Below are 1153433 nucleotides of genomic sequence, written 5' to 3'. Positions count from 1 at the left end.
TCTCTCCTCTACATTTGTCCAAACCAATGCAATCTCACCTCTCTGACTTTGTCTCCCTACCATCCAAGTTGAGCTGAACCTCTAACGTCCTCATTTATAATCCTGTCCATCCTCGTTACACCTAATGTAAATCTTAGCATCTTTAACTCTGCTACCTCCAGCTGTCTCCTGCTTTCTGGTCAGTGCCACCGTCTCCATCCCATATAACAAAGTTGGTCTCACTACCGTCCTTTAGACTTTCCCTTTCACTCTTGCTGATACCCGTCTGTCACAAATTACTCCTGACACTCTTCTCCACCCATTCCACCTTGCCTGCACTCTCTTTTTCACCTCTCTTTCACAATCCCCATTACTCTGTACTGTTGATTCCAAGTATTTAAACTCACAAAATTCAGCTGTCAGCTAGGCTGTCCCAGTATCTCACCCAGATTCTTCTTAAATGTTGTCAAGCTTTTTCCTTCAACTACAGGACTCGGTAGTCTGTTCCAGAGTCCCACAACTCTTTGCATAAAGAAATGCTTTCTGCCTTCAGTTCTAAGAGCACTTCCACTGGTGTCCATGAGTATGTGATTCACCCTTAAGCTGAAAGAAGCTCTAGCTTAGTTGTTTCTTTTCAGCTCCTTAAATACTCGGCTAGTGCTCAGATGCTAACTAGCCCCAGCCTCTGTTGACATTAGCTCTTCAGAACAGCTTTTTGAGCATTGAAATTTAGGTCTCAGACACATATCCTCAGCTCAAACATTGCTTTCTTCTTCAAAAGAACAGGAGAGATCTGGGATATTGGAATTTCTGCTGGTGCTTCTCAATTAATAGACACCAAGTTCTTATTCAATTCAGTCTATTTGTAAATGGTGTTCTTCACTGAGGGCTCTAACAATTTCACATATAAAATGCAGATGCAGACTTTACAAATTACTAATTACATAATGAGGACACATAAAGATACAGATGTGTTTAAACAGAAAGAAAAATAAAGCAGTTTGAAACTGATTAATATACACAGAGCCCAGCAATATCCATTTATTTATTAGTTGTCTTGTCTTTAATGGATTGAACCTTTTACGTGAACAAGATGTACAATGCTGTCCACTGTCTTTATTACTCTACCAAGGAAAAGAAACATTCTTTCCTTTTAGCCTAGTAGATTTTGTTACACAAAAAACACATATTTCAGTCTTTTTGTCCATAGCACTTCTTCTTTCTGTATCTTCGTGCATACAACTTTTTCTCAAAAGATTTGTCTGCACCAAAAACAAGAGTTCATCTCATCTGGTCCTTTACCAGCTGTAGCACGAGAATTAATGTGATATGCAGACATATTGTCGTAGTCCTTGAGGATTCACTTTTTGTCTTTTCAGTCTTGAAAGTCAGTACAAATCTTTGTGCTGCTCGATCACTCTGAGAAAAATAGGTCGCTAAAATGGAGTTTCTTACAGTAAGCAGCATTTATTTTCAAGCAATCCAAACATGTACACTGTGCTTGAATTAAAATGCATCTGGCAGATCATTAACTACCAAATGCCACTATAGATTATTAATTAGTTTTGTTCTGGTAATATTGTGCATGCTAATTTTTTCTGCCCTTTTTGAGTGTGCTTTCACATGTTTAAAGAAACATTGTTTGTGTTTTTCATAAAAGTCTGTGAGTAGTCATTTCCAAGTGTTAGCGCAACTCTACCAATGCACCTTAAACACCCTACAGTACACCACAAGTTGTTAAATGTGTCTTTCTTTGCCAAGCCCCAGTTAAAGACTGCAGTTCTTTTTTACCATTTGTAATTCTTAATGCAGAGTGATCATCTTTGCAAGGGGTTACAAACTCCTCTAACAGAACGTTTAAGATGCTCTTAGGTTACTTAGTCTGTCAATTCATATAATGTATTTGCCAGCAAGGTGGTACAACAGTTAGTGATGCTGCATCACAGCTCCAGGACTCTGTGCAAGAGTTGGCATATCCCCCTAAGTTTGCTTGAGCTTTTCACCTACGTACTGTGACGGGTGATCATTAACTGGCTGGGATGCCAACGGTATGAAAGAACTGGGGGAGAGAGCATCAACAAGGCAATATCTCCCCTGGGATGCTAGAGGGCAGCACTCCTGGGTGGCTGTGGCACCATGGATTCCCACAGGAAATGATGATGGGAGCTGGAGTGTGGTGCAGCTGTGTTGGGTTCCATGGGGGCCACCAGGGGAAGCTGCAGAGCCCTATAATGGACTTCCGGCACACCTGGGAGTGATTCCAGGTAACACTGATGAGCCACCTGGAACACTCCCAGAACCTGAATAAAAGGATCCTCCTGATTCCATTTGGGAGGCCAGAGTCGGGAAGAGGTGGATGAAGCTTGTCTAAGAGGGAGTGGAGGTGGAAGGATGAACCAAGAGACGGAGTGAAGGAAGAGTCTAAACGACTGTACTTTACTGTGTTGTGGTATTTTTTGGACTGTGCCCTGGAGAAAAAGTTTCCCCAATTGTAAATAAATTGTGTGTTGTGCGACAAACTTGAGTCTGCTTGTCTGTGTCGGGTTAGGGCAGCTGTAAGCGCCCCAGTGATCCACAACTCCATGTTAAATTGTCCCTATATGAGTGAATGTTAATGAACATACCACGAGACCTGCTGTTTCCGAGATGCTCTAACCCAGTTGTCTATTCATCACAATTTGGCCCTTGTCAGAATTGCTCAGATTCTTACAGTTGCTCATTTTTCCTGCTACCAACACATCACCTTCAAGACCTGACTGTTCACTTGCTGCCTAATATATTGAAAGGTACCATTGTAATGAGATAATCAATGTTATTCACTTCACCTGTCAGTGGTATTATTGTTGTGGCTGATTGGCGTACAATGGTGTCAAGATAAAAATAAATACTGTATGATCATGTAGCATATATACTGTATATATACAATAATAATGTACTTAATGCTGGAAAACATAGTAATTAATTGGAATAGATTAGATTTTTAAACTTCATTTCCTGTGGAGAGCCAAAATTTAACTAAGAATTGATCAAACTGAAAACTGATGCTCACTCAGCAAGTTGGACTACACCTCACATCCAAAAATCAATGCTTCTCCTACCCAAATAAAGTTTTATCTTGAATGTTGTTCTGCACTTCTCATCTTTTTTCTAATGATTTATAAATGCATGACATGATTTGAAATAAAATGTTCTACATGACAGTTTGGGGAGAAGGGAGGGAGAAATTTGGTATGCAGAAAACAAAACAGCCATCTCTTTAGTTTTTCCAGCCTCTCTCTGACACTTTATTTTGCACTTCATGCTCTACTACCCCGTCTACCACAATCCATCCATCCATTCATTTTCTAAACTCGCGTATCTAGACCTGAGTTGTGGGGAAATTGGAGCCTACCCCAGTTAGCCTCAGATGAAATACAGTAACAATCCTTGGATGGGGTGCCAGCCTGCTGCATCTCATGCCAACCAATGACCGCTACTGTTGTCTAGTATTAGCAATTATTCTGCAATCGCTTGAAGCTTCTTACCAGAGACTACTCTCTGTAGCTTGCCATTTCATCACGAGCCATTTGCAATTTCTAGTGCTTCTGTGTTTCTCTTTTTGTTTTCAAACCTTTAACCTCCAGCTTGTACACTATTCTGGCCTAGCTTTTTGCTTTTTGGTTTTGATTGACTGATACATCAAATTTTATTGCTTCGACCTAACTTTGCTAGCTCCTTTTACTCCAGCTATCTGCTAAAATATATTGCACTGACCTTAGTTGGTTTTCTTATGTCTGTAACCATGAATTTATCTTTAAAGAATGGCATTAGCCATTCCTCATGTTTGAAAAAAAATCCTCCATCTTACTTAAATTAGATCCCCAAACAAAGAGACAAAGCAAGGAACACATAGTGTTGGCACAGAGCAGTGATGTCAGCTCACAGTGTGTTTCTCATATCTTTTATAATAAATGTCACTGTTTACCTCAGTGACAGTCTCTTTGTCTCTCTCGGTGCCAAGCTAAATGAAAAGCAATCAATGTTCATAACTCAGGAGAAGAGCAGTTGGCCATAAAATAAAAAAAAATTAAGACATATTAAAATAATTCTATAGCTTTGATCATTAGGTTGACATATTTCTCAAAAAATATTGAACTTTACATCTAGAAGATAAATAAACCCTCTTTGATTTTAACTTCAGAAGGTAACTGCAACTATCCATTATTTGGCATTACCACCAGCTCCACCACAAAGGGTATTAAGTGATGATGGTGCTCTGAAAGATATGGAATCAAACTGCATTCTTATCACCACTTTCCTAGTACTTTCATAAATGTAGGATTGTCATTTTATATTTCTCTGCACTTATTATTATGTAACACAGTGATGGGCTACTTGACCTGTGGTATCACTCAATAAAATGGGAACCATATTTAAATATACTACAAGGTCCTTCACAGACATATTTTTGTAAGTACTGTTACTTTGTATTTTTTTCTTCACTTTGATTGCCACTTTCTCTTTCTGCTGAAATGGTGCTGTTACTTGCCTGATGGTTAAGTATATGGGAAGCACTTCATCATTTTAAAGTGTCTGTAAATATGTCCACATGCCACAGAGAAATGTTTTTTTTTTTTAATTTTATGAGTTGTTTGAAATTTTTCACAGTATGTTAGCATGGATGGGGCATGTCTCCCTGTTCTTCTTCATTTTTTTCTCTTAGGAGTTGTATAGGATGTTAGTATATTCTAGTTTGGTTTTGTTTCAGCCTTGTTTGGGGACAGAGGTGGTCTGGGACTGAAGGAGAAATTTACCTTATGAGTTCCTTATGAGTTCATTAAATATTTTATATGAATTCAGATTAAATACACCTATCTCTGATGTCATTGTTCAGTCTGCCTCCTTGTGGGAAACAAGAAACCTTTTTAAAAATGGACTGAGCTCTCTGGCTGCTGCAAAACATTAATTTTCACTAAAAAATCCTGAAAATCAAATAATGCGATAAAGAACATATCAGTGAAATTTGCTGTTGAATAAGTATTCAACCCCTAATAGCTTGGAGACTGTATGATTGTTAACAATGCATTAAGGGTAATGAAAACAGGTGTAAACAATCAAGCAATTAATCATCTAGCTTGTTGACTGGTCTAGAAGTGATTATTTAGGTCAGTTCTTAGGAAAATACAACAGAGAAATCAGTACAAGTAGCTTATTTGGTGAAACCTCAAAAATGGACAAAAATGAAGACAAGGGAACTTTCTTGTGACTTGAGAACCACTGTGATTAAGAAGTTTAAAGATGACAATGGTGACAAGAAGATTGCCAAGCTCCTTAGCCTCAGTGTGTCCACTGTGAAGGCCATCATAGCGAAGTGGAAGACAACTAGAAGCATAGTGAACTGGCCTAGATCAGACTGCCCTGTTAAAATAACAAAGAAAATGTCAAGAAAACTAGTCAGAGAAGTAAGAGCAAATCCCAAGGTGACTCTCAGTGACATGCAAAGCTCAGTATCTGCAGCTGGAGTGGATGTGCACAAGACTACAATATCGAAGGTTTTGCACATAGAGGGGCTGTATGGCAGAGTTGCTAGAAAAAAGCCACTACTAAAAAAATGTCATCTGAAAGCTTGAATAGAATTCTCTAACAGACATCTTGACAAGAGTCCTGCGTTCTGGAGTCATGTACTTTAGTCTGATGAGACCAAACTTGAACTTTTTGGCCTTAACACAAAAGAGTTTTTCTGGCAGATGGAAGGGTCTGCCAATGATCCAGCAAACACCATACCTACCATCAAGCATGATTGGGGCGCATCATGCTTTGGGGCTGCTTCTCTAGGGCAGGTACTGGGTCCCTTATTCATACTGGAGGAAGAATGAATATCCATCCATCCATCCATTATCCAACCTGCTATTTTCTAACTACAGGATCACGGGGGTCTGCTGGAGCCAATATCAGCCAACACAGGGCGCAGGGCAGGAAACAAACCCAGTGCAGGGTGCCAGCCCACCACAGGGAAGAATGAATAGTAAGTAGTATATCCAGATTTTGGAAGAAAACCTTCAAACATCAGCCATGAAATTGGGACTCGGACGACGCTACCATTTTCAGCAGGACAATGACCCGAAACACTGTGTAAAAATAACCAAAGCATGGTATGACAAAAAGAATATTTGCATTGGTTTTGCATTGGCCTAGCCATAGTCTGGATCTGATTCCGATTTAAAATTTGTGGCATGATCTCAAAATTGCAGTTAACAAACGAAAGCCTTCAGCCCAGTTGGAGCAAATCTGCAAGGAAGAATGAGAAAAATTGCTTCCATCCAGATTTGCTAAGCTTGTAGATGGCTATCCAAAGCGATTGCAAGCTGTTAATGCCGCAAAGGGTACTGCTACCAAGTAATACTCTATGTCATGTGAAGGGGTCAATTACTTTTTCAACAGCATTTTTCACAACATGACTGTCAATTTGCATTTGTTTAGTTCACTAAGCTCTAAATGTTTCAAAATAGGTACCCAGAGAAATAAAAGTTCACTGTGCTATTCTGCATTTGTGATTTTTATAGGTTGTAATGATGTAATATGGAAATACGGTTGCTTTCCAGAGGGGGTGGAATACTTTTATCAACCCACTGTATTTGAAAAAAGGATATGTATCAAGCAGGACACACCCCTGAAGAATAAGCAGATCTTCTTGGAAACCAGAGCAACCTGGGAAAGTTGAAGAAGAGGCAGGAGGACTATCCTTTGTGGTCTTGTGTCCCAGAAGAGTAAAAGAGATGCTAGAGAATAGAAAGTGTTGTTCACCTGTCCTCACTAACCATAGCAGAACTTGTCCTGGGAATGTCTTGACCAATATATTTTAGATCATTGTAATAACCGGGTATAGACATTAAATATTTAAGCACTGAGCATTTGCTTTTATGGATGTTGTTAACTAGAGATAAGTGGATTCATGCTGTTTATTTGTGAAAGTAAGAAATAAAAGCATCCATGCATATCTGATTTTAAAAATATGGTATATACTGTAATTTTGCTTCCTGGTTTGTGAAGTGCTCCTGTAGTGCAGTGAAAGCAAGCAATGCTGCCTAGTCGTGTTGCTTTGCATACAGGATAAAGTGACATAATAAACAGAAGCAAAAACTCCTAAAAAAAGACTTCATGTTCCAAGAAGTAACCTGACGACACACTTGTTTACTTGATGAACTTAATAAAGATGGAGTCAATCACACCATCTCTGGAATATAAACAAATAATAAGCTACACCATCTCTGGGATACATATGGTGTCATTTGAAGGAAACGATGAAGGAAAGATAATCATCTCTGGCTATTAATGTAAACAATATCTAACCAATGTAAACAATATTTTAATTAATGTATATAAGTATGCTATAGCGATTTTGAGCCTGTTTACGTGGTGCATGCACAGGCATCTTTTGCAATGGAAATTGAATGAACATTGTGCAGAGAGAGATAAGAACGTGATCATCGGTCCACCAGAGACTTCTGTCAATCTGACTGTCCAGCCAAGACTTTATGAAGAGGAAAAAAAGGTTAATGGGCTATGCCACTTGGAGCTCCTGGGTGGCTCAGTCTTCCTTGGGTGCTGCTTCTGGGAAGTATACTTAGACATTTGAATTATTTGCAAAATGACTTTAAGCTATCAAAACAGTTTATGGCTATTCTATTTGGAGATACATTTTCAGCGTTCTTGAGACACTAGCAACAGCAATAATGTCATTCAAGTGTATGCATTATGTTGAGTAGTTAAGTAACAGTGATCCCTGTCTGTCATTGCTTCCTGGACACAGCATATGGGCTAAGAGTGGTGCATGTGCAAGTGGGTACAGGCAGTGCCAGGATCTGAAGAGGGGCTGTTTGCACAGAGGCTGTTTGCCTAGAGGATACGGACGCTCCTCTAAAAAATGCCGCTTTATCGCGGTGCTTCCGCATACTTAAAAGTCCAAAAGCACGTATTGATTTTTTGATTGTTTGCTTTTCTCTCGCGCTCTCTCTTTCTCTCTCTCTGACATTCTCTGCTCCTGACACGCATTCTTTGAAAAGGAAGATATGTTTGCATTCTTTTAATTGTGAGAAAGAACTGTCATCTCTGTCTTGTCATGGAGCACAGTTTAAACTTTTGACTAAAGGGTGTTATTTCATGTCTAGGGGGCTCTAATAATGTTAACAGTGTGGGAGAGTTTATAAGGGCTTAAATATATAAAAATAACCATACAAACATATGGTTTCTACTTTGCGGATTTATTATCTATCGCGGGGGGTTCTGGAACGCAACCCCCGCAATCGAGGAGGGATTACTGTATATGTTGAGTGATTGTTTAATACAAGCCTAGTATAAAATTAATGTGTGTGCCATTTGCTCTGTGCGCTTTAAAGCATTGAGTCAGATCCATCTGAGTATATTCCTAGTTCTTCTGTAGAAACATATTATTTGGCATAAGGGAAACACCTATGAGGAACACAGAGAGAGACAGAAAGATAGAATAAACTGTGGAGGTAATGAGTAGCACGATTGAGCAGGGGACAAGTATTAACAGTTCACGGAAATTCTCATTCAGTTGCTACATTACTCACCTTGTGATGATGAAGAATGGCAGTGAAATGCTGCACAAAGCTAACAAGCTTGCACCTACTACCTTCTTTTGAGCTGCTACTCCTGAGTGACTCCAGTTATCTTATTATTTGCTAGGCAGTAAAAGGAGAGCACACCCCATACTTTATGCTCAAGCATTCTGATATGCTTCCTTCACAGAAGTTTTTTAAAGTCTAGTGCTTTTAATTTGATCTAGTATTTTACTTTTGTGAAGCATGGTCTCTGTTTTGGATTTTTGTCTAAAACTAAAGACTTTGGAGAGCATTGCCTTGGTTTCCTTACCTGATTGCGTTTGGTCTTTTGTTTATTCTTGGTCAGATTCAGTACTTGCAGCTATGTTTAAATGCATTTGGGAGAAGCTTTAGATTGGAACTAAATAAGAGCTAAAAACGTTAAATTCTGCACAGTAAAGATTTATGTAATTTGGACTTATTTAGGTTTTTTCATTTACTTTTTACTTTTAGTGATGCCTACACATATTGTGTTGGCTATTTTATATAATGTTCACTTTATACCTGCTCTTTGATTTTTCGAATTTAAGGCTAATTTCAAATTTGCTCTCTCAAATGTTGATTTAATGAACCCTTACCTGTTTATTAACTCAGCTCTTGAATTATGCTTTAGAATTGTTTAGGTTTGATTACTTTTAGAAATTTTCTATATTACATGCAACTTGTTGAGCATTAATTTTCTTGATGTTATTAATTTTTATCATTATCTTTTTGAAATCATTGACACACTATTGTGTGTTTTGCTTATTTGTGGCCATCACCATTTTTTGACTTCATTTTCATGGTTGAAGCGAAATTGATGCTGACAATGACACCCGTTTTTCAGGCACACCACAGATGATTTCCTTTACTTAAAATACACACCTTGTCTAAGCTTTGAATAAAATTTTTAAAACAAATATTTTTTATTTAAGTTAGTGAAAAGATGTTTAGTTATTCTTTTCTGATTTTGACTTTTGCCTTTTGTTTAGGTTAAGCAGCTGTTTAAAATAAAAAAAATTAAAAATGAATAATTTTTCAACTACAGAGATATGTCAATACCTTATTGCTATTCTAGAGGATATGTATTAGGATAGGTGTATTGCTTTAGAATTTTTGTATAATGTTTAAAATTTTCCTTTAACCTGTGTTATTTTTTTCTGCACTGAATTATGGAGAATGCATTTTTAATCTATTTTTTCTGTGTACATTTTGAATTTGGACAAGTTGTTTTATTTTAACATCATGGTTAGGAATTCCTGCCATGCAATTTTATGTTCTAATGGACACCACTATGCTGCTGGGCCATCATGATGACTTGGTGACCCATTGTTGCAGATAGTGGTCACTGAAGTCACGTGTGATGACATCATCAGTGCTTCCATATAAAGGCTAGTATTCTGGATAACATTTTGCCCATGATTGCGGATAAATTCTGCATGCAAATTTGTTGTTTGACTTCTGAAGCAGCTTTTTTGATTCCAACTTTTGATCTGTATTTTGGTTTTCGTGAATGATTGTTTGTCCTTTTGGTTTTGGCTCTTGAATGTTATTTGGATTTTAACATATATCTCCTAGTCCTTTTTATCTGCCCTTGTGGCTTTCCATTCTGTACCTTTTGGCTGAACAGTAGGCATACAATGTTAACTGATGAAAGCTTATTATACTGGCTGAGCACAGCATAAGCCTATACTTGTATTGTTTAGGTGGGCTTTTACATTTATCTTTCCCTACTGTATTGAAAGCATTTAAGTTTGCTAAATGTGTATCTTGTTTGTGGACACATGACCCCATTCACTTCATTTTTAAATTACTGTAATTACATATGAAACTAAAGTAAGTGGATGCAGTTTGTTTTGGTTCCATATCGTGAGATGCTGAGTATAATAGAAATCTTACTTACTGACAAGTATATCCATATGTCTAGCATAAAGGACTACCATGTAATTAAAGGGTAATACTTTGTAGGATTAACTAATAGTTTTTGCTCGAAATCGGTTTATTCTTTATATTAAATTAGCCTTAATGTTCTATTATACAATTAGACGAACAAAAACCTTGGTGGGTATCATCCTGAGAATACAGCATTATTTCAATAAACAATTTAATAAACTAAATAAGCCTAGAGAATGCATAGCCATATCCTCCAGCGAGTGCTGTTTTGGACTGGCTTACCATTCAGTGCTGATTCTGGCCTTGAGTACATGGTTTTCTGGTTTGACTGTGGCTCTTTAATAGATTACACTGGTTTAGGATGTTGTTATCACAGTCTATTCAGTTTCAGTGTTTGTCACAGATCATGAACCACAGTGCTAATGCCAAAAGGAATCTTACTCTGTTGGGCCCTTGAGCAAGATCCTTAACCTGAAAAACTGCTCCTGGGCTGCTGTATAATGGGTGACCCTGTGCTCTGACCCCTAAATATCATGTGAAAATCCTCAGGGATTAACAATATATATCAAAAAAATGAAAGTGCCAAAAAATTTCTGAAAAATGTATGGTAGCTTTCTACCAAAGGTATACAATTCTGCATTTCTGTGTTGTTGCAATGAACAAACATTCAAATCTTCCATCTCAACAGAATCTGCGAAAGTGCTTTAAGTTTAGTATATTTTAAAAATACTTGTGTGTGTGTGTGTGTGTGTGTGTGTGTGTGTGTGTGTGTGTGTGTGTGTGTGTGTGTGTGTGCGTGTGTGTGTGTGTGTTTGGAGAGGTGCACTAGCCTACAACATTAAATCTCCTTACTCTTCTTCTGAGGCCTACTATATATTTTTTCACTATAAGATGTCAAACAATAAGAAATTCTTACATGGCTTGTGCACTGCAATGTTTGTAAGTTCAATTTTCAATGGATAAAAATAGATATAGTTCAACTACTACAAGCAATCCCCCATGGGTTACATTCAAATATTACTCTGCTTATTACAAGAGGCCCAACATGTGCCACAAAAATACCCCTACGGCCATTACACCACCACTCTGCATTGTTGACAGTAAAAAGGGTCTATCAAATAGAGGAATGAGAGTTTTTGTCATATGCTCTAGTGTAAGTTGCCTGTTTTTCCAGTTTTCCAGTATTTATGTTGTTAAGCCTGCTGAAATGTAGTTTTCTGTAGGAGTGGAACTCAGTAGTTAGTGGCTGCTATAGTTCATTCGTTATAAGATGCAAAAAGAAAAAAGAAAGAAATGTGTTTTTTGGCACCACAGTGCTCCACCAGTACTGTCTATAGTTTGTTCATTGCTATTATGGTAAATGGAAGGATGACTGGAATCCCAAAGAAAAGTTTAATGCAATCATCCAAAAAACTGAACAGAAACAGTGCAACAAAAAAAAGGCTTCTAATGTGCCTTCTTAGCCATAGAAAACAGGGCCTTGTCTTAGTTCCAACATGTGAAGGTTTCTCCCTGAAGTGAGATGTCTTCCTCTAACAATATCTCGGTTTTATCTCAATCCACTGGGACGGGGCCTCTAAGACTATTCCATGGACCGATTTCAGTTGCCCTCAGCGCTGCAGAGATAAACAGAGACAATATGGTTAGTGACCATATCCCCTGTCATGCCAGGGTGGTGTTACACACCTTAGCAAGAGTCCGGAAGGTGATCCTCAGATGCCCATGCGTGCCACCGTGTAGAAGTTTTTTTAACCTTGTGCTGACCCTACATTAATGGTCTGCTTCAAACCACAGAAGCCTTGTTAGGTTAGATGATATCTGGTGGTGGGCCTTTCCCAATTCACATGCAAAACTGTCATGTTTGAAAACCCCTGAGGTGTAGCTGGGTCTCATAGTCTAATGCACATGTACTCCAACTGCTGCCTCGCTACCTCACCAAAGGCATACAAACCTTTACTCTTTCTCATTCTCCTTTTGAGCTTCACTCACTTGTAATGTTTCAATACCAATTGTACATGCTTTAATCATTGATATTTATGACACTGCCACTGTTGGAGCTCTCAGTTTCCCTCAGTGTAGATCTCTACACTGATGCATATGGGTTAGCATAAAGGCATTCAGTTTTATTTTGTTCATTTCAGCAACTTGATAAAAAGCTCATGAGCCAATGACCTGGAATAAGAGTCAGTTTACCTGTCTTATGCTATCTGCATTACAAATAAGTAGAAGCCTTTTTTGCTGTAACAGTTTGTTTAAGCATCTTGCAGTCATCAAAGTGAGCAGGTAGCAGCATTACTTTGTAGTTCTGCAATGTGCACGCTGTTCTGTGTTCTTTTTCAGTTGTTAGCTGGCTGTTGTTCAAGCATGTACCTGACGTGAAAGCCGAGGGATTTTTGTACTGCAGCATCACATACTTTATTTTACTATTTACTACACACAAACACATACACAACACACACACACACATAATTCCTATTTCAGATAATACTACTATTTCAAAAAATAATCCCGGCACACTTCACATATCTGAGATGAAGTTTAGGACAACACACATAAAACACTGTCTGTATTTAATTTCTGTTAAATGATACTGTATAATAATCTCTGTTAATAAATAATACTATATATAAATATGTGTGGCACGGTGGCGCAGTGGGTAGCGCTGCACCCTTGCAGTAAGGAGACCTAGTGTGTGCTTGGTGTGTGAGTGTGTGTCTGTGTGTACCCTGCGGTGGGCTGGCACCCTGCCCGGGGTTTATTTCCTGCCTTGCGGCTTGTGTTGGCTGGGATTGGCTCCAGTAGACCCCCGTGACCCTGTAGTAAGGATATAGCGGGTTGGATAATGGATGGATGGATGGATATATATAAACATTGATTAATTCAGCACAAAAGCACCAGATGCCATATTGTTTTTAAAACTTCCCTTCACAGATACCTGTCTTATTTTTCCTTCAAGCATTGAAGTTTACTTAACACATTGAACTGCTAGTTCCATCTTAGCCTGCATCTGAATTCCTGAGGAAGTTTACCTGCCATCGTAGTGGACTTATTGTGCATCATGGAAGGGCGCTCACTACGGGGACACTATATAAAATAAACTAGGAGTGTTTCTGCTTATATTCTTAGAATCTAAACAAAGAAGTGAAATCAAACAAGTGTTCAAAGTATGTGAGGCTGTAACACCACGTTCAATACTTATTTACTTACATACTTAGATGATCCATTGTTTTGATATAGGGCATGGATCTCAATATTGCCCTTCAGAGTGCCAGGTCTTTAGCAGAGGTCATCCAAAATGTTGCAATGTCAGTGGTGTGCATTAGATGGAGGGTTTTCAAGCTCTCCCAAAAGATGTATGAGTCTAATGTAAGAACATTGGACCATACGTGTGCATACCACACTGCATCTCTTAATGCTGTGTGGTGGCCATTCTATGACTGACCAGGTTCAGCTGTTGTAGCTGGCCCATTTGTGCTTGGACTTCTTACCTTCTTAGCATAAGTGATATAGTCTTCCAGTGGAGACTTCTTCCTGAAATTTCTTTCTGACTTCAGAATTAGTATTGGAAGCTGAACAATTTATGCTTTATCATCTACAGTATGTTAGTTTGCATTGTAGCATGTGATAAACCTCTGGTACTGTCACTTGGCTCCTGCTGAGGTCTAGCTCATATAGCAGATCTGAGGGTGTTGCAGGTGTTCATTTGGTGATGCTCAAGCTGCCTATGCATGCTGACCACTCTGTTGGGATCATTAAGCATCAAGAAGTACCATCCGAGGTAGGTGTTTGAAATGTTGGTTATCATCCAGTATCATTGAATTGGTATTGGCAAATTGGTTATCATTGTTTGCATATTGTAGCGGTTGACATGGAGTGCTTAAAGGGAACTTGCTTGGCTGAGTTGGGAGAGCATTGTTGAAGTGGCTGAACTGGGTCAAGAATCCTTTCTTGATGGGGATTGTGATGGGTCAGTTGAACAGCTAAATGATGGTACTGGTGTCACTCTTCCAGGACATGTATGTAAGCAGTCTCAGCTCCTTGCCTTTGGAGTGCCTGGATGATTGCTCTGTGCTCAACTATTTAGAAAACCTTCTCAAAGTCAATAAATACAAGTAACAGTTTATACTCATGTCTTGTCTCAGTCAGGCTTGTAATGGTCTAGATGTGGTCAGCACAACAGAAAAACCTTGCTTGTTGAGCAGGTTACTCTTCTTCCAGAAGAGTTTCAATGTGATTGAAGATGACCCACTTAAAGATCTTATTGGAAAGAGACAAATGACATGTTAGTTCTTGAGGTCATTCTTCTTGCTCTTCTTAGCATGGTGGTCAAGTTCCTCAACTGATCTGGAATCTCCCGGCTGGTAATGAACAGTTGTGCCAGGTTTGTAGGATGAAGTTGCCTGTATTCAGGATTTTAAAGGCCCTTTTCAACCCAGAATTGAACTTTAGGTATGCCAGTAACTTGCAACCCAAGAAAGTACAATTTAATTCCTTTATTGAACAGAATAATATGTTTAATTTATGCTAACGAAATTACAAAGGTTTCTCTAATAATTAATTAGCTTTTACAGATGAATGATTAAGAATGTGCAAAGAGTGTTTACCTTTAGCATAGTTGAGTAATAGCTTCTGATAACTGGGCTTTGCAGTGAAAAATTAATAATTAATCATATGTGAATAATTAATTTTAAAAAATCAGTCATTTTAAGAGGTACAGTAATCCCTCGCTATATCGCGCTTCGACTTTTGCGGCTTCACTCTATCGCGGATTTTATATGAAAGCATAACTAAATATATAACGCGGATTTTTCACTGCTTCGCGGGTTCTGTGGACAATGGGTCTTTTTACTTCCTGTACATGCTTCCTCAGTTGGTTTGCCCAGTTGATTTCATACAAGGGACGCTATTGGCGGATGACTGAGAAGCTAACCAATCAAAGCACGCAGTTAAGTTCTCCTGACTGAGAAGCTAGCCAATCAGAGCACTCAGTTAAGTTCCTGCGTGCTGAATGCAGTGTTAACCAGGAAGTCTCGTCTCACTCATTCAGCATCAACGTGTTTCGCTGCGTAAAGAGTTGTTTTCTTTTGTGTTTATCTTTGTGCATAGTCAAGCCCTTCATTATGGTTCCAAAACGATCTGCTGCTGCTTCAGGGGCCGTTCCCAAGCGCAAATGGAAGATGTTAACGATTGCCGAAAAGGTAAACGTTTTGGATTTGTTGAAGGCTGCGATTCTTTTTATTTAAAAAGTAGGAAAGGAATATAAGATCTACGGCCGTAGTGTCCTTTTAACCAGGGTGCAAAACGAGTTGTAAGTGGATGTAATAAGGCAGTAGTCTGGATGGAATCTGCTTTAGGGATTTGGATTGAAGACTGCCAGAAGAAGAACAACGGCAGTGCTACACAATCGCCTGAAGTGGCTCCTTTAAGGGCTGTAACGCTCTCCTTTGTTGTGCAGTAAAATTAAACTCATTGTTATCGGACAAGTCATCGTGTCATTGTTAGTGAGTAACCATAATTAATTTTCTACTTACAGTACTTAGTACATGTACGTACTGTGGACGCGGCCCGGACACAAACAGGCGGACATGTTGTAACTCAACCACTACACGTTTATTTACGCAACTATTTACAACAATATGGTCACTAAGACCCAGTCCAAAATAGTGCACAAAACCCCAAAAAAAGTACTGGCCACAAATGCCTTTCTTCGGGCCGCCTCCACACCTCCTCTGTGCTTTGTCCTTCCTCCTCCCGACTCCAGCCTCGAAGGAATGGAGACGGCCCCTTTTAAACAGTCCCCGGATGAGCCCCAGGTATTCCCGGCATTCCTCCTCTGGCCACGCCCCAGCGTGGCGGAAGTGCCGGCTATCCTCCCGGCAGCTCTCCGGATTTCATCCTAAATCTTTCCCCCAGCACTTCCGCCACACCAGGAACAGGTCCCCAAGGCATTGGGGCGCCTCCTGGCGGTGACCACGGGCCCCTACAGGGTGGAGCTTCCATGCCCTGTACCCGTGGCCCCCAGAGCAACCAGGAAGGCGGCCCCCATGTGATCCAGGGTGGGCTCTGACCCTCTTCCGGTCCCTCACGGCGTCCCGGCCGGGTCGTTGCCCCTGGCATCCCTGACAGTACGTTAAGTGTCACTGTACACACATTTACTGTATACTATTTTTCTTGCATTGTACGTATTTATTGCTGGTGGCCTGTCTATCGTAATGGCTGTAACATATGCGATATCGGATAGACTCAATATCTTTAAAATAATATTTAGGTTTTACTGTATATAAGCAGTGTGTTTATATACATAATTTCAATGAATCTTACCTAATATCTAAGAGAATACAAAGGGATTATGCTGTATAACTCTGCGGGGAATATTTATAAACAGTGTGGGAGAGTTTATAAGGGCTTAAAATATATAAAAATAACCATACAAACATATGGTTTCTACTTCTCGGATTTTCACCTATCACGGGGGGTTCTGGAACGCAACCCCCGCGATCGAGGAGGGATTACTGTAATAGCTATTTGCAACATTAGCAATGTCTTGACTATGTTTTGAAATCAGTTTAATGGTACCTTTATCGAAACAATATCAATTTCTATCAAAAACATGAACATTTCAGTGTGATTCCTAACTTTTGAATACTGATGTGTATACTCATATAAACCGGTACTGCAAGTAGATAGATAGATAGATAGATAGATAGATAGATAGATAGATAGATAGATAGATACTGTAGATTGGGGGAATCTTTATACATAGATACTGTAGATAAATAAACATATACAGTATACAGTAATCCCTCCTCGATTGTGGGGGTTGCGTTCCAGACCCCCCCGCGATAGGTGAAAATCCGCGAAGTAGAAACCATATGTTTGTATGGTTATTTTTATATATTTTAAGCCCTTATAAACTCTCCCACACTGTTAACATTATTAGAGCCCTCTAGACATGAAATAACACCCTTTAGTCAAACGTTTAAACTATGCTTTATTACAAGACAGAGATGGCAGTTCTTTCTCGCAATTAAAAGAATGCAAACAGATCTTCTCTTCAAAGGAGCACCGTCAGGAGCAGAGAATGTCAGAGAGAGTGCTCGCTAAGAAAAGCAAACAATCAAAAGATCAATACGTGCTTTTAAGTATACAGAAGCACCACGATAAAGCGGCATTTTGTAGAGGAGCGTCCTATCTTCTAGGCAAACAGCCACTGTGTAAACAGCCCCCTCTGCTCACACCCCCTCCGTCAGGCAGAGAGTGAGAGAGACAGAGAGAAGCAAACAAAACAAGCGCCACGCAGGAAGCATATCTTATAGCATTGAGGAGTTTTAGTTAATATGTAATACATGCTCTGATTGGGTAGCTTCTAAGCCATCCGCCAATAGCGTCCCTTGTATGAAATCAACTGGGCAATCAAACTGAGGAAGCATGTAACCTAAATTAAAAGACCCATTGTCCGCAGAAAGCGGCGAACCAGTGAAAAATCCGTGATATATATTTAGATGTGCTTACATTTAAAAACCCTGGCCTGATGTGATACGCAGCTCGTCGGGTCTTTCTGAGGCTCCCTATGCATGGGTGAAACGACCCCCCATCAGCCCAGACCCATCGGGTCAGGCGGACCAAACCGAGAGGTCATGAACCCGGGAGAGAGCATCAGCATTAGCTTGCAAGTGATAAGTGATGGTAAACTTGTACGGCTGTAGGTCCAAGAACCACCTCGGGGATTTGACTCCTTGTGTACAGCCATCCATTGAAGGGCGGCATGGTCAGTCACCAGAGTGAACTCCCGACACAATAAGTAGTACCTCAGTTGTGTCACCGCCCACTTGATGGCCAATGCTTCTCGTTCCACCGCAGCATATCTGGTCTCCCGATCCAGCAGTTTCCTATTCCGGTAACACACGGGGTGCTTGACACCGTCCATGTTCTGGCTCAGCATGGCGCCTAGACCTGTGTCCGAAGCATCGGTCTGGAGGATAAATGGGAGAGAAAAATCAGCGGTTCTCAGTATTGGTGCTATGGTCAGGGCCGTCTTTAGGTCACTGAATGCCTGTTCCATTAGGTGATCCCATACCACATATACAGGGGCATATACAGGGGCCCGTTTCTTCGTCAAATTTGTCAAGAGTGCGTCTCTCTCTGAGAAACGGGGTACAAACCGGCAGTAGTAACCAGCTAACCCCAAGAAGGCTTGCACCTGTTTCTTGGTTATCAGACGGGGCCATTCCAAGATGTCTTTAATTTTTGAGCATTGTGGTTTCACCAGTCCTCCACACACAAGGTAGCCTAAATACTTGGCCTCGTGAAACCCAAAATAATATTTATTTTATAATATAATAATACGGAGGCCGGCCTTTGCTAGTGTTAAGAGGACGGCGTACACGTGCAAGATATGTTCCTCCCAGGTGCCAGAATAGATGACTACATCATCCACGTAGGCAGTACAATAGGACTAGTGGGCCTTTAGCACTCTATCTACCAGACGCTGGAAGGTCGCTGGGGCTCCATGCAGTCCAAATGGGAGGACCTTATATTGCCAATGCCTGCTAGGGGTGCTGAAGGCAGTCTTTTCTTTAGCGGATGCTGTTAAGGGAACATGCCAGTACCCTTTAGTCATATCAAGAGTAGTCAAGTAATGAGCTGTACCCAACCGTTTAATGAGCTCGTCCATTTGGGGCATAGGGTAGGCATCAAATTTGGAGACCTGATTAAGACGTCTAAAGTCACTACAAAATCTCCGAGCCGTCGAGCTTAGAAACGAGGACGATGGGACTGGACCGGGGCTGTGGCTCTCCTCGATAATATCCATATCGAACATCCTTTACACTTCCAGCTCCACCTCGGCCCGTTTTGCCTCCGAGAGGCGATAGAGGCATTCCCTTACCACCACCCTTGGGTCTGTCACAATGTTGTGCTCAGTCCACGAGGTGCGCCCAGGTGTCTCACTGACTACCTCTGGGATGGACAGGATCGCAGACTCCAGCTCTGGCCTTTGGAGGGGTGTCAAATTGGGTCCGAGATTAAGGACTGTTTTCCATGAGAAAAGGGAGAGGGTATTTGTCGCGTTAGGGCGGTCCTCCCGGTTGACGTGATACACCTTCTCGCTCGGTCGACGATTAAGTTGTCTCACCAAATAGTCGACGAGCCCCTTTCTTTCTTTTATCTCATACGGGCCCTATCAATGGGCTAGCCATTTGGAGTGGGAGGTAGACACGAGCACCATCACATGATCCCCCCGGCTGAAACTCCCGGAGGGTGGTGTTACGATTGTAATTACTCGCCTGCACAGCTTGGGCTCTTGACATGTGTTATTTTAGAAGAGGCCGAATTTTTTCTAACCTTTCGCGCAGTTGCGCGATGTATTCCAAAATATTGGTGGAGGGAAGCGCCTCCCCTTCCCATCCTTCTTTGATAATATCCAAAGTGCCCCGGGGTTGGCTTCTGTATAAAACTTAGAAAGGAGAAAACCCAGTGGAGGCTTGAGGCACCTCCCGATAAGCAAAAAGAACAAGGGGTAAAAGTTGGTCCCAGTTCCTACCATCCTCGTCGACTACCTTGCGGAGCATCTGTTTAAGGGTTTAGTTGAAACGCTCCACTAACCCATCCGTCTGGGGGTGATAAACAGATGTTTTCAGATGCTTAATACGGAGCAACTTGGCAACCTCCCTGAACGTATCTGAAGTAAAGGGGGTACCCTGGTCCGTGAGGACTTCTTTGGGTATTCCTACTCGGGAGAAAAGGGCTACCAATTCCCATGCGCCATTTTTCATAGCAGCAGAGCGCAACGGAACAGCCTTTGGGAATCGAGTCGCGTAATCCACCATGACCAAAATATATTTATGGCCACATGTCGAAGGCACCAGGGGTCCTACAAGATCGACTCTGATCCTTTCAAAAGAGATATCAATTAGGGGAATCGGAACGAGAGGAGCATGGTCCCTCCTGGGTATCTGACGTAACTGACAGTCCGGACACGACTAGCAGAAACATCCTCGTTAATCCCGGGGCCAATAAAATCGGAGCTTTATCCTCTCCAATGTTTTCTCGGCCCGCGGTGGGCGCCAAGGAGGTGGGTTTGAGCCAGTTCACAGACCTCCTGTTGGTAGGTCTGTGGGACTAGCAACAACTTCCGCGCCTCGCCTTCGTGATCTGCGTCTCGATACAGCAGATCATTGTCCAGGACAAAGTAGGGCCCGGGTGGCATGGGAGCGACTGTCATTGTTCCATTGCTCTCTTTTAAATGACGCTGGTGTGGACTTGAATTGAAAGTCGACACGGCTTAAAGGATCCACTGGAGCCGGAGGGTTGTCAACAACCGGCCCAGGTTGTACTTCCGGGTCAAGGTCCTTCGACAAAAATACGTCCCCCCAGATCCCAGCATCATCATTAGTCGCTAAGCTGCACGGCGTGGAAGCTGCAGGGATGGTACCTTGCCTGCCCATAATTAAACCCAACTCGGCGGCAGGAGTGGTGATTCTTCTACCACATTTGTTATCAGACCAGTCTTGTCCTAGGATAACTGGAAAGGGTGGATCGGGTAGCACAGCCACCGAGAGGCGTCTCGGTACACCCTTCCAGGTTATGTAGCAGTTAGCGGACCTATAGGACTGGGTCTTCCCATGTACACAAGTCACCGTCACGTGCTGGGGTAGCCACTGTCGCGGTAGAATAAATTGGCAAGCAACAATGGTAATGTTACTCCTGGAGTCGAAAAGTGCCACCACCGAGTGCCCATTAACCAAAACCACTCCCGTGTTCAGGACAGCCAGGGGATTAGACAAAGTACAGTACCTCTTTCCTCTGACCCAGGTGCAGTCCATCATCTCCACGTTCTGTGGACAGGCGGGCAGGGTTTGCCTGACTTTGCCGCACTTGAAACAGCAGGGCAAAACCGGGACTCTCTCCTTTGGCTTACCTGGAGCCTCTTGTGTGCGGCAGAAGGGCTCTGGGGTAGTGGTACGCTCCTGTCGGACACCGCGAGCAGACTTCTCCAGCCCCCCAACTTGGTTCACTGCCAGTTGATGCTCCAGTACATCCAATAGGTTCTTCATGTCCCTGAATGGATGCTGTCGGACCTGCTGGGCAAGAAAATTTGGCATAGCGTTAATAAAGCCTTCACAGGCCACTTGTTCTACAATCTGTCGACCCTGGTTGATGTCTGGCCTCAGCCAGCATCCCATTTTATCCCCAGAATTCAAAACCCTGGGTCCGGGCTGGGAGATTGGGATAATACCTCCAATGCCTCCACTCACTTGCCTGCTGGTCCGATGTGACGCCGTAGCGGCTCAGGATCTCAGCCTATAGGAGGTCATACTGAGTGGCTTCCTCGACGGGGAGGTCGTGAAAGGCCTTCTGCGCGATGCCCTTCAGGTACGGCGCTACTATAGACACCCATTCCGCGCGCGGCCACTGGTTTCGCGTGGCCATCCTCTCAAAGGTGGATAAGTATGCCTCGATGTCATCGGTATCACTGAGAGGTACAAGCGGAGGAGGATGAGGCCATGTGGGCTTCGGTCTGGCTGCTTCAGCTGCCACGAGCCGGTTCTTGGTCTCCGCCAACTCCTGCTTTGTGACGGTCAACTCCACCTACAGAGTTTGAAGCTGAGTCACAAAGTTGTTCAAGACTGTGTTTAGGTCCTGTCCTTCTGTCATTCTTCGGACAAATGTATCCTGCCGACTACGCCACTGTAATAAGGAGACAGAAACAGATAAAGGTTTGGGGTTTTCGGGAACAAAAGAAGGAAAGGTTAGTGCCACGCCTTGAACCCCTGGCCCAATGTGATACCTGGCTCGTCGGCTCTTTCCGCGGCTCCCTATGCACACGTGCGTGACAACACACACACAATATGGTCTGAAGACACACCAGAATTACTAAAAAGAAAGCAAACTTCTGATTTGGCACAGTCACAGTGAGGCATTTTGGATTCATATTGCTGTTGATATAAAGGAGCCCTATTAACGTTTCCTGACACACCTCTGCTGAATAATTTGTTGCTTGAAAGTCCTCAGTGTTAGCGTGTCATAGAGAGTATGTCACCTATTAACCAATTTTAAATGTTGAAAGAAACAAGAATACTCCTATGGATACAAAACAAACAGAGCATGCAAACTCCACATAGACAGAGAACATACTTGGAATTAAAACTGGCCCCATGCAGCTGTGATACCAGTAAGATAATCTCTTTGCTGCAATGCCTCCCTTGAGGAAAAAATGTAAATGAATATTGTCATTACTATTTCACAACAATTACTGTATTTCATTAATAATAATCAGCAAGCATTACAGTCAGACCTGGCCTTAGGTAAAGTTGCATAGCTGTGCAGTGATGTTTTCCAGACATTTTAGCCCCCTCTTCAGATTTATCTAAACAGGAAAAGAAATTGGGGTAAACAATCCAGATCACGGGAAATGATTTGAAAAACTCTTTGGATGTAGAAAATTCTCTTTTTTTTTTACAGAATAAAAATGTTTGTGAGTGCACTGACTTTTTTTTTTCTTGGGGAAATTTGAGACAACTCTGAGGAAACTTTGGAAATGAAAACCATATGAGCTGAATCAAGTTTATTAGCATGGCCCAGTTTTTCTTTCTATACTTGTATAAGCTATATTGTTATTATTTTTTATTTAAATAACCTTGTATGCCTCTCTATTACCAAAGACACAAAAAGCGGTCCTTGTGGCGCCCTGCCAAGCTTTCCAGTTTAGCTGTCTTTGCCAGTAATAAAACACTTGGCTGTAAGCACTGCCTCTGCAGGATGGACAGGCCCGCCGAATGAGCTGGAATGCATTTTCGATTAGTCATTGCTGAAGAGGAGAGCCATTAGTTAGAGGGGAGAGGGTGGGGGCAAAAGATTGTTTCTAAAAAGTGTATTTTTGACAGATTTCTTTTTAGGTTGATGAGAGATAGCTTTACTAAGGTGACTGTTTAAGTAGGCTTTTCTTGAACAGAGACATCCTGGAGAGTTGCCCATAAGGAGAGTGTTTTTGTTTTATTCATTTTCTGAGCTTACATCAGTTTTTAAAAACCACGCAGCACCCTGCTTCACAACCTTCTGCCTCCTTTCTGTGTTTACAGCCCCTGTGTGACCTGGGTAGGCTTGTCACTACCTGAGCAAGAATTTAGCTAACATTTACACGCTCTGATGTTGTATGTTTTTTGGCCAAGCTAGAGACTATGACTGCTTGCAGGCTTAACATTTTTTAACATGGAAGGTTTTTCCTATTGAAAAGGCAGAACAGACATGTCAGCTAAAACTCTTTAACAAGGGAATTGTGAAGCTCTAGTGGCCTCTGCCCTCAGTACATGTTGTAACAGAGCAAAACATGAGTCTGAGGACAGGTGTGTTGGAGGATTTTGACAGGTACGGCATCATTTCCATTTGTTAGCAGGCCTCCTGGCTATGTCGGCATAGGCACAAGCTCTTCAGGTATGTAAAGCTGCACAGTGTGTGCTTGCAACAGAGACTATACTGTAAGAGCTTAGAAACCAACCATTCTCATTTAGTTACACTACAGACCTGCCAGTAAACAGCAAGAAATTGCAAGAAAAAAATTTAAACAGGTGCATGGGAAAGGAGCTGACAATAGCTCACTTGTCTTTTTTTCCCAAAAAGCCTGCCATGAGATCAGTTTACATCTAAGGTTACACTTGAAAAATGCAGCATCCTACTGGGGACGGTTTACAAGTATTCTATTCAGGTGTTAGGATGTTAACCACTATCTGTCTCTTCTGCATATAAAGAAATTCAAAGATGCAGACAGCAATAAAGATCTGTGAAGTTTCCAAGGAAGGTCTATTTCATTATTGTTAGGTCCACTCAGGAAACATGAAGGTGTGAAGCACAAGATTAATAGCTTTTTTCTTTAACTGTATTTTTTTATGTTGCAAAAAAGTGAAATAGCCAAAGCTAAGACTCAATTTAAATGTCAATAAAACCTAGGGATTAAGAGGAAAATAGATCATAAATGTCACTACAGGGGTAGGGAGTTTATTTCTGCTAATGAAGACTTGTCCCCGTATTTATCAAGCACCTCAGAATTACTCCTAGGAATTTCAGTAAAGATTGGTCCAAGATAAAAAATGATCCTACCCCAGAGTATTACATGAGAAGAAGTTACGAAGCATCCTACACCAACTTTCAGTGAGGAGTAGGCATTCACATTTGAGAACAAATTACTTCATTCCCGCAACATGGCACTCATGTAATTTCCTTGTAAATTGTGATGACGTTTTGTAGTTTTTTGATACTAACACTTGTGAAAGAATTTAACAAACACAGGAAAAGGTTTGGGGGCAGCCGTCCATATACTTAAATTAGGCTTCCAGTGATGGTTTGGTTCAGGTAATATAGGTCTATCTAAACAAACCTTAGTCCAACAAACAAACTAACAGACAGCTTTAAAGTCAAGGACAGGAAGTAATGTCATTGGGGCAGGAAACTAGAAGTGACGAAAAGATGAAAAGAGAAAGGATCAGTGCACCCTGCCATCCCCTGGTCTAACGTGAAATTACCTTCAATTGAGCCCTTTAGCTGCCTCCCATGCGGAAGTGGGTGACACACTAAAGCTTCACCCCAAATATAGCAATAATAATCTTTAAAGGGACGTTATTATGATCAAATATAACATTTATGCTACTCTAATAAAGTACTCTAGAGTCATGCATTGAACTGGGGAACTTCACAATGATGGGCACATTTATTTATCAATAGATGAATCATTGCCATACTTCCAGAGAAATCATCTTCTTGCTGTTCAGGTCTTCGGGAAACGCGCCTTGTAAAATAACAGCTACTGAATCAAGTCATTATGCTTGAGCTGTTTCGGAAGTCATCCCACTCTTCCAGTGTTCCTGATTGTCTTCCAGTGTGTCTCTCTGTAATTTTCCCCTTATGTTTTGAGAGGCCATATTTATGTAATACCCTAGTAGTCTCTGCCTACCTTCTTAAATCGTTCCGGGATTGTAAAATGTAATGCGATATTCCACATTTTCTTGTCCTTATTTGAAATGTTTGTGCCACTCAAAAACTTGTGTGCGAGACAAGCTGTTATCACCGTACACTGTTTTTATCATTTCATAAGTTTCTGTGGCCGCTTTGTTCAATTTTGCAAGAAATTTGATGTTGATTCGCTGTTCAATTTTTTTCATCGAACATTATAGCGGCAACTCGTGTAGCGATTGTTGTGCAAATACTGAGTGAACTATTCACAGGATATTCCTAGCCGGTTGGCAGTTTGAGAGGATGTGTAGGAGCGGATATAGTTCTGATTCACATTCGGCCGACCTCCAGACAGGTTTCCAGGAAAGCCCCAAGCCCGGTCCGGTTATTTTTGTGTCTCATCTTGTACAGTTTGCATCCTTGAACACCTGTGTGTTCACACTGTGATATTACCCATGATTCACATATGAATGCTAATCCACACTTTGGGTAATGCTCTTTATGTGTGACATCAATAACACCAACTCCAGGATTGCAGCTTGCTTTAACATTATCTAACATGGAGTGGTAGGGAAATGTATAAATCTACATATTATTCTACGTGGTGGTGTGCTGGGGAGGCAGCATAAAGACGAAGGATGTCTCACGCCTGGACAAACTGGTGTGGAAGACAGGCTCTATTGTAGGCACAGAGCTGGACAGTTTGACATCTGTGGCAGAGCGACTGGCGCTGAGCAGGCTCCTGTCAATCATGAAGAATCCAATGCATCCACTAAACAGTATCATCTCCAGACAGAGGAGCAGCTTCAGCAACAGACTGCTGTCACTGACCTGCTCCACAGACAGACTGAGGAGATCGTTCCTCCCCCACACTATGCGACTCTTCAATTCCCCCCGGGGGGGTAAACATTAACATTTGTGAACGCTGGCCCGGACACAGACAGACGGACATCGCTTTTGCACCCAACACACTTTTATTTACAATATTTACAAGGTTTTACTTTAGTGCACTTCCCAGTGCCTCCTGCACCATCCCCCCAGGCCTCACAGTCCTTGTGCCTTTCTCCTGGCCCCTTAAATAGGAGCCCGGATGGGCTCCAGCTGCTTCCCGGCACTCCTCAGAAGACACGCCCCAGTGTGGCGGAAATGCCGGCTGCGCACCTGGAAGCCCTCCGGGTGTCCCCTGTCTTCTTCCCCCCAGCACTTCCTGGTGTGGCAGAAGTGCTGGGCTCCAAACTTCTACAGGCACCGGGGCGCCGCCTGGCGGTGGCCACGGGTCCCTACAGGGCTGGGGTTCCAAGCCCTTTACCAGAGGCCCCCAACATAACCAGGGCGGACGCCCCCTTGCGGTCTGGAGGAGGCACAAGCCCTCCTCCGGTCCTCCTGGGCGATGCCACACATTATACAAGGTTATAGACTGTTATACATGCCTTGCACTCTCCGCCTTGCATTTTTTAACTTGCACTGCGCTTTTATTGCTCTTTAATTAATATTGCTTTTATCAGTATGCTGCTGCTGGAATATGTGAATTTCCCCTTGGGGATTAATAAAGTATCTATCTATCTATCTATAGTGTGTCCTATTGGAAGCACTTCTGTGTCACATGGGAAACAGGGAGGTCCTCCCCCGACAGAGCCCTCTAACAGCACCTAGAGAGCCCAACAGGGCTGCTTTTCCGGACTCTAACTCCCATGCACCCCTACTGGTGTCCAAACTGTGGCGCTTCCACCTTTCATATGGAGAATGGAAATGCTCCTGGCCTCCGGCTTTTGCTGATTCATTCTTGACAGTATATTCCTCCAGCCAGGCAAGAGATTGTTTTCTCGTACAGCCAGAATGCCTGTCTGTCCTCTAAGGTACTTACAGCTATTACTCTTATTTGCAAGAACCAAATTTGCATCACTTTGAACCAGTTAGGACTGTTTTTCTACTATGACATGCTTGGTAAATATGGACAGCAATTCTTAAGGAACCATCTCTACTAAGATAGTAAAATCTCATGCTGTGGAATATTCCTTATCTTGTTCTCATATCTGTGTACTCCAACTTAGTGTCACAAGGATTGCTTAATGCATTCTATTATAAGATAGTAACAATATAATAGACAGATAGAGCTGTTCCATGTTTAGAACAGCCAGATATTGCAATATCCATGGATCAACCTTACAGAGACCCTGTTAAGGTGTCTGAGATCTTTTATATGGGCTGGACCCATCAGGAGAAGCCTGCCATTAAGTGAGCCAGTGCAGAGAATGGAAGAAGAGGGGAAAATCGATTATGTATTGGACAGAAATACTTAGACGATTCTCCTCTGCAAAAATTAATTGTCCTTGCTGCATAGTGCTTGGGAAGACTCAGAAAGGGTCTTGGTATATATCAGCTCCAATTTATCACCCACTAGCTGTCTGGATGGAGTCTTGCGTTCTAATAAGTTTTATTTCAGTTTTATTGCATGTCAGGTAATTTGGCAATTCTGTATTTTCCCAGGGTGGCTATGCTTGTGTATGCTTGGTGTCCTACCAAGGGATACTTGCTGTCATAATGGAAATAGTGAGTATGGGATGAATGGATGTTAAATATATGACATCTGGAACAGCAAATTATTTTGTTTGCAGTGTTAATAGAAACTCCTTACAAACATGGAAATAAGAATATGTGCAAGTAAGCAGTTGCCAAATGGGTTGAGGCATGTATTGGGGCTTGAGTCATATTTGTTACATTCAAATAAATATAAAACTGGAAAGACTTATATTGTTTTCACTTGTCGCTTTATCTATTATAAATCAAGCAGCTTTGTCTGAAGCAAGCCCACATTACACTTTTAACCACATAACATTTTATTTATTTATACCTGGAGGGAATATTTTATTGCACTGGGTGAAGTGCTTATATTATCCAAGGCAGTGACTGATGGTGTAAACTAGAGGCGTTTGGGGCCTCTTTAAATTTTTAAGGGGAGATAGCTAATATTTTTGGTATGTTGTGTCACCCCTAGGCTGGCAATCTGAGTTTTAGTATTCAGAATTAAATAATAAAAGCCAGGCCCAATTTTAAGAGCTCGTTTTAGAAAATTTCACTCCAACCTCTTTGTCTTTGCTGTCTCATCAGCCTTGACGATGTCGACATGCAGTGAGAGGTTTCTTAGTGTGGCTTTCCAATTGAAATCTATGAGCGGATTCAATGTACAGTAGTTGCTACAAAGCAAATGTTATTTAAATGTGGGAAATTTTGTAAAAGAAATACTTCCAGAGTCAAGACACTGTAGTCTCAATTTACAATAACAATTAATGAGTATATAATATTGCTCTTACAACACTAACTTCAAACTCCAGGTCAGAAATTAATGACGTATTTAATGTAGGCTTGCCATCAGGTTAGTCTACACTAGCCATTTAAGTAGCACAAGTCCACAGTTTGCTCAGCGGTGGTATCACACCAATCAAACCTGAAGTGTTTCAGGATGCCAACTGCACAATGTTACAAATTATGACCTTACAAAAGAAAATCCTAAAATCTAACTCAAGACATTTTAAGGGATCTCTTCAGACATGACTGTTTGTTACTGAGGCTGACTGCTGCTTAACTGATGTTTAAATGGTTAGTTGTCTTTAAGACAAAGCATATTTTCTACTAGTCTCAAAAAGTGTAAATATCTGTTATGATTGGTGTTGTTTTTCAATTTTTCTCAGGCTTCCTTGAAGCTGGAAACCTAATTTTGGTGTTGTTTTAGGGGTCTTGCCAGCCAAGGATTATAATTCTATAATCATTCATTTTGCAGTTCATAATTTTCGACTAGATTACTGTAATGCACTCCTCTCAAAAAAGCATCAATCGGTTGCAACTGGTGGAGAATTCAGCTGCCAGAATCTTAACTAAGAAAAGAAAATCCGAGTACATCTATCCAGTTTTGATGTCACTGCATTGGTTACCCTTGTCATTTAGAATTGACTTTAAAATAATGCTTATGGTTTACAAAATAATCTCACTCCATCCTATATCTCAGAATGTCTTACACCTTACACTCCAAATAGTAACCTTAGATCTTCAGATGAGTGTCTGCTTATAATTCCAAGAGCTAAACTTAAAAGAAGTGGTGAGGCAGCCTTCTGCTGTTATGCACCTAAAATCTGGATTAACTTACCAGGCTAATACGGTGGAGCACTTTAAAAAACTGCCAAAAACCATTATTTTAGCATGGCTTTCTCATTTTAGTGTAACCCTGATGTTTTCTATGTGCAGTCTCTGCAATCCATACTAACCCCTATTTTCTCGGCTGTTCTTTTTCCGGTTTTCTATAGTGGTGATCTGCGCCACCACCACCTGTTCAAAGCACCACGGAATCCCTATATTGAAGGATTGAAGGCCAGATGTCTACATGACAATCATTGTCTAATTCTTCCACGTGAAGCCTGAAAACCTAAGGACTGATTGAGATCATTTATGTTGGGTTGAATGCCCATTGGGGGGTGGGCAGTCTCATGGCCTTGGAACCTCCAGCTCTTTGTAGGTTTTTTTTTTGCTTGTTTTTTCTGTCCTCCCAGCCATCTGACCTTACTTTATTCTTTGTTACTTAGTATTACCTAATTTTATTTTTATATTTTTATAAACTTTTCTTTTTTGTCTTGTAAAGCACTTTGAGCTACATCATTCATCCATCCATTTTCCAACCCGCTGAATCGGAACACAGGGTCACGGGGGTCTGCTGGAGCCAATCCCAGCCAACACAGGGCACAAGGCAGGAACCAATCCCGGACAGGGTGCCAACCCACTGCAGGACACACACAAACACACCCACACACCAAGCACACACTACGGCCAATTTAGAATTGCCAATCCACCTAACCTGCATGCCTTTGGACCGTGGGAGGAAACTGACGCAGACACGGGGAGAACATGCAAACTCCACGCAGGGAGGACCCAGGAAGCAAACCCAGGTCTCCTAACTGCGATGCAGCAGCACTACCACTGCGCCTGAGCTACATCATTTGTATGAAAATGTGCTAAAAAAATAAATGTTGTTGTTGTTGGTTGCAGATGGAGGTCATATTTTGGTGCCTTCTCAGCACAGTACTTTTTCCTCCGATATTTAGCAACAATCCCTCTCATCATACAATTTGTTATGCAAAATGCTCTCCACTAACATTATGAACCATCCAGTCCAACAATTAAGGTTATCCAAGCAGATTCTGCAGAAGCCAGCACACCAATGATGGACACCTTTTTGAAAAACATAAAGTCATTTGTGTTTGAACAGCTTGCAGCAAAGGTGGAGCAAGCAAAGTTTTCACATAATGTTGGTAAACTGATGCAGAATCTGGGCCAACAAGAGAAACAGATGCAGTCCCTGGAGGGACTGTGTGGTATCTTTAAATGCCAAAGTAAATGAACTTAAAAAACAGGAACTGCAATGTGTGTATTATTATGATCAAGAAAAACTTGGAAGGCAGTAATGTGATCAGATATTTAATTAAACTGTGGCCAGATATTTTCTTTAGTTTAGAAGGTTTTTGTCTGATTGTCAAATGATGTCATAGGATTTATTCCTCACACCAAGGTTTATCTTACCCAAGTCTACTGATATAAAAATTTTTGAATTGTATCGACTACCAGGTAGTCGTGCAGGAAGTGAGAAATACTCCCATCTGTCATATGAAGGCCATCGTATCCATTGTTTGGCAATTGTTCTACTGCAACTACAACCAAAAGGAAGGCTATGTAACCGACTGTTAGAAAAGTACTTATGCTGCAGGGTTACATCCTTCCTTTCTGCACCCTGCACAGGTTAAGCTGTCCTAAGCTTTGGGGAGCTTTATCTTTGATGACCTGAAACAGGTGATGGAGGTGATAGATAACTTTCAACTGAGTGGAACTGTCTCTTTGTAAACTGTGTCACTACACCAGGGGCCTCATGTATAAACGGTGCGTATGCACAAAAATGTTGTGTACGACCATTTCCACACTGACATCACGATGTATAAAAACTAAACTCAAGCCACACACATTTTCACACCAGCTCATTCCCTGACGTACGCAAGTTCTCTGCTTGGTTTTGCAAACTGGCAGTGTCAAAGCAGTGCTATTATTCCAGTGTTGTTTTCCATTCTTTTTTAGATCCACATCCCTGATGCAGGTTTATCAAATACCCTGAAATTAACTGCATATCATTTATTAGTTTAAGGCACCTGATTGTAATTAACCTGTAACAATATAATGGTCCACGCAATGGCCAAACTATTCCAAATACCATGGCTGCTTTAGCGTTGTTACTCTCACTGCACCACTCAGAGTATTTATCCCACTGTATATGAGTGTAGAATCACAGCTCTACAGCACCTGATTGGAAAGAGGATTATCAGTATACAGCATCAAGCACACGCTGCCTCAGCCATGCGCACAGTCTATTTGAACTTTTCCCCATACAGCAAACGCTTCAGAGTCTTTTCTATAGGGACCTCACGGTTCAGAAACAGTTTCATCCCAAGAACTATAAACACACTCAATCAGACCATGAAGTGTTCCTGGTAGAATTGTTTGTACTTATAAGTACAATAACCTCCCTGTAATCTTGTGATACAGTTATAATATTGCATAGCCTGAGCCACTTTATAAAGTGCCTATTTACATATGATGACGACTGTCTTCTAAGTCGATTTAGATTTCCAAGCGTTATCTTCTTGGAGTTCTTGATATCATTTTAAAGATGATACGCAACAAAGTATGTTTATTACATTATACAGATAAAATTTTAACATCATTTAAATAATCTATATTGTTAATAATTAAACATGTGAGGACACAGTGTCGCAGTGCTAGCGACAAGTTGGCGCCCAATTCAGGGATTGTTCCTGCCTCGCACTGTATTCTTGCTGGAACTGGCGTGACCCTGGATGTATAGATGGATACAATAATTAAACATGTACTACGAAGATATTTCAATGTTCCATAAAAGTTTTGAAGAATCGGTGTTCTCAGCTTACAGATGGCTTTATATCTATTACAGAGCTGATTGTGTGGTGATTAGTTACTTGGAGAAAGAAAAGTAAGGACAAGAATTGGGGGTCAGAACGTTTGAAAGAAACAGTACTGCTGCAATAAATTATTTCATCGAAGGTCGAGCATGCACAGTAAGCATCTTGTGGGAAGCTGGAACAATCTCTGGATGGGGTGCCAGCTGGTCACTATCACTGCACCACCGTGTTCCCATGTTAAATACATGCCTTAATTCCTATCATCATGAAAATAATATCAAGTGTACATCTCAGTATTTAAATTATTCAGAAAGCTGTAATATCATGAATGTAATGTATTCTGTGTCCTGCTGGAGGAAGAAAAAGCCCATTTAAGAAGCATGTAGTGATTTACACCCATAGAGCACATAGAAGAACAAAAAAAACAAAGCATTTAACGTGCTACTTTAGTTACGATGGGATTTGAGAAACTAGTAAATTAAACAATTTTAAGATGAAGTTTATATCATTTTACTTTAATGACAAAATAAACTACATGAGTAAAGGGGAAATTTCGATATTAAAGTTGACATTTCAAGCTTTTTTTCCCACTGTGTCCCTATTTTTTATTTTTTTCTCTGTACCCTAATAAGCTTCCATATGACACTCAGATGGTGGGCTACGACTCCCCTTTTCACGGCGACTTTGATATCCTACAACTTCTTTTTTATTTCGGGCACAGTGCGACTTTGTGAACTTGAGCTTTCAAGTTTCTCAGACACTCTATATCACTTGATCTACTTCCTTTTGTTATTTATACCACTGTTTAAACCAACAAATAGTATGTTTTTCCTTGCCTCCACTTGATATTCTCTGAAATTCTTCTTTTTCCCCTGTGCTTTTGCCTTTTTTCTTTTCAAAGAATACTGAACATAAGGGCTATTAATATTGATTTGCATATTCAAAAAGGCATAATTCTGGGAGGTGTCTGGGAGGTGCAGCAGGCATGTGTGCATATGTTACTTTTCACGCTGACCGGGATTTAAGGAGCGGAAGAATGTGGAAGTTGGCCTACACACAGATTTATGCATCTGGATTTTTTTGGTGCATACGCACATTTCCGCTTTTGTCCCTATGCCATGTTTTAGTGTTAATTCTATGCATGGCATTATACTTGAGGCCCCAGGAGGTTTATCATAGTAGACAACTCTTAGCCTTACTTTCTGGACTTGGTACTTATAGTTGTTGTGCTATTCTGGTTAGTTTTTCACCATAATACATTTGGTAGTCCATTATGAAGAACTGGATGGTTTAAGCACGCTACTGCCTGCTTACATGTATGCAGACCAGACGGGATTGGTGGAGGCTATTGTGTCTTTGTTCGTCTCATTTTGGTACTGATGCAGGCACCTATGTTGAACAGGCACATGGGGTCAGGCTGGGGAGGGTGATAGATTTATTGGGTGGTTTACTGCTTTGCTGGATTGGGTGTGGGTGGGATAGCCCTTTGTTATATTCCAATCAGCTCAGCTGGTCGTGAAGTGGGGTCGAGAACCAAGACTGGTGGCCCCAGTGCATTTTTAGTTAAGTTTCTTCCTGTCTCTAATACATTCTCTACTTTATCTATACTTTTGAATCATTCAATGATAATTTATTGGACTGCATGGGGTAGGGTTAGATACTAAATAGGGTAAAGAGGCTAATATATAGCCTTCCTCCAAGAAACCAAGCTTTTAAGTAAAGATGTCTGACAAATCTGAAACAAATGATATTATGTCACTGCACTGGTGTCTGCTGATCATAAAAACACAGGATAGTAATTATATTTTGCTTCAAAATGCAGGTAAAAATACTAGTTGACCAGCCATGGAAGATTCTGCTACATACCATACTTGTAGAATTCTATGTTCGGCATGCTGTCCTATGCCATTTCAACTGTGATACTATGTATACATCACTAATCTAGTCCTCTATATGGAATTTCTTATTCCAAATCTTAAATCACCAGCTCCATCTCAACACTGTCTCCCCCAGTTGACCAGTGCTCTATATCAGTGTTTCTCAACATTTATAGTGTCACACCCCAGTTTTACCTTATCAGGTTCATCGACAACCCACAAGTTTTGACTGTCCTCCACTAGGATAAACAAGCGTTTTCGTAAAAATGTCAGGTCCCTCTCTGTGAAATAAGTGAGATCAGAAGAGCAGATTCTCCCTTGGTGAAACAGGTTGAGGTCATGCAGAGCTTTGAATCATTTGGTTGACCCTTCACAACTCACTCTCAACATACTCACTTGCACACTCGATGACATCAGCACATGGCCCAAAAGTGGGTTGTGACCCGGTGGTGGAGAAACACTGCTCTATGCAATTTGCTACTGACTTGTCACTGTCAGACACCTTCTGCCATCATCTAAATAATTTTTTTCTTCTTTTCATGATCTCTTTTTATTGAATAACTGACAACATTTTTTTATTTTCAAGTCTTTATCCAGGTCATTGTCGAATTCCAATCTTGATCTGGCTACTTCATTAGACCATGTTGCTGTCTTTGCTGAATTCCATATATTATTTTCTTCATTAGCATCCCGGTGACAGTTTAACACAGTTGTTTTGAAAAAATGCAGATTTCTGTAAAAAACTGTCATCCATGTTAGTGGATTTCTTAGTAATTAATATCAGCTTAGGTGAAGACTCTACTTACAGTATGTCTGATTGGTATTTAAAAGTGCAATTTGTAATTTCTCAATTGTGCAATCCACAAATATGGCATGGTCACAAAGATAACAGATACATGATCTAGAGGTGCTGATTTTGTCCTTGGAGGAGCAATGACTCATATAGTGGATTCTGATTATGAGCTTCAGATTATGTCTGTCAAGTCTGAATTAAATATCCTCCTTCAGAAAGCAAAATTTGACTTGCATGGAACACATGCTAAGTATTATTCTTCAGGTGCTAAACCTAAATTACTACCCCTCAGGCTACACAGATGGGATGCATTTGCAAATATCCCAGTTGTTAAAAATAAATCTAGAACCACTGTTAACAACCCTCTACAAATAAACAATCACTTTGGTGAATTTTTTTCCAACTCATTTCATCCCAACCCCAAATGTTCACCACTGATTAGTGACCCTCTCTTTAAAAATCTACAGCAGCGTTTCTTAAACTTTTTTTCTTGTAACCCAATCTTGCCCTTCTTAATGTCTTAAAGACCCAGTCCATGATGATGATGATCAGTGAGGGGTCCCCCTTGGAGAATTGTTGCCAACTGTCATAGGGAAGTAATGTTGATTGTCATAAGACAGAGTTTAAGAAACTACAGCCACAGTTATACACAGTTTCCCTTATTATCTGTTATGTTTGATGCTGAGGGAGGCATTGAAATCTTGAAATCCATGAACTCAGAACTCTCTCTGGGCCAGACAAGCTGGCACCAGAAGTACTTTTTAAATCCTGGAATCAACTGTTTCTTCCCTTTTAGCAAATGTTAAATTATTAAATCTCTACCAGTAAATTAAACTCCACAATTAAATCAACTTTAATCATCGCTTTATTATTAAAGCAGGGTAAAGACCCAATCGACTGCTCGAACTATTGTCCCACTACTTTGATAAAATCAGATGCCAAGCTACTGGTAAAACTACTTGTAAGACGTTTGCAGCGAGTAATTCACTTTGTGATTGTCACACACGTGCAATTAGGAGGCAGTCAAAGGGCTTAACTGTGAGAGAAAGACAGAGGAAGAGGTTGAAGAATTGTACTAATTGCTTTTTTCCCTTTTCCACAGACCACCAGAATGAAAAAACAGTTAAGACACTGCCAACTTCCACTTCTTTATCACGCCCTCCTGTGGACATCATTTCCACCTGAGATCCCTCATCTTCCTGTCATCCACCTATTGTGATGCATGAGTCACTATCTTACACCCCAAAACACAAGGCTGAGTCTCAGTATTTCAGCAAAAACAGCTTTATTCAGCTTGAAACATGAACAGCATGGTTATTTATTGCAGTGGGTTCTGCCAATCTCCTATACACAGACACAGCAATCAGTCAGAGTCATGGCCGGGTTAGTGGCCAAGTAATACTGTTCTCTGTATTTATAATGTTCCTTGCATCACCCATCAACAACAGGTGCTTATAGCGTGACCGCAATTGGCTCGGATTTGCTTCTGCGGCAAGCCGCTACAGTACTGTTAGCCTGCAGTTGCCCTGGCAATAGATAAGCTGTCTTCCACAGATGTGGTGATTGCGCTTCAGGACGCACTTCGGTATGTCGTCCTGATTTGGGGGTCTCAAAAGAGTTTAGAAACCTCATACCATAAAAACCCAAGCACTCATTCTGTTGATCTGTCTATATTCTGACTCAGTCTTATATGATTACTTGTGGTTTTGTTGCTTATTGCCACAGTATATGGGGTGGACTCCCCAAACCTTTATCTTTGTTTTGCATTATATTTTTTCCAATTATAACATGGTACATAAAACACAAAACTGTGCACTTTTTGTGAGGTCCAAAACACCCACATTACTTATTCCTTGTTGCTGTATTATATGCATTGTACTTTTGGTAAGCATTCATTGGCTTTCAGCCCACTTAATTGAAGTTACTGCCTCTGACTCACACTAAGATTGGGTAAATGAAGGCTATATCTGAAAATTGCTTGAAAGGTCGACTAATGTGACATTGCATTTGTGTGACTTCAAGTCATGGGGTATGTCAGACTTGCAGAGTGCAGCTCCTTATCTCATCACCAGACCATGTCAATTTATGCAACAGAAATCACTGGGCATGTCAAATTTAGTGACTTAGGGACGAATTTACGGCACAGTCTTGCTCACCTTTTTTCTGACAGCCAATATCATGCTGTCTGATGAAGTACAAAGTTGTACAAAGCTGTACAAAGGGTTAAAAGGTATAGCAAGTTTAGCCAAAATCTTTTTTTTTGTTTGTTTTTTCCATTCCATCATGTGGTGTAAAACACAAGATGCCTGGTACTTAGACATCCCACTCTAATTAGACATTGACTAAAATGAGGGATAGCAGACATGGAACTATGTTACTGGGCTTCTGTATTAATAACCTGTTTGTTTCAAAGTGGCTGTTGCCTACTGATAATTCACTTTCATGGCTTTTTATTGAGAAGAGCATTATTGCTCCCAGACCTCTTTCTAATCTACTGTAAATGCCACTTTACTAAAACAGAAACCTCAAATATTACATTTTGGGTGAATAATTTCTTACACAATGAGTATTTGGCATAAGGTGGAAAGGCAGCTGGATTAGAGCCCATGCTGGCATCTTTAAACCAAGACATTTTTGATGACTCTGTTCTTCGCATATTTCAGTCCTAGCCATTTCTATATGACATTCTTTTTCATTCTTTTATTATTCCAGCTGAGACTGGTCCTTAAGATATGTTAAATATCTTGTTTTTTCCACTTCCCCCACCACTTCAAATCAAATTATACACCTCAATATTGCAGTCCATAAAGCCAGTAACAAGACTGTATGCAATTTTGCGAGATGCTTTACACATACTTTGCCTATTCAATCCGTTTGTCAGCATGCTTTAACCATGGCCCCTCATTTCCAGTAGTCTGTTATTGAGAAGCATGTCTTCATGGTGCGAACCTATTGGGTCACCAATTTAAGTAATATCAGAATCAGTTGCATGATCGTGAGTTAATGGAAGGTTGTTTCCAGCAAGATGGGGCAGATTATCACACATTGGCAAGGAGCATGGCAGAAACTGAGTTCTTCTTCAGCAGCAGGGCAATTTCAAATGGGCTTTGGTCACCACAGTTGCTGGATCTGACACCACCAGACTTCTTTCTTTGGGGTATGCTCAAAGGAAAAGTCTATTGGAACAAGCTTCGCACTGTGGAAGATTTGAAGGAAAACATCCAATGTGAAATTGCTGCTATTCCCCCCCCAAGATGTTTTCCGATATGTTCAGGAACTTGGAGTGCTGCGTCAAAATGTAGTAGTAGTAGTTTATTTATATAGCGCCCTTCACAGACAAAAGGTCACAGAGCGCTGAACAGCAAATACAGAACAAATACAAACAGTTAAAACAAAAACATAAACAAAACCAATAAAAACAATAAATAAACAAACGGGAACTATTCAGCACTGATTAAAAGCTTGCTTAAAAAGAAATGTTTTTAGTTGTTTTTTTAAAAGAATCAACGGACTCAACTCCACGCAGATCACAAGGCAGGCTATTCTATAGTCTTGGTGCCACAGACTGTAAGGCATGATCCCCATGGGTTTTTAGACGAGTGTGTGGGACAACGAGAAAACCCTGTTGCCCAGATCTTAGAGTCTGGCAAGCTGTATGGCATTGGAAAGGGCTGGTTAGGTACTCAGGAGCTTGTTCATGTAAAGCTCTGAAAGTAAGTACCAAAACTTTAAAATGAATTCTATAAAACACTGGGAGCTAGCACAATGTGTCTGGCAGAAAACGGAAACTACTTCCAGGATCGCATGTAAAGCAATCGATTTCACATACGTCAAGGTATATACCGTAATTTTTTTTGGTTCAGATTGCCTCATCCTAATGGGAGTTACAGCAGGATATTGAGGGCCTCTTTCAAGTGAATCTCCCTGTATTAGAATAAAAAAGCAAAACCACAAAATTCAGTAAATTTATGACTAGCTAATTTTCAGAGAAGATCAGATTTCTAAAGAGATACATTTCTTCCCTATAAAGCAGGACCAAAAGTAACAAAGTCTTCTGATAATCCTGTCCTTAATTTGTGAATTTCCTAAACTCAAACTGAGCTCTATGATCCATGATCAAACGGCTTTTGGAAATGTCCTTTTTAAAATGATCAAAGTAGACATTTATTTCAGGACACAAATTTGAAGTTAATTTTAAGAACTTTATACACTGAAACTGATTTTATTTAATTTTAAGAAATCTGTGACCTGAATTTTAAGAACTTTGTACAGTGAAGTTGAACAAACCAGAGAAGCCATTAAAAAAAGTATTTTACGTCTGTGACCAAGTCTTTATAAATGAATTGAAAAGAGACCATTAATGAAAGATGGGCATAAATCAAAGATTTAAAAGGAGAAGCTTAATTTTACAGAACAGCACCGAAAAGCAGGCAGGGAGAGAATTTAGAAGAAGAACAGATGAAGTGAGTATTTATATACTGAATAATACCAAACAATGACACTTACTGTACATAGGTGATCCAAACAATAGTCAGAGAGGTTGGATCAATAAACATTAAATTCATAAAAGCAGCAAGAATCAAAAGAGGTAAGGGGAGTCCTTAAGCAAGCAAGTGATCAAAACCAAAATAAAATCTGAAAACAAATCAAGTTTCTTAAGAAGCTAACCTTCTTGAGACACCTCTTCATTGTAAAAACAAATGGAAAATATTGTGACCACATCAAGTCCTGTGATCCCATGGTGTCACCCGCATTCCTTTACAACAGGCATGTCAAACACACGGCCCATGGGCCACATGCGGACCTCAACAGAAATCTGTGCGACCCACATGACAGATCCTAGTTAGCACTAAACTTGTACAAAATGATTACTGTTGTTTGTGATTGAATCATTCTGCATCTTCGGCGTTACTTTTTGCTTTTAATTTTTTCGACGTCACAAAATGATCGTGCAACAATAAATTGTAAGGTTTATTTTTATCAGTGAAAACTATCAGTGCCATATTATTAAAACGTTAAAGCACAAATGCCTCATTGGTTACTGTGAACTATCATTGAACAATCTCATATATTTCCTTACATACAGAAGGTCCTGTAGCAATAACGTGTATGTGTCAGTGCGACATAGACAAGTGCTGAGGTACTTTCAGGTAATTGTGCACAACCCAAAACCCAACTAGGTCAGTGCTGTGGCTGAGCACCTCTCTTTATCCTAAATTACAAGTGTAAATGTGTTACAAAATAAAATAAATGGCATATTTTATAATTAATATAGTACTAAGTAAATCAATACATTTGTAAAGCTAAAGTGAATATGTACAAAGACAAAAAGTAGGGCAGACATCAACAAGAAAATGACAGAACTAGTCAACATTCATGACAGAAAACAATGATTTTGGGAAAAAAAGAAAGCAGAGGTTAGTAATTCATCTTGGGCTCAAATACATAATAGAATCCATGTTTGATAAATTTGTAAATGTGAGAGCAACAATTAGATGAAAAAAATTGTGCAGTTGAAAACTTTATCAAATATAATAACGTTGGACAACACTAGGATTCTGAAACTCATGAGTGTGAAAGGACAAAAAAATGAAAGCTTATGTAGATTTATGGCACCAAAGTGATCTTATGTATCATTGCATGGTCTTAAATCAAAATTCAAAACACCAAATAAACATGAATAGTCTTCAGACATGAGTCGAGAAGTAACTGCCCCAAGATGGTGGAGGAGCCAGTTTTAAGCTCTGGGAATCAGAAGAGGAGAGTTCAGGGGGTAAAGTAAGCAAGTGATCAAAACCAAAATAAAATCTGAAAACAAATCAAGTTGCTTAAGAAGCTAACCTTCTTGAGACACCTCTTCTTTGTAAAAACAAATGGAAAACATTGTGACCCATGGCGTCACCTGCATGCAGGAGCACAGGACACATTCCTTTACAACAGACATGTCAAAGACACAGCCCGTGGCCCGCATGTGGCCCTCAACAGAAATCTGTGCAGCCCGCGTGACAGATCCTAGTTAGCACTAAACTTGTACAAAATGATTACTATTGTTTGTGATTGAATCATTCTGCATCTTTGGCGTTACTTATTGACTTTTCTTACTTCTGCCTTCTGACAAAAGCGCATTTTCCCATGGCATTATGGTACCGGAAACGTCATCTGCTAGTATAGTTGCAGCTGCAGCGTCAGCTCCTTGATATCCTAGGCATGACACTGCTCTCCCTTGATCAAAGTTAATTTAGCAGCGACGTCACAACTGAAGTGCTAGGCTGCAGCAGCCTGACAGGCTACACTACTGACTTGGCTGCTGAGTCTGGCCACTGGGCAGAACTGACCATCACGAGTAATAATAGCTTGCATATTTTCACATAATGGAGCGGGAGATCGTCAGGCGGATCGGTGCGGCGTACGCAGTGATGCAGGCTCTGCATCAGTCTTTCGTGGTGAAAACAGAGCTCGGTCGATCTATGTTCCTACCCTCACCTATGTTCATGAGCTGTGGGAAGTGACCGAAAGAACAAGATCGCAAATACAAGCGGCTGAAATGAGTTTCGTCCGCAGGGTGTCTGGGCTTTCCCTTAAAGATAGGGTGAGAAGCTCAGTCATCTGGGAGGAATTGCTCCTTCGCATCAAGAGGATTCAGAAGAGGTGGCTCAGGCATCTGATCAGGATGCCTCATGGACGCCTCCCTGGTGAGGGGAAGACCGAGGACACGCTGGAGGGACTATGTCTCTTGGCTGGCCTGGGAATGCCTCGGGATTCCCCCAGAAGAGCTAGTAGAAGTGGCCGGGGAGAGGGAAGTCTGGGCATCTGTGCTCAAGCTGTTGCCCCCACAACCCGATCTCGGATAAGCAGAAGAGGATGGATGGATGGATATTTTCATGTTTTTTTGCTCTAGTTTTATGTAATTTTGTGCTAGTATTGTAACAAACAGCTAGTGCAGACTACAGCTGAAGATCTGAAGTGGATGGTGAGTTGCTTATTAACAAATTTTTGTGATTTTGAGTTTGTAAAATTAGTGTAGGTTAGGGGGCTTTTTGCATATTGGCTTATTTTACAATATAAACTTTGAAGTAAACTTAGTAAAGTAAAATTAGATTTTTGGAGGATTTGCTTTCTAACTTGAATTACTGAGTAATGAATTCAGTGAGCGTTTTTGTGATTTCAGTTCACACGAACAGGACTTTGCGCTGTTTACGTCACCATACTCTTACAATGTTGAGAATGCGCCTGAGAATATCCAAGTGGAATTGATTGAACTGCAGTCAGATTCTATTCTGAAGGCAAAATACAATAAAGTTGGTGTGCCAGGCTTGTATGCTTACCTGCCACCCTGTGCAGATCCATAAGTTGGCATTGAGAGTACTGTCTATGTTCGGAAGCACTTACCTATATGAGCAATTGTTTTTGTTAATGAAAGCTACCAAAACCTCACATCGCTCAAGAATTACTGTCAAGCACCTTTCATCCCTCATAAAAGTTGCAGCTGCACAAGATATCAAGCCTGATATTGACAAACTGGTTACTAACAAGAGATGCCAAGTGTCGGGACAAAAGAAATAAGTCTCAGACTTTAAGACTCCTATATAAGGATCTAGCTAAGAGGCTAAAACTCTAATTGTACACTGTTGTACGGAGATTGTATGGAAATAAACTGCTTTTCTTTAAACTTTAAGCGTTACATTTTTTAAAGTTTTCAGTATTGGGAAGAAAGCTACAGCAACTTTGTATAATAGCATTTGTTACAGTGCGGCTAGCTGATGCACATATGGAAGTTGAAGCGGCCCACCAATGGTAGTGAGTTTGACATGCCTGCTTTACAACACACAATGCCATAACAGCAGAAACACAAAACGGCATTGGCTGTGATATCACTGCAGGAATCTGTAAAAACTGAAAAAAAACAATAGCAAAGCATTAAAATGACTTAATTTGTATTAATATGGTAATATGCCACATGTTTAAGATAATTAGACTGAAAAAGAATAAATGTCATGCATGGTTATTGGCAGTATTTTCTAAGAAGTCATGAAATCATAAAGTAATGGAAGCACTGAGGCATAAGGCATGTTGATATTGTTTTGTTTTAGTAATCATGAGATACAAAATGATTGTGCAACAATAAATTGTAAGGTTTATTTTTATCAGTGTAAACTATCAGTGCCATATCATTAACACGTTAAAGCACAAATGCTTCATTGGTTACTGTGAACTACTGTATCATTGAACAATCTCATATATTTCCTTACATACAGAAGGTCCTGTAGCAATAAGTCAGTATGTGTCAGTGCAACATAGACAAGTGCTGAGGTACTTTCAGGTAATTGTGCACAACCCAAAACCCAACTAGGTCAGTGCTGTGGCTGAGCACCTCTCTTTATCCTAAATTACAAGTGTAAATGTGTTACAAAATAAAATAAATGGTATATATTATAGTTAATATAGTACTAAGTAAATCAATACATTTGTAAAGCTAAAGTGAATATGTACAAAGACAAAAAGTAGGGCAGACATCAACAAGAAAATGACAGAACTAGTCAACATTCATGACAGAAAACTGATTTTGGGAAAAAAAGAAAGCAGAGGTTAGTAATTCATCTTGGGCTCAAATACATAATAGAATCCATGTTTGATAAATTTGTAAATGTGAGAGCAACAATTAGATGAAAAAAATTGTGCAGTTAACAACTTTATCAAATATAATAACGTTGAACAACACTAGGATTCTGAAACTCATGAGTGTGAAAGGACAAAAAATTAAAGCTTATGTAGCACCGAAGTGACCTTATGTATCATTGCATGATCTTAAATCAAAATTCAAAACACCAAATAAACATTAGTAGTCTTTAGACATGAGTCGAGAAGTAAATGCCCCAAGATGGTGGAGGAGCCAGTTTTAAGCTCTGGGAATCAGAAGAGGAGAGTTCAGGGGGCTAGAAATCAGAAGTGATGTCAGCAGTGAAAGGTCTGTTAATCATCCATTCTGTAGAGGGAGAAGGAGAATAGGTGCTATGTGGCAGTGCCAATCCCTGGTTTGGAGTGAAATTACAGTCAGTTAAACCCTGAAGTTGTCCCCTAATTGCCAGTGCATGACACGTGACACACATGGCTTGTTGTGCTGTCAGTTTCCAATAACTTTCAGGCAAAGTAAGAACATCAGAATATGTTTGTTCAATCAGTTGTGATATTTTACTTTACTTTTATCTTTGTTGGCTGTTTACACCTAAAATGAAACAGTACTAAAAAGAAACAGTACTAAGTTTTTAGAAAACTGATGCCAAGTCTGTTTCAAAAGTGTGTGAGAATATTTGAAGACTCAATCCATATGCCATTGGTTTACACGTTATACTGTACAGGTCAACAATTATTTGATGCATTGATTTTACAAGGTGATTAACATTACTATGTATAACAAACCCATATTTTTAGAGAAAACATTGAATAAAATATTCATTGAAGGCATCAGACAATGCAGAGATCACAAGCTGATATATTTTCCGCCACTGGAGAGATATATAAAAAAGTGTCTTCAGGTCTACCCAGCCACACATACAGAAACAAATTATATTATGTTTTGTCTTTATTGTAAAAATAAGAATGAAATTCAATATAAAGAAGAAAGTAAGGAGGAAGGAACAAGCAGAAAAAAAGTTCTGAAAAACAAAAGAGCAGGAGCTATCCAAAAAAGTTTAACAGGAGAAAAGAGTATGCCAAGAAAAAGCATTAGTTACTAAGAAACGGCAACAACTGAAGAAGATTCAATTTAAAACAAGGTTGTTGGACAGAGATTATCAGCTGCTTGCTTATGCCAAAACCAGCCTAGAGGTGTGTATTTCCACCTCAGTAGACCTGTGAATGTTATAAACCCAATGGACCAGAACCAGATCTGAAATCGGGTGAGGCACCTTTGACCAAATCAACAAGATAAAAGTAATGATAATCTTAATGAATAAATAATACATCGCCATGACTGCTGAAGGCCTGTGCGTTGGAACTGGGGAGTCCTCTACAGCACATCTCCAGGCTCAGGTTGAAAACATCTTGGAAAACATCTTGTATCACCCCAGTCCCAAAGGTATCACGTCCTAGTGAGCTAAATGACTTCTGGCCTGTTGCTCTGACGTCACATGTGATAAAGACCATGGAGCGGCTGTTGCTTCACCACCTGAAGCCACAAGTCTGCCACGCCCTCGACCCTCTGCAGTTCGCATACCAGGAGAAGGTGGGAGCGAAGGATGCCATCATCTATATGCTACACTGATCCCTCTCCCACTTGGACAGAGGCAGTAGTGCTGTAAGAATTATGTTTTTGGACTTCTCTAGCGCCTTCAACACCATCCAACCTCTGCTCTTCAGGGACAAGCTGACTGAGATGGGAGTAGACTCACACCTGGTGGCATGGATTGTGGACTATCTTACAGACAGACCTTAATATGTGCATCTTGGGAACTGCAGGTCTGACATTGTGGTCAGCAACACAGGAGCGCTGCAGGGGACTGTACTTTCCCCGGTCCTGTTCAGCCTATATACATCGGACTTCCAAAACAACTTGGAGTCCTGCCACGTGCAAATGTTCGCTGATGACACTGCTATTGTGGGCTGCATCAGGAGTGGGCAGGAGGAGGAGTACAGGAAGCTAATCAAAGACTTTGTTAAATTGTGTGATGCAAACCACCTACACCTGAACACCAGCAAGACCAAGGAACTGGTGTTGGATTTTAGGAGGCCCAGGCCCCTCATGGACCCCGTGATCATCAGAGGAGACTGTGTGCAGAGGGTACAGACCTATAAATACCTGGGAGTGCTGCTGGATGACAAATTGGACTGGACTGCCAATACTGATGCTCTGTGTAAGAAAGGACAGAGCCGACTATACTTTCTTAGAAGGTTGGTGTTCTTCAACATCTGCAATAAGATGCTGCAGATGTTCTACCAGACGGTTGTGGCGAGTGCCCTCTTCTACACGGTGGTGTGCTGGGGAGGCAGCATAAAGAAGAAGTATGTCTCACGCCTGGACAAACTAGTTAAGAAGGCAGGCTCTATTGTAGGAATGAAGTTGGACAGTTTAACATCTGTAGCAGAGCGACGGGTGGTAATCAAACTTCTGTTAATCATGAAGAATCCACAGCATTCACTGAACAGTGTCATCTCCAGGCAGAGGAGTAGCTTCAGTGACAGACTTTTGTCACTATCTTGCTCCACTGACAGACTGAAGAGATCGTTCCTCCCCCACACTATGCGACTCTTCAATTCCACCCGGGGGAGTAAATGCTAACATTAAAGTTATTTTTACATGCATTTTTATTACTCTTTAATTTAATATTTTTTTGTATCAGTATACTGCTGCTGGATTATGTGAATTTCCCCTTGGGATTAATAAAGTATCTATCTATCTATCTATCTGATAAGGACTCCTGTTTTCCTCTCACATTCTAATGGTGTATATGTTAGGATAACTGATAATTCCATATTGGCCCAGTATGAGTGGCTATTGGTGATAATGTTTTTAGTAGAGACAGGAGGCTCAAAAGCAATTTAGACAGTGCTATCTGTAAGAATAAGATATGAAGAAGACCAGTCACAACCAGTAAGTATTCACACTGTAGTAAGACAGGGATGTACGGTGTTTCCACCCATGTTTAAAAAGTCATGAAAAAGAAGTCATGGAAAATATAGTAGATGGCTTCCAAACCAGAGATAACAATGATGGCAGCATTTATATTTGCCAATGATCATACAGTGACTCTCTGAATATCATAGACAATGTAAATGAAAATATGTCTCAAGAAAACTTAGAAAAAGTTGATAAAGTTGCAGGTATGAACCATAAGATAATGTTGCTTGGCAATAGAGCTGATATGAAAAATTCTCAAGAAGAAATCTAAAAAAATATAGTATGATTAGGATTCTGGTGAGGCGATATATGAATCAAGGAATCAAGGCAAAGTCAACATAAGATGTCCAGAGCCCTTCAACTCTTTATTATACAGATCAGAAAAAAATGTCATCTAGATCAAATATGCAACAAATGAAGAATTAGTAAGCTAGAATGGAGAAGAAAGAACATCTAAATATTTTCAAGACAGAAATCGAAGCAAACGTGAGGAGGACAAGCTAAGTCCAGACAGACAGCAAACAGGGTAGGATTCAAACCCAGGAATGAGTGTTATGAGACAGCTGGATTAAATACATTTACTTTGAAAAGATTTAAAATAATTTCTTCAGTCTATCAGTTTTTCTTTTGCATTTCTCCTCTCTTAGCGATCATCATCACAAGGGACTTTAGAAGATAAGCAAGAACACCATACGAAGCAAAATAAATTGATTCAATTAAAAAAAAAATCAGAATACAAAATAATTCATTCTAAATACATGATATAAAAAAAAACCAACAACATAACTTTTAAAGTGTAAAGATATGACCAACATGTCCTCAACAGTAAATCTATGAAAAGAGATTCAGTTGATTTGGAATGCTGATGGTGTGCAGTATGCACTGTGTTTCACCATTTTTTTAAACATCTTATTGAAATCCAAAAATGACATTGCGTAAAATGCTCAATGTACAGTGTCATAAAGTATTCCTTTAATCCTTCAATTACAGGAGATTCCCTGAAAACAAATTTTAAAAACACGTTCATTGTGAGAAAATGTGCACAGAAAAGAGACTTTGTTGAGGTATTTCTTTTTATTGTAGCCTGCTTTACCCTCCAAATGACATACGTCTGCCTTCCCTGCTCTTTACTAACTAAAGTGGCTGTGCTAGTCTGTGGTAAGGGGCGCTTTACAAGATTTGTGAAGGGCAAGCAATCACCTTAACAGCCATGTTAGCTACTGATGTTTTGTTTAGTTTCTGTTCTGCTCCGAAATTAAAGAAAGAGTTTGGCATGTAAATAAATATTTTGTGTTGGAGTTATTTCTTCTAAGGTATCCAAACTCCAAAACCATATCTCTAATTAAATAAATCTAATTCAGTACATAGTAATAACTGAAAACTTTACTGTGAAGGTCCTTTCGGGCAAGTGACTTTCACATTAAAATTGGACATTGTAGGAAGTCTAAAAGGTGTTAAAATAGATTAGAAAGTTTTCAATATAATAAGAAATTACAGCCATTTATAAAAAGTATGTGAAATATATGATTTAAGATGACAGTCTTTCATATGAAGAACAAACACAAAGATGACTTGGGACTATATTCCATATCTAGCAATCGAGCACTTTGCAATTTGAACAGATATAGTGTTTGAAGGGAAAATGTAATGCATCAGAGCAGCTCTACAATTCATACATTACATTAGAACATTAGAACAATTGTGACAAGAACAGGCCATACAGCCCAAAAACCTTGTCTATCCTACTCACGTAGGGTGTCCAAAATACCATCAAGTTGAAAAGTGAAGGTCTGTAAAGTTCTACCCTCTATCACGCTACTGTGGTTCTCTGAGTGAAGAAAAAGAAATTCTAACATTTGCTTGAAATCCTTCCTTACTTATTAAAATCCAAACTGTGTTCATGTGTTATTGTTATTTTAAATGTTTAATATTAACCACTTTCTGGAATTGTGGTGAAAAGTCGTAGCAGATTGAAGATCACAGCGCATTGTGTGCCGGTGAGTACCAAGAGGAAGCCATGAGAAATCACAAGACAAATTTAAGAACAACAAAAAAATTAAATCCACTGAATCTACAACACGATTATATATTGAGTTCTGTTAAGAATTTAGAAGACATTTGTCAGTGGTAAAGCCACAGTTTTTTTGGAGGTGCAATGCAGTAATTTTACCCAAAGCAATGAAGTGTACTTTGGTGTAAAAAACATTCAATATCTATGATTTTGCTTATGGAAATTCAAATTAAATGGTAATTTTTTAAAGTGTCGTGGAGGACATTATTGATTTTATTGTAAAGTATAGGATTAAAATGAAAAAAGTCTCACTTTGTATCTCATGTATTGTATTGCTTGATTTCTGGTTTAAGAGGAAAGAAAAATTAAGGATTCTGAATCTTAAAAAACAAGTCAATTAAAATGACGTCTGTTCCATACCAGCAGTAACTGGCTGGATTGATACCTACAGTGTGGTCCTCCAGGATCTGAATTTAACACCCACAGTCTAAATCTAGTTTTACGACACTAGGTTAATGTTAAAGAATATGTAAGCCACGGCAACATTTATTTATTAAAGAGAACATATTTTGACTCTATCAGTTATTGGCTGTAGGGCGTTTTATTGAAAACTAAAATAAGTCAAAGTGAAAACAAAAAACTTCTACAAATTGAGAAAAACATGCAGTCAAAAAAGAGAATGAAAACAGAGAGGAGATTAAACTTTATGCTTCAAAAACAGATCCAAGTAGAAGATATAGAAAGCAAAGCACAACAGATTATCTCGATGTGAAGGTTAAGGAGAGACATCGGGATTGAATTCTTGTGGAAACCCTAAATGTCAACACTGAGTGTTCAAAAGGAATAAACTCAGCATACAGAAAGGGAATGGTTATTACAAGTGTTAGGCTGTAAATAGAATTTTCAATGCTGCAAAATAGTTTTCTTATCCTGTGAAGATGACAGAATCAAGAGCAACAACATGAAATTATACCTTGATTAATTAAACGACTTGATGTTTTTTCGGAAGAAATAAATGGATAGAACTGGCGAGCTTTGTTAGGCTGAATGGCCTGTTCTTGTGTAGAGTGTTCTAATGTTCTAATAAGACTTTACCCATTAGATTATCCAAATTGCCATGAAATGTTCAGTGCAGTGTTCCACAAAGGTCAGTGCTTGAGCACAAACGTAAAAAAGGACACTAATTATTAAACAAATAAGAGATAATATAAGAATAAAATAATTATAATATCAAGTCACTGAGCTGTAGAAGTTTCTCTTGTTCGAGACATATAAAGCTGGATATATTTATATATGTCATGCTGTATTTATTTATTATTAAACTAGTCAAAACTTTATTAAAAGGAAGAACTTTTATTCTGCAGTTTTAATGTGGGATGAAATATATAATGATTTCTCATCTGAAATTCTTATACAAAGTAAAATATGCTACTGTATATAAATAAATCTCATTCGTTCATTTTTATGTCCGACTATTTCAGACAAGGACATACTGTAATTAGGCAGAAATCGAGATTGGCAGTAAAATTGGATTGTTCTTGAAAGTAACAGTCATAAAGCAAGACGTCACTAACAGTACTGAGGGATATTGCATATCATACGTATTAATATTAATTAAATTTGCATAACAAATCTTATTGAAAGACAAATTTGGAACTTCTAGGAAGGAAAATAGGTTCCTCATTCTTCCAAGGTATATCCAGTGGCGTAGCTCAAGTTTGTGCCACTCGGGGCGGGGCGGGGCTTCAATTTGCAAAAAATTTTGCTCAATATGTTAAACTATTTAAATAGAGAATTAAAATGACGTATAGAGAAAAATTAAGATACATTTTGTATAGATTTGTTCATATATAAAGAAACAGCAATAATTTTTTATATACATTTATAAGCATCAACTAGACAAGAAAATAGTATAGACGCACTAATAAGCCGTGTTCTGATTATTAGTTTAATATAATTACGCTACGAAAACCAGAACCAAAGTAATAGGTGGGGATGTTTTCTGAGCAGAGCAAGAACGCATTCGGATTAATAACAAAACGAAATTATAAATTGTAAATTAGTTGTTTATCTTCTTAGAAATTATTATCGGTGTAACGTTTATGTTTATTTTTGTCATTGCCTCATACATTTCAACTGCTGTGTCTGATGCAGAAGGACAGTCTGAACATTATTTTTCAAGCATTTGTGGTTAAAAATCAGAGAATTTGACTTTTTTCATACATGAGTGATATTTTTCCGAACCCTGCTGCTTACACACGAACTGTATTGAGCCTTGTGGCCAATAATGCCACCCCCAAAAATGTGCCGCCCAGGGCAGACCATCCCCTACAAACCATAACCCCCAACTACGCCACTGGGTATATCATTTCTATGTAAAATGTGAGATTTAGGGAAGTGACTTGCTACATGAAGATATTTGCAAATACACACTCCATAAAGACATGCTCAGAAATATTCCATTCCATAATAGAGGAATTGTAGAAAATATAACAGAAATGACATGCAAATTATGAGCAAAGAGTTGCCTACAGTGAATTTTTTTTTTCTGTCATAGGAACAAAATTCTTGAAATGTAATGTAATGTAATCCCATCACTCTTTTAAGTTGCTAAGACCATCAATAAAAGTTCTCCAATTGCATAGCTTTGTTAGAACACACCTCATTCTGAGCCCTCACCAGTCTCCAATTTAAACATATCACGGCCACTGCACATATTCCTTTTAAATAAACTTAACAGCTTTTAGTTCTATACAATATTAACTAGTTGTAAAATTATACAAAATAAAAATATGAAAGCATTTCCATTCCTATAAATTTTCTTTGTGTATTTGTTATTCAGTCTGCTTCCCTCTCCAGTCTATGTGTGTAAATCAAAAGTATATTTTAATTAAATAAATACAAGAGCTTATAATAATAAGATGTTTTATAAATGTTTTTATTTGAAACATGCTGTTCTGACCTTATATACTCCGCCAGGAAAGCCTTTTAGACAAAGATGCCAGCAGACACAGAAAAAACTTTCACTACAGGAGTAGCGATCAATACGTTTACATACTGTGTCTATTAAAATGAAGAACATAAAAAACACAAAAGAGAGAAAACTGTTCAGCTTGTCAAGATCTTCCTGGGCTCAGACCTCAATGCACATCCCTTAATTTCTATCTGTGTTTCAAGTACATAATTTACCAATTACTGAAAAAAATCTTCTGGATCAAATTAATTGATGACCTTGAAAATTCCAAAAACCTAAATTTGGTCCTGTTGCCACCTTGTCTGTTGAAGACTAAAGAGGTTAATTGTCATTCAAATGACAATTTGACATCTCATGTGATGAAGGCCATGGAGCGGCTGTTGCTTCACCACCTGAAGCCACGGGTTCGCCACGCCCTCGACCCTCTACAGTTCACATACCAGGAGAAGGTGGGAGCGGAGGATGCCATCATCTATATGCTACACCGATCCCTCTCCCACTTGGACAGAGGCAGTGGTGCTGTAAAATTTATGTTTTTGGACTTCTCTAGCACCTTCAGCACCATCCAACCTCTGCTCCTTAGAGACAAGCTGACAGAGATGGGAGTAGATTCACACCTGGTGGCATGGATCGTGGAATATCTTACAGACAGACCATTGTGGTCAGCAACACAGGAGCGCTGCAGGGGATTGTACTTTCTCTAATCCTGTTCAGCCTATTTACATCAGATTTCCAATACGATTCGGAATCCTGCCATGTGCAAAAGTTCGCTGACAACACTGCTATTGTGGGCTGCATCAGGAGTGTGCAGGAGGAGGAGTATAAGAAGCTAATCAAAGGCATTGTTAAATGGTGCGACTCAAACCACTTACACCTGAACACCAACAAGACCAAGGAACTGGTGGTGGATTTTAGGAGGCCCAGGCCCCTCATGGACCCTGTGATCATCAGAGGTGACTGCGTGCAGAGGGTACAGACCTATAAATACCTGGGAGTGCAGCTGGATGATAAATTGGACTGGACTGCCAATACTTATGCTCTGTGTAAGAAAGGTCAGAGCTGACTATACTTTCTTAGAAGGTTGGTGTTCTTCAACATCTGCAATAAGATGCTGCAGATGTTCTACCAGACAGTTGTGGTGAGTGCCCTCTTCTACGCGGTGGTGTGCAGGGGAGGCAGCATAAAGAAGAAGTACGTCTCAAATCTGGACAAACTTGTTAGGAAGGCAGGCTCTATTGTAGGAATGAAGCTGGACAGTTTAACATCTGTAGCAGAGCGACGGGCATTAAGCAAACTTCTGTCAATCATGAAGAATCCACTGCATTCACTGAACCGTGTCATCTCCAGGCAGAGGAGTAGCTTCAGTGACAGATGTTCTGTCGTTTTAAAAAGAACTTTTGCATAGGTTTACAATCAAGTGACATCAGTCTTGATAAGACATATAAAATGTAACAAACTAACAGGTTAAATGTATAGATGAGTTTAAATTTAAATTAGATAAAGTAGCAGATACTGTAGAGTACAGAAAATATCTAAAACTAAGGCTAGGTAAAAGGATCATTTTGGCTAACTTATGGCAAATTAAGTTTAACATAAAAAATTTAAAATTTTACGTGTAAGAAAAAAATATATGTTAATAGTCTAGTTGGACTAATTACAGTTTATAACCAGATGGTGTACAAAAGCATAAAGTTCACAGTATGCTGCATTATATAGCAAACTGCAGTAGAAGTCGAGCAATAGTGTTTGGATTATGGTTGGCAGTTTTAGACTTTGTGTTACATGAAGAACACAATATCTCCAGAAAACTATACAAAACTGAATTATTATTGTTATTATCCTGATTCCCAGGACTGCAAGGTTTGAGCTATGGGAAGGGACTGAAAACACTGAATATTTACAGTTAAAGATAAATGGAGTTTGACAGAAGAGTTTAATTTAAAAAATGGGAGAAAATCATGTAGATGCCAGCTATTAATTTAAAGTCGGCTCTTCAATAAAGAGTGTTCAAAAATGTTCAAAGCATTCTTCACTCAGAGAACTATACATACTGTACATGGGACAGTTAATCGAGTATCATATTGTAAAGTAATACTTCAGAGACCGGTAAGTCATCATTTTCTTATATTATATGTTGGAAATGTATCAGCTGTTTTGGCCTGAATGGTATTTTCTCAAAATATACTAACCATGCATTATCTAATTAAGTAGTTCAATATGGTCAAATGTTATTATTAGGTGATTTTTGAAATGCTTTCATTAAATAGCTACTAATAAACAATCTGGCTAAGATTTGATAGTCAGTATCACAAAAAAGCTAAAGTGATAGTCAGCAAGATAAAACAATCTTAACCGCAACAAATAAACCTTCAAAATAACACAGGTTTCTGAAAATAGACATATTTTACAATGTAACAGGTATTTCAGAATGGAAGAAAGAGTTCAGCTTGACCTTGAATACATCAGGCCATTGCAATGGTAGATTTTCCATAGCAGTTTAACTTTAATACCATTTTTTAGGCTAGATATTCCCCCATTAGCATATTGGACAGAAGAACAGCATGGATTCCTTTGCATGTAGTCTGAACTACAGTATATGCAGGGTGTCATTGCACTGGACATCACATAGAGCAGCTGCAAAAATGGACACACGCAAGGAGCCTCTCTAACTGAAGCGAATATTTACTTGGAGTCCTCTCTTAGATACCGAAGTTATTGTATTCTGCTATTTTAACCTTCAATATCTCATAATGGATAGTTAGTTTAATTTTCCTCCATTTATGCTCAGCTCTATGGCATGTTCTTTTTAAATCAGACACTCTTTGGGTCTTCCATGGAATAACAATGCTAGAAGATTTTTTAACTGTCTTTTCAGGTGCAACTATGTCAACAGCAGCTCTTACTTTAGAATTAAAATTTTCCACCTTACTATTTACATTATTCTCGCTATTATAGTTGGCACTATAAACTGACTAACACTCCTTCTCTCTCATTCTTTCCTAGGTCAAGAAGCGGAAGTAGAAGCAGACAATGGCCGACAGTAAGAGGAATTGCATTGCCATCATTGTCGAGGAACTTAAGGCACTCGACAAACAGATTCAAAAACTCCTGTCCAGACGAAGGTACCTTAGAGACTTGAAAGATCGGCTGCTGGATAAACCATCCTCGACATCTGAAGTCGACGTAACATCAACCCCACCTCGTGCCGCTCAGTTCCAAGGACAAGTAAGCTTCACCCCCGCGCCTCGTAGGAGCGATGCCGACGCCGATGAAGACCTCGGCGTGTTTCAGCTATGCAGGCGGGAGTTCAAGGCTAGAACACCTCCATCGGCACAGGCGAGCATCTCAATCCAGAACCGGTTCGACCCTCTCCGTGTCCCCAGTTTGCCTCCAACCCCGGGTGATGTAATCTTGGTAGGTGATTCGATTGTACGAAACCTCAATATCACATGCCCTAATCAAAAATCTTTTGTTTTTTGTTTTCCCAGTGCTCGAGTCCGAGATGTGATGAGACGTGCACCGACCAGCTACGAGAAGCACAAGAGGGCAGTTGGATCCATTATTTTACACGCCAGCGTAAACGACATAAGGCAGACAGTCGGAGATTCTCAAGGCTGACTTCACAGGACTAGTTAAAAACACGAAGAAGAGGACCCCATCTTAAATACTGAAGTGAAAATAAAGACAGTCCCAGTCAGCCATTAGAGGTCTTTAGGGTTAAATACGTGGAGTATAATACTGTCAGTGAGACAGGTAACAAGCTCCAGCAGTATAGCTTGGGCTGACATTCCTATCCTCAATTACAAAAAGGACCTAAGAGGTTAGTTGGTACCTTTTCCTTTAGGCGCATATCATAGGTTATCTAACAAAACAATAAAACAACCAGCAACAGTATTTTATTGAAAAAAACAATGCTGTATCATTTACATGAACTAATTACTGCTATTCATTGCATGTTCAACTAAAATCTAAAATTTACAGAGTGCAGTCAATTTAATGGTCAAGACAATACCAAGCCCTCCTGACCATAAATGTCCATTATTTTCTTTAATGTTTGATTTCTGCATAAATAAAGTCATCCTCAGTGACATCAGAGCCCTGAATATCGCCATGTCTGTGAAGCAAAAACCCAGTTCCTACTACCTCTGAAAAATCTTGATTAAAAATAATTACAAATCATTGTACTATTGTATTTGTCGTAGTGTGATAAAGATTTAATGCTATATACTTTATATTTATTGTTAAAATGTAATAAAGATACTTATATCTGTAAGGTAAAATAATAAAAAAACAGGAATTGCTTGGCTGCAGCCTTTTCTTCCTTTTACTTATTTCACTGAAATGAAGTCAGTTTATTATAATGCTTGAATTCGTAGGAAAAAAGATAAATAACAGCCCTAAATGAGCTCAGTGCAGGGTTGTTTCAGCAGTGGCTGCAGCACTAGGTGACACAACATCTGCTAAATTAACTATATAGCTAAAGATGCCTAGAAGGAGCAGAGTGGCAATATTGTGGCAGTGACAGAAAAGAAATGTGAAACATGCATCATCTGTCAATTTGGAAATACTCTATTGTTTTCCTTTCTTTTTTATTAGGATTCTATATTACTTATTTATTAATTACAAAGAATCCTTTTTCAGTTGTAAAATATCTGCTCAACTACATGTGAATGTATATAAATATTGATAGATATAAAGATATATACATATTAACTATACTCTCGTATTCACTCTTCTTTGATGGGTTTTAGGGTAAATGGCACAATTGAGAACCTTTTTTTTTATTAAACTGAAGCATATGTGACATTTATGATTGGCACTACAGTATACTCTTAAAAGGGTAGGAAGTCTATTTAGTCAAACATAAGATATAAAATGGCGACAGGGCAAATCTACTCCAATCCCTTAACAATGTGTTTAGCATACAAAATGTAGGTAAGAGAAGGGAAGCATTGCATGTTGGCTACAGGCCTGTTCAAAATAACCCTGAGCCCAAGAGGTACTTTTGCAAAAGATATAAATGATCACTTTTCCTCCAGTTTTCTTAACAAATTACTGCTTGCTAGCAAGAAGGAAGAACAATCCACATGCAGAAGGAAAAGCAAAGAAAAAGAGAATACAATGAAAAAAGTATTAAGTTCCCCAGATTAGATACTTCAATCAGATGATTTAATAGTGCCTTTCTATAGTAAACACCTCCTCAAGGTACTTTGCAAGTATAGACACAGGCTGTAATACATAGAAACTGAAATGCCAAACTTGTATTTGAGTCCAGGCTCAGGTGGGGGTCGAATTTTGGTTTGTTAAGTTTGACATGATGGTATAGAATGTTGTTCTCCTCAAATAATATCAATAAAATTAAATTAAAAAAATGTATTGGAGCCCAAGTGTTTCATTTATACTGAGTGTATCTGAGCATGGAAATAAGTATACCAAAAATCTGGAATATGTGTACACCAAAAAAAAAAAATCTAATTTATAAACACATTTCTGTGCAATTTATTTTCATAAATCTCAATCATCTTATAAATGTGCGTATGTGAATGCTCCTCAAACCTCTCACTTATATCTCCCAACAACAACATATATGGACTCTACTAATCACAGTGCTTCAGAAATTCATTTTCTGGTAGGGCAACCTCCTACAGTACATGATGCATGGAGACACCCCCCACTTAGATCTATGGTGAGCTCAGCAAAATATTGAAATGCCGTGTCAGGGAATGGCGTACGACAGCAACGTTTTAGTTTATAGCCATTATCACCTAGTACATGTCATGATTGCTAATACAATGAGTTGCACAGGCCATATGAAACACCTTACCAACAAGCCAGCTATTACATATGGTACATTCATGTCTGCCAAAGCTATTGTGCCTCAAAATAAATGAATCATGGGTATCTAGGCCGCCAAACCATAATGTTTTTCAGTCTCATCTTGGCATCTAAAATTACTTGTGCATTGATGGAATGTTACTACTAACAATTAACAAAAGCAACTTCATTCTCACTAGATGTCCTTATTGCAATGCGAGTGCAGCAAAATGCTCCAATTAAGTTTGGAAAATCAAACACTAGTGAAATTTCCTTTTTATATTGACAAAAACATGTTATGTTGTATGTATGTGTGTACACCCATACCAAATGAAAACTGAATGTAGTGTCTCTCCAGCCAGTTAATGGCTTCCAGCACAGTGGGGATGATGGAGTAAAGCTTGGTCCTCTTAAAAGGGAGCTAAAATAGAGTCTGTACATTATATTTATCACTTTTAAGTTTAAATATGTCTGTCACTACAATACACATTATAATAACATCTAAGCTCTGAGGCTAAGGATCTGCACTGGTAATCGAAGGTTGATGGTTCAAATTCCATAAATGGCAGAAGTGATTCTACTTCATCGGGCCCTTCAGCAAGGTCCTTAACCTTTTCTTGCTCTGGCCTGGTTATGACGTTAACCTGCATCCAACCCGGCAAGCAGGTCTTCCAACTTGCAAGGGAAAACTTGGGGATTGATGGCAGGATTGGTACTCCAGCCACTGTAGAAAAACCTTACACTGTTAAATTCTATCCAAACTAGCGGGGTGCTGAGGTGTCACCTGTTGCACGGCTACGCTTGGGACCTAATTTGGGATCCTGAGATGGTTTGATGTGTGGTGTGTGCAGCACTGTATCAGTGCATGCTCCGAACCTCTCTCTCTCCCTCAGTGATATGAAATATTATGCATGAGGGTCATCATTTAGTTGGTTTGGTTTCATTTCCCTATTTGATCACAGATGTAGGCATTTTCCAGTTTCTCTGAACTGCTGCGTAAGGAAGTGTCAGAGTTTCTGCAAATATGCATTGGTTTTCCCTTCAAATTTTCTTTTTTAAATCGGGACTTTTGTGGGTAAAGTTGTTTTCGCACGTTGAAGGCCTCTTTTTGTGCATAGTCAGGTTTTATAAATGTGACGCCATTTCTGTGGACAATTTGCATTGTATACAAAGGTCATCATTAGTTTGTGATTTTACATTGTGTTGGTATGTTCTTTCACTTTATGACTTTGCTTAAAATAAATAAACTTCTGTATGGATACAGATAATATAAAACTAAGGAACTGGAAACATAAGAAACATAATAAATTTGACAAACAAGAGAAGACGATTCAATCCATCAAGCCTCTTTGTTTAGGTAATAGCTAAGCTGTACCAATATCTCATTCAGATTCTTCTTGAAGGTTGTCAAAGTTTCTGCTTCAACTACATGTCTTGGTACTTTGCTTCCTGGCTTAAGCCTTAAATTTCCACACTTAAGCTGAAATAATGTTGCTGGATCTACTTTATCAATGCCTTTGAGAATACTGAATACCTGGATTAGGTCCCCACACAGTCTTCTCTGCTCAAGACTAAATAGAGTCTATCACAGTAGAACATGTCCTTAACTCCTGGGATGCACTTGGGTGTTCTCATCTGTACAGCTTCAAGTGTGTTCAAGACCTCCAGATGAGGTCTTACTAGTGCATTAGATAGTTTGAGCATATGATTCCTTGACTTAAATTCAAACGTTTTTATGATATAACCTAACCTTTTGTTTTCTATTTTGCTTCTGTACATTTCTTAGTCGATGAAAATGTTATGTCAACTGTGGCGGTCGGCTGGGGGCTTATGCCCAGCTGGGACACCTGGAAAGACCAGGAGAGGGGTTATACCTCCCCAGGGGCATGAGAAGGCAGCCACCCATGTAAGCGCAACCCTAAAGGGGCCCGTGGCCACCACCAGGGGGCAGCCAGAAGATTGAGGTGCCCTGGATGTCAGCACTTCCGCCACACCTGGAAGGAATACCAGGAACACCCGTAGTGCTTTCAGGTGCTCATGCAGCACTTCTGCCACACCAGGAAGTGCCGCAGGAAGATCGTCAGAGGGCACCTGGAGTGCATCCAGGTGGATATAAAAGAGGTCGCCTTCCTCCAGTCATTAGCCGGAGTCAGGAGGTAGAAGACAAAGCTTGGAGGAGAAGAGTAGAGGTGGTGGAAGAAGGACCAGAAAGAGGCCCGGACTTTGAAAGGGTGTTTGGTGCAGGGGTACTGTGTTGTGTGCGGGACTTTTATTTATAATTAAAACTGTGTGTTTGGGACTTCCTGTGTCTGTCTGTGTTGGTGTCTGGAATGGTTTCCACACAGCATATACCTCTAAATCCTTTTCAGAACTTACTTCCTGTAAGACTGTGTCTCCAATCTTGTATTTATAACTGATGTTCCTTTTTCCCATGTGTAGCACTTTGCTCTATTCTAAAATTATTCAAAAATTATATCTATTAAACTGCATTTTCCAAGTATTCACCCAGTTCTGAAGGTTGTCCAGGTATTTTTGAATTGTTTTCACTGCCTCCTCAGTGTCTACCATCCCTCCAATTTTATTGTCATCTGCGAATGTGACAAGTTTACTAAATATACAAGACGCAATGTCATTAATATAAATCAGAAAAAGTAATGGTCCAAGGACAGACCCCCGAGGAATTCCCTTGCTGGAGTTCAAATATGGTTTCACACTCTTGTCTTCCTTGAAAAAGAAGTAGGAATAATTCCCTTTGATATCTTTTGTTTCCTGCAAGCTCTTTTCCAAATTTTAAAATAAAGTGTTTTTTTCTACATTTATGCCACTCTGTGTGACTTCACTCATTGTATTAAACTGTAAATCATTCAAATTGTTACACGTAGTGTGCATTATCCCAAAAAATTTAAGTATGCAGCTTTCTGAAAATTTTATATTACACAAGGTAATATTTAATATATATTTGAATAATATTTAATTATAAATGAGGCTTTCACAAAGGGTACTGTTTTGCACATGAAGTAGCCTACTAATCTGCTAGATTGAGTTTTCTCATTTTCAAAAAGGAGGGCCCTGGCTTTTCCTACTCATTCTCTTTTTATTGTATTTATATTTAACCACATACATATATGATAAGAGTGTTTGATACACATGCTAGTAACGATGCAGTAACATTACCACCCTGTCAGTTAACATCAACGCAAAGCTGAAAAAAAGCGTACAGGGGCTGGTGTTTGAGTCAGAATAGGAATGATCCCTGATAGGTGCTTGGCCTTTAACTAGATCTGTTATAATGGTGTAAGAAGTGGAATCCTCTTCTCTGCGGATCACCATTGTAAAGGGGCAAAAGAGTGACAATACGTGAGCATTTTGTGGGGTTGTAGTGTAACCCCCTGGGCTACTGTAATACATCTTAAGCTGTTTAAGTACATACCCAATTCCAGAAAAGGTAGGAGGCTGTGAAAATGTAGATAAAACAGAATAGCCACTGTAATAGACACTGCGAGAGAATCTGGGGAGTTATGTCTTCCCCATAGCTCAGAAGTACGAAGTCACAGGGATAGAAGCCCCGAAGTACTTCCGGGCTGATTAAAGAACTTAAGTTCTCCTTTCTGACCCAAAAGTGCTAACAAGTCACGTAAGAGGAAGAACAGAAGCACTTCTGGGTCAAGGACTATTTAAAGGACTGCTGAAGACCCAGCAGGCGAGCCAGAGTAGGGTGGAGGTGATCGAAGCTCGCTGGGAGGTGTTTATTGTGGCTGTGGTGCTTGGAGGCACTGAAAAGGAAGAAAAAAGAATTAAAATACTTCTGAGTGCTTTTACCCTGTGTCCTGGGAGTCTGTCTGTTGGGTTTAAAGGGGCAACAGTGCCACCTAGCATCCACACCGCTCAACAGTCCTGGATCTTCTTTGTCATATTTTTTTAATTCATGATGCGCCAAATGTTTTTAAATGGTGAAAAGGTCTGGACTGGACTATGAAGCCATGCTGTTGTAATAGATGCAGTATGTGGTTTGGCATTGTCTTGCTGAAATATGCAAAGCCTTCCCTGAAAAAACATCTGATTTGGAGAGAATGTTGCTCTAAAACCTGCATATACCTTTCAGCATTGATATTTAAAATTAATCATGTTCTGTCTCTCATGATGCTATTTTGTTTTGTATGGGTGCTGCCATTTTGGGGAGTTATTATTGATGGTTGATAAGATGTTGCTATTCAGAGATGACCAGAAGTGAGCAGTGGATGATGTCACAATGGTATAAAGGTCAGCATTGTGCACATCCACGTTGTTCAGGATCATGGATCTTGATTGCATTTTTTCTTGTTTTTGTGAAAATTTAGACTAGTGATCCTTACTTTGTCACAGATATTGATTTATGCTTTGAATCTTCACTCTGGTTTCAGATCTCTGCCTATTTTTTGACTGACTCATATCTGATTCCTTATTTTAATTTTGTACAATGGTACACACAGTACAACAAATAGAAATCATATGGAAAAGCCAAAGTTAACAGAAAAAAAATGTAGGATTATTCAAACATTTGTAAAACAAGACTTCATTGAGTGCACCAGTTCTTATGTAAAAGACATTGCCAGCAGATTTTAGTTAGCTGACCTTCCAGTCTCTGTCTGCAAATATAAAGACGAGAAGAAAGACGTACCTATTATCAAGCAGACGCTTAAACATTCTACCAAATGCCCAAGTTTCAAAGGAGCCAAAAGTCATAGCCAAAATAACCAAATCGATTGAACAAAATATAAAATTTCCCTTTCTCCAACTAAATAAAGTTCTTTGTGCAATTGTGCTTTTTATCACATATTCCCAAAGCTAGGTTACAGACATCTGTGTGACACCATCTTAAAAACTTGTTGTGTGATATCATCACAAACCAAATCATCCTGGTCTTGACAATAACAATAGAATAGATATATGAAGATGAAGCACGCAATACATTAAAACACTTTCAGAAGCCAGTCAGTAGGGACTCACCAGCCCCGATGTGTAAATTATTTGCCCTTGTACAGAACTCAGATGGGACTCTGGATTCAAAGAAGGCGGTAAGGATACTGGCACAGAGCCATGCCTCATTTCTGTAGTCTCTTCAGCACAGCAGGTGGAACCAGAGGGAATGAAATGAATTCTTGTTATCATGAAGTTTAAAGCTAAGGACAGGCTGTGAAATTGCTTTCCTGAGCACATGTCCATGTAAATATAATAAATAGTCAATGCTTGTCCCAGAATGTATTACCCTGACTTGAATTATATGTTTACTCATATGATCTGATAAAATGACTATATGATGTCAAAAGACTGAGCAGAAGTTAAGGCAAAGATGTAGAGATGAGGTAAAGTTTTATATAAGCATTTTAGGTAGGTAGGTACAGTAAGTGAATGTGGATAATCTGTACTTTTGGAAAGAACAAAAGTCTGTAACAAAAAGGCCTTTTCAGATTGCTTTATTTCTTACTTGTTCTTTTATTTGTGCCATTTGTCTTGTTTCGTTAATCTTTTCTAGAAATTATGTGGCTCACGCATACTTACAGGAAAAAAAATAGTTTTTATTCTCCTATCTACAAAATATGAAAAGTGGTAATTCTCATATTGTGTCCCAAATAACCTTCAATGATATCAGGAGAAAGTATGGCAAGACCATACTGTAATTTTTTGCAGCTCTTGATTGCGACAAAAAGAAAAAAGACGTTGCCTGTGAATTCAGAATTTCGCCATCAACACTGTCAACTTTCTTGAAAGACAGAGCAAAAAAAGAAGAAAACTCTCGGGTTGCAAACGTATGTGAACTGCTGCATTTGAAGATGTCGAAAAAGCAGTTTTGATGTGGTTCAGTGATGCTCGTTCAAGAAACATTCCTATTAATGCAGCACTCATTCAAGAAAATGTGAGGTTTGTAAACTCTCTTGGGACCTCCCACAACTAGACGACACAATGAAGAGCATCCAGAAGTGCGATCTTCGCATCTGTATGGCACAATAGCAGGCTTACAGATATGCTGCATCTCTCCGCCAAAGTAAACAGAAAAGATCTTGATGGGTGATGCAAGGTTAGGAGCACGTAAATTGTAAATGCAGATAACAGGATTACTTGATCACTGACCTGGCCACTACCCTGCCTGACTGCTGTGTCTGTGTATAGCAGAGTGGCAGATCACGCTACAATAAATAAGTGTGCCATTCCTATTTCAAGCTGAATAAAGTTGGTTTTGCTAAAGTACTGAGACTAAGCCTCGCGTTTTGGGGTGCAAGACAGGGACTTATAGTGCGACCCCGATCTTTTATGATTTGCTTCTGTGTTGCTTCACTGCACTGCTGAGCATAGTGTAGCGAAAAGGCATCTTTAATAGCTTGAGTAATAAAAAAAATACAGACTGAAATTAAAAAAAAACAGTTGCTAATAATTGTGCTGATTCAATTGGTAAAAAAAGATACTGATGAAATTAATATGAACAGGGCTAAATTGTGAGAAATAACAATGACAATAAAACTAAAATAATACTTCACCCAGTAACGTGTCAGGCCTTTCACTCTCTTCTGTATAATGAGTACTTGTAGACAGTTTTACGCCCTCTAGGGCTCTTGAGTATTTTTATATGACATTCCTTTCTAGTTCCAAACATTGTATTATGTAATTATGTTTAATGTTTGCATTTCATTGTATATACCACTTTGCATTACATGTTATTAATCACATAATTTTTCAGACTGGAATTCTTAACGCCATTCATGTCCACATTCAAGGATTTCGCTGATTGTATGGTATCAACTTTTATGCCCTCCTTTCACTAGCCCCCAAAACATTCCTCCAAAGAGATGACCTCAGAAAGAAGCAAGAGAAAAGTTTTTGAAGTTAAAATCTAATGTGTTTGTCAATGATATATGAAGACCTTTGAAAAAATAAAATATTTCATGAAGGAATTTATTTCTGTGTAACCATCAATCAACTTCAAATAAACAAATATCCTTGGGCATGTTGTTATGGCAAGAGTTCTGAAGACTAAATGCCTCAGTACGGCATGGTAAGCTTTTTGTTTGCTTTTTAAAAAACAAATAGCTACAGATTAAACTGTACAGCTAAGTTGTGATATTTCAAACTTTTAAGTGTTTTAAGGCTGTTTAAGGTCTACCAGTTAGGGAGCTTTATTATAATTCACTTTCTAGTTATTACTTCATTTCCATCATCATTCTTCCTTTTCTGTGTGTATGAAATATTTATAGATGGACTGGGGCTGGTTGGCTTTTTTCTCCATGATACTGTTAGGATAGAATCATTCTCTCCAGAACCCTATAATGGAATAATCAGGCTCAGAAAATGAAAGGTTGAATGGATGGGTGGATGAAACAATGGATCCTAAGTGATATTTAGATCTGACAGGGTTCTCTCAAAACGTTTCTCTCTCATATTCAGTACAAATGCAAAGGTAATAGGTTTAAGGACAACAGTTACAGATATGTTGTCATATATTGTAATGTTCTAACATTTCTACTGTTATGTTCTGGAATAATTCAAATATCTTAAAGCCAATGATTGTATAATCCCATTTTTACAATGACAGCTGTCTGAATCCACCAAAATTACATTAAAAAGTAGTTCTATAGTATTTGTGACCACCAGATTACAACCACGTGTTAATGCACAAGCACAAGAGAAACTGTTGTAAAAACAGCAGCATGTGGATGGAGCCATCATTGCCCGCATTGTGTAAGATGCTTGTTGCAAATTAGTTATTGGTGGAGTGCAACTCCAAGCAAATAACTCCCTCCAAGAAACAAACAGTTGATTGAATTCTTATCTGCTGAGTGGGGAAGCCTCTGCATTTATCTGAATTCACTTTCATTGTTCAGGAACCGAGGATGGCATTGTGGAGCAGTGCGAGTGCTGCTGCTTCATAATAAGTAGATCAGAGTTCACGTCCTGGGTATTCCCTGCAAAGAGTTTGCATGTTCTCCCTGTGCCCAAGTGGGTTTTCACCAGGTAGTTTCCTTCCACAGTTCAAAGACATGCAGTTTAAGTCCATTTCACATTTTGTGACTTTTCCATTCAGAGTCTTCATTCACATAATCTTAGCTAGTCGGTGTCAGTCGGCAGCATGCTTCATGAAGTCTGTCACCTAATGTGACATGCCCAATAACTCGCTCCAATAAAATCAAACAGGTGTGATTTTGTCTTCAGTCAGAGGAGTGAGCTATGTGTGCATGAGAGCTGACAACCAATGAATACTCAACCAGAAGTACACTGCATATAATACAGTGATGAGGAATAAGGAAAATGTGTTTTGACTCTTGCAAATAGAAAAGATGCACTTTTTTAATGCTTTGTGTTTTATGTGCTAAAATAGAATGAAAAAAGTAAAGACTGCAGCTTAACTCACCATACCTGTTAACTCTTCCTACAGTACTGCTTCCATCAGTCAGGACGTTATGAGCTGTCACAAAAAAGGGCACACATGCATTGCTAGAAGGTTGACATACATTTGGTATGGGCAGCAATTTTCAGTTGTTTAAATTGACATAGTCTGGTGAAGAGACCAATGACTACAGTACAGTTAACAAATCTGACATACCCCATAGGTAGAAGCGGAGTAATGTAACATCGGCTTTAGGTGATATTGTCATTGATAAATTGGCCTGGGTGTGCTCACCCCGTGATATACTGGTCCAGGGTTTTTTCTGCCTTGTGCCCAATGATTGCTGGGATAGGCTCCAGATTCCACTTGGATAAACATGTCAGGAAGATGGAGGAATAAATGGATGTTCTGGGACATTGCTAGCCTTGTTGCATTGAAAAGGGCCATTACAGATCAGTACACTGTTGCCACAATGGCTTAAAACTGATTGGCATTAATACCAAAATATCCTGAGTAACTCAAGGTTTCTCTACACAAATCATGAAGAAAATATGTACAATGAAAACAAAATGCACATTGGGATGCCCCAGCTTTTATATGTAACACTTAGCAGGATTGGCTAACCCATACATTTTACTCAACATGCACCGATTTCAAAATGTAAGTGTTGTAATTAAGGGCAGATAAACCTAAAAATGTGGCCAACTGATAAAAGCGTTACTTCTTTTGGAATAAAATAGGTCTAATTGGTGAATTTGTTTTTTTTTAGAGTGCGCACAATAATTAATTAATATCCTGTCTGAGGATGTTTCCTAGCTTACCGCTATTGGTGCTAGCAAAAACACAAGTTCCCCATAAATTGATTGATGAGAGGTTCGTTACAGACAGCATCTTAATGCACAGATTAATACGTCGGCCTCACAGCTTCTGTAATTTTGTCTTTGTCAAGTCGGTACATTGGGTTTCATTTGAAAGCATGTATGTTAGAAGAATTGAGGACTCTAATTCCTCAGGTTAAATTAACCTGTTATAAGTGGGAATGAGTGGACCCTATCAAGTACTAGCTTCCCATCCAAGGGCTTACTTGTGCCTTGATCCAAATTCTGGAGAAAACTTTGGCCCCCAGCAAAAAAAGCATGTCAGAATTTCAAGGAGGTGTCTGGCTGGGAAAAAGTTGTCAAGGGCAAAAATATCACTAGGATGGCAGAAGATTGGTCTAATTTTCCTCATCCACATCTCAGAAAGAGAGAAAGAGAGATAGACTGGTAACAGAGAAGGTCCTGCATATGCCAGTACAAGGGATCTAGGATCCTCTAAGGCCTCTATACTGCAATAAGTGAGGGTGTGTCAGTAAGAAAGAGAGAGTGAGAGAGGGCCTGAGTGCAAGCATACAGTGCACTTCCAGAATGCTAGCGGTAGGTGACTCGGCATTAGTCCTCTAATTAAAACGAGAGCAAAGTCAGAAAAGATGTGCCATAAGGTGTAATTTTTCTACCCTTTGCACCTGCAGAGAATTTCTGAGTATAAATGGCTGCCATATTATACTAAGCTGATTTCAAGTCTCCTAATAACCTAAAATAAACAAAAAAAGCAGGTGAATATGAAGAGAACAGAAAAACTTCACATGGACAGTGGCAGACCTGTGAAACAAATGTACAATATTTAACAACTCCATGTGTGAAGGTTTAAACATTTTGTAGTACAAATCCAATGGTAAACAGAATAATGGAAAATATCTTACTCTGCATAGGGACAAAGTAAGAAACAATTTCAATGAGACATCACATTTTTTATCCTGTTGTTTATCAAATCTGACAATCAGGCTCCTAGGTGTGAAGGCATTCAATCCACATATGCGATAAGCAGTTGAGAACTCAGTTTCAGATTTAAAGTGCTCTTATATAATTTTAGAAAATAATTCTTCTATGAATTTCACTGGGTTGGGGCTTTCACGGTATTCAGGTAGTCCTTCGATTCTGATGTTGCTCCTTCTGTATCTATCGTCAAACAAGTATATCACAAAGATTTTTGCTTTTGGATTGTACCACAGTTATTTTTTTAATCAGCGGCAGTTTTCAATTGTTCTACTTCTTCAATGCAAGTCATAATATTTGCTTAATTTCTTCCAGGTGAGCCCCAAGTATTTTAATTTTATTCTCATTTTTGCTAGATACTCTTTTAACCTTACATCAAAGTTCATGCTAAAACCTACTGATGGTTCATTTTCTGGTTCAGTTGATCTATTCTGCTGGGTTTTTTTTTATTTCCATGTGTCTTCCCTTTATATCTACTTTTACATCCCTTATGTACACCTTGAGTGTGGTAATCAATACCTTCAACTCAGGCCATATATTGTCTTCACCGTGCATAGAAGGTGGTTTTGCATATCCAGAAAGACTTGATGCTGTTGACCTTCATGGGTTTTGTTATTGGTTGACATCATCCGGGGATGATGCCCTGCCTGGTTTGGATATGCTGCTTGAAAATGGTAAATATTCTTTGCCTGCCTCAGTCCCATTGTGTCTCCCAATATCACTCTTGGCCAGAACGAATCCTTGATCATAAGGCCTGGCTGATCCTTTCCTTTATCTGTCTCCTCAAGATCTCTCTGTGGTAGGCCATCGTGTAAACTTAAATTTGTCACTAGCTTAGATTTGGCCATATCTTTAGCTGCATTTTCCTTTCTCACACTTTGATTTCTTTGTCATGTGTTTAACATATTTGTAAATCCACAGGATCGAACAATGCCTACACAGAACAGAAATCGCATATAGCCTTTTATTTGAAGCAAAGCTGAAATTAACAGTTGATGGTCAATCTTATTTTTGTATCTCTCCTGAAGAAGCAGTAAAAGAGCTCAAAGGACTGATTCTGACATCCCTTAAAATATGAAAAGAAGTTGTATCATGTCTATGAAATGCAAAGAAGAATCTGCTTGCAACTTGGTCCATCTTAAATACTGTATAACATGTTTGCCGCAATTGTACTCCCTTTATTTGGAGCACATTTCAGTTACTATACTGTAGTATATTTTTTTAAATATATGTATATATACTGTATATGTAACCATTAATTGATTGAAAGTGACAGTGGATTTTTGCAGTATATACAGTATATATGAGTGTTTGTATGTTTATATGCATATAAATGTATTCACATGCGTTTAATCTCCATATATATAAAAGTCTGTCTATCTGTCTGTCTGCTTTTTACAGGATAACTACTTAACGGATTTAGATCGGGTTTTTTTTCTATAATTTGCGTGAACATTCAGGTTGATTTTGCGACTTCTCTCATTGTGTTATGTATCATAGTTCACTTGCGGTCCCGATTTATTTGTGTGAATCTGAGAGAAATGCAGAAGGGGAGAGGCAAGTTACTGTCAGGAGTGGGGAACCTGGCAGGTCCCTCCTCACTGTCCTATTTCACTACTACGTAGGTGGAGCCAAGGGGGATGGCTAATCTTTTATATATAAGTGTATGAAACTACTTATTTCCAGATGCTTCTGGTAACACTAAAGAAGGGGAACAATTAGAGCACAAAGTATACATTATAACAATAATCATTAAGCATATTAATTTTGGAATATCGTTTTGCTCTTTTTTCTTTCAGGAGACTATTTAACCTCTTACCCTAGGTTTATTGTATCTGGACTATACTGACATCACATATTCTCTACTTAATCCTTACTACACCTTGTCTGGTAGATCTCTTCATGTTTTGGGCTCGCCATAACTCTTGGCATGTCAGAAGACAGGGACATTGTGAAGTGTCATCTAATCTCACTTGGGGAGGCAAGATGGAGCAAGCTACTATTTATCTATTGTTTTTATCTCCATAATTTCAAGTGACAACTTAATGGCAAACTCCTTAGCAGTAAAACCTGGCAATAATGATATGAGCTCAGTTTTAAAGCTATATAAAGAAAGTGAAAGGTGTGGAAAGTTTAATATATAAGGCAATCCCATTTTGGTACACTGTATTAATCCCCAAGCAGACATTGTCTTATATGGTGCATTAGACATAGTATCTGACCCTGAAGGGTGCTATGTTGTGGTGGTTGGTATTTTCAATTCTGAAGTAATATGAATGATAAAGATTTTATCCAAAATATATTTGTGCCAGTTCCCAGAATTAGCACTCACAAAATCATAATGGCTGGAGATTTTAATTGTATTTGAATCCAGACCTGAATAGATCTTCAGCTAAAGTGCTGATAATATCTAATACTGCAAAGATAAACACACAGTTTGTAACAGATCATAATTTGCCAGACCCATGGAGAGTCTTAAATGCAAATTCAGGAGTGCATTCATTCTTCTCACCAGTACATCATAACTACTCAAGAACTGATTATTTTTTCATTAGTAATAATTTATTGCACACTATTAAATATTGTAAGTATGATGCTATTGTTTTATCCAAGGATTCTCCTCTTGTCTTGGAGCTTGAATCATTATCCATACATGCTTATCTTGTAATCGCAGGTGTCTTTAGCTCATGCCATTAGCAATTATGAACTTTACAGAATTCTTTTCCAAACAAATCAGTTATTTTTTAGAAATCAACGTATCCTCTGTGGTTTCCACAGGAACACTTTGGGAAACTTTGAAGCCATTTTTAAGAGGACAAGACACAATCTGAGGAGTTTTTGATACAATAAAAATACCACAGCTCAATACTCTTATCTTGCTCAATTCTAAGAATCCACAACCACCCTTTATATCTCAGTGATTAACTAATGTTTTATCTTATTTGCAATTGAAAAAAAAATCAAATCCTTGCTTAGATGATCAGTCCAAAATCTTTTAAAAACATGGCAAGACTTAATTTAAAAAGAAAAGATTAAGAATTTATATGGGGGGGGGGTATTTTTTTCTGGTTTTGGCCCTCCTCACTTTCTTTTGTTTTTAGTTATTTTATTCTCTGTTGTTCTTTCTAGATTGGTTTTAAAATAACTCCTTGTATAAGTTCTATATACTGTATCTGCTTGAAAATATACTATGTTAATTTCTTGAAATAAAACTAATTTAAAAAAGAAACAATTGCAGCCAATAAACACATGGTATGCTGAAATGTTATTTTGTGCTATGCTTTTTAGTTAACTTAAATAATTACAACTATAAATTTCAAAAATTGAAAAATCATCATAAACATATATCCATCTATGGCCTATCCTGGAACCAGGGGAGCCCTGAGACCTTGCAAATTTAATATATTTTAAGGAAAACAGCAAGATCTCCTTTTTGTTTTTCTTTAAAAATCTCTCTGTCGGAGGAGTGAATAATGCTTAGAATGGAGAATAATATTCATCAGTGTTAGCCAAACATTTGCATTTGATTACAGAGTGCAAGTAATTTGGACTGTGGCTTTATCTGCAGAATGAACCTTTAATGGCATCTAGCACATATATATTTATAATGTGTCTTAATAAAGTACAAAGCCTAAAATTTCTTAAGGGGGTGTCTGAACAAAAAGATTGTGGATATAGATAAATAAAATAACAATAAACCATGCATTTTTTTTCTCTTTACTGTATTTCATGGAGACTTGTCTGGGCTGCAACGAATGAGTAAAAGTACAAATTACACTAGGCTGGCATAGGAGAGAGTGTGGGCCAGTCAACTAATGCAAGTTTGAAAAGATGATTTATCATTGGTTGAGCAGGATCATTACTTTGAGATTAAAAAGAAACATGACTTAAAAAACATGGAGACCTATGGGAAAAGTCTGGAAAGCAGGAGCTATTTTCCACTTTTAGATGGCTATAGAGATGAGCAAGAGTTGAGTATTATTCTTCCAAACGGTTATGGTATATAGCAGCATATTGACCTTTACTGGGTTAATAAGAGTGATGTTGTCCATTTCAGACAGGCAGCCCAAAAGCAGAATGAGAGGCCTGGACCTTTAAGAGCTATATAAAGGCTAAGGAGTACAACAACACTCGGAGGGAGTTCTAAAGTAGTTTTGTTTTAGTCAAAGAATGACTGTCCCTGATTTTGGTAGTCTATCTTGGTCTTGGAAAGACATTAACTTTAAGATAACTTTAAGAAGGAGCACTGGTGTGTGGAGTTGGGTCGGGGATGAAGATTTGTTAATGGCAGGAAGAAAGCCCAGTGTTACGGGAAAGAGGTGGAAGATGAGAAGGTACATAGGTGGTACTTTAGAGAAGAGTTCTGCATTTGGAGGGAAAATGATAGTCCATCTGTTTGAATTACTATTATTTTATTCACAGGGTTAGATGCAGTGTAAAATTGTAATAGTGCAGGTTGATCTGGGACCAGAAAGAGTATTACTTTTTTCTTTATTGCATTTCCTAATCTCTCTTCTTTCAGATACTATAATATAAAATGTTACCCTATTATGGAAACTGTGTTTGACACCTAACAACTGTTGTGGGGTGAGGAGTAATAAGGACAGTATGAGTAGTGGTTAAGACTTTGAACCTAAGAGTTCAAGCCCTGACGTTGTGTGTTCAAATCCTGCTACTATTGCTGTGTGACCATGAGCAAGCCACTTCACCTACCTGTGCTCTGATTGGAAAAAACAAACAGAAGAATGTGTAATGTAGCCTTGGATAAATGTGCCAGTTAAAAAAATAAAATAAATACTTTCCAGTATAGTTAGATACTTGAACACTTGCCTTCTTGACACATCATTGTTGTAACAAAATGGCTGAAAATGTGTGGGCAAAATTAACTGGAGAATATGAACTAATTGGCAGTCCTCCAGAAGTTTTTATATTGCTTAGATTATAGCTGTATATACCCATTTAAAATAAAATAAAAATAAAGAAAGAGGCTATTTCATCAAAAGCAATGCAGTATCTGTCAGTCAGTCATTATCCAACCTGCTATATCCTAACACAGGGTCATGGGGGCTACTGGAACCAATCCCAGCCAACACAGGGCACAAGGCAGGAACAAAGCCCTGGCCACCTTGAAAACCATTCCAATAATATCTTGCAATTCTTTAACCTGCGTATAATAGAAAAAATAAAATAACTATATAAATGCCAGAAAAAAGTCCTATGATTAAATAACATTAGGAAATTTTATGCCAGAGAAGAGAAGAGGAAGTATGAGGGTAAAATGAAAATGCACAAGATCCATATTTTAAAAATATATGAAGAGCCATTGTGTTTTTTGGAGGTGGTTGTTTCTAATCAATGGAGCCACCACTTAAGTCCTAACTGAGCAGTAGGAGGTAAATGTGAAAATGTTAATAGTATACACAAACCTATTTTAAGGAGCTAGATTAGTCTGGGCACGTAGATATATCATTATACTATAGTTTAACTGAAGGATTTCAGGTATATGGTTCACTTTATATTGTGCTTGTAAAATAATAGATGTGTACTACCAGAAAATGGATGATATGACAGACCATAAGGGCCATGATTACAGATGGTGAAAAAGGCAAGCCATAAGAAGGTAGAACCAGGAGAACAAAAAATATCGAGTACCGAAACCTAAATTCTGGACAAAATTCATAGTCAACAAACATGTCATATTATTTTCTAACCCAGTTAATCCAGATCATGGTCACTTAGGGGGTTGGAGCCTACCCCAGATAGTAGAGAGCACAAGGCAGGAACAAACCCATTGCAGGGTGAATACACACACACGGGCCAGTTTAGCTTCTCCAATTCACCTAACATTCATGTCTGTAGACAGTGGGAGGAAACCAGAGTACTCATAGGAAACCCACACAGAGATAGGGAGAACATACAACCTCCACACTGGAGGACACAAGGGGTCTCCTTACTGTGGGGTAGAAGTGCCACTACTGTCGCACCACACTGCCTGTCATCCAAGATTTACATTAAATTAAGTAACTATAAGTTCAAACATGAAAAGCACACATAACAGAGAGGTATACATTTATCCACAATTTTGGGCAACTTGTAAGTATACAATGCGGACCTTTATACTTTATTGATGATGACAACATCACACTTCTGTTCATCCGAGCATAGCAACATCATAGCAGTCAAACACAAAAGTCTCCAAAACAGCAGAATCAAGAAAAGAAAATGACGCTGATGTTAAAAAAACAAACTTTTTCAAAGCAAACTCAAATGTGAAAAATAAAGGTAGAATTCTTCAAAGCGGAAAAATCCTAAATGGAACAAAATGTATAGAAATGCACAAGAGGAAATGTTTAAAAAATACAAAAGAGAATACAGTCATAACACGATGTTACTAAACACATGAAAGCACCATCCTTTTACATTCTAGTACTGAAGATGGAGAAATGCTAATAGATTTTTATAAAACTGAACCTCTTACACTGAATTGGTGACATACCTGTAGCACAAAGAAGGTGAGTGCCCAAAATAAACAAAGTAACAAATTAAAGAAAATAAATAATTGAAAATCTTCTCAGTAAAAGATTTTTGCTTTATTGAAAACCAAACCACACCAAAAAATGCTTTTTAAAAGAAATAAGACTTACACAAAACAAAAAGTACAATTTTTAAAAACCAGGTTGAAGAAGGTAAGAGTTTAGATGTCTTTTGATCTTAAAAATCAGTTGCCAGGATGTGTGTGCCATCAGTTATCTGATGATGTCACATGCATTTTAGTGTGGCAACATGGAGGGACGTAAATCTCATAACAGAATGCAAACATGTCATAAAGTAATAGCAGCATAAACAAAATAACGTAAAAAAATAACCCCAATGATAATATCACAGCAGTGAGATGTAGAATGATAACAGCTTGAACAGCATCACCTCTCTGCTGCTGTCCCTCTTTAAACACATTGCTGAACATAATGTTATATTATTATTTTTAATGAAGTACAGATTGGCAAATGGCAATTCTGAACCTCTATTGCTTGTACTCATCTCTGATAATGAATGTGTGCAGACTCGGCTTTGGCTCTTGGTTGTTAAATCAATAGGTCAGTTCAAGCTGTTGAATTAGTCAACATTTACTTGCAGGTTGCTATTCAGGTGCAGTTTTTATTGTTGTGGATGTCAAACTAATGCAGTCCTTGAAGACTAGACAACATTCCATCTATTATTTGAATTGAAGTGTGTATTATTCTGTCCGCAGATCCCCATGACCCTGTAGTTGGGATATACCGGGTTGGATAATGGATGGATGGATGGATGGATGGATGGATGGATGGATGGATGGATTATTCTGTCCCTGTAGCAACAACCACAGTTCAGGAATTTAATAATGATGGTAATAATAATAATAATATATTTTATTTATATAGCACCTTTCCTATGAAGAAAGCATTTCACAGATATGTTAAAGAGTACAGCAGGAACGGAGGCCAATAAATAGAAAAAGGCATCAAAGCATTTAGCACGCAATAAAAGATAAATACATTAAACACAAAGTTATTGGGTGGCACAACAACATAATAAATAAATGAAGGTGTTTTATGTTGTCTTTTAAAATTAGCAATCGAGCCATCTGATCATATTAGTTTAGAATGTGAAGCAACAGAGGGCTCTGTACCCCCAGAGCACACATTTGTTTGGGTAACAAGATTTCCAGCATCAATGGACTTGAATGGGCAGACGGGACTGTAGAGCTGCAGGAGTTTACTGATATAGTCCAGTGCAATCCATTTAAAGCTGTATAGAATATCAACAGGATTTTCAATTCAATTGTATAAAAAAAGAAGCAAGTGATGAGTTAAGAGAATAGACATTATGTGCACACTGCTGCCCTCTCAGCAGAGTTTTGAACTAGCTGGAGCTGATGTATAAGATTAGAAGGGGCACCATGCCAACTGGGCTACAGAAGTCAGGGTGGGATGTGACAAAAGCACGGTTACGTTTCTTGGCATCAGAAGAAGATAGGATGAAGCAAATACGGGAACTCTTAATAAACTGTGTAAAAGACACCAGATAGAGTCTCCTTGTGAGAAATTAATATTTAATAAAAAATGTAAACAACTCATTAATCATTGACTTAAGAGACACTGTCAAACCTGTGCAAAGCTCTATGCTCCGTAAAATATGGATGTACCCTAGCAATATACTGTAAATTATTTTAGAGGTTTTGTTTTTAGGTCACCCACAAGTTTTCTGTTTTTTAAGTCAATGGCCTACAAAAACGTAGTGTGAATATTGCCATCGAGTTCCTTCTCTTTTCTGTGTAGGAGAGGCAGCAGGTAGTGCTGGCAAAAGTCCAGTTCAGTTAAGACAGAGGAGCCAAAAAATTGTGTTAATAACACAAAGGTTAACCCAAGGACCAAGTAATTAAATCAAAGGCATTGACAAAGTGAATCCAACAAGTGCCTTCCAACTTGGCAATGAAGCTCTCGCTCAAGGACACTGGACTCAGTGGAAAAGCATTGGTGCTGAATTTGAGAGGGAAAAGAAAGGAAGATGCTTTTTATGCCCACGATGGTGCAAGTCTACAAGAAATGGCACAGTCATGTTATTGAAATGAGAGTCATGCAAATATGTGGTTAAAACAAGGGAGAGCAATTGGTTTACTTGAATAACTGGGGCTGATATTTCCAGTAGGAGACCATTACCAAGAACAATGATGAGATAATGCAAGAAATCAGACACATTTAGGAGGATATAATCCTGTGCTTTGCAAACTTTTGGACCAATGCTTGACACCCAAACATTAGAGGCAAGTGTATTTAAATAGGTAGCTGGATTCTAGAAGGCGAGTAGATAAGAAAGTCATGTTTACACTTACAAGCCAAATTTTTAATCAAAGATCTACAGCTAATGGATTGTTATTTATGGGTTTTGCAATTTTTTTTTCCATGTTAGATTGAATGTGAGACTCACATTTCTTCATTTATTTTTTAAACTTCCATATTTCAATATGTCTATATTCATCATCATTCCTTTTCTCATGAGAAAGTTATATATAATTGTTGTTCTGTCTCTTAGAATCAACAAAGATCCTTGACTGATCGGACAGCAGCACACAACTAATACTTTGCAGTTTATAATAAAACTAGCTGTATGTGGTCTTCAGGACAAAAAACAACCCGAAGACGCCTTAGCAGTTTTCCATATTCTTGAAGTTGTGGAGGCTACAGCTAACTCTTTAAGAATTACCTTGGGCAGAGGATGTGCTTGCTGCCCCACTGGCGATCGCTGGCATATCAGTCCTATTAATCTTTGTCTTCAGAAACTACCTCCAGATAGACAATGCTTTTAGTGAAAATTTCAAGCCTTGCCCTCCATTGCTGAGGTGTTTCGTTTGCACATTGTTGAGCCCCAGTGTTTGTTTCATTTTGTCGTTGTGTCTCATCATCTGTCTCACTAGCACAACATCATTGCTGCGAGGTGACATTTGCTGTACACAGGTCTTTCATAGTGAGAAGTGAAGTGCATAGAAGCTCTGAAAAAATTTTAAAGTGTGTTAATCCGCCATGTAGTGGCTGTGGTAGAGCGTGAGCAGAGTGGACTGTTCCATATGCACACAGGTCTTCTGTTTCTATATATTTAATATTAATATTATTGTGAATGGTTAGTTGGCATTATCATAGTTAAACTGACTCTACAACCCTTTACAATGCATTGTGGGGAAGATGTAGAGCATCACATTTGTGACACACCTCATAAGCTGCAACTTGACACCCCAAGGTGGTGCAACACTGAGTATGGATATAGACAAAGGGGTCATCTTAAAAAGGAATAAACATTTTCAGATTTTTTTATAATTTACAAAACAGTAAATCAAATATTAATTGTGTGATTAAAGGCAATCTTCTGTGGAAAGCTCAATACATCCCTGTTCTTCACTTTGGTAGAGTTCTAATGAGTGGTGATGCAGCCATACAACTTCTGTTACAGCTACAACAACAACAACAACATTTATTTATATAGCACATTTTCATACAAACAGTAGTTCAAAGTGCTTTACATAATAAAGAATAGAAAAATAAAAGACACAATAAGAAAACAAAATAAATCAACATTAATTAACATCAAAAAAGAGTAAGGTTCAATGGCCAGGGGGGACAGAAAAAACAAAAAAACTCCAGACGGCTGGAGAAAAAATAAAATCTGTAGGGATTCCAGACCATGAGACCGCCCAGTCCACTCTGGGCATTCTACCTAACATAAATAAAACAGTCCTCTTTGGATTTAGGATTCTCACGGAAGGGCTTGATGATGATGATGGTCACGTAGACTTCTGCCTTTTAATCCGTCCATCATTGTTGGAGCATCATGAAGCTTTGAGTAGGTGGAGGTGGCGCAGGCTCTTCATCTTAATCTAATGAAGTACTTCTTAATGTTTTTTTTTTCTTTCTTGAGTTACTTTCTTGAATTGCTGTTTGTGTTAAGTTTGTTTCACTCAGGGCACCCCACATTTCTTCCAACATATTAATGATGTGTGCGTTTGACTGATAAGTGGACTCGTATGAGTGAATGAACCCTGAAATGAGCTAGCATGCTCGCCGAGGTTACCCTGTGCCTTTGCACACAATTTTGTTGGGTTTGGCCTCCAGAACAGCTCTGATTTAAATTAAATGGGTTTAAAATGACTGGATGGATGAGTGTATCAGTAATTTGGATTGACTTTCAGTTTTGCACATGCTGCCTCCCTTTGACCCATCCAAGAAATTGTGTTGCTAATCTACACAAATAATGCAGCTAAAAGTTTTGGGAAAATAAGAGAGGTGCAAACTCTGGTGATCCTTGAACTTTCAAGGATTGTACTTCATGACTTTGATTTTGTTTTGGGTTTTTAAAGTTGGCTGGCTTTTACATGTTATCTTTGCCTGTTCCACTAGCCTTATTATGTGTATGACCTTCTGCCTCTTTTGACCATTATTTTTCCTTACAGACAGAAAATGTAGTTTATTTACCTGATCTAGAGCACTGTTCTCAACATGGCTTCTCTCACAGTGTTTTACTGCAAGCCTTCTTACTTTGCAAGGCACCACTTCTCTCTGCATCCACAGAGCTGGTTAGCTGCCCTGATGGTGGGTAGCCTCACAGAGAGGTCAGCACACCTTAGAGGTGTGGTTGGACAGTGCGAGTGTGAAACCCTAGCTATTTTTTTTGAGTATTTTAATAGTCCATTGTGTTTTTGAAAATTCAGTTTGTTTCTTTTCTGCCTCAATTGTATGTGATCTTTTCCCACCAGTCTCCTCCTCTGATATCACCATTTACTGTACAGCCCTACACAAGCCAAGTAATGGCACTCAAGGCAGTATAATTTAAAGACTTAGCATGTAAATGAAGCCTAACATAAAGGTGATCATTACATTTTGATATGGTACTGCACAATTTTTTTATTTTTAATTACTTGTTTTTGTATTAGATTGAAAATTTGACAATTAATGTCATCATTGTGGTTGCAAATCCTGCAGTGTCTACCCAAAACACTTTCTTAAAAACAGTTACGGGGTGTTATCTTGTATTGGAAAAAAAAACAGTTTTACGAAACAAGAGGATACCACTGTGACATATATGCTTAATTTACTTAGTACAAAACACAAAGGGCTTTCACTTTCCTTCTTTTGAGTGTGAATGATGTAGAGTCTAAGCTCTCCAAGGTCTAGGCTCTCAGACTAAGAACATGAATATTATTTTACACGTGGCTGATGTCTTGATGCAATGTGACTGACAAGATCAAGAAACAACACAATTGTTTATACAGATATTTTACAATGTGAGCAAAAGCAGATTATGTGACTTGCTCAGATAACTCACACTATTTCACACTACCTTCTTTCTAAGTGTGGTTATACAGAAAAAGGCTATACCTACTGAAATGGAAATACTAAGTTTTATACCGTTGTAAGCATGTGACTAGAAACAATGCATAGCAAACAACATTTAAGCTTTATTATTATTATTCACTTTTTGATCAGGTGCCAAGTTGTCTTGAATAGATGATATTTTTTTCCTCTTTCTTGCTGATTTTCAAGGATTGGGTTCTTTTCCCTATAGTTGTTATACTGATCATTTTTTACCTAAAAGTCTGCTCAAAATTTTACACTCTGGAAATTATACCTACAGTGTAATTTCAAGAATATTACGCCCATATGTAGCATTTAATATTTACTCTGTGTCTGCTTTCAAAAGCTGTGCTCACTACACATCAAGACTCTGTGTTGCTCTGACTTCAGCTTCTGTGTTTGCGCTATAAGTGCTTTCAGCACACCACACTCTGCTTATTAATGGCAGCAATCAACAGCGCGCTGTGCATGATGTCACCATCAGTATTCATTGTTGATTGATTCAGATCCCGGGGTTATAATCACTGTAAAAGTTGCAATCAAACAATTTGATTTTCTCTTTCTGGGTATGGTTCCATTAAAAAAAAAAATAATCGATGGGATCAAAAATAAGTAGACATTAAGGGTAGTGGGAAAGTTTCCTTATGGCTCTGCTGCATTATTTAGAGTAATCATTCCAAGGAGGGAGTTACATAAAAATATTATGTTGCAAGAAAAATATTAAAAAAACTTCTAGTATGTATCTGTTATGGGGTTACTGAACACATAGGCCAAAAACACTGACTCATAGCATGGTTTATCATCATTATTTATTTTATACAAATGGATACAGAAAATGATATATTTCCCACATTATCTATACAAAACAAAATTTTCAAAAAAACTGATATAAAACGTTATTTTTTCTGTTTTGCAGCTTAGTCTGATCCAAACCCAAATAATATCAAGTAGGACAAAGAAGTAGTGATTATAAAAAGCACACATTTCAGGCATAAGACAAGACATAAAATAAAGTAAAAATAAACAAGGAAAATAAATAACCCACTTATGATGTGAGATCTGCGGTGGACTGGTGCCCTGCCTGGGGTTTGTTTCCTGCCTTGCGCCCTGTGTTGGCTGGGATTGGCTCCAGCAGTCCCCCGCGACCCTGTAGTTAGGATATAGCGGGTTGGATAATGGATGGATGGATGGATGGATGGATGGATGGATGATGTGAGATGCAGTTTCTTACATTAAGGCAACACCACAGTCACTCTTTTGTCACGTGCCATTCCTCTCTTTATCTTAAATTGGTCATGTTCCCCTACTGCAAATTGAACCCTTGGCTCTGTCTTCAGTATCAATTCTAAGCTCATCTGACTGGTGATCACAACAGGTAGCTTTATATCTTCAAGTTAAGGCCTGTTAAGAAAACAGAAAACCTTGACCACCAGCGAAAGATCAACCTAAGAACCGAATCAGAAAATGGAAATGGACTGAAGAGATAATGAATGACTGAAATTGACAGGTCAGAAAGTGGCCTCTATGATGAAAAATGTGAAAAATTAGGAATGAGCTGAACACGAGTATAAGGGCATCCATTAAAAACCACAGAGAACAGCTTCTGTCAAGTCCTACTTTAAAAACTGAACTTTTAAACCCAATGTAGTTTTCAAATTCTCTGTCAAAAGCAGCACAGAACACTGAACTTGAGTTGTAATGTTCTGAAATAACTGAATGATTATTTAGTCATACTAATATGTTTAAATAAAATTAAATATGGAGTTTAGGAGAAGCAGAAATACAATTAAAGATAAGGAAATATTACTTGTGCCAAGAAAAGCATATGTGTCATAAGTTGTCAGACATGAAAAGAAACTGTTAATTTCAAAAGTATTACATCATCTCAGAATGAAAAATCCAGGGTGAGACAAAAGTTGATTAAAACTAGGAGGATCTAGACAATTTGGAGAAGAAATTACTGATATAAATCATAGACAAACTGTTGTAAGAACGATATTTTTGTATTACATATATGTTTTACATGCAGTATTTTATCTTTGCATTGTATTTTTGTGCTTTAATAAATAAGATGAACTCTTTCAATATTAATTTGGTCTAGATTTTTTATTTTTTCTGGTCTCAAACGGTGAGGTGTCTTGGAGCTAGTAAAAACCTCGAAACGGATGTTCCAGCAGCACCATTCTCAGCATTACCAATAGTTCTTTGCTGAATGGTGCCTGAAGCACTAAATGTCAGTTATCAGTCTGTTACTTTAAAAGCCAAGGCTAGACCCACTTACTCTTAATAACTATAGACCCTTTTCGAATCTACCCTGTGTTGCTAAAATGCTTGAAAAAACAGTTGCCACTCAGCTTTAGTCTCACCTTGCACATCACAATTTATTTGAGAAATTTAACTCTGGCTTCCAGGTTGGTCATAGTGCGGAAATGGCACTAATGCGTATTGTAAACAACATTCTGATATCCTCTGATGAAGATAATTACAGTACATATGTTGTTAAATTTAAGCGGAGCATTTGCAGCCATTGACCATTCTATTTTATTACTGAAGCTGGAAAGTTACATTGGACTCACAATCACTAACTAAGTCTGGTTTAGTTCTTATTTATCAAATCAATTCGCTCATCAGTTTGGATAGCCAGAACAGACCACTATAAAATGCCTAGGAGAGAGTAAGCAGCTAGTTGGCCGAGGTCTCCAGGACTGTGACTGTGTCAGACTTTGTCTTTGATTTTCTTTTTTTCAACTTTCATCTCTTCCATTGTAAAGTGACCATAGTTAAACAGTTAATTAATAGACAGATACTGTATTGTTGTTTTCCGCTATTGTTAATCAGTTAATCAGTTTCTACTTTATTTTATTTTTTATTGTTTCATATGTACTAATTCTGCATTTAGTAATTAGTATAATCTGTACTTGCATTTTACCTGAGCAATTTGTTCACAGCACTCAATTGTTTTTGTATTGAATGGTGTCAATTTAGGGGTTTCATTGAAGGGTTAATCTGGGTTAGAGAGGTTAAATACAGATCAATGAGAAATTAGCCAAAATTGTTAGAAGCTCAACACCAGGTGCTAGGACCAGAGATTTTGAATTGCAGGGTGAACCGTAAAGGCCCCAATGTTGCCACCGCCTCTACATCTTTACATAAATTAAAAGAAAGAGAATGAGTAGATTTCCAGAGCGAGGTCCCTAATTAACTGGGCAAAAGTGATACCCAAGGGAAAACCCTGCACTGAACACATGTTAGACAAAGGATATAGAGTAGTCCAGACGAAGAGTTTTATGAGGAAAAATGTTTGTCAGTTGCTATGATCAAGGACATAAAATCCAAGACACAAGATCTAAATGAGCGACATGAATTTATAAGTTGGACTTACTTGAGTCTGGGTTTTTTATTTGGATTTCTTATTTATCATATCATTATTGCATCACTGCCATTTTGTGTTCTATTTGTTGCAAAGTCGTCACAAATTTGGAACACTCTTTTCATGGCCATATTGTTTATCAATGCCACACTTCTTGAGGGACCAAAGCTCCTGAAATACAAGTATTGGATTCTTTTTTAAAACAAACTTTATGGCAATGTTAGTTAAGGAAAGAAACCCAAAATCGTGTTAGGACTTCTGGATTGAAACTTTCTTTGTTTTTGACTTTGTTCTCATTATCTACACTTTAGTTCTAGTGTATCAATTTTCTTTTATCTTTTCTGGTTTCGAACTTCTTGTATGATGTATTCTAGGGGTCTCCAACTCCAGTCCTCAAGAGCTACTGTGGATGCAGGTTTTCATTCTAACCCTTTTCTTAATTAGTGACTTTTAGATTTTGCTGCTAATTAACTCTACTTTGATTTTAATTGATTCACAACTTAAGACTCAGGCCTCTTAATTATTTCTTGTTTCCTTAATTAGCAACCAAACAATATTAAGACACAAAATGATCCGACACATAAACAACAACCTGCGTCCATCACACAATAACTGCAAATAAAGAAGGGTGAAGGCCTAAGTAATGTTGATCTGCTCAGGTCCACAAAACATTTGACAGTGTTCCTAAAAAAGAAAATCAACAGTTTTGGAAATTTCTGCCATGGCAGCAAGAGCACCATGGAATTAAATAACGGGTTTAATCAGCAATGAGAATTGGCATCAGGTTAAGTAACTGAATGAAGGTTGGAGTTTGAGGCCCCAACTTAGTTTGTCATCTGTTGGCTCACTTCACATCAAATTTATGTTTAGGTGTTGTTTAAGGAAAAAATAATTCAGCAGTCAGTCTCAGGAAAAGTCAATTAAAATAAAGAGAAATAGTTCATTAGCAGTACAAACTGGTCACTAATTAAGAAAAAAGTTAGAATGAAAACTTGCAGCCACAATAGCTCTCCAGGACTGGAGTTGGAGACCCCTGTGTATTCCATTTCACCATTGTCTCTGCAGTCAAGAAAAACAGCTGAATACCGGTATCTTGTTCACAACAAGGAAGTGATGGAGGGATTCTTTCAAACCTGTAGAAGTAAGCACCAGGAGTATTTAAAGTCCAGAGAAGGAAGAGGGAGTCAAGTGACAACCCAATTTCACAATGGTTGTAAAGTATAAAACAAGAGGTGAGACAAATGTTTAAATTATATATACTGATGATTAGTCATTTTGAAAAACAATACAGGTATTTTAAAAACATATTCTAAGGAAGAGCAGGAGAGAATGTTCATGTTCAAATAAAGTGCATTAGGAAGGCCTGTATACTGCTTTACATAATGTGCTAAATAAAGTTGTCACTGGCTTTACGTAAGGAGACAAAAAACAGGAAAAAAATAAAAAGAGAGATGCCTTAAGAAGTGACCATATTTGAAGATAAAACAGGGGAAATCAAACATACAGCACTAGACTTTAATGACTGAAATGTTTAGAGCCCAGAGTCATCATTACTATCACCAAGTAAATTCTTCCGTCCTAAAGGCCAAAAAAAAGAAACATTGCCCATTCCCTAATTTGAAGAGACACATTTGGGACAAAATGAATTATGAGAGCACCAACCCTGACAAGAGACTAAGTGGCTCTAAACCCTGGACCACATTCAGAGGGCAAAAGTGTTTCATACGGATGTAAAGGGAAGAACAAGGAGGAATCAAAGATAAATAATGGGTAATGGGTAACCGGTACCAGGATCCATCATACTCCAATTCAGGAGGAAGGGTGAGCACTCAATATCATAATCTTAAGACTTGTAAGGGTATCCAGCTTCTCACAAATTAAGGATGAACTTCTTAATATAAGGTGTTACTGAATTCCAGACCAAGCGGAAAAGGAGAGATCAATATCTGATGGGATATTAAAGGGGGAACATAGCAGTAACAAATTATATTGAGCAGAATATTCTTTTTTTCATAGTCAAACGAGGACAGAAAGACAGGTGTCGTGAATGTCATTTTTTCTTTGTTTATTATAATTTTAGACCATTTTTGTGCAGGGGAGTAATAAATTTCAACGAGCCTCTACCTCAACAACACATTCAACCTAAAGATTAATTATTATGAAATAATGATGTTTTCCACAAAAAAAGAAAATGTCGCACTAGCACTGACTGGTCACAGAGCTGTTTCTACAAGTCAAGATGGTCAATTTGCAGTTGTTTAATTTCCTGAATTTCTTTTTCCATCACGGGGCTGCTTATTTTAATGATCCTAGCTTTCTTGGAAACCTATGAGCTAATTCATAGATGCTTTTTTTGTAGCCATCCATAAAAGAGGCAAATAAAAAATGCATTCAGGCCTGGGAGATTTGTAATAGGGCAAAGTCACCATCTGGAAGTCCTATTGGTCTCTCACAGCCAATACCCTTCCCTGGTGAAATACTACAGTTTTAGTCATCATAGATAGATTTTTGAACACAGCTCATTTTTTCATTTGAGAAAACTGCCTACAGCTAGGGGACTAGTGAAAGATTTTTTTCAGGAATATTACTGACTGCATTGTTTTCCCCAGGACCATAATTTCTGACTGTGCTCCAAAATTTATTTCCAAGTTTTGAAGGTATTTCTTTTCTTGTTCATAAGAAAGTGGGTACTCAGATAAATCTTCCTTCTGGGTACCATTCCCAAAGTAATGTCCAAACAGAAGGAATAAACCAAGAACTAAAAGAGATTTTAAGGTTGCCACAGAATGTGTTCTTAAATACAACCTCGCGAATGTCACCTTTTGAGTGTCAGTATGGATTTAAACCCACCCAGTCCTCATTATCCAATTTCACAGAACATCCCTGAAAAGAGCAGTCATAATTTGATCCATCAGCATCTTTATCTGAGATCACCTCAATACAGAAAACTCTTTTAAGCAGACTGTATCATCCATTATGAGATTTTCTTGATGTAAATATCAATGCTGATGCATGTAAAATCAAATATATCTATAATGCAGTTTTAGAAGGATAAGCATGAAAAAAGGGAAGGTTGTGAAGGCTCAGTGTGCCACCTCAGCAATCATTTATTCACAACTTCCAGTGGCTGTTTAACAGACTGGGAGACCACCAACTACTTGGCATCGTGCCCCCATTGCACTTTCATTACACTTGTTCCAGGACTCTAGACTAACTTTTTGCATTGGTTGCACTGGTGCGCCTAACTTTTTTTCTTAGGTGCACCAGCACAAAAGTTAGGTGCATTAAAATTTTCAACCGCATCACATTTTTATTTATTTATTTATTTTTTTATAGGCAATATTGACTTGTAAATGATTAACTAACAATCTGGTCAATATAAAGTTCTTTATTTGAAGGCAAGCACAATTCTATAAGAAAGGTAACTTACTGAAAAAGTGTTGGTGCTTAAAGTGCTTTACTGATCTGAAATTTAAACTTAAAAAATCTCAAGATAAATTAACTAAAAAGAAAATCTAAATTAAGCATTTTAAGGGCTTCAAACTGAACATCTCATGGCTCAATGTCTTATGGACTATCCTCCATTGCAGTCACATGCCCCTCGGATGGCCAACTCCTGTAGTTTGGCCTTCTTGATCTTTGGCTTTGACTCAACCAGCTGGCCACACTCTCTCTAGCATCAAAATCTTCCAGACTTGGGCATGAGCATGCTCGACCTCAATGTGTCCAATAAGTATATTCACCGGTCTTCCTCTCCGCAAGATACGACCGTACACAATGATTCATTCCTTTGTGGCGATATCTGTTTCTCCGTCGATCAGGAATGCCATGTACGCACTGTTCGCAATTTGCACAGACGTCTTTTTTTTCAATGTATCTGCGATGACTCCTATAAATTGGGCGCACGCGACATCATTGCTGTACGTCGGGTTTACGTTCAAGCCATTTTTCTTCATAAGAATTATTTCGGACTTGAATTTAGTGAAGGGAAGTTCTTCTTTTGCAATATTGTAGGCAATGTTAAACTTAATTATCATCTCGGCCTCGTCTGATGATCTGTTTGCTGCTGCCTGCCGCTGAATTTATCGCGGCATGTAATGTGTTTTATAGATGCATTGTGCTTTTTCAGCGTTTCAATTCTAAATGTATTAGAACCAGTCACAAATGCACTACTGCCGGTCATGGTCTTCCCACACTCTTTACAGTAAATACAGTGCATTATATTATCAGCTTTACTGTATCTTAGCCAGGGAAACTGGTCAAGCCACTCTTTTCGAAATGTATACACTTTACCCCTTTTAATTTCAGTGGGCTCGGACTCGATCGTATGTGGCTCATTATCTAATGCCGTCTCCGGACCAGGGCTTGCTATAACTTGGGAGGTTGATGGCTCCGTGTCAGAGCATTGGTTATGATTTTCGGATGGATCAGGCCCTAACTTAACATTCTTAACGAAAAAGCTGTCAATCGTTCTTTTCATCTTCTCTCATAATCCGCGGCTACATCCACTGTTTACCTGATGGGCTACTCACCTCTCTCTGTCTGACTGCATCACATGCATTTTCAAACGTACACACACGTACAGGAATATCTGGACCACGGCCAATCAGAGGGGGGGCGGGATCCGCCCTTCACTATCTCTGATTGGTTTAGACCACGATATGGGCCTAATGTGTGTCTGTTGTTGAACAACAGGGAGACTTTAAGAGTCACGGAGTTTCGTTTTTCCCCCCTCGAACGGCTGGTCGCACCGGTGCAACCTTTGATTTTTTTTAGTCGCACCATTGAGAAATTAGGTCGCACGTGCGACCAAATTGGTCGTACTCTAGAGCCCTGTGTTACCATAGGATAATTATTCCCTAGTTGTTCACACAGTTAGCATCACCTATTGGCATTCTGCTACTGACATGGGCATGACCTTGTTAGTTTCCATTGCCCAAGCTTGTTTTCTTGATATAATTAACAACTTGTAAAGCCTTAACAACATGAATATAGTGTCATTGCCATTTATCCATCCTTTGTCAAACCTGTTTAAGCCGGTTTAGATTTGCAGGAAATTGGAGCCTATTGTAGCTTCATGAAGCACAAGGCAGGAAAGTAGCCCTGGATGGAGCATTAATCCATCTCAGGGCACACTCGTTCACATTGGACCAATTTAGAACCACCAGCTAGCATAATACACCAGTATTTAGGATGTGGGAGAAAAATCAATGCACAAATGAGGAGAATGTACAGACTCTACATAGTTTGGGACTATTCTGTGATTTGAACCCAGAACTCCCACAAGTTCCATCATTCTTTTAAATAAGAGCCGGGAATTTGTGAGAGGGTTGTGTTTAGTGTTTTCATATGCTGAAGCATACAAATATAAAGCATGGATAACATCTTTAAAAGCAGACAGAGTAAGACTGGAAGTGCTTATGTTCTTAAAGTGCTCACAAAAGCATATTGGCTCAACTAAAATGTACACAGATGAAAGAGTGAAAATGTGTTGGTTTATGAGCAAGATAAGCGTAATGAAATACACAGAAAAAAGGGAGGCAGGCTATCAGATGGAGTTGAATAGAAAAAGCGGCTGTAGGCATTGATGTTTTATAAAATATTTCATAAAGACAAAATATAAAGCACACACTAGAACATTCAAAACACTAAATTAATAAAAGTTTATCATAGTCAAAGGCAGGTAAATGTTAAACTTTATGTAAGTCTAAAATAAAAAGTGGGTGTATTAACATGCACATTTTACTCTTACCAATAGCTGGAGAAAGGACAGCACAACTGTATGCATTGCATTTTTTTTAGGAAGTCATGAGCGCTCAAATGCCACAGTCATTAATTGTTGTCACTAGGTGGGCACTGACTTGGTCACCATGTCTTGGCCTCTAGAAGGCCATCATCTGGAAGTTGGACAGCACAGCTGATGAGCTGTGTAATGATGCTCAGGTTGGCACATGAATGCAATTAATTCTGAATTAAGAAGGAGCACAATTATGATTATCAAAGGCAGGTTATATTTGCCGCCTCTGGTGACACAAATTAATGACAATGGCATTTGTACCTTGTGGTTCTTAAACCAGCACAGATTTTTTTTTCTGCTGTTGAAGAGGAGCAGTAAATTAAAACAGAAACCATATACTTAAAAGTGGAAAATGAATGGATGGACAGATGGAATATCTTAATTTCCACAATAAATATCACATTTTGTAAACTTCTATGTAATTCTGTGAGTTATACAGGTTGCAGTACTATCCTAACAGTGGAGCAATTTCATTTGCATGGCTGTTCTTTTTCCTCTGTGTATCACTTGATAAAGATATAGAACTCATAAAGAGATAATTATTCTAGGAAGAATAACAGAGTACAGATGGGCTGTTAATGATTACAATAAGGAGAAAATACAGCTAGAAATTTTCTTGCCATTTTGGCGCGAGCTCCTTGATGAGCATTACCACAATTAACAAAGTACAAATGAATTTTACATGAAGTCCCTTTCTCTTAATTAGCCAAAAAACACAGTTGTGTTCAAATAATCAATTTGTTGAAGCTCAGCCTTTAGAACGGGTAGGTGCCTAACAAAAAAAAAAACTTGAAACAATCATGAAATCATTTTGTTTTCTGAATAACATGACATAAAATAACTCTGAGGGACTAGCGTCATTCTCGTTATCCTTGGTTTTAAATTGTTGTCATATTATAATGCAGCAGGTTTGTATCCACACGGGTCTTTTGAGTAAATGCTGTTTACATGCCAGAACATTCCACAGAACTAATAACACTTTTAGCAGTGCTCGGGGATATTTATTATTAGATATTAAGTCATACAAAATAAAAAAAAACAACTGACAATTTTGGCATGGAAATTATATAACATAGAAGATGTTCAGGCACTGACTACAGAGAATAAAATCCAAATGCGACACTGTTGACACCTTTTCAAATTCAGGTTTAATACAGACTAGTTAATTAATCAATCTAAGTGAGGGTGCTGTGGTTTTGCATAATACAGGCAATTAGAAATAGCAGAAAATCCAAAGTTAATAAGCAATAGAAGATACAACAGAACACAAGAAGAGGAATATTGCAGTTGGTCTCAAAGCCTGATAAAAAGCTGGAGTTCAAACAACATCAAAGCAGCATGAAGTATGATTAGGTCAACAAAAGATATTCTTAAAGTATGGACAGGCGGAAAGAAAAAGAAGTGCCAAGATACTTTCCAAAGATGCCTGAACATCAGTATATTAGAAGCAGTTATGCCAAGCCAATTCATAGATTTACAAAGAGGGTCGAGAAGCATCCTCCATTTTTGGGAAAAAGGATGGGGGAATAAGCAAACAGGCTAAACCCGAATCTTTGTAGGAATGCATGACATATCAATGGTGGTACTGAGAAGACGTACATGCAGATGACCTGCAAGTCAAGGCAAGAGTTTTCAATTGCATCCATGATACAACTGCAGGACAACATGAAAAATTGAGGAGTAGTTTACTAAGGAATAGAGACACCAGTTAGGAGAGATCTGATGGTAGATGCTGCAATATTCCAGCTGAGAGAGAGAAAGAGAGAACAAAAGCTTGAACAAAGAGTTGAGTGGTATAGGTGGTTAATCTCTACCTGACTTTAGATAAAAGCATCTACCAAATGCATAAATGTAAATATAGGTGAGGGTATTGAAGGAGAAGTATAGAGAAGGCCAGAAGGAGTTGCATTGTGTCTTTGTGGACCTGGAGAAAGCTTATGACAGGGTGTCTCGAGAAGAGCTGTGGTATTGTCTGAGGAAGTCTGGAGTGGCAGAGAAGTACATAAGAGTTGTACAGGATATGTATGAGGGAAGTGTGACAGTGGTGAGGTCTGCAGTAGGAGTGACGGATGCATTCAAGTTGGAGGTGTGATTACATCAGGAATCGGCTCTGAGCCCTTTCTTATTTGCAATGGTGATGGACAGGTTGATGTTTGCTGATGACATTGTGATCTGTAGTTAGAGTAGGGAGCAGGTTGAGGAGACCCTGGAGAGGTGGAGATATGCTCTATAGAGAAGAGGAATGAAGGTCAGTAGGAACAAGACAGAATACATTTGTGTGTGAATGACAGGGAGGTCAGTGGAATGGTGAGGATGCAGGGAGTAGAGTTGGCGAAGGTGGATGAGTTTAAATACTTGGGATCAACAGTACAGATTAACGGGGATTGTGGAGGAGAGGTGAAAAAGAGATTGCAGGCAGGGTGGAATGGGTGGAGAACAGCATCAGGAGTAATTTGTGACAAACGGGTATCAGCAAGAGTGAAAGGGAAGATCTACATGACGTAGTCTATCGTGTAAACCAAATGGCATAAACGTGCAATCTAATGGGCTGTTCAGCAGAACTCCTGAATCACAACTTTTTTGCCAAGTACAGAAGAAATATTGAATTAGATTAGATAAACTTTATTAATCCCTGTTGGCTGGGACTGGCTCCAGCAGACCCCTGTGACCCTTTAGTTAGGATATAGCGGGTTGGATAATGGATGGATGGATGGATGCAATTAAAATGCATAGAGCAGCAGAAACATAAACGACAAGAATACAAACTCACAGGACAGATAATAGATCCAATAAATCAGTTGATAAGTAAATAAATAAACTTTGGGTGGAAAAATGCCTGATAGCAGTGGGCAGAAAAGAGCTCCAGAGGCTCTACTTAACATACCATTATGGAATGAGACTGTGGCTAAAAGTGCTCCACGAAAGTGCCTCCTGGAAGGGATTATTCATGATGGCATCTAATTTTGCTATCATCCGCTTTTCCACAACAGCATCCAGTGTGTCCAGTGTTTGCCCGGTGATGGAGCAGTCTTTCTTGATATGTTTGTTGAGGCATTGTTCTTCTTTTTAGGTCAGGTTGCTTCCCCAGGAGACTGCAGTGTAGAACACACACTGGCTACTACATTTGCTTTATCCAAGGTGACTTACCACAGTTATGATACAACTGATTACTGATTGATTTTTTGGGGGTTTCAAATTGGAGTACAGGTAGATCAAGTGAATTGCATATGGTCAGACAGCATCAGTAGTGGGATTTCAACCCATAACCTCAGGGTTTTAAGTCCAAAGCTTTACTCACTACACTATGGACTGAGAGATCATTTCCAGCAGCTTGCTGCACACATCAGAAGACCTGAGGCTCCTTAGCATGTAGATTCTGCTCTGGCCCTCCTTGTACAGCAACTGTGTTGTCTGGCCAGTCCAGTTTATTGTTTATGTGAACCCCCAGGTACTTGTAGCTCTGCACCACTTCCACGTCCTCACCCTGAATGGCAACTGGTCTAAGAGTCTTCTTGGCACATCAGAAATCCACCCCAGTTCTTTTGTCCTGCTTAGTGTGAGCTGCAGGTTAATGTCCCTGCACCACAAGACAAAGTCCTCCACGACTTTACTGAACTCTGACTCATCTCCATTATTAATGCAGCCAATGATGAAAATTTTTGTAGGTGGCAAGGGTCGATATTGTGCTGGAAGTCTGTTTTGTAGAGGGTGAACAGTTAGGGAGACAGGACAGTTCCCTGAGGTGCTCCAGTATCATTACCATTTCTGACACACAGCCCCTCAGCCTCACAAACTGCTGCCAGTTGATCATATTGTCCATGATCTAGGGGCGTCTGGGAGCATCATGTTTCAAAGCCTTGAGATTTTCCCCAGTCGATGAGGAAGAAAGGCATTAAAAGTACTGGAAAAGAATATTATTCTGACTGTGGTACCAGACTTGTCCAAGTGGGAGTACGCACTGTGGAGCATGTAGATGAGAGCATCCTCCATACCTACTGTATATGTGCCTGAATATCCTACAGAGGATTCAGACGTTCTGAAACCAGGGGTCATAGCTGTTTTAGGACCAGCCACTCAAAGGTCTTCATGATGTATAAAGTAAGAGAAACTGCTCTGAAGTCCATGGGATCACTGGAATGCATGTGTTGCTGTTTTTTTATGAAAAATTACTTTACTGTAATGAATTTTGCAGATAAAACAGACTTTGCTGTAATTACCTTTTTTTTTAAATATTAGTTCAATTTGATAGTGGCCAGTACCAAAAAAGAAAACTAGTCAAAATGTGGATTTTGCTAAAGCAGAGTTCTAATGGAATTTGACCTACTGTATATATATATATGACTGGCAAATTATACATTTTCCGAAGGAAACAAATCTCTTTGGGCAGCACAGCCACACAGTGCTTAGGTTCACTGACGCTCAGCTCAAGGAGTTTGAATCTCAGCTGGGTTTGCACACCCCCTTCCCATTTTTTTAGGAATTTTTCTCAGGGTACATCAGTTTTAGTAGCTCAACATAAGTTAAAGAAACAGTGCCATGAACCCTATCAGTTTCACTACTATTGTATGTAATATAATTGTATACTGGGGGTACCCCCTGCTCTCTTCATTCGCCAGCCCCCCTGTCCCCAGCCTGCACTACGTGCCAGCCACTTCATGTCTCTGCTGCGCACGTTGTGAAGAGTGGAGCTGAACACACCCCAAGGAGATGCGGTCGCTCCTCCGAAATCCCCTCTTAAACGGTGATACAATGCAAAACAAATACAGTTTTTTTTTTTACCTCCTTTTCGATCAATCAGCTGCTGGCTTGATCTGCGTGATCTGCATGATCTGCATCTCGAGCAGCACTTTGAACATTTAAAACCCTGTACAGCAGCTGTCCTAGTCTTTGTCTTTTATTTCCGGCCATGGGCGTGGTTAAATCTCTTGGCACAAAGTCTTGTCTCGCGGTACATGAGTTCTTGATATTGTTTAGCTTATATTTTAAAAATGGAATAAGAATCTGAAAATCTAACAACATTGTATTAAAGATTGATAAATTCTGAAAAGAATGATACCAAACATTTATATGTAGGTTTAAAAATAAGCCTGATTTAAATTGTGACAAAAAAAGTGACATAAAAACATCACATAAAATCCTAAGTATTTTTAGGCTTAGGATTTTATATTTAGAGAACAGATAAACTGTGTTGCCTTGAAATAAAGTACAATTCCAGTAAGATGAAGTCTAATCCTATCAATGGTTGACTATTGTCTTGCACTCAGTGCTGCAGGAATGGGCTCAGAGTCTGGATCCCCATGAACCTGAGTTGAATTAAATAGTTTTTAGGAAATTAATGTATGGGTGGAACTATATTAAAAATAATTTATAGCGACATTCAATACATGGGAAGATGCAACCTAATGAAACTTATTCTCATGCGTAAAGCACTATGGAAATTGTTAAGCCAGAAACTGTAAGCACAATCAGATGACTTACTATTATATTTTGTGAGGGACAACTAATGTCTTTTCTGGATGGAAGAACTGGGAGATTCCCGCAGGGCATCATGGGACATGCAGTTCTTCGGTGCAGTAACTGGGAGGACCTACTTCATGGGGCTTCAACCTCACCCGGAAGTGCTTTTGGATCACATGTACAGAAGACCGGGAGTACTCCCAGGTGGGAGATAAAATGAGCTGTCTGCCTCACAAGGAAAAATCAGACTCAGGAGGAAGGTGGACAATGCTTGAGAGGAGGAGTGTTGGAGGCAGTGACAGAGAGAATATATACTTGTATATAATTGTGGCTGTGGTGGGGGAAAATGCTTGATAAAGAAGAGTTTCCCACGAATAAAGACTCTTTGCCTTTTATACTTGTGTGTGTGCCTGTTTGTGTTGGGTGTTTGGGGAGCTGGAGTGTGCCCTGGTGTCCACAATTTTTTATGTAATTGGGCACCTTTATACAAGGCTACTAACAAAATGTGATATTAAAACATAAAATACATGTGAATGATTACAAAGCTAACAATTTAATTTTCTGAAATCTAGAATCTCCTAACCAGCAGGCTTCAGGACACACACAAATGACAAATGCTTTAGTAAGAATTTCCTGTTTTTAATGCAGGTTTGCCACTGACAAAAAGTGATGATCAGAGGTGTGAAGAATCACAAAGGGAACAAAATTAACTTGATTAGCAATGTAGGTGTAATAGCCCCAGTAGAGAGACAAGGGTATACAAAGCTACTGGCTGAAGAGCTTTCTTAACAACATAGACTTCATTCTGTGGAGGGTACATCTTTCTCATTAAGAGTATTTAGTCTTTTCATCTCTGTTCAGGCATTGGCTGGCTTGAACTAGGAGGTATCATTTCTAAGATTTGAAAGGAACCCTGACATTATCACTTCACTCCAGAAGATTTTCTTTTAAACAGAGGCATATCCATCATATATGGCTTCAAACCAAATGAAGGAGGATTAAGCTTAATTTTGTTTGGATATTTGCCAAGTGAAACAAGAGCCTTACAAAAATATAGAAAGAGTAACTGTTTAAAAAAAAAAAACAAGCAAAGTAAGCAGGGCATGCCTCGCAGACTGTCAGTGTTTACAAACCTAAAAACCAGAACAGCTATCTAAAAAAAATAATGTTTTTTATTTGTGCTTTGATATGTTAGACCTCAGTTATGAATACATAGACTATTATGAGCCTGCATGCATTAGAGAAGTATGACGGTTTAATTTAAACAAATGAAGTCAGAGGTCACCTTAGGAGGCTATAGCAACTGAAAGATTTTTTTTTTTTATTTCCACACCCCCTTTGTACAGCAAAGGCTCAAAGCTTGTAACTGTTTAACATCAGTTTGCTTAACTTCTCACTATATCTAAGTTAGAAAGCCCTTAACATCAGATATGCCAGCCAATGTCCACTTTATGTTTTGACATTGGTGCTTAAGCAGTTGTAGTTGCTTTCCTCCACATTACAACACGAGACAGTGTGGGTTAATCATCCCAGGAATTGAATGGAATTTGCTCATCCATACATATTAGTTATACTTGGCAGTTTTCTGGGTCAATAGTATTCACACATGCAATTCCACGAGTGTGGATTCAAAAGGGGGGCAAAAGATCAATGACCATTGTTTATAAATAAAATGTGTTCATGTGCAGAAACCATCAAGTAACTGATAGTGTAGTACTTATTTATAATTATTAATTTTTTTTTGGTTGATTGCCCAAAACATGGAAGACAAATTTGCGACAAAACTAATATATGCTTCTGCTTTAAGCTCTTTTTACATTTGTAATAATTATCTTAGATCCTCCTTTGCTTATTATTCTGAGAGCCAAGCATAAAATAAATGATGTGGCAACAATTAGTATTTATTATATGTGCCCAATACCTGGAATGCTTTAATCCTAGAGATATGCCAGGCAAATACTGTAGAACATTTCAAAAACTTGGGCTCTTTTTTAATTTTACCTTCTCATAATTCTTTTTTTGGTGCCAAATGTAATAGATTAAAAATGTACTGCAATATCACATGCTAAAAAGTTCTGCAGTGGCCACTAGAGACTATTTGTCTCTGTTTTCTTTATCCAGTTTTCAGCAGTAGAGCCCTGTGCCACTGCCACCCTGTCAAAGTATACCGCAGCAATCTTTGATGTTGGGAGAAACGCAGATAACTCCAAGTATTGATGGAACTTCTACATTAAATATTCCGGAATGGTGCATCATAACATTCATTAATAACTTTATCATATTTATGTATTGTAGAATGCCCAGTGAAGGCTGGGTGGTCTTTTGGCTTTAAAAAGTACCCTAAAGGTTTATTTTCTTTAGCACCCCTTGTATCACATTTTGGTTTTTTATACTGTAAGGTTTCTATACTCTTTTGGGGCTTCTCCCATGCTGAAGAGCGTCCCAAAGTGTGATCGCCACATCTATGGAAGACAGCCTATCGGTTGCCAGGGAACCCGCGGGCTCTCAGAGCTGGAGCAATTTGCCTCAAAAACAAATCCGAAAATATTATGGTCGCGCTATGAGCACCTGCCATCGATGGGTGATGCAAGGAACATTATAAATGCAGGGAACAGTATTACTTAGCCACTAACATGACCGAGGCCCTGCCTGATTGCTGTGTCTTGTGTATAGGAGAGTGGCAGATCACGTTAAAATAAATAACCGTGCTGTTCCTGTTTCAGGCTGAATCAACTTGGTTTTTCTAAAGTATTGAGACTCAACCTTGTGTTTTGGGGTGCAAGACAGGGACTCACACGTCACAACACATATTTATATGACTGTGCTCTTTCACTTTTTGTCATTGCTGTTACAAAGATGTCATCATTCTCAGCCATTTTGTGCAGTTATTTTATCCCGTAAACACTGCCATTTTGTTGTAACAAAAATAAAAAAGTCAGAGAACAAAGCAAGAATTCTGTTAAACCAGACAATCAAACAGAAAGATATGCATCAACAACAAAAGGTTTGTTATCCAATTTCTGATACCAGATCACGCATGGAGCTGCCATTTATACACACGATCCCTGATGACATGTGCAGCATGACCCATGACGTCATGTGCTGCAACAATAAAGCACAAAATGGAGAAACAAAATGGTGTCATGGGAAAGTGAAAAATATTTTGACCTCGAATAGCAAACCCCATATAGAAAAAAGAAATATCAAAAAAGGTAAAAAAAAAAAGAACCAAAAAATTAAGCTCAATGGCAGATTATGGCATAAAAACTACATAACAGGTAAAGTTATTTAAGCTATACATGGTTTGAAACAACCAGTTTTATCCTGGGCCCATGCCTCTTTTCCTTTTTTTTGTTGGCTTTTAAATATAATTGTGTAAATTCCAAGTTTGAATAGTCTTCTTCCAGTGTATATATTCCCCATGAGTGCTGGTTTGTTTGTTAATTACTGTATTATATTGTTCATATATCTGTTAGTTCTCATTTCTATGTTCCTTATCTTGTTTAGGTTGAGCCTAAGGAGGTAGGAGTACCCTGGCATTCCTTTTTCTTTCGTTGTGCTCTGATTTTTGAAGTTGCCTTTTGTTAATGAAGCTGTTTAACACTAGAATTACAGAGCCTCTAAATTCCGTCCCACCTTAAACTGCTTCTTAAATCCCTTCACACCTCTCCACTTTGTCTTCTAAATGTACTGATAAAGAGAAGCCGGCTATTCAGTGGCAGTGCACAAGAATAACACAATTGCACTTTTATTCAAATATATAACTGCAGAAAGAAAAGCTGCCTTAACATGCGACATTGACACCAGTTTACTATAACTGCCCGTGGTTCAATAGATACAGCCCCGCTTGATTCCTTTTTCACTCTCTTACAAATTCACAACCACTGTGTATGTGTCAAACTTTGGCATTGTATACCTTTGTGATTAATGCCTGTATTTCTGTTGGATTTCATGGATGACCTCCATATGCCCTGTTTTTTATTTTTTATGAATATTAGATTCTGGACTGCCTTTTTTAGGCATTCCTTTTTTTCTTTCGTTGTGCTCTGATTTTTGAAGTTGCCTTTTGTTAATGAAGCTGTTTAAATATGAAGGAATGTTGTTTTTGTTATTTCAGGCCAGAAGTTTTTACAGTTTCCGTTCTCTATTTAATGTTTTTTTTAAAATTTTTGACAATTTGAGATGCCTACCCCTTATTTACTAGTCCCGAATAGGTCTGAGGCCTACTTATATTGTTTGAGGGCGAGACTCATTTGGATTTTTAGGCCTCATTTTAAATTTTGCTGGCAGAATCATAGCAATCCGTACTTCTGTTAAGGACTTTTTGATTTTTATTTATTTACATATTTCTTTTTTTAGGTTTTAATTCTTTCACATTCTGTAAAGCATTTGCAGCTGCACTCTTCACATCTGAATGTGCTACATAAGTAAATGCTGTTGTTACTGAATAAGAAACTGGACAGAGTCAAATTAAGAAACAAGGATCCAAAGACATACACTACTACAATTTTGTGAAATGAACAGCCCTGGTAGTAAATGGGTTCAACAATTTTGCCCTTGACATGAATTGACTGTCTTTTTCTTTCTCAGATTCCCTTCATTTTCCTGATGTTTTCAAGAAACAATAAAACTTCAACAAAATAACCAAGCTATTTATGTATTTTTACTTTTCATGGTCTGTTGGGTCTGTGTTATGATTGGCTTGCTCAAAACCATATCATTGTGTTTTAAGTATGGCCCTTGTGACTTTTTACATGTTTAATCAGAGAATTACACTACATCTTGACCTAGTAAAGTGCCAAGTCAAGCTTTCTAGTATTTTTGACGTGGTTTTGTTCACACATGTACTTGACATGGGAATTTAGTGGTAAAATTTTGAGACAAGCTACATGTGAAAAGGGCTTATGATGGTAACCAGATGTTCCCTTTATTTAGTAAGCAGCCTCGTGAAATCTGTTACAGATTTGTTAGCCCTCTTTCATGAAAATTCACTTCAAGTCTGGCCACAGCATTTTTATTGGGCTAAGACTGGGACCTTCATGTGACGAATGTCTTGCTCTTAATCAATTGGCTAGTAGATTTTCTGTAATGTTTTGGAAAACTCATGAAGCAGGACTCACTTAAGGTCTCAAGCAGAGAAGCTGATGTTCTTTAAAATAGTTACTTCTTCTGTCCATTTGTTTTTGAAACCCCTTCATCTGATTCAGGATCATGAAGAGCTGGAGCCTATGCAGGCAAGTTAGAAACCAGCGCTGACAAAACCACATCATCAAAAGACATAGTCACCTACACCAGGTGAACTTACAACCTCCAGTCCATCTAACATGTCAAACTTTGAGATTTTCATGGGAAGGTAGAGCATCCAAATGAAAATACACGGAAGCTCCTCAAGTGTCTAACAGATCCTCCTACGACTGTGAGACAACAGTTCTAAGTGCTTTGCCACTAAGCTATTGTTTTCTCTTGGATTCAAAATTGCCTCAGTGATGATTAGTCTTTAAGAACACGCTGACCACAATACCACTAAAATGAGTATGACAGTTAAGATACAATTATTGAGTGGTAAGCAATGTCTTGTACAGGATTTTACTCTTATCTGCTAGGGAAAGCCTTCATCCAAAAATATACAAGGTTATCCAGGAGGTTATTTGTAAGGCTAATATAATCACAGATGGTCTTTTTTTAAGATAAAAGATCATTTCCTGACTATCTGCACATGAATTCTTGTCTTCCACTTGTAAAGTATTGTTAAGGTAAGAAAATGGGCTGTGGGAAAAGAAGTCCATCCATGTGGTCACAGGTTTCTTTTACATCACTGTATTTTTTTTTTCTTTACTGTAGTGAAGACAATTTGTTATACAGCAGACTGATTTATTCCAAAAAGATTTTTTGTGGTTTTATTACCTTCTTCAGTTACAATATTCTTTCTGAGGACAACAGAGGTCTCTTTAACTAGTGGCATTATGCTAACCAGCAGAGGTTAGATGAAATTGACAAGATTATGTTCATTTAGATAGTAGAGGGCCTCTTGACTGGGTCATGGTAATGGAATTTTTACTTTGGTACTCATTTATTTATATATATATATTAGTACACCAGTGTTGTGTCAGACATGTCTTTTTGGACTGTTTGTTAATAGCGAGAGGCAGAGATCAAGGGAGATTTAAGGGCTATTCGGAAAGGTAGTTGAAGATCAATATGGCAATGCCAAAGTCATACTCTTATCTTTGTTATGTTGTTTGTTTGTTTACAAGTGCACTAGTCTCTTTTGAAGTCATGCTTTCAGTTACTCAAAGTTCAGACATTGTTTAATGCAAACAGCTATAGTGTATATCATGACTGTCACAGAGTCATGGGTCACGTGGCACTTGTTTCACATGTCTCATGTGCCTAACAACTGCAGGGAGCATCTGTTGTAATTCTTTCTTCAGTGATCCTCAAGTTGTAAAACATAAATAATTCTAAGAACTTCTTAATCAAGTATACAGCAGCACTGGGAGTTGCAACAGAAAGCAGCCATTGTCTGGGCACCAGTCTGCTGCATGGCCAATTCATGCATGCCAATTTAGAATCGACAATTATCCAAAAATACAAAACTTTGGGGATTTTGGAGAATAAAAGGGAGTACCTAAAAGAAAACTCACACAGACTCACTTGGAATGTGGAAAGTCAATGCAGACAAGGCTCGGGCATAGGATTTGAACCCAAAATGCAGCATACTTAAGGCAGAAGTGCTAACCCCATAAAAAGTGGAAGGAGGTCATTTATTCAGACAGCCTAAAAGTAACTGTAGTGAAAAAGGCATTGTTTTCAACAAATGTAAATAGTTATTAGAAATAAACATGAAAGCAGATTCATGAAAGCAATTCCAAATCAGTCCAAATAAAAATGGGTTGTATTTGATCAGGATATATTGAATTCAAATTCATACAGACTACATTAATTGAAAGTTTATTACTGGTTTCTCAAGATATCAGTAAAGTCAACATCTAAAATTAAATCCTAAAACAATAGCTAATTGTATTTTCGGCTTAAACAAAAAGCCCCCATGCTTCGATGGATTATCTAGTGTTAGTGTTAGTGGAGAATCATTAACAAGAACAATGTTGATGACTTGAAAAAGGCAAAGTATATTGTCAGCAGCAAATAAAGAAAAAAAATAAATCTGTTTGAAAGGGATATATCAGTTTATAAATAACAGCGCTGAGGCAAAGGGCTAGAACATTAGTGTCTGAATTCACAAGAGAGAGTGATATATGGGCAAAGCATAACATGAGACCATTGTATCTCTTCATTAATAAGAAAATAAATATGCCCCTTTAACATCATGGTGTACATTAGAAGAGTGTGTTATTGGAGATAGAAGCTTAGAAAGTACTAAATATAACTGGAAGACAGCTAACAATTATAGCAGTAGGCAACAGTTATGTCAAGCATACAGCAACAGGCCCCTACTCTTTCTCGTAAATGGTTAAGTACAACCCGCTTGACAACGTAATAAATCATGTCAGTGTAGATCAGATGACATGGCTATCTTTAAGTTCAAGTTCAAAGTTTTATTTGCCTGATGCAGTAATTAAATTTGATCTTTATTTTCCTGTTATCAGCGGTGAATAATTAAAAAATGCAAATGAAAACAGGGCTATAAGGCAGCAGTAATAAAATGGCATGCAAACCTGATAACCTGCAATGCAATGTAAAGTCTAGTTAAGAAAATATGGTATACAATAATTTACAACAATGTGTAACATACATTACAATAATACAACATTGGAAAATAACTGTGATAATGAACAGCACCAAGGCCATAAGTGTGCTTTTAATTTTTCATGGCATGCATCTCTGGGAGTAAAAAGAATTTCTAAACTTGGTTTTAACACTTATGCTGTTGTATCCCCTTCCAGGCAGTAAATGCAAAACAATTTCTTCTGAAGGTGCTTAGAATTCTTGAATTATGACAAATGCTTTATTTATTATTGCAGCAGCTGATGAAAATATTTTCAGTTCATGGTACGTCATATTTTATGAGGCTGTGTAGATGAAATGACCTTCTAAATTGTATTTATATTTACTCACCACATGCTTTTATTCAAAGCTGCTATGGAAATGTTCACATTACCAGGCTAAAGTGACTCAAATCTGACTTTTTGCCTTAATGTGTCACAAATCTGATATTTTTAGGGCTGTATGGACACAGAAATCCAATCTTTTCAAATCAGATTTGACCCACTTTCTTATGAGGTCCTTGATTGGATCTGTATTCAATTTGTGGCGATGAAAGAGAACAGTTTGATTGGAATTCATCTGGGTTTTTATTTTGCCTATATGCATGGGCTGTGTGCTACCGTCATCAAACGGCACTGTCAGCTTGACAAAGCCACAATGGAGAGAAGCTACACCGTGAGCACAGTCCTGGTCCCACCATTGCTGGCTCCTTTCTTGTACCCACACACCTCTAGGTTGCAACAGTGCCAGAAAAATCTAGCCTAAAAATCAACCTAATCATGTACATCTGACAAACTGTTTTGTTGCTGGTGATGCAAACGACTCGTTCCCAAACGTAACAATGTGATCATGCGTGTGGTTTCGGAGGACGCATATGAACCATCAAGACAGGCAAATCTGATCTGAGCAAAAAAAAAAATGGAATTGAGCAGTGAGGCTTGTAATGTGAACACAGACTTAGAAAAGAGGTCAACATAATTGAGTAAGCAGTATGGGAACTGTTTTGGAACAAGTGCAATAGGGCAAGTTTACAGCACAAGTGAAGAGCTCTAAATCAAACAGAATAAAACAAGACTAGATTCTTTTCTTAGCTAATAAGAACCATGTATTTATCAATTAGAGAAATATTGGCAGAAGAAGATAGCCTTCAAATGGTTCTTAAATACAGCGGTTTGGATGGAGGTGGGCTGCTCATTCCACCAGCTTGGAGCTATACGTGAAGAGGTTTGATTCCATACAGAGCTGTTACCAATAGACACAATTCATCAGCAGACCGGAGTCAGCGAGTAAGAGTATATGACCTCGTGAGTACCTGCATATACATAGGTGCTGATCCACTGACTACTCTGAAGACAAGAATCAAGAATTTGAACTTAGTATGTGCTGCTCATAAAAACCAGTAGAGTGACCTGAAAGGAGGGATGATGTGCACCCATGTTTTCTGGTTCTGCAGTCGCCTGGTAGCACATGCAGGTATTCCTGTTAGTAAACAGTTGAAACAGTCAAGATATGATAAGACCAAAGTCAGGGTCAGAAGATGGGCTGCATACTCCATCAGATACACTCTGATCTTGCGGTTATTAAGCAAGTGATTCTACATGAATGAGAGGCAGCTGCAATTTGACCAGCGAAATATAGCTAGTCATTAATCACCAACCCAAGGTTCTGTACAGACGTGGTAGGTGCTAGTGATGATGAACTTTATGGAGATAGGGTGTTGAATTAATGAATTGATGGGGATAATAAGGACTGGTACCCTTTGTACCCTACTTCAAATGCCTAGAACAGGCTAGGTATTTTGAAAAATGTATAAAAATGCTTCACTTTAGGTCACAATTTTCTGTGGCAAATTAATGTTAACCATGAATGTGAAAAAACAACTTTGATTTGAAAAATACCAAACCTATCCTTTAACCATCTTTCTGGGTCACTTCCAAGTTCTAGCCCAAAATATCTCAGTTATCCTGTACTGAATATCTCCTGAGGACTTTCTTCCATGGTTCCTCCTGTTGGCCCTGTGTGTTTCTGTACCTCAATGCCAACATAGATTTACAAGGACAGGCAAACCCGTAGTGCTCTGATAATAGACTGCAAGACATGCCAACCTGCTGTGGAATAACATCCCCAGAACTGTTACTTCTGGAACAACATCTATTATTTATTACATTGGCATCATAGCCAGTGTATGTTAGCACTGATATACCTTCCAGGATGGATTCTTATATATTATAGTAGGATTTACAGAGTAATCCTCTGCTGACTTATTAATTTGATATGCAAGCAATTGGTGATATAGAATGTCCTCAAAAGTAAAATAATTGTGGGTCATTAGTAGCCTTTTTACGTGCTTCATAGTTAAAGAAGCTTTTATGTGTGTATAAATTTGGTTTTGGCCTAAGGATTATCTTCTGATTTTGAAAACCTTTGAAGTTTGTGAGTAAACTCACAAGGGCAAAGAGGATGGTAATCCACCAATATAAAAAGTTGATTTAAATGTGACAGCAAAAGGAGTCATTCAGCTAAAAAGATGCATGAACTCAATAATAATTTTAAAGGAAAGCACTTTGCTTTTGTTCAGTTTTTTGTGACCAAGGCATTATACAGTATTTCTGTGGGTAGTTGAACGCGTCATTATTACAATGACTTCACTGATGTGTGATTTTATGGGCACTTCTTTGAATAATGCAGAGAAGTCCAAGGAGAGAGAGGCACTATTTGTCACAAATTTAGGCTAAACAATTAAAGGAAAAGGAACTGAAATCTGGAACGGAAATCAGGAAAACCTTGCAGAGCAAGAGGGAGAGAACAAAGCAAAGCCTACCTGGTGAGGGTAATGTGAAGAATAAATCTAGTGCCAAGCAAAAATAACATTTTAGAGCTCAATAAAAAGAAAGAAACAAAAGAAAACCATAGGAGTTGGTTTGGACATTCTGAGCATGGCATACTTTTCTTTATTTCAGTTTGGGTACTGCTTGATTCTTACACTTTGGTTTAAAAAAATTTTAATGACCTGAAATTTTGCAGATTGGTTGTTCAGCATCTGACACTCACATTTTTAGCGAATCATGGATCAAAAAATTTTCCTTTTCATTTGTTATGAATTATTGTGGTTAAGCTTAAGTTTGGAAATTGGTTAAAGTTTGTAAATATTTTTTTTACTATTATTTTATTTGTAATATGCACCTTCACTTTGTTTACTGCAGGCAATGCCCTTTTGTTCTTGTTTGTTCTTAGCAACTTATCCCCATTGCTATAAAGCCACTACCAGAAGTCAGGTCGGGTGGTTTCATCATTTGAGATGGCAGAATGTCATCTACTGTATTTTGTTCAGTTTTAAGGATAACAAAAAGGCAGTTTTCATGGAGCTTAATGTATCTTTTGAGGATTTTTAGCTAAAGACCCCGGGTAGAATTTTGAGTATGATTTTTGGTTAACATTTTAGGTTGTGGTATTTAAATTTCATAATTCTTAAATGTTATTGACATCAAACTGTGTCAGACTTCAAATCCATTTTTCCATCTTTTTTTTTTTCTTAAATTCTTCCGCCTTCTATGATGGTAGTAGATTGTGCATTATAAACCAACCAGGAAACCAAAGCTCAGAATACACATATAATATTAAACACTCCACCTCTGTATTCAGTGCCAAGAATTTTAGATCAGTTTTTTTCCTGTGTGGATTCCACCCCAGATCCTTTATTTGCATGCTGCCCCATATATGTATGTACTATTTGTGCAGAGTGACAGCACTTTTCACAGAAAATAAAACAGAAACTAGAGCAAGCTGGTCTAAATTCAAGCAGGGATGAAAACTGCAAGACTGCAAATAAATGAACAAAGCCCAGGACGTGTAGGCAGAATTGTGATCAAAGAACAGGGCATTCATTTATGAGTGAAAAAAATGTAACAAATACTGAAAATCACAAAGCGTGATTCCAAAGGTCAGAAAAAGATCTCATAACCAGAACATTCAAAGCTAATATTTTGATATCACTCCAAGTTTTTTCATTAGTGTTTCCAATCTTGGCCCTCTAATGATATCATAAATCGCATGTGCCTGGTTGGCTAGCCTAACAACACTATAGCAACAGTCAACAAAACTATCCTAAAATGACAGCGCCCATAAACAAAGCCAGACAATGCATAGGAGAATGTGAATAATTTTTAACCATTTTTAAAAACATATATGAACAAAAAATGCATATGACTAATGGATTCTTTGATTTCAAACCCCCGCCCAAAACCAATGCACACATTATTTTTATGTTTTATTTTAACTTTAGGCCAAGAAAAAGATTACATTTAAATGAAAGCCCTCGTTATTATAATGAGCTTTGTCAATGTTAATGTAATGAAGGGGTAGCACACAAAATAGCAAAACAGTATGGGGGCCTTTAAACACTCAAAGTAGGCCAAGACCCTCACAAAACCACAATAAATTGGCATAACAGAAGGCACTTTGATCCCAGACTTTCCTGACCAGCTTTGCCCTATCTAGACTAAAAAGAGGTTTTGGTTGTAAATTTTCAAAATGAAAAGAAATGTGTTTATGAAAGATGCTAATACCTTCCATCCATCCATTTTCTAGCCCACTGAATCTGAACACAGGGTCACGTGGGTCTGCTGGAGCCAATCTCAGCCAACACAAGGCACAAGGCAGGAACCAATCCTGGGCAGGGCGCCAACCCACCGCAGGTCACACACACACACACACACCAAGCACGCACACACACACCAAGCACGCACTAGGGCCAATTTAGAATCGCCAATCCACCTAACCTGCATGTCTTTGAACTGTGGGAGGAAACATGCTAATACCTGACATGTATTATTATTATTATTATTATTATTATTATTATTATTATTATTATTATTGCTAACACATCAACTGTTACTATGTCACTGCATAATAATAACCTTTCAAAACAGATACGACTCAATTTAATAGATAGATAGATAGATAGATAGATAGATAGATAGATAGATAGATAGATAGATACTTTATTAATCCCAAGGGGAAATTCACATAATCCAGCAGCAGTATACTGATACAAAGAAACAATATTAAATTAAATAGTAATTAAAAATGAAAAAAATAAAAATAAAATTAATGTTAGCATTTACTCCCCCGGGTGGCACGGTGGTGCAGTGGGTAGCGCTGCTGCCTCACAGTTAGGAGACCTGGGTTCGCTTCCCTGGTCCTCCCTGCGTGGAGTTTGCATGTTCTCCCCGTGTCTGCGTGGGTTTCCTCCGGGCGCTCCGGTTTCCTCCCACAGTCCAAAAACATGCAGGTTAGGTGGATTGGCGATTCTAAATTGGCCTGTGGGTGTGTTTGTGTGTGTCCTGCGGTGGGTTGGCACCCTGCCCGGGATTGGTTCCTGCCTTGTGCCCTGTGTTGGCTGGGATTGGCTCCAGCAGACCCCCGTGACCCTGTGTTCGGATTCAGCGGGTTGGAAAATGGATGGATTTACTCCCCCGGGTGGAATTGAAAAGTTAATTAATACCTTTCTGTCCCAAATAAAAGAGTGATTATGTTGATAAGTCAAAGATAATTGAAAAGTACTTTTGGGCCTGGGAGTGTCAATTACCAAAAATCAAATGGACTGAGAATGAAAGACATTACATTTTAACTGGTAGATATTTTCACAAATGATCCCTGAACTAACAGGACTCCTATGAATAATGTTTAATTCTATCTTCATTTTTAAGCATGTCTTTTACAGTTCTGTTTATCAAGGCAGAACTTGCAACGTTCTCCGCCACAACATTGTTTCAAAGGAGAAAGTGGTTTCTAAAGTGATATATGAATATGACTATTTTTGTTGATAAGGCCTCAAACTGGAGTTCACCAGTTTGATGTCACAGATTGGACAGCCCTGCAATTTAGAGCCAGACAATTTTAAATCACCATAATGAAAACATAACCCCATTTTAATATGCCTCATTTTTTCATTAAAGTGTACTGTGAGACCTCTGCCATTTCTCGTTATCATTTGGTCCTTTCCCTCAAAAATGTTAAATTCAATAGCAGTTCAATGAAATGTTTTCTTTTTTCCTTTTGGTTAAATGAGAACCTAATTATAGTATCGATCTCATAACATCATAAAGTGAAGACAGCTTCTGAAAGTATTATTTGCCAATGCATCTTTTACCTTCTATAAAGACAGTTGCAAAACACAAATGTGAGCATTGCACCATTGAACACAGATCCAACAGGATTTTTAAATTGATGACATAATCACTTTCCCTGTCCCAAGTTTAATAATCGATTGTGTGCCTGTTAAGCAGTCCTTACAACTACTTGTCTTGTTTTACAGCTGGTCCGACACCCAACAACTGCCTTGGCGTGTCCATGTTCCTTGTTTATGCAGCTGGCTAAGTTCCTAGCAGGCAGCCACTGACCCATTCCTATTTGTCTGTGAAATTTGCCTGTGGACCTTCCAACTGTATTATGGGTTGGCAACAGTATTGGTCTGGCACATTCATTTTAGAGCTGCTGGTGAAGGTCTTGATACTGTTTTTTAAATAAAGCCTGCTTTTTGGCTAAGCCGTTCAGTATTTTTCTCTTCCCTGTGAACTATGGTAGCACTTGCTGTCTCTGCCAGTTTGATCAAGGTATTCTTTCTGATCTGGTTTTGAAGTGGCTGGGTCAATGTCAAGACACTTAACACATTCTGTTCTAATCGTCATTGTTTGAACTGCTGGCATTTCAAAGTACTCATGGAGATGCTGGATGTCTAGCTAATATATGGCAGTAGGAATACAGGATTAGAAAAATAGTTTCTGTTTTCTGTCTGTTCTCATCTGGCTGCTTTAACAAATTTATTAGTACATAGGAAATTCAAGCTTTCTGTATATATTTCTGTGTACACGCTGTATGAGTTTATTTGTATATGCCAAATGTCCGTCTGGCCTCATATTTGTTTAAGTGTTTTTGTTGGTTTTATTATGTTTTCTGACTTGCTTGTGGCTTAATTTCAATTTGTTTTTGCATTTTTTATTTATTTTCAATCTTTTAGTCCTTTGTTGTGTTCCTTGTTTTTGGGGTGGGGTATCAAAGTCAATTAACATTGCTATGATCATATAAAGCAGCAGTTACCCAAGAACTATTTCAAGACACCTGTCACCACAGCAGTTTGGCTATAGCATTAGTTGTTTGCAGTTCTTGCTCCCTTTGGTGTTGCTTTTAGCTCATCTTGTGGTTTTGAGTTTTTTGGGTTTTTTTTTTTTTTACTTTTGCTTTGTTTTTATGGATTTAGAATTTTGGATTTGTGTATTTTTGTCATTTGTTGTAGTTGTGCATTTACTTCAGTTAATTAATTTGTTTGTTTTTGAATTTAGATTTAGAATTTTATATTTTGGAGTTTCAGGGTTACCAAATAATAAATGAATACTGAACGTATTGTAAAGACAGAAAGTTTTTTCAGTTTTTTTTTTTTTTTTTAAGTCCTTGATTTTTATCTGTTTTTTTGCCTATTATCACAGAGTTTAGCTTTGTCTTTTTTGTTTGGTTAAATGCAACTATAGGACTTATTTTAAACATTCTTATTTGTAACATTGTATGGCTACTGTAATAGAATGAAGTCAACTGCAAATAGAGTTGGGGAATTGCCCCATATAATATCCATTGGAAAAAGTAATATCGGTCAATATTTGATGAAAAAAAAAAACTTTTGACAGAATACAGAGGTGAAATGATTGTTTATATACAAAATGGCTGCAGGAAATGATTTTTGAGGAATTGATGATGAAGCCGGAAGTGACATCATCACTGATGGACAAGAAGTGGCGTCATCACAGATGGACCGTAATTAACATTATTCACTAGAGTTGACTGAAGGAAGCCATTTTCAGAGACCGGAAGTGTTGTCTGTGAGTGTGTGTATTTACAGTTTGTCTTCTTTTATTCTGTAGAGACAGAGAGAGAGGCATCAGTACTCCAAATCAAACCCGTATTTTGTGTTATATCACTCACCTCAGGGCTTGTTGACTGCCTCCTAAGCGCAGTGACACTGACTGACACTACCTAGGCTTATAAGTGGAAGTGCACTGTATAAAAATACACTGATCTGATGTGTGAGCCATGTGATAAATTATAAATCTATGTATCAACATATTGGAAATGCTTGGTTTCAATGAAGAGTTTGTAAAACCCAGGACACAGCAATCTCTCAAGTCCTGTTGAGAATTGATCCACAAATGCTTAGTAGTTTGTCACACATGATATTTAGCAATTACACATTTGCCAGCAGGATACTGAGCAGCAAAGGTCAGTAAGCATGTCATCTAAGTTGTGCACATAGACAGCCTTTCTCCTCCTGTCTTACCAGATTTACAACATGCATGTATTTGACTAGAAAAAGATTTATCATAAGTCAAGGTTTTATGTGATTACTCCAGTGTGAATGCTACACATGAAATATCTCTATGAGTTGCCTCTGCCTTTGAAAGAAGTAATGTTTTGAAGTTAGTTTTTTCACAAAAAAAGCATACATGCACACAAAGCAATTCTGCTGGAATAACATATTAAATGAAGAATAACAGTTATATCAGGAAAAAATATTGCTCTTTGGGATACTCATTGAATTAGAAATAATTGTGCAATGTTTAGGAAGGAAGCCTAGAAGCCTGAATTTGAAAATGTCACTTTCAAAAAAATCCATACTTGATGATGCATGTCATGTTTTTAAGAACAAGTGTGAAAATTGTTATTTTTGCAAACAAGACTTTAGAGGTTATATATGCCTTATGTGAACTCAAGAGGTGACTTTACAAAATACAGAAGTCTTCAAAGCAAACCACGATGACAAATATATCACAAATGCACAGAAACTGTTAAAACTAGCAGTATTAATAAAATGCCTTCAAAACCAGCGGTCAGTCTTCAGCTACAGTTACAAAATAAATGATGCAGCCGTAAATGCTAGCTGTATCGGTGCTAAGGACATTGCAAAGTCATCAAAGCCAAACTCAGAGGGACTAGTTTATAAAAAAATGATATGCTAAAGGCAACATAAATATTTTGTCCAGACAAGTGACGGGCTTTCACAAATATTAGTCTTTTGAGAAATGCAGTGAAAGAAAGAATTGGTGAACTATAAAGTGACTGCAACAGTCAAGTGAAAAAGAAAGTTAAATCTGTTATTGCTTTTTCATTTGTAATTGATGAGCACACTGACAAGACTGATGGGACCCAGCTGCCATATTTGTAGGGTTGATGATAAAGCTTTGATTGTGATGGAGACACTCTTACTATTGATAGGAATGAAGTGCACAAATAAAGCATGTGACTTTTTCAACAGCCTTGGAAAAACATAAAGAAGACATGCTCTGCCAGCTTCCCAACAGAGCGCAGATTAATCAGTGGTTACCAAGAAAGCTGAATTAGTGATGAAATGCAAAGGAAAGTTAAAGGCAGGATGATTTTTGGTTGCTTTATCTTCTGTATGTCACAAGGGCAGTAGAACTGTTATTCACACTTGCACTTAGTAAAATAAGTATAAATATTGTACATATACAGTGGCCTTTATTGCATAAAAACTACCCTAAACATTAACTCTCCTAACTAATATTTCACCATTTTGCTAAGTCTATGCACCATTCACATTAAAAAAAATCAATCAAACAATGGGATGCTGTTGCCTGGTCTGTCTAGATTGACATCAGATCATTGTTATACCCTCAGCCATCATCTCAGATCTTGTTTGTAAGTCTAAGCCATCCACCTGTCAACTGTACCCCTTCCCTACAGTTCTAGGGCCTCATGCAGCATAATGCTGTGCGTAGAATTCGCACTATAACATGACATTAGCACAAAAGCGGAAATATGCTTACGCACAAAAAAATTTATTTGTTATTGATAATTCCTCTGTCTCCCCTTCCCCACAGGTTAAGAGTATGGGTGTCATCCTTGACAGTACTTTATCCTTTCAGTCCCACATCAATAACATCTCCCGGTCTGCATATTTCCACTTGCGTAACATTAATTGTATTCACCCCTCCCTCACTCCCCACACCACTGCTATGCTTGTTCATAGCCTTGTCACTTCTCGTCTGGATTATTGCAATTCCCTTTTCTTTGGTCTTTCTTGCAAATCTCTTTATAAGCTTCAACTGGTCCAGAATTCAGCTGCCCACATTATTACTAGAACCCCCTCTATTCACCATATCACTCCCGTTTTGCAGCAGCTTTTTTGGCTTCTAGTTCAGTTGCAAATTCAATTCAAAATTCTCCTACTAACTTTTAAGGCTATCCACAACCTTGCCCCTCCATATCTGTCTGACCTCCTCTATGTTGCCATTCCCTCCTGTACCCTTAGATCCTCTTCCTCCATCCAATTGACTGTCCCCTTCATCTGTCTTACCAGCTTTGGAACTCACTACCACCTGAGCTTAGAAATATTGAATCATTTTCACTTTTCACATCTAAATTTAAAACTCATTTGTTTAAGACTGCTTTTTTGCTTTGATTGCAATTGCTCTGTCTGACTTTAATTTTTGTATTTTACTTTTGTTTATAATCTTTGTTTTATCTATTGTTTGGTGTCCTTGAGTGTTTAGAAAGGTGCCTGAGAGCCTCCTGAGCGCTCAATGCCCAGGAAAATATATTGGTTTGAATTGCCTAAAGAATTACATATACATTTGTTCTCTAATTTATATGCTAGCAACATTACCTGGCAGGTAATAGAATACTTTTAAAAATATTAGATATCTCTTGCCCTATTTGCACCTTCAGTGCCTTTTTCTTTGTGTCTGTGTGTGTTTCAAGTGTTTGAACCACTCCTGATTGATGCTTCGTCTTTTGAGTGCATTCCTGTAAAGCTTGTTCCACAGACCCTGTCATTTTAAGGTGCTTTGCTTGCCTCCTGTCCACTTTTATACTTCCTGCCTTTGAAGGTGACTATCAGTATGGTTACATCACTTCATGTGTCACACTCGCACTTATTTTCCTCTGACCAATCAGATTGCTCTGAGGGATTGAAAACATGCACAAACCTTAATGTTTGATTTTATAGTAAGTTAAATTCAAAAACTGTGGGAAATATTTTCATTTTAAAAGTTTCAAATTTTGCATAGTGCAGTCTGCAAGCTCTGTCAATCATAATGGTGCATGTACAATTTAAAGCTACACGTTAGTTCATGATTTTAGCATTTATTTTCAAATATAGTATTGTGTATATGTTCATTGCGTCATTTTGTTTAATTTATGGAATTTTATGAAGGCATCAGTCACACGTACAATGTCTGTGAAATGCCTCTTCACTTTGCAGTGTGCATGTTTGATTAAAAATGGAAGGTGCCATTTAGCTTCCAGGGCAGAGTTTGAAAAAGCCAAGTTATTTAAAGAAGAGTACAGGATGAGCGAAAACAGGTAAGTGCCATTTCACGTTCAATTTCATAATTGAGAAAGTCAGAAAAAAATTGGTGACAGGGGATCAAATGGAAGCATTGAAGAATTTATAGATTTTTATTGCTTTTATAAATAATATAGTAAGTATTTATTATTTTGCCCATTGTTCCAAGGATGTACTGTACCATGGGAGTATTGTATTGTGGAATCTGTATCACATATGTATTTAATATGGGTTAGCTTTTGTCTCATACTAGTCTCATACCTTGCCTCAAGCAGCATTATTTAAAGCATCAGCCTTGACTTGATCACAAGACTCTCGAGCTGTCTGATTGCAGAGGTGGGCAGTGCAAAGCTGGCAAACATTCGAAAAAATTATTTTGTACATACCTGTTCTGTCTGCAGTAGGACTCTGTGCTTCTTTGAAATGGGGCTTTAAATTGCTGATTTCTATTTCCATGAAGTGGAGGAATCACATGTAAGGCTGGTTAGGATGCTAGTTTAGTTTCATACCTCTTCTCTAGCTTGCACTGTATAGTCTTTACTAGCAAACATCTGCAGCCTTCGAATCCCTTTCCTAAACCGGAATGTTTCTAGTGTAAGGCTAGAACACTGAAAGGCCAGTACAATAAGCCCATTAGCTAACAACAGGCTTACAGCAGTCATCACAAAGAGAAATTCACATACTACAAAAGCATTATTTTGTAATAAATTGCTAAAGAAGGCAAGGTTAAGGGTTGCTATAAATCTCTGAGGGAAGCATATGACTTACTTTACACACCCTCTGTGGCAAGTGCACTGCACCTGTCCTTAATGCAGACACTCCACTGTACATATAATATCTTCTGATACTTATACAGTTATTGCTTATAGTACTGTACATAATGTAGTTTGTATATGTACATTTCTTGATAACAGTACATCATAAACATCTCAATATGGTAATGAATAAAATGTATGTTATTCGGAAGGTTTTAAGTATTGACTTGCATGTTATTGCCAGGTAACATCATGTAGTTGGGCTCTGGCTCACGTGGGACACTTTCAGTTCTCAGAGCAAGCATAAACCGGGAACTCTGAAAATCAGACTGCCATCTATGCAAATGCAGATCACTGCATACATTTTCAAGGATCTGGAAGAAATTATAAACCAGTTTTTAAGCTAATTGCCAATGTAATGCAGCTGGTAAGACAAACAGAGACAACTAAAGCCAGACATGTGGTGCAGCTTAGGTTATTAACAGCATATGTCAATGTAGTTTTTCTAATCAGTTCTCCTCCCTCAGGTCAAGGAAAGCAATGACATAAGTTTAGAAGTTACAGCTGATTTTATTTGTTCTAGCTTGATGCTGCCATTAATGCTGCGGCACAATTCATGAGAATTCAGAAAACATCAAAATATCTTAGAGATGGACTTTGAGTCATGTCTGTCTGTATTTTTATCACAGAAGTCCAGATGTCATAGAAGTCACATCTATTAAAAGTAAAGTTACACAAGGACGGTCCATTATAGTCAAAGCCATAACATGGTTACACAAAAAATGATATTCAAGTTTAAAGGAATTTGCTAAATCATACCCAAGAAACAAAACAATGGTCATAACCAGAATTTTCAAACTAGATCAGTGCATAAAACATGTCACTATGTCTTTCCTTTATTTTCATCAAAGTTCAGACACTACTTCTACTGTGCAGCCATCTTACATAACGTGGTTGCCATAGTATCAAGGGTCACATGCATGTGTGTCATGTGCCCGGCAACCATGCAGCATCATAACAACCAGATAAAAATATGGCTGAATGTGAAAAAGTAACAGAGAAAAGAGCGGTTCCTATAGAAAAACAAGCAAAATTACAACAAACATGAAATATTATTAATGTGATCCTGACACATAACTATTGCTGTTGCACATCTATTTTAATTATTAAGGACTAGGTGTACAAAAATGAACAAAACCAAAATTGAATTACGTTACTATCATAAACATGCACCTACTTAAATTCCGTGCAAGCATTCACAATGAATTATGCAAAAAAAAAAAAATGGAAATCTGAACGTATTTTGTGATGGGAATGGACCAATCACACTACAATAGCTAATCATTTTTTATTTATCTGATATCTCCTTATTATGACAAAGTTACAATTTGAAGGTTCTGAAGGTGATTCTCCTAGCCGCGTTAATGACTTATACATTCCATGCATCAGCATCTCTTTGTATTAAGAAACAATTTGTCGAAAATTCACTTTTAACCAACATCTAACTGTACCTCCCTTCTTTTCTTGTTGAGTGGCTATTTAATACATTGTCTGCATATCCTCTCTCTCAAAAAAAAACCAAAAAACGATCACCTTGTCTTAATTGCTCTTTTCCTGAAAAGATGTGAGTCCTTTCTTTTTCTTCTTTATTCTTTTTCTCTTGACTTTCTCTGTCATTATGTCTTTCCTGTAATATGGGGACTAAGGCTACTGTATGCAGAGGCTTCACAAGTCAGTGAGTATAATTTCTTTTTACTTGCCCTGTACAAAGTGTGCTACATAAACTAGCATCATATTGTCTTTTAGGAATAAAACTCTTAAGTCTTTTTTCATAAGGTGTACATCTTGCTCCAGACTCCTCTTTGTATAATTGATCCTTTGTAGTTCCATAATGGAGACTTTATACTTATTTATATGAAATTTTATCTTCCATGTATTCATCCAAAAGTGAACTATGTCCAATTCCTTTTGCAGTCATTTTGCTGAGAACAGGGTATTTGCTAATTCACTTAACTTAGTCTCATTTACCACTTTCAACTTCAGCTAGTTCTGAAAGTCTTTCATAACATAACACCATTTATTCTGTGATTCATATTTACAACTCATACTGTGCTTCTGTTTCTTTTATCAACAACAACAACAACAACATTTATTTATATAGCACATTTTCATACAAACAGTAGCTCAAAGTGCTTTACATATTAAAGAATAGAAAAATGAAAGACACAATTATAAAACAAAATAAATCAACATTAATTAACATCGAATAAGAGTAAGGTTCAATGGCCAGGGGGGACAGAAAAACAAAAACTCCAGACGGCTGGAGAAAAAATAAAATCTGTAGGGATTCCAGACCATGAGACCGCCCAGTCCCCTCTGGGCATTCTACCTAACATAAATGAAACAGTCCTCTTTGGATTTAGGGTTCTCACGGAAGGGCTTGATGATGATGATGGTCACGTAGACTTCTGCCTTTTAATCCATCCATCATTGTTGGAGCATCATGAAGCTTTGAGTAGGTGAGGTGGCCTGCGCCGCCACCACCACAAAGAAACTGGAAAAAGAAACAGAAAAGAGAGTAGGGGTCAGTACCGATTTTAGAGCCACCATGAATAGTTATTTTAATGAACTGAACATACAGAGTATCAGGATTAAGTTAAATTACGATTAAAATGAAGTTATAAAAAGGCCATGTTAAAGTAATATGTTTTCAGCAGTGTTTTAAAGTGCTCTACTGTATCAGCCTGGCGAATTCCTATTGGCAGGCTATTCCAGATTTTAGGTGCATAGCAGCAGAAGGCCGCCTCACCACTTCTTTTAAGTTTTGTTCTTGGAATTCTAAGGAGACACTCATTTGAGGATCTGAGGTTACGATTTGGAATATAAGATGTCAGACATTCTGATATATAAGATGGGGCGAGATTATTTAAGGCTTTATAAACCATAAGCAGAATTTTAAAGTCAATTCTGAATGACACAGGTAACCAGTGTAGTGACATTAAAACTGGTGTGATGTGTTCGGATTTTCTTTTCCTAGTTAGGATTCTAGCAGCTGCATTCTGCACTCGTTGCAAACAATTTATATCTTTTTTGGGTAGTCCTGAGAGGAGTGCATTACAGTAATCTAGTCGACTGAAAACAAACGCGTGAACTAATTTCTCAGCATCTTTCAGTGATATAAGAGGTCTAACTTTACTTATGTTTCTTAAGTGAAAAAATGCTGTCCTAATGATCTGATTAATATGTGATTTAAAATTCAGATTACAGTCAACAATCACCCCTAAGCTTTTTACTTCCGTCTTGACTTTTAATCCTAATGTATCCAGTTTATTTCTAATAGCCTGATTGTATCCATTATTGCTGATCACTAAGATTTCAGTTTTCTCTTTATTTAACTTGAGAAAGTTACTATTCATCCATTCTGAGATACTAGTCAGACATTCTGTTAGTGAATCAATAGAATCGGGGTCATCAAGTGCTATTGATAAGTACAGCTGTGTGTCATCAGCATAGCTGTGGTAGCTCACGTTGTGCCCTGAGATAATCTGACCTAACGGAAGCATGTAGATTGAGAATAACAGCGGACCCAGGATAGAGCCTTGTGGAACACCATATCGGATATCATGTGTTTATCTTTTCTGACGATCCTGTAACAAGTCACCCTATCAAAAGCTTTTGGAAGGTCAGCTCCTAAAATTTTGCATTCTCCCTATAGTTTATCTCTTAATACTTAGAGCTATGGAGTGGGTGTTCTTACTTAATATTTATTTTATTTGTTCTTTAATTTGCAATAATCTGTATCGGTATATTTCTTTAATAACAAAATTGATTTAAAAAATTTGCATTCTACACTGTAATAAGATACTTTTGTTTCTTTCTTTATAAAGTCTCATTATATAGTGAAACAAACTTTCACATATAGTGAAACACAACTCTTGAACAATATTATTAGATAAATGAGACCTGAGTTTACAAATAACATTTTGAATTTAAGTTATTTAAACAGAAATATTATCCAAACTTTTTACTTTGTGAAAAAGTAATTCCTTCCTTACCCAATAACTGGTCTTTCTCATTGTTGTGGAGACATTTTATCCTACTCTTCCGTGCACTTATGATGTTCTTCATTGGCCTTTGCTACAATTCAGTGTAGCCCAACTTTGCCCAATATCTATCTGATTGTGTAGCACTTGTAATGTTTCAGACAGGGTTCCTCCACTGGCTGTGGTTCAAATGTCGTTTTTAAGTCTATTTTGTTAATTGTTTATGTTTACATTACTGATTATTTAGTTTCTTTTTGTTTATGCATCTTTTTTCATGTTCCTTGTGTTTTGTGGGTGGTCCCCCCAAGTGGCAGAGTCACCTGTCCATCACTGCAAGGGACTGCTGTCAGCCCTGTAAGTGCTTCAACAACCCACAATTCATACTCTTGAGAGTTGGTAGGTATTCTATTGCGATTTTCTGTGCTTTTGATTATTTTGTGAATTTCTGGATTGTTTGACCTGTGCTCTGTTTTTTGACTTTGTTTGCTGTTTTTGTGTTTGTAACTTATTTACTTTGGATTGCTTTGCCTTTGCAGGCATTTCCTGAAGTGTCTCTTGTGGTCTTCGGAGCTTCACCATGTAACAGAACCTTTTTGAAAATGAATCTTTTATTTATAAAGATTCTAAATTGCCATCTGTAATACAAGCTTGAGTTTTGAATAGGATTTCCCCCTCTAGCTGGCATTTTTGGAACTGTTTGTAACTTATGTGCCTGGGAACCCTTGAACTTCATATCACAAATGAAAGGTTTTCACTGTACCATTTGATTTATTATGGCAATTCAGCAAGTTCTGGGGAGATATTTCACTGGTGTTTACCATGTGGAGACTATGGTGTTTGCTGTGGTTCAATAGAGTTCCAGGGAATTAAAAAAGACCTTGTAGTCATTTCTCGATAATTTAGATCAACTTTTTTTGCGACCTCATTGGAAACCACCTTTAATTTGACATTCTGTGCTAGTTGAATCTTTGGGTAAGCTACGCCCCTGTGATAGTTAGGATCAAAATAAATGGTGTTTATATCGAGCAGGGCTAGTCGTGTTCAGTAAGTGGACTCTAATTATCCCATCAGTTGACATAATAGGGTTTGGGGGGGGTACTTTCTTCATGTTCACTCAGGTGATCTTTAATCAAAATCTAATTTTAGATTAAGAGCTGGAAAAACTCCAAGTCAAAAATTTGCAATAATAGATTAAATAATTAACAGGCAAATTACTTTTTTCATGGCACTGTATGTTTTTTACAATTTGAGGTGAGCAGGTTAAATGACCTTCTCAGAATTGATTAGTGGGTTGATGGCTGAATCTTGTGGTTGACAGCCTGATTCCTACAAGGCCAACTTAATTTTATCTTGCGCCTTTCTATAGTGAACACCATGCCAATATACTTTTGAAATATAATGTAGAGTTATAGCACAATAATATATTAGCAATAAAAAAGATATTAATAGTGTGACCTGTGTAAACTGCCATTTCCTTTAATGTAGTCTGCTATCACAAATAATTCTGATAAGCCTGGCACTTTTACTAGTTTTTCTCGTTTAAAGTGAATGCTGATTTTTCCAAAGCATTGGGGGTTATCCCAAGGTGCAGCCATTAGATCTGGAGATAGCACAATATTTGATTAAAAACAATTGACTTCAGAAGGCAAAGTGCTCGAGTCACCCTGAAGTCATGCTAAATAAATCACAACTATGCTAGAGGAGAAATGTCCATTTGAAGATTTAAAGCAAGAATTTATCCCAACTGAAGAAATTCATCGAAGCAAATGCATCTCATGTAAAATCAACTAAAGCATTTCCAGAATTTAAATGTGAAATAAGAATGGTTAATGAAGTCATTCAAATTTTAAAGTCATTTACTTCTGAATCTTTCATTCACATGTATTTAATAAATATGCAGGTTTGTAATATGTAGATTATTTACCAATAATTCATACAGGTTTTCTATGTTGGCATAGGTTCTGTACTTTCTCAGTGTATTTTACAAAAATCTAGACATCTGTTAAGCCTCCTGATATTCAACTAACCCAGATAATACACTTTTAATTAATGTACATTAAACATAACCAACAAGAGAAATCAATAGTGGGAATTTTCAATAATTGTAAAAAGGGTATATTAGAAAGTAAGCAAATTTTCTAACAAACTGGTCATTCACAAAGAAGTGTTGAAAGGAGGTAAGATTGTAAACTTAAATAAAAAGATAAGGATCAACAATCAAAACAGCAGATGACAGAGTAATAGATCTATATTTTAATATATTAATACCTCTAGTTGCAGTTGTCCTCTGGTAGATAATTTGTAAACCAACAGCAACATTTCTTGACCATTAATTCAATTTTGTGAGAAAAGTTTTGTTTACATCTCCATTCAAATGTATTTTTCTTTTACATTTCAGTATCTTACAAAGAAGGAGTGGAACTGAACAAAAATAATTCCTTGTACTTTTCTTTTAGCCAAAAACAAAGTGGTGTATACGGCGTGAAGTTATATGACTTAATCCCATGCTGCCATGTCCTAACTTCTGGGTGTGCTCTGTTCATGCAGGCTGTAATGACAGATGACTTCTAGTAGCTGAGCTTGGCATTTTCTTTGAGATAGTTCCAATAAAATCACATTGAATGTCACCTATAAAAACCATACTTTTTTTTGCAGCTTTGATTTTTGCTTGCTCCTTAAAAAAATCTTGCCTTTTTGTGTATCAGCTGTAACTTTAAAGAACAGGATTCTGTTTTCACAAGGACAATCAGACTCCTAATCCACTCTTAAACAGTGTTGATCTAAAACTGCATTAAAATAAACCAAGTGGGTATTCTTGACTCCTATATTTCACACTGCTGGATGGATTATTCCTATTAGCAGAAGACCATGCATTGAGGGGTTTTCAGTTGAGCCAGCTCTAAAAACAATACTGTGTTAGAGGGACTACTGCTATTGTCAGGGTCATAGGGTTAGAGAAGAGAAAGTAGGAACTGCAAATAAAAATGGAAAAGGTTTTGCCAGGTTTCAAGAGCTGAGACTTTATTGATTATCTAATTATACGGTAGGTCATCCTTTCTCTTGAACTTTCTTTATGAAGAATTCGTTGATGCTGTATATTAGCTATTATTTTTCTGTATATTTTGCTGTTACAGTTGTACTTTAATTTGGTTGACATACTAGACCAACACAGACCTGTGGAGGACACAAAACATAGATGCAGATACCCTCACTAATATATATATATATATACTGTATATATATATATATATATATATATATATATATATATATATATATATAAAATACCAACCAGCGGAGAATAGTGTGTTAAAGAAGTAATGAAAAGAAAAGGAAACATTTTGAAAATAATGTAACATGATTGTCAATGTAATTGTTTTGTCACTGTTGTGAGTGATGAGTGTTGCTGTCATATATATATATATATATATATATATATATACACACATACACATATAAACATATATATATATATACATATCCATTGTAAAAGGCGTTATATAGCGCCCGACCCGGCACAGACTATGCAGAGGCACATGTACAACAAACAGGTTTTTTATTTCTTTTCTTCAGCCGTGGGGCACGCCTTCCCCGTGTCCCACGGGCCCAACACAGTCCCAGTAGAACAAAACAGACTTTACACAACCCTTCCTGGCACCACCACTCCTCCCAGGCAACCTCGTCCTCTTCCTCCCGATTCTGGCCAAGAATGAAGGGAGGTTGGCCCACTTTATAGCCCACCCGGAAGTGCTCCAGGTGCCTGACCAGCTGGTCTTAATTGCACCTCCGGGTGGGGCTGGTAAGTCGTTCCTTGTGGTGGCTGGCTATCCGCAGCCCCCCTAGCGGCCACCCCATCTCCCAACCGGGCTGTGGTGGACTCCATGTCCCATGGAGCCACGGGGAAGACTGAGGAAGGACCCATGGCCAGGGAGACTGTCCCCAGGTGCCCCGGGGAAGGTATTGCACTGTCCATGGTGGCTCCCCTGGGACGTATGCAGCAGAGGCATTGCGGCCGGGCATGGGACCCTGCTGTCCGTCACACCATACATATATACATATACACATATATATATATACACACATATATATACATACATATATTGAAATGTTGTCACTGTTGAAAGTCAGTGTCAGTATAGATAAAGTCAAAACTTTTTTCTGAATGTATAAAGTCAGCGTCAGAATATATAAAGCGCTGACTTTATATATTCCGACGCTGACTTTATATATTTAAGTTTTGACTTTACAGTATATATTCCAGCGCTTACTTTATATATTCAGAAATATTCCAACGCCGTCTTTATATACTCAGGTTTTGACTTTATATATTTGGTTATGACTTTATATATTCAAGTTTTGACTTTACTTTATATATTCAGAAACAAGTTTTGACTTTATATACTGTATACCGACGCTGACTTTATATATTCAAGTTTTGACTTTATTTATTCCGACAGTGACTTTATATAATCAAGGTTTGACTTTATATATTCGGGAATGACTTTATATATAAAACTTTTGACTTCATATAGTTAAATTTAGTCATCATTGCATAACTTTTTCTTTACCATAGAAATTTAAAGACTAAATTCAACTTCCATTCCTAACAAAGATATTTCTGGCGACTAAATAGAACCGACTTATATCCAAATTCGAGCTATTGAGCCGTCGCCTGCCTGCCTGAATAAGTCACCCTCGATTCGCTCTTACTTTTTTACCGTTCATTTAATCATGGCTAATGGCGGAAAAATTATAAAATGGAAGGAGGATTACACTGAGTATGGCTTTACCAAAACAATTATTGATGGCAAATCGATTATTCATAAAGCTTCAATTGGTGATCTGTTTTTCTGTGTTAACCTCATATTTTTTCATACTTCTTCTCAAACTAAGGGGTGCGAGGGTAAAATGAATCGGGAAGCACTGATGAATGTAATCGGTGTACCAGGAAATCATGCATTGACAGAAGTTCCCCTTTGCTTGTATTGCAAAGTGTGATTAAATGCATGATTTTTTAACGCGTTATTGGGCACATGCATCAAAGCTTCTCAGCTGTGCTTGTGCTAAGAAAAGGAAAGATTTTAAAAATAACGTAACACAATTGTCAATGTAACCTTTTGTAAGTAGTACCTGGAGGATTCAGTGTGGAGAAACTGTAGAGACAGCATGTGTATTAACTTGTGGATTTTTCTGTGAGTATTTGGTGGCAGCGTCACAGGTCGCTTCCGTAACACTGCGTGCGTTAGCTGCGGAGCTCAGCTCAGAGCGAAATGAGGTGAATGGGAGGGGAGATGATGACGTGACTCCCCCACCCGCCTTAACTGTCAATCCCCCACAAACACAGTCTCTCGGAATTTGCATAAGCACAGCCCTTCACGTGCAATTTTAACTTAGTTACAAAGTGATCAAAACTCTCGCTTATATCCCGCGCCTCTCATTAAACTTGTATCCTGCATTACCCGTGGGCATGACAAATGCCAGCGGCAGCCTGTCTATGAACTTAATTTAAACTTTAGGTTTCCACCTTGCTTTGTTTCCGAAGTAGCAGCACTCATGAATATGGTTGTATGTGTCACTCACTCACTTCTTATTGTTTCGCTGCCTTCTCAATTATATAATGCATGTTTTCTTCAGCGCTTTTTGGAGCTCTTCCTGGTTTTCTACACACTGCGTTGACAGTCAGTTCACGTGATTACGTGGGAGGCGTGATGATGTCACACGAAACTCCGCCGCCCACGGCCATCCAGCTCAACTCCATTACAGTATATGGAGAAAAATAGCTTCCAGTTATGACCATTATGCGTAGAATTTCGAAATGAAACCTTTCCAACTTTTGTAAGTGAAGCTGTAAGGAATAAGCCTGCCAAATTTCAGCCTTCTACCTACACGGGAACTTGGAGAATTAGTGATGAGTCAGTCAGTCAGTCAGTCAGTCAGTGAGTCAGTGAGGGCTTTGCTGTTTATTAGTATAGATATAGTATATAATATGTATATATTATATATACAGTATAAATATATATAATATATATATATAGTCACAAACTCCATCAAAGAGCCATAGCAAGGTTTAAGGCAGCCACCTGTATATTTGGTTTCCTGGCTGCAAATTGCAAATAAATGATAGCACTGCTGTGTACAAAACTGAGTCCACAACAAAACTGAGGGAACAGAGAAAAGGTGGAGGCTTTTAAAGGGGAAGACAGGATGTGAGGTCAAAGGGGTCGGGCTCATAAGGGTATTCAACCATAGGCCCGAGCCCAGACGTGACATCATAGGGGCCGGAGCCAGCAAGGTCTTCTTCCATAGGCTCGGACCCAGAATGTAATGTCAAGAGGGCCAGGTGGAATCTCCCATGAATTGTCTGAAGGAATTGGAGAAAAAGAGTCAGTGCACTCTGCCACATCCCGGTCTGATTCGGAATTGTCCTTACTCAAGCCCTTTAGCTGCCTCCCATGCGCATGTGTGTGACAATATATATATATTTATAAGTATTATATTGTGTATATAATCTACCCTACATCTGCCTATGTACATTTACTCTATCTGTCAAGGTTTGCATGCCTCATCAGTAGTACATTTCATTATTATGGCAGGCTGCACCTAGTTAATGCATAAAAGATTGGTGTTTGATGCCTAATTCTGCACTAGTAGTATAAAGGTTGGCTGTTAGTACATATAAGGGAAGCTGGATAACAAACATAAGGATAACTTCGCTTCCCTCGGCACTTTGGGCTGCCTGTCAGAGAAAATTATCAGGTTAAAATATATGGCCTTCATTCTGCATCTATGCTGAGTACCTGAGAGGCAATTTATGGGCTCACAGAGAGAAAGGAGTTTATAGTTATTGCCTTTAGGAACTTAACATGTTGGGTGGATACACAAGGATTCCTTCTTATATACTAGATGGTTTTATGGCTTCACTATGTTGGGACTGAAAGAGCAGGTTTGGGAGATTGTACATAGTTATTAGTAATAGTGTATATTGTGTAAGTAATGTATTTATACTTTTTAAAAATGTCTCTAACATCGCATGTTCTAAAGATGCATTATTGACCAATTTAGTCACTAGTGGAAGGTGATGGGTGCCAATGTTTTGATGATCTCGGCTGTAGTGATTCAGTGTTCTGTGTGGTAGGCTGTTATTTCAGACCAGTTCACTTGAATTGGGCCTGTTATAAACCCAAACAACATTTTACATTTTCTTAAAAATTTTCAATTGTTTAGAATGTCTTAATAAACAGTTGACTATATATATTTTGTTCAAATCTATTGTATTTTTAAATGATAACAACTCACAGTCAACATTATGTAAACTTAGAAAAAATACTATCATTAGGATAACTTTGAAAATAATTCAATCATTGTTGCAGAAATCGTTAAGATATCATGTCCTAAAGAGTACAACTAATAATCAAAAAGAACAGTAAACTGTCAGTGTCTGTGGTTCTCTATATAAAGAAAAACTTCCTAATGTTTGTGCAAAATGTACCCTTTCCAACTATGTCCCCATGTTCTTGATGAACTCATTTTAAAATTACAGTCTTTATCCACTGTACTAACTCCCTTCATAATTTTAAACATTTCAATTTTGTCACCTTTTCTTTTGTTTAAACTGAAAAGGCTCAGCTCTTTTAATCTTTTGTCATAATTTATCCCCTGTAGTCCTGGAATCAGCCTATTCACTCTTCTCAGGACCTTTTCTGGTGCTGTTATGTTCTTTTTTGAAGCTTGGAGACCAAAACTGCACACAGTTATGTAAAGTGTTTACTTCATATAATAACTTTTTGAGTACTATGGTGTTTTGGTTTATCAAATAAGCATCAACCTACCATAAACATATACAGTACATCACAACACGTATGTTGTGTAAATAAATACAGAATAAGTATTTCATCATTTATTAGGTTTACCAACAATACCCACTCATTTGGAGTATCAGCACTGAATGATGTTCCACTAAATTCATCTCCAAAGAAGTCATCTTAGCAGTATGTGAAATATTATGTCATACTTGCTTTGCAGCTGTCACTTTGCGACTGTCAAAGATGGATAACAGCATTGTAATACAAAATTGCTATTTTTCAGTAGTGAATCTAAAAGAGGAACAATAGAGTAAAGGCCTGTGACTTTAAAGAAGCTGTCTAGTAAGTATGTTAGTTGTCATTTGCCAACTGACTGATGAAGATGTTTGATGTGTTGACATTGTGTTGCTGACACTTAATGAAGTGTTGGAGTTTGTTCAGCAGAGTGGTGTTTAGTGGCCAAGTAGAAAGTTTCAAGCATTCAGTAAAATTTGCAGTAGTGGTTGATTTCTATCAGTCAACAGACAAGTATATTCTTCTTGACATTTGTTTTCATGTTTGGTATTCACAAGTCAGCTACTTCGACTGTATCCACTGCTACTGACTGATCCATCTTGTAAAGGCACTCATTTAATGTCTTTAGTGTGTTTCCTTAGAGAAAAATAACTCTTGGCAGGTGTCAAAAGGCTCTGAAATGTCAGTAGGAGGACTAGCTCATTGTCATCATTACTGGATAACTAATGTAGCCCTTGAGACACTGCCTATGTTAAATTACAAGAAGCACAATGAAGCCACCTCTGTTCTCAAAACTCACCTTTGTTCTTGATTCTTCAATGAGTTTCACCTATGCTGTTTTTCATACAATCAACTTTATCCATTTTATCTAGAGATCAGATTTCCAAGCTATGAGTAAATGTGGACCAGTGAGTATCCATGTGCTGACAGGTTAAGGTGATGTATGATCTGTTTGCTTGGCCGTATTTCTGCAGGTCTGCAGTTACACTAAATCTTTGTATACCTGCCATTGCAAGCTTGGTGTTTTCTACTGAGATAGTAGTACCCAAGTATGCAGTGTTCCTGATTCCTTCTTTATTATCTACATCCTTATTGCAGATGGCAAATCATAAGTGTGTTCAGCAACAGAGTTTTCCCATGAGAAAAAGACTAAATGGCTAATAACATATTTGTTTGGTGGCAGAAATCTGAAGACATCACATTGAAATCTGGGACATGCAACAGTTAAGTGATCATTCGAAAGGTGATGGTTTAAGTTGCAACCTGAAATTCTTAAAATGTGCCTTACTTTGATTTTTTTCTTTTTAATGATTCTTTCATTCTTTAAGCATTCTGATACAGGATTATTCATTCAAGTAGAATTCAAGATAACTCTGCAACTATTAGCACGCTGACACATTTTTTTGCTCATTATATGAAATGATTTTGTTGCATACTAGTGGTTCATTTATACTCAATTTACTAAAATTGAAACACTTATCTTTTGAAATGCTAAAATGGATTTTCTTTTTTTTTGATTTGCATACCTGGATAAGGCACCTTTTGTTAAAATAACTAAAAACAGAAAAAGAAATAATTTATGTATTTTGTCCCTACATTGGAATCTTTGCCAGCAAAATAATTCTGTCTTAGACTGGATCCCAGTCACATGAAAGTAACAGGATGTTTTACTTGTATAAAGAAACTATCTCATCTAACACTTGCTTAGGAGAATATGCAACACAGGTTCTACATGTTGAAGAAATAAGCACTCATTTCGAAACACTTTTCTTTAAATCAAGTAACATGTAGTATGCTTGCATGTTAGCCCTTTAACCAAAAGTGTTATAATGTGTAAAGGGGATCAAGTAATTGACCCTGATACAAAATTTGTAAATTTACAAATAATACCACCCCTCGATGTCAAAAAGTCCTCATTGTTACAATATGGTACCAACGTTTGATTTCTTCAGCTGCTTGTGTTAGGCACAGCTCTCAGTATTAACAGAATTTGCATCTAAGAGGAGACCATCCTTATAGTAGTGAAGCGCCAGCCCTGGGAGAGACCATGTCTACCTAAATAATGCAACAACCCACTATTCAAAAAAATTGTCACTGGCTTGTTGCTGGGTAGTGTTGTGAAATAAGAGACTTTCCACCACAAACAAAGACTTGGGGAATGACCCCGTATTTTGTTCAGTGGACAAAGCAAAGAAAATAGATGAAAAAAAAACAATCAAAATACTTCAAAAAAGCAATTGATAAATGGAAACAGGGAAAAGGCATTTTTAAACAGAAAAAAGATGACTGGAGGAAATGATGTGGTGGGAGATGACATCGTAATGGGTAGATGGAAGGGACGTCATCATTGCGAGCCCAGAAGTGATGTTGTTATTGGTGCAACGGAAGTGACATCATCAGCGGGAGTCAGGAGTGAAGTCATCAGCGGGAGATCGGAAGTGACATTTTCATCTGGGATTGAGGAAATGACGTTGGGTAGCCATCTTGGGAATCCAGAAGTTGGTGTGGTGAGTATATTGGATTATTTGTCTTATTTTGGTCTGATGAAAAAGAGAGAGAGGCGTTAGTACCATAAATCAACCCTTCATCTGACAATGTTTCACTCACCAGGGCTTGTTGACTGCCTCCAAAGCACACGTGTGTGACAGTAGCCATTCACAGCAGACAGTAAAATGTAGCAGCCTAAAGCTCAAATAAATACACCTGTTAAATAAAAGACTGACATTGTCCACTGGCAGGCAATATTTTCAATAGCTGCTGAAAAAAATGACGTTTTCCTTCAGTTTGGTTGATTATGAAGACATTACTTTCACCCCTTTGTCAGGATAACACAAAGTTAGTTAGTGCCCGTTTTCATCTTTTGGTATATTAGTATGCGCAAGGCTGTAACACAACAGCAAATCAAAAAAAAGTTACCGCAGGTCACAGGAGTAAAGTATTACAAAACAAATGAAGAGATAAATTAAAACTACAATTCTTGATCGGCACAATAAAGCAGTGAACTGGAACAAATTACATAATAAGACAAATAACAAATAAAACTCTATGCCCTTTGAGTGTCATAAAAGGCAACAAAAGGAGGTTGGTGTCAGAAAGGGCATCCAAGTGTAAAAATTCTTACTGCAATACTTACTTTGATGGGGGCAACCGGCCCACCTAAGTGAAAATTCTTGTTAAATCAGCAGAGAGAGAGAAAGAGAGTGTAATATAGTTAAAATTTAAAAAATTCACTTTCATGTATAATCTACACTTCTAAAACATGGCTATAGCTTTTTTCTTTAAAATTAAAGCTTCTGTGATTAACCTTAAATTATTATGCTAGATCTGTGGCACACCAGATTACATCGGTAAATGGCAGCTCAGATTTACTGACAATGGATTCTGGTCAGTTCCCAGAAGACCCAAACTGTCTCTGGGAAGCCACGGTGTATTATAGGGTTTGTGTCAGAAAAAAATATTTGAAACTGAACTTCAGTTAAAAGGGTAGTGGTTGACTTCTTTAGAACAATGATACAGTAAGTGGCAGGCCAGAAGAGCAAAAGAAAATAAAGGACTAGAGAGTGAAATCTTTGCCCAAAGGTCTAGAATGGGACAAAACCATTAAGCAAATTATCTAGCAAAAAAACCCTGATGTGCAAATTGTTATTGTTAACAGAAGGAACAAAAGAGAAGCACTGGTGCCAGTTTAAATATCATCTTACCAATGTTGTTATGTGGTGTAAACTCTGTCCCCTGAAAAACAAGATGGCGTTGTAGTATTTTTAAAACATGCCAATAAAATAAAATAAATTCCAAAACTCGAAGTAGAAAATGAAAGTGAAACTGGGTCCCATAAGTTTCAAAACTCCAGGAGAAAAATGACAAGCCCCATCAAAAAATTAAAAAATTTGCAAGCATAATCACAAAGGCATTTTTCTGGATACTAGAAAGCAAGAAAAGGTGAATTGTCTTTATTTCAGGGGGTCTGAATGTGCCTCACCCTGTTTTGTCGTGGAATCACACCACGATCCCTCCCATAACGAACATTTTGAACTCAGTTAGTTGGCAGTAATCACCCACAAACACACGTCACATAATTTATAATGACCTTCAGAAGCAGTTTCCTACAGAATGAGCTAAAGGAGGAATACCTCCCACTGGAGTGCTTCTTGGTGACATCAGCTGAGCTCTGGCTCTCAGTAAGCCCCAACCTAACTGCACAGCACGCCCTGTTCCTACTACTTTTTGAAATGTATGCCATTTTTTTAATTTGCTTATTTGTTTGGACAAGAAATTTGTTTTCCACTTGAACAAAAAAAAATAAATTTAGAAAATAAAAGTGACTATTGTTTTGAAAAAAAGCATGGTGGCTTAAGGGTGGATTTGTTATCGGCTGGGGAGCTTAGATAAGCACTATCTAGGGCAGATTTGTCTCCTTTTTTGTTGTTTCTGCTCAGACAGCTAGGCCACACAGAAAGCAGCTGCTTGTTTCTGTCCTGCCAACTGATGCACGTCAAGTCTATACTACCAATTACTCTTCAAAGTGATTGTTACTTTGATTATGATGAATATTGGTTATGAGTCCTGGTTTCCTAAAATTAAATATTTAAACTTAATTTGCTTTTTACTTTTATATATGTAAATATCACATTTCATTTAAGAAAAATATCACAATTACATTTTTCACAAATTACTTTTATGTTAGTTATTATTTTTAATTGCCCACATATTAGGATATTATTTGAATTAACTGATGTGTTTGTTTTGAGTAGTTATCAAAAATAAGTTTGGATTTCTATATTGACTCTACTGAAAGTGCTCTTCTTCAAATTTGAAATGCCCGCCCTTTTTCCTGTTAAGACCTGAGTCAAGTTACCACCTCCACTGTTCACGCTTCCTGTAATGATCCCTGTCTGCCTTCATTTATGACATACTCAACATTTTTACACTAACACGCTCCCACATGAACTCTGTCCTTAACTTAATTAGCTCCAATTGCCCTGCTGCCCTCTGCATAGACCACACATTGAGGCAGTGTGTTGGATTTCAAGTACAAGTTGGGTGATTTCAGCTCCAACTCTTAATGTTGTAGGACAGGAACAAAGAAAGGAAGAGAAAATTATCTCATTAAAGTCATATTTTATACAGTTTGCTTTGGTATTAATTAGAAAATGAATCTAAGTTACTCAGATAGAGCATTTTGGTTGGATTTACATATGTCAGACTGTCAGAAATGCACACTTGTTTGAAATATCAGAAACAAAATACAATTCAATAAAAACAATAACAATAAAATTCTTGTTTTTGGGTGCTAAACAATATGATTCTAAAATCCCATAGATTCCTGGCAGTCTTCTCATCAGGCTCTGTATTCCTTAACAAAGATAACTGATTGAGATTAGCACTATATTTACTCCCATCAATCTCATTTTTACAGGGCAAAATACATCATATTTCATAACACTTCTGATTCATCCACAAGTAAGTATATTTCTGCTTGAGTAACTCTTCAGTGTTCTCTTTGCTAACCACGTACAGCCAAATCAAATTCTGTTTCAAGCACTGCTTTTCTTTCCAGCTAAGAAAGTCTTTCAGTAGCACAGATCTACTTACTGAGTGGTAGCACTAGACCAGTATAAGGCAAATGGCAGAATCAAACACATTGCACCAAATGTAGTACAGCATGTTGGCTCAGTGGTTAGGCTACTGAGTTGCATACAGATGGATGGAAGACATTGCTCTTGCCCATACCTAGGTCCAAAATGCTTTCCCACACTCTGTCTCGAAGTTGGACAAGCGCCGATTGCAGGAAACCCCGACTGCATCTGCTTTGACCAAGTATTGCTCTCCTTCAACTGTTATTTTATTGTGAATGTTAAAGCAATATTAAATAGAAGATAAAGTATAATCTTCCTTTACTGTCACTGATTCTTTATTCTGTTTAGAATCGCCACCATACCACTAGGGAAAGATATAAGATATATATCTTTCTGTATATTGTTGGGTTAGTAATGGCTGCAATCTCTAATGAACCTCCTTCCATGCTCCCTCTGCTGGATATACCACAGGGCCTTGACTATCTAAAAAAATAATCCCAAAAAAACACCCTTGTAGGAAAAAAAAAGAAGAAATCTTAGGAAGGACAATTCAGAGAGAGGCCCCCTTCCAGGAAAGTTCGGTGTGCAATGGATGTCAAAAAATGGGGTAAATACAAAACACAAGACAGAACACAAGTAATCTTCTTCACATAACTAAATGACCAACTTATCACGCCACCTCAGAAAAACAATACAATAGTACAACCTGTAAGGCAAAATGCAAGAACAGATTATACCACTCACTAAATACAGAAATATCACAAATGAGGATACAGATTTGTTCAAATAAATAAAAAACAAACTAGAAACTAATTCATATAAATGAAAAACAATGTCTGTCCATCAGTTAATTGAACAGAACTATGACCAGATTGCAGAAAAGGGGTCAGACAAGCCAGACACAGTCAGAGTCCTGGAGACCTCGGCCAACAAGCTGCCTCCTCCCCATTGGCCATTCTACAGATAATTCAGTGCTGGGAGGCCAGTCTGATGAAAGGACCCTTCTACGCGATGATTCCAGTACTTCTTTATCTGAGATTACTTTTTCATGGCAGGCAAACCACTTGGCAGTAGAGCAGTAGCACCAATTGCCACATGAGGATACCAAGAAAATAACAAGAATAGGCAAGGGTTAGTAACAGTTTATAAATATCATATTACTTATGTTTCAATGCTCATGACTAATAACAGAGATGTAGTATGCACAGCTAATCAGCAGCTCTACTCAGGGTAATCTAAACTGAAGTAGTGAGTCTACAGCCAGGATTTAAAAGCTGAGACTGAAGGCACATCTCTTATATGTCACCATTCTCAGCTTCAGGGACCTGTAAGCAAAAGCATTTCCTCCCACTGTTATTTTAATTTATTTTATTAATCCTCCAGTTCCCTATGACCTTGTAACAGGCAAAGCATATTTAGAAAATATGTGACTCTCTGGGTAGAGTTTCATATTCTGTAAATATATTTTGAAACAAAACTGGTAAAAGCCTAAAGTACATTATTTTAAGCCCTGAGGCATTCAGACAAGTGCTAGTTACTTATCAATGAATGTTCTTTTGGTTGCACAGTTCCAGAGGTGTACAAGGATTTGGATCAATGGATGTTTGAATAACAAGTTATAGACAGTTGGATAGTTTCTCTTTGCTAATATCTCTTGAACCTTTCAACCAGCTGTTTAGTGTCGATCCTGAAAATAAGTGAACTTCATATTGGTATAAAAGACTAAAAACTGATTGACGATCAACATAGGGGATTATTCAACCAAGGGAGTAAGTAAAGCTATAAATTAATGTGGAAAACAAATGAAACCCTTGTGTGCCAGTGATGCTGGATATAATTCTTTATCTATCATTTGGGCAGCTCTGCCACTTCACCAGTCTCCAAACATACCATTTGCATCTGCTGTCTCTCACTTCTGTTTACTACATACTTCCATAATAAGAGTTCTCATCAACTCACTTAGACCCAATAGACACTAACAGGCTACAGCTATTTAAATCTTATTTAAGGTCTACTCCTGGGGTCAAAAGAGTGCCCTCTCAGTGCTTAACACTTTTGCACTACTAGGCCCTTTCCTATATTTAAAGGAGAAGGCACCCTTAACAGTTTTCTTGTTACCATGTTATGTGCATCTGGGTTCCAACAGTCCAATAAACTAACCACAGGTAATGATTAATATAACAGATTAAAAAGTAATTTGAATAATTTAAAATAAGTTGCTCTTACATGGTTTCTTCCTGCTAAATCGATGCCCACTCATTCACACCAAATTAATGCCCACGTTTCTCTCAGTAAACCTATAAGCATACTTTACTGAGCAGGAGTTATTTGTTGTTTGTGGAATGAACCACATTAAACATTGATACATGGGTAGTTTTTCGACTGCTGGGAAGAGTAGCACATTTGCACAGTGGTTAGTGCTACTGCCTCACAGTCTTGTGTATGAACAACTGCTTGGGGACTGCAAGTGTGGAATTTGTGTGGTCTCTCCATCACGGTTTGGATTTTTCCCCATTTACTTCAGCTTTCCCACATATCCTAAAGACATGTGTGTTAGAATGCCCTTGGGATATTTGTCAAAGTCAGTTTGCTTTTTATTTGATAGTGTAATCTAAGATGGGCTGAAATCTAACTCATCAATGTAGACCTCAGTGTTAATGTTTGCAATGCACCATACAATGCATATGTCTCTGTTTAATGCCATTTGGTATGGGATTAGTAAAAGCAATATTAATGTTTGTGATGTGCCATCTGTTGGAATGACAGACGTAGCAACTAGACAGACACACAGACACTTATCATATTTATTAAGGTGGAAATGCTTAAAAATGCCTCAGCGTAGGATGTAAGCTAAATTGGCCTAGTAGGAGTGAATTTGTCCTGCCATGAAATGACACATTTGCTGGGTTGATTCCTGTCTTACATTTGATGCTGATTTGAATTAGGTGGGTTTGACAATGGTACATGTTTAATAACACATACACGCATGAATAGACTTAATTGCAAATATGAAGAGAAACGAAAAAAAAAGAAGATAGTAAGGGGTTAGGCACATTTCTTTAAAATTACTTTCATTAGTTTAATGTCAGTCATTCCACATTAAATAGTAGTAAGCAAATGAGCTTTAATGAGATTTACTTTTTAAAAAATCTCAGTTAATATTTAAAATCATAAGAAAATATAAAGAATTAGTCACTTTTTCTTAGGTATAATGACTCACACGTTTTCCTCCTTAGTAAAATGATGTGAACTTATATTTTATGCCGTCTTTACAGGTGCACTATGAAATACAGTAACCAGTTGTCTGGTCCCAATGACATTCTTTGGCAGCAGCTTAAACCTCTAATGGTATTAAATAGTCAATTTGACAAGTGAATTAGATGTCAAGTTTTATCCACTCACTATTACTCCTCAGTTAGCTTAGTTTTGTACATCCTTGACTGTAATGTTGAATACCATTAAAATCTTACGAGAGCCAATGTGAATGTTTCCAAGCTCCAGGAAAAAAGCTGTCTAATTTAATAACACACAAACTGACCAAAAGAGAGAGGGGGGACAGAAAGGGAAGGTTAACTCAAACATGCATAACTACTGTATATATGCATGTGATAAGGGAAAAAAATGATTTAATATTCTGTTTTAACAATACATATAGAACATAGTAATGTTATGAAGCCCAAATGTACAATTTGCTTACAATTTGAAGAATGCATAGTTGCTTCAATCTCTCAAGGTCTAACTTTGCTACTTTGTTATTAATTTTTTAAAAGGCAATCACTCTGTAAAAAGTATGGTCCTACAAAAGAGTGAGTAAATGGAAATCAGAAAAAACCTTGAAAGGCATTTTTCTCTCTCTCCTTTTAAAGGTTTTTGTAGACACGGATATAACCTCATTGACAGATTAATTTCACCTCATCCTGTATACTCCATCATTCGTTTTCTTATGAAGCTGCCCTTTGGAAAATTGTCAAAGTCATTCAGATTTTTAATTGATGGTGGAATATTAGGATTTAAAAAGAAATATTCTTGATCATTTATTAATGTATGCTGCATCAATTTTTCATTGAAAATGTAACAGAACTTGCAGTATACTGACATGAGAAACAAACATTTAGCAAAACCAAAAGAGGTTAAGGTATTCATTTTAAAATAAATTAAATAAAGGATGCTTTTTAACATGAAAAATATTAGGCAAAACTAAACTACAAATCATCCACCATCCAAATTGTTTTAGTGCAAGAAAAAAATAATTTCAGTAATTTAACAAGTACTTTACATGGTATTTGGAAGAAACAGGCAGAAAAAACAGTTGTCGCTCCTTTCTAAATATTACAGATTATAGATTATCCATGTCATAATACTCTGTTGGGATTATTTTTAGATTTTTATACAGATTTGTTCACAGTCTATTAAGTGTGTTTTGAATATTGTCTTCGTTTTGCCTTTGCAAATGTCTATGTCACATTCTTCATTGTCATGACATCAGAAATTAAAGTCCACAAAGACCAAAATTATTTATCATGTGGCTGAAACTTAAGGTACGTTATAGAAGGGAAGTCAGGTGGACCTGGAAATCTAAATCAAATTAGAATCCTCTTCTATTGAATTAAATTGAATTCCTTTATTGTTATTGTATGGTACAATGAGATATGCAAATATGCAAATCCTCCATAAACTTATTTTCCTATAAACCGGTAAAATAACAAAAACAACAGCAACAATAATAATAATAGGATAAAAACAGTGAAATATATAGAATATGAAAGCATAAGTGGCTCAGGTTCTGCAATATTACAACTGTAATGCAAGTTTACAGTGAGATAATTGTACTTGTAAGTACAAACAGTTCTACCAGGAACACTTGATGGACTGATTGAGTGCGTTGAGAGCTCTTGAGATGAAACAGTTTCTGAACCGCTAGGTCCCTACAGGAAAGGCTCTGAAGCATTTGCCGAATTGGAGAAGATCAAATAGACTGTGCACATGGCTGAGGCAGCGTGTGCTAGATGCTGTACCTGGATAATTCTTCCCGCTCTTAACACAATTTGCCATGGAGATTTCCGATCAGCTGCTGTACAGCTGTGATTCCTCACTCAGATACAGTGGGTTAAATACTCTGAGTGGTGAACTGAGAGTAACAACGCTAAAGTGGCTATGGTATTTGGAATAGATTGGCCATTTGGTGCACCATTATATGGTTACAGGTTGATTACAATCAGATGCCTTAAACTAAAAAACCATATGCGGTTAATTTCAGTGTATTTGATAAAGCTGCGTCAGGGATGTAAATCAAAAAAAAAAATGGAAACCACACAGGAACAGTAGCACTGCTTTGATGCTGGGTGCCGCCAGTTTGCAAAACTGTGCCCAAAAATGTGCGTACGCAAGGGTTTGAGCTAGTGTGAAAATGTACGTGGCTTTACGGCAAGCTTAGTTTTTATACATCATGATGTGAGCGTGGAAACGGATGTATGCAACATTTTCATGCGTATGCACTGTTTATACATGAGGCCACTGGTTATTGAATTTCTTCTCACCAAAAAGCCTTTATGTCCAGTCACTATTGAAGGAGTGGATGTACAGCTGGTCCTATGGCTTGCAACCATCCTCATTTTCCCGGACATGTCCTTATTTTTAACGTGCCATGGACTGTCCTGGAGGAATTTATAAAATTTTGAAAATGTCCAGAATTTTGACTCTTCAATTTTAAAATCTCCATATCCTTACTATTGGTAAAAGTTGAAATCCGTATACCAAACACCATTTGCAGAAGTAGTGCGCACACTTTTTTCCCAGAATCCTCACTTCCATGCCGGTAGTAAACAATACAGATCTTGATGAGAATAGTCAATATCTGTCCAACTTGGCTTTTTCACTTCATCTTTTGAATTCAGCTTTATCTTCTTGGTGAGTAGACATTATAAAGGTTGTTCCTTTCCTTAATTATTTGTAATTCTAATTTACCGTAACTAAGTCAATTTATTCAAAATCAAAATTACATTTTCACGTTTTCTATGTGAGACCTTAATTTCGATTCTTCCTTCAGCAGCTTAGTAAAACAAGACATTTCATACATCCAGGTACAGTTCGTCATATTTATGTGCAAGTAAGTACTGCTTTGTAATATTTTAATGGAAAATATTATTACCACCCGTTGTTCCAAAATGAATGTATAATTGTAAATGAATGAGTCAACTATTAAAGTTTCAGTTTATTAAAAATCACACATTTATTCTGTCATATAAATGCAATATCTTTTTAGTTATCAGCTGATCAAGTAATGTGTCATTTCTTCAATTAATTTAATAATATCTTCATAATTCTTTCATTTAAATAAATTCAGTAATATCCATTATGCCGAAAAGAAAGTGCAAGTTCACAGACTACATGAACAGCAGATGTCCTTGTTTTTGAAAGGGCAGAACAGATTCAATTAAGGGGCTAATGCTCACAAGATTCAATTTCTGTAGTTTGCTATGTAAAGATTTATATTCATATTTACCCAAGAACTCAGAATTTACTAAGCAAAATAGCTTTAGTGGAAAAATATAAAAGAATGTAGATAAATGGAAATAAACTAAATTGAAAAGAGAAGTGAACTTACCATATGTATAATTTTTTTACAGGTTTACGATCAAATAAGAATGGAAGGAATTAAGTCTGTTAATTTAAGAGGCATGACATATTCAAAATATTTAATGGGTTATTAGTTTGCCAGTGACTGTGATAGATAGATAGATAGATAGATAGATAGATAGATAGATAGATAGATAGATAGATAGATAGATAGATAGATAGATAGATAGATAGATAGATAGATAGATACTTTATTAGTCCCAAGGGGAAATTCACATAATCCATCAGCAGTATACTGATACAAAAAACAATATTAAATTAAGTAGTAATAAACATGCATGTAAAAGCAGACAATAACTTTGAGTAATGTTAGCATTTAATTGAAGAGTCGCATAGTGTGGGGGAGGAATGATCTCCTCAGTCTGTCAGTGGAGCAAGACAGTGACAAAAGTCTTAAAGATTGTGGCCATCATATCATAATTATAGTGATAAACTGCTGCCAAAGGTTTATATAATTTTAAAAAACCATAAGACAGTATAAAGGCGTATTATGACATTATAGGGAAAGGCATCCTCAAAAGACCTCATTTCCAGAGAAAGACGTTTGGCGGCCCTAGGTGGTCCTTGGGGTCTACATTAATGACAGGTTGGACTGGTCTTGGAACACAGAGGAATTATATAAGAAAGGACAGAGCAGAGCAGGTTCTTTTTCCTTAGGGGACTGTTTTCCTTTAATGTGGGAAATGACATCCTTCACATCTTCTATAACTCTGTGATGGCCAGTGTGATTTTCTATGCTGTGGTATGTTGGGCTGGTAAATTCAATGCAGCAGAGGCCCACCAAATCATGCTGTGCTTTTGAATAGCCACGAATATCAACTCTGTCTTTGATGTCTCCATCTTTCGAAACTATTATCACTGACAATTCATCACATGTTGGTTTATTATATATACAATACAATACAATTTATTTTTGTATACCCCAAAATCACACAAGGAGTGCCGCAATAGGCTTTAACAGGCCCTGCCTCTTGACAGCCCCCCAGCCTTGACTCTCTAAGAAGACAAGGAAAAACTCCCAAAAAAACTCCAGTAGGGAAAAAATGGAAAAATCCTCAGGAAAGGCAGTTCAAAGAGAGACCCCTTTCCAGGTAGGCTGGATAATATGTTCAATCGTTTAACTATTTCGATTCTATGTTGCATCTCTTCTCCATGATCATAAATATAAACCTGACCAAACTGTGGTTTCTTTGAAATTAAACTTGTAGTAGCTTTAATTGTTGTGGGACCACAGATTCTCATAGTGTGTGGTCCTAAATCATGTAAATCTATGTTTTTAGCATTGAATGATGCGTAGCTGAACAGATTATTGTAGATTCGGATATTTTGCCAGTAGTGTTTGTGGATTTCACATATACCAAATTCTTTTCTTTCTTTTATTTCTCACAGATACGCCTCTTCATTGGGAGGCAACACTACTTTTCCCTGATGGCAACATGAATTAGACGATCTACAAGTCTCCAACTTAAACTTTAAAGCTGAACAGTATATACATACTTCTGTCATATCACTTATGTCCATATATTCAATCTCTTTTCGCTGTTCCGTTATTTCACTGAGTAATAATTTTGTTTGTTTGCACTAATGCAATCTTTACGATTAGTTTTTTGAGACTTTTGAATTTTAGCATTTTCATAATCTCTAACCTGCTCTGCACGTGTATCGTGCCAACGTTTTTGAACTTCTTTACGAATATCTACTTTGTCTTCTACTCTTTGTCTTTTATTTCTGCTCTTGCGCGTGGTTAAATCTCTTGGCACAAAGTCTCGTCTCACAGGACTTTTAGTTATCTCTCTAAAAAAGTCTTGTCTCGTCCCAGGATAAAAAGTCTCGTCGCAGGATTTTTTTTATATAATAGGGAGATTTATTTAAATATTTTCTCTAAAAAGCCAACAGGTATCCATCTATCTATCTATCTAAGCTTTACTAAAACAGCTTAACAGGATTAATTTAATTTTATATTGGAAATTCAAATTCACTACTGCCCATCCACAGAAATGCTGATGTAAGATTTAGTGTGGAATGGGTTTGGTACTATCATAACTGCGTCTAATTTTTCTGTCATCCTTTCTTTGGCGGGCGGCATGGTGGCACAGTGGGTAGTGCTGCTGCCTCGCAGTTAGGAGACCCAGGTTCGCTTCCCATGTCCTCCCAGCGTGTAGTTTGCTTGTTCTCCCTGTGTCTGCGTGGGTTTCCTCCTGGTGCTCCTCCCACAGTCCAAAGACATGCAGGTTAGGTGCATTGGTGATTCTAAATTGTCTCTAGTGTGTGTGTGTGTGCGCCCTGCAGTGGGCTTGTGCCCTACCCGGGGTTTGTTTCGCGCCCTGTGTTGGGCTCCAGGAGACCCTAGTTTCCCTGTAGTTTGGATATAGCTGGATGGATGGATTCTTTCTTTGGCCACTGCCTCTAGTGAGTCTTACAAAGCAGCTGAAGATCAGTTTATTAATTACATATCTCGTAATGTAAATGATGTTGTAAGAGGACAGGAGTCACATTTGTAACAGTCTAAATTTTTGAATAAAGAGTAAATACATTTTAATTCCATTAAAAAAATGAAATGTTTTCAACTTTATTTTCTGACTTTGAGAACTGGTTTCATGCTATTGCAGTCTGAACACCGACTCGATGACCATTGAGTCTCAGTTCAGTCTTGTGTTTAATTTACATTCCTTAAAAGACAGACGTTCAGTGTTCACAACATTGTGTCACAAGAAAATCAGTGTTGCCTCCTGATGTCCAGTCACATCATGCATTATATCTAAAACTCCAATACTTGACATTAAATCCATAAATGTTTTGATAACAAGTTACCAGACCAAGTTACAGTAATTGAAAATTATGTGTAATGATTCAGAAAGAAAAGAAATAGATTTTAAAATACATTATTGTTGGCTTTAGTGAGTTTTATTTTAAAGGACTTTGGTTAGAATTTAGGCAGCTATTTTGATCTGTAGTGTATTTATTTGTTTATTTATGGATTACCAAAGTCTTTAATAGCTTTTTTTTTCTATCAAAGTAGCTGGTCATTTATCTTTTACACTTCTTAATTAGTGAGAGCCCACTGTAGAGGCATTTAAAAATCATACATGACTTCTTCTTATGATTTCTCATTTCAACCTAATTACAAGCTGCTTTCCTGAAGGTGAAGATGAAAACGGACTTGGATGTTTTTGCCTCTGGATCTTTTTGGTAGGAGGAATAAAAAAGAGGACCTGCTTCTGTACATGTATTAGTTGTGGACCCACTAAACACACTTGAAGGGCTTACCTGCTTTACACGGGAAGCAGCAAATGCAGCACATCATTCACCAACTGAAGATATTAAGATAACCACAGCATAGCAATTTCTTATTTGATTCTTTCTTAAGTAACAGCATCAAAATACTACTATAAGGGGATTATTGTGTAGTTTTATTGTTTTGTTCCTTTAACAGCTTGATATATTGCCGCCTGAGAAGTTTTTCCAAAGTTGGTGCCTTTGCCATTTTTTTCTTACTTCAACGGGCTGAAAAATAATGTTTGCAGCTAAGGATTTCAAAATTCAGCTGTAGCTATGATAGAAGGGTACCAGGGCTCATTAAAATTACATTACTCCCCACCTTTCAAAGGTGATAGCATTGATTCATTCCTAAACTGGGCCAGATGCTTAAAGTTTCAATGAAGGATTTGTGAGGAAGACGTAACACTGGGACCTATAAAACTGCACCTGCTACAATTCCATGCAGATACTTGCACTTGGAGAGAGCTGTTTTTTTGTCTTCCCAGGTTTAGTGCAGTCATATTAAGAAGCAATAATTGGGACAATCAAATTATTTTTATTTTCAAACATGTTTTGCAACGTATTATTGCAAGAGAAAGAAACATTTAAAGAATTAGATTACAAGAAGTCCTGGAGGGGTTTTTTTTTTTTGAGAACGACTTTCATGTTCAACATATGGATGCGGTACTACAAACGAAATGTCATGAGTCTGGTAAGACAGAGCAAAGTTCCGTTAAAAGCAAGCTGCTGGGAGCAAGCTCAACTTCAAATAAGATAAAATTTCTTTGAATGATCCCTCTAGCTATAACAGACACTCAGCTGTAACCAATGAAAGGATCTTTCCGAGAAAAAACTGATTTTTCCAGATACAGAGATAACGTCTGGGAAAACATAACCCTGGGATCAGCAAGGTTGAGCAAACTTTCATTAGCAAGTGTGCTAGGCCATTAACTTGAAATTCTTTTAAAAATATTAAAAGTACTTCCTTTTTTGCAGACACTCTTACTGCCATCATTAGGTCTAAATAAGCTGGAGACGCAATCATCTGATGAGACATGCGCAGCAACACCATCAAATAGGAAAGCCTCCATGGACACAAAACGCGGTAGCACAGAATGACAGCATCAGCATGGCAATCAAAAGGGATGGAAACAATAAATAAAATAAACTGTCAAAGAAATGAAATGTGGAAACTTACCCTGAGAAAACTATAGCACTTTAACTTGCCAAAGATCCTGACGACAGCCTTTCAATATAAAAAATGGCTGAATCAACAGATAAACTCTCTCAATTCTGACTATAGCAAAAGAGCAGGAAAACTGCACAGTGAAGTTGTTGGCTCAAAACTATAAATTAGATACTCTGAGAGGTGCCATGTTACCAAAAATGTTTACAAAAGAGTCAAGATGGTTTTAACCACATCCACAGCAACACAGACTTTAACCCGCTGTCTGGTTAAATATAATAATTATAAAGATGTTGTTCTCATCAACCCACAAAATAGCTTATTATTATTAATAAAAGGAATTCCAAGTTTAAAAATGTACAGTGCAGAATATATTTTTCACAAATATCTAAAGGCAATATTAAACTGTAGTCGTAAGTACTTTTTATTTAAAACCAGGGATTTTTCTGAAAGCCTGTAGGGAATGATTTTTGAATCTTGTGAAAAATGTTTAGCAATAATAAATTACAAATTTTTTGATACAAAAGTTTCCTGAACAGCCAGGTGTACTTTTATAATGCAGTGAAAAAAAAGAAAAAGAGGTTTCACAAAAGAGACCTGTCTTATGTTTCTGCTCAATCCCAAGTGCAGTCCTGGATGGCCACAGTGGCTGCAGGTATTTTGTCCTAAGCCAGTTGCTTAATTAAAAGTTGATTGTTGCTTTTAAAGAACTTACTATCCAATCGAATGTCTTATTAGTGCTTTCATTCTGCCATGTCAGGTTATTATAATATTTTAGATTTTTTTTATCCCTTGTTCAGGATGTCATCTAACTGATTTGTGGTCTGGAGTAGTCTTTAATTCCCAGTCCTTTACTTTTTCTCTTCTTTTCATTTAAGGTGTTGCTATCACATCATGGCTAACACTTTTGTATAAATAGCACCAAGTGACATGGAGAGCTGTTCGCCCCTTTATTATTGCATCTTACTGTTAAGAAGCCATTAAAGGCAGTGAATGCATTCTGTTTAAGACTTAAAGAAGCAATTACATGTTTAGAAACCTTAACAAGTGAGTTAACTGAAGTGAAGCATAAAAATGTTGCTTGATCTCTACCTGCTTCAGAAACAATGAATGGCCTCTCATCGAAAAAACTAGGGTGGAAAAAAAATCCAGAACTAAACTTTGGAAGGGGTGGTGCAGTGATAGCGTTACGGCCTTGCAGTAAGGAGACCTGGGTTCACTTCCTGTGTCCTCCCTGCGTGGAGTTTGCATGTTCTCCCCTTGTCTGTGTGGGTTGTCTCTGGTTTCCTCCCACAGTCCAAAGTCATGCAGGTTAGGTGCATTGCTGATTCTAAATTTATAATTTAATAGCTACAACTGTATGTGCATATAAAGAATGTACATTAATAACATATGCGTTGTCTTTAACTGAAAAATATCATCAAGATCCCCAGTTTAAAATGATATTCATATTTCTCAAAACTCTAAAATAATAGAAGTGTTTCATATTTGATTTATAAAATCGGTTACTAGCTTTTCTGTGCTGTAGAGGACACTGGTATGTGGTATGTGGTGTGTATGTAAAGACGAACTCAGTGGAGGACATGTAAGGCTTTTGTTTCTCAAACTACAGACTCTGATGTTCTTCTCTTCTTATTCAGTTGCCCAACAGGACATTCCCTTTCTTTTTCTGTCTTGTTTAGATACAGTTTTCCTCTTCTTTCCAATACTTGACGTTAAATCCATAAATGTTTTGATAACAAGTTACCAGACTATAAGGTTTGCACAGTAATTGAAACTTATGTGTACTGATACAGAAAGAAAAGAAGCAGATTTTGAAATGCGTTATTGTTGGCTTTAGTGGTTTAGTAGTATAATAATAGACACCTTTGTATGAAATCTTCAGTTTCTTGGCATTCTGTCACATGGAATAACCTTCATTCTGCAGATAACCAATAGAATCACATGCTTCTTGACCATTTTTGAACCCAGAACTGAACGAGGTTAGAGTGACCAAACCAAAAAGGTTATAACTGAAAGTCTTCTTGCCAGTGATTACTTAAGAACTCTCTATGGCATTAACTGTGTCCAAGATAAAACTTAATAAAAAATATACATTTTTGCATTAGTTATTTATAGAAAGACTTTTCAAGCAGTCAGGATCTTTTTGTTGTGTTTTGTTTAGCATTTTGAACTTATGGTGATTGGTTTTCTGCCCTTCCAGTTAAGATCTTTGCTCACATTTTTGAGTACTCTGGTCTTTGGCCAGTATTCCTTTCATTTCTTGATCCTAAAAAAAACTTGGAAGCTCATTCTATTGCTCCTAATATGTGACAGCATATAATTAAGACAACAAATATGATAGAATTGAATAAAAAAAGACAGTTGGAACAGATAGTTTGAATGATACATGGTAAAAAACAAAAATATATTTTCTGGGGCTCAACTCAACAATGTGAAACACAACATCTCACTTTGAACAGGTGGAACAAATGTTGACCAGCACTGAGGAAATGGTCACTGCCTTAGAAAACAGGTAATTAATGTAAAATGAATGTAATGATTAATGAATGCTTAAGATGCAGCAAGAAAAAAAAAGAATTCTTGGAAAGCATGAAGGGCTTGTCTGTGAATGTCCTAAGACATTCATGTTGGATTTCTTCACAAAAATCCTGGGAGACTTCATTAAGAAAAAATGTGGAACTTGAAAGACTAAATCACACACATGGTAAGTGTTCTCTGAGGATTTTCATTGTCAAATCTTACAAACTTCAACAAAAACAAAAAAAGTGTTAATCATTGACATAGAGAAGGGGGGAATTATTTTTGAGAATCGTCAAATTTATATCTTTCTGGGTTTTTCTGTAAGAGCTACTGAAAAGATGACAGTGTTTTATGCTAACAAACAGCCTCTTGGTTTAAGGTTACTCACACATACACACATACATCTCTAAACAGGCAGAGTTAAACCTAAAAATACCTCTTTGTGATATTTCTTAAAATCTAAACAGGGTTTAATCAAGCACTAGAATTGAAAATATGAATGAACATGCTGAAGTAGACACTGGCCACTAATTTGTCATAAGGAAAATATACGAAATTGCAACTTTTAATGACTGTTTCAGTAACATAAGCAACATATAATGCATATTCCACATTAGTTCACTTAATTTAATGATTTTAATTAACCACATATCTGGTATTTATTTTAATTGTACTCCTGTCTGTGACTTTTATTAGCATTTTAGGCTATTGAGTTTCTTTTTTTGGTTTTTGAATCATGGTGTCAACCTTTCTTTGTTTTTTTCTTAACCTATTCTATTTTATCATTATGTATCTTTTATATTGTCCTGTTTAAATTCTCTTTTTCTTTCCATTTATTCTTTCGTTATTTCTCTGTGTGCTTTCATCTCCTTTTAAAAACAGGAAAAATTATATTTTAATATATATGACTAATTTTTTTATCTTTTTAATTATATTTCTTTATTTTTGTACTTTTATCTTTTGACATTTCTGCTCATAGTACAGGATTTATTGTAATCTCAGCAAGTTATTACAAGTTATACAAATCTGTGTGCTTTGGACATCCTATGTTTCATGGCATGAAAATATTTCTTTTGTTTTCGAAGATATAATGTGAATGGAAATGGAAAGGTAAAAAAGCAAGTAATATTTGTCTTATTCTTAAGAGTAAGACTATTAATTTTACAGCTACCTACCAGTGGTAAACGTTTTAATTATTTAATACCTTCAAATGTATTACAAATACAATTACATTAGACTCTAATACTCATAGAAACTAATGAGATGTGTGGGCTTGCTTTTGTCGGCAGAGAAGGTCTGTCCTTGGTGAGATTTTTGATAGACACACTCGAATATCATCTTCCACCTGGAGACGTGATCTAAACTTAGATTTTATCACAGCTAATGCTGAGAACAATGCTTTAAACTGGCAGGTAGTTGCAAATGGGACCAGCACAGTCAATGCTCTCTCAGCAAAAAGCGTATATTCGTTCCTAACGTTGCACCAAAACGCGGTCAATGTTTGTTATTGAAATTTAAGTCTGAGACTTCTGTCACTAGACAATTCAGCTAACTGTTCTTCTTCCTTCCTGGTCAAGTCGGTAAGCTGACAACTGAATGGATTTCTGGTCCAATCATAATCTGCAATGTTATCTGTTGGAAAGTACCTGTCAAAGTATTCTTCCATCGCCGACAAATGGTCAAAGATATCTGTTGCCAAGTTATCAATGGCCATATTGTTTTCATTCAGAAATTCAGTTAACAGTTCAAACATATCACAGCTTTTATTTTATACTCGTGTCTTCCATATTCTCAACTTTTTCTTGAAGGCAGTTATCTTGTCTGTTGTTTTCCTTTTTTTTTTTTTATTTATTAATTTTATTACAATCAATACATAGCAATCAAGTTTTTACAAAAAAAGAATTATGCTAAGAACAGATCGATCCCCACCCCTGAGAGAGAGAGCAAGCCAAACGGTGTAAAATTTAAGGCTTGTAAAATACCTAAATTAATAAATTCTCTGTGCTTTATAAACTTATTTTAAAATATTACTGATTAGATCCTGCCATGTTTTGAAAAAAGTCTGTACAGATCCTCTAACTGAGTATTTGATTTTTCCAATTTTAAATAATATAACACATCGGTTTCCCACTGACTTAAAAGAGGAGAGTTTGGGTTCTTCCAGTTTATCAGAATAAGTCTGCGTGCCAAAAGTGTAGTAAATGCAATCACAATTTGTTTGTCCTTCTCCACTTTAAGACCCTCTGGAAGAACCCCAAACACAGCTGTTAATGGGTTAGGAGGGATTGTGAGTCCAAGACTGTCTGAGAGGTAATTAAAAGTTTTGTCCAGAATAATGTTAATTTGGTGCAGGCCCAGAACATGTGACCCAGTGAGGCTGGGACTTGGTTGCAACGTTCGCAGGTTGGATCATGCCCTGGAAACATTTTGGAGAGTTTTAGTCGAGACAGATGTGCTCGATATATAATTTTGAGTTGTATAATTGTATGCTTTGCGCATATGGAGCTCGAGTGAATTCTCTGCATTGCTACTTTCCACTCCTTTTCTGATATATTAATTGAGAGATCTTTTTCCCAGTGTCCTCTTGGATCTTTGAAAGGAAGGGATTGTAAAATGATTTTATATATTGTAGAGATGGAGTGTAATTCCTCAAAATTGAGCAATATTTTTTCCAGCGTGGATGAGGGTGCAAAATGAGGAAAATCTGGAAGGTTCTGTTTAACAAAGTTCCTGATTTGAAGATAGTGAAAGAAATTTGTAGCTGGAATGTTAAATTTGGAATGTAATTGTTCATAGGATGCAAAGACTTTGTCTATATAAAGATCTCTAAGCAAGTTAATTCCAATTTTTTTCCAGATATTAAAAACTGTATATGTTTGTGAAGGTTGAAAGAGGTGGTTCTTTTGCAGGGGTGCCACAGAAAGAAGCTTCTCCGTCTTAAAATGCTTTCTACATTGGTTCCAGATTCTAAGTGAGTGGAGCACAATTGGGTTATTAGTGTATTGCCGATAACGTGTGTTTATTGGAGCACAGAGCAAGGAATACAAAGAAGTACTGCAGGATTTTACTTCTATTGCGGTCCATGCCTGTGTATGTTCTTCTATTTGTGTCCAGGTTCTTATCGACTGTTGTTTTCAACACGCTTGAATCTCTGCCTTGCAGTGATGTGTTAAGTGCATTAAGTTGACAAAAGATATCAGCCAGGTAAGCCAATTTTGCAAGCCACACATTATCTGAAGCAAACTTTACCAGCTCTGAGTTTTTATCCATCAAAAATGATGCCAGTTCACTGTGAAGCTCGAAGACGTGTTGAAGTACCTTTCCGCATGACAACCTCTGTGTGTAGCAGCAGATGTCGATGATCTGAGCCGCTTTCTTCGCACAGTGCAGCAAACAGTCGTCCATTCAACGGTCTGCACTTTATCCAATTAACTAGTTTAATGCATGTATTTTGCATTTCACCGAAGGATTCGTTTAAATTCTTACTAGCAAGAGCTTCACGATGAATCATGCAATGTGTGGAAATAATATTCAGAGAAACAGTTCGTACACGTGCAACAACCCCACTTGTATGACCTGTCATTGCTGCAGCTCTGTTCATACAAATTCCAATACAGCTGGACCACTCAAGCTTGTTAGCAATGAAGAAATCATTTAGCATTGCAAATATATCTTTACCTGTCGTTCTTGGCACAGGTTTGCAGAACAGTAAGTCCTCGACCACATCATTGTCAAAGCAATATCTAACGTAGACCAGTAACTGCACTTGGCTTGCAATATCGGTACTTTCGTCCAACTGTATGGCAAATGTACTGCTTTGTAGGCGCTCAACCAATTGTAATTGGATGTCATTGGACATGTCGCAAATTCGCCCTTCTGATTGTATCGTTTGATACTGGCAATCGTGTGTGCGTTTTTGCTCTTAGCTATTCGTATTGCCATAATATACAAAGCCTTAAGAGCTTTTTCATTCACTGGTGTCACAATGCTAATAATTTTCTGCTGATTTGCATACACTTCTGCTCGACGTTTGAAGAAATCAATGGGTTTGTCTTTTAGTTCATTATGCTTTGTTACAAGATGACGCTTCAGTTTAGCAGGTTTCAAACTTTCGTTCGATAACACGCTTAAACAAATAACAAATTGTGGCTGATCACTGTTGTCTTTGTACGGTATAAATCAGAACTGTAAATATTCAGGATCATATTTACGTAATTTTGCCTTACGCGGTGTGGACTCTCTATCGGCATCATGTCTCAGTTCATCGCCACTATTTCCATTACCCCTGTGCTCTCCTTCAGATATCCACTTACGCTTCAAATATTTATCCATACGTTAGTTGGGCGTGCGAAAAACAATTTAACAAGCAAGAATTACACTGTATAACTTAATAATTAATCATAAACTGTGCACGATTAAAAGCTGCGTCTATAATGACGTCATCATAGAATAGTTTGTAATAGATATACACAGGTACTATATATAGAATATACTGTAGAATATAAACAGTAGTGAGGGGCGAGTTGATTATTATTCGCATTATCCGATTGGATAGAATGGCGTTTAGTGAAGAAGGTATTAATTGTAAGCAATTTTCACCCTTTCTGCGGACCCCCTACAGTCTGAGAACTACTGTCTTAATGTATTACAATATAATGCACAAGCTCAATAAAATAAAATTTTGATAACAACAAACAAAAAAAAACAGTTGATTGGATTTGCCCAGCTTTAATTTCTCATATAAACTCTTTTCTATGTTTTATTACCCATTATTATTGGAATTATCCAATCCTACGACATGTATGCACTAAAAGGTGTATTACCCACTAATAATTAAAATGCGGGAAAGAAAGAAGATATTGTTTCTGTTGTTAAATTTTTGGAGATGCATATTGATTTCCACATACTATTGGACCGACACATGAATTAGTAAAAGCTCTTTCTTGATCAAACTATAGTATCGAGTACTGAACAATGCTTTTTATGTTTAATTAGCATTTACACAACAAGTTTTGGAAGTGAGATCACTCTTCTTACTGTACTATAGAATAAAAATAAATAGCTCAAAAATAAATATTAGTCAACTAATTATCTTCATAGTCAAGCGTTACAATTATTCCAAACAACGAACAAAGATCTAAGCAAAAGCATAATTATGATAGACTTGATAGAAAGTAATTGATAATCAACATTAATACTAAAGCTTCTAGAAAAAAACAAATGCACAACACTTAACATCAAAAGAATGTCATAGACCATGCAAACAAAAATGTGGAAAAAATAAATAATCTAAAGTCATACTGTAGTTAGTATGAAGCATAACTGTTCTACACAAGACTGATGAAAAATAGCTGTTACAACGAGGGGCACTCTTGTAATAGGGTGAACTGTGTAATTTAAAGTTACTAAACTAAAAGATTATTCCACATACATCTGAACTTGACTGCTTGGCTCCACTTATTTCATATTTATCACTTGTCAGTTTGTTCTGCTGCCAACAAATTTCATGCTATTTTCTGCAAGCTTGTGTTTTTTATCACATTTAGTTTTCATTTTGTGTGGTTGTGCTGGCTATCTTATATTGTTCCAGGAATCCAGGGTGACCACAACCTTATGGCTTTGCAGTGGATGATGGACATATTGTCCTGTTGAAGGGGTGTGGTCATGTCACATGGTCTCGACAGCCATTTTATCCTCCACTTTAAAGGAAGACCTGGAAGAATGTTAGACTGCATCAGCTTGACATTTCTTTTTTGAGTAGCTTTTACTGTTTTACCTGTGGGTTAGCTCATTATTCCTTTCTATTTTTACCAACTATCTTTTTGTGTTCTCGTTGTTTTCTTTTTTTAACTGCCTTGGCATGCTGTTTTTTACAACACTGGGGTGTTTACACCCATTACGAGTTACTTAAAACAGGCAGCCACCCACCCTGAACTGTGACCAATCAAAATATGAAGCAAGCTCTTCTGAGATCACCGTAGAGCAACTATTTTTAGTTATTTTTTTTTCTTAGGTTAGTATTTATGACCTCTTAATGAGTTTTTCAATACAACATGTTGTTCCTTCACCCTGGTATAAACAAGGTCTTGGAGACTCACTTGAAATGCTTTTCAAACAAATTTATTTGGTTAACTTTTTATGTGTGTGTCAGCTTATCCCTATTGTTGCTAATTATTATTTGCCGAAATGAAGTGAATTTCTTTTCATTAACCTTCATAGAATTGCTTATTATATTGAAAAATATTTACAGCCTTTTTAAACTAACAATAATTTTTGGAGCTTTACTGTAAAGTAAAGTAAGTACATTTTTGGCATTATATATTAATTGCAAGTCCATTTTAAATATAACTTTAGCTATATATATAAACTGCTAATATTTTTAAAAATGATTTTAAAAGTGCCACTTATCATATAATACTTACACAGACTACATTTATTCTATATATATTGTGACAGAAACACAGGCAGTAACCAAAGGTGGAACTACCCGATGGTTATGGGGCAGTTAGAGACCCTGAATTGATTAATGAAAATGTGTCCTCCAAGCTGGAAATGGCAATACAGGGTGGGCTTCTCATGGACAGCTTGTATAAATGGTGGGTTGGATATGGTAGTACAGGAGCAACGGGGGCTACTAAACAAACCTCTGAACATGTGGCCACTAGCCTTCTTAAATCATTAGTCTTCCTAGAAGCTGTTCCCAGTGGATACCGAGAAGTAGGAATGGTTTTTGAGCTCGTATTTGAGTAAAGATAAAACCCAGCCTCCATTTTGGAGCCAATCACAAGCCCATGTAAATGAAGAAGGTTGGAGTCAGGAAAGGCATCGATCCATAAAAATCACACTGAAACCTCTACTGGACAAGTCAAGTCAAAAAAAAATAGCAACCCCATAAAAAAATGAGAATAGCTACGGAAGAAAAAGAAGAAGAAAAATTAGGTAAATATGGGCAAGTTGGTGGGGGGAATTAAAGAACATAGTATAATATTTTGGAAAGTGAGCAGAAAGTACAATAAGGTACAGTAACTAAAGCTCAGGGGCTCCTAATACTAGGTAATACAGGTAGGCAATGAAGGCTTAGATCTTTGTTTATCCTTTAGTGTTGCTCCTTGTTTTATATAATCCTTGGCTCTTAATAACCCGTTTTTGTTTTGTTCTGGTAGTACTGTTGGGAGAGGGGGGTTTTGGAGGTTTAAGCATCTGATCTAATGTGCGTAGCCTGTGATCAGTTTTATACCAGTATACAAACATGTACAAATGTCAGAACACACGTGACACAACAAGGGAGACCCTCCCCACTCTTTGACTGAAAATACTGCATATGTAAGAATGCAAGCAACATCCAAAGTGGGGACCACTCCACCCGCCCTGTTCTTTATATACATGTAAGAATTCATGTGACACCCAAAGGAGGACCCCCCAAACTGTTTGATTCCATATACATGTGAGAATGTGCACAACTCCTGAAGGTGGGGGTATGACCCTGATACCAGCAAATCCTAAAAATGCACCTGATTTTTGGATGCCTCATAATCATACCCCCAACCAATATATACAGTATATTAATGTTTCATGACATTCTAAACTATATCTGTGAGTATTCAGATTTTCTTAGTTTTACTACACATTATATAACGTTAATCTTTGGAAGAAAATTTCACTATTCACCTTTATACCTGATAGATTAATTAAAATGATGCTTAATGTTGTCCTTACTCCCTTTTGTTCCCAGTGAAATTTGCCATATTAGTCCATGGAATGTAGAGCTTGTCCTCATTCATATCCCAGATGATTCATGGAAATAATGCCTGGTATAACTTACGCTCTGTCTCTATACTTCTTACCTTTAAACAGAAGAACATCAATGATTGAGAAAAAAGAAGCACATATTTAATTTTTATTAGCTTATGATATACAGGTATACTGTACTTTGTTTGCTGACTTTCTTCCAGATATACAGTATGTACTGTTTAAAGTGTGCCGCACATACAGTAGCTTTAAGATACCTGGAAAATACACTATATGATCATTTTCCATGAGTATGATAAATTGAATTGGTTTTAAATCCATTCATAAAGGTTAGTTGCTGTAGTATTGCATTACTACTTACATCAACATGGTTTGCTTTGTGGTCATTTTTAGTGACTTTATGTGGACTTTCAAAATTGACTACACATATAATTTTTGGTTAATTAAAATATGTTCATTTATAAAAAAAAACCTTTGGCAAAAGCACTTCTAGGGTTAACAAACCTCTGGGACATCCATGATCAGTTATACTGCAAAGTCACAGTACTATTACTGACCGCCCACCCTCTCCTACATATTCCACAATTTTATACTGTAAGTACGTACTGTGCAGTTTCATAAGAAAATGAAATCCTCTTAACTTTGTATTCCAAGACTCCCAGTATCTCACATGTGTCTTTCCATGCCCAGAGGTAGTAGTTTGAAAATACAGCAGTGGAACCAAGTACCACAACAGGATACTGTGAAGAGGAACAGAACAGAAAAGGTTTGTAACAATTCATAATGATCGTCACAGGTTTATTTTGTAAAAATGCCTAACAAACAAAAATGAAATATAAAGAACTAATCGACAGCTCCAATCAGAGAATGCTAGTCTAAAGTAACAAGTATTCAACCTGCCTTTAAAAGCTGAGACCAAAAGGGCATTTCTTATATAAGCAGACGGATCACTTGGCAGCTTTGGGAGCCTGTGGCTAAAAACTCAACCTCCCACTGTTGTTGTTTTAATCCTTGAACTTTTTAGGAGGCCAGCGTCTTGAGATCACTTCAGTTACATTAGTAATGCCTAGACCATTTAAAGCTTCGTATGTAAGAAGATTGCTTTTTTTTTTTTTTTTAAATCACACCTAAACTCAACTGTAAACCTGTGCAACATCTTAGGAAAAGGAATGCATTTTTTCTCACACTTTTATATTTATAATGTGTTATTTATTAAATTAAGGATTGTTTGTACTGTAATTTCTATCATTATTGCACTGCATAAAAGCATACAAAGTTTAAACCATTAAAGCAAAGACCTCAGGAGAGACTGGTGTTTGAGCAAACTAAGAAATAATATGTGTAAAGATTCTGGTTTTGCCATTTGTTTTATTTCAACTTCGACTTTGGTGGTGAATAACCAAATGATGTTGGTGAATTATTAAAAAACAGTTATGCCTTTATTTGCAAACCAGATTGCTAATCCACAGTGAAGGGAACACAATCTTCTATAGACTATGTCTATTTTTGTATAACCTTGGTAATGGATCAGACCCAATTAATTTCTGGTATTTTTTAGCTTTTGGACACATAAGCATAAGTGTCCTATTTTATTTTTTTTTCTTTATTTATTAATTTTATTGCAATCCAAACAAATCAATCAAGTTTTTACAAAAAGAAAAATTGAGTTAAGAACAGATCAATCCCCACCCCTGACAGAGAGAGCAAGCCAAACAGCGTAAAATTTAAGGCTTGTAAACATACCTAAATTAATAAATTCTCTGTGCTTTATGAACTTATTTTAAAATATTACTGATTAGATCCTGCCATGTTTTGAAAAAAGTCTGTATGGATCCTCTAACTGAGTATTTGATTTTTTCTAATTTCAAATAGTATAACACAACAGTTTCCCACTGACTTAAAAGAGGAGAGTTTGGGTTCTTCCAGTTTATCAGAATGAGTCTGCGTGCCAAGAGTGTAGTGAATGCAATCACAATTTGTTTGTCCTTCTCCACTTTAAGACCCTCTGGAAGACCCCCAAACACAGCTGTTAATGGGTTAGGAGGGATTGTGAGTCCAAGGCTATCTGAAAGTTAATTATAAATTTTTGTCCAGAATAATGTTAATTTGGTGCAGGCCCAGAACATGTGACCCAGTGAGGCTGGGACTTGGTTGCAACGTTCGCAGGTTGGATCATGCCCTGGAAACATTTTGGAGAGTTTTAGTCGAGACAGATGTGCTCGATATATAATTTTGAGTTGTATAATTGTATGCTTTGCGCATATGGAGCTCGAGTGAATTCTCTGCATTGCTGCTTTCCACTCCTTTTCTGATATATTAATTGAGAGATCTTTTTCCCAGTGTCCTTTTGGATCTTTGAAAGGGAGGGATTGTAAAAATGATTTTATATATTGTAGTAATGGTGTCTAAGTCCTTGAGATTGAGCAATATTTTTTCGAGCATGGATGAGGGTGCAAGATGAGGAAAATCTGGAAGGTTCTGTTTAACAAAGTTCCTGATTTGAAGATAGTGAAAGAAATGTGTAGATGGAATGTTAAATTTGGAATGTAATTGTCCATAGGATGCAACATAAGTGTCCTATTTTAATACTTCAGATTACAGAAACCTGTAAAAGAAATGCAGCAAAAACATATCATTTCATTGTTGGCCAGGAACGTCAGTTTAGTGCTTTCTGCTGGAAACCTTGGCACCTGGGAGTCTTTGTACTTTAACTGCTGAATTGATAGAGTTTGGAATTTTAAGTCTTCACTATGGAATTGCCATTTACAGAACTTCCGTTAGTTGTGCTGCTGAGCACTAAGTACTGATTCTGTGTCCACCTTGGTAACCTGACACTTTACACCCCTATCTTTCACATTGTGACAGAACTGGTGCTGCTAAATTTAGTTGTGTTTCTTGAAGAGTCTAAAGCTGAGTCAGAAATCTCTGAAATTATATAAAATGAGTTCATCCAGTTCCCGCTTTGCATACTGGCTATCAGGCTCGTAGATTCCTAAGTTCTTAATGAAATTCTGTTCCCACATCTATTTCCAACAACTAGAACTTTTGTGATGTAATATATACAGTCTGCTGCTGAGTGTCATCAGATACTTCTCACTGTAACGCTCTGCTGCTCTATTTTTCTGTTACTTTTGACTTCCCCATCAGAGACTGTGTATCACAGATTGAATGAAACTGCCTAGTCTTCATATATTTAGAATATTTGTTTATCCATCTACTGTACTATGAAACTAGCTTAACCCAATGTTAAGGGCACATGGAGATGAAACTGGGTACTTGTAGAGCAGGGCACAAGACAGAAAGTAGTAGTAAATGGGAAGCCAGCCACCAATTAGGGTGCAGTTATACACACACACACACACACACACACACACATATATATATCTAGAGTTTGGGAGGAATACTGGAGTGCCTGAAAAAATATAAAGATGAGGCGAGAATATGCAATCAATACTGTGACACCCCGGGTAAGGACCCTGTTGTACAATTGCCGACTTAGAGTGTCAGTAGACGAGACCAAGCAACCAGGGGATGGAGTAAGAGAGACTCAGACTGAAAAACAGGAATCTGTTTAATTACAGTAGTGGCCATACTATTTTACAAACAGATGTCTTGCAAAAAAATATTTACAAACTCTAATGCAAAGACACTTCCAAAAAGAAAAATCAATGCTGGTATTACTTACAATATATACTGTACAGTGGTTTCCAAATCAAAAGTGAAGAAAAGAATAAAACAAACCAAAACAAATCTTCCACCTCCTTTGTCCAGCTACAAAACAGATCACGAATGACAGGCTGAAAATACAAAATGAAAAACTAAGCATCCACTACAGTATATACATAAAAGACAATGCGTATCTCTACTACTGAGCTAAATAAATCAGTAGCACATACCTACATTAAAGACGGAAGACCTGGGGCCTCATGTATAAACAGTGTACGCACAGAAATGTTGCGTAAGAACATTTCCACGTTCAAATCACGATGTATAAAACCTAAACTTGGCGTAAAGCCACGCACATTTCCATGGTACCTCATACCCTGTCATAAGCAAGTTCTCCGCTTGGTTTTGCAGACTGGCGGCACCCACCGTCAAAGCAGTGCTACTGTTCCTGTGTGGTTTATCTTTCTTTTTCAGGTCCACGTCTCTGACGCGGCTTTATAAATACACTGAAACTGCATATTGTTTATTAGTTTAATGCATCTGATTGTAATTAACCTGTAACAATATAATGGTCCACAGAATGGTCAAACTATTCCAAATACCACAACTGCTTTAACATTGTTACTCTTACTGCACCTTCTTCTTCTTCTACTTTCAGCTGCTCCTGTTAGGGGTTGCCACAGCGGATCATCTTTTTCCATATTACTCTCACTGCACCACTCGGAGCAGCTGATCAGAAGGAGAATTATCGGTATACAGCATCAAGCACATGCTGCCTCAGCCATGCTGTCTATTGAACTGCTTCTGACACGGCAAACGCTTGAAAACCTTTACTCTACGGACCTCGCTGTTCATAAACAGTTTCATCCCAAGAGCTCTAAACGCAATCAATCACTCTTTCAACTGCTCCTTGTAGAACTGTTTGTACTTATTTGTACAATCACCTCACTGTAAACTTGCAATACAGTTATAGTATTGCACAACCTGAGACACTTTATAAAGCACATATTTACATATGATGACGATATCATTTTAAGATGAAATGGAGCAAAATATGTTTATTATATTATACAGATAAAACTTTAACTTTATTTAAATAATCTATATTGCTAATAATTAAAGGACACGGTGTCGCTACGCTAGCAAGAATCTGGCACTCCGTTCACGGATTGTTCCTGCTTCACGCTGTATGCTTCACTGGGACTGGTGTGAAGGATAGAATAATTAAACATGTACTACGAAGATATTTCAATGTTCCTTAAAAGTTTTGAAGAATCTGTGTTATAAGCTTACAGATGGCTTAACATCTATTACAGAGCTGATTGTGTGGCAATTGGATATTTGGAGAAAGAAAATGAAGGACAGGAATTGGAGGTTAGTACATTTGAAAGAGACAGTACTGCTGCAATAAATTATTTTATCGAAGGTCGCGCACAATCACTGCGCCACCGTGTTCCCATGTTCAATAGCATTCTTTAACTCCTATCATTATGAAAATGATATCACGTATACATCTCAGTATTTTAATTATTCATAGAGCTGTAATATCACAAATGTAATGGATTCTGTGTCCTGTCGGAGGTAGAGAAAGCCGGTTTAAGAAGCACGTAGTGATTCACACACATAGAGCACATGGAAGATAAAATACAAAACAAAGCATTTAACGTACTACTTTAGTTACAATGGGATTTGAGAAACTAGCAAATTAAACGATTTTAAGATTAAGTTTATGACATTCTACTTCAATGGCAAAATAAACTACATGATTAAAGTGGAAATTTCGAGATTAAAGTTGACATTTTGTGCTTTTTCCCCACTGTGTGCCTTTTTTTCTCTGTACCCTAATAAGCTTTCATTTGACACTCAGACGGTGGGCTACGACTCACCTTTTCACAGCTACTTTGATATGCAACTTCTTTTTTATTTCAGGCACTGTGTGACTTTGTGATCGTGAGCTTTCTAGTTTCTCCGACATGCTATGTCACTTGTTAAGTTTCCTTTTCTTGTTTATACCACTGTTTAAACCAACAAATAGTATGTTTTTCCTTGCCTCCACTTGGTATTCACTGAAATTGTTCTACTTTTCCTCGTGGTTTTGCCATGGTCTTTTCACAGAACGCTGAGCTTAAGGGCTATTTATATTGATTTACATATTCAAAGAGGCGTAATTGTGGGAGGAGTTGGGGCGGGACAGCAGGCGCGTGCATGTGCGGTACTTTTCACGCTGATCGGGATTTATGTAGGTGAAGAACATGGAAATTTCCATATGCACAGATTCCTGCATCTGGGTTTTTCTGTGCGTACTCACATTCCCGCTTTTGTACTTACGCCATGTTATAGTGTGAGTTCTACGCACAGTTTTATAAATGAGGCCCCTGGTCAGGTGCAGTCCACCCTATTTAAATATTCCTACTGTCCCGCGCGCATACCCATCTGTCTGGGTGACTTACAGGCTCCCCATTCACCCTCTGTTTAACCCTCTCCCTTTTTACAACTCCATGCTTTGCCACACATGTCTATTTCCTTTACCGGCTTCTTTAAAATTGAGCTCTCTATTCTTCTGACCTGTGTCTCTGACTTTAAATATTGCACTTTCGCCCTTTTTCCTCCAGCGGTTACGGGAGCGCACCCCACTCGCACTTGGCTGTCAGAAACTGTGAGCGTGAACAAAAACAGCCTCAGACGCATGCCTCGTCCTAGTCCTCGGCAAGTTTATGCCCCACGGTTTGGTCTCAGAGCACATGTAGGCCTCCAGGCAGCCCTTCAAGCATCCCGGCGCTCAAAGCGCCTGTAAAACTTTGTACAGTTATCCCTTGCTATATCGCGCTTCGACTTTCGCGGCTTCACTCCATCACAGATTTTTCGCTGGTTCACAAATTTCTGCAGACAATGTCTCTTTTAATTTATGGTACATGCTTCCTCGGTTTGTTTGCCTAGTTGATTTCATATAAGGGACGCTATTGGCGGATGGCTTAGAAGCTACCCAATCAGAGCATGTATTAGATAGTAAATAAAACTGCTCAATGATATACAATGTGCTTCCCGCGCGGTACTTGATTGTTTGCTTCTCTCTACCTCTCTCTCTCTCACTCTCTCTGCCTGATGGAGGTTGGTGTGAGCAGAGGGGCTGTTTGCACAGAGGCTGTTTGCCAAGAGGATACAGACGCACCTCTACAAAATGCTGCTTTATTGCGGTGCTTCGGCATACTTAAAAGCCCAAAAGCACGTATTGATTTTTTGATTGTTTGCTTTTCTCTCGCTCTCTCTCTCTGACATTCTCTGCTCCTGACACGCATTCTTTGAAGAGGAAAATATGTTTGCCTTCTTTTAATTGTGAGAAAGAACTGTCATCTCTGTCTTGTCATGGAGCACAGTTTAAACTTTTGACTAAAGGGTGTTATTTCATGTTTAGAGGGCTCTAATAATGTTAACAGTGTGGGAGAGTTTATAAGGGCTTAAATTATATAAAAATAACCATACAAACATATGGTTTCTACTTCACGGATTTTCATCTATCGCAGGGGGTTCTGGAACGCAACCCCCGCAATCGAGGAGGGATTACTGTACTGCTGTCATGTTAACTGTGTAGGGGTGCTGAAACAGGTAAATGAAAACTTTATTTCTTTAACAGTTTTTTTTCTTCAAATGTCAGTGATAATCCAAGCGGCAGCCTCTATATTTTCATTATTTATAGCCAATGAACTGGCTTATCACAAATACACAAACAGTGATCAAGGCCAGGATTTGAATCTAAGACTATGGAGCTTGTATGGCCTGTGCTTCTGATACTGGTGCTCTAAAATCTTTACTTATTTCATCTTGATAAGACCTTAGCATTCTGTTAATTACTCATTAATAGTGCATCATATTCCAAGTTTTTAGAAGAAGTAATTCATTAAAAACAGAAATCAGCTTTCCTGAAGCATTCCTCACCCCTGTGTTCATACCTCTTGTTCTCCCAGTTTCCAGTGGAAAAAAGTCTGAGACAAACTCCTGTATAGTTGGTAATTCTATCATAGTGCTCATTCAACATGTATTCGGAGGGGTAAGAATTAATTCTTATTGCTGTATTATGAGGCCTTATTGTCTCAGAGCCTAAAAGGGAAAAATAAAGGACTTGAAGGTTCAATCGAAAATTGAATATATTACCATAACAAGTTTTCCAAAAGTAGGAAAGCACTGACCCCAAGAATAAATAATTCCAGAAAAGGCAAAATGTTCAGTCTCATTCTTCAAAGAATCAAATTCTCAAAACAGGAAACTATCTTTATTACCCCAATATCCTAAAGATCTTCTGTTGTTCATCCTATCAAATTTTCAGAATACTGATGCTTTGTGTATTCTCTTCATAACAATAGAGAAAATAAAATGCCATTGTCTAAAGGAACACACAAGAGCCTCACACACAACTTTTTATTTTCCAGAATAACATAAAGGGTTTCTCTTGTTTTTAAAGTCAATTAGTAGCTCAAGGGCAACTACTTGGAAACCACATATTTGTAAGCACACGGTTTTCTAAAAGCTGTCTGACTTTTAATTAATGTTCTCTCCTCTGGGCACATACTAGCACTAAATGACTCTCCATGAAGACATAATTCTATGGCGACAGACAAAACTCAACGAAATGCTCAAAATGATAGAGTGCAGCTATAAATACACCGATTTACATATAACACTTACTTCAGTTGATTCTTGTGTTCAGCTTAAATTTGAAAGATGTCAACTTTATATTTTGCAGATGTCCATGGACTGACTTGCACCCAGCAAAACATATTATTTGATATAAAATCTGCTGCTGCAGCTCCATACATTTTACTACAGCTTTGGAAAGGGTACAATGATGGCTGCTGTTCAGCTGTGGCTGTGGCTGTGGCTGTGGGTGTGTTAGAAGTCCATATTTCCATTGTTGTACTGATCTACAGGATAACTGGGAGTGAGGCTCTCTGGTGCATTTCAGAACTGTTTTCATTAAGTTTTTGGTGTGCAATAGAAACTTCCATATCTTCCACTGAGTGTGAACCATGCTGTCTGTTTTTATCTGTTATATAAAACAAATGTGTTGTATTATGTGCATATCAGAGTATTACTGCTACTGCTGCTTATGTCATCAGGGTTCTACAGTTTAACGTTTTTCTAGGGAAATTCTTTTTCTTCAAGTAATCCGCTTTACATTTAGCCTCTGACACCAGAAACCAGGATGTGTATGAAAAAGAACGTTAAATCTCTTTTTTGAAAAAAAAAATAACAATGTCCTTTCTTAGTCACAAAAACACATGCAAAATCCTCTGAACATGGTTGATAAAACCTCTCATCATTGACATTCTTAAGAAAACCAGATTTTTAAATCTATTGCTAAAACTGTGTGCATTTGAGCACTACGTCCCTGCTTAATGGTGTCAGATGCTAACTTTAAAGCTGATCAGGTAAAAGTTGATAGCAGTCTTGGAACAATAGGAAACCAATGTTATTTATTTAAGTCTTCTAACTTTTATTGAGTAAAGGGATTGAAAAATAAAACTTAATATCGAATGGATGGGGACCATTCTTTGACATCTGAGGTTTGGAAAAGGCCTGAATGTTATTTCCTATTAGTTATTTTTCTTTCTTTCTGCTATGATAATGCTGATTCTGGTTGTATACCAATTCTTTTTAATCAATGTCTGATGCTAGCCACCTTGTATCTTTCTATACCACTCCCTATGAACACTCATTGAGATAATTTGTTTTATCGAATGTATGCTTTAAAATACCCATGATGCTCTTTCAATCTTCATGTTCAAATATTTTTAAGGTTTTGCAGACAGTGCTAAGAAAAAAGAAGGATGTGTAGACTGTTCGAATGGTTCTGTATAGGATTACCTTTCTATAATTTTTGTAAAGTCCTAAAGCTATTGCCATTATTACATTCTTTGAGCAACTGAACAACACACTGGTGTTGGCTGTGGACTGATCAGCCCGCTAATATAAGAGATTTCCCTTAAGTCTCTGTCTGAAGACTCACTACTTTAGTGTAGCATACCCTGACTAGAGCTGCTGATTAGCTGTGAAAACTGTATTTTTTTTTGTTAGACATTTTTACAGAAATATTTATATCACAATATGTTTAAACCACTACTAACCCTCTTCTGTTATGTTTCTCTGGATGTGGCACTGCTAGACTGCTCTTCTTCCTATGGAAAAGTCACCTTGGATAAAGCAGTGTTGGAATCATCAGATGGAAGGCCAACACAGACTCCATATAGAAAACCCAGAAGGGGGTCTCCAGGACTTTTTAACTTTAACTATTTTTAACTTTCACTTTTACAGTCTTAATCTCCACCATTGTTGCCTGGTTATAGTTCATTAACTAATTAATGGACAAGTATTGTTGGTTTCCAATTATGTTTAATCAGTTTCTACCTTGTTCTTTGTGTGGATTAACAAATCTGGATTTATATGTGTATCAGTTCTGTATTTAGTAATTAGTATAATCTATAGTTGTAATTTAACTGAGAATTGTTCACAGTGCTCCATGCCTGCACTCAGTGAAGAGAGCTATATAAGAAAAAAATAACAATGCAATACAATTTAAGGGACACAAGTAAAAGAAAGACACACTTAAAAATGTTTCAGTAAGCACAGAACAGAATTCAAGCCGTTGCCAATGTCCTTATCCAGCCCACATAATTAGTGACAGCAGTAAGAGTAGATAACAAAATTCTGCAGTGCTAGGTGGGATGTAGGATTTGGCTCGATATCATATTACAGTCAGCAGATTTTATAAATATATAAGGTTCATTCTAAAGTACATTTTTGTCTGTTGTACAGTCACTAAAAGTAAGCCTTTCTTGGATTTATAGCTATTTGGGGGATCTATGAAGATTATATTGGTAATACCAGGGATATATCTTATCTAAACTATTCCTACTTGCTCAACTGTATTTTCCGACAACTAAAAATGGCACCACTAAATTGCTCAGACAATTGGAATAAATAAAGAAAATGATTGCATTTCAATTCTAATTAGATGCACAACATTATTGTATGAGACAAAAGCAATCACCAGTTCAGAGGTAATTTAAGACAAGTGCATCAAAAACATTACAAAAGACAGAAAAAAGATAGCTTCATTAGTGAAAAATGTAAATCACTGTTGAGACAGTTGTTTGTAATTAAAAATTAAGTAGTAAATAGAGCTTTTAACGTTTCATGCTTACTTTCTGACTAACATACTACTGTAGCTATACCTTGCAGTTTTGGTTCCTTTCTTAATGTAAGATAAGCACTAAAATTGACTGTTACAGTTGCTGGCCACAATCCAGACTCAGAGGCTCAGAAAATGGATAGATGGACAAAATTTACAATACTTTATTTAATAACACCCTTGTATATTTAAACTGGAATTTGGATTATGCAAAACAACAAATACTTGTCATGGGATTGTAAACTCTATACATTTTAAGTGCTCAGTAAATTCTCGAATTTCTAGTAGGTTAAGCACCACATGAGTAATTGTCATTTGGCATGCATTCAACTTGGCTTTAACAGAGTACAGACTGAGAGAAAAAGGAAACATGGACACAGGAGAAACAAAAAAGGTTATTTAGCACCATTGTATAGTGAACAAGTTCCCAAAATGCTGTCTAAGTGCAGAACTCTGGTACAACTGCGCACGTTATGTACAGTAGACGTTATGACAAAAAATAGCTGACCCGCAAGCAGTGCCCTAACCTGTGTGAAACATGTATCAAATACTGTATGTAAAAAATGATACCAAATTATTTTTTCCAAAAATGGGCTGAACATGAAATTATTGCTTCAGTCAATATATGAGGTCCAAGGTTGGGCATACAAACAGTGATTTACAAGAGACATTTGAGAAAATAGACCATAGAATTCAGTCCATCAAACCAATAGCCAACTCGCCCCAACACTGTACCTCATAGAGATATTTATTAGCATTTGTCAAAGTTTCTGCATCAACTGCATAATTCACTTCAGCTTCCCAATACCTATTGGTCTTCAGTGCACTTCTCCCTAATTTCTAATGCTGTCCTTGAGTATTTGACTCCCAATTTAATAAATAAAAATATCTAATTGGTCAATTTTAATTTCGTTAAGCATTTTGAAGACTTGGATTAGGCCTCATTCAGCCTTCTTTGCCACTAAAGAATTTTAATTCCTTTTGCCTGTCAGAGAAGGACATTTAGATCAAGAAAGCCCTTGGTTGCTCTCAACTGTACAGTTTTTTTTTAGGGAGGCTATGTTTATTTTTTTTGTAATGTGTTGACCAGAATTGCACAAAGGACTCCTGATGCAGCCTCACAAGTGCATTACACAGTCAGAGAATAATATTCCTTGATTTATATCCAAAAGTATTTAAAATATAACCTAACTTTTGGTTGCCTTTGTTATCTTTGTCTATACACTGCCTAGACAAAGAGAATATTCATTCAATGTAATCTTCTAAAATGGTTTCGAGTGGTTGCTTTAAGGCTCAACCATTTTGTATTCATAACATTGTGTAGTGATACAGAGACATATACTGTAGATTTTAGATTTGCAACCAGGAGTTCAGCAACTACTCCTTCAGGAAACAGCTTTCTGTGGACAGTGTTGAGAGGATGGTAGCTGGTACAGTGAGATCAGTTGTGTGTGGTTTAGACAAATAAGAATTGTAGAATTATTTCGGAGAGGTAATGGGTTCGTGGATGTTGTTAACAGGAATGTAACTGATAATTCAAAGTCTTACACAGTTGGCCAGGGAATTGTGTGAATAGGTGTGTGTGACATGAAGAAGACCTCTAATGACAGCTTATGTGATCCTATGGCTAATGAACTACAGCCAGTTGTCACAGGCCATGCTGCACCTCACAGTAATGGGTGCCCTATTCAAGATTGTTGTCGGCACATTATTCACATTAACTCCATGTGCAGTTATGGTTATAATCAACTTCAGAAGAAAAGAAGGACATGTTCCCAAACATACTATTCAAGTCTGACACCAGTTCAGATGTGGTCAGCAATTTGAGTAGCCAGCAGAGATGAAAATGGAGTCAGAAGTCAGTAACTTACTGACCAGTTGTGTAAGACACTGGAGAATTCCTTATCTGTACAGATTATAAAAAATGTTGATGTAGGTGTTGTGACCTCTTCACGGGGTATTGATCCTCTGAATTTCTAGGTACAGGTGTAAACATTATTTACACCACCATCTTACACTTACGTCTATACAGCCGATTGTTACCGTACTTTTTTGCCTGATCATGTGGCTGCACAGATACAATCATTCGGGTGTTTTTAGAAATTCTTTTGTTTGTACAGTATGTATAATAAACATATAGACAAGACATACTATAAAACCTCTTGAAATGTCCTAAAATGACCTTTATTATTTAAAACTAAACTAATAGAAAAAGATATCCTTACCACAAAACATTCTTTTTAAATTATAATTAGTGTATCAAGCTAAATTGGGAAAAGCTGAATGGTTAAGTACTTATCATATATGTGTTTTTTTATTGTGGCAATTACATTTTTCAAATTGAATTATAAATCAAGAAATAGATGTGGTCCTATTATTAGAATGCTAACTTGATTCTTTAATTAGCTGATTCATTTATTCACTCACCACGCCTTTGTTCCTGATTATTCCAATGCAGAGTCTTAGAGTTCAGGAGCCTATCCTGACTTCATCAGATTCAAGGCTGGGTCCAGCTCGAGGTGGAGTGCAGGTCCACGGCTGGGCACACCATTGGGGACACACAAATTAAACTGCATAAAGCCAATTTGAAGTTGCCAGGTAGCTTAATACACATGACGTTGAGATGAGGGATGAAACTAGAGTACACAGACATGGAGAAAAGGTATTAACTGCAAACAGACTGTTATGCTTGAAGGTGTTTGTACACAACAACAGCAAATGTATGAATAGTATGAGAACAAAGCTGCTATAAAATGAACCAGTTCTTTTGTGTTCTAGAACACTATCATTAACATACCAAGTTAAATATTTGGATGAAGATGTTAGGCTATTTTTCGCATTATTCTACACACATGTTATGTACAAAATCAACAATACCATATGCACCAGAAAACATTTAGTATTTTTTGACATGCTGTCTCAGATTTAAAATTTTATAAAAAAATAAACAAGTAATTTTTCTCATTTAGCTAACAAATCATAATATGCCATATCAAATCAAATCAAATGTAAAATAGGAACATACTGTAGTTCAATAATTTTCACATAAAAAAATATTCAGGTTTAAAATTTTTTGAATTAAGATACCCTAATTCAGGATGTTCTTAGGAAATGCCATAATTCACTTCTTGAGGTAGAGGTGGACAATAAGCAAAAATAATTGTGTTAGATATTCAAAATATTAAAATGTATCAATTGTAATAGAATTTGCTATTGTTCACCCCCTGATAGAGATCCATAGTTGGCTAGATCCGAAGTAAAAGATCCAAACTCAAAAACATATTCATGATCACTGACCTTGTAATGCAGTAATCCGTCCTTGTGTTCCAGAACCCCCCGCGAAGGGTGAAATTCCACAAAGTAAAAACCATATGTTCATATGGCTATTTTTATATATTTTAAGCCCTTATAAACTCTCCCACACTCTTATAAACAGATAGGATTTGTTGAAATTATGTATGTAAACACACTGTTTATATACAGTACAGTAAAACCTAAATATTATTTTAAAGATATCACGTGTCTCCGATATCACATATGTTACAGCCATTACAATAGACAGACCACCAGCAATAAATAAGTACAATGCAAGAAAAATTGTATGCAGTAAAATGTGTGTACAGTGACACTAAACATACGTACATGTTGTACTAAGTACTGTACGTAGAAAATTATGGTTACTCACCAACAATGACACGATGACTTGTCCGATAACAATGAATTTAGTTTTACTGCATAACAAAGGAGAGCGTTACAGCTCTTCTAAAGGAGCCACTTCAGGCAACTGTGTAGCACCGCCGTTGTTCTTCTTCCGGCAGTCTTCAACCTAAATCCCTAAAGCAGATTCCATCCGGACTACCACCTTATGTCCACTTACAACTCGTTTTGCGCCCTGGCTAAAGGACACTGCGGCCGTAGGTCTTGTATTCTTTTCCTCCTTTTTAAATAAAAAGAATCGTGGTCTCATTGATGCCATAATGGCATTCTGCAGCAGTGTAGCTGTTCCCTTTCTTCAACATATTCAAAAATTTTACGTTTTCAGCAATCATTAGCATCTTCTGTTGGCGCTTGGGCACGGCCCGTGAAGCAATATCAGGAGCAGATCATTTTGGAGACATAATGAAGGGCTTGACTATGCACAAAGATAAACACAAAAGAGCACAAAAGTTAACTCTTTACGTAGTGAAATACGTTGATGCTGAATGAGCAAGACGAGACTTCCTGGTTAACGCAGCGGAATCGAATTTGGCGCTCCGTCGATGAGCCAATCAGCACACAGGAACTTAACTGCGTGCTCTGATTGGGTAGCTTCTCAGCCATCCACCAATAGTGTCCCTTGTATGAAATCAACTGGGCAAACCAACTGAGGAAGCATGTACCAGAAACCCGCGAAGCAGTGAAAAACCTGCGTTATATATTTAGATATGCTTACGTATAAAATCCATGACAGAGTGAAACCACAAAGTCTGTAGTCTAAAATGATACCCTGCATGCTTATGTATGAAATTTGTCATTTTGAAACTTCTAGAAGTGTCTCTTAGAGGGCTAGGACTACTGATATAGAATCAAATATCAAACATATTATTTTCATGATTAGAAACCTTGAAATAGCATAAAATGACACTCCACGTGCCTGCATTACTGGTCCTCATTTTTTTTTTTAATTTTGTAAAAGGAGTAAATTTGACCCCTCCTATCCCATTAGAGGGTCAGCCCCAGTGGTTGGTTGATGTGGCCTGCACAACTTCAGGTGCTTTTGATCATTTTTGCTGAAATTGATTTACAGTTTAACATAAGGATGTAATTTCCTGCAAAATATAGGGTCTAAAAATATCCTAAAGATGAGGAATTTTTGGCTTTTGAGGCCCAAAAAATAGGGGAATGACCTCAAAAAGTTTGACATCTTGTATAACTAAACATCAAGATGAGTTAAATGTTGTATGTGTCAGTTTTTCATACTGGTGCATCATTAGGTTTTCATTTATTTCATTTATCCATTCAGTTGAGTACGAAAATTTGGCCAAACTGTGCATAAGTGCTCTCCATGTCTTCCGATCTCTAATGGTTTCCTTCAGTTCTGCTATGTTCAGTCCAGTACATTTCTAGAAGGTGTCCAGCCAGTGAGTTCTGGGATGGTCTATTTCTCTTTTGCTGCTAATCATCCCAAGCATGACATTCTTTCTAAAGTGACCTGCTTCACTTGATGTAACCAAACTAGGAGAGCTTTTGCTTTTTTTTTCTTGCCCTCCAGTGAGAATTTTGGTTTGATCTCTTCCAGAACTGCTTTGTGAGTCATTAGGTACCGAAAAAAAATAAAACTGAAGTGATTTCAAATAATTCTTATAAACACAAAAAGTGTTCCTCCTCATTATAAGTAATAAGTAAATTATAGTAAACATGATGAAATACAGTAGGTTACCTTAACAAGTTACACAATTTGTTGCACTGTTATAAATTTGTGGATCACCTTTTTTAAATTAATTTGTGATAAAATAACTAAAATCCTCCTTTAATTTTGCATGTAACAATGGTCAAGTATTGCCTGACCACAATATTCATTTAAAACTTCTCCAAGAAGATTATTGACTGTTGCAAGTGTTTGGGGTAGACCATCAAGATACTGATCTTGCGAAATGAATCCTTAAAAAGTGATAATTACATTTTTTTTGTTAATAATATTTTAAGGTTTTTCAGTTTTCTTTCATTTCTGTGAGCTCTGTGAAGAAAATCGTGGGACTCTTATTTTGTACATGAACTTCCCTTACTATTAAAATAGTGTTGACGTGAGGGACTTTTTCAAGACAATGTGTTATTATCAGAAGTCTTCCCTCTTTAAAATTGCTATTGTCCAAACTTGGATTGGCCATTGGTTCATCAAAGCAACATGTTTTATATTATATAAAATCATTAATGACCCTTAACTTTGGGCATCCGGTGCAGTATTTTGCCCAATCAATATGCGGACAGATGATCCGTTGTGGCAACCCCTAACAGGAGCAGCCAAAAGTAGAAGAAGAAGGAACCTTATCTGTCATGTTATGGAGATGTGGGAGCATCAGGAGAAAATCCAGGGCAATTCAAGGACCACATGCAAACTTCATACAGGCAGTAACATGTCCAGGACTTAAAATACTGGTCTCTGGAACTGTGGGGAAGCAGCACTAAACACGTCACCACAATGCTGCCCCAACAAAAATGACAGTAGTCTTTTTATTTAAGAAATTTAAATGTCCTGTAGATTTTAATCATGGATCTACTTTAAGCCTTTATATTTACCTTCTTCAGAAACTGCAAATGTTGCAGACTGTCATTCATTTATATTTATTACACCACTGAGCAAACATTAACATCCTGGCAGGGGATCAAAGTAATACCCAAACATCATAATATTTATTTTTATGCTTCATAAAATTATGGCTCTGTATCAAATCATGAAATAGTACCATTATGTGCTGTACAGTACTGGCGTTTATCAGGCACTGTTTAGAACATTCAAATTGATATTGTTATCTCAATTTGCGGGTGCCAGATGAGAAAATGATAAAAGCAACTTATACTGATTTCAATTTCTCCATGCTTCCATTGTTTTCATTACTTTAGGGAACAATGTAAAATAGAGTGGTGATTCCCTTACATCTCATAACGTGTGGTTGGCTTGACACTCGTCTGCTCATCTAATAATTACAAGATGATTACAGGAAAGTACGGTGTAATTGTATAAGCATTAATATCTTAAATGGCAGAGTGGTTTGCAAATAAAATCATTTAAGCCTCGCGAATTTATGAAAGATGAGAGTTCTGATCTAGGAATAGTTTAAACGAAAGCCCAAGATAATTCACTGGGGAAAGTTGGAAAGCAGATGTTACATTTTAAAGATGAAATGTTAGATTTTTTTCCTGAAACAGCCAAGTGTGGGATGGGATAACCTGCTTTTTCAACCAACCCTTAGCCCCCCAACTAAGGGGGAGGGGGGTCCCAAAAGAATGCATGAAGAAGAAAGAAAAAATGATAGCACTGTATATTGATTTGGCCAAGATGTGCAACTACAACCCACACCTTGGCTCTTACCCAGCATTTTCAACTGCAGCTCCTGTCATCTTTTCTGGTTTATCTTTTAAACTGAATGCAACAAACACACAGTCCTGTTCAGTTCAAAACATTGTGTACTGTATATAGTTTTTAGAAAGGCTAGAGTCAAAATTGATGCACTAATTACCCATTTGCTATCTATGTCAAATATATTTGAGTATAAAATCAATTAACTTGTGGAATCAGTACTCTAATAGTTGGGTAGTATATTATTATTGTTACAATTATTTAACCCAACAGATCAAAAAAAAAACACAGATGATTCTTAAAATAAATGTGATATATATAATCTGTATAATAAGGAAATAAGAGTTCCAGTTCTATCTTTTTCGATTCAAAAGAACATGCTGTTTCGATGGGCTAATACTATTATGAATACTTACACCTTACAAAAAAGGTTAAAGAAATAATCACAAAACTTTATAAACAGTTATACTCCCATGAACAGTAAGCTCTAGGAAATGCTAAGAAGAAGAAACTCGCTTCTTCAAGTTCTGCTTTCTCTTCCACCAACTAAGCAATTACCATTTGTTTTATGAAGAACTAGCCACAGTACCTTTAATAGAATAAGTTAAAAATATTTGCTACCTCTTGCCTTAGAGGTACCTTCAGTGCCTTTTCTCTGAGTTCCCATCTGTATGAACCTCTCTTCACCGGAACTCCCCCTGTTGATTGCGCTCCTGTAAAGCCTGCTTCTCAGACTTTGGCATTATTTTTGTGGCACCTTTTTCACATCCTGTCTGGTTTTACACATCCCATATGTGAAGATGACTCTCTCAGCGTGTCTGCTACGCCTTTACTCTCCCTCATGCATTTACATTGGCACTTCCTCTTTTATCACATCACCAAAGCCAAACTGACCAATCAGAATGCTCTGAGAAACTGCACACACAGTCCTTAGTGTTTTATGATACAGTAGTTAGCTTCTCAAATACAAAGCAATTATTTTGGATATTACGATAGCAGCACAAAATGACAAAGATGCCCATGTCACAAAGATATTGGCCATTGTCGCTCACCATTACTGCAGTTTATTGCATCACTTACCTTTTTTTATAACTTCCAGTTTAAATACTACGCATGTGAAATTCAGCTTGATTTGTTTGAACTGTTCATTTGTTTAATCAAGCGATTCTACCCTTTTTCTTGTATGACTGTTCACATTCTTTTCTCCAAGTCACTGCAGATTACGCAGTATACAGAGAAGCCGCCTTGTTTTTAGATTTGGGGTTTCGCCATTTTAATTCTAGTGACTCTAGGACAGTTTTTATTTATCATTATAATGGAAGTCAATCTGTTTCAGCCTGTTATGTGAACTGCTATACTGCTGATGATATTGAAATTACTGGCTCAAAGAAGCCCAGCAGATAAAGACTGTAAGAACTAATGAGCTAAATTAGAGTTGTGAAGTATGAAAAACAGTAAAATAGATGGAAAGAGTGAGAAATAGCAACAGATTTTTGGTTCTTATCTTATCTAAATGAAAAGTACTGTATAGTATCAGAAATGGTTGACCTGAATGTGATACTTTTAGATAGTTTTACTTGCTCCATAGAATTTAACAAATACAACAGAGGGCTTACTCATGCAACCCCTCTTATTTAGATGATTAAAAATAAAAAGGTGATAAAATCCAAAAACACATCATATAACATTACTGTACATAACATTCTTGAGCCTGCCTAATGAAATTCAGTGTCATTGGGGCCAGAGCTGGGTCATTTGCTGGGTAAAACTAGGATAACTAAAATACTGGTGTCCTAAAAATGTTTATTATTGTGTCTACAACAAATCTGCTGTACACTATCACATCATAAAATATTGTAAGATATGGAATAATGCACTATGAAGAAGTATGTGAGTGTTACAAGCAATAAAATGTGACCACCATTCTTCATCTGAACTCCCTTTTTCCATTTCAAGAGTGCTGGGTGACAAAACCTATCTTGGCAGAATCAGGTACTAAACATGAACTGTCCCTGCAGATTTTATCCATTCAATTTCATGACCTTCATCTGTTATTACATGGTTGGCAAAAGGTGGGAGACTGCATAGAATGTAAGCAGGAACTGGTCCAGTATATCATGAGGCATACTGATGCCATCTGTCCATTTTGTGAACTCTCTTTAGCTATTACAGAGACTTGGGAAACCTGGACCAGTTTTGGAATCATCCATGGCAGCAAACCCGAATATGATAGCAGTTGATCAAAAGGCATGCTCATTCCATCTCTCCCTTCATCCCAGCATCAATTTATGTTTTGAATCAGTTTTCCCGCGACAGGCTTCCAAGGAAGCAGAGCCAGATGCATGAAGCCTAAGCAAGGAAGAAAATCTGGAGATGATGCACATCCCAATAACAACAGAAACAAGGCAGGAACAATTGTGGACAGGGTGTCGTTCAAAAAAATATTTTTTGATAGAATGTTTATTTATTTAGGTGACACTTTTTTAAATAGTTAGCCTTCTTACAAAGCATATTTGCATAGTACTGCTGCTTAAGGGCCACACTTTTTCACTTACTGTTTAGAGCCTTAGCCACTTAGCCTGAGCCACACTGCGTACTCCTTGCTACTAAGTTCCCCATATTGAGTTTTCAAATGATAACCTCTTTTATAATGCAGCTTATCATGAGTGTGGATAACTTCAGTTGTTCAGTTCTTTAGGCTTGGGATCCAAAGTATCAATAAAAACTGGGAAAACGTCATCTGTCATTGATATGCACAGTACTGAAAGTCAGTTAAATAAATAACATGGGCAATATTTGAAAATACTTGTATAAATAAGAAATGGATATGGATTTGATAACAGTTCTCGAGTGGAAGAACTTTTAAATTGAAACTTAATGAAAAGACTAATAATAGTGCACATTAATTACAATTTGATCTTTCAAAATAATCATCCATTCATTATGATATTAGAAAATTTTTGATGAGAACAGGCCATTTAGTCCAACAAGTTCGTGCATCCTATTTACCTACTTTGTCCTGAAGGTCCTTAAAGTCCTACTGTATACCACACTACTACTTGGAAATGTATTCTGTCTGTGGTTCTTTATGTGAAGAAAAAAACCTTTCTAATATTTGTGTAAAATCTAGCCTTAACTAGTTACCAACTCTGTCTGTGTGTTCTTCTTGAAGAATTCAGTTTAAAGTAATAATGATAATAATAACACATTTTATATAGCACCTTTCCCTTGCATGCCTCATGCATTTTTCTATCATACAGTTCTTTGTGGGCAATCAAAACATCCTGCAAACCTGCTCTAAACCAACCTACACATACTTTCAAAATAAAGACATATTTTTTTGGAATCATTGCAGCATTGTCAATTATAATGAAAATCTCATGGAGGTGCTTCATGTTCAGTTTGTTGATGACTTCACTTTTGGGTTGCTTGCAGTTTCATTAGCTCTTCATCTGTCAATTCTTGCTCATGGGATGCCAAACCCTTTTCAACATAATCTTCATCAGCTTCTACAAAATAAATTTATAATAATAAAGAAACTGTGAAGCAAAATAATAAACTTAGAAGAATCCTGGAGGGTGCATGGGAGTTTGCCCAACCATTCTGAATGTGTTTTGTGGACTTGGAAAAGGCATTCAACCATGTCCCTTGGGGAATCCTGTGGGGGGTGCTCCGGGAGTATGGGATACCAGACCCCATGATAAGAGCTGTTCGGTCCTTGTACAACCGGTGTCAGAGCTTGGTCCACATTGCCCGGCAGTAAGTCGAACCTGTTTCCAGTGAGAGTTGGACTCCACCAGGGCTGCCCTTTGTCATTGATTCTGTTCATAACTTTTATGGACAGAATTTCTAGGCGCAGCCAGGGTGTTGAGGGGTCCGGTTTGGTGGACTCAGGATTGGGTCACTGCTTTTTGCAGATGATGTTGTCCTGTTTGCTTCATCAGGCCGTGATCTTCAGCTCTCTCTGGATCGGTTCGCAGCTGAGTGTGAAGCGGCTGGGATGAGAATCAGCACCTCCAAATCCGAGAGCATGGTCCTCAGCCGGAAAAGGGTGGAGTGCCCTCTCAGGGTTGGGGGAGAGATCCTGCCCCAAGTGGAGGAGTTCAAGTATCTCGGGGTCTTGTTCACGAGTGAGGGAAGAATGGAGCGTGAGATCGACAGGCGGATCGGTGAGGCGTTTGCGGTAATGCGGGCTCTGCATTGGTCTGTCGTGGTGAAAAAGGAGCTGAGCTGTAAGGCAAGGCTCTCAATTTACCAGTCGATCTACGTTCCTACCCTCACCTATGGTCATGTGCTGTGGGTATTGACCAAAAGAACGAGATTGCGAATACAAGCGGCTGAAATGAGTTTCCTCCGCAGGGTGTCTGGGCTTTCCCTTAAAGATAGGGTGAGAAGCTCAGTCATCCGGGAGGGGCTCAGAGTAGAGCCGCTACTCCTCCGCATCGAGAGGAGTCAGATGAGGTGGCTCGGGCATCTGATCAGGATGCCTCCTGGATGCCTCCCTGGTGAGGTGTTCCGGGCACGTCCAACCGGGAGGAGGCCCCGGGGAAGACCCAGGACACGCTGGAGGGACTATGTCTCCCGGCTAGCCTGGGAACGCCTTGGGATTCTCCTGGAAGAGCTAAAAGAAGTGGCCGGGGAGAGGGAAGTCTGGGCCTCTCTGCTCAAGCTGCTGCCCCCGTGACCCGACCTCGGATAAGCGGAAGAGGATGAATGGATGGATGGATGGATGGATAGAACTGTAAAGCACATATGCTGACAAACACAGTTCAAACCTGTAGCAGGTGGATCCTGAGATGCTGAGAGTACTTGCAGTGAAGGAGCTTAGTGTCAAATTATATCAGAGATGATGTAGATGATTTGGGAAGTGTGCATCAGAGGGCAATGTTTAAAAACCTGGAGATCACCTCAGCTGATGACAGACACCCATTACATGCAAAACTTATCTTCAGTAAATCAGGGTGAACATTCACTTTAAAGATCCACAGAAACTGCTCTAAAATTCAATGCTTCCAAGGCCCTTACGTCTTTTTAATGAAGAATATTAGAAATTATAAACATTTTGGGAACGTAGAGATTTTCCATATCTATTATGTAACTGTTTCAGGAAAAAAAAACTGTCAAAATCAAAACGTGGTAAGCAGAATATTTCTTTTTAATGAATATTTCAGACTATTTTGTGTCATTTTTAACTTATTTGTCTTTGTGTGCTTTTATTTTTATATCTTAATGGATGCAAGTTCCATTTTTTCTCATGTAAAAATGACGAAATGAAAAACCTTGAACCTTGAAAAACTGCACCCAGCTCCTCCAATCATGTGCTGCCTGCCTTTGACTGAGCCCATCAAGTTATGTTGCTAGGCAGCCCAAAGTGCATGATGGTCAGGTGAAGGAAGCATTAGCATAATAAAAGAACACTACATTTTGCCATGGCTTTTGTCATTGCAACAGCTATTTAGTTTGCCTCTGGTGTCTTTTCATATTTTATCGTGGATTTGATTTTGTGTAGTATTTTGGATGGCTTTCTCTGTTTTGTATTTATAGATCACCTCTACTTGTTCCCAACCATTTTTTGCTTACAGGTAATGTATTATAAACCCTATTTCTCTGCTTATCTCACATAGCCATCAACGATTTGATAAGTGTTCAAAAACGAATCAGTGTCTCCTAGAGGTTTAGTTGATAAGCGAAAGGTAAAAAGCAACTAGAATATGTTATTAGTTTTTCTGTTAAATTAATAGCAAACCACATGATCTTCCTATTTATGTGTTTAAAGAGCTTCTGTAAAAATCCAAATATCTCCCTGAGGACAAAGTTCTATCTATCTATCTATCTATCTATCTATCTATCTATCTATCTATCTATCTATCTATCTATCTATCTATCTATCTATCCAGTTCTCAGAGGACCAGGACTCAAATTATGATTGGAAATGTGTCAGCAATACATCCTTCTTATGATATCAGTTCATTTCTAAACAATATTTAGAAATGCTGCACATTTTATAAAGTTAGAGAACTCTTATTTGTATAGGCAGTTCAATGTAAGTTGAAATAGCATGTGCAAAATATGAAGACGCAGTCAAAAGACCAGAGTCACTTCAGAGAAACAGGTTGAGTGGCCATGGGCCAGAGCCAGGTTTGTATCCCTGAGGAGAGAGTGAGTTGCAGGGTGAAAATAAGTCATTACATCAAATGACAAATGTTAAATAGAGGCAAAAAAAAAAAAGAAAAATGTTACACAAGGGAAAGTGATGTATACTTATTGCAAGATGAGCAATCTCAGCCAAGGTCCAGATTAGACTGAACAAAGGGATTTCTTGGTTAAAAGAGTCACTTTCTGATCTTCGCTGAAGCAACTTGAAGTAAAACAAACTTTATGAGGCAAACTAAGGAAAAATCATCGCCATAATCTGGACCAAACCTGGCCATTAATTTTAGATCTTCCTGTGAGGTACTTAAAAAAAAGTATAAAAGGAAAGATTAGGTTAAAGGCATACACCATAGATGTTTATTACAATTGTGTTTACTGCTTTCCTAGATCAGTTTATTTTAATTTGAAAATTATGTACTTATTGGTTAATATAAAAGAATCCAAGGTAAAAAAAGTACTTTCATACAAAACTGTGCACAAAGTATTATTCGTTTTGTGCTACAAAATACAAGTATGCTAAGTATCTAGAACTTTTGCTCAAAAGTGTATGTAAAAGGAATTTAATTTACATCCACACAATGTGTTTTTATTAACTAGCTGTGAACACTTAAGGAATTAAAGAAAATTGTAAACTTTTAGCTGTATTTTTTATATTTGTATACTGATTGATTACAAACTTGATACACTTTCAGTTAGCAATGTCCCTCTGCAGTGTTTAAATTCTCGCAATGTGAACATTTCTTTCGTTCTTTCTTTAGTATTGGCCCAGTGAGTAAGAATTTCAGCTGGTGCATTGACGAGAAGGGGCTGCAGCGCATTTCATTGAGTCCTGGATGGCTCACATGCCACACTGCAGCAGATAATAAGCAAGTAGCCCAGTGTTAAAAACTTACAGCTGATAATTATTATTTTTTAATGGAATGCATTTTTATTTTATTAAACGTTGCAATAGCCGTGTTAGATTTTTTTTTTTATCTTTGTTCCTGTTTTGGATGAGGTTACCCTAGCATACTTCAACCAGCCATTTAAAACTTGGTGATAATTCTATGGGATCACAAATCTTGGCTCCTGTGTGGGAGATCCAAAGCCAACATAACACTCAGGAGAGGATGTCTTCCTGCACAATTATTCAGATCTCTAATAGCAGCTTTTCTGGCCAAGAATGTGTCTGTAGCCATGAAATTTCTCTAAATAATGGATACAGCGTTAAAAAGACAAAGGATGCCACCACACCATTTGTTTTCTTTAGTTAAAATGTAATAGATAACTGTAGACATCATTTGGGCATTCCATTATTCCAACAGCTACTCTAAATAAGCAAAGAAATTAATTTATATTAATTTATCACCCATTCCTGAATTGCATATTTGGTTGTTCTATAAGTTGTCTTTTGATGGTGAATGTTATTGGCGCTTCTCTGTAGTTCCCAGCTGGCAAAAGGTCACCAGTGGCAAGAGCACTTCCAGGAAGGTACAGAATATCTTTTAGTCCAATACAAGATGCCCAAGGAGAAATGCAGACATATATGTTGCCCCCAGGAAGTCAACTGGAAAGTGCATAGTTTATCCTGTTCTGTATATGTTTTTAATAGCTGTATGAAAAATGTTGGCTTGTCATGAGAAATTTTATGATGACAGATTTTTTCTCCACCAGATTAATCTTTTTCATCTTCTCAAGAGTTTTGCATCATTTTCTTTGAATGACAAAGGAATGGTTATCATTCCATCAATTTCTTGATTTTGCATGCCTTTTCATACACTGCTTTCTTTATGAATTCAGACACTAATTTGGCTGAAGGTGAATGGCTGTTCTGGAATGACAACCTTAAAGTTGTTCAAGATCAGATCTACTAGGCCAAATGCCACTAGCAGTAAGCACATTTTCCCAGGACTTTAGAAGACAGGTGATCCAGGAAGTGCAAGGGATGCCAGAACATCTTCTGACAGAAAGATGAAGACAGCAAATTCTTGACAAAAAATAAGAATATCCATTAGCCAGTTCCAGTCAAGGTATGATCTTAGATAATAAGATATGGGACCATAAGACTCTTGTTAAGGTGGGAACTGTTATAAGACAAGTTAGGGAGTTCTAGTTCAATAGATGTCACAATCATGTATTTATAGGAACTGACAAATCTTGCCTTTTAGAGGCTCATAGCATGCCTTAAAGAGTCAACTCTTCAAAGGTAAATGAAGGTGTAAGGAGGCACAGATTTAAAAAAAAACATTAGAGACAATTGTATTATGTTGTCCCTATAATAAAAGCAGGTTAGCTTCTGATCCAGGAATCAATTAGAACATTAGAGCAACTGTGACAAAAACATTCAGCCCAACAAGCTTGTCCATCCTATTCAGCTTAATTCTCTAACAACAATAACATTTATTTATATAGCACGTTTTCATACAAATGATTTAACTCAAAGTGCTTTACAAGATGAAGAAAGAAAAGTTTGTAAAAAATAAAAATATAAAAGTAAGATTAGGCAATACTAAGTAACAAAGAATAAAATAAGGTCCGATAGCCAGGAGGACAGAAAAAAACACAAAAAAAAACCCTCTAGTGGACTAGAGAAAAAAAAAAACAAAAACAAAATCTGCAGGAAGACCGCCCAGCCCCGACTAGGCATTCTACGTAACATAAATGATCTAAATCGGTCCTCATAGTTACCCTAAAATGAAGCTATGAGAAAACCATGTTAAAAAATTTGTTTTTTAGCAGTTTTTTAAAGTTCTCCACCGCATTAGACTGGTGAATTTCTGTCAGTAAGCTATTCCAGATTTTAGGTGTATAACATTAGAAGGCTACCTCACCCCTTCTTTTAAGTTAAGCTTTTGGATGATCTAAATTGGTCCTCATAGTTTTCAGATTTCAACTGGAAGAATTAGATAATGGTGGTCATGTGGACCTCTGGCCTTCAATACACAGACACTCATTTGAAGATCTAAGGTTACGATTTGGAGGGTAAGGTGAAAGGCATTCCAAAATGTAGCATGGAGCGAACATATTTAAGGCTAAGATAACATCAAGTTGAGATCTAAAGGTCCTACTCTCTTCCAAACTATTTGGTAATTTATTCCATTTGTTTAAGAACAAAACACTTTCTAACATTTGTGTGAATTTAACCCTTACACAGGGACACTGTGTCCCTGTGTTCTTGTTCAATTTATTTTAAAGTAAGGGCAGGGATCTATACATGTTCCCTTCAAAATTTTGAAAATTTCACTCATGTCACCTCTTAATCCCCATTTGCTTCTGTCACTCCTCATGGCTAATACCTCTTAGTCCTGGAATTAGTCTAACTGCTCTTCTCTGGACTTTCTCTAGCACTGCTACATCTTTTTGTAATATAAAGACCAAAACTAGTGTACTGCAGATGAGGTCTCATTGATGCATCATATAGCTTAAATATAACCTCCCTTGACTTGTACTCCACCCATAATGATGTACTGTATAACCTAACATCCTAAGAGCTATACTCAATTACTTCTATACACTGTCTGATTGTAGATGATGAGTCCATTATGACTCTTAGATCATTCTCGTAAGGGTTACTATGAAGTTTTCCATTGTGTACCACCACCTAGTTTAATATCATCTGTATACTTAACAAGTTTACTGAGTTGATTTTATATTCTTGGGTTTGGCTAAATGTGACTCAAAAAGGTTAAAGCTATCGAAGTGCAGAAATATAATTGGGTTTGGAGAATTCCATAGGAAGACTTAACTGACCAGAATCAAGTAGTCAGAAATTCAAGACGGGAGTTTGCTGATGTACCATAGAAGTGGGCAAGTCAGCAAGCTATCCTACTGGGTAGACAGGAGACAAAAGATCTGTGTAAGTTCTAGGTAGATAGAAGTTTTGTTTCTGTTTTTCTTTCTTTTTACTTAAGAGTTCTCCATGTGCTCAGACCTTAATTGTATTTATTTATAATTAATTTTTGTTTCCATTTGTGCTCTTTGAAGTTGTTATCCTCCATGCACAAGGCTTCCACAAGACCAATCAGTTGATTCATTTATCAGTTTTTCCATCTACATTCTGTTTTTTAAGTGTAGCCAAGAATATGATCCTTTTAGGACAACAGGAGGTGCGAGATGGGACCCACTCCTGATCATTACACCAGTCCATCACAGGTTATTCTTGAGAACACTGAAACTCAACTGTCTTCTGCTAGGAAGTTTGATAAAACTCAAAAAAACAAGGAGTGGACATGCTTACTCCACACAGGTAATGATCAGAGAAGGTGCAGAAAGCAGCTCCTGGTGCTGTGAGTCAGAAGGACTAACCACTACACCACAATGTCACCCTTCTATATGCTGTAAAGATACTCTTATTCTTAAAGAAATTAGTGCCAAAACTACTTTATTACACATTTCTTCAGAGAAAATACAGTACTGTTATATTCAATTATGAATTTCCCAATAGTGCAGAGTTCTGCTTGACATATTTCTGGAAGTTATTTTAGTTATAGCTGTTGTTTTTGTAGGGAAAAGCTATGGAAAGGACAATTTATTTACCTTTACTGCTGTTAGATCATTTTCCAATGAAGAATGCCATGTGTTTCTAATTAGAAATGTTTGACTGAAGCTTCTTTCACAATTTTTCTATTTACATTGGCAGGACAATGGGTTTTTAAAAATGAAAGATAAAACTGAAGATCTCTTGAGAAGAATGTGCAGTTAATAATGCATCTGGCCTAATGAATTTTCTTGAGCCAAATAAAAAAAAACAGTTGCTACAGTATAAACTGCTTAGAGTATATGATAAAATATAACATAATCTTCTGTAATCCAGTTAACCAAATTCAGGGTCATGAGGTCCTGGAACCCATCCTGGTAGCAGGAACCAGACTCTGTACAGGATTAGTCAAGCAGTGAGTTAATTGTGACAGCTTTGGAAACAACATGAACAATCCTCCTCCGCTCTTCTCGATCTTGTGCTCTCTTGTACACCTCCCTCAGAGGTAGTACTGTCCAGCAGGTGATATCTTCAGACAATGACCTCCAGGGCCTGCCCTTCATCTGAGAATGTGACCTCCTACCAATCATCATATCTTTTTGAAGACTTGTGTGTGTCATTATATTGCACAGTACATCATTTTTCACTGATGAATCATTTCAGCAAATGTTTTTTAATGGCGGATCATTTGTAATGCCCATATGTCTGAAATCTTGGCTATGACAGATATCTTAAATGCTGTTACTTTCAGATTCATAGAGTTAGTCAGTGTCCATCTTCCACATCAATATGATGCTACAAACCAAACTAGAGCCTTTAACAAACATATTATTATTGACAAGCTATTGTGATACTTTTTCCAGATGCTTATCAAGTGAGCCGTTGTTGATTTCCTTTTTTATATCTTGTATATCAGTCAGTAGGAACCCCCAATATATGAAATCTTCCACTAATTCTAATTCATCTCTTCTTCTCATTTTATTTGCAGGATTTCCTTGTCACAAAAAGTCCATAATCTTTGTTTTCCCAATATTTATATTCAATCCATATTTGGTGCATGCATTTTTCAGCTCTTAAAATTTCTATTGTCTTGATATCAAGCGCACAGTAACATTACAATAATGCTAATCATTTGTCATCTTTCATCCAAGTCTGAAATCTTAGTGCTTCAGCAAATGGTGAAAATATATGGCCATGTAAATGCCTTGTTTAATGCCAACCCAATCTACAGTACTAATTCACCTTCAGTTCTACAGTAACTGCACAGATGACCTGAAATTCCCATTTCTAGCAGAGCAACATTGTAACATCTACTCATGCACACATCTATCTATCTATCTATCTATCTATCTATCTATCTATCTATCTATCTATCTATCTATCTATCTATCTATCTATCTATTTGTTTGAGTATATGGGGGAAAACTGGAGTACTCAATGGAGACCCAAGGAGAATTTAAAAATTCTATTTTAATAGTTTCTAAAGGTTAAGATTTGAGCTGAGGACTGCAGATACACAAGATATCAATACTAACCAATGCCATGCTATAAGACCACCCATAAGGAAATAATATGATGGAAAATTACATTTTTGCTTATTGCTCACTTACTGTATCTTGAATTTAAATATGGACAACCTCAATTAATGTCAAGACGGTTTAATAAAATAAATACGAAAGTGAGCAAAAAATAATAATTTGGCTCAGAACAATAACTTAGTCCTTTATCTGTCCATCCTTGGTGTTTCGCAGGTGGTGAAAGAAGAGGAATGGAGATAAAGCAGACTAATGAGCATAGGGCGGCCAAGTTTATATAATAAGGGAGTCATTATTCCTCTTGAACATCCTGTTTAAAAAAATTCTCAACAGACTGTCTCCCATGAGCTCTGCAGGAGCACCAACAAGGCTCAAAGCAGGTAGGCATCACACATTTGGGAAAAGGGAATATACAGCAGTTCTCCCTTTGTACCCAGAGAGAAGAGGGCAGTTTCTGAGAGGATGCATGACATCACTTCTGGTGCTGCTCTGGTAGCCCTGACACTTTTGACGAGGCAACTGTATAAGAAAGCCAAACCCTTGGAGTAGGAGTTCACTATTACACCATCGATCGATGGTGACGGATTGTGACACTGAGAAATGACTAAATCGATTACAGTCTTTAATTTTGTTTCAATTGTTTTTTGCTTATTTTCTAAGCATAACGTATCTGGGCTTCAAAACAAAACATATAGTGCTGCTGTCCTTCTTTTACAAGACAAATCTCTTTGGATCTACTGCTGCCATTCTGAATTCCCTATTTGCCATAACCCGTTAAGGCTAATTATGGTAGACAAGCAAAATACCTGCGCTTCGCAGCGGCGAAGTGCTGCCTTAAAATTCTTATTAAGAAGAAAATTAAACCTTTTTAAACTGAGGGAAAATATACCAATAATTATTTGTTAAGGATCTCTTTGTATACCACATTGTAAGTTCGGCCCTCCGGTTGTAATATGACCAAGCTGTGTGCTGAACTTACTCTTGAGCATGCAACGTACAGTTGGCCATGTGAACAGTAATCTTGTTTCAAATCTTACAGCTTGGATTGCTGCTGTCATAATCGGTTTGAGTTTCATGGTTTGTTTCAATTATGACAGTATTTGTAGGACTTGTGTTGAAGAGACATTCGGCATCTGTCAAGCGTTGTAAGTATACAACCGGTCTCATCGATAACTTCACATCCAGCTTTTGAGAGTTTAAACATTCATAAACATCAAAGTGTCCAATACTGAAATCGTCACCTGTGAGTCTAAGATGTTTAAGAGGCATTGGTGGTTGTCAAAAGGTGTAAAATATTTGGCCATTTCGATACACTTGAAAGCGACAACCAAACAATTCAGCGGCAGCCATCAACTCACATGCAGATGCATAGGTGAGGGGCTTAAGCATTTCACTCTTATAGTGCTCCCGTGTAGTATAATTATCTCATGTACCGTCATCAGTCCACACCTTGAACCTGTCCCAGTCATTCAATACATAAGACACAATGTTCCTCCGGATATCAAGAGTGAGCCTGATATGGTCGTGCAATATGTAACAAAGACAATGGAAAAGGCAGGTGCCATCTCTGGGCATGGAAACCACTCGGTAAGTGACAGTTCTTTGATCAATGGTGATCACCTCGATAGACATGTTAATGGGGGTACGGTTGGAATGATAAAGGAAATGGGTACCTGAACAATGTAAAGTAAGTCTAAAATACCTAAACAATAACTATAATCGTAATAAATGAACAATAAAACAGCGGAGAAGCCGTGGATTAAATAAAAAGGCTGTAGTTATCAGCAGGGAGACGTGAATCCCGTGGCGAAGCAATGAAGGGAATGTAGAGACTGAAGCGACGGGCGGCCTTATATAGGCAGGCAGCCAACAACGTGGCTTTGTACATAAGTAGGATTCAGTTAGCGTTGGGAACCCGCGTACCAAATTTCTTGAAGATGGGCCCATAAGTAACAAAGACCGTTGAAAAGTTCAATATGGCGGCCGACAGTGGCATCATACCACCGAAATAAGTACCAAATTTCAGCCTTCTAGCCCCATGGGAAGTTGGATAATTAGTAACGTTGGAAAGTTCAATGTGGCGGCTGACAGTGGCATCATACCACCAAAATAAGTACGTACATCAGTTTTGGTTAGCGCAGGGAAGCCACTTACCAAATTTCGTGAAGGTGGGGCCATAAATAAGAAAGTTCAACATGGCGAACGTTGTCAACCGTTTTGATCGTTACGCGTAGAATTTCGAAATGAAACCTGCTTAACTTTTGTAAGTAAGCTGTAAGGAATGAGCCTGCCAAATTTCAGCCTTCTACCTACACGGAAAGTTGGAGAATTAGTGACGTTGGAAAGTTCAATATGGCGGCCGACAGTGGCGTCATACCACCAAAATAAGTACATACATTGGTTTTGGTTAGCGCAGGGAAGCCACCTACCAAATTTCGTGAAGATGGGGTCAGCCTTCTACCTACACGGGAAGTTGGAAAATTAGTGACATTGAAAAGTTCAATATGGCAGCCGACAGTGGCATCATACCAACGAAATAAGTATGTACATCGGTTTCGGTTAGCGCAGGGAAGCCGCCTACCAAATTTCGTGAAAATGGGGCCATAAATAAGAAAGTTCAACATGGAGGATGCTGTCGATCGTTAATCAACTGTTATCACCGTTACGTGTAGAATTAGTAAAGTGTAGAATGCTTAACTTTTGTAAGTAAGCTGTAAGGAATAAGCCTGCCAAATTTCAGCCTTCTACCTACACGGGAAGTTGGAGAATTAGTGATGAGTGAGTGAGTCAGTGAGTGAGTGAGTCAGTGAGGGCTTTGCCTTTTATTAGTATAGATTTATGAATTGTGGTGTTTAGAATGTACACCGATTATGAGCCTTACATCATTAATCCTTGTGGAGTCTATATTTGTGTTCCTGGCTTTATTTGTAATCCTTGGATCACTTAATTTTTTACCTTTATTTCTTATTTTTATTCATAAAGTTAATTTATTGTATTTGTTTTTAATTTGGCTTCATTTGTATATTTCCCAATGTTCATCTAATTTCTCTGTTTTCTTCTCACATCCTTAAGATTAATGATTCAGATTAGTTGGAAGGTCTAAATTGTCATGTCATCAATGCCTTTTGCTGGTGTCCCATCCAGGATTAATTATTGCTTTGTATTCAATACAGCTAGATTATATTTTGTATATTTTGATTATCTAAGGCCCTGTAATGGAATCAGTGGTTCTTGTAGATGGAAGGATGGATCCAGCTCAATCACATCCCTGTGTCTGTTAGGATGTCCATAGATGAAAAGATGCCATTGTGGTGTTGGTCTCACCTCATAATATTACATGTTTGTCTCATTTCCACTCTGTTCTTTTATCTCTTTGATTTGGGCTGGTTCAGTGATGGAGACAGAGGCGGGACGTGTAGGTTTGGCATTCAGACGCCGCTGCCTGACATAATCAGATTTTTAAATCCTGTTAAGCAAAGATTTTTCTCCCTTTTTTATTTAACAATCAACATTGCAATCCCTCCTAGCACATATCCACGCTTAACTCTAAACAGTGTAAATTGCGTGTTACTATTGGGAATATGTATTTTGGGAAATGTACTTGGAAAAACAGATCTAGATACAAAGCAATTGTAAACCGTATTTAAAATCTTTTACCTAAGGAGGGCCTTCTCTGAGGGCTCTTGGATTGCTGGTTGAGAAAGTTCTGAACTGTTATTACCATTGTAAGGTGCTTTCTGAACAAGTCATTCAATTCATCAAAAGAGTTCTGCGGCACGAACTGTTCATGCAGTACAAAAGCAGCCAGTAAGTCAGGGCGCCACAATGCACATTTGGCCTTGATAGGCATCATATTGGAAGGCGGCAGAACACGTGTAATATGTCCTCAAGAGATTCCTTTAAAAACAAAGCAGCTAACACCATATCTCTGAATCCCTGATACAGCCTTTGCTGCACTAATGAAAGGAAAATTCACGGGTTCAGCTTTACAATTTTATTCAGACCATATGCCAGTAAGAAAAAGAGTTGTAAGATAGAGACTATTGAAAATGTCCTTGCTGTACAATAAATATGCATAAGACTGCAGTGACCACTTCAGAAATATTGGGCCTGTCTCCTGATGACAAGCAGTGAAAAAAGCTAAGCACTGAGTTTTTACATTAGCATTTGAATAGAATAAAAAGGCATCTCTGACAAAAGAAATTGTATTCCTAAAATATGCATTTCTTTACACATAAATATACCAGATTAAAAAAAAATCCTATTCTGTAAGAAAGCAAAATGGTTTACTATGAAAAAATGCATTTAAAGAATAGCTAAATATTTACTAAATGCTATAACATGCTAAGAATCCCATTTTCAATTTTTAGATAGCACAAATCAATGTTCCATTTCTACAGTCTTCTAGAAAAACTCTCATTAGGATTTCATGGCCTAAATGACATAATGTGGATTAAGAGAGTGAAGAATACGTAATCGCTTCATACTGCATGGGGGTGGCAATGATGGCTTACAGCTCTGGGAACATAGATTGGAATCCCAGCCCAGTCATTGTCTGTGTAGAGTTTGTATGGCCTCCTGGGTCCTTATTGGTTTACTCTAATTAATTCAGTTTCCACCCACAACCTTTAGATCTGCAGGTTAAGTTAACTGGTAGTTCAGTGTAATTAGGGGTGTGTAGCCAGTACTGCTCGGGTTCTCCATTATCAGGTAATGGAATATCCATCCATCCATTGTCCAACCAGCTGAATCTGAACACAGGGTCACGGGGGTCTGAATTAAAACACATACATCAATGGGTGCATCATTACTAATGTATCTATGGGGCTTATATCATCCCCGCAGTACTTTACAACTTGTATACCATATATGATATGCCTGGTGTGGGCTGCTGCTCCATCCATGTTTGGTTCAATGCTGCTGGTTCTAGTAATGTTAAAACTGGATTAAACACATGAATTGATATTTTCTATTATCTGTATCAACAAGCACAATACAAGCAAAAAGTGAGAATTAAATTTGAAATACTGTATATTCCCATATTCTGCGGTAGGCTGGCACCCTGCCCGGGGTTTGTTTCCTGCCTTGCACCCTGTGTTGACTGGGATTGGCTCCAGCAGACCCCTGTGACCTTGTAGTTAGGATATAGCGGATTGGATAATGGATGGATGGATGGATATATTCCCATATACACACATCCAGCTGTTGATATAACAATGGCAGTTTTGCTTTCTGTGGCCTGAGGATTAGCCACTGGTCTTTGAACCACAGGGTTGCCTGGTACTCTGGTTTAACCTCCCACATCCCAGAGATGTTCATGTTTGGTTAACTGGAAGCTCAACATGAGTGTGGTCATGTGTGTGAATGTGCTCCATAATGGACTGGTGCTCTCTCCAGGACTGGTTCATGTGCTGAACCCTATGGACAGGGTTAGACTGTGGCTATAGTAGACAAATAGCATTTCAACATGGATGGATGGACGGATTACTAAATGTTTAGTAAAGAAGAGTGTGCTCTCATTCATACCTTTCTTTTGATCTTCTCTTCACATCTGGAAAATGCATCTTGATGTGTTATTTATTGATGCCACTTTGACCATCAAGTCAATTGATAGCCTTATCTGCTATTAGGGAAATATCTTACAACAAATCATTACAGTAATTAAAATAGGAAGAATAAAGAAGTAGTGTAAATTAATTTACCTTGTGTTTGGATTCAACGAGTTGGAAAATGGATGGATGGATGGATGGATGTAAATGGATTTGAAAGTGGGAAAGAAGAAAACAAGTTACATTTAAATTGAGTCTCTGAAACTATTCTAATTCTGAAAGTCTATAATTCCACGCATAACTTGCTTAACAGATAAAGACCTATATTTTTATTAAATGTCAATATTAAATTATTATTATTATTATTATTATTATTATTATTATAAATCAATTACAATTTTAAAGACACCAGCCTATTACATTGGTTCTAAAATGGACTCTTTTCCCACACACACACCCTCACATATACACAACATGCTTCAGATTTAAAAAGAGTGCTGTACAGTACTCCAGGGTTTTATTATTATTAAAAATATTCAATATTTTTTTAAAGCAGTGCCTAGTAGAACTGATAAGAGCCAAATGGTCTTTAAGGACTGGAGAAAGAATAATGTAAAATCCCCAATGAGTGAAAAGATAATGTTTTACCATCCCCCGTTTTGAAAGCACGGCCTGTATTTACTCTTTGCTGTGTATTAGGTGGATTAGTAGATACCCTACAGGCAGCTAAATCAATACAGATGGACCTAGACAGGATTCACAATTGGGCAGATATTCAGCAAATCAAGTGTAATGTAAATAAACATAAAATATTGCGTGTAGGGAGGCAAAATTACAAAGGTAATTTCAAACTGCTATAAAATATGACAAAGAGTTCTATTGAAGTGATCACAATTCACAACCAGACAGTATACAGAAATGACTAAAAAAGCAAATATTAGGCTGTGTTTAAAATGTCTGAGTGTACAGTAGGTCTAAGCTGTTTACTGTGCCTCTCCAGTTGTATTCTGAGCTCCAGAGGAGCAGTCCCTGACTTTTTCCAGGACTTAAGAGTCCTGGAAGAGAGACTGAAGGAACAGGACCATTTGTAACTGTGAAGAAAAGAATAAAAAGTCAGATAGTAGTTGGTCATGATATAAATTTATTGTGGAGTGTGCTGTCTGTTTTATGTTCTTACTGATAAATTTATAGCCGTTAACACCAACACAAATTTCTAGCAGCTATGTTGCATGGCAATAAAATGTTATTCATTCCTTCATTCATTTAAATATATTTCAGCCAGGGCATCTTTAAATCTCAACCTGACATTCTTTCAGAAATTATAGGTAAACAGAAACTATAAAGAAATGTCAGAAAGCATGGAGATTCATTGGCTAGTGCTGGGTCCTCATGGGTCAAGAGGCATTCTCATGGTCTTTGTGGAGTTTGCATAGTCTCCATGTATTCATATGGATTTTCTTTCTATTACTGCACTTTTCTCACACAATTCAAAGATGTAGAAGGACCAGTAGTTGAAGTAGTACTAGTAGTATTGTCATGTGTTTAGAATACAGTGTGTTACTTTTATGTCCAACCAACACACAATAGATCACAAATCTCCAGAGGCTTAAACTTAATTTTATGGAATAGAAATCACACATTATGTATATAGTGGGCAAAACAAATCCATACAGTTCAAAATCTGCAAAGTTTCCACATTTGCACAGAAAAGACCACAGCTTTCTCCCCCTTATGGGTTTATTTTCTGACCATGCCTGTACTGTATTCCACACCAGTCAGTACCAGGTACCAGCACTTTTTTTTTTTAACAAAATAATTGGTTATGGAAAATAGGAAGGTGCATGATGTCGGCGAGGGAACACACTGTCTACTGTCACACATAAGTGATTAGGAGGCAGTCAAAGAGCCTAAAGGTGAGTGAAACATCACTAGATAAGGGGTTGTCACTTGGTGCTTACCTGAACTCTCTTTTATCAACAGAAACCAAGAAGAAAAATAATCCTGCAACTTCCAGGTTCCAAAATGGTCGTGATGACGTCACTTCCGGCCATCTTTGATGACATCACTTCCGGCACCCACAAATCACCTCACTTCCTGCGGCAGCGTCACAACATGCCAACCATTTCCTGTTACATGTTCTTTTCTGTTATATAACCGCCATTTTGTCACAGTAAAAAGTTTCATTGTAATTCCAAACTTTGAATCGCTTCTTTTTCTTATTGTCTGGATGACAATATACGGGGACGGTCCCCAAAACTTTGCTTTTGTCTTTGTGAAGGATTTATTCTACCACAATTGGCGTAGCCGGCAGGATTATTTGTTCAAAATGTCTGAAGAACAGGACCTGAACACCATTCTTTCCACCATTATGGGAGATCTCCAAACTTTGAAGATCCAAAAGGGAGAGACGAGGATCCAATTAGCCGAAGCAGAGGCTCATGCTGCAGCCAGAGTATGGACGGAGGTCACTCGGTCACCACCCATTGCACTGACCACCTTGACTGAATCAGATGACATTGAGACCTATTTTTTGATTTTCGAGCGTACCGCTAAGAGGAACGCATGGCCGAGGTCGGAGTGGGCGTACCAACTGGCTCCCTACCTGAAGGGAACGGCGCAGAGAGCCTATATGATTTAACTGAGGAGCAGGCTGCTGATTATGACGCTCTTAAACTAGAAGTGTTCAAACGCTACGGCGTATCCCCAGAGCAGCAGGCAAGAGAATGGAGGGAGTGGCAGTTCGACCCAGAGAGGCCATTGAGAACTCAGGGCTTTGAAGCCTGAGGAAAGGTATGTCGCAGGCTACGGCCCAACATTAATAATTCTCATAAAATGGCCGAGCTACTTGCATGTGAAACCTTTGTGCATGCCCTCCCTGAGTATATTGCCCAGCAAGTCCGGAAACATAACTTTGACAACATGAACACTCCAATCCAATCCAAATCGTGGAGCATCATTGGGCGGCTTGCAAATCGGGGCAATCAGAACGGTTCTCTCACCGAACCCAACAGGCACTTGCGGCAGCTCCTGAGCCCCCCCGACAACCTCCCAACCTGCCGTCCGTAGACGGGATAGACCAGCTAACCTTCCCCCCGTTACAAGTGTGGGGAGGTTGGACATCTGTCCCCTAACTGCTCCTACGAGCCCATGGATTGTTCGTTGGTAAAGGGAGAAAGGTATTGTGCCACAGTGAATAACCCTTTGTCTCTTCCTTATACAGGTGCAGTTATTATAAATGGCAGAAAGGTAAGGGCAATGTTTGATTCCGGGAGTAACATTTCTATTGTTGCTGCCCGTTTCGTTTTACCGCAACAGTGGACTAAGTTGAAAACTAGTCTCAAATGTATTCACGGGGATATCCGATATTATAAGACAGCCAGATGTGTGGTGACAGTAAATCGTAACCTGACGAGCATGAATATGGCTGTGTTACCAGATCCCCCATTTCCTGTCATACTTGGAAGAGACTGGAATAAAATTACCAGCGGTAAAAACGTAACTGTACCAAAGAAATATTTAGGCTTAGTCATGGAAAATACTGATCTGACTGCCTCCACGCCATATCCCACAGTAGCACGGGCTGATAGAAGTACCCAATGCAAAGAAACCGATGTCCCATCGTCCTCTGCGGCAGCTAATACAGTTAACATGGAGGACGTGGAGGCAGAAGCCACTCCCCTTGAGGTAGCGCAAGACCCAATTCAGACTTTACCTTCACAATTCCTATTAACCCCTTCATCCTTTAAAAGAGAACAGTGGAACCATGATTCCCTAAAATTTGCTAGGAATGCTATAGTATGCACCGAGGGTTATACAACTCTGGATCCCATGCCACTGATGCCGTTCTTTGTACTTAAAAATGATTTGTTATATAGAGTGGCAGAGCACGGGGTTAAGTGCGAGCATCGTTGTTAATTCCACGCACTTTTTAGCGAAAAGTGTGTGAATTGGCACATGCTCACATTCTTGGAGGCCATTTAGGCTCCGATAAAACTTTAGAGAGAATAAAACTCCGATTTTACTGGCCGGGAATAAATGAGGAGGTCCGGCGATTTTGCACTTCCTGTCCGGAGTGTTAAGTTCGCAAGATTTCAAGACAGACGAAAGCTCCTCTTGTTCCCCTTCCCCTTATTGATATCCCATTTGAACAAGTCGGTATCGACCTTGTAGGACCTTTAGAACCCTCGTTAAAAGGATTTAAATAAGTTTTGGTGTTAGTTGATTATGCCATTCGCTTTCCAGAAGCTGTCCCATTGCGCTCAGCTAATACAAAAACCATCGCACAGGAATTAGTAGGGATATTCGCTCGTGTTGGGATCCCCAAATAGGTTTTGACAGACCAAGGGACTCCTTTCACTTCGGAGACGTTCAGGGAGATAGCCAAATTACTCCGTATAAAACATCTGAAAACGTCGGTTTATCAGCCCCAAAGTGACGGGTTGGTAGAACTTTTTAATCAAACGTTGAAACAGATGTTGCGTAAGGTAGTTAACGAGGATGGAAGAAACTGGGATCAGTTGCTTCCTCTTGTTTTATTTGCTTACCGGGAAGTCCTGCAGACCTCTACAGGTTTCTCTCCTTTTGAATTATTATATGGGAGACAACCCTGAGGGCTTTTGGATATGTTAAAAGAAGGATGGGAAGAGGAAGTCCCCCCCTACTTCAAATATTCTCGAATATATCACGCAATTACACAGACTTGTGAAAATTGGACCTATTTTAAAAGACAATTTAGAAAAAGCACAAGCAGCGCAGTCTCGTTATTATAATAGATATACCATCATTCGGGAGTTCGTCCCGGGTTATCGTGTAATGGTGCTCGTTTCAACCTCCCATTCAAAATTGTTAGCACATTGGCAAGGCCCCTATGAAATAAAGGAAAGAAAAGGACTCGTGTACTATTTGGTTAAACAACCTAATCGTCGACCGAGTGAACAAGTATATCACATTAATCTGTTGAAACCATGGAAGGACAGGGATATTGATCCCTCCTCCGGACAACCTCGTTCTCTTTTCACGTCATGTGCCCATCTTAATTTTGGTCCTGATTTAACATTTGAACAACGACAAGATCTCGAACATGCTATCTTGTCTGTCCCTAAAGTTGTGGATGAGACACCTGGACGTACTGCGTTGATTGTTCATGACATTATTACAGACCCTAGACTGATTGTCAGAGAGAGACCTTACAGGCTCCTGGAGGCAAAGAAAGCGGAAGTAGAGTTGGAAATTAGACGAATGCTAGAATTAGGGGTTATTGAAGAAAGCTATAGCCCTTGGTCTAGTCCAATTGTCTTAGTTTCTAAACCTGATGGCTTGTGGAGGTTTTGCAATGACTTCCAAAGACTTAATCAGGTCTCTAAATCCCATATCCCATATCCCATGCCGCAAGTAGATGATTTACTTGATCGGTTAGGGAACGCTCGATTCCTAACTACTCTTGACATGACTAAAGGGTATTGGCAAGTTCCCTTAATGGACTCCGCTAAAGAAAAAAACGCATTTAGTACACCCAGTGGACATTGGCAATACAGGGTCCTTCCTTTTGGGTTGCACGGGGCACCAGCTACTTTTCTACATCTGGTAGAAACACTGCTACGGCCCCACAATTCCTATAGTGCTGCCTACTTGGATGATGTAGTCATTTATTGGACCGTGTATGGCAGGTTAAAACGGTGCTCTCCACACTAGCGTCAGCAGGGCTTCGTAATAATCCTAAGAAATGTTTCTTCGGATTGAAGGAAGCCAAATATTTAGGCTACGTAGTGGGTGGGGGTGTTGTTAAACCACAATGTAATAAAATTGATGCCATCATGAATTGGTCCCATCCAATGAATAAGCGGCAGGTTCAAGCATTTTTAGGGTTGGCGGGTTACTATCGCCATTTTGTACCACATTTCTCTGAAATTGCTTCGCCCTTATCTAATTTAACAAAGAAACGTGCACCTTTAAAAGTGGTGTGGGATGATACGGTTGATAAAGCATTCTCTGACCTAAAGTTGGCCCTTACGTCAGCACCTGTGCTGAAATCCCCTGATTTTTCTATTCCTTTTATTCTCCAGACCGATGCATCAGCCACAGGATTGGGTGTCGTGCTGAGCCAGTGTGTCGACGGTGCTGAACACCCTGCTATGTACCTTAGCCGGAAATTGCTGGAACGATAGACCAAGTATGCTGCGGTGGAGTGAGAAGCCTTGGCGATCAAGTGGGCTATCATATCTTTGAGGTACTACCTATTGGGACGCGAGTTTACTCTGGTGACGGATCACGCCGCTTTACAGTGGATGTCCCTTCATCGTGAATCGAACCCACGCATCACTAGGTGGTTCTTAGAGTTACAACCTTATCGTTTTAGTGTCAATTATCGTAAAGATTCCATGCAGGCCAACGTAGATGCTCTCTCTCATGTCCACGACCTCGCAGTGCAGGTCGCCCCGACCTGAGGGGTCTGGGGGGCATGTCACACATGTGCAATTAGGAGGCAGTCATAGAGCCTAAAGGTGAGTGAAACATTGTGAGATAAGGGGTTGTCACGTGGTGCTTACCTGAACTCTCTTTTATCAACAGAAACCAAGAAGAATAAGAATCCTGCAACTTCCGGGTTCCAAAATGGCCGTGATGACGTCACTTCCGGCCATCCTTGATGACATCACTTCCGGCACCCACAAATCACCTCACTTCCTGCTGCAACGTCACAACATGCCAACCATTTCCTGTCACATGTTTTTTTCTGTTATATAACCGCCATTTTGTCACAGTAAAAAGATTCATTGTAATTCCAAACTTTGAATCGCTTCTTTTTTTTATTGTCTGGACAACAATATACGGGGACGGTCCCCAAAACTTTGTTTTTGTCTTTGTGAAGGATTTATTCTACCACACTACAAAAGAAATGTTGGGGCACCAACAGGGTCACCCCTTTTAATATTTAGTCCAAAAATAAACAGGCACTTGAAGGCACATAGAATGATAACAAAACACAAAAGCAATGCAAAATAAGACTCTTCCCAAAGTGTTTCCCACCACAGCCACAAGTATGTACAACCACAACAGCACACAATTATCCTTCTTTCTCTCTTTGTCACTGCGTCCTCCGCTTCTCCCAGCAAGCTTCGTCCACTTTCCACCGGACTGCGGCTCGTCCCAGTGAGGTAAGCATATCCTCTTATATTGGCCAACCCAGAAGTGCTATTGCTCTTCCACACACGTGGTCCATAAGCACTTCTGGGTAAGGCGCAAACCTCACGCCATACGGCTCCTCAGTCTTTGCTGCACCCCTTGGTGGCACCCACAGTACCCAACAGGGCTGAGGTAAAGAACTCCAAGTCCCATGATGCCCTATGGGAATCCGGGATACTGCTGCAACCCAGGGTCGATGCCATCTAGCATTCCGTGGTTTATTACCCTAAAAAAGCTTCCTTCCCCCACTGTGTATATATATATATATATATATATATATATATATATATATATATATATATAGTCACAAGAACGAGACATGGACAGATAAAAGTTGGGGCAGCCACCCGTATAATGTGGTATCCTGGCTGCAAAAGTCGTTTTCAAACAATCAGCACTGAAGTGCATTCAACTGAGTCCAAACAAGACTGAGGAAACAAAGGAAAAGGGGCAGGTTTTAAAGGGGAGACAGGAAGTGAGGTCATATGGATCTGGCACGTGGTCTTCCACCATTGGTTCATAGCGGAGGTGACATCAGAGGGACTGGAGCTGGTGTGGCCGACTTCCATTGGCTCAGTCCCGAAGTGATGTCAGGAGATCCAGGTGAAATCCCCGGGATGGTCTACAGGCAAGGGAGAAAAGAGTCAGTGCACTCTGCCACACCCGGCATGCCTCCAACTGCCTTCACTCAAGCCCTTTAGCTGCCTCCCATGCGCGTGTGACAAGGCCCCCTTAGCCCAGACCCGGCGGGTCGGGCGACCTAACCGAGAGGTCGTGAACCCGAGAAGAGCATCAGCGTTGGCGTGGAGAGCGCCCGGCGATGAACGAGCGAAAACTTATGCGGCTGCAGGTCAAGAAACCACCGGGTGACCCGCGGATTCACTCCTTGTGGAGGGCCATCCACTGTAGAGGTGCATGGTCCGTGACAAGGGTGAATTCCCGGCCCAACAGGTAGTACCTCAGCTGAGTAATCGCCCATTTAATCGCCAGAGCCTCCCTCTCCACCGCAGCATACCTGGTCTCCGTCCAACAGTTTCCGGCTCAGGAACATGATGGGGTGCTCCACACCATCGACGCTTTGGCTCAGCACGGCCCCAGGCCTGTGTCCGGCGTCCGCCTGGAGGATGAAAGGCAAAGAAAAGTTAGGTGCCATCAAAACAGGTGGACGTAAGGGCCTGCTTTAAGTCACCAAATGCAGCGCCTGTTTTTTCAGTCCATGCCACAATGTTCGGGGCCCTCTTCTTTGTTAAATCAGTCAAGGCGCCGCCATCTCCGAAAACCGGGTAACAAACCGGCGGTAGTACCCGCTAACCCGAAAGGCTTGGACCTGCCGCTTGGTTCATGGACGGGCCATTTCAGAATGGCATCAATTTTGGAGCACTGTGGCCTTACGGTACCCGACCCACCAGGTAGCCTAAATATTTGGCCTCGCTTAATCCAAGAAGCATTTCTTGGGATTAATCCGAGCCCGCCTCACCAAGTGTCCGTAATACCGCTTGGACATGCTGTAGGTGTTCCTTCCATGTGCTGGAATAGATGACCACGCCATCCAGGTAGGCAGCACTGTATGAGTTATGAGGCCGAAGCACTTTGTCCACCAGACGCTGAAAGGTTGCTGGAGCCCCGTGTAACCCAAATGGAAGGACACGATACTGCCAGTGTCCGCTAGGGTACTAAACGTTTTTCCTTCGGAGTCCGTTAAAGGAACCTGCCAGTACCCTTTCGTCATGTCAAGTGTGGTCAGGTATTGAGCCTGTCCAAGCCTCTCGAGGAGGTCGCCCACGCTGGCATTGGATAAGCATCAAATTGGGAGACTTGATTAAGCCGACGGAAGTCATTGCAGAACCTCCAACTCCGCCAGGCTTACCGACGAGCACAATGGGGCTGGACCAGGGACTATAACTTTCCTCAATCACACCTAGCTCCAGCATGCGCTTGATCTCAAGCTCCACTTCAGCCTTTTTTGCCTCGGGAAGACGATACTGGCGTTCTCGGACAACAACCCCGGGCTCTGTCACGATGTTTTGGTCAATCAGAGAGGTCCTTCCGGGTTCTCACTGACTACCTCCCGACGGTCCGGATAACTGTTTCCAGCTCCTGCCGCTGTCTGGGACTTAAGTCCGTGCCGGTTAAGGTCGTGTGTGTGAGCGAAGAGTGAGCGGGCTGGCGGAGGAGGGATCGGGGTCCCTGTCCTTCCACGGTTTCAGCAGGTTCACATGATAAACCCGCTCCTTTGGCCGGCGATTGGGTTGACTCACCAAATAGTCGACCAGTCCCTTCCTCTCCTTAACTTCGTAGGGGCCCTGCCAGTGGGCAAGCAATTTAGAGTGGGAGGTAGGCACTAGGACCATGACCCGATCTCCGGGCGGAACTCCCAAGAGACGTGCCGTGGTTGTAGTACCGGGCCTGTGCTGCTTGAGCCTCCTCCATGTGACTTTTACGGACTGGCCGAATCTTTCCAAATCTATCGCAGAATCGCGCGATATACTCCAGTATGTTTGTGGAGGGAAGAGCCTCTTCTTCCCAGCCTTCTTTCAAAATATCTAATATGCCCCAAGGTTGTCGCCCATACAGTAGTTCAAAAGGGGAGAACCCCGTGGAGGCTTGTGGGACTTCCCGATAGGCAAAAAGGACGAGGGGGAGGAGCTGATCCCAGTTCCTTCCATCCTCGCTGACCACCTTACGCAGCATTTGCTTGAGAGTTTGATTAAACCTCTCTACTAATCCGTCGGTTTGAGGATGATACACCAAGGTCTTTAAATGCTTTATTTTCAGTAATCTGGCAGTCTCCTTGAACGTTTCCGAGGTGAAGGGGTCCCCTGGTCTGTCAAGACTTCTTTGGGGATCCCCACGCCAATACCCCTAGTAATTCCCGTGCGATGGCTTTAGAGGTAGCTGAGCGCAACGGAACAGCTTCGGGGTATCGTGTAGCATAATCCACAGGACTAAAATGTACTTGTGTCCTCGGGCTGAGGGCTCTAGGGGTCCCACCAGGTCGACCCCGATTCTGTGGAAGGGAACGTCAATCAGTGGAATAGGAACAAGGTCCCTCCTAGGAATTTGTCGCAGTTGACACTCCAGGCAGGAAGCGCAAAAGCGACGAACCTCCTCATTAATTCCTGGCCAGTAGAAACGGAGCTTGATCCGCTCCGTTTTTTCGGTGCCCAGGTGGCCACCTAGGAGGTGGGCGTGTGCTAGCTCGCAGACCTGCCGCCGGAAGGTACGCGGCACTAGCAGCAGCCTGTCTCCTGCCCGTCATGCATTGCTACACGGTAAAGGAGGTCATTATCTAGCACAAAGTAGGGGCCCTGTGGCATCGACTGATTAGTGCGCTGGCCATTGACAAGGACCACTGCATTTTTTACAAACTTCAGGGAGTCGTCATTCCATTGCTCCCTTCTAAAAGAAGCCGGCGTTTCTTTAAATTGGAACCGTAACACGGAGAGAGGGTCAGCGTCGACCTCAATGGGCGTGGTTTCCTCCCGCTCCGCCGGCGTTGGTGGATGACGTGTTAGCCCGGACGCCGGGAGTTGCCACGCCAGTCAGGGCGACCGCTTCTCTCTCTGCCGGCTGATTACACGGCGTGGAGGCAGCTTGAGACGGTTATCTCCGTCCATAACGAGGCCCAAATTAACCCCGGAGTGGTATGTGTCTCACCGCTTTTAATTTTAGACCAGTCCCGCCCTAGTATCACCGGGTGTGGAGGATCAGGTAAGACCGCTACGGTGAGTTTACGAACTGACCCTCCGTAATTGATGACACAAGCGGCGGACCTGTACCAGCGGATGTCTCCGTGGACACAGGTTATACTGGTCTTAAATTTTAGTCACTGTTGCGGTTGCACAAAGCGGCGGGCAACAATGGAAATGTTGCTGCCGGAGTCGAACAAACCTGTGGTCTTGTGTCCGCTGGCGATCACCACGCCAGTATGTGGGACCGCCAACGGATTAGCCAGAGCACACCAACCCTCCTCGCCTCCACCTGCATTCCTCCTTGCCTCCAAGCGGTTTTGCGCCAGCGGCCCGCGACGCCAATACGAGCTCCGGATTGTACAGGGCGGGGCTAGGTCTTGGGACGTACCCGGCTGAGTTTGACATGAGGACGGTTCTGCTTCCCCAGAGTGTGAGGCCGCTCTCTGCGTCTCCATAAGCTCTATGAGCTCAGACATGTTCTTAAACTGCTTGCCCCAAACCGGCTGGGTGAAGCCACGGGGAAGCGCTTCCAGGAGCAGATAGCAAGCTACCTGCTCTATTATTTGGTAGGGCGTGTTTTCAAATGGCCGTAGCCAATGCCCTACCATTGCCCATAAGGACCAGGCTTGTTTGTTGGTGGCGCTCAGGGTCCAACCTCCATTTTTATTTTATTCACCTGCCAGTCTGGGGCACCCCTAGGTGGTAAATGGGGCTTTGGTTTCACAGGGAGGCAGGCACTCTCCCCCAAGAGAGCATACTGAGTCCCTTTTGCCTCCCCCCTCCAGGGCAGCCCAATTCTGTGAGCCCCACCCGCACACTCCCTGGCCTCTCCCTGAAACTGGGCACACTTGTTCCTCATTGGTCGACTAAAAATACTGCAGGGTGAAATCAGCCCTTTCCCACCCCCTTCTGGGTAGAGTGGGGGGGGGGGTGATCTTGAGGTCTTGTATGTATGTTATCATCCAGTTGGCACTCAAAATGACCACCAGAGGGCGAACTGGAGGTGACTGCCAGCATTCTTTATGTTTGAGCACCACCGTACCCCTTTCGCTTTTGAAATGAAATAGAGTTTACCGGGTTGGCATCTCAACTATTTTTGGGGCTCATACTGTCTTTGTGACTTGAACAGCCATATACAGTATATATCTTATATAATGAACGTCTATGCGTGGAAGTGTGTGTTTCTGTCTGGCCCGGAAGTGAGACGTAGAGTCAGTTTGAGAGCTACAGCTCCGAGGATACGCATGTGAGGCCAGGACACCGGCAAAGGGAAACCTCCGAAGAAATACAGTCGCTTTGTTGCTAAAGCACAAACGATGCGAGCACGTTGGCAATACGAATCCTCATAGCAGAGAGATGCACAGAGTAGTTCTGACGATTTTAATACTTTCTTGGATCCCGTGCTTTTAACAGCACAGGTTTACACAGTTAGTATATACCAGGCTACTGCCACCATTCTTTATGTTTAAGCAGCACTGCGCCCCTGTTGCTTTTCAAATTAAATATGATAACATATATAAAAGACTGCAAAACAAGCACATTAGTGAATCTTTATCGTTTTTAATCTATTTTTATTTTTAAAGTTCTTTATGTTTGAGCATCATCGCACCCCTGTTGCTTTTTAAATGAAATAGATTTGGCCAGTTCTGAGCATCAACTGGATGATAGCATACATACAAGACCGCACGACAAGGGAATTAGTGAGTCTTTATTGTTTGTTAATTTATTTTTAAAGTTGTGTTTTTTTTAATTATGTTTTTCTCAAACAATTAAAAAAACACTTTGTTTTCCTCCCTGGCAACATTGGGTATTTCAGCTAGTTTTGTGTAAGAAAAGTCATTCAGTTTTGTCAAATCTGAACCTCCTTTTGCAATATATCATCAAGCTTATTTTTACAGTCTTACTATACTACCTAGTAACGTTTTACATGTACAAGCATTTGTGGTTTCCTGTGTGAAGAAATACTTTAACATCTGTGCAGTTTATCCTTAATTAGCTTCCATCGTTGCCCAAATGGTTTAGTTAAGCAGCTCAATTTAAATTAACAGCTAGAATCTACATTACTGACAAACTTTATAGATTGATACTTTATGGTCTTGTCTTCTCTTAGTCTTTATTGCTTAAAAGAGTAATCTTCTTTAATGTCTCCCTATAACATATATCCCATAGTCCAGGAATCAGTCTAGTAGCTCATCTTTGGGCTTTTTCCAAAGCTTTTGTTTATGCTTCATAAAATGGAAGCCAACATTCCAGATGAGGCCTCACAAGTGTTTTATACAGCTTAAGAGCTGCCGCTTTTGTACTCCAGATAACATGCTATGTATCCCATCATTATATCAACTTTCTTAATTGCGCCTGTACTGTAAAGGCCCAGTTGGCACAGGAAAAAAATACATACATGCATCTGAAAGTTTGTTTGTGATTACTGTGGCAGGTAGGGGGAGAATAGCAAAAGTCTAATTAAACAGGAAACTATATCGACGACACACTCGTGTTATAATCTGCTTCTAAATGGATGACCAAAATGGCAAAAAATCCTTCCCAATTTTAATAATTCATTCAATTTTATTTAATAAATCATAAAATATTTTAATAACTCAATAATGGCAAAGGCAACACTACAAAACACAAAATAATAAACAAATAATTCAATAACAAACAAAACAAGAACCAGCAAACCCAGAAAAAAAACAACATACTAAATCCTTCAATAATACAAAACATTCCTGAATAATAATTTGAAACATAAATAGAAAATTACTAATTAATGAAGAAGGAATTTAAACTATACACAAAGCAATAACCAAAACCAATGGGAAATTGCCCAATCCAAAATTTGAACACAAAAACTCAGTATTCTAAAGCTAAGATTTAAAACCAAGAACACAGAGAGATTAAAGATACAGAAGTGCAAAGGGAAACAAAGAACATTGCATTAAATTTTAGTCAATGTCACAGAAAATGGCTAGTGACCAGGAGTTGACTTACTGTAAATAGACCGCTTCGGTAATTGAAGACCTAATGACTGCAGCTCTTGAGAGTAGCAGTTCAATCAGAAGCCCCTTAATGCAATCACAGGAAACCATCTAATATATAAAATCAAATGTACAATACAATACAATACAATTTATTTTTGTACCAGTAATGGCGCACTGCATGATAACATGTGGTGAATACACTTGACTTGAGCATTCATGGTTTTCATCCTCTTTCTCTGTACATTTAGCATTCGTTTGCTCAGAGGTTGATGTACTTGCTACTTCCTGAGCAGCTCTTTTTTTCTCCCCCCTAGCAGCCCACTTCTTCTCTTCTTTCATCAGCATCTTATCACGTTAAAACTGATTAAGTCAGTTTTTGTGTTGCAATTGCTTAGTTTGTTTTCATTAAGTTTTCTCTTAAGTTGGCACTTAAGTCTTTAATCTGCCTCAAGAATGATTTAAAATTTGAAGAGGTAGGGAAGTGACAGCGAAGGTGGTAGGGATGAGAACAGTGCCCCTATGTATGCACCACACAGCCACCCTGCTGGCCGCTGCCTAGAGTTGATTCTACAATAAAATAAAATAAAATGAGAAATAACCTTGGAGGTCAATCATCACCCCAAAAGCAGATAGTAGACGTCACGTAGTATATGTGTACCAAATTTCAGATCAATAGGTCAAATGGTTTACAAGCTACAGGTGCTTTAAAATCCTGGACAGACAAATGGACAGCCACGGTAGCATATTATATTTAAAGATAGCCCAAAATCACACAAGAAGTGCCACAATAGACTTTAACAGGCCCTGCCTCTTGACAGCTTCCCAGCTTTGACTCTCTAAGAAGACAAGGAAAAACTCCCAAAAAAACCCTTGTAGGGAAAAAAAATGGAAGAAACCTCTGGAAAGGCAGTTCAAAGAGAGACCCCTTTCCAGGTAGGTTGGGCGTGCAGTGGGTGTCAAAGAGAAGGGGGTCAATACAATACACAGAACAGAACACAAGTAATCCTCAATACAGTATAAAAATAATATTACAAGTACAGAGCAGTACAGTAGATGATATCACATAATATGATTTGGATTTGTTTAGAGTCCTGGAGACCTCAGCCATCAAGCTGCCACCCCCATTTGGCCATTCCACGGCTGAAACAGCGCTGGGCCAGCCAATCCAATGAAAGGACCCCTCTTTCCCACGATTCCTGCAAACCTCCATCAGGGATGACTTTACTTTAGGCAGGCAAAACAACTTGGCAGGTGGGCCATAGCACCAAGTGTCACATTTGAATACCAAGAAGAGAAACAGAATAGGTGAGGATTAGTATCAAATGCTAACTATCATGTTACTTATGTTTTAGTGCTAATGACTAACAACAGAGATGCAGTCTGTACAGTTAATCAGCAGCTCTAGTCAGGATATCCTAAACCGAAGTAGTGAGTCTTCAGCCAGGGTTTGAAAGCTGAGATCGCAGGGGCATCTCTTATAGTAGCAGGAAGACCATTCCACAGTTTAATGGCCCTGTATCTAACAGCTCGACCTCCCACTGTTATTTTATTTATTCTTAGAATCATAAGCAGACCAGTATCTTGAGATCTTAATGTGCATTCTGGTTTGTAAGTCATAATAAATTCAGACAAGTAAGCCAGACCTTGGCCATTTAAGGCTTTATATGTTAAATGGAGGATTTTGAAATCTTCCCTAAACTTAACTGGGAGCCAGTGTAAGGATTTAAGAACTGGAGTTATGTGTTCGTATTCTCTTGTTCTTGTAATAATTCTTGCAGCAGCATTTTGGATTAACTGGAGGCTGTATAAAGAACAATTTGAACATCCAGTGAACACCGCATTGCAGTAGTCAATCCTACTAGAAATAAATGCATGAATTAATTTCTCAGAATCCTGTTTATTTAGAAAGAACCTTCATTTCCTAACATTTTTAAGATGGAAGAAACATGATTTGGACAACTTTGCAATATGTGCTTTAAATAACATGCTAGAATCAAAGATTTCTCCTAGATTGCGGGCTGATTCAGTAAAATTAATGATGATTCCAACTGAGTTAAATGATGACAAAATATTGTTGCAATCAACATTATTCCTTCCAATAATTAACATCTTTGTTTTATCGAAAGTTTAAAGATAGGTAGTTCTCTTTCACCCACTCCTTTAATTCACTAACACAACTAATTAAAGACAACATTGGAGAAACTTCATTTGATCTAAAGGAAAGGTATAACTGGGTGTCATCTGTATATGAGTGAAAATTAACATTATGTTTCCTAATGATAGATCCCAGTGGAAGCATGTAAGATTTTGCACAGATTCCCATTTGTTCAAGGGAAGAATATAAGCTGTTGTAAAAGAATAAACAGAGATTATAAAGGTTTGGGGCACCAAAGTGATCCCTGTATATTGTGATGGAAAAATAATTTGAAAAAAAAAGAACAAGTCTTCTTCAGATGGTTTAACTTGTACTGTTCCAAGATTGCGGTTTAAGTAAGATACTCATGGGAAAAGGCAAGTTCAGTAGACCAGATACCGGAATTGATGTCACCGAAGGCCAGTCCGTCAATCATTCTTTCTGCAGAGGGCAGTAGAAGAGAGGCATTAAATGACAGCGCCAACCACTGGTTCAGAGGGTAATTACTATCACATGAGCTCTGAGGTTGTCTCCCAATTGCATGTGTGTGACACTGAGTTTTGTCCAAAATGTTTCCCCTTGGAGAACTTAATTAAATGAACACACCTGTGCTTTATTAGCTAAGTGCTCCTAGGAGGCATTCTTGGGACTTGGCAAAACCATGCAAAGTTGCTCCCCATGCTTGGTTTGGTGCCAGTATACTTGAATTTATTTAGAGACCGCACATGCACTTCATTAGATTTCAAGGAGTGCTGCACACAACTACTACTACTAAACAATAAGAGACAGAAGAAAAAAAAATATAATACATAGACTAGCAAAGGTAATTGTGTAAGGGTAAATTGCAAATCAGCAAGAAAAAATGTAAAAATGAGTGAAACATTGCTGTAAATCTAACAATATGTAGAAGAGTTCTAATGCAGACACCTTAGAAAGCAATTTGCACCTTAAATGTCCTAATAATAAATATCCATATAGAATCAATGGGGAAAATGATAAAGTGATTATGCATAACTTGAAGGAAATGTCCAAAGATGATCTCAATCTATGCAAATTCTTAGAAGCCTATCTGGACACTTTCCTCCATTCTCAGTAAATTGTCATTGTAACATCACAAGCTGGTGCATACGTTTTAAGGCCCTGCAGAATATACTCTTATGTACAAGGTCTGCAGCAAGTGTGAGCGAGTCACCCACTACTGTAGTATCACAGCATAGTAGCCATATTCAAAACAAGAGAGAGGAAAGAATTAAAACAGTGAACATGAGATTTCCATTGTGTAATTTTTTTCTAATATTCTTACTCTGTAAATCTTTAATTTTATTTATACTAAACTGCCCAAATCTTCAATCTGTATAGGGCCATCTGTAATATTTTTGCTAACAGTATTCTACCCATCAACCCCTTAGTTTAGTGTCATCTACAGATTAGTCAGCCACATTGTTACATTTTTTTTATCTAGACCATTTAAATAAGTTTAAAGGAACAGTAAGGCTCTTCTTTAAATCTCACTAAATTTAGAAAGAAATCCATTCATCATTACCCTTTTAATTTGCATTTTGAAGTACATTTTCCATTTATGTGCACATTTCACCTTTAATGCCAATTATTTGTACTTTGTTCACTAGCCTCTCAGGAGGTAAAATTTAAGAGCTTTTTGGAAATCAGGATAAATAATACCAAGCATACTCTGAAGCATTATTTGTTCCATCAAAACATATGCTCATTATTGCTAAAACATCTGTACTTAATGTCTTCGGTTTAGTCACGTCAATAATACTTATTTTCATTCATTTTCTTGCTATATAGATTAATATAACTGCTGTATAGTTAGTAAACGCAGCCTGATCACATTATAGATCAATGTTCATAAGCTTCCAGTCGCTAATGAGAAATGCCATCCAAAAAATTGATATGAATATCTTTAAGTACCTTTTACCTTCTTTGAGGAAATTATATCCTTTTCACCTTTTTAATTCCAAACTTTGCCCAAAGCAGTTCTTGAATTGGGCCAGTACTCACCATTACGCAGTACCGACGCCTCCTCCAATTTCTTCCTAGACTAACTTTCTTAGTATGCCAGTGAGTGCAAGTACGCTATAACCACAATGCTTGAAGCTTCATGTGATGGGGCACCACCCCCGAAAAGCTCTATTTGGTCATTATTTAATCAATGACTTGATTTTTATTTTGAATTTTCTCTGGGGACAGTTATCCCAGCCTTAACCCCCCATTCAGTGGTATGCTGGTGTAGTGTCACAATAAACAGAGTACCATCAGCGATTTGGTTTATCTTCAAGAACCATGCCAATTCACTATAGGGGACACTCCTGCTTCATTCATACTGACTCATATAATGACTAAAACAACAAGAGCTGGCAGTCAAGATCCTAGTTAGAGTAGGTCTTCACCAGGGATCTTCTTTAAGTCCTGACCTCTTTGATCTTGTTATGAATGCATTGAGTCAAGGGCTTAAAGATCAGTTCAATTGTGCATGCTCTTTGCTAATGATATTGTGTTGTGCAGCACCAGAAAAGAGGAAGTGCAGATGAATTTGAAAGAATGGAGAAAGGCTTTAGAAGATAGAAAACTGAAGATAAATAGGAAGAAGGCAGAATATATAAGATTTAAGTATGATCAGGATACAGAAGCCTGGAGGGAGAGCAACTGAAAAGAGTGGATACATTTAAATGTCATGGATGAATGGTAGCCTGAGATGGAAAAGGAGATGCAGAGTGCAGTGTGGATGGAACAATTGGAAGAAGTTATCAGGAGTGTTGTGTTAACAAAGAATTAAGGGGAAGGTTGAAATTAAAGTTCTTAAAACAGTGGTAAGGCCAACAATGATGTATGGAGATGAGCAGTAAAGGGAGTGCAGGAGAAGAGGTTAGATATAGCAGAAATGAGAACATTGAGATGAATATGTGGAGTTACATAAAAAGGACAGAATAAGAAATGAGACAATCATTGAGATCGAGATATCTAAGAAAGTACAGGAAAGTAGGTTGAAGTGGTCTGGACATGTGAGGAGTAGAGAGAATGAATATGTGGGCAAAAGAGTGATGGGAGTGGAAACACGAGGGAAGAGAAAGCGAGGGAGGCCACAGTGGATATGGATGAATAAAGTAAAAGAACATCTGAATGAAAGGGGCTTGACTGTCAAGGAGGTGCAGGACCGAGCTGTTTAAAGAAGGTAGATCAAGCATGTCAGCATCACTTAAAACTGGAAGAAGAAGAAGACAACTGGAGCTGACAATTGACTTTTGGAATGAAGGATTAAAAATCGAGGACCAAGATAAAAACTTTCTGGACATTTGAGAAAGGACACACAGACAGTCACTCAGGTGTTCAGACTTTGTTTCCTTATCATTATTACTCATTATTATTAACCTCTTAACCTTTTTTTGTAAAGCAGATGGATTGATACAGAGATTGTTGCTGATTAATATTCCAAACCCAGTGTTCTGCTGTTACTAAATTATTAATGTCACAAGATTTAGTTTAAACGCCCAAATATTTACAAATTGAATGCTTCTAACACAATCATCTAATTCAGCAATAAATTGTAGCACAACTTTCACTGCATTCATTATAGTATGAAAGAACATACATACACACAGTATAGGAAATGTTTATTTTTTATGCACAAAGATAGCCCAGAATCACTATAAAACATTTAAAGTCCAAATTTTCTGTTCAATGCTGAGTAACAGATATTAAGAAACGGACTTGGGAGTTTATAATTTGACATGCAACTTATTTCATAACAGATTCAAGATTAAAACATGAAAACTTAGTACTGTATTCTATTTATTTTTGCACACTTATCTTTTGCCTTCTGCAAAATGAAAGGTTAAGTACATTTTGGATAACATTCCAGCAAGCCACCTATAAATCTAAAGATCCTGTGGGCCTTTGGCTAGAAGCATGTTAACAGTAGGAGGAGAAATGATAACACATACGTCACTTGAGTGGGTATTCCTGCTTTAAACTGACATTATTACAAATCTAGCAACAGAAGTTTCTTTGTGGGTGTTCTGTACAACACAAAGACAAAATTCCAGAATAAAAAATAAAGGTAATATCACAAGTTGTGAACTCCTCACTAGTGGTACCTAAATATCTTAATTTCTGGGCTGCAGTTTTCAGTAAACTAACCTTTCTAATCAATAAATACAGTATATAAAATTCAGCAAAACTACAGTACACAATCCTTTACAGCACATTCCAGCAATGTAAAATAAATAAATAAATAAAAACTCAGATGATTTGACCCTTTTTATAGCAACAGTGGTATACCCCTTATCAATCATTTAACCAAATGTATGAAATTTGGCATATGCCACCGCTACTAGATTGAACAAGAAATATTTTTTTGCACAGTGCACCTTAAAGAATCTTAAAGAAGTCAATTGTTCAAACGAAACAACTCTCCACTGACAAAGTAGTACTTGGAGTCAATTGCATTGCATGTGATGTACTGTATATACCGATCAGCAACAACATTACAACCATCTGGCTAATTTTGTGTAAGTCCCCCCATACTGCCAAAACAGTGGTTTCTGGCACTAAGACATTAGCAGCAGATCCTTTAAGTCCTGCAAGTTACGAGTAGGGGCCTCCATGGATTGAACTTGTTTTTCCAGTACATTCCACAGATGCTCAATCAGATTGAGATTTGGGGAATTTTGAGGCCAAGTAAACACTTTGTCATGTTCCTCCATTTCTGTGCATTTTTTTCCAGTATGGCAGGGAATACTGTTGCCATGAAGAGGAGAGGGTAGTCTGCAATGACCTTTAAGTAGGTGGTATATGTCAAAGTAACATCAGCATGAATTCCAGGATGGAAGGTTTCCCAGCAGAGCATTGCCCAGGGCATTACACTGTCACTGCCGGTTTGCTTTCTTCCCGTAGTGGATTCCGCTGCCACCTCTTCTCCAGGTAAACAACATGCACACACACCCAGCTGTCAACATAATCTAAAAGAAAATGTGATTCATCAGACAAGGCCACCTTCTTCCATTTCTCCATGGTCCATTTCCGATGCTCACATTATAGGTACTTTTGGTGTTGGACAAGGTCAGCATGGGCAAGTTGTGATGTACTGTGTGTTCTGACACCTTTCTCTCATCACCAGCATTACGTTTTTCAGCAATTTGTTCTACAGTTGCTCTTTTTTGGGATTGGAACACATGGGCTAGTCTTTGCTTTTTACATACATCAATGAGGCCTTAAGTGCCCATGACCCTGTCACCATCTCACCAGTTGTCCATCCACCCACTTTTGGTAGGTGCTAAGCACAGCATGCTGGGAACACCAATACCAGGAGCTGGCATTGTGGAGATGCTCTGACCCAGTCATCTAGCTATCACAATTTGGCCCTTGACAAAGTCGCTCAGATTCCTACAGTTGTTCATTTTTCCTGCCTTCAGCACATCACCTTCAAGAACTGATTGTTCACTTGCTGCCTAATATATGCCACCCCTTGACAGGTGCCTCTGTAATGAGATAATCAATGTTAGTCACTTCTCCTGTCAGTGGTTTTCATGTTGTGGGCAATTGGTGTATGTCTCTCGGTCTTTTTAGAGTTTGTCAGGTCTGACAAGCTTCATGACCATGAATTACTGTGGTGAACAGCCTATTCTTGTCACAATTGTTCTGATGCTTTCTCTCGCTCAATCTCTAAATATTTATATCAATATACTTATATTAGTGGTAATTAAGGTTTACATTGCCAAGCCGTTTTGTTTGTCTTTTGTAATGGATAATACAGTAGTCATGATAATACATATAGGAACAGAGAGATTTAAAAACTACTAATGGCATAGATATGGTGTGATAATTTTAAACTTGCAATTAAGTAAATGCACAGGATCAAGTCAGAAATACAAACTATTCTGATTTCTTAAGAGACCTTGACAATGTTATCTGTTTAAATCACAGAATATAGCAGATGCCACTGGAAAATTCAAATGAAAGCAAAAAGATTACTATGCTTACAGACAAAAACAATAAATATAAAATAAATACATATCTAACTAATAAGGAAGGAGGAACCATTGCAGACATAGTAAGAAATGTTTATATTCATTACTGTTTATTTTTACAAAAAAAGTCATTAAAAAGGGTGGCGCAGTGGTAGCACTGCTGCCTCGCAGTAAGGACACCTGGGTTCACTTCCCGGGTCCTCCATGTCTGAAGTTTGCATGTTCTCCCCGTGTCTGTGTGGGTTTCCTCCCACAGTTCAAAGACATGCAGGTTAGGTGCATTGGCGATCCAAAATTGTGCTTGGTGTGTATGTGGGCTGGCACATTGCCCAGGGCTTGTTTCCTGCCTTGCACCCTGTGTTTGCTGGGATTGGCTCCAGCAGACCCCTGTGACCCTGTAGTTAGGATATAGCAGGTTGGATAATGGATGGGTGGAGGTCATTAAAAATGTATAATATTCTAATCAGTGCTATTTCAATGCTATTTTAAACAAAAAAGATATTAATAAGGGACAGTTTTTAAAGAAAAACTTTAATAGAGTATTGTTGAAAATATATATAATTCCTCAAACATACTCATTTTTTGTAAACAATGCTAGGAACATAAGGTGAAGAAATAAACAGTTAATTTTTGATTATTGTATTACTGATATTTATCAATTATTAACAATTCTTCTGTATATATAATCACCATCAGTAATTTGTAGATATTAGGCTCCAAGGCCTCCAAAGAAATAAAATCTACAAATACAGCACATCACCGCCTCACTCCATAACATCAAACTAACAAATGACAAACAATGTGTAGTGTGGAACAGTGGTTAGCATTGATCTTCATCCCATAAGTTACTTAATAAAAGTTCTTACTTACCAAATCATTAGTTACATACTTATTAAAAGGATTTCTTTCTCAAAAGTAACAACCATACGTAATGAAAGTCACCACAAAATCAAATGCAGACCTTACTTGTAATCTACACTGTTGTGTTGTGGTTAGCTTTGCTGTTTAAAGCTACAGAGTTAACTGTTCAAATCCCAGGCTGGTCACTGTCTACAATTTGCACATTGTCATTGTGTTTGAGTCATTTTTATTTCTGTGGGCATTTCAGTTTCTTACACATCTAAAGGAAGTGTACTTTCAATCAGTTGGCAATTTTAATTTAGCTCTGTACCCGTGCACATACCCATAGACAGACTGGTGTCCCATTCAGAGTTGCTTCCTGATTTATGGCCAATGCCAGTAGGAGAAGCTCTGGTTTCCTTTAACAGTGTTTGGAAATGGGGTGAAGGATACAAGGCACTGTATGACTGATCATTTTTCCTGCTAGGTATTTTATCCAGTTTTTGAGGGCTCTTTCCATTTTTATTAAAGCTTTATCACAAGAAGAAAAAATGTTGCAAATGTCTATTTCTTTCTTATTCATGGAGTGAATCAAGAACTTGTTATCTAAGACATCATAGAATATCCTGCTTTTATCATATCCAGTACTAACAGTTTCTCCACCAAATCTACTACCTGGTTGGTCTTTGGAGCTGCAGACTCATTCACACTAGAACTTAAAAAAGTGTATGCCTCATAATAATAAAAATCACAGGTACTGAATCACAAAAAGGGTAGAACTCTATCAAATGCAAGACTATAGTCAGGTAGATTGCAAAAAAATAGATTCTGCGAAGATGTAAACAGAAGAATTTGTTTAGGAAGGAGGAAGGAAGCCTGTATTGCCATTGTACCAGTAATACAAAACTGAAAAAAGCTAAAACTGTAAATATTACAAGTGCATCAAAAAACAACAAGCAAAAAAATATAAAAGCACACATCCTATGACAAATAAATACCATACATAAATAAATAAGAGACAGGTAGTTATTATTCACTAAAGTAATCTTTATACATACAGGGAACAAAAATTGTAACAGTTGTATGAGTTCTTAAAATTTAAAATTCTGATGGCCCAAGGGTAAAAACTATCTACAAATCTATTTGTTCTACTTTTAATGCTCAGTAGTGTGAATGGTGAATGGCCAGGATGAGAAGAGTCTTTAATGATTTTCCTGTCTCTGCGGAGGCATTGGGCACTAGAGATATCTTCCAGGGAGGGCAGAGAGCAGCCAATGATTTTCCTTGCCATGGATAGTACCCTCTGCAGACCTTTCCTGTCTGCTGATGTATAGCCAGCATACCATGTTGAAATGCAGCTGGCTAAAACACTCTCGATGGTTGAGCGGTAGAAAGTCAACAGCAGCTTCCCCTTCATTACCACTTTCCGAAGAAGTCTCAAGAAATGCAGTCGTTGCTGGGACTTTTTGACCACCGCAAGAATATTTCTTATCCAGAAATGTAAGTTCTCAGGAACTTAAAGGAGGTGACCCTCTTCACCAGGTCCCCGTTGATGTATAGAAGGGCTGGCTCTGCTCTGTGCCTTCTGAAGTCAACGACCATCTCTTTAGTTTTGCAGGCGTTGAGTGAGAGATTGTTTCTGGAGCACCACACTGACATGTTCCGCATCTCGTCCCTGTATGCTGACTCATCATCACTGATTATGAGACCTGCCACTTTGGAGTCATCAGTGAACTTGATGATAGTGTTGCTGGAGTAATTATTATCAAAGGGTGATTGCTATTAAGCAACACCATGAAGAACAAGGAATAGTTTTATTTTTGGATGTGAAACAAGTAAAAGATCAAAAAAGGGTGCCATCTGAGATATTCTCCATCTACCATGGATTGGAATTAAGATGTTTGTTTCCAACTGGCTGTTACATGATGCTGGAGCATTACGCGATTGACCTTGTAGGTATTGCAGGCTGCAGTTAGACCCACCTCTGCTGACTGGGAACTCCTGCGGGTCAGCAGCAGATTTGGTCACTTAGGTATAATGTCAATTCTTTCCACTGGTTACAATAGATATCAGTACTCAGCCATGTCCAGAAAGTAGCCAGTCCGGATGAAGTACCAAAGAAAATAAAAATAAATTGTATATGGTTATTAACCAGACGTACTGTAGATAGTTCTATTGCATTGCTATGGTTGAAAGACAAATGCTGGAACAAATTAAAAATGATATTTCAGAGAGTCTGGACCACTTCCAGTTTGCTAATCATAACCATTGCACAGAGGATACCATATGGATTTCACTTCTAACCTTTCTCTCAAACCTAGATAATAAATATTTCAATGTCAGAGTACTGTTATAGACCAAAGTTCAAGATTTAGTGGTGTGATTCCCTCAGGACTGGACTTTTGGTACATAGTAACACTCTGTGTTTCTGGAGACTAAACTTCCTAACTGGGAGCATCCCTTCCTCTACACTAAACTTTAATAAAAAACATCCACAGGGTAGTGTAACTTGTGCCCTGGCACATTGTTGGAAGATATGCAGATGAAATTAAATATATTAATTAAAAAAGAAACTTCTCTTCTTCTAGGACAAGTTTGATAAAACCTGTTTGAGACAGGCAGGAGGAACATTGTATCTTTAATTATCTCTTCAGCAAATGGTGAACAGGGAATATTGATCACAGCATTCTGTTACAGAATTATATATTTTTTTCACTATGTCCCTATTTTTTTATTCTCTTACATATGACACTCAGACACTTGCCTTTTCACTTCGACTTTGACGTCTGACCACTTCTTTTTTGAATTTTTTTTTTACTCATGTTTTAACTGAATGGAAGGGGTTATTTATATTGATTTGCATATTCAAATATGTGAAATTCTAGAAGGAGGCAGGGTGAGGCTGTGGGCTCGTTCACGTGCATGTGAAAATTCACGTTGGTTGGGATTTATTAAGGGGAAGTGTGTGGAACTTTGCTTCTGGACAGTTTTATGCATCAGAATTTTTTTGTGCATATGCACATTTTTGTTTTTGTCCGCCATGTTTAAGTGTGAATTCTACACATGGCATAATACATGAGGCCCCTAGTATGTATATTACATCAACCATTATCCTGGTATATTCTTGTCATTTATTTACAGTAGTTCCCCTCATGACATTTCCAAAACAAATGCTTATATATTTTAATATGCACTGCAAACCAAAATACTTAACTGTTGTTACCTCCAAATTATTCTGTCACATGTAAGAACATAAGAAATTTGACAAATGATAGGGGACTATTAAGCACATCAAGCCCTTTAAAATGCCCCAATCTCTCATACAGATAATTCTTAAAGGTTGTCAAGGTTTCTGCATCAAATACATTTCTCAATGGTTTGTTCCAGATTCCCACAACTCTTTGTGTAAAGAAGTTCTTTCTGTCTTCAGTCCTAAGTGCATTTCTCCTTAATTTCCACTGGTGTCCTTGAGTGCATGATTCACCTTCAAATTAAAGGAATTATGCTTTATTATTATTAACTTTATTAAATGCCTTTGTGGATTTTGAAGACCTGGATTAGGTTCTCATGCTGTCTCCTCTACTCAGGACTAAACAGGTTTAATTTTCTGAGTAGGACATGTTCTTAAAATCCAGGGATGCACTTGGTTGTTCTCCTTTCACAGCTTCAAGTGCTGCTATGTCTTTTTTGTAGCGTGGTATCCAGAATTGCATACATTACTCCAGAAGCAGTCTGAATAGTGCATTTAGTCTAAGTGTAAAGTCCCTTGACTTGCATTTAAAAGTTTTTACCATGTAACCTAACATTTTATTTCCCTGTTTAATTGTTTCTGCACATTGTTTAGATGATGTAAATGTGTCAATGTAAACTGCTAAATATTCTTCAAAGCTCACTTCCTGTAGGACAGTGTTTCCCATCTTGTATTTATAATTGTATTGCATTTATAATTGACGTTACTTTTGTCTATATGTAGTACTTTGCATTGTACTACATTAAACTACACGGTTTTAAGTGTTTGTCCAAGTCTGAAATCTGTCCAAGTCTTTCTGGTTTTTTTTGCTGCATACTCAGTGACTTCCATTTCTCCAAGTATACTATATTAACTATATAAAAATCTATGTCATTAACATAAATCACCGAGCAATAATGATCCCAGGGTAGATCCCTGAGAGACTCTACTGGTGACCTCTCCCTATGTGAAACATTCTCCTCTTATCTATATGCTTTGTCTCCTACTGGTTAACCAACTTGAAATGCAGTTTTGCAGTTTACCCCTGATGCCTACAGCTTCAAATTATTAAAAATAATCTTTGGTATGGGACTGTATCAAAGACATTTTGAAACTCTAAGTAAATTATCTTGCATTGTCGTCAGGACTGTGATACGTTGTTCTGCTTAGAACTGGAAAGCACTAAAGACAGTGGTTAAGGCAGCCCAGAATATAACTAGTATACAGCTCTTTTTTGTTCAGGAAGTATACAACACATGCTGCCTCAGAAAGATGTAAAGTATTATTAAAAACCTCAGCTGTCCTGCTCACTGTCACTTTTCTTCTGCACTCCTTCTATTGTTTGAAGATGGATTCAATATATATGTCAGTGAGAGTGTGATACAGTGGAGAAAAGGAGAAAAGGTCAATGTTAATTTGTCAAAAAATGCTATACACGAATCAGGGATAGATGGAATTGAAATGCAAATATATATATATATATATATATATATATATATTAGGAAAAGACAACAATAAAGGAGCACACCAGAAACAATGTTAAGAAGAAAAGTGAAAGTAATTAACATATGGATTAGCAAACAAATGGTCACAACCTTATGCAAACAGCTTGCTTAAATCATTTAGCAGATGTGCTCCAAACCATCTCTAGTGACAGATGAGTCACCGGGCCACAGGAAGTTGTGCCGATGGTCATGGTCAACACTAACACACTACAACTACCCACCTTTAACAATAAACATAGACAAATAGAAAATACAGAAAATACAGAAATGCAATTATGTTTTAAATTGTCATTGAAAATAAAAATATTTAATACAGTATATGAAAAGCAAATGAATGAAAAGTAATAATAAAATAACTAGAATAAGAAATGTAGTAAAGGAAACTGTTTAATATAGAGAAGAAATTGCATAATTTCTGGGATAAATGATTTAGTGTCTATAAACACATTAAATGAGCTATGTATCTGATTTCACTACTTTGAAGCTTGAATATGTTTTACAAAGTTTAATTTCAGAGTGCCATGTTTCAGCCTGCATTTTCCCCTGGCCAGGGTTCACAGTTGTGTTTTAATGTCTGCAATGTTTAATATTGTATTATTGTTTCTTTTCTTAATAATGTACCTTTTCCTCTGTGTGTGTGTGTGTGTTTGTTAGGAAAAGGGCGTGGCCTAGATAATGTCACTTGTGTTTTATGAGTGGCTCCCCAAGCAGCAGGGCCAGCTGCCAATCACTGCCAGGAACGGCCCCTCCACCCTATTTAAGGGAGAGCCTCCCATGGTTCCTGGCGGTTCATTGAACGTGCTAGGGAGTGGAGAATTGTGGGAGTTTCAGTGGTATTGCTATTGTTTCCTGGATTTTCAATTCTGTGCTTTGCTTTTCAGCTTTGTCTTTGGATTTTGTTTTAGTAATGTGATTAGTGTTTCTTTTTTATCCTCTGCTCTGTTTTTGATGTCGCTTCTGGATTCTGTATTGGGACTTTGTTTGCTGTGTATTACCTTGCTTTTCAGGCAATTCCTTTGTGCTCTTTGGAGCTTTGGGGCTTACAGAGCCTTTTTTCTAAATAAACCAGTTATTTTTATAAAGATTTGTTTAAGACCTTTGGGTATCTAATCTGGCTATCTGACAGTGTTTTCCTTCTCTAGTGGGCTACTTTGCAGAGTTTTTTTGGATCACAATAAAGAGGACGTGATTAGCTATATGGTGTGATCTTGTTCAAACTTACGTTCCTATATTCCAAATACAAACAAGATGAAAAAATCCAGGCAAAATCGTGTAAATGGATTAAAGAAGAAATTATTAAAAATAAAAGCTTTTAAATCCAGACTGGAAACTCACTTCTTCAGTTTACCCTGAGTAGAGCTGCTCAGTAGCAGTGCATGATGCATCTACATTGTTAGACACTAGTACTAAAATATACATAATATAATAATAATAAACTTTTACTAACCCTCCCCTATTTTGTTTCTGTACTTCGTACCACTGCTTTACTGCCAAGTTGTTTGCCTGCCATGGAAAAGTCATCTTAGATAAAGGAGTACTGGAATCTCAGGGTAGAAGGGACCTTTCATCTGACTGGCTGATCCAGCAGTGACTCTGTAAAATGTCCAGTACATTCTGTCTGTGATTCTGCAATTAGATGATGGATAGATATTGTTGCTTTTCATGTATGTTAATTAGTTTCTACTTTGTTTTTGATGTTTCCTCATATGTGAAAGTTCTGAGAGTTCTTGTGGCTATCTGTACCCACACTTGCTGTGGAGTGCTTTGCAAGAACAAAGTCGTTTGTAGTATTGTGTTGAATTTCTGAGGAGGCAGCAATGTATTGGCCATTTGGCTCTATAAAGAGGATGACTTGTGTTTTGTTTTGTGTATTGTGTTTACCCCATTTTTGATACCCATTGCATGCCAAACCTACTTGGAAGGGGGTGCCTTTCTAAATTGCCTTTCCCGACATTTCTTCCATTGTTTTTTTTTCTCTACAAATTTATTTTGGGTAGTTTTTCCTTGTCTTCCTCCGGAGACAAAGCTGGAGAGGGCTGTCAAAATGCAAGGCCTGTTAAAGCTCATTGAGGCATTTCTTCTGTGATTTTGGGCAATACAAGAAAAAAATTGTTGTTGTTGTTGTAAAAGCATAAGAACAAAAAGATAACTATAAAGAAGTTAGAAATAAGCAAAAAAGTACAAACCAAGAGGAATACTGGAAACAGAAGTAGGCATCGAAATATCATCCAAAGGGTTAAGACACTGAAACTGAGCCATCCCACATATTTTATTATTGCCTAAAGAAATAAACTGGTTAGGAATGGGTGTTGAAATTGATATCAAACATGAATTCATGGCATATCATACTGACTGTATCTTTGATTGATCTGTTTTCTCATTCACTGTAATGTAAAGTAAAATAAAAAAATAATATAATAAATATCCCCCCAAACATTATTGAAAGTGAGCAGGGAAAACAAATCAATTAAATGAATATTTCACCAAAGGTTTTACCAATCCTTAAGATGCCACAGGCAGAAGTAAAAGTTCAGCATTAAAACATTTTAAAAGAAAGCAGTTACATGTATTTAGTCACTATTAGCATTTAGGACTAGGAAAAGTATTTTGCCTAATATAATTTTAGCATTAACAGTGGAGAAAATAATAAAATAGATTATTTATAAACCATTAGAAAGCACATTACAGCAGTTTTGTAGCGTACTTGATGATGGGAAGTTGGAAATGTGATTTCAGTGCACAAGATAAGGAAATAAAATGGATCAGTGTTATTTAAAACCCTAAAATGTATCCCTGTCTCTGTCTCAAACAATGGAGACTTCTGTGAGAAATAATCTAGAAGACTTCTTGGATTAACACAATATTCTAAATTGTAATAGTAATGGGTTTAAAAGCAAAAGGGTCTATTAAATTTTGGAGTAGTGGATAAAAACAAATCATATGTTATAGTTTACTTATTCTTTTAAAAATCTTTTTCTATGGTTCCACACTGAAGATACATTTAAAAGCCATCAATGTCAGGGGTATCTTAGAAAAGTGGGTTTAAAGCTTAAAGTTTAAAGCAGGAGGCAAAGAGTACAGAAAAAAGGAGACCAGTTGGTTTACATGAGTGAAAAAGATTCATATCTAGTGAGTATGTTAATGAAATTTACGGTTGACACCAATGATGTGGGAACAGCAAATACTGAGGTGGCAGAACAAACACGTTCTGAAAGAACTGGACAAACTTGGGAAATGAACAAGCCAGTTGCTAATGTTGTTTAGAAATGATTAATTTAATTATTTAGTAATTGTTTTATTAAATTGACTATAAAGAATTCGACTTTCTTACCTTTCCTTGTGGTTTTTGAAGTGCCAGATGAAATTTGATGTTGTGGTTGTCGTGTCTGATACTCTCGCGTTGCATTCTCTGCTTCTGGCAAATCTTTTTTTGTTAGTACGGTCTAGTTCAAAGTCCTTATAGCCAAACGTGACTATATGAGGAGCTCGACTATTGTCTGCCATGTTTGGCGTGGTTTGAGTTGTGCAGCGTTCTTCTTCTTCTTCTTCTTGGTAACGTTAAGAGTTGTGCAGCGTTAAGGGTGCAGGCGCCAATTATGGTGCTGCTGAGTCATAATTATTTTATTAAATAATTTTATTTTATTAAACGAATTATATTTAAAAGTTCAAGTCATTGTCAAGTCTTCCACTTTAAGTTTCAAGTCACTTACTCTCAAGTCAAAGTCAAGTCAAGTCATTTTCTTACTTCAATCAAGCAAGTCTCAAGTTCTGAAAATTGTGACTCGAGTCAAGTCATGTGACTCAAGTCCCCCATCTCTGGTGTACAGAACTACATGCAGACAAAATGAACATTAAAGATAAATACAAGATTTTGATGTTGACCCACAAGTAACAGATATGAAAGCATATAATATAAATAAACTTTATAAGGCATCAATGAGACCTCATCTAACGGACTGTGTCACTCCTGGGTCACAGAATTGCACAGAAAACACAGGAGATTGTAGAGACAGGAACTTTATTCAAGCACTTCAAACAAACATGTCTCTTTCAGAAGTAAAACGAGCTCAGTATGCAGTTAGTTCTCGATTAAAGAATAGACATCATAGAGGAGTACAATGGGAGCGGGACCCCCAAGGAACAGAGGATGACTGGGGAAGGAATGAGAGAAAACAAAGCCATCAGCCAAAACCAAGACCGACAGGTGCTGTTCAGGCTTATAAGTATGCAGAGTATCGTGTGGAAAGCATATCATGGAACAAAGCATCCATAAGTAAGCCCAGCAAGTAAAGGACCAATGTGAAGGAAGTGTGTCAGTGTTTTTAGGTGGGGTTTTTCGAGGAACGTACATATACTCTAGAGGTGTGATCAGTCCCCCAGCTCACAACAGTTTGTCAGTAGCTGGCCTTATTTCTACTCCCTGCCTATCTTTGGCCTGCTATTTAACTTTGGTACATCTTATTCATTGCTTTTGCTATGCACCTTTAATTTTAATTAGAAATCACATGATGGAAGGAGTCGATGAAGTAAAATGGAAGACCTTAAATTAAGGGGTTTCTCTAGAATTCTGCACCACTGTGCCACCTTTTGAGCCTGTCTAGTGCTTTTCAATCATCTAAATTGTATTTTTAAAATTGCCCATCGAGTATGCCCTTTGACCGTTTCTGTGCTCTTTTTTTGGAATATTTTTGCTTATTTGTTTTGCCTGAAATATCTTCTACCTGTTTGTGACCACTCATAGGTTACAAACTTTAATAATAGCCAATCATTATTTTTAATTAATGGACTGGCAAAGATAAAAAAGGAAGAAACGGGGTCAGCAAATGAGAGAGCAAACTTGTGGTCATAACCAGTGTAGGGCAAAGCCAAAAATAACAAATAGTTAAGGGCCAAAACATTAACAAAAACATTCAAAGGTCATGAAGTCTTAACTCCCTATTCTTACAGAATACAATAACACAGGCCAGGTTTTCTTAATCTGTTAGTGTCCTGCTAGGTAGCCCACCATACATGAAAGATTTCTGCCTTTTTGTATCAGTACATGCTCCCAGCCTCAATCTCTAAATATTAGGAAGCTTGTCAAAGCAGAAAGCATCAACTTCATATGCAGATAACCTTTCCCACAATGAAATGGCATTTTGTCAAGCAATGGTTCTACAGAGAAACACACAACCCAGTAAAGAACCATAAAATGACATTAAAGAATGAGAATCTTTAAGAGTGTAGCAATATGAAGCTTTTGTTAAAAAATTCAAAACTCCGGAATAAAGACACCTTCTATGAGCTAGTCTTTAATACAGGGTGCCCATAAAGTCCGTGTACAATTTAACATACTTGTAACTTTGTAAATATATGTGATAGAAAGAATCTGTAAAAAGGATTACAAAGAAAAAACACTTACATTTGTTTTTGTTCTTGTTAATTTTCAACATGTCCACCATCATTACTAATACAAATGGTAATACAATTCTGTAGTTCTCGGAAAACATTTTCAAACTGATTTTCAGTAATACAAGCAATCACATCAGTTATGACCAGCTTGCAGGTCTTCTAAAGATTGAGGTTTGTTTGAATAAACATTAGTTTCCACATGTTCCCATAAAAAGAAATCCAATGGAGTCAAATCTGACGAACATGGAGGCCAAGAAAATGGTCAACCTCTTCCAATCCATTTGTTTGGGAATTTCTAATCTAGAAACTGTCTAACATGCAAAGCAAAGTGACAAGGAGCATCATCTTGTTGAAACACTGTGTTCTCTATCAGTCCTAATTGCTCAAGTTGAGGAATAAAAAAATTTTCAGCATTTCTAAATAGCTGTCACTATTAACAATACGCTCTTCAAAAAAGAATGGCCCTATGACTTGATTTTTTACCAAAGCACACCACACATTAACTTTGGGAGAATCTCTTTCATGTTCAACAGACTCATGTGGATTTTCAGTTCCCCAAATAAAAAAAACTTCTAAAGACAAAAAAAAACTACATACATCAAGCTTTCCAATCCTTTTTGCAAATTCTTTTTTCACATACAGTATACTTACAAAGTTACAACTATTTTAAATTGCACACTTTATGGACACCCTGTATTGGCACATGCTGTCTGCCGTAGTTGACGGAGCACCACCTTAATTATTGTCCTCACAAGAATGAAAAAGCCAATTTTATGTCCTAAAATGAGGGTCACCACTGAAGGCATAGACAGTGATCAGGTCACAACACTACAAAAATGATAGCAGCTCTACAAGCTGTGCAGATAAAGTGTGTCCTTGGATTGACTAAAGAGACAAATGTATTTTATCATGAACAAACAAGTTTACATGGTGACTTAATTTGTATAATCCTCCAGTTCTTTGATAAAGATGATCCACAAGAATTCTTTCTGTTAAAGTCTGGCATTTGTCCACTTAATGTTATTTCTCCATATTCATGGTTTATGCTAATTTGCCACATAAAATTGTGTTCTGAAGTAAAGCATTTTTTTATAATTGTATTCTTACATTTTGAATTGCAGATAATGGGGCTCCTGTCGCAAAAAAATCTTAATTCCTACCAAATACATCCATTTTTCAAGCCAAAAGTGTTTTGTGTATTGACACACATCTTCTGATTGCACAAATACTGCAAAACAGCATATCCACTTTGTTTTAGGAAGGAAAAAAGTAAAAAGCAAAAACATGTTTGTGAGATTGACCTATTTTAAAAGGAGTCTGCTTCTTGCCTTCTTCCACAGCATCCTTTCAGCCCAGGGGCATGGACAAGTCATCTCCAAGCACTGTTACAATTGATGTTATAGAATGATGATATCCACAAGTGACTTGCTGTCTTTGTTCTGAAGGCAACTAGACAGTAATCACTGAAAAAAATGTCACATTAACAATCACTCAGCATTGCTATAGAATTCGATAATTGGCTTCTGGCTCTTTTTCAGTGTGGTTAGGCTCTATCACATAATCTGCTTTCTTCATTTTTTATTTTTGTTATCATGTGTCCATTGTGTCGATTGGCATTGTGAACTTACCCTTGACGTGCAGGATGCTTGGCTCTTTCAAAAATATGCAGCATTTTATAAAAAAAAATGCAATGCATTGTAATCAGTTCACTTCAGATGCATTGTTATGTGTAACAAAGTCCAGTGAAGCTCTTATGTGTACCCTTCACCAAAACGTACAATGCTACCCCTCTCGCTCTGTAAGTTATGTAAAATAACAGCACAGAAGGTAATAGGCAAACAATGTAGATTGCTGTTTAGAAAAAAAAATCATCATATGATTTGAATGTGTATCTGTCGTTATCTGATTCAGTACATGTGCCAGCATTACCTCTAAAAAAATGTGATTTGATTTGAATACGTAATTTGATTTGAGAGTGCATGTCTGACCAGAGCTTGCAGATGTTGTGAATTACAGCAGATGTGTATTCAAATCAGATGATTTCAGGGCATGTTGATTACTCTGCTACTATCTTAGACACTCTGCTGACTTTTGTGCAATGGATAACTTGTTCCAAGCAATGGCAGAATAATAACCTTCAAAGAAATGGAACTGCAGAGAAAAAAAGTACAATAACAAGCAACCTTAGAGCCTGGAAAAAATTTGAAAACTCCACCCATGTTGGCCATTGTGGGGAGACAAACGAACAGGAAACATATTCTTACCTCAAGAACATAGTACCTAGAATCTGTGATAAAATGTCTTACTTCCAGTTTTATTTTGTGGTCACAAGTACACCTCCAAAAAACAGAATACACCTTTTCTGAAATTAAAAACCATTGCTTCTTCAAAGTGGACGTATTCCATAGGTTTTAAGGCTTTTGTTTTCACATTTTTGACCCTGGTCCCATTCACTTAATTTTAAAGCACAAGAACACGCTATTTATTTTTTTAATTTATAAAGAATGCATCACTTCAGAACACCATTTTAGGTGGTATAGTGCGCAGCCAGGGATGCCTCCATGCTGGAAGGACAAGGGGAGCAAACATGGCCAGAGTGTTACCTTCCCCGGGACTAGATGGCTGCCCCCCTGGGCTGGTAGCTGGAGTTTGGTGCAGCCCTGTTGGGATCCAAGGGCACCACCAGGGGTTGCTGCAACAGGATCTGCTGAGTCCTTTGAGGCAGTGCTAGCACCACACCCGGAAACTAGCTCATCAAGCACCTGGAACACTTCAGGGTTCAGTATAAAAGGAGCCAGCAAGCACTACTCGGGGAGCCAGAGTCAGGAGGAGGAAGATGAAGCTTGACTGGAGGAATGGAGGAGAACGAAATGAAACAGAGAAGGAAAATAATTGTTTAGTGTTGTGATGGGGTTGTGCTATATTTGTGGGAAATGGGAGAAGGCGTTTCCCACAAGGTAAAAAATAAAAATTGTGTGTGCCTTGAACTTGTGTCCCATGCCTGTCTGTGGTTGAGATGGTGGTGCTAGCCTGGTGGTCCACAGTGGTAACTTAATATATACTATGATTGTAAAGAAATTTGAAAAATACTAAATTTATCTTGTAAAAAGAGAAACATGTACTCATGGGCACCAGTGGGAAATGCATTCAGGAAAGAAATCAGCAGGCAGGTCTTTAAGTGACAGAGGGTAGCGAAAATCTGAAACTAATAAGTTCTATAAATTAGTTGAAGGGCCAGAGATATCGGGGTAATTCAGCTAACCAAACAAGTTTAATGGACTAAAGGTTTTGTATCTTTAGTAAATTGCTTCATTTTCTTACAAAATAACATGCCAAGAAATTTAGCATTATTTATTTTGAGTTGCTTCTTTTACCCAAGTGCTATATCCCATGAAATAGACAGAACTTTCCATACTGTAGATACACTCCATCTCTGGGATATGAAGTTAGTTCCTGGCAGTTGAACTACATGCACTCTCTGTAGAGGAAAAAAAAAGACATCTTAGCCTACTAAGCTAAAAGATGCCTTTGTTACTCTAATGGAGTATTTAAGGTTAGATGGCAAGGAGTGGAACATTTCTTTCACTTTTGTAAGAAGCCAACATGAGATGGGTTACATTATCTTAGGTTGTGCCAAAAGTGGAAAGAAGAAAGTGTCAGTCTAGATCAATTCACTTATATAATAAACTCAAAGTTCAAGAACTGAAATCTGGTCCATACTATAATGTCACACTCATTATGCAGCAGAAAAAAAATGCTAAAAAATACAGAACTGAAAGAGATCCTCGTTAGACTGTGACAGACTACAACTACTGTACAATTAATGATGTAACTTTTTTTTAGTCAATCCATTTGGCAGCACATCTATGTGTACATGTATGCAAGCGAAAGCAGAGAAACTTATTGTTATTGTTGTCTCTTATCAGATTTGCACTTCCTGAGATTTTAAGTGAAAATGCCTTTAACAGAATTGCAGTCTGAGTTGGCTGAACTGAGCAAGCCCTGAGACAGCACTCAGCTGTGAATTCAGGACGGGTATGGCTTCTCCCTCCTCCTCCTCCTCCAGCACCAACGCATCTCTATGCTGCTTCAACGTTCAGAACATTAGTGTGCAGCGAGGTGTCCCTCTCTATAATAGGAGGAGACCATAACAAATATTTCTTTCATGCTTACACTTGATTACAATTGCCTCTGCACATTTTCATTAATCTGGGGAGTGAGCTGTGCCTGAATTTCCCTTATCTGAATTTTTCAGTGATCATGAACATCTGCACTCGTCTTGGCCTTTTTCCAAATTTTATGTAAACAGCTAGCATGTTACATCACCAGAGATGAATGTAAACCCACCCAGGATCTGCTTTAGTTTAGAGAATGTACTACAAAATAGTAAGGGTCATCTTACTGGTGATATTTTATTAAAGTAAAATTAACCAACCCACGAGGGCTTCAGGCTATCAATATACAGATGTTCAAGAGCATAGCTTTACTGTTTTATACAATGAGTTTATTTGTCACATCCCCTCATTTTTAAGAATTCCATCCTAGCTTACCTCTCGTCAGACCCCCACTCTTAGGTGTCTCCCATTTATATTTGTGTGGGTTTCATCACCTACCCCATTAGTGAATAATGTGGCTCAGATATTAATAGAAAAGAAAGTAATACATTTAAGATTTTGGAACTCGAAAAACTAACAAAAGATTGGAAATTACTTATTAAAACAAGATGTGTACTCTTTCTTCCATTTGCTGTTGAAATTCTATATTGTGTGAAGCGTATTTGAGATTTTGTAGGAATAAAAGTGTAAACATATTGTGAGGGAACCGAAAAACCAGGAAAAGATTTCTTGCGTTTGCATGGAATTATGAAACTAAGTTTAACAAAATTCAATTATTATACAATTAGTTAAATCACATCTTTCTTATTATGGAAATGGAGAAAAATCTCTTAAGGTATTAGTTAGAAAGTATGGAATGATATTGGAGAAATCATTAATGCTGTCAGGAACTTAGAGAGATACAGTATCATGTTTCAGGACTATTACAATAGCAGACCAAATGTAATTATTCAATTAAAATAAATATATATGAATATACCCACAACTCCATGTGTAAATGAGCTGGATGAACCTTTAATAATCTAAAATCATAGATGCAATCAAATCTCTGCAATGCAGAAAAGCCACAGGCCCAGGCAGCTATCTAGCTTTTCTGCAGCAAGGGTTCACCATCTGAGGATCTTACTCAGAGAAAACACAGCTTTATAGTATGCACAGTAAGCTAGACAGTTATTCAAGCATTAGCTGTGCTACCCAACTAATCAACATAGACCTCAGCTTTAAGGTTTGCAGTGCACCATCTGTTAGAATGTATTTTGTAATGCATGTAGTAATAAATTGCATTAATTCAAATGTTTGTGATGCACCATCTGTTGGAATGACAAATGCAATGCATTGTATTACTTAAAATGTTTGTGATGCAGGCAGAGTGGTGGTCTGCCATTATATCGGAGGTTGCTGGTATAAATAAATTCTGTTGCTGTCAGAAGGGATCCTACTCTGCCCTTAACGTGAAAATTGCTCCTGAGGTGCCGTATAATCACTGACCCTACCCTCTCACCCTCAAATGTCTCGCAAAAAGACAATTTTTCTATGAATGTGGGTGTTCAACTTTAGAGCTTTGCAGTAACCTAACAGAATTTTGACATTGCCCGCGAAATGGGTATGAGCAGGCTGAGGTGTAAAATTGCCACCTAATTTCAGCCAGACAAAGTGTCTAGCATTAAAAATGCTGTAAATTACTGGATTTGAGCGTACAAAATTCAATAAAAAGAGCCTTGTAACTCAAATCACAAGTGACAACGTGTTTAAAAACTACTTCTGCCTCTTAGTAGAACTGCAGTCCTTTACAAGTGATGGAATGAACAATTTGCTTAGATGGCAAATTTAGAGCTTAGGGGTGATACTAAAAATCAACTTTTCTACGTGGACAGCTTTTTGGCAGGGTTTACATTCAACAAAAAAAAGGCACAAGCTAAGAGTCCTACAAAATCAGTTCTGGCTTGCTAGAGTTCAGGTGGCGAAAGGAAAGCTAGCAGACATCCAAGCACTGATGAGCTTAACGCAGCCACTCAATATGTTCAAAGCTGACAAGTATCCAGGAATGATTTCCATGTAGGGCTGGGTGTGATCCATATATGCATGACACATGAGGTCTTGTTGGCAGATCACAGTGGCAGAAAGCATTTTGTACATGCCCAAAATAAAATGGGCAAGGGACCTTGAAAAGTCAGGCTGTTACAAATGTGCTAGGGAAGGTAGGAAAACATAATTTATCAAAATTCTTCAGTCATTTGAGAGGAGTGTTACGGCCTTTGGCATTAAAAGCAGTAGTCAGATAAATGAGAGCAAACTCAGAGGACAGTCTGCATCAACATTCAAGAGAAGATCATTAAGATGAATAAAAGCAATTTTAACACTGGGGTGAGATCATAAACTAGCCCTCCAATTTTCTGAGCCCACTAAATTTTAAGGTCATAGGGGACTAAAGCTTTTCTCAGCAGTGACTCTTGAAATAATCAGCCCTGAATGAAATTTCAATCCATGTACCCAAATGTAGTCACCAATTAAACCTAATGTGCATGTCTTTGGAGCACAAGCAAACTCAACAACAGAGAGTGATAACACTTGGATTTAGACCACTAAAGACATAATGCAGGTTGCAAAGACTTATGAGGAACGATGTCGCACTTCGTTAGAGTATATGTGGTGAAGAAAGGCAAAATCAGCACATGTTATGAATGAAATTAAAAGTATACACTCAGGCACATTTGGGGACTTAGTTAACTGATTTGAAACTTGGAGTGTTTTAATTTTTTTACTTACTTCATTAAAGATTCACTCTTGTTTTTTGGTGTGTTCTCATATAATGCACACAGCACCTATTGAAATAGCCAAGTTTACAAAAAACGGTTACAAAAGACGGTTTGGAAACCCTGCTTTATGTATACCATGGCTCCTGGCACACGAAAAAAGATCTCCGTAGCTGACACCATAAATTACTTGGATGGTTATGTTGCCTTGTTTGCATTAATTAGCGAAGACACTGCAAACTGGAATAATGGGGAGAGATAATCATTACACTTCTATTTCACAGAATTTTGTCATATTAGGGCAGTCAATACTGTAAGCTACCTAGCAGTCCAGCAAGTTAAATACACAGGTACTAGAGACTTTTTTTGGTTTTAGTGCTACTCAAAGATAACTTATTTTAGCATTTATGTGATATAACATATAACATTGATTTGATCTTCTTCCGGACACATGAAATGAAAAAAAAAAGAGCGTTTTTCTCTAGAATTGTACCAGAACTGCCATAACCACCCCACCACCACATATTTCAGTATGTATAAATGAAGAAAACGAACACAGGTGCTACGTATTGACATATGGTCAATCATTGTGAACCACGTAATATGAAATTTTAAACCTTAAAATAACAATTTTATTTTATAAAATTTTTTAAAATAGTATATAAATATTGTACTGGATGTATATGTAATTCTTTAGGTACACACTTAACATATTTGTGTTACTATTTTGTAATACTAAAAGAAAAAACTGCCTGAAGTGATTACTTTATTGACAGCCCTGGATGCAACAATATTTTTTTCGTTAAACAGGCTACATTAATCAAAAAAATGAATTTGTTAACTTTCCCAGACGTTATATGTATGTAACTGATTTAATAGGAATATAAATAACAAGCTGATTATGTTTGCAGATGATACCAACCTAGGAGGATTGGCAGATATTTAGGAATCCGTTACATCAGTACAGAAGAACTTGAATAGCATACAGGCTTGGGTAGAGTTGTGGCAAATGAAGTTTAATGTCAGTAAATGTAAAATATTACACATAGGAAATACAAATTGTAGGTTTGAATACACAATGGGAGGTCTGCAAATTGAGAGTACACCTTATGAGAAGGATTTAGGAGTCATAGTGGACTCTAAGCTATCGACTTCCCGACAGTGTTTAGAAGCCATTAAGAAGGCTAACAGAATGTTAGGTTATATAGCACGATGTGTGGAGTACAAGTCCAAGGAGGTTATGCTCAAGCTTTACAACACACTGGTTAGGCTTCATCTGGAGTACAGTGTGCAGTTTTGGTCTCCATATTACAATTAAAAGACAACAGTGCAAGAAAAAGTCCAGAGAAGAGCGACTACGCTGATTCCATTTTAGACCAGTGGATCCCAGCTGTTACCTTAAAATGACTTCAACAAGAACAAAAGAGCACAGTTGGAAACTTGCTAATGGTAAACTTCACACAAACATCAAGAATTTCAGACACATGGAATAGGTTACCAAGTAGTGTGATAGACAGTAGAATTTTAGGGACCTTCAAGACTAGACTTGATGTTATTTTGGAGGAATTAAGTGGATAGGATTGGCAAGCTTTGTTGGCCTGATTTCATGAGGGTTTTTCTAATGTCTACATGGGGTTTTCTCCATATGCTTCAGTAAGTGTAGTTGTTAGTGTAATTGTTGACTCAACATGGGCTTTGAATAAGTAAATATGTTTCTGTGAATGAAATTGCCTTGCAATGGAATGGGTGGTGCACACTGGTTTTTGCCTTCCACAAGATGTTGTCGATGAAAATATGGATGTAGATAATCGGTGGAATAAGATCTCAGGTTTTAATATCAATTTGAACCAGAGCATTCTTTTCCCAATAAATGCTCCATTTTGTTGATTATGTTAGAGCAGCTTACAGTAGGTGTTTCGGAGTGCCTGCCACAATGAAACTTGAAGATCTTTTTAAACTTGATTTTTTCAATTGGATGGAAAGCATAGGTTAAATGAAAGAACTGACATTTTCAAAATGAATATCCTTCCAGGGATACTGTGCTTTTTTCATGAGGTCGCTGGAAAGGGGTGAGTGGCACTCCCAATGTCTATGCAAAAAGACGAAGGTCCAGGTCTTTAGAGTCCTGGTGTTTCCTGCTTTGCTACAAGGTTGTGAGACATGGAGGCTAACATGTTACCTGATATGAAGACTGGACTCCTTTGGCACTGTGTCTCTTCGGAAAATCCTTGGGTACCGCTGATTTGACTTTGTGTCGAATGAGTGGTTGCTCATGGCGTCCAAAATGAGGCACATTATTTGCATTGTGAGGGAGTGTCAGTTATGGCACTACTGGCATGTGGCATAATTCCATGAGGATGATCCGGCTTGCAGGCTCTTCACTGTTGAGGATCTGCATGGCTGGACAATGCCAAGGGGGCACCCACGTAACACCTAGGTGTGGCAGATAGGTGTTTTTTTCCTGAGGGTGGGACTAGACCGTGTGTCTGCCTGAGGGATTGCCAACCAGGATCCTGAGCTGTTTCGTCGTAAGGTGGGTGCAGCAACGTATTGTACTAGTGCATGCTCCCCAACCTAACCTGACTTATACATTATATATTATACATTGTAAATATTGCTCTGAGGGATTAGAATCTGCTCTGGCTTGGTTTATTTTGAATTCAAATTGACTGCATATTAAAAAGATTAACTTCAGGAGACTTAAACAAGAAGTAAGACATGGCCTTACCTAACTTTCCATTCTATTTATGACCTGTAAACACGTGCACACTCACAAGCCATGGAAATGAAATCATGCTCAAAATCCTTCCTGTATGCCCTGCTATAGGCACAATTTAGTTCTAATTATTGTCACTCCACAACCAATCCTGCTGTCCACCAGTCACTTAAAATACAGTATCACATTAGAACATATTTGAATATTTGTATTCAGAGCTTTTTAACCTACTCAGTATTCATCATATGGAAATCACTAGGTGTCCAGTTTTTATGAAACCTTTAAATACAGTAGACAACATGTGTGCTTACTTTGAAGGGCTATCTTATGGCTATAATATCTCAGCAACACCTTACTTTTCTATTTTCAAGTTATACATTTTGTGAAATAATATGCCTAATTTTCCTCAGCATCTGCCAAGCTCTAGTCCTGAAGCAATACTTGGTAATAATGTAATTTTCTAACCCATTAATCCAGACCAGGGTCATAGTTGGGTTTCTATCCCAGCTAGTGTAGGGCACAAGGCAGGAAAAAAACCCTGAACAGGACTTTAGTCCATTACATGGCAAACAAACACACTCATACAGATATTAGGGTCAATTTAGTGTTGCCCATTGACCTATTCTGAATGTCTCTGGACAGTTGGAGTAAACCAAAGTGCCCAGAATAAAACCACACAGACATGGGGAGAACATGACACCGCCACACAGAGGCGACCCAGTATATGAACCCAGTGTTACCACTGTGCCACCCTGTGATACTTGTGCATTTATGAAAATATGAGTAGAATTTCCTAGCTTTATCAACAAAATTTAATTCAACTCACAGGAAACGATGGGAAAAGGAATTCTCTCAGAAATCCACATATAGAATGGAACTCGGCTCTTCAGCAAATATATTCATTTTCAGTTAGTGCAAAGAATATTATAATCCAGCTAAAAATTGTACATCAAGCATATAAATCTCATTTAAAACTGTCTAAACCGTATCTAGGACAAGATCTGAATTGTGAATGCAGGTTTCTATTAACAAGTTCTCACCTCACTAGGTCGTTTATTTTGGGAGTGCTCTACACTCTGATCTAAAATCACTCCCAACACAGCAATAGTTGGAGTAACACCAAATAAGATAATGTTGCCCAAGGGAAAATGTGGTATCCTATACTACATTACTTGTTTGAAGACTCATCTTCCTTAATAACTCAGTGGTAAAATGATGCTCTATATTAAATTGTAGAAAAATCTAATTCTCTCTCCAAGGAATGTTCTAAAATTCTTTCTGAATCTGGCAAGAACTTATAAATGTTGTCATGAAGTAGTTTGCCAAGTCTTCCTTAATATATACAAGAAATTGCCTTTAGTGTTTTTTGCCATATATAGAAACTTTCTGATATGGATATGGGGAAAAAGGTTGCATGTTTTCTTTTTAGTCTGATGGATTTTTTCCTTATACATTTTTTGGAAAACAATGATTGTATCGCTGTATTGCACACATGAGTGTATCTTTGACAGAATTCTGTGTCACTATATGAGACATACTATAGCGTTTTGTAAGCCTGCTTAATCTGAAGAAGGATTTCCAGGAGTTGGAGGCTGTCCCAGGAAGCATTTAGCACAAGACAGGAACATTCCCCTGGTCAGGGTGACAGTCCATCACAGGGGACCACACTCACACACATGGACACACTACACATCCACAAGGGTCAATTAAGAATTGCCAATCCGTCTAACCTAAATGTCTTTGTAGAAAAGTGTGGAAGAAAACTGGAGCACTTGTTACCATATGTGTGTAAAATTATAAAAAAGCATAGAAGGGATGATAATGATCTCCAGTGAAAGATGCAAAATTGAGCACCCTCCATCCACAGGTTATAGTGTGCTGGAGCCTCTGGAGCCAGAGATCTTCATGGGATGTCAGTCACATATGTATACCAGGTCAATTTAGAGGAATGTTCTGAAAGGAAACCAGGATACTCGGGGGAAAAGCAAATACGGGGAAAATGTGCCAATTGTACCCAGTGGGTGATTCGGGTCATTAAGGATTTATTTTATGACAAAACCACAAAAAAAGAAACTTTTTTTACTTGATGAGTCAAACTTATTAGACACTAAGGAGTTGTCGGGTGGAGGAATGGATGACAACTGAACTGATAAGATAAGTTTACAAGTAAAAGAAAGTGTCTGATCTATCTATCTATCTATCTATCTATCTATCTATCTATCTATCTATCTATCTATCTATCTATCTATCTATCTATCTATCTATCTATCAGTCTTGTACTATTTTGATTCAATTAACAGTCATAATAATTGAAAGTAAAATGCTGCATTTATTTAATACTGTATTATACTGTTTATGTTATTTTTACAGAGTTGATCTTTCCATGTTTACCATTATGTGGTGACAGCATCTAAAAGCAAATTCATGATTGTCTCCATTCATTTTTCTTTTTGTTATGCTCCATTAGTATGATGATGATTTGAGCTAAATGTTCGAAACTAGTTCAGCATTTCTACAGTAGGCCCATGGGGCTGTTGTGTGTACATTTAGCCATGGCAAGTACTTTCTCAGTTACTCAATAAGTTTAGGCCTGAAGCATTGTTTCTCTGTACTGCAGCTGAGCTTTATAGCTTAAATCCTGACTGATATTTTCAGGGCAGTATTCTACTTGTCTTGGCTGTCAACGTTTCAAGTCCACTGCTGTATATTGATTTTGTTGATTAAAAATGGGTGCAAAATATTAATCAGGCTGATTATTAGTGATTCAGTGATTATTTTTACTGTTTGCTTTATATGTCTGTTCCCATTATGAGAAAGATTGGGTTGATCTGCTTTAGTCCTTGTAGATGTGCATTTTTTCACAAAGCTCTGCTTTACATGTCTACATTCAACAACAAAAATGTGAATTCTAACATAAATCTTTGATGCTTGCAAAATATCTGCAGTGTTGTCAAAATTAATCTCTCTGTGTGGTATTTTAATTTATTTATATCAGACCTTGTTTTTCTCTCCACTTGTCTATTGTATCATAAATGCTTTATAATGCTAATCAGTATGAAGTATACAAAATGCAGATTTCCTAAAGTCTTATTAAATGATAAACCCCCAGCTTTTGTCATTGTTTGAAATCGTGGTCTGAGAAAAGGAAGAAACTTCTAGAATTATGGATGGTTTGTGTTTTTTTTTTCCCTTTAATTGCTGTTCTACTTTGTACACTAGATTGGTGCCTACCTCTGTAATTTGCATGTCTAGTGACACTTTCAAAATTTCTGCTAATGCTGCCTTTTTTCAAAAATCACCATACAGCTGTTTTCTTCTGCTTGTTACTTAAGCCTTTTATTATGGAGTGTATTTTCTTATTTGAACCTATTATTGGGTAGTGACTCTAGTGGCTTGTACACTCTGAAGCAGAGAATCTGATTAACTGGTAGAACATGACAATTTAATGCACAGAAAAATATATTTTCTGAAGTGCCAAGACAGACAAATTTAAAGCATAGCGAGTAATCTGACCCTCTCAGGACAAGCAACACTTATGAAATACAATAAGCATCTTTTTTTGGAATTAGTCTTTCGGCCCCCAGCTAGAATATTGATGTGTATACTTACAGAATATAAAAGGCAAAATGTTACAGTTAAAAAAGTGCAGAAAAAAAATTAATAAAACCTTTGGGCTCTTTGTTATGTATGCACCAAATATAGTGTGTCTCCTGCATCTCAAAGCAGTAATAAAAATACACATCCAGAACTTATATGACAATTGAAGAAAATACAGCCAATGGGGAGATAGGGATAGTTGTTTAATAAAGTTATACATAAAGGTCGAAAAAGCAATTTAAGAAATAAAACCACCATGTCATCCTGGTTGGGACTATGCCATGTGTTCACTTTGGCCGAGTCAAGATGTCACTCACTGTGATCTTCAGTAGGGCAGTCAGACTATGAAATTGATGATTTTTTATTTGGACAGATTAACTCATATAAATTGAAATATGGTGAAAACAATAATAAAAAAGCATGCAAGTAAGAATTTCATTGCACTTTGTACGCATGATAGTAAACTTATTTACATACTGTATTTCAATAACGCAATTAAAAAGAAAGACCTAGACTCTAAAATTAGATAACAAATTTAGAGAATTTGAGAAGTAATTTTTTATACAAAAATCCTATTGATTGCATTTTTTATATATTTAACACAACCATTTACCTATATAGGAATATATATATTGTCACACATGCATGCCAGAGGGTCGAGTTCCAGGTTTGCATAAAGTAAGTATTACCACCTCGGGACTAGAAGGGGCGCTGCAGCTAACAGTCTTGTCTCCTTCCTCCCTCCCTTGCAGCCTCGAGAAAATGTCCCTTGAGGGCACTGAGATAAAAGGAGCCCCGCCCCTTCTGGTCCACCCTATATAAGTGGAGGATGGTGGCTCATGTTTAGAACTTGACCAGGTTTCTGTGCTGCCTTGGGCCAGAGCTACATCCTTCCAGCCATCCGATTGAAAGGACTATTTGTTAATAAGATAACGCACATTGAAGTGCCTCAGTTTTGTTGTTTCTCATGCCTTTTTTTTTTTCTTAAAATTAAACTGGGAATTTACCCAGTTGGTACCCCAAGCAGCCTGCTTAGTCCTGCAGCATCATTTTGCTCCACTATTTTAGAAATCAAAAAAAAAAAATCAAGAAGCAATCAATAGGAAAAAGAAACACAAAAGGACATAAAAAACATTACCTACTGAATTGTATGTCATTTTGTGGTTAGGTTACTTTTCAGTATAAATACAATTAACCCACAAGCTTCAGAAATTTTAGACGTTAATCTCAAAATGAATTGTCCTGTTTCTCAATGAGATTTTTCATTCCTCTATTTTAAAAATCAGTTAGGTGTTTGTGTCATGATACCAAAGGAAAATCAAATTCACATGGTTTTATTTTTTCTTTTAAATAATGATAATAGTAATAATTTGAGGTCATCAGTACATTTGAAATTACATTTAAATTATCCAGAAATACCTTAAGTCAGTGGAATAAGATTATAATGCAAAAGTCAATCCAAGGAGGTTCTTTCAGTGTTCTAACAGTAAGATGACAGTCAAAGAGGACATGAAGTGTGTTAAGAACAGAAAGGAAGGACTAAATTATAGCGATAAAGAAACAGGAAATATACTCCCTGTAACTCCTAATTCAAAATGTTTAATCAGGGATGAGTAAGTAGCAAGCCTGAGTTTACAGGAAATATGTATTTGTTCATTTTTTCAGCCTGCTAACAAACAGCAAACAGCATTGGGTGCAAGGCAGAAAGCTTCTTGTGACTGGACAACAGTCCATTTCAGGGGAAGGAAACAGTCAATTTCTATTGAATGATATAAAGATTAAAGTAAGTGATTCACAAAAAGATTAAACAAAGGCTAAAAAATCACATTGACTGGACAGTTATCGTTATGTCCTTGAAGAAGCTGGCGACTTAATAGGCAAGAAATGGTAAAACCAAAAAGTCAATGTACAAATTTAAAAGACTAACAACAAAAAGATTGACATGACTGAACATTGAAATGCATAAGCACTAGGAGTTACCTAACACTGTGCTGTTATGTACAACAGAAAGAACAGTCTTAACCTCTCATTTACAAGACAGGTACTTTAACCAGCTTCACAGGTCAATCAATGTAATCAAGTGTAAACGACAAGAAAAAACATTCAGATGTGAGCATCAGTAGGCTTTGCGCCCTAGGAACCAAGTTACCCGAACTATTGTATAACATTTCAGTAATTATGTGCCACTCTGGTGCTGATCTTTTTATAATAGAATAGGTCATTACGATAGCAATTGACTAGAAGAATTCATAATTAATTGCAGAATTAGGCTTTTGAGGGTTTCTCTAGAGTCCCTGTTTCTCTTGCACGATTTGGCTCAAAAACTAATCAGCACATCGTCATCTCATAACAGACTTAAGTTTCAAGTTTGGCATTTTTCTGTCCAGCCGTTTTAGCTCTAGACTGACCTCAAGAAATGGTGACACACACACACAGACAGACACACACCCATCATCGAGATATCAATATTTTCAATGTCAGGGGACCCTAAAATGTTGAGATCCATCAAAAACCAATGATCGAACATTTTGACAAATCTAAAGCTTTCACTCCTCCCCATAGATGATAGGTTATGGTGGGGGAGGGCACAAAGCAAAAAACATGTCAAGTATGCGTGTGGATGTGTTAACAACAAATCCACATGTCTCCAGACAGCAGACACTGACAGGCAACTCCATAACAGCCAGGTGTAAATGACTGAGGTTTTCCCACCTTATGTCCAGTGCTGGAGGTTCCTCAACCTCCTCCAACTCTTGTTAGAATAGGACAGGATTTCTTAAACTTTTTTTTTTACTTGTGACCCAATCTTGCCCCTCTTTAGTGTCTTTGAGACCAATGATGCTCAACAGAATGGGGGGATGTGGAGAATTTCCACAGATTGTCAGAGCTGTACAAGGTAATGGTCACTTTAAGAATAGTAGACAAATATCAGAGTAGAGCAATGTCAATTGAAATGGTGACACACTTTGTAAACCATACGCAATCCATTCCCATTGCATGCAACGATGACTCGTGACCTTGCATGCCTTAATTTGGATCACAACCCATTGTTTGAGAAACTGAATAGGAATTTTTCAAAAAGGAATGAAGATCCTTAGGAAGAAACAGCAAAAGTACAGTATATGTTATCTTTAAATGTATAATATAATGTTTTTGACTTTCCGAAAGCTTTGGTAAGATAACCTAATAAAAATTAATCACCAAATCTCAAGTAGGAGAGATTTAAAATATAGTGCAGAGAATTATCTTCAATTAAATGAAACCTAGAAATCAAAATGGTTTACTGTTGCAGACATATTCCCCCATTACACCAGAATTGTTTGTTTACGGGGTTGTCATAGAAATAAAGACATAATAACATTAACCACTACAACAATTTAAAAAAAATTATGACAATAAGCTAACATTGTTATGATTACATTAAATAACTGTATAAACTACAAACTACAACTGTATGGTAGCGTATTTGTTTGCTTAAAATATGCACTGCTTGACAGCAGAAGGTGTTGTCTTAATCTGATTTGTTTGCATTTTAATGCTGAAGTATCATCTGTCAGAGTGGAGGTGGATAGACAATTGATAACTGTGATGACTGAGACTTTGGTTCTATAAGATGGATGACTACCAGCCAGAAGATGTCCAGTATCTCTTCTGTTCTGCTTCTGGCTCTGTTACCTTTGGGTAAGAAGGATAAAATCCCGTGTCACCTGTAAGAATGTCATTATTTGACATGGCCTCTGAGTTTTTTTGTTTGGTCTTTTTTGATTTTTTCTGTCCTCCTAGCCATCGGACCTTACTTTATTCTTTGTTACTTAGCATTGCCTAATCTTATTATTATATATTTCTTGTAAAGCACTTTGAGCTACATCATTTGTATGAAAATGTGCTATATAAATAAATGTTGTTGCTGTTGTTGTTGACTGTGACTGATCACATGATGACATCTTCAACAGATGTATTTGCTATGCACAATATGTTTGTGGCCATCAGAAACCAACATAAAATGAAGGCATCCATGGCAAACAAACATCCAAGATGACATTGCACTGACATCACTATCCAAATAATAAAAAATATTTACATCCACTTAGGTGGGCTGGCGCCCTGCCTAGGGTTTGTTTCCTGCCTTGCAGCCTATGTTGGCAGGGATTGGCTCCAGCAAACCCCTGTGACCCTGTAGTTAGGATATAGTGGGTTGGATAATGGATGGATAGATTTACATCCAAAAACATAGTCCAGAAATGCTTTGCATAAAATCTTAAGAGACCAAAACCCAGATTCATAAAAATAGACTAGTAGAGTCAATTATGGGTCCTAAAGTATATTATCCAAGTAGATTAAAACATTTTGTAACCCCCGAAGAATGTCTCCAAAATTCTCTAAAATATCCTCGGGGTTGAAGACACCCCAAATGGTAAATGGCTTCAACAGTATACGCCTTTGTGTATTAATTGCTGAGTATTTCTTAGGTGTATAATCCAACAGTAGTTGCTGATTAGTCTGACTCATATCTAACTTTGTTAAGGACAGGCCTCCAGGTATGGTGGCAAATACAAGTCTTCAGTGTTCGGAACTGAATATACATTCAGCTTGGAGACTTAAATCCCTCTGAGTTTACAGTCAGCACAAATTCATACTATTGCTATCAACGTTCACCTTGGGATTCAATAACACTGGCCAACAAGGGGATCCAACTTGGACAGTAATTCCTTATTTTTCCATAAAGTCCAATTCTTCTGCAACCTTTTCGCTAACAGTTTTCATTTTTATCCACAAAAAATCTAATCTTAAGTGCATTTTCTTAACCTTTACTGTAAAACTGTAGGATACTTATTAGTAATCCCTTTGCATAACACTTGCCTTAATGGGATGAATGCATTGCCGGTCCAGTTTTATTTGATGCAGCTAGTCTTCTAAATAGACTGGCACCTTTTCCTTCCACCACTAGTAATTTCAGTTCAGTCACTTGTGTCATGTACTTCGCAGCCATGTCTGCATAACCCGGAACCTTTTTTTTTTTTGTCCCATATACATATGTGTGCAGCTGTACTTGAGATTTGGACAAAGATGGTTTGCATTCTAGTTTCCAAATAGTGTAATAAGTGGCCTGACTAATAAGAGACGATGCAGCACGTATACAATATGTGTGTCCTGTTTTGGAGACTTCACATTATATCTCTATATATATAAAATCCAATGTCTATCTGTATGTCTGTCTGTCTGTCTGCTTTTCACGACAGAACTACTTAACCGATTCAGATCGTTTTTCTTCTATACATTCCAGTTGGTTTTGTGACTTCTCTCATTGCGCTATGTATCATAGTTTGCTTGCGGTACCGATTTATCTGCACAAATCTGAGAGACACGCACTATGCTAAGAGGATTAGCCCTCCTCACTCACACACTAGCCTTGGGGCATATCTTACATCGGCATAGCTAGTGAATGAGAGAACTACTTAACGGATTTAGATCTTTTTTTCTGGAATTTGCTTGAACATTCCGGTTGATTTTGCAACTTCTCTCATCTCGTTAAGAATCATAGTTCGCTTGCAGGAACAATATATTCGCAATATCCGAGACAGAGGCTGCGGGCCGAGGGAAGGGGAAACGTGACGTCTGGAGTGGGGAGCCGATCAGGGTCCTCCTCACTTTCCTTTATCACTACTATGTGGGTGGAGCAGCAGGGGATGGCTAGTTCTATATAAATTGAGGCATCTTCTCTGTGCATATTGTCCTCTCCTGACAGGCAGTGTTTTGTTTCAATGATTTGGGTTTATTTTCTGTTTTATGGTTGAGTTTCTTAATTTTGAACTATTATTTTTCATGTTTTTACTGTTGTGCTGTCATTCCATGTGTGCTGTGGATGGAGAGAAGAATCCACCCTAATGCCATTGCTGCTGGGCCCATCTTCTGGCTTTATACTGTAAGTCGGTGAGAAAGAGAACCCAGCAGTGGGTTGTTTGGAGTTCATTATAGTAAGAAATGTTTTCTTCTGACATGTCTCCTTTTTGGTGATTTTACTGCTTCAGCTCTTGGATTACTGCTTTGAGATTGTGGATTGGACTTGGTCACCTTTGATTGCCTTTTTAGGCAAATCCTTTATTTGCTCCTTGGAGAGTTTTACCTTGTTTTTCTAAATTTTATTTATAAACATTCTTCATTTACTGTACATTGTTTGACTTTCCTCTATAAGTCAAAGTTTTAACAGTGTTCTCCTTTGTAGGATTTATTTGTATATTTTGTGACTTTTATGTCTTTATGCCCTTTCAAACCTTGTTCTTAATTTTGAAGCCTGTTTTGGCTGAAGCCAGAAGGTAGCACTTAGGGGACTCGCTGATTTGGAATGTGCTTCTTTTGGGACAGCCAGTGAGGCTTCACACCATTTCACAACAACATCAGTGTGAGTGAGTGACAAGTCACATAGCAAATGAACCCACTAAGACTTAATTTGGCTGCAGCGCATCTGGAGCTCCTCAAATCCAATGTATGCAACAGGCTTGTGGTACTGGATGGTGACAGAGCTGTAATGCATCTTGCATATATGCTGCACAGCCACTTCCAGCACTTGGGATAACTGCACTCGTTTTGAAATCCAAAAGACGTTCTGAGCAAAGTCTTTAAACATGCTGTTCTCCTGCTTTTAAATACTTAAGATAACGACATGGCTTCTCAAAGGCGGAGTGTCCAAAAAATATCTTTAAAATATACAAATAAGCAAAGTACCCTTAACTAGTACATAAATAAAATAGCAGAAAGATATAACAGGCAAGCAGCCAAATATGTAGGTTTTTTTAATGCAATTTTGTGCTTCTTGGCTCTGCACCTCATCTGATTGCATTTCTTTTCACTTTCACTAAATGTACTGTAACAATTATGGCCAAATCAAAAGTTCTACTTTAAGTTTTCAGCACATTTACACAATAGAGATAGAGAGATAGTGAAAACTAAACATTCCTGAGCACATTTTGACCACTGTCAGGCTGATGTCAGCCTCTATGTGTGTTTGTGTCAGGATGTGAGTCAGTGGATACCTTAACTGAAAAAGAAACACTCAACATGAATGAAACTTGGCACACTAATTAGTACTGTTGATTTTAAGCAAAATCGCTCCAGTAGATTTTGCACTACTAAGATAACGATTTTTCATTGTAGCAGCAGAATTCAAAAGGGGAAATATAACTATGTTTAAAAGGATATGATTTTTCCAATTCATTTCACATAATAAAATATTACCTTGCAATGTTTTACTGTTAAACTCACAGCTTTATGTAACAAAGTCATGCACTGGACACATTCTGTGGCATCTGGCATGCAAATTCTGGTGGGACCATTCCAGAATTTTCCTAAATGTGTGCAAATTTCTCAGATGTTAACATTGCCTGTGTTGCAAAGAATAAGTTCACACACCATTCACGTCACGAAAAAAAAAAAATTAGCCCGACAATGGGATGCCAGTGCTTGGTCTGTGTTGATCATTGTGATATCCATAGGCATCATCTGACAAACTCAAGCTATACATGTTAAATAGACTGAGAGACTCACAACCAGAGGTGGGTAGAGTAGCCAAAAATTGTACTCAAGTAAGAGTAGTGTTACTTCAAATTAATATTACTCAAGTAGAAGTAAAAAGTAGTCATCCAAAAAAGTACTCAAGTAAGAGTAAAAAAGTGTTTGGTGAAAAGACTAATCAAGTACTGAGTAACTGTTTGAACATAATAAATGATTTATTTTTTAGAAATGTTGTAATAAGACAGACAGACATATAAAATAATGTGCAAATTCTGCTATTTCCAAATAATAAAATAAAAAAATGAGTAAAAATAAATAACATCTTTACAAAATAAAGATGCACAAAAATCACAACAAAGCTTTTGAAGCCAATACCTACAGTAGGTAACATGTATGTTTGAACAGTGCAAACTACTTCCAGTGACAAGATATACTGTACACTGACAGTATAATACTGTATATTCACTTTGTGGTGTAGTGTGTCTGTGGCTTCAAAAAAAAAAAAAAGGGCAGTTTCAAATCCATAAAGCCGTGTCACACTCAGTGGGCGCAATTGTACGACCGCGGAGAGTTAATGAGGTAGTTGGAGTGAGTCGCACCTGCATGCGCGGGTCCAATCGTTCTCAATTGATTTATTGGCTTCCTGCGGCGTGTGATTAAGGCCCACAGAGACGGGAGTATATATATGGGTCAGCACAAAAAAGAAGGGGGAATCAAAGAAAAGGAGAAAAGACATGAAAGGCAGGCTTGGGAATGACGATCTGGTTCTTGCAGTGAAGCTGTGACCATTTAGCAGTGAACAGGAGCCCTGCATGACTAGAAAGTCTCTCACAGGCTACAAGATGCGGGAAGTTTGTGTGTGGTCATGTGACTTCATGACTACGTCTGATTGGTGAAACAGCCATGCAATAGATCCACTGGCAACTTCTCTCTTGCAAAAATCTAGTTTAATGTATGAATGGAAAAAAGTCATGAGTCGAGTGTTACCCAAAGTAGTGGAGTAAGAGTAGCGTTTCTTCTTCACAAATGTACTCAAGTAAAAGTAAAAAGTATGGTGCAGTAAAACTACTCTTAGAAGTACAATTTTTTTTAAAAGGTTACTCAATTAATGTAACAGAGTAAATGTAACTCGTTACTACCCACCTCTGCTCATAACTGCCTACTGCCCAGGAAAATCTATTGGCTGTGAACTCTCTAAAGTGATATAGCAACACCCCAATTTCAGAATAAAAAGGCTTTGAAGTGAAAAAGGACTGCCTCACAGTAAGGAGACTAGGGCTCACATCTCAGGCCCTCCTTGTGTTGAGTTTGCATGTTCTCCAGATGCTCTGGTTTCCTCCCACTGTCCAAAGACAAGTAGGTTAGGTGGATTGGTGACACTAAATTGGCCTTACTGTTAGTATGGTGTCTGTGTGTGTGTTCTCCATGTGATGGACTGGTGCCCTGTCCAGGTTTTGTTCCTGCCTTGTGCCCTATGCTAACTGGGATAGGCTCTGACACCTGGATTAAGTGAGTAAGGTTAGTAAATGACATGACATAACAATGACACAGAAAGACAATGAAACAGACTACACACACTGTGCAACTCAAACACGAGACTCTCTGACTGCCTGACAGCAGTGCCAACCATTGTGAGGTCAGGTGAAGGCGTACAGTGACAAAGCAATCTGAAACAACTGAAAAATGAGTTTCTATGCACTGGACATGCATAACTTGTTCTTTCTGGACCAGATTGCTGTGGTGTATTGAAACGGGAGCACCATAATAATGACTTCTTTTCCAAGCTTAGTACCACCAGGAGGTCCTCCTCTGTGGTGGGTGAAGAGCAGGATGCTGCTCTGTCCCACTGTTTAATGCTTGATCCTTTACAGATATTGATTTGCTTTTTGGTTTTGTTTTTTTTTTCTTTTTCTTCTAGATTGCCATGCAAACACCTTCTTCTTCTTTTTTCGGCTGCTCCCATTAGTGGTTGCCACAGTAGATCATCTTCTTCCATGTCTTTCTGTCCTCTGCATCTTGTTCTGTTACACCCATCACCTGCATGTCCTCTCGCCACATCCATAAACCTTTTCTTAGGCCTTCCTCTTTTCCACTTCCCTGGCAGCTCTATCCTTAGCATCCTTCTCCCAACATACACAGCATCTCTCCTCTGCACATGTCCAAACCAACGCAATCTCACCTCTCTGACTTTGTCTACCACCCGTCCAACCTAAGCTGACCCTCTAATGTACTCATTTCTAATCCTATCCATCCTGGTCACACCTAATGAAAATCTTAGCATCTTTATCTCTGCTACCTCCAGCTCTGTCTCCTGCTTTCTGGTCAGTGCCACCGTCTCCAACCCATATGACATAGCTGGTCTCACTACCGTCCTGTAGACCTTCCTTTTCACTTTTGCTGATTCCGTCTGTCACAAATTACTACTATCACTCTTCTCCACCCATTCAACCCTGCCTGCACTCTCTTTTTCACCTCTAATTCAAAGAAAGATAGTCATCATTTTAATACTAAGAATAAGGGGCTCTAGCCTTCAAGCCCCACCACTAAACTAAAAGTTCAAATTGTATAATTTGAAGTCAATAATTATCCACAATTTTGTAATAATTTTGTTTCAGTTGTTGTACAGCTTTCCCTTTGCACATGTGGAAATGTGGTGTGTCTGTCACCACAGTAGTAAAGTTTCAACCTTGCTCAGTCAGTTTCTTTTGCTGTTTTCAAGGAGTAAATATGGATGCTTCACTAAATGTTTGCACCAAAGAAATGTGATCCTCTTTTTTTGGCTGACGGGGCTTCAGGGGCTGAAATCTATCTTTCTGCACAATATGGGGATAGTGTTTTACCATGACAGAGTGTTTACGAATGGATTAAGAAGTTCAAAAATGGTCTGACCAATGTTAAGCACGAAGAAGGAGTCCACTGCTGATGAGAACATTGAGCAAGTCCGTGCTATGATTTAAAGAACCTGTGAAGATTATAGGCTCTGGTACACCTTCAGCCCACTGCTTGCTGCTGTTCTCTGGTGCTTGCCCCTACAAAACAACAACAGAAACGGACAGGTCAAGATCGAAACTTTAACACTGTGACCAGAGACGCATGATGTTTCCAGATGTGCGTGGGTGAAAGCTTTACACCCAACTCAAAACAAAATTATCACAAAAGTGCTATAATTATTGACGCATCCTTATTCACCACATGTGCATCTGAATCTAAACCTAAAACACTGCAGGGCCAATTGTGCTATCCAGGCTGACACCAACAAACAACTCCCCGTCTTTTCTGGATAAATAAATACTGTACTTTAAATATACAATGGAAAACTGGAAAAAAAACAGCTTGAAAAGACAAAATTCAGGGTTGTTATAAGCATTTTAATAAAAAGTTAATTTACTGAGGGAAGCTTATGACTTATATTGAACTGTACATCTGGTGAGGCTGTGTCCCACTGGCCCCTAGTGCAAAAGCACTACTGTCATGAACAAGACTCGAGATAACTAGCACCAAATCCCAAAAACTGTAGGAAAAACCCTCACAAGAGGATGTCTGCATCAACCTTCAGCTTGTAAAACATAAAGGTTGGATGAAGAATCTTCTATAACATAAACTTTTTTTTTTTTTTCAAAAATGCTCTGCAGCACAAGAAGCTCCTAAGAGCACAAAAGGCGTAGAAGGTGTTCCCTTAAACAACAAAGGCAATCCACGGCAAGTAAGTCCAAGAAACATAAATCCAGAAAGTGAAGTCAAAAACAGAGCATAAAGGTCAGAAAATCCAATATTTCCACAAATGCACAGTAATATTCACAAGGGGAAATGCATCAGTGCATTCAATGAGCCACCAGGGACTTCTTATATATCAGCCTTTAGGGTCTATTGAAGAAGATGGACATTTGGCCCTGCCTCTTGGGGAACCACCCACAAAATAAAAAGAACTTAACAGAACAGATTAATGCAAATATATATTGCAATATAATGTAGAAAAGTGCGAGGTGCTACAAGTAGGTGAAAGGAACATCAATTATAAACACAAAATGGGAGATTTTGTCATAGATAGATAGATAGATAGATAGATAGATAGATAGATAGATAGATAGATAGATAGATAGATAGATAGATAGATAGATAGATAGAGTTCGCTTCCACGGTGCTCCCTGCATGGAGGGCGCTTTGAATAGTAAGAAAAGCGCTATATAAATGTATAGAATTATTATTATTATTATTATTATTAGATGGATAGAAATTTAAATGTCCCTAGGGGGAAATTGGCTTTTTACAGAAGCTCTCTAAATAAATCACTAAATACATAAATAGATAGGTACAGTAAGTAAATAAATAAATATACACACAGTTTGGTCTGAGCACAATGGAATGACTATAAAGCAAGAAAATGAAAGAAAGAAAGAAAGAGAAGGTCTGACTAGGCTGTCAGAGACATATTGACCCACAGTAGCATTTCCTGGCACATTTCTGCTGAATAATTTGTTGACTGAAAGGCCTCAGAGTAAGTATATCAGAGAGAAGATGTGTAGCATTGTTCATTATGTCACTCAGTTTAGTTTTAATTCTCTACTTTGCTAGTACCTCCAGGGGGTCCAGGGTGTGTCCCATAACTGGCTTGCCCTTTTAATTAGCTTGTTGATTCGGTGGGCCTTTCTTGAAATGTTGTTACTAGCCCAACATATCACAGACTAGAAAATCTCACCGGCCAACACAGAGATGTAGAAATTCTGACGGCAGTATAAACATTAAAGGAACGCAGTCTCCTAAGGAAAAAGAGCCTGCTCTGCCCTTTCTTGTATAGTTCCTCTGTATTCCAAGACCAGACATGTCATTAATATGGACCCCCAAGTGCTTGTAAGCATAGACCATCTCTACATCCACTCCTTGAACAGCAACTGAACTTAGAGGTTACTTTTTCTAGCGAAAGACAATGTCCAGTTCCTTGGTTTTGCCAATGTTAAGATACTGACAATTCTCTTGCACCAAGAAACAAACTTTTCCACCTGACTCTTATATTCTGTTTCATCCCCCTTACCGATACACCTCTTAAGTGCCGAATCATCTGAGAATTTCTAAAAGTGCCATAACCTGCTGTTGCATTTATATTCTGAGGTGTACAGAGTGAAGATAAAATCAGACAGGATTGTTCCTTGTGGTGCTCCAGTGTTGCTCACATTCATATCAGAAACACAGTCCTTGAGAATCACAAAGTGCGATCTGTCCGACAAATAGTCCAGTATACAGGACACCATAGACTCATCCACTTGCATATCCCTGAGTTTATCCCTTGACGGGGATGGCTGGATGGTATTGAAGGCTATGGAGAAATCATAAAACATAATCCTCACAGTGCTGCCAGCTTTGTCCAGGTGAGAATAAACCTTGTGGAGCAGATAGATAATTCACTTCAATCTTTGTCTGTTTGGCAAACTGCAGTGGGTCCCAGTGGACTAACATAAGAGGACTCACTGTCCAAAACCAGTCTGTCAAATGTCTTCATGTGAGACTTAAGTACCACTGGTCTGTAGTCATTAGGTGAAGAGGTGCCTGCTTTCTTTGGAACAAGAGCAATGTAGAATGTTTTTCACTGTTTGAAGCCATAGAGACAGACTGAACAGATGACAGGTTACACCACAAAGATGGTCAGCATAGGCCTTAAGAACTCGAGTACTGACTCCATCTCGTATAGCAGCTCTTCCTATGTGTAGTTTCCTCAGTTGTCTCTTTTCTTGGTCTTCAGTTATGGACAATCTGCACTGGTGGATTTTTCATCGGCCATTCCAGTTGATATGGTAGGAGTAGTAGATGTAGTAGGGATGGTGTAAGGAGTCTAGTCATTGGAAGAAGGTGCCAGTGGGAGGGAAAATCTATGAAAAAAATACAGGAAGCATTTTCAGAAAAGGATTTATGGGTTTATGTTGACACAACATTGTCATTGTCTGAACAATTAAAGAGGCAATTAAAAAGGCAAATAAAATGTTAGGCTATAGTGTACAAAATGCTGAATTTAAATTGGGGCATGTTATGATTAGACTATATAATAGTTAGACTGCATCTGGAGTATTATGTGCAGTTCTAGTCACTGTGCTACAGCACAGCAGCACTTGAGGCTGTGCAGAGGAGAGCAACAAGGTGCATCCCAGAACTTAAGGACATGTGCTACTCTGACAGACTCGGCCTGTCGCTCTGACGTCACGTGTGATGAAGACCATTGAGCAGCTGCTGCTTCACCACCTGAGGCCACAGGTCCGCCACGCCCTGGACCCTCTGCAGTTCGCATACCAGAAGAAGGTGAGAGCGGAGGATGCCATCATCTATATGCTATGTGAATTTCCCCATGGGATTAATAAAGTATCTATCTATCTATCTATCTATCTATCTATCTATCTATCTATCTATCTATCTATCTATCTATCTAATTAAACCTGTTTAGTCTTGAGCAGAGAAGACTGTGTGGTGAACTAATCGAGGTATTTAACATCCTCAAATGCATTGATAATGATAGATAGATAGATAGATAGATAGATAGATAGATAGATAGATAGATAGATAGATAGATAGATACCAGATAGAAATTCTTTATTATCCCACACATACTCAACAGCAGCATACTGAAAAAAACAATATTAAATTAAAGAGTGATAAAAATGCAGGTAAAACAGACAATAACTTTGAATTCTTTCAAAATAATGGTTCGTACTCAAAGATACCAGTGGAAATTAAAGAGAAGTTAATTTAAGGCTGAAGCCAGTGAGAATTTAAGCAAAAAGACACCTTTTTATTGGCTAACTGAAAAGATTACAATATGCAAGTTTTCAAGGCAACTCAGGCCCCTTCTGAAGCCAGAAAGTTGTGGGAATTTGGAACAAACTACCAAGACATACAGCTGAAGCAGAAACCTCGTCTTAAGATTACCATTATGTAACGGGAAATGTGAATTACAAAATTAATAAATGGTTGGATAATGTTTTAGGTGATGCCTGCGCCCAAATTGGCCACTGCTTGGCACATTGGCTGGAAGCATCTGAGCAATTAATACGAGTGTTAAGAGTGATCCATTCAAGGCAAAGCCGACTGTGTTTGCAGTAACTGGCAGCAGTGAATATAAGAGGTGCTGAGAGAATAGTTATATAATTTCATGGCATGACCATAACGTCCTAGCGCCCACACATGCTGCGTTCACCCAGTTTGAGTCTGTGAGCGTCTCCTCCCCCCGGCGCTGTCAGCCGCGATCTGCCAATGCTACATGGCAGAGGAAAAATAAATGAAACATCTAATGCATGCCAGTTACATTTATTCATATAGTAACCAGCTCACGGAGAGAATTTAAAATAAAAGAGTAATATGCTGTAAGAGGTAAGTGGGTTCCCTTAAAAGACACAATGCAACTTTGAAAGGCACTCTTCAGAATATAAATCGGAGGCAAACTATACGTGAAAAACGCCGGCGTCTAAAATGATTCATGACGGCATCTCAAACACAGCGTGCGCCCTCCTCAAATGTGTTTCTTAAGTTTGTTGGAGCTTCTCAGTCTGGATCTGTCTTAATTATGGTATGCGCCAGCTCCTCGAGCTACCTGTTACCCGAGGACAAATCGTTTCGGCTCCGTTCATTTCTGATTTACGATTGGCCCTTACAAAGTTAACCAAACATCCAGAACAAGAAGATTGTGTGAGTGTATGTGAGGTTCAAGCCCAAAGTGATCCATTTTCTGAAAAGTTAAAGTGAGCTCCTTGGGAAGGCCCGGCCAGCACAGGAGCAGGAGGCGCCACGGTGGTTTATACTTCACCATGACAACCCATTGACAAGTCGAAGAGCGCGAGGCGAAGAAAGGGAGAAGGAAAGCGGAGACGCATCTCTGAAAGTGATGAGGATATCAGATGAAAACATGCGCTCTCGAGATTAGAGAAAACTCAGAAAAGAGAGTGCCCAGTGCGTAAATGCGGGTGCAGATAAGTCTCAAAGAAAATAAGAAATAAAAAAAAAAACGTGCCCTCAAACTCCAACCGCCGCTGCTCAAGTCTTGAGGCCTCACGGTCGCCCCCTCTACCCCCCCTAAAAAAAAGCCAAACAGGACAGTGTTAATAAAGAGAGATTTTGCAGAGAGTGCTTCTGGGGATAAAGTGGCATACAAAAGGTCACATCTGATCAGTTGGAGCAGATTACTAGGGCTTTAAAAGGTAGGGGCAGAGAAATGAAGGCAAGACTAGAAAGCAATATAGTGCGGGATTGATTCTGTGGGCGGAGGTAAGCTATGACAAGTGCTTATCAGCCAGAGAAGTAGGACGAGTTACACTGGGCTGTTGTCATTTGCAGAGAGAGTACAGCACTCGCTGCTTTTGTTCAGGCTTTCCCCCCTGCGCTGCTACTTAACAATGGTTTCTATAATTTCTGATCTGGATCCTCTGAAAGGCTGGAAAGTATTAAGGTAGGCTTTGTTAGTTTTCTGCTTGCTAAAACATTCCTTTCTTCGAGGGGGGAAGGGAGGAAGTGCGAATAGGGCTGGAAGTTGTAATTAAAATGTGGAGTGTTTAATAGCAGGCTTTGCTTGAGGTCTCTCTTGAAAGGGGCTCTGTTTGCGACTTTAAAAGCGGGGAGCCTTGACAGATAGTGCGCTAATGCAGGAGATGCGCGGCTGCTTTAAGGTATCATTACGAAGACTGTTATTTCTATTAACCCAAATGTATATTTAACAAGAGAAAGGACGCTGCAAGACAGAAAGCATTGTGCACTTTCAAGTTTCGTTGTCATGTGCTTGACTCATGCAAGCGGCTGCAAAGCCCTCCAGTTCTGGTTAACCCTTCCGAGCCCTCCCCGCCCCAGTTTGGACACAACTTTTTTTTGGAAGGATGTGATGGGGATGAACATCAGCGAGCTCGTGCATGGGCTGAACCTTCTTTTCTTTTCTTTTCTTTTTTCTATTGTGTTTAGGGTGGTAACATTAGGGTGTTAAAAATGAACGGGCCTGTCTGTCATCGGCTCCTTATTGCTGGCCCTTAAATAATTAAATCATCAAACTGTATTAATTTATTACTGTTATTATTAATATCATCTGATAACAAAAAATGTTTCCAACTCCTTCAATTCTGTGTACTCACAACAGTTTTAACAGCCATCCAACCACATAGTTGTATTTTTGGTGCATTAAATAGGAAATGTGTCAACAGTTCCCCACATTCATAGTGAAAGAAAACATCTTTTGTGGTAGGTTTGTACTTCCTGTTACTTGTCATCTTACTTTTTAACTGTCTTTCGACTATTTCTTTCCACATAAGACTAATTTCAGTTTGAACAATTATCTGTGTTTTTTAGCACAGGGAGAGTTTTTGAAATGTGGGAGTTTTAAAAGAACTGACAGACTTTTGAAAATTCTAATTCATTTTGGGAGACAATACTTTTGTTTTGTTTTTTTTTTCATATTAAATGGTGTCATCATTAACTGAACTGCCTCCAAGCTGGACATGTGTTATTTATTGAGCCTGTTTTATTTTATCATCTCATTTAAAACCTCCCAAAATGAATATTAAAAGCGAAAGACGAAGGAAAAAAAGGCAGGCACTTAAGTCATTTGGGTGTATGGTGGTTGACATAAATAACATTCTCTAGGGTTTACTAAACCAGACCGAAACAATTAACTTTTTGTAATGGACTGCAAGTTTTAAAGATGTTAATAAAACGCAAGGGTCAGATAAGAAGTGAATTGTGTTTTATTTAAAAGAAATATCTTCTGCTTCTTCTTTCTGTATGGAAATAAATTGCATTAAAGAATAAAAGAGGAGACACCTTGTTTTATTACATTTACACTGGTGAATAATCTACTGGTGATAAATATGTTGGGTTTTTTTTCTAGTATGTTTTGTCACAGCATGGGCTCATTTTCCATGAGGACGCATTGATAGTGACTACAAAAGAAAGTCAGAGTGTCACTTGATCTAGCACGGGTGTCGGGAAAATAGTGTGTCATTTATGTTTGGACCACTATAAGACACGGTGAAGAAAGGCAAGGGGTGTTTTAAGCAGTGCTCTTCTCTCTCCTTTATTAAATCTCGATAAGCTGTCACTGCTACAGCCAGCAGCTGCCCAGCCATAAAGGGAGCACTTGGAGCAGAGAAGCAGCTTTAGTTTATAGGATGATCATCATGATGGTTGTTATTATTTTTATTGCTTACTATTCTTGTTGTTGTTATATGTCTGCCAAACTGAGCCTAGTGTGTGATAATAATAACAATCAGAAGTATCATTTGCAAGTAATAAAGCGGATTAAAAGGTGATAGACCATGCTGAAGACCAAATTGATTTATGCTATTTAATATCCTAGATTTAATTGTTCCAGCGTAGTCATCTAGTGCCGAGACTGATTTCAGGCCTAAGCTGCAGAAGCTTTCATTATCTTGTTAGTTTCTTTTCTAATAAACATTGGCTTTAACAACTAATCTGCCAGCTGAAATTGATATGAATTTGTTGGTCAAAAATGCTCTGTATTATTTCAATCATTCCCAATTTTGTTATGAATTTGTAAACTCCATTATTTTTAACAGAGATGCATAATTCTTTTTCAAAAAAGGGTACTTTTGCAGGTAATTTAGAAAGAATTAAGTTTGTTTTGTTTTCTGTTGGTTACCAAAATGTTATACTTTAAATTAACTAAGGTTAATTAAAAAGTTCACAAAAATCAATAAAAAGTAATTAATTATTTCAAATTTTTGCATTCTGTTGAAAATCCTGGGAATGATGTAATAGGATCACGTATGATAACAGCTGAACCAAAGCATTCTGACCAATATGTGTAATTTGCTTTACAGATTGTTAATAAGCTGGGCTTATTTTCAGTTTGATGCCAGTTGAAATAACAATAATAATAATAATAAAAAAAAAAACTAAAACATAAAAAAAACAACATCCATTTGTTATCAAATGCACTTAAGGCTGCTGTTCTCCGCTTTTACACTTATTGGGCAAACCACATGCACATATGCACACACATCCATCTATGTATATGTGTATGTGTGTGTGTGTGTGTGTGTGTGTGTGTGTATGTATGTATGTATATATATATATATATATATATATATATATATATATATATATATATATATAGGGAGAAATTAGATGGATAGAGATATAGACAGATGCACATATCTTTTTTTATTAACTATGTACAATAGCTGTTATGATATTATCTACATGGGTGCTCACATTACAGTACAAAAAGGGCCTATACAGCATGTTTGTCAATCAGACTATTTACTAAGCCTAGCCATCCATTATTGAACCTACTTGATCCAGTGAAGGGTTGTGCGAGCCACAGCTTGCTTCAGCAGCATCAGGTACAAGGCAGAGATCCGCCGTGGGCAGAGGTCCAGCACATTGTAGAGCAATTTGCCGTGTTTAGTTAATTAATTAATGTTCTACTTGACAGCAATGTATTGATATCCCATCAAAGGTTATTTCATGTTTTTTTTTTTTTTTGTGCAGATGCCACTGGGATAGGCTTGTGCTTCCTTTAACCTTTTAATGGAAAAAGATGGTTCCAAAAATGAATTGATGGATTTGAAATGCCATATGTCATATCGCAATAAGCAATTCCAGTTTTAAAAGAAAAGTCATGTTAAATTCATCTAGTATAAGTAGTTTTTCATTTGTTTGCCTGTGGAGAATACATAATTTAATACTAGCATAACAAAAGTATGAATAATATTTTGCCAAAAACAGAAGCTTGTTCACTGGCAAGACTGAATTAAAAACATTACTGCTTCTTTGCTACCCAACAGGTTGTGCAGGTATTTTTTTCCAGCCTCACTTAGTATGCATTTTACTCCCAGAGGCAATCATTTGCATTCCAATTGATACTTTAATATATTAAAACTAAACCCCACAAATACAGGACATTGTACGAACGTCTTAGCGCTAGTGGATAAATAGAAGGCGTTATTGTAGTGAAGTCTCTCCACACCACAGTGAGGATGCTTTTGATCAACAGATGTTGAACCGGTTTATGGCCTCCAACTATATAAAATAAAACCAAGTAAATGAAAACCAAATGTAATACAATGTTGCCAGACTTTTAACCCTTGTTAATAAGAAAACATGCATCGGCTTATATTACAGTACCTCAGTTCATGCCAACACACTTGTTAAATATTTAATTAAATGCAAAATAAAAATCTGCAAAAATATTCATTTCTTTTCATTTAGTACCGTTGGCACAAAAGAGATTACCACATCAACAGCATTAGGTTCTGAAACTGATGACGACAATCAGCATTTTTGAGGAACAATAAATATACAGCATTTCATCTCCTCTCCCTTTACTGTCATCTGCAAACTGGCGCAGGAGATAATTTTTATGAATCTGACATTTCAAAGATATCAAATTACCAAAGATAGATTTCATGCATTACCTTTGGTGTTAGTTAATTTTGATATGAAATGGACCCATAGTGTTTAATTTTTAAAATGATCATTAAAGATAATGTCAAGCAGGTTTTCAATGTGAGTGAAATTTAAGATGTATTCCTGACTTGTTGTGTGCATTAGCTTACCAGTGTGAACAATAACGCTGAGCGCATCCCCTAAGCTATTAGTGGTGCACAGTGACAGTAAGTGTGGTATTTAGCACTTCAGAAAGAGACAAAAGCATCATGTTTGTATCACACAGGAGGAGCGCAGCCCATTGCTACAGAACCTCCTGCTTCTGACGTGAGACCCAGGGGTGACTCAGCATAAATTATGGGGGTCAAAAATAGTTCCAGATAATAGCGATGATAAAGGTCAACAACAGCTATTAGGCATCTGTGATAAGCAAAAGCCAGCAAATAAACAAGCCGGGGAATAAATTGGAAGATGGATTTTAAGGCAAAAGTGGTATAAATAAATTGGTGTGTAGTACATTCACCCCGGCACCCTGAAAGATGAGCCAGGAACAGGAAGCGGCACAGAAAAGGCAGATTATTAAACATTATTAAAATAAGGTTAAAAAAAGAAGTGAAAAGCCAAGGAAATTATAGGCTAGAGCTATCCATGACCAATGTACAAAATCTGTTGAAATCCTTTCCTTCAACTATGTAACCCCAATTATTGTTGCTGTCACCCTAAAATAGAAGAGAATGCGTTGTGTTCTGGCTAACTGCTTAAGAACAATACAGTTGAATCTTTAAGCAGTGCAATGATTTTAAATTAGCCTCTTTCAAAAGTACTGTTACTGTACCACCAATCATCACAGAGTAGCCCTTCAAAACTTTCCTTATGCATAGTCAAGGTGCGGACTCAAACCTGGTTTGGAGTTAGAGACCTCCTTTCTTCCCTTCTGAGAACAGTAAATAATGTGCTAACAAGGGAATCAAATATGCAATCTTGGTGGCCCACAGTTAATTTGCAGTTCCCCTCAATGTACCAGATGGGAGTTTATAGCCAAATGTTAATATTTTCGTGGGCCGTTACAGTTAGTTTAGAGTTAAAGATGACTGAGGGACAACTATGGCAACATCCACACATACAGAAGTAAATCATCCTGAACAGGATACCAGTCTTTTATATCCGGACTGAGCAATGGTGGTCCTAGAGGGGCGCAGTGGCTACAGGTTTTTATTTCAACCCTGTTGCTTAATTAGAAAACAATCCTTGCCAATAAAAGATAGTACAGTATTCAATTTCATGGCTTGTTAGTGGTTTAACTCCGACGTACCAGGTCATTCTTATATGTAGATTTTTTTTCCTTTCTAAGGATATTATCTAAATGATTTGTAGCCTAAAACTGATCAGTGATTTTCAGTCCTTCACTTTTCTCTCTTCATTCTCCTTCTAGGTATTTTATTAAATCAAATTGTGCACGATGAATACACACAGGTGTAAAAGGGAACAAGCTAGATGGAGAAATGCCAAGAACAAAAGGAGAACTCTACCTAAAATATCCACACTCCTGTCTAAACCCCAGACCCTTTGAGCATTTACATAAGAAGTGAGAAAAACTATGTATGACATTTAATGAACAGACACTTTGCAGACAATTCTACAATTTACTGTTGCTTCTCCAATGTGTTGCTGTAGAATCCATCCATCCATTTTGTAACTCACTAAATCAGTTTGAGGTCTTGAGGTCAGCAGAGTTGGGCACAAGATGAAATCTAGTCCTGGACCGGGTGCTCATGTACACATCCACACAAGGACAACTTAGTGTCGCCATTTACCTTAACTTGGAATGTGGGAGGAAAAGTAGAGTACTTTACAATTGTGATATTTTACTAGCAGGATACATTCTTTAATTGAATTAAAACTTCCAGTGACCAAACAGTGGCAATAGTAGGGGCAGCAAATTCATATTTATGTATTTAAACATACATTCATACCTCCAATATTGTGGTAGAGTTAGAAGTAGAAAAAAAAAACAATTATTTCTAAAGATTATGCAAATGAAAATTTGATTATGATTTTAATAGAATTAAAACTTTCTCCGAATCTTCACATTTATAACTCGTAGGCATCTTTTTCTTTTTTCTGCCATAAACAGTTTGTGTTTTATTAACTCGTCACAATGAAGAAGGATGTCAAAACTGATTCGGCCAATATGTTTCTTATGCTCGAGTGAGACTTAGATATGATTCATAAATATATTCATGGCTCAGTGTGTCCCTGCGTGTATTTGGTAGCTATTTTTTGCTTTGCAGACAAAAATAAATATTAGCAAGTCGCAAATACATGTGGAGTCAACAGACCCTATGCTGGTGTTTATATTTCCAAATTGCCTGTGTCTGAATGCACTTTGAGAAAATCGAACAGTAATATACCCACAGATATGATGCACTGATATCACAGATTATACAAATAGTGGTTCATTATCGTTCTGCTTAATATTTTTATATCTTTCACATGGGCCAGATGAACACATATGTCGTGCTTACAGTAACTCAAGCATGCTTAAAGCTCAGAAGGAGAGCAATTGGGGAAAAATGACTTGCCAACTGCAATTGTATAATAATAGGGCCAGATAAAATAATTCAAGACACTTAAACAATTGTATAAAATAGTAAAAAAGGTAAAATGATTTCATTAACAAAAGATTAAACAAGCATTGGTTTGCCTCCTAGCTGTAAGACTGGAGGGGAGTACTTTGCTCATCAAATTCAATTAAACTCTTCAAAATGCTGGTTACAGAGATGTGAGCAAAGATGTACACCGCCTATCTCTGCTAGAACAGGAAATAACAGCGTTCATGCAAAGTCGAAGCCACACTTAAAAACATTTATTGAGTATTATGCTTTGAAAAAAAACAAAAAAAAGTCTCTCTTTAAAAGAACCACAGAATGTGAAGCCACCTGCTCGAGCACAGAGCAAGTTTATTTTCTCCAAGTCTGCTGTTCAATTTCACATCACTTCAGCTAATTCTGTAATACATTTTTGTACCTGTCGTTATCTAGTGAAGCAAAGGCACTCCGATATTAATTTTACTATATACTGTACGGTGGAGTGTAGCTTCATTGCAACAGTAAAGGCTTATCTATGAGATTATTTTTATGTAGTGTGTTGAGCAGATCTGAATCTTCCAACTGAGGAAAGTCAAATCACGTCGGTGACTGTAGCAGAGCCCACCCTCTGGTTTGCGACTATGGGGAATCGATCCTTTACTGTCCCCTTGTAACCTGATGTAACAGTCCGCAGGAAAATATCTGGAAATTAAATGGGATGGGAGTGAGGGGCATTATCACATTCATCTCTGTGGCCTCCTACCTTGCAACATTTTATTTGCAAACTAGCCAAGGAAGCACTTCTCTACATCTTTAGGTTGTTATTATTATTAATATTAAAAAGTTGACATCTTAGTCAAGGAGAGACTTAACAGTATGTTTTGTGCATTCTTTAAAAAGTTTCAGTCATAATATATTTCTCTTTTAACCAGAATTACTAAACTGCAGCTTTTTTTCCTTTTAATGCTGTACTCGGAACCATTGAAGATATAAATATTTAGATATCTGTCTGGCTCCATTCAGAGTGTGCAACAGTTCAGTCCCCCGGTAAACTGTGATAAGTCACATATGGATTTATATTCAGAAATGAGCAGAAATGCATCTGAGTGAAGTAGAACTCCTTCATTTTTCATAATGCACTTTACATTGTTTTGGGGCAGCTGTGCCTAGTGCCGTCGTGGTTTTAAGGTACAGTTTAGTAATGGAGGGATTATATATACTCCATATGCAGTAGGGTTGTACAGGGAAGAAATGCAACGCTTCAGTCCAAGAATAATGCCTAGGTGGCTCGACCTAAACCCAAAGATGAATGTATTGAATGAACACACATGGGATATATACACAAAAGGAGAACACAAAGGATAAAGCAAAACAAGAACTGAAAAAAAAATCCTTCTGTCACTCTGAGCATACAGGTTTTTTACCCCTTTTCTTTTGATATGGTGGTCTGCCAATCTGCTAAGCTTTCAAATAGCACTAAAGCTAGCCCTTCCTCACCTCATTTCCCTCAGTCCAGGCCTGTTCTTCCTTAAACCCCCCAGTTTTTTTGGTACTGCACCTATACTTAATGCCTCGTATTTGACCTTGGCAGCTATGAAGTGCCACTCTTACGGAGGTCTACTGCAAGTACAATCCTGGTGGCAAACTCTTTCTAGCTAGGCATGACTTTACATTCACAGGTCAAAAAAGCAGCTTCCTCATTATCTGTTATGAGGACAAGTGGGCTACCTGAGAGTACCACTGCTTTTGGTCTCTGGCCAGCTGTCTTCTGATCTGATAGGTAAAGATGTTTCATGCATGTGGGACCATACACAAGTTGGCTTATAGGGGTTCTTTAAAGTAGAGGAAGGGATTGAATGATTGGCTCTGCATTTAGAGGAACAGCATGGTGTACTTTTGACTATGTCCCACCAGCTGGTACAGATGCTTGGCCTTTTTAATGCCACTTGTTCTCTTTAGATGTAGCCTTGACCACTGTCTCTCTACATAGATTAGCTCTTTAGTTGGATCGTTGAATGTATGGATGGATACACCTAGGTGTAGGAAAGAAAGAGAGGAAAGCAAAAGATCTGAGGGGTGAATAGAAAGACTGAGATATCTTGGGAAACGAACTGAAGTCAGGCCAGCTGCCCACACAGACTCTAAGCAATCCCAGCCATTGTTAGCCCATAGAGAATAGGCAGTGCAAAGCATTTGTTTTGTATATTGCGTTTGCTGTCTCCCTCATATTAACTTTCCCTCATGAGTAATGAAATAAATAACTTTTTTGAGAGCAGTCATCTGGTATAGATTATTGTATGTTCTTGAATTGGGCTGGAGGTCATTTCAATATATACTCTACACTATGATGCCATAGTGTAATTAGCTGTAAATAATACAGGAAACAGAAAGAAACTGTTAAAAAAAAGGACAAAGCTGCCACTCAATCAATTTCATTACCAGTAAGAACTCTGGAGGATGATGGCCTCCAGTCCACCCCACGAGCAGAGCACCATATAATTACCTACCTGAAAATAATACAGAATGCAAGAAATCATTAGGACCACGTAGAGAAAAGTAGCTGATGTGAAGGCCACATTTTATAAAACCAGCTATAAGATTATTGCAGTGAATACCAGCGAGACCAAGTGCTGATGGAGTTGACCCCATTATGATGCTCATCCAGTATTTTTATATTTGTATCTTTCTGTGTAACTGTGGGTATGTGTGGATGACTATACCTAGTGACAGACTGGCAACCTAAAACAAGTCCACCCACCTGTCGATTCAGGGTCATGGTTGCTGGAACCCATCACAGCAACAGCAAGTGCAAAGTAGGTACAGCCATGAATGGAGCAAAAGTCCAATGCTGAGCACACTTACAAACATGACTAGTTTATAGTCACACATTAATCAAAGTTACAAGTGTTTGAATATAGGCAGAAAGCCCACCTAGACAAGAAGAGAATATGCAGGCTTTACAGGGGATGCCAGGGGATGTGTGGCAGAAGCACTAAGCATATCAAATATCTATTATTTGCATGCTTTAAAAAAGGCAAAGTTGAAATAAATCCTAAATACAGTAACAAATGATGTGCTTTGGTATTGCGTGCTAAATCCATGGTGAGTGCTGCTGTCACAGTGATAGAGACCTGGGTTTAGTTTCCAAGTTCTTGGTCCTGAGTCCACATGGTCCTTTTCAAAATTCTTGGGTTTCTGTCTACATTCTAAGATTGGCGCATGCTGCTAAAATGAATGGACATCTCATCAACAGTTGGTTCCTGTCTTGCATTCATATCTACTAGGAAGGGCCTTGACTGCTTGTGAAGGAAAGCATGAGTCAGGCAGTTGATCTTTACTTTATGTAGAGACTGTAATAATTAATCTGGCATGTAATTTCATGCATACTTTTGAGTCTCTCATGTGCCACAGCAGGCCAAATGGTCACAGTTACAGTATAGTTGAATGGTCATAAGTATCTCACAACTGTTGTGGGGTTTCATAGTACTAGGGTGTTGCACCGTGTTAGCCATTATGAATGTAGTGAGAAGTCAAGCAAAATGACACCTTTTATTGGCTAACTAAAAAGATTACAATATGCAAGCTTTCGAAGGAACTTAGGCTTATATCTTTCCTAAAGAAGGGGCCTGAGTTGCCTCGAAGGCTTGCATATCGTAATTTTTAAAGGGGGTTCATAAGGAAAAGCTGGAGGCCATTGTAAGAGAAATGAAAATGTGGGTTAACCTGCTTGCCTTGTGGCCACCAGACTCCTCACCTGGAGTAGCAGTATACAGAAAGTTAATAGATTGGAAGAGCAGTCATAAACTATTGGCTCTCACATCTCTGGCAACCCACTGGAGTGAGAAATACCGCATACATATTTATAAAATAGTCTGCTTTGTGTTGCCTGACCTGTGTTGGTTAAGTATACGATAAAATATACATCAGAACATTCTACATTCACCTCTTACAATATCAGTGCTTTCAAGGCAAATGAAAAATAGTATGATGTTTAAAAACAGCAGAGCGCCAACATTTCTTTCTGTACCTAAAGAAATAGTTTTAGTTATTTAAAAAGCTTGCAGCACGATGCATAAAATGACCTGACCGGGACTACTTAAAGCTCTGTAAATGAAGTGTTTTGCTTTGTTCCTTTTAAAGAAAAGTGAAGCGAGTCAGGGTAATCAAGAGATGGCAGCAGGGCAGCATCTTGTGCTTTCTTAAATTGTGCCGCAGTGTTCCTTCTGGACTGGCGGAATTTGAATAAACCAAGCCATTTTGCATATTTTCAGCAGCCTTTTTTTTGTTCTGCCATTAATGGGCTCTACTCTTCCCCTTCCTTTTGCAAAGCCTAAATATATTTGTTAAAGCTATGCATTTATGTCACTGAACAGACACTCCTGTTTTTACCTTCATTTACTGAAACGAGTGCTAATTGAGCACATTGACAGAAATAGCCGCAGTTGACATGGCGTGATTTGCACAAAGCCGCGTGGGACACGCATCTGTGAGCTCATGAATGGTTCACATTGGTTTTATAAATCAAACTGGATAAATATGTTCTAGTCCTCATCGGTGTGGTTTTGTTTTCTTGAACTTTGGCTTCTCGTGGCTTCACTATTGCAGATAATAAAACAATATTTCTCAAAACAAAGAGAAACGTTATCAAAGTGCCTTGTGGCAGGATGAATGTTCCTAGAATATTCAGCGTTTTCTTTTTTTATTGTGGGGCTGAGCACAAACGAGGTCTTTGTAATCCTCTCAGTTATTAGTTACTGAAGGTTGCAGCACTGAAATAAGTTGTTTAAATTATTCTCATGTATGAAACAAATAGAGAATTTGCAGTCAACTAGTGAGAAGAACAGAGTGCGACCTCCATGTGTACAGTAGTCCTGACTGCTTATCTAAATATGTTCGACCACAAAGGGGAGCCCAGTCAGGTTAAACAAAATGTGCTCTGATAAATGGTTCAGCATTTTTTGGGTGTTTAGCTCAGTTGTCTGTGGCAGTACAGGGCAGATTCAGAGCTCTACCATTTGAGACAGTAAAACAATATAAAAACAAATAAATAGAAATGAGACGTAATAAAAAAAAATCTTATTATTTTTTTTCATATGAACATGGAAAAATGTTGATATTGCCTGCATGTTCAATCAGTTACTTCCCAGCCTATGACAGTGATTTGACTAGGCTGATAAAATGAAGTGCAAAATTTTCTAAAACATAACATAGCTCTTGATGGGACACTAATTCATCACAGCACCAGGTATTCACAATTTGGGGAGAGGAAAGCTCATGCAGGTGCATCGAAAATGTACATACTCTGCAAAGACAGAGAGTTGCTCTCAGGATATTCGATCCATAAGGATTTTACATCATCTTTATAGAAAGTAGAAAGACAAAAGTAACATACTTCTGGGGTCTTTGTGATTTCTCACAATTTGGTTAATCTGAATGGTGATTTCAAAAAGTGGCTCATCATGAGTTAGAGTACCAGGGCAGACATTTTGGACAATGTGATCCTGACCAGAAAAAAAAGGAAGAATAGTATATACCATATATTTTGTATTTTTAGACTTGAGGACGATTTTTTTTTGCAAGCTACATTTCTCATTTAGCACCCTGTAATGGACAGGAACCCCATCCATGTTGGTTTTTGCTTTGCCCTCAAAGACGCCTGGATAGGCTTTGCACCATCTCCAATCCAGTTATGCCCTTGATAACTTTATTCAGCATAGTACTACTGCTTCATACCCCCATGGCCTATGTTCATATCCCAATGTAGTTGCACTCTGTTTAGTTTGCATATTGTCCCAGTGTGCCTGCCGGTGTTTAGGAATGAATTGGCCAAGCGTAGACCTGCTGATTATGATGACCAGTAACTCTAAACTGGCTCTTGGCTGAGATAAGGTATACGGTATGGCAGTGTATATACTGCACCTTCTAATGGAATGGTGCCCTTCACAGATCTGATACTGCTCGATACTGACTTGTGTGGATGCCCAGTTTTAGTAAAATGAAAGCGTTCAGAAAATGACCAAATGAATTTTTTCACTGTAATAATAATATGATCCACAAGCAATTGTATTCTAATTGTAATGCTCTAAAACAATAGCAAATCACATTTTAGGCCAAGTAAGCTAACCTTCCAGCACAAACAGTGTCTAAAAGGTCACAAGACCACCATCTAAGCCTTGCACCCTTGATATCCAAGCCCACAGAAATGCACAGCACAGTTTAGACAATGAGCACCCAAGGCTAGATTTTTTTTTTTCCCCACTTCATTCCCGACCGGCCACCTCAGGCACAGTGGCAGTAACAGAAATTGTATGCTTTGTTGCGTTCACATTTCCACATCCTTAAAGCAGCTTCATTAAAGCAAATTTTAAAAATCACTACAGCTCTTTATAAATAGACCTTGAAAATAGAATGTCCATCTTCACAGTGTGTGTGGCTGATATGAGCAATTATCACTATTTAATGTTCTCTCTCCCTCATGCTATTTACCACTGATTGATTAGAACAGATTTATTAGAAGTAAAAGTGTAATGTCTACATTTAAACAGAGGTTAATGGTTTCTTGCATCCAGTGTGCATATTTCATCTTAATGTACAGCAGCATCTACCGAGAGCTGTTGAGTTTCTGTATGGGTGAAATATCAGCAGTCAAAATCGCACAAGTGCCAGTGTGCATATTTTTATAGATCTGTATATACTTCTTGCAGTGGGCTGGCGCCCTGCCCGGGGTTTGTTCCCTGCCTTGCGCCCTGTGTTGGCTGGGATTGGCTCCAGCAGACCCCTGTGGCCCTGTGTTAGGATATAGCAGGTTGGATAATGGATAGATGGATGTAAATACTTCTGTGTCTGCTCCACCTTCATTTTGACCTCAAGAGGAAGGGCGTGTAAGGTGTGCACTTTCACCTGTTGTTTCTCTGATAGAACTACAAATTGCTCCGATGACAGAAACAATGCATTCCTGTTGTCACTCATAATATAACTGACATGTGTAATGCAAGAGTCCTGTTAGGACCTGTACATGTAGAGCATGCCCGCATTATCAGTATTGGCAGTCCCAATGTTAAGAAGGCAATCAAGGGAACCCACGCTCACCAAACGTTACACAATAGACTTCTTTGGAAATAGTGGATATCAAAACTAAGGCATTGGTAGCATTTTTTAAAATATTTGCCATTAAATGGTATGTGTTTGTTTTTTTTTATTTAAGTACAGTTAGTTATAAGACCTTATTAAAGGTGGAAAAGGTCAGACAAAATGGGTTCTTTACATTAACAAAAAGCAGAAATTTCAAAACGGATGGTTTGTATATTCTGTGTGTATTTTCCTGCATTTTTTATTACATTTATTTTATCATTACCATGAGCAGATTAGAACCTTTAAGAACACATGCATTGTTGTTATAGCAACAAAAACCTATAATGTTGGGTATTAAGTACATTTTACCTTGGTAAAACATAGAGAAACATTTATCCATTTCAGAAGAAATGTGAATAGTAATTATTTTGAAATATTTACAGTAAGCATATCTATCTACAGTATATGTGTGTGTGTGCATGTGTATATGCACATACATACTGCACATATACTAGGTACATTATATGTTGAAGACAGATAATAGAATAAATGTAATAATATGTGATTATCTCTTTCTTTTATGTCTTCCCTCACTGTTCATCTTACGCATTTCTTCAGCATCCTTGTGTCTCTCAACCTCTTATGCCCAGCACTTTGTCTCTAAATTGCATTCCTTTAAATCCTGCTTTTTGACAATCACCAAAGGTGGACAGGCCCCCATTACCCAATGTGAAAACATTTTTTGTATTCTTGGGAATACTTTCCGTGTCTGAAGGCGACTCTCAGCATTCCTCTAATGCCTTCCCTTTATACCCTTGTATGTATGTGTGAGTACAATACAATAGAATACAGTTTATTTTTGTATAGCCCAAAATCACACAGGAAGTGCCGCAATGGGCTTTAACAGGCCCTGCCTTTTGACAGCCCCCCAGCCTTGACTCTCTGAGAAGACAAGGAAAAACTCCCAATAAAAACCTTGTAGGGAAAAATGGAAGAAACCTCGGGAAAGGCAGTTCAAAGAGAGACCCCTTTCCAGGTAGGTTGGGCGTGCAGTGGGTGTCAAAATTAGGGGGTCAATACAATACAATACACAGAACAGAAACAATTCCTTAATAGAGCATAATAATAAAAATTTTAGAAGTAGAATTTAACAGTAGATAATATCACATAATAAGATTTGGATATTTTTAGAGTTCTGGAGACCTCATCCATCAAGCTGCCTCCCCATTTGGCCATTCCACGGCTGAAACGTTGCTCCGATGAAAGGACCCCTCTTTCCCATGATTCCTTAGGCAGGCAAACAACTTGGCAGGTGGGCCGTGGCACCAATTGCCACATTTGGGTTCCGAGAACAGAAACAGAATAGGTGAAGGTTAGTATTCAATTCTAACTATCATGTTACTTAAGAACATTGAGTGTTAACTTACTTTATCCCCCACTTTCTGTCTTGATCACATTTAACTGAGCAACCTCAGCAAAACTGACCAGTCGGACCAAAACCAAACTGACCAATCAGATGGCTTAGAGGGACCACACACACACACACATTACTGCTTTAGGTAGCTGATTCCACAATGAACAGTTACTTCATGTCAGCGAGTACATTAAACAGTGGTAGGGTCGAAGATGCGGAGCTAAAGTTGTCCCCTAAAAAGTGATGTCACAGTCCTTCCTGTGGGTTCCCTTTCACTGTATGGTTAGAAATACAATAGTGATTAGTACTGGTGTCACCTTGTCCTCCTTCCCTTTTTTGTTCCTCACACCCTAGCAAAAGCTGTGAGACGCTTCCAATGCTCACCTGTATGACAATATATATGTATATAAATATATATCTAATGAAGAGAGAGAGAGAGAGAGAGCTATTCATTGATTTTCTAAACTTTTCTGGGTTAAGAATATTGAAAAATGGAAAGTCAAGTCTCAACTCTACAATTACAGAATTGCATGACCCATATAAATCCACACACAGTCGCACTAAACCAATGTTTAGTCTTCATTGAAGGTTAAGCTGAACTTTATTATCCATGAACCAAAAATTAAGTAAGTCATTATATAACATACTTTCTGCTAAATTCAGTTCAGAGTCATGGGAGGTCAAAGTCTGCAGCATTGGTAGTCCACTATAGGGCTCACTTACACAGAACTAATTGAGGTACTTCAGTTGATTTAACCTCTTTGTTTTTGGGATGTGGAGTGAAAACCAGAGTAGACACGAGGAGGCCACTTTTCACAAATAGTTTAATTGGTCTTCAACCAGATTGGTGCACATCTCCTGTTCTACATTCTCTAATGAGATCTTATCAACATAGAAATATGTAAATATGATATAAGGGTAGTAAAATGGCAATAAACAGTAGAGGAAAAAGAAGAAGAACCATATGTTTCTTGACACCCAAGAACTCTGTTTAAAGACCACTGTAGTAGTCCTCCACTTTCTATACTATGGTCTTTGTTCGCCAACATTCACTCTTTTAGATTAAAAACTCAGTATGTTGGGACGTCGGGCAGAATTTTGAAAGTCCTTGGAAAGAACTGCTTTAGGCTGTAGTAATGTTTACAAAAGATTGCACCAGCTACATTTTACTGACTTCTCAATGTCAAAATCTTTTAAGCAAGTACACTACCTCCAGAACTATTGTGTTCATGAATGTAAAATTTTTAAACTACTGTTAATGTCTACAGGTTATGCCATTAATGCTCATCTTTTGCCATTGTATTGACTTTTGAATGTGTGACAAATGTACTTCATTTGTCACTTTCTCATATGTAATTGTGCTTACTGTATTTATTTAGGAACTTTTGCCAATGATTGAGATGCTCGATTTTAAAAACCCTTATAAACTTATGGACAAAAACTTTTTTACGAGTATTCACTGCTGACCCTTTTGGAGTGGGTAGTCTGTGTTTCTGACAATAAACTAAACTAAACCTGAGTCCAAATTTATAAGATATAAGGAGTCTTTTATGATAAAGGACATCTGGACCCTGCATGTTTAGCTTCTTCTTCCTTGTGAAATCGCTCAAGCTTGCTCAAGTGAATGGTGGCTGTTGACAAACACGAAATTTTAATTCCCAACACTGAATGCATATGTGAGAGGCACATCTCACAAGTCCAGCTCTGAATTTCCTTATTGTTTGCTATGACCGTTTTGGATAATGTCTTCCCAAGTCTTTCAGACCCTGAAGTAGCATGAGGGCACCACCACCTTGCTTGGCAATAAAGATGGTCCTCAATGCCAGTGTTGCTCTCTCTTCAAACATTAGAGTTAGAGTGGAGCCTATAAAGGGTAACTTTGATTGTGAAATTCTGAGTAGAGGCTATAAAGAGCTATTTTGATCACTTTGTCTTATAGTGAAACTGTCTTGTGTTTGAGTTTTTTCAGCAATGAATTTTGCTCTCCATTACTCCCATGAAGCCACATTTCTGACTAGCCCAGCTTTACACTTATCTCCTTTTTTTTTCCAGATTTCACTATGTAATTTTCAAACTAGTCTTGGCAGATGGCAATTCTTACACTTTCTCAGTTTTACAGGCATTTATTTCTAGTATAAAAAGTATCAAAACATATGGTGCAGGAAACAGGTAGTAGATAATTCAGAGATGAGGAGTGAAAATTCAGTGACATTTGACTTTTTTTTTTTTTTAAGTCACCGAGATACTCGACAAAATATGGATTTTTAGGATAATAGGTATATGATGCATGATATTCAAACTGACCTTTATCTGGATGAAATACATACAGATAGATATTATGGGACTAACGGCATAAAGAACAGTAGAGTTCTCTAATCTGCAAAACCCTTCTTCAGAAAATAGATATGCTTTCTACAATAATTGATTTTGCCCAGGTGCTTACAACAGTGAAGTTATGAACCAGTCATTTTTTTTTTCAGCCACATAAAAAGATATAAATCTATTGGCACTATGTCTTGTGTACTTGAGCATAGTACATTTTTCATTACAGCGATTAATCAAAAATAGTTTTATTCTGAGAGCTGCCACACCACTACATGCTGAAACCATTTGTTCTCATTTAATAGCCTCGCATTCAAGCCTGCCAAGAGTTGCCAGGCTGTTTTGCCAATGGGCCAAATGAAACAAAGCAAAACAACAACAAAAAAAGACAAAATCAAAAATGTAAAAAAATAGGAAGATTGCCATAAGGTTAAATCAAAAAGCATTTCATGTGTTTAGAAACACAAAGCAAGTGTTGGTGTTTTTGTAATGTTACTTTAATGTTTTCTAACTGCATTGCACCCAGTCATCTGGTTTTAATAAGAGGAAGGGACAAAAACTTCCTTAATATATTTTTTTTTTCATCAGCAGCAAACAAACCCAGTGCTTTTCAGTGCAAGTGCGTCTTTCTTATGCAAATATAAAAATCCACTTGTACATGTATACAATTCCCACATGTAAATATTTTGTAACGACACAATCTGAAGGCAGTTGGGCATTTTGCTTGCAGATGGCCATACATATTCAGTTTGAGGCAGTATCTGGGTGAGGAAATGTTTTTAAGCACACTTAGATATATGAATAGAAGATATGATTTTGGAATTTTATTTTATTAGTAGAAAAATTCTGGGTGCAAAATTAAGGAAAACTTTGAAGCTTCCTCATATTTATGAGGAACTCTTTTTGTATACAGGCAACTGCTACTTCCAAAATGCAATTCATTTGGCGGTGTTTGAAAGGCACTCGCACTGTTTGGTTTTCTTGTTTTGTAAAGATATACAACGGATCTAGTTAGAAATTAATGGATGTTTTACTTTTATTGTATAATAGTAGAAATAGCATCTAATATCGTGCATCTCTCTCTCTAGATAAAATCTGAAAGGCAACACATAACAGATAGAAAGAGGCAGTATAAGGTAAATAGATGTCAAAGGCACTATATAATGGGCATGTAAATGTGACTGGCTGATAGATGTCTCTTTCCAACCCTTTAGTAATGTTTGAAAGACACTTGATATGCAAAGACGTATTACTGTGCACATTTTTAACCACCCCAAGGAAATCAAGCTTTATATTTAAAGCAGTTATTTTTACAATTGTGAAGGCATTAAAACTGAGTAATTGCAAAGCCTCACAGTGTGGACATTTCCTATTTTTTAAAACGGTGTGTATGTATCTGTTTTGTGACCGAGATGGAGACTTACAGCATCTAAAAAGAAATAAATTTAAATTAGTTCATTAAAGAAATAGTGCTTCGTGCACAACAAAAAAGGCCCTTCTGCTATTGTTCTTCCCAGTCAGAAAATAAGGCTTTGTTGGGAACTCCCTCCTCGGTGATGCTTGGCTGAGTTCTGACGCCATTCTTTGGGGAGTGCTAGGCACCCTCCTTGGACTTTGGATCTGGACTGAGGCAAAAGGAAAGACACTGTTAGAGACAACATCTCCTCTTGTGGTAAGATGGGAGTCTGAGGATCTCCTTCCAGCTTCAGACAAGGTATGCAGTACCCCACCGGGGTAAGGGGGGCACCAATGCTAACAATGCCATTTCTTTTCTCCTCCATAACTCTGAGATGTCACCCTGCACCTCTTCTGGTTGGGGCAACATAAATTCGAGGGCTGCTGGAAGTCTGAGGAATGCCGTCCTGCCTGATGGAGCTCCCTTGCCCAGACCTTCTCGAAGAAGTCGAAAGCTTAAAATAGCCAGAAAGGCTAAGAAGGCAGCTGTTGTGCCTTATTTCTGTTGCACTACTGTGTGCTCACTTTTATTCAGTTTTTTTGGACTTTGACAGTAAACAGGGTGGTCAGATTGGCACCCCAACTTTTCTTTGGTTCTGCACCCCTCATTTGCTCCTCCAAATATATATATTTACAGTATTAGTAGCTTTTTTACAAAACACACATGGCACACTAAAAAAGGCTATTTGATGCAGAATGTAGCCGGGCCTCTTTTAACTGAAACTTTAGAAATAGTGTGCCAGTGGAGCTCATTAAAAGGATAAATCCCAATAGGTCAAACAATATGGTTTTTGCTATTCAAATTAACTCTTAAATGATGTGAAGAAAACCTCTAAAAAGCATACACTCAAAGCCATCTGTTAATGTACAATCCTCTGTGCATGCACCTGATGTCATGTGGTCTAGTTTGTCTTTATTCAAATAAAATATCAAAATCACATGTGCCAAAGCTCAAGTGGAACAATTTCAGGAAGAGAGGAGTTTCAGTGTTCAGTATATACACTATATATTGTAGACAATAGGGGGTATCTCTGACCACAAATCGAGACCATACCTAGTACAACTCAAGTCAAGGGCTCAAAAAGACTTTTATTCTACCTAAATATCACCAAACAGACTTCTTCTGAAACAACAACACAACACTCTTCTTTATCTTCTCCACTCTTCCACAGGAGAACTTTGCCTCTGCTTGACTGAGCCAGAACGTGGACCTGTTGTGTTTCAGCCAGGGCTCCCGCTGGGGTTCAAATGCTGTGTTTATATACATTTTGCTAACTTTTATGTTAACTTTATTGATTAGTGAGTTTCTCTTTCTCCAAGTATGTTCTGCTAAGTTCCTTGCGTTTTGTGGGTGGGCCTCCAAGAGGCAGAGCCACCTGTCCATCACCGCATAGGACTGCCCTCAGTTCTGTAAAGGCCAAGGAAAACCCACAGTTCCTTGTAGTTCATTAAATGTACTAACTGAGTGCTATATTCTCTTGTGTTTTTTTGCCTTTTTTCATTATTTATGTGATTTCTGGATTTTTTTAACCCTTTGCTCCATTTTTGTCCGTTTTTGTCTTGTGTACTGGAACTTTGTTTGCTTTTGGGATTGGTTATTTTTGAAGGCCTTGCCCTCTGTATTTTGTGCTTCTCGGAGTTTATTTTTTATTAAACAGAGCCTTTGGAAAATACATCTTTTTACTTTATGAAAGATTCAGTGTTTGCCCTTGTTTTGACTAGGATTTTGGGGATTTTTTCAACACTTTGCACTTAGGATCACTCTAGTTCATAACTAGACCTGTATGAACAATGCAGTCAGAATAAAATTGACCACAAAACATGATCCTAAAAATCAGTAAGGTTCACCAACTTAATTTAAAGGTAAATGCATGAAGAATTATTCATCTGTTCATTAATGAACTGAAAACGTGAAGTAGATAGTTTTTTACTCAATTAAACAGTGCTTGGAAATTTACTTGATCCAACATGGCTAAATAAATCTCTATGACAGCCTAATTTTGCCAGTCCTCTTGGATGTCTACAAATGTGGTCTGTTTTTAATTGTAAACATAAAAATAACATCAAAGCTCAATGAAACAATCTGATTAAAGCTCAGACTCCCCTACATCAGGTGGACATTGAGTCCCATTTCGACACGCTAGCCTTTTTGTCTGCTTACTTCATATTATAAATTATTTTTTATTTATTGCTTCATAGTGTTAATCTTGGTAGCATGAGTGTATTGTCCTTTAAATAAAGCTGGTTGAAAATATACAGTATGTATAGAATGTATTGTGAAAAGTTACAAGGAAAACAGGAAAAAATTTTGGGCTCCAGGGGACACCGTATTTAATGTCCATTAGACTGAAGGGGAAGAAAAGGAAAGCAAATGGCTGATGTCTTTATATCAGAGATTTCTTGAACTGTGGAAAGCCTTCTGTTAGGGTGGAGGTCTATCTCCTTCAGCACCTAATTCCAAATGAATGAAGACTTCTATGGAGGCGGTGCTTTAAACAGTCAAGGGACTGGAAGAGGCGGGGCTACCGAGGTCCGGTCAGGTGTCTTCCTTGTGTTCTAAAGGAATCAGAAACTGGGTTAGTGGTTGTGTCGCACCCTCAATATTTCCCTCCATGTTTCCATGCACCAGTACCTATGAGACACTCCTAAAGCCATCTCTTTAGAACATATTTTTTTAAATATAAAATACCCTTTGTTTATTTAAACAAAAATCTTTATTACATTACATAACAGCAAAACCAAAAAAGATATACTGAAACAAAAGTCTGAAACATGCAATCAGAAAGTAATGTTCTTCTTCCACATTACTCACAGAAAATGGCACTGTCTACGTAACGCCTTCAGCCACACAGTTTCAATCAGTTTCTGATTAAAATGGATAAATAGATTTCTGTAGCAGCCTCTAACCAACCTTTAAGAAATGAAGGATACAAGGCACCATAGAACAGATAAATAAATAAAAGGCACTATATGATAGATGGATTTCAGTAATAGTCTCTGACAAGAGCATGAAAAAGATAAATATTCTCTCTGGACTATTAGAAGACTACCACACCATACCATCTCTACTAATAAAAATTTGAAAATTTGTGTTTGTATGTTTTGCTTTTTTTTAATGTAACACGTTAACATTGCATCTCATTTTCAGTGCCCCAGGGTATAATTGTCTGTGAAACATCTCAGTGTGACAATTTCTTAGTTATAAACACATTGCAAATCTATGAATGCTGCTGCATACCTTCAAAGCCAGTATAGCCTGTTTTAAAAGGGTTGTCAGCTGCACAGTGAGGGAGAAAATAAAATAAAAAAAGCCCCTCAAATCAAGCTGACTTTCCAGAACCGTCTTATAATTGTCCTCAACTCGGTATGGGCTTATGATGTTTCTTTACAGTGTCCTCTGCTGTCCAGGGCTGCTTCCATCTTGTTCAGGTCACTCAATCCTTCCTAGTGATTTTTTTTCTTCACACTGGTTTTTGGAGCAGGTTTTACAAGGCAAGTTAAAACTTGTAGCTAAATTGGATTTGGATCACTTCAACCTGGGGTCTTTCTCAGAACCGTCTTGGGCTTAGACAAGTATGTTCTTGTATTTCTAATGCCTTCAGGATCAAATGAAAAATTAAGAAATGCAAGCCCATGCAGCCTTTCTTGTCAGCCAGATTTTTCTTATTATTAGTATTCCTGAGAATAGATTTTGGATAACTTCTTTTTTTCTCTCAGAAAATCTTGCTAAATTGTGAATTTAAACTGTGAAATTCATCAATGAGACCCCTTACACAAAAGTCTCGCCCACCTTTGAAATGTATTACATATCGGTAGATTGCAAAGGAGCATGAATCAGATTTTATTGTGTTGCATGTAAAGGAATGATTACACCCATTTAATGCTTCAAATGTTATAAAGACTGTGATACAAAGAGATAAGCTCTGGCCTCTGAAAATATGGGCGAAGAAAAAGGACAGTCTTTAATAATAGATTGCATCTTTCCTGTGTTGGCTCTGAACGTGTTCACTCGCATTATGGTAATTTCCGAAATGACAATAGAAGATATAAATGGTAATTGTATTGCTTTCTTTTGTGTATGATATCGAGACAAATCAACCCCTGAAACGTGGTCAGTTACCAAATATGTCTCATTTTGTGTGAGTGCCTCTGTTACAGGTGTTAGGAAAAATACAGTGTTGAAGTATTTCTGGATTATGAAATACAAATAATGTGTTCTGCCAATTAGACTAATGAGAAAAAAATTACTTTTGCCATTTCCTCTGCTCAATCACTTTTTCTGACTAAATCCCTTGAAATCTGATGCTCATAAAGATATTCTCTCTACCCAACTGTACGTGTCAAACTGTCTTTATATCAAAATCTTGTTCTGCAAGATGTGCTACCCCCTCCCCATCTGTTATCCTTCTGAATTGTATATGCATCCATCCGCTGTCTGTACTTGCTTTTTTGAAAGGAGCCACAGATGAAGCTAGCAGCAACGATCAGGTGCAAGTCGGGAAAGAGTCATGGGTCAGTAGACACACTCTCATGCACCCTCTTGAAAAAACAACAGTTGGCTCAGGCAGAAAATTGTGAGGAAACTGGAGTATCGGGAGAAAATCGAAACAGGCACAGCAGAGAGAAATATGCAAAATCAGCGCAGCGCAGAAATCGTACCACCATGTAGCCGCTCCCGAAGTGGACCATAGAAAATTCTTTTGTATAAGATGTTCTGAGGTGATACCAACCTCATTACAAAGAGAGTTACTACATACAGTGACAACAGTGTGATACTACCTGTAAATCTTAGAGCAACCATAGATGAAGTACTGGTCTGTCTTGCTCTAGCTGCTAATTTAAACTCGCAGATCAAGATGTACAGTACATATTTAGGATATGGGAGAAAACCAAATAACTGGTGTGATTAAAATTGTCTGCCCCTCTGAGCCAACCTTCTTACACTGGTCTGGAACTGGTGTTTGTCTGGATGGGTGGCTCACCTACTCCAGTCACTTCATTTGTCACTCCCCGTCTCTCGCCTTTTTTACACTTTCTAACCACTGGCCTCTCTTCTATCTACCAGTGGGCTATTTCCTTTCATGTCATGGTGCCATAGAGTGGCCCCTTGCTGTATATTGGTGGAATTTGTAAGGGAGAATTTCACTGTGCTCTGTATACTTGTCATTCCTACTACTACAAAAATGTTTGGGAACCATTGACCGAGGACTCCTGTCGCCACCTGTGCTCAATTAGAGATAATAAACAACTGTTTCTAACTAAGATGAGGTGGAGATGGAGTGGGTCCAGAAGTCCTGAGGCCCCAAAAAGGGAAACACCAGACTTCTCATATGTATGTGTTTATGCTACACCTAAAGCCCTAAGGAAAGTGAGAAGAGAGATTGTAAAAGCCAGAAGAAGTAGGAGGTCAGCAGAGAGAGAACAAACAAGTCATGGCCCAGGTAGGCTGAAGGGGCTCCTTTTTGGATAAACTTCAGTTGGAATAGTCAAGTCTACAAAAGCTACAGCATTGCAAATCTTGGCACATCCCTCATTTTCTTTCTGCTTTTCCTTTTGATAGTTACTGTAGCAACACTTTGAGTCAGGCTGACCAAACCTCCCTGTTCTCAGCAACACACTTTCTGGAAAATAACCACACAGTCCTAGGACACTGAAGATATAATCCCTTCAATGCATCCTGGGTCTGCCCCTTAGTCTTCTCCCAATGCTACTATATTCTCAAACTTCTTCAACTGGCCCCTTTCAGTCTGGAAAAACAATGATTTTACCCTTAGGTCTTACAACCTGCCTGAAGAAGGGGCCTGGGCTGCCTTGAAAGCTTGCTTATTTTAATCTGTTCAATTAGCCAATACAAGGTGTAATTTTGCTTGACTTCTCATCAGATCCATAATGGCTAACAGGGTACAATGCATTACTCCTACCCATAAGTCTTTTTTGCAACAAAGGAACCAAATACAAGATGAATGAAAGTGCACTTTAAGTGTTCCAGAAAACTGCACTAAGCTCAGTTACCACAAGACTGTAACCAGGCGGCCCACTCATCATGGTTTGCTGCAGCTTTGCAGCCATTGAAGCATAGCACTCCTCTTGCTGAAAATAATTGTCCTGTGAAAGGTGAAGGAGTCGACACTTGCCTTTGGCTGGCTTGACTTAGAAGGAGGTGATCTCCCATACTTCAAAAGGCTTTTTTAAACAGTTCCTCAATGAAAAGTCCATGGAAATGATCAAATGAGTCTGTTATGACAGGTTCACTTGCATGTACGTCAGCATAATTAAGGGAAGGCGCCATGGCGCTCTGTGTGCTTTATTCAGTAGTTTTCTGGTTTTGCTCACTCATACGCCAACCCAGAAAATTGCTGTGAATCATACAACTGTAGGTCTCAATCTGGGAAAAAATGTTCTGGAATTCTTTACTGGTAAATTCCTGGGAAATCCTTCAAGTGTCAAAGAGGTACTGTAAGCAGTTTGATTTGACAAATAAATAGTCTAAGAACAGCACTTAAAAATCAACAATGAGTCAACACGTTCTCTTATCCTCTGAAATCACACAAGCGCCACTCACCAACTTACCACTACAACTAATGTCAAAAACAGATGACTTGGAAGTCTCAGAGCATCTGCCATCAATGATCTCCGGAGCAGAGCAGCCATTTTGAAATTCCTGCAAAACCTACAAATGTAGTTTGCCTAAAGTCAGAAGTACGGATGCACAAAGCTTGACCTTTTTTTCAAAATGTGTTACTGGAATTAGTCCATTGGTTCCAAAGACATGGCGTGCACAGACAGATGAACAGAGGGGAGTGATGGAAGCTAGTTTTGTGAAGAAAATGTACTAAGAATAGTTTTTAGTTAACAGACATTTTGTGGACAAGACCTGGTTTTCCACCCATCTTGTTTTTCCTTTAGGTATAAGGTGGCTTATTGGTGCAGTTTTAAACAGTGTTATCTCAATTCTTCTGACACCTAGGAGGCCACCAAGCAGGCCACCATCTGTGTTTAATTTTATTCACATATTCTGGTTTCTTCCAATATTTCAGAGACTTAGAAGTCAGCTGGATTGTTTACTCTATATTACCTTCGAGTAAGTGCATGTTTATGTGTGCATGATTAAAAACATTACAATATGGAATAAACAGGGTTTTGTGAGGAACAGACTATGGATGGCCTTCTAGGCAGACAGGAACCACCATGATATTGTAGTGTGTGAACATCAATGGAGAATAAGAACGGCATTTAAACTGAGGCCATGGGTCCGTGAGTTGCCAACACTAACCTTTAATATCTCCATCTCATCAACAGTATAAGCAAAATCTATTCATTCATTTTCTACACCCAGTTTTTTGGCTTCGGGGTTGTAGGGAGCTGGAATGCTTCCAACCAGAATTAGATACAAAGCATGAAATAACAACCATCAGTCTATTGCAAGCCAACCTGCACACAGATTGGGTCATTTTAGAGTCCCCAGTCAGCCTAACCTGAGAGGGAAGAGGAGGCACTGGGAGGACACTCAGCCCCCTCGCAGACCATGACTATACCAGAATCTTAACCACAGCACCCCCAGTGCTTCCTTTACTTTTTTCCTGTGGATGAACATGATCTCTCCTTTGGCTTTAGGTGGAAATAGCACGGATACACTGAATATAAACAGAAAATATTGCATTTTGTTTTGAGTAACATCTGCTTGGCCTATGTGAAAGGTGCTTGCTACCGTAATCCTAGCATTTTGCAGGCACTGGTTGAAAGTGTGCTCCCTACGCATTACCAGCATTTCACATTTCACTGCTCAAAGCAGTCTGATTATCTTTCCAAGGAAGGAAACCAAATTCCTATTTAATTGAGATGAACATCAGATGGCCACATTAAACCATCCTTTATTGGACTGCAACGTGATTTGCTAAGATATTGTTTTTGTTCCCTAGGCGGGACAGTGCTTCAGTACGAAGCGTTGCCATTTAGGGGTGGCGATTAATGTAACCTCGTCTTAATGAACTCCAAAAGCAGCAAAACAAAGACGGGAGGAAATGGCAAAGGAAGGAGCTAAAATATTCAGCAACTCTTGCAATTTCATAATGAAGTGCTTCTTGTGCCCCTTAGTGCTGGTATCTCATCATGAGGAGCAGCCTGAATTCTTTATCATGGTCACAGGAGAGGAAAACCTATAGTGGTTAAGTGTCCCCTGGGGAAGGATGCTGTAGCAGTTAAAATGTAGAGCTTGCGCTGTGGGGAATAGGAGAGGCGGTGGTAGTCCAATCCACCAGACCCCAAAACAATATGCAAACCGGTCTGGAAAATCACAATGTGACGGCCCCACAGGGGCCTCACATTAGGTTGCTTAGTGTGCAAAACAATAGATAATGTCCACCCATCTGTGCATTTTCTTATTTCATTTCTCTGTTATAGACTGGTGGAGAGATTGAGCTGCTTAAGTGGCAGTCCTCAGTTAGCTAAATTTAATTGTCTTTGGGGTGTAGGTGGAACCCTGTGATGCTTGCTTTTATCATCCCCATTAGTGAAATGGTAAGTACAACCTGGTTTCCTGGCATTTGGGTGTGTGGTGTCTTTGACACTGTTGTGGGAGAGACCCCTCAACACATGGGGGCATGCGAGTGGCACAAGCTGTGTTTTTGGAAAGGTATGTGCTCTTCATCTGGTGGTGATAGGTGGCACATTGCTCACATGAAGAAGGACATGCGGCTGGGTGAAGCTGACGGGAGGGCATGAACACACAAACGTAACATTCATAGAGGGCCTGATTAATACGGCAAGGTGACCTCATTTCCACTGTCGCATGAAAAGACAGCAGTTTAAAAGGAGCTCAGAGGAGACGGGCTCTGGGAGAGTCGGTACGGTTTACAAGCCTAAACTTTGTCATGATGTTTGTAGGAGCGGCACATACATGTTTTGTTTTTCTTAGCTTATTTGAAGGGGAAGGACATAATGTAGTGAATTCACCAAAACTGTTGTTGAAGTAGATAATATTGGATGGCTACATAGAGGAGCATTTCATCTTTACTTCACACTGGAGAACAGTGGAGAAATAATGAACTTTACGCTTCACATTTTTACACACTTCTCATTTTCACACATGATTGAATGTGCATTTTAAAGTAACTGTTTTTAAAGGCTTCCACACTAAAGCATTATGTTCAGCTGGGTTTCTCACTGTTTCACTTGTCCTCACTCTAGATACCCGATGTCGGACTCATATTAAAGTAACATTACAAACCCTCAGAAATCACACTTGGGCTTGGAGAGAACGTGCAGATTCCGGACAGACTGCAAATTGGCTGTTAGTTAAATGCAACTCCCTAGAGATGTAGTCACTGCACCAACATGCAATTTTAATTTATTAAATGTTTTATTACAGAAAAAAAACCTCCACAAATTTCACTTGATAGAGTTAAACATTTTGGATTGATTTTTTTTTTTAGCACGGCCCAGTTTGATATTGCACTCCATAGAATATCAAGCGTACCAGCTCTCAGCGCATTACTTCACTATTCCCTTTACATTACAATTTCTAGGGCAATGAGACAAGCTGTTGAACTTTTCCAAGCAAGCACCTGCAAGAGTGTAATCCCCAAATGATGCAATCTCCAAAGTATGCACCACTGGCCCGATTTATTTTTCCCATCATTCCCTGTTCTTAATTCAGCATTAACACACATGGAGTTTAAAGCAGATCAACAACAAGTCAACAACAAGAAGCCCACATGCAGGCTGGTAGGAGTGTGTTACATCTGGGTGTGTGGGAATGTGTGCGTGTGTGTATTTACACAAATGCGTATTGCACACAGGGGAAAATGCTTTAGCCTTGAAAGGAAGGCAGTTGTTAATATTTCATGTAGTCAAATGGAAGCACTCACTTTAAGTCTATCAGAAAAGACACACGATTCAGACAGCCGAAATTAGGAAAAAAGAAAAAGAATGAATGAAAGAGACAGAAAGAAAGAAAAACAAGGAAAGAAAGAAAAGGAAATGTAATCTTCCTTAGAAACCCCTGCCATTGTGCTAAAGCCCACACACAGCAGCCGTACTTCAACTCGACATACCTTAACAGTTTTGTGCAGCTGCTTCCAGCTTTTTCAGCGCTGAGTTTTTCTTTCTTCCTTTTTTTTTTTGCAATGCCATTTTTGACATAATCTCTTTGTTACCTTGGATACCAAGAGTGCTGCCTTATTAATGTCATCATGAGGTGACTGCGTCTATAAAATGCAGTTGCATACATCAGCTTTCTTGATCAAATTACAATTTCGCTTTGTTTCATTTTGACTTCTTTGCCCAATTCCTTTCCTCCACTTGAGTTTCTTAAAGATGCCCCAGGGCCATACACCTCTATTTGTCATCCACATTCTTTACAATTTAATCGTCTTATTAGTTATCATTGACTTAACCCCATGAGAACCAAGCAAATCTGCTGCAGATCAGAATGTGCTGCATGTCTAAGCATACACCCAGCCTCAAACAATAGTAGATAAATGGTTTTGTGCAACGAAAAAGTCTTTATTAAGTATCAGTGTAATGTCATCTCACTAAATAAGAAATGCGCAATGCCTCAAGGTAACACTTTAGAAATTACATCTTAATAGATTTGAGATTTTGGAAGATTAATGAATAATTTGACATTTCTGTACCACATGTAACTAACTATACGGTGCTCACGATGACTGTTTGATGTATTTTATTCGGTTAACCATAACAATCAAAATGTTCCCAGACCCACCTAATCCAATTCAGGGGCACAGAGCCTATCCTGGCTGCACTGGGCACAAGGCTGGAAAGGGCAGCAGTCCATTGCAGGGCCCACTCTCGCACAGGTCAAATCTGGAATCTCCAGTGAACACACAAACGTGTGTCTCTGAGATGTAGGAGGAAACTGGAGTAACCAGTAGAAAACCCACTCTGACACAAGAAGAACATGAAAGCTCCACACAGTCCACAACTGGATGAGTGAGGCAGCCATACTTGTCACTGCTAGCACCACCATGCCACTACTGAGTATATATATTATATACAATTATTGATTAGGAAGATATACTGTATTTAATGAATATATTTAATTCAGCGATAGCTTTGTGCCTGGCACTGCTTACTGCTGGGTTAGGCTCTGCTAACCAACCAACCTTGAATTGAATACAGCAGTTACAGATATGTACTTTGAATATAGTGACCACAACATATTTAATACGGCCATCTCTGTATGGATTTAATTGTTTGAATCCTTTTAAATTTAATACAATCTAAATTCATTCTGATTGAAATAAATATACATTTTTTTTCCATTTTTTAGTATTCTCCATTTTCTTTTTAAATTCAGTTGTCTCTTAATCTAATTCTGGCTTGTGGTGACCACATCTAAGAGATACACTGGGCATCCTGTAAGCCTAATCACAGAGAGCCAGTTTAGCATTGTCTTTGGAATTGAGGAGGAAACCTCCAAAAACATTGGGTGAACCACGCAGACTCCATGAAGACTGTGACCAGGCGTGGCATTTTGACACAGGATGTCAAAATAAAGGTTGTTCACATAGAGTAAGCTGAACCCTTCCATTTTGGCAAGACAATTTTCATTTACACTAATGAAGAAATGCAATTTCACTCTGATTACCTTGGTGATGTCACCTTCCACAGTAATGTTAGTTTGTTGGCATGTATTTCTCATTTCTTCTCGTTCTTGCATTCTGTATCCTGTATTAAGCACCTTATGTGATGCACTTGACGCTTAGCATATGTCTTTGCTATCTCTTCATTTTCCTTCTTCCTGTTACAGAGTTTTTTGTCACGGTCCGTGATGAAAAAGCCTTAAAACTTACACTAAATTCACGAGATATATGTACCATGTTTTGGGGGTTTATTAATAGATAGCCTTAGAAGGATTAAGCTTTTATTACAATAAACATTTCCACCCACTAGTAAGATGCTCAACAGATGGTGCCACTTTTCTTTCTGTCATGTCACTTTGTTGATCACTTTACTTTTCCGAGGTTCTCACAACATCAATTTTTTTTTAATTTTCATAATGTTTTAGGTCATAAGCATTCAACTAAGACCAAGATCAAGGTTTTAGCCCCAGCAGTTCACAGCTACCAGCAGGCTGCTGTGCAGCATGTGTTTGATACTAAGCACATGCTAAACCTGTTTTTCTTCCTCTTCTTCCTCCTTATCACTCAATTGGCTTCTACAATTCACCTGATGCTCAGTAGATACCACTGCTCTATTTTCTTCTGCTATGTCACCTTCTCAATTTACCGTAAGAAACACATGAACTCGGATCACTTTGTCAAGGTAGGTGCTCTCTCAAATGTGTTGGTTAACCAGCATGCATCAGGTCATTGAGTTTTGATTGAGATGAAGATCAAGGTTCTAGCCATAGTAGTTTGTGATAGTCGCTTGACAAGCGGTGTGATCTTAGCTTTGTATATATATAGAGAGAATAAAGTAACAGCTTCATGTATTTATTAATTTAATACAGTGATGGCTTTATATCTACAGTATGTGGATTTTACACAATATGAAAAGATTTTGACAACAAGGAGTACAACATTGATTGCACCAATTTCTCAAGTCTCATGAGACTTACTGCCATCGTGAGACATAAGATATAAACCAGGGTAGAACGGCACTGTGCATTGTAGAGCTGAGGTCAGCACAGAGTAGCCAAATAACTTAACATGGATGTCTTTGTAATGTGATAGAAAACAATGACCGGCCTAGGAAGAGCTCAAATGATTATAGCTATTTCTAAATGCAGTTGACTTGTCTTTTAAGGGATTGAAAATCTCCCTGCTTCGAAGTGGTGTTATTGCAGTGTTGACTCATAATGTGTTACATCTTTCGTGTGGCTGACATGAGGGGATATCAAAACACTTATTATCCTTTCATATGTGTAGTCCTTGATCATGTCCCCCCATTTGTACTTGCCCTGTTGCTGCAGTTATTAGCCAGACAGGCCATTGTAAACTCATGTATTGAAACCAACATGTCATTTTGAGTTAGTATTTTAATCTTTTGACATTCATGGATGCGCTTATTTTTTTTTCCACTTTTGTTTTTACACCTCTATTCCTGAAATGTTTGTTTTCTACACCTCATTACAAGTTCTGCCCATGGTTTACACATCCTAAGAATGCCAGAGTCTTGACTCCAGATCCTGCCATAAACATTTTCATCACTAACACTTGTCCTTTTCTCCAGCTCTGTGTTCATCCATGATCACAAACAGCTCTGCTGTCATTAAGGGGTACCTGCAATCAGCTAAAAGAATGTAGTCATGGGTGAGGCTGACTCGCCATCAGCATGACACAGTTTGGGAAGTTCTCCTTTCTTTAATGGCTTGCAATGTAAATAAATGGGTGGTGCTGGCAATTACATGAAGTTGTTCTTGGCACCACAATGAACTTGTCCTCTATCTGAACAAATGGGGGCGAGATGAATAGTACTAAGTCAGCTAATGGTATTTCATGAATTTGGTGGATACAGACTTTTTTTTTTTTTTAATTCCAATACAAAACATTTGCAAAAGCCCCACTGTTGTCCTTCTCTGCAGGCCATCTGTTACTGTACTTAAACCTTGTCTGCTTCTTTCATTAATGGACCACAGGACCATCACTGACTAGATATGTGGGCCATTTCGTTTACACTTGTATCACTGCAGTGTGCATTTGCTGTCCCTAATAAGCACATGCTGGCATGTCTATATCTTTCATTTTGCACATTCTCACTCTGAATTGCACATCCACAAACTCACACACAATATCTACCTTCCTGCCAACTTTTAAGGGCTTTCTTTTCCCATATGATATGGTCACAGGCTGGGGAGTGAGTTTCATGGCAGGGCAGATGGATCTAATAAATTGCCCATCTATTATATGTAAATTAAGCACACATATTGGAAGGTTTTCCAAGGAGTTCACCAGGCCTTTGTGAGATGTTTTACAGCAGTATCAATCAACCCACCCACTTTAGATCCACAGAGGGGCTGGCAAGGATATATGGCTTTGAACTGCTCCGGGAATTAAAAGGGACAGATTTTGTTCCATTTTTCTTTTTTAGTTTCTTTACATGTTTGAAACACTCATTCATTTCTTGATTTAGTACCTTCACTACAAACACAGGCATCTTTTGGCTGGTATTCATACTTAAACCTTTTTCCCTTTTTTCTCTCCTCCTTAATTTTATATTACATGTGAATGCCTAGCAAACTGATCTTTGCAGGTAATCACCCAGAAACATTCTTTAATGTTTTATTAGTTTTATTTATTTACAGCTTTTATACATTTGCCAGATCTTGGTGGCCGAGTTTTTTTCAGTTTCTGTCACCACTGCTAAGACAAGGAAACCTTCTATACCGTATAGAACTTAACGGATTGCCTAGTACAGAAGAGAGATGGTGGCTGGGTCTGATGTCCTTCTGACAGAGGCTCTGTCAAGGGTGCAGTCCTACTTTGAAACTTGATTTAAATAAAATTAAATGTAGTGAGAAGATAAGCAAAATGACACCTTTTATTAGCTAACTAAAAAGATTACAATATGCAAGCTTTTGAGGCAACTCGGGCCACTGTGGCCCGAGTTGCCTTGAAAGCTTGCATATTGTAATCTTTCTAGTTAACCAACAAAAGGTGTCATTTTGCTTGAATACTCATTACATCGATAATAACTAATATGGTACAACACTGTAGTACTAATAAAATTAAATTAAATCCATTCTTCCTGAGGTAGTTCAATGTGTGGTGGGGCTGCATGCACCCAACCTCTCTCTCTCTTTTTATTGACAATCTGTGTGGAGTTTAGTAGATCTTTCTCTAGAGATGCCAAGTAATGCCCCCACATGTCCATATTGCATGTTATGTCCATTTTTGATTCTGACCTGCCATGTGTGAGTGCCTCCTGATGATCTGGCTCCCTATCCAGGCTTGATTCTTGCCGTATGCTCCATGTTTCTGAGGTGGATTTCAACCCCACGTGACTATGAAATAGGTTCTGCACATTTCCGAATGTTGCATTAAGCTGTTACATAAAATCTTCACTATATTAAATTAATAAAATTCTTAATTAACAAAATGAAGTTTTGAATATATAGTGATCACTCAATAATAAATGTATCAGATGGTTACTGTATTAAATGCACAAAGAGGTCCTGGTCACCATTTTATAGCAACGCTGAAACTTTCAATTCACTTTCAGATACCACAGCAAAGCAGTTTATGCTGCTGAGTTGGATTGAGCAGGTTGCAATATGGAAAGATGGATGGATGAGTGAATCATTCGCAAACCAGATCATCATGAGATTTTTAAAAGTGAAATGAGCAAAAAAAGGTCAACTGGAAAAAAAGGGCACCTTGAAAATAAATGGCTAGGTCTGGACTGGAGGAGGTCCTTGTAGCGGGACCTTGTGTGAAATGTTTCGTAATCTTCATACAGTATATTATACAGTTTATTGATATCAGAAAGCTGAGTAACACCTTTAGATGATTTGATCTATTAGCAGGACTGAGCCAAGTGGTTGACAAATTTACTCCAGCATTAAAACGTAGACAAATTTTAGAATACGGTGAAAATGTTCATGTAACTCAAAAGGCTTTCAGCAGATGTTTATTATGAAATGAGATATTTGAAAACTAATTTGTTTAGTACATACAATTTCTTGTAAAATGGACGGCTATATCGAGTGTAGCCCGTACCTTGGTGTCCATCACATTCTGATGCCATTCATCCACTCTTTTTTCCATTTTCATATCCACTTCTGTTTCATCACAGGGTTTGCTCATCATTCAGTCAATTAATATTTTACATTATAGTGCCTTTCACTGTGAACAACACTTCAAAGCCCTTGACCTCGTAATAAAACATACTCATGGACTGCAGCCCAGATAATTGAAATGGCTTGTGCAGAGTCACATATTCATACAGAAGTGTGCTTTATATCTGGTCCATATTTTTGACCACTAGGCGACACTCTGTAGCAAAAACTTAGGTAATAAAATAAGCTGGACTAATGGCTTGTGAAAATGCGATTTTTCCCGTTTTCCTGGATGTTTCTCATATGGGCCGCAGCAAGCTAAGGTGTCTGCATTCCTCATGAGGTTCTAATATATTCTGTTTCTCTTTTTATTCTTTCATCTGGCAGACCAAAGGCAGCAACCCTTGCTTCAGATTCTGTCTTCCTTGACGCCATTCTGTTTATCATTCAGACCTTTGACTTTCTCGACATCTGACATATTTCAGCAATTTTTTTGCTGCAGCTGGGCCTTTTTATAATGAGGCCCCGTTCAAAGCCACTTGTTCCACTTTGACTCCATGATGTGGACAGCTCAGCAGGGTCAATATGTATATTGCTGTAGGCCAATCACATAATGCTCATGCCACCTGGAGACAAACACAGGGAAGAAAATTTGCTACAATTGCTGACAGCTACAGTTGGAGCACAACTAATAGGCTAAAAAGGGTTGTACATTCTAAGAACATTTTACCCATATTTTACATTTTGATCAGATGAGCTGAGTGAAATAACAGAAGCCCGCTGAAATGTGCAGATTTGATCGAAACAGCCACTTCTGATGGGCCATGTGGTCTGCCAAAATCACTTTAGTATTTCTGTTGGAGAAGTGAAAAGCTTTGGCTTTATTATTTAGCATTTTCATGTGCAAAGACGGCTTTCCCTAGGATGTCCGCAATGCTTCTAATGATTATTTTTTTCATAGAGGCTGCTTTCTTATCAAAGCATAAGAAATGGCAATTAATAAAAGCAGCATAAAGTAAGCACATTATTTGCGCTAGCCTGCCCTTTTTACATACGGCGGTGTGCAAGGCAACACTACTCGCAAACGGCAAATCCTTTCTCCAGCATTTTCTCATTCAGTTCCACGATCCCATTAAGCCAATAATACAATAAGAGAGCTGGCGTATTTAATCACCTACAAGCAAAACTAATGCACACACTGACAAGTTATTCAATGTCTTTTTCCAAGGCTGATCGCAAAAACATCGGTTGCTGCATTATCAATTGAAGAGCACAATTAAGACAACACAAATCTTTGCAGACTTGATGTAATTAAGGAATGCTAATTTCAGTAAAATGATTACTCGGAGTCCGCGCCTGTGTGCTGGTGGAGGGATGAAAGCAGATTTTTGTTTAGACTCAAAAAAATAGAAAAAGACACTCAGGCAGCAAAGTCTATATTTATCTTTGTAACTGATTGTTGTCCTCTGGCCCATACTTACTGTAGGCCTATATAGCACCTTTTTATATTGCAAATGAAGAACATTACTCAGCATTTGGGTATACAGTATGTGATGTGGTAATGGCTGTCTCATTGAAATATATTTATATGGTATGAAACCGGACTAAAAACCTAAAACCTTCTAAAACCGACTGAACAAAAATTACATTAACATTTTTAGGCCCCCTGAACGTTTGATTTTCAGTGAATAGTCAGCTATACAGGTAACAATGTATTTCTGTTGATTCCAAAATCTTCTTCAAGGCTCAACCTGTAGTGTTTCCTCCCATATCCCAAAGTGCTCCACTTGTGGGTGGTTGGAGCTTGTGATGAGCTAGGTTCATTTTTTCCTTTGGTGCTCCCAGAAACATTTTTTTAGATTTTCACCAGGGAACAGAAAATACTTTTAGGGAAAGTCAGGTACTTGTTTAGAGAGCAGACAAAAGGTTCATATACCTGACAAGACTGAAGAAAACTGAAACAGCAAAACTAGAGTCAAAGGTCTAAAGCAAAGATGACTGAAGATGAAAAACGTACACTAACTTGGAATTCTTACCAAACTATGCTGCTGTAAAGTTTATTTGTTTATATAAAATCAAACGTCTCTAATACAGACGCATGTGCCACCATCTTTTATAGGTGAGACAAGATGACTCACTCCATGACATGGCCTCAGCATTGAATGACTAGCAATGAGCATAGCAACTGTAAACAGTTTGGCTGTGGCAACTGGTGAACATTCAAAATCAATGATTGAGCAGAGTTTTAATATTATTTCATATTTAATTCTGCAGTTAACAACATTTTTGTATAATTAGTGATTTGGTGCCATGCAGAATTTTATTCTGTTATTCTTTTTGATTCCATTCTGACTTTGCTAGAAATAATTTGCATTATTTCTATATGTTATTCTAAGCATGCTAGCAAGAAGTATTTAGTGAAAAGGTGTTACCAGAAGCCAGAATAAAAGCCTAAACCGGGAGGTCAATCAACAATGTAACTGAAGCCAAAATGAGTGACAGAATCACAGTAAAAAAAACTAAGCAAAGTCAAAGCCACAAACCAATGATGAGAAAGAGTTTTGAAATTAACATATATAAGTTTAGAAAAGGGTTTTGTTAGTCACAATTTCAGATGAGGAAGTGCTTTGAAAGACAACCTTTTAGCCTGTTGCATCGTTACAGAAGGTCATGACAGGATACACAAATCAGTGGTACCTATAAATTACCAAAATGGCAAGAGGAATCAGCCTAAAAGATTTTACAACTACTAAAGTATGCATAAATTCAAAAAAATAAGATTTCATAATTAGATACTTGGTCGATTAAATCTGGTGTTTTCACACTTGTTATGGGGGTTTGTGCTATAATACACATGAATTACTGAAAAACAGATTTCTAACACCATTGTTACACGTTACCTTTTTGTTCTAACGTGGACTCCACCATTTTGTGAACCTGGTTTATGGTTGCTATTATTTGACAATAGGAAGTGTGCACTATGTGAAGTCATCAAGATCAGTCTTGTTTGGTGCTTAGGTATGGCAGTTCATATTTTTCTGAAAGAGGAGTTTATGAATGTCTCTTTACCATGTGTTTTGTTTAGTGTTTACGATTTTGATGCACATTCTTCTTGATTTATCAACAGCATATTCGTCTCCCAGTCTAGTAACCTCTTAGAATAATCCGTATTGAAGCTTTGTGTCAGTAAAAAATATAGTCAAGGTGATGTCACCACCAAAACATTTAAAACAAACAAATTATAAAGAATAATTGAATTATAATTCCACACATACCACTAAACCACTTTTGGAAAGTCATAACTGAAATTCATGAAAGTTTGAGAATGTTATGTTATGGTGATGCAACTCCAGAAGACTCAGCTTGAATTCCACTTTAGTCATTGCATGTGTGTTTGAATGTTCTCCTTGTGTCCATATGTTTGTTTCAGGTACCAAAATCACAATGTTAGGTCAATCAGCTATGCTAGCCCCACATGAGTTTGTGTCTGAAGGCCTACCAATGGAGAAGGTAGCCTGTCTCAGGTTGGTTCCTGCATTGTACTCAGTGATTTTCTCTGTGGGTCTAAAATTGGATCACATAGAGTCAGTGAAAGGATGGATGGCTTGTCCTCTGAGACTACCGTTGTATTAAACTGGAATACAATAATTTCACTACTTCCCGGTAGTTGTACAGACAGCGCTGCTACTTCACAGCTTCTGAGACCTGGGTTCAATTTCTTGGCCCATTGATGTCTGACTGGAATTTGAACATTCTCTCAGTCTCCAGAGAGTTTTTCAGTCTCTTCCAACATCATCAAAATGAGCACTTAAGGTTAAATGGCATCTCTAACGTGGCCTGATGGAAACGTTTACTGTGTCAAACTGGTCTTCCATCGAACAGTAAGCAGTTGCTTTAAGGATAGGCTTCTTGATTTAGATCATTCAAAGATAACAAAAGAAGATGGACATTTATCTCTTAAATTTAACATTCATCCTGCAGTCATTTAACCATACTGCTTCAATGAGCAAGCAAAAAAGGAAGAAAAGTCACAAAAGGCATCCCAAGGAAATGTTTAGCAGTGACTCCTCATGCATAAGATCAGCATATTCGTTGCTGTGATCTGTGAAAAAACAGCAGTGCAAACATCGCAGGAAACGCACCATAGTCAGCACTGTCACATCAGCCAGACAATGTTACTGCATGAGGCATTTATGCAAAACCAGGGGGCAGAAGAAAGGTGCCGACATGTTCTCCATGGGCAAAGAGTTTCAAGCAGAGGTTGGCCTCAATTTCTAGATAAATATGAGATAAAAGAAGAACATTAATGGGTGAGCTGAAGGGTGAGGTGCGATTGTAGAAAGGTGAAAGTGTAAAAAAAAAAAATAGATGGTGCTTTAATGTCAAGTTCTCAAAGTCATTGGTGCAACAGCTTGTAAAGAATGTGTGCGTTACATGAGAAAGTCTAAAGAGGACAGACATTTTAACTCCCGATTTGACTTAAATGTATCTGCTGTGGGGCCATGTGCTAAGCAGGACCTGAGAAGGGGCTGTTGAGCCTGTGTGACAAATCAAAAAGTGATTTGAGCTGTTAAATCTTCATGCTGCGTGTACTTGTATATTAGAGCCTCGTCTTACTGACCCGCCAACATCACTTGCAAGCAAGCATGAAACTGATGCTCAATGAGTACCCCTCTGACATGCAAGATGGATTACTCTTCTGCCAAAGAGGAGGATATAATTGTAACAGGCCCCTTTATGCCATGCAGCTCCTGATTTAGGACATGCATGTTTTTGTTTGAGGACGTATCAGCTCAAGTCGCAGATAAGGTGGCTTGATCCTGGACAGCTTCTGATTAATCACCTCCCAGGAAAAACAACAGACGCTTCTAACAAAACTGACATGCTCAGCCTGGGGCCGAGGATGATCAAGTATGGCAGGCAGGCCTTTCAGAATGCAATCCAAGGACATCGGCCAAGCTAAAGTTTAAAGAGCAGGCACAAGCAGTTTCATGGAAGAGGCTTCATGCCAGAGCTTTTCTCAGCTTAGCTGCCATTGTTAAAGATAGTAAATATTTAATGTTTTGTTACTGAAAGCTTTTATCCAACCTGAATTTCACATTCCAGCAGAGCAACGGTGGTGTGTTGGTTAGCTGATTTGAATCCAAGTCCAGTTTCTTGTTAATTGAGTTTGCATGTTCCTTATGTGCACTTTGTCAAGATGCTCACACAAAGCCATGCAGGCCTGGTATGTGTAACTGTGTGTGTGTGTGTGTAAGTCATTTGTGTCCAGCAGGGAGCGCTAGTTCCTGGGAATGTGTTCTTTTTTGATTGCTGCTTGTTATATAACCAGAATCTATATAGATATAAAATAAAAGGCGCTATCCCTCCCTAGTGATATGGCGGTAAGAAATCACACAAGAGAAATAACTTAACTTTGTTTAATGTCGGCTTACGCTGCAAAACCGATGAAAGAAGCCAATGACAAAACCCAGTTTGAGAGTGGGGGCCCGAGCTATTGAGTCGATGTTCGTCAGTGCAGTGGAAGGGATTTTCATGATCTCCCATCTGTCTGTCGGCTTCAAAGGTGTGACGGGCAATGTTCCAAGGCTTTATACTCTTTCTTCACGTGCAGGGCTTCCCTTAGGTGAACATGCACTTCCAAACAAGGCAACAGTGCTTAAACAAGAATACTGTTCCATGCTGACTTAAACAGATAGAAAGAGTACACAGCATCTGCACGCTTTCCATTTGTTCCAATCTGTCTACTGTGATACTGCTTGCCTAGCAGTTCTGTATGGTGAACCCCTGTGCTTAATCTGGCTCTGTGTCAGATGTGTATGTGAGTAGAAAAAAGCAGATGTATAAGATATATTTGCACAGAGCACAGTGACATATTAAACTTATGCTTATTACAATAAACACATCCTGATATGGACTTCCATTGCTTTCCAGGGTTGCTTCTCTCTTTGTTCCTAACATTGCTACAATACACTGAAGGTCATTTGATCCTTTGGTTTAAACTGCTTTGACAAATTATAAATGGATGATGGATGGGCATATATCTCTTATATATATGACTACAGTGCAGATTAAGTGTTCAGATTCAAACGATGATTTAAGGACATGTCACATTATATGACTTTCCCAATGCTTTTTTAGTTTTGGTGTTATTTCTATAATTTTAATGAGTCAGAGGCAGTTGGTGGCATGCTCCCGTGAAGTCTGTTGCCTACCCACCAACTCACTCCAACTAGTCTGGGACTTCCGCCGATAAAATCAAGTAGGTTTAGTTTTATCTTCAATTGTGGTGGGCACTGTGTGCATAAGAGTGGACAATGAATGCTCATCCGGAAGTACAATGAATATAACACTGTACAACGATGTGGAATAAGGAACGCACATATTTTAAACCTGGCAAACAGAAGAACGGCTTGTCTTTCTGATGTGTCATGTTTTATGAACAAAAACAGAATGGCATAACAGGTAACTAACTTTTGGTTGTCAGAAAAAGGGGTGAGGATGTCTGTGCTAGATGGTCAGCACTCAGTCACCAATTTCCAAACGTTTAACTTGACATGGTCCAGGGAGGAGATCATCAGCTCAGTCAGCAAATCTGACATACTCCTTGGCTAAAAGGAGTGTATTGTAACATTGGCTATAGTAGCAATCTTTTTATCCATGTGTGTTCATTGGACAAGCAAATGTTTTCTGGGACACTTGGATCAATTAGCCTCCTAATAATTTAGGATATTTAATCTGTGTTATGTCATTTACTGTCCTAACTTCACTATGAATGTTAATTCCGCTTAGAAAAAGGCTGCAAATGTTCCCATTAGTATAGTAGTAGTAGTAAGTATTAAAAATATTGACTGTATGATTGATATTTATTCTATACAAACCGTCTCCCGTGGCTCCGCCTGCGTATTAGTGAAACAGGACAGTGAGGAGGGCCCTGCCCAGCTCCCCACTCCTGATGTCACGCTTCACCCTCCCCTTGGTCCACAGCCTCTGTCTCAGATTATCGTGAATATATCACTCCTGCAAGCGAACTATGATTCTTAGCACGATGAGAGAACTCTCAAAATTAACCAGAATGTTCAAGCAAATTATTGAAAAAAACCTGATCTAAATTCATTAAGTAGTTCTCTCGTTCGCTAGTTAAGCGTGGGTAAGGTACGCCCTCCCCCCGGCCCGCTGTGTTTTTCTTGGATTTGCGCAAATAAATTGGTACTGCAAGCGAACTATGATACATAGCTCAATGAGAGAAGTTGCAAAATCAACCGGAATGTTCAAGCAAATTATTGAAAAAAAACGATCTAAATCTGTTAAGTAGTTCTCTGGTGAAAAGTGGACAGACATATGGACAGATGTTGGATTTTATATATATATATATATATATATATATATATATATTTATATATATATTAGATATATATATATAGTCGCAGTAGGGGGCAGTAGTGCTCCCTTGAACCCTCAGGTACCACGCCAAACACCTGGTAAAAGTGCTACAATTCTTTGTTTTATTATAAGAATTACGTGCACCAAGCACCCTCCACTCCACACTATTCATAAATCAATACACAATAACAAATCAATAATCACAATCCTCCACTCCCAGACGCGTTGCCCTCCTACCTGCCAGCTCAGCTCGCTGTCTGGGCCTTCCCACAATCCTTTTATACACCCTGACCCGGAGGTGTTCCTGTCCAATCAGTCCACAATTCCTTATTCCTTCCGGGTCAGGGCAAACAGTCCTTTTCTTCACCCCGGGAGCACGTCGTTTCTTCCCGTCACATGACTATGACGTACTCCCGGGTTGTAGGGCACATGTGAGCCTATGAGCCCCCCTACAGCGACGCCTGGTGGCCCCCAAGGTATCCAGCAGGGCTGTTTAAAAACACTACAAAGTCCATGATGCCCTGCTTGGAACTCTGGGCATGATCATGCTGTCGGGAGGGCTCCTCCTGGCGTCCTGGGGGTGAGGGCCAGAGTAACATGCCGGCAATCCACCACTATATAGATAGATAGAGAGAGAGAGATTAGAAAAAGCCTAATCACAATGGTCAGTGCTAATACATCATAAATCTAGTGTTTGGGGTACAAAATGGCATCTGGTGGTTGTCTGCAGATGCTTTAGTTTCCTGTTGCACTTTCAACCACAATTTTTTATGACTCTATATACTGCATATAAAATAAAATGTCTGTCTGTCTCTATGTTGCCTTCACAATCCTACATGATTTGACAGATCTAGACCAGATTTTGCTTTGTTGCTCTCTAGGTCCACAAGTACAAGACAGATTACTGTGAAACCCCCAATTTTGACGCCGGGGGTCCCAGCTTTGCATTAGTTACCCAGGCAACATTGCATGCTACTTCGATATACTGTAATATGAAAAGGAGTATTGTGTGCCTTTACAGGGGGCTGTTGCATGAGGCTTGATCGAGACTGGAAGTGCAACGCAACATAAAGGAGAATCAAAGGGTCGTTTTTTAACTCTGCTTTGTCGTCTTTTCTTCATAATTTAAGCACTACATATTGTCCACCTTGAACTAAGAGGACACGTCAGACATGACGTTACACCCCAGGAAGGAGTTACCACAATTCTGGAATCAAATAGGACCCAAAAAGAATAAATTTGTGACTCTCATTAATAGTGAGGCAGTGTGGATGACGGATGGGACAGCTAGCAATTTTCAATAGGGTCACCATTTAAAAAACCTTTGCTTTCTTTCCTTCACCCATTCTTCAGATATACCCAGGCAATGCCAGGTACTTTGGCTAGTATGCTAAGTCAACTGTTGTTGATGTTGTTCCTCCCACATCCCCAGAGATGTGATGGTTACATGAATTGTCAACTTCAAATTGGCCTTTGCTTATGAGTGTGGGAGTGTAAAAGTGGGCCCAGTGCTGCCCAGTCATATGGTACGCATGTTTTTTTCTGTATGGACCTTTGTTTTCTCAGTTAGTCCAAAGAAATTCATTTCATCTAAGCAGCATCAACTTTGGCAAATGTGTAGTTGGGTTTGAGTCTGCCTTGACATGTGTCTGATTTTTTTTGGTTTTTTTTTTGCACTTTTTACCAGTACAGAATATTTTGGCTAAGGTGTTAAAAATGTATGTATGCATAACATGGCACTGAATGAAAAGCTGAAACAAATACCACTGATGGGCAAGTTTCTTACCGTTAATGACCAATAATTGGAGCTTAGTTTGTGTCCAGTTAGCTAAAATTAAGATGTATTATCTACATATTTTTCTCACTATTTCAGGAATATTATATGTAAATAATTTAGATTTTGAAAAAAATGTTTATATTGAGAATTCTGTCCACCCATAAGCATTCAAAGTATTTTTTAAACAACCTCACTCTGCAGCTTGTGTGTTTTCACACTGTGTGCAATTCATGGCACCTACCCGGTTTCATTATTGTAAACTGTTCTGTCACATCACCTCTTAATCTCCTTTTGCTTAAGCTGAAACAAAAAAAAACACAACCCCTTCAGTGTTCCTCCATGACTCATAACCCCCAGCCCCAGAATGAATCTTGTTGCAGTTTAAGAAAAGGGAGCTCAAGAGAGCACGAACCAAATGACTTCAAACTACATTCAAATGAACACCCAAGCATTTTGATTTAATTTGAATTTCAAGGACCCCTGCATGTCATCACACAATTGCAGCGAAACTCAAGTGGTCTTTTCATAGTACCCTATGGCTAGGCAGTGCTGCACTTTCGCACTGGTTCAAGCACCAAGATTGGTACAAATTATTGACTATCACATTAGAAAGGAAGAATTACACCTTTCTGGTTATGAGACAAAGTAACATAGCATGACTTGTTCTCCCTTCCTCTCTCTCTCTCTCTATCTCAATGCTGTCTGTCTGTCTGTTAAACAGCCATTTTACAGGTTCACCTGGCTTGGCCGGTTGTCCCCCTCAAGGCAGGGTAGGTTAAGAGCTAGATGTCCTTGCTGACGCCAACCTCCCTTAGCTGCCGTTGAGAACATGAAAAAAAAATTGTTCAGAATGGGCTATTCAGCTCAACAAAGTTTCCAATCCTATCTACATCGTGTCAGGTATGCCAGGGGCAACGACCCGGCCGGGACGCCGTGAGGGACCGGAAGAGGGTCAGAGCCCACCCTGGATCACGTGGGGGCCGCCTTCCTGGTTGCTCTGGGGGCCACGGGTACAGGGCATGGAAGCTCCACCCTGTAGGGGCCCGTGGTCACCGCCAGGAGGCGCCCCAATGCCTTGGGGACCTGTTACCCCAGCACTTCCGCCACACCAGGAAGTGCTAGGGGGGAAGATTTAGGACGGCACCCGGAGAGCTGCCGGGAGGACAGCTGGCACTTCCGCCACGCTGGGGCGTAGCCAGAGGAGCAATGCCGGGAACACCTGGGGCTCATTCGGGGACTGTTTAAAAGGGGCCGTCTCCATTCATTCAGCGCTGAAGTCGGGTGGAAGCAGGACAAGGCAAGAGAGAGTGTGGAGGCGGCCCGAAGAGAAGGCATTGAGTGGCCAGGACTGTGAATTGGGGTTTGTGCACTAATGTGACTGTGTCTGAGTGACATAATTATTGTAAATATTGTAAATAATAAACGTGTGGTGGTGATTAAGAACATGTCCGCCTGTCTGTGTCCGGGTTGGCTCACAATCGTTACTCCAAAATAACATCAGGTTGAGATATGAAGGTCTCTAAAGTCCTACTGTCCATCATACTAATTGGTAATGCATTCCATGTGTCCATAGTGTGAACACACAAAAGGGATGCTGACCATATTCTGGTCCCAGCAGGCAGAGGTATAACATAACTTGCTTAAACCCTCTTAATCCAATTCGGGGATGCAGGGGGCCTAGCTTGGCAGCTGTAGGCATAAGACAGGAAACAAGGCACCACTGTATCACAGGGCCCAATCAGAACACCCTGCCCTCCAACTGAGCCAATTTGGAATCAACGGCTAACCTAACCTGCACTGGGACAATGACTGGGTGGGATAATTAAATCCTACTGCCAACCACCGGGCCACCCTGAGATAAAATCCAGTCAAACAAAAAAAGTTTATTTTGGTTTGAGTAATGTATCATAATTATTTTGTTTGATTAAATTTCAATACAATTAAATTGGCAAGAGTATTTATGTTTTCAGATTTCAGGCAACCTGAAGAATGTGAACAATGGAGAATACTACTTTTATTTAAGAAATGAAATGTTTTGTTATTTTCATGTATTTTGTGTCTTGGAGCTTAGTTTTTCAGAATAAATAGTAGTCATTCTATTTATTATTTTATACTTTTTATTTTGCTGGCAATACTTGAAAATATTTTTGTCCGGCACTTTACATGGACACCGTGTTCGCACTATAAAGAATGCTGCTATTAAGTAAGGAGAACAGTCAGAAATAATATGCCAGCCCTTCAGCTTTTTCTGCATATTCAGCTCTGAAAGAGTGCCTGACAGAGGACATGGTAGAATGCTTTAAAAGCTCTTTGGAATGTCACCCCAGATCAGTAAGTGAAGCGGATACTATACTCTGCTAATCTGTAAGGCCCAGGCACTAAGCTAGCATTTGAAAGAAATCAAATGTAAAAACTTGGAGTAATTCATAGTATTGTTCGGCATTAATTCCATTAGCTGATTTTAGAAGCTAGGTACAGACATCTTAAAGGAACTGATTTAATGTTTTACTTCTTGCCCGTTAATGTAGTTTTAATACCCACATCTTATTTTGAGTGGTATAATCTTAGCATGGCCCCATAGGGGCTGTGAGAAGAAGCCAGCATGACTTGTTGCAGCCCAGTCTGTGGCTGAGAGTGTAAGAGGGTCACCTGTTAAACGCTGCTTTAAATTTACCATCTTTCTAATGATTAAGTTCAGGCAAGAATGGTGCTGTAGAGAGTAGGTTGACATTCCCAAAATCCTCGATGTAATCGACATTTGACTGCTCTATGCTCATTCTTTAGATTCACCCACACTTTTCTTTTATATACCTTCTGTTACCAAACATGGAGTGGACAAGAGATAGGATGAATGTGAGTCCACCAAGGGGTGAGCCTATGAGAAGTATTCAGGTCCTCAAAACATTCTTCTACAATGCTCCCTGAAACAATCCAAAACATCTTAGGGACATTAGTTAGGGACTTTCAAAACTCGACTTAATGTTTTTTTGGAAGAAATAAGTGGATAGGACTGGCGATCTTTGTTGGGCTGAATGGCCTGTTCTCTTCTAGAATGTTCTAATGTTCTAATCGTTGCATTTGATGCAGTACAGACCAGTTTGTGAAGATTCCAATATTCTTTGTAAGATGAGGAGTAAATTTAAACTCTATCCTCAGGACAAATTCCAGCCATCCATCATCAGATCTTCTTAATTCATCTCAGGGTTGGAGCCTTTTTGGCAGCAGTAAACCGGAATCAGGCCTAGATAGGACTCCAGCGATATATCACACACACACACACACTCATTTTATACGAATTCAGAGTCAGCAGTGATTCTAACACGTACATTTTTGAGATGTAGAAGAAGGCCAGAGTACACTGAGAAAACCCCACAGAGACGTGAAAAGAATGTGCAACCTCCTCCCAGCCAGCGATCAGGCCATGAGTCACACTGAAGACTCTGTGAGGCAGCAGTGCCGCCCACTGCACTACCTCACCAACCAAAGAGTAAATTCATCACACTTCATATGTTGTATTTTCTGATTGAAGACAAAGCCATTGAGAAAAATTGCACCTGTCTCTAATAAGGAAAGGGCTAAAACACCAGAAGATGAAAAATAGGACAATGCAGGTTAATGAAGCCCACATGTGGATTTCTTGCTGAGGAGCAAATGAATAAATAAATCCATGACAGCCTTTACCAAGCTGCTGTCACTGCACAATTTCAAAACTTTCTTGAGTTTATATTCATTTAAATTCCCAAATTGCAAAGGATTAACAAACTATCTTGACAAGCAACTACATCTAAATACAGAGAAATAAGTTTGGTGGGGATCTCTGATAACCATCAGGGCTAAAAAAATGTGTAACTAATAAGTAAATCTTAAAATCTGAGAGGTCAGAATGGCTGCTCTCTGGTGCAATGCCTCCTAAAACCCTTAGGCCAAGCTAGCAAAACAGGATCTGAGTCTCTAAGACGGCTAGATAAAGTAGGTTAAAAATTGAAGGGTGAATTTGTTTTAAAAATGCAGCACATAAGTAAACTAATGATAAAAAAATTAAGCTTGCAACTGTGCTGATTTTAATTGCATTTAACTTAACAACCTTGACACTTTCCTATATAGAGAACTATGATAACAAACTTCCTGTGTTACAGCCTCGCAAGCAAACTGTAGAGGCGTATTTTTTTTGTGTGATTATTTCTTGATATGTTTATGTGGTGGAGCATTAGACAGTAAACAGTTTTTGCATATCTAACACAGTTGCTGATACCTACGCATGGGTGTTTTGAGGATGAGAATAGCTGTTGTCTGTTCTGTTTCTATACTGTAGATTTTCATGTTTGGGAGATGAGTGAATGAGAAACCAAATTATTGTTAGGAAAAAAACACAAACTTAGTTTTTTGTTTTCTTTTGCCTCAGTATTAAAGAGCCTGTCACTTTCCCACAATATGCTTGCAGATGGATTTAGTAGATGTCTACCTGTCCATTTTGAAATTTCTTTTCCCTTGAGGAAAGGCAGTTGACAATGTTGCAAACAATATTGAATATTGAACAGATTATCACGGAAGGTTCAAACTGACCTGATTATCACAAAACGTTTACAAAATGCAAAAAATACAAGCGGCTGAAATGAGTTTCCTCCGCAGGGTGTCTGGGCTTTCCCTTAAAGATAGGGTGAGAAGCTCAGTCATCCGGGAGGGGCTCAGAGTAGAGCCGCTGCTCCTCCGCATCGAGAGGAGTCAGATGAGGTGGCTCGGGCATCTGATCAGGATGCCTCCTGGACGCCTCCCTGGTGAGGTGTTCGGCACGTCCAAACGGGAGGAGGCCCCGGGGAAGACCCAGGACACGCTGGAGGGACTATGTCTCCCGGCTGGCCTGGGAACGCCTTGGGATTCTCCCGGAAGAGCTGGAAGAAGTGGCCGGGAGAGGGAAGTCTGGGCCTCTTTGCTTAAGCTGCTGCCCCCGCGACCCGACCTCGGATAAGCGGAAGAGGATGGATGGATGGGTTTACAAAATGCAAAATGACCCAGAAGACCCAGAAGTGTATCCACAATTAAAATGACGACTGTTGTATATTCTACATCTGGGTATGTTTCTTCCCACATCTCAGTAATATGCATGCTAAGGTTTGCCTGTAATATTGACAGCTTATTTTGAGTAACTGCTAAATGAGGAAAATCTAAGGGAAACATTTGAAGATGGAATACCCAATGAAGGTGTAACAACAGGGGTAAGTAGGGAAGAACTCAAACAGGCAATGGAAAAAATGAAAAATGGAAAGGCAACAGTAATGGATGCGATACTGTCGGAAAAATGGAAGACTCTGGGGGAGGAAAAAATAGATTTGTTATGCAAGCTAATGTCAAAGATTGTTTTATTGTGTAGAGAAAATGTCTGATGAATGGAGAAACACCGTGATTGTTCCCGTATGTAAGAAGAAGGGACATGTCCAGGATTGTATAAATTAAGGGGTGTGATGGAAAACCGGTGAGCCTCAAACCCCAACAAGAACACATAATCACAGTCTCGGGTTTAAATAAAGGTTGGTTTATTCACCTTAACTTTTGTAACCAGTAACAAAAGCACAAAAACAGGTTTTCTTTCTCCACAATTTCTCTCACCATTGCACTGCCCTCCTCCAGTCAAGTGTTGCCTCTCTACCTCCCAGCTCTGACTTGCCTGGATAAGGGAGTGCGGCCCCTTTTATTACAGACCTGGTAGTAATTCCGGTGCCAGGGTGATTGCCCGATGGAAGACCATTATAACAGGGAGCTTGTCTCCCTGCAGCGCCCTCTCGCGGCACCCGGTGACCCCAGGAGGGCTGCCGTGCCGTACTACCACTGGGTACGGATATCCGGGGCTGCTGCCATCTAGTGTGCTGGGAGAGAAAAAAGCCCCCAGCAGCATCTTTCCTTTTCAGTGAGCTGTCCATCCATCTCTTCCAGTCCTTCCTTCTGGGTCTGATCCCTTTCTCCTCCCCGTCTGGGATGCCTGTCTGCCAGTTAGGAGCCTTCCTTCCAGGTAAGGAACCATCCCCTCTTCTGGCCGGAATACCCTTCCAGCACCTGTGGCATCTACAGTGGGTAAAAAGTTGATGTCACATACAATGATAAGATGGGAAAGGACTATTGATAAAATGCTAAGAAACAACAATTGGGGAAGAACATTTTGGATTTATGCCAGGAAAAGGCACAACAGATGTGATTTTCGCCATGAGACTGAATATAGAAAAATATAGAGAGAAACAGAAAGGATTGCATTTGGCATTTATAGGCTTAGAGAAGGTATATGATAGAGTCCCCAGGCAAGAAATGTGCAGATTTGTAAGAGACAAGGGAGTACCGGGGAGGTATGTAAGGGTAATTGAGGGTTTGCATGAAGGTGCCTACACACAAGTGAGAAGGAGTGTAAGAATAAAAGGTTTGCAGTTAAGGTTGAGCTATATCAAATATCATCATTAAACTTTTTTGACTCTAGTTATGGATATTATTGATAGGGGAATAACAGATCAGACTACATGGTTGATACTATTTACAGATGACATTGTGCAATGTGGTACCTCAAAGAATATTGTGGAAAATAAAGTGAAGGAGTGAAGAAGAGCTATGAAGGATAGAGGCCTTAAGATTATTACTAAGAAAACAGAATACCTCAGATTTCAAGGACAAGGACCAGATGGAGAAGTTCCTAGAAGGGTGGAAAAGTTCAGATATCTCTGATCAGCCATAACAGAGGATGGAGATCTAGATGTAGAAATAAGCAACAGAATGCAATCCGGTTGGAACTACTGGAACAGAAAAGGAGTGTTATGTGACCAAATAATTAGTGCAAGACTAAAGGGTAAAGTGTACAAAACAATGGCCAGACCAATATTGTTACTGTATATGGATCAGAAGCCTGAACAGCTAAAAAGATACGTGAAAGGAAAATGGATGCTGCAGTAATAGTGTCGTGATGAATGTGAGGTGAAACAAAGCTTGCTACAATGGGGAATAAGAGAATGAGTGGTACGGTTAAATTTGGGGAAATCTCTATGTAAATATAGGAAAAAGAGTTAAAGTGTTATGTGCATGTCATGAGAGGAAAGGTAAGCAATGTGGGGAGAACAGTCATGGATGTGAAGGTGTCAGAATGAAGGAGAAGAGGGTGACCAAAGAGAAAGCAGATGGACTGTGTGAAGAGAAATCTAAAACCCTGTCCACACTTTCCCCGGTATTTTTTAAAACGTAGCTTTTTGTATGTGTTATGGCCTTTCGTCCACACATATACTGTGTTTTAGGTTCTTGAAGTACTCCTTCTGGGGTGAAAATGTTTAGAAACTCGGTCTTCCTTGTTTACATGTAGACAGGGAAAACTGAGTTTTTGGCTTGTAATGTCAGAGTGTGTGCTGGTATTTTCTTTGCTTGACGTAAGTGTGTGCGTCAGGTATTGGTGGCATTACCCTTGTTAACGGGACTTTTTACATGTTTACATTTAAACATGCAATTACTTTATCACTATATTGAGCAACAGAGGCATCAGCATGTGCTACGGAGGTCACTGCTACGTTAAGCACTCCGACAACACAAACCCAAGTGCCAATATTGCCAGTTTTGGGTGAGACCTGGTCCGACCACTAGTTAGTGGGACAACTTTGAGAGCAAAGTGATTGTTGCTGAAGAATGGCAAGAGAATTTTCATTTGTCAAAGACATCGCTGTTGTCTTTGAATGAGCTGCTTCGCCTGCACATTGAAGGAAACACAACTGTAACGAGATCGCCTGTCAGTGTTGTCAAAAAAATGGCCTGCACACTCTACTATTTAGTAGATGAGGGAAGATTATGCAAGACAGCAAATGCCGTTGGGTTGACCAGACAGGTGGTTTCTAAAATAGAAAGACGAGTGTGTGAAGCAATTACAGTCCACTTGGGCCCTTTTTATATACAGGTATCTGTCAGTGAGTCAGAAAGGGTGGAACTTGTAGCAGGGTTCAACTGAGTCTGTGGTATCTCTTAGTCCATCATAGATGCATTTTTTACATTTTTATGTGGATGGAGATTTTGTAAAAAAAAACAGTGCGCGTGTGGACAGGATTTTTTTAATAACAAAGGAGAAAAACTCGCGTTTTTAAAAATACCCAGGTACATGTTGTGATAAATAATTGAGCTTTGACACAAAAAGAGGTTTGGGACACCCTCCTGTATACTTGGAAATTGGCTGCTAAAGCGAAAACGTTGAAAAATAAAATGGTCTTCACACACAAAAGTCCAAAACAGAACTGAGGTTTGCTACAGACATGGTGGGTTGTAAAGGTTGAAGGAAGAAGTGACATCTTCAAGGGTGGAGCTGGAAGTGCCGTTCAAGGGCCCAGGCAGAATTTCCCACATTTGGTCTGCGTGGAAAAAAGAGAAAGGGTCGGTGCACTCTGCCACCCCCTGGTCTGACCGGGAATTACCTTCTTTCGAGCCTTTCAGCTGCCTTCCATGCGCATGTGTGTGACAGTGTAGACTAGGCCTGGGGGAGACAGAGGTGTCAGGCGAGGAAGTATACAACAAACGAGAATAGAGAAGGTTGGTCCAATATAGCAACCCCAAATGGTAAAGCTTTAGATCAAGAAGGGTGTGAATGTGACCTCTATTGGGTTGATGGCACATCCTAGAATGGCCTGTCCCATGCACCTACTGCAACCTCCTATTGCCCTGTAAAGGAATGATTAGGTTAAAAAATGAACCATGAATGAGTAGCATAGCATGTGAAAGTTGGGTGGTGCAATGTTCACTTCTGTTTCCTCAACGTTTCATTGAATTGGGTTAGGTTCTCAACCTGTTTATTGTGTATTTGGAGATTGTGTATTCTCCCTCTGTGGGCACGAGATTCCATTTTCTTCCATAGCTCAAAATTATCAGCTTAGTTTAGTGAAAGACACTGAACTAGTATAGTTAGAATGAATGTATTTTACTAACTTAAGCTTTAACTCCTTGCTACCTTGTAGTTGAATAAGCAGGTTCAGAAAATGCATGGAACAATGCTATTGTAGCAGACAGCATTGCTGCCTAGTGGTTCTTCATACCCAGGTTTTCTTCAGTGAGCAAATTACGCACTGTATGCTCCCCTTTCCACTTTGGGGCAGGTTGATTTGCTATTGTAAATAGCACAATGAGTGTGTGCATGTGCCAGTATTTGTGTGCAGTAAGGATTGGGGTCCTACCCTTCACAGTTTCTTGCCTTGTGCCTTTTGCTGTTGGGTTCAGGATTGGCGATTCACAGCTCAAGCCTGGATATATAAATGGATGAATGCAAAACTGCTGCTACTAAAGCCCAGACCTTCAAGCAGCTTCATTACATGGCATGCTCAGTGCCTGCCAAGTGTTACAAAGAATATTTGTCAGTTGTAAATTAGGAAAGCAGTAGACTTGAATGATAACAAGACAAGAGCACAGAGTAACTGAAACTCTCAAAAAGAAGGCAAAAGCAGTCATTGACGGTGTACTATGGGTGGAAATTAGCTACAATAGGTACTTTATGATTACACCCTGAATAAATGATGAATACTCCCAGGAAGAATTAAAAATCTTGTTTAATTTTTTTTTATCATTGACTTTCATGATGAAAGATTTAATCGTGTCCTGGGGCCTGTACACCAAAAAAAAATCACATTTATAAAACCAGCCGTTTACACATTTTTATGCAATTTACCATTTATAAATCACAATCACCTTGTAAATATGTGTATGTGAATGTGCCTTGAAAGGCACCCTGAAAACTCCATATGTGGAGCATGCTAATCAACCTCATATTGCAGATCTTCATTGGCTGGTAGAGTTAGTAGGCTCCCACCTGACACATTGAGACAGCAGCAACTGAGAGTGCAAGATCATACGTTATAGCGCCTCTCCTCTGTGTTCTGGGATTCAAGGAAGGGTGTAAGGAGCCAGCATCTGGGTGGGTAGCCACTATCACCAGTTACTGTGAATAGCACAGATCATATAAAAAACTGAGGGTTCAGCCTGTTACGTTACCAACAGGGTAGCCACTACGTACTGAACCATCACATAGTCAAAGCTACTTTGCCTCCAAATGAATGAATTACGGTTTGACATGTTGGCACCACAGATGACTTGTGTGTAACTGTTAACAAAAGCAGCTTCATTCTCGCTAGGTGTCCTCATTGCAATATCTATCCATCCATCCATTATCCAACCCGCTATATCCTAACTATAGGGACACGGGGATCTGCCGGAGCCAATCCCAGCCAACACAGGGCGCAAGGTAGGAACAAATCCCGGGCAGGGCGCCAGCCCACCACAGTCATTGCAATATGAGTGCTGCAATTAGCTCCAATTTACATTAGGAGAACCGGACACTGCTGCATATTGCCTTCTTATGTTGGCAGAGACATGTTATGTTTTATGTATCACGCAGCAGCGCCCGTACTCCAGCGCAGGGGAGACAAGATGGCCGCGGGCGGTGGTCCCGCCCGCTGACAGGCACGGATTGGCGGTGTGTCTTGCGTGCCCGCCGATGATTGGATAGAGGGGCCCAAGGAATGCACCACAGTCATTGCAATATGAGTGCTGCAATTAGCTCCAATTTACATTAGGAGAACCCAGGAAGTGCCGGGGAAGACTTTGTGTGGCACCGGACACTGCTGCATATTGCCTTCTTATGTTGGCAGAGACATGTTATGTTTTATGTATACGCACACACCCTATATAAAAACTGGATGTAGCGCCTCATGGGTTGGTTAATGGCTTCCAGTAGGCATGACAGATTGAAGCTTGGCTGAAATATCTCCATCCTATTGGCCAGTTCCCTTAGGAGTTACAACAAATATTCAATATAAACTGATGAATAACCAAAATAGCTCTTCAGTGCAAACACACAGCATTGACTCTCTTGATAGGTAACTAAAATAAAATTTATACATCATATTCGTCACTTTTGCAGTTTCATATGTTTGTCATGTTAACACACATTATAATAATGGTTTGTGATATTAATTATTATAGTTATGAGTTGTCATTTAGCTGGTTTAGCTGCATTTCCCTGCTTGAGCAAAGGTGTCTTCATTTCCTAGGTCCTCCGAAATGTTGCGTGCACATGGGTCAGTGTTTCCATAAATATATGAAGTTTTCCTCATCTAAGTCCCAATGTTCGAGTGGAAACTTGTGTATGCACATTTTGAGTCTTTTTTTGTGCATACACAAGCTTTATAAATGTGGCCCCTGGTCTGTTCATGACTCTTCTCATCACTAGGTGCTCAGCTCTCTCAAAACACTCTTGTCAATCAAGATATCTTGTCAGACTGTCAAATTCCTCAGTCGGTCTGAGAGTGTAAGCTTAACAAATTTGTGATTTAACCTGATTTCAACTATTTGTGCCCAAAATGAAATTCTTTCATCCACTATGCAGGGCTGGTGCCTATTGGTGAAGGTATGAACATAGAGGGACTGGTGTAAAGGAAAGCATGAATGGATTGGCATCCCAGCTAGGAGGCCTTTTTATAATGGATGTACAGCGAGAGAAAGCCATGGAGGGCAATGTGTTCCTCCAGTATGTTGAGTGGCAGCATCCCTTTTAATCGAGTTTGTTGGAGCCTCGGGACTGCATTTCGCTTCCTGATTGTAATATCGGAGTGGAAGTACTCCAGGTGCTGTATGAAAAGAAGCTAGCTTAGTCAGAATTGGGAGTGGAGTTGGATAGAGTGCATCTGGGGAAGAAAAGAGAAGGGCATCTAAGATAAATAAGAGCGTCTAAAGTGGAGTTCACTTGCTTTTTGGTGCAGTTGTATCAGGAGCTTGGGGTGCAGGATGCCCCCTGCAATTCACACTGATAGTTCAAAGCTTTGTCAACAGTCCTAGCTCCCATTTCACCATGAGTGGCACCTTGACAATAAAACCTGGAAACTTTATTTAATGAGTGAACAAAAAAATTGAGAAATTGTTCAAAATTAATTTTACAAGGAAATATTTTTTAACAAAAACAAGAGTGGAGTATGTGGACAGCCTTTTCTCAGAAATTCAGAGCGTAATGATGTTAACCTGAAGAGTCTGGGTAGTCGACGATATCAGCCGGTTATTGGCACTAAGCGACACACAATGGGAATTTTGCAGGGTTTCTTGCATCTCAAAGCACCGTGTAATTATTTAAATTATACATTCATTAATTGCGCTGTATACCTCATTGTACAGGATTAGTTAATATTTTTCTTAGGATTTCTTTTCCCTGAAATGTTTATTGAAAGTAGCTTACTGGCTTACAGAGCACCAGTGTTTGTTAAACGAAATGTACTTTTGCAACATGTATGTATGTTCTTAATTTGATATCTTTTAAGTCCTGGATATTTTTGGGATTTTTATGATGTGTTCTGGTGTCTTGTAACAAATTCTTCCATAGCATTTCTGTTTTATTTATATAGAAGTCATACTTTAAGGTAGCACCTAACCTATAAGCGTATCTTGAAACCAGCTTGTATTCTTATCATTTTTGTTATCTTTTTATTGTTAAATTTCCAATCTTTGTTTCTCGATGCTTATATACTTTTTATTGTCATGCTTGTTTTCCTTATAGTAAGAACTGACCCAACAGTCTATTGACTTTTTCCTGTAGCCAACCAGACCTTTGACTTCCTTGACTGAGTGGATGGACGTCTCTCTCTCTATAAATACACACTGAGCTTCACGTTGCAGTGTTTTCCTATATCCACCTAAGCATTCGATTCAGAAGAGACGTGTCACAGATATGCCAAAGAACAGAATGTCTGCCTTACTTGTTGTTTAAAAAGTTATATAAACGTATCTTCTATAACAAAAAAACATTCTGGTTGTTCATTTTGGGTTGCCTAAACTTTTCTCGGTTGGAGAGTCTCATTTTTTGTAAGGCCACATGGATAACAATGTTGCATTATTCCTTATGATTTATACACTTTCAATATGTAACACATCACCTTGGCTACAAAGTATCAGGACAGCAAAATGCTTTTCCCCACAGAAACTTTCCAATTTATGCTGCATTTATAAATAACTTAACATTAATATCCTTTTGGCGACATTGTTCCAGGTTTTCAAAACCTGACTGTTTATTTATCCTCATAAAGACAACAAGTGACAAAGACTTGTGTCTGAAAGAATCTGAAATGACTTTAGTGTACTGAAACATTCAACAGGAACCAAATCAACCGCATGCATTTACACTTCTGCATTAGCAGCTGAAGTTTAAAATTGTGCCATGAATGTTGCTGTTGGCTCTTACCAAAACCATTTTAGAGTTCTTCTAAAATGCTACTTATTCTTTATTAATCTTCTTTATTGCAATATTCTACACAGATTACTGCCTTTTGATGATGCATTCTGTGTAGCATTTCTAAATTATTAATTTCTTTAGAATTAGGAAGGCACCTATCAAATGAATATACTGTACGGACTCCAAGAGATTATTGATATTTAACATCATTATGAAATATCTGACATTTTCCTACTAATATTATTTTGTTTGAGGCTTGGCATCAAACATTGTGCTGTAATCTATTTGCCAAAGTGACACAACACCAATCCCTGAATGGCACAATTATAAGTCAATGCGGTTACAAAGACCGGCAGCAGAAAAATAAAATGACGACAACAGGCAGCCAACACTCCTTCCATACTGGCTCCAAACTAACACAGCACAAATCTCACACACACAGGAAATAGCAGAAAAAGCAGAAGACCAGTATCAGAATATGGAATGGGAAAAACATCTATGATATAGAGTCTCAGAAATAGATGGATAGATAGATACTTTATCAATCCACCCTGCATTGCAGCGCCACCCTCTTTACACCAATGCATACATAAAACACTCGTACCAAAAAGGGCTCATAAGCACAATGTGATTGTCTTCTCTTTGATAAATGATAAAAACATTCAGACTATGAATCATTTAATGGAAACTAATTGAGGAATTTTAACAAACAAAACGGTACTCCTCCAAATAAAAAAGAATGGAAACTCTTCAATCTATCAGTAGCGATTGATCAAGCTGAAAGATCGTTCTGCATTGGCTTCCAAAAGAAATAAACCATATAGTCAGATTTTGTGAATTATTGCTTCATCCAGACTCCAGTTACTTCCCTGCTTCACAAACTGAATTTAAAAATGTCCTTTTCCCCTTTTTTTGGCAAACTACTACTTCTGCTTGGCCTATGAAAATTAAATGTGTGACTCATCTGGGATTCATCTCCGCAGCCCTGGAGCTCCAAGTGCCATTATGCAGTATTTCCCATTTATATGTTAGTCTTTACAATTCCTATATGTGGAAAAACTCGATAGATATGCTCTTCTCAGGGTCCAGGTGGAACAGTTCCTGATCAGGTCACCTTTGAAGAAGCCCTTATTGAAAGCTTGTGCCACAGCAAGGCAAAAACCATACTTGGTCCATTTTCTGTCCATTCCATAATGCCTTGAATCTCACTTTGAAAAAAGGGAGAGCTGACATGTAGCAGCATTTCCAGACACTATGGATTAAATCACTGCACTGGTGCTGCTGACCCTGGAACAAGGGGACCTGTCAGACACCCTCAGCTCACACCACCTAGACCAGGGATGTACAACTCCAGTCCTGGTGGGTCGCAGTGGCTGCAGGTTTTTAACTTTTTATTCTGATCAGTGAACAGTTTTCACTGCTAATAAACTTCTTTTACCCTTTATTTTAATAGACCCCCTTTTTAAGGATTCAGTCCTCTGAATCGATTTGTTTCTTCATTAAATGGCAGCCAAACAGAAATGTGATGTGAAACAAGCCAACAGATGACCAACTAAACCGGAACGTCAGACTCCAGCCAGTTTCACTCCAACCACTTTCTTAATGAGAAACCAATTCTTGCTGTTAATTAAAGCCATTATTGCATATCATGACTTGTTGCTGCTTTCATTCTGATACAGCAGACTGTTGATTTTATGTTTTACTAAGACCGTCGTCAAGATGTTTTGGTGACCTGAGCAGACCTGACCCAACATGACTGAGACCTTCAACTTTCTTTATTTTCAGGTTAACTGGTCATGTGGCAGCTTGTTTTGTGTCTCATTATTATTTGGCTGCTCATTAAGGAAAAAGAAACAACTAAGGGGTCTGAGTCATGTAAATTAAAACTAAGGCAAAACAAGTTAATCAGCAGCAAAAATGGCTCACTAATTAAGAAGATGGTTAGAATGAAAACCTGCAGCCACTGCAGCCCACTGCAGGACCAGAGTTGGACACCACTGATCTAGACATACGATCTTATAACTGGACAATCTGAGGCCACACACGTGCACAAAATCCAGGCACATAACCCGCTGCCTGCCATTGGCTAGAAGTCTCATCAGACTCTCCTGCAACTCACAATGGCAGGTTCAGAGGTGTCGAGCAGTGGTGACTGCATGAGATGGTAGCAAAAATTACGCCTGTTGTTAGTGTTTATAGTAGTTAATGGTTTCCTGTGGCTGCTATTTCTGTACTGTTTGCTTTTTCTGTTGTTCTTATTGTTATTTCACTGATGATGTTTGAAATTTCAGCAGAACGAGTACTACATTTTGCTTTTTCCATCAGTGTATATGTGTGTGTATGTATGTATATATATATATATATATATATATATATATATATATATAAAAATTTAATAAAAGTATCATAACAGGGTATACATTTTGCCTTCCGATTTTCAATAATTTTAGATGTTTTATGCATCCCTGGACACGGTTTGAACACTTCTGGAGTAATGGGTGTGTAGGTGTATCTAAAAACTCGATCTAAAAGAAACTTGGGGCAATTATTGGTAAAATGCTACAATTCTATTCATTTTGAGCAAAATTGTTCAGGTAGATTCTGTTCTACACAGATATACTGCACAACAGGTGAACACACTTCAAAAAAATGAAATCTAAGAAAGTGAAAAGTTTTTATATCAAGCTACCAAATTGTGCTTTCCCCATTGTATGATTTATTGACTTAACAAGAAATTTGTATTTAAGCTTTCTTTCATTTTATTTAGCTTATTTTACAAAATCTTGTCAAGAAAATTTGCTTACCCCACTGACAGAATAAAAGCAAAACAGATTCTGTTTCAAGCTTTTTTTTTTTCTTTTTCTAGTTTTTAAATATGATTTTCTTGCAGTGTACAGTACATGGAAAGCATTGTGATGGCATCAAATTATTTTAAACAATGAATGCTCCCTTTATACTCGAAAGAGCAAAAGAGCATGCTAGTATAGTGTTCAGTTTTTTTGTTTATTTACTTAGGAAATGCTTACAGCTTTCTGCCCTAAAGTACAGCCTTCATTCTTATGTGAGTGTGCATGAAAAAGTGGGGAAAAAACATGGATCAGAATAATGAAGTGGTGTGCTAGAAGGAAGCATCGGATGCTCATTGCATCTAAGTTGGTATTCAGTGATGCATACAAAATGGAGAAAAGGAAGGAAAGTTCTACACTATAGTTACACTTCGAAGATCATGCCTGGTTATAATATCAGAATATAATTGCCTGCTATTAACTGTGCAGCTACATTTCCAAGTCTAGAAGCATGATTTCAGTCCTTTGTGCCGTACCTCAGATAGCAGCGATTTCCCCATTGTGTGAGCCAAACGCACACCTACAGTCGAATCATCTAACCCAACAGTAATAAAACCGCTTTAATTGGATATTATAGTTTCCTAGGAGAGTTTGCCACAGTGCTACTAGGTATTCAGCGAACTTCCTTTTATAGAGGCAACAAGTGCAACTAAATTAAATATGCAGATGTATGTAAATTAATTTTTCAATGGATTCATCCTCTCAGCACTGAGAGTCCCTGAATGAGGATTAGAAATTTTCTCCTCCGTGCAAGGCAACAGGGGCTCATGAGAGCGTCTCTCAGACTTCCTTCTTTCAGAAGCTATATCTCTTTTTTTACTTAAAAAAATGAGTCTTGTTTCATTTTCAACCATTTTCAAGTGATAAAATGTGAGCACTTTTTTTTTTTATTCAATTCGTAATCCCTTTCTTTGTTAATGTGTTATGTGCATTTGTTCCATTATATTGCCTATCTGAAGCATTAAACTTGCAGACTTATTTGTTAATTCACTACAGATACATATCGTTTAAGTAGCAGCAGCTGCAGGACAGCGTCATTACTTATTTATTTAAAAGCTGCCCAATTTTAAAACCCTAGTGTAGAAGTGCTTGCATAAAATAAGGGACAGCCATAAAATAAAATAGCCGTCTGAAGAGAACATCTTATTAATCCATAATCACTAGGTCAGGCACAGCACAGTTAAGACAATGAGGGAATAAAAAAACTGCCTGCACTTTATGATAGTTACAGATGGACCTTAGAAAAGTGTGGCCAAATGACATTTTCAGGCTATAATGATTAAAACATACTTCACTTTAAAATGCCTTTGCATTAAAACTGTAACTCTAGTGTCATATTGGTTGACGATTAATGTGTCATTTTGTTGATAACCTTTGCAGAAGAAACGTAATTGCCTCTTTAAGCTTCAGACAGTGAATATGTAATTATGAGAAGTAAGCAATATGATCTGAAGTGACAGATAAACTCCATGTTTCTGTCTTATATTTAGCACGTTCATTCAAAACAAGTCCAAGCCAGCGAAATGGATGAAAGAGTGAGTGGGTACATGAAGGCTAGCCCTTGTTTACAGCTCAGCAGGTACTATAAAAGAGCCTTACACTAGCCATGCATCCACCTAGTTAGGAACAAATTACATACTCAATGGGTTCATCTTTATATAGTTATTTCTTTCAGTGTTCCCAGTAGGTTCACCCATCTACCAGGTGGCACATGAGAAAGTAGCCGGCAAATAAGAACATCAGGAATTCGACAAACAAGAGGAGACCATTTAGACCATCAGGTCCGTTTGTTTAGCTAATAAGTAAGCTGTTCCAATATCTCATCCAGATTGTCAAGGGTTCTGCTTCAACTCCATGTCTCAGTAGTCTATTCCAGAGTCCCTCAACTCTTTGCGTAAAGAAATGCTTCCTGGCTTCAGTCTTAAATGCACTTCCCCCTGTTTTTCACTGTTGTCCTCAAGTATGAGATTCACCGTTAGGTTGAAAGAATTGTACTGAATCTACTTTATCAATGCCTTTGAGGAGTTTGAAAACCTGGATTAGGTCCCCACACCAGATTATCTTAAAATTTAAAACAGTGGCATTTGTTGTCTCTAGATTCAGGGGATTTTGCAGTTGTGTTTATAAAGAGGAAGGGTCTCTTCAAGAAGTCCTTGCTTTGTTTGCTCTGGTTTTCTGAAAATGAAAGACTGTCCTAGAATGACAATGGCGGTTTTAGGAACAACAGTAATGTGATCCAACAAGAAGTTATAGTTGATACTGGGCAGCATGTCAGTGTTCTGCTTTTAGCACTTTTATAGATCCGTGCCGTGATGAATTTAGGCTGTTCTGAGGGCAAATGGAGTTGTTACATGATAAATTAAGTGTGGAAAATGGCCACCCAATGTACATTGCCTTACTTGTGGTTTCAAGACGTCTGTAGCAATAATTAAATCTCTTTATAAGCCAGAGAAGCAGCAATTTTATATATATAATAATAATAATTCTTTTATATAGCGCTTTTCTTACTACTCAAAGCGCTCAGCAATTGCAGGTTAAGGGCCTTGCTCAAGGGCCCAACAGAGCAGAGTCCCTATTAGCATTTACAGGATTCGAACTGGCAACCTTCCGATTGCCAGTGCAGATCCCTAACCTCAAAGCCACCACTCCGCCTATATCTTAAATGAAAGTACTGTAAATGCAATTTTCTCATGTACAACATTATAAGTGAAAATATAGGTAACTCTCTGTCAAATAGAGAGTTCTCTTCATATTTCATTAATATTAGGATTTTACTCTCATTTTAAATTTTGTTAATGGATCCTGGTGCTCTAAATCCATCCATCCATCCATCCTCTTCCACTTATCCTGGGTCGGGTCGCGGGGCAGCAGCTTAAGCAGAGAGGCCCAGACTTCCCTCTCCCTGGCCAGTTCTTCTAGCTCTTCCTGGAGAATCCCAAGGCGTTCCCAGGCCAGCCGGGAGATATAGTCCCTCCAGCGTGTCCTGGGTCTTCCCCGGGGCCTCCTCCCGGTTGGACGTGCCCGGAACACCTCACCAGGGAGGCGTCCAGGAAGCATCCTGATCAGATGCTCGAGCCACCTCATCTGACTCCTCTTGATGCGGAGGAGCAGCGGCTCTACTCTGAGTCCCTCCTGGATGTCTGGTGCTCTATAAATATATTTTATATATTTTTTCAATCCATTTTTATATGTTAGTTATTTTTTGCGTTACACCATTTTGCTTTTTCAATGAGCACCGCCATTTTGGGACTTTAGTGATGATAGTTGCTCTGTGGTAGTTAGCGGTGACCTCAGAGTAACAGATGGCATGATATCACAGGTCAAGTGGTATAAAGGGCAGGCCCTTGATCTTTCTGGTTGTTCAAGAATGTATTAACTAAAAAGCTTACCTTCTGTTTCTTCAATTGAAAAGCTCTTTGGTTTTGTAATCTCTTCTGTCCCTCACTATGATTTTTATCCTTCATTTTGGCCCAGTTGCATGCATTATGCTGGTTTTCAATCTTATTGCCCTCATCTTTCACTTCAATTTTTTTTTCTTACAGTCTGGGCCTAGTTTACATTCTTGCTCACCTGGTTACGATTTTTCCTGGTTTTCCGGAATTCACTTTATCTCCTGGTTACATTATTAAAAACAACTGCTCCAATGCAAAGTCAGTACAGCAACATTTAAAATGTTGGGTTAAAGGAGAAAGAATCTAATTATTTCAAACTGGTAAATTCCTTACCACAACCACTCACATAACCTCCCCCTGTCATATCAGTCCAGTGTGCCACTGAATGTGGGAGCATGCATTAGTGCTCCAAGCCTGGGATGGGTTCCTGTCTGATGCCACAGACGATGGGCCCTGGAATTGTGCAGTGACAAAAAATAGGGTGTGGTACCCAGAAAAGCAGATCTATGCAAGTTAAGGAGCCCGTCCCTTGTTTTATTAGCAACAAACATAGTCAGGTGAAGCAAGCAGGAAGTCCTCCTGCATGTTTTGTTTCATTTTGCTAGTTCTGTTGTCTGTGTGCTGGTTGGGGGGATGATATGCTCTGTTCATTGGAGCTCTGTATTTTGATTGTGGAGCTTTATCTTCATGCTCCTATAGGTTGACATGTGAGGGGCTTGTGGAACATTTCCCTGATGAAAACACACAGCGCGAGGGAGTGTTATGGTGTGTGTTTGTGTGTACATTCCTTGCTTTATACCACAGAGGCCGACTGTGAAGCTGACTCACTGAAGGTCAATGAGTGCCATAGGACAACAACTTTAATGTTGTCCCAGGAACAACCAAAAACCCAACAATACCATATAAACTATTGTTTCAAATTGGCTGGTGGTGGCTGTGGAGCTTGTTTCATCTACAGATGCTCATTTCAAATGAGACCTTGTGTCTGGGCAGACTTGCACAATAAGCTGAATTTTAGATCATATATCTGGAACCATTCCAGGGCTTTTCTACCCTTATGGCGTAAATCATTATCCTCATGAGAAAGCCTGTTTGTGGTTGAGTACGCTACTGCCAAGAAGATGCAGCTGATCTCCAATGATATTCAGATTTTCAATGTCATTCAAACATTGCACTGCACATATCAGGAAACCCAATGTGTTCCACGATAATATACTCCATACCATTAGAGCAACATACAATACCTGCACTGTTTACACCCAGCAGGGTGGATTCATTCACTCGAAGAGTTATCTGGCATGCCGTGTGAATCAGTAGGAGCTAAGAGGCATCATACCAGACAATGGTTTTCCCACCTTCCAGTGTGTAATGTTTGGGCTAGTTAACCAACTGCAAGTGGCTCTTTATTTTTCACAGACAGGAACTGCCCATTTTGGCACTGTTATTGTACTGTATTGACTGCCTGAAACCCTGAATATGTACCTCCAATCAATGAAGAAATCTGACAGGAGATGGTCTAAAATCAGCAGAATAACAAAGTGGAAATTCACATTTATTAGTTAAACACTTATGATTCTAATGTCCTTTACAAATCTTGGTTCACCTAATCTCAAGGAGTTGAAATCTTTATAGAACTTGTATTTCCTGTGAATCTGTCATAGCTTGCACACTGACTTGTACAAACATCAGTCCTACTCTTTGCCCCTTAGCCACTGTGTTGAACTTCATGAATGTTTCTAGTGGTGAAGGCACTCAGCTTTAAATCTCAAGGTTGTTGGTTCAATTCCTTCCTCCAGCTTACTATATGACCTCAAGAGAGTAACTTGCCCCTCTGCCAAATATCCAAGTCACCTTGGATGAAGGTGTTAGCCAAATATTTAATTTAATTTGTCATGTCTGCATAGCAAATTGAAATACTTGTTTACATGTAGCATAGCCAGGAATTTGATGGTGGGTGGGCGGGCATACATGAAACTAGGTGGGCAAATATAATTTCACCCAGATAAGACTGTTTATGGAACTTGACCATCACAAGGGGGATCCTTTAATAAAACCCTGCTCGGTAATGTATACAGCTTCACACTCACACACACATCTTCAAAGACCCAGGCATTAAAAGTAAAAGTCTATCCTTCTTGGCTATTATATAGCCTTATGATGATATAAAAAACAAAACAACACAAATAGTCAAACAAAACAAAACATTTAACTGGCATGATTGCACCCAAACTATAGACACCAATAATAGCCTACAGTGAATAACATTGTCAGTTATAATTTCATCGATGGACGCTTACTTGTCAACTTCTAATGTGTCATCTTATAAAGTACTTCAAGGTCTTTTAAAGAAACTGAACAGAGAGTTCTGTTTAGCCATTTTAACGTATATTATTCTAGTCTACTTTTACCTTATGCTAATTCGCTTAACAAGCTGTGAGCAAATGATCATCTACACACATGCAGCACATGAGGGAATGGTTGGATGGGGGTGTGGTCATAAAATACCAAATTGTATATTGATATATTCATATGTTATATGGGATGATGAATAATACTAACATAAATATCAAAAAATGTGTTCCATAATGTGTGTGTGTGTGTGTGTGTGTGTATATATATATATATATATATATATATATATATATATATATATATATATATATATATATATATATATATATATATATATATATATATATTATATATATATATATATATATATAATACATATTTCAATTTGAAAATTGATTGGGTGGACAGGGTCGCCGGGTGAGTGGGTGATTTGGCTACAATACTGATATATATATAAATAAAAATAATATACAATGTGTGGATCCTAGCTAGGATCCTTACCTGGCTAGGACAACCATAGAATGGAAAGAATTGAAGGACCGAGGGAGATAGTGTGCCCAGGGCAGTGTCTCCCCTGGATCGATAGATGGCAGTCCCTCTTGGTTGAAGTGGTGCCCCAGATTCCCACGGGGTATCATGGGAAATGGAGTGCTCTGGCTCAGCCCTGTTAGGTTTCATGGGTGCCACCAGGGGGTGCTGTGGTGATCGGTAAGCCCTATTTTGTCAGGCTCCCACCTCACCTGGAAGTGCCTACAGACCATGATTATGGGCATCTTACGGATTACAGCCACAACTCTGAGAGCCAGAGTCGGGAGGAAGCAGACACTACTTGCTGGGAGGAGCAAAGGAGGCTGAGAGAGAAGAAGACAAAGAAGGAGTTTCTTTGTGGTTATCATTGTGCTTTATGACTGTAGATGGGTTGGTGCTGTGGGAAATGCCTTCCAAAAAAATCCTCATATTTACTGCACTTGTGTCCTGTGCCAGTTTGTGTCGGGTATTTAGGGAGCTGGAGCACCCCCTGGGGGGCGCAATACATATATACAGTATATATGTATACATACACACTAAGCAGAACCCTCATTATCTGAGGTATTGTGGACAGGTGCTTATTTGGATACCTGAAAAGCCTTACAATTTGGATGGCCATTGAAGTGGTGACACTTCACAGAGAAGTTGGGGGCTGACACGTACAGAGATCAGCATACTTCACCAGAGAAGCACGCCACTCACAGTGGACAGAGACAGGCTCTGCTAGGCTGACAGCTGACAGATGGAACTCTGCATATACTGTAACTCATGCCATAAAGTGTTTGCACTGAGCCAGAACATAGATTTACAGCTCACCACAGTGCAAATCTTCGAACTGAGATGCTTCATGATGTGAGCCCACAGCATTTCACTTGACGATGTGGGTGGGATTTGCACTTTGGCCTGGTGGTGTGTAGTAGCAATGCTATACAGAGAAGGTGGGGGTTGACACAGAGATAGATCAACTGATGTCATAATGGGAAGTGCACAACTCACAATGATCGGAGATGAGCTCTGCGCGAATATTGAGCTGCTGCAAAGCGCTTGCCTCTGAGTCAGGGAATTTGGGTTCGCAGTTCCCACCAGCAGCTCACCACAGTTTAAACAGAAAAATCCTGCGTGATCGAAACAGTAGAGCATGTGTACAAAGTCAACACTCGAAACACTGCCATTACCTGAGGGGTGCAGCTGGGGAAGGGTGAGTGATTTATGTTCATATTCCCACAGTCACCAGCTCCTTGACTGCTCACACGGTGCAGTTAAAAGTATAGTAATTATGCACTCGATACAGTATTCACAATGAAGCTTTTACAAATTTATGAAAAGTAGTGTATTATACTTACAGATTCACCTCGGATGAAACAACACCTCTGTAAATTGGGCCAGGGATAATCGGGGTTCTGCTGTACTGTATTATGAAATTACTAGCCGAAGCCCGCCGTAGCATACGGCGGTGTAAGAATAGGAACGGAAAATGGTGAGAAAGGAATTCAGTATAACAAAGGCTTAGGAAACCACCGTCGCAGTATAACGAAAATAGCAAGGAGCGAAACCAATGCCAATGGTCGAGAGTACCTTCCTGTAGCAGGCTACAGAAAACATAGACATATATAGATAGATGCCGCATTCACTGTGTTGCCCAGTCGACACAATAAGTCAGTGCGACCGCCCTATTGCGAGTGGTAAAAGTGCCTTTTAAACTCATACAGGTAGATTTGGAAACCAGGTTTTCTAATGAAAAAACAATAATAACGTTTTAAACAGTATCGCTTACATACAAACAGATTTCGTTTACATGCAATTATTTATATCCATTTATACACTAATAATGGTAATTATTAAATAGTTCCTCCCGTATAAGTAACATTTCTCGGACTGCTTTCTTCCATCTCCAAAACATTTCTAGACTTCATCCTATTCTTACGCAACACAGTACTAAAGTATTGGTTAATACCCGAGTCACCTCACGTATAGATTACTGTAATGGTATTCTATCTGTCAAACCCACAAAAACGTATCCATCGCTTACAATTTATTCAAAATTCTGCTGCCAGGATAATAACCTGCTGTTCTAATTCCACTGAATTTACTACTCCTATTCTCTCTCAACTTCACTGGCTCCCTGTTAACTACAGAATACAATACTAAATACCGCTCTTAACATGTAAAGCTCTCCACAACCTCACTGATCTCCTACAGACTGACACTCCTCTCACTCACTCAGATTGTCATCTGCAGCTCTACTTTCTGTACCACACATCAAACTCTGTGCAATGGGAGCTCGAGCGTCTCTCATAGTGCTCCTCAACTCGGGAATTCTCTTCTCTCTCATATACATCAGCGTGATTCAATAACACATTTTAAAACTACCCTCAAAACTTATCTTTTCAAACTGGCATACCAATTGTGAATTTTGCACTGTTACTGCCAGTTATCTTTGTTTGTTTGCTAATTATTGCTGTTTGATCGAGAGCGACAGTGGACGCAGATGTAGGATTAGAGATGGCGGGTGGGGCTCAGTCGTGCGTATCCCATGGTCTTAGAGTTGGTGGGCGGGACTCTGTGAGTTGGCAGGCGTGGCTCTCTGTCTTGCGTGTGCTCTTTGTCTTGCTTGCCCTTAATTAGAGTTGGCGGGTGGGCTTTGGCGGGCGTGGCTCTCTGTCTTGCGTGCGCTCACTGTCATGCTTGCGCTCACTGTCTTGCGTGCCCTTAGTGAATTATATATATATATAGATAATTTGCAGCTCATTTATTGTCAGTGCAAAGTTTAAAGATTCTCTTCATATTCATGTCACATATCAAAGATGTATGTGCTTGGTTAATTATTGTATCTAAGTTAGGCCTAGTTTGAATAAGTATGGGTGTATCCATGAGTGGACTCTGCAGTGGTCCAAAGTCACATCCAGGATTAAATCCTAGCCAGTACCACATGTTGCTGGTCTAGACTTATGCTCCTTAAAACACACTACTAGGCTTAGTATTTAAGGAAAATGGATGGATGAATGATTTGTTCCCATTACTATATAACAAAGAGTGTTTTGTTTGTAATGCATACAGTTAATTTTTTATTATCTTGCTGCATGTCCAGCTGTGTCCAATGAGAATCCTCAGCTTCACTTCACTAGATGACTACCTTTGAGAGTAGCATGGACACTGTGGAATCTGCTGTATTTTAAAGGACAGCAACATTATTAAAGGATAGTATATTAAGGGTATAGTATAAATGTATGAATGTAATGTTCAGAGAGTATAATGAACTAATAAGACCTGATCTGAAGTAGCAGCACATGAAGCTATGGAGAGTATTGAGGGAATTAAATCAATTTAATTTTGAACAGAGAAAGATCTGTTAGAACCTCATTCAGATCTTCAAGGGTCTCAAATGCATCAACACATTTGGTTCATAAGAACTCTTTTCAGTTAGCCAAAGAGTCGTATAATTGAGAACACAAATGGAAATTTAGACCTTTTTCAGAAAAAAGCATCATGGAAAAAGATGACAACCCTTGAAAAATATTAGGATTAGATTTTGGGACAACATACAGTATGTGGTAGCTAACCAAACGGCTTGATGGACTCAATGGTCTCATATACTAAATATCTAATATCATTATGTCCTAATGAGAATGACAATCATTTTACAAGAATACATTGCAAAAAAAGGATAATGTCAGTAGTCACGAGGTTGAAATGAAAATAAATAGAAGAAAAATGAATAAAGAAAACAAAGCACAATTGAACATATTAGACACATGCAAAATCAAATATAGCAGGGTTTGAACAATAAAACGAAGGGAATACAGTAAAGAGTTTTGAAACAGTACAGAAATGAACAACATTAGCAAATCAGTGTTCCAAAAGTGAATGACAATAATAAATAAATAAAATAATAGGCAAAATGGCAGTAGGTGACTGACAAAATATTGCATTTTCCAAATAGGGGAATGGCCATAGGCAAACTCTGTGCAGTGGCCATGGCCAGTGACAAATTAAGGCAAAAGGCATTCCTCAGATGTGAGGTGTGGTCAGGGACACCTGAATGATTCTGCCATTGCCACAGGTCAACTACACATGGGAGGCAGCGTCAGAGATGATGTGCATATGACACAGGCAGCCATTGGCATGGCAGTGGCATGTCTGGGGTGTACAGTTAGACGCAGGACCATGACATTTGAAGATATTGACTCTCTTTAGTTTTTGGTAGAACTGTCCATTTTGGGCTAAAACTAATGTCAAATTTCAAAAAACCTCATGTAGAGTTAAACTACCTTGAAGACAAACGTGCAGATGAGGCAGGAGGAAGCTCCCAGCATGAATATTAAGGACTGTAAACAGATTATTTATATACTAAAATAAGATAGTGATGGAAAATCTACAAGTACACCTTGTCTTATTTGTTGCGCCACAACCGTGTTTGCCCTTAGGACTGGTTGCAAGAACGGAGAGTTTATTGGATTACATTTGATAAAGGTAACAGGATAGGGAACAAGGGAGAAGTCAACAAGCTGAATACATTAGTTTTTTCCTAGTCAGTAAAGATATTTTTTGATCTGTTAGGGTAATAAGTGATAATAGTAATGATTATCCAAATTATTTTTAAGAATGCTATGAATGTGTCAGGTTCTAAGTACTGTGGGCTGTGTCTGGGTTCACATTCCAAACCTGTTTCTCAGTATTACCTGACAAGTATTCACATTCATTCAACGTCTTACCCCAGGCGTTGTGGGGGATGTCATGGATGAGAGATGTTTTGTTTTTTTATTGATTTAAAGAGGTAGGACTTGTTATTTATACTTTCTTCATTATTTTTTCTCAATGAAAACACTCTATTGCTTTACCATGCAATGCTCTGTAGCATTGAATGTTCTTTAAAATGGAGTTAGCCAACAAAGATCGAAATATGACAACATTCTCCCTCCACCCATGTTCCCTTGTAGCACCTAAAGATTCCATGTCATACTTTTTGATGAGTTTCAGATAATAGATTGCCAAAAGGTACGTGCATAGAAATGGAGACGCGTGCTGATTTACAGTCTGTGTGGCTCCTTGGAACAAGTTCTGCACCATGCAAAATGGAAATGAAAATTAGAAAATGCATAAATTAATTAAATAAAAGTACAGTAAATCATTACCATCCATGGATTCTATTCTCACGGATTGGCTTATCTGCTCTGATGAAAGTGTAATCCATTTCACAGCACCTGCAAAATATTCGTGTCTATTTAGAGATAAGCATCTGGCTGCAGGCAGTGGGGTAGGTGGAAATGGACATCAGGGGTAGAATTTGCAGCCATGCGCAGTAGAATAAAAAATTCTGGAAGGCCTATCGTGCATGAATGATACGTGAAATTGTAAATAATAGGTTTGGGGCACCCATGGATGTGCAGAGCTGCATGTGCGCTACACTGAATGGATAATTGTGTGTGTACCCGGTGCCAAGAGGCATAGGTGAGCCGCTGAACCCCATTCTTGATTGTGACTGGGGCTGACAATTGTTCCCTATGAACAATGAATTCCCAGTAAGTGGGGGTCATAAGCTCACACTGTTCAAGTCCCTGCCTGTTGTACACACCACCTGTCGCTGCTACCGACTAGAGGGTTTAATGAGGTTCTCGGATCATCCAAGCTACAGTCACTTGTGGCCTCTGGCAGAGTGCCTTGAAGACGATTGATCTTGACTATACAGGAAGTAAAAGTCGTAGCAGCCCTTCCACAGGTGAATCTGCAGAACGATCTTGAGGAGCAAGAGTGGGGGGCCGGCATGCCTGCTTGCCACCATCTCTCCCTGCCTGTCCTCCTCCCATGAAATTGCTCCACCACAACCTAACCCTGTTTTTCCCTTAGAAGCAATGCTTCAGTGTCCCTGTTTTCTGTATCCGTTAGGTTTTTCAGGAACATAACCTATGCGGATAGCAAGAATTGATTGTATTGCTAAATGCAGTCCAGCCAATTCTTACTTACATATTTCAATCAGTCATTTTGTGAAACTAAATATTTGGGTCATGGAGAACCAGAGCCTGTCTACCAGTACTGCAGAAACCAAACCTTAATGGGCCATCAGTCAATGTAAAGTATTCAAGCAGAGACTGGACCAGTAAAGATTGAGCCATCAACCAAATATACACCATGCAGACTCTTTGTAGTAGTGAACGTGGGCAGGATTTGAATGCTGGAACCTGAGTAAGTTTACACGAATATGTTATGATCAACTCATGTATTTAACACAGATGAACTGAAAATGACCAGTAAAGCCAGTAAGAAAGGCCAGAGCCACTTTACTTAATGATAGAAAGTGAAGAGTGAAAGATTTAGAGGTTTTATAAACCTCAGAGAAGAGACTAGAGTAGTGTTGGGTTTGGTACCTCCATTGTGTGTAAACCGATCAAAGTGAATAAAAAAAATAAAACTCTCAAGAGTCCACAATTATTTTATATTATGCAGACTTAAACAATGAGAATAAGAAATGTCATTAAAAGATATCATCAAAAGATCCTTCCGCAAATTCATGCTTCCTGTTTTTCTCAGGCGATTCTCTTTTTGGGTATTTCTATTTCTTTATTTATTTTTTGCATTTGAATGTCAGCCTAATCCCTCCACTATGGGGTGTTCATTAGATAGCTGATTAGAAGCAGGACTGAGATTAAAAAAAGAATGGCAGCTGTTGAAACAGCTTGACACAAGATGTGGACACTAACAGACAGGGCTGAATGTGTAGCAATGTGAAAACCTCTTTTAATGACAAAAATCTTGGTAGGCCCAATATATGTTATTAACAAATAGCATTCATTAGCTGGAGCTTGCTAAATATGAATAGAAAGCCTTGACTTTTTAAAATAATATAGCTTTTGATTTTTGTTCTTTACTGTTTAATTTAACTGAGATTTGCCAATACTTTGAAGAAAGCGATATTGATATTCTATAATCTGGATTTGTTATGACAGGAATAGATAGCCAGATAAATGACTCTGAGTCCCCTTGGTGTAAAACAAAAACAGATAAAATCATTTTAAAATTGGTACTTTGTTTTAGACATATTTAACAGTAAAAACATGTAAGGTTACGACACCAGTTTCTTATAAAAATGTTTGCATTATGGTAAATGGAACGATTGACAAGTGTGAGCAAGATCAGCGAACCTAATAAAGCAAGAGTTCTTGGTCCTGTTTGAAAGAAAAAAAAAAAAACGGTGTCTTTTAAGATTAAAATGTCGATACATATTTACAGTGTCTGATATTTGCTTTGATTACGAGGTGTAATGATGATAAAGCACATAATGGGCATGTTATCTCCTGCTGTTCCTTTGATTGTCTAACAAGATCATTTATAGAAGAATCATTTCAGACCTTACATTCATACTGAGGGCTTCAAAGCGTAATGTAGCAGTCCCTTCCTGCTTCTTTCCATTCAATCTGCAGTGATTTCTCCTAGCAAAAGCTTTGTAAAGGAATCCAAATTACTTGTTCTCACCTTTCCCAGGGTTAGTAGACAAGATGTATCTACGCTGCTTCATTAATAGAAGATTCTAGCACCCTACCGCCATCTCACAGGAAAGTAACAATGAATGCATCCGCTGTTAAACCTGTTTAGAGCAGTTCAGGGTCATAGAGTGTATGGCCTATCCTAGGAATATCAGATGCAAGGAATTAACTAATCCTAGTCCACTGCTACACTCGCATTCATATGGGACAATTTAGAGTTACTGATTAACATAACATGGACAACTTCGGGTGTGGAAGAGTACTCAGAGAAACCCCCCACAAAATCAAGGAGTGCACGCAAACTTTGCACAGACAGTGGCCAGGTTGTGATTCTAGCTCAGAACTCTAGCACTATGAGGCACAAGCGCCGACCACTGTGTCACTCTCCTTACAGCATATCAGCTATACTTGGTCTTGTTTTTGGCCACTTGCAGTCACAATCATGATGCCTAAATGATTTCTGGAAATACAGACCAACTGACACACAGAGTACAATGCATTGACATAGATCCACTACTTAAATTACTATACACCATAGTGTTAAAAAGATCTAGAGCGTTAGTACGCTTTTGTCATTAAGAAGCAGAACAGATGGAGCTAACTTCACTATTGTCCTGTGAAAATTTTTGTCACAGTTAATTGGGCATACACAAAAACAAGAAGCCAGAAGGTACTACTAATCACTGGATTTAGTGTCCTGATGTAACTTGGATAAAAGAAAGGAATACTTTGAAAAAGCTGAAATGTGTATATAAGATTAATTTAAAAACCCATGAACAAATAACTTTATGTAGTATATATATTAAATTATATAATCGCCTGCAGAAAAGTAAATGGATACAGAATGGGAATGGCTAAATTGTTAGACTGTAAGACAAGTTTATTTGATTAATTCCCACCACTGATGTACTGTTCTACCCTAACAGGACGCCATTTGGTGGAATCTGTGAATGATCAACATTGTACTGTATACTCAGATATATTTTCTCTGAAAAGTTATTATAAATCTATTTGTCTTTTTTCTGAATCTACTTAACTGGATTTCATGGTACTGTATTAGGAAGTAGGAGCCTCTTCCAATAGCATTTGGAACAAACCAGTGGATGGACTTCTTTTGTTTCTTTTAAAGAGCTTCTGTAAAAAGCCAAATTTCCTAGTGGGGATAAATAAAATTCTATCTATCTATCTATCTATCTATCTATCTATCTATCTATCTGTCTGTCTGTCTGTCTGTCTGTCTGTCTGTCTGTCTGTCTGTCTGTCTGTCTGTCTGTCTGTCTGTCTGTCTGTCTGTCTGTCTGTCTGTCTAGATAAGCAGAAAATACATGCTGTCATCTGAAATTGACTGACACAATCACATCACATGTTGTAATGATGTCTGGTCACATAGTAGTTAAAGGCAAAGTTGTTGCTTAAAATGTTGGGCCATGGCCATCAAAAAGCACTACAAAGATTTAGCAGCCACGGTGAACAACATCTAAGTTGTCACCACCGTGATGTCACCAACTGAATGATAAAAATAATAAAGATCCACAAAAATGCTTTTTCAAAAAATGAAAGCCAATAGGTTCCAGAAGTATAAGAATGAAAAAGGAAATAAATGCTATAATATAAAAACAGGCTTACCTCTTTGGTCTTTAACCTCAAAGAGCAAACGGATATTGTTTCAGAATTTAGGACTCTTAACATTGAAAAGATCTGATAGTGTGACGAAGAGCGGAGTTCTTGTGCCTTCTGTGTACACAAAATGAAGGCCAAGGATGCAAAAGTTATAAAAAATAAAGAGATATCTTTAGTGAAAGTAAAGATCATAAGTGAAGTAATCAATAGAAGAAAACTCCAAAGTACAAAATAAGCAGAAAACTCCCGAAGCACTTAGTGGCCATGTCGATTGGTTGGGCTGGCTATTCCCCTTCCCACATCCTTACCAAACCAGAACACTGTCAGTCTCACTCTCACTGCCACTCACTCTTATTTCCTCACAAATACCTTGTAGTCCTTTTCCCTCAGACACCCAGCCTCGGTTCTTGTTTTGTGTCACATCCAAACTCTAAGCTTAACAGCTCAGTCCATAAGGGGTATTTAAGCCCCAACCAGTGGTAACTTCCAGGTAGAACTCTACAGAAGGCTTTCTCTTTCTTTCATACATTTAAATCAGCTTGACTGATAGTTCATTCTTATTCTGTTCTTCTATAATAATGAAACTAATTCTGATTCGCCATGTTGTCATCTCAGGCTGTTCACTTACGTCACCGTACTATTCTGTTGTTCTTTACTTTTTAACACCTTAGCCTTTAACTGTGACATTGTATTTTAATGTTTCTTTTGAAGTATCTGCTTCTTTTGCTGTGTTATGTGTCCAGTGATGATGCATTCCAATAATAAATAAAGAGTGACAGATTGATTGATTAAACTCCAGGGCCTGCCCCCATAGAGATCCCTCTACAGGCACCAGGTTCCAGTAGCCCTGAACCCCAGCTAATGTTTATAGCACTTGAATCTCACCAAATAGTATTTTATCCAGTAGGGATAAAGTAGTGAATGAAAAATATATCTGTGCTCTCTGCTTTCCTCTTTAAGGACTACTTACTGTACTTGAATGGCATGGTCCTTTTAATATAGGGTGGCATTCTACCCACCATTTATTCTCTCTGCCAGTGTTTATACTCATAATTCTGGCAGGGCTCTTCTCGTATTTGTCCTGTCCTCATCAGGGTACAAATCATATCAGGTTTTACCCACATAAACCTTCATGTATTTGTACAAAATAAGTGTTACGAATGAGTTCATTATTAATTCTTTATGTGTATTTCTCCTTTGATTTATAGATTAGATAGACAGAACTTTATTTGTCCTCAATGGGAAATTGGGCTTTTTACAGAAGCTCTTTAAATAAATAAATAAATAAATAAATACATAAATTGGTAGATACTTAAGTAAGTTCAAGTTTAATAAATAAATAAATATACACACACACTATGGTCTGAACACACACCAGAATGACTATAAAGTAAGAAAATGACAAAGAAAGAAAAGGTCTGACTTGGCTGACACAGTCACAGTGAGTCTTCATGATGCTGAGAACACATTTTGGAGGTTTATTATTTAGATTCTGAATCGTCCATTAGTTTTATAATTTAAGATTTACTTTTGTTGTAATGAATTACTTTATACACTTTCCTTTGATACATATATTAATAACTAGTAGTCCCCGGTGGCTCCACCAGTGTAGTAGTGAAACAGGACAGTGAGGAGGGCCCCGTCCGGCTCCCCACTCCTGACATCACGCATCCCCGCTCCCCTCATCCCGCAGCCTCCGTCTTGGATTAGCACAAATATATCGCTCCTACAAGTGAACAATGATTCTTTGTGCAATGAGAGAACTCACAAAATTAACCGGAATGATCAAGCAAATTCTAGAAAAAAGCCCGATCTAAATCCGTTAAGTAGTTCTCTCGTTCACTAGCTAAGCAGAGGTATGCTACACCCCAAGGCTGGTGCGTGAGTGAGAAAGGCCCTGCCCCGCTGCGTGTCTCTCAGATTTGTGCAAATAAATCGGTACCTCAAACAAACTATGATATTAACGCGATGAGAGAAGTCACAAAATCAACTGGAATGTTCAAGCAAATTATAGAAAAAACGTGATTTAAATCTGTTACGTAGATCTCTTGTGAAAAGCAGACACCTATACAGACAGGCAAACGTTGGATTTTATATATAGAGAGATATATCCAAGGCAGCGTCCACTGCTGTATGATACTGCAACTGAGATGCTCATACATGCGTTTGTCACCTCGCAACTTGACTACTGCAATGCAGAGTTGTTCGGTATTCCTGCTCAGAGCCTAAACAAGATACAATATATATAAACTTCAACAGCAAAGGTGGTTACACTCTTAAAACCTTGGGAGCATATTACTCCTACACTCCTAAAGTTACACATATACTCCATCACGTTCACTTCATTCTGCTGACTCTTTGCTGTTAACCACTCCACTGTGCAGACTATGCACTATGGGTGGTAGATCTTTATGTGTATCAAGGCCACGGTTATAGAATGCCCTGCCTTTGGAACTCCTTACATGGATTTCATTTTTTGCTTTTAAATCTAAACTTAAAACTTATCTTTTTAATATTGTCTTTTGTTCATCTTGTTAATTATGTTTGTATATTGGACTGTTTGATGTTTTGTATATTTGAAGTTCATTGTCCTTGGATACCTTAAAAGGCACTTTTAAATAAAGATTATTATTATTATTATACTATTTTCGCCATCATCTTGGTTATTTCTGATCGTCTCTATTTTTTTTTTCCATTTTTAGGCCAGTTCATGTGTTGTTAGGGGCATGCTTTCAGAGGTCGTAACTCGCTTTAGTGCCATGACAGGTTTAAAACGCCATCCGTAAGACCGTTTCCCTATCTGAGTTTCACAGATTCCAAAACGCCTTTTTGATGCTCCATTTTGCGATAGTTATTCTCTCTGCTTAGTTTCCTTTTGATTTCAATTCTTGTCTGAGATTTTTTGACTTTGACTTGGCATTGATGCTGTGTGGTAGATTTTAACATTTTGACCCCTTTCTGACTCTGACTATACCTCTTCTCCCAGTTCTCCTTCACAGAAAACCCCATACTACCACCTCACTACCTCTACAATAAGTGTATTTTCTGACACCAGGCCAGCATGGGAGATAACTTTGCATCTAGCTTCAAGAGTCCAAATAAAAAAGTCGTCAATATGGAACTCCTCTCTTAACCTTTCCAGAAAGTGCACCTCAGAGGTCCATAAGGCCATTGTGCATTTCTGCCCTAATAAAGAAATTGACTCCAAAAATCCATTTTAAGATCTGTTGTAGTATCTAACAATAAGAAAAGAAATACACTTGCTAGCTCCAAGTTACCTTCAGAGTGTTCCAGCCACACAAGTGTGCACTTCCCCTGTTGTCAGAATCTATCTCCCTGAAGTTATTATCACATGTATCCAGATGACTCTGATCCCCCGGTCCAGCAGTCTATGAAGATCTGCTCTTACAGCCAAGTGGGTGTCAGAAGTAATTCCAAAGAAACACACGTGACGAGGAAGGCGGTTTGCAAGTGGAACGCATTTAATGCCGTGCATGCCCACACACACTCATTCCCACACTTTTAACATTTTATGCTTTGCTGGGGATTGATTACAGAAAATATTCTGTCCTTGTCTCTTAGCGGTGGGCACATCAGTTTCCTTGGAAACAAACTAATTCACTTGGGCAGCATTGAGTACTTAAATATTCCCCTGGCCTTTCACCGGTATCTGCTTAATCTGAGATGTTGCACAAGGTACGGGCATGTGCTATAAGGCTGAAATGAAATAATGCGTCTTTATTAGTATATATGCCTTCCAACATGCTTTTTTTATGATTTACGCATGTGTCACAAAAGCCAATGAAATGCAAAGCAAACAAATATCAGATTCTTTAGGAAGCAATCCATCAAGATGTCACTGTCAAAACTTTGAAAATACTGCAGTCATTGTAAACTTTGCATGCTGGCGAGGAAAGGCGAAGCACCTTGTTTTCTGAATGGGTAGCCTATAAATATAAGAGAAAGTGACCCCCCCACCCAATTTAATTTTTTTTTTGTGGTTATTTATTTTTTTTTTTAGTTGTTAGTTTTAAATTTCCACTAGTCTGCCTCTTATTCTTCAAACCTGGATACTGCTGTAGATCTAATTTCATTTTGTATGGGCCGAAACCACCTAGGACTGCCTGGAATTCCCATTTGTCATAATACAATTATTTTACAGCTTTGTGTTAGTCGGCACTTTTAAGTGTATTTATTGGAATCTGTCAGCCTCAATGCTAATATCTCACTGGATGCTGTCTTTTCTGGATATATGATGAATTAAATTTTCCTGAAATCTGATATTCCTTATAAAATCTGGATCTCCTGGCACATACATAATTAGATTATAACTGGGAGATTAAAAATATATTGAAATTGTTTTCCATGGCTATATACAATATTGCTTCACAACAAGCAATTTCAAAAATAATAATAATAATAATAATAATAAAAAATAAATAAATTCAAAACCTAGCCAGCCAAGACCTGCATGGCTGTTTGCTTTTCTGTAAACTGACAGAGACTTTCCATATTTCCCGTAGGGCAGGTTTTGCATATCTGGTTTTGCTTGCACCAGATGTGAGTAGTAAGGCATATTTTGATTGATTGGCAAATTATTCTGATAAAAAAAGTATTATGATAAATTTAGCTGCCACCTTTCTCCAATGCAGTGTACAAGTCCAGGATTTATTACAACTGTTGGAACGCAAGCAGGTTAAGTGATCTGCCCAGGGTCACAAAGTGAGGAAGAGGAAGGAGTTGAACCTGCAGCCCTGTGCTTTAGGATCCAGTGCCTTAGCTTCTATGCCACACTGCCCGGAGCTGTCACCTGTATTGTAATCTTGTTAGCCCTTATGCTTTTAAGGGTGTTATGTGAAAAGAAAAAGACGATTTGACCTGAACACTAACAGTTTTCTATTTCTAATGACTGTCTTACTTACAGATTATATTGGTCTCTTTGAATGAAGAGCCTAGAATCTTAATAAGCAGTGTGCAATGAGATGCTCATTTGTTTGTAAAAATAAGCAGTCACTGTCCACAAGAGGTCAAACTACAGACACCCCCTTCCCCAGTTTTCTAAAAATGCTCCACTTCTGGCTGACTTTGTGGCCTTTCCCAAAGGGAGTCATTATGTTTGAGCCTAAAGACTGCCTGACATGAACTGCTGCTTTTATATTGGAAGAAATACATTGGGGGCAATTAAAAAAAATCAGGTATGTTGAGACAGTGTTATTAAAGCGAGTGAAGCCCCAGGGAGTGTGATAATGCCACACACTGATATTTCCTTCGCCATACTTTCAAGGAATCGCATTAAAAAAGCGAGAACATTTCCTGTGCACCAATGCCCTGATGCGCTATTTATAGTAAAATGCATATAGCAGAATGCACAGTTACTAGGTGGAAGAAAAAAAAAAAAAGCAAAAAAAAGTTTGACGGCCTAATGGTAGAGAAAGCATTTTCTTGAAGAATTTGGTTGTTATGTCTGCTCAATGACCCCCCTCTAATTTTAGTGCAGCAAAGCCTAAGGATGGGAACGCTGATATTTCCTTGCATTCTGCCTGCCCTCCCCTCCTTTACTGCCAGCTTATATGCTGCGGAGGGGAGTAGTTCAGTGCTTTTGTAAATCAAGCGGTGAATCGATTGGACCCACAGGTGGTTATTCACCAGACAATCACATGGAAAAATCAAATTCAGCATGTGTTGCAATGCACATTTCACTGAATGAAAAATAAGCCGCGGCCTCATTGAAAGGCTCTACTGGACATGTTATGAAAGTGCAGCAGGCCTGTTGCTTGCTAGTTTTTAAAGTGCTTTTTTAATGCGCTGCCCTGACTTGTTTTCTTTGAGCTCATTTGAGCATACAATAAATAACGAATCCCTTGGGTGCAGCTTTCTAAAACTACTGCACTGGTAGAATAAAGGAAAGTCAGTGGCTTTTCTGATTTACATAATACACACCTGGGGCTGCAAAAACACAACGTCTGGCGCGTACAAAGTCTGCGATTTGCAGTTCGCTTTTAGGCTTTGTAACTAACAAATGAATCTCGTTGCACTGAAAGCTCGCTGCAACAGCCGGGGCAAAGCTGACTGTACTCCCTCTTATTTAAAAGACTCCGTTCTCTTCCTCGCTCTTTTGAGGCTGTAGGATTTCAAGCCGAGATTCACTTTCACCACACCCAAAGTCAGAAGAGCGCTTTTTATTAAGCTCTGACAGCCTGCCAGTCTTCATTGCAACTTGTCAGGCTGACATCTGTTATTCTGGTTTATTTAATTGATTAAGCAGAGTTAATACAAAGTCAGCTCTGTGTCAATATCACATTCGCCTAATTGGCCATATTGTATTTGTTGGACTATTCTGTGATAGTTGCCTTGTGCCCAGTGCTGCTGGGATAGACTCCAGCTCTCTTTGACCCTATACCGGACAAACTTTTAGAAAATATACCGAAAGCTGGAAATACTAGCATACACCTTGTTTTGTGCATTCTTCTTGACTGTGTTATATGGCTTGTGGTGACTTCTAGGTGGAGTTTGCATGTTCTCTCAGTGTTTAGGCTGCTTTCCTCTCACCATTTAAAAATTGTTGTGTTTACTGGGGGCTTTGTGTATGAGTGTATCCTGTGTTAAGCTGGGGTCCCATCTATGAATGCCTTCTGCCATATGCCCTGTTTTTAGTGTTAAGAATCTGTAAGAAACTATCAAGTCGTGTAGATGAAACTTTGACAAATCTTGGATCTGGATGTGAGATAATGACAACTTAGTTAATAGCTCACCCAAAGATTCTGAAGGTCTGAATAGTTTTTTCTTGTTTGTCAGACATCTTCTGTTTTTATGCTGGATAGCCTCTTGGCCCCTGTAATCCTGCACTGGAAAAGCAGGTTCAAAAACTGGACCCTTTGGTTAGCAAAACAAGTTCAGGCAATAGATGAATAGTGTGAATGCACTGCTTGTGTCCTGTTTCAAGTCTCTCTGTCCACTACTGCCAGACAGATTCTGGCACACTGTGATCTTGTATTCACATCAGGTCATTTTTAACCCACTTAATCCTGATTCATAGGGAGGTGCTGAAGCCTTTTCCAGCATGCATTGGGTGCAAGGCAGAAACAAACCCTGGGCAGGGTGCCAGTCCATCACAGGGGCCAATTTAGCATCACCAGTTCACCTAACTTATGACTGTGGGAGGAAACAAGAGCACCCAGAAGGAGACACAGGGAGAACATGCAAACTCCACACACTAAGGACCCGAGACATGAACCCGGGCCTTGTCACTGCACTGCTATTGTGCCACCATTCCGCCTAGTTAACAAAGTGTATGCAGAAAATGGATGGAGAGTATTAATGCCAGGGTGCACTTTACAGCCTGCATTATCCGATCACACTGTTTCAGTTAGTCTGGCTACAGTGTGAAGCTTGCATGTTTGTTAGTTTGCTTCCACACTATTAGATTTTCAGAAGCTTGCTGTGTGTGTGCCCACGCTGTGATGAAAAGACAACCCAGGTTATATTCAGTGCTTCTGGGACATTACTTGCTCCCCATGTCCGCACAGGAAAACAGATAGATGAGTAATATGAATGCTACTTATACTAGTATATAACTTGCTTTGTCAAGTTGCAGAGCATGCACCCTGGTTTCAGTCTGGACAACTATGTAGAATTTGCATATTTTCCCTCCAATCATGTCACTTTCCTCCTCTGTTTTATCCCACAGTCTAAGTATATGTGTATGACTCCATCCTGAGATTCTATGGAGTCCCATCTAAGGTCTGTGGATGAAATGAGGGCTCCCCACAACTCTGTGCACCCAGAAAATGTACAGACAGTGTGAGTGTTACATAGTGGCATACAAAACGCATTGTCAGCTCACAGAGTTTGTGCCTTGCTTCGATTTTGGTTATTATTAACTTCTGAAGACACTTTGCATGTTCTCCCTTTGCACATGTTGGCTTTCGTCCTTAAGTTCTACAGGATTATTGCAGGTTTGATACAGTGGGATGCAAAAGTTTGGGCAACCTTGTTAATAGTCATTATTTTCCTGTATAAATCGTTGGTTGTTACGATAAAAAATGTCAGTTAAATATATCATATAGGAGACACACACAGTGATATTTGAGAAGTGAAGTGAAGTTTATTGGATTTACAGAAAGTGTGCAATAATTGTTCAAACAAAATCAGGCAGGTGCATAAATTTGGGCACCACAAAAAATAAATGAAATCAATATTTAGTAGATCCGCCTTTTGCAGAAATTACAGCCTCTAAACGCTTCCTGTAGGTTCCAATGAGAGTCTGGATTGTGGTTGAAGGTATTTTGGACCATTCCTCTTTACAAAACATCTCTAGTTCATTCAGGTTTGATGGCTTCAGAGCATGGACAGCTCTCTTTAACTCACACCACAGATTTTCAATTATATTCAGGTCTGGGGACTGAGATGGCCATTCCAGAACGTTGTACTTGTTCCTCTGCATGAATGCCTTAGTGGATTTTGAGCAGTGTTTCGGGTCGTTGTCTTGTTGAAAGATCCAGCCCCGGTGCATCTTCAGCTTTGTCACTGATTCCTGGACATTGGTCTCCAGAATCTGCTGATACTGAGTGGAATCCATGCGCCCCTCAACTTTGACAAGATTCCCAGTCCCTGCACTGGCCACACAGCCCCACAGCATGATGGAACCACCACCATATTTTACTGTAGGTAGCAGGTGTTTTTCTTGGAATGCTGTGTTCTTTTTCCTCCATGCATAACGGCCCTTGTTATGCCCAAATAACTCAATTTTAGTTTCATCAGTCCACAGCACCTTATTCCAAAATGAAGCTGGCTTGTCCAAATGTGCTTGAGCATACCTCAAGCGGCTCTGTTTGTGCTGTGGGTGGAGAAAAGGCTTCCTCTGCATCACTCTCGCATACAGCATCTCCTTGTGTAAAGTGGGTCGAATGGTTAAACGATGCACAGTGACTCCATCTGCTGCAAGATGATGTTGTAGGTCTTTGGTGCTGGTCTGTGGGTTGACTCTGACTGTTCTCACCATTCGTCGCTTCTGTCTATCTGAAATCTTTCTTGGTCTGCCACTTTGAACCTTAACTTGAACTGAGCCTGTGGTCTTCCATTTCCTCAATATGTTCCTAACTGTGGAAACAGACAGCTTAAATCTCTGGGACAGCTTTCGGTATCCTTCCCCTAAACCATGATGGTGAACAATCTTTGTCTTCAGGTCATTTGAGAGTTGTTTTGTGACCCCCATGTTGCTACTCTTCAGAGAAAATTAAAGGAGGAGGGAAACTTACAATTGACCCCCTTAAATACTCTTTCTCATTATAGGATTCACCTGTGTATGTAGGTCAGGGGTCACTGAGCTTACCAAGCCAATTTGAGTTCCAATAATTAGTTCTAAAAGTTTTGGAATCAATAAAATGACAACGGTGCCCAAATTTATGCACCTGCCTGATTTTGTTTGAACAATTATTGCACACTTTCTGTAAATCCAATAAACTTCATTTCACTTCTCAAATATCACTGTGTGTGTCTCCTATATGATATATTTAACTGACATTTTTTATCGTAACAACCAACAATTTATATAGGAAAATAATGACTATTAACAAGGTTGCCCAAACTTTTGCATCCCACAGTATCTGTGTTTCCACACTGGCTTCTGCCCCTTACCTATGACAACCCTGCATTCAACATAGATGAAGAATATTAATGCAAAATGATGGCAGACAGGATGCATTTCCAATCTCTCTGTTCTTGCAGTCTGGTTCAGTTCTGGGGTGCAGTGCCTTCCTTGTGAAGTTTCCATGTTCTGCAGTGCATATGCTGGTTTTCTCTCACAGTGTGAAATTGTGCAGTTATGTTTATGGGAGCTTCTAAATGTGTGTGTTTGACTTTATCCAGGGTGGTGCAGACCGCTTTTAGTTCATGAAATACATGGTTGGAAATGGTTTGAACAAAGGCATACTATGTATGTATTTCTTACTTCTCTGTTGGAAGTCAAAATGTCACATAAAATAGAGATGACACATGTTTGAAGAGATTGTTGTCCTCATAAACTCTGAAGCTTCAAATATTCGTGTGCATAAGATTCCATATGCAGAGAGCAGACACAGGGCATGTAAACATTAGAACAATCTAAATGAGAACAGGCCATTCACCCCAACAAAATTCACCAGTCCTCTCTACTTATTTATTCTAAAATAACATCAACTCTAATTTTAAAAGTCCCCAAATTCCTACTGTCTATCACATTACTTGGTAGCTTATTCCAAGTTCCTATGGTTCTCTGTGTAAAGAAAACTTCCTCATGTCGTTCCAACTGTGTCCACATGTTCTTGATCAACTCATTTTAAAATAGCAGTTTTAATCCTCTCTACTAAGTCCCTTCATAAACACTTCAATCATGTCACCTCTTAATTTTTTTTTGCTTAAACTGAAAAGGCTCATCTCTTTTAATATTTCCTCATAATTCATCCCCTGTACCCCTGGAATCAGCCTAGATGCTCTTCTCTGGACCTTTTCTAGCACTGCTATGTCCGTTTTGTAGCCTGAAGACCAAAACTGCACACAGTACTCCAGATAATGCCTCACCAGTGCACTATAAAGGTTGAGCATAACCTCTTGTACTCCAAACATCATATTATATAACCAAACATTCTGTTAGCCTTCTTAATGGCTTCTGAACACTGTCGGGAAGTTGATAGATTTTCAGTCCTCCCATTGAGTAGTCAAACCTAACATTTTTACTTCCTACGTGTGATATTTTACATTTACCTACATTAAATTTCATCTGTCACAAATCTGCCTAAGCTTGTATGCTGCCCAAGTCCTTCTGTAATGATTTAAAGGATTCCAGATTATCTGCCAATCCACCTATCTTGGTATCATCTGCAAACTTAACCAGCTTGTTACTTATATTCCTATCCAAATCATTTATATATATTAAAAATAGCAGAGGGCCTAGCACAGACCCCTGTGGAACACCGCTCTTAACATCGGCCAATTCTGATGAGGTTCCTTGCACCATCACCCTCTGCTTCCTGTGTCTGAGCCAATTCTGCACCCAACTAAAAACATCACCCTGAACTCCTACTTCTTTTAGTTTGATGCCCAACCTCTCATGTGGTATCTTATGAAATGCTTTCTGAAAGTCAAGATAAATAATATCATATGCTCCACTTTGATCATAGCCTTTTGTTGCATCCTCATAGAATTGCAGCATGTTGGTAAAACATGACCTCCCTCTTCTGAATCCAAACAGACAGAAAGTCTGCGATTTAGGTGGCAACTTGATATTGAATATTCACAGAACAGTTTCCTCATTTATCAGCTGTACATACACATAGATAAGCAAAAGAATTTTCTGCATAAAATGTAATATTCATCAATGGCTGCATAAAAAATACATAAATCTGTGTAAATTCCTGACTTGGCCTCATCATTTTTCCAATCCAAGTGCCTCACTAAGTGCATGTGACCGCATGCATGCATGTTCAATGCCTGCTGGTCAATTAATGGAATCACTTTGCAGGCGTAGCAGAAAAACTTGCTTTCAAACAATGCAGTTAAACAGCACAGTGTGGCTGGATAGCTCTCACTAAAGATCCCTGTGACATTGCTTTGTGACACATGATAAAGTATTGGATCACCTAACCCCGATGAGTGATTAGTTTAGCATGCCAGTGTCATAAATGAGCAGAAGAGATGCGGCTTATCCTCTAGACAAAATAGCACACCAGACAATGCCAGCAGGTGTTTTGTCCGGTATGTCAAAATGCCACTGATGGCTGCAATAAATGCTGTTCTTGTAGCCATTTGTCATTAGATCAGACCTGCTTTTTTATTTTCCTTCACCCTAATATATAAAATTCAATAAATTGGGCCAATTCTAACAATGGAAATGGATGGAGATCTGGGGCCTCATGTATGAACAGTGCGTACACACATAAATGTTACATACGAATGTTTCCACGCACAAATCGCGATGTATAAAACCTAAACTTGGCGTAAAGCCACACACATTTCTACGGTAGTTTATACCCTGGCATACGCAAGTTCTGCGCTCAGTTTTGCAGACTGGCGGCACCCAGCATCAAAGCAGTGCTACTGTTTCAGTGTGGTTTCCCTTTCTTTTTTAGATCCACATCCCTGACGCGGCTTTATAAATACACTGAAATTAACCACATATTGTTTATTAGCTTAATGCATCTGATTGTAATTTACCTGTAACAGTATAATGGTCCACAGAATGGTCAAACTATTCTAAATACAATAGCTGCTTTTAGCATTGTTACTTTCATTGCACCTTCTTCTTCTTCTTTCAGCTGCTCCTGTTAGGGGTTGCCATAGTGGATCATCTTTTTCCATATTATTCTCACTGCACCACTCTGAGTATTTATATCACTGTGTCTGAGTGGGGAATCACAGCTGTACCACAGCTGATCAGAAAGAGAATTATCGGTATACAGCATCAAGCACACGCTGCCTCAGCCATGCTGTCTATTGAACTGCTCCCACACGGCAAACGCTTCAAAACCTTTCCTGTATGGACCCCAAGGTTCAGAAACAGTTTCATCCCAAGAACTCTAAACGCACTCAATCAGTCCATCAAGTGCTCCTTGTAGAATGCTTTGTACTTACAAGTACAATTACCTCACTGTAAACTTGCAATACAGTTGTAATATTGCATAACCTGAGCCACTTTATAAAGCCCGTATTTACATATGATGATAATATCATTTTTAAGATGAAATGCAGTAAAGTAAAACTTATTTTAAATAATGTATATTGTTAATAAATAAACAAGTGAGGACACGATGTTGCAGTTTCTAGTAAGGAGCTGGCACTCCGTTCATGGATTGTACCTGAAACGCGCCGTATTCTTGCTGGGACTGGCACAACAATGGAAGGATGGATAGATAGAATAATTAAACATGTACTATGAAGATATTGCAAAATGTTCCTTAAAAGATTTGAAGAATTGGCGTTCTAAGCTTAAAGATGGCTTAATGTCTACTACAGAGCTGATTGTGTGGCGATTGGGTATTTGGAGAAACAAAAGTAAGGATAGGAATTGGGGGTTATTAGGTTTGAAAGAGACAGTACTGCTACAATAAATTATTTCATCGAAGGTAGCAAACAGCACAGCAAGCATCTTGCATGGGACATGAATAATCACTGCGCCACAGTGATAATAACATGCTTTAACTCCTATCATCATGAAAATGATATCACGTATGCATCTCAGTATTTTAATTATTCAGAGAGCTGCAATATCATGAATCTAATGGATTCTATGTCCTGTTGGAGGAAGAGAAAGCCCATTTAAGAAGCACGTAGTGATTCACATACACAGAGCACATAGAAGATCAAATACAAAACAAAGCATTTAACGTGCTACTTTAGTTACGATGGGATTTGAGAAACTAGTAAATTAAACGATTTTAAGATGAAGTTTATGATGTTCTACTTTAATGACAAAATAAACTACGTGATTAAAGTGGAAATTTAGAAATTAAAGTTGACATTTCGTGATTTTTTCCCACTGTGTGCCTATTTTTTTTTTCTCTGTACCCTAATAAGCTTTCATATGACACTCAGACGGTGGGTTATGACTTCCCTTTTCAAAGCGACTTTGATATCTGACAACTTCTTTTTATTTCGGGCACTGTGCAGCTTTGTGGACTTGAGCTTTCGAGTTTCTCCGACACGCTATGTCACTCAATCAACTTCCTTTTGTTGTTTATACCACCGTTTAAGCCAACAAATAGTACGTTTTTCCTGGCCTCCACTTGGTATTCTCTGAAATTCTTCTATTTCCCCCGTGCTTTTGCTATTGCCTTTTCACAGAACGCTTAGCTTAAGGGCTATTTATATTGATTTGCATATTCAAAGAGGCATAATTCTGGGAGGAGACGGGGCGGGATAACAGGCGCATGCACGTGCGTTACTTTTCCCGCTGACCGGGATTTATGTAGCGGAAGAACGTGGAAGTTGGCATTCGCACAGATTTATGCATCTGGATTTTTTGTGCTTACGTCATGTTAGAGTGTGAATTCTACGCACGCCATTATGCATGAGGCCCCTGGTGATTAGATTGAGTACTGATAGTTTCACTGTGCCAAAGGGGTTGGTGTTACATAAGTGATGATGAAACCTCCAGGTAGGATTTCATTGTTCACTTTAGAATGACCACTTAAAGGACACACAACCACCAAGAACACTTCAAACCAGCTGATAGCCCATGTGTTGTGTTCCATAGTCGGAGTGATAAAACAGTAGTGAAAGGATTTATGATCAGGACAACTTTGGTCATTACAGTCCTTGAGGTTTTTTCGTGTATTTAAGCTTTTTAATTTTATCTTATTACATTCTAAGACTGTACCCACCAATCATTGTCCCCATTGTTATGCACCTACCTGTATACACTTAACCATTATGTTCGGATGCTAATAAGACTCTGGTTTGTGGTGCAGTACTGTTGTTAAGAGAGCTGTCAGATACGTTTCTAAAAAACATTGCTCCTGTATTTAAACAAAAAATATTACAATAGCTGAAATATTACATTATAGACAAATGCTAAGTAGTGCAGGGGAGAAACCACAAGTGCAGTTTGTCAGTGTCTGCTTTACTGTAAAAGTGACAAACATATCAGAAAACACAGACCATGCACATCAAGGCCACCATCCACTTTTGCTCTAAAAAGCCCAAATTTGTCTCCAACCTTTTTTGGAAGGTGTTAGCTTTACTGTGTCAGTCTCGCATTTGTAAGTCGATGTTAAATATGAAATAGTTAAAAATATCTCCTTTCTGTTAGTCAAAATTCTATACAGCCACCTTCTAACCAACACATGCAGTTCAGGTACCAGTACGTAGCACTGGGTGCAAGGCAGGAAGCATTGAGTATTTGGAGATTACAGACTGACTTATTGTGATTGTGGATGAGAGCATGAGTGGGCCCAAGATGGACTGGTACCCTGTCCATTTGTTTCCTGCCTTTCACCCAGTGCTGCCATGATAGCTTCCATGAAAGTAATATGCTGTATGTATAAATATGGCATATGCATTTACTTTTGCAGAACAACATCAACTTGGGTGACTTTAGTTCAAAATCAATTGGCTTCAATCATTTCACAGTGCTCACAATTGTGCCAAGTTTCATTGAGTTGAAGTGATTTGTTCTCAGCCTATCATGTCCATTTTGAGTTATCAAGTCCTCAGGCTCACATCTTGACATACGCATGCACACACAGATGGACATCTGTCTGAAAGTAGTCAAATCATGTTCAGGGAAATTGTAATCCCATCACAATGAATATGCTTAACATACTGTATACCGTAAATATGTATTGTATATACAGTGATCATTTATATGTATGTATATTGTATACACAGAAATTGTATGTATGTATGTAAATTGTATAAAGGTAAGCAGTAAACTGCCAGCTAAAAATGAAAAGTTCAGGTTACCATAAACTGAAAAAATAAGATATTTCAAAGTTACATTTCAATATATTTTTCCGGGAACAAGTAAGGGGTTTACAGCTTATGTGTAGAAATGGCAGTTAATTAAGCGCTGAAGGTTGATGCAAACAATTCCTGCATGTGTCCCACTTTTTGTTGATTACTTACAATCTCTCTGTCTGTATAGAAGCTGTGCACCTTTTCTTCCACACTTCCCAGTATTGATCTGCGCACTACTTTGTCCTGCTCCATCTGACACGTGTATCCGAACAGGAGGAATGAGTTTGGAGACAATGGGGACAACTGTCACCTGGCATTTACTGTGAAACAAACTGAAATACAGCACTGCTCTCCAACGAAACCAGTCACACACAGACAAGACACAGTAGGGGCAGGAAAGCATCCTCTGTCACTAAAGGAAATACACAGTAAGGGAAAGCACAGGGTTCACATGCCACAACAGCAAAATGTCATAGACCTCTTTTACAAATATAGCAGCTCAGGCAAGTGACATGACACCTCTGTCATAGTATATGTAGTGATGAGCACTGTGATATTAGAAGCAAAGTAGTTAAATCCCAAGCTGAGAGTATTTATTGTATCACAAAGAATGCTAAACCTAAAGCACACACTACTATTTTGCTCTTGTTACAGGCCTGCTCTTCCCTCTGCCTCAGTAACTCTGCAAAGTCCCCAACTACTGCACTGGCTCCTCCTTATGCAATCAATGTGACAGTTTGCTCCCATTTTCAAATGAATATTCACCTTGCATGTCTGACATGCCTCTGCCAGACCAGACTGTGTAGCCCCTCTTTTCCATTACATATAGAAACATTTATAGATATATACTATATATATGACCTACTTTATTTGTTGGGGGTATACAATAGTTGTATTATGCATACAGTGGATAACTTAAGTCTGAAACAATTACACCATTTTTAAAGAGTGGTACTTTAAGAAAAGGCCAAGATTTGCCCCCTCATATATGATGCAGCTCCAAAAGGAAATAAAGTCATGTCTGTATCTCTTAAAAAAAAGAAGAATAGGTAATGTCAGCCTGCAAGCTCCCTCAGACTCGTGAAGATAAAGTTAGGACACAGCCACTTTAGCACACTTAAAATATATCCTCCTTCATGACACTACCTGAGTGGTCTATAATACCTTTATCCAACTATTTTTCTTTTTATTGGACCATTGACTGTTAACATTCTATTCCTAGTTGGATCTAAAATTTTCTGCCAGCATATTGTACCATCTGTGGACTAGGCTCCAACCCCCACGACCCTGAATTGGATTAGGCAGGTTTAAGAATGTTATTTTATGTTATTTTCAAATTCATTGCTGCTGTCCCCTGAGTCCACTAGCTTTGGCACTCCCGTCAGAGTCCCACAATTCCCTTCCTCCCCCCCAACCACCACCACTTCTATCTTGTGAACTGTATTTCCATGAGGAAATGTCCTTTTCTTTCTCCTAACACTGCTGTGCCTTGTTTTGTCCAGCTCGCACAGCAGCTTGGAGACCTTATCTCCAGCTCTCTTTGCTTTTTAATAATGTATAAATCGCCCCTCACACAAAGAACACCTGCTGCTGCCAAAGCTGCCGGCAGGACCAAAGGGAGCGCTAACTAGCTCTTTCATAAGTGTGCTCCTGCACCTAAACTCCTGGCTGCAACCAAACATGACCTTTTTTCAACTTGCCGCTAGAAACCTACGCAGGGGGGTTCTATTAAATCAGCTAGCGCAGACCAAATGCACTCCACTCCACTGTTACCGTGTAACTGCACATGCTGCGCTATGCCTGCTTCCCCCCTGACGTTTATTCTTTGCACCTTTTAAGCCAGCACAGTACAATACACACATGAAGATGTCTTGAAGGAGCTTTCTCTCTTTTCCATTAGAGAGAACATTGATTGTTATCCATTTATTCTATAAAAAAGCAAAAATGAACGGAACAGTCGAAAGCATTTGGGTGTTTTGTTCTAAAGATTCCTTATCCAGTTAGTCATAACAGCATTGTATGAGAAGTGCCCTCACCCCGGTTCTCCAGGGCCAGGGCGTCATTCCTGCTGGAGCACTTAGCTATTTAATTAGCCTAATTATCTCACTAACTGATTAAACGTGAGACCCCTGGAGGCCCCCAGTTCTTAGAAGTAGGATACCTTTCATCAAATTCATTTCTAAAATAAAAAATTTCAAAAAGATTGAAACAAAAATCAAGTGAATGTCTACTTCCAATTAGATCTATATATTACCTCAATTGGGTCAAATATCCTCATGCTGTGGCTGTCAAGGACTGAAGCCGAGCTGCTCCTCCATTACCTGAATCACCATGGGAGACACAGGCAGAACAATTGTGATGGGGAAGCTTCACCAAAGCTGCAAAAATCAATCAAAGACTTTGGTGCAGGCCAATGTATAATTATGTGTGTACAGTAATTCATTATTAAGCACACTAGATTAATTTGTAAAGAATCTCAATCGCAGACTTAAGGTTAATACCATTTTGAGGTGTCTCCATATACTGTTGCTTGGTGCACTGAAAATCATAGATCTTCTGTGATGCATGGCTTGTGTTTTTCAAGGAGAGGCTTCGTTGAATCAACCTTGAGTTGAAACCCAGTCCACCTATGGCTACACCCATGCATGGCAGGCTAATTTAAAGACATAGTTTGATCCAGTTGCATAACCTTTAACCGGAAGGAGACTGAAGAAAGACTCCTTGATATTCAAGTTCCAAGCATGATATGCAGTAAATCTTAGGTCCCATTCCCAAATTCACTCAGTCCAATTCAGGGTCACAGTATTGGGAGCCAATCTTGGACTGAGACCCAGGAAATTGAATAGATGAGGGAGCAGCACCAAACACTACCTTCATAAAGAAAACCTGATATAAAAGAGTTCAAGGGCTATATCACAGACATGCCAGTCGCTGAGCCTTTGTGCAGTGTGACAAAGCCTATGGTACAGGTAACACAGAATAAGAAATACATTTTAAAGCCAGAGATGTTCCAGAATGGTACATGGATATTAGTGATCCAAGTGACTATGTGTTATGACATTAAGTTACAAGGATGCCAATGACATTTACAGGGTTGGCAGATGATTGACTAGAAGATGTGCTGCAGCCATCCCAGAGCATACTGTACATGATTGAGAAAACCTCAGCCATTTTGATAGTGAAATGTTGACAGAGGTATTCTTGAATCAGATGAATGGCAGTGTTAAGACACACTTGAAGTCCTGATTGAACATTTATTATACAAAATCTGACTGTCTTGAATGGGCTTTCACCAGAAGAAACTGGTCCATTATTTTGTAGTCCGAGCTTCAGAACACACAATAAAGAATGGGGGGGCACACTGGCAAGTAAAGTCAGTAAGTAGCTGCAGGGGATTCTAGGACAAACCCTTCTTGAGGTCAGCCAAGAAGCAGAAATGGATGTCAGGCCTTGTGAAACAATATGAGGGCTCTGGCCTGCACAGACCTTTAGGGCACCTGAGGGCACTGTGCATGGAAGTAGTTTTAGGATGTACAAGTCATCATGGTGTGCTGTTGGTTAGCAATAGAGAATAGTCACCTGGGAGCCTGGCAGTTACATGACAACTGGCTAACTCCTGACAACAACACATAACAGTCAGACTCATAGTGTTGCCACCTGGAAAGAAAACTCTTTATATAAGTGAGCTTTAGATTGCATGCTTAGTTCCACAAAGAAACAAAGTTTACAAAAACGTGGAGCTGACAAGAAAAGTCTGTGAAAAAGGGCATGTTTTAGAGAAAGTGGGATTGTATACAGGGGGTCCTCGGGTTACGACACAGTTCCATTCCTACAACAGTGATGTAACCCGAATTTTGGTGTAAGTCGAAACACACCCTAGCATAACCTATCCTAACACATTTGAAAAATCATAATCTAGAACATAAAAACACAACTAAGTCACAGGAAAAGGAAAAGGACATAAATATACTGTACTGTACACTGTTAGTAAGAGAAAAAATGGCAAAATATGAGTGTAAAAAAATTACTTACCTTTATTCCTTCCGATTTTTTTACAATGTCTAATTTCACTTCCATCGTGATGGCTTTACTCTTCTTTGAAGCACTGCCATCTGAAGACTCTGACTTTCATTTAGGAGCCATGATAAGGGCCAAAAAGTCACAAAACAAAGCAACACAAACGTAACACTTGTGCCGCGCGCAACCAAACTAATTCGCCAGCTCCCTCACTCAAACCCCACGTACTTCCACTGCACGCAACCAAACAAGTTTGTCAACTCCCTCACTCAAACCCTGTGTACTTCCACCATGCGCAACCAAACAAGTTCGCCAACTCCCTCACTCAAACGCCGCATACTTCCGCCGCGCACAACCAAATTAAGTTTGCCCACGTAGTCTGTAAGTACGACACTAACAGCGTAAGCTGAAACACTCACATCTCAATTTTTTACGTTTTTATGGGAGTGAGCGTTGTAAACTTGAAACATCGTATGTTGAGACATTGTAATCCGAGGACCTACTGTATGATAAATGGGTTTTGCCTGTATTGGTCTTTCATGCTTTTGCTTACAGTAGTAGTGCCATTTTCTGTTTCCAGCATTATTGTCTGTGACAACCGCATGCATTCCTCATTTGTATGGCAGGCCCAGCATTGTATGTCCTCATTACCTTAATGATTGAATGACCTGAATGAATTGTCATGGTAAAAAGTGAGTTTTAGTGTCCTGCCACTAATGGAGCAGAATCCTTTAGACCCAAGGTTAACGGGAACGGCTCCACTCCCTACAACTGTGCTAATACAATGCATGACTATTTTGCAACTGGCTTAAAGGGAATTTATTACACCATTAAAATATCCATCAACACATTTCCCAGACCTAAATTCTATTGCTTGTTTGCAGGCATGGGTGGTGGGGAACAGATGAACCATAAAAAATATTGCATCTTTTTAGAGTCATAACATTATCTTTTTATTTAATTTGCTACCGTGGTTGTCCATTTGTCTGTCCAGGATTTTAAATCAACTGTCGCTTGCAAACCGTTTTGACCTATTGACCTGAAATTTGGTACACATATACTACGTGACATCTACTATCGGCTTTCGGGGTGATGATTGACCTCCAAGGTTATTTCTCTTTTTATTTTTATTTTATTTTATTGTAGAATCAACTCTCGGCACATGCGTACGGGTGCCATTCTCATCCCTACCACCTTCGCCGTCACTTCCCCTACCTCTTCATATCTTCAATCATTTATGAGGCAGATTGAGTGCCAGCTTAAGTGAAAAACGAAGGAAAACGTACTAAGTAACTGCAACACAAACACTGACTTAATCAGTTTAAAACGATAATATGGCGATGAAAGAAGAGAAGAAGTGGGCCGCTAGGGTGGAGAAAAGAAGAGCTGCTCACGAAGCAGCAAGTGCATCAACCTCTGAGCAAACGAATGTTAAACGTACAGAGAAATAGAATGAAAACTAGGAATGCTCAAGTCAAGTGTAACGTGCAGTGCGTAGTTACTGGTTGGTATATATTTATATCATATCAAGTCTCATACAATTACAGTTACAATATAACCTATATCTCACTTACAATAACACATTTAAAACTTCAAATTATAAAAATGTACACAAGTTCTGTGAATGATACAACAGAAAATGTTTTTTGATCTTTTGTTTTGTTTATTGTACTTGTGGCAAAATAAAATCTCTTCTTGATAAACCAGCTAGAAAATGTGTGCATGGTGTAATATTCAGGTGATTTGAAAGACATGCAGGTTAGATGAATTGATGATGCCAAATGGCCCTGTGTGTGTGTGTCTTTATGTTCTCTCTACGATGTGCTGACATCCAGGGTGTCCTACCTTCACTGGGTTAGGCTCTAGCTTCCCTATGTCCCTATGTCCCTGCTGTAGATATGGACAGATTGATGGAAAGTCAGAGAATTTTTAATTTTTTTATTTTCTTCATCAAAGAGGCATTTTTGTTTATTTAATTTTCTGTCACGCAGGTTTGCCCACACTGCTCTTTGTATAAGATGCAGATCCATGGACACGCATGAGCGACTTTGCAGTCATTTAAGCAGCTGCTTGAGGATCTGTTGTGCCGACTAGAGTGGCTACCTGACATGTAAAAAAGGAAAATGCTGTATGCAGAACATCTAAATTGAAGTGAGCTCTCTTAAGCTAAATCTGAAACAGCAAAGTACTAGTAATCCATAATTTATACAGAATGTTTCTCTGTTTTATGGGTAGGTGGCACACAAGAAAGACTAGGTAGCATATATTAAATTATCATATTCATTGATTATTAGCATATTTACAGTATCTGTGCCTTAAAATAAACTTTGGAGGAAGAAAACTACCCCTAATTTGAGATTTATTTTAGTAACTAGTGCGTACGGTACGCCTATGGTTGCAGGGTGTGAGAGCCTGTAATGACAGCATAGCGATCAAGGACAGAATGAAAGTCTAGTAGGCAGTGTGATGTAGTGGCTAAGGAAATGGACTTAAAACCATGCAGTTGCTGGTTCAGTTTCTGCTTCTTTGCCTGACCCTGAGCACATCACTTAAACTTTTGTAGCCGTAAAACCTGTACACAGTAACATATCCTAAATGTGTCTGTTATAATGTGCCTCCAAGTGACAGGGAAACATTATCAAAAGAAAACCATGGCAACTAGAAGAATTTAACAAGAGTTTATGTATTTAATTAGCAAAGATTGGCCAAAAGGAAAGATGAAATCATTCACCAAATGAATTCTATTAGAAGTGAAAATACAAAACAAAACAAAAAAAACAAACATGAAAGCAAAAGATACAAATAGAATACTAAATGTAAAAAGGTCAGAACTTGAAAACAGAAAGAATCCAGAAATAACCAAGCTAATTCAAATCCAAAAAGTATTAACAAAGCCAAAATGAAAAAAAAGTCCATGATAGGAAATAACAAAAAAATGGTCAAAAGACCTTCAAAACATAAATCGCAAAAACACAAGTCAAAAAAGGAGCAGGGACACCGTGAACAGCAGGCTCCCTAATGTCCATGATATTTTTCATGAACAGGACCAGGAGATCAGAACGTAGTCAGGAGTTTGCGACGGGATCGTTACCAAAGAATAAAAGAAGATCGATCGTCAAGTTCAAAATGTAAACACGAAGTTAAAGGTCAAAACAAATAAAGCCATTTGAATACGAAGAAAGTTTTTTTTAACAAGAATCAGATTCTCAATCGCACCTCCTACTGTTTTTTATTCGAAACTCCACAATGGAACAGATGCATGTGTCGCTCTTTATGTGGCGCCTCCGGTGATGTCACATGCCCTGCATCCCTGGGTGGTTGTGGGATAAACTGCCACGGCAACGGCTGGCACAACCCCACTCCTCCAACAAAGTTGCTAATACCAAAACCAATATGAAGCTTTGGCAAAGTGGTATTTATTTTCTACATTTTTAATTTGCCATAAAGTGAAAAACTAATGTTACATATTTGGATTCCATGATGTTTTAAAACCCCCAAATGGATGCATGCTTACTGTAAATGAATCTAGATAAACCTACAAGAAAGATTAATAAAGTCCATTAATGATATTAATTATATAAATAACAGACATGGACACATACAGTAAACTAATATAAAATAAAACCGTTTAACCAAAAATAAACTAAAACAAAATAGTACAAATAAAAGGCAAGATCCAGAGCCGAGCACAACATTGTTAATTATCTTGGCTAAAGCCATCTGCCAGCTATAACAGTCCATCACAGGCACGTTCATGCGGACAGCCAGGTCAGCGTAGCGTCTTAAGACTGTGTGCCTGAATGATTCCCAGGGATTACCTCATTTTTACATGAAGAGAATTAGCAAAGTCCACACCGACCGTGGCCAGGTTTGAATTTGAACCCAGATCTCTACAATTGTGAGGCAGCAGCACAGCACACTGTATTATCCTACCACCTATTGTTATTCCTATGAATAATCTATTACTAATGCAATTTGTTGTTTTGCTAAATAAATTGCTCAAATAAATGAGAAATTTAATTTCCTGGAAATCTATGAAAGTTACCAATACTACACCATCCGAGAAACCACAACATAATGGGAATGGCTGTGTGGAAATGCTGCTGTTTTCATTTACTTTGATCTGTTTTACTTTTAGTGTCAGATTAAGGCTTCATGACCATATTAGGGGGGAGGCTTCTGAAATGTACGGATGAATACATTAATAAAATGTACTGCAAATTCACAAAGGCGGCATATGTGGCTGAGTGCAAAAAAAATAGTTTTCACTCACCTCCCAAGCGCTCATATATTTTTATTTTGCAGTTTTGATCTGAAGATAAAAAACACAAGTGTTGATCCTCTGTGTACATGAAGTTCAAATCCTGCAATCAGGAAGTGTGAAATCCCCATGCACTCATAGCAATATCACACAAACAGGACACAAATTGTAGGATTTAAAAATCAACAGCATAAAATATTCATGCAACTGCAGCTAGTGTAAGAAAGCAGAACTAAGACCAATGGGATTTACAGCCTTAGATCAGAGGATTTTATTCCATGTTGTTATCCCAATCTTTATTATAACCTTATGTTTGACCACAGTTTACAAGTATAATCTTCTGAATGCTTAGATGTAATTCTAATTTGGATGGGTGGTTGGGGGTGCTCATCTTTCTGACTCTCAAGTTTGTCTAAGCAGTGAGGGAAAGTTTGGTTATAATAAGCGCTGGCGGCCGGCATGAAGCCACAAACAAGAAACATATTCTTAAAAGTGGGTATGGTGGGATTCTGTAGTAGGAAACAAATGATGGGACAGCTGAAGGTGACACTTAGCAGAAAAATGCTTTTACTGTCCGTAGAGGTACCTGTTCTGAGATTTATGATAAGCATGCCAAGGACTCTGAGCCTACCTGCTTTAGTCTTGATTCAGAGGATCTCAAAAAGGGAATGTAATGGCAGACAGCCTGATAGAAGGAGCAGTGACCTGTGAGGAGAGATGAAAAGAGCTAAGGAGGCATCATTTTTCCATAACAGTCATCTATCAGAAATGATTGTTTTTTTCTCAATTTTTAGGTTTTGAAATTTAGCAATTTAGTTCACATAATTCTTATAAAACACACATCCCCCTACTGTATAAGCCAAGACTACTATATAGCATTATAAATGCAGAATATTTAATAGGAAACACAAAATAGCAAGCAAGCAACAAAAACATGATATTGACCACAAGAACCTAACATTCAGTATGTTTACAGAAGTATTGTATAAATATGTATCAGGTAGAGGGTGCATGTTATGAAACCCAAGGTGTCTGCGGATTATTGTGATATGAGAAGAAAATAACCAGGCGATGATAAATGTGAGCCAAAAATCATAAACGGGGGGGAAAAGCAAGATCAAAGCCAAGGAGAATGAAAGATCAGGCAAAGAAAACATGAGAGGGAAACAAGAATTGAAGTCAAGGATGAAAAGGAGTTCAAAAATAAAACTTGATACTAAGGCCTACTTGTTGTAGTAGCCAACTGCAGCATCACTAACACAGTTTTTGTTTTTAACGCATGAATCCACTGAGGGATAATTCATGCAGGAAACACCACCATATGTATACTGTCACCTCCCGTGATGTCATGGAAGCAATGACTGTGGTCACGTGCTACCACGTCATGTAAACAAAGCAGCTACAAGATGGGAATGAAATTAAACCTCAAAAACAGAATCTACATAATAAAAGAAAACACAAAACACATGTGTAATGTGTGTTAAATATTACAATGTGTGCCTACTTGTAATGTTATCTTAAAGAACTGCAGCCCATCTGCATCTCTTAAATGGCTTCACTCAGTACCCGAGGCAGGATATTAAGACAAAGAAAATATGACAGTAAAAGAAGAATGCACTTAGCTTGTTATTTTAATTACAGTGCAAGGAAAAACTAGTAAAAAAAATGATAGCGAGGTCTCTGACATTCATCTGTGCCCTCTTGTAGGCAGCAAGACGCATTGTCCTCAAAAAGGTTATTGTCATTAATGAAAACCGTACCTAAAATGACTCCAAAACATTTTTTTAATTGAAATAAAAAACTTAACTAAAGTCTAGGTGAAAAATGAAAACTAAACTGAAATGACATCTACATACTGAAAAACTCAGATCAGTCAGATCTCATCAAATTAAATTAAAATGAGTAGAAATGAAAATGTGTTGTCTGTGTTTATTTTTTTTAATAAATGAATTACTGGTAGACTACTGTTGACTGTCCCTCCTTTTACACTAATTGACTGTACACTAGATGTGTGCATAGCCTGTTGAGCATAGTGGCACACAATGGGATTGTGGAATTCAGCTAAACGTAAAGAACACAATACATTTAAAAGGAATCTTAACCACCTTTCAGATATGCCTGGAACGAGATCAAGGACCACATCATAATGAAAAGACACAGCAAAAAAAAAATTAAAAAAAATTGAAAGACAATATTGGTCACCAGACTTGAAGAGAGTACAAACTCACAAATACCAGTAGTTATATATTTCCTCAAGTCAGAACATATAATAATTCACCAAAACAACCTTTCTAAGTAGTTACTGTAAATGTGTTAGGCCTCCTTTATAAAAAGTTATTTGAACCCTCTTCAGTTTCTATAAATAATAGCCACCTCTTTTAGCAGAACTGTACCTCCCAAAGCAAAAATGTTTAAATTTCCACTCTTTAGCTCACTTGGGAATATCTGGGATTAGGGTGCCATTTTCCTCGAGAAACACCCTAGTGCTAGTCAGAGCTCCTCCTTTCTTTTAGCCTGTCTGGAATTGAACTGCCAGCAACTTTCTGTTTAATTTGGGTCATTGATGTCATGTGACCAAAAAGGGTTGGATGCTTATGTTCATTCCTGTCCTTACTAGGCTATCATTGCATTAGCTGTTTCCCAGTCCTTTACAGACAAAAACAAAAATGAGAAAGTGTCTTGATAATTCTTTATCTAGTTCCCCCAGATTTGACTATGTAAGGATATTAGATGTGTGGATTTTAAAAGTATAGTTTTGAGCATCGTTGCAGGTAGCATGCCGGAATTTCATTTTATGTGTAATACAATGACAACAATGGAAGCTTATCTTGTCTTGTCTTGTCTTATTTGTAATAGAGAAATAATAATGAGAATATAATAATAATGTTAACTTACTTATTTATATTTATTTATGTGTATGTAAGTTACGTTTTTGTGCATAAAGTAATTAGGCTCACAGACTACACTACACTGATTATTGCTTACCCTTATTCTGAGTCTACCAGTCTACAGATGTATATATAGGGTTGTCCAGATCTAATTATGCAATTTTCATTACGCTATAACTTATTAAGTTTATTACATAGCAAATCATCTGAAAAATCCCGGACCATCGAGAAGTGTGCAAACTGACGACATGAAGAATCGTCTTCGTGCCGAACTGGAATCATCCCCGCATAAGTCAAAGTAATCCAGACGATCTGGATCTGCATAATTAGATCTGGACCACCCTGTATAATCTATATATATAAAAGTCAATGTGTGTATGTATGTATGTTCCAGCGGCTGGAGCGATTTTCCTGAAACTCGGTACACTTATTCCTCATGACTTGACTAAAAATACTGTAGGGTGAAATCAGCCCTAACCCACCCCCTTCTGGGTAGGGTGGGGGGTGATCTTGCGGTCATGTATGCATGTTATCATCCAGTCGACACTCAGAACTACCACCAGAGGGTAAACTGGAGGTGACTGCAGCATTCTTTATGTTTGAGCACCACCGCGCCCCTGTAGCTTTTGAAATTAAATAGAGTTGGCTGGTTACGAGCGTCAACTGGATGATAACATACATACAAGACCGCAAGACAAGCACATTAGTGAGTCTTCATTGTTTGTTAATTTATTTTTATTTTCAAAGTTGTGTTTTTTTTAATTATACTTTTCTCAAACAATTTAAAAAAAAAAAACAATTTATTTTCCTCCCGGGCAATGCTGGGTATTTCAGCTAGTGTACTATAAATATATAGTATAAAAATGATTAAATCTGTATACTCAAAAATTAACTAGAATTAAATTAAAATGAGTAGAAATGTAAATGTGTTCTTTCTTTGCATTCTCCTCATATACATTCTGTATATTATTTAAATACTGTACTAGTAAGTTTCTTAATTCCAGTTATCATTTCTAGTTAGACACTGATCCACTACAGGTCCTGCACAATGCACCACAGGGCAGGCACACAATGCAGATTCCAAAAGAATACTTTAAAAATCCAGCAATGGGTCTGTTATGGACAACAACACATCCAGTCCAAGTACTGTAAGCCTTTGTGGTACTGTTTCAGGCGTCTAACTGCTCTGCATAAGAGGCTGCGTTGGATGTGCAGTAGAGGGGTTTAGCAGCCATACTTAGAAATGTACAATCTTCATCAAGTCCCTGCCCTACTTAAACATATAGATCTTTCCAATCAAAGGGCTACTCGATAATTAAGGATGGGATAATGCCATTTCTATTTAGATGTATAACAGCAGCATAAAGAGAATTTTTCCCATGGATTTACTATGTTCATCTAACTGTAGAGCTTATTTTCAAAACCTCTTTAAGTATCCAAGATAGAACATGAAAGGGAAGCACACATCCTGGTGGCACTCCATATTTTAGGCCAGGAAAAGAAGAGTTTCCAGAAGGCATCATCTCCCTTGCTCTCTCTCTTTTTTTTTTTTTTTACTTTAGACTAGAATTCTGCCCTCCATGCCATGCCCGCTGGCCTGGTTAGCTGATAAAACTACAGAGCAGCAGTTGGTTTTCAGATTGTTCAACATTCCAGCACCACACTAAATCCAAAAAGAAAAAAATATGCAGCCAGATGGAAGCTCCATTCCATTAGTATTTGAAACCAGCCATCAGAGGATTTAGACATCACACCTAAACTTAATTATTCAGTGAAAGGAGTGCAAAAACAGCCTGTTTGGAATGCATAAGTGTAAACTTGAAAATGCTGGCACCTCTAGAAGCTGCAAAAATATTAGGAGCTGTTAAGTTTGAGGTACATTTTAACAATGGCTTGTCTCATTAAAAGGAGACCTTCAGCACAGCCAGCACACCCATTTGAAATGACACCATTAACTCGGTAAACTCTGCAGGCTCATGAAGCCCAGCGACCTCCTTTCCAAACTGCTGAACATTTAAGGTCAAAGAGGGTGATGGTTGGATTTTGTTGTCTGACATAATCTGTGAAGAAGCATGCAGGAATGCAAAGCCTGATTTTGATCCCAGCACACTGCTATATTAGGTGTACTTTTAAAAATCTCTAAAGTGAAATGGCCTCCTACAGGGTATGATATCCCTTCCAGGGTGGATTTCTTCCTTGTGGTCATTTAATTCAGTTTTTTATTACTACACGTTTAATGGCATGATATAATGTAATGACCTAAGGGGGTACGATAGAAAGAAATGGGAATTCTTAATTTTTCTGTATTGAATTAACTACCCAGTGTTCCTCATATTTGACAGGTACACACTGAAGCAAAAGTCTTCTTTTAGTTGTTTCTGACTGAAATGGAGCTTTCATTTATTCATTCATTCATTTTCTTGTAAGCCTATCCCATGGCAGGAACTACCATTAGTAGCATATTTGTCCATAACATTGAGCACCTACTCTCAACTGTAGCTGGGGTGCCAGTCCATTAAAGGTTGCTGCTTGTCACACCATTGGATGGGGTGCCATTCCATCACAGGGTGCACCTAATCACAGTTTTAGTTGGGTGTCAGTTCATCACAGGGTGCTCCTACTCACGTCATTGGGGTGCTAGTCTATCAAACGAGGGCACCTATTCACACGGTTAGCTGGGGTGCTAGTCCATCAAAGGCTGCACCTACTAGCACCATTACCTATGGTGCCAGTCCATCACAGGGTGCACCTATTAACAACTTTAGCTAGGGTACTAATCCATCAAAGAGTATGCCAACTCCAGTCCATCTCTGGGTGACTCTACTCCCACTGTTAGCTGAGGCAGTCCATCAAAGGGTGCGCCTACTCACACCGTTGGTTGGGTTAATCACAGAGTATACCATCTTACACCTTTGGCTGGGATCCCAGTTCAACAAAGGTTGCACCAACTCACATCATTGGCTGAAGTGCCAGTCCATCACAGGGTGCACTTTCTTAAACTACTGGCTAGGATGCCAGCCCATCACATTTTGCACCTACTCACACATTTGGCTGGGGTGCCAGGCTATCACAGGGTGCACCTGCTTACACCATTGCCTGGGATGCCAGTTCAACAAAGGTTGCACCAGCTCGCATCATTGGCTGAAGTGCCAGTCCATCAAAGGGTGTACTTTCTTAAACCATTGGCTGAAATGCCAGCCCATCACATTTGCACCTACTCACACGTTTGGCCTGGGTGCCAGTCTATCACAGGGTGTACCTACTCACACCATTGCCTGGGTTGCCAGTCCATCAGAAGGTACACTTACTCGCACAATCATGCTCAGCCATATTGGTCCAATTTAGAATCGCCAGTTGAGTGCTCTAAGTTACAGCAGATTCATCAGTCCAACTCAGTGTGTTGACACATTGAAATCCACCAGAATTAATAGATGGAGAGAAAAGCGAAGTAAAAAAAGTAAATGAGTGTCATACCATAACACCTTTCAAACCTAATACACACGTAGTTTACAAAGTATCATGAAAACAAGGAAAACAGGGTTTCAGTCATGGTCATTTTCTCTACTGTGGAGTTTAGCAGTGCCGTCCCACTTGAAATCAGAGTGTTCCAGCACAGGTCACTGACCATTTTCAAGTTTATCACTTTGTTTTTTACCAAAATTAGCACTGGGTACTTTACTCATGCCCTAGAAGTGTGCTTTTGATGCAGTGCCACAGTTAGCATCTTGAAAGACAGAGAGCAGCAAACAATGACGACTTCTGTGTCAAGTATTCACTGCTTCATAGCCTAGTGCCCTTGGGCGATAAAATTCCAGAAGACGTCAACCACAGGGACCAGGAATGTGTATTCAGCAGGCTGACCCTTTCCTGGCAGTCTTAATGCCTGAGGAGCACTTCTTGGTTGGTGTGACAATGCCTGGCTTGTCTAATCTCAGTCATGAGTGGGTTTTGTCCTTTTCTTTTGTAGCATCAAAGCAATATTTTTCATTTTCCTGCAGAGGACTGCTGGTAAAATATGTTCAATATTATGATTTTTGTCACCTCTTAAATTTAACTTTATATAGAACTTCAGCAACTTTATCTTCTGGCAGCTCAGTTGCTTTAGCAGAACTGTGAAACAATCTTCCTGTCACCGCATTCACATCCTATGTTTGCTCTCATCAAATACCTCACTCAAAAGCGCTCAACCACAAGGGATGCAATTTATTCCGTTATTAGGTTTTTGTGCTTCAAGATGCCAGCGAATATTGATGTACTAATTGTGCTCGTGTCTCATATAAAAAGGTACCTTGGGCTTCTTTTTCTCTGTTTCAGTTTTCACTCTCACTGTCATAAATATACGTGCCTTTATATTCTTTTTTTCAATGTGTCATTAAGACTTTACGACTCGCACAATTAAAGGCTGGGCTGTCCTGAGGGACGTGAACCTCTGGATGTTAGCATGTGCAAGACTTGAATTATCTTGTGGTTTTGAAGTGACCGTCTTGCTAAACACAACAAGGTCTGGCATATTTGTCTATGGCTATGGTGTCTTACTGAGTCAAGGCCACTTTCATATTCATGATGGAGCCGAACACGCCTTGTTAGCCCACACTGAATAACAAATGCGTGCAATGTACGCTGAAAGGCTCTGCCACAATAGCGGCATTCACCCAATTAGCATTCTGTTAGGAGTCGATTGGAAATCTACATATTTGTTAAAGTGGAAGAAAAGCAAAAATTTTCATCATGCGTATTGGCTTGATTGTGAATGCTCTCATTAAAACATAAGAACAAGAGCTTTAATAAAAGCTGTAATTGTTCCTAATTACAGCTAACTGCAATTGCATTCAATTATACAGGACATCAGTAATGACTAACAAGATGTCAGAAAGTGTCAAAGTTTCGTCGTTCTGTAAACCGACATACTGCTGTGCATGTTTAATTGAACTCCTGTTTAATCTTCCACTTATTCCTACAATATTGCACTTTTTTTTTTTTTTATACCAACTTATTTCCCTAAATTACATCTTCTTCAATTACATGACATAATTTCAGGCCAAATATTTGAAGGGAAATGGATGAAGCATAAATACTAGACCTTCATTATTTTGTAATGCATGAATGAAAAGGCAAGAAAGCAACCTTTTTTAGTGACATAATTACTTTTCTGATGTTATAAGGGGATCCCTCATAGACTCTGTTTAATTGGCATGCTTGTTTCCATTGAATTCAGCCTGTCGCCTCTGAAAGGAGGAAATAAATGAAGCGTGCCTTTATAACAAATCCTATCACCAAAGTGCAGGCCTCTGCTCAAAAGTGAAATTTACCGTACAAATGCTTAACAGTGGTAAAAATTAAAGAGTGGGGTTTCTTGTCCACTGTAAATAATGTAAGTTATTTTTTTCGTAACGAGGCTTGTTTTCTTTCTGACTGCCTGGGTATTCTTCTTGACTTCTGAATGACCTTTTCAATACCAGTAATTCTCTCCTTAATACATAATTCCCTTTGGAAATAGAATGCCAGTGCCGCAGAAGGAGAGGCGAAGAGACAGCCCTGTCTTATTGCACTCTATATCACACTTTCCATCAACGTTTTGGTTATGAATTCATGATTCAGCTTCTCTTGACTAGGATACCTAATACACATTTGAAACATACTGTATCAAATACAAACATGGTTTTATATTCAAATAATAATTCAGTCATAAAACATAGGATCAAGAGAAATCAGAGCCTGTCTACAGGAGGCAACAACTGAATAAAGCATAAGCTCCCCCTAAATGGGGCACAAGTCCATTAGGTGGCATACAAAAGGCCATAGCGAACGTCAAGTCAGGGTTATTGTCGTGTATGTAGTACGATGAGATTCATTCCTGCATGTCCCCTCAGTACAATCGACGATAGCACAATACCAACAAAGACGCATAAAGAAACTAAAACATATATGTACAACATGTTTGGTATGTAATCAGAGGTATTTGTAATATATTTTTCTTTTCTTGTGTGTCTTCATAATAGGGATGAGCCGAGTCTTTCCACGGTGTAACTGACTTTGGAAGGTGGCACATATTGAAATACTTTTTTTTTTGTTATGAAATATAAGGCCTAACAATAAAACAGTCAGCGTGAATGGCCATTTTTTTCTGTGATATAGATATCCTGCCTGACTTTTTCATGCTTGAATATTTGTACATATCATTGTCCAGTGCAGGTAGCTAGGGATCTTGTTATGATGATCCATGTATGCATTTGGTGTTAGCTCTGAGCGCCCACTGAGCTGATGTACTCTTCCTGTTGATGACACATCCTGTACTTGCTGTCAACAGGCACCTTAAAGACGCACCACTGTTGATAACAGTTGTTCAGTATCTGATGTTGAGCTGCTCTCCGAAGACGCTTGCTCTCTCTTGCTCTGTCTTGTGCTCTCTCCCTCTGCATGTTGTAATCAGATGAAGGTCAGTTTTCTAGCTACATAGCTGTTGGAAGGGGCAACATTGCGATGTAGTGGTAGGCAATGCTAGCTCACAGCTCCAGGGGAATGTTCTCACTGTGTCTTCATTAGTATTCTCTAGCCTCTCACGGAGATGTGCATTAGATGCCTGAGAGCATGCCTCATGCCAGGTGGGGTCCTGCCTTCTGTCCGAAAAGCTTCCAGAATAAAGTTTAAGATTCTTGCTAACTTGTAACAGAGCGAATGGAAGGATGGATGGAGAAGTGTGGCACGTCTTTTTCTGCTTACACCACTGCATGTTCTGCTGTGCAGTTCCTCCAACCGGACATGTGTTAAATGAGGCTGGTGTACGCCATTTTCTACTAACCTCACTTCAAATGGGTTATTAATAGGGAGATTCCATACTCGGTTTCCAAACATGTTCTGTCACACAAAAAGAAAAAATAATTTTCTAGAAAATAATAATACAGTAATTCAAAAATGTAACTTGTCTGATAATTCTGATGCAACACCAATAACGTGAACGAAGAGAACAGGTATGAGTTGATCAACTGGTCTCTAAGGAGTGCAGTAATGTAGCTCTGTGAATATCTGCAAATAACCCTGGGCTCTGCCTTTCTATTATACCACAATGCTTAGTGTTTCAAGTGAATGAAGATGTGCACATGAAGCAGGTGTTTCACACGGACAGGTTCATTGGCTCAGTTCGAACAGGAGCATTTTAGGTCTCAAACATTGTCCTGGGAGTTTGTGGCAGTGGGTGTCTTGCTGTCACTTGGTGTTCACTGGTACAAAACAACAGAGAAGTCCTGATATTACTGACCTAAGTCGTAAGTGAAAACTGAAATTATACATTTAATGCAACTGCTACATTCATAGACTCATACCTAGGTATAAATGAAAGCTTGAGACAGGAACGGTGTACCAGGAGATATTTATTTTAATGAAGCCGCATTTACAAACCTTATGAATTATGTTTTCCATGCAACTTTCTTCCTTGCTGTCAAAAAAAATAGTGTTTGATGAAACAATGTTTAATCATTTAGGGAATTCTCACACCACTGATAATTTCTTCTCAGAAACAATGGGAGTCAAATGAGAAAAGATATAAAAAAAAAACATGCTTGTCCTTGGCTTTTGAGAGTAGCAGCAACTAAGCCATTTCTTATCACTAATCCTCACGTATGTGCAACCTGGGGCTGTTTGGGATTTTCAAGAAGACCCTGATTACACAAAACACTGCTGATATTCCAGAGGAGGTTTTTAAATAAAAAGTGGTTTTATATGCATGAAATATAGTCAGCGTGGTGTAGTGGTTAGGGACTTGGACTTCAAAATTTTGGCTTCAAGTTATTGCTACTGTCACTGTGTGACCATGAACAGTTCACTTCACTTGCCTCCACTCCAGAAAAAAAACAAAAAAAAAACAAAAGAAATGTAACCAGGTGCTCTAAGTCATTTTGGATAAAGGCATCAGCAAAATAAGGAAATGTAAATGAATAACACTGCTTTCTCAGATCCACAAGATCAAATACTGGGTTGTGGAGGGGCAGCTAAATCATAAGGCAAGGATCAGTCGTGGATCGGGTGCCAGTCCGTTACAGAGTCTACTCAGTCCCATACCCACATCCACAACCAAACAGGGCTAAATTCACTGAAATTATAAAGTGAATATTCTTCAGTATTCTTAAATATAAAACCTTTGGTAGCTGATGCCTCAAGAAAAGTAGAAGTATTGCTACATGTACAGAATGCCACATAAACCTAACGTTTATCTGCCTGTCTTTGTTACATTACTAAAATAACAATGTAAAACACCCAAAAATACAAAACAATACTGTCTGGGCAAAACTATTGACACAAAGGGCATTTTTATTTGTCAAAATAGGCAGATATTAGCCCATGGGCATCGACTAAAAGTAAGCAATAGAATGGATAAAACTTGAGTAATGATGAAAAGGTCATATTCCTCTCCTAAATACTGTATCATATTTTTAGTAACCTGCATAAAAGAACTACTATATTCTAAATTAAATCTGTTCCTTTATCCATCTCCTTAATGTTCTTTTTCAATTTGATAGTAATAGGCAATGGTGGCCTGTTCCAATAGCATCAGGAATTAGATAATAACCAAATGTGGAAGGTGGTCCACTGCAATGCACAGCTAACTCACATCCTCGGTGTAATTCAAATATCATTATATACAATACTGGTGGCATTATTACAAGTTCAAGATTGTAACATGTATTATGTGTCCAACAAGGTGTGCTTGTCAGCACGAACACACAAATCCATTGTATCCAACAGCATATCTCAACAATATTATACAGTAAGAGAGGCTACCTGGCTGGTAGGAGGCTGGCATAGTGCAAGGGCATCACCAGATTAGCACAGGGAAGGCTAATGTCCAATGCAAGAACTCTACAGGAGAGAAAACCCGTGCCAGGAACAGAGCAACTAGACCTGCCAGAATAGGAGGCAGGAGCCAGCAAAGGGAAGCACACAGTAGAGAACAGAGAGGACTTGATGGCCTGCAGAGTACCACATGTTGTTCTCCCAGACACTAGTGGGAAAGGAATCTAGAGGGCATCTGAATTTATCTCTAGAGAGAGACCTGGAGGCCAACAGATGGTAGCTTGTGGCCTCTAGCTAGGACTGTGGGCCAACATTGTTCTTTAAATGAGTTTTCAAATATTCCTCAACTTAACTGATAGGGGACAGCAAACAGGCCATGATTTGGAGGAGAGGTACTGTGTTGCAACATAATTCAAATCATAATGACTTCTATGAAGAGATCTGAAAAGATTTTGTCTTGTGAAAAATTGCACAATAAAAGGAATAACTAAAGGAGCACACAAAGGCTATAGAAGAGGAACAAGCCACAGGTTAGGCAGCAGAAAAACAAAAAATGAACTGGTCACCAAAACCACAAATGAACTGGCCAAAAGATCAAAGAAACCTTTTCCCGAAAAAAGATTGTTAGCCAAAATAAAGTTTAAAAAATGTAATTATATACACTTGAACATAATTCCAACATCTTGAAGAAACAGGTTACAAAGACACAATCCATCACATGACTGGCAACAAGCATAGTGATCGTAAACAATATAGCTGAAACAATTCCTATCACAAAATGGTGGTGACAAGCAGAACAGTGATAAAAATTATTAATAACCAGAAAAATAAATGAAGTGAGCAAAAATATATAAAGATAAATTCCAGAGAATATGCATCCCTGCACAGGAATATTCAGGAGAGACCTGGTCCTTTGAGAAATAATTATAGTTAAGAAGGCATAGGAACACCAGAAGGCTCTAGCGTGAGCTCAGTGCAGGCACTTCTGTAACCTATAAGGGCCACCTTTACCAATCGTTGGCAGTGACTCCAAAGTTAGGTCAGAAGTTGACCCCAAGTGGAGCTGTGCCTTTGTATCTAAAGTTGGAAGGAGAGCTGGACCAAAGGATTGCTGATGGTAAAAATAATCCAATATTGAGAGAGAGAGATTGAGTAAAGAAATGCTTGATTAAACTTTTAAGGTTGACATGTGGGCAGGCCAGTCCACCAGGTATGAGGGGATTCAAAACCTGTACAGCTGAGCCCAGAGTAGCAGAAATGTTTTGATGTCTATCTGCTTCATACCTTGTGTTTGTTTTGTTGGGATTGCCATCCTTCTTGTAGTAAAACACTCCAAAAGAAATTTAAAGGTTGAGTCAGGTCACGACTAGAACAGTCCACACTATATATTACAAGGCACACTTGCCCACCAGCCAGCTTTCTTAGTTTTTTTATATGAGTTAGCCATATTCTGTTCCAGCAGAATCTTTAAATAAAAAGTTCAAACAAAACAAAAATGGTTAAGTATTTGAGGGTCCCAAAGCACGTATGTGCCTGAACATAACTCTACACAGATGACACCTCTGCCTAGGATTTAAACTGAGGACACAGGATCCTGGAAGCAACAGAAGCCCTGCTGCCCATATATTGCTAAAAAAAATCACAGGGTTACACTCAAGAGAACTCCTTCTGTTCATGAGAATCCCTTTTATTCACGAGAATCGCTTCCATATAGAAATGCTATCTACTGTTGATCCATCTTACTGAGATGGGCCCAGGGCTTAATTATAACATGATCTTTCAGACAATTACAGTATATATAGCAATCAGCTATATTTTGGCATATCAGTATTATTATTAGTAGTAGTATTATCATTATTATTATTATCAGCAGCAGAAGCAGCTTGTAGTACCAATGGACTTACAGAACATGAGTGGGGAGAATCTCTTGTTAATTATGATGAAGTATTTACTAAATTTAACACTTCAGCACATTTTTTCTTCTGAGAAAAATATCAACAATATAGGCATTGTAGCACACTTGGGGATAATAAAGAACAAACACAAAATAAGCATTGTTCTGCAAATATGCAAAACTCCTGGGTAAACAAAGTTAAAGTATTTTGCAAATTATGACTACTGTGATTACCAACAAATGCAATTGAATACAGAAAGAGAAATAAATTAATGGCTCCTCCAGCAAAATCTTGGGCTGAGTCTCCTGTTATAAATATAGCACTGCCACATTTGAAATTGAAAAACACAATTACTGCACCCAAATATTATTAATGATGCTAACAATACTTGTTTGCTGCTTTGCCTTGGCTAATTCCTTGTATCTTTAAATAAAGGTAAATGACAGGACAGCAGGATAATGAAGGCACTCTTTCACCATTTAGGTTTCTAATGCCTCTAGCTACAAATAATTATTTGCATTAACATATGTTAGTATAGATTTATAATTTCATAACAAAGGAATTATTCATTTTCCTAATGGTGGTTGACATGAAGTCGATTTGCATACTTGAAACTGACATTAATCCCACTCTTAAAAATAACAATTTTATAGTTCTATCTAAATGGCGAGCATCTGTCAGTGTGTTCTTAACATACGTACAGCCTGTTGGAATTATGAATGAGCCTTCATTAGACATGTATTCTATGTTCTTATTCCATTATTCTCCAACAAGTGAAATGATACTGACTCAATAATATGGTCATCTCAGGCTCAAAACAGGGTCCTCGGGGTTCAGTGCATTGTCTAGTTCTTTTTTGGAAGCAGAATGGGAACTTGGCAGCGCCCGCCCCTTACATTACTGTAACAGTTTTTTGAAGGGGTTCTCCTTCTTGTTCCTGCTTACCGCAAGTAGACATAGCCAGAGCAGGTAAAGACATACAGACATGTGACCTCAATGAGCTTATCTGATTGGACACATTTCTCCTTGTTAAGTGAGCCTTTATTTTTCTACAGACTTCCCATTATTCATTGTGGCTTTTGAGCTGTCTGGGACCCTCTAATGATTAAAGACATTCCCTTTACTGTCTGTGTGGCCTTTATTACAGTAAGAGGATGTTTCAGATTTACATCCTTCAACCTTATCAGAGCAAGCGCTACAGTACTTGGTTCCATTCACATATGTCCAGGACCCCTTCACACTGCGTCCTTTTTTCTATGCCCATTCCCAGCGTTGTGAAAAGCAGCCTCTACAACTTGAGGGTCGGATAACGATAAACTTTACAATATACCTGACACAATTGTTGAATCAAGTGCTACTCAGTTCTAAGTTCTATGGTATCTAAGATTCCTCTTTGAAAAAATTTGACACAAGCTATTCAGTATCCTTTAGTTCTTCAGCCTCTGAAACATGTTTAAGAGTCATGTTAATTGTAGCACTGTTAGACCTTCAAATACATACTATTTATATTTTTAATATAAGTCCGCGTTATGATACAGTGTCCAGCCAACTCACTGTCAATATGAGCTTTCCCTGAGTCTCTGTGGTTTTCCTTGTGGTATTCCAGTATCACCAACCATATTGTGAATGTGAATGTGTGTTCTACGTTGAACTGGCTTTCCTTCAACTGCTGCTTCCATCCCTGTAGTTAAAAAGAGCAGGTTCCATTTAAGAATCGAGAAAGCAGTAAGTAACTTTCCAGAATTTTGCTTGCCATGAGCACTCCAATAAAAATATATTTTGAAGTGGGTGGCATTGGTGGCGTTGAATCATAGGCTCAGGGACCAGGCTTCAAATACCACTGTCTTTGTGGAGTTTGCTTGCTCTCCACTTGTCCATGTGGTTTCCCCAAGCCGTCTGGTCTCCTCCAGAGTTTTACCAATGTACAGGTCAGTTTGACTGTCAACTGTGAGTAAAGAAGTTTGTTTGTACTGTAAAGCTCTGGTTCCTTCACCCCCAGTATTTAAAAGAATGAGTTTAGAAAATAAATGAAAGGATATTTTGGAATATACTGAGGCCACACAATGGCAACTGTAAAGTTACAAGCACTGAGGATGCATTGAGTCATAGTGAATTGGAGCCATGGGTAAATCCTTATGTCTGCTGTCCCAAAGAGCCCTATCAGCTGTAAGGATGCAGATAAAATATCAGGGGTATCTTTCTAAAACAATATTACACATGAATTTTAGGCTACAGCTATACAAAACTTTAAAGACCTGCTCTTGCATAGCTCATGTGGATTCTGTATCTAATTCCTAAATTAAACATAAGCATTCAGTCTTGCCTTTTTGGCCACAGGGGCCCTGCTTTTGTCTCTGACTTCAACAGTGTCTTTCAGGCTGCCTACATTCATATTTTTTCTTATTGTTCCATGCTTATGCTTTTCCTTCAAGCTTCTCCTCTTATCTACTCCTTCTCTCTACCTTCTCTGCCATACTTTGTGGAGGCAGCTTGCCTGCTAGAGCTCCAGCTTCCATTTCCCATGGGACCCCCTTGGACATTTATTCTCATGTAAAGAGCCTCTCAGCTGCTTACTACAATATCTATCCATCCAGTACATTTCCAAAAGCAGTTTTCCTTTTAAGGATCGCAATGGCAACAAGCTAAAGGAATCAACCAGATTTTTCTTTTCCTCCCAGAAAACAATTAGCTCCTTCTGGAAACAGCTCATGCCATATTCTAATCCCCTTAGGGGAAATTCTACTAATCCAACCTTAACTGATGTCCAAAAACTTTGGATGGCTCATCTCAATCTTGGAGAACAGTGGCTCCACGCTTAGAACTACTAAACTCCTTACTCCATCACACAGAATAAAGAAATTTAATTTTCTGTACTTGGGGCAGTACTCTCACCCTTTCAGTTACCCCAGGTTGTCCCTGTCCTTTGGAGCACATCTGAATTGGTCCAGTGAGAGACCCTAGTCCAACCAAATGCAGTACCTTCATTGTATCTTCATGAATCTCTTCCAGCTATATGCTCAGAGCACTGTGGAGGTTGCTGCATGCTCCTCCAAATGTGGACATGTGATTTGCTGATTTAGACTGTATTCTACAACATGTGCTAGAGCTGCAGCCCACACCAGCAACACTGGGCACATTGTGGGGTACACACCTACACATAGTTACATGGGCCAATTGAGAGTCACAGCTTAACCAAGTAACACATATGAAATCAGAGAAAGCTGCGTAGACTCAGGGGAACCAGGCAGTCCACATAGACCTCCATGCTTACTTATAATGAGCTAATTTTGAGTCACTACACAATGAAACGGGCACATCTTTAGTACTGGGGACTGAGGAATAAGGGTCAGAGCTCAGAGAAGATTAATATGAACAAAGAGAGAATGTGCAAAATTATCATGAACAGTAACCAAGCTGAACTCAGGTTGCTAGAGCTGTGATGAACCAACACTAACCCCTGGCCCACTGTGACAATTTACTGTGATATAATTCATCCATCTGTTCATTTTCTGAACCAGCTTTCTCCATTAGAGTATTATAGGGAACTACAGCTAATGGCAGCGGTACTGGATACAAGGCAAGACCTAAATAGGGTTGGGGCACCAGTTCACTGCCAGGAACTCTCTTGTTCACACTGACATTAAGCCAATTTAGGGTCACCAAATAATGAAAACTGAATTTAAATGATTACAAGAAGAATGTGCTGACTATAACCATGGCAGGATTTTGTCTTGGGTCACTGACGTAGCTCAGATGAGCAGTGCTGATCTACCAAACAACAGTAGACAGCACATACCATTCTCAAGCCCACTTATTCTAATTCATGCATTCAGTACACTTGTGGAGTGTGCATGTTCTTCCCATGCTTCTGTGGGTTTTTCTTCGGGTACCCGTTCTTTTCTTTCCACATTCCAAAGGCTGGTCTTTCAAAAGTGGTCCTATGCGGATGTGCATGAGTGTGCTCTATGACAGACTGGTGTCCCTTTGTCACCTGCTGCCAGTACATGCTTAAAATGGATCAAACAGGCTTGAGAACGTTATATAACGTTAGTGTTAGTTACTTTCATTACCAAGTGGCACACTAAGAAACCTTACTGCAAAAAAAGAAAAGACATTAAAACAAAATAGGAACACAATTGCACACCACATGACCCCAAGCAATGAATACCCCTCTAGCTCAGTTGGTTCATTCACTTGTGTGTGTGCTACCCAACAAGGCTGTCAGTGCATGAGCTGCAGTTTGATCCCAGGTAGGTGACCCGATCCCAGTCACAATACCATTTGGTCAGCGGCTCAGATTACTTTACAAGCTGAAGCCTGTATGATGCTTACAGTACTTTTCAAGAAACTGGCATTTTATGAGCCGCCGTGTGATATCTACTGTTTAAGGCGCCTGCTCCATGACTGACAGCTTTGTGTCAGCGACTGTAATGTTAGTGCATGGTAACACATGGCTGCTGTAGACTTTTGCCTTAAGCTAGAGTATCACTACACCTCCCAAATTTACACAGCTAATTGAAAAGGCAATTAATCCCAGTCATAAATATTTAACGGAGCAGGTAAATGCACTGAAATTGACCTGTATAGTGTAGCTCTCTAGAAACTTAATTCAAGAGTTACAGAGTCGAACAGCATGCGATTGTCCACCAGGAGACAAACACATTTTGTATGATCCATTGTGGAGCCAGAGAATACCCTGGAGATGCCCCCCTCTCACTGTGGTTAACCATGTTTTATAGTAATATAATACACTCTCATTTCAAGTTCTAGAATACACCTAAATTTTTTACTGCGTCGTCAATTGCTTGACTGCAGAACAGAATCATCCACTTGGCAGATTTTATTCCAGGCATGCAAAAGAAAAATCTTAGGGATAATAATTTATAATGTTTACAATTGGTTTTAATAACTGAAGTTTACAAAAAGGAGCATGAATTTTAAACAGTTAAAATACACTTATGTCCAATAACTAACGCATAACAACGCTTTATTGGGTTTTGCATCTTTTTATAGTAAATGGTATTTTTGAGTTGCATATTTTATTATTAGTGATAATTAATTTGATTCAATGGCAGATCAATACAGAACAATTCAAATGAGGAGACATTAATACCAGAAACTGGCAATTTATTTATTACAACGAAGTTCAGTGCTTGTCATATCTGCGGTTAGCACTGCAGCCTCCCAGCTCCAGGGATTTGGGCTCACATATGTCTGATTGTCCTCCTCTGATTAACATGGGTTTTTGTCTGAGAACTTCCATCTTCCTTCACCACCCAAAGATGTACATGTTAGGTAAGCTATATGACCCCAAGCAATGGGACTGGTGTGATGTGTGCCAGTGTGCCTTGTACTTGCTAGTCTCCTGGTGCTGCTCCCATTGTCACAGCAATGGAAAGGTCAGATCAGAAAGTTTGCATTATTGTATTTATTCACTAATATTTAGCAACTTTAAGGGTCTAAATGAAATATATCTTTACAGCATGTATCAACATACATTTTTTTCTATATTTTTTGATTTGATATACTTTATTAATACCAGAGGAGAAATTGCCTTTTTGCATGAGTTAGTACAGCACCCCTGGAGCAATGTTCAGGTTAACAGCCTTGCTAAAGGTCCCAACAGAGTGAGATCCCTTCTGCTAGTAAGGAGATTTGAAGCAGCAACCTTCTGGATACCAACGCAGATACTTAGCCTCAGAGCCACCACTACGCCCTATTATATATGTTATAGGTAGAGCCCGAAAATTAGATAAATCTAGCATTACCTGGGTAAAGCACACATTATCCAAAAGACCTGGGTAAAGCTGGAATTAAATATGAGTTTCTAACTTTATCCAATTAATCTTAGGTTTATCCAACCCTAAATAGAGCTTAATACCTTCCTGTGTCATATTCTTGTACTTCTGATTAAGCTTGTTTGACATTCTGTGCTTTCCACCATGTCCTATAGAAAGATGCGTACCATGCAGAACATCAAACATCTCTTCGTTCAACACAAAATTCCTTACATTAGACTGACCTGGTCGAACAGTAGCAATAAGCTTCTCAACTCTTCCAGCGGTAAACACATCAAACCATTTCAGGTGGTAATAGTCCTTAGATGTTCTGGAAGCTAAGGTCTTTATCACGGACTTTGTAAACTCATGTAGAAACTGTTTTGTAGAAAGGAACTGATCAAAACTTTTAAAAAAAATATGTTTAAGCGTAGCACGTGTTTCACTGATGGTAGCCATTGTTATCTTTGGGAGGGGGTCAGGGAGCAATACACACGTCTACACACTGTGCATGATCCAACACCTAACAAAAGGAAAAAAAAACTGCTTTTCCCACAGTTTTGTGGGTAGGGTGCACTTTACCCAGATAAAGCCCAATTTTAACTTAATTTTACTTCAAATTCCAGCTTTACCCAGGTCTTTTGGATAACACGAGCTTTGCCCGGGTAGTGCTAGGTTAAACCGATTTTCAGTCTCTACTCATATCATATATATGTGTGTATTTATTTATTTATTTATGTTTATATAAAAATTATCAGAGTGACCCAGCCAAGAAATTGAGTCAGAAAGCAAGAGGCTGATGTTTGGCTGAGAAAAAGAGACAAAAACACAGAATATAGTCAAAAAAACTTAGACATAAAGGTCATGAAAGACAAAGGAGGTCATTGGCAAGTGACTGGCCTGAGGGAGGCCTGGGCAGCCTGGCACAAGACAGAAAACCCAGAATCATACATGAGTGCCTGGCCTGTGACAGCTCAGGACCCCATCAATCACGACCCTATTACGTGGTTGTCCTATAACTTTGAAGGTTTAGCTCTGAGCCCAGATATTATGTCAAGAAGAAGTCCAGTGGTGCAAGCACAAATGGGGTTTTGAAACCAGTTTAACTTAGGATTTGGGAGGAAAAGCATGGCAGCTCACTAAAGTTAAAAGAGAGAAGTAAAAAGAAAGAGAGTAAGGGCAAAAAACAGCTAGAAGGCGAAGAGACTGGAAAGCAGGCTAGCTATCTCAATGACCAAATGGAGATCCCACATGTTTTAACTGTTGTTGGTATTTTATTTTTTTTAATTTCTTCTCACTTTTATTGTAATTACCACGGCAATATTAATTTTGCTTGACTGTGATGTTCGTTGCACTCCCAATAGAACATTGATCAGGAAACAAGGGAATGTGCACCTGCCCAGGGCTGGGTGGTTTTAGCGTTGTGTTTGCTAAATTCTCTAAATAAGAAAAGCCAGAAGCTCAGGGCCCAGTAAATCTGACTTACTATTTCAGGTTCAGAAGATGAAGTTATGCCAGCCTCTATGTAAATGTCTTTATAAGTATTTAGTAATTAAACTCTGCTATATTTTCAAATGTAAGTAAAAGTGTGTGATATGAGAATGAATGGAATTAAAATGAATTACAATTGACCCTCAACCTATACATAGATTATGTACCATATAGGCTTAATCACTGCACATTTAGACAATAAATAAATAAATACTTTTAGACAATAAACAAATAATTTATTTTGGACGCATCACTATTCTGGTTATGTGCTGAGTAACTTGCCTTATTTGTTGTTAGATCCGTGCCCAAAAATTGTATTAGTCAACTAAACAGTTTCTCCTATCTAAGAAATGTTTACTTATCTCACCAATTCAGCACAAAAAAAGCCCTCAACAAGTATGGCAGCCTTTAGAAGGCTTTCTGCATTGAGTATAAAAGCCAGCTGAGTTTTTTTTTTTTTAATTCACCCATCTACAAAGGAATTGCCTGCCGTGGGCACCCTTGGCCATCTGGGCACCACATGGTTGCCTGTTTCCTGCTCAGCTTAATCTGGTCCTTATTCAGCCAATGCTAATTTAATATTAATAAAGATGAAATCAATTTAGATAAGCTTATTTATAGGATGGCATCATATAAACAAAAATAAGACACCCATTACAGAACAAAATGTAGAAATAACATTTGGTGGTGCATACAGAATAGTACCACCGTAGATGCAGTTTTGAAGCAACATACCATTGATCAGAATTGGAAAGAAAGACAAAGAGATTCAGTAAGACATGAAAAAACATTTCACACAGTGGAGGATTCCCATGCATTAAAAACAGGCATCACAGCCTGAAAACTGAAGGCCAAATTGAAGGAGGCATGTCCAGAACACATGATTTATGTAAAGCAGTCCAATGAAGCATGATGGCTATCATCCTGGTGGGTCAGGCTAACTAAGCACAATTCAGTTTGAAGGTGATATTCAGCTGCAAAACAACAGAACAGGGCACAACATGGAAGAAATATATTATCCATTATTCGCAGGGATAGACTGGGATCAAAAACTGGCCCTGGATATTTGTCCAGACTGGCCCACCTCAATCAGCCAGGCACCAACCAACCTTGCACCCCACATACATTCCTACTTAATTGTACTTTAAGAAGAATAGTAAAATGGTTCTCAGTTTCAGTTCACAGTGGCCACAGGTTTTGTTCCAACCAGTTTCTTCTTTTGCTTGGACACTGATTATTATCAAGCATTATCAATCATTAATTTCTAATTGTCTGTTTTTTGTATCAGTCCAGCTATCCTGTGCTGCACTAAGCTGAATCTTTACAAGGAAGTTAAGAATGTGTGTGGCTCCAACATGCTCACAAGGTTAGGCTTTAGTCCCAATTGTACTTCTGTTCTCTGCTTGCTAATTGTGATGCCCCAGGTGCCAGCTGCCATGGGTCTTGTCCCTTTCACAGGACATTGATAGTCATAACCGAGATAGACTATAGTGGATGAGGACAAAAACAACAAGTATGGTACAAAAAGTGCTTTTATTAATCCATCTGATCAGTGTCCAATTTACAAGTCAGAAATCATCAATAAATAATCCTTTAAAACAGTGCTACATGAGGAAGTTAAAATCAATCAGTGAATAAATCCAATAACTAGCTACAGTCAAAGAAAAAACAGAAATGTTCCCCAGTTCTCTTTCTGTCCCCTCTCACTCTTCCCACCCAACAGTCACGCTCAGCAGAGCTGACACACCAGCGTGACTGTTTTTTTTCTGTCCTTTCCATTTTTGTTTGGTGAGAAGGTGGTAGAAGAAAAGTTGCCAGATTATGTTTTTGCTTTTCTTTGATCACCTTTGATTTGAGCCACTGTGTACTATAAATACTGTACATATTCACCATCACTTATTTCTGTTTTATTCGTTTTGTGTCACTGGATTTAATTTGAAGGGCATGACACAAAAAAAAAAATCTGTTTTTCCTGGCACAATAATAAAGAACATTTGTTTTGGGAACATTTTCCTGAAATCTTTGCTGCCATTCATCCCACCACTGCTCTGTTCATTGATGTTATTGATGCCCAGAGTTTAAAACGGTGTTGAGGTGCCAGTACATAGGGCATCACAGGTCCACAAACTGACCCCAGCCACCTGTGGGATCCTCAAAGCCAGGCTCCATTGTCATGCCATTATTCTTTGGTCCAGCAGGGCCCCTGGAGCACTAGATCATCCCTGTTCCTAAAAATCAGCCATTGGAATGCCTCTACTTGCAATCCTCCATGGGTCTTCCCTCACCACGCGCCTCCTTCACACCAACCTGATTCTGCTCTGCTTTCTTTCACTGTCCCTTTGATTTCTTCCTTCCAATTTCTTTCTCCCCTGATGTCTTTACTATCCTTTCCTTTCCTACTCAGACCCTTTTATAACCCTGTGTCTGCAGGAGCACCAAACAATCCTTGAAGCTTCAACGAAGAATGGTTGTGCCGAATGCGCTTGTGCGCTTAGCCAGTTCACGCATTAATTTCTTGGAGGCCGCATGGCTTTTTTTACTCACACCTACACTCGCATGGTCTGAATGCACAGTTTTATTAAAACACTTGCACCTGCTCAGGCACACCACAGACCCCGAACATGCTCCACCACACTAAGTAGTATTAAGGGACTACTGCACTCAAAAATGATATTTGATTAAATGCTACTTAGCCTATGTGCTTTATAGTGATGGCCAGGAAAAAAATGTTAATGTCATGTTTTCATGCAAGGATGTAATAAAGTTTATGATTCAATAGTCACGGCAGGGGGCCAATGCAATACAACAGTAAACAAAATCAAAATGTCCATGAAAATACCTCACATTACTCGTCTTGCATAATCCACATGCAAAGTCACCCAGATGCTCACTCACAACATCCAAGACATGTATTTTCACTAAAATATTTTTTAAATAAACCATTTCCAGAAAGCACTATCATGAACAAGGAACAAGGAAGAAACGTGCACATTCCTTTTCATTTTAAAAGTACTTTAATTTTAAATGGTCTTGGCTTGTGTGATCATAAGCAGTCAAAGTAGAAATCCAAATAAATGTAAATAATTTGTTTATACTTTGCTGCCTTTTTTTTTATTTTCCCCATTTTTTTTTCAGCTGAACCCCTTCCAGATTTTACCAAAATTTCTCCTTCTGTACTGTCATCTGTGTCTCATTCTCCCTAAAGATTTGCTTAGGTTAGGTTGTGGGAGCCCAAGGGTTAGTGGGATCATGTGACCAGAGAGTCAGTGTGGTCCACTCACATCTCTGTCTAGTTTGCTGGCTTGAGTTGGCCCAACAGAGAGCATAGCCCATTGTGAATTGTCTTCTTTGTTCCTGTGGCCTGCACATCCCTGATTATGCATCGTTTCACGAAGAAAGCCCAAGACAAAGCTATTGGTGTCTTTGTATTCCAGACAGTCTAAATATCATGTGCAGATAAGCTTTTAAGCACTAAAGTTATCACCTTTATTTTTTTTTTTAAAGGTGTGTTTTCCTCTTTTCTACGTATAGAGCATGTTTGTTACAAGTGTACTAAAAAGAAAATATTTTTAATCATTATGATATAAAAGAAGAGAAGAAACAAGAAACCTTGGAGATACATTGAAGGGTAACTTTCTAAATAATTTTCAGAAACATTTGTTGATAGGCAAGAATAATAATATTGAAAACAAGGTCAAATGAGGTCTCACATGAAGGATAAAGCTTTTGTGGTGGATGAATTTAATATACTGCACATAAAAACAAACTTGAATCAACATATGTCCAAAACGAAGATGGGAGTACGGCTTTCTTATCATTAAACATTGACCTAAAAGAATGTACAGTATGTGCCACTTAAAGGTCTGACATATTTCTTTGAAGGGTCCAGTATAGGGATACAGACACTCGAGGAACTGATAAATCAAAAGAAACAGTCCACTCATAGTAGACTCATGGACAGCTCTGGCTGTGGCCTGTGGCAAAGATGGCTTTAAACTCTCAACTAGATCCATTTCTAGGACCACTTTTAGGACCCAGGGATGTCAGTTTAGGACTCCCTTTAGCAGATCTTAACAACACTCCCAAGCTTTTAGTGATCCTTAATGGGGTGGGTCTCCCATGTAGCATCTCTGCTGCTTTTTGCCTGACAAGAGTGACATAGTCCCTCTCTTCTAATTCAGGAACTGTGTGCAGGCCCATAATGTTTAGGCCTCCTGACACTCTTCCCTGACCACAGTCTTAGACGACTAGCCATGCCCTGAATTTCCCAGCCAGTGGCCACATGCTGCCCCTAGTTGGCCAAATGATCTTGCAACTTTATGTCTGTCCACAGAAGGTGAGACATTACTACATTATTACATTACATTTAATAACTCCATTCAGATAACATCTTATTTTCTCCAGCTTGTTCCGTGGCATCCACTACATGTGCACCATATATTACCTCTAGAGACCAGTGTCTGTGTTCCCACAGTGGTATGCCTGGTTGACCCACACTAATACTGGTCTGTCTCTCTCTTCTGGAGGCCCTCTACAGGGTCCCAGCAGTATCCTGGTGGTATAATTGCCAGCAGAGTAATACAGTAATCCCTCCTCGATCTCGGGGATTGCATTCCAGAACCCCCTGCGATAGGTGAAAATCCGCGAAGTAGAAACCATATGTTTGTATGATTATTTTTATATATTTTAAGCCCTTAGAAACTCTCCCACACTGTTTATAAATATTCTCCGCAGTTATACAGTAAACCCTCGTTTATCGCGGTTAATCCGCTCCAGACAGATAAATGAATTTCCACAAAGTAGGATTCTTTATTTACAAATCTAATATTTTCACAGTTAGAGAATTGAAAACCTGTTTACAACCTTCTAAATACGTTTTTTAACATTATTAGAGCCCTCTAGACATGAAATAACACCCTTTAGTCAAAAGTTTAAACTGTGCTTCGTGACAAGACAGAGATGACAGTTCTTTCTCACAATTAAAAGAATGCAAACATATCTTCCTCTTCAAGGTGTGCGTCAGGAGCGGAGAATGTCAGAGAGAGAGAAAAGTAAACAATCAAAAATCAATAGGGCTGTTGGGCTTTTAAGTATGCAAGCACCGCGATAAAGCGGCCGCAATGAAGGGATCAATGTGAAGGTAGGCTTTGAGCATATTTTAGAGGAGAGTACGTATCTTCTAAGCAAACAGCCCCTCTGCTCACACCCCCTCCACCAGGAGCAGAGAATGTCAGAAATAGTGAGAGAGACAGAGAAAAGCAAACAATCAAAAATCAATACGGGCTGTTAGAGCTTTGAAGTGTGTGAAGCACCGCGCGGGAAGCATATCGTATATCATTGAGGAGTTTTATTTAATAAGTAATACGTGCTCTGATTGGGTAGCTTCTCAGCCATCCGCCAATAGCGTCCCTTGTATGAAATCAACTGGGCAAACAAACTGAGGAAGCATGTACCATAAATTGAAAGACCCATTTTCCGCATCAATCCGCGAACCAGCGAAAAATCTGTGATATATATTTAGATATGCTTACATTTAAAATCCGAGATGGAGTGAAGCCGCGAAAGTCCAGGCGCGATAGAGCGAAGGATCACTGTACTTCATAGATCCGCATTCAACAAAAAAATGTACACAGGGAGAAAAACACATTTAAAAAACACAACACTGTCATAAAATATGCCCTTGTCAATTCAACTCTGACTGGTCTGACAAAAAGTACTGAGCAAAATTCAAAGTGGAAAGCATTGAGGGTCAAAACCTGGAAGTCAAAACGTCAAATGTCAAAAATCTAAAGAGAAATTCACATTTTCAAAGTAAATTTTCAAAGCAAAAGGTCAAAAAGACAAATTGGAAAATCAGTAAAGCAAACGTGAGTATTCAATTTGAATTATCCCAAAGCTAGGATGCCAGAAGCTGCATGCTGCTCATCTTAAATAGATGACACAATACATCTTTAAATAATATGGCCACAAACATGAAAGACAAACACAAAATGTTGAGCATCAATAAAGAATAATTAAACAATGATATAATGATAAAAATAGATATATTAAAGGAAACATGAACAAAATGAAATAAAATTGACAATAAAGCCTTTTTCTCCTCCCAACTTGAAATTTGATAGTCACCTTTTGGGGGCAGACTACTTCTCGTAACATCATTTTGAGGGTCGCCCATCTGAGTAGCACCTCCTGGTCACTCCAGGTTGAAACTACAACTCTAATAACAACCTTTACACTGAAAGGAGCAGACACAAGGGGGTTCCAAACAAAGCAGGGTCTTAATCTTGCTGCTTCGTCTCAGTGGGTATAAAGTGATAGAAACAGTATAAGGCAAGGTGTAGAGACCATCCAGTGCTTCGAGAGTGTATAGTCATCATAAGGACTTTGTCCCTGAAACCAACAGCCAGCAGCCTTCCGTCTCTTTCATGGCCAGAGTGTTAGGCACTAAACACATTTTGGACACAAACGGATTGATTTTAATTATTGGCTTTGAATTGCTTCAACACTTTAATAAGCCTTCTGCAATAAAATGTACACAATTACAGGTGTGAGTACCAAATATTAATCAATAGTGGTAGAATTCTGGGAGAATAATCATTTAAGTGTTGCAAACATAATCTTACTGTGAGGTACGCTGGAGCTGATGTATTGCATTAATACCAAGTTTGACCCATAAAGATGATAGAGATTTATAACTCATTTTTCCAAGAGGATTGTGACCTTTTGCATGAGTTTGTTGATTGCTTATTAGATCGTCTAGAAAAAAAATTTAATCTTGTTTAAATATATCTCAGCGGATTTGTAAGTGAAATATATGTGTTTTATGTTTCTTATTTATTGTGCAGAACATTAATATCTAATAGTATGCCATGAACTCTAATTTGCATCTTATCAATGATGTGGGTCTGGAGCTAATGATCCACATCGGCTGTATTTTTAGACGAGCACTTTTTTTTTTCTAAACTCCAACTATGATGAATAGCCATGTCTTTCTGGTGTTACTTAAGGATGCTTTATAGCTCTTACTATGAGATTTGTCACTTTACTAATGCCCCTTTTTGAAGGCTTACTGGTTTTACAGTAAAGCCTCAATGCTTTTTCTCTCTCTTAGAATATGTCGGAGTAAATGAGACCTAATGTTCCATTTCCAAGTGCCGCAGTGTTTCTCCAGGCCTGCTTTCATTTTCTTTTTCTGAAGACTACATAAGTGTCTTTTAATGAGTGGAAATATTTGCTAAATTCAGTTTCCTACGAGCCCACATTTTTCAAATTAAGAATTATCATAACATAATACCCGAGATTGGACACAGTAGCTGTCTTTAAAGTAACACTGCCTCGCACTTCAGCATCTTCTTCAAAACTCAAATAACCAATGAAACGCTTTAATGAGAGCAATGAATTCGTTTAAAATTAAGATATAAAGATGCAACTGTATTATTGTCTCATATTAACGCTGGAGATTATTTTGAGGTTAAGATGAAGGGTGGAAAGCCCATCGTTTGCTGCATACAGAACTGGATTTGCTGTATTTAGTATCTTGGGCCTTTGGCCCCATGTGGTTTACTTGCAAACTCTAATGGGGTGGGCTTCCCTGCAGGTTTCGATTCTCCATGGGCACCACAGTCTTTTGATGTGAAAAAATTACAAAAACAATGTGCTGAAATGAAAATAAATTTTCTAACACCATTTTCTCAAGCCCACATAATCTCATTCAGGGTCACGGGGTGCTAGTGCCTATCCTAGAGGGAAATCATCATATTTGTCTGCGTTGTCCTCTTAGTATTTTATTTTTCTTCTACGTCCCAAAGATATGCATGTCAGGTTTGTTTGACGAGTATAAACTGGCCTGATGCGAGTGTGTATGTGTGTGTGAGTGACCCCTGTGATGGACTAGCACCCTGTCCAGTGCTGGTTCCTAGCATGTACCTGAAGCTGTCAGGAAAGGCACTGGCCAGAATATGAGTAAGATGGCTTGTTAATATTATATTAGGTTACCTTAATACAGATTTGTTTTTCCCAGATCATCAAATGGATAAGAAATAGTCAGTTAGTCAGTTGTTTTCTAACCTGCTTAGTCCTGAACAAGGCTATGGGGGAGTGCTGGAGTCTTTCCCAGCCAGCACCAGGCACAAGGAAATAGTGAAATAATATACATAAAACCTTACATAACGGAAATAGTTTCTGTAGAACATCTTTGTTGCTTTTTTAGTGGTTGTGTTTAAGAAATTTGAGCTCTATTCTGGCATACAGTTGGGGGTGGCAATATGTTGTGGAGGGGGATGAAACTGTGCTGCTAAATTTCATATCTCTCTCATCTTGCGTGTGGATCACACCATAGAAAGCTAATTACTTCTTTTCCCTGAAGGATAAAGCTTAGGTAGGTTAGTGTGTTCTTGTTCTTTTCTTTACATACCTTTTCTTTTGTTTACTATGAGGAACACAGTGGAAAGTGCAGCTTAAAGAGTTTCATTTGTAAGCAAGAGTGGTGACGCACACACCACAGCATGGTCAATAAATTAATGAGGAACAGCATTGGGGTTAAGCAAGATTGTGCTTAAAATACATTCGTTTTGGCCAGGTGGCCTTCCCTTCCATGCTTTCAAAAGTTAAACTTTTAGCATTGGGAACAATAGATTGCTTCAGTAGGTTGGAGGTGCACTTCTTGTCACAAAATCTCGTCCCAAAGCATTGTAACAAAATTTCCAGGGTGGAGAGCTCTGCATTTTATTTGCATTTTACCAAATATCCACTGTCCTGAATGTGAAATGCTACTTTACTTACAATGATATATTTTAATTTTTTTGACATTTTTTTTTAATTAATTTCCTTATTTTTACATCAGTTTATTCTTCTAGCCACAATTATGCCTACAATCCCAGCGCACCACACATTAATTACAAATAGCCCAGTTAAACTGAGATATTGTACATAATGAAAAATGGATAAAGTGCTTATTATTTTTAATCATTGTTTGCCAATTCTCTTCAAAATGTAGCCCAATCAAGGTAGCTGGTTATGTATCTCCTGGCACCTTCCACCCCATCACCAAACCTCCATTCTATTCCTTCAGATTCTTGCTGTAGAATTCTTCATCATATTGTGAAAAATATCTCCATCTTCACATTGCATACAAATGACCTACAAATAAAAATTACCCGTCGTACAAGAAATGTGTTAACCTTTTCTTTCCAGTTATGTCAAATAGCCATTAATGGAACGCTTGCTGATGTATAATCTAAAAGCCTGATTAATTGAAAAGGCAAAATAACCTCAAGAATGATTAGAATAACTTATTGCAGTCTGAACTATTAAGACACAGACAGAGCTTTGTTTTTTTCTGATGTCTGCATCTGCAGTACAAGTTTCTTATATCTGACTACAGAAAACACAGCAAACAATCCAAATTTATTTTTATATTTCTTCAAAGCGTAGTTTGTTCTGTCATGATTATTACTTTTTACATGTTACCTTCTCACCTATCTGCCCTCTGCCAATACACAATCCCACAGCATTCATCATTTGTTCTGTTTTCCAATTCTAATCAGCTCATTCTTCGGCTAATGAAATGTCATTAGCAGGTGTTGGGTCACTTCGTTTCATTTTAATGAACATAACACAATAGGTGACGATTACAAAGCACAAGTCCTCTTCTCGTGTCTTAAAATGCTAGCGATGGCTCGGTTTTCTCAAGGGGATTTCTTTTATTAAGCATTAAATTTATGCTGGGGTTTGTGTACCAATACTTGGTAGAAAGTTTTCGGGTGAAAACAAATCCTTGTTCCATTGTGAAATTCCATTTTGACGAAGCCTGTAATAAATTTCAGTTTAAATATAAAAGACAACCAGTTCAGTTAGTTCACATTTATTGTCATATACTGTGTACAATGCAATGGCCATACATTATATTTGTACCTTCAGATGAACAGGCCCGGGTATTTGCTTTGATAAATTTTGTAAGGTGTCCATGTAGAACATATGATTGCCGTCCTGAAAAGCTGGGAGAATACCATAATTCAATATTTGGAAAAAAAACTATGTGACATGACTCCATGATTATATTAATATGGGTTCAAATGTCTATCTAATGCTGGTTGTGAGGTTTAGATCTGATTAGATGGTCCTCATAGCTCATAGTTTCACCATTTACCTCTATCCATCTATCCATTTACTAACCTGCTTATTCAATTCAGGGATGCATGGATGGTAGCTTTAGGTGAAAAGCAGGAATTAACACTGGGCAGGGTGTCAGTCCACAACAGGACACACCAACACTTTCTCACCTAGAGGTTTTTAGAGTACAGTAGAACAATCTAGACGAGAACAGACCATTCAGCCCAACAAAGCTCACCAGTCCTATCCAATTAATTCTTCCAAAATTACCTTTCTAAAATGTACAAAGTTGGTAAAATGGAGGAAAAGACACACAGAGAGTAAACGTGTAAACTCTACACAGATGGGAGGCCGGACTAGGACTGTAACCCAAATATTTAGGGGCTGTGATTTAACTTCATCATGGACTTCACTCCATCAGTGTTAATTATTAATATAGGGAATAATCCCATGAAAAATTATTTGCCTCTTCCTAGTTTCCTTTAATATTGTCTCTGAACATTTTCAGGCCTTCATCCAAAATATTACATTAGATACTGTGCACCTGCAGGACCTGTGGACGCTAAGGGTGGCCCCTTTAAACCCAACAGACAGACATGCAGGATACAGGGTAAAAGCACTGAGAAGTTGATTTTTATTCTTTCTTTTCCAAAACAGTGTCCTTCAAGCACCACAGCCATCAACTGACAATTAAATAAAGAAGCACAATATTCTTCTCTTTCTCCTCCACACCTCCCAGCAAGCTTGATCCACTTCCACCTAACTCTGGCTTGCTTGCTGGGTTTTCAGCAGTCCTTTAAATAGTTCCTGACCCGGGTCAAATGGAGAACTCAAGTTCTTTAATCAGCCCAGAAGTACTTTGAGGCTTCCGTCCTTGTGACTTCCTCGTACTTCCAGGCTATAAGGAAAGCTTAACTCCCCAGGTCCTTTCACAGCACCCCCTGGTGGCACCCACAGCACCCAACAGGGCTGTGAAACCGAACTCCAAGTCCCAGGATGCCCTGTGGGAATCCGGGCAACCGCTACACTCCAGGGGAGCTGCTATCTAGTGTTTTGGGGAAGGCAGTGTCCACAAGTAGCTGCCTTCCAACATCCTTCCATTTCAGGGGCGTCACGGGTGGGTTGAGCTGCCGGCCGTCTCAACAAACAAACAATTTTTAGCTTATTTTATTTATCCAATGAATAAAGTTATCCAACACCAACTAACAATGTGTGCAAAAGTAATTATCCGCTTGATATATGGCTTCAAAACATTTTACTGCAGTGGCTGTAACCAAACACTTCCTATAGATCAACATCTGACCATTTTACTTCGTTCTTCCTTGCAGAGCCGCTTTCATTTAAAAACACTGGTAAGTTTCCAACCTTGAACATGGACACAAGTTGTCTGTTTTGTTATGTCTAGACTTTGACCAGGCCTGGTTAGAACTTGAAGTTTGCCTCATTTTGGCTATGCTGATTGAACTTACTCATGTGTTTTGGATCACTGTGTTACTGCATGACCCAACTACACTTCAGTTCATGGATAGATGACCAGATATTCTCTTTAAGATTCCACAGATACAGAGCAGAATTCATGGTTCCTTCAATTATAGCAAAATGTCCAGTTCCTGAGGCAGCAATGCATGTTAGTTTGATAGTCTTTTTGAAAAATGCTGCATTTGCTTTATGCCGATCATCATGTTGTCCAAAACACTCCACTTTTATCTCATCTGTCTTAAAACATTTAGTGTTATTCATTTGCAATAATGTAGAATGGGTGCACTGTACTTATAATTATTTTCACAAACAACAATATATTGTCTTGTGTTGTTTGAAATGTAAAAATGGCTCTCAATATTGAAGTCTGAGCTGTGATTTTTTTTTTTAGTAGCAGTCTGAACGCGTTAATCTAGTTTGTTCACCTGAAGTGCACCACATCTAGACCATCAAGCCTTGAGTCAAGGAGCGTCACAGAAGGACTGAGACTGCTTTGATGCCCCTAGGCCAACAGATGAGCCTTTGAAACAATTCATGAGAAGTCTGCAGTTCTGAATTTTCTCCTCTCCCTCCTCCTTCCCTTGGAGATTTGGAGAATGCCAAAGGTCATGTTTACTGCCCTAAAGGACTGCAACCCACTGACATTAATGAACCCAATCAGTCATCATTGGTTATAGAGCCTTTCTCAGCAATGGGATCCACAAAACATTGTGCAAAATATTTATTAATGCTCCTGAACAAGAGGAATGAAATGCTCTCATGGCATTGTTACAAGCCTCACAATAAAACACTAATGTACATAAATATTTGGATTGTTTTAGAGCCTGTTAACACTTTGATTAAACATGTGGAGGTTTTTCCTTCTGCTGCCATCATGTTTTGTTATGATGCTGATGTCATCATGATGGGTTTCCTTGTGGCAATGAGCATAATGCCCCATCTCTTTTTAAATACAGTATCATGACTTACTGTATGATTACGGCCTAAATCAAACAGTAAAATTAAACAATTTACATAATTTAGCTTTTACATAAGAGTCACCACGCTTGAAAACTTTCAACTTGTACTGTTCGATATTTTAAAATGTTTGGAATTTCACTAGTTTTAGAGAATATTTGGTTATGATGTTGTGTATGTTTTACCTGGAATTTGTTTTGAATTTGACTGGTGGGTGTGGTAGGACTCTAGGGATTTTCAAAACTCATCTGTTATTTTGGACACATTAGGTAAATAGGATTGATGAGCTTTGTTGGGTTGAATGGCCTGTTCAAAGTACCGCAATAAATTCAATAAAACAATGCAGCATATTAGTTTATAGTTTTTTTGGTAACACTTCAGACTAACAGAAAACTAACAGTGCAAAACTGAATAACCATTCATCTATCCATGTCCTGATCCCCTTGTCTAGTTCAGGGTAATGGAAAACCAGTGCAAAACTCAGTATAACAATAACTAACAAAGACAAGTTGACTGACACCACATCGAGGATCCCTGCCTTGTGCCCCATGCTGACAGAGCAGGGTGTGGCTCTCCTGAAGCTGAATTGGATAAAACAGGAAGAGAAGATCAACAGATGAATGGATAATAAATTGACATACTGAATATAATAATGCGCTGTGATGGTCTAGCAACCCATTATTTAAATAGCACATTTGATACACCTCACAAAATTCAAAGTGTTACCATGATTGATAAATATGTATGTATATCATTAAGACAAGAACAACAAAATACAAAAAGCAGTAATAGAAAAAATTAGATTAAACATTCCTAGAGATATGGATAGATATGAAAGGCAGTATATGATAGATAGATAAGTCTAAAAACTAGCCAAACTTATCACACATAAAAAAACAAAGAAGCTTCAGCATTCTATATGCTTTTAAAAAAACTGTGCTAGTGTATCACAAGCAACAAGGACATATTCATTTCATCAGTCTGAAATAAAAAGATACTCGATTCAAGTGTGATTTTTATCTAAAGGCATATGTCTACTTGGCATTTACGTGAACTGCTGCATGAAAGTTTCTTGTATATTTCGTCTGCTGATGTATTTAACACATAGTTTTATTCATTTTCTTTTTTTATCCATTGTTGTTTGTTTTATAGTGGGATGTCTAGTCAGTAGGAGACTCAAGAATTTTATTCTTCTTTGTACAATGAACATTAGCTACAAATTAAAGGGCTTGTTCAACAGATCTTAGTGCACACAATACACTATCACTCTGTGTGCGTCCAGCACCACAATGCAAAGTCAGGCCTTAGGGCTCAGTAGTATGGCAGAAGCAACTATTTGACTGGGCCAATCAGGAGGCAGAACAAGAGTTGAGGATAACCAGTAATGGAATCAGTAGTCGAGGAGTTAAGGTGTTAGTTATAGTGCTGAAAACATGTGATTGTTTTTGAAATTCTTTCCAGTATATTTGTAGACACATCATAAAGATATCTTTGTAAATTTTGTATTAATTTCCCCCCATTATGCTCTGTGATAGTTGCTCTTCAGCAGATATGGATTTGTAGCTTATAAGACATGGAAATATCACTTATTTATTTTATCAACAACTGTATTAATGAAGAGTCTGTCATGGTGTGGTACATAGATATCAAGAACGTGTACCAGTTTAATACTCTGACTTGCTGAAATTGTTCGTAGTACATTCATAGTCATAAGCCATTCCACAAGTATATTTGGGTCAGCAAAAAAGGCGACAAGATTTTTTTTGGCTTGCATTGTAAAGCATTTGAAAATTAAGATTGCCTTTTTTTGAAGGAATTCAATTATTTTTAATATAAAGAGATGAAAAATAAATCAGACAAGAATAAGTCTGTTCTTCAAAGTTTAATAAATAACAATGACTGCACTTTAACTCTGAGCTGCTGAAGATGGCTCATTCATCAGAGATAGAGGGGCACCCAATGAGTGCTCATGCAAGCACTGTGTCAGTGGAAACTGGGCCAGCGTTAACCAGCTCAGCTCATTGGAAGTTTATTCTTGTCCCACTTAACATTTTTTTTTTCCAATGCTGCTCCATGAGAGGGAAGCTGGTAACTAATCTATTTGAGCATATTTGCTCAAGGTTCAGGACTACCTCTTCCTGAGGAGGCTGATGTGGGTGTAACTTTAGAGAATCTGCCTTCAGTTTATATGTTGTGTTTTTGTAGGTATGCAGGTGCATAAAACATGAAATTTAAGAATTGCAGATGAGAGGAGATTCTTTAGCACAGACATACTTATTCAAACTCTGGTTCTGATGTGCTGCCAATGAGTTTTTATTTGTAGAAAGCAGTGCCGGAGTGCTGGACTTGAAACCTGTGCATGGCTCCGTCTGTGTGGAGTTTGGATGTTCTCCATATGTCTACATGGGATTTCTTCAGTTAACTGTTTTTTTTCTCCTGAATCTGAAAGATGAGTGCTAGGATTGAATGTCAATTCCAAACTAGCTCAATGTGAGGGTGTATGGGTGAACAGTCATCCCCTTCAGACCTTGTTCTTTTCTTTTGACCATTTCTGCAAGGATAGGCTCTAGCACCTAAAACACTAATTTGGAATAAGAGGGTTCAGAAAATGGATAGTTAATGTATAATGAATAGTGATGATTACAAAGCCTTTCACAAATGAAAATGACAAGATTCCAAGTTTGGAAAAAAAAAAACCTTGCACTTCTCATTGTACCCAATTTTAAATTTCCATTGGCTATATTCTGATCCATCAGCAGCAAACAGACTTTACCCTAGATAAAATCTGAGTTGTTGCAGGGCACACTCAAGCATAGATACTCATAACCATGCTAATTTAGAATTGCTACTTTACCTGGAACAATCTCCCCAGGGAATGGCTCTGATTTCCTCTGGTTACTCCTGATTTTAGTGCAACATGGAAGTCTTCATTCCAAAACAGTGATTGACCTCCAGCCAATCATCTTTAAAGTTAGCTTGTGACTTCATAAAACAGGCACTGCATGAAAATGCACATAAAATTTCCCCCACTGGAGAAAAGAAAAACGACATTAATGAAGACACAGGGGAAATCCTGTAAGCCTCAAAGAAAAAAATGTCATCTTTTAAATTCCTTAGGTAAGCAGACTTTCTGAGAATCTTACTGAAGGATGTGAAATGGTGGTCTTTTGTGCATGCAGTCACTGCTTTATGATATCAGAGGCTTGTTGGTTGATGTAACATCATTTGATGTAAAGTCATTGCATGAATAACACAAATCGCGCATTTTCAACGTACCTGAAAAAATAATCTCCAGCAGAAAACACAAAAGGACGCATTGAGAACGTGGAAAATCAACACAGACCACACCAGCCTGAAGTAAAACCTGCATAATACAGGACAACACTGTTATATGCTGCATCATCATATCACTTCCATAAAAATCTATTCATTATCCAACCCCCTTATTCAGTTCACAGGTTACTGATGCTCCTATGAGCCATGTCCACCTTCACCCACGCAGGCCCAGTTTAGATTTACCAGTCAACCCATTCTGCATGTCTTTGGAATGCTGGAGGAAAATCTGACATACCCTGAGCCAAAGACCACAAAAGCAAATGTGCAAATTCCATACAATAACCAGGATTGCAACCCAGGAGATGTGAGTCCGCAATATTAACTAGTGTGCCCCATCCAAAATACATGGTGCATTAAGTAATGAATTGGAAATAAAGACTATTAAATAAGCAAATTCTGTTTGTGGGTGTATTTCACACCACATATAAAAATACTTAGATAAGATGAATTCAGCAGGAAACACATTTTCTTTAATGGCCGGATCGATCAATGGACTGCACAGATGCTAGAGGTGCCTTGTTGTTTTCTTCTTTGTCCATTCATCCATCACCTGCATCTTCACTGAAAATGTCAAGTGCTTTCTAGGTATCCATTTCTGTATACTTTTACTTTCATTTTTTTTTCTACATTTTGGTACGTCTTAGAGCTTTGTTATGTGGGAAAACAAACCATAACCATTTTTTACAGTATTTTCATCTATGATTAAAGCAGGCATTTGGCTGGATTCATACCAGCTCCCATCTTTTGACTTTGTGGTGTTCTGGTGGATGCATTTTGTAATGTGTTCAATAGCTAGCTGGATATCAATGTGTGAAATACCAATGCTTGTTTTAATTTTTCTGTGATGCCAGCCAGCAAAGTCAGGTTGTGCATAATATTAGATTCAGATAAACCATGCAGTGCAAACGTGCTGCAAAGACAGTCAGCAGTAGTAGTAGTAGTAGTCCTATTGTTGCATGTGTAGAGTCCTGTGAAATGCTGGGAATTGTAGTCCGGTAATGGAGCCCTGCTGGAGTCCATGGGTGCCACAATAGGGCGCTGCAGGGAGATACACTCTCTGTTATTTGGGACTTCCATATGACCTGGAAGTGCTTTCAATGGGCCACTGCAACAGGACCATACTGCCTCCGACAGAGAGAGAGCAAGAGGAGGAGAAAGACACAAAAAACGGTTTATTTGATTGTACAGGGGCATTTTAATATAATAAACACCCTTCACTTGAACAAGGAACTGTTTTGTCTATTCGTGCTTGGGGTTTTGAGCTCTGTTGAGCCCACTAGCCTTCACAATTTACATAATTTCATTTAATTTCAAATCAGTTTACTTGATGTATCCCTTACCCCTATTGCCAGTTCCTGAAATGTTGTCGAAAACCCCCCTGAAGGAAGACTCCTAAAACAGTATAGTAATGCATAAAAACTAAATACACAGTAACAAATCATGTTGAATGTATGGGTGAAATGAAGTCGAGGCTGGTCATGGGCATGGCAGTGATGGTTAAATTGAAAAGGATATGGAAAAACAAGTCAGTCACCACCACCATGCAGCTGCACTTGGTGAAAGCCTTGGCCTGGCCAGCAGCAACATATGAATGTGAGGCTGGAATGATGAAACTAATGTATCAGAAAGTTGCTGAGAATCTCATGGACAAAGGTGATGACCACAGAGCATATAAGTCTAAAAGCTGGCAAGAATGGAAAGTGAACTGCTGAGTCACATTCAGGCATTTGATGAGACAACCACACAATGCAATTGAAAGCACTGTGATGACAGGTCTCGGAAGTGGTCAAAGGGTATAGAATATGCTGGTGTGACAACAACATGGCATGGACTGGAATACTGGGGACTGGTCTGCTAAGCACTAGTCGAGACAAAAGGCATTGGACAGCACTACCTCATCTGTGCAGCCAATCTTCATGAAGTGACAACAGTGTAGTGACATGACATAAGAAATGTCCAGTTGTGGTAACCGGTAATAGCAACACATGTGATCCCTTCAAAAATTTCTATTTCCATATCAACAACACATGTGATCCCTTCAAAAATTTCTATTTCCATATCAAAAATGATTATCCTTTCTGTTGGTCTACAGTGCACAACAGGACTTGAATGCCATTATGTTATGTGTTGACATTATGTGTACCTCACTCACACAGGTGATCAGACACTGTCTTCAACTTTGTTCAATTTGTATCCATGGCACGGATTTCACAGTGATGTTATGCATGATCCAGTCTAGTGCTCTTAGCCTTCTTGGGAAATCTTCAAAGAAACAGACCACACATTAGATATTAATGCTATTTTTATTTTATCTAAAAAAGGACATGCAAGTTTTTAACAAGTGTTGAGGCTACCAACCTCCAGACAAACATTTAGACAGGCAGGCAGGCAGGCTTGAATTTTTCCACTATACCAAGAAGTAGGAAAAATATGGATAACATTTCCAACCTCCTTTCATGATTTCAAGACTTTAGCTTTAGCCAATACCTCATGTGAGTCATCCTGAATCCGTAAACCAGTAAATACTCAGCTCTCAAATGACTGTTTACTTGCCATGCCACGCATTTTACATTAAAAAGTAGCTGGCACGGCTGTGTGAATATTATGAGGGTGCAATCGTACAGTGTGTCCAATTTAGAGGTGAACTGGTTTTACATGTTTTAGCATTTGCATGCTTCATTTACAGATGCACTATGCAAACTAAGTCTTATTTGCATCCACTTGTGTGTTTAATAAGTTGTTGCATAACTTTAACCCTTTAACAATAATGTTTTTGCTTTGCTAAATTGGTGTGGCTTTTTAAGCCATCATCAGTCATTCAGTTATTTTCATAACCATTTAAAACAGTTCGGATTAGCAGAGAATGGAGACTCTCCCAGAAGCACCGGGTGCAAGGCAGGAAACTGTACCAGACACTGGGTTAATTCATTACAAGGTCTACTCGCTTATTATACAACTGTCCCTACAATCAGCTGTCAGACTCACCGATTCAGTATCAACACATTGCATTAACTGTTTTTTATCTAATCCTTTTATCCAAAGCAACTGCAAACTGAAAAGGTACAATTATTGACTTCAGATTTATCGAGTGGGCTACTGAAAATCATTTTTGGAGACCTGAAAAGTGCCATTTTCTCACATTACTTTCACAGTTATATTAGTGGCCTTTCAGAAGTACATGGCAGGTATAAGCACACATAGTGATTTTCCCTTCATGACCTTAGATGTCAGTTTAGCGCAGCCCATAAATAACATTGTGTGGGGTACTTGATGTTGATTTTCACCTCCTTTGTGGTGTACACATACAGGAGAAAGAAGAAAAAAAGTCACCCAAAAAATTGCAATTCTGGTCTTGTCTAATGCTGCTCTTTGGTTGCCTCCTTCACCGGTGTCTCTTCTCTTTAATCCCTAATTTAAACATCAGCACAAGTTTCTCTTCTCTCTCCATCGAACCTTTCTATGTACCCCATTCTCAATCAGAAAATCTTTCAAGTTACAGAAGGCCAAATCAAGGGTGTACACCAAGACTGTTGTGTTTCCTTTAGCAGCTCTTTACAGTACAAAATGAAGTCCTTCATCCAAGGTCTTTCATTTACGTTCTTCCATTCCCTACTTTGCTGGCCTATGAACATACTGTCCCCTCTTGAGTATACTGCACATTGTGACTGGAAACACAGTGACGAAAGCAGGCATTGGAAGGCAGGGTAGACCTCCAAAAAGGTGTCCTATAACCATGGAGCAGAGCAGACCAGCAGAAAAAGCTGCATCCAAAACTAGTTAGTGCCCAGGATGTGGATTTGTTAAGGGAAGAGTAAAGGTGAATTTGTGTTGTTTGTTGTCTTATTCTTGTGCACCACCTCTCTTCTGTGTGTGAAGAAAACTTTCATCAGATTTACTGTACCATCTGTTGTTCTTCTCCAGGGTTTCTTCTAAAACTCAAGTAGAGTAAAGCTTTGCATTTACTTTTGACTTTTTTGCTTATTCATGGTATTTTTTTTTTTTTTGCAAATTCTCCATATGAGGATATGAATACATTTTAATATTTGCTTAGGAAGAGGTGCTGCAAATAGACAATAATGCAGATCACATGCAGTAGACATTAGCGAGTTCCAGTCAAACCTAATCATTATAAATGTGTTCAGCCTCCCTCTCTATATTTGTATGCCTTAAAGAATTTAATGTCAGACTGTTTAATATTGATTTTTATGGGAATCGTATTAGCTGCCTGAGTGACATATGATGCTTGATTGTCCCGTGAGAACGCTGACTTGATTTGTTGGTGAGAATTGTGTTGCTTTGTCTCTGGGGGGTTGAGTTTCAAGTAAAAAGTACTTTTTGGAGCCAGTCAGAGTAACACAGCTGAAAGGTGAACATCTGTTCGATGGATTTGTCGAGAAAAAAGGAGAGCCATGATTATACTTAAGCTGTAAAGAAAAGAACGAAAATATTAAGATGAATAAACAATATGCAGTTTGGCCATGTTAAGTTAAAATACTGTGCTATATTTATAGCCTACAGCTTCCCTTAGTAAGGAGTAATTATACTTTTGCATAAGGACTCATTATTAAAAGGATTAATTATGAAGAATTTACTAAAGGGCAGCCACTAGCTTAAAAATTCATTAAAGATGTGCAGTCCTTCTCTGTCTGTATCTGGTATTTTTATGCAAATAAATTCCACTGTATATTGCTTTGGTATAGTGTTTATCATCAAAGGCGCTGTATAACATTAACAAAATTGGATGGATTCTAATTTGAGATGTCAGGAGAAGTGCAACAATAAATGATTTATGTAGATGTAGTGAATGCAATCCACAATGATTCCTCAGTCAGATATTGGCAACATTTTTCTACATTTATGAGGAAATGAAATATTACTAATTTGATATATGTCATCATGCTGAAGGGAATCCAAAGACAAGTTTGTTAGTGTAATGATTGTTTGAGAAATAAAGGCCAATGTAGATGAATTTGTGATTGGATTTTTTCTAATTCGGTATATTATTTTTAAGTCAGAAGAGTCATGTGAAACAGGCTGAGGTTGTTGCGTAATTTCAGAAACACCACAAAACATTAACTTAATATAAGTTCAAGTTTTTTGTCAAACCACATTGATCCTTCTGGCCTGTGGTGCTCTTCTGTTAGTAATGTATAGGTCTTACGTTTATTTTTTAATACAGAGTTCAGACGTCATTATTTCTAATGGTGATGTGATGGCAACACACTGACTGCTTACATGATTAGCAATGGTGATTGTTCCTACAGTATCAATAATATGTTGGTAGCCATTAAACTTACACAGGAAATGGTGGTGCCCGTCAACAAAACAACCAACAAAATGGTGGAGCAATGGTATAATTAAAATCATGATAAAAGCAGACAACAATTACAATAATAAAATGGATCAGGACAATAATTTACAAATTCATGGTAATTACGTCAATTGGAAAGTCCACACTGGCTCCTTTTGAGTAAGTTTTGGTGTGTACATGTGCCCTGTGATTGACTGATACCCCATATCTAGTGCTGGTCAGTCTATCACAATAGCAAAATTACATAACTGTAATCTTAATTTACAATTTTTTCTAAGGTTTTGCTTTTTCTTCCATATTCCAAAGATTTACCCATGCTGTGGAAACCTCATGTGAGTGTATGTGGATATTAGAACATCAGAACACTCTAGACGAGAGCAGGCCATTCAGCCCAACAAAGCTCGCCAGTCCTATCCACTTACGTATTTCTTCCAAGAAAACATCAAGTCGAGTTTTGAAAGTCCCTAACGTCTTACTGTCTACCACACTACTTGGTAGCTTATTCCAAGTGTCTATCTTTCTTTGTGTAAAGGAAAACTTCCTAATGTTTGTGCAAAATTTACCCTTGACAAGTTTCCAACTGTGTCCCCGTGTTCTTGATGAGCTCATTTTAAAATACAAGTCTCGATCCACTGTACTAATTCCCTTCAGAATTTTAAACACTTCAATCATGTCACCTCTTAATCTTCTTTTGCTTAAACTGTAAAGGCTCAGCTCTTTTAATCTTTCCTCATAATTCAACCCCTGTAGCCCTGGAATCTGCCTAGTCGCTCTTCTCTGGACCTTTTCTAGCACTGCTATATACTTTTTGTAGCCTGGCGACCAAAACTGCACACAGTACTCAAGATGAGGCCTCACCAGTGCATTATAAAGGTTGAGCATAACCTCCTTGGACTTGTACTCCACAGATCGTGCTATATAACCTAACATTCTGTTAGCCTTCTTAATGGCTTCTGAACACTGTTGGGAAGTTGATAGCTTGGAGTCCACTATGACTCCTAAATCCTTCTCATAAGGTGTACTCTCGATTTTCCGACCGCCCATTGTGTATTCAAACCTAATATTTTTACTTCCTATGTGTAATACTTTACATTTACTGACATTAAATTTCATCTGCCACAAATCTGCCCAAGTCCTTCTGTAATGATATAACGGATTCCAAATTATCCAAATTACCGCTAATCCACCTATCTTGGTATCATCTGCAAACTTAACCAGCTTGTTACTTATATTCCTGTCTAAATCATTTATGGAGAAGTGCAGTTCTTAAAAAGAAATATTAAGTATTTTATTCACTCTGGTACATAATAAAAATAAAACAATGTTGTTTTTACACAGTGCCTTTCTTGATCTGACAACTATCCAACTTGCTTTAAACATACAAAGTTATAGAATATTTTTCTACGTACAGTATATACACATTTTTTTTTGTAAATCAAAGCTTAACTGGCAGCTACTGTATATGCTCATTGGTCACTTTATTAGGTACACCCATATGAGCAGGGCTTGCTGATTATAGCTTAAATTTAGGGTAAAGGTAAAGAAGGAAAATGGGGAATAGGTTGGGAGAGACATAAAGCAAGACTCAAGAGTGATAAACGCATGGTAGTCAAACGGAGAGAGACAAAGAACATGGCACCCATAGCTCAACACAACAAACAGAATCGCAATGAAAACAAGTAAAGATTGACAATCACGAAAAGCAAAAAGCACTTTCATTTGTTATACAGTAGATTGAAGAACTAATCCACAGTCTTGAATGTTGACATTATAACGTTAACAAAATGTTTAATAAAAAGAATCTCTTGCAGAACACTATTTTTAAGGAAATAATCAACCCAAAGTGTTCCTTGATAAGCTAAACAAAAAATACGCCATGAATGAAGGTAAGGATAAAATGTTAATGAACGGCAATCATTGTGCCTAAACTGGACTTCTATGTTTGTTTCCTGCCTTGTCTTTAATTTTGCCAAAATAGAATTCAACCAATCATGTATCCCAGACTTGGATTGGGAGTGGGTTAATAACTGAAGATCCACTGTGAGTTGAATTAAAGGTGACCCTAATCCTTACTCTAACTCTATCCTGTTCTCCAAAATACAGATTTCCACCTTTTGGTAATTTTAGGGTTCTGAAATTACAAATAGAAAAATCAATAAATATTTCAAATACTTTTAATTTGTTACTTATTAAGTATTTTATTCACTCTGCTACATAATAAAAATAAAACAATGTTCTTTTTACACAGTGCCTTTCTAGATCTGACAACTATCCAAGTTGCCTTAAATATACAAAGTAATAGAATATTTTTCTACATACAGTATATGTACATTTTTTTTTGCAGATACTGTATATGCTTATTGGTCACTTTATTAGGTACACCCTTTTAACTGCTTGTTAATGCAAATAATTACATGGCAGAAAGTCAATGCATTTAAACATGTAGACATTATCAGATGACCTGCTGAAGTTGAAACTGAGTATCAGAATAGAGAAGAAAGTTGATTAAAGTGACTGTGAACATGGCATGGTTGTTGGTGGGCTGGTATGAGTACTTCAGAATCTGCTGATCTACTGTGATTTTCACACACAAACATCTCTAGGGTTTACATGAAATGGTCCAAAAAAGCAAAATATCTAGTGAGTGGCAGTTCTCGGGGTGGAAATGCCTTGTTAATGCCAGAGGCCACAGGAGAATAGCCAGACTGGCTTGAGCTGATAGAAAGGTATCAGTAACTCAAATAACCACTCATTACAACCGAGGTAAGCAGAAGAGCACCTCTGAACACACAACACTTTGAACCTTGAAGCAGATGGGTTACAGCAGTAGGGGACCACATCAGGTGCCACTTCTGTGGTCTAAAAACTGCCAACTGAGGCGAACCAAAACTGGACAACAGAAGACTGGAAAAACTTTGCCTGGTCTGATGAGTCTTAATTTCTACTGCAACCATTGGATGGTAGGTTCAGAATTTGGCTTCAACAACATAAAAGCATGTATGCATCCTGCCTTGTATCAATGGTTCAGGCTGGTGAAGGTGGTGTAATGGTGTGTGGGATATTTTTTTGGCACACTTTGGACCTCTTAGTACCAACTGTGCATTGATTAAATACCACGGACTACCTGAGTATTGTTGTTGACCATGTAGATCCTTTTATTACTGTAGTGTCCCCATCTTCTGATGGAAACTTCCAGCAGGATAACGCACCATGTCACAAAGCTCAAATCATCTTAAACTGATTTCTTGAACATGACATGATGTGCTCAAATGGCCTCCACCATCGCCTGATCTCAGTCCAATAGAGCACCTTTGGGATGTGGTGGAATGGGAGATTCACATCATGGATGTGCAGCCGACAAATCTGCAGCAACTCCATAATGCTATCATGTCAGTATGGACCAAAATCCCTGAGGAATGTTTCCAGCACCTTGATAAATCTATGCTATGAAGAATTATAGCAGTTTTTAAGGAAAAAGGGGGCCCAACCCGGCATGAGCAACGTGTACCTAATAAAGTGGCCAGTGAATGCATGATTTAGACATTAGGTCACACTGCCCAAGAAAATCAAACAATATTTCAAATGCACAGTGATTCATGGTAAACCATGTAATTTACAAAAAGAAAATACATTCAAGTATGAAATGAATCAAATACATTTATTATACACAAAGGTAAGCAGTAAAAGCAACAGGACAGCATGCCAAAAAAGAAAAGGAAAAGAAAAGCTAAAGTGAGAAAATGTAACATCACAGATTGAATGTTTTGGTTTCAGAATGCAGTACAGAACAGGTGGGTTTTCTACCTGGTTTTAAATGCCAAGACAGATGGAGCTGCAGGACTGACATCAAAAGAGACTTCCAGATCGCCACAAGCTCGAAGATAATGAGAGCAGCTCCACAAGGCTAGAATAATTAGATGGGCAACTTCACAACATCTCAATTGAAAAGAGAAGGATTGCAATCAGAATTGTAAGACAATCCAAAGAATAAAACATTAGTTTATAGTAAAGACAAAAAACAAAACTAACAGAAATGTAAATGTTGTTAAGGAATGCAAAAAAGAAAATGCAACTGTCAAATTATTTCACATTGTATTTTTATGCTATCACATTATATGAAAGAATCTGTTGTGTTTACAGTTTTCTGTGAGGTTTCATATCACATATGTATTGTTCTAGTGCTTTGACATGCAGTTTCTGTAAAGTATATGTTCCTGTTACATGTTGCTACAGTGGACGTTTTAACATCTTACATCTTACTTAATGTTTACTCAGATAATAAGAGTTGTCTGTTTTAACTGTTAAGACAGTTATGACAGTGGCACTTGGCTCTCTACTGTACTTTAGTGAGTGTGGACAGGCTCCAAAGACAATATGCCTTACACCCACCGCTGCCCCCAGCTGCCAATTAAAGAGGCTGCTTACGCCCAGCACATTACAGTATTGCTTTCTTGCCAAATGGCACGCTGGAATTACTGTTCCAAAGTCACGCTTGGCTTGTTAGAGAGAACAGTTTGTATGCTGGTCAATAGTCTCAAGCAACAATGACTAGACGCCTTTTTTCTCCCTATATAAATGTTTTTCTACTTTGTTCACATTCAAAATAGAAAATAATGAACAAAAAATTAATAAAGTAGATACAAATCAATGATGCTATAATGTATCAAACTCACTGTACTTACAGTTCTGTGACTATTGTTATTTATTCCTGCCAGTTTTGTTTTCAGAAGCCAATTCTTTGCTTGTGTTAAACTGCTGATTTATCTCGACAGCATGTATACTTTAATGATAGTGTTATTTCTCTTAAAAATGACAATTAGTCTTTTACTCTTCTAAAAAAATGAGAAAAGTATTGTATATTGTTGCCATTTTTTTTAAATAATTCAGAGTTTTAATCTTTTCTTGTCTACATAAAGTAAACAAATGTTTCCTCCAGAGAAGCAGTTCATTCCAAATCATTAATATCCTTACAGACATATAATCAAGGGGCTGCTTTAAAGAAAAATAAAAGAACATTTTATCAAGTAAGATTAAATTGATAAAGCTTTTGTGAATAAAGCATTCACATTTCACGCAATTTTCTTAAAAATGTAAATAATGCTTTCATCAGGAATATGTGAACTAGAGAAAAAAAGACAATTATATTTACCAGGTTTCCAAACTGTAGCATAATTTTACTGTGTTTTTTGTATCAAATATCAACACTATATAATATAATATAATATATAATATAATATAATATAATATAATAAGCATGGACAGCACTGACAGGTACAGGGAAACACAGAAAACCTGCATACTTCACAAAGAAGGGAGCCCAGTCCAGAAGAGAGCATGGGGCACAAACACTGTGCCACTATGCCAGTAGTAATTATTATTTTTACCTTAATAAAAAAACTAATATGTATGAGTTTATAATTGTCTTCTTTAAAATGTTTTAATTAGATGTATTAGTAATCGCCAGATTGTCATAATGTTGACTTTTAAACATTAGCTCTCCCATCATTAGTGTAAAACTAGCCTGCAGATATCAAGCTTTTGACGCTTTTCACATGACATCAAACGGACTGTCTCTTCGGTTTCAGAGATCTTTGGTGTGCACTGTGAAGACACTAGGAATTATTCACGCTCACTCATCTTTTTATTGCTGAATGTGATTCATTATTTACGCAGTGTTTGTAAATAATAAAAAGCTTTAAATAACATTGGTGGTAAGACTTGCATTTTCTTTATTGCAGATTGTAAAATATGAACAAAAGTATATATAATAATGGTAAACTTAACAGATTTACACGTCCCCTTCTTCTTAGCTTGAGGCGTTGCTAAATTGGTTATATGCTGTTTGCAAAGGGATAGAGAAACTTGCTTCTGCCTGTTCTGCAAGAAAGTTCTCTTGAAGCAAAAATTTGTCAAACAGCAAGAGAAGGAATTTTAAAGAATGTGTCCATGGGAGTGAATAGCAGGAATAGTTGCAGAGATGATTGATCATGTTGAAACCTTCTGTCTAATCAGTTATCTTTAAAAATACAAAGTGAGCTCTTTTATAAATCACTTTAACAAGTACTCCACAAGACTACATTACGAAATTAATCAACTAGTTTATTATAGCCTGCAAAGAAGGCCAGCATGTCTGAGCCATTGGTAACAAATTCCTCTTCAAATGTATGTATTTGTTTTTTCATTTGTGTGTAGTCGCTAGCACTGTTGCCTCAGGGATCTGGTATTCCTGGTTGCTGTCCATATGGAGTTGCACTCCAGGGGCCTAATTTATAATGCTTGAATATGTATAAAAAAGAGGCTCAAAATGTGCGTACACAACTTTCCACTTAGATGTTGGGATTTATAAAAGGAAACGTGTATCTTCTTCTTGTTCTTCTTTCGGCTGCTCCCGTTAGGGGTCACCACAGCGGATCATCTTCTTCCATATCTTTCTGTCCTCTGCATCTTGTTCTGTTACACCCATCACCTGCATGTCCTCTCTCACCACATCCATAAACCTCCTCTTAGGCTTTCCTCTTACCTGGCAGCTCTATCCTTAGCTTCCTTCTCCCAATATACCCAGCATCTCTCCTCTGCACATATCCAAACCAACATAATCTCGCCTCTCTGACTTTGTCTCCCAACCGTCCAACTTGAGCTGACCCTCTAATGTACTCATTTCAAATCTTGTTCATCCTCATCACGTCCAATGCAAATCTTAGCATCTATAACTCTGCCACCTCCAGCTCTGTCTCCTGCTTTCTGGGTAGTGCCACCGTCTCCAACCCATATAACATAGCTGGTCTCACTACCGTCCTGTAGACCTTCCCTTTCACTCTTGCTGATACCCGTCTGTCACAAATCACTCCTTGACACTCTTTTCCACCCATTCCACCCTGCCTGCCTCTCTTTTTCACCTCTCTTCCACAATCCCCATTACTCTGTACTGTTGATCCCAAGTATTTAAACTCCTCCACCTTCGCCATCTCTACTCCTTGCATCCTCACCATTCCACTGACCTCCCTCTCATTTACACACATGTATTCTGTCTTGTTCCTACTGACCTTCATTCCTCTCCTCTCTAGAGCATATCTCCACCTTTCCAGGGTCTCCTCAACCTGCTCCCTACTATCACTACAGATCACAATGTCATCAGCAAACATCATAGTCCACAGGGTCTCCTGTCTAATCTCATCTGTCAACTTGTCCATCACCATTGCAAATAAGAAAGGGCTCAGAGCTGATCCCTGATGTAATCTCACCTCCACCTTGAATGCATCCATCACTCCTACCGCAGACCTCACCACTGTCACATTTCCCTCGTACATATCCTGTACAACTCTTACATACTTCTCTGACACTCCCGATTTCCTCATACAATACCACAGCTCCTCTCGAGGTACCCTGTCATATGCTTTCTCCAGGTCCACAAAGACGCAATGCAACTCCTTCTGGCCTTCTCTAAACTTCTCCATCAGCATCCTTAGAGCAAAAATTGCATCTGTGGTGCTCTCTCTTGGCATGAAACCATACTGCTGCTCACTAATCATCACCTCACTTGTTAACCTAGCTTCCACTACTCTTTCCCACAACGTCATGCTGTGGATCATCAATTTTATTCCCCTGTAGTTACTGCAGTCCTGCACACCCCCCCTTATTCTTAAATATCGGCACCAGTACACTTTTTCTCCGCTCCTCAGACATCCTCTCACTTTCCAAGATTCCATTAAACAATCTGGTTAAAAACGCCACTGCCATCTCTCCTCCACCTTCCCATTTTTCATCCTCTTCATAGCTGTCCTTACTTCCTCCTTGATAATCCTTTGCACTTCCTGATTCACTATCTCCACATCATTCAAGCTGTTCTCTTTGTAATTCTCTTCATTCATCAGCCTCTCAAAGTACTCTTTCTATCTGCTCAACACACTCTCCTTGCTTGTGAGTACGTTTCTATCTTCATCTTTTATCACCCTAACCTGCTGCACATCTTTCCCAGCTTAGTGTCCAGCCTCACATACAACTCATCATACGCCTTTTCTCTAGCCTTTGCCACCTTTCTCTTCACTTTGTGCCTTATCTCCTTGTACTCTTGTCTACTTTCTACATCTCTCTGACTATCCCACTTCTTCTTTGCCATCCTCTTCCTCTTTATACTATCCTGTGTTTCCTCATTCCACCACCAGGTTTCCTTTTCCTCCTTCCTCTTTCCAGATGTCACGCCAAACACCCTTCTTGCTGTCACCCTTACTATTTTGCTGTAGTTTCCCAGCTGTCTGGTAACTCTTCACTGCCACCCAGTGCCTGTTTCAATTCCTCCCTAAACTCAACCTTGCAGTCTTCCTTTTTCAACTTCCACCATTTGATCCTTGGCTCTGTCCTCACTCTCTTCCTCTTCTTGATCTCCAACCTCATCCTACAGACCACCATCCTATGCTGCTTAACTACACTTTCCCCCTCCACCACTTTGCAGTCTTCAATCTCCTTCAGATCAACTCTTCTACATAGGATGTAATCTACCTGTGTGCATCTTCCTCCACTCTTGTACGTAACCCTATGTTCCTCGCTCTTCTTAAAAAACATATTCACCACAGCCATGTCCATCCTTTTGGCAAAATCCACTATCCTCTGACCTTCTTTATTCCACTCCTTGACACCATACCTACCCATCACCTCCTCGTCTCCACTGTTCCCTTCACCAACATGGCCCATTGAAATCCGCTCCAATCACCACTTTATGTCCCTTGGGTACACTGTTCATCACTTCATCCAACTCACTCCAAAACTCTTCTTTCTCACCCGTTGCACACCCAACTTGCATTCATCATCGCACCTTCAATTTCCAGTTTCATAATCATTACTCTGTCTGACACTCTTTTCACCTCCAAAACACTCCTGACATACTGTTCCTTCAGAATAACCCCTACCCAATTTCTCCTCCCATTCACACACCAATAATTTGAATCCACCTCCGATCCACCTGGCCTTACTCCCCTTCAATTTACTCTCTTGCACGCACAATATATCAACCTTCCTTCTCTCCATCATATCTGCTAACTCTCTCCCCTTACCAGTCATACTGCCAACATTCAAAGTTCCTACCCTCAGTTCCACTCTCTTTACTTTCCTCCTCTACTCCTGCCTCTGGACACGTCTTCCCCCTCTTCTTCTTATTCTTCTTCTTCGGCCAACAGTAGCAAAATTTCCGCCAGCATCCTGTTGGCTAACAGTACTGGTGGTGGCCGTTGTTAACCCGGGGCTCGACCGATCCGGTGTGGAAATTTGTATTGTTGTCCTCATATTAATTAGGCAAAATTTTACACCGGATGTCCTTCCTTACGTAACCCTCCCCATTTATCCGGACTTGGGACTGGCACAAAGAAACACACTGGTTTGTGCATCCCCTGTGGCTGGGTTAAAAGAAATCATGTATATTTACAGCAATTCCGGCCCACGTGCATGAAACATTTCAAAGAAATTAGGAAATGACGACACCCTTGATCAAGTAGGTAAATACAGGCAAACCAGCTAAATGGTAACTCACACGCATAACAATTGATTATCACTAAATCATTACTATAATGTGCGTTGACATAACAAATATATTACACCTCACATGTGATGAATATGAGGTACAAACTGTATTTAGGAGGGCTAATGCTGCGTATTTGCCCTGAAGAGCCTTTTTGTTTTTTCGTTAGTTTGTTAGTCGGCTACATGTTGTCACTTCGAAGGGAACCATCCAATAGGTCAGGAATATCTCAGCCCATGATAGCATATCCATCATTCCTACTTTGCTGGAAACCATTAACTGAATGGTGAGGTGCACATACATAAAACATACCATCTCTATGCCAACATACAAAGGAAATTTTCAGCAGTGTCCGATTCTCCTAACATAATCGGAGCACTCTTATTGTAATGAGGGTAGCTAGTGAGAATGAACCTGCTTTTGTTAACTGCAGTTAGTGATGTTCCATTAATGCACAAGTCATCATGCCTCAATGGTCTGGGTCAACCCATTTTTTTTAGGCAAAGTAGCTTTGGCAAATGTGATGGTTCTGTACATGGTGGTTGGGTTGTTGGTAAGGTAACTGGCTGAATCCTCAGTGTGTCACATGACCTATTTCATAGGTCATAGGTCATTTCATATGACCTATTCATTGTAACAGCAATCATGTTTTTACATGTGCCACTTAATAGTGACCACCCACTCAGATGCTGAAGCTTTCCGCCTTTGCTGGGACCTCCAGAATGCAGAGCAGAGGCACTATAATGCTCACATGATCTTGTGTCCTCAGTTGTGGAGCATTGCCAAATACTCTGGAATTCAGATGGCGTAGTCTCAATGTGTCAGGTGGGAGGCTGCCATACCAGCCAATGACGTTCTGTGGCATTGTGACTGCATATGTATGAGGTTGATTAGCATTCTCCATGTATAGAAATTTTGGGGCAGTGTCCAAAGTGGATTTGCGTACACATATTTACAAGGTGTTTGTGATTTATAAAGGGTAAATTGTGTAGAAATGTATGTACATCTATGATTATGAATCTGATTTTTTTTCATATGCAGCTTTCTGTTTTTTTTGTTTGTGCATATTTTTACTCTTGAATCCACACATAGCTTTATAAATGAGGCTCCAGGATTCTTCCCACATTCACACAGGCATGTAGACTAGTTTTATTTGTGATTCCAAAATTGGACCTACATGCATGTGTGGGCTCTGCTATTATCTGGTGACCTGTCTAATCTTGATTTCTACCTTACCTCTGCTGACTCTGACACCCTGAATTGGATTAGGCAGATTGGCATATGTTGTGTAATCCTGTTCATTGATTTTCTAATTTCATTCTTTTAACTCCTTACTGGGTTATGTGTGAACTGTAGTTTCTATACTGATAACATCAGGTGCAAGTCCACAACCAAAATAAATTGCACAGGACACACCAAGTTAATGCAGAGTCACTAGTCAATCTGAACTTCACGTCTTTTGAAGGATGTTCATGCAATCTCTGGGACAATGGTGAAAGTCCACAAAGATGGAGAAGCCTGGAAGTGTACCCATGGCATTCCAACTGTGAAGCTACAGCATTATCCACTTTACTGCCTTTCCACACACATTTATTAATTGACATCTTCATCTGTCCAACAATTCATTCATCTAATTATTCATTTAATGAACCAACTTAATCCAGTTTTAGGGTCATGGGGGAAATGGAACCCTCACTTGCAGCATCATGTACTAAACTAGAAACCAATAGTCCACAAAAGGTCTCACATTCATACTGAGACAATTTGGCATCACCAATTAACCTAAAAACCTGGACAGCCATAGTAATCAGATTATAATCCACACATACAATGGAGAACATGCAAAACTCCATATAGAAGGAGGGGGCTAGCATTTGATTCAAGACTCCTCAAATCTGATGCAGCAATAGTTATGTAGTCCCTTGTATTTATTATGTTCATTTAATTTGTTTGTGTATTTATTTAGATGTCTATTTCAGCTATTACTACTAACAACATCTATCTACCCGCTTTCCAAATGCACTTTGCCCTTTACAGGAATGTTGGGAGCAATCCCCTATTCTGGCAGCCAAGCATAAAGCAAACAAAACTTACTTTATAATTGTTGAACAGTTAATGTGCTCAAAGAACATGCAAAATCCACTCAGAAGTCATCCTGACTGAAAAATAAATTGTCTGTTACACTTTATTTTTATATACAGCATTAAAAACAGTGTTTTTCCTGGATGAAATAACATTAAAATAAGGAATGGTACTGCTACAGTATATACAGAGCATGCAAAGGAGCTTCTTCTTCTTTACTGGATTACTCCACAATAGATCCCAATAAGTTAAGCAGCACACACATATCTTTCTACAGCAGCCAAACAGAACACATTAGTCATGCAATGTATTTCAAAATAATAGCTGGCTCCTTGAATGCATTATATTTTCTCTAATCCTTTTTTTTTTTTTTTTTTAATTTATTTATTTATTAATTTTATTACAATCAATACATAGCAATCAAGTTTTACAAAAAAAAAAGAATTATGCTAAGAACAGATCGATCCCCACCCTTGAGAGAGAGAGCAAGCCAAACGGTGTAAAATTTAAGGCTTTTAAAAATACCTAAATCAACAAATTCTCTGTGCTTTATAAATCATTTCAAAATATTACTGATTAGATTCTGCCATGTTTTGAAAAAAGTCTGCACAGATCCTCTAACTGAGTATTTGATTTTTTCAATTTTAAATAATATAACACATCAGTTTCCCACTGACTTAAAGAGGAGAGTTTGGGTTCTTCCAGTTTATCAGAATAAGTCTGCGTGCCAACAGTGTAGTGAATGCAATCACAGTTTGTTTGTCTTTCTCCACTTTAAGACCCTCTGGAAGAACCCCAAACACAGCTGTTAATGGGTTAGGAGGGATTGTGAGTCCAAGACTGTCTGAGAGGTAATTAAAAATTTTTGTCCAGAATAATGTTAATTTGGAGCAGGCCCAGAACATGTGACCTAGTGAGGCTGGGGCTTGGTTGCAACGTTCGCAGGTTGGATCATGCCCTGGAAACATTTTGGAGAGTTTTAGTCGAGACAGATGTGCTCGATATATAATTTTGAGTTGTATAATTGTATGCTTTGCATATGGAGCTTGAGTGAATTCTCTGCATTGCTACTTTCCACTCCTTTTCTGATATATTAATTGAGAGGTCATTTTCCCAGTGTCCTCTTGGATCTTTGAAAGGAAGGGATTGTAAAAGGATTTTATATATTGTAGAGATGGAGTCTAACTCCTTGAAATTGAGCAATAATTTTTCCAGCGTGGATGAGGGTGCAAGATGAGGAAAATCTGGAAGGTTCTGTTTAACAAAGTTCCTGATTTGAAGATAGTGAAAGAAATTTGTAGCTGGAATGTTAAATTTGGAACGTAATTGTTCATAGGATGCAAAGGCGTTGTCTATATAAAGATCTCTAAGCAAGTTAATTCCAAATTTTTCCAGATATTAAAACTGCATATGTTTGTGAGGGTTGAAAGAGGTGGTTCTTTTGCAGGGTGCCACAGAAAGAAGCTTCTCCGTCTTAAAATGCTTTCTACATTGGTTCCAGATTCTAAGTGAGTGGAGCACAATTGGGTTATTAGTGTATTGCCGATAACGTGTGTTTATTGGAGCACAAAGCAAGGAATACAAAGAAGTACTGCAGGATTTTACTTCTATTGCGGTCCATGCCTGTGTATGTTCTTCTATTTGTGTCCAGGTTCTTATCGACTGTATATTTGCCCCAGTAATAAAACTGGAAGTTAGGTAGAGCCATGCCGCCTTCTGCCTTTTGTCTTTGTAGGGTCGCTCTTTTGATGCGTGGATGTTTAGAATTCCAAATAAATGAGGTTATTGTTGAATCTAATTGCTTAAAGAACGATTTATTAATGTATATTGGTATGTTTTGAAATAAAAAGGAGCTTAGGAAGAATATTCATCTTAACAGTGTTAATTCTTCCAGCTAGTGTGAGATGAAGGGTTGACCATCTATGCAAGTCTTGTTTAATTTTTTCCATACAGACACGAAATTTTTTGATAAAGAGCTTTATGTTTACTTGTGATGTTTACCCCGAGGTATTTAAACTGTTCTGCAATGATAAAAGGAAGGGTGTCTAATCTAATATTATATGCTTGCGAATTCACGGAAAGAGTACACTTTTATTCAGATTAATTCTGAGACCAGAGAGCTTTTGAAATTCTGTGAGTGCTGCTAAGACTGCAGGCACAGAATTTTCTGGGTCCGATATATACAGTACCATGTCATCTGCATATAATGAGATTTTCTGTTCCAGTCCTTCTCTGCTAATCCCCTTTATCTGATCAGTATTTCGACAATGTATTGCCAGTGGTTCAATGGCAATTGCAAACAACAGTGGTGACAAAGGGCATCCTTGTCTTGTGCCACGTTCTAGTTTAAAGTAGTCTGAGCAAATGTTATTGATGCAAACTGAAGCTTCTGGGTTAGTATACAGTAATTTAATCCATGCACAAATGTTGGGCCAAACCCAAACTTCTCCAAAATAGTAAAAGGTATTTCCATTCAATCATGTCGAATGCTTTTCTGCATCCAATGATAATAATATTTCTGGGGTGTTTGATTTAGTTGGTGAGTATATTACATTAAACAGGCGTCGAAGATTTGAAGATAAGTGTCGGCCCCTAATAAATCCAGTTTGGTCTTGTGATATTATTGAGGGGAGCACTTTCTCCATCCTTCTAGCTATGATTTTAGAGAGTATTTTAACGTCGTTATTCAGAAGTGAAATTGGTCTGTATGATGCACATTGTAATAAGTCCTTATTTTGTTTTGGAAAGACAGTGATTAGTGCTTGGCGAAAGGTTTGTGGAAGAGATTGGTTATCTCTGGCTTCTGTAAATGTTGCTAATAGGAGGGGAGCTAGCTGAGCGGAGAATTTCTTGTAAAACTCTGCAGGGTAGCCATCAGGGCCTGCTGCTTTTCCACCTTGGAGTGACTTTATAGCATCCAGTAATTCTGATAATGACAGAGGTTTATCGAGCTCCTCCACACTAATAGCGTCAATTTGTGGTATCTGTAATTTATCCAGAAATGCATTAGATTGTATATTGTCTTCTTTAAACTCAGTAGTATATAGGGATTTATAGTAGTCTCTAAAAGTGCACATTATATTTTTGTGTTCGATGATTTTATCTCCATTCGTGTTAGTAATTACCGAGATTTTCTCTAATCCTATTGAAAATATTTCAATTTATTTCATAACCAAGAAAACTACAGGTTAGGGGAAGAGTGTCCCAGAGTGCATTTCAGAATAATAGTTGTATTCACAGAGTCTTTTGCATAATTGCCTCATACTGTATACTACATTACACAAACGTTTCTCCTAGATCAATTAGGAATGCTAAAGAAATACTGGTAGACATCAAAACAGTTGGGATTTGGCCAATGTCAAAATAATTGGCTCTTTTGAAGGGATTTATCTGTAATAAAAATGAATAAATACCCATCCATTCATTTTATAATCTGTATTACCTGTTTCAGGCCACGGGAAGCTTATGCCTATCATGGTAGCATTGGACACTCAATAGAAGTGGTGACAGCATTGTAGAATCTGCATAGAAAAATGTTGTGTGCACCATTTTAGAAAGCAGTTGGTGGGAAAAGAGCTACATAAAGTTAGACACTGATTACTTGAAGAGAGAAAAGTCATGTAAAAATGAGCTCACCCCGAAAGCCATTCAGTCATTCTCTAGTGGGTGTCATTACACTGCCCTTAGAGCTTCACCTTCCTCATAAACTGCCCTGTAAATTGAATACATTATGAGCAAAATGTGTTTCTATCATAGTAGTCATTTCCTACATGTGTTGTGAATGCTCTATATGTTTATTATTACATGTGTCATTAATACTTGAGATGGTGCCTTTGGTTTAAATGGCTTTTGCATGACACTCATGATGTCCATCTTTGCAAACAGGGTCTTCAGAAATGTACAGGCTTGTCTGTCATCTCATGGCAATTGAACAAATCTGCAATCTGCATTGATTTGAAGCTTTTGTGCCCTTGAAATACTGCTTGAACTAATTTCTTCATTGTTTTGTCCTCTTGTAGACAGAACCCCACTGAGCTGTCTGGAGCCATTCAAAGGTAAGCACGCACATTTTCTAAAGTATGACCAATGACCTTAGAACAAAAAAATAGTGTGTTCTGTTAGAGCAAAGGGAACAATGTAGCTGATGTCAATGAGACACTGTGACTTGGGCATCTCTAAAGCAGCGCAAGGAAAGCTTAAGCGTTCATAAAAGTGACTTTTTTGATGTAACTGAAGAGGCTGTCGCAGCAAAGAGTGATAAAAGAACTAAACAAATTAAATAAATTATTTATCTGGACCAAATCAGAAAGAAAAGAAATGACTGCGTTAAAGCAAGCTTTCTCTTTCTTCAAAAGACCGTAAGAAACAAATGAGTTGGCAGAAACCAAACAAGCATCCATTGGAGGCATTGGCAGAAAAAAAAATAATGACAAAACAAGAAAGAAAGAAAGAAAAAAAGAAAGAAAGAGAAAAGAAATCAAACCAACTTCCACAGTTAAGTTGCAAAACTGGCCTTGGTTCATGCATATGTTTTAGAAAGGAAACTGGACAAGGAGGGAAAGTGAGAATGGAGAAGTGATATCTGCCTAAGTAGGCACCCAGCAAGACATTTGTGTGTGTTCTGATTGATGTTTCACCAAGTCAGATTTGACACAACTGACAATAAAGATTTTATAAGAGCTGTACAACTTAAAATGCTTTTCTGTGTCATAATCTTATGAAGCTTCTTCATGTAAGGTTGGCTACCCTCACAATATGATGGTGTGGTAACACTAACCAGGATGGCATGGCAGTATACTGCAGGGCTTATATCGTATATGCCAATCTTATGCCATAATCTATAACTGTAATCACTCGATTAATCTTCATTACATATAACATCTTTTAGAAGGAGGACTTGAAATAGCCCTGTACCACATCCATTCAATTCATTAATGGTTAGTGAAAGCTGGATTTTAGCCAAACTGCACAGGGACAAATGGGACATCGGTACATCTGAGGGCTTATCCTGCACTCACATTAGATCAGTTAAAAGTGTCAAGCTGGAAAGTGAAAGGAAAATGTGGGGATACAGACTTCACCCAGTCAGTGACTGAACTGCATAATGAACCCAGACTATTGGAGATGTGTGTCAACTTCCATTCAGCCATTCACACCTATGGTCACGGGAAGTCCCCGCCTGTCGCAACTGCAGTAGAGTTAAAGCAGAAATCAAGTATGGAGAGTGCGAAGGTCCTGGTAGTCTAGTATTAACATCTTGGAGATGTGACGGGAATACTGTATGCAAGAAAAGTCCGTTTTGGCACAGGGAGATCCTGCAACTTCCATACAGCCAAGCACTGCATATGAATCTGAGCCTAGAATACCGGAGCTGTCAGCTCCCAATGCACCACAGTGCCACCTGCAATCAGCAACTGCTTAAGATAATTCACTTTTGTTTTCGGAACACTAAATATTACATCTGCCCACACTTTGATAAATGTGTTGCCTTTATTTCCTCTAATTGTATTATTTTATGATTAGTACTCAGTATGTAAGTCACAGCAGAAAATGAATAATTTATGGCAGGAGTTGAAGATGAATACTTAAGTAATTGATACTATTTCTGAGTTACAGTAGCTGACACACGTGACTTTTTTTTTTTTTTAAGTCATTTCAGTTTCAGCTTGCGTATTTTAGAAATTGAAAGTCATGACAGGCACCTGCATCTATTGCTCACCCTTTTAAAAGAACTTTTGAAGATGATGTAGATCAGGCCTTCATAACATGTAGTCAAGTCAATTTTCATTTTGTATAGTACGTTCAACCGAAAGAGGCTTGCATCCCATCCAAGGTTGTCCCCTGCTTTGTATTCAGTGCTGTTGGGAGAAGCTCTGGCTCCCTGCAGCTTTATAATGGCACAAGAACACAAGAACATGCAACAAATAGAATACAGGCTAATTCAGATGTAAGGAGCAGCCTGCAGACATCAACGGCTCAAAGCATGCAGCGAAGTTGAGAGGCAGGAGGAGGCAGCCATCAGCACAGCAGAGTCACTTTCACTGCAGGACAGAAAGCATATTAACATAACATTCTGAAGTACATTTAATATCATTCAGGGAGACAGAAGAAGAGGCCAGTCCCAGCAGTACTGGGTATAAAGCAGGAAACAACACTGGATAGAATGCCAAGCTGTACATATGGACCACACTCTCTCTCTCAGAAAGGGCCAGAGCATAATGCCACACGTGTCTGTGAGGTGTGAGAGGAAAATCAGGATAAGCAAAGAAAACTCCGCAGAGACACAGGAAGGACTTGCAGACACATCAGCGGATGCAGAATTCAAACCAGAGATGCTGAGATCCTGAGGTAGCAGCCCTCGTCATGCTGCCCAAGGACTGAGGAACTGTCAATCTAAAATGCAAAACTGATAAGGTGGGCTTTTAGACAAGACTAAGTGGGTCTTCTTACAGAAAGGCCAAGAGAGAGGGAGTTCCTATACAGTAATAATAAAAGTGGGATAAATGCAATGAACTCTGACAGACCGGCGCTTCTGTTGGTGTTTTTCTGCTGAACAATTGTTTTATGATAGTAACATATGTTCAGTTTACATTTAATCTTTTTTAAATAATTACTCAAAAGCACCCCAGGCCGGCAATAATATCTTACCATTCCCTGTGTTTCCGACATGCACATTTTTGCTTCCACTCTTTTCTTTTTCATTTTCTTTCCTCGGGAGGAATAGAAATTTAAAAGGCATCTAGCATTACAGACTCAGCTTACAGTATGTAGTTTTAATACAGGTTATGGTTCCTAGTCAATTTAAATCAAGCTATTTCCTAAGTTATTAATGATAGAAATGCTTTGAGTTCACTTCATGTAAATTATTTCTTTACAACCCATCCAGGGGACTTCACTTTTTTCAGTTTTAGTCTGCAGTACACAGCTCACAAAAAAGGTATTTACTGCCATGAACAATTTGATGAATATTTTAAAGGAAACACCATCATGAAATGACATCAATTATAATGTTTGTCAAGTTCACGCAAGTATCCACTGTAAGACAGGTCATAAAATTTTTACGGTGCCTTGGCCTTGTTTTGCACTCATGGTACTTTAATCAGCTGTTTTGTTAGGTGTTCTTTTTGTAATATTCCGCACGATTGATTTGTCGGCATTTGACGCAGCAGATATTATAGCCTCTTCTTAGTTTGAGGACCGCAGTTCCACTTCTGGTTTGAGTGCCTTTTGCGGGGGCTGGTTACTTGTTCTTTCTGTCCAGGTTTTGATTTGCTTCTTCATTCTAAAGACATGCTGTCAGCCTGAATATTGTGGAGTATGTAACAGTGTTGGCACGCGCCCTTTAACAGAGTGCCATCCCAGCTAGAATGTGGTCATGCTAAGATGCTAAGCTTCACCCTGGCACCAATCTTTGCTTAATCAGGTTAATAAGAACATATTGTCCTTTTATTTTCTGTACATGTCTTGCATTATTAGTGTGGCAGAGAACTTTATGATACAGTAAGATTTAAAACCAAGCAGATGTGATCATTTAACATTCAGAGCTTTAAGATCAGTAAAATATCAGCTATCAAGAATAAATCACATTTAAATCCACTTTTTCCATATACTTTTGGGAAACAAAGCTGGAACAAACCTTGAACATGAAGCCAGTCCCTCATTGGGCATGCTGTGACACAGATTAATATATCCTGCATATCTCTGAGTGGATAACCAGAGCTCTTGGAGAAAAGATGCCACACAAACACAGGGAGAACGGGCCAGCATCAGGAGTAGTCAAACTTAAATCCATGGAGCTGTGAGGCAGGAACACTAATGCGTGTCATCCAAGAAATGATCTGATTGCTTAACGAAAACTGCATTTAAGCTGTGTAAAGTTTATCAGCAGTTTACTTTACTTGCTTAAATCCTCTCTGAACTCTCTAGAATTAAACAAATTCATTTGTAGGCATCTTCTTATTATTCTAGAATCCATAAAGTTTGGCATTTACTTAAGATACAAAAATGTTGTCTTGTTTTTTTAACCAAAAAATAGATAGTACACTACACTGGATTGTCACTTTGGAAAAAAATGGTAGCTAATTACAACTATTTATGGTTATTATGTGCTCACAGCGAAAACAACTTATAATTACTGACCTGGCATCATTGAACCAGTGAATAGTATTCATTATCGCTTAAGATTCACAATTGTCCCTGACTCTGTATTTAAAATGATCGACAATTGTAATTATACCATGACCTGAAGATGTTCAAGGGATGCTGTTGATGCTATCTTTACATTTTAGAAAATTTTCAAAATGTACTTCATTGAGGTTTAGTTTGGCTCAGTATTCTCAGATACAGATACTTGCAACAGAGCAACACAACAAATCAAGCTGTCCCTTGAATGTAATGATGTTTGAATAATTTATTTCACAATTAATAGAGATTAAACCCAAAGCAGCAGAACATTTTTCATGCTTCCCTACACTTTTTAAGAAAAAAAAATGTAAATGATACTTTTTTCCCTCTTTTGATGATACATTTTAAGGCACAAATGGTTCCTAAATGTGGATTCTTTCATTTTTGTTTTGCTTTTTTGGTATATTGAAAAATACAGGGGTGAAATTCTAATAAGCAGTACTGTACACGTCTTTTGTAAATGTCTTCAAAAAGCACAATGCAAAGTGACATGAATGAGAAGCAGGTGAATGGGGAGTCTAATTAAGCAAAGAATTTGATTAAAGGCTAGAATTAGCCTCGGATTATTAAATCGGTTGGAAAAGAAACTAACAACCTCATGCAGACCCAAGGGAACATTTAGAGAAACTTTATTCAAACAGCAATCAGCATAATAGAAATGAAATTTGTATACTTTTGAACCATGAATGCATAAGAAAATCTGCACACTGTAAACAATAAAGCCTTAGGTTTAAGTAAAACTGAGCTACCTTGCTGTCAATAAAATGTTTTTCTCACTTTGTTATATCTCTAGTAATGTTTAACGTAAGGTGAGGACACTAGTTTGCCATAAGGAGCCAAGTATATCTGTGCATAAACCTTGAATGAGAACATTTATAAAGAAATGATCCTCTTTATTTTAAAGTAAATTATCCATCCATCCATTTTCCAACCCGCTATATCCTAACTACAGGGTCACAGGGTAAAGTAAATTATATACAGATTTAAATATTATTTTGAAGCAGGTACATAAGCACTGCACTACACAGTGGCTAATGCTGCTGCCTCAAGGATTCAGCAAGTAGGTTTGAATCCTGCACCCTGTCAGTGTGGAGTCTGCATGGGGGGTATTTTTCGTACGTGGATTACTCGTTTAGCCGGATGTAATAGTTGACCATTTGGCCTGATCTGTCGGTTTTTTGAAACTCGTGCTGGATATGTTGTCATAGCAGCAAATCCTCAAACCTGCTCGGAGCAGGTTTGTTCTACGTAAACAAGGATTAGCTCACACACTTAATCAGTGTCCGTGCATGGAATTCATTCAGTCATAGCTTTGCCGTTCATGAATGAGCGACCAATTGCTATCGGTACGCAAATTATAAGAAGAGAATTTCATATAGAAAGGGTTTTGCGCAATCGGCAAGACCCTTTATTGTTCCCGGATGAAATTCTTTTCGAAAGATACCGCTTTAGCCGAGGGGGAATATTGTACCTTAAAGATTTATTAGCACCTTATATTCGAAGTCAAACTCGGCGAAGTCGGGCTCTCACAACCACACAGGCAGTATACATTGCTTTGAGGTTTTTTGCAAGCGGCACTTTTTTATATACAGTAATCCCTCCTCGATCGCGGGGGTTGCGTTCCAGAACCCCCCGCGATAGGTGAAAATCCGCGAAGTAGAAACCATATTTTTGTATGGTTATCTTTATATATTTTAAGCCCTTAGAAACTCTCCCACACTGTTTATAAATATTCTCCGCACAGTTATACATTAAACCCTCGTTTATAGCGCTTGATCCGCTCCAGACAGATAAATGAATTTCCAAGAAGTACGATTCTTTATTTATAAATCTAATATTTTTGCAGTTAGAGCATTGAAAACCTGTTTACAACCTTCTAAATACGTTTTTTAACATTATTAGAGCCCTCTAGACATGAAATACAAACCCTTGAGTCAAAAGTTTAAACTGTGCTCCATGACAAGACAGAGATGACAGTTCATTCTCACAATTAAAAGAATGCAAACAAATCTTCCTCTTCAAGGTGCGCCGTCAGGAGCAGAGAATGTCAGAAAGAGAGTAAAGTAAACAATCAAAAATCAATAGGGCTGGTGCGCTTTTAAGTATGCAAGCACCGCGATAAAGCGGCCGCAATGAAGGGATCAATGTGAAGGTAGGCTTTGAGCATTTTTTAGAGGAGCGTCCGTATCTTCTATGCAAACAGCCACTGGGCAAACAGCCCCTTTGCTCACACCCCCTCCGTCAGGAGCAGATAATGGGGCCAATCATACGCCTCCCTGATGGTATTGCACGTTGGATAAGTATCTGCCTGTATTTCTCAGAAAGAGTGAGAGAGAGAGGCAGAGAAAAGCAACCAATGAATAATCAATACGGGCTGTTAGAGCTTTTAAGTGTGCGAAGCAGCGCGCGGGAAGCATATCGTATATCATTGAGGAGTTTTATTTAATATGTAATACGTGCTCTGATTGGGTAGCTTCTCAGCCATCCGCCAATAGCGTCCCTTGTATGAAATCAACTGGGCAAACAAACTGAGGATGCATGTAACATAAATTGAAAGACCCATTGTCTGCAGAAATCCGCGAACCAGCGAAAAATCTGTGATATATATTTAGATATGCTTACATTTAAAATCTGTGATGGAGTGAAGCTGCGAAAGTCGAAGCGCGATATAGCGAGGGATCACTGTACTGTAGGCTATGCGGAAAGTCTGTCTAAAAGTGCAGTTTGCCAGGCAATTCGTAAAGTCTGTTTGGCTCTGAAATATTTCCATCAGGTTTTCATAGTGTTTCCTGGACACCTGCATATGCAGACAATAAAAGAGGCGTTTCATGCCATTGCAGGTAGGTAATACACAGGCAAAAACACCCACAGTTCCACAAAGAATCTCACAATCAGCCTAACATTCTCATTACCCAGGATTTCCAAATGTGATTGGGGCACATGGGACTGATCAGAGTGGAGTTTGATCAAACAAAAGTTGGAAAATGTACCTCTCCTCCTGATGAATAATCAGACACAGTGTCTTCATCAAATATTTGACCTCCGTCAATATTTCATTGGTCAGACACGGGTTCTAGGGATATGACATTCACTGCAACTCACCCAACAAAAAAGAGGGCTATATGGAACCTACCTATGGCACACATTGAGGACAAATACATGCAATGACCATCCTTTATCTGAAATGAAGTGACCACTGCATCCTGCCACTGGTTCTGAGGAGGAGCTTCCCACTGGAATGCCCTCAGAAACAGGGCGATGGGCGTTTTGCTGGAGAGCCAAATCTTCCGCAGGGGTTAGGTCTGGGCCGCGTGGACCTCCACCTGTTTTTTGCTTGTCTGCCTTCTTACTAGCTTTAAAATTAATGTTTTTATATTACAGTATATATGATTGTTTATGTCAACAATTCTTTAAATAGTTATATATCAATATTTACTAGTTTGAAGTATATTCTTGTACTTACTTCACTTTGACTTGTCCCCATGTTCTCCTTCTGCTCACGTTTGATCTGGAATTATGACATATTAAATAATAATTAATCTGACACATAGGAAATGAAACTCTGCTTTCAGTAAGTTCAATGCACACGCGTTTAATCTGTCGGCCACTTTTTGCCAGCCGTCTTTTCTGGTTTGGGTAGTTTTTGCATTGTTACCCATTGTGCGTATTAAATCTTGAAATCCTTTGAGTAACACACACACACGCACGCACAGCTTGTGTGAAAAAGATCCGCCAGTTCTTTCGTCATTTTGTTGTAACCTGTCAAAGACTTGCTGATCATGCTTTCTAGACTCAATATATATGGGCTTTTCACTTGGCGCGCGCATTCATCTCGGATGATTAGATCCAGGTAGACTAATCTACTACACTGCTGCTTTTGAAAAACCGACTTCTCCCGGATGAGTTTCACTGGCATTAACTCATCCAAGATGAGGCATCTGATCTCAGATGATTTAAGCGATGTACGGAAAATACCCCCATGTTCTCTCTGTACCTGCAAGCATGTTTGATGTGATATACTACTTTGTTAATCGCAGAGGGAAAATTGTCTTTTTGCATGATTTTTGGATGTCAGGGTGCCAGGTCAGCTATTGTACAGCTCCCCTGGAGCATTTTCAGGATAAGGGCCCTGCTCAAAGGCTGTACAGAGGAAGATCTCTTCTGGAAGTAACAGGATTTGAACTGCCAGCCTTCCAGACACCAGCATAGATCCTTAGCCTCAGAGCCACTAGTCCTCCAGGGATTCTGGTTTTCTATTGATATCCACAACAATATACTTTTCAATTGTTAATTAGTGATTAAAAGTTGGCCTTTGCGAATGGGTGTTGTGATGTCCTACTGCCCTATCCGGGGTGTCTACTCCCTTGTGCCCAGTGCTGCATTATGGGAAACGAATGAAGCAGGTTCGGATGTTATGTTATACTCTATCTATTCTGAACTTATTGGAGTTAAATCTCCTTTAGAAAACTGACCTAAGTACCTCCTTACTTTTACATTCTTTACATGCATCCTAGTATAGAAAATATTATTTGACCATAATGCAATATTTCAATGATGATCCTTGTCTGTTGAACAAGTTTGATTTGTGTAACTACAACAACAACATTTATTTAAAGTATAATTCAAGGTGCTTTACAAATAGTAGTAAGAAAAATAATGATCAAATAAACTAATTATACTAAGGGTGAGATAGTCAATAGGGAGAGAAAAAGTAAACCTAATGTAGGAAAAAATATCTCTGGGGATCTACCATCAAAAGCCAACCCAAGTCCCACAAGGCATTCTATGGTACATCTAAGATAGAAAAAAGAATATATGATGGAGTCATGGAATACTGGAATTAAGCGAACATAAAGATCACATGCAAAAAAAAAAAAAAAATGAGTCAAAAATCACAAGCTGGAAGGTAGGCCACTATTTTTAGCCAGTGTGGTATGTTTACAATGTGTCACTTTAGTTAAAAATGATCAGGAACTTCTGCAGGAATACAGCAGGTTTCTTCCTCAGAGGATTTTAATAAGTTTTGTTGTATTCAAGGAGGCATCTGCCTCTCTTGACATTCAGACAAATGTTCTGTGGTAATGAGGAAAGTGACTGGGAGCCACTGAAGTTGGATTACATGAAAGTCTTTTGAAATAATTATTGTGGGGCTTGCGGCCCTTTACCTTGGAGTTTCCATGTTTCCTTTGTGTCTGTGTGTTAACTAGTCGCTCACAGAATACATGTGTTTTCAATCCATGAAAGTCGAGGGCATTGTGTAGGTGTGTTGCCTTTTTCCAGAGAGGAGATGACCACATTGGGTTTGAATGCCCAGAACCACCCCTCATGTTAGTCAAGACCAATAGAATCTCAAAACAGATTGTAACCACGGAATGGATTGCCCACCTTTGTAGTTGTAGTAGTTGTAGTAATATTGACACATTTACAAATTACAGTGATAGTCTTACTTACATATCCAACCAATATGCATAGTATGTGAAACTATTGTTCACTATAAATATAGGAAAAAGGCAGGTACTGTAAGTCTGTTAAAAAGCAGAGTGCATTCCATATTTTAATTGATCTGCCTTCCATATTTCACTAAAAAACCCAGTCGTGTGACTGTCAAAAAGCAAACCATTATAATCAGACATCGCATTAGATAAGGGATAAAAATGGACGGAAATTGTCTTCTGCTTTGTAGCGCTAAGCAGACAGATAGAAATATTCCTTCTTGTATGAATCGGTTGTAAGGTCATCAGAAGGATTGGTTGGTAAGCAGGGTAGCCATCCAAGAAAAAGAAATGAAAATAAAAGGGCAGAGGTGTTAAAGAAAAACACAAACCAGGAAACATAGCATAAAAATAAAGGAAAGACAAAATCAAAAAGAGGGATGAAAAAAGAGGATGGGGAGACAGGAAAAAGCTAAAAAAAGTATACATAAAGAAGCTGAAACTGGATGTTATGATTTACAACATTGTGCAATAAAAGATACAGTTTTATAGTCCTTATGTCCTTCAAGTTATATAAAGTTTGACATAAATAGAACTTGACACATATATAGTATTTGACATTCCACAAAGTGCATGCTGTCCTCTCAAATGCACTTGATGCAGCCTTAAAATTGTCAAAACGCTGAGGGGTATGCTTATTCACTGACACCCAGTTCTAAAATAACAGTATGAATGTGCTCAAATTTCACAATTCTTACAGATTGCCTTGAATCTATTGCACACTAAAGGCAAAGAGTAAAAATGACTTTTCCTTATGACATTACCACATTAATATGGCTTAATGTCACCTCTAGGCAGACACTGGTGCATCAGATTGGAGAGAAAACTCCCATTAATGAAATATTTCTCACAGTGCATTACAAAGCTCAATCAATCTTCATGGCAATCTCTACAGTAGGAATTGTACTATATTATATTTTGGTGGCAGGGTAGTGTGGTGGCTATCTCTTCTGTGTCATGGACCCAGCGTCCTGTGTTTAAAATAAATCCTGCACCCGATGCTCGTCTGTGAGGAATTTTCATGATGACCCCATTTTTGTGTGGGTTTTTCTCAGGGTGCTCAAGTTTTCTAATCTTATTTAAGATTTTCATGGTCTATGTAAATAAATGTTAGTACATGTATGAGTGTATTATAATAATAATAATAATTATAAGGAATTTGTCATTTTTCGCATACCCCAACTTACTGTCCAGAGAAAACACAGAGAGGGAGAGAGAGAAGCTTGGGATCGGAGCATATGGTCAGCTAACTGTACAGCGCCCCGGAGCAATTGCAGATTAAGGGCCATGCTCAAGGGCCTGATGGAGGGCCCTACCTACCTAACAAGTCCAGTGCTTCTTTAGTTGGTTTCAAGATTGTTATTGTGAATGGAATTAAGGAAGCTTAATAATGGTTGAATATTCTAACATAGCCCTCAAATCTGAGGATTTATTTAATTCAATTCAAGGTCACTGAGGTTTTAGCAGCCTCAGGCCCAAGGCAGGAAACCAACTATGCAATAGGCTCCACTGATTCGTAGGGCCACCACTAATGCACACACCCAAAAAGAGCTAATCTGGAATTACCAATTTATCTAAAGTCGATTTTCGGGATGTGGGTGGAAATAGAATTACACATACAGATATGGGGAGAACCTACAAAAACATCAACCATGCATGGGATTTGAATCTATAATGCTGGATCCTTAAGGCAGCAGTACTAATCTCTGTACTAGCATTCCCCCCCGTTATGTGTGCTGGTGGTTAGTACTGCAGCCCTACAGCTTCAGTGTCCTGGGTTCAAAAGATGGCAAGGATGCTGTCAGTGAGAAGATTACAGTCTCTCCCAGCGTACCAGTTGGTTCCTGTCTGGGCACTCAGGTTTTCTGCCCACATAGCAAAAAAGTGTGTTAGATTTAATAATGAGACTAAATTGGCCTTATTCTGCTGTGCTCTGAGATTGATTGTTGCCCTGTCTAGGGCTGATTCCCTTTGCTCTTGATGCTGCAGAGATGTGTTAGCCTTTAGGTCCCTCTTTCTTTGAGAATCTTGTTGCATTTGTTCATCAGACATTCTAGTCCTCTTGTGGACACCAGATTACACCCAACCAAGCATGGATGCCAGGTGCTGGACATTTTGTTGTTTTGTATTATATTTTACTAGCCTAGTACTTGCCGGAGACAGATAATAGAATAACAAAAATATTTCCTATTTTTTGCCCAGCGTGTACCTTCAGAGCCTTTCCTCAGCATTTGGGTATGTGTGAACGTCTCTTAACTGGCACTCCCTCACTCAAGTGTGTTCCCATAAAGTCTGTTTCTCAGACTCTGTCACTATTTTTGAGGTGCCTATCTAGGCTCCTGTCTGATTTAATACTTCCTGTCTCTCTCAGTGTGCCTGTTAACGCTTTTACTAATGTGTCTTCCCCAGCACTTCTCTCGGGTGCGTAAAGGCAGCTTTACAGATTATGTTTCAGGTTTTAAACTTGTGATTGAAGACAACTCTCTAAGCATACCTCCTACACCTCTACTCCTCCTCGTGCGTCTCACACCTGTAGCTCTTCTTTTGTCACATCACCAAAGCCAAACTAACCAATAAGATTACAATGAAGGACTGGACACACAATGTTATATTATATTATATTATATTATATTATATTATATTATATTATATTATATTATATTATATTATATTATATTATATTATATTATATTATATTATATTCAAGGACTAGACTAATAGGTTCAGTAATGAATGAATAGATGGACTCAGCATTTGCTGTACTGATCTATTTTGGCTGCTACCAGAATAAGAGAGTGACATACTCTAAATAGGATTGCAGTTCCTCGAAAGGTACTCACACACCTAAACAATAAAATGTAGCTAATTAATCTGTCTACAGGTGACTGCATGGTATCTGGAAGGCAAGTCCCTAAAGGAAACCTATGTGAATATAGGAAAATGCAAATTCCATATAGACACCATCACTCTCAAGAACAGAACCTGAGATCCCACTGCTGTCATAAATCATACCTGCTTTGTTTAATTTCAATTTTCTTATGAAGATAACATTTAAATAATTTTGTAATAAAAGGCAATACAAGCCATAGCATTCCTTAGCACTGTTTTCTACATCTTTATTTTCCGTGATTGATTGTCTTTTTGATCAACGCTCACTAGCTTTCACTTTAGGAGACAAGTTGTTTCTTTTCCCAACTAACATTCCAACAATGAACAAACACTGTCCTTGAATAGATGCCTTGCTTGTTTTGAAAAAAAAGAAAAAAAAGAAAATGAGAATGCCTCAAAATTAATTCAGCAAAAAATGGCATATTGTTTAGTTGTAACATCCGCCTCCTTGTTGCCTGAATGCTGCTGCAGCTATTCTGCATTCATTCACTTCTTAAATATAGATGTCAAATACAAGGGTGCTAACATCTTAGCATTCAGTAAGGATAAAATGTGATCAGCATCACCCAGATTTTAAATTATCACAGATCATCAACTTTCATTTTTTTCACTGATGTGAATTAATTAGTCTATAATTTTTAATGGCAGTGCCACAAATATTCAGAAAAATTCCATACTATATATAGTTTTGGATATACAGTATATCTAACATACAAAGGTATGCAGTAGTAGTATTTGTGCTCATCACTTCATCCATTATATTTTTATTTGTATTAACCCACTCAGCCCGGCTGAAAATCAAGAGGTTCAGAGCCTTTCCCAGAACAAGGTAGGCACCAACCCTTAGTTGCTTATGACAGGGCACACACATTCACAGAAGGACAATTTCGAATCAGCAGTCAATCTAACATGTTTTTACTCTTTATATAATATATTCAATGAAAGATGTGATGGTGTGTCCTGGTTATGATGAATGTAGAAAAAGGTTGAGTAGGAGGAGAGTGACCATGTGGGTTTTTCATGAGGTGAGTTGGGGGCCATGTTCAAATCCTGATGGATTACATTTATTACTGGAGATTTATTATGTGCTGGATGTGTTCTTTTGAAAAATGTATTTTATTTTCAAAACAAAAGTGCTGCTATAGAAATGGCTAAATATTTTAACAGGTTCATCGACCTGAAGCTAATCATGTTGACACCCGACCAGTACTTGGATGGGAGACCATCTAGGAAAAGCTTGGGATGCTGCTGGAAGAAGTGTTGGGGGCACAGTAGGGCACAGTAGGGGGTGCTTACCCTGTAGTCTGAATGTGGATCCCAATGCCCTAGTGCAGTGATGGGGACAATGTGCTGTAAAAATAGCACCGTCATTTGGATTAGACATAAAACTGAGGTCTTGACTCAAAAATTGGTCATAATAGGTCTTTCATAAAGAGCAGGGTGCAGGGTGCCCTCGATGGTCTAGTCATTCTGGCCCCCTAATCATCCCCTGTCTCAAATTGACTCTCTTTCTCACCCCTTCACCACCTAATAGGTCATGTGCAGTGAGCATACTGGAGCAAAAATCACATCCTCCAGTGGGATGCTGCACATTAGTGGCGGTTAAAGTGGCTCCCCACTCACAATGAAAAGCACGTTGAGTAGTGAGAAAAGCACTATATAAATTTTAAGAATTACCATTATTTACCATATAATATCTTAATGTATTCCATGTTCTCCTAGACTTAATTGCTTTACATTGCTTCACTAAAAATATTATTTTTACCTACAATGTAATAAAAATACGTAGTGAAATACGTATATGAAAATACGTAGTGACTGCTTTCAATATTATTAGTTTTTTTTTTTGTTTTTCCAGGTAAATGTACCCAAGCAGATGCAATCAGTGTTAGAACTTCTCACTGTAATGGGCACCCAGGCTTAGAATACTACAGTGTGCAATTTAGTCCCAACTTCATGCAAGTGCTTTCTTTATAACGTAACCTAAGAATTATACCCATGTTAGTAATATGAGGCAAACTGCCATTTGCTGTTGAGAACAGAATGAAAAAAACAGTAGATTTCTACACAACTTTAAAAAAAAATCCATATTATACCAGTGTTCAAAATATTTTCAGTTTATGCTAAACTTTACTAGCTGCCTTAAGTGGCATTTAAAAGGTTGTCTGAGAAGTGAAAAAAGCCACCAGCTGCACTTAAGTGGCCAACTCCAGCCTGTAAGAGCGTGTCTGATTCATTTACTAACTACTTAAAAGTTCCTCGGGAAATAGACAATCACTCATCTTTGACCTAATGAGCTAATAAAGGATTTGCTTCCAGAGCCCCTCAAGTTGATAAAAAGCGTCTTTTCATATTATATCATGTACTGCCCTGCTGTCTGCTGTTTAGCTGCATTTCATCGTAAGGCGTACGTGTGATCTGTTCATGTATGCAGACTCTGTCATATCCCTCACTAATCTGCCTTTAATCATTTTATTGTTTTTATCTGAGGCTTCAATAACTCTGCCTCATTTTAACAATTCGTTGGCAGGTTTATTTTCTGGAGTCTTTTCCAACTACAGAAACTCTTCTCTTTTTGCAATAGATATATGTCAATGAAATGCAACTTAAAATGAGGGGAAGGATTAACATCCATAACATATTCAAAAGCAAAAACTGATTTGACTTCAGTAGTCTTCTGCCTAAGATCACCAGATTGATTCTTGCGCCTGCCCTAGCGTGTTACAATATACTGGTCATTCCTTCTAGTTATTGTTCATTTCCATTTTTCAGAAGTGATTTTACTTCAAAGAAAATGAAATGGCACTATTAATAAAACAGGTAATTGGATTGAAGCCCCAGATGTTCCCGGCTTCTATCAACAATTGCAGACATTAAGACTCTAGATGGGCTCTGCCAGTCTGAATTGATTTCTGTACCTGGTTGTCGGTTTTGTTGATGATTTGCTGAAGATTGACACCAAAGCCTGTCCCACTGTTAAAGTGCTTTTTTCTCAGGCCATAATGAATATATAACACAGAACTGACATTATTTTTCTTTCATTTCACTGAGTAAGATTAACTGTTCAGCTTCATGGTTTGAGTCTAATTCATGGGACTCATCTGTGAAATAGATTCCTTTTGATAGCATGGTATAATTAATTTGGGAAGACAGCAATATGTTTCTTGGGCAGTCAGGTGCTGTGTATGATTTATTTTTAGACTTCTATAAAATGTGTATACAGTAGATAGATATTAAATGTATATACCTGTAGCACTTTCTTATATTGCACTTTTCATTTGCATTTTCAAATGTACCCCCAAAATACAATATACACTTGATTTTAAAGGCTTCCAAAATATCTAAGCACAAATTTATTTCTATATATAATTTTCAATTTAACATTTTTCTAAATGGCTTTTATTCAGTGGTAGTAAATGCAATTTTTTCAATGCCTTTTGGCTTTGAGATGTTGCCAAGGAAGTAGCCTGATGCTTGATTAGGCATCTGTGCACAGCGTGTGTTGTATCCACCATTTGCTTCTCTGAGTAATGTGTCATTGACCAAATGGCACTGACATGCTTTTGATGCCCTTTGGAGACAGAGTCACTGGTAGTACTGTCTTTGAATTTTATAGTTTCATCTTTACAACTAAAGGCAGTAGTGTAGGGCTTGTAATTATAAGCTCAAAACACTTTTACATTCAAACAGGAAGAAAGAATCACAACAAAGAAGCTTACCTCATGTGAGAAGACTGAAACTAGGGATGTACCAATAAGGCATTTCTGGGTAATTACCAATGAGTCTATTCTGCATCATATCTGTGAATTCTGAATGCAATATTCATATTTACTGTTCAGTGTTTTGACTGAAAGACTCAGCTTTGTCAAATCATACACAGCATCTGGCAATGTAATTTTTTTAGCTTTCCCTTTGAAGTAGGCAGCGTATTTGTCTAGGTCGTGCCCTTTTAGAAGACTAATTAAATGCTTTGTACTATTTTATAATTGTTTATCATACTCCTGACACACAAGACATTTGAAGAACAAGTGTTAAATATTGCTAATTTATTGTTACTGGCAGTCATAATAAAAAAAAACAACACAGTTAAAATTATACCCATCAAACCGCAGGGTGCTTAGTGGGCACTCTTCACTCTATGTGCTTCAACATATTGGTCTAGAATGGCAGAAATAATCTTGACAACTGGGACCAATACTGATATACTTTTTACTTCCTTATCAGTTCATATGGATTTGGTGTCAGATTTATGTGTACATCGGTAACACCAGCACATAAATTTAAAAAATTACATGCATTGATAAAAATTAAGCTAAACACCATTTTAGAGTGATGAACATAATGACTTGGAAACACTAAAGAACAGCAAGAAGGTCAGATAAGAAAGTGTTAAAGGGCCCGTGAGATGGAAAGAGTGAGCAGCAAAGAACAATAATGTTTAGCCATTCAAAATGAAGGCAATTGTACACATACAGCAAGTAACAGTCACCGACAGAGATAATTAGGAGAAAGTATATAAGACCAATTATGATGGTGAATAAATGGAAATTGGGAAAGAGTTACTATTGTCATTTGTGTTATTAAATGTTGCCTAAGCTTGCAGTTATGAAAATAATAATTAGGGTGCTTATCTGCTCATTAGTTTTGAATCCGCATTTCTCAAAGTAGCAAGTACAAGAAATGCTCTAGAAATCATTTAATTTTGCCATTCCTTGTTGTCTTTGATTTCATTCTTTTTCTTTTTACCTACCCACCAACAGAGATCTTAACAAATGAATTTGCATCATTAATGGCTGGTAGATGAATAAAGTGAATAGCAAATAAATAAATAAATAAAAGTGACTGGAAACAATAAATATGAAGTATGAGATATTCTTCTGTGTGGGAGGCAGAACATTTTCATTCTTGATGAAGTTCAAGAAAAAATAGCCCTCATAATAAATATATAATAGCCCCAGCTCTGAATTGGCTTTGAAATCAAGGAACATATTTATACAAGTCTATCTATATTGAATAATACTGCACAACTGATACTTCCACTTCATACCCTTTAATTTATATCTCCACCCAGCTGATCTAAAATTTGGCTTATTGAAAAATCATTTTCAATTCCAGATGTTTGACAGCCTCCTAAATCCCTCATTTCCCTTACTCGATTGAGTCTATTCCAGGGAGGCAACATCATGTGTAGAATTCTGAGGAAAAAACTGAATTTAATCCATTTTGGAATAAGGCTGTAACATAACAAAATGTGAATGCGCTGTGAATACTTTCCGGATGCACTGTATATGTATTCATAGCATCCGTGTTCTGAGTCCCGGTCTGATTGTATGGGTGGTTACCTACCAGGCAATGCATGTGGTTGTGGTTGACAGCCGTCAAATAAATGAACTACACGCCGTGGCGCAGCATAAAGGGACTTCGTCTCTGAATGTCTGAGGTTCGATCCCCGCAAGGGGAGCAGTGGAGTGTGTACGCCAGTTTAGCCCAAATAAGGGCGAAACACGTGTCGTGTACTCTTTGCATTATTTGACAGTAAACTATGTAATATATACAGTATATATATATATATATATATATATATATATATATATATAGCCTATTCCAAGTCACCATGTCACTTTTAGTGATAAGGCATGTCTTTCCCCTTTCTTCAAAGAGAGAAGAATTTTGGTTTAAGGCTACCCTTTTCCTTTGGGGTTTCCATATGCTCCCGGGTCATTGTAGAATAATTACATCCATTATTTATTAAACTCACTTAATCCAATGCAGGGGCCCAGTATCTGCAGCCTGTTTCATTTACACTGGGCCCAAGACTGCAACAAACATAAAACGGGCCACCAGACTGTCAGTTATTTGTGCATTCACACCAAAGGCAAATAATCAACCTACTTGTAGAATGTTTGTATGTAGCTGAAATGTGAAGAAACTGGAATACCGAAGAAGATCCAAGTTAGTAAGTAATTGACCTCTGCCCATGGAGGCAGAAGTATAGACCACCATCCTGTTTCTATTTCTAATTCTGCAAACTATCAATCAGGCTTTATCTGACCTTATATCAGATGCATTGTGGTTTGAAAAACCACTGAACTGTAAGTGAGAATCCGAATTCTAATTTAGTTGCAAACTCTTCCTTCAGATATTTCTGTTACCGATTATAATTATTTTTTGTCATTTGGTTATTTATTGAGTATAAAAATTGGTTAGTTCTAAAAGGCTTAAACTGTTAGGATATCAACTTGAGTATGAATTGTTACAATTATTAATAGATTCAAATCTCAAACAAAAGTTTGGCCTGAAACAGTCCCAACATCCCTCACTGTAAATGGTACTAGCAGGGATGGGTTTCAAAAGATCAAAACACTCTCTTGGAAGAAGTAGATTTCCACAATAACCTAGATTGAGCAATTTGACATATTTTATTTTAAAATAGTTACCAAATGATTGTCATCACTGCATAAATAAACAAAAAGCCATGACATTTAATGAGGCACTTCTAGATTATTATCTTTTGATTTACAACAAGAAAAAGACAAATTTTAAGTCGTTTGTAATTTTTTTTCTGTCAGAATTATCAGAGGCAAAATGTATTTATGGTTACTTAATAAAATCACCTTATACAGAAATGATTTTCCATTTATAGACATTTATCCAATATAGTGAACATTGTGACAAAGAATCTTCTAAAATTCTGTTTTTTTTGAAGACTAATTGACCATACTTGCACTCTTTGTGATGAAAGTGAGATGAAGGTGTAATCTGGTAATGTAAGTTATTAATGAATGTGAATGTTGATATCTTCATAAACTGAGTAAACTACAGGGGAAGGCTATTAAAAGAGCTGAATCATGTTGTAAGGACATCATGACATTAAAACTGCTAATAACACATTACATTTGAAACATTTTTTTGGTATTCTGTGGAAAAAAATGATAAAAAAACATGTAATACAAAGTTTGTAGCATATATTTTCATTCATTCATTCATTTTCCACTGCTTATCCAAGCCCAGGTCATGAGGGCAATAGTCTTATCAGTGAGGCCCATATGTCCCTTTCTCCAGCCACACTTGCCACCTCATATTACGAGATCCCAAGGCATTATCGGGCCATCTGGGAGATATAATCCTCCCATTAAGTCCTGGGTCTTCTCTGGTGTCTCCACAGGAGGGTGTCCAGGAGGCATCCATATCAGATGCCCAAACTACTTCAATTTGCTCCTCTTGATACAGAGGATCAGCAGCACTGCTCTGAATGTGTCACAGATATCTCTGCTGCTCACCCTGTCCCTAAGGGAGAGCCCAGCCATCCTGGACAGAAAGCTCATTTGGGTCCCCTTGTACACATACTTATTCCTTCAGTTATTATCCAGATCTCATCACCATAGGGTGAGGGTAGGAATATAGATCAACTGGTAAACTGAGAGATTTGGCTTCAGCCTCAGATCTTTCTTCACCAGTATGGCTCGGTATAGTAAACACATAAATTCCCTCGCTGCCCCTATTAGTCTGTCGATCTCATCATCCCTTTTCTCTCGCTCGTGAACAAGGCCACAAGGTACTTAAATTCCTCTACTTCAGGCAGTAAATCACCTCTCACTTGGAGAATACAGGCCACCTTTTTCCTGCTTAGGAACATGGCCTCTGATTTGGAGGTGTTGATCTTCATCCCTGTCACTGCACATTTAGTTGCAAACAGGCCCAATGAATGCTGGAGGTCATTGCCTGATCTGCAAAATGCCCATAACCACTGAGCACGGTGCCAGTGTTTTTCCGATTATGCAGACACAGCTCTTTGTAATTATACAGGGACTGAATACCCCTTATTAAGGGTCCTGGAACCCCATACTCATCTAGCACCCTGCACAGAATCTGACAAGTAACACGGTCTAAGTCAATAAAACACATGTAGACCAACTCCCATGACCATTATCCTCATGAGTGACTATTTTGTACTTTTCCTAAATCAGACATTCTGTTTACAGTTTATTTCAATCTGTACATTAAAACGAGGCGCATATTTAAAATATTTAATACATTTTTCAGTTGTCTGGATAACTTTCATTGGCTTAAACATTATATAAATTAACAAAAGTCTAAGATATCTCTTTGGCTTTCCTGTCAACCAAAGTTATTAGATAATAAATTTTATCTGTCAATATATAAAATCCAATGTCTGTCTGTCGGTCTGCTTTTCATGAGAGAACTACTTAATGGATTTAGATCGGGTTTTTTTTTATAATTTGCTCGAACATTACGGCTGATTTTGTGACTTCTCTCATTGCGCTATTTATCATAGTTTACTTACGGTACCGATTTATTTGCACGAATCCGAGAGAGATGCAGCAGGCCGAGGCGTATCTTACATTTGCTTAGCTACATAATGGATATAGATTGGGCTTTTACCTAAAATTTGCTTGACCATTCCTGTTGATTTTGCAACTTCTGTTATCGTGCTAAGAATCATACTTCGCTTGCAGGCGTGATATATTTGCGCTAATCAAAGCGAGCAGTTGCGGGCCGAGGGGAGGGGGAAGCGTGACGTCAGGAGTGGGGGCCCGGGCAGGGCCCTCCTCACTGTCCTGTTTCACTTCTATACAGGTGGAGCCACAGGGGACAGCTAGGATATATATATAATGTACAACACAGGCAAAGACACAAAGATGTGTTGGGGATCCAAAACGGAAGCAAAGAAGTTGGTGTAAAAAAAGGAAGAATGTCTATGCTTTGTCTACACTGTCGATCTTGACTGGTGCCATCAAGGCAGTTCTTTAAGGCTATAAACCCTGGAGATCAAAAGGACCTCCTAGGTCAAAGGTGGGATTGGAAGAACTCTTCCGAAGTGAAATCTTTACCAGCTGCAGAGAATGAGGACAGATTCGCAGTACATAATGTAACCTCATCATCCTTCCCTGGTGTTCTCTCTAAATCAGCACAGATAAGGTCATGCAAGATACCCATGCACATATGTTTCCACAGAATAAAATTTTACACATTTTACAGAGTTTCTCTTAATCAAGAATAGTACATACAGATAATTCATCAACTGTTCAAATCAAGTCTATCTGCATATTTTCTTTATGGATACAAGCTAAGCAATGACTTCTGACTACCCAATAAAAGTCACAAATCTAGAATCCATTCATAATATAATAGTATTATATAAAGAAAGCTTTCTCCTGTGCTGCCTTGTAAATGTTATGTTTTATGAAGCCTGATTAGGCTTGCCCCATCAATTTGTACACTAAAGCACTTCAGCAAGATGCTAAAAATTAACTAGATACATATTTGCCATCTGTCACATATTTAATATTACTAATAAGATATCAACTGACACTTAGCCTTGTTTTCCCTGTGTTTTAGTTTTTAAGTATAAATTTACATTTGTTAATCTTGAATAGGTAAATTTAATTTTATATAGTTCTATGCCAATTTTGACTAATAACACATATGACATAAACATATTTAGATATTTTTATAGTTATTATGTGTATACTAGATTGGGACCAACACTATCATCTGTTATATACCTAAATAGCCTTAATAAGATAAAATAAAACTTCAAAACTGAGAGGCCTATTGGCTCAGGAGAATATTGCAGATCTGGGTTATAGAGGGTTAAACATTTTCACTTTTAGGTTTTGTAGAGAAATGTCTGTTTGCTTAATGGGACTTGCATGAGATTACTCTGCACTTCAGAGGCTATTGCTGCCCAATTCCAGTCAAATTTACACTTGAACTTGATTAGAAAAGACAGACCATTTACCACTTGAACTAAATAAAAACCTATATAAAACAGCAACAGATTTTTTTTCAAATCCCATACCTGAAACATGGTGGTATTTACTTTCTTTTAAACAAATGACAGGTTTCTCAAAAACTGCCCTTGTGCTAAATTACTTTAGTCATCAGAGCTCTAGACATCCAGAGTTAGAGTAAAGTGGAATTTTAGAATCAATGACATGATACTGTATAGGGTATATTCTATCACTGTGGTCATTTTCTTTATTATCAAATATAAATAAAACAGTAAATAACCAGAAATAAATATAAAATGATATGGTAGATAAATAATGTTGGTTTGTTTAGTACTGCAGCTGCAGAGTCCTGGGTTCAAATCCCAGCCTGCTTATCTTGTGCGTGGTGTTGGCTCATTTCCCCTGTGTCTTCCTGGGTTTGCATAGTTATTCCAGTTTTCTTCCAACATACCAAAGGGTCTAGCCTTTGATTCAAAGAGCTGGTATAATTATGGGCTTAGAAAAATAGTCCTTAACAAGGCTATGAGGGGTGCTGGAACCTAGCCCAGCTAGCACAGGGCATAAGGCAGGAATAAACCCTTGACAGGACACCAGTCCATCACAGAGCGAACACACACCCACACCACAACCACATACTAGGCCCAATTTAGTGTTGCCAATCCATCTAACCTGCATGTCTTTATACTGTGGGAGGAAACTGGAGCACCCAGAGGAAACTCATGCAGACACAGGCAGAACATGCAGAACTCTACACAGGGAGGGCATGGGACGTGAACCCTAGTCTCTGTACTGCAAGGCAGCAGCGCTACCACTGCGCCACCCAAGAAAGAAAGGAAGAAAAAACATGTCTTTTCCTCTAATGTTGGCAATTTAGGTGTTACAGTAGGGTAATGGTTAGGTTTTCTAATACATCTCACACTTTAATAATTCAGATTGTGCATGCAAACATTTCTTCTGAGTAATATGTCAAATTTAACTTTGTAACTCTCCACCCTGGGTAGGCTCCATCTCCTCAAGGCCATAAACTGGATTAAGCAGATCAACCAATGTTATGTTGCAAGGTGGAACAAAAAAATAAAAATGCATCAACAACCAAAAGCATATCTGTGCATCTGTACTGAATGAAACTAAAATACATTTTTATTTTAATTTGCATAATTAAATGGCTTTTGAAAGTGACACATTTACATTCTTTGATTTATAAATGTTACCTGTCTTCCACCTCTACCCATTATATATTTTTTTAAATAAGTGGATAAATAGAACTACAATACTACAACAGCCATACAGTACCAGCTTTAAATATAATGCCTACTACTCACTGAGCCAATATAAGGAAACTAACGTACAGTACACATTGTAGAATCATTTAGTTGTAGCAATCCATCTGAACACATGTCTTTAGGTTGTGAGGAGTAACCCCAAAGCCTATTTAAAATTCTACATAAGCACAAGAAGAATATACCAACACCATACAGAAGGTTTTCCCCACTCAGAAATTAACCTGGCCCCTTCATGTTGCTACATAACATAATCAAAATGGTACTCCAAAATTTTGCTCTACAAACTCTTTCTGAAATATAAAGTAAAACTACACTATACCTATCAAATTCAAAATGAAAACCTGGCTGCACAATCATAGTGGTCATTCTGCCTGTTCTTCAGAAAATATTCACCAAAATGGAATATAAAAAAAACATTCTGTTTAGTCCATTTTAGGACAACAGAGGATAAGAGCTTGTCACGGTACCAATAACCACAATGCAGAAACCAATCCTGGATGGAATGCCAGTCCATCCCATAGCTCACTCTTGATCACATGGAGTCAATTAACAACCATCAGTTCACCTAAGATGCATGTTATTGGAAAGTGGGAGGAAAATGCAATGCAAATCCCATGCAGACAAAGGGAGAATGTGCAAACACTACACAGGCACTGATGTGAACAAAGGACGATGATGTAGTTCATGAAATAGCAGCAGGAACCACTGGACCACCCAAGAACAGAAAAGAGGTACTCATTTTTGGTCTGGTAGGGTCACACTGAATCAAGATTTGTTTCTCAAGTAATCTCTTGCTCAGGGTGTGTTTTTGTCTTTGATTGAAGTTCAGTCATATTTAAGTTCCTGTTTACTGTTTCCTTCAGCTTTTTGGGAGATTCTTTAATACAGTATGCTTTGATTTCTTTCAAACCATGGGAAAATAGGCCCTGTTCCAGACATTGTGCTAATAAACTGTTAAAGACTCTTTCCATTTAAATTTATTTTACTCTTTTTAACATCTGGGCTTATTATATCAAATAGCAGAGCTGGTGTCATTACCCAAAACCCATCCATCCATCCATTATCCAACCCGCTATAGCCTAACTACAGGGTCACGGGGGTCTGCTGGAGCAAATCGCAGCCAACACAGGGCACAAGGCAGGAAACAAACCCCGGGCAGGGCGCCAGCCCACCGCAGAGCGCACGCATACACACACACACCCACCAAGCATACACTAGGGACGATTTAGAATCGCCAATGCACCTAATCTGCATGTCTTTGGATTGTGGGAGGAAACCGGAGTTACCCAAAACCATTTTACAAAAACGTTTTTCTTAGCTAAACTTTTTAAGCGTTTTTTTTCAGTCCTCTATGCAGTAACAATCACTGCTATTCCATTGTCTCAGAAACTTGGTCATAAGCCCTGTCACTCTGATTTTCTGTTGTCTTGTGGGCTTTCCTGTACCATTCAAAGCATGTGCATGATAGGCCCATTGGCGACTCTAAACTGGTCCAGTATGTGATGGATTGGGCTTTTATCCAGTATTAGATGAGTGGGACAAAGGATGCCTGCAATAAATGGGTTATAAAATTAATGAACAGGTGAGTTTTAGTCTCAAAAATTATGATATGGCAGCTGAAGTCATTGAACATCCTCCCAATTTAATATACTATTCACAGTGTTTCATATGTCAACATTTAATTTCCAAATAAAAGTTTATCAAAAGTCGCCACTCTCTTTCTTTCATTTCAAGTATCCTCTGCCATCTTTGATACACACAGAAGCTGGACCAAATCCTTACTCTCAAAAGTCAAGGAAAAAAACCCTTAAAATGTAACATGCATTGTTATATTGATACCTCCTACATTTCTAAATTTAAACAACAGGAAATATGACGAAAGTAACACTTGATTTTGAATGACTATTGCAGCCATAGAAATGAGTGGGATGTGTTCATTATATATATATATATATATATATATATATATATATATATATATATATATATATATCTGTGTACACAGTAAGGTTGATCTTTGCATTTACTGTGGGGAGAGGGAGGTAGCTTTTACTTATTAAGTTATATCTTTTTGTACCAGCTAAAGTTGAAAAAAAAAACAGTTTAGGTAATCAACACAGGCCCTGGTAACTGTTGTAATGAGCCCATATATCAAAAAGGATGAACTTCCCCTTTTAATTGTTTCTAAAAAACTGGATTAAATATACAGAACCAGTGGAGATGTAAATTGCAGTTTTTTGTTCTGCAGAGGATGTATATTAATTATCAGTCACAGATGCGCTTGTTCATTGCAAATTACCTGCTGTTTAAAAGCCATTATGGTGAAAATTATAGATCAGCATTAAACAAGCAGGCTAGACAACAGATCTTCTGTGTGCCAAAATTCAAGACAGCAAAAGTGCACGTATTGATACATTTAAGCTGCATCACAGCCATGGAGTCCTGGGTTCAAGTGCTGACTAAATCTCTGTCAATGCAGAGTTTGCAAAGTTTTCCTGTTTCGTTTTTTCTCTTGGTGTTTCCACTGTTCATCCCTAGTTGTAAATACATGTATTTTAGGTTAATTGGTAATGCTAAATTGTGTTATTATGGCTTGTTCTTCTTTGCAGTTGATGATTCTGAGATAGATCCTGGCATCATGTGACCCTACCACCAGATTAAGAAGGTCTGAAAATATATGGATTGCTGTTGTTAAACCTGATTAATCTTACATCCCTACAACACAGCCTAATTAAACAGAGTTCATTTTAGTGCATGAATATAATTCTAATTTAAAAAATTGATTGCAATGAAAAATAGAATAACCCTGAGCCAATCAGTGATTAAGTATCAAATCTTATCACTGCAGCCCTTCAGGACCACGTCTGAGCACTGCTAGTAGAAAAGCCCTTTGATTTTCTTTTGCTCAGCTTCTGACTGTGTCATCTACAATTCCTACTTGGAGGTCCAATATAATATCACCATATGCAGTTGTCGTATATATTATTGGCACTTTATTATTCCCTAATTAATAAAATATTTTTATGATTGGGTATTTTTTACATAATCCGTGTGCATACCCCACTCCAAAAAAGCACAATTTAAATAATGAGTAATAATTAATATAGTGTGCTTAGATACATCACTAACCTCAAAGTGTCAGACTTAGCAGTTTGTACTATGTCATGTTTAAATTGTGTGTGGTTGATTAGTACTTTATGACTTGGGTGTAGTCTATTGAAGCTTGAATGTTTCCTAACCTTCTATATTATAACAAACAGACACAGATTTTACCAAGAAAAACACTTCTTTACTCTTTTCTTAATACTGGTAGCGTTGTACATTCAAGTAATGCAGACAACCACTACAAACGGCCATATTCAAATTAATTCTGTCCTCTTTAGCCCCGATACTGACATGTATACACCAGGCAGCATCAGTTAATGGTGGTAGGGAAACTTACCCCCCTCCTGGCTTCAATAAAATATTCCCATTGTTAAAAGCTACAAACCAAAATTAAACACAACAACTGTTTGAAACCCAACATGAAAAAATTTTAATTAAAAGTCCAATTTTAAGTACGGCCCCACAGTGCCTCCTGGGATATCAGTGCCATCCGTCACTACAATATTGTTTTCAGCCAGAAGATGGAGTCTTAATTGCTACTTTTTGTAAAATCCAAACTAACTATCTCTTAATATTTTTATAGTCTTGCATGGTGGCACTGTTACCTCACAGCTCCTGGGTTAGAATCCCTGTCACAATCTGTGTGGAGTTTGCATGTGTTGCCCATGGCTGAGAGAGTTTTTTATCTGGGTACTGCAGTTTCCTCCCATATCTCACAGATGTGTGTGTTGCATTATTTGACATTTCTAAGTTACTGCACATGCTGTAATTAGATGGGGTCACCATGCAAGTTTCTTTAATGATGATCTGGCACCATGTCTGGTTGTAGTTCCTGCCTTTCACTTGATAATACCATTTGGCTTTGAGCTGCATTAAACAGTTTCAAAAATGAATGAATGGAAGGATGCAGTCTATGTGTGTTTGTCATTTTAATAGTCAAAGCCTTTCAGGTGCCCACCTTGTCAACAGAGGTCAGCTATTGAAGCAAAGTGCTTTATTCTATTTTTTTTTCTCTTTTTGTTGTGTTAAAATATGACAGTGAAGGAAGTTCTTGATGTATTGTGTGCTTGGAAATGTTGTCCTAGTCTTTGCAAAACTACTTTAAAAGTTAATTTAATCTCACTTTGCATCTTCTTCTTCTTTCAGCTGCTCCTGTTAAGGGTTGCCACAGCAGATCATCTTCTTCCATATTTTTCTGTCCTCTGCATCTTGTTCTGTTACACCCATCACCTGCATGTCCTCTCTCACGATCTCTTAGGCCTTCCTTTTTTCCTCTTCCCCGGCAGCTCCATCTTTAACATCCTTCTCCCAATATACTCAGCATCTCTCCTCTGCACATGTCCAAACCATGCATACGTAATATCAATATTGAGAAATTTAGATTTTCAGCATGGATACAATTGTCTCCAGTAGAACAACTTTATGGTTAGGTTCAATAAATACATTTTTACTGTATTTATGTACCAGTATTTAACATTCTTTTCATTTAGAAAAATGATGCAAAAAAGATGTGTTTTCCAAAATAAATATCGAATTAATGCATGGTAAATGAGCTGGCCTGTTCCAACAGTGCCTTTCATGTTTGTGAAGCATGCTGTAAAGTATTTTAAAAGGAGAAACGAGGACCAATAAAATTACATTAATCATAATAAACTTCAGAACAAGTGTGTTGTGTAACACATGCAATGCCTAATTCATTTGGTTTTCATTTATAAAAGAGAAAAAGAAAATAACACACAAGGTTAGTAAAAAATGTGCAAGGGCAGCATGATTTAATGCATGGTGCTGATGTTACTCGTTATTATTAAACTCATGAACTTCTTTGAAGCACCGTTTAAATTTATATGTATTGTAACCATAATGGGTTAGATAAAAAATGCAGAGGTAAATCTTAAGAAAAAGATGAGGCCAATGCCTTTTTATCTGACTTCTGTTGTATTCATAAGCAGTGCCTGATAATATACAGCCCCCATCAGGTCTAGTAAAAATGGACTACCTCTTACGGAGTTACATCTGTGAGTTGTACTACTAGACCCTTCTCTTGTTCTTGATGGTGAAACAAAGATTGCCAATCAGTTACAGTCATCCATCTTGGTAGGTTGGATGGAAGAAGTCTGTGAATGAGGCTTGTCACACACATACACACACACCCGCCCAACAGGGGACACATATGAGGAGATGTTTGTGAAGACATCCATTTCTGATGTCCACTTTCACATCCATATTCCATATGGATCCATATTGGAAATACCCTTGGGGCACTGTGCTCTCTCACAAAGCAAATTTAACATGGAAAATCAGCTAGCTGCACAGTAACACTTATAAAAATATATGTGAAATATGTTCTCTGTCTGTCTATATAGGTATATAGTATACAAGAATGTCAAGTTTAATCTACACCTTGTTTGAAATTTTGCATGCATGATTTTGCATGATTATGTTTTTTTGTATTTTTGTGTTATACTGCTTGCTTCTTGACATAGGCAGGGCTCAGAGCACATATATGTTTTGTTATTTTTCATATTTACAGTCCATAGTCAGAAATTCGCCTTATTTTAAATGGCATTATGTACTTCATGATGATAAACTTACATTAATCAATAATGTGTTAAAGCTGGGACAATTTCTGTCAATTCCCTTTTAACAATGCTATTATAAACCACAAAAGGCTGGTAGTTAAATCTTTTACAAGTTAGCAGTGTAATCTTGTGGCTTTTGAGCACTTAAATGATGGTATTAAATCCCTTCAGTTAGTTACAAATGGCACAAAAGACAGCTTAAAGTGTTAACAAGTCAGCATTTCAATTGACAGGTTCCACATAATGTCAACATGCAACAACAAAAAAGCTGATTTGTGTCAGTCAAAAAGAAAAAAAAAACATCAAAAAAGCGATTATGATGATTAACTTTCAAAGATTTTCTAACAGTTTGCGTAACGTTGATTATTATTTTGTGAGGATGATACAACATGAGTGTTTTTTACAAGAGGAATTTAAAATTATGTTGAATATCATTTAAAAACAATTGTTTTTATAAATAAGCTAAACTCACCAAAGAAAATAAGTAATTTGAATAACTGTATATGTATTGGACACAGGTTTTATTATTTGTATAATTATGTGCTTAAAGCAAATCAGATTACTAAGGCCTCTACTGCACATATATCCATGTTATTTTTAAGAATTATTATCTCTGCTGAACCTTGTTTTTAAGCATTGGATGGTAATTATAAAAAGCTGTTAGATAATGGAAGAGTGGGACATCTGCTGCCGATTAAGTCCACCATGAAGCATAAAAGTCCTAAAATAACATCTGCATTGTTTCACATTTTACAGAGCCAAATATATAAAGTACTCATTACCTCAGAACTGCTGTTATCAATAGTATATCATTAAAAGAACAGAGAATCTCAAGGGATAATTGCATTATTCCTTTCTTCATCATGAAGGTAGTAAAATATGCACAGCTACAAGAAATCTTCGTTATAATTGCAGAACAGAGTTTCAGAGAGATGTAGAAAGAGATGCTGTCATAGGTTTTAAAGCATTCCCTCAAATACCAAATCCATATAATTTTATGTATTCATCTGTATGTTCATTTTTGAGCCTGCTTAATCTTGGGTGCTGAAGCCTAATCCTGTATCAAAGAGCACAAGACAAGAGCCAACCCTGGATAGGGCATCAGCCCATTACAGGACAGGTTCACTCACACACCTATACTTACTCATACAGGAGCAAGATAGGGTCCTCAGCCAGCCTAAGTGACAGATCTCTGGGATGTAAAAGAAAACACTGAGTACCAGGACAAACACCCATATTCAGTTCGGTCTTTAGGAGTAGAAACTCTGAATACTGTAATTAGCAATCCCCTTTCTTCCATCCGTCTATGCATTATCCAGTACTCTTAGTATAGTTCAGGGCTATGAAGGCTGGAACTGACCCAAAATGGGGAACAATCATGCTCTCACTTATCCAGTTGACTGATTTTCCAATAACTGATATGTGTGGAATATTTAAACTCAATACAGACTGTGACCAGGGCCTGAATTTGAACTCATTGTCCAGGAGACTGTAGTGATAACCATTGCGTCAACTGTACTGTTGACACATTATATATAATAAACTGTGACGGCCTGAAAGGATGACATAGTGTTCATAGTGGCCATAAACATATAGTGAGGGAAGAGGGCTGGAAAAGGGCAAATGCGGAATCATTATTTAGGTGTTTGGTTGTTAGCTACAAGAAATGCACAGAGGATTTATAGAATAGCATCATTAAGCTATCCTTAAATAAAGGAACTGGGAGAGAAAGGCAAATGTGGTATTTTGCCATGGGTTATTCTGTTTTTCCTCTCACATCTTAACGATAATCCTCAATTTTCAATTACATACTGGACCATTATGAGTGAGGGTGGGTTTCTGTGTGATTGGGCCATTTGATGATGGGACATAAAAAATGGAAGGATTTACACTATATTGTGTAACTGATGATGCAACCTACCAATTTTTATATTCTGAACACACATATACTGGAATGTAGGAGCAGTTGTAGTACTGCCACGTGTAGAGAGTACAGTGAAATTTTTACTTGTACGTTCGGTCAACCAATATTTAATACATTACTTTTCGGTGGTGAAATAATAAACAAGAATGCATTAAAATACAGAACTTCAGTTTATTGAATAAAAAACATAAATCAGCTTACCTGGTGTATTTCATACATGTTTACTGTATACATATAAGTTATGAAGTCAGTATCATATATATATACTCTGTATATACATTCATACACAAACACATTTTATATATATGTAAGTGTTTGTAATATATACACTAATGAACACACACGTATATATATTTATATATACACGTGCGCACACACACGCACAGTATCGGCATCTGCAAAAAAAAAAAATTAGGGAAAATTATTCAGTATTTTTATATTTCTTATTATGTCTCAGCACAACATTGCATGTAACTACATATAATACAATATTTTTATGCTGTAATGTCAAAAATTAATGTTTAATACAATACAGGGCAAATGTGCTTTATGGCTAGTTATTTATTTTGCGCAAATTGTGCAAAGTGGCAGTGTTGCATTTTACAGAGTTTTCAGCTAATGAATATGCAATGTGTTTCATTATTCCCAAATGTCATTCTTTAGAAAAAAAAAGAGGTTCAGATTCTTCACTGAACAAAACAGCATTTGCTGCTGGAAGAAATGAAAATTACAGAGAAGTGTACATAAAATTTAACTTGCCATTTTATTATAAACATACACCTGCTAATTATGAAATTCTCAATAGCATATATACAGTATTTCAGCTGCTCAGCGAGAAAAAAGTGAACACCCATTTAATTTAGACAAATTCAACCATCTCCTTGTACACAATAGAAGGCACGTATTGTGAAACTGAGTCCAAACATCAAATTACTGTTGAGTTGTGCCACACACTTTAGCCTTCAGGGTCATATTTTTTCTTCCAAAATTTTTACTCCCACAGTAAAAGAAAACAATTGCTTCAGCTCTTTATTAATTTTCATTAATACAACTACAATAAACTCCTTTGGCCCATAACACCTATTTATGGTGTGTCCATTAGCTTTAAGTCTTTAGTGGCCATGTCAGGTTTGCAATTTACATAAATTACCAACATAATAATCCATTCATTATGAAATCCACTTAATCCAATTCACAGTCACTGGGGCCAGTGCCTGTCCCAGCAGTATCAGGTGAAAAGCAAGAGCCAACTTTAATAAACAGGGTTAAACCCATCACTGGCACATTTATGTACCCACTCCCAGTCATAGGGGGTGTAAAAGAACAAAAAATAAGGTTTGGGGTATCCAGCCTGTATATTATCACAGAATGCAATTTCTAATTAGTAGTCAAAAAGACATGAGTCCGTAACAAGACTGATTTGGTGAGTGGAGGTCTTGGGCTTTATACATGCTCGGCAGGAAGAGGCAGGATATGGGTGGAAGTGAGGTTGGCAGAAGGGTGTGGTTTGGTACCAGAAGTAGGGGGCGCTTTAATTGGTCTTCCCTTCTGGATGTCTGCGGAAGAGGGAGAAAAGGAATTAGTGCAATTCATCAACCCCTGTCTCTGTAGCTTACCCTCAGTTTAAGCTCTTAGACTGCCTCCCATGTGTGCGTGTCTGAGACCGGGGCCATATTAGAGCCATCAGTTAACCTAACTTCCCCTTATTTGGGTTATGAAAGGAAAACCAGAGTACCCAGGGAAAACTGATACAGACTTGAGGAGAATATACAAACTCCACACAACTGCAAATGGCCTCCATGATGTGAGAGGACACAGTCCTGGCTGCACTACCTACCTCAAACATAATGCTGCAGTCATTTACTAGTAAACAACAAAACATGGATTTGCCTTTACCTTTATACTATGCCAGTTATGTTGAAAAGTGTATGATTATAATCATTTATTTATATTCTGTGCTCAACTCACATGACATTCTGATAAAGAAAAAGATTTTTGGTAGATTTATTAATGTAAGTTAGATACACAGCACATCTCAGTTCAAAACAGAACATGAAGCTCGTTTGTTAAAAGTAGCTTGGATTGAACTTCAATCCAAATTACAAATAATGGATATTCTCATCTGCCACGGCTCATATGCGAAAACACTTGTGGAGAAGCTGTGTTACCTTTACTGATCTTTAAGGCTGACTTCACTTTCACCTTTGCAGTCAGGCTTTCTGTCTCCGTCAAAATCCTGCCACCCAGCCATCCATTTTCCTAACCTGCTTTTTCCAATGAAGAGCAAGTTAATGTGATAAAGGCATGTCTCCCGCTGGTACTCACAGAATACCTGGGTGGCACTACACAGACAGATTAATTTGTCATAGTTACCTGGTAATTTCCCTAAAATTAAATTTCCGTAAATGCAGAAAAGCACTGAACAGCACTAAATATCAAGTGGTGAGAGTAGTAAATAGATCTTGAAATGATAGGTACTATAACTTACTGGCAAAGAATTTGGACTGGAATCCAAAAGTCTGCTGGTTCAGTCCACACCACTGACTCAACATTAGGCGAGACAAAATTACTAATCTGCCCTTTTCCCACCGGCAATTTTTATGTATCCGTAAAAAGCACTTTGACATACTGGTCACCATGAAAAGAGGTTCTGCAAATACAGATTATTTATTTGTTTATCTGACACAGGTCTAGCATGAATGAACATAGAGGCCAGCACTTATATTTGCCCTGGCACTTCTCAGACTAACAAGATAGATACACTTTACACTATGAAGCTGTTATGTGCCTTGATTTACACTATCCAAAACAAATCTGATTAATTCTGAGGTACATTTTCTTACATAAGAGACACAAATCTGCCTCCATGTGTCTCCATAAATCTTTGCATATGATATGCTTACCTATTTTGCCTGTTGAATATGAAGAGAAACTCTAATGACAAAGATGATAAGCAGTAATATGCAATGTGAAAGGTTAGAAAATTTTATTTAAAAAGAAAGATCTATGGGTGTGTGCATGTTTATCTGTTTGTCCAGATTGAGCCCAATTAAATATTTACTAAAATAACTCATTATTGTGAAATTTATGATAAGACAAATGATTTATGCAGTGCATACTATAAATGATATACAGCCTTTTGGTGTCAGAGCCAATTGGCAGTCTGTATATATCATACTTACTGCAAAATATTTTAGATAAATCTTAGCTAAACATTGAAAAACTGACCACTTAGGAATATAAAAGAAACAATGTCTTATTTTATACAGTGTCTATCATAGTGAATAATGCAAAAAACAATATTTTAGAGTTCCTTAAAGTACTTGTGTGATATACTGCTTCTTTATGTTAAAAAAATCATATACAGTAGTGATATGACAGTAGTAATAAAACATATAAATTGCACATAATTCATAACACAATATTTTCAATCTGCACCTGCTTTCTAATTTGAATGTAGTCGTATAAAGCACTCCTCTCAGTAGAGAGAATTAAATTGCTGTGTAAGTTTGTAAATTCACATAAATTACTGATATAATACAATGGTAAAACATTATGCCACGTGAACATATCTTTATACACAAATTTGTATAATTTATGGGCTGCTATTCAGAAAAAAATCAGTTTGTAAAAATATAAATAAGCTTATATTGTTTGGTGTACATTAGATGACATTAAATTCCTTTTATTATTAAACAATGTCCTTGAATAAGGGTGAGCTCTGAGTGCTTATATAGATTTACAAATATAAAACAGTAACAGATAAGTACATAACCATGCAGCATTTATCTGTACAATAACGTTCATTTTTTTTAAATGTACTGTAAAAAAGGACCAAACAGTTTTGTTAAACTGTTCCAAGAGGAAGAAAAAAACCTGCCAAATATAAAGGATCTAAGGAATAGAAGATATAGCCAGTTGGCAACAGAGGACAGGAAAAGAACTGCTCATGTTAACAGCATTCCAGGGGAAAATAAATCTGGGGTCCGTGGATAGGGTAATCATATGCCTTTTTTTACTTAGAATTTACTTAGAAATTACTATTAAAAAGGAAAAAACTATTTCTGTCATAATTTAGACAAGACATTCTTTAGCTGTATCTAGCATAGGTAGTCCCTTGAGCATGTTCTAGGTCAGTCACTGGGTTTTCTCCCAGCACACATTCTATGGGAGGCATAAACGGGACATTCTAACTGCATATCCAGACCACCTCAGCTTGCTCCTCTTAATTAGGCAGCAGCAGTTCTGTTTCAAGGTTCTCCATTAATGCTGAGCTTGTCACCCTCTCACAGAGAGTGAGCCCCAAAATCCTGCACGGGAAGCTCATATGAGCTGCTTGTACTTGCAAATCAGATTTATTCTTTCAAATGAAATGTACCACTGAATGTGAAACTGAAAGGATTTTCATAAATATTATAACAGGAGATCTTCAAAGCAGTAATATTGAAGTCAATGGAATGTCCCATTGTACCTGAGAAGTAGTCACTGCAAAAAAAAAATAAAAGATGCTATTCCTTTTCTTCTTTCATACAGGCAATTTTATAACCCTTTAGCCACTTGACTTTAATAGGAACAAAGCGTTAGATGTTACCTGAGATCATCTAAAAGTCTTTCCATTAATGGCGCAAATGGAGGCCAACAAAGCGAACAGTACACAGTGTCAGTCCGTTTTAAATGTAGATTTTTTTTTCTATACATTTATGAAGGGTCATTCATTTTGATTTGATTTTAAAAATGAATGAAGACAGAGGTTCAAGCCCATCAGTGAGGACGTTCAAACTCAAAGCCGAAAACATCTGAATCCATAATTTACAATGGAAACCTTGTACTTTGAAATCATGGTGCTTCTGATTAGGCCATTGAATCATAATGCATATTTAGTCCACTCTTACTGAAAAGTGTAATTGTATTCTGTTTTTTGAAAGCATTGGCCTTGTATTGTGAATATTTTCATAGTCACATTTCAGATTGCCACTCTTTATTATAATGTCCTGTTAATTTTTTTCTTTATTAATTTGTACATATTAAAATGTCTGGAAATGGCCATTTCAATACACAGATTGAAACATACTCTGGTTTGTTTTCATTCTTTGTTTTATAAGGCTGCCAAAGCTAACATCATTGCTACACAGAACACATGTCCCCAGGGGTAAAATTGACCCATGTAGGCTATAATAATTTGCAGCTCTCTATTGTACAGTGAGACCCAGCTACTCCTCAAATGACCGTCTGAATAATTCATCAATTGAATAAAATGCTGCAATATAATTATCTGCTTAGAAACAGAGTAAGTGAGGGTTTACAGCTTGTGAATTAAGTAGAGATGACATCTTTTCCTGGCTAGCATGCCAGGAAAAATCCTTGTAGCTCTTCCTCTTTCTTTATTATTTTTATGATTTTTTTCTTCTTTTTTTGTACTCACTGTTTCCGTTTTCCTCCCTGCCTATTACTTTTTAGGAGATCAACCGAAGCCTAAAGTTTGATTTGAATGCATTTCAGGATTTGACAGCAGTAAGGCAGCCACTCACCTATGATACATGTCTTTCAAGCAGAAGATATGTTTCACAAGGCAGTGTGTATCCCAGATAAAGCAGACATTTATCTCTGAGACTTCCCTGTAGGTGTGCAAAGGAAGAAATCTCATTAAGTTGCAAGAGCAGAGTAAACGAAGGGTATACATCATTTGATGTTGTTTTTAAATAGGGAATAGACCATTCTCACTTGCGTCACTCATAATCTATCCAGCAGCTCCTCTGTGGACTATAAGGCTACTCCCCCGGAACGAGATGTGAGCTGCTGATGGACCTGTATTGACAGCAGAGCCATCCCTGTCAAAAGTTTTGTTTTAATCCCACAGCAGGGAGATCTTCCCCTTAGCTTATATATATATATATATATATATATATATATATATATATATATATATATATATATATATATATATATATAAATATATAGTATATAAAGGCGCGCTCTCCTCACAGCTGATTTACTCATGGTAAGAAGAAGAAAAAAAATAAGATGAATGTTCTGCCAGAATGACGAAAAAGGTTGGTTCAGATGCAAGGTGCAGACTGTTTTGCCACACTGTTTCCCAAGTGCGCAGAGCAGCGTGTTTTTAATCAAACGTGAAATATTGCCTTGGCGGGTCAAATGGATTAGCCTCTTCAGTAAGTAAATCTGTCGACTCTACTCAGCACAGTAGCAATTTTTGTGGCATTTCACACTTCAGGTTGTCGTTTTTAACTTCATCAGTTTATTGGATCTGTTGGTTCTTGTCACCTAAGATGGTAATTGTTTAATCAGCTACATTCAGGGCTTCAGCTATGGTTTACAAAAAACTGTAGCTTTTTTGTTAAGATGAGAACAGAGGAGTCTTATTGAAAATTACCTGGCAGCTAATATCTGTTTTGGACTTAAATATAACTCTTGTCACTGGTTAGCTCTATAATACCTCAATGACTTGGTTCGAAGTATTCTGCTTGAAAATTGTATTTTTTTTCTTGGCAAACAGGACAACATGTGACATACCTCACACATAATCAGAGGATAACAATAGAGAGTAAAGAAAAAAAAGATTTCAAGGAGGAACAAAGATAACAATATTCATCAGCTTCATTGGCTCCACATGTCAGGCCAGCTGGTTTGCCCACCTGTCCAACATAAAGCAATCAGAAAAAATAAGCCTCTATATCCACCAATTGCACTCTGATGATTGCATTTCCTCCAGCCATTGTACTTTCAGCTTTATTTGGTTAAGAAAAGTTTATATGCCTATTAAAGTACCCATTTGAAGTTACATGATTATTAAAAGGGTTTGGGGACAAGGTAAGCCCATCCACTATCTTTCCTGTCCATGATTCCAGCGCATTTCTCTTTACACCGGGCTACACCTGATGTAAAGTAAAAGAGAAGACAGGTTAAAGATGGCACCCTGAGCATTTTCTTTAACTAAGAGTCCTCAGTGAATCCGCATATTGTGGCATGTACGATACAGTTAAAAGGCTACTTGTCATGTCAGTTTCTATGAGGTTCTTTGCTCACCAGCGTTGGTCTTCCCACAGTATGAAGCCTGTCTGGCCTTTTCATTTCCATGTGCAGTCTGGGTATCATTTACAGTAGATCCTTTGGCTAAGGCTTCATCCTATCCTGCATCAGTCAATGAATTTTTACAGGGCTGATGATTTCCAGGACCAATTGTGTCAGCTAAAAGAGGTTATTAGATACACTTACAAAATAAGTTTTCATTCAGAAATTTTTACTTTTCATATTTACGTATGCTTTGTATATAGGGGGATAGCTTTGCCTTTGTAAACTTCAGTAACTCCTGTGCAAACTACATTTAGGTGTTAATGGTGTGTGATTTCAAATACATTTATTACAGTTTTCACTAACAACTACTTATAGACAGTTAAGAAATAACTTATAGTGCTCAAACTGTGTGGCTATCTATTTGATATTTAATTAAACAGCTCATCAATATTTTATTTACTTTACACTTGTTAAAGGCTGGCATTCTTAAAGAGCATAAATAACATGACCTTATAATTAAGATAATTACATAGCCAATAGACAAGCTGAAAATGTAATTGATAGCCGATTTTGAATTTGAGAAGAATGCAAAGCCAAAGGCCTGATACATTACAGTAAAGGATTGTGTTAGTAGCATTTTAATGATGTTATGACATAGAATAACTAAAAATGCATTTAGGTGCTTACCATGCTTTCTGAAGAGTTATATTCTCCAGAAGAAAAAGTGTTATTACTTAGTCAATGGAATGACTTTGAACAATTCACAAATAAGATGGCACATAACTGAATAAGTGCAATGTGACACAACAGTATTTTTGTTTAAATCAATATTTACTAAGTGTTACAGTCAGAAACAGTGGTCGATACACAGAAGATCAATATGACCAGAGTGACAACACCACAAGTAGAGCACTAGATCGTACACAAACCATCATATCACATAAAACCAATACTTTCCATCATCTGTTGATCTGTGATACCTTCCATGTATTACTAGGTAATATATTGGTCATCAGCTCAGAGTACTGTTATTCTATTTACAGCATGCTTTATAAGGTCTGGCATTGACCAACTGCCAAAGTCAATTGCATCCGAACTGATGTCAAGGCATTTGCAGAAATGAACTTTACTTCATCCTAAAGGGTTATGAGAAGCAGATGACAAAAAGACACTGTGGAGAACAATACCATCCAGGCAACATTCTCAAGCAACGTAGCCACCAAAAACAGCAGGTGTCAAGTTGTGCAGAGCCATCACCTGTGATACCTGGATGCCATTCTGCTGTTGAGACAGACTTGCTGTATTTCAATGTAAGATTGAGATCCCTTCTCTCATCATATGACCTTTTGTGGCAGGTCTCCTTGGTGTATGCAATTTTTCGCAAAATGAAGATTCCTGATAATTCTGCCAGGATTAATACATTTTGTGGGTTTTAGATGATTTCTTACTTTACATGCCATCTGTTCTGTGTAGGGCATTTTTCAGACATAATAGACCAGTAATTATTTTGAATGGACTCATTTCTTAAGTTAATAATTTTAACTTTTAGTTATTTGTATTGCAATTGTCCACTCATTTTCTAATTCTACAAATCTCAGTTATTTTATAAATTACCTTGACTTATTATTAATAAACAAACACTCCGGCTTCAGAGGACATTTTTCATAAACATTTAGCATTGGATTCTAATAATTATGGGGTTAGCTGTCATTCATTCTGTTTACCATCAAAGGGTTCCTGTCTGCTTAAGTGGTAAAACTAAACTGCCCCAGAGTGAGCTGAATTTTGGATGTGGCTTTCTGTAGATGAACATCTCATTTGGGGTGAGATCCTGCCTTATGTCTGACATTTGTGATATCTGGGTCAAACTCTGTGGCCCTCTCTACAGTTAAAAGCATTTCCAAAATGAATGAATGGTTGCAAGCCCCATTTACACTACTGAATCACTAAAAATACATGTCTAGAGTGTAAAACAGGATACAAAGTAAAAACATAGGCACAAATCAAAGTAGTAGGCTATAAAAGTTAAATGTAGGAAACCTACATTTAATATAGTCATAGGCCTGCTTGTTAAAATCAATTCAAAATGTAGGCTTCTGTCTGGATCACTACTGTCTTTCCCCTCTAAAGAGAACAAAACTGTAATCATCAAATGTCCTTATTGCTTTCCTACTTTAAATAATTAAGCTATACAAAGTAAACATTTAATAAAATACAATAATTAATGATCCTACTCAGTGACCTGTATCCAACATCAAACTGTATATATTTCATCAAGCTGTCAGCATGGTTTGAGCAGAAACCACTCAGGTGAAACATCTCTCAGGAGAATACACTGAGCTATAGCATCAGTCGGCTTTAAGCGCACAACAGATGTGCATCTACCATCTTGCATGTTGAATTAATTAAGTGTTATTCTACCAGGTAGGCTATGTGTGGTGTTACACCTTTAGCTTACTGCATAGTCACAAACTGTTACTTTTACTTTATCTGGTTCCTCCGAATAAAGTAACTGTATGTAAACATGGTAATTCCTCTGTTTTCATCTTCTGAATGTTCGTCCATTACATTCAAACTTAACCACATCCTGATGGTCTCCCCTCTCCACTCAACAAACTGGAAGTGTTACACTATAGCTGCAACACAACCTGGAATTTGTTACAAATTAAATACAATATGCCACTATATAATTGCCACCCCATGCCAGATAACATTGATCCAATAAAGGAGTCAAAAGCTTTTCCTTTTTTTGTTTTTCTTTGTAAACATAGTTTAAAACATAAGATACATTTTTTTTAAATGTATGCTTAAAAAGTGTTATTTGGAAAAGAATTCTGAAATTCTTGTGGGATCTGCTCATGTTAATGCACTCAGTGGTTTCAGTGAACACGTTCCAGATCCCTCCTGAAGGCTGACACACATTTACTTTAATAAGGGCTGCATTTTAACTCCTCACATGGAGAAAATGACAAGTAAGGAGAGGGCACTTACTAAAGCAATTTTAGCAAGGACTACTTCCTGGCACCTCAAATATCCAAAAGTCAGGCAGAGAGCAAAAAGATAATTTGATTTACATACTGTAATTGGTCAGAGACATTAATTTGTTTAGTAACTTTGACAGCTATTTTCTCCTCTTGTTTCTGATACTCTGATTTCAAACAGAAGAAGAAAACTACATGTCTGCTATATCTGGCATATAGTATTTTCACAGACTAAAGACTAAACTAGACTTAGAGAAAAGAACACTCTGTTTGCTTTATGGACTATATATTGTGAATTTATCAATAAAACATTAAGTTTCAATACTGACATGTCAGTATATTCCAACAGACAATGACACTGGAAATCAGGATACATCAAAAGGTGAAGTAGGAAAAAAAGCAGGTAGAATAAAATGATCTCTGCCAGTATAGATGATGTTAATGAAGAATATGGAAATACTGTAAATAAATTGCTTTATAAACTGAAATTTCTGGAGAAAGTTGGAGGTGATCAGTTAACATCAATAGCATGTGAAAAAGAAAACATTGTAATTACAAGTGAGCTTCATTTCATGAGTACATCCATTAATTCACCTACTGAACCTGTCCTTTCCATTACAGGATTTGTCCTGGCAAGATTGGCACAAATAAGTATATAATTAGAAGCTTTTTAAATACAGGTACATGTACAGTTGATTAAGGATTTGTCTGCTAAGGAAGCTTTTTTTCTGTGACAAGCAATATGAAAGGTTAGGTATAGTCCCTTACAAGAAAAAGGAAAGATTACTTCAATGCTTAACTTTAAAAGGAAAGATGGTAATGCAGTTCTCACTACGCCCACATACCTCCTAGCTGCAGCAGATAGTGGTGGGACTGGGGGGTTGCCAACCAGGACCTGGAGCTTTTTCATCATGTGGTGGGTGCGGCAACACGCTGTGCCAGTGCATGCTCCTCAACCTGACCTGACCATGGGTTTGGAAAATCTTAAAGCAATGAGCCATATTTAAAGTATTAAGGGATAAGTGAAGCCAAAAAAACAGCATACCTTGAAATGTAAGATTAAGCATGCATACATTGAATTAGGGTGAATGGTGTGGCAGCATGGAGTTGGTATTTCTTCATTGATTAAGAAATGCAGTTACACTGCAACAGATCATCTTTTTTTTTTTTTAAAAGAAAGGAAGAAAATTGAAAAAACATTTCTTCTGTTTTAAGAAAAGTGCATAGATCTAGTCGGACTTTGTGGGTCTATTGACACTGGCCACGCAACACAGTTAAAAGGGCTAAATCAAAGGAAGGCATTCCAGACTGGGGCTAAGAGAATGTGCCACTGTGTTTTCAATTGGTAGATATATGGATGGATGGATGGATGGATGCATGGGAAGAGTATGGGAGAAAGAAAGTGAAATTCTACAAATGGGCTACCCATCCCAGTTCTAATCAGGTGCTTTATTTTGTATAGAAGACATTGAGGCACTTAGTATATAAGCTTTGTGTTTAATGTTATAATGTTCTAAAATTTTAATATAAATACAGTATACTCTATGTATATACTGCACATTTTTCTATATTTATATTCAGTTCCCTAACACTTGTCAAAGACAGGAATATAGGAATTATATATATAAAACATCAAATCATCCTCATATCTGTTTAATCTAATTCAGGATTGTGGATGGCTGGAACCCATCCTGGCAACATGGTGCACAAAATAGGATACTAGTCCATCATACACCCACACTTGCAATCCAGAGAGGTCATTTACAATTGGCAATTACCCTAATATGTATTTTTTTGACATATGAGAGGAAAACTAGATTGCTCAGAGAAGAACCTGATCTGCCGAGGAGAGAACCTGTAAACTCCACAAAGAGAGTGATGAGGCTTGCATATATGGCAGTACTCACTGATAGGATTAATCCTTTTAAAGGATTCCACTTCATACAAATGCAGCGTGTTACTTAATATACAAGTGCTTGGTAGTTGTATCACTTTATATCCTAACTTTTGTCAACAACTGGCACAGACAGCTTTGTATTTAAAGTACATAAAGCAGTGATTATAAATCCATCTTTAAAATGTTAGAGATACTAATTCAGGTATACACATTTACCAATACACTTGTATGTAAGCGGGTAAAATTAATTAACAGGTTTATAATAATAATAATAATACTTTTTATACATCTACACTATTGGATAAAAGCTCCAATCCTTTTTTAGAATGTCAGAATCCATCTAATAAAAAGTGACAAGGCTTCATTTTCCTGTGAAGGTGGTTGCATACTGAATATTCCCTATCTCTCTTCATAGATAAAAATTGCAATAAACTGGTAAGAGCTAAGGCATTATCCTTAGGAGAGTTGCTGCTATTAGCCGCAGTAATGATGCAATCTCCCCATGTCTTAGGCATGGATTAAAACAAGGTATTGATGACCCTGGGGCCTCGGAACCCTTTTTACTAGCTCTCAATGTAATTATGTGAGCTGGTAGTGGTGATGGCTGGTGTAGGATTAACAGTGAATTTGGCGGTCTCGCAACCTAAGAAAAAAGAACTAGATTAATGCTTCTGGACAGGCGACATACTGTTCCAGTGTGAATGACAAGGTGCAATTAGAAAAGGACATCTTAGAGGTGTGTTCTGCAAGTCCAAGTCTTCAGCAAAGCACAAGGGGAAAGAAATTATTGAGTTGTAGAGAAGCCGCTCCAACATCTTTGAAGAGTTTGACCTTTTACTGATGTGCTGCTCAACTAAAACAAAGAGCTTATAGTAATTTAAAAGAACAAAGTACTATGTCTGTTCATAAACTACACAGGTTTTAAAGTCCATTGCATAATGACATTTTTAAACAATTACTTTTTTGTATGTCATCACGTTACTGCCTGTAACATTATTAGAAGCAGGAAAAAAAAAAACTCACAAAGCTGCATTGCCTGTAGAGCTCACAGGGATTGTAATGCAACACACTGTGGCTTATTTTTAACTTCTCTGCCATCTACTCCTACTGTAGGGTGTGATTAATGGTCTGGATGTATTCCACAAACAATGAATATTCACTTTTGCATTGGAACTTGTCATCAGAGTGTTAAAAGAGATAAGAATATTCATTCACATTCTCGGATGATCTTTAAAATATTTCAATTTTGAATCATTTCTGACATACAGAGCAATTGCAATGTGTAATCATTTCCTGAACAGATTGCACTCAATAGGAGCAGCAATTCCAGTCCTTTTGTAGAATGAACTTACCCTAGAGTTGGCATTGTGACAGGGTACATTGAATAGAATCTCCTGAGACAGCAAGTGCAACACAATTTAAAGAAGAGAACCACAACCTTATAGTCTAGGGTGGAAAGTAAGATTTCAAAATGTATTCTGTGCATTCTTCAACATAGCTGTAACTTTCCAAACTATATTATTATAAACAATATGCCATATGTTAAAAAATGATTCATTACATCTGCAAAGGACTGCCATTCTACAGTATCTAGCTTGTGATTCTTCCTGGCAATCATTTCTGTTAAAGTTGGCTCCATCTTTTATGTGACAGCATTGTAATAAAGTAGGTACAGAATCTGGAAAAAATAAAAACAACTTCTTATACTACATGTACATCCCTTATTCTCTTAAAGTTTAGAAATAAAATTATTTTACATGTCCGAAGGCTCTGAATGAGGTCAAATGGTTTTTGAATCACCTTAATTTGAAATATCTTTATTTAATTCACCTTTTATGTCATGCATAGATGAACTCAAGCCAAGGAAGCACAGTGGAGAAATGGGAATTTACAACAGTTCATGGGGATTCCTCCCACAGACATATAAGTGACAGCTAGGCTAAATGGCGACTCCGAATTGGTTCAGTTATTAATGATCACAATTGTGGTGTGAGATAATCCTAGCTGTGAGTATGCAGCTGCAGGGATGGGCAAAACAGGGTAAAGTGGGTAGATGAGAAAAAGTCACAGAATGATGATTAGTATCATTTATTGATACCAATACAGAGTATTGATTTTTTTAGCCTGCATATGCTGGGTCATTTGAGATTGGAGCCAGACAACAAAAGTCACTTGACTTGACTTGAGAGCCAGTTGATTGCACATACTATGAATTTACTACTGATTAATATAATTGCCTTATATTATGGACATATTATGTGTACAAATGGAGAACATAACCAGCTTCGCAACAACCTTGAACTGAACATAGGTCCCAAATGCTGTGAGGCAATGACACAACAGGTATGAGCAATGAAAAAATGTAACTGGGTACCTGCACCTTTGTATAAAGAAGTATCTTAATTGTTAAAACAGAAACTATAAAATGAATTGATATTAATGATAGACAGCAAACATTGTCCTCTATCACACCAGGAAAAAAAAACTAATAAAATACAAATAAATCATAATTTAAAAACCTTCATAAAGGGCGAAGGGAAAATGAAAATGATTTTTTTTAAATTCAGCAAAAATAAAGTGAACTTCATAAATACTTCACCAATATATTTTAAAAGAAGAACTGAATTGAAAGCCTCAAACAGAAACCAAATAAACTCAGTTAAGTTGAAGAATCCACATATTACTCTTTTTCTGGCTTGTACTGAAATGTCTGTTTTAGTTTTGCAGATTTACTAATTAATATCTAATCACACAGGAGTTGCAGATGTGGTATTTACATGCACAAAAGTCTGAGCAGTTTACAGAGAAGGGTATAATTAGCAATGAACAGTTAATGAATGTCAGTTCAACAGGCAAGAACAACTTGTTAGCAAAAAAATGTTAAAGAAGAATGGCAAGACTCACTAAGGCTAACAAAGGGTACAAATACTCACATAACAACTCATTATAATAGTTGTGTGTGGAATGGCTTCTCTATGATGGACTTTGAATTGAATAAGCTGCGGCATGAGAAGACTTCATTGGGTTCCACTCCTGTCAAGTAAGAATACAGGAAGAGTTTTCAAGTGGGCACGTGATCACCAAAAAAAAACTAGAAAAAAAATTTCTGATATGACAAATATTTATTTCTGCAACAACATTAAGATTTAGGGTCAGAATTTGGAATAATCAACATAAATCCATGGATCCATCCTGCTTGGTGTCAATGGTACAGATTCATTGTAATGGTGTAGGTAAAGTTTTCTTGGCTCACATTAGAAACCTTAGTACTTATTGATCAATAATTCAATTCCTAAACATTGTTGCAGACCATGTACATCTTTTCCTGAGGATAGGTGGATACTTTCAGTATCTCTACACCATGTTTACAAAAACATAATAGTCAACTCAGTTTATTTCAATGACCTGTATAGTCCTCATATGTCAGTGTAATAGAGCATGTTCAGGACAATGTGAAATGGGAGGTTTACAGCATAAATGGATACCTGAAGAGTTTGCAGGAGCTAAATTATACTATCATAGGTTCATAGGGTCAGTGTTGTCCTATGTCCCAAGTACAATGAAATTCTTACTCACATGTGCTAATGAACACACAAGTAACCCCTCTCTGGTGCCATGCTTAATGAGTATAACAACCTTACCTCAAACTTCTGACTACTTTACCTAAACTAACTACTTTACATCAAAGTTAGAATTTTAATATAATTAAATGTAGCATAACCTGTCACAAATTTGAGAGAAAACGTGCCAGGCTGTAATAATAAAAAAATAAATTCAGCTATAACCAGTATTAGTGGGAGATAAAGGCACAAGATAAGAACCAGAAACTCTTGTCATTTTTTATTATATAAATTTCTACTGCTGGTCTGTCTAAGAGCTGCCAGAATGCAAGATAACAAATTCTTCAATAAAAAGTTTCAGCATCCTGTGTTGAATCCATGCCCCAAAACATGATGGCTGCTCTGGAGGTAAAAGGTGCATTTAATAAAGTGGCTGCTGATTGCTTAAAGAAATCTGAAGGATTCAATTTAAACATATATAATCCCATAGTAATAATATGCTTTATTTATGGAGCACCTTTATTGAAAGTGCTTTACAAGAACAGATGCATGCTGATTGAGCCAATGGCAGGTTAAATGATTTGCTTAGAATCACACAGCAAGACAGCGGTAGATTTAAATTTGTGGTTTGAACTGTAATGCCCTAAACACAACACCACACAATCACTTGTCCATTTTCTAAACCTGCTCTTTCTATTACATGTTTGTGGAAAGATGTTACTGATCCCGGTCAAATCTGGCAGAAGGCTGAGATCAACCCAAAGCTCTTATTCAAACACATTAATGTAGAGTCACCACTGATCTGAAATGCACATCTTTGTGATGTCACACTAAGCTGAATAATGTGGAAAAAGCTGTAAACATTATTGGAGAGAGCAGGAGTTACATTCATACATTACCTGGGCTAATAACTGAAGCAGTGTCTGTGGAACTGTGAGACATGGGAATAACCACTATTCCACAATATCACTTAAATTCTAATGCTCAGTTGTTTCAACTGTATTACTTATTCCATCCATTTGTTTTATAACCCTATCTAGAGACTCCCTCATTTATTTAATTTGTTTTATTTTCATTTAAATACCTGACACAAAATTTAGCTCCATGTTAATTGCACTTTATTTTGCAGCACTTACTGTTTTCTTATTCTCGAGTAATGCACCTGCTTTTTCTGTATAAAATAAATTGCAACTTTAAGACTTGGGGCACTTTTAGTTTTGAATTTAATACATATTCAATACACACAAAGACAAATATATACATACAGTGGACTCATTTTAACACTAGAGCTTGGGCCAAATGGCCCTTTTAGCCTCTCTTGCAATAGGCAAGAATGGTACAGCGCAAGGGCAGGTAGAAATGGATAGAATATTCACAGTTAAATACATGCAGTTCCATTTGTCAAACTAGAAATCGCAGAGCCACTTGCGATTCCTGAGTGTTTCAAAGCAACCATGTTTGAAAAAAGGCGCTGCAGGTGTCCATAATCCCTTTTTATTAATAGGAACTTATATGCTGCGCGTGATGCTCCCAAGCACATGAAATAACACAGCCTCAGCATGAATCTCCTTGAATCTGGAGCTAAATAATTAACTTGGGCTGACGTTCATGCTTATTGTCTCATGCCCAAGGTTTCACTCAAAAGCAATTTATGGTAAGATTTTTTTTCTGTGCAGCACTGGACAAGAACTCGTTGTTCATTATTATTGTTTAATGAATAGAAAATTGGAGACTGCAAGACTTGTCTGAATGCTACAGTCTTGCCAAGTCTGAACAGTAAATTGTGAAGTTTATAAAACTTTATCTTACTGTAATGGTAGCAGTATCAGATTAAACAGCATATTTTTATTCCTGCTGTGTTTCTGCCAATAGCTCCACTTTAAGGGTTAAATGTAGTGTGCCAATGTTCTGTGATGGCCAGGGAAGGCAGTGGAGTACAAAGCTTTAGGGGTTACCATGACAACAGTTGTACATCAGCTATTCCCTTCCCTCATGTAGCCAATGGGCATTGACCTTTCCCTGTCAAACCATGTTAGGGGCTTTGCAATCTACCCCAGACTTGGTAAAGACGAGGGCTTTTATCTAGGTCATGTTATTAAACACTAGAGTATATATTTAATAAACGACAAAGGTTGAACTCTTTTTGACTGCAGGAAGCATATCTTGAGACTGGGAGAAAGATTTGAAAAGTTAATTAGCAAAATAATTGCACAATTATACTCTTTGGCACCTAATGACTCAGGAAAAAAAAATGCATAAAGTTTACATTAGACTCATTCTAACTTGTGTGGTGTGGCACAGCTAGCTATTTTTTCTTGCTCCCTACAGTACACTATGTCATTTTCTGTTCTTCTGCCCTGATAAGCATGTACTCACAGTTACATTTTAAGACAGTACAGTAGATTAAGATTTCATTTCTAATTACAATTAAAAATGCTACTGTGTGGCCAAGAAATACTAAATGTATAATCAGAATGCAAATGAAACATTTCATAGCTAAAACACCATTGAAAGTAAACACTCTGTGAAGATAAGTAAAAAAGAATAATGTTTGTATGATGTTTTTTATGGCTTAAATAACTGAAAGCTATAAATAATATTTGCTTTGGCACAGTTAGTGATCTTTCAAATAAGACATGAAGAGAACATTACATTTGGTATTAGATTGTAAAGGAGTACTCTATAAATATGATCTTTATCATTATATTAAAAACTGAGGATGTAACAGTCATTTTAAAAGCAGTTTCTTGGGACACTTGTGTATGGTTACTTTTCTCATAGCAAAACTGCCTTAGTCATATAATTGTCAATGTGTTACTACAGTATGCTTGAAGCTGCATTGTTAGAGTTTAGTCACAAAGAGAAAGTCTATGACAGATTTGTACTAATACATTTTCCTCTTGATCTCTGCTAAATTAGAGTTTTTTTCTTGAGAATAGTGCCCTTAGAATGACCATATTGTGTTTTGCAGCTGCATCTCCATTGTGCCTTTACACAAAATTAAGGGCTGTGCACAACTGACGCAGAGCAATGCATCTAGTCTCCTCATTGCATCTTCTCTTTTAATTGGTAGATTATGCTCTGTTGAAGGAAAGGCAAAAACAAAGATAGTGGCAACAGAGAAGTGTTTTACTTTTGCACTTTGTACTTGATTAAAGTTTGATGCAGTGATAGATAGATAGATAGATAGATAGATAGATAGATAGATAGATAGATAGATAGATAGATAGATAGATAGATAGATATTAAAATGTGGTTCACTCAGTAGTCAAAGTGCATTTGTTTATTGTCAAGCGTTGGAAAGTTTGCACCCTTTCAAGGAAACCATTAAGGAAATTTCAATCAGAAATTCAATTTGCTATTAGACCATTTTTGCAGCAACATGAATAATAAATTCTATTCCTGTGAAATAGAGTGCTTGTTGACAGAAACTGTGCACAAGAGAAAGATAGGGAAATAAAAAACAAGAAGCCAGGTTTTAGGTAATTAACATGTTTTGGCAGTGGAGAATGCTGGTGAGAATCCGGTCTTGATTCTACAAGTCTGTATAAATGGTTTGGTTTAAAAACAAATACTGGAGCAGACAGTCAAGAGCTTCTCTGTTGTGAGAGAACTCACCACCTCTAAAATGGAACATAGTGACAGGAATAGAAAGTTCATCACAGACATTGTTATATTATTAACCACTGTAGCTTTACAGTATGTCAACTTTTCACAAATCAGAGAGCAGCAGTTCCTCTTCACCAGATATTTTAGTAGTAAGGAAGAAAGAAAGATGAGACATATTCTGCTGGCAAAATTACTGTGATTACAATTCTTCTTATATTATTTGAACTCTACCCTATAAAATTCCAACATATGTTTGTATAATTTGTACACTGAAATCCTGCAGGAACAGTGGAACAGCTGCTAATTTGGCCTATTTATATTTCCAGTATACACTCATTTCAAGCAGATCATGGAAGTAGAAATCTTACTTTCTCTGGAAAAACTTTTTAGTAGTATGATGTTCTTGGCTTTATTTTTCTATTTAAAATCCAGAATTCATCCCTATCAACAGAGTGTTCAAGTTTGTTTTGATCAATAAGACAATTAGTTTGCGAATACATGTAGAAGATATAATAATTTGAACAGTATTGCAATTAAATATTTCAAATTCTGTATGAAAAGCCAATGGTGTATGTGTGTGTCTGTGTCTATTATATCTCTTTAGCAGGAGATTAACTTTCTTCTTGAGTGTAGATTAATTTTATGGCAAGGGACGAAAGTAAAGAAAGAAGATACATGTATATTTAGTCTCAGCATGTCTAGATTCAGTTAGTGAAGATGAACAGATTAACAAAGCAGAACAATTCCCTTTTCTTCTTACTGATTCATTCTGTTCTCACCTTCTGAATATGTGCTAGCCTCTGCTACTCCCAGTTACATAGCCACTTATGCACATCCATAGATTGTGTAAATGCTATTCTGAAGGGCACCTTAATGCTGTCAGACTGCTTCAGTGCACAGAGTTTCGTAAATATAGTGCTTCCCATTTCATTCCTCAAAGAAACATTGCAGAAACTTAAAAAGCAGATTAATTTCTTCCACTCAAACAAAATATGTAGACTTGACCACACTGCAGCCTAAACAATGGAACCCCATTGGAATTGAATTTTGATTGAGAGTCTGTTTAATTATTTTTATTATTTCAGTTGACAAAGCCAGTAATGAAAGTCCCAATGGAAAACCAAATTAAGCCTTATTCCAACTTTACATCCACAATCAAGAAATCTTTGAATTAGACAGTAGTGACACAGTGTCAGCATCACACAACAATTTATACTAGCAGCACAATACAACTTTCTGCTGGGTTTAAAAAAAAAAAAACTTTTTCAGCAGTAAGATTTCAGGCAGCTGTCTGGTGGTTTGAAGTTGAGCATCTTAGATACTTGTCAATGCTGCTTATCACATCATTACAATGCACCTAAAATCTACCTGCAATGTATCATTTCTCAAATATGCCACCTTCAACATTTTTAGTGTGGCAAGGAAGAAAAAGAAAACAAATCTGCATGAAGAGGTGGTCTAAGTCCATTAAACACTAAAGTGACATTAACTGCTTGGTAAACATCAACATAAACAATGGAGACACTTGCTTAATTTGCCTGAACTGTATAATTCGATTTCCTATTGTGACTCATTACAAAGGTCCCACAAAAAAAAACTCCTCTAACAATATGGTAAATATTAGATTTCCACATGGATTGTCTGTTTTACACGTTATTTACACTCTCAGCATTTGAACAGCAGCATGGAAGGACAGCGTTAATTGTTAAATTCTGACTGTTTGACTTACAATTAGTTTCACCTAGGAACTCCAAGTCCACATCTGCACTTAAATGTGGGTATGAGTGTGCATAACTGTTTTTGTATACTACCACTGTTATACTCGCATCACCCCTACTATCAGAATTAATTCTCCTGAATTAGATATAGTGGACAGAAAAATGAGAAATGGATATATCGTAAGCTGTTATATACAGTCGAAGATATCACATAACATAAACATTATATTGTTTCATTTCTGCTCTTTATAGCAAATATAAATAAATATACACACTTACCCTCCTGTCATGATCCAGTGTAAGACTAGTATAACATTGGAGCAGATTAAATAGCAATCTGGTCCTTTGACAATACTGAAAAAAAAAAAAAAAGAATATGGAGCAGTAGTAAGAACCACCACCTCTGATCTCTGGAGAAGTGGGTTCAAATGCTGTCCTCATCACTGTATCTCTGAGTGGTGAGTGCATGTCATCCTTATGTCATACAAGTGCTTTCTTTCTTTTTTTTTTTTTCTTTCTACCTGCCAGAGACACTGGTTTCTTCCTTTATCCTAAAGATACACATGTTGGTTTAATTCCCATCTCTTAATTGATCCTATATGGTGGTTGCCCTGCACTAGACTGATATGTCATCCAGGGTTAGCTCCTGCCATGTGCCTGATGGCCTTAGATGGGCTCACACACCTTGCAACTCTGAAATAGAAAAGACAGGTTCAGAAAATGAATAGATGAATAGTGCAATATGATCAGTCTAGCAGTGCCCGATGTTACTAGCATAGGCCCCACACCCCAGAAAAAAGAAGAGTACAAACCATTGACTGGCAACTTATTTGAATGACAGAAAAAATAGACTTAAAATTTGATCCATCTTACATTGATCTCTACTGGATATGTTAAAATTGATGAACAATGGATCAAATATATTATTGAGAAATGGCAGAAACATGTAATGTTTATCATTTGTATCATTTTATACATCTCTCATAATATACACTATAACAAAAGCTCAAACAAAGAACATTACATCAGTACAAAATGATATGCAGTAAATGTATTTAACCATAAGTGCAAATGATACAACCAGTCCATCCCATCCATCCATCCATCCATCCATCTTCTTAACACCAGGACAGGTTCATGAGGCAGCTGGGTGCTAGTCCATCGGTGAACACACACACACACAAACACAAGCAACATAGAATTCTAAGAAGTGTAGACCAAGTTTCATATTGAAAATAACTACAGTTTTAAATGTGTTTTTTACTCTTCTGTAAGTAAAGTGATTGTTTATAACAGAATATTTAAATTGAGTGTTGGAAATAAGGCTTTATTTAAGATGCACATCATATCAAAACAAATTAAATGTAAGTTTAATAATTTTGTAAATCATATAATGCATTTTGACTTTTTCTTGCTAAAATTTATGAATGGAGAAAAAAATTCTGCCGTTTATAATGTTACCATATGCAGGCAGAAACGTATTTTTATGTATTAATTGTAAATATGTGTTTACCATTGGTAAAGTGGTCATTTATTTGTTTTACAAAATGTTTTATAAAACACGCATCTTATGTTTATAACTTTACAACATTCACAAATGATCTTTCCCAAAACTGGCAAATTGTCCTTTGAAAAAATACTTGAATCATTAAAACTTTAAATGTATGCAGATTTTTCCAATTAGTACAGTATAAGCAATGTGAGATATTTTCCCTTGCTTTATTTTTAAGGATGGGGTAGGACATTTTGCTTTTATTTACTCGTCTATTTTTTGCAGTGGCAGCCACGATATTTCATGTTTTATTATAAGCTCAATAGTGGAAAAACGACTGTTGGCGAGTTACATTTTGTAACTCATATTAAGGTTCTAAAAGTCATTTTAAATTAAATATATCATATATCATTATACACATATGTGTGTCTTTTTCACTAATTCAATTCTGTATATATTGAGGCTATAACAAGGACAAAATATTTCATTAAAGTGGCTAATTCGGTCGTTAATTTCATAACTCTGCAAAGTAGGTTACCTGTGGTTTTAAAATAATATACCATTTATTTCATCTATTCATATAAGCACATGCTTTAGCTGTCAAGTCTTTTATTGTAATAATTTCAAACATTAGCAAAGTTAACATTTATTTCGGAATTAGACCACTCATTACTTCAGTTTGTCAATGCGTGTATTCTGAACCTTGCGTAAGACGGGAACCTAAAACGGTGAAACACACCCACACACGGTAAGAACGTGCAAACTCTATACAGAAATCTACATCTCCTAGTACATTTGATCTCTGTCCCTTCTCTCTGACACACGCGCACATTCACACACGCAATGTACCTGTAGAGGGAGCATTCAACCATTGCAGTGGTTCCCAAGTTCAGTCCTGGGGAATTCCTGTGGATACAGATATTCGTGCAAACCACATAACACAATCACAGCACTTTCTCTATTCAGAAAAGCGCAGTACTGTAGGATTTGCATTTATAATAAATGTAAATATCTGTATTTGCTATAACACTTAACTCTCTTTTATGTTCCTATTGATTCCATTTTTCCGCTCGCTTAATTGCAATACAATAATTATAACTAACACACAGGCGGAGTTGTCACCAGGACAAATTACACTGAATGCTGAAAGGCTGCCGCTACTTCAGTGTATGATCCACTAGCATGCTCATTAATAACTAATGGATTCAAATAACCAGAACACCCACAGAACTAGAACAAAAATTACAATGGTGATGATGAAAATCTTAAAAATAAAGATAAAAAAACCCAAAAATCATGAAATGATGTCTATGTAAGATACAAAAATGTTCGATACGTTGCTATACAAATGTAGTAATCACAGTTTTATAACTTCTATACTGACACCGTAACAAATAAACTAAGAAAAATAACACTTAACGCTTTGCTTATTTACGATATGACTCAAATTAAGGGCGGTTAGCTGGGATGAAAAACTGCAGCTGCAAGGACCCACCATGACTGAACTTGGGATCTACTGCTATACTGTGTTATAGGAGACGAGAGAAATCTCGTGGATACAGAGAAGAGTAAAGGGAGAACTTTGCGTGAAGCAATACGAATAAGGAATAATTAAATTAAGATCCAGTAATTTACATTTTCACAGCTTTTAGCTGCTTTTTAATGTGGTGTAGAGTTTGTTACTCCTTATTGTGAAAGTTGCTATATGAAATAAAGATTGATCGATCAATTATTTTGCAATAGCTTATGACAGTTTGTTTAAAAAAACAACTTTATTATTAAGTTTTGCATTTTTTTAATATCACGTCTAGTGATATTACACCCATAATGACTAACCTTATTATTTTAATTTTCTGTGGCAATCATTCAGTGCGGGCCATGTACCTCGGAAATAAAACGTATCATTTATATATGTGATTGTGTTTACAATGTTAATATTAGCACTTGAAACAAAGATTATAAATCATCACCTTTAATCCTGGAAACAAAAACAGCAATTCGCGCAATAAGTGCTACTAGAGCTTTGAATAAGTTCAAACATAAGATTAAAAATTAGAATACTGCTTTGACGTTTCATTAGAAAGGCATGATAAGTAAAGTAAAACAATACAAATGAAAAATTTGAAATATAAACATATAGATAATCAGTTTATGCGAAAGGTCTTCATCATTTACGCTTTTTGCGGTGATGCGTAGAAATCATAATTAATTTTTTTCCTTCTTATGTCTAATTTTGATGATAATTAGTAGAACCGGTACTAGCCAAGCAAGACTGAATGCAAACAAGCCCCCCTTAGGCAACACAATGCATTAATGTAAGATATGCCCCAACAACATAACTTGTCAGAGAGGATTATTTCTGCTTAGTGAATCTACAGGGGCCCCTCTGCTCAACCGCTCCACATTTGCGAGTGATAGAGAGAGAGAGAGAGAGAGAGAGGCAGGAGGGGGGAAGGGAGTGAAAGTGTGGCCATTAGTGAGGAGCTCCCGTTGCATTCATGTTTGAGTACACTTCTGAACTGGCTTTTGTTGAGAATATCTGTGCAGAAAGCATGCGCTGTCCCAAAGCTGCTGTTACGATGAGAAACGAGGAACTGCTTCTGAGGTACCGTGCAGTCTTCTTTTTGTCTCTCTTTTTTCTTTCTTTCTAGCAACAGCTCTCCCGTTGGTAGCGATGCTTGCTCCTAATACCAGCTTGTACTTCTCTCTGTTGTTCGCATTGCACGCCACTCTATCGATTACGCGCATTGCACGTTTTGACGAACAATACATTCCTTTACAATGAGGCGCAGCGCGCACACGCAAGGGGCGACTTTTTATGCTGCTGACGTTATTTATTTGACTTGTACATGCATGAATCCAGGGATGCATAGGTGATTCCATATTAGGACATGTGGTACTAAAATTCGCCTTTAATCTGGATTTAGCCTACCTAAACAGATTGATTAATGCTATACGGTTTATCGGCTCACAATTACAATATTTGAAATACGGTGACCCCAAAGATATTTGGTGCTGTCTCTGCCAAAGAATAACGAGCTATGCTGAACTGGCACCCTTGCTTTGAAAAATGTAGGCTTTTGTTTATTTGGTGGTAGACGTGTGAGCTCTGAATATATATTTAGTCCGACAATGGGACAGCCGAACAATAGAGCTGTCAGACACTTCAGGAGCTGTGTTTTTTCCTTTCAGTTTTATGATGTAAGTAATGGATGTGCATGTGCATTAAAGCGCACTTTTCTTTCCCTGTTCCTTTTTAAATAATACAATCCAGCACCACACAAGTTTTGTTTAAACGATTCCAACTAACGGCGTTGAAGACAGAGCCTTGCAGATGACAATAATCTTTGCTCATTTCAAACGAGCATTTTAAGCCTCTGTTAACAGTGCGCCTCAAGTTTATACGAATGATTCAAAAGCGCTGCAACTCTGAAAGCAATGTCTATAAATGCCATGCTGTAGATGTGCGGTATAAAACATTCTGAGGTGTTCTCGTGCCTCACAGCTGGATCCCGGTCCGAAAAAAGGGCAGCATTACTTTGGCTAACAGGCTGCGTATTTCTTCGCGATACACGTTTAGCTGAAACAGAAAATGTTCTTCAATACATCAGTATTAACACATTCTGTTTTCTTGCCTTTATGCAACTCAAAATAAATACCTTTATATAACAATTTTCACACAAAAAGAGAGACAAAAAGTAGTGTCGCTTTACATATTTATCTTTGATTACAACCAATTTGTCACTTCGTTCCTTACAGCATGATACACCCATGTGCAGGTGCATGGTCGGTGAGTCTTACTGCTGATGTTCACGATGTCCAATTATGTACAGCATACTGCATCTATGAATTAAAAACTTATATTATTGAACTCTTTGTTTTATGTGTAATAAATGGGCAAGAATGATATATTGAATTTTATGCAAGAGTACATGATAAAAAAATAACTTGACATCATTCAGACACTTCTCATTGCTGAGAATATAATACCTTACTGCCAAACTGTTTTTCTATTCATTGTTTACATTGTATTATATTAAATGCTGACAAGTAGAATGACTATCCAATACTCAAAATATATGAAGATACAAAGTTACTGAAGCAAGCTTAATTTGACATTGTTTGATTACACCGTAGGAAATGTTTGGCTGTAGTTAGATGCAACTTCATAATGCTAAATTATGCATATATTATTTATCAGAATGTCTGTAGAAATTAGATATGAAACCTTAAGCATATGGTCACCAGCACCTGGGCTGTCTAGTCTCATCATTCACACCCCTCACAACCCCTTCATTTACTTCTTCTAATTTAATACTTCTTTTAAACAATATTGTTGATTAATGCAGTTCTAATACTTAGCAATAGAAAATACTGAGTTTATGAGTTATCTCTAATTTTGTTAACATGGAAGAAAAAACATTCTTTAAGTGAGCTTAGTTTAAAAAAACATCATATTTGGAAATAATGAATAAAGAAAAGAGCATTTGCATCATAGAGCACTTTTACATAGTACAATTAAATATTTCTAGGGTAAAGGTTAAAGGTCATTATTTAGAAATAAGCATGTGAGAAAACATTAAATGTCCCCTGTCAAATACATCCTAGTAGACTAGAACAAAAAGCAGAAGACAACAGGTTAAACATTTAACAAAAATTCAGAAACTTATTAAAAACAATACCTTGGTAACAAGCACATTTAACAATAGGTTTTTAAACCTGTACTTATTTACAATATTTATGAAGTACTGTAATTCCTTACCTTTACAACCTTACTACCTTTTATGCTTATTGTTAAAGAGATGTATAGCACTGAGAAGGAAAGAATTATGATGAAATAAATCCCATATAATGGTGGGTGTGATTGAGAAACTGTTGGAGGCTCCTCCTCATTGTTAACACTGTGATCCCCCTCTAGTAGTACAGTTGTGATTGTGTAACAATCGCTAGTAAATACTTCCATGTTGTATAAGGCTTACCCCAATGAATAGCACCTATCAAATTACAGCACTGCAGAATGTAAACCGTACCTTGGGAGCAGATGAAAACAAACGCTGCAGATTCTTCATTAATATTCATACCTGGAACTTCGGCACAAGTGTAGACTGTGCATCAATACTTAGAAAGTCATTCAGGAGTGAATCAATACTAATTACCAAAATCAGAGAGGTTAATTAGAAGCTACAAAATGCCTTTCATGGTGTGTTTTACACTTTTAGGGCAAAAAACTGCCTATGTTAAAAAAAAAAAAAAAAAAAGCTAGAATGGGTTACAACTGTAGACAACATTAGAATGACAGAATTGTATTTCTGGTGCCTTTTGAGGAGGGATGACTGTGGCTACTATTCTGGAAATGAGAATAAATATGCTGTTAGAAATTTCTGCAAGCACTAAACAAGCTATTTTCCAATGAGCCACAGCTATCATTTCAATGCATCTAGATTTTATTATTATTGGTACTACATGCAATTTTGTTAATTAGTTCATTGTCATAAGTATTTGGTAAACATCTGGTGATCTGGTAAAAGGTCTGCTATTGCTGTTTGTTTTTTTCATTTGACCATTGTATTTCTGTTTATGTCAGGATTCATTCAAAAACAAAAATGCAAAGCTTAAATAAGATTGATTATAAAAATAGTTCCACCTTTAATCATTTCTTGTTAATCAACATTGACAATTTCCCAACTGATGTTATTTAGTGTTAAAACTATATTTTACTGTTCTATAATTTTCATCTACCACTTTCAGTTTTTGAATTTTATTCAGTTCTTGCTTTTCTCCACACATAAATACCTTTAAATCTATGAATGTTAGCTATTGAGAAAAGTATGTCAGCAAGTTTGAAATGACATGCTTTATCAGGGCAGCATGAGCGGTTGGTGCAGCAGCCTATTTTTACTTGACCTGTCTAATCATTGGCTGAAGGGAATTGCCGTGAACTATGTGGCTTGGTATAATAATCTTTAAGCATTCAGAGTGGCAGCAAAACAGATAATATACAGTCTGTTAATAGTCATGGGTGTAGCTAAAGGAATGAAAATCGGCATACTGTGGAAAAAACTGAATGCTGTCAAGTGATAGGAGCATCTTTATTATATTATAATATTGTGTAGTTACAAAGTATTTTGACTTGCAGGAAAAAAAACTTCACACCTTAACTGCCTGATTCCCATTGGTGACATTAAACCGCTGGCCCACTGGAGACTCTCTGCACTAGTTTTACCTTCTTCAGTTAACGCAGGCTTCTGATTTATCCTTGATTTAACTTTTAAACATCCATTCATTCTTGATGTGATATTTTACATTCCTTTCAGTGTAGAGGTACCAGCCCATTAAAAAGTTCAATTAGTCCACATGCAGTTTTTCACATGCACACAGGCTTCTGATTTTTCCTTTAGTTAACTTTAGAAACATTCCATTTCTAAAATGTTTTGCAGGGGTTCATTCTTGATATGACATTTTACATTTCCTCCAGTGTCGCGATATCAAGCCATAAAAAAAAGTACAATTAGTCCACATGCAGTTACATCATGTGAACCTACCTTCTATGATGTCAGGAGATGAGAGAAATGACCCTTGTTAAAAGAAGACATCAAATGAAATTAAAGTCCAGAATTTCCCCTAAACTGAACTTGCATTTTATTAAAGTGATGCATATGCATGTATCACTGTAATGAATCAATAGTTACATACGAACGAGAAGGACTCCACCAGAATTAGTTTTGTGTGTTTATAGACATTGCTAAACTACATTGGCAGATAGTATAATTATATTGACATGTGCACTATGTTAGTGACCTAATGAGCTTTTGGACAGTGGAACCAAACAATTATACCCAAAGGCAGTACCACCATATTTTCCTAACCTTGCAAAGAAAAGTGAAGAGTAAAGGAAGAATAGGAATGAGATTTGCTTTGAGCAATTGTGTTTTTTTAATAGTTTAAAGAAATCTATCTATGCCTAAACAATTTGGAGGGAAGAATCTCAAAATTCTGGAAAAATAATGCCTCAGTGAACAGAATTGCTCAGGCACATAAAATTGCAGTTAAAGGGTTTTTGGTTATAGTTTCGCATAATGGGAAAGACAGCTCTAAAAGCATTGGTGTAACATGGATTGTTTTTTTAAAAATATTACAACTACAATTAAAACTGGTGTAGCAGTATCTTTTCAAGCTACATTTTTCAGGGCTTAAAAATGAATAAAAATTTGTTCAAGAAGTGTTTATGATTGGGTAGCTGTTGCTTAACATGAGTCTAGAAAAAAATACTTAACACACATGAAACCATGTACAATTTGCATGATTTTGCATTAATCAGGCAGCCAGTACGCTGCACTTTACAAGTGTGACAGTGATAACAGAATATCTGTATTTCTAGCAGGTCACATGCTGGGTTGCTATAGATGGTGAGGCTTCAAACTGGAATATACAATACATCACATTTTATTTGGTGCGTCTAGCCTTTTTAGCATTTTCTTTATTTCTTAGTGTAGCCAACAAGATCTTAGAGCAGATAACAAATTAAACTATCCTCCGAGCTAAATGACGGGAAAGGCGAGAGAGGTGTACACCACGTTTTAAACTTGTCAAGCAAGTTATGTAGTGGGGTCATTAAAAGAAACCTTCCTTTGAAGTAGTTCCAGCTGTTTCCTTGCCGCAGCTCGATTATAAAACAAAGAGCTTCGCTGGGAGCGTGTTCATTACAAGGAAGCGGTTTTACAGCATGGCTGTAGCAGCTCAATTGTTTTATTTGAAGGGCTAATGTGACCTTATGCTTGGAAGTCTGGTTTCACAGTGTAGTTGTGGAATTGGCAAATTTAAACATCTAACTGGAGCCATCTGGTAAATCCAAAAATTTAAAAGGATTACTTACGTTCATAACATTGGCAGGGAGGATCTGGGGAGGATTTAATTTTTACAAATGCATTTGGTATTTTGAAATCATGTCCAGAAATAAAGAGAGGAAGTTAACAGAATTAGGATAAATACAAACAAGTGTCACCTTTTTGTAAGGGAACAAGAAAAAAAAAGTGCAACAGTAAAACAAAACAGCAAATAATTAAAGTGTTTCTACTGTTTCCTTCCAGTGTTTCTTAGTATCTAGTTGTATTGACAGAATGCATCTTGACTAAATGTTTTAGACAACCATGAGGCTGTCAGGCTTCATGCAGACAAACACTGTGAAAGAGGACAAGGCGTGACTTGGAAATTGCTAGGAAAGAATGCATAAACCATATAGCTATAATGTAATTTCTTTTTACATAGATGGCATGTCTGATTCTTTGGGTTGGTGCTGACATTGTTTTAATCCATGACAGTACCTCTTTTTTATTATATTTGATTTAACCTGTCCTTCTTGAAACATATTCTGTCTCAACTTCCATATTCACGGTAAGGATCTGCCTTTTCTCATCTGCTTTCAAAACAGATGTTCTTAGTTGTGTGACCTTTAAAGTCTCAATTTACTGTTATATAGAGTCGTTTACAGTAGGCCAGATACACAAAACCAATTACAATCTGTGAAAATTACTATAAAACGTGCTTACATTAAGGAAACAATGCAAAGTAAAGGGCATAGAGCTGGGTATTTAGCGTATATTGCATATACAGTAGAGGCATATTCAAAACGCCTGTAATGGTTAAGAATGGAGATGATGCAAATATTTCATGTCTTCATTACATTGACATTTTTACAGTTGGAAAAAAATTAGCTTTCGTTTGAAAGGCCCTTTCGTTTTAGTGCAGTAGATTAATAATCGGCGACGTCAACAATAGGGGGGGGGAGGGAAAGATCAAATCAAGTTATCTTTGGTAGCAGACTACTAGTATGGTCTTGTGAATCTGACCCCGCTTGTGCCCCGACTTCAGGGGACAGCAGGGAATGCGTTTGAAAAGTGCGGTGCGGTGTAGTTGTTAAATAAAACACTAACCTGTGCGCTTTTAATGCTTTCACTCTGACCTACTTACATACTACTTTACCCCTGATAGCATGATTAAAAGCTGCTTTGAAACCATGATTCCCTCCAGGGATTTGAGGCCGGTGAAGAATATAACAAACTGCTGCGGAGGCTTAACTCAGCTAGAAGACTTCCGTACACTTTCTTCCAGCTAATTCACATGTAATTAAAAGCAGTATTAATATTTTATTCGAAAGCTGGCGAGTGAAAAAAGCATAAGACACTAAAGAAGAAAGGACGCCGAGATGAGAACTCACACAATCCATCGCCGCCGTCACCCTGCATAATATGGGTGAAAGCCGGGAGAAGCGCACGTGAGGCTAGCGGATGGTTTATCACGTGCCACGAACGCGATCTGTGGTAAGTTGGATGGAAATATTTGTGAAAATCACTCCTAAAACAAATGCGTATGAATGTTGCTGCCGAACAAACCAAAAAGTGACAATTCGCAGGTCGGCCCAGGCGCGGTTTTTAACAGTTCACTTCCCGCTTTCAAGTTGCAAGCTACGGGCATGAGAGCGCGAGTGGCTAAATGGTTAATCGTAACTGCGGTACATGCGAGCCACGCCCCCTATTTCAGCACCTGGCGTGGTACAGACAGTTGCCTCAGCAGTAGGGATTTCGGATGGGATTGGAGGGGGAGAGAATGTGACAAGTGCCGATTGTGGCTGCTGCCTTGGGGAGGCCTCCCGCACCTGCCCCTGTCCATCTCCCGGTCAGCGCAGTTGTTGAATCAGACAAGCGTAGAGACGCTCTTACTTGCCCGACCACAGCAGCGTGCACGGCAGACGGAAAAGAAAGAGAGAGAGAGCGAGAGAGCGAGCGACTGACTGAGTGAGAGTGTGTGTGTGTGTGAGAGAGAGAGAGAGAGAGAGAGAGAGAGAAAAACAGAGAGAGACAGCAAGCGCGAGCGTAAGAGGAAGGAGAAGAACAAGAAGGAGAAACAGCAGCGGCAGTAACAGGGACGATAGAAGGGGGAGAACATGAGTTCTTCGTTCAATCTGGATTTTCTCCCCGAGATGATGGTTGATAGCCGTTTGCTGGTTTCCGACAGAATGTAAGTAGTAGCCAGAGCGGGTGCGAGGCCGCCGCGGCGACGCATTAAACGTGACGAGAGACAATGCCGATGCGCTTTGCAAAATAGCTTGGCATTTCGAGTTTTTTTGTGGATAGGGTTTGGCATGGTGAGGGGGGAGAGAGAGAAGATTGGGAGAACAAGCCGAGTACAATCCGTGTGGAAATTAAAGGTACAGTGACCGCCCCTTTCCTCTTCCTTTGTGAGCCTGGATGCATTTTAGTTATTTAAGCGCTTGTTAACACTGGTCTCCCCCACCTTCCCGCATTTTGGATGTTACGTCACTGCTTCTTCAGAAATCAACACTTTCGCTTCCCCAGTGTTCAGCAATTATAAGTTAACGGTATTTGTTTCCCGTATTTCATGAAATAAGGGTTGCCGTTCAGATGCTGACTTATACCTTACGAAGCCTCAGATTAACCCCTTTTGACCTGTTAGGCAAGAGGATATAATACTTGCGTTACAACAGTAAAGCATGTTTATAGTTGCACTTCTTCATTGTATGCACACCTGCGTCCACGATTTCGAGAACTTTTGTTGAAATGTTTCTTTTTTGTGCGGTCAGCGTCGTTTAAAAAAAGTGGTTTGATGGACAATGCGCTACTGATGTTCAATATTGATGTCACAAAACCTGTTAAAAGACACTACAAATGACTTTTTCCCAGAGTCGGTATTACCGAAAGTACGTATGTGTATCGTTTTTCCTCCTTAACCTGTGCCCCCAATACAAAAGTTCCTCTTTAAATTTGTTAAAATGCCGCACGCAGTGTGTAAGCTTGTCAGTTGTTACAGCTCTTTTTCCAGCACCTCTATTTTCACAAGCAGCGCACACAATTATTCATGATGTTTGTTTACCATTGTGTGGAAGCTGGTTTCTGTGTGATAATGTAAACTTCGTAAGGCGCTATATACCAGGATTGGCGGCTGGAGCGCTTTTTGCAGATCAGTCTTCCTGGAGGCCAGCTAATGCGCCTTCTTAATGTTATGCCGGTTGCGTTAGATGCTTAGCCTAGATTTTCTGTATTGGGGACCTGACAAACTGCAGTAGGTAAAACGGGTCCAGGAAATTGGTATGAGCATGTGCGTAAAGGTGTAAAATGAACTGTAGTATATTGCAGAAAACTTTATGGGCGCTAAAGGCACGACTAAGTTTTTAGTATCTCTGTGGTGCAAGCTTGTGACGTCTGTTATCTCTTTCTGTCAGCCCATCCGACTGGCCGCGGAGGGCACCGACCGGCGAGCACATTGCTCGCTTATTTGTGCGGAAAGCCTTGTTACTTTAATTAGCATCTAGTGCAGACGCATTCGCGTATTTTATGAAAATAGTTAAAATTATAAAATACGGAATGATTACGTTTTCACGTTTTGCTATTCTTCGTTGTTTCTTCGCTGATCGCGATGAGTTGCAGTGTCAACCTTTTTAAACTATGAAAGTCGTTTTAAAGTGACACTCCCGTTCCCCAGTTCGCTGTCTTTTTGCGTTATCTTTAATCAAGATTGTGTTTAATAATAGAGTGTGGCAGACAGACATACAGCGAAGTGCGTCGCGTCTGTTGAGTTGGGCGCTGGTTTGGACTTCTGCGGTAAAATAACCCAAAGTCGCAAACTGAAATTCTTAACTAGTCCTATTGCATAATGTCTACTTTAGGAAATTGCTCTGCTTACTACAGTAACGCATGCATTGGAATGTTTGTGCGTTCAATGTTGATGCCCTCTTTAACTGTACCTATTTATTGCTGATGTGTGTTGCCGCATTGATTTATTTATTTATTTAATTTTGTCATTCTCGGTATTTGCTGCGTAGTATGTACAGTATCTCTTTTCCTCAAGTAGTAGTCTCCCATATGGGCATAATGGTTTCATAACATGATGCAGAAATGTGCACAAATTTATGCTTTTTTCTAAAATTGGTAGGGTAGATGCTGTGTAATATTCCTAGGTCTGTGCAACTGGGTTAAGAAAAACACTTCTGATATGTGGGACCATGGTGCCCTTTAAATATGAGCTATTCTTTTTATAGCAAAGTAAAACAGGCACTCTTAAAAGTGGAGCTGGGGAAATTTTCACTTAGGGGAAATTTTGGCTTGCATCTACAGTGGTAAAATATGTGAGAGAGTTCCACAAAAACAATAACGTTTTGAGTTTTGGCGGTGCTTTTTTTTTAAATTGCAAATTTTAGATGAGATCTGCTGTACTAGCTTCCTTTTGCATTTTAAGACCGTTCTCTAGAGTGTATAAGCAAGGTGTTTTATATAACATCTTAATCATTAACACCATCTGAAGACAGTTTTGTGTAGTTGATGCTGTATTTTTGAAGTGTGAGCACTGGTAGGTTAAGTAACTTGCTTCGGGGCACAAATTACTAGAATGTGAAATGATAAATACATGATCATTCTTGGTGCTTTCCTGTCCAAAGCCTTACCCACTAGGACACGCTTCTTGTCAGTGCAGCTTGTTTAATGAATTGCAGAGTGACGTATGGGGAGTGAGAAGTGAGATTTGCACATATGATCTAGTGGCTTGCAAAGCAGTGTGACCTATTTATTAACTTGAAACCATAGCATTGCCTGTTCCATTCCCAGTGTGTGCTCTCTATAAATATAAGCAAGTCGATAAAATGTCTGTGCTTACAGTGTGGAGTGGGAGGCTAGTTGTTGAAAAGTGAAAGAAAATAAATTTTATTGCTTTTTTATTTGCTTTCACTAGGATAAACCTGTGTACACGTGCAGTTAATGATAGCTAACAGCTTTAGCTTCATTACATATGTTTTGCAAAAAAAATGTTCTGCAAAAGTTTTCTTTCTGTTTATGCAAATAGGGAAAGTCGGTGATTGTAAAACTCAGACACAAACAGATGTTAAACTGTTTAATAGGCAAGAGAAGTACTTCGTTGATGTCCTCCGATGTTTGAAATATTTATGATTTTTCTATGGATCATTAAACCCAGGCTTGTTTCTATTCATGAATTCATGACTTTAGAGTCTCCAACCCCACTTGATATTTGAAAATCTTTTAGATCTCAAGCTAAAGTGTGTATCTTCGGAAGAATTTTTTTTTTGCTTAATTTTTAATTTTTTTCATATGAGCAATAATAAACAGGCCAGACAACATGTGTGCGTGCATGTTAGTTAGATGCATGCAAGGTAGCTGTAAGTCTCAACGGCAATATTTTTAATAGATTAATAATTTCAATAAATGAGCCATAGATATGAAAACATTAGCACTTGAATAGTCAAATCTAAGTCTTAGAGGAATAGAGATGCAAAATAAAGCTTCATCTGATTTCTTGGAACATATTTCAAGGCTTGCTGCTTTGTGCCGAGAGAGCACTGCAAGTTGCAGAGGGATCAGACACAGACTTGGAAGCCACTGCATGATACACTCAACTGGGTGTAAAAGCTGAGGGAACAGCCAGAATGGCACTGATTGAATGGGGCACTGAGTCAACAAGGCATTTACATTTTGTGAAACACTTCTTGGTTATTACCACAACTAAATTCATCAGTGAGGTTGAGCACAGAAGTACAGTATGTTGTTAAGCATGTTCTCTAGTATGACATTACAAAGCAGATCCAAATGGCTGGCTAAATGCGAATGTAGATTAGCAATAACCAAAACAGCAAAGTGTGTCATTTCTAAATTCTTGCATTGTTCTTTAAAAGACTGTCAAGGCACTTCTCAAGAGTGACCTGATTAGCTCTACTGATTGGAAAAAAGGGGTTTATGCCTTTTATGGGTGTAATAGGATAGAGTTCAGCTTGTAACATTTCGCTATCCACGCAGCCATGTGGCCCTTTCACTACTTAACTCTGTACAATTGTACTAGCTTTTATCTTGTGCCTCAGTAAAATCTTTATGATAATCAGTTTTTATTTTTTGTTTGATAAATCCATGATTGTTTTTCCTGGTGATTATTTTTTTTTTTCTTCAAGTGTTTGAAGGTGCATATGTTAATCATCATAGGCAAGCCTACAGTTATTGACTTACTTACAGTATGAGGTTATGGGCTACTGAAGCAGTCTACATTGTGAGAGAACTTTTAATTGAGAAAGGTGACTTATGACAGTTTAAAACTTTATCTTTCAGTGGGAGTACAAAAAAGGCTGGTAAATAACTGTACAGTTAAAACATTTTTAAAATAAGTTTTTCTAGGTCGTTAAAGTAATATTTTCAACTGTACTTTTGGCACACTGGTTCTGAAAGCTCCTGTATTATTTGTCTAAACTATACTGTTATCCAGCTTCCTAAGGAGACCACTCCGAATAACTTAAATTACAGTGGGCATCAGCAAAAAACGCATAATGTTTCTTACAAGTTTTAATATTGAAGCTCAATTCTATACTTTATTTAAAACTTCCATTGTGTTACATGAACATTGTGACTGAACCACAAATACCTTGTTCACACTTGCAAAGTTCTTACTTCCGCCTGTTTTAACTTTGTAAAAACCTCTTTTGTTTACGTCCTTGAGCTACAAACTACTTTGCAACCAAAAGTTGCTGAAGGAAACCAACAGTTTATTAGGCAGAAGTTTGTGAACTGGTGAAAAGCAATCGTTTGTGAACTGGTGAAAAGCAATCTGAAAGAGAAGTAGTTGATTATTTAACACTACGCCTGCCAAGAGCATCATTGATCAGTTTGCACTGTTTAAATTTTAATTAATGGCTGTTCTGGTGTTACAATGATGCAAGCTCTCAGTGTCATCCACACATACATGCTGAATGCTCATCCTAATGCAAAATACCAGAAAACTTCTTGTTTAAGCAAGCATTCATGGAATAGTGTGTTTTGTAAAGTGATATTTTGAAGTGCTGCTTTGGCCGGTGATGTAGAAGACCTTTTCCACTGACAGATTCTTCCTTTTTCTGTATAATGAAATTACCCTATCATTCTCTATCTCCAACTGCTTAACTCATTTTTTAAGAGTGGGTTGTTAGGTTCCTGCCTTTTGTCAACTGCTGATGGGGTTGACTCCTCCTGTAACCGTGAATTGGATTAAGCCGTCATTTTGACTGTGCATCACTAATTGTCAAAATCATAATTACTGAATACCTGGAGTGTTAGCTGTTTTGACTTTAGTCAAGTTTGTCTAGAATGCTCAGTGTAAACCAACCTGTGTTTATTGTCTACTTTAATTGTACACTTTTATAACATGAAGATTGCATGCTAGTTAAAAATTAGAAACATTGGAGGAAATTGAGTAAAGAGGAGAAAAAAGAATTGTAATGAAAGACTTGGTGCTACAATCATCATCAGCAATATGATAGTATTTTGGCTGCAAGGTGGAACATAAAGGTTAATGACTTGCTATTTTTGTTATAAACAAGGATAGCACAGTATGCCCCTTTTCATCATTTACATCAGTTCTGCAAACTGTTAACTGTTGACAAATATTTTAAGTGATTCCATCTAAAGAATGGACAATCTTTGGTGGCATTTGTTATAAAGAACTTAACCCCATTATATATCATTTATTATGTGGGCTTTTAGGTATTTGTTTACTGGCCAGTTGAGGCTTATGGTGAAACAGATGCTTTTGAAGCATATGGTGATTCATGGGTAAATTATAAGATTATTGCTCCTTCCGTTCCATTGAGATATTATCAAACTGCCATTTGTAGGTCTCTTCACACCCACATGCTCTTGAAAATTAGAAAGGTCTAAATAAGTTGCTAAATAAGCAAAAGGCCACTGAACAAGAGAAAAGATACATGCTAAATGATGCAATCATTTTACTTTTAACCCATGTCTAAAAAACTACAAAGAAAGTTTCAAGAACATTTACAAGGCAGATTGGAGAGAGAACACCATTTTGCACTTGCTTTTTTCCCCAAATACCCATCTCAGAACTACAATATATATGATAAGCTCAAGGAACTTTGTGACACAGCCTAAGCAAGCTAAACTCTACACAACCTTCAGTTTTATAGAGTTTGCTTACATTATTTTACCATTGATCCTTATTTGGGGTTTTCTTTCTAAACTACAAATTAAGAAAATACACTTAATATTTTTAAATGGTTACAGTAAGGAGAAATAATATGATAGATTTTAGGTAAAGGGATGAGGCATATCAATAAGAGGTCAACTGTTAAACAAAATTAACTTTTAAGTTATTTGTGCCATTTGGTATTTTATGTGTTCATGATAACATTCTTATTTGGCTTCCCAATGTAAGGAATAATCCAGTCTTCTCAAATACTTAGTTTTCAGCCATGTCATAAAGCAAATTCACATGCTGCTCCATAAGTTTTCTTTTTAAATGTCACACGTAATATTACCATTTCAATGTTTATTCATATTGTGTAGTACACACTGTATTAGCACCTTAATGGTAAGCATAAAGTTCAGTACTGTTCTCAGATTTATATATTTTCTGAGAACAGATTGGTTAACAGGCAGAGGGCTGCATAATGACAAATATTATGGCATGATGCAAAGTCATTTTTTACTGGTGTTTTCACCTGGTATAAGTACCACAATTTTATTCATCTGTAGTTCACTGTTCAAACCACCCCCTTTTTCCCCTTCAGGGAACTCGTAACTGAGGTGCCAAGGGACATAAATGTATTGCACATTACATTCCTGATTGTGCATTTGTACTAATTCTGTAAATTATATGTTTCACAGTCGAAGAGAACTGACATATTCACTTGGACAGTATTTTTTGTGGGCAATGTTAAGGATCTGTTTCTGTCCAAAACAAAAAGTTTGTTGGTTGTGATTTGAGAGAAATAAGGAGTGCACATGTTCAAACTTTGCTGCCACTGGCTTTTTATCTCTATTTTGCATTTTGTTATTGTTGTTCTTTTTCATAACTGTGTATTTAAGTACAGTTTTTTGTCTCTCAGGATGTTTCTGGATTAAAAATTATGATGTATATTGAAGGTAGCAGTCTCAATAGACATTTAGCATTCAGATTAAAAAGCACAGCTGACGTTACTAAAAATAACTTGGTAAGACTGGGTAACAGGTGGAGCTGGGCGGCCTATGACTACTACCTCAGTCGTTTACAAACGTATAGTGAAATGCTGCTTCTTCCTAGTGAACGCATTATTGAAGCTGATTTGAAATTTTCCATGGGTTTTCTTGTACTGAAGATTATTTTTATATTCTTTGTTTTTCCTTAAATCCTAAAATTTGCTAAGACAATTTATTTTTGTTTTTTCAAGATAAAGTGTAAATGTGGTTGTCTGTCATAAAAAGCATGTTATATATGTTGACATACTTAATCTACAAAATTAAATTTTCAATAAAATCTGAACATTTCAAAAGATTCTTAAGCCACTTTTTCCCTGTAGCTTATTTTTAACTTTTTCAAAATTGTCATTTCTGTTTTGAGCGCTGTGTTTTTTCTTCTCTCTGGAGAGTTAAATGATGGGGAAATGACAGTGCCAAAGAAAGGGAAAATAAAATCTTGGGTGGGTGTTTGTGCATAGATGAATGCAGAGAACAAAGTGCTAACAAAACTATTAATCCAGGAGTCCTTTAGATTTCAAATAGGCACTCCTCTTCTGTAGAGTAAACCTTTCTCTTTCCTTCTTTTTTATAAGTGCATAGTACAACACTTTCTCCATTTACTGATCACATTCTGCATTTATCTGAACTCATGTGGCTTACATAGAAAAGAAGAAAAAATCAGAATTCTAATGTTACTCAGTACTATTCGAAAACCTTTTGCAATTCACTTTATAGAGAAAATACTTTTTTTGTTGCTGTGGTCTTTGGAACATAGCTGTTTTTAAAGGTACAGTAAGTAAATATATTTATTAGTATGCTTCAGTGACCATAGATTAGGTTCAAATAAATAAAGATTGTCTCCATGTTGAAAACTAAAGAGATGCAGCAGTGTATTGCCTTAGGAAGGCTCTACAATTGGTTTGCTGTATGCCTGTCTTGCATTATTTTTCAACATCTTAAGGTTTTTTTTCTTTTTGCAATCACCATCTGCAAAGCCCAGATTATTTTTGGTAGGCCTACTGTATTTCACATGCCTTCAATTAATATTGTGTAAGAAAGTATATTACACAACACAAATATGGAGGTAGTATCTTTAAATATCTTTGCTATAAAATTACACATGAATGAGTGATATTTCATACATTTTAACAAATGCTTTTTTCATTAGGACATGTTGAACCAGAACTTGCCCAGCATTCATTGCACTTAAGGCAGGAGTATAAAATATATTCCATGCATTCCCACACTGACTCATATTGTCCCACTTCTTAGACTCACTAATTAACCTAACATAAATTTCTATGGATGTGAGGCAGAGCCTGGAGAAAACTCGTTTGAACACTCCACGTAGACAGTGAATGGGGCAGGAATTAAACATGTCATTTTGGAAGTGTGTGGCAACAATGCTAAATACAGTGCCTTCCTTTCATATAAGTGGAGATGATTTATGTTCACTTGTTTTAAGAAAAGGTAAATGGGTTTGATTAGAGTAAATTTTAACCATGTTTTGGTATATGGTATGTATAGTGTAGTATGGAAAAGCACATGATATTGCTGTTGGGAATGCTAACTTTTTGTTCTTTTAATTTTGTAGGCATTTACCCAACTTTAATTTTATTTCTGTGCTTAGAAAATATCTTTATTTTCGATCCATTTTGATTTCTGAATGCATTTTACAGTTATGATCCAGTGGTTAGCCAACTATTGAATCTGGCTTCCCAGAAAGCCAATTAAAAAGGCACAACTTTTTGTCTTTTGTAATTTTGTCACATTGATTTATATATCCTGCCTTAACCTCCTCTACAATTCAAATTTTAACTATCCCACTTTCTATTCTTTCGATTCCTTAAGTATAAACAATGAACTTCATTACGTCACATAAGAATTAAAGTTTAGAGGTGAAATACTACCTTAAATGTACAATAAAGTGGTGGCTATTGCAGTACCAAATCCAACGTATGTGAATGTCATGTTTAGGCTAGAATTTTAGGCTAATTCCAAGTGACAGTTATTGAAGCAGATGGACAGTGAAGAACATGCTGGTTGTCTTCTCTTGGTTTTCATTTTCTAATAAACAGATTTGTTGAATCATTATTGATTTTACTTTGTAAAGGCTTGAATACAAGCTATGTTTATAAAGGTGATCTACTGGTGAGCATCTATTTTATATTTATCTTCTTCCTCTTCTGTATAGTTCAAATAGCATTCAGACTAATTAGTGATTGCTTCAGTAAACTTCTCATTCAAAATACTTATGTATTTTTAGATCTTTGACAGTTTTGTTAAAGAAATAGTGATTGACAAGAATTGAAGTCTTCAGCCTATGGATTTATTAATATACTGTAGTTTTGGAAGAAAGAAAGGCAGTGAATGAGTAAGGCTATGAAATGGTTTTCTGTTTAGCTCTTTTCAAGTCTCTAAATCTTAGCCTTCATATAAAAATTAAACCCCACCAATTTAGGGTACAGATTTTAATAATGGTTCATAATTGATAGCTGACCCCTTTTCACTGATTGAAAGGTTCTAATCTTTAAAACATAGGAAATTAATGTAAGGTTTAATTTATTATGTGATAAGTGTTTTTTTTTTAAATATGACATCTCTTTACATTGCTGAAAGATATTTTGTACATTTTTGTTTTCAAATAAGAGCATATATAGTTACTCACTGTGAAGCATGAAGGACAGAGCAGCAACTCTCATGCAACTAATACTCTGGGAATGTTTGAGTAGCCTGTTGCCATCATTAAAATAAATGTTTAATACATCACTGACTTCAAGTTATTGTGTACATACCTCTTAGACTAGGTTCTTGGGATTGGGTGAATTGGCAGACACAATGATTTTGCATCTCATCGTGCACACAAGCAATCCTTTTTTCTGCAAGTCTTGGAAGTATGGGATGCTTGGCACAACATGACGGTCTATCTTCATCTATGTAGTGGCACGTTCTTATGATAAAATCTTGCTGGTTAGTAGCACAACTCAAAATTCAGCTCTTAGCTTGTAGTCCACAAGTCAGTGAATATAAACTTCTTGGTTCTGGTTAGCTAGTTTTTCAAGTCTTAGTAGAAGTTTTTGTATAGTGGGTGGCATTGCCTAGCAAAAGCCATTCCCATCCTCCATGTAAATTGTAAATGTATCTTGTCCTGTCATTGTGCACCGTCAGTGTCGCTTCCTCTAACTTCCAGTTTTCATTTTTTTTTCTTGCCAGTACAGCTAGATACTGTACAGTAAATGCTGCAGTTCAGACCATGCGGGCTGCATGCCTTTTTTTGTATGAGGGAATGCATTGTAGTTATTTTAAAATTGTATTTCAACACTATCTTACACAATTTCCAGCTAAATTGTTTCTCTTAAAAAGTCTCCTACATCAAGTTATACATAGCTTTCTTACATAAGGTTTCTCTTTAGGTTGTAAAACAATCTGACATAGCACAAATACTGCCCTTGTGTCTCGTTCAATGAACATCATTTCTCAAAGTAAGTTTATATTAAGCTTTGCAATGCAGCAAGGGAATTGAATTTCCCAATGCTAATTTAAGTTAATCATTTAATTTATAAAATTATTTAGATTAATGTCTTAATGCAAGTTAGTTGAATAACAGTTATTTAAAAATCTCTATGACTCTGTTTGCTAGTTCCGTTTCTGGTTGTTGTGTTAACACTGTTATTTTAAGTCCAACAATAAGTTTTAACTTGGAAATTAATTTAATTTGAGCATTCCAGTTAGCTTTAAGATGTGAAAACTGGAAATCTAATAATTTCACATCAGTTAGTGATGTCATGATGCTAGAAATTTTGTACTACATACCAATATTAGTGAAATTTTATGATGCTTAATATCTTTTGATAAGAGGGCAAACCCAGAAATCCCTTTCCATGGCTTATGAAAAGATGACTCAAATTAATTCAAATTTTAAATGTTAGAAACTCATGATGTTTTAATTGTCCAAATCTGTCCCCCCCCTTTTTTTTTTTTTTTTTAAATTGTCCCAATTTGAAAGCTTTCCATGTGAAATGAAAATTGTCAGTTTTACATGAATCCTTTGTTTCAGAACTCTGTGTGAGTGATCAGGCTTTGTTATTGCTTATGCCTGTGTACAAATCCAGAGTTTGAAAATTACTAGGGCTGCCATTACCTGTACTCAAAAACTAACTAATATTTAAAAAATACTGAGGTGGCATTGTACAGTATACTTTAATGTAACATTCATATTATGACATTTGCTTTCACAATATTTTGCTTTCAAAACGCAAATAAATAACACATTCAGTATATGCAGCTTCTTTTTCAACAGTGAAATGCTGTTTTATTTGTCCTGCCAACTGTGTGATTTGGCAATTTACACACCTATGTTAATTAGGGCACATGGCATATTAAGAGGGATATAGATGGCCCTTGAACTTAGAATCTAAATCTATTTTGGTATTCACAAATGGAGTAACTCGTACCATTTCCTGGCATAGACAAGCCCAATAGCCACTTCATTTGAGTCTTGTGTCAATGTGTTCTACCGCAACTGTTAGTGCTGCCAGTTCCATGACATTCCTCATTTAAATGTGCAAGTGTGGATGCATGTGAGGTCCCCCTCCATAATTCATGACATTGAACTGCAGGCAAACTGGACAGATGGTTGTCGGGACTGTGTTGGACACTATTAAAAGTGAATAATCACATTATCTTTTCATCTCCTTTTACAAATGTGGGACAATGTAAGTTAAATGATTGTGCCTCACTTGAGCTGTAACATTATTTCACTTTCAAAGTGCACACAAATATGTTTCTGAAGTAATGCCAAAATGGGGAGAAAGCGGCAATAACATGAGTGTGTGTGTTATTTTTTGATTTTTTTTTTTTTAATAATGATTCCCGCAGCTGTGTGCTGAAATTGTCCTGGACGAACTTGATGCATTTCTAGACATGACTTTTTCTGTTTTTTCTTTTCAACATATGTTGATGCAGTGCTGTAGCATCACCATTGTAAGGCATTTTTTATATATAAGTTTTACTTAGGATTCTCTTCTGTATTATTTTGCCTTCCAAAGTTTTTCATCTACTTGCAGTCGCACATTTGAGCAGTTCTGACTTTCTTGATACTGATGATAATGAAAGAAAAAGCTGATTCCTTTATGTTTTTGGACTGTTGGTTTGTTGAATTAGTATTGAAGTATCATTTTTTTGTGACATCTTTATCAACAATGTTCTTATTCCTTTCAATTCATCTTCATGCTGCTTTCATTGCAAACATCAATTAACAAATTATTTTCCTTATAAATAAAGTGATGGTTTCACTCATTTGCTGTCATTAAAGTGGCACAGTGTTTTTCCCCCACTAATGTAATATTGTGGGCTTGCTACATAGTAATATATAGGTGGTGATTCTGGGAGGCAGGGATTAAAGAACCTTCATCCAATAGTGAAAAATCCAACTAGCTTGCCCATCCTATTCATCCATACTGCATATCACGCAAAATAACATCACATTAATTCCATGTGTCTAAGGTCTTTTGTGAGAAGAAACATTTCTAACACTGCATAATCTGCCTTTAAAGTATAAGTTTGTCATTTTTTTTCAAGTCCATTTTTTCTTCACAAACATAGTATATATGCATTTACCATATGAAATAGTTTTCTAAAGTTAAGCGTTTTCTGTAAATTTATAAAAATATTTTTGCCTGTTCTAATGTTTTACAGTGGAAGCCATGGGGTGCTTCCAGAAGACAAAAGTGTAAAAATTTTAAAAAATGGCCACTTTAAAGTGGTGTAGGTTTCAATATAAGATAACCATGTTCTGTTTTTTCAGTGCATGTTTGTGACCACTTTTTATTGCATATTCCTTGTTTTTTTTCTCTTGAGGTAAGGATAATATTTTATGATCACTTGTGTAACACTCTCAGACATATGGAAGTATCAAAAGTAACACAATACCAAATGTGACAGAAAGAGTTTACTGTAATTTTGCATTTTGAGAGGAAACCACGCCCTTGGGGGTGAAAGGTTGTTGTGGAGCAAGGGTAAGTGCTGAGGTAGTGTGCACAGTTTCTTTTTCCCATATGTCTGAATCTCTTAATTTGGTGATTTTTATCATATGCATTTCCAGATGTGAATCAATGCTTGACAAGTTTCTTCGCTTGAAAAATAGATTTATTCGATAAGGTTTACACTTTTGTTTTCTCATGCCCAGTGGTTTCCACTACAAAATGCCAGGACAGGCTGTGTATTTTTAAAATGTATAGAAAACGCTTGGCTTTAGAACACAATTTCATGCGGCAAATGTGTGTAGCATGTTTTTGAAGAAATAACTTTGACTTGGAAAAATACCAAACTTATCCTTTAACAAGTTTCCAATATTATCCCTGTTAAAGGCATTGTGGCATGCAGTCATAAAGCGTTTATTAATTAAGTTGCTGATTGTTTTTGAGTAGGGCAAACTGCAACCAAGTTGCATTTGTGTTTGTTTACTGTTGTGTGGTGCTCCTGTTTTTACTTCAGATTTCTTTACATTGATAGTCTGCCAAACCTTGGAATCAGTGTGTAAACTTGGAAACAATCTTTGAGTCATGCAATGCGATTCTTTTAAGATGATAGCTCCAGTCATGATTTTAGCAATTTCCTTACATGTTTCATGTCTTGTGTGTAATCCTCATTGCATGTTATTTTTCGACACATGTCTGTCACTGCTTTTTTTGGCAAAAACCTGATCTTCCTTGCCCCAAAGCTAATGCATTTATACAAAATCCAAACCTTTTTAATAATTTAACTTCTTGTGCAAACTGACCAACTGTATTGGTGGAGAAACCTCGATTTTGTTTTGGTCAATTCACTTCAAGCTATACAAAAATTTGTGGGATTTTTTTGTTCTTAAACAAATCTTCTTGGTGGTTTCTGCTGTTATAAGACGTCTAACTATAAACCAAACACAATCACACTTGAAATATGATGGTTCTAATTTATTGTACCAATTGTTACGTGGAATGAATCATAGTATTTTGACTTGTATCAAACAAACTTAGGCGATGAAAAATATTCTGCCTTGTTGAGAGTTCCATTAAATTTGTTGTATGAAGCAAGTGCATAGTACAGTGCTTAGAATACGCTTAGCATTCCTTTCACTGGCCAATGATCCTTTACTTTTGTTTGACACTGGAAGAATCACAATTTGGTGTTTTGTTTTGTGGGTCCAAACCAGTCTTATGTTTTTACACTTGCAGGAAGGATTGGTGGTAATGGGTTAATGGGTTGTTTTGAGCTTTGCATTTTATGAGACTTGGTTGTTGGCTTTAAAGGCCACTCGTGCATTAACCAAAATTGTTTAAACATACTGTAGTTATAGCATGTTTTCTCATTAGGTTGTTGAATTATGCTTTATTTTTTAGAAAAAAGTCTGAATAAAATATGCGCTATCTGAGATTTAGGGTGTACTTTTCTGTCCACATGATGATCCAAAAATGTACAGTTCAGCACAGTATGTGGTCTGACAGAGTCAAATATAAGTTTAGGGTCCTTTAGACCTCTAACTATTAGTAACTTGCATTAGTTTATATTTTAAGTTTATTATGTGAACAGTAGTTTTGCGGGGTCAGACGTAATTCTCAAATGAGTATATGCCAATTACATCCTGTTAAAATGTGTAGTGAATATCGGCGAAATCCTGCACTGCAATGGTTACACCTATAGAGCTTCTTCTTAATGCACAAACCACCAGTTCTTCAGTCCTTATGTTTTAAACCACCACCAGAGTTTTAAGAGTGAGAGAGCAAAAAGATACTAAACAAAAGACATGCCGCTAAATGAAAATAAAAAGCTAAAATTGCTGTTATCAATTCAGGAGCTCAGTAGCACAAGGTGACTGAAGCTTAATTTGCAGAGTTGTAATGGGCGTTGCAACAGTGAAGACAGACAGACAGGCACTTACATACATAGACCACCACAGCTACTAGGCTGATGTGATACATTTCTGTAATTTTAACTATTGCATCTCTTTTTGACACTTAAACAGCAAATGAAGTTTAGGTAAGCATTATGATCTAGAGGTATACAACGTGTTAAAACACTGCCAGTATTTTGTTATGACATGTTTGCATTTCCAATTAGACAGTAATGTTTAATTTCTTTAGTTTTTCATTTAGACGTGCCGTAAGAAACTGGATCTTGTGCAGCAACATCTCTGCGTCTACTGGTGGTGTTAGGCACATTTGGATGCTTTGTGTACTGAAATCTGCATCTTTTGTTGTTCTTTGCTCTCTGCTGTCTTAACGGCAGTCCTATTGACTGGGTGTGACATACCATTTTCTTCAAATGCATGTTTTACAGGTCATATTTTCAGGAATATAGCTGGTAATTTCAAGCTTACATAAACACACTGCCGTCATAATGCTGAACAACAAAGAGCATATACTGAACTTGTGACAACATATTTTTCACGTTTACCATTTCTCCATTGGTGCTGTTGAATGGGGATGTACTGTAAAATCTGATGGTACAGAAAGGTGTTTTTTTTTTTTTTTTGCATCAGGTTATGTTTGTTTTTAAAATGTTAAAATCTATGTACAAGCAACACATATAATGTTTAAATGTCTAATATATTTTTATTAGACTTTTTGACTGTAGACAGTTTAATATAAGCATGCTCTCTGTCTGACTAGGTTAACAAGAGCACATTTGATGTGTTTTTTTTTTTTTTTTGCAGTTGAAAATCACCACCACTACTTTGAGGTGTTGGATTGACTTAGAAATATGAAATTCAGTGAACCATCCAGTTGTTTCCTTCTAGTTTTAAGCACATCATAATGAAAATTGAATTTTAAAAATAACAGGCTAAGATAATTATCAAATAAACTTTTTTCTTTCAAATATGAATAAACCATTTATTTAGTTTTGCAACAGTATATTTAGATAATAATACATTTTATTCATAGGCACCTTTTCAAACACTCAAGGACACCGAACAATAGGCAAAACATAGATTATAAACAAGTAAAATACAAAAGTTAAAATCAGAATGAGCAAGTGTAATCAAAGAGAAAAAGCACTCTTAAACAAATGAGTTTTAAGTTTAGATTTGAAAGTGAAAATGATTCAATATTTCTAAGCTCAGGTGGTAGTGAGTTCCAAAACTGGGGAGCAGAGCAACTGAATGCTCTTCTCCCCATAGTGGTAAGACAGATGAATGACAGTCAAGTAGATGGAGGAAGAGGATCTAAGGGTACGGGAGGGAATGGCAACATAGAGGAGGTCAGACAGATATGGAGGGGCAAGGTTGTGGATAGCCTTAAAAGTTAGTGGGATAATTTTGAATTGAATTCGCAACTGAACTGGAAGCCAATGAAGCTGCTGCAAAATGGGAGTGATATGGTGAATAGAGGGAGTTCTTGTAATGATGTGGGCAGCTGAATTCTGGACCAGTTGAAGCTTATAAAGAGATTTGCAAGAAAGACCAAAGAAAAGGGAATTGCAATAATCCAGACGAGAAGTGACAAGGCTATGAACAAGCATAGCAGTGGTGTGGGGAGTGAGGGAGGGGTGAATACAATTAATGTTACGCAAGTGGAAATATGCAGACCGGGAGATGTTATTGATGTGGGACTGAAAGGATAAAGTACTGTCAAGGATGACACCCATACTCTTAACCTGTGGGGAAGGGGAGACAGAGGGAATTATCAATAACAAATGAAAAATGATCAGTTTTGGATAATGTTGGTTTTGTACCAATGAGGAGAACCTCAGTTTTGTCACTATTTAATTTAAGAAAATTTGAAGAAAACCAGAATTTGATTTCTGCTATGCAATCAGTAAGTGAGGAGGGTGGAAAGGAAGCCGTAGGTTTGCTAGTGAGATAGAGCTGGGTGTCATCAGCATAACAATGGAAGCTAATGTTATATTTACGAAAGATATTGCCAAGGGGAAGGAGGTAAATAATAAAAAGGAAGGACCCCAGGACAGAGCCCTGGGGCACACCTGAAGTAACTGCCTCTATAGTAAATTTGTGTTCTACCTGGATCACCAGTTTTAAAATAAACTACATAGTTCCTGAAATCCAGGTATTTTTCTGCATCAGATAATTCAAGTTGCTCCCTAACCCTTCAAATTTCATGTTTTTCTTGCCTTTAACCTTGAATACTAAACTGTTTTGGTTCATGTTATCGAACGTCTGAAATGAGAACTTAACCATTATCACTGTTGCCTGGTGTGGTTATGGGACTCGGGTTGTTTGGTGGGTTCTCATGACTTCACTCACGACTGTAGCTGTGAGCACACAGAAACAGTTAATGTATTGTTACTTCAAGAAAAGTAGTTCTAGGGATCTCTGAAAATTTTATTTCTGTTTTTCCTTTGTTATCTTAAGGATGCCTCAAACACTGAAGGCTTATTTTTTTGATGTTGAACCCGTCCTGCATCAAAGTGGAATGTTTGGCAAGTTGTAAGAGTTTTGCATTCACCTATGGACTTGTATAACCTTGAGTCCCATTGTAAGCAGCAAGAACAGACAATTGTATTTTTAAAATTTACAAAAAAAAAAAAACCTTCACTTTTAAACACAATTATACGTGCAAATTAATATACAAAGATTGTGAATGAATAATGCTTATTGGGCAGGGAATGAGGGTGTGCGTTAAGTTTGTTTGGTTGGCTTATTAGGTCATCATTTGTTTCACTGCATCTTAAACTTTGTGGTGTTTGTGTATTGGGCCCTTCTTAAATACATAAATTAAAAGCAATGCATATCAACCACTCTACAGATCTATTGTCTTCTTTGTAGTTACTGCTTTTATGCAGAGATCAGAGACATAGGTATATTGTTTAAATGGGTAAAATCTTAATAGTGTTTCTCAGTTTTCCTTATTTTTTAATTTACTTTTAATTGTTTTCCTTTTTAGGATTTTTTTTCTCCTTAAATGTCAATCAGCAAAAATCAACATTTTTATATTTAGAGGATTGCATTGAAATTGTAGTTATTTTTTAAGCACAAGTGTTAATTTTGTAACAGATATGATTTAAAAAACACTATTATATTTAAGTGACACTGTTTAATCTTATTAAATTATAAAGTAACAAACTGGGCCATGATATGTGCCATGAGTTTGCAAGCATTGCAGGGTATTTGTTTTTGGTTATGACATTACAACTGACTTCAGAAACAATTTTTGATATTCTTCAGTAAATTTAGGCTATGGTGCCTTTTTTGATTTCCTCCTGTTGTATGTTGGGGTTACAAATGTATGAAAATGATTTGCAGATCTCCTAGTTATAGTTATCTTTTATTTCAGGTAATTATTTAAGTGGCTGGTCATTTTGTTCTGATTTCTTCCTTAATATGGAAGGATGTTCTAGGTCTGATAACTTTATGTAAAAACCAATCCTGTAAGCCATTTAAATTCAATTTTAACATTTTTTTGAAGAAATGTATGTTTCCAAGATCATATCAGCCAGCCAGGAGACATAGTCCCTCCAGCGTGTCCTGGGTCTTCCCTGGGGCCTCCTCCTGGTTGGATGTGCCCGGAACACCTCACCAGGGAGGTGTCCAGGAGGCATCCTGATCAGATGTCCGAGTCACCTCATCTGACTCCTCTCGGTGCAGAGGAGCAGCGGCTCTACTCTGAGCCTCTTCTGTATGACTGAGCTTCTCACCTTATCTTTAAGGGAAACCCCGGACACCCTGCGGAGGAAACTCATTTCAGCCACTTGTATTCGCGATGTCGTTCTTTTGGTCAATACCCATAGCTCATGACCATAGGTGAGGGTAGGAACATATATCAACTGGTAAATTGAGAGCTTTGCCTTATGGCTCAGTTCCTTTTTCACCACGATAGGCCGATGCAGAGCCCACATCACTGTGGATGCCGCACCGATCCGCCTGTCGATCTCGCGCTTCATTCTTCCCTCACTCGTGAACAAGTGAGTTGGGTGGTGTCTGAAAGCGGGGACCTTGGCAGTCTGATCCTCGGCTACAGAAGCTGGCTCTTGGGACGTGGAATGTCACCTCTCTGAAAGAGAAAGAGCCGGAGCTAGTGCGCGAGGCCGAGAGGTTCCGGCTAGATATAGTTGGGCGAACGTCGACGCACAGCTTGGACTCTCTACCTTGATGCTTCTGTTTAGTCAATTTCTATGTTTGGTTCTAAGTAGAGATGAGTGTATTTTAAGGTGGAAATGTTCTTTATTCATGATAATTTTAACTGTGCAAGAAAGAAAAAAGGTGTTAAAGTGCTGCGGTTGAATCATAATTCCTGTACTGGTGTAGGTAGAAGTTGTACTGTACTGGTGTAGGTAGCTACAAGTGCTTGGGGGTCTACATCAATGACATGTTGGGGTAATGTGGGTAATGACATCTTTCATATCTTTTACGACTCTGTGATGGCCAGTGTAATTTTTTTTCTACGCTGTGATGTGGTGGGATGGTAACATCACTTCAAGAAGTGCCCACCAAATCAAGTTAATTAAAAGAACAGGCTCAGTTATGGGACATGCTCTGAATCCCATGGAGGTAGTAACAAAGGAGAGAATTAAAACAAAATGGAGTGCCATTATGATTTTTGCCCATCCTCTCTCTGATACATTTACAGCGAGTACTTTCAGTCATAACGCAGATTCTGTTAACATATGGCTAATTCAAGTTTATCTTAAAATGACACAAAATGCAAATCCCATTGAATAAACTTTTGTGAAGCTGTTATTCCTGTTGGATTTAAAAGACTTAACAAGAACTTGAAATATATGCTTGATAGAAACGTTTATAGAACAGCATTTTAAATGGGGCATTTTGCCATATATTTTTTATAAAATAAATTCACTTGTAGCTTGTAGATCTAATTCTAATAGGAGTTCAATTTTTTTTCTTGGAAATTATGTAATATGGAACAATTGTTATATTCCCCCATGTCAGCATTTTTTTTCATGGTTTAAAAAAATACAGGTTTGTTATTTTGTTTGCATGCAAGTTTGAAATTATCAGTTTTTTTATGAGAGTGGATAGGTGGGTACAAACTTGTCCATCTTGTACTATCTCTAAAAGGAAAACACATTTTATCTTGCGTAATTGAATAAATGTTAAGTGCCGTATGGCTTTATATTGTTTTATATTCATCTTTTAAGTTAGTTCAAGGAAACTAGTCCTCCTTTGCCGTTGCTCTGGACAGGTGAGAATAAAGATATTTTTACACATCCTAATGTCTTGAAATCACTTTTGCATGTATCATTTTACTTAGTGTATGAATAATGAAGTAAGTTTATAGTTTTCGATGACTTAGTGTGTATAATGTATATAGAAACTAAGGAAGCAAGTAAAAATGTTTAAAAATGTAAGCTATTTGAGGTTGAAAACTTTTTTTCTTTTTTTAAATTTTGTTAACCAAACTGTATTTAACTGCCTAACCCTCTTGTCATATCAGTGTGCTTTACAAAGAAATCAAAGTTTCAACCTATCCTCAATGTCAATTTGCAGGTTGATTCTATGAAATAAAAATTTGCACACCTGAATCAAATTAAGTGCAACAACAAAGTTGTCCTATGACAGACCATTATAAAGTGGATTTTTAAATTCTTCCTACCTGTTTTGTGTGCTGTAATGTCACAATCGGATCAGAATTTACTAATCCAGTAACTGCTCCCTCACTGGCAGTTCCACCTTTTCTAACACATAAGGAAGCAGCAGTGAGGTTCTAGTCATGCTGCGAGTAAAGAAAGCTTACCATACTGAAACACTGGCATGTTTACTATGGATGTGCAGACTTTCTTGGACTCCAAAGACACAGTATAGCATGTACACTAAGCAATGTTGATCATCACTTATAATGGTTTTTGATGTCATTGAGCACATGCTTCCTTAACTATTTTAACCATTTTCATTTGAGGCCAGGCTGCTTATTCTGCTTACAGAAAAGTCAATAGGCTGGTGGTGTGCAGCACATTATATTGTTAAAAAATTTCAGTCTTTGTAAAAGAAAATTAGTTTTTAAAAAGTATGTAAAGCTGAAGGGCTTGCACTCTTTAACAGTTTTTGTTTTTCCTCTTAGTTTCTGCTGGATTGGTGCCTGTGTGTTTTTGTGTTTTAGTACCACCATTTCAGAACATGTAGAATTCTACCACAAAGGAGTGATCAAAATTTGTAAGTTGGTCAGTTACTTCTTGGCATTTGATGAAAGGGAGGTAACCTAATATAAACTAAGATATTTCGTACTGTTCATTGCGTAAATAGGTCATAACTAGTTAAGCAAAGTTTTTTTCTTCTTTCCAATTCCTTTTTATTGTATTCCCCTTTTTTACACTTTTAATTGAAATAACTGAAAACAAAGAAGTGGGCTGAATCAAGCCACTTTGTGCCTGTCTGGCGCAGAACAGTTGAGTGAGACAGAGGAAGTACACAAGTAAATAGGTGTTTAGCTGAATAAAGTTTACCTTATGCATCATTCAAATTCCTCTTTTTTATCTTATTCCTCTTTTTCTAAATTGAATTGAAATGGCTAAAAGAAAAACAGAACAAGCTGAATCAAGCTACTTTATTAGTGACTTTGTACCTGCCAAACAGCGATTGACCAAGCAAGTGCATGCACAGTGAATGGGGAAAAACCAGGAAAAAAAGTTTGTAATACCAAACAGGAGAATGGGAACTGGAATTCTTAAACTCCGGCTCCCAACATTTAATACCAACTTATTACATTAGCATAAAACATGGAGTAAGTTTTGGAGACTTTGTGTCATGCTAGCAGACATTCTAGAGACACAGTATGGTTCATGTGACCTTCTAGTACTTAACAAAATTCATCAAATATATGACCAGCATTAAGGCTGCCTATTTTGAGTTGCTGTAATTTGACATTTAACAAGTTCAGATTTCCGTGTAAACATTTACATGTTTCCGATTTATTTATATAAAATGTTTACCAAATTTCTTAATTTTAACATCCCTAATAGAAACTGAATATAGTATCTCCTGATAGTCTGATATATGAAGTATACAAAAACTGGTTTCCATGGTATAGGATTAATAATAGAATACTGTAAATTACTAAATTATATTATCAAAAATGTATCTCTTGCTTTCTTAAGCCAATGTGACTTTTTGTGAAGGGAGAAAAAAAAAATAGTTTAAACATTAATGGTAGCTCATTTGACAGATCAAAATTTTTTTTCTCCTCCAACTTCAGGAGTAGTGCCTACAACAGAGAGTAGAATGAACAAAGTCTAGTATTGAAAATGTTTTTATTTTGTGATTTAATTAAATCATTTCTTGATGGATATGACTGATGTTTACTAACAGAATTTAAGCTTTCCCTTAGAAAAGGGAAAAGATTGTTATAAAATGCATTAGTCATCTGTAAATATAGAATTATGTTAAATCGGTTTGTAAACTCTAAAAATGTTTTAGGTACAAAGAGTAGGTTTTAAGAATCGTTTTCTTGTTGAGACATGGATATTGTGTGTCTCTTTCACAGCATTAAGGTTGTCATACCACTCTGGAATAGAGTTTGGCTTAGGAGGCACTTTTACGATGACATTTATGTCAATGTCAGGTTGTTAATGTTCATCAGTGTTTTTTAATATATGCATGTAAGCACTTCAGTTTTCACATATTTGCTTCAGTTTTATAATTTCGGAAAGGTTGGCTTAAGCAAATTGTAGACAATTAATAGACAGTCTTTAAAATATAATTTATTAGAAGATATACTGTAAAAGATATTGTATATTTGCATACTATTGAATAGCTTGGGTATGTTCTTTTTCTTTAGAAATGCTGAAGTTTCAAGCACTGACCTATTACTAATGTTAGCATTCTTGAGAGAAAAATCATATGTTAAAACTTGTAGCTTCCTCAGTGTTGTCTTTTTTGGTTTTGGTCTTGTCTACTGTATTTGGATAGACATATATATATATATATATATATATATATATATATATATTTTTTAACATCATTAAAGTCAAGCAATGATATATCTTATTTCTGGTATAATTACTGTAGGTTAAAAAAAAACCTTACTGTTTACTTGACCTACTTTAGGCTTGTCTAATTATGTGGGACTACATCTTGAAAGAACAAAGAGCATTCATTTCTTGGATTTGCAATTTATTTGGCTGATGCAAAACAACTTTGTTTGGTCATCTTTTGTGAAGCTTTTGTGTCTTTTTGTTTTGTTTCAAGCTCAGTGTTTGTTCTTAATCCAGCCTCAAACTCTCAGTAACAATAAAAGCAACCAATGAAGATTACCTGATTTAAGTTAGTTGATTTGTGAGGGGAAATTTCTTATGCAATACTGTCTGAGAAGTTGTGAGATATATAAAATAATTTTTACCTCTCCTTCCTACTCAACACAGCTGTCCTGTGTATCTTAAGAAGGCGACAAAAAGCAGAATGTGAGCTTGCTTGACCTAGATTGCATAATGCAGATAATTAAATTTTATCCTTTTTAATGCTAGAATGACTTATGTGATTTATTTTTTCCAGTTACAAATGATGCACATTTTTTTCTTTCTACTGTAGGTGAAATTGGTGGGATTATAAACATTTTACATATAATTATGTTGTAAATGTATCCAATGTATGCATTCTAATTAGTTTGCTGTTTCCATGCCACATTCACATTTTTCTAAATTTTAAACTGTTTTATTTTATGTAGTTCTGTTCTGGCCATGAGAAGTCTTTTAAATGTATTGTGGCACTGTGTCCTAAACAAAAGTGGTTTTTATTACTTTCAGATGCTTTGTGAATTAGAGGGACCACTAACCAGTTTACTTCTACTCAGAGGTTGTCACTTTGTCTTTATTCAAATAAGGGAGGAATTCTTGGGGTGGAATGGCTAGTCTCTGGTGTACTACATGTCACTGGTCAGTAAGCTCTGGTAACAAAATAGTAGTGAGAATTCTTGTACTTTTATTTTGGTGTTTTAGAGAGATTATCTATCTATCTATCTATCTGAAATTGTCATTTTTTAAAACCTCTTTTTATAGTGAGCTCATCATGCAATTTATATGTACCGTGTGAATCTGGAGCATATAATTTTGTGGTAAATTTTTTTATTTTTTTTTATTTTATATATTAATACTGAAGGGAAATTTTCTTTTTGCATGAACTGTGTGGGTCAGCACCCTGGAGTTATTTTCAGGTTAAGAGCCTTGCTGAAGGGCATAGTGGAGTAGGATGCCTCCTGGCAGTAATGACACTTGAACCAGCCACCTTCCAGATACTATGGAGATCCTTGGTCTTAGAGCCATGGAATAGAAACGAGTAATGAGGTGTGTTGCTTTCTTGTTTTAGAAAATATATATTCTACTTTGTATTCTGGAAATAGTCATTATGAAACCAAAATGAAGTTGGTCATCTTTTTTTTTCTCCTTTCTCCCAGGCAGATTTAAGTAATTTGAAACCCACGTACGATGGTGCTAATGGCCACTGAGCATATTGACTCTAAATGATTAATCCTAAGATTTCTTGCATTTTCTTCAAAAACTACCTCCACACTTCTTGATAAAGCATTGAATACTTCATAGGCTGCTGTAAAATCCACAAATGTGTTTGATTAAACTATGATTCTTGAGCATTCCACCCTATCAAAAAAGGAACACACACAAGACTTAATGTAATATGCTAGGATTACTTTGGTAGCCTTACCTTCACTCTGCTGTAACATGCACTTACGCTGAACACTGTTAAATTGGCAAACAGTCATTTATGTCCCAGTATGAAAGGGTTCAGTTAACCAAGGTGATATTTATAATCTTGTCCATGCATTTCCATATGCAGGGCCAAGTGTGTTGGGCAGTAGAGTATGGATTTGAAGCTGCAGTAATGAATTACATAGGAGCAGGTCTCATTCAGCATTAAAGCCTATTAACTCTCTTCTGAAGCGCAATTAAAGGTTAACTGTTTGCCAAATGATCATGCCTGCCTCCACTTTAGATGCGCTAATACACAGTTTAATTAAGTAATGAGGATTTTTTTCAGTCATTGACCACACTGTTGTGTTCTTCTAATGCAGTTTAATTTTCCCCAGCTGCTGTCCATCTTTAAAATATGCCAGTGGCAATTTATTCTTAGTTTGTCAACATATTTATTGCTTTGATGTTTTGCCTGTTTAATTTTTCATAAAGTTTTCGTGGTCCCTTCAAGTAAAGCTGATAGCAGTATGAAAAATAAAATCCTACCCCAAATATTGAAAATGTAAGTGACCAGCGAGGTGTATGAGCAAATTTTAACTTTTCTGTCTTCCCCACAGATAAAGGAAAAGAGTGATTTTTTTTTCCAGTCTGTTGTGTTTAAGATTTAATGTACAGTATGTTTTTGTAGTGTTCTGAGAATGCTATTTTCAAAGAATATTTCTTGAAACTACACTGCTATGGAGAGTGCTAGAAATTCCTGCGAGATAAAGATATGCAGTATGTGTGCTTCTAATGTATACAACACAAAATTATGCTGTGAACAATATAATACTGTGATATAAAACTGTATGTGTTTGAGTAGAAGTGCACTTGTTTAACATTGTAATCTTCAAAACTAGTTGACTGCACTAATCAAAGTCCTTTGGTAAAAGATTTGATTTATTTACTTTTGTGGTTCCTGCTCTAAGCATCTTGATGATACGAAAGAGACTTAAAGTTTTTGTGTTGTAAAGTTGCTGATGATAATGAGGATAGAAGCCAGTGATTTATTTGCTTAAGGGTATCATGGTCTAGTTAAACTAGGGAATTTCAGCACTTTTACCTATTTTAAGTAAAACCACACTATGTCAAACACTGTCGAAAGTAGGAGTGGGCAGTATCATCTAAAATCTTTATCATAGCATAGTTTTGTTAAATACCAGTATATGTATTTTTATATACTTCTACAACTGAAGCTTATTTTTTTAAACAATTAACAAGTGTATTCCTAATTAATATACTGACTAATTTGCATAGACAAGCTTCTTACATATCTTTTAATGCTCTACTTGAGTATGTTTGACTACAGGTATTTGTGTTTTTAACTGACAAAAGTATACTTTAATTGTGCTTTTTTTTCTTTTTTACATTGCTTGCTTAAAAGTCTGTAAATTTTATGTTAAGCTAAAATGAAGTCCTTCAGACTTAATTTATATATATATATTTTTTAAACTTGAGATCCAACAGTATTTATTATATTTGAATAGTCATAAACCGCAGTTAAACAAATCTGAGAACAAATTTACCAAATGATCAATACTGTTTAAGAATGAAACCTACCTGGCAGCTGTGCAAAAATTCAAATATGTTGCCTCACATGTGATTTTTTTTTTTCTTTAGCAACCTGAAATACAAAGCATGCATGCAGTATCAAAGTATGGCAAGTATCTGAGAGCAGTATAGTACGAGGTACACAGCCGGCACAAAACTGATTAGTGAAAAGGAGAACACACAAGATGGCACAGTCTGGATGGAACAAGCTGCATTGTACAGAGCGCAGTACAGAAAGGCACAGCATACTTCAAACCAAGGTTATAATTAACAAAAACTAAAATAAAAACTGAAACTATTATTAAAAAAACATTTTTGTAAACTGAAATAAAATAATTAACAAAACCGAAATGAAAAATTAAAACTAAACAAAACTATTAAAGTAGCTGGAAATACTAACTGAAATAAAATAATAGTTTACTAAAATATTTTAGTTTTCGCTTTTGAATGAGTATTCTTGCCATTAGTCTTTAACCCTTGTAAGTTTTAACTATAAAACAGAAAGTCATCCACCACGAGCCGCCTGCACATATTCATCCAGTGAACGGCAGCTGGTGACAGAGGGTGGCTGTTCACACAGCATTTGCAGTGACAGAGCAAGCTGAGTGCGGGTGCGTAAAGCATGAGAAATAGAAAGCAATTTGCGTACCGCCTTTCTTTGTGTTTGTTGTATATCAAGATGTAATTCAAGCGGCTGAAATCAGAATGTGCTGGTCAACAACGCAAGATGTTGGTTGTAAATCCAAACAAAAATTTTGGTCATAAATCGCATGTCAGGCCGGTAGTATGTCAAGGGTCAACTGTATAACGATTTTAATAATGTAGGTACTTTAGTAATGTTGCTGGTCAAATATTCTTTCCCCAGCAAGTCCTTGTTTTTCCTGTGAAGAAGCATTCTGTGCATTGAGCACTAAAATTTTTAAACCTAACTGGAATTTTCAATTTGAACAATTAAAATTTTTTTTTATCCTTTTCATGCCAGTACTGTATTCATTTGTCTTCAGTTTTAGTAGAAAACTGTCACTGTGTGTACAGCCCAGTGAAGCTTCATGTGTGGAAGAAGCTATGAGATTATTATTAGTATTGTTGGTTTCAATGTATTACTGGGATTTACACAATTTTAAAGTGCCTTCGAGCTGTTAGATGGAATGTCACTCCTCAAATATAATTTGAATGTATAAAAAATGTCATTTGAAAGTAAAAATACAACATTCAAAATTAAAAGGATAGTTGTTTGCAAAAATCAATTGGATGTAATGCAATATTTTATTTCAGACGTGCTATATAATTGCTCTGTTTTACGGATCTGTTCTTGTGCCTGTCTTTTTTTTTGTACAATTTTGTAAATGATTAGCTTGTATTATCATTAGTAACCCAGACATCCTTTCTGTTTCTTCATCCAATCTTTTGCAATGGATTTTTAGTTTACTTTTTTTTTTTCCACCCCACTACCATTTTCTGCTCTTGGATCTTCAGTTGTATTAAGAGCAGATTTTGGTACTTGTGTACTAAACGGATAGTGGCACCAAATTGAAGAGGAAAGGTTGCATAACGTTTCCTCCTACCCATTCTAGTGTTGGGCTCTGTGGGGAAGGTTTCACTGCCATCCGTTTAGTATATAAGTACCCAGATTTTTAACCTTTTCCCTGGCAATCTGAAATGTATCATTTTGCTGAGTTATAGCTACTTCGATTGAATTGGTACATACCCATGATACCAAGAAAAGCTGGTTTTATTTATCTTTAATGCCAATGGAAAATAGTTGGATTATTTTATTTTGCTTTTATTATTATAATAGCTTTAAAATTAAAATATTAAAGAGCCTTTTCAGCATTAGCAGTTATTTTAGCTGCCTTGTATTGTTTAACACGTATCTCCTATTTTAGTAAACGGTCAAACTGATTTACAACAACAACATTTATTTATATAGCACATTTTCATACAAAAAGTAGCTCAAAGTGCTTTACATAATGAAGAATAGAAAAATAAAAGACACAGTAAGAAAATAAAATAAGTCAACATTAATTAACATAGAATAAGAGTAAGGTCCAATGGCCAGGGTGGACAGAAAAACAAAAAACTCCAGACGGCTGGAGAAAAAAAAAAATCTGTAGGGATTCCAGACCATTAGACTGCCCAGTCCCCTCATTTATACAAAATGTTTCCAAGTTTGAGAGGTTCCTTCAATATAGCTTTCTGAAAAAATGAATAATGAAAATGAGAGTGAAATACTTAAGGACCATTATAATGCCACATTAAATATGTTCAGTTATTTTGTTTGTGAACGTACAGGATTGCAGTGCCTCAATTTAATTATGCAGTCATACTTAAGGCAGGCAAGAGCAAAAAAAGCAAAACTATAAAAAACAATATATATACATATTTGAGTAGTTATGAGTGACTTTATTTAGGTTTCTTATTTGCGTTACAGTTAGTGCAAAGTGAAGTGTCCCCAGCTCTTCTTTCTCTTTGATGTCATAACTTTAACTTGTGTTATGTTTTTTTCTGTAACTGTAAAGAGGGGTGTAAAAAGGGAAACTGAATTTAATCAAACTAATCAAACAGTTGTCTGCTCCAGCCCACAAACACTCAGCTGGCGTCTTCTGAAGAGAATTATTAAATCGCGTTTTGTCTTACACAAGCAATCATGAGCAAGTTTTGCATGCATTTTGTTTTGAGTGCATAATGTGCCTTCTCTTTAATAATGACACTTTGTGCTTACTGACAATCAAATATTTGTGAAGGGCTAAGTTTTCAAGTACCACATTTGTTTGTAGGTTGCAGTTTTCTCCTGCTTATTTTAAGCAATTGTGCATGAGTCATAAACATGTTATGCATTGCCGAAGCACCTGTAGCAAATTAAATGAAATATGAATAAGAAAAGTAAAGAAAAGCACATATGGTACAAATGTATTTGCAGCATCCAGAATATTTAAGCAATGTTTGAATACAGAAGAATATTTACTTATTTTTATTATTAAAAGGTGAACCTTTATTTTGGAACATTTAACAGCACTAAAGTGTCTAATACGGGGATGGGCAAACATTTTGGCTCAAGATCCACATTGGGTTTTAAAATTTGACAGGTGGGGCAGTCCAGTAGCGAAGAACCAAAAAAAATTGTGACACTTATTACCTAAAAGGTAAAGAGTACCTTCCTATGTTATTCAATTTCAATGGAAACAATGTTGATGATCACCCTTTCTTGGCAGTGTATCTAGTGTATCGAAGCTTGGTGTCAGTTTAGTTGTCAGTTCTCGGGACATATCAGGTGTTTGTCAGTTAACTGGGGTCTGTGGCGTGCTTTGTTGATGATCATCACACTGAACGTCTGCTCACACACATAGGTTGAGCTAAACAACTCCAGCATCTTCTGTGCCATCTTCCAGATGTTTGTAAACTTTGCTTCATTCAGTGACGCATAAAACTTATCCAGTTTCAGTGAGTAAACTTCTCCTTTCAGAGTGAGTCACACTGATGATCAATCAGTTCCAATTGCAACTCCTGTGGTGCTGTTTCATAGTCCACTGACAAGGGACATGACACCAGCTGAAGTGACGTCTCAATTTTTTCAAAATCGGAGATCGACGGCGGAATTCTCTGTGTAGATCGTTCAGTGATTTGATACATTTCCTTGTATGTTGAGGGGCCTCTTTCAGCATCGCTAGTGTGGGGAAATGAGCAAATGTGTTGTTTGAAATTTGTCTTGAGAAGGCTTTTACATTTGTATACATTTCATGCACGAATTTATGTTTCCCTTGTAGCTTCATGTTCAGCACATTCATGTGTATCAGTATGTCCACAGCGAACGCAAAATTACAAAGCCAGTCTGTGTCGCTCAGCTCAGGAAAATCAATTCCATTTCCCATTAACTCCAAAAATGAGCGCATCTCACCTTTGAGCTCCCGCACTCGCTGACATACTTTCCCCAAACTTGACCAGCAGGTATTGCTGTGGTAGAGTAAGTCGTGGTGATCGGCATCAGTTTCTTTAAGGAATCTGAGAAACTGACAATGGTTAAGTCCCCTCGTCCATATAAAGTGAATAAGCTTAAAGACTAACTTTATTACGTGATCAAGCTGCAACACAGACTTGCACAAGGCTTCCTGGTGGATTTTACAGTGTAGGAAAATTACATCCAACTCGGGGTTTTCATCTTTAACCTTATCCTGGATTCTTTTCAGCAGCCCGACATTTTTTCCTGTCAAGTTTAGTGATCCATCTGTGGTTACATTCATAAGTTTACACCATGGTAACTTCAGCCTCTCTGACTCCAGACCACCTGGTGTCATACAAGTCCGTTCCTCAGGTTTTTCCCCTTTATGGACTCTATGGCCAAAAACTCCTCTGTGATCTCAAAATTATTAGTCCATCTAATAAGACACCATGCTTCTCTTACTTTTTATGTCGTTACTTTCGTCCATTGCTAAAGAATAGAACTTAAATGACTTGGCTGTAGTGTTTACCTGGCTGGCCAAGTCTTCATCAATTAGTTCTATATGGTGAGTCACTGTTCTGTGCGATAAACTAATTTGTTCAATTTTGTTTTTGCTCTCTGGGAACAAGAGACTTGCTGTCTCTACCATACATTCTTTCAAAAACTCCCCTTAAGAGAAAGGCTTGGTGGAGTTTGCTAATTTGAATGACAGCAAATAAATTGCCTTGGTGTTTGACTCCTGAATAGTAGTTTGTTGGAAAAAAATGTTTTGCTGGGACAGTAAATTGGTCGCTAACCTCTGAGCAGTAGCCGTCCTTTCCTGCGTTGACTAATTGCTAGCATAGATAGTTAGCATGCTTGGTGGAAAAGTGGTGGCTGATATTGTATTCTTTGAAAACTGCAAGTTTCATGGAAAATTAGACATATACAGACTTTAATTGGACTTCGTTAAAAAAAATATTTAGCTGCCCACTCTTTATTAAAAACTCGGCACTCACTGTCAACTTTTCTTTTCTTTGGTCCATTCATTGTTAAAGTAGGGGTCGATGTAATGGCAAACATGAAGAATGAATATCTGTGTGTAAAGAGGATAGATTAGCCTTAGGCAAAGGTTGTCTTGGCTGTTGCTGTCTGATTTGTCATGAGTCTGTGAATTAGATGTCAAAGGCTTAATTTCAGACTTGCAGATGAAGCTTGTTGTAAACTGATTGTATTGTAACTGATTTTAAATTCAGTTAAACATGGGTTAGTTCCCTACTAACATACTAACTAATGTAGCAGGGGATATTTCAATATGAAAGTTTGATTTTCTTACGAAATTACAACTAAGAGTATTTAACGTAAGAACGTGTAGCAGAAATCCATGGAGAAAAATAAGCATTGTTGAAATTCTGCCATTCTAATACATGATTCTGATTTGGAGTTACTTTAAGAATTGAATTTGTACTAGATGCAAGTGAAAATAAGTAATGAATTAACCCTATTAATTATTTCAATTGTACAAGCTGGAGTTGTAGATAAACTTAATTTGTATTTTTTTTCTCTTTTATTATGTAGGATGTGTTTTTTAAATTTTTAATTTCTCTTTCATATCTTAGAACTACAATAATGCTTAATAAAGTCAACGTGGAAATGCTAATTTATGTACAGCATTTTTAGTTTTTAATGGATTTTATTGGCTTTCAGCTGGAAGTTAAATATGAAAGCCAACTCTGTTTGGTGATTTCACCTGACACCTTCAAAAGTGAGGTGGGTTGTGACATGAATAAGAAGAGTCTGCCTTTGAAGAGTCTCATGTGGCCATTTTCCTTCTGTTCAGCACAGATTTTGTGCATTGAAAGAAGGCTGGAAATCAGTATGAAAAGGTTGCCACAGCCACAACAGGCATGTATAGCACACACCAAGATGACAGCTGTCAAGGATGTTGAAGAAGAAAAGGCAGTGAACTATGGGATACTGGTAAAACACATCCTGAGGCTGAGTAGGCTTTTCTATAGCTACCCAATTTTTTTTTTGCTGTGGGGTGTACTGCAATGTCCCACTTGTAGTGGTGCGGTTTCAGTTTTTTTTTTTAAACCAGTAGTTTTATTCATTATATTTTAGTATATTAATTATAGTTCATCTGTTTATTTATTCATTATATTTTAGTATATTAATTATAATTCATCAGTTTGTTATGCTTTTCTGATCTTCTCATACAATTCCTAAAGAAAAACTTTTTTCTTTAATGGATTAAAATTTTTTTCCCTTCCTTAACCCATTACACTTACTTTTCAGATGAAGTATTTTCTTTGACCATGTCTGAACTCTTTAGCATACTTTGCTTTTTTTTTTTTAGCTTTTACTGTATTACTACTTACCTTAGTGGTGGTGTTTTTCCCATAGTTAATAATGTAAAAAACTCATTTAAGCTCATTGTGTTATGGTTGCCCAATACCATATTTGTCTTGGTGTAATCTTGGAAATATTAGTTAAAAAGGTAGAGTAATAACTTAAGGTCTAATTCATGACAAGTTGCTTTCCACGTATCCCATTGTTCAGGCCAGGCCCTTATTCATCAGTCAGTTAATAAGTTTCTCTATTTACTCAGCTTGGTTAATTGATATTTAGATGTATGTTGAAATGTTTTCATTTGCTGTTGTGTTCCAGGTGAGAAACTACTTTGCATACTGTAAGCCACACTTGATTTTGGAACTTGGGTGGTTCTGCACAGCAGGCACCTAATGTTGCACATTTTTTCCGAAGGCTTGAAGATCAAGTAGGAAAAATGACTTTCAAAAAGAAGTTGACATTTATAGATTTTTATGTTTATGAACATTTTATTTTTTTAATTGGCAAATGCTTTTGTTTTAAGAAATATTTCCTTGTTTCTTTCCATGGCTATGTGCCGATTATTGTTTTTACAACAATGAATTCTCTGATTAATTGTCTCAGCAAGGTCTACAAGGATGGACAGATATAAACTTAACTATTATAAAATTGTACTGTATGTAGAAAGAAGCCTTAAGTTGTCCTGAAAATGTATACATTACTTAAATTTCCCATTGGCAATGTATGATGTAGAAGTGCTTGTTAAAACCGTTCAATCACATTAACAATCCAAACATAAATGATTTAAAAACATTCATGTGTTTAAAGTATGGGGTGAAATGCCTGGTAAGCACTCAGTTTTTCTGTCCAAAAATGTGTTAATGCATTAATGCATTGCAAGCTCCTATAGTTTTTTTTTTTTTTAAACCTGCTTACTTCTACTGGACATGGATTAGAGAGCACTAATATTTAAGAGTTAAAAAATGAAAAGCTAATATAATGTAAAAGTAACGTAAATACTGTTATTTCTTGTTCATGCTAAACTTCTTTGGCAAGATGAGGCTTAAAAGTAAGCAAGTATAATTTAAGCATTTTGCTCTGCACTTTCCAAGGAAAATTTTCAGTGTCCTGCAGCATTCATGATCAGGAAAACAGAACCGAAATGAAATGTAATCCTTCACTATGTGATTCCATACTCATGAACACACCTATACTACAGATGGTTGAAAAAAATCTTCCATTTAGGTAGCTGAGTAGAAGATGAGGTCAGTATGATACAGATTTCTACTTAAACAAAGAGCAGAGCATTAGGAAGCATTTCATTAACCTTAAAATATGTGAGCAGAGAATTATTTAAAAATGACTTTTGCTATTAACTGCATACTAATTTCAAAGTGTACCAGAAAGAATAATTTTGAACTTCTAAATTAAAGTTTCCTCACTATTATTGTATTTTTCTTTAAAAGTAAAGTTCATCTTCTATTATGTAAAGCTACAAATCTGTGTGTGTACATATACACACATTAGACTGTCAAAATTTGCACACCTTCCTCATTTGATCAGGGGAAGACCATAGACTATGTTCTGACCCTGAATTTTGATCTTTGGGGTTACATTTGGGGTGTGTGTTGGTTTTTTTTTTTTTTCCTTCTACAGTTTGAACAATAGTGCCATCTGGTGGCTAAGAACAAATGAAACACCAGAACAGACTGAAGCGAGACCTGTAGGCAAATGGACCGGAACTTGACTACAGTACTTATCTGTACAATGTTAGGTGCTGCTTCAAGTAAAGAAAAAAAATATCTGAAAACTGAGCTTGTAGGTATGCTAGCTTTTTGACTATTATGTTGAACCATCAAGAAACAGAAGACTTGGGTAGGGAGTAAAACTAAACTAAACTTTTCTAATTGGTTTGGGAGTATGTCAAAAAGGTTGCATAACATAAATTAACCTGAGGCAAAGGAAGGTGTCTGCTGTTATTTCTAAACTTTATAAAGAGGCCACTCCTCTATACACTCATACCCTCTTGCTGGACATGTCCCTAACTGATTGATTTTTGTTTTGCCTAATTATAAAGTGGATCCTAAAGTAAAGAAGTCATTTATATGGCCCTTTTCTCACTACTCCAAGCATTTTACATAGTCTGTCGGAGGCCACTTTAACCACCACCAATGTGCAGCATTCACCTATGGTGGTTTATGCAGCAGCAGCAGCAATTTGTTCCTCAGTCTTGGACCTCAAATCCCCCATTTTGTCTTGGTATGTAAAACAGGCTGAACCTCTAGTGTTTGCAAGATCCAAAACAGTCATGTTCCTTATTCATTGTGTCTGAATTATTCACATTTTCCCTCTGGGTGGGTATTCATGGGTTGTCTGCCCCTGTGACTTAAGCAAAATCAAACCTGTTCGTCATAACTCACAGACAAGTTGGAACTTGCCACCGTGTATGGTAGATTATACAACTGTAGTTAGTTACCTTTTTTTATTATTTTTTAATGTTCTTTTTTTACATGGTTACTGCCATTCTTATAACAAGGAACAAAGCAACAAAAAACGCCAGTTCACTCCATAATGAATGAAGTAGTCCAGTTGTATGTAGATTATTAGTAATTGGGGTTAAAAATCAAGCTTACAGTTGCAGTTTACCTAATATGTCTTTGGTGTTTGGTGAAACCAGGAGACTCAGGGTGGGTGTGCAAATCCATCATACCCAACGAACTATGCATGGGTCTCTAATCCAAGATGATGATCTGTATTTTGAGACTTTGCAGTCTTTTAGTGTCTTTTTAAGGTACTTATAGATTACAAATATATTAAGAATGCTGATTTTTTTTTTTTAATATCAATGTCTGTTGCTTAAACTACCTTTAGCTGATTTTTACCAAGAGTAGCTGTGTCAATTTAAGTGACCATAGTCACAGATTCAGAGGTTAAGTCTCCTCTACTCCTTTACTGCAATTGAACATACACATCAGCCCTTCAAGAGTGGTGCTAAATTTTTTGATTCTACCTTATTTTGACTCAGATCTGCCCCTGCTCTTTTTTGATCTACATTTTCAGCTGCTGTGTACAAGACCCTCAATTTTCTGGTACTGTGATATCCATGCCTGTATATTCTCTTGCTCAATCAATGTACTGTTACATGCACACAGTTTGAGTGTTGGCAGGTTAAGTGACTTGCTAAAGGGTCATGCAGAGAGTCAGTAGTGTTCTTTGAACCTACAATCTCAGTCTTATGCTTTTGCTTCTAGGCTGCAATGTCTGTACTTCCACCTGTTTTACTATGGAGTATGATTCTTTTTTTTTTCCCCTGTTGAGTAAGGTACAATAATAATTTGCCTTGTAAAGTACTCTGAGACAAGAATGTACATTTGTTCTGGCTTATCTGCATTTTCAGAAATGTTCCAGTTTGTGCTCAGTGTATTGCTTTTATTTACTGCTTCAAATAATTTTGAACTTGGTTTTCACTATAATTCATTATTTTTAATACATCAAATATAGATTGGTTAACTTAATTTTAGAAAAAAAAATAGAATTTGCTACAAAAACTACAGTATGACAAGATTCAAATGAGGTTATTTTTAAGCCCTGGAGATTTTGTCAGTTTGACTCGGTCTTGGTTTTTACGATGATAGAAGTAAAATTGTACTGTTTTTTAGTTGAAAATTGGAGAAAATACATTTTAATTTACAGTGATTGAACCTACAACCACCTATTTACACAGGCCTGTCCCCTCTTCTTTTGGAACCTGTTTGAGCTGCTCTCGCATTCTCATTGAACCATTAATGTTTATTTTCAGTTTTGATTCCTTAAGATGTGATAGACTTAAAATAGCCTGTAATACTGCCATGGTTGGGATCAAATTATTTCAAGCAGAAACTTGCAAAAACAAATGTGGATGAAGAATGTGTTGCCACATCTGTCGCTTCCTTCACCCTTCTCCCAAATTCATAGACCACAGATGTCTGTATAAATGGTTTAAATTTTATAGAGTGCCGGAAGCACAGGCAGGTTATAAATTTTGAAGCAAACAGCTTGTTGGAATATAAAGGGTTTTATATTTTATACTCTTTTTTTTTTTTTTTTTGTTAAAATGACTTTTTAGAAATACTATTCCACAGTTTGCATTTTAAAAGGTGGTGGGATGCATTAAGTATTGTATTATTATTGTACAAAAAACTAAATTTGTAGTGTGCAACCTTACTTTTCTGGATTTAGGCCTTTGCGGCTACTGGAGTTAGAAGGGATTTTTGCCGATTTAGAAGGTGATTTATAAAAGAACATGTATCATTTAAAATTAAGTTATTAATATTTAATGTATCATATTAATAGTGTCCAACCCTTAGAATGCATGTTTTCAAACTCGCCACATCTGAGAATTTGTTTTGATTTGGCTTGACTGTCCTGTTCCTTCCATTCTATCCATTTTGTGAACTTTCTGTTTGTTACAAATTTTGCACAGTTCACAGCCACATCCTGTCATATCTGACCATTTTAGAGGTTCAAAAATCCTTAAGGTGGGAAGCTGGATTTCCTTAAGGAAAACCCATTGAAATATGATGTAAATGTCCAGTTTAACAGTGTAGTGAAAGTTGGTTCGGTTTCAGTGAATGTTTCTTGAATTTGGTTGATTTTAAATTTCGGATTTCTAATTTGCTTCTGTATGCTGCTGTCCTAATTAATGTGCTATGGTATTTTAGTAAAAGTAAGCTGCATTTGTATGGCTTTTTTTTATTTTACCACATAAAGTTTACAAAAGCACTATAGATGACAGAAAAAAACTGTTAAAATAATGCAATTTATTTTTCTTTCAGGAATGATTTTTTATACAGTTATTTATAGCGTGCATGTTAAATAAGCATGTCATTTTAATTTCTATTACACCAGGCCTCCTATTGTAATTTAATATTGGTATACTAAAAATAAAACTTCAATTAATATGGCTGACATGTTAACCTGAGAGGAGTTCTGGGAAGATGGTGAAGTGAATGAAATAAAAATGACAGTAATTTGGAGATGCAGACTGACATTTTTCCCTCTGTGACAGCATAGTTTAGAGTCTGAATCAAATGTCAGCCCATAAGAGCTTCGCAGTTGATATGACCGCATAATTGCGCTAGAGCAGGCAAGTGTGTGTGCATCTTGATGGCTGCCTACTTGGAATACCTTCAGGCCATTTTGCTGGCTGGTGAATGCGTGCAGGTGGATCAAGTGCATTTCTGACAGTGTTCTGTGCAGCCTAAGATTGTAGTTGTGCCAGACTAAAGAGATTTGGAAATAAGAATCGGGGATGGGGATGGGGGATTTTAAATGGTCTTTATTTTCAAGAGAGCAATTTATAAAAGAAGAGAGTAATAAGCACTGTTTCTACCACATGTGTATGTACAACAGTGTTTAATTATTTGTTAAATGACATTACACATTTTGCATTCTTTTTTAATTCCTCAGTAAATCAAAGCCTGGAAGAAAGGGATCTTCAAAAGAAGCCTTTGTGTTTCAATGAACTATTTTAACATTTCCACTGAAGTCTGTAAAGTGATGGCTATTTGTTTTAGACTACACAAAATCTGTTTGTCAGTGGTTTATCAAGAGAAAGAAAAAACTTGTTTCATTGTGACCAAGTGAATATTATTTTCTAAAATGTTGTCAAGTTCTGCTTCAGTGAAACGATACATAGTCAATGCTGTGCGAATCATCATTGCTGTAATCTGTTGGTTGGTTTGTTTAGCCAGTTTTTAATACATATTTTGACTACAACTGGTGTTCATTTTGATCTGCTGCCTTGTCCTGTCTGCAAATTTTCCAGATTAGGTGTCCATTTTTCATTTGGCAGTGATAATAAACCCCCCAGTCCCACAAAAAAAAAACGTTCTTCCCGTTCTATTGTGTTGTGTCAATGTTGTTGGCTGAATTACTACAGCACTAGCTGCATTAGGCAACCATCCTTAGGTCTCTTGCAGTTGATTAATGCTTACATAATATTTTGTCTGTTTTTAAGATCAGTATTTTGCTTCTGCTTCTTTTTACTTGAATGTGCTGTGACTCCTGGAGTTCGATAGGCATCAGTTAATACAGTCATTCATGGGGACCATTGGGAGTTGGGTTGGGTGGAAGGACATTGGCTCAATTGGCCACCTAATTCCAATTCATTTTGCATTTTCACCATCCAGTCATTATGTGATGCCAGACGGTTTTTCAAATGTTCCTTATGAATAAAAAACGTAGGAAAACTGTTTCAGAGTAGCCTACATTGACTTTCAACAAGTATTCAAAACCTCTCCTCTATTGCATATCGAAGACTAAGCTTCTGAAACATGTCAGAACTTTTAATGCTCTTGTTTAAATAAAAGCATTACTATCTCTCTTGCTAAACATTTGGTGTCAGTTACCAATGTCTGAACTGAAGCAAGCACTTAGTATTGTCAGTAGTTGAATGCAGCTAAACTGAATTATTTGTTGCTTCCTATAATTTTTTTTTTAACCAAAAAAAAAGAAATTGGATGTGTTGCATTTTAAAAGTGAGGGATGGTGATGCAATCTTAATCTAAGAAACAGGAAATTAAAAGATGAAGTGAGCAGCATGCCATTTTAGCAGTTTGAAGATGGTAATTTAGTTTGTTGAAATATGCTGACGCTGGTACAAAAAACCCTGTCATAAATGTGCATACTCTGCAACAATTTGGGGTTATGTGAGAGCCAGTCATAGCAACACTGGGTGCAAGGCAGGATTCACCCTCTGAGTGCTAGCCCATGTCAAGGCACAATCCTGTACGCAGCAGTATTTGCATAGTTTAAATGTAGAGTCAGTAATTAATATAACTTGCATGTCTTTAGGAACTTGGATGTGAAATTGGAGTATCTGAAGGAAAACCCACACAGATTTGCAAAGAATATGGAGATCCGCATGTACAATATCATGGCATGAGATTCATATGCTGAACGTGCTGTCCATGAAGCAGCTTTGCTAACCACTGTTTCACACTGTATTACCAATATATTGACATGATGCATTGACAAAAGTCTGTTTGACTTGCTATCTGAAAAGGAAATGTTATATAAATTCAACCTAGTGATTAAAAACCTAACATATGAGAAACGTTGTTGGTTGTAAAACTGTTAGTTTCATTAGTAATGTTTGCCTTACACGGAATGATCTGCGAGTCCATTCAAATTCAGCTGCAAAGCAGATTTAATTGATTCAGCTCGATTACCTACATTTCTTTTACTTTTGATTTGAGCATGGTTCAGAACCCCACTTTGTTTTTTTTGTGTTTATGTGTATGAATGCTATTGCACACTATTTTCAAGAAAGTGAAATGTGGTTAAAACTAATGAAAGAGTAACAATAAACTCTTGTCTTGTTTTCAGAAGCAGAATACCAGCTAGCAGTATTTGCCTAAAATTCTTTACAACTCCACATTTGTTGGAAAAAAAATCTAACCAGTGTACCAATTTTTTTTCTGATTGTGTTAGGTCCCTGTTATATTTAAAGGTAATTAATTATATTTTTCTGAGTAAAAGAACAATTTGAAGTATTTTGTAGAAAAGAGTAACTCACATCAGTTTTTAACATACCTTGAACAAATTAGACCATAACATTTTTTGTGTTTGCTTGTCACAGGTTAATTCATTGATTGCGTGCCACTAAACAGGAGGTTTAGAAGAGAAACTAATGACTTTGCATACTGAGCTAAAGAATTTTTTCTGTAGCCTGAAAATTTGCAGGTGCTCTTCTTAATTTCAATAACATTTTTTATCACCTATTTTTCAGTATAATTTGAGGTAATTCTTTCATTCTTAGGCAGTGTCATTCATAAACTTATTTCCTTAAAATAGTGTTTTATACAAGTACAGTATTCCACTTACATGTCTTAAATGTACAGTATGTGAATCTATGACAGTTCATTTCTGCTTATTCGGCTCTGTGTGAGTTTGCCTTGTGTTAAAAGCAATCTAATACAGGCTTTGTGGTGTTTCGTCTAAATAACAATGTGCTGCTCTTAATAATTTGATGAAACTGCACAGCAAAACGCTTGAGCTCAATGTTTGAGTGTCTAGTTTGAAGTTTACAATTATTATGCCCATTATTTATCTGGTTAGTGTATTTAATTCTTTTTTTCTTGTTAAAATTTACCTAAGAAAACTGTAGAAAATTGTGGCCTCCTGAACTTTTTTTTTTTTTATTTGTGATAAATTTCTATCTTCTTATCTAGCATACGTCTGCTTATTTCCCATTCTGTAACCCTGAGAGGTGCAATTTTAAAGTAGGAGTACAATCTAAAGCATAATATGTAAAGTATGTCTATTGTAATAATTTTTCCTTTTAATTTATTATGTAGTAAAAACCTCACACTGGTTCCATTCCATCTGAACTAGTGTAGCACTGAGGTGTCAATCATTGCATGGCTGCACTTGGGTCCTAATCTGGAATCCTGAGTTGGTTTGTTATGTGGTGGGTGCGGCAATGCACTGTATCAGTGCTTACTCCTAAGCTCTCTCTCTTCAGAGCACAGTACATAGTTGAAAATGTTGAATCTGTTTGTCCATCTCATTTCTTTTTAAAGTTCACTGTTGTGGAGAGTTGGAGCCTGTACCACCAACTGTAAGGAAAAACAACCCTTGTGTATCGAGCTAGGGAAATTAGCCTGCACATCTTGGGACATTGAAAAACCAAGAGTACCTGACGAAATGTGCACAAATAAGGGGAAAATGTGCATATTACATGCAGACTAGTCACTGGGACAAGTTAAATTTAGTCTAATAAGAAATTTAAATAATTGTTCCTTGTACCCCCCCTAGAAGTACAAATTTTATCTAACTGCAGGAAGAAATGGAAGTAATCTGCACGTCCAAAGTAATTTGATTAGAGTTTAGTTAACCAATTAAAACAGTGATTGAATGTCCAATTCTAAATACTTAGACCTGTGCCATAAAATGAACAGTCAAAAGTATAAATGGCTTTGTAATGATTGTAGCAATTTCTTGGCTCGGAGGATTTTGGAATAAAAAATTAAGGCAGTTCTTTATGAAATCTGATTTCATAAAGTTCTAACATTCAGAATTCATTATATACGCTTTAATATGGACAGTGGAGGTACTTCAGTTGGAGTTGAAGATGGGTGTAAAACTTGGGTAGTGCATGTTATCCTTATTTTTAACATCTGTCGTTTCATTAAATATCTAGGTATTTTATATTAATATTTAAAATGTCATTTAAAGTTTAGAGTAAGGAGCGGGTTACCTGGTAAACATTTATTAACAGAGAATAATTTTACTGTTTTTGTCCTTTTAATGTGTTGAATGTTCATGGTTATTTTGTAAAATAACTAAAATATAAATTGAACAACTGCAGTTTTATATGCTGACTGTCTACTGTAGGTGCAGTAATTTATGGAATAAATGAGTTCAAAAATAGACTGAGAGAAAGGCAGTGATACGAAAACGTGACATGCCCTTCCTTTCAAGTCTCTCTGCATTTGTATCATTAGTAAGTAGTGGCATATTCATTAAAAGACTGCACACAGTTCTATATGAACAGGATATATCGCTTCTGTTGTTTTATACTGTATAAGCATACAAAATATACTGCAAGCATTTCATAAATTTGTTAAATATAGATAAATATGTAATTTTTTTCCATTTCAACACAATCTTCAAAATGACAGGCAAATGAAAGTATTTGTTTTATGTTTTGTATTTATTTTATTTTGAGTGAAAGTTAATTCTTTTACTAGTTTGATTTTAACTTTTGGAAGAAATTAAATTTTTTAAATCTGTATACATTTATAAGTGATAATTTAGCTATTTTTGTAAGAAGACATTACTTTGAATTTCAAATTCTATTTTATTACTGCCATTTTAAGATTGAAGTACTAATTGAAATGACCTTCTCACAATATATTACTTCCTTTAGTCAAGCCAGACTGTTCATGTGTCCTCTCTACACATAATCTATAGAAGATTAAATTAAAACAATTTGTAGCCATGTGCTTAGCTCTTGTATTTAATTAAGCAGATTTTTTATAAGAGTCAAGTGAAAAAGGTTTTGAGTGAAATCAAGCAGAATCTGAGTTCTGGTTTGGGTTATTTATAGCATTTTGATAGTGTCTTTAATGGAAGTTTTAACAGCTTTTCTTATTGGCAAGGTTGGACTGTGAATTGGGATCCATCTTTTGTTGTGTCATTTCCCCCCCTAGTGTTTTGAAGTTGTCTCAAATAGATAATTCCCTAGGTTGCATGTGGTTTTTCTGATCCCTCACCCCCTTTTTTTTTTACAGTTTATTCAGTTAATTTGAAATTGAATTTGTAAAGCTAAAGAGTCCCTTTATATTGACATTTATTATATTTTGAAGTGGTTTATTTTAATTTATGTGGGGCTTCTTTGTGTAAAAACAGTTATGTTTCATATCAGCAGTCGAATGTCCTGTCTTTCATCAATAGGTTCATGAACAGTGAGAATATGAAGCTGGCTTCTGCTTTCAGAGCAGGTGACTCAACACTTGACATAAGAGTGCTTCAGCCTTTGGAAACTTTTTTTCATGATTTTGCAGGCATTGGAAAGTTGGCTATGTCATGTACATAATAATAATAGTTTTTCATTTTCATTTTATGGAATGGCGACCAACCCCCACATGCCGACCCCATTTCCTATTCAGTTTTTTTAGCAACATGAATGCTGCTGCTGATAGCATGTGGATTTTTAATTAGCACCTATGCTACAGAGATGGCTTTATGAAAGCAAGCTGTATGTTTTGGCAGTTTTAATTTAGATTTTTCCAGAAACAAATTTGTTGATTATTTATTATGATTTTTGTTCTCCCTGCCTCTTTACATACAGTATATATTGTTTTAGCTCCTACTTCAATATTCAAACGCTGCAACACATGCTTACATACAAGCCACTTTCAAAATATCAAAGTATTGGGCAAATTTTAAATGTTTGACCTGACCTCTTAACCCAAATGCAAATGGAATGAAGTGGGTTTAGGAAATGGGTGTATGTTTACATAGAAGATACACATTTGGTCTGATACTGACTCTGTTTGTTATGATCTGACAGTAGCAATTAACAAATATATTTGCTTAATTAATTAAACAAAAAAAGCCTTTAAATGTTATGTCTAAAGTGATTTCCTCCCATATACAGTGGAACCTCGGGTGACGAACATCTCGGACCACGTACAAATCGGGTTACAACCAAAAATTTCTCCAAACGTTTGCATCTGTTCACAACCACACACTTGGGTGACAAACAAACCAGTTTCCCTTCTGGTTCGTATGCACCGATGATTTCCGCACATGTTCAGTCTCTCCCTGTGCAGCGAGAGAGAGCGCGAGTGAGCAAGAGAGGGCTGGCCACGTAAGGCCAAGAAGGCAGTTAAAGAATGCACCAGGCTTGTTTTTAAAGAGACTGATTCGAGTGTTGTATTTAATTAAGACATTTTTCTATTGGATTTTAACCTCCACTTCACTTCAGTTTACAGCAATTGGTTTGTAGCATGCATTGTTGCGATGTTACTTTTCTTGGTTGTTTATTAAATTATGGATTTTTCAAATGTTCATGCTTTTCCCCTGTGCTTAAATCTCATTAAAAAAAGTGTTTTACAGCAAGCGGTTCGTAAGGCTATAGCGTGAATTCTTACAATGTTACTTTTCTCTGTTCAAGGTTTTCTCAGTGTTATTCAGTGTTTTTACATTTAGTTTACTATTACGCTGTGCATTCTATGGTATGATTAACTACTTTTGTGCTTAAAAATCTTTATAAAAAAATATATTTACATACAGTTTGTACGGTCTGGAACAGATTAATTGTATTTACATGCAATCCTATGGGGGAGATGACTTCGGGTCACGACCAAATCGGGTTATGATCGGAGTTTTGACCCAAGGTTCCACCGTATATGTTTTGACATGCAGCTATTTAAGAATTGTGGTTGCTTGGATCTATTTTGTATGTGAAGCCATTTTTGTACTTCTACTTTTGATTGTCATTCTTGGATTTTACATTTTAACTAGAAGTTATACTTATGCAATGCTACTTTATAATAAACTATTGATAAAGAAGATGCTTTGAAGACTAAATAGAATTGTAATTCTGCTTAGTCTTTAAAGTAAATAGCATTTGTTTGTGCGTGTACATAACATTGACATACTCTAACGAAGCCACTTAACCTGTTTCTGCTATAAATATCAAAACAACTGTACAAAAGCTATACACATGACGTAAATGTGTAATATGAGGAAAATGTTCTTTTCTCTCTGTAATCTATAATACAGATAAGCAGGAAGTGTTTAAAATGGTAACAGTCACATTTTGCAATGTCTAAAAATGTTAATGATGATCACCAAAACAATACATGGAACCACCTCTTTCTATCCAGTCAACACCTGGGATAAAGGAACAAAAAAAAAAGAATGACTAGCAAGATTGACTTTTTTCTTGGGACAGAAAAATAATGCGTATTAACTTCATTGAATCTCAAAACACTTGACTTTATTTGTAGGTTCTCGGGCCTCATGTATAACGCCTTGAGTAGAATTCTAACTAAATCATGGCATACAGACAACTAGAGTGTATGCACACACAAATTCAGATGCATAAAACTGTGTGAGCAAAGTTTTACAAACTTTCCCTTTATAGTTCAGCAAGAATTTTAATGCATATGTATGAGCCTACAGCCACACCCTGACTCCTCCCAGAATTTAATTTATTTGAATATGCAAATGAATACTAATTGCCCCTTCCATTCAGTGTTTTGTTAATGGCAAAAGCACGTGTAAAAGAATTTCATCGAATGCCTAATGGAGGTCCTGCTCAGTTAATTGGAGAGTGATTCAGCTGACATAGTAAAACTCAGTGATGACTGAGAAATACCTGATCGGTCGGCCAGTTCACATTCAAAAGCTCCTGTGCTTAAAAACCTGAGACTGGGCAGAACTTGCAAAGGAATAGGTAGAGCACAGTTTCTCATGGTCTGCCTTTGTAAAGCCAGCCCTGGATCAGCACACAGTTCCAAGAGTCAAGCTTTTGGAAATCTAAGTTGACTTAGAAACCAGTCATCGTGTCAAGAAATCAGCATTACCTTTAAATACACCCTCTCTTCTTAGTCTTTCATTTGTGATGTCTTGTAACTGCTCTAAAGCAGCCATGGTAGCTGGAATAGTTTGGCCACTCCGTGCATCACTATATTGTTACAGATTAATTACAATCAATTGCCTTAAATTTTTAAATGATATGCAAGTAATTCGGTGTATTTCTTAAAGCCCGCATCATGGATGGGAATCTAAAAAAAAAAGGGAAACCACAAAGAAAAAGTAGCACTGCTTTGACGCTAGGCGCCGACCATTTACAAATTCACACAGAAACCTGCATAAGCATGGTCTGAGGGTGCTGTAAAAAGTTGCGTAGTGTTACGCCAAATTTAGTTTGTGTACATCTCGACATGAGCATGGAAACAGGCATATACTCAATTTATAAGGGCCATGCTCATTTTCTTGTCAAGATTATGATGCTTTAAGGTAGGTATCAGCCTGAAGATTGTGTGAGGTTCATGATGTGTAGTTAAGTTAAAGGTGCAGTTCATTTGATATAATAGAAACATTAATTGCCTGATATAGTAGCTTTAAAATTTACAGTTAAACAAGAAATTGAGGTGTGTGTGCGTGTACACACACAGATCTCAAATAAATAAAAAGAATATTACTGTGATAGATGAGGGGGCTGAACAGTGACACTGAGATCAATGGCTGTATTTTTACTCAATGAAGCGTGAGAGTTTGAGATAAGCAGTTAGTCAGACAAATTCTGACTGACATCGCCCTTTACAGTTGGCATTTGGTCCACATATTGATCTTTGTGTGTCAGTAGCAGTAAAATACACTGTTGCCGTGTCTGTTTTAAGATAACATGGGGTTTGATATTCTTTGCCATGACATGTTTGGCTGGATTTATTTACGGGTAAAGTAATAAACTGTACAAGTCACATTAAGAAGACTTTTTTTTCCCCTTTCTTTCCTCTTAATACTCTATTCTGGCTGATTACCCACTGGCCAAATCAGAAAAGCAGCTTGAACCCAGACCCTAGCACCTTTCTCTTCATGAGGCAAATCTGTTGAAACTAATTTAGTAAAACCTTCAACTGAAATCTCTAGTACTTTTTCTATTATCACATTTGTTCGTAGTGTCAACCTAGGAGTTGATTCCTTGTGAAAATATTCTGCTATGGGCTTTTCATCGATGTTTAAATTTTAATATTTTTTTCTCCAGCTCATAATGAGAATTGGTATTTTCAATCCGAGATTAAAGCAAATGCCTTTCATTTTCAGCATCAATGAATCAAGGTTTTGTCTGCTTGGATTCTCAGAAGTGTTTTCCCCGAGTCACAACAAATACTTTTATTGCCTGGAGTCAATTATTTTTATGTACATTGTAACAAGTGGTGGGTGTGGCTGTATCAGTGCATACTCCAACAGTGTAACAGGAAGGTTGTAAAAAAAGTAATAGTTTTACATTGTGTGGCTTCATGTTTTTGGCTTCCTTTAATTAAGGCCTGTCTGCTTTATGATCTGTTTAAACATATATAAATGTTGTGTTATAGTCTTATGTTAAATTCCAGTTAGAGTGAAAAGCACCTTCCTACGGTTATTGAAATAATTTACAATGATTCAAGGTTTCAACACCACCCACCCACTGGTGCTTTTGTGTACCAATGTCATGCTCTTATTTTAGTGTAAAATTTCTTCTTGCAGTAAACAGGCTTGAATTAAAATTGGGTTGTTTACTGATCCGTTTGATTATCAGCTTTTAATGTGTTCAGGTGTGTGTGTGTGTATATATATATGTATAATACACTGTCCAGGACCGTGTATTGAATATTTGATTCAATATTTAAGAAAAATCAGCATTCAAAAGCCAATATCACAATGTTCAGCACTTGAATTTTCAACTTCTTCTGAGCATTTAAAAAAAAAAATAAACGCGCACACACACAATCTCCAGTGCTTTTCTGCATTGAATCTGCACATTTTGACTAGCAGTTTTGTATGTGAGTAAATAAATAGTGACGATCACAAGAACAAGAGTCACACCAGAAGTCACTTACTTACTGCCTTCCTCGGCCATTCCTCCATGCCACACAGGTGGTCTTTGGCTTAATGCTACCCCATCTGCTGTGTCCCAATGTCTGCTCACACAAGCTATTTGCCTCGCCTCAGTGTGGTCACCCAGTCTATGTGTGCATATCTGAGACTTGCTGGCAGCCCCACATGTAGGATGGTCCTCCATAGCAGGGACACAGAATTGAAGTACACTTTCAGAGCAGTGTCTGTGTGTTTACTTTAGCAGCTCCTGTGAGTTTGTTTTATGGTCTGCTGCTTCTTCTATTGTTATTTCCTCTGGTGGCCCATGTCCTCTTTTTAACCAAATGATCAAAGTTTTCGGACTTAGTTTTAAGGGGTGGGGAATGCATCTTAAAATGGTCCTGTAGTATAAGTAAATAACTTCCCTTATATTACTGATTGTATATATTACAGTATAAATCCATAGTGCATCCACTGCATCTGTACTTTAATACATATATAAAATTTTTGTTTATTTTTAAAATAATACTAGGGGACTCTACCCCCTGCTCGCCTCGCTTTCCAACCCCTGGGCGGGCGCCACGTGCTAGCCACTTTGTGGATCTGCCGCTCACGTATGGTGATGCGAATGTACAATTTAAATAGATTATTTTCATAGGAATTGTTACATACATTCATATGAAAATGTTTGGGAACCCCTCTTAATTCTTTAGATTTTTGTTCATTATTGGCTGAGCTTTAAAAGTAGAACTTCCTGTTAATATATGACATGCCTTATGGAAACAGTAGTGTTTCAGCAGTGACATTAAGTTTATTGGATTAACAGAAAATATGCAATATGCATCATAACAAAATTTGACTGGTACATAAATTTCGACTCGACTCGACTTTAACAAGAGCCCCAGTCCCTGAACTAGCCACACAGCCCCACAGCATGATGGAATATCTACCATATTTGACAGTAGGTAGCAGGTGTTTTTCTTGGAATGCAGTGTTCTTCCGTCATATAAAGCTCTTTTTGTTATGACCATATAACCAAATTTTTGTCTCATCAGTCCAAAGCACTTTGTTCCAAAATGAATCTGGCTTGTCTAAATGAGCATTTGCATACAACAAGCGACTCTGTTTGTGGCGTGAGTGCAGAAAGGGCTTCTTTCTCATCACCCTGCCATACAGATGTTCTTTGTGCAAATTGCGCTGAATTGTAGAACAATGTACAGATACACCATCTGCAGCAAAATGTTCTTGCAGGTCTTTAGAGGTGATCTGTGGGTTGTCTGTAAACATTCTCACAATCCTGCGCATATGCCACTCCTGTATTTTTCTTGGCCTGCAGGACCTGGGTTTTACACTAGAATTACCAGAGCCTATGAAAACCCGTAAATCCGGCCCACCTTAAATCCCTTCGCACCTCTCCGTCAGCGTCTTTTGTCTTCTAAATGTGTCAATATGCAGAAAGCAGCCTTCTATAACATCCCCCACTGCCTCAGAATGAGCAAGAAGTTCTCCCAGTTCCTGCCTTAGATAGATACTTTATTAATCCCAAGGGGAAATTCACATACTCCAGCAGCAGCATACTGATAAAGAACAATATTAAATTAAAGAGTGATAACAATGAAAGTATAACAGACAGACAATAATTTTGTATAATAACGTTTACCCCCCCAGGTGGAATTGAAGAGTCGCATAGTGTGGGGGAGGAGAGATGTCCTCAGTCTGTCAGTGGAGCAGGGCAGTGACAGCAGCCTGTCGCTGAAGCAGCTCCTCTGTCTGTAGATGATCCTGTTCAGTGGATGCAGTGGATTTTCAATTATTGACAGGAGCCTGCTCAGTGCCCGTCACCCTGCCACGGATGTCGAACTGTCCAGCTCCGTGTTTACAATAGAGCTTGCCTTCCTCACCAGTTTGTCCAGGCGTGAGGTGTCCCTCTTCTTTATGCTGCCTCCCCAGCACACCACCGCCTAGAAGAGGGCGCTCACCACAGCTCTCTGATAGAACATCTGCGGCATCTTATTGCAGATGTTGAAGGATTGCCAGCCTTCTAAGGAAGTATAGTCGGCTCTGCTCTTTCTTACACAGAGCATCAGTATTGGCAGTCCAGTTTATCATCCAACTGCACTCACAGGTATTTATAGGTCTGTACCCTCTGCACACAAACACCGCTAATGATCACAGGGTCCATGAGGGGCCTGGGCCTCCTAAAATGCACCACCAGCTCCTTGGTTTTGCTAGTGTTCAGTTGTAGGTGGTTTAATTCACACCATTTAACAAAGTCCTGGATTAGTTTCCTATACTCCTCCTCATGCCCACTCCTGATGTAGCCCACGATAGCAGTGTCGTCTGCAAACTTTTGCACGTGGCAGGACTCAGAGTTGTATTGGAAGTCCGATGTATATAGGCTGAACAGGACCGGAGAAAGTACAGTCCCCTGCGGCACTCCTGTGTTGCTGACCACGATGTCAGACCTACAGTTCCTGAGATGCACATACTGAGGTCTTGATGGTGTTGAAGGCGCTAGAGAAGTCCAGAAACATAACTCTTACAGCACCACTGCCTCTGTCCAAGTGGGAGAGGGATCGGTGTAGCATATAGATGATGGCATCCTCCGCTCCCACCTTCTCCTGGTATGTGAACTGCAGAGGGTCGAGGGTGTGGCGAACCTGTGGCCTCAGATGGTGGTGCAGCAGCAGCAGCTGCATGGTCTTTATCACATATGACGTCAGAGCGACAGGCCTGAAGTCGTTCAGCTCACTAGGATGTGATACCTTTGGGACTGGGGTGATGGAAGATGTTTTCCAAAGCCTCAGGACTCTTCCCTGTTCCAGGCTCAGGTTGAAGACGCACTGTAGAGGACTCCCCAGCTCCAACGCACAGGCTTTCAGCAGTCGTGGCTATACGCCATGTGGACCCGCTGCTTTGCTGGCATAAAGTCTCCTCAGCTCTCTGCTTACTTGGGCTGCTGTAATTGTGGGTTGGGGGAAACTCTGTCCTATGCTGGTATCAGCAGAAGGATAGGTGGAGGGTGCAGTACTCTCAGGTGAGAATGGGTTAGGGTGGACAAACCTGTTGAAAAAGTTGTTCATCTGGTTTGCTCTATCCACATCTCTCTCAATGGTGGTACCCCGCTTCGAGCTGCAGCCAGTGATGATCTTCATCCCATCCCAAACTTCCTTCATGCTGTTATTCTGCAACTTCTGCTCCAGCTTTTCTCCTGTACTGCTCCTTTGCTGCCCTGAGCTGGACTCGGAATTACTTCTGCACGCGCTTGAGCTCAGGCTGATCACTGCCTTTAAAAGCCCTTTTCTTCTGATTCAAAAGGCCCTTGATGTTACTTGTAATCCATGGCATGTTGTTAGCATAGCAGCTTACTGTTCTTACTGGAACTACAATGTCCATACAGAAGTTGATGTAGTCAGTAATGCAGTCAACAACCTCCTCAGTGTTCTCACTATGTGACCCCTGCAGGATATCTCAGTCCGTAGTTCCAAAGCAGTCTCTCGGAGCCTGCTCTGCCTCAGGGAACCACTTCCTGAATGAGTGTGTGGTTGTAGGTAGCTCCCTCACTCTTGGTTTGTAGTGAGGCTGAAGCAGAACCAGGTTATGAGCTGCTTTTCCAAGCGTAGGCAGCGGGGTGGTGCTGCATGCGTCTTTAACATTTGCATACAGTAGGTCGATAGTCCTATTTCCCCTGGTGTTACAATCCACATACTGGGAGAAGGCAGGTAATGTTTTGTCCAGCGTTACATGTGCTAATCGCTGGAGACTTTAACCAACCGCCTCAGGGTGCTGTGTTTGTAACTTGGCAACCGCGGAATAGATGATGTCGCCCGCTATCTTCGTGTTCGCTGAGGAGGAATGTAAACAATATCAATGACATGTCCAAACTCTCTGAGCAACTAATAGGGATGCAGACTTACGGCCAGCAGTTTGATGTCTCTGCAGCAAGTGGTGATTTTAACCTTTACATGTCTTGAGTCACACCATCTTGTATTTACATATAGAGCGAGTCCTCCTCCTTTCTGCTTCCCACAGGTGCTTGCATCTCTGTCCACTCTAACTGTGCTAAACCCAGGTAGTTCCACGTTAGCATCTGGGATGTTAGTTGTTAGCCACGTTTCACTAAAACATAGCAAACTGCATTCTCTGTAGGTCCTGACATTTTTCACCAGCGCAGCCAGTTCATCAATCTTATTTGGTAGTGAGTTCACATTTCCCAGGATCACAGAAGGCACCGAAGGTTTGTAGTGCCACTTTCTTGCTAGACTCTTGGCTTTTATCTTAGTGCCGGCTGTGCTGCCCCGATACCGCCTTCTTACCTCGTGGGTATTTGTTCTCAGCGCTTGAAGTTGACTAATTGAATAGATGAGTCTCGGCGTGTAAAAATCCATGTCCAAGTAGTAAAGTGTCCAGGGAACGTGTCCAGTTGTAGATATTCTACAGGATATTGTAAGTTGATGTTTTCATCTTCCGCACCATCACTACCAGCTGTTTTAGCATAGTCTATTGATATCCCTTTGACCAATTTGCCGTGTTACCAATCGACAATTTTCATGTTAATTCGTTTGACTTCATTGTTTCTTGGTGCTAGGATTGCCCTAATTTGTTCTGTTGATAACCCTTCTGGATGAAATTCTTTAATAAGATTTGGACATAAGTCTTTTATTGGGAACTTAAAGTGAGGAAAACATAAAAATTTATAAGAGTGGAGAGAGCAGGAACTGTGTCTGACAAAAGTTTTCACACTAATGAGAGGTGTGTGGCCTGTGAGCATGTTTGAATATGGTTGTGAGGAGGGCGGGACTTGAAAAAATCTCTAGGCAATAGTCTTGTCTCACAGGGCTTGAAATAATCTCTTGGAGATTATCCTGTTTGAAGATTTTTTTTTTTTTATAATAGAGAGATTTTTAACTCCATTTTTGCAAGACATTGATTTTGAAAAGTTTTTTTTAAGTCACTGGACAAATGTTAACTTTACAATAATGATCAAAACTGGGTATGTTGTTTTTATTGATTTGTGTTCTTATGGGCCCTATTTATTTATTGTTAATGCTACCCAATTTGTTTTAATTTATAACTTAAAAACTATATAAAACTATATAAATATAAATATATATTTATATAAGTTTTAAGTTACATCAGAGATTTTCTTTAATTACATGCTTACAAGATGCAGTTTAACCCATTCATTGTGTTTTCAAATTTGGTTAATATCTAATTTTTTAGGGCTGAAATGACTCCTAGTAGCTGTCTCCATCAGTGTACTAAATTGTCTGTACTAACATTTGTTTCTTTAAAGACACTCATTCTAATTAGAGGTATCAACATTTTTTGGAATTTAACTAGAACTATGAATTCCTCATTGCATCATCTGTCCAGAAAATTAACAGCCATGCCCATATACATTTTTATTTCTTAATTCTATTAGAGCACTTTACACTTAATATATTAAGTTTTGATTTCTTTGCCCACATCCTGTCGGTGACAAGGGGAATATTAGATGTAGCCCTGTGTTTCAGACATATTTTAATTGCAGTTTTCCATTTTATTTGTTCTGTACAATAACTACTGTTAGTCTCTTTTTCAAAACTTTTTTTTGCTAATTTTCCCCCTAGACACTCCAGCTTTCTTGAGTTATTGATTTTAAATTCATTGTGTAAATAAATGTTTTCTTTTCAGTGAGGCATTCAGATATTCTTTTTGTGAACTGAAATACAAGCCAGCGTACGATTGAGAAACCAAGATAAGAAGTGCACTTTAAAACGTGTGAAATGGTTTCTGACACAAACCTTTTCGATTTAGTGCATTGTTGGAACACAGTCTGCTTCTGATTGGCAACTTAACTTTAGTTTTGAGTTAAAGATACAGTATGACTGTTCCAATGAGGAATTTGTTTAAATTATCCTCGATTTAGCCTGTAAGGGTGATTATAAAAATCTCATACTAATTTAGGTCCAATCTTTACGAAGGCCATTTTCCCTCAACTAAATAGAGCAAATGGGTATACAGATGGTGACTTTCTTAACAAGCTATGTGCCTGTCAACACAAATATCTTAAATTTTATTTTAGGGAAGACAGTAAAGAAAGGCCAAGTGAATTAAAGTACTTTGTTTTCCCAGTAACTGCTTTGTTACATTGTCAGAGTTTTGGATGACTGTAAATTCCTTGATTTAAATCAGTTTGCCATACCTTGTTACCCTTCTAAAAGAACACCTCTGATTAGCATTGTTTTTACATGTGACATATAATGTGTTTATAATAATGAAATGCCAGCTGTCATCCATTTCATAACCCAACATCCTTCAATTTAAAATGTTCTATTGAATATTTTCAAAAAAATTGCAATATTTGTTTCTTTCCTACCATTAATACTAGATTGTCCTTTGACACTTTAGTATTGCTGCCTAATTCTTCTTGCAAATGTTATTTTTAATAATATGATTGTGGCATACAGAAGAGCTGCATGACCTGTTAGGTGTTAAGGTCACAGAAGACACTAAACATGGCCAAATAAATTAATAAACAAAAGAGGGCATTTGTTTATGTCAGTATTTCATGCTAAGAATTGTGTGTTGCACCTATACAGCTGGTAGTCATGCTGCCAGAATAAGTGACATTTGCACTTTTTCAAATGAATAAGGTGTACCTTTTTTGTCCGCACTATAAATATCTCCTTTGAGCTTGACTTTTCTATAAACGGCTTCTGATATTAGATATAGATATTAGCAGTTGCTGGAACTAAACACATTAACATTTTTTTTTTTTTTGGGTCATTTGTTCTGAAACTATACTATAAAATTTGTTGATCTGGGAAATATGTTCTGCTGCATAGAAGGGGAAGAACCAAGTACATCCCAAAAATAAAAATCCTTGCGCCACTACTAGCAACAAACATGTTATGCTAAATATCATCTAATACAAATTTCTTATTTGCTTTTGACTGTGAATTTTAACCCACTAATTAGATACACCTTTATGAAAAGTGTATTTTGGCAAATACTTCTGCTGACACTCATAGACAAATATATTTTGTAAGACAGTACATTTTTTTTCCTCAGCAAGAGAAATGTCATGAATGCCTTAGTCAATAATTGAAGTACCGGTAATAGTTTTTCTTCTCATCCCCAAATCCACACCATGACTTGAAAATGTTCATCTTCAGAACAGTTTATGTTCACAAAGTAAAGGTTGCATTTTTGTTTCTTTCTGCAGTAGCAATAGTAGTAGTGGTATTTTTGTTAGTCTGCCATTTGAAAAAAACATGTTCCTAAATAGTTTTGTCAACTTTTAGGTCCTTTTGTAAAATGTGCTGTTTTATTTATCTTGGCTAGATTTGTATACTATGTGTTATATATATATATTAATTATAATATACAATATATACTGCTCACAAAAATTAAAGGAACACTTTAAAGAAACACATTAGATACATCAGATCTCAATATGAAGTTGGATATCTATACAAATAACGACAGGGCTTAGGAACAAAAGGATGCCAGGTCTTTTAATGGAAATAAAAGTTTTCTGCCTACAGAGGGCTCAATTGTGTAGACACCCTAAAATCAGAGTGAAATGAAGATGTGGCAGGCTAGTCCATTTTTTCAAAAACTTAATTTCTGCTACTCAAAATGCTTTTCAGTATCTTGTGTGGCCCCACGAGCTTGTATGCATGCTTGACAACGTCGGGCATGCTCCTAATGAGACGACGGATGGTGTCTTGTGGCATTTCCTCCCAGATCTGTATGAGGGCATCCCTGAGCTGTTGTACAGTCTGAGGAGCAACCTGGTGGCGCCTAATGGACCGAAACATAATGTCCCACAGATGTTCTATTGGGTTTAAGTCAGGGGATCGTGAAGGCCATTCAATTGTTTCAAGTCCTTCATCCTCCAGGTACTGCCTGCATACTCTGCCACATGAGGCCGGGCATTGTCGTGCATTAGGAGGAAACCAGGACCTACTGCACCAGCGTAGGGTCTGACAATGGGTTTTAAGGATTTCATCTCGATACCTTATGGCAGTCAGAGCACCATTTCCTACGCAGTAGATGTCTGTGCGTCCCTCCATGGATATGCCTCCCCAGACCATCACTGACCCACCACCAAACCTGTCATGTTGAACGACGTTGCAGGCAGCATATCGTTCTCCTTGTCTTCTCCAGACTCTTTCACGTCTATCACAGCTACTCAGGGTGAACCTGCTCTCGTCTGTAAAAAGTACAGGGCGCCAGTGGCGGACTTGCCAATTCTGGTGTTCTTGAGCAAATGCCAGTCGAGCTCCACGGTGCTGGGCAGTGAGCACAGGGCCCACTACAGGACGTCGGGCCCTCAGGCCATCTTCATGAAGTCTGTTCCTGATTGTTTGGGTAGAGACATTCACACCAGTGGCCCTCTGAAGGTCATTCTGTAGGGCATGAGCAGTGCTCAGCCTGTTCCGCCTTGCACAAAGGAGCAGGTATCGGTCCTGCTGATGGGTTGAGGACCTTCTACGGCCCTGTCCAGGTCTCCGAGAATGCCAGTCTCCTGAAATCTCCTCCATGTTCTGGAGATTGTGCTGGGAGACGCATTAAACCTTCTTGCTGCAGCACGTGTGGATGTGCCATCCTGGAGAAGTTGGACAACCTGTGCAACTTCTGTAGGGTTAAGGAATCGCCTCATACTGCCAGTAGAGATGATTACTCAAGCCAAAACTAGCACGAGTGGATTAACAATGACCTCAGCTGCTTAACCAACCAGAAAATTATCAGACAGGTTTAATTGATTTCATGCCAGGCCCAATAAAAAAAGTGTTCCTTTAATTTTTGTGAGCAGTGTATATGTGTGTGTGTGTGTGTGTGTGTATGTGTGTGTATGTATATATATATATATATATATATATATATATATATATATATATATATATATATTCAAATGCACTTAAATTACCTTTCTTCCCCCTTCTGATGCTCAGTTTAAATGTTTAAATTTCAGCAGGTTGTCTTGACAATGTCTGCATGCCTAAATGCATTGAGTTGCATTAAGAAGCAGTTGAACAGTTGTACCTAAAAGTGGCCAGTGAGTGTATAATCTTATCTGTCCATTTTTCTGAACCTTCTCTATCTGAGAGTTGGATGTAGTTTTTTTTTTTTTATACAACCTATTAAAGAAGCAGTTGCAAGATTAGAAGCATTGCAAACCAGTGGTGAAAGGGTGCATGTACAGATTGTGTGTATAAAGAGTATGTAACAGCATGTAATATAAAGTGCATGTGTACTGTATGTATGTATTATAAAGTGGGTGTATTTGTATAAATCTGAGTAGATGTGTTTCAATGTGTATGTTTGTTTAATATCTATCTATCTATCTATCTATCTATCTATCTATCTATCTATCTATCTATCTATCTATCTATCTATCTACACACATATACACACACAATTTAATTTAGGTTCTGTCTTAGTGCTGTTTCATATTTTTCTGTCTTATTTCTGTTAGTCATTGCTTTCATAGGGTCTTAGATGTAATGTGTGCATATTCTGTTTAATGATTGAGTTGGGAGCTTAGGAAATATTAGCACCATCAAATCTAGTGTCTAATTAAAGTTATAGCAAGAATATAAATAAAAAATTGAAAATCGCATTCAGTGGTTTTGAACATGGGAATAACTAGATTTTAATACATGTTATGCCACAATGCTTAAGCCATTAATAATGAAGAAATTGCAAGTAAAGCCATACTAAATGGAGTGTGTTTACAGTAATAACCTGTAATGTTTTCAGTCTTTAGTTGCATCATTACCCAGGTTTTTCAGTGTGTGTTTTTTTTTTCCTGTTTTTCTGTTCCGCCCTGCCCCAAACATTTAATCAGTCTAATCAAATCGTATTCTCATATAATAAACCTTCCCATTGTAGTTGGCAAAGTAGGAGGATGGGTAGAGATACTACTTTATGCATCTGTTATTTAATTAACCACTTTATAGCTACTTTAATACCTTTTACTTTGAACACTAGTAAGTCCAAATCTCGCTATCTTTATTTGATATAATGCCTGTTCTGGCCAACTACACCAATGCAGCTTTAGTCAGTTACTGTTTCAAAATAGTTTTTTGAGAAGGGCTTTATGCATTGACTTATCAGGAGAATACCATTACATAATGCTTTCAAAATCACACTGGATAGTTAAATAATTCCAATACAGTTTAAACATCATAAACATACTGAAAGCATTTATAAAAGACTGCACATATCTACTATAGATTTATTTCATTGACTTGAACAGTAGAGTTCAGTTGATTTAATAGGTGAAAGAGAGTTACTTATTTGATTTAGTAAATGCTTAACAGATTTGAAAAATAGAAAATAGTGACTTTTAGAAGTTATTTTAACTTTCTTATGACTAATCTCACAAACACTCCTGTGTGTAGCTATTTCTGTAGAGCAGGAGTCACAAAGTTGAATTTAAATGCTTGAACCTAAATTGTGTACCCTTTGTAGACATCATAATTTCATAGGAAACATCCTTCAAGAGTTTCCTTTAAAATATAAATATTAATGGTAGTTTTAAAGATTGTGCACTTGTGGTTTCAAATCACAAACAACTTAAAGATGTCATTCCAGACAGCAGTCCTCTCATTATATAGCACTGCCATCTTGAAGCATTGTAGACACTGAGAACAAGTTGATGACTGTAAAGTCATCTTATCCTCTGTGAAGGCATTCCCAGGTGCTCAAGCCACATACTAAGCAGGAACCATGTGAGATTTTGCCACTAGCTTATTATAAGCAAATAAAGCTCTCTTCTCTTTAATTCATTGTGATAGTTGCAAAATGACATTTTACATCTTCTGTGTTTCCATTTGGCCAAAATAGAGTTGCTTATAAATTTTAAAGGCTTCTGATTGGTAGGATAATGTTCATAGTTTGGTCACTTTCAAAGGCCTGAGGTGCTTTTAGTGTGAACAGTGCCTAAAAGTGGCTTCTAGTAGTGCTGCTCCCAAGTTTATTTGCTTGTTATTTTAAAAAACTAAGTAATCTACCCTTTGTGTAATCATACTTGAGCAGACATCCTATAGCTGCAGTACCCCTAGTACGTAAGTTGTAGATTTTCTCCACTTAATTTTACAACTTGGGTGCAGTCTTCTCCTTGCTCCTCCACGTGAGGGCTGTTTTCCTAACATCCAGTAGCTGCCTTACATATCCCTGTCATTTTTTTGGACCTGTCTAATTTGTCATGAATGGTATTCTATAACATTTTGCTCAAGAGCTGACAAGCCTTCCTTGGACTAGCAGTGGCCCACTAAAGGGGGTCATAGATAACAATGAAACATTAAAAAAAAAAAATAAGCACCACCTGTTTTGCTTTGGTTTTTATGCATTGCTCTATGTCATCTATAAAAAAAGAGAATATTTATTGAATAACGTGTGGCAGTATTTGATTTTAAGCATCATTGACATTAGTTTAGCAGCAAAGTTTGTAAATAAAATTCTGACTTTGACAACAATGTCTGTGTCCTCAGTCTTTTCTCTTTTATTATTTGCGGCAGTTACAGACTTTTGCTTACTTATTTTGGGGCCCTTAATGGTTTGTACTTAATGATAATCCCTCAAAGTAAAGAAGTGTGTAGCCTTCAGAGCAAGATCTGTATTGCATATTCATTTGCTGTTCTAATAAATGTGTTCATAAATAATTAATTGTTCAAAAATTACTTAAACATTTTTCTGATGGATTTTTTTTCTACATGTTATGTATTGTAAATGCACTTTTGCCATTGTCACCTTGCAACCCTGTTGAAAATTCAAAACTGCCCTTCAGCCATAAAAATCTTCCTTTGTTAAATTCACTAAGATTTTATTACTGTTGTTACATTTTCTGATGCCATTCAAGGTGGTACAGCTGTGGTAACTTTTGTGCCTGTCATGCAATTTTATGACAAGTACATATTCATTCATTTGGTCACACATTGATTTATATGAGTACCACTTTAAATAATAATTCATGCAGAACTAATGCATGCATTGTGGATTTATCGTAGCAGCCTTATCTCCAAATAGGATTTTGAGCAATGATTTACTATTGCAGTGACATGTTTGTTTTTCCTATTAGTTGCTGAGAATTTTTATTTTGTCCCTTTCAACATAAGGCTGATCAATTTAAAATTAATAGTAATGACCAAAGGAGTGTTGCTACAGTAAGTCGCGGAAATGAATAACAGTGGATATACTACTTTTTTTCTCCTTCACTTTTTGCCTCTGTTTCAAGAAAAGGAATTTGGGAAGCTTTTTAAAAAGGCAGAAGTCATACAGGCTGCTCTGTGAATGTTTTGGAGCCTTGATCATTCCCAGCTGATTGTTGCTTTTGTTTTTAATCATTTCGAAATGCTTCACTTCATTTGTGGTTCATAAAGGCTATTAAAGATACTTTTCTCTCCAGTGTTTTGTTAATCTGTTTTGGACAGATCAGGATATTTCTGTTTAAATAATGTGCATAATCATAGGGAAGAATAAACAAATGTTGTTAAATTTCATCAGTAGAAATGCGTCATCTTTTAACCTAATGGTTGGTTGCTATGAGAAAGCAGTGAACAATCAACTTGTAAATGAAAAATCAGAGTGTAGGTTTTTAATAAGAGAATGAATTTATGTGGGACTGAAAATTTTGTAGTACTTAGTATATACTTTCTGATGATGTAATCAGATGCAGGTCAATAATGTAGTTATTATTTCTGAGATAACTTGATGAAGGAATAGAATGACTTTTGAGAGTTAACACAGGAACAGTGTTGGCTGCTTGATTAGAACAGGACCATTTTTACTCTTTATTGTGGCCGTTATCATGTCAGATGTAATTGAACAGCGGTATGAATATTGCAAATAGTGTTCTGATGCTGCTTCTTCAGAAAGCAAAACTCGATTGGTCTGGAGTATAAAAATTTTATTAAGTTAGTTGTGTTTGACCTTCATTAAATACCATTTCAAATTGTGCCTACTGTAAGTGTACTGGAGTTTTGGCAGTCACTGGAATATGATATGGCATTGTAGGTTTTATCACACGTTTGTTGTGCATTTAAATTTTATTATGCACTTCATTAAATGAGTTCTTTGCTGTAAATTTTTTCATTTATTGCTATTTATTTTCAGTATTAATAATTCAAATTAACGTTTTTCAAAACAAATGAATAACTTGCTATCTTTGTTTTCCTAAAAGACCTCTCCTCTTGAACCTTACCGTTTTCTGTTTCAGTTTGTTTTTGTTCCACATCCTCAAGACACAGTCACTGGGTTGACATGTGACTTTAAACTAACCCACTATGAGTGAGAATCTGTGTGGAGGTGACAGTAACCAGTGGTGAAATAATACATCATTTGGGTGACCTACGTTGCTTCTGATGCATCTAGGAAAGGCATGCAACTTCATAACGTGAGATCAGAAGTGGATGGATCAGTGTGTAAATGGGTTCCAAAGAGCTTTGTGCAATCCATCCTTATGCTATTAAAAATATCCTTTAATATGCCACAAATTGTTAATTTATTTGTTGACGTTTGATTACAGATTTTGATTTAATTACAGATTTTCAGTCACAATTTTACAGCTATGAGGCAAAGCTATTTTCCAGCTCATGGCACATCTAATACATCATGTAATAATAGATCACCATGAAATCTGTGTTCCAATAAATTGTAATGGTATAGCAGTGTGCATTGGGATTTTTTGATAGTTTTTTGGCTTTCTTAATACAGTGAGACATTTATATTGTGTCATATATCTACTGCATGACATCAATTCTCTGTGTTCTTAGATTCTTCTCATCTCGTTTCTTGTTTATTTCTAAACTTGAAGTGCTGTGTGAAGGGTTTTTTTTTTTGATAGCTGGGTATACAGTACATCATTATTATAAAAACTACGGTGTTGCCCATTGAAAATGTGGTCTGAGGATTGCCTACTAGTTGAAATGGGGTAATTAATACTACAAAAAAGTTTAAATATTAAAGTGTTGCTATTGGAAACTGTGCTCTGGAGGGATTTGGCAGTTCACAACACTATGAACAATAGGCACGTATACCTATACCTACAGTGGTGTGAAAAACTATTTGCCCCCTTCCTGATTTCTTATTCTTTTGCATGTTTGTCACACAAAATGTTTCTGATCATCAAACACATTTAACCATTAATCAAATATAGCACAAGTAAACACAAAATGCAGTTTTTAAATGATGGTTTTTATTATTTAGGGAGAAAAAATCCAAACCTACATGGCCCTGTGTGAAAAAGTAATTGCCCCCTTGTTAAAAAATAACCTAACTGTGGTGTATCACACCTGAGTTCAATTTACGTAGCCAACCCCAGGCCTGATTACTGCCACACCTGTTTCAATCAAGAAATCACTTAAATAGGAGCTGCCTGACACAGAGAAGTAGACCAAAAGTACCTCAAAAGCTAGACATCATGCCAAAATCCAAAGAAATTCAGGAACAAATGAGAACAGAAGTAATTGAGATCTATCAGTCTGGTAAAGGTTATAAAGCCATTTCTAAAGCTTTGGGACTCCAGCGAACCACAGTGAGAGCCATTATCCACAAATGGCAAAAACATGGAACAGTGGTGAACCTTCCCAGGAGTGGCTGGCCGACCAAAATTACCCCAAGAGCGCAGAGACGACTCATCCGAGAGGTCACAAAGACCCCAGGACAACGTCTAAAGAACTGCAGGCCTCACTTGCCTCAATTAAGGTCAGTGTTCACGACTCCACCATAAGAAAGAGACTGGGCAAAACGGCCTGCATGGCAGATTTCCAAGACGCAAACCACTGTTAAGCAAAAAGAACATTAGGGCTCGTCTCAAATTTGCTAAGAAACATCTCAATGATTGCCTAGACTTTTGGGAAAATACCTTGTGGACTGATGAGACAAAAGTTGAACTTTTTGGAAGGCAAATGTCCCGTTACATCTGGCGTAAAAGGAACACAGCATTTCAGAAAAAGAACATCATACCAACAGTAAAATGTGGTGGTGGTAGTGTGATGGTCTGGGGTTGTTTTGCTGCTTCAGGACCTGGAAGGCTTGCTGTGATAGATGGAACCATGAATTCTACTGTCTACCAAAAATCCTGAAGGAGAATGTCCGGCCATCTGTTCGTCAACTCAAGCTGAAGCGATCTTGGGTGCTGCAACAGGACAATGACCCAAAACACACCAGCAAATCCACCTCTGAATGGCTGAAGAAAAACAAAATGAAGACTTTGGAGTGGCCTAGTCAAAGTCCTGACCTGAATCTAATTGAGATGCTATGGCATAACCTTAAAAAGGCGGTTCATTCTAGAAAACCCTCAAATAAAGCTGAATTACAACAATTCTGCAAAGATGAGTGGGCCAAAATTCCTCCAGAGCGCTGTAAAAGACTCATTGCAAGTTATCGCAAACGCTTGATTGCAGTTATTGCTGCTAAGGGTGGCCCAACCAGTTATTAGGTTCAGGGGGCAATTACTTTTTCACATAGGGCCATGTAGGTTTGGATTTTTTTTTCTCCCTAAATAATACAAACCATCATTTAAAAACTGCATTTTGTGTTTACTTGTGTTATATTTGACTAATGGTTAAATGTGTTTGATGATCAGAAACATTTTGTGTGACAAACATGCAAAAGAATAAGAAATCAGGAAGGGGGCAAATAGTTTTTCACACCACTGTATATACTTTTAACAGCAATCTAAACATTCTGCCGCTAAGTCAAAAAACAGCATATTTTTAAAACCAATGACAAGAAGTGCAATTTAAGTAATAATGAAGTTATAATTATTAAAAAAAAAAATCTTGTGAACAGTAGATCCAAGTGTGTGGAGCAGCCCAATTTGGGAAGTTTTAAGAGTGGCACACTGGTAGGCAAAGAATAACAGGATTAAAGTAAAAATTATTTTCCCCCATTACAAATTCAGCACAAATATAAAACATGTACCTTAATTTTTCACTTTCCCTCAGAAAAATGGGAGTTATTTCCCAGGATGTTTAAAAAGGAAACCACATTTGTTTGCTGCAATGAATGCTTAACAGTTTAACAATAAGGGATTGCAGGTTGTTTTTTTTTTTTGATGATGATACAAGCTAACAATTAAAATTGTAATAATCTTAATCTTTGAAGTGATGTGCAAAATGCAAAAGTATCGCTGCATATCCTAACACAAAGCCATAATGAACGTAAAAAAGAGAAAAACACTGTTCTTTTACAGTTTAATGTCAGCTTTTGTCATTGAAAAATGTTTTTTTTTTATACAGATATAAATTAATTTCAAATTGTGATGTTTGTTCTGATGGCCCTAATGCAGCTGATGTTTCTTTTAACGACATACTTCAAAACTTTTTTTTGGTCACTGTTCTCTTCTTACATGATATTTAGAGGCTGTAGTGATTGAAGAATTCCTTGACTTTTTTTCACTCATCAGTACAATTGTTGCCTCTAATGTGGCTATAGAGAGCTTCTTTCCTTAAGTGAAAGAGATTGATGTTCTATGTGGTCTTCTCTCCATTTTTAGGCTTGTCTTCTTAAGGAACTCTGTAGGTCTTATCACAAGAATTCTGGTTGAAAAACCAGGCCAAACAGTCAGAGCTGGCATTATTGTGTTGCTTTCAACTGTATATAATATACTGTAGCAGTGCCGATATAAAATATATACTTAATCTGCAACAAACTGGAGGAATACATGAAACTTTTAACTTGCTACGAAATCAGCATGACCCAAATTATACCCCCTGGAAGGGATGGTATTTTTAATGCTGGCTTCTAAAAAGAGTTGCATGTTCTAGGGCACATTGCATCTTCGGTAGTCTTGAAAGACTGACTGCTGTAGGCAGAGGGATATCCTATTTTATTATATTTTTTGTTTAAACTTCTCTTTGTAGTATTAAAGTTGATTTTATGACTAGAATATTCTGTGCTTTTAAGAAAAAACACTTTGTTGCATCGCTGGAATCCTATCCTTGTGTTTTCTGACACTCTAATCTTTTATGATTTACATATCATGCCTTGTGGGTTTCCCTCCACTTAAACTATTGCATAAACTGGAGTCATAAACCAGATAAACTTGCCCTAAAGTATTTGGGAGGCTTAATTGGACCTTAACTGCAAGCAGATGGTTTGACGTCATCTAACCATAAAAGCCTCATCTCGGTGGACTTGAACTGTTTGCATGCTCATTGTGGGCTCATTTTGGTTCTGTTTCATTTTTCACAAATCCACCCATGTCCTTGCTTAACTGTTCACATTTTGGTTTGTCAGCTTTGTCTGCCTGTGTATTAGGTAACATTTTATTGTGATACAAAGTTGTATTGTTTCTAATATCACTCATATTTCATATCTGACAGTGCTTGTGCTTTGGTCTCGTCTCTCTGTATGCCTTTGTGAATCTTTTGAATTTACTGCTACTGTAACTGGATACAAGGAGTTTGGGTTTAAGTTTCTGAGAGCAAATGTTGTTCTCCGCTGTGCATTTCCAGCCAGATACAATGCTTGAGTTATTTCAAATGCGAGCAAATAAAGGGGTTATAGATGGAGTTTCATGAAGCAGTGGATGTTACAGTAATTTTAAATATGTACACTATTCAAAGTGTGACACTCTGAGCAGTCGTGATCCTTTATTTTATTTATTTTTTTAACTCCAGAGTCACATTTGCCTTTATCTTCCACATTTCTTTTTTCTGGTTTACTGAATTTTTTTTCAGAGAATAGCATGAACATGCACAATATTTTATGCTTATTTATAAGCGTTTTAACAGGCGTATCTACTTGAGTTGAATTGTTGTTTTGCAGGAGTGTGAGCAATCATTTATGACAGTACTTCCAAGTGTCACTTTTCTGCAGAGTATTTTGGTTTTCCTAGTTTTAAGAACCTTATAATAGATTAATGAATTGGCCTTGGCTCTGAGCATTTGTTTTAAGGAAATAAACAACAAGCAATTTTATAAGGAGATCAGCTGTGCACATCACTTGGCCAGCTGTCCTATTTGTCTTCCTTCACAGCAACTTTTCAGCCCTAAAGAGACTCTTTGCTGTAGCCTGCGGAACAGTGAGGAGGAACTTGGCCCCAGGGTCATGGCAGATCTGGTGCCCAATATGTTCTGGGCGCAAATCATGCACAGTATCTAGACATGTTGCCAGTGCATTGAGGGGCAAACAAATGCAGGCCACTTTAACAGCACCAATTCGCTATTGTATTATTTGAGCCTGCATCTGTCTCTTACAAGCCATGGCAGAACATAGCTGCTGCAGAAGCAAAAAACAGGATAATTAGCAGAACATAGCTTGGTTCCTAGAGCATGTTGAGTTATAATAAGTCCACCCACAATGGCAACAGTGAGCAGACATGTGAACAGGAAATGTGCTCTTTATACAAGTAAAAAATGTTGTATGAATCAGTAATAAATGAAATGAAAGCAAAAATTATAGAATCATCTCATTTTTTTCTTCTCAGTATGTCCATAATTGTAATGAATCTGTAAAGTTCTCATATTTATTCTTTGTTTTTGGTGTTGTGAAGGTGTTTTTTTTTCCTGGTCCATTCCAGTTTACCTGGTGTAGAAGGCTCTTCTATAAGGTAAACGCTGACCAAAAAGAAAATGTCAAAACAATTGGCCCCAATAGTAACTTATTTTTGGTACTATTATTAGGAGTTGCTTTTTTTCATCATGCTGTTAGCAATTTGGTCCCTACATTTGGCTCATTGTGTGACTTGAGTAAAGTTACTTATTTCTGTAAGATGTTATTTATGAACGTTTTTTGAGGGGGAGAAGATTCAGTGTTATAACCTAAATATAAACTAATATTAAGCCTTAAGTTTATGAAATCCTTGAAGTTTACATTTTTTGTAACAACTTTTCCTGTCCCTTTTTTAACCTTTATACATTAAAAAAAAAAAATTTTCCAGACACTGGACAGACAATTGAAGTTTACATTTTTTAAGTGTTAATGTGTGAATAGGTAGCTTTAATGAAGTTGACTATATATCGAAATGATTTATCCAAAATATTTTTTTTCTTTAAAATGTCCTAGACTTTTTATATTTGTGAAAAAGAGAGGAATTGTCAATATAGAACTGCTTGTCAATGAAGCTTCATTAACACTATTATCTGAGGTTGACATTTATCTTATAATTTTCCAGAATCGCCTGACCCCGTTGCCTTGGAAACCACCATCATACTTGAAACCAGTGGAATAATAAATGCAGCTTCCAAGGATGACTACTAACTCTACCATCATTAGCATGACTGCATTATTTAGGCCATGTTGAGACTTTGAGATAATGAGCCCTTTAAAGTGAATATTTTTGTGGCATACTAATGTTGACTGCTTGTTTACTGCAGCTTAATTAATTTTGACATTGGCACAAGAGAGAGAGAATGCAAGAAAACGTTTATTTTGTGATTTATGGATTAGAATATTCATGCTCTCTAATAGAAAGTGTAGATATAAGCGTTGAAATGTTCTGCAAAGATGCACAGCCTGAAGAGCTAGAAGTTGAATTTCCATGCTGTTTCAGTTTATGGAAAGTTTTTACCTACTGGATTATTCATAAACTTCTGTTGAATGTGCTTTCATTTTTCTTTTTCCATGGTTAGACAGTTTTAAGTCTATAATATTTATTTCTGTTAATTATACATGTGAACATTAGTTGAGGCTTGTGGTGCAGGTTTACTTTATTTACAATAGTATTTGGTTGATACTGTGATAGCTAACTATCTTCTGTTTTCATATTTTAAAAGTAAACTATGATTTCATATTATTGACTTCTTTCATTTTAATGCATAGTCTTAAAACAAGGAGGGGTCCATGGAGTAAAGTAATCTTGTATTCAGATTTGAAATTATTAATAAGAGATTATGGATCTTGTGAAGGAAGGAAGGAAAAAAAAGAAAAAATATATATTTTTCACAAGTGGGAGTGCCCTGTTTAGGTTAAATGTTTTTGGTGTCATAGATTTGATGTAGCTTATTAAACTAGGAAATATGCTATACTTTTTAGTGGTGGCGCATGACTGACAAATTGTTAATTCATGGTGAAAATGTTCAAAAACAAAATATTATTATGAACCTGGTAAAGTCAGCATGTAGATTATAGACAGAATCTTTTAACACCCCTAACCCCCCTCCCCTCAAAAGTGGTGTCAATTTTCATGCAGATTTATAATGTTGTGTTCAGTGTCAGGTTGACTGATACCCCTACAAACAATTGCTTAGCAGTGTATACTTGGTAATCTCTCAAGTAGCTTTATGTGCAGAAGTCAGAAATTTCAAGTGCAGCAATGAATGATTTTTTTCAGAGTATGTTGTCTTAAGAAAATAGTGTGTTTTTATAGATACATATACTGCTTGTTCTTTTTTTTTAAATCATATATGACAACTATATGGCAAACAGACACTTAAAACCCAGAAGACTGTCTAAGACTGACACTGTTAGCCAGTTTTATTTTCATGAGAGTGAGAATCATTTGATCATCAAAAATGGATAAATTCTGACTTGGAGCATTGAAAAACAAAATAGATAGGAATGTAAAGCAGATTCTACAAGGTAGTTTGTACTAAATCACATTTCCACATTTCATTTTTATACAGTTACATGTAGTTAGCTGCAAAACTTTTGAAGCAGTGTACAGAGTACACTCTCTTTCTCTGCACTTGCAGCCTTTTTACTGCTAGCATAATAATGTGAGCAGGCAACTGTTATCTAGTAAAGTGAACAACGGTTTACCAGTAACACTGGAATCAATAAAATATCTAAGCACTTAAAGTTTTCACAGATTTCTGTTGTGCAGGCTTTTCATAACATTAGCTATAAATTATTTGTACATTTTAGTGTTAGAAGCTGAAAGGAGCCAGTGTAGTGACCAGCCTGATGTTTTTCTTTACCATATTGTCTGTTTCAAAATGCACTAGTCTAATCATTACATACAGTTAATAATAAACAGAATTTTGCATGTCTGGCACGGATGAAAGCTATGGCAATATTTGATTACAGAATGTTTAGAATTGTATACTAAATATCTGTTTACCTCACAAATTAGACAAATCAAGACTAGTTGTGTTTGATATTTACTGTAGAAAATGAACAGTTGATCACTTAAGTGTGCAATGAGATTGAGAGAGATCTTAGATGGTGTTCTTATGGATATTTAGACAAATCTTGCTTAATTGTAGCTCATGACAGTTAACTTCTGTGATTTTTGCTGGTATTAGTAGTTTAATTCCAACCTGGTAAGGATGTGTCATCTTATTGCTACATGTCTGCATAAAGCTTGCATGGTATAGATAAAGTGGAGATGAAAAACAAGATGTAAATTATTTATCAGGTGTCAGTGTAAAATTAGAATCTGGTCACATATTCAGTGAATGCCAACATGAGAGAAAGGCATTAAGCTCATACTTGCTTTTCCAGTTCTTTGTTGCTTTCGCCCTGATACAAGGGTTATAGTATGTGTGTTTGGAATAAAAATTGTATATTGTGAAGTATTATTTTACATTGACAGTTATTTTACACTTTGTTATGCCGTCTTTTGGCTAATTTGGGTGTGCTTCAAACTGCAAAAGCTTTGAATTATAATCGTTAACTGGGTAATTGTTTGATGTCTTGATGGTTAAAACTGAGGGTTTTTTTATTTTTACTTTTAAAGTGTTTTAAACTTTTTTGCATATTAAGAACAAAGCAGGTTTGAGTTCAGGTTTTCCTGATGTAATGTGAGACTTTGCTAACTTGGGATGTATGTCTGTACCAATTCATGTACTTTTGCAACATTAGAACAAGTCACTTTAATGTGATATTATTTGTCCAATCATTTTAAATTTGTGTGACATCTAATTTTTAATATGATTAAAATCAAGTCAGTTTCAGTGCTGAGGTTTTGTTTAGTCTAGTTTTTCATTTACAGATACCCAACAGACCATCCCTAATATCCCCCCACCCCCCCGAAATTCGCGAGGGTTACTTTCCTAGAGCACCCGCAAATTTTGGATGTGGTTTTAAAAAAAAAAATAATAATTTTAATAATAGAAAAATAATAATTTTAAAGTTTAAACCCTAAATATGCCCCAAAACACTTTAATTTCATTTCAAACTCAAGCTTAATACATTACCTAAAAAAAGAATGTAAAGCTAAACCCGTATACTGTACAGTATTGTACTGCTATGTCTCCCGCACTGGTAGAATGTAAAATACCAATGTTACCGCTATATGTACTGTAATTCATGCAAGCGCGTTTTCATTGCCGGAGCCTTAGAAGGTGCAGGGTGTTTCGGTGGCATCTTGGGCGTTTAAGAAGAACAAAATGGAAAACACGAGAACACTCAGCTGGAGATGTGTCACAGAGCAGCAGTCAATCAGCAGCAAGGAGAAATGAATAACGCTGTAGCGGTCTTGTGCCGCTAAGATTCACACCATCGAGAAGACGAATATTTATTTTTATTGTGGAGATTCCAGGGACGCACCCAGCCTTGGCCTGACCCGCACACTCTCACAAACAGAGACAAAAACAAAGCAAATAAAGAATAATGAAAACAAATGAAAAAAACGATACCAACCCTGTTCCCCTTATGGCGATATACATTAAATACAACAAAGCAGAAACTAAACATGCACAATAAAGTCCATGAAAAACGGCAATGGATGAAATGTAATGATGAAAATAGATAGTCCAGAGAGCCGCACATTGAATGGGAATATAAAGATAGTCTTACCGGTAGTTCCTGAAATGGTGAAGACGGATGGACGGGTTCAGGACCACTCCTTTCCTCACGGATGGCCATGAATCCACTTACACTCCTCATGTACACAGGCAAACTGCAGACAATCCAGACCCCAACCACAAAATGATCCAGGAAAAAAATGAATAAGTACAGGTAACCCAACACAAGGCAGACAGATAGGAACTTGAAACACAAATTACAGAAACTTTTTTTTTTTTTCTCCTTCTTTTGGTCACCAGTCCCCTTTTTAAAAAGACACACTGACATCCTTTGACCCCAACAGCTCCTGCAACCTAAACAGACGACCAATCACAGCCACTGCAGGGACTCTCGGAGTTGCAGTTTCAAATTCTTTTGGCTACTTTCACCATCCTAAGCCGCGTTTTCCTCTACAGTTGCTTCCTGTTCTCTCAACAGTATAGTTTTGTCTTGAAAAAAGCCATAAAAAATTGTGGAGGATATTTGTGGTTTTTGTTTACAATTATTAGTTAGGTTCTAAGGAAAAATCCAGGAACGAATGAGGCTGCAAACCCCACAAACCGCGACTTAGCAGGGGGGGTCTACTGTACTTGGAAATAAACACAAACAACATTGTACTGTGTGCTACAAAACTATGATGACCTTTCAAAGCGTGTTAGCTTATCCATTTGTAAATCTCTCCCACGAGTCACCCTAGTATTTGTGGCTACCATCCAATATACCAATTTATTTGTGAAACCCTCACTGTAGCATATCTGTTTACTATAATCACTACCATAATAATCTGGATCACATTTTTTATGGGTGGAATCTAACAAATGTGTAGAACAGCTGGGTTGCCTTGATGTTTGAGTCCCAAACTTGTGGTGTTCTCTCCATTTTTGATTGTGGTATAGCGTGTCCGCAGCTTCAAGAAAAAGGTCTGTTTTTTTTTTTATCTGTATAGCTGTGCCGTTCTCAGTGGGCACCATGGCACGACCGCGGGGAGTTAGTGAGGTAATTGTAGCGAGTTGCACCTGCACGTGTGGGTGCGGTCGTTCTTGATTGCCTCATTGGCTTCCTGCGGTATGTGATTAAGGCGCTGCGCCCACGAAGGCACCCGCGGAGGTGTATATGTACAGGCTGAACTAGAGAGAGAGGGGGAAAGAGATCAATGTATGGATAGATCGATCGATGGAGGTGAAGTAAATCGAGGTTAACAAAAGTAAATGAATGGCAGATTGGCAGGACAATCTGGCTACCTTGGATGAGGAGACACCACGAGCTGGGGCCCTGCGTAGGAGTGTTGGTCAGTTGCGCTCTAGGGGCTAGTTCGCCCCACTGAAAACCAGTGAGTGGGGTGAGCAAAGAGGTGTTCTCCCATGGGATCTGAGGAGCAACTGTGGGTGCGCGAAGGATCTAGGGAAGGGAGTTGACCTCGATGGTCTGGCAGTGATGTCTGGAAGGGGGCCAAGACGGAAGTTAGCTGAAGGAGCTCGTGGCTGTTGGTCTCTGCCTGCTGTGAGTAATGGTGAGCCGGGGAGAGAGTGACGGAGGTGGGTCGGAGAATAACGAGAGAGAAACTGCTTTTTAAGTTCTGCACATTTTAACCTTGGATTTTAATGGATTTATTTATTGGACAGTTTTTATCCCCACTAGACACTGTTTTTATAGATTTATTTATTGAACTTTGGACATCTCACTTTTGCACTTTTTGTTTTGATGTTTGTTTTAATAATAGCACTTAAAAACTTTTTTGAGTATATCCCCTGGCTTCATGTTTGATTTGTCCCCATTTGTCAGCTCATCTCGGTAACATTATCGATGGTGTTGGGTTCAGGACTCCCATCGGGAAGTTGGGAGCCTGAAGAGAACCCGCATCGTCACAGTGATATCTAATATTTTTGGAAAGCACAAGACATTGTAGTATGAATGCTTACTGTGTTATATTTTTGTTTAACTGACCCAACAGCTAATGTTAAAATAATTTTCTTGTGTAATACTGTAATTGAATGTATTGTAGACATGATTATTTGTGTATTTAATGTTAATAGATTAAGTAGATTTTTTTTTAACCCTTTATTCATTTATGTAGCTTTAACCTTATGTTTGGCAAATCCTTTCTTCAGTCCCAAACTAAATACATTTGAAGGCAATGTGTGTTCTTTGGGGCAAAAAACATATAGGATGGAAAACTAATGAGCAGTGTTTGACTTTTAAATGAGTGTTCATATTCCCACTAGACACTAAAAACAAAAAGCCTTTTTTGCCCTATTTTTTCTGTAGGGTCTTTTGCTAGGTTTGTGTTAATGTGACACTTGCAGGTGTGTTGGTTTGGGATATAGAGGAATGGCAACTAGTAATGATACGAGCGGTATCTAAACCTTTAGAAACATAAATTTTTTTCTGTGGTATCCATTATTTAGACTACCCTGTGGTAATCGGGAGGTTCTGTTTCTGCTCCATTGTTAGCTTAACACTGAAATCTTAGTGTATATGCAATAAAGTTAGCTATGGTTGAATATTACCATTTTTGATGTTAATACAGGTCAAATCCTATTATAGCAAATACCAAAATAATGAAATTTTCAGAATATTCTTATTGGCCCGAGCAAATGTTCATACAAGATCATTTTAAACAAATTTTGTTTTAAAGAAGTGTAAATCCTCCTTGATGCCATGCCTACACTTTCCGTGCTAAGTCTCAGAAACCCTTCAACAGGCTGCCTTGAAGGACAGCCTGTAGTGAAATTGCCTGGTGTAGGTGTGACATCTTACGCCTAGCCAAATTCTGAGTCAGTGCTCCGCCTAGCGTCCGTGTGGATAGTTGCATTGTGTGTGGATACTGTACTGTTCAGTTTTTTGTTTTGTTTTTTTTGAGATGAACAAAAAAAAAAGCGAGAAACTGCATCAGTTTATGCTGAAAGAAAAATGAACAATTCTGGAAAAAGTTGATTGCGGAATAAAAAAAATTATGTGGCGAAAGCATTCGGAATCGCATCTTCATATAACGTCTTATTTTCATTCTGTATTTTCATGCTGGTATTTCTATTAAAAAAAATACATTTTTGCAGTGTTAAGAAGTGCTGTTATATTATACAGGTATTGTCAAGCTTGGGTTACAGATTTGCAAGGAAAATACATGTACTTTTTTACTGTATGGAAAAGGCAGGTACAGTCTTAAAACTTCATTCAAATGATGTTGTTGCTTCAGGATAGGTGCTGCAACATGGCCAGGTATCCTGCTTTAGCTCCCATCTTCAGATTAGGAGAACAGCAGAGGCTCCAAATTACTGCTGCTGCTGACATGGTCTGGAGAGGAGAGATCAGGAAAGTGTGAGGAAGAGCAGGTCAAAGCCCTGTCTTAAATGTTCTAAACATTGTGTGACAAGCATGCTAGGCGGTAAGCTTGATCCTCCAGAGGACAACTTACTTTGCCCTGCGTTTTACTATTTACCTGACTCGGCAGGTAAAATGTCCATGTGAACACTGTTTTGCGAGTTTTCTTTATAATTACCAAATTGTCCTGTCAGCTTAATATGTACAAATTAACTATCTGTCATAGAGCTCAATTTTCTCATGATAATGTGACAGTTCAAGGATTCTAGCGTAATCAAAAAATGCCACAATCAAGTAGGCAATATACTCAGATTTTGGCACTTTAATCTGCAATAAGTTTAGGCAAGGGGTTATTTAGTTTGAAAAATGCTTCAATTTTTATTTGTGTATTGCAGGCAATGAGTTTGCTGTACACATACCATCTACTCTTTTTTGTTATATTTATTTTTAATATTTGCTGGTGCAGACTATGCCATCTTCCCATTTTGGGACTTTGAAAGTATTTTTTTCTCAGGGAATTCTTACTTGTGTTATTTTTTGAAATGGTTTTGAAGTCACCACTTGAATTGTGTTAATAACAGTAAAAGCAGATATACAGATGAAAAATGTTCCATGTATAGTGCATTTTTAAAAACCTATTTATATGAAATACTGAATATCTTTTGTAGCAACATGTGAAACCTGGGTAGCTCCCAGCGAGCCTAAGCTGGATGGATGTAATTTTTAGTTACTGACTGAGTGTGGGGCCAGGGTGGCCATTTGAGCTTTACAAATCTTTCAGTGGAGCAGGTAGCATGTTTTTAACACCTTCTCCTTAAAGTGTTGTAAAAAGCTACCACTCTCTGGACATCTGTGAATCTGTGACTGGCTGTCAATTATGGCCAATGAAATATTTAGCAGAAGTAACTGGCAAGCGATATGTATTGAGCATTTCCTGTCATTTCTGACTGATAGCTGAAAATAACCAATTAAATTCCCAGAATACACCAGTTGACCTTGAGACACTGACAGGTGCAGCAAGTAGTTGTGCACACACATGATTCAATGTTCGTTTATTAAAATAAATTTATAAACATGCATTTATATGCCAGCAACTACACATTAAAATCAAAATTTTCTAATTTTTGTTTAATTCTAATTTTCAAAGATTTTTTTACTTTTTTATTTTAGGTTTAGTTAAAAGAATTAGTTTTTTGTTGACACGTTTCATTTTAGTTTTCGTTAACCAGAAAAACACTGGGTACAACCCTCCATTTGCTTATACAACAGTGTCAGTTTTTCAAAGAATAGATTAAGTAATGTGCGGGAAGGATTCCTTAGGTATTTTAGTTAATGCTGATTTCAATAGCATTATGTACTTTCTATAGATTGATTTTGCTACACATTCATGTTGTGGAGACTACTGGAGTAACCTGAAATTACTAATTTGTTAATTGAAGCAACTTCAGATGGTGCATCCTGCTGGAGGTGTCTTATTTGAAAAGGGGTAGACTGTAGCCATAAATGGATGAACACCACAGCAGTGCCTGACTGTATGGTTGCATTCAAATGACCCCCATTTTGAATTCCAAGAATGATAATTGTTTTTGTCATGTTGAAACCACCACTTCTGACACTAACAATAGCAGCACAGTCAAACTCACTTAGATCACATCTTGTGCCTGTACTATTGCTTTGACACAATACCTAAACCTCTTATTTATGTTTTTAAGTGTATAAATTGAGCTCTAACCACAATTTGATTAGATGAGCAGGGTGTGCTAAATTAAATTTCCACAAAATGTATGCAGGACTGGTAGTACAGTAAGAGTACCATAGTCTGTGTTATGGTTTCTTAGGCTCTAGTAAGTCACTATCTGTTTGCACAATGAACAGTTAATATGTGTTTACATCAGCTTTCAAGTTTCTGCAGTTTATTATGGTGATAGGTTGGTGTAGTTAAAGGTCAATATCAGGTAGAAAAGAATTTCAGTCAAAAGTAATATAATTTATAATTTCCATACTGTAGTATTTAATCTTGATATTCATATGCGCTTGTATACAGTGAAGTACTTAATTTGTCAATGCTAATTTTTTTTCATGACTATTGGTTATGTTGTGTATCTCTTCATTTAGAGAAAGCAAATGCACCAACTCTGCCCTTTTTATGTGTTTCTTTAGCACCAGGTTAGACAATGTTTTATTACCTTCTTTTTTTCCTGCTTTGTCTTGCTTTTACTATCATTGCACATTGCACCACTTTGCTTGCTGAATCAGTGGCTTGGGCTATTGTAATTCTAGATGAGCAGCAACTGAAGAAACAAATTAAAAGGTGGACTGAATAAAATTATACCAGTTTGCTTTAGTCAAAGTAATTGAACTAAATTTATACCCAGAATCATGGGAACTGCCTTCTTTTGTCAGATGGTTTGAAAACACTTGCCTTTCTATGCTAAAAGTATTTATTCTTCATACATTGCATGAGCCTGGTGTGTCTGTCCATCACATCCATCTCTTTAGCTGGAAATGTTCATAGTGCAATTATTGTGTGTTTCCTCTGTGGAATCAATTATTGGAATTCTTCTTAATCAAGTAGAGCCACCCGCATGAATGACTGACATCAGTGATGAGATTACTTGCATGATCCAACATGAAAGTCAGCTGTTCATTTTTAAGTGTTCTAGGTTTAGGAAGCCACATTGCCCTTTGAATCTCTGGATGGGTTTTGGTTCATTCCTGATGTGACCATACCTCACTAGAAGAAAATGAGAAAAGTACAATATACTGTATACTAAGGTTTGTGTAAAATTAAAAGATTTTATTCCAAAATGGTACTCTTTAATCACCTGTTAATAGTAGTAATATGGACCCTGAAATCCTGATTTCTTCAGTTTTAAGTGTTGGTGACAAATATCCAAGATGGTTCTGTTATGCAAAGTTAAAAAAAAAAAAAAATCAGCATCTGGAACGTTATTGATTTACCAAGTGTTTAACATGGAGAGGACAGTAATGGCTACTAGTTGCAGTTGGGCAAATTCCCCAAAAATTAAAAAAAAAATCTAGACATGAGTGTCAGCAGGCTTTTGTGCCCAAGGAACCAAGTTACCTTACCTGAACTATTCTATAACATTTCATAATTATTTACCACTCTGATGCTGATTTTTCTGATCATAAAATAGGTCATTATGATAACAATTGACAAAAAAAATTCATAATTTAATTGCATAATTGTTATTTGAGTGTGCCCTTTGAGTGCATCTTTCTCTTGCATGATTTGGCTCCAAATGTAATTAGCACATCAGGATCTCCTAATAGGCTTAAGTTTCGAGTTTGGTATTTTTCCATACAGTCATTTTAGCTCTAGACTGTCCTCAAGAAACTGTGACACAGACAGACACACACAAATCATGAAGATAATGATGTTTTCCATATCAGGGGACCCTAAAACATCAACATCCATCAAAGTGAGAGATTGAAAGTTTTGACGAATCTAAAACTTTTGCTCTTTCCCCATACAATGTTGTTTTTTTTGGGGGCAAAGCAAAAATTGATTTTTCTAAATGGTGGTTATTTCATTTCTAGGAGATGAGTTTCATGTTGTATATGTACCATGAGATCAGCAAATTTTGGTCTTGTGTGTGGTTCTTTTTTAAGGTGCTGGGTTGAATTTATCATGTTTGCTTTATATCTATAGTTACTCCACATTTTTTTCAATATGACAGGAACTTTTTTTTTATGTTCATTGGGCAGTGGTTTCTTAAAAAGAGTGCCCGGGGTGGGGCGGACCTTGCTATGAATGCAATGTGCCAAGTAGTCAATAAAAAAAATTATTTCAAGAGGGGAGAAAAATAATCATGGTACTGTGGCTTGGCAACATTATTGTCAACAGCCAAGCTTATGCAGAAGAAAGCTCTGCTTGCAGTCTGAATGATAGAAGCAGTAGTTAAGCTATTAGGCAGAAAATTGGTGCAAATTGAGAGAGGATGCTCTGGCAGCAACCGTGAGCAGCAGACCACTCAACAGCTTAATCTCTGCCCCCGGGTAGCTTTTTCACAATAAAGAATGACACCTTGTCAGTAACTGCATACGTGACAGGCTACATTTCACTTCTGTAGACTACTTTTTTTTTCCCCCCTCAATATGTGCAAACGTGTGGTACATTGAAAAATGCATTTAGTAGGTTGTTGGCATGCAAATGTTGTTTTAATGTTTTTTGAGAAGTACATTTTCCATGGTTTTAGGGATTCTGTGGTATGGTTCTGTGGTTTCCGGTTTTTATGAATAAACAGACAATCATGTTACATTTATATGTTCTTCATTCTTACTAAACTGTATGGTAAAAATTAATTTATTAGTATATTGCTAACACAACCAATGATCAGTTGCTAACTGACAGAGTCAGTTATTTCTTTTTGAACATCAAGCTAAAGTTACGCACTGGTGTAGTACAGAGTCGCACTGAGCAGGCAGTAAGAACTTGAACCTTAAATAAATCATGCAGGTGTGACCATTAGCTTGATAAATAAGCACAGTGATGGCATGAAATGGTTATTCAAACATAATGTTATATAGTACTTTTCATAATGAGTACCCTTACTTGGAAATTTACAAGATAAATTTACAGCATAGTACATTATTCCCCAAGTATCGCATTATATTAAGACAGCAATGTTGTAAACATCACTCATGAAATGATAAATTAAAAAATTATCAGCTGCTTTGGTCAGATAGTAAAAAGAATGTTGGTATAAACCATGCACACTGACTGGCAGAAAATTGGTGCAGATTTCATTCCTGGTGTGCCCATACCTCACTAGAAGAAAATGAGAAGGGTACTGTATATAAGCATTTCTATGTATTTTTATGCCTTTTTTTACCATCTAGGTAATTGCTCAATTCCACATGAAAATTTTTTCATTGCTCTGTATTTAAAGATTACAATATTCACAGCAAATTCAAGATCCCTTGGTTATGTTCACTGTCATTCCAACTTTTGCTTTTCTTACTCACTTCAATGCTTTAACCTGTAATGATCCTGCACAACCCAGAAAGTGTCCTTCTTCAATTGTATTGTTTTATTTAAAAGAGCTCTATAGTAGTATTTACATAAAAGGCATCCTGTAAAAATTAGCTTAATATAATGCCAAGCTTACTTATTTGTTAACAATTGACAGAACATTACATTTTATCTTGTGATGCAACAACTTTCACATATAGAACCACTTGTTCTTTAGCAGTATGTCATAACCGTTCTGATTGAACTGAATACAATTTTTTTTGACATGAAGACAGTCTCTAAAAAGGTATTGAAAATGTATTGTACAAAATATTGTTTGACATTCGCTATTATCCTGGCATCTTACTTATGAAGCTCTAAGCAACTGGTTCGTATGCCTAAGATGCAAAAAGTACTAGACAAGAGTGATGTACTGATCCACTGATCACTAGCACCAAAAATGGTATAATTTCCTTGTTAATTTCCCTTGTTAATTGTTAGGGATGCTCTGGTCCGATTTTTTTTTTTTTTTCTCTCTCTCTCCCTACCCCCTTTATCCATTTAAAACGTTTTGTATTAAGCTCCTGCATAATCAGTTGCCTAGAAACTTGTGTTCTATATTTAAGTGTTATTCTTTTTATAGTTAAACTATAGACCACTGGTGTTAACGGTTTATTTTTTATTATCAAAATGAAATTCTATATGCTTATCTATATTACTAAACGAAGGTTGTATATATGCACAGATTCCAGATGCACTATGCCTCAGCGCCCCAGAGTCAAACCCAGCGGCTTGCCAGTGTCAGTAGGTGGCGCCCAAACAACACAACACAACACGACCTGTAAACTAAACTTGAAGTAAAGCGTGCACGCCAGGTTGTATATATGCACAGATGCCTGAGGCCACAAGCAAGCCGTACACACTACCACCACCGCCCGAACACGACCGCTCACACCACTGCATTTACCACCTTTGTTTAGTAATGTAGCCCTCCAAGCCCGGGTTCGCTGCCATGGTCACTTCAGCACGCGAATCCGCCACCGTCAGCAAATGACTTCTAGCTAACGACACAGCCATACAAAAATGAGACAGCATAGATATAAACGATGAATGCAGGCGCCAACAACGCGCTTCTGAAACACCAGAACCAGATCAGTCACGGCTCCAAAAAAAAACCGCTTTAGTACAAATATGTTTATTTAATTAAATGAAAACTTTCCCAGGTTGAACCCACCCTCCAAATATCGGAGGGAACAGAAAGTGATTGCCATTCTTGTATTTTGCGATTCTTTCAAGAATTGTGGGTTTGCTGGTTTTTTAGAAGTGTTGATCAGTGAAGTTTGTCAAAGTGGTATTTGCAGCGAATTTGCTGTGTTCGTATTCACTCATTTTAGTTGAATTATTTACTGATAATTCTGCCAGTTTAGGAGATTTTTTTTAAATACCAGCACTTCAGCCAGCCCCATAATGTTTTGCAAAGCCAGTGCGCTGCCCTCCGGATACTGTAACAGCCAACATTGATGAGACCACCCCTCCAGTATATAATCCCGATTATTTGTATTACAGCAATCTGTGGGATGAGTTATCTGTGCTTGTAGCCAAATGTGCAGGTCGATCTTCTTCAAGTTCCACATCAACATAAGAGAAGGTGGCACGCACCCTGTACATTCATAATAATTAGCCACATGGCATAGCAAGAGTGAAACAAACCTTGAAGGAGCCTGATGTGTGCTGTGGTCGAAATTGAACATCTGATTAAAAAAAGAAACATCCTATAACAGGACAAATCAGTTATCAGGCAGAATAAAAGCTGTTCATGGTTATTGTTTAATTACTCCTGGGAAAAACCTTTGAGTTGAGCCACGACCCTTGAACTTTCTGTACATATAACAGTTGTCCATTCTGGTGGTTTTACAGGACAGCTGTTGATTTTTTTTTTTTTTAAGTCATCTTTCAAGACGTTTTGCATTGTATTTGACATGCCACTTTGAGTTTTCTGCCTTTAAAAGACCCACACATTTTTTCTGACTTTTAACTACAATGTTCGGCATTTCCACTTAGTTTTGATGAAAAATATGATACAATGCAGTCAGAGATACACAATCTTCTTTAATCTTACCAAGGCGTGGTGGTTGCCACTGCTGCCACACAGTTTAGGTCACCTTTTGACCACAATAATCAGTCCAGTATAATTGGCAGGTGTTTCCCTAGCCCTCTAGTACACTTTAAAGACAACTGTGATGTTTTAATCCATTCAAATCTAGCTTAGTTAGTTCTTCCCGACCGACTTTAATGCAGTTCACCAAGTTTGGTGAATATTGCTACATTTCCTTGATTTCGGGGAACTCGCGGCAAAACAAACTCATCCAATGTTCACTCATCGCTGTTGTTCAGTAACCATAAAAATATAAAATTTCTTTAAAAGAATAAATAAAAGAAATATGTGCAATATATGTATACATATGGTATAAAAGGAAATAAAATCCTTTATTTTAATTCCAAGCTGTCATATTGTTTTTTTTTTTTCCCTTTCATTCTGTAATGTTACCTATCTGAAACAAAGGCTTAATTTATATTTAAAAATAAAGGCTTTTCAAAAATGTAACTCGGGTATATGGGTTGACAATACAGGTTTCCATGTTACGTAATGCTTTCAGTGCTAGAACATATTTTTAAGTTTCCATATTTTCTTAATTTTTGTACTTGAATGATAAAGTAAGTGTAAAAAGTTGTTGGTGGTGTATACTCTTAAGGCTTGTTGCATTGTGCAGCAAGCTGTATTTTATGCTTCACAAGCATGTTTAATCCTGGGGAAGGCTCTACTAATTTGAAGCCTGCATGGTGGCTTCATATAATTTGCAGATTCATTTCTAGTTCCATATATTAGTCATCTGACAGCTCTCCAAGCGTTTCATATTTCTTTCATGTGACTTTATTACAAAAATCTAATTTGCCATATTGCTGCCAGCAGCTAGCTTCACTGCTGTTCTTTGTTAGAGTGTTGTTTACAGCAAAGCAGTATTTTTTTGCAACCACTTTTCAGAATTTTTAGTCTGTCATCTATTTCAATAGCATCAAAAGGTGTATACCCATAGTGCATCACATTTAACAGTTCATTAAAATCAAATTACAATGTTATTACCTTGTACGTGCTGTGACCTACAGTACCTAAAAAAAAAAAAAAAGGCCTGTGATTTGAAAGAACATAGTTTTGTTTTTTTGTAAAGTGGAGGTATGAATTTTGTCTAAACTCTTTTTTATGTGCTTCTTCCCTTTGCAGTAACGGCACTCCTAGCAAGATGAATGGCGCACTAGAGCACTCTGATCAGCCAGACCCTGATGCCATTAAGATGTTTGTCGGACAGATCCCCCGGTCGTGGTCAGAAAAGGAACTAAAGGAGCTGTTTGAACCATATGGGGCAGTCTACCAGATTAATATCCTACGGGATCGCAGTCAGAATCCACCTCAAAGTAAAGGTAAAGCCACTGTTGCGACTTTCTATGTTATCTGCCACTTTCACATGCTACTTAGTTCCACTTCCTCTTGCAGAGTCATGATTCAGTCAGATCATACTTTGTGCATGAGTAAGACTGAAGCTTAGCTATCAACATCTGCTGCTTATTTAGTTGTGTGGCACATTTAAGGTGTTAATCGATAACAGATGCTGCTATGGGGATTTCAAAGAGATCTGCCTGTTACATCACTTTTTTTATTTTTTTTATACATATCTCTAAAAGCATTGTAGTGGTCTGATTGATATGCACAGCATTGTGTTCTGTAATAGAATAGGTGGATCCACTCAGTATTTTTTGTTGAATGTAATATTTCATTCCTTCTGTCAGATTTTTCTTTTCCACAAATTACCTGAAGAGGACACAACCTGTTGAGTTTCCCAGGTTATGCAAGTTTTTCCATTTGCACTTTTCTCTGTTTTTCTTGGTTAGTTTCATATAATTATGCTTCTTATCTCATCAAGTTTGTGAAAACCCTCTTTAATAAAAATATGCATGTGTGTGCTTTTTCTTTAATTTTCTTGCATTTCAGATAATGCTTTTTAATAGTTACGTGTTTTATATAAAGTTTCTTCTCTAAAGCAACTTGTACAAATATTCTGCAGTGTTTGTCTATGTTTTGATCAACATGTCTGATGAACAGCCTGATGCTTTAAAAATATAGTTTTCATTGTGGAAAATATCAATCACAGTAAAAAGAAAAAACTTTTCCAAATGCAAGTTTCATTAATCCAGATGTTTGACTACATATTACATTCAACAGAATCTTGAAGGAATATTGAATGTGTTCTTAATATATAATATGATGAGGCACCTATATGCATTCTGTTGTTACTTATCTAATAGTAATATACTTCTTTTAACTTTGTTTTTTCTGTCACTGTCTTTTGCAACAATGCTCTAACACAATGAAGAATTGATGATAATTATCAGTGTGAAACCTGTACTATATTAAAGGAGTTGCTGGCTGGATGCTTAATTATAGGCACTGCATGTAATTATGTCAAAGGGGCAGTGCTTCTTCATATGACATGCTGCTGTGATGCATTTTCAAAAAGTGGAAATTAATATCCTATGCAAGTCCATTCTTGACCTACATGCACACAGTGAATCCCGTGGTGACCAACAAAGATGGTCTTTATTATATACCATTCCTGGAGGTCTGAAGTGGCTGCAGGTTTTCTTCCTGTGACTTTCTTACGGTGTACTCACACTAGGCATGTTTGTTCCGTACAGTGTCCAAGCGCAGTTGCCCCCATCTACTTCCGCACTGGCCTTCACTCACAGTGCGCTTAACATTCTGGGCCCGGGCACACTTTCATTATGACTGTGCAACTTCATGTAAAGCCAAAACAAGATCAGAACATGGAGTCAGAGCATGCATGTCAAAATGATTTTATTATTTTGTGGTTGTTTTGTAGTCACGCAGAACGTAATAACGCTCTGCCCTGTTACAGATTTATTGAGCGTAGAGCGCAGTATTTTGGTGTTAATTGTGCTGCAAGAAGATTTTTACAGTGACAAATGATGTTAAGGGAGGATTTTGCAGCTTTTCTTGCCATCTATAATTCATGTTTATAAGAATAGTAAGGTGAGAGTAAAAGCCTGTTTTTAACTCAAATAGTATTGAATGAAATGAGAATTGCACTACCTGACTTTCCACATCATTAATGTCATGTCTGTTTTCCTTGCTCGGTTACATTTAGCAGTCATACTGTTCCTAAATGCTACTGAATGATGCTTGGGCCCACCTCTTCCAATCGGGCCAGAGGACGGTACAGTTGGCCTGGCATGGAGCAATCACACTAGTCAAACGAACTAGACTTTGCGGAGTTGCATGCGGACAGAAGTCCTCGAGCACAGATTGAATTGCCAGTGTGAGTACACCCTAAATTAGTGTGCAATTTCTACTGTTAATTGACTATTTTAATTGCCTTGTTTTTCAAGGCACAATCCTCTAAATTGTTACTTTTTTCCTTAAATGGCAGTCAACCAAAAATGAGATGTAAAGTGAGCCAACAAAGTCGGGGCCTTAAGCTCCAACTAGTTTCTTAATTAGAAACCATTTCTTGTTGTTAAATAAACACTTTGTTTAATTACATGACTTATTGAGGCTCTCCTTCTGCCACACCAGCCATTCCCAAAACCACTGATCTTTTTAGTAATGTAAAATGAGATTTTCAACTGAGATTTTCAATTTTTTTTCCCCCAAATATTTAAGGGTGGATTGGTGGCTCTGAGGCTAAGGATCTGCGCTGGTATCCCAAAGGTTGCCGGTTCGAATCCCTGTCACTGCCAAAAAGAGATCCTACTCTGCTGGGCCCTTGAGCAAGACCCTTAACCTTCAATTGCTCCAGGGGCGCTGTACAATGGCTGACCCTGCGCGTTTTGACCCCAAGGGGTATGCGAAAACTAACAAATTCCTAATACAAGAAATGGTATAAGGCGAAATGATGAACAAAAAAAAATATTGTTTGATGGATGGCATAGCCGGTCATGTGTTACCTCATTTTGCATCTCATTATTCTCTGGCTGCTAATCAAGTAAAGAACAAACAATTAAAGGGTCTAAGTCTTAAAAGGCAAATCAATTAAAATTAAAGAAAGCTAAAGAAGTAAATTAGCAGCAAAAATTGGTCATGAATTAAGAAAAGGGATAGAATGAAAACCTACAGCCACTGTAGCCCTCTAGGATCAGAGTTGAACACCCCTATTATATAAAGCAAGACAGTTTGCTGCTTTAGACTATTTGCCAAAAAAGGGAAATTATTTCTTTTTGAAAGGTATTAATGACCTGGCTGCTTGGATGTTATGTAGCAGCATCTGCTTGTAGCTGTTAGGAAAAATTAACAGTATGGCTGGCTGTCTTGTTTATAAGAAGTGTGACTTTTTGTAACTTATAGACACACTGGCTCTTTGGACTTTGCTTGGAGTAAACCATTGCAAAATTAAAGCTCAATTCAATGTATAGACATGCAAGTTCATTATGAATAGGGCGAACGATTTACCGCAGCAAGAAATCGTAAATTCCGCTGCATCTTTTTTTAAAATTCTGTCACATACCGTGGCACGGCAAATGCAGTACCAGAACTCCATAAGACTACTTTGTAACCCAAGCAAAATAAATCCAGTTTTTCTTATTCTTAATCCTTAATAATAATCAAACATAATTCATAATACTAATCAAATATGTGTATCAAAATGTTCACATCCGTACATTTTAATCCACAGATTTGCTGAAACATATGTAGGCATAATAGTATTCTCAACAAACTATCGAATAATGTTACTAAAGTTATTTTTTTTTCATTGTTGAAGAAAATGGCACTGTAAGCTCGTATGTTTTCTTGTGACAGAGAATATCACAATGGTGACAACACCGATCCATATTTTGAGAATGAACGTTCTACATCAACAGAAGAGATCGGCAACGCAATGTAAACTTTAGCAAGAGCTGCTAAGCTAGGCAGTCTGTCCTCTAAGGCACGCCAAAAAGCAGTGATATCGGCTGGAATTACTTCACGAGATGCTATATTCAGATAAGCTTGCCATTCATCTGCTGCAGCCATCACTGTTGGCACTGATTGTGCATGATCAACTAAATTCTTCGATAAGAGTGGTAGCTATCATGGATCAAATATTCTCACAGATCTGAACAGGTCTGTTTGGTTCCCACAAAATATTCTTCAAGTTTAGCAGCAGCATTGTGCTTTGTATCTTCACAACTGCTGATTGCAATTGGAAATCCGGACAAATTCAGGCAAGACAGTAAGTCAGACACTTTGTTGTAGATATTGACAGCCATGAATGACTGTGCCTCAAAAGAAGTCAGAGTGTTCATAATTGGCTGGCAGTGAACAGATGTAAATTCAAGTTCAGCTCTCGGCTCGTTAAGTTCATCAGTACTTTGCAGCAACGCCGACAGCTTCTTTAACTGGACTGTAGCTCCACTGTGTTTGATTTCAGCAGCAACCAGCGAGATATAATGGTCTAAATACTCAGCGTGGTACAGCACAGCCTTAAACCAAGAGTTCCATCTTGGAATCACTGGAGTTGGCGGCATGACTGCCTTTTCAGCTTTCATTTGTTGCAGGTGATGAAGATATCTAGCACGACGTCCTGATGCTTTGGAGAATATGGCCTTGACAGAAGCAGCCAGCATATCACAAAGTCGTAGTGCTTCACAAAACTCTTCTCCAACTAATGACAGGATGTGGGCCCAAAATGTGACATGAACGGAATTTGGCAGTATTCCTCGCAAACTGTCACGAAAACATTTTTTCATATAAGCGGCATTATCCGTTACAAACGCTACCACGTCATTGAAGTGCACATTAACCTCAGTCAGAGTACGGATAATTAGCTGCGCAATGCTTACATTGTTCACTTTGGTTAAAAAATCTGTGTTCACTAACATTTCTGTGCATTTATCTGGTTTAAAAGTATTGAGCGGTTGAATAAGCACATTCACAGCATAACGTCCAAACACATCTGTTGTTTCGTCGGCAATAACGACCGCTTTCTGTCCGGCTAGCTTCGCTATTATATTAGCCTGTTGTTGGTTGAAAATTCTTATAACGTGTAGTTCCCTAAGTGTATTAGCCTGCGGTATTCCACCACCACCCTTCAGGTTCTTCTGCATAAAACTACGCATGGTAGGGTTGTCAACTTTCTCCAGCGGCATATTGGCTGCCATAAATGCTTCAACCAGTTCCATCACTAACATATCTTTGGCCGCAGTTGCAGCAGTTGTTCAATGCATCCAGTAATAGTACTTTGTCGTTTGCTGCTTGTGGGGTAATTCATGGCCTCATGTTGTCGTTTATTTGCACACTCTGTGTGCTTTTTTTGTCCCCAGATGGTCAGTTATAGTCTGGCATCTAACATGATTGACCGGTTCATTACAAGTCTTGCACCACAGTAAACCACCTTTGGCGTAGAATTTATCCTGTCCAAATTCTTTAACTCGCTGTTCCGGTCCAATATTCACTGCAGTTTTATTGCGTTGCTTGTTATTGGCCATACTCAAAGATTAATTTTACTAAATTTAAATAAGCCTAATTGATTGTAAAGTACACGATAGGTCAAATTGTTACCACAGCCAATAAATCGATTTAAAAATTGCTACAAGTAACACCAATGCTATAAATCGACTTAAAAAAATGAATGTTTACTCTTTTAACAGAAGGGCTAATGACGTAATGAGATGATGCATTAAGCTAAAGAAAGAACTTAAAGAAGTAATCAAAACTAATCATACTAATATCAATATGCCTCAAATGGTGAGATTTCATTCAGTTTTGGTATTTTCCGTGGCAGTTAGGTTAATAACGCGGCGTGGCATTTTACTGCTGCAAAACCCTAAATTCGGCGGCGTATCATTAAATTCTGAGGGCCGCGGTAAATTGTGGGCCCTAATTATAAATATGTTAGCTGAATATGCTCATTCAGCCTGAGACATGAATCCTTAACTTCAGTTAAATAAGGTTGCCATAAAAACTCTGCATTGCTGTATTTCTGCTATAATAGAAATGTGAAAATTAGGTATCTGCTACTACAAAAATCTTAATCGTATTGTTGCCTTTAGTATGAAATAGCTGCACTGTTCTGCATTATTCTTGCCTTCCTTTTCACAGGTAATCCTACTCAACCTTGAATGGCTGGTTTTTCTTTACACAGCAGCAACAGTCTTTTTACTTAAAGGTCAATGTGTGTAATAGCATTGCAGTAGACTTAAGCCTTTTTCCTCTTGCAGTTTTCATTTTGTCTCCACACTTAGCGAATTGTTAAATAAACTGGGTAGATTGAAGAATAATATTGAATTTTTAATATTTTTTGGTAGTTCCCAACATTTTAAATGATTTCTGCTTTTAACAGAATCCAAAAATAAATGTTAGTGTGCAGTCATCTACACAAAAAGCTTACATTTCTGTTGTAGGTTTTGATACCATCTGCTGTGCCACCGTGTTATTTTAATCTAAAATACTGACCACTCCAAGCTCTGACTGTCGTCAGTAGTGATTAGGAAGCAACTTACTGTGTGTACTTGGTTTAAAAAATTATATTTCTAAATAGGTAGCGCTTATTGCATATTTTAGGAATATCTGCAAAAACAGCTGATGGTTTGTTAAACTTTGTGAGACTGCTGCATTTTCCTATATGTGTTTTATTTTAAGTGAGACTTGTCCTTAAAGTATTGGGGTTTCTTCTAGGTTAGCCTTTTTAGTTAGACTTTTTATGTAATGCAAACATGATGCTGGCTGGGATGCTTTTGCAATAATTGGAGATGTTCTACATTCTGTATTGAATAAAAACTAACCAATTACAGTTTTCTAGATAGATCAGTAAACTGTTTGGGTCTCCATCATGCACAAACCTTATGGTGCCACAGTGTATGATAACTTAGGGTATGTTCAGATCCATAGCTGATACCCAAATGTGCAGCAACAGAGAAGAATGTAATTGGTTGGTCTTGTTTGCTGTAGGCATTTTAAGTGTCAGTGTGGGCGTGTGTGTGAGATGTTGATGGTCAACCAGATTGAGCTTCGTCAAGTGCAATTCTTCCTACTTTAAACCTTTCTGCCCATTTTTAAACTCTGTTGAGTTATGCTGTTTTTATTTCTGTACCAATCCAAAATCCTTCTGTGAATTTCAGCAGGTTTCACTCCCTCTGCCCAAAGAAACCTCAGGATACCTGAAGTTTCGATAAGAATTCTGTGCTAAAGATTGAGTTGTAAATAAATACTCAAGGCCTGAAGTGTGCAGGCTCTGAATAGGTACAATGGGTTGATTGTGGTGCTTAGTTGATTGTGCATTCATGTGCAAATGTGAGCGGGTTAGTTAGCTGTCTCACACCTCAGAGTTGGGTGGAGGATAGCACCTGCATCCAGTTAGGGTGACAAAAGGAGCCTGCACAATAGAAAGGAGAGCACAGTGAGAAGAGACGAAAATGGGAGGACTATGAGCGAGCGCAGTGTCAAAAAGTACCTGAGAGAAGGGAGGTGAAGCTGTCAGTAGCCCAATTGAACAGTGAAAAAGCTGTGCTCTAAGGGTTGATCAACCCCACAGATTTAATGGAGTACCATTTATGATTATGGTGGTAGAGTCCTCCTTAGAGAACCAAGGGACGTCCTGAGGTTAAGAAGAAAGATGAAAGAACAGCTTACTCTGAGCTGTCTGGTAGACACCCAGACATGCAGTGAATGATTGTAATTAACCTGTAACAATATAATGGTCCAAAGAATGGTCAAACTATTCTAAATACCATAGCTGCTTTAGCGTTGTTACTCTCACTGCACCGTCTTCTTTCAGCTGCTTCCCGTTAGGGGTTGCCACAGTGGATCATCTTTTTCCATATTACTCTCACTGCACCACTTGGAGCAGCTGATCGGAAAGAGAATTATTGGTATACAGCATCAAGCATGCGCTGCCTCAGCCATGCTTCCTGTTTGAACTGCTTCTCACACGGAAAATGCTTCAAAACCTTTACTGTATGGACCTCGCAGTTCAGAAACCGTTTCATCCCAAGAGCTCTAAACGCAATCAATCACTCTTATCAACTGCTCCTTGTAGAACTGTTTGTATTTATAAGTACGATTACCTCACTGTAAACTTGCACTACAGTTCTATTGCACAACCTGAGCCACTTTTTAAAGCGTGTATTTACATATGATGACGCTATCATTTTTAAGATGAAATGCAGCAAAATATATTTATTATATTATACAGATAAAACTTTATTCAAATAATCTATATTGTTAATAATTAAAGGTCACGGTGTCGCTACCCTAGCAAGGATCTGGCGCTCCTTTCATGGATTGTTCCTGCCTCGTACTATATGCTTCACTGGGGCTGGCGTGAAGGATAGAATAATTAAATGTTTACCACGAAGATAGTTCAATGTTCCTTAAAAGTTTTGAAGAATCGGCGTTATAAGCTTACAGATGGCTTAACGTCTATTACAGAGCTGATTCTGTGGTGATTGGATATTTGGAGAAAAAAAATTGAAGGACAGGAATTGGAGGTTAGTATGTTTGAAAGAGACAGTACTGCTGCAATAAATTATTTTATCAAAGGTCACACACGATCACTGCCACACCGTGTTCCCATGTTTAATAACATGCTTTAATTCCTGTCATCATGAAAATATCACGTAAACATCTCAGTATTTTAATTATTCATAGAGCTGTAATATCACAAATGTAATGGATTCTGTGTCCTGTCGGAGGTAGAGAAAACCGGTTTAAGAAGCACGTAGTGATTCACACACACAGAGCACATAGAAGATCAAATACAAAACAAAGCATTTAACATACTACTTTAGTTACAATGGGATTTGAGAAACTAGTAAATTAAACGATTTTAGAATTAAGTTTATGATGTTCTACTTTAATGACAAAATAAACTACGCGATTAAAGTGGAAATTTCAAGATTAAAATTGACATTTTGTGCTTTCCCCCCCACTGTGTGCCTTCTTTTTCTCTGTCCCCTAATAAGCTTTCATATGACACTTGGACACTGCGCTACGACTCGCCTTTTCATGGTGACTGTGATATGCGACTTCGAACACTGTGCGACTTTGTGAACTTGAGTCTCCGACATGCTATGTGACTCTATCAGCTTCCTTGTCTTGTTTATACCACTGTTTAAACCAACAAATAGTATGTTATTCCTTGCCTCCACTTGGTATTCACTGAAATTGTTCTATTTTTCCTTGTGGTTTTGCCGTTGTCTTTTCACAGAACACTGAGCTTAAGGGCTATTTATATTGATGTACATATTCAAAGAGGCATCATTCTGGGAAGAGTTGGGGCGGGACAGCAGGCGTGTGCCCGTGCGTTACTTTCCACGCTGATCGGGATTTATGTAGAGGAAGAACGTGGAAGTTTGAGTACGCACAGATTCCTGCATCTGGATTTTTCTGTGCGTACACACATTCCCGCTTTTGTGCTTACACCACGTTATAGTGTGAGTTCTACGCACGCCGTTATACATGAGGCTGATGACTGTGTTGTTTTATCCTGATTTTATCTTTGGATTATTGAGTTTTTAACTCATGAACTACTCACTGATTTATGGATTATTTAATGAAGATCATTTTTATGTACTGCACTTTTGGACAGTGTTTGTTGGTAGCATTTAATAAACGCCCTTTGCACATTTGCATCAACCACTTGCTGACTGTTTCCTCATTTGCCTGGCTCATCTCAGTTTGTCAGTGTCAATGGTTCTGGGTTTAAGAGTATCCTGGATGCACCCAGGAAGAGTGGCGCTAAACCGGACCATCACAACAGCAGTTTGTTCAACAATGGTGCAATCGCACAGGAAAGCGTCAATGTTCATTTGACCTTGGCTTCAGCTAAATTAATAGCAGAGTGCTTGTGCTGTGCGTTTTCAAACTACTGTAGATTCCAGAAAATAAGCCGAGAATTTCGTCCTAGATTTTTGGCTTGGAGTTTGGGGGTCAGCTTATACAACAAATATCGTTTCAGATTCAAGATTTCCAGCGCAATGCCGGTTTTGCCGATGAATACGGAAGTAATTAATGATGAAACCACAGCGCCATCTTTCAGATGAAGTAACTTTGCATGCCGGTACTTTAAATTAAATAGAGAATTTATTCAAAAAAGTGTTTTAGTTGTTGATTTTATTAATAAAATTTATAATAAATTATCGGGAAGTTTAAAATAAAAATTTTTGTTTTGATTTACGACCAACATCTTGCGTTACGACCCGAATGCGGTCACGTGTATCCGCTTGCGCGATTGTAATCAAACAACCGAGAGCATTAGTAAGCGTCAGTCGGAGCCCAGATACATGTGTTTGTGGATGTAATTTCGGTCATCGCAGTGATTTACCTATATATATAATTCACTAAGACCATGCAAGCAGGGCACATAATTGCTAAGGAAGGAAGAGAAGGTAAAGAAAGCGATCACAATCGAAATGAAGATGGAAATTGTGTGGAAATATGAGAGTGCTGTTCGTGTGACCAATCTCACTAATATGTACAGCATGTCGAAATCCACCATCTCGACAATTTTACAAAGAAAAGATTTGCATAAGAAGGCTCCTTCTAAACATTAACCACCTTCTGTTTCATTCTCCTCCTCCACCCTTCCTGCAGCCCAAAGGTGTCAAATTAAATGGTGAGTACAGTATGAAATTGTTGTTTCTAGAATAGAATGCCTTTTATTGTCACTATACACATGTACAATAAGATTAAAAACAGCTCCTTCAGTGCAGACATATGTGTAGAACCCAACAAGTAAATTAAAAGATAAACGAATGGTGCGAAAAGATGCAAAGAAGTTGCAAAAAAAAGTTCTGTATAGGGCTTGTATGGTTGTTTTTGTTAGCCTTAGCATAATGCCGGATCTGTGGCCCCGCTTCTGCTTTCTTTCCCTCCTCTGTCTGCGTCGTCTCCTAGACCCGACAACAATCCATGGAGAGCCTGCTCGTCTCGCTATGTTGTCTGGGATGTTGTGCGTGTGATGAAAAACACTCGAAACAGACGTCTGGCTCTGGACACCGATGTCTACACTCACCTAAAGGATTATTAGGAACACCTGTTCAATTTCTCATTAATGCAATTATCTAATCAACCAATCACATGGCAGTTGCTTCAATGCATTTAGGGTTGTGGTCCTGCTCAAGACAATCTCCTGAACTCCAAACTGAATGTCAGAATGGGAAAGAAAGGTGATTTAAGCAATTTTGAGCGTGGCATGGTTGTTGGTGCCAGACGGGCCGTTCTGAGTATTTCACAATCTGCTCAGTTACTGGGATTTTTATGCACAACCATTTCTAGGGTTTACAAAGAATGTGAAAAGGGAAAAACATCCAGTATGCGGCAGTCCTGTGGGCGAAAATGCCTTGTTGATGCTAGAGGTCAGAGGAGAATGGGCCGACTGATTCAAGCTGATAGAAGAGCAACTTTGACTGAAATAACCACTCGTTACAACCGAGGTATGCAGCAAAGCATTTGTGAAGCCACAACACGCACAACCTTGAGGCGGATGGGCTATAACAGCAGAAGACCCCACCGGGTACCACTCATCTCAAATAGGAAAAAGAGGCTACAATTTGCACAAGCTCACCAAAATTGGACAGTTGAAGACTGGAAAAATGTTGCCTGGTCTGATGATTCCCAGAGGGGACTGGGCGGTCTCTTGGTCTGGAACCCCTACAGATTTTATTTTTTTCTCCAGCTTTTGGAGTTTTTTTTTTTTCTGTCCACCCTGGCCATCGGACCTTACTCTTATTCTATGTTAATTAATGTTGACTTATGTTTATTTTTTATTGTGTCTTCTATTTTTCTATTCATTTTGTAAAGCACTTTGAGCTACATTTTTTTGTATGAATATGTGCTATATAAATAAATGTTGAATGTTGAATGAGTCTCGATTTCTGTTGAGACATTCAAATGATAGAGTTAGAATTTGGCGTAAACAGAATGAGAACATGGATCCATCATGCCTTGTTACCACTGTGCAGGCTGGTGGTGGTGGTGTAATGGTGTGGGGGATGTTTTCTTGGCACACTTTAGGCCCCTTAGTGCCAATTGGGCATCGTTTAAATACCGTGGACTACCAGAGCATTGTTTCTGACCATGTCCATCCCTTCATGACCCCCATGTACCCATCCTCTGATGGCTACTTCCAGCAGGATAATGCACCATGTCACAAAGCTCGAATCATTTCAAATTGGTTTCTTGAACATGACAATGAGTTCACTGTACTAAAATGGCCCCCACAGTCACCAGATCTCAACCCAATAGAGCACCTTTGGGATGTGGTGGAACTGGAGCTTTGTGCCCTGGATGTGCATCCCACAAATCTCCATCAACTGCAAGATACTATCCTATCAATATGGGCCAACATTTCTAAAGAATGCTTTCAGCACCTTGTTGAATCAATGCCACGTAGAATTAAGGCAGTTCTGAAGGCGAAAGAGGGTCAAACACCGTATTAGTATGGTGTTCCTAATAATCCTTTAGGTGAGTGTATAAGGTTCTGACGGGTGTAGCGGATGTTCGCCGAACTGATCGTGCACAAACAAGCAAAAAAAAAAAAAAAAGTACAAAAACAACAAAAAAGTGCACTGAAGAGGAGAGCCCTGAGTCGTTGCGACCATGCGCGCAATATTGCTTAATCTAGCCTACTTCTGGTAGGCTAGGCACTTTTTATAACTTTTTGGTTAGTACATTAGAAAAATTATTGGTGTTTTGGTAAATTATGCATATTATACAACCCTTTTTTATTATTAAAAGGTTAAGTAAGTGTTGCAGTGGGAGGTTCAGAATGCATTATGGGTTAGCCTTCGCGAACGAATTAAGTTCTTAAGTCAGGGATAAATGTATTGCGTATTTAGGTTAATCAAATTCCGCAGATGTACCGTATTTGCGTATATAGTTTCAACACAAAGGTTTTATTTTACCAAACTTCTCCGCAATCACTTTCTGGTTTCCATCAAAATGCCGGCAGTCTCAAATTCTGCGATAAACATGATAAATATACCTGAAGAGACACTTTTAAGGAAATTTAGAAAATTTTGCTTGGAGAAGGGAGTCGGCTTAAATACCGGTCATCGGCAAATGTAATTTAGTAGGTAGAGAAGGGGGTTTGCTAATTTACCGAGTCGGCTTATATTCTGGGATCTACAGTACTTATAAGCCATTATGAACGTGTTGTATTGTATCCGCTTCTGACCATTGTGGACACCACGTAATTTTCAAATTGCCTTTACTTTTTGATTTTCCTTTACATTATATTTTACACAGTTGGTTTATCGCACATATAAATTTACAAACTTGAATCAAGCAGGTTTGTGAAAATTAAAGAAAAATAAAATTCTTTGAGTGGGGTTAATAGATTCTGGTTTCAGTATAGTGGTCTGTCCACTTTCTGCTTTGTTTTTGTTATTTTAGAAGTGTCTTTCTTGTGAACAATGGTTTCCCAAAATTTTTTAAAAATGTTTATTTGAAAATTCACAATAAATAAATAGGCACTAGTTTTGTATATACAGTGTATATATTGCCAGCTATTTTTTATTGCCTTTCTCTTCACTCACATGATTCTCTAAATACTGTTTCTCAGTTTTTGGGACATCAGTTTAAACTGTAAACTACTAGATTATATCTTATCTTCTAATAATAATAATACATTTTTCTATAGTGCCTTTCTCATGCTCGGGGTGCTTCACAGAGTCACAGAAAGAACAGCAGGGTGTATATAACATTGGTATACAATATTTTCTGCATAGAGCACAAGAAGTGATACATACAGGGTATATAAAGCAATAAGTAGAATAAAGAGAAAAAATAAACAAGAGTAAAATATTAAATTCAATACTAAAAGAAAGCCTGAACAAATAACATAATTTGTGATATAACACACATACAAATTATTCTGAGCATCTGGACAGAGAGATAAACTGAAAGAAGTGTCAGAATGTTAGGTTAAGTTAAATGCCTTACTAAACAGATGAATTTTAAGTTTTTTTATAAAGAAAAATAATAAATTGAGTCAGCTGATCTTATTAATTTCGGTAGGTAATTCCAAAGTCTCCACAGTACAGCTGAAAGCCCTGTCACCTATAGAGTGCAGGTTGGTGTCGGGCACAACAAGATTGCCAGAATCAGAGGACCTTAGTTTGGCGAACAGGAGCATAGTGGAGTAGGTCACTGATGTAGTCCGGTGTAAGGCCATTTAAAGCTTTGTAAGCTATTGATATAATTTAAAATTCCATTCTGTAAGATATAGGGAGCCAGTGGAGGTGAAGGAGAATGGGTGTTGTGCTCAGTTGCAGGTTTGTTTAAGGATCTATGTAGTAGAGTTTAGAATTAACTGGAGCTGTGATATAAGATTTGAAGGGGCACCTGGTAGTAAGGAGTTAAAATAAGCAATGCGGGATATGTTAAAATCATGGACAAGTTTCCCAGCGTTACAAAAGGAGAGGAATGAGGGAATGCAGGATATGTTATGGAAATGGAAATAAGGAAGTTTCTTAATGCGGTTTATATGGGTGGAATAAGAAATGGAGGAATCAAAAATGACACCAAGCTTCCATGCATTAGAAGAAGGTGTGATGAGATCACCATCAAAGTGACTGAAAAAGAGTTAATTTTCTTAAGTTGTGGTTTAGTGCCAATTTGCTGGAGTTCAGTTTTGTTGGAATTTAATTAATTAAAGAGAGACAAGTTGTGAACTGAGAAAGATTTGAAGTTTTGCTTTTAACATTGAAATAGTCAGGTAAAATGTGCATAAAAATGATAACTCAGTCCAAAACTACAAATAATATGGACAAGCGAAAACATATACGGCATATACTCGTGGATAAGTTCTCCTGCGGATAAGTTGGGACTTGATTTTACAGTATACTTTCTGGTGTTTTATAATGTCGGCATATAAGTCGAATACGGAAAAACTCACGCTATTAGTACAAGAGATGGATATGCTAATGCCCACCTGAGAGAGTAACCACGGAGCACACTGCCTTTTTATTTCTATATGGGTGCGGCAATGCACTGTATCAGCGCATGCTGTTAACCTCTCTCTCTCTCTCTCTCTGTTGTGCCTATGTGACCACATGGTAATACCCGAACTATTCTGTTTGCACTGCTTTGTGTTTTTTGTATCTCACACCCTCAAACACTTTTATCATAAGAGCATACCTTCTCTACGATGGAGCATTCGATCAGAAGAAAATATGAAGCTGGTTTTAAATTAAACTTCATTGAAGTAGCGAAAGAAATTGGTAACTGCTCTGCTGCAACAAAATTCGATGCATCTGAGAAACTGGTGCGAAATTGGAGGCAGCAAGAAGATGTTTAAAAAATGTAAAATTCTGTGTCACATTTTTGAACCAGTGTATAAGTCGGGGTCTGATTTTATGATCAATTTTTCAGGTTTCAAGACCCAACTTGTATGTGAGTATATACGTTAGATACACAAGAGCAGAGAGCTGAGCACAGAGGGACTCCTTGTGTGACTAGGGCTGAACTGGACCTGCTGTTGCCAAGACTAACATCTGCCTAATAGGCAAGACTTTAATATTAACCACTGGAAGGCAGTGCCAGAGATACCCAGAATGTTCTCCATAATGGACATGCCGTGCTGAGGTCTAATAGAATTAATATGCTGGTTTTTACAGAGTCTGAATGTTCAGTTGTCACAAGTTGGGGCTTCTCTCCCCGCTGACCTGAGAGAAGTGGAGATTGTGACTGCTGCTGCAAGGAGACGCAGCCGCCTTTCGGAAATGTCTTTTAAACAGTTTTTCAATGGGAAACAAACACACTCTTACAGCTTCTTTTTGCTGGATCACCTGCTGGCTTGCTGCATGTCAGCATTTAAAAGACTGAGCTGTGGCCATCCTGAGGTCTCACTCTCCTGTCTCTCTTCCTCCAGACTCCCTCTGCTCTGGTTGCTGCTTCTGAGCCGCTGTACCCCATTGATGAAGAAGACTTTGTGTTATTTTGAGCAGCAGTTGGGGCCAATGCGTCAAGTTTGAAAAAGCTGTTCCTTGTGAGGCTGGATCGCTTCTGAAAGAGACTTGTGTTTGTATCTGCCTGAACAGCAATAAAGTTTCTACTCCTTGGAAAACCTTCTGTACTTTTCTATAAAACTTTGTGACCCAAGTTTGACAAGATGCTTTGCTTAAGATATTCATAAAGCCTAAGTACAGTACAATAACTTGTTTGCTTTCTGGTTGGTATAACATATTGCAGGTCGAAAACCTATATCATTTGTCAAAAGGTCTCGTTTTCAAGTTGTGTAGGGTCTCGTATCTTTACAGATAAAAACTACTATAGATTATTTTTTGGGCAAAAGACAAACATGAGGTTGGAGCTACCCGCCATCTCCAGTGTAGATTATTTAGGCTCTGCACTACTTGTTTGGATGTCAACTGAGATTATGTTTATGGGTGATGTTGGGATAAATCATTTCTCAAATTTGTTGTGTTACAACAATATTTAACTTCTTAGCTGCACAGCTTATGTATGGTTTTGCTTTTATCCAGTTCTTTACAGATACACCGTTTGAATCTGTAGGAAGTCCACACTTCTGCTTTAAGTGTCTAAGGCACTGATTTCAGTGGTGAAGGACACACCATTATATGCTATAACAGGAGCATTAACGACATCTACTTGATTTGATGGCAAAAAATGAAGATAAGCAAAATTCTTCATATAGTAATTGAGCAAGATAGAGATTTACAAGATTGATCTTGAGCGTTTAAGAGTTGATATCAGATTGTTTAAACGAAAACTAGCGATTAATCGGAAACTTTGTATTTTTACTCAGGCCTAAGTCTGAGCCTGAAAAATTCAGAGCGTCGTCTATCTATTTCTGTTAATTTGTTCTGTTAATTTTGCTCTGCTTCTTGAAGTCATTTAGGGCAAGGACGAGATCTGATTTCTGCTCGTACTTGCTCATTCAGTCTTTAATATTTACTCATTATGTTGCATGCAGGCAGCAGATTTAAAAGCACAACCCATGATCTGTTACATATTTCTTTTTGTCAGTTTACAGGCAGAAAGAGGATTTCAATATTAGTTGACATGGACACCAGGAGTTAAAAGTATTTTTGAGAATATCATCTCAGACTTCTCTGTAGTACAATTTTTACATATTGATTTAGGGTTTTTTTTTTTTTATATGCTTGCTTAAATAACAGCAGCTCAGTGCAACAGTACTGCAAGTCTGGGATACCATAGTTGCCCTGAAACGATGGTGTTTTCCACAAAATTTTATTCAACGGTGAGGACAAATCTTGTCATGTAGAACAAGTACAGTATTTTGTTGCTAATGTTTACTCGGGTTAGAATTCAAATCTGAAATTGCTGAGGCATATTGTATGATTCCCTTTATATTACACCAAAGCACATTAACATTGTAGCTATGATGACACAAAACTATATGACAGAGCTATATTCAGCTGTATATTCAAAACACTGATGAGTAGGTTTGCAAATCCACATTTATATGTTGTAAACTGTTGTGTAGACACAGTGGTCAAGTGTGCTAATAGCACAGTCAAATGCAGAGGTGACAAACTAAGCTGTGGGGTTCATAAAATACTATAGTAATAAGTCGCGATGTCTTTTTTTTTTAATTCAATAAATACGTCCCAGACAGCTTAATTGGTTTTGTTGGATCAATGTTTAAATGAAACAGTGAAATAAAGTTGCAGTGGGATACTTTTATATAAAAAAAAAAAAAAAAAAAAGCATAAATAATATACAGTACACCGTTGAAATTCGCAGGGGTTATGTTCCTAGAGCACCAACAAATTATGGATGTAGTTAAAAAAAATATATATATATTTTTATAGTTTAAACTCCAAATATGCCCCCAAAACACTTAAATTTCGTTTCAACCTCAGCTTGATACATTACCTAAAAAAAGAATGTAAAGGTAAACCTGTATACTGTACAGTACTGTACTGCTATGTCTCCTGCCATGCTAGAATGTAAAATACAGATGTTACTGCTATATGTACTGTAATTCATGCAAGCGCGTTTTCATTGCCAGAAGCCTTAGAAGGTGCAGGGTGTTTCGACAGCATCTTGGGGATTTAACCCTTAAACTTCCACATACTTGGGGGTTAATGCATCCCTGGACACCAAATACAGTGGAACCTCAGTTCACGACCATAATTCGTTCCAAAACTCTGGTCGTAAACCGATTTGGTCGTGAACTGAAGCAATTTCCCCCATATGATTGTATGTAAATATAATTAATCCGTTCCAGACCATACAAACTATATGCAAATATATATATTTTTTAAGTTTTTAAGCACAAATATAGTTAACTAGCAAAATACCTGCGCTTCGCAGTGGAGAAGTAGTGTGTTAAAGAAGTTATGAAAAAGAAAAGGAAACATTTTAAAAATAACGTAACATGATTGTCAATGTAATAGTTTTGTCACTGTGATAAGTGTTGCTGTCATCAAGGATTTGATTATCATTATTTCTTTTAATCAGTTTCATATTTGGAGGATGTGTTGTGTTTAGGTTATATTCCGTGTTTGTCAACTGTTGTAAAGATAACAGGTTTCATTCATCAAAGTGTTCACTACCCAAATCGGTACTCGTGAATCTAAGATGTTTAACAGGCATTCCCGGTATTAAATTGTGGATTTGCCTGCGAATATTTAGCGGTAGCGTGTCTATGAACTTAATTTAACCTTTCCCAGTCCTGCAAAGTCAGTTCACGTGAGCCGCTCGGAGTACATGCATTGAAGCTTCTCAGCTGTGTTTGTGCTATCTCATGCGATCTCGCGACGTCCACAGCTTTATTTAATGTTAGCTCAGATCTGGCATAACAGCAATTTAAACTCAGTTACAGCAATTTTAACTCTGTTACAAAGTGATCGGAAGTCTCATTTAAACCCTGCATTTTCTTATTAAACTTGTATCTTGTGAATATCGTATTCGTCGTGGGCTTGACAAACGCCAGCGGCATCCTGTCTATGAACTTAATTTAAACATTAGGTTTACACTATGGTTTGTTTCCGAAGTAGCTGCACTCATGAATATGCTTGTATGCGTCACTCGCTTCATATTCTTTTGCTGCCTTCTCAATTGTGTAATGCGTTTTTTGACCAGGTTTCATTCATCGAAGTGATCACTACCCAAATCGGTACTCGTGAATCTAAGATGTTTAACAGGCATTTCCGGTATTAAGTTGTGGATTTGCCTGCGAATATTTAATGGTAGCGTGTCTATGAACGTAATTTAAACTTAAGATTTACACCTTGATTTCCTATTGATATGTGTACAAAGGCTTGTTCAGCGTCAGAGGGTTTCCGCAGTAGCTGCACTTATGAATATGCTAAGCACAGTCCTTCACCCGCAAATATTTACCTTATATGGGCAGGCACTCAATTATGTGGGAGGCGTGATGATGCGGGACGCAACTCCGCCTCACACGACGACCGAGCTGCAGGCTATGGCCGTATACAGTATATGGACGAAAGCAAGTTCCAGTTATGAGCGTTACACACAGAATTTCGAAATTAAACCTGCTTAACTTTTTTAAGTAAGCTGTAATGAATGAGCCTGCCAAATTGCAGCCTTCCACCTACACGGGAAGTTGGAGAGTGAGTCAGTCCTTTGCCTTTTATTATATACATTAAACCATAGAATACACAGCATAATAGTAAACTAAATGTAGAAACATTGAATGACACTGAGAAAACATTGAACAACAGAGAAAACTAACACTGCAACTGCTGGCTAAAAACACTTTTTTTTTAATGAGTTTTAAGCACAGGGAAAAATATGAACATTTGAAAAAAATATGTAATTTAATAAACCACCAAGAAAAGTAACATTGCAACAATGCACACTACAAACCAATCGCTGTAAACAGAAGTGGAAACAAAATCAAGCCCAGTACATTCCTTACACTGCCTTCCTACCTTATGCGTCCTGCTCTCTCTCGCGCTGCCTGTGTGTGTGTGTGTCTCTCATGCTGCCTGTGTGTGTGTGTGTCTCTCTCTCGCGCTGCCTGTGTGTGTGTGTGTCTCTCTCTCGCGCTGCCTGTGTGTGTGTGTCTCTCTCGCGCGCTGCCTGTGTGTGTGTCTCTCTCTCGTGCTGCCTGTGTGTGTGTCTCTCTCGCTGCCTGTGTGTGTGTCTCTCTCGCGCTGCCTGTGTGTGTGTGTCTCTCTCTCTCTCTCGCTGCCTGTGTGTGTGCGTGTGTCTCTCTCGTGTGTTGTGCTCTCTCTCACTCTTGCTCGCTGCACAGGGAGAGACTGAACACGTACAAACCAAAAGGGAAACTGACTTGTTCATATACCGAGCGTGTGGTCGTGAGGCAAAAGTTTGGCGAACTTTTTGGTTGTAAACCAATTTGTACGTGTACCGAGACATTCGTGAACCAAGGTTCCACTGTACTTTTTTGCTGCACTTTTTTTTTTTTAATTAAATGTCTCAGTTCACAAAGAAAAAGTGAAATTTTAATGAAACACATTTTTTTTTCTTTTTCTTTCAAAGAGCATCACAATTACTGCAACACTGATTATTTTACACACTGCTAATAAACTGTAAAAACTTTTTTACTTAGCAAAAAAAATACTGGAACAAAATGTAAAGGTTCAACTGACGCCATTGATGAATTTCAGTAAATTACTGAGCCAACTGCGCTTGAACTGGCTGCACTGAAGCACACAGAGGTAAACGCTGACATTGGCTGGCTAGTCTAGTGCAGCGGCTCAATCCCAGAGACAGTGAGGCTGCAGGGGCCGGCAGTGGTCATGAGCTGACTACTCAATGAATGTACGGCACTGGCTGGTCAGCTCCGGCGTGCTGGTAAATTGCACTGGGAACCGACAATAGCTGGTTGCGGCATTCAATGAATGTACGTTGCTGAATATACTCGGCTCCTGCGTGCTGGCAAATGGCACTGGGAAATGACTATAACCGTTTGCAGTAGTTGGATTAAGAAGAACAAAATAGAAAACACGAGAACACTCAGCTGGAGATGCGTCAAAGGGCAGCAGTCAATCAGCAGCAAGAAGAAATGAATAATGCTGCAGCAGTCTGGTGCCACTAAAATTCACACCGTCGAGAAGACGGTGACTTATTTATTTTTATAGTGGAGATTTCAGGAACGCACCCAGCCTTGATCCGACCCGCACGCACTTGCAAACAGAGACAATGAACAAAGCCAAACGGTAATCAAACAGCAAATAAAGAATGTAATGAAAACAATGATACCATCACTGTTCCCATTACGGCGATTATACATTACATACAACAAAGCACCAACAAAACACATACAGTAAAGTCCATGAAAAACGGCAACGGACGAAATGTAATGATGAAGATAGTTCATAGATCCGCATGTTAAATGGGAATGTAAAGATAGTTCTACTGGTAGTTCCTGAAATGGTGAAGATGGTTGGATGGGTTCAGGAGTGCTCCTTTCTTCACAGGATAGCAATGAATCCACTTACTGTCCTCATGTACACAGGCAGACGATCCAGACCCCAACCACGAAACGATCCAGGACAAAATTAATAAGTACTGGTAACCCAACAGAAGGCAGGCAAAGAGACAAGAACTTGAAACACAAATTACAAAAATGTTTTTTGTCTTTTGGTCACCAGCCCCCTTTTTAAAAGCTGTGCTGACATCCTTTGACCCCAACAGCCCCTGTACCCTCAGCAGAAGACCAATCAGAGCCACTGCAGGGACTGCTGGGAGTTGCAGTTTCGAATTGTAGTAGAGTACAACGCTCTCGGTTTGGCTACTTTCACCATCCCAAGCCGTGCTTACCTCTATGGTTGCTTCCTGTTCTCTCCACAGTGCAGTATCGCCACGAACAAAGCCATAGAAAATTGCGGAGGATATTTGCGGCTTCCGCTAACAATTATTAGTTAAGTTCTAAGGAAAAAAATCCGCATACGACTGAGGCCGCGAACCCTGAACCGCGTCTACGCGGGTCTTGTATGTACTGTATATATATATATGTATGTATAAGATTCAGATTGTACAGCTGTAGTATCTGAACAGCATATATACCAGAAGCTCTGAAAAATTTTGACAGGCTATAATGAGAGCATATATTTAATTAGATATGAATTTTGAAAAGTATGCATGTCATTGGAAATTATGGATTTTCATTATTTATATGGTATTGTGTCAGCGGTGGTAAGAGTGGTAGCAAAACATATTTCTGTACAACCTGCTGCTAAATTTTCTGTTTTCAAGAAACACTAAAGCCACATTTTCTTTTACTTTTGTTTTATGGGTTGTATGTTGTACTAGTCTTTCAATTTATTTGCTTAAAACAACAAAGAATTAAAAAGCTTATTTGATCTGTTATTGGGTAAATCTAGCAAAAAAGTAAAAACATAGCTGTTTTAAAGGCCTTCTTGTTAAGTGCTGCAATACTGGGGGAATTTGTGGCTTCATTCTTAATTGCATATGTGGATGGCTTTCTTTGTACTCATAAAATGGGTGCTGGATGATTGGTGATTGAGTAAACATTAAGCTAGATGGCTATACTGTTTTAGAGATGTGCTGTTATAGACTGGGCAGAGCAAAACCTGTTTGCACTGTTATGAGCAGTAATTTCACATGCTCTTTGTTATTTTGAGGTGAAAAAATTACAGAATGTTAGTCTCTATGTTGCAAATGATCCCTTCACATTGAATGAAAAAGAAATTAAAAAACATTGTTCTCAGTTGTCACATGTGAATTTAATGCAGTTTTAGATCAAATTTGTGGTACAGTGAGTTCTTAAATCAATGCCATATACTCCTGGTTACAAAAAGATATGTACTCTTACTGTATATGTACATGACGTGCATTACTTATACATCTACTGTACAAGTATAATACTAATTTTTTAGTTTTCTTCTCTTTTAATACTTTTTATTCCACCTTATTATTTAGACATGAGAAGTTCTTACTCAAAATCAAAGAATAAAAACTTTTATAAAAGAAAAAAAAATGTATAAATTGTCTGATAAGTTGCCAGTCTTCACTACTCATTTCATCAGCCCTACACTTTTGTTGAGTGCAACAATAATCTATAAGTTTGCTAGTATACAGCTGGTATTAAATTGGCAATATATAATTCCCATGCTCTCCACTGTCTCCTTTTACCAATTGTTGTTCCACTAACTTGCATATGAAAGAGCTGCAAGCAGCAGGATCTGCTTTTAAAAGTTTTGAGCATTTTGTCTCAAGTTTATTTTTATGTGTGGTGATTTGCTTCAGCTGCTGCTACCATGCTTTAAGTCGCTGGGTATCATCAACTTGCACTCCCCTAAGCAATAATAGACCAAGAATTTTGTTTTTAAGCTCCAATGCTAAATATTTTAGTCTATCTTAAACACCAGGAAGTTGTGTATTTCATACTGTGAATGTATAGGACCTGTGGAAGACATCTGTAGATCACATATGGCTGACAATGCTGATTGGACTTTACACTAAATAAAAGCTTGAAAAACAACAGGTAAATGTTGCCTAGACCCTGTCAACTGTTGTTACTTCTGTTGGGAGTCCTTCAATTTCTCCTAACATAATATCTTACATGCTGTGCAAGTGGTTGGCAAATTGAACAGTATTGGCAATAACAGACTCTTCATTTCCTCTATGGTGCCAAATAACACTCATTTTCTTTTGAGCATGTTAGTTTGAAAAAAATCAGTTTCTGTCTTTTATGTATAATGAAAAAGTAAAGTTTACATTTGTAGGGTTTGGAGTAATTTTTGATGGGTATCCTTGCCAAACCGTAAACACGATGGCATTTCCTAAGAATCACCTGTGTTTTTATTGCTTCTGTATTATTATTTTCACATTCAGTTATAGAGAACTATGTTATCTATTGTTTAGGTGATGCAATCTTATAAACTAAAGATGATTTTATGTTGGAGTCACAGTTCAGGCATCTAACACACTGTAAATAACAGGAAACAAGGCAATGGCAAGCAATCAAAATTTAAGGTACAAAAGCTGCAGGGAATCTTTAACTGAGTGATGGGACTTGTGTCTGTACCTGCACAAATCAGAGAGAATGAAGCGTGGAAAGTATAGAACCCTTTAGAGTATACATATATGACAACATATAATTTTATGTATAGATACTGTTAGTCGAGTAAGATTTACATCTAAGATGGCCAAACAACTGTCCAAACACTTCTGTTCTGCTTTTTGTTTTTTTTTTTTTGCCTTTTACAGCAGCTTAAAGTTGCATTTCACGAAGTCTCCTTTAAGATAGTTTTCTAGATATCTAATGGTTTACTTTTCTTACACTTGAACAACAAGACAGCTGTGGGGATAACCAATTATCCATTAGTTTGTTTTCTTCTAAACATTTCTTTAGACCATATGAACAGAAAAAAGGCAACTAAATAAAACATCTTTTGATTAATCTGCTGAGAGATGAGCATTTAGCAACTGAAAACATGGGTAGAATAGTATATAGGAGTGAGGTGAAAGCTGATGGGAAACTCGATATGAACATGGCACAGTTAATGATTAGTATGACTGGCAAGTACTCCAATGGACCTTGCATTTTGAATGGCACATGGGGATTTATGGGAGCAGAAGGCAGACGTTAATTATCAATCACAGATTGTTGTGGTGTCACCAGCTTCATTTGGGTTTTGAAGAAGTGCAAATCGAAATGCTGGAGAGACGCTAGTAATGTGTCGATCAAATCAACTGTGTGTATGAGGGGGTGTATATATAATAATAAAACAAAGGTACTCTTTTGGCTTTTGGAACTTGTAGTGCCAACCTTCATTTGACAGCCTTGTTGTAATTTGGCATCAGTTACGGTGTATTGTTTAGTGTGACTGAAAATGAAGAATGATTGGCTGGATGAACACATGCATTCAGTATTTTAAACACTCCTCATAATCTAGATTATACTTTTTTCATATTGTGTTTTTGTCTCAATGCCGTAAAATTTAGGAATGATTTTCTTGAAGTAGAATTTTCTGTATACATGTTAAGTGCTTTTTTTCCTCTCCGACAAATATTGCTGGTGATAATTTTTGGGAACTGCATATTAGACAAATTTTGTGTTTTTTTAGCAGTAACATTTTTTATTTGGTATAACTTATGAGATATTAATGGGATACTTTTCAGATGTTTTTCCAGTGCAGTCTTTTTCGATTGAAAAGCACCTATTGTGGCTAAGTAGAGTGAGCTTAAATTAAAACTAATCACAAGTGGGATAGTTAAATATCAATGTATGACATCATTTTAAAGTGCATGTATATCTTTTTAAAAGCAGAGTACTGATTTCTTTGAAAGATTTTATTGAAGCTACCGAATGCTTTGGAGAATATTGTGAGTCCATTGGAGATTTCACACGCTCAACATGGTAGATGTGATCCTATATTGTTTCTTTTGACAGCCTGAGTTGTTTCATAAGAGCCCAGGCTTGGTTTTGCTCTCCTGGTTAAATCTGCAAACACTGGCACTATGTAATTAGGTGAGGTACCTGTTTGTTAAATTTGTTGTAGGTTGTATAAAGTATTTATTTCTATTTTAAAGTGATTATTCACTCTGTATTAGAAAAGTATTGTTGCCTGGAAGACCTATTAAGAATATAGTCTTGGGTCCTGTCATCACATGGAAATGAGAAGGGCTTGGAAATTTTAAAAGAAAACAATTGATTATTGCCTAAAAACAAGTGTTGTCCAGGGCAACACTTAACATCAGCAGTGTGCTCTTTAGTTAAAGCAAGCATACATCTTACTATTTTTATATCTATTAAGAATTTGAATTTATCTAAATAAAATATCCATCCATCCTTTTTCAAAACACTTAAGTTGCAAAGTTCACTGAAGCTGGAAAAAACAAATGTATACATTTGCTAGCTAAACAGTAGTAGGATGTGTGTTTTAGGATATGGGAGGTTCTCAGTTGCTGGTTAGGGGCTGGGGTGATGTTGGCGTATAGTTAGTCGGGCATATATGTGAAGAAAGTGCAAAATCCACATAGCCTGTGACAGGGCTGGGAATAAAACCCTTATCCCTGGTGCTGTGAGTCTACACTGCTAACCAATTATATAATAATAATTAATCATATATATATCAAACATACAGTGGTGGATACAAAATAGTATCAGTATCAAGCACAAAAAATTAAATACAGGAAACCCAAAGCTTTGAATTGGAGTAAATGACAATCAACCAGAATAAAAATACAAAATACTAAAGAAAACCTTAAACACATAACATAATTTATAACACACCTGCAAATCATCCTGAGTTCCTGGACTGATTGGACTGTCAAAATATCAGGATAAATTGACCTTCTTGAACAAACGAGTTTCCTTTTAAAATGAAAAAACTGAGTCGGCTGATCTCATTAATTTAGCCAGGTCGTTCCACTATCTGGGTTCTGTAGTGCTGAAGGCTTAGTCACCCATAGAGCACAGGTTAGTTTCGATTGCCAGAATCTGTGGACCTTTGTGGGTGGACAGGTGTATATTAATGGAGATGGTTACTGATGTAGTCTGTTACCATACCTTTTTAAACCTTTATGTGCTGGCGGAGCAGGATGGGTGTTATGTGCTAGCTGTTTCAGGTCAGTGTAGAACCCTTCCAGCACAGTTTTGAGCCAACTGGAGCTCTGATAACAGATTAGAGTTGGTACCAGCCACTAGGGAGTTACAGTCGTCAATGCAGAATGTAATAAAAGCATGGACAAGCTTCTCATCTTTGGAAAAGGAGTGGAATGAGCAAAAACTGGATATGTTATAGATATATCACCATGTTCTTAATTTTATTAAATGCATTTAATTGTATGCTGTATAACATACAGGGTAAAAGTGTTTTGCCAAATATTTGTTTGTTGTATTTTTCTCTGTTTTTTTAAAAACTGAATCCTTTCAACAAAATGAAACTCACTTCTTCATTACTCACTACATCAGGTAATCAAATTGTCCTTCCTTCACTTTCGTTCACAATCTTTCCCTACATTGAAAATGTCATGTTTCAATAGGCTTATGCTCTTTATCATTTAAGCAAACAATCTTTTGACAGTTCTTTATAGATGAATGAAAAGATTAAACAAGAATATGTCTCATGCCTGTGAAAATAGGAGTTAAGTACACAAATGATCCACCTGATTGTAAAGGGCAAGGTAGGACAAAGGTGTCAATCTCTCCCTAGTCATGGTCTTGGATAGTAAGAAAAGTTTTACTACCCTCCTAAAATAAAATACAGAGATTAACATGCATGAGTTCATCCTGGAAACCCTTTAAATATTTTGTGTAAATGCATCATTTCAGATTATGATGTACTCACTTTTTATTCCGATCATCTTGCGGTTTTGTCAGTGGTCTTGCTGACTCTGTATTATTCTCTTGAATTGCTCTTCTTTTCAGATCCACTGGTTTACTGTATCTCTGTGCTGTGTAAATTATCATTGTGTTGATTTCAAAATGAACACAAAGCTGCTATTTTTTTCTTTGAGAGAAGTAAACTCTGCTGGATTGTTCATTTTCCTATTTTGACTTTATTTACTGGACAGCTTTTGCACCATAGTTTTACTTTTGTTACAGGTGAGCTTATGTTATTTTGTTTCATTTGTTTCGTGCATGTTTTTCTTAATCATTTTATTAAGTTTATCAATTTTTCATAAACATATACCAGATTTGAGTACTGAAAATTAATAGGTCCAATTGAAAGTCATCAAGGAGGCCAGGGCTAAAAAGATATTGAAAAGATGTCATTGAATGAAAAAACTTATAAGCTGTTATAAAGGTTGTCATTCCTCACCATCCATGCCTCTTATTTTCCATCAAGAATTGGCAAAAGAAAAAGAGCTCCATGTTTATGCTACCAACTAGGGATGCACGATAATAACGGATTTATATCTGTATCGGCAGATAATGGGTTAAAATAATTTTATCTGCATCGGACTGATGACTAAATTGGACCGATAATTTGAACCGATATTGATGACGCATTCACTGTGTTCCGGATGTGCCAGACGTTTGTGGGCTACTGTGCGAAAATATCTGCAGTTTTTTAAAGTGAGTGAGAGCAACATAAAATATGCCATTTGCAACACTTGTTCGACTAATGTTTTGTGTGGAAGGACCAAAGTGCGAAATTTCAATGTCACCAACTTAATTACACACTTGAAGACACGCCATCCTGACAAATATACAGAATTCCTCAGAGCAAAAGAGGAGAATCCTGCGCCACCGCGCACAAAATCAAAAACTACAGTAGCTCAACGTGTTGATCAGTTACTTGAGAAATCAAAGATATGTGATAAAGATAACCTTAAAGCTCAAACAATTACTGTAAAGGTGATGGAATTTATTGCTCTGGACGATCAGCTATTTTCTGTTGTAGAAGATATGGGATTTCAAAGGCTGCTTGAGCATCTTGATCCCCGTTACCAGATACCCAGTCGCTGTTATTTTTCTGACATAGCGCTTCCAGAGTTACATAAGATTGTGGAACGTCATGTGCACAAACTCCTTGCTAAAGATGTCACAGCCATAAGCTTTACCTCTGATGTATGGACATCTGATATTAGTGCTATTAATATGCTTAGTTTAACTACTCAGTGGATCGACCGCAAGTTTGAATTGCAGAAAGCAATCTTGCACGGCCAAGAATGCTCTGGATCACACATGGCGTTTAAAAGAATGTTTGAAACATGGAAAATACCTAAAGAGAATGTTCATGTAGTATTACGAGACAATGCACGCAATGTTGCAAAGGCTATGGAGGAATGCGGGATCTCAAGTTTGCCATGTATGGCTCATACTTTACAGCTTGTCGTGAACGACGGTGTACTATCCCAGCGCAGGGTCTTGGATACAATAGCGATCGGCAGAAAAATAGTCACTTTAAGCATTCACAATTAGCCAACTCGCGTCTCAAAACTATACAAACTGAACTTGGTATGCAGCCAAAAATGCTTCAACAAGTCGTTTCGACTAGATGGAACAGCACATTCTATATGCTGCAAAGCTTGCTGGAGCAGAAAAGAGCCCTTGGGGCATATGCCTCAGATTTTGAGTTACCTGCAACTCTAATGCCTAATCAGTGGGGTTTGATTGAGAACATAATCACACTCCTTGCTCCATTTCAACAACTGACAAAAGAAATTTGCCATTCTGAAGCCTTGGCTTCTAACTTTATTCCCTCAGTTAATGTTTTCTAACAACTGCGGATTAAAAGCGCTCGTACTGACTTCGGAGTCAAAACCAGTAAAAGCGCTCTCTTGCATGCTGTAAACAATCGTTTCATTGATATTTACACAGAATCCATGTACTGTGGTGCCACTATTGTAGACCCGAGAAACAAAGACCGCTATTTTGATTCAGATGTAAAATCACTAGCACTCATAATGTTGCAAGCTCAGATGAAACTTGCATCGAACGAAATGCAAACGAGTGAATCACAGATAGATGGTCCACAACAGAAAAGGGCCAAGAAAAATGTGGAGCTCTTTGCAATATTCTTTTAAGTAAATAACTAGGGCTATCGGATCGAATATCACTGTTCTAACAATTCGAATGTATAAAAAATCTAAAAACTGCAATCGAATGTAAAAGAGCGGTACGTTGGTTTTACCTCGCACTAACTGGCTTCATGTTACTTATGACGTACTGGACACTACTTTGGGATTTTACAAATCTTTTTTTTTGCACGTAACTTTAGGATCAGCCTATACGTGTTTCTAAATTGTTAACCCATATTGTTATTAGTCATTAGTTAAACAGTCGGCATCTTCTGTGTTAAACACACCCATTTTAAAGATCGCTAGTTTTCATCAAGTGACTGAGACAACTATAGCCTATGCTTCTTTGCTTCATATTTTTGTTCGGTGCGTGTTAACTAAATAGTTTCATAAATGAACACAAACTCGTTTTACATTTTTTTGTTACTTTGAAAAATGCTGTCTTCTAATAATTGATTATAATACACAAAAGACTTAAAAGACCTCAACAAAGTAACACATTTCATACACTTGTTTCATTTGTAAAACACTTAAAGGGTCACAATGCTTCAGCTTATTTACTGTAAAAAATTAGACACAGGGATATAAGGTCCTCTGGCCTCTAGGGAAAAAAAATAAAAAAAAATGACTGCATTTACTTTGTTTAAGCAATCACTGACAATTTTGTTTTTCTTTTGAACATTGTCTTTAGAAAGTGTCAGTGCGGTGTGTGTTTTATTTTGCTTTTTGTGTGAGAGCCAATCACATTCATGGAAGCCACTGTTTTCACCTGAGTCTCTTAAGCAATAATGAGCAACTTGTAAGTAGATCATGATCTACAGTGAAAAGCAAAATATTGATAATAAAATATTTCAAAAAACAGACTTGCATTCAATTCAAATGCCATATACTTATTTTTATTGTAAGGATTCTAATCTTAATCTGACAGCCCCGGTAAAAGCCAAAATGCAGATCTATCTTTTTAGATATGAAAGATGACGCAGAATATAATACTGTATATGTATGCATGCTACTCAGCAGGTGCAGGGATTCCTTTCCGAAGCACCAGTCCCGAGAAATGAAAATCCACTGAAATACTGGAACAACAACTGGAGTTGGTTTCCTACCATTGCCAAAGTAGCATGCAAGTTCCTATCGGCTGCATGTACTAGCGTGGACAGCGACAGATTATTCAGTTTGGCTTCTAATGTGATCAATGAAAAGAGAAACCGAATTTCCTGCGACAAGGCAGAGATGCTCTTGTTCGTTAAGAAAAGCCTCCCCATCATGCTTAAAAAATAGAAAAGAATAAGCCTCCAGAAAAAAAGTTATTTATTTCTTTACTGTTTTTTAAAATTAGATTGGTTAGACTTATTCCATCAAAAAGAAAGAAAAAAAGTTATGTGATATTTAATACTGCAGACTAAAACAAAGGATCACATAGCCAGCCAAATGTGGTTGAGCAGAAGCCATTTTAATGATTGTAAATAATCTGCAAAAGATGTTATTCTTAAGTGTAATTGCTTATTTCATTGTCATTGTACATTTTACCATTTTTTTCAGTTTTCTTTTTTCGATTATTGTTGAATTTGTTGTATTTGTTCCATCAAAAAGAAAGAGAAAAGTGTTATTTAAAGCAACAACCTGCAAAACTGTTTCCCATATAACCAACAGGTAGCCAGCCAAATGCGGCAGATATCATTTGTTTTTAATGATTGAATGTGGTGTGCAAAATTGTTATACAAATAAATGTTCACTTTGTCTGTAATTCTTGTCCAGACAGATCAAGTCTCATTTTTCTCTGTATCTTATAAATATGTATATCGGCTTCGGTATCGGCATCGGCAGATAAGTACATAGACATTATCGGATATCGGCATCGGGCCAAAATTCCCATATCGGTGCATCTCTACTACCAACCTTTAACATTAACAGATGTAAGCTGTACAGCAGTAATAACTTTTTTCTAAGATCTAATAAAAGATAAACCTATCATTTTAAATTCACGTTACTGCACTTGAGCATATTTTGTTTTTAAAATACTTTCAAATATATTTTCCATTATCACCTCTGTTAAGCTCTGAATTTCACTCACATCTTTTTTTCCCAGCAGCATATTGGAATTACATAAAACAGCATCCTCAAACCCACTTAAACCAGTTGATGATTGTATAGTAGTCACGGCTTTTCTGGCAGCTATTGGCACAAGGCAGACAATGGACCTTGGGCAGGGTGCCATTTCATCTTGGGGCCTACTCATGCACCCACCCACACTCATACCTACATAGGGCTATCAGGCCAGCCTTGTTGGAGTTAGGATTGCATTTATATTTTTCAGTGTTAACTTAAACTTGTAACCAGGTAATGTCTTGTGCTAAGCTGTCCGTTAGTGTGACAGTTAATTTTTTTTTTTATTCTTTTTCTAAGTCTTTCAGCCTTACCACCAGCCTGCAGAATATCTCCTGGCATTTCTTTGCTTCCTTTTGGGAGACTGGCATCATCCCAACCGACTGGAAAATGGGACTTGTCGTCCCTATCTGGAAAGGGAAGGGTGATCGCCTGTATTGCAGCAACTGCAGGGGGATAACACTGCCCTCGGTGCTGGGTAAGGTCCTTGCTAGGGTCATCCTCAATAGGATCCGTGATCACTTGCTCACCTACCAGCGACCGGAACAGTCTGGTTTTACACTTAAGAAGTCTACCATTGACTGCATCCTGGCACTGAGGGTTCTCATGGAGCACAAACGTGAATATCGGCAGAGTTTCTTTGCAGCCTTTGTCGATTTTCGTAAAGCGTTCGACTCAGTTGATCGAGTTGCCCTGTGGGACATCCTGAGGGTTTGCAGGATACCCTCAAGGTGGCTGGATATCATGGCCGGCCTCTGCACTGGTACTGTGAGTGTTGTGCAGAGTGGAGACAGGACCTCTGTGTTTTTCCCAGTTGATTCTGGGGTTTGTCAGGTGTGTGTTCTTGCTCCTACTCTGTTCAGTGCTTGTATGGACTGGGTGTTGGGCAAGGTCATGGGGTCCAGCGGCTGTGGGGCATCTGTTGGTGAAGAAAGATTCACAGATCTTGACTTTGCTGATGATGCTGTAATCTTCGCGGAGTCAATGGAGGCTCTGATCAGGGCGCTCGAGAGACTGAGTGTCTGGGCTTGCGAGTGTCCTGGATAAAAACCAAGATCCAGGCCTTTAATGACCTCTTGGGCACAGCCATCAGCAGTGTCTCTGTTTGCGTAGAAAGTGTCAACCTTGTTTTGAGGTTTACTTACCTTGGCAGTGACATTCATGTCTCTGGTGACTCTTCCTATGAAGTCATTAGATGGATTGGGAGAGGGGGGGGGTCATTTTGTCGCTGGAAAGTGGTGTGTGGCACTCCTGATATCTACGCAAAAGGACGAAGGTCCAAGTGTTTAGAGTCCTGGTGCTTCCTGTCTTGCTATATGGTTGCGAGACATGGATGCTATCCAGTGACCTGAGACGAAGACTGGACTCCTTTGGTACTGTGTCTCTTTGGAGAATCCTTGGGTACAGTTGGTTTGACTTTGTGTGAAATGAGCGGATGCTCATGGAGTCCCGAATGAGGCACATTACCTGCATTGTGAGGGAGCGTCAGTTACGCACTACAGTCATATGTCGCATTTCCCCGAGGGTGACCTGGCTCGTAAGATTCTCATTGTTGGGGACCCAAGTGGCTGGACCAGTCCAAGGGGTCGGCCACAACACCTGGCTGCAACAGATAGAGGGTCAATTTCGGAGGGTGAGACTGGACTGTGTGTCTGCCTGGGGGGTTGCAAACTGGGATCCTGAGTTGTTTCGTCGTGTAGTGGGTGCGGCAACGTACTGTACTAGTGCATGCTCCCAAACTTGAACTCGACTTGACTTCGATAAGTGACAGCAAGCTGTGGCTTTGAACTATTTATCATTTTAGTTACTCAGAGTTTTTGTTTACACTCATAAGATAAAATTAAAGTAATCTTGATTATGGTTTTACATTTTTGTAATTAATTTTTATTGTAGGTTTTTCAATTTTTTGATTATTCTAGGGTGATGGTTTTTAATTTACTATTGGTAAAGAGTATCATGGACAACACCCAAAAGTTAGAGACAACAGTATTGTCTTTGTACTATTCTAGAATTACTGAATTATGACTAAATGAAAATGTTGAAGAGCAGTATAATAATTTCTACATTCATCCCAGGAAAGGATGACATTGTAGGAAAGGAGGAGGTGTACTGTTATATGACAAATAATATTTTGCTTTAAAAGGTCAACATCAAGAAAGGGAATCTGTCAGAATCTCTGTGTATCGAATTAGTTAAGAATTTATGAAATTTAGTGATAGTGCTACATGCAACCAAATTCTGGTACTTCATATAACCTCATTTAGTTAAATAAACATATGTTGTAAATAGCACCTTGCAATTTCCACAGTCTCTTTTGGGAAAAATGAAACATTTATTGGAAAGCCCCTGTAGGAAGTGAACAGATTCATGTATTGACTCTCCAGATTAGCATTCAATAATTGTCAGCACTTGGGCACACACAACCTGCCCCTCCAACTAAAGAGAAAATCAGACCTGTTTGAATTTTTATTGGGGCAAATTGCAGACTAGTTGGTCTCCGTCATGGGTATACTACATTATAAGATTTTTATTAAAAGAATTGCTTTTGAGACTAAGCCAAGCAGCAAATATTTTTTAAACTATTAGAAATAGAATTTAAATTGTCTTAGTAATACATAAAATTTAAAAAAATATATTAAATAGAAAATAAACTTCACTCAGGCTTTTATAAAATAAAAAATAAATGCTTCAGTCACAAGTTAAAAACCATCTCCAACTTTACATTTTAAAATTGTGGAGTTTACATGTTCTTCAGGCTCTTAATATGTTAATAAATAGTGAAGGGCCTAATGAGATTTTACCAGTTGTTCTGACAGGAAGCTAAAATGCTATTTATAATACAGTACTTTTCTTAAGCATATTTTGGCATTCACTTCAGATGGAATATGTAACTGGGGGGAAAAAGGAAAAACAAAATAGACCCTAATTCTAGTTTATTAAGCCTTAATTCTGTCCCATGCAAAACTATGGAAACTGTGTTTCAATTTAATAAAAAAATTTATTACAAAGTAACAATCAGCATTGGTTTATGGGAGGGCAACTGTCACAAACCAAACTCTTAATTCTATTTTGAACAGCCATTTGTAGTAATGGATAAAAGTAAAGCATTTAAAAATAATTTACTTAGACTTTCAAAGAGTTTTTGATACAATTCTGATCCAAAGATTAATTTTAATCTATAAGACATTGACATCAACGGTAACTTACAAAATTGGATTTCAAGTTGTTTAACATACCAGAATGAGTTGCAGGTAAGAAAGGAATGTTTCATATTGGGTGAAGTCATCCATAGAGTCCTCAAGGATCTGTGCTTGAACTGTTTCTTTTCTCATTTACTGTATATTAATACCAGAGATTATAAATTAGTTTGTAAACTTGTATAATTCCTGGACTGTACTAAAACTGGAGGTACTGCAATCAAGGAAGAGGCAGCAAAAACGATTAAAGATACAGTCTTCAAAATTGTGCATATAGTTGGAAAATGCAGCTCCGAACAATGCAATATGCAGTGCTCAGGTAAAATGAGTGTTAAATATAAATCTAATATTTGGGACACAGACATTCTGAAGGCAACCTCTAAAAAGGATTTAGGGGGTTATACTGATACAAAATTAAGAAGGCATATGTTGAGCCCTAATCCCTAATTCAGACTTTTGAAAGTCATTGATAAAATTGTTCTAGCGCATTCCTTCAAGTTAGAGACTCTGCACTTCAAGATACCAAAGAAAGTTAAATTGAAGTGCATTTAAGGTGAAAGTCAGTAGTGTTTTTATCTTCTGTTTAACATTTTTTCCATTTGTTATCAGTTTTCAACATGTTTGTGTATGTAATCAACTTGTATGTTCAGTAAAATCATGTACAGCTGTTACATGACTGTGTTTGCTGGACTCTGATGTTGTGATTGTTTTTAAGTACTATAACACATACACCAGAGCATTGTTATAACCATTTGCTTCTGCATATTGGGTGATTCCAGACATCCCAGCTGTCAACAGTCCCAGGCCTTCACTTTCACAAAGATCAAGAGCAGGAGTTTTTTATGTGCATTCCTTTTCCAACATTCTAGCAAAGAATGATTACTGTAAGGAGGTGGGTAATAAGATTTATGAGAGACACATGGAGAGGCATGCAGTAAAAGTAGCATCTTATGGATAAAGATGTTTAATAACTTAAGAAGCAGTGAAATCATGCTGATGGGCTAACAAAGATAGGGGAACTATAGTGTTTTGACACCACTATCAGAAATTAGTAAAGCCATGTCTAAATATCATGCACTCCTGAACACTCTTGATTAATTTTGCACATAAGATATTGTATGTATTCACAAGTTATCTGAAATCTGGGAGCTATGGCTTCCTCTGCAGCATATGGCTCCTATTTTTGACAAGAAAGGTAGTTTGGAGATTGGACGAAGATTGGAGAGAATGGCAGGGTCAAGATCAGGTTTTTTTACGATTGGATGTACAACTGCGTGTTTGAAAGCACAAGGAACTATAGCCGAAGATAGACTACTAGTTATGATCTTTAGAACATCGTATCGAATCGCAGGAAACACATCTTTCAGCAGTCTGGACAGCACCACATCGTCCGGAGAGCCCGACGGCTTCATTGAGGCGACGATTTTTTCCAGATGGGGGAGCGAAATGGGTTCAAAGCTGGTGAGAGAGCCATGTGCAGGAGCGGCTAAATCAACAGAGCCAGAAGAAGAAATCGAGATCTGGGATCTAATGTTCATGACCTTATTCAGAAAAAATGTGAGGATCTGATTACAAAGAGCAGTGGAGGCAGAAGAGAAAACAGTTGCAGCTGGAGAGAGGACAGCATTTAATGTTTTGTATAAGAGACGTTGATTGGCAGAGTTTTTTGAGATGATGTCAGCGAAAAAACTGTTCCTTGCACCTCTGACTGCTCTCTGGTATTGAGACCACGCGTCTCTCATGCAGTCGAAAGTATAAAAATGAGACCTTCTTTCCTCCATTTACATTCTAGCTGCCTACAGTTTTGCCTGATGGAGCGAGTTTGTTCGTTTAGCCATGGTCATGCTTGACTTTGGATTGTCTCCGTTTGAGTGGGGCTACAACATCCATCACAGAACAGCAGGAAGTGTAGAAGGTTTGCAATAAAACATCAACATCCGTGGATTCACATGATGTGGAGATTGGTGAAAAAACAACTGCAAAATCTTCAGCAGCAGAGGGGGAATGACACGGGAGGGACAGGTAGTGGTGGATTTACCATGCTCAGCAGAGACCAAATCCACATTAAACAGAACAGGCGAGTGATCAGAAAAGCTGGGAGGCAGAATGTCCAAGTCACTGATTCTGAGACCACGAGAAAGAACCAGGTCCAGTGTGTGAACCTGTCCATGTGTTGGTCCGTTCACTAGTTGAGAGAGACCAAAGGAGTCAATAATGTCCAGAAGGTCTTTTGCTAGAGGCTTAACGGGACAGCAAACATGGATATAAAAATCACCCAAACAAAGGAAGCGATCATATCTGCAGGTGATATCAGCCAGGAAAGCTGCAAATTCATCTAAAAAGTCCTTATTATATTTGGGTGGGGGGGGGCGCGATAGATGAGTGTGCACAGCAGCGGTGGGGAGCAGACTAGTTCAAACATACTGAGCTCAAAAGTTGAAGGGGAAAATGAAAGAGGAAGGGAAGGGCGGTTACAGATAAAATCAGATTTAAATAAGTTCAATAAGCCCCCGCCGCGGCGCTGCGATCTCGGTGTGTTGATAAGGGAACATCCCGGGGGCAAAACTTCAGTGAGTGGGAGCGTCTCGCCCGGTAAAATCCAGGTTTCAGCGGTACATAAAAAATCCAGGCCATTGGAAAGAAAAAAGTCTTTCAGGATGAAAGTTTTGTTCACAACCGATTTGGCATTTATCAGCGCGAAACAAACCGGCTGGGATGATGTTAACAGAGACTTACCAGCCGTGGCGGCTGACATTGTGATGATACAGCGTAGGTTGTTAAAGTTCACCCCCCGGCGGCGGTGATGGAGCGAGTCAGAGAGGTACACTGGAGCGTCTGAGGGCAAGTGACAATTTGGCAAATTTACCTCATGTTGGGAGCCAGGAGAGTTGTTCCTAGAGAGGATCCGGGAAGCTCGGAGCCGTGCCCTGGTGCCTCTGCGCTTCCCCCGGAGGCGGCGTTTCCATTGGCGACCGGCCAAGCCGTAGGCAATGATGAGGAAGGCTGGGACTTCCTCAAAGAGTCGGCCAAAGGTTTGACTGAACTCAGGGGTCAGATGTTGAGAAACCCCCACACTCGTTCGAAGAGCCAGAAGGGTGAGGCGATCATAACGAATCATCGAGTCAGGAAGAGCATGACAGGAGCAGGTAAGCCATGGAAAAAGCAGGACTAACGAGAAACAAAAAAGCCAGAGCAGCTGACAGCGTGCCACAACAGTCGGCGCCATCAAATAGTAGTATAATAAGCAGACACTCATTTGATCTAAGATTACAACTTGGAGTGAGGTGACCGGCATTCCTAAATATAGGATGGAGTGTGATTATTTAAGGCTTTGTAAACTATTAGCAGTATTTTAAAGTCAGTTCTGAATGGCACAGGTAACCAATGTAATGACATCAAAACTGGAGAGATGTTCTCAGATTTTCTTTTCCTAGTTAAGATTCTGGCAGCTGCATTCTGCACTTGTTGTAACCGATTGATTTTCTTATTTTGGTAGTCCTAAAAGGAGTGCATTACAGTAATGTAGTTGGCTAAAAACAAAAGTGTGAACTAATTTTTCGGCATCTATCAAAGTTATAAGAGATCTAAATTTTGCATTATTCCTTAAGTGAAAAATATGCTGTCCTGTTAATCTGATTAATATGTGATTTAAAATTAGGTCAGAGTCAGTAATTACCTCTGCATTCTTTACCTCCATCTTGACTTTTGACTTGTTTTGATAGGTCATCTCTATAATAAAATATTCACTTGACTATGCATTTTATTAATATGTGTGTATAACTACAAATATATAATTGAAGGTATCACGATTATTTAAAATTTTTTGTGGCTAAAACCTCATTCTTTAAACAATATTTTTTAAAAATTGTTCTTGCTAAATGTATATGTACGTATGTGTGTCTTAAAGTAAAGCATTATTTTGATTGGAATTTGTGCAGCATGTGTAGTATTAAGTCAGTCATGCCTTTTATTTTTCCAATTTTAAATTGTCTTTTATATTTCGATCTCTAACCTTCTGTTCAGTTTAGATGTTTAGTAGTTTCTGCAGTGAAACCACATGACCACATAATTATTTGCAGACAGTGCATAGCATTTAACAAATGTAATTATACAAAGCAGCTTAGTTGCAAGACATTTTTCTAGCTTTTATGTTAACAAACATTAAATATCTTTTTTAAGATTAACATGCAGTAATGTAATATATATTGGATTTATAGCTATAACATTTGATAGCCAGATTTTAAGCAAATAATGTAAAGGGCAAAAGTCACTTTCTCAGTGTACATAATGTCACCTCTTTTCTGGAGTTACCACCAGAGTAGTGAGAAAGTGGTGCCTAAAGGCTGAAAATGGTTCTAAATGTCTCCTTACCAATGACAGAGAATAGGAAATGATGTGCGAGTCTATTGAGAATGTTTTTGAGGGACTCAGTCACTGCATCACAGAAATAGTGCTCTGTTTTGTAAATAGCATGCCTTAAATTACAAACTCGCTCACAATAACATGAAAGATGTCTGGAATGGACTGGACATATTTACTGGACTCTCGAGCAATCCAGTACTCTGGTGCTAGAAGACTAAGGAGTCAAAGCCAATGCCCTTAACCCATTTAATAGGTTTTTCCTCCCACTGCCACCTTCCCTCAGTGACCAGTTTCACCCAACCTGCACACTCTCTACTACCTAAACAACTCCGACCATTTCAGCTGGAATGAACAGTGATGAATCCACCTCTCTATGGGCTGTCCATAGCTGAAGACCAATTGTGGAGACAACTGAGGAAACTAGGAAAAGCTGAAGGACCAGATGGAGTAATTCATTGAGTGCTTATGGCTTGGTTCTGACCAGCTTTCATGTATTCTCTGTCATCTTTTCAGTCTGCCCATAAGACTCCAGAAAGTGTCATTGCTGTGGAAAACATTCTGCATTATTTCTGTTCTATAGAAGGCAGTTGCTGCTGCTTCTAATGACTACAGACCAGTGGCACTTATATCTCACATTATGAAGACCTTTGAGAGAGGGTTGTTGTGGACAATAAGAGTCCTGTCGGACAAGGATTGGTATGGAAGTATGCAATTATTTGTCTCCTCCACAAGGGATATCGTTACCTGGACAAAGCAAGCAGCAATTTGAAGATTGTTTTTGATTTCTCCAGTGCCTTCAATAACATCCAGCCGTCTCGGTTAAGGGGTATGCTATGTGATATACAAGTAGATAAGCCTATGGTGCCTTGGATAATGGACTATCTATCGTGCAGATTGCAGTTTGAGAGATTCAAGGACTGTTTCTGGTGAGGATGTGGGTAACAGTGGAGCACCACAAGGAATAATCCTGTCTCCTTTTCTCTTCACACTCTATCTCTCTGAATATAAATATAACATTAAGTCATGTCACTTGCAGAAAATATCGGATAAGACCATATAGGAGACTGGTGGAGAGCATGGAGAAAGAATTGTCTGTAACCTAACATCAGCAGAAACAACCTGGTTATTGATTGTCATCACACCAAAGAGACTATGTGCAGTCACTATTCAGGGACTATATTTAGAGGTGGTGCACTCCAACAAGTATTTTTGTAACATAGAGGAACTGCGTAAGAAAGAGAAGAGCTGACACTTATTGCAGTGATCTTTAGATTTGTTAAAGTGAGATTTCTAACCAGCTATGGAAAAAAAATGACACATCATATGAAAGTTGATTAAAGCATGTAGGATAATGGTTATAATTGGAGAAATTTTCAAATTGTAAGAGTTATTTTTTTGGAATAATTTAAGGAATATATGCATTTTATGGGCACCCTACAATTTTATTTTTAGTCACATATGACCAACAAAATCTTAGTAGTAGGAAAAAAAAGATTGCATTTCTGAATAAAATCATGTAACTTAATCTCTTTTTATATATATATATTTTAGCCACACTAATGCCACACAGTCCTTGGCACATTACAGTAATCTTGATTTGGGTGGGAAGGCGATTTGACAGAAATGACATTAGCGACAGAGTAGAATCAAACCTACGATCTTAAAGTGAACTGTAACATTTGTTCATGTTCAATTCTCATTTCAGAAAATCCTAACCACGGTGAAACCTTACACATGTGAAGTACTGGAAATGTGCGTTTGTCTATTGGAGAATTGAACCTTAAATCTTTCTTTGAAAACCCCAACACTTTATCCACTGAGCCAATATCACTATATCAATGAAAAGAATATTTTGCAAAATTAATGAAAAATTGCTGTTTAAAAAAAAAAAAAAAAGGTTGTGTACATTGATCTTGAACCTTTGACCATTTAATTAAATGTCAAATATGCTAACCACTTGACCAATGCTGCTTAACTGTCATATTGAAGTAATTTGACAAAACATTAATATTAATCAATTATTTTTTTTTATTAATTTGTCTACATTTGATCAAAAGTCCAACATGTATGCTGATCACTTGATCAACACCTCTAATTTTTCATATCATGTTTGTTGGCTAAAAGCACACTATATATATATATATATATATATATATATATATATATACACACACACACATACAGTAATCACTCGCTATATCGCGCTTTGACTTTCGCGGCTTCACTCTATCGTGGATTTTATATGTAAGCATAACTAAATATATAACGCGGATTTTTCACTGTTTCGCGGGTTTTGCGGGCAATGGGTCTTTTTACTTCCTGTACATGCTTCCTCAGTTGGTTTGCCTAGTTGATTTCATACAAGGGACGATATTGGCGGATGACTGAGAAGCTAACCAATCAGAGCACGCAGTTAAGTTCCTGTGTGCTGAATGCGGTGTTAACCAGGAAGTCTCCTCTCGCTCATTCAGCATCAACGTGTTTCGCTGTGTAAGAAGTTCATTTTTGTGCTCTTTTGTGTTTATCTTTGTGCATAGTCAAGCCCTTCATTATGGCTCCAAAACGATCTGCTCCTGCTACTGCTTTAGGGGCCGTGCCCAAGCGCCAACGGAAGATGTTAATGATTGCCGAAAAGGTAAGCATTTTGGATTTGTTGAAGGAAGGGAAAAGCTACACCGCTGTAGGACGCCATTACAGCATCAATGAGGCAATGATTCTTTTTATTTATAAAGTAGGAAAGGAATATAAGATCTACGGCCGCAGTGTCCTTTTAACCAGGGTGCAAAACGAGTTGTAAGTGGAAGTATTAAGGCAGTAGTCTGGATGGAATCTGCTTTAGGGATTTGGATTGAAGACTGCCAGAAGAAGAACAACGGCAGTGCTACACAATCGCCTGAAGAGGCTCCTTTAGAAGGGCTGTAACGCTCTCCTTTGTTGTGCAGTAAAACTAAATTCATTGTTATCGGACAAGTCATCGTGTCATTGTTGGTGAGTTAATTTTCTGCTTACAGTACTTAGTACATGTACGTATGTTTAGTGTCACTGTACATACAATTTTTCTTGCATTGTACTTATTTATTGCTGGTGGCCTGTCTGTTGTAATGGCTGTAACATGTGTGATATCGGAGACACTCGATATCTTTAAAATAATATTTAGTTTTTACTGTATATAAACAGTGTGTTTACATACATAATTTCAATGAATCTTACCTAATATCTAAGAGAATACAAAGGGATTATGCTGTATAACTGTGCAGGGAATATTTATAAACAGTGTGGGAGAGTTTATAAGGGCTTAAAATATATAAAAATAACCATACAAACACATGGTTTCTATTTCGCGGATTTTCACCTATCGCGGGGGGGTCTGGAACGCAACCCCTGCGATCGAGGAGGGATTACTGTGTGTATATGTATATATCATGACAAAGTTGATTTATTTCAGTAATTTCATTCAAAAAGTGAAACTTTTATATTAGATTTGTTCATTACACACAGACTGATGTATTTCAAATGTTTATTTCTTTTAATTTTGATGATTACAACTGACAACTAATGAAAGTCCAAAATTCAGTATCTCGGAAAATTAGAATATTGTGAAAAGGTTCAATATTGAAGATACCTGGTTCCACACTCTAATCAGCTAATTAACTCAAAACACCTGCAAAAGCCTTTAAATGGTCTCTCAGTCTAGTTCTGTAGGCTACACAATCATGGGGAAGACTGTTGACTTGACAGTTGTCCAAAAGACGAACATTGACACCTTGCACAAGGAGGGCAAGACACAAAAGGTCATTGCTAAAGAGGCTGGCTGTTCACAGAGCTCTGTGTCCAAGCACATTAATAGAGAGGCGAAGGGAAGGACAAGATGTGGTTGAAAAAAGTGTACAAGCAATAGGGAAAACCGCACCCTGGAGAGGATTGTGAAACAAAACCCATTCAAAACTGTGGGGGAGATTCACAAAGAGTGGACTGCAGCTGGAGTCAGTGCTTCAAGAACCACAACGCACAGACGTATGCAAGACATGGGTTTCAGCTGTTGCATTCCTTGTGTCAAGCCACTCTTGAACAAGAGACAGTGTCAGAAGCGACTCGAGTGGACTGCTGCTGTGTGGTCCAAAGTTATTATCTCTGATGAAAGTAAATTTTGCATTTCCTTTGGAAATCAAGGTCCCAGAGTCTGGATGAAGAGAGGAGAGGCACAGAATCCACGTTGCTTGACGTCCAGTGTAAAGTTTCCACAGTCAGTGATGTTTTGGGGTGCCATGTCATCTGCTGGTGTTGCTCCAATGTGTTTTCTGAGGTCCACACTCAACGCAGCCATCTACCTGGAAGTTTTAGAGCACTTCATGCTTCCTGCTGCTGACTAACTTTATGGAGATGCAAATTTCATTTTCCAACAGGACCTGGCACCTGCACAAAGTGCCAAAGCTACCAGTACCTGGTTTAAGGACCATGGTATCACTGTTCTTGATTGGCCAGCAAACTCGCCTGACCTTAACCCCATAGAATATCTATGGGGTATTGTGAAGAGGAAGATGCAATACGCCAGACCCAACAATTCAGAAGAGCTGAAGGCCACTATCAGAGCAACATGGGCTCTCATAACACCTGAGCAGTGCCACAGACTGATCGACTCTATGCCACGCCGCATTGCTGCAGTAATCCAGGCTAAAGGAGCCCCAACTAAATATTGAGTGCTGTACATGCTCATACTTTTCATGTTCATACCTTTCTGTTGGCCAACATTTCTAAAAATCCTTTTATTGCATTGGTCTTAATTGATATTCTAATTTTCCGAGATATTGAATTTGGGACTTTCATTAGTTGTCAGTTATCATCAAAATTAAAGAAATAAACATTTGAAATACATCAGTCTGTGTGTAATGAATGAATCTACAAGTTTCACTTTTTGAATGGAATTACTGAAATAAATCAACTTTGTCATGATATTCTAATTTTATGACCAGCTCCTGTATATATACGTGTGTGTATATGTGTGTGTGTGTGTTTATATATATATAATATGTATATATATGTATATATAATATGTATATATATGTATATATATATACATATATATATATATATATACATATTATATATATATATATTATATATATATATATATATATTATATGTATATATAATATGTATATGTATGTATATATAATATGTATATATATGTGTGTGTAATTGCTAAAAATATAATATAAAGAAGTGAGAAATTAAAATTTCACATAATGTACGGATACTGGGTCATAACTGATGAAATATTTAATTGTCACAGGAGATCAGTGTGCATGCAAAGTTTGAAGGAAATCGGTTTGGTAAAAGTGGGTAAAAAATAGATTGCAAAATTTGACACAGGCAAGCAGAGAGGTCAAGCTGAACAAAATCGTGTAAAAACCTTTGGAAAAATCTAGTATATTACACTTGATTATATTTTAAACTTTATTAAATTTACAGACTTTTTCAAAAAGTGGTACCCTTGTTGCTTTATAGTTACCAGGGCCAGGATTTGCTTTCTTTGGAATTCTGCTTTGTTCTCGTGATTTCTTTCCATATGTTGAAGACATGTATGTTATTTTGAGTGGTATTTTTAACCTGGTCCAGTACATGTAAATCTGTGTATGTGCTGTTTTGATATTCTAATCAAGGTTTACTCCTGACTTTGCACCTTGTGCTACTGTACAAGTAATTACTAATCTGTTAAGTATGTTTAATGCAAATTGTTTTCTTATTACTTCATGACCGCAACTGCCATTCTTCCCTCTCCAGACCTTAAATGTTTTTGTTCTCTTACCTCACACACAGAAACTGGATACACTTTGAAATTAGTCTTGAACCTGAGATTCTCATACTCTCAGCCATTTAACTTATTTTAGAACACATTGATAACCTTGTGTGCCATAATTCACATTTTGCTTTTCTTTCATATCAGTGGAAAAGCTTGGCTGCTAATACCCAGTCTGCCCCCCTCTGTTTATCCATCAAATGCCCAAGTAATTGTAGCTTATATACTTGATTTGGCAGTGAACCTGTCTGAGAATTGTAAAGGTGATGAACTAATATAACAGGCTGCAAAGTTAGTTTGATACTTTGACAAATCTCCATCATGTGACTCTGAATAATTTAGAAGAAAAACAGTTTTGTTGTTTTTGTTATACTTTACAGAATCATTACAGTGTGTATTGAATTTTTCACATTTTGATTGTCACCATAATTGATATACAACTACCTATTGGACTGCCTTCTGAACCCTTGGAGTCTTAGGTATATATTGCTGCAAAGTTAGCATACTACGGTCATAGGTAAATGCTTTTTGAGTTCAATAGTTTAAATTGGGAATGAACACTACCTAAAGAATCTCTGCAACTTAAAATAACTGAGCAGGGAAAGAAGGACAGATTTTACAAGCACAGCAGGTGTTCATGATGCCTGTAGAGAAAGAAAAATATTGACAGTATCAATGCACTTCTTTGTCAGTCTTGACAAAAGACGTGTTCAATGACAGGAAATTTGTCCAAGAGCTGCCATGTTGACAGATCTGAACAGGGACTTGTTGTGTAAATTGTCTGAAGGGATATTCTCCTGTGTATGTTGCTAAAAACAAAAAATGCATGCCAGAGGTTTATTGCTGCTGCAGTGATTTAAAAATAAAATATCTTCAGGAAATGATCACATGTATGTTTCTCAAAGTTCTATAAAATCCACACAGTTTGTGCAAGGATGTTCATCTTTTGGTATCATGTTCCCTGTCCTTGACAAAAGTTTCTTTCTCAGCCTCTGTCTCAAAATAAGTTAGGTGGGCGAGTTGTGCTTTTGGATTCTACTACTGCCCAATTTTATGAAGCAAGTGCGCATTATATTTATGGTATTGCACTCTTTACTGAGCAGATTTCTGGTTGATTCCATACATTATATGCCTGGATGCCATTGATACATTTGAACACAAGTGACAGATCTGATACAAACACAGCGTGTTTAAATTCAAACCTAGTTTTTCAGTAGTGAAATGATACACAGGAGGCTATACCGAGTTCAGGTTTATTATCATCCATCCATTGTCCAACCCGCAATATCCTAACACAGGGTCGCGGGGGTCTGCTGGAGCCAATCCCAGCCAACACAGGGTGCATGGCAGGAAACAAACCCCGGGCAGGGTGCCAGCCCACCGCAGGGTTTATTATCATGTGAATTAAATTCTTTCTTGCGTGCCTATTGAGAATTGTGATAGTAATAAAATACCAATAAAGGCATGCACACACTCACAAAAAGAAACAAAATAATTGTAAATATATGGCTTCTGTAGAGTGCAGTGTATGTGTGTTCACACATATATAAATGTAAGAACATGATATTTGTAGCTATGACTGGTTATTAAATAAACTTAGACCTGTTTATCGAAATTGTCTCTGATAAACTGCTGCAATGGCAAATGGTCCATTTACCTGGTTAGACAAGTATAAAACAAACAAAAGAACCTATGTACAGGGTGGCTGAGGTCTTTAATGGTACTGTTTGCCTTACTAAGGCAGCGTGTGTTATATGTGTTCTGTATAACAGGATGGTATTCAATGCCACCTTCAAAACCTTCTGCTGTGCTTTACAATCATGATCCTGATTTATATGCTGCTGTGTTATTATGTAACCTGTGAGGCTGAACACCACTGTGTGCATGTAAAAGTTATTGAGAATGGATTTAGAAATATGAGAAATCACAGCATTACACAGCAACCACCAACATGATGACAAAAAACGGGTTCTGTCCATAAACCAAATGTGTTTTTGCTATATTCTGAATCTTCCATTAATGTAAGCCAGCACAAACTGGGATTCCTTCATTGTTTAGCCTACTACAAATGCACATTTCTTTATTTCCTTTCATGGACCTGGATTCATCTCCAATGAGTCTGGCATTTTCATATATTCATCCTGTACTGCTCTTGTGCTCATTTGTTAGTTGACACACTAGCTCTCATCTGTTAGTCTGCATGAGTTGCATCTGTCCCCACTAGCTACTCATTGTACATCAACCGTCTATTAACATCCAAAAGATTACCAGTGACTTCTTTATTTTTTTATTTTTGATAACTGCTGATCTATTGGCACCTTACCTATTGAAGTACATGAGAATTTATAGTGGAGTCGCTGTTTCAGAGGTCAGTTGTGTGTGGAAGGACAGGCATACTGAATAAAATGGCCATTTTTCTATTTGTAGGCAATAATATACTATTTGCTTCCTAACATATTTTCTCATGTAATGCTGTATTACCCCACTACTATCTGCAATTTAATCATTTAATGTGAAATTCATAAATTGCTAACCATTTGACAAAGTCTTTCTCTTTAACAGAAAAGATCTCTTCTTGGTAATCTTTCCAATTTATCAGTTTACACCTAATTTGAAAACCACATTTAAACCAACATACATTGCTTTGTAACTTGGATAGAAAACTGAATATTCCTGGAGGTAAAAAAATGGCTTATTGGAATCCAAAGCCACACCTAGCATTGCAGAGCAAATCATACCATATACACAAATTACTTTGCATTAAACATGCAGTTGTGTCTGTTTTGTCTTTGTGCATACCGTATACTGAATTTATACTGTACTGACAAGAAAACTGAGAAATCCAGTGGTATGTGTTTGTTGAAATGGAAGGAGAAGAAAAATGTTGTATAGCAAGGGTTAGCAGCATCGGTCCTGGAGGGCCACAGTGGCTGCAGGTTTTTATTACAAACTATCTTAATGAGTAGCCAGTTATTGCTGATGAAACACTTACTGCTCAAGCAACATTTTTATACTTCATTTTAGTTGACACGATTAAGATTTCCCATTCTTAACTGCTTATTTTAGTCTTAAACAGCAACATTTACTGTTTTTAATTGCTTATTAGCAATAAGGTGAAAATGAATAAAGAACCACCAGTTCTCCATCCAACTTGTTTCCATTTACACCATTTATCTGGATTAATCATTTTTTTTAAGGGAAATTGAAGAGAAATAAGTCTGTGAAGATTGTCAAGAATGATCTGACAATGCCGAGTTTAAACACTAACAAACCATGAAAATAAATAAGATGCGTTATTGGGAAGGATTTGTATCTAATTAAGTAACTTGGTTGGAATAAAACTCAGTAGCCCCTGCGGCCCTCCAGGTGCAACGTTGTTCACCACTGTTGTACAGCATTTATAAAGGTTTATTTTACATGTTTTGCATGATTGGATTTCCTCTGTAACTATTGAATTGTTGTAATATAGCAAATGTATGGATGAAAATAGATCTGAGCAGAAATATCCGATTTATGCTGAAATATTGTTTGGTTTACTTCATTTAGAATTTTAACAACAGTAATTAAAAAACAAAAGCTTTGTAAATCCAGCAGCCACAATTCAAATCTTGTACCTATTTGTTATCCATGTAGACTTTGCACAGTGTTATCCTTTTTTTCTGCATGGGTTTTCCTCCCACATCCCCAAGACATGCAGGTGAATATGCATGCATGAGTTGGCCCAGTGGTGAGCTGGCTATTTCCTGCCATGTGTGCAGTGTTGCTGGGATATGTTATGTCCACTGTGCACCTGAATATTATTTAAGTGGAAAGGAAAATGCAATATAGAATTTATTTTTTTGTATCTGTAACTCATCTGCCACATTTGTGTGGACCTACTATGTTCCTGTATTCTATGCATTCACTGACCCTTGGCATGTTGATATCCTGATTCTTCTGACTAGGCTGTTCAAATATCATTGATACATGTATCATTTTGCTTCATTTCACTACCATAGAATTACCAGTATTCTTTGTACATCTATAAAACTAGCAAGAAAAACACTATCCTATAGTGTTTTTATTATGCATTGTAATCCCTGGCTGTGACCACCTATGCAGAGAGTCATGGGCAATATTTGAGCTTGTGTTAAGAACATCTCCAGACTAACTCCTGTGAATCTTGACCAGTCTGATTTATTATATTGTAGCTTGACTGTATAGTGGCCAATTTTGCCCTCAAAAACCAATAGAAACTGGTAAATACATTTTCCTCTTTCATGAATTTGTTTCCCTAAAGACACCATACTTCTCTCTCTGTGTCTGTTTGAAAGTAAGTAATATTCTAAAATAATCTGCTTTGCATTTTCTTATTGGAAGGACAGGTAGTTGAGAAAGTTGTGTGTTAAGGTCCCTGTTGCCGAGACAAGGCACATTTTGCAGTGTGATCATTTAAATCACATTTTGTGTGATTAAACCCTATCAACACTGTCTTTTATCAGAGCATTCTACTTCATTTGTTGTAATAAGGGTCAGGTCCTTAATTTTGATTTTGTGGTAAAAGGAGAACAAAGAAAGTAATGAGTGGAACCTAAGGAAAATTACCCTTTGATTAATAATCGTATCTTGTTTTACCTTTGTATTTTTTACTTTGCATTATTCGCTCCTATATATTCTTGTTCCCATATTTATCAGCTTGTTCTGAAATTTCATATTACAAAGTAGTTCATGATCAGTATTCATATTTTTCCTTTGGTATGATCTGTTATATGTGGTGCACAGGTGATTCCACTTCAATTATTGTTTTGTTGCCACTGATTAGAAAATTCTAACACTGAATGTATTATTCACATGAACATTTTTTACATAAATGTTGCTCATTGTATGTTGTTAACAACATAATAATAACAATAATTCTTTGCATTTATGTAGTGCTTTTCTCACTACTCAAAGCGCTCAGCAATTGCTCAATGGCTCAACAGAGCAGAGTCCCATTTTTAGTATTTGCGGGATTCGAACCGGCAACCTTCCAATTGCCAGTGCAGATCCCTAGCCTCAGAGCCACCACTTAGTACACATTTGAGACTTTTGCTTTCAGTTTTAAGCTCTGCTGTTACAGTAATGTATTTTGAGATATTCAAGTTCTTGCTTTATTTAAAATAAATAATTTATTATACATCAAATTGTGAAATGTCTTTTTGAAATTCTGTATTGCTTAGTGTTTTACTATATGAATGTTTGGGTTATTTTGCACATTTTTTGATTTGGATGCAAATTTGTTATCTGGAAAACCATGTTTCTACAATTTAATAGATTCTGCAAAAAATTAAGGTTCAGCTAAAAGCCAGTGGTAGGTTTGAAAATTTGTGTGGCAGCTGTTCTACACCCGAAAATGTTTTAGCCAATGTTTTGCCTTTTAATCTCTTTGCCCTTTCTAATTGTTTGTCCTATCAGTGCTGGACTGTTATGAAAATGTCCTGCTGCTGTAATCAGCAGGCATGATGTACAGTATACAACAATCTTTGGAAAGAAAGCCGTAGTTCTTGAATGCTGTTAAAGTCTTCCTTGGGTCTCTGTGCAAAAACAGAAGTTATTTTTGGATAACTTATTTTATTTACTTAATTATTTTTGTATTGAGTGTTTTTTTCTCTGGATCACCTTTTTCTGTGATGGTTGTAATAATAGTCTTGTGTTACTAGAAAGGTAAAATGAACACAGGTGCTTGTAAAATCTATGGTACAGTTTTAAAAAGTCTTTGCTGTGAAATTGATTGGTTTGATTGTGTAAAAAAATAAATAAATAAAATAAAGTAAAAATGAAGCATTAAAATATCTGTTTTAGTTCAATAAATGAAGGAAGATTTGTTTAATACCTTTAACAGGAAGTAGAACTAAGGGTTGTAAATATTCATTTCCAAGCTGGTAATATTTTATGTGAATTGGCAATACAAACTGTACATCATTTATCTTCCTAATCCTTGTTCCACAATGCCTCCCACTAGAGGTCAGGAACATTGCAGCTGTGCCAAGGAGGCTGAAAAAATAGCCTTATTATTAACCCCAAATTGAAAACATTATGATTTTTTAATGTCTTCATTTAGAAGTATATATTCATGATGGTTATTAATATGACTACTAAAGCACAGCGTGGGGAAAAAAAATGCTGTTTAGTAATGTATTGACCATCAATGTATCGAAGAGGCATTTTTCATTCTTAATTGCTTTATCTTAAGTTGTTCTGTCAGAAATGGGTAATAAAATCTCACTAGAGCAAATTATAGCAGTTTGTTCTGTCATGGCTAGTTTCTGATTCATTGTACGCATTTGCAGGCAGCTCTGCTGGTCATTGTGGTGGCCAAGAAAGAGGGAGAGAAGCAGGAATAAAAGCAAACAGAAGCATGTAACCAGAAGCAGTGTGCTACAAAGTTATTGTTACAGTATGCTGTCAGAATTACTGTTTAATAATAAAGGCTTCAAAGTTGTATATTTACTAGCCATTATCTATTCATTAATAACATGGACATCTTACAATCAGTGAAACATTAATATTTTGTCACCTTTCAAAGCAAACCGTATTCTAGTATTAGGACTTTTTGATTGCTTCTAATTATAGGCATACATTTATTTTCAGGTGTGTAGTCCTTTTCTGTCAGAGCAATTAAAATGTTGTAATGAGGCAGCAAAACTCTATGAGGTATCTGTGCTCTATTATAGGTTTACAGTCAATAATTCATAGCTGGAAACTATCATTTCACCATTTTTTCCGTCGCATTTAAGACAGGCTTGATGAATGAGGAGTCTGGAGAAACATTGTGTCTTGTTCAGCCCAATTAACGGTGAAGTGTAAGGCATCAGCTGTTGCTGTAAATCATGGCAATCACACACTAATCTGCGAGTTCCTCTCAAATTGAGAGGGACTAGCAGCTGAAAGGCTGTGAAAATTCTCAAGATATATTTGACTGAGCTTTCACATGCCAAATGTGTTCTAAAGTACTAAGTGTTTCTCACAGATACCAGGGAAAGGCCTTTAAATTGCAGGTGTTTGATTGGCAGGGTCAGCAAATGATTTAAATTTTGTTTTAGTCTGGGAAGTAGAAGGAATTTTAAGAAATGTAAAGGTTTCTTTCCCATCCTCCTTCTCCCTCATAGATAAAAAGTTGATGATGATGAGGCTTGCTTTAGTGTTCTTGGATTGCCCCCGATCTTTGACTAGCTTACACCTTGAAGTCTCTTTAGAGTATGTATGCAGTACCCATTTCATGGATTGTTGTCTCTTTAGATGCTGCTGTATCTGAAAATACTGTAGGATTTGTAGTACTATGTCACTTAGCTTTAGTTCAAATGTAGTATCATGTTCTGCTACATATTTAAAAATAAACTATTAGTATTCAAATAGGATAAATCGTGGACTTTACAATCCCCCATTTTTCAACCTGCTTAATTCATTCAAGGGTTTTGAAGTGGCTGGAGCCTATTCCAGCAGCACCTGATGCCAATGTAAAATATTCCAGCTGATCTTATTCATTTTATTTAATTTGCTTATTTTTGTATTATATTCTTGGTCCTCATATGAAATAAACCCCTTAAGTATTTTCTTGATCAGGCCCTACATTTCATATTCAGAAAATGGAAATTTCTTCTGCAAATTTTCACTGTCATTTTTTTCAGGGTATAATCGTAAGGACAAGCAGGTTAGGTGATTTAATTTTCCATAACCAACTCACTTACAGTAAGTTGCAGTGAGTAAAAGGACTTTCATTTTACTAATCTTGTCTCATATACATGTTCAATGTATCTTTTCTTGTCTGTTTTTGCAAGATTAAAATATTACTATGCATTTTCTCCTTATGTTTACTAGCTCAGAACCTTTTTATTTTTTTGTTTAATAATTTAACGAATAAAAGCAAAGGAAAGCAAGTAAAGCTCAATAAATCTCCTCCTTTATCAAAAATATCGAAGCCATGCCCGTGTGGAATTATAGCTGACAGATAATTTCCCCTGGAAAGACGTTTGTACAAGGAATACATTTGGTAGTTGGCGCTGGAATAAATGAGGATTCGTACATCATACAATGTTAAGGCAAACAACTTTTGATGGAAGCTTCAGTGAAATGGAGCTCTATGCCATTATTACAGAATGGTTTCATGTCTGTAAGCACTGACTATATCAGTCCTAGCTTAATCTGGAATTTCCTCCTTAGGCTCATTTATTATGCTTTGCCTTTACTACAGGTTAAAACATGACTGAAACATTAGGACAAATGAGTCCTTGTGCTATGATAAAAGGAAGACCTATAAAACAGTACATAAGAAGACATCAGTCTTCTGCTTTATGAACAGTTAACTACACTTGCATTAGGTTCAAGACTAGCTAATGAAAAAGTGTCATCCAAACATTTAAAGCACATTTTATTAAATTTTGAAAGATGAAAAATGCATATCTGCTTTATACTGTAAGGATATAGATGGCCATTTAGATTATCCTAAAGCAAAGAGTCATAGGATCTGGCTTCAACACCATTCACGCATTGTGGATCACTGACTCCTGAGACTGGTAAGTAAGGTGCAGAGATGGTAGTGACAGGTGCTAATGCACAATTCACAAACTGACACCTCATTGTGCAAAAGCTGTGGGTGAAGCCATGATCCTCACAGAAACCTGAGAACTTCAATGAATATCAACATTTCTTCTGTCATACAGTAAACTGTGAACAATATGCCCTTTCCTTCAGTCAGAAATACAGATCAGAGAAAGACTCAGAAAAATGTCAAGTTGTTTGAAGAAAATTCAGTAATTTACTGAATAGAGAGTAAGACATCCACCTGAAGTTGTAAATGTGCAAACATTAGACCAGCTACCATTATGCAAAAAAAACCTTCATTACATGAAAAATAATGATTAATTGTTCACATTTTATATTACTAATTTGGAAGCCAGGAGCATGTTATTTATTTAAGTTGTTTCCAGAACAAATGATTACATATTTACCAAACAATTACTCTTATTTTTTTTCTCATTATAAATGTCAGCCATAAGCTGTATGTTCCTGGTAGGTGTAGTCTGTTTTTAGAATCATTGTTATTTTAACATACAAGATACCTCTGTCCAACAGATGTTAAATTGAAAGTGTGCAAACATTAAATGAAGTGTAGATTTTTTTTTACATAATCATTCTGCTGTAGGTATATAGAATAACATGGTTTTATAGCCCTTTAAAAGTATGTAAATAAAATGTGAAAATGATCTATCTGTATCAGTAGTGTATTTTTATTTACACTGCTTCTTCACAGATTCAGATTACTTGGTTTGAATTTCTGCCAGGCACTGACTTTGTAGAGTTTACATTTTCTCCTTGTGTCAGAATTGGATTTTGTTCCACATCCCAAAGAAACCCATATGTATATGTCAAAGGTGTACATCATAAGAGTTTTAGATTAGCTGGCTGTAAATGTTTGGCATTGGACATATGAATGTTGCCTTTGGTAGTCTGGTGCCCTTGTATATGGTTGTTTCTTGGCTTGCTCCCAGTTTTATCTGGGTTAGGCAGTAGCTACTCACAGATGTCAATTAGATAAGTAGGTTAGGAAATGGATGATGAGGTATAGTTTAAAAAGTAATAGGAAAATAAGTTGAATAATAGCTTTAGTTATTTTAATGCACTTTATCCTAGTTTCAAAGGAGGCACGTTTTAAAGCATAATAGTGTGGGTTTAATTCCTCCTGCAGCTTAACTTCACCAGATTGCTTATATATAATAGAAAACGTTCTAACTTTCTACAAAAAAGAGGGCTTTGGTGGGTAGTGCTGAAAACAAAAGTCAAAATACAAAATAGACATGAATTGATAACTTCTAAATGTTTTCACCTTCAGAATGATAAGTTTGGATATTGTCACTATACACTCTATAAATAAGTACAGTATGTATACAGGTTGGAGAGTCTAATGTGATAGAACCCTCTTCAAACGTGCTTCCGTTTATCAGATTGTTACAAGGAAAAGTTAACTTCCCTGATTCTTTACACTTAGATTTAAATTGGTACATTGACACTAAAAAAATAGTTTTTGTGGTAATATTTTCAAAATTGACATAATCTGGTTGACTGTTGCATTCGGACTGAAGCCTATATTGCAAGGTCTGCTTACATATATATTCTTACAATTTGGAGTTATCAGTTAACCCTAACCAGCACATCTTTAGTGATTTGGAAGAAAAAAAAACCTGAGTACTCTGAAGAGACTTACATACTACCAGACACAGGATTGGAACGTTAATCACTGTGCCAACAGGCCTCCCTTCATCAAAATATTTCTCACTTCCTTTAATTTGTTTGAGTGAAGTAGACTTCAATAATTATAATTCATCTTAGTTCCTCATTATGGTTACTTGTTAAACTGTCACATAAATATTTACGAAATGCTAATTTATCGATTATAGATACCATTTTTCATTATTGTAATGAGGTGGTATAAAGTAATTCTGCCATTTTCTCTTGTATATTTCAGGTTGCACGCATATAATGTATGCTTAGAATTCTTTCTCACTTATAAGGATATACATATGGCAGGGGAAGGACATATATAGTATTTAATACAAAGTTTTATCAACATTTGTGTCTGCTTGTCTTTTGTGTAAAATTAGTAGCAAGGATTGAATCAACATTGACCAAAAAAGGAATTGATTTAATTTTTTTATTTATAATCAGTTGCTCGTATATAGTGGGATTGAACTTTGTTTATGTCTAGCTCTTTAGATCATATAATGCAAATGAATTTACATATAAATCTCCTACAGGTTTACTGCTTCTTTTCAGCTGTGTGTCTCTGATTTCTTATGCATTCAAAACCATCTTCTTGGGAGAAAATGCTGTTTATGATTTGATACATGTGAGCATGAATTGCATAGAGTAAACACATTTTGCAAGTAAGCTGCACACTGTAGCCACATAAACTGTAGTGGGTAACACATCTCAAATTCTTCCAAAAAAACTTGTTTAAATCTAATCTTCCATTCGAATTACCAGCTATTAGAATTTGTCTAAAATGTTTTAAAGTAATTGGCCTGTTCACAGCACAGAATGCATAGGCTAGCAATTTTGTCCTTGATCTCTTTTTGTATCTGTGTCAACAGTGTAGCTGGAATTTACATAATAATGGATGGGCCAGTGCAGCAGTACATACGGTAGTTCACATTAGATCTCTCATGCACTCCCAATAGGCTTCAGAATGTAGCAGAATTTAACCAATCTAGGTCAAAAGCGCTTCAATTTTCTAGTTGTAGGATATTTATAGAGAGCACTTTAATTCACAGGAGGTTCAGAATGACAGAGTACACGCTTTCTAGGAGAAGTCCCCAACTACAGCTGAATGATGACAAGAGAATGGAATGGGTGCCCAATTATCTGCAGAGGGCTTGTAACCAGGCCAATGGTATAGTTGCTGAAGAATAATTTTTAAATGATTTTTACAGGCTTGCTTCAGGAATCTTTTCTGATGTAGTGGGGGTTTACTGTGGCAACAGTTTGGATGAGAGCTGTTGTTATATTGCACTAAAATCTAAAATTGAAATCAGGGTTAAATAAATGTAATTTAAATTACATAAGCTTGGTAGTTCTTTAATTAAAAGCTAAAAACAAAAAAAACTATGGTTTATGAATCCAAGTACAAAGTTTATGAAAATACTGTAGAGAAATACATCAATTCAGGTTCTAGCAGAAGTTCAGGGTTGAGTTCCAAGCAGCATCAGGTGTAACGCAGGAAACCAACCAGAGTGGAACCGTAGCACAGGACACATACATTAATTAATTTATGCTGGTCAAATTAACCTAATGAACATGTCACAGTTGGGATGTTAGAGAAAAAGCCAAATTTAAAGACGTTACCTTACTTTCATCACTTGTCATCTAATCTATTCAAATGTTTGAATGAGTGAGTGTAGACTTCTTTTGAAGGACTACTCACCCATTCGGATTATGTGGTTTATACCTTTCTGGTGTGCTCTGTGATGATCATGCAATGGAAAAAGCAGGTTAAAAATATTGAACAGACTGTATTAAATACTGACAATATTATAAAATAATATTAGCCAAAATGATCATGGAAATTGGCTTTAATCCTGAGAATACCATGATTTGGTCCTGTTTGTGATGGATTTGGAGAATTACATGTAGAACCGTAAATGTCAGTTTTGCTATATTTTGTGTATTGGTTGCCTGTAAAAGTTTAGCATAGTTTTTAAAACTCTAGTTAATTTTAATGGACCCATGTTTCTATGTTTTTATTTAGCTTCTAAATTTGCAAGTGGATATTTAGCAAAAAATTGCAGATTGTGACTGTCTTAACCTTTCAGTGTCATAATCCCTTGATCCGTCATTCTGACACAGATGAACTTCATGTGGAAACTATTGATGTCTTGAATGTGAATGTGCCTTTGGCTGGATTTACCTGCTAAGATTCAATTATTACTTCAAAGATTATGTAATGTAGTCCTTTTATGTGCTCAATAGGCAGTAATTGCAGTTACTATTAAAGATACCGTTATTTCATTATGCATCAAAGAAATCTGTCTTGCATAATTACTTCGAATTAAAGATGGAGAAATCTTTGCTGAAGCTTTCCTTTTGTATATTAAAAAGTATTTTGTATGTAAGAGACCGTGTTATAAAAAGATGTGTTTATAAATTTTGCAGCTTTTGTGGAGCTATGTCAGTGGTTCACTTTGTTTACCATGCTATAAATGATACTACATTAAAACCAAATAACTTGGGTCATTTTTTAAATTGCATTGTAAATGCATTGTTATTTTCAACATGTTCTTCACTGTAGCATTAAAATATTTTGACTCGCAACTCCCAAATAAAGTGGCCTTTAAATTAAGGGATTAGAAAGAAGCCACAGGACTCAAAGTATTTTAAAAAAATTGTGTTTGTGTAGCAGAACACTTGCTGCACCGATTAAACAGTGATCAAGATTACCTGAAAGCAGCAAGCAGTGTGGATGAGGCATTAGGTACAGTACAATACAATACATCTTAGTTTTTGTATAGCGTTGTTTACTGATAGCAGTCGCCGAGCGATGTGAATAATTCCATGTTAAATTACAAGTATATATTATGCTAATTACTAAATGCTGAACTGGTACACATGTGCATATTCATTAAAACACACAAAGAACAAGATAGACTTGATTAAACATAAATGGAAACCAGCAATATCTGTCCATTTAATTAATTGATGGGATATGGCCAATTGACAACGGTGGAGATTAAAATTGTAAAAGAGAACATCAAAAATAAAATCACAGTCCTGGAGACCTCAGCCTACTGGCCGCCTACCAGTTCTTTGGTTTTCTATAGTGGAGTCTGTGCTGGCCCTAGAATCTGATGCAAGAATCTTTTTGTTTGATGATTCCAATATGCTCCTTTATCCAAGATGACTTTTCCTATATGCGGGAGAGCAGCCTGCCAGTAAAGCAGTGGCAGCAAGTGCCACAGCCAGATACCAAAAAGAGTAGGAGAGTAAAATACCTGTATAGTCAGAAGAGTAGTGCACATCTAAATTACTCCATGCCCTTCAAAGCAGACACTTTTTGCTCTGTATTTATGATAATTTCTAAGTGGTGTTCTGGTGCTCTTCCCAGGAAGCAGAAGTCCAAACATCGTGTGCATCAGATTATTGAAGCCATGTATCAAGATGTCATGTAGGAATTCCCCAGAGATTACAGTAATGGGAAGTCAGGTAGTGGTCTGCTGGCAAACTGGTAAGGGATAAGACTACTGCAAAAATCATATCATTAGTGATAACAAGCAGGTGAAAACCCCACATTGTGATGCCATCTTCTGTTTGTGCACTTTTCACTATTTTGTTGATCTGGCATCAGTGGCTGCTCTGTTCTTATATTTAAAACAAGTGGCCATTACTGTTTAGCTTCTTACCAGAGCGTGTACATCTTGTAATGGGTGAACAGCTAAAAACAGGTTGTCCCTTTGTCAGAATAGTTATTCATTTGTCTCTAAGACATACCATATAACTGAAGATGGAGAAAGTATTAATGTAAGTTCCATGTGAAGATATATCAGTCCTTTCTCTAACTTCTTCTGAGCCTTCTGGGTCAGTGAGTGTGTTTACATGCACACAAAAACTGGATAAGGTGAGTAACCCTATTAAGACAGAAACCTGGTTTCTTAAAATCCCACCTTTTTACATGTGCAAGTCCAATGATGGAGTTTGCCCTTGGCAACATGCTCCAGTGTCATTAAACTGCACAAAAAGAAGAGTTAATTGTAATCATTAGTTAGGTGCAGCGTACCTTAAGAGTACTGCATTAGCATTGTATCAAGACCAGACTACACTGTACTGTACTAAGAGAAGAGGTGATTCTCCGGTTTAAGTGCTGTCTCGGTGAACAGGAGAACAATCCCAAGTTGAAGTAATCCATAGATAGACTTGTTTTGGCCTTGCTTTTCACGTTGGTTTGCGTAGCTGGCGATTTGATTGCCTGTTGCGACAGTGCACCAGCAGTTAATGTCTTGCCCTCTGTCAGATTTACAATATGCTTCTGCACATTTCTATTGATTTAAAGGGACATAGTACAGGGAAACAGTACATCATCATATAAACATACTGAAAAAAAATGGCAGTAAACATAATTGCAATCGTGAAGCTGTCATTACGTTAAATGCTGTTCACTTTGAGCTTATGAAAAGGCCGTGCGTTTTCTTTACAGAATTAATGATAACAAGGGATACATGTTTGTAAAAGCATATCTAAAGCATAATTGTCTTTTTTAATTCATTTCTCAATTATGTAGATAATACTGATAAGTTCATACTTGTTCATTACTGACAAAGCTTTTCACAATAAGCAAAATAATCTAACATTAATAAAACCATATAAAGTACTTACAGGCTGGACAATATTCCTGAGGAATGTCTCATGATAGCACAGACTTCACAACAGAGCACAAGCTCTGTATAATAATTATTGTATTATATATAGAGATACTATACTATATTTAACATATTGTGAGAAATCTCATGTTAGATCTGGAGGACACCTGCAAAGATACATCCACAACATTCCGAAGGAATGCTGCATGGAAGAAACTGTCAGAGATTGTGCTACTGAACTTAGCACTTTGCGTTCAGCTCATCAATATAAATTTATTGATTTCTGAAATATTGAGACTAGGGCTGAATGATTAATTGATTTCAAATCAAAATCTGATTGTGTGTGAAACAAAGATTTATGGGATAGAGTTGTTTACAAAAAATACGCTAAATGGACATGTTCATTTTATAGATACTTAACTGTAGCCTGGTTGAGAGTTTGCGTGTTCACATAATTAGGTTACTTATTGAGAAATGTATGTATGTTAACTCAGTCTCTCTAATCGGAATAAGGATGTACATGGCTTTGTTGAAACCAGGTTTCTGTGAATAACCCAGTTTTTAAAGTGCACATTTTTAAAGTAAACCTCAAGAAAAAAATTGCCTCAGTTTAGAATCCATGCAGCCAATGTGAATTCTCATTTGTTGACTTGAGCACTAAGCAGGGCTAGCCTGTTAGAAAGGTGGCTTCCTAGTGCTGAGGTTCCAAACCTACTTTATTTATTTATTTGCCCAGCTTCCCCCAAAGATGTTGTACCATCTGGTTAGAGCCCTCCAGTAATATAAAACTAATGGTTTGAAGCAGTAAATGATCATAGTTAATGCTAACAGTGGTCAAAAAGCATGATTTTGGATAATAGCAGGCTCATTAAAGCAAATGCTTGACTACACATATAGAGTATTGACACATGGGGCCAAGTGTTGTTTGCTATCTCTAGATGAGGGGTTCTCAGCCTTTTTTCTTCGCATTCCATCTCCAGGATTTGAGGTGTTTTTGATGTACCATAATTTTTGTTTGATCTTTTAAATACTGAACTCTTACTAGTCACAATTAAAGGTGATACCTATTTGTAATGCAAGAACATTGGTGTACCTTGAAATGGAATAAAAACTTTATGGTATGTTGTTTTGCTGCTAAGTTCACCCTGTTTATTTATTTTTTAATGAATGACAAAATATGCAGACTTTCCCGATATAATAGATGAAATGTCAAATATGTTTATTTTATTAATGCTGTAATTGTTAGTTATTTTTTGTTTCTGAATGTTTATTCTTCATTTGTTTGATTTCCTAAGAACTGTTCAAGAAAATAATGGTACACCAAGAAAGTTTACCAGAGAGAGAGAGAGAGATATTGGAATGAGGTAGTGAGACAGCTCTCACCTATAAGACGTTCTATTTTCCAAAAATCTATTATTCTTGACATTTGGTTCCCAACTGTTGAGTCCTGGAATTGATCAGTTCAAAGAGGTGGGTTGTGAGAAGTAGCATTACCTCTGACCCCACGTGAGCTGAAAGAGAATTTGAATTGGTGCGGGCACAGTAGAGTCTAACATCAGGAGCACCAGAGTTAAAATATTGTCCAGCCGGAGATTCTGGTTCAGCCGCTGTGTATCCAATGGTCCTTGTAAGATCCACTTTTCCCCAGTTTTATTTATTATTGCCTTTCCCCTTGTGTATCACTTAACTGCTGCTTGCATACTGCTGAGTTTGAGAGCTATATACAATGCATCCGGAAAGTATTCACAGCATTTTATGTTACAGCCTTATTCCAAAATGGATTAAATACATTTTTTTCCTCATAATTCTACACACAACACCCCATAATGACAACGTGAAAAACGTTTACTTGAGGTTTTTGCAAATTTATTAAAAACCGAGAAATCACATGTACATAAGTATTCACAGCCTTTGCTCAATACTTTGTCGATGCACCTTTGGCAACAATTACAGCCTCAAGTCTTTTTGAATATGATGCGACAAGCTTGGCACACCTATCCTTGGCCAGTTTCACCCATTTCTCTTTGCAGCACCTCTCAAGCTCCATCAGGTTGGATGGGAAGCGTCGGTGCACAGCCATTTTAAGATCTCTCCAGAAATGTTCAATCGGATTCAGGTCTGGGCTCTGGCTGGGCCACTCGAGGACATTCACAGAGTTGTCCTGAAGCCACTCCTTTGATATCTTGGCTGTGTGCTTAGGATTGTTGACCTGCTGAAAGGAGGTCAAGAGTGCTCTGGAGCAGGTTTTCATCCAGGATGTCTTTGTACATTGCTGCAGTCATCTTTCCCTTTATCCTGACTAGTCCCCCAGCTCCTTCCGCTGAAAAACATCCCCACAGCATGGTGCTGCCACCACCGTGCTTCAATGTAGGGATGGTATTGGCCTGGTAATGAGAGGTGCCTGGTTACCTCCAAGCGTGACGCCTGGCATTCACACCAAAGAGTTCAATCTTTGTCTCATCAGACCAGAGAATTTTGTTTCTCATGGTCTGAGAGTCCTTCAGGTGCCTTTTGGCAAACTCCAGCCGGGCTGCCATGTGGCTTTTACTAAGCAGTGGCCTCCGTCTGGCCACTCTACTATACAAGCCTGATTGGTGGATTGCTGCAGAGATGGTTGTCCTTCTGGAAGGTTCTCCTCTCTCCACAGAGGACTTCTGGAGCTCTGACAGAGTAACCATCGGGTTCTTGGTCACCTCCCTGACTTAAGGCCCTTCTCCCCCGATCGCTCAGTTTAGATGGCTGGCCAGCTCTAGGAAGAGTCCTGGTGGTTTCGAACATCTTCCACTTACGGATGATGGAGGCCACTGTGCTCATTGGGACCTTCAAAGCAGCAGAAATTTTTCTGTAACCTTCCCCAGATTTGTGCCTCGAGACAAACCTGTCTCAGACAATTCCTTTGACTTCATGCTTGGTTTGTGCTCTGACATGAACTGTCAACTGTGGGACCTTATATAGACAGGTGTGTGCCTTTCCAAATCATGTCCAATCAACTGAATTTATAACAGGTGGACTCCAATTAAGCTGCAGAAACATCTCAAGGATGATCAGGAGAAACAGAAACAATTTTGAGCTTCATGGCAAAGGCTGTGAATACTTTGTACATGTGCTTTCTCAATTTTTTTATTTTTATTAAATTTGCAAAAATCTCAAGTAAACTTTTTTCACATTGTCATTATGGGGTATTGTGTTTAGAATTCTGAGGAAAAAATGAATTTAATCCATTTTGGAATAAGGCTGCAACATAACAAAATGTGGAAAAAGTGATGCACTGTGAATACTTTCCGGATGCACTGTATAAAGTAATCCCTTGCTATATCGCGCTTCAACTTTCGCAGCTTCACTCTATAGCAGATTTTATATGTAAGCATATGTAAATATACTGTATATCGCTGAAGGCCTGGATTATGAAACGCCTAACGTCGGAGTGGTTTCACCAATGTTTCATCCCGGAGGTAAAGATCTACCTGGCAGAGAAAGGGCTGGAGTTCAAAGTACTTTTACTTCTGGACAATGCTGGAGGTCATCCCTTGGATCTGTCCTACCAAGGCGTAAAAATAGAGTTCTTGCCGCCAAATACAACATCACTGCGTAGTTTAAATCCCCTGTCTGTGTTTATCATCTTATGTGACCTGCAGAACTGCATAAAAAATAATTTTGTAAAATACTGCTAAAAAGATGAATAATTTTAAACAGGATAACTGGATACATTTAACTGTGCTGTAATTGGCTAAATGTCTGCCATAAACTTAGATAAAATATTTTTGATAGCAGTATTAACATGTTTCATTATACAGTAGGTGAAATGATGCATTTGATACCATTTACTTTTGTAAATTTGAATACATCAGTGGAAAGTCTCAGCTTGTAAATATTATGCCCAGGTTGCCAGCAGCCTTGGCATCTTGAACCCAGCTCATCTTTAGTCATGACTGGGATGAACCAATAGTGAGTGAGGTACGACCGGTAGGTAGGACACAAGATATTTTAAAATCAGGATCATGGCAGTTTATTAGTAACAGAAAATGAAAAGTGCAAAAACACTGCATTCAGATAAAAAGATGTGGTAAAATGTGTGCTTTAAAATCGGTGTTTTTGGAAATAAACAATTCCTATATAAAGTTAAAATCCTTTTCATCCTTCCTACCCTCTCTTTCAGTCTTTATGAGGACAACAGGAGACATTGAGGATACAACAGGCTACAACTTTAATCTACCACGTACATGAGAACTGCAATGTGCATAGCCTCCTGGTTTCCAAGGGCTTCTTGCCAATCTCTGGATGCTGCTGCCTCTGACCCTTTCTGAAACACAGCCTGTCACATCCCTGATCCAAACTGTTGCTGCTAATGACTTCCTTGCAGCTCCCAGGGCACCTAGCCCGTCTAACAATGCCGTTGTGCTTTAGGCCTTCTTTCTCCATCCACCTCCAGTCTCTATCTCTCTCCCTCCCTCCCTCCTGACAGCTCCACTGCTTAGATGACATGAGTACTGCCACTTCTTGGAGCCTTTGCAGCACTCTGTCCAGCTCTGTAAAAGAAAGCGTACCAGAAAGACACTGCCCTTTTCTGCATCCAGTTGTCACTGCCACTAATGATTGTAAACACTGCAAAGAAAACAAATAACCACAAAAAAGTCCTACTCTTAACGCTAGCCTGTTTCCCTTTTCTTCCAGATGTGTTGCTGCTGATGAATGATGATTTGTGTGTGGTGCTACAATCTGTTCTTTAAGCTGCCACCTGCTTTCAAAGGCACTTTGCTTACTGTCATGGGCTAACAAAGGTTGTGCTTAAAAATGATAAATAATAAATTATTAAAACCCATCCCAACTTAATCTAACCATTTGAAATGAGGTAGACTCTTAAGTGCAGATTAGCAACGTGCTCACATTTTTCAGATAACACTAGTATTAGTCCTTTGTTCAAAATAGATGTCTTAAGAAGTTACCCATGTTCAGTTTATGCTAAACAGAAGAGAGAGTTAATGTACATGCTATATCATTAGCTGTTATGGCACATACAATTGTCATCATTTTGATCAAAATGGAATAAAAAAAAGAAGCACAAACGCATGCATATATAATACACACAGAAACACAAATATATGAATAATATAGTGTGTGTGCTGAAAACCCATTCACATTTATTCATGTTGTCTGTAGTACAAAAATCCCCTGCTGACATTGTTATGTCAGTCTTTCCCTCAATAACTTCGCTCCCTGTGGACTAATTTTATTGAAATCTAGTACATTCATTCTTCAAGGAAATTTGTCAGGAAAATTCTGTTTTTCCTTGTGATATCTTGGAGAACTCTGTACACACCTTTTAAATCTAAAAGAGTAACATTTAAAACATTTTGTGAAGTTTTAAAATCATGTACCTTAAAATTGAGAATCTGAAGTCAGCAACTTATTTTGAACCTCTGTCAAACCAAATTGTGTTTGAAATTGCACTTAATAAGTTAAATGATCTTCATAACAAATAGAGTAAAAAAATATAAGCAAGTGAAGCAAATGTCGCTTATCTAAAAAAAGGATGAAAGAGGAAGGTGGTTCTCTAAGTGTATCTTCATAAGCTATTTTGCATTCATCTAATAAACAGTACTGTGCATTAATGATATACTAAAAACATGCTCCAACATTATCTACAGATTATAATAATTCAGTGTTTCTCTGACACCATGATTTGTATGGTCCTTTGCAGCCAGCAGTTTAAGCTTGCGACTTCAACATACAGTACTTTTACTTCTCCATTGTGTGATACTTTCCAAAAGAATATACAGCGGTAACTTGGTATACGTCCTGTTTGGACACGAAAAATTTTGCGTGGTATACGATCTTTGTTTGGAATACGACTCGCATGCTAGAACACCGCGCGCTACCCTTATTTACCTCTCGAGACAAAGCCACGACTGCCCATGAGAGTCGGTACGCCATTTGCTAGCATTCAGTGAACAACCCGAGCTATAACTCTCTTGTGAATTTTCACATGTGTGGTATAGCGGGTCCACAGCTCCTGTCAAAGGCCAGCTTTAAAATAAATAATCACCACGCTCGCGGCTCAGGGAGGGGGCGTGGTGGTTATGTGGCTGAAGGGTTCTCAGGGCGATTCGTGATGTGGGCGTTTCTCACCTAAGTGCACAGGTGAGAGACCATCCTCATTCGTGATTGTTCCTGGGGCCGCTTATCTTGATAAATAGAAGCGCGAATCGGCTAGAAGGGGAGGAAGAAGAAACACGGGACGGGAGGTTGCGTGCGCGCAATAGCACGCGCAGGAAGTAGCTGAAGTAGGCAGAGTGAAGGTCAGCTGCAAGTAGGGCGACTCCCCTGTTGGGAAGCAGGGGGCCCGCCAGGTAAAAAGGCACCGGGCTGCTTCTTGGTTTTTTTTTTTTGTTTTTTTTATTATTAAAGAATGCTTCCTGCTCTGTTTTAATCTCGTTTTTAAGAAGACTTTTTTCTATTACTGTATTTTTAACCTCCACGTTTCACTTCTGATTTTTTGGGTTATTTATTGGAACTTTGGAGACTGCACTTTAATTTGAACAACTTGATTGTTTTAATAAAAGTACTTTGCACTTTTTTACCATCCCCTTGCTTTGTTGTTATCGATGAGCCTAGCAGTGAGGCACATTACCGACGGTGTAGGGTTCAAGGGCTCCCCGACAACAGATGGGAGCATACAGCAAACCCGCATCGTCGCAACGTGATTTTGTGTTTTTTCACATAAATTTGAATTGATTGTTGAAAAATATGAAGGTGACATGCGTATCCGGGACAAGGCTGTTGGCATACCGTTTGCCAAGAATGACGGTATCTACGATTGTGAAAAACAAACATGTTATTATAAAGTAAAGTGAGGTTAAATTTTCATTTATTTCATCTAATTGCTTTTGTATATATGTATTTTAGTATTAAGCAGTGTTTAAATTATTTTATACAACCCCATCAATGTATAATATGCCAATAACAATACGATTTTTTTTCATGGGAACAGATTAATCATTTTCCCTTTATTTCTTATGGAAAACATTAGTTTGGTATACATCCTGTTTGGTATTAGTCAAAGGATCTGGAGCGGATTAAGGACGTATACCGAGCTACCGCTGTATTTATAAATTTGAATCACAATTAGCCATAAACCATCCACAACCAACTTCCTCTTTTGGCTACTCTCGTTAGGGGTTGCCACAGCAGATCATCTTCTTCCATATTTTTCCGGACACGTCTCCCCCCTTTTCTTCTTCTTCTTCGGCCAACAGTAGCCCAATTTCCGCCAGCACCCTGTTGGCTAATAGTACTGGTAGCGGTTGTTGTTAACCCGGGGCTCGACCAATCTGGTACGGAAATTTGTATTGTTGTCCGCAAATTAATTTAGCATAATTTTACACCGGATGTCCTTCCTGACGTAACCCTCCCCATTTATCGGACCGGCACGAAGAAACACACTGGTTTGTGTATCCCCTGTCCACAACCAACAACTTACAATATTACAAAAATGCAATTTATACATCACTTTAGTTGGAATCGGTTATTTTTGAATGCTGTTTCAATCACCACAAGCTTATTTGGGCTTGGTTTTTAACTGCCCAATATTGTAAATTGCTATTAAAAATATACAGAATTACATTGTATAAATGGTATTTGAATCATATTTGAAAAAAATCTAATAAATATATGGTGTGTCTTTGTTGAAGTAAATAAACAAAAATATTAAAATGTTCTTCCTTTTCAAACAATTAGTTTCTGAATGCAGCTAAATGTTACACAATGCTTGCATTTTCAAACTTGTTATATTTTAATGTTAGTAAAAAATTTGTTTTTTTCCATTTAATAAAGCATTGTAAAAGAAAAAAAAAACACCTATATATTTCACCAGTATAGTGGTGGTATAGTACCAGTATATGACAATCAATAAATATTGTCCATTTGTGTCTTTTTTAACCTCAATATTTTGAACTGGTTCCTTTCTTTATTTGAAAATAATGCCCTGTTTAGAACTAGTATTACATTTTGCTAAGCATTAGACAACATTTTGTTGTACTGAATTTTGCACTACAAAATAGTAAAAGTATGAAATGTGGCATTGTATTGTGTCTCTAATGATTAAAATGAAGCACAAAAGCAAATTAAAATGTATTTTCATTGAAAGCAGGTAATTTAAAAATCTGGTTGAATAACTAAACTCCACTTTAATAAATGGATTTGTTTGTCCTGTTGCTTTGTCTGTTATATCCATTTGGTATGTGATTTCTAAAAGCACTGGGTTAGTTTTGTGCCATCTGTTAGAATTCAAAATGCAGTAGTTGTTTTACTACATATATTACAAAATAAATTCCAAAAGATGGTGCACTGCCAACATTAATGATGAATACGTTGAACAGATGGTAAATGAGCTAATCCACTTTAATAAAAAGTGTCTCTATGAGTGTCTGTATCTGTCTGTTTGCTTTGTCTCTACAGGTATTTTATGCTATTTGTTATAGGGATTCATAAAAGCAGTGCTAGTGTTTGCGATGCGCCATATGTTGGAATGAAAACTGCAATTCATTTTTATTACAGCATTTATTGCAAAATACATTCCATAGATGGTACACTGCAAACATTAATGCTGAATTCGCTGAGGTCTGCATTGTTTATTTAGATACCAGCCTGCCTTAGATGGATAGCACAGCTAGTTAAGTTATAACATGACTAGGGATTCCCGGGCATTTTTCATTCCCAAATTCCCGGGAAACCGGGAATGGCCAAGCTTGCATATACAGTGTGTAAAATTGTAAAAATAGATCAAGAAATAACAGAGTTATAGTTGAAAATAATTAAGTGGCACTTTTTTTTGGCCCACAGTGTAGTGTTTTGCAGATTGATTCAGTCAACCAGCAGCAGTCGTCAGTCTTCTGGCTCCGACTAAGACTGAGCACAGTGGACTGGAAAGAGTCTGCATTCGGCATCTCACGAATGCCGGGACAGGGCAGACTTCATTGACTTCTGTCAGACAACAGCTTTGAACAGCAACTTGAAATTGCAATGCGTCAGTCTGTTGCATCCGCATTATTTGTGCCAGGAAACTTGCCATCACAAAATGATGACAAGAAACTGCATCAGTAAAAGCTGAAATGGCAGTGTTTCAGAGCAATGCAAGCACGGGCGTTGTTTACAACAAGTGTATCAGTATCTGATCAGGTAGATCGCGTTGCATTCAGATACATTTTTTTTAAAGATTAGTCTATCATATCCTCCCTATGGCATTTGCCTCTTGATTGACATACAGGGCGGCCAGTCTGAGATCTCTTTTCTTCTAACACACTAGTCATCCCACATGCATCCATACAATCAGATTGTGATTCAGCCTATGAATGCCATGAATGTAATTACCCCAATCTACATGCTGTCAAATAAACGGAACCACACGCCGTGGTGCCGGCGCAATTTAAAGGACGAAACGCGTGTCGCGTACTCTTTGCATTATTTGTTAGTAAAACTATGCAATATATATATATATATATACATATATAAAAAATATACAGTGATCCCATGCTATATTGCGCTTTGACTTTCGCGGCTTCACTCCATCGCCGATGTTAAATGTAAGCATATCTAAATATATATCACAGATTTTTCTCTGATTCGCGGATTTCTGCGGACAATGGGTCTTTTAATTTATGGTACATGCTTCCTCGGTTTGTTTGCCCACTTGATTTCATACAAGGGAAGCTATTGGCGGATGGCTTAGAAGCTTCCTAATCAGATCATGTATTACGTATTAAATAAAACTCCTCAATGATATACAATATGCTTCCCGCGCAGTGCTTGATTGTTTGCTTTTCTCTGTCTGTCTCTCTCACTCTCTCTGACGTTCTCTGCGCCTGACGAAGGGGGTGTGAGCAGAGAGGCTGTTTGCCTAGTGGATAGGGATGCTCCTCTAAAAAATGCTGCTTTATCGTGGTGCTTCGGCATACTTAAAAGCCCAATAGCACGTATTGATTTTTTGATTGTTTGCTTTTCTCTCGCTCTCTCTCTCTCTCTGACATTTTCTGCTCCTGACACGCATTCTTTGAAGAGGAAGATATGTTTGCATTTTTTTAATTGTGAGAAAGAACTGTCATCTCTGTCTTGTTATGGAGCACAGTTTAAACTTTTGACTAAAGGGTGTTACTTCATGTCTAGAGGGCTCTAATAATGTTAACAGTGTGGGAGAGTTTATAAGGGCTTAAAATATATAAAAATAACCATACGAACATATGGTTTCTACTTCACGGATTTTCACCTATCGCGGGGGGTTCTGGAACGCAACCCCCACGATCGAGGACGGATTACTGTGTGTGTATATATATATATATATATAAAATTTTTTAATGTATGTAGATCATTTCGACCTGGTCATTTTAAAAGTAGCTCGTAAGCTGAAAAAGTGTGGGCACCCCTGAACTAGATACATGTACGTATATGACAGCATGAACTGCTTGTAGATAAGGTTAGTCTTTTATTGGTGTCAACATATTGCAGTAGTTTTATTAAAAATAAGTGTCGTCGTTCTAAAACCATTCACATGTGAGATGCCCGTGCACTGTGTCATTCCCGGGAATGGATAAACCCGTCCGGGAATGGATTTCCTAAACATGACAGACCAACTACACTTTGACAGAACCGTTATTCACCTTCTGTATATTCATACGAAGGTGAAAATTCTTAGCACACAGCAAAAATGCTGTCCATGAAAGTGTGCTGGGAATGCAACTTAAGTGTTTCTCTCTCTCTCTCACACACACATACACACTGAATTACAGTGTTGTTTCATGAAAGTACCGTTGCATCCATATGCTTGTTTTCAACTCAAACTATTTTAAGATCTGGTGAAGCACAGATTTCACTTTGTATTTTAATAGTTCTCACAAAATACTCAAACACTGCTGGGAGAGCAGCAATCTGTAGTTACTGCAGCGGTCACAAAGTACAGATGTAAGAATGAGTGCTTCAGACATTAATACACTGTTTTCTAATACTGATTCAGAAATAGGACTTTACAGCAAGCTGGAACTATTCTGCAGTGTCTCTTGTATTTCTCTGAACAGCAGTCCTCTAGCATGACAAAGGGTGGAAAAAAGCCAAATTCCCAATGTTGCTTTTCTGGTTTAATAATGCTGTACTTCTGTCCCGCTCAGTGAGTATTTCCAGCTGTAGGGGATATTGTCACAACAAAGTGTTCTTGACTTCATGCAGAATGTTATTTTCATTTTTCTTAAAAGGAAATACAACATTATAATCTACATATTGTAAAACTGAGTGACTAAATCACTCACCACCAAAAACGTATTACTCATTTAGTCAAAAAGCAAAAATTTGACAGGATTTAATTTGTAGCCTTTTGGGCATTAAGGTCCATAGGTATCCATTAAGAAAGGACATTGCAATATATCAATATTTAGGGATATCAAAGGGCCCTAGAAAAACTAAATACTTCAAAATCTCATAATACCTTAACGGATTAGATTGAAAGTTGGTGACAGTAATGAAAAAAGAAAATTGGCCAACAGGTGTGTGGATGCAGCAGAAGTGATTAATTGGCCACGCGAATAGCACCAGTAACCAGGAGGTTGGATGGATGACTGAAGATTGGGTGGTGTCCTGGATAGGAAAAAAGGGGGGATCTTATTGTAAAATTTAAAGAGAAAATTCATTTTAAGGTCAAGGAAGAAGCAAAGCTTTATTGTTGACTACAGACATTCCTACATATGTACTGACTCTCATCTTGGTTATCCCTTCTTCTCCGGTGACCCCCAGCCTCTGGTCTAAGTACAGAAAACCAATTGAGGATCATCATCGCTCTTTGATTGCGATGATGGAACATTCCAAGGGAGATATATCGTTCTAAGATAGTGGTACTGGAGTTTCTAATGGGGAAGCCACAGAAATTGTGTTGCAACACTTCATTTAAAGCTCCATTCTTCTTGCTGTTCATGTTAATACATCAGTTTAACAAACAGGGTTCTAGCATTTGTGTACATCCACTTAAAGCGTTGCTTTGCATATATACTCACATCTGTAAACTTTAAAGTACTATACTTGAGTGAATAGAGTAAATAAATGAAAATCAAATACATTAATAATATTCCACAAATTTCACATTATTAAAACTAACTACCCTTTTCAATTCAAAAGAATACACTTTCCTGTAAAACAATGGTTTTTCAATGCCCATCAGCAAAAATCAAGGAAAAGCTGATCTAATGCAGGAATGTTTTACTCATGGACAACTGTGTATTGCATGTTCAAGAGAAAGAAACTCCAGTCATCTAATAATATTACAATTATTATTTGTAATATAATAATTCAAAGACGACTTACATTTGACATGTAATTTGTTACATATCTTTAGTTTTTCCAGACAATGAATGTTTAATAATAATTAAAACTAAACATATTTCTTTTATAAAGATTTCATATAATTGAGAGTATTGTATTGTGTAGCCTAAATTTGCAATATGAATTGTGTTATGGGATAAGTGTAAGTTGTCTCATGCCTACGTATTACTGAATTGTTTCTAATCTTCCTACAAAGGTGACACTAGCAGTGTTTGAATTAAGAAAAATTGGAACTTGTGTGCCTAGGGCCAATTTTATTATGCAGCTTTTAGTGCTCCTTATTTTAAGTCAAGATAATGTGAATACTTCCACCTGTTAAAAGCAAGGTTTTAAGCAATGCCATGATTAACTTACAGTGCTGCTGACAAGATGTTTTACTTAAAGTAAATGGTAGCATTACAGAGCAAATTTGTTTTTTTATTAATAAAATAAGTATTGTGTTACTCGTTACTTTAAAAAGTCATTTGACTGTGAAACATGCATTACTGTTAGTGCGTTAACCCCAACCCTGTTTGTTTCTGATATTTAGCCAATTTCTTAATATTTTGTGGACATGAAAACCAAACACACTTTTCTGAAACACTTTATTTTTAACTAATCTCATTATGTAATTAGCTGACTTTTTTTTCCCTTCTATTATTTTGCATGTGAAACAAAATGTGAGATTTACATTTATAAGAAAAGAAATGTTTGCACTTTTCACCCTGTCTTAAAACTTAACTGTTTTGTTGTTGTCTTATTTTATTAGTTTTCTTTGGGTTTTATTCTCTTCTTTCCAGTGACAATTAGTAACAAGTGCAGCAGAAAACAGAGTAAACAAAGCTGAATACTAAAACTGATTTTGCAATACACAACTGGTAGTTATTGGATGTGTAAGACTCAATGACTGCATTTGCTAAGCTTGCTAATGTCAATTTATACGTCAAATAAAGCTGAGTATATCCAGTTTAGCAAGTACAGCCACAGTCTGTTGTGTTTTGTTTTTTGTTTTTCTTTTTTTCCCCCCTATTCTTTGTGCTATTTAAAACATCAGGCATCCCCAAGATGAGCTTCTCTTCTGTTTGTGTGGTCCAAAACACCTTCATTCCTTACTTGTTATTGCTGCACTACAGTAATCCCTCGCTATATCGCGCTTCGACTTTCGCGGCTTCACTCTATCGCGGATTTTAAATGTAAGCATATCTAAATACATGTGACGGATTTTTCGCTGGTTCGCGGATTTCTGCGGACAATGGGTCTTTTAATTTATGGTACTTGCTTCCTCAGTTTGTTTGCCCTGTTGATTTCATACAAGGGACACTATTGGCGGATGGCTTAGAAGCTACCAAATCAGAACATGTATTACATATTAAATAAAACTCCTCAATGCTATAAGATATGCTTCCCGCGCGGAACTTGATTGTTTGCTTGTCTCTGCCTCTCTCTCACCCTCTCTGACATTCTCTGCGCCTGACGGAGGGGCTGTGAGCAGAGGGGCTGCTTGCACAGAAGCTGTTTGCCTAGTGGATACGAATGCACCTCTAAGAAATGCCGCTTTATCACGGTGCTTCCAAAAACACACTTATTGATTTTTGGATTGTTTGCTTTAATCTCGCTCGCTCTCTCTCTCTCTGACGTTCTCTGCGCCTGACAGAGGAGATGTGAGCAGAGAGGCTAAAGGCAAACTTAAAAGCACAAGTATTGATTTTTTGATTGTTTGCTTTTCTTTGCGAGCGCGAGCTCTCTCTCTCCCTCTGAAATTCTCTGCTCCTAAAGAGAAGATCTATTTGCATTCTTTTAATTGTGAGAAAAAACTGTCATCTCTGTCTTGTCATGGAGGACAGTTTAAACTTTTGACTAAAATGTGTTATTTAATGTCTAGAGGGCTCTAATAATGTTAACAGTGTGGGAGAGTTTCTAAGGGCTTAAAATATATAAAAATAACCATACAAACATATGGTTTGTACTTTGCGGATTTTCATCTTTCGCGGGGGGTTCTGGAACGCAAACCCCGCGATCGAGGAGGGATTACTGTATATAAATTTTACTTCCAGATATGCAGTCATTCATTGGTTTTCAGCTCTTAAGCACACAGAGTCCGCCCTATGACTTAAGGAATTTTGTTGGAGTAAGTCATGGTCTAGTTGGAGTGAGCCACTGGGCGTGTCACATTACATGACGTGCCTTCCAGGTAGCACTTCCTCCAACTCGTTAAGATCATGTAATTGAAGGCTACAAATGAAAATGGCTGAAAAAATAGTTTAATGTGAAATGGCCATAAGGAACAACAATTTCAGGTGCACATGTGTGTTTAGTAGTATATAATAAATAAATAACTAGAAATTTAAAAAAAGTGCAAAATGCCAAAAAGCAAAAACAAAATTCTACCAATCTAACAAGAAAAAATCTTGTTTCCAACAAATTCAGTGTAACTTGTCTAATTTCTGGACTGACAGAGAATGGAAAAGAGCAGCTTAATAAATTAAGATAGAAGTCCAATATCAGAGGAATTTGGTCTGGATGATGATCTGCAGTTTCATGGACTCCCAGGACTGAGAACCATAGCCGTAGATGACTCATTTGAATGAAGCCTGGTAGTCTTGCAATCTGTGCCCCATAGATTAGTTTTTTTTCCCAAGGCTTGGTGGGACCTCAGTTCTCAACGTACCTGTTTTTAGGAGTTCTGTAACTGTTTTTGCTCAGAAAGAAAGGCATGCCTAAGGAAAAAAAAACAGACCTGTGAGATTTTTCTCTGATGATATTAACATTAAGTGTGTTTGTGTTGGCCTAAAACTATATCATATTCAAGTATGGTTTTTGGTCATTTGAATAATTGATTTAATATTTCCGGAAAGCAGGAGATGATCAGATTTTTTTTTCCCCCCACTGACAACACTCTCCACCCTGGCATATAATTTAATCCTGGTAATTGGACAGATTATTTGTTTTTTCAAAAAGGCAGGCTGCTAAGGAGTCATGTACGGCTATCTGCTTTCTTTCTGTAAATGTTTTATGCACTAATTTTATTATATGTGAACTTGTAACAAAAACAGTTGTTGATTGTTATAAAATACAGTAAATTAGTTAGATTTCCAAGAATGTCCACACAAATAATTGGTTTTAAGATAGTACAAATGTCAGTCTGCAGTCATATCATGTTTTGTAATGGTGTGTCAGCTTATTAGCTCCAGTAGTGCTGATCAATTCCTTACTATACTATGGTATAAGGAGACTTCTGCACTTTGTCATATAAAATAAGAAAAAAAACGTGGGATTCTGAAACTGTTGGATGGTGCAGTTCCGAGTGTTGTTTAGATAAATTTGGCCTGCATGAAAAACGCATTAATGGGTTTCAGTAAGCACCAATAAATATTACCATATTTGATTCCAGTTGTAATCTCATAAGAAACTAATTATAATCTTGTGTTAATTACACAATATCATTGTTCTTTTTTTGTCTGTTTTCAGGCTGCTGTTTTGTAACATTTTATACAAGAAAAGCTGCGCTTGAGGCTCAGAATGCCCTGCATAATATTAAAACATTACCTGGGGTGAGTATATTTCTGTTAATTAGAACTTATTACTCATTATATGCTATATGAAAAGTTGATAAACCTTTCCGAAATGAATCTTTGCCTAATGTTTTGACTGTTGAACATATCTTGCTGTACAGATGATAATGGGTAAAACAGTGTTGCTTTGCATGTGACCCTAAATGCACTCTTGAATCAGGCCTATTTTCTTTTTCTTGGGGGATTGATATCCTCTTATTAGACTAATAGTGTATCTATTAGTATAGAGGCATATAATTTACAGGTTCATGAGTTTGATTGCTGCCTTCAGGCAATTCTGAATAAGCATCACGTTGAAGATAAGGACCTAGAGGCAGATTTCTTACCTGCCTGAAAGGGTAGCAGTTTGGCTTATTTAGCAGCACAATTGCTGCTGAAAAGAGAATTGGCTACTGTGTCTCAGAGGAATATGAAGGCATGTTTAATCCTGATGTAGAAAAAAGGGCTGAGCTTTTTACCGAACAAAGACGCATTTAAGCACACAAAGATTATGTTTAGGACCTAGATCAGACAATTACTATAAGTGTATTTCTATATACAGAAGTGTATATATGCAGAGTTTTTCATTTTATGTAAAGGTTACAATGTCATGAAATCACCATTTTAAAAAAAAAAAACAAAAACCTGAGGCTTTCTGTTTTCTTTATATTAGTGAAGCCCAAAGAGTAAATGAACATGACACAACAACTTCAACATAAGCAAAAAGAAAGGAACATATACAGTACATCTTTCATACCTGAATGATGCAGCAGATACCTTTCTGATGTCAGGCTGAAATAAGAGTATACTGGGGACGTGAAAACCGGACCAAATACTGTATAACTTAAGTGATTACATGACGAGCACTGGCAAGCATTTATGGAACAGCTGCATCATATACATTCCAGATATCTGAATGCTCTGCAGAATTGATTAGTGGCCACACTTTCACAATGCAGATATATAGCAGTCTTTTTAACATGTTCATGCAGTGTAGTTAAAGAATAAAATGCAAAATAAGAGAGCTTCAGGTCAGTTAGATATATATGGTATGCTGTATTCTTTAACAGTCATAGACTATAATTCATTTACTTTTAATTACTACTAAAAAAATTTTTAAATAACCAGAAGAATCAGATAGCTTGAACTAATATTTTCTAAATTGGTGCATTGATTCAATTCATCCATTCTTTTCCTAACCCCATTTACCATAGCTTTATTAACCTTAAATGGATTCATTGGGTTTCATAAAGTCGTCTTTTGCTTTTAGAACTGATTAGGAGCTTGCACTGATTTCAGCTTTTGTGTGTTTCATGTTATACATATCCCCCCCTACTGTTCTAATTATAGTACATGCACAACATGCAAAATTTTTATGGCTGTTCTGAAATTGTGAACATAAAATACATTTGCTGAACCAAATAGTATAAAACACAATACCTGAAAAAGATAAATAAAATATAACTAAAGTATGAGGAATTGTTGTGTGTCAGAATGTAAGGGCAATACCAGATATACAAAATTCTGGAAAATGTTTACATGTGGTAAAAGGGTATTATACTGTCAGATTATAATTTCTAAGTGTAAGCTGTAAATAAAATACTTTAAGAGCCAGGCTTATTTGATTAACTCTACCTTAAGTGTTTAACTAATGCTAAGATACACTATCTTGACTGGCAACTACAATTTTTCCTGAAAAATAATTCAAATGATTTTTTTTTTATTTTTGATAATGTTCTCTTCTTTGATATAGGTACAGTTTAAAGCTTGATAAAATAGTGCAGACATGTTTTTCTTTGACAAACTTTATTAGTGGATATCAAGCCACCCTGCAAAAATAATTTTTTAAAATTAATATCTGTGCAGTGAATTTTACTTCTGAAATAGTTCAGTGCATACTGTATATAACTGTCTGTTCATATGCATGTAAATAGTATTTTTTTGTATACATTATCTAACTTTCCATAAAAACAAATAAGGCCATAATGTAAGACCATCTTGCATAAATGCCTATAGCAATATTTCTTAATGTGTTGCAGGTGTGATCAGTGAGTCCAGTGAGTAGTACCTGATAATAAAGGCCAAACACTTGGCTAGCTGGATTATCTCCTCCTCTCACTTTAAAGCATAGTAATTATTAGTTGTTATGGGTGTCCCTACATAACCCAAATGTGTGTATTTTATAATGTAAACATATTTACAGTGTGTGTGTGTGTGTGTGTGTGTATGTATGTACTGTATATATGTGTGTGTGTGTGTATATATAAATATAAAAAAGTGTTATTACAGTTGTTAAAGCAGCACATCCAAATCCTCCAAGTTCTATGTAAACAAGGATTAGTTCAAACACTTAATCAGTGTCCGTGTATGGAATTCATTCAGTCATGGCCTCACCATTTATAAATGAGCGACCAATTGATATTGGTGCGCAAATTATAAGAAGAGAATTTCATATTGAGAGGGTTTTACGCGATCTGCAAGATCCTTTATTGCCCCCGGAGGAAATTCTTTTCGAAAGATAATGCTTTAGCCGAGGGGGAATATTGTACCTCAAAGATTTGTTAGCACCTTATATTCGAAGTCAAACTAGGCGAAGTCATGCTCTCACAACCACACAGACAGTATGCATTGCTTTAAGGTTTTTTGCAAGTGGCACTTTTTTTTATACTGTAGGCGATGCGGAAAATCTATCTAAAAGTGCAGTTTGCCAGGCAATTCGTAAAGTCTGTTTGGCTCTGAAGTATTTCCTTTGGGTTTTGATAGTGTTTCCTGGACACCTGCGTGTGCAGACACTAAAAGAGGCATTTCATGCCATTGCAGGTAGGTAATGCACAGGTGAAAACACCCACAGTTCCATAAAGAATCTCACAATCAGCCTAACATTCTCATTACCCAGGATTTCCAAATGGGATTGGGGCACATGGGACTGATCAGAGTGGAGTTTGTTCAAACATTATTTGGAAATTTACCTCTCCTTTTGATGAATAATCAGACACAGTGTCTTCATCAAATATTTGACCTTCGTCAATATCTCGTTGGTCAGACACAGGTTCTAGGGATATGACATTCCCTGCAACTGACCCAACAAAAAAGAGGGCTACAGTATATGGAACATACCTATGGCACACAATGAGGACAAATATATGCAATGACCATCCTTTACCTGAAATGAAGTGACCACTTCATCCTGCCACTGGTTCTGAGGAGGCATATACCCCTTGTGCATATTAAATCCTTAGAGTAAAAGGTCCTGCTCCACTTGTGTGAAAAAATGCGCTCGTTCTTTCGTCATTTTGTTGCAGCCTATCAGAGACTTGCTGATCATGTTTTCTAGACTTGATATATATGGGCTTTTCAATCAGCGTAGGCGTGTGCTATCATCTCGGATGTTTAGATCCAGCTAGACTAATCTACTACACCGCTGCGTTTGGAAAAACTGACTTTTCCCTGGATGAGTTTCACCGGCATTAACTCATCCAAGATGAGGCATCTGATCTCGGGTGATTTAAGCGGCATATGGAAAATACCCCCCTGGACGCCAAGTTCTTTTTAGCTGCACATTTTAAGTAAACATCACAATTCACAAAGAATTTTTTCATGCAACACTGATCATTTTACTTACTGCAAATGAACTGTAAAAACTATATAAAAAAAAAAAAAACACTGCAACAATCTATTACTATATGTTCAATATGCAACTGAAGTCATTGACGAAATTTAGTATATCATCGAGCCAACTGCGCTTGAACTGGCTGCATTCAAACACACAGGGGTAAAGGCTGATGATTGCAGGCTTGTCTAGTGCAGCGGCTGAATCCCAGAGACAGTGTTACTGCAGTTCTGCCAGGGCCGGCAGTGATCGTGAGCTGGCTGCTCAACGAATATGCGGCACTGACTGATCAGCTCTGAGAAACTGCACTGAGAAACAACTTTAGCCAGTTGCAGAGTTCACTGAATGTACGTTGCCGAATATACTGTATGTCGCCGCATATGCGCGGCTTCGGTGTGCTTCTAAATTGCACTGGAAACTGACTCTAGCTGGTTGTACAAATGTACTTTTCCTAATATTCTCGGCTCCAGTGTGCTGGCAGTAATTACGTTGTTACATATTTTAGTCAGTTATTTTTTTTATTTTGGCATAATATAGCATACGATGTGATAAACTACAACGTTTTTCTTTCAGAGTGTTATGATTAAAACATCTTTTTCTGTCTGCAAAATCATTCTTGTGTATTCCTGCTTCCTGCACTCCCTCTGAGTGTCTCTTCTCAGCAGCTCACACCAGAGCACGTCGAAATGCTCATGTTCCTGCACTGCAATCAGGAATATATGAACTGAATCTTTTATAAACTGCACATTATTGTTTTTTTTATTTGAATTGAAGCTTTATTTAAACTTTTGGACTTTTAAGACACACCAGTGGCCATTTTTGGTTAAGTTAAATGCACTTTTTGTGTTTAAAGACTATGTGCACTTTAGTTTGTATTGTTTAATGTATTTCTTTTTTATTCTGATGGTTACACTAATATAAAAACATTTGATTATTTTCAAATTCATATGTTTCACTGGTTGTTATTTTAATTTGAGTTATTATTAATTTTAATCGTATTAATGCAGAGACATCAGGGTGACATTCACAGGTAGATAGACGTGAGCAGATGAGGTAACACATGCACTGGAACCCAGAACAGGATGTGCAACCACAGGTCTCAGGCATCAAAATAGTCAGGCATGAAATAATCGTGACTAATCGAAAAAAAAATTGAACAATTAGTCGACTACCAAAATAATCATTAGTTGCAGCTCTAAAATACATATACACAGACACACACACACACACACATTAATAGTTTAGTTTTTTGGGATTTTTTTTAATGCATAGTGTGCAATTTTGCCAGTGTGGAAAACAAAGAGCTTCTTTTTCCCCTCTCTTAGGTCTAGGTATTGAGTGAAAAAACTAGGATTAAATATGTAACATACTACAGTATTATAGATTTACTGGTTTCGTATTCTAAAAGGCTATTTAACTAGTTTGTGTGGTGCTTAAGCAGTCCAGCCAGTTAATTTCTCAGAGGCTTAGGTGAAGCAGAGCAATGTTCCAATGGTTAAAATGTACTTGATGCTGGTTGTTATTAATCATGCATATAACTGTTAATCAAAGAGCCAGTGTTTTGTCAAACCACCACTGAGTGCATCACACTTGAGTTCTTTTTGGCCAATTATAAATGAGAAACTAAATTTTAAAATGCTTCAAGCATTATTTCTCTGTTGCAGTGCTTAAGAGTTTTATTGTATTGCCATGCTATATTAGTAATATTGCATTTAGTATTTATGTTAATGAAAAGACATGATGAACATAAACATACCCTTCAAGACTTCATGTAAACATAATGCAAAATTAATCAATTGAACATAGATGTGTATATCATGTACATCTCTTTCTCAATATATTTAAGTTTCTCTATTTTAACCTGTATTGCTTATCTATCAGGATGACCTAAAATTGACAATAAACAGACACTTGGAGAAGGCAAAGCTTTCTGTTTTGGTTTATATTGGAATGTGGTGGTTGCTGGGGAAGTCAATTTTGCTGTTCACTAGACATACTAAGTTGCAAATGCTCACTTTTTTTACTATCTGCTGCCAGATCTGACAGTCTGAAAGAGCAGAGGCGTACTGTTAAAAGAAGAAATAACATAGTGCCAAAGCCTTGTCTGGCAGTCACAAACTGAGATGCACAAAATCATTTTAAACACACTTCAGTATAAACTTGCTGTTTTGATCCTCCCCCCAAAACCCAATTGTCATACTAATCTGTCTCTGGCTTCAGGATAATTAATTTGTGGTTAAGTTAAAAATTCTACTTCACTGTTGTTTTCATTCTTAGAAAATGATTTTCTTTTGATTAAACTTTACTGTATTTAAGGGTGGTTAAGATTGGGAAAATATTTTACTGCTATACAATGTCTCAATAAAACAAATTAATGGGAAAGAAAACATTATTTTTTAAATTTATAAGTAAATGCTTACTTTGCAGCGATGAACATGTCACAACAGGGCTTTCAGTTTATTACAGAAATAGCCTCCAATCAGGCAAAAGTTCAGTGTCTCATATAACTATTCAAATCAAAAAGTGTTTTTTGTGAGGTAATTGTTGCAAAATAATTTAACAAGAAAATCAAAAGAATAGTCTACAGTATATATTGATCACGAACATACAAACTCTAGATTTTTGATCAGCACTAATGATGATGGGAAGGATATGCTATTCCAGAATTCATTTTTAAGAGATGATATGTAGGATGCTACAAAGACAGCAGTAACAAACATAGCTTTGTTTGCTTTTAAATATTCACAGTGAAAATCACCCCAAAGGAAATGATGTTATGCTGCTTTTTTTTTTCTTTGGAAGATTCTCACAGTAGAAGTTCCTCCCTCTAATCTTAGTGGCTAAACCAAAATATTGCATGTGTATGCTAAGCAGAACTACAGTTTTGTCTGATGCATCCTTGTATGTTATCATTTACCGTTTGTTCCTGAATAGCCGTAAAGTGTCACTCTAATCCATTACTTTAACTCCAAAATAAGTCGTGATGTCATTGCCTTCTGAGCTTCAAATAGGAGTTAGCATGTCTTATATTTTCTCCTGATTTTAAATCTCAGCTTTGGAGAAATGTAATGTTAACTAAAAGCATTTCTTTCCATTGGTTGTCTGAGGACATGTTTCTTTAGAAAAGGCAGAATTTTGTGTTTATTTCAACGAGAATGTCACTTGTGATGCTTCACTCCCCTCCTGTCATTGTTTGCTGAAATTTTTTGTGGAAGGTTGCAAGTTTATTCAGGACGGTCAGAAAAAATTTGGGATCATCATTATAGTGTCACTTTCCTATGCATGTCACTCGCATGAAAGCAAGCTATCATAGGAAGTGGAGAAAGAGTTACATTATGTACAATGGACACCTGCCTGCCTTGTCATATTAGTGGAGACTAGAAAGAAAATAAACACCACTGCACTTGTACCATATGTGAGTAAAACGATGCTACTGTGGCTTACGTCCTATCCATTATTTAACTTTGAAATATCCCTTTGTGCTGAATTTAGTGCAAACAAAACAGTTTATGGTACCTCTTGATAGATAGTTGTGTAACACTTTGGAAAATAGTTTATATATATGTAGGTAGTGTTACTCTACAAGATTACTTAGAGAAGCCTAAAGTAAGGGTGATTAACTGTGCTGGCTACCTTTCAAAAAAATCTTTATGTATTGTTATACACATCCTAATAAAGAAATGATCTTCATCTGCCCACCTACACTCAAAGATATAAGGCAGGCAAGAGGTCAGTTCAGAAAAGACTTGCATGCCAGTGATACAAAGCAGTATGTGTTTTGTTTTCCTGAAAGTATAGACAAAGACATTTTTGCATTAATGGATTGACTTCTTACTATATGTTTTTGTCATCATTTTATAAAAAAGAAAGTAACATTCCCTGCACTGATGTCATCATTTAAAGTCGTGACTTTATTGAAATTTAATGAAGAGAATGGATTTGATTGTATAAAATATTTAGCTTAGCTCTCATTGTCAGTGGTGAGTATCTGTACATTACATTGAATTTCTTACTATAAAAAGTTTACTGCAGTCAGTTTACTGAAATATAGAACATCAGTTAAAAACAAGAAGCTAAGTTTTCTCAAGAATTTCAAAACAACTAAAATATCACAATTTACAGACTTTTGAAACAGAATAGAAAAACAAGTGTTGTTTTCTTTGGTGGTAGTCAAGATATCTAAGTCAATAAGAAAGTCTTCTTAAACCAAGAAAGGAGTTAAACCCTATCTCTGGAAGGCCGCTAATTACATATAGAGATAAGAATATCTTAAGAGATGTTTACAGTGACTGCTCTGAAATGCAAAGACACGTACTCCCATAATCTTGTTAAAAAGTAAAATCCTTAGATGTTTTTCTTTTGTGCTCTACTCTTGGTAACAATAAGTGGCATGTACAATATTGGTTTCACAGTTCCAGTTGACATTAAATTTGAGAGCCATACTAGAATAGATAGCTATATAGAGAGAGGTGTGTGTGTGTATAATCAGTTAATTCAAAATGAAATTGTTAGTGCTTGCCAATGCATCATTTTTCTGATTTTTCAGGCACTGGTTATTCCATTCTTTGTTCATACTGATGCTTAATCTGGAATCTCAATATTGAGAACTGTGTACCATTTGCAATGCCTCTGTTTAGAGTCTGTAATGAGTAAGTCTTTTTTTTTGCATCAGTCATGTTTTTGTTTTGCTCATTCTGAGTGTTTTCTTGAGGATTTTCTATATACTATTCCAGGATTCGAAGGACATGCAATGTAGGTTAGTTGGCATCTGATGGCTCTTTGGTGATCTATTGGCTGCTTCAGGTCACAACCATTTGTTTTAAAAGACTGGATAAAAAGCATAACCTTTTTATTCTTGAAAGGTAGCAGACTTGTTATTAAATATCTTATTTTTTTAATACTAACCATTTAGGTATTTTCCATCTTGGTTACCTGCTTCAAAATACCCTTAGTAGTAATTTCAGTTCTAATATTATTTGTGAAAGATTGCAATGTATATCCAATCCATGGTAAATAATGTTGGAGACTTTTTTTCTTATTACAGACTTAGAGTGAAAACCCTGGAGTATTATCATTAGAGGTCTTGTTATATAAATCAATTTAATTAAGTGTGTAATTTCAGAAATGAAGTGCAAATGCTATGGCAAATACTATTTAAAAATTATCTTGATTGATTTCTGAGAGGAAAGAAAATAACAGTTCTCCTGCATTTATTAATCTAAATTTTATGTCTGTTTTAAATTTATTTAACCTTAATTAGCTGGTGGAATTTAGGATTAAATTCATTTCTTACCCCTGTTAGGGTACTTTACATCTTTAATTGTGTACAATATATATGCAGGCTATTACAGCCACAGTTGTGTATTGACTAATACAATATACTGTTTTTGGATCATTGACACAACACACTCTCCCCCTCCATTTGCTTGTCGTAGTGATCAAGTTATATATTTACATTAAATAACAATCATAAAACAGTAACAATTACATTTGTCCAAAAGAGGGTTGCACTGGTAACACTGAGGTGATGCTCAGGTGTTTTAAAGCACTTAAAGCCAAACATATCCAGCATATTTAGTAGGCTTTATATTTTAGCTAATTAAACAACATTGTCTTATAAACATGTTGTTCAGAAGGCAACAATTTAGACTGATAATTTAAACAAAAAAAAACTGTTTACGTTGACTTTTATCTGTTAGTTGGCTAGCCACATACTAAGTGAATTTGCATCAATTCATCAAGAGAAGGTGGATTTGAAAGTTAGTGTGATGGGTGGTTTTTTGCAACTCAGTTTCTGAAAAGTATGAGAGTCATTTACTTTTTCATTTTCCAAATATAAGTTTTCTTAAAAATGTGCTAAGGTAGACTTGAGGCATGAAAATAATTTGTGAGTGACTGAAGAGAAAGCACATTCATGACAGGATGAGGACTCACATAGTAAGGAATTATTGTTAGTGGTAAAATAAAAATAATTGTTGAGTTGACTTTTTCAATGGAATGGCCACTTCTCATTTGTTGGCTAAAAGTTTACAAACTGACTCCCATGAAGCTTCAGTTTTTCTTTTTGTGTAAAAGAAGTAACTATATAACAATATTTTAGCAAAAAAGCATGTGTTTTTGCGCATTTGGAACATAACAACCAGATAATGGACATGTTGATTATGCAATACAAGAAATGTGGATTTTTTTTTTCTTTTGTCCATGGATGTTTTTCACATTGTTTCCTATTGTACAATACTGGTCACTATTACTTCTTTCTCTCCATTGTGCATGAAAGCATAAGATTACATTTTTTTTCCTCAGTGATCACTACAACCAAAGTACATGGGGGAACGAGAGACATTCACGAGTATTCTTTAAAGGACTATTTCCTTTAGTTCTATTTCCTACTTGTTCATCTGTATTATGTGAGTTTGTATTTATTATTTGCCTTTTTGTGTTTATTTTTTCTAATTTGAATTTTTTCATTAACTTCTTATAAAGCACTTTGAGCTACATGTTTTATAGGAAAATGTGCTGTAGAAATAAATGTTGTTTAACGAGATTCAGGTAGTTCGTAAAAGTGCAGCCCCATACCTTTGGTTTCCTACATTCCAGGATGTGCATTAATGGTGTTGTCCCCTTTAAAGATTAAAGTCAACACCTGAGCCATGAGAAATATGTTGAAAAGAAATTTTATTCTCTTGTACAACTTTTAGCTTTAAGATGTTTTTTTTGTTTTCTGTGAGTTTCTTAGAAAGAGCTAATAAATTTACTGTTACTAAAATTACATAGTGTATTTTTTTAAATTTTTGTAGTTTGATATTTTTTTTGTTAGAAAAACACATTACACAGCATCTACATATTACAATTTTTTTCTTTTTCCTTTTGTGCCTAGTTTTAATATAGACACACTGTTTCCTATCTTTAATTATGCCCTGCAAATATGTTTAATTAAAGGAATCTGCATCTCCTGCAAGAATGATCTTTCCTGGCACTATCGTGTGTGTGCGTGTATGTATGTATGTGCGTGCGTGTGTGTATGTATGTATGTGTCTGTCTGTATGTATGTATGTATGTATGTATGTATGTATATATATATATATATATATATATATATATATATATATATATATATATATATATATATATATATATGTATATGTGTGTGTGTGTTACCAGCAAAGTTTGAAATCCGGCATTCTATATAATGCCTAAAACATCGGGAACATAATGTATAGCGCTGTATTTGAGCCACTGAGAAAAAAATAAGAGACACGGTGAAAAAGTTTAATTTGTGATTAAAGTGGAAATTTCGGCTTTAATCTTGAAATGTCCACTTTAACCTCGTAGTTTACTTTATTATTAAAGCAGACCATCGTAAACGTCATCCCAGTTTTAATCGCTACGAGCTTCTTGGACCTGACAGCAGGTAAAGTAAAAAAAAAATAGACGGCACAAAAGATGGTATGTGAGACTTTTAAAATGTATCGTGTCATTACGATCGGGAATATGTGATGCTTGAATATAAAAGCACCACGAATGCATCTGTATGTCGGCATTTTGCTTCCCCACATCGAACCATTCATCAAACAGTGAAGCACGCACATCGATCCCCGTAGGATCTGCATAGAGGCTTACTGTCACATGTAGATAGTAAACAGAGACTCTGACGTCACATTCCGACTTTTAGCACACTGTGCCCCCCGACTTTTTGCTGGTACTGCAACTCGCGCACGCGTCGCGTTAATTTCTGAGGACCTGCTCAGAGCGCTGGGAACGCGTGGCAGCCATGATGCGGGTGCGTACAAGTTCTGAGCGTGAAGTATAAATCGGCCCTTATTGACTTTCAGTCTCAGCCAGATAGAGAATACAAATTTATTATGGTGTACCAAGATCATCTCACAAAATTTGTGATTCTTAAGTCTCTAACGTCAAAAAGAGCTGAAGAAGTAGTCTACAACCTAGTGGACATATTCTCGTTACTTGGAGCGCCATCGATATTACAGTCTGACAATGGTAGGGAATTTGCCAATAATGTGGTGACCAGCTTGAAGGAGTTTTGGCCAGCACTGAAGATCGTCCATGGGAAGCCTCGCCATTCACAAAGCCAGGGCAGTGTCGAAAGAGCTAATCAAGATATCGAAAATATGCTTAATACTTGGATGCAGGACAACAAATCTGACTGCTGGAGTGAAGGACTGCGTTTCGTTCAATTTATGAAAAATAGATCTTATCATTCTGGGATCAAAAGAACACCATACAAAGCTCTTTTTGGCTGCAAATCTAAAGTAGGGCTTACAATGTCTTTTCTACCAGAAGATGTTTTAAAAGACATAAATACAGAGGAGCAGCTAGAAAAAGTAATGGAAAGCGTCCAAACAATGGAAAAAGGTTAAACTAATCAGATTATGCAAGAAAAAGAGCCTGTTTTAAAAAACATGGATGAGATTATAGTCGATAGTGGATTAAACCAACATGATGAAGACATGCTTACCGAAGAGATTTCCGTTTCTGATACCTGTTGTGTGTGTTTAAAGCAAATGAGTGATAAACTTGCATGCAAAAAGTGTTGTCAAAAAATTCATACCTTATGTGGCCATGCTAGTAAAGATGATGAAATGGATATTTTGTGCACCCTTTGTTTCAAAACTGAAAATGCTATTGAAGGTAAAATAAATTCTAAAATCAATCTGGAAATACAAGCCAAAAAAATGAAACTGAATTCAGGGAAAATAAATTTCCCACTGCTGCTTTGGGAACTACTGTGCGAGTTTCTATTCCTGACATCGATAAGGAGCGAGGTTATTCGCGCAATATATTGGCAGTTGTAATGAGTGTGACAGAGGATGGTTTGTACCGATTTCTGAAGGAAATTTTAAAACAAGTATATGAGAGATCACAATTCACTTTATGCCCTAAGAACTTGCTTAGAATTGAAGATATTCCTGACCATGAAATTCCTCTCCGGTCAGTTGCAATTGCTCAGTCCAGTGGAAGCGGCCAAGGATTCATCAAATGTATGTGTAAAACAAAGTGCCAAAATATGAAATGTCTTTGCGTGAAAAATGTAATGAAATGTAATTCAAAATGTCATTCAAGCCTACCATGTTGCAACAAGTAGGTTAATTTTAATTTCTTATTTTTTATATAAAAATTTTGTTTCCCTTAATAAGAAAGGCATAAATTTTGTTTTGTACAACTTTCATTTTTCTTTATGTATTTTGAATACATTTTTTTTAATGGCACTCTCATTATTTTTTCAGAATAACATTTGTATTTTTGAGGAATGCATGTCATTTATATAATAGCCTTATCAGGACCTTTTTTCATACTTTGCCTAAATAGCATTTGTCATTTTATAGAATGACTAGGTATTACTGTATATACAATGCCTAGGGAAAGTGTGTAATAATTCTCATATTTCATAAATTGCCTAAAAACGCCGGGCATTACAGTATATACAATGCTTAGATATTCTATAGAATGCCGACTTTTCATACATTGCTGGTAACAGCTCAGTTGATTTTATACAAGGGACGTTATTGGCGGATGGCTGAGAAGCTACCCAATCAGAGCATGTATTACATATTAAATAAAACTCCTCAATGACATAAGATATGCTTCCCGCGTGGTGCTTCGCACACTTCAAAGCTGTAACAGTCCGTATTGATTTTTGATTGTTTGCTTTTCTCTGTCTCTCTCACTCTCTCTGACGTACTCTGCTCCTTACAGAAGGGGTGTGAGCAGAGGGGCTGTTCACACAGTGGCTGTTTTCTTAAAAGATAGGACGTGCCTCTGAAAAATGCTGAAAGACTACTTTCACATTGATACCTTCATTGCAGCCACTTTATCGTGGTGCTTCCCATACTTAAAAGCCAAACAGCCCTATTGATTTTTGCTTGTTTACTTTTTTCTCTCTCTCTGACATTCTCTGCTTCTGACACGCGCACTCCTTTGAAGAGGAAGATATGTTTGCATTCTTTTAATTGTGAGAAAGAACTGTCATCTCTGTCTTGTCAGGGAGCACAGTTTAAACTTTTGACTAAAGGGTGTTATTTCATGTCTAGACAGCTCTAATAATGTTAAAAACGTATTTAGAAGGTCGTAAACAGGTTTTCTAAGCTCTAACTGTGAAAATATTATATTTATAAATAAAGAATCCTGCTTCGTGGAAATTCATTTATCTGTCTAGAGCGGATTAACCACGATAAACGATGGTTTACTATATAACTGTGCAGAGAATATTTATAAACAGTGTGGGAGAGTTTCTAAGGGCTTAAAATATATAAAAACTAGCAAAATACCCGCTCGTATATACATATATACATACATACATACATATATACATACATACATACATACATACATACATACATACATACACACACATTATATATACAGTGTATATATATATATATATATATATCTAATATCTCTCTCTCTCTCTCTCTCTCTCTCTATATATATATATATATATATATATATATATATATATATATATATATATATATATATATATATATATATATGAGGGAAAATATACCAATAATTATTTGTTAAGGATCTCTTTGTATACCACATTGTTAGTTCGGCCCTCCGGTGGTAATATGACCAAGCTGTGTGCTGAACTTACTCTTAAGCATGCAATATACAGTTGGCCATGTGAACAGTAATCTTGTTACCGTTATGCGCAGAGTTTCTAAATTAAACCTGCTTAACTTTTGTAAGTAAACCGTAAGGAATGAGCCTTCCAAATTTCAGCCTTCTACCTACACGGGGAGTTGGAGAAGTAGTGACGTTGGAAAGTTCAATATGGCAGCTGACAGTGGCGTCATACCACCGAAATAAGTATGTACATTGATTTTGGTTAGCGCAGGGAAGCCGCCTACCAAATTTCATGAAGATGGGGCCATGAATAAGAAAGTTCAACATGGCGGACGTTGTTGACCGTTATGCGTAGAATTTCGAAATGAAATCTGCTTAACTTTTGTAAGTAAGCTGTAAGGAATGAGCCTGCGAAATTTCAGCCTTCTACCTACACGGGAAGTTGGAGAATTAGTGACATTTGGAAAATTCAATATGGCGGCCGACTGTGGTGTCATACCACCGAAATAAGTACATACATCGGTTTTGGTTAGCGCAGGGAAGCCACCTACCAAATTTCATGAAGATGGGGTCAGCCTTCTACCTACACGGGAAGTTGGAAAATTAGGGACGTTGGAAAGTTCAATATGGCGGCCGACAGTGGCGTCATACCATCGAAATAAGTACATACATTGGTTTCAGTTAGTGCAGGGAAGCCGCCAACCAAATTTCGTGAAGATCGGTCCATAAATAAGAAAGCTCAACATGGCGGACGTTGTCGACCGTTATGACCATTACGCGTAGAATTTCGAAATATATATATATATATATATATATACTGTATATGCAGGCAACTAGAGAAATTAATAAAATTACCCTAGATGGCAGTTTAAGGAATCTTAAGTTCCTTGTCTATAAAGGAAAAAAGTTTTTATTTTTTGATAGGTGTCATAAGTTGCCCCTGTTGATGTTTGAATTGGAGATGATATAATGAGGAATATTTTAACTATAAAATTATGTTATACGCATATTAAAATGTGTTGCATGGTTTTTTTTTTTTTTTTCATGTATTCTATGGAAGACTTGTTTTCAATAGCAAAATGTTTGTGCAGTAGTTTTAAAGAAAGAGATTAAGGTCTGTTTTTAATGAGCAGTTGTGTGCTTTCAAAGCTCTCCAGGGTACCAAGTAAATTTGGTGCAAATAAGAGTCATCGAGATTGATTTCATGTGGTCAGAGATGGTAAAAATCAGCATTTTATATTTGTATATTTATTATGCATACATTTGTATGTTGGTGCATAAGGTTTCACAGTTGGATGCAAAATCTTAAACGGTTTTTTATAGGGATGGCAGTTTAGTGGCTATTCTTTTTTTTTCATGGTAACTGTTGTGCTGTGGTTTAACTCAGAAGACCTAATTTAAATAGGGGTGAAATACGAATGGCACATTTATCAAAAGCTCCTATCTATAATACTATGGTGTTAATTCAACAGAAATAAGGTACCTAATGTAAAACATAACAAACCAGCAAACAGATAAAAGCTGATTGGTAGAATCAGAGTGTGCTTTGGGATTTTTTTGGGTAACAAAAACATGCCACCACAGAAAAACAGTTGGAAAACACTGCTGTACATACACCTTTGCTCTTGGTACTCCTTTAAAAAAAAAAAAAAACTCCACATCTGCTAACTTGCTTAATAACTGACACCGTGTATTACTTGATTGGTTGGTTGTGTTGTGTTCTTCACATAAATTAGCAAAGATAATGCAAACTGGAATAATGGGTAGGGATAATCATTACCCTTCTGTTTTATAGTATTTTGTTGTTATATTCGAGTAATTAGCACTGGCATCTGACTGGCAGACTGGTAAGTTAAATACAGAGGTACTAGAAGACTTATTTTGGTTTTAGTACCTCACAAAGGTAATTTATTTAGCACCTATGTGATTTGACATTGATTCAATCTTAAAACAGAAACATTAAATGAAAAAAAGAAAAGAAAAATGCGTAATTTTTACCTTTGCCGCTTTTTTCTAGCATTGCACCAGAACTGCTATAAACCCCCTGCCCACACCCTTTCCTTCCACTCCCCTGCACCTATTTCAGTATGTATAAATGAAGAAAATGGCTAAAAGATACTATTTCCTTTGAATTAATGTAATGTACAAATAACTATCTATTAAATAGGCAAATATAGTGCTGTTCCCTTTCCCATCGTTAACCTTTTTTTTCCCCACTCCCTGCCTTTTTTTGTCTTCACGCTGTTTGTTTATTTTTCATTGAATTTATTAAAAGCAAGTAACATGCCATACAAACAAGTCAATCTTCAGCTCCCACCCAAGAGAAAGACTAAGGCCAACAGCCAGAGTAAAACTTGTAAGAGTAGAAAAAAGGAGGGAGAATCCTTTTCCACAGTATAAAAGCTTATACTAAAATGTTATTGATTAGATCCTGCCAGGCTTTAAAAAAAGTTTTAAACTGATCCACTAAGTGAGGATTAGATTTTTTCCAATTTCAAATGGTATATAACATCAATTACCCACTGACTTCAAAGACGTGGGCTAGGATTCTTCCAGTCAAGCAAGACTGACTTCAAAGTCTGTGTGCTAGTAGTGAGGTAAAGGCAATTTATTTGTCCTTCTCCACTTTAAGACCATCCAGGAGTACACCAAACACAGCTGTTAATGGATTAGTACTGATTGTGACTCCAAGGCTGCCTGCGGCAATGCCACCAGTGTATGCTCCCTGACCTATGTTTTGTTTAATGGTTGTGCTGTTCTCTAATGCCATATAGTTTAACTTGGGTTCCATTTAAAGTAAATGAAATGTCTTTTCCCTGATCAGTCATCTTTTCTTTAAGGTATGGTTACACATCTTACAAATTCTGCCAGGGTATGTAAACTTATAATCACAACTGTATGTATATCAGTGTTAGTTTTACACCTCTTTTTTCCAAACAGAATTGCACTTATTTAATGGTCAGCTTTCATATACCTGTTTTCATCATGTAAACATCATTTACTTTCTTAGTGTTCCTGGGGCGTGACAAATGGAGAGAAAAATTGTGGCATTTAATTTACATCATATTTAATGAAAATGAATAATACATAAAAGCACCATCGGCCAGTATCACTAAGCAAGTGACTTTTTAAGCTCTACTTTCAAGACCAGGATAATGGATGGCTGGTAGGTTAATTAGTTGAATTTCTTTTTGTTTGTTTTTCCCTTCCCTGCTTAAACTGTTGAAAATACAGTAAGTCCAATACTGCTGTCACAACTTCTGCTTCCTAAATATTTTCAAACAAAATACAAATATGGGACACAGTTGTAGAAGCCAGAGCCTTAGTTACAGGATCTTCTAGCTTTGTTCAGATTAGTTTTAGCAGTACAGAAAAGCTTATTTTCTTAAACCATCTTTTTAATGCATTGATGTCAAATGCATATTTTTTGGAAAGATTTTCATCATTTCGGGTGTGTAATTTACCTTTAAATTTGGTGAAGAATTTGCTCATAGTTTTTACAGAATGTGCAGCAGATCCGAAATTTTGTCATAACCTTGTTTGTAATGTTATAAGCAAAATCCTTGCTGCGTTTCTTGACTGATTGGGATGTTGCCTGCATGAAAGTAGAGTACTTGTACCAAGATTTTGGGAGCTAATGTTGATGTGAAATGTAAATGCTTGTACAGGTTGTATCCTTATTTGCTGTAATGAGGTTTACAGAATCAATAAATAAAACAGAATGTTGAGGGAATACTAGCGCATGGTTACTTTGTCATTCTGGAGTATTGAGAGTTGTTTTATGAGGGGAAAAATGAATTCAAACAGTTCTAATCTAAAGCTGCATTTAGTGTATTATATCAAAATTAGAAAAACGTGAAGGGGTCTGAATACTTTCCGAAGTCTCTGTGTATACGTATATAAGCACACCCACACACACGTACGTTTATACATAAACATGCTCATGCATGCAAACAGTAAATATAACTGACTTGTTGAGAGAGCAATATATAGAGTGTAACAGAACATCCTGACTTTCTTATAAATGCACACACACAAGTACACCAAACTGCAAGGCAGAGACAACAGCTGTGAAAATGGGAGTCTGGTACATATGTCTAAAATTGTTTTCCTAACAGCAGTTCAGTATATCTGTCATGAATAATATGCACACATCATTTATAAGAGCATGGTCTATGCATCCTGCAGACTTTCACAGCAAAGGCATCATGCACAGAAGAGAAGAATAACACTGTCAGTCTCAGAGTATGAAGTGGAATTACTTGGAGGATGTGGTATGTGAGAAGCAGATAAACATTTAATATTTTGTTGTACTGTTGTATTTGGTCTTACAAGTTTACTCATCAACAAAAACACTATTTCCCATTAAGTTAAAAAGCCGAAATTTCGTAGAATGGTTCATGTAGGGCACCAGGTATACGCTAAGAAAGGACATTTCAATATATATCATTCTTCAGCGGTAAACACATACAAATCCCCACCACCACAAATTCCTGGCAAAAGAAAAACTAAAATCTCAAAACAATGCTCTGATGGTTTTATTGAAATTTGGTTAAATTATAGGAAAAATAGAAAATAACTTACACTTTTTTTTTTGGTCAATTGCATTTGACAATCTTTATTAATGTTATGTTAATTTTCATGCTCAATGATTGACAGGCCACACTAATAGTGCCCTTACAAATAGGGTGAACAGATGACTGAAGACAGGGCGGTACCCAGGACAGTAAAAAAACAAAAAAGACAGGATTATTTTGTAGATTTGAAAAAGAGGGTTCAGTGAAACTCAGATACCAAGGTCAATGGTTAACAAGCGCTGTTTTTTTCTGTTAACTACCGCACTCTTACATGGCTATCATTTCCACCCTGTCAACTTCCAGTCCTCGACTGAGAAACTTGAAAACCCAATAGCCCGATACCCTTAACCACTACACCACACTGCCTGCCAATAATATTGCCCCTTGTATTCTCTATACAATAAGTGTATACAAACAAGCACTTAGTTAGTTACATAGTAGTTCTGCAACACCCGAGTTAAATGACAGCACCATAAACAACTCCCATTGTCTTATGAAATTTCCTAAGTGAAGTCAGGTAACCGAGATAGTGTGTGTTTAAAGATGTACTGTATGTATGTTGATATGTAAAATAAATATTTTATGTGTGTGAATATAATTTGGATATGGATAAAAATAGTATAAGAACATACACATAGGAATTTTACAAACAATGTTTATATTTTGTCAAAGTAAAAAAATAAATTATGGCTACAGTAAAAACAAAAATCAATATTTAGTACAAGTAGAAACTGAGGTGTGTCGTAAACAAGAATGTGGAGGAACATTAAAAAGATCTAAGATCATGGACAGTAAAGTTACCTGTGGAGACAAAGGAATCAATTGAAATAAGAGAAGGAATAGCATAATAAAGCATGACAGAGTCTATTCCCTTGAGCTAATAGTGGAACAAAGGCACTACAAAGTAACAGTGTAGAGGATTTTCCAGAATTGAATGGAATATTATAAATGAGTCTTGTAAAATGATATAGCTAGGGCACTCATTGAATAAGAGCTGCAAAGATATGTGAACATTCAAAAAGAGTTGTGTAGAAAAACATTGGTACAATGAGAAGACCCATGTCAGAAAATTGATTGTCTCACAAGTTTATGGCAAAGCAAAACAAACCGAGTATTTTGGGTCACCAATTACAAATTTTTGTAAGTTAATAGCAGAGATTTTATCTGGTCAAGGTAGCTTAGCCAACTATAGTCTAATGTGTTAGGTTAGAGAAGATACATTTTGAATTTGAAATCTCCTAATACATCATAAATGAAACTGCGATGAAAAGAGAGCTAAAATAATTTAGAAATCAAAACTGATGACTGTATGACAGGAAAAATTAACATTTATCAAGAAAAGATAAATTATATTTTCTTAAATTGAATGTAAAAGTGTTTTTGAAATTTGTTTGGTTCATCTCTTAGTGCTTTCTGTTTTAAAACAGCTACTAACAAAATACTACAAAAACAGAGTGCCAGTTTTAGTTGTTAGATTAAATTTTCTATTAAGAAATTCATCAGTATATTTGAAATGTTCATTTTAGGGTGTCACACAGTTTGTATTGGTGACTCTCCACTCCTATTTTTCTTAAAGGACACATCAAAAATGAGTCTTCAAAATTGCATGCATTATCTCTTGCATACTTTGAGACCCTTTCTGTATTTTGTTTAAAAAAAGATTCAAGTCTCAGCAAATTAAATGACCTAGTACCATCACAACAAACTTGTGCAGTAGACTTAGGGGTTTTAAAGTTAATAAATTAACTACGGATGTCATAAGAACAGATGTTTTAGTACTAATTCACTACTAACAATCCAAAAATCTTAACAGGACCAGCTTTTTTTTTTTTTTTTAACAGAATATGTAGTGCCATGAATGTCTGTACTACACTCATGTCTGTACTCACTCTGGGAGGCACAAAAATACAAAATAAAATATAGTAAAATCTACATATAAAATGGTCCAGAGTGGGGATGCTACAGCACAGCATAAACATGTCAAAAACAAAAATACCAGAGGTCATGTTTGGAAATGCTTGGTTTCCATGGGTGCAGGAATCATATTTCATATTTGTTTAGGGTTTTTTTTTAATATAAACACACACACAACACAGGCTTGCGTTATTGCCACTTTTATCCTATTATGGAATTAGTTCAGAAACCAGTTTGTGCCTGTTTTGAAACCGAAATATTTTTACCAATCAAAGAGGCGTGATGTGTTTACATGTTAAATAATCACACATTTGTAAAAGAAGATGTAAAGATAACAAGATTAATTGCCTTTAAATGGTGTCCTATACAGTCCCAATAAAAGAACGGAGGCTTTGTATTCATTGTCTGATTGTAATGAGTACTTTTTCACAGATGTCCAACAGTTCATCCGTTCATTTTTCTAACCTGTGTATATAGTTCTCTGTTGAGGTGGGAGGACTGGCAGCAAGTAAACACTGAGGTATGATTTAAACAAAGTGACTATTTGGCTTGTCTACAACAGTGATGATATGAATTGCTTCATTTGTTAATACCAAAATAAAGTTTATGTTGTGTTTTGATGCTTTGAAGGACAAAGCACATCTCCCTATTATGACATCTAATGTGTTAAAATAAATGCATAAGCACCGAAACACGCAGCGAACAGGACAAGCAAAACCACATACTGTACTTAAATGCTAAATAAGAATCTGGAAACACTGACTATGTGTAATTTGTTTTGCTTTTGAAGACAAATTCATGTTCATTAATAATAGTATATGGAAGAATGCAATGTTGTCTCACAGTTACAAATTTATTGAGTACAATAATGATTTAATTCTAGATTTGTACACAAGCATAAGCAATAACAAATTTTGATCACTCATGTAAGAAACCTTTTAAACAGCAAAACAAAGGCTGTTTAAGAGGAGTTCTGAAATAAAGGAATCATGTAAAAGTGACTTCACACAAGAAGCTTGAACATTTGGGTGGGGGGGATGAGGACAGCATGGTGGTGCAGTGGTTAGCTGCCTTGCAGTAAGGAGAACTGGCTCCACTCCATGTGGAGTTTACATGTTTTCACAGTCAAAAGACATGCAGGTTAGGTGCTTTGGAGATCCTAAACTGACCCTAGTGTGTAGGCGTTCGCCTGGTGATGTACTGGCTCCCTGTCCAGGGTATTGTTCCTGTCTTACGTCCTGTGCTAAGTGAGAAAGGTTCCTGCACCCTGACCCTTTTCAGGAATAAGCGGGTAAGAAAATGACAGATGACAAAAGATGGAGGGGGGTTTGAGGTGGCATAGAATCAGAACATTAAAGCATCTGAATTTCTAAAATTTGAATTAATTTCACTCATCCATTAAATATTTCTCTTCAGTATTTTTTCAAACCAGCGTTAAATAAATCTTGCAACAGCAAATGTTACCAAAACCTCAGACAGATTGGTTCACTGACAAATCAGACTTGAAAAGTATTTTGTTGAAAAAACAGCTTTAAAGAGTTCGTTTAAATTAAAATACCCTGAATTATCTTGAAATTCACAAATTCAACAGTACATATACAGTAATTGAATTTTTAAATTTAATTTAGATTTTAAGCAGTATTTCTAATTACTTGACAAAGTGTCAAAGAATAAAGTTAGAATGTGCACATGCTAAGAAAAATCAGGTAGTTCATTATATATATTATTCTCTATAAAACCCTATGTTGAAATCCTCAAAAATTATAAACTCCCCATTTGTTGTTTACACTGTGGGTTTTCCATCTCACCCACACTTTAAAATTCAAGTTATGCATTGTATTTTATATTTATCAGTACTAATTTACTTAAATAATAATAATTGGGTAACTAGTTGATGAATATAACACTGCTTAAACGCTGTCGTTACTGTTACTATTTGTATATATTATGTTGTATTACAGAAAAAGGTACAATATGTTTCACTTCAGTAATGGAGGTACTGTAATAAGAAGCCATCGAATAGAATTTGTTTTTGCTGTCATATCAGAAGGTATAGAGCATCGTCAAATTTCATTGGTATTGGTATCTAATACAAAAATTGTGACATCCCAACATTAACAATAAACTAAAATAGATACAGAATTAAAAAATTGTTTTCAAACTTGACTATTTATTTTGTTTGTATTGTAACATCATCTTAAGCTGGGGAGAGATTTGAGGGAAAATATTGTTGGTTTTAAATATTGAGTAGCAAATGTGACCTTTGAAATGCATTTAAAGTGTCTTCAAAGTACACAGAAATCTTATGGATTAAAATTAAAATCCTGGAATTTATATTATTAAGGTTACACTTCTTTTAATTCTGAAACCAATAGCGAAATATCAGTGAGCTGTAAGCAGCTTTTGGCTGCCTTGAAGTAAAGACAGTTGTGATGTAATAGAGCTTTAAATCTACTGACTGTGATTTCTGCTTTCTCCAAAATGTAAACCTGTGATCCAACAAAAATCAAAGGAGAAGAGCACAAAACTCAAACAGAACCATTTCTTCATTTTTATTGGTTTTCTGCATAGTGTTTAGATCCTGCTTTGAGTCCTTACTTTGTGAAGTTTACATGTTGTCATCATGGTAGCATTGGCACTCTCCAGAGATTTCAGTTTTCCTTCCACTGTTCAAAAACATCTTTATATGGATTAGTGACTCTAAGCTGATCATGACTATGCCCTGTGGTGTATTAGTGTGCAGTCCTGATCAGATTACACTCTTTCACAAGCATTTTTATTTGCATTGTTGTAGAATTTGAAATATTATAACATATAAAAATAGTAAATATGTTTTCTGTATGTTTTATCTCTGGGAGTGTACATTTAGAACTAGGGCTTGACTATTACCTGAGGTGCTCATTGTTTAATATAACCCGGAAATCACTCTGAATATTTCTTATAAAATTTCAATTTCATATTGACTTTTAAATAGTGACTCACAAATAAGCACCCTGTTATACAGAACTGTAAATTGGCAGCCAAATCATTGGAGCAAATGGCGATCTGTCCATAGCAATTTCCTGCATTGTGCCCTGTGGAAATGTTGTGGCACCCTGTGGCATTTGAACTGGATTAAGTGAGCTTGACAATGCATATGTAAAAATGCACATATAATGAACAACAAAAAAAGCAGCTCTCTAATAATTTTCTATGAAGTTGCTATTTTTTATGAAACATGATTGGTAAATTCCTGCTTTTTTTATTCTGTACAGTATATTAGCATATGCAGGGCAATTCATAGGTTTCATTTGCCTACAGAATGAGGTTTTTCTATTTTCAGCATGTATTAAAATTGTTCTAATAAGCATACCTAAGTGGAAAAGCTAGCAGTAATGTGTTGCTACCCTGCAGTCTTAACTATGCCTCATAATGCATTGCCATCTCATGTAAATTAAATATACTATAATATTTCTTCCACAAATCACCCTCCCCTCAGCATCCTCTGTTATCTTTGGGTCAGATGTTTGAGTTACTGAGTTGATACAGGTGTTAATTGTTTTGTGTTTAGGCAAAAAAAAAACAAAAAAAAACATCCATCTCCTTATAATGGTCTTATGCTTTTTTCAATTTATAGTAATATGGTATGCTACCTATTCTTTTCTATAATTCTCAGTTGTTGGTTTTTTTTTTTTTTTTGTTTTTTTTTAATAATCTCATTACTGACTGATCGGTACAAACTGATTTTTTTATTGTGGATTATTGTAATGCAATGAGGTTAGTTTGAAAATCTATTTTTCGATTTCGATTTTTCTGGTAGATACTGTATGTTGTCAGACTTGGTATTATTAAATACTAAAATCCACTTTTCCTGAAGTATCAGTGGTTTATTTTGTTCAGTCATATTACAGTCAGTAAAAGTAATTTATGGGTGATAAATCACATTTTAAGAATACAGTGTTATAATCATCAGTATTCTGCACAAACTTAGTGCTGCCTACTCTTAAACTTTGCTTGTCTTGCATCAGTTATTTGCTTTGCTCAATCCAACAGTTAGCAGATCTATTATGTTTTGTTATAGCTAAAAGAGTAACTTTTTTCCTTTGAAATTTTGTAATTTGTAATTGATCTGACAATATTTTAGGAAGAATCCATGATCAGAATTGTGTCAGTGTTTCACTTACTCACTCTGCTGTTAACAACAGTGGCAGAGTTGGGCAAACAAACAGCTTATCCCCAGCAACAGTCTTCCTGAAAATTGACATGCAACCCTCGAGCAAAGAACTTTTTATAGTGGAAACTACCTTCAGATTCTGCAGAAAGCTGACAAAACCTGAATTTATTTTAATTCATGTGTGCATCATTTTCCTGGGGATGAGATGACAGCAGGATGTACTATGGGAAGAAGACAAGACGGCAGAGTCACTGTGATACTTTGGACAGTGTTCTGCCCTGAAACCTTGGGCATTCATGTGGATGTTACATTGACTCATAACACCCACTAAAAGATTTTTGCAGGCCATGTACACTCCTTTCATGGCAACGGTATTCCCTGATGGCATTGGCCTCTTTCATCAGGGTAATGTAGTATGCCACTCTGCAAACATTATTCAGGTATGGTTTGAGGAACATAAAGGGTTCAAGTAGTTGCTTGGCCTTTGAAGTCTCCAGATGTCAATCCGAGCATCAGTGACTTGTACTGGAAAAACAAGTCTGATCCACGGAGGCCGCACCTCACCATTTTCAGGACTGACTTGATCAAAGACAAATTTAGAGGTCTTCTGGAGTCCATGCCTTGATGGGTTTAGACCTGCTTTAGCAGCATGTGGGAGACCTACATAGGCATTAGGCTGGTGGTTTTTAATGTTGTGTCTGATCACTGTACAGTTACTAGTAAGGCGTGCATTTTAAAGTATACTTGCATCTTTAACAGTTGTTTTTGGCATGTTTCAGTAATGCTGGAAAGAAATCATCACATTAGGTCTTGAATCACATATAAAATATATTTTTTCCACCAATCTGGTTACACACTCGCGCACACACACACACCCCCCTACGCACACACTGCCTGCACTTAGATTCTTCTACCTGCTATTTTTCAATCTACTACAGTCTTTATTACTATCACTCACTTTTAAGTTGGATGGGAAATGAATGGGCCATCTTAATGTTAGCTATCCATTATTATTAATTAAGAGCAGATCGATATTTGATATCTTAGTTGATCCTACCTTGTCCCTGATGATTGCTGGTGTCCACATTTTTTTTTTTTTTATTTGCTTAACAGAAATTTTTATCCAAAGCAACTTAGCACTTTTTCATGGGCTGTCTTTGTAAATCCTCTGCAACGTTCCTTTTAAATTTTAGGGTGTGTTTCTTAATGTCCAATGTTAATGTTATTCATCTCTGTGGGAATGCACTATATACAGTATACTTGATTAAAATAATGCACACACACGTAACTCTGGCTTGTAATTTCTAACAAATTAAATAGGAAAAATACAATGTATAGATAAATTATACAGTAATTATTTACACAAGGCATTCAATAAATGTACATAAGAGTTAATTAAGCCAAAATTTTCAACCAATGTGTCTAACACATGTTTTTTTCCTCTCTCTCTCAATATCAAATCCAGTTAATTTAAAAACAAAATGTAGGTTCAAAATAAGTCACTTTTAGTATTCCATTACTCTATCCCTGCTTAAATAACCATAACATGTCTACTTATCTGGGTCCCGATATCAACAAATAAAAATATTGTTCAAAATCAGTATTGTTTGTCCACAGTTCATCTAGTAACTTTTTCCTCTCAGCTCGCCACTTCTAAATTGGCAGGGAACAAAAACAGCCTGTATACACAGCAAGTAAAGTTATCTTTTAGAATTACAGTAAAAAAAAAAAATTCTGCATAATTTATTTCAGATATCAAACCATGAATAGGCATTCCTTTTTTGGAATTTTTTTTTTTTTTATCGCCCTCTGTAGATTTGTTTTTTGTTAACTTTTTTTCCATAGCAGGCATATCCAGCCTCACTTACTTTACTCAGCAATGCAGCATGTATTAATTTAACTTCTACTTTACTTGTAAGTGCTCAGGTATATATTTTTATTAAATAACATCGCACTCACTAGACTTCAGGTTTTTTTTTTTTTTTTTCTTTCTTAGTTTCTTTTAAAGAACCCATATCAATGATTCTGGTCTGTTTAAATCCTGCTTATCAAAGGTGGCATTGTCCCGTTTCTTGTTTTTTTAAATGCAAGACTTTTTTTCTTTCTCTCTCTCTCTCTCTCTCTGCATGAGCATTCATGTCCATGCAAGAGTATGCACAGCTCCTCTGCCTCTCTCTCCCTAGAATCTTCGCTGAAGTATACCTTCTCCCTTACTAAAAACAACACGAGTTTCCTAGATTCTTACACATATATACTACTGATTTATATTTATTTACTTTAGTTGAGTTCCTGCTGGTTACTCCTTTAATAGCTTTACTGTATAAGTGCATGCTGCTATATAAACTAGCAGAAGTACCCTATTAATACTTTGAGAATTAGCGTGTAGCACAAGTTTTTTAGTTTACTGTATTTGTATATAGTTATTTTGGACATTTCACTCTGCATTTGAACGTCAGCATTTACTTGTAGAAAACAGAATTGTCGTACGTAGGAATGCATGGGAGACCTTCAGGGGACTGACAGACTTGGCTGGTTTGAGCTGATTGTTCTTGTTAAAATAGTTTTTTTGTATTTCACCACCTTGGCCATGTATATTGCTTACAGTAATGTAAACAAGAAGGATTAATAGCATTACAAAATGCTAAAGATAAAATTTCATCCATACATGTATATGTTAAATCAGAATGATTTAATGTTTGCTTGTTTAAATCTCCCAACATTTTTTTAATAAAGAAGAAGCGCTTATGGTTGCAGATTCTTCTGTTTATATATAATATACCTGAAGTTCTTGAGCTACCAAATGGCAGTGAATATAGTAGACTGAAGCAGTAATATTACTTATAGTCTGTGTTGGATGTGATTGGGTTTTTCCTTAGATTTGTGGTTGTTTAAATATTTTGGTCACAGATTTGCTTTGTACTCTTTGGAAACTGATAGACAAAAGAACAACTGTAGCATTAATTAACTCTTTTCTTTTTACATTTAGTTAATGCTTTTCTTACTACTCAAAGCACCTTTTGTATACAGTAATCCCTCGCTATATCGCGCTTCGACTTTCGCGGCTTCACTCTATCGCGGATTTTAAATGTAAGCATATCTAAATATATATAACGGATTTTTCGCTGGTTCGCGGATTTCTGCGGACAATGGGTCTTTTAATTTAAAGTACATGCTTCCTCAGTTTGTTTGCCCAGTTGATTTTATACAAGGGACGCTATTGGCGGATGGCTTAGAAGCTACCCAATCAGAGCATGTATTACATATTAACTAAAAATCCTCAATGCTATAAGATATGCTTCCCGTGCGGTGCTCAATTGTTTGCTTGTCTCTGCCTCTCTCTCACCCTCTCTGACATTCTCTGCGCCTGACGGAGGGGCTGTGAGCAGAGGTGCTGTTTGCACAGAAGCTGTTTGCCTAGTGGATACGAACGCACCTCTTAAGAAATGCCGGCCGCTTTATCGCGGTGCTTCCAAAAACACACTTATTGATTTTTTGATTGTTTGCTTTAATCTTGCTCTCTCTCTCTCTGACGTTCTCTGTGCCTGACGGAGGAGATGTGAGCAGAGGGGCTGTTTGCACAGAGGCTGTTTGCTTAGAAGATACTGACGCTCCTCTAAAAAATGCCACAGCAAACTTAAAAGCACACATATTGATTTTTTGCTTTTCTTTGAGTGCGATCTCTCTCTCTCTCTCTCTCTCTCTCTGAAATTCTCTGCTCCTGAAGAGAAGAAGATATGTTTGCATTCTTTTAATTGTGAGAAAGAACTGTCATCTCTGTCTTGTCATGGAGCACAGTTTAAACTTTTGACTAAAGGGTGTTATTTCATGTCTAGAGGGCTCTAATAATGTTAACAGTGTGGGAGAGTTTCTAAGGGCTTAAAATATATAAAAATAACCATACAAACATATGGTTTCTACTTCGCGGATTTTCATCTATCGCGGGGGGTTCTGGAACGCAACCCCTGCGATCGAGGAGGGATTACTGTATAGTGAGTGGAGCACCACTTCAACCACCACTAATATGTGACCCCAGAAAAACCAAATCATGGTTCTCAAAGATCAATAATGAGTTAAAAATCCTTAAGTAAAAGGTTGAAAGGTGATTTGACATCAGAGATAAATGAAATAATCGAATTGTTATCCAAAAGGCCTCTTGTGTATTATTATAGATGAGACCATCTTCTAGTTAGAAATAATAAATGAAAACTTTTCCAAAGAATGGAATCCAAGATTTTGAGTGCAGTGTGCACGATAGTCTCTGCATCTTGGAACTACATTATGACTGTTGTTGAAAGCATCACTTAAATTCAGTTTTTATTCATTTTTCCTAACCAGTTTTTGTAAGTGTAGGAAGCTTTTCCTATCTGTTTTGAATATATAAATTGGGAACCAACTCTAGACAGGACATCTGCCCTTTACAGGACATACTTGTGCTCACACTGAGCCTACTTTTGAGTTACCTGAATCCTACCCTTAGGAGAAACTGGTCTGGCTAAGGCTAAAAAGTCTTAAAGTCTGGTTTGGCTATTTGTATTGTAGGAACTAGCCCGGACACAGACACCGATGGTTTAGTCATCAACCCACATTTATTCATATTTATAAACTATTTACAATTACCACACACAACCCAGTGCCCCGAAGTCCAGGCCTCTTTCAATGTCTCTCTCTTCACCGCCTCCACTCCTCTCCTCTGATCTCTGTCCTTTTTCATCAAACTCCAGCTGATGAATGGAGGGAGGCGGCCCCTTTTAAGTCCACCCAGCTGTGCTGCAGGTGCCACCAGACGAGCTTCCTGGTGTGGCGGAAGTGCTGCACGAGCACCCGGAAGCACTCCGGGTGTCCCTGGTATTCCTTTCTCCAGCACCTCCACATGTGGCGGAAGTGCTGACATCCAGGGCTTTTCAGATGTCTGGGCACCCCCTGGCGGTGACTATGGCCCCCTATAGGGTTGATCTTCCATGTTCCGTTCCCGTGGTCTCCATACCAACCAGGGCGGCTGCCCTCTCATGTTCCGGAGGAGGCGTAGTCCCTCTCTTGGTCCTTCCAGGCTTGTGATTATATAAACCGCTGTACGCTCCAAACCAGATCCCAGGGGATTACATTTAATAGGTAAGGCTGAACAATTGTTTTGGTTATATTTGGCCATTAGAAAATCCCATTTTATAATCTTGGCACTCAAGGTCACCTTACAATAAAATTAAACAACATTAGTAAAATTAAAACAAGAGAACGATAAATCAAAAAGCAATAATTAGCAAACAAACAAAGATAACTGGCAGTAACAGTGCAAAATTCATAATTGGTATGCCAGTTTGAAAAGATAAGTTTTGAGGGAAGTTTTAAAATGTGTTATTGAATCAAGCTGACGTATATGAGAGGGAAGAGAATTCCCGAGTTGAGGAGCACTATGAGAGATGCTCGAGCTCCCATTGAACAGAGTTTGATGTGTGGTACAGAAAGTAGAGCTGCAGATGACAATCTGAGGGAGTGAGAGGAGTGTCAGTCTGTAGGAGATCAGTGAGGTTGTGGATAGCTTTAAATGTTAAGAGCATTATTTTGTATTGTATTCTGTAGTTAACAGGGAGCCAGTGAAGTTGAGAGAGAATAGGTGTAATGTTCAATGGATTTAGAACAGGTTATTATCCTGGCAGCAGAATTTTGAAGTTGTAAGCGATGGATAAGTTTTTGTGGGATGCCAGATAGAACGGCATTACAGTAATCTATATGTGAGATGACTCGGGCATTAACCAATACTTCAGTACTGTGTTACGTAAGAATAGGACGTCTAGAAGTGTTTCAGAGTTGAAAGAAGGCAGTCCGAGAAATGTTACTTATATGGGAAGAATTTAATAATTGCCATTTTTAGTGTATAAGTGGATATAATTGCGTGTAAAAGATTCTCCAAAGTCTGTTGTATGTAAACAATACTGTTTTAAATGATATTGTTTTTTCATCAGAAAACCCGGTTTCCGCGTCTATCAGTATTAGTTTAAATGGCATTTTTGCCACTCGCAATAGGGCGGACGTATCGTGTCGACTGGGCAACACAGTGAATGCGCCGTCTATCTTTATGTGTATATGGTCTGGCTTATAAGGGTCTCGAGCCCGGACATGACATCATAGGGGCCGGAGCCAGCAAGGTCGTCTTCCATAGGCTTGGACCCGGAAGTGATGTCAAGAGGGCCAGGTGGAATCTCCTGTGAATGGTCTGCAGGAAAGGGAGAAAAAGAGTCAGTGCACTCTGCCACATCCCGGTCTGATTCAGAATTGCCCTTACTCGAGCCCTTCAGCTGCCTCCCATTCACACGTGTGTGACAAGAATAAAATATATATATATATATATATATATATATATATTGTCCATAAATTAAAATCTGAATTTGTTTGAGAAGGTGGGAAAAAGTGATTATTTTGTATATGTGCAGCAGATAGTATCTTTTCTACCTTGAAATATATTCTGCATTGGTTCCACATTTGAAATAATTGGTGGACAACTGGGTTGCTGATAAATTGACAATAGTATACTTAAACTGTTTTAATATTAGGAACAAATAGGTATCCAGTCTACTGTGAAGTGCTTTAGAATTCACTTGGAAAAGAGCACTTTTATTCAGAATAATTTTGAACCCAAAAATCTTATGAAATTTTCCTAACATCTCACAATATTAATAGTAGAGAAGATTGTGGGTTATGTAAGATAGCAAAATCAATTGCTTTTTTAATGCAGCACCATACATAGGTCCAATAAAGTACCTGAGGCTTCACATTTGTCTAAATATAATGGACATGGCAACATTTACACATTGAACTATTCATACATTTTCTAACCATCTTATTTGTACTTGAAGCTGTTCTACAAATGTTGTGAAATTAACTCCTCCATATCTTAATTCCACAATAAAATATATTTAACTAGTGTTTCAAATCACCCACATTGTTCACATGTGGCTCAGCTGGTAACACTTTGAAGAGCAACACACCACTCTGATGCTACAATGTCAAATCTGTCAATAGAAATGCATAATCACTGTAACGGCATAGATAGTGGGATTATAGCAACAGCATACATCAATTAGCAAAAACTAATAGAGTTTTTGAACCCAAAGTAATGCTTGTTAGTATAGCAACTAAACTGTGACAGGTATATTTGATTAGTATAAGAGGTAATTGTATGCCATCACCAAATTGGAGTTATTACTACAAGTATGATTAGTCCTGTTCATGGCTAATTCTTCATTAGTACAAAGGCTAAGCAATGTCTTCTCACTTATGTGCAGCTCCTTGAAAACAACAGAATAAAAGCTGTTTTACAAGAATCCTTCGATTGAATTGTTTGGTTCCACAAAAGTAGACACAAATGTTAAACAAAGTTTTAAAAACGGGGTGGGGGATTGTGAACATTTAAAGCTACAGGAATTTGTGACTTTTGAAATTTTTATTACTTTGTCCATTAAAGATTACCCTCCAGTAAATGTTGTTATCCAATTATTGTTTCCTGCATATACTAATACAAACATAAATTTCCCAGCAAATGCCGCCCAAACAAAGTCATTTTCTGACAAACCTAATTTTAAAAGATTGTGTTTCAAAAAACAGCTATACTGAATTATCCTGGTGTTCAGTAACATATGTGGCATTGATATTATAATGGTTGGATTTAAATTTTTTACCATTCAACTGAAAATACCAGTGAATAAATTTAGTAGATATATATGGCAAGATATGTAACATAATCCATTATGGTAATACAATTCTTGTAAATGCTATGCTGAAAGTCTCAATTGTTTATCTTTCATTGACCAAATATATATGTGTGATGTGAATAATTGTGTGTTTGGATGAGTAGGGGGACATTGTTATAGCAAGTTGTGGCCCAACGCGTATTTGCCGACAGAGAATTTGGCCCCATTTCAGATTTATTTGATGACCCCTGCTTTAAATTTTCAACTGAAGTGCATCATCCTTTGCCTATTTATGTTTAATTATGTTTGTGTATGGTTAGTTGAACTAAAGTTTAATATAAAACATTACATTGTTATTTCTTACTGTTAAAAATAACATTTTAAATCTTGTATTTGTACATTTTGATATACAGTAATCCCTTGCTATATCGCGCTTTGACTTTCGCGGCTTCACTCTATCGCGGATTTTATATGTAAGCATATCTAAATATATAACGCAGATTTTTCGCTGCTTCGCGGATTTCTGCGGACAATGGGTCTTTTTACTACCTATTCATGTTTCCTCAGTTGGTTTGCCCAGTTGATTTCATACAAAGGACGCTATTGGTGGATGGCTGAGAAACTACCCAATCAGAGCATGCAGTTAAGTTCCTGTGTGCTGATTGGCTCAGCGACGGAGCGCTGAATTCGATTCCGCTGCGTTAACCAGGACGTCTTGTCTCGCTCATTCAGCATCAATGTGTTTCGCTGTGTAAAGAGTTAACTTTTGTGCTCTTTTGTGTTTATCTTTGTGCATAGTCAAGCCCTTCGTTATGTCTCCAATGCTCCTGCTACTGCTTCAGGGGCCGTGCCCAAGCGCCAACGGAAGATGCTAACGATTGCCGAAAAGGTAAAAGTTTTGGATATGTTGAAGGAAGGGAACAGCTTCACTGCTGCAGAACGCCATTACGGCATCAATGAGTCCACGATTCTTTTTATTTAAAAAGGAGGAAAAGAATATAAGATCTGCAGCCGCAGTGTCCTTTAACCAGGGCGCAAAATGAGTTGTAAGTGGATATAATAAGGCGGTAGTCCGGATGGAATCTGCTTTAGGGATTTGGACTGAAGACTGCCGGAAGAAGAACAACGGCGGTGCTACACAGTTGCCTGAATTGGCTTCTTTAGAAGAGCTGTAACGCTCTCCTTTGTTGTGCAGTAAAACTAAACTTCATTATCGGACAAGTCATCATGTCATTGTTGGTGAGTAACCATAATTTTCTACGTACAGTACTTAGTACAACATGTACGTATGTTTAGTGTCACTGTACACACATTTTACTGCATACAATTTTTCTTGCATTGTACGTATTTATTGCTGGTGGCCTGTCTGTCGTAATGGCTGTAACATGTGTGATATCGGAGACACTCGATATTTTTAAAATAATATTTAGGTTTTACTGTATATAAACAGTGTGTTTACATAAATAATTTCAACGAATCTTACCTAATATCTAAGAGAATACAAAGGGTTTATGCTGTATAACTATGCGGGAAATGTTTATAATAGTGTGGGAGAGTGTATAAGGGCTTAAAATGTATAAAAATAACCATATGAACATAATGGTTTTTACTTCACGGATTTTCTTCTTTCACGGGGGGTTCTGGAATGCAATCCCCGTGATCGAGGAGGGATTACTGTAAAACATTACTATTTTTGACACATCTTAAATTTCAGCTTAGATAAATTTTCATAAAATAGTGAACTAAAGACAAAAAAATACTAAAAATGGGGAATGAGTTGACCCCTTTGATCAAAAGCTTCTGAGAAGAATAAGCATCATTTTGCATTTCATTGACCTAAGTTTATTTTGAGGTACAAGACTACTTTATTAACCGAGTGGATTGACTTATCAAATGAAGAAAAAGGTTGGAATGAACACCCCTAGCCAATTTGGCAGTAGTTGCCTAACCCTGACTGATTATTTATTACAGTAAGTGACTGATATCTGTAAGACTTCAGTCACCCTTGAAATCAATCTAATCTCCCCATGTTTATTCTCCTAGTATTACATCATTCAAACTAAAGAGTTCAGTATTAAAGCTTATGAAAGGAAAACAAGACAATCTGCATCCACAGAATCCCCTTAAGGCCAATGATGGGTTCATTGAATTATAGGAAATTAATGCATACAGCCTGGGGTTGAGGAGTACCTTGGGGTACTTTGGGGTTAAAGTATAAGGTATACATAATAGAAAACATTTATATTTGTTTAGATTTGTATATAACATACATATAATACAAATATTTCTATTATGAGAATTGTTCATTAGGCACACATTGGAAGGAGTGCACAAAGGATTCTGCCCTATTTCGAATATTCTATGCTTTTTAAAATCATGTTGTTCTTCTCAGTCTGAATCCTTATTACAAGCTTGTTTGCCCACTTGTAAATATTTTATGTCATATGTTATTATATGGAGGACCGTCAGGACTTGATGTCTCCTGAGTATTCAGCAGGGGATTGATGAGATGGAAACTGTTGATTCTGGAACACTTTTTTTATGCATGATGTTTGTTTAAATCTACTAATAGAGGTTTTTATTTTTGTTTGTAATAGCAATTAAAGGCTACGTACGTTAATGTTTGCAGACTTGCAAGTAAAACAAAATATGATATTTAAACTGAATGGTCTAATACAGAAGATATTTACTTTCAGCAATATGTATTTAAAATATTGTGTCTTGTTTGTTACTTTTTCTGATACCTAAGAAAACGAAAGATTAATAAATTAGTGTCAATGAAACTTCTTTTTTTTTATACCTGTGCAGATGCATCATCCCATTCAAATGAAACCTGCAGACAGTGAAAAATCAAATGGTAAGAAATAATTTTTTTTGTTAAAATATAAAAAAAATTACATATTGTTTGAATTTTAAGTTATAGCTATTTTGCAATTTTGAATAGTATGTTGATCTGCATACACTTAATATCATATTTATTAAAATACATCATCAGATTTGTCAAACTGATATATATATATATAAATATATACGGTACTATTTTATATAGACAATTAAGCTTTAGTAAATGATAAAGGGAGACGAAAATATTGTTAAATGCTGAAGGAAAAATGGTTGTGTAACATAAGTTGTAACAATAAATAAGATGTCATTATGTAAAATATTGCTTAACAGAGACTATAAACAACCATAAGCAGACTACAAATGTATTGCTTCTAAAGTGTGCTGTTGTATAAATAGCTATACTACTGAATTTAAGACTTGCAATGGAAATGTTGTTGTGCTATAGGTACAGAAAAAAGAGAATGTAGTATGTTAATTTGAAGTTAGCAAAGTGAACCGGGGGGTTGGGGTTGGGGGTAGCTCAGCTCTACATTCAGCAGCTCTAAAGGTTGTAAGTAGAATGGCACTTGTGAATTCTACTGTTTAATGTATGTCTGGAAATATAGCTGTTTAAAGAATACCATCATTTGTTTCTCTGATAAAATGCATTAAATGTTGGCATGGCTTATTGTGGTTTATCTATGGAATACATGAATTTCAACCTATACATGGTTGACTACTTTTATGTTGAACATGAACGGAATTTTATGAAGTTAATTTCCTTTTACAGTGTGTTAGATATAAAAGCTTGCATCTCAGCTGTGTTGACAGTCATTATCAATAGGACTGTGATGAAACTGCTCAACACAGTGTTTTACTGTATTATTTAAATACTCTACATGCACTGTAGTTCAGGAATGCTAAGCACAGTTTTACTGAGGGCCATAAATTACAATTTGCAGGTATATTTCTAATGTGGGACAGTATGTATCAGTAACTACCAGCACTTTTACTTTACAAACAAGACACACAATTACCTTTCTACTCCTTACAATCATATACAGTGGTGTGAAAAACTATTTGCCCCCCTTCCTGATTTCTTATTCTTTTGCATGTTTGTCACACAAAATGTTTCTGATCATCAAACACATTTAACCATTAGTCAAATATAACACAAGTAAACACAAAATGCAGTTTTTAAATGATGGTTTTATTATTTAGGGAGAAAAAATCCAAACCTACATGGCCCTGTGTGAAAAAGTAATTGCCCCCTGAACCTAATAACTGGTTGGGCCACCCTTAGCAGCAATAACTGCAATCAAGCGTTTGTGATAACTTGCAATGAGTCTTTTACAGCGCTCTGGAGGAATTTTAGCCCACTCATCTTTGCAGAATTGTTGTAATTCAGCTTTATTTGAGGGTTTTCTAGCATGAACCCCCTTTTTAAGGTCATGCCATAGCATCTCAATTGGATTCAGGTCAGGACTTTTTAAATATAAAAATGCTATTTTTTTCTGTCTTCAAAATTGCAAAATTAAAAATTGTATAGTCTAAACCCATTGTTTGCTGAAGTTCATTCTACCACTGATAAAGTTATGTAATATAAAGTGAAACATATTGCATACATTATAAAGGACACACGTGACTACTGCATTGTATGATCTGATTTTTATGTAAAACTGGTCAACAAATATTTTGTCACAGAATGACTCAAGTGTTTCAAAAGAACATGCTGATTTAAGAATGTTGCTGTCACCCATAGTTTTTGAGTTATTTTCATTTCTTTTAGGCTATATACTGTATCTAGTGTATAAACCCTATGTAAGGTATACAGTTTTTGTTTAAGTTAAATTCAAGATTAAAATGTTTTTATTGTTTTGGAACATTTTAAAACTTTCTAGAAGGGGATAAAATTAATCTCTTGTGCCAAAGTTTAAAGGCTGTAATACGTTTGGACATATTGAAATAGAAGCCTGCTCCTTGTCTTGAGGCACAGCTCCATGTTCAAACTGCAAACATCCATGTGTCTACATCATTAAAAATTCTGATCTTGGATTTTCATTTATATTTTTTTTCTCTTCAAATGCCAGAGTCATAAGGACATTTCTGAAATGGAATAGCGATACTAAGCAAAGTGGAGTCACAGTTAGTGTGATTTGGTACCAGTACCAGCTTACGAACCTCAGTACTGTTCTTAAAATAATACCAAAGCAAATAACATATAACCATCACATTTAAGCTGCCTGCTGCTTCATCCCTCTCATTCTGTCACACACTGTAAGCCTCTGCTGCACTCTGCTCTGCCAAGGTTAGAGGCAGCCTGATTGCCACAGTATCCCTAGTTCTGCAATGGTCCATCTGAGGGTTGCCAGCGGCCAGGCTCAAAGGCCAATGGACATGTAATAAAATGCTTCTTACTGGGTAGAACGCGCAACTTCCTCTGTGACTTCATATTATACATGTCTCATTGAGCTTACAGTGAGGAGCAAAGAATTGGGGCAGTTTGATGGGGATGTGGTCCCTCTTGGAGTTTGGGGTACTCTGATATACAAATTTTGCTTGAGGAGCAGTTCCCTCTTTTGGGGGTGGGGGGTCAGAGTGCTTGGTGCTGGTGCATAACTATTATATGCTAGTACCAAAAAATGCATAATACTGAAATACAGTAAAATATTGTAGTTGTGTACTTTTTATTAGTACAGGTATAACCTTACAACACTGTATGGTTGCTGACTATTGCTGAACCCTTCACAGGAATATTCCTAAGGTCAGGTACAGAAGAAAATTGTACAATTTTAGGTGAGACACTCACAGCATGCGTATATACTGTATATAGTGTAAATGCATTTTAATCATGTGTTACTTTAAATTCTTGTAATTGAGAGAGTCATAATAAATATTTAAATTCACCATGAAAAATACTGTAAAATTCACCTATATTGATTCATATATTGAATAATTAGTAATATAAAACAAGTCTAATATACGGTACATAGTATTAAATATTCACTTCAAGATGTGCTAAATATGTGCAGACCAGTCCAGCGACTAGGCACAAATCCAGCCTTGGAGTGTTTCTGTTTCTTACCTGGTGTGGTTAAATATTGTAAGGATTCATAACTGGTATGTAAATGATCTAAAACTGCTAGTGATGGCATTGCACTTTAGTCGCAAAATAAAGGAAGAAACGGAAAGTAAAGTATATTTATATACAGTATCCAAAGTATACATTAGTATGGAAATTAGGATGTAAAATAAAGAGCAAATTTCCTGAAAGGGAAACATCATATAATTTATAAAAAAAAAAAAACTAAAAAAAAAAAAACACTACGAATCCGCACCTAAAGTTTGAGAGATAAGGGTAGTCCGGACACAGCTGAGAATTTATAGGTATGTGCATCACAATCAGATGGTACCTATCCATATTTAATAAATAAAAAAAAAAAAGTGTTAAAACATGCTGATGATGGATCATGCAGACCCCATTTGGAGCTGATCTTAAACTCATAGTGATCACCTTTAAAACAAGTGGAAATTAAAATGCATTTTCTGTCCACATACAATAGTCAAGCAGAAAACACAGAAGTATCATGTGGGGCTTTGGCAGCAAATTGGTAGCTCATGGAAGGGTGACTAGCTCTGTTACCTGTGCAAAGTTTGTTGATTGGCAGCTGCATCATTTTTTTCAATCTACCATTTATGTGTATCACACATTTGATGTCACACAAAAACACTAAAATTAACAGCAGTGTGGCATGACAACTTCTTTTTTCACTTTTTCATTACAAGTAGCCACTTTCCAATCGAACTACAGGTCAGAGCTGCAGTGCACTGTACTACACAGATAAACACAAGTGGACACTGGAGATGCATTTTAATGTGACATGTTAATGTAAATTATATATGAATACAATATATATATGAAATGCACGTTGGGTGGGGGTGATCTTTGAGAACTTTAACAATTATCACATTCCTTATCTAACATGTTTTGAATATTGATGATACCAGTTACATTAAATTTACAAGGGCAGGATCCGGCTATTGGGTCTTGAGTTTGACTCGCCATGTGTAGTCCTGCTGTTCTTGTGTTTGTAGGCCCATGAAACTCAAGGGATTCTAAACAATAAGTAGGCCTGTCCCTGAAACTCCTAAGTAGGCTTTGCGGAGTGCACTTTTCAAGGCAAAGCCTAGAAGTTCTGAAAGGGAGAGGGGAATCATGAAAAGCCCTTGTGTAAGAAACAGAATAGCCCTTATTATAATAATGATAAAATTGATTCAATAATATAAAGAAATGGATCAAAAATAAAAAAGGCAAAATACAAAATGTTTGTCTGAAAGAAAATAAAAAAGGCATCAGAATCTAAAAACCACAAACCTTTTAACCATTCCAAAACAAAAATCAAAACAATTTACAAAATCAGTAAACACAAAAAGAATCCAAGAATAAGAGCTGAACAACACAATCAGAAGTTAATGCCTCGGCAATAATATGAAATATGCCAGACCCTTTTAAATCCCACCACTAACAGCTCAAAAGGCAAATAACAGAAAATGTAACAAGTAAAAATAACAACAAAAAGAGGCATCAGAAGTAAAACTGCAAAACACTGCATAAATGAGGAAATATTATATATGTACTGTACCTGTAATATTACCAAATGAAAACAAAGCATATTCAGTAATATACATAAATAAAATAATCCATAAGTAATAATAGAATAAACCAACTGAAACTAGAACCAGAAAAGTTGAGGGAACAGAGGCCTCCAAGTGAAAAGTCTCAATCAAGTGAAACTATAAAAATGTTAAAAAAAAATATGCAACCCTTTAAGAAGCAAAGTTGAACAGGTCTGCTTCGCTAAAAAGCATTTGTCTATCACATACTATAGCTTTCACATTCCACTGTTTTCTCTTTATCATGAACTCTTACCATGTTTCTGAATGATTGATAATTAAAATTTTACTACTAATAAAAGATAGTAAGTACTAATTTATAAAAAATAAACTATCATTTAATAGTTCAGTTATATTTGTACTTGATCTGCTTGCTCACTGTATGCATCCTCTGAATGCACATTACAGGAGACATCAATATTACAGTACAAATATAATTTGAGAAAAACAGTAAAATGTTATATAAAAAATTAAGCAAGCAAAAGGTGTTTGGAAATATGCCTAATGAGTTTTAATAAGCATGAGTCAAATAACTTTTTCAGATTAAGTACCGATACACTGCAAAACAATACAGAAGGATACATTGCAGTAGTGAAAGAGAAAGTAGGAGGATAGCAAAAATGAGTAAATTCAAGTCAGATTTTTTAAAAGCTATCAGTTCAGGTTCATGAGTATCTAGTGTGGTAAATCCAATTCCATCACAATGAATACAAGTGGATTATGTGTTGTAAGCAGGTTTGTGCGTTACATGGGTGGAGTTAATGCTGTCTTCCCCAATCCCATCAAAAGCAAAGTCCAGGCCCTGATATATATGCAACTTATTGTAATATTCTCAAACATTTTTCAGGGTTTGGCAGGCTTGATGTACATATATTACTGTTTTATCATTTTATTGAATGAATTAGCTGTCAAATAATTCTTCACTAATTCAACAAAAAATAACTACATGAACTGTCTTAATTAATAAGATGTACTCTATATTTGTCTGTTCTGTTTATGAACTACTCAATATTGGGTTAATTTGTTTAATAAAAAACAAAGCTGTAACAGCGACTGGCTTCACAAAGTCATGGTGATGAATTAAGTAATCCAGTGAAACATATAGATTTTCAAATGAAGTGGACAAGGTATTGAACCTTAATGGATGGAGAGAGGCTGCATTGGAACTGGTTTTACCACTGAAGATGAGACAGTTTGTACCTGGAGAATTTAGAGAGAGCAGGATGAACTAGTTCCAGTAAGTCGAGCATAATTATTTAGATGTTTTTGAGTTTCCCTACCTTAGTGAGTATTTAGTTCAGTCTATGTGTTTAAAATTATTAGGAGTACAAACATGAGATTGAATGAAAAGCTGGAAAGAATGAAAACCTCTCATTTTTTGTTTTACTACAGAGTCAAACTTAAGAGCAACTTGAAGTGACCCATACTATCGAGATAGGTTTAACAGCATTTATGCTGAATGGAGTGACATCTGTTCCACAAGTTTGAAAATGGATGTAAACAGAGGATCCAGGGAACAGATATAAGACACAGACCTAGCATCATGAGAATAAAAGGAATAATTAACAGAAAGCAGAAAACCATACTCTTCCCTGAAAATGAATTGGGAAAACATTGCTTTGTAATTTTAAAGGGATAGGGAGTTTTATTTTGCCATGGTGACCAACCATTTTCATGGTCTGAACGAGAGTCTACAGTTGCCTGTTTTGGAAAATACCTTTTATTTCCTTTAGCTGACTGCTCCCTATAGGGGTGGATAGATCGATTTCTCCATAGACTATCTAACAGTATAATCTCAGATAAGTTTTCAAAAAAGTAAAAAGAATATTTTACAAAGCTACACAAAGAAACAATGTAGATTTGAAAACCTGAATTAATCAAAAGAAGTAACGCCGAGACTGCCAAGTGAAAATTGCCTAAGTATTAAATCTGATTAATAATGAATTGAAATCACATAGAAGCTGATTAATGAGAAAATTTATTAGACAACGTTGACGATTCAGCTTTAAAAAAAATGAATAAATAACAGGTTGAAGGGTGGGTATTTTCAGACACAATATGAATGTTAAGAGCATGTGAATATTTTTCAGTTGTCTTTGAAAATGGCTGATAAATCATTGCAGTACTTTTAGTTGAGACAGAGCTAAGATTTCTTAGATTGATAAGCCTTTTCTATTAAGAAAGCACATATAAGAGGAACGCACAAACAAAATCAAGCCAGACTTTTCAAAGCTTTTCATTCACTTATTTTAACCTGCAAAAGGCTTGCTCTCCAATTTCATAAAAACTTGCCCAATCAGAGTGCAAAAGACTTTTTATTAATCTTTATTGGAATAAAAGTAGGCCCATCCTTTTCCTTAACATTTACTTAGTGTATATTATTTCATTATGTATGTCTGGAATTGATTCTAGAGTAAAAAATATATTAAATCATATCTAATCTTAACTTCCCATTCCTTAATATTACTTTGTGTCTAGTGCAATATTATAACTTCTCATTTTAAAAAAGAAAGAACACAATATATGGCAGACTTTGTTTTACACTGCTGGAATTTCAATGTTGCTTATCTTTTGCACTCTCTTTACTGTATGTAAGTGAGATATGGCAGCCTATCAAACGCCATTTTGTTCCTTGAACCAAAGTGTGAATTTTATGGTCATCTGTGACTCCTTATAATTAAGTTTGTTAATCAATAAAGACATAGTACTTAAAGTTTCAGACTTCTTTTAACTCCTAGTGTAAACATTCAATTTTATTTAAAGAAGTAAAGCTGTTTTATATATTGTATTAGGAGAAGTTTTTTTATGGTAACACTTCACATCCAGAAAAATAGCATGAGAATAAAAGGTTGGTGAGATGGTAGCATTAAACAAAATTATTAGGAGGTGTATGCAAAGGTGTACATAAAGAATAAAATGAACATAATGAAAATTACCAAACATTCAACCTTTCTGGACTTCTTACATGGCTTTTGAACCCAGGTTTATCCTGTGGGATGGACTAGTTACTTTACCACCACACTACCATACCAAAGCATTCGCTTTTTCAACCCCTGCCTTCTCTCTCTAGTTTTTCAGACTGTAGCTTCTCCCAGCTTTCAATTCCGGCTGGTGGTCTGTTTAGTTCAGGCCTTTGAATTACTTCTGTTCACAGGAGAGGCCCTTAATTTGCCAGAGACAGAGTGGAAATCCTGCTGGTGGCAGTTGGTGTCCACTGAGCACCACAGAGCTTTATGCTATCCATAAAATATTTGCAGCCCCATCTGCATTGTCTTTTACAGGGACAGCATGTTCCTATAAATACCATTTGTGCTGTAGTGGTAAAGAGGTGGTTCCACCTCCAACATTTCCTCCCATGCACTGCTCTTTGTTTTATCTAAAGACTAGTTGTCCATGCCCTTTGTCATCAGAGGGTAATCAGTTATACTTCATATGCACATCACTTTCTTGTGCAATTTCATTATATGTTGACTTCTCTGCTTTTTTCCACTTCTGTAAAAGCACAATAGCATTCACACTGACATTTTCAGGGCCTCTCTTTGTACACACCATGTGGTGCTGTCTCTTTCCACAGTGGGACTTGGGCCTTCCCCATGCCATCCATGTTATTGCAATTCCCTAAGTACCTCCAGCCTATGTTTCGAGTATATATACTATTTTTTGTCATTGGCAGTACTCACTCATGGTGCTGTACATAGCTAAGTATAGAATCCTGTAAAGAAGATAAAAGCCACAAAAATATTGATGTGCGACAGCAGGTAGCTTTGACTCTGTGCTCTATTTAGGAGTTAAGCTCCAGGCTGCTTCAAGATGATGTTCAGTGACAAGGGAGCAAGAGCCCCTCAGCCTTTGTTTTTATCTGCCTAAACAAGCCTTTAGTATGAATGCAAATCTACCAGACAGAAGCAGTTAAGCATACCAGATCTGACCTTGTAACTTCTCTGTTTTCAAACTTTATAAAATCAATTTAAAAAAAAAAAGTTCCTTAAAAAGGAAGTGAGAGCAAAAAAAAGTTAATGTAGTCCCTAAATTAGTGTAAATTTCAGTAACTAATTAGAAACTTCTAGAATTCTAAAGCATTAATTATGTGCCATATGTTAGCATTAACACTTAGGTAACTTGTTAATTAATGTAGGCAGCTTTGAATGCAGGTGTCATTTTGACAGATTATAAATTTAAAAGTTAACAGATTACAATTAACACTAGAAACCAGTTCTCGGATTCAGCATTGGCAGCTTCAAATTTGTATTTTACTAATCAGGAATACATTCTGAATTTGATTCCATAATATTGTATCTGTTCAGAAATTACGTTTTTGAGGATTAAGTAAATTGCTCAGCAACTGAAATGAAATTGACCAGTTAGATAGTGATAGTACATACAGGTCATTGAAAAAAAAATACTGAATCGATCGTTCCTCCCTGCATATCCTCTCTGTATCTTAGCACCAATTCATTGTTGGTTATTTTGCTATTTGCTTAATTGGGTCATGTAGAACCGTGTGTTGTGTGCTGCATTTTTCATGTCATTTCTTTTTTTTAACATGCTTCTACACCCTTATAACAAAAAGGTGTCTACTGAGAGGCCCATTGTTATCAAAAATGTTTTTTCCTTATATGCTTAACTTAAGGATGCTATATTATGCACAAATGGAATAGAATTTTTTATTTTTATTTTTTTTTTAATTTACAAAAGAATTAGAAGATTTCAGGAGATGGAGATTATTCCTAATTATAATCATATTGGATTCAGAAAGAATGGAACATAGTCTGATCTATTGTAAACAAAGGAAGACACCAGAATGCACATGTTAATAGTCTGACTTTATAATAATTTCTTCATAAACACTTTACAATATATAATGGTATTTATTGGATAAAGAGGCCAGATGTAGTAAGCATTCCTATGACCAAAATGTCATCTAGACTAATGCAGTATGTAATAGGTTGATGCTGTAGAACAATTTTAGAACCCACATTTTCAGAAATGGCATATCTGATAAATTTAAACTATGCACTTCAGATGATTGCATGTTTCTGGCAAACCTCTAATCTCTGCATGTTCGGGTACAGAGGTTTTGTATGTACAGTGTCAACCTCCTCTGTGCATTTGAAGCAGAAACACTTGGGATCCATTTTTTTGATCTCCTGGTGTTCCAGCTTCAGGTACAGCAGTTGCATATGCTAAGCAATTTCTGCATGCAACAAGTACTGTAAAAGCTGATTGAGAAAAGTGACAGCTTTCACAGAGTCATATTTTTAAAGTAGTTAATTTTAATTAGATTGCAAAATACTTTTTTAATATCAGCTATCATTTTAGGCAGTGTGTGCATATTTGGCTGTAGCAGTATATTAGGCTTAGTGTTAGGTCTCTTTATAGTGTCTGATAATGGCCATTGTGTTAGGTCATATTGCCTGCAAATGTAAGTATTTATGTGTGACTGCACAAATTAAGTAGCTCATTGACAAGTTGTACATGATGCAGCAGGCATTGCACTTGGCAATATATGAGATTTTATGCATAGTTACGGAAATAAATAGCTCATTAAGCAGCTGTACGTTTTACCAAAGGCATGAAAATATGTATGGATGATAATATGATTTTATGGGCATTATCATCACCATTCTGACGAGACGGCAGTGTTTATGTGGACTCTGGGATTTGCTCACTCAGCTGTTAATGGTTTATCGTTTTTTCAGCATTTCTGTTGAATTTTAATAGTTGTTACAGCATTACCAAATAAATTTGCTTGGGGGATTTATTTAACCAATTCATGCCTTGCACTACTGCATGACAAATTGCAAGTACAGGTGTTATTGTTACAGTAAATATTAATGGAACATTCAACAGTGAATTGGTGGCTATAATTCTCATTGAATTGTATGCCTTTTTCAATTCTATATATTTGCAAAAGAGGAGCAGAGCAGTTACTTAATGGAGAAATAGAATATATAAAGCTCAAAATCTGTGTGTTTGTGTGACCAGTATTCAAATCCACATCGTTAGACCAATCTGTGCTAATATTTGCACACCAAAATTTGGAGCACCTGGATGCTTCTTCTATTTAAGATCTGTTTAAGTCTTGCAGTTAATAATCTGCTGCATAAGTCTAGGTCTGTTTTTCAGTCTAATAGCTTTTCTGATATTCCATTTACGGTGAAAGACTTACTGGACAATGTGGTGTTCTGTATCTATCCATACAAAGCATACAATATCAAAATTGTCATTATCTATGTTATTTTGGAGAAGATAAGCCAAAATGTCCCATAACAGTATTGGTGTATTGTATTATTAGAGTGAAACTTTGTACTCTTCAGGCATGTCCTTCCATTTATTCTTTTATCTTTCATTTGTATTTCATAGTGATGAAATGAAACTGATGTAGGTGACATTCGCAGCAGTCCTGTTTCTATAATTCAGCACATCACAAAGTCTAGTTGTTAATTCACTACTTCTTTCCGAAGACAGCACCAAAGTCCAGTTTCAGTCTTTTCCTGTAATTTGCTTTCTTGCACAAAATTGTCTCTAATTCAAAATTGTCATTTACCGTTATTCACTAATGATTTTGACATCATCTTAAAGTGACAGAAAATAGTACAGGGCATCTAGAATCTGTTAAAAAATATTTTAGACATTGTGTGCGTGTGATTGTGTCTGTGTGTTTGTGTGCATCATCCAACCATCTTCTGAGCCTGCTTATTCCACATGTTCTGGGAAGATTGCAGTGCTGCCATGGAAGACCCTTGCAAGGCAGGAACCAAACTTGAATATGAAATCAACACAGTGCAGTACACACTTATGCACACATGGCCACACTGACTTGTGTAAGTTTAATTTATAGTTTCTACTTCGCCTATCCTGTATGCCTTTAAGATGTTGGAGGAAGCTGGAGTTCCTGGAAAAACTGCTTGACATCTTTTAAAATGAAAAAAGCTTTTCTAGGCTCACCAAAACCCAGAGTGAAGTTGTTGCCCTGACTACTTTTCTTATGGAAGTGCTTTAAAAGATAAGCTATTTATAGACGCTTTGTACATTTACATACTTAGTGGATAGTAGATAAAACGTGAATTATCTCAATGCTAGTGTTTTTTTTCTGCTTTTTAGAATAATGATGCAGTTTTTTTTATTTTTTGTTAGCATTTACTGTACTCTGTGTTGGATGTCCACTTTTGCCATCATCTTTGCTAGTAACCTGTATACGGTATTTCATCTTTGGCCCTAACATGCATTACTACATTTTTTCATAAAATGTCCATATGATAAGTCATGTAAAATCAACTACTGGCAGTATAACATTATTTGAACTGTCACTTGAATAAATTAAAAAGAAATTAATTCCAAAAATTAATATTAAAGTGTTATGTGGACACACAATGCTTTTTACACATGAAGCACTCCAGTGCTCTCAAGCTGTCTTAATTTCTGTGGTGCGCAGGTGTATAAGAAGGCATAAGACCATAGGTTAAGTGGAGGAATCTGAACGGATTTAAATAAAGTGAAGTACTGAATGTCTTAACTGAATATAAAATTTTCATTGTAATAAAATATCATTAATCAGTAAATAAAAGAAAAAAGAGATGTGTACTTCCTATATTCTTGGTCTTTTACATTTACTGCAGAGAGTGATTTATCATGGGGAAGCAAGATACATGCCTTCTGTGCTCTCATTCTGCTTCACTCACAGCTGCATGAGAAGGAGGAAGTTGTTCTCCTCCCATATTATTGCTGTCTCTCATGCATCTCATGTTTGGCTATATTGAACTTTTATACAGTAGATGCTGTGTCTACATCTACCACGGCTTACTGTGCAGAGTCACCTGCAAGATAAGATTGCAGCAGTATTGGTTTAACCTGTACCGATTCTAAAATGGTGAAATGGGGCAGCATGATTTTTTTTTGTTAACTCATTTAGTTTGAATTAATGTTTTTAAACAATATTCAAGCATGACAATTGCTATTTATTGTTAACCAAATGATACAGTTAAACAATCAAGCAACCACCTTAGCTTAATCAGCTGGTCACAAGTGTACAGTCAAAACATATTGTAACAAAAATCTTCATGAAGCAGGTGTCGAGTCCTGACAGGAGGTGTGTAAATAGGACTGCTCAGAGCACCGTGGAGGGGGTGGCAAGCACAGAGGAGCTTTATCAGTCCTCATTCAATGCAAAGCAGCAACAAAGATGCCAAGCAGCTTTGGAATGAAGGTGAAAACTGGGCACCAAGGAGAACTGGCACAATTTTCAGTTTGGATGGTTATAGTGCCACAAGCTTGGCTGTGTGCTGAATGGTAAATTGGTCTTTTATGCAGGAGCTGAATGGTGCATGATAGCGACACATAAAGCTCCTGCACTGTCATGACGAAACAGGGAAATGAAAGTGTAAGTTGATTTAAAAAAAATAAATAAATAAAAAAGGCCCCAATGACCATTACTGCAATAATCGGAGGGCTGTACATAGTCACTGATTGTGTTATTGTTTCTTTTAGTGTTTTTGTTAGTAGAAATAAACCTGCTTCATTTCTGCAGTGTGAACAGTTCCTAACACCTGGGAGGAAACATTACAGTATGGGGAGTGGTGCTTGTCTTACAAATGCGCTTGTTCCAAAGAAAGGCAGTAATGTTAAGTCGGTTGTTTGGTATTGGTTCATATATGAAAGATTGGATGTCAAATAAACTAAAATAATAGTGGCAGCACATCTAGTTTATTGCAGCACTTAACACTAGAATTACCAGAGCCTACGAAAAAACTCGTAGATCCGTCCCACCTTAAAACGCTTCTCACTTCTCCGTCAGCGCCTTTTGTCCTTTAAATGTGTTGATAAGCAGAAGCAGCCTGCTATCACATCCCCCACCCCGCACAGTTTTCTCAGCTCAAGTCTGTTTACCTACATGTCAGTTGCTTAGAGTTGTACAGAGTGAGAAGTCAAGCAAAATGACACCTTTTATAAATACTATATCGTTATTGGGAACACTTGCATTTCATGTGTGTTCCATGTCAACTACAATACAATACAATACAATACAGTTTATTTTTGTATAGCCCAAAATCACACAGGAAGTGCCGCAATGGGCTTTAACAGGCCCTGCCTTTTGACAGCCCCCCAGCCTTGACTCTCTGAGAAGACAAGGAAAAACTCCCAATAAAACCTTGTAGGGAAAATGGAAGAAACCTCGGAAAGGCAGTTCAAAGAGAGACCCCTTTCCAGGTAGGTTGGGCGTGAAGTGGGTGTCAAAAGTAGGGGGTCAATACAATACAATATACAGAACAGAACAATTCCTTAAGACAGCATAATAATAAAAATTTTAGAAGTACGGTTTAACAGTAGATGATATGACATAATTAGGTTTGGATATTTTTAGAGTCCTGGAGACCTCATCCATCTAGCTGCCTCCCCATTTGGCCATGCCACGGCTGAAACGTTGCTCCGATGAAAGGACCCTCTTTCCCATGTTTCCTGTGATCCTCCATCAGGGATGACTTTACCATAGGCAGGCAAACAACTTGGCAGGTGGGCCGTGGCACCAATGGCCACATTTGGGTACCGAGAAAAGAAACAGAATAGGTGAGGGTTAGTATTCAAATATAATTATCATGTTACTTATGTTATAGTGCTAATGACTAACAACAGAGATGCAGTATGTACAGTTAATCAGCAGCTCTAGTCAGGATATGCTAAACTGAAGTAGTGAGTCTTCAGCCGGGATTTAAAGGCTGAGACTGAAGGGGCATCTCTTATGGAAGCAGGAAGACCATTCCACAGTTTAGGGGCCCTGTAACTAAAAGCTCGACCTCCCACTGTTATTTTATTAATCCTTGGAATCCTAAGCAGACCGGCATCTTGAGATCTTAATGTGCTCAGGTTTGTAAGTCATGATAAGTTCAGACAAGTAAGCGGACCTTGGCCATTTAATGCTTTATATGTTAAAAGGAGGATTTTGAAATCTGCCCTAAACTTAACTGGTAGCCAGTGTAAAGATTTAAGAACTGGGGTTATGTGTTCATATTTTCTTGTTCTTGTAATAATTCTTGCAGCGCATTTTGGATTAACTGGAGGCTGTATAGAGAACAGTTTGAACAGCCAGTGAACACCGCATTGCAGTAGTCAATCCTACTAGAGATAAATGCATGAATTAATTTCTCACAATCCTGTTTATTTAGAAAGCGCCTTAATTTCCTAACATTTTTAAGATGGAAAAAACATGTTTTGGACGACTTTGTAATATGCGCTTTAAATGACATGCTAGAGTCAAAGATAACTCCTAGATTGCGGGCTGATTCAGTAAAATTAATTGGGATTCCAACTGAGTTAAATGACGACAAAATATTGCTGTGATCAGCGTCATTCCCTCCAACAATTAACATCTCTGTTTTATCTGTATTTAAAGACAAGTAGTTCTCATTCATCCATTCCTTTAATTCACTAACACAACTAATTAAAGACAACATCGGAGAAACTTCATTTGATTTAAATGAAAGGTATAACTGGGTGTCATCTGCATACAGTGAAAATTAACATTATGTTTCCTAATGAGAGATCCCAGTGGAAGCATGTAAAGTGAAAACAGTAAAGGTCCCAGTACTGAGCCCTGCGGGACACCATATTGAACTTCTGTGTATAATGATGGAGTACTGTCTGCACATTTCAGTACATACTGGAATCGATTTGATAAATAAGAACTGAACCAAGCGAGCACGGGGCCTGTAAGCCCAACATCGTTTTCTAGCCTGTGCAGTAAAATAGAATGGTCAATGGTGTCAAATGCTGCACTTAAGTCCAACAACATAATTACAGTGGAATTTCCTTCATCAGAGGATATCAGAATGTCATTTACAACCCGTGTTAGTGCCGTTTCTGTACTATGACCAGTGTGAAAGCCAGACTGGAATTTCTCAAATAAATTGTAATGCGTAAGGTGTGACTGAAGCTGACTGGCGACTACTTTCTCTAGTATTTTAGAGAGAAATGGTAAATTTGAAATAGGCCTATAGTTATTTAGTATGTGTGGGTCTAGGTCTGACTTTTTAAGTAAAGGTTTAATGACTGACACTTTTAGTGCATCAGGTACGGTGCCATGCAGTAATGAACTATTGATAATGGTTAGAATAGGCACTGCAAGAACATCCATTGCATTTTTATTAGTTTTGTTGGCACTGGATCTAGGGAACAAGTAGTGGGCTTCATTTTAGTAATTAAAGTTAAGACTTCCTGGTGAGTTACAGGATTAAAATTATTAAAGTGCTGAATGCAATGTGCGACAGGGTCTGCTAAGCTAGTATTTGGTTTGTACTGTCTACAACGATCTATGCACAGTAAACACATCGTTAAAACAGAAACGTTTTTGATGCCTTAGTAATAATTGACAAAATATAGACATGAAGTGTATAATGTGTGAAGCCTGAGTTCCAAATATCAAAGAAACACTTTCACAAAAGGTACAAATATAACAGAACAAATGCACTTCCATTCAAAAATATAACTACAGAAAAACAACCCGCGTTAGGGTGCGACATTGACATGCAGTTGCTACAACAGCTTCAGTGGCGCAGCGGTATCAGCTGTTGACTGGTAATCAAAGCTTCACGGGTTCGATCCTGGAGGAGTCCGTTTTAAGAAGTGAACTGCTCGTATTGTTACTATTTTAGAACAAAAACATACAGAAGAGAAGACACTAGAGCTGTCCTTAATGCCTTCTTACCCTTCAATGGTGGCTAGATTCTGAAGAACAGCAGGCTATCTGTAATTAGCATTCAGAGGGCTATCAGAGCATGCTTAATATAATATGTTTTATTTATATAGCGCATGTCCCAGGCGGCTTCTTCTTTTTCTGTTAAAATGTTGTCTTCCATGTTTTTCTACTTTCCTCATTGTCGACTCCAGATGTGCTTACTCCAATTGTGTGTTCACTTTGTAACTACGATGGTCAGGCATCTATCCACTAGAAAAAAAAATACAAGTTTCGCTTTCAAACAGTTTTACATATATGACTGTATGCTGTAGGATTGTTTGATATAAAATGTAAGTTTGCAGATAACAATTCAACACTATTCCAGATTCTGTTTTCTTCTCAAAGTAAATTGCAGGTGGTTGTTCAGACAAATTTTCAAAATTTAAAAAAGTGCAGATGTTTGGCTTTCTAAGGAATGTAGGCTTGCCTCCGTATCACAGCGATTGCTTGATAAAACAATTTATTTTTCATTAAGTACAATCCGTCCCGTTGTGTTGTTCTTCAGCTACAATAGTTATGATGGTTCTGTTGCCTGCTCTTTGGGATGTGTTTATTCACAGCTAATCTGTACTGTCTTTTGTCCCCACTCCACACACACACAGTGTATCTACTGCATGTGTGTGAGAGTTGCTGCTCTGCACTTTCTCACTGGATTTAGTAAGTAGCCAGCCACAGCTGACACTTATCCTTCAAAAGGTCATTACTTTTTAGTTGCATGGACACCAATACACTGTGTGCACAATTATTAGGCAAGCGAGTATTTTGACCATATCATCATTTTTAATGCGTATATTCCAACTCCAAGCTGTATTAACTTGAATGCTTATTGGATTTAAGCACGTCAGGTGATGTGTATTTGTGTAATGAGGGAGGGTGTGGCCTAAGGAGATCAACACCCTATATCAAGGTGTGCAGAATTATTAGGCAGCTAGTTTTCCTGGGGCAAAACGGGCCAAAAAAGAGATTTAACTGACTCTGAAAAGTCAAAAATTGTAAAAAGTCTTTCAGAGGGATGCAGCACTTTTGGAATTGCTAAGATATTGGTGTGTGATCACAGAACCATCAAACATTTTGTTGCAAATAGTCAACAGGGTCGCAAGAAACGTGTTGAGAACAAAAGATGCAAATTAGCTGCCAAAGATTTGAGAAGAATCAAACGTGAAGCTACCAGGAACCCATTATCCTCCAGTACTTTCATATTCCAGAGCTGCAACCTACCTGGAGTGCCCAGAAGTACAAAGTGTTCAAGTGCTCAAAGACATGGCCAAGGTAAGGAGGGCTGAAACCCAACGACCACTGAACAAGAAACATAAGTTGAAACGTCAAAACTGGGCCAAGAAATATCTGAAGACAGATTTTTTTCAAAGGTTTTATGGACCGATGAGATGAGAGTGACTCTTGATGGACCAGATGGATGGACCTGTGGATCAGTAATGGGCACAGAGCTCCACTCCAACGTGGAGGTGGGGTACTGGTATGAGCTGGTATTTTTAAAGATGAGCTAGTTGGACCTTTTGCATTGAAGATGAACTCAAAATCAACTCCCAAACCTACTGCCAGTTTTCAAGACACTTTCTTTAAACAGTGATACAGGAAAAAGACCATGCTTTTTATGCAGGCCAATGCTCCATCACTTGCATCGAAGTTCTCCACTGCGTGGCCAGCCAGTAAAGGCCTTAAAGATGAAGGAATAATGACATGGCCCCCTTCCTCATCTGACCTAAACCCTATCGAGAACTTGTGGGCACTTCTTAAACGCTAGATTTATGGGGGAGAAAAACAATACACCTCTCTGAAGAGTGTCTGGGAGGCTGTAGTCACTGCTCCACAAAAAGCTGATCGTCAACAGATCAAGAAACTGACAGACTCCATGAATGGAAAGGCTTATGACTGTTATTGGAAAGAAGGGTGGCTAAATTGGTCATTGATTGATTGATTTATTTTTTTTTAAATGTCAGAGATGTTTATTTGTAAATTTTGAGGTGTTTGTTTATTATTCTCACTATAACAGATGAAAATAAACAAGTGAGATGGGAAAATTTTCATTTTTCCTTTAGTTGCATAATAAATCTGCACACTAATAGTTGCCTAATAATTGTGCGCACATATGTATTCCCCTGATGATGTTCACACTCACATTTCCGTTGTGAAACATTCAGGTTTCAGGTTTATTAACATTTTGGATTGACTGATAGCACTGTGTTTGTTCCATATTAAAATTAATCCTCAAAAATACAACTTGCCTAATAATTGTGCACACAGTGTAGTATAATACATTAGCTGGCTTTATCCTATATTTTGCAGTTAATAGTTCTCGGTATCAAAGCAGGTGTACTTAGGCTAGATGTAAGCAATGCTTTGTTCCTTTCCTGGTCGGCCTTCTCCAGACACATACAACAATCTTCGATGCAAATTCTTTCTTTGTTGTAGGAGCTCATCTCCTTCTCTGCCTCTGATTGCTAACAGTACTGTGGTTTCTTTTTGAGGTTCAAACACCATGTTTATCCTTCTGTTAGCAAAATAGCATCATCTGGGCAGCTAGTAATTCGTTAGTTAATGTTTTCAGCAAGATGAATGTGTAGCCTTATGCAAGGTCTTCCTCTGATCGGGCACTTGAATCTTAGCAAGGTTTGGACTAATGGCACCCCTTGTTCAGTTCGTCTTAAGGACGGTCTTCCATTTTCCATTCAGGCACCGGTTACCCTTTGAAGTAGAAGAGATTGCTCTACTCTTTATGACCACACCCTATGAGCTATGGGGTTTGGCTACAGACAGCCAAAGTTGCGGCCAGATTGAGAGCAGTGAGCTTTTAATGGGAGCTGATAGAGGTTGTTCAGGTGGTACTGCTTAGAGCTATCGCTGAGTATTACTTGGTCTGTGATCAGTCATCTTATCAGATAAGGCACAGAGGTCCCATCATGGATACAGACTTTTTAGCTGGTATTAAGAGTATCTTGCACTTGCTTGCTAAACCAAGGACTTCTGTTCCAGGCATTTTGGGTCATGATAATGTCATTGTGTCATGCATAGTTATGTGATTTTAAAAAAAAAAAAGACAACCGTAGAAGTGGAAAAAAGAAAACTTAAACTATCAAAGGGTAGGCTGATTGTTTTTCCTTGAATATAGTCATTTGGCTCAGCTCATGAACAGAATCAAATCTGTTGGCTCCAGAATAGCTTTTTGTTCATTGTTTTTAATGTCAATAAATATTTCCAATTTTATAATTTACGACTGGTTCCCCCGGTTTATTTATTTTATTAAAATAAATTCAAATGCTGTTTCTGATCACTCATCTTGAATTCAAACCTACTTTCATATCTTATTCTTCTCTCTGCTCTTTTGCATTTGTCTTCTGTATCTGCTAATGTGAGAGGTTAATGTCGGACTCATAAGTGGGAGTCTGGGAGATATGCAAATTTAAATGTTCCAGTAGACTATCAAGTCTAATAAACCAGTACTCTCTCTTACAGCCTTCATAATACATGCAGCTCAAACTGGTAAATCATTTATATACTAAAAAAGTAAAACTATTTAAAATAAGCTAGATGAACTTCCAGGTACACTCTTGGCTGCATCACAATAATTATCTACATTAAATAAAACATATTACACATTGATACTGCATATGATGATAATTAGCTCTTTTCGGTTCAAAAGTAGAAACATTGCATTTTTTTTTAAGAAATGTTTTAAACCAAAAACCATTTTGGCATACACTGTCAACACTTTATTTACTTACTTACATTTGTGCTAGTATTTATATTTTATTTTTGTTATAATTTATACTCTAGTATTTATTAAATTATATATATATATATATATATATTATATATATATATTATATATATATTTATATATATATTATACACATTGATCAGTCACAACATTACAAACTACTGACAAGTTAATAATAGCATTGATTATGTTGTTAAAATTTCACCTTCGAAGAGGTGGAATAAATAAGGCAGCAAGTAAACACTCGGTTCCTTAAGGAGATGTGTTGAAAACAGGAAAAATGGGAAAAACCGAAGGATCTGAGAGACTTTGACAAGGGTCAAATGGTGAACATCTCCAAAATGGCAGGTCTTGTGGGTTGTTCCAAGTATGCAGTGGTTAGTACCAAGGATCGACAACCGGTAAGCAGCCGACAGCGCCTGCCTCCCCTGTCCAGGGATCGTTCCTGCCTCTGGCAAGATGCTTGTTGGGATGTCCGCAATCCTGAATGTAATAATTTAATGCAGCAGTAGTTTCTTTGTCAAACATACCAACCACCAGTTCCTGTCCTTCCGTTTTCTTTCTCCACGTAACCAATTGCCACACAGTGAGCTCTATAATAAGTGTAAAACCAGCTGTAAGCATAGAATGCCAATTCTTCAAAACTTTTATGGAACATTGAAAAATCTTTGTTATACATGTTTAAATATTCCACCTGTCCAGGGTCATGTCAGTCCCAGCAAGCATCAAGCACGTGGCAGGGACAATCCCTGGGTGGGACACCAACTCATCGCTACTGCTACACCACCATGCCCTCACATGCTTAATTATTAATCTATACTAATAAAAGGCAAAGCCCTCACTGACTCATCACTAATTCTCCAACTTCCCTTGTGGGTGGAAGGCTGAAATTTGGCAGGCTCATTCCTTACAGCTTCCTTACAAAAGTTGGGCAGGTTTCATTTCAAAATTCTATGCGTAATGGTCATAACTGGAAGCTATTTTTCTCCATTTACTGTAATGGAGTTGAGCTCGAAAGCCGTGGGGGCGGAGTTTCGTGTGACATCATCACGCCTCTCACGTAATCACGCATTACGTAGAAAACCAGGAAGAGCTACAAAAAGCGCTGAAGAAAACATGCATTATATAATTAAGAAGGCAGCGAAACAATTAGAAGCGAGCGAGTGACATATAAAACCATATTCAGCGGCTCACGTGAACTGACGCAGTGCACAGACAAAAAGCAACATGTGTGTATGTACAGTATATATATATATATATATATATATGTGTGTGTGTGTGTGTGTGTGTATATATAAAATCTAATTTATTACTGTTGCAGATCTAAAATAAATAAATATAGACATTTTAGTTTACCCTACTAATACAATGTACCAAATACCAAAAAATGTATTACTTTCTGAGCTGTCTTTTGAAAAATGTAATGAACAATTAGTGTGTTTGACTTTGTCTTTTTATCATTTTATATTTAAGTGTGATGTTTATACTATAAATATAGTGACAGTGATGCACACTTATAATAATCACTTAGTTGTACTGGTGACTGTTTATATGCTGATTTTTAATATGTGCACATAAGCATCTTTCCATGCCACACTCCTCTTTCAAAATATTCACTTTCTTGCCAGTAGATGGTGCCTAAGGACCTACTATGATTCTATATGAAAGTACAATAGTAAATGATAATTCAATTTCCAAATGCACTTGGATTATAGTTGATTGAATGACTGATTTAAGCAAAGTCACTTTTGCCACAAAGGACTGTATCCTTTACTGTATAAACATGTAAAAATCATGAAAAGAAAATCATTGAAACTTTTCAAGGCGACAAACTAAGTTGTGCAGACCTGTATTTAAATAAAACAATAACATCAGTTTTGTCATTGACATCAGCGATACTTCCAAAATAAAATAAAGCCTATAGAATTTATATTAACATATCCGGTTTTTAAATAAGCAAGGGGACAGCTGTTGATTAACTAATTATTATTGCTTTAGATTTTTCAGTTCACCATTTTTTTTAAGAATAAAATACTGTAGATCATAAATGTGTGACTAATTTACTTCATGCTGCTCCATTTTCTTTCATAAATAGTTTTACTTTATTTTTTTTATAGTACATTATACTGCAGTACAAATGTAGCTGACATTCTGGAGTGATAGTCCCAAAAACTAAAATCACAAGTTGTTGTCAGTGTAGGATTTAATAATTAATCAAAAAAAGAGCCACTTCTGTGTTTTAAACAGTTTTACGAAGTTTTAATTTAACAGTGGTACATTCAAATCCCTCATAGAAATTACATGTTTTACAAAATAATACGCATTTCATTTTCTAGCATTTTTATAGGTATTCTAAGCAGCACATTTTCTTTGATTCAGCATACATTTACAAGCTCAATCATTTAATGTGCTTATACAGGAATTATTTGCTTGATGCTCTCAGTTTGCTGCCAAGTGAATAACCTTTAATTAAAATGTTTTTATGTAATGTTTCTATCTTAAGATGTTTCAGTCACACTTTAATTTATATGGTAGCTTTAATTTTAAACAAACAGGATTACAGTAATAGATTGTGCATTGTGTAATGTGTAACTTTATATATAAATAGTACAGGAAAGTCATAAATACCACAAATCAAAACAGTAAAAAAATGAAAACTAGAATGCACAGTTAAACTAAGAATAACAAATGTAGATTTTAAAATGGATGGATGTTGCACATCAAACAGAATCTAATGCCCAAAAGAGGGTTCCAAGCAAACCTTTACCAAGCTGATTACGTGTTCGCTGAATTCTACATAGAGAAAAGACAAATGGCAGGTAATTGCGGGCATAGTTTAGGTTTATGTTAACCAATAAACAGAAGCAATATAAATAATTACATTGTTTGCTGTTATGTGATAATACACAAAAATTAGATCATAAGAAAAATGCGTTTCATATACTTTAACCAAACAAGAGTGTGTAGTTCATATTTTTTATCTTTCAATACACAGATGGTATATTAAATATATTTATTAATTCTACTAACATAGCACATTTTATAAACATTTACAAAGATGATCGTTTTAATACCTTCTCTTCCATAGATAAAGGTGACAGTTGTACACCACTTCATATTCTTGACATTAGTGATGTTCAATTGAACCACATTATTGGAAACTATATAAAAATGATTTGCTCCATATGACTTGCAACAATTAAATGGGAAAACAAGACTAATTCACCTGAGAACTAGTAAGCAAATGTGACTGCAATTCTAAAAGAGAAGTGATGCATGTAAAAAAATATGCCTTATACATGAAAATAGTAATTTGATATTTCAAAGTGTTTGGTAGATAAGACTTAAGTGATAAATGCTGAATGTCCGGATTTTAAACATGAGAATAAATCTTAGACTTGCTGTATAAGATCAGTATTTCATATCTGTAAATAAAGCCCAGCAACATACAATGAAAATGTCTTGCATAAGAAAAGGATCATTTAATGAAATTCACTTTATTGAAAAGCAAAAAGAAAATTAACCAGAAGTAGGGTGATATTGACATGTGACATTGTACTAATGATGTTACTTTCCTGTAGTGGATAATTTACAGTACAGAACTGTCATGCCACGTGTACTGCACATGCATAAAGTATAGTAATTAAGCAGAGTAGTGCTACTTCACATAAATTAGAGTAGCAAAAAGCATTTAAGCCTCACAGCATTTTTTTTTTGCCTTAGACTCAAATTTTATGTCTCTGTACTCAGCAGAGATGCTGTTAGTGCAGGAAATGTGAAATTTGATTTAAAATACCAACATCTATAGAAAAGTGGCATATAAAGGTTAATTGGTTATTGAATTGGTAACTGCTTTGACTTAATCACAGATTGTGGTTTGTTGTTTTTTTTGTGTGGAGGTTTACCATATTATGGATTGGCATTGGCAACTCTTCCAGGGCTGATCACTGTCCTATGTTCTTTGCTGTTGGAATAAACTCTTGTACTATGCCATCTTTTACTTAGAAAGCAGGCATGAAAATAACTGTGTAACTAATCAAGTCTAGTTATGCTGTGTACTAAAATGCAGTTGCAACACCAGACTAACGAAACAGATATGATCAGAGAATTTTTACACCCTATAATTGTGTATTTTTTATATATAGTTTAATAAGTATAATGCTTATTAGAAAGGAATGCATGTATATCAAATCAAAATTTAAATTCGATGTTGTGGATTTTTGTAGATTATTTTAAAGTAAGAAAATCCCTTTGTTGTACTCGCTAGTTACTTAGCCAGAGTGATTTACTGCTGGTTTCTAATTCTTAGATGGATGTACAGGTATGTATGAACTTATGTTTTAAATGCTTATGTCTTAAACACTTTTCAAGGGTAATGGCTTACTACTGTACACAGTCTTTTAAGAGCTTCACTATGTGCAGATTGACAGGATGTCCTGTAAATATAAAACAAAACTAAAATTACAGGCAAGATTGAGATAAAGGTGACTTGTATACTGAATCTGATGAATACGTTTATACACATAAACAGACATTGTTCATTATTCAGTACCATTATAAATGTGATTTACACATTCAACAGAAGAAAAATTTGATACATTGTTTAAACTTTGGGCAGTAATTTTTTGATTACTGGATACCCACTGTTTGAATTTGTGCCAACCTTCTAGTCCTAGACCTCCAGCAGGTTGGATAGCAGCACATGGCTTAAGGAAGTTGAACATCAGCCATATCATACATATTGCATACCAGGGATTTTTCCTGCCTTGCATCCAAACCTGCTTGGGTAGGCTACAGGTTTCCTGCCATCCTGCTCTGGATAAACAGGATTAGGTAATGTATATGTTGCTGTCTCTGTTGTTTTGTGGCTGTCCTTACTCCAATTACCTACTCTTTCTCTGCTCATTATGGATTTACTGTTCTTATGATGGGCTAATCAAGTCTCACTGCCCCTAACCTTGACACTAAATGCTTGTTTTTCTTTATTTCCCTCAATACAGCTAGGTGGGCTCTGCACACTGATTTAGGCCTAAGAGCCCTGTTTTTCCAGGGCTGTCTTATCAGTTGTATGTGCCTGAGATGGAATCAGAAATCAATATGGCTGGTAGAAAATAAAAAGCCCAGTATGGGAGATTTTTGAATGCAGTATTGAAGACATTCATTATAAGCACATTGCCTTGGAGCGAGATATATCATAATGACTCGGGTGCCGACGCAGCCTTTCTAGCAGCTCTGTGTATGACTTTATCTTTAAAGTCTTTATCTTTATATTTCTATCTTTTTTCCCTATTTTTCTTTATTTCACTGTTAACTCCTGCCACTTTCTTTCATGTGAACTCGTTCCTTGGACACTTTACTATTTGGAGATGGATTTTTACACACTGAGACTCGTCTATTCAAGTAGTCAACTTCAAGCACTGCGAACAAATGCGCACGCCGGTGTGGTTTCCTATTTACCTGACGAGGTAAGAAGGTGGTATCTGGGCAGCAGAGCCGGTGCTAAGATAAAAGCCAAGTGTCTAGCAAGAAAGTGGCACTACAAACCTTTGGTGCCATCTGTGATCCTGGGAAATGTTAACTCACTACCTAATAAGATCGACGAACTGGCTGCACTGGTGAAAAATGTCAGGATCTACAGAGAATGCAGTTTGCTGTGTTTTAGTGAAACGTGGCTAACAACCAACATCCCAGATGCTAACATGGGAAGCTGAAAGGAAAGGGGTGTCACTCTCTATGTCAATACAAGATGGTGCAACTCTGGACATGTAAACATTAAAATCTCCACTTGCTGCAGGGACATCGAACTGTTGGCCGTATGTTTGCGTCCCTACTACTTGCCCAGAGAGTTTGGACACATGATTGTTGTTATTGTTTACATCCCCCCCTCCGCAAACGCAGAGATAGCGAGTGACGTCATCCGTTCCGCTGTTGCTAAATTACAAACACAGCACCCTGAGGTGCTTGTGCTAATCGCTGGAGAATTTAACCATGTAACGCTGGACAAAACATTACCTGCCTTCTCCCAGTATGGGGATTGTAACACCAGGGGAAATAGGACTATCGACCTACTGTATGCAAATGTTAAAGACGCATACAGCGCCACCTTGCTGCCTGCGCTTGGGAAAGTAGATCATAACCTGGTTCTGCTTCAGCCTCACTACAAACCAAGAGTGAGGGAGCTACCTACAACCACACGCTAATTCAGGAAGTGGTCCCCTGAGGCAGAGCAGGCTCTGAGAGACTGCTTTGGAACTACGGACTGGGATTTCCTGCAGGGATCACATAGTGAGAACATTGAAGAGGTTGTTGACTGCACTACTGATTACATCAACTTTTGTATGGACATTATAGTTCCAGTAAGAGCAGTACGCTGCTGTGCTAACAACAAGCCATGGATTACAAGTGACATCAAGGGCCTTTTGAACCAGAAGAAAAGGGCTTTTAAAGGCGGTGATCAGCATTAGCTCAATCGCGTGCAGAAGGAACTCCAAGTCCAGCTCAGGGTGGAGAAGGAGCAGTACAGGAGAAAGCTGGAGTAGAAGTTGCAGAATAACCGCATGAAGGAAATGTGGGATGGGATGAAGATCATCACTGGCTGCAGACGTGGAGAGAGCAAACCAAATTAACAACTTCTTTAACAGGTTTGTCCACCCTAACCCACTCTCACCTCAGAGTACTGCATCCTCCAACCATCCTTCTGCTGATACCAGCATAGGAGAGACATCCCCACCCACAAGTACAGCAGCGCAGGTGAGCAGAGAGCTGAGGAGACTTCGTGCCAGCAAAACAGCGGGTCCAGATAGAGTATCGCCATGACTGCTGAAGGCCTGTGCGCTGGAACTGGGAGTCCTCTACTGCGCATCTTCAACCTGAGCCTGGAACAGGGAAGAGTCCTGAGGATTTGGAAAACATCTTGTATCACCCCAGTCCCAAAGGTATCACATCCTAGTGAGTTGAATGACTTCCGGCCTGTTGCTCTGATGTCACATGTGATGAAAACCATGGAGCGCCTGCTGCTTCACCATCTGAGGCCACAGGTGTGCCGCACCCTCAACCCTCTCCAGTTCGCATACCAGGAGAAGGTAGGAGCGGAGGATGCCATCATCTATATACAACACCGACCCCTCTCCCCAACTTGGAAAGAGGCAGTGGTGCTGTAAGAATTATGTTTTGGTCTTCTCTAGCACCTTCAACACCATCCAACCTCTGCTCCTTAGGGACAAGCTGACAGAGATGGGAGTAGATTCACACCTGGTGGGATGGATTGTGGACTATCTTACAGACAGACCTCAGTATGTGCGTCTCGGGAACTGCAGGTCTGACATTGTGGTCAGCAACACAGCAGCGTCGCAGGGGACTGTACTTTCTCCGGTCTTGTTCAGCCTATATACATCAGACTTCCAATACGACTCGGAGTCCTGCCATGTGCAAAAGTTCGCTGACGACACTACCATTGTGGGCTGCATCAGGAGTTGGCAGGAGGAGGAGTATAGGATATATATATATATATATATATATATATATATATATATATATATATATATATATATATATATAAAGCTAATCAAGGACTTTGTTAAATGGTGCAACTCAAACCACTTACACCTGAATACCAGCAAGACCAAGGAACTGGTGGTGGATTTTAGGAGGCCCAGGCCCCTCATGGACCCCGTGATCATCAGTGGGTACAGACTTAAATACCTAGGAGTGCAGCTGGATGATAAATTGGACTGGACTGCCAATACTGATGCTCTGTGTAAGAAAGGTCAGAGCCGACTATACTTCCTTAGAAGGTTGGCATCCTTCAACATCTGCAATAAGATGCTGCAGATGTTCTACCAGACGGTTGTGGCGAGTGCCGTCTTCTACGCGGTGGTGAGCTGGGGAGACAGCATAAGGAAGAAGGATATCTCACGCCTGGACAAACTGGCGAGGAAAGCAGGCTGTATTGTAGGCATGGAGCTGGACAGGTTGACATCTGTGGCAGAGCGACGGGTGCTGAGCAGGCTCCTGTCAATCATGGGGAATCCACTGCATCCACTGAACAGTGTCATCTCCATACAGAGGAGCAGCTTCAGCAACAGACTGCTGTCACTGTCCTGCTCCACTGACAGACTGAGGAGATCGTTCCTCCCTCACACTATGCGACTCTTCAATTCCACCCGGGTGGGGAGGGTAAACGTTAATATTATTCAAAGTTATTGTCTTGTTTTTACCTGCATGTTTATTGCTCTCTTTCATATTGTTTTTTGTATCAGTATGCTGCTGCTGGATTATGTGAATTTCCCCTTGGGATTAATAAAGTATCTATCTATCTATCCATCTATCTATCTATCGTGGGCTTTAGACATTTAGAGTATAAAAAAAAACAAACAAAAAAAAACCTCAAAACTTAAAATTCACCTAAATTTCATTATAATTTGGCCCATTCTGGGCAATAAAAGAAAAAAAGATAAAAACTGCCAACAATCAGCACAAATTTGTTAAGCACAAACAACATAGAAAATATTTTTAAAAAGTACAAAATTGTATAAAATTGTTCATATTCATTTTCTGGTTTTCATAATACTTGTTTTTACCAGACAAAAACAAAACCAGATAGTAAACAATGTAGTGTAGTAAGCTTTTAATCTCCTAACCCGTTAAGTGTACAGTTCTGACTGATTGTGACACAAAACTAAACTCCATAGTAGATCTTTAACCATTCCATAATTACTAAAACTGAAACTTATAGATATAAATATAAAATAGAAATGTCTTTGTGAAATTAAAAGTGAAATAAAAACTAAATTAAAAATAAAAATACACTATCAAGGAAAACTAAACTGAATTTCTAAGTAAGGTCAGACAAAATATAGATATAAAAACTAATATAAGAAGGCAAAACTATAATAACCTTGCAGTGGGGTAGCAGTCAGGAAAAGGTGGCATACAACAGGTACAAGATTCATCAAGGCTGCAGAAATAAGAGAATCAGATGCTGATAATATCATTATAAGTCACACCAGTACAGCAATTTGGACCCTGCAAGGGGGTGGATTTTGGGTAGTCTGTCATAGATAACTATTCTTAATACACAGCATAGGTTTTTGGTCTTAATATCACAATAAACTGCATTTTGGTTGTAGGACCAATAACTGCCCCACGTGAAATTGAATGCTAAAGACCCTCAGTTGTTGGAACATTATTTTTTCAAATTATTAAAAACAAAGATGGTACACCTAAAAGAAGTAGACTAAACAGTTATTACAAGTGAACATTTTACATAAGTGTACTTTTTAGTAAATTGAAGATATCAGACTGTACATTTAATCACAAATGTAAAGAATTAGGTTTGAGTATTTCACTTTAGATTGCGGTAATGTGAAAAAATACACTTTGGAACTATAGTGAGATACTCCAGGTCTGGGTTTTATCGTATGCGAACAGCTGACCAACATTACTGGAACCTTCATGCTGTTTGTTTATATCTGATTTTCCACAAAAGGGGTCACTCATTGCTCTGACCTTTTCTAACAGCCACAATAGACATCTGAGTTTTTTGCAATCTTAGATAATTGAATTCATGAAGAAGGTCTGAACTGAGATCAGTGCATTGGGAGTTGTAACGATGTGGCTAGCGCTATGATGAAAAAGTCAGAGTGGTTTCTCCACATACATTTTAGCAAGTAGCCTGCAATGGCAAAAGAATATTGTCTTTTGGAGTGAACCTTGATTTTTTAGAAAAAAAAATGTTTTTTCCAATTAAACTTGAATATGTGGTGAAGTTACACTGTTAAGTATGTGTTTTCATTTTAAACAGTGTGTTACATTTTCATTGTTAAGGTTATAAAAATAATTTAATGAACATAAAATATACAAAAGTCTTCCTATATTGATTAAAATAATATAGTTATACTTTTATTGGATTTATTACCACCATAATTGTGCTTATATAAACTACTTGGAATTAGCCCTTCTACTCACCTTTTAAATTCACAGTATCTATACAAGTCAGTGACATAAATGCAAGCATTTGTCTTAGTGTAGAATTGGATTATTGCCGGCACAGAATAAAAATGCAATACCTTTTTAGGCTTCCACCGATTGTCACAGTAAGAGCACCTGAGCTGCTGGTGCAATTTTCAATTGAATGTGTTTCATGCAATTTGAGTTTTTAACCTAAACATAATATTGCACCATTGACTGTCTGCTCAATTGTTTTTCTTAAATTTGTAGAACAGATTGTTTCAAACCTATTCTCTGTAATATCCTGATGATTATTTAAGACATACAAATAATTTACACAACAAAATAAACAACTGTGGTATTGATTTCCCAAAGCGAATGGCTTCTTATCTTTTAGCCTTCCAGTAAAGTCTGTCAGTCTTCTCATTTACAATGAATTGGATTAGCATTACACTCAGAGTGTTGAGGGCATACTTACACAGCACTGCAACTGCACTTTATTAGACACTTAAATCCCTGGAAAATTAAGTTAGGGTGTCAAGAGCTGGCTTTTTTTATATCGCAGTTGAGCTAAATTGGTTTGCATTTGGGACAAGCCCACAAGCCTCTATCTCATCTGTTTCTTGCAGGCATTTCAACATCCATTCGTGGATATTCTTGTGTGTGCAATATGTTGCATTTATTTAAATGTAACACATTTATTAGTTATCTCTCTATCTCACATATATGAATATTCCACAAAGTAGGGCATATAATGTATGTGTGTATCCTGAATATGTTTATTAAAATACATCTTTTCTGTTTCGATACATTATAAAAGATGTGACTATAAAATGAGATTTTATTTTAGTGGTACAGTTTATATTAAAATGTGATTATATAACAGTTCACACTATACTCTTCAATTTTAACAAATATTAAAAATTTAGGTTGTTGCTTCTATTTTCCCAGGTATTTGATGAAGCCTAAATATATTATTGTACTTTAGACATTAAAGGAATGTACTTCTGGAGGAAAATCATTGTGGAAATGTAAAAATAAATCGCGGTACTAAAATAAACAATAGTAAACCAAGTAAAGTCTAAACCCCATGTCACATTAGATTACTTGTCTAGCAGTTGTCAGTCTTAGCCTTCATTTACATACAACAACAACAACATTTATTTATATAGCACATTTTCATACAAACAGTAGCTCAAAGTGCTTTACATAATAAAGAATAGAAAAATAAAAGACACAATAAGAAAACAAAATAAGTCAACATTAATTAACATAGAATAAGAGTAAGGTCCAATAGCCAGGGGGGACAGAAAAAAAAAACTCCAGACGGCTGGATAAAAAAATTAAAATCTGTAGGTATTCCAGACCATTAGACTGCCCAGTCCCCTCTGGGCATTATACCTAACATAAATGAAACAGTCCTCTTTGGATTTAGGGTTCTCACGGAAGGACTTGATGATGATGGTCATGTAGACTTCTGCCTTTTAATCCATCCATTATTGTTGGAGCATCATGAAGCTTTGAGTAGGTGGAGGTGGCACAGGCCACCTCCACAAAGAAACCGGAAAAAAGAAACAGAAGAGGGAGTAGGAGTCAGTACAGATTTTAGAGCCACAATGAATAGTTATTATGACGAATTGAACATAGAGTATCAGAGTTAAGTTAAATTAAGTTAAATTGAAGTTATAAAAGGCTATGTTAAAGTAATGTGTTTTCAGCAGTGTTTTAAACTGCTCCACTTTATCAGCCTGGCGAATTCCTATTGGCAGGCTATTCCAGATTTTAGGTGCATAGCAGCAGAAGGCCGCCTCACCACTTCTTTTAAGCTTTGTTCTTGGAATTCTAAGGAGACACTAAGTTGAGGATCTAAGGGTACGATTTGGAATATAAGGTGTCAGACATTCCGATATATAAGATGGGGCGAGATTATTTAAGGCTTTATAAACCATAAGCAGAATTTTAAAGTCAATCCTTAATGACACAGGTAACCAGTGTAGTGACATTAAAACTGGAGAAATGTGTTCAGATTTTCTTTTACTAGTTCGGGTTCTAGCAGCTGCATTCTGCACTAGTTGCAAACGATTTATGTCTTTTTTGGGTAGTCCTGAGAGGAGTACATTACAGTAATCTAGTCGACTGAAAACAAATGCGTGAACTAATTTCTCAGCATCTTTCAAAGATATAAGAGGTCTAACTTTTGCTATGTTTCTTAGGTGAAAAAATGCTGTCCTAGTGATCTGATTAATATGCGATTTAAAATTCAGATTACAGTCAACAATTACCCCTAAGCTTTTTACCTCCATCTTGACTTATAATTCTAATGTATCCAGTTTATTTCTAATAGCCTCATTGTATCCATTATTGCCAATCTTAGTCGGTGATGTACTTCCATGAATATGATTTTCTAATGTGACATACATAATGCTCAAGACTAACTAGTCTATGGCTAGCTAGGATATAATCAAACCAGTTTGATTTTCTCTTTGGTTGATGGGGCAAGCAGTTTACATTCAAGACTTGAAAACCAATGAGTTTTTAGCCAGAAGTAAAAATGTATAGAATATAGCGATGAGTAATAATGAAAATACATGTTTAGAACCTCACAAATAGACGAGAAGCATATTTGTCTGATGTCCAATGTTTTATCTAAAGCAAAATGTAAAAAGAGAAAAACAAGGGCAGAGAGTATGGCTGAATGCACCTCAGCTATTAAACCTTCACATGGAGCTCAGGCAACATGGTATCTGTGAACTTAAAAAACTGAAGAGAAGCTAGTGTGTTTGATGTATGTAAAAAAGAAGTAAATAGCAGCTTCGTACAGCACCTCCTCTGTCAGGCAGCATGCTGCTGGCTGTGGAAAAAGGGGGTGAGCACAGCTGTGCGGGATAGAACTCCGTCAGTAAATGCAACATAAGTTGAGATAAGTGATTGCAATCAGCAAATCTATCATGTTCCACAACAAAGGGTCACATAATGTGCAGGACTTTAAACCCGGCATGTGATTATGGGTATCCCACAAAAATTAATTTCTGCAAATTCAATGTTTTTTTTTTTTTTTGCACAGATTTCCTGCACGTATTTCTTTAAGTAACTTTTCTTGGTGGTTGCAAAAATATTAATCATATAAAAATTACTATTTAATTATTGTGCCTAATTTGTTGCTTTTAAATTACATTTTTTTCATTGTGTGTTTTGTTAAGCTTACGTATGTATGTTAGCTACCTGTTGCTCTTGACCATAGTATGGAGCTGCAGAATTCAGCTGTTCAGTGGAGCCGCGCAACTGCACAGCAGTAGTCAAATACGGGCTGCGATGCCCTTTGTTTAAACTGCACTTTGAAGAATCTCAAGGAAGGAAGCCTTTATTGTCATTGTCATTGTACCAGTGCAATGAAATTGTAAAAGCTACAACTGTAAACAGTGCACGTACATCAACCAATGGTGAAAAAATAATATAAAAACCACATATTATATAACAAATACCATACTTAAATAAGTAAGGGAAAGGAAATTGTTATTCACTAAAGTAATCGTCATATGTGCTGGAGTAATAAAAAAATTGTAATAGTTCTATGAGTTCTTAAAATTTTAAATTCTGATGGCTTCAAATCTTTTTGTTTTGCTTTTAATGCTGTTATACTACTGGTCAGAGAACAGTAGTGTGAACAGTGAGTGGCAAGGAAGGGTCTTCAATGATTTTCCTGGCTCTGCTAAGGCATTGGGCACTGGAGATTAGATATCTTCCAGGTAGGGCCAAGAGCAGCCAATGATTTTCTCTGCCGAGGATATTTGTTTTATCTTGGTAGAGTAATAAATTGCTCTACTTTCCCCTTTTGTATTATTAATAAGTAGACTTTCTCAGAATGCCTAATCTCACAGATTTAACACTGTTTATAAGGTATTATAGTATATAACATATCCCCATCTTCCCTTCTATATCTAGAACCTCAGGCAATTAGATGTAGTAAAAAGACAAGCAGGAGTTAAATTACACATAAAATAATGTATTATTGATAATATTCATAAATAACAATATGCAAAGAACAATTGAATATTGGCAACCATACAACCTGATTAAATGGTGATGTGTACATTCAGGCAGCACACAGACTTGTTAGTTACTTGAAAATGTCTCCAGTTCATTTGTGGTCATCTTTCAGCCACATGTCTGTTTCAATATGGCTGCCAAGTTGTGCTCTTCATTGTGTTGTCCTTTCCTTCATCAGATGTTAGTAAGAGAGGGAGAATGTGGTTGAGCAAGCAGATTTATAGATTCTCTGTCCAACTCCTGGAGCCAATAGGACATCATGGTACTTAAAGGCTTCTGATACAAGCCAATTCCAAACAGCCATACTTCAGACCAATGGGGAATACAACATCTTCCAACCTGCCAACCCTCCAAGACCATATGTTAGGGAGCCTAGCTTTCTTGCGTGGGTTGAAAGACTTTAGTAGAGAAACACTTGCCAAACTGGTTTAAGGCACATCCTCTCCCAACTCTGTCGTAAAATTCAAAGAGACCCATTCCTAAAGTGGGGAGGGGTGTTTGGTGGGGGTTAAACATGAATGCTTCTCACTAATGTAACACTAAATTACATTGCTTTGCCTAAATTACAAATAAAGACATACAAAATATTTATCAAGATATATGCAAAATCTTACATCACAACAATATTACAACAATATCAACAATATTTATATAGTACATTTTCATACAAATGATGTAGCTCAAAGTGCTTTACAAGATGAAAAAATACGTAAATTAGGCAATACTAATTAACAAAGAATAAAGTAAGGTCCAATGACCAGGGAGGACTGAAAAGAAAGAAAAAAAAATTGCAAGGGTTCCAAGGCCATGAGACCACCTGGCCCCCCTCTAGGCATTCAACCTAATATAAATAGTCTAAATCAGTCTTCATGGTTTTCAGGCTTCACATGAAAGAATTAGATGATGATGGTCATATGGACCATCAATGTAGGGACTTTGTTCAATGTGGTGCTTTGATCAGGTGATGAGAAAGCCATGTTAAAGTAATGGGCTTTAAGCAGTTTTTTAAAGTGCTCCACCGTATTAGCCTGGTGAATTTCTGTCGGTAAACTATTCCAGATTTTAGGTGCATAACAGCAGAAGGCTTCCTCACTACTACTTTTAGGTTTAGCTCTTGGAATTATAAGCAGACACTCTTGTGAAGACCTAAAGTTGCAATTTGGAATGTGATTGCAATGGGATTATTTAAGGCTTTGTAAACCATAAGAAGTATTTTAAAGTCAATTCTAAATGGCACAGGTAACCAATGTATTGACATCAAAACTGAAGAGATGTGCTCAGATTTTCTTTTCCTGGTTAAGATTCTGGCAACTGCATTCTGCACTAGTTGCAATCGATTGATGTAATTATTGGGTAGTTCTGAGAGGAGTGCGTTGCAGTAATCTAGTCGACTAAAAACAAAAGCATGAACTAATTTTTCAGCATCTTGCAAAGTTACATGGGGTCTAATTGTTGCTATATTTCTTAAGTAAAAAAAATGCTGGCCTAGTAATCTGATTTATATGTAATTTAAAATTTAGGTCAGAGTCAATAATAATAATTACCCTTAAATTCTTTACTTGTTTCTTAACTTTTAAGCCTAATGCATCAAGGTTATTTCTAATGCCCTCATTATATAATTTTTGCCGCTCGCTAAGATTATCCTCTGCAGAGCTTTCTTTTTTACTGTTGTACGTCCAGCTTACTATGTTGAAGTATAGTTTGCTAAATCACTTTGTGGTTAAGTGGTAGAAGGCCAACAGCAGCTTCCCCTTCATTTACACTTTCTGGAGAAGTCTTAGGAAATGTGGCCAACGCTGTGACTTTTTGACCACCGCAAGAGTGTTTGCTATCCAGGAACTTGAAGGAAGTGACCCTCTCCACCAGTTCCCCATTGATGTTTAGAGGGACAGTCTCTGCTTTGTGCCTCCTGAAGTCAATGACCATCTTTTTAGTTTTGCAGATGTTGAGTGAGAGATTGTTCCTAGAGCATCACACTGACTGCTTATGCACCTGGTCCCTGTATGCTGACACCTCATCATCAGTTATGACACCTGTCACTTTGGAGTCATCAGTGAACTTGATGGTAGTGTTGCTGTAGTAATTACATGTACAGTCATAAGACTGCAGAGCATAGAGTAGTGGGCTCAGTACACAGCCTTGAGGGGAGGTGGTGCTAAGTATGAGGGTGGAGTAGCTGTGGGAGCCAAGTCTAACAGTTTGTGGGTGGCCAGTGGGGAAATCCTTTATCCAAGCGAAGAAGGAAAGGGAGAAGTTCAGGTTATACAGTTTATTGATTAGTATGCTAGGGATGATTGTATTAAATGCTGAGCTATAATTGACAAGTAGCATCCTTACATAGGTCCCTGAGTGTCCCAGATGGCTCATCACTGTACGGAGGGCTGTACTGATGGCATCTTATGTGTATCTGTTTGATCTATAAGGACACTGATGAGTGTCGAAGGTGGGAGGGAGGCTAGCTTTAATTTGCTAAGCTATAAGTCTTTCAAAACATTTCAGGACTGTTGACGTCCGTGCAATCAGTCTATAGTCATTAAGGTTATCTATGAGTGATGTTTTAGGGACAGGGATGATAGTAGCCGTCATAAGACGGGGAACGCTGGCCTGTGTCAATGACAGATTAAATAATTTAGTAAGGACTTCTGCCATCTGGTCAACACAAGCTTCAAGTGCCATGCCAAGTATGCCATCTGGTCCAGCAGCTTTCTACGTCCACGTTACTGTCTTGACCACCCATCTGTGACGATGTGGGTTCGAATCCCACCGCTGCCACCAAATGTGACGATGTGGGTTCAGGCTCCACGCTCCCTTGGCTGTTTGGGAACCCTTGAACCCAACACCGTCGATAATGAAACCGAGAGAGCTAGTCAGTGGAGGCAATAATTGAGCATCTGAGCAAGGGGATGGTTGAAAGTGCAACAGTGCTTTTATTAAAAGAAACAATCAAAACAAAAACAGTGTTCCAATAAATAGTGCAGTTCATTCAATAAATAATCCATTAAAAGAACACGTGGAGGTTAAAAATCAATAGAAAAAAAAACAATCCTTTAAAACGAGGTTAAATGTTTCTTACAGGAAGCAATCTTTAAAAGAACAAATCCGGTGTAACGTTTCTGTTAGCGTCTCACCTGCCTATCCCGTTAGGGCTTAGCAGCGGGCAAGATGCTCTTTGCAGCTGCCCTCTTGAAACACACGCATGAGACTGGAGACCTCCCGAACCCTGGCTCCGGTATGGCACTCATCCCAGCCTCGAGAACTTGGTTTCCACCAACGGCCAGGTCGCCCACGCTGGGGATTCCAACCACCAAGTCTCCGACTTCCGCTGCCTTCCATGGCCTCTGCGCCAGTCGCCTTCCCTGGTCCCTCCCGCTACCTGATCGCTCAGCGGGAGCGACATCCAACTGAAACGTCTGGGTGTTGGTCCAACACCCAGCTTCCTTACGCTGCCCTAGAGCGCCGATCGGCCACCACACGCACACACCGCGTGTCTGTCTCTCCTGCACCGCATGCTTCCTCGCTCCCTGTAACCTCCGTCCTCTTTTTCTCCTCTCTCCATTTTTACACCTCCCACAACCACTCGCTTCTTTTTAAAACGTGAGGGGCCATCACAGCTGTAGCATTAGCCACGGGAGCAATCACGAATGTGGGCAGTTCCTCACCTGTGCACACGGTGAGAAACGCCACATCGACGACTGCCCCGCGGCTCGCTACAACAACGCCCCTCACGAAGCCGCCTTCGGGTGCGGTGATTATTTAAAATGAATGGCCTTTGCTCAACGAGCTGTGGACCCATAACACCACACCATCTCACTTGAAGTTGCTGAAAAGTGAGTATGTCTCAGGTGGGAGTTGTCAGTGTGAGCCCACTTTGTCTCAAAGTGGGCAAAGCAAACAATTAGTTCCGCTGCCAATGAGGCATCAGCACAGATGTGTATTGTTATTGTAGTTGGTGATTTGTTGTATTCCCTGCCGTACCTGCCGTGGGTTATTGTCTGTCAGGTGTGCCCCTACATTCCTCTTATAGGCCATTTTGGCAGTTTTGATTCCTCTCCTCACATTTGCTCTTGCTCTTGCTGCGCTGTAGTGGGCCCTTTCCCCTGACCTGAAGGCAATACCTTGGGTTCTCAACAGAGATTGAACCTTACTGGTCATCCATGGTTATTGATTGGGTAGACCCGAATTCGTTTATCCATAGTAAAAACATCAGTGCAGAACTTAATATAGTCTAGTACAGTTTCTGTGTGCCCCTCCAAGTCTAATTGTTCAAATATGGACCATTCTGTGTTTTCAAAGCAGTTCTGCAGCTGTGAGAGGGCTCCCTCAGGCCAGGTTTTGATAGTTTTTGTGGTTGGCTTAATTTTCCTCCAGAGGGGAGTGTATGCAGGTATTAGGAGTAGAGAGAGATGGTCAGAGAAGCCCAGATGTGGGAGAGGTAGGGCTCTGAAAGTGTTCTTAAGGTTGGAGTAAACATGATCCAGCATGTTTTTTTCCCCCTGGTGAAGCACTGTACATATTGCACAAATTTGGGGAGTACACTCTTTTTTAGGCATTCTTGATTAAAATCGCCAGCTGCAAAGTGGACGCCATTGGGATAAGCCTGTTGATGCTTGTTGACCACATTGTGTAGGCACGCAAGAACAGAGCTTATGTTAGAATTAGGACAGATGTAAACAGCAGTTATGATCACTACAGTCAGCTTCCTTGGTAGACAGAAAGGTCTGTATAAAACTGTTATTGCTTCCAAATAAGGAGAGCAATGTGTGTATAAAATCTTACTGTTTGTACAACAGTCTTTGTTTATATACATGCAAATACCCTCACAATTTTTTCTTGCCGGAATCTCCATTCCTTTCAAAGCAGTAGATTGTACGGCCCGCCAGCTGTCCTACCGTTTTCTGGATATGCAGGTGCAGTCAGACTTCCATAATGATCATTACACAACATTTGCAAACAAAGAAGTTGGCAGCCATCAGTAATTCCAGATCGTCTAATTTGTGGATGATAGATCTGTCGTTTGTCAGGAAGACACCTAATATCAGGGGCTTGTGCATCTGCTTCCTTAGTTTAACCAGAAGGCCAACCTGACATCCATGTTTCTAAGCCTGTGGTCCAGACAGTGTCTGCGCTGTCCCTTGGACACGATAACAATCCAAGAAGCCCCCTGGAGGCCTCGCTATATCCTGCAGTATGTTGTGTATCTGCTGATAACTGCTTGTAATGTCCATATGGCATCATAATCCAATATGAAGCAAGCCCGTACGACTATATCGATCCATCTTAGCATACCTCACACATAATGCACACACGCATGTTAACACAACCAAACACTGAAACAGAGAGCCAAGAGCTGCTGCGTCAATGCCCGCCATGTTAAGGAATACTAAACTTTGTTAAAGGCTAAAAACAGGTTGAATTCTTGTGTTAAAATCAAAATAAAAATTCTAGAAATGACTTGGATTATTTAGTGAGTTTGTATTGGCTCCTTTTTCCAATGGCAATTTGTGGCTTCATTGAGACACATAATCATAATTTTTTTTATAAATGTTTATGGTAGGCTGACTATCTTTAATCCTTAATCTGAACAGTAAATTCAGTGACACATAAAAACTAATATTTAAGGAGGCTCATAGCTCAATCCCAATGATGTGGAAAGGGGAATGCCGAGGGTACTACATCACCACTTTTGGTTGGGATAATAATTGAGTGGTATTTGTATGGCATATTATAGTATTAACTATAAAATATATGTTCTTTGTTTCTGCCTTTAGACTGACCGATCATGTCGTCTCCAACATCATGACTGTTATTGTTGAGGTAGCTCATCCTCCGCTAGTCACACAGACACCACCTACTTTAAGTATACTTGTGTCCAGTGAACAGCGGGTACATTTGTGGCAGCAAGACAGGCAGAATGAAATTGACTGGTGTGAATAGGAAAGCTATTAGCCGCGACAGTTCGTCATAAATGACTTTAATATATCCTTCTATATAAAAGCGGTCAGGATTGTCCTTCCATCCTGTGAGTGCTACGCAGGCGCGGAGTTTCACACACACCCCGTCCATTTTGCAATGCACAATGGGATTTGTAGTTTCGTTTTTCCAGGTAAAAGATGATTTTCTACTCCAGACTTGCTTTTGTGCGCGATGTGCTGGAAAAATAGACAAAATTATGTCTCTGGAAATAATTAATGTTGATGGAGTACAAATGCCTCACCGTGTAGTAAATATCAGGGGGTTCAAAAGGGCGACCTCAATATAGAAAATAAGTTTAAATTTCATCACAAAGATAATAGAAACTACGAGTATTAAAGTAATACCGCTCAAATGCAATATAACCAAATTAATGAGTTTGTATAAAATATCAAATTGATCTACATATTGAATTGCCTTAAGAAGTGGGCAACTTAAAAGGCGGGTCAACCTAGTAATACTGTAGATCCTGTGATGATGAAACAAACTTCCGAATGTGTGCGAAAGTGTTACACATTCACTGCCTGGTCTGTAGCTAACCAACGTTTGAGGACCGCTAGTCCTGACAATGGTTATTCTAAATTTTTAATGATTCAAGTTGTATGGTAAGCCCATGTCTGTTTTCCTAAATAACTAATAGCCTAATAAGTAACAAGTTTAGTATATCATCACATAAAAATTTTTCTATTACTTTGTGTGTGTGTGTACTGGTTCTTTGGTGGGAGTAGTTAGTAAGGGACTTTTGTGTTTACTTGTACCTGGGCCCATGTCTAGTTTGTACCAGCACTGAACGACAGTGTGGTACACACTGAAAGCAAAATTCAGGCTGTTCATGAGCTCTGATGTCACGACAGGGTAGTGGCTCTTGGCTCTCAGTGTATATAATTCAGAAGGGTAAGGCTGAGATATACTCAGCCACAAAATGAGTTGAAATGCCTAATGGACGGCTGAAAAACGTTTGAGCTCACATTGCTGATATTTGTTTATTACTACCCAATACTTATGCAGTTTTGAGAAATCATTTTGAACGTAAAGCCAATACTGTATTTGGCACACTGTTCTACAGATTCTATAAAGTCTACATACTTGAGCAGAATGTAGGTATCATTCAGTTACTGAGTTGGCACTGTATTTACTCTGCTGACCTGAGATAAAGTTTGTTGGAGGTTTGATAAAAAGTCTGCAAACTGGCAAAAAACTAAGCTTGCTGTGTTTATATTTTTAACTTAGTGCCGTGCTCCAGTAAAGTCTAGACATGGAAATTAATTTCGTGCATATGCTGTATGTATGTCAATTAGGCCTATGTGGATCATGTATTCCCACTGTGTAGTGTTTGTAGTCTGCAACACCCCTTACTAAAAATTATTCCCATGGTACTGCTCGAGGATAATTTTCAAGAAAATTGGTGGTAGATATACACTGCCCAATAAAATTATAGGAACACTTAAATCACACATTGGATCTCAATTAACAAAATATTTAAGTGGAAAATCTTTACTGAGCAATACTGTGTAATTAGTTGTGAACAAAATGATGTAACAATTAATGGAAACTAAAATCTCCAACTCATTGAGGGCATGATTCAACATCACACCGAAAATCAAAGTCAGAAATTGAAATTACAGGCTGATTCAACTTTCATGAATTTCATCATGACAACTCATAATGTCACTCAGTAGTGTGTATGGCCCCCATATGCCTATATACATGCCGGATAACATCTGGGCATGCTCCTGATGAGATGGCAGATGGTGTCCTGGGGGATCTCCTCCCAGACCTGGATCAGGGCATCAGTGAGCTCCTGGACAGTCTGTGGCGTTACTTGAGTTTCTCAGTTGGATTCAAGTATGGGGAACGTGCAGACAAGACAATAGCATCAATGTCATTGTCATCCAGGAACTGCCTACATACTCTGGCCATGTTGGTCAGGCGTTGTCCTGCATGAGGAGGAACCCAGGGCCCAATGCACCAGTGAAAGGTCTGACAATGGCTCTGAGGATTTCATCCCATTACCTAATTGAAGTCAGGGTACCATTGCCTAGCACATGGAGGTCTGTGCGACCCTCCACGGATATGCCTTCTCAGGCCATTACTGACCCACTGCCAAACAAGTCATGTTGGATGATGTTGCTGGCTGCATAACCTTCACCATTTTGTCCTCAGACTCATTTACATCTGTCTTATGTTCTCGGTGTAAATCTGTTCTCATCTGTGAAGAGGACAGGGCGCCAATGGCAGAGCTGCCAGTTGTTTTATTCTCTAACGAAGCACAGAGGACGTTGGCCCCTCATGCCACCCTCATGGAGTATTATTCTGACAGCTTGGTCAGAAACATGCAGTCCAGTAGCCAGCTGGAAGTCATTTTGTAGGGCTCTGGCAGTGCTTATTCTGTTCCTTATCGGACAAAGGAGCAGATACCAGTTCTTCTGCTGGGTTGATGCCCTTCTGTGGTATTGATGTTGTCTTCAGACTGTGCTGAGAGACGCAGCAAAACTTGTTACAGCACGTATGGATGAGCCATCCTGGGGAACTGGACAACCAGTGCAACCTGAATCAGCTGCAGGTACCACCTCATAATTACAACAACAACATTTATTTATATAGCACATTTTCATACAAAAAAATGTAGCTCAAAGTGCTTTACATAATGAAGAATAGAAAAATAAGAGACACAGTAAGAAAATAAAATAAGTCAACATTAATTAACATAGAATAAGAGTAAGGTCCAATGGCCAGGGGGGACAGAAAAAACAAAAAAAAACTCCAGACGGCCGGAGAAAAAAATGAAATCTGCAGGGATTCCAGGCCATGAGACCGCCCAGTCCCCTCTGGGCAATCTACCTAACATAAATGTAACAGTCCTCTTTGTATTTATGGTTTTCACGGAAGGACTTGATAATGATGATGATCACGTGGACTTCTGTCTTTTAGTCCATCAATGCTGGGGCATCATGGTGCTTTGAGTAGGTTGGTGGTGGCGCAGTCCGCCACCACAGAGAAACTGGAAAAAGAAACAGAAGAGAGAGTAGGGGTCAGTACGGATTTTAGAGCCACCGTGAATAGTTGTTATGATGAATTGAACATACAGAGTATCAGGATTAAGATAAAGTGAAGTTATGAAAAGGCCAATAATTACCGATAGTGACAAGGAAACTAGCAAAACTAAAGAAGAATCCGTCAGGAAGGATAAGGAGAGAGCAATTGTCTGTGGCCACCATCTACAAAACCATTCAATTTTTGGGGGTTGTCTTTCTGTTGCCTCTCCAGTGCACCCGTTGTCCTCATTTGCTCCAGAGCAGGTGAAGTTGATTCACAATCGCTTGTGCTACTTACTGGACAGATTGATATCCCTGAAGCTTAATTGACTTGACGTTAGACTGTGATGACTGTGTACCTTCAACTAAGGCAGTCACTGAACTTTGAAACTAAGGATATTTCACAGAAAAATAAGGACTTTGCACAACGCCTTTCTGTATGATAACACAGTTCACCTTTATTGTCCCTTATGATCTTTTCGAAACGTTCTTTGGTTTTAGTATCAATTCATGGTAATCTCAAAGAAAATGTTTTTTGTTCACTGGCAAACTAGTAATAGTCCTAGTCATCCTTAAACCCATTTACGAAAAATGGACGAAAAGGTCCTGGGTAGGGTACCAGTTTATCACAGGGTCATCTCACACTTACACTGAGACTATTTAACCAAACCTGCATGGCTTTAAGAATGTAGGACAATAACTGTAGTATACACAAGAACAGCACAGAGATGTACAGAGAACATGCAGACTCCATGCAGGCAATCAGGTGTTAACCTAGTACGCTAGATCTATAAAGTGGGAGTGCTATTCATTGTGCAGTATGGTGCAACCAAGGCCAAGAATGATGGGTATATTTTAATTGAATATCTTAAATTTCTTAAGTTACCTACATTCATACTTACAGGCTTGTGACTGCTGAACTGTCTTAAAGCTGCAGAAAATTATACTCTGACAGGAAAATCAGTTTGGTATGGATGTAAAACAAGCTTATCTATTTTTTAGATTCTGTAGATTGTTTGTATTACTTTACTGATGCAGTTTTTCTGGACTTTTGGCTAAATATGAGTGGAAGTCTCTACATGCAAAGTGAAACAATTAGTTATGTGAAGTTAAAATAGAAGAAAGACTAAATGATAACTTTATTCAAAATTTTAGAAGATATTGTAAATATCAGAAAGAATTAGTTATGATATAAAACAATCCTTGTACTGTATATGACAGTCAAAGTGCATATTCCCTTCACAAATCTGAAATCCCCCATTGTGTTAAATTTAAAGGGGGATTTCCCCCAATTTAAAAATAATGACTTTCAAGGCCTGATGTGACATCGGTTTTAGCAGAGAAACGAAGGGCAGCCTACAAATTATCTTAACCATTACTATTTTTTTTAACATACTAAGTCATCCTTTATAAATTGTACTTTGTTTTTGTTTTTGACTTGGAACCAACTTTCAGATACTTAGGACATGCTTTTTTTTATTTGACAATAAAATGGAACACAACTCATCAAACATATGAGAATTACATAGAAAGTATAATAATGTGCTTCAAAAACAAGAATAAAATGCTTGTCCCCGCACATGACAGTGAGGGCAATGTTGATAAATTGTCCATTTAAAACAGTTATTTTTATATGGAAAAACAGCAAGTTTTTAAAAAAAAAAAAAAAAAAGTCAGCATTAGCCCAGCATGTTTATTTTAGAATTGTATTAATGCTTCTTTTCTATATTCTGAAATGGTTTTGAACAGATGCTCATAAAGAGAATTTTTTTTTATTTGCCATAATATAGAACATTGGTTTCCCTAGGAATAGTACTGGATGGATTGCCATTCTTCCAGTTGAGCAAGATAAAATCTTTGCACAAGTAGTATAGAACCTTACAACCAATTTCCATAGTATACTTTTATACCACCTGGTATTTCTCCACATATTGCTGTTAAGGCATTAGGAGTAGTTTTAAATCCAGCACTATTGGTGGAGTACCTGTATTCCCAAAACATACTGGGCTAGCAATGCATGTACTTGATGACATTCCTCACAGGTTGGATGTTGTCATGTATATATTTTACACAATTTTAAATGAGGTATTTGATTTTATAATCTTATTCACTAGATGATATAGATACTTTGTAAAGTAGATGCATTGCATTGTATTTAAACAAGCATACCCCATAATATGTGTGGACTGGGTTAGTTAAATTATTGTGAGTTTTGAATGAGTGCAGTGCTGTGAAAATGTTTTTGATATGATATTTTGTTCCACGTCTTTTAAATAATAATGCTAACTGTTCATTGCTAATCAAGTATTTTTTTGTAAATGTGCTTATGCATATGCTATGAAGTCAATATGAAGACACCCTTCAAATAAAGTGTTACTGAAATTTGTCACATTATATTAATGTTCTCTATGCATGGTTAAGTAATTTCTAAAAAAACTACCACTTCAAATATATTAGTGCATGCTAATTCAGTCAAGGTAAAATCGATACCGAATTGATACCCAGCCCTAGTCAACTGAATGCTAAAGTGACACCTTTATTGAATTGAAATGCCTGTATGGTTTTATTGTTTTGCCTGGGTTTATTCATCTTCTACCTGAAATACTGTGCATTTGTTTATCGTAGTATTTTGCTGCTGCTTTAAGTCTGTGCTAAATTAATTTAAACTCGGTAAAGCATGTTGATCATAAAATCAGAAATGCTACGATATATAGGCCTTTAAAATTCACATTTAGGGGTTTTCAACTCTGGGACATTTGACAAGGTGATAAAGCTTATATTGTACACTACATAATGAATTGTTGAGAAGAATGACTTTGATCTTTAAATAGCTAACATTGGCAGGCTTAAAATGGGGAGAATGCTAATTTAAAAAGGATCATTGTTATGTGATGCAAATTTAATACTTTCATAAGAAAGTTTATACAAACACATTTTTAAAGTTCCCAACTTCAACTTTCTTTAAGGTAACTTAAAAATCTTGATATTGAAAAAGAACTCCATTGATTTTTACTGAGTCATTTATTCAGTTTAGGACAGGAGTGGCGAACTCCAGGCCTGGAGTGCCGCAGTGGCTACAAATTTTCATTCTAACCCTTTTTCTAATCAGTGACCAGTTTTCACTGCTAATTAACTTTTTCCACCATCACTTTAATAGCCCTGTTAGAAGAGTTCAGCCCTCTGAATTGATTCCTTTCTTCATTAAATGATAGCCAAGCAGAAATGAGATGTGAAACAAGCTAAAAGATGACCAGCTATAACTGGGGCTTCAAACTCCAACCAATTTCACTCCAATCACTTTCTTATTGAGAAGCCAATTCTTGCTGTTAATTAAACATGTTATTTAATTCCATGGCTTGTTGCTGCTCTCATTCTGCCACAGCACACATTTCGAAAACCGTTGTCTTTCTGTTTTTTCTAAGAGCACCGTCAAAATGTTTTGGTGACCTGAGAGATCAACCTTACCAAGACCATCACCTCTCTTTAATTTCAGATATTGTGTGATGGGCACAGGGGAGCTGGTCATGTGGTGGCTTGTTTTGGGTCTCATTATAGTTTGGCTGCTAATTAAAGAAAAAGAAACAACTATGGGGCCTGAGTCAAGTTAATTTAAAGAATTAACCAGCAGCAAAAACTGGTCACTAATTAAGAAGATGGTAAAAATGAAAACCTGCAGCCACTGCGGCACTCGAGGCCTGGAGTTCGCCACCCCTGGTTTAGGATATACTGTACTTTTTCACTGTTCACTAGCAAGTATACATTCATAAATAAAAATGAAAAGGAAATTTTAAATACAACAGGAGTTGTATATGTCACACTACAATGCCACCTGTGTATATTTTTAATATAAAATACAGTATTTGCTGGATTACACAGAAAGCACCGTAATAATGCATTTTGAAAATAACCAATGAACAGAATAAAAATTATAATGGCAGCCTTCAAAAATTCTATTTTTCTTAACAATAATATGTAGCATTAATTTCCGGAATAGATAATGAACATTACACTCTGACAGTCATGACAGGCTTTCCTGTGTCCTTGTACTTTTGTATAGACACAGTGTAAAAAATCAGTGAAATATTACAAATTAAGTAATGAGGAAGTGTTTATCAACCTGCATGTTCATTATGTCACTCTGTTAGCTCAGCCTTGCCCTTTTTTCTTTGCTTGTGTATAAATAATTACATTTTACATAAAAACTTTCCTTTAATCTGAGGACCCAAATTAATTCAGTACCATACTGGAATCCAAGAAGAGGATTATTATCATAGTGGTAACTGAGTCATAAAGAAACGAATAGCAATGGCTAATAGCTAATATAAATATTTTTGTTTTCTTTCAAACAGATTTTCTCACATGAATATTACCAAAAGAGAAAAGTGGGGGATCAACATATTGTTGAAATAATACTGTGTTTGCATATTCCAAATCTACTAATTCAGAGCAGGGTTATGGAACAGCTGGATCCTATCACACCACCCATAAGGTTCAAGGAAGGAGTCATCCCACCGGGTGAACACACATGCACCCACCACACACACACACACACACACAGACCAGGGACAGTTCAGCACAACCAATCCACATAACCTGCATGTCTTTGGACTATAAGTGGGAAACCAGAGCACCAGGAGGAAACCCATACATGCAGACTCCACACAAAAAGCACCTGGAGCTTGAACCCAAAACAACTATTATCATTCAAAACAGGAACAGATTTCTGACACGTTTCATTGCCAGTAGAAATGCTTCATTTTAGCTTAGTAAACCTGAAAGAAAATTTATTGGGGTGTGATACGAAGATAATATATATTTTTTTAAAGCATAATAAGAAAGGTCACTTAACATTGTCATTTCACCCATGTCCACAATTAAGGAAAGAAGTAGTTAAAAAAAATAATCAGTGCCACTTATTTACTTTTTTTTTAACCCTGTTTAAGACAGTGTTTTTCAAATGAGCCTCCACCATTACCAATGCATGCAATGATCTCACAGATAGTTTAATATACTTAGGACTCCACGTAACACTTTAAGTAACCATCCATCCATCCTCTTCCGCTTATCTGGGGTCGGGTCGCGGGGGCAGCAGCTTAAGCAGAGAGGGCCAGACTTCCCTCTCCCCGGCCATTTCCAGCTCTTCCGGGAGAATCCCAAGACATTCCCAGTCCAGCCAGGAGACATAGTCCCTCCAGCGTGTCCTGGGTCTTCCCCGGGGCCTCCTCCCGGTTGGACATACCCAGAACACCTCACCAGGGAGGCGTCCAGGAGGCATCCTGATCAGATGCCCGAGCCACCTCTTCTGACTCCTCTCAATGCGGAGGAGTAGCGGCTTTACTCTGAGCCCCTCCCGGATGACTGAGCTTCTTTAAGGGAAAGCCCAGACACCCTGCGGAGGAAACTCATTTCAGCCGCTTGTATTCGCAACCTCGTTCTTTCGGTCACTACCCATAGCTCATGACCTTAGGCGAGGGTAGGAATGTTGATCGACTGGTAAATTGAGAGCTTTGCCTTACGGCTCAGCTCTTTTTTCACCATGACAGACCGATGCAGAGCCTGCATCACTGCGGATGCCACACCGATCTGCCTATCGATCTCACGGTCCATTCTTCCCCCACTCGTGAATAAGACCCCGAGATACTTGAACTCCTCCACTTGGGGCAGGATCTCTCCCCCAACCCTGAGAGGGCACTCCACCCTTTTCCGGCTGAGGACCATGGTCTCGGATTTGGAGGTGCTGATTCTCATCCCAGCCGCTTCACACTCAGCTGTGTACCGTTCCAGAGAGCTGAAGATCACGGCCTGATGAAGCAAACAGGACAACATCATCTGCAAAAAGCAGTGACCCAATCCTGAGTCCACCAAACCGGACCCCTTCAACACCCTGGCTGCTCCTAGAAATTCTGTCCATAAAAGTTATGAACAGAATCGGTGACAAAGGGCAGCCCTGGCGGAGTCCAACTCTCACTGGAAACGGGCTCGACTTACTGCCGGCAATGCGGACCAAGCTCTGACACCATTTGTACAGGGACCGAACAGCTCTTATCAGGGGTTCGGGACCCCAATACTCCCGGAGCACCCCCCACAGGATTCCTCGAGGGACACGGTCGAACGCCTTTTCCAAGTCCACAAAACACATGTAGACTGGTTGGGCAAACTCCCATGCACCCTCCAGGATTCTGCTAAGGGTGTAGAGCTGGTCCACTGTTCCGCGACCAGGACAAAACCACACTGTTCCTCCTGAATCCGAGGTTCGACTATCCGACGGACCCTCCTCTCCAGAACCCCCGAATAGACTTTTCCAGGGAGGCTGAGGAGTGTGATCCCTCTGTAGTTGGAACACACCCTCCGTCCCCTTTTAAAGAGGGGACCACCACCCGTCTGCCAATCCAGAGGCACTGTCCCGATGTCCATGCAGTGTTGCAGAGACGTGTCAACCAAGACAGTCCTACAACATCCAGAGCCTTGAAGGAACTCCGGGCGTATCTCATCCACCCCGGGCCCTGCCACCAAGGAGTTTTTGACCACCTCGGTGACTTCAGTCCCAGAGATGGGAGAGCCCACCTCAGAGTCCCCAGGCTCTGCTTCCTCATTGGAAGGCATGTTAGTGGGATTGAGGAGGTCTTCGAAGTACTCCCCCCCACAACCCACAACGTCCTGAGTCGAGGTCAGCAGCGCACCATCCCCACCATATACGGTATTGACACTGCACTGCTTCCCCCTCCTGAGACGACAGGCGGTGGACCAGAATCTCCTGAAGGCCGTCTGAAAGTCTTTCTCCATGGCCTCTCCAAACTCCTCCCATGCCCGAGTTTTTGCCTCAGCAACCACCGAAGCCATATTCCGCTTGGCCTGCCGGTACCTATCAGCTGCCAGCAGAGACCCACAGGACAAAAAGGTCCTATAGGACTCCTCCTTCAGCTTGACGGCATCCCTCACCACCGGTGTCCACCAACAGGTTCGGGATTACCGCCAGCCGCCTCAACAATAGAGGCATGGAACATGGCCCATTCGGACTCGGTGTCCCCCACCTCCCTCAGGACGTGGTCGAAGTTCTGCAGAAGGTGGAACTTGAAGCTACTTCTGACAGGGGACTCTGCCAGCCGTTCCCAGCAGACCCTCACAACACGTTTGGGCCTACCAGGCCTGACCGGCATCCTCCCCCACCATCGAAGCCAACTCACCACCAGGTGGTGATCAGTTGACAGCTCCGCCCCTCTCTTCACTCGAGTTTCAAGTCGATCATCGAACTTAGGCCACAAGGTGTCCTAGTGCCAAGTGCACATATGAACACCCTTATTCTTGAACATGGTGTTCGTTATGGACATTCCGTGACGAGCACAGAAGTCCAATAACAAAACACAGCTCGGGTTCAGATCGGGGGGGCCATTCCTCCCAATCACGCCCTTCCAGGTCTCGCTGTCATTACCCACGTGAGCATTGAAGTCTCCCAGCAGAAAGAGAGAGTCCCCAGAAGGTGCGCCTTCTAGCACCCCCTCCAGAGACTCCAAAAGGGTGGATACTCCAAACTGCTGTTCGGCGCATATGCACAAACAACAATCAGGACCCTTCCCCACCCTCCCCCGAAACCCAAAGGCGGAGGGAGGCCACCCTCTCGTCCACCGGGGTAAACCCTAATGTACCGGCTCCAAGTCAGGGGGCAATAAGTATGCCCACACCTGCTCGGCGCCTTTCACCGGGGGCAACTCCAGAGTGGTAGAGAGCCCAGCCCCTCTCAAGGAGATTGGTTCCAGAGTCTAAGCTGTGCATTGAGGTGAGTCCGACTATATCTAGCTGGAACCTCTCGACCTCGCGCACTAGCTCAGGCTCCTTCCCCTTCAGAGAGGTGACATTCTACGTCCCAAGAGCCAGTTTCTTTAGCCAAGGATCGAACCGCCAAGGTCCCCGCCTTCGGCCACCACCCAACTTACACTGCACCTGACCTCCTTGGCCCCTCCCATAGGGCTCATGGCTCTTGGGAAACTGGCTCTTGGGACTTTAAGTAACCAAAAAAAGCTTGAATATTCCTTAAAAAAAAAAAAAAAGATAGATATACACAGATATAGATAGGGCGCAAAGCCTACCGATATTCACGTCCAAATTTTTTTTCTTGTATTCTTAGGAATTCATGGCTGGGGATGCTGTCAAAAAACAGGCCCATTTAAAACCCATTGAGGAACTCCTTGTGTGATTTTGGACTATACAATTGTTGTTGTATGAACACCAGAAAATATTAAATATATACATACATACACACACACTTTGTGTAGTTTATACAGGTTTATACAGGTGATATATTTTGATGAATACTTCAGTGAACAGTGCCATTTGAAGTGTTTAACCTCATCTAACAAGACTAACATTGTGCTGAATGTCTAGTGCTCATCTTACCCTTTTGATTTTTTCTGGTATTTTTACCTTTTTGATATTTTCTGTAATGTACAGAACCAAAATTAGAAAAAAGTTGTCTCTGTCCAAATATTTATGGACTTAACTGTATGCACAAATGTCCATAGAGTGAGCATTCAATAAAACAATGTATATTCTTTATGCTTTTCTGTTGCATTACCTTATCTAATACATCATGTTATCTGACTCATAATATGCTGAGCTTCATCCAGTCAGCGAGTGCCACCAGTATTTACTCCTTTCTCCCATTAATCTGAATATTGCCTTGTAAGTAGTGGTAATCTGTGGACTTCTATTAATTTTAGCACCACTTCATAGGAGGGGTGTTTAGGCTTTGCCATTAGTTTATTCCCACTTTCTAAAGAGGTGTTTGTTACTCATCTTCTTAATTTTAACCTTAGCAACTATCTTGGTGACTCATCTAAGATGAGGCAAAAGCCTCATGTGCCTAGGCTTAGAGCAGCATTTAGTTAACTCTTTAGTTACATTCAACCCTTATCATTATGTTTAATAATTCATTATGATAACTTCATTAAGTTTATACTTGCATTAAATTGTAAAATTATATCATGTATTGATTAAAAGTATTTATTAAAATTTTGTATTTGCTTGTTTAAACCAACAGCCTACACTTCTAATTAAAATAAGTAAAGATGAATTTGAAAATTCTGCTTAGTAAAAAAAAAAAAATAAATAGGCTATTTATATTTAAGCTGCATTTTCAAATTCATCTGTATCAGTGTGTGTGTATGTATGTATGTGTGTATATATATATATATATATATATATATATATATATATATATATATATATATATATATATACACACACTAGCCAACCTGCGGCGTAGCATACACCGCATAATTATGTATTGATGGGTGAACACCTCCTGAAAAGACACAGTTGTCCAAATGGGGTTGGTTTTGAGGATACGACTGTAGGTGAATGAGAAAATGTAACTCTGGAGAGGGCAACATACAATACAGCATTTTACACGCTACATACAGAGATTCACATTCGCGACAAACTGTTTTACACACTGCATACAGCGATTAACATCCACGACAAATATGATTCTTCTTAGATGGTGCTATCGCGTCCACCCACGCTCTCGAAGCATACACACTGCCTGGTCATGTGCCCGCTCGCAAGAGCAACCAACTGTAAGACCATGGGACACCCCTCGCAAACTGTTCTACACGCCGCATACAGCGATTCACATCCGCGACATTTTTGCTGGATGGTCCTGTCGCGTCCACCCTCGCACTCGAAGCATACACACTGCCTGGTCATGTGCCCGGTCGCATGCCGCGTCCACCCTCGATCTCGAAGCATACACACCGCCTGGTCATGTGCCCGCTCGCAAGAGAAACTCACGGAGAGCCGCCCACCAGCTGCCTGTGTGTGTGTGTGCCTCTGTCTGTCTCTGGCACTGCCTGTGTGTGTGTGTGGCTTTCTCTTGCGCTGCCTCTGTGTGAACCAGTCAGGCACAGAGAAGGTCAGCTGCTGAGAGAGCGTCTCGACTGTTGCAGGGCCTGCATTGGTGAAGCAGGTGAGACAGTAATGAAACAGAGGCACAGGGCTTATTGGTTTTTAAAGACTGCTTTCTTCATTGTGTTTTAACCTCCGTTTTAAAGGATTGTTTTAAGGATCCCCCTCGCAAACTGTTTTACACGCTGCATATAACAATTCACTTCCATGAAAAACGTGCCTCTATGAACAGGCGTGGCTCAGGGGTGCATGTGGACTCTACGACAGACGAACATAAATGACGCCATTTTTCCTGTGTCATCGCGTCCGAGTTGGTGGGCGTGGCACTGCGAGTTGTCGTTGTATCCAGTGGTCTTAGAGTTGGTGGGAGAGGTTCCTTCCTGCATGCGCCATGGGCGCCTTACTTGTCAGCAGCTTAGTGAATCCACACCCCTTCTGGCGTGCTTTCCATGGGTGTCTTGCCTTAGTTAATTTTATATATATATATATATATATATATATATATATATATATATATATATATATATATATATATATATAATATTTATAGTGAAAAATACATGTTTTAAATTAAGCCTTGTTTGAGATAAGTACATTACAGAAAAAACTTAATATATGACGACTTGCAATTATGAGGAGCATTTTACTTTCTTTTGTGTCATGTATCATGAGCTTAGTGTAAAGAAGTTTTTTAAAAGTATAAAGGAACAAAAATCGGTATCGGAATCAGCCAATAAAGTAGCATGAAATCAGTGATCGGTATCGATCTTAAAAATCCTGATTGGAGCATAATAGCATTGTGTATACCCTCACTCTATTAATTCACCTCTCACAAAACCCTTAAATTGTCACAACCTTGTGCTTCACCTGCTATTATCATTTCGACATTTCATACTCGCACCATTGTTCCATTACTTCATAAGCTTGTCTATTTCCTTCTTCCATTCAATTTCTTGCAAATGTCTTTGCTGTCAGTCTTCCCATATTGATTGTTTCACTGTTTGTAAGATTGGAGGGGGAATACTTAACTATATTTTAGTTCCACAGAAATTAAAGATCTCCATGTTGTGTCAGTGGCATTGTTCCATATACTGCCACATACAGTATAGTAGGATAAATAGTGGGTGGTTTGTAACTCGATGCAGAATTTACTCTTGGACATACTTGGTTAATTTTACCACATAATTATGTGGCGATCCATCACAGACATATCCATGAACCATAGTTTAATAAAGACTGGCTTAGAGGATATGGACACAAATGGTTTCATGGTTTTTGGCCCTCATTGTGCCTACACTGCATCATCTTCTTGTGAAACCTTATTGGTGCAGTGTTTCTGACCAAAGTACCACCCTCATCACTTGAGGATTTTGAAAACAACACAATTGTTGTTTTACTACTGTTTCATGTGTTTGTCATTCTGGCACATTGCTCTCATTATGCGAGTTTTGCATTTCCTTGATGATGGGCTTGAACCCTAATCCTCTACAATAAGGAGCTCCTTTGACATCAGTAGTGTAACTTTGCATCTTTTCCGTTCAAATCTTTATGATAATCATTTCATATTCACACTTCACCAACACGTTCTGATATTACAAGGAACATATAGACCTAATTAACCAACCATCCATCCATCCATCTTAACCTGCTTATCCAGGGTTGCAAGGAGGTTGGAGCCTATCCCAGCAAACACACACACACTAGGGCAATTTAGCAACACCAGTTCACCTAACTTGCTTGTCTTTGGACTGTGGGAGGAAACTGGAGCATCTGGGGGAAACCCGCAGGGAGAACCTGGGACATGATCTCCTTGTTGCCAGGTAGCAGCACTACTACTGTGCCACCATGCTTTCCCCTTATGAATCAATAGTGATTATGTTTTGTTGTTTTATTATTGATTTAACATATTTTAAGATGCTTATAGTATAAATCATACTAGTACAGAAAGTGCTGTTTTACAGTGTACTTTTTCAAATTTCCACACTATGCTCTTTTTGTTCTAAAATTTTTTATCCTATAAAACAGCCGGGGTAAAACAAGTTCAAGCAGCTGTATGCATTTTTCCAAAGGTGGATTTTTTTTAACACATTGTATATGTACCATCTCATGATCTGAAAAGTTTATTGAAGTCATTGATGTATTGAAGTTTATTGCTGTTATCTATAACTAATTTATTTCTTACTATATCCAAGCAGCAAGTTTGTATTTTGGGTTCATATTCTGCACCCAGCCATTTTCCATGTGGAGTTTCCTCCAGATGCTCCAGTTTCTCTTCAGCACCCCCAAAGTTGTACCTGTAGTTCAATAAACATACATGTCCACAATGCAGGAGTGGAAATCCCTGTACTTAGTGTACAGGTGCAGGATCACCCATGACCCTAATTGGTGCTGGGAGCTGTTCATTGCCGCAGCTGTGTCATGTCTCTGGTTTTATAAAGGAAGTGCAAGGGCTAGATTGGAGAGAAAAAAAAATAAGGCAGATCGGAAAGAAAGATGGAGTGAAAAAGAAAAGAGATTAAAAGATGGAGAGACAGAGAAGGCAGGAACAACAGAGAGCTGGTGCAAGTGAACAAGACAGGGAAGGCAGACAGCTGAGATGAAGTCCCTAGGAGAACCTAAGTGCTGGATTGGCTGAAGAGCTGCTTAGTTGTAGCAACTCAATGGAGAGAGGCAGCACAGATGCAGGAGAGTGAGGGACAGAGAGAGGTATCCCATAGGTGGTGCCATGGACCACAGGGATACGAGCCTGGCAGCGAGAGTCAGAGGCTTTGGCATAGTGCCCTGCTATGGCCATAGATGGCAGCAGGGGCCCGAGCCTAGAAGCATCACTGAAGGTGGGCTGAACTGCTGGAAAGGCGCCTCCTTGGCTGCAAGAGCCTGTATTGGGTTAAGTCAAGGAGGTGTCAGTTTTTAAGGACTGCATCTGGACTCATGGTTTTTAAGGCAGTTTCCTGCAGTGTTTTAACCTCGTTTTAATGAATTATTTGATTGTTTTAACCTCCACATAGATACTACTTTTAATTGGATTATTTATTTACTTTTTGGTACACTGTTTTTAATAAAAGCACTAGAGCATTTTTACACCTTCCCCTTGATTGGATGTATGTTTGCCCTTATTTGCTGCCCCATCTGAGTCATGACTAACGGTAGTGTTGGGTTCAGGAGGTTGACAAAAAAGATTGGGAGCATGGAGACAACCTGCACCTTCACAGAGCTGTTTTCTGTTTTTGTGCCCTATATGCTCAATACATGTTCAAGGCCCCTGTAAACTTGAGTTGAGTTAAGTGGGTTTGAATATGTTATACCAACAGTTTGCTGCTGTTCATAAAGATGTTCTTAATGGCTCTTCTGTTCACAAACCCATAAACAGTAGTAAATTCTTTGTTTTTTTTCTGTTAATGCATACACTTTCTGTCTATGGAGATTCACACATTTCACACTGATAAAGAGTAGTATAAAGGTAATGTTTCCTTGTCAGTTGCATATTTTACCAATAACAGGATATACTATGATGACTCAAAGAGCCCTTTTAATGTTTGTTATTATAATCACTGATTATATGTAAGATCATTAGAATAGGAAACCTCTACCTGTCCAACAGGAGTTTTATTTGTTTAGTGCAAATAGTTGGGAATTAAAAATCAGTGTTGTTGCAGCTTGCTAATGTAAGAATAGTGTTTTTTGTTGCATTTTAGAAGTTTTTGCAGTTTGAAATGAAAAGCAAGTCCTCACCATTACTGCTGAATGGGACACACATGTCCTGCTCTCTGATCATAACATTTGACTCAAATAAGATAAATTGGCACTCCAGCTGGCATTTTGATGATGCCAGAACAGCCTGAGAATGTATTCAGATGTACTATGCATACTCAAAAGGCAGCAGAAATGAGTCAGTTAGTATATAGTACATTGTGGTTCCATAGCGAAAAAGAGACCTTTTAAGACTAGCATTGCATTTGTAACAGAAAGCTATATGATTTGTTTTGACATGTTACTAACATTTTCTTCTTTAGAATAGGTTTTTGGAAGGAGATTGAGAAAAATGAAGTGGCTAGTTTTGTAGAGAAGAATGTATTAAAGAAAAATTAGGAATACTTTTGGCCTGCAGGGTTGTCCTTGTGTTATGAAGAATGGGAAACCTGTGTATTGGAATACAGCTTGATTTAGTAGTAAAACATTCATCACTCCAACAAGATAAAGTAACCTGTTCACTTATTCTTTTCTTTTTTCCTCTTAAGCGGTGGAAGACAGAAAATTGTTTATAGGAATGGTTTCAAAGAAATGTAATGAAAATGATATCAGGGTGATGTTTTCCTCATTTGGTCAAATTGAGGAATGCAGAATTCTGCGAGGACCTGATGGGCTCAGCCGGGGTGAGTACCTTTTTCTCGAGTGATGGTATCTTCCTAAAGAAAAATGGTACAGCTTCTTCTAAAGTTAACTCATATCTTTAAGGTTTGAGACCTTACTTTTGTGAGCCTTTATAACTATGCTATTTGAATATTATATATTGTCTGAATACTTTTATTGTATCCTTGTTTAGAATTTGAATATTCTAAAGAATGTAATTTTTAAGTGAAAGTGGAATACACACTTGTACAATGCCTATGGAGTTAATAGCACAAATAGAAGAGGGAAAATGTAATATAGGCCTTTAGGTTTTGTATACCTTTAAATCATTCATGGCATTCAAAATTGTCTTCAATATCTATATTTGACTATTTTATTGACGTATTTTTAATAAAATGATATACCCAAATTTTCTTTATTATTATTATTATATCACAAGTTTTTCACAGTAATTGTGGGATTTGTCTATGCAGAAACTGACTCGTGGAGTGCTTGGTGATGTTTGTGACTTTTAATTCTTCATTTTCATATTTTTTTTCTCTTGTTTTTAAAGGCACTTGCCAGACATCAGCTTCTCCCACACCTTTTTCTGCTTAATATTTATGTGTTTGATCAGCAACACAAAAATACTTTCTGATGGAAAAAGGCAGATTTTCAGATTTTGATCAGCTTTTACTGTGGTAAAATGTAAAATAAAAGACAATAGAGCACAATACTTTCCCAATAAATTACTTACACAATGACTTAAGTTTCTTTTGTTAGGTGTAATTTATTTTCTGGTATGTGTTGGTTTGTTTTGGCAAGTTAACTGGGTTAAGAGTAAGTTGGCTGGTTTTTGAGTTTTAGATGTGTCAAAAAGGTAACAGATACAGTATGATGTTTTAATAATACTGACAAAAAAGTTTAGAAAGAATCCTCTTGTTTCTTTGTTAAAACAGATGTTATCAAATGTTGGAGGCACTCTTTAGAAAAGTCTTGTAGCAATCGAAACATCTGATGTATGATATGCTTTCAATTGAGATGACAGATCTTACAGATGTGCTTAGAAATACCTTTCTCTCGTTGTGCTACGTGCCTTTAAGTGATTGTGTCAGAGAGAGGAAATTACTTTCTGAAACCTTTCACATTCCTGCTATTTATCTGTACAAAGGCAGCATAGGGAAACAAGCTGTACTGAAAAACAAGAGAAATTGACCTTGCCTCATCCGTTCCATTTGGCATCAAGAAAATGTTCACACAAAAAAAAGAGGGCAAAGTTACCCAAAACGTATTTCTGCATGTAATATAGCAGGGAGACTTCTTTTCTGTCTCATCATCACACCTATTTAATAAAGATGTCTGTAGATCAATCTAACCAGTCTGGCACCCGCCTTCCACTTAATTCATACCTGGTTGTCTCTTTCTACCCTCTGGCCTCTGTGCTGCTTTTTGACTGTACAATTGTGCTTCAATGTATATTTAATTGAATGACTTAATAGCATGCCTACAGGTCTGGAAACATCCATTAAACATTCTACTTCATTGCAATGTGCTCTGCTTAGTATAGTTCATAAAGAAATATGATTTAGATTTGGGCTATTGTGTAAATCCGTCAACAAGCACATTATAACCTTTTTCAGAGAATTCACAGATGAATTTAATTCATTAGCCTACCGGAGATACTGCTGTTTGCATTTGTCATGTCATTACTTGAAACCCACTCACTTTTTAAAACAGGATATCACAATGAAGTCTATAAAATCACCGTTTTTCCTTCCCACTCTTAACTGAAAAATGATTTAGGGAAAAATTGGCAAAAGGTTCCACCTTAAAATACGGGGTGATTTTTTTTTTCTTCCATTTATAAGATGTTAATAAATTATAGCTTCATACAGATGTGTCACATTGTCACTTTCACTTAACTCATGAGTTCTTCCTTATTTCTTGTAGTGCTTTGCATACTAAAGAAATACACAATAATATTGTCTTGTCCAATCTACTTTGTGATTGTAACATTTCCATATCAGTTATCCTCCTGTACACCTGTTTTTCATTTTAACTTTGAAGAATAGACACGCAAACATGTGTGTTTGTTTAATACCATTTAAGCAACACTTAATGCCTTGACATGTTTTGACTGCTTGGGCTTTGTGCAAAATGCTAGGCTTTATAGATATCTTAATGGTGCAGTTCACAAGTCTGGAGGAGCATCATCTACTTGGCCATAGACGGGGTGGGGGCTTTGTGCTCATTAGACAAATTAAATGTTGCTTTTGGCAAAAGGAAGAGGTAATTTGGTTCGTAAACAACAAGATGCTTAGTTTTATTAATAATGTTTAGTCCTAATTTTTAAAACCTATAAGTTTAATTGCATTTCTTTTTTTGGGGTGTAGTTACATATATACATTTGTTACAGCAGCAATGTGCTTCTTCTCCATAACTCAGCAATTGAAAATATGTGTTTTGAAAAAATTATACACTTCTATTAATTATGTGCTTATGCCAATATTCGAAAAGACCCTTACAGCTCCTGTCAAAGCCCATTTTCATTAAGTTACCAAGCACTCTGCTGGTCAGTTACAGCAAGGAAAAGGGTCATTAGCTGTGGCATTTTGTATTTTGTGTTTCTACCATGCAAAAATATATATATATATATATATATATATATATATATATATATATATATATATATATATATATATATATATATATATATATATATATATATAATCCTTGTTTAAAAAAAAAACACATACATGATTCCATGTAGTATTATATTAAGGGAGCTGGATTCGTAAATTATTTATTTTTTTGTTCTTTTTTTTTTTTTTTAAACAAAGGCAAGTGAATTTTTAAGTGGCTTAGCATATCAAGCTGTCACTTCAAAAAGAGAAAAAAACTTAGCAAAAGTAAAGTTAAATTTGGGTATCATTGACATACTATGTACATTGGTATAACCTAGATTCGTTTTTACATCATAATGAATATTTAAACAGAGTTCTAAAAAAATTTACATTTTATTTTCAAAGGTTGGATGTCAATAAGGTCCATGTGTATTTACTTGGTTTGAAGTTATATGATTATAATAAAAGCTTTAAACCTTTCTTAATTTGCTACCTGTGCCTATCCATTATGGCTGCCATTTCTTTGTGGACTAAGACCCTAGATACCTCATAAATGTATAATAACAGTCTTAAAGTGGCCCTCAACCACATTTAAAAATGTGTTCCTCCCCCATAATTAAATAATTTTGAATATTTTCAATTGTAAGTGTTTTGTTGCAGTTTCAAATATTCTGCTATTGAATGTGATGTTTTGGTGTCATCCTCTCCTTAAAAATAGCTTTTTCTTACATGTTTGCTACAATTAAGAAAATTAGAAGTTCATAGCCATTTAGTCTTGTATACATCTTTCTAAGGAGTCAATTACTGCTCCTATGCTGTTTGCCTGTATTAGATTCACAATGTCTCTTTTAGCAAGGGTTCGTTCTTAATATTTAGAATTCTTGCCATTATCACCTCTTTCAGGTGCAATATATGCTTATTAAGCACATTGTTTTCAGCGTTGACACCTTTCTCCACTTCCCTGGATGCAGCCATTTTTAAATTGTATTTTTATCCTCTTAACTGTTTTTTCAATATTTTGAAATATGTTTTGTATAGTGCAAAGCATGGCTTCCTTATAAAAGACAAACTACTGCCAGTTCCATTTTAAGTTGACTGATGAGCCAAGCTAAAACCTTGTTGATATCCTTCCTTTCTCGAACAGGATAAGATCATAAACAGCAGTAAGACTGTGACTAAGATAGATATTCTTTATTTATATCAGTTGTTCAAACATTACATTAATGTTTATCTAAATTGTAAAGCCATTCTGAGAGCAATAATTGGGAGTTCAAGTTTAAAGGTGTCTCTGAAAGAAGATGATGGTTTTCCTTGTGAAGCCCTTTCCGTAAGAGAATGATGTTTGTGCAGAATTTCTTACACTGTGTAATGTGTTTTGTGAGCAACTCTGGAGGTTGCTTATGGCTCTAAGGTAACCATGGGGCCTTGCTTTATTCACTGCTATTTGGTTAAAATGTCACCACAGTAATGACTTGATAATCTAAGATATATACACTATGCTAATTGTAATCCAAACATTACTTTAAGTATAAATCAATAGCTGTTTGTATTCAAATTTTAAAAAATAGTGTTGGCTTGGGATTGAAAGTGCTGGACTAAGTAGTGTTATGCTTAAATCATTTCAACATATTTAAAGTACGCTGACAATAACCACTGGCAGAAACTAATTAGTACTGAAATATTTTGTCAAGGAGTAAATGTGTGCATATGCAGTGTTTGTGTACTATGTATATAAAATGCGCATGCAACACTATATATGAAAAAGAGACAGGCAGAGGGCTATTGTAATGAGATAATTCTACAATGGCAGTCCAGCTGCTTCTCTAAAATGTAACATACTTAAAAAAACAAACTGAACAATTGAACATTAATTATTAATTACCATTCAGCTTTCTTTAGAGGCATATGGACCTGTTTGAAATGTGATGTGATGGCTTATGATTCAGGACGACATCTATGCATATTAACACCATTGACACTCCCACTAACCTCCAGGTCATTTGAAAGGCCTAAAAGAGAGAAAGTACAGGTGCTGCTAGCTGAGCAGTTCACAACCCAGTGCCAGAATGCAACAAACACCAGATGTGTCAGACTTTCAAAGGGATTTCATTGCTCAGTATTCACTAAAATATATGTCTCACTTTTCCATTTTCACAGATGATTTCTCTGTTCAAATAAGGCAGATGCAAAGTTCACTTGGGGGGAGGATACTAAAAACTGAAGTAAATGGCATTTCACTCATTATAAAAGTCAGCCTAATTAGTCAAGTAGCTTAAAAAGGGGAAACAAATGCTACTTCTTTTCCTCAGTGCCTTTTAATAACTCATTTAATAAAGCTACCTACCTAAAGAAAGGAGACTAGAACATTCTTGGTGCATGGTATTAAATTATTATTATACCCAGATTGATTTCTGGGGAGGTACAAACTGAATAAAAACAGGCAGGATTGTATATTGTCCTTTTGTCTGAAAGATCTAAATAACCACAGCTCCAAAGAATGTCTGTCATAAAATGCTGCATTTTAATAATTGGTGTGCCACATGCTACAATAATGCTTATGCATATGTGATTCCATGCATCCATGTATTTATGTATTAAGCTTCTTCATGTTGTCCTAGTGTTGGAAACATTCAGGTTATGTAAAAGGCAGGATCATTCTCCATTGGTCAGTAGTGAAATGAACTGAAGCTGTTCCTAGTCCGTAACTAAGCCTTCATCCATTTCATATGCAAAGAAATTTAACTATAAATATTACTCCAAAGGCTTAGTGTCATGAAAAAGTCTTTAGTATGCATTTTTGATTGGATATTGCAATATCCAATGTTGCTTGAACAAAAACTACATTTTTAATCAGTTCAGCTGAGAAGCATATGTGCATTTAGTTTTTTGTCTAGTGCTACTTTCTTCTGCCATTTCAGAATTAGGAAACTTCCAGCATTTTTAAAACTATGCCAATTTTATGCAAGGCACAATGAAAGATGAATGCCTTGGCACATTCTTCTAATGAATTGTTAACTAGTAAAATGATTAACAAGTCAATTCTGTGAATGATTAATTCAAGCTGTTTATTTTTTCATGTACTACTGAGAACAGTGTCGTCTTGTGGCCGTTCTCGTAGACTGTGTTGGTTTAACAAGTGTCCAACCCTTTTGTCTTGTTGTTTTTTCTTTTTTTCTTTTATTTCTTTTTTTTTTTGTCTCTCCTGCTCCTTTTCCCATTGTCCCCACAGGCTGTGCGTTTGTCACGTTTTCTACAAGGGCAATGGCACAGAATGCAATCAAAGCCATGCACCAGTCTCAGACCATGGAGGTACTGTATCGTCTGCCCTTTCTCTGTTTTTCTTCTTTGTGGAGTCAGTTGGGAAATGTTACAGCCACACACTTTGTAATCCTCAAACAAGCCAAACTCATGCAATAAAAATAACCAGCCCTAAAGATCACTTTGTTGCTGAGGTGCGTTTTTGTCATTAGCCCATGTCTTATGATGCACCTAACATTGTAAAATGTCATTGCAAAGAGCTTTATACAGTATAATAATGCCAATAGACCATGCAAGATCACTGCCCCATTTTATTGGTGCTTAAAGCTGCTTTTCACAAGTAATCTGGACTTTCATAAGACATGAACTTTCAGAGGTAAAAAAAATGCACAACTTTTTTGTTTATTCAATTTAGTATTATATATTTATTTGAGGCGTAAAGTTAAGGTATTGTAGAATTATGACCAAAATTGTATATTTTTGGATGGGGTTGGTAAATCGACATAATACTTACTTTTAGGCATTCTACTTAAAAGCATGATTTATTTAAATATAAAAGTCAATTTTTTAGCCTTATAAGTGAATTTCTGTTATTTAAATTAAATTAAGCAAGAACATTCTAGTTTATGTTCTGTTTCACAGATGGCCAATTTGGGACAGTAAAGACCAAAATCATTACTATCAAGATTTTTTTCAAAGCCATCATCTTTAAAAAGTCTTGTGATTAAATGTTTTGAATTTCTTTGAATTAAAAATTTAACTTTGTTTTTCAAATATGGCAGAAGGAGCTATTGGAAAAAAAAAAAAAAAACATTCATTTGTAATTTACTGTTAGAACAAGATGCAATGGTTAATTAAAAAAAAAAAAGGTTTAAAATATTTTTCTGCAAATTTCTTAGTTTCCTTTGTGGAGCTTTGCTTTATTTTGCAGCTGTTAGTGGGCAATAGTCATTCAGTAGATAGACGGTGTTCATATATTTGAAGTGCACTCAATAATGCCCATTGTAGAATAAGAAACAGTAGAATTATTTTTTACTTTCTCTTTAGACATAAAATATTTTAATATTAATAATGGAGTCTTTATGTACAGTATTTTTGCACTTGTGTATTTTTGAGAATGATCTAGCATGTACTGTATTTACATTGTGTAATGTTTTTTTGTAAATAAAAATATTTGCATAAATCATCCTGAATATAGGCATGTTAATCTTTGTTTATAGACTTTCCATGATAACATTTTGCAAAATATTATTTACATTTGACAGCCTAGCGTACAAAAAGTTATTTTCATATAATATACAAATATCTTTAGGTTGATTAACATACATTGCTCATGTGCGCATATATACATATATATGTATGTATATATGCGCACATGAGCAATGTGTATATATATATATATATATATATATATATATATATATATATACACACACACACACTATATGGATAAAAGTATGAGGACAAACCTCTAAAGTACTGAATTAGGATGTTTCAGTCAGACCCATTGTCACAGGTATAAAATCAAGCACCTAGCCATGCAATCTCCATTTATAAACATTTGTGAAACAAACTAGGTCATTCTGAAGAGCTCAGTGACTTCAAGCGTGGTGCTGTGATAGGATGCCACCTTTGCAATAAGACGGTTTGTGAAATCCCTACTTGGATATTCCACGGTCAGCTGTATTGGAAAGTGGAAGTGGTTAGGAACAACAGCAAGTCGGCCACAAACCGGAAGACCATGTAAAGTCGCAGAGTGGGGTCAGTGTCTGCTAAGGTGCATGATGCATAAAAGTCACCAGTGCTCTGCTGATTTCATAGCTGAAGAGTTCCATACTTCCACTGACATTAATGTAAGCACACAAACTGAGCAGCAAGAGCTTCATAGAATATGTTTACATGGACCAGCAGCTGCATACAAGCCTCACATCACCAAGTCCAAAGCCAAGCATCAGATGGAGTGGGGGAAATGTGTTATATAGAGTGACAAATCATGTTTCTCTGTGTGGCAGTCAGATGGGCGAATCTGGATTTAGTAGATACAGTGACAGCGTTACCTGCCTGACTGCATTGTGCCAACTGTGAAGTTTGGTGGAGGAGGGTTAATAGTGCAGGGCAGTTTTTCAGGGTTTGGCCTAGCCCCTATACTTCCAGTAAATGGCAATCTTAATGCTTCAGTATACCAAGACATTTTGGAAAACAATATTCTTCCAACTTTGTCAAACAGTTTGGAGAGGGCCCTTTTCTATTCCATCATGACTATTTCCCAGTACACAAACCAAGGTCCATAAAGACATGGTTGGATGAGTTTGGTGTGGAAGTACTTGACTGGCCCACACAGAGCCCTCACCTCTACCCCATCATACACCGTTGGGCTGAACTGGAATGGAGATTGTGAGCCAGGCCTTTTTGTCCAACATCAGTGCCTGACCTCCTAAATGTTCTTTAGAATGAATGGGTGCAAATTCCCTCAGAAACACTCCAAAATCTTGTGGAAAGCCTTCCAAAAAGAGTGGAAGCTGTTATAGCTGCAAAGGGGTGACCAATTCCATATTTAAGTCTATGCATTTGAATGCAATTTCATTAAAGTCCCTGTTGGTGTAATCGTCAGGTGTCCCAATACTTTTGTCCATATAGAGTGTGTGTATATATATATATATATATATGTATGTATGTATGTATGTATGTATGTATGTATGTATGTATGTATGTGTGTGTGTGTGTGATATATATATAGATATATATATATATATATATATATATATATATATATATATATATATATATATATATATATATATATATATATTGTGGGAGCAGCCCGGACACAAACAGTTAGACATGTTGGTTTCACCACACACACGTTTATTTACAGTTCTATAATACAAATAAGTGCACGAACCCAGTGCCTCGGCACCAATCACCCCTTTCAGTCCTGGCTGCACAACAATGCCTTTCAGTCTTCAGACCGCCTCCACTCCTCTCCTCCGAGCTCCGTCCTCTTCCACCCGACTCTCGCCATTGAATGTAGGGAGGCAGTCCCTTTTATGTACACCCGGATGGGCTCCAGGTGCTTCCTGAGGAGCCTCCGCCGACACACCCCTGTGTGGCGGAAACACCAGCTGGGTAGCCGGAAGCCCTCCGGGTGTCCCTGCTACCCAACTAAACAACCCAGGACTTCCTGGTGTGGCGGAAGTGCTGAGGTCCAGGGTTCCCAAGGCATTGGGGCACCCCCTGGCGGTGACCAAGGGCCCCTACAGGGTTGGGCTTCCCAGCCCTTTACCCATGGCCCCCAACACAACAAGGGCGGTCACCCCCTTGTTGTCTGGAGGAGGCACATGCGCTCCTCCAGTCCTCCTGGATATATAGCACTGTTCTTAAGGTTCATGTATAGTTTTCACAAGTTTTATTCACACACTATTAGTAAAATGTATATTGGTAAGGTGATTTAACATGAGTCGATATGGCCAGCCATACACAAATCCAAAGATTAGAATCTAGTGCACCTTTTCCTGATCTGGAACTTACTTCAATTATTATTAACAAGAGGACAGTAGAAAATTTTGTTTCACTTTGTCTTTCAGCTGAAGAAGCAGAGCAACAACTGACAGGGTCACACAACTTAGTGAAATGTTATATCTAAATTATTTGACATAGAAACTCCTTTTTAAATCAGACTTGGCTGCCGGTATAATAGTGTATTTCTTGGGGATGAATTAATGACTGAAGGTCAGTACTTGTAACGGGGAAACAAAGGAGTCATCCTCAAATAGACATATTGAAGAGATGTCTATAAAAGACACATGTACGTTGAATAAACAATTGTAAGATAACTATATTATGGGCCACCAGAGTTATTTCTTTTGTGAATTTTAATATTCTGTTGAAATTGACTTGTAATAGAGTTCTTCGATGGTGAATTCTAACCACTGTTGAAGTCCTGGTTTTCAGTGTTTTGTGTCTTTAACACTCGAATTCCTGAAGCTTACGAAAAAACTCATAATCCCGGCCCACCTTAAATCCATCCACACCTCTTCATCGGCATCTTTTTTAAATTCAATGATCAGCCTAAGCAGCAAGAAGCCTGCTCTCCCATCCCCTGCCTTGACGGAGCTCAGCTCGGGCAAAAAGTTCTCCCAGTTCAAGCCGAGGCTCCTTAGCTACGTGTGAGATTCCTTGAGTTGCAGAGGGTAAATGATGCAGTATATCATTATTTGTAATATATGCATTTCATGTGTGTTTCATGTCTGTAAAGATCTGGTTAAGTGTAGGATGAAAGGAAATGCAAGAAATGCTTAGCACATACCTAAAGCAGAAACTTTTTCCGTGTTAAACTAATACATATAATAATAATAGCATCTCACTACTCAAACTTCAGAGTGTCAGGTCTCGAATCCTGGACCTTCGGGTTATAAGGTAGCAGATCTTACGTCTTCACTATTGAAGAATATGTGTAAACTCCCTGTTCTTTGGTCATATTCTTAAATAAAAGCGTACGTGTTTATTTGATATTTGGGCTAAATCTTCACACATTATGCACTTCTTGACATTATTAGTATAACATGGGAGAAATTTCTGCTTTTAGGTATGTGTTCAGCATTTCTTGCACTTCTCGCATTTCCTTTCATCCCACACTTACCCTGATCTTTGTAGACAAGGAACACACATGAAATGCATGTATTCCAAATAACCATATACTGTATTATTTACCCTGTACAACTCCAGGCACATCACATGCAGATAAGGAGCCTTGGCTTGAGCTGGGAGAGTTGAGCACTGTCAAGGCGGGGGATGGGACAGCAAGCTGCTTGCTGCTTGTGCTGATCAACGCATTTACAAAACAAAAGACGCTGATGAAGAAATGCGAAAGGATTTAAGGTGGGCTGGGATTATTAGTTTCTTCGTAGGCTTCAGGAATTCTAGTGTTAAGTAGACCACAGTAAAAATTCTCTGTGCTTTAAGGGCTCTATATAAAAACTGAACAAACTGAAAATACGTTGTTGGTGATTAAGACTAAGGTGTAGCTCCTAAATCATGCTTCAAAACTAATTTTTACAATCGAGTTTTAATCGTGCATCCTCTCATATATTTGTTTGCTTCCAGATGTGAGCTATATAAAATAAAGATTGATTAATCATTAATGTTGAAAAGACAAACTGAAATATCACTTAATCAAGTGTAGTATAGACTTATATTACAATAAGTTTTTGTAACACAGCTTCAGAACAATACATTATTGAAGTTAGCTAGTATTTTTGGTTACACTTACCACTAAGACATAACCAATGAGAATATTGTACTAAGGATCTATTACACACCTGTTCAGAGGCTTGAAATATTGTGAGGGTTGGTATGTTTATAACATACGCATATTGGGACATTTTAATATTAACATGATATATGCAAGCAGTGATTAGAATGATCATGTAACAAAGCTTTAATGAAATTGAACATGTGTAGCCATTATTCCCTATGACCAAAAATGTGACTTTATATTTAGAAATACTTATGTTACTGAGTTTTTGCAAATATTCAATCAAAGTATGATTATATTAAATTAATTTGGTGTTTGGATGTTAATATGTAACATTGGAAAAATGAACACATTTTATTTAAAGCAAAATTAGGGGAAGTCCAGCGGCTGCTCCTTACCAAGTTCACTATAAGAGTAGCTCACTATGTCACAAATATTTTCAAGTAAGAAGCCTTTTCAGGACTTGTTCATTTCATACCTTTATTGTTATTTTAAATGCTGCAAAGAGTCTGCTTATTCATTTGCCCTCCTATTTTCTTAATTAACTTTGTTGGTCAATAATGATACTATCACCAGATGGTATTAGGCCTTTTGGTATTTGCTCCCTAAATCCAGCAGGACATAAATTATAGGATTTCTAGTCTGAGGAGATGTCAAATGTAACAGCCGCCATTGCTGGATCTCTGCACCTTGAGGATGTCAGATTATACAAATAGTAAGCACAAGCTTGCTACGTTCTGACAGCTGATAGATAATATGCTGCTTGACACCACCAGTGCTTACACGAAGCCTTTCCCAGCATGGCTCAGCAGAAATCTTGGTTGTTTTGTTTTTTTTTCCCAATTCAGTTCAACAAACAAAAGACATCAGACAGACGAGCCTCTGTTCTGTTTGCACAGTCCAGAGCTACCCACATTCCTCCTTTTCTTAGGAGAGTGCTATATTGAATTGTCCTTCCACATGAGTGCTCATTGGTTGCCTTGCATTTGGTTTTGTGCAAGTAGGTTGCAAATCAGTTTGACGAGTTTCAGGGGAGGTAAAACTACATGACCGGAAGTCACAGGCATGTGCCATTGCTGACCCCTAATTCGTTAAGATTAACCTGCAACTGAAAATTGCTGATGAAGTCCTGTTGTTTGACTGGGATTGAGGTGCACCAAATGGGGAAGAGAAATGTAGATTGAAGGGCTTCTAGCAAATTAGCTACCCATTTTAAATTTCATAGTTCTCGTAAAAACAAAGGAGATTATGCAGCTCTTTGGACCCAATCTTGCATTAATTAATTGATTAAGTCTCTTTCTTTATATACAGACTTTCATGGTGCTCAGTATTCCAAGGCTTTTTATCCTGAAGTTAATGTTTCACTTTAAAAAAAAAAAAAAAAGTTAGTCATTAGACCAGATTTTGTGTAGAACGTTCCATATTTTCAACCACTTATATAACACTTGTAAACATTTGTTTAGACAATGTAAAAATGCTCATCTGGGTGTTCTCATAGTGCTGCTCATCAGTTACTTCCTGATGAAGTGGAAGGGATACCCTTGTGCATTTTTTAGAGAAAAAAAGATGCATCTGTAAAGCTTTTCAAAAGGTCTCTGCTTCTTCATATGAAAGGAGTATTTATTTAATTTCCTCATACCCGAGTTTTTTGTCAACTGTCTGGGAGAATAATAAACAAAGCATTACATCAGCTAGCTGGGTGCTATTTTTAGGCTGTTTTTTTTTTTTTTTAAAACAAGTGCATGCTTCTCTTCATTCTATCATTAACCATGTCTTCATTCAGACTCCTTTATTTATTCAGCATATGCATCTTTATTAAGAAGAGTGACCAGACATGAATAGTCTCAAAATGGGACACAACTCAATAATTAAGTCATCACAAATGGATCAATAAAGGAATATTGTGCACATTGTTAGAATTAAAATAATAGAAGCGTGGGGATATGGCCTAGTTGCCATGAAGTTTTCTCTTCACTGAAAAAGTATGGCAGGGCTACCAGTTAAACTGGACATTGTATTATATTCCAATTTTTAAATGGGACACAAAGTATAAAAACAAGACTGTCCCAGAAGAAAATGGATATCTTGCCATATTGTCATTAAATAATATAATATTCTCAAACCTGGATCCTATCCGAGCTTGGTCTGTTTCAGGGCCTTTTCTCACAAACATCCACACTGACTGTGGCTAATTAAGAATTACTGCTTAACAAAAATGTTGTGGATTTGAGAGGAAAATAGGAGTGCCCAGTGAAAATCCCACATCATCAGTGACTGGGCCCAAGATTCAGACTTGATCCTCAATCCTTGAAGCAGCGACACTAAATACTGTCCGACAATGTCATTAGTTGCTAACATTGGTGGCATTATTATATAGCACAAATATACAGAAACTTTTATTAGTATCTTAGATAATCAAACTCAAAACCACAGCATACAAACAGTTTTGGATGTTTTTTTAATCATTTTGAATCTAGATGCGATTACTGATAGAGCAGTAGAGACTATTTACTCACAGGGTAGTTCACAGCCTATAAATTGAAGAAATACCCATTTTAATGAACTCTGAAGTTTGTGTTAATATTTTTTGTTTGATTTATTCCATAGTAATCTTATTTCCTAGATTTATCTCATAAAAAATTGTTATCTTTAAAATTGGTTTGGTCTGGGCTACTGTGTTTGCCTCCTTTTAGATATGGTGCTTTAGTGCTAGATTTGATATACAGTAGACAAAGGGTTAAGTGTAGGAGTTTATCTCAGGAAGAATTTTAGTTTAATCCTTGGATTTATATTGCTTTATTCATAATAATATATGAATTAACAAAAGACTAACGGCAAGTTCATGTAGTATGTCATTAGAAGAACTTCATTCATTAAAAGCAAAGGCTTTCTAAAAGGCTTTTATTTTTTGGAATGAAATAGTATGTGAGCAGTTTCTAAAAACACTAACTTTGTTGAGAGAACTGATGCTTGACTACCCTTTATATTTTCATCCAGGAGTATATATAAAAGTTAGTGCTTTAATAATCCTGACCATTTTCACACTGCTCCAGCATGAGAATCTTGTATTCAAGGATTCTTAGTCACTATTTATTTCTACAGCATATTTGGATCTTCTTTTTATGGCTTGCATGAATATTCTTTTAACATATTTGCCTTATTTAGTTTGACAGTCTGCTAAATCATTCCTTGCTTCCACTTCAACAAATTTGCAACCACCTCCTTTAACTCACACTCCCTGCTGTTGCTAAAGTTGTAAATGCTTGTTGTGAACCCCATTGTATTTATGTATTTTTATTTAATATCAAATGATAGCACATGTCCTTTACATAGACCTAACCTGTGTTTCCTTCACGCATGTTTCTATTAGTAATGCTGCATTGATGGCTTGCATGCATGCTTTTCTAAGGTGGTGTATAGTCACTTTTGCTACTTGATTAAAAAATATTACAGGAACTGATCTTTGGCTGTATCACAAGATGTTTGTGTTCAGTGATAGAAATGGAAAAACACTTTGTGTTTTTTTTTAAATATAAAAGTGTTGCTTGTTGGCACTGAAACATACTATGATTAAAATCCTTTTAATTGTCTTAAACAATTCTTTCACAGGGATGTTCTTCTCCAATTGTGGTTAAATTTGCTGACACTCAGAAAGATAAGGAGCAACGACGCCTACAGCAACAGTTGGCACAACAGATGCAACAACTCAATACTGCCACTTGGGGAAACCTCACTGGACTTGCAGGGCTCACGCCTCAGTACCTGGCAGTAAGTAAAATTCTGATCCCATGCTTATCTTCTTACTAAGTGTGGGCTGCTAAGTGTGAAGATGGCACTTACAATGGTTTTTAAACTTTTGTTTTGCTCACTTTTGCTTAGTAATAAAATATTCCTATTTGTACACCATCCAGATCTTGTTAAAATAAGAAACTAATACACCCAACTTTATCATTTTCTGAAGGTTGCAATCTTTCCTCCACCTAGAAATATTAAGATATATAGATACATAGTTAAACAGATAAATAACACAATCAGCTGAATGTTGTTATACTCTAGTAATCTTGATTACACATAAATCGGTTTTCAGTCTTATTTAAAATACAGTGTACAGGCATTTGTGTGTTCACAATTTATAACATTGCACATTTAAAGCATAGCCGGTCAACAAGTGGATTTTTTGTCTGTTATATCACAATAAAATGAAAAGAAAGGAGTAAACGGCAGTCATGTGTCATATATCCAGTAAATTTAACATTGATTAAACTGAAGAGTTTGTTGCACTGATAAAAAGAAATGTAAAAAATTTCTCTTTATCTGCTAGTGTGTATTGACTTGCACTATAAAGATTTTTTTAAATAGGAGTATTTCTTGTATAATTGTGCAATCACATATTAATTATGCAAAGATTTTATTTCCAGATCTTCTTTTTTAACTTCACTTTCTGTCCACATTTCCAAGTTTATGTATATTAGTAGTTACTAACAGAGAAGATTAAACTAGACTTCACTGCCCTTAACAAAATTCATAGTTCCATATCTAACAAGCCAACAGAAAGAAACAGTTTAATCCTTCCAGTTTGTTCTGTGTCTCCTAATTTCTCTGTTTTTTCAGTTGTACTCAGTCACCATTTGGGGTACCACATAAAGTTGATCAGCATAGGTCAGAATGTACAGTAAAATGAAGATCTTTGGCTGAAACCTTTTATTTCTCTTCAGTAGCACTGTACAGTGCCCTTATGTACTTAAACATCTCCACTTAGGGCAGGTACAGACCACTATTCTTTTATTATAGGACTACATTTGGAGATAATTCCCATTATAACCACTAGAAACAATATTATTTTGGTGGAGTCATGTCTGCATGTTTAAATAGGTTAGATTTAACATCAAGGATGTAAGCATAATTTCAAATTTACAAACATGCTGAAATGTCCTTTACACCTTTATACTTTTGTTGCACCTCCAGCCTTGCATAGGATTTTCCCGGAGTATCTCAGTGTTCAGTTGTCCTCTATTTGTGTATTGTTTTCACTCTTCAACTTTTAACTTTTTTTTTTGCTGCAAGCATCTCAAAAAAACTTCATTTGATTTATCGTTATGTGCTGTACACCATATATGAACTTTTTTGCCCAATTCAGATCCAGAGACTCCATCTTCCCATTAGGCATAAGGCAGGAGTCAATCCTGGTAAATGAGGCTTAGTTCAATGCAACGCACACTTCTCAACACATCCATGCTGAACCAATTTAAACAGTGGTCATGAGTCCAGGTGTCAAAAAATAAATAATCTTTCTAGCTGCTTTCCTAAACAAACGCGTATCATATTATCAAGATGAGACAACTGTCCCTAAACCATTGAAAAGTATTTCTTTCACAATTTCTAAGTAGTAGCTGCTATACTATACTTTAAATAAGAGATGCTGTAAGAAATCGGGGAAAATTGAAGTGAAAGATGGCAAAATGTTTTGGGTTGCCCTCAGTACTTTAAACTTAACACCAGATCTTTGAAAAAGCCAGCATTGTTCCTTAAAAGTGTAGTTTCTGATGTGCATTTTTTAGTCTTATTTCCTGGAGTAATCAGTAAGTTGCTGCAGTATTAATGAAGAGTCCTGATTTTTTTTATCACCAGAATTTGAAATCTTAGTATAGCAAGCTTATAACAAGTAGACACTCACTGCTCAGTAATCAAAGCTGAATACTGCTAACGACTAATACTAATGTGCAGTTTCTTCAGCTACCATTTAGCCTTTAAGATTAACAGCTGAGCTATGAAAGTGTTCTCATATTAAAGAAATAAAGGCACTAACGGTAATGGTTTCTTGCTATTCAAGGAAATAGCAGGAGCGCACTACAGGACCTAGCTTTTTTGACATTTTCATAGTATTACTACCTGGTGCTTTTATGTAATTAAGAAGTCTTTTTGAATAAAATCAAAAAGCACTTTTGCATAATCTAGCTTTTCAAATAGTGTAGAAGCCTTGAATGCCAGGTTACTGTAAGGTCCATTTATACATGTTCAGCATATTTGTAAGTAATTTTAATCAGAAACAATCACATGATTGCTCCATAGTTAATTTCTTTCTAATGTAAGTGATTTATATTTATGCTGTTTATGGTAATCTCTTGTACATAATGTATTTGGCCTTGCAGAAAGACATTAATGAGTTAATATGCAACAGTTCTTGGTGATCGAATCTTTAATAAGAATGCAGTAGTGTATTACACTAATGTGTAGTATTAATGAAAACATAGCACTATTCTCCAGAAAAATATTTAGGTTTTCGTTAACCATGTAAATTGGTTGCATTTGGCACAATTAAACACACTCAAATTCCTATCATATTATTATCAAACTTGATTAATCAATTCCTATGTGACAGGGACCAGAGCCTGTCTCGGCTGCAGTGGGTGTAAGAAAGAAACCATCCCAAGACAGAGCACAGTCCAGAACCAGCTCATACACAAATCCCTGCTTACTACGAACTGGTTTGCAATGTCAAATATAGCTAATATGCATGTATTAAGGATGTGGGAGAGAACCTATTCAGTTTGAATTCTATTTAACATTTTATATAGCATACTAATGATTACCAAGTATAGCACTGTATACATTTAAAAGTACAGTTAGAAAACAAAACACCTTGCAATATGTACTGATATTCAAAATTTCTGTCATATTCTTATGGCTCCTAATGGTAACAAATACTTTGAGCAAGTCGAACATAAGTACTAAGGCATCATGAGCAAAAAAAATTTGCTGATTCAAGGACTTTCTTCTTACCTGGCTTAAAGGACAACTGCACAAAAATGAAAAGGAGAACCTGATTAAAAATATTAATTTCCCTTTTGTTTGTTTTCTAATTTCTGTGTCAACAGGTATTGTATTTCCACTGTTACATTACTGAATAAAGTAATTCTGGCTGTTACAAAGGTTTTCCAGTCAGTATTCTTTCATATATTAAAAAGCATATGACCAGCTTCCAGATCTCTATATTTAACCCATATTACTTTCTAGTTATTTATTATTATTACTTTGCATGATCTAATTTATTGTTATGAAAGATCTGAAACACTTTAGCTGTAAGGCATTTAAAAACTTCCTGAAGAGTATATTTCACTTTTATATAAAAATCTATAACACAAGATCATTTCATGAAGTATTTTCTGCTTGCTCTTGTGCCCATTGTTATGTACACTGTATTCATACATTTTTTTGCATTCATTTACTCTGATTGTCTTAATAAAATATATAAAATAAACAATACAAAAAACATTTAGAATTAATCATTCCTCTGCCTCCCAGTTGTAGCACGCATTAAATTAAAATCCCTATTCTTTGCCTGTGGAGTAGTCAGTTGATCAGTACTTATGAGATCCTATACTCCTCGCCCACTCTGGCCTGCTGATGTAATGGCATCTGGTGGCACCTAATATCAATCCAGACTCTTCATGTTCTAGCTGGTGGAATGAACTGCCACCTCCATCTAAACCTCTGACTTACTGCTCTGAACAGTTTTTTTTATTTTTGTGCCAATACTAATCACTGATTTAACACAACTAGAATTGGCCAATTTCAATCCTGATTTTTTTTTTTCCTTTTCATTATCCTTTTAAAAAAATTACAGTAAGTTTCAGTATAACCAGAGGTGTGGAAGCTTTATGTTCAATATTAAAGTGTTAACCTTACTATTTTTTACAATTAAACTGCAGACCACGGTTTTTCCTATTCATTTTGTTTTATTATACAGCAACCATAAAAATACTGGAATAAAGTAAGTTCCTTTTAAAATCCATACTTTTAACAAATAAATCACGTACACAAGTACAGTATTTATCCATAATACGTGCACAGGATGGCTCCTCAGATTTCTTTTTCTCAGTTTAGTACTCCACTTTATTACTCTACTTTTTAATGTAAAAGCCAATGTTATGATCTTCCACTCTCTTCTGAAGTCTGCCTGGTTGCTCTCTATTTATAGTAAGTTCTAGCTACAAAACTGCTTGTATATTTCCTTAATAGTTAATGCCTTAAGTGAAGGAGCATGTAAATTACTGTAAAATTAAAAAGTAGGCAATATTAAAATAATTTTTTTGAGATTGGGCAATTTACTGATAACTGATCAAGTCATTTGGAGTGAAAATTGTCTGACTTAGATTGGCGGCCAATCGATTGTCAAAACACTATTTTGAAGATTCTTTTTTTCTGTGAATATAATGCTAATTGATAACAGAGTTGATGCTCGGTTCTTTGTAGTTCAGAAAAGATGAACTGGTCTTCTGTTCGGCTTACAGTTATTTGCTTGTGATGGTCAATTTTGTTACTCAGTCCTGTAACAAAACACATGTTTGAAAATAGTCTACAGATTGATGTTTATTCAATTATATTGAATATTTTGTGCACATTTTGTGTACATTACTTTAGAGAAAAGCAACCTAAATGAGTAAATGTAAATATGATATTAGTGGTTGTTTTGTCACATGTACATAGCAAAATAAAGTTCTTAATTGAATGTTCAACTGACTAGAATAAGCAAAATACTTAGATCATAAAATATTAATATTGTAGCTGTTCCCCATTACTCTAAAGGGCAGTGTAGTATATCCTTGCAAGAGGACCAGAGAGGAGCTCCTTCATAGCAAACTCCTCAAACTGAACTTGAACAGCATCACATGCCCCCTTATCCTTGTCTTTCTAAATAACAGAAGTCAGACACTAACTCTGAGCAGACATTGGTCTTAGTTCCTGACCCCTAAACACATGGTCACCACAGTCGTGTATTAGGTCCCCTTTGCTTTTTTACTTCTACATTAGCTCCAGTGATCTATTTGTAAATCTGCTGAGGAATTCTAGTTGATGCCCCCCAGACTGCAGATGAGATGACCAGTCAGGCCATTTAGTGTGCTCTGTGCAATACTGACCTGAATGCACTAAATGTTGAAGAAAATGTCTGTTAATTATAGATACTTCCATCTTCTTGAACCTTTTGCTTATAAATGGTGACCACTATTACCAACACTCTGAGCTGAGATGAAAACATGGTTTCATCATCCAATCTTGCCTACAAAACACATGATCTATTTTTTTTTTACAGAATTACTTAGCAGAAACAGCACATCATTTGATCTGACTAAACCAAAGCTGAAACAAGCTGTACAATTACTGGACATTTCTAAATTAATAGCTTGAACCAAATGCTAAATAACAAACAAAAATAAATTGGAGACAACTAGGGTCAAGTCTGAAAAGCACCATGATTGTTGAAACATTGCCTGTTTATAATACATAATGGTGTCTCTTTGTATTTGGCTACCAACTATGCACAATCTCTCCCTCCTTCTTGGTTCATCATTTTTCTTTCAAGATGCCCGAGCAGTATTTAATACTTAGTAGAGATGCTTCAAACTATTTTGACGTTGGAAAGGACATCAGAACCTTTGAGGAGGTGTGTAAGTTTAAGTGGTTGTACATTCGTAAAAATACCCAATACAGTCTTTACTGCTATAACTAGCTAAATAAAATACAAGAACTTCCAGCAAAAAATCATGTATTACCATGGTGCTGTGTCTAAAAAGGTTTCCTTTGTTGACACCTGTAGCACAGCCCTCTTGTTTATCTTTTATGATGATTTTTGTTATGCTTGCAATCTATATCCATTGCTAACATCTTTACCTCATTTTTATCTGGTCTTATCCAGGTAGAGACAGAAATGACCTCCAGCTTTCTTCCTTGGCAGTCTAGTGCAACAGATGCAAGGTTCAAAGGGCTTTTATGAAAGACAGGTGTTACCAACTTGTAACAGGATTTTGGTCTGTGCCAGAGAACCTCATACGTCTGAATTCCACTCTACCTTTCCAGATATTCATAACATTTTGGATAGCATGGCCCTAGCAGCTTGTCTTTATAGACTTTATAGACTATGCATTGTGTGCAATCCCCTTAAATTCCATTAATCTAGTAAACGGGGCCATCTGCTACCCAGAAAGTGGAAAAACTGAGGAAATGGCAGTCCACAAAAGACACATTATATGTAGGGTGATTATTTTGCTTAGTTTAAGGAATATTATTTCCATCAACTCATATTAATAACGGATTGATGATAGTCCTAACCCAGCACAGTTTACAATTGCAGTATTAAATATATCTTGAATGCATATTGTAATCTTTTTAGTTAGCCAATAAAAGGTGTCATTTTGCTTGGCTTTTCTCTACATTCATAATGGCTGACATGGTACAACACCCTAGTACTACTCAAAAAAGTGTAATAATGAATGCCATCGTGTGCCCATATTATCTTGCTTAGAATAACATACTTATGAATTGCACCAAACGGTGCAAAATAACTGGTTTTGATTGAGAAAGTTGGATTTACCCTAACCACAATGCTCTTGACAGTTTTAATTAGTCATAGCATGTTGGTTCAAACATATTTAACACTTGAGTATTAAAGGTTTTAATTGTTTTACTACTTTCTTTCTTTCTTCCTCTCTTAATATGGATTTACATCACAGCTCAAGTGATTCTTAATTTGTCAGTGTGAGTTCATTTTAAACATTATGGCTCAAGAATCTGGAACAGGAAATAAAAGGTGTTAGAGTTATAATAGAAGGCAGACAATTTGTCATTTTAATATATAAATAAATAGCAATTTCTTTATTTTTCAGCTCTTACAGCAAGCAACCTCTTCTAGTAATTTGGGAGCATTTAGTGGCATTCAGCAAATGGCAGGTAAGTGAAATTACTTTGGCAAATGGTCTTTTTGTCTATGTCTTTCCCAGTGTTGTTCTTTAATACAGTATATATTGTGAGAAGCTGAGCAAGCCAGTGATGACAGTAGGCAGATCTTGAGCAGCTATTTTGGTGACTTGGATACAAATTGAAAAAAAAATAATAGTTTTAATTCAAAAGTCCAGTGCAAAACCTAGGCATTTTTTTAAATCCCTGTGTTTTTAATACTTCAACTTCAATTTAAATGATACAGGCTTCAACTGTTTAATGTATGTAATTGGTTTAAGTTAACTAGAGTACAATACCCAATTACTTTGTAAGGCTGATTTTTTTTTTTTAAAAGGAGTAGACTTAATGATTCATATTTATATAGATGTCATGTAGTGTTCTCCTGTATTTTATGTTTTATTATTCTTTATATTCTGTACATCCTAAGCAGAAAGTCAGTTTTTACAAAGGTGTTGCACATTCAGCAGCTACTTGCTACTATATTAGTACATTAGTGTCACAGCCTCACAGCTTAATAGTCCAGAGAAAGAATAAATAGCAACTTGAGCACTGCCTATGTGAACATTCATCTTGTATGCCTGCGTGTACTTTTTTGTTGTTGTTTTTGTTGTTACTTGGCTTTACCTACTACATGTACACATAAATTGTATTAGTGATGATTGTGTTTATGGGAGTGAACCTATTGTGCTGGTGCTCCTCCAAAGGCAGGTATCAACAAGCTAAATGTAACATTAGAACATTCTGAACGAGAAAATTCCATTCTGCCCAACAAAGCTCACTATTCCTGTCCACTTAATTCCACCAAAATAACATCAAACCTAGTTTTAAGTCCCTAAAGTCCTACTGTCTACCACAGCATTTGGTCACTTGTTCCATGTGTTTGTAGACAGATAGAAAGAAAGAACTATCTATCTATTTGTCCCCAGGGGGAAATTTGCCTTTTTACAGAACATCTTTAAATAAATAAATACATAAATAGATGGGTAAATGAATATACACGCACACTTTGGTCTGAACACATATTGGAATTATTGTAAAGCCAAAAACTTTCAAAAGAAAGAAAAGTTCTAACTTGGTTCTCACAGTCTCAGTGAGACATTATGCATATGTATTGCTGTTGGTATAAAGGAGCTACAGTAGTGTTTCTTGACCCACTTCTGCTGAATGATTTGTTGGCTGAAAATACTTTTGTGTTAATGTGTCAGATAGAGGATATGGAGCATTGTTCATAATGGCATTCAGTTTTGTTTTAATTTTCTCCTTTGCTACTACCTCCAGGGTGTTTCCTATAACTGAGTTTATTATCCCTTTTTACACTAGAATCCCTGAAGCCTGTAAAATGTTCGCATGTCCTGAACCACCTTAACTTTTCTCTCATCTCTTTATCACTGTGCCAATTGCCTGCTGATTTAAGCTTTTGTTTTGCAAATTTGGCAATTAGCAGTAGCAGCCTGCACTCACCCCTCCTCCATTTTAAGCCTCATAAAGGCATCACATAGTAAAATTCTCACAGCTTAAGTATGTTTTTTTCATATGTTATCAATGTAAATGTAGAACTGGGAAAAAAATGCAAGTTGGACCCAGATTTGAACCGAGTAACCTCTTGACTACAAAGCAGCAGCTTCTACCTCTATGCTACATGAGCATATCTGCGAAATAGCTGCATTTCCACTGTGAAACGTGCAAGCACACACATGCATACAAATGTCATTATTTTGTACCAACTGATATTTGGGCTTCAGTCTTTACACATTCATAGCTATATGTCATTTGAACAGTTTTTATTTTGATTCTGTTTTATTCCTGAATAAAAGTACACTAGTTATACCTTTTGTGAAAGTGTTTATTTGATATTTGGACTTCAGTCTTTACACATTTTACACTTCACCTCAACATTGTCGTTATTACTGTAACATATGAAAAATAATTCTGATTTACCTATGTGTACAACTTGTGTTGCCTCACATCTGTTATGTCATCCTTTATTTACACAGATACTGTGGTTGTAGACATGGACACACATGAAATATATGTTTTTCAAATAATGATATATCATTTACCTATAATGTTCCCTACAACTCATTGCCAGATAAAAGCATCAACACAGACTGAGAGACTATTGCTGAGTGGGTTAAATGGAGGATGGGTGAGTGCAGGTTGGTACTGCTGAGGCATATGGAAAACAAAAGCATATCAGCAAGCAACTGGCCCAGTGATAAAGAACTGCAAGGAAAATTTAAGGTGGTCAGAGACAATGAAGATGTTTACAGGCTACTGGGATTCTAGTATTAATTAGCCTGTTGAATCGGTGGACCTCTCTTGAAGTGCTGTTTCCAGCCCAGTACACCACAGCATAGAAAATCCCACTGGCCATCACATAGTTATAGTTCTCTATGTAAAGAAAAATTTTGTAATGTTTGTGTGAGGCATACCCTAAACAAGTTCCCAATTGTGTCTTTTTGTTCTTGTTGAACTCATTTTAAAATAACAATCTCAATCCACTATACTAATGCCCTCCATAAATTTAAACACTTCCCCCAAGTCATTTCCTAATTTTCTTTAGTTTAAACTGAAAAGGCTCAGCTCTTTTAATCTTCATAATTCATTCCCACTAGCCCTAGAATCAGCCAAATTGCTCTTCTCTGGACTTTTATTTGTGCTGCTATGCCCTTTTAGTAACCTGGAGACCAAAACTGTACACAGTATTCCAGATGCGGTCTTACCAGTACATTGTAAAGCTTGAGCATAACCTTCTTGGACTCGTACTCTACACATCATGCTAAATGACCTAACATTCTTTTAGCCTTAAAGGCTTCTGAACAATGTCTTCAAGTTGATAGCGTCGAGTCTACTACGACTCCTAAATCCTTCTCAAAAGGTGTACTTTCAGATTTTAGGCCTCCCATTTTGTTTTGAAACCTAACATTTTTACTTCCTGCATGTAATACTGTATATTTACTTATATTAAATTTCATTTAATCATCATTTGTTTTGTACAGTTTGACTTTATGAGGTGGCATGTGCACCATAAGGCTTTGGACTTTTTTCCAGTTTACTATAATTCTGATCATAGCTTATGGATTAATTCTTGAAATAAATTAGCCTAATATTCTTAAAATACTACAACAGAACAGTGCTAGTATCTACAGATTGCTGTTCTTCACTATAGCAAAAAGAGTAAACCCTGAAAACCTGTGGACAGACTTTGCTTCTGTCTCTTGAACTTTCTATCTCTGGCTTTAAATCACTAATGGCACACTCTGGCTGTACATTAAGATATATCTGAAAACGTTTTCACCATTATGATCAGTAAAATGTTAAGATTATTGCTCCTTTTATCTCAGTGCTTTTGTAAATCCTCCCCAAATAATCCCTTAACATACTTTCTATATGAATAGCTATACCCTTCCTCACCTAAGAGATTCGCATCTTGAGTGCATTACACTGAGTTGCACACTATTCAAGAGTTAAACTTGGCATCACTTGAAAAAGCATAGTAAAACCACATCCTCTTTCCACACAAGTCTTATTTCATGCACACTGACTTGTAAAGGTAGAAGTAGCAAATACCAAACATTTGAAATATATTATACATTAAAATGCAATGAAAACCTTTTCTTTGTCTAGAGTATGAATTATTGTGCTTTTTCTATGTTGAAGAAGTTAAGCAATCAGCTCTGGATAGTGTAAAAGGTGAAAGAAAAGGAAAAATTTTGAGGCAAGTAATGAAATTGCTTTTAACATTAAGATGGTTGTGACCAGAGGTGGGTAGAGAACCCAAAAATTGTACTCAAGTAAGTGTTACTTCAAAATAATATTACTCAAGTAGAAGTAAAAAGTAGTCATCCAAAAAATTACTCAAGTAAGAGTAAAAAAGTATTTGGTGAAAAGACTAATCAAGTACTGAGTAACTGTTTGAACATAATAAATGATTTATTTTTTAGAAATGTTGTAATAAGACAGACAAAAATATAAAATAATGTGCAAATGCTGCTATTTCCAAATAATAAAATAAAAAATGAGTAAACACAAATAACATCTTTACAAAATAAAGATGCACAAATAACACAAAGTTCCAAATCTGTTTTTCACAACAAAGCTTTTTGAAGCCAATAACTACAGTAGGTAACATGTATGTTTGAACAGTGCAAACTACTTCCAGTGACAAGATATACTGTACACTGACAGTATAATACTGTATATTCACTTTGTGATATAGCGTGTCTGCAGCTTCAAAAAAAAAAAAAAAGGGCCAGTTTCAAATCCATAAAGCCGTGTCACTCTGCATGGGCGCAATTGCACAACTGCAGGGAGATAATGAGGTAGTTGGAGCAGGTCGCACCTGCACATGTGTATCTATACGGGTCAGCACAAAAAAGGAAGGAGGAATCCGTCTCCGCCAGCTACGTGAGCAGTGGATGAACAAGGAGAATGAGAAGGAGTTGGGCTGCATGTTAACCTCCGATTTTTAATGGATTTATTGATTTTTATTTTTTTTTTTTTATCCTTTTCACAGTGATTTTTATGGATTTACTAGCAGAATACCCGTGCTTCACAGCAGAGAAGTAGTGTGTTAAAGAAGTTATGAAAAAGAAAAGGAAAAATTTTAAAAATAACGTAACATGATTGTTAATGTAATTGTTTTGTCATTGATATGAGTGTTGTTGTTATATATATATATATATAGATTTTATCTATCTATCTACAGTGGTGTGAAAAACTATTTGCCCCCTTCCTGATTTCTTATTCTTTTGCATGTTTGTCACACAAAATGTTTCTGATCATCAAACACATTTAACCATTAGTCAAATATAACACAAGTAAACACAAAATGCAGTTTTTAAATGATGGTTTTATTATTTAGGAGAAAAAATCAAACCTACATGGCCCTGTGTGAAAAGTAATTGCCCCTGAACCTAATAACTGGTTGGGCCACCCTTAGCAGCAATAACTGCAATCAAGCGTTTGCGATAACTTGCAATGAGTCTTTTACAGCGCTCTGGAGGAATTTTGGCCCACTCATCTTTGCAGAATTGTTGTAATTCAGCTTTATTTGAGGGTTTTCTAGCATGAACCGCCTTTTTAAGGTCATGCCATAGCATCTCAATTGGATTCAGGTCAGGACTTTGACTAGGCCACTCCAAAGTCTTCATTTTGTTTTTCTTCAGCCATTCAGAGGTGGATTTGCTGGTGTGTTTCGGGTCATTGTCCTGTTGCAGCACCCAAGATCGCTTCAGCTTGAGTTGACGAACAGATGGCGGACATTCTCCTTCAGGATTTTTGGTAGACAGTAGAATTCATGGTTCCATCTATCACAGCAAGCCTTCCAGGTCCTGAAGCAGCAAAACAACCCCAGACCATCACACTACCACCACCACATTTTACTGTTGGTATGATGTTCTTTTCTGAAATGCTGTGTTCCTTTTACGCCAGATGTAACGGGACATTTGCCTTCCAAAAAGTTCAACTTTTGTCTCATCAGTCCACAAGGTATTTTCCCAAAAGTCTTGGCAATCATTGAGATGTTTCTTAGCAAAATTGAGACGAGCCCTAATGTTCTTTTTGCTTAACAGTGGTTTTGCGTCTTGGAAATCTGCCATGCAGGCCGTTTTTGCCCAGTCTCTTTCTTATGGTGGAGTCGTGAACACTGACCTTAATTGAGGCAAGTGAGACCTGCAGTTCTTTAGACGTTGTCCTGGGGTCTTTTAAGACCTCTCGGATGAGTCGTCTCTGCGCTCTTGGGGTAATTTTGGTTGGCCGGCCACTCCGGGGAAGGTTCACCACTGTTCCATGTTTTTTCCATTTGTGGATAATGGCTCTCACTGTGGTTCGCTGGAGTCCCAAAGCTTTAGAAATGGCTTTATAACCTTTATCAGACTTAAAGATCTCAATTACTTCTGTTCTCATTTGTTCCTGAATTTCTTTGGATCTTGGCATGATGTCTAGCTTTTGAGGTGCTTTTGGTCTACTTCTCTGTGTCAGGCAGCTCCTATTTAAGTGATTTCTTGATTGAAACAGGTGTGGCAGTAATCAGGAAATTGAACTCAGGTGTGATACACCACAGTTAGGTTATTTTTTAACAAGGGGGCAATTCCTTTTTCACACAGGGCCATGTAGGTTTGGATTTTTTCTCCCTAAATAATAAAACCATCATTTAAAACTGCATTTTGTGTTTACTTGTGTTATATTTGACTAATGGTTAAATGTGTTTGATGATCAGAAACATTTTGTGTGACAAACATGCAAAAGAATAAGAAATCAGGAAGGGGGCTAATAGTTTTTCACACCACTGTATGTATATATATATAGTAAAATACCCGCGCTTCGCAGCGGAATAGTAAAAAGAAAAGGAAACATTTTAATAATAACGTAACATGATTGACAATGTAATTGTTTTGTCATTGTCATGAGTGTTGCTGGCATATATATATATATATATATATATATATATATATATACACACACACACACACATATACTATGGGGTGCCAAACAGATTTTCTGAATATTTAAAGTTGGCGTCAGAATATATAAAGTCATTCCCGAATATATAAAGTCTAAACTTAAATATACAGTGGTACCTCGGTATATGTCTGCTTTGGAATAAGTCCAACTTGGTAAACGTCCTGTTTAGAAGTAAAATATTTTGCTTGGTATACGACCTTTGTTTGGAATACGACTCATGTGCTAGAACAACACGTGTGGTATACCGGGCGTGCGTCTTCAAAAAAAAAAAAAAGGGGCAAGTTTTAACCTGTACAGTAATCCCTCGCTATATCGCGCTTCGACTTTCGCAGCTTCACTCTATCGTGGATTTTATATGAAAGCATAACTAAATATATAACGCGGATTTTTCGCTGCTTCGCAGGTTCTGTGGACAATGTGTCTTTTTACTTCCTGTAAATGCTTCCTCAGTTGGTTTGCCCAGTTGATTTCATACAAGGGACGCTATTGGCGGATGACTGAGAAGCTAACCAATCTGAGCACGCAGTTAAGTTCCTTCGCGCTGAATGCAGTGTTAACCAGGAAGTCTCCTCTCGCTCATTCAGCATCCACGTGTTTCGCTGTGTAAAGAGTTAACTTTTGTGCTCTTTTGTGTTTATCTTTGTGCATAGTCAAGCCCTTCATTATGGCTCCAAAACGATCTGCTACTGCTTCAGGGCCGTGCCCAAGTGCAAACGGAAGATGTTAATGATTGCCGAAAAGGTAAACGTTTTGGATTTGTTGAAGGCTACGATTCTTTTTATTTAAAAAGTAGGAAAGGAATACAAGATCTACGGCCGCAGTGTCCTTTTAACCAGGGTGCAAAACGAGTTGTAAGTGGATGTAATAAGGCAGTAGTCTGGATGGAATCTGCTTTAGGGATTTGGATTGAAGACTGCCAGAAGAAGAGCAAAGGCAGTGCTTCACAATCGCCTGAAGAGGCTCCTTTGGAAGAGCTGTAACGCTCTCCTTTGTTGTGCAGTAAAATTAAACTCATTGTTATTGGACAAGTCATTTTAATTTATTTCATCTAATTATCTAGTATTTTTGTATTAAGCAGTGTTTAAATTATTTTATACAACCCCATCAATGTATAATATGCCAATAACAATAGGATTTTTTTTTTCATGGGAATGAATTAATCATTTAACCCATTATTTCTTATGGGAAAAATTTGTTTGGTATAAGTCCAAGGATCTGGAACGGATTAAGGACGTATACCAAGGTACCACTGTATAAAGTCACTGTCGGAATATATAAAGTCAAAACTTGAATATATAAAGTCACTGTCGGAATATATAAAGTCAAAACCTGAATATATAAAGTCAGCAACGGAATTTATAAACTCGTTCCTGAATAAATAAAGTAAAAATATATTGATTAAAACGACTCTGAACTGAACTAAGTTAACAAAAACGTATTCAGAAAAATAAATTAAAAAAACACTTTTCGGTTAATGTTTTGAAAATGATGCATGTGCCCTGCCCAGGATTGGTTCCTGCCTTGCGCCCAGTGTTGGCTGGGATTGGCTCCAGCAGACCCCCGTGACCCTGTGGTCGGATTCAACGGGATGGGAAATGGATGGATATTCCAGCGCTGACTTTGTATATTCCAGTGCTGACTTTATATATTCAAGTTTTAACTTTAAATATTCCAACGCCGTCTTTATATACTCAGGTTTTGACTTTATATATTTGGGAATTACTTTATATATTCAAGTTTTGACTTTATATATTCAGAAACAAGTTTTGACTTTATTTATTCCGACAGTGACTTTATATAATCAAGTTTTCACTTTATATATTCAGGAATGACTTTATATATACAAGTTTTGACTTTATATAGTTAAATTTAGTCATCATTGCATAAATTTTTCTTCACCATAGAAATTTAAAGACTAAATTCAACTTCCATTCCTACCAAAGATATTTCTGGCGACTAAATAGAACTTACTTATATCCAAATTCGAGCTTTTGAGCTGTCGCCTGCCTGGCTGAATAAGTCGCCCTCGCTTCGCTCTTACTTTTTTACCGTTCATTTAATCATGGCTAGTGGCGGAAAAATTATAAAATGGAAGGAGGATTACACTGAGTATGGCTTTACCAAAACAATTATTGATGGCGAATAAAGTATCGATTATTCATAGAGCTTCAATTGATGATCTGTTTTTCTGTGTTAACTTCATATTTTTTCATACTTCTCAAACCAAGGGGGTGCGAGGGTAAAATGAATCAGGAAGCGCTGATCAATGTAATTGGTGTACCAGGAAATCATGCATTGACAGAAGTTCCCCTTTGCTTGGAATGCAAAGTGTGATTAAATGCATTATTCTTTAACGCATTATGGAGCACATGCATCGAAGCTACTCAGCTGTGCTTGTGCTAAGAAAAGGAAACATTTTAAAAATAACATAACACGATTGTCAATGTAACCTTTTGTAACTAGTGCCTGGAGGATTCAGTGTGGAGAAACTCTACAGACAGCGTGTGTATTAACTTGTGGATTTTTCTGTGAGTATTTGGTGGCAGCGTCACAAAGTCGCTTCCGTAAGACTGCGTTAGCTGCGGAGCTCAGCTCAGAGCGAAATGAGGTGAATGGGAGGGGAGATGATGACGTGACTCCCCACCCGCCTTAACTGTCAATCCCCCACAAACACAGTCTCTCGGAATTTGCATAAGCACAGCCCTTCACCTGCAATTTTAACTTAGTTACAAAGTGAACAAAACTCTCGTTTATATCCTGCATCCTCTTATTAAACTTGTATCCCGCATTACCCGTGGGCATGACAAACGCCAGCGGCCGCCTGTCTATGAACTTAATTTAAACTTTAGGTTTACACCGTGCTTTGTTTCCGAAGTAGCAGCACTCATGAATATGGTTGTATATGTCACTCACTCGCTTCTTATTGTTTCGCTGCCTTCTCAATCATATAATGCATGTTTTCTTCAGCGCTTTTAGGAGCTCTTCCTTGTTTTCTACATACTGTGTTGACAGTCAGTTCACGTCATTACGTGGGAGGCGTGATGATGTCACATGAAACTCTGCCCCCCAACCTCCGCCCCATCCACTCCGCCCACCCCGGCTTTCGAGCTCAACTCCATTACAGTATATGGAAAAAATATGAAAAAAAATGGCTTCCAGTTATGACCATTATGCATAGAATTTCGAAATGAAACCTGCCCAACTTTTGTAAAAAAGCTGTAAGGAATGAGCCTGCCAAATTTCAGCCTTCCACCCACACAGGAAGTTGGAGAATTAGTGATGAGTCAGTCAGTGAGTGAGTCAGTGAGGGCTTTGCCTTTTATTAGTATAGATATATGTACTTTTTTTTTTTTTTTTAGACCACTGCACCATTGACACTTCTGTTGATTTTACTTTTGTTTTGAAGGTTTTTAATAAAAGCATTTGAGCACTTTTTCCACCGTTCTCTGGCCTCATCAGTGAATTATCCTCCTATGTCAGCTTATCTCGGTCATAACTATCGATGGTATGGGTTCAGCAGACTCCTATGTGAGAAGAGGGAGTCTGTAGGGGACCGGCATCGTCACACACTTGCCCTCCAAAGAGCACAGCTAATAGAAAATAACATTAGAACAAGGCAGCTTGTGCACGTACAAGAAGTCTTACTTTACCATGACTGTCTGTGCATGTTTGGTTAAAATGTGCTTGTTGTTCACTCAGTGAAGAGATGGTTAAGCTTCTCAAGGTTCTTGTAGTGGAGCTGTGACCGTTTAGCAGTGAACAGGAGCCCCGCATGACTAAAAAGTCTCTCACAGAGGCAGGAAGTTTGTGTGTGGCCATGTGACTGCATGGCTACATTTGATTGGTGAAACGGAGTCATTTGATTATTGTTGCTATGTCTGATTGGTGAAGCAGTCATGCTGTAGATCCAAAAAATACAGTGTAATGCATAAATGGAAAAAAGTAACGAGTCGAGTGTTGCCCAATATAGCGGAGTAAGAGTAGCGTTTCTTCTTCACAAATGTACTCAAGTAAAAGTAAAAAGTATGCTGCAGTAAAACTACTCTTAGAAGTACAGTTTTTTTTAAAAGTTACTTAAGTATAACGGAGTAATTGTAACTCGTTACTACCCACCTCTGGTTGAGACACAGGAAATGTGAATAATCAACGTCACTCTGCAGAAACCATGATTTTATTTTATTTTTTTGTTCTCGCAGCACCACAAACCCCCCAATATCTATCTATCTATCTATCTATCTATCTATCTATCTATCTATCTATCTATTCCACTTTGTTTGTTTTGAGTGTCTTAGTTATTTAAGTATTTATTAATATACATTCAGCAGTTTACTTTCTTGTGGTGTTTAGTCAGTATCTTTAATTGCCTATGCAGTGTTTTGATACATTACCGTATTTCAGTTTTTTAATATTAAGTTAGGTTTCATTATTTATAATTCTTTAAAAACAATCTAAAGTATTGTAGTATAAAATTAGTACATTAAGTAAAGTCTACTAACAGTTCATTAGATTAATAAATATAATGGAGAAGACAGTTTTATCTACTAATTTAAAATTCACAAATTAAGATTGCTAAGTAACAAACTTCAGCTTGTTTGTTACTGAGAGGACAGCCACAGATCTAAAATGTTCGTATTCAGCATACTGTGAAAGTTCACTGTAACACAGAAAGCAGGAACCATGTCAGAGGCCAGTATAGACTAGATTTTCTTAATTTTTAGAGGTATTTGATGTAGCAGGTTAGTTAGGCAGGAAAACCTGGCTATGTAATGCACAGGCTTATTTATTACTCTCGCTTCGATGAAAACTTAATTGTATTTACCTTCATGCTAGCCTTCAGCTGTGGTAATGAGTTTAAGCCGACATACAGAAATGTATCTACTTTTCCTATTTTACGGAGGATTTTTTGGTATGTTTAACTTTGCATATTATTGTACTCAGTGGTTAGAAACCAAAGAGTTTATATAAAAGCATAATATTTTCCAATCACTAGTGTAAAATGAGAGATCTGCAATGATGGCATCAAATTACTGCTTGTATATTATAAGTTGAAATGTACCTTAATACTAATAATGTCAGTAGCACAATGGGCAGAGCCTCTCCTTGAAGAGCTTTTGCTTAATAACCAGCTGAACTCTACAGTATATGCAGAATTATTTGAGAAAAGTGTCACTCCATCTGTTATTCTGAGAAGTGAGTGTAATTGAAATCATGCTTCTTCTGTGTACAGTGATCCCTCACTATATCGCGCTTCAACTTTCACGGCTTCACTCCATCACAGATTTTAAATGTAAGCATATCTAAATATATATCACTGATTTTTTCGCTGGTTCACGGATTTCTGCTGACAGTGGGTCTTTTAATTTATGGTACATGCTTCCTCAGTTGGTTTGCCCAGTTGATTTCATACAAGGGACGCTATTAGCGGATGCAATCAATCAGGGCACGTATTACATATTAAATAAAGCTCCTCAATGATACACGATGTGCTTCCCACATGGTGCTTCACATACTTAAAAGCCAGAACATCAATTGATTTTTGATTGTTTGCTTCTCTCTCTCTCTCTCTCTGACATTCTCTGCTCCTGACGCGCACTCCTTTGAAGAGGAAGATATGTTTGTATTCTTTTAATTGTGAGACGGAACTGTCATCTCTGTCTTGTCATGGAGCACAGTTTAAACTTTTTACTAAAGGGTGTTATTTCATGTCTAGAGGTCTTTAATGTCAAAAAACGTATTTAGAAGGTTGTAAACAGGTTTTATATGCTCTAACTGCGAAAACATTTAATTTTTAAATAAAGAATCCTACTTCCCGGAAATTCGTTTATCGCGGTAGAGTCTGGAACGGATTAACCGCGGTAAATGAGGGTTTACTTTATTATTTTTTTCATATTGTATTATTATTTAGAGTGCCTACTGTGTGTTGTATCTGGTGTTAGTTATATCTAAAATGCTGTAGAATATTATACAGTTGTGCAGTGATTTATGTTAGGATGATATTTAAGACCTGAATTTAAGCTTTCATAGACTACTTTGTGGGTGTTTACTCATCTTTCATGCTCTGTATGAAATGTGCATGCTCTTCCTGTTTCTGCATGGCTTTTTGTATGGGAACTCATAGCCCAAAAGATCTTCTTGTCAGTCGGAGTGGTTGAATTTGAATTGGTCTTGTGCAAGTTTAGCTTAAGATGGAACAGTGTTTCATTGATGAACTGATGCTGTTAAGAATAGACACTGGATTCCTGCAACCATGAGGGATATTAAGTATAATAGTGATAGCATGCAAGATATTTATTAAGTTTAAAAGCAGAATAATCTGGTACACAAAGTTTTTTCAAAGAAAGACACATTAGAATTTTTCTAGCAGCAATAAACATGTTACAATTGGAGAAAGATGCAAAAATGAAAACATTTTTGTTGTTGGTCTATATATTATTTTGAGATTTGCCTATGTTCATTATCTGTAAATAGATTCAATAGCCTGACAACCTTCAGACATATCTAGTTCTGTATTTGTTAGTTTACACTTTACCTACTAGTCCAGAAATGATAATTTCAAAATAACATTTTTACAAAGTTTAGTACCATTGCTGTTAGTTTGTTTTTCTTACTATTTAACTAAGATAAATGTTGAAAATAATTGAAAATTGATGTTTGGAGAAATAAGATTGGATGCATTAAAACCTGATGAATGCAACTAAACTCTTATTACCTGGAAACTCACAAATGATCAAATAAAATAAAGACTGTGATGGAAAAAGCAATTAAAGGCAGAAGATGAAGCCCACATCCACAATTCCCATTTAACAAGTTCCACGGATAGTGTTGATGCAAAGTTCTGTCAAAATATAAACTTTACACATTATATCTTTGGAAAAGTTTTTTATATCAAATGAAACATATTCTCCTGTGAGTCAGTTTGTCTCATCTGAGAAATCAGTTTTTTTTTTTCTTTTCTTTTTTTTTTTGTAAGCAGATACAGGGCCCCTGTATTTCTTGCTTGAATATAAGGTACCAAGGGATGAGGAACTTTTCTTGTGTGTTCTCAAGGGCAAATCCATCCACTAAGTGAAGGGTGCTTTTTTATGTAGAAATGTAGTAGATTTCTATAATGAGTGATTCTGTTCTTGTAAAACCAGTGGATCATCTAATACCATTGCGATAAGGATGTTTTTGTTTTCCCCCCAATTTTTTTTTGAGTATGTTCATACTCTTCTACTGGTTTGAAATTGTCTTGCATCTTTAAACCAGAAATGATTTTGCTTATTTTTACTTAGTTGGAATTTAACATGACATTCACAATACATATTGTTTGTGCTTATGTGTATGTGTGTGTGTGTGTGCGTGCAAGACACAATTATGTTAACATTTGAATGGCAGAAACAATTTATTCACAAAACATAGTTCATATGTGCAAGATACAGGAATGTCTCAACCTGTTCGCTATCATGTTCAACACACAAAAACCAATGCTCAACAGTACCATTTGAAGCCTGGACACACATTTTATGGGGAATAAATGATACCACAGTATGTATCCTGTCCTTCAGGTCATTTATATCACAAACTTTCTTGCTATACACACCCTCCTTCACCGTTCCCCATAACCAGAAATCACAGGGTGTCAAATCAGGGGTGTGTGGAGGCCATTGCAAAGGTCCACCATAACCTATTCATCGAAATGGAAAGGTGTGGTCGAGATAAAAGTGTTAACATGATTTTGACTCACCTTTGTGACCGTTTTATACACAATTATACATTCAACAGCAGTCATCATATTGATTGTTTTTATATCGTCAGACTCATTACATGCCATGTGGAAGGATACTTTTCAATGTGTATGTTCTGATCTCGAAGGAACAGTTTTAAAGTACACCATGGAGACCAATCGATTAATCTTTCCAAGGCCAATTAATGAGTTGTAACTGCCTTGTATAGTGAATGCAAGATGCCAGTATCACACTGAGCTATGACTGACTTGTTAAATTTAACTGATGCCAATGTCGTTTGTTTATGCTATGCTCTTAAATGTTGCAAATGGCCAAATATATTACAATTATGCAAATGTTTTTACCTGTTAGTTTATTTGTTTCATTGACCAAAATAATATATGGTATAATTGTATGGGTAACATAGTTAAACATATCTTGTTTACTGTATCCATGGTTATTTGAATTTTAAAAATGCAAATTGACATTATTTCTTGTCATTGGTCAGAACCTGGGGCCTCATGTATAACGCCGTGCGTAGAACTCACGCTATAACATGGCGTAAGCACAAAAGCCGAAATGTGTTTACGCACAGGAAAATCCAGATACAGGAATCTGTGCGTACTCCAACTTCCACGTTCTTCCGCTACATAAATCCTGATCAGCGTGAAAACTAACGCTCGTGCACGCGCATTATGTAATGCCCCAAATCCTCCCAGAATTACGCCTATTTGAATATGCAAATCAATATAAATCGCCCTTAAGGGCAGCCTTCTGTGAAAAGACAATGGGAAAAGCACAGGGGAAAATATAAGAATTTCAGCGAATACCAAGTGGAGGCAAAGGAAAAACATACTATTTGTTCAAATAAACCGTGGTATAATCAACAAAATGAAGTTGATCGAGTGACATAGCGTGTTGGAGAAACTTGAAAGCTCACATTCACAAAATCACACAGTGCCGGAAATAAAAAAGAAGTCACATATCAAAGTTGCCGTGAAAAGAAGAGTTGTAAGCCCACTGTCTGAGTGTCATATGAAAGTTTATTAGGTACAGAGAAAAAAGGCACACGGTGGGGAAAAAGCACGAAATGTCAACTTCAATCTCGGCATTTCCACTTTAATCATGTAGTTTATTTTGTCATTTAGTAGAACATTATAAACTTCATCTTAAAATAGTTTAATTAACCAGTTTCTCAAATCACATTGTAATTAAAGTAGCACGTTAAATGCTTTGTTTTGTATTTGATCTTCTACTGTGTGCTCTATGTGTGTGAATCACTACTTGCTTCTTATACCGACTCTCCTCCTCCAACTGGACACAGAGTCCATTACATTCGTGATATTACAGCTCTCTGAATAACTAAAATACTGAGATGTATAAGTGATGTCATTTTCATGATGATAGGAGTTAAAGCACATTATTAAACATGTGTTTCACTTCGATGAAATAATTTATTGCAGCAGTACTCAGGGGCAGCTCTAGGCTTGTGGTGGCACTGGGCAGAGGAAGAATCGGTGGCTCCTTCGCCGGCCAATGTCAGTAAGGTAGCTTATCACGGTGGATGGCCACGTCCGTTGCGGACACTGCACAGCAGCCTCGTGCTCATGACAAGCATTTATCTTTTGTCGAAATTTGTCGCTGCTTTTAGCTGTGTTGTTATTTTCTTTCTGTTTTATATTCAATATATATTGGCGTGCCCAAGAGTCCTTGCTTTTCTTTCCCCAAGTAACCGATCGCCATACAATCAGCTCTGTAATAGACGTTAAGCCATCTGTAAGCTTAGCGCCGATTCTTCAAAACGTTTAAAGAACATTGAAATATCTTCGTAGTACATGTTTAATTATTCTATCCTTCACGACACTCCCAGTGAAGAATATAGATTATTTAAATGAAGTTAAAGTTTTATGTGTATAATTTAACAAACACATTTTGCTGCATTTCACCTTAAAAATGATATCGTCATCATATGTAAATACGCGCTTTATAAAGTGGCTCAGGTTGTGCGATATTATAACTGTAGTGCAAGTTTACAGTGAGGTGATTGTACTTATAAGTCCAGACAGTTCTACAAGGAGCACTTGATTGAGTGCATTTAAAGTTCTTGGGATTAAACTGTTTCTGAACCGCGAGGTCTGTACAGGAAAGGCTTTAAAACGTTTTGCAGTGGCTGAGACAGCGTGTCCTTAAAGCTGTATACCGATAATTCTCTTTCCGATCAGCTGCTGCTGTGATTCACACTCAGATACAGTGATATAAATACTCCGAGTCGTGCAGTAAGAGTAATATGGAAAAAGATGATTCGCTGTGGCAACTCCTAACGGGAGAAGCTGAAAGAAGAAGAAGGAGAAGTGAGAGTAACAACGCTAAAGCAGTTATGGTATTTGGAATACTATGGCTGTTCCCTGGACCATTATATTGTTACGAGTTAATTACAATCAGATGCATTACACTAATAAACAATATGCGGTTAGTTTCAGTGTATTTATAAAGCCGCGTCAGGAAAATAAAGAGTAACCACACAGGAACAGTAGCACTGCTTTGACGCTGGGTGCCACCAGTCTGCTTAACCAAGCGGAGAACTTGCGTACGACAAGGTATGAGGTACCGTGGAAAAGTGCGTGGCTTTACGGCAAGTGTAGGTTTTATACATCGCGATTTGAACGTGGAAAAGTTCTTACGCAACATTTCTGTGCGTACACACCGTTTATACATGAGGCCCCTGGTCACCAGATTAAACTACAAAAGGTATTTATTTTACAAAAGTGAGTATAAAAACTGAAAGAGTGTTACATATTTGTAACATACATTGCAGTATAGTCTTTGAATACAAAATACAATATTCAGTGCCATATTTTAATGTCATTTATTCCATCCCTGTGTGCCACTACTCAGAAATGCACTTTGTAATTCTACATATAAATTAATTCTAAACTGAGTACGTCTTAGCACACTAGTAAAATAGTTTATTTACTGTTTTATTATCCACAATCCCTTTTAGTAGCTTACGTTTTAAGCTATGTTAGTCAACAAAAATATCTTCAGTTAAAGTACTACTTAACCTTTTCCTCCCTCGATTTTAATTTACTTTCAATGGGACTGTTATAATATTGACCAATCATAATTAATTTTGTTCCCTTATAACTGTATACTTTATTTTTTGTTTCCCCAGCTTCTTTGATCTTCATTCAGTTCCTGGCTAGTTACTATGTTCACATGTTCTACCCATGCTTTAATTTCCCTCCCCCATGACTATACTGTACTAGTGCAGAAGTTGATCAGTTATATTACTGTTCATTATTGATGTATACCGTATTTGTAAACTTCTTAATACTTGTGCTGGTAAAATATTGATCAATGTTAAAATGAAAAACTGTTGCACAATATGATTATTTAATACATTCCTATCTTGAGAAGCATATCTTAACATTCAGGTTTACTCTCAAAGATTATACAGAGCCTTTGTCAGTACTTGTATGCTTTAATTTGAAAGTCTACTTTTGATATCTGTTCTCTCATGATAGTCTTCTTTACAAAGAGTTTTTTCTTGTGGCTAATGTAAATGTCCGTAACATGTCCTGTATTGCCGACAGATAGGTGCTTGAAGTAGGGATTATGCTAACATGCTATTTTTAATCTAAGATTAAGTTTTTGGTTTAACACCTCTGAAAAGAGTTTAAAGCCGAGGTTGTAAAGGAAGTGACAAAAGAAGCAAACCACACTACTTTCTTGATAAATGTACTACAAAATATCATTAAAAAATCTGCTAATCCTAAACAAATATTCTAGTATATGGTTGGCTGTGCACACAATAACTAGAAAATACTGTACTTTAGATTCACTGTATTTTTGGATATTTAATAAAAGTCTGAAGAATGAAGAGATGAACAGGTTGTACAACCTTATATTTTATTCCACTTTAAGTGATATGTGTAAGTTACAGTAAGTTATTAAAGTAAAGAAAATGTTATGCTTATAACTGATGAAGCCACTTTTTACAAACAATGATTAAAAGCAGTTAAGATCAGTCATTTATTCTTCTGACGGCATTTGTTCATAGAACCTGTTCACCAGTATCTGTTTCTGCTGGGAAGTAAGAAATTGCAGTGCACATGGTAAAAGGTCTTGTGAGAATGTTCCCTAACCATCCATCTGTCACTTTTTAACAAGCACTGATTGGCAAGCCCTTATAACAACTGACATCTGTTCCTGCTTATTGATATGCAGATTTATGGTAATTGCTGTGAACAATAAGGTGCAAAATTACATAAGGTGAACATTAAATTAAACCTACAAGCATAGCCCCTTGTAAATATATTTATCTTTTTTATGTTGAATTTTCACACTAGACAGTTTGTCACTGTAGTGTGTGCCATAGTGTACTTTTGTTTTTTCCTTCTCTGATTGTTTCTTTAAGACACATAAGATAAAAGCTCGGCCTGAGCTTTACCCCAGTTAAAAAATGTTTTCATTAATTCAGTGTATGCTTTTTTCATTTTTTTAAGTAATTAAATCATACACACAGAATATACCATTGCAGAATTGTCTAATTTAAGGTTTGTTCTCTGTGCTGTCTATACATGATGCTAGAGTGTATGCCTGTAAGTTATACTTTGCCAAGGTAATTTTTTTTTATCAAAGGAAAAAAGAAAATCCCCAATATATTTATAATAAATTTAATAACATGGCCAGTCTAGTAATGGTTTGTAATTATGAAAGCTATACTGATCAAGGGTACTTGATCTATCCTGAAGAACTGTGATTTATTTATTTATTTATTTATTTTTGCTATGTTTACATTACAAACTTACTATTATAAAACCAATACTTTGGCAGGTTCTAAACTATCCTAAAAAAAAGCACAACATTGAAAATAGTGTCTGTTAATTCATTCTAATCTAAATACAGTGGTACCTCGGTATACGTCTGCTTTGGAATAAGTCCAACTTGGTATACATCCTGTTTAGAGGTGAAATATTTTGCTTGGTATACCACCTTTGTTTGGAATACGACTCGTGTGCTAGAACAACACGTGTGGTATACCGGGCGCGCCTTCAAAAAAAAAAAAAAAGGGGCAAGTTTTAACCTGTACAGTAATCCCTCGCTATATCGCGCTTCTACTTTCGCAGCTTCACTCTATCGTGGATTTTATATGAAAGCATAACTAAATATATAACGCGGATTTTTCGCTGCTTCGCGGGTTCTGTGGACAATGTGTCTTTTTACTTCCTGTAAATGCTTCCTCAGTTGGTTTGCCCAGTTGATTTCATACAAGGGACGCTATTGGAGGATTACTGAGAAGCTAACCAATCAGAGCACGCAGTTAAGTTCCTGCGTGCTGAAGGCAGTGTTAACCAGGAAGTCTCGTCTCGCTCATTCAGCATCAACATGTTTCGCTGTGTAAAGAGTTAACTTTTGTGCTCTTTTGTGTTTATCTTTGTGCATAGTCAAGCCCTTCATTATGGCTCCAAAACGATCTGCTACTGCTTCAGGGCCGTGCCCAAGTGCAAACGGAAGATGTTAATGATTGCCGAAAAGTTAAACATTTTGGATTTGTTGAAGGCTACAATTCTTTTTATTTAAAAAGTAGGAAAGGAATACAAGAGATACGGCCGCAGTGTCCTTTTAACCAGGGTGCAAAACGAGTTGTAAGTGGATGTAATAAGGCAGTAGTCTGGATGGAATCTGCTTTAGGGATTTGGATTGAAGACTGCCAGAAGAAGAAGAACAGCAGTGCTTCACAATCGCCTGAAGAGGCTCCTTTGGAAGAGCTGTAACGCTCTCCTTTGTTGTGCAGTAAAATGAAACTCATTGTTATCGGACAAGTCATTTTCATTTATTTCATCTAATTGCTTTTGTATTTATGTATTTTAGTATTAAGCAGTGTTTAAATTATTTTATACAACCCCATCAATGTATAATATGCCAATAACAATAGGATTTTTTTTTCATGGGAACGAATTAATCATTTTCCCATTATTTCTTATGGGAAAAATTTGTTTGGTATAAGTCCTGTTTGGTATAATTCCAAGGATCTGGAAACGGATTAAGGACGTATACCAAGGTACCACTGTATATGCAAACAATACACCGAAATGTACACCAACTAGTGAAATTATAAAATCAAATGATCCTCTTATTTCAATGTAACTCTGTGAATTTGTGTATTACATCTTTAGAGAAAAAGATTATGTACATAAAAAGGGCTCTGTTTGAAAAAGCAGGATGGTCATCATAATATAATGTAATCTTTGTTAGGAAGAAGTGTGCCAATATTTCAATATTCACTTGAAGTTACTGTATTGTTATGTAGGATGTGGGTAGCTGGATAACAAACGCACTACATCATGACACTAACTAGCCCTCATGTAAATGATGTATAAAAGTGCTAACCCCAAAGTGAAAGTGAAATAAATGTGTGCAATAATCAAGATAGTAACAAATATAGTACGTGATACTAAACACCTCGCTTATGAGTTGTATGAATACTGAGTCAAAGCCTGTTTGAATTTTTTTCCTCCCCAACTAAGAATGACAAGTTTAAATGTACCAGCAGCTGCAATGTTGACAGCTGTGTGACGAATGCAAACAAGCTGTGAACCTTCTTTATGGAAAGCTGTCTTCTGCAGAACGGCCCATTTAATCTGTTTTGTCTGTGATTACCAAACAAGTGAAGATAATATTTTTAGTGGCATGACTTTGAGAAGATTTTTGTTCACTGGTGCACTGATGGAACACCTTTCCTAATTATGGCATTTAATCACAAAATAATAAAAGATTAGCTCAGGTAAAAAAAGATGATGTCATTGAAGAAAATTGAGGCTACAGTAGCTGATCTGACACCAGGGTTAAAACATCAGCGGTTTAAAAAAAAAAAAAAAAAAAGCCAAGAAGTGCAAGGCAGAATTGCAGTACACACTGCATCCTCAATAACACCTAATATGCAAAGTCTAGTATACCATCACTGTCAGAATCTGGAATTAAGAGCCTGTCTTAACGGGCTCTGTGTCCTAAGGAACTGAGCTACGAAGTCCAGGGATAGTGGTAACCATCACAGAAACAATCAGACAGCAGGACATTACATTACAGTAACATGAATGAGTGTGTTTACTGTGAACCTGAAAAATTAGGTTCAGCAGCAACAATGAGAGAGATACTGTTCTGCAAAAAAGGTTTCTGACCCATGAGAATACAGGCAAGTAGGAGAAAGCAATGCTTAGTGGGTGGCGAGTGGCTTTAACAAAAGTGCAAAAATAGCAAGGAGAAAGCAGTAAAATACCATATCTAATACTCCCTGGTCCTGACCTTGAAAGTTTATGGACAGGATACATTTGCACTGGTGCATTTAAGTTTTCAAACTTGAATGTTGAAAAAAAGAGGGAAGAGCACTTATTTGTGCAGAATTTCCCCAAAAAATGATTAGGTAAAAGTTAATCATTAATCTTTGTTACTAGTATAAATAAACCTTTGGAATACCTATGTCCTTGGTCTTGAGGCACTGAACTATTCCACATAAGCCTACATGATTAGAGGTGTGGATCTTGGGGTAGAATTTATACAGTATAGCATCAACATTTTTTCATTCCAACATATCATTAATATGCAGAGAATAAGTATTATGTGTTTTATTTGTTTTTTGAGCTGTCTTTGGGAATTTAGAAGCTGTGCATTTTATTTCAAATTAATAATAAAATTGCTTCTGCATTCCCACAGATAGCAAACTATTAAAGTTAGCACTTCTGTAGAAATATCTCAATATGGTTTGTCCATATTGTTGTTAAGCAGTTGGGTTCATTTTGGTCTTTACCATGTGCTGTAGAAGAAAGAACTTGATATAAAACAAGAAATTTACAAACATAGACAGATAAAAATTGACTTGTCAGATCTTAATTTCAGGTTACCCTATGTAAACCAAGGGGATAAGTTTCAGGTATTTTAAAACTTTACTACTATAAAACAATACCAACTCGTGACCTGTTTTAAGAGAAACCCTGTTCTAGACAACAAATCCTTTTCAGGACAAAGATACTGTATGTTTGAAATATTAAGATTGATCTAACTACAACCCAGTATTGCTGGCAACTGTTTTGCTTTTTTTGAGTTTAGTGGGGTTTTTTTTGGGTTTTTTTTTTATTTTTTTAACCAATTTCATTTTAGAGCTGTTTTCGACTATTTCCAAACCAATGTTGTATTTCATCCGTCCATACTTCATCCTTTGCTACCTGGCTTGCACAGAAGTTTAATGGATTGACAAACTGCTGTGTTCGATTAGCAGTAAAAGCATTAACTTGTGGATGTTTTAACTTGCACTTGATGATGCCAGGAAAGCTCCAGTTTCCTTTGACCTAGAATAGGATTGAGCAGGTTCGGGAAAATAGGGTGAAAATAATCATTTAGCACATTTGTTTTCTAAAGGTACTAGCTGATATAGAATGTATAGTTACATGAATTGGCCAGTTAGCTATTTTTATATAGTAGGAATTTCCCCGATGTGCAGTTATTTTTTACTTACTAAAATCCTTAAATCATCTAGAAAAGTTGTTATCATGCCCTCTCAATATATCAGATTTCAGCCTTTTTGGCAGCACTTCTGTACAATTTCCGAAATGCTGGGTACCTCCTTAATAGCCTCATGTAGCTGCTGGGAGGTTATAGTGACGTCTTCGTATGTAAAAACCTTCAAAAATATGAATAAATTTAAGGCATGTATTATTTCTGTATTTGTATACTTAAGTTCACCCTTATGATTAAAAATAATAAACTTGACTTCAACCTTGACCATTATTTTGCTGCTAGAATACTAAAGTAATCCCTTTTGGCTGAGAATTTGCATTTTCTGGAAATGATTTTTCTTTCTGATTTTTAGTTTTTCCAATATCTTATTTAAACATTATTCTGAAATACTCATAAACCCTATGGTTAGTGCTGAAGTTATCCATGTGTCATAAACCTGTCATGTAATGTGCAATTTTGAGATTAATTGTTTAACTCTTTATCCATTGTCAAGTTCCCTTTAATTTCTTATTGCTTCTAAATTTTGGGATTTGTTCTGCATTAAACAGTATGTTAAATTCCACAGTTTCTTTTTTCACGAAGCTGAACGAATGTATTATGTTTTGCATGACTGTAAGTTTAAAAAGACATTCCTAGTAGTGCATTACATACATTTAGATCATTTAAAAACAAGAGTTGCCTCATAAAATTGTGTATTTGCCAAACTGAATACTAGCAAGAAGCATATTTCATTTCTTTAACAGGTAATATTTTAAATTCATCCATTCATGATGGAAAGGTTGGATAATGGATGGATTCATGATGGAATTAACCTAATACTTCTGACATTATTACATATACTGTAGATATCTCTTGGTTTAGATTTAGAATTGTACATCCTCTATGTATTTTACTATCTGTTCATTTATATTGTTGTACTGTGTTGTTAAAGACATTGTTCTTAAAGTGGATTCCATTTATTAAATCATTATCCATGCTATGAATTTTCATACTTTTGTAAATACAAGTTGTTATTGCTTATTGACCAACAACAAACTTCACAATTGATGTACAGCAGTAATTATCTCAGTGCAAAGATCTTGCATTAAATAAATGTGAAGGAAAGTGTGTGAGCATTGATAGACAACACATCTACTGTCCAAGTGCACTAGTCAAACTTCAATTGCTCTTCACAGAATGTTCCATCTATATTCCCTTTCACTTAAATGACTTGTATTTTAAAGTACATATATAATTATATATTTTTCCCTATTTGTATTCTTAAGTTAATGTTAAATTATGTGATTGTCTGTATTTCTGAGAAATTGTAATATTTTCAGTACTCAGTGATGGTTTCTTTAATTCCTAAAATCACCTATGATCACAAGTGGCAAACTACTTTTTACATTCTAGATTCATAACTTACAATTAACTTACAATAAATATTTAAGACTTTCAAATGAAGTTGCTTTGGGTCACCAATATGCTAGATTGACGAATTACTAATATATAATTTGAAAAATACAAATCAAATATAATTGCATATTTTTAAAAAATGTGTCAGAGCACCTTAGCTCTTTGCATTGTTAAAACCTGTGCACACCTATATTTAATCTTATCAAGATCTCATTAGTAGGAGCCATTCAAGTCAAAAATGTGTTAATTTGCTAACATTCTTTTTTTTTTTTGCCTCCTTCCTCTAGGTATGAATGCCTTGCAGTTACAGAACCTGGCAACTTTAGCAGCTGCAGCTGCAGCAGCACAGAATTCTGCTGCCACGTCTAATGCAAACCCACTTTCAACAACCACTAGTGCCCTTGGAGCACTTACAAGTCCAGGTAATATTTGTTCACATAGACACTTTTTACTTTCAGTGCTTCCTCTTTGATAGTAGTTCAAGCACAGCACCATTACTAAAAGTGTTTAAGGATACTATTTCCCAATTGAACATTTGTGCAAGGTAAGGTCCAAAAGTGTTCACAATAGTGTTTTAGATCCTGTTTTATAGTATGGAATTTATGTTTTAAATTAGTAAAGTGCCAGTGAATAGACTGAAAAATTCAAGAAAGGCTGCCTGTGTCAGCAAGATCTGGTTACTCATGCATTTCCACATGTCACAGGCAAGTAACTGCTAGATTACATGGTTCATTTAACTTAAGACACTATGTTAATGATGATCAATTAAAATCAGTATTGGTTCTGTTTTTTTTTTATTTGTTTTTATTTTTGTTTTATTTACTCTTGTATTTATCTACCCACTATATCAGATTTCTCATACTTGTGCATTATGTAGAAAAAAATAATTCAATCCTGATGTGTGAACTTTGTCGGGAAGCTATGGTTCCATTTCACTCTCATTTCATACATACAGTATATAACAAATGATTTCATTTTCTGCCTGATTTTCATCTGCAACTGAGGCTTATTTGAGCTTAATTTAATGTTTAAGCCTTGGTGTTTATTCTGTGCTTTACAACTATGTACCTCTGTCATGTACAAACTCATTTGTAGTTTGTCAGTCAACAACATTCTTCTGGCTAACATAGGCTTGTGCTGGCTGTTGGTTAAAGGAATAATCCCCCCACAAATTGTTTTTTTATTTTACTAACTGCATGTAGTTTGTGGTGATGAGCAAGAACATTTTTTAGTCTTTTTTCATGGAGAACTGAGATTACAGTGTTTATGATATAATACTGTCTGATAGTGACCAATGCTGTACAATGTAAAATGATGTGGAAAGCATCCATGGAAAGAAGAAAAAAAAATATTGTATTACTTGTATCGCATAATCCACATGTCAGTTATCTAGTCTCAATGCTCATGATTTTTTGCTAAAATATTGCTAGGTATATAATTACAAAAAAATCTGTGCACATAATGAATAAGAAAGTAAAACATAATTGGGACTATCTTTGTGACAGGGTTCTTGACTAATGCACGAGGAGAAACAGGTGGATATTCAATTCAAACAAGCAGCTATGTGACCCGAGTAACATTACAGTCTTCCCAAACTCCCCTTACATGCTTTTCACATCATTTGCCATTGTACAGCACTGATCTCTGTTAGCTTATTATATCATAAACCTTTGTTCTGTCCATTCTGTATGAAAATGTTTAGAAACTTACAAAAAAATAATTTTTGGGTGGAATATTACTTTAAAAGAGTAACAGTTGTGATGTCCCTATGATAGTAAAAACAATTAAGCAGTTGTTTTGTGTGTGCTTCAATTAAGTGCAAAAAGTGCCTGTCATCGCTATGTCTGTCTATTTGCATTAAACCACTCGTTTCAGACTGCACTGATTTTATGGAAATTTGATACACTTGTTTTTATGAAAATTTATTAGGAAAGTTGTGTGATCTCAAATTAAAAAATGCTGTACCATTTTTTTTTTATTTGAAAATAACTAGTTTAAAAGCATTTTTGAATGCATTAAACAAAAACATTCTGTGAAACTTCAATTACTGATACAGATTTTAAAAATTACCTTCAAAGAGGTTGTATATTGTGTATATTTTCCTCTTTTGCCCATCTGATAGCCACTTCTAATCACTAAAAAGATTTCACATCCCTGATCTAAGACGCCTAAATGACAGCAGAGTTGCATATGACACAGGGATGCATCAGTCAGCGAGCACACGGTAAGCTGCAGGTGCGAACCTCTGCTGTACTAACTAACTTCTGCTGCTACTTGAAGTTGTAGCAGGTACATTAGATGATCTTCACAATCATACAAATTTAAAAAAAAATGCAAACAAGGAAAGCAAAAGTCGCAACTTATCAAAAGTTTAACTAAAGAAGAAATGAGCTTCAAAAGTGACTTGTGGCACTATAAACCATTACACATACAGTGAGTAAACGTGCTTAGTATTAATGGTATACTACAGACAGCCTCACTAAAAGCGGACAGCAGTTGTCACATAGTATATGTGTACCAAATTTCAGGTCAATAGATCAAAAAGTTTGCGAGCCACAGGTAATTTAAAATCCTGGACAGACAAACGAACAGCCACGGTAGCGTATTATATGTGAAGATTAGCATTGCTCAAAATATTTATTGTTGGCCATTAAAAATAGCTATTCATCTTCCATACAAAGTGGGTGTTTTATTAACTTCTGAAACATTAAAATAAACAGTACTAGGTCTTTATGTTAATAAAACTTCTATTTTTTCAATATACAAGCTTTAGCACCAGTTTTTAATGGCAAGCTTTTCAGTCATTGGATTTATGTTAGCCAAAACACAAGATTTGATTTCATATGTTCAAGATAACATTAATACATTTTAATGATATACATTGTTTTCTTCTTTTTTTTTTGCAGTAGCTGGTACAACTGCAAACTCCACAGCTGGCGCTGCCATGAACTCCCTTACTTCTTTGGGAACACTGCAAGGGTTGGCTGGAGCAACTGTGGGATTAAATAATATTAATGCACTAGCAGGTACCGTTAACAGTGAGTATTTACAAAGCACAACAATATTTTTACTGCTTTATGGTGGCAGTTAATTTTCTTCCGTGTTTATCTTAGTTTTATATAAAGTAAGTCATAAACGCAAAGTATGGAAACGCTATTGAAATCCCAGAGCATGATTAGTATAAATATTGTGTGCAGCCTTTACAAACAAGATGTTTTATGCAGACCATATCAGCATTAACAAAAGCTTATAACACTAACTACGATCCTAAAGCCTCTTTCATTTTGTTTTCTGTACAATTGTGTAATCTGGTCTACAGTTAAACTTCTATGCCAATTCCGCTGTAAGGAAGGACAGAACAAAAATATTTTTGTTTTTTCCTAACCATTACCTTTTACCATGGCCTTGCTTTACTCTTCTCTTCTCCGCCCCTCTTCATTTTAACTCACAAATGCCTTAAACTGCTGTGTTAGACTACTAAATGACTAAATTCACTAGATGGTTGTACACAGCAAAGCTGTAATGTGCTAAACATTTGGCCATATTGCTTTATTGGTGAAGTTTGTTGCCCCTCCTCCATTTGCATGTTGTGAATTTTATTCTAGTTTACTTTTTTTTTCTTTTTTTTTATAACCTGCATGATTAATACAACACTTTTCTTTTTTGCTGTGTTGATTTGCAGGCTTTAAGATCATTGTTACTTGAGGTTCGATCATAAGAATATAGTAAAGACAGTGGTTGTTCGCAGATATGTTGAGTACCTGGTTTAAATGAACAATTCCTGTTTTACTTGGGAGCACTTATTTTTGAGCTCTCTAAAGATGAACCTAAAAACAAGCTAGTACTTAGAGACATTTTATATCAATTTTTATCAATAGTCATAAATATATTTTATAAGGAATTTCATAAATTTATGAATTAATCTACAATATTTGTATGTTTTATTTCAGCAACCAGTTTTTTTCTGTCATCTAAATACATGCCAAATCCAACAAATTTGTTACTTCCCTGTTGAATTTAAACCACATTCTCAAAACTCCTATTCCAATTATGCAAAACCATTACTTGAAAATCTGCCAGACTGCTGACTCATTTTTCTTTATAGTATACAGTGCATCCGGAAAGTATTCACAGCGCATCACTTTTTCCACATTTTGTTATGTTACAGCCTTATTCCAAAATGGATTAAATTCATTTTTTTCCTCAGAATTCTATACACAACACCCCATAATAACAACTTGAAAAAAGTTTACTTGAGATTTTTGCAAATTTATTACAAATCAAAAAATTGAGAAATCACATGTACATAAGTATTCACAGCCTTTGCCATGCAGCTCAAAATTGAGCTCAGGTGAATCCTGTTTCCCCTGATCATCCTTGAGATGTTTCTGCAGCTTAATTAGAGTCCACCATGTGGCAAATTCAGTTGATTGGACATGATTTGGAAAGGCACACAAATGTCTATATAAGGTCCCACAGTAGACCGTTCATGTCAGAGCACCAAGCATGAAGTCAAAGGAATTGTCTGTAGACCTCCGAGACAGGATTGTCTCAAGGCACAAAACTGGGGAAGGTTACAGAAAAATTTCTGCTGCTTTGAATGTCCCAATGAGGACAGTGGCCTCCATCATCCGTAAGTGGAAGAAGTTCGAAACCACCAGGACTCTTCCTAGAGCTGGCCGGCCATGTAAACTGAGCGATTGGGGAAGAAGGGCCTTAGTCAGGGTGGTGACCAAGAACCCGATGGTCACTCTGTCAGAGGTCCTCTGTGGAGAGAGGAGAACCTTCCAGAAGGACAACCATCTCTGTAGCAATCCACCAATCAGGCCTGTATGGTAGAGTGGCCAGACAGAAGCCACTCCTTAGTAAAAGGCACATGGCAGCCCACCTGGAGTTTGCCAAAAGGCACCTGAAGGACTCTCAGACCATGAGAAACAAAATTCTCTGGTCTGATGAGACAAAGATTGAACTCTTTGGTGTGAATGCCAGGCGTCACGTTTGGAGGAAACCAGGCACCGCTCATCACCAGGCCAATACCATCCCTACAGTGAAGCATGGTGGTGGCAGCATCATGCTGTGGGGATGTTTTTCAGTGGCAGGAACTGGGAGACTAGTCAGGATAAAGGGAAAGATGACTGCAGCAATGTACAGAGACATCCTGGAAGAAGACCTGCTCTAGAGCGCTCTTGACCTCAGACTGGGGTGACAGTTCATCTTTCAGCAGGACAATGACCCTAAGCACACAGCCAAGATATCAAAGGAGTGGCTTCAGTTGTGTGTAGAATTCTGAGGAAAGAAATGAATTTAATCCATTTTGGAATAAGGCTGTAACATAACAAAATGTGGAAAAGTGATGCGCTGTGAATACTTTCCAGATGCACTGTATATGTAAGACCGACACTTCAGAATTTACTACTGATTTAATTAATCAGTCTTTCCGTTACTGGGATGAGCATTTTAAAATCATTTAAATTGCATGTTATCATAATTTTAAATATAAACTATATAAATGAAAAATACACTGGCTTAAATAATTAGAGAACAAACATTTACAGACTATCACTATATTAACCAAAAGATCCACTAGCTGCATATAAAACTAGTTATTATATGGGACAGAAATTGGAAGAATTGCAATGAATGCAATGAATGCAATGAAATTTGCATAAAAAAAAACAAATTGGCAACATTTCTTACACTTTTGTAAAAGTGTAACTGTAAGTGGCCTCAAGTAACAGTTTAGTCCCATATCTAAATGTTTTCTTGTTAGTTCACCAGCTTTTCAAGAGTGATGTTAACCATTTTGTTTTCAGTGCTGAGTTGCATGGACATTCAAGCTCCTCCATAGCCTTTCTGTTCTGTGTGACAAAAAAGTAACGATATCAACTTATTTTGGAAAGCACTAATGAATAAGTGGAATTTTCTTTCTTTATTGTTGGGTTTTATGTAAAGTTGCTCAAATGCTCTCAGGTATGGCGGCCCTAAATGGAGGACTGGGTGCAACAGGGTTGACAAATGGGACGGCAGGCACCATGGACGCCCTGAGCCAGGCCTACTCAGGAATTCAACAGTATGCTGCAGCAGCCCTTCCTACTTTGTACAGTCAAAGCCTGCTTCAGCAACAAAGTGCCGCTGGCAGCCAGAAAGAGGGTAAGTACAAAGTCAAGTCTGCACTTTATAACTATGCAAGTTATTTAAGGAAGATTAAGTCAATACTGTGGTTCAGAATTTGACTAGGATTGCCTTCATAGTTACTTTTATCAAAATCACTCAACCCATCGAGTTAAATCATTATCTCTGACAGGGATGCCCCCCTTTTTGGTCTAAGAGTTCACTTTAACACAAAAAAGGATATATGTTGAAAACACAGACCTTTCTTTATATTTCCCACTTACAGTCATATGAAAAGGTTTGGGAAGCCCTCCTAATTCTTTGGATTTTTGTTTATCGTTGACTGAACTTTAAAAGTAGCAGCTTCCTTTTAATATATGACATGCCTTATGGAAACAGTAGTATTTCAGCAGTGACATTAAGTGTATTGGATTAACAGGAAATATGCAATATGCATCATAATAAAAATAGACAGGTGCATAAATTTGGGCACCCCAACAGAGATGTTACATCAATACTTAGTTGAGGCTCCTTTTGCAAAAAAGCAGCCTCTAGATGCCTCCTATATCCTTTGATGAGTGTCTGAATTCTGGAGGGAGGTATTTTGACCATTCTTCCATACAAAATCTCTCCAGTTAAATTTGATAGCTGCCGAGCATGGACAGCCTGCTTCAAATCATCCCATAGATTTTCGATGATATTCAAGTCAGGACTGTGACGGCCATTCCAGAACATTGTACTTCTCCTCTGCATGAATGCCTTTGTAGATTTCGAACTGTCTTTTGGTCTTTGTCTTGTTGCAATATCCAACCCCTGCGTAACCTCAACTTTGTGACTGATGCTTGAACATTATCCTGAAGAATTTTTTGATTCTTTCTTTTTCTTCTTTCGGCTGCTCCTATTAGGGGTTGCCACAGCGGATCATCTTCTTCCATATCTTTCTGTCCTCTGCATCTTGTTCTGTCACACCCATCACCTGCATGTCCTTTCTCACCACATCCATAAACCTTCGCTTAGGCCTTCCTTTTTTCCTCTTCCCTGGCAGTTCTATCCTTGGCATCCTTCTCCCAATATACACAGCATCTCTCCTCTGCACATGTCCAAACCAACGCAATGTCGCTTCTCTGACTTTGTCTCCCAACCGTCCAACTTGATCTGACCCTGTAATTTACAAATTTCTAATCCTATCCATCCTTTTCACACCCAGTGCAAATCTTAGCATCTTTAACTCTGCTACCTCCAGCTCTGTCTCCTGCTTTCTGGTCAGTGCCACCGTCTCCAGCCCATATAACACAGCTGGTCTCACTACCGTCCTTTAGACTTTCCCTTTCACTCTTGCTGATACCCGTCTGTCACAAATTACTCCTGACACTCTTCTCGACCCATTCCACCATGCCTGCACTCTCTTTTTCACCTGTCTTCCACAATCCCCATTACTCTGTACTATGATCCCAAGTATTTAAACTTATCCACATTTGCCAACTCTACTCCCTGCATCCTCACTATTTCACTGACTTCCCTCTCATTTACACACATGTATTCTGTCTTGTTCTTACTGACCTTCATTCCTCTCCTCTCTGGAGCATATCTCCACCTCTCCAGGGTCTCCTCAACCTGCTCCCTACTATCGCTACAGATCACAGTGTCATCAGCAAACATAGTCCACGGGGACTCCTGTTTAATCTCATCTGTCAACCTGTCCATCACCATTGCAAATAAGGGCTCAGAGCCGATCCCTGATGTAATCCCACCTCCGCGTTGAATGCATCCGTCGCTCCCACCACAGACCTCACCACTGTCACACTTCCCTCATACATATCCTCTACAACACTTATGTACTTCTCTGCCACTCCCGACTTCCTCATACAATACCACAGTTCCTCTCGAGGCACCCTGTCATATGCTTTCTCCAGGTCCACAAAGACACAATGCAACTCCTTCTGGCCTTTTCTAAACTTCTCCATCAACATCCTCAGAGCAAACATTGCATCTGTGGCGCTTTTTCTTGGCATGAAACCATACTGCTGCTGACTAATCATTACCTCACTTCTTAACCTAGTTACTCTTTCCCATAACTTCGTGCTGTGGCTCATCAATTTTATTGCCCTGTAGTTACTTCAGTCCTGCACATCCCCCTTATTCTTAAATATCAGCACCAGTACACTTCTTCTCCACTCCTCAGGCATCTTCTCACTTTCCAAGATTCCATTAAACAATCTGGTGAAAAACTCTGCCATCTCTCCTTAAAAACTCCTGAAGAATTTGTTGATATTGGGTTGAATTCATCCGACCCTCAACTTTAACAAAGGCCCCAGTCCCTGAACTAGGCACACAGCCCCACAGCATAATGGAACCTCTACCAAATTTGACAGTAGGTAGCAGGTGTTTTTCTTGGAATGCAGTGTTGTTCTTCCGCCATGCAAAGCGCTTTTTGTTATGACCAGATAACTCAATTTTTGTCTCATTAGTCCAAAGCACTTTGTTCCAAAATGAATCTGGCTTGTTTAAATGAGCATTTGCATACAACAAGCGACTCTGTTTGTGGCATGAGTGCAGAAAGGGCTTCTTTCTCATCACCCTGCCATACAGATGTTCTTTGTGCAAATTGCGCCGAATTGTAGAACGATGTACAGATACTCCATCTGCAGCAAGATGTTCTTGCAGGTCTTTAGAGGTGATCTGTGGGTTGTCTATAACCATTCTCCCAATCTTGCGCATATGCCGCTCCTGTATTTTTCTTGGCCTGCCGGACCTGTGTTTTAACAGCAACTGTGCCTGTGGCCTTCCATTTCCTGATTCAATTCCTTACAGTTGAAACCTCCGAGATAGCTTTTTGTAGCCTTCCCCTAAACCATGATACTGAACAATCTTTGTTTTCAGATATTTTGAGAGTTGCTTTGAGGATCCCAAAGAGTCAAAGGGAAGCACAACTTGTAATTGACCACCTTAAATACCTTTTCTCATGATTGGACACACTTGTCTATGAAGGTCAAGGCTTAATGAGCTGATCCAACCAATTTGGTGTTGCAAGTAATCAGTATTGAGCAGTTACATGCATTCAATTCAGCAAAATTACAAGGGTACCCAAATTTTTGCACAGCCAGTTTTTCACTTTTGATTTAACTTCATACAACTAAATACTACTTCACTAAAAATCTTTGTTCGGAAAGCACCCCAATACTCAGATGTTCCTAGGAAATGAAAGACATACCACTGTGATCTATTTTGTTGAAAGTACAGTAAATTATAATGCCGGCTTAGAGGGGCTCCCAAACATTTTCATATGACTGTACATAAAAAGAAATGGCTTGTGCCCACAATACCCCATCAACATCAAAACCTATGTTACATGTCATTAAACTCAACCCACTTCTTCCCACTGAGTTGGGGAAAAAAGATGACAGTCCATAACACCATCTCCTATATTATTTCACTACTTCATTGTTTAGCAATAATTATTTTGTTTCTCGAATTATGAGATGTTAATGCATGATTTTCATTAAGGATGTGTTGTCTGGAAGTGATGAAAATAAAAGACTTTGTTTTTTCTTATCCAAGTGTGAAAAAGGACAGCTAAGGAAACTTAGACTTGGACCTTGTGAAATATGCCTTTTATAATATTAAAAAGTATAATGTGCTATAGCAAGAAGATTTTCAGTGCACTTTATGAAAACCTTTTCCCTAAATGTACGCATCCAGACAGCAGATATGAAAATGGTTTGTGTTGCCAATGAATGCAGTGTGTGGTAAGAGGGAAGCACCCCTTTAATTCCTTACATTTTTGCCAGGCATTGCAATCCAAATGTGAAAGATGCTCAAATGCTTGCCATGAAAATCATATATTTGTGTTTTGCCTGATGCATCAACTTCATAATGACATTTTGGTTTTGGAATGTGTGAATATGAAACTGAAATAGCAAGCAACATGCTTGAAATTTATAAATATTTCATTCTTTCATTGTGTACAAACTGCAGAGTTGAATGATGGTTCTGTTAAGTAATGTTGGTATGGATATTTCATTGTCTGCATACTTGATAAAAAAATACATTTTAATTATATATTATTAATTTATTTTTGGTAAGTCATTAGAAATTACCATACCGTCATTTTTCATTCTTGTTAAGAGTAAATTTCATGGTAAGTTTTTATAGTTGTACAAAATTGCTAAAGGCAACATTCATAGTTCCCCAGGATAGAATTAGCACAAATTTTCTGCAGATAAATAGCATTAGAAAAATAGAAAAGGTCCAGTAATACATGAGTGTATTTCTGTTATCCTGTTAATTTACTATAAGAATGCTTAAGAGAAAAAATGCATTTTCACACACAAATAGAACTGTCATTTGAATTAGTAATTAAAACTTAGTATCCAGTCTATTCATTTTAACTTCTTGTCAGCAGGAGAAGACGGAATGAGTTAGAGAGATTATTTTATACTAAATGTAGGTTGCTTTGTGTGCTGAAAACAATGACATTGAAGGGAATGCAAAGAATCTTCAAAATGTCTTGTTCATGGCTGGTCTTTAGTGTTACATACAGTTGTTAATCCTTTTGTAGCTTGCAGCTACAAGTCTTTGTATGCTTCCAGATGCTAGAACGTATGTGGCACTATCATTCCCTCATACTTGTTGGGACACTGTGACACTTTGCAAGCTTCACATGTTTGAAGACAGGTATTGCCTATTGCGGCAAGTGAGTCTTTAAATGGACCAGAGTGTTCATATACATCTTCCAAAAGACATGACATAAACAAGCAAACAGTTTTTATTTGTAGACATTGTGACCTGTTTTACACAATCAACTCAAGTTCAGAAGAAGTGAATCTGAAGTTTATAGTGATAATGGCTCCAAGCTACAGCTGAGCTCTGCAGAGTAGTCTGCATGTGAAATGGAAAAGCTGCTTGCTCCTATGGAACAGAAATTGGGTGATTGAATTGAGAGCAATAGAAGCTATACACCTACTAATAGAAATAGGCTGTTAGCTGTATGGTATGCTCAAAATGTCACTTAACAATGTCTAAAGTAATGTAAAACCACCAGGACAGATTTGAGTCTTTCATTTTAATGTAGAGTACCTAAGCTAAGATATGCTACTGCTATAGACAGGAATATGACACTCATGAAGACCAATATGCATTCTTTGTGATCCTTGGCTTAGTATGTTGCTTTTGAGACACTGTGCACGCACTGTGCTTAATGTAAATATGTCTTCCTGTTTTAATAAACGTTAAATTTTGCTACACAAAGGAGATGCTTTTTAACATTTGTCTTTCAGCATCTCGAGAGAGCATGTTGTGTCTTCTCCTTTTTTGCAGTAGATATATTTAAGTACAATAAATGAAAGGCATGTTTAGCTCCTAAAGTGGAGATTTTTGCATATCTAGTCACTGTTTTTGTATTTTAATCTTTGCAGGCCCAGAAGGTGCAAATCTGTTTATTTACCACCTTCCCCAAGAATTTGGAGACCAAGACATTTTACAGATGTTCATGCCTTTTGGAAATGTTGTTTCTGCTAAAGTCTTCATTGACAAACAGACCAATCTGAGCAAGTGCTTTGGTAGGTTATGTAGAAAATTTAGCACACATTATGCAACACATACTCTGAAATTACATTCTGTTTTCCTAATAGGATACCAGATGTTGATCAACATCATGCAGGTTGTCATTTTACCAGCAGATATAAGAAATAGACAAAACTACTGTCATATGCAATGTAAAACTATTTAGCTCTGATATGCATGTCAACTTAAATAATATACCTATAGTGATGCTACTTCAGAATTTCTTCGGAAAATAATACTCATTCACCTTTATGAAACAGAGTTAAAATGTCTAATCATTATTTAAACAGGTTATTTTTAGTTATATTGAGATTATTTGGAAAATTGCCTAATAAATCTGGATAAAGCTGCAGATATGTCTTGCCATTTTCAGTTTTCCAGCATCAGATTAATATACAGTGAAAAGTAGTGAATTAGACATTTCTTGATATACAGTATGTCTTAAATCTCCGACAGTCATAATCTAAAATGAAAAGTATTGTGAACAGGTATACTGTCCTATATTAATTATCAAAAAACAATAATAATGTTAAAGAAATCTTATCCTAAAGCTAGATATTTCCTTAAAAATGTGATATGCAGCCCTTCATATGTTATCTATGCCTGTCACCATTACAGTTTAAAATAAAAAAATCATTGCCAATTTGATCATCTTCTAGTCCATGAGGTGGCAGCATTTAGAATGGATGGCTTACTTTTAGTAGACTGATTTTGAATTTTCCACTTTTGTGAATCATCTGTGGTGTTGTGGCATTATTGTCTTTAAAAAGGTTTGAAATCCCACTCAGAAATATGAATATTGGCAGTCTTCCAATATATCAAGCATAGTGAATTTGCCTCACTTTTGTTAAGACCAAGCTCTAAATCTAGGTCAAGTTTCTCAGCTTTATGTAAATCTCAGCCTTCCAAGCTTGTCTTGAATGATTTACTAATTGATTGTATCTGGTTTGGTGCATTTCAAGCAATTGTAATCACTTCAGGGGATTATAAAGTTGCTGACGTGCACTTGAAAAAGATTTTTGCATATTGCATTGTTTTTCTGTTGTGTAAATCAGTTCATTTTAATAATGTATTGGGTAGATTTTTTGGATGTTAAACATTTCTTTTAGAAAAGCAATAAATAATTTTTATTAAAAAAGTATATCACAGTAAAAACATAAGGTAAGAAAAAATTGCAGTAAGAGTCAAAACTTTAAAGTGTCACTAAGCTCCATTACCTGTCTAATCAAACTAATGTACAGATTGGAAAGGCAAAAATTCCAAGAGACACAGCACAGTCCTCTAGACCAGTCTTTCAGTTGAGATGTCTTGCCCATCACATTATACTGTCAAATTCTGTATATGAAACTGACACAGCACTCCTTTTGATCTAAAGTTTATTGCACTGATAGAGTGTTTTGATGGGTTACACTTATCTAAAGGGTAGCATGATAGATCACTTGGGGTTTGTATGAAAAGCCCACTTCCAGAATTTATTACTGGTTCTGTCTTCAGAATATTCCAAACGATAAAATGTAGGCACCAGAAGACAACTTTCATGGTTGGTATTGCTCAAAAACCCACAGGAGGTTGTCACTTTTCTTAGGTGTTCCTTTCATACTCCCAAAAGTAAAAACACTCAGAAAAATGTAGACTTATTAGGAACCTATTTACATGATATAAGTTGTTTACTATGCAGTCTAGCCTTCAGTCTGCTTAAAGTCTGCCACATGTTGCCACAGTTTTGTGCTACTTTAGCCCTTATAGAAATTTTTGGCACACAATATGTAACACATCCTCTGAAGTTACTTCCTGTTTTCCTAGTAGAATACCAGATGTTGATCAATGTCTTGCAGGTTATCATATGATTAATCATTTTATTTCTTCTTTTGCAAATTTTGGACCTGTTACCATTTTTTTATTTTAAAAAAAAGTTTTTACTTTATGTCATATGTACCTTTTAATAATTAAGAATTTGTTTGACTTTATTGTTATTAATCTTTTTAGGTTTTGTTAGCTACGACAATCCAGTCTCTGCACAGGCAGCCATTCAGGCGATGAACGGCTTCCAGATCGGCATGAAGCGTTTGAAGGTTCAGCTAAAACGCTCCAAGAATGACAGCAAACCTTACTGATCTTAGCACTAGATGTTTACCGCTCTTTTGTTAGCTTTGATAGGGTAAGTCCCCAATGAGCCAAGCCTGTCTCAATACAGAGGCTGAGGAGGAACATGATGACAACTTTATTTTTAAGTGCATAAACGCTTCCATTCCCATCATTTTTCATAATTATTGCATTGAGTACCTTTTCCTATTAATATTTGTTCAGTTGTGCAGTTTTTTTTTTCTTTTTGAAAACAAAATCTTTCACACCATTACCCTAAGACTGACTGATGTCTTAAGGACTTCTGATAAAATATATGTGCAATTTAACTCTAACTACTGGTGCCACTCATGCCCTTTACAGGGAATCAGGCTGCTTTATGGACCCAATCTAATATATTTAATGGCACTGGCTGATTATGGGTTAATTTTGTGGTGGCCTATCCTGTAATCAATGCCAACAGAAGCACTAACACATTATTCTGCAACGTCTTTCCAATGAATTTACTTTAAGAAGACTTTTATTTCATTAATTAGGTAGACTTGACATTATTTGAGTCAGATCACATTGGTCTTTGTTGGAATGGGATATTGTAAACATAACACCTTCTGAAATCTGTGTTTAAAGCTTAAGTGTTACAGGAAAATATAAAGCTGAAAATACTTGATGATTCTTGAAAGATAAGTTCAAAGTAAAGAGAGCCACAGGCCTGTAAATTTTATTTGTAAAAAAGCAGTTCTATTTTTATACAAAAATTTTTACTGCCTCAGAAGAAACGGAATTTATTTATTGCCTATTGTTAATTTATTGGATACCTAAAGATCAGTTCTCCTTTTACTAGCTAGAACCTTGTGAAGTAGTCTTATAGAATTTCAAACCTGTGCCAAGAATGGAGTTATTTTTCCCCTATCACTACTGAGCCCCAAATCTGTAGTAGCCATGCTTCCTGCCTATTGTTCTTTGTCTTGTATGTGTATGTGTGGTTATTTTGTTTGTATTTTCCATTATTAGTTATTTTTAGTTATGTGACTTTTTTGTTCTGTTTTATATTTGTTTATCAGCATTTCTAGTTTTCTCCCAAAATAAATCCATCACTTGCAAAACATGCTATTGCTGGATTATTTTGGAGTGTTTAAATGTGTGTTGTAAATATAATCTTTATAAAAAATGCAAATTATATAAAAAAAAATCCATAACTTCTAATGACCTGTGATTTGCATTGTTTTTTTCTGTGCCCATGGAAGTGATTTTGTTTCTGCTGCATAGACTCTGTGTAACTTTTTACTCTTCCTTGTTTTTTTCCCCTAGACATCTTCATGCCCGTTAGTTCATCGTTTGCCTAGCATGTCCCTGTGGCGTCAAAAAAAACAAAAAGTTTCATCGTCCCGTCATTGTTTCTGATGTCTTTCTGACCTCACATCATAACTTGGTCCTCCTACTGACCTTTGACCTAGTTTGACCTATGAATTTGCATGTGACCTCATCTAGCTATGAATATTGGGAAGTCATTGTGAAAGCATAGCTGCATTCATACAAGACTGAAACTTAAATGAAACAAAAAAATAGAAAAAAAAAAAAAACCTGTGGCAAAATGTTTTTATTTTCTTTTTCATTAATGCAAACTTGAAAGTATTTTACAGGGATTGGCATTCTGCCTGGTTGCTGGTACTAATAGCAATATGTGTCCAGGAGCACGGAATGTCGGTTTCTAAGTTAAACAGACTACTTCCGAACAGTTTGAAAAAACTGTCTGATAAATATAGAATCTCTCTTAGAGCTCTGTAATAGTTTTTACATTTTTCAGGCAGTGTAAAGTTTTTTGATAAGGCCATTTTAAGTGGCTCACTTTCTCATTAAATCTATATATAGAACCACTTTTTCTAGAATAGTTTAAGGAAAAAAAGATTTGCCCTGTTTTGGGGGAAAATGCTACCTACTTGTGTCACCTTTTGCTGAACTGATTCACAGTTAGACAATCCGTGGTTAAATGCACATGAAATGACCTATATTTTATACTGTTTAAATGTATAGAGAAAAAAGTAACCGTAAACCGTGTTAACGTTGGTGCTCGTTGTGGATTAAGTTGTGGTATCATCACGAGTCTTAAGGTCTTAAATGTTTCATGTTTTTAAAGACAAGATTAAAGATCGGTTTACTTGAACAATAGAAGCCTTTATTATTTTTTTTTTTTTGTTTGTTTTTAATTTTTTTCTCATTTTTTTTTTTTTTTTTGTATTATTAAACAAGTCCTATTTGCTAAAATTTTGTGGGGAAAATATTCCAGTTTTTGTGTTTGCTTGTGAAGCATTGATGTCATTTTTTTTTTTTTTTCTATTGTGGAAAACGATATAGATGTGTTTTATTGTTCAGCAAAATGTGATTTTTTTTTTCTTTTGAAGAAAACTAATCAATGGAATTTAGTGCCAAATTCCAAGGGTACTTCCTGCCTAGAGCTTAAATGTGTTTCTTGTGAAAAGTTATTTGATAACATGGGTATTTTATTACTTACGTGTTTTGTATGAATCCCTCATATTTAAGAAAATATATAGATTTAAAAAAAGTTTGTTAACTTGCTATTCTGTGGTCTTGTTGCCTGAAATTGTTAATGTTTGTTATTTCCCTTTTTGCTTTTTGTAAGATGTAAAAGTGCCCATGTTTCACTTTTTTAACATCTCTCATCAGTGCTGTGAAAGCAAACCTCACAATTTATTTTTTATTTATAATGTTCAAAACGCCCTCTAAAGGTGAGAGTCTCTGCTGCCTCATATTATATTCAAAGTCTTTTGAGAAGGAATTGTTCTTTGTATTTGTACTGATACTCTGCCTAAAGAATTTCACGTCCATCTGTCTAGACAGTCCTAAGTCTATACACCCCACATTTAAAGTTGAGTGTTATCCCACCCCTTCTAAAAAACCTCTTGTTTGCATTTAATGTCTTCCTTCAGCCCATTAAAGTCCTTCCCATACATTACCATTTTTAAACAAGAAAGTGCTGCAATGTAAAAAATTCATCCATAATTATAATTTAAAAAATACCATATACCCTGTCTGACTTGAAGCTGAATTGTGTATACTCTTCCTTGCTAATAGCTGCTTTTTAAGTCAAACCACGGGGTAGGGTAAGGAGTATTTTTTTTTTTCTCATTAAATGTGAGTATAAGCCTTTTGACTATAAAAACACAACGGTGTCAGTATAGCTCTGAGAATTACTTCAGCTTAATTACCTTTCCTTTTGTCCAGGACTTAAGGGAGATATTAATATCTGATTATGTTCTTCAGGGACACAATCAGCATTTATAAAATGTGCAAGACATGAAGCCTTGTTCACAGTATAGAATTAGTCTAATTGGCACAATTAAAAACAAGTTAAGTAGCAATTTAAGAACAGTAAAGATCTTCATTATTTGTGAATATTGACTTTCAAAAAAATGTCTTTCTGTGCAAAACAAAGTTTACCCAAAAAAGATGGGGTAGACCTAGTTGCACAACCTTCTTAAGTGCTGCTGGTTGCCCTTCTTTATCACATTACATTTCATCCTTAAATTTTCTACTGAAACACTTTGAGCAAAGTATCAGTAAATCCTAAAATGGGCTTGCATTAGTCTGTATTGTTTTATGTGTGTGTGCTTTGGCAAGGTTCGATGTACAGTAATGTGCAGCAATAGTTGGTATGAAGCAAGGGAAGATAAAAAAACAAGTTTTTTGTTTGTTTTTTTTATTTTTTTTATTTTAACACTTGCTTAGCCAAAGGCACCTTCTACAGAAATTCTTCTGCTGTCTAGATGTGTAGAATACATAGTGTGTGCAAAATGTTTTACTCTTTCAGAAAGTGCCATATACAGTACACATTACTGAGAGTTTGCAGAACTGCCAACACCATGACCATCAAACCTTGTAGTAATTAAAAAAAAAAAAAAACTTATTAAGCAGATAACTAGCTTGGACTTGGTTTTTCTTTATCTGATTGTTACTGTAATAAATTTTACAGAGGAGTTTGACTTGCTGACCTACAATCTCTTTCCATTCTCCTTTGAGGACTGCTTTTGTACTCATACCAGCTTTCTGCAAAATGTTAATGTTAGTGTTATTCCAAAGAGCAGTAGCATTTAAAATGCCTCCCTGAACTCTTCATGGCAATTATACAGTATGCAAGAAATAAATTTTACTGTCAAGTATGGAAAATATTTTTGTACTTTATGCACAGTGTACTGTATGTGTTAAACAGAATTGTTTATCATTCCAAAATAATTGATTTTCCCATGTGCTCTAGTGCTTTGTATAAATATCTATATTTAATTTCTCACATGTCTAGCACTTATCACTCATTCAAGTTCCTTTCCCTATATCCTCCTTACTCTGATGTCCTTCCATTTGGTGCAGGCCTCCTCATGATGGAGGAGAAGGATGAGAACACTTTCAGTATTCATTAACCTGTGATTCTTGCTCCCCAATCTTATTGGGGCTACATGTTGCTTTTGCATCATGATATATTTTTGTCTCACCTGTCGTTGCCTTTTCAAAGAGCAGGAATAATAGGCCAGCTAGGAACCATGTCAGTGTTGGTGGTGCCTCCTTCATATTGTGGTTTAAATAAAGTATATGTATGTAATAAAATGTATTTACTGTATGTGTGACACTGCCATTGATTTTATTTTCCTGAATTAATACAGTTCCAAGTAGTCTACAAAGGAAGGCACTGGTATGTTTAACCAGCTGGCATGCTATTTTGTTCATGAGAAAGCACAACGCCTTTAATCTATTGAAAGATTTAGAGTTTAGTAAGCACAGTTGATTCAAGAATGCCAAATTCAAGCCTCCTTGAATCTTTGAAAATATTTATTTTGTAGATAGTTTTACATACTGTAAAGCACAATAATTATGGAGTCCTCAAAGGAATATTAAAGAGATTTCTCACCTTAGGGGTTACAGCTCCTGGTTTCTTCTATTCAGATCATTTCACTGTTCTGTTAAGGGTTTTGTTTGTTTGTTTTTTTGTTTTGTTTTTTTTAATCTATCTGAAGTGCTTTTTAACAACAAAACTGTAGTTTCATTGCATTTTTGGCTAATGTCAGATGGAAAAAATGTATTTGTGTTTTTTTTTTCTGTGTTGTAAACGCTGTTGTCTGTAGATTAATATAATTTTGTTTAGGATTATAAGAATTTTAATAGTTTTAAGTATTGTCTTGAGAAAAGCCAAAGTTAATGCATTTCAGTGGAAACTGTAAGAACGTTTTCAGTGTGGTTTCTGTTTTTAAAATGCATTGGATTCTGTTAATTGATGGATTTTAAGTCAAACAAAGCGGGCTTTCCTATTTCTACAACTGATTGTACTTATGCATTTTGTACCAGTGGAACTTTTTATACTGGAGATTAAAGGAAAAAAAATATTGGAAATTTCTGTGGCTTACTGTTGTGGGCCAAATTGTGACTGATTCCGAGTTTGATTTCTGTTTGGATGGAGGAAAATTGGGTTTCGTTTTTTAAAACTTTTTTAGAAGAACTTTGGCTTGCTTTGTTTTTGTTTCTTTTTTTTTTTTTTTTTTTTTGTTCTCTTTTTGTTTTCCCTTTTTTCTTCAACATACTAATAGAAGTTTGTCTAAAACAAAAAAATTCAAAGCGGTAAGTTTCACTTTTATTATGTGTTGTGCAGCTACATTATAAGGTAATTAGGATTAGACGTATTTAGTCACCTTCAGTGGATAAATGTATTAGTTTAACAACAGAAATAATTAGGGGTTTGCTTTTAGCTGTTTAGAACAAAAGTTTTTTCTGATTCTCCTGTCTTCATTGTGAACATAACCGTGTAGTTGAAACAGTCAGACTTATTTTTGTAACGTATGTTATTGTGTGATGCAGTTTTTTGCTCCTGTCTCCAATATTAAATCATTTTTCCTAATACTTGTCTCTCTCTTTGCGTGTTGTATTGTTGGTGATTGTCTGACGTTGTAACACATCTACACACCTTTGATGTTCCACGTCTCTGTTTCTCTTAAGTGTTGTGTATAAAAGTTACAGTCGATTCCATCTTAGTGAATAACTTGAAATATAACCCTTGCTCTCAAAACCTCTCCCTTCACAAGGAGTCATCAAAAAATGACTGAATATTAAAACGTGTTTGGCTTCCAGAAATCTTTCATTGCAGCGCTTGTCTTCTATTCTGCTGCACAAACACTTTGGCTTTAGCTCTGCGCTTCACAGGCAGTTAAGCCAAAATGTTTCATCATAATCCTATTTATACAGTTATAGAAATGTAACTGGACAACATTTCCTAAAGGTAAAAAATTAGTAATAAACTAAATTTATGATCCCATAGAAAGGTGGAAAAAATTATCAAAACTTTATTTTGATTTTGCAACATGCAAAATGATTGTATAATACATGAGTTATTAATTTTTTTATTACACAGTTTTCCTTGATTCTTAAACAGATTCACATTAGACATATTTTCTTTAACATTTTACTGTTATTTATTATTCAAAGCATATCTGCCATAGACAAGTGACAACTGTGATTAACGTTAAAATTATTTTTTGACATGTTTGAAACAGCCTGCCCATGTAGTATTGACATACCAAATTGTTAACCACTTTTTTATTCATGAAGATGATTAGTAAAACCATTCCTGATAAGTGAATAAATCCATTGTGGCTGCCTGGTTATTCACTTATCAGGAATCGACTGTACTGCTGATCTGCTAAATACTTCTGTTGTTCATCTCTGTTGTAGATCACTACTTTTACTGTGTTCTGTTTTCTTTCACATTTACAATATATATTTTCATATATATATTTTGAAAGTGTCATTGTAGGTTAGAGGATAAATAAATGATATATAATTTACAAATTCCACATCCCCATAAATATTATTTTTATAAATTAATGTCTGAAGCATGGGGCAAACAAAGTTAATATTAATAGCCTACTCTTAATTGGCTGTGTCTTTAAAATCACATGGCCCTACCTTTAGTCTTTGTTTTGCTAAGTGGCAGTAATTATTGTATTACTGTCTGTAATGGTCCCTTTAAAAGTCACAGAAAAGTGTGTGTTTTATAGAAGGTTTGACATGTATTTTTTGTGTCCATCAGCTCTTCAAAAAAAAAATGTAAAGTTTCCTGGCTTTCGTCTAGAATGGCCGTTAGCTTTACATTTTGTGCATTCTGAGTGTTCATTTTCCTTCTCAGGCCAAAGCACAAAGACTGCACTTCTCAGGCTTTGTGTTATGCATTTTAGGGTAATTACCAGACATGGAAAATGAAAATGTATTTTAAAGTGTTAAATAATTTCGCAAATTTGTAATTGCCTGCTTTCACCAGGGTGTCCTGAGAACAAACAGTAATCTAAGGTAAGTGGTAAACTTACTAAAACATGAAAAAAACCTTTTTAAATATGTTTTGAATGCTTGTACATAGATTTCTAATTTAATATAAATTAATTCAGAGCTAATCCCTCTCTTTCAATTATAATAATATATCCACAGTCCAATCAGTGTTCCACAACTCCTGTTAAGCATTGTTGGGTATGTCGACATACAGTACATCCATTGTGCTACAACACAAAATCCAATTGACTTTACCTTTTGGGAAAGAAGAGTGTTGTTTACCACATTAGTAATGAACATCCAATTAATAATTAATCTGTTTCAGAAATTTCAAATACTGTTTTTGAAGAATCCTTTTTAATTTATATTCATACTGTATAGCAGATAACTGTTTACAGATCCCCAAACCCAAATTGAATTAAGCAAGTTTTAGAATGTTAAGCTATACATCTGTACATATTATTTAAAAAAATCTAAAATACACACCAGCATGTTAAGTCATTTTGCAGTCTATATATATTCCATTTATTTGGAGTTATAAAATTGATAGGAAAACCCATTAAGTACAGTTTTCACAATGCCACATTAGGTACTGTACATCTGTTAGAAAGGTCTCTTTTAACTACAAGATTTTCCTCTTGAGTGTATGGTTTTATTTTACTAAAATCATAATGCTTCTCCCACAGGCAGTGATTTTTAGCTATGTGTAAATAAAAACCAGCAATGTAATTAGGCCAAAACACATCAAAATGTATAACTGGAGTTGTAAATTAAAATTACATTCTGGAATGCTATATGACATGCACATCGCATTCTTTGTTAGTGGCATTTCCTGCATTTTGCTTTCATTAGAGGACATGGATGCCTCAAATTGCACTTGTACAAAATCTGCTTTTTGTTGTTACCTCTTTCTAATGAACTTACTTCAACAACACATCCATTTAACAGTAGGGTGATGTTTAAAGCATTTAGTTTTTTGATTTTGTGAGATTTCTGTACATCACATTACAAAACAAACGTACTGTATATAAATTATGTGCTCTATTTAACACATAATCAGCATATATCAAAAAAGTACAGGTATTTGTTTATTTATTTATATATTTTTAAATGAGCAAACCACCTCTGCGGTTGTCCAGTTCTGAACAGGAGCTTGGCAGTTGCACTTAATGGAAACACAGACTCAACGGCCAGTCTGAGTGAAGGCATGAACATTACTTGTCTGTGATTCTACATTTAAATAGCTCATTTGTTTATGGTGAAGCTCAGGGTTGATTTCCACAGAGCCCAAGTACAGAAAATATGAAGTAGGTAGATATATTACAGCACTGACTTTTCAAAAATACACTCACTTGCTACCAAAGGAAAATGGGACAGTTCTTTCAAACAATGGATGAGGTAAACTTTAAAAATGCATTTTATTGCAATTTGTAAGTATTTTGAATTGTTTTACATTTGTTCATTTTTCAGTCACAGGATATTTGTTTTTCTTTTCAGATATTAAATTTGAAGTGGAAAAATGTTCAGTTTTGATGAAAATGTATCCCACCACTCCAAACCCTAGGAATGTATTACTACTCAAACACTTCACAATAACAGTTTTGCCAGTACGCTTGTGTGGTGATGGTATTTAAATTGCACGTTTTGAGCTAGTGATGGCATTTCCCATCACTGCTACTGAAAGAATAGTTGATGGTTATAAAATAACTGAGTGGATCTTTTCTTCCTTCCACAAGTTTACCCAATTGTTGGGTAAAGAATTGGAAAAACTATGAGTGAGAGTGGTACAAAGTTTTAATTTATTTCCTACTCCCTAACTCCCTCGTATTTATTTTATTACCAAAAAGATGCTAAGTAAAGTTATTGGAGTCAGCAAGAAGACACACTGGTTACTCCTGCCTTACCAGTAAGTAAAGTGAACATTTTTAGAAGAGAGTGTGACACAAGTTAAATACTCACCTTTTCACATAATCAGTTTCTGTGATTGTTATTGCACACTTAATAACATGTATGCTGTGTTGTCTGGTGAATGCCAATAATAATGTGCAGAGACAACTTTTTGATAGCATTTGATTTGAAAAATTATTAAATGTGAACACATCTCTAGGTCTCGGATTGATTAAGCTTAACCTTTAAACTAAGTCCATTTTTCCATTACATCATGGAGCTGCTGAATGTTTCTGCATATAAGCATGTCCTGACGTTTTTCTTAGAGTGCTACTTACAGTGCTACTAAAGATCAGTTAGGTGGCATAATTGCGCATCATAAGCTAATAAAAATTTTATGACAAAACAGTGCACCTTTATATATATTAGTGGCTTCTGCAAAAAACATTTTGTTTGTAAGAATTAATGATTTCTAGTCCTGTCATCGTACCTTTGTTCTATCCTCTTGATGTGCTATTTAGGAAATTTTTTTATCTTTTATCCAGAAGGATTTCCTTAAAATTGGGTGATCACAGTTAATAGCAGTGAACAACTAAAGTGTTGGAGTTTGAGGTTTATGCATTCACTCCCAATAAAAATTATGCAGAATGTCAGATACGAACTTCATGGATCACATAAATACAACAATCAATGAACTATGCATCACATCATTGTATATCTTAATATTGGTTGTAGGAGTTTGTGTATGAACAAGGTTGAGTTTTTTTTTCCTTTTTTTTTCTTTTGGGCAAGTGTTTTCCTTATTTTAGGATACTTGTGGGGAATACTGCAAACATGTTTTTGCTCACTACAAAGTCACCTTCTTTAGATTGTAGATAGATGGACTTATCTTCAGTTTTAGTTCCAGTCACTGTGATGCTTACAGCTTCTCCCCATCTTCATGTGGATTTTTTTCAGGATTCTGACTTCATTTCTTCACATTCATTGAACTATTATGTGTGTGAATTTGAATGTATCCTGCCATGAAAAAAAATACATTTTGAAAATGGAAACGATGAACAACTTCTTGGTCAATCATGTATTTATTGCTTACTCAAGTCACCACCATGAGACTGTTAAAGAGCAAGCAGGATTACTTTACAGTGTCATCCACCAGTATCAGATATACAAAATGGGCAGTATACAAAAAGCACTGCAAAGTAGCTTCATATATCATTGCATCTATGTTATACAACTAAACCCATGATAAAAAGTAATAGAAGTAAACTGATTTCAAAGCTGGTCAATCAAGATAGTATAGGTTAAGAAGATAGTAACAGTAAGATCTTGCTGAATAACAACCAATTCTTAACATTGAGATAGATCGAGCCTCGCAAACAGAGTTGGGAAGAGCATTCCAGGAAAGAGTAGGAGCCTCAAACAATGAACATTTTTGAAGTTTTGTGGTGGAGTCTTTGAACAGTAACGTGACCAGGGTTGAAAATATCAAAAGTCAAACAAGTTTATGTAGGGAAAATGACAATGACATATCAATGAAAATAACACATTTTGATGATGATTCAGCATCTTGCCAGAAACAACTGTGGACAAGCCAGCTTGAGGGTATTGGAGTCCTAGCTATTGCAGCAGAAATTGGAACTGGAGTTGGAGGAATTGGAGGTCAGCCATTCAAAAGATTAATTGTAGTTCAGCTAAGAACTGATACAAGTGTGGCAAAGTACTAAATCTTCCCATCTTATAAAAGGTAGTGTCAAGGCTCACAAGGTATTTGGAAGATGGTAGTGTCTGGTCATGGAGAATGATGGCGTGATTTTACAAGAATTAAGGTTTAGTGAGAAAAATCTAAGTGACCTGGAAAGTAAGTTAGCTTTTTTAACACATAGTCCACTACTGATGACATACGAAATTTGACAAACGACAAGAGTCCATTCAGACCATCATACCCATTTGTTTAGCTAATAGCTAAGCTGTCCCAATATCCCATCCAGATTCGTCTTTAAGGTTGTCAAGTTTTCTGCTTTAACTACATGTGTTGGTACGTATTTCCAGACCCCCACAACTCTGTGCAATGAAGTGCTTCCTGGCTTAAGTGCTAAATGCATTTCCCCTTAATTTCCATGGATGTACTTGAGTATGTCATTCTCCCTTAAACTGAAAGAATATGGCTGCTAGATCTACAGTGCATCTGGAAAGTATTCGCAGCGCATCACTTTTTCCACATTTTATGTTACAGCCTTATTCCAAAATGGATTAAATTCGTTTTTTTTTCTCAGAATTCTGCACACAACACCCCATAATGACAATGTGAAAAAGTTTATTTGAGGTTTTTGCAAATTTATTAAAAATAAAAAAACTGAGAAATCACAGGTACATAAGTATTCACAGCCTTTGCTCAATACTTTGTCGATGCACTTTTGGCAGCAATTACAGCCTCAAGTCTTTTTGAATATGATGCCACAAGCTTGGTACACTTATCCTTGGCCAGTTTCGCCCATTCCTCTTTGCAACACCTCTCAAGCTCCATCAGGTTGGATGGGAAGCGTCGGTACACAGCCATTTTAAGATCTCTCCAGAGATGTTCATTTGGATTCAAGTCTGGGCTCTGGCTGGGCTACTTAAGGACATTCACAGAGTTGTCCTGAAGCCACTCATTTGATATCTTGGCTGTGTGCTTAGGGTCGTTGTCCTGCTGAAAGATGAACCGTCACCCCAGTCTGAGGTCAAGAGCGTTCTGGAGCAGGTTTTCATCCAGGATGTGTCTGTACATTGCTGCAGTCATCTTTCCCTTTATCCTGACTAGTCTCCCAGTTCCTACCGCTGAAAATCATTCCCACAGCATGATGCTGCCACCACCATGCTTCACTGTAGGGATGGTGTTGGCCTGGTGATGAGCGGTGCCTGGTTTCCTCCAAACGTGACACCTGGCATTCACACCAAAGAGTTCAATCTTTGTCTCATCAGACCAGAGAATTTTGTTTCTCATGGTCTGAGAGTCCTTCAGTTGCCTTTTGGCCAACTCCAGGCGGGCTGCCATGTGCCTTTTACTAAGGAGTGGCTTCCGTCTGGCCACTATAGCATACAGGCCTGATTGGTGGATTGCTGCAGAGATGGTTGTCCTTCTGGAAGGTTCTCCTCTCTCCACAGAGGACCTCTGGAGCTCTGACAGAGTGACCATCGGGTTCTTGGTCACCTCCCTGACTAAGACCCTTCTCCTCTGATCGCTTAGATGGCCGGCCAGCTCTAGGAAGAGTCCTGGTGGTTTCGAACTTCTTCCACTTACAGATGATGGAGGCCACTGTGCTCATTGGGACCTTCAAAGCAGCAGAAATTTTTCTGTAACCTTCTCTAGATTTGTGCCTCGAGACAATCCTGTCTCGGAGGTCTACAGACAATTCCTTTGACTTCATGCTTGGTTTGTGCTCTGACATGAACTGTAAACTATAAACTATAAATAGGTGTGTGCCTTTCCAAATCATGTCCAATCAACTGAATTTACCACAGGTGGACTCCAATTAAACTGCAGAAACATCTCAAGGATGATCAGGGGAAACATGATGCACCTGAGCTCAATTTTGAGCTTCATGAAAAAGGCTGTGAATACTTATGTACACGTGCTGTATCAGTTTTTTTATTTTTAATAAATCTGCAAAAACCTCAAAATTTGTTCATGTCATTATGGGGTGTTGTGTGTAGAATTCTGGGGAAAAAAATGAATTTAATCCATTTTGGAATAAGGCTGTCACATAACAAAATGTGGAAAAAGTGATGTGCTGTGAATATTTTCCGGGAGTAGTGTACTTTATCAATGCCTTTGAGGATATTAAATACCTGGATTAGATCCCCACTCAGTTTCTTGTGCTAAAGACTAAGCAGGTTTAAGTCTCTGAGTTGGAGAATGTCAGAATAGCACATATCCTTAAGTTCTGAGATGCACTCGGTTGCTCTCCTCTGCACGGCTTCTTGTACATTGGTGACCTGGGGCCTCATGCATAATGCCATGCATAGAATTTGCAGTTTAACGTGACGTAAGCACAAAAGCAGAAATGTGCTTACACACAAAAACATCCAGATGCATAAATCTGTGCGAATGCCAGCTTCCACGTTCTTCCACTACATAAATCCCGGTCAGCGTGAAAATTAACACACGTGCACACGCCTGCTGTCCCACCCCAACTCCTCCCAGAATTAAGCCTGTTTGAATATGTAAATCAATATAAATAGTCCTTAAGCTCAGTGTTCTGTGAAAAGGCAATGGCAAAGCACGAGGGAAAATAGAATTTCAGTGAATACCGAGTGGAGGCAAGGAAAAACTTACTATTTGTTGGTTTAAACGGAGGTATAAACAACAAAAAGAAGTTGATCAAGTGACAGAGTGTTGGAGAAACTCAGAAGCTCAAGTTCCCAAAGTCGCACAGTGCCCAAAATAAATAAAAAAGAAGTTGTCAGATATCAAAGTCGCCGTGAAAAGGCGAGTCGTAGCCCACCGTCTGAGTGTCATATGAAAGCTTATTAGGGTACAGACAAAAAAAAAATAGGCACACAGTGGGGGGAAAAGCACAAAATGTCAACTTTAACCTCAATTTCCACTTTAATCTCATAGTTTTTCTTGTCATTAAAGTAGAACATCATAAACTTCATCTTAAAATTGTTTAATTTACTAGTTTCACAAATCCCATTGTAACTAATGTATTGTAAACTTTTGTATTTGATCTATGTGCTTTATGTGTGTGAATCACTATGTGCTTTAGGGCTTTCTCTTCCTCTGACAGGACACAGAATCCATTACATTCGTAATATTACAGCTTTCTGAATAATTAAAATACTGAGATGTATATGTGATATATTTTCATGATGCTAGGAGTTAAAGCATGTTATTAAACATGGGAACACGGTGGCGCAGTGATGATTCATGTCTCATGCAAGATGCTTGCTGTGCCGTGCACAACCTTCAATGAAATACTTTATTGTAGCAGTACTGTCTGTCACAGACATACTAACCTCCAATTTCTGTCCTTACTTTTCTTTCTCCAAATACCCAATCGCCACACAATCAGCTCTGTAATAGATGTTAAGCCATCTGTAATCTTAGAACGCCGATTCTTTAAAACTTTTAAGGAACATTGAAATATCGTCATAGTACATGTTTAATTACTCTATCCATCTATCCTTCCTGTGTCGCACCAGCACAAGCAAGAATACAGCACGAGGCAGGAACAATATGTGAACAGAGTGTCAGCTCCTCACTAGCACTGCGGCACCGTGTCCTCACATGTTTAATTATTAACAATACAGATTATTTAAATGAAGTTAAAGTTTTATCTGTATAATATAATGAACCTATTTTGCTGCATTTCATCATAAAAAGGATATCGTCATCACGTGTAAATACATACTTTGTAAAGTGGCTCAGGTTGTGCAATATTATAACTGTATCGCAAGTTTACAGTGAGGTGATTTTACTTATAATTACAAACAGTTCTACAAGGAGCACTTGATGGACTGATTGAGCGTGTTTAGAGTTTTTGGGATAAAAATGTTTCTGAACTGCGAGGAAAGGCTCTGAAGTGTTTGCCATGTGAGAGCAGTTCAATAGACAGCATGGTTGAGGCAGAATGTGCTTGATGCTGTAAACTGATAATTCTCTTTTTGATTAGCTGCTGTAGAGCTGTGATTCCCCACTCGGATACAGTGATATAAATTCTTTGAGTGGTGCAGTGAGAGTAATATGGAAAAATATGATCTGCTGTGGCAACACCTAACAGCAGCAGCTGAAAGAAGAAAAAGAAGGTGCAGTGAGAATAGCAACGCTAAAGCAGCTATTGTATTTAGAATAGTTTGACCATTCCGTGGACCATTATATTGTTACAGGTTAATTACAATCCGATGCATTAAACTAATAAAAAATATGCAGTTAATTTCAGTGTATTTTTAAAGCTGTGTCAGGGATGTGGACTAAAAAAGAAAGGATAACCACACATAAACAGTAGCACTGCTTTGACGCTGGGTGCTGCCAGTTTGCTAAACTAAGAGCAGAACCTGCGTACGACAGGGTATGAGGTACCGTGGAAATGTGTGTGGCTTTACACCAAGTTTAGGTTTTATACATTGCGATTTGAACATGGAAACAGACTTGCACAACATTTTTGTGCATACACACCGTTTATACATGAGGCCCCTGAACTGCACACAATGCCCCCAGAGGGGTCTTAGAGTGCATTATAATGTTTGAGCATAATATCCCTTTACTTAAATTCAGTAGTTTTTATAATATAACCTAATTTGTGTTATTTGTGTTTTCAATTGCTTCTGTGAATTGCTTAGTCAATAAAAATGTGTCAACATATACCCCTAAATAATTTTTTATGCACATCTGGCGTATGGGTATATTGTCCTTCAGAATAACCTGAATTTGGAAGAGCATGAATTTGAAAAGATGAAAAACAGGTATATTTTGTTGGTTATTAAGAGAATCTACTGCATTAAACTGAATTTAGTTTCACGTCCTTAGAGGCACTGTAGGACTTTTCTAGCTTTGAGTCATTCTGCATTATTCTGCAGTCTAAGAAGTGATCACTTGTGATTTTACATATCACGGTTGCCACCAAAGTGAAGAATTCACTGTTGTCCTTTTTTCTGAGTACAGTCTTCTGCTGTATGTTGTACAAAATCATACATTCAGCTGTTTAGAGCATTTTGAAGTTTAGTAACTACAGAACTCCATGAATTAATTGGCCTGAATGCTGCATGTATCCCACTACTTAAATTATAGGCTGCTTTTCAGTACAGATGTAATTATGTTGTCAAAAACGATGCTGGAATAGAACTGTTAGGAATGTAACATGGGTCACAGGAAACGTTGGGGGCTCACTTCACGGCATGTGATGCAGATTAGATAGATGGTTACTGGAGTGCATTTTTGGACAATAGGATGAACTGGAATCCTGCACCCATCATTAAGATAAGGAGCTGTGCTTGGGGGGGAAAAAAATAAAATTATTAATAAAATTGTTTCTGTCACCTGTTAGTTAATGAACAAAAAAAAAAGTCATTTAATTAGAGAAGGCAAGGCATAATACTCGGTGAAAGCAAAAATGAAAGAACTTGAACAATCTTCTCCAGGTTTATGTTGTACAGTGGTGTCAGTCCAACTGACAAGAGGCTGCTAGGAGCAAAGACTGGAAATGGTACCACCTGAGCCAGAGAGTGGAAAATGTCATTTTAAAAAGGCTTAGGTCATGAGGCATTATTAGAGGGCACTAAGAACTGATCGATACAACAGCCACGTAGGATGCATGACTTTCTCCTGAGAAAGCATGTGAAGGATTGTGCATAGCCACTACCTGGGGCCAAGTCAAGCAATCTAGGGAGAGTACAAGGAGGAGTGGTCCATCTGTATTCTTCTTCCTAACTAATGGAACAGTTGGTGCGTGACTTACAGCAGAGAAGCATTGAATCTTCTTTTAAAGAACAGTTGACAGCCTGCCTGAAAGACACAGGTCATTCAGAATAACTGACAGCAGAGGCGTCCAGAAATACCAAGGTCCAATAAAGGAGCTTCCATCTGACCTTGTAGAAAATATGGGCCCAACCCTCAACTGCATTTAGAGTTGCCGCTGGATGTGTTGCTAATTTAAGACTATTGCCTTATGTGTTGTACAAAGAAATTCTTACTTTTGTGTATCCTTAGTTAAAAAAGAAAAAAAACTGAGTTTGGAATAGGTGAAGATCTTGCAAGGGATCACAAGAAAGGGCTAGTAGGTGAGAGAGGAAGTTCCTTTGAGGAGCAGGGCAAATATGTGAGCCAGCCTAAGTCGAGAAGAGTATGAATGCCAATTAGTGAAGCCCAGATTTACTTTTTCTCTTTGTGTTCATCCTTCTCTTAAGTACTTTAAATAAATGCTTTGTAATTCAGAATTTTGACCTCCCTAGTGTTGTTCTGGGTGTGAAGACTTGCTGCAAGGGTGCTTCTTGTGTTTGTGTATATATAATATACAGTGCCTTGAAAATGTATTGAGCCCCCTATTTTCACAAAGGTTTAGGATTTGAGGCACTCCAATTATGATAATGTAAGAAATTTTCCAGTCCATCTACAGTATGTCATTACCAAATCAAAAGAAACAAATTGAAAACCTTTTTATAATTTGCTTAAAAGGACAGGTCATACATGTGAATTTAAAAAATATATATTTTTCTCTTACCTTTGTCTGGTGCCGTGTATTCCCTTAGCCTATCGCAGCCAGTTTGTTGATGGTTTACACCTGTTTGTACAAAGGTGGATCATCTGTTCTCAATTTATGAGAATTCATACCACCCAGTAGTTTGGTGGAGATTTTCCAACATGAAGACAAAAGAGCATTGAAAACAAGTCAGGGATACATACTAGGGAAGCACATATGAGGAAGGGCACAAGACCATTTCAGAGGTACAGAACATATCTTGGAGCTCAGTACAGTCCTTCATAAGGCAGTGGAAAAGCACTTGTCAGAGAAGCTTCTGTAATGTCAAATGTTACTCTAAGGGGAAGATGCCATAGACACTAACTGAAGAGGATGTTTCTTGCTTAGCATTTTCCAAGGCATTGATTGCTCAAAAGGTGTTTTATGGAAGAGTGGTAAGAAAGAAATCCTGGGATATAAAGGATCTGCAAAATTATATTTGAAACATGACTGGGATTAAGGTAGAACATTCTGACTTGGAACACTAAGCAGAATGTGTGGCGGAAATCGATTGCTACATAGCAGCCAGGTAACTCCATCCCCATTGTAAAATGTGGTGGTGGTAACTTGTCATGGGGATGCTTTTCAACAACAGGGACTTGTGGTCTGCTCAAGAGTGATGGGAAGACAAATGCTGAAGAATACAGACCTCCTGGAGAAAAACATGCTCCCTTCAGCCAGTAAGGCTAAATCAGGGAGCATGTTTTTCTTTTTCCAGGACCTACAATGAAGTAACCTCTGGCAGGGTAAAACTGATATACTTGTGTGGCCCAGTCAGAGTCCTGACCTTACCCCTATTGAGCATCTGTGGAGAAAGCTAAACTCTACAACCACTCCTTAACTAACTGGGCACAGCTTGAGCAATTTTGAAAGGAGGATTGTGCAAATATCGATCAACTACTAAAAAGACTAATTGCTGTAATAGGTGTGAGAGGTGGTTCAATAAGGCACTGCAGCCAAAGAATATTGTTGACATTTCAGCATTTTTAATGGTTTATAATTGTATTTCTTTTTTGGACACCATTGTGAAAGATGTGTTAGATTTACAAATACCAATTCCCAGTCAAAAGGATCAAAATCTTGGATCGTCACAATTGTTACATGGACAAAGGGTTAAGAGCTGAATGTAGTGTATGTCCAAGATAAGACCGGTCATACTGAAGCTGTCATCATTGCACCTTTTATCTGCTTTTTGGATTTTTTTTTTTTTTTTTTTTTTGAGTCTCCCATCGTATACTTTAGGTACGTTATTCATGAATTTCTACTGATTAGTATTTTTGGATCACATATTTTTCTGCCATTCATTCATCCTTTTTCTCACCAACTTCAATAAAAGTTTATGGCAAACAAAAGTCCAACCTGAATAGCACAAAGTACAAAGGAAGTACTTTTGTGGAATTGATGTCCTCCAGCACAGGGTACACTCAAACAGGGCAATTCAGGATTGGATGAGATTAGATTAAATTTTATTAATCCCAGAGGGAAACTTTGATCACTGCTGCAGGACTTTAAGATTGAAGAGGAAAACACTTGTACAGTACATGGAATTAACATGCTGGCCTGGACATGGTTGCTTTCAGCTAATGTCCTGTTCTAATACATTTACATGTTATGTAGAACCTGGCTGTCCAAGTCCATTCAGAATGAGGTAACTGGAAAGTGGGTAGCATGGTGGCGCACATGCATTACTGCCTCACAGCTCCGATAGAGTGGGGTGAAATCCCCGACCAACCATAGCCTGTGTGAAGTTGGCATAGATGAGACTATGTGACCTTGAATCAATTTATCCAACCCGCTATATCCTAACTACAGGTTCACGTGGGTCTGCTGGAGCCAAACCCAGCTAACACAGGGCGTAAGGCAGGAAACAAACCCCGGGCAGGGTGCCAGCCCACTGTAGTGAATCAATTTAGTGAATTTTAAAAAATGCACAGATGGGCATGTACTGTATAAGGGAATTGATTTACTTTAATAATATTAGAAATTATTAAAAATGGAATTGATAGGATTTGATGTCAATGTCTGAAGCGTCCATTTCATTAAACTGGTGGTTTTAAAAATATGGTCAGGTTCCTTTGACTTCAAGGAAAACGCAGCAACACGGGATGGTTGGGCGCATCTAGCAAGATGTTATTTACAAGACCTCCACAAACGCCTTATAAAGCACCAATCAGAACGCACTAGGGGTTATACAGGCCGTCGTCCTGTCCTCCACAGATGGCTCGTGTTGCATGGCCAAGAAGTGAGTAACGAATGCTGAATAGCAGGAACGTAAAGCCCCCGTGTTACTGATTCGAGTTACAGGGGCAGCCTTCTCTCCCAAGTGGGACGTTTGTGTTGAAATTCTGTGTGACAGTGGACACCTGTATTTTGGTTTGTCTTCCGATTTGATTGCGAAAAGCAACAAATACAGTTAGAGGTGGAAACTCACTTCGACTTTGGCCTGAACTCTGCGGGAGTATAAATAGTTTCAGGTACGAATCACTACAGTACGTAACCTGACATTGTCGAAATCGTGAGCGTATTACACTTAACGGTGTATGTCCGCTTTTTGAGCTACACATCCATCCCATGAAGCCTCGCACAAGTGGAGGATATGGGCTGTTTAGATCGCTTGCGCGGCGTTGCCCTCTTCTCGGAGGTTTTAAATGGCTGAGTAACACGCATTATAAATTCAGTAACAAAAAAAAACACCTGCTATGTTGCCGCTATTACAGCATGACTTTCCACATGTTCGCTATATTATTATTGTTGTTACTACAAGGTATACAGAATATTTTGGTGTACCCCACCGGCGGCGAGACGACACGTACTAAGCGACTCTGGGCTTTGCTGCTGAAGATCACAAAATGTGCTTTTCACGAGATGTCTGTCATAATCGCCTTGTTTAGAAACGAAACAATGGAAGAGCCAGATGGCCCCAGTCTGGCAAGTCCTACTGTTTTAATTAAAGACCTCCAATTGACAAAAGTAATTCCGCTACTAAACTGAAATCAGCCACTGTAACCGTGTACATACAAACAAAAATTAAATATTAAAGAAGACGCTGCACAGCTGTTCCAAATAAAACTGGCATCGTGAATACGGGTAAATATAAATTGTTTGAAATCTGCATGCATCTTTTTTTTTTTTTAAACTGTGCCTGGTCAAGGATGAATAAACATCCGAGTCGAGTTCGTCATAAAGGAGGCTGATGGCGGAGGTTCGTCCTACTGTACGCGCTGCTATATAATAAACCCTGAAAGGGAACACGGTTAGCCTAATGTGGTCTCCCGTAGGGGAATATGCGGCGCTTTGTGTGCCATTATTGTTAGTTTTACAAGGACTCGGCGACGTTCTTTTACCTCTAGTTCTGCACATACTTCGGGAGAGTACAATGATATTTTTGTCTTTAACGCCACTTCTGCAGGATCAGTTGAGCCAAGCTCATAAGTTCGATAGTGCTGGGTGTGTAATACAATAAAGTTCTTGAAATGACAAATCTTGTTTACCTTATTTCACGCTTTATGGCGAACACATCCAAACGGCGCCCCGAGTGGCAAACAGAGCTGTGCAGCTACACGCACTGCACTTTGAAAAATAAACGCGCCAGAGGGGAACCAAAGACCAACCACATGAATAGTTGCAGGAGAAACATTTATTTGGTTGTATCCATAGCAGGCTTCATGAACAACTATCAAAAGATGATACCCGGTTTGTGAAATACCAATGGGCTCCTGATCTTAAAGGGACTCTTTCTGCATGCAGTAACAAGCTGAGTTCAGGAAGTTTTGATCTGTTAGTATCCTTGGTAAGCCTACTCTACATTAAACATTTCTGTTTTTATCCACACTTTGGGAAGCTCTAAAAACCCCAAAGAACCAATTCCATATGCAAAGCACCCTTCTCAGAATGAAACGGGTCTTCATCAAACAAGGGTTCAACAAGGAAACACGACACCCAGTAAATAGCCAATATAAGATTGCACTGCGCCACCACGCCACTCATCATTGTTGGGAACATAAACAGTTTTAGACAGCGCAACCACTGTCCTCGAATACTGTATTCAGATGAGTACTTAAAGGCAACAAAAGTGCGATTTTTTTTGCGTGCTTGAATTTCGTGCACGATGAGCGAGAGGCTAACGTGTCGTAAACACATGAGTGACTTTTTCGCGGCAATAAATCAGTTCTCTTGCCGTTCTGATTGTAAACGTATTTGAGCTCGCGTGTGTTTAGTTCTGAAGCTAGAAAAAGACTTCGGCGTATTGATTACACTTCGGCACGATTGTGTGCGTGTGTGTGTTATCGGTTGCAAAATCGTTCTGATTGCACAGTGCGTTTTACTCGCTTTATGATCAGGCAGTTGCCTTTATGCTTTTGCTGTTATGTAACATTGGGATTGGCGAGCCGCCCAGGGTTGGCTCCTGCCTCGCACCAAAGGCTGCAGGGGTAAGCAGGTTCGGTGACGGATGCTATAACATTACTTGGATACCCTGTTGGAGCATTGTTTAATGCAGCGGCCTAAATGTACGCCGTTACCCCTGGCACTCTTAAAATAACGGTTCTTTATTGGCTCTTTACTGAGTTGTGTGGCCTCTCTCACAACCTTTGCTTGACAAAGACCCATTTTTTTCTGGGAAGGGTGCTTTCCATGTGACTTTTGGTTCTTTGGGCTTTGAAAAGTAATGCGTTGACAAAACAGAAATCGTTCATATATAGTAGGCTGCAGTATACTGTCAGATCAAAATAAACTTTCATTATTTTGCAACGAGAGTCCTTTTAAAATAAGGAGCACACTGGTGTTTCACAAATCTGTTATAATCTATTCAGTTATTTAAGGAACCGGGTATGAATTGAGAGTATGTATGTCTATCCGCTTTTCCCGAGAGAAATTACTTAACGGATTTAGATCTGGTTGTTTTCTATACTTTGCTTGAACTTTCTGGTTCATTTTGCGACTTCTCTCATCGCGCTACGTACCATAGATCGCTTGCGGTGTCGATGTATTTATGCAAATCCAACAGAGGGGCCGTGGGCCGAGAGCAGGGGGGCGGGACCTTCCTCATTCACTCGCCAGCCTCTGTTCGGGTTGGTCTACGTCTCGCCACGTGTTGGAATGCACCTTGCCGCCGCTTAGCTCACGAAACCAGTTTGTTCAACTGACTTTATCATCTACAGATTGTTAAGGGGTAACGTTTGAAGTTTTTGAGAGAGAAATCAGAGCTACGTGTGTTTTAGACGGTAGCTGATCAGATGTAGAGGCAACGTCTATTGATTTTTAAAGTTTGTACTGTTTCATTACTATGTGGGCGAAGCCACGGGGTAGGCCAACGTTTTAAAGAAGATCTTGCCTGTGTAATAGCGCGGAGGAAGGCCGCTCAGTTCAGGTGAATGAAGACACCTACAGTTAAGAACCAGAATTTCAATTACTCTTTTCATAAATTATATTGCAACAGTTAGTAGTGACATTGCTTAAATCGTTTTCATTTAAAAATATTAGACGTTGGCTTTGCGTGCTTTTTCTTTGATTGTTTGGCGTTCTGAGTTTGTTGTCTACAATGTACTTTTATTGTATTCATGCGCAGAGCAATGGAAGTGAAGTACAGTACGAGTTTCAAAGTGGGGAACTAACGTGAGCGTCTTTAGAAGTGTCGAGGAAGAGAGGACTACTCCAAGTAGTAAAATTGTGCTATAAAGTTAACAATCGAATGAGGCACGCAAGGCTCGCTAGTGAGCCTTTAGTGGATGTTTTAAGTTCTGCCCTTCAATATGGCGCTTTCCTGTCTGTTATTTTAACGATTCATGGCTCAGGGTTCAATGAAAATTACGAGCGCACCTGTGGCCCCCTGTGGCAATGCAGAAACTGCGGCTGACCACGCAGTATATGTTAACCCTGCATATAGCACCGGCACCGACAGGCAGACGTTACTGGCTGTCAGAAAAGTGGCAGAGCAAGACTGATGGAAGTCTCGCAGTCATTAACTATGACTTACCCAGCGATTTCCAGTTGTGTAAACTGGCATTTTCTACCAACGAGACCAACAGCTGCAGTTGGCAAATCCGACACAGGCAAATGCCATAAGTCGTGTCATGTGACATCAGCTGAAGAGTGTTCGCCTGGCACCCCGCCTTTTTACTGCTCACTTTGTTCGGCTATGGGTAGGCAAGAAGCATGGACGGAGTTTAAGAAGTGGCAAAGGAGGCCTGCCCCCTCCAGGGGTGCACAATGTTACTAAAATATGTCTCAAATAAAGGGTATTTTTTTCCAGTATTTTTTATTTGTTATTTTTAGGCCACAGTTAAAGTAAATATGCTAATAATCAAAGAAATTGGAGACATGGGGACTCCCTACGTGGAGTTTGCATGTGTGTTTGCTCCGGTTTCCTCCCATAATCTAAAGGCATTAGGTGAATTGGGGATTTTAAATTGGCTCCTTATGTGTGTGTGTGTCCACCTTGTGATGGGCAAGCACTCTGTCCAGGGTTTGTTCCTGCCCGCATGCATTGCTTGGTGGGGTGGGCCCCAGCTGCCCTGTGTCCCTGCTGTAATAAGTGAATTTAAATTAGATGATGGATAAATCAATGAATACTATAATGCCCTAATCAACTCTCTGGTGCATATCACTTACTCTTAAAAAAGACTGAGAACCATTCTGTATAATTTGAATTACAGACTAATTTATTGTTTCAGATTTGGCTTGAGAGAGTTTATTTTAACGTTTATATCTTCTCTACAGTATTTTCATCTTTTACGTGTCCAATCACCACTCCTGCTGGCAAAGTTGATCCTCATGTATTTAGCACGTATGGTGTGCGTGTGCCTGGCACTTAAGCTTGCTTATGCATACAGCATACAGCAGTGTGGTGGTCTGAGCAAATCTCAATCACACATCCCTGTAACAAAATATTATAAAAAAAAAAAAAAAAAAGTGATATTCATCTATGGTGAAGCAATTACAAATATAACAGGAAATGCTCCAACTTTGAAATCAGTTAAGTAAGTCACACCTGAATGTCCCGCTATTGCATATGCTTGGTAACTTATTAAAAATAAGAAAGTGCTGATTTTGCCATAATTAAAATGCATAGTGTGACCTGCAGAGGTTGCAGAGAGATGCAGGGCACAAGTTCAGCACACATGTTTTTATTTTATCTTCTTTTTCCTCGCCTTTCTCCATTTCTCACGTGTATAGCACAGTTCAAGCACTAGAACACAGCGCAAAACACTTTCTTTTCTTCTTCTTTCTTTCTCTTCATTTGTCTCTTTGCCTCCACTCCTCCTCAAGCAAACTCTTGTCTTTTGTGTTACACAATCTACTTGTCTGTTATGCTCAAAATGTGCAAAGTACATGTATGTTTTGCTAAAATATTGATAGTTCTTCCAGAAAACTCTGCACACAAGATAAACAGAAAAGACACTTTCTTTTAATACTGTGTTTTTGAATTAGACACAGGATTCTTGACCAATGAATGAGATGGACATGGGATGTGATGTAAATATGTAGGAGTACAGCTTTGACTCTAAAATATATTGTTGTTTTTATGGTTAATCTGGACCCCCAAACCTCATTGTCAAACTGTGACATGGCAAGAAGGGAACAACATTAGACCCCTGGAAATTTGTGAGGAGATCAGGGCATTCAGCCCAACAAGTCCATCCATTGTATTCATTTAACATTATCCAAAATAATATGAAGCCAGCCTCTGAAGATCCCTAAAGTCGTACTGTCTACTCCATTAATTGGTAATTTATTCCATGTGTCTGTGGTTCTTTGTATGAAGAAAAGCTGTCTGACATTTGTGTGAAATCTGCAGTTTTCAACTGTGTCCCCATGTTCTTGTTGCAGAGTTAATTTTAAAGTAATAACAGGATCCACTGAACTTATTCTAATCATACTTTTAAACACTTCAATCGTGTCCTGGTTTGCTTAAACTGAAAAGGTTCAACTCCTCCTGCCTCCGCTACCTCACAGGCCTAAAATCAGCCTCGTCGCTCTTCTCTGAATCTTCTCCAGCACTGCTATGTCTTTCCTTGTAATATGGAGACCAAAACTGTACACAGCAGTCCAGGTAAAACCTCAGTAGTGTGTTACAAAACCTTAACATACCCTCCCTTGACTTGCACTCCACACCTTGGGCCGTATAACCTAACATTCTGTTAGCTTTCTTCATTGCTTCTGTCTACTGTCTGGATGACTTATTACTGTGTAATAAACAAGCAGAAACCGTAGGAAGTGTTGGGGCACCCATGGGCAATTCCAGTATAATTAGAATCTCAAAAAAATGCCGGTACGAGTGCTAAGAGATGTCTTTTCAGGCAAGAGTCTAGTTTCAACTACCAAAGATGAACTATGAGAGATTCCAGCAGGAAGAGACGGGTCCAGGTGGACAGACATGGGAAGTGATGTCAGCAGTGGAAGAGCCATGGATCCTCCCATCAACAAATGGAGAAACAGAGAAGGCGTTATCCTAGACCTCCAATCTCTGGAGAACTTAAACTGCCCCCTATGTGCGACAAGGGATACTTTCAAGTTTCAGACACCCCATTGTGCACTCAAACGTTTCTTCTTTCTACTAGTAACACTTTACATTTACTTACATTAAATGTCATCTGCCCAAGCCTCTGTGTTGTTCAAGACCCTCTGGAATAATTTAGCTGATGTTACATTACAGTTGCAACCGAAAGTGGGTAGAAGGCTGGATCAAAACATAAGCAGCACGGACTGAACCAGGGCTTGCAATTTTAACTGGTTATGCAGCGTGCGGAAAGCACTAGCTGGCTCCGTTGCTGCTGATCTTGGATCAATAATTAACACTTTAAGATAGTTATCTATCATTGATCTTCATATTTAAGTAAAAGAATTACCTTCCTTCCCAATTTTTCCCTAATTACTTATTTTAATAGATTCTTGGGTTTGAATTCATTAGTAATTAGTTGTCCCAGATGACCTCCGCCCCTTTCTGTTTCTTGTCTGGAATCAGCAGTGCTACAATATCTACAAATAATATTCAGATCAGTGAGAAATGGCATTTTTCTGGTCACGTTATGTTTGGAACGACATGATAAAGGCGTAATGTGTTTGCGTTATTTTCACAAACAGGGTGTTAACCCTGATAATCAATCGAATAGCAAATTGCTTTGTGTTGCTTGCAGAGCGCCGACCCAAGTGTACCTGAACACAACGAAATCGGAATGGAGAGAAGTGTCGAGAGGTAATTCTGAGGAATCTGAAATCCTGAGAATTCAGGCGTGTATGACTTGAGCAGCTCAGCATTGGCTCTTGTGGCTCCTGTGAGTTGTAATGTGTGAGCTCTGACAATAAGGGTCAAAAGATATGGGTGTTTGTTTTAACACTAGCATCATAGGCGACAAATGTAATATTTACATGTTTAGAGAGTCGCTATTGTCATGTGTACAGAGTACAGTGAAAGTCTTGTCATGTCATTGTCATGTGTATCTGGAAGGTAATTGGATAGGAGGGTGTATTAATCAGTATTAGCCCTCTAAGCAAGCACCACCTTTCATCCGTGTAGGTCATGGTGAAACTGTGTATCTTAGCTCTACAGGTTAATGGTGCACATTTGTAATGAATCGGTATGTTGGACTGTAGCAAGCACCTGAGCAGTCACAGCCACTCTAAATATTGAGTGTGTGTGAAAGTGCCCTGTGATGGGCAGACACAGCATTCAGGCTCGCCTCCAGTTTTGCCCCTTGTGCTTCTTGAAAAAGCATTAGCCCCCGTGACTCTGAAAAGGTTAGGCGAGTCAGAGAATCCATTGTTCTAAATTCACAAATTCCACAGAAAGAAGCCATGAATCTAAAACCTGGACTAAGAAAGGAGGTACCGACCAGACTAGAGCTTTGAGCAATAGAGACATTACAGCAAAAACCTGCAGTCACTGTAACCCTCAACAGTGGAGCTATGAACCCTAGAAAACCTGCAGCTACCTCAGCTTTGCTCTGGCCATTATGTGCCCTTGCTGATATGTAACCTGACATTTACAGGCCGACTTTTACTTGAATAAACCGTCTATATTCAATGGTGCTTATTCTTGGCAAATACTATCTCTAAGTGTTTTACTGGTGGAGGACACTCATATATACTGGTATATAAACTGCTTAAACAAATTTAAAGGAACACTTTGAAATCACATCAGATCTCAAAGGGAAAAAAATCCTGCTGGATATCTATACTGATATGGACTGGGTAATGTGTTAGGAATGAAAGAATACCATATCATTTGATGGAAACGACAATTATCAACCTATAGAGGGCTGAATTCAAAGATACCCCAAAAATCAAAGTGAAAAAATGATGTTGCAGGCTAGTCCATTTTGCCGAAATTTCATTGCAGCAACTTAAAATTGTACTCAGTAGTTTGTATGGCCCCACGTGCTTGTATGCAAGTCTGAAAACTTCAGGGCATGTTCCGAATGAGACGACGGATGGTGTCCTGGGGGATCTCCTCACAGATCTGGAGCAGGGCATCACTGAACTCCTGGATTGTCTGAGGTGCAACCTGGTGGCATCGGATGGACCGAAACATAATGTCCCAGAGGTGTTTTACTGGATTTAGGTTAGGCGAGCGTGGGGGCCAGTGAATGGTATCAATTCCTTCATTGTCCAGGGACTGCCTGCATACTCTTGCCACATGAGGCCAGGCATTGTCATGCACCAGGAGGAACCCAGGACCCACTACACCAGCATAGGGTCTGACAATGGGTCCAAGGATTTCATCCTGATACGCAGTGGAAGTCAAGGTGTTGTTGTCTAGCCTGTAGAGGTCTGTGCGTCCCTCCATGGATATGCCTCTGCAGACCATCAGTGACCTAGCACCAAACCGGTCATGCTGAACGATGTTACAGGCAGCATAAAGTTCTCCATGGTTTCTCCGGACCCTTTCACGTCTGTCACATGTGGTCAGAGTTAACCTGCTCTCATCTGAGAAAAGCACAGGGCGCCAGTGGTGAATCTGTCAATTCTAGCATTCTATGGCAAATGCCAATCGAGCTACATGGTGCCAGGCAGTTAGCACAGGGCCCACTAGAGGAAGTCGGGCCCTCAGGCCACCCTCATGAAGTCTGTTTCTGATTGTCTGGTCAGAGACTTTTACACCAGTGGCCTGCTGGAGGTCATTTTGTAGGGCTCTGGCAGTGCTCATCCTGTTCCTCCTTGCCCAAAGGAGCAGATACCAGTCCTGCTGATAGGTTAAGGACCTACTACGCCCCTGTCCAGCTCTCCTAGAGTAACCGCCTGTCTCCTGGAATCCCCTCTATGCCCTTGACACTGTGCTGGGAGACACAGTAAGCCTTCTGACAATAGCACGTATTGATGTGCCATCCTGGAGAAGTTGGACTACCTGTGCAACCTCTGTAGGGTCCAGGTATCACCTCATGCTACCAGTAGTGACACGGACTGTAGCCAAATGAAAAACTAGTGAAAAAAGATTCAGAAAAGATGAGGAGTGGTCTCCGCCTGTTAAACCATTCCTGTTTTGGGGGTCATCTCATTGTTGCCCTTCTAGTGCACCTGTTGTTAATTTCATTAACACCAAAGCAGCTGAAACTGATTAACAACCCCCTCTGCTACTTAACTGACCAGATCAATATTGCAAAAGTTTCATTGACTTGATGTTATACTCCGATTAAAAAGTGTCCCTTTCATTTTTTTGAGCAGTATATATTCAAATAGATTGAACACGGGCAGGTAAAAGGTTAAATGTGTGTTCTTGTCAATCCTTAGCTATTAAGCCACAGCACCTAACAGTCTGCCGCGTCACTTATTTTATATTAAGTCGCTATGATCTTTATTTCACAAGCAGGATGCTGTGAAACATTTAAATGATCAAACCCAGACATTTATCCTGCTTTATTGGCACAGCACTCCTGTATTTCACTTTAAACATTACAGAGCTCAGTGTCCAATGTTCAAATATGAAAAATAATCAAATGGCACAGCTTGTTTTGTCTTTGAGTATTTTTCAGGCCAAGTCTGATAAATGCATTTTCAAAAGCAGCAAACATTCCTCGGAAGTAGTTTGATGCTATTTTAATTGTGTTATAAATTGCTCATTGTGCAATGAAAGGCATAATGGATGTCGCACATTGTAATAATGAGGCTAAATGTGGTTCGCTGAGAGTAATGCAGGTTTCTAAATGAATATTTTGTGAGGCAGCAGTCCATTTGGATGGCATGCTGGTTACATGAATTACATCTGCAGGCATGTTTTGAGATATTGCTTCTGACTATGTTACGTGCACATCAGAGGACCACAATTGGGGAACTAAAAGCAAAAATGATCTCCGACCACTTGCTAAGAATCCTACGCCTCTTATTCATTTTCATTAAGCTTTGAATATAAACTTGTGCAAATGTTCAGAGGCTCACCCTGCTATTTTTCCAATGGGTTATTTTATGCTCGATTCATGAGACCAATGAAATTGCATCCATCTTGCTGAGAACTGACCCACATTTTACAGCTTAATGAATTGACATCATATCTTTTTTTTTGCCTAAAGTAAAACCATGGAAGATGTGAATATAAAAATTTTCACCTGCTGTCCTAGAATTCCATTCATCCATCTACTTTCTGAAGTTGTTTATCACAGTATGGGGTTTTGGGGGGCATCGACGAGAGCAGGAGTAGAGGTAACTAACTGGGGATAAGGTTTCAGCGCCTCACGGGGAACACTCATTTACGCCAAGCCAATTAACCTTAATATGTTGTTGGGACGTGGAAAGAAACCAAAGAGAGCATGCCGACTACATCCCCTCTTGGCAAGTCATGATTAAGTCAAGGTGCTGAAGCTAAGCACAGCAGCACAACGCTTCAGTCTCTCCAATATGTGAGTTGGCTTTGTCTTAAAGCCAAGCACTGCACCACCACACTACCCTCTCTCCAGTATGTGAATTAAATATGTTGTTCCCAGTATGCTCTCGGTGTCCACTTTAGCTTCTGTCAAGTACCAGGCAGCCTGAATTCTTCCAGGCATCGATGCAACTCGGTTGCATCACACAGTTTTGGGTAAATACTCCAACCACCCATTCATTCTGCTCATCCTAAAGGTACTCTACTGGATTGAGATTTGGGGACCATGTAGGACAACAAAGACACTGCCATGTCCATCAGATAAGCTTGACATGCTGCGTGCATTGGCACATTCTCTTGCTGGAAGTATCCATTTGAGCAAAGTTAAACTGTAATAATAAAGAGATGCATAGGGTCTCGACAACGGTGTTCGGGGGCACGGTGGTATTTAAGGGAGGCTGAACTGGTTTTGAGATGGCCTGATGAATGCCCAAACTATTACACTTCCATCACCAACATTCGCCCTAGACATGGCTGCATTGATCCAGGGAACCGTGGTGTTTGTTCCACATTCCAAGCCTATATTAACCTGAATCTGAATTTTAAAACAGAAATCAGGATTTTTTGTTTTTGTTTTTGTTTTTGCCAATCTGAAGCTCTCCAGTTTTTTTTAACACTTTAATCTTCTGTTGGTGGCTGTAAAGTGTGGAGCTAGCCATGGTCTTCTGTCGCTGTAGAACAACACTTTCTGGTATGCCATGTGCCCTTCTGCATATCACTGTTATAAGGAATTCTTGGGGCCTGTATGCTGCCTTGAATGGTGTTTTTGACAAAGAACTGCTGGTCACCGGATGTTTTTTTATTTATTGCACTATACCATGTGAACTTCAGACATTCCAGAAATTGTGGTTAACTCCTCTGGAAACTCATCTGTCCAAAAAAAAAAATTTTTTTCAGAAATTAAACAATCTGGCTTCTTAGCTGTGTGTCTTTGCTTTGTACTGCTTTTTCAAACAATACATGTCCAAAAAGACGAACAACCCTTAATTCAGCAGTTCTTTATATTCAAATTAGGCTCAAAATATCAACAGTCAAGGCCTGACTCAAATTTTAAAGAGTTGCTTTTTGGGGTTTGTGGCAAATTGGTAAATGCCCTAATGCCCCCTGCCTTCAATATATGGAAGAAATTTAGCGGCACCTCCACAGGGTTCTCTGTTCTCCCCATGCAATGGAGGCAATGAAACACAGATAGAAGAAAATGTCAATCAATCTTCTTTATTATCTAAGTCTGGCAAGAGGTAACCCTTACCGGAGTACAATCACCTTATTAGCAAGTGTTACAAAGGAGGCGCTCAGTTTAGACACTTCATTGATTAGCTCACAATTCCAAGGAATTCATTACATGATTGGTTACGTCCAGTTGCTAACGGTACATGGCAGAACCTTCGTACTTAAATGGCCACAGTTCACCCGATCCACTAGGCTGATTGATAGTCCGGTTAACGTAGGAGTATGTGACCTGTTTATGCGTGTTTGAGTCATTCTGAACGTTTTGCATGACCATAGGTTTCCTTCTTAGTTTGGCCATGTCATTCAACAGGAAACATAGCCTGAGTATAACAAGAGAGCACCTAGCATAAGCTCAGAAGAATAAGGGACTCGACACAAACCCAGCAAGTAATGTAGCTGGTTTCCGTTTTAACAGCACACCTCTATCACATGCTAGGTGCACATCAAACCAGGGTTCTAATTCACCTTCTGCAGCTCTTAGACCAATTCCAAGAGCAGCCAGCTGATGGAAGGAAGGAAGGAAGGCCAACTGAATGAATTTGTCAAATCACACTAAACTTCTGAGTTGCTTGTGGTGGTTTTTACTTTCATGCGATGCTCCTGTTCTTACTGCCAGCTGTCTTGCCCTCGATTGCCTGCCAAACTGACCCTCAGCCTATGCTAGTCACAATACATGACTAGGAATCGGAGTGAGAACTCTGAAGCAATGTGGTCATCAGTCACGCACTGCAATTTCACTTCATGTGAGAGCTACAGAGACCACCAATAGACAAAACTGTATTAAATGTGACAGGCCTTCCATCTAAAATACGTCAAGAGTTGTTTCAAGATGCAAATCTGATTCTGTCTTTAGGTATTAACATGTTGGCCCTCTGTCGGCAACACAGATGCATTCACGCATTTCTCGTCTCCTTTAAACAATTTAAGGTGTAATGTAAATCAAACAACAGTGTTCTAACATCCTACTCACTATAACAAGTTAGAAAATTTGGTTCCGTTAAACAAAATTGATGTAGACATGCCTTTTATGAATGTGATCTAAAAATTCTTTTTTGCTGTGAATTTATATTGTATATTTTATAATCTTGTTTTTCTACTGTATTATTTAATAATGTATTAGTGTTTCCAGTCCACCACAAGGCACACAAGACATGGCTGCCCCTCTCATTGTGGCACTTCATTTAACTGTGGGATGAAATGCAAAAGCCTCGCAGAAAGCACCCCTAACTGGAAAGGGCACCACTATAATTAATGAAGACCAAATTTATTAACAGTTACCAGGAAATGACAAGGGTCAAAGTCAGTCATTTAGCAGAATCGACAAACTTCTTCTTTGGGCTGCTCCCATTAGGAGTCACCACAGCAGATCATCTTCTTCCATATCTTTATGTCCTCTGCATCTTGTTCTGTTACATCCATCACCTGCATGTCCTCTCTCACCACATCCATAAACCTTCACTTAGGCCTTCCTCTTTTTCTTTTGCCTGACAGCTTTATCCTTAGCTTCCTTCTCCCAATATACCCAGCATCTCTCCTCTGCACATGTCCAAACCAGCACAATCTCGCCTCTCTGACTTTGTCTCCCAACCGTCCAACTTGAGCTGACCCTCTAATGTACTCATTTCTAATCCTATACTTCCTTGTCACGCTCATTGCAAATCTCAGCGTTTTTAACTCTGCCACCTCCTGCTTTCTGGTCTTTGCCACCGCCTCCAGCCCATATAACATAGCTGGTCTCACTGCCGTCCTGTAGACCTTCCCTTTCACTCTTGCTGATTTCTGTCTGTCACAAATCACTCCTGACAGTCTTCTCCACCCATTCCACCCTGCCTGCACTCTCTTTTTCACCTCTCTTCCACAATCTCCATTACTCTGTACTGTTGATCCCACATATTTAAACTCACCCACCTTCGTCAACTCTACTGCCTGCATCCTCACCATTCCACTGACCTCCCTCTCATTTACACACATGTATTCTGTCTTGTTCCTACTGACCTTCATTCCTCTGATCTCTAGAGCACATCTCCACCTCTCCAGGGTCTCCTCAACCTGCTCCCTACTATTGCTACAGATCACAATGTCATCAGCAAACATCAACGACACAAAACATTCACAACTCAAACGGCCATCTTACAATGAGGAATGAAAATGCCTTGTTTGAAATATAATGGATGACATTGAAAGAAACAAAAACGGTTGAAGGGCAAATTGAAAGGGTAATATAAAGAACAAAGCCCTGGGGTGACCATATCATGCCCAACCAGCCATTAATTTTCTGAACTAGCTTATTTTAATTTTAGGGTCATGGTGATCAAAGTCTGTCCTTGCAGCAACTGGCACAGGACATAAATAAATGTTGCAAAGAATCTGAATGTCTTCTCATTCTTACTGGTTCAGTTTTGAGTTTCAAATTCATCTGTATTTGGGCGGAGGATGAAAAAAACACAAAGACTTGAGGAGAACATGCAAACTGCACAGAAATGGCAACCAGGCCAGTGTTAGTCACAGACCCCTTGAGTTATGGCTGTTTGAAATAGTTATTTGCTTACATGATTGCAAGGATCTTCTGACTCTGTGCGTAATCTAGTGAGTTCAGAAAATGGAAAGGAAAGCTAGTTTTGAAAAGGAAGACATCCATGAAGCTTACTGTTTACCATGAAGACTAGCTGTGTGTTTGTGTTGCACGCCATTTGTTGGAACAGACCTAACTAACATATGACTGCACCATTAAAAAACATCTGAAGAAGACGTCGACTTTAAACCTTCTTCAGAAGGCTGCCTTGCTCATTAAAGGGGAGTTCTTTGACAACCAACCGTTTTTTTAAACCTTGGGGACTTCAGATATACTGTATAGCATATGTGTGAGCTATAGTTAGATGTTAGCCACAAAGTAAAATTCTGGCATAAGTTTCATTAGCAAGAAATGAGAAATAATTTCCTATTTAAATATGACTATAAGCCTGAGTAGTCAATAACTATTATGTGATTACACAATAATAAAAAAAGAACATGTTGTTGGCAATAAAGAAAAACCACTTCAGGGACAGCAAATGTCAGTTTGTGTGGGCCTGTCAACCAAGGTGTGTTAACGGACAGAGTTTATTATTTTCATTACTTTTTTCAATGTTCTTGTCAGAAAATGGCAAGAGCATAGGAAAATGCATCCGTTTAGTCGTGGAAGCCTTAAAAGCTGCTTTTTATGCCAAGCTGCTTGTGTAGACCTTGCTTAAGCTGAAATCTGGCTTGGTGATGAATGAGCGCTGACTATAACCTAATGAGGAGATTCGACAGTCATTAGCATATTAATTAAGATGTCACAAGAGATCTTCTGAGTGCCAAAAAGTGGCAGGGGCCCCATTTAAACACACCAAAGGTAAGACACTTCTTCACTGAAAAGAAAAAAAAAAAATAATAATAATTGAATGCAACATTGAATATCAGCAGACAATTATGCTAAGAAGCCTCACTCTACATTTTAGTCCAAATATGAAACCTTTATCCATTTCTTTTTGGGTGTAAGACTAGAGTGGGAGATGGGCGGGAACAAACCCCAGTCCAGTTCAGATTCATTAATAAAAATAATAACTATGGTCTCGATGAATCTGACAGCTTGCCCATAGACTTAAAAGGATGTTTGTTTTTTGCAGAATTGAATTTACGATCAAGTAGAGTTTATTTTGCCTCAAACCATTTGACATGCTGCAGTAGACATGCCTCCTCATTGTCTTGGCCAGTGACAGGTGCCGTCTGTGATCTGATGGCTTCAAATCTTGGCCCAGTCACAGTCCGTGTGTTTTATCCTGCATCCACGTGAGATTTATTTTAAAATTCTCTGAATTTCTCCCATAGATATTGGGCCGCCTTAAAAGCATCATACATCCCTAGGCAAAGTAGTGCGCTGGAGTCCTGTTTTGATAGCAAAATAGAAACATACATACAGTAGGCATCAGAAACATCAGGGGGCCACTATGCTTCTGGGCCCCCGACCAGTGCCCATTGTTGCCCATATGTTACAGCGGCCTGACGGACAGACATTCTGATAATGAGGTAACCTTAGAGCTATTGTAAAATTGAGAAGACTTGAGGACAACACAAAGAAAGTATAAAAAAACAAGACAGCTGAGGGTGTTTTTAGAAGTGACAGGTGAAGAGGGAACAATAGCAGTTTAGATCTCGACATAAGTCATACAAAAAGATGTAGAGCTTATAAACAAATAAAGAACCCCGCAGAATGTGGTTAGTAAAGGAAGGAAAACAAGCTAAGCGCTCCTGTTTTATTCTGCACCAGGAGGCTCTAAATTGGCCCACTCTGAGTGTGTGCCCAGTGCTCTCCAGGGTTAGTTCCCAATGCTACTGAGGTAGACTGCATCGCCTCATGACCATGTGCTCCAATAAGGAGGTGGTTAGCAGCACGCATTGCCGCACCCACCACACAACAAACCAACTCAGGATCCAGATTAGGACCCGAGTGGAGCCATGCAACGGGTGACACTTCAGCACCACACTAGTTCAGATGGAGTAGAACAGTGTGAGGATTTTTTCATGGTGGCTGAAGTGCCAATTCTGCCACCAACCCCCAAGTTTTTTCCTGCAGGTTGGAGGACCTACATGCAGGGACGGATGCAGATTAATGTCATACCCAGGACGGAGCATGTTTGGAGAATGAAGGGATGTTTTCTTACACTACAATATACTTGTGTCCTAATATCTACAGTGCATCCGGAAAGTATTCACAGCGCATCACTTTTTCCACATTTTGTTATGTTACAGCCTTATTCCAAAATGGATTAAATTTATTTTTTTCTTTAGAATTCTACACACAACACCCCATTAAGACAACATGAAAAACTGTACTTGAGGTTTTTGCAAATTTATTAAAAATAAAAAAACTGAGAAAGCACATGTACATAAGTATTCACAGCCTTTGCCACGAAGCTCAAAATTGAGCTCAGGTGCATCCTGTTTCCCTGATCATCCTTGAGATGTTTTTGTAGCTTTATTGGAGTCCACCTGTGGTAAATTTAGTTGATTGGACATGATTTGGTAAGACACACAGCTGTCTACATAAGGTCTCACAGTTGACAGTTCATGTCAGAGCACAAACCAAGCATGAAGTCAAAGGAATTGTCTGTAGACCTCCGAGACAGGATTGTCTCGAGGCACAAATCTGGGGAAGGTTACAGAAAAATTTCTGCTGCTTTGAAGGTCCCAATGAGCACAGTGGCCTCCATCATCCGTAAGTGGAAGAAGTTCAGAACCACCAGGACTCTTCCTAGACCTGGCTGGACATCTAAACTGAGCGATCGGGGGACAAGGGCCTTAGTCAGGGAGATGACCAAGAAATGGATGGTCACTCTGTCAGAGCTCCAGAGGTCCTCTGTGGAGAGAAGAGAACCTTCCAGAAGGACAACCATCTCTACAGCAATCCACCAGTCAGGCCTGTATGGTAGAGTGGCCAGAAGGAAATTCTCTGGTCTGATGAGACAAAGATTGAAGTCTTTGGTGTGAATGCCAGGCGTCACGTTTGGAGGAAACCAGGCACCGCTCATCACTAGGCCAATACCATCCCTACAGTGAAGCATGGTGGCAGCATCATGCTGTGGGGATGTTTTTCAGCGGTAGGAACTGGGAGACTAGTCAGGATAAAGGGAAAGATGACTGCAGCAATGTACAGAGACATCCTGGATGAAAACCTGCTCCAGAGAGCGCTTGACCTCAGACTGGGGCGACGGTTCATCTTTCAGCAGGACAATGACCCTAAGCACACAGCCAAGATATCAAATGAGTGGCTTCAGGTCAACTCTGTGAATGTCCTTAAGTGGCCCAGCCAGAGCCCAGACTTGACTCTGATTGAACATCTCTGGAGAGATCTTAAAATGGCTGTTCACCGACGCTTCCCATCCAACCTGGTGGAGCTTGAGAGGTGCTGCAAAGAGGAATGGGCGAAACTGGCCAAGAATAGGTGTGCCAAGCTTGTGGCATCATATTCAGAAAGACTTGAGGCTGTAATTGCTGCCAAAGGTGCATCGACAAAGTATTGAGCAAAGGCTGTGAATACTTATGTACCTGTGATTTCTCAGTTTTTTTATTTTTAATAAATTTGCAAAAACCTCAAGTAAACTTTTTCATGTTGTCATTATGGGGGAATTTAATCCATTTTGGAATAAGGCTGTAACATAAAATGTGGAAAAAGTGATGCGCTGTGAATACTTTTCAGATGCACTGTAAGTATAACACAAAGATCTAGGGGGCATGCCTGTGTGCCACAACAGGCAGTTCTTGAAACAATAACATAATATAAGCCTATAAGGGCAGCACTTGGCACAAATCAGGAGTCATTTTTAAAAATACAAAAAAGATGGATGAATATCGGAAGGACACCAAACTACATAGAAATAAACAGGATGCAAAAGTGCACCGATTCTCTGGGTCTCACTAAACTTCTTAGATTAGCCCCTGTCTGCTGAGTGGGGTGGCAGTTCCATGTGCTTGCTTTCCAAGCCCCAAAACATCTGACCTGCGTACCACCCACACATTCTCTCTCTCTCTCTCTCTCACACACTATTCTTGACATGTGGCCCCCTTGTCACTCAAGGCCCAGCCCCACTACCATAAAGGTGCACGTGTGGTTCTTCAAAGTGAATGCATAGGAGAACTGGGAATAAGAAGGTTGCAGAAAGAACCTTTACTTGTTTAGACCCAAAGCAGGCTCAATAAATAGCCATGAACAGATGGTAAGAGATCTGGGAAATGCCAGTGGGTTTATGATTTTAACAAGACTCATGCTGCATGCATTAACACAAGCTAGTTCAGGTTATCTTTATCTGTCAGTGTCCTGCTAGGTGGCAGAGGCTGAGAGACACATTCAATATTTCTGTTTTGTCGACATATTAAGAACCTTTACAAAGCTCAAAGAACCAACTCAATTTGCAAAAAAAAAAAAATGAAAAGGTTCTTTGTCAAGCAATGGTTCTACTAGGAACCACACATCCCAGTAAAGTGCCATTAAAGAACCAGTATTTTTAAGAGGGGGAAATCCATGGAGCCATTTCTGAAATGTTTCTAGAGAGTCCCTCATGGGGCTGCAGGTAATTCCTGATCATTCTGAATGATTAGGCACAACGAGTGTCCATAACAGGACACAGATGAACTGAAATGGGAGCCATACACACTGTATTGTTAGCTTGGTGCCCACGGAGTAATTACTTCCAGAGCACAGTCTAAAAAATGCACACATTTAAGGTTCAAGATATTTTCATAATCACGATTTACACAAGAAAACATGGTTTGCATTCTCAGTTGCATCCAATAATAGACAGAAAAGAAATAAACTAAACAAACAGAGAGAAGACAGGTTAAAGCTTGCATACAAATTCTAAAATATTTGCATCATTTAAAAGACAGACTCCTTGTTAGCCACTTCTGGCAGTTTATGTTTTTACCTTAAAATGTTTTCATGGTACATATGAAAACTGTGTACTTCAGAAATGTATTTATTATCTCCAATATATGTGATTATAGAGGCGTATGGCATTGGGTAGGAAGGGATTTCTGGATTTGTTTGGGCCTTAAAAGCGACTCTCATCCCTGATATACTGAAGTCCAGTTCTGCATGTAATGGGGGTCTTTCAACATCTCTCTGACACACGCTTACCAAATCCTCTACGTACGCCAGCCCAGTCACTTGAGCTGCATGTTTAGTCGTCTGCTGGAGCTTTTTCAAACTTTGGTTGGTCAGACCACTAAACCAGGCACTGAAGCTGAGGACAGACTGGAACACCCTGCGATTAAAGGACAACATGAGGTCCTTGTCTACTTTAAACAGTCAGAGTTTATGGAGCAGAAATGAGTGCTGATTGCATTTAGCGTATATGTTTTTGTATTTATGGTTCAGATTTTTATCTAGGGTAGTTCCTAAGTACTGTATTTATATTCAGTCACTGGTTCCACCTCCTGACCCAGTACAACTTCTGTCTCTTCGAATCAAATATCACTTCTTTGATCTTTGTGACATTCAGAGTAAAATGTTTCTTACTGCACTAGAGTATCAAACAGTCCACTTGATTTAAATGATGGCTTTCATTCTCCATAGGTAAGCATCCTAGCAGCATTACTGATAAAGGAGCAGTGCTCATTGTCCTAATATAGCACCTTTCATACACTGATTGTGGTTTTTAAGTGTAAACCACAGGGTGTTGAGTCCAGGCTTTACAGCTGCTGGATCCTAAGCAAGTCCCTATTGCTGCCCCTACTTCCATCCATCCATCCATTTTCTAACCCGCCGAATCCGAACACAGGGTCACGGGGGTCTGCTGGAGCCAATCCCAGCCAACACAGGGCACAAGGCAGGAAGCAATCCTGAGCAGGGTGCCAACCCACTGCAGGACGCAGCCCCTACTTGTATTGTACAAATACAGAAAAAGACAAACTTGTGCAACAGCTTAGGATGGGGTTCACTGTAAAAAAGATGTTATGTAAGGAAAGTATGTCTATAGAGTGAAATTGTAAACCCGGGTAGGGCCACATATTGAATCTTGGTCGAGGTTTGAACCTGCAGGCTCTTACTTTCCACTGCACTTGGCTAGAGTGCCTGAGATGCCCAAATTTAAATTCAGGTATTCATTAATTTTGTGTTATTCTATTGTACCATGTGACACACCACTGGACAACCAGAAACTGTGCAGAGAAAATGGAAAAAAAGAGAAGATTTCAGTTTAGGGACTTTAAATGAATTAAACCTTTGTCTGGTCTGATTACTATTAGTCTCACAATTGGGAGATCTGGTTGCCTCGTTCAGCTTTAAAGTTTGTGAATTGGATCAAGGAGTATTGTTTAAAACAGATGGATGTTTGAATTACTGCTCATTTAGCACTTTAATCCTCGTGGCGTGACGGCGATTATCAGTCATTATCTTTATTTCTCTCGTTTCTTTTCACGTCTCTGATTTGCCCTTTAAAAGAGTAAAAAAAAAGGGGGGCAAGGCATACATCGCTGTAGTTGTCAGGCAGGTTGAAATTTGCAACACCTTTTCTCAAAGTTCCTCGTAGTTTATCTGGCTTTGTCCATCAATAAAATACAGCTAAAACACCAAAACAGAAAGAGAAAACTTCCTGACAATGGATTTCTGACTTCCTTTATGGAAAGAATACGAGGCTGAGAGGCCGAGATAAAAGAGGAATGATTAGTCTCAGAAGTGATTCACATCAAAATCCATCACTCATGCAAATGTAAAGCAGCCTTGGGTAATGAAGTGACCGCTGTGTTAAAGGAAGATACGTGTAAAATAATTTCATACAGCATGCATCAGGAATGAGGAGATGACACCGAGGAGAAGCTCGTGAAAAATGAGTTGAGTAAGAACGGATGCAATCCAAAGGGACAGCAAACTACGACAAGGCAAGCGAGTGCAGGGCCGACGTGAACACAAAATCGCAGCCAACCATTAACGAAAGTAGACTGTGTGGGGATAAGCATGAACAAGGCGGCCAGCGAGTTCGGGGGGCTGGAAGGAAAAGTCTTCCTCCACACACTTGAAATGGATTTTGTTTACCTATAAAGGATAGTATCCTGCTCGTTGTGGGTTCTTGTTTCTCAAATGTCTTTTCTACACCAAAAAAGCAAACGCGCTCAGTGCATGTGAGGCCAGCCTTCGTGACTTAATCCTTGAAAATGTGCTGCTGCTGCTGCGTAATTGAGAGTCTTCTCACTACTGCACATTCGGCCCACAATTCTATGGGCTTTTGCTGAGGACTAACAATATGCAGAATACTGGCGTCGTTGATGAATGGCAGACTACAAGGGACACCTACATAGTGGGAGCAGCATAATAAGTGGAAGAACCGACCTTTTCTCTTTCGCTCCTTCATCACTGGGAGGTCGCAGGCAAAAGAGATAATGGGAATGTGTGTGACGTTATCTACTTACCATTGAAAGGCAGGACGTTTTCAGCACCCACACAAGTCGAACACCGTAGGCAGGATAAAATTAATGGGGAAAAAAGAGACCAGTGTCTGCGTGGAAGAGAGAAACTCCGCCAAGAGTTGCACAAGGGAAAGAGAACGAGGAAACCAGAAGAGTCCTGCTGTTATTCTCACTGAAATGCATGTCCTACTATAAACCGAGTTTAAACAATACATGAATCTCTACTATATATTGTATCTCTCCAGATCTAATTATGCAGATCCTGATCGTCTGGATGACTTTGATTTATGCGGGGACGATTCCAGTTCGGCGTGAAGACGATTCTTCATGCCGTCAGTTCGCACACTTCTCGATGGTCCGGGATTTTTCGAGTGATTTTCTATATAATAAACTTAATAAGTTATAGCCTAATGAAAATTGCATAATCACATCTGGACCACCGTATAGTGTATACACACAGATGATGAACGGTTAGCCACAAAAAAGTGCAAAGAAACTGAAACAAATAATGCAAACCAAAACCAGAAATCGAGTAAGTTAAAACAAGTAAATACTAATAACAGCAAACCGTTAGTTTAAACAACTACTTAATAAGGATGGTGCACCTTTAGTGTCCCAGGCTTACATCCGTTTTCCTAATGCTAGCCCATTTATCTGATTCTGTTGCCTAGCAGAAATGGACACAAGACAGGAGCTTAAACTAAATGGGAAGGCAGCCCATCATCAACTCCATGTAAAGGTGAATTCTAGCCCCCCATAGTAAAGCCTCTAGCATCTTCAGGTCAAGCAAATATTGAAAACCACTGTGACATTGAACAATTCAGAAAAAGGGGAATGGAGTAAGAACATTCACTTCACTAGCTGCTTGTAAAGAGTGAGCTGTGACTTGTGAACTGTCCACATACAGTACTGTTTTACGCTGCATTTCATGGCACAGTTTTCTTCATCGTGATGGGGAAGAAAGATGACCCCCTGCAAACATTACATCACTTAAACATAAATGTTTGCCACACTGCCATAAGTAAAGATGTGGGTTGCAACTGCACATATTTCTATGTTGTAATTGTTTATGTTGACTGTCAGCCTGATTGAGTCATTTTTTTATACCGTCAAGATATATGGACATAAATGAAGCTGTGGGTGAAGGCAGCTTCTAGATATACAATAAAAAAAAGCATCTGCAGGGAACTGCTAAATCAGACGTCTGTAACAACGGCCTGGTATCACCCTTATTCATTGTTAGGGTACGATATGCCAGACAGAAGGCCTGAAGAGCAGAATGTTTTGTGGCTACATACAGTAAAGTGATTTGAAGTTGAAACTGAAGTACAATGTTTGTATCTTTAAGTTCTTGCTATAAAGAAACTTTAAATCTGCCACATCTTGATCCAGTAAGGCAAGCAGACATTCCTCCTGTTAGCACTAAATGCAAATGCTGCTTCGATGAAGCCGTCCTAAGTAGGCCGCCATAGAGTGACTGAGTGCAGGGACAGCGGGTAGTGCCTCACTGCACAGGTAGAGAGCTCAGCTTTATGCACCCACATGATGGTGTCCATTGGTGACCTGTTGGTGCCCTGTGATCCAAGGGTCATGCAACCTCAATGAGTCGCAACATTTTGGTAGCCATTAAATATCTGTTCATAGTTAAAGAGGGCACGGGATGGATTCTGTAATCTGAGTTTGTTGTCTGGTGTCTTTTAAAGCAGCAGGGTTTTCAGTTACACTAACCATTGTTTTAGTCTTTGGGATATAATGAGGGGTGGCACAGTGGGTAGTGCTGCTGCCTCACAGTTAGGAGACCCGGGTTCACTTCCCGGGTCCTCCCTGTGTGGAGTTTGCATGTTCTCCCCGTGTCTGCGTGAGTTTCCTGCCACAGTCCAAAGACATGCAGGTTAGTTGCACTGGCGATCCTAAATTGTCCCTAGTGTGTGTGCCCTGCGATGGGCTGGCACCCTGCCCGGGGTTTGTTTCCTGCCTTGTGCCCGGTGTTGGCTGGGATTGGCTCCAGCAGACCCCTGTGACCCTGGAGTTAGGATATAGCGGGTTGGAGAATGGATGGATGGATATAATGAGTGAAACTGAGTATAAATTCAAAAAGACAGTCTTTCTAAAATCACATTTCCTACACTTCTCAACATGCATACAGTTTTAAGGCTGGCATCTGTGAGATTGGAAGTCAGTTTGTCCACATTCTGATAAACTGCCCAACGTTTAAATGTGGGCACTATATTATGACACATTCAGGGAAGGGGCAGGAGATCAAAGCTCTCACTGACAATGATGGCAGCGGAAGGATGGCAAACCTCAAGCTACTGGGTTGTAAACAAGAACCTATGATGAGCTCTTTTTCTGATATCAATGACCACCATTCAGTAGCAAAAATCATTTACCCATCCTCATCGCCAGATGGATACATTCACACCTGACTGTGGTTACACCTACAACTCTTCCATTTAGCTTCCTCAGCTATGGGTAGCCATTATGGCCAAGTGGACAAGACACTAGTCTAGCAGGCAGTTCAATTCACAGGAGCCGGTGTGCTAAATGTAAATTCTAAGCAAACACTTGTGCTATGTTTCTGTACGGGAAAATGGCTTATTATTGAAAGTGCCTCATAAGAGTTTAGGTGTGCGCAAAAAGGAAAGCCTTGTGATTCTGACTGCAGCTCATTGGTTCCATCAACATTTAAAGTGTGCTGGCACTTCTGGCTTTCACTGATAATCCGCTTCACCAGGGCAGCAAGCCATAGGAAAAGCTTCAACTTTGCTGCCATCTAGTGACTGGGAACTGCTATTGCACAATGCAAAGGAAGACACTGGTAGAAATGAGCCCTTTTTTACTTTTAAGTTATATGTATTGATATTTCAATTAAATTAAGTAATCTGTTTATAATAACTCTGACAGCGTGCTGTGTACAGTATAAGTTGTAGGTTGACACTGTTTTTTACAAAAAGACCAGTAGTTTTGAGACAGGTATGGTACATTGCAATGGAATGTGACTCGGATAAAAGGATATGAGGACATTTTTTTTTATCTTTCTCGACTCCCTAACCCAAACTAATATAAATAAATAAAAACATAAAAATAAGAATAGAAGCCAAGGTTACATTTCTACAGTATCCTGTACAGTCAGAATTTATACACCATATTTCTACCAAAGACTTGAGCTTTGAGAGACAGAGTTATAGTTGTTTAGCATCACAAACACTAAGCTTAATTTATGGAAACTCCCGAGCTGCTTGAACTTGAGGTCCACTCACTAGAGGTCACTCTAGCACTGGGAACCGACTGTCTGATTTCTGCTTTACATGCCTCAGTCAAAGTGTGGATGTTCACAACAGAGGTCCTTTAAAATACATGGGGCTTATCTAATTTCAGGGATACCATAAATGACTGCAGGTTAAAGATAGATAGATAGATAGATAGATAGATAGATAGATAGATAGATAGATAGATAGATAGATAGATAGATAGATACTTTATTAATCCCAAGGGGAAATTCACATTCTCCAGCAGCAGTATACTGATACAAAAAACAATATTAAATTAAATAGTAATAAAAATGCATGTAAAACAGACAATAACTTTGTATAATGTTAACGTTTACCCCCCCGGTGGAATTGAAGAATCGCATTGTGTGGGGAGGAATGATCTCCTCAGTCTGTCAGTGGAGCAGGACAGTGACAGCAGTCTGTCGCTGAAGCTGCTCCTCTGCCTGGAGATGACACTGTTCAGTGGATGCAGTGGATTATTCATGATTGACAGGAGTTTGCTTAGTGCCCGTCGCTCTGCCACTCAGCTTCAATTTCACCTTATATGTCACAATTTATTTGAGAATTTCCAGTTTGGCTTCCACACTGATCATAGTACAGAAACAGGACTAAAAAAACATCTCGGATAAAGGAAAGTCCACAGTAATGATGCTGTTAGATTTAAGCACAGCGTTTGAGCCCACCGACCGTACTATTCAGTTGCATAGACTGGAAACGGACGTTGGGCTGTCAGGCACTGTCCTTGTGTGGTTTAGTACATACTTATTAAATCAGTTTCAGGACGTACAGAAACGTACTGACAGTGCTCCGTCATTATACTCAGAAGTTCAGTATGGTGTCCTACAGGGCTCAGTGCAGATTAAATATGGAGGATTTTGAAAAATGAACCTGTACACTTATTTCTAGTAGGACTGACTCCTGCAATGCGGTGTTCACTGGCAGTTTAAACAGTTCTATGTGCAGTTAATTCCCATCTTTATAAATACTTTAAAGTAAGACCACATCACTCCTGTTCTTGTGTCTCTGCACTGGCTTCCAGTTTAGTTTAGAGCTGAATTCTAAATCCTCCTTTATGTATCATTAAATGGCCGAGGCTCTGCTTATCTAGCTAAATGTGACTTGTTTTACAAACTGTTTCAAGAAATCTGACTCTCTGTGTATACTTTTTTATGTTATTAGATATCTGTAATGTTTCTAATTGCATTTGCCTGTGAACTTGTTACAACACTACAAAAATAAACTGAATCAAATGGATTAATTGGGCTACAAGAAGATGAAATTCAGGGAATGGCATGAATGTGGATGAAATGTAAAGAATTGATACAAAATGTAAAGAATTGATACAAAAGGTAAAGAATTGATACAAAAGGTAAAGAATTGATACAAACAAAGACAACCAAAGGCCTTAATAACAGTTGTCTTTGAATGTGGATATGGTGAACGTGGGGATTTACAGAGATCAACATTTAGGTCACAAATAAGCTGGTTGCAGATGATGCTCCAGTACACAGATAGGACGACGCCGTGCGTGGCCCATGGTGCTTACTGTAAACAGCTGAAATTTCCCTCATAAAAAGAAAACTTGGTTGCTGTCATCACAAAATAAAAAATCTCAAATTAAAAATGTTCAACTTATGAGGAAGAATCAGGGGTCATAAGAGACTCGTAAGCATCCACACCCTGGCAGTGAAGAGTGCTAATTAGAAGGCAGCTAACATCAGGGCCTGCACAGCGGACTGGAGGGAGCTCAAGTTAGATGAGGTCCAATGCACTTGTGACTGCTCTCCTCGAATCTCACGTAGCTTTCTGGGCTCTGCGTTAGAAGAAAAAGAAAAGAGAGAGTGTAGAGAAAGTGCAGAGAGAGCAGAATTCAGGACAGAGCAGTAGAATATGGCTGTGTCAGCATGACTGAGCAAAAGTGGGTACTAGTTAAAATTTGGAAAAAAATCACATTCTCACCTAGAGCATCTGTTCAAAATGTTTTAAACATCTGACAAGATTTAATTAATAACATTTTAAAATAGGCATTTATAGCGAAGGAAAAGGACATTTTCCCTTCTTTGGTTTTATTTTCTATTTTTGCCCATGCTGCTGGCTGTCCTCGTTTTCATTCACGTGGGGTTGAATTCTGTTTTGTTGCTTTCTTTTTTAACTTTCTGATGTGAAGGCATTTGTTGTATTAATTGTATGCGATGTTATTTTCATCAAATAAAATAATAAAAAGATTTCTTTCTTACTTAAATATAAAGGGAATTCCAAAAAGTTACCCAAGTGTCCAAGAGTTTTTTTTAATTAACAGTATGCAGAAGTATGTAAAATTATGATTGTAGTAAGTGAGATGGATGCCAGCCGTTAATTTAATAAAATCCTAGGGTTCAAGCTGTTAAGAGTAAATTTGAAGTAGATTAAACAACAAATCTTCAATTGGACAGTTTTAATATGTGCAGTTTGGTGGGCTGCAGCATCGCAGAGTACGTGAAGTCTCAGCTCAATATTATTTGGCCATCTTAGGTACTGTAAATTAGAACTGATGTACGGCACGGTGTTGGTCTGAATCGCTCTCATCAGATTTTTTTTTTTATGTGACTTACTGTGCTTCTGTTTTTTTAATTTATCAGCCTAACATGAACATACTAATGGTGGTTATGAGCATCTATTTTGATAACAGTAGACATTTCAGGCACAAAGCATTGAAATACATAAAAGGTAATCCATCCATCCATCCATTATCCAACCCGCTATATCCTAACTACAGGGTCACGGGGGTCTGCTGGAGCCAATCCCAGCCAACACAGGGCACAAGGCAGGAAACAAACCCCGGGCAGGGAACCAGCACACTGCAGACATAAAAGGTAAGGAAAATATTTAATTGCAGTGTATTTTCTAAACAGTCTAATATAAACGTGATTCATCTCTACAGATTTTATTTATTTTTTTATTTTTTTCTCCGGCCGTCTGGAGTTTTTTGTTTGTTTTTTCTGTCCCCCTGGCCATCGGACCTTACTCTTATTCTATGTTAATTAATGTTGACTTATTTTATTTTCTTATTGTGTCTTTTATTTTTCTATTCTTCATTATGTAAAGCACTTTGAGCTACTGTTTGTATGAAAATGTGCTATATAAATACATGTTGTTACTACTCAGATCCTAGTTTAAACCATCTATGAGATTTCATCAAAAATCTGGATGCCTGCTGCTTATATTCTTACTTTCTTTTTGTTTTTTTTTAATTGCTCAATTTTCAAAATGAAAGTCTGGAACAGTGTAGACTAAGCATTCTGAAATCACCCAGAGTGCAGGCTTGTATAATATTAATAAAGAATAAACACAACAGGCTTCTGTGCTGGCCATGGCCTGGCAAAAAACAGCACATCAAAAGAGGCCATCAAGTCACTGTCTGCGTGGAGCTGCCATGTCCTCTCTATGTTTTGGAAGTGCGAGGTCAGCCAGTCGGTCCAAGTTGGCGTGAGTGAGTCAGTGTGCCTGTGGTGGCGCAATGCCACATTGGAATATGTGGGTTCAGGAAATGAATGGTAGTAATTTCATATTAATAACTGTTACAGTTACTATCGTTTGAGAAACAAGTACATTTGCAAATAATATTGAAGAATGTAACTGTAGAAAGAAGTTTCAACAATAGTTAATTGCACTTATTTTTTTATTTTTGCCAAAGTAGATTAGCTTAAAGAATTTAATCTTTTACTGAATTTCTGCAAGTATGGAGTTAAAAAAAAAAAAAACTTGGTGGGATTTGTTTTATACTCAGAGCTGTAAAGTGACGTAAAATCAATCTCATGAGGCTCCACAAACGGGATTATCAGATTTTATCAACAATCTCTTCTATTGCAGGTGGCCTGCTTATTGACTGTCACTTTACGCATGTCGCTGAACTGAAGATAACAATGAAAAATTGCCTTTTGGTGTACTTTGTTAGTTTCAGCAGGTAGTGGGTGACTACTGAGTGCACATTCTGCAGTAGAAGGTAGACATATTAGAAGCCACTGCTAATTGGTAAGCTGTTTTCTAATTTTAACTTTGTTTTTCTCCATCACTGTCCGACAGAGCAGCTAAACAGTGAATCACTTGGCATCAGTGAGTCAGTCTCATTTTATTTGATTTTAATGTGACAAAGCAATTTCAATTCAAAATATATCAAACGATGTAAAGAATATAAGAAGGAGTGGGCAGAAATGCAGTGTTGGGAAAACGCAGATTTGAGAAGAAGAGGAGCATTACACATAAGGCACATGCGGGCAGATACAGACCAGCAGCGGGGCATTTGACAAGAGTACTGCGGAAAACTTCAGCACAGAGGCAGAAGGCCATCTTTAGATCATCATCATACACATATGAATACTGGATAGGTAGAGAATATGAGGGCCCGGGGATTATTGATTTCACAAACGTAGAGATCAGACTCGGAGGATGTGCAGAATGCTTTAGAAGACATATTCAAAAAGAAAACATTAGAATTAAAAATAAATGCTCTAGAGAAAAAAAGTTTTCTTAACACAGCGGTTCTCAAACTGTGGGGCGGGCAGATGAGAAATAAAGAAAACAAGAATCAAAAATATGAAAAATACATCTATTGAAACCAAAACAAATGAACTTAAACTACATTCTGATACTAGACCAGTAAATATAGAGTTAGATAAATGTTGATAAAAGTTAAGCAGGTATAATAAAATATGCATCTATGATATATCATTAATTAAAAAAGAACAAATTGGTATTAGTGGGCTTCTTTCAAAAAAAACGTTAGGGGGGGGTGGCGCGATTAAAACTGTTATGAAAAATTGGGTCGCAAATACGTAAACGTTGAGAAACGCTGTCTTAACATTTGCTTTTATGTCCAGGCATCATAGCTGTAAAGTAAGGGTTAACCCTGAAGAAGGTTTCAGGCCATCACATGTGCACACAATGGGTTAACTTACATATGTCACACCACCATTAGAGATATGGAAGGAAACTGGAGAATCTGCATAAAACATGCCTGAAAGAGAATATATCAGTGGGGAATTCTGAATTCCGTGTAGAAACTACAACACCCCGTGGTGGGCTGGCGCCCTGCCCGGGGTTAGTTTCCTGCCTTGCCCCCAGTGCTGGCTGGGATTGGCTCCAGCAGACCCTCTTGACCCTGTAGTTAGGATATGGCGGGTTGGATAATGGATGGGTGGAACTACAACATCACCTCTACAGAACGAAAAACCGAGAATGAACTGCTACAACAAAACATTAAGAATTCAACAGACAATGGAAACAGAAGTCCAGTGGTAAGCACATTAATAATACAAATTAAACCCAATGGTGCACTAGGCTTTCACAAGGTGATGGTAAGGTGACTGGACCTCAGTAAGTGAACACAAGGGACAAGCAGACATGACTTTGTGGAGACTGAGTAGATGTGCACAAGTTATAATAATATGAACTCTTTGCATTTATATTGCGCTTTTCTCACGAGTCAAAACGCTTTTCAAAGTGAGTGGGAAGCCACTTCAACCACCAATGATATACAGTGTCCACCTGGAAGATGTAATGGCAGCCATGTTTGTGCCAATACTCTCAAAACACATTAGTCATTAAATGGTGAGAGGGATAGCCAATTAGAGGCAGGGAATGATTAAGGGGCCAGAATGTCTAGGCTGTTTATCCAGGACCTCGGGATGCACCCTACTCTTTACAGAGGAGGGGTCTTTTATGACCACAGAGAGTCAGGACCTTGGTTTAACATCTCATCTGAAGGATGGCACCATTTTTATAGCACAGTGTCCCCGTCACTGCTCTGGGGCATTAGTACCCACATTCAGACCACAGGGTGGGCACCCCTTACTGGCTCCGCCAACACCTCTTCCAGCAGCAACTCAAGCTTTTCCTAGATGGTCTCCCACCCAAGTACTGGCTGGGCCCAAACATGCTGAGCTTCAGGCGGATGACCTGTTCTGAAGCTCTTGTGGTGTGGCTGATAATGATAAACCTACACTGAAAACCCAAAGTGCCTTCATTAGGGTTCGTGAAGCACTACGTAAATTATAATAGAGACAAAATGGTAATTGAGAAGAAAATATTCAAGTGTGTCAAAAAACAAATATCTAGCAAATCAGGCAATTAATAATAATAGTGGAACATCGTTTTGACAGGATTACACCGCATCAACACTGTGGACAACGGGGAATAATTAAAATAAAAAGAGTCCAGGAAGGCAGTAATTTATAAGAAACATCATTAAGACCCACAGGGTGAATATTTTAAAAGTCCTCCTCCTCCTCCTCCTGCTGCTTCTGAGGTGGTTTGGTTATTTCCTGAAATGTACATCTGAAATCAGGTACAGAATGAGGTCATTCAAGAAAGCATGAAAAGACTCATGCTGTGATCTCATGTTGAAGTCCTTTTTCTAATTGTTTTACTGACAGGTAATGTGATTGTGGACAGATTAAAAGGTACAAAAAACATGAAAGATGAATGTATGAAGTTGTAACTGCAGCCAAGGCATAAATGTTAAAGCTGACACAACAGCCAAAGAATGGCTGAAGGGGGCAGGACGCTCCCAGTAGCCGCAAGGGTCTTAAAATTAGGCATCACAAGTTCTGCACTTTAACATGAATTGGAGTTTCTCAATTTTCATTAGCATTATGTGATATATGTTTTTTTGCTAAAGATGTTTAAAATCTTTTAGCCAATTTGAGTTTGAAGGTAATTAAAGAGAAACAACCCAACCCCGATCATAATGTGCTTTACAGAGACAACAACATTTCAATTTAGCCTCCATGACAAACTCCAGCAGATCAATTCCATTAATCAAATTTGCACAACCGAAACAAATCAAGTGTTATACAGTGCATCCAGAAAGTATTCACAGCGCATCGCTTTTTCCACATTTTGTTATGTTACAGCCTTATTCCAAAGTGGATTAAATTCTTTTTTTTCCTCAGATTTCTACACACAACACCCCATAATGACAACATGAAAAAGTTTACTTGAGGTTTTTGCAAATTTATTAAAAATAAAAAAACTGAGAAAGCACATGTACATAAGTATTCACAGCCTTTGCCATGAAGCTCGAAATTGAGCTCAGGTGCATCCTGTTTCCCCTGATCATCCTTGAGATGTTTCTGCAGCTTCATTGGAGTCCACCTGTGGTAAATTCATTTGATTGGACATGATTTGGAAAGGCACACACCTGTCTATATAAGGTCCCACAGTTGACAGTTCATGTCAGAGCACAAACCAAGCATGACGTCAAAGGAACTGTCTGTAGACCTCCGAGACAGGATTGTCTCGAGGCACAAATCTGGGGAAGGTTACAGAAAAATGTCTGCTGCTTTGAAGGTCCCAATGAGCACAGTGGCCTCCATCATCCTTAAGTGGAAGAAGTTCGAAACCACCAGGACTCTTCATACAGCCGTCCGGCCATCTAAACTGAGCGATCGGGGGACAAGGGCCTTAGTCAGGGTGGTGACCAAGAACCCGATGGTCACTCTGCCAGAGCTCCAGAGGTCCTCTGTGGAGAGAGGAGAACCTTCCAGAAGGACAACCATCTCTACAGCAATCTACCAATCAGGCCTGTATAGTACAGTGGCCAGACGGAAGCCACTCCTTAGTAAAAGGCACATGGCAGCACGCCTGGAGTTTGCCAAAAGGCACCTGAAGGACTCTCAGACCATGAGAAACAAAATTCTCTGGTCTGATGTGACAAAGATTGAACTCTTTGGTGAGACTGCCAGGTGTCATGTTTGGAGGAAACCAGGCACCGCTCATCACCAGGCCAATACCATCCCTACAGTGAAGCATGGTGGTGGCAGCATCATGCTGTGGCGATGGTTTTCAGCGGCAGGAACTGGGAGACTAGTTAGGATAAAGGGAAAGATGACTGCAGCAATGTACAGAGACATCCTGGATGAAAACCTGCTCCAGAGCACTCTTGACCTCAGACTGGGGCGACGCTTCATCTTTCAGCAGGACAACAACCCTAAGCACACAACCAAGATATCAAAGGAGTGGCTTCAAGACAACTCTGTGAATGTCTTTGAGCGGCCCAGCCAGAGCCCAGACTTGACTCTGATTGAACATCTCTGGAGAGATCTTAAAATGGCTGTGCACCGATGCTTCCCATCCAGCCTGATGGAGCTTGAGAGGTGCTGCAAAGAGGAATGTGCAAAACTGGCCAAGGATAGGTGTGCCAAGCTTGTGGCATCATATTCAGAAAGACTTGAGGCTGTAATTGCTGCCAAAGGTGCATCGACAAAGTATTGAGCAAAGGCTGTGAATACTTATGTACATGTGATTTCTCAGGTTTTTTATTTTTAATAAATTTGCAAAAACCTCAAGTAAACTTTTTTCATGTTGTTATTATGGGGTCGTGTGTGTAGAATTCTGAGGAAAAAAAGGAATTTAATCCATTTTGGAATAAGGCTGTAACATAACAAAATGTGGACAAAGTGATGCGCTGTGAATACTTTTCAGATGCACTGTAAATAAGTGACCACTGACCATCCCAGGTAAAATGGCTTTTACGTACATTTACTTGCTGGTCCACCTCATATTTCCTATTTTAATAACTTACAAAATACAGTCATGGAAGCAACAGTGAGGATATGGTCAAGCAGTGAGCAAACAAAGCAGAGAGAACGCGTATTTCAGGGAGACTGGGATATTGGAGTGTGTAATATGGGCACTTAAGAAAAGAAGAGTAAGAATGTTCTTGGATTCAGGACCTGATATAGTGAGTACGATAAGCAGAGTTTATCATCCTGTATGACAGCTGACAAAGTCAGCGATGTGATCGCAGTCACTGCTATTTTAAACCGCTGTATTTTTGGTTTTTAATTGCTCCTAATTAGAAATAACATGTGAATGACAAAAGAGACCAGCAGTTCTCCATTTAGCTTGTTACCATTTATGCCTGTGTGTATTCATCATGCACTACTGAGTTTAATTAAATACTTGGAAGAAAGTGAAGAGAAAAAAGTGAAGGACTGAGAATTCAAATCATTTAAATGATATCCTTAGAAAGAGAAAGAAAATCTAGGATATGAGAATTACCTGACATAGCAGAGTTAAAGAACTAACAAGCCATGAAATTAAATTATTGTCAAGAACTGTTTTCTAATTAAGCAACTGGATTAGAACAAAAACCTGCAGCCACTGGGGCCCTACAGGACTGTGACTGAGGACCCCTGCTTTAGACCAATAGAATTCAGGTACAACTCACCAACCAGTTTATGGCCTTCCCACAATACAGTAGATAGCTTACCGTTGTCAAGCTGGTCTGATGCTCCATCCCCTTTCACTATACATTTTTCATCCTGAGTCTGTCCTAAACTCCAGGCAGGGTTGAGGGGTTGGTTAAGTAAACATCAAAGCTCTGCTGTCCTCATCAATGAAGTAAAACATGTCTCTTGAAACACTGATATCACATTTGCTTTGTTTAGCTTACATATTAAGACATACTACATAGAGTATTTATCAACTTATATACTAGAAATCACTCCAACACCACCATCCTACAGAAACTGACCATGCGCCAAATAGATTTACGAAGATAATTCAGTTTTTTTATATTTAATAAATAATTGTAAAAAAATGTATTCAATAATTATCTCAGACCAGCCTAATGGAACCTTTCCCAGAAATCTCAGCCACCTGGAGTGGTGAAGTTGAGTGAAAGAATGGTGGTTCCATTCAGAGTAGAAGGTTTTGAGAAGAGCTAAATCCAGATAGAGGCAATTTGGAAGAATTGAGTTGAGACCTGGAAATCTGAAGTTTTGTTTCAGCTGAAGGAAACTAGAACCAAAGAGCATGTCCCTGTATAAATCAGGAAATGCTTATTTATTTGTCCTTTGTGTTAATGAATATACGTATGGGCAATTATGCTATGGTGTTAATATCTTGTGTGCCCTTTAACTTTAGAGTGTAGCATGTTTGGCCCCAGGACAGAATACTAGTTCTGGCGTCACCTCTGACCCCCTGTAGGGTCAGAGCCCTATAGGCTGTAAACAATGGTGAATTGCAGACCGTCTTTGATAGAAGTGATGAAAAGTTAAGACATTTCCAGAACTCAGCAGTCTCCTTGCTCTGCATTTGTGTGGTGAAGCCCACGTGTGACAATCATGTACACACTATGAGTGTTTTGCTTTTCATTCCTAACAAATTCCACTCCTTTGTGTGTGTGTGTGTGTTTTCCCCATTTTAATAAATGCCTGCTATGTTTACATACGTAGGTATCTCTGTATCCATTCAAGTCCTCAAGGCACAGCTTCTTCTCACATCATTCTCCAAAATCTAGCCAGAGTGTAAATGGGTGTTTGCAAGGAAAAAGTCTTGTATATTTAGTTGTACCCAGGTGTCTGTCACTTGGCTGGAAATAAATTTAAAAAGGGGGAACCAGACAAGAAAAAACAACTAAAGCAGACTCGCAGTAAAATGTTCTTAGAGGAGCAGCCGCTCTTACTTCATTATTCATGTGCACAACAGTGAATTCAACTTAGGTGAACAGGATAGAAGTTCCTAACATTTTCTAAGCCACTTGCCATCCAAGTTGTAAACTGTCACCTCTTTTCCATAAGCTCATGAGGAAACATACTCAACATTAAAACACCTAGACTAGCAAAAAAAAATCAAAACACAAATTACAGGACTCAGTCATTGACTCAGTTACAACTACTGAACCAGCTCAGCTAGGCAGACAGTTTACATGGGTCAAAAATGACCTTGGCCATCTTAAGGCTTTATCTCTCTCTCTCTCTCTCTCTCTCTAAATATATATATATCCATTATCCAACCCACTATATCCTAACTAGAGGGTCACGGGGGTCAGCTGGAGCCAATCCCAGCCAACACAGTGCAAGGCAGGAACAAACCCGGCAGGGCGCCAGCCACTGCATATATATATATATATATATATATATATATATATATATATATATATATATATATATATACACACAGTGGTGTGAAAACTATTTGCCCCTTCCTGATTTCTTATTCTTTTGCATGTTTGTCACACAAAATGTTTCTGATCATCAAACACATTTAATCATTAGTCAAATATAACACAAGTAAACACAAAATGCAGTTTTTAAATGATGGTTTTTATTATTTAGGGAGAAAAAAAATCCAAACCTACATGGCCCTTTGTGAAAAGTAATTGCCCCCTGAACCTAATAACTGGTTGGGCCACCCTTAGCAGCAATAACTGCAATCAAGCGTTTGATAACTTGCACTGAGTCTTTTACAGCCTCTGGAGGAATTTTGGCCCACTCATCTTTGCAGAATTGTTGTAATTCAGCTTTATTTGAGGGTTTTCTAGCATGAACCGCCTTTTAAGGTCATGCCATAGCATCTCAATTGGAATCAGGTCAGGACTTTGACTAGGCCACTCCAAAGTCTTCATTTTGTTTTTCTTCAGCCATTCAGAGGTGGATTTGCTGGTGTGTTTTGGGTCATTGTCCTGTTGCAGCACCCAAGATCGCTTCAGCTTGAGTTGACGAACAGATGGCGGACATTCTCCTTCAGGATTTTTTGGTAGACAGTAGAATTCATGGTTCCATCTATCACAGCAAGCCTTCCAGGTCCTGAAGCAGCAAAACAACCCCAGACCATCACACTACCACCACCATATTTTACTGTTGGTATGATGTTCTTTTCTGAAATGCTGTGTTCCTTTTACGCCAGATGTAACGGGACATTTGCCTTCCAAAAAGTTCAACTTTTCAAACGTCTTGGCAATCATTGAGATGTTTCTTAGAAAAATTGAGACGAGCCCTGATGTTCTTTTTGCTTAACAGTGGTTTGCGTCTTGGAAATCTGCCATGCAGGCCGTTTTTGCCCAGTCTCTTTCTTATGGTGGAGTCGTGAACACTGACCTTAATTGAGGCAAGTGAGGCCTGCAGTTCTTTAGATGTTGTCCTGGGGTCTTTTAAGACCTCTCGGATGAGTCGTCTCTGCACTCTTGGGGTAATTTTGGTCGGCCGGCCACTCCTGGGAAGGTTCACCACTGTTCCATGTTTTTGCCATTTGTGGATAATGGCTCTCACTGTGGTTCGCTGGAGTCCCAAAGCTTTAGAAATGGCTTTATAACCTTTACCAGACTGATAGATCTCAATTACTTCTGTTCTCATTTGTTCCTGAATTTCTTTGGATCTTGGCATGATGTCTAGCTTTTGAGGTGCTTTTTGGTCTACTTCTCTGTGTCAGGCAGCTCCTATTTAAGTGATTTCTTGATTGAAACAGGTGTGGCAGTAATCAGGCCTGGGGTGGCTACGGAAATTAAACACAGGTGTGATACACCACAGTTAGGTTATTTTTTAACTAGGGGGCAATTACTTTTTCACACAGGGCCATGTAGGTTTGGATTTTTTTCTCCCTAAATAATAAAACTATCATTTAAAAACTGCATTTTGTGTTTACTTGTGTTATATTTGACTAATGGTTTAATGTGTTTGATGATTAGAAACATTTTGTGTGACAAACATGCAAAAGAATAAGAAATCAGGAAGGGGAAATAGTTTTCACACCACTATATATATATATATATATATATATATATATATATATATAGTGGACCCAAAGTAATTTTCCCCCATAGGATTGTATGTAAATACAAGTAATCCATTCCAGACCGTACGAACTGTATGTAAATATATTTTCTTTAAAGATTTTTAAACACAAAAATAGTTAATTATACCATAGATTGCACAGTGTAATAGTAAACTAAATGTAAAATCATTGAATAACACTGAGACAAACACCCAGGCTCACTGCTCAGCAGCTGGCTCACTTTTAGATGCACGCGCGCCTGCACTCGTTCTCTCTCTCGCGCTCTCTCGCTCACTCTCTCTCTTGTGCTCACTCTCTCTCACTCTCTATCTCTCCTCCTGCTTCCTGCCTTCTCCTGCAACCTCCTGTTCTTTCCTGTTTTCTTCTTTTTCCCTTTAGCTGACTCGCGCTTCTATTTATGAAGAGGCGTTGTAGTTGTGGTAATCAGCAGCTCCTGGGAACAATTACAGATGCGGACCGCTTCTCACCTGTGCACTTAGGTGAGAAATGCCCACATCACGAACTCCTCAGGAACCACTTCAGCCACACACCGCCACGGCCCCTCGCTAAGCCTGTTTGATGGGAGCTGTGGACCCACTATACCACAGGAGGAAGCTGGGTTGAGAGGAGGTTACCCGATTTGTACATGTTCAGAGACATTCGTGAACCAAGGTTCCACTGTATATATAAAATCCAACGTCTGTCTGATTGTCTGTCCGTTTTTCACGAGAGAACTACTTAACGGATTTATATCAGGTTTTTTTCTAGAATTTGCTTGAACATTCCGGTCGATTTTGCGACTTTTCTCATCACGCTATGAATCATAGTTCGCTGGCAGGAGTGATATAATAACGCTAATCCAAGACAGAGGCTGCAGGCCGAGGGGAAAGGGATGCATGACGTCAGTAGTAGGGAGCCTGGCAGGGACCTCCTCACTGTCTTGTTTCACTACTACGTGGTCAGCTAGTATGTAATAAGAAGGACTTTGAAATCAGCTCCAAGCCTAACTGAAAGCTAGTGTAAAGACCAAAGAACTGGAGTTATGTGGTTCTACTTTATATTTCTTGTAATGATTCTTGTAGCAGCATTTAGGACTAACTGAAGGCTAAAAATAGAACAGTTTGAACAGCCTGTGATTAACACACTGCAATATGCAGTAAAATTGATTACATGGATTTGTGCCAGTTAAAATGAGATATATTTACAATTTCACATGGGGTAATACATACATAATTCTATGCTTGGTTGTGGTTTCCAAAGCATGAGGCCTCCTTTCTAAAAATGACCAAGAAGCAATATATCCCTAAATCAGTGCTGCAGTTTTCCTAATAATGCATTTGCTCACCTTTATTACAAATCTTCTTAATGCATTTGTAGGGCTGCAGGAAGCCAAGGCCCATCTCATCAGCACTGGGCATAATTCAGAAGTCCCCGAAAACAATCTGCAGGTTGTCCTCACACACTTATGTATTTGTCACATACCATTATACACACAGTACAATATGTAGAGAAATGTTCACCTGATAAATGCCAAGGCTGTGCATTAATGAATATAAAACGACAATAGGCAATAACACATGACTTTATAAATCAATATATATCAATAGAAATCATTATGTCTAGGCTGCATGGCAATAACTCTTGTGGAAATAGGAAATTAAGGTTAAAGCTGTCTCACTTCCAGTTAAGACTATAAAATGACATCAAAAATTCAGAATCAGTGTCTCCATGATGGGACAGTTAACTTCGTAAGCTGGAATGTTAAAGGTCTGAATCACGAATTAAAGAGAAAGAAAGTACTCTCTCACCTAACAGGTCTAAATGCTAAAATAGTATTTTTACAAGAGACCCACTTACTAAGCAAGGATCAGTTCCTGCTGCAAAAAGACTGGACTGGCCAAATGTTCCATTCTAGTTTTACGAAGAAAACTAGAGGTGTGGGAATTCTCATACATAGAACAGTACCATTTGTAGCATCAGATGTAGTATTGGATCCTGAAGGGAGATATGTAATGGTCATGGGAGACTTATCTAACTGTAAAATGATCTTGATAAATGTTTATGCACCTAATGTTGATGATAAGGAATTTATACAAAATTTATTTGCATCCATTCCCAATCTGAACACTCATAAAGTTATAATGGCTGGGGACTTTAATTGTGTTCTAAATCCACTTTTAGATAGGACTTCCTCCATAGGGGAACGCATCTAACACGCAAAGATAATTACAAAGTTTATAACTGATCACAACTTATCAGATCCCTGGAGGTTTTTAAACCCAAATTCAAGAACATATTCTTTCTACTCACCAGTACATCATTGCTACTCAAGGATTGATTACTTCTTTATAGACAATAACTTCTTGCCTAAGATTAAATCTTGTAAATACGATGCTATTGTTATTTCTGACCATGCACCTATGATCTTGGAGCTGAAATTACTAAGCCCCATACACTCACCCCAGATGGCCTCAACCGCTTCTATTAGCTGACGAGAATTGTACTGAATTTATATCCAAACAAATCAAATTCTTTCTAGAGACAAATACATCCCCCAAGATCTCTGCAGGAATACTCTGGGAAACTCTTAAGGCCTTCTTAAGAGGACAGATTATCTCATATCTTTCCCACAGAAATAAATCCGAAGCCAAGAAAGTAGCAGAGATAAAAAGCGAAATTACTAAAATAGATGAAGAACATGCCAGACTACCAAGCGAGACTCTACATAGGAGAGGCAGGCTCTACATTCAGAATTAAACCTCTTGACAACTAAAGAAACTGAACAACTAATTTACAAATCCAGACATCATTATATGAACATGGAGAAAGCTAATAAGCTTTTAGCTCAACAAATTCACAAGCAAGAAGTGCACAACGCAATCTCGGTAATCACTAACACGAACGGAGATAAAATCATCGAACACAAAAATATAATGCACACTTTCAGAGACTACTATAAATCCCTATATACTACTGAGTTTAAAGAAGACAATACACAATCTAATGCATTTCTGGATACATTACAGATACCACAAATTGACGCTTTTAGTGTGGAGGAACTTGATAAACCTCTGTCATTATCAGAATTACTAGATGCTATAAAGTCACTCCAAGGTGGAAAAGCAGCAGGCCCTGATGGCTACCCTGCAGAGTTTTACAAGAAATTCTCCGCTCAGCTAGCTCCCTCCTATTAGCAACATTTACAGAAGCCAGAGATAACCAATCTCTTCCACAAACCTTTCGCCAAGCACTAATCACTGTTTTTCCAAAACAAAATAAGGACTTATTACAATGTGCATCATACAGACCAATTTCACTTCTGAATAACGACGTTAAAATACTCTCTAAAATCATAGCTAGAAGGATGGAGAAAGTGCTCCCTCAGTAATATCACAAGACCAAACTGGATTTATTAGGGGCCGACACTTATCTTCAAATCTTCGACGCCTGTTTAATGTAATATACTCACCAACTAAATCAAACACCCCAGAAATATTATTATCATTGGATGCAGAAAAAGCATTCGACATGATTGAATGGAAATACCTTTTACTACATTGGAGAAGTTTGGGTTTGGCCCAAACATTTGTGCATGGATTAAATTACTGTATACTAACCCAGAAGCTTCAGTTTGCATCAATAACATTTGCTCAGACTACTTTAAACTAGAGCGTGGCACAAGACAAGGATGCCTCTTGTCACCACTGCTGTTTGCAATTGCCATTGAACCACTGGCAATACATTGTCGAAATACTGATCAGATAAAGGGGATTAGCAGAGAAGGACTGGAACAGAAAATCTCATTATATGCAGATGACATGGTACTGTATATATCGGACCCAGAAAATTCTGTGCCTGCAGTCTTAGCAGCACTCACAGAATTTCAAAAGCTCTCTGTTCTCAGAATTAATCTGACTAAAAGTGTACTCTTTCCGTGAATTCTCAAGCATATAATATTAGATTAGACACCCTACCTTTTATCATTGCAGAACAGTTTAAATACCTCGGGTAAACATCACAAGTAAACATAAAGCTCTTATCAACAAAATTTCGCGTCTGCATGGAAAAAATTAAACAAGACTTGCATAGATGGTCAAACCCTTCATCTCACACTAGCTGGAAGAATTAACACTGTTAAGATGAATATTCTTCCTAAGCTCCTTTTTATTTCAAAACATCCCAATATACATTAATAAATCATTCTTTAAGCAATTAGATTCAACAATAACCTCATTTATTTGGAATTCAAAACATCCACGCATCAAAAGAGCGACCCTACAAAGACAAAAGGCAGAAGGCGGCATGGCTCTACCTAACTTCCAGTTTTATTACTGGGCGCAAATATACAGGCGATAAGAACCTGGACACAAATAGAAGAACATACACAGGCTTGGACCGCAATAGAAGTAAAATCCTGCAGTACTTCTTTGTATTCCTTGCTCTGTGCTCCAATAAACACACGTTATCGGCAATACACTAATAACCCAATTGTGCTCCACTCACTTAGAATCTGGAACCAATGTAGAAAGCATTTTAAGACGGAGAAGCTTCTACCTCTGCAAGAGAACCACCTCTTTCAACCTTCACAAACATATGCAGTTTTAATATCTGGAAAAATTTGGAATTAACTTGCTTAGAGATCTTTATATAGACAACGTCTTTGCATCCTATGAACAATTACATTCCAAATTTAACATTCCAGCTACACATTTCTTTCACTATCTTCAAATCAGGAACTTTGTTAAACAGAACCTTCCAGATTTTCCTCATCTTGCACCCTCATCCATGCTGGAAAAATATTGCTCAATTTCAAGGATTAGACTCCATCTCTACAATATATAAAATCATTTTACAATCCCTTCCTTTCAAAGATCCAAGAGGACACTGGGAAAAGGTCTCTCAATTAATATATCAGAAGAGGAGTGGAAAGTAGCAATGCAGAGAATTCACTCGAGCTCCATATGTGCAAAGCATACAATTATACAACTCAAAATTATATATCGAGCACATCTGTCTCGACTAAAACTCTCAAAATGTTTCCAGGGCATGATCCCACCTGCGAACGTTGCAACCAAGGCCCAGCCTCACTGGGTCACATGTTCTGGGCCTGCACCAAATTAACATTATTCTGGACAAAATTTTTAATTACCTCTCAGACAGCCTTGGACTCACAATCCCTCCTAACCCATTAACAGCTGTGTTTGGGGTTCTTCCAGAGGGTCTTAAAGTGGAGAAAGACAAACAAATTGTGATTGCATTCACTACACTGTTGGCACGCAGACTTATTCTGATAAACTGGAAGAACCCAAACTCTCCTCTTTTAAGTCAGTGGGAAACTGATGTGTTATATTATTTGAAATTGGAAAAATCAAATACTCAGTTAGAGGATCTGTACAGACTTTTTTCAAAACATGGCAGGATCTAATCAGTAATATTTTAAAATAAGTTTATAAAGCACAGAGAATTTATTAATTTAGGTATTTTACAAGCCTTAAATTTTACACGTTTGGCTTGCTCTCTCTCTCAGGGTGGGGATCGATCTGTTCTTAATTAATTTTCCTTTTTGTAAAAACTTGATTGCTTTGTATGGATTGCAATAAAATTAATAAAAAGGAAAAAAAAAAGAAATAATTATGTCAAATGATTACAATTGTATGCATTACAACTGAATTACAAAATGTGACAAAACAATTAATAAATGAATAATAACAACTTAACTAAGTCAATATTTGGGGAATCACCAATCACTAAAGATCACTAAAGATGCAGATGGACTGTGGACAGAAGCCCCTCCTCAGTCTCTCTTTAGTGGTCTTCAAGCAGCTTCACCATTTTCCTGACCACAACACATAGAAGTGGTCGTTGTTGGGATGGCTGGTATTGCTGATCACTTGCCCTGGTCTGACTTTGCTTGGTAAAGATGTCCTGAAGTTGCACATCTAGTGATGTGTTCAGCTGATCGCACCACTCTCTCCAGAGCCTGACAGGCCCGCTGCCTCAGTATTGTGTTCAGTGGAACAGGCAGGACATCGAAGAGAACACTTTGCTAGTAGCAGAAATGGTAATAGTCTTTGGTTTCAGCAGGAGAGTAGTCAGGAACATTAGCAGATTCTGTACCAGGAAGTCATTGTAGATCTTCCTTCATGTTACAAATACTGCACCAGAATCATACCTACAAAATGGAATATGCCCAAGCAGATTTTCTTCCTCTATAATGCTCTTCTTTTGGCTGTTGTTTAAGTGCTAGTCTCTGGCATGGTCTCCCCTTTGTTAATCAAAGTTCAGCCGTTTCGCTGTGTGCGCTACCTTCTTTTATAGTACAAGTGTGCCGCTGTAGGTACACACCACGTTGCCAAGCAACATTCCGCATCCATGGCCACAAAATGTCAGGGCCCATTTAAAAATACCAGAAAAAAAATTTAAACGACAAAAAATAAAAAAAATAATACATCAGAACAAAACAAGAGTGTTAGAAATGAAATAGCAATGTGTTGCTGACAATGATGTTTATTAAAGAACAGTAAAAGGCAGTAACAAATGGGAATACAAAATCAATATGCCTAGAGACAATAACTAACATAAAAAATCAAATCACTCATACGCCACACACACATACACACTTAGACGGTTACACTAATCAAACTGATTTGCATATGTCTGGGAGGAAAGCCGACTCCTTTGAGGAAAAAATAATGCAAACAAGGAGAGCATGAAATCTCCTTATACAGCATGAGAAAGGTGCTATATAAATAAAATGTTATTATTATTAATAATTATTATTATTATAGCAAACATATTGTAATTGAACCCTGACTCTGGAGTTGTGAAGCAGCTCTGCCAGCCACTTAGATATGATGTGCACCTTGAATACACAATTCAGCCATTTAGAACTCTCCAGACCCCCAATTAACTTCTTCAAAAGATGGTGCCCAGTTCAGACACTTGGCAAGCCCTTTATTGGTCGGACACCAGCAACACACATTTGCACTCTTGGATGAACAAAATGCAGGAAGAAACTTTGGAGTGCAAGAACAGCAGGACTAAATTAACAACTGAACAAAGCCTGTGCCCCTTTCTGTCGGGCTGCCATGTCTTCTCCCTCAGTCTTTGTCCACATCTCCTTTCAGCCCATCCATTTTCTCCTAGGGCATGAGTCGGCCTCGGTCGGAGCACTGATTGCTTGCAGGGTTAGGGTTAGAGTTAGGGTTAGAGTTAGGGTTACGTTATCCTTGGTGTGACATTAAGGTCTAACAAACTGATGACACCACATTCACTGAAGGCAGCTCAATAACTTTCTCTTCCACTAGGAGTATCACAAACTGACCAGAAAAACAAACAGAAGGATTTGGAGATAAATGAAGGTCACAAGTTCATTATTAGCATTGACTCTCTGAATGAAACAGTCTTAATATGAGCACATCATGAGAAGACCTGGGGCTAGGCAGGTAGTATGCCATGGTGGCCGATTGTCACTGATTCAGTCTCTAAGTGTGGACCTGAGCAAGTCACCCCAATTGCACTCAGACTGTAAAAAAAAAAAATAGCTGCAAACAGTTGTACTGTAAACTAATATTGTAAGCCACCCTGGGTAAAGGTATCCCCTGACAATTGTAAAGACTGTCCTAGAAGACAGCATGTCCAAAGCAGCCAATTCATGAGGCTGTCAACAGCGAAGATCGACTCCAAGGCAGTGATCTTTAAAATCCCTGGTATGGATCCGTGTCGGGTCTCTGTTAGATTTTTAACCTGAAGGCTTGCTGGGCAACAACAACAAAAATCCTTCCAGTTTAACCAACAAATGGTAACCTACTTCAGTAATAGCTTGGAAAGCCCCAAAAGACAATAATCAGCTTATTGTCAGCCTCCTAAAGGAACCGTCTACACAGGATTAGACTGCAGTTGCTGCTGATGTGTCCCGATATTAAAAAAAAATTAATGAACCATAACTGTGAAGAAATAGAAGACGTGTAATCGAAAAGGGAAAACGGGGCATGTCTTCTTATTAAAATCAAAAGGCAATGGAGAGAAATTCACTTTGCAATTGGGAATACTAAACGATGAAGAAGGAATTAGATAAGGAAAAAATCTGCAGAGTTGAAAAGTAGTTTAAAATAAATAACAACGAATGAGGTATTTAAAATGCAGCTTCTCTGCTGGTGGTGGGCTCTAGTTTACTCTGTAAGTTTTTGGAAGGACTCATGAAATGTACTGGCTATTTCTTGTGTGAATCCTGTGCCAATCTGACATTACTTTCAACGATCCTGTGTCATGCACTTGACGTGAATGCAATCCAAACATTAGCGCTTATGGCTCCAGTTTCATTGTTGGGTGACACTGTGGTTAGCACTGCAGCCTCAAGGATCCAGCATTCCGTGTTCAACTCCTGCACCCCAGCCGTGTCCATTTAAAATGTACTCGTTTCTTCCCATGTGGGTGTGGGGGCTTGTTTTTTGCTCCAGGTCCCCTCACATTCCCAAAGACGTGCAGCTTAGGTTAGTTGGAGGCTCTAAATTGAGCCTAGTCAGTCAGATGGACTGGTGCCGTGTTCATGGCTGATTCCTGATTTGCACCCCATGCTGCCATGACTGGCCCTCCATTACCCTAAAACAAATGAAGTGGCCTTTAGTGTATTAAGTTAAAAATGCATTGAAATATTAATACAGCATTGCGGTATCTCAAAGCACTTGTGCCATGTTGGATATTCCACCCAAAGAGCTGTGGTGGATATGCGGAATGACAGCTACCCAAGGCTTTGCTTGATTGCTCGCAGTTACACCCCGAGGCTGTGCTCTGTGCGATTTAATTAGGATGACAGTTTTACAGATCCATTACCAATGAATAACAACATTTATATCTGATCAGAGAGGGGATATGGGGCCCAAAATCCACAATATGATATTTTTCATTGTATAGCAACAATACATCCAATAATATGATGACAAATATTCACCTATTTAAATGTCAAATTGTTATTGTTGCCCTAATATCCATCATTGCCACCATTGCACCCTCTATCTGTACCTTTATTATTATTATTTTTTTGTTCGCAGTCATTTCTAGAAGATTTAAAACAGTTTCACAATGGCACAGCTGAATAGAAAGATCACCTTAGTGGAGCAGCCTCAGATCGTCAGCAGTGCTTGGCACAATAATGGATGCTGGAGAAACAGGCAGCATTTCCTGCTAGGAAAGACATCTGTGCTTTTTCTTTTTAAACAAGGAAATAAACATTAAGTTAACATGTAAAATGAAGGCACAGCGTGATAAAAAAAGAGGCACTGCTTAGCTGGTAAGGCTAAAATTAAAATGCTATATTAATATATTTTTATTGAATTATCCAAAGCATAGCAGTGTTTTGTGTTTATAGCACGAACCCTTCACCATGTAATGCAAAACAGGCTATCACTGCACGCCAGCTACCTGTATGTGTCCAAGGGTGCACATAAACAAAATACTGAAAATAAAGTGATGATGCCTTCTGAATGGTTGTAACTTTATTGTAATCATTAACAGGTCTCCACCCTGGACTGTCATCTTCCCTTGGTGTTGGGGCTTCTGCATCTTACAGTTGCTCAGAGCCTTGTACTCCTGAGATGGTCTTCCTTAGCAAACAAGTTTGGGCCGAAAGGTCAGTCAAAGAATGGTTGACAGTTCTCATGATAGTACAGATTAGAAAACAGTACACCCTGCCCGGGACAGGGATATTGGGACACACCCAGTGCATGTCAAAGCCCATATGGAGTTCTAGGTGGTGGGGGTTGCCATTGACCTCTGGAGTGCGTGCCTACTAAGTTACCAAAATAGCACCCCTCTGTGTCCATAGCATAGTGTTCATGGGGAGCATACGGACAATGCAATTTCAGTTTCATGAATGGCGTCCTTTGGTGTCATAAGCAGTGCCCCTCAGGTAACACTACCTATGTCGCCTAATGGACTGACGGACTCTGGACTCACTCCTGGAGCCAGGCCTGGGGGTGGTGTTTGCCAGTGAGTGTCTGGTGATCAGGCAACGCATATAACCCAATCTATACTTTCTTAGAAGGTTGGCATCCTTCAACATCTGCAATAAGATGCTGCAGATGTTCTACCAGACGGTTGTGGCGAGTGCCCTCTTCTACGCAGTGGTGTGCTGGGGTGGCAGCATGAAGATGAAGGATGCCTCACACCTGGACAAACCTGTTAAGAAGGCAGGCTCTATTGTAGGATTAAAGTTGGACAGTTTAACATCTGAGGCAGAGCGACGGGCACTAAGCAAACTCCTGTCAATCATGAAGAATCCACTGCATCCACTTAACAGTGTCATCTCCAGACAGAGGAGTAGATTCAGTTGCAGACTGAGGAGATCGTTCCTCCTCCACACTATGCGACTCTTCAATTCCACCCCGGGGGAGTAAATGCTAACATTACTCAAAGTTATTGTCTGCTTTAACATGCATTTTTATTACTATTTTATTTAATATTGTTTTTTTTATCAGTATAACTGCTGCTGTAGTATGTGAATTTCCCCTTGGGATTAATAAAGTATCTATCTATCTATCACACTCAACCCAAAACAGCGATGCAAAACCATCTTGTTGGTTCATTACCTGCATTACAAAGGGTGAAGGTCAGGTACAATACCAGTTTAGTGGAAGGCTTAGACAGACTAGACCCTTACAATGAAGACTGGCTTTGGGAATTTGGAATATTACCTCTCTGGTGGGAAATGAACCTGAGCTGGTGTGGAAGGGGCAAAAGTACTGGCTGGATGTACTGTACTTGGTGTCACCTTGACGCATAGCATCGGCACTGGGACTAAACTTCATGATTGGAGGTGGTCTCTCCCCTACTCTGGAATTCCATTGTGTAAAAGGATGTTGTGAGGATATTCACAAGCCCCTGGCTGAGGAATATACAATTAGAATTTTCTCCAGTGAACAAGAGAGTGGCCTCAATGCTGTTATGGAAGACTCAGATGGTTCTTTGTACGTATGCACCAACTAGCTGTTCAGAGTTTTCAGCCTTCTTAGACAGAGTGGGTAAGGTGCTTAAAATGGTGCTGCTTACTGACTCGGTAGTCTTATTGGGTGACTACAATTACTCATCTTGGGAATGACCAAAGACATGCAGGTTAGGTGCATTGGCGATTCTAAATTGTCCCTAGTGTGTGTGTGTGTGTGTGCGTGCCCTGCAGTGGGTTGGCGCCCTGCCCAGGGTTTGTTTCCTGCCTTGTGCTCTGTGTTGGCTGGGATTGGCTCCAGCACACCCCTGTGACCCTGTAATTAGGATATAGCGGGTTGGATAATGGATGGATGGATGGATGGGAATGATGTAGATACCTGGAGAGATGTGATTGGGAGGAATAGCCTGCCAAATTTGAACTTTGAGCAGTGAGCTGTTTTTGGATTTCTGCACTAGTCGTGGATTACCCATCACAAACACTATGTTAGACAAAAGGAGGCTCATCTTGTGTCATCTAACCTGAGGCCATATTCATTAGACAATCAGGTGAAGAGAGGGGCAGAGCTTTCAAATGATCCCCACTTGGTGCTGTGTTGGATTCAAAGCAAGGTGTGTAGTCCAGATAGACCAGTGAAGCCTAGACAAACAGTTAAGATGTGCTTGGAAATGTGCGTCTTGTTGTTGTCTAGATGGGGCTTCCATTCATGATGAGTTCAACTCCTGCCTCTGAGAGAACTTCTTCCATGTGCAGAGCAAGGTCTGGGACATTGAGTCTGAATTGACCCTGTGCATGACTTCAATTGAGAAAATGGCTGCTAAAAGATACAGTCTTGAGGCAGTCAGGGCATCTCATGGCAGCAACCTTAAGACTCGATGGTGGACTCCAGAGGTGAGGGAAGCTGTCAGACTGAAGATGGTGGCCTTCAGGGAAATACTTCCTGTGGGATTGCCTGACTGGATTGAGAGATGCTGACAAGCTAAGAGGACTGCTGCAAAAGTGGTTGGAGATAAAAAAAAAATGGAGAGGTGCTGATCTCTTCTGAGGAAAAGTGGCAGAAGGAACACTTTGAGGAACTCCTGAAACCAGTTGAGATGCCCCCCTATCAGGTAACAGTGTTGGACTTGTCCAGTAGGGGCAATGCCATCACTGCTGCCAAAGTAAATGTTGTCGTCTGAAGACTCAAAGGTGGTAAGCCTGCCACGCATGTGAAATATCGCTGGAAATGTTGAGAGTAGTGGAAATTGTTGGAATAAATGTGGTAATACGTCCATTTTGTGTCACATGGGAGGTGGGTAAAGTACCCTTGGACTGGCAGACTGGTGTGGTGGTCCCCATATTTATAACAGTTACCAGTGGGTATGTTCCAAATGCTGAGAGATCACACCCTTTAGCCTTCCAGGAAAGGTCTACACTGGAGAGAAAAGGAGACTCTGTTCAATGGTTGAACCTAAAACAGTGGAACAGGAACAATATGGATTCTGTTCTGTCCATGGAATAGTGGACCAGCTCTTCTCCTTGGTGCAGTTCCTGGAGAGTACATGTGAATATTATGAACTAGTCTAGATAGTTTTGAAGATTTGGGAAAAGCATATGACCATGTCCCTTGGAATGTGCTATGGAAAGTTCCTCAAGAATGGGGTAACAGGGCAGCTCTTGCATGCTAGTCACTCTCCATATGAACACAGTAAGAACGGTGTCTTAATACTTGGTGTTACATTCATGCACTCTGGGTGTTGGACTGCAACAAAGCTATCTTCTCACTGCTCCCATTTGTGGTTTTCATGGACAGGATATCAAGGCACAGCTGAGGATGCGAGGGTGTCCATTTGAAGAAGTTAGGTGTATCATTTTTGCTTTATTCAGATGATGTAATCCTCTTTGCCTCTTCTGACTGTGACCGTTGGCACATACTTGAGCCATTTGCTGCCAAGTGTAAAACGGAAAGGAAGAGGATCAGCACCTTCAAGTCTCATGCCATAGTTATCCCTCAGAAAACACTGTTCTGTTCTCTTCAAGTGAAGGGGAGATAACTGCCCTTAGTGGAGAAATTCAAGTATTTTGGGATCTTGTTCACAAGTGATGTAAGAAGAAAACGTGAGATTGGGAAGTTGACTGGAGTGGCAGCAAGTGTTCTTTGGGCACTGTGCTGGATTATGGTAGTGAAGCAGGAGCTGAAGACAAAACACTCAGTTTATCCATCAATCTACACCTCTGTCCTCACCTATGGTCATGAGCTGTGGGTAATGACTGAATGAGATTTTACAAGCTCAAGGAATGAAGTTTTCTTCACAGGGCTACTGGGCTGGAACTCCAAGATAGGGTGACAAGCACAGCAAATCAGGAGAGCCTCACAGTAGAGTCACTTCTCCTCTGGATCCAGAGTAGCCAGCTGAGGTGGTTTGGGCATGTTGTAAGAATGACCCTTGGCCAGCTCCCCTGAAGTTGCTCCATCCAGCCACATCCCACTGGGTGAAGACCTTTGAGCAGAATCATAAACTACTGGAAGGATTATTTCTCTTGGCTGGCTTGGAAACGCCTGGGAATTACCTCAGGAAGACCTGGAATCTATTCCTGTGGACAGAGAAATCTCGGTTGACCTGCTTGGCTTGCTGCCACCACAACACCCACCAGGAAAAGCAGTCTGGGATGATGAGACATTAATAGGTCATCCTATATGAATATCTTCAGGTATGATGGGAAGGCTGCTGTGATAGTACGATGCAGTGTTTTTTTTTAATTATTCACACAACTTGGACCATTTTCCACTTTTATTATGCATCAATATCAATTTTAAGTGTGCGTTTGGAGAAGTAGAATGGATAGTGCTGCTGCTCCACATGTCAGTTGGCCTACTAATGCTGTAAATTGCCTTGTGTTTTTTGATATATTTTACCTAACCTATGCTATAATTATGCTACAGTTTTTCACAACAGAACCTTACGTTTGTGCGAGAAACAGTGTTAATAAGAATAAGATGGTATCTCTTGTAATGAAAACAAACACAAAGCAAAAAGGTTTGGGGATCCACCCCGTATATTGTAAGGATTTGGGAAGGTAAAGAGCTGTGTGATACTCCGCCGAGTAGTCTACTGAGTGTGGTGTATGGCCGGCCATTCATCCCGGGCCAATACCACCAAGCCGCAAGGTGGAGCCTTCCCTGCAGTATGGAGGTGCCCCGAAGACCAGCAGGGCATCATGGACATTGAAGTCTTTATGCACAGCCCTGCTGGATACCATGGGGGCCACTAGGAGAAGCTGTAGGGAGGAACGATGTTTATTTGCCATAGGCCCCGGAAGTACGTCTGAGTCACATGGACAAGGGGAATGACGTGCTTCCGGGGTGAAGAAAATGACTTTTGATCTGACCCGGAAGTGATAGGAGTCACATGGACTGGGGATTGGAACACTTCCGGGTCAGGGAATATAAAAGGACTGTGGGAACTCCCAGACGACGAGCTGAGGTGGGTGGAAGGGTGGCAACACGTCTGGGAGTGGAGGAATTGTTTATTGTGTATTTTGGAGTATTTAATGAGTATTGTGGAGAGGAGAGTGCTTTGTGCACTGTGCAGTATAAATAAAGTCTACTTTTGGACGTTTATCTGGTGTCTGGCATCTTGGACAAGGGTTCAAGGGAGCGATAGCGCCCCCTATCTGTCACATGAGTCACCAAAAAGGACTGACTGCAGAGCAAAGGTGACATGATTTTATAGCTGAGGGAAAGGAAGAGGCAGGTCATCTGATGGAAAAGAGGAAGTGAGGTCATCAAAGGGGGTGGTCTGAAGCTGTAAGAGGATGCGGTAATGCTGTAAGAATGGGAGAAGAGGTATTAGTACACCTGATTAGGCCCAATACCTGTGTTTCAGCATTAGCTAGACCACCCATCACTGCTGCCTCCCATGCGCACGTGTGTGATACTCTGTAGCATCTCAAGGGCACCCAGTGCATGACCCTTTTTATCCTGGTCAGCAATGAGAGTGATGAAGAAGTTTGATTTATAAACCATGATGGACACACATGCTGTATGTATCAGTTATTACCCAAAGGTTGGACTTATGTCTGCACAGGAACTGGGTACATCCTTCATCTGAAACTATTTCACAGCTCAGCATGAGTGTGAGTGCGTCCTCCTTCCCTGAAACCAAGTTACTCCTCTTTGCCAGCAATGAGAAGCAGAGTATTATTACTGGACATCTACATTGTTCCTGAGAACAGGTAATTCTTACCCAAAGGAGTTACAGGAGACACAAACGTTGCATCTGAGAAAGGCAGACCACACCACAGACCAGAAGAAAAAGCCACAGGTCAAGACAAGACTGTGTTTAGACATGATTGCACACCCATCCATGCCATCAGAGCTTCTCACCAAGACTCTGATTAAAGACAATGATGTCAGTCCAATGCCCTGAAATGTGGGGTATCATTAACTGCATTAACACGATGAGGATAAACCACAACTGTTAACAACTAGCAATCAGCTGGCCAAAGTATCACACTATGCATTTTTCTTGGGTTTACCCGTTACTGTGTAATAAGGACCAGTTATCTCTGTAGCTTTCATGACATTTTTTGACTTCAAAACACTTATGTCAGGATATTCTTTCTCCAAGTGCAACATTTAGCATCTCCCTCACTCAAAACTTCATTTTAAATCAAGAGAGGCTATTAATAACCTACACAAATCACAGACAAATAGAAAAATGCTCTGCATTCCGTAAAGCCATCTTTTATTCTGGGAAAAAACAGAAAGTCTCTAAACATACTCAGAACAGACATCTCTATCACATACTGTAGATGTCTTTCATTCAGACCTTCATGATTGATAGAAGCCATTATTCAATTACTTTAATCTCTGTGACTACCAATAACCTGAACTGTTCTACTTTTTAAAGCAAATGTGGTTCAGTGACTTTGTGAATGGAAGTCCAGTCCAGCAAGTAAGGGTAAGAGCTTCATGCAAAGGTCGTATTAATTATCCATCCATTCATTATCCAACCCGCTATATTCTAACTACAGGGTCACCTGGAGCCAATCCCAGCCAACACAGGGCACAAGGCAGGAACCAATCCTGGGCAGGGTGCCAGCCCACCACAGAAAACACACAAACTAGGGCCAATTCAGAATCACCAATGCACCTAACCTGCAGTCTTTGGACTGTGGGAGGAAACCCACGCAGACACGGGGAGAACATGCAAACTCCACGCAGGGAGGACCCGGGAAGCAAACCCAGGTCTCCTAACTGCGAGGCAGAGGCGCTACCACTGCGTCACCGTGCCGCCCCGTATTAATTATTGGCTTTGCTAAAACTGGAGTCAGTAATCGATTATACTGGTGAAAATTGAATCTACCTGAAAAAGTTGACTGTTTTACCATGAGATTCAGCGTATGTAACACTCATGGGGGATCTTTGTAAGTTAATAAGATGGTTTAAGAATTGGGCATCGTCTATCTAAAGCTCACCTTTAACTGCAGTTTGGCTGAGTAATGGATTTTTTTTTTTTCCTCAACAGATCATAGCTTGAAGGTGGAGAAAGTGATTGATTTAACAGCCATCCGACCTCAAGAGGGTTCAGATCATTGGCGTCCATGGCAGGTGACAAGTGCATCAAAAACAGATGTCTGCCAAGCAAGCTGGATGGATGCCTTCACTATGCAGTACACTATATGTGCAGCACCGCAGACAGGTGAAGAGGCCAAGTATGACAGAGAGGTCTAATCAAAATGCTAGATGATGTTCACAGGCTACAAATCTGTTGTTAAATAACATTAAGTGTTACAAGACTGATGATGTGCCACTGCTTTCATGAAATTAAGATGCCCTCTCTGGTTTATTGTTAAGTGTACAGAATAAATTAGAATTCTTACGTGTATGTCTCCTCAGAACAGCTGACAAAAATAAAATGCTAATTACTAAATAAAATGTATACATAGCATCCAACACATTAGATTTTATATAATTCTTATGTTTGACTGTTCGTCAGCATTACAACCTGTCGGTAGAAATTGTTCCTAAACGTACTGTAACAGTCCTGTCACGTTTGCCAGAAGGTCAGAATGAGGAAAAGTGGCAATGCAGGATGGACAAGGTCTTTAATTGTACTGTTTGTCTTTCTAAGCCAGCGAGTGTTCATTTTGTCTTGAAGAAAGGGCAATTGGGTGCCAGTACCATTGTGTGTCTCCCTCGCAGCTCCCTACAGTGCTTTATGCTCTTCAGCAGGCACTGTGTTAGGAGGCAGTGAAGTCATCTACTGTCTACCTGTAACAGTTTGTGAGAACAGAAGGAAAAATGCAAGCTGCTCTTAGGTGTCTGAGGAAGCAGAGGCACCGGTGAGAATTTGTGACACAAACCAAAATGTGTTGTGCCCTCTTCAGTTCATCTGTGATAGCTACTGCAAGAAATGTAAAGCTGCTCACTCTTTCTAAGGCATCCCCTTCGATGTACAGTAAATGGATGTGTTGGCCGTCCTTCTGTTTTCTGAAGTCCAATGACCAGCTTCTTGGTTTTGCTGACATTAAGGGTGAGATTATTGTCCTCGCACCACTAAGTCAGCAGGTAGACCTGTTCACTGTAAGCTGTCTAATTTTTGGCGGTCAGGCCAAAGGTGGTGGTGTCAATTAGCAAATGTGACGATGGAGTCGGAGTTGTGTCTGCCCACACAGTCAAAGAAATATAAGGAGTGCAGATGGGGGATCAGCACACTATTCTGTGGAGTGCCAATGTAAGGGTAAGTGTGGAGGATGTGATGCTGTCAACCCAAACATGCTGAGGTCTATAATCAAGTTGCAGAGGATGGTGCCAAGTCCTAAATTGAGGAGTTAGATGGTTTCCTTTGATGGTACCACAATGATGAATACTAAGTGGTAATCTATAAGCAGGTCTCTACCATAACCTCCCAGAGGTAAACGCGACTACTAAGGAGGTACTGAGGGATTTGGAAATTGTACAGGGAGAATTGCTGCTCAGATTAAATAAGATGAAATCAAACAAATCACCAGGATCAGATAATATTTATCCTCGTGTTCTTAAGGAGGCTAGTGAGTACATATATAAACCCTTGACACATATTTTTAGGAAGTCACTGCGCACTGAAGGACTGGAAAATGGCAAATATCATCCCATTATATAAAAAGGGTGACAGGGCAGATCCAACCAACTATAGGCCAGTAAGCTTAACAAGCATCACAGGAAAATTAATGGAAGGAATTATTAAGGATAAGATTGAGCAACACATGGCAAGGACAGGAGTTATTCTGAACAGTCAGCATGGGTTCAGAAGGGGGAGGTCGTGTTTTACTAACATGTTGGAATTCTATGAGGAGGCAACAAAAGGATACAATCAAAGTGGAGCTTATGATATTATTTATCTGGACTTTCAGAAAGCATTTGATAAGGTGCCACATGAGAGGTTGGGCATCAAATTAAAAGAAATTGGAGTTAAGGGTGATGTTTTTAGATGGGAGCAGAATTGGCTCAGACACAGGAAGCAGAGGCTGATGGTGCAAGAAACCTCATCAGAACTGGCGATGTTAAGAGTGGTGTTCCATAGGAGGGCAGCACGGTGGCGCAGTGGTAGCGCTGCTGCCTCGCAGTTAGGAGACCTGGGTTTGCTTCCCGGGTCCTCCCTGCGTGGAGTTTGCATGTTCTCCCCGTGTCTGCGTGGGTTTCCTCCCACAGTCCAAAGACATGCCGGTTAGGTGGATTGGCGATTCTAAAAATTGGCCCTAGTGTGTGCTTGGTGTGTGGGTGTGTTTGTGTGTGTCCTGCAGTGGGTTGGCACCCTGCCCAGGATTGGTTCCTGCCTTGTGCCCTGTGTTGGCTGGGATTGGCTCCAGCAGACCCCCGTGACCCTGTATTCGGATTCAGCGGGTTAGAAAATGGCTGGCTGGCTGGTTTGCATAGGAATATAAGTAACAAGCTGGTTAAGTTTACAGATGATACCAAGATAGGTGGATTAGCAGATAATTTGGAATCCATTATATCATTACGAAGGATTTGGATAGCATACAGCCTTGGGCAGATGAAATTTAATGTCAGTAAATGTAAAGTATTACACATAGGAAGTAAAAATATTAGGTTTGAATACACAATGGACAGTCGGAAAATCGAGAGTACACCTTATGAGAAGGATTTAGGAGTCATAGTGGACTCAAGCTATCAACTTCCAAACAGTGTTCAGAAGCCATTAAGAAGGCTAACAGAATGTTAGGTTATATAGCACGATCTGTGGAGTACAAGTCCAAGGAGGTTATGCTCAACCTTTATAATGCACTGGTGAGGCCTCATCTTGAGTACTGTGTGCAGTTTTGGTCTCCAGGCTACAAAAAGGACATAGCAGCACTAGAAAAGGTCCAGAGAAGAGCGACTAGGCAGATTCCAGGTCTACAGGGGTTGAATTATGAGGAAAGATTAAAAGAGCTGAGCCTGTACAGTTTAAGCAAAAGAAGATTAAGAGGTGACATGATTGAAGTGTTTAAAATTATGAAGGGAATTAATACAGTGGATCAAGACTGTTATCTTAAAATGAGTTCAACAAGAACACGGGGACACAGTTGGAAACTTGTTAAGGGTAAATTTCGCACAAACATTAGGAAGTTTTTCTTTACACAAAGAACGATAGACACTTGGAATAAGTTACCAAGTAGTGTGGTAGACAGTAAGACGTTAGGGACTTTCAAAACTCGACTTGATGTTTTCTTGGAGGAAATAAGTTGATAGGACTGGCGAGCTTTGTTGGGCTGAATGGCCTGTTCTCGTCTAGAGTGTTCTAATGTTCTAATAACAGTTTGCATCACCTAGATGTGCCAGGATGTTATGAAGGAATATGGCATCATCTGTGTACCAGTTGTAGAGATCTGTAAACTGGAGGTGGTCAAGGCTATCTGGAATGTTTAGTTTAATGTGTCCCATCACTAGTCTTTCAAAGCACTTCTGTATTCATGGGCACAGGGATACATGTTGTCCTTCTGAAGCAGGTAAGGGACAACAGATTTATCTCAGCAAAATATTAAAGATGTCACTTAGGATGCGATTTATTTGTTTGCAACTGGCACACCTTGAAATTTCCTCCAGACTGGATGGCTTGTATACATGAACTTGTTTAATAGCCCTTCTTACGTCATGCACAGTTCCACAGAAATGTCTCCCTCTAACATGTCAGTACAGATTTCAAAGACATGTCTGGTTTCCAGAAAGGCTGTCCAGGGTGGTATAATGGTGTTGATTTACCTTCAATGAAGACTCTGATTTCTCTTTATACCAGACTGATCGATTTGATCTGTAGAAAGCCTAGCTTAGAGAAAGGGCTTTTCTAGAGATCACTGTCAAAGGGAATATATCTCAAGGCCTGCCATCAGGGTTTTAATGCAGTAGCATGTGACAGCAGAATCCAGCTGGCTATTATTGAGGGCACCTTGCTCACAAGGTAATCTGCCCTATTATCATACTTACAACGAGCACCACCAGAAACAGGATTTTCCAGGATGACAGTGTGTGGCCATGCACAGTCAACATCACTACGGTGCGTCTTTATAACGTTACAGATACCTGCCAGGTACACTAACCTGATTTCATTTAATCATTAATGGGACATTGGTACAATTCTGCCCATTGGTCAGATGACACAGGCGCACTGAATAGATGTGAAATGATATCCCACGGGGATTTATCTAGTCAGTGCTGCTTTGTATTCAAGCACAGTACGCTGGTACATGCAACTTTTATGTGATAAAACATGTGGCTTACTAGTAAAAGAATTTATTTCATATATCAATGTGTGCCAAATTTGTCTGATGACACCTTCATTTCATTTTTGGGAATGTATAACAACACAACCTTACTATGTTTATTCACTACCTTAGTAAAGGGGCACCCTCTCTATCTTACAATAGTGCTTTTCAGTAGACTGAAGGTCCAGCCTTGATTTGTTTCTGCTGTACCCTCATTGCCTGCTCCTAGCCCCGCTCTGAACCATGCACGTCTATAAAATGGATGAACAGACAGATAGACAGGTAATTACAGAACAACCCTGTGCCTGCTGCTTAAAAAAAGATTGAATTCCGGTGACCATCTCAATTACTTTTCACACTGTCAGATTATTATTAATTTAATCACCTTCTGTCCAATGAGAGCAATAAAACACATCCTCAGCACAATGACAAGATGTAGAAACCAAGCTGTAATTTGTGGTTAGACACTTCATTTAAGTATACCGTTGGGAAAAGCAAATTACACTGCCTAAAACTGAACTGTTTAGTTAATTAGAGAGTTTTGGATATATTTTTGAGTTATCTCCAAAAAAAAATGAAGTGTAAAGGAAATAAACTTGAAATAAAAAACATGAAAACAAAATAATGGCCTGTAGTAAAACCAGTAAAAGGCACTTTACTTTCAAATCATTCAGCACCACGTACAATAAAGGAAGACTAAAACAGTACATAGAACAGCTGATGTTGGAGAGAACCTCAGAGCCCATAACAAGGCCTTGGGCAAGCAGCGGACCGACGCAGGCACATCATCTGGCTAGTGACACTCACTCAGCTCCCCTCTGACACAGCTCATTGACACTCAGACAGCGGTCTTGTGCATGTTTGTGGGGACGAGTACCTCAACAGGAAGTGGCTTGTGGAGTGATGGGAGCTTTGCACTGCTCATCCTTGCCGGCTGAAAAGGAGGAACACACAATGCATTGTCCAGCTTTTTAGCCACACTTGTCAAGTTTTCTTTACCATTGTTATTTCTGAAAGTGACCTCTCTTTTGAGAAACAGATACATTCTGTTGTCAAGAGTTGTTTTCCCAAGGTTGGGCCTGTTTCATCTCCTAGGGATCTTGAGAAAGTTACTCATGTTTTTATCGTTTTTTGGCTTGATTACAGCAACACGTATTCTGAAATCAGGAAATCCCTGATACAGTGCATCTGGAAAGTATTCACAGCGCATCACTTTTTCCACATTTTGTTATGTTACAGCCTTATTCCAAAATGGATTAAATTCATTTTTTCCCTCAGAATTCTACACACAACACCCCATAATAACAACATGAAAAAAGTTTACTTGAGGTTTTTGCAAATTTATTAAAAATAAAAAAACTGAGAGATCACATGTACATAAGTATTCACAGCCTTTGCCATGAAGCTCAGAATTGAGCTCAGATGCATCCTGTTTCCCATGATCATCCTTGATGTTTCTACAGCTTAATTGGAGTCCACCTGTGGTAAATTCAGTTGATTGGACATGAATTGGAAAGGCACACACCTGTCTATATAAGGTCCCACAGTTGACAGTTCATGTCTGAGCACAAACCAAGCATGAAGTCAAAGGAATTGTCTGTAGACCTCCGAGACAGGATTGTCTCGAGGCACAAATCCGGAGAAGGTTACAGAAACATTTCTGCTGCTTTGAAGGGCCCAATGAGCACAATGGCCTCCATCATCCATAAGTGGAAGCAGTTCAAAACCACCAGGACTCTTCCTAGAGCTGGCCAGCCATCTAAACTGAGTGATCGGGGGAGAAAGGTCTTAGTCAGGGAGGTGACCAAGAACCTGATGGTCACTCTGTCAGAGCTCCAGAGGTCCTCTGTGGAGAGAGGAGAACCTTCCAGAAGGACAACCATCTCTGCAGCAATCTACCAATCAGGCCTGTATGGTAGAGTGGCCAGACGGAAGCCACTCCTTAGTAAAAGGCACATGGCAGCCCGCCTTGAATTTGCCAAAAGGCACCTGAAGGACTCTCAGACCATGAGAAACAAAATTCTCTGGTCTGATGAGACAAAGATTGAAGTCTCTGATGTGAATGCCAGGCGTCACGTTTGGAGGAAACCAGGCACCGTTCATCACCAGGAAATACCATCCCTACAGTGAAGCATGGTGGTGGCAGCATCATGCTGTGGGGATGTTTTGCAGCAGCAGGAACTGGGAGACTAGTCAGGATAAAGGGAAAGATGACTGCAGCAATGTACAGAGACATCCTGGATGAAAACCTGCTCCAGAACGCTCTTGACCTCAGACTGGGGTGACGGTTCATCTTTCAGCAGGACAACGACCCTAAGCACACAGCCAAGATATCAAAGGAGTGGCTTCAGGACAACTCTGAATGTCCTTGAGTGGCCCAGCCAGAGCCCAGACTTGAATCTGATTGAACATCTCTGGAGAGATCTTAAAACGACGCTTCCCATCCAACCTGATGGAGCTTGAGAGGTGCTGCAAAGAGGAATGGGCGAAACTGGCCAAGGATAGGTGTGCCAAGCTTGTGGCATCATATTCAAAAAGACTTCAGGCTGTAATTGCAGCCAAAGGTGCATCGACAAAGTATTGAGCAAAGGCTGTGAATACTTATGTACATGTGATTTCTGTTTTTTATTTTTAATAAATTTGCAAAAACCTTAAGTAAATTTTTTTCATGTTGTTATTATGGGGTCTTGTGTGTAGAATTCTGAGGAAAAAAATGAATTTAATCCATTTTGGAATAAGACTGTAACATAAAATGCGGAAAAAGTGATGCGCTGCGAATACTTTCCGGATGCACTGTACGTAGGCTGAAGTTGCTCCAGAATGCCTCTGCCCATTTTGTTGGCCAGGGCAAGAAATATTGATCCTGTTTCTCCAATTCTAGCCTCATTACAGTGGCTGTTTGTTAGTTTCAGAATGAATTTTAAAGTTTTGCTTCCGGTTTTTAAATCAGTCCATGGGTATGTTCCCACTTATCTATCTGAATTGTGTGTTATACACCAGCCATCCAGAGAGCTTAGATGTATCAGTCAGTTGTCTCTTGTGCTCCCTCACACTATGTGCAAAACTAAGGCGGACAGGGCGTTTGCATCTGCTGCACCTCGTCTTTGGAACTCTTTACCGCGTTACATTGAGGAGGGACCTCCAATTGAACTGTTTAAAATGAGATTGAAGACGCATTTCTATTTTCTCACTTTCTGTGATTTTCAGTGATAACAGATGCTTCCTTCCTCATAGTCATTTGTTTTCAACTAACTGCTGGATTGTATTGGGTTATATTGTATTTTATTCTATTTATTTTATCCATGTTTATTGTATATTTTATGTTAAAGCACTTTGGCTACAGCATTACTGATGTTTTAAATGTGCTCTCTAAACAAACTGACACTGACATAGTCTTCTGACCATATCTGTACATAGCTTGTGGAGAGGCTAGAAGTCATGTTGAACTTCAAATGCTGACATTGTGCACTCCATAAGTACTGGGACACAGTAAAAAAGTCCAAAAAGTAAATGTGTCAAACAGCCTGTGTTTTAAGGTGAAATCCTAAATTGGGGGTATAGTACAGTTTTTATAAAAGGGGTATTTCTGTCTAAATATGCTTCAGCATTTTAGAATAGTATTTTAGATTTTATATCTCCATTTCCAGAAGAAAATAACAAACTAAACTAAAATAAATTTGAGTGACAGAACGTACATTTTCTCTCTTAGCTTCAGAGTCCACATTTGCATCCATTGAATCTTTATTTGTTTTTCCAAAAAAGACAGGACCCTCCTCCCCCAAATCACTTACAGTAGGTGTGGTTTCCCATTTGAAGGTTTTCTTGATGTACATTGAATTACTGGGACATTGGGTGTCATTCTGACTGATTGGTGCTCCCTCTCAGTGAGTTTGGTGGTTCCATCCTTTTTGGAGTTAGAGCAGCATTTCTTAAATTATGGGTTGTGCCCGTAAATAGTACTGAATGGGAAAGAGTTGTGGAATGCCTTGCAATGGGTTGCCATGAGTAATGGAAAATTGAAAACCCACGTCTCCCTCCAGGATGACAATCGCCGATGATTCTCTGAGGGGGACCCCTCACCCCAGGGACAACAATCGGTCACAATTCTACAAGGTGGTTGGATCCTCTGGATCATGCTCTGTGGCAATTGTGGGTCGTGAAGAAACGAAAAGGTAAAATTGTGTTGCAAGAATAAAAAGTTTAAGAACCACTGAGTTAGAGGATAACTCCTTTCTTTTTGACATTTTTCCATCAGAATAACTGTTGCACTTATTTTGGAGCTTTAAATGATCATTCTTGTTGGTCTTGTGTTTTCCCTATCTGGGAATTGCCTGGTGCACATAACAACCAGTGAATTGCTGAAATAAATTTAGTTTGGTTTGTTTGGCTTTTCAGCTTTTGATAGTTTATTGGTTTTCCTTTTGGATTCTCACTTTTTAATGATAAACCCCTTAAAAAATCAATTTCTTTAAAATTTATTTCAGTTTATTTTTTGCTGTCTTTTTTTCTTATTTTTGTGTGAAATTCTTATTTGCTTGTTCATTATTCTTACATTTAAATGCTTACTTTCAATTTCAGTATTTATGTTTTATTCACTGCGGTGAGTTGGCGCCCTGCCCGGGGTTTGTTTCCTGCCTTGTGCCCTGTGTTGGCTGGGATTGGCTCCAGCAGACCCCCGTGACCCTGTAGTTAGAATATAGCGGGTTGGATAATGGATGGATGAATGGATGTTTGATTTATGTTAACTCAATATTTATTAAGTAAACTTAATTTGGTTATTTAATTATAAGAGTGGAATGTCTGCAGGGATGTTAGGCTATGTCCACACTACGTTTTCATTTAAGAAATGTTTTTTTTAAACAAAAGAGATCTCTGTCCACACTAGTGTATTCACATTGTTAATGAAAGTATCTCATTTTAAGAAATGACTTAAAATTCATATGACATAAATGTTCACCTACACTGGGTATCCTCGCATTGGCAGAAAAATCATTAGAGTGGTGGTAACGCCACCAGCCACATGATTTATTGCAAAGCTGTACCGACTAGTAAATTATTTGTGTTCTGTGCATGTATGCAGCATTCAAAAGCATACAAAATCAAATTAGATACATACAAGTAAGCCACACAACAAGCGCAATGTGTCCACTATGTTAGAATGTGGTTTTCTTCTATGAAGGGTGATATGTCAGGGAATGAGACGTTGTAATGAGCAGGAGCCAACCAGGGAAGGGCTCTGGGATAAGCACGAACCAATCAGAGGTCAATTACAGCTACATTTTCAAAAGTCCATATTGCAATACCAAGCCAGTGTTTTCAGAAGTATTTGGCTTGGGTAAGTGCTTTCAATGTGCTCCATTTTCAAGAGTTATAAAGGGCAGGTAGTGTGGATGAAAGTCCAAAATTGAGACTTATATCTGTGTTTTTAAACAAAGTTGTACAGTAGTGGTATGGCCGTAGCATTAGGGGTTTCTCCTTTCATTCTACCAATGCCTGTATTTATCAATTGTTGGACAAAAATAAGATTTTTGCACATGAGAAACAGTTATGGGGAGCCATGGAGGTAGCAGTTCACATTAGAGAATAAATGATGTAATGTTTTTACAGCACCCTGTAATGACACTCATGATGACATTATGTGGTGTACTGCTACTAATGCTAAGGTTCCGCAACCAAGGTAATAATAATATTCAAAGTAGTAGGAGAAGAAGAAATACAATAAAAACCAAATAAGGTAGGATATCACCCTAAGCTGCATATAATTATTGCCACTTCACAACAACCTCAAGAGTAATACTGTAATGAGCTCAGAGAAGGAAAGTCCAAGACACACACTGAATAAGAGTTAGGCCTAATAACAGGCATGTTTATTTAGCAATGAATGATCCACATCCGTGCTTTCAGAAGAATCGCCTTCCTTCTGTTATGACCACAGGAAGCACCTCGTAAACTGACAGTTACTGAAACTGACCTCGGCTATTCCCGCACTGTTTTTGAAGTCTCATTCTCTCTTCCAGTGCTGTGTTCTGTGCCTTCCTCCATGTTCCACACCTTGTCTTCTTCAAGGCTCTATTTATCCCATACCACAAGAGTCTCCGCCTGCCTTCTTGAACCTTGGGCTTGTAAAGTGTGACGCGAATGTTCCAGGGTTTCATAGAATGTAGAGCTCAGCCTTCCTGTGTGACAGCCTTTGGCTTGAGATAATCCACTATGTTTCACAACTCCAATGGTGTTTACGATCAACTATGTTTGTTGCGTTCTCCACTTTTTCACCTTTTACCTGGTCATATCACTTTGCTCAAGAACTCAAACAACCACTTCACCATTCATTAGAATTATTTTTTTTTTTGCATTTTTGTTGCTGTTCTGATTTGCATCTTGAATCATTACTAAGATTGCTTTAATTTTAAAGATTTGTGTGAGCAGCAGTTTTGCACATATACAGTAGTTGATTTGTTGCTGGGCCTCTCATACATCTGTTGGTTTTGGCCCATTTACTTTCCTGGCACAGAAAGATATAAACAAATGTATGTGTACATAGTCAGCATGGCCCAGCTGAATGGTCAGTAGAGAGCACATAAAGTGGTTCTATTCAAAACCTTTAAAGCAAATTCAGCAAGTTCAGATATACTGTAGAATGACCATCTGTATTTTTACTGCAAATTCACCTTAACATTCTCAGTCTGCTTTCACCCAGTTCAGTATTGTGGGGAGTCAGAACTTTCCCGGCAAGGCAAAGGTGTACACTGAGATCCATCCCTATATGAGGCAGGTCCCCACTCATGCTTACAGCCGCACTCGGCTAATTTAGAAATGCCAACCTACTAACATTGCAACGAGAAAATGGACAACTTCTTACTCTGGGCTGTTTGACATATACCATGCTGAGTATCTGCAACATTATTTTCCTATATCACTTATTCTCCAAAAAGTAATTATTGTAAATTTATATATATATGTAGGTTAGGATTTAATTTTATAAGGAAGGATGTGAATGGAAGAGTAAAATTAATTAAAATTAACAGATCCAAGCTGAATGGAACACATATTGTACATCCAGCACTGTGTTTGTTCAGCACTGCACCTGTAAGATGGGAAGACATAAACATTCTGCGTCAATGAAGGGCATGATGCAAAATTCATTTGAATTGAATTCTGCTCATCACTCCTCCTGCACATAAAATAGTGCGCCTTAAAGCCTCCAGCCACAACAAGGTAAAGCACTTCCTCATCACGTACGTAATTGCCATTTTTAAAACATGTATGAGTTTACTGATGCATAGTGCTGCGCTACATCTGAATTTTATGTTTTGAGAGTTGTATTAAGGGCAGGCATTGGCACCTTAATGGCTCTTTCTACTGTAGTTTTTCTTATGCTTGTTGTAACAGTGGTTCTCAATTCAGTCCTGGGCCCACTGTAACTGCAGGTTTGCGTCCCAAACAACCTCTACCTTAAAGCAAGCTATTAGTTCCCAGTTGTTAGGTTTTGGTGTCAATCCAGAAACTACAAAAACTGGGTTTACTAAATTTTGGAACATGGTAAACATTTACATGTGTTACCTTAGTGTTTTTATCTTGCCTTCACCTTCAGCGGCATTTTCATTCCACTAGGGGTTCTCATTATTCAAGCAATTATTGAGTATTTAAAGCTATAGTAAATTATACATTTCTAAGTTGTTTCCATATGTAAATTGCACAATAACGTGCTTTTTTGAATGCAGAATAAAACAAAGACAAAAAGGACCAGGTAATTCAACAATGAGATCAGTTAGAGGGAAAATGATTGGAACTAAAAACCCGCCGCCACAGTGGGCCGTAAAAGCCAGAACTGTAGGAGTGTGGTGTATGTTGCACTTATTTAATCCATATTAGTGTTGTAGTGTGGGAACTTCCTGTACAACTAATAGAAAAATGGTTGGAGTAACCTGTGCACTCCCCTTAGCAGTGACTAAACCAAAGTTTTAACAGCAAAATATTCAAGAGGGGAAAAACAAACCTACTTCCAAACACAGAGGAAGAACAAAATTGAGTTATCAATGTGCCATCAGCTGTATGTATGTTAGATCATCAGGGGCCTCATATAGAACTCACAGTATAATATGGCGTAAGCACAAAATGCAGCAATGTGCGTACGCACAGAAAAATCCAGATGCATAAATCTGTGCGTTCGCCAACTTCCACGTTCTTCCACTACATAAATCCCAATCCGTGTTATAAATAACGCTTGTGCACGCGCTCACTGTCCCGCCCCAACTCCTCCCAGAATTTTGCCTCTTTGAATATACAAATCAATATAAATAGACCTTAAGTTCAGCCTTCTGTGAAAAGACAATGGAAGAGAACGGGGGAAAATAGAAGAATTTCAGCAAATACCAATTGGAGGCAAGGAAAAACGTACTATTTGTTGGTTTCAACAGTGGAATCATCAACAAAAGGAAGTTGATTGAGTGACAGAGAAACTCAAAAGCTCAAGTTCACACAGTGAACTCGCACAGTGCTCGAAATAAAAAAGTTGTCAGATATCAAAGTCGCTGTGAAAAGGTGAGTCGTAACCCACCGTCTTAGTGTCATATGAAAGCTTATTAGGGTACAGACAAAAAAAAAATAGGCACGAAATGTCAACTTTAAACTTGAAATTTCCACTTTAATCACGTAGTTTATTTTGTCATTAAAGTAGAACACCATAAACTTCATCTTAAAATTGTTTTATTTACTAGTTTCTCAAATCCCATCATAACTAAAGTAGCACGTTAAATGCTTTGTTTTGTATTTGATCTTCTATGTGTGTGAATCACTACGTGCTTCCAGGCTTTCTCTTCCTCTGACAGGACACAGAATCCATTACATTTGTGATATTACAGCTCTCTGAATAACTAAAATACTGAGATGTATATGTGATATCATTTTCATGATGATAAGAGTTAAAGGATGTTATTAAACATGGGAACACTGTGGTGCAGTGATTGTTCATGCCTCACGCAAGATGCTTGCTGCACCGTGCGCGACCTTCGATGAAATACTTTATTGTAGCAGTACTGTCTCTTTCAAATGTACTAACCTCCAATTCCTGTCCTTACTTTTCTTTCTCCAAATACCCAATCGCCACACAATCAGCTCTGTAAGAGACGTTAAGCCATCTGTAAGTTTAGAACGCTGATTCTTCAAAACTTTTAAGGAACATTGAAATGTCTTCGTTGTACATGTTTAATTATTCTATCCATCTATCCTTCCAGTGTCGCGCCAGCACAAGTAAGAATACAGCGCAAGGCAGGAACAATCTGTGAACGGAGTGCAAGGTCCTCGCTAGTGCTGAGCCACCGTGTCCTCACATGTTTAATTATTAACAATATAGATTATTTAAATGAAGTTAAAGTTTTATCTTTATAAGATAATAAACATATTTTGCTGCATTTCATCTTAAAAATGATATTGTCATCATATGTAAATATTGGTTCACCGACAAAAGCGCGATAGACATATGCGCCCCGACAAAACCGCGACGGACAAATGAGCACCGACAAACCCGCTAACTGGTTTTCGACAAATCGCGAGAGAGGCCAAGAGAGTGGGACGCCCTTGCTGCAATTCTTCCTACATATGCAGGGCGTGATCTTAAGGACTATCTGCGTGCCGTGCTGATGGCATGTTGCGTCTCATAATATTGACTTCTAAAATAAACATTATTATATATGCTTTAAACTAGTAATTCATATTTAATGTAGCTTTTGCGATTTTGTCGACGCGATTTTGACATTGCGTTTTAATTGCCGCTATTTTGTCGGCGCACATATGTCTATCGTGCAAATGTCGGGTCACAGTAAATATGCGCGTTGTAAAGTGGCTCAGGTTCTGCAATATTATAACTGAATCCCAAGTTTACAGTTAGGTGATTGTACTTATAAGTACAAAGCGTTCTACAAGGAGCACTTGATGGACTGATTGAGTGCATTTAGAGTTCTTGGGATGAAACTATTTGTGAACCGCAAGGTCCGAACAGGAAAGGCTCTAAAGTGTTGGTCGGATGAGACCAGTTCAAATAGCGAATGGCTGAGGCAGCGTGTGCTTGATGCTGCATACCAATAATTCTCTTTCCGATCAGCTGCTCTGAGTGGTGCAGTGAGAGTAATATGGAAAAAGATGATCCGCTGTGGCAACCCCTAACAGGAGCATCTGAAAGAAGAAGGTGCAGTGAGAGTAACAACACTAAAGCAGCTATTTTATTTTGAATAGTTTGACCATTCCATGGACCATTATATTATTACTGGTTAATTACAATCAGATGCATTAAACTAATAAACAATATGCAGTTAATTTCAGTGTATTTATAAAGCCGCATCAGGGATGTGGATCTAAAAAAGAAAGGGTAACCACACAGGAAGAGTAGCTCTGCTTCGACGCTGGGTGCCGCCAGTCTGCAAAACCGAGCAGAGAACTTGTGTACGCCAGGGTATGTGCTACCGTGGAAATGTGCGTGGCTTTACGCCATGTTTAGGTTTTATACATCGCGATTTGAACGTGGAAACAGGCTTACGCAACATTTTTGTGCATTAACACTGTTTATACATGAGGCCCCAGGAGAGCTGGGTCGTCTCACAAAGCCATGACAACCTGCTTTCATTTCTAGAATATATTATCTGTGTTCACTGAGGGAGACGCCACGCTTGTTTTACTTGCAGCACAGGGCATCATGTGGTTCCTCCTCAAAGTAACCAAAGGTTCATCTGGGTGCAGCCTGTGTTTCATGTATTGGAAGTTAATTTCTAATGCATGTTTCAAGTGCATTATTGTCTGTAATACTGACTGTTTTTGACTATGACGCCATAATAAGACCAAGTTAAGGGTGCACTGCTTGATCTGAGAACAGATGAGAAGTCTTTAAACAGAGAAAAAGTGGAATGCAGATGAAGCATATACAGCTACTAGATGGAATTACTGAAGTTATAACTATATTATATAACACAACACAAAAGCATGACATGAGAAAGAATCGTGCACCTCTGCATGAGCAGTACTACCTGGAGTGGAAATGGCTAAAATAAAAAGTTTTTACTGTAGTTTTTAAAAGGTGAAACCAATGGGACAGTCCTCAGATTTGTTATTTTATTTATAATTAATATTTGTAGATTATTTCAAATTTTTGGGCCACTGTAGTTAAAACTTAGCTGCTCCAACAATTCAGTTTATTGTAGAGATGCTGAAAAATACTGCTTCTAGTTTTTGCAGACCAATGTTTAATATTGTGTATTCAAGTCATGGGGGAAGGTCCTGAATTTTAAAGCTATTCTCATTTAATGTAAATTGTGTTTGCATTTCTTTGCCTGTCTTACAATGCAATAAGCCTATCATTTAGCTTGTCTTCATAAGCAGTCTATTACCATCTTCTAAAATAAAATACAGATGTTTGCATAGAATATAAAATACGATTGTATAATATCGTCAATAAATTCACAGAAAGAGTTCATTTTACAGAACAGCTACCGGTTTACCCCACAAGTAGAAGCTGCTTCAACTAGGTTTAAGTGTGGATGGTGTGGCAGGCGACTGGGGTCCGTGCTCAGTCGGGACGCCCCTGCACACTATATTCAGGGGGAGCAGCCCTGGACTCTGCAATACCTCCCCGTGGATGCTAGATGGCAGCCTCCTGGGGGTGGAGCAGTGCCTCGGTTTCTCACAGGACTCCCTGGGAATTGGGGTTGGGTGCAGCCCTATTGGGTCCCACAGGCACCACCAGGGGGTGCTGTGTTTGGGACTCCTGAGCCCGTGTGAGCTGCATATACTTCACACCCAGAAGTGCAGCCGGAACTCGTGATCAAGCATCTGGAGCACTTCCGGGTGAACTATAAAAGGAGCCAGCGACCACCACTCAGGGCTGGAGTCGGGTGGAAGAGAACAGAGCTCGGAGGAGAGGAGTGGAGGCGGTCAGGAAGAGAGGCATTGGTGAAAGAGGCTAGGACTGAGGGTGCTTGGTGCAGGGGCACTTGGTTGTGTCATGTTCCGTGATGCTTTGTGACACAGGATTGACATTTTTGTGCACATCGCATATTTAATTTCTTACAGATGGCATAATCCACAAATTACTGTTTTTATTACCGTACAAAATAATTTTTTTTGAGCTTCCTGCAAAAAAATATGTAGTAAAACACCTGGGGACTCATGTACTGTATAAACGGTGTGTATGCACAAAAATGTTGTGTAGGCACGTTTCCACGCTCACATCATGATGTATAAAACCTAAACTTAGCATAAAGCCACGCACATTTCCACGGTAGCTCAAACCCCGGTGTACGCAAATTCTCTGCTCGGTTTTGCAGTGCTTTTGTTCCCGTGTGGTTTCCCTTTCTTTTTTAGATCCACATCCCTGACGCGGCTTTATCATATACACTGAAATTAACCACATCTATATATATAATATACTAAGGCAAGACAACCATGGAAAGCACGCCGGAAGGGGGGTGGATTCACTAAGCCGCCGACAAGTGAGACACCTATGGCGCACGCAGGAAGGAGCCACGCCCACGAACTCCAAGCCCATTGGATACGACGACGACTTACAGGGCCACGCCCACCAACTCGGACACGACGACACAGAAAAAATGCCGTCATTTATATTCGTCTGTTGTAGAGGCCACATGCAGTGCAGGTTAGGTTAATGTCATGTGCATGTCATGCACATCCGAGCTACGTTTACTGTTCATAGAGGCATGTTTCTTGCGGAGGTGAATCGCCATATGCAGCGTGTGAAATGGTTTGCGAGGGGTATCCCATGGGATCCCTAAAAAAATCCTTTACAACTGAGGTTAAAGCACAATGAAGAAAGCAGTCTTTAAAAACCGACTTTTCGGTTACGACGCACGACCGCGTGCACCATAGCAAACTGTTTTACACGCTACATACAGCTGTTCGCATCCGTGACAAACATGCGTCTTCTTAGATGCTCCTGCAGGAACACGGAAGACGTTTTCCTGCCCACCAACACTCCTTTTTCACCAGCCGGCGTCTACCCTCGCTCTCTAGGCATTCACACTGCCTGCCCATTTGCCCGGACGCAAAAACTCACCGACCACCCAGTTAGTCCCTTTCATCTGTGGTAAGAGTCCACATGCACGTCTGAGCCACGTGGCGTTTGTTATGCCGCGGGTTTACAATTGTGTTGTATTTTGCTCTCTCCAGAGTTCCATCTTTTCATTCGCTTACTGTTGTATTCTCACACCAACCCGTTTTAGACAACCGCGTCTTTCCAGAAGTGTTTAGCATTCAATAAATAATTATGCATGACATTGAGCGTGTGTCTACCCGGTGTGGGTAAGCCGTTAAACCCCATTCGGGCTGCAAACCGTGGAATTCCCACTAAGTGCGACTCATACGCTCCCACTGCTTATGTCCCAACCCTTTGTACACACCCCCCTCCCACCTCGCTACTACCGTGGCCGGGTGTCTTAGTGGATTATATATAGAAAAGCAGCCAGATCCGCACAGAGCAATGAAAAGTCTACGTCAGTCACACGTATATCTGGACTGTATAAAGACAACGACTCAAGTGACGAGTTGGTGGTGGGCACATGAGCGGGCAGTTCATACTGAACGAGAAATCAGCAGACTAGCATGACGGACGGAGCTGAATGGACGTCCTTCTCCTCTCCTCCCATTCCAACCTCCGTGCCGTGCACCCCCATCCCTCTGTCTGGCAGGAGAAGGCGCGAGGACGGTCCGCCAGTTTTCAGTCACGGACGATTGTGTGTTGGTTCGTTCCGTGCATTGTTACAATGTTGCTTTTCTTGCTGATTTATTACATTACCGATTTTTCAAATGTTAATTTTCTCCCTGTGCTTAAAAATCATTAAAAAACCGGCCTGATTATGCGGCATATGGTAAGCCGCGGGTTGGCTAGTATTATTTATTAGTTTAAGGCATCTGATTGTAATTAATCTGTAACAATATAACGGTCCACGGAATAGCCAAACTGTTCCAAATACCATAGCTGCTTTAGCATTGTTACTTTCACTGCACTTTCTTCTTCTTCTTTCAGCTGCTCCTGTTAGGGGTTGCCACAGCGGATCATCTTTTTCCATATTACTCTCACTGGGAGTATTTATATTACTGTATCTGAATGTGGAATCACAGCTCTACAGCAGCTGAACTGTTCTCATACGGCAAATGCTTCAGAGCTTTTCCTGTAGGCACCTCGCGGCTCAGAAACAGTTTCATCGCTAGTATGTAGTGAAATAAAAGGGTAGTCACCAGCACGGAATTTCAAACCTAGAAATGAAAACTTTGGGAAATCTTTATTATGTGAGGAAGCAGGGAAACCATCCACATACAGTAAACAGGTTGGAATTCCCAGCACCTAAAGAAGGCCCGAAGAAGGATCAGGGTTGGTAGTTTTGTTTCTGTGAGAATCTTACTAATTATTAATCCTTATTTCTTTTTAAAATAAAACCTTTTATGTTTTACGTTTGACAGCATGGAGATGCAGTGGTACTGGGGGGTGGGACGAATAAAGCATGTAAGATAAAGCTATAGACTAAACTAAACACTGACTAAAGCTATAGAAAGCATGTGAACTCCCCAATTTCAACTTTATATTGAAAAAACACCAGATTGGTCCTGAATGCTTTTATGAAGGAAAGCCTAGATTGCTCCTTTGCCCCCTCTCTTACAAGGCAAGGCTGAGTGTGTTGAAATGATATGCTACGTCTGTCAAAAAATGCAAGATCCAGTTTAAATGAACCTCTGCAAGCATATTCTTTTGTATGTCTTTACTCTCCTCTCTCTTGACCAGCAAATGATGGTTGAAAGACGACTCTTAAAATCAAAAAGTGACTCCAATGAGCCTTAAGTTCCGTGTTTATGATATGCACTGATCACTTCAAAAGTAACTATTTAACAATATTTTACCAAACAACCATGTGTTTTGAACATTTTATGCATGTGACTGGATAATAGACGTGGATTATGTGAAAAGTGTAATACAAGATTTTTTTTTTCTTTTCTTTTTCTTCTTTTCTCCATGGATGTTTTTCACCTTTTTTGCCATTATATAGCATCGGTCACTGTTGGCTTCTAATTATATCATAAACTTCTTTCTGTCCATTCTGCATGAAAACACAAGGTTATTTTTTTCTTGGCCACCATTACAAAGTACATGAAGTAGATGAATTAAATAACATAAAAAATATATAATTTTTGAGTATTTCTTTAAAGGAGAGTTATTGCATGGTAATGGAGTATGTGTGCATGTTGTTTTAAGGCATAAATTTTCAATTGGAATTGCATCTGCAGACTGATGTAAATTCTGTTCGATAATTTCTAGTGATTGAAACTTTTGGTCCTTTTCATCCTTTTGACATTTTTACATTTGACCATTCCAATAATCTCCTGATGGCAACATCAAATTTCATGGCATGGGCCCTGGACTGGCCCACTGGTACGTAGGTGGGTTGGAATAAGGATGGATTATTGGATCTCAGCCATTACTACAAACTACATGGGGAAAGTAACATAAAAAAAAATAGCTGTGTTACTCAGCTTTGCCCAGGCAATTTTATAAGACTATGGGGCTCAGTTATATTACCGCTGATTAATTGGATGTATCAGAATTACTAGGTAACTAAGCACTTTTCTGTATGCAGTATATGCAGATTTTTTTAGTGTGGTGTAATAATTAACACTATGGGCCTAGAACTTCAAACCCTGAGGTTGTAGGTTCAAATTCTGTTGTTACTGAGATTGTGTGACCATGAGCAAGTCACTACACCTACCTGTGCTCCATCTGGAAAAACAAAAGAAGTGAACGAATAAAAATAAATAAAAATTCCTGCATTAGACTAAGTCCTGCATTTCTTAGTGACTTGGCTTTTGTTGATGGCATCACTTGCATGTGCTTCAGGAACAGCTTAAGGGCTTTTGTGAATGGAATTCCCCGCCAGTACATGAGGTGGTGCTGCACAATAATGTTCTCTCTTCTCCTTTCCTTTGCAGAAAGGAAGATTGACACAATTCCATCTTTGATGTCACTTCCGGGTCAGCCCACCTGGACCCACCTCTTCCTCCCAAAATACTGCAAGACAGGGAACACCACCATTTTGGATAGCCCAAATAAGAAATTAAGTGCAAGCATTTGTTTTCCTAAAACACATTTTTTGACACCTTTTGCACACTTACATAGAAGGGATTGGCCTTCAAGGCAGCCCAAAGCTCTTTCTATGTGCATTATCTTATTGCAAAACACTGTTTTACAGGCAAGTGTATTCATTTAAAATGAAATGGGCAGAAGTACCACATTTCAAACCTTTATTCTACAAAAATGCTACAAGATAAAATAAATTTCATTACGACACAAGAAAGGGTATGCAAAATAGATTTTTTTCACAGTGTTTTAAAAATTATGTCTTCAAGGTGGTGGCCATCATTAGTGATATACTCTTCGAGACGATTTCCAAGCACTCGCAGGACTACTTTGGCCATTTTAGGGGGAATAGCTGTGGTTTCATGGCAAATAGCATCCTTGAATGCTTCAAGGTTTTGAGATCGGTGTGTGTATACCTTCGATCTGATATAGCCCAACAAGAAGAAATCACACAGAGATCAGGTGAACGTGAAGGCCACCCGACATCGCTGCACAGGGAGATCAGCTTCCCCAGAAACATCTCCTGCAAAACTTGCATGGTTATTGGTGCCGTAGGAGCTGGTACTCCATCCTGTAGAAACCAGACATCCACCACATCCATTTCTTCCACTTGGGGCTGCAAAAAGTTCTCTAGCATTTCAATGTAATGTTTTGAATTGATAGTGACAGCTGCTCCCCCCACCTCAAAGGCCTATAATGCCAAATTTTGAAATGGCACACCAAACTGTAACACACTCACTGTGCAGGGCTCTCTGATGAAATTCATGAGTGTTCGTTTCATCCCAGTAGTGAAGGTTTTGGTTATTTACACAACCATTCAAATGGAAATGTGCCTCTTCGCTACACATGACGATGGTATCTCATTGAACGGTTTGCAGAATATTCACGCACAACTCTCTACGGCTCTCCCAGTCTCTCTCAGCAAGTTCTTTCACTACCAACATTTTTGTATGGCTGGAAATTAAGATCCTCAGGCAAAATCCTCCTCAAAGACGTGTTGGAAATGCCTAAGGAAGAAGCATAATTGTGTGCTGAACGTTTAGAAGACTGCAAAATTGATGCCCTTACAGCTTGGATGTTTTCAAGCATTTGTACTGTCCAAGGACAGCCTGGAGATTTTCTGTTCAATGTTGTACCGGATTGTTTTCTGATTTGGGGCATCACCATTAGGAGGAATGCTGAAGTGCATTCAGAAGGCACGTTGCATAGTGATGATTCATTTGTTCGTTTTGAAGAACGCTTTGACAGTGAAAGCACAGTGCGCACCAGACCGAGGCATGTTGCCAACAGAAAACTACAACGGATTGTCTATCAAAGGACACCCACCCCAACCCACTCAGCTGCCTCTACCACGCACAATGACATTGAGAAATGTGGTACTTCATTTTGGCTCACCCTATATTATCCTTATTGCTTGTTTATGTTGTTTTATTTTTGTGGTTTTCATCTGGGGGGTATTTTCTGTACGTCGCTTAAATCATCTCAGAGCAGATGCCTCATCTTGGATGAGCTAATGCCGGTGAGACTCAGATGCAGCCGTGTAGTAGATTAGTCTAGATGGATCTAATCATCCGAGATGAATGCGCGCGCCAAGTGAAAAGCCCATATATATTGAGTCTAGAAAACATGATCAGCAAGTCTTTGATAGGCTGCAACAAAATGACGAAAGAACGGGTGCATTTTTTCACACAAGCGGAGCAGGACCTTTTATTCGAAGGATATGAAGAATTTCAAGATTTAATATGCACAAGGGGTAACACTGCAAAAGCAGCCCAAACCAGAAAAGATAGCTGGCAAAAAGTGGCTGACAAATTAAACGCTAAGTAGTGTGCATTGTACTTACTGAATGCAGCGTTTCATTTCCTATGTGTCAGATTAATTATTATTTAATATGTCATACTTCCTGATCAGACGTGAGCACAAGGAGAACATGGGAACAGGTTAAAGTGAAGTACAAGAATATACTTCAAACTGGCAAATATTGGTATATAACTGTTTAAAGAATTGTTGACATAAAGAATTTGTAATATAAAAAAACATTAATTTTAAAGCTAATAAGAAGGCAGACAAGCAAAAAACAGGTGGAGGTCCACGCGGTCCAGACCTAACCCCTGCGGAAGAGTTGGCTCTCCAGCAAAATGCCCATCGCCCGGTTTCTGAGGGCACTCCAGCGGATATCCCTAGAACCTGTGTCTGACCAACGAGATATTGACGAAGGTCAAATATTTGATGAAGACACTGTGTCTGATTATTCATCAGGAGAAGAGGTACATTTTCCAACTTTTGTTTGATCAAACTCCACTCTGATCAGTCCCATGTGCCCCAATCACATTTGGAAATCCTGGGTAATGAGAATGTTAGGCTGATTGTGAGATTCTTTGTGGAACTGTGGGTGTTTTCACCTGTGTATTACCTACCTGCAATGGCATGAAACGCCTCTTTTATTGTCTGCACATGCAGGTGTCCAGGAAACACTATGAAAACCTGAAGGAAATTTCAGAGCCAAACAGACTTTACGTATTGCCTGGCAAACTGCACATTTAGATAGATTTTCCGTATCGCCTACAGTATATAAAAAAGTGCCGCTTGCAAAAAACCTCAAAGCCATGCCTACTGCCTGTGTGGATGTGAGAGCCCGACTTCGCTGAGTTTGACTTCGAATATAAGGTGCTAATAAATCTTTGAGGTACAATATTCCCCCTCAGCTAAAGCGGTATCTTTCGAAAAGAATTTCCTTCGGAAACAATAAAGGATCTTGCCGATCATGCAAAACCCTCCCTATATGAAATTCTCTTCTTATAATTTGTGCACTGATATCAATTGGTTGCTCATTCATGAACATCGAAGCCTTGACTGAATAAATTCCATGCATGGAAACTAATTAAGTGTGTGAGCTAATCCTTATATACATAAATCAAACCTGCTCCAAGCAGGTTTGAGGTTTTGAATCTGCTGCTATGACAACACATCCAGCAAGAGTTGCGAAAAACCGTCAGATCCAGGATCAGGCCAAATCGTCAACAATTACATCCGGCTAATTAAGTAATCCACGAATGAAAATAGCCCCAGTTTTTTTTGTTTTTGCCATAGATAAAGTGAAACACTGAATTGTACATGTATTTTACTTTAACTTATTACAAACACGCCCAGAGTTCCTTAAGGTTCTGGATGTTGTAGGACTGTCTTGGTTGACACATCTCTGCAACATCGCATGGACATCGGGGACAGTGCCTGTGGATTGGCAGACCGGGGTGGTGGTCCCCTCTTTAAAAAGGGGGACTGGAGGGTGTGTTCCAACTACAGAGGGATCACACTCCTCAGCCTCCCTGGAAAAGTCTATTCGGGGGTTCTGGAGAGGAGGGTCCATCGGATAGTCGAACCTCGGATTCAGGAGGAACAGTATGGTTTTCGTCTTGGTCGCGGAACAGTGGACCAGCTCTACACCCTTAGCAGAATCCTGGAGGGTGCATGGGAGTTTGCCCAACCAGTCTACAAGTGTTTTGTGGACATGGAAAAGGCGTTTGACCGTGTCCCTCAGGGAATCCTGTGGGGGGTGCTCCGGGAGTATGGGGTACCGGACCCCCTGATAAGAGCTGTTCGGTCCCTGTACAACCGGTGTCAGAGCTGGCTCCGCATTGCCGGCAGTAAGTTGAGCCCGTTTCCAGTGAGAGTTGGAGTCCGCCAGGGCTGCCCTTTGTCACCGATTCTGTTCATAACTTTTATGGACAGAATTTCTAGGCGCAGCCAGGGTGTTGAAGGGGTCCGGTTTGGTGGACTCAGGATTGGGTCACTACTTTTTGCAGATGATGTTGTCCTGTTTGCTTCATCAGGCCGTGATCTTCAGCTCTCTCTGGAGCGGTTCGCAGCTGAGTGTGAAGCGGCTGGGATAAGAATCAGCACCTCTAAATCTGAGACCATGGTCCTCAGCCGGAAAAGTTTGGAGTGCCCTCTCAGGGTTGGGGGTGAGATCCTGCCCCAAGTGGAGGAGTTCAAGTATCTCGGGGTCTTGTTCACGAGTGAGGGAAGAATGGACCGTGAGATTGACAGGCGGATCGGTGTGGCGTCTGCAGTGATGCGGGCTCTGCATTGGTCTGTCGTGGTGAAAAAGGAGCTGAGCCGTAAGGCAAAGCTCTCAATTTACCAGTCGATCTACGTTCGTACCCTCACCTATGGTCATGTGATGTGGGTAGTGACTGAAAGAATGAGATCACGAATACAAGCGGCTGAAATGAGTTTCCTCCTCAGGGTGTCTGGGCTTTCCCTTAAAGATAGGGTGAGAAGCTCAGTCATCCGGGAGGGGCTCAGAGTAGAGCCGCTACTCCTCCGCTTCGAGAGGAGTTAGATGAGGTGGCTCGGGCATCTGATTAGGATGCCTCCTTGATGAGGTGTTCCGGGCATGTCCAATCGGGAGGAGGCCCTGGGAAAGACCCAGGACATGCTGGAGGGACTATGTCTCCCAGCTGGCCTGGGAACACCTTGGGATTCACCCGGAAGAGCTGGAAGAAGTGGCTGGGGAGAGGGAAGTCTGGGCCTCCCTGCTTAAGCTGCTACCCCCGCGACCCGACCCCGGATAAGCGGAAGAGGATGGATGGATGGATTATTACAAACACCCATGACATTTACTGGGGACACATTTAGGTATCCTGTGTAATGAATTGAATGTTTTTACTTCAATCAGAAAACCAGATGCACATGTAGATGCAAATGGTTTCGGAAGGTGGGGTGGGGGTCCTGTAAATGCAAATGGAGCAGCTCGTGAAGTTTAAGCATGCGCTGTTGGTACCAGCTTGTGTTAGATCCAAGGACACCACTCCTCCTCCACTTCTCTCTCCCTACCTTTTAGTGAAATAATACTGACACTCATAGCCACAGCATCTGACACCGGCACTCATCGTTGAACTTCACATCCTCCTTGAACAACACCGAATCTTCCATTTTATACCTGACTGTAGACACCAAAAATAGGATCACGTCTCCTTTTTAATGTCCAGAACACTGCTCATTCTTCAATCATCCATCCAACCTAGTACCTAGTGCTGCTGCTATGTACGCCCATCAGTCGCTTCTGCTCCATTCTTTGCTTGCTGAAAGAAACCTCTAATTGTAGCAAACAAAATGAACATGTGCCATAATATTAATAAATATTAAAAAAAAAAGGTTCAGCTAATTTTCTTTATTCTACAAAATCTCTAAATTTCAATCAAACCAGTCAAAGCACTTTTGAGGTAGTTTTTCTATTGTACTTTTTTTTTTTTTTGACCAATATATGTTGATTAATTGAAACTTCCTTTCGTAGCAAATACCAGATGCACCTCAGAATTGATCATCCACCTGAAGCTAAGCATGTTCGGGCCCAGCCAGTACTTGGATCAAATCAATGTCATACCATGTAAGTGCAAAATAAGTTATCTTTGAGCGGCACTAAAACCAGAAAAAGTCTCTAGTACCTCTGTATTTAACTTCCCAGTCTGTCAGGTACATTGCAGTGCTGACTGCCCTGATATAATGACAAAATTCTACAAAAGTATAAAGATTATCCCTACTTATTATTCCAGTTTGCTCTATCTTCGGTGATTTATGCAAAGAAGCAACATAACCATCCAAGTAATGCATGATTATCAGTTTTTAGGTGAGATAGCTGCAACAAAGAACTTTGTACATTCCAGAAGCAAAGGCATGCAGCAGTGTTTTCCAACATTTTTTCTGAGGTGGCTCACTTTCTGTAACCCAAAATAAAAATCACAAGGCACACTATGATTCTACCAACTACAAAAACATAAATGTGCTAAACTGTCCGAAGGGTCTTGACTATCGGAGACAACATCAAAAAAAATCAATTTGGAGATTGGCGCTCACAAACACAGCACTGTCCTTAAACTATGCAAGAGTCGCTGGTGTACACACACCCTGGTAGATGGACCCCTGACACGTCTCCTGGCTGCTAAAGTGCACTCTAAGTGCTGTGTGTGCAAAATGGCGATCACAGAGATGTTCTTCTCCAGGGGGTCCAGTCCTTGTTGGACAGGTCTTGAACACCTGAGGAGTATGTTTCTCTCAGGTCAGGTCTCAGGGGCACTACACTGTTATTTTCACAGAGCACAAGTTGAAAAACACTTGAGTAGAAGTCGTTGATGATGAAACAATTGAGGATAGTATTTATGGAGTTTTAACATAATTTTACCATATACCTATTTACTTTTGATTAAATCAATCTTCAGCAATGCATTCAAAATCTAGTCATTTTGATCATTTAATTTTACTTTGAGACATCTGTTTTATATACAATGCTAATTTAAGGCCTTGTTCACATGGGCGTTAAAATCGAGCGTATTTTTTGCGTTCGTAGCGTCCGGTGAGCGCGTATCAAGCGCCGAGTGTTTTCTACGTAGGAGTCAATGAGAGTGTTCACACGGGCTTTGGTGACGTCGTTTGTCCGCTGCGCGTTTATACGGCATCAAAAACGTTGCATGCAGCTTTTTCTTGGCGTTCAAAACCCAACGAACGCAAGGAAACCGCTTCTAGTTCGTTTTCTACGTATTTATTTTACGCTTCGGAGGAGCGGGGCAGGGGGTTTCAGTGCATAACACCGTTGTAAGCGCACACTCGACTACTGTTTCCTTACCTCAAAGTGACAAGTAGTCTCTCTTCGGGGCTAACACCAAGTCGCATATTGGTTGATCGGCGTGCAGTGTGGCATTGCACCAGCTGCAGCTGACAATCAAAAGTGGAAACCGACATCCGACAGTAATTAAAAACTTGCGAAATTTTCGCATTTCTTCATAAAGCACAAAAAAACTTCCTTTAACCCGACGTTGTGCAGTCAGAGGATGAACCCAGTAGCGGCGATTTTTTCTCTCCCTACGCGCCAGATACGAGTATTTTTAAAACAAGAAGATTAATATCTAACATAGCAAAATGGTCCATATTGAAAGGAGGCACCTCAAATAAAACGACAAGGGCTTTCATATCCAGTTCCCAACACTGCCTCCACAGGTTAACACACAAACTACAATTTGGGCTGCAGGCTGGCGTTAGACAGAGACAAACGAACGCCGGTATAGAAGTCAATCGATCGCCACCACAAAATGCAACATAAACGTCTAGGACGTTCAGAGCAAGTTCTTAATCCAAAAACTTAACGCCCGTGTGAACAAGGCCTTAGAATTAACAAAAGTTTTTTTTGTAACTGCTTATTATATATTGGCCTCGTTTTTCAATTTAATTTTTAGGAAGGCATTCCACTTCAGGTTGTACTTACTCAAGTAGTATTTTGTTAAAAGTTCAGGTTTAAGGTCATTGTTTAAGCTATGCCATTCAAGTTTTTTTTTAAATTCCTTTGTGCTGATATTACATTGTTTTGTGATTCAGTGTGTATTTTACTTCATGATTTAAGTACTTATTTTTTTGATTATATGTTTTAATGCTAGATGTGAATAATTACAATAATGCAATTAATTTTCTTTCCGATAGTCAAGACCCTTCAGACAGTTTAGCACATGAATGACATTTAATGGTTTTGTAATTAGTAGGATCACAGTGTGCCTTGTGATTTTGTTTGGGTTACAGAAAGTGTACCACCACAGACAAAATGTTGGAAAACACTGCTGTAACCCGTTGCTTCTGGCATGCACATCAGAGGGAGACCATCAGGGCTCATCCAAGGTATGCAGTACCCCACTGGTGTGAGAGGGGGCGCTGCTGTTAACAGTGTTACCTTTTTTTTTTCTTTCACAGCAACAAGAAGATACCCCTTAAGTGCAATTAACCCTGCTCCTTCCAGCCTAAGAGTTTACAAACAAAACAAAAAAAAAAAAACTCTATGCCCCTGAATGTTGCCATCCATCCCATTTGGACCTGGACACTTTGAGGATGGAGCTCTAAGATTGATATCCACTCATAACTCCAACCTGCTGGCACCCCACCACTTCATAAGTGCACCCTGTGTTCTTTCCAACTGTCCCCTATAAATACACACACATTGTGAGAAACACATTTTTCACTTGTAGTATTTAAGTTATAAAAAAAAAAAAATTCAGATCCAGGTGTGCAAAGCTCATAGAGAAAAAGATGAGGACTCAAGGTTGCTTCTGCAAGTTCAGAAGGGCTTTGTTGTTATTTGTTAAAACTTTATTACTCAGTACTGACAGTTTTTACTTTTTAGTATACTGTGTGAAGCAAAAGCTACAAAAGTACTAAATGTAAAGATAAAAAAAAACTTTGTGCCCTGCAGAACTTTTGTTTTGTAAATAATCCTTTTATTTCTAAGCAGGACACTTATTTAAACCATTTAACACTGGGAAAGCAAAACGTGTAAAACAGCAAATTGAAAACTTTCCAAAGGTATCGTGTCTATGAAACAATGCGCACCAACTTAACATTCTTTTACATTTTCGTATTTTGAAATATTAATACAAGATATAGCAAATAGTGAAGTTCTTAATGCGCCCGTCCGAAGGCACAGAACCGCAGGTTTTCAGTTCCCTTGCCTGTGGTGCTCTTACCTCAGCTGCAGTCTCCTTCAGGACTGGCGTGCGAGGGCCGGGTGGCGGCGCATTACCTGCAGAGGGGCTGAGCTGAGCAGAGCGCCCTGCGGGGGTTTCCATAGTGAGAGGAGACTTTCAGTATCAGGAGAAACGGGAGCGACTTCCTGGTCAGGGATCATGAGGCTTCTAAAAAGAACTCAAAACGCAAGGAAAAAACTGCCTGCAATATAAAGAAGACGGAGTCTAGCCTTTCAAGTCAAGGTAAACGTTTTACTTACGCATGCTGATGGCCTGGGGTTATTAATTAATTGGGAATATTAACCGAAACTTTCTTGTGTCCTGCAGGGTTTATCGTGCATATAAGCCCCCTAATTTCCAAGTACGGCAGAGTTGTTGAAAAAAGGTGTCACTGTGTGCTTTGGGATTTCAAATTAGAACGTACATCGAATTAAATATTGAGAGGTTCGGTGTCGACTACGGAATGTTTGGTTTCCTATAGTTTTCACAAAGCCAATTAAATATTTCGTTGTATTCAAAACTTTGCAGTTTTCATTGAATTGCGGCCTACTGAGTTAACCCTCTGGCCAGCCTCCTACTGCGGTCGTGTTGACAGACTCAGGGGGTGCGTCCCACTGGCTTCACTGATTGGCTCAAATAGAGCCCATCGCCTGTCTATTGGACAGGATTACCTTTCACTCACAAGCCGATGTTTGACGTAGTGCGTGTCTTTGGAGCGGCTGCTTAAGTGAAAGTGTGAGGACTTTAACCGATAAATGCACGATTTTGTACAGGAACTTTAGTAATTACAAAATTAAGAATTTAATATTGGAGTGTGGAACAAACGATAAACATGTTCCTTTTGGTAAAAGTTTTACAGACTTTGTATAGTTTTTATTTTGCTCGAATATGCGACCTGTGTCGATTGTTTTACCTGTATGCGCGTCCTGGCCGGTCCTGGAATCATTGATTTATTTATCAGTTTTTATTTCGTGTGAGACTTTTAGTCCAACTTGATTTGAAAAAGGATAATTCTAAATGTTTTCAGTGATACATCATTTCATACCTGCTAGCGTTCACTATTTATTTCGTTGACGGTGAATGTGTGGCTAATAGTTTTTAAACTTGTATTGAAGAAACAACATTTAGAACGAAATTAGTGAAGTGGTTACTCTCGGGCCTATGGTAGGTCATTTCCTACTAGTAGTACATCGTAGCCAATAGAATGAACAAAGACATGATTCATCCTCATCTCTTGAAGGTCAATTTGTTTTAAGTACCGTGGAACGAAAATCGTGTCGGCCCTTACTATTTGTAGCGCACACGTAGAGAACTGTTTTGTTTTAAAGCATTAAAAAAAATTGAAAACGGTTTGTAAGATGGAATGGGTATGCAAACCTGGCCCCAGCGTAATTGTGTGTGTTGATCCTGCGATAGACTGACGCCCTGTCCGGGGATTGTTCCTACCTTGCGCCTGGTGCTTGCTAGGATGAGCTTCATCTACCGCACGACAGTGTAAAGAGGGCTTGGAAAATGGATGGACAGACGGTTTCATTTGTTGATGAACCTTTCGCATAAATCATAATGTGTCTGAACGATCCCTCAGTTGAATTGTTTAACAACTGTAGAAATATCAGTCACTGTAACACACTCTAATAGTAGTTGTAGTATTGGCATGTGTATTAATTGCAGCGAAATTCTTACTTGGGTGTATACAAAACATGCAGTACTCCACAGCCGTGAAAAACAAATTTAGAAAGAAAATACAAGGCAGCTTACCTGATGTTCATGATCCTCCTAGTTCTTAATACCTTGCAGGAAAAAAACTGAGGAAAACTTTAGTACAGTTAGAATACCTATTAATGATTGTTATAGTTGGGCATACTACTGTTTTGTGAGCTTTCATAATTAAAAAAAGACATTAAACATACTCTGCAGTTTTTTAGTCTTTAAATATCATGCAAGCCTGTGAAGTGTCTATCCATCTTTCTGTCTTCTTAATTTGCTAATCCATGGCAGTATTGCCGGGCAGCTGGATCCCAGCACGTATCCTGTACTGTATTTCTATTATATTTCTGCTTTGTAAAGCAACTTGTGATGTGCACAGTAGCAGTTTACATATTCTCCTCTGTTCACATCAGGTTTCCCTGCACATTGTGGTTTCTTTTTACTTCCAACAGAAGTCTGTGTTAGACTGATTGGTAACACTAAACTGGACTGGTGGTTGTTTTTAACATGATCTGGCTTGGGTTGTGCTAGATCTTGCAAAGATGAGCTGTGGCATTCTGGGACCCTCTTCTGGAAAAACAGGAATGGAAAATTAGTGAACTTTTGTAATTATAGACTTTAGAGAATTTTGCCAGTAACTTGAAAGTACGGAAACAGTAAAGTGTTTTAAGGTGCGATTATGCAGAAACTAGAGTACACATTCTGCTGATCTATTAGCATCAGCCTTCTTGTAAATGAACTAAACATCCAATATGACACTGCACATCTCAGCTTTGTTATTCATCCTAATTGTTGAGCACCCTCAATTAGCAATAATAGTCCTTCTTTTTTTAGATCAGCAGGCAGAGTGATCATGGAACCTTCCTTCATATACTTTTCATGCTCCTTTAAAAAATAATTTATGCAATATTTTAGCATGTCACCTTTTCAGCGTGGGCTGTATGACTAGTCTTTTGTCTATATAATTAGACTTTTATCTGTTTAGATTACTTTACCTTAAATATATAAATATTTTCATTGGTGTCTTCTAATATATTAAAAAATGTAACAATCAAGGTAGTATTTTTTATATACCTGAATAAAACATTTCAGATTTACACTGAGCCTATATTTGATAAACATTTTTTACCGAGTATTGTGCTTGGCAGGAGTTGGACCTTTTTAGATCTTCTTAGAGAAAAGCCAAGCAAAATGACACCTTTTATTGGCTAACTAAAAAGATTACAGTATGCAAGCTTTCGAGGTAACTCAGGCCCCTTCTTCAGGCAAGATACATAATTGCTAACACAGTACAACAACCTAGTACTATAGATGTTCTTAGAGAATATCTTTTACTATTAAAGTGAAAACCTATGTTTTATTATTTGTTACAAACAGTGTAAATGTTATAGAATTTACATAACTTGCAAGATAACAATAAACTCCATATTTTATATAGTGTGTTGCAATTGTACACTGTGTACACATGCTGTATATTAATATATGTTTATATAAAATACAGTAGGAAGCATATTAAACAATTATAATTTAATTAAAAGTACAAGAAATTAAGGAATCTAAAGGTACTTTCGCGTTGGTAGTCTGCTATTAGTTGTAATTCTACGCAAGCTGGCGGCAAACTTGTTAAACCTAATGACTGTTGTTGCTGGACCTTGTTGTCTTGAAGATGGCAGATGACACAAGTATGAATTGAAAAGGACGATGGATTACAACACTGCATCTCAACATACTAAAATTTTTAAAGTACCATAAGCTCACCATATTCTGAAAGCCATTTAACATGCTTGTCTGACAGGGTTGGTGCCATTACAAATGCTATGGGGAGTTCAGCCGCAATCTTGTGGTACAACAAACACAAGACTTTGGACAGACGGCCACTCTTCTATTTGTGAAGGCCGAATCTCCCTATCATGTAGTGTGATGGGGCTTTGGTGTCAAGGCACCTAGCCAGATTGGTACTGAACAGTCTGATAACTGCCATACTTAAATGGACTTTTGTTTACTCTTACTGTTTTGTTGCATTTTCAGTTAATGAATTTAGATTTATTAGCAGCAAAACAAGTGAAGAGCATTTGATAATGGGATAATAAAAATCACAGAGAGTCCTCTTTCAACAAAACTCTTTATTTATGAAACAAAGGGAGGGCACATTCTCCTGTACTGTGTGTTTTGGAGACTTTACTCCATGTAAAGTGAATATGCCTGTTCAATGAGAAAAGGCAATTCAGTCCTACTGTTCACCTGATTATAAGATTCTACTACTCTATTTTATTTTTTCATTTTCCATAGCCATATTCTTCAAATATGGTTCATTTTTCCATTTCATTTTGGTACCCACTTTGTCCAGTTCAAAGTTGTTAGAGCCTGAGCCTGTACTGGTAACATTAGAAGAAAGACAGCTCTTGCCAAGATACAAGTCTATATCAGATTTTGGTTAATTATTAATAATAATATCAGATTTTGGTTAATTATTAATAATAATAATACCACATTTCTAGACTGTCAGTGTAAACACTGTTATGTTGTGGCTTAACTCAACAGTTCCTGTTACGAGAGGTGATTTGTAGCCTTTTACAAAAGAAGAAGAGGTTAAACTCTACATCTACCAACCAGCAGTTTATAATTGTTATGTTTAAAATGATAAATACCAGGATTCCAAAGAGATTTAAGCTTTCTTAACACATAATTTAATTTGCATGTAATGCAACATTACATATGAGAGGCAATCAACATTTTTCTTGTACTTTTTAAGAGAAACAGCAATTAAATTAAACAAGTTCTATTTTTTCAAAACAATTCCATTGAACACTAATACTCATTTTGTAATGATAACGTGACGGTAATAATAATGATAGTGCTGTAATGTCTTTTTTTATGCCACTGAAAGAAAACATTTTGTGTTGCTTGTGCAACCACTCTTCTGTAGCTGACTTAACATCTTTGTCACAATATGTACCACGAATGTCTCCTTTCAGATTGGGGAAGGGTCTGGTATGACATCTCTGAATCCACAGTTTTACAGAGCAGCCTTATGCAGCACAAGCTTGGGCATTGTTTTGTTAAAGAAGGGGATTATCTGCTGCTTTCCTTAGAACTTTTAAATGACTGACTATAGCAAAAGCCCAAACCAGTCATTTTAATATTGGCCAATGTTTATTGCCTTTTGAAGCATGGAGTGAATATGGGCATCACAATCATCATTATAGAAAGTTGTTCATATGATCTTGCATTCACTGGCTTGGACTTTTATGTCTCTTTATTGGAGGATCATCATGCTTCTATTGTTTCAGTTCTTGTTTGGTCGTAGTGAAGTATCACAGTTTAATCTCCAGTTATGAGGAACATTTTTTTTTCCATTTTCATGAAGAGTGTATTCAGCTGACCCATAACTAATCTCTAATGTCTGCTATCTCACACATCCTCATTCTTTGATTTTTCATCACAGTTTTGTCTTTAGTTGATGTTTAAGGCTGCCCAAATGTTGGGCCATCTGAAAGATGGCTGCACAATTCGGCATGGTAGGACATCTGTTGACTGTGGTGTGTGAAGGGTCTAGTCCTGGTACACAATGATTAGACAAGAACATCACTGAAGGATTATTGCAGTCTTGTGTTAGAAATTCAATGATAACATGATTCTTGGTTCTATGTTATCTATGTTGGCTTTGTTGGCATAATACACCACAAGCGCAAAAACCATGTAATTCATATATTTTCATACACTAGGCATAGTCCTAGTCCACTTGCAAAATCATCACTGTACTCCTTTCTGATTCAGGCTAAAACTTTTTAACTGCCCTTTGAATATATAACCTCCAACCCACCTAATCCAGTTCTGGTTCCTGGGGACTTTGAACTGAAATGAACACTAGAGTGGATGCCAGTACATTTCAGTGCTCACTCACAATCCCACATTGAATTAATTTAACATCACCACTTAACCTTGTCCAGGTCTTATGGTTGTGAGAGGAAAACCAAGGCATCAAAACAACTGGTTTGATTATTCAGAATCATGAGGCATCTGCAGTAACCACTGAACCACCATTCCACCTTGCATCTAATTCAGCTAAAACTATCATTTGTCATTTTAATTAATCCACCAACAAGCCTATACTGACAAATATGGGCACAATGGTATGTCAGTCTACTGCGCCAGAGCGTTCAACATTGGACCATCTGTTTTCTGGATGAATCACAGTTAAAACTAATAGTACATTTGCTAGGAAATAATGGTGGCAGAGTTTGTCTCTTTTGTTTGTTTGTTGTAGAACAGAGCATTAATTTTATGTTCCAAGTAGTTTTCTTTCAAAGTACAATGTGTTTATTCTGTTGGATTCGCTGTCCCCTAGTACCTACACTGACGGCCCACCTAAGCATTCCAAACATGTTAACCCTTTGAGGCCTATGGTTGAATCAGTTCCATTGAACAGAAGTGTGTCCCATTTAAAAAAAAATCCTCCAACAGAATCCAAAAAGCACATCAACTGCCATTCCTGTTACCTTTATCAATGTATTCAATGTTTGTGATGCGGTGTTGTATTTACAGTATTTTACCGTATTTTTACATATATAGTATCAAGAACATAGTTTCTTAATTAAATACATTTTAACAACTTTAATTTTACAGTGATTATGGAGTTTTTTTTTTGGCTTTAGCCCCACCTCCATAAGCTTGGTTCTCTTTAATATTATTGCACTTCAGAACAGGTAATCCTCAGAAAGCTAAACTTATTCAAGCCTGGCCAGTATTTGGGTGGAAGTCCATCTAGGGAAAGCTTGAGTTGCTGCTGGAAAATGTGTCGATGAAGCCATCAGGAGGTGCTTACCTTGGGGTTGGTATGTTGGTGGGGTTCGTAGCTCCCCTAGTGCAGTAACAGTGACATTGTGCTATAAAATGGTGCTAGCCTTCAAATGTGATAAAGAACTGCGGTCCTGACTCTGTGTAGTCATTAAAGTTTCCTGGACATCTTTTCAAAAGAGTAGGGTATTTTCTGAAGTGCTGGCTTAATTCCACACCATGGTCTTGCCCATTCTGGCCCCCCAATCATCCTCTAGTTCTAATTGGCTGGCTTTCTTTTTCACCTCTTCATCACCTAATAGCTAATGCATACTGAGTGTACTGGCTCAAGAATGACTGCCATTGCATCATCCAGATGATTGGTTACCTTTGGTGGTGGTTGAATTGGTTCCACATTGTCTATGTAAAAGCAATTTAAGTAGGGTAGAAAAATACTATGTAAATGTAATCAATGAATCTATCCTTTCATTTGCATCCCCATTTATTATCAATAAAGGGTTAGGATACTGAATTAGTTTCCTGCAGTTTTAAGTAAACTTCTGCAACCAGTCCTGGGGCCTTATTTATAAAACTCTGCATAATTCTGAGCTTTAAAATTCACATACAGCATAAATCAGGAAAATATGTATGCCAAAAATAATTTACCAAACCTGGCATATGCAAGTTCCTACACAATTTACCATTTATAAATCACAATCAGCTTGTAAGTGTGTGTTCGTGAATGTGCTTCAAACCCTGCCAGGTTATACCCTGAAACAGTGATATATGGATCATGCTAATCAACCTCATACATATGCAGTCACAGACTTGCATTGGCTGTTAGAGCAGCCTCGTACATGACACATCCTGTAGAGTGAGATAGAAGTTCTTTTCTCAAAATTAGAGGCAAGGAAAGAACCTTTATTTGTTGGACTATCCGTAGGTGTCAGCAACAAGTACAAGTACGTTGAATGGCAGCATGTTACTGCTGGTGTAAATGGCATGAGGTCCAGCTGCACCATGACTGAAATAAAAGGAAAAAAAGGTTTGCTCCCTGGATACAAAGAGGATTGCTTGTCATCAAGAGATTCTACGTGTAGTGGGAGGAGGAAAAAAGCACATTAACATGCTGTTATTCTGATACATGAATGGCATCTGTAATTGGAGAGGCCTTTTTATGCGGAATTATGCCAGAGCATTCATAACAACATACAGTCTCATCTTGGATTCATAGATGACTTGTATGTTACTGGAATGTAACTACTTACAGTTAACAAAAACAGCTTTATTCTCACTGGGTGCCTGTGATATACCGTGTAGTGGGGTGGCCCCAGCCTACACTCTGGACATCTGATAGTTTATGAACCATACAGGATCAGTGGAGAGATGAGACACAGACAAAAATTGAAGGGTGAATGATGCAAGTTTATTTACAAGAGTGCTGTACAACAACAATGCAGTAGTGTCAGGTGGGCTTTGAGACACAGTCCGTCAACACTGACACTTCTTCAGAAATAAATAAAAACAAGCAAAAAGGAAAAAATAGTGTATTTACAAAAACAGTGTAATCCTACAAAAACTACACACATACTCCAATAATGAAGGTTGTCTTCTTTTTTCTCTGGCTCAAGAAGCTCCTCCAACAGGAAAGAAAAAAAAATAAACAAGAACAAAAACAAGTGTGTGTATATACACAAAAATAATTGCACCAAACCCAAAATCAAAAACTATCCCAGAACCAAATAAGTATATATACTTCCACCAAAATGATCACTAGGAAATATATAACTCTATATACAAAAGCATATTTACAAAGCCGCCAAAATCACAACTGCTCCAACAAATAGATCAGCAGTGCTTACTCCTACCTCACCTTTAGGACCACTGACGACCCCTGTTGGCCGGTAACTCCTTAAATATAACTGGAAAGATTGTCCAGCCAATCTGCCACCCTGTCTTCCTCACGCACCTATCAAGGTAGACACTATTGTGTTCATGCCCCACACCGCGACATGCCCCGAGCAACTATTACTAACATTTAAACTCGAACCCCCGCTGGTTGGTCGGTCGGCCAGTCACGTAAGCCCCCCTAGAAGGCCAATGGCTATGCTGAGCTCAAGCACACCTGTTGCCAACTCACCATATGGGATCCCCATCTCAGACTCAATCCTGTTTATACAAACAAATGCCAGCTTTTTCTTTCACCTGCTAGACGGCACGCTTTACCACGGCAGCACCCTCAAAACACAAACAGTAAGCGCACTTCCTTACAACCATATAAATACCGTTGCTTAAATTTCAAGGCTTCTTCAACTTAAATTTGAATTTGGTAATGCGCAGGTTGCGTATGTGAAACTTGGCTGAGATATTCCAGATCCATTTACCAGTTACCTGACAAGTGACAACATGTGTCCAATATAAATAGACAAAATCAACAAAAAACGTACTTCAGTTCAAATATGGAGCATTGGCTCTCTTAAAAGTGAACTCATATACAGTCTGTACATCCTATTCATCACTTTTTAGGTAATATATTTGTCACATCAATGCACATTGTAATATTGGCTCGGTGGTGAGAATTAGTATGTGTGCGAGTCGTCATTTACCTTGCTTGGCTGTGTTTCCCTTCTCGATCAAGAGTATTGTCATTTCAGAGTTTCTCCAAAATGTTACATACATATGGGTCAATGCTGCCTTAAATATACATATCTTTCCCTTATCAAGTATTCTTGTATAAATCCCAACATTTGTGTGGGAAGATTTCCATCACACATTTCAAGCCTCTTTTTTTCTGTTTACAAGTTTTATAAATGTGGCCCCTGAACAGGACACAAAGTCAGTATTATTTATTTTATATTGTAAGTGTGCTTTTGCTGATATATTACTGAGAGAGGCTCAGTCTTTAAGAATGCAGAATTCTTTTAAAGTAACCTGACAGTTTTTGGCCTGATGTTTGCTTAATTTCCTCCTTTTCCTTTCCTTTCTCCAAGTAATAAGGTCTTGGCAACTCCTTCACCATTGCAATGTCATTGTAGACCAAATAAATGGCTATTTTAAAGTCAAAGACAAATGGCATCCTTCTGCTGTTTCTGTCAGTTCTTCTCCAGATACTGTAATAATTTGAGTCATTGAAATCATGACAAGCCTGTTTCCATGTGACAGAGGAAAAGATGTTAGGCCATATGGCTTGTATCCTGTCATGTGTATACTACATGTTTTAATTGATACAGTTTATGATATATTGAAAATGACATATATTCAGGCCTTACAGAGGTTAAAATGGAATATAAGCTATGAAAAATGCATGTTCTTTTGTAAGTGTAAAGACAAGGGCCTCCTTTTCAGTTGGTTGCCATAAAAGTGCCCATGGATTTCCAAGATAGATTTTCATTGTCCCCATATGGAGTTGATTCTTGAAGTAATCTTGTACAGTGGCCAATTTCCATATTTATGTTCCAGAATGCATTTGGCTTTTATTCCAGTTGACTGACAGACCAAAGTACTGGTATCCTGTTTGAGAGCAATTGAATCCCATGCTCTGTCCACTTTGCTGAAAACGGTCTGCCTGTCCATGGACTTAAATCCAGCACCAATTATGCTTGGTGTATTGCTGGCCACAAGGATACTCCTTCCGTGCACAGGCTGATAGTTTTAGTGGTGTGTGATCCTTACACTTAACAGTGAAAACTTTTATCACTTCTTCCTGAGTGCCAGGCTTTAGTCACTGTCATTGTGTGTGTTTTTATGTATGCTTTATTCATAATTATATTTTTCTGTCTGTATTTTTGTTGATGATATTCCTTCTAAAACTAAATTATAGAAGTAGCATCTCAGCTGACCAGTCTGTTTAAATATATACTGTAACACTTTTTTAATTATTACCAACACAAAGGACATATTTTGAATCTAGTATTTTAGGGTTAGTATTTTGTAAAACTTCTACCAATGCTGATGCTTCATTCTTACATTCAGTTTGAATAAAACTTTAATTAGTTTATATCTGGTTTTCTTGAATCACTTAAAACTAGCTATTACATATCTGTGCATTTGTTTGGCATTTGAATGAAAATAAAAATGTAATGATGAACGTTGACAATGCAGGGTTAGAGTTAGAATTAGGGTAGGCGTTACATGATATTGAAAGAAGTGAGTTAATTTAATTTCTATTTGGCACTTCTCAAAGTGTGCCAAATAGAAATTAAATTAACTCGCGTCTTTCAGCATCACCTAATAGGTATCTAACAATTTTGGTGTAGTGGTTAGGGGTAGGGTTAGGCAATGCTGCTTCCCAGATAAAACCCATTGGTTTGACAAGTGTGGGTATGGCAGGGCGCTGTGATGGAGCAGAGCTCTGATGCACCCAGCTAGGCTTCTCTTCGCCTTGACCCTGTATTAAATTAAATGGGTCTGTAAATGTTACAGTATATTGCGTTATGTTATCATGCTGTTTTAAGACACAGGCTTCCTAAAGTGCCTATCTATCTATCTATCTAAAGTCAAAACTTTGCTCAGCCTCTGTCTAGAGCATTTTGCGTAACATAAAGACTAGCTGTTACATAGGAGTTATATTTGTTGCGTTTTCACACAGCTATGACATAGTACAAGTAAATAGTGGCTGACAACTGTACACCATTATTATCCTCTGAACCTCAGCTATCCAAGGGTAATGAACCTTTCATTGTGTGCGGCTCAACCTAGGTGGGATATTTGATAAAATTAAACTAACGCAGCTATGACGAGGTGCTCTCCTTGGAATAATAATTTCCAAACTGAATATTATAATAATGAAGGAGAAATATGGAGACTTGTAATTTATTTGAAAGACGATCCATGTAAAAATACCATTATTGCTTTTGATTACTTGTGGATGTATTGCATACACCAAATGTGGAGTTACCTCATGCATAAGTTGTTAATTATATTAATGTCTGTAATAGATGGAATATCATAATATAGCCTCCTATAAGCAATTCTGGGTGTGCCATGACGAAAATCAGCACCAGGTGGCTTTTTTTTCTTGGAAAACTTCTGGACTGATTGCCATGTATGTGTGTGATATAGCGGATCTGCGGCTCGAAGTGGTTGGCCAGTTTTTAAATAAATAATCGCCACTTTCGCAGCTTAAAGAGGGGGCGTGCTAGTGTGGCCAGAGTGGTTCCCGGACATGATATGGGCATGGGCATGTGCATTTTCACACTGAAGTGCATAGATGTGGGATCGCCCATGTCCTTAATTGATGCCAGGAGCTGCTAATTGCCACACCTGTGCCCTGTCCCCATTATACATAGGACGAGTACAAGTGCAGAGGGAAGAGAGGAAGAAGAAAAGGGAGGACAGAGGTTAAGAGTGAGAGAAGAAGGCAGGAAGCTATAAGTTACTTATCAATGGCAACCTTGCTTGAGACAGAAGCAAATTGATGCTGCCAAAATTCTGACTTGGGCCAACCATAGAGAGCATATTGTGACTCAAATGACTTGAGTGCAATGGCTTGATGTACAATATTGTTTTATGTTCAAATCTCTTCTGCTGATGTCAACACCCCAGATTACCTGTCATCTTTGTTTGGTTCATATGTTACTTTAAATTGAGATTTCTGACTACTCCGTAAGTTCATTGCGTAGCTCTAGTTATATCAAATTATGTCTAGCACAATCCCTCCTGTCTGTGCCTTTATTTATGTTTACTGACTAACTAAAACACCCACTCTTTCACGCAGGTTGTGAAATTTTGTAAATACTGTTCAAAAACTAAATTAAAACTAGACTTAAAAACTCAAAAACTAGAATTAAAACTAATTCTAAGTAAGTTATAGTTGTTTTGCCATTTTGGCCACAAAACATAGCATGTGGAAGTTTGATTCGTACATATGGGCAATGTCCTAACTTCAACTTTAGATACCAATATCTCATTTATATATTCAAAGTAACTCTGCATGTTTGTCCAGGACTTCTTAGTAATCTACATTATACAAAGAATAGCAATTATCTGGTCTCACTAGAAATCAATGTAAATATTGATAATCTCTCTCTGTGTTACTAGGATGTTGTACCGTGTTAGCCATTATGAATGTAGAGAAATGAAGAAGGGGCCTGAGTTGCCTTGAAAGCTTGCATATTATAATCATTTTAGTTAGCCAATAAAAGGTGTCATTTTGCTTGGCTTTTCTCTTTGTGTTTAAAGATGCAACTAGTTTTTGTTATTCTAGTTTTTACTTGCACTTTCAATGTACACCAATTTCCTAGCTACATTAAATGATAACTTAAACAAACCCAGTTTATATTCTACATGCCTAGTGTTTGTAGGTATACCTGAGCTGAAAGCAAAGTCAGCTATGTAAGAGCCAGATGAAGATTGAATAAAAATGCAGAAAGGCCATGAAGGAAACCATTCTGTCAGTGTGTGCAAAGTGTTGAAGTTTACCTTTTTACAGATTATTTTAATAAGAATCATACACCTACTTGGGAATATTTATGATTACATTACCATGTGGTGTATTACAAAATAAGCTTTTCCATCTTTAACTGGGTGATTTGGACAGCTGTTAGACTACTGCTACCTGCTGGGCTGGATAAGCATACCATGCTAAAGGCACTTACTATGTACAGTAGGTTTACAGGACATTGACATAACCCAAGTAATGTTAAAAAAATAAAATGTTAAACAAATTTTAAGTTATAGTTGTAATGCCCTAGTGAAACCATATCTGGAGTTCTGGGTGCAGTTCAGGTCAACATTCTATAAAACCTGAAGCTGTGCAGAAGACAGCAACCAAGTGGATCCCAGGACTAAAGAGCATGTCCTACTGTGAGAGACTAAGGGAATTAAACCTCTTTAATCTTGAGCAGAGAAGTTTGAGTGAACTATGTCTTATGAATTCTGTCAACCAAAGAATGAATCACATATTTGAGGGACAGCATTGGAAGTCTTGAATCCCAGAAACATTTCTACACAAAAACTGGTTAACAACAAAACGTTGATAACTTAAAAAAAAAAAACTATACGGAAGACATATTGTATATTTAGCTGATACGAAACTCTAAAGCGACTTAAAGCCATCACATTACACAACTTTTCCAAAATATACAATGTAGCTTCAAGGAAATAAAGTATGTGTTTGGCAGTCAAATGCAGAAGAGGCTAATAGACAAAGAATGTAGCTGAACACCTCAGACCTGAATAACATTTGTACAGGCTCCAGCACTGTCAGGCACCGCATCAATTAGTTGTGAAAATGCAGCAAGCTTGCAATACTAAAGAAATTTTAAATTGTTCTAAGTCATCAATCAGTCATGTAATCCATTATCCATTAGGAATCCTAGTTTTGTAATCTGACATCCTTAAGCCAAAAAGATACAGCAACGAGAGTTGTTAAGTTTGACATGCTCACCAGCTGGAAGTCATGTAGTGTTTGCTATTGCCCTCAAAGTACATGATGATAGCATAGTACAGTTGTTTATAGTTGGAACTCTGGCTAGTTAAGTTACTTACGCAAGGCTTTACAGTGCATCTCCGACTAGGTCTGCACTGGCAGATTTTTGGTTTAAATGACAAAGCCTTGGAAACTATACTTTGTTGCCATCTCATATTGGGGCAATTTAGCTATTAGATAACCAAATGTCTCCTCTTCTTTATTGAACTTTGTATGAAATAGAGAATCACAATAACAATTTCACCAATGTTAGTAAAATTAGAACGAGTAAAATAAAAACTGGGAAGGACGAAGTCATGAACTAGCCTGGCAAGTGACCGGTTTTCCACTCTACCAGCTGCACTAGCTGCCCCTAGATAATTATACACAGCTAACCCCTATCTCCCCTGTGCAATGGCCTTTATTTTTCCACCCCATTAACACTAGAATTACCAAAGCCTACGAAAAAACTTGTAAATCCGTCCCACCTTAAATTCCTTTGCAGCTCTCCGTCAGCATCTTTTGTTCTGTAAATGTGTCGATAAGCAGCAAGCAGCCTACTATCACACACCCCACCACTGCATAGTTTTCTCAGCTCAAGTCTGTTTACCTGCGTGTTAGTTGGTTAGTCTTGTATAGAGTGAGAAGTCAAGCAAAATGACACCTTTTATAAATACTATATCATTATTTGGAATACATGCATTTAATGTGTGTTCCATGTCTACAATAATCTATGTAAACACATCATTAAAACAGAAACATTTTTCATGTTTTAGTAATAATTGACAAAATGTAGACATGAAGTATATAATGTGTGAAACCTAAAGTCCAAATATCAAATAAACACTTTCACAAAAGGTACAAATATAACCGAACAAGTGCTTCTATTCAAGAATATAACTGCAGAAAAATAACCCGCATTAGGGTGCGACATTGACACCTCTTTAATATGACCGCTTTGGTGGCACAACAGTATCAAATGTTGAGTGGTAATCAAAACCTCATGGGTTTGACCTGGACGACTCCGTTTTGAGAAGTGAGCTTCTCTTATTCTTACTATTTTAGAATAAAAATATACATTTGATTTGAGTCTGTAACAGCCGGTGTAAATTCATGATGCTTAAAGGTTAGCTTTGTTTTTTTAATTCAGTTTTATTTTCTCAGTCGCATTCACACTCTACAGCGTAAAGTCACAATTAGACTGCATAGCTTCCTGTGTACATATAAAAAGTACAGCGACGGCAAAAGTGTGACGGGCATTCTTTCTCCGATTAAGAAGCCCCGACATCATCTGAGTTCAACTCTGTTATAGGATGTCTTTATGTGAAAACAGCAGTGTCAGATCTAGGTGGGGGGTAGTGTGATTACTAGTCAACAGTTGATACCATTGCGCCACCGAAGCGGTCATATCAAAGAGGTGTCAATGTCGCACCCTAACGCAGGTTCTTTTTCTGCAGTTATATTCTTGAATAGAAGCGCACTTGTTCTGTTATATTCATACCTTTTGTGAAAGTGTTTATTTGATATTTGGACTTCAGGTTTCACACATTATACACTTCATGTCTACATTTTGTCAATTATTACTAAAACATGAAGAATGTTTTTGTTTTAACGATGTGTTTACATAGATTGTTGTAGACACGGAAATGCATGTGTTCCAAATAACGATATAGTATGTATAAAAGGTCTCATTTTGCTTGTCTTCTCACTCTATACAACTCTAAGCAACTGACACTCAAGTAAACAGACTTGAGCTGAGAAAACTGTGTGGCACAGGAGGGATGTGATAGTAGGCTGCTTGCTGCTTATTGACACATTTACAGGACAAAAGACACTGATGGAGAGGTGCGAAGGAATTTAAGGTGGGACGATTTACGAGTTTTTTCGTAGGCTTTGGTAATTCTAGTGTTAAATGGTTTAAATTGTAATGTAACCAAAGCCATCTGTTAGTGATGGATTCATCTTGCTAATCAAATTCCCAACCATTTCTTTTTGAATTGTGTATTCATGGCAGACAGTTTGTTTCAAGGTGATGGATAAAAAAATTTTAGTAACCTATATTTCAAGTTGGGCTGCTGCATAAATTCCCTAAAACTTCATCAACATCTCTCTAGCCATTTTTGATCATATGATATGGACCCAATTTGAATTTTCTATGTAAAGATTTGAATGTTTTGTGCCAGCTGTATTGATCCTGGTTTTGGTTTATTTTCTTCATCTCACATTGTCAGCCTGTTCATAGAGTACAGCATGTTCACTTAGTTCGGCTCGGTAAACTTCTGATTTTTTTCTCCCTAAAGTAAGTCATTCATTGACAGATTTTATATTGAATTGTGCTGTATTTCACTCTAAAAAGGCCTTGTGATTTTGTACTGTTAGAACGACTTAATATATAAAAATTGATTGTGAACTGAACCTTGATGTGTAGACTATTTGTTGTGAATGCACATTATAGACTAGAGCCCCTCTTTAATAATAGTCATGTGATGTTTGTGTGTATAACTTTAGAAGCTAATAGGAATGATTTATAAGTGATACTCGAGCATAAAATGGTGAGTCGCTACAGTGGTGCATTAGTAGATGTCAGGACTTTTTCACTTCTCTAAAGAATCTTCTACTGGCAAAGAATGTTTCTGTGGTTTCTAACAGTCCTGCATTATAGTATTTAAAACTTTTATTACTCTCCATAGAGTCATTTCTATAATTCACAGACCAGTTTTGTAATCCCCAGAGAGAGAGAATTATTACAAAAGTAGAGGTTACATACAGTGTACTTTGTTAAAGCTGTATATTCAGTTTATGGTTATTGTAATTTGAATTTTAAATATACTAAGAGGTATTTTTATTGAAATAGTGTATTCATTTTTCCATTTTAATCTATACTAATAAAAGGCAAAGCCCTCACTCACTCACTCACTCATAACTAATTCTCCAACTTCCCGTGTAGATGGAAGGCTGAGGTTTGGAAGGCTTATTCCTTACAGCTTACTTACAAAAGTTAAGCAGGTTTCATTTCGAAATTCTACGCTTAACTGTCATAACGGTCAACAATGTCCACCATGATGAACTTTCTTATTTATGGCCCCATCTTCACGAAATTTGGTAGGCGGCTTCCCTGCGCTAACCGAAACCGATGTACGTACATTATTTCAGTGGTATGATGCCACTGACGGCTGCCATATTGGACTTTCCAATGTCACTAATTCTCCAACTTCCCGTGTAGGTAGAAGGCTGAAATTTGGCAGGCTCATTCCTTACAGCTTACTTACAAAAGTTAAGCAGGTTTCATTTAGAAATTCTACACATAACGGTCGACAACGTCTGCCATGTTGAAGTTTCTTATTTATGGCCCCATCTTCATGAAACTTGTTAGGCAGCTTCCCTGCGCTAACTGAAACCAATGTACGTACTTATTTCGGTGGTATGATGCCACTGTCGGCCGCCATTTTGAACTTTTCAACGGTCTTTGTTACTTATGGTCCCATCTTCAAGAAATTTGGTACGCGGGTACCCAACACTAACTGAATCCTACTTACGTACATATATATGTCCATAGCCTGTAGCTCAGTCACCGTGTGAGGCAGCGTTGGGTCCCCCATCCCAATGCCTGCCACGTTGTTGGCTGCCTGCCTATATAAGGCCGTCCGTCGCTCCGGTCTCTACATTCCCTTCCTTGCTTCGCCACGGGATTCACATCTCCCTGCTGATAACTACAGCCTTTTTATTTAATCCACGGCTTCTCCACTGTTTTATTGTTCGTTTATTACGGTTATAGTTATTGTTTAGGTATTTTAGGCTTACTTTACATTGTTCAGGTACCCATTTCCATCATCATTCCAACCGTACCCCCATTAACATGTCTATCGAGGTGATCACCATCCATCAAAGAACTGTCACTTACCGAGTGGTTTCCATGCCCGGAGATGGCGCCTGCCTTTTCCATTCTCTGTGTTACATATGGCACGGCCATATCAGGCTCACTCTTGATATCCGGAGGAACATTGTGTCTTATGTATTGAATGACTGGGACAGGTTCAAGGTGTGGACTGATGATGGTACAGGAGATAATTATACTACACAGGAGCACTATAAGAGTGAAATGCTTAAGCCCTTCACCTATGGTTCTGCATGTGAGTTGATGGCTGCCGCTGAATTGTTCGGTTGTCGCTTTCAAGTGTACCGAAATGGCCAAATATTTTCCACCTTTCGACAACCGCCAATGCCTCTTAAACATCTTAGACTCACAGGTGACGATTTCAGTAGTGGACACTTTGATGTTTATGAATGTTTAAACTCTCAAAAGCTAGATGTGAAATTATTGATGAAACCGGTTGTATGCTTACAACGCTTGACAGATGCCAAATGTCACTTCAACACAAGTCCTGTAAATACTGTTGTAATTGAAACAAACCATGAAACTCAAACTGACTATGACAGCAGCCATCCAAGCTGTGAGATATGAGGCAAGATTACTGTTCACATGGCCAACTGTATGTTGCATGCTCAAGAGTAAGCTCAGCACACAGCTTGGTCATATTACAACCGGAGGGCCGAACTTACAATGTAGTATACAAAGAGATCCTTAACAAATAATTATTGGTATATTTTCCCTCAGTTTAAAAAGGTTTTTACGTTCTTCTTAATAAAAATTTTAAGGCAGTACTTCGCTGCTGCGAAGCGCGGGTATTTTGCTAGTTTTCACAATAAAGGAAAAAAAACTAAGTTTCATAATGCATTTGTTCTTCGGAAATTCCATGTGTGAAACTGAATATTAAATAAGTGACTGTTATAAGAATAAATTGGCAGAAATTCAGTAAACCTTTGTCTTAAATGACTGAAAGACAAATGAAGCCCATCTTCAGTCTCCATGTTCTTAAAAACTTACAAACTTTACTTACTTATTTTCGTCCATTTGTTCAGATGCTAGTGCATTCAGTGGCCACCTCATTATGCATTCTGGGAAGGTAATGCAAATGGCCTTCTTGTGCAGTTAGTTTTGCAGTTACACAGTTATCTATACTCTATAAGTATATACAGCATACAGACAAGAGTTTAGTTGCTCTTTGACAGAACATTAGAATGGGTAAGATACATAAACTAAATGGCTTTGACTGTTTTATGGCCATTGGTTTAGGACATGGTGTTTCCAGTGTCTTACAATCTGGATTTTTATACACCAGAGTCACTAAGAGTTTACAGATAATGAGTTAATAAACAAAAACATCCAGTGAGCAGCAGTCCTGTTGGTGAAAACACCTCCTTAATGAGGGAGGTGAGCTGAGAATGTCCAAACTGAAAGCCTCATTTCTTGGCACACATTAGGCTCCTTAGTACCAAATCGGAGTCATTCAAATGCCACAGTGTATCTAAGAATTGTTGCTGACCCTGTGCATCCATTTATAGCCACAGTCTAACCCTTTTAAATGAATAGTTCCAGCAGGGTAATGAATCATATCACAGCATCTCAAGCTGGTTTGATAGACATGACAGTTCCTTCATCTTACTCTAATGGCCTTTACAGTACCAAGATCACAATCCAGTAGTGCACCTTTGGGATGAGAAATAACAGAGATTCACAGCAAGAGTTTATGGCTGAAAAATCTTTTAGAACTGAATAAGACCATCAAGTTAACATGGACTATAAACCTTATTTCCCATGCCAAATCCACACCTCAAATAATTCAGGCGATTTCTAGATCGGCAAATCAAAAAAGTAACGCAAGGAGTGTATGTCTCCAATTTCACTCTCTGCCTTATCCTCCATATTCGTTTTGAGTTCTTCATTTAGTCTACTCTTATTTGCTTACTAACTTTTTGATTTGTAATATGAATAGATTTTTAAACTGCTTTGTTTAGTTATTTGAAAAGGTCAAGTCAATTCTCAGAAACTGCTTAGTCCAATGCAAGGTTACAGGAAGCCTTTCTTGACCACATCCAAGTGTAATGCAGGAACAAATTCTGGATGGATGCCAGCTGATCACAGTGCACGCTCACTTTTCCAACCGTATATAGTCAGTATGTAGATTCCAATTGATGTTTTGAGCACTTCTTTGAGAAGAGACCAGAGTATCCATGGAAGACTCACACAAACACTGATGAAGCAGTGCAAATGTTAGAGTGATCATACCAGAGTAATTGAATTCTGTATCCTTAAGTTATATCTAAGTGATGTTCCTTTGTGAAGCACTTTCTAATTTTAATTGCTATAGAATGTGGTTAATAAAGTATAAATGTATTATCAACTTTTTAGCATTTATCCTGTTGTGCCTCATGAGAGAGTATGTAAGAAACATGAAGGAGCAAATTGTCCTTAATATCTTTTTTAAGATCATTCCTGAGGAATGTGTTAACTCACCCAGTATTGGGAACCCAGGTTGAACTGGCATTAGCACCTGAGAGTTAGAGGCCACTGGAGTGTTCTGTTAGTGGAGATGAGTTGTCTACATGTAGAGACATGACAGTAATCAGAGTATGGCAGCTGATAAAAAAAAATGCTAGAGCAGAAGATCTGAGCCTAGTGTTCATGGGCTAAGCATCTTCTAGTTTTATTCACACAAAGAAACAAATTATTGTGTTTATGTATTCATGAGAGCATATTTTTATCTTTTCCGCAGTGCATGCAGTTTTATGTAGATGACTGATATATTCATCATTGAAGTAATGGAGAATGGACTACAAAAAAAAATATGCAACACTGCAGTCTTTGAAGGTTGTACAGGATGGTAACTGGATACATATCCTATTTTTCAGATGATCTTCAAGACCTTGGTTATCATTCTGTTAATTATACATGTACAGGTGCCGGTCATAAAATTAGAATATCATGACAAAGTTGATTTATTTCAGTAATTCCATTCAAAAAGTGAAACTTGTATATTAGATTCATTCATTACACACAGACTGATGTATTTCAAATGTTTATTTCTTTTAATTTTGATGATTATAACTGACAACTAATGAAAGTCCCAAATTCAGTATCTCGGAAAATTAGAATATTGTGAAAAGGTTCAATATTGAAGACACCTGGTGCCACACTCTAATCAGCTAATTAACTCAAAACACCTGCAAAACCCTTTAAATGGTCTCTCAGTCTAGTTCTGTAGGCTACACAATCATGGGAAAGACTGCTGACTTGACAGTTGTCCAAAAGACGAACATTGACACCTTGCACAAGGAGTGCAAGACACAAAAGGTATTGCTAAAGAGGCTGGCTGTTCACAGAGCTCTGTGTCCAAGCACATTAATAGAGAGGCGAAGGGAAGGACAAGATGTGGTAGAAAAAAGTGTACAAGCAATAGGGATAACCGCACCCTGGAGAGGATTGTGAAACAAAACCCATTCAAAACTGTGGGGGAGATTCACAAAGAGTGGACTGCAGCTGGAGTCAGTGCTTCAAGAACCACCACGCACAGACGTATGCAAGACATGGGTTTCAGCTGTTGCATTCCTTGTGTCAAGCCACTCTTGAACAAGAGACAGTGTCAGAAGCGTCTCAACTGGACTGCTGCTGAGTGGTCCAAAGTTATGTTCTCTGATGGAAGTAAATTTTGCATTTCCTTTGGAAATCAAGGTCCCAGAGTCTGGAGGAAGAGAGGAGAGGCACAGAATCCACGTTGCTTGAGGTCCAGTGTAAAGTTTCCACAGTCAGTGATGGTTTGGGGTGCCATGTCATCTGCTGGTGTTGGTCCATTGTGTTTTCTGAGGTCCAAGGTCAACGCAGCCATCTACCAGGAAGTTTTAGAGCACTTCATGCTTCCTGCTGCTGACGATCTTTATGGAGATGCAGATTTCATTTTCCAACAGGACCTGGCACCTGAACACAGTGCCAAAGCTACCAGTACGTGGTTTAAGGACCATGGTATCCCTGTTCTTGATTGGCCAGCAAACTCGCCTGACCTTAACCCCATAGAAAATCTATGGGGTATTGTGAAGAGGAAGATGCAATACGCCAGACCCAACAATTCAGAAGAGCTGAAGGCCACTATCAGAGCAACATGGGCTCTCATAACACCTGAGCAGTGCCACAGACTGATCGACTCCATGCCACACCGCATTGCTGCAGTAATCCAGGCCAAAGGAGCCCCAACTAAATATTGAGTGCTGTATATGCTCATACTTTTCATGTTAATACCTTTCAGTTGGCCAACATTTCTAAAAGTCCTTTTTGCATTGGTCTTAATTGATATTCTAATTTTCCGAGATACTGAATTTGGGACTTTCATTAGTTGTCAGTTATAATCATCAAAATTAAAAGAAATAAACATTTGAAATACATCAGTCTGTGTGTAATGAATGAATCTAATATACAATTTTCACTTTTTAAATGGAATTACTGAAATAAATCAACTTTGTCATGATATTCTAATTTTATGACTGGCACCTGTACAGTAACTGCCTGCATTAAGTAATCATTTTTGAATAGGTTAAGTGATGCAGTATAAATGAGTGTTTTTAAATGATCAATTTTATATTTAAAAAGGCTGCTTGTTCCAAACAGAAAAAACATTTTTTTTCTGTTGTAAAATATTTTTTAAATATTTTGTAATATATTTCCATACATTCATGCAGCTATCAATCTTCTGGCTCATTTTTCCAATTCATGGACTTGGACAACTAATATTCATCCAAGAAGCATTGGGTACCAAGCAGGATTCAACCCTGGACTGTACTGCTACTGGTCACACTCACGCATACTAGTTAATTCAAAGTTCACTTCTTTGATTGGTCTATCTATTATTATATTGTCACCTCCAGTGGCAATATTATTGAATTACATGGAACAGGAAATGGATGGATGAAGATTCTTAGTTATTATATTAGCTGATATGTGTTATTATTTTTTATTGCATAGGTCATGTGCGCTTCTTCCAGTATAAAACTCCAGTGGAAACTTGTGCGGACTTCATGCAAGGCATCACATTACCATGAGTGAGTAAATTGATGCTTTCCTTCTCTCTCTCTCTCTCTCTCTCAGTATTTTAAGGCATTGTGTTAATTTTCATTCATGCAAAGAGGGCAGATGTCATAAAATTCTGTGCCCATAAAATATTACAAATGCTATAAATCAGCTGTCTTTTCAGGGCATCCGTTTTAATTTTTTCTGGCTTTTGCAAATTGTTTGTTAAAATGCCTGGCAAAAATGATTCATTGCATCTTTCATTGAACTTGTTGTTTTATTAGCCTTAGATCACCAACTTTCACATAGTGAATGAAGATTGTTATTTCTTTGCTGTAGAAATGTTTTTTTCATTCTTCTTTCTCTGCCAATTGAGAACCAGCAGTTAACGTCCCCTCTGCACCTCTCAACCAGCAGGATAGCCATTACTGGGGAATTGCAGCTTCTTAATCATTCAGCACTCTCCTCTTGACAATTAGTTGAATCAAAAATGCAGGGATAGCGCACACAAAGAAATCAAACGTTAAGTTCATTATGGAATAAATATGACTGGATTCAGCAGTTGAAGGTCGCTTTCAGAAGCAAGTGATGTTCTTCAGTATGACAATATGTCTTTATTCTTTTTTGTCTTGATATGGCTTCTTTTAAAATTCTGTTCTGTTCTTTGTCTTTGATCTTGAGCCACCACAGCAATGGTTTCTTGATTTTCTGCTATATTAAAAATATGGATGTAGCCCTGCAAAGCCTCTTAAGTGCTTTATTATGAAAGTGTTAATGCAGAGCAGTCATTTCTTGCTGCTGTAAACCAAAAGAAAGCAAAGTCAGCATAATACATTGTGGGTTTTTATTGATATGTGAGCTTTAATTCTGTATATGTTGGAATCATTTGCAGTCCAATGGCAGGTGAAGGCATATCTTTACATGCATACACTTTTCTCCTGTTTGCTTTTTACACATACTGTAAGTGTCTGTAAATGCTGCACTCTTAAACATAAATGGGATAAGGAAAGATTACTGCTGCCTCTCATCCTGAAGTGAAACTTATCAGAAGGAGAGTGACAGCTTGTTGTTGTCGTCAAGAAGGATTTACTTACTCAGGCTATCTGCAGTTTGTATCATTCCAGGCAAATGAGCACAGTTGCTTTTCTAATGTTTGTGTTGACAGAAAGTGGTACAAGCAGCTCCAGTTTTGATTAAATGACTAGAGTATGGGCTGCACTATGGCACGATAGTATATGCTGCTGCCTAGCACATCCAATGACCTGGGTTTGCATTCCAGTTGGATCTCTCTGTGTGTGGAGTGTCCACATTCTTCCCATCTCTGTCTGGCTACCTCGGCTTCCAGCAACATCTAGAAAGCATGCATTTTAGGTTTACTCCTGGCCCATTATAAGTTTATGTGTATTAGTGCGCACTGTTTCCCATCTAAGTCTGGTTATTGCCCTGTGTATGATGATGCTCAAGCTTCCTATGAAAATGTTACAGAAAAAGTGACTATTTAAAATTCATTGAGGTTTAAAAATGACACACAAATAGATTAGCTTTTGTTTTAGTTGTCAGTGGAAATTATTGAACAGTTTCAACAGGGAAGTAGAGTCTGTTTTGATTTGTGTACCCCACTGTTTTTGCGATCCTTTTATATTAAGCAACTCTATTAGAAAACACATAGACATTTTAGCACTGGGGTCACAGTTCTGTACATCATTAGAAACATTTAAAGACTGATTGCATTACCAAATTACAAAAGCAGGGAACCACTCAGTCATCTCCCCTTCTAAACCCATTTCTCCTTCTGACATTGTTCATGCAGGAATCAGGGCAACATGATCCCAGTAATCACAGCGTTATTTGTGCCAGAAGAAAATTGTATTTGTCGTTGATATGGATTGATGCTGAGTAATATACAGTGTGCCAGCTATGAAATTACATAGGTTAGAGGCACACATGTGGCTTTTAAAGTTTTATTACACCTTAAATATGACAGGTACAGGCTTTCTGACGGTGGGCTCAATGAGAGTTACAGATGAAATGGCTAAAGTTAAAGGTACTAATCAAGTAAAAACTATCCCTAGAATCTAAATCATTCCACCACCTGCTATGTCTGTTTTTTATATGAAATCATTTCTTGTTTGCTAAGTAATCCATTAAGATTTTTTGTGTGATGTACAAACTTACATGTAACAGAATGTTTTTTAAGCAGAAATAGTGTATTCAAGCTTCTTATCTCTTACCTTCACGCACTTTAGTCTAGGATGCCTACCAGGAAAGGCAAAGCCAGGTTACATAATACTCATTTCTATATTTCATATAATCCTGGAAATAAATGGACATATTAGGGAAATTGTTGAAGACAGAGTCTAGGAAGCATTTGTTTATACTGATGTTACTGGAAGAGTGAAATAGATATGGTAACAAGTAGGGCACCCACCTTTCTTAAAAGAGATTCCATGAGTAACTTGGAAAGTCCGATCATTTTTAAAGTATTTTTTCATACCAATAAAGAGTGTTTGATAAATCCTAGATTAGGTCTGGAGCTGCAAACTATTGGAATCAGCAGCAATTTATTAAATTGGATTACCTAATGGTGACCGGGCAGGGGACAAGCAGTACACATAAGAAGAGACTATTCTGAAGTCAACACTGGAGTCCCATGAGTGTCACCATTTATTCTGTCTATAATTTACATTAATAGCAAAGATTATGTTGGTAAATAAGCACATGAAATTTAAATGTCATGCCATACACGATTAGCAGAAAATATTTAGGATGTAGCAAAAAAAAAAATTCAAAGAGACATGGACAATGTGGGCCTTGTAGTGTAATGTAGACAAGTGTAAAGTGGTACTTGCATGGTAAGGAATATTAACTACTAGTAAAATACCCGCGCTTTGCAGCGGCGAATTACTGCCCTAAAATTTTTATTAAGAAGAAAATTAATTTTTTTTAAACTGAGGGAAATATACCAATAATTATTTGTTAAGGATCTCTTTGTATGCCACGTTGTCAATTCGGCCCTCCGGTTGTCATATGACCAAGCTGTGCGCTGAGCTTACTCTTGAGCATGCAATGTACAGTTGGCCATGTGAAAAGTAATCTTGTCTGAAATTTCACAGCTTGGATTGCTGCTGTCATAATCGGTTTGAGTTTCATGGTTTGTTTCAATTACGACATTATTTGCAGGACTTGTGTTGAAGTGACATTCGGCATCTGTCAAGCGTTGTAAGCATACAACCGGTTTCATCGATAACTTCACATCCAGCTTTTGAGAGTTTTAACATTCATAAACATCAAAGTGTCCACTATTGCAATCGTTACCTGTGAATCTAAGATGTTTAAGAGGCATTGGCGGTTGTCGAAAGGTGTAAAATATTTGGCCATTTCGGTACACTTGAAAGCGACAACCGAACAATTCAGCGGCAGCCATCAACTCACATGCAGAACCATAGGTGAAGGGCTTAAGCATTTCACTCTTCTAGTGCTCCTCTGTAGTATAATTATCTCCTGTACCATCATCAGTCCACACCTTTAACCTGTCCCAGTCATTCAATACATAAGACAGAATGTTCCTCCGGATATCAAGAGTGAGCCTGATATGGCCGTGCAATATGTAACACAGAGAATGGAAAAGATAGGTGCCATCTCCGGGCATGGAAACCACTCGGTAAGTGACAGTTCTTTGATGGATGGTGATCACCTTGATAGACATGTTAACGGGGGTACGGTTGGAACGATAAAGGAAATGGGTACCTGAACAATGTAAAATAAGTCTAAAATACCTACACAATAACTATAATCATAATAAACAAACAATAAAACAGCGGAGAAGCCGTGAATTAAATAAAAAGGCTGTAGTTATCAGCAGGGAGACGTGAAGCAAGGAAGAGAATGTAGAGACCAGAGCAACGGACGGCCTTATATAGGCAGGCAGCCAACAACACACGGTGACCGAGCTGCAGGCTATGGACATATATATGTACGTAAGTAAGATTCAGTTAGCGTTGGGAACATGTGTACCAGATTTCTTGAATATGGGCCCATAAGTAACAAAGACTGTTGAAAAGTTCAAAATGGCAGCCGACAGTGGCATCATACCACTAAAATAAGTACGTACATTGGTTTCGGTTAGTGCAGGGAAGCCGCCTACCAAATTTCGTGAAGATGGGGCCATAAATAAGAAAGTTCAACATGGCGGACGTTGTCAACCGTTATGACCATTACGTGTACAATTTTGAAATGAAACCTGCTTAACTTTTGTAAGCCTGCCAAATGTCAGCCTTCTACCTACATGGGAAGTTGGAGAATTAGTGATGAGTGAGTGAGTCAGTCAGTCAGTCAGTCAGTGAGGGCTTTGCCTTTTATTAGTATAGATAACTATCCATCCATCCATCCATCCATTTTCTAACCCGCTGAATCCGAATACAGGGTCACGGGGGTCTGCTGGAGCCAATCCCAGCCAACACAGGGCACAAGGCAGGAACCAATCCTGGGCAGGGTGCCAACCCACCGCAGGACACACACAAACACACCCACACACCAAGCACACACTAGGGCCAATTTAGAACCGCCAATCCACCTAACGTGCATGTCTTTGGACTGTGGGAGGAAACCGGAGCGCCCAGAGGAAACCCACGCAGACACGGGGAGAACATGCAAACTCCACGCAGGGAGGACCCGGGAAGCGAACCCAGGTCTCCTAACTGCGAGGCAGCAGCGCTACCACTGCACCACCGTGCCGCCCCTATAGATAACTAGAAGCTGGGTAATGTTAATCTATGGGAAGAAATTTATGAAGAGGACTTGGGGGTTTACATTTCTTTGACATTATCATCTTACAGTAGGCAATGTGGTGAAACATTTAAAATTCAAATAGAATGTTAGGTAATATTGTAAAACTAGCAGAATACCCGCGCTTCGCAGCGGAGTAGTAGTGTGTTAAAGTTATGAAAAAGAAAAAGAAAAATTTTTAAAAATAACGTAACATGATTGTTAATGTAATTGTTTTGTCTTTGATATGAGTGTTATTGTCATATCTATATATCTAGGTATATCTATATACGATATATATATATATATATATATATATATATATACACGATATATAGCAAAATACCCACGCTTGGCAGCGGAGAAGTTAGAAGAAAAGGAAACATTTTAATAATAACGTAACATGATTGACAATGTAATTGTTTTGTCATTGTCATGTGTTGCTGGCATATATATATATACATACATACATACATACATACATACATACATACATACATGTGTACATATATACACACATACATATACTATGGGGTGCCAAACAGGCAAATAAATTGATTTTGTGAATATATAAAGTCGGCGTCAGAATATATAAAGTCAAAACTTGAATATATAAAGTCATTCCCGAATATATAAAGTCAAAATTTGAATATATAAAGTCAGCGTTGGTATAAATAAAGTCAAAACCTGAATATACAAAGTCGGCGTCGGAATTTATAAAGTTATTCCTGATTATATAAAGTCAACATCGGAGTAACTCACTCCTGAATACATAAAGTGAAAGTCAAAATCAATTGATTGAAACGACTCTGAACTGAACTAAGTTAACAAAAACGTATTTAGAAAAATAAATTGAAAAAACACTGTTCGGTTAATGTTTTGAAAATGATGCATATGCCCTGCCCAGGATTAGTTCCTGCCTTGCGCCCAGTGTTGGCTGGGATTGGCTCCAGCAGACCCCAGTGACCCTGTGGTCGGATTCAACGTGTTGGAAAATGGATGGATATTCTAGCGCTGACTTTGTATATTCCAACGCTGACTTTATATATTGAAGTTTTGACTTTATATATTGCAGCGCTTACTTTATAGCCTGTATTCCGATGCTGACTTTGTATATTCAAGATTTGACTTAATAGATTCCAGCGCTGACTTTATATATTCTGATGCTGACTTTATATATTTAAGTTTTGACTTTATATATTCCAGCGCTTACTTTATATATTCCGAAATATTCCAACGCCGTCTTTATATACTCAGGTTATGACTTTATATATTTCTGGCGACTAAATAGAAGCTACTTATATCCTAAATTCGAGCTATTGAGCTGTTGCCTGCCTGAATAAATCACCCTTGCTTCGCTCTCACTTTTTTTACCGTTCATTTAATCATGGCTAGTGGCGGAAAAATTATAAAATGGAAGGAGGATTACACTGAGTATGGCTTTACCTAAACAATTATTGATGGCGAATTGATTATTCATAAAGCTTCAATTGGTGATCTGTTTTTCTGTGTTAACCTCATATTTTTTCATACTTCTTCTCAAACCAAGGGGGTGCGAGGCTAAAATGAATCGTGAAGCGCTGATCAATGTAATCGGTGTACCAGGAAATCGTGCATTGACAGAAGTTCCCCTTTGCTTGTGATTAAATGCATGATTTTTAACGCGTTATGGAGCACATGCATTGAAGCTTCTCAGCTGTGCTTGTGCTAAGAAAAGAAAAGATTTTAAAAATAACGTAACACGATTGTCAATGTAACCTTTTGTAAGTAGTACCTGGAGGGTTCAGTGTGGAGAAACTCTAGAGACAGCGTGTGTATTAACTTGTGGATTTTTCTGTGAGTATTTGGTGGCAGCGTCACAAGTCACTTCCGTAACACTGCGTTAGCTGCGGAGCGCAGCTCTGAGCGAAACGAGATGAATGGGAGGGGAGATAATGATGTGACTCCCCCACCCGCCTTAACTGTCAATCCCCCACAAACACAGTCTCTCGAAATTTGCATAAGCACAGCCCCTCACCTGCAATTTTAACTTAGTTACAAAGTAATCAAAACTCTCGTTTATATCCTGCGTCCTCTCATTAAACTTGTATCCCGCATTACCCGTGGGCATGACAAACCCCAGCGGCAGCCTATGAACTTAATTTAAACTTTATGTTTACACCGTGCTTTCTTTCCGAAGTAGCAGCACTCATGAATATGGTTGTATATGTCACTCGCTCGCTTCTTATTGTTTCACTGCCTTCTGAATTATATAATGCATGTTTTCTTCAGCGCTTTTTGGAGCTCTTCCTGTTTTCTACGTACTGCGTTGACTGTCAGTTCACGTGATTACGTGGGAGGCGTGATGATGTCACACGAAACTCCGCTCCCCACAGCTTTCGAGCTCAACTCCATTACAGTATATGTAGAAAAATAGCTTCCAGTTATGACCATTACGCGTAGATTTTCGAAATGAAACCTGCCCAACTTTTGTAAGTAAGCTGTAAGGAATGAGCCTGCCAAATTTCAGCCTTCCACCTACATAGTGAGGGAAGGAAGGAAGGAAGGAAGGAAGGAAGGAAGGAAGGCTTTGCCTTTTAGTAGTATAGATAAGTTGACTGTCAATCAAGGAACTTGTAAGATCTCATGTGGAGTACTGTGTGCAGTTGTTTTAACCATCCTACACAAAAAATGCAGCAACACAGGAGGTTGTGCAGAAAATAGCAACTATGTCCACTCCAGGGCTGATAGGCACTGGGGATTTAAACATTGTAAAAGCAAATGACAGGTATAAAGTTACCAAATTATAATATTAGCTGTTATTTGATCTTCACACAATTTTTACTTTTTTACATAGGGTATTAAAGAAGGGTCATATAACAGGTATTTTTCATCTAGCAGCTAGTTAACTACTCTATTTAAAACTTGCAAATCTCACAGTTTCAATAAAATAATAGCACTGTTTAATGAATACGTCATGAAACCCTCCAAGAATTCAAAATTATGAATGCTCACCACATAGACCTGACTGGTCCAACTTTAAATGTAAAATTGTTTCAAGATAAACATTATATCTATAGTTGGATCTAATACATAGTAATATGAAACAAACGGAAAAGAAAATATTTATTTCCAGATAGTGGAGCAGAATTGTGTTGGCGATGCTATGCAATTTTCAGTTTTTTTGACGGCTAAAGCATTCTTCTAAGTTAATCGCATCAAAATGTTTTCCTCTACTCAATTCCCATGCTGTTATCACTCATTGCACATAATGCTGGTTGCATTATATATTTTATACATATGTATTATTTGTTTGTTTTTGCTCTTTTTGTGTTAGTAGGGTGATTTTGTGGTGCCACACACTGTTGTGACATTGTTGCAAATGGGCCACCAGTTTAACTTGAGTAGCAATAATGCTATGTGGATTTCATATGTTCACTCCATCTTAGATTAACTGACACAACTAAAAATGCACATTGTATTTCTGTGCAGAGACTGTCTAAGTTATGGCCCAGATAGGTGACCTGCTCAAGGTTTCACATTGAGCTGGTGGTAGAGAGTAAGTCTGCAGTGTCTGCTTTGCAGTCTTTCAGCTATACCATTTTAGTGACTTATAAATTTCGAATATGCTTTGTCCATCTGTACTTCATTATTTATCTGCTTTTCACCACTTTATTTCATTGTTGTCAACAATGTGGTGTCATTTTCAGTGCACAGAATATAACAAAAGTATTGCAATGTTTGCTCTGGGCATTTAGTTAAGAAATAATTTCTTATACAATAACGATAGCATCAAAATAGCAGACTGCACTCAACTGTGCTTTCTAATGACCCAGATTCTATTTAAAAACAAAAAAAAAGAGTGTACCACTTAGGAATTGTATAAATGAGACTTTTTCCACCTCTAACATTTTGCCAAGACCAAACACAATTAATTCTATTCAGATGCTTGGTGTGTTCCTTGACTTTTTCTTTTAATTGTTCACAGTCGTTTGGTATATTGATTTGGTTCTTGCATTCCGTAGTGAAGAATCTGCTCCCTCTCATCAGCATAATCCAAACCAAGAAGGTTTTGGGAAGTGAATGTTCAAGCTGTGATTTGTATCATGTTGGCAGCCCCAGGAGTGCTGCTTAAAGGTTATGCATGAACAATCTGAAAAAGTTGGGAAAGCACCATATTAGAGTAAAGTTACACGTAGCTGAATAATTTACTGTTACTGTGTTATTTTGATTTCAGTGTAGACTCGTGTTTGTGCCAATTTAAAACTGCCCTCACGCTCCCTTTTTAACCCTAATTGCATCCCTTGTTCCAAATTACTATGGTGTGGGAACTGCCCCTCAGCTGTCGAAGTGTAGCATTGCAGAGTGTAATTAGCAGGTTAGTTTAAATGTATGCCATTAAGATTTACCTTTTAAAAAAATGTGTAGCCACTTACTGGAGCCAAGAAAGGTGACCTTTTACAAATACTGTGTGCTAAGAAATGGCGAATGAAAGGGTTAGTGTATTAAAGTTTATGTTTTAATGAAGTAGAAAGATATTTGATATTGTGAATAATTTCTTTTTAAAATATTTGAAAGTTCAAATAGTTTACCAAGAAAAATGTAAAATGATTAAAACATTTGAGGAAAATTTGCTTGATTAAGGTATCCTGGCCAGCTGTTTTCACATAATGTTTTGAAATATATATTTCTCAATAGATAAATGCAGAAATATCTTTTTATTTGTTCAGCACACCACCATATTCACCTTTAGTCCTTTTTTCATCTTATGGAGTATTTCCAGATTGTCTTGATTGGATTGAGACTTGCTCACTATGGAAGCAATTTTGAATCTTAAGCTCGTCTTCTTAGTCAGATAATTAATTCTTTACTGCTGTGGCTCTGGCTCACAGTCATGCTGGAAAGGGAAACCTGGGCCTATTAATCTCTTTCCAGATGGCATAGCACGGGTTTGGAAAAGCGGCTTGTTCCTTCATGAGGATATTTTCGAATGTTTTTTAGTAGCATTGTTAATAAGCTCTGAATTAGACTGAGTTGACTTGCTTATATTATCTTGCAAATCTATGCTTGTTTAAGTTCATTCTTTTATTTAAAATTTTGCTGTAGAATTATTTTTTTTCTTTTGTCTTTGACTGTAATTGCTTTCATTTTTGTGTCCTGTATTACACCTATCATAGATTTATAGATTCTGCAGATGTTTTAGTGCAGATCAGGTAGACTTTGCTATGCAGCAGAATTGAAATTTCTTCACAGACTTAATTTGATGAACAATGTAGTATAAACATCTGGAAATTTATAATTTTAATCTCTTAGCATCTGCCAATTATTTATAAGTGGTCACATGTAGTATTTAAAAATAAAAAGTAAGGATTGAAAAATGGGGAAAAAGTTGAAGTAAACTTAAATATTTATTTAGTGTATATATTTCACTATTGTAACGGTTGGCCCAGAAACTTAAACTTGATGTCATTGTTGCAAAAGTAGGGCTGAGACAATGATCTTTGACCAGAAAAGAACCCAGAACGTGGCTTAAAGCCGCCTCCAGCCTACAGGCTTAGTGAGCTTGCAAGGCGAGTTGGGGGTAAGAGCTTGACAAGTTGGTGAAAGAGAGGTGAGAAGAGTGAGTGATGAAACTTAAGGTCACATTTTATAGTGTATTTTATGGTTCTTTGGTGGCAAAATGTACAAGCCACCATTACCAGAAGACAGGGTCCATACTTGTGCAGTTAGGCTCAGAGATTACAAGGTTTATTCTTGTCTGTTCTGTTTATTTGCTGTGCTGTGTTCTCCATGTATTGATCTATTCATAAGGTTTGTTTTTTTAAAAAAAATTTTTGTTTGCCTTTTTTTCCTCGGTTTTATTCTGGTTACAACCGTCCTTGCTCTCTTTCTTTGATTATATAGCCTCACTGTGTATGAGCGATTCTACGATTGCAGAAAGAACATGAAAATTGCACAGAGGCAGTGCCCAGAATTTGAGCCCTGCCTATGGAGCTGTGAGGTAGCAATCCTAACCACTGTGCTACTATGCTTCTCCGTAGTGCGTGCATCAATATTTCCTCTTTTCATTTGCCAATACTGTTTTTTAATTGCAATAGTGTATAGCACAGTTTGATTATAAAAGGTAGACCACTTTATGGGGACAAATGTGATATACTTTGTAAAAATAAACACAGCTGAACTTTATATTAGACAGGAAATATGCAAATATGATAGGCTCAACAAAGTATTTATTTATTACAAACAACGCAGAAACATGGAAACTAAAATTCAATCTGTTTTTGAAAATGCAAGCCTACACATTCAAGAATTTGGTCTAAGTTGTAAAATGTAGTTAGCTATAGTGCTCCTCTAATAAAGCATGACAATGAATTATACAATACTGACACAGAGCCGGAAAGTGCTGCCTGCTCTTTTCCTTTTGTAATTGGCTCACAAAGAACAGTAAGTCACTGTCAGCTGAACCAGGCTTGGTGGGGGCTGGTGGAGGGTTAGCATGTCAGGGAGCATTTTTAGGAGAAGCTGAAGCCAGTTTCGTAATGCATTATTTGATCAAATGACTTTGGCAAAGGACATATCAAAATGTTTCTTGGGTATATAAAACTAATATTCTATATTGAATTAATGACAAAATGTATTATAGCAATGCTTTGTTTTATAAAAGCTCAGTAAAGAAATTAAAAAAGAAATGTTTCTGAATGATGTCACTGCACAGTACAGATGTCAGTCTTAATATAATGAGTGCAGATAATGGCCAAAGAATTAGCAGTATGTTCTTATTGCGTACTGCTTCCACAGTGTTCATGTTCACCTAAATCATTGTGTAAGCAGTGTGTTATCTTCATGTGCTTTTAGTACATCTTAGAAAAGTTACTTTTTATTTAAAGCCTCTGATGCCATTCTTCTTCTCTAGCCAGCTGAACTGGCATTGGTTATGCAGACTCATTAGGTAACCCTGTGCTCAACTCTGAGAAGATTTAGCAACTGAAGATTAGCTTTGCTGCTTAGGCTGTACTTGCTTAAAATCCCTTCCTTAGGAAATGGCTTCTTTTGCTTTGCTCCTGTTCTCTTCAGTGATTCTTGTTCCTTCGAAAAAAGATATTTCCAGCTCTTTGCCTGGTGGGCTTTCATGATGTGCAGCTTTTTCCTCAGGGTTGCTTTAGTTTTTTGTAACATGTTGTCTCAACTGTAGTGAAGCCTTACTGTGTATCTCAATTTAATAGTTTTGACGGAATTTATCACACATTTCAGCCAAGTTTATGTTGTCTTTATATATTTAAAGTGGTCGACATCTATAATTTAACATGATGTACAAGCCAAACACATTTAGGGAAAAGTAGTGTTTTCTTTCTTAACATTTAAGACATTCTAAAATTGAAGCTTGAATAGTGCTTAATAGCTCAATATGTAACTACATTTAACAGGAAAAGAGAATAAATGAGTTTCTAAGGATTCAGTGTTTACTAAGGCTGTTGGTCAAATTGTTTTTAATTAAAATGTCTAAAATGTAATTTTATTTCCATATTAGAAGTATAAAAACACAAAGTGAAAATGTGCTCCCACATCGTTTGCTTTCCTGTTTCCACCCCCCATTTTTCCATCAGTTTTTGTCTAAATTATGGGAACTGTTACTTCTCTTTCTTGTTTAATTACTGTGAAAATCTGTATTTAATAATGAATAAATTAAAAACTATTGCTACTTTTATTTAAAGGATCTCTAGCTGTACCTCACTTGGCTTGTTATTCATTGTGTCTTTTTAGTTGGTGTTACAGTACTCATTGAAATAGCACATTATGAAGACATTAAAATACATTCTCCTGTTCAGTCTTCATCCGCAACAAATATCATTTAGACCCATTTACTTTTTACTGAACATTAAATGTTTTATTGGTTTTATACGTGAACTGGTCACAGTTGGATTGTGTTCTTAGATAATGTTATTTTATGTACCATACAATATTTTGTTGTGGTATATTGCCCAGGCTAAATGGTATGTGTCCTTTATGGGGTCAATCACTGACTTTCACTATCTTTAATTCATAATTCTGTCAGATGGAAGAATATTGATGTGTGAAATTTAGTAGAAAAATAAGACAGACACATGGTTCTGTGCTACATTTGCAGGTTTTTCACATTTTCGGTGGTTATCAAATATTCTTTTAAAAAGGCTGTATGTATTTTTAGCTTATGAATAAAAGAATAAAGTACATAAATGTGTACACATGGTTATCTTTTATACTGTATGTCCTGTTCTTTTTAAATTGTACAGCATCAGGTATTTCTTCTTGGTAGATGCATGTCATGTCTGCATAGGCACTTTGCAGTTCTGTTACTTGTCAGTAATACTGCTGTTTTTATTTCAGGGTCTTTTTTAATAGGTGATTATTGTTTTTTTGTCATCATGGCTTCTGTGGTGTATTACTGAGAATTTGAATAGTAAAATCTGGGGTATTATGTAGACATTTTTATTTGGAATGGCATGTGCACACCTTGGTAAATTTCTAGTTCTACTGCTGCCACCTTGAAGGTGCATGAGCAGCTCACTTATTTAAGTATTTTTATCTTTCAGATAGATTCTAAGAAATGTATTTATTTTTAGGATAATTTCATTCCTCACTGAACTAAACTGTAGACAGACAGTGACACCTCCTTTCAACTCTACTGCTTATTGTATAGTAGAGAGAAAGTGTCTTCCACATGATTATTAGTGGTTTATGCTTTTTTCCATTTGGCTTTTTATAAGATCAGTAATTGTTCAGTTTGCTATTAGATGAAATGCTTTCTTTCATAGTAATCATATGGATAAATGCACATATTAAACAAAAATATTTAACAGTAAACACTTAGGACAGAACTTACATTCATTTCATTTGTCAGAGCGTAATTTGTTCCTTATTTTAATGCTGGTTTGTTGCCAGTAAATTCATAAAACTGTTAAAGGGGAGAATACCTGGTTCCTGATTGGCGGGGTCTTTACCCCTGTAATGTTTAATGTTAAGAAGTCTTTTAAAGGTAATTAATATGAAGCAATAAATGTTGGATTCATTTTGAAATCCTGGGTACTTGTAGCACTTGTGTAAGTCATGCAAATAAGTTTTTATTCCTTCTGTTGTCTTATAAGGTATTACGTGTCTTGATTATTGTTTCTGATAGGGGTCGGTAGCTCTCTAGTTGGAATAAGTTCTTTTGTAGTTGCGGCGTTTTAAGTAACTGAAAACTATATAGATATGATATTAAAAGGAAATATTCCTCCCATAAAGTGATACAGCGGTAAAATCACATAAGAGAAAATAACTTAGCTTTTTTTACTAACAATTTACGTGACATTACAAACGGGAAGCCAATAGCAAGAGAATACCAAGATGGGATCTTGAGCTATACAGTCTGCCATTTTTCGTCGCTGCACTGGAAGGCTTTTCAGGATGGATGATGATATCACCTATCCGTCCGTCGGCTTCAAAGTGTTTGGCTGCTGTCCAAGTCTTTTTATACTGTCTTCTCCACGTGCAGGCCCTTACTTAGGTAAATAGTCCATTTCCAAACAAGGAAAGAAGATTTTGTGCTGACTGTTAACAGAGGACAAATAGTATACAGTACACCTGTCTTTAGGCTGACTATACATTCATCCAGCTGTCTTTGTCTATCTTGTCCTATGCTTGGCCCAGCACTTCTAAATGCTGATAGCCCCTGTGCGCTAACTTTGCCCTGGCCTGTACATGTGAATGGATTTATAAAATAATCTTTGTACAGAGTACAGTGACATTAAACTTATATTCTTATTACAATTATTATTACTTTTTTTTTAATAAGACCTCTGTGAGGGGATCTTGGTGAATTCTACATAGTGGCATAGTTCAAATTAGGCTACATAAATCAATTTTATTTCTTATTTGGGATTCCATGCATTTTTAATCAGTAAAATACCCAATGACATTAAATTCACCATTCACTGTTTTAATCCAAGAATGCTTAGTAAAGAAACAGATGCAGTATGTCAAGTTTAATGTGCATAAAGCCTTAAATCTTATGTGTATATCAGAGATGGTGTTTAGATCTGCAGAAAATAAATATGGAAAGTTGTCTTAAGCTTTTTGAAATTAAGGAATACAACAGTGCTGCACCCAGGGAGTTGTGCTGTGTATTTTTCTCCAATCACTCGATCCTTCATGATTTTATATGAGAGATAAACGGCAATAAAGCTAGATTTTCGGTTGTCTAATAGCCCAAGGACTCAATGCTAACACTGCTTGTTTCATTGCATTAGTTAAATATTTATTTAGAAGCAAAGACTCTGTTACAGTTTTGTTATAATCCTGATACTCAAAATCTCAAATAAACAAATCTTTTTTACATAGAGGAATTTCTTTTACTGTAATTTCTAACTCTTTGATTTTAATGAGCTGACGTTTTATCCGTTACATTTTTAAAAATGGCTTGCTACTTCTCTTGATTGCAAGAACAGACTACTAAATTATATATCCACAGTCAGTGAAAACATTAGTCTTAAGGACTAGCTAGCTTTGCTAGATTGAAAAATAATATGCAATTAAAAGCTTAATAATGGGCGATATTTGAAATGCCACCTTTTTGTTGTGCAGTGCATTGAGACACTAGTTCCCATCTTCCTGCTATAGTAGCTGTAGCTGGTCTCTTTTTATTTTTTAGAGGCCAATTTGCGTGCTTTACAGATTTTTTTTAAATTAGACTTTTTACATTAGAATTTCTGAGTTTAGACAGGAAATTCTGATGAAGTGTCGGACTTGTCAGAACTTATGAGTGTTATAGATAAACTTTTGGTAAATGTGTGGAATCAAAGATTTCTCGGAAAATTTAACCTAATAAATAAAACATCTGTTCCCTTTATAATTTAAAATCCTCCTACCCATCCATTTTTAAAAGTTCTCATCTAAAAATGTATTTCAATTAGCCTTGGGCAGGATACAGAAGTCCATCACAGAGCTCCCTCACACTCTCACTTACATTTCACTCAGCAAGCTGATTTAAAGTCTACAGGTGACCTAACATGAACATCTTAAGGATGTGGGAGAAAAACTGTGGAACACAGAGGAAAAGTAGTGCAGACATGAGAAGGTGCAAACTTGCACAAAGACAACTCCGGAGCCTGAAATTCAGAGCTTTAACTTTGGAGCTGTGAGACAGCACATAGAACCACTCTGCCACAATGAATCTCATTTTAAAACTAGATATTTAAAATGTGAAGCCCGGAAACCCAAACATTAGCAACATATCTTTCAGAAATGCTTGTTTGGATGGCATTGAATGGTGGAAGTATGTCAATTTTAGTTTACATTTTTAGGCCAACCATGTTGAGTCCATTCGTACTTACAGCCGAGGCCCATAGGAAAGTGATAGGGTGAAATGATGTTCAGGAAATTGCAACAAACAACCATTAGAGTCTGCAAAGCGCATGCATCTTTATTATAATGGACTTGCCACAGTGCTGCCAGCCATAGAATGATACACTCTTCATAAAAGCCGTGAGTGAAGTGGTTGTGGAGCTGCAGAGGTAGCAGTTCTTCAGCTGTAGGTAAAGAAAATAAGCAAAAATAATTTTTTAAGTTAACCTGCAAAGTGGTCTTAGTCCTTTATAACAGATAACTCTTAGGGTAAGAACTGCTTTTGAAACTGCTGGCTTGGGCTTTGATTCTGCAGTATTTCCTGCCAGATCACATAGTTGTTAAGAATAATTGCTGTCAGGGTGCGGTTTGGAGTCATAGAATAAAACCTCTATAACTGAAGATAAATTTAATACTATGATTTTATAGCAGATATTATAACTATTTGGATGAAGTTGCTGTTTTGTGTGGTTGAAGTACTATAATGTGGTATAGAAACATGTGTCAGGTCTGACAGCCACACGCTGGCTAGTCTCTCTACCACAAGAACAAAGAGGGTAAAGATTCTTTCCAGCACGTGCTCTTCACCAGACAAGGGGTTGCTCTGTACTGCACTACTCTGAAAGCAATAGTTGTCCACACACACTAAGGAGCAGACATAATGATTGTAACAGTTTTTTAACTGTTTTTTTAAGCAAACCCACAAACAAGGAAAAGGGTCATAAATAAAAGTAAAGAAATAGTGTTAACATCATGAAAATGTTAATCCAAAATGAAATTCAAAATGCGAAAGCAAACTTTTTACCAAAAGCACAGGTAGATAGAGAAATAAACCAGTGTTTTGAATGCAAAGAGCAATCTTGGACGGTAGTAAGCATTCACCATCAAAATGCATGTCTTCCAGGATCCATGCCCCCTTACCAATGGGACCTTGAAAAGGAGGTGCACAACAAAAGAAATATAAAATATAATGTAAATAAAAATTAACATTGCTCCTGAGAACATATTGGTGTCAAAGTATAATACCACAATGTTATCAGCAGTAAATAACCTACAGAAAACTTATGTTAAATAATAGAAAAAAATGTTTCAAGGAATAAAGAATTTTAAAAATATCTACTTTGTGATAAACACATCTCCTGGTCCTTTTCATAAATTCAGTATTGATTCCTTCATATGATGTCACAACACATAGTTTCACAGTCAAAGACATTTTGTAGGGCAAGAAAGATCAGGTTTTCCATTCTCCTGCTAATGTGACATGCAAAGAAGAATGGGTCTAGGTAGTCCTAAATAGTTAAGTTGATATGAGACATTACTAGCCTGCCCAGGCAAATCAGAGTGAGACGCACATTTAATCTTATTAATTTGGGGTTTCTTGGACAGTGACTTTGTAGTGGGTTTCATAAGTGCAGTATGGGCATGGATTGTGGAGAAATTAAAATATCTGTGAGTACAGCAGGAGTTCTCTTTCTGTTCAAAGGATTTCTGGATGCAGGATGAAAATGAATTTTTACTGTTCCCAAAATCTTGTACATATTATTTTTGCTGAAGTATAACACAAAACCTCTTAATTTGCTCTAAGCTTGGAGTGTAAATTTTATTTAAGTTCATGTGGTGGTTTTGAAGTCACTGGCATTCACCACCATAGTTTGTAATAGCTTACAGTTTGTGCCACCTACTTTGTGATTTGGTCCCTTCAGGCTGTAGTTCCAGATGGTTCTTGTGATTTCCTTTCACTTGAACGTTAGATTTATCAAGGTCATACACAGGATTTTCTTGTAAATTTCACAATGACTTATTTTGGAATTTCACTTGAAGATAGTCTTGGTTCTTCTGTTGTCATAAACGTCAAGTTAAAAAGTCAAATGTTATGCACCCTGTTAGTTTTATGATGCTAACAGGTAGTGACAAGGAAAATTGTACTGTAATTTCTGTGTCCATGGCCCTTTGGGCTGATCATGTTCTCTGTGACATTCTTTTTTGACAAACTGACGGCATGTGACTGGAGGTGACAGACTGAAAACAGTGCTTGATGAAACATTAATAAGAATTAAGTGGATTGGCTAAAAATATATTTTCTGAAAAGATGAACAAGTCCAAACCTCATAATGGCTTAATTTATGCTTATAGATACATGGTAGGTCATTTCTCATTTGTGACAGGATCTGTCTTAATTAGGTTTATAAGATAAAAAGCTTTCACATTCTGCAATGAGTCCATCTTCATTTACATTTGAAAAAGAAAAAAAAAATCAGGATTATCAAAGTAAGTACTTCATTATGTATTTATCATGGGATTCTTGTCTGTCTTTTTGTATTACTCACATAAATTTCTGTTAGAAATAAAAGCTGCTGTTGTATGTTATCTCGACAGTTCTGTTTTCAATTTGCTGTTTATTAGGCACTGGGACATCTATAGTGTTTTTTTATACTGTAGTTGGTGGCCATTATTGGAAAAGAGCAAAATATATTTTACATTTACACCATGTTGTGTTATTTGTCAATTCAAGTTTAGCACAGATAGTTCAACTTAATTTGTACTTGCATTGACTTTGATTTTTCTAGCTCACTTGTAGATTAGTGTTTAAGTAACTGGTCATCATAACATTGCTCCTAAGTCATCTTAAAATGTGAAATGCAAGACTAAATGAGGGAGGTTGAGTAGCAATTCTAAGTGGTGTTGTAGAAGAATATTTTTTTTAGAATTTCTATTCTGGTAAAACCAAGCGAGCACATATGGCAGTGGTTTTAGTAGGTTACCTTTGCTATCTAAGATTTAAGAGGTATTAAAATATTCAAAGATAAAATTAGTCAAATTGTATTCTAGCATATTAGTTTTATGGATCTTAAAGCAGTGAGCAGTAATAAAATCGGCAGTTAGGGTCACTCAGTTACTGCCTTATGTAGAAAGAACATTTTAAAAAAGAGCTACAGTATATTTATCCAAGTGACACATTGAGTACCTCCGATAAAGCACCCAAAGCTAAAATTATAAACCTCAGAAATAAAAGGAATAATAATAACAAAGAGAAAATTAGCAATCATTATAAACAAGTTATAAAGGTATTAATAGCCTTAACTGGAGGTCATGTGGTTGGGGAAAATACAAGTGTTTTATTGTAAATGCAAGACAGATCACAAGTTTAAATATTATCCTTCTAGTGCTACTAATGTTGCAATGGAAACTAAAGATTGATTCGTTGATTGAAACCTCAAATAAGGGAAAAATGACTTAGAACATAGTTAAACATGGTTTCATTATATTTACTATTTTGGAACGGAAAGCTGCAATCAATGATAATTAAGCTGATTAATCCATAAACCTTAATAAAAATGTGACCATAAAATAATTTAAACACTCTTAGCATGATGCTTTGTTTGCACTGGGGCATACCTACTGCAGATAATTTCATAATCCCTCACTTGTGTTTGTTTAGTTTAGTATAATCAACTGGGAAAAAGACCTATTTGAGACTTTGACCAGGCCAAGGTTTGTGGCCTATTAAAAATCTAATAAAATATCACTATATGATATTTACATAGCTTTTTTCAAATATTGTCAATAAGGTCCAGGCTTGGAATGTTGTATAGGTAAATGAAGGACTCTTTCCAAGTTATAAATAAGATGTTCAAGGTACTGGTATACTGACACTTACTTAAAGAAAAAAAAAATACTAAGCATGTTTGAAAATGAATGGATAAGGGTGTTATGAGAGGTATGCTTCCAACCACACAATATGAAAGAAGCAGTCAGGTTTACTGTAGCTTGCTGCAGTCTTTATCTTATATAAAGAAATAGGAAAATGAAATTGTCATGTGCTAAAGTGTATCTATGGATGTATTGTTTACCTAGTGCAGTGTGGCTATGCCAGCAACAACAAGCAACAGACTGGCTGACTGTCAAGTATAGACCACTGACAGGTGGAAAGACAGCAACAGGATGAAGACTGGCGAACATACATACTGTATATCCCAGGACAGCCCGGGTGTGCATGAGGGAAACGAAAGATGAACACCCCATGTATGTGGACAGAAGGACACCTACACTTATGTTGCTCAGCTATAATTTAACACTACGTTTTTGGTAGCTTGAAATTGTAGTAAGATGAAAAATGGATAGTTCTACCAAATCAGTACTAGTTGGCTCTATTAAATACGTTTTTTTTAATGTAAAGATGAACAACAATATTTTTTTCTGTAATAAAACTTGATTACATCATAAACCTTTTTATGTTTTGTGTATTTTTTACCATTATTTTGTTTATGAAGCTGACATTGCAATTTTAGAATTATTTACTATGATGATACATATCACTAGAAAACATATAATGTCACAAGTGTGTTGACATCTCATTTTAGTGCCATCTTAATTAAGGGCAAGCCAGTTTTCTGAGTAATTGTTCATACTTTTTTCTTAAATAAAGGAAAGACACATTGACTAGGGAAAACTTGTTTTGCAGGCAATTCCATTTCAGGTTTAGTTTTTCACTATTTGCCTTCTCTGTTGATTAAAAGTTTATTTTTCACTTTTAGTTGTTGTGTTTTTGCCTATTTAGAGTTTACAACCCAATTATGATTGACAAATGTCTCATTTTCAGTTGCCATTACGGTATTTCCACCACTGGCTTTCCTGAAACCAAGTAAATTATTTTTGTTGCTCTTAAATATTGTTCATTTTGTAGTTAGCATCACATTTATTTTGCAGACATTGACAGAGAAATTCTAAAATATGGGTTACTAGCTGATGCCCGCCATAGCATACGGCAGTGTAAGAATAGGAACGGAAAACGGTGAGAAAGTATTTCAGTATAACAAAGGTTTAGGAAACCACCATTGCAGTATAGCGAAAATAGCAAGGAGTGAAACCAATGCCAATGGTCGAGAGAGTACCTTCCTATAGCAGGCTATGGAACATTTTGTTATGTTACAGCCTTATTCCAAAATGGATTAAATTAATTTTTTTTCCTCAGAATTCTACATACAACACCCCATAATGACAACGTGAAAAAAGTCAATAGACACCTGTCTATATAAAGTCCCAGAGTTGACAGTTCATGTCAGAGCACAAACCAAGCATGAAGTCAAAGGAATTGTCTGTAGACCTCTGAGACAGCATTGTCTCGAGGCACAAATCTGAGGAAGGTTACAGAAAAATTTCTGCTGCTATGAAGGTCCCAATGAGCACAGTGGCCTCCATCATCCGTAAGTGGAAGAAGTTCGAAAACACCAGTCCTCTTCCTAGAGCAGGCCGGCCATCTAAACTGAGTGATCGTGGGAGAAGGGCCTTAGTCAGGGAGTTGACCAAGAACCCGATGGTAAATCTGTCAGAGCTCCAGAGGTCCTCTGTGGAGAGAGGAGAACCTTCCAGAAGGACAACCATCTCTGCAGCAATCCACAGATCAGGCCTGTATGGTTGAGTGACTAGAGGGAAACAACTCCTTAGTAAAAGGCACATGCAGCCCATCTGGAATTTGCCAAAAGGCACCTGAAGGACTCTCAGACCATGAGAAACAAAATTCTCTGGTCTGATGAGACAAAGATTGAACTCTCTGATGTGAATGCCAGGCGTCACGTTTGGAGGAAACCAGGCACCGCTTATCACCAGGCCAATACCATCCCTACAGTGAAGCATGGTGGTGGCAGCATCATGCTGTGGGAATGTTTTTCAGCGGCAGGAACTGGGAGACTAGTCAGGATAAAGGGAAAGATGACTGCAGCAATGTACAGAGACATCCTGAATGAAAACCTGCTCCAGAGCGCTCTTGACCTCAGACTGGGGTGACGTTTCAACGACCCTAAGCACACAGCCAAGATATGAAAGGAGTGGCTTCAGGACAACTCTGTGAAAGTCCTTGAGTGGCCCAGCCAGAGCCCAGACTGGAGAGATCTTAAAATGGCTGTGCACCAACCCTCCCATCCAACCTGATGGAGCTTGAGAGGTGCTGCAAAGAGGAATGGGCGAAACTGGCCAAGGATGGGTGTGCCAAGCTTGTGGCATCATATTCAAAAAGACTTGAGGCTGTAATTGCTGCCAAAGGTGCATTGACAAAGTATTGAGCAAAGGCTGTGAATACTTATGTACATGTGATCTCTCAGTTTTTTTTATTTTTAATAAATTTGCAAAAACCTCAAGTAAACTTTTTTCACATTGTCATTATGGGATGTTGTGTGTAAAATTCTGAGGAAAAAAAATGAATTGAATCCATTTTGGAATAAGGCTGTAACATAGCAAAATGTGGAAAAAGTGATGCGCTGTGAATACTTTCCGGAAGCACTGTATATAGAAGCCGCATTCACTGTGTTGCCCAGTCGACATGATAAGTCAGTGCATCTGCCCTACTGCGTGTGGTAAAAGTGCCATTTAAACTAATACAGGTAGACATGGAAACCAAGTTTTCTGATATAAAAACAATAACGTTTTAAACAGTGTCATTTACATACAACAGATTTTGGCGAATCGTTTACATGCAATTATTTATATCCATTTATACACTAAATGCGTGTGTATCCCATGGTCTTGGAGTTGGTGGGCGGGGCTCTGTGTCTTACGTATGCTCTCTGTCTTGCTTGCCCTTAGTTAGAGTTGGCAGGCGGGCTTTTTCAGGCGTGGCTCTCTGTCTTGCGTGTGCTCTCTGTCTTGCTAGCCCTTAGAGTTGGCGATCGTGGCTCTCTGTCTTGCCGATCGTGGCTCTCTGTCTTGCGTGCTGTGTAAAATCAACATGGCTCAGAGGTGCATGTGGACTTTTGCACAGACGAAAGTGACTGAGGCTGTGTTTGGTGAGTCGTTGCATGCCTTGAGAGCGACGCTCAGTTACAGTTGGCATACATGGCTCTGTCGTGGGTATCCCATGACGCGGTAGGAGGGTTAGAGTTGGCGGGCGGGGCTCTGTCTTGCTTGCACTCACTGTCTTGCATGCCTTTAGTGAATTATATATATATATATAGATTCCTTTCTTAAAAAAATATCACCTTCTTTAAGGTTAAAGTCACTATGTAAAGAAAAACATTTAATGTTTTAACCAGTTCATTTATGGTATATGTTTTTATATTTTGACTTGTCAGAATTCCAGTTGCAATTTCCTATAATTCTATTTTGACTAATCAAAACGACAACTTTACTCATTGACATCTGTTGCGCTTTCAATTCAAGATATCTGCAAATACATTTTGGACTAGTTAAGATTATAGTTACAGAAGATCTCACTTTACAAGCTAAACCTAATGGTTCAATTCTTTTGTTGACCTTAATCACTGTTGAAAATCAGAAACCCTGAATATTTTGAGAATCGTGACAACTTTTTGTAAGCAATAATCATCTCCTTGTTATTGAATTTCTTTTCATTTCCTTCACCAAGTTACCCAAGGAACGTTAATAATCGTTTCCCATAAACTCTTAAAACTAAGTTAACATTATTCGTGCCACAATGCAGGTTTTTTTAAAGTCATGAACGCATATAATTTTAATGGAATCTCCCACTGAAGAGGAACAATTAAATGAACATGTATGCAAAACCTGAAGAAAAATCAGCTAGCTTCAACAGTTGTGGTATTAAAAGCAGCTGGCAAATAATATTCAGAGAAACAGACAGCTTGGCCCAATAGCATGTGCAAACCTCAAGCCTTATCCTCTGTCCTAACCACTTCTATCTTGATGCCTATTGAAATGATGTGCCTCTCTAAGGACAATTCCCTGAAGAATAACAATAGTTTGGGGATTTTCACAGGACTTTGATCAAAAGCTGATGTAATTAAAAAATGTTAGTAGCCTATCAAACTAAGAATTCTGCCATTATTACTAGTCTGATACAAAATGTTGTAGCTTTTGACAAATGGATTACTTCCAGTCTCATAGTGAAATGTGTATGCAGCAAATTCTTTAAAATCATATTGCCCTTGAAGATCCATCTGCCAAGTGCAAGTAGCACACCTAGCAAGTATTAATGTACTTATTGAGACAGAAGAGGTTCAAGTGTAGGACACACATTAGGCACTTTCCCACCACAGGAACTTTGTTTTCAGGAGCCAGTTACCTCTTTTACAATTTAGGCCATGGGATTCTTCTGGTCCTTGGTCACTTTCTTGTGTTGCCTTTACACAACAGAAACTATAACCTTTATGCAAAATGTGTGACATGCAAAGGTTGCTTCAACATACTCAGGATTTCACAGCCCCCTGTTATTGCTTCATATAGATAAGGTGTGTTGTATGGTACACTTGGAACATGGCTATGAATAGTGGTGTGAAGTGCATTGGTTGAAGTGCAGTCGCAACATCACAGGAGACCCCCCAACCCAAGGCGCTAAACCCCCAACCCAAATCTCCATCATTTAGTGCATGGTGTAGCACACCGGGGAAGCGGCTATGAAGAGTGTTGCAGTGTGAAGTGAAACAGGTTTAGGAGATCACGGGGACCCCCTTGTTCAATGTGGAGCAGTTTATGGAGGCTGGAGTAAGACAGAGTTATCATTTTGGATGGATGACTTCAGCTCTATTTGAATGTCGTCATCCCCAAACACACTTGATAAAGCCTAAACTTAATTTTCTGTCCATTTTGCAGTGTTCACCTCCATCTTCCCAGATAACTCTCCAAAGTCCAAACTACAAACAGATTTGTAAGATGGTGCCAGAGCTTGTGGTCAACAAATCAGCACAATTCTTCGCCCGAGCCCCATACACGATAATTCCTGGTTAAACAAAAAGTACATACAATGAAGTAGGAGCTAAAAAAAAGTACCTGGAGCTACAAATGACTAGAGGTCCTGCGGTGGGAATGCTACAAAAGTTCCTGAGCTTCTAAAAAGTCCCCAGATCCTAAAAAATGTTTCTGTGGTGAGAAAGTGCCTATCGTGTTCCAAAAAGAGTGTTAGAATAGTGACAAGTAAACTGGCCTTTAGCTTGCAAAAAGAAAAGATGGCTGTAACATGACCAAGAGGAAAATGTGACTGTAAAAAAAACATTCATTTGCATGTGTTATTGTTTTAATGGAGATTCTTTTTAAGCTTCAGATGTATTATATCAAATGTAATATTTTGATAGGTCATAGACAGGTACTGTAGAGCATAACCATGATTATGTGGTTGAATAATAAAAAAAGCTTACTTAATTTACAAATAGCCAGATATTATTCTTGTCATACAGTTTTGATTATAAAATAACATCAAATGAGTGGCATGGTGGCGCATTGGTAAAGCTAGTGCCTCGCAACAAGGACGCTGGGGTTCATGTCCTGGGTGTTCCCTGCATGGAGTTTGCATGTTCTCCCTGTGTCTGCCTGGGATTCCTGTGGATGCTCCAGTTTTCTCCCATAGTCCAAAGATATGCAGATTAGGTGAATTGGCATTGTTTGGTCTGTGTGTGTGTTTGTGTTCACCCTGCGATGGACTGGTGCCCTGAGACAGACTCCAGTTTCCCCTTGACCCTGCACTGGATTAGCAGGTTGAGAATATGGGTGGATGAATTGATAAAACTAAATATACTTACCAGAAGCTAACATCAATGTTACTTTTCTCACTGTAATTTTTGTTCTTATTTATTGTAATTTTTGTTATTTTGGTACTACCTTGATTGTAATGGAGACTTTGAATATGTGATGTTTAAAACCATAAGATTGAGATTCTGGATGATTCACAGCACAGTTTCCATCATTCGCAGCCACACTCCGTGTCATTGGGTGAGTTTATAGTTACCAGTTTACCTTAAACACCTCACTTTGTTAGTTGAGAAAATACCCCTCCAGTGAAAAACTCATAAAGACACTGGGAGAACATGCAAACTAGTAATGATAGCTCCCAGGTCAACATTTGAATCTGGTCTCTTTCAGTTTTCAGGCAGCAGCAGTAGTATTTGCTATGCTATTGTGCTTGCTTTAAAAGTTGCTATCCTTGTAAACTGAAACGTCTAGATGTCAGCAAATGATACTATTCCAATGTGTAGATTACTTTAAAAGTCTGCTCGCTGTATATTTCTGAAACTTAGAGCACATCTTTTAATAATATGTAAAAATGGTGTATATCTTTCCAATCTTATAGATACTTGACAGTAGCACACAGAGCTGGGTACGTGCTACACAAGTTACCACCACTTCTTGCTTTAATATCAAAAATCTGATTATGCAAAACTGCTTACCCCTTCCATGCTTGGTTCCTGCCTTATGTCTGATAGTGCTAGAATAAGCTCTGTCTCCCTTTGATTCTAGAACTATTTAAGCCAGTTCAGTAAATTAATAAATAACTTAATTCTTGTCCAGATCACTACCATAAGCACAACATAAAATATAATGGTTTCTGAAATTTCTATGGTTTTTATTTTACTGATTAGACTGTAGGACTATTACTATAATGATTACATTTCCTTTGACATTTTTTTCTTTTTAGCAGGGTTTACCCAAAAGACTAGATCTGAAGAGATATGTGCTACAAAGAATTTTCACTGAAATTTTGTAAATTGATTATGTGAATACCTTAGGGCTTAGTTGATGATGGAGCCATTATTGACTGCCTTGCATTCTAAATTTGTGAGGAGTGTGTATTTTCTCTCAGTGTGTGCAAATCACTCTCTGACCCCATTTGTGTTGCACCAACCAGATATTTGAGTACTGATGTAGGGGAGCATCTGTGACTTTATCCTTTAGTAATAAGTTACGTTTATTTACCCTGTCACCCCATGTCATGTTTCTGATTCTATTCAACATTCATGCCATTTTTAAACAATTGAGCTGAATCTTCATCTAACAGTCTTACAGTATTTATGTATTTAGACTTGCAGGATGGTGAGAAGCTCTCAATGTCCTCCCAGAGACCTTTTTTGTCATTTGCTGATATTGATTTTGTTAATTCTCATATTTATTGAAGAGATTGAAAAGGGCCTGTTAAGCACCCCTAATCTCTGATTAATGGAAATAGCATTGATTTGGATGCTGCTAAGAATGCCTGGATCAAGTACATTTGTTTTTGTTCACCTTACGAATCTAAAAAGGAAGTTTCTTGGCAGAAATTGTGCTAAAATTTGTCTCCTTCTTCCGCATCTTTGAATTAGGTAGTGCCAGTAGTGAGTTCTCAAACGAATACAGGCATTTCAGGCAGCCTTTATGAGAAAATCTTTTAAAAGTATCACCAGAAAAGATCCCATTGGTATCATGTTCTTGATTATGTCTAATCTAAGGTCAGGCCTTTTGGATTAGTTTTCTGACACAGAATACAGTATTTTTAAACAGAAACTCCATATTAAGCAGTAAGTACATCACACACGAATGTGGAAACAAAGGCCTTAAACATAACAAAAATGTCCTTTTTCAAGACAAAAATATTATTGATCTGCATCTTGAGATTGCACACATATTGTCAAAACGCATATCCATGTTGGTCCAGAAATAAAACAAAAATATTCATCCATTTTAAAAGGAGACCAGCTATGTGCTTCATCTTATTGCTTGTCTTTCTCCATGGCAGCATTTCAACCACAGGGGTGTAGTTTCCTCCAGTGTGTTCTTTTCACTCCTGGAAATTATCTCCACACATTATTGACATTATTGTATTCTGATGCCCATATGTGAATTATTACTGCCTAGAAAATAATCATTGAAATTATTGGAAAAAATAGGACACTTACAGTAAAATTAATCACAGTATTTTATTACATATGATGAAGATCATCGAAAGGTCTGTGAAACTGTCAGCACTCTAGATATTTCAATCATGGACCGCTAAAATCATCTGCATCAAGGGAGTAATATGTAAATATTGCTGCTGGCCTTGGCTCTTATCTGATTAAGAAATGTGATGTAGTGTTATTAGTACAATGGAAATCTTATGTGCACCTTTGACCAACAGACAGCAGTTTCCCTTTGGCATGAATCTCACTCCATAGGCTATGTAAAACATAACACAGCATGTTATATGTGAAAAGCAGTCCCTGTCACAATCGTCCCACCGCATGGGTTTGGTAAAACTTGTATAAAATGACTTGGAATTACATTACAAATGTTTTTCACACACTTGGAGTAATTATGATTAGGTGATGGATTTGGAAAAATTGTTTAGTGTACAGGTAGTCCCCGAGTTCCGGACATCTGACATACAACTTAGGAACAGGGCCGCAGCTGCTCCTTCATCTGTCTGGGGGACGCAACACAGGCTCCTCAGTAACTGCCACTCCGTCATCTCCAGCCTGGGAACGGTGCAAGCGGTAGGTAGCTGGAGGGGAGCGGTTTCACTAATCGCGCAGTGTCCCTTCGGGCGGCTCCGGTTGATGAATGGGGCAGAGGGCAGCTGGGTGCGCGTGCAGGACAGAGGCTTGATCGGGTGGTTCATTTCCCGCCCACCACACAGCCTTGCAGTGTCCTTCGAATGGCTGCCCTGTTCGTTCTCAGTGGCCGGCTGGTGATGCTGCAAGCAGTGACCCAGTTGTGCCTGAACAGAGGTTGAATGTGGAAGGAGTTGGCCCCTAAGCAATAATACTCCACTGATGCAAGTGGTATGGTAAGAAAGAGCAAGCTCCCATTTATATACCTGTAAGGCACATCAGCAGGCACTTGTCCATTTGGTTTATTTAGTAACCATCAAGACATCATGCAAAACTGTAGACGTATTAGCTGAGAAGCACAAAGTAAAATTGAAAGAGCCATCTGTAGTCTAGGCCCAATGGATGCCTATACTTCTAGCCTTAAGAATTGCTATCTGTCCAGGTTGTACTGTTCTGAATTGTTGCATCCATTTACTTTCCTTCTGCTTTTCACACATTAAGAATCACAGTTTAGAGTAGCATTACCCAACAAATGTAACCCCAAACAGAAATCTACCAATCTTACAATCATGCTCACTTAACACCAGCACCATCACAGGTAAATCGCAACCAGTCCTGGATGACTTCCCCAGTCTCTGCTCTGACAATAGTGCTTGTTTCACCAAGGAGAAAAAAAGATTTGTCTATTGCGCTTGATGCGCTCAGGTGATCAAGCTGGATCCAGCTTTGACAATAACTCTCTATTCACCAAGGGGGATCACCCCACTACACTTACTCAGAAGATTGCCCTCAATTCATGGAGGGGGAAGGTGGGTCATGCACAGTTCACAGAGGGGGAAATGATTGGTTGTGCTAAACTCATGAAGTGTTGTGCTAAATTCATGGATGGGGCCATAAAAAACAGTACCAAGAATCTGTAATTAAATATACTATATTTCTTCCAGTTAGTTTGTTGTCACAGGTTAGTCAAAGAAACATGGAAGGCACTTTTACTAGTGAACCTCGGTTCAGGACCATAATTCGTTCCAAAACTCGGTTGTAAACCGAGTTGGTCGTGAACCGAAGCAATTTCTCCCATAGGATTGTATATAAATACAATTAATCCGTTCCAGACTGTACGGACTGTATGTAAATACAGTGGGTATGGAAAGTATTCAGACCCCCTTCAATTTTTCACTCTTTGTTATATTGCAGCCATTTGCTAAAATCATTTAAATTAATTTTTTTCCTCATTAATGTACACACAGCACCCCATATTGACAGACAAAAAAAGAATTTTTGAAATTGTTGCAGATTTATTAAAAAAGAAAAACTGAAATATCACATGGTCCTAAGTATTCAGACCCTTTGCTCAGTATTTAGTAGAAGCAACCTTTTGAGCTAATACAGCCATGAGTCTTCTTGGGAAAGATGCAACAAGTTTTTCACACCTGGATTTGGGGATCCTCTGCCATTCTTCCTTGCAGATCCTCTTCAGTTCTGTCAGGTTGGATGGTAAACGTTGGTGGACAGCCATTTTTAGGTCTCTCCAGAGATGCTCAATTGGGTTTAAGTCAGGGCTCTGGCTGAGCCATTCAAGAACAGTCACAGAGTTGTTGTGAAGCCACTCCTTCATTATTTTAGCTGTGTGCTTAGGGTCATTGTCTTGTTGGAAGGTAAAACTTCGGCCCAGTCTGAGGTCCTTAGCACTCTGGAGAAGGTTTTTGTCCAGGATATCCCTGTACTTGGCTGCATTCATCTTTCCCTCGATTGCAACCAGTTGTCCTGTCCCTGCAGCTGAAAAACACCCCCACAGCATGATGCTGCCACCGCCATGCTTCACTGTTGGGACTGTATTGGACAAGTGATGAGCAGTGCCTGGTTGTCTCCACACATACCACTTAGAATTAAGGCCAAAAAGTTCTATCTTGGTCTCATCAGACCAGAGAATCTTATTTCTCACCATCTCAGAGTCCTTCAGGTGTCTTTTAGCAAACTCCATGCAGGCTGTCATGTGTCTTGCCTCTCCTCAGTGTGTGGAGACAACCAGGCACGTTTACCTTCCAACAAGACAATGACCGTAAGCACACAGCTAAAATAACGAAGGAGTGGCTTCACAACAACTCTGTGACTGTTCTCGAATGGCCCAGCCAGAGCCCTGACTTAAACCCAATTGAGCATCTCTGGAGAGACCTAAAAATGGCTGTCCACCAATGTTTACCATCCAACCTGACAGAACTGGAGAGGATCTGCAAGGAGGAATGACAGAGGATCCCCAAATCCAGGTGTGAAAAACTTGTTGCATCTTTCCCAAGAAGACTCATGGCTGTATTAGCTCAAAAGGGTGCTTTTACTAAATACTAAGCAAAGGGTCTGAATACAATACCATGTGATATTTCAGTTTTTCTTTTTTAATAAATCTGCAACAATTTCAAAAATTCTTTTTTTTTTGTCTGTCAATATGGGGTGCTGTGTGTACATTAATGAGGAAAAAAAATAATTTAAATGATTTTAGCAAATGGCTGCAATATAACAAAGAGTGAAAAATTGAAGGGGGTCTGAATACTTTCCATACCCACTGTATGTAAATATATACAAAGATTAAGCACAAATATAGTTAATTACACCATAGAATGCACAGTGTAATAGTAAACTAATGTAAAAACATTGAATAACACTGACACAAAACACCCAGGCTCCCTGCTCAGCTACACGAGCAGGCTCGCTCGCGCTCTCTCTCTCTTTCTCTGTCTTTAGCACACACTCCTGACCCAAAGCCAGCAGCACGCACTCGCTCGCTCTCTCTCTCTTTCTCTCTCTCTCTGAACAGAGCGGAACATTTGAACAAATCCGAACTTTAATTTAAAAACCAACCACAAGCAACCAAAAAAGTAACATTGCAGGAGTTCATGCTAATAGCCTTACAGCCCGATCGGTGTAAACACTTTTTTTAAAATGAGTTTTAAGCACAGGGAATAAAATGAACATTTGAAAAAAGAGAAAAGTAACATTGCAACAAATCACGCTATGAACAACTCCATGTAAACACTTTTTTTAATGAGTTTTAAGCACAGAGAAAAAAGCGGACATTTGAAAAAAGAGAAAAGTAACATTCTAACAATTCACGCTACGAACTGAAAAGTTAACTTTTGAAAAATCCGTAATACAAAAACCACCAAGAAAACTAAACTTGCATGAGTCGAGTTCTCGCATGAAGTGAGGAGGAACTGGGTGGAGAGGAGGGAGAGCCTGGCTCCGCAATGGAGGGCTGTTTTCCTTCAGGTGTTTTCTCTCTTGTGATTTATTGGGTTTCTGGTGTTTTTAGCTGTTTAGTTGGTGGGAGCGAAAGCCTCATGCAGCCATTTAAAAACAAAGTCCTTGTGACCCAACCCTTCGTGATTGACCTCTGCATTACTGGCAGTCTGGCTTTGTTTACATTGTGCTGCTTGAAAGCACAAGGGTTCTCAAATTGGTAAATGAATAAACTGGTAAACAGTTTTTCCACCTCTTCCAGCGCTTGAAGCCCCAACCTGGATAACGGTGTAGCTCATTTTGCAATATCAGCTGCTTTAATAGATTCTTTCTGCTTTAGAATAGTCGAAATCGTAGATTTTGACTTCTTGTACTCAGCGGCAAGATCAGTAACACGAACGTGATGTTCAAACTTTTCAATAATTTCTTTCTTTACTTCGATTTCAATTTTCTTCAAAACTTTCTTCTCACCATTCTTCACTTGCTTAGAAGCCATAGTTAACTGCAAAAGCACACAAAATACTGTAGAGCACAAATAGAGCGTAGGTAAAGCACGCACGTGTGACTGAGAACAATGAACAGGGAGCGGCTCTGCTTAAATACAGTAATCAGCGCGTATGAACCAGCCAGCCAGGCAGGCAGGCAGGCAGGCACGCACGCACGTTCTCTCTCCCCCTCAGCAGCAGGCAGGCAGGCACGCAACCCCCCCAAACCCCCTCTCAGCAGCAGGCAGGCATGCACGTGCAGCACCCTCCCCCTCCCCCTCTCTTTCAGCAGCAGGCAGGCACGTCTGACCGAGAACAATGCAACACGTGCAGAAATCATCGGTGCACACAAACCGAAAGGGAAACTGGCTTGTTCATATACTGAGTGTGTGGTCGTGAACCGAGGCAAAAGTTTGGCGAACTTTTTGGTCATGAACCGAGTTGTATGTGAACCGAGACGTTCGTGAACCGAGGTTCCACTGTATTCAGTTAATTTAGGGCTTTTGTTTTCAATATGGTCTGGTGCCCCTTGTGGTCAGTTTTAAAATGCAAAAACAGGCATTGTATTTTTTAAAGTTTATTTAAAAAGTGCTTCACTTTTTAACACATTTTCATGTTGCAAAGTAATATATGCCATTATTGTGACGAAATATGGATGGATTAAAAATGCTAAACGTATCCTTTAAAGAATGTCTAAATGTTGATTTTTTCATTTTAGGGATATTCATGTCCAACTCCCTTTGGATATTTCTGTCTTTTATAATTGTTGCTCAGTCATGCTCATTAATGTTATGATTAGCTTTAGTGACTCTTTTGATAAAGGTACTATAATGCTGTACTTAGTAATCTCTTATCTCCCAACTCATTAACTAAGAAGATCAGTTAAGTTTCCCATTGCTTCTAATTTTTAATATGTAAGTTACCAGTAATACGTGAAGTCATGCTTTAGATTTACTGTAAAGTCCTGCTCATCCCTGCATAGATAGATAGATAGACATATAGAAGTTGCTTCTGGTTTATTTCTTTTAAATTATCATAATTGCTACTGCTAGACCTGGACATGTTTTGGTTCAAGCATACAGGTGTAGTGTCAGATGCTATTGTCTCATTGGACAAGAATGAACGCTCAAACACTAGAATACAATACTGTTTTTTAAACTCGCAATGAAGCAGACACCTAAGGAGGATTTCTTAGCATCTGCCATTTTAGTTACAGTTAATGGTCATGGGCAAAATGACTTGGCTAAAAGTATTCACCTCCCTATGACCATGTTTTGAAATGAACCTTGAACTAGGTCACATGGACAGCACAAGAAAAATATGTGAATTCCAAGGGACTGAATAAAAGAGCCACAAAATGCTACTGTGGTTTACTGAGCAACACATCAGAAACAAACTAAGTCATAAGCACTCTTATTGTTAGGTAAATTTTGTTGAAGGAAAAAAAAAAGGATTTTTTAAAGGTTGTTTTCATCCTGTTTTCTGTGAATCAACCTACTACATTATTCCTACAGGTAGAATCTGAGATGCTGTTAATGCTGTAAGAGCACACTCCAGGCCAAACTTTTCTCTTTGGTTTTTGAAAGCTACTGTGACCTAATGGCTAAAGAATTGAACAGGAAGGATGCCATCCCAATCCTGGTAATTGCTGACATTAGTTAGGCACTAAACTTGGCCAGAGTTTGTATTGCTAGAGTATCGCCAACACATCCCACTCCCAAGCCAACAGAAAAGGTATGTAGTGAAACGCGTTATGAGCTGAAACCAGGCATCAATTCCTTATGCAAATGGCAGATAGAGAAAAATGGCTGAGCCCCATCTTTGATGGATCTTTAAGTGGTTAAGAGAGTTTAATGAATTAGCCACTGGTTAGGTTACGTGAGTGCACACTTTCTAATGTTTGCATTTTAAAATTACTGAATTGATGGCATTACTTTGAATACATTATGTAGAGAGACATAATGATATACATTATTTAACAAACATATAGTCAACAAATTCTTATAAACAAAAATAGATTATTAAATTTATTTCACTATATGCTTTACATCCAATGCAAAAAAATGTATACAGGGAAAAAAAAATACACGAACATCCAGCATCTCGTAGTGGCCATTTTGTAAAACCTGTACACTGACTGTTAATATGCCAGTGTAAGGTGACAACAAATGATGGGAGATAAACCCAACAATGCTAAATCAATAATACACCCAATATCTCAGTAGTACTACAGAAGAAATCTGTGAGCTCTGTTGAATGGATATAAAGAAGGTCTGCCCTCATTTTCTAAGCACTGTCTATGACAAGTTGAATTCTCTGATAAAAAGTAATGCCTTGTTTTTCCTGTTCTTAATGAAATATGTAACAGAAACACAAACACTGTAAATTTTCCCCAAAATTGTGTTTTTGCTTTTAAACGGTTTTCAGATAGTGCTTAGCCTCTATTTCTCAAAGCCGTGGAGAGCTCTGTTCCCAGCATGCATACAAATATGCAGTTTACTATTTCTTATATTATTGATGCTGCTGTCACATCTTACATAAAGAAAATAAGCTAACATGATATATGGGACCAGCCCCCTCTTGTGGTGCCTGTCTTATTCCAATGTCCCTTTTGACTAAGTATTGCTTGACATGTCTTGGCACACTCCACCCGTCACTGTGAAAAGACATGGATTAATTCTTGTTCTTTCTGACCCTGACAGTCTTCTCATCCTGCTGCCATTCTCTTTGTTTTGAACATCTCATTCTGCTACCTCTAGGTATCCAACTTTGAAAGGCATTACTGGATCAGTGTCTAGTTTCTAATTTATTCACTTTGCCAATATGGCAGTTTATTCTACTAATCAATGACATATTTGCTATTGATGAAGCAGGGCACACTGTGCATTGAATAGGAAGCAAAGCAAAAAGTGCCACAACCATACAGTTTAGCACAATTTAAGTCAGCCTTTTCCAGAAGTAAATATATTAAGAGTGAAATAATAATATAAATCAAAAAAGGCCTAATGCATTCAGCCTGCAAGTAAATGTACCGTTAAAATTAATGTGATCCTTCATGTGAATTTAAAAAGGTGTAGCTGTTAGGGAACTTTGACAGAAACTAAGTAGAGCTGTTGTAGTTATTTTGTAAAAGGAAAAGCAAAATTGTAGTGTCATTTAAAATGTCAGAATAATGTTTTTAGATTTAATGTTTTAATGACTGAGCTACGAAAGAGTTCTCTCTTACTTTTAATGGCTACTTATTGCACTTACTGTAGTCACAAGAGTTAAAAAAATGGAAATGAAATGGGAAGACTGCTTGGGTACCTCTCTCTGAAACGAACCAACACATTACTCCCCAATCATTCTTTATTGCAGCACCTTTAGAAAAATAGCACTTTTAAAAGCCTGGGAGCTCTGTGAAGGCGTCTCATTCCCAAGTGTAAATTTTATTACTATTTAATATGAGCAACTGAGGCCCCATTCAGTAAAACACAAGTGCAGTAGCTCTCTGATCTGACAGCTCTAAACAAGTTTATATGTATGGCTGCTGTGATGCAATTTGTTTTACAGGAGTTATAGAGAAAGTTGCAGATTTGTTCTTTTTTACAAATAGAAGGGTAAGAGTGAACAATTACCTTTTCTTTTTTATCAAGAGACAGATGCTTTGAATTATTTATTTCAACCCTGCTCAACTTGTGAGGTTGCAGGTTTCATATAAGCAGGTTAAATTTCTTACTCATGTAACCAGTTAAAGTATTCTTAACTTTTAGCCATGGTAGCAACTGTCAGCATATCACCTCCATCCATTACTCTGGTATGACACTTTCTAAGCCTTTTAATTTAATATTAAACTTTTTATGTATAGACCTTTAACTGAACTAACAAGTTTGTTCATTTATTAATCTTTGGAGATTTACATAACACATTGTGCAAGTATGGTAATCATTTTTAAACAGAGCTTTCAATCTGACAGTTCATGGCATCAGGAGTGCACGGAGATAAATTATTAATCGATGGTATTGATCTTTCCCCATCCCTTCCTTTTGCCCTTTTTCTCTGGCTCCATCAGTGCCTGTAGTCACATAAGCCTTATTATGCAGCACTTATAAGCCAGGGGCTAAGGAAATAAAATGGGAGTCTTGAATGGGTAGCACCTTGTATTTTTGAAGTGTGTTTTGTAGTTTTTGTAGTGTGTTTTGATGAATTTTGTTAATTGGACTTTGTTTACCTTTTCAGATTTAAGACTACACACTTCTCTTAGCAAATGTTTATTTTACCTGCTGACATACTAGTTGTTGGATCACCTTCCTTTAGTGGTACAACAGCTTGTTTCTGGATCATAGCAGCTTTTCTTCGTGGAGATCAATCACTGAAGGGCTACGCCATGTGTGCTTCTTGTTCTGTGGTTGCTTCTGCAGCTTTCAGAAGACCATGACAGATGCCACATGAAAACACACCCCTCACAGAGACGACTGTCAAGTGCCCAGTACGTACTTAACAACATCATCAAAATGGAGACATTACACTTCTTCATTACACCTTTTATCCAAAACAACTTAGAATACATAAAATATATTTCATTGGTTATCAGAGAGAACTTAAAAAATAGTCTTAAGCTACAGTTAGTTCAGTAGCTAGATGAAGAATAGGAATTTAAAAGTGCAGCTGATTAAGTTGTTAGAGTTTTAAAAGGAGTCAAGTGGGAGAAGATGTATTTGTAAAATGAATATCTGCCCAAAATGTTTTGGTATTGTTTTCAGACATGAGAGTGGGTGCAAGCAATTAAGGAATAACAAACATTGCCAGACTTACTGGATTTAAATTTTTTTCCTTTCCTTAGAATTAATTTCTTTAATAAGTTATTTTTATTTGACTATTATCATATTTGAGTAGTGAAGTTTTATTTCACAGTTCTTCATGATACTGACTACAGTTTACTCCAATGACTAGCAGTCTCCAGATCCAATGCAGTAGAACAACTTTTAGATGAAGTGAAGCAGTAGGGCTGTGTGATGCTATTGACTCAGATGGGCAATTTTCTTCCTTAGTATCAGTAAATGTATCTGCAGCCTGGTAGTAGAACTGAAAGGTAGCTAGCACCATGCTCCCCTCTGCTTTAGAGATGTGTAGAGTTATTTTTTTATGCATGACTTCTTTGCATTCCATATGAATGAAGTCACCTTTGCAATGAACAATTTATTTTTAGTATTTGTGCTGTTATTGCAATGCCCTAAAAAATCTATAAAAAGTTTGATAGATATCATCTTAAAAATATTATTTCTCCCAGCTAATGTTAGAAGACATGAAAAGTTCTTGTTTAAGATATCCCACCCGGTCACTAAAGTTAAATCAGAATAGGCCTTTTAAACTGTTGTCTAATTGTGATTCCTAGGCATTGTAACTTCTGTGATATACGTAACAAAACAAAAGCTGACATGCAATGTTGTTCACAGAGAATAATACTTATTCTTGAATTAAGCTGACGTCCTCTCATATTCATTTAGTACATTTGTCAGTTATGAATATTAATCAGTCAGTTTTGTAAAATTCTTCTGGATATTTGTCTAAGCCTCTAGCTTTTCCACTTAGTAGATATTTCACAGTGTCCAAGATTTCAGAGAGTCTTAAAGGTTTGTAGCTCTTGAACAGTATATATTATGCCTGGCGCTATGTTGTATCAATTTTATTAGCAATATTCTTTTATTAGAGCATCATGTGCATTACATTCCAATGAACCTTATATTACTCCCTAAATATGGAATTTTTAACTTCCGTGATGGTGTTTCAAACTTGTCTCTTTTGCATTTAACATAGCAGTATCTTATTTATCTTTCCTCCATAATTCATATTGACAGTGATGTGATTTCATTAATAGTTGCTCCATTTCTGTCAATAAATGGGCTTAACTATTAACAAAGCTAGTCTTTTTTGTATAGCTCATCGATAGGCAATCTTGCATATTTAGCATTGACTTTAGAGGTTTGATTAATTTTGTTGCAATTTATGAAGTTTATTTTTGTGTGCAACATAGTATTTTTTTTCCTTTGGATATACTTTAAGGATTTTTGAAAGGGTATTGTCAGTTATCTGTGGAGATACAGTTGAAGTCAGAAGTTTGCATCCACTTATGGTGAACTCTTTAAAACTCTCTTTATAACCCCTCCACAGGTTTTATACTAACATACTATAAATTTGGCACATTGTTTAAGAGATCTACTTTGTTCAGGGCAAAAGTAATTTTTTTCCAACAATGTTCACAGATAGATTATTTGACTTTTTATTGACTATATCACAATTCCATTGGGTCACAAGTTTACATACACTTTGTTAAATGTGCATTTAAACTGCTTGAAATATTCCAGAAATTGACATAAAGCTTTTAGGCAAATAGACAATTAGCCTCTGATAGCCAATTAGCCTAATTGAAGTCAACATGTGGATGTATGTTGGGAGGATGTACTGATAGCACGTTGCCTCACCCACCACACAACAAACCACCTGGATTGGGACCTGAGTACAATTTGTGACACTTCAGCACCACACTGAATCGGTGTGGGGATTTTTATAGTGGCTGGAGTGCCAATCCTGCTACCAACTCCCAATTTTCCCTGCAAGTTGTAGCCAAGACTTCAGAAAAAAAACAAAAAAACGTGAAGCTCTGCAAGTCTGATTCATCCTCGAGGTTCCACGTTTATCTGTTGTACAAAATAATACACAAGTATGTAAATACCATGGGACCACACAGTCATCATTCTACTCAGGAAGGAGACATATTCTGTTTTCTAGAGAAAAATGTACTGTACTTGTATGTGAAAAGTGCCACTCAATTCTAGAACAACAGCAAAGGACCTTGTGAAGATTCTGCAGGAAACAGGTAGAAAGTATCTATATCCACAGTAAAATAAGTCCTATATCAACATAACCTGAAAGGTTGCTCAGCAAGGATGAAGCCACTGCTCCAAAGCCACCATAAAAAGCCAGATTACAGTTTGCAATGGCACATGAGGACAAAGGTCTTACCTTCTGAAGAAATGTCCTGTGGTCTGATGAATTCAGGATCAAACTGTTTGGCGATAATGACCATTGTTATATTTGGAGGTAAAAGGGTGAGGCTTGCAAACCAAAAAACACCATGCCAACCATCAAGCACAGGGGGTGGGAGCATCATGTTATGGGGATGTTTTGCTGCAGGAGGGACTGGTGCACTTCACAAAATAGATGGCATTGTGAGGAAGAAAAATTATGTAGATACTAGCCGAAGCCCGCCTTAGCATACTGCTGTGTACAAATAGGACTGGAAAATGGTGAGAAAGGAATTCAGTATAACAAAGGCTTAGGAAATCACCGTCACAGTATAACGAAAATAGCAAGGAGCGAAACAAATGCCAATGGTTAAGAGAGTACCTTCCTGTAGCAGGCTACGGAAAACATAGACATATGTAGATAGACGCCGCTCAGCGCATCCACCCTATTGTGAGTAGTAAAAGTGCCATTTAAACTAATACAGGTAGACGTGGAAACCGGATTTTCTGATGAAAAAACAATAACATTTTAAACAGTATCGTTTACATACAACAGATTTTGGAGAATCGTTTACATGCAATTATTTATACCCATTTATACACTAAATGCGTACGTATCCCATGGTCTTAGAGTTGGTGGCCGTGGCTCTCTGTCTTGTGTGTGCTCTCTGTCTTGCTAGCCCTTAGTTAGAGTTGGCAGGTGGGGCTCTGTGAGTTGCCGATCGTGGCTCTCTGTCTTGCGTGCGGTGTAAAGTCAACATGGCTAAGAGGTGCATGTGGAGTTTTGCACAGACGAAAGCGACTGAGGCTGTGTTTGGTGAGTTGTTGCGTGCCTCGAGAGCGGCGCTGGACTCGGGAGCACGGTTACAGTTGGCATGCGTGGCTCTGTCGTGCGTATCCCATGACGCGGTAGGAGGGTTAGAGTTGGCGGGCGGGGCTCTGTCGAGCGTGCCCTCAGTGTCTTTCTTGCGCTCAGTGAAATATATATATAGATGCTGAAGCAACAGCTCATTCAAGTAAAGTAGTTGAAGCTCTGCTGTAAATGGATCTTCCAAATGAATGATGACCCCAAGCATACCACCAGAGTTGTGGCAAAATGGCTTAAGGACAACAAGGTCAAGGTTTTGAAGTGGCCATCACAAAGCCTTGACCTCAATATGATTAAAAATTTGTGGCCAGTGTGTGCGAACAAGTAGTCCTACGAACCTGTCCCAGTTACACCAGTTCTGTATGGAGGAATGGGACAAAATTCCAGAAACTCAATTGTAAGAAGCTTGTTGAAGGCAACCCAAAACGTTTGTCTTATGTTAAACAATTTAATGGCAATGCTACCAAATATTAACAAAGTTTATGTAAACTTGTGACCCACTGGAATTGTGATATAGACAATAAAACATGCCCTGTACAAAGTAGATGCCTTAAACGATGTGCCAAATTTATAGTTTATTAGTGTAAAATCTGTGGAGGGGTTATAAAGTGAATTTTTTAAAAATTCGCCCCCAGTGTATGTAAACTTATGACTTCAACTGTATATTAGTTTCAGCAAAATATAAATTGTGTTAAAGTGTATTTAATGAAAAGTTAACATGCTAAAAATTACCAATTATGTTTAGATTAGTAGTGCTTGAAATTCCTAGTTTTGTGTAAATGAAACAAAGGTCAGAAATAATAATGATATCGTAACTGTAAGATTGAAAAAAAGCGAATTATTATGAGAAAAGAAATCATCATTTCAGGAGTTACTATGATGCACTGAGAAGAAAATAAATCTTGTATTAAATATGGATGAAGAAACCTCCGTATGTCAGACAGTTATTTTTTTTTAATTCTAAATTGGTTAAGTAATTCTAGATAATAGAATACTGTTAAATGTAAATGATTCATCTTCAGCCATTATAAGTTTGTTTTACATATATTGGGATTTAAAGAAAAAATATTACCTATAAATTTATTATTATTTCATGTACACTCACCGGACAATTTATTACGTACACCTTGCTAGTACAGAGTTGGACCCCCTTTTGCCTTTGAACTGCCGTAGTTTTTTGTGGCACAGATTAAACAAGTTGCTGGAAACATTTCTCATGAATTTTGGTTCATATTGACATGATAGCATCTCTGTTATTGCAGATTTTTCGGCTACACATCCATGACGCAAATTTTCCCATTCCACCACATCCCAAAGGTGCTTTATTGGACTGATATCTGGTGACTGTGGAGACAGTTTGAGTACAGTGAACTCATTGTCATGTTCAAGAAACCAATTTGAGATGATTTGAGCTTTGTGACATGGCGCTTTATCCTGCTGGAAGTAGCCATCAGTAGATGGGCACACAACAGTCATAAAGGGATGGATGCGGTCAGCAACAATACTCATATAGGCCATGGCATTTACTGTGAAAATGCTCAGTTGGTACTAAGGAGCCAAAAGTATGGCAAGAAAATATCCCCCACACCATTAAACCACCACTGCGAACCTGAACTGTTGATACAATGCAAAATGGATCCATGGTTTCATGTTGCTAATTCCAAATTCTGACCCTACCATCCAAATGTTTCAGCAGAAATCAAGAGTCATCAGATCATGCAGCATTTTCCCAGACTTCTATTGTCCAACTTTGGTAAGCTTGTACAAATTGTAGCCTCAGCTGCATGCTCTTAGCTGACAGGAGTGGCACCCAGTGTTGGTCTCCAGCTGCTGTAGCCCATCTGCTCTTAAGGTTCAATGTGTTGTACGTTCACAGATGCTGTTCTGCTTACCTCTTTGTAAGGAGTGTTTATTTAAGTTACTGTTGCCTTTCCATCAGATCAACTCCAGTCTGGTCATTCTCCTCTGACCTCTAGCTTCAGCATTCCTTTTTTCGGACTATTCTCTGCAAATCCTAGAGATAGTTGTGTGTGAAATTTCCAGTAGATCAACAGTTTCTGAAATACTCAAACCAGCCCATCTGGTGCCAACAACCATGCCGCATTCAGTGTCACTTAAATCACCTTTCTTCCCCATTCCGATCCTTGGTTTGAACTTCAGCAGGTCATCTTAACAATGTCTACATGCCTAAATGCATTAAATTCCTGCCATGTGATTGGTTGATCCGATATTTAAATTGCCATAATTATAATGAAATAACCAAACCTTTCTTTAGTGCAGCTTTTTTCTCATTTTTTTGGGACTTTTAATATTCCATCCATTTTTTTTTTACACTTCATGGTTCTGCTTAGGTTAAGTAGCTATTCCAGATTGGCTTTGTGTGAATATGTCGGCATACACAGGAGGGTTGTTTCTTACTTTGGTCCAAAATGCCATAAACCAATGAAATATCTGATTATGGTAATACCTCAGTTAACTTTAGTCTGTTATAAGAAACTTTGTTATTGAAGATAGACTTACTACAGGAAAAACATGGACACATATTGTTATGACCTGGGGTAGGAGGAGAGGGAGGGTGGCTCATGTCATCTGCTGTTTTCTCTCTCATCACCTGCCCACCAATACAGCTACTGCCCCAGTCTTTCATGGCACTATTTGCTATCATTTCATTCATTGACTGCTTGTATATTCAAGCCACCAGCTTCACCTCAAACTGTTCTCTTTGAGTCAGAGGTAACTTATCTGTGCTTGCTTTTCCCAAGTCTAGGAACCCATTCAAGCAAGGGTGCTTAAGGAGACTCATTTATGGCCACACATCTGAAATATTGGATTTTACTTCAGCAGAGACACATCTCAAACTGATTGCAAGTAGGTGCTGTCCATTTGCACCTCCTCATTTACTCTTGACATTGGCACCTTTCATTTGCAGTTCTACCATATGGAATTTCTTTGTTACAGCTTCTAACTTCTGTATAATCTGTACTCTGGGCAAATTCTATTATTTGCAACTTTCCCATGGGCGGAAAGAAAAGGAAGTTAATAAAGGCTGTTCATCTTGCATTCCCAAATGACTTTTAAGATCTTGTACCTTATAAGTAGGACTTCAAGGATACTTAGTCTTAGTAGACCAATATTGTTAGGGCATGTTTTTCACTGTAACAATGCTGGCCCCAGACTTTTCTCCCACTATGCAGAATTCTTAAAGCCTCTCACAAAACTATATCAAGATGGGAAAGAACATTTCCATTCATGCCAGTTTGAATTTCCTTTCTAGGCATTCATTGAGACATTTGTACAAGAAATTGGTACACTGCAATTTACTGTCCTCCATTTACTCCAGTTCCTCAGTTCAATTTTAAGAATACTCCAGTCCTTCCTTCATCTTCAACCCCCTTGTGTTCCACAATCTCATCACCACCTCTGACTGTTTTTGTAATGCTCATTTGCCTATTCATGCCACATAGCTTTCTACCCATATATAAATCAGTTCTCTTTTAAATCTGCTTATTAATTGCATTATCACAATTTCAACAGCTTTAGGAACCAAAACTTAACAGAGCAACAGCCTATCACAGGCCTCTCTCACACATGTAGGCCCAATTAAAAATGTCAGTTAACATGATATGCACGGTTTTGAAAACATATGGTTGGATTGATACTCTTATATTGAGCCACCTAACCATAGGGTACACAAGACAGATAAAGATGTGCTATATATATTGCAGGCTGCAGTTGAATAGCATGAAGCAAAAATGTCTAGAAAGTATTCTCTGTGGTAAGTTGGTTGACTTTTAAAGTGTTTTATCAACTAGAGAGTTCTTTCAAGCAAAGTCCCAAAACATGTTGCAGAAAGCTCCACAAGTGGATGAGTCTGTCAACCTTTGGCTTGCATAATAAAAAGGGCAAATGAAAAATCATGAAATGAAAACATTATAATACAAAATCGTTCTGTAGCAAAAGAAGCTCTGAGAAGCAGAAACAGCAGAGTCCAAGTTGCCTTCAAAACTAGGCAGTGTAATGGCAAATAAGTCAGAAATACACAATTCTCAAAAAAGAGGTCAAATAATAGCAAATAAAAAATATCCAGTACACTGCAATAGTGAAATGAGAATTCATCTAAAGCCCACACACACACAATGTACCACAAAGAGACTGTATGTTTTCTCAGATTTTATAGGCCTTCTCCTTAATAGAGATGAACAGGTGGCTCTGTCTTTTGGGGAACCACCCACAAAATACAGGGCACATAGTGGTAGATGTATAGACACACAGAAAAAAAATAATGCACAAAACTAATTAAAAACACATAATAATACAAACAATTGACATAAATACAAATATTAACACAAACATCACACCAGCCATAGCAGGAACCCTGGCTGAAACATAACAAAATGTCCTTGTTAAATTATCCTACCAGTGGCTTTCTGCTTCTTTTCTCCATGATGATTTTTAAGTAAAATGTATTTTTGCTAAACCCGGGTCTTTATTTACAGTTTGACATCTTCATCTGTTGCATGTGCATTTAATTTGAATGCATTTTGAGCTGCAAAATAAAATACATACTCATGCCACAATAATAATAGTGTTATTTATCCAAATATATTTGATGAGATCTCATTGCCTTAGAAGAGCAGCTGCCAAGGCCATTTACAATCATGTGACCAACTTCCATCTTTATTAGTCTTTAAATCGAGAAAGGAAAATAATAAAGAATGCATTTCCTTTTCTTTATCATTTATTCGTCAACTGCTTGCAATATGACTGACCTTGGGGAAAGTACACATTTTCTCAGCATTTATCAGTATCCATGACATATTTTCAAGGCACATATTTAAGAGAAAATATTGAATTGAATTGGGCAGCTGCATTGTCCAAAATGTTGTATTACCTTCATCATCTAGTTTGTTGTCTGTTTTATATCAGGGAAATCATAACACACATACCATTCAAATGTTCTAGACTTATAGTAATCAAATTAATCGAATTTTGACGAAAATGTTCCTGGGGTATAAAAAAAAAAAAGATTTCACTAATATATTAAAGTAACTGTGCCTGTCAATAAGTCTTTAAGCTGTCATGGAAAGCTTGTCTGTCATTCTTGAATACATTACCTGTTACTCAGTGTGTAAAGTACCCCATGGTAATCAAAGAGTTCCATTAGTGCTCCAGTGTTGTCTGAACACTGACTCTTTACTCTGGTACTACCTGTATGCAGTGCTTACTGTATAATACATTAGTTTTGGTGAATACAATGAATAAGAATGCATATCATCAGTAGAAAATTTGCATCATAAGTGCATTGTCAGTAATCGAGGGTAAAGAGTAAAAATGCCTCCAAATGACAGTTTTGGCCTTTATAACACAAGGACAGTGACAAAAATTCTCTATCCCTGAAATTGCCCTTATACGTGGCTATGACACTCTGGCTTTCCCTCCCCCCGCTTCTCCCTCTTCTTCCTTTTTGTACTGATTATATATTTTGTAGTTGCCTAAGTGAAGGAGGGTCAACAAAAACGGGAATATTTTGGGGTACCAAAATGATCCTCTGCGTTTACTGATAAGGTCCAGCAAAAGCAGTGCTCGTTGGCATGAGAAAAAAAAGCAACAAAAGTAAATACCACGTAGTGAAGTGGAGCAGCTTTTAAGCATTTCGACTCTGCCAAAGGGTCGTCTGACTCAGAGCTCGTTCTGTCAGGTTGTCTCAGCAATAATGATGCCTCCTTCCAGGAAGTTGACCTTTGGAAAGAAGAAAATGACAAGACCATTAGTTGCAGTGTCTCCTCTTGGCCAGGGGTGGTATCACATACCTGGGAACATCTTAGATGGTGATCCTCAGATGCGAATGCATAACACTATTTACTGTACACTACTCAAAAAAATTAAAGGAACACTTTTTAATCGGAGTATAACATCAAGTCAATGAAACTTCTGGGATATTGATCTGGTTAGTTAAGTAGCAGAGGAGGTTGCTAATCAGTTTCAGCTCTTTTGATGTTAATGAAATTAACAACAGGTGCACTAGAGGGGCAACAATGAGATGACACTCAAAACAGAAATGGTTTAACAGGTGAAGGCCACTTACATGTTTCCCTCCTCATCTGTTTTTTCACTAGTTTTGCATTTGGCTACAGTCAGTGTCACTACTGGTAGCATGAGGCAATACCTGGACCCTACAGAGGTTGCACAGGTAGTCCAACTTCTCCAGGATAGCACATCAATACGTGCTATTGCCAGAAAGTTTGTGTCTCCCAGCACAGTCTCAAGGGCATGGAGGAGATTCCAGGAGACAGGCAGTTACTCTAGGAGAGCTGGACAGGGCCGTAGTAGGTCCTTAACCCATCAGCAGGACTGGTATCTGCTCCTTTGGGCAAGGAGGAACAGGATGAGCACTGCCAGAGCCCTACAAAATGACCTCCAGCAGGCCACTGGTGTGAATGTCTTTGACCAAACAATCACAAACAGACTTCATGAGGGTGGCCTGAGGGCCCAACTCTAGTGGGCCCTGTGCTCACTGCCTGGCACCATGGAGGTCAATTGGCATTTGCGATAGAATACCAGAATTGGCATGTCCACCACTGGCGCCCTGTGCTTTTCACAGATGAGAGCAGGTTTACCTTGAGCAAATGTGACAGACGTGAAAGGGTCTGGAGAAGCCATGGAGAACGTTATGCTGCCTGTAACATTGTTCAGCATGAGCTGTTTGGTGGTGGGTCAGTGATAGTCTGCAGAGGCATATCCATGGAGGGATGCACAGACCTCTACAGGCTAGACAACGGCACCTTGACAACCATAAGGTATCGGGATGAAATCCTTGGACTCATTGTCAGACCTTATGCTGGTGTAGAGTGTCCTGGGTTCCTCCTGGTGCACAACAATGCCTGGTCTCATGTGGTGACAGTATGCAGGCAGTTCCTGGAGAAAGAAAGAATTGATACCATTGACTGATCAACACGGTCGCCTGACCTAAATCCAATAGAATATCTCTAGGACATTATGTTTCGGTCCATGCACCTCAGACTGTCCAGGAGCTCAGTGATGCCCTGGTCAAGATCTGGGAGGAGATCCCCCAGGACACCATCCGTCATCTCATTAGGAGCATGCCCTGAAGTTGTCACACTTGCCTACAAGCACATGGGGGCCATACAAACTACTGAGTTTGATTCTGAGTTGCTGCAATGAAATTCCGGCAAAATGGACTAGCCTGCTGCATCACTTTTTCACTTTGATTTTCGGGGTGTCTTTGAATTCAGCCCTCTGTAGGTTGGTAGTTTTCATTTTCATCAAACGATGTGGCATCCTTTCATTCCTAACACATTATCCAGTTCATATCAGTAGATAGATAGATAGATAGATAGATAGATACTTTATTAATCCCAAGGGGAAAATCACATAATCCAGCAGCAGTATACTGATACAAAGAAACAATATTAAATTAAATAGTAATAAAAATGAAAAAAATTAAAATAAAATTAATGTTAGCATTTACTCCCCCGGGTGGAATTGAAGAGTCGCACAGTGTGGGGGAGGAACGATCTCCTCAGTCTGTCAGTGGAGCAGGACAGTGACAAAAGTCTGTCACTGAAGCTACTCCTCTGTCTGGAGATGACACTGTTAAGTGGATGCAGTGGATTCTTCATGATTGACAGGAGTTTGCTTAGTGCCCGTCGCTCTGCCACAGATGTTAAACTGTCCAACTTTAATCCTACAATAGAGCCTGCCTTCTTAACAAGTTTGTCCAGGCGTGAGGCGTCTTTCATCTTTATGTTGCCACCCCAGCACACCACCGTGTAGAAGAGGGCACTCGCCACAACCGTCTGGTAGAACATCTGCAGCATCTTACTGCAGATGTTGAAGGATGCCAACCTTCTAAGAAAGTATAGTCTGCTCTGACCTTTCTTACATAGAGCATCAGTATTGGCAGTCCAGTCCAATTTGTCATCCAGCTGCACTCCCAGATATTTAAAGGTCTGCACCCTCTGCACACAGTCACCTCTGATGATCACAGGGTCCATGAGGGGCCTCGGCCTCCTAAAATCCACCACCAGCTCCTTGGTCTTGCTGGTGTTAAGGTGTAAGTGGTTTGAGTTGCACCATGTAACAGTCTTTGATTAACTTTCTGTACTCCTCCTCCTGCCCACTCCTGATATATATAGTATAATTATCCAGCAGGATTTTTTCCCATTGAGATCTGATGTTGTTTTCAAAGTGTTCCTTTAATTTTTTGAGCAGTTTATTTATGCTGTATATATACGCTCTTGTTTGTAAAATGGACTGGTTTGTTGTATGTCTGGCCACTGACAAACTTTCCTTAAACACTGAGAAACATAATTTACCAAACAATGAAACATTGGAAGTTACATTGGCTTGAAACAGCACAGATGCTAATAAAATATCTTGAATGTTTTGCAAAATTTGAAGAGCGTTCCCTTAAAGTAGCAGCAGTGCTCCCCATAATTTAATCGAAAACAAAGGTATTGGCTGTCAGGCATCAATTGGCCAAACATCATATTTCTGCTTATTAGATGAATGCATCTTTAGTTTTTTTTTTTTTTTTGTCTTTTCTTGTTTTTTTAGATACAGTTTAATTTGAAAGTAGACATTGTCTAAAATACTTTTTAAATTCCAGCAACATTACTTTCTGTTGCACTGTATTTGATTGTCAAGGCTGTCTGGGTAAAAATAAAAAATACTTAAAACTAAAATGTTGTCAGAAAACCTTGGTATTGACAGAATTCGCTCTTTGAAATCAGAAAATGGAACAATCTCTTTTAATTGCTTTGTAAAGGTTATATGCTTGTCTTGCTGAGAGAGCTTCCTAAGTGCCTTCAGCTGAGGTATTCAGGCTATTTATGGACAATCTATTTATTATCATTGGTAAACACTATCATCAGACATCACATTCAAGCTCCCAGGAGCTTCAAATTCATGCTATAGTGCTAGTGTACTGCATTGCAATTTTCCTGTAACTTTATTTTAAAATGGTCATTTTTTTATGTTATAAGGGTTAAAATTCTAACGTCTGTGCATTTGGAATAACATGCAAAATGGACAGATTATTATTGTATTTTAGGATTTGCATCTTTGAAAGGTGGATACTTGCCTTAGTTATAAAAATGTGGGAAACACAGAATGTTGTTATTTCTTCATAAAGCACTTTACCACCATTACTTTGAATTAAATAAAAATGGATTCAGATATGTGTTGTTTTATTTCTAGTGACTCCAACGTTTCTCTTAGGTTTTTCTTTCCTACCCTACTTCAAGTAATTACCCATTAAACCACCCAGATCAAAACTTAGTGACTAAAGAACACTTGTAGAGGTAACTAACTCTTATTTTCTTTCTCCTTAACTTTATTTTACTATTATTAATAATTGCATTGGGCGTGGTGTATGAAAATAAAAGAGTAAGTTTCATTGCATTCTATAGCTTTGAGTTTTGGTCACAAGAACAACTTATCACACAGCATATTCATCATGAGGCCCTGTTTGAGTACATTTTTCAAATAAAGTAGTAGTACTATTGTAAATAGATTAAGCTGCATCCACAGAGAATGTCTTGTGAACTACACATAGTACGTTTATTTTTAAGCAATTATTTTATGAAATGTGGATGTAAATTACAAATGTCTACTTATTCAACTGTCTGCATAAGTAGATCCTGCAGTGTATACTTCTGCCTTCAAGCCTGTTTGATTTACTCAGATCTGCATTCCAAGTGTGATTTAATTTTATGTGGCCATTTATTTGGCTTAATTTTGTGATAATGTATGTGTGTTGTGGAGCCGACCCGGACACAGACAGGCGGACATGTTCTTAATCACCACCACACGTTTATTTACAAACTATTTACAACAATGAAGTCACACAGACTCAGTCCATTTAGTGCACAATTACCCCAACAATCACAGTCCTGGCCACAAATGCCTTCTTCTCGGGCCGCCTCCACTCTCCTTTCTTGCCTTGTCCTTCTTCCACCCGACTCTAGCCTCGAATGAAGGGAGACGGCCCCTTTTATCCAGTTCCCAGTTGAGCCCCAGGTGTTCCCAGCATTCCTCTCCGGGTGCTGTCCTAAATCTTCCCCCCAGCACTTCCTGGTGTGGCGGAAGTGCTGGGGTAACAGGTCCCCAAGGCATTGGGGCACCTCCTGGCGGTGACCACGGGCCCCTACAGGGTGGAGCTTCCATGCCCTGTACCCGTGGCCCCCAGAGCAACCGGTAAGGTGGCCCCCACGTGATCCAGGGTGGGCTTTGACCCTCTTCCGGTCCCTCACGGCGTCCCGGCCTGGTCATTGCCCCTGGCATCCCTGACAGTGTTTATTAAAATCTATTATAAAGGTTTGTTGAGTTTTACAAGTAAGATGTTGAATTTGATTTGGAAGCCTGCCTCCACTGGGTAAAGAGAGAAGGTTAGTAGCAGGTATGTTCAGAGCTAAGAGTTATGATTGAGTTACATATACTTTACATTTCCCATTGTAATGTACTGTAACATTCATAAAATAGTTTTTTTTGGCTCATTATGATAGCACCCAATGATTGACTGCTTAATCATTCAGGAGTTGTTCTGCCTTCCCACTTACTTGAACTGAGTAAATGGGTTAGGAAATTGGTGGAGGGTGGTTCACACTCAAACACCCAAGAAAATATTCTTATGGATACTCAGTTGTACAGAAGGAAGGTCTTGTTTTAAAAGTAACTGTTTATAACCACATAAGTGAGCTTTCCTTATACAGTATTGTATAGATTAACAATAATAATAATAATTCTTTACTTATTGCTTTTCTCACTACTGGAAGCACCACTTCAACCACCCCTAATATGTAGCATCCACCTGGATGATGTGACAGAAGCCATTTTTGCTCCAGTATGCTCACCACACATTGATTATTAAGTGGTGAAGAGTTCTGAGAGATAATAAGCCAGTCAGAGACAGGGGGCCAGAATGACTAGGTTGTGGTATGGAATTTAGCCTGGACATCAGGATGCACCCAGCTCTTTAAGAAGCATGCCCAGGAATCTTTAATGGCCACAGAGAGTTAGGACTTCGGTTTTACATCTCATCCGAAGGATAGTGCCACATTTCAGCACAGTGTCACCATCACTGTACTGTTGCACTGGGATCCACACACAGACCATAGGGTAAGCGCCCCCCGCTGGCCTCACCAACACCTCTTCCAGCAGCAACCCAAGCTTTTCCTGGTTGATCTCCCATCCAAGTACTTGCCAGGCCCAAACACGCTTATCTTCAGTTGGTTGATTTGTTCTAAAGTACATGTGGTATGGCTGCTGGCTAGATTAGTACATTTCTTTCAGCTTTTAATTAGTTAAGATGGTAGTTCCTCTTCTAGATGGTCTAGAAAAGAACATGTTGGCATTTTGTAGCTGTAATCAAAAGATCTCTGCCTGCAGCTGCAGGGTTAAACATATTTATTATTATTCAGAAATCAAGCTGAACTCTGTGCCCCCTATGCTCTTCAGTTCCAATTATTTTTGTGAAGTACATTTCCTATGTAGTGAGATGATAGAGACAGCAGTTTTAGTAACAAATTCATATCATGTGCAGTACAGTATTGGAAAAATCAGAGTAAGCATCAAGTAATAACTGCAGAGCCCTCTGTCAGCGACTGTTTTATCATGCTATGCCGCCTGTGAAGTTCGAAACTGGCAAGTCTAAGACAGGCGAATCACAGCTTATCGACTGCTGCTTCTCTGTGGAAAATGTCTCTTGCATTGATTTATGGTATTTACCCTCCCTGTCATTTTAAAGGACCCAGGTAAGTCTTGTAGCTGATTTAAGTATTTTTTTCTATTTTTACTGCAGTTTCCACCTTTTCATGCTTTTCTTGAAGCATAACATGCTATAAATAATTTTGTGTGGAATTTTCGTTTTTAATTTTAAAAGCATGCTGCAATGCTCTTTGTTTTTGTAGACTCCTTTTTCACCTCTTTGATGTAGCTTACTTATAATCCTCTTGCCGTTGCTGTATTTCCATTCTGTTTCTGGATTGAATGAAGCACATGTCTATTAAGATATCTCGGCTTGCACAGCCAATGTGCCTTTTGTTTGTTGTTAACACATGTTCTGAAGCCAGACAGAATGCTTTTCTGACTGACACCCAATCTGTTCAAATTACTATGGCGGTTGATTGCTGCTACATTTTGCTGCGCAAGTAGTGATGAACTGTGCACACAGAGATGCATACAGGGCCAGACCAGCCGGGACACTGTTCACAGAGCTTACGTGTGCTTTCCGAAGCAGGGAGAGGATAGAAGAATGAAACCTGTTGGATTTGCAGAAGAGCTGCTACTTCTAGCTTTCCTGGTTCCTCGTGGTGATGCAGGTCTTGCAGATTGTCAGGGAGCTGGTGTCCCCTTCCAGACGAAGAGCAGCTTCAGGAAAGAGAGGTAGGGGCCTTTTACAGAGCTGCACTCTCCTTTAACTTCAGTTAGACAGTACAGTTTAACTGCCTGCCATTTGAAATTACTAGCACCAGCCTAGGTGACTTGCATCTCAGATAATAAAAGATAAGGCAGTTTTAAATTAAATGTGCAGTGTTTAAAAACAGCATTGATTCTGTTTGTCAGATTTTGATTTCCATTTTGTTTTTATATTTTATTCATGTCACAGAAAGAACCTTTATTATTCAAGTCTATTTGAAAGGCACCCTTTTCCTACACTTCCTTAGTATTTGAAAGGCTTGGTGTTTGTTTATTAAATCCATATGGAAATCAAGACAATGTTGTATACCTGTGGGCATGAAATAGTTTTTCAGCAAATATTACACTTAATGTTGGTTTTGAACAAAACATGAACTTCCCCAAAATATATGTACATTTTTTAAATACTTTACACCATCTTTTATTTAATTTGTTAATGAAAACAGTGCATCAATATGCAAACATTTAAATGATGTGTTCTAGCAATTTATCTTATGGCAAATAGACGCTTGGTTTGATAACTTGCATAGCTACCTCAAAGTTTAGTTTTTTCTAGTTTTTCACTTATAAGAACATCTGGTATGTTTGCTTTCAAATGCTTTGCATTTCTTGATTTCTCCCTTTTAAGATTATGTAACTTTTACTATTTGGTTTAAAAAAAAAAGGGGCTTTTTCCTTGAATGTAGTTTAGGGTTTGTGTGGTTACCTGAGACTGTCAGTCAGTCATTAATTATCCAACCCGCTATATCATAACACAGGGTCACGGGGGTCTGCTGGAGCCAATCCCAGCCAGCACAGGGCGCAAGGCAGAAACAAACCTTGGGCAGGGTGCCAGCCCACCACAGGACACACACACACACACACACACTTTAGAGACAATTTAGGATCGCCAATGTACCTAATTTGCATGTCTTTGGACTGTGGGAGGAAACCGGAGTACCCGGAGGAAACCCATGCAGACACGGGGAGAACATACAAACTCCACTCAGGGAGGACCCGGGAAGTGAACCCAGGTCACCTTACTGCGAGGCAGCAGCTCTAACACTGCGCCACCATGCTGCAATTCCTGATACTGTGATTGACAAAAATTTGGCCCTTGCACCCTGATCCTGGTAGTTTAACTGAGATAGAAACAAATGTCTAATACTGTCACTCAGATCTCAACAGATGAATTTCACTGAATGAAATACAGCTCTTCGTAGACATGCAACTCTGTGCTTACTTAACATGCTCCATCCCACTTTCTTTTTCAGGTGCTCTGTTTTTCGTCCTACATCCCAAAGACACATGTACTGTATTGGTTTAACAAATAACTACATATTGTCTGACTAACAATGAGAGTCAGAATGTGTGAATGTGCACTTTACTGAACTGATGCCTATCCAGGGATGGTCCTTGCTTTGTATGCAGTGATGCTTACCTAGGCTGTGGATTCCGGCATTGCAACAAACAGGTTTCAAAAATGCATTCATGTATAATCATTAAATTCTTGCTGCCATGACACCCATTACTTATTATGGTAGTCATTCTAATAAACTTGCATAAACCTAATGGAGACAGAACAACTCCATTTCAAGAAACTTTTCTTGAATGTTATAATACACCCTGGAGATACTGTTTGTTAAAAAATGTTTTGCATGTGCCATGGAGCATTCAAATTTCATTCATTACATTGCTTTTCCTAAAGGAGAAATGGTAGGGTACTCAGGGGTCTAAATTCAGTTTAAAGCAGTTTATTTATATAAAGCACACTTCCATTAATGAGCCTTGCATTACACTATTACTATTACACTATTACAAAAACAAGGGATGACACAGTGGTGTAGTGGTTATCGCTGTTGTTTCAAGGATTGCCTCCTGGGTTCTACACCCAGTTGTTGTCTGTGTAAAGTTTGCACATTCTTCTCATATCTGTGTAGGCTTTCCACCTACATCAACAAAATCAGGCTAGTTTGGTTGAATGGTGATTTCACTCTGTCTCTGTATAACTTGTGATGGTGTGTGTATGTGCGTGTATGTCAGTAGACCCTGCATTCGACTGGCACACTGAATTATGCTAAGTGCTGACAGGATTGGCCCTGAATTTAATTAAGTTAAGCAGGTTTCAAAACATTGTGTGTGTGTATATATATATATATACACACACACACATATATACACATATATATATATATATATTTATATATATATATTTATATACATATATACATATACATATATACACACTAGCCATCCCCTGCTGCTTCGCCTGCATATTATTGAAACTGGACAGTGAGGAAGGCCCTGCCCAGCTCTCTACTCCTGATGTCACTCCTCCCCCTCCCCTCGGCCCGCAGCCTTTGTCTCGGATTAGTATGAATATATCGCTCCTGCAAGCGAACTATGATACTTAGCACGATGAGAAAGTCACAAAATCAATGTTCAAGCAAACCCGGGAGTGCAATTGGATACAGGTGATCAAGCACCTGGAGCACTTCCAGGTGGGCCATAAAAGGAACCAGCAACCACCACTCAGGGCCAGAATCGGGAGGAGGAGGATGAGGTTGCCTGGAAGGAGTGGTGGTGCCAGAGGAAGAGTGTGGTCTGTGAGTTGTGCTTTTGGGACTGTGTTGTGGCTGGAGGGCTCATGGGGAAGACATGCCCTCCAGCTGAAGAAGAAAAAAAAAACTTTTGTGTTATTTGTACACATGCCTCTGTGTGAGTCTGTGCCGGGTTGGCCGCTATACAGCGTCTATGTTCACAATATTTCACATATATATACAGTATACACATGTACAGTGGCATGCAAAAGTTTGGGCACTCTTGCTTAAAATGTCTCTTACTGTGGGTAGCATCATGTTCTATATGATGTCTAAGTCTCAACTTGCACTGTTTTGAGTAGCATTGTATACTTGTATCTTTCTGACAAATATTTTGCCAAAGTTGCTGTTCAGAATACTCCAAATAGTTGGTTACTGCGCTTCACAGTTATTTAATGTAATTATGAATGTGGATTCTTTAAAAAAAAAAAGTGCTAAAACATTTGCAGTTATCTCACATTGTAACAGAGGTTTCCAGTGTTTCATATTATAAGCAGCACAGAACCTTACAGCCTTACACTTTGAATTTGTGTTGTGAATAGCATGGCCACATAGTCAAATATTATAAAGGAATTTTAGAGCATTTTTTACGTAAATCAGGCTTGTGCAATAAATACATTATTGGAAACTTTCTTATTACCTACACAACAAATTATTTGTTTGAGCATGTTTATTCTATTTTTGTGTAGGTGGAAATCTCATTATGTTGTATCTTTTATCTTCCATCCATTCATTTGCTAAACCTGCTTTATTTATTTTAGAGTTGCTGGATAGTATAGGGTACAATTGGGGAAAAAACTTTGGAAGTGACGAGAGCCCATCAGAGGGCATAAATTTAGAGTCAGTAGAGCTGTGCCTGATTAACAAGCATAATGCAGGCACAAATGTAAACTCCTCAAAGGTTGTGCCCAGGCCTGGGTTTGAGTTCATTCTCCTAGAGCAATCAATGTGCCGTCACATCTCTGTTCCTCAGTCCAACACAGTTGTTTTTGACCTATATAGTATACCTGATATAGAAATATTAATCTTCATTTCTTTCCTATACTAACCAGAAACACTTGAATCTGATTAGAGGTTACTTTTCTGATACTATTAATACATTAATCAACAGTACACTTAAATTGTCACCACTTATAATTTGTGATTATAACATTTTTTTCCACTTCCTTTGTAATACTTTGTGTAAAAAGTTTTTTTGGATATTGGATGACTTGATTTTCTTAATACTAAAAACCTGGCGTGTATTCGCTCTGAGTCAGCATTATTGAAGCAAATATATAATATTGATGATATTATTTTGTTTTTTGTCTCACTATCTGAAATGATTGCTGCAGGTCTAATGCATTTTAGTCAGATTTCTATCATTTTTTTCCTAGCTCAGCTGTTTTTGTGAGGAGTATGCCAGAGGCCATATTCTTACAGAGCTGGGGTTTCTTATATCATATTAATTTGTTTTTTGCTCCTACAACTTTCTTAATCAGAAGTCATTTCCTAACTGTTTTCATCATTGTCTTTATTTCTTTTTTTATGTGCACCCAGACATACTCTGTATTGTATTAACTCTATTACTCTAAAATAGCAAAGATTTGGGTTTTTTTTATTTTATTATTCATGTTAATAAAGTAGTTGTCTTAAATCTGATAATGAGAACACTGCCGTACCTTTCTCTATATTACTGTAGTTTATTGAGGCTGCAAGTACTTTGTACATCTATCTGTTTTTCTTTAATTTTATTTTTTGTTGTTTACAAATGCAAACGAGGTAGAATTGATAAGTGAGAAAATTGTGCCATGAAGTTAAACTATCAAAATGAAGAAATTCATGTAAAAAGGACAGAGGAGAATTTGCAATCCTGCAGTGGAGTGCCCGTGATCATTTGACCTTGGCTTCAACTAGACTAATGGCAGGGTGCTGCACTTAGTGCGTTCAAACAGCCTATAAGCCATAGTTGTTGTGCTGTATTGTATCAGCTTCTGTACTTTGTGGCTACTGTGTCATTTTCAAATTGCCTTTATTTTTCGATTTACCCTTGTATTAAGGCATATTACTGACCTTATAGAGGCAAAGCATAACCAAGCAGATTAAAGGCTATGTCATATTAGATGACTTTTCCAGGAATTTTCAGTTGTAGCCTTCATTTACATAATCTTAGCTAGTTGGAGGCAGCTGGTGGCATGGTCCCTTGAAGCTGATTGTCTAATGTGGCATACCCAATGACTGAGACCAACTAGTCTCCGACTGGCTAGGATAAAATTAAACAGGTTTGATTTTCTTGTTAGTCAGAGGGCATGCTTTGTACTCAAATGAACTAATGAATGCTCATCTAGAAATAAAATGCATGGAACATAGCGACAAAGAATAAGGAACATGCATGTTTAAATCCTCACAAACAGAAGAGAAGCTTGTCTGTCTGTTGTAAGGATGCTCTGATAAGGATTTTTAAGGCTGATACCAGTTTCATATTACTTGATCAGACGATTATGATACCAATTCTGATTTTTTTTCTTATCCCTTTAAAAAATGTTTTCAATAATCTCCTACATAACCAGAAGAATAGAAATTTTACATCCTATTTTAAAGGGTATTTTTATAATTAAACTGTAGACCACAAGTGTTGACTGGTTATTTTTTATTAATAAAATGAAATTCTGTAGGCGTATTGTTCAGTGACCATAAAATACTAAAATAAATAACATTTCCTTAAAAAACATACTTTAACTAATAAAATATGTAAAAAATATTTATCCATAATACATATAGCATAAAACAAATTATAATGCTCTTCATAATTAGTTTTTTCTGTAATGACCCTGTCTGAAACAAGGCTTAATTAAAAAAAAATAGTTCTCACCATTTCTCTAATACCAAGTGTGTGTGTGTGTATGTATGTACAAACCGGATTCCAAAAAAGTTGGGACACTAAACAAATTGTGAATAAAAACTGAAAGCAATGATGTGGAGATGGCAAATGTCAATATTTTATTTGTAATAGAACGTAGATGACAGATCAAACGTTTAATCCGAGTAAATGTATCTTTTGTTGACGGTGAAAAAAAAGTTGGGACAAAAAAGTTGGTACAAGTAGCAATAAGAGGCTGGAAAAAGTAAATTTGAGCATAATGAAGAGCTGGAAGACCAATAAACACTAATTAGGTCAATTGGCAACATGATTGGGTATAAAAAGAGCTTCTCAGAGTGGCAGTGTCTCTCAGAAGCCAAGATGGGTAGAGGATCACCAATTCCCACAATGTTACGCAGAAAGATAGTGGAGCAATATCAGAAAGGTGTTACCCAGTGAAAAATTGCAAAGACTTTGCATCTATCATCATCAACTGTGCATAACATCACCCGAAGATTCAGAAAATCTGGAACAATCTCTGTGCGTAAGGGTCAAGGCCGTAAAACCATACTGGATGCCCGTGATCTCCGGGCCCTTAAACGACACTGCACCACAATCAGGAATGCTATTGTAAAAGAAATCGCAGAATGGGCTCAGGAATACTTCCAGAAACCATTGTCAGTGAACACAATCCACCGTGCCATCCGCCGTTGCCAGCTGAAACTCTACAGTGCAAAGAAGAAGCCATTTCTAAGCAAGATCCACAAGCTCAGGCGTTGTCACTGGGCCAGGGATCATTTAAAATGGAGTGTGGCAAAATGGAAGACTGTTCTGTGGTCAGACGAGTCACGATTCGAAGTTCCATTTGGAAATCTGGGACGCCATGTCATCCGGACCAAAGAGGACAAGGACAACCCAAGTTGTTATCAACGCTCAGTTCAGAAGCCTGCATCTCTGATGGTATGGGGTTGCATGAGTGCGTGTGGCATGGGCAGCTTGCATGTCTGGAAAGGCACCATCAATGCAGAAAAATATATTCAGGTTCTAGAACAACATATGCTCCCATCCAGACGTCATCTCTTTCAGGGAAGACCCTGCATTTTTCAACAAGATAATGCCAGACCACATTCTGCATCAATCACAACATCATGGCTGCGTAGGAGAAGGATCCGGGTACTGAAATGGCCAGTCTGCAGTCCAGATCTTTCACCTATAGAGAACATTTGGCGCATCATATAGAGGAAGGTGCGACAAAGAAGGCCCAAGACGATTGAACAGTTAGAGGCCTGTATTAGACAAGAATGGGAGAGCATTCCTATTTCTAAACTTGAGAAACTGGTCTCCTCGGTCCCCAGACGTCTGTTGAGTGTTGTAAGAAGAAGGGGAGATGCCACACAGTGGTGAAAATGGCCTTGTCCCAACTTTTTTGGGATTTGTTGAACCATGAAATTCTGAATCAACATATTTTTCCCTTAAAAATTATACATTTTCTCAGTTTAAACTTTTGTTCCGTGATTTATATTCTATTCTGAATAAAATATTAGAAGTTGGCACCTCCACATCATTACATTCAGTTTTTATTCACGATTTGTATAGTGTCCCAACTTTTTTGGAATCCGGTTTGTATGTATATATACTCACACAATCAGTTAATTGATAATGGCAATTAAGCACTGCTTCAATGTAAACATACAGTACATGCACTTATACATTTTATTAATTTTAAATTATTAATTGCACTACAGCTTTTTGCTGTTAAAATATATGATTTCTATGTTTATACAAATGTGGTTTTTTTCCATCATTGTTCCTAACTACAGGGTCACTGGGTTCTGCTGGAGCCAGTCCCTAGACATTTGTAATTCTTAAGGCATAATTATAAAATATGGATTACTACTTTAATTATGTAGTACTTTATCTTGCCAAAATGTATGCTGTATGATACCCAGCAACAAACAATAAACACACTACAAATCTTTAAAAAAAAGCCTATTGTTTACTAAGCAGCAATTTCAAATTCCTCTTTATCTTTTCTTTTTGTAGTTTCAAACAAGCTCGCTGTCCAAACTCAAGCAGTGTCCATTTTAATTAAAAGGTCTGATTTCCATAAAGTAGCTTTTCTTGCCGTTTGTCTAGTTGCACAGAATGACTTCTCAGATTACCTTTTTTTAGTTTATTAGTCCATTTAAAGGCTAATATACCAATTGCCTCTTGTTCACAGATAGAACAAGCTTCCAGTCGCTGCTCTTTGTTTACTGCAGGTAGTTTGCTGCAAAAGAGAAAAAAGAAAGACGTGAGCTGGCTCAACTACTGTAATACCTTGCATAAAAGACCACTGCAACTAAATTACCATTAAGCACAGAAAAGCAGGGGCTGATAATATTGGTTTTTGTCATCACCCTTTTTACTGATCACTGATTGAGTCTCTTTTTAGTGAAATTCAGATGATTTCAATTGGCGGTTGATTGATCATAGCATCCCTAGTCTGTTGCCGCATTTTACAAACCATAACAGAATGGAAAAAAAGAATTAAAAAGAAGAGATTGCTGCTGAACACACATCAACTGTTAATCCTTTGTAAAGTGCCGCTCTGTCAGGCAACATGCCATTGGCTGTAAGAAAAGGGCAAGCACGACTGCTGTGGAAGATTGCCGCTTGGCTGGTAATTGTGATATGGGCTACAATTTTCAGTCATGTTATCTGACATGGCATAGCGACAAGATCAGCAACAAAAAGTCATGTAATGTGACATCAGCTTAAACAAACACATCAAGAAATGTAATTAAACACGAGATTCAATTACATACATGATTTAGGCATCTGCCAACACATTTCTTAATTACAAACTAGCAGCCATGGAGACAAAGTAGATCATGATAAAACAAGTAAATAAAATGAATAATGCTAAAGGGTAGAATAAAGGCCAAATTACTTATTAAGTTATGGAGTTTTAAAGTATATTTTACTTTGCCATACGAATCCTTAAGAAAAATGTCTCAATAAAGCAAATGACCGAATCTGCTATTTTTATATCAGTTGCACAGTTTGTGTGTATTTTACAATATACTTTCATACAATTCTATATGTCCACTTTTGTTTTCGACATTAAATATATTTTCTTTGATTTGCACAAGTTTATCCTAAACACCATCCTGACCCTGTGCTTGACTTTAGCAACTCCTCTACTGATTCTCATTTTTGTTATTATTAAAGGTGTGTAAACAACCTGTGGCTAAATTATACTCTTCAATGGTTAGTTTAAGTCCAATCCACACATTTTATATTTGCATAATGCAGATCATGTAAAATAAACTTAACCTAAACTATGCCAGGACAAAATGGTGGCTAAACACCTGCCAAAATGAGTGATGAATTTGCTTATATAGCATAATGTGTATAAAATGTATCTTTCAATGACTTTGTGTTCATATATTTAATATACTGTATACATAATTCAGAGTTTTGAGCAAAGTAGTGAGTTGGTGTGAAAAAGTTCTGTTATAAGTATGTTAGTATTCTGAGCGCCACATTAACATAAACACCTTTTTAAAACGCTTTTATATCTTAGAAGCTGGAATAAGATCCAATCCTTATGTCGGTAATAAACCAGACTTCTTCACTTATTCCTATAATGACCTATAATAATATACACCTATAATAATTCACAGCAGATGATCTAAAGAATGCTGCAGTTGTGCTCAAACCTCTCAAAGTGGCTATAAAAACAAATATGATTAATTATTTATTGATAATTAAGCAGTTCAGCTAATTACAGAAAATACTGTGTATACTACTTTAGGGTATTATATTCTTAAGTACACCAAATTGGTTCGCTGCCAAGCAGTATTCAGCGCACTGGCCACATTTATAAATCACAGTTGTACTAAAATAGCAATGTGTTTGGATGGTTTTCTTGTGGGCTGCATTTTCTGGCATGGCTTGATAAAAGACACCCAGCTTTTCTGGAGCTCTCCTGTCCAATTTTCATCCATAACGTAACCACCACACTTCTTCTCATTAGTTTTGACTGCACACTTTAATCCATACCTGAAGGTTTTTTGGGGTTGTCTACAGCACAACTGACATACATTCGTAGAATGTAACCATATACTCCTAATGTAGTCTGCATAATGGAACAGATGGGAAGACAATGTGAAGGAATAGCCATGGAAAAAAAATGCACACTGATTGATCTCTGATCAACTCAGCCCCTTTCAAGCTTATACACTGTGTGCACAATTATTAGGCAAGTTGTATTTTTGAGGATTAATTTTAATATGGAACAAACACAGTGCTATCAGTCAATCCAAAATGTTAATAAACCTGAAACCTGAATGTTTCACAACGGAAATGTGAGTGTGAACATCATCAGGGGAATACATATGTGCGCACAATTATTAGGCAACTATTAGTGTGCAGATTTATTATGCAACTAAAGGAAAAATGAAAATTTTCCCATCTCACTTGTTTATTTTCATCTATTATAGTGAGAATAATAAATAAACACCTCAAAATTTACAAATAAACATCTCTGACATTTCAAAAAAAAATAAATAAATCAATCAATCAATGACCAACATAGCCACCCTTCTTTCCAATAACAGTCATAAGCCTTTCCATTCATGGAGTCTGTCAGTTTCTTGATCTGTTGACGATCAGCTTTTTGTGGAGCAGTGACTACAGCCACCCAGACACTCTTCAGAGATGTATTGTTTTTCTCCCCTGTAAATCTAGCGTTTAAGAAGTGCCCACAAGTTCTCGATAGGGTTTAGGTCAGATGAGGAAGGGGGGCCATGTCATTATTCCTTCATCTTTAAGGCCTTTACTGGCTGGCCACGCAGTGGAGAACTTCGATGCAAGTGATGGAGCATTGGCCTGCATAAAAATCATGGTCTTTTTCCTGTATCACTGTTTGAAGAAAGTGTCTTCGAAAAACTGGCAGTAGGTTTGGGAGTTGATTTTGAGTTCATCTTCAATGCAAAAGGTCCAACTAGCTCATCTTTAAAATACCAGCTCATACCAGTACCCCACCTCCACGTTGGAGTGGAGCTCTGTGCCCATTACTGATCCACAGGTCCATCCATCTGGTCCATCAAGAGTCACTCTCATCTCATCGGTCCATAAAACCTTTGAAAAAAATCTGTCTTCAGATATTTCTTGGCCCAGTTTTGACGTTCATCTTATGTTTCTTGTTCAGTGGTGGTTGGGTTTCAGCCCTCCTTACCTTGGCCATGTCTTTGAGCACTGAACACCTTGTACTTCTGGGCACTCCAGGTAGGTTGCAGCTCTGGAATATGAAAGTACTGGAGGATAATGGGTTCCTGGTAGCTTCACGTTTGATTCTTCTCAAATCTTTGGCAGCTAATTTGCGTCTTTTGTTCTCAACACGTTTCTTGCGACCCTGTTGACTATTTGCAACAAAATGTTTGATGGTTCTGTGATCACACACCAATATCTTAGCAATTCCAAAAGTGCTGCATCCCTCTGAAAGACTTTTTACAATTTTGACTTTTCAGAGTCAGTTAAATCTCTTTTTTGGCCCATTTTGCCTGAGGAAAACTAGCTGCCTAATAATTCTGCACACCTTGATATAGGGTGTTGATCTCCTTAGGCCACACCCTCCCTCACTACACAAATACACATCACCTGACGTGCTTAAATCCAATAAGCATTCAAGTTAATACAGCTTGGAGTTGGAATATACGCATTAAAAATGATGATATGGTCAAAATACTCACTTGCCTAATAATTGTGCACACAGTGTAAAGCAGATACACCCAGTATGTTTAGTTTAAGACTGGTGCTACACCTCATATCTCATAGACAGATTACTGAGATAACTGCACCGATGTAAGAAAAGGTTTTATCCCATAAACCTTTCCAAAGGTATAGTGGAGTAAATGTGGTTAAATGTTCGGAAAGCCACACTCATGTAGTTTTTGAACAAGTTTGGAGATGGTGTACACCAACAACAATTCTCTAAAAAGCATAATTGCTCTTGTCCAGTTTAATTTAAAAATTATATGAATATGTTTAATGATTTGATTAGCTTGTCTTTACTTGTATACTTTTGTAACCTAAAAAATCTGTGCTAACAAGTGCAGTTCTGCTTTGGAATATTTTTTTTCACTTGTGAAACATGCCTTCTGTTGTGTATTGGCACAAGTCAAACGAGCATGCTCATTTCAAAGGGTTTTTATAGCACAGTAGATCCTCTACTGATTTAAAAGAGTTAATGAATCTGTAGTTAAATTGTTCACTCATGCTCTGTTGTTGCCTTTCTAAATCCCTCCCTACAATAACTTCACCTTGTTTGGATCGAATTTTAATTTTAAGAGAATATCCATAACTGTGGTGCTGTCTTATTTTCTTTATAATCCTTCTGAACTGGAGAGATAGATGTTTGAAAAAGCTACAGTGGATTTCATGAAGACCAGAGCAAAGACAACAAATAAGTTTTGCATGGCTAGCAAATTCTTCTTGTCATCAGAGCCTGGGCTCTGTTGCAGAGTACTCAGCAACAATTAGTATGTTTCTAGGAAAACAACATCTTCATGCTTTAAATAATAAGGCAGATTAAGAGTGAATTATATTTTATGCAACATTTAATCCTGAAGCTTTATGACTTATTTTTAAGAGAGTGTTTTATCAATTTTTAATAGTGTTTATAATAGAATAAGTTAAAAAAAACGTCTTGTTCTAAAATATAGTGTGCTGACAGAAAAAAAAATTAAAAGCATATCCTGCTCATTGTGTTTCATTAGGTAAAACATTATTAAAAAATAAGTTGTTGCAGAAAATGTATTGTTTTCTGGTACAAATCTCACACATACTGAACAGACCAATGTGTGGTTATTAATTAAAAGTGCTAACTGTTTCATGTTCTTCATTTGGGAAAAATAAAGCATTTCTTCCAAAGCTTTGTCAAACTTTACCAGTCAGTAAGGCAACAATGGACAGCAATGTTCCCTAGTAATGCTTGATCAGGGGTTGGACTGTCCACTGTGATGGACTTTCCTCTATGACCTGTCCTTTCTTCTTGAACCACAAACATATGCAGTCTCTTAACTGTGCCTTTAAAGTGATACAATGCAAAAGTTGCACTTCACCCAAAAATATTTTAAACCTACGTATCTGGGCTGGGAGTGTTTACTTACTCATGAAAACACTATTTAACATTAATATAAACACAAATAAACACTGCTACAACAATACCTCAACATGTTTTTGAACTGTGGGAGATAATTTGACAAATTTGCTTTATGCATTCCTTTGGTTAGAGTGGAACTAAAGCCTATCCCTGCAGCACAGAGTGCAAGGAAGGAGTCAACTCTGTTCAGAATGCCAGTCTCAATTGGATGACACATTACAAGGCCCAACACTAATTTTTAAAAGTAGTTGTCAGGCTTGGCAACCGGGCAGATGCTCTCAGAACTGAAAATATGGTTGCCAATTTTAACAACCTATATTTGAAATAATTATAATGTGATGCAATTATATTATCAGCTTAATAATAAAAGCATAATGTAAAAGAATGTTTAAAACTTTTATTACCATAACTACATTCTTTTTAGATTGTGTGCTTTATCTGTACATTACAGCATTTCGGTCTGACATGCCTGAAAATCCAGAACAGATCCAGCCATATAAAACATTACCAGCAGAACAGTTTTTTTTTTTTTTTTTGTTAACAGATTATTCAAAAATGCATCCAACAAATCACTGCTTGGTTGCTCATCCCCTCTCTGTCTCAAAATTCGGCATTCTGGATCTTTTATCTGATTCCAATCATAGATCTATTAGCCCTTAAGGATGCACACCTTGGAATGAGGGGTCCCTCAAGTGACACAGAATACATGATTCCTATACTTACTTTAAGTGAACTGTGGTTCCATCCTGCTATTCATTTTATAATAATAATTTCATATGTGCTCCCGCAAATCAAAATGAACTTTGGCTTAAACATGCCTAAACTATCAGAGTTGGCTTCATTATGCCTCTCTAAACCCAATAAAATGAAACAATGAATATGTTTTGCCACTTCTTAAAAGAAAAGCATTGCTACAAATTATCAGTAGTTTATAACACAGTACAATGTCTTTTTAGTAGATTAATTATACATATATTGTGTATGGTAAATGTGATGTAAACAAAAGCATGCAACAGCATGTAAAATAAATCAACAGAATAAAACGGAATGATGTCAGTTAAACTGGCATTAATGGCAGTTTTTTTTTTGACAAAAAAGTAGTGACTTTAGTTTAATCACCTGGCAGTTTCCTTCTTTTCTCATTGTTTTGTGCAGTTTTTCATTTCACTATTTATACCCTTGCATGGCGCAGAAAAATCTGTTCATGCTACTTTCAGAAGAGCAGGGAAATGTCACTTATCACTTACTGGTCTATCAGTTCACCTCTAGGCCATGGTGGTCCTGCTAGGTAGGTTTGCAGTTGCAATGCTACAGAACTGCTGAGTGTGAGGACTCGTTTATACTTCACGCTCAGAATGCGTACATGTACGCATCATGGCTGCCACGCGTTCCCAGCGTCCATTTCACGCGTCCTCTGAGCAGGTCCTCAGAAATTTACGCGATGCGCGCATTAGTTGCAGTACCAGCAAAAAGTCGGGGGGCGCAGTGTTATAAAAGTTGGAATGTGACGTCAAAGTCTCTGTTTACAATCTAAATGTGACATAAAGTTGGTATGCGAATCCTATGGAATCGATGTGCATGCTTGGATGTTTGATGAATGGTTCAATGTGGTGAAGCGAAATGCCGACATACAGATGCATTCGTGGTGATTTTATATTTAAGCGTTGCATATTCCCTATTGTAATGACATGACACATTTTGTGCTGTCTTTTTTTTTTTTTGCAAGTTCACAACAACAAGATAATGTATAGCCACAGAGAAAAAAAATTAAGGACATGATGAAAAGGTGTATTTTGTGATTAAAGTGGAAATTTTGGCTTTAATCTCGAATTGTCCACTTTTAGTTTACTTTATTATTAAAGCAGACCGTCGTAAACGTCATCCTAGTTTTTAATCGCTACAAGCTTCTAGGACTTCCTCCTGATCTGAAAGCAGCAGCAAGCGGCAATAGATCACCATACAGAATACACTAAAGGTATGATATTCCAACTCTTTGCACATTTAGAATCCTTAGATTTTTACTTGATATCATTTTCATAATGAAATGCATTAAAGTATGTATGTTACATTTTACAGATAAATCGTTAATTTCGTTTAAATAATGAATACTGGTAATAATTACACACATGGGGGTGACACGATAGCAGAGCGGTAGCACTGCTATCTCGCAGGGAGTCACGTCGCTGGTATTCTCTGCCTGGAGTTTACATGTTTTCCTTCTGGGTTTTCAGATGTTATGTGGGCATCCCCTTGGCCTGGTCTAGCCACTCAGGTTCTCAACAATGATGGTCCTGTGAGCTGAATCACATGTGGAGAATCGTGCCACATGCCTTAGTGCTGTAATTGACTGTCCCTCACAATGCAGCTAATGTGCCTCATTCAGGACCCTATGAGCAATGGTTCATTTGACACAAAGTGAAACCAGCCGTACCCAAGGATCCTCCGAAAAGACACAGTAGTGAAGGAGTCCAGTCTTCATCTCAGGTCACTGGATAGTGTCCATGTCTTGCAACCATATAACAAAACAGGACGCACCAGGACTCTAAAGACTTGGACTTTCGTCCTTTTGCAAAGATATCGGGAATGCCACACACCTCTGTCCAGTGACCACATGACGCCCCACTCTCCCAGTCCATCTACTGACTTCATAGGTAGAGTCATCAGAGACATGAATGTTGCTGCCAAGGTGAGTAAACCTCTTGACAAGGTCAATACTCTCTCCGTAGACAGACACACTGCTGATGGCTGTTCTCAAGAGGTCATTAAAGCCCTGGATCTTGGTTTTTATCCACGACACTTACAAGCCCAGACACTCAGACTCCTTGCTTAGTTTCTCGAGAGTACCAACTCATCAAAGATCTCAGAATCATTGGCAAAGTCAAAATCAGTGAATCTCTTTTCACCAATAGATGAACAACCCCACAACCCAGCCCAACACACAGTCCATGCAAGCATTGAACAGAGGAGAAACAAGAACACACCCATGGTGAACCACAGAATCAGCTGGGAAAAATGCAGACACACCAGTGTACAGGCCAACCATAATATTCAGCAACTTTGAGTGGATCCCCGCAAAGTATCAGGATGTGTCACACAGTGCAGCTCGATCAACTGAGTGAAACACTTTATGAAAATCGACAAAAGGCAGTAAAGAAACTCTGCTGATATTCACATTTGCACTACATGGGAACCCTCGATGCCAGGATACGGTTGGAGGTAGTCTTCTTAGACATTAAACCAGACTGCTCCATTCGCTGGTAGGTGAGCAAGTGATCATTGGTCATATTGAGGATGACCCAAGCATGGACCTTACCTGGCACCAAGAGCAGTGTTATCCTCCTGCAGTTGCCTCAGTCCAGCTGATCACCCTTCCCTTTCCAGATAAGGACGACAAGTCCCATTTTCCAGTCAGTTCGGATGACGCCCATCTCCCAAATGGAAACAAAGATTGCTTGCAAAGCCAGGAGGACAGCCTTACCACCAGCCTGGAGAAGTTCACCTCGGACACCAGATTGCTTGCAATGCCAGGAGGACAGCTTTACCACCAGCCTGGAGAAGTTCACCTCGGACACCACAGATCCCTGCTGCCTTCCCTTCCTTCAGCTGGTTTACCACCTGTGCAGTCTCAGTGAGATTGGGTGGTTCACCGCTAATTGGACAATCAGTCTCAAGAAATCTGGACGCAGGAAAATCCGTCTTAGCCAGAGGATCAGCTTTGAACAGCTGCTCAAAGTAGTCATCTCAGTGGGTCACAACTGTAGTGTCATCCATAAGGACCTTTCCGTCAGCTGCCCTGGCTGCAACTCTCCGTGGAACAGATTTGGATTTGCATAATACTTCAATTTCTTTGTAAGCAGGACATGGGTCACTAGACTACAGATGTTGTGTAACCTGCTCACAGATTCCTCTAACATATGCCTCCTTATCTGCCCTCAGAATCCTTGCAGTCATCCTTCTCAGTTCCCAGTACAGACCAGAATTGCCATCAGGCCATGCACTGCCACTCCTCTTGATGATATTGAGGGTGCCCTGGCAACACCAACACATTCCTCAGCAACCTTGTGGGTCTTGTCATGGAAGGTATCCCTCATCACATTAGGATCAGCAGTCACACCATGTGCAAAGTCGTTAGAAACAGTCTGAACTTGGAGTCTGGCCAGGTCCAGCCTCATTTTCCTAGTAGGTGGTAGCCTACTGGACCTAAGCTAGATCTTCACAATAGCAACAACACGTCTATGGTCAGAATTCACAAACTGGGCACTTCTGTAGACCCTACAGTTTTATAAGAGCCTCCAGTGTCTGCCCACTAAGATGTGATCGATCTCCTTTACAGCACCACCAGTATTGGAGTACCAATTCTAATGATACGGCTCAGGGCGCTGGAACCAGAATCCAGAGGTCCGCAGCATCTGACGTTTTGTAAAGTCAAGGAACATGGAGCCACTTCCACTGCGGTCGCCAGATCCATGGGGACCGACACGATCCTCATATCCAGCCCTGTCAGTGCCAGTGGTTGCATTAAAGTTTACCAATTACCAAAGGAGTGTCACCTTGCGGGCACCCATCAACCACGGAGCAAAGTTGCGAAAAAAATGTCTCCCTTACCGAGACATCACTCACCATGGTAGAACATACACTGAGACAACAAACAAGACACCCAGAGAGTGCCTTAATCTGAGTCTCATGATATGCTTGTTGAAAGGAGTGACATCGGACTATTCAGAAAGACCTGATCCACCACAGCAATAGCTACTCCATGAAGATGACAGCCATCAGAGCGACCAGACCAATAAAAGTTGTACCCAACTACAGAGACCTGGCCAGTCCCAGGTCTGAACACCTCAGAGGGTACTGCCACTGAAATGTAAAGCTTATGAAGCTCCTCCGACAGCAGAGGAAGGTGATCCTCACTTTTAAAAATTAATCTGTTATATTCTTGCCTTCATAGCCAAAGTCTTTAGATTTGAATTTTTGCTTTGCTGAAGCTGGCTGCTGTGTTTGTTTTTCCTCAGAAGCACTCAGATATTTTGTCATATATCTGGAACTATTTACACTCCCACTCTTGGTTACACAACTTACATGTAATCATCTTGCCCTTAATGGTTTCCGGCTTGACACTAGCAAAATGAAAATTAAACATACTAGTTTACCATGTAACTGTTTTGACCTCGGAAATTCATCTCCCCAGGTCACCTTTGCTCTCTTGTGTTTCTTCTGATGAGTACAGGCTGTTTTCAAAGATCAGTCATTGCTGTGCACCCTGTTGCTCTGTTTTGAACAGAATCGTTTATTATTTTTAAGAGGTTATGCAGGGAACAGGCACTAAACAGAAAGCCTTTCTTCATTGTAGTAAGTCTAGTGTAAAAAGTAAGCAACGTTAGGCAGTGGGCTATTCATTGCACCAACTTATTTATCAGTTTAAAATAAATATATTAGAATGTTAGACGAAACTTGACAGACTTTATTATATAAAACTCCACATCTGCAAAACAATTTATAGATTTTTTTATATTAGCATTGCTTTCAACTTAGTGGCATCATTCTTTTTAGTGGTGATGAGTTATTTTATTTTTCTTTCATCATTTCAGGCTTTCCTATCCAATTTTAATTTATTCTGTATATATTTCACAGGACATTGTCTGTCATTGGATTTCATAGGTATATTTTTAAACACACTAACCTTCATAATGATAGTGTTGCATATTTCAGTGACCAGCTTTCTCTCTGTCTTTCATATACACACACAAACACACACATATTTAAACCTTATTCCATTTTAATTTTGCTGCCAAGCAACTCAAGGTGAATATGAAAAGGCAAACATTATATTTTTAGTTGCTAGCATCATCATAGCGCAAGCCAATATAACATAGAGTCTGATCTGGCAATTAATTTAGTGTCATTTAGTGTAGTATTAATAAAAGGGAAGGGTTTTGTAAAATTATTATGCTACTATTACCTTAACTACAAGAGACATCAGCAACAAGATGAGCCTTGAAAGGCATATAGGACATGGATTGTTTTCTTCCCCTTTGGTGATTGGTGGTTAAATACACTACTTAACTGATCTTAGTGACAAAAAACCTTTTATGTGTTTTCTTATACTGGCCAAGAGAAAAGAAGGAAAAAAATTAAGTCATAGCATACTAATAAAATAAACCAAGTCAACATTTTCCAATTTGTAAAACAAATCTGTAAAACGAAATAGGAGAAAAAAAAACATTTATATAAGAGTATGTAGTATTGCGGGTCATGTTTTTCTTGTGGTATAGGTTTAGAAAATGAGTAAGAAAGAAGCTACTCTTCTATCAGTTTAAGACAAAGAGGTGAATACGTACTATCAACTCCATCAGAGTAGCAGAGCCTTAATAAGAATTTTGACATATAAGAGGTGCATCTGTGTGTTCAAACAATCATTACTACATTTGTTAAATGCATTTTAGTCTGAAAATGATATAGAAATACATAGTGAAACTATCTGAATTTTATTTAAACACTGATAAGGATTTTTGGTCCCACCACTCAATTTTACTTCAAAGAGTGATTACTGTACATTATAGTTGAAATGTTATCCAGTAATTAAAAGGACCTATGCAATGAAACTTTGTCACGTTACCTGTGCCTTAAAGGTGTCTAAGTCTGCTTTAGAAGATGTGCTATTAGTCTTTGGGCATTTTGGTAATACACTGTGAAACAACAGCTGAGGAATAAAAATATACCATTACTGTTGGCTGGTGTGATCTCATTCTAATTGAGACCATCGTTCTGCACATGATCGATAGCTGTGGCCCCGGTGACTATGGACCATGGGTCACCGCTTGCCGCCGGGAGCTGCCCAAGGGACACTACACTGTGCGTGCAGCAAAATCGCCCCCCTCCAGCCACCGCTTGCAGTGTCCCCAAGCCAAAGATGACAGAGTGGCAGTTACTGAGACGCATGTGTCGCAGCTGTGGCCTCGTTCGTAAATCGTAGGTTGGATGTCCATAACCGGGGCACTAACCTGTACTTGGTTGTACAGAAGCTAGGGTTTTTTCTTTGAATCTGATTTCTTTTTAAACATTAGCTCATTGAAGTTTGATTCACTGTAGCGTGTCTAAAAATCACTGTAGTAGTGTCTACTGTATGTTACATTTGAGCTAACAACTAGAGCATAAACTCCACTAGAATAAGAATATCAAAGTATAACTGATTGGGCCAGTTTTAATAGTTGTTTTCTTATGCACTTTAAAGAATTGCTTAACTATGGCAAAAATGTCTAGTAACATAAAGCAGACGTAAATTAATCCTTCTTGATTGGGTAGGACTGACTTCATATTGTGTGAGCCACATGATGTGGTTGTACTAAAACACCATCCTCTGTGTGGGGCTGCACCCATACAAGCAGCAGTGATTTGCTTGTGTCAGAAAACAGCCCTGGTACAAAGTTCTCCGGTCTGTCAAGTTGTTCTCTTAAGTGTTTTATTAAACCAAGTAGTGCATGATGAATCCATACAGGAGTAAATGGAAACAAGTTAAATGGAGAACTGCTGGCTCCTTTGTCATTTGCATCTTATTGCTAATAAAGAGTCATTAAAAATAGCAAATGCAGCTGTTTAAGACTGACATAGGCAATTAAGGGTGGGGAACCTTAACAAATGAGACTACTAAAATGAAACACCAAAATGTCACTTGTGCAATAATTGACCTCTCATTAAGAAGCAGGGTTGGAACGAAAACCCATAGCCACTGCAGCCCTCCAGGACCAACATTCTCTACCCCTGGTTTAAACCAAATGAACCAGCTTCTCACAAGTATTTTATACTTCATCTGTCATTGTCACCTTGTCTTGTCCAAATGCCCAGTTATATGAACGGCATGCAAATATGTGGATGACTTTAAATGATTCTTTACATTATGTTTAAGAAATTGTTTGAAGTATGGCCTTCCTTATAAGCTAGCTCAAAAGTAGCAACAAATAAGAATCAGTTATCTAATTATATAAAAAAACATAAAAGTGCAAGGTTAAAAGTGCAACAGTAACCTCTACCTCTTGCTGAGACCTGAAAATTATGTACCTCACAATTAAGCAAAGTGCAGCATATGGTAATTACAGTGTGTGTGTTTATGCGACTACATAGACTGACTTTAGAGCTTAGTTAGCAGTAACAGTAGGAACATAAATTGATTTAAAACATAATTACAGGCTATGCTGTTGTAGCTGTACAGCTCTACTCTACTGCAGATTCCCTTGTTTCTAAAAGTTAAGCAATAAAAGAAAATTATTTGTCTGTGGACTGGGCAGATGCATTTTCCAGAAGAACCTTCAAAATTCTTGTGCATTACTTTGCAAATGAAATATTAAAAACGTTTGAAGATGCATATGTGTAAAAAAAAAGTATATATATAAATCTGTGTTTGTGGATTTCTATATATAGGGTATAAGCTGTGATACCCAGCTTCACCTAGGAAATTTCATAAGACAGTGGGCATCAGTTATAGTGCTGTTGGCTGACTGGTTGTATCAGAAATTTTATGCAGCTAACTAAGTGCTGTTCTGCTTACAATATTTGTATTTTTTGTATACATGGCTCATTTTTATGGCAGGCCATGTGTGTTACCTGCCTATGCTATAATTTGAAAAAAACTGCAACCAATTGTATCTTCAGTGTTGTAAGTCACATTGAATAAAGGTCAGTCAACGAATACGTAATAATAATAATAAGAATAATATTAGGTTATTGAAGCAGCTTACTCTTGCACATGCTATACACAATTGTCAATGAGTAGAACTTCCCGCATTAGATCAATTCCTGCTTTTTTTTCTTTTCCTAGTGGCATGACTTTTAATAATGGTCATTGCAAAACACAAGAAAGTGTGTTCTTTTTTATGTTCAGCAATTGAATTTTTAGCATTTTTAGGGTTTGATGGGTTTGATTTACGTAGTGAGTGGGAGTTTGAATGACACTCACATCCTAGGTGTGAGGCGTGGCTGCTGTGCTTTTTGTGAGATGCTGTGCAGCATTTTATAAAGAATATAATGGAAACCTGCTAAAGAGAACTAACATAAACAGCTTTTAAAACTGTTAATATGATGGTGGGTGGAAAGTTGGCATTTTAACTTGTGACTTTATTTTACATTTATGAAGAAACCAGCCAATCATGCACACACATATGCACTGTGGATTTATTGCCTTAAATGGGCTGTTGTGAAAGCAAGTTGAAAACAAAGTAGCGATTCATATCCGTCTGAATAGTGGATTTGCCCTCATTCCTCTTCTGAAGCTCTGAGCAGGGTCAGATTATTGTAAATTCAGATAGCCTTAGTGCATTTCTTGTCTAACAGATTCATTAAACATTTCCATTTAACATATGCCAAAAACATTGTCTACATGTATAGAATTGGCATATTGTGTATGGTGTAGCCCTGGTCATGGAGAAAGACACTAGATACAGAGTTTTGTTTAAGTTAGTTGCTTCATTTGGGGCCAATCTCTGTTTTTCAATTAACAATAAACAATTAAGTTAATCAATGAACAATGAAGAAAAGAGCCAATAGTAGAGGAGCTAAATTGAAACTCTTCATACTAACATGTATATCACAACTATCATAAAATATTGACTCATTAAAACATGGAAATTAATTTAAAACAATTGCATATTGAAAATCCCAGACAGAATGTGGGTATCCTTCGTTTAGATACTTCAGGAAAAGGTTAGATTGAACATTGTGCTTTAGTAGCTGTAGCGGTTTGCCTTACTGCTTCATGGATCCAGAATCCTGGGTTTGAATCCCAAAATGTGTTCATTGTCCATGTGGAGCTTGTACTTTCTCCCTTTGACTACATGGGTTTGCCTTTGAGTACTTGAGTTTTTTTTTTCAGCTTCCACAAAGGCGTGCAGGCTAGGCTCATGAGCAGCTGTGTGAACGTGTGTACATTTGAGTGGGCTCTGTGATGGACTAGGGACATGTACACAGCTATTTCCTTACCTTGCACCCAGTTCTGCCAGATTGGACTCAAACCCCCTTCGATTAAACAAATATGAAGATGTCATATTCTGCTTTGTTTTCTTCCTAACTAAAGATGAAAGAATACAGGAAAAGGTGTATAGAGCACAAATCAACTATTAAGCTGCAGAAACCTGCCCATTTATGGAGATTTGCCTCCTGGAAAGGGGACAACATTTCAGATTTTGCATTTGCAAATAATTATTTTGTGTTGTGCCTGGAAACTCCATCTAGACTTCCCATGTTGTGTGTACTGCATATTTACTCATTTTATACATTGTGGTGTTTTCATAGAGATAGTGCAGCCTGTATTTAGACTATGACAGTGCTTCTCAAAAGCACTATTAGCAGGTTAAGTCAGTCCAGACATGTTAGCTTGATTGCTGAAGAAATAGATAACCCAAAACTCCTTAAAAACAACTATGAAATTGTTCCCAAATTTGTTGACCTGCAAATTTTGCAATTACAATATTTCAAAACAACTGGTACAACCACTATCTCGCTAGAATGATGCTGTAACAAAAATGTTAATTATCCATGGTGTGAAGAGGAAAAAATACTGTTAATAGTTACAGATTCCTTTCCTGAAATTATGAGTAATTTATTTTTTGAAACCTATAACTTCAAATTGACTACATGTAATGATTCTCATAGCAGAGACATAACAGAGTAAATGGTCAATCTTGAAATATATATATATATATATAATATATTTATGTATCTAGATAGATAGACGAAAAGATAATAACAAACATTGCAAAAGCTTAGTTGAACTTTTTATCTTCTATAGAAAAAGGCACGTGACTTATGAATTCAGATTTTTTTAGTTCATTTGGTTAAGAAAGTTCTGTAGCTGGTTATAAACCTATTGCCTGCAAGTGGTGCTCATTTACTCACAGCTAGTCTCTGTACTGGCTTACTTATGCTACTCAGGATTTCTTTTTCCGGATGGGTGTGAGTTGCTTCTCTGCACTTTCTTATTGGATTTAGGAAGAAATGTATAACACAGCTAGAACTTATTCTTCACAAAGGTTACTACTCTTCATTTGCAATTACACCAATGCTACAATACCTTAGCTGGCTTTGTCCTATCTTTTAAGCTAGAATTAATAGTTATTGGAATCAAAGTGGGTTTGCTTATAGTTCCTGGTCGGCTTTCTCCAGGCATATGGAAGGATGTTTCGTATAAGGTCTTCCTCTGCTTGGGCATTTGCTATCTTAGCAAGTTTTGGACTAATGGCATCCCTTGTCCAACTCCTGTTATGGACAGTCTTTCATTTTTTTCAGTACAGCCCTGGTTACCATTTATAAGCAGAAAGGATTGCTCTAACTTTATTACGCCCACACCGTATAAGCGCTGGGGTCTCTGTTGTACAGCAGAAGTTATGGCCATGCCGAGCAGTGAGCATGATGGAGAAAACAATCTGTTAGGATGTTGTAATAAGTGGAGACCAGAGACGTGGAAAGGTTTGGGGCAGCCACCCGTTTATTACGGTTTCCCGGCTGCAAAAGTCTTTGAGGCATTGTAACAGTTGTTTACACAACAGAGTCCAAAACAGAACTGCCTGCCTAAGCAATGGCAGTGAGCTTTATAGCACAGAGGGCGGAAATGATGTCGTCCTCTGGGCCGGAACTGGAAGTGACCTCATCCTTGGGGCCGAACCGAAGTGACCTCATTCTTGGGGCCGGAACCGAAGTGATGTGTCCTTCCTGGAAATGGCGGCTCCTGGTGGGATTTCCGGGTAAGACCTGCAGAGAACTCAGAAAGAGCGTCAGTGCACCCCGCCCCTGGGCAGATGTATAAACAAGATTTCCTAAGCCCTTCAGCTGCTTCCCATGCACACGTGTGTGACAAGACTCCCCTCAGCCCAGACCCGTCGGGTCGGGCGACCTGCACCGAGAGGTCGTGGGCCGGGAGAGGGCATCGGCGTTTGCATGAAGAGACCCCTGTCGATGAGCGAGCGTATACTTGTACTGCTGCAGGTCAAGAAACCACCTCGTGACCCGTGGATTCGACTCCTGTGAAGGGCCATCCACTTCAGAGGTGCATGATCCGTCACCAGAGTGAACACGCGACCCAAGAGGTAGTACCGCAGCTGAGTTACCGCCCATTTGATCGCCAGAGCCTCTTTCTCCACCGCCGCGTACCTGGTCTCCCTGTCCAACAGTTTCCGCTCAGGTACATAACGGGGTGTTCAACACCGTCGACGCTTTGGCTCAACACGGCACCCAAGCCTGTGTCCGAAGCGTCCGTCTGGAGGATAAAAGGGAGAGAAGTTAGGGGAGATCAAGATAGGTGCTGAAGTCAGAGCCCTTTTTAAGTCACTGAATGCAGCCCCCGCTTTATCAGACCATACCACCGTATTAGGAGCTCTTTTCTTTGTCAAATCGGTCAAGGCGCCGCTCTCGGAGAAGCGAGGCACAAACCGGCGGTAGTACCCGCCAAACCGAGAAAGGATTGGACTTGCCGCTTGGTTTGCGGACGGGCCAGGCCATTATGGCTTGCAACTTGGAACACTGTGGCCTCACAGTACCCCGGCCCACTAGGTAGCCCAAATATTTGGCTTCCCTCAATCCAAAGAAACATTTCTTGGGGTTGATTCGGAGCCCGGCCTCTCCCAGTGTCCGTAATACTGCTGTGACCTGCTGTATGTGTTCCTTCCAGGTGCTGGAATAGATGACGCGTCATCCAGATAGGCAGCACAGAGCGAGTTATGGGGCGGAGCACTTTGTCCACCAGACGCTGAAAAGTCGCAGGCGCCCCGTGTAACCCGAATGGAAGGACACGATACTGCCAGTGTCCGCTAGGAGTGCTAAACGCGGTTTTTTCCTTCGCGGACTCCGTTAAAGGAACCTGCCAGTACCCCTTTGTCATGTCAAGTGTAGTCAAGAATTTGGCTGGTCCCAGTCTCGAGGAGGTCATCCACGCGAGGCATGGGATAAGCATCAAATCTGGAAACTTGGTTAAGCCGACGGAAGTCATTGCAAAACCTCCAACTGCCGTCAGGCTTAGCAATCAAGGCGATGGGACTGGACCAGGGACTACTACTTTCCTCGATTACTCCTAGTGCCAGCATTCGCTTGATTTCCAGTTCCACTTCTACTTTCTTTGCCTCCGGGAGTCTGTAGGGTCGCTCACGGACGATCACCCCCGGGTCAGTCAATATGTCATGCGCAATCAGAGAGGTCCGACCGGTTTTTCACTTACCACCTCTGGGACAGAGCGGATAGCTGCTTGAGCTCTTGTTTCTGCCTGGGGATAGCTGCTCGCGAAATTAAGGGAACTTACTTCAGCGAAGAGAGCAGGGCTGTCCGGAGGAGGGATCGGGAACCCTCTCCTTCCACGGTTTCAGCAGGTTTACATGATATATTCGCTCAGCTGGTCGGCGATTGGGCTGTTTCACCAAATAGTCAACCAATCCCTTCCTTTCCTTAATTTCGTAGGGGCCTAGCCAATGGGCGAGCAGTTTAGAGTGAGAAGTTGGTACCAATACCATGGCGCGATCCCCCGGTTGGAACTCCCGGAGAGTCGTGCCACGGTCATAAAGGCGGGCCTGTGCTGATTGCGCCTCCTCTATATGACTTTTTAGAATCGGTCTTATTGCATCGAATCTACGCGCAATTGGGCGATATATTCCAAAATATTAGTGGAGGGCTGTGCCTCCCCTTCCCAGCCCTCTTTTAAAATATCCAATAAACCCGGGTTGTCTTCCGTACAGTAATTCAAATGGAGAGAACCCGTAGAGGCTTGAGGAACTTCCGATATGCAAAGAGGACAAGGGGGAGGAGTTGGTCCCAATCCCTCCCATCCTTGCTGACTACCTTACGTAGCATTTGCTTGAGAGTTTGATTAAATCTCTCCACTAGGCCATCGGTTTGAGGATGATACACGAGGTCTTTAAATGCTTTATTTTCAGTAACTTGGCAGTCTCCTTGAGCGTTTCCGAGGTAAAAGGCGTTCCTTGGTCCGTCAGGACTTCTCTAGGAATGCCTACTCTGAAAAGACTCCTACTAGTTCCGTGCAATATTTTTTGTGGTAGCCGAGCGCAACGGAACGGCTTCAGGGAATCGGGTAGCATAATCCACGAGGGCGAGTATATATTTATATCCTCGGGCTGAGGGTTCTAGGGGTCCTACTATGTCAACCCCAATCCTATCAAAGGGAACGTCAATAAGGGGAAGGGGAACCAGAGGAGCACGGTCCCTCCTAGGAATTTGCCGCAGTTGACATTCCGGACAGGAAATGCAAAAGCGCGAACCTCCTCATTAATCCCGGCCAGAAAAACGGAGCTTAATTCGCTCTAATGTTTTATCGGGCCGAGATGGCCTCCAAGAAGGTGGGAGTGTGCTAACTTCGCAAACCTGCGCCCGGTAGGTCCGCGGGATTAGCAACAACTTCCGGACCTTCCCCTCATGTTCAGCGACCCGATACAACAAATCATTGTCAACGACAAAGTGAGGTCCCTGTGGCATGGGCAAATGCGCGTTGGCGTTAACGAGAACCACTGCATTCTTTATGTGTTTCAGAGAGTCGTCATTCCACTGTTCTCTCTTGAAAGAAGCCGGCGTCGCTCTAAACTGAAAGTGCAACTCAGAGAGCGGGTCGGTCTGACCTCAAGGGGCGGAGATTCCTCCTCGCTGCCGGGCGCTAGTGGATGACGTAGTAGCCCGCGACGGTCCGGGAGTGTCTTCGTCACTCTCTTGGCCTACCGCCCCACTCCCTGTCGGCTGATTACACGGTGTGGAAGCAACTTGAGATGAATCGTTGTCATCTATAACGAGGCCATAAGTTTTTCGGGGAATGCTTACTAAACTACGCCGTTACTATCAGACCAGTCTCGCCCGAGGATTACGGGAAACGGAGGATCCGGATGCACCGCCACGGTAAGCTGTCGAAGGGTTCCTCCGAGACATACGTAACACCGGGCGGTATTGTATGTGCGGATATCTCCGTGTATACATTTTAGACTGGTCTTCTTTTAATCCACTGTTGCGGCAGAATAAAGCGGCGAGCAACGACAGACACGCTTACTGCGGAATCAACAGCGCTGTTATCTTATGTCCATTAATAAGAAGCTCCCCGTATGTTTATCCGCCAGGGATTGCTAAGGGCACACAAACAACCCGCCATTGTCCCCTACGGTCCGCCTTGTTCCCGACAGGTCGCAAGCCAGACGGCCCGGCGACTTGAACAAGCTCTGGAATGCGTGGAAGGGACTGCTTTAGTGGGACATAGCTCCCGGTAGTCCACAGAGCGGCTGTTCTGCCCTCCCAGGTTTCACAGCCGGCCTCTGGGTTTGCAAGAGCTGCAGCAGCTCGTCCATAGAATGGAATTGCCCCAGGCCGGCTGGGCAAATTCCTGGGGTAGTCTTTTTAGCAGCAGAAAACAGGCCACTTGCTGCACTATTTGTAAGGGGGTTAACTCGAATGGCCGTAGCCACTCACCCACCTGTTGCCAGAGAGCCATAGCCTGCTCTGACAGCCCTTTGCTTGGGTTAAACTCCCAGTTTATGATTTCCTTCACCTGCCGGCCTGGGGACAACCCATCGTTAACTGGGACCTTGGTCCCGATGGGCAGCTCGGCTTTCCTGCCAAGGAGAGCATACTGAGCCACTCGTGTGTGTTCCCCAGAAGCCAGCCCACGCCTGTGGGTCCCCTCTACGTTCTCCACGAGATGGGTGGTCCCCACCGGTTATGCTCATGGAGCAGAGCCTGCACCGTCCTTCCTGACCCTCTGGCACTCCCGCCCGAAACTCGGCCCGGTACTCACCCACCTGGTTCCGTGATAGTTCGTGTCCCGGTTCATCGGGGACACCATCCTGCCGACTACGCCACTGTAATAAGTGGAGACCAGAGACGTGGAAAGGTTTGGGGCAGCCACCCGTTTATTACGGTTTCCCGGCTGCAAAAGTCTTTGAGGCATTGTAACAGTTGTTTACACAACAGAGTCCAAAACAGAACTGCCTGCCTAAGCAATGGCAGTGAGCTTTATAGTACAGAGGGCGGAAATGATGTCGTCCTCTGGGCCGGAACTGGAAGTGACATCATCCTTGGGGCCGGAACCGAAGTGACCTCATTCTTGGGGCGGAACCGAAGTGATGTGTCCTTCCTGGAAATGGCGGCTCCTGGTGGGATTTCCCGGGTAAGACCTGCAGAGAACTCAGAAAGAGCGTCAGTGCACCCCGCCCCCCCCTGGGCAGATGTATAAACAATATTTCCTAAGCCCTTCAGCTGCTTCCCATGCACACGTGTGTGACAATGTGTTTGAGGTTTTCGAAGAAAAGAATATTCTGTAGGTCTTGCCATTGGTTTCTCTGGTGCACATAAACCCTTACTTCTGGTTGAGCATTTGTGCAAATTTCAGTCCATCAATGTTTCTCATCCTTGAATTATGGTTCTGTGATTTAATTTGGGTGTCTGAGTGTTACTTGGTTTGTGTTCAATCAGGTAAGGTGCAAAGTTTGCATTTTGAATAGGGGCCCCGTCATAGAACCTGAAACTTTTTAACTGGCAGTAAGAGTGTCTGGCAGCAGTTTTGTAAACCAGGACTTTTGCTCTAGCCCTAGCAGAAAATATATAATGTCAGTCTATCCTACAATGTCAATATCACATTTCTTTAACATCTTGCCAAGGTCTATCTTTCCAAGATTAGTGCATTGACCCTTTAGAACACTGAAGCTTGAGGGGAAATCTGGTTGTTAGTAAAACTCTGCCATGTCTAAAATCTGACCTTTTCAGATGTTTAATTTCAAAGCGCAGGAGTATTGCATTAGTGCAAATGAAAGAAAATCAACATCTTCAGCAGTGTGCTGTGTAGAATGTGAATGGTTTTTCTCTTGCTTTTGGTACTGTGATTTACCATTCACATTTCCTTAAGATACATCTTTTAGGTTAACTGACCACCTCCAAATTGGCTTGTTTTGAGCAAGTGTGGGTGTGTGTAAGTTTGTGCCCTACTATACACTGGCACACTTTCAAGAGTTGGCTACTAGCTTGTGCACAAAGCTGTTAGTGTTGACTCTTGTGAGTTAGATGTCAAACATTTATCAATGTAAATGTAAGGGCACATTAGTCCAGTTTTTGTGTAGACAGGCCATTAAGCCCAACAAGCTCACCAATCCTGTTATCCTAAGCTCTTCGAAATGTGTCTGTCAAACTACTTGGTACTTTATTTTGTGAGCGTATGTGCAGTGTGTGAACAAAAGACAATGCACACAACAAGGGTCAGTTCAAACTAAATCAAAATTCTTTTCACTTAAAGCAATCAGAAAAAGAGAACTGGAGTGGTGAATTAGTTTTAGTAAACAGTTGAAGGACAATGAATATTTTTATACCTTTATTATTCTATTATCTTTTACTCCCCACAATAAAATTTTCAATTTTGTTTAAATACTAGGGAATCCATTCCCCGTAATTCGGGAATCCCGCATGTCATTCCCGGGAATCCCGGGCGCCCGGGGATGACACAGTGCAGGGCATCTCACATGTGAATGGTTTTAGAACGGCCGACACTTATTTTTAATAAAACTACTGCAATATGTTGACACCAATAAAAGACTAACCTTATCTACAAGCAGTTCATGCTGTCATATAAGTACATGTATCTAGTTCAGGGGTGCCCACACTTTTTCGGCTTGCCAGCTACTTTTAAAATGACCAGGTCGAAATGATCTACCTACATTAAAAATGATATATACAGTAGAGTCTCACTTATCCTACCTTCGCTTATCTAACATTCTGTATTATCCGAAGTCCCACCGCAAAAAAAAAAAACAAAAAAACGTATCAATTGGCAACAAGAACTGCAAGTTGCCAGCGTGAGCGTAGTCTTATTTTCTGTTGCTCCCGACTATACCGCAGCTAATTACAGTGGAACCTCGGTTTTCGAGCATAATTCATTTTGGAAATGTGCTCGCAGTCCAAAGCACTCGTACAGTATATCAATGCGAATTTCCCCATAAGAAATAATGGAAACTCAGATGATTCGTTCCACAACCCAAATTATTCATATAAAAATGATTAATACAAAATATAAAGTAAAAATACATAAAGCAAATTAAGCTGCACTTTACCTTTCAAAAGAATCATGGCTGGTGTGAGTGAGTTTCTAAACTCTTGTAGGATTTCATCCAGCGGGATGACACGCAGAAGAGCTTCCCAAAGCAATCACAGTTCTCCAGCGCTGTAGCAGTTTGCTATAAAAGCGAATCCAAAAAGATGCTATAAGTGCCTGCCGTCGATGGGTGATAGAAGGAGCAAAGAACATTATAAATGCGCAGGGCACAGTATTACTTTCCCCTGATCCTACCTGACTGCTGTGTCTGTGTATAGGAGAATGGTAAATCCCGCTACAATAAATAACCATGCTGTTGCTGTTTCAAGCTTAATAAAGCTAGTGTTGCTAAAAGTACTGAGACTCAGCTTCGAGTTTTCTGGTGCAAGACAGGGACACGCACGTCACAGCACAAACACACACACACACAGTCACAATGCTGTAGTAAACAGTGTACGCTCGTACGGATGTTGACTATATGAGTGACGGAGTTAAGGCTTTAGAAACTGCAATTAATTACATTGAGCAACAAGAAGAAGCTACAGGAATCGACATAATGATGCTGCAAAGATGGCGAGACTTGACAACGAAGAAACGGCACTCGTCAGGAAAGAAGACTACGATCGAAAATGTCTTTAAATCATCACAGGACTGAACTTTATAAGTACAGTACATACTGTATTTAACTTCAGACAATTCTGTAACTGTAAGTTCTTTTTTTCAGTTAATTTATTCTGTTGTTTTGTTGTGAAAGATGATTATTAGGTTTGTAATGTGTAAAATTAGAACATAGTTTGACATTTAATAGGCCCTTTCTTAACACCTGCCATTATCCAACATTTTTGCTTATCCGACGTTCTGTCGACCCGTTTATGTCGGATAAGCGAGACTCTACTGTATATATATATATATATATATATATATATATCTATACTAATAAAAGGCAAAGCCCTCACTCACTCACTCACTCATTCACTCACTCACTCACTCACTCACTGACTCATCACTAATTCTCCAACTTCCCGTGTGGGTGGAAGGCTGAAATTCCTTACAGCTTCCTTACAAAAGTTGGGCAGGTTTTATATCGAAATTCTACACGTAATTGTCATAACTGGAAGCAGTTTTTCTCCATTTACTGTAATGGAGATGAGCTTCAACGCCGTGGGGGAGTTTCGTGTGACATCATCACGCCTCCCACGTAATCACGCAGTACATAGAAAACCAGGAAGACCTCAAAAAAGCGCTGAAGAAAACATGCATTATATAATTGAGAAGGCAGCGAAACAATAAGAAGCGAGCGAGTGACATATACAACCATATTCATGAGTTCTGCTACTTCGGAAACAAAGCACGATGTAAACCTACACTTTAAATTAAGTTCATAGACAGGCTGCCGCTGGCGTTTGTAATTTAGTGCCTGCCCATATAAGGCCGTCCGTCAGCGGCAATCCAATAGCAAACTCCCACTAAATATTCACGGGTTAAGGACTGTGTTTTTATGGAGAGGAAGATGAGATGGTCAGGGTGGTGTTTGACACAAACTCAGCGAAACTGCGAGAGAAAGTTTTAAGTGCCAGGACTAAGGTAACATTAAATACAGCCACGGACATAGCACCAGATGGCACAAGCACAGCTGGGAACCTTCGATGCATGTACACCGAGCGGCTCACGTGAACTGACGCAGTGCAGAGATAAAAGGCAACAGTTCCAAAGAGCGCTGAACAAAAACCGAATTACACAATTGAAAAGGCAGCAAAAATATGAAGCGCCTGATTAGCATATTCATAAATCCAGCTACTGCGGAAACAAAGCACACGGTGGAAAAAGTCAATGTCCCGCTAAAGGAAGACAGTGTAAAAAAAAAAACGTGCATGCAGTGTGTCAGGTCTCAGATAAAGAAGAAGACGAGCTGTTTATTGATGCAGTAAGAAACGAATCGATGAAAGAAACCTGTCATCTTTACAACGATTGACAAACACGGAATGTAACTTGAACACAACACATCCTACAAATACGAGCCTGATTGAAAGAAATAATGATAATCAAATCCTTGATGACAGCAACACTCAGTAACACTCACAAAACAAATACTGTATATTGACAGTCATGTTACGTTATTTTTAAAATGTTCCCTTTTCTTTTTCTAGCTTTTTAACACACTACTTCTCCGCGGGTATATATATATGTATATATATATTCCGATCTACATACTCGAATAATGGATACTTTATTCGCCATCAATGATTGTTTTGGTAAAGCCATACTCAGTGTATTCATTAGATGAACGGTAAAAAAGTAAGAGCGAGGGGAGGATGCAGGCTGTAGTGCGGCGTCAACTCTATCTGAATTGCGATCACATTTCAAAAATATATCTTTTCAAGTTCTATTTAGTCCATATTTGTCAAACTTAAGGGCCACGCTCCCACATCCGGCACGGCGTGTAATTATATCTGGCCCGCGAGATCATTTTATATACTGTATTATTGTTATTAATGGCCCAGGTATATGAAGCGCTGGTAACACAATAAACTACAGATCCCATAATGCAGCGCTTCAGCTGCCTTGCCGAACACTTATTGCGCTAGCTCACGCGATGCTGGAGAGAAAAGTTAATTCTGAAAATAGAGCCTTTAAAAAGCGATGGGAGGCTGAGTATATGTTTACTGAACCCGTGTGTCTCATTAGTGGAGCTAATGTGGCTGTAATTACAGAATTTAATCTAAGACGGCACTATGAGACAAAACATCAGGGTAACCTGAATGCAATGCAGAAGATACAGAAAGCAGAATAATTAAATAAGAATCTGACACTTCAGCGGACGTTTTACCCGTGCACAATCACAAAGTGATTTCAAGTGAAGCTGCTTTTATGGGAGACACAACCACTTGCCCCACTTTCCCTGTTACCAAGTAATGTTAAACCAAGTCGTCACTACGGTGTTCCCAAACGCACTTTGCTGATAAACTGAGCGCACTGAGTTTGCACGGCGCTTTGGTGACTTCGAAGAACAAAAAAAGTCCGTCTACATGCGGCTCAAACCTCGTGCATGTTTGGTAGCACATATCTGTGTGAGAAGCTCTTCTCAGTGATAAAGACTAACAAAACAGCACACAGGAGTCGCCTCACTGATGAGCACCTGCAATCCATCCTGAGAATCTCCACAACACAGAACCTCACACCAAACAGAAACGAACCTGTGGCCAAAAAAGATGCCAGGCGTCCAGCTCTAAAATGACATATGAGCAAAGACAACTGAATGATTTGATTTGTTATTGCTGAAAGGAACACATTTCATTTATATTTCCAGGTTTTGTTATGCAGCATGTTCATATTTGAATTTGTATAATTTTGACAGGATATATTTTTATGGAGAGCAAAATCTTTTGGGATATTTAAAATCTAAGTTTATTTTTTATATAAAATTACATAAGAGTAAAGAAATTTGAATGTTTGTTCTTTTAACGTTTACTTTATTTCTAACTTGTATAATTTAGACAGGATATATTTTTATGGAGAGCAAAATATTATAAGTTGTTTAAGGTTTGAGTTGATTTATTCAGGAATAATATTCCTGTCTGTTTTTACCATTCCTACCAAAGATATTTCTGTCGACTAAATAAAAATTCCTTCTATTTAAAATTTAAATAGAACTTGAACAAATCGATAGTTCATAATATCCACGCAGACTTGCACGTAAGAGCGGGAGTTATCCATTTTAACAAGCAGCGTATTGCACTGATACGAAATAGCTGTGTGTGTATATATGTAGATATGTATGTATATGTATATATATATGTTTATATATATGTGTGTATATATTGTAAAGGACCGAGAGAGACAGTAGCAAGGGTTGGGGTTTTCCGGCCCGTATATTGTACAGACACAAAAAAACAGGTCAAAATCATAAACAAACAGTTCATAATGCGCGCGCCGACTCCTGGCGTCGCGCCATTTTATTGGGGAGGAGCGGAAGTGGAGGAATGTCGGGAAGGACCGCAAGGGAGGATGGGAAGGATGGCGTCAGGGCAAGATGGCGGAGGAAGGGCGGAAGTATCGCACTGCGGTCATCCATGCCTATGGTGCAGGAAGGTCTTTTTCCTATGAGGAAGCAGAGGGAGAAAGTTAATACCCCACCATTCCCTGGCGGCGAGTGGTTTCCCAGGTGCTGTCGAATCAATCCGCTGCCTCCTACTCGCGTGCGTGACACGATCCCCCTTAGCCCAGGACCGTCAGGTCGGGCGGACCTAACCGAGAGGTCGTGAATACGAGAGGGCATCGGCATTGGCCTGAAGGGTGCCCGCCGATAAGTGACAGTGAACTTATACGGCTGTAAGTCCAGGAACCACCTGGTGACCCGCGGATTCGACTCTTTGTGCAGGGACATCCACTGAAGTGCAGCGTGATCAGTCACCAGAGCGAACTTCGCGACCCAGCAGGTAGTACGGAGGTGGGTCACTGCCCACTTAATGGCCAAGGCCTCCCTCTCCACTGCCGCGTACCGGGTCTCCCGGTCCATCAGTTTCCGGCTAAGGTACATCACAGGGTGCTCGACACCATCGGCGCTTTGGCTCAGCACGGCACCCAGGCCTGTGTCCGCGTCGGTCTGGAGAATAAGCGGGAGCCCAAAATCGGGCGTCCGTAACACAGGTGCCGGCGTTAGGGCCTTCTTTAGGTCACTGAGCGCGTGTTCTGCTTTGTCGGTCCACACCACGTATAGGGGCGCCCTTTTTGTCAGGTCAGTCAAGGGTGCTGCTCTTTGGAGAAACGGGAACAAACCGGCGGTAGTAACCCGCAAGCCCCAAGAAAGCCTGCACCTGTTTCTTGGTACTCGGACGGGCCATTCTAAGATGTCTTTCACTTTGGAGCTCTGTGGCGCACCTGTCCTTGTCCCACGAGGTAGCCTAAATATTTGGCCTCCTTTAATCCAAAAACACTTCCGGGGTTTATGCGGAGGCGGCTTTAGCCAGTGTTCGGAGGACAGCTGCGACCTGCAGTAGATGCTCCTCCCAGGTGCGGAATAGATGACAACGTCATCCAGGTAAGCGGCGCTATAGGACTGGTGGGGCTTCAGCACTCTATCTACCAGGCGTTGGAAGGTCGCGGGCCCGTGCAGCCCAAATGGGAGGACCTTGTACTGCCAGTGCCCGCTAGGGGTGCTAAAGGCCGTTTTCTCCTTTGCGGATGCCGTTAAAGGAATTTGCCAATACCCTTTTGTCATGTCAAGGGTAGTCAGATATCGAGCCGTACCCAGCCGCTCAAGGAGGTCGTCAATGCGGGGCATGGGGTAGGCATCGAACTTGGAGATCTGATTCAGTCGTCTAAAGTCATTACAGAACCTCCAGGAGCCGTCTGGCTTGGAGGCGAGGACAATAGGGCTGGACCAGGGACTATGGCTCTCTTCAATTATGTCCATGTCCAACATACGTTTCACCTCCAGTTCGACCTCTGCGCGTTTTGCCTCCGGAGTCGGTAGGGCCTCTCCGGACGATTACCCGGGCTCCGTGACTATATCGTGCTCAATCAGCGGTCCGGCCGGGTGACTCGCTCACTACCTCGGGGATGGCTCGGAGTGTTTGGGCTAACTCCTGCCGCTGCTTGGGGTCAGCTCTTCGCCGAGGTTAAGGGCAGTTGTGCTTGCGAAAGGGAGAGTGACCTACGGGGCTGGGAAGCTCCTCTCTATCTCTCAGGGCTTTAACAGGTTGACATGATAGATCCTCTCACTTTCGATCGGCGGTTGGGCTGTTTTACCAAATAGTCGACGAGTCCTTTCTCTCCTTAACCTCGTAAGGCCCTTGCCAGTGGCGAGCAGCTTCGAGTGGGAGGTGGGGCGAGCACCATAACTTCGGTCCCCGGCGGAACTCCCTGAGGACGGAGTTGCGGTTGTAACACCGGGCCTGCGCTGCTTGCGCACGAGTCACGTGCTCTTTTAGGAGGGGCCTGATCTTTGTGAGTCGGTCGCGCAGTTGCGCTAGTACTCAAAATATTAGAGGAGGGAAGAGCCTCGGCCTCCCAGCCTTCTTTTAGGATGTCGAGGATTCCCGGGGTTGTCGCCCGTATAGTAATTCAAAGGGGAGAAGCCCGTAGAGGCCTGGGGTACCTCCCGGTAGGCAAAAGCACGGCGGGAGGAGCTGGTCCCAGTTCCTGCCGTCCGCTGACTACCTTGCGGAGCATCTGCTTAAGCGTCTGATTAAATCGTTCGACCAACCCGTCAGTTTGCGGGTGATAGACTGGCGCTTTCAGGTGCTTTATCTGCAGTAATTTGGCCACCTCCTTGAGCGTATCCGAAGTGAAGGCGTACCCTGGTCCGTGAGGACCTCCTTGGGTATGCCCAGCGTGAAAACAAGTTAACCAGTTCCGTCGCGATGCTTTTAGTATTAGCGGGCGCGGGGAACCGCCTCTGGGTACCGGGTGGCATAGTCCACCATGACTAGGATATACTTGTGGCCACGGGTTGAGGGCTCCAGGGTCCCACCAAATCGACCCCTATCCTTTCAAAGGGATGTCCACGAGGGAATAGGGACTAGAGGAGCACGGTCCCTCCTAGGAATCTGGCGGGTCTGGCACTCGGACAGGATTGACAGAACCGCCGGACCTCCTCATTGATCCCAGGCCAGTAAAAGCGGGCTTAATCCTCTCCAGTGTTTTTGGCCCGAGGTGGGCCTAGGAGGTGAGCATGTGCCAACTTCGCATATCTCCCGCCCGGAAGGTACGCGGAATTAGCAACAACTTCCGCACCTCGCCCTCATGGGTAGCCACTTTCGGTACAACAGATCATTTCAAGGACAAAGAAGGGTTCCCGCGGTGTGGATCCGTCCGCTGTCGAGCTGTTAGGCAGAACAATGCGTTCGGGCAAAGCGCGGGAGTCATCATTCCACTGCTCCCTCTTAAAGGAGGCGGCGTGGACGAAATTGATGGTCCAGGCGCCGAGAGGGTCTTGGGGCCTGGGCCGGGGAGAGTTCCTGGCTAGTCCCTTCTCCGGCGGAATCTTCGGGTCAAGGTCCGTAGCCACGAAGGTCCCCGAGACACCAGCGCCCATAGGGCCTGCCCTTGTGCACGGCGTGGAGGCCGCGGGAGGGTGCCTTTTCCCCTCATGACAAGATCCAACGAGGCCCGGGGCGGCGAATGGCTTACCGCTGATTCTTTTAGACCAGTCTTGTCCCAGGATCACTGGGAAGGGGGTCAGGTAACACAGCGACCGTCATTTGGATTGGTTCCCCTTCCAGGTAAGATAGCAGTGGCGGAGCGATATGACCTAGTCCCCCATGTACACAGGTAACCAACAAATGCTGCTTTAACCACTGTTGCGGTAAGACAAACGGCGAGCAACAATGGTAATGTTGCTGCGGAATCAAACAAAGCCACCACGGCGTGCCCATTTAGCAACACCACTCCCGTGTCCGGACTCGCCAAGGGATGCGGCGGGTACAATACCTCTCCGTTGATGTCCAGCTGCAGTCCATAGGCTCCGGGCGATGTGATGGGGGCAGTTTGGCAGCAGGTGGCAGCAGCAGCGGCGGACCCGGCCTCTCTTTGGCTCTGGCTGGCGCTTCTGCAGCGTCGAGGGCTTCGGGGTGGCCGCCCGTCCCTGCGGTTCCAGCGAGCAGGCTTTTCTGACCCCCAAGTCGGAGGACCGCCAACTGGCGCTCCAGGGCGTCGAGGAGGCCCGACATGTTTTGATAGGCGTGCCCCCGGACCTGCTGGGCGAGGGAACTGGGCATTGCATTGACCAGGCCTTCACAGGCCACCCGCTCGACGACTTTCCGCCCGTCGGGGCTCTCTGGCCGTAGCCAGCGGCCCATCTTGCCCCAGAACTTCGAGCGCCTGGGCGCGAAGGGCTTTTCGGGTCAAAGACCCAGTTCCGCCATTCGCCGCCTGCTGGCCGGGCTAATGCCGTAGCGGGCCAATATTTGGGCTTGAGGAGGTCGTAATTAGCGGCCTCCTCCTCAGGGAGGTCATAATAGGCCAGCGCGGTCCCTTTAGGTATGGCGCCAAGATGGGCGCCCACTGGACCGCTGCCACTCGTTCCGGGTGGCCGTCCTCTCAAACATGCCCAGGTAGGCATCGGCGTCCTCCGAAGGGCCCATCGGTACCATAGGAGGCGGCGGCTGCTGGGCGGGTCTGGTCTCGCCCGTTGGGCTTCCACTAACCTGGCCTCGTGGCCTCCAGCTCCCGGTTGGTAGCGGCTTGCGCTTGCTGCAGGGCCTGGAGTTGGGCGTTCATTCCCTGCCGCACGGTGTTCAGGTCCTGTCCCTCCGTCATTCCGGGATCTCTGTATCCTGCCGACTCGCCAGTTGTAAAGGACCGAGAGAGACAGTAGCAAGGGTTGGGGTTTTTCCGGCCCCGTATATTGTACAGACACAAAAAAAACAGGTCAAAATCATAAACTAAACAGTTCATAATGCGCGACGCCGACTCCTGGCGTCGCGGCCATTTTATTGGGGAGGAGCCGGAAGTGGAGGAATGTCGGGAAGGACGCAAGGGAGGATGGGAAGGATGGCGTCAGGGCAAGATGGCGGAGGAAGGGCGGAAGTATCGCACTGCGGTCATCCATGCCTATGGTGCAGGGCGGTCTTTTTCCTATGAGGAAGCAGAGGGAGAAAGTTAATACCCCACCATTCCCTGGCGAGTGGTTTCCCAGGTGCTGTCGAATCAATCCATGCCTCCTACTCGCGCGTGCGTGACAGTATATATATATGTATTTGTGTGTATATATGTGTGTGTATGTATTTATGTGTATGTGTATATATGTAGATATATATGTATGTATATATGTGTATATGTATAGATATGTATATATATATGTTTATGTGTGTGTGTGTAAATATATATATATGACAACAACACTCATCACTCACAACAGTGACAAAACAATTACATTGACAATCATGTTACGTTATTTTCAAAATGTTTCCTTTTCTTTTTCATTGCTTCTTTAACACACTACTTCTCCGCTGCGAAGCGCGGGTATTTTGCTAGTATATATATATAGCATAGTTTTACTGTCAAATAATGCAAAGAGTACACGACACGTGTTTCACCCTTTACATTGCGCCACAGCATGTGGTTCGTTTATTTGACAGCATGTAGATCGGGGTAATTACGTTCATGGCATTCGTAGTCTGAATCACAATGTGATTGTATGGGTGCATGTGGGATGACTAGTGTGTTAGAAGAAAAGAGATCTCAGACTGGCCCCCCTGTATGTCAATCAAGTGGCAAATGCCATAGGGAGGATATATGATAGACTAACGTTTAAAAAAAAATTTTTTTTGAATGCAACGCGATCTACCTGATCAGATACTGATACACTTGTTCTAAACGACGCCCGCGCTTGCGTTGCTCTGAAACACCGCCATTTCAGCTTTTACTGATGCATCCAGTTTTTTGTCATCATTCTGTGATAGCAAGTTTCTTGGCACAGATAATGCAGATACAACAGACTGACACTTAATTATTTTCAACTATAACTTATTTCTTGATCAATTTTTACACTTTTACATGCTATATGTGCGAGCTTGGCCGTTCCCGGTTTCCCGGGAATTACAGCAGTTTCGAAAAATGTCCGGGAATGGATTCCTTATTAAATACTCAGTAAATAAATAATAAAATTTAGAAATTAGGCCATATCCCTTAAATACATTTTCAACTATTTGTAAACTTTGAAGACTTTGATACCCTGGAAATTACACAATATTGTATTTTAAGACAAATAATACATGTGCATGAAACAGTAACGTTTTTGGCTTCTTTGCACTGCTCACAATTTAATTTTGTTTTACAGAGTCATCTATTTTGTTACCTGTTTCCAATTGATATTTCAACATTAATAAACTGACATGTTTTAAACTCACTTAATTAGTGTTCAAGCTTTATTGGAGATTAATAGAGAGTACATTTCAAAAGACATATATTTGACTAAAATTCTCCTAAACATAATAAATTAAAATAGTAAATTAACGAACTCATGAACCATATTTAGTAAATTCTAAAATGTTAATGGAGTGTGTTTAATTCACTGAAGGCTCCAGAAAATATGGCTTTAAGCTTACCCAAAATCCTTAGTCTGGAAGCAGTGCATAATTAAGTAAATGTGTTCAATTCTATTGCACAAGTTCTTTGTCAAGCTTCAAGCTTCAAAGACACAACATTCCCAAACCCAGTTATTCTGCTTCATCAGCGTGGGGGTTCAGAGCCTATCCCTACAGCATTGGGTGCAAGACAGGATGCAACCTTGGATGGGGCACTAGTCCATCTTAGGGCCCACACCCATGCACAGAGCAACAATTTAAAATTACTGATTAAGCTAACGTGTGTGTGTGGGATATAAAAAATGGAAACCCCATGAGATGGGGAAAGCATGAATTTCCACACAGACAAACATTCAGCTTGGGATTTGAACCCAGGTCTCTGGTTGAAGCTCAGTTGCCATCAGTACTAAGGCAGCAATTTTCAGACATTTCTGATTTAAATACCTCTACCATTTTTGCACAGTATAGTTATATTATTTAAACAGTGACTTGCTCCCTGCACACCATTTATGTTTTCCCATTCATACATTTTGGGTTGGTAAGAAAAAAATTGTTCACAGTAACCTAAATACCAAAAATTCAGCATCAGTTTACTTCCACTCATAAACTAAAACTATACAATATTACAAATATGATACAGTTAAAACATAAAATTACACACTACTGTACAAAAATGTAGTCACATATTACTCTCTTAATTATAGGTTTTAGAGGAGATTCAGCTTTTAATTGTGACAACTGGAAGAAGCAGGCGGAGAAAATGCCTGAATGGGCAATTCATGTATCACGCATGTCATTGACACATTCAGTCTGGTAGTCTTTCTCGGAGTTTACTTTTATCAGATATTTATTTTTTATTTTAATTACATTTTTGTTTTTTTTTTCTTGTGAACACCCTTGTTACGAATTAGTTATCACTGGCCAAAGCCCGCCGTAGCATACGGCGGTGTAAAAATAGGAGCAAAAAACGGTGAGAAAGGAATTCAGGATAACAAAGGCTTAGGAAACCACCGTCTCAGTATAACGAAAATATCAAGGAGCGAAACCAATGCCAATGGTCGAGAGAGTACCTTCCTGTAGCAGGCTACAGAAAACATAGACATATATACATAGACGCCGCATTCACTGTGTTGCCCAGTCAACACGGTAAGTCAGCGCGTCTGCCCTATTGCGAGTGGTAAAGGTGCCATTTAAACTAATACATGTAGACGTGGAAACTGGGTTTTCTGATGAAAAAACAATAACGTTTTAAACAGTATTGTTTACATACAACAGATTTTGGAGAATCGTTTACATGCAATTATTTATATCCATTTATACACTAAATGCGTGCGTATCCCAAGATCTTAGAGTTGGTGGGCGGGGCTCTCTGTCTTGCGTGCGGTCTCTGTCTTGCTTGCCTTTAGTTAGAGTTGGTGGGTGGGGCTCTGTGAGTTGGCGATCGTGGCTGTCTGTTTTGCGTGCGGTGTAAAGTCAACGTGGCTCAGAGGTGCATTTGGACTTTTGCACAGACGAAAGTGACTGAAGCCGTATTTGGTGAGTTGTTGCGTGCCTTGAGAGCGACGCTGGACTCGGGAAGACGGTTACAGTTGGCGTGCGTGGCTCTGTCGTGCGTATCCCATGACGCGGTAGGAGGGTTAGAGTTGGTGGGCGGGGCTCTGTCGAGCATATCTCATGGTCTTAGAGTTGGCGGACGGGGCTCTGTCTTGCTTGCGCTTACTGTCTTGCATGCCCTCAGTGTCTTGCTTGCGCTCAGTGGCTTGCGTGCCCTTAGTGAATTATATATATATAGACTAGCAAAATACCTGCGCTTCACAGCAGAAAAGTAGTGTGTTAAAGAAGTTAAGAAAAAGAAAAGGAAACATTTTAAAAATAACGTAACATGATTGTCAATGTAATTGTTTTGTGACTGTTATGAGTGTTGCTGTCATCAAGGATTTGATTATCATTTGTTTCAATCAGGTTCGTATTTGGAGGATGTGTTGTGTTCAAGTTACATTCCGTGTTTGTCTAGTCTATCCCTGACCATCTCATCTTCGTTGTCAATCATTGTAAAGATAACAGGTTTCATTCATTGAAGTGATCACTACCCAAATCGGTACTCGTGAATCTAAGATGTTCAACAGGCATTCCCGGTATTAAGTTTTGGATTTGCCTGCGAATATTTAGCAGCAGCGTGTCTATGAACGTAAAAAAGTTTCTCTCGCACTTTTGCATAAGCACAGTCCTTCACCAGCAATTTTATCTCCATTACAAAGTGATCAAAAGTATTGTTTATACCCTGCGTCCTCTCAGTAAACTTGTATCTCGCGAATATTGTATTCGTCTTAGGCATGACAAACGCCAGCGGCAGCGTGTCTATGAACTTAATTTAAAGTTAAGCTTTACACCTTGCTTTCGTATTTGTTTGCATAAGCACAGTCCTTCACCAGCAATTTTAACTCTGTTACAAAGTGATCAAAAGTCTCGTTTATACCCTGCGTCTTCTCATTAAACTTGCGATGTCCACGGCTTTATTTAATGTTAGCTAAGACCCGGCACTTAAAAGTTTCTCTCGCACTTTTGCTGAGTTTGTGCCAAACACTAGTCTATACCTGACCATCTCATCTTCGTTTACATAAGCACAGTCCTTAACCCACGAAATATTTAGCGGCAGCGTCTCTATTGGATTGCTGCTGACGGACGGCCTTATATGGGCAGGCACTCAATTACGTGGGAGGCGTGACGATGAGGGACGCAACTCCACCTCACATGGCGACCGAGCTGCAGGCTATGGCCGTATATATGTACGTAGGTAGGTTCCAGTTATGACTGTTACGCGTAGAATTTTCGAAATGAATCCTGCCTAACTTTTGTAAGTAAGCTGTAAGGAATGAGCCTGCCAAATTTCAGCCTTCTACCTACACGGGAAGCTAGAGAATTAGTGATGAGTGAGTCAGTCAGTCAGTGAGGGCTTTGCCTTTTATTAGTATAGATGAACCATACTGGCTGGTTGACCATTTACAGTGGAACCTCAGTTCATGAACGTCTCGGTACACGTACAACTCGGTTTACCACCAAAAAGTTCGCCAAACTTTTGCCTCGGTTCTTGACCACACACTCGGTATATGAACAAGCCAGTTTCCCTTTCAGTTTGTACATGTTCAGTCTCTCCCTGTGCATTTCCTGTGCAGCGAGCAAGAGAGCGCGACACACACACACACACAGGCAGCGCGAGAGAGAGCGCAACACAGGCAGCGCGAGAGAGCGCGACACACACACACACACACAGAGGCAGTGCGAAATGCAGACACACAGGCAGTGCGAGAGAGCTGGACGCATTAAGGTAGGAAGGCAGTTAAAGAATGAACTGGACTTTGTTTTCACTTCTGTTTCCAGCGATCGGTTCGTAGCGTGTATTGTTGCAATGTTATTTTTCTTGGTGGTTTATTAAATTACGGATTTTTTCAAATGTTCATTTTTTTCCCTGTGCTTAAAACTCATTAAAAAAGTGCTTTTATCCAGCGGTTGGTAGCGCTATAGCGCGAACTATTGCAGTGTTAGTTTTCTCTGTTGTTCAAGGTTTTCTCAGTGTTTTTTAATGTTTTCACATTTAGTTTACTGGTTTACATTGCTGTTCATTGCAAACCTTGCCCTGTTTTCAAAAATGGAGGCAACCTTAACATTTAAATGGTTTGAAACCAATGATTAATATTCTATGCAGTATTTTAAATAGTTTATGAGCATTATAATTAACTGTCTAAATTTAACCCTTGAAACATTTGTAATCTTATGTTGGTGAGTTCATTGTGTTATAATTAGTGCCATGTTGACACATTCTCAGTATTTACTACTTCAGTTATTTTGATTAAAGGTAATGTAATATTGTATATTCTCTCTTTTCTCTCTCTGCATATACAGTGCCATTCACTGTTATTGGCACCCCTTGTAAAAATTTGTAAGAAGGCTTAGAAAAACATTACTGGTTGCTGAAGAACTGTCAATAGGGTTCAGGTCAGGAGACTGAGATAGCCATGGTAGAACTTTGATTTTGTGGTCAGTTAATTGTCGTAGTGCTGATCTAGACATGTGTTTCGGATCCTTATCCTGCTGAAAGATCCAATGATGACCCAGTTTTAGTTTCCTGGAGGAGACAGCCAGGTTTTGATCTAAAATCTCCTGATATTTCATGGAATCCATGATGCCATGTATCCTAACAATATTTCCAGGGCCTTTGGAGGAAAAACAGCCCTACAACATCACAGAACCTTCACCTTATTTCACAGTTGGGACAAAGATCTTTTCATTATACCCATCCTTCTTTTTACACCAAGCCCACTTTGCATGTTTATTGCCAAAAAGTTCAATTTTTGCTTCATCAAACCATAGAACACGGTTCCAGTGAAAGTTGTAGTAATGTTTTACAAACTTTAGGCGCTTACATTTGTGGATAGCTGTTAGAAAGGGCTTCTCTCTGGATTACCTCCCAAATAATCTGTTGGCCTTGAAATGCTGTCTGATAGTGGTTCTCATTAGAACCTAGTAATTATCTTTATCTGTTTTTTCAAAGTTTTTTGAGATAGCTAAGATTGCTAGTTTATGTTTCTAGCTGTTGAAATTTGCTGCTGGATAACCTGTATAACTAAATTTCAGTCTAAATGCTCATTTAATTGGAGACCAGGTCCTGTCATGAACTGCATGTTTTGTTTACCTACCCTTCATGTTCCAAGCATTACAGCCACAAATTTACATCAAGGTATTTTTAAGTGAAGAGATTTTGTGCCGTTTACTTGATTTCTTTACTAAAAAGATTAATGGGATATGTATTTCTAATATGACAGAGTGCAGGTGTCCTTAGACTGACAGTCTTTACATGGTTTGTCCCTGCCTTGTATTCAGCATTGCTAGGATAGACATATTTTCCTAATGACTCAGGAACTTGCTTAAGGGGATTGGAAAATGGATGGAAGGATAGATTGTTAATTTAATGCTTCAGTTCAGATTCAGTAGCATTTTCATCCATATACTATATGTGTATACCATAGAATGTCTTCTTCAAGAAAATATTCAGGAAATTAGTTCCAATAAGTTAAGGATTATTAATTTGTGTATCATATAAAATAAATATACACACTATTGCTGAATTTCTCTGAAAAGCTAAGTAATGTGTACCAACATTTTTAAAACTGAAACAAGTTGTACATAGATAGATAGATAGATAGATAATACACTATCTATCTATCTATCTATCTATCTATCTATCTATCTATCTATCTATCTATCTATCTATCTATCTATCTTGCCTATAAAAAGTATTCACCTTCTTGGAAGTTTTCACAATTTATTCTTATGCAATTTTCAATCACAGTGAATTCATTTTTGGATTTCTTGACATTGATCAATAGAAAAAGACTGTTTAGTGTGAAAGTAAAAACAGATTTCTGTAGAGTGATCTACACAGATTACAAATATAAAACACACAGTAATTGATTGCATAAGTATTCACCCTCTTTTAGTCTGTATTTTGAAGAAGGACCCATCTCTATTGGTTTTCAACATCTGGACACTGCATTTTTCCCCTGTTATTCTTAAAAACTGCTCAATATCTGTTAGGCTGAATGGTGATTATGAGTGAACAGCCTTTTTCAAGTCCAGCTACAAATTTACAGGTGGACAGAGATCTGGACTTGGCAATTCCAGGACATTAACACTTGTTTTTAACATATTAAAGGCAGTTTTGACTTTATGCTTGGGGTCATTGTCTTGCTGGAAGACTAGTCTTCTCTCAAGGTGTAGGTTTTTTGCAGACTGCATCAAATTTTCTCTGAAGATTTCCCTGTATTTTTCTGCAGTTATTTTACCTTCTAACCTCTGAAGTCTTCCAGAGCCTGCTGCAGAGAAGCATCCCCACAGTATGATGCTACCACCACCATACTTCACAGTGGTGATATTGTTGTTTTTGTATAATGTGCAGTGTTTGTCTTACTGTACACCAAATATGATGTTTAGTCTGGTGCCCTCAGTCTTTTTATACTATAATAAGGAACAACTCTTAGACCCATTTTCTGCATTTTACCACAAGCCCTATATATTTTAAATATGACATGTACTCATGTCTAAGACTTTTCTTCAAATTTTGGAACTGCAGTATATTATTGTGTTGTCATCCTCTCCTGTCTGGGGGAAAAACATCATTTTTTAATTGCATTTTATCATGAGAAATCTTTACCCTTGTTCCTAAGATGTGATTCAGCTTTTAAATCTTATCATTATCTCTTTCCCTGCCACTTGCCATTGTATCCTGACAGCAGGTAGGAACAGACTTTCAATGTGTGTAGTTGACTGAAACCTATTCTCAACATTCTGAGAAAGTGGTGTGCTGTGCTTACTGATGGGTGGATGGAATTCATTATCTGGTGTAACTCTTACTCTATCATTATTTTCTCTGGTGACTTGAATACCTGGGGATTCCATGACATCTCTTGATAGGAGCCCAGGACACACTATTATTGATTAACATTTTCTTTCCACTGTCTCTTTCATTTTGTCAGATTAAAAGAGCCCAGGTTATAGCCTTGCATCCATATTGTTCATTATTAGGGGGATAGCTAGTTTTTCTCTAGACTGATGCTAGGCTGTATGTGCATATAAACTGCTTTTAGTGATTTCTAAAATTTAAGGACTTTCACGCTCACTTTGAGTTTAACCTTGCCTCTTTCCTTCTGCTTAAAATTCTGAGCAAAATTAATTTATTATGATCCTTGTAGTCATTCACTGAAGATATATTACACTTGATTCTGAGAATCAGGGAAAACATATTCTTCAGTTTTCACAGTGGCAGCTCTTGATTTTAACTAGGTTTTCATATTGAAAATTTTGCATTGGCATTTTTGTTTAGTATTCATTTCTTTTAATATGGATATAAAATAATCCCTAGAAAAAAATAAACCTAATATATTAACAAAGTAGTCTGATAATTCTCAAAACAAAAATGGCCATCTGGAACTTTAAACTGTCCTGATCTTGGCCTATCTGTAATGCACAAATTGTTTTTTAATAAGATCCCTGTGTTTGGTTTCTGCAATTAAAAAAAAAAACAAAAAAAAACAGGGAAACTGACGTTCATTATTAACAGAATGTGTAGCATGAATATTTGAAGTCTTAACTGTCTTTTTGCCATTCAAAATGTCAAATGTGCATTTCCTTTTACATTTCTCACAGCAGGTTTATAAAGAAAGTAAGCACTTGGGTCAGGTGTACACAGTGAAGGGAGTCTTGACAGAATGTGGCAAGCTGTTCCTTATAGTCAAGAAAATAAATCCAGAAAGGGACAGTTGGTTTTAATGTTTTGGTGGTGTTCATGCTTTGTACACATGTCTTTGAGTCCAGTACAAGGGAGTGGGTATTCTTTTAATTTTACATTGTAGTTAGTTTGTCCTTTCTAATATTTAATTTGAATTTTAGGGCAGACCCTATCAAAGTGGGAATCAAAAACTGAATAAACATTCAGAAAGATCTGTGTAGAGAGATTTTGAATTGTTGGTAAAAATGTCATTTAGTAATCTTAGTTGAGATATCTGTTTGAGTTAAGTAGGTGATTTTAAATGTACAGTAGTGGCAGGTCATAATACTGATTTGTAAGCAAACACAGAATTACAGGAATAATGACAAAATAGGTTAATATAAATTGAATCAATTAGAATCAAGGCAATGCTTTAGTAATATCCGCCACAAAGAGCCTATTAGAAAGTAACGTCTCTTCAAGTAGTATTCTGAATGCTATCATCCATTTACTGATTCGAGTCACTGTACAATATAGCTCCAATTTGTCAGTTACAAATCTAACACATCACACAGGAAAATTAGGCAGTATGTACATTTAACTAGGTTTTCCTAACAAAACAGCCTTCCACAACTTTTGGAACTAAGAGACCTAAGATTTCTCCATCCTCTCCATGTCCTTTAAATTGTTACAAAATTTTAAACCAAATGCAGTTCTCTGTGGTGTTTTTGTCTGTTAAGGATATCATAAGAATGGTATTTGCTATGGTTTGCTTCAGGCATTAATTAGGTTAAAAAATGCTGGTGTGCTATAAACTGGGGTCCTAAAAGTGTTGTCATTGGTTAAGGCATCATCCTTTGGACTTGTGCAGCTTGAATATTCTTTAATCCCTTATACTGTATAATAAGGTTTTTTTGCCATTACTGCACCTAAATTAACTACTACTATTTATGTAATAAAGGAGCATCAAATGGCTGAAGAATAGCGAGTATAACACTTTTTAAAAGAAAGTATTTAATGTATATGATTAAAAACCTTTCTTTACACCAATATCAACCAAAATAAACAGAAAAAATATTTAGTGCTTTAGAAATTTCTCTCCAGTATATAACTAGGACATTTTATGATGCACAGCCCTGGAATCAATTTTCTTTGTGCCCCAATATGTCACCTTTCATTGTGGCAAGTTTAGATGTCATATCCCATAGCATTGTAAAGTTATACTGTTTTGCACAAGGTGTTGCCCTTTGTAAAGACGGTGTCCCTTATTGGAAACATTTAGGCTCTTGCACCTTAGAAATCTCTCAAAACAAGTACTGCAATAACAGTTACATTTTTTAAGAGAGAAAAAATGTGCATACACATACATTTTATACATCACTCTGAAGCAACACGTAAACAATATATAACTATGTATGTATTTATCCAAACCTTTACTTTCAAAATTATTCTTCATGACAGTCCTTGAAACAACTTGGTATACCACTAAAGACATAGCCTTACATTTTGCACAGTGTACAACTGCAATTGCAAAAAATTGGGATGCTGTATAAGATGTAAATAAAAACAGAATGCAATGATTTGCATATCTCACAAACCCATATTTGTTTCACAATGGAGCACAGAAAACATATCAAATGTTAAAAGTGAGAAGATGTACCATTTTAAGAAAAGAATACGCTCATTTTGAATACATCAATACATCCCAAAACAGTTGGGACAGGGCCATGTTGAAAACTGTGTAGCATCCTCTGTTCTTTTAAAAATAGTCAGTAAACGTCAGGGAAATGACGACCAGTTGCTGGACTTTTGGAAAAGGAATGCTGTCCCATTCTTGTCTGATATAGGATTCTAGCTACTCAACAGTTCTGGGTCTCCTTTGTCGTATTTTCGTTTCTTGTTTTCACTTGGTGAAAGGTCTGGACTGCAGGCATTCCAGTTCAGCAGCCGTACTCTTGTACTACAAAGCCATGCTTTTGTAATAGTATGCGGTTTGGCATTATCACGCTGAAATATGCAAGGCCTTCCCTGAAAAAGATGTTGTCTGGATGGGAGTATATGTTGCTCTAAAACCTGTATATCCCTTTCAGCATTGATGGTGCCTTTCCAGATGTGCAAGCTGCCAGTTCCATAGGTACTAATACACCCCCATACCATCCGAGGTGCAGGCTTTTGAAATGAGCAATGATAACAAGCCTGATGGTCCCTCTCCTCTTTAGTCCAGAGGACGCTGTTTCCACGGTTTCCAAAAAGAATTTCATATTTTGATTTGTCAGACCACAGAACAGTTTTCCACTTTGCCTCATTCCATTTTATATGAGCTTTGGCCCAGAGAAGACGGTGGCATTTCTGGGTCATGTTCACATATAGCTTCTTTTTTGCATGATAGAGCTTTAACCTTTTTTTGTGGATGCTAGGGCGAACTGTGTTCATAGACAATGATTCATGGAAGTGCTCCTGAGCCCATGCAGTGATTTCCATGACAGAATCAGACCTGTTTTTAATGCAATGCTGCCTGAGGGCCTGAAGATCACTGCCATCCAGTATTGATTTTCGGCCTTGTCCTTTACGTACAGAGATTTCTGCAGATTCTTGGAGTCTTTTGATAATATAATGTTATGCAGAGGACGAGATAGTCTTCGCAATTTTACATTGAGGGGCATTATTCTGAAATTGTTCCATGATTTGTAGACTCAGTTTTTTGCAGATCTTCTTTATCATCTGTACTTCTGAGAGACTCTGGCTCTCTGAGATGCTTTTTTATGCCCAATCATGTTGCCAATTAACCTAATTAGTTGTAAAATGTTCCTCCAGCTGTTTCTTTTTAGTATCACTTACTTTTACAGCCTTCTGTTGCCCTGTCGCAACCTTTATGAGACATGCCATGAAAAAATTTTCATGAAATAGTAAAACACACATTTCTATGTTCTATTGTGAATAAAATATGGGTTCATGAGATTTTCAAATTATTGCATTCTGTTTTTATTTACATTTTAGTCAATGTTCCAACTTTTTTGGAATTGTTTTTTTTTCTGCAATCCACCCAACTTCTACTGCCTTCTGCTGCAGTTGCTCCACAAATGTTTATTTATTATTTTTTGTTGTTGTTGCTTTTTCCTTGCATTTCATGTCTGGAATAAACTAAGTACATACATACATACATACATTTTCCTACCAACTTCTTCCAGTGCTGGGTTAAGGGAATGGGGCCAATACCTTTGCAGCCAGCTAGTATTGCAGACACATACACTTGACCCAGTGTTTTTCAGCCACATTTAAATCGCAGGAGACCATTACCAGGTTGCAGGTGTATGAGACTTGTTTTTCCCTGCAGTGCCACCAAAAGGGTTGACCCAGAATTTTGTAATCGCTCTCATTTCTCCCTTCCTGGTGGTTGGTGGTGTTGATAATGTTAGTGGGGAAACCAGGGGTGAAGTGAGCATGATTAGAAACTGCACGGTACTATCTATCCCTTTGGTGGAGTGTGACAGAGGAATTATAAAAAAGTGAAAAAAGTTACTAGCGGAAACTTTTTTTTTTGTTCCACTGTGACATGAGGTGCCATGATACAGTCAGACTCGATTGGGGTCAGTCTTTGCGTGAAAGTTTACAAAGCACAAGTACAACATAATAATTACTCATCAATATGCTAAGAAACATTGCCTCTACTCTTAAGTTGAAATTGAAAGAGCACTGCTCAGAAAACTGACATAGGGAGAACATGCCTCTGAGTATGGTAATTGAACACATTACTTTTGAACTGTAAAACTGCATACCACAAAGCTTCAGAGCCATACTAAACAGTATTTACAAATCAAGCATGACCTCGAGTCCATCAAACATGTCGTTCTCAATAAAGGCAAAACTTTTTTTTTTTGTTCTTTATTTCGCCTTATACAATTTCTCGTATTAGGAATTTGTTAGTTTTCGCATACCCCTTGAGGTCAGAGCGCAGGGTCAGCCATTGTACAGCGCCCCAGAGCAATTGAAGGTTAAGGGCCTTGCTCAAGGGCCCAGCAGAGTAGGATCTCTTTTGGCAGTGACAGGAATTCGAACCGGCAACCTTCAGGATACCAGTGCAGATCCTTAGCCTCAGAGCCACCACTCCACCCCAACTTTGCTCAGAATCTGACTCCAGCTTTGTGAGTAATGATGTGTACAGATGAGCAGTTACTTGCATAATAAATTTGCTTCTGTTTCTGCGCAGCTGTGTAGTACAAGTGACCAATCATAGACAACTGTGCCTCATTTTAATTCTCTAAACCTTAGATATCCAAAGGTAATAAGCCTTTTATTGAATGTGGCTTGTAGTAGGTGGGATATTTGATAAAACAGACTAACTCAGGTCTCACACACTCACTGCTCGCCTTCCAGGTGTATATATGTAGATTGCATATTTAAATAATAAAAGAAAGCAGAGAACATGGAAACTTTGGATTTATTTAAAAGAAGACATGCTGAAGTATATAAAATACTTGATTGCTTTTGATTAACTTGTGAGTTTATTGCAGCGTATGCAAACAACTCTGGGTGGTTAAGATAAATTTATTTGTTACAATCTTTAACAACTACTTCTATTATTTCTACTACTTCTACTTCAGAAAGCCTTAGTGGAACCAAAAGAATGAAGGGATGAATCTGTGCAGTTGTGTACATAGGGCTGCTGAAATTTTTTGTAGAAAAAGCATAGCATGTCTCAGCAACCTTTAATCATTAAAAAGGGATACCTTGCTAACAAAAGATCAAATTTATATTTACTGCACTTGAATTTCTAATATGATTTTGAAATTTCTAGCTTTTAATGTAACTTGTTTTTTTCAAATTATAGTACGTTTCCTAGCTCTTTTTCCCTATAAAAAATACAATGTTCTCTGTGAGGGGGGCTAGGTACAGTGTTCATCTTTTCCTTTTATGTGTGTGTTTCTTCATCTGTTCATAACTGATTTGTATGTGTACTGTGCAGCAAGATGAAAAAAGAAAAAATTGGATTGTGCATGATATATTTAGTGCATTTAGCATATCATAGTGGAACTATAGCACCACCGTAGCATAGTTCATACAATTGTTACCTAACAAAACATTGAATGATGAATATGTGTGCAGAGAATGCTAGACATGGAGGTAATAGATGTGAAATATGCATAACTAGAGTAGACAACAGCAAATTACCAGATATTTCAGTGCATAATATTCTCGGTAATGGTCAGACGTTAAGAGAAAGTAGTCTGAAAAATAGAAGGTCTACATCCTTCTCCAAATGAAATGATTCTTTATGATGACCTACATACACCTTGTAAGTTATACATTTGGGCTTCTGCCCATTGCCTCAAACACACTTTTCAATGCAGACCTGAATCAGACCAACAGATTAGAAATAGGCGAAAAAGAAGTCCAAAAAAAGATTAATGAACAGGCAAAGTTATGAATGTAAAGTATCTATGAGGTGAAATGCACAAACAGACTGTAAGAGAAACCCAAGTCAAAGTTCTGCACACAGATGATGCATGTCGCTACTTACATGCATCAGAAGATGGCATCGCAAAAGAAGCCATAATTTATGACATCTACAGAACATCTGATATCTTAAACATAAACCGGAAAAAGGGATGCAGACTGACAACGTTTTTATGAGTTATGTATTCATTAAGTAAATGTTATGTATAATGCATTAATTTCTACTAATGATTGAGCCTTCAAGGCCATCTCCAACCAAGTGCAGAAATGTGTTTTCTTTTGTACCTTTGATGGAGATTGTGACCTGAAATCATTCTGCATTTGGAGTATAACATAAATGCAACTTGACTCAATGGTGGAATAGAAGCAACAGTTCTACCATCTGCTTCGAGCCATAATTTTTTTTTGTTTATTGTGGGTCACTGCATAGTATACAAATATTCTAAAATGCCTGCCTCCCTTCCATAACCCTTTGCTTATCCTTGTGTATGCCCTCACCTCTCCCACAACTACTGATATGAGTGGCAAAACGAGCTGTCCATCTTCAAAGAGAGCTTGTCACAGTATGGCACAGAAAGACTGCTGCCATGACTACAGGCCAAGAGCAATTGGATTGTTTTTGCATGGAAACAGTTTTATTCATTCCTTAAACTGTGCCGTGCAGCCTTTGCAGACTTTTTAGGAATTAGAGTAGAAGGATATACAGGTTGTCTGGTCGTAGTGTTATATTTAATAGTTGCCAATGGAGCATTCATATTGTGCACAGTTGGGTCTACTTAAGAAATATGTGTAATCTGCTGCAAAATGTGCCTTCTTTGAACTTTGGAAGTAATACCTAAATCTCTTTGTGTTAGCATTTGTTGTAGTCATGTTAAGCTAGGCGCAACAGCTGTAGTTCAGGAGATATTTCCTATATTGTTATAATACTATTTTAAACTCTGTGATACTGTTTCGTTATAGTGGAAGAAGATTAACATGAAAATCCCTCAATGCCACTTTTTTTGTAACTCACTTCAAGGCTTATGAGGTCTAGCCAGCATATGTCCCTGCAGCAGTGGCTGGAAGGTGGAATCTAACTATACACTTGGTACCAGTCTAATGCAGCACACAATCACATGTGCATCCACATTCATTCACTTACTCACACTCGGGGTTGCTGTATGAAAGGATCATGCAGGAGTTTTAGAATAATTTATTTTCATGACTAAGAATATTTGGACAGCATATTCTGTAAAGTATTGTATTATCATGTAGTGGTGAGAAGATGTGCTACTGCTTAACTGGTAGTAGTAAACATTTTATCCACATGTTAAAAAAAAATAAATTGCTGGTTTCACACTGAGGGGTGGCACGTGGCGCAATTAGCACTCCTGCTTCACAACACAAGAGAGAGAGAGCTTTTTAAATTAAAAAAAATACATAAATAGGTATATACGTAAGTCAATAAATAAATATACACACATATTTAGTTAGGTCTGAGCATACACGGATGATTATAAAGCAAGAACATTAAAAAGAAAGAAAAGTTCTGATTTGGCAGTCCCAGTCCCAGTGAGATTTTATACAGACAAATTGCTGTTGGTATAAAGGAGCCCAGTAGTGTTTCTTCGCATACATCTGCTGAATAATTGATTGGCTTAAAGTTCTCAGTGTTAGTGTGTCAGAGTGTGTGTTAATGTGCAGCATTGTTCATATGGCACTCAGTTTAGTTTTAATTCCCTCATTTGCTTCTACCCCCAGGGGGTCTAGAATGTATCTCATAACTGAGCTTGCCCTTTTAATTAGCTTTTTGATTTGGTGGGCCTCTCCTGTAGTAATGTTACCAGCCTAGCACTTCACAGCGTAGAACATCACTCTGACCATCACAAATTTATAGAAGATATGAAGGATGTCATTTCCCACATTAAAGGGTCACAGATTCCTAATGAAAAGGGCATGCTCTGCCCCTTCCTATATAATTCTTCTGTGTTCCGAGACCAGTTCAACCTGTCATTGATGTAAACCCCCATGTACTTGTAGGAATGGACCACGTCTACATCCATTCCTTACATAGTGACCAGACACAGAGGCTATTTGGTGCAGCAAAAGTCAAGAGCCAGTTCCTTTGTATTATTGATGTTAAGATGCAGACATATTTCTTTGCATCAAGAAACAAACTTTTCTATCGGACTCCTGCACTGTCTTATCCCCCTTTATCAATACAGTTTGATTAATAGCTTAGATTAGTTAAAGATTCTAAGACTTGTGTGCATATGTAGGCCCTGCAGAGATCTGGTCACCTTACTGATGGCTGAGTCCAACCTTGATCCCAGAAGGCAGAATAGGCACCATCTTCACAAAATACTGAACTGCATAAGTGCGTTACAAAATCACTGAGTTGTGGCACATTGTATGAAAAGTTTTAAAAACAAATAAAACTGTATTTGTGTCAGAAAAATAGTTTGAAAATGTTGCTAAAAAATTATCCTTGAAAAAGATCATAAGCATGAAGTTCTTCTGTTTAATTTGTGCTAAACAGGTAAGCAATCTTCAAGTGCTATCACTCTGCCCTTATAGCCCCCAACCAATCAGCTGTGATGGCAAGTTGTAATTTCTCTGGCTGCTTATTTTCACGCAGTTTCAGATCTACTGGCCTCATTGAGAGCCTGTTTTCATCTTCCACATTAATATTCATGTCACCAACTTTATGACGGTGTTAGCTCTTCTGTTAGCAAACATTATTTATACTTCAGGACTAACTTCTCCCTTATGAAATAATTTTGTTCTCTTATTTTCAGTACTGCTCTCTGCCAGGAGGGGGCATATCAACATGCACACCTCATGCTGTTACGGGGTATATGTTTCTATTTGTTTACTGCCTAGAAAACAGGAAGGTTTTTGCTAGCCAAGTGGGCTCATCAACTGAATTTAATACTAGAAGTAAGATGTAGGGTTTTAGGTTTTCTGTTCAGTGTAGCAATAACAGGTTTGGTGACACAGGGCGAAAGCATCTTTTATTTTGCTTAGCTAATAATCTCTGGATAAATACCAGTTGGGCAATCTGGTGAGCAGTACTTCTTCCTCAATGATCCCCTGATCTGGGTTCCACCACCAGCCTGCTCACAGTGTATGTGTGGAGTTTGCACATTCATCCCTTGTCTTCTCTGGGTAGTTATGAGACAGTGTGTTCTGTGTTCAACGTCCAGAGTTGGTTCCTTGGTTCCTGTCTTGCACATGATTAAGATTGAGTAAAAAGAAATGAATGAATAACCTACACATTGCTGTCTTTTGTCACTTTTTCTAAAAAATGTTGGGCCTTTTTCTTACATTAAGAATTTTGTTAGGTTGATATGTAAAATAATTTGTACGTACACTACATTTTTAAAAACGACAATTTGCTTGTCCCTGCAGTATCAGAGATAAAGTGGGAATTGAACTTCAGTGAAATGCACTGCCATTCCAGCAGTGACTTCAATTCATTCACCCACATTTATATATAACTAGCAAAATACCCGCTTCGCAGCGGAGAAGTAGTGTGTTAAAGAAGTTATGAAAAAGAAAAGGAAACATTTTAAAAATAACATAACATGATTGTCAATGTAATTGTTTTGTCACTGTTATGAGTGTTGCTATCATATATATATATATATATATATATATATATATATATACGCACACACACATATATACACATATCAACATATATACACACATACATACATACATACACACACACATCTACATATATACATACATACATACAGATAAATATACATATATACACACATACACACACACACATATATATATATATATATATATATATATATATATATATACACACACACAAACCGGATTCCAAAAAAGTTGGGACACTATACAAAACGTGAATAAAAACTGAATGCAATGATGTGGAGGTGCCAACTTCTAATATTTTATTCAGAATAGAACATAAATCACGGAACAAAAGTTTAAACTGAGTAAATGTATCATTTTAAAGGAAAAATATGTTGATTCAAAATTTCACGGTGTCAACAAATCCTAAAAAAGTTGGGACAAGTAGCAATAAGAGACTGGAAAAAATAAATTCGAGCATAATGAAGAGCTGGAAGACCAATAAACACTAATTAGGTCAATTGGCAACATGGGATTTGTTGACACCGTGAAATTTTGAATCAACATATTTTTCCTTTAAAATGATACATTTACTCGGATTAAACATTTGATCTGTCATCTACGTTCTATTACAAATAAAATATTGACATTTGCCATCTCCACATCATTGCATTCAGTTTTTATTCACAATTTGTTTAGTGTCCCAATTTTTTTGGAATCCGGTTTGTATATACACAGACACATATATACATATATATACAGATCTACATATATACACATACATATATATATATATACATACATATCCATATATATATACACATATATATACAGTACATATCTACATATATATAAACATACATACATACATATATACTGTATATAGCAAAATCCCACACTTCGCAGCGACGAAGAACTGCTTTTTCAATTTTTATTAAGAAGAAAAGATGGGCGGCATGGTGGCGCAGTGGTAGCGCTGCTGCCTCGCAGTTAGGAGACCCGGGTTCACTTCCCGGGTCCTCCCTGCGTGGAGTTTGCATGTTCTCCCCGTGTCTGCGTGGGTTTCCTCCGGGCGCTCCGGTTTCCTCCGACTATCCAAAGACATACAGGTTAGGTGGATTGGTGATTCTAAATTGGCCCTAGTGTGTGCTTGGTGTGTTTGTGTGTGTCCTGCGGTGGGTTGGCACCCTGCCCAGGATTGGTTCCTGCCTTGTGCCCTGTGTTGACTGGGATTGGCTCCAGCAGACCCCCCGTGACCCTATTCGGATTCAGCGGGTTAGAAAATGGATGGATGGATTAAGAAGAAAAGAAAACCTTTTTAAACTGAGGGAAAATATACCAATAACTATCTGTTAAAGATCTCTTTGTATACCACATTGTCAGTTCAGCAGTCCGGTTGTAATATGACCAAGCTGTGCACTGAGATTACTTTTGAGAATGCAACGTATAGTTTTGTCCAGGAGGAAAGCAATGTTGCCTCAAATCAATGGCAACCTTTTGTAGGGTCTGTCCCTGAGACTTATTAATTGTCATCGCGAAGCAGAGCCTTGAAAAAATTTGAAGCATTTCAATTGAAATGGGAGATCAGAGGGTATAACGGTGATGCCAGGAATACATTCAGAGTGTGGCGCTCTGCTGTTTTTTTGTGTAGCTGCCTTCACACAGCTTCTCCACTGCTTTATAAACGAACGCCATATAAGGCCATCGTTTCTCCTTGCTTCGCGGTTCTGTACTGTTTTATGGTTCGTTTATTACGATTCTTATAGTTATTGTGTAGCTATTCAAGACTTACTTTACTGTTCAGGTACCCGTTTCCTTTATTTAATCCGCGGCTTGTATGTTATTTTTTGTTCGTTTATTACGATTATAGATATTTATTGATTCCCTTCTTTAGCTGACTGCCTGCTCATATAAGACGCTCCGCTGGTTTTTTATGAAACAGCCTTTACACAGCTTCTCCGCTGTTTTATAAACGAACGACATATAAAGCCATCACCTTGGCAATTGTGTAATTCATTTTTTAAACAGGTTTGATGCATGGAAGTGATGACTTGTACTGCGTTCAGTCAGTTCACGTGAGCTGCTCTCTTGTGTGATGTTGCGATGTCCACGGCTTTATTTAATGTTAGCTAAGACCCGGCACTTAAAAGTTTCTGGCTGCACTCCTGTTATAATATGACGAAGCTGCGCAAGCTCACTCTTGAGAATGCAACTTATAGTTGTCCAGGAGAAAAGCAATCTTGCCTGAAATCAATGGCATCGTTTTGTAGGGTCTGTCCCTGAGACGTATTACTTGTCATCGCGCAGCAGAGCCTTACTAGAAATTGGAGGCATCTGAATTGAAATGGGAGATCAGAGGGTATAAAGGTGATGCAAGGAATACATTGAGTGTTTAGAAACTCTAGAGACAGCGTGTGTATTAACTTGTGGATTTTTCTGTGTGTATTTGGTGGCAGCGTGACAAAGTTGCTTTCGCAAGACTGCGTTAGCTGTGGAGCTCAACTCGGAGCATATTCTTTTCCTACCTTGTCAATTGTGTAACGCGTGTTTTGAACAGGTTTGATGAATGGAAGTGATCACTCGTACTGCGTTCAATCAGTTCATGGGAGCTGCTCTCTTGTGTGACGTTGAGATGTCCACGGCTTTATTTAATGTTAGCTAAGACCCGGCACTTAAAAGTTTCTCGCTACAGCAATTTTAACTCCGTTACAAAGTGATCCAAAGTCTAATTTATACCTCGTGTCTTCTCATTAAACTTGTATCTCGCGAATAAAGTATTCTGCGTTTTTCTTCAGCACTCTTTGGGAGTTCTTCCTTCTTTTCCACGTACTTCGGTCACAGTCAGTTCACGTGATTACGTGGGAGGCGTAATGATGTCACACGCAGCTCCGCCCCCCCATGGCCATCGAGCTAACGTCCATTACAGTATATAGAGAAAAATAGGTTCCAGTTATGACCATTACGCATAGAATTTCGAAATGAAACCTGCCCAACTTTTGTAAGTAAGCTGCAAGGAATGAACCTGCCAAATTTCAGCCTTCTACCTACACGGGAAGTTGGAGAATTAGTGATGAGTCAGTGAGTGAGTCAGTGAGGGCTTTGCCTTTTATTAGTATAGATGTACCAATACAGAGTTGCCAGTCAGCATAATATATGCACATATTTGGGGTATCAGAAACTTGCATAACTGACGAAAATCCACATAGACACATGGTGCTCAGGCATCAGATCCCACAGACACTGACAGTAGCAGTAAGGCATCATCAGCACTAAACACTGTCCCACAGCCAGTTCATGCCGAGTTGTTTTATATAATTTAGATTTAAGTTCAGCTTGAATGCATTGTTGTCATGTAAATATGTAAACCCTTTGCAGAATGTAGTCACTAAATATGCCTTTCAATCCCAGCTGTTTCTAAGACTGTACTGTATAACATTTAGCTCTGAGCAGACTTTCCAGTAGACAGGCTTATAGAACTGTGACCATGACACTTATTTTGCATTGTTTTTGGTTTGCGCTTATGTAGTGCATATTTTTTGGCATTAAACACAGAAGACTTTCAAAGGTTTCAGAATATTTTTCTGTTTGAACAGTTCCACTTCCTGAAAGAATGCACAAAAAGTCTCAGTGGTTAGCCAGTTCATTCTGTCTGGCGCTGTCAACTCTGCTAAATTCACTCAATGCAGTATTTTGGAATTGTTTCAATAGACCCCCTTGTTTATTATTAGTCTGGAATGCTGAGTGTAGGAATGGGCATCAACTAGTCTGTAGGTCTTCTATAAACAAACAACTTTGTCCAGCCTTCAAAGTCTTGTTTTTCCCCTAACATCCCAGCAGTTTTGATAAGAATGCTAGTATAAACATGTGTCTCATTGGCAAAGAATACCGTTAAATAACAAGAGGTTTTTAAACCTTCAGTTCTTTGTTTTCACTTTTTGGAATGGGTTAGCACATCTTTTGACCAATGAGGACTAAAATTCAGCCTTGGATTGAGGATGACCTGGACCACCAAAAAAGGAGTAAGTAGATGATTTACTAGCAGACATTTTGGCTACGATTAGGTACCAATCTTTTGATTAAAATGACAGAATGCTTATCTTCTGTGTCTGCAGTTTTTGTTTAGTTTCCTGGTGCAATTCAGAGAGTTTAAACATCAGCCAGCAGTAGGACCTTCCTGAATGCACATGCACCCTCAAAGCAATGCTGCATTTTTAAAATATTAAGGCTTGTAGTGTAGTGCACTTTGATACCACATAAAGTTTTATTTAAATAAACAATGAGAAGGTTAAAATACTGGGACAATGAGGTAACAACGTATTTTTCTTATATATTTATAAAATATGTTTTCAAGGTAAAACAATGAATAGGAGAATAAAGTACAGAATGTCAGCTTTTATTTCTGGGCAATATTTTACATCTAAAAATATCAGTAGTGTTTATTGGTAGTAGTGTAATAAGCAACAAATGACGAGTGTTAATAAAAAGGCCACAAAACACAGTATAACTTTAGATAATGTGTCCCTAATTACACTGTAATTACCTGTATAATTAAAGAGTAACTAGATGTTATTACCATGTACTTTCTGTGTAACACATGCACTCAGTTGTAATTGTTATTCTATAATTTATTTACATACATATTTATATAAATTTTGGAATACCAATTACAATTGAGTATTTAATTAATTATAGAATTACACTGTATTACACAGTAAATACAAGGTAATAACACCTAAGTACTCTGTAATTATACAGGTAATTACATGGTAAGTACAGTGTATTTGGAACACCTGATCTAAAGTGATACCCAAACGAGCACATCAGTTTCCATTGCAGTCAGCTGTAAACAGGAAGAAAAGGCTACAAGGGCCATGTGGTCATCCAAACATGAGACTTACAAACCATTTTTCTGCTGTGACACACAGAAAGCCAAAATTTGGTGTAAACATCATGAATTGATGAATCCATCCCACCTTGTGTCAGCAGTGCAATGCTGGTAATTGCTGATGTAATGCTGTAGAGAACAGGGCCTTTAATACCAAATGAACAGCATAATAATACTATGATGTACCCCTAAGCGTTGTTGCTAAACATCATAATAATACTATGATGTACCCCTAAGCATTGTTGCTAACTGTATGCATCCTCATATTGGTCAGAGTCTACTGTTTTTATTTTTAAATGGATACATCCAACAGGATAATGCAACATTCAATGAAGTATAGAGCATTTCAGACTTGTTTCAAGGACATGACAGTGACTTCAGTTTACTTTAGCCCCTTGCACAGCCTCCGAATCTCAGTCCAATACAGATGCTTTGCGAAGTTTCACAGTATAGACCAAATTCCATGAAGAATGTTTCCAGCACCCTTTTGAATCCATACCTCAAGAACTCGGGCTATTCTGGAAACAAAATGGTAGAATGAGAAACCATCCAATCCCATGAAGACATGACTAGCTTGGGCAAGGATGCTTTATTAGTAAAATATATCACTGTTTGTGTTACCATTAAACATTACAATTTCCCTCCAAAAGGCTCCAAAATAAATTGCCTCTTCCATAAATTGTTTCCTGGTTGTTCATACAATTCACTTTTTGTCTTACTAGTTGATAGTTTTTTAAAAATAAATCTTGTTTGTTTTAATTTAAACTAAGATAATGGTGTAATGCCTCAATCAAAATAAACTGAAGTTGATTAATTGGCCTGCGGTGGGTTGGCACCCTGCCCGGGATTGATTCCTGCCTTGTGCCCTGTGTTGGCTGGGATTGGCTCCAGCAGACCCCCGTGACCCTGTGTTCAGATTCAGCAGGTTGGAAAATGGATGGATGGATGATTATTTGGCCTGAGACAAAGAGTACAGATACAAGCAGAATGCACCACATTGGTTGAGATGAACAGTGGAGTCCCTTCTGTTCTGTTCTTGGACGGTTACATTTTCTAATTTGTATTCATAATTTGTACACAGAAATAATTATATAATGCAAATATGTCACTAAGGTCAGAGCAGCAGCAAATACAATTGGAAAAGACTTGGACATTCTTTAATTCTGAGTGAACACTTGGAAAATACAGTTTAATGTAGAGAAGAACAAAGTGCCACATATAGGCAAGAAGAACTTTAATTATAATTACAAGATGAGCATCACTGACCTATAGGAAGCAGTCTTTTTAGAAGGGACTTAGCTTTGTGCAGATGCAACACTGTCATCATCTAAGCAATGTGAAGAAACAAGTAAATAGGAAAATCAAGTGTTAGATGTTAGATGAAATTACAAAAATTATTGAATGTAAACCACAGAATGTTATACACAAACTGTATGATGTGCTAGTGAAACCATGTTAAGAGGATTAGCAAGACATGGAGTTGAAGCAGAATCATTGACAAATAAAAATAATGTACTGTAATTTGGATAAAATATTCGAATATTTTATCTATTCACTATCTAAACAAGCTTGACGGACTGAGCAATCTAATTTCATTGGTCAAACCTTTTGGTCATACACAGAACTTGCTGGAAGCCTTAAAGTCAAAGCTTGAGTCAATAAAACACCAAGGAGTGTGGGAAGAAATTGTAAGGAATGGCACATTGCTGGCAAATCCATTAGAAAAGAGAAAGAGGGGCACTTGGATTGCCAGTGTGGGAAGGTGGAAATCTCTGGTCATCTGGGCACCAATTCAAAACCCTCAGTCAACAATAGGATTAATAACCCGTTGTTATCTTCTGTTTTTCTTCCTGTCATACAATTTATTCAGTGACATAGACATTGGTTGCAAGACAGGACTGGAAGCTAGCCCTTCACAAGGCACCTGTGATCACTCACAGGATGAGTGTAGTGGTAATAGTCATGGGTAGTATTAGCATAGATCTACTAACTAACTCCATAAGCATTTCTTTGTGGTGTGGTAAGTACCCAGAGAAAACCCATTCAGATTTGAAGAAGACATTCACAATTCCACAGTGGCAAAAAGCAGCCTGGAATTTGAACCATGATGATAAACATTAAATATCTTTAGGACCTCCTTACATGTAACATACACATCATTCACTCAACAACCAACTATCAGCAGAGTATTAATCGTTATAATTACCATTAGTACTTTTTATGTCATTTTAACTTTTTAATTATTCAACAAAGCCTTTTTATAGAATTTGCAGAAAAATCTTAAATTTAACTTTAATAACGTAATGCATCTTGATGTGAGCAGTGAGCACATGACTTTGAGCTGTGATACATTTTCATACAGGTAAGATGATACATGAAATTAGAAAGATGCTGAATTAGTATTATTTTTAAAATTAAAAGAAATAGTAACCATACAAATATAAAAGTTCAAAACCAGTGCATTGTGATAATGTTGCAAACAGTGGACAGTCCTTGCAGTATATGTTATTTTGGCTATTCCTTTCCCACTCCACCTTACTGCTGTCTCTTAGGTTGGGTTAATAAAATCAGGCTGCATTCCAAGAAATGACTTTCAAATCTGTACTTGATCACAAAATTGCAAGAAAAGCGATAAGCTCTAAAAAATGTAAACAAGACTTTTCATTGCACATTTACCTAATGATTTAACCGAATAGCTTTAAACACTGTTTGTGTAAATGCTTAAAACTGAGAGAAAACAGTGATACATTTATCACCTTTATATTTGTTAACAAATTTAACAAACACTAAGCTCAACTTTTTTCATGAATCAAAATCATTTAAGCTATATAATGTAATGGTTGTTTGTCTTTTTGCATCTTAAAATTTTTTTTCTGGTACTTTGCTGTGGGATCTTGGAGGCTTTGTATGTCAGGGAATAGGACTTTTTCTGTTAATTTACATACAAGTTGAATTAATTTTATATATTTTTTTATTTTTAATTGTGTTATGTCACCAACTTGAGACTTCCACATTGTGTGACAGTGTTGATGGGACACTCTGCACTGATGCTAGGAGCTGTTTCCCAGAAGGAACTATGTGCCTAGTCACAGATTCTTTGCTTCATAACCCAATGCTGCTTTTGTTGCAGTGTCTGAGATTCCATTAAATAACTTCGAGGTGAGAATTCACGGCCAAACAGATTTTCGATTTTTTGATTCACAGCAAGTCTTGCTTTAGTTTCTGTAAAAGGCTTGTATCTAAATTTTGGTTTCTTTGTGCTTCTGTTTTGTACAGTTTCAAGTCAGGATTTTGATGGTGGCATGCCATCTAGTTATTGTATGGTTTTGAGTCTAGAATTTGCTTACAATTCTCAACTTAGTGTTAGTGACAGTTTTACACTTCAGTTTTTTCTATGGCGTCTTTGATTTAAGGGTTCAACCATCAAGCAACTTTAGTCTGTATGTACTCATAGTATTGAAGTTCATTTTGTTTTTGACTCAAACTAATTTTGCTCATGACTGCGCAGTTTTGCATTTAGTTCTGGTGACAGCACATCCTTTGCTTTATAACTCAGTATGCTATACCTTTGGACTTTGTTTTGCTTCAGGTTTTGTGAGAGTATATCTTTTATAACCAGCTTCTCACTGTTCGCCTTTTGTCTATATTCACAAGTTAGCATTTTGGTTTTGTCAATAGTTTATCTGACTTTCAGTATCAATCATCACTATAATTTTCCAAGCAAACATTTATGTCCTGATGCAGCCATCCTGTCCCTGCTGCTGGCAACTTTCCTTTTAGCCAGTAGGCAATTCAGTGGGGTCAGCTGGAACTAAAAAAGAGGATGTTGCGAATGCTGTGGTCCAGCAGACTACTCTGGATAAAGCGACTGGCACAACAATAACAAATGGTCACTTACTATAACCATTATTTATGAAAAGAAGTAAATAACTGAACATTGATCCACATTTACAATTCCATCTTTATCCAAGTTTTTCAACCCATTATTTATGGATCATTGAGAACAAGACAGGAACCATTGCATGACACACTCATTCACACTTATCCACATTACCCCATTTTCCCTAACTCACATGTAGTTAGGATGTGGGAGTAAAACCCAAGCAGACACTGTGAAACTGCAGACAACGTGATTGGACCTGAACTTTACATTCTGTCTCCTGGAACTATAGACTAGCAGTGGTAACTGCCGACTCCATTCCTCACAACTGCTCATTTAAGTAATTACATTTAAAAAAAACATACAACTGTTTTCTAGATGCTACATTTTTTCCTCACACTTCTGTTTTTTTTTATCCGCCTTTTTTACTCATGCCAGGCATGTATCTTCATTTTTGATTAACTGCTTTTTTAATATGTCACTAATCAGGTCTCTGTGAAGTGATGAATACTGAGTCGGTTATTGTTATAAAGCAATAATAATAATAGTAGTTATTGCATCATAGTTGAGTCATAGTTATTTGTTATTCTCAAACTCAGTACTTACACAACATTCAATGCCTTGTTTCTCATTTTTGATTTTTTTAAGCCACACTGGCTTTCTAAGCCATTGTGCAGGGGACAATCATGAGCGGGTACAGGTTATCTTAATTTGAACTATTTTTTCTCCATAACTGTAAATGTTTTGCCTAATAACAAATGTAATAAGTGTCTCTCAAACCCTAATTTGCCTACAGTTCTATCTCTTGTAGTGTAAATGTGTTTGAATTAGAATAACACAAACAACCTAAGGGGAATCCTTGTAATGGCTATTGAAGAGCTTTTGAATATTTGTACTTTATTAACAACCTTTCAATGCACACAAACAAAACTGTTTTGCCCTCTTCCATTCATGTGCTCCAATTTCAACAACAATATGTGAATATATCTATTTTTCCTACTTTATTTTACTCCACCTTTGTATTATAATTATTTCCCACATTTTTTGGCATTACACAAGAATTCATCCTTCTTCGTTGTTCCAACTTCTTTCAGCAGTATGTTGTTAACTCCTATATCAAAGCTGAAGGGCATGGACTTAATTGTATATGACAAAATCAAAGCCATCTTCCTACTATATTTCTTTTCAGTATTTTGGTATAGTTTCATCACATTCTTGTATTGGTTCATCTCTGTGTTTTCCATGCTCTCCTTATTTTCACTAAAACATTTCTTTAATTTTAGACCTTCACATTACAATACCTCTGACTAAGTTTTCCATTTCCTTTTATTTAAGGACCAGATGTCCACATGTTTCGCTATTATGATATTTATTGGTATTGGTATATCATCCAGTCCAAGTTTCTTTGTCATATATTTCCTGTTGGTAGTGACTGTAATAGTAGCTGTTACTTTTTTGCACTTAACACTGCAGGATACACACTGAAATCACCATATACTAATAAAGGCTTTATGACCCAAGTGTCAGTTATTTCTAGGGCATCGCTCCAGGACAGTTTCTTATGTAATAATTATTTTCCAAATAGGAAAGATTCACAATAGCTGCAAAAAAATCTGTTACTTGTATACTGAGAGTCTTAAGAGTGTTCTTGTGATTAATATCGTATTTCAGTATTTTGAGTATTTGTTGATTTATTGTGTTTTCAATGAGATACAGTGTTTTGGGATGTGGAAGGAAAACCAGCTAATGTTAAGTCAATTGGTGGGAAAGGTGGAGGGCTTTGTAGTGTTTCACAGACAATGCTGCAGGACAGCACAAGTAGCAGTACTAAGTAATGTTATTCAGAGTAAGATGATGTATTGAAATGTAAGATGAATCAAAGGTGATCAAGTTGCTATGAATCATGATGCCATATTGATATCAAACTATAAAATTAGATCTGTCTAATCATAAGGTGGATTTGAATAAATGTCTACCAACAAGAAACTGTAAAAGTTAAAAATTACTTCTACTTACACAAGCACAGAACCCTCAGTTTTTCTCTTTCCACAAATTTCTGAATAAAAGTGACTCCCACATGTGATATAGAAAATTATCAAACTTTATTCTGTTTTATTTATGCATATTTTGCCATTTTCCTCAGTATTTTTATCATCATGCATGCAAGTGACATACATCATAAAAGTGCATAATGATAAAAGTTGATTGGTTTTGTGGACTTGCATTGTTCAATGTACTGGCGTACAATGGCTCTGGCTTTTGAAAGAATGTATAAAAGATAGTGTCATCAGTTCATTTCAGATTTTGTATCTTATGTACACAATATAATAGAATTCCTGTTTATAGAACAGCAAGCACCACCACACCAGAACTTTTATTGTCCAGCACCTGAATCTCACTCCATTGGTTATGTAAAATAACATAACACATCATTGTAAAAGCACTAAAAAGTTGCATCAGCCTCGGCATGAGTCGACAACAGAAGCTGCCATCCTGTCATGTAAATGAACAGCATCATTGCCAACTGCAAGGAGCCTATAAAAATGGTAAGCCTGCCAAAGATGCATCCATCTATCCATCCATTTCTGGAAACAGCTTATCCAGTGCAGAGTCGCAGGGAATTTGGAGCCTATCCCAGCAAGCACAGGGCACAAGTCACAAACTAGGATTACAATGTGCTGCCACAGCGAGCCACCTAAAAGAGTGATGTAAAAGAATGAGAACTCCTTGTGCTGACAGGCACTGCAGGGATGTGGCGCAACAATATATAATAGGAAATATTGCGTGGAAGAGCCAAGTTTCTCTTCACATACAGTTTTGCAAAATTAATACCTAAATTCTTTTCATATGGGGTTTTGCAGTCACTAAACTCAGTAAAAAAAGTTTGTGGCATTTATGTAGGCTTTTTGGAGAGTGGAGAGAAATAACTATTGCTCCTTAAGGGATTAGCAGTGTCATGCACAATTTTTATGCGGTACAGCATTGATCAGAAAAGGGTTCCAGATATAAGAAATAAACAGGGGAACAATCTCTCTTTGGAAATGTAATATGACTAAAGACAACCCATCGTAAAAGCACACTGTTTAATCCACCATGGCAATGAGATGGTTGAACAAAGTACAGTAGTTTAGAAAAAAACTACCTGCAGTTTTCCCATTCCAATTTTGTGCAAAATGTGCTGACTAGGCTGCCTTGCCCGATGGGAAGAGTAGTCCTATTGTCCGAACAGCTGTAAGGGTGTAGATGAAATGACATTTTAGAATGGGAACAAAGGTTTTTTTATATATTAAATTCAATTCTTCCTGCTTTAGTGGCACAGTGACATAGTGGAGAGCCTGGGAACTTTAAGTAGCTGTGTCTGTTAGCAAACACAAAGCTCTTTGCAGAGTTAGGCTCACTTTACTCACCAAAAACAGAATGCTGGATTTACACAGTATGCTGATAAACAGTCTGAGGAGATGATAAGAGCTGTTCAGGTCAGTTTATGCAGTTACTGCCAAGCATTATGAAAGGCTCCATTTGCCTGTAGGGCAGATGATATCAGCTATTTTCAGAATGATTTAAATACATAATGCTAATTAAGGAAAAACACTATTTTCTTGTTTCCTGTATAAAGTAAGCAAGAGTGAACTCAGGAAATAAGTACCCAATTAGTTAAAGGATATTTTCTTGGTTCAAATGCACCAACAGCTCATTTTTTGATGGAAGAATAGCGTAAGTGAAGAATGAACTTAAAATTTTTACCAGAAAAACATGTTAGGATCAATAACTTTTGATGAGGAGGTGAATATTCAATCAGGCACCTTTAAGCCACATTTGTTCATCTGTCCAGTGTGCTATGTAAACATAAAACCTTATAAAATATTTTTGTATTCTTACAGACTCGCTGTGTTTTTGTTTACTATAATGAATCAGACAAAAACTTAGCATCATACAATTTGCCCAAAGATTTGTTGGAACTCTTTTTGTTGGCTTCCCTGTATTTCTGAACTTTAACTTCTATTCAACTACCCAAATGTTTTTTTTCTTCTGAGATTGGGCTCCTTGCTGTTAATTAAATAATGAAATTGCAAGGACTTTGTGGCCTGGCAAGATCAGAAAACAAATTCACATGTATTTGAAGCTGTTTTTCATGAGAGAAACTTGCAATTAGAATGTTAATTGAAGTTTTTTTCAGATGCTTTGTGTGTTATAATGTTGGAAATGATCATATTTGCTTTGTTCCTTTTTAAGAAGCCATTCCCTGTAGCTATGTGGTAGAGGATTCCAAGGGGTAGTTTTATTAGATTAATTTTTTAGTAATTTTAGGGTCCATTCACACCTAAGCGTTTTTCTAGCAATTTAATGTTAGAGCAGAACACTCCTAAACCACCTGAAAAGTTATTTGCTATTGTTTTCAGTGACAGTATTCACACATGAGTGTTTTACCAGTGAGAGGTTTAGGAAACTCCTTGTCTCCTCAAGCAGCAGTGTTTGAGGGTTTAGGCTGAATGCTTGATCTGTTGAAATAAATGGTAAGGCTCATAAAATGCTGGTAAAAGAAAACAAAAGAGTGTTTTGGAAGCATTTTTGCAGGAAGTCAATGTCTCTTCCTGAATGAAGCAGCTCATTGAAACTAGAATAAGGAAAAGAAAATGCAGGTGGTGTTGTGCACATGTGTGTATCAGTCTTCTATTGATAGCAAATGAGGGACAGATTAAGATATTTAGCTTTTAGTCAAGTGACAAGAATTTCACATATATTCTAGGTATTAGTTCTAATCAGGATAAAGTCTAGTACAGATTTTTTTAACAAATATGCAGAGTGGTAGTGCAGAGCTCATGGAATTTGCATTGTAGGAGGAGAACGGGCCTCCCGTTTGGGAAGAAAGAGGATTTATTACCCGGATGGGAGGCCAGACTGGAATGTCAAACTTATTGGTCAGCAGGACAGAGAAATAACTTTGTACCCGACCAGTATGATATAATGGAAGGACTAACAGAGGCTGAGGATCAGGAGTTGTTCCATCCCCCATACAACAGGTGGCAGTAGTCCTCATAAGGCAAATCACCTACACGGTGCTTGGGACTTGGGTGTTTGGAGATGTAGACGTGTCAGGATCCCTGGATACCGGTAGAGGGCGATGGTGTCCCAGTGAAAGCATTCCCGGGTCCGAGTTGGGACGCAGCAGACAACACTAATTGTATGTAGAGAGGAAGAAAAATGGTTTATTATTGTTTATTTGTCCTGTTATTGTCGCTGATTCTGGAGTGAAGATTATGAAGAGGTGCTTTTATGAAATAAATAGGCTTTGTTTTTTTTGTTAAAATGTGTTGGAGGTTACTGTGTCTTGGGATTGGGGCTTACTGGCACCCTCTTGTGGTTACAGCATGTACCCGTGTATTTGTGCATTGATCTGTGCTATTGCGTATGTTGAGTTGAGTATTATTGTCTGTTTTAAAACTGAATACTTAAAATGTGTCAGTTATACTGCTGTATTAAGAAAATACATTTAGTTCTTCGTGAAGTAGATAACATCTATCCCATATTTTCAATCCCCAATCTGAACCCTCCGATGAACACTGACCACTACGTCACTGTATCGCAATGTTTTAAAATATCTTTAACAAATAACTGGATTAAAACTAAACAGACCATTTATTAATATGTTTATGTTTTCAGATTGCACACAGCTCTCACTTTTCTGCTGGGCTGTTTGAGTGAAGCACCATGCACCACATTTGCTTTTTGTCTTATGCCCAGGGCTGCTGGAAAAATCTCTGGCTCCCAGTCACCCTGAACTGGGCAGATTAAATTTATACTTCCATACATGCAGGATTAAATGTATATGAATATCATATATGTTCAGTTTTGAATTGACAATTACTCTGCACGATAAAACGTTCCTCATTAGCTGTTAGTAGACTACCAGTTTATGAGCTTACATGATGTTGGACTGGCTGCAAAATAATGCAATGATTTTTTTTTTGCGCATTTCCTGAACCTGAACCTCATTCATCGCAGCTCACTCTCCTGCTCCTTGAAATTAAAGTAAGTGATATGATGTTCATGTCCATAAAATTAAAATAAGTAAACAACTTATGTAGAAATGTATGAAAATTGGCTCTCTGACACTTTATGCTGCATTGACTACACAACAACATAGTATTTCCTTTACACTAAAAGCAGCCCCACTGCTGCATTATCTAAAGAGTATAGTGATTCAATATTTTTCTAACACTATACTGTAATTTATTAGCAAAGTGCCATAATGACCCACTATGTATCATCTTTGGATGTAACCAACAATTTTAATTTGAGACTTTAGCACAAATTTTAAAACTCCATCATGCACTTTGAAACATTTTATATATAAAAAAATATTAAGTATGAATTAGCCACAGACCTTCCACATCACATCTAACAACAAACAATAGCACATTGATCTTTTAATCACTTAAGTTGAACTCTGCTGTCTTTGAAAGCAAATGAAACAATATGATATGCTAAAGTGGTATTAAAAAACAAACATATTTTATGTATACTATTAGTGCTTGCAATTGCATTCTTTTACTACTTTATTTCTAAATTTAACTAACTGTTACACAAATAACGTAATAAACATAGCTGTGTTAACACTTTGAAGTGGCTAAATTAAAAAAAAAATGCTCCAACTTACAAACAAACTAACCAAGTCCATAAATACACCTCTATGTTATACCATGTATACATTTTCTTATTTTTTAGTTTTCCTTGCTGTTTAAAGCTTGTTTATAAATGATCTTGTATTTTATAATGTTGCTTAAATTATACTCCTTAAATCGCATTCCTTATAAAGTACCTTGCAAGCGTGTGCTCTATGAAAGGCACTCAACAAAATAAAGATTGATTAATTGAAATAGCCTCATCAAACCCATTCCCAATATAACTAAGCATTAGTGACTTCAAAGAGATTAAAGAAGAAAAGGAACCTAAATCTCTTCTTCCTGATTTAAAATTATTAAACTGCCCATACTGTAGCAGTAATCATCATTCATTCATGATGACAAGAAAACAGTGTTGAAATAAAAATGTGCTGCAGTGTTTGCTATTATACCTTTAACTGCAGGATAATGTTCCTTATTATAATATTTGACTTTGTCACTGAAGTTAAATACAGAATGAAAGAATTGAGTTTTGTAGTCTGTTTATAAACCATTACATCTGTTTGTTAAGTAATTAAGACAAAAACTGCTGGCTGCAGCCTCACTTTATTTTTTAATTTACCAGACTTCTCAGTCTAATGACCATCCTTTGAAACACCTGTTTCGGGGACTTTTTTCATTATGTCCAACAGGATTGTAGTGCAGTAAAGTAAATTATTTTTCCAAAATTAGAGTGTGGTTTTTAATGAAAATACTTTGACTCCTGTTCATTCAAAGTCCTGAAAATGTGAAATGCTCTGGCTGTTTCCATATCCAGTTTTCAAGTCACCATAGGAGACCTTATGGTAGCCACTGTTTTAGTTTGCAGCAACAGTGCGGGTTGTTAAATGAAATGTATGCAGTTCCTAAATGGGTCTACAGTATATTCAACTAAGTGATGGCCTACTTTCCATTCATGGAGTGAATTTGATCAGTGCCATCTCTTTAAAGTCATTTTGTTTCTCCATAAGTTGTACTTTCCACCTTATGCATGTTCTTTTTATATTATAGTACTGTAGTTCACCTGAGTTAAACTTGCTGGAGATATTACAGCTGCTTGATGGGTAGATTGACTGTTATTTAATGTGGGCACACTATAATTGTTACTGGCGAATTGATTTAGTGGAAGTCAACAAATTTAACATACTGCAGTTTCACACAAAGCTAAATAAAATATTTTTTGATCTAGGTGTCCCATTTACATTTTTACAAGCAATTAAAGACCTTCTAATACATGGTAATTAAAAATATATCTTATTTTTTTAAGCATTCACTCTTTCATCCGAGAGCTTATATCTGTACCAGACTGCATTGCACAGCCCTATTCATTCAATAACTTTACAAACTCACTTTTCCAACACAGAGTTATAGCTGTACATGTAATTCATTTTAATTAGCCAAAGTATAACTGTCTTTGTTTGATTTATGTTGCAGTTGCTTAGCAAATTTTAGTGGACTTGACAAGCAGCTCAGTGTTTATTTTGACTGTCTTCTAAGTGGCATTAAACAGTTTCTTACAACACTACATTTCCAGTATCATGTCTTCTTGAAAGAAATCAAACTTCTTAACAGGACACATGTGAAATATATGGTATGCATAATTTTTAGTGCTCTTTAGGATGTCACATGGCTAGATGGATGTATTTATTTTGAGGCAAAAGTGGCATGCTGCTTATTGCTTTGAGCTAGTTACTGTACATTGTGGATGGTAGGCAGTATAGGGCACCATAGAGCAATTCAATATTGGATACTGGAAGTTACATTTCCCCAAATTTGTTATTATTATCAGTAGGCTATACAGTATGCACACTCTCTCCCAGATTCTGCATCAGCCAGCTGCTGCACTTCTGGCATGAATATCAAAATGGATTAGCTATGGTGTTTTTCACCCGATTGCATCAAGACATGCCCAGACTTACGGTAAACAATGTAAGTCGCATTATTCAAACATTGTGCCAAATGTCAGGAGCTAAAAAAGGCGAAAGGCTTCAAACTATATGTTTCAAGCTACATCCATAATTACGAAGATAAGATCTGGACGTGTGTCTACTATGAACTTAAATATGAAAAATATGTGATTACATATTTCTTTAGAAATTTCAATTATTAGTCATTAAACTTTATTCAAGGACAGGTGCATATGAATGTGAGCTTAATACAGCACGTTGCTGGACAAGTTATATCAGCCATGGATTCTAAAATTTTGATCTGGCATTACATCATCAATAGCAGGAGTGGATGTAAAAACGGCAACTCCTTTTAAGGAAAGCAGGCCACCTCAAAAACCCATGTAAAGAGCAGAGAATCCGTCCATTGTGGTGCTTAGTGCAGATGCTACAATACATAATAACATGTATCTTCTGGACATCTTACAAAAAAGTGAATGGCTCTAACTGATCCAGCAAAACGATGAATGCCAAAAACAGCTGTTTCATTGTATGGGTCTCAATTTGTTTCCTCAACTAGTGGATCTCCTCTCTGAGAGACACATTTTCATCAAGTGCTAGGTTGACAACTGTTGGATCCAGAGCTGAAGCGTAGTTGTGGTCCTCAAGGAGTTTATCATCTTCCGTTGGTTGCTTTCTCCTCTCCAAGATCCCCGATCTTTAAAGTGGAATTGAGAAATGTTCCACTAAAACAACACAGGATCCGCTCCCCCATTCATCAATCACTGCCCTGTCTCAGACCCTGGTTCGTAAAAATTCTCTTTTTTTCTTAAAGTGCCAGCTACAAGCTCGGGTATGGGGACTAACCATAAAGCTCTCTCTCTGCATGATCCACTTTGATCAGGTTTTCGCATCAGAGGGAAATGTATGAAAACTAAATACTTTGTTGTACCTAATGGAAGCTCCACATAAAGGTAAACAATAATATTCAGCTGTAGAGCTATCTGTACACTGAAACATAAACTTCTTTTTCTTAGACATTCTCACTACTAAACAAAAATCAAAACTGCAATATGAATAACGGAAGTGACTGAGCTGGCTGAGATTTCATTGGAGGTGCGTCAGCAATACAGTGTGCATATAGCCCATTTTCTTGCTTGTATGAAATGACTCACTCCTTAATTAACCTAAAATTTATAACTTTAGGATATAGGTTAACACCACAGTGAGCATTCTGAGAACACACAAGCTTCACACAGATAGTCACCCGAAAAGTAATCAGTGTCAGATCCCTGCAGCAGTGCTATCCACTGCTCCACCTAAATGTCAACAGCATTAATTCAGTAATAACACTAGTTGTTATGAACTAATTTTTTGTTAGCTGATTGTAAGAGAAATGATGAAATTAAAATATATAACATTACACCCAAGATTCACATACCTGTCCAATCCAGGATGGCAAGAGTCTAAGGCCTTTCTCAGCAGCTTTGGGTGCAAGGCAGGATCCATCTCTCATTGGGGTGTCTACCTATTGCATGGAGAAACTTAATATTTATAGTTTGATGTGTATTTAATTTTTATGGTCCATTTCTTATCTAATCGATTAGGTTACTAATATATCTTAGCTGATATTATATATTGTGACTTAATGGTTAAGGCATTACCTTTGAAACAACAAGGCTGCTACTTCAATCCCCACCTCTAACTCACTCTGTAACTCTAAGCAAGTCCCTCAGTCTGTCTGTGTTCCAATTGTAAAATAAAACAGGAAATTCAAGTCATTTGTTTTTCAATTTTAAAGGCTGTTGTTGCAGAGATAAACTTTTGCTTGATAATCACTTATCCATGTAACTGTTAACAGCACATTTTAAGCTTTGCATATGCCATAGCTCCAGCTGGTGCAAGGCAGGACTTCACTTAGGTTTGGTTGCCAGTCTCTTTCTGGGTGTTTTGCATGAGGCACTTGGAAAACCGTGCGACTCCTGTGCAAAAAGCAGGGAAAACATGCAGAATCCTAACAGAGCGCACATCAAACTAAATTCAACCCTGACCCATAACTAGTATATTTCATATTACTACACCACCAATCAGTAATCACAGCATGTATCCATTTATTTTCTAACCCAGCAGCACTAGGTTCATAGCAAGAACCAATCATATGCAGGGCACCAGTCCTTCATAGGGCCCACTCGCACATGCAGGGTCACTTTAGAGTTGGAAGATAGCATAATACCTGGGTCTGTGGGATGCAGTAAGAAAACCAGATTATCCAGAGAACCCTAGTCTTCATACATATTGTGGGATACATAACAGCAAAAGATCGAGCAGCTTTTTGAATGTCCATGTACTTCTTTTTCTTCCTGAAATTTATCTATATGAAATTTTCTTGAAATTAATGAAAACATATTCAACTTTATTATGTAATATTTCAAGAGTGCTTATTTTGGCATAACAGACAATTTAGGTGTTTTGTTCAAAGACATAATTTATTGATGTGATACAAAGTGAAATATCCTGGTAATAGGAGGGATTATTCACAAGTTTGATAAACAATAGTGTGACGACCGTGCTGGATTTTTCAAGCTGGTTGTGATTAGTTTGCATGTTTTCACTTTGCATTTTGATGATTACTGCATAAAGGCACAAACATACCATTGGTTGGACTTAAGTCATTTTAATTTCTGGATGTCCTACTTGTTGTAAATTCAGTAATACACTGATGGAGCATTTGTTTTATTTAAATCCCTGGGAATCTGCTTGTGTTGGCACAAAGCAAGAAGTTGGGAGTAGCCACATGAGTCATTGTGATGGCATGAAAGAGGAAGTCTCTTACCTTGTCAGTGAGAACTAGTATTACACATTTTTATTGGAATGAAACTGTTGAAACTGTAAGAATGATTTGAGTCAGGATGGTGAAACTAATTTATCCCATTTCTGGAATCCTTACAGATTCTGACACAGACCAGGATGCTGCAATTAAACTTGCCCAGGAGCGCTCAGAAATTGTTTCAAAGTATGACAAGGTATGTCTGGTGGTGTTTGTTTTCATAATGTCTGCTTTGAAGGTCTCCTTTCACATTTAGTTCTGTTTAAAATAACTATAAGGTATAATGACAAGAAATTAAGTTGAACTACCTTTTCAGTCTTTCTCATTATGCTTGGATTAAACTTCCTTTTATTTTATTTTTTGTGTTAAAATATGTGTATGTTTTTATTACTAGCTGTTTTCAAGAAATTAGTTTTGTTTTATTAAAGAGTATTGTATTCTTACTTTAACTCACAACCCAACTTATATTTATTTGGTAAATTATTCAGTTTAAATAGTTGTAATGTTGCTTACTGTATGGTCAGTTTTAAAGGGTATGTTCTTTTTATTGTTCTCCTGTAAATGATTTACAGCCTTAAGCATTAAAGAGGCACATTATACACAGAATGTGTTATTAAAACCATTGTTGTTTTGGACTTTGATGGCGTGGCTTGTTCCTAGTCTTAGATTTTTAGCTTTTTTGTCTCCTACACCTGACACAAAGTGAGTTTTTAAAACACATACACTACTTCAAGTAAGGCTCTACAGACATCTGTCCAGACAGATTTCTTACAGATTTACAACATGTCATTAACTTTTTCCGTGTGACACACAAATATATTTTCACAGTTTGGGCTTACGTTTGCTCATTTGCTTGATTTTCAATATACAAGTCAGCTGATTTGTTTTTCCTTCTTTTAATAAAACGTAATCAGTGTCACGCAATAAAAATGGTAGATACTAAGAACTCTGTTAGGTTTTATTTATTTTGTTTTGTTTTTTATGATTACTGTTTTCACAGCCACAGTTCAGTTGCAAACAAAGGGCCAACACTTTCTGTAATTTTAAGAGTGGGCGTGTACCCTTAATGAAAACAATGCCAGACTTTTCAAAAAAGGGAAGTGTGTTGGTTTCCCCTTTTTGTATGTATTCTTCTTTTCTGGTTTGGTACATTTTTAAATGTTTCTGCTTCAAATGTGTGAAAGGAAATTGCATACAGGTTAATTTTTGACACTGTGATTACTTATTATCCGACAGCTCATTATGTGTTTGCCTGCATTGATTTGTGATACTGCTGTTTTTGTATACTGTCCAAAGTTTACACTTACATCAAGTCTTACAAAAACATGAACATTATAATCTGGTATGATGCCTTCCACTTAAATATTCTGCCTGTGGAAGGTTTAACAAAAAAAGATGTCTGCTTGTCATAATATGGTATAAATTATTTTTGTCAGGTGCATGCTAAGCAGAGGTCAGACAGCATGAACAGATGGGCATTCACCTGGGTCCCCGTTTATTGTCCAGGATGCTGCAACATGGAAGGGCTCATAGGCTTTTCCTTTCTTGCAAAGTCTGTCTATTTCCCCTTCAGACTGTTGTTCTCATGGAGGGGTTTTTAAAGCCTCACACCAGTGAGTGGAGCTCGCAGGTGAAACTTGACATTTTGGGTCTTTGGTCGTAGTGGCTTTGGCATTATTGAGGAACTAGGTTAGATAAATTAGACTTTTACTAAAATCGAGCTTTCAACCCCATTCCTGTAATAGGAGGTCAGTAGTTGTACCAGAGATAGTGCTGTAGGGTTGTACTGAAAAAGGTCTCTGACTCCACGGTTCCTTTAAGGTTTTGAAAAGTTCTTGTTTGAGACAAGGTTCAACAAAGGCAACCTAACATGCAAAGGTAGTGAACAGAATCATAGATGCCAAGTTCCAAATTTCTAATAGTGTTTTCTCAATGGCAGAATATACCTGTAGAGTAAAACTGGTTTGGGTGGGTAATTGAGAATAGGCAGTGAGATTTCTTATTTCAGAATATACAGAAACCATGAAATAATACATGGACCATGTTTGATTGTTGTACAGTGACTTTTTTCACATCCAGACCAGCCTTTACTTTGACATTGGGTTTTAATAACTTCCAGGAGCTGTTTTCTTGCATTACAAATTTCAGTTTTAATTTAGTGCTGCTTATGCAATTAACTCTCATTGATTAACTGTTGGGAGATCTCTCATCACATCATTTGCTGCAGTAAATAAGTGTCAGCTTTCATTTGAACAGAAATGTGAAACTTTATTGCTTTATTTAGTTTAACAATGTTAACCAAAAAAATGGTAAGAAGAAGGATAAATGAGTTTTTGATATTTTACTACACTGTTGATCTATACTAATAAAAGGCAAAGCCCTCACTGACTCACGCACTCACTCATCACTAATTCTCCAACTTCCCGTGTAGGTAGAAGGCTGAAATTTGGCAGGCTCATTCCTTACAGCTTACTTACAAAAGTTGGGCAGGTTTCATTTCGAAATTCTACGCGTAATGGTCATAACTGGTACCTATTTTTCTCCATATACTGTAATGAACGTTAGCTCGACGGCCATGGGGGGGTGGAGCTGCGTGTGACATCATCAAGCCTCCCATGTAATCACGTGAACTGACTGTGACTGCAGTACGTAGAAAAGAAGGAAGAGCTTCCAAAGAGCGCTGAAGAAAAACGCAGAATACTTTATTCGCGAGATACAAGTTTAATGAGAAGACACGAGGTATAAACGAGACTTTGGATCACTTTGTAAAAAAGTTAAAATTGCTGTAGCAAGAAACTTTTAAGTGCCGGGTCTTAGCTAACATTAAATAAAGCCGTGGACATCGCAAGATCACACAAGAGAGCAGCTCACGTGCACTGATTGAACGCAGTACGAGTGATCACTTCCATTCATCAAACCTGTTCAAAACACACGTTACACAATTGACAAGGTAGGAAAAGAATATGCTCCGAGTTGAGCTCCACAGCTAACGCAGTCTTGCGAAAGCAACTTTGTCATGCTGCCACCAAATACACACAGAAAAATCCACAAGTTAATACACGCTGTCTCTAGAGTTTCTAAACACTCAATGTATTCCTCGCATCCCCTTTATACCCTCTGATCTCCCATTTCAATTCAGATGCATCCAATTTCTAGTAAGGCTCTGCTGCGCGATGACAAGTAATAAGTCTCAGGGACAGACCCTACAAAACGATGCCATTGATTTCAGGCAAGATTGCTTTTCTCCTGGACAACTATAAGTTGCATTCTCAAGAGTGAGCTTGCGCAGCTTCGTCATATTATAACAGGAGTGTAGCCAGAAACTTTTAAGTGCCGGGTCTTAGCTAACATTAAATAAAGCCGTGGACATTGCAACATCACACAAGAGAGCAGCTCACGTGAACTGACTGAACGCAGTACAAGTCTACACTTCCATGCATCAAACCTGTTCAAAAAATTAATTACACAATTGACAAGGTGATGGCTTTATATGTCGTTCGTTTATAAAACAGCGGAGAAGCTGTGTAAAGGCTGTTTCACAAAAAACCAGCGGAGCATCTTATATGAGCAGGCAGTCAGCTAAAGAAGGGAATCAATAAATATCTATAATCGTAATAAACGAACAAAAAATAACATACAAGCCGCGGATTAAATAAAGGAAATGGGTACCTGAACAGTAAAGTAAGTCTCGAATAGCTACACAATAACTATAAGAATCGTAATAAACGAACAATAAAACAGTACAGAACCGCGAAGCAAGGAGAAACGATGGCCTTATATGCCGTTCGTTTATAAAGCAGTGGAGAAGCTGTGTGAAGGCAGCTACACAAAAAAACAGCAGAGCGCCACACTCTGAATGTATTCCTGGCATCACCGTTATACCCTCTGATCTCCCATTTCAATTGAAATGCTTCAAATTTTTTCAAGGCTCTGCTTCGCAATGACAATTAATAAGTCTCAGGGACAGACCCTACAAAAGGTTGCCATTGATTTGAGGCAACATTGCTTTCCTCCTGGACAAAACTAGACGTTGCATTCTCAAAAGTAATCTCAGTGCACAGCTTGGTCATATTACAACCGGACTGCTGAACTGACAACGTGGTATACAAAGAGATCCTTAACAGATAGTTATTGGTATATTTTCATATATATATATGACAGCAGCACTCATAACAGTGACAAAACAATTACATTGACAATCATGTTACATTATTTTTAAAATGTTTCCTTTTCTTTTTATAACTTCTTTAACACACTACTTCTCCGCTGTGAAGCGCGGGTATTTTGCTAGAATTACATATAGTATATCAATAACTCCTTTTTGTTTAATAATTGCTTTAGTTATCTCCTTATCATAACTTTAAATGAATTACAGTTAAACCTTGGATTGCGAGTAACTTGGTCTGTGAGTGTTTTGCAAGACGAGCTAAAATTTTTAATAAATTTTAACTTGATAAACGAGTGAGTTCTTGCAATACAAGTGTTACGTATACGCTTTGTCTGCCAAGCGTCACGTGATCACAATTGAGCTGATGGTTCTTCTCTCCCTCTCTTGCTGTGGGATTGTGGGTAATCGTCTCCTATTCTCGGTCTCAGTCAACATGCCTCACTCATATAGGTAATATCCGTACAAGCGTATACTGTTTACTATAGCATTGTGACCACGCATGTGTTGTGTCGTGTGAGTCCCTGTTTTGCACCCCAAAACACGAAGCTGAGTCTCAGTACTTTAGCAACACCAGCTTTATTCAGCTTGAAACAGGAACAGCATGGTTATTTATTGTAGCGGGATCTACCGCTCTCCTATACACGGACACAGCAGTCAGGCATGGTCATAGCCACATTAGTTGCCAAGTAATACTGTCCCCTGGCATTTATAATGTTCCTTGTATCACCCATCAACAGCAGGCACTTAGAGCATGTCCACGATCTTTTCGGATTCACTTTCACGGCGAACTGCTACAGCGCTGGGAGCCTGCGGTTGCTTCGGGACTCTCTTCTGCATGTCGTTCCATTGGGTGGAATCCCAAAAGAGTTTAGAAACCTTACAGTGCGTAAAGCATTTTTTTATTTTGTGTCCAAGTGTAGTGACTCTTCAGGCAAAAGCAACTGTCATTGGATAGGCTCCTTGTTAAAGTCACAAAAAGAAGAAGATTCCAGTGAGCCAACAGATAGCAGGGATTCCATTAGTGAGAATGAAAGTTGTCCACACAATAACCCTCCTCCTTCTCCCTCTCTCTCGTCTCCTTCACACCAGCTACAATTCATTTCAAAGGTAAAGTGCAGGTTAATTTGTTTTATGTATTTTTACTTTATATTTTGTATTACTCATTTTATATGAATAGTTTTGGGTTGTGGAACGAATCATCTGAATTTCCATTATTTCTTATGGGGAAATTCACTTTGATATACAAGTGTTTTGGATTAGAAGCACAAATCCCGAATGAATTATGCTTGCAATCCAAGGTTCCACAGTAGTTTATTCAAGAGTGGTCAGCATTGTGGTATCACAGCCCCAGGCTCCTATAAATCCCATCAGTTCCTGCTTGGAGTTTGTACATTCTTTTTCCTCTAGGTACTCCAGTTTACCTCCTACATCCCAACCATAAAGTGATAAATCTTAGAATATTTTCACAACAGTAAGTAAACAAATGCTTACAGTCTCCATTTTTAAAGTATAAATTCTGCAAATGTGACTTTCACAATTTTATTGTTAATGGTGATTTTTAAAACTCCTTCATGCAAAAATGTAGTACCTCATTTTCATTTTGTGTAATCTCCAAAAAGTTATGTCTTTGTGTGCTTATGTTTGGGTTTCTAGAGCTCATAAAAACTATTTTAATCAAAAGCTATTTTCTTTGAATATATGGTATACTGTACAATTGGTTACACTCGAGGCTAACAATAATTGGAATATTCCATAGCAAAACTGCCTCCTGCCTTTTTTTTAAAGCAGAATGCCTAGAAATAGGGAATTAGCAGTGGCCAGATGGAGTGTCCTCAATTATTCATTAGTACATTAAGGGTGTGATAGAAATTACAATATTTTATTTTGACTGTGAAGGATTAATTGCTTTTTTCCCATTTGGAACCAATACCAAACTACTGCATCTTCAAGCAAATTACTAAAAAAATAAAAATGCAGGCATCTGGATTACAGGAACCTTTGCAGCCTTATGGACTTTAAACCCCAAGGTAGTACGTTCAATGCCTACCAGAAACTCACTTTGTGATCCGTTCAAAATTTCTTATCCTGATTGGGTTCCAGTAATAAAGGATAAAAAGTTAGTAAACATGTACGCTGTCTACAGGAAATTGCCTTGGGATGGTGGTCAGTATAGAAAGACATTTTGTAAAACACATTTGTTAGTTCGAACCTTTGTCATACTACTAATATATTAGATATAAAGCAAATAATGAAAACACTTTATAGGAAATTTCTTTTTTTTTTTTTTAAGTAACACTTTACCTGGCAAACTTAAATTAGTTAAAAGAATATATTGCCTCCCATGTTTCCAATGTAAGCTTTTTCACAACCCACCCGGAACCCCCTTTGGTGATTCGAGCATATTCATTGAAGTATCAACCCACTACAACCCATTTCCATTACTGTATAACTCATCTGGCATCTCATCAGCAGCAGCCCGTGACCCAGTTCACTGGTTGACAAACACTGAGAAAAAGAAAATAACTAAAAGCCTCCCTCTCTTCTGTTTTATATTAAATTTATTTTGTTAGTCCATTCACTGTATGTTTGTCATTTTGATGCCCAATGATCAACTTGTAATTAACATAAGACCAAAAATAAAACGGTTAAATAAACAAGACAATGGATTGTTTCAAGTTTAAAAGAAATGGATAAGCATTGAAAGGAAGCCAAACTTAATTAATGTGCAATAACTTCTGTGCAAATAAGTGATATGCTTCACTCTCACTCTGCTTCTTCGTATGAGGGTTTATGTAGCATAATGCTGAGCTATGGAAAAGAAGGCAGCACCTTTTTACAAATATGGGCAATATGGCCACCATAACTACACGCTCAAAACATCTCAACTGGCACCTTTCAATCTGGAGAAGCAGTTGTTCTAATTCAGGGTTTACCTTTATTGCTCAGCTCATCCCCCTATCACAGAGAGTGAGTTCAGCAACCCTGCAAAGGAACCTCCATTGTATTCGCTATCCATAACGGTCTAGTATTCCTAGATTTGTCCCACTTTTGACTGTTGCCCAACTGCCATTGCACCTAACCCTTATCTTTCACTTTGTGTTTTTTTAACTGTGCCATACTAGGCACAGTTTCTCTGTCACTAGGAAATCACTGGGAAACACTTCTCCCAGGTCTGACTGTATGAGTGGATCCTAATAGGCCTTAAATGATACAGTACCAGCAACACAGCCCCAGATAATATTAACTAAAACTTTTAAATTCTCAGTCTATGTTGTATAAAAATAATAGACAATATATTGACATTATATATACTGAATTTTTTTAACTGAAAATTTTAAATTGAATTGTGGATACTAAGATTTTATGGTATTAGATCATGTGTTTGTTATTAGGGTGTAGCATTGGAACAAAGGTGGCTGTCACTATAAGAGGAGACCTGCTGGCAGTGATTCCACAAGTTTAATATCTTAGTGTACATTCCAGGCAGTTTGTAAATAAAGCAGCAGATCAAGTAACCAAGTTAATTTTAATTTTTTTTTCAGAAATCATGGCAAATATTGTGCCTCTTATAGCAGAAAGTGAAATATATAGTAATTGAAGGAAAATAAAGAATGCCGATTTATTACCTTACTATGTGCAGTATGCTAGAAGTGATTTCTGCCTTGTGATGTACTTTCAACTAAGTAGATGCTTTCTTTTAGTTTTCAACCTGGTATGGAATTAGGTGTTTTATTGTAAAGTGTCTGGCTTTCTAAAGATACTGATTTGGATGCATTTGTTTTGTAGCATCACTTACATTTTAACACACAAGAAGATGTAATAATGCTCCTACTTTATTCAAATTCATACTTTTGCACATGAACCAAGGTGTGTCTGACCAGCCTCAAATGTAACTCACACAATACTATAGTATACAGTGCTCCAACACAAGACCTTAACCTTTGTTCATATAAAACCTGTAAATAACTTAACAGAAATTGTTTATAAAAAATATGTAAGTCAGTTATAAGTACAAATTTTCAAAATTAGCGCTACATGGTGTTTTAATCATATTTATAGTTTCTCAAGACAAAATACAATGTCTTTAACTTTTATTAATTTTTTCCAGGTACACCAGATTCCTCCCATCTTCTTAAGGCATTTTTTAATTGTTGAGTTAAAATTGTGTCAATGTGACTGTAAAGGTATGGGCTCACTAAGGTTGTTTATTACCTTGGACATAACCTAGCAGACAACATCAAGGAGAAGTGTGGCTGTCTTTTTTTTAGGGCAGTGGGAGAAGAAGGGTGATTATGCTTTCCACTACTGGTGCAAGAGTGTGTTAAAATAGGACCTTTGATTAGTAAAACAACCTCCACTCCCAAACCATTACTCTTCTCAATTAATTGTGCAAACAGTATAGAGGCTAGCATTCCGTTTTCTCAAAACCGGAAGTAATTTGATTCTATCTGATCTTTTACTACGGACAGGCTATAAACATTTACATTTGCAGTACTTTTAAGTAACGTTTATATGGGCCATTAAAGTAAACCTTCCTGCCATTACAGTAATGTTAAATATTCATAGCTGTCTATTTATTATCTCAATGCAATACATGAAAACAGAAAAAAAAATGCTCTTCTCTTTTCTATGAGGAACCAGAAGGAGAAAGAGTGATAAACAGTGTGCTTTTTACTATAGCACTGATATTAAAATTATTGCATTGTTTTTGTCTAGTACTTACTATTGGAAAAGGCTATGTGCTATTATTTAACAGAGCTGCAAAACACCAAAAATTGTGTTCCATTCTCTTGACCAGAATTTTTATAAATGTCTTTGATGTTCTTCGGTCTGCATTTATGGACTAGCCTTTTAATTTACACCACAGTGTTTTTATATCCAGTTTAGGTCCAGAAGCTGACACATCCATTGCAAACCATCTGTTTTGTTTTGTGTTAGCCATATATCTGTTAATTTTAAGATATGTATAGTTTCTTTGTCATACTGGAAGATCCATTTCAAAGTAAGTTGCAGCTTCAAAAAGCAAGCATGCTTCTGGTAGGAATATCCATATTTAGTAAAGTTCATAATGCTGTTAAAATGGTTCTGTGGCCATTGGCAAACAGGAAGTGCAAATTTTTTAATAGTGGGTATGAAGTTTCTTCTTATATCAGAACAACAGATGGTGTAGTGGGCAGACAGTTGTGATCTCATCTGACCAAATCATCTGCTGCTAATGTTAAGTCTGAACAGCTTTTGGCAAACTTCAGTTATATCAGTGTCTTACATGCTATTAGCATGAATTTTCTTCCAACATATCTTATTGATATGTGGACTCTCAAAAGAAAATAGATGCTCTATAGACTCTCTATATTGCTCTACAGTTGTGATGCTAGAATGTTTTTGAGAAAGAGGTACTTGTATCTTCTTCCTAGTAAGTTTACCACAGGTTTTGTGGTTTTGGATTTCTTAATATAATGCTAAGTGTAACCTTTTTTCCCAGTTTTTAAACCCTCTACTTGTTTTACAAAGATCAGAAACCACTTCTCCCTTTGATTTTTTTTTTACTTGTTTCTACGGTGATTAACAACAATTTTTTTTTTCCATGGGTGTTACTTCTGTATTATGCCCTGGTGAAACAGGAAGTAAAAAACCTGAACATTAGTACTGTGTGGTATTGAACAAGTAGAATTTTTTGTTGATTATGTTTTTATTGTCTTTTAAAGAAAATGTAGAAGTTGTAGTATCTGTATAACTTGGGAAAAATACTGTTAGTTAATTATATTAAGATAAAATAGCTTTACCATTGGAATTAAGTATAGTTCATTGCTGTCTATTGATTTGATTTGGTGTGTTAATTTTTGTCAACAGAGCTAATAATTCTTAAGGTCTTTGTTACATTTTTTTTCCCTTAATGTGACTGCTTTTCTTCACATCACATCACATCTGATTAATGCTTTCTAAATGATCAGTTTTTATTTTAATACATTTAATATAATAACTTTCCAGAACCAATCCCAAGAGCATTAGGCTCAAGGCAGGACCCAAAACTGGATGAGGTGCAGTCCAGTCAAAACAGTGCCCACTCATACACACATCCACATTCAAGGGGCCTATTTAAATTTGGCAAACAACCTACTGTAATTTGTGCATCCTTGGAGATGTGGAAGAACAACCACAATGTCGTACAAAAGCCAAGGTAGACACTGGAAAAATGTACAAACTCCGCACAATGACTATGTTTTCAATTCAGTATGCTGGATTTGTGGTAGTACTAGCACTGAGCACTTCTTTAATGTTATACTTCATTCCTAAATGTTCCCTAAAATTACTTTCATTTAGGAGAATTTCGCTATGTTCATGTGTTAAGACACAAGGGGTTTGAGAGAATGCAGATGCAGAAAACCGACTGTTGCATAACACACTCTGCATTGTGCACATCAAGGGAGGTTATGCTTAAGATGAATAACAAACATCTCGAGTACTGAGTGCAGTCTGAGCGTTTGTATTAACAGTGCTAGAGCAAGTCCACAGAAGAGCTGCCAGATGTTTCTAAAGATAGAATGCAGGTTTTAAAAGGGGCTTCTTAACACCAAGAGCCATGGATCCTTGGGACAAGTTACCGGGTGTTGTAATCACAAGACTTTGGGAACCTTCAAATCTCAGTTCAAAACATTAAGGAAGTAGGAAGTGGCAGACTAGACTACTGGACTATTGTTTGCAGAACTCCATACTATTTTTTTTTTCCATAAGTCCCAGCACTGTTTCAGAAGTGTCAGTGCTTGGAAAATGAATTCTTTTTATTATACGTATTGTGATTCAGGAATATTTTTATTCCACATGTGATGATTTCAAAAAAATATAAATTATTGTGTTCAAATATAGTGTCATATAGTCTTATATTTAGAGTATGGGAATGACTATCAGGAACCAACACTTTTAGAAATGTTAGATTTTAAGGAGAAAAGGCAGTTTTACATTGTCAATTATATCAACTAGACTGTAGCCTTTCAGTAGGGGAATCACATGTTATGTAATATTTGCTTAAAGCTAAGACTTTCCATGGGTAAGGCAATACCTGTCGCTGATGACGTACGTGTCTGAAGTCACTAAAAGCAGCATCAAGAACAGCCTGTCCTTCGCATTGGTCAGTTTCTAGCAAAACAGCATTGACTGAAAACATTCAGAGCAATCAAGCATAAATATAAATGAAGAAAAATTATTCTAGCAGTTTAAGTATGAAAACTTCAAACAGATGTGATGTGGGCTATAAAATGAAATTCTTTTATATTTGGCTTCTGAGGCATTTATTTTTCTTTAACCATGTTCCCATTGACAAGCACACTGAATTGACTATTGAATAAACATAAAAAGGTGAAACATTGCGAACATCACTCTTGTGATTACACCCGCAGATACTTCATCTGATTTATCTACTGAACTGTATATTTAAGCAGTCCAACCTGTTCCAGGCTTTACTGCTCAGCTGGAGAGGTCAGATACTTTATGTATAGTTGGAAGGTGTAAATGTCAGAAATAACTTAATTAAGAAAATGGCTTTGCCCATTTTTAAAAACTTTTCTCATTTTGTGTAATATATCTTGTCTTCACACAGATTTAACAAAAATTGTAATATGACACTTTTAAAGGCAGCTTCATGTTTCTTTGCACTCTAAAATACTTGGTCTGTATTTGTCATTAGACAAACAGCAGCCACTCTGGGTAAGGTGGGCTATTTTACAGATATGCTCACATAATCCAATGTACTTGCCAAAGCACACTATGTACAGTAGTTAGTTAATGTTCGAAATTGTATTGGTGAGCATCGCAGCTTGTTCTTGTGGTCAGTCCAGGCTGTGTGAGCTCCTTTTTATCTGTCAAACTGTACACAGCATTCTTTTGTTTTCATGTGAAAAAATAATTCAACTAATATTCTACCTTGATAATTAAGTTAATGTGAGATTTCAGGAAGTGCAGCCAATTGACTGTAGAATAAAAGTTACATTTCAGACACAGTTAAATCACCATGATATGTTTATTTTTTTTAAACATGTCGGCTTATGTTATTCAATATTTTATTCAGAGGTTGACATTCACATCTCACAAAGTCAATATTACAACTGCTTGAACAGCTGCCTTTCAGTAAAAGAAACTGTAGCCCACTTCTAACCACCTCTTGCCTACCAGATCATCAACCCCAAACGCTGTAGCCCATTTGGAAAACTTGCAGCTTTGAGCACTGAACCAAAATAAAGTGCCTTTCAGGTTACATGATGTGAGGGTGACATAAACAAACATAAAAGATTAGACACTGGTTATTAAGTCACTACATGAATAATTAAACAGCAGCATCAACACCAAATCCTTCAGTCAGCATTTAGTTTATATAGCAACATTTGCATAAGAAAGTATTATTAAATCTTCTTTAAATCATTCTTTTATGATTCCCAGAAAGAGAAATGACTTATATTTAAGGAGCAAGTAAAAATGTAAACTTATATTTGTGATTTATTTTAGGGAAAAGAAGGAGCAACAGTGGAACCATGGGAAGATGCTAACTACCGGGTTTATAAAGTCACAGATCGCTTTGGATTTCTTCAGTAAGTTGTTTTTTTTCTTAATACTTGTGTGTTGCTTTTAAGGGATGTAATTTTTAAAAAACATATTATTTAAATATTGTTTTATACAAAAAACGCATTTATGAGATGGATACTTGTCAAAACCTTTTCCTTTATTATTTTCCTTTCCTTTTACCCCTGAGGTTTGTGTGGAGAAGTGATTACTGACACTGGACAAGGGAAATGTACAATATTACCCCATTTTGTTTTTATATAAGTACTATAATTAGAATGCATTATAATCAGAATGAATTAAAGTTTACAGTACTGGTTTCCAAATAAAATCTGTGTGTGTATATGTGTTCCAAAACAAGTATGTACTGATGCAGTGGTGCTGGGAAGAGGTAGGGGCTTCTAAGACTTAAGCTCTGATCTATTGCATCCAGCCCCTGATCTTTTTTCGATTATGCACATGATTAATAGTAATAAGCCCCTGATCATTTTGTCTATCGCACAAGCTTAACAAGTTTAAACAGGTTTCCCTCAAGGAACAACATGGGTACTCAAACTACACATGTACATGGCCATGATGAATAGTTTAATACAGTGCATCCGAAAAGTATTCACAGCACATCACTTTTTCCATATTTTGTTATGTTACAGCCTTATTCCAAAATGGATTAAACTCTTTTTATCCTTAGATATACACACAACACCCCATAATGACAATGTGAGAAAAGTTTACTTGAGGTTTTTGCAAATTTATTAAAAATAAAAAACAGAAATCACATGTACATAAGTATTCACAGCCTTTGCTCAATACTTTGTCGATGCACCTTTGGCAGCAATTACAGCCTCAAGTCTTTTTGAATATAATGCCATAAGCTTGGCACACCTATCCTTGGCCAGTTTCGCCCATTCCTCTTTGCAGCACCTCTCAAGCTCCACCAGGTTGAATGGGAAGCGTCGGTGCACAGCCATTTTAAGATCTTTCCAGAGATGTTCAATCGAATTCAAGTCTGGGCTCTGGCTGGGCCACTCAAGGACATTCACAGAGTTGTCTTGAAGCCACTCCTTTGATATCTTGGCTGTGTGCTTGGGGTCGTTGTCCTGCTGAAAGATGAACCGTCGCCCCAGTCTGAGGTCAAGAGTGCTCTGGAACAGGTTTTCATCCAGGATGTCTCTGTACATTGCTGCAGTCATCTTTCCCTTTATCCTGACTAGTCTCCCAGTTCCTGCCGCTGAAAAACATCCCCACAGCATGATGCTGCCACCACCATACTTCACTGTAGGGATGGTATTGGCCTGGTGATGAGCGGTGCCTGGTTTCCTCCAAACGTGATGCCTGGCATTCACACCAAAGAGTTCAATCTTTGTCTCATCAGACCAGAGAATTTTGTTTCTCGTGGTCTGAGAGTCCTTCAGGTGCCTTTTGGCAAACTCCAGGCGGGCTGCCATGTGCCTTTTACTAAGGAGTGGCTTCTGTCTGGCCAGTCTACCATACAGGCCTGATTGGTGGATTGCTGCAGAGATGGTTGTCCTTCTGGAAGGTTCTCCTCTCTCCACAGAGGACCTCTGGAGCTCTCAGAGTGACCATCGGGTTCTTGGTCACCTCCCTGACTAAGGCCCTTCTCTCCCGATCGCTCAGTTTAGATGGCCGGCCAGCTCTAGGAAGAGTCCTGGTGGTTCTGAACTTCTTCCACTTATGGATGATGGAGGCCACTGTGCTCATTGGGACCTTCAAAGCAGCAGAAATTTTTCTGTAACCTTCCCCAGATTTGTGCCTCGAGACAATCCTGTCTCAGAGGTCTACAGACAATTCCTTTGACTTCATGCTTGGTTTTTGCTCTGACATGAACTGTCAACTGTGGGACCTTATTTAGACAGGTGTGTGCCTTTCCAAATCATGTCCAATCAACTGAATTTACCACAGGTGGACTCCAATTAAGCTGCAGAAACATCTCAAGGATGATCAGGGGAAACAGGATGCATCTGAGCTCAATTTTGAGCTTCATGGCAAAGGCTGTGAATACTTATGTACATGTGCTTTCTCAATTTTTTATTTTTAATAAATTTGCAAAAACCTCAAGTAAACTTTTTTCACGTTGTCTTGATGGGGTGTTGTGTGTAGAATTCTGAGGGAAAAAATGAATTTAATCCATTTTGCAATAAGGCTGTAACATAACAAAATGTGGAAAAAGTGATGCGCTGTGAATACTTTCCGGATGCACTGTACATTGACATTTTTTAATAAAGCTCTACCCATTCAAAAAAAACAATATGGCCATAGGCTTCACAAAATGTCAATAATGAACAAAGCTGTGTTGCTTACTGTGGTTTGAAACTACAATAAAAGAAAATGGTATACCTGTACTTGTGGAACGTTGGGGAAGTTTTGACAAGAGAGTTGGAGATACGTAACTGATGTACTCTTGATTTACCATTTTATTTGTTTATTTTGTTTTCTTCCAGTAAACATTTCTTAAGATAATTGTCCATTTAGTTGTACATGTGTTGCTATAAGATAACTTTTTGAAATCAAAAAGGTGGAAATGAGCATCACAATGCCAACACCTAATGTACAGTGCATGCTTACTGCAGTTGCTGAACAATGACATTCGGGAAATTTGATGGCAAAATCATGCGAAAATCACATAATATATGCCTGGTATTAAACCATAAACCAAGCTGAGAAATGAAAAGCTATGAGTCATTAACCAGAAATCTTTAAACACTAACAAACACAAGACTTGTAGTCCATAACGTTGCATGTGGTTGGTTTAATCTACATGATCACAAGTGAATCTATGCCTTTTTAACGTTGTCCTCTACTATCCAATCTGATTGTCAGAAAGAAAACAGGCTCTGAGGCTGAATCAGGTGCTCAGATTGATGTAATTGACTGGTACTTGTGTGAGCTGTTTTATGCAAACTTGTATGATTTTATTTTAATATTGAGATTGTCTAATTGTTTCCCATAATGCAGAGTATTTCTTGTAGTTTGCTCAGTCACAGGTTGGATTACATTCATACTTCACATGAGACGCTCCAAGGGTTCACTTGGTAACACACCAGCTCAACCACTTTCAAAAGGTTCAGTTGTTTCGGTCTGCACCAAAATACAATTGGCATGTTCACATCTAACTTAATGATTCTGACTATGGGGGCAGTTGCCCCAGTGCTCAAAAAAAAAAAAAAAAATGTGTCCCATGAGCTAAGTGTAAAACCGCCTTTAGATTGGTTGTGGTTTCAATCTGTATTCTAAAACACTTTACTGAATGGTGCTCAGGGTTATAAAGTGTAGCATCATGACGTGGCACGTACTGTATCTTGTGAGATAGGACGTAGCAAAAATATTGTGCATCCTGTCCCCCCACACCAACTCAGTAACAAAATGTTAAAGCTACAAAATGGAGATGTGATGCTCCTAAAATGAAATAGCAAATATACTTTTATTTATTCCAAACTAAATCATTAATAAAAAGTACATACATTGAAATATTCCTTGGGGTTAGAACTCTCAAATGATCTATAACAGGGGAATGAAAAAAGTTAATATAACACAAAAAAAAAAATCTAAAAAATGTGTCCCAGTTTAGAGAAGTGACATAGTTATTGTAACTGTGCCACTTCAGCACAAAAAGATAAGAAAGAAGCAAAAGAAAAATCTTATGTGGTCAATATGATGGTCACAGTTGCATTCAAAAAGCCTACCAGTGCTATATGAAATGCCTCCCGCTAGCTGTTCTAACAAGTAAAGAAAGGGTTCTTGATTGAAATGTTAAAGTTCATGAGTTCTGTCAGCCAGAAGGTAATGAAACCTAGCTCTTTCCCTCTCTGGCCTCTCTCTAACTCTGTCTCTTGTACTGTATATGCAGGACTTTACCTGTCCTCTAATACCTTGGAGAGCATTGTAGACATCCAAGCAGGGAGCCATCTCCCTGTCTTCTCAATACTGGTGTCCCACCTTTTGCTGTTCTTTGGCACTCAGGACATATACAGATCATACTGCCCCTTAGCAACTCTGCAATGCTTTTGTTAATGTTAAGCTGCAGACAATTATTTCTGGAACCAAGATACAAAACTTTTCCAGCCCTCTGCTGTAGTCTGTCTCGTCCTATTTATCAATACAACCCAAGCAGAGAATCTAACTGTTGTGTTTCACTCAGACTCCCCCTACACAGTTTTCTGCTTTCTTAGTGCCATCCATAGTCAAAGTATTCTACTGCCTGTGGTATTTGTTAATGCTCTATTCTTCCCATATTTAAAAACCATATAAACTGCAGATGAGTCCAGGACTATCTGTCTCTGACTTTTGAATTCCAAGAAACAATCGTTAAACATGGGTGTACCATACTCTCCCCCATCCATCTGCCCATAGACTGTAGCTGTGTGCTGGTGTACAAGCAAGCTTCACTAGGAATGAAGAATCCTTCCTAGTAAGGGAGCAGAGAGGCAGGAAAATACAGGCACTATAAAATAAACTGCTCCCATTTTCTGTCTTAGGTACCTTATAATTCCAATCTCTCTTCCTACAAATTAAAACTTTATTTTAACTGTCCTTTTCACTATCTTACATGTGTTATATGGAATTATTAAAGTAGTGTCTAAATAAGATTAAAATCAATATGGGCAACAAAAGAGTGTTATCAGCTTATGTCATGATACACCTACTGTACTGTAGGTTCTTCATACCATAATTTTCTACGGAGACAATTACTTTTCATAGCTACAAGTGCTTGACATATAAATAATAGCGCTTGTTACTAGGTAGCCAGTTAATTAGCTACAGAATGATTTTATCCTCCTGGAGATGAAAAAAAGAATTTCATGGAATCTAATTATAGTCATCCGTGATAATATAAAACCTGCAAAGTTAAGGTTTGCGGCAAATGCTTATTATTTGATAAATTTAAAATTATGCAATTGCAGTGACATTCATTATATAATTTTCTTTTAATTTTGAAAAAGCATTTTAAACTACTTTATTTAAGTGGTTAGTGTAATTGTGACAAACTCATATCTCAGTAATAGTGTGCTGCATTTAATATTAGTTGGATAAAAAAAAAATCTCCATACAAACAAGGCATAGATTACAAATTTTTAATTATATTTATATTGGTGAGGTGGTTGCAACCGAGAGGTGACACTATTGAGCACTCACAGGACAATGTAAACTCCTGAAAACAAAGCCTAAACAGATTTATTTTGTGTGTCCATAACAACAGAGGATGGTAGACTTAATGAGAGTATTGTGCACTTTGAGTTTTTGTTTTCCTAGAAAATTAATTACAGTATACCGGAAGGTAAGAACAACTGCCCATTGGACACGAATCCCGTGGCCATACTGAGGACAGCATAAGGGTTTCCTGATTATTCATGATTTCCTACTGGGCTGTGGGAAGTTCAGGCAAATTGTGAGATGCCCTCTAAACATTAGTTGGTACTCAGAAATGCATGAATATCCATGGCTGCAACAGAGATCCTCTAGGCATACCTGCCTAGGAGTTCTGTGCTACATAGTTTCTGGGCTTGCCCCGGAAGTGGCTTTAGGTTGGGAAGTAAGAAGATGCTCCTCTCCCACCAATCCAGTGAGCTTGTAGAGGAGAGGGCAGTGTGAAAGAGACGATGCATGGTGTTTGGAGGGAGGTAAGATGAGAGGGATATTTTGTGTATGTGGGAAAGCAAATCAGCCACCTCACAGAGTAGACAGTCCACCACTTTAAAGTTCCAACTGGGAGCATTAGGCTTTATCATTTTTTTGGATGTGCGTTATCCGTGTATTATTACCTAGAGCCCACATCTTGTAGCAAAAAAAATAAATAAATAATAAGTAGAAGTCTTAGACAGATGTGTGACCCTGCACAAGTCATTTCACTAGCCTGTACTCCAGCTGGAAAACTAAAAGAAATGTAACTAATTGTATCTCACATGTTGTAAGCTGCTTTGGATAAAAGTGTCGGCCAAATAAATAAATGTAAACAAAAACAAGATGTCAGATAGACTAATGGGCACAGTAAAGAAAAAAGTGTTTGGGGTAAAGAAAATCTTAGTTGAACTTGGGTAATCAGCCGGTGTTAGGAGAACAAAAATGGTATGGAACTCTGAAGCCATTTTCCACCATAGGTTCATGCTTTTTTCATTTAAATGCAATAATGTAGCTGTTAAAAAAGAAAATCTTCAAGTGACAAAACACAGTTTCCACTTTTTGCAGTGCTTAAAATTGACAGAACAACAATACCTTGAATTCATCATTGATTCAGTGATAGAATGTTTAAATTGCTATTTGATATCCAAGTAAAATGTAGTGTGATAAAAAATATCAAGTGAATGATTCCATGTGAAACAGACTAGTTTTGTTGAGTCAGTCTGGCTGACTTTTTGTGACCTTCAAGACAATGTGAACCATAATTTAGAGTATATTGGTGATGGAGAATGAAATACAAGGAGGTTAATTTCGGATTTTCTTTTTTACAGCATAATACATTTCTGTCTTACCCCATGTAGTAGATGCTGGGAAGTCAGTCTTGTTATTTGCAAATTTCCATTTGAAGGCAAAATGGTAGAGAGGCACCTTGCAACCTTCAGCCACTTATTGCCCCAGTGTTTCTGTGCTTCATTCATAAATAACCTGGCCAGTGATATAATGTAATGGTTTGAGTCATTGCACTATAAACCAGAATGTTAACAGTTCAACCCTAACCACTGACTTCAGAGCAAGTCACTTAACCCCTTTCTTCTCAAAGTATGTAAACAATTCAAATGTGTCCTGATCTTGCAAGTTTATGACTGCAGAATGAATTGTCTTCAGAAAACTAATGTTGGCATTCCATTTTTCTGTTCGTTGTGTCTTATTTTTTCTTCAAATTATGAAGGCAACATATTTTTTTTCCTACTGTAGCTAGTTTGAGTGAGACTTTGTGGTATATTTGTATTGCCCAATTATTTTTGTAAATAAATGAAATAGAAAATGTCAATTGAAATTCGAGAAAAAAATGTCCTGTCGTCAGACAAGACTAGGCCTGAATGCTTTGACTTCAACTCAAAGAATTATATGTGGCACAAAACAATCTCTCCCAGAATCCCCTGAATCATTATCACTACAATGAAGCATCGTGATGGAAACATAATGTTTTGTTGGTCCTTCAAATCAGTACGTACTGGATAACTTGTCAGTGCTGAAGGAAAAATATATAGAGCACAGTACTGGAAATAATGCAAGAGAGCTTGTTTGATTCAACTAACAAAGAGAGCCATTACAGAACAATCAACTTTAGGCAGGATAAGTGCTGGCCTCAGTTAAGTTTAGAGTGGCTCAAGAGAGGAAAAGGGATTGTCTTTGAATGACCCAGTCAAAGTCCTGACCTCAACCCCATTAAGAATCTTATGGCATGATTTGAAAATTACTGTATATCTAATAAGCACTGTCCTGGACAGCTGAATGAACTGTAGCATCTTTGGCAATAAGAATTGGAAAAAAAATCCGTCCAAACAAGTAAGCAACTCTGACAAATATCTGTTCCAAAAACTTTAACTTGCCATTGTCGCAAATGAGATGTACTCAATAGTGTTAATGCTCCAGAAGTACAACATCAGTTGACTGAGTCTGCTAACAAATAACTAATTTTTTTTTCTGGAGCATCTGAGTGTGAATCAAAAATGCAGGTGGGCAAAATATTTACAAGTGTGATCCAGAATCCAGCAAGGGTCTTTTGTATTCTTTGAGGCCATCTCTGAGACTTTGGGATTCAATCTACCATCTCACATCACAAAGTATTTTTAAGGTTATCAACAAAATATCTTTGAGAATTTATGAACCATCCTCTTTATTTATTTATTTATTGATTTAGTTATTTATTACAAAACACAATAATGGAAATGTCCATGTTCCTGTTGTGTTATGTATAGAAAAGAGTTACTGCTTAAGCAATTTTCATGACTTACACTGATAATTGTTTCAAAAGGTAAGTGTTTCTTTTGCAAACAAGTGTTCTGGCAAAGTAATGTGTTTTTTTTCTTTTTAATAGTGAGGATGAACTTCCTTCATATGATTCAGTTGAAGAAAAGGTAAATAAAGGATTTTTAGACTCCCATAATAAATATACTTAGAATAACTTTATTGCCGAAAAATATTTAATGTGCACATTTATGTTAATTTTTCATATGTATATTTATTTATTTTATGTTTAAAATATAAATTTCCTAACACAAAAAACTGTCCTATTTTAGAAAATATGCTACATTTGTCTTTTTTATTTTAAAATCTCAGTGTCTGGGGTTGTTTTTCAAAGTCAAATGGTTATGTGAGAGTGGAATAGTCAAAAATGTTTGTCACTAAAAATAAAAAATCCAACCAGGAAAGTGAGTCCTTCAGAATGTAATGTGAAGAAGTAGTGCTCCAGGCTTGTTATTTTCATGCTCACATGGGCTATAACCACTAAGTGCCATTAACTTCACTACAGCCATGTAGAGGCTGACACAGGTACCACATAAACAATGGTTACCAACTCAGAGGAGAAATGCCACATTTCCAGAAAAATATGGAAAAACATAATGAAAACGCAACCAATCCACATCCTGATTGCTACCAGACAAGAGGCATAATTTTTTTACCACCTGAAATGCTCTCATGAAGATATTTTTGAAAAAATGAACAACGCTAGCTGTTAAATCCATGTGGTACGTGTACTGTACTTAATCCACTGCAGAAAATGACTTCTGTTGTTTTTTGTTAATTGAATAATTGCAAAATTCAGTCTTTTAATGCAGTTTGTTGTAAAATGTAGTTGTGTGTGTGTGTGAATAATATATGTAAATAATAAAAGATTTTTGTCTACTCACAATAAAAAGACTAAGAATAAAGCAGGTGTTTTATAAGAAAAGTTATACTTGCATTAATAATAACATTATGTAAAGATTAATGTCTAAGTAGGATGTCTTTAGTATTTTACTTTGCATCTTAATATTTTGAGTGTGAAAACTACAAAATTAAAATATGTGTTTTGCCAGCAAAAAATACAAGAAATTGAAAGGACTACAAAATGGTTGAAGATGATAAAGAGTTGGGATAAATACAAGAACAGTGAAAAGGTAAAAGTGAATTATTCTGCATAAATTTCATTTGCATTTATTGGAAGGGTACCTGTTTTTAAAGAGGAACACAAAATAATTGCATTTGAGATGTTTGCTTTGAGGTTTGTGCCCTATCATGTGCCCTTTCATTGTCTAAATGGAATTTTGATGTTCTTCCCTTGTATGTGTTGATTTTCCTTCAGGCACTCCAGTTCCTCCCTTCACATCCTCCAAATACATGCTAATTCCAAATTCACCTGTTGTGAGTGTGTGTGAGAATTAAACCTGTAATGATTTGTTTTGCATGGCTCAGGGTCCATTGTCTCAGGATGGGCTCCAATCCCTTGCAACCCTAAAATGTTGTTTTATGTTATGACTTCATTACCTTTCCCAAAGAATTAGTCTTGCTTTAATTTGATTAATGTTAAATGTTTTTAATCGTGATCAAATCAAAACAACATTAGTAATATTGGAACTTCATTTCCACAAAGAGATTATTCCAGTATCACTGACCACAAAGGAGTAAACAGCCGAGCAGTCCACTGCAGGGTACACTCATGCAGTACACTCAACTAGGCCAATTTAGAGCAACAAAGGAATGCAACCTGTACATCTTTGTAAGAAAACCAAAGAAACTGAAGAACGCTCACAAAGACATAGGTAAAAACTTGACCAGGAGATGTGAGCAAGCACAAAGAAATGTAGCCAACAAAGCCTATTATTGTCAGGGATATCATAACACCTAACCATACATGTTTCTTACATTTCTTATCCTGTATCACTCAAGCACTTGTTTTTATCAGTCCTTTTAAACATGTTCATATTTGTGACAAACTGTTCAAAAGGCCAGATCATCAAACAAGTCACAAAGGCACCATACATAGAGTCTATACAACACTTTGTGATCACATAGCTTCCTTATTTCCACCAGGAAGTGTTCTCTGAATAAGAAATTGTTTGGAACACAAAAATACACACCTTGGAACATTGTAAGAAACGGTAACTTGTTGGATGATGTCATAACTGCTTTAGGACATTGGGCTTAAAAACAAAACAAATTTTGATTTGTTACTTTTGTTTTTGTTTGGTCTGCATTTACTCTTTCCTGTCTGAGATTCTGATGTTTTGAATAGAAAAGAGAAGAGAGCTGCATGCTATTCTTAGCTATGGTCATACTTTTTGATTTTTTTGAAATTTCATCCTTTCTGTCCTCTTTACCATCTCTCCTCCTCCTTCAAAAAAAGCCTTTACATTCTAAAATTAGCTGCTGTCTTCGCAAATAAATCAGTGTATTCTTAAATTTGGTGCCTTCCAAGAAGTATAATTTTCTGAGACTTAGGAATATTTGTGATTTATATCAACAAAGCAAATCTCAATATCTTGGCCTACTGCTTAAGCTACTCTGCATTTTATTCAAGATCTCCTTTTGGGGTGCTTATAGCATATGGCTGCAGTACTGCAAGCCAGCCATACTCTTATGTCTTTCTCTTGCGTATACTGTTTCTTAATTTTACTGTCTTTATCCATCAGTAGGCATATGAAAATGATTATTTTTTGTTTTCTGCTGTGATGTATTTTCTGTTAATTAAGACTCGCCATAGCAACTGCTGAATTAAAATATTTATTAATGTAATGATAGATTGAAGTATTAAATGCAATTGGCAAGGGCTGTGCGATTAAATTTTTATGCACTAGTATAGTTTGGATAATGCAAAATTTCACTGGAAAGCTTTAAAGATTTGGGGTTTATAACACGGCACCTTGATATTCCATTCATTCATGTATCCATTTTCAATATGTGCATATCCATTTTACGGCCCAGTTGACCAAAACTAATGACAACTTGATGCACACACTTAAATTTGCTTTTTATCTATACTAATAAAAGGCAAAGCCCTCACTGACTGATTGACTCACTGACTCACTCACTGACTCATCACTAATTCTCCAAGTTCTCGTGTAGGTAGAAGGCTGAAATTTGGCAGGCTCATTCCTTACAGCTTCCTTACAAAAGTTGGGCAGGTTTCATTTCGAAATTCTACGCGTAATGGTCATAACTGGAAGCTATTTTTCTCCATTTACTGTAATGGAGTTGAGCTCGAAAGCCGTGGGGGCGGAGTTTCATGTGACATCATCACGCCTCCCACGTAATCAAGTGAACTGACTGTCAACGCAGTGCGTAGAAAACCAGGGAGAGCTCAAAAAAGCACTGAAGAAAACATGCATTATATAATTGAGAAGGCAGCGAAACAATAAGAAGCGAGCGAGTGACATATACTACCATATTCATGAGTGCTGCTACTTCGGAAACAAAGCAAGGTGTAAACCTAAAGTTTAAATTAAGTTCATAGACAGGCTGCTGCTGGCGTTTGTCATGCCCACGGGTAATGCGGGATACAAGTTTAATGAGAGGACGCAGGATATAAACGAGAGTTTTGATCACTTTGTAACTAAGTTAAAATTGCACGTGAAGGGCTGTGCTTATGCAAATTCTGAGAGACTGTGTTTGTGGGGGATTGACAGTTAAGGTGGGTGGGAGAGTCACTCCACAGCTAACGCATGCAGTGTTATGGAAGCGACTTTGTGACGCTGCCACCAAATACTCACAGAAAAATCCACAAGTTAATACACACGCTGTCTCTACAGTTTCTCCACACTGAATCCTCCAGGCACTACTTACAAAAGGTTACATTGAAATCGTGTTACGTTATTTTTAAAATGTTTCCTTTTCTTAGCACAAGCACAGCTGAGAAGTTTCAATGCATATACTCCATAACGCGTTAAAAAATCACGCATTTAATCACACTTTGCAATACAAAGAAAGGGGAACTTCTGTCAATGCATGATTTTATGGTACACCGATTACATTGATCAGCGCTTCCCGATTCATTTTACCCCCGCACACCCTTGGTTTGAGAAGAAGTATGAAAAAATATGAGGTTAACACAGAAAAACAGATCACCAATTGAAGCTTTATGAATAATCGATTCACCATCAATAATTGTTTTGGTAAAGCCATACTTAGTGTATTCATTAGATGAACGGTAAAAAAGTAAGAGTGAGGGGAGGGTGACTTATTGAGGCACGCAGGCAAAACCACAATAGCACGCGGGCTCGATGTACTGTAGTACACGTCAACTCTATCTGAATTGCGCGATCACATTCGAAAAAATATATCTTTTCAAGTTCTATTTAGTCCATATGTGTCAAACCACATCCGGCCCGGCGTGTAATTATATCCGGCCTGCGAGATCATTTTATATATTATTGTTATTAATGGCCCGGGATATGAAGCACTGGTAACACAATAAACTACAGATCCCATAATGCAGTGCTTCAGCTGCCTTGCCGAACACTTACCGCGTTAATCAAGTCTAGCTTATGATGCTGCAAGTTATAGCCCACACGATGCCAAAGGGAAAAGTTGATTCTGAAAATGGAGCCTTTAAAAACCGATGAGAGGCTGAGTATATGTTTACTGACATTGCCGGTAAACCCGTGTGTCTCATTTGTGGAGCTAAAGTGGCTGTAATTACAGAATTTAATCTAAGACGGCACTATGAGACAAAACATCAGGATAACCTGAAAGACCTGAATGCAATGCACAAGATACAGAAAGCAGAAGAGTTAAAGAAGAATCTGACACTTCAGCAGACGTGTTTACCTGTGCAAAATCACAAAGTGATTTCAAGTGAAGCTGCTTTTATAGGAGACACAAATGCACCAGTGCAACTTGCCCCACTTTCCCTGTTGCCAAGTAATGTTGAACCAAGTCGGCACAACGGTGTTCCCAAATACGCACTTTGCTGATAAACTGAGTTCGCACGGCGAACAAAAAAAGAATTTTGAGTTGTTTCGCAACCCATTTGCCGTCGATGTTGAAACTGCACCTGTGCAGATTCAGATGGAGGTGATTGAGCTGCAGTGTAATGGCACACTGAAGGCAAAGTACGATACTGCACGGCCCGCACAGTTTATTCACTCCATTCCCGCACAAATGCTCCAGCTCCGTCTACATGCGGCTCGAACCTTGTGCATGTTTGGTAGCACATATCTGTGTGAGAAGCTCTTCTCAGTCATGAAGACTAACAAAACAGCACACAGGAGTCGCCTCACTGATGAGCACCTGCAGTCCATCCTGAGAATCTCCACAACACAGAACCTCACACCAAACATAAACGAACTTGTTGCCAAAAAATGATGCCAGGCTTCCAGCTCTGATAAAATGACATATGAGCAAAGACAACTGAATGATTTGATTTGTTATTGCTGAAAAGAACAAATTTTATTTATATTTCCAGGTTTTGTTATGCAGCATGTTCATATTTGAATTTGTATAATTTTGACAGGATATATTTTTATGGAGAGCAAAATCTTTTGGGATATTTAAAATTTAAGTTTATTTTTTATATAAAATTACATAAGAGTAAAGAAATTTGAATGTTTGTTCTTTTAACGTTTACTTTATTTCTAACTTGTATAATTTAGACAGGATATATTTTTATGGAGAGCAAAATATTATAAGTTATTTAAGGTTTGAGTTGATTTATTCCAGAATAATATTCCTGTCTGTTTTTATTCATATTTATGTTCAAAAAAGTTAAGTTTTAAAAGTTTTAAAGTTTTAAAAGTTTAGTTTTAGTGTGTTCAATAAATGTTTATCCTGTTCGCCCGCGACCTAAAGTGTGTTTTGGATTTTGGCCCCCTGTGCAATTGAGTTTGACACCCCTGATTTAGTCGACACAAATATCTTTGGTTGAAATGTAAGGCGAATTTACTCTTTACATTTATTTGTATGGTGAAGAAAAATTTATGCAATGATGCCTACATTTAACTTCCATTCCTACCAAAGATATTTCTGTCGACTAAATAAAAATTCCTTCTATTTAAAATTTAAATAGAACTTGAACAGATATGATAGTTCATAATATCCACGCAGACTTGCACGTAAGAGCGGGTGTCATCTGTTTTAACAAGCAGCGTATTGCACTGATACGAAATAGCCTGCCCATTTAATTATTTAGGAATGGATAAATAAATTAAGATTTTGTACAAATAATGCTTTTCATTTTTCTTCCTTGATGGATTCTGCCACCCCCAGCAACAGTTGCTCGCACCCCAAACAGTGTGTGTGTGTATATATATATAGATATGTATGTATATGTATATATATGTTTATATATGTATGTGTGTGTGTGTGTGTATATGTAGATATGTATGTATATGTATATATATGTTTGTGTGTGTATATGTATATATATATATGTATTTGTGTGTATATATGTGTGTGTATGTGTGTATGTATATGTATGTGTGTATATGTAGATATATATATATATGTGGATGTATGTGTATATATGTATGTATTACAATTGTCAATCATGTTACATTATTATTAAAATGTTTCCTTTTCTTTTTCATTACTTCTTTAACACACTACTTCTCTGGGTATTTTGCTAGTATATTATAATATCTATACTAGACATTAAGCCTGTTACAATAACGGGCGATAGAACATTAGTGCATAACATTAGTAGGAACAGTCTATAATAAATGGCAAGGGACCTTGTATGTGGCTGTAATATGTGTCACTGTATTGTGTGCCTTTAATTTTCTCTCTCAGTAATACTGGTTTGTATTTCCGTAAAATGCATGTAATTTTGTCTGACGGTAATAGAGTGGAACCTCGGTTCACGACCATAATTCGTTCCAAAACTGTGGTTGTAACCCGATTTGGTCATGAACCGAAGTAATTTCCCCCGTAGGATTGTATGTAAATACAATTAATCCGTTCCAGACCGTATGAACTGTATGTAAATATATATTTTTTTAAAGTTTTTAAGCACAAATATAGTTACGTATACCATTGCACAGCGTAAAAGTAAACTAAATGTAAAAAAATTGAATAACACTAAGAAAACCTTGAACAACAGAGGAAACTAACACTGCAAGAGTTCGTGCTATAGCCTTACGACCTGCTCGCTAAAAACACTTTTTTTTTAATGCGTTTTAAGCACAGGGAAAAAAATGAACTTTTGAAAAATCCGTAATTTAATAAACAACCAAGTAAAGTACCATTGCAACAATGCACGCGCGTGCCTGTGTGTGTGTCTCTCTCTCGCGGGCCTGCGTGTGTGTGTGTCTGTCTCTCGCGTATGTGTGTCTCTCTTAAGCACGTGCCTCTGTGTCTGTGTGTGTGTGTCTCTCCAGCCTCTGTGTGTGTGTGTCTGTCTCTCTCGCGCACGCACCTGTGTGTGTGTGTCTCTCTCTCTGCATACACAGGGAATGCACAGTAAGAGACTGAATACGTGCCGTGTGGCCCCGCGCATGCGCATTTAACCAGAAGACACATACACACACGGACACCTGGACGCACACAGAGGTTTTATTAAAGAGGATACTGTATATATCATTGTATTAAAATAATGATTAGAAAAAATGGAAGTGTTACAGACAACTGTTTTAGGATTTTGACTGAGCTGCCAAAATCTCTGTCTTCATTTGGCAGCTCCTAGCAAATTAGGATAGCTCACAAGTGCTCCAAAATCCTGTTTAGGAGTAGTTTCCTGTTTAAGAATAGTTTCCTAAATTAGAAAAACTGATAAAATGCTAGTATTTCTAGGAGTAGGACCAAATTTGTGTCATGAGCCAGTTAGTACTGTTTTCCCCCCCTCAGGTCCTTGATAAACTTTGTTTCAGTATGTCTCAACTGTCTCTTTTCTTTTTTATTAGTATAATTTTTATGAATTATCTGTAAAATCTGTATATATTAAAATATTAGTAGACTGCACAAATTTCAGCTATAAAATCATAGTCCAAGTTATCTTAAGCACTTGCTTTGTTTTGATCCTATAACTAGAATGGAACAGAAACAAACTCCCTTTTGATTTGAGCTTTGTTGTTTGGATCAAAGCATGGCAATTGAATGGAGCAATAGTAAAGCCCAGTCTCTGCTCTCTTTTCCTTCCTTGTCCTCTCAGTCTACAGTGTTTGTTTTTTCTAACATTGCCATTGTTACGATTTCCAGTCTAACCCCTTTATGTTTGTCACATTTTTCAAGACACATTTTGCTATATTAAAACACTTGTAAACTTGCAAGGACACATTGTAACAAATATTTTGAAAACAGAAAGCAGTTAGTACCCAAATTACATGGTTGCCTTTCTTTAGGAAATTGCAGTATATATCCCCCAAATAGGATATGTAGAAATACCTAAGCAGACAGCATATTTTTGTATTTACTTGCATGTCACCCAACAAAGAGTAAGAATGTATGTTGTGAGAGTGCAGGTAAAGGGGTGTTCTTTTTGCTCTGATACCCTATTTTTGTTCAGCACAACAATCCAGATTGTGGACAGTTTAAATGTGACACATTCATTGCTGGGTCTTTTATAATGATTTTATTTTATCTGTATTGACCACAGTTCAGTGTTTTACTTTAGCGCAAAGCTTTGATGATCTCCCATCCATCCAGGGTTGTTTTCTGCTTTCTTCTATTAGGAAGGATTCCATGTTTCCACAACCCTGTACTGCTCAATGCTGGTTTCAAAAAAGTGTGTATGTTAGAACAAAGAGTTGTAAATGAATTTTCCATTAGATTTAACCTGTATCTTTAAGATTGCAAGAGTCTGTAAGCCAATGGTTACAACAAGTAACATGAGGAAAGTATGCTTCATATTTAAACTACACTAAACTACTGTACATCTTTTTTATTCCATCTTATACATTCTGTCATTAATTTTGCTGATTGCACTATCATTGTAGGCCTGATCACCAATAATTCTGAGGTGGTTTATAGAAAAGAGAAAGATGCCTTCTGACATAGTGGTGCCAAGAGAACAATCTCTCCTTTTAATGTCAGTTAAACCATCATAGACTTCAGTAGTCAAGATGGAGACCACAAACCCATGTACCTCTGAGAGGTTGCTGTGGAGAAGCCCAGGACATCTAAAGCACTTGTTATTACCATTATCAGTGACCTAAAGTGAGCACAACACATCTCAGCTATTATACAGAAAGCTTATGAACATGTTTACTTCCTCAGATGTCTGAGTAAACCATCTTCTACAGGTGCAGAGTCAGGAGACCGCAAACCCATGTACCTCTGAGAGGTTGCTGTGGAGAAGCCCAGGACATCTAAAGTACTTGTTATTACCATTATCAGTGACCTAAAGTGAGCACAACACATCTCAGCTATTATACAGAAAGCCTATGAACCTGTTTACTTCCTCAGATGTCTGAGTAAACCATCTTCTACATGTGCAGAGTCAAATCCATCCTCACTGGCTGCATAACATGCAGGTATGGCACCTGCTAAGCTCAAGAAAACATTGCAGAAAAGAGGTGAACAATAATATAACAATGATAATTATTGAATATTTTAAACACCTGGATAACAATCATGTGGTGTGTAATTTGTTTGTTAACGGTTTTTTAGTCTAGGGGGCTGCATGAGATTTTTTTTTTTAACATGGGCAGTAAAAGAACTAAACTGCTAATATATAGTAAGTGGGAATGTTGGTTAATTATATGGCAACACAGAATAAGTGAAATGATATAGCAGGTAATTAACAGGCAAGCAAATTCACATCCTGTTTTTTTTTTTTGTTTTGTTTTGTTTTTGCAAAATGAAACAAGCAGAACATAAAATATGTGGCACACCAGGTTACCCTGCTTAATGTCCAGAAGGTGAGTTTGCAGAATAAATGCAGTAAAGATCAAGTACACAACAAATGACATGGAGTGGGCTCTTGCATTACTTCAAAGCTATGCTTCCTGGTTGGAAGAAAGATTCAAAATTTTGACAAACCTCTTGTGGAGTGGTGCAATAATCTTCCTAGTTCTAAACTAAACGGAAATTGTGCAGTGTCACATTCATAATTTTCCCTGTAATTGTAGTTGAACCTTTATATTGGCATTTAATAGATTTGTATTTTAATTGAAATGCCATTTTTCTATTATCAAGAACATAAACCACAGTTTGCTGTATATTGCTATAATTGTCACTTTTGTCATCCAAAATATTGTTTCCTTATGTTAGACAACAGCCAAAAGTAGTTATCTTCCACCACAGTGAAGGCTCAAATCATCCCTTCCCAGTGAAATTTCTGGCCAAACAGCACCATTGCATCCTTGCCCCCTAGTTCCCACTCAGATTGGGTTTTCAGGAAAGGTGGCAACATCATAGCCTTGTGTAGAACATCTCAAATTCAGAAGCAGTGGACAAAGTGGTATTTCTAGCTAAAAATGTGTAAATTATATTATTCACTATGTAAAACTATTTCAGTCAGGTCAATAAGTTTTTGGAAAGTGACACAATTTTCATAATTTTGGCTCTGTACGCCAACAAAATGAATTTGAAATAAAGACATAATTATGTGATTGAAGTGTACAATTTCAGCTTTAATTTAAGGGGATTACCAAAAATATCTCATGAGCTGTTTAAGAATGGCAGCCATTTTTCTGCATAGCCCACCAGCCCCCCTAATTCCAGGGGCTCAAAAGTATATGAACATTTGACTGAGAAGCTGTTCCATAGCCAAGTGGGAGCAGATTCCTCATTATTTCATTAACTATCATGTAGGTAAAAGTTCTGGAATTGATTCCAAGTGTAGAATTTTCATTTGGAAGTTGTCACTCTGAACTCCCAAAGAGCTGTCCATGAAAGTAAAAACAGTCCATCATTAGGATGAAAAACCAAAACAAACCCTTTAGAAAGACAGCAGAAACACGACGATTGGTCAAATGAACCATTTGGTACATTGTTAAAAAGAAGGAACACACTGGTGAACTTTGCAATACCAGAACATCTGGAAAACCACAGAAGACAACACTGCTGAATGATTGCAGAATTCTGCCCTTGGTGAAGAAGAACCCCTTCACAACATTTAACCAAACCAAGAACACCCTCCTGGAGGTAGACCTATCATTGCCAAATTGTACAATCAAGAGAAGATTTCATGAAAGTAAATACAGAGAATTTACCACGATGTACAAACCGTTGGTAAACCTCAAGCATAGTAAGGGTAGATTAGACTTTGCCAGAAAACATTTTTTGAAAACCTGTCCAGTTCCTGAGCAATTTTCTTCAGACAATGGATATCAAGATCAATATATATGCTTATCTGCCATTTGCTGCAAAACCAATAGGATGACGCAACATAAGACAATGAGCCAAAACATACTGCAAAAGAAAACCCAGTTTTTTTCAAAGGGAAGAAGTGCAATATTCATAAATGGCCAAGTCAATCAACTGACCTCCACTTAATTGGACATGCATTTCACTTGCTGAAGATAAAACTAAAGGCAGAAAGTCCAATGAACAAGCAGCAACTGAAGACTGATGGCAGTATAGGACTGGCAAAGCATCACTAGAGTGGAAACCCAGCACTTGGAGTTGGCTATGAGTTCTAGACTTCAGGAGTCATTGACTGTAAAGGATTTTCAACCAAACATTGAAAATTATCATTATATTTATGATTGTTAGTTTGTACAAATAGTTTTGAGACAACCAGGCACTGCTCATCACTTGTCCAATACAGTCCCCACAGTGAAGCATGGCAGTGGCATTATCATGCTGTGGGGGTGTTTTTCAGCTTCAGGGACAGGACGACTGGTTGCAATCAAGGGAAAGATGAATGCGGCCAAGTACAGGGATATCCTGGACAAAAACCTTCTCCAGAGTGCTAAGGACCTCAGACTGGGCCGAAGGTTTACCTTCCAACAAGACAATGACCCTAAGCACACAGCTAAAATAACGAAGGAGTGGCTTCACAACAACTCTGTGACTGTTCTTGAATGGCCCAGCCAGAGCCCTGACTTAAAGCCAATTGAGCATCTCTGGAGAGACCTAAAAATGGCTGTCCACCAACGTTTACCATCCAACCTGACAGAACTGGAGAGGATCTGCAAGGAGGAATGGCAGAGGATCCCCAAATCCAGGTGTGAAAAACTTGTTGCATCTTTCCCAAGAAGACTCATGGCTGTATTAGCTCAAAAGGGTGCTTCTACTAAATACTGATCAAAGGGTCTGAATACTTAGGACCATGTGATATTTCAGTTTTTCTTTTTTAATAAATCTGCAACAATTTCAAAAATTCTTTTTTGTCTGTCAATATGGGGTGCTGTGTGTACATTAATGAGGAAAAAAAAATAATTTAAAGGATTTTAGCAAATGGCTGCAATATAACAAAGAGTGAAAAATTGAAGGGGGTCTGAATACTTTCCGTACCCACTGTATATCTATATATCTATATCTATATCTATATCTATATATATATATATATATATATATATATATACACACACATACACACACACATACATTATATCTATATCTATATATCTATCTATATGTATATATGTATATATCTATCTATATATATATATATATATATATATATATATATACACACACATACATATACACACACATATATATATACCCTTTGGGGTGCAAGCAGCTGTTGCTGGGGGTGCCAGAATCCATCGAGGAAGAAAAATGAAAACCATTATTTGTACAAAATTTTATCTATCCATTCCTAAATAATTAAATGGGCAGGCTATTTCGTATCAGTGCAATACGCTGCTTGTTAAAACGGATGACTCCTGTTCTTATGTGCAGTTAGTGCTGCGTGGGTATTATGAACTATCCTATCTGTTCAAGTTCTATTTAAATTTTAAATATAAGTAATTTTTATTTAGTCGACAGAAATGTTTGGTAGGAATGTAAGTTAAATTTAGTCATCATTGCATAAATTTTTCTTCACCATAGAAATTTAAAGACTAAATTCAACTTACATTCCTACCAAAGATATTTCTGTCGACTAAATAGAACATACTTATATCCAAATAGAACTTGAAAAGATATATTTTTTCGAATCTGATCGTGCATTGTAGAGCGACTTGACGCGCACCACATCAAGCCTGCGAGCTATTGAGCTGTCGCCTGCCTGCCTCAATAAGTGACCCTCGCTTCGTTCTTACTTTTTTTACCGTTCATTTAATCATGGCTATTCACGAAAAAATTAGAAAATGGAAGGAGGATTATACTGAGTAAGGCTTTACAAAAACAATTATTGATGGCGAATAAAGTATCCATTATTCATAAAGCTTCAATTGGTGATCTGTTTTTCTGTGTTAACCTCATATTTTTTCATACTTCTTCTCAAACTAAGGGGGTGCAAGGGTAAAATGAATTGGGAAGCGCTGATTTATATATATCGAATATATTGAAATAGTTTTACTGTCAAATAATGCAAACAATATGCGGCACGTGTTTGACCCTAATTCTGGGCTCATCAGGCGTACACACTCACTGCACCCCGTGTCAAGAATCGAACCTCGGACGTCAGCGCTAGAGGCGAAGCCTCTCGTGTTGTGCCATGGTGTGCAGTTCGTTTATTTGACAGTATGTAGATCGGGAGATATATATATATGTAAGATAACTCCTGTAGCCACAATAAATGCCTTTATTGAATAGACAAACCGGGGTGAACAAGTTCCTTTCTACTGCAGCCACAGCCGCGACATCACATAAAAAACATCAATAATAACTCATAAACGTGCAATATTATTTAGGAAAATCGCAACATTTTACTCACCAAAAATTTGGATTATTTGTAAACAAAATCCATCCTCCTCTCTTTCTTTAAAAACAGTTTAATTACTCTGTCGTACAGATTATCCGTGTGCTTCAGTTCCATCAAAACTTCCCTTTCTATCGCATTCGAAGCTAATGCTGAAAGGCGAACCCGCCCTATGGTATGTATTTCTGGCATAAGTTTGAATTCGCTTTAGGGCTGAAAATGTCCGCTCGACAGAAGCAGTGTACACGGAAATGCTCACTACCAAATATACCAATGTGAACAGCTGCCCCATGCTCTTATTCAGATTTTTCTGATGAAGGAAGTCAAGGAGATCAGTGGGAGATTTTCCTAAATAATCATCCATGGCATACATTACAGTCAGTTCTGATTTTAGCCGAGACATATCAAAAAGCGCTCCGTGGCTCTTGTGTTAAACTGGAGAAGGCTGCATGCGTGAAATTTTTCTTGTATTCCCGCAACTTCTGGGGCTTGAGGAGCGTGACAAACATCAGGTTTTCGTGGTCTTGAAATCTGGTCTGTGTCTGGCAAATAATATTGTCCAGAATCCTGCCATGGAGTTGGCCGTAGTGCACACGATGATCTTTCGCTCGGAGCGTTTGCGGTGCGTTCAGTGGCCTCATAGAGTTCCTCATATCGGCTTCTATCCAATCAATGGGTCTGAATACGATGACGTTGCCACACGCCTGCTAGAGTGCCCGACTGACACCAACTCAAAATCTGATTGGTTGAAGCAACAGGTTAATTGACATTTATTCTGTGTTAGAGTGCCTACACAATGGATTGTGAAAGCCTCTCTGCCTGGAAACAAATGATGGCTGAAATGTGATTGGTTAAATGCTTTAATACGAAACTCCGCCTCCCACGGCTATTGAGCTGCAGTCTATTACAGTACAGTATATGGACGAAAATACGTTCCAGTTATGACCATTACGCGTAGAATTTTAAAATGAAACCTGCCCAACTTTTGTAAGTAAGCTGTAAGGAATGAGCCTGCCAAATGTATGTGGTCTGGGTTTGGTCATCATATTATGAGCTTTGTAATAGGTCATCTTGAAAGTTTATGTTGAGTGTAATATAATAGTGTGCTTGAATTATATTCAGATCATGTCCTGCACTCTGTTGAGCCTTTACTTTGTACACACTTTATTTTCTGGCATAACTGGCAGATTAGAAGTCCTCTCAGGGCAGATGTGACCACAATTCTCTGTGTTTTTTAACATGATAGTTTATACATATATTTGTAAACACTTAATTTAATAGCTTGTTTTGAACATTATATGAAGGATGAAATTGTGAATTTTAAAAGATACCTCTTGGGTGAGAATGATAGCACGTATGTTGTGCCTTAAAGAGTTTACTGACAGCCCTGTGTAAAAATCAACAGTAAAAATCAAAGACTGCCAAAACTGTATTTTTGTGGTTGTTTATAATGCTTTGCAATTACATTTTTCTTAGTCTTGATTGTTCCTAAATAACCTAAATTTTTTTATAGAAATCTATAGTAAAATATAATGATTTAACCAAGTGAATTTCAAAATGGTTCCATTTACAGTATGTTTTCTGTGTTTAGCACAGATGAGCTCAAGCATAATCACTGAACTAAAGTGAGTTTGGTTGTGAGTGTGAGCAGCATTTCCTATTTAGGAAATATTATCAGAGGCCAGGGCTTTGCCACTCAAAGTATTTAAACATTATTGCTTTGCCTTAATTGACCTGCTGTTCCAATTTTTGTTATTTATGTAATAAGAAGTGAATTACTTTTAAATTTATTTTGGGTTATACCCAATAAAATTAGTATGTTTACCTATTTATAACTAGTAAGAAATATAATCAGTGGAATTACCCAGTGGTTAAATGTATATCTCAAATTTATATCATTGATTGCTGTATCCTTATAAGAGTCATTGAAAACAGTACCCACATCTCCCATTTTCTCTTAGACGATTAACTCAAATACTGTTTTTTTCTGGCCCATTTCCTTTAATTGTACAATAAAGCAATGGCATTAATGATAGCAGCATCTGTGTCATTCAGAATTTTGGCACTGCTAAATCACTAAAAGGGAAAAACACAATTTAGTTAGACAAAATGCTTCGGATATATAACCTTTCCTTGAGGAAGATTAAGCCAAGAAAGATTATAACATCATTTAAGAAGTAATTGCTGCTTTTTTTTTTTAATTTTTAAATTATTTGTTGTCATGTACCTTCTATGCACCACACACTGTGAGCAAATACACTTTTCTAGTAAGACAATTAAGGCATTTTATTTGGTATACATATTTTTTATTTTGTACTTGAATCTGAATGCTGAATTTATCTCTATTTATTCCAAATAAAGAAAAAACACATTATATAAATTAAGCATTATTTATCATTTGCATTTTTTTATGAATACTTAATGTGCTCCCTGTCTTTTTTGCCAATACATTTTGTCTCTGCCAATCCTCAATTCAATCAGATAAAAATAAAGAATTAGAGTAACTCAAGCGCCATTTCAGCATGTGTGAAGAAAAGACAATGTGAAATAGTTGCTGTTAGTTGTGTGACGTTACCTAGTATTTAGTTGGTTACAACGCCTTGTCCAGTATCAAAATAAATCCATTAATGGAATCACTTAACATGTTTTTAATTCTATAAAGTTTTTTTATGTACTACTTTGAGCTACTTTTTGTATGAAAATGTGCTATATAAATAAATGTTGTTGCTGTTGTTGTAAATTATACTGTAAAGTATACCTGTTGATGGTAATTGTTTCACCTTCCTGTGCACATTTCCGTAGCTCTGGGTTGCACAGTTTAAGAAAAAACTCCACTTCTGCCTGAAGTCTGTTTTTTATGTAGTTCTTTGTCTCTGTTGACCCCACCAAGCTCTCATTGGGGACGCTGTTTTCCAGCATTCCTGAAGAAATATTGCTAATGAGTGGTCAGTGCTGCCATGACGGAATAAACATGCAATACATGGGAATAGATAAACACTGAGGTAGCTATAAAGAGGCACATCGCACTATTTAGTGCATTAGAACTTACAGTTCATTCTCTCTACCACAGCTGCAGCATTTATTGCACTGTATCATCCTTTTGTAAGTAGAGAAGATGAATGCCTTATGCTAAGCATCTATTGTTCTTGAATGCAAATAGGCTTTTCCATTTTGTTCCCTAAAGAGTACAAGGAAATATTACATATAATCTTGGAAATTAAAATGTTTTTGTTATTTTTTTTTGTGTGTTCCCTGATGAATATTTAAAATGTATATATGGCGTTATTTCAGTGCCACTATTCTGAGCACACGTAAAAAAATATTGCAAGTGCAAGTGTTGCATTTTGAGGAGAAATTTATTTTGAGCGTATAAAAGCTGAATTTGAGTGAACAAAATTCATTGCTGCGTGCAAAAATGTATTTCAGTGTTTGCACTTATCCATACACACACACAATAGCACCCCCTCTCGCTCAGTTTTTTCATTTGCGCTTGCTCGCAATGTGTTGCTTGCGCTCACAACATTCTCTGCTGCAAGCGCTCAACTCTCTGTACACCGTTATAAGTGTGCCACAAAACCAACCAATCACAGAGTTGGTTTCAAAAATTCTGATTGGCTCTTACGGTCTCCAATCAGCTCGCTAGCTGCTGCATTCATTGTGGCACATCTGCGAGATGCTTCTGGTGATTTTATACATTCTTGCCTATCAATTACCACTAATGTAAATCACAGTAAGAAGAACATGAAAACAAAGGCATTCTTTTTAAATTGTTGTATTTATTGGAAAAAAAGCTTACACAAAATAACATTACTCCCAAAAGTACCTATTCTGGAATAATGACTATTATATATGTTTGTGGATTTGAAGGAGCTTCAGGATCCAGGCATTGACTGGGAGAGTACTACACCAACGATAGTCTTAACAAATAATATATTTTAAAATAAAATAATTAAAGATATTATCCGCAAATTGGGGTTTAATTGAGTTTAGCTGGATTTAGCTACATTTCGGACTGTTTCATTTCGAGCTGATTGGAGACCGTAAGAGCCAATCAGAATTTTTGAAACCAACTCTGTGATTGGTTGGTTTTGTGGCACACTTATAACGGTGTACAGAGAGTTGAGCGCTTGCAGCAGAGAATGTTGTGAGCGCAGGCAACACATTGCGAGCAAGCGCAAATGAAAAACTGAGCGAGAGGGGTGCTATTGTGTGTGTGTATATGGATAAGTGCAAACACTGAAATACATTTTTTGCACGCAGCAATGAATTTTGTTCACTCAAATTCAGCTTTTGTACGCTCAAAATAAATTTCTCCTCAAAATGCAACACTTGCACTTGCAATATTTTTTTACGTGCGCTCAGAATAGTGGCACTGAAATAACGCCATATGTATACATCTAATTTTCAGTTTTATTACGATTTGAAAATGTTGAAAAAACTTAATGTAATGCAGCAACGTTATCTTTGCTTTGTTATGGGTGCCACCATTTTAGAGCAGAGTCATAGGTTGTTTCCATGACAATCATTCCTAAAATTCTTGAGAATGCATGAAATGTGACATCACCAGAGCAGCCATATACTGTATAAGGTAGCACGTGCATTTCTGCAAGGATTGTCAGGTAACTCTTTTCTTATTTGCAAACAAAAATTGATAGATCTTTGTCCTCCTACATTTAGAAGTCTTTGAATTGTAGTAAATGATTAAGATTTTCACAACAGATCGGTTTGACTTTGACCTTGACCTTTGTTTGTAAGTACATTCATCTTTTGATTCTTATCATTAAATACATACTGGCTCCTCTCGAGCCAGGAAAAAAATAGTCTTCCACAAATACAATTTTGCTTCAAGAAGGTATGATAAAGATAGTAGTTTTGTGTTTAAAAATATTAATCAAGGCATTCAAATAATTTGGTATATGTAAGTACAGCTGAAATGATGAGCTGCAGTGGTATAGTAGTTAGCACTTCAGTTTCATGAATCCAGTTTCCTAGTTTCAAATCGCACAACCTGTTACATGTTCTGCAGATGTTTGTCTGAGTCTTCCCCCTACATGCCCAAAGACATTTAGGTACAGTTCTTTGGTGGTTGTACTGACTTCACTGGGTCATGTCTTTGTGTAATTTTAAATTGAACCAGAGGATGAAATAAGTCAGAAAATTGACCAAAGTTGTACCTGGACAGTCAAAAAATCTTATCAACAAAGCAAAGTGCCTAAAAGCAAAATCATAGTAAAGATAACAGAATGCAAGAGTTAGAAACTAGAAGAGTTTCACATAACCAAAGTTGAAACAAAGCATGTCATTGTCCAAAACAAAAGGAATCTGTGGTAAGTTGCTTTATTGTGATGTCATTTGCCTCTGGGTATATGTGTGTGTGTTGCATGTGAAATTAGGTATAGGTTTAAAGGTTGGTGTAAATAGTTAAGCAAGGTGGCACTTACCTTGAGGGGTTGAGAAGAGGTGCCATGAGAGTTGTGGTTGTGGTTAACAGTAAGGCAGCTAAGTGTGATGCTTGCTCACAGAGCGAGGATGGGAGGAGGTATTCCAGCACAAGGAACCGAGCTACAAGTAGAGGAATAAAAGTTACTGTGGTTGTTTCAATGTGAGTTAGGAGGAGCAGTGTATCAGTGAAATGAGGCTAATACCCAGAGTGTGGTCTAGGTTAGAGTCCATGGCTGTACATGTATGTGCTTATATGGCTACGGATTTTGAAGACTTCTTCCAGGTTGTGGCATGTAGAGCAACGTACATGAAGGCATGCTAGGTTATTGGAAGGAGCTAGTTGAGGCATCTGATGGAATTGGAGGAAGGGATCCAATTGGACATATTAACGGGGTGGATGGTTTGTCTTTGTGATCAGCATTGGATCATTTTAGCGGAAATGTGCAATCTAGTACTCTTGAGTTACCTAAATGTGGTGAGCGGCCAAAACACATTTTTACATGTTGCAGCCCATTCAATCGTCACATTGATAGTATCCTAATTGGTAGTTACAGTATTAAGTCCGTGTTGCACAACTAATAATGTCACAGCAGGGGATATGAGACTGTGCTGGTGAAAGAAGAGTTGTGCCTGCTATTACTGATTTTAAGAGCAAGAAAAGGAGAAGCCAGATCAGTTACACAAAAGCATAGAAGGAAGGGTGAGTGTAATATTTTCGAGTGGGGGACCTACATGGTGAGCAGATGCATTTCAAATGTTTTTGCATGTCTTCCTTGCATTTTGATAACTTGTTGCATCATATTCAACACTTAGGTCATTATTCTGGTACCCACATAACCAGCCTGTTCTTGAAATTCGCCATTTTGGATACACAGCCACAGTGTGTGCTGCACTGCAAAGTTACAAAAATTTCTGCGTCGAGCAGTCAAGCATGGAAGTGTTTCTCCAAAAATGGCATAATTTTCACCGCATGGCCCCCTAGCCTAGCACAGACACATCAAGTATAAACTAGACTTAAGTATCCACAAAAGTGAGACCTCTGATGGACTGGTACCATAAACAGAATTTTATACTTATTAACAAAAAAACAGCAAGTGCCTTGTTTCAGGTCTGCCAAAAAATATGTTTATTTCTCCTGTTAGAATTACATAATTTTGTACCAGGAAATACTTACATTTTTTAAATTACAGTTACTTGAGAAATTCAAAGGAACCTTAAAATTGTTCCACTTTAGCATTCTTGTGAAGTAGAAAAGTATTATACTGCTTTGTGATAATATATTTTATTTACTGTCAATTTGAAATTAGTTTGATAGTTTTTAAGTAGGTCAATTATTATATTTTTAGTCATTGTGTACAGAATACAGTGAAATTCTTAATTGGATGCTAACAAACATGCAATGTATTGTCACTCTGTGGCACCATGATTAGTGAGTATATCTACCTTACCTCAAAATGTCTGAATTAGGACAGATTGAGAACAGACAACTTATATTAATCTTTTTCTTAAATATTTTAAACAATTGCAGCAATACAAGTATATTTTTAGTAGTTAGGTTTTAAGAATACCTGAAGTTTCATTTTCAAATGTGTTGAAGATTAACATCTACACTTATAGTGCCAGCTAATTTGTTTTCTTCATTCTTTTCTTGCCTGAAAGCTAAAGCATCAATAAGGGATATACCTCCTGCTGTACATGATGCATATGTGAAAGCATGCTGTGTATTCTGAATGGGATTTGATCCTTACAGATAGATGGGAATAGGATCTTAATTCCACTGCCATCTGTTGCTACAATTATTACTAAATATTATATAACACAACAAAGTTGTTTATTTGAATAAATGAATTGTGAATGAAATGAATTTCTTTTCATATGTTTCTTCTGGTGAAGGTCAGTCTAGCAAGAAATTGAGCAGAACCAACCAGACTTTCCTACTCATGGCAATAATCTAAAGCCCCTCATAGAGAAAACAATCCATCCATTATGTCCTGAATCACCTCCTAGCTAATGAAAAATACCCTACATGCCTTCCAGGAGCCTACAGTGTGCTAAGAAGTGCATCTGGGGGTCTTTTCTGCCCACTGCTATTAGGCAGTTCAATGCTTCCATCTGATGCACTCATTAAGTATTTTTATTTTTTGGATTGGTTGGTTGGTTGGCTGTATTACAGTGCATCCAGAACGTATTCACAGCGCATCACTTTTTCCACATTTTGTTCTGTTACAGCCTTATTCCAAAATGGATTCAATTATTTTTTTTCCTCAGAATGCTACACACAACACCCCATAATGACAACGTGAAAAAAGTTTACTTGAGGTTTTTGCAAATTTATTAAAATAAAAACTGAGAAATCACATGTACATAAGTATTCACAGCCTTTGCTCAATACTTTGTTGATGCACCTTTGGCAGCAATTACAGCCTCAAGTCTTTTTGAATATGATGCCACAAGCTTGGCACACCTATCCTTGGCCAGTTTCGCCCATTCCTCTTTGCAGCACCTCTCAAGCTCCATCAGGTGGGATGGGAAGCGTCGGTGCACAGCCATTTTAAGATCTCTCCAGAGATGTTCAATCAGATTCAAGTCTGGGCTCTGGCTGGGCCACTCAACATTCACAGAGTTGTCCTGAAGCCATTCCTTTGATATCTTGGCTGTGTGCTTAGGGTCGTTGTCCTGCTGAAAGATGAACCGTCGAGGTCAAGAGCGCTCTGGAGCAGGTTTTCATCCAGGATGTCTCTGTACATTGCTGCAGTCATATTTCCCTTTATCCTGACTAGTCTCCCAGTTGAAAAACATCCCCACAGCATGATGCTGCTACCACCATGCTTCACTGTAGGGATGGTATTTGCCTGGTGATGAGTGGTGCCTGGTTTCCTCCAAACATGACGCCTGGCATTCACACCAAAGAGTTCAATCTTTGTCTTTGTTCTCATGGTCTGAGAGTCCTTCAGGTGCCTTTTGGCAAACTCCAGGCGGGCTGCCATGTGCCTTTTACTAAGGAGTGGCTTCCGTCTGGCCACTCTACCATACAGGCCTGATTGGTGGATTACTGCAGAGATGGTTGTCCTTCTGGAAGGTTCTCCTCTCTCCACAGAGAACCTCTGGAGCTCTGGCAGAGTGACCATCGGGTTCTTGGTCACCTCCCTGACTAAGGCTCTTCTCCCCCGATTGCTCAGTTTAGATGGCCGGCCAGCTCTAGGAAGAGTCCTGGTGGTTTCGAACTTCTTCCACTTACGGATGATGGAGGCCACTGTGCTCATTGGGACTTTCAAAGCAGCAGAAATTTTTCTGTAACCTTCCCCAGATTTGTGCCTCGAGACAATCCTGTCTCGGAGGTCTACAGACAATTCCCTTGACTTCATGCTTGGTTTGTGCTCTGACATGAACTGTCAACTGTGAGACCTTATATAGACAGGTGTGTGCCTTTCCAAATCATGTCCAATCAACTGAATTTACCACAGGTGGACTCCAATTAAGCTGCAGAAACATCTCAAGGATGATCAGGGGAAACAGGATGCACCTGAGCTCAATTTTGAGCTTAATGGCAAAGAGTGTGAATATTTATGTACATGTGCTTTCTCAATTTTTTTATTTTTAATAAATTTGCAAAAACCTCAAGTAAACTTTTTTCATGTTGTCATTATAGGGTGTTGTGTGTATAATTCTGAGAAAAAAAAATGAATTTAATCCACTTTGGAATAAGGCTGTAACATAACAAAATGTGGAAAAAGTGATGCGCTGTGAATACTTTCTGGATGCACTGTATCTGTCCAGCAAGTCTGTATTCTTGTTTTTATGTTTCTGCGACATATGAATTTCGCTCAAGGATTAATAAAGTTTATCTAATCTAATCCTGAAGGAGACAACTAGACAGCATTAACCAATAAATAGAAATGAGTGCAGAAGAAGAGGCAAATTTTCCTGTAATGGAAAGATTCTTCTTTCGCAGAGGCTTAGATACGTTAGGCAGCACTGTGCTGACACATAATTTTGGCTTTAAGTTTATGTCAGTCTTTACTAGGGCTGTGCACTGCCTCATTTATTAAGACCTTCCATTTTACAGCTGTCTAACATAACTGCACAGATTTTTAATGTTGCACCATTTGGTTGGTCAATATTAGAAATGGCTCTGTTCTAACTTAAGAATTATACATTGCAATACAAAACCTTCTCACTTAGGCAGCTGCCCCTGTCTCATCTGCTCAGAGCAAGCCACTCTGCTCTGGAAAGGAATCCTCAGATTTGAAGATGTATTGATTTTCATTCTAGCCATGTCAGACTTATCTATGAGCTTCACCAAGTTATGGTAGAGGTCATAGTCAGGCAAGGCCAAAATGACATTATCATCCTCAAACAGTAGTGTCACAACCATCCGGTCCTCAAACTTGATACGCTCCAAACCTCAACTGTGCTTTTTTAATGCTGTTGTTTCCTGCAAAAACAGAAAGTGATTTAACGTAGTGACAAAAATGCTTATAAAAATTCCCATGAACCACATACAATGACAAAACGTTTGGCAACTGTTTCTCAAACAAAATGAATTCCATATTGCTGCTCAATTTAATTTAGTTTCAATTTAGTTTCAGTTCAACTTGCATTTACAGTATATAGAGCCTTTCACAGAGTGCAGTCTCAGAGTTTTACACTATGAACTATAGGGTCCGCTCATGTGTTGTCCCCGAGCCCAAATGATGACCAGAAGAGCCAAAGTAACAAAAGAAAAAGGGTTTTATTAACAAAGCAAGTGAACAATCAAATCATACACCAAAGATTTGTTTCAGAGTTGAAAATAACAAAACCTAAGCCTCCATGCCTTCTTATGTACTCTTATGTACTTAATTCATCTTACCATCTTAGCCTTTTGTCTTCACCTTTAGCCCCGTTGCCTATCAAGTCATTGGCAGTGGCTGTCTTCCAACTCCAAGCCTGCTGTGTACTAAATACAGGGTCTTTTAAAACCTGGGTCTAGGAAACCTTCCAGATAAGGTTTCTCAAGTACTTCTGGATTACCAAGTCAGAATTCAAAGGTGTACTGGTACTCCTTAAGAATTAACCACAAGCAGACCCAGGTTTTCCCTACAATCTCCCCATATCTCACATGAACCTGGGAGCATAACTTTGCATTTCAATCTTTGGAATAGTAGTCACATGTCCCGGAATGTACTTAAGGTCTAAAATATGTAGCTTTTAAAAGTAATCTTACATTTTAGGAGTAGAATAAAGTACATCTGGACTAAACCTATGAATATGGTGGAAGATCCAGAAACTTAATGTTTTAACAGCAAAATGAATGTGCTATGTACATGAATATTGAGACATACTGTAGCTTCACAGTCTTTAGTGAAGATAGCATTTCAGCACAGCAAATTGAGATTTTTTTGACATTATTGAAAACTGTTTTTATGTTATTGTCAGCCATTTATCATGGCCGATTTGATCCAACTAGTTAAAGTTACTTAAATAGTACATATGGTCTGCAGTTTTCAATTTGTGCTGCCGGATTTTAATGTACGGTACTGTATTTTGTTTTTGTGCCTGCTGAAGCACCTTGCTATAAGATGAAATTTTATATCGACTTTATTTTTAAAAGGCTGAAATGTGATTAGTAGCTGCAACTAAGAAAAATGAAAATAAAACTTAAGTTAGAGGTCTTAGTTTCAGTAGCTGATAGGCAGGAAAAAGAACTATGATAAGTAAAATTGGTGAAGTCCCTTTGGAGTATGTCCAAAGAGAGTTATACATATGAACAGTACACATGCAAGGTGAATAAAGTTCTGAAAAATAGGAGCAACAGAAAGTATACACTGTAGTAAAAAATCACAAAAAATGTATTTCAAAATAGAAAAGGTAATAATTATATTTTAAAATTGTAAAACCAATATATCTATTTGCTTAGCAGATTCTTTTATCCAAAGTGACTTACAAAAGAGGTGAACAATTGGATAAGATTAAGCTAGGGTCTGTTTGTTTAGCAAGTGTAATAGGACAGGTAACAAAGGTTAATTGTCACAAGTGAAAAGATGCAATAATTACAATCTCTAAAGTAGTTAAACTTAAACAAATTAACCAAGAGTATAAAATATCGTGGTGCAAAGTTTTAAGTTTTTTTTTTTTTAAATAATATAGGAGTCATTGAAGTACAAAAATTAAATTCCAAAAAGGATTCAAGGATTTATTTAGATATGACATTGTCATCCTCCATGCAATGAACAGACATTTCAAACTGCTCTTTTATGTTAAATTTAAATCGAAAGAACATGCCCAAAATTACAATGCAATAGTATGTCTGTCTTAGGAATTTGGAGTGACAAAGTGAACTATAAGCCATACAGAGAAGTGCAAGAAGGTAAAATGTAGTGCAAATTAACCTACTCAGACAGGGCAAAAGAATCCATTTACTTTTGAGTAGAGGAAATGTTATGGAGTCTTAATCTGGGTTTTTAGAATTCTCAAAACTATTGGCAATGTTTATTCATTTAGTTCTTCGGACTTGAGGAAATCTGTTCATTTGGACACTGGTGAAAGGGTTACGGTTAAGTTAATTTATGATACAAATCAGGAAGCATGTCTTTGTAAAGACAACAGTGGGAGTCTGGAACAAATTGTCTTGTTATGTTGTTAGCTAAATGGTGGTCTGTCATTTTATAATTAATTATGTTTTTGTTTTTTAAAGTTCCAGTGCTATTTTGGCTTTTATAAAGCACCAGAATTCTATACAGGGGGAGCTTAGGTTTACAGTAGATTAATATATTTGAGTAGAGCTTTTCTAACTAAGGAAATACCTGACTACTTATATGGGCAGGTCTGGCATCTGACTGAAAAGTATAAAGTTGGCACAGTGCATAACTATCTGCAAGTCATTTTACCCCCTACTCCCCAGTTATTCATTTCTGCAAAGAGAATGCCAGTAGCATAGTGGTTAGCTCTGTTTCGTAACAGCAGATTCTGGATTCAAATCTCATGATGGTCACAGTCCAATGGGGCTTGCATTTTCTCACCCTGGCTGCATAGTTTTTTTCTGTGTGTATACTTTTTTCTCCTCCGTCATCTTAAGGACATAAAGGTTATAGGTTGAGGGTATAGCTGATTGTGTCTTGTTATGGACCATCACCTTGTTCTGGGTTTCTGTATTGTACTGGAATGCTGTCTGGGACCTGAAGAATACAAAGACAGTAGTCTCAAGATACTGTAACTAATGTTGTTATGGATATTGTAATAAAGAGGATATGTTTTAGGCCTGCTTTTAATTTATTTAGCACCTGTGTAAATTAAACACAGAGTTGGCTTCTTCCTATATAGATGACTCCTACACTGGTATGGGTAGGTAAATTTATGGAAATAAACTGCTATAACTTGCTCAATGTAATGCAAAGTTACTAAAGTCAGCTGTTGGATAAAAAATTAACTACACTTTGGAGTTCTGTGTAAATATAAGCCCATGTTCATTAGATAGTTGCGAATTATACCTTAAAAATCTTATATTTAACTTGCTGTTCTGCACACAGTCTAATGAAAAATTCATGCAGGGACTAATGGGCCACTGCTTGCATCTCAATGCAGTATTAGGGAATCATGTAAATTAGTTAAAAATCCTTAATTAAGCAGAAAAAAGTTGCTGATCTCTCAAGGCAAAAAAGACTTTTTTATTGCCATTTTTATCCCACTATGGAATTAATTCAGGAGTAAAAGTATATATATGATTTATACTGTACATTTTTGAGAGTGTGATGATGGCGCTAATCATCTGTGAATTATAATTGTTTTACCTTATAGTGTCATGAATTTGAATGAGGGAATTAGAAATAATATTGAGAGTAAATTTGCCTTTGTCCTCTGAAAGTAATGGACACGGCTACAATTGTCTGGCCAACCAACCTAGGTTCCTTTGCTCACTACATTGGGAGCGAGGAAGTAAAAATCATAGTACGTTTCAGACAGTGTAGCTATCTCTGTACTTATGGCTAGTCTACAAATCAAAGTAAAATTTATTTAGTTAGTGTTTTTTACAATCTATACATTGGCTAGACAGCTAATGATCCAACATACAGTATAATGAGCTAACAGAATTATGTAATCACGGATATTGCCATTAGTGGGCTTGTTAAAAAGAAATACTTTATTGCTGAAAACATATTTACAAACACTTAATTTGTGTCTGTAGTTGGATTTTTGAAGGGAAAGTTACATTTAGTATAATAACTAAAATGTGATCAAACATAGTGAACTCGCATTTGACACATGTAATATGGGAACAAATGGGATGCAGTTTCCAGTTACAAGTTATTATTGCAGTTCAGATCAGTCAAGCTCATTGTACACAGGCTTAAACGATAAGATCACTTTCATAGGACATGTTGAAAACAGTAGGGCAAAGGCTGTTTTACATGAGTTTGTAAATATTCTGTCAATCTTCAATTGATAGGTTTGATTTCACAGAGTTAGCCTTGACGTATGGACAAAACATAAAAAAAGGAGAGAGAGATCTGGAAAATGAATGGTTGTGATTTTTGAAATCGAAATTTGACCTCTCCATTGTGTTATTAAAAAGCCAATGACTCCTCTATGTGCTGATGCAAACATAAATCTCTCAACAGCAAATGCCACAAACCTGAAAAACTTGTTTTCTGACAAACTGGTTTTGAAAAGTGTGATCTTATAAAAGAAGTTTTAAAGAGTTTGTGTAAATTTAAATATTTAGAATAATATTGGCATTCTCTAATTCATGTGGCACTGATGGATTTTTGAAATAGTATTTTTTAATATAAATTTTCAGTAGTTGTTTCTGAACAGAAAATGGCACTGAATAAATTTAGTATGTACGCATTCATTATTATCAGGTAGTCCATTCTGATCATATCATTCTCTATAAACTGTACACTGAATTTATCCCCAATTCTATAAAATCAAAACCCATAAATTCCCTCAATGTACTGTTACTTTGGGGGGAGACCTCTCCAACAAATGAGCTTCAGGTTCTGTGGGTGCTAATGAGCCATTCAGTGCTTCATCTTTAGTTAGCTGTTACGAATATCCACTGTGATGGGCAGTCACGGCCATTAACCGTCAGGGACACCAGCTGGATGGATGGACCTGGGGTGGGAGCACATGCACAGCACTACCTCCCCTGGGACACTAGAGGGCAGCCCTCCTTGGAGGCTGTGGCACCACAGATTCCTGCAGGGCACGCTGGGAGTTGGAGTTTGGTACAGCCTTGTTGGGTTCCATGGAGGCCGCAAGGGGGATCTACATAGCCCTACAGTGGACTTCATTGCACCTGGGAGTGATTCCAGGTAACACTGATGAGCCACCTGGAGCACTCCCAGGAGCGCAATAAAATGAGCCACCTCACTCCATTCAGGAGAGAAGAGCCAGAGTTGGGTGGAAGATGGGCGAAGCTTGTGAGGGAGGAGTGGAGTCAGAAGGACTGTGAATTGTGCTGTATGTACGGTGCTGTACTTTGGAGAGTGAGGAAGAAGCGCTTCCTCAGCTGTAAATAAACGCATACTGCGCTTGAACTCTTGTCTCTGCCTGTCTGTGTCAGGTTAGGGCGGCTGTACGCGTCCTGGTGGTTCACACCTCATTATTGTATTTGCTGTATATCCCTCAGGTTCATCATTGCTCCTAAAAGGAAAGTCCAAACAAGTGCGGTGCAGCAGACTGTTAACTGGCTTGGTAAAAAACAGAGCAGCGGGTTCATTTAGTGATTAAACTTGTGTTGCCCATGTTCTCATGCCACTTCTGTTTGCTCATGTAGCCTGTGAAATATTTGGTTATGTAGGTGCATATATAAGTTTATGTATAGCCTTTTTAAGTATGATTCCCCTAGTTTTGTTTATTTATAAATGTAAACTCCAACCCTTGACTAATTGCTTTTTTCATGGAGCTGACTATTTCAAAACTCATAGAGCCCCCTGTATTTGTTTTTTTATATTTATTATTTTTTTTACTTTATGTAGTTACAAAGAAAATCCATCCAGTGTCAAACATGCTTTATCTAGTCCAGAACCACATTGGCTGTAGGCTGTTGAAGCTGGTGGGTATAAGAAAGCAATGGAGGCTGGAGTGCCATTCTGTCACAAGACACTTACACCCACAGTCACTCAAGGTGCATTTTATTTTCAGGTACAGATTAAATGATACAGCATACTCACTAATCCGTAAAGTCCCTATGTTATTGTTGTATGCCTACATTGTTAACTATAGCTGTTTTTATGAATGGTGCCCAGTCCTTCACTGTTTGCTACTTTGCGTGAAGTGTTACCACATAAGGATTTTCTCCCTGCAACCCACAGGTTCAGAAAATGGATGAATCTGAGAACTTGAATTGCCCTGTGGATATAGCAGAAAAACAGCAGTATTCCAAATAACCAAATCAAACCTGTATGGCTTATTTTGCAGATATGATCCAACAGGTTTCTATGTGTTTATTAACTCAACCTCCAAAAATCTAAATTTTGCAGATATGATCCAACAGGTTTCTATGTGTTTATTAACTCAACCTCCAAAAATCTAAAAATTATATCTGAATCTTAATTTATATACCATATAGCCTTCTCTAGGTTATGCACACATTTTAAGGCATTTTACACAAAATGCAGGCAAATTCATACAGGGCTGCTGGATGTTTAAAGGCAGAATTAACCACAGGCAAAAGCCAAGACGACACAGGTCACACTCAACCACACACTGTTCAATAACCACTCTAGGCCAATACAGAGCTGCCATCAACTCACTATGCCTGTCTTTGGGATTTGGGTGTAAACTGGAGAGCACATACAAAATACATGTCAGCGTAAGGAGACTGTGCATAAACCACTGGGTCAGGACTTGAAGTTGTAAATCAGTAGGACTAATCATTGAGCCGTTCATTTAAGTCCAGTCAATTAACAAATTAAAACTTCCAAGTCTCCATCTAGTTTAATTATGTTGTGGACACAGTGATTCAATATGTACTTAATGTAGGTGATATTGGTGGTAGTGAATGCTTATAGTTGCTGTGGTCTGGCACTAATATAACCTCAACAGAAGCAGGTAAGGACCACAGTGCATCTTGAAGACAGCAACAGTTCCACTAGATTTATACTCGGCCAGTGTGTTTGCAGTGTATGCAAGACTGGAGCAGGTCAGTGTAACACCTCTCTTAAAAATTAAGCAATATGGCGTTTTGATTTATACATAAAACATGAGGACAAATAGCTCTACTTGATGTGACAAACATCTTCAACCATTGCGCAAACCATCATCATTCAGGAATTATTGTTTGCATTGTTTATTACACTGCCATATTACATTGTATAGCTCAATGCTTTTTCCCAAGAAATGTGTATAATGTGTGTAAATGTAGCACTATGACTGTTGTAAAGTTCAACCAAATAACAGGATATAACTAAGCTCAGTGTAATGTGGTTGACTTACTGCTTTGGAGCAGAACTCTGGAGCCATTATGTTAAACAATATTCAAATCAATTTATTATTATGAAGTGCTTTCAGTTTGTGCTTGAGTATGCAACAAATACAGACAAAACAGTCTTGACCATGTGACTTATCAGTAATCATCTTTCAGAATAGCAATGGTTACACATAAGAATGTATCTTTGACTTTTCGTGTTTGTTATTTGGATAAAAAAAGCAAAACATGGCAGACTGTCAAGCTAGCACTGGCTCAATGCACCAAAAGTGGCAGGTGGTTATACATGAAATAACAGATGACTTAAGTGGCCAAATTCAAAATCAGCACAGCTGAATACAATACAGAAAATACAGTGAAAGTGTCATAAACAGGAATCAAAACACAAAGCAAAAAAGTCAGAAACCATCACTAAACTGAAGGGAGCTCTGCATTAATTGTTGCTTTGAAGAAGCAAACTGCTCAAGCAAAAGCACAATCTGGGCTCCAAAGTTTGTCTTCTACCATTCCATCATATGACTACTGTGCACTGTAATCATTTCATGGCAAAACCATGATTAGCAGAGGTCAGCATCAAATGATATACAGAAGGGAAGGCTAAGACTGTAGTCCCAGCATATTTCTAAAACAGACCCAACATGTGAAAACTACAACTAATCAAAAACATATTTTCTTCATGTGAGATTATAATTTAACTAACAAAACAAAAAAGGAAGAAATAAAACCCAATGAGGCTATAGTTTCTTAAGCTACCATTGATCAATTGACATAGCAAACCTAAGTGGAATACATGTAAATACACAACTGCGCATATATGTGTGTATACACTCAAAACAGAATTTTCCAGGAAATTATATATATCCATATTTTAACAGGTTACAAAAGTATTTGAAGGATATATGCACTAAGATTAATGTAATACATCACTTGTTTTAAGAGTTGGAATCTCAAAGCAAGAGTGTTCAGGTTTGAACAGACAAATAGCAAATTAAAGTTAACTGTAAATATTTACACATTAAGAGTTAGATTAAGACATTTAATTATAAATTGACTAGTTAAAGATATTGTTGTAAAATAATTAGGCTTTATAGTACACTCATTACCTTTGGAATACAGTTTAAAAGGGTTAACAGCTATCTAATTTTTAGGTCATCCTTAATCTATATTGTGCATATATTGTTTACAGTTTTAGTATCCATGCTACAAGAAGACCTTCAGGGCTTTAGGAAATGTCTTTGATACTTATTTTGTAACAGACGTAGATCTGTTATGAAGTATGGCTACAGAAGGTGCTAAATAAATCTTTTCAGAAGACTAAACAGGAAAGAGAAAACATGACTGAAGTATTTTAAACTAGTAAAATACCTGCACTTTGCAGCAGAGAAGTAGTGTGTTAAAGAAGCTATGATAAAGAAAAGGAAACATTTTAAAAATAATGTAACATGGATTGTCAATGTAATTGTCGTAGGCTTATTTTAGTATTGAGAGAGTGAATTTGATGATTGTAAAGAGTTTAATTTATGATTGTAAATGTTGTGTATGAGAAATGCACATTTTTAGGATGTAAGGATCTCTTTGTAAACGACATTTGCAGTTCTGCTCTCGGGCTGTAAAATGACCAAGTTGTCTGCTGAGCTTACACTTGAGCATGCAACGTACAGTTGGCCATGTGAGAAGCAATCTTGTGTCAAGTCAATGGCGACCTTTTTTAGAGTCTGGCCCTATAACTTATTTATTGTCATAGTGAAGCAGACCTTTACTGGGAGGCGTTTGAATTGGAATCAGCATGGGTGAGGTTTAGAGGTAGCCTGAAAGAAGAATAAGCAGTCTTTCCACCCTTGAAGTGGCGGAGTAAAGGAGAAGGGAGCAGTGAGCATGACGAACAGCTGAAGAAAGTAAGGAAGCGAGTGAGGAGGCACATGAGCGCGGAATGACCAACTACGTGGTAGGTGCGTGGGCAGCAGCTGTGCAGAAAAAGGAAGGGGGACGGGGGGGCAACCCTTTTGTGTCTCTGCCGTGAAATCAATCCTCTGTTAACGGTAATAAGGAGTGAAACCGCCAAAAGGATAGGTCATTTTGAAAGTTCCTTATGGCATAATGGTGAGAACTGCCAAAAAGAAGCTGTTATTTTCGAAAGTTCGTTACAGAGCACGGTGCGAAATGAAACATACTTAACATTTGTAAGTACAGTGTAAAGGATGAGCATAGGGCTTCCTACGTATATTGGAAGTTGCAGAAATAGTGAGGAGGAGTTTCCCCTATCTATATATACAGTTTAGGGGGTACACCCATTTCCCCCCCCTTGGGTGTTGTAATAGGACATGAAACATACCTAACTATTGTAAGTACACTGCAAGGAATGGGCATGCGAAATTTCAGCTTCCCTCCTATATGGAAAGTGGGAGAATCAGTGATGAGTCAGTGAGGGCTTTGCCTTTTACATGTATAGATTCATAAAGCATTAACTCTAAGAAGATAGTTGTATTTGATTTGACCCACAGGAGAAATGCTTTTGTCTTGGGTGATGCTGGTGGCATGCAGTCAAGAAATGCCAGCACTCAGTTATTCTGAATATTGAATTCTATGTTGTATTTTAAGAGTACAGTTAAATAACCATTTATTTCACTTGGCTGTGTGGTGCATGCAGTCCATTATTTATGCAAGTGACCTTTGCTTTTACAACATGATAGTGGCTTTTTTGTGAGAAGAGAAGCAATTTTTGCAAGGACCAGGGGTTAAGTTGTATTGGTGGTTCTATTAACTAATTCATCATTTAACATTTTAAATTTTTGATTTATAATCTTGGGCTTTTGTTTATAGTTAGCTGGCTTCAGTTATAGTGCCATCAGTTAATTGGATGTATCAGAAGTATTATGTAACTAACCAAGTACTTTTCTGCATACACTGTTTATTATTATTTTTCTTTTAACCAGGGACTAATATTATTAGTTCACATAAACTGTTTACTGTTTGGTGTTGGGATTGGAGCAAACTTCTGTATCAAAGCAGAATTCGGTAATGTTACAAAGGGGATTTAAATTTTATTCAGTCAAAGCAGTGGAGGGCAGAGTGGTGGCTCTGAGGCTAGGTTGCCGGTTCGAATGCTGTAAATGCCAGAAGTGACTGTACTCTGTTGGGCCCTTGACCAACACTATTAACCTCTTAACTGCTTCATCCTGGGTATGATGTTACCTTGCCTCCAGCCCTGTAAGCAGGTCTTCAAACTTGCATTGAAAAATTTAGGGTTTGGTAGCAGTATTGTTACTACAGCCACTGTAAAAAAAAACTCCCACTGTTCCAGTGTGTTGCTGTGGTGTCACCCATTGCACAGCTCCACTCGGGTCCCAATCCGGATGGTTTGTTGAGTGCTGGGTGTGACAATGTGCTGTAATCTGCACATGCTCCCAACCTCGTCCTCCAGGCAAAGCTAAAAACTGCTAAAAATCTCAACTTTCCATTAGAATCAAAGCCTAAAATAAGTACTGCCTCAGTGTAATCAGATTTACTGTTACATGTGACAAACCCCCACAGTGTAATATATGTTAAATACCTTTCTTACTGGATCAGTAGCACAAAATCGACTGCACTTACAGCTACAGCATCTGACAATCATTTGCTAAAACCATCTTCTTTGAGCTTTGCCAAACTTTGCTCCTGCAGAAGAATAATTTTAGGGTAACATAGCATTCATCTAAAAGAAATAGCATAAAGGGTTAATAAATGTTGGAAACCAAATAAAGGTCAAGTGATCAACAAAATGTACACTGGAATATAAGAATTGGTTTAGGAAAAATACTGAGATGGTCAGTAAATAAAGAATGTACCAGAAGAAAGGTTGATGTAGTATACAAAATGTACTGAAGGATGACTAAGAGATGACTAAGAAATCAGCAGATGTCCTATAAACGAGAATGGACAATTGTTATATGCACAGAAATATGAAGGGTGGTGGCTCATCTCAACAGGTTTAAGAAGAACCAGAATATAATATAATATACTTTTATTTTATATAAATATTTGGGTGTAAACCAATGAACCAACCAGATTAAAATGTATGCATTGATTGACACTGTATGTAAATTCAACAGTTTATAAAATGAACTTCTATCCTTTGTTTCTCTGACCATTCTGATCATTCTGACCATGCTGTAACAGCATGCTGTTTTTGAAGAATGCTCCCTCCAAGGCATTTTGCTGAGGAGTCATTAAAAGATACATTGAACAGCTTTTCTCCTGTCTGATTACTGAATTGTCTGTCTTTAATAAGATGTTACATTTTGACCACACTCCTTTCAGTTCGCTTCTACAGATGATCTACAGATGATTATATAAATGCCATTTCAAGAAGGTGGGTTTACTGGAATTGTTAATTTAATAACCTGATGTGGAGCCCCACCAAAGACTTAACAGATTGCACTAAAAATGTAAACACTCCATTTGTATACTCAATATTGTGTTATGTGATCACTTCCACACCCTTGTGAAAGGCCTTTGTGACAATAGTATTGTTTTAATAATGTACCCTTAATCAATCATATATGATGTTACCAAAATCTTTTAAGGTAATGCAGCTTCAGCAACATGAAAAGAGGTACTGTGAAAGTCCTAACAAGTAGTCTGAAATGGAAGTTGTTACTTAAGTGCTAAATTTACACCACAATATTCTTGTTAGGGCGGCACGATGGTGCAGTGGTAGCGCTGCTGCCTTGCAGTAAGGAGACCTGGATTCGCTTCCCAGGTCTTCCCTGTGTGACGTTTGCATGTTCTCCCCATGTCTGCATGGGTTTCCTCCAGGTGCTCCGGTTTCCTCCCACAGTCCAAAGACATGCAGGTTAGGTGCATTGGCAATTCTAAATTGCCCCTGGTGTGTGTGTGTGCCCTGCGGTGGGCTGGCACCCTGCCCGGGGTTTGTTCCCTGCCTTGCGCACTGTATTGGCTGGAATTGGCTCCAGCAGACCCTGTGACCCTATGTTAGGATATAGCGGGTTGGATAATGGATATTCTTGTTAACATGGATAGAAAACATGACATATGCACTAAGGCCTATGCCCTTTTTTCTTCCATTTAAGCAGATGATTTCTGCATGGCTAACCCAACACATACCACTGCAGAATTATTCATGCATTCATTTAAAACTATGTAATTTAGGGAATATTGTGGTGGTGTTTTCAAGAACACGACAGAGTAAAATGAAAATATTTACAACCTAATGCATCATTCTGTGGTTTTGTATGCCCATAGCTCATCACAATATGGTTATCCTTATTCTTAAATATGCCAGTTTCAAGTCAGCTATAGAACAAAAATAATAATAAGAAGAGGCATATAGTATACAAAAGCTAACAACCAATGGCTGTTACTTTTTGAAGAAAATAATCTTTGGTGTTCTCTGTCAGGCTGCACTTTTAATTCCTAAATGGCAGTAATCTTTTTTGCTTTCTATACATGCTGTTTTCACAGGAAAATTAAAGGAATATTTGTATGAAACCAATTCTGAAATCCTTCTGTAATAGGTGGGCACCTATGCTATTTAGTCTGAAATGTCCAGCTATGTTCTGGCTCATTACATTCTCTGAAAGCCAGCTTTTCAGTTTTGCTGTTGTCATTGTTGGAATTGTATGCACAGTATCAGGAATTTATATTGATTTACATATGGGTCACACAAAAAATTTTATATTGATAAATCTCACTTATTACGTACAAAGCAAAAAGTGGGCATGAAATACAGATGTTTGTGTTGAACTTCACAGCAGAAAAGATTCAAAAGTTCAGTTTTAGTTTATGATGGGGGCGTCCACTTAAAACAAGACAGATGTCTCGCCCTCGCTTTACCCTTCTTTCCTCATTAATTTTTCCTGCTAATTTTTCACTCCAGGGACCCTTGGCTATAGTTCCTAAACACACTATTTATTATGAGGGAGGCATTGGTTTGTCAAACTGCAGAATAGTGTCATGGAGCAATATGTAATTAGGAAACATAAAAAAGTTGACTTATAGAGGAATGCCTTATTTGTTTAAAATATATAGTCTTCTTTGTGAAAAAATAATCAAGATTTTGAAACATTCCATACATCACCATCATAATACCATAGCCTGTCAAAACATAATTATGGATGCACACACAGTTGGTACTACCAACCAGAATATTGACAATGAATTTATAGCTGTAACAATCATATGTAATGCACGAGATGCATGATTGAACCCATGATGAGGGATCTGTGAGGCAGCAGCACAAACCACTGTGCTACAGTGCAGCCCAATTCGTACAGTTCATTGAGTTTTAATTATGTTTACATCTGGAAAGGCTGGTTGATCAGAATAAATCAGTAGGTACGTGTAACATATAATTTTTCTCTTATAGTTTGTTGAATTCAAGAACTGATGTCACAGTAGAAGGCAGTATGCACTTTTAATGCTGCACACCAGTCTTTAAAAACATTACTATTTAAACAATAATCATGGGATATTATCAGCATATTTCCTTCAGTGTATGCTGTTCAAAATAAAGTAGACTTTACAAGGAACTAATATTTTTATGTCATTTATCAAATTTGCTTCAGCACCACTTTGGTTAGAATGCAAATTAGGTAATTATGTCTATGGTACTTAAAATAAGAATTTTATTACATTAAAATGCTAACAGGCATAGCACAATTTGAAAACACTGCCCCAAAAAATAGATAACATTAAAGAAGCTATTACTGAAATTTAAAGAGGCAATTAGAAAATTGGAAAGCATATGAATATTTAAATAATATTGGCAACTTTGTAATATAACTGGACTTGTTAGATCTGTTAACTGCTGCTATTAGTTATATTGAGTAATAATTGTTTTGGTATAGAATCTGTATTATGCTTGGTTAAATATACTTCATAAGAGATTATCTGATTGCACAGTATTAAAATTGAGGTTGATAGTACTTTTAGTATAATAATGCATATTTATATGATCTAGTAGCAATGTTAATCTGTTATTTATTTTAGATTTTTGCATGTAATGTGCTCTGTTCTAGATTTATTGTTGCAATAAATGTATGTAGACATTGTATACATTTAGTGCAGGCTGCCATGCATTAAAAAGTGCTTGAGCAATCATGTATAAAATGATTAAATTACTGTATGTTTCACCCAAAAAGATAAGTGCTGAACTAATAATTAAAATGTAAATGAGAACATAATATGTCTTAAAGAACATTAAAACTGTTGCACCTCTGGGGACATTGGCTTCATGGTGTTATTGCTTGACAGTCCATTTTTCATAATATGCATTTACTTTGTCAGATAACCATTCACATTCTAAACATTTAATCCATGAGAGTAAAACGGTCCCAAGCAGCCTGACATATACTGATGACAAGGTGCTGCCAGATAGGGTGTGTATGTTAATGGAATGGAATGCTCCCTTTTCACAGTGGTGATGGTCACTGTCATTCTTGGTACTTAGAATAATGCACTACTCTAGAACACTCTGCCCACCCCTTAATGAATGTCAAAAATCTAATCTGAACTCCATTCGCAATGTGATATTCTTATCTTTATTTCGGAGAGCCAGAAAAATGTTTTCTCAAATCTAACTTAGCCTAGACAATTCCTGTTTGGAGTTTGACCGTTTTCCCTGTGTGTTTGTAGGATTGTTTTCTGGCTCCTTGAATTGCCTTCCACGTCCCAAGCATGTGCAGTCTTAACTTAATTGAAGATTGAAGAAGTGGTGTGTGTGTGTGTGTGTGTGCGTGGATGTGCTCTTTCATGATTTGAGGGTTCATTCAGGTTTGTTTTTTTTTACTTTATCCACTGTTGCCATGGTAGGCACTGAATAAATGAGTTAGAATGGAGTTAAGTAATGTTAACCAAATTAAAAGAAAACTCTTAAAAACACTAACCAAATTAAAAAAAACTGTTAGAACCAAGCTATAAATGGAAGAATGTATTTTACTATTATAATGCTCACAAAAATATTTCTGTATCAAAAAATATTAATTAATTTGTGTTATTACTGGTTGTATTTATTGTACTAACATGTTAAACCAAAGTATCCTCCATATCACAAGGATAAAGTGCACTTGTTTCCATATTCCCACAGTTTGAGCTCTGGAAGGTTGAGTGTCTTTTTTGAGCTCACACAATAAGTCAGTACTGGGAAATAGAAATAATCCTGCATCCACGTGATGTAAAGTCCTTGTAGATATGATCTGTGAGATAAAAATCCACTGGAGAAGAGCCATTTCAGGGGAGAGTTGGTTGCTGCTTTTGCTCCAAGTGTGCATCTGGTAGCACAAGCAGCATTTTAAACCTGTTGAAATCAGATATTAAAATTAACTGTGACATACTGGCTTTATTATGGGTAAAAGTATTGCAAGACTCTCTAAAAGCCTAGAGAACTTGCCAACAGAAATCAAACCGCAGGCCACAGATCTGGGGGTGATTTTTGATCTGGACCACAAATTTGAAAAATTGGTAAACTCATTTGTCAATGGTAGGTTTTTCAAACTTAAAATGATCTCTAGGGTGAAACCAATGCTGTTATTTACTAATTTATAATAAAGTGATCCAAGCATTTATTTATTGTAATTCTTTGTGTATGGGTAATAGTCAGTCCTCTTTTTACACTTGAAACTGGTCCACAATGCTGCGGCAAGGTTATTGACTGGCACAAAGAAAAGCAGTCACATCACCCTGGTTTTAGCTTCACTTCCCCGTCTCCCAGTCTGTTTTAGGATTTCTTTTACATTACCTTTTTTTTTTTTTTTTAATGGCTTAGTTACACCTTATACTGTTGACATGTTCTGCCTCTACTCAACCACCAGGTCGTTACTGTAATCATGTTATTTAGATGTGCATCGATATCGGTTAAGTGTAAAGAGGCTTATGCTTTTGTTTTTTAGTTTTAGTGAGTCAATGTAAATGATCATAAGGTTTGTAGCTTTGTTGTCCTTTTCATTGCCTTTTACCTTTTATATGCTAAGTACTTTGGCTAACACAATGTTATTTCTAAATTGTGCTTTATAAATAAAATTAGCTTGTTTGTTTGAAACAATTTTTTAAAATCTTCTATTAAATATTTTCTATATTTGCTTTACATTTGACCTGCTATAGACATCTCATTTAACAGTATAAATTTAAATGGTTGCCTCAAAAACGAGTAGAAAAATGAACATTTCTTTAAATGCATCATATTTAGTGTGTTTACTCAATATATGGGTCATTGATTAATTAGGATCATTGGTGGATATGTTGCATGGAGTGCCATTTTAACAAACTAATAAAACACCATTAATAGATGTTAAAAAATTTTTTTTTTATACCTTCTCAGCTCGCAAGACGGATCTACAAGGGAATTCCACTTCAGCTCAGAGGGGAGGTCTGGTGTTTGCTCCTTGATATACCTAAAATAAAAACAGAAAAAAAAGGCTTTTATGAGGTGTGTTTCCAGGAAAACTTGTGTATAGTAGCTACATTTTAATACAGTGTATATATTTTAAAGTTTACAATTTGTTTACTATTTCACATTTATAAAGATACCTTTAAGATCATTATGGTGTAAAAATGAGAACAGTTTTTCTGTTTTTGGTCAGATTTTTAATGGATTACAATGTACAGTATATTGCATCTGTAACTTATTCATTGATAAATTTGAATGTTGAAAAATGTGTTTTTAACTTATTAGATGCGACACTCAGTGTATATTAAAAAATTTTTGGAATTTATTTTTAAGAAACTGAAGCAGAAGGCTAGCGCAATTTCTCCAGATGTCAGACAGATTGACCTAGATGTTAATCGTACGTACAGGGACCACATCATGTTCAAGGACAGATACGATGTAAAGTAAGTTATCTGGTCTAATGTTTTTAATTTACACTATGATAGCCATACCACAGGCCATGAGTACAGGGTTATGGTGTTAATTATTTATTTCTTTTTTATTTATTTTTTGATATATTTAAGATGGCTATATCAAATTTAGTTTATTTTTTATGTTGTATAATGTTATGAGTTAAGATTTTAAATATATAAACTGTATGAAATCTGTGAAATTATTTTATATCATGCATTTTACATTGTGAACACTAAGATAATGCATTTTGTAAGGATCACATACTGTAAATGTACCCAAAAGTACATGATAGTACAAGCAGTACTATCAGTGAAGTCAACATCACAGTGCATCAAAGGATATGTTTGCAATGATGCCAAGTAACAGCAAAGTCTTATGGTGCCCAGAGTCTGCTAATATTTCCTATGCTGGTATTTTCAGTAGGTACTGGTTACTTGTGTGTGAAGTGCTTAACGACAACAATGATTTTTGTCGTAGAGGGATAACGTAATTTTTCGGTTTTTGTGAAAAGACTCAAAAGTAAACAAACAATACATTATCACGGGGGTCTCTGCCTATTGGGTTGTCTTAATGTCTTTATCTCAAATACATTTTCGGATATCTCAAAATAACTTCCTGTGCATTTAAAGATATATAAATATATTTGCAGATATCTTAAAACAGATGGGAAGTCCCATTGAAATAATAAGAAATTTTAAGGGAAGTGAGTTCAAGATATCTTGAAATACACAGGAAGAAAATGCCTGCGGATGTTGTGAAATGCATTTCAAAATCTACAGCATGTCATTTCAAGATATCATGAAATCTATTTGAGATATCATAAAATGCATTTCAGATATATTGAAATAGATGCATTTTCAGATATCTGTAGTTCAATTTCATCCATTCATCCATTATCCAACCCACTATATCCTAACACAGGGTCACGGGGGTCTGCTGGAGCCAATCCCAGCCAACACAGGTCACAAGGCAGGAACAAATCTTGGGCAGGGCGCCAGCCCACCGCAGGTCGCGCACACACACACCCCAAGCACACACCAGGGACAATTTAGATTTGCCAATGCACCTAACCTGCATGTCTTTGGACAGTGGGAGGAAACCCACACAGACACGGGGAGAACATGCAAACTCCACGCAGGGAGGACCCCGAGAAGCGAACCTGGGTCTCCTAACTACAAGGCAGCAGCGCTACCACTGCGCCACCGTGCCGCCAGTAATTACATTTGAGATATCTAAAATTAATTTCCAGATATCTTAAAATGCATTTTGAGATATCTCTAAATGTTAATTTGGCTTGCCATAACTTTAGCTGTGTAGTGTGATCAGGTCTATTTGGGCATCCCAGCATCTCTTTATTTAGTGACTGTGCTTTCAAGGATGGACAGATTTGTTTCTGTATAACCACTGTGGCTACAGGTGTTTGATTTAGCCATTATTATCATTTGTAATGATTACAGTTTTAATTTTTTTTCCTCAGATTTTACATTGAAAAATACATTACAACATAACTAAGCTCTTGTATTGAATATATAGCTTGCTGTTTATTGTTTTCCATCATTTTTCTCTATATAACTTATTATTTTTCTGTCATTTTAGTGGATGATTGTCTACTTGCTGTTAAAAAAAAAGTACCAGCATTGCAATCCACACATGACTTCTTTTTAGAAACGGAACACATAACCAGCCTCAGAATTCAAAAGATTTAATACAAGTGTGTGATTGAAAGTGCTATTGAAAGGTCTTTATTATTTGTATTAAAAAGCAAAACATTCGCAAACAGGTAATTTCAATGCAGAAATAAAAACAGGGTAACAGGGTATCTCATTAGACATGGAGCTCTTTTATAGATGTAAATTATCCATTGCTGTTTGGTAACAAGAAAAACCTTTAACGACTGTGGTTCTCCCGGACTGAACCATGCCAGATTAGTTTTAAAATGTTCAAAGATATTGTTGCTAAACAGTTGGGTTAAAAATTTAAATCTGCAGTAATTCAAAATAAGTAATGTATTTACAACAACAAAGGTCTCAAATGGAGGAAATGCTTTCTGATGTATTCTTTTGTTGGCTATTCTGTCGAGAATAGATAGCAGCATGGTGTTAGAGGTAGCACAATGTAAAGTATGAAATTCCTTAGTGCAATAATCCTTCGTAATGAGGATGGCATGCTGATCTTAGCCATCCTAATAAAAAAGAAAAATTCACGTTTGAAATGACACCACAAGAGCTATTGAAATAGCCTCTGAAAATACTTGGAGAATGGGGTAATGTTGTTCAGATCTCTTCAACTACAGGTTATTCAAGGTAAAAAAAAAAGAAAAAAAACCTGTCATCTTAGTTGTACCTTGGGGCAGCCAAAGGGTTGAAAGTATGGATTCAGCTGGCCATTGAAGCTCAGCCTTTTTTGCTCCTTGTTTGATTAATGTCTTTTATTAAGATATTCTTACATCTTTTCATTGAGTGATATGTAAAACAGTATTTTAAGATGCACTAAGGATTCTTATTTTTATTTTTTTTGTTCTGTGTTGGCTTCTGTTTTTGTCAGTTAAATATATAAAATGATTTTATAAGGAGATGTGTTGCACAGAATATTCAGTTAAAGCAGTTAAAAACTCGCTGACTCCATTGCACATTTCCTCCTTTGTCATGAAGGGGTTCTACAGCAGCATCAGACTTTTACTTTTTCTCCTTCTCTTTACTGTGCACTACGGTCCTTGAGTATTCTACTGTAAATCAAATGCTATCCCATTTATCGTGCCTGTTTGTGTCAAATTTTTTTTCTTCTTTTTTTTGTTTGCCTGACCCATGTTACATTATTCTTTTTACTACATTTATTTAACAATATTATTTTTCTTGTTTGCCAATTTAGAACATCTTCTATTCCAGCTAGTGCTAGGGAGGGCTGTGTAGTTCCAAGAATTAAATGAAATGTCACCAGGAGTCAAAGATGATTAACGTGCATTGGATCTAAGTGCAGTCAGTCTTTAAATCTGTAGGTAAAGTGACAGCTTTGAGATTGCAATCTTGTAAGATCCATAGACTGCTTACATGTCTTTACAGCATGCCTATGTCTGCGTCAACTTGTTCTTTAATTAGAAACACAATAAAGATGGAGGAAGATTTTTTTGGTTTCCCTTGAAGGGAAAAGTTGAAAAATAAGAGATGTGTCTCTCTAGAGTTTGTCATGTGCCACAGAAACAGTGTACACTTTTGTTCAAATGTACCTTTCGTGACTGAAGGGATGTAGTGTAAAGGTCTACAGAAAGAAAAAAGGAGAGATAAAAAAGCATAGTGCAACTTTTTCTGTTAAACACCTTCATTTTTTTTTAAGCTCCAAATAATCCAACAGGAGGTAAGCTGCCCTACTCCTCCTCCTAACCTCTTCCAGAATCTGCTTATTCTATTATATAGAGAGCTGCAGCCTATCCTGGATGATATACCAATCTAAAACAGGCAAAGTATTAGTTATCAGGCAGCCTAATAAGCATCTTTTTAGGATCTGAGAGGAAAATGTTGTACCTGCAGAAACCTCATGCAAACGTGGAAATGCACAGAATTCACAAAGGCAGAATACTTGCCAGGAATGATATCCCAGTCCCTGGAACTGTGAGCATTATAACCAGGGGAAGACAGCATGTAATGGTTAAGGCAGTAGACTTTAACCCTACAAGGTTTTCAGTTCAGTTCTCATTTTTTACTTACTGTATGACCCTGAGAGCAAACATTTAATCTACCTTTGTTCCAACTGTAATGCATTCAGACCTTGTCACATTGGATAAAGGTGTCACCCAGATATTCAATAATAATAATAATATTCCATTAATTTCTAATCCACCTTTTTTGCTAGCAGTGGACCCAAAGTATAAACCAATCATGGAAGGGGTGCCAGTCCATAACAAGCCACATTTACAGATATATATACACACTCAAATCATATGGGGCCAGTTCAAAGCTAGAAATCAACCTATAAAATAATAATAAAACTAATTATATTAGCTGAGAAAATGTTGTCCTGCACTATGCTACTGTTTACTTTATTGTTTACCTTATATTTGACATTTTTTTGTGTTTGTATAGTGTTTTTTTCCTCCATTTTAAGAATCACAGAATCACATATCCTGTTAGCAGTAGCGGGCACAAATCAGGAACAAACACTACATAAGACACCATCACATCACATAGTAGGTTTTGTGACAAACCTAAACACATTATTTGATTTTTATTTGATATACTTTGTTAATTTACAAGGGAAAATTGTCATTTCACATGACCTTTGGGGAACACAGCACAGGGTCACCTATTGTACAGTGCCCTTGGAGCAATTTTCTAGTTAAGAGCTTTGCTCAAGGGCCAATGGAGTAGGATCCTTTCTGGCAATTCTGGGGTTTGAACCAGCAAGCTTCCATATACCAGAGCAGACACCTCTCCGCCAATGGTGCTATACTATGAGAAAACCTGTGTGGGAAAGAAGAAAAACAAACAAACTTTACCCATGCAACAAGCATGGTGACAATTAAAAAGGTTTTGGAGCTGTGAAAATGCCACCCTGACTGTATTTTGCTTTTTATATATAACGTATATATAATGTGTGTGTGTGTATATATATATATATATACACACGTGGACAAAATTGTTGGAACCCTTCAGTCAATGAAAGAAAAACTCAAAATGGTCACAGAAATAACTTTAATCTGACAAAAGTAATAATAAATAAAAATTCTATGAAATTTAACTAATAAAAGTCAGACATTGCTTTTCAACCATGCTTCAACAGAATTAATAAAAAAAAAAACTCATGAAAGAGGCCTGGACAAAAATGATGGTACCCCTAGAAAAGACTGAAAATAATGTGACCAAAGGGACATGTTAATCCAAGGTGTGTCCACTAATTAGCATCACAGGTGTCTACAATCTTGTAATCAGTCAGTGGACCTATATATAGGGCTCCAGGTAGTCACTGTGTTGTTTGGTGACATGGTGTGTACCACACTCAACATGGACCAGAGGAAGCGAAGGAAAGAGTTGTCTCAGGAGATTAGAAAGAAAATTATAGACAAGCATGTCAAAGGTAAAGGCTATAAGACCATCTCGAAGCAGCTTGATGTTCCTGTGACTACAGTTGCACATATTATTCAGAAATTTAAGATCCATGGGACTGTAGCCAACCTCCTGGACGTGGCGAGGAGGAAAATTGATGACAAATCAAAGAGACGGATAATACGAATGGTAACAAAAGAGCCCAGAAAAACTTCTAAAGAGATCCAAGGTGAACTTCAAGCTCAAGGAACATCAGTGTCAGATCGCACCATCCGTCGTTGTTTGAGCCAAAGTGGACTTCATGGGAGACGACCAAGGAGGACACCATTGTTGAAAACAAATCATAAAAAGCCAGACTGGAATTTGCCAAACTACATGTGGACAAGCCACAAAGATTCTGGGAGAATGTCCTATGGACAGATGAGACAAAATTGAACTTTTTGCCAAGGCACATCAGCTCTATGTTCACAGACGGAAAAATGAAGCATATCAAGAAAAGAACACTGTCCCTTCTGTGAAACATGGAGGAGGCTCTGTTATGTTCTGGGGCTGCTTTGCTGCATCTGGCACAGGGTGTCTTGAATCTGTGCAGGGTACAATGAAATCTCAAGACTATCAAGGGATTCTAGAGAGAAATGTGCTGGCCAGTGTCAAAAAGCTTGGTCTCAGTCACAGGTCATGGGTCTTGCAACAGGACAATGACCTAAAACACACAGCTAAAACACCCAAGAATGGCTAAGAGGAAAACATTGGACTATTCTAAAGTGGCCTTCTATGAGCCCTGACCTCAATCCTATTGAGCATCTTTGGAAAGAGCTGAAACATGCCGTCTGGAAAAGGCACCCTTCAAACCTGAGACAACTGGAGCAGTTTGCTCATGAGGAGTGGGCCAAAATACCTGCTGAGAAGTGCAGAAGTCTCATTGACAGTTACAGGAATCGTTTGATTGCAGTGATTGCCTCAAAAGGTTGTGCAACAAAATATTAAGTTAGGGGTACCATCATTTTGTCCAGGCCTGTTTCATGAGTTTATTTTTTAAATAATTCTGTTGAAGCATGGTTGAAAATCAATGTCTGACTTTCATTGGTTAAATTTCATAGAATTTTTATTTATTATTACTTTTGTCAGATTAAAGTTATTTCTGTGACCATTTTGAGTTTTTCTTTCATTGACTGAAGGGTACCAACAATTTTGTCCACGTGTGTATATATATATATATATATATATATATACATATATATATATATATATATATATATATATATATATATATATATATATATATATATATACATACATACATTTACTGTACTGGTCAATAGTTTTAGAACACCTCAGTTTTTCTTCGAATTTAATCAGTTGAAATGCAATGAATAACATAAAACGGTGAAAAGGTAAGCAGTAAACTTCCAGATGTCTAAATTTAAGAATATTATAAATGCGCCTTCTTTAGGAAATAAGTAATAGGTTGCAGCAATTAAAGTTAATTAAGCCTTGCAAGTTGAAGTACCCAATTTGCAAGTGTCCCAACTTCTGTTGATTACTTAAAAACCCTTTGCCTTAAAGCAACGTTTGAAACAGACTGTGTTACTACTCCCTCTACACCATACATGTTGTAAGTTCTAGTGATAATGGCAAGAAGCCAGCAATTAACAAATTAAATGTGTAGGCCTTTCATTTAGAGAAATTGCCAAAAAAAAAATCAAACTGTCAATGAGTATGGTGTCCAAAACAATCCTAAGAAAATTGGAAACTGGAAAGACACTCTTATAGGAAGAGATCTGGCAGACCCAAAGTCACAACCCAATCAGAACACAAGTTCCTGAGGGTTTCCAGCTTACGTGATAGGCACCGCACAGCACAACAGTTTCAAGCAGAGCTTAGCAGTGGTCGAAAATCGCAAGTCTCAGATTCTACAGCAAAAAGGAGAAAAAAGTGCTGCAAGTTTGACAGGGCTGATGGCAGTAAGAAAGTTTTTCCTTAAAGGACAAAATAGGGCCATGAAATACAGGCTGTGGACTACTGCAGACTGGAAGAAAGTCTAGAGGACCAACGAATCAAAATTCAAAATCTTCAGTTCATCATTCAGGTGCTTGTATGCCATCAAGTGCTGTCAAACATTGAGGAGGAAGTGTAATGGTCTGGGGTACTTTGGCTGGAGGCAGAGTTAGAGACTTATGCAAAGTGACTATAGCTTGTATATCCATTTTTCTCAAATAATTTTTGCCATATTTTTGTTTTGTTATATAAACCACTTCCCTGTAGTGTTAACTGACATAAGAAAAAAGAATGGCACTAAACAGTGCAGCTTATGGATGAGCCTGCAGGAATGTACTTGCTTTTCCAAACCACAGTGGACTGCAAGATGTTACATGGCACAAGCAGATGACAAGGATAGTAATGAGCCATCTGTCCTAAAGTCACCTGCCAAAGCCATCATTATGATGTAGTGAAAGTATAATCTGACTATTACGGCATAGATGTGTCTGTGCTTCTGTCTGTCTGCCTCTCTGCATGACTGCTTGTTTGACAATTATAATTAATGAGCTACCTATCTTATATTTCATGTGCTCTGTGCACTGACAGTTTTCATTCATCCACCTACAGTATATTCAGACATGCATCCAGTTTAGGAGTGTGGGGAAATAGTGCCTGTGCTAGCATTAATGGGTGCAAGAGGTGAACCAGCCCTGGATAGTCCTACTGACCCAATTCCAATTTTTCAGCGTAGCTAATACAAATTGAAATAATAATGTTCATTACCTCCAAAACCTCCACGGGGGAGTCAAATTTTGAGTGAGCAGATCCAAGGCTCAGTTTGTGGAATCATCTACATTATTTCAGGATTAAATTTAAGAAGGTTCAGAAACGACTTAGGCCATGTATAAGTGAGGAACAAAATTGGGTTGACCTTCTCAAAATCTTCCTTCAGACCCACAAACCATTGTCATGGCAAGATTCTGTATTTTGCAGGTCCTAAAAATCTTTAATTATTTTTGCACATTCTGATCATTCGGCTTGAATATCGATAAAGTTAGCATGTTCATATTTAAAATGGCTATATGCTTACCACCATCAATGTAATCCATTATTGAATGCTATGACTTAATAGGTAAGTTAAATGCCAGGAATGTTATCTCTGGCCCCACAAAAACATTTACAGTATGTGAAAAGAAGTCAATGAATACTTCAGAAATATTTAAGAAAAATTAAAGTTTGAGACAAGAAGAAGTCAAAGATAAAGGGCCCTGTTTGGAGTAGCAACACAAAGTACACACAGTGGACTTCTTACTGGCATTTACAGATAAATGATCTGAGGTAATGCTCGTGCAAGGAAAGAGGAAGCTGTCGCGAGATTCTTGGTCTGTTCTGCCAGTAATAAGACAGGACACGTTTTAGCTGAATTTTAAGGTCACATGTTTATTGTACTGTCTTTACTATTGTCTGTTTACTCTGAGGTACAATGTGAATGTTAAACAGACTCTGAAAAAATACTCTGCTTCTTATGTGTCCATACTGAATTTGAGAGGTGAACTGAGGTGGCAAATACATTTCTTGGCTTGCTAAGAGGAGAACATAGGAATAAAGAAAGCTCATGACATGTGTGGAGACCGGCCCGGACACAGACAGGCGAACATGTTGACGTCACCCAACACACTTTTATTGACAGTCATATTTACAGTAGTGCACCCCAAAACCCCCAAAGTCCAGGCCTCACACTCTTGCCTTGCTTCTCTCTTCAGGCCGCCTCTTTGCCTCCTCCCAGACCTTGTCTTCCTCACTCCCGACTCCAGCCATTCTCTGAAGGGAGGCGGCCCCTTTTATAAGCACCCAGATGTGCTCCAGGTGTACTCCGGCAATCTCCCACTGACACGCCCCAGTGTGGCGGAAGTGCCGGCTGTATCCCCGGAAGCACTCCGGGTGTCCCTGCATGTCTTCCCCCCAGCACTTCCGGGTGTGGCATAAGTGCTGAGGTCCAGGGCTCCCAAGGCATCGGAGCGCCCCCTGGCAGTGACCACGGGCCTCTACAGGGTCGAGCTTCAAAGCTCTGTGGCCGTGGTCCCCATAGCAACCAGGATGGTCGCCCCCACATGGTCTGATGTGGGCGTATGGCCTCTTCCGATCCTCTAAGGCATCCTGGCCGGGTCGCCCCCCCAGCCATCTGCCACACATGGCATTAAATCAAGAAAAAATGATTCTTGAAATCAGCATAGGTTAATACTAACCTGCTAAAATATGGTTATCTGCTTCATGAACAGTTGAGGATTCCAGAAATTAACTCTTAAGGACCCATGGATATTGGGAATTGGGATTGCCTAGTACAAGTGACAGGGCTAGTATTTATTTTCCTTCCCTCGGTTAATTTTTTGGTTTATTGTTGAAAAGATATGTACATTTTACTCACTAAAGTGGCACTAAAGGTTACTGTATAGATTTCTTGGTCAATCTTACTATCCCCTCTATCCGCATCAAGAGCTTGAGGAACTTGAACGACCATCCACATACAAAGGCAATTGCTCACCCCTTATGTGCAGGGAGCAAGCTACTCTTTTTCTAGAAGAAGACCATGACCTCAGATTGGAGGGTATAAATTTTTATTTCAGTGGCATCACAATCCACGGTGAACCATTTCAGTGTCTCAAGAGGACAAAATCATGTGAGAGTAGAGATCCAGTCTCTTGTATACTCTTTATAGTCCTTAGTTTTGCCTTGAATGCTATCCATGAAATCATAAACGGGAAGTGGGACAAGATGCATACTTTGTGGAATCCAACATCCTGGTGAGTGGTCTGGACCGGATGTGAATTATGCAGACACTCCAGTGTCACAAATACAGGGGCTGAATGGCATACAGTGTCAACTCTCGAACCATGTATTCTTGTACCACCTTGCACAGGATATCCCAGGATACACAGTCATAAGCATTTTCCAAATCCATGAAGCATAGGTAGACAATATTAGTAATATCCCATAATACCTCAGGTATCTGTGAGTGTCCACTGTTCCATAGCCAGAGTGAAATTTACTTTAACCTTCCCAGATCTTATGTTCAACTGTCAAATTAGAGAGAGACTTGGGAGTGGGATTCAACGGTAGCTGAAACACAACTTTCTATCACATTTATTTAAAAATGGAAGTAAGCATCAGTTCTGTCAAGCTTGGGAAACTGTCTCCACCTTCCCCACAGCATTCAAGAGGCATGAAAGCACGATATCCAGTTATTTCTCATTTTCTGGTCAGATTTTATCCACCCCAGCCAATGCTTCCGACTCTTCCAACTCTTTTCGCCTATTAAAAGTATTCCCGATGAAGGTCAACATTGTCCTGTCCTTGCTGAGAACAAGCTTGGGCAATGTCCCATGTAGCTTTTCTAAGTGTTGAAATGGTCTGCTAGAAAAACTTTGGCCATCTTAAAGTCATACTCTATGGCTTCACCTAACTCCACCCACACATTTGGTTCGGTCATTGTGTAGCTGCCAGCTTTTTGGCATGCTGGTACACCTCACTCACTCAAATCTGGAGGCCCCCTTACTAACCTGCCTGCAAGGCCTGTTTCTTCAGCTTGGCTAATCAGGTGACAGACGAGATACAAGTATACCCTACGCTCTCCAAGAAAAGCGATTTAGAAAATGCATTAATGAACAGGAGATCAGTCTGTGTTGCTTTGTGACTGAGTAAGACCATTTACAAACATTCGTCCTTTGGACGAACCATCAAAGAAATTCAGCAGTAAATTTGGAATAATGACAAAACTTAATCATCTTTGAGGATGAAGGATAAATAGAATTTTTTTTGTGCTGCATGGGCTAAGTTAGTAATGCTTGAGAGAGTGTGCTTTTGTTTAAGATGAAGACAGCTGCATTGTTCAGCTCTCTGCTGTGTAGTCTCTTTGCCTTTTGCCTGTTTGCACAATGTTTAGAACTGTCTTTATTTCTAACTCCTTTTAACTTGGTATTTTATGGCTCTCCCACTCCATGCACGTCAGCATACATTTCAAACTGACACCATTAGCAAAATTCATTGTTAGCACTCATAAAACCAAACTCCCCCATCATACCATATACCAAAAGGCAAGGAATGCTCAGTGAAATGCACAGTATTCAGTAACTGTCATTATCACGCAAGAATAATTACATAGCTTCTTTTTAGCATAGTTCTTAATTTTTTATAGACTGTTCATTTAATGAAAATTTCTAACCTGTGTTGGAATATGTATTAGTGCTTTATTAATTATTGAAAGAACTGTAAACCAGCCAGTAAAATGCTGTTTCAATTCATGAGCATTTTTATGTCTTCTTAGAATTACACAATAAAAGGAAAGTCATTTTAGTACTAACATTTAGTATAAGGGTGGCAGTGTGGCACATTGGTTAGTGCCACTGCCTCACAGGTCCAGAGCCCTGAATGCCGCTCTCATCTCATTCACAGGTTGTGTGGATTGTGCTCATTCTCAAAGTGCCTGTGTGTTTTTTTTTTCTCCAAGTACTTCATTTTCCTTAAGACACATGTGTGTGTTATTTCAACTAACTGTAGTTAGCCCAGTAGAAATGAGCTTGTGTGTATGGACTACTGCCCTATCTAGGGTTGTTTTCATACAGTACTTTGAGCAGCATGCTGTCATGATAGGTTTTCACCCTCCTGAGCCTGAACTGGACAAGGCAAATGCAGAAATATAGGCAGATCTTGGTTTTAAAATTGTTTTAGTATTGCTATTTTATAGTCTGCACTAAGAGAAGAATGCTTTTATAAAAAATAAAATGAACTGAATTATTGGTGCATTTTTGCAGTCATGAAGTTTGGGACAATGTATACAGACTCTTACAAGGTACATACTGGACAGTGGTATCCTGGGGTGTATATCAAGAGAATTACACAATTAGGGAAAGTCTTTTCCTAAATGATAAAATGGCCAAATACCTTCCACCACATTCTAAGTCTGGTGCTGCTCAAACACTTTATACAAAGTTACCTCAGTGTGATCTTTATTTTTGTTGTTGTCAGCTGCAAATGCACAAGCTAGACAGGTCATTGTTTCTGATGTCCCCACTTGATGAGGAGCAGACAGTCATTCCCTTTGCGAATGCTTAAGCAGCAGGCAGCTCATTCCCATCCTGTGGTGAAAATTCATCCCTCTGTATGCTGTAAAACCAGAGCCCTAACCTAAAGAAGATTATCTTAAAGTGAGGAATGACTGCAATATTAACTGCATAAATGTGTACTATGCATTTAAATCTGCTGACAAAATACATCATATACTTCAAATACTAATAAAAAAGGTATGGATGGATAGTCTTAAAGATGTACAGTATACACCACTATAGACTCCATTTTCAAATGAGTTTGCAACGTATGAATTATGACATGCATAATATAAATAACACAGATAAGTAGCTTACACTGAAAACTTGTGACGAGAAAAAAAAAAACGTATTTGGGAGAAAATGATTTAAGTATAGTTAGACCTATGTTTTTATAACATTAAATTTTCAGTCCCACTTAATTCAGTCAAGGGTAGTGAAGAACTGGTATCTATCCTGGCATCATCACATTACATGTAATGAACTAGCCCAATGGGGCACCACTCCATCATAACGTCCCACCTACACTCAGATCGGCCCAGTTTAGAATCTGCAAGTAACCTGACAAGCATATCTTTCAAAAGCGAGTGGTAAAGCATATCTGGGGAAAAAAAAACTAAGCAGAGATGGGGAAGCTGGGCAAAATTCACACATAATGGTGTAAACCCAGGCCACAGGATCTAAGAAAGCAGTACGCAGCACTGTGCCACCTTACACCCATGTAGTTTACTATTAGACTTGAGTTTTTTTACCTATGTTGGGTAAAAGCAAATGGTAACCTATGAACCAGAAGAATGCTACTTTTATAAACAATACCTCTATAGTTCCACAAGTCAGTAAATGCAGAGCAGTAAAGATGAGAGGGTTAGAACATTGGCTAATATTAATAATAATAATAATTCTTGACATTTATATAGTGCTTTTCTCACTACTCAATGTATTTTTTGAATGAATTTGTTGTGCTAGGACTTTAACCCATACACCTATTTTTTATATCTATAACAAGATTTCACAGAGTGTGAGTTACAGTCAGATCCCTCTTCCTTAATACTTGTTGCATTCTTGTTTGATGTATAGTTGGCTGATTTAGCACATCCATACCTGTTATAGTGTGCCATGTGCTTACATGTCTGTAGCATATGATAATTTACAATTTCAGTGATATTAAGAGCACCTTGCCTCTCATGTCAGCGGAAGTCTTGCTGAGATAGTCTGCATTGTGTGCTGGAGGAAATGTGGCACAGCAGTTAAAGGGCTGGACTTCAAAGTAGAAATTCATAGATTCAGAGTCTATTGTTCATTTACTGGGTTGCAATGTACACTTCAATTTAAAGTGCGATGTATGGTTTACTTTAACACAAAAATTCATAAATTTTATTCTATTCTTCGTATAGAGTTCTGTTCTGTGGTTCTGTTCATTGTGAGGATGCAATTTAAAATTGAATGTGAATGACAACATTCATCAGCTATTTACAATCAAAATTATAAAACTGCTAAAGAAAGACACAGTGGTGCTGTTTAATCGCAAAGCTATGACAAAAATATATACTGTATGCACAGTTTCATTGTTATCCTCAAGTTAAGATCTGGCACACTAGAAAAAGAAGGTGTTTTGGAATGGGTTGTATTTGATCTTTTAGAACACCTTATTTAGTTATTTAGCTTGGATATTTTCTGTTTGGAATTTGCTCTTTCTTCCTGTGTCTACCTGAATTCTCTCCTGGTACTTTTAATTTACTTGCCACTTACTAAAGACTCCAGATTGACCCGGTGTCCGTGACATTGTGCGCATGAATGGGTTCTGTGATGAACTACCATCCCATTTACAGCTGTTTTCAGCCTGTTAAGCAGGTTTGAAAGTATTATAATGTACTGTTGTTATTAAGAGTTTAAATTTAAAGAAACAAAAGAAAAAGTTTTATTAAAAATAATAATCTTGGTTTAAAGAATCGATCTAGACAGAAAGTGGAAATAAACACCACACCATTTAGAATCCAGATTTTCTAGCTCTGATAGCCATGTCGTGCCATTCCTCATTAACCTGTACAGTGTTCTTGGTTGATCTCCTCTTGCCATTCTACTAATATTTGCCACGCTGTACACTTAATGCTTTACTGTGTCTTTACCTTCTGTGCTGTTCAAAGATCTAAGACCTCTCGTGAATTAAGATTGCCCATGTTTATTTGTATTTCAAACAGAACCTACAGTAACCACTTATTCCCTGTGCATGCCAACATGCATTTTAAAGAAGTATAATGCACTTTTGTTTTTCTTTCTTGTTTATTAGAATAAAAAACTAATCTTGCCCACAATCAGAAATGTATCAAAGCATATCATTGACCTGTGGTCAAAGTGATTAAAAAATAATGTGGACAGGAAGTCTGAAATTATCAGTAAATTCAGATGACTTGTACTTTGTTGTGTCCCTTTCTTGAGGATTGTTTTCTGTTCCTTTTATGTGGAATTGTTAATAATTTATCACACACACAAATACAAAAGACCTTTGAAATACAGATGAGTTGCCATGTTGCTATAGGGACTAACATTTTTTGTTTGATGTTTAAGGGTGTCTGTGGCCCTGTGCCAATGAACCTTAATTGGAATAATTCAGACTTTTGCCTGATGCCATTCCATTGAAGATATTTTGACCTTGATAAATGTGCTTAAACAAAACCTATACCTGTTGTTTTTCTTTTTTTCCAGGCAGCAAGCTTTATTCCATGTTTTAGTTGCATATTCTGTATATAACACAGTAAGTGAATTCTACATAATCTCTTAAAATGTGCATGCCATCTTAATAGATTTGATAGCAGTTTTGAAAAGGAGTGAGTTTAGAATTTATGATGTTCTGCTGAGAGCTGGGTGGTGCGTTGAGGTTGTCATGGTGTCAAAGTGCCTCTGTGCGGTGGGTCCTTCTGACTCTCATCACAGTTCATACGTGTACAGATGATGGATTTAACTCTGTACATCCCAAATCTATTCAGATTTGCTTTGTTTTATTGATTCGGCCTACATTCAGTTAACTACACTATACTGTATTTTTAATCTAAGCTAAACATTTTAAGTTTGAATATTACATTGTTGCACAACCACTGTCTGTATTTCAGTATTATTAATAAATGGTTTTAAAAAGGGATATTATAGGAAGAAAAAGATTTTGTAATAATAAACATTCCTAAAAATGCTTTCAGAACAAAAAACAAGCTTTCAAGAACATGTGAACAACTTTGGCAAAAAAATGAAATTCACACGACTGAAAAAGTGTCATCTTGTAAATCATGCAGCAAGACTGAATGTTACACTCAGTGTGTGAAACATAAATTTAATGACAGAATTATAAAGTAGCATCTGGAACAGCAGGGTTAACAACAGTAAAGCTTAGTTTTGCAATAAACAAGTTTTAGCTGTATCTGTGATCAAGATTGTTGTAATTTGTATGGATTCAGAGAGACTAATGGTAATTTTTTATGAGTAGGATGTCTATTGTACAAAGAAAGCTAGCCTTCCATCAATGTGCCCTTGTGTTATGTGTAAGCAGTTTGAGAAGTACTTTAATTTGTCAGTTTTGATGAATGAAGGGGATTGTTATCACACTGATTTCCAGAGGCACTTCATATTTTATGTGATGTTTATCTCTTATACTTAAACGTGGCCACATATTCAAACCAACTGAGCTATGTATGTCCTTTTCAGAAAATTATTAGGTTCTTTTGTTAATATTGTATTTGTAATTTTATATATAACTGAGTGAATAATCTGCAAGCACATTAGAATTCTGATACTGTAAGTGGAATTTAAATCAGGAGTACATAGTTTATAATTTACAATTTCGCAAATCAGCACTGAAAGTATTTATCAATATCAGTGACTAATATATGGCAGTCTGTCTCATTTTTATTTTTGTCAATTGGAGCTATGGCCATGAAGAATAAAGTTTAGAACAAACAAATAGAAGAAAAATCAATACTTACATGTCATTATTGTTTTTTGGAAAAAAAATAACTTGTTATTCAGTTTTTGGATGAATAATTTAAAAATATAAGTTGCATCCTAATGCTTTGCAGTGGTCAATAGTGTATAATATACTCATAATTAATTTTTAAATTATATACCTCAGTTCAAGATATTATGCATAAAATACTTTTAGGGATTTTCTCCAGCCCTTATTTTTTATTGCTGTCATTTTTTTTTGTTTCATTTGAATGATTTTATTTTAACTATTTATTTTGAAATTGTAAGTCCTAATTCCTGACAGACTCTCATATTTCTGTGTTTGCACTAGGAAGTTGGATATTGTCAGGGAATGAGTCAAATCACAGCCCTGCTTCTAATTTATATGAATGAAGAAGATGCATTTTGGGCATTGGTGAGACTTCTCTCTGGACAGAAACATGCAATGCACGGTAAGTCCCTCAGTCAGTATAAAGGTCTGTCTTACAATCAGTTTCTCCATGCTGTAGTGATTAGTTAATCTCTCACTTTTAGCTTATTTTTACCAAAACATTGATAAACCCCAGACTATAGACTTTGTATGCTGTACATAATAAATTATCTAAAGAGACGTTTGTGAATTGAGAATTTACTGAGACCCTGTCCACATTATTACTTCTCATTTAAAAATGCATATACATGTCTACGTTTTTCCCTTCTGTCCACACTTCCCCATTGTTTTTAAACCCTGAAAGTGAAGACTTTTAAAGACACTTTTCAGAGCCGAATACTTTCATAAATGCAGCATCACCATTGTGGTGTAGATGAGTGAAAATGGAGCTTTACAAAAACAATATATTCTAATCACTCCCTGCTTGGTTTGTTCTTGTTTTGTGATCCTTCCCAGAATGGATTTTGCTCATTACAACATTTCATTCACTGATTAGTTACCATTCATGAAAGAAAAAGATTTTCCAACATAGTGAGCATAGACGGGTTGCTTTCCATGGCACATATTATGCTGCTTACCAGTATACATCTAAATTGCATTTTCTAAAGTTGCTGTATATATGTATAAAAGGCAAATTATTTACTAGTCACTGCAGTTTTGTGATAAATTCCATGCCTGGTGGTGTTAACCATTGTAGTGAAAAATTCAGAGCCCCGTGATAGTCAGATTGTAAATATCTTAGTTGACAGCCTCTAATCAATGATTACTACTTAAACTTAATCTGTTCACTAAGGAGATAAGCACTCTGCAACAAAATTAATAATAAGTGGATGGGTGTAGAATGCTGCTGAGCTTACAATATTACAGGACAGAGAAAGACAAAAAAGCACAATGCAGTAAAGCGAAGATATACACACATGCGCACACACATATCTATTGAGTTCTATTGAGTTGGTTTTATAAATGACATTTTTAGTATATTCTTTTACTGACAAGATGGCTGCTGTCAGTTCTGAAGATTGTCACTTTCAAATGTAATCAGTGCATTAACGTGGCACAGGAGCAATTCTGCAGCTCCTTAAAGAATTTCTTTTTCTATGCTATGAATGCACTGTCAAAGTGCTGCACTTATTTTTACGAGGCTCTACATTTTTCACTACACGGTCCCTTTGTGGAGTTTGCCGTCAGTGCGTGCATGCCCAGTGTGGGTGAAGTTCACCATCATATGTGTTTTCGAGCATTATAGTATGGAGAAGGCATCCTTTTGTAAACAACACAAAAACTTTGCTTTCAAATGAAAATGTGATTATGTGCATGTAGCCCAAGTACATAGTGCTTTAATTTGTTTCCTGCCCACCCATACTTCCCTTGCAACCCCTAGTTTTTGTGTACTATTTTTATTTGTTCACCATAGAAAAGTGTAAATAAGAGATACCTAATGAGCTTGATGGACTCCGTGGTCTCCTTAAGTTTTCTTATGAGGTTTTTAGTTTTCAGAATACAAAAAGAAACATTATTCATGAAGTGAGTATAGTAAGAAAGTTTATTACATAGGATAGACTACCACATGAAGGTTATTAAGTTTGTCTGTGCTTTAAAACTGAATTCAAGTCAAAGGCTACTGGAAGACGTTGATCTGTTTGATGTATTACTAAATACTATGAAGCTTGTCAGAGCTTGTCAAAGGAGAAAATTGAAGGTGTCTTTACCAATAAAACCATCTCAAATGCCATTTAAACAGATATACAACTAGGACTTTCAAAAACAGAGAGGCATTGAAAGGTAAAGGTCTTGAAAGTCAAACTGAAATAGCTTCAATTTGGACAGAAACAATACTGTCCAGTAAGAAAAAGATGAAACTTAATAACATACATTCCTTTAGAAAGTACCATAGAAAAATAGCATTTGCTTTCAAAAGGAGACCCAACAGAAACCAATTTAGGATGATAATTGACATCAAAAACAGGTCAGGTCAGGTTGAGGAGCATGCACTGGTACAGCACGTTGCTGCACCCACCACACAAAGGAAACAGTTTGGGATAAATGGTTGGCAACTCCTAAGGCAGACACTCGGTCCAGGCCCACCCTCCGGAAATGACCCTCTATCTGCCGCAGCCAGGTGTTATGTGGGTGTACCCTTGGCCTGGTCTGCCCACCCGTGTCCTCAACAATGAGGAGCTTGCGAGCCAGATCACCCTCGGGGAATCGCGCCACATAGCCATAGTGCTGTAACTGATGCTCCCTCACAATGCAGGTAATGTGCCACATTCAGGACTCCATGAGCAACCACTCCTTCGCCACAAAGTGAAACCAGCAGTACCCATGGATTCTCCAAAGAGACACAGTACCAAAGGAGTCCAGTCTTCATCTCAGGTCACTAAATAGCATCCATGTCTCACAGCCATATAGCAAAACCGGGAACCCAAGGCCTGGTGTTACAGCAGTACTGGAGCCAACAAGTTTAGCAGATGGGATATCTTCAGGTAATATGCTAGTTCTGATGGAAAACTTCATACCAGTTTGCGTGTGTAATCCTTCGATGTGGGAGGTAGAACTTCTACAGGGCACATGTCTGGGAGTCCTCATAGAGACTGAACCATTATTATTTACAAAATCAACCAGTTAAACCAGAACTGAATCAACAGACCCCTGAACATATTTCAAAAGTACAGAGAATCCAGTCATCAAGTACTGTGGACCCGCCTTCAAAGCCTTTACATTACTTCTTGTGAAGATCTCACCCTAGCCCAACAGGAACTCCTGACCACCTTACTTTTAGATTACCAATCAATCTTTGCAGCTAGTGACAATTAACTAGGACACTTCTGTATCATCACACACTGCATTGGCACAGGGGATGCCTGACCTGTACACCAGCCCCCAAGACGCAGGATTTTAGGAAAAAGAGCAGTCGTACTTACAGGCAATTTTGGATGCAGGAGTTGGCATACCCTCCAAGTCTGAATGAGCATCACCAGTTGTCCTGATTCGGAAAAGGGATGGTGGAGTCAGGTGGTACATTGACTATCACAAGTTGAATGAACTAACTATTAAGGACGCCTACCCAACAGTGTTGAACAAGGACTTCCAGTGTCTCCAAAGGTATGGATTAAAATTGAAACCTTCAAAGTGTCAACTTCTTAAGCAGAAAGTTTTGTTTCTGGGACACATAGTGAGTGGGCTGGGCATTGCCACTAACCCAGCTCTCATATACAATGTAAAAAATGGAATACAGCCATAAGTGTCAAGGAGCTACAGACATTCCTTGGACTTTGCAACTATTACTGGAAATTTGTAGAAGCATTTTCAGAAATTTGTGTTCGGATTCAGCAGGTTGGAAAATGGATGGATGGATTTTCAGAAATTGCCAGTCCAGTGACCCAGCCCTTGCAGAAGGGAGTCTAATACAAATGGAGTGAGACTCAGCAGGTAGTATTTCAGGAGCAGAAGAAAAGTTTGACAACGGCTCCAATATTGGCTTATCCCCTGCCTGAAGGGACCTTTATACTAGATACAGATGCTTCCAGCTTTATCGTCCCTCATTCCCACCTGCAAGAGGGAGCTGATAGGGTCATTATATATGCCAGCTCATGATTACAAAGCACCCAGCAGTGTTACTGAGCAACAAAAAGGGATCTGCTTCCTATGGTGATGTTTACAATGCACTTCAGACATTATCTTCTTGGCCATTGTTTTCTCATTCTTACTAATCATAACAGTCTCACTTGGCTCTTCCAATTCAGATATCCGGAGGGACAGTTAGCAGCTGGTTAGAGGAGCTCAGCCAGTATGACTTCCAGATTGAACATTACTTAGGTATACAACATGATGATGCCCTTTCCAGGAAGGAAGGGGAGTGTGCTTGTGAGTGATGCCATGGTGGAAAAGATCTTGACAGCCTGCCTTTCGGGGGCTGCCCACATTGTCAAAAGCTGCAACAGCAATGGAGTCACTTCGACAGTGATTTGAATGATGGGATCCCTCATGCAGTGAGGTGGAGTTCACTTTGGGGTGGGCACACTGAAAATGAAGTCCCAACTAAGACAAATTCAATAGGAGACCACAATGAGGTCCAGGAAGTGTCTCAAACACTGGGTGTGCAAGAAACTAGCGGGATTCCAGAATTCAGCATACAGCAGTTAGAGGAGGAACAGAGGAAGGATCCTACTCTATCCATTCTTCACAGATGAAAGGATCAAGGATAGCTTCCTGCTCACTTGAGAGCCCAGTCATTCCCATATGTTAATTGTGCTGCCTACAGGTCAAGTGCTACCAAGGGGTTCTCTACTACCACTGGGATGGCACACTGGAAATGCCTTCATCCCTTCCACTGTTAGTGCCTCAGTCTCTAGTAGCAGAAGTCAGCCACTTCTGCCATATCCCACCACAGTCCAGCCATCTTGGAGAGGGGAAGACATTTAATAGGGTTCAACAACAATACTGCTAGGAGGGTATGAAATATGATATTTGTCTTTTTGTTAAGAAATGTAAGAAGTGCCAAGCTTGTAAATCTTTTGTGGTAAGAGGCAGAGCGTATCAGGCAGGGGTGCCTGTGAATTGCTTATACATTGATGCACTGGGGACGTTTCTGATCTCCAGTTTGGGCAACGCATACATTCAGGTAATGATGTATTAGTTCACACAATGGGTTGAGGCCTTGCCTCTTCCTGATTAAAGTCATGCAACTACTGAAAATACATTGATAATACTGATCAAGGCCATAATTTTGAAAGTGACCTGTTTACAGAAGTTTGCCATCTGTTGCAGATAACAAAAACAATCACTACCACATGCCATCCCTCCAGCAATGGTCAGGTGGAATGCTTTAACACAGGGGTCCCCAACCCCCAGTCTGCGCCCATCTGACAGCCGGGCCGCAAAAGGACTGCCAACAACGGAGACTCACTCAGTGAAGGGCTACAGCAAAAAGGCTGCCCCCTTCACTGAGGACACTTTTCAGAACGCTAGGCGGCCGGGGCTTTGCAGCGGTGCAGAGAGAGGAGAGAGTATTACAACGAAGTATTTTTATGTTTCTGACAGTTCAGCGAGTCTATAGAAATCTCGTTACTACGAAGTACATTCAGCAGATACTTTCATTGCAACGAAGTGACCTTGAAATGCTTGAATGAATCATCCACAGAGCAGTTAGTTCTGTGGTCGCAGCTCAGTTGTGCACAACGATCCTTAAACAGAAACATTGTAAAAAAAAGTTTCTTTTTTCAAACTTTCCTCGTACTGATTTTTTTTTGCTGTTTTTGTTTTCTGTGGTTTTCAGTGATGCCTTTTGCTTATTACTCATCAACATTTAAAAAACATCCATTGGAATTTAACTCAATGTCACCCTCCTATAGAAATGGCAGACACGAAAAAACGGTAACAGTGTTAATGTGATGTGCAATCTGTTTGAAAGACAAATGCAATTCATATGTCTTTGTTATATGCAAAAAAAGAAGAAAAATCTAGGGTTGCAAACGTATGCGAACTGCTGCATTTGAAGACGCCAAAAAAGATGTTTTTATGTGGTTCAGTGACGCTCGTTCAAGAAACATTCCTGTTAATGCGGCACTCATTCAAAAAAACTGTGAGGTTTTTAAACTCTCTTGGGACCTCCGTCAACGGGACAACACACTGTGAGCCTGCTGTTTCCCTGCCCCGGCAACGGACAAACAATCTTACACAGAGACAGCAATCGCATTTCGGGATACACTTCAGCATGGCGTTCCCGTTGGGTGGGGGGGATCCCAAAAGAGTTCAGAAACCTCAAAATATGAAGAAGAAAAGGATGATTTGGCTTCTGATTGATAACTATGCTGCCCACAACATGCTTCCGCATTTAGATAATGTTTGCATTGAATTCCTCCCACCCAGTTGCAAAGCAGTGCTTTAGCCATTGGGTTTGGGCATCGTTCGCACCCTGATAGTGTGTTATCGCAAGGAAATTCTGAGAAAAATTATTGTCTGCATAACTTGTAGATGGGCGGAAAGGTGCCACAGTGGGTAGCGCTGCGAGTATGCTTCCCGGGTCTTCCCTGCGTGTAGTTTGCATGTTTTCCCCATGTCTGCGTGGGTTTCCTCTGGGTACTCCGGTTTCCTCCCACATTGGCGATCCTAAATTGTCCCTAGTGTGTGTGTGTGTGTGTGCGCGCCTTGCGGGGGGCTGGCGTGCTGTCTGGGGTTTATTTCCTGCCTTGCACCCTATGTTGGCTGGGATAGGCTCCAGCAGACCCCAGTGACCCTGTAGTTAGGATATAGCGGGTTGGATAATGGATGAATCGATAACTTGTAGACAGGAGAAGATTAAAATAACGCAAAAGAAGCTATTGAAGCTGCTTCCATTTCCAACATCCTATCTTTGTGAGGCAGCATTTTCTGCAGTGACAGCAACCAAAATGAGATTACAGAGTAGAATGATCACGGCTACGCCATTCTGTTATGGAAAACAATCTGGAGGAGGAAGAACTCTTCCAACCTGGTACATCCAACCAAAAGGAGGATTCGGGCCCCATACAGCTTCTCTCTAGTGAAGAGACTTCCAGCACACTAAGACCCAAGAAAAGGCAGATATCTGCCCATCGTAGGTGTCATAAAGAAAGTGTGAACTGCCAGATTCCTACAGTCAATCTCATTCTGAAGATGATGCTCTGAATTTGCCATGTACCAGAGCAAGAAGGGCTATAAGAAAACTTGTCCACATTTCAGAAATAACAGTTTGTTGTGTTATTAAGAAAGAAAAAAATTGTTTGCTTAGTCTTTGTCAGTTCTTAATAATGACTTATTCTGGGTAATATAGCTAAGCCTATAGAGTGCTGAAGAGAATGATGGGTAGGTTTAATTAAGAACTTTTCTAAAATCCAGATCGCATTAAGTTGGCTCTGAAAATCGATAGATGTACAATTACAAACAATATTTCTAAAAATGTGCAGTAGCTCATAATTTTAACATAGTTTCTTTAATCAGATTTTGTGATCTCCAGTAAGAATAATGTTAATAAATAATTTTGTGATTTTGTCCATTTTTAAAAGTCAGAAATTGTCTACAACAAAATGTTGTTGTAAAGAAGGTTGCTCAGTGTCTTCAAGACAGCTACTGTTCACAGTAATGCACCGATGGTTCCATCTGCAACCTTATTACTTTTGTCATAGATTTTACATTAGGGGAAGCATAAAAAATTGTATTTGTGGGCTCATATATATATATATATATATATATATATATACACACACACACACACACACACAAGTCTGAAGTTCATGTAATAACGAGACTAAAAAACATCAGGACACATGCAGATAAGTAATCTGTTCAATAAACTATTAAAGTTTTAAGAAAAATAATCCTTCATTGTCTTATTACTATTTCGAAGGGCCCAACATCCTTATGACATTATTTATATTTACTTAAATTATTGACAAAAATAAAGATATATTACATAAAAAATGCCTTTAAACAGGACTCCTTCAAAGGTGCTGTTTTTGCTGAGTTCTGTGTAGACTGAGATGACATCTTGTGGCAGAAAGCCTCAAGTACAGGTGCAGTGATAGTGGAGGTTTTCAGTGATCCTGCCTATGAATACATCTCAAGCTATTTACAAATGGCTCTATTTATGTCTCTGTATCCAATTCTTTTCTTACAAATCATATTGTTTCTGAGTCCACTGTGCTACTTTTCACCTCTTACTGTTATACTACATGCTGTACACATTCAGTTCCACATTTTATTTTTTTCTACATTCTCCTTATATTTCTGCTTTATACATACTTACATAGATTATCAAATCTGCCTTATCCTTTTTTTTTTTTAGTAGACTTGATATAAATGCCTTTTTTCAGCAAAACTTGGCCCAAGGCAGAAAATAACCCTGGTCAGAGCACTGGACCACCACATGGATCTCGCACACATACACACTCATGAAGGGCAAATTTAGAATGTCCAATTAATATAATAACATCTTTGAGGACAATGAGAGGAAAAACCCATACAGTCATATTGTGAAAGGGCAGATTCCACACACCGACAAAAATTTTAATTATATTTATTTTCCGGTTCATTAGCCTGCCTTCTACTAACCAAAAACGTACACATTTTTTGTTATACGAGTTATCATTTCTCATTGAAATCATATTGTTGGGGCCATTCACAATAAATATCTTAATGTCTTTAAATGGACCAGGTTATTGTTTAAAATTCTGTTTATACCCAATAATTGCTTCCTGTTTATCCCTACCACACAGAAGGGCTTATTACAAGAAAGTTTACAGCACACTGACTGATTTACATTGTTACAACAACAGACCCCGGCAGCTTTTTGAAGAATTTCACATTTTTCTTCCCCTTGCCTTGCTGCAGATTCTCAGAAGATTTGACAGCTGGTTCGATGGACTGTGCTCATCACCTGGTGTCATTGTATCTGTAGTTTGATGTGTTTTGTGCTCTGTTGCTGACGGTGTGTTAGAGTTACAGAATGTAATAAAGTAGCTCGTGGAGCACTGTCGTACATTTTTATTTAATTATTTTTGTGCCATGGAGCTGCTATCTTGTCACTCCTCAACACCCACTAATGAGCAGTGAAAACACTGTCATCGGATAATCCTTAGAAGGGAACTTCCTTGAAATAGGAGAAGAGTTATAGAATTCTAGCACCCACATTAAATAATGTTCTTTTTTTAAATATGTCATTGTGACCTTTATTCAAAAGTGATTCTAGCAAAAGTAAAAATTTTTCCAAAGGAAAATTATCTGAAAATAGTTCTGGATTATGTACTTTTTATTAAAATACTGTGCAATGCTATGACAAACTGTGGACCCTTTGTACATTTTATTATATATAAAACATGCATCACAATGGATATAAGCAGAAAAATTATTACACTGGATTCATTAGGCATGCTAATGTAATTTTACAAAGAAAAAATTTAGAGATAAAACAAAACCTACCTGAAGCCAATTGATTATTCTAAGTATAATAAAATACCCAAGCATATCCTAGCAACATTAGAAACCAGTCTTGGCAGGGTGATAGTGTATGAAAGGTTGCTGTCACACCCACATTTTAGAATCTGTGGCTAGCCTAGGATACATGCCTGTTGAATATGTGTACCCAGAGAAAATGATAAGACCAAATGCAAAATCCACACAGGTAGTAGCTAAGAGATGGGATTCACACCTAGGACAGTGGATCAGTGAGGCAGGAGCTCTAACCCCTACTCCCCTGTACTGCCCTAGAGAATTTAAAGACTTACATGTGGCTTTTATATAATCAAATGTATTACTAGTTAGATTGGATTTGATTTCCAGCCTGGGTACTCACAGCAAGAATTTAATGCAAAAGGTTTTGTAAACCAATAGGCTAGTAGTATTCCTCCTTTCTGTAAAATAAATATGTCAGATATCAAGAAGGATAAAACATTTACTTTTTTTCCACATGCATTGTGTCCTGGGTGGAATTTGTACCCTATTTCAGAGGTTTTTGGAAGCTGCACTTGACACTGTGATAAATCGACTTTCTCCTACTATATTCATACTCTTATGTTCAGGTTCAGTTTTATTGTATATTTACGGAACAGTTTGTGGATGGGAATAAGTAACAAAATGTGAACAATTTTGGAAACATTAATGTAAAGATCCATAGAAATGTTTTTCATTTTTATTGTGTTTAAATTTTCAAATGGTTGTTGGCCAATTGCTGTCTTTTGGAATCACAAGTCAGTCTAACTGGTGCATCTTGACGGTTATGAAAGAAAAACATAAGTACCCAATGGACAACCCAAGCAGTCATTAATGAACAGTCTTGGAATTTGAAACCGTAAATACTTTTCTCTTTTGAATATTGTCGCTCGGCCTTACAGCTGCATCCCAATATCTCCTGTGTCTTTTGCATCATCAGCTTTTCTTTCCCAATATGAAATGCATGGGAATGTTTCATGCAAAGATACAAAGATATTCTACACTGACTTCACAGTTATATAAAAAGGTTATTTACAGTTATTTTGTTGCATACCACATTTATAAAATTCACTAAAAACATCATGAAATTTTTGCCAGGATAGAATCAGAATAGTAGCTAAGTTACTCAAGGAATTGTCTTAGTTTCTGGTATTAGGGAAGAAACAAAGCTGCAGTATCTTAATTATGAAGAGAAAAAAGAGAGTGCCAAAAAAATGGCATCCTTAGTATCCTGTTTTCTAACATTGTAAAGACTTCAAAGGACTTTGTTGGACAGTTATCTTATCCAAAGATCTTGACCATACATTGTTCTTCTCTCTCTTGTTAAATCAATCTTAACCTGAATGAATCTATTAATTTTTTACATTTAAGATTTTTCATTTAAAGATTTACCATTGTTGTTTCTTGTCCTAGTGTGTGGATATAAACACAGGGAACTCCAGTTTCTGTATTACATCTTGCCTGAAGAAGGGCCCGAGTTGCCTCGAAAGCTTGCATATTGTAATCTTTTTAGTTAGCCAGTAAAAGGTGTTATTCTGCTTGACTTTTCTTAACATTGTAAAGAAAGAAAGAGCTCAGGGCCATGGAGGTATGAAATAATAGCTCAGTACTGTGCTCCATTCACATCTGGACTGTTATAAATCAAATGTGACGATTGTACTTACTTTATTTACTTGAAAAAATATACAAACTGGGTGCTCGTATATATTAAAAATAGCAAAGACTAATAATGATTGTTTTCAATTGATTTTTGTAGACTTTCAGAATTACATAATCACACTTTGTAGGTGCATTACAAATAAGACATTGTTTTCAAAAGGTGGCAATAAGTATTTTTTAAAGCAGAGCAATCACACAACCAATGATCAAATGAGTAAATGAGTGGAAGCCACTATATGTCAGACAGCTTGATTTTAAATTAATAAGATTGTAAATATTAATATATAAGCTGATATATTTAACTTCCAGCAAACCTTACCACTTTTTCTGTTTAAAGATAATATGAATTTATGTGTGCAAAAACTAGTTAATGCATCCAGAGCAAAAAGACTGATCAAACTGATACACTAGTGCACAGATGAACAGACAAGATGTAGGTGTAATTTTTCTTATTTTTTCAGGAAAATGTGCTAAACCCTATCATTTCCTGACTTATAAGAAACAGAATATAGTCCACTCAAAGAGTTAGCGCTATACTGCATTTATAGGTAAATGATTCATTTTGATACAATATTCACACTGGTAAAAATTAAAATTGCAACATTGTGAAGGCATTATATGATATCCACCATCCCTAAATGTTTATAGGTTCAGCCCAATATCAATGGAAATGGTCAAGTCACGGATTAAGTAATGGTGAAGGATTCAGCCATTGTTAATACGAAAAACAAATCCTTAACTGACTCTTACCTCAGTAATGGATATTATGTACATTTTCATCTACAAATTAAGAGGAAGGAGGACAGCTGCCTAATCAATGGCATGCCTAAGAGTGATGTGTCTTTCTGACATTTCAGAGCAAAATGGACAGAATTTCCTAAATTGTTTTGCATGGTTCTGTTAATGACCATCCAATGAAAAAGTGTGGTATACATAGATATATCTGTGCATTTAAAGGTGATTACAGGGTGCAGAACAGCAACAGTGCCACAAATCAAATGATTATCAGCACCTTCTGTGACAATACCTTTGATTTCTGCCTCTGACAAGTCAGCACAGACTGCAAAGATTCATCCAATGTCAAGAAATATGGCGCTGTATAGCATAGTAGCACCAGTTGTTTTTCAGTAGTAAGTCTCTTCTGTTTATGAATGAGCAATTGGGAATTGTCAAGTACATAGTAGCCCTGAAAAAGGACTCTTCCAGTGTTCATTATTGAAAGACCTATGTCACCAGTGCTTGTGTCATAATGTGGAGGACTATGGTTTATGACAGCTGAACCAAGATGGTTTTTATTGATGTCATAATGACTGCTCAATGGTATGTCCATTTCAATGGCACCATGGAAAGGGAGATTTTCCAGTATGATAATGTGGGGGCCACACACTGCTGATATAACTAGGGAAGGTCTTCAGTAGAAGGAAGGCAAAATGTCAGTCCCTTGTGTGATCTCCTAGAGGAACATCTCTGGATCCTCAATTGCATATCACAAGCATGTCATCTGACTTATTGATATGTTTGTGAATAAAACTGTCTTGTGTACTGTATATTATTATTTGTTTCTTTTATCAGTATCATTTTTTGTGCCTTTTAAATGCCTTTACAGTTTTGTAAATCCTGTTTTCGCCATTGTATATTGGTACAGTCAGAGTGACTATAATGAGCAAAAACAGAAAATTAAGCTGCTTTTTGCACCCACTTTGGCCTTTCCTCTCCCCTGGATTTGTTCCCCCTTTCCCATCTGTTCATTCATTTCAGGCATACAAAGGAATGCTTAGTAACTAAAACATATTCATTTTTTCAGCATGGAAGTAACCTTTACCTTTAAGCATTTGTTCTTATGTGTTGGCAGGGGAAAAAAGCAAACGGCTTTTGCTTTAAGAAATCTCTGTATACATATGTAGTGATAGCAGCTCTAAAAACACTTTAGTATAAATCCGCTCAAGCAGACTTGCCGATGACAGCAGGGGTCACTTTCAGATGCCAAGTAGTGAATTTCTCAGGTGGGATTAAAAACAAATATGCCTTTGCTAACAAGCATCTCTTTGAAGCCGAGTGTTTTTAAAGTTATCACCTCAACTCTGCAAAAGAAAATATTGCAGTCAAAAGTATGAAGGATAATTGAAATCCATCCTGACTCTGCCAGCTTCTGACATCTTTCACTGCACATGTAGTGCATACTCGTTGAATAAGCAGAGTTAGCAAATATTCATGTTGACTTTAGCATTTTGCCTCAAATCCTCTGTCATTTTCAGCGCTGTGAAGTTTTTAATGAGACGATGAAATATACTTATTTTGTTTTGGCCCTTTTTCTTAAAAATAAGTATAATGGCAGAATTAGTCTGTTAATGTGAAGTACAATTGTCTGTCTTGTTTACAGAAATGTAATCTTTATTGTTACCTTTCTGTGGAAAAGCAGTTTGGGGCCATAACTGTAACACCTTCCAATTTATATGGTATTTTTAATCAAGTTACTAGCACTTTACATACTGTATATACAGTACATATATAAATCACTGGGAAAAAGAAAGGAGTGAATGGCGTGCTGTATGATGCTCATCTAGGCAGTACTCCATTCCATTGATGTGCCACAAAAACAGCTGGAAGCCATTGTTCACCTACACATTCATTCCAGCACAGACACAGACTAAAATCCAATGTCTTTATTATTTATCTCCCAGCCCTATTCTTCCAGTCTTTGTAGGTGCTGCTCCACGCAGCAGTCAAACATTTCCTGTTCAGAACCTTCTAAAGTCCTAATACATATCATCTCTCCTATCAGAACAAAGGTTTAGAGTAAATATGAACCATGGTAAAGTTCTTAGATATTTTTATAGTCATTTAGGGATATACAAATAAAATTAGACTTTAACCGACACATCTCATTATATGTTCCTTAGAAGATCACTGTTTCACCTTCTCATATTTTTAATCTCAGGGATCAGCATGGTCAAACTGTCTGATTTCATCCATCAATATGTCTACTATTGAACTCAGAGGCTGCAGTGCCATTGGAGTGGATGCTGAACTTCATAATGCTATTATTTATTCCAGTTGGCTGTTCTCAGAAGTCAGCCTTTGCAATACAGAATCACAGGGAGGTGGTGTCTAACCCAGGAGCATCAAACATAAGGAAGGAACCTGTCTTAAAAAGCACTTCAGTCAGCCACAGGGCATATTTAAACACACTGGGACAAATTAACATTAACCATGAATTAATTTATCTTTCCAGCTGTTGTCTAATCTGCTTTAGCAATTCAGGGTCATAGGGCATCATTTAAGCATTGTCGCTGCTGTTATTATTAATGTCCATCAGTGCATGTTCTCAGCTGTGTGTGTTACTCCACTGGAGTTCAGCTGGACTGGGCTCAGTCTGTTTCCTGCTGCATGGTGTATAGGAAGAGTACAGTTTAGAAGTCTTCTTTATGAAAGCATTATTGAGGTCTACTTCATTTCTAGAGGATTTTCATTGCTGGATTATTAATTTTTTTAAGAATATTGCTAATCTAGGGCATTAAATTATTTCAAAAATTGCAGATTTTTAAATCTTTTATTATTTAAATCTGATTTATATTTTGCACAAAGATAGTATTATAGAGGTTGCTTTATAAGTAGGTCCGCTGAATGCGATGTGGTTTCATCTTTTTGCTGCACATCTAAGGAATGAGAATACATGGGGAGTATAACAGCAGACACTTACTATTTTGCTTTATTGTGTAAGTGAACAGAAGATAACAACATGTCCTATATGCTAGTTACATTTTGTAGTTACTATATGATTATTCATTCATCCATTGTGTAATTTAGGAGCAGTATCCCAGCAGCAAATGTGGATGTGATGCCATTCCATCAAATGGCACACTGACAATTTAGGGTTAATTTGGTGTTTCAACTGATGCCTTGAAATAAATCTTGAAAAGAGTCGTGGTTTTCCATTTTTGTTTTTGTTTTTTTTTCTCTCCAAAGAAAAGGTTCCAAATTTACATTTTCTGTTTTATTCACATGGATCGCACTAGCATTTAATGTGACTTACAAATCACAAATGCACAGTATGGTTCTGTCCATAATTTCTGTTGCTAAGCCTCTGGCAAGTAGTACATACTTACTTAAACCAGCAAACATATTTTATGCTCCCACGTCTTACTCAAATGCTTTCTTCCATAAGTATTTTTTCTATGCCTTACTGAAAAGGAAAAAAAATATATTTTGTGTCTTTTTGAAGAGCTCTTGTAAACACTCCATTAATAATGCTTTGTTTTACTTGCTGATCCAATGTGGTGTTTAGTGTTACCACTGCCTGTAGTGTCTGCATGACATAATACTTAATACATTCTGACGGTTTATTTATTTTCTTCTTCATAACAAGGTTTTTTTGTTCCCGGATTTCCAAAGCTGCTGAGATTTCAAGAACACCATGACAAGATTTTAAAGAAACTGATGCCGAAACTTAAGGAGCACTTGGTGAGAACCAAAAGCATTTCAGCACATCTCACTGTTTATAAAATGAACGTGTGACAACAAACTCCAGTCAGGTTTCTGTGCTAATTAGATAGTCTGCGAGTCTGAGTATTAATTGACACTTACTATGAAGCTGGATTATGTACATGAGTCACTGTGTTGTTTTATCTCACTGCCATGAAGCACGTTTTTTTACTTTTTATTACATTTTCGTAAGGAAATTTTTAAAAATGTAAACAATATCAGCTAGGACATTTGTTTCACATTTTGCCTTCTGAACTGCAGCTATTGCTATTGAATGAAACTTTATTTTAGATAAGCATCAATTCATAACATTTAAGTTGGAAGAATCATTTGTGGAACTATTAGTTGGATCTTAATGGGATATGAAAATGAAATGAAGCCCTGCTTTTTTGCCTCACATATAAGAAGTGCTAGTATGCCACTTGGCATTGCCCAAGGGCCTGTTTACTTGACATACAGAATAGTGAATTGCCAACATCACAAGGCAGCTGAACTAAATGAAAAACAAATGGTCAAGCTTTGTGAAATAATGACAAGAAAAGGATCAATACATTCTTTTGAATTCATTTTTTGGAAGTAGGAGGAGGTACTATAACCAGTGAATTTCAAACTGTAAGAGTGTTTGATCAAAAGCTTGTGTTCTGTAACAGCAAACCAGTGAACCCGAGTGAACTTTTGTGACATCTGTAAGCCTCATGTTAACAAAGTAACAGAGTAATTGTTTAAATGAAACATTCCAAAGGTTTTTTTTAGCTTGCTTTATTGCTTACTAGCTAGTTTTATCAGAGCTGAGATCATTCTGTGCATTTTAATATTGCTTTTTGGGGTTTCACAGGATTCCCAAGATGTCTTTACCAGCCTTTACACTGTGAAGTGGTTCTTTCAGTGTTTCATTGACAGAGTAAGTTTAATATTTCATACATTTAATGATTTCATGTTCCCAAATAAGGAGTGACCATGAATGAATACTGTAACTTTGTAGACAGCAAGGCATATTCTGAAAATGACAGCGCTAGTACACCCTAGACACCCTTATTCCCAGCAACATGTTGCAGGTACTGATAGGGCATTCATGGGTGTTCCTAGGCATAATGCCTTTTCCTGATGAGTTATAAGCTGTACACCTCAAGTAGGAGTCACTCTTAGACATTTTAAATACATGACCAAAGTTCTTGAACCCCCTTCTCACAACATGATAATAGCTCTATTCTGATTGTTTTGGGAACATCCTCACATCCTATTACTGTAAGTGAGGATAAGGATATACTGTATATTGATCTGTAAGCTGTGGGTTTCATTCAAGGGTTCTTCTAATACTTCATCACAGCAGTCTGATTCAGAGCTGTTGAAACTGCTACCACTGCGCCAATCCATTGACCAATCTCACAATCTACTCTATAACTTACAAACAGACCAAAAATGCTTAAAACTCCCCGATTTAGGATAGTTGCTTAACCCACACCTAAACAGAGCTAATGACTGTTTTGAGGAGAAACCCTCCACAAGCTCCAGTATCCCACCTTCCAAGAGATAGTCTCCATTGCCAAAGTCTAGTCACCCATTAGATATTTAATCTGATTCACCACCCTTCGACATGTTTCACACAGCTTCATTAAGCAAAGCTAATCTGAGCTACTATACTAGGTGGTGAACACCATCCTGGGCCTGGCTCCAGTTGTGGGTCCCAGTATCACTATTCTGAAAGTTGCTGTCATGTTGTTCACATTTTTTTATGTAATTTCTTGTCCCGTAAACAGCATTACTCCCAGTCACTTAATATTTTAATGATAGTATAATGACAATGATTTTGAAAGTGTATAATGTAAGCAATTAATGTAATTAAGAATATAATCATAAGTGATTTGCCCCAGTGTATGACACAATAACTCTTTTGTAAAAAGATAACAAAGGTTATTGTAAATATTTTTAAGTCACCAGCAAAGTCCTATACCAGTTTGTTCTTAATTAGTAGACAATATACAGTACAGATTACTGTGACTTCTCTGTTGTCTCCATACTGCATTTAGCAGCACTTGTTAATTTTCTCCCTCTGCATTCAAGCCTAACACTGGTGGTTGGATTTTCCACTCTGCTATGTGGTTTCTCATGTCATATTCTGTTACTGTTTTAATTTCCTTATTGTGAAATCTAAGCTCCTATATTCACAGTTCCCAGTGTAACCTGCAAAAGGGATAATATATTCAGCTTGTGATATTCACTTTGCATGCTCAATTTTCATCTGATTATCACTATTTTTTAGTAATTTACTCCTGGTTCTATCTGCCACTGCTTATAAGTTTTTGTATTCAGTTTCTAATTATTATAGTCATCTTATCTGTGATAGTCCAGTCCTCTATGGGCAGAGTTTTTCCTTTTAATTTTGAATCTTTTATGGCATATGCTCTTTAGAAGAATTTTACAGTGTCAGATAAGTATAATTATGAAACTAGAATGAAAGCTTGTGGGAATTGCAGTATTTTGTAGAAAAATAAAACATACAGCAGAGCATATTAGTTTGATAACTTGCACAGTAAACACAGCTTTCTATGGGTTCACCAGACTCCTTTTATGGAGCTGTATTCTGTTTATCTACCATAGATGTGGCAGCAAAGACAAAGTTGTTCTTTTTCATCATCTGCTCATCAGACACCTTTTCCCACACATCTGGGGCTTTCAGAGACCATAGTCCCTTTTGCCTTATTTTTTACAATTGTCCTTCAAGCAAGTGTACCTTGAATACCTTGAATCTTCTGTGGGTTACACCTTCTGATAAAGTTCACCCTCATCGTCTCGGAAAGGTTAATCAGTGCCTCCTACTGTGAATTGGCCACCCCTTGTAAAGCTTAAGACAGTGCGCACGGTTTCCTAAAACTTGTCCATTTTCTAACCCACTTATCCAGTTGAAGATGGCAGTGAGCCAGTGCCTATCTTGGGTGCAAGGTGGGAACCAGTCCTGGATGGGCCACCAGTTTATCACAGTGTACATACTTGAATACATACACAGTCACTCACAGTATTTTACCAGTTGCAATTTGGGATGCAGAGAAAAACTAAAGCACATGAAGCTAATCCCCTACAGGCATTGCTCCTTGACCTCATATTCAAACAAAACTAACCACATAAATTTAAGGAAGGCTAGCTATGCTAACAAAACTCAAAAAGGCAAAGTTTCCATAAGAAGAGCAGTAGTGTTGAATACCCTTCATTGACTTATGAATGCTTAAATTGTGCAGATATCTACATGGCCTCCCAAAAATGTATATACACTTTGAATGATTATAAATAAAATGTTTATTTAGACAACAGTGCAATTGGTGCCGTTAATTGAACGTGCTGCAGGAATCCATCATGCCACGCATTTGAGAGGAGTTTGAGGATAAGGATCAGTTTTATCTCCAGCAGGATGTGAGGACCTGTCTTGCATTGGGTGAAGAGTAGCCCTAGTGCTCACCAGACAACATGGCAATGGACTTTTTTTTTTTTTTTTAATGTGGTCATACCAAAGGTAAGGATTATCTCACAAAACTGCAACAATCTATAAAACATGAAAGAAAATATGCCCAAATACCAAATGAAAAGATTTGTGATATTTGCAAATCCATTTGTCCACCTTATCAGCATTGCCTGAACCAGAGCAGCCAGTAGTCTGAACTCTTGTGAAAACTGATTTTACATTTGTCTTTTTTAATTTGAATTATAAAACTTAGATGTATCTTAATAAACATTTTATTTATAATCATTCAAAGTGTGTATACATTTTTTTGGAAACCTGGTATTTTGATATTAGTTACACTTGTTTCCACTGTAAATGAGAACATGCAGAAAGCAATATTGTGGAATGTGCTTACAATGTCTACACAAAGACAAAGCAGAATACATAACAGTAGTGTGGCATCAACTGAGATGTCAGCATTTTTATAGTCATTGAGGAGTGCCACTCTTTAGTCCACAACAGTGTTCAAACAACCTGGAGTCTCAAGTACATTTTCCACTTCTTCCATAGATTTTGTGCAAACATGCATTCAATTGGCACAACTCAATTTATATGGGATTAAAAAAGATTAACAGAGCGTCTAAGCAGTTGCACTTACAGTCAGTGGCTTTGTATGAAGTTATCTTCTTCATTTTAGCATCTTAAAAAATGTTGCATCTTCCCTGCAGCATCATAGCAAATACGGTAAGTGTAACATTTTTAAAAATTACTTCAATACAATTTACTTCAGTAAAAATGATGACAAAATAAACAAGCTGAAAATGTTAAGTAAACTTTCTAGACAAAAGTACCTTTCAGAACAGTTCATAGGAGTGAACAGCGTTTGCTGAAGTTGGTTCTTAGTTGATGGTTATGAGGTTGAGCATAATAATTTAAATTGATTGCTTTTTAAATATGTAAAATCTCAAAAACTTAAGACAGAGACTAGGGTATTGAATTTTAACTTACAAGTGTGATTGTGGGCAAGACATTTAACATCCCAAACATAAGAAGTGACTGTACATAATTGTACTGTACTATGGTTTTGTCACAGACAGGCTCATGCAACCATAAATCAGACTTTGCAGGTCTGATAATGTTATCACCTTTAAAGTTGCCTTTATAAAGGTTTTAAGCCTGACACACACTTAGCAGTAATGGAATTTAGCACAATCGTAGCACAAGTTCTAGCACAATCTAGTATAAATACATTTTCAAAACACTCTTCCCAAAGCATTTCTTAACTCATAGGTAGACTATTTCCTCTCTTTTAACTATGCCAGAAAGTACTATTCATTTTTTAAGTTAGTTAGTCCTAATCCTTCAATTATTGTATATATTTGAAATGAACGTGATTTTCTTTTTAGTAGTTTATTTGGTGGTCTCTGTTTATTAAACTGTATAAATATCTCCTGATCCTAAAAAGACTAGAGGGAAACTACAGCATTTTGTTGCAGATGTTCTAGCTGTGCACAAGGCCAGTTAAGAGGGGCCAATAAAACTAACTGTGCATCTTTAGGGTGTTGGAAGATACCTAAGTCATTGGAGAAAACCAACATCAGCTCCAAGCAAAAAGTTTCCCAGATAAGAATACAGTGTTGGTTAGCTAATTTCTATCTCAGTAACTTATCTGTTTACTGTTGTCAGGGGGATTTGTATGTTATGAGCGTGGTAGCCTTGTTGCATGTCACAAAAAATAATAACTCTGAAGTGCCTGGTCTCTTTTTGGCAGTCAAGATGTAAAGGGTGGGATGGGCAGGTAAGACAGAGGTAAAGATTCACATGTACATTAGTCAATGTTCATACTATCATTGTGAGACATAGTACTAAACATACTAGTTCCACAGCTTGGCAGTTGAAGCCTTTCCAAATTTCCAAGTTGACAAGACAAAATATTGAAACAATAGCTGAACAGGGCATCTGCTCATTACAAGGTGAATACAAGCACACACATGTACACTAGCATCATTTTAGCATCACCAAATCCCCAAACCTGCACGTCTTTGGAAGGAAACTGGAGTACACTGTGGAAACCCATCAGGAAAACATGCAAACTCCAGGCAGGAAATACCAGGGACATGACTCCCTGTGAGGCAGCAGCGCTACCGCTCCACCATCATGTGTAATTATTATCAGTATTCATTATTTACCACTCTGCCACCTTGCCACCCCCACATGTGTAATTATTATCAGTATTTTTTATTTAAATGAAGTTAATGTAAAATGTAACATACATACTTTAATGTATTTCATCAAGAAAGTGAAATCAAGTATAAATCTAAGGATTCTAAATGTGCAGAGAGCTGGAATATCATAAATTTAATGTGTACTGTGTGGCAATGCTGCTTGCCGCTGCTGTCAGTTCAGGAGGAAGCTGCAGAAGCACGTAAGCGATTAACAACTGGGTCTGTTTTAAGATGACATTTACGACAGTCAAAATAAACTATGTTATTAAATCTAAAATTTCCACTGTAATCACAAAAAAAAAGATCTTTCCACTGTGTCCCAAATTGTTTTTCTAGGTGGCTTAAATACGCTGTCGTACATTCTGATGCTGTTATGAAGGTGCAAAAAAATAAAAATACAGCACAGAAAATGTGAGACCTTCAAAATATATCATGAACTAGCAAAATACCCGTGCTTCGCAGCGGAGTAGTGTGGTAAAGAAGTAATGAAAAAGAAAAGGAAACATTTTAATAATAACGTAACATGACTGACATTGTCATTGTCATGAGTGTTGCTGTCATATATATACACACATATATATATACACACACACATAAACATATATATATATACATATACACACATATACAGTATATATACATATACATCCACATATGTATACATATATATATACGTGCACAAAACCACGCTTTTATCAAGGCTTCCGTCGGGTAGTCTTTTGAAATGAAATTTTCCTCCAATCAGTCGTAGCAACGCGCTTTCTTCCGACTGTTACATTTTTGTAGCTCTGATGTGTGCATTAATGTAATCGGTGTACCACGAAATCATGCATTGACAGAAGTTTCCCTTTGCTTGGAATGCAAAGTGTGATTAAATGTGTTATTTTTTAACGCGTTATGGAGCACATGCATCAAAGCTTCTCAGCTGTGCTTGTGCTGAGAAAAGGAAACATTTTAAAAATAACGTAACACGATTGTCAATGTAACTTTTTCTAAGTAGTGCCTGGAGGATTCAGTGTGGAGAAACTGTAGAGACAGCGTGTGTATTAACTTGTGGATTTTTCTGTGAGTATTTGGTGGCAGCATCACAAAGTTGGTTCTGCAAGTCGGCGTTAGCCGCGGAGCTCAGCTCAGAGCGAAATGAGGTGAATGGGAGGGGAGATGATGACGTGACTCCCCACCCACCTTAACTGTCAATCCCCCACAAACACAGTCTCTCGGAATTTGCATAAGCATAGCCCCTCACCAGCAATGTTAACTTAGTTACAAAGTGATCAAAACTCTTGTTTATATCCTGTGTCCTCTCTTTAAACTTGTATCCTGCATTAGCCATGGACATGAGAAACGCCAGCGGCAGCCTGTCTATGAACTTAATTTAAACTTTAGGTTTACACCGTGCTTTGTTTTCGAAGTAGCTGCACTCATGAATATGGTTGTATATGTCACTCGCTCGCTTCTTATTGTTTCGCTGCCTTCGCAATTATATAATGCATGTTTTCTTCAGCGCTTTTTGGAGCTCTTCCCTGTTTTCTACGTACTGCTTTGACGGTCAGTTCACGCGATTACGTGGGAGGAGTGATGATGTCACACGAAACTCCGCCGCCCACGGCCATCCAGCTCAACTCCATTACAGTATATGGAGAAAAATAGCTTCCAGTTATGACCATTATGTGTAGAATTTCGAAATGAAACCTGCCCAACTTTTGTAAGTAAGCTGTAAGGAATGAGTCTGCCAAATTTCAGCCTTCCACCCACACGGGAAGTTGGAGAATTAGTGATGAGTCAGTGAGTGAGTCAGTCAGTCAGTCAGTCAGTGAGTGAGGGCTTTGCCTTTTATTTGTATATATTACAATGGGGAATATGAGAAGCTTAAATATAAAAGCACCACGAATGCATTTGTATGTCGCCATTTGGCTTTACCACATCGAACTATTCATTAAACATTGAAGTGCGCACATTGATTCCATAGGATTTGCAAAGTGGCTTGCTGTCACATGTTGATAGTAAACAGAGACTCTGACGTCACGTTCCAACTTGAACACACTGTGCCTCCCAATATTTTGCTGGTACTGCAACTCGCACACGCATCGCATTAATTTCTGAGGACGTACTCAGAGGACACGTCAAATGACCTTTGAGAACATGTGGCAGCCATGTGGCATATGCGTTCTGAGGGTGAAGTATAAACAGAACCTTAGCGTGTGCATCTTACAACTCGGTCCCTTTACTGAACACTGATACAAAGATCAAACTGTTGTTAAGACCAACATTTACTATCAAACATTTTTTTTCAAATTATATACAATATACACTATACAGACTCCGAGTTTCCAGAGGCCTACCTCTGAACACACAAAATGGTTTTTATTGACACGAATGGGGATAGCCTATCATTGGAATTTAAAAATATGCATTTGGATGTAATATATGTTTATGGGTTAAATTATATTGCAACACAGGAGCCTCTGATCTTATAAACCAGTGTATCTTATTCACTGGGTCACTGTTGTGGTTATACACAAATGATAAACACATTTTTCAGTGAGTGAGATGCTCATGCTATAACCCCTCTTACTTCGTTCCTTGTTCCATTGAAAGGATAAACAGAAGTCTTCAGTATTATTTGTTTTATGTAATTAGTCATTTCACCAAGGAGGATCAACACACCAAACTTTTTGACATGCTCATTTACACCAAAGAAATTTAGCACACCACTGCTGTTAGACATGCTCATTTCACGTAGGGGCAACAATTCAAATTCATTATATTTTATAATCTTGTTTGTTTCACTAAGTTGGACCAAGGACCCCCAAAACTCTTTAACATGCATGCGTGACTCTTTGAATTAATTTTATTTCCTGTTTGTAATCATGCTGGTTTCACTAATGGAATAACTGTAAGGTTTCTGCATGTGGGACATCAGTGTAGAATTGGCAATGAACATTAACAAGTATAACTGGCTCCCTAGGCCATAAAGGTTGAGAACAACTGTACACATGGCTGTCTACCTCTGCAAACAACCAGAGATTAAGGGGATTGTAAGAAAAGAACCAGAAAGAAAGTGTTTCTCTTTTTGTTGATGATATGATGCTGTACATTTCTGATCCATACACCTATTCAGTCACATTTTTTAATCTATTGGAGGAGTTCTGCAGGATTACTAGGGTCAGAATGAATTCAAATAAAGACATTTTGCACCTACTGAGTAATCTTAACACTTCAGATTAAATTGGATCAGTTTTATTTAACCGTCTCTGAACAGTTCAAATATCCAGGCACTATGGGTACAAGAAAAAAAATCCAATGTAGATATAAGGTGAATGTGCAGACAACACAAGAGTGTGTGTAAGCTGGGGTCTGAAACATGCAAAAAGGAACTTCAAATGTTTTGTCACAATATAGGGACACAAAGCATTTTTTCTCCCTCCACAATGTGATCCAAGTGTGATCACTTTTCAAACATACCTGAAATGATAAACAAGTAATTTAATGTAAGCAGTTAGGAAAAGAAATCCCAAATATATGTTGTAGGAATAATAATAATGATGCATTAAATTATAATACATGTACAGTATGCTTGTTAATTATTAAGACAATTAATCCAAGGACAAAATTCAAAATTGTTTGTAAGAGAAGCAGCTGTCAGGTCATATTCTGTTATTTAATCTCATGATATTTTATACAAAACTATAAATTCATGATTATCCCTTCCATGCCCATCTTTAACATACAGACCTAAGTAATGTATCTTTCTTTGAAAATGTGATATGAAATACACATCAACCAATTATAACATTTTCCCTTCACTTATCTGCTGAAGTGTTAAACCATATTTTGTAACCAAACCCTGCATATGTCCACTCTTGTTTACAGACGATATTGTGCAGTTTTTCTACATATGCTTGTGATAATGCGGGTTCTGGTTCACACTCCCACTTCACTTTTGGGAGCCCCTGAACCCAACACCATCGGTAATGTAACCGAATGAGCTGAACAATGGGGACACCACAACGAAGCACTGAGAAAGGTGCAAAAGTGCTTTTATTTAATCCAACAAAGCAAATCCAAACAAAATCCCAAAATGAATGCAGTGCTTAAAAACAATGAATAAATAATACTTTAAAAACAGTGAAAATGTGGAGGTTAAAATCCAATAACTAAATTGTTTAAAACCGAAGTTAAAACAATAACAAGGGCTGGAAACTGACATCTTTTAAAACCTGATGCCTTTTTTAGCTGACGGCTCCCCTGCTTTTCCTATCTGGGCTCTGCACCAGGTAGTTGCCCGACCTACAGCTGACCTTCTCCACGTCCGGTTGCCTTCTGTCCTCTGGCTCCATACGGCATCTTTCCCGGACCGAGACTTGGGGCACTCACGCTATGGTTTCAATCCCAAATCTCCGACTCCCGCTGCCTTCCCTGTCTTACTTGGCAAGCCGTCCTCAGTCACTTCAAAACTCAGCAGGAGTGACCTAATCTGTCTGCCCCAGGTGCCGGCCAAACGCTCCACTAGGGTTCACTCCTTCCAGCTGCCTGTCGTTCTTACAGCATGCTTGCTCTCATTCACTCACTCACTCACTCACACCAGCTCCTTCACTTTTCCAGCCTTCCTCTTCTTCCCACTAACTAACCCTCCATTCTCTTTTTTCAATCTTTTTTCTTTCTCTCCCTCTGCACTCGCGCTTCTCTTATAATGCTTCTCTTATAAGTGACTGCGGCGATTATTTATTTAAAACTGCCCTTTTCTTCTAAGCCGTGGACCCGCTATACCACAATGCTTTGCCCTAAAATAGTATTACTTTCGTTCTTCACAAGCCACTCAACACATTTACACTTGACAATATACAAATGTTCTTTTTGTTTACTATATGTATTTTACAATATTATTTTCATTAGTATTTGTCCATATTTTAGTGGATCTATCCATTTATTAGTAAAACATAATTTTCAGACCCACAATTATTTTAGTTTTGTTTTCTCTCTGTTGAGCAATATACTCCTTAAGAACCTCAGTTTTAAAAGTGGCATGTAAAATTTGTAAAAGAAGGATGTTGTTGAGATATCTTTGCAGTACATGTGATCTGTTCTGTTTACTCTGGCAGTATCGGATGTTTTTATGCCTTAAAGACTTTTCAAGTGATTTATTGTATTCTTCCAGAACTGCTGTTTTATGGCAGTGTTGATGCTTGCTGAAGAATTTTTTATTTAGTATGTGAAACTGTATTACATATGTATTTCTAAAATCTTGTCTTTAAATGTTTTGTTATTGTATTATGCTATATTTGGCTGACACTGTTATCCAAGGTGACTTCCAAAATTTGCGTTTTGAGCATAGGCAAGGTAAGTAACTTGCTCAGGGTAACACATGAGGGAGAGGCCAGAACCAAAGCAGCAGCCTTGGGTTTTAAAGTCTAATGCCTTAGCCACTACACCATTCTGCCTGCCTGCAATATATACCATAAATATACTCCTGCTACATTCAAGTTCACAGAACAAAATCAAACTTCACAGCATAACGTAGTAAAGAATGGCACATCCCAAGTAAGATATCCAGATGCACACAATGTCAAGACATGTCTTGGAATAGTACGAATCTGAAACAATACACTGTACACTGAAAGAATGAACACACACACACACCAAAGGCAGCCACTCTTTGGGTAGTAGGGGCTTAGCCAAGCCTTCATGTAAATAATAACATTTTAAATCCAGTAATTTTAAAGAATATAAGACTGCTCAGAATGATTGTAAATGACCAATGAGCAGCACTCAGAAACATGACTAGTTATGACAATATTTTATTTTTTGTTTTACGTTTAGTAAATACCTATATACAGTAAATATGTTGTAACCACTTCATTGAGCAAATGCTGACCTCTCCTTTCCCCCAACAGTCTAGGCTTTAATGATATTCTCCATCATCTACAAATTACCATAAGCACATTGTGAACTTAGGCTGTTTCAACATCTGTGGAGTCTGGCCAAGCAGTGGTCATGGTCAGTAAAAAAAGTAAAGAAACAGTAGATGGCTGATCATTCTTGCCTAACCAGTGAGTGAAATCCAAAAGAAGGTGTTTGAATACAAACAAGAAGGAAGTTGTATTTAAGTCATTGCACAGAAGGCTATTTCCAGTCTGGTTGTCTCAATTTTAGGTTGGCCTTTGAAGGAGTGAAGGTGTTAGCACGAATGGGAAGTTGTAAGAAGGAACACAACTTTCTAGAGGAATCTGCAAGCAAAAGGAAGTTGTGAAATGCTTAAGGAAGTAGTTCTTGTCAGTACAAGAAGTCAAAACAGCAGGGCTGTTATCAGCATACTGAGCATAATACACATGGTCACATTGACCAGGTTGTTGAATGAGACGAGTATTCTCACACTGAATATCCCAATGTCATGGCAGAGGCATACAGTGTGTTATTAGCAGCTGTCACAAAAATTAATCATAGACATCAAAGGTTTGGGGCAGCCACCCATGACTCTGGAACAGGCTTCACCTTGTAAGGGAGGGACAAAGACTTTGGGACATAATCCTTCTTGCGTCCACTAAAGAGCTGTTCTGCCCTCCCAGATTGTGAGGCTGTCCTGGATATTTCAATGAGCTGTATAAGCTCAGTTATATTTTTAAATGTTCCCCAGACTGGCTGGGTGAAATGTTTTTGGCAGGCTATTTAATAGCATGAAGCAGGTCACCTGCTCCACGATTTGTAAGGGGTTGTTCTGCAATGGCCTTAGTCATTGTGTTACTCTTTTCCACAGCACACAAGCTTGCTGCTGGGTTGACCACTGTGGGTCGAAAAGCCAGTATTTTGGTCTCCTCACCTGCTGGTCTGTGGCCTTGGCCTTAGTGGGGGGAGCAGCTCTCACTTACGAGAGAGCATAATAAGCCCCTTTTGCTTTCCCCATAGGGACCAGTCCAATCCTGTATGCCCCTCCCATACACTCCCCATGTTTCTTTGTTCGCCTGGTTATGTGTTTTGAGAGCAGAGCTTGCACCAGGTTGTTACGAACTACAGGATGAACTGAATTCGTCCACAGTACTTTCCCACCTGGTTAAATTTCAGGTCCTGTCTCTTTTTCTTCTCAGATTTTTCTATCCTGCTGACTACACCACTTTCGCAAAAATGAATTGTAGACATCAAAGGTTTGGGGCAGCCACCCTTATATTATCTCCTAGCTGCAAATGGGTAAATAGGTTGTGTTGTTCACACGTCAGAGTCCAAAACAGAACTGATTTAGGTATGTCAAAATGGCAGCTTTAAAGGGCGAGACCAGAAGTGACGTCATCACAGACACCGGGGCCAGAAGTGACATTGTCATGAGTACCGGGCCCGGAAATTACGTCATCTTGGGCGCTGGAACCGGATAAGATTTCCTGTGAATGGTCTGCAGGGGATCAATCGAGAAAGTCAGTGCACCTGGCCACCCCCTGGTCTGGTGTGGAACTACTGTTATTCAGGCTCATTAGCTGCCTCCTATGCACACGTATGTGAAACAGCTTTTCAATTACAATCAGCCTTCTTGCTCAGCAGGTTCTTCCAGGACTTGCCCCTTTAATAGTGCATACTAGAACCATATTGGAACCTATTTTAATTTAGTTAGAGTTCAGCTGAAATATCTTGCTGTAGTTTTGAAATGTCCTTGGTCAAGGGAATTCCAGCACCAAGCAGATATCAACATATATGAATTTTGTGGATTCTGTTTCAGGGTAAATGATTTATATAAAAGTTCAACAATTCTTTCCTGTGTGGGAGTCCATTGCAGTGTATATTCAAAACAGTAACTGAATACAGTGTACATTGAAAAGTAATAAGTGTTCCCCATTTGTTCCTGTGTTTATAAAAACTAGCTATGTCCAGACATGGGACCTGCTGTAACAGTGGATCATGGGTTGAGTAATGAACCCTTTGAGAGTTTTAATTGGGACACATAGCATGTAACTTGCTGAGAATTAAGAGTTGTTCTCCAGGCTTTAGGAGGGAAATTATTTTTTGCTCTTTCCTAGATTGTTAGTATGGATTGAGTTAGTGTTTGTGAATTTGGTATATAATTTGGCCAACTAGGTCAATGATCTTGGGGCAAAAGTGTTTCATAAACTCTTGGTTGTAATAAGCTGCTGTTTTCTATTTTTAAAGCCCTTCAAAACATCCTCCAGTTCGTCTGTTTTGATTATTCCTTATTAAGTTGCTGGCAATCACCCAACATTTTATTCTCAATTGCTCTTTGGAGATTTTATCTTAGGCTTTTATCTGAGGTCTGTAATAGAAAATAAGTAGCTGAACATTGGTTGAGAATAGCACAGAACCAACTGTGTGCTGGTGGTAATTGTGCACCTCTAAGGCAACAAATGATATATGAATGCTGCAGTAGCAATAGCTGTAACAGGGATTAAAGTATTATTATTATGTATCATATTCATATAATTCATGCTTCATACAAAGGTAGTTACATTTTTGATAGTGTTATGGACTGCTCAGTGGTTAAGGGGGTGGCATGTGACAAGCATAAAAGACAGAAATATGACCAGGAAGCATCCATCCATTCTCTTTCGCTTATCCGAGATTGGGTCACGGGGGCAGCAGCTTGAGCAGAGGTGCCCAGACTTCCCTCTCCCCGACCACTTCTTCTAGCTCTTCTGGGGGAATCCTGAGGCGTTCCCAGGCCAGCCGAGAGACATAGTCCCTCCAGCATGTCCTGGGTCTTCCCCGGGGCCTCCTCCCGGTTAGACATGCCCCGAACACCTCACCAGGGAGGAGTCCAGGAGGCATCCTGATCAGATGCCCGAGCCACCTCATCTGACTCCTCTCGATGCAGAGGAGCAGCGGCTCTACTCTGAGCCCCTCCCAGATGACTGAGCTTCTCACCCTATCTTTAAGGGAAAGCAATTGTTTAATATTCCCCTAGGATGCTAGAGAGAAGGGGAAGAATTTTAAGCCCTATTCGGAAAGGATTACTATTATACCAGGTGGTGGTGCAAGGTAATTTTTACCGGAGAACCTCATTAATTTTAGTCCTATCTGAATCACTCCGGTCAGTAAATTTTCATGGACTGAGTGATCACATAGCAGTAAAAAAATTACAAAGACTTTTAACTTCTGGAAAATGACCGTAAAAAATAACCCCAGGCTAAACTACTCAAGTATGAATCGACATGCCAGTAAAATTCTGTCATTTAAATGATTTGAATGAGACTAAAGTTACAGAGGTCCTCTGGTAATAATTACGTTACCCAGTGCCTGACATGGAAAAAAAGAGCCGTTGTTGGACTCCTTGTTGTGCACGCTGAATAACAGGGGCTTCATTATCTTATATTCTCTAGGAGATTCATCGGCTCACTGATATACACAAGTTACATGGAAACGCATGTGGGTGAGGGGTGTCTCTCTTAGAGGGTCAATTGGACACGTTGTTCTTATAAATAAAAATGTTCTGATAAACAAGGGTTGGTTATGTAGACTGAACTGACAGTATGCATAAAAGGAATGGGGAAATGCAGATACAGAGTAAAGCACTGCTGGTAAATCACTGTCATTACACCATGTCCTTGTGTAAAACGTAATTAAGTCCAAATAGAGTTTAAAAATGACAAATATTCTCCAGTAATTATTACTTTCCTCACCTCTTGGTGTAAAACTTCTTCTTTTGGCTGCTCCCGTTAGGGGTTGCCACAGTGGATCATCTTCTTCCATATCTTTCTGTCCTCTGCATCTTGTTCTGTTACACCCATCACCTGCATGTCCTCTCTGACCACATCCGTAAACCTTCACTTAGGCCTTCCTCTTTTCCTTTTCCCTGACAGCTCTATCCTTAGCATCCTTCTCCCAATATACCTAGCATCTCTCCTCTGCACATGTCCAAACCAACACAATCTTGCCTCTCTGACTTTGTCTCCAAACTGTCCAACCTGAACTGACCCTCTTATGTACTCATTTCTAATCCTGTCCATCCTCATCCTCCATCTTTAACTCTGCCACCTCCAGAATGGGCTTTAATGTTACTGTTATAAGTTGTTCAGTTCCATTCCGTGCCCTCTGTTTTGGTGGGTTCCCCCAGTCCCCAAGTACTCCATATTCTTTTACCCATCTCACAAGCAGCATGTATGTCATTTACCAATGTGGGTTTGTCAGGAGTGTGTCTGTCTGTCTGAGACAAATCTAATGCTGCCAGGATGGGCTCAGGCTCTCCATAACCCTGTAATAGAAGGAACTACTCAAAACTGGGATGGATGGATTTAGACAGAAAAATGCATTTCTGCTTTCTCATCTGTTGACTTAACTCTCTTTCTTTTTTTCCAGACTCCTTTTACATTAACGTTAAGGTTATGGGATATCTACATCTTAGAAGGGGAGCGAATCCTTACAGCCATGTCTTACACTGTCCTCAAACTGCATAAAAGTAAGCTTTTTGTAGATGAAAAAATTGTCATACCAAACGGTGTATTTAACCTAAAAGTACTACATGAAAGTAATCTGTTTTCAGTGTGTCATTTCACATAGATTCATAAAATCAGTTGCAAAGCGTAAAATCTATTTAAAGGAAAAGACACGAGAAAAGCAACTTCAGTTTTGCAAATGTTATTGAAATGATGTTGAAATTATCTTGTATGTCTTATAACTATTTTTCCCTTTCCAATTTAGGCCTTTTATAGTACTCAGTATCCCAAATTCTTCATGTGTGAAGTTCAGCAGCTATTTTCTTTTCTGCGTGGTATTGTTTATACAGTTAGGTGAGAGATAGGCTTAGTTGCAGAAGGATCCAGCAGTAGGATTTGAGCTGGGTCCCATATGATTTCAAGTCTCAGATCCTTAACCACACTGTCTAGTGCATTTTTCTGAATGACAGTTTTGTTCTCCAGTGCAGCTTAGTCTTACAACCTGTAGGACTTTCCTAAGCCTTCAATGAATTCTCTGTTCCTGTCTTTATACTGCTCACTGAATTGGTAAAAAGCATTGAAGTTCTGCCCAGGGAATTTATTGCAGGCAGAGTGCTATGACATCTTTTGCTTTACAGGTATACATTACCCAGAACAGGTGTTTGAGAACTGCTGCACTGAAACAAAATGAACACGACAATGATAAGAGTATTATGGAATAATGTAAATCATACTGACCCTATTTGCCTTCCCCATTAAATTATTCATTATCTCAATGTTATACAAGAGCAGCCATCATGCTTTACTGATTCAATGATGACCGACAAATTCCTTTTTCAATACTGTTTAAAACAGATATAAAGAATATCTGCACCTCACTTATTTCTTAAACTCAACTTTTGTACATATTTCACATCTGTTTTAAAAGCACGCATGTACATGAACAGGTTAGAATTTAGTTTGTTGTTCTTTCCTTTTCCTTTTATTTTGGGGACTACTTTTCATCATACTAGTGGGCTTCACCCCCTGCTCACTTCGCTTCCCAACCCCGCTGGCCTGCGGTACGCGCCAGCCACTTCACATCTCTGCCGTTCACGTGTGTGGATTTCACTTTCACCAAACAACAAATCTTTTAATTCTCATGGATATGCCTCTTCATTGAGAACAAGCACTACTTTTCCCTGATGGCAACATGAATTATACAATCTACAAATCTCCGACTTAAAGTTTAAATCCGAACAATATATTCAATCTCTTTTTGCTGTTCTGTTATTTCACCGAGTAATAATTTCCTTTTGTTTGTGCTAATACAATCTTTGCTATCATTTTTTTGGGACTTTCAAATTTTAGTACTTTCATTATCTCTACCCTGCTCTGCATGTGTATCGTGCCAGCGTTTTTGAATTCTTTATAACGTTCTACATTGTCATCTATGCTTTGTCTTTCATTTTCTGCCCCGGGTGTAGTTAAATCTCTTGGCACAAAGTCTCGTCTCGTGGGATGTGAAAGTATCTCTCTGAAAAAGTCACGGCTCATCCCAGGCTAAAAAGTCTTATCTTGTCCCATGATTTTTTATTATAATAGAGAGATATGAATAGAATCTGCCTGGAAGTTCCTTGCTTAAAAAGTGTTTAATTTTGCTTGTATTCTGCACATATTTCTTACAAAATGTAATCTTTTACCTCTTGACCTAATCCTAGTGGCAAACCACCCACACACCTCAGTCCAGACAGCCAAGGACAAGCATTTGAACAATCAAGAAAAAATAGCCCTTACCTTGACATGTAAATCTGATTTACCTCCTTGAAGGAAACAACTGGGAAGGCACCATGTGTCAGCAGCATCACATAAGGTCTCTGGTATAACGAAAACAAGGTTCTTGTCTGAGGCTCAAGTTCTGTGATAAGCAGGTGGCCAAACCGTCCAATGGCTGATTTCTACCAACACAGCAATCAGATGTTAAACCAATGTGACAACAGCAGCAGGGTGTGGTAGCTGTCCATTTTATCATTGTATTTAAATGTTATTTACAACATAGATCCAACAAAATATACAATTTCATGTACTTTACTCCTCCTTCCTGCTCTGTCCGTCTATAGTCATAAGTTGTGGCAACTTCATGTCCTTCAGCCGTAATCATGTTTTCTAGTTTCTCTCTGGATGTTTACATTTCCAAAGAGCCTTGATACATGCAGAGTCTCATTTTCCCAGGTCAAGCTAAAATACTTGTATATGGATGTATATATGCAAGCAAAATCTATTGCTGTTATTTTAGGCAGTAACAAACTCTGTTTTTTTTTTGGTTTTTTTCTCAAATGGTTTGTCCCCACTCTGCTAGCAAATGTTCTTTATCCTTTCGTTTGGATTAAGTTCATCTCATTGCATTTGTTCTATAGTGGCACATCTGAAATAAATGTATTCATTCTCATTAAATTTGTGACTTTTTGATTTTGCCACTTACGACATTAAACATGCTCACTGAAAACAGTAATACCAAGAAAGCTGTCATTTTTTGGTTGTAAGTCCAATATTTTGAATTGATTTTGCAAACTTCATTTTTGAATTTTATGTTCTAACATAGCATTTAATTGTAAATTAATATATCATCTAAAATGTGATCAATTTTTGACATGCCAGCTGCTTCTCCTTTACCCTTAAACCTCCCAGAAGACCTCTCATTATTTCAGAATCCACAAATTCCCATTGCAGATTTGGTGCAGATATCCCACGTGTTTCTTTGTTCTGTCTAGCATTATAGTGTCTTATAATGCATTATGTCTCTTTTACATAGTTAAAAAAAATGAATAACTTGATAATCTGCTTAGTTTATGTATTCAACCCCATTTGCTTTACATTTTTAATGCATGTATGTATATTTTTTTCTAAGTATTTAAATACTGACGTGACACTGCTAAAGCAGATGTTATTCATTTGTGAGAAGCTACTGATCATTGAATAAGTGTGAATTATGTTGTCTTTATATTTACCCAAACCTGTGATATCAAGCAATTTAAAAGTCAATACATAAATAAAGAAAATGTCCACTTGATTGTGATTCCATTAATATTAACAGACTGCTTTATATTGGTTTTGATTTACTGTTTAGAGCACCTTATGAAGCTCTCAATGGAAGACTTGGTTGAGTTTCTACAGGAGACACTGTCCAAAGATTTCTTCTTTGATGATGACTTTGTAATTGATCAACTTCAAAATTCAATGTCAGAGCTTAAACGGTCAAAGCTGGACTTGCCCCCACCAGGTACAATATATAAATAAATCCATATTAACTGAATATTGTCATTTGTTAGTCTTATGCCATATTTTGTTTTTTATTGTAGCTCTTGTATTAGGGCACAAGTCAAGCTCTCTGGGGCCAGTGTGCTTTAAAACATCAAATGAAATAAAATGGATTAGAATATAAACTATGTCCAGCAGAATAAAATCAATTAAGTTTGCTGAGAGCTTTAGTTGAAGTGAATACCAGAATTCACTATGGCCCTTGAGAGCAGCCCTGGATTACTTTGGTGTTTTTTGGGGTTTATTTCTCTGACAGAACTATACACTATGGCTTAATGCTGGCTTCCATTGGAGTATTGTTTGATGAGCTTTTTTGATGTGACTGTCTTGCGCAGTGTATTACATCTGAAAATCCTTTGAGAAATGACTGGATAAAATTCTTCGATCTTGTAGCTACCAGCTGACCAGACAAGCAGAAAAGACTGAAAAGTCATCTAATTTTTGTGTACTTTCACATGTTTTTAAAATATAATTGGAACTACCACTGATGCTTAATTACTTGATTTTTGTAGCTTTTTTGAAATATTTCCTGTATTTTTTAATTAGGTGAAAAGTGTTAATGCATAACTTTCCATTGTATTGCATAACAATCAGTGTTCATAGTTAATTTCAGCTGTACCTGCTCATGTAATGTAAGCACATTCTGTACAGTTTTCTAAGTGAGTGACTCAAAGAAAGCTGTGATGAACAAAATGTACAGATATCTAAGACCTTGAACCCAGAATGATACAACTGAAACAAGTAAAGAAAAAGAGTAATTTATTACAGAAAAATAAATCCACAAAGGTAAGTATTACACAAGGAGTAGCAATAGTAACACATAACAACAAAAAACAAGAACTACAGAGGTTCTCTAAGGCCTATCTAAAAGCCACAGGGCCATCTGTATACCTCTATGGGAGACTGGCCTTCTTTACCACTCAAAACACACACTCACACTCCTTTGTACTTCATTCTCCATCTTTGTATATTTGTACCTTTGTACTTTATTTCTTCACAACATGACCTTTACTTTGCTGGCCAATGCGCTGCTCCTGACTCCAGGCTCATTTCCCTGATGACCTGATGGGACTTTTAAACTGACTTGAAGAATCCCTTGTGGGTCAAAATCCCGAACCACTTCCAGGTTCACTCCAGAAAACTGGCGAGCACAGGGGTCTCTGCCATCCTGAACTCCATGGTCCAAGAAATAAAAAAAAGGGCACTCGCTCTACAGGTGTCTGACAAACATAAAGCAGTATGCCTTCCTGTTGACAAAAATCTGAGAAGTTATACCAAACCTGCTTAATTTAGTTGAGGGTCACAGGGGGGCTGACTTGAAATATAATAAATGTACCCTTTAATTGAGCCTGCACATCTTTCAGGATGTGGGAGACACAGGGAGGGCATGCCTCCTCCAAAACAGACAATGACCGGGTGCAGACTTTGAACCCAGGATGAGGCAACAGTGCTAAGCACGGATTCACCAGATTGCACTACAGCATTACAATATATAAACGTATATTCTGAAACAATCTGAAAATAGTGCAATCATTTGGATTTATTTATAAGACTTGGATGTATGGATAAAATAATCAGCTTCCATTAAGGCTGTGTTATGTTACATATTTTTCTATGAATTCCATTTGAAATTAATTTTTACTAAAAAATGTCAAAATATAATATGGTATTTTTATGTATTGTTCTTCCATCAAGCAGGCTTATTTACAAAGGCATTGAAATGAATAAACTGATCCATCCATCTATCTATCCATGCATTCATTCTCCAACCTGCGCAGTTCACCTCACAATGATGGGGGTCACAGTATATCTAGGCAGCACTGACCACAAGACAAAAATCCACAATGGATGGGGTAGCAGTTTTCTGTTTGATTACATTGGTTTCTGTATTCTAAATTCCGTATAGGTTGTCCTTAAAGCACTCCTTCCAGGGAGAGGTGTGGAAAGACAGACATACTTTGTACGGTGCAAGGGTTTTGGACTTTAAAATAAGAATGCTTGCAAAGTACATTTTTAGAGTAAACTCTTTTTTCTATAACATTGTGAGAACCAAACTGAACCCAAACACTCATTTTAAATATGGGCAGAATATCTGAAATCACACTGTCTGCAGCACTGTCAACTTTGCAGTATGCATGCATGCATTTTTACATTTGCCAGGTAATGCCAATGTACAGGTATGTTTTACTTTCCCACAGACCTCATAGCACAAATGTTAGTTCTGTTGCCTCTATGTGGTGTAAAAAACAGTCCTATACTTGTCGTTTGTGTATCAGTGATGATCATGCCACACTCTACAGAATCCATTTTTCCTCTACCTATGATTTATACCTGTAAAATATAAAATATGTTTGAATTTTAACTTATCCAGAAGAAGATATAGAATATAGATTATTCTGTCAATTCAGTTTTTCAGTTCTTTATTTTGTGATGCGTATCTCATGTACGGCTTAGTGGTTTCTCTTGTTACAAAAGTTCCTTATAATACTTGTGCTTTTTGTGTATGGGTACAATAAGTGTGTTCATTTTTTATTTTTTGTCACCTAAAATAACTACATACTGTATTTGTCACATAATTAGCCAAATGAAATGTCATTTTTATGCTTTTGTTATAGGAAAAGAAGATGAATTTCCAAAAAGAACACTAGGACAGCTGCCGCCAGAGCCGCAGTCATCTTTCTCCAACCATTTTACCAATGGACAAAGCAATAATATAAGGTCTGAAGTTACCACTTCTAAAAGAAAGACGTCACCTGATCGTATCAGTGAAAAAACAACCAACAGAGGAGGTAAAGACACACTTGACAGACCTAATACAAAATCCCAGAAGGCATCTAAAAGGGAAGACAAATCACCAGGCCCTTCTGAAATGAATTCACAGAAAGTGCCATCTGGTCCAGATACCCAAAGGCAGCTTAATAATGCAGCAGCAAACCAGAATTCAAATGCAGCCTCAAGCACTAGAAAAGATTTTGGTCCAAGGTGGAATAAACCATCTGAACTGAAGCTTAACGAAGCAGTAGTTAAGCCCGCTGGTGGCAGTAGAGGAAGAACTCTAAATTACAGTGTTTCACCTTCTCCGTCCAGTCCTGATGACTTATTTCAAGCAAGGCCAAAAAGCAGAGGACTGATTGATGAAACTAAGAGAGGGTCCAATGCATCACAATATGACAATGTTCCCGGAGCGGAGTTTGAGTCAGATACCAGGATTGAAGAAATGCTGGAAAGGTCCACATCACGGAGTCCACGAAACAAATCAGCAAGTCCAACTAAAGTGCTCATCAGTGCTAACATGAATGGGCAACAGAAATTGCACAAGCACACTTCACAGTTTGAAAATGCAGACCAAAGATCCCCCACTAGACCACCACCCTCCTATCCTGGTCCTCCTGCTTATAACAACCCTCAGCAATACCCTTCTGTTTGGAATAACCAGGCACCCTACCCTTCACAGTACAACCGTGGCAAGGACTTTAAATGGGATGAGTTATCTCCTGACATGTCGCACAATGATTCTCTCCCAGTCAGGGACAGAGTGTTTGTCACCTCTCCCCCAACCAATCCTATTTTTGTCATGCCTGCTGAGACAAGCGCACAGTACAATTCTGTAAATTCAAATAGCTATGGTAGACAACCCAGCAAGTTTGCTTATCCGCCGGTAGATTACGTCACTGACATTAGGAGAAACGCTGAGCGTTTTCCTGCATACAGACAAGATCCTCATAGGCGGCAGTGGAGCCAAGAGACTGATGCAAGGTACGCAGGGAGTATGCCAAGGTCACCAAGTTTTCAAAAAGCTCAGATGTCTCCAGTGCGGGAGTTTGCTTTTCCAAACTCTAGCCCCCAGTATAGTTCACCTCAATACAGAACCCTTTACCCAGAATCCCAGCCTTCATCCAGACAACCGTACCAAACCTCATACAACATGCAGCAGTACAGGCAACCAACGGAAGGACTGTCCGTGCAGGAGTCTGTACTGTTGTGAGGAGTAGCAGAGTGGCAACAGAAAAACACACAATGTGGTCTCGTGACGATATGAGAAGAGAGGACAAACGACCATAAGACTTTAGAGCACGCATAGGTGTGTTCAGCATTCCTGCACGTTACCTTGTATTCCAACCCCTGTAATTTTACTTGAATTGAAAAACGGTAACTGATCTTTAATGTTGGATTCTAATTTGAAATCAGATACGTGAATTTTATTTTTAGTTTTAGGACTGGGAAGTCCAGTTCCATAATGATAATTCCAGGATTACCAAATGTTAAAAATCGCATTTGTCTGCAGGTAATCTGTTAAAGCTTTGTCAAGTGCACTACGATATTGGTCTCTCCGAAAAATAATTAAAAAAAAAAGATGGTTTCTCTTTTTCCTTTTTGGAGGAAGTAGTTCTCAAAGCCAGCACAGAAGAGTAAGTCCAAATATTTAAGACATCTTGTATCATTTGATTTGTGGATGTAATTAGCAAGCAATTCTTTACCAGAAACGTTGCGTTCAAAATCTGACCAGTGACTCTGTAATGATTTTTTACTATGCAAAAATGATTGTTCACTGTAAAACATATTGTTTTTGTCTGCTAATAACTAGTTTCCTAAATATTCTGTTCTTTTGATTATATTCTAAAAGCTTGTGTTGTAACATATACCCCACTTGGGGTATTCAGTGTTACACAGACTTCATCCGGTTCTTTAGATGCGTACTGTATGCCTTGTCTGTTGATTGTGTTTTTTCTCACAGGTATGTCTACTTTCTGAACTGTGAAATGGCCTGTGGAATGGCTGACATTTCCAGTGCTCGCTGAGAACAGACTGAAATCTGCAGCTACAGTACTTAAAGCAGCATATAGAAGGCACCGTGAAACTTAACATCATGACATTTTGATTTGTGTTTTTTTGCTTTATGAGGAACCACAGTTGTTTGTGTTACCAGTCCTGCAATGTATGCCTAACACTGTGTTTGTTGGTTGGTGACTTTAAAAGGTAAGTTGCCTAGAGGGATGGCTAGGTGGTACAAGAATAAGCATTCCCACCTCATGGCTCCAGATGACAGGGTCTCAACCCCAGCCTGGTCATTGCCTCCATTTCGTCTCATATCCCAAACCTATGTGAGTGGGTTTGAAGAATGAATTAAACTCTGACTAGCCACAACCCCATTAAGCGGGTTAGAAGGTGAGTGAATGGATAAAGCTGTGCCATGCTGAGTCCACAGAAATGCCAGCATGAGTTGGCTCCAATTGTTCTACGTAAATGTGATTTTCAGGTTTAGCCTTTATTTATTTATTTTTTTGAATTACATATTTAAATGCTCTCAAGTACTGTTTGAAGCAATGGCGGGAACAATGCCCATGTTCAACGGCTATTATACCTTTATATCTTTTCCTAGATAGTGTAAACAGAAGCGTGTGCCTTGATAATCTCTACAGTTCATTTTGTTCTTTTGCAAAATGATCATGTAGGTTGTTCACATATAAGGTAGTTTAGAAATTTGATTTCAGAATCATTCGGTGCATATCCCCAAGTCAAGATAGATGCAGGTGAACAGAAATCCACAGATACCTACTAAAATCTGTGTGCAGAATTATACACATTTCACGCCCTTAAAGGGTTGAGTTTCACACAAGGCAGAAACCTACTTAAAAATCAATGAATAGAAGTAAAGGGAGGCTGGAGCAGAAAAAAAAGGATGTTCACGAGGCCTATGGCAGGGCGCCATATTGGGGAGTCGGGCACTAAGGAGCTCATGCAGTCCTGGCTGTCACAGGCTTGGGAAGAATGTGCCTCTCTGATGACATGGTACAGGCTTTGTGTTGTTGTGTTTGTCTGCCTTTGTTTTTCTCGTATGAAAGGAATATTATTTAATTGTACCTTTTGGGGTTTTTATTGTCTTATTTGTAAACTGAACATTTTATTCTGTTGTTTAATTGCTGTATGTCACATAATGTATCCTCTTGTATAAAGTCTGTTTTATTTCAGATAACTTTTAAAATTATTATAACAGTAACATCTAAACTGTTTCTCATTGGTTGACACTGAACATTCCTTAGTCATTTTATTTTCTTAATAAAAAAAAGAGTACAATACGTTAGTCAAGTTGTATGCTCTGCACTCTGCGGTTTTCTTTTACATGTTCTTTCTGGGTGTTTCCCTCAGTTTCCTCCCACACCACAAAGGGATGTTTGTGTGTCCCACTGGTGGGTACGAGTCACGAGACCCCCTTAAGCTTTCTCCATGCACTGTTGTGATGTGTGCCAGCTGCTGATGGTGGAAGGCTACCACAGACCGAGCCTCATGTTTTATAAAGCACACTTGCACTTGAATTACTAGCATAGTATGCAGAAGATGGCATTTTATTAAACAAGAAAATGGAACTCTGAGACAGACGCCAGCCGTCCACTGTGTCAGTGTTTACAGTCTCATCAGGGTCAGAGTGTTGGGTGTAAATCAAGAACATCCAAAGCGACACTCAAAAATGTTTTAATCTGCTTGGGGTCATTTAATGTTTAATAACTCTTAATAAATCTTGTCTCAGATTCTGCGGGCGAGTGGATGTTATCGGTGGTTGACTCTGATTCCTTAGTCATTTTATTTTCTTCATTAAAAAAAGACCATAATCTGTCAGTCAACCTTCACTGTTCACTGATCCTCCATTGCTATCCTGTGCAATGGGAAATAAAGCTTAGGTAAGTTGCCTGAAATATGAGTTACTCTTTACTTTTTTTGAAGATGTCCTAAACCCAGTAGGATTATTTTAATTAAAATGGCTGTAATTAGCTCTGTAGTGCTGTGGTTACCTCTTTGATCAGAGTGCCCATGACGGGTGACCTCATGCCCAAAACT

General features: G+C 37.9%; 2 protein-coding genes and 1 long non-coding RNA gene across 5 annotated transcripts; 2 read left to right on the top strand and 1 right to left on the bottom strand.

Moving 5' to 3' along the window:
- The first annotated feature begins 250217 nt into the window (after positions 1–250217).
- On the top strand, positions 250218–783804 carry celf2 (cugbp, Elav-like family member 2). The gene is made up of 15 exons (XM_039761305.1): positions 250218–250388; positions 406849–406884; positions 552069–552265; positions 627386–627468; positions 662800–662848; positions 720091–720225; positions 726035–726114; positions 734927–735085; positions 741979–742042; positions 766419–766553; positions 769038–769169; positions 772102–772281; positions 777657–777800; positions 779791–779962; positions 781195–783804. Exons 1-14 carry the CDS (start codon positions 250336–250338, stop codon positions 779916–779918), a joined length of 1575 nt encoding a protein of 524 aa, XP_039617239.1. The 5' UTR covers positions 250218–250335; the 3' UTR covers positions 779919–779962; positions 781195–783804.
- On the bottom strand, positions 438436–459342 carry LOC120534061. Its single transcript, XR_005634674.1, has 3 exons — positions 459117–459342; positions 452884–452983; positions 438436–439596 (listed from the first exon to the last, which is right to left on the bottom strand). It is a non-coding gene; the product is annotated as an uncharacterized LOC120534061 (long non-coding RNA).
- Positions 783805–882466: 98662 nt separating the features above from the next.
- Positions 882467–1152679, top strand: usp6nl (USP6 N-terminal like). 3 transcript variants are annotated; one of them, XM_039761303.1, is made up of 15 exons: positions 882467–882648; positions 905148–905224; positions 1034769–1034842; positions 1047311–1047393; positions 1055379–1055418; positions 1056361–1056441; positions 1095176–1095283; positions 1095578–1095687; positions 1110516–1110564; positions 1112095–1112215; positions 1127162–1127256; positions 1128113–1128178; positions 1143226–1143325; positions 1146409–1146561; positions 1149215–1152663. In XM_039761303.1, exons 2-15 carry the CDS (start codon positions 905221–905223, stop codon positions 1150582–1150584), a joined length of 2454 nt encoding a protein of 817 aa, XP_039617237.1. In that variant the 5' UTR covers positions 882467–882648; positions 905148–905220; the 3' UTR covers positions 1150585–1152663. The 3 variants fall into 3 exon arrangements, with proteins under 3 accessions (XP_039617237.1, XP_039617235.1, XP_039617236.1); XM_039761301.1 differs by lacking the exons at positions 882467–882648; positions 905148–905224 and adding an exon at positions 957444–957528 and having other exon boundaries at positions 1149215–1152679; XM_039761302.1 differs by lacking the exons at positions 882467–882648; positions 905148–905224 and adding an exon at positions 1018369–1018525 and having other exon boundaries at positions 1149215–1152678.
- Positions 1152680–1153433: the final 754 nt, after the last annotated feature.

The sequence above is a fragment of the Polypterus senegalus genome, chromosome 8 (genome assembly GCF_016835505.1).
Source record: "Polypterus senegalus isolate Bchr_013 chromosome 8, ASM1683550v1, whole genome shotgun sequence".
Taxonomy (NCBI): domain Eukaryota; kingdom Metazoa; phylum Chordata; class Cladistia; order Polypteriformes; family Polypteridae; genus Polypterus; species Polypterus senegalus.
Note: the sequence above shows the minus strand (reverse complement) of the source record. Positions and strands in the feature narration are given on the sequence as shown.

Bases quoted from the DNA above. Each gene is read 5' to 3' on its own strand.
- celf2 (XM_039761305.1), top strand. From the start codon at position 250,336: ATGGTTTCTATAATTTCTGATCTGGATCCTCTGAAAGGCTGGAAAGTA. The intron at 726,115-734,926 runs GTACTGTATCGT...ATTCTTTCACAG, and splicing joins ACCAGTCTCAGACCATGGAG to GGATGTTCTTCTCCAATTGT. The intron at 735,086-741,978 runs GTAAGTAAAATT...TTTATTTTTCAG, and splicing joins TCACGCCTCAGTACCTGGCA to CTCTTACAGCAAGCAACCTC.
- usp6nl (XM_039761301.1), top strand. From the start codon at position 957,459: ATGCAGGTCTTGCAGATTGTCAGGGAGCTGGTGTCCCCTTCCAGACGA. The intron at 1,112,216-1,127,161 runs GTAAGTCCCTCA...CTTCATAACAAG, and splicing joins ACAGAAACATGCAATGCACG to GTTTTTTTGTTCCCGGATTT. The intron at 1,146,562-1,149,214 runs GTACAATATATA...CTTTTGTTATAG, and splicing joins GCTGGACTTGCCCCCACCAG to GAAAAGAAGATGAATTTCCA.